At 35.8% G+C, this 1052911-nt stretch overlaps 218 protein-coding genes, 8 long non-coding RNA genes, 8 other non-coding genes and 27 pseudogenes across 472 annotated transcripts in view; 130 read left to right on the top strand and 131 right to left on the bottom strand.

The window, feature by feature from the left end:
• Positions 1 to 4788, top strand: part of LOC104769413 (NADH dehydrogenase [ubiquinone] iron-sulfur protein 7, mitochondrial) — a 56854-nt gene extending 52066 nt beyond the window's left edge. The window contains exons 2-3 of the mRNA XM_010493623.3: positions 2732 to 3243; positions 4306 to 4788. Coding sequence (XP_010491925.1) covers positions 2822 to 3243; positions 4306 to 4540 — 657 coding nt within the window. The 5' untranslated portion in view covers positions 2732 to 2821 and the 3' untranslated portion in view covers positions 4541 to 4788. The remainder of the gene's footprint in view (positions 1 to 2731; positions 3244 to 4305) is intronic.
• Positions 141 to 2462, bottom strand: LOC104769414 (uncharacterized). The gene is made up of 5 exons (XM_010493624.3): positions 1593 to 2462; positions 1373 to 1428; positions 1031 to 1191; positions 803 to 954; positions 141 to 666 (listed from the first exon to the last, which is right to left on the bottom strand). The coding sequence occupies exons 1-5, from the start codon at positions 2356 to 2358 to the stop codon at positions 299 to 301; spliced, it is 1503 nt and encodes a 500-aa protein (XP_010491926.2). The 5' UTR covers positions 2359 to 2462; the 3' UTR covers positions 141 to 298.
• Positions 4789 to 5442: 654 nt separating the features above from the next.
• LOC104772218 (mitogen-activated protein kinase kinase kinase 20-like) lies at positions 5443 to 6504 on the top strand. The gene has a single exon (XM_010496855.2). It carries the CDS (start codon positions 5452 to 5454, stop codon positions 6502 to 6504), a length of 1053 nt encoding a protein of 350 aa, XP_010495157.1. The 5' UTR covers positions 5443 to 5451.
• Positions 6505 to 7553: 1049 nt separating this feature from the next.
• On the bottom strand, positions 7554 to 8960 carry LOC104769412 (uncharacterized). Of its 2 annotated transcripts, none has more exons than XM_010493621.3 (2): positions 8779 to 8960; positions 7554 to 8405 (listed from the first exon to the last, which is right to left on the bottom strand). In XM_010493621.3, the coding sequence occupies exon 2, from the start codon at positions 8390 to 8392 to the stop codon at positions 7721 to 7723; it is 672 nt and encodes a 223-aa protein (XP_010491923.1). In that variant the 5' UTR covers positions 8393 to 8405; positions 8779 to 8960; the 3' UTR covers positions 7554 to 7720. The 2 variants fall into 2 exon arrangements, with proteins under 2 accessions (XP_010491923.1, XP_010491922.2); XM_010493620.3 differs by having other exon boundaries at positions 7554 to 8427; positions 8779 to 8868.
• An 80-nt stretch (positions 8961 to 9040) lies between these two features.
• On the bottom strand, positions 9041 to 11435 carry LOC104769411 (uncharacterized). 2 transcript variants are annotated; one of them, XM_019242515.2, is made up of 6 exons: positions 11051 to 11394; positions 10292 to 10360; positions 9926 to 10078; positions 9761 to 9847; positions 9496 to 9629; positions 9041 to 9356 (listed from the first exon to the last, which is right to left on the bottom strand). In XM_019242515.2, exons 1-6 carry the CDS (start codon positions 11285 to 11287, stop codon positions 9251 to 9253), a joined length of 786 nt encoding a protein of 261 aa, XP_019098060.1. In that variant the 5' UTR covers positions 11288 to 11394; the 3' UTR covers positions 9041 to 9250. The 2 variants fall into 2 exon arrangements, with proteins under 2 accessions (XP_019098060.1, XP_010491921.1); XM_010493619.3 differs by lacking the exon at positions 10292 to 10360 and having other exon boundaries at positions 11051 to 11435.
• Positions 11436 to 11863: 428 nt separating this feature from the next.
• On the bottom strand, positions 11864 to 13042 carry LOC104772217 (F-box/kelch-repeat protein At3g04660 pseudogene; annotated as a pseudogene).
• A 909-nt stretch (positions 13043 to 13951) lies between these two features.
• LOC104772216 (F-box/kelch-repeat protein At3g04660-like) lies at positions 13952 to 15169 on the bottom strand. Its single transcript, XM_010496851.1, has one exon. It carries the CDS (start codon positions 15167 to 15169, stop codon positions 13952 to 13954), a length of 1218 nt encoding a protein of 405 aa, XP_010495153.1.
• Positions 15170 to 18620: 3451 nt separating this feature from the next.
• On the bottom strand, positions 18621 to 19784 carry LOC104772215 (F-box/kelch-repeat protein At3g04660 pseudogene; annotated as a pseudogene).
• A 3251-nt stretch (positions 19785 to 23035) lies between these two features.
• On the bottom strand, positions 23036 to 24190 carry LOC104772213 (F-box/kelch-repeat protein At3g04660 pseudogene; annotated as a pseudogene).
• A 730-nt stretch (positions 24191 to 24920) lies between these two features.
• Positions 24921 to 26117, bottom strand: LOC109125223 (putative F-box protein At3g10790). The gene has a single exon (XM_019242158.2). The coding sequence runs from the start codon at positions 26115 to 26117 to the stop codon at positions 24921 to 24923; it is 1197 nt and encodes a 398-aa protein (XP_019097703.2).
• A 1122-nt stretch (positions 26118 to 27239) lies between these two features.
• On the bottom strand, positions 27240 to 28391 carry LOC109131144 (F-box/kelch-repeat protein At3g04660-like). Its single transcript, XM_019241772.2, has one exon. It carries the CDS (start codon positions 28389 to 28391, stop codon positions 27240 to 27242), a length of 1152 nt encoding a protein of 383 aa, XP_019097317.2.
• Positions 28392 to 29627: 1236 nt separating this feature from the next.
• Positions 29628 to 31005, bottom strand: LOC104769409 (putative F-box protein At3g10790). The gene is made up of 2 exons (XM_087505819.1): positions 29889 to 31005; positions 29628 to 29788 (listed from the first exon to the last, which is right to left on the bottom strand). Exons 1-2 carry the CDS (start codon positions 31003 to 31005, stop codon positions 29628 to 29630), a joined length of 1278 nt encoding a protein of 425 aa, XP_087361945.1.
• A 3184-nt stretch (positions 31006 to 34189) lies between these two features.
• LOC109131104 (uncharacterized) lies at positions 34190 to 34680 on the top strand. The gene is made up of 2 exons (XR_002036793.2): positions 34190 to 34316; positions 34446 to 34680. It is a non-coding gene; the product is annotated as an uncharacterized LOC109131104 (long non-coding RNA).
• LOC104769408 (glycosyltransferase BC10) lies at positions 34552 to 37294 on the bottom strand. Of its 2 annotated transcripts, none has more exons than XM_010493615.3 (2): positions 36064 to 37294; positions 34552 to 35467 (listed from the first exon to the last, which is right to left on the bottom strand). In XM_010493615.3, the coding sequence occupies exons 1-2, from the start codon at positions 36586 to 36588 to the stop codon at positions 34829 to 34831; spliced, it is 1164 nt and encodes a 387-aa protein (XP_010491917.1). In that variant the 5' UTR covers positions 36589 to 37294; the 3' UTR covers positions 34552 to 34828. The 2 variants fall into 2 exon arrangements, with proteins under 2 accessions (XP_010491917.1, XP_087360697.1); XM_087504571.1 differs by lacking the exon at positions 36064 to 37294 and adding an exon at positions 35738 to 35873.
• Positions 37295 to 37526: 232 nt separating this feature from the next.
• On the bottom strand, positions 37527 to 41175 carry LOC104769407 (alpha-glucosidase). The gene is made up of 6 exons (XM_010493614.3): positions 40581 to 41175; positions 39760 to 40469; positions 39412 to 39642; positions 38679 to 39325; positions 38175 to 38598; positions 37527 to 38085 (listed from the first exon to the last, which is right to left on the bottom strand). The coding sequence occupies exons 1-6, from the start codon at positions 40823 to 40825 to the stop codon at positions 37616 to 37618; spliced, it is 2727 nt and encodes a 908-aa protein (XP_010491916.1). The 5' UTR covers positions 40826 to 41175; the 3' UTR covers positions 37527 to 37615.
• Positions 41049 to 45031, bottom strand: LOC104769406 (clathrin interactor EPSIN 1). Of its 2 annotated transcripts, none has more exons than XM_010493612.3 (11): positions 44681 to 45031; positions 44514 to 44565; positions 44087 to 44166; positions 43897 to 43975; positions 43726 to 43809; positions 43468 to 43613; positions 43172 to 43381; positions 42852 to 42985; positions 42517 to 42707; positions 41921 to 42323; positions 41049 to 41614 (listed from the first exon to the last, which is right to left on the bottom strand). In XM_010493612.3, exons 1-11 carry the CDS (start codon positions 44719 to 44721, stop codon positions 41379 to 41381), a joined length of 1656 nt encoding a protein of 551 aa, XP_010491914.1. In that variant the 5' UTR covers positions 44722 to 45031; the 3' UTR covers positions 41049 to 41378. The 2 variants fall into 2 exon arrangements, with proteins under 2 accessions (XP_010491914.1, XP_010491915.1); XM_010493613.3 differs by having other exon boundaries at positions 42517 to 42695; positions 44681 to 44995.
• Positions 45032 to 46307: 1276 nt separating this feature from the next.
• Positions 46308 to 55341, top strand: LOC104769405 (uncharacterized). Of its 4 annotated transcripts, XM_087504570.1 has the most exons (24): positions 46320 to 46561; positions 46708 to 47555; positions 48026 to 48141; positions 48265 to 48473; positions 48712 to 48831; positions 49033 to 49164; positions 49254 to 49379; positions 49604 to 49659; positions 49759 to 49858; positions 49931 to 50048; positions 50237 to 50446; positions 50759 to 51080; positions 51222 to 51315; positions 51425 to 51533; positions 51820 to 52091; positions 52320 to 52447; positions 52570 to 52804; positions 52932 to 53120; positions 53204 to 53490; positions 53790 to 54006; positions 54115 to 54357; positions 54534 to 54622; positions 54733 to 54894; positions 55006 to 55341. In XM_087504570.1, the coding sequence occupies exons 2-23, from the start codon at positions 46711 to 46713 to the stop codon at positions 54878 to 54880; spliced, it is 4365 nt and encodes a 1454-aa protein (XP_087360696.1). In that variant the 5' UTR covers positions 46320 to 46561; positions 46708 to 46710; the 3' UTR covers positions 54881 to 54894; positions 55006 to 55341. The 4 variants fall into 4 exon arrangements, with proteins under 4 accessions (XP_087360693.1, XP_087360696.1, XP_087360694.1 ...); XM_087504567.1 differs by having other exon boundaries at positions 46308 to 46561; positions 46679 to 47555; positions 54733 to 55341; XM_087504568.1 differs by having other exon boundaries at positions 54733 to 55341.
• A 157-nt stretch (positions 55342 to 55498) lies between these two features.
• Positions 55499 to 56908, bottom strand: LOC104769404 (mitochondrial import inner membrane translocase subunit TIM17-3). Of its 3 annotated transcripts, XM_010493609.2 has the most exons (3): positions 56548 to 56784; positions 56301 to 56457; positions 55499 to 56078 (listed from the first exon to the last, which is right to left on the bottom strand). In XM_010493609.2, exon 3 carries the CDS (start codon positions 56046 to 56048, stop codon positions 55635 to 55637), a length of 414 nt encoding a protein of 137 aa, XP_010491911.1. In that variant the 5' UTR covers positions 56049 to 56078; positions 56301 to 56457; positions 56548 to 56784; the 3' UTR covers positions 55499 to 55634. The 3 variants fall into 3 exon arrangements, with proteins under 3 accessions (XP_010491911.1, XP_010491909.1, XP_010491910.1); XM_010493607.2 differs by lacking the exon at positions 56301 to 56457 and having other exon boundaries at positions 56548 to 56908; XM_010493608.2 differs by lacking the exon at positions 56301 to 56457 and having other exon boundaries at positions 56521 to 56784.
• Positions 56909 to 56936: 28 nt separating this feature from the next.
• On the bottom strand, positions 56937 to 59157 carry LOC104769402 (UPF0664 stress-induced protein C29B12.11c). 2 transcript variants are annotated; one of them, XM_010493606.3, is made up of 6 exons: positions 58867 to 59157; positions 58150 to 58262; positions 57881 to 57992; positions 57663 to 57734; positions 57344 to 57570; positions 56937 to 57252 (listed from the first exon to the last, which is right to left on the bottom strand). In XM_010493606.3, the coding sequence occupies exons 2-6, from the start codon at positions 58257 to 58259 to the stop codon at positions 57150 to 57152; spliced, it is 624 nt and encodes a 207-aa protein (XP_010491908.1). In that variant the 5' UTR covers positions 58260 to 58262; positions 58867 to 59157; the 3' UTR covers positions 56937 to 57149. The 2 variants fall into 2 exon arrangements, with proteins under 2 accessions (XP_010491908.1, XP_010491907.1); XM_010493605.2 differs by having other exon boundaries at positions 58150 to 58339; positions 58867 to 59121.
• Positions 59158 to 60863: 1706 nt separating this feature from the next.
• Positions 60864 to 65022, bottom strand: LOC104769401 (NADP-dependent malic enzyme 2). The gene is made up of 19 exons (XM_010493604.3): positions 64510 to 65022; positions 64197 to 64317; positions 64025 to 64099; positions 63766 to 63917; positions 63580 to 63685; positions 63421 to 63486; positions 63211 to 63306; positions 63037 to 63108; positions 62858 to 62941; positions 62661 to 62759; positions 62522 to 62569; positions 62380 to 62433; positions 62205 to 62303; positions 62009 to 62098; positions 61844 to 61921; positions 61667 to 61741; positions 61472 to 61562; positions 61222 to 61350; positions 60864 to 61130 (listed from the first exon to the last, which is right to left on the bottom strand). The coding sequence occupies exons 1-19, from the start codon at positions 64650 to 64652 to the stop codon at positions 61042 to 61044; spliced, it is 1767 nt and encodes a 588-aa protein (XP_010491906.1). The 5' UTR covers positions 64653 to 65022; the 3' UTR covers positions 60864 to 61041.
• An 18773-nt stretch (positions 65023 to 83795) lies between these two features.
• On the bottom strand, positions 83796 to 85956 carry LOC104769399 (uncharacterized). The gene is made up of 7 exons (XM_010493603.3): positions 85448 to 85956; positions 85325 to 85363; positions 85163 to 85233; positions 85002 to 85066; positions 84802 to 84891; positions 84618 to 84710; positions 83796 to 84528 (listed from the first exon to the last, which is right to left on the bottom strand). The coding sequence occupies exons 1-7, from the start codon at positions 85858 to 85860 to the stop codon at positions 84094 to 84096; spliced, it is 1206 nt and encodes a 401-aa protein (XP_010491905.1). The 5' UTR covers positions 85861 to 85956; the 3' UTR covers positions 83796 to 84093.
• A 2169-nt stretch (positions 85957 to 88125) lies between these two features.
• Positions 88126 to 90296, bottom strand: LOC104769398 (uncharacterized). 4 transcript variants are annotated; one of them, XR_015593564.1, is made up of 9 exons: positions 90021 to 90296; positions 89863 to 89919; positions 89694 to 89763; positions 89570 to 89611; positions 89406 to 89479; positions 88931 to 89012; positions 88766 to 88851; positions 88559 to 88665; positions 88126 to 88454 (listed from the first exon to the last, which is right to left on the bottom strand). XR_015593564.1 is itself a non-coding variant. In XM_010493602.3 (9 exons), the coding sequence occupies exons 1-9, from the start codon at positions 90210 to 90212 to the stop codon at positions 88392 to 88394; spliced, it is 762 nt and encodes a 253-aa protein (XP_010491904.1). In that variant the 5' UTR covers positions 90213 to 90296; the 3' UTR covers positions 88126 to 88391. The 4 variants fall into 4 exon arrangements, 1 of the variants encoding a protein (XP_010491904.1); XR_015593565.1 differs by having other exon boundaries at positions 88942 to 89012; positions 89410 to 89479; XR_015593566.1 differs by having other exon boundaries at positions 89410 to 89479; positions 90021 to 90287.
• Positions 90297 to 90567: 271 nt separating this feature from the next.
• LOC104769397 (protein NONRESPONDING TO OXYLIPINS 2, mitochondrial) lies at positions 90568 to 92083 on the bottom strand. 2 transcript variants are annotated; one of them, XM_087505985.1, is made up of 3 exons: positions 91735 to 92083; positions 91492 to 91610; positions 90568 to 90854 (listed from the first exon to the last, which is right to left on the bottom strand). In XM_087505985.1, exons 1-3 carry the CDS (start codon positions 91863 to 91865, stop codon positions 90829 to 90831), a joined length of 276 nt encoding a protein of 91 aa, XP_087362111.1. In that variant the 5' UTR covers positions 91866 to 92083; the 3' UTR covers positions 90568 to 90828. The 2 variants fall into 2 exon arrangements, with proteins under 2 accessions (XP_087362111.1, XP_087362110.1); XM_087505984.1 differs by having other exon boundaries at positions 91426 to 91610; positions 91735 to 91945.
• A 195-nt stretch (positions 92084 to 92278) lies between these two features.
• On the top strand, positions 92279 to 93471 carry LOC104705429 (uncharacterized). The gene is made up of 2 exons (XM_010421436.2): positions 92279 to 92774; positions 92996 to 93471. Exons 1-2 carry the CDS (start codon positions 92313 to 92315, stop codon positions 93353 to 93355), a joined length of 822 nt encoding a protein of 273 aa, XP_010419738.2. The 5' UTR covers positions 92279 to 92312; the 3' UTR covers positions 93356 to 93471.
• Positions 93472 to 94144: 673 nt separating this feature from the next.
• On the top strand, positions 94145 to 96952 carry LOC147918468 (putative glycosyltransferase At3g07620). 2 transcript variants are annotated; one of them, XM_087505983.1, is made up of 5 exons: positions 94145 to 94365; positions 94534 to 95043; positions 95136 to 95266; positions 95610 to 95964; positions 96168 to 96952. In XM_087505983.1, exons 2-5 carry the CDS (start codon positions 94540 to 94542, stop codon positions 96819 to 96821), a joined length of 1644 nt encoding a protein of 547 aa, XP_087362109.1. In that variant the 5' UTR covers positions 94145 to 94365; positions 94534 to 94539; the 3' UTR covers positions 96822 to 96952. The 2 variants fall into 2 exon arrangements, with proteins under 2 accessions (XP_087362109.1, XP_087362108.1); XM_087505982.1 differs by having other exon boundaries at positions 94166 to 94365; positions 94514 to 95043.
• A 168-nt stretch (positions 96953 to 97120) lies between these two features.
• LOC104769393 (uncharacterized) lies at positions 97121 to 98516 on the top strand (annotated as a pseudogene). Its single transcript, XR_015593562.1, has 4 exons — positions 97121 to 97487; positions 97666 to 97789; positions 97883 to 97953; positions 98040 to 98516. The product of XR_015593562.1 is annotated as an uncharacterized LOC104769393 (transcript).
• Positions 98517 to 103123: 4607 nt separating this feature from the next.
• On the top strand, positions 103124 to 104360 carry LOC104769392 (dehydration-responsive element-binding protein 3 pseudogene; annotated as a pseudogene). The gene has a single exon (XR_015593561.1). The product of XR_015593561.1 is annotated as a dehydration-responsive element-binding protein 3 pseudogene (transcript).
• Positions 104361 to 107694: 3334 nt separating this feature from the next.
• LOC104769391 (uncharacterized) lies at positions 107695 to 108766 on the top strand (annotated as a pseudogene).
• Positions 108767 to 116935: 8169 nt separating this feature from the next.
• LOC104769390 (ultraviolet-B receptor UVR8) lies at positions 116936 to 119524 on the bottom strand. Of its 3 annotated transcripts, none has more exons than XM_010493591.3 (5): positions 119282 to 119524; positions 119024 to 119200; positions 118579 to 118614; positions 118328 to 118452; positions 116936 to 118247 (listed from the first exon to the last, which is right to left on the bottom strand). In XM_010493591.3, exons 1-5 carry the CDS (start codon positions 119379 to 119381, stop codon positions 117015 to 117017), a joined length of 1671 nt encoding a protein of 556 aa, XP_010491893.2. In that variant the 5' UTR covers positions 119382 to 119524; the 3' UTR covers positions 116936 to 117014. The 3 variants fall into 3 exon arrangements, with proteins under 3 accessions (XP_010491893.2, XP_010491895.2, XP_010491894.2); XM_010493593.2 differs by having other exon boundaries at positions 118328 to 118444; positions 118579 to 118624; positions 119282 to 119523; XM_010493592.2 differs by having other exon boundaries at positions 118328 to 118444; positions 119282 to 119523.
• Positions 119525 to 119763: 239 nt separating this feature from the next.
• LOC104769389 (protein NRT1/ PTR FAMILY 1.3-like) lies at positions 119764 to 122319 on the top strand. 2 transcript variants are annotated; one of them, XM_087504321.1, is made up of 5 exons: positions 119764 to 119986; positions 120081 to 120298; positions 120588 to 121135; positions 121248 to 121698; positions 121870 to 122319. In XM_087504321.1, the coding sequence occupies exons 1-5, from the start codon at positions 119914 to 119916 to the stop codon at positions 122221 to 122223; spliced, it is 1644 nt and encodes a 547-aa protein (XP_087360447.1). In that variant the 5' UTR covers positions 119764 to 119913; the 3' UTR covers positions 122224 to 122319. The 2 variants fall into 2 exon arrangements, with proteins under 2 accessions (XP_087360447.1, XP_087360448.1); XM_087504322.1 differs by having other exon boundaries at positions 119845 to 119986; positions 121840 to 122319.
• Positions 122320 to 122699: 380 nt separating this feature from the next.
• LOC104769388 (uncharacterized) lies at positions 122700 to 127807 on the top strand. Its single transcript, XM_087505981.1, has 12 exons — positions 122700 to 122999; positions 123348 to 123475; positions 123815 to 123877; positions 123976 to 124097; positions 124251 to 124366; positions 124482 to 125286; positions 125417 to 126136; positions 126330 to 126551; positions 126632 to 126727; positions 126811 to 127005; positions 127089 to 127202; positions 127291 to 127807. The coding sequence occupies exons 1-12, from the start codon at positions 122905 to 122907 to the stop codon at positions 127549 to 127551; spliced, it is 2937 nt and encodes a 978-aa protein (XP_087362107.1). The 5' UTR covers positions 122700 to 122904; the 3' UTR covers positions 127552 to 127807.
• Positions 127808 to 127898: 91 nt separating this feature from the next.
• Positions 127899 to 129292, top strand: LOC104769387 (uncharacterized). The gene has a single exon (XM_010493586.3). The coding sequence runs from the start codon at positions 128128 to 128130 to the stop codon at positions 129067 to 129069; it is 942 nt and encodes a 313-aa protein (XP_010491888.1). The 5' UTR covers positions 127899 to 128127; the 3' UTR covers positions 129070 to 129292.
• Positions 129293 to 132368: 3076 nt separating this feature from the next.
• LOC104769386 (L-gulonolactone oxidase 3) lies at positions 132369 to 134765 on the top strand. Its single transcript, XM_010493585.3, has 3 exons — positions 132369 to 133318; positions 133403 to 133658; positions 133754 to 134765. Exons 1-3 carry the CDS (start codon positions 132632 to 132634, stop codon positions 134578 to 134580), a joined length of 1770 nt encoding a protein of 589 aa, XP_010491887.1. The 5' UTR covers positions 132369 to 132631; the 3' UTR covers positions 134581 to 134765.
• A 1321-nt stretch (positions 134766 to 136086) lies between these two features.
• Positions 136087 to 142051, bottom strand: LOC104769384 (protein EMBRYONIC FLOWER 1). 9 transcript variants are annotated; one of them, XM_087506004.1, is made up of 9 exons: positions 141680 to 142051; positions 140580 to 140753; positions 140196 to 140386; positions 139982 to 140101; positions 139843 to 139905; positions 138543 to 139756; positions 136734 to 138356; positions 136552 to 136639; positions 136087 to 136453 (listed from the first exon to the last, which is right to left on the bottom strand). In XM_087506004.1, exons 2-7 carry the CDS (start codon positions 140672 to 140674, stop codon positions 136809 to 136811), a joined length of 3231 nt encoding a protein of 1076 aa, XP_087362130.1. In that variant the 5' UTR covers positions 140675 to 140753; positions 141680 to 142051; the 3' UTR covers positions 136087 to 136453; positions 136552 to 136639; positions 136734 to 136808. The 9 variants fall into 9 exon arrangements, with proteins under 9 accessions (XP_087362130.1, XP_087362128.1, XP_019098090.2 ...); XM_087506002.1 differs by having other exon boundaries at positions 138543 to 139759; positions 141680 to 142049; XM_019242545.2 differs by lacking the exon at positions 136552 to 136639 and having other exon boundaries at positions 138543 to 139759.
• A 9994-nt stretch (positions 142052 to 152045) lies between these two features.
• On the top strand, positions 152046 to 154903 carry LOC104769382 (aspartate aminotransferase 3, chloroplastic). Its single transcript, XM_010493583.3, has 11 exons — positions 152046 to 152364; positions 152707 to 152778; positions 152849 to 152910; positions 153011 to 153094; positions 153196 to 153295; positions 153396 to 153516; positions 153621 to 153784; positions 153899 to 154036; positions 154131 to 154347; positions 154436 to 154556; positions 154639 to 154903. Exons 1-11 carry the CDS (start codon positions 152173 to 152175, stop codon positions 154721 to 154723), a joined length of 1356 nt encoding a protein of 451 aa, XP_010491885.1. The 5' UTR covers positions 152046 to 152172; the 3' UTR covers positions 154724 to 154903.
• Positions 154904 to 155035: 132 nt separating this feature from the next.
• On the bottom strand, positions 155036 to 160389 carry LOC104769383 (transcription factor MYB3R-4). Of its 2 annotated transcripts, none has more exons than XM_010493584.3 (12): positions 159967 to 160389; positions 159461 to 159667; positions 159303 to 159357; positions 159088 to 159145; positions 158877 to 158971; positions 158650 to 158753; positions 158439 to 158567; positions 156638 to 158345; positions 155995 to 156254; positions 155774 to 155888; positions 155463 to 155651; positions 155036 to 155325 (listed from the first exon to the last, which is right to left on the bottom strand). In XM_010493584.3, the coding sequence occupies exons 2-12, from the start codon at positions 159523 to 159525 to the stop codon at positions 155233 to 155235; spliced, it is 2871 nt and encodes a 956-aa protein (XP_010491886.1). In that variant the 5' UTR covers positions 159526 to 159667; positions 159967 to 160389; the 3' UTR covers positions 155036 to 155232. The 2 variants fall into 2 exon arrangements, with proteins under 2 accessions (XP_010491886.1, XP_087362106.1); XM_087505980.1 differs by having other exon boundaries at positions 159772 to 160334.
• Positions 160390 to 160846: 457 nt separating this feature from the next.
• On the bottom strand, positions 160847 to 163627 carry LOC104769381 (uncharacterized). The gene is made up of 6 exons (XM_010493582.2): positions 163303 to 163627; positions 162041 to 162168; positions 161789 to 161892; positions 161594 to 161681; positions 161361 to 161422; positions 160847 to 161270 (listed from the first exon to the last, which is right to left on the bottom strand). Exons 1-6 carry the CDS (start codon positions 163413 to 163415, stop codon positions 161118 to 161120), a joined length of 648 nt encoding a protein of 215 aa, XP_010491884.1. The 5' UTR covers positions 163416 to 163627; the 3' UTR covers positions 160847 to 161117.
• A 213-nt stretch (positions 163628 to 163840) lies between these two features.
• Positions 163841 to 169289, bottom strand: LOC104769380 (beta-adaptin-like protein A). Its single transcript, XM_010493581.3, has 12 exons — positions 168496 to 169289; positions 168090 to 168388; positions 167212 to 167728; positions 166987 to 167111; positions 166682 to 166880; positions 166206 to 166434; positions 165935 to 166101; positions 165624 to 165833; positions 165406 to 165516; positions 165141 to 165317; positions 164589 to 165038; positions 163841 to 164296 (listed from the first exon to the last, which is right to left on the bottom strand). Exons 2-12 carry the CDS (start codon positions 168140 to 168142, stop codon positions 164006 to 164008), a joined length of 2529 nt encoding a protein of 842 aa, XP_010491883.1. The 5' UTR covers positions 168143 to 168388; positions 168496 to 169289; the 3' UTR covers positions 163841 to 164005.
• On the top strand, positions 168599 to 170860 carry LOC104769379 (GTP-binding protein At2g22870). Its single transcript, XM_010493580.3, has 4 exons — positions 168599 to 169139; positions 169981 to 170050; positions 170229 to 170391; positions 170498 to 170860. The coding sequence occupies exons 1-4, from the start codon at positions 168635 to 168637 to the stop codon at positions 170714 to 170716; spliced, it is 957 nt and encodes a 318-aa protein (XP_010491882.1). The 5' UTR covers positions 168599 to 168634; the 3' UTR covers positions 170717 to 170860.
• Positions 170861 to 170975: 115 nt separating this feature from the next.
• Positions 170976 to 171048, top strand: TRNAF-GAA (transfer RNA phenylalanine (anticodon GAA)). The gene has a single exon. It is a non-coding gene; the product is annotated as a tRNA-Phe (tRNA).
• Positions 171049 to 172551: 1503 nt separating this feature from the next.
• LOC104769378 (protein ANTI-SILENCING 1) lies at positions 172552 to 177919 on the top strand. Of its 9 annotated transcripts, none has more exons than XM_010493579.2 (13): positions 172552 to 173076; positions 173421 to 173786; positions 174248 to 174416; positions 174526 to 175364; positions 175660 to 175686; positions 176080 to 176172; positions 176279 to 176357; positions 176461 to 176551; positions 176681 to 176780; positions 176886 to 177002; positions 177291 to 177375; positions 177464 to 177590; positions 177701 to 177919. In XM_010493579.2, exons 2-11 carry the CDS (start codon positions 173424 to 173426, stop codon positions 177345 to 177347), a joined length of 1935 nt encoding a protein of 644 aa, XP_010491881.2. In that variant the 5' UTR covers positions 172552 to 173076; positions 173421 to 173423; the 3' UTR covers positions 177348 to 177375; positions 177464 to 177590; positions 177701 to 177919. The 9 variants fall into 9 exon arrangements, with proteins under 9 accessions (XP_010491881.2, XP_010491880.2, XP_087362104.1 ...); XM_010493578.2 differs by having other exon boundaries at positions 172554 to 173076; positions 177460 to 177590; XM_087505978.1 differs by having other exon boundaries at positions 172582 to 173076; positions 174545 to 175364.
• A 4063-nt stretch (positions 177920 to 181982) lies between these two features.
• On the top strand, positions 181983 to 184070 carry LOC104769377 (FCS-Like Zinc finger 10-like). Its single transcript, XM_010493576.3, has 3 exons — positions 181983 to 182243; positions 182507 to 183360; positions 183557 to 184070. Exons 2-3 carry the CDS (start codon positions 182516 to 182518, stop codon positions 183723 to 183725), a joined length of 1014 nt encoding a protein of 337 aa, XP_010491878.1. The 5' UTR covers positions 181983 to 182243; positions 182507 to 182515; the 3' UTR covers positions 183726 to 184070.
• Positions 184071 to 184296: 226 nt separating this feature from the next.
• LOC104769376 (psbP domain-containing protein 5, chloroplastic) lies at positions 184297 to 186559 on the bottom strand. Of its 4 annotated transcripts, none has more exons than XR_015593084.1 (11): positions 186411 to 186559; positions 186133 to 186296; positions 185772 to 185901; positions 185641 to 185690; positions 185444 to 185511; positions 185262 to 185353; positions 185117 to 185176; positions 184968 to 185027; positions 184818 to 184872; positions 184667 to 184716; positions 184297 to 184582 (listed from the first exon to the last, which is right to left on the bottom strand). XR_015593084.1 is itself a non-coding variant. In XM_010493575.3 (11 exons), exons 1-11 carry the CDS (start codon positions 186458 to 186460, stop codon positions 184484 to 184486), a joined length of 882 nt encoding a protein of 293 aa, XP_010491877.2. In that variant the 5' UTR covers positions 186461 to 186558; the 3' UTR covers positions 184297 to 184483. The 4 variants fall into 4 exon arrangements, 2 of the variants coding, with proteins under 2 accessions (XP_010491877.2, XP_010491876.3); XR_015593083.1 differs by having other exon boundaries at positions 186133 to 186302; positions 186411 to 186497; XM_010493575.3 differs by having other exon boundaries at positions 185262 to 185357; positions 186411 to 186558.
• A 327-nt stretch (positions 186560 to 186886) lies between these two features.
• On the top strand, positions 186887 to 188128 carry LOC104769374 (polyadenylate-binding protein-interacting protein 5-like). Of its 2 annotated transcripts, none has more exons than XM_087506481.1 (3): positions 186887 to 187000; positions 187190 to 187548; positions 187632 to 188128. In XM_087506481.1, the coding sequence occupies exons 2-3, from the start codon at positions 187213 to 187215 to the stop codon at positions 187782 to 187784; spliced, it is 489 nt and encodes a 162-aa protein (XP_087362607.1). In that variant the 5' UTR covers positions 186887 to 187000; positions 187190 to 187212; the 3' UTR covers positions 187785 to 188128. The 2 variants fall into 2 exon arrangements, with proteins under 2 accessions (XP_087362607.1, XP_087362606.1); XM_087506480.1 differs by having other exon boundaries at positions 186937 to 187049.
• Positions 188129 to 188584: 456 nt separating this feature from the next.
• Positions 188585 to 193179, bottom strand: LOC104769373 (uncharacterized). 2 transcript variants are annotated; one of them, XM_087505479.1, is made up of 6 exons: positions 192986 to 193165; positions 191958 to 192656; positions 190912 to 191857; positions 190252 to 190372; positions 189632 to 189691; positions 188585 to 189520 (listed from the first exon to the last, which is right to left on the bottom strand). In XM_087505479.1, exons 3-6 carry the CDS (start codon positions 191775 to 191777, stop codon positions 188759 to 188761), a joined length of 1809 nt encoding a protein of 602 aa, XP_087361605.1. In that variant the 5' UTR covers positions 191778 to 191857; positions 191958 to 192656; positions 192986 to 193165; the 3' UTR covers positions 188585 to 188758. The 2 variants fall into 2 exon arrangements, with proteins under 2 accessions (XP_087361605.1, XP_010491873.2); XM_010493571.3 differs by having other exon boundaries at positions 190912 to 192656; positions 192986 to 193179.
• A 512-nt stretch (positions 193180 to 193691) lies between these two features.
• LOC104769372 (BIIDXI-like protein At5g11420) lies at positions 193692 to 196217 on the bottom strand. 2 transcript variants are annotated; one of them, XM_010493570.3, is made up of 3 exons: positions 195968 to 196217; positions 194874 to 195371; positions 193692 to 194536 (listed from the first exon to the last, which is right to left on the bottom strand). In XM_010493570.3, exons 1-3 carry the CDS (start codon positions 196044 to 196046, stop codon positions 194010 to 194012), a joined length of 1104 nt encoding a protein of 367 aa, XP_010491872.1. In that variant the 5' UTR covers positions 196047 to 196217; the 3' UTR covers positions 193692 to 194009. The 2 variants fall into 2 exon arrangements, with proteins under 2 accessions (XP_010491872.1, XP_087359503.1); XM_087503377.1 differs by having other exon boundaries at positions 194955 to 195371; positions 195968 to 196168.
• A 1963-nt stretch (positions 196218 to 198180) lies between these two features.
• Positions 198181 to 201546, top strand: LOC104772211 (uncharacterized). Its single transcript, XM_087505818.1, is given in 4 exon segments — positions 198181 to 198218; positions 198641 to 198766; positions 201095 to 201428; positions 201430 to 201546. Coding segments are annotated over 4 exon segments (615 nt in total).
• On the bottom strand, positions 198754 to 198890 carry LOC147918467 (small Cajal body-specific RNA ncR14). The gene has a single exon (XR_015594336.1).
• Positions 201547 to 201826: 280 nt separating the features above from the next.
• Positions 201827 to 204015, top strand: LOC104769362 (inactive serine/threonine-protein kinase BKN2). The gene is given in 7 exon segments (XM_010493559.3): positions 201827 to 202066; positions 202647 to 202786; positions 202884 to 202971; positions 202974 to 203018; positions 203116 to 203252; positions 203345 to 203462; positions 203557 to 204015. Coding segments are annotated over 7 exon segments (924 nt in total). The 5' UTR covers positions 201827 to 201984; the 3' UTR covers positions 203871 to 204015.
• Positions 204016 to 205317: 1302 nt separating this feature from the next.
• On the top strand, positions 205318 to 208678 carry LOC104769363 (F-box protein At1g80960-like; annotated as a pseudogene). Its single transcript, XR_015593314.1, has 6 exons — positions 205318 to 205813; positions 205976 to 206251; positions 206337 to 206441; positions 207451 to 207954; positions 208064 to 208240; positions 208350 to 208678. The product of XR_015593314.1 is annotated as an F-box protein At1g80960-like (transcript).
• A 64-nt stretch (positions 208679 to 208742) lies between these two features.
• LOC104769364 (inactive serine/threonine-protein kinase BKN2) lies at positions 208743 to 210401 on the top strand. Of its 3 annotated transcripts, none has more exons than XM_019242253.2 (6): positions 208743 to 208917; positions 208998 to 209227; positions 209326 to 209461; positions 209553 to 209692; positions 209773 to 209881; positions 209964 to 210401. In XM_019242253.2, exons 1-6 carry the CDS (start codon positions 208833 to 208835, stop codon positions 210275 to 210277), a joined length of 1014 nt encoding a protein of 337 aa, XP_019097798.1. In that variant the 5' UTR covers positions 208743 to 208832; the 3' UTR covers positions 210278 to 210401. The 3 variants fall into 3 exon arrangements, with proteins under 3 accessions (XP_019097798.1, XP_087361819.1, XP_087361818.1); XM_087505693.1 differs by having other exon boundaries at positions 208781 to 208917; positions 209309 to 209461; XM_087505692.1 differs by having other exon boundaries at positions 208784 to 208917; positions 209007 to 209227.
• Positions 210402 to 210749: 348 nt separating this feature from the next.
• Positions 210750 to 212427, top strand: LOC104769365 (inactive serine/threonine-protein kinase BKN1-like). Of its 3 annotated transcripts, none has more exons than XR_015593316.1 (5): positions 210750 to 210889; positions 210990 to 211219; positions 211307 to 211417; positions 211530 to 211666; positions 211760 to 211811. XR_015593316.1 is itself a non-coding variant. In XM_087505694.1 (5 exons), exons 1-5 carry the CDS (start codon positions 210808 to 210810, stop codon positions 212020 to 212022), a joined length of 861 nt encoding a protein of 286 aa, XP_087361820.1. In that variant the 5' UTR covers positions 210750 to 210807; the 3' UTR covers positions 212023 to 212427. The 3 variants fall into 3 exon arrangements, 1 of the variants encoding a protein (XP_087361820.1); XM_087505694.1 differs by adding an exon at positions 211952 to 212427 and having other exon boundaries at positions 211307 to 211445; positions 211530 to 211868; XR_015593315.1 differs by having other exon boundaries at positions 211307 to 211666.
• Positions 212428 to 215535: 3108 nt separating this feature from the next.
• On the top strand, positions 215536 to 216462 carry LOC147918466 (inactive serine/threonine-protein kinase BKN1-like). Its single transcript, XM_087505153.1, has 2 exons — positions 215536 to 215680; positions 215779 to 216462. Exons 1-2 carry the CDS (start codon positions 215602 to 215604, stop codon positions 216231 to 216233), a joined length of 534 nt encoding a protein of 177 aa, XP_087361279.1. The 5' UTR covers positions 215536 to 215601; the 3' UTR covers positions 216234 to 216462.
• LOC147918465 (inactive serine/threonine-protein kinase BKN1 pseudogene) lies at positions 216304 to 217051 on the top strand (annotated as a pseudogene).
• LOC104769367 (uncharacterized) lies at positions 216671 to 223123 on the bottom strand. Its single transcript, XM_087505817.1, has 29 exons — positions 223066 to 223123; positions 222851 to 222929; positions 222709 to 222734; positions 222495 to 222619; positions 222056 to 222193; positions 221963 to 221991; positions 221838 to 221919; positions 221565 to 221736; positions 221369 to 221475; positions 221187 to 221251; positions 221055 to 221102; positions 220797 to 220842; positions 220546 to 220660; positions 220319 to 220422; positions 219995 to 220221; positions 219855 to 219887; positions 219601 to 219687; positions 219256 to 219481; positions 219039 to 219159; positions 218782 to 218923; positions 218626 to 218689; positions 218416 to 218541; positions 218267 to 218333; positions 218006 to 218144; positions 217783 to 217869; positions 217591 to 217691; positions 217292 to 217394; positions 217069 to 217200; positions 216671 to 216971 (listed from the first exon to the last, which is right to left on the bottom strand). The coding sequence occupies exons 1-15, from the start codon at positions 223121 to 223123 to the stop codon at positions 220186 to 220188; spliced, it is 1230 nt and encodes a 409-aa protein (XP_087361943.1). The 3' UTR covers positions 216671 to 216971; positions 217069 to 217200; positions 217292 to 217394; positions 217591 to 217691; positions 217783 to 217869; positions 218006 to 218144; positions 218267 to 218333; positions 218416 to 218541; positions 218626 to 218689; positions 218782 to 218923; positions 219039 to 219159; positions 219256 to 219481; positions 219601 to 219687; positions 219855 to 219887; positions 219995 to 220185.
• Positions 222359 to 229849, bottom strand: LOC104769368 (proteasome subunit beta type-1-like). Of its 50 annotated transcripts, none has more exons than XM_087505196.1 (38): positions 229804 to 229849; positions 229573 to 229667; positions 229416 to 229467; positions 229165 to 229317; positions 228878 to 229045; positions 228684 to 228765; positions 228588 to 228616; positions 228379 to 228498; positions 228239 to 228280; positions 228038 to 228158; positions 227872 to 227923; positions 227740 to 227772; positions 227517 to 227637; positions 227355 to 227407; positions 227219 to 227251; positions 227078 to 227129; positions 226880 to 226988; positions 226706 to 226770; positions 226574 to 226621; positions 226367 to 226449; positions 226123 to 226252; positions 225899 to 226002; positions 225715 to 225801; positions 225319 to 225438; positions 225118 to 225197; positions 224751 to 225007; positions 224616 to 224647; positions 224393 to 224447; positions 224196 to 224277; positions 223974 to 224120; positions 223752 to 223840; positions 223584 to 223641; positions 223354 to 223433; positions 223066 to 223239; positions 222851 to 222929; positions 222709 to 222742; positions 222481 to 222619; positions 222359 to 222398 (listed from the first exon to the last, which is right to left on the bottom strand). In XM_087505196.1, the coding sequence occupies exons 19-24, from the start codon at positions 226590 to 226592 to the stop codon at positions 225379 to 225381; spliced, it is 483 nt and encodes a 160-aa protein (XP_087361322.1). In that variant the 5' UTR covers positions 226593 to 226621; positions 226706 to 226770; positions 226880 to 226988; positions 227078 to 227129; positions 227219 to 227251; positions 227355 to 227407; positions 227517 to 227637; positions 227740 to 227772; positions 227872 to 227923; positions 228038 to 228158; positions 228239 to 228280; positions 228379 to 228498; positions 228588 to 228616; positions 228684 to 228765; positions 228878 to 229045; positions 229165 to 229317; positions 229416 to 229467; positions 229573 to 229667; positions 229804 to 229849; the 3' UTR covers positions 222359 to 222398; positions 222481 to 222619; positions 222709 to 222742; positions 222851 to 222929; positions 223066 to 223239; positions 223354 to 223433; positions 223584 to 223641; positions 223752 to 223840; positions 223974 to 224120; positions 224196 to 224277; positions 224393 to 224447; positions 224616 to 224647; positions 224751 to 225007; positions 225118 to 225197; positions 225319 to 225378. The 50 variants fall into 50 exon arrangements, with proteins under 50 accessions (XP_087361322.1, XP_087361315.1, XP_087361321.1 ...); XM_087505189.1 differs by having other exon boundaries at positions 223066 to 223204; positions 227359 to 227407; positions 228244 to 228280; XM_087505195.1 differs by having other exon boundaries at positions 223757 to 223840; positions 226940 to 226988; positions 227359 to 227407; positions 228244 to 228280.
• Positions 229850 to 232109: 2260 nt separating this feature from the next.
• On the top strand, positions 232110 to 234073 carry LOC104769370 (inactive serine/threonine-protein kinase BKN1-like). 2 transcript variants are annotated; one of them, XM_010493567.3, is made up of 6 exons: positions 232110 to 232517; positions 232628 to 232851; positions 232975 to 233113; positions 233218 to 233351; positions 233444 to 233552; positions 233643 to 234073. In XM_010493567.3, exons 1-6 carry the CDS (start codon positions 232442 to 232444, stop codon positions 233951 to 233953), a joined length of 993 nt encoding a protein of 330 aa, XP_010491869.1. In that variant the 5' UTR covers positions 232110 to 232441; the 3' UTR covers positions 233954 to 234073. The 2 variants fall into 2 exon arrangements, with proteins under 2 accessions (XP_010491869.1, XP_010491868.1); XM_010493566.3 differs by having other exon boundaries at positions 232240 to 232517; positions 233218 to 233354.
• On the bottom strand, positions 234042 to 237147 carry LOC104769371 (WPP domain-interacting tail-anchored protein 1). The gene is made up of 5 exons (XM_010493568.3): positions 236891 to 237147; positions 236043 to 236664; positions 234758 to 235947; positions 234464 to 234643; positions 234042 to 234325 (listed from the first exon to the last, which is right to left on the bottom strand). Exons 2-5 carry the CDS (start codon positions 236647 to 236649, stop codon positions 234182 to 234184), a joined length of 2121 nt encoding a protein of 706 aa, XP_010491870.1. The 5' UTR covers positions 236650 to 236664; positions 236891 to 237147; the 3' UTR covers positions 234042 to 234181.
• A 158-nt stretch (positions 237148 to 237305) lies between these two features.
• On the bottom strand, positions 237306 to 240917 carry LOC104769361 (1-deoxy-D-xylulose-5-phosphate synthase, chloroplastic). Of its 2 annotated transcripts, none has more exons than XR_764360.3 (10): positions 240418 to 240917; positions 240146 to 240271; positions 239887 to 240054; positions 239617 to 239764; positions 239185 to 239453; positions 238797 to 239064; positions 238464 to 238720; positions 238087 to 238365; positions 237720 to 238009; positions 237306 to 237630 (listed from the first exon to the last, which is right to left on the bottom strand). XR_764360.3 is itself a non-coding variant. In XM_010493557.3 (10 exons), the coding sequence occupies exons 1-10, from the start codon at positions 240571 to 240573 to the stop codon at positions 237481 to 237483; spliced, it is 2106 nt and encodes a 701-aa protein (XP_010491859.1). In that variant the 5' UTR covers positions 240574 to 240917; the 3' UTR covers positions 237306 to 237480. The 2 variants fall into 2 exon arrangements, 1 of the variants encoding a protein (XP_010491859.1); XM_010493557.3 differs by having other exon boundaries at positions 237720 to 238004.
• Positions 240918 to 241340: 423 nt separating this feature from the next.
• LOC104769357 (inactive serine/threonine-protein kinase BKN1) lies at positions 241341 to 243094 on the top strand. The gene is given in 7 exon segments (XM_019242450.2): positions 241341 to 241496; positions 241588 to 241814; positions 241923 to 242021; positions 242024 to 242087; positions 242186 to 242319; positions 242406 to 242511; positions 242603 to 243094. Coding segments are annotated over 7 exon segments (1014 nt in total). The 5' UTR covers positions 241341 to 241420; the 3' UTR covers positions 242911 to 243094.
• LOC104769359 (carbon catabolite repressor protein 4 homolog 6) lies at positions 243054 to 247566 on the bottom strand. Of its 3 annotated transcripts, none has more exons than XM_010493555.3 (15): positions 247110 to 247566; positions 246577 to 247021; positions 246325 to 246491; positions 246141 to 246206; positions 245878 to 245930; positions 245723 to 245804; positions 245595 to 245644; positions 245370 to 245451; positions 245066 to 245158; positions 244948 to 244980; positions 244773 to 244861; positions 243881 to 244634; positions 243704 to 243789; positions 243514 to 243598; positions 243054 to 243429 (listed from the first exon to the last, which is right to left on the bottom strand). In XM_010493555.3, the coding sequence occupies exons 1-15, from the start codon at positions 247212 to 247214 to the stop codon at positions 243355 to 243357; spliced, it is 2265 nt and encodes a 754-aa protein (XP_010491857.1). In that variant the 5' UTR covers positions 247215 to 247566; the 3' UTR covers positions 243054 to 243354. The 3 variants fall into 3 exon arrangements, with proteins under 3 accessions (XP_010491857.1, XP_087361276.1, XP_087361277.1); XM_087505150.1 differs by having other exon boundaries at positions 245375 to 245451; positions 247110 to 247366; XM_087505151.1 differs by having other exon boundaries at positions 245375 to 245451; positions 246577 to 247016; positions 247110 to 247259.
• Positions 247542 to 249231, bottom strand: LOC104769360 (uncharacterized). The gene is made up of 3 exons (XM_010493556.3): positions 248981 to 249231; positions 248279 to 248401; positions 247542 to 247978 (listed from the first exon to the last, which is right to left on the bottom strand). Exons 1-3 carry the CDS (start codon positions 249132 to 249134, stop codon positions 247761 to 247763), a joined length of 495 nt encoding a protein of 164 aa, XP_010491858.1. The 5' UTR covers positions 249135 to 249231; the 3' UTR covers positions 247542 to 247760.
• Positions 249232 to 250797: 1566 nt separating this feature from the next.
• LOC104772209 (uncharacterized protein At1g15400-like) lies at positions 250798 to 251139 on the top strand. The gene has a single exon (XM_019242252.2). The coding sequence runs from the start codon at positions 250798 to 250800 to the stop codon at positions 251128 to 251130; it is 333 nt and encodes a 110-aa protein (XP_019097797.1). The 3' UTR covers positions 251131 to 251139.
• A 648-nt stretch (positions 251140 to 251787) lies between these two features.
• LOC104772208 (F-box/kelch-repeat protein At3g04660-like) lies at positions 251788 to 252732 on the top strand. The gene has a single exon (XM_010496846.2). The coding sequence runs from the start codon at positions 251788 to 251790 to the stop codon at positions 252730 to 252732; it is 945 nt and encodes a 314-aa protein (XP_010495148.2).
• Positions 252733 to 253950: 1218 nt separating this feature from the next.
• Positions 253951 to 255692, top strand: LOC104769355 (uncharacterized). The gene is made up of 4 exons (XM_087505148.1): positions 253951 to 254250; positions 254357 to 254661; positions 254769 to 254979; positions 255083 to 255692. The coding sequence occupies exons 1-4, from the start codon at positions 254008 to 254010 to the stop codon at positions 255548 to 255550; spliced, it is 1227 nt and encodes a 408-aa protein (XP_087361274.1). The 5' UTR covers positions 253951 to 254007; the 3' UTR covers positions 255551 to 255692.
• A 100-nt stretch (positions 255693 to 255792) lies between these two features.
• On the bottom strand, positions 255793 to 255864 carry TRNAG-UCC (transfer RNA glycine (anticodon UCC)). Its single transcript has one exon. It is a non-coding gene; the product is annotated as a tRNA-Gly (tRNA).
• Positions 255865 to 259829: 3965 nt separating this feature from the next.
• LOC104769354 (putative indole-3-pyruvate monooxygenase YUCCA4) lies at positions 259830 to 262398 on the top strand. The gene is made up of 4 exons (XM_010493550.3): positions 259830 to 260793; positions 260885 to 261133; positions 261310 to 261432; positions 261948 to 262398. Exons 1-4 carry the CDS (start codon positions 260167 to 260169, stop codon positions 262182 to 262184), a joined length of 1236 nt encoding a protein of 411 aa, XP_010491852.1. The 5' UTR covers positions 259830 to 260166; the 3' UTR covers positions 262185 to 262398.
• Positions 262399 to 265546: 3148 nt separating this feature from the next.
• Positions 265547 to 267688, bottom strand: LOC104769353 (pentatricopeptide repeat-containing protein At5g11310, mitochondrial-like). Of its 2 annotated transcripts, none has more exons than XM_010493549.3 (2): positions 267026 to 267688; positions 265547 to 266934 (listed from the first exon to the last, which is right to left on the bottom strand). In XM_010493549.3, the coding sequence occupies exons 1-2, from the start codon at positions 267588 to 267590 to the stop codon at positions 265682 to 265684; spliced, it is 1818 nt and encodes a 605-aa protein (XP_010491851.2). In that variant the 5' UTR covers positions 267591 to 267688; the 3' UTR covers positions 265547 to 265681. The 2 variants fall into 2 exon arrangements, with proteins under 2 accessions (XP_010491851.2, XP_087362778.1); XM_087506652.1 differs by having other exon boundaries at positions 267040 to 267688.
• A 5664-nt stretch (positions 267689 to 273352) lies between these two features.
• LOC104769352 (cyclin-A2-2) lies at positions 273353 to 277315 on the top strand. 3 transcript variants are annotated; one of them, XM_010493548.2, is made up of 13 exons: positions 273353 to 273571; positions 274271 to 274458; positions 274547 to 274633; positions 274751 to 274937; positions 275153 to 275274; positions 275399 to 275491; positions 275677 to 275810; positions 275975 to 276050; positions 276138 to 276214; positions 276317 to 276350; positions 276444 to 276593; positions 276694 to 276828; positions 276935 to 277315. In XM_010493548.2, the coding sequence occupies exons 2-13, from the start codon at positions 274306 to 274308 to the stop codon at positions 276992 to 276994; spliced, it is 1308 nt and encodes a 435-aa protein (XP_010491850.1). In that variant the 5' UTR covers positions 273353 to 273571; positions 274271 to 274305; the 3' UTR covers positions 276995 to 277315. The 3 variants fall into 3 exon arrangements, with proteins under 3 accessions (XP_010491850.1, XP_087361270.1, XP_087361271.1); XM_087505145.1 differs by lacking the exon at positions 273353 to 273571 and adding an exon at positions 273596 to 273828 and having other exon boundaries at positions 274230 to 274458; XM_087505144.1 differs by having other exon boundaries at positions 276317 to 276593.
• A 408-nt stretch (positions 277316 to 277723) lies between these two features.
• LOC104769349 (uncharacterized) lies at positions 277724 to 279077 on the bottom strand. Its single transcript, XM_010493547.3, has 3 exons — positions 278903 to 279077; positions 278321 to 278552; positions 277724 to 278208 (listed from the first exon to the last, which is right to left on the bottom strand). Exons 1-3 carry the CDS (start codon positions 279001 to 279003, stop codon positions 277912 to 277914), a joined length of 630 nt encoding a protein of 209 aa, XP_010491849.1. The 5' UTR covers positions 279004 to 279077; the 3' UTR covers positions 277724 to 277911.
• Positions 279078 to 279233: 156 nt separating this feature from the next.
• Positions 279234 to 280964, top strand: LOC109124445 (protein OVEREXPRESSOR OF CATIONIC PEROXIDASE 3). The gene is made up of 4 exons (XM_087505146.1): positions 279234 to 279500; positions 279639 to 280031; positions 280219 to 280539; positions 280641 to 280964. Exons 1-4 carry the CDS (start codon positions 279258 to 279260, stop codon positions 280767 to 280769), a joined length of 1086 nt encoding a protein of 361 aa, XP_087361272.1. The 5' UTR covers positions 279234 to 279257; the 3' UTR covers positions 280770 to 280964.
• A 353-nt stretch (positions 280965 to 281317) lies between these two features.
• LOC104769347 (transcription factor HY5) lies at positions 281318 to 282924 on the top strand. Its single transcript, XM_010493545.2, has 4 exons — positions 281318 to 281642; positions 281877 to 282060; positions 282188 to 282344; positions 282685 to 282924. The coding sequence occupies exons 1-4, from the start codon at positions 281546 to 281548 to the stop codon at positions 282754 to 282756; spliced, it is 510 nt and encodes a 169-aa protein (XP_010491847.1). The 5' UTR covers positions 281318 to 281545; the 3' UTR covers positions 282757 to 282924.
• Positions 282925 to 283040: 116 nt separating this feature from the next.
• LOC104769341 (putative disease resistance protein RPP1) lies at positions 283041 to 287381 on the top strand. Its single transcript, XM_010493537.3, has 5 exons — positions 283041 to 283925; positions 284034 to 285138; positions 285240 to 285530; positions 285740 to 286896; positions 287136 to 287381. The coding sequence occupies exons 1-4, from the start codon at positions 283339 to 283341 to the stop codon at positions 286718 to 286720; spliced, it is 2964 nt and encodes a 987-aa protein (XP_010491839.2). The 5' UTR covers positions 283041 to 283338; the 3' UTR covers positions 286721 to 286896; positions 287136 to 287381.
• Positions 287382 to 287512: 131 nt separating this feature from the next.
• Positions 287513 to 290831, top strand: LOC104769343 (putative disease resistance protein RPP1; annotated as a pseudogene). The gene is made up of 4 exons (XR_015592937.1): positions 287513 to 287993; positions 288089 to 289167; positions 289263 to 289553; positions 289635 to 290831. The product of XR_015592937.1 is annotated as a putative disease resistance protein RPP1 (transcript).
• Positions 290832 to 290978: 147 nt separating this feature from the next.
• On the top strand, positions 290979 to 295251 carry LOC104769344 (disease resistance protein TAO1). 2 transcript variants are annotated; one of them, XM_087505142.1, is made up of 5 exons: positions 290979 to 291270; positions 291847 to 292435; positions 292617 to 293730; positions 293818 to 294105; positions 294264 to 295251. In XM_087505142.1, exons 2-5 carry the CDS (start codon positions 292065 to 292067, stop codon positions 294918 to 294920), a joined length of 2430 nt encoding a protein of 809 aa, XP_087361268.1. In that variant the 5' UTR covers positions 290979 to 291270; positions 291847 to 292064; the 3' UTR covers positions 294921 to 295251. The 2 variants fall into 2 exon arrangements, with proteins under 2 accessions (XP_087361268.1, XP_010491840.2); XM_010493538.3 differs by lacking the exon at positions 290979 to 291270 and having other exon boundaries at positions 291689 to 292435.
• A 795-nt stretch (positions 295252 to 296046) lies between these two features.
• On the top strand, positions 296047 to 301457 carry LOC104769345 (putative disease resistance protein RPP1). Its single transcript, XM_087505147.1, has 6 exons — positions 296047 to 296877; positions 297029 to 297965; positions 298328 to 298504; positions 298595 to 298882; positions 299017 to 300635; positions 300970 to 301457. Exons 1-5 carry the CDS (start codon positions 296201 to 296203, stop codon positions 300433 to 300435), a joined length of 3498 nt encoding a protein of 1165 aa, XP_087361273.1. The 5' UTR covers positions 296047 to 296200; the 3' UTR covers positions 300436 to 300635; positions 300970 to 301457.
• LOC104769346 (uncharacterized) lies at positions 301333 to 305618 on the bottom strand. 4 transcript variants are annotated; one of them, XM_010493544.3, is made up of 14 exons: positions 305359 to 305618; positions 304992 to 305087; positions 304602 to 304745; positions 304383 to 304498; positions 304039 to 304193; positions 303793 to 303881; positions 303161 to 303695; positions 302891 to 303013; positions 302624 to 302760; positions 302422 to 302501; positions 302109 to 302223; positions 301945 to 302019; positions 301697 to 301847; positions 301333 to 301613 (listed from the first exon to the last, which is right to left on the bottom strand). In XM_010493544.3, the coding sequence occupies exons 2-14, from the start codon at positions 305079 to 305081 to the stop codon at positions 301591 to 301593; spliced, it is 1833 nt and encodes a 610-aa protein (XP_010491846.1). In that variant the 5' UTR covers positions 305082 to 305087; positions 305359 to 305618; the 3' UTR covers positions 301333 to 301590. The 4 variants fall into 4 exon arrangements, with proteins under 4 accessions (XP_010491846.1, XP_087361269.1, XP_010491844.1 ...); XM_087505143.1 differs by having other exon boundaries at positions 305421 to 305618; XM_010493542.3 differs by having other exon boundaries at positions 302846 to 303013; positions 305359 to 305611.
• Positions 305619 to 306347: 729 nt separating this feature from the next.
• LOC104769340 (putative sugar phosphate/phosphate translocator At5g11230) lies at positions 306348 to 308013 on the bottom strand. Its single transcript, XM_010493536.3, has one exon. The coding sequence runs from the start codon at positions 307696 to 307698 to the stop codon at positions 306649 to 306651; it is 1050 nt and encodes a 349-aa protein (XP_010491838.1). The 5' UTR covers positions 307699 to 308013; the 3' UTR covers positions 306348 to 306648.
• Positions 308014 to 311350: 3337 nt separating this feature from the next.
• On the top strand, positions 311351 to 311422 carry TRNAG-UCC (transfer RNA glycine (anticodon UCC)). Its single transcript has one exon. It is a non-coding gene; the product is annotated as a tRNA-Gly (tRNA).
• Positions 311423 to 311572: 150 nt separating this feature from the next.
• On the bottom strand, positions 311573 to 312788 carry LOC104769339 (uncharacterized). Its single transcript, XM_010493535.2, has one exon. The coding sequence runs from the start codon at positions 312607 to 312609 to the stop codon at positions 311710 to 311712; it is 900 nt and encodes a 299-aa protein (XP_010491837.1). The 5' UTR covers positions 312610 to 312788; the 3' UTR covers positions 311573 to 311709.
• Positions 312789 to 314388: 1600 nt separating this feature from the next.
• LOC104769338 (glutamate receptor 2.5) lies at positions 314389 to 318356 on the top strand. 3 transcript variants are annotated; one of them, XM_087505141.1, is made up of 6 exons: positions 314389 to 314497; positions 314656 to 314798; positions 315381 to 316699; positions 316849 to 317164; positions 317273 to 317679; positions 317752 to 318356. In XM_087505141.1, exons 2-6 carry the CDS (start codon positions 314696 to 314698, stop codon positions 318187 to 318189), a joined length of 2583 nt encoding a protein of 860 aa, XP_087361267.1. In that variant the 5' UTR covers positions 314389 to 314497; positions 314656 to 314695; the 3' UTR covers positions 318190 to 318356. The 3 variants fall into 3 exon arrangements, with proteins under 3 accessions (XP_087361267.1, XP_010491836.2, XP_019097967.2); XM_019242422.2 differs by having other exon boundaries at positions 314460 to 314497; positions 314592 to 314798; XM_010493534.3 differs by having other exon boundaries at positions 314444 to 314798.
• Positions 318357 to 319969: 1613 nt separating this feature from the next.
• Positions 319970 to 329596, top strand: LOC104772207 (glutamate receptor 2.5-like; annotated as a pseudogene). Its single transcript, XR_015593405.1, has 5 exons — positions 319970 to 320244; positions 321399 to 322738; positions 328276 to 328591; positions 328732 to 329138; positions 329216 to 329596. The product of XR_015593405.1 is annotated as a glutamate receptor 2.5-like (transcript).
• A 743-nt stretch (positions 329597 to 330339) lies between these two features.
• Positions 330340 to 331170, bottom strand: LOC147918464 (DEAD-box ATP-dependent RNA helicase 15-like; annotated as a pseudogene).
• Positions 331171 to 331798: 628 nt separating this feature from the next.
• On the top strand, positions 331799 to 338433 carry LOC104772072 (glutamate receptor 2.5-like). Its single transcript, XM_010496726.3, has 5 exons — positions 331799 to 332113; positions 332890 to 334220; positions 334453 to 334768; positions 334884 to 335290; positions 337669 to 338433. Exons 1-5 carry the CDS (start codon positions 331837 to 331839, stop codon positions 338290 to 338292), a joined length of 2955 nt encoding a protein of 984 aa, XP_010495028.2. The 5' UTR covers positions 331799 to 331836; the 3' UTR covers positions 338293 to 338433.
• Positions 338434 to 338649: 216 nt separating this feature from the next.
• Positions 338650 to 342213, bottom strand: LOC104769337 (DEAD-box ATP-dependent RNA helicase 15). 2 transcript variants are annotated; one of them, XM_010493532.2, is made up of 12 exons: positions 342000 to 342213; positions 341759 to 341883; positions 341482 to 341582; positions 341011 to 341183; positions 340672 to 340903; positions 340455 to 340573; positions 339864 to 339920; positions 339588 to 339772; positions 339354 to 339498; positions 339171 to 339254; positions 339014 to 339077; positions 338650 to 338924 (listed from the first exon to the last, which is right to left on the bottom strand). In XM_010493532.2, exons 2-12 carry the CDS (start codon positions 341869 to 341871, stop codon positions 338914 to 338916), a joined length of 1284 nt encoding a protein of 427 aa, XP_010491834.1. In that variant the 5' UTR covers positions 341872 to 341883; positions 342000 to 342213; the 3' UTR covers positions 338650 to 338913. The 2 variants fall into 2 exon arrangements, with proteins under 2 accessions (XP_010491834.1, XP_087361266.1); XM_087505140.1 differs by having other exon boundaries at positions 341011 to 341318; positions 342000 to 342100.
• Positions 342214 to 342316: 103 nt separating this feature from the next.
• LOC104769336 (DEAD-box ATP-dependent RNA helicase 15) lies at positions 342317 to 346078 on the top strand. Of its 4 annotated transcripts, none has more exons than XM_019242489.2 (12): positions 342317 to 342502; positions 342633 to 342764; positions 342942 to 343042; positions 343509 to 343681; positions 343788 to 344019; positions 344103 to 344221; positions 344752 to 344808; positions 344900 to 345084; positions 345172 to 345316; positions 345412 to 345495; positions 345581 to 345644; positions 345732 to 346078. In XM_019242489.2, exons 2-12 carry the CDS (start codon positions 342652 to 342654, stop codon positions 345740 to 345742), a joined length of 1284 nt encoding a protein of 427 aa, XP_019098034.1. In that variant the 5' UTR covers positions 342317 to 342502; positions 342633 to 342651; the 3' UTR covers positions 345743 to 346078. The 4 variants fall into 4 exon arrangements, 3 of the variants coding, with proteins under 3 accessions (XP_019098034.1, XP_019098035.1, XP_087361264.1); XR_015592936.1 differs by having other exon boundaries at positions 342414 to 342502; positions 344103 to 344651; XM_019242490.2 differs by having other exon boundaries at positions 342419 to 342502; positions 343373 to 343681.
• Positions 346079 to 346448: 370 nt separating this feature from the next.
• LOC104769335 (ethylene-responsive transcription factor SHINE 2) lies at positions 346449 to 347725 on the bottom strand. The gene is made up of 2 exons (XM_010493531.3): positions 347433 to 347725; positions 346449 to 347179 (listed from the first exon to the last, which is right to left on the bottom strand). Exons 1-2 carry the CDS (start codon positions 347510 to 347512, stop codon positions 346702 to 346704), a joined length of 558 nt encoding a protein of 185 aa, XP_010491833.1. The 5' UTR covers positions 347513 to 347725; the 3' UTR covers positions 346449 to 346701.
• Positions 347726 to 349024: 1299 nt separating this feature from the next.
• On the bottom strand, positions 349025 to 351420 carry LOC104769334 (uncharacterized). The gene is made up of 5 exons (XM_087505816.1): positions 350882 to 351420; positions 350365 to 350497; positions 349988 to 350275; positions 349697 to 349903; positions 349025 to 349609 (listed from the first exon to the last, which is right to left on the bottom strand). Exons 1-5 carry the CDS (start codon positions 351418 to 351420, stop codon positions 349262 to 349264), a joined length of 1515 nt encoding a protein of 504 aa, XP_087361942.1. The 3' UTR covers positions 349025 to 349261.
• A 771-nt stretch (positions 351421 to 352191) lies between these two features.
• Positions 352192 to 355081, bottom strand: LOC104784773 (uncharacterized). Its single transcript, XM_087504406.1, has 2 exons — positions 352637 to 355081; positions 352192 to 352544 (listed from the first exon to the last, which is right to left on the bottom strand). The coding sequence occupies exons 1-2, from the start codon at positions 354783 to 354785 to the stop codon at positions 352192 to 352194; spliced, it is 2502 nt and encodes an 833-aa protein (XP_087360532.1). The 5' UTR covers positions 354786 to 355081.
• A 1754-nt stretch (positions 355082 to 356835) lies between these two features.
• On the top strand, positions 356836 to 359263 carry LOC104769333 (uncharacterized). The gene is made up of 2 exons (XM_010493528.3): positions 356836 to 358672; positions 358895 to 359263. The coding sequence occupies exons 1-2, from the start codon at positions 356986 to 356988 to the stop codon at positions 359017 to 359019; spliced, it is 1812 nt and encodes a 603-aa protein (XP_010491830.2). The 5' UTR covers positions 356836 to 356985; the 3' UTR covers positions 359020 to 359263.
• An 8530-nt stretch (positions 359264 to 367793) lies between these two features.
• LOC104769331 (glutathione S-transferase T3-like) lies at positions 367794 to 370333 on the bottom strand. 2 transcript variants are annotated; one of them, XM_087505137.1, is made up of 3 exons: positions 369645 to 369825; positions 368287 to 369180; positions 367794 to 368165 (listed from the first exon to the last, which is right to left on the bottom strand). In XM_087505137.1, exons 1-2 carry the CDS (start codon positions 369684 to 369686, stop codon positions 368287 to 368289), a joined length of 936 nt encoding a protein of 311 aa, XP_087361263.1. In that variant the 5' UTR covers positions 369687 to 369825; the 3' UTR covers positions 367794 to 368165. The 2 variants fall into 2 exon arrangements, with proteins under 2 accessions (XP_087361263.1, XP_010491813.2); XM_010493511.3 differs by having other exon boundaries at positions 368287 to 370333.
• Positions 370334 to 370578: 245 nt separating this feature from the next.
• On the bottom strand, positions 370579 to 371286 carry LOC147918463 (uncharacterized). Its single transcript, XR_015592935.1, has 4 exons — positions 371151 to 371286; positions 370995 to 371041; positions 370821 to 370871; positions 370579 to 370715 (listed from the first exon to the last, which is right to left on the bottom strand). It is a non-coding gene; the product is annotated as an uncharacterized LOC147918463 (long non-coding RNA).
• Positions 371287 to 374516: 3230 nt separating this feature from the next.
• Positions 374517 to 376615, top strand: LOC104769330 (adenine phosphoribosyltransferase 5-like). The gene is made up of 6 exons (XM_010493509.3): positions 374517 to 375256; positions 375339 to 375449; positions 375701 to 375793; positions 375895 to 376044; positions 376136 to 376194; positions 376305 to 376615. Exons 1-6 carry the CDS (start codon positions 375166 to 375168, stop codon positions 376374 to 376376), a joined length of 576 nt encoding a protein of 191 aa, XP_010491811.2. The 5' UTR covers positions 374517 to 375165; the 3' UTR covers positions 376377 to 376615.
• Positions 376616 to 377081: 466 nt separating this feature from the next.
• Positions 377082 to 378534, top strand: LOC104769329 (vesicle-associated membrane protein 713). The gene is made up of 4 exons (XM_010493507.3): positions 377082 to 377511; positions 377668 to 377858; positions 377945 to 378108; positions 378229 to 378534. Exons 1-4 carry the CDS (start codon positions 377292 to 377294, stop codon positions 378317 to 378319), a joined length of 666 nt encoding a protein of 221 aa, XP_010491809.1. The 5' UTR covers positions 377082 to 377291; the 3' UTR covers positions 378320 to 378534.
• Positions 378535 to 378875: 341 nt separating this feature from the next.
• Positions 378876 to 381699, bottom strand: LOC104769328 (putative glycosyltransferase At5g11130). Its single transcript, XM_010493506.3, has 4 exons — positions 381190 to 381699; positions 380815 to 381005; positions 379747 to 380101; positions 378876 to 379653 (listed from the first exon to the last, which is right to left on the bottom strand). The coding sequence occupies exons 1-4, from the start codon at positions 381451 to 381453 to the stop codon at positions 378988 to 378990; spliced, it is 1476 nt and encodes a 491-aa protein (XP_010491808.2). The 5' UTR covers positions 381454 to 381699; the 3' UTR covers positions 378876 to 378987.
• An 890-nt stretch (positions 381700 to 382589) lies between these two features.
• LOC104769326 (putative sucrose-phosphate synthase 2) lies at positions 382590 to 387702 on the bottom strand. The gene is made up of 13 exons (XM_087505136.1): positions 387195 to 387702; positions 387006 to 387095; positions 386588 to 386832; positions 386443 to 386506; positions 385662 to 386354; positions 385442 to 385546; positions 385198 to 385329; positions 384926 to 385102; positions 384665 to 384718; positions 384523 to 384585; positions 383517 to 384422; positions 383296 to 383423; positions 382590 to 383184 (listed from the first exon to the last, which is right to left on the bottom strand). The coding sequence occupies exons 1-13, from the start codon at positions 387375 to 387377 to the stop codon at positions 382905 to 382907; spliced, it is 3120 nt and encodes a 1039-aa protein (XP_087361262.1). The 5' UTR covers positions 387378 to 387702; the 3' UTR covers positions 382590 to 382904.
• Positions 387703 to 389553: 1851 nt separating this feature from the next.
• Positions 389554 to 392240, bottom strand: LOC104769325 (synaptotagmin-4-like). Its single transcript, XM_087505135.1, has 10 exons — positions 392142 to 392240; positions 392002 to 392052; positions 391789 to 391909; positions 391555 to 391682; positions 391365 to 391466; positions 391193 to 391267; positions 391023 to 391102; positions 390780 to 390930; positions 390453 to 390683; positions 389554 to 390330 (listed from the first exon to the last, which is right to left on the bottom strand). Exons 4-10 carry the CDS (start codon positions 391636 to 391638, stop codon positions 389767 to 389769), a joined length of 1287 nt encoding a protein of 428 aa, XP_087361261.1. The 5' UTR covers positions 391639 to 391682; positions 391789 to 391909; positions 392002 to 392052; positions 392142 to 392240; the 3' UTR covers positions 389554 to 389766.
• Positions 392241 to 401331: 9091 nt separating this feature from the next.
• On the bottom strand, positions 401332 to 402429 carry LOC104769324 (uncharacterized). Its single transcript, XM_010493502.2, has one exon. It carries the CDS (start codon positions 402278 to 402280, stop codon positions 401630 to 401632), a length of 651 nt encoding a protein of 216 aa, XP_010491804.1. The 5' UTR covers positions 402281 to 402429; the 3' UTR covers positions 401332 to 401629.
• Positions 402430 to 406711: 4282 nt separating this feature from the next.
• Positions 406712 to 409651, top strand: LOC104772206 (uncharacterized; annotated as a pseudogene).
• A 1924-nt stretch (positions 409652 to 411575) lies between these two features.
• LOC147918462 (uncharacterized) lies at positions 411576 to 413802 on the top strand. Its single transcript, XM_087505812.1, has 5 exons — positions 411576 to 412120; positions 412318 to 412447; positions 412544 to 412831; positions 412967 to 413191; positions 413404 to 413802. Exons 1-5 carry the CDS (start codon positions 411576 to 411578, stop codon positions 413800 to 413802), a joined length of 1587 nt encoding a protein of 528 aa, XP_087361938.1.
• Positions 413803 to 417257: 3455 nt separating this feature from the next.
• LOC104769323 (uncharacterized) lies at positions 417258 to 418894 on the top strand. Its single transcript, XM_010493501.2, has one exon. The coding sequence runs from the start codon at positions 418172 to 418174 to the stop codon at positions 418661 to 418663; it is 492 nt and encodes a 163-aa protein (XP_010491803.1). The 5' UTR covers positions 417258 to 418171; the 3' UTR covers positions 418664 to 418894.
• Positions 418895 to 423087: 4193 nt separating this feature from the next.
• LOC104769322 (homeobox protein knotted-1-like 4) lies at positions 423088 to 426583 on the bottom strand. 2 transcript variants are annotated; one of them, XM_010493499.3, is made up of 6 exons: positions 425584 to 426583; positions 424882 to 425002; positions 424516 to 424700; positions 424034 to 424165; positions 423728 to 423864; positions 423088 to 423574 (listed from the first exon to the last, which is right to left on the bottom strand). In XM_010493499.3, the coding sequence occupies exons 1-6, from the start codon at positions 426142 to 426144 to the stop codon at positions 423541 to 423543; spliced, it is 1170 nt and encodes a 389-aa protein (XP_010491801.1). In that variant the 5' UTR covers positions 426145 to 426583; the 3' UTR covers positions 423088 to 423540. The 2 variants fall into 2 exon arrangements, with proteins under 2 accessions (XP_010491801.1, XP_010491802.1); XM_010493500.3 differs by having other exon boundaries at positions 423088 to 423566.
• Positions 426584 to 432548: 5965 nt separating this feature from the next.
• LOC104769321 (transcription factor MYB64-like) lies at positions 432549 to 434282 on the bottom strand. Its single transcript, XM_010493498.2, has 3 exons — positions 433854 to 434282; positions 433631 to 433757; positions 432549 to 433534 (listed from the first exon to the last, which is right to left on the bottom strand). Exons 1-3 carry the CDS (start codon positions 434219 to 434221, stop codon positions 432716 to 432718), a joined length of 1314 nt encoding a protein of 437 aa, XP_010491800.2. The 5' UTR covers positions 434222 to 434282; the 3' UTR covers positions 432549 to 432715.
• Positions 434283 to 437380: 3098 nt separating this feature from the next.
• On the bottom strand, positions 437381 to 438121 carry LOC109131141 (uncharacterized). The gene is made up of 2 exons (XM_019241767.2): positions 437883 to 438121; positions 437381 to 437810 (listed from the first exon to the last, which is right to left on the bottom strand). The coding sequence occupies exons 1-2, from the start codon at positions 438113 to 438115 to the stop codon at positions 437480 to 437482; spliced, it is 564 nt and encodes a 187-aa protein (XP_019097312.2). The 5' UTR covers positions 438116 to 438121; the 3' UTR covers positions 437381 to 437479.
• Positions 438122 to 438354: 233 nt separating this feature from the next.
• Positions 438355 to 439417, bottom strand: LOC104772205 (glutathione S-transferase T3-like; annotated as a pseudogene).
• A 1462-nt stretch (positions 439418 to 440879) lies between these two features.
• LOC104769320 (trafficking protein particle complex II-specific subunit 120 homolog) lies at positions 440880 to 446093 on the bottom strand. 2 transcript variants are annotated; one of them, XM_087505125.1, is made up of 10 exons: positions 445542 to 446093; positions 445235 to 445441; positions 444951 to 445133; positions 444683 to 444792; positions 444538 to 444597; positions 444066 to 444354; positions 443592 to 443881; positions 442482 to 443362; positions 441463 to 442368; positions 440880 to 441347 (listed from the first exon to the last, which is right to left on the bottom strand). In XM_087505125.1, the coding sequence occupies exons 1-10, from the start codon at positions 445950 to 445952 to the stop codon at positions 441124 to 441126; spliced, it is 3561 nt and encodes a 1186-aa protein (XP_087361251.1). In that variant the 5' UTR covers positions 445953 to 446093; the 3' UTR covers positions 440880 to 441123. The 2 variants fall into 2 exon arrangements, with proteins under 2 accessions (XP_087361251.1, XP_087361252.1); XM_087505126.1 differs by having other exon boundaries at positions 445223 to 445441; positions 445542 to 446072.
• An 83-nt stretch (positions 446094 to 446176) lies between these two features.
• Positions 446177 to 450787, top strand: LOC104769319 (aberrant root formation protein 4). 6 transcript variants are annotated; one of them, XM_087505132.1, is made up of 13 exons: positions 446177 to 446311; positions 446528 to 446689; positions 446793 to 446915; positions 447066 to 447138; positions 447341 to 447511; positions 447622 to 447681; positions 447776 to 447926; positions 448043 to 448371; positions 448454 to 448525; positions 448946 to 449023; positions 449285 to 449443; positions 449837 to 449888; positions 450360 to 450787. In XM_087505132.1, exons 5-13 carry the CDS (start codon positions 447491 to 447493, stop codon positions 450605 to 450607), a joined length of 1170 nt encoding a protein of 389 aa, XP_087361258.1. In that variant the 5' UTR covers positions 446177 to 446311; positions 446528 to 446689; positions 446793 to 446915; positions 447066 to 447138; positions 447341 to 447490; the 3' UTR covers positions 450608 to 450787. The 6 variants fall into 6 exon arrangements, with proteins under 6 accessions (XP_087361258.1, XP_087361257.1, XP_087361254.1 ...); XM_087505131.1 differs by having other exon boundaries at positions 450348 to 450787; XM_087505128.1 differs by having other exon boundaries at positions 446183 to 446311; positions 447341 to 447507; positions 450372 to 450787.
• Positions 450788 to 450927: 140 nt separating this feature from the next.
• On the top strand, positions 450928 to 452066 carry LOC104769317 (uncharacterized). Its single transcript, XM_087505134.1, has 2 exons — positions 450928 to 451062; positions 451206 to 452066. Exons 1-2 carry the CDS (start codon positions 451009 to 451011, stop codon positions 451689 to 451691), a joined length of 540 nt encoding a protein of 179 aa, XP_087361260.1. The 5' UTR covers positions 450928 to 451008; the 3' UTR covers positions 451692 to 452066.
• A 5549-nt stretch (positions 452067 to 457615) lies between these two features.
• LOC147918461 (uncharacterized) lies at positions 457616 to 459000 on the top strand. Of its 2 annotated transcripts, none has more exons than XR_015592934.1 (2): positions 457616 to 458448; positions 458564 to 459000. XR_015592934.1 is itself a non-coding variant. In XM_087505133.1 (2 exons), the coding sequence occupies exons 1-2, from the start codon at positions 458096 to 458098 to the stop codon at positions 458842 to 458844; spliced, it is 627 nt and encodes a 208-aa protein (XP_087361259.1). In that variant the 5' UTR covers positions 457616 to 458095; the 3' UTR covers positions 458845 to 459000. The 2 variants fall into 2 exon arrangements, 1 of the variants encoding a protein (XP_087361259.1); XM_087505133.1 differs by having other exon boundaries at positions 458571 to 459000.
• A 2256-nt stretch (positions 459001 to 461256) lies between these two features.
• Positions 461257 to 464454, top strand: LOC104769316 (putative receptor-like protein kinase At1g80640). Of its 2 annotated transcripts, none has more exons than XM_010493490.3 (10): positions 461257 to 461772; positions 462161 to 462319; positions 462539 to 462777; positions 462887 to 463019; positions 463105 to 463168; positions 463272 to 463368; positions 463464 to 463563; positions 463682 to 463800; positions 463884 to 463973; positions 464083 to 464454. In XM_010493490.3, exons 1-10 carry the CDS (start codon positions 461637 to 461639, stop codon positions 464233 to 464235), a joined length of 1290 nt encoding a protein of 429 aa, XP_010491792.2. In that variant the 5' UTR covers positions 461257 to 461636; the 3' UTR covers positions 464236 to 464454. The 2 variants fall into 2 exon arrangements, with proteins under 2 accessions (XP_010491792.2, XP_019097556.2); XM_019242011.2 differs by having other exon boundaries at positions 461765 to 462061.
• Positions 464455 to 471812: 7358 nt separating this feature from the next.
• Positions 471813 to 474882, top strand: LOC147918460 (uncharacterized). Its single transcript, XM_087505810.1, has 2 exons — positions 471813 to 471871; positions 474006 to 474882. Exons 1-2 carry the CDS (start codon positions 471813 to 471815, stop codon positions 474880 to 474882), a joined length of 936 nt encoding a protein of 311 aa, XP_087361936.1.
• A 3418-nt stretch (positions 474883 to 478300) lies between these two features.
• LOC104769315 (polynucleotide 5'-hydroxyl-kinase NOL9) lies at positions 478301 to 480924 on the bottom strand. 2 transcript variants are annotated; one of them, XM_010493489.3, is made up of 9 exons: positions 480719 to 480924; positions 480231 to 480424; positions 479922 to 480019; positions 479780 to 479819; positions 479515 to 479672; positions 479225 to 479408; positions 478946 to 479123; positions 478744 to 478843; positions 478301 to 478657 (listed from the first exon to the last, which is right to left on the bottom strand). In XM_010493489.3, the coding sequence occupies exons 2-9, from the start codon at positions 480395 to 480397 to the stop codon at positions 478476 to 478478; spliced, it is 1107 nt and encodes a 368-aa protein (XP_010491791.1). In that variant the 5' UTR covers positions 480398 to 480424; positions 480719 to 480924; the 3' UTR covers positions 478301 to 478475. The 2 variants fall into 2 exon arrangements, with proteins under 2 accessions (XP_010491791.1, XP_087359584.1); XM_087503458.1 differs by having other exon boundaries at positions 480759 to 480882.
• Positions 480925 to 489366: 8442 nt separating this feature from the next.
• LOC104769314 (uncharacterized) lies at positions 489367 to 490889 on the top strand. The gene has a single exon (XM_010493488.2). It carries the CDS (start codon positions 489556 to 489558, stop codon positions 490732 to 490734), a length of 1179 nt encoding a protein of 392 aa, XP_010491790.2. The 5' UTR covers positions 489367 to 489555; the 3' UTR covers positions 490735 to 490889.
• A 2582-nt stretch (positions 490890 to 493471) lies between these two features.
• Positions 493472 to 494283, bottom strand: LOC104769313 (auxin-induced protein 6B-like). The gene has a single exon (XM_010493487.2). The coding sequence runs from the start codon at positions 494196 to 494198 to the stop codon at positions 493749 to 493751; it is 450 nt and encodes a 149-aa protein (XP_010491789.2). The 5' UTR covers positions 494199 to 494283; the 3' UTR covers positions 493472 to 493748.
• A 3336-nt stretch (positions 494284 to 497619) lies between these two features.
• Positions 497620 to 498854, top strand: LOC104769312 (histone H3.3). The gene is made up of 3 exons (XM_010493486.3): positions 497620 to 497957; positions 498221 to 498388; positions 498515 to 498854. Exons 1-3 carry the CDS (start codon positions 497886 to 497888, stop codon positions 498683 to 498685), a joined length of 411 nt encoding a protein of 136 aa, XP_010491788.1. The 5' UTR covers positions 497620 to 497885; the 3' UTR covers positions 498686 to 498854.
• A 1759-nt stretch (positions 498855 to 500613) lies between these two features.
• Positions 500614 to 501969, bottom strand: LOC104769310 (zinc finger protein 3 pseudogene; annotated as a pseudogene). Its single transcript, XR_015592778.1, has one exon. The product of XR_015592778.1 is annotated as a zinc finger protein 3 pseudogene (transcript).
• Positions 501970 to 502078: 109 nt separating this feature from the next.
• On the top strand, positions 502079 to 503155 carry LOC147918459 (uncharacterized). The gene is made up of 4 exons (XR_015592779.1): positions 502079 to 502218; positions 502303 to 502369; positions 502477 to 502712; positions 502831 to 503155. It is a non-coding gene; the product is annotated as an uncharacterized LOC147918459 (long non-coding RNA).
• Positions 503156 to 504718: 1563 nt separating this feature from the next.
• LOC147918458 (meiosis-specific protein ASY2-like) lies at positions 504719 to 507065 on the top strand. The gene is made up of 3 exons (XM_087505809.1): positions 504719 to 505568; positions 505647 to 506395; positions 506439 to 507065. Exons 1-3 carry the CDS (start codon positions 504719 to 504721, stop codon positions 507063 to 507065), a joined length of 2226 nt encoding a protein of 741 aa, XP_087361935.1.
• Positions 507066 to 511315: 4250 nt separating this feature from the next.
• Positions 511316 to 512311, bottom strand: LOC147918457 (uncharacterized). The gene has a single exon (XM_087505806.1). It carries the CDS (start codon positions 512309 to 512311, stop codon positions 511316 to 511318), a length of 996 nt encoding a protein of 331 aa, XP_087361932.1.
• Positions 512312 to 515463: 3152 nt separating this feature from the next.
• Positions 515464 to 517083, bottom strand: LOC104769309 (putative CCR4-associated factor 1 homolog 10). The gene is made up of 2 exons (XM_010493484.3): positions 516824 to 517083; positions 515464 to 516717 (listed from the first exon to the last, which is right to left on the bottom strand). Exon 2 carries the CDS (start codon positions 516606 to 516608, stop codon positions 515769 to 515771), a length of 840 nt encoding a protein of 279 aa, XP_010491786.2. The 5' UTR covers positions 516609 to 516717; positions 516824 to 517083; the 3' UTR covers positions 515464 to 515768.
• Positions 517084 to 520648: 3565 nt separating this feature from the next.
• On the top strand, positions 520649 to 523095 carry LOC104769308 (uncharacterized). Its single transcript, XM_010493483.3, has 6 exons — positions 520649 to 520987; positions 521133 to 521206; positions 521295 to 521346; positions 521576 to 521674; positions 521786 to 521838; positions 522123 to 523095. Exons 1-6 carry the CDS (start codon positions 520916 to 520918, stop codon positions 522832 to 522834), a joined length of 1062 nt encoding a protein of 353 aa, XP_010491785.1. The 5' UTR covers positions 520649 to 520915; the 3' UTR covers positions 522835 to 523095.
• Positions 523096 to 524742: 1647 nt separating this feature from the next.
• LOC104769307 (uncharacterized) lies at positions 524743 to 527024 on the bottom strand (annotated as a pseudogene). Its single transcript, XR_015592482.1, has 6 exons — positions 526689 to 527024; positions 526127 to 526333; positions 525919 to 526045; positions 525544 to 525831; positions 525245 to 525457; positions 524743 to 525172 (listed from the first exon to the last, which is right to left on the bottom strand). The product of XR_015592482.1 is annotated as an uncharacterized LOC104769307 (transcript).
• Positions 527025 to 528111: 1087 nt separating this feature from the next.
• On the bottom strand, positions 528112 to 529130 carry LOC147918456 (uncharacterized). The gene is made up of 3 exons (XM_087505805.1): positions 529087 to 529130; positions 528900 to 528999; positions 528112 to 528807 (listed from the first exon to the last, which is right to left on the bottom strand). Exons 1-3 carry the CDS (start codon positions 529128 to 529130, stop codon positions 528112 to 528114), a joined length of 840 nt encoding a protein of 279 aa, XP_087361931.1.
• Positions 529131 to 530992: 1862 nt separating this feature from the next.
• LOC147918455 (uncharacterized) lies at positions 530993 to 532778 on the top strand. 4 transcript variants are annotated; one of them, XR_015593096.1, is made up of 3 exons: positions 530993 to 531378; positions 531950 to 531991; positions 532605 to 532778. It is a non-coding gene; the product is annotated as an uncharacterized LOC147918455 (long non-coding RNA). The 4 variants fall into 4 exon arrangements; XR_015593097.1 differs by having other exon boundaries at positions 531022 to 531378; positions 532716 to 532778; XR_015593098.1 differs by lacking the exon at positions 532605 to 532778 and having other exon boundaries at positions 531031 to 531344; positions 531950 to 532159.
• Positions 532779 to 533221: 443 nt separating this feature from the next.
• Positions 533222 to 539720, top strand: LOC104769306 (protein ALTERED SEED GERMINATION 2). 2 transcript variants are annotated; one of them, XM_010493481.3, is made up of 19 exons: positions 533222 to 534462; positions 534628 to 534696; positions 534783 to 534860; positions 535179 to 535313; positions 535411 to 535518; positions 535601 to 535729; positions 536096 to 536211; positions 536292 to 536409; positions 536530 to 536635; positions 536787 to 536926; positions 537009 to 537179; positions 537265 to 537375; positions 537495 to 537606; positions 538087 to 538418; positions 538582 to 538672; positions 538788 to 538883; positions 538983 to 539053; positions 539146 to 539273; positions 539389 to 539720. In XM_010493481.3, the coding sequence occupies exons 1-19, from the start codon at positions 534391 to 534393 to the stop codon at positions 539468 to 539470; spliced, it is 2265 nt and encodes a 754-aa protein (XP_010491783.2). In that variant the 5' UTR covers positions 533222 to 534390; the 3' UTR covers positions 539471 to 539720. The 2 variants fall into 2 exon arrangements, 1 of the variants encoding a protein (XP_010491783.2); XR_015593093.1 differs by having other exon boundaries at positions 534017 to 534462; positions 537495 to 537622.
• Positions 539721 to 540733: 1013 nt separating this feature from the next.
• LOC104769305 (CBL-interacting serine/threonine-protein kinase 5 pseudogene) lies at positions 540734 to 542710 on the top strand (annotated as a pseudogene). The gene has a single exon (XR_015593094.1). The product of XR_015593094.1 is annotated as a CBL-interacting serine/threonine-protein kinase 5 pseudogene (transcript).
• A 1159-nt stretch (positions 542711 to 543869) lies between these two features.
• On the bottom strand, positions 543870 to 546661 carry LOC104769304 (argininosuccinate lyase, chloroplastic). Its single transcript, XM_010493476.3, has 5 exons — positions 546157 to 546661; positions 545526 to 545906; positions 544999 to 545147; positions 544434 to 544890; positions 543870 to 544343 (listed from the first exon to the last, which is right to left on the bottom strand). Exons 1-5 carry the CDS (start codon positions 546472 to 546474, stop codon positions 544089 to 544091), a joined length of 1560 nt encoding a protein of 519 aa, XP_010491778.1. The 5' UTR covers positions 546475 to 546661; the 3' UTR covers positions 543870 to 544088.
• A 3791-nt stretch (positions 546662 to 550452) lies between these two features.
• On the bottom strand, positions 550453 to 552995 carry LOC104769303 (uncharacterized). The gene is made up of 5 exons (XM_010493475.3): positions 552087 to 552995; positions 551696 to 551926; positions 551530 to 551598; positions 551230 to 551422; positions 550453 to 551022 (listed from the first exon to the last, which is right to left on the bottom strand). Exons 1-5 carry the CDS (start codon positions 552468 to 552470, stop codon positions 550592 to 550594), a joined length of 1308 nt encoding a protein of 435 aa, XP_010491777.2. The 5' UTR covers positions 552471 to 552995; the 3' UTR covers positions 550453 to 550591.
• On the top strand, positions 552661 to 556144 carry LOC104769301 (serine/threonine-protein phosphatase 7 inactive homolog). Its single transcript, XM_010493473.3, has 11 exons — positions 552661 to 552863; positions 552991 to 553154; positions 553266 to 553316; positions 553397 to 554005; positions 554321 to 554764; positions 554856 to 554996; positions 555099 to 555200; positions 555283 to 555486; positions 555601 to 555672; positions 555775 to 555795; positions 555895 to 556144. Exons 1-11 carry the CDS (start codon positions 552851 to 552853, stop codon positions 555958 to 555960), a joined length of 1887 nt encoding a protein of 628 aa, XP_010491775.1. The 5' UTR covers positions 552661 to 552850; the 3' UTR covers positions 555961 to 556144.
• A 611-nt stretch (positions 556145 to 556755) lies between these two features.
• Positions 556756 to 558423, top strand: LOC104769300 (protein POLAR-like 1). Of its 2 annotated transcripts, none has more exons than XM_010493472.3 (3): positions 556756 to 557151; positions 557332 to 557855; positions 557988 to 558423. In XM_010493472.3, the coding sequence occupies exons 1-3, from the start codon at positions 556908 to 556910 to the stop codon at positions 558309 to 558311; spliced, it is 1092 nt and encodes a 363-aa protein (XP_010491774.1). In that variant the 5' UTR covers positions 556756 to 556907; the 3' UTR covers positions 558312 to 558423. The 2 variants fall into 2 exon arrangements, with proteins under 2 accessions (XP_010491774.1, XP_010491773.1); XM_010493471.3 differs by having other exon boundaries at positions 556773 to 557151; positions 557329 to 557855.
• Positions 558424 to 558472: 49 nt separating this feature from the next.
• Positions 558473 to 560306, top strand: LOC104769299 (chorismate mutase 2). The gene is made up of 6 exons (XM_010493470.3): positions 558473 to 558614; positions 558702 to 558921; positions 559309 to 559395; positions 559486 to 559629; positions 559713 to 559805; positions 559909 to 560306. Exons 2-6 carry the CDS (start codon positions 558709 to 558711, stop codon positions 560149 to 560151), a joined length of 780 nt encoding a protein of 259 aa, XP_010491772.1. The 5' UTR covers positions 558473 to 558614; positions 558702 to 558708; the 3' UTR covers positions 560152 to 560306.
• A 229-nt stretch (positions 560307 to 560535) lies between these two features.
• On the top strand, positions 560536 to 562099 carry LOC104705352 (CBS domain-containing protein CBSX3, mitochondrial). Its single transcript, XM_010493468.2, has 6 exons — positions 560536 to 560640; positions 560855 to 561129; positions 561226 to 561307; positions 561402 to 561475; positions 561556 to 561616; positions 561713 to 562099. The coding sequence occupies exons 2-6, from the start codon at positions 560866 to 560868 to the stop codon at positions 561853 to 561855; spliced, it is 624 nt and encodes a 207-aa protein (XP_010491770.1). The 5' UTR covers positions 560536 to 560640; positions 560855 to 560865; the 3' UTR covers positions 561856 to 562099.
• A 272-nt stretch (positions 562100 to 562371) lies between these two features.
• Positions 562372 to 563015, top strand: LOC104772199 (polynucleotide 5'-hydroxyl-kinase NOL9-like). The gene is made up of 3 exons (XM_010496838.3): positions 562372 to 562540; positions 562640 to 562739; positions 562825 to 563015. Exons 1-3 carry the CDS (start codon positions 562391 to 562393, stop codon positions 563004 to 563006), a joined length of 432 nt encoding a protein of 143 aa, XP_010495140.2. The 5' UTR covers positions 562372 to 562390; the 3' UTR covers positions 563007 to 563015.
• A 326-nt stretch (positions 563016 to 563341) lies between these two features.
• LOC147918454 (uncharacterized) lies at positions 563342 to 564400 on the bottom strand. The gene has a single exon (XM_087505804.1). It carries the CDS (start codon positions 564398 to 564400, stop codon positions 563342 to 563344), a length of 1059 nt encoding a protein of 352 aa, XP_087361930.1.
• A 756-nt stretch (positions 564401 to 565156) lies between these two features.
• Positions 565157 to 566380, top strand: LOC104772197 (F-box/kelch-repeat protein SKIP6-like). The gene has a single exon (XM_010496835.2). The coding sequence runs from the start codon at positions 565163 to 565165 to the stop codon at positions 566363 to 566365; it is 1203 nt and encodes a 400-aa protein (XP_010495137.2). The 5' UTR covers positions 565157 to 565162; the 3' UTR covers positions 566366 to 566380.
• Positions 566381 to 567797: 1417 nt separating this feature from the next.
• LOC104769297 (putative disease resistance protein RPP1) lies at positions 567798 to 571645 on the bottom strand. The gene is made up of 4 exons (XM_010493467.3): positions 570780 to 571645; positions 569985 to 570645; positions 569608 to 569904; positions 567798 to 569419 (listed from the first exon to the last, which is right to left on the bottom strand). Exons 1-4 carry the CDS (start codon positions 571361 to 571363, stop codon positions 568070 to 568072), a joined length of 2892 nt encoding a protein of 963 aa, XP_010491769.2. The 5' UTR covers positions 571364 to 571645; the 3' UTR covers positions 567798 to 568069.
• Positions 571646 to 579173: 7528 nt separating this feature from the next.
• On the top strand, positions 579174 to 580852 carry LOC104772196 (uncharacterized). The gene is made up of 5 exons (XM_087505366.1): positions 579174 to 579419; positions 579786 to 580006; positions 580099 to 580190; positions 580310 to 580444; positions 580740 to 580852. Exons 2-5 carry the CDS (start codon positions 579966 to 579968, stop codon positions 580835 to 580837), a joined length of 366 nt encoding a protein of 121 aa, XP_087361492.1. The 5' UTR covers positions 579174 to 579419; positions 579786 to 579965; the 3' UTR covers positions 580838 to 580852.
• Positions 580853 to 581956: 1104 nt separating this feature from the next.
• Positions 581957 to 585245, top strand: LOC104769294 (transmembrane 9 superfamily member 8). Its single transcript, XM_010493463.3, has 7 exons — positions 581957 to 582270; positions 582786 to 582950; positions 583062 to 583171; positions 583255 to 583366; positions 583449 to 583561; positions 583644 to 583794; positions 583898 to 585245. Exons 1-7 carry the CDS (start codon positions 582130 to 582132, stop codon positions 585053 to 585055), a joined length of 1950 nt encoding a protein of 649 aa, XP_010491765.1. The 5' UTR covers positions 581957 to 582129; the 3' UTR covers positions 585056 to 585245.
• LOC104769295 (uncharacterized) lies at positions 585166 to 586428 on the bottom strand. The gene is made up of 2 exons (XM_010493464.3): positions 585991 to 586428; positions 585166 to 585901 (listed from the first exon to the last, which is right to left on the bottom strand). The coding sequence occupies exons 1-2, from the start codon at positions 586138 to 586140 to the stop codon at positions 585266 to 585268; spliced, it is 786 nt and encodes a 261-aa protein (XP_010491766.1). The 5' UTR covers positions 586141 to 586428; the 3' UTR covers positions 585166 to 585265.
• LOC104769296 (putative folate-biopterin transporter 6) lies at positions 585201 to 589100 on the top strand. Its single transcript, XM_010493466.2, has 6 exons — positions 585201 to 586104; positions 586459 to 586528; positions 586680 to 587345; positions 587481 to 587585; positions 587758 to 587928; positions 588350 to 589100. The coding sequence occupies exons 3-6, from the start codon at positions 586713 to 586715 to the stop codon at positions 588914 to 588916; spliced, it is 1476 nt and encodes a 491-aa protein (XP_010491768.1). The 5' UTR covers positions 585201 to 586104; positions 586459 to 586528; positions 586680 to 586712; the 3' UTR covers positions 588917 to 589100.
• Positions 589101 to 589147: 47 nt separating this feature from the next.
• LOC104769293 (enhancer of rudimentary homolog) lies at positions 589148 to 591236 on the top strand. Its single transcript, XM_010493462.2, has 4 exons — positions 589148 to 589306; positions 589571 to 589673; positions 590152 to 590272; positions 590923 to 591236. The coding sequence occupies exons 1-4, from the start codon at positions 589304 to 589306 to the stop codon at positions 591020 to 591022; spliced, it is 327 nt and encodes a 108-aa protein (XP_010491764.1). The 5' UTR covers positions 589148 to 589303; the 3' UTR covers positions 591023 to 591236.
• A 164-nt stretch (positions 591237 to 591400) lies between these two features.
• Positions 591401 to 595256, top strand: LOC104769290 (protein RRC1-like). 4 transcript variants are annotated; one of them, XM_010493459.3, is made up of 11 exons: positions 591401 to 591525; positions 591674 to 591795; positions 591981 to 592166; positions 592603 to 592715; positions 593010 to 593231; positions 593321 to 593379; positions 593480 to 593564; positions 593645 to 593782; positions 593905 to 594125; positions 594437 to 594579; positions 594746 to 595256. In XM_010493459.3, the coding sequence occupies exons 3-11, from the start codon at positions 592124 to 592126 to the stop codon at positions 594895 to 594897; spliced, it is 1176 nt and encodes a 391-aa protein (XP_010491761.2). In that variant the 5' UTR covers positions 591401 to 591525; positions 591674 to 591795; positions 591981 to 592123; the 3' UTR covers positions 594898 to 595256. The 4 variants fall into 4 exon arrangements, 2 of the variants coding, with proteins under 2 accessions (XP_010491761.2, XP_019097714.2); XR_015593092.1 differs by having other exon boundaries at positions 591418 to 591525; positions 593053 to 593231; positions 594272 to 594579; XR_015593091.1 differs by having other exon boundaries at positions 591418 to 591525; positions 594272 to 594579.
• A 90-nt stretch (positions 595257 to 595346) lies between these two features.
• LOC104769291 (ubiquitin C-terminal hydrolase 22) lies at positions 595347 to 598009 on the bottom strand. 2 transcript variants are annotated; one of them, XM_087505365.1, is made up of 4 exons: positions 597797 to 598009; positions 596607 to 597265; positions 596354 to 596472; positions 595347 to 596224 (listed from the first exon to the last, which is right to left on the bottom strand). In XM_087505365.1, exons 1-4 carry the CDS (start codon positions 597863 to 597865, stop codon positions 595425 to 595427), a joined length of 1647 nt encoding a protein of 548 aa, XP_087361491.1. In that variant the 5' UTR covers positions 597866 to 598009; the 3' UTR covers positions 595347 to 595424. The 2 variants fall into 2 exon arrangements, with proteins under 2 accessions (XP_087361491.1, XP_010491762.1); XM_010493460.3 differs by lacking the exon at positions 597797 to 598009 and having other exon boundaries at positions 596607 to 597618.
• LOC104769289 (uncharacterized) lies at positions 598002 to 600926 on the bottom strand. The gene is made up of 6 exons (XM_010493458.3): positions 600077 to 600926; positions 599875 to 599931; positions 599444 to 599597; positions 598723 to 598820; positions 598513 to 598578; positions 598002 to 598380 (listed from the first exon to the last, which is right to left on the bottom strand). Exons 1-6 carry the CDS (start codon positions 600203 to 600205, stop codon positions 598342 to 598344), a joined length of 543 nt encoding a protein of 180 aa, XP_010491760.2. The 5' UTR covers positions 600206 to 600926; the 3' UTR covers positions 598002 to 598341.
• Positions 600927 to 603177: 2251 nt separating this feature from the next.
• On the top strand, positions 603178 to 606569 carry LOC104769288 (aspartyl protease family protein At5g10770). Its single transcript, XM_087505362.1, has 3 exons — positions 603178 to 603764; positions 604687 to 605127; positions 605262 to 606569. The coding sequence occupies exons 1-3, from the start codon at positions 603545 to 603547 to the stop codon at positions 606083 to 606085; spliced, it is 1485 nt and encodes a 494-aa protein (XP_087361488.1). The 5' UTR covers positions 603178 to 603544; the 3' UTR covers positions 606086 to 606569.
• Positions 606570 to 606950: 381 nt separating this feature from the next.
• On the top strand, positions 606951 to 609707 carry LOC104769286 (aspartyl protease AED1). Its single transcript, XM_087505363.1, has 3 exons — positions 606951 to 607247; positions 607332 to 608164; positions 608255 to 609707. The coding sequence occupies exons 2-3, from the start codon at positions 607993 to 607995 to the stop codon at positions 609487 to 609489; spliced, it is 1407 nt and encodes a 468-aa protein (XP_087361489.1). The 5' UTR covers positions 606951 to 607247; positions 607332 to 607992; the 3' UTR covers positions 609490 to 609707.
• An 810-nt stretch (positions 609708 to 610517) lies between these two features.
• Positions 610518 to 612371, top strand: LOC104769285 (aspartyl protease AED1-like). Its single transcript, XM_010493452.3, has 2 exons — positions 610518 to 610849; positions 610961 to 612371. Exons 1-2 carry the CDS (start codon positions 610681 to 610683, stop codon positions 612196 to 612198), a joined length of 1407 nt encoding a protein of 468 aa, XP_010491754.2. The 5' UTR covers positions 610518 to 610680; the 3' UTR covers positions 612199 to 612371.
• Positions 612372 to 612619: 248 nt separating this feature from the next.
• Positions 612620 to 614036, bottom strand: LOC147918453 (protein ENHANCED DISEASE RESISTANCE 2-like pseudogene; annotated as a pseudogene). The gene has a single exon (XR_015593089.1). The product of XR_015593089.1 is annotated as a protein ENHANCED DISEASE RESISTANCE 2-like pseudogene (transcript).
• A 592-nt stretch (positions 614037 to 614628) lies between these two features.
• LOC104769283 (uncharacterized) lies at positions 614629 to 616309 on the bottom strand. 2 transcript variants are annotated; one of them, XR_015593090.1, is made up of 4 exons: positions 616006 to 616245; positions 615842 to 615924; positions 615015 to 615056; positions 614629 to 614898 (listed from the first exon to the last, which is right to left on the bottom strand). XR_015593090.1 is itself a non-coding variant. In XM_087505364.1 (4 exons), the coding sequence occupies exons 1-4, from the start codon at positions 616093 to 616095 to the stop codon at positions 614879 to 614881; spliced, it is 198 nt and encodes a 65-aa protein (XP_087361490.1). In that variant the 5' UTR covers positions 616096 to 616309; the 3' UTR covers positions 614629 to 614878. The 2 variants fall into 2 exon arrangements, 1 of the variants encoding a protein (XP_087361490.1); XM_087505364.1 differs by having other exon boundaries at positions 615879 to 615924; positions 616006 to 616309.
• A 148-nt stretch (positions 616310 to 616457) lies between these two features.
• Positions 616458 to 618954, top strand: LOC104769282 (putative protein phosphatase 2C 69; annotated as a pseudogene). Its single transcript, XR_015593088.1, has 8 exons — positions 616458 to 616705; positions 616947 to 617074; positions 617304 to 617402; positions 617498 to 617656; positions 617831 to 617917; positions 618013 to 618104; positions 618205 to 618279; positions 618368 to 618954. The product of XR_015593088.1 is annotated as a putative protein phosphatase 2C 69 (transcript).
• A 958-nt stretch (positions 618955 to 619912) lies between these two features.
• Positions 619913 to 622403, top strand: LOC104769280 (uncharacterized protein At1g32220, chloroplastic). Its single transcript, XM_010493448.3, has 10 exons — positions 619913 to 620182; positions 620484 to 620601; positions 620695 to 620783; positions 620866 to 620921; positions 621019 to 621074; positions 621212 to 621305; positions 621589 to 621668; positions 621758 to 621800; positions 621893 to 621984; positions 622068 to 622403. Exons 1-10 carry the CDS (start codon positions 620127 to 620129, stop codon positions 622245 to 622247), a joined length of 864 nt encoding a protein of 287 aa, XP_010491750.1. The 5' UTR covers positions 619913 to 620126; the 3' UTR covers positions 622248 to 622403.
• LOC104769281 (histidine kinase 5-like) lies at positions 622379 to 627159 on the bottom strand (annotated as a pseudogene). Its single transcript, XR_015593087.1, has 12 exons — positions 626926 to 627159; positions 625543 to 626347; positions 625404 to 625460; positions 625083 to 625310; positions 624915 to 625008; positions 624625 to 624831; positions 624403 to 624533; positions 624262 to 624311; positions 623799 to 624187; positions 622991 to 623716; positions 622741 to 622905; positions 622379 to 622647 (listed from the first exon to the last, which is right to left on the bottom strand). The product of XR_015593087.1 is annotated as a histidine kinase 5-like (transcript).
• A 3157-nt stretch (positions 627160 to 630316) lies between these two features.
• LOC104769277 (uncharacterized) lies at positions 630317 to 634764 on the bottom strand. Its single transcript, XM_010493444.3, has 13 exons — positions 633968 to 634764; positions 633442 to 633488; positions 633302 to 633350; positions 633161 to 633209; positions 633003 to 633073; positions 632813 to 632871; positions 632485 to 632583; positions 631982 to 632039; positions 631615 to 631751; positions 631435 to 631491; positions 630916 to 631013; positions 630653 to 630834; positions 630317 to 630567 (listed from the first exon to the last, which is right to left on the bottom strand). Exons 2-13 carry the CDS (start codon positions 633451 to 633453, stop codon positions 630512 to 630514), a joined length of 927 nt encoding a protein of 308 aa, XP_010491746.1. The 5' UTR covers positions 633454 to 633488; positions 633968 to 634764; the 3' UTR covers positions 630317 to 630511.
• On the top strand, positions 634357 to 635218 carry LOC104769278 (uncharacterized). Its single transcript, XM_010493445.3, has 2 exons — positions 634357 to 634767; positions 634862 to 635218. The coding sequence occupies exons 1-2, from the start codon at positions 634357 to 634359 to the stop codon at positions 635042 to 635044; spliced, it is 594 nt and encodes a 197-aa protein (XP_010491747.1). The 3' UTR covers positions 635045 to 635218.
• On the bottom strand, positions 635071 to 635476 carry LOC104769279 (uncharacterized). Its single transcript, XM_010493446.3, has one exon. It carries the CDS (start codon positions 635474 to 635476, stop codon positions 635273 to 635275), a length of 204 nt encoding a protein of 67 aa, XP_010491748.1. The 3' UTR covers positions 635071 to 635272.
• A 292-nt stretch (positions 635477 to 635768) lies between these two features.
• Positions 635769 to 638958, top strand: LOC104769275 (pentatricopeptide repeat-containing protein At5g10690). Of its 2 annotated transcripts, none has more exons than XM_010493443.3 (11): positions 635769 to 636290; positions 636371 to 636503; positions 636632 to 636729; positions 636837 to 636998; positions 637117 to 637185; positions 637298 to 637433; positions 637521 to 637753; positions 637912 to 637989; positions 638088 to 638156; positions 638328 to 638504; positions 638602 to 638958. In XM_010493443.3, the coding sequence occupies exons 1-11, from the start codon at positions 635925 to 635927 to the stop codon at positions 638824 to 638826; spliced, it is 1746 nt and encodes a 581-aa protein (XP_010491745.2). In that variant the 5' UTR covers positions 635769 to 635924; the 3' UTR covers positions 638827 to 638958. The 2 variants fall into 2 exon arrangements, with proteins under 2 accessions (XP_010491745.2, XP_087360635.1); XM_087504509.1 differs by having other exon boundaries at positions 635806 to 636290; positions 636627 to 636729.
• LOC104769274 (uncharacterized) lies at positions 638955 to 640811 on the bottom strand. The gene is made up of 2 exons (XM_010493442.3): positions 640523 to 640811; positions 638955 to 640371 (listed from the first exon to the last, which is right to left on the bottom strand). The coding sequence occupies exon 2, from the start codon at positions 640333 to 640335 to the stop codon at positions 639115 to 639117; it is 1221 nt and encodes a 406-aa protein (XP_010491744.2). The 5' UTR covers positions 640336 to 640371; positions 640523 to 640811; the 3' UTR covers positions 638955 to 639114.
• A 2356-nt stretch (positions 640812 to 643167) lies between these two features.
• Positions 643168 to 646554, top strand: LOC104769273 (uncharacterized). Its single transcript, XM_010493441.2, has 6 exons — positions 643168 to 643295; positions 644151 to 645475; positions 645568 to 645618; positions 645715 to 645816; positions 645914 to 646072; positions 646200 to 646554. The coding sequence occupies exons 2-6, from the start codon at positions 644171 to 644173 to the stop codon at positions 646338 to 646340; spliced, it is 1758 nt and encodes a 585-aa protein (XP_010491743.1). The 5' UTR covers positions 643168 to 643295; positions 644151 to 644170; the 3' UTR covers positions 646341 to 646554.
• A 268-nt stretch (positions 646555 to 646822) lies between these two features.
• LOC104769272 (uncharacterized) lies at positions 646823 to 651419 on the bottom strand. Of its 2 annotated transcripts, XM_010493438.3 has the most exons (12): positions 651186 to 651419; positions 650751 to 650865; positions 650484 to 650651; positions 650034 to 650243; positions 649816 to 649893; positions 649020 to 649417; positions 648824 to 648934; positions 648248 to 648735; positions 647991 to 648159; positions 647419 to 647658; positions 647186 to 647320; positions 646823 to 647084 (listed from the first exon to the last, which is right to left on the bottom strand). In XM_010493438.3, exons 2-12 carry the CDS (start codon positions 650851 to 650853, stop codon positions 646956 to 646958), a joined length of 2229 nt encoding a protein of 742 aa, XP_010491740.2. In that variant the 5' UTR covers positions 650854 to 650865; positions 651186 to 651419; the 3' UTR covers positions 646823 to 646955. The 2 variants fall into 2 exon arrangements, with proteins under 2 accessions (XP_010491740.2, XP_010491742.2); XM_010493440.3 differs by lacking the exon at positions 650034 to 650243 and having other exon boundaries at positions 651186 to 651393.
• Positions 651420 to 655221: 3802 nt separating this feature from the next.
• Positions 655222 to 656148, bottom strand: LOC104769271 (flowering-promoting factor 1-like protein 2). The gene has a single exon (XM_010493437.3). The coding sequence runs from the start codon at positions 656028 to 656030 to the stop codon at positions 655689 to 655691; it is 342 nt and encodes a 113-aa protein (XP_010491739.1). The 5' UTR covers positions 656031 to 656148; the 3' UTR covers positions 655222 to 655688.
• Positions 656149 to 661075: 4927 nt separating this feature from the next.
• On the bottom strand, positions 661076 to 666017 carry LOC104769269 (uncharacterized; annotated as a pseudogene). Its single transcript, XR_015592923.1, has 6 exons — positions 665880 to 666017; positions 665261 to 665414; positions 663651 to 665170; positions 662886 to 663004; positions 661671 to 662544; positions 661076 to 661586 (listed from the first exon to the last, which is right to left on the bottom strand). The product of XR_015592923.1 is annotated as an uncharacterized LOC104769269 (transcript).
• Positions 666018 to 666144: 127 nt separating this feature from the next.
• Positions 666145 to 669689, top strand: LOC104769267 (putative RNA methyltransferase At5g10620). 13 transcript variants are annotated; one of them, XM_087506034.1, is made up of 11 exons: positions 666170 to 666273; positions 666382 to 666413; positions 666519 to 666635; positions 666745 to 666811; positions 666900 to 666977; positions 667163 to 667308; positions 667383 to 667504; positions 667769 to 667845; positions 667931 to 668425; positions 668523 to 668717; positions 668806 to 669689. In XM_087506034.1, exons 3-7 carry the CDS (start codon positions 666586 to 666588, stop codon positions 667420 to 667422), a joined length of 381 nt encoding a protein of 126 aa, XP_087362160.1. In that variant the 5' UTR covers positions 666170 to 666273; positions 666382 to 666413; positions 666519 to 666585; the 3' UTR covers positions 667423 to 667504; positions 667769 to 667845; positions 667931 to 668425; positions 668523 to 668717; positions 668806 to 669689. The 13 variants fall into 13 exon arrangements, with proteins under 13 accessions (XP_087362154.1, XP_087362155.1, XP_087362153.1 ...); XM_087506028.1 differs by having other exon boundaries at positions 666145 to 666273; positions 666519 to 666661; positions 668523 to 669689; XM_087506029.1 differs by having other exon boundaries at positions 666145 to 666273; positions 666519 to 666661; positions 668505 to 669689.
• On the bottom strand, positions 667835 to 669467 carry LOC104769268 (cytochrome P450 81C13-like). Its single transcript, XM_010493434.3, has one exon. The coding sequence runs from the start codon at positions 669465 to 669467 to the stop codon at positions 667965 to 667967; it is 1503 nt and encodes a 500-aa protein (XP_010491736.1). The 3' UTR covers positions 667835 to 667964.
• Positions 669690 to 675058: 5369 nt separating the features above from the next.
• On the bottom strand, positions 675059 to 676308 carry LOC104769265 (uncharacterized). Its single transcript, XM_010493432.2, has 2 exons — positions 675933 to 676308; positions 675059 to 675707 (listed from the first exon to the last, which is right to left on the bottom strand). The coding sequence occupies exons 1-2, from the start codon at positions 676098 to 676100 to the stop codon at positions 675135 to 675137; spliced, it is 741 nt and encodes a 246-aa protein (XP_010491734.1). The 5' UTR covers positions 676101 to 676308; the 3' UTR covers positions 675059 to 675134.
• A 5171-nt stretch (positions 676309 to 681479) lies between these two features.
• LOC104769264 (asparagine synthetase [glutamine-hydrolyzing] 3-like) lies at positions 681480 to 684913 on the bottom strand. Of its 2 annotated transcripts, XM_087505113.1 has the most exons (12): positions 684213 to 684336; positions 683949 to 684006; positions 683710 to 683859; positions 683567 to 683623; positions 683223 to 683358; positions 683038 to 683121; positions 682755 to 682780; positions 682577 to 682664; positions 682431 to 682482; positions 682254 to 682340; positions 682062 to 682169; positions 681480 to 681971 (listed from the first exon to the last, which is right to left on the bottom strand). In XM_087505113.1, exons 11-12 carry the CDS (start codon positions 682155 to 682157, stop codon positions 681756 to 681758), a joined length of 312 nt encoding a protein of 103 aa, XP_087361239.1. In that variant the 5' UTR covers positions 682158 to 682169; positions 682254 to 682340; positions 682431 to 682482; positions 682577 to 682664; positions 682755 to 682780; positions 683038 to 683121; positions 683223 to 683358; positions 683567 to 683623; positions 683710 to 683859; positions 683949 to 684006; positions 684213 to 684336; the 3' UTR covers positions 681480 to 681755. The 2 variants fall into 2 exon arrangements, with proteins under 2 accessions (XP_087361239.1, XP_087361238.1); XM_087505112.1 differs by having other exon boundaries at positions 683038 to 683117; positions 683219 to 683358; positions 683949 to 684913.
• Positions 684914 to 685068: 155 nt separating this feature from the next.
• LOC147918452 (small nucleolar RNA snoR77) lies at positions 685069 to 685208 on the bottom strand. The gene has a single exon (XR_015594289.1). It is a non-coding gene; the product is annotated as a small nucleolar RNA snoR77 (small nucleolar RNA).
• Positions 685209 to 685970: 762 nt separating this feature from the next.
• Positions 685971 to 687561, bottom strand: LOC104772193 (transcription factor bHLH61-like). Its single transcript, XM_019242112.2, has 4 exons — positions 686952 to 687561; positions 686597 to 686752; positions 686228 to 686395; positions 685971 to 686128 (listed from the first exon to the last, which is right to left on the bottom strand). The coding sequence occupies exons 1-4, from the start codon at positions 687468 to 687470 to the stop codon at positions 686042 to 686044; spliced, it is 930 nt and encodes a 309-aa protein (XP_019097657.1). The 5' UTR covers positions 687471 to 687561; the 3' UTR covers positions 685971 to 686041.
• A 1519-nt stretch (positions 687562 to 689080) lies between these two features.
• On the top strand, positions 689081 to 692675 carry LOC104769263 (putative beta-D-xylosidase 6). 3 transcript variants are annotated; one of them, XM_087505551.1, is made up of 7 exons: positions 689292 to 689726; positions 689864 to 690134; positions 690624 to 690790; positions 690875 to 690972; positions 691051 to 691401; positions 691489 to 691905; positions 692003 to 692675. In XM_087505551.1, exons 2-7 carry the CDS (start codon positions 690051 to 690053, stop codon positions 692614 to 692616), a joined length of 1731 nt encoding a protein of 576 aa, XP_087361677.1. In that variant the 5' UTR covers positions 689292 to 689726; positions 689864 to 690050; the 3' UTR covers positions 692617 to 692675. The 3 variants fall into 3 exon arrangements, with proteins under 3 accessions (XP_010491733.2, XP_087361677.1, XP_087361678.1); XM_010493431.3 differs by having other exon boundaries at positions 689081 to 690134; XM_087505552.1 differs by lacking the exon at positions 689292 to 689726 and having other exon boundaries at positions 689992 to 690134; positions 690621 to 690790.
• A 1197-nt stretch (positions 692676 to 693872) lies between these two features.
• Positions 693873 to 696510, top strand: LOC147918451 (transcription factor GTE2-like). Its single transcript, XM_087505557.1, has 3 exons — positions 693873 to 695573; positions 695647 to 695851; positions 695939 to 696510. The coding sequence occupies exons 1-3, from the start codon at positions 694125 to 694127 to the stop codon at positions 696022 to 696024; spliced, it is 1740 nt and encodes a 579-aa protein (XP_087361683.1). The 5' UTR covers positions 693873 to 694124; the 3' UTR covers positions 696025 to 696510.
• Positions 696498 to 701319, bottom strand: LOC104737920 (putative cytosolic oligopeptidase A). Its single transcript, XM_087505553.1, has 17 exons — positions 700973 to 701319; positions 700584 to 700751; positions 700178 to 700301; positions 699961 to 700037; positions 699697 to 699840; positions 699377 to 699607; positions 699215 to 699305; positions 698924 to 699045; positions 698727 to 698834; positions 698392 to 698637; positions 697799 to 697944; positions 697534 to 697651; positions 697256 to 697415; positions 697147 to 697178; positions 696986 to 697051; positions 696821 to 696892; positions 696498 to 696732 (listed from the first exon to the last, which is right to left on the bottom strand). Exons 1-17 carry the CDS (start codon positions 701090 to 701092, stop codon positions 696652 to 696654), a joined length of 2106 nt encoding a protein of 701 aa, XP_087361679.1. The 5' UTR covers positions 701093 to 701319; the 3' UTR covers positions 696498 to 696651.
• LOC104769260 (L-type lectin-domain containing receptor kinase IX.1) lies at positions 701292 to 704508 on the top strand. Of its 5 annotated transcripts, none has more exons than XM_010493428.3 (3): positions 701305 to 701407; positions 702430 to 702558; positions 702688 to 704508. In XM_010493428.3, the coding sequence occupies exons 1-3, from the start codon at positions 701404 to 701406 to the stop codon at positions 704328 to 704330; spliced, it is 1776 nt and encodes a 591-aa protein (XP_010491730.2). In that variant the 5' UTR covers positions 701305 to 701403; the 3' UTR covers positions 704331 to 704508. The 5 variants fall into 5 exon arrangements, with proteins under 5 accessions (XP_010491726.2, XP_010491730.2, XP_087361682.1 ...); XM_087505556.1 differs by having other exon boundaries at positions 702430 to 702591; XM_010493424.3 differs by having other exon boundaries at positions 701292 to 701407; positions 702430 to 704508.
• Positions 704509 to 704624: 116 nt separating this feature from the next.
• On the bottom strand, positions 704625 to 704697 carry TRNAR-CCU (transfer RNA arginine (anticodon CCU)). Its single transcript has one exon. It is a non-coding gene; the product is annotated as a tRNA-Arg (tRNA).
• A 1769-nt stretch (positions 704698 to 706466) lies between these two features.
• LOC104769259 (receptor-like cytosolic serine/threonine-protein kinase RBK1) lies at positions 706467 to 709227 on the top strand. The gene is made up of 8 exons (XM_010493423.3): positions 706467 to 706904; positions 707048 to 707509; positions 707593 to 707850; positions 707951 to 708105; positions 708185 to 708264; positions 708354 to 708492; positions 708578 to 708727; positions 708836 to 709227. Exons 1-8 carry the CDS (start codon positions 706892 to 706894, stop codon positions 708989 to 708991), a joined length of 1413 nt encoding a protein of 470 aa, XP_010491725.2. The 5' UTR covers positions 706467 to 706891; the 3' UTR covers positions 708992 to 709227.
• A 76-nt stretch (positions 709228 to 709303) lies between these two features.
• Positions 709304 to 714468, bottom strand: LOC104769258 (AP2-like ethylene-responsive transcription factor AIL6). Of its 2 annotated transcripts, XM_010493422.3 has the most exons (9): positions 713982 to 714369; positions 713537 to 713787; positions 712441 to 713146; positions 712172 to 712254; positions 710900 to 710908; positions 710726 to 710814; positions 710551 to 710624; positions 710329 to 710456; positions 709304 to 710241 (listed from the first exon to the last, which is right to left on the bottom strand). In XM_010493422.3, the coding sequence occupies exons 2-9, from the start codon at positions 713673 to 713675 to the stop codon at positions 709676 to 709678; spliced, it is 1794 nt and encodes a 597-aa protein (XP_010491724.2). In that variant the 5' UTR covers positions 713676 to 713787; positions 713982 to 714369; the 3' UTR covers positions 709304 to 709675. The 2 variants fall into 2 exon arrangements, with proteins under 2 accessions (XP_010491724.2, XP_087361675.1); XM_087505549.1 differs by lacking the exon at positions 710900 to 710908 and having other exon boundaries at positions 713982 to 714468.
• A 5804-nt stretch (positions 714469 to 720272) lies between these two features.
• On the top strand, positions 720273 to 721664 carry LOC104769256 (uncharacterized). Of its 2 annotated transcripts, none has more exons than XR_764351.3 (5): positions 720273 to 720532; positions 720653 to 720783; positions 720949 to 721009; positions 721114 to 721191; positions 721335 to 721664. It is a non-coding gene; the product is annotated as an uncharacterized LOC104769256 (long non-coding RNA). The 2 variants fall into 2 exon arrangements; XR_002036953.2 differs by having other exon boundaries at positions 721114 to 721258.
• Positions 721665 to 723960: 2296 nt separating this feature from the next.
• On the bottom strand, positions 723961 to 726878 carry LOC104769255 (protein NETWORKED 2C-like). The gene is made up of 2 exons (XM_010493421.2): positions 726587 to 726878; positions 723961 to 726504 (listed from the first exon to the last, which is right to left on the bottom strand). Exons 1-2 carry the CDS (start codon positions 726678 to 726680, stop codon positions 724028 to 724030), a joined length of 2571 nt encoding a protein of 856 aa, XP_010491723.1. The 5' UTR covers positions 726681 to 726878; the 3' UTR covers positions 723961 to 724027.
• A 696-nt stretch (positions 726879 to 727574) lies between these two features.
• On the top strand, positions 727575 to 732082 carry LOC104769254 (mechanosensitive ion channel protein 2, chloroplastic). Of its 7 annotated transcripts, none has more exons than XM_010493419.3 (14): positions 727575 to 727713; positions 728139 to 728317; positions 728407 to 728466; positions 728552 to 728712; positions 729053 to 729176; positions 729303 to 729400; positions 729523 to 729636; positions 729771 to 729831; positions 730000 to 730149; positions 730275 to 730385; positions 730520 to 730687; positions 730790 to 730903; positions 731020 to 731076; positions 731169 to 732082. In XM_010493419.3, the coding sequence occupies exons 2-14, from the start codon at positions 728240 to 728242 to the stop codon at positions 731910 to 731912; spliced, it is 2040 nt and encodes a 679-aa protein (XP_010491721.1). In that variant the 5' UTR covers positions 727575 to 727713; positions 728139 to 728239; the 3' UTR covers positions 731913 to 732082. The 7 variants fall into 7 exon arrangements, with proteins under 7 accessions (XP_010491721.1, XP_010491720.1, XP_087361670.1 ...); XM_010493418.3 differs by having other exon boundaries at positions 727578 to 727713; positions 728134 to 728317; XM_087505544.1 differs by having other exon boundaries at positions 727589 to 727713; positions 729306 to 729400.
• Positions 732083 to 732172: 90 nt separating this feature from the next.
• LOC104769253 (very-long-chain (3R)-3-hydroxyacyl-CoA dehydratase PASTICCINO 2) lies at positions 732173 to 734841 on the top strand. The gene is made up of 9 exons (XM_010493417.3): positions 732173 to 732354; positions 732447 to 732558; positions 732684 to 732702; positions 732818 to 732906; positions 733010 to 733063; positions 733469 to 733539; positions 733632 to 733713; positions 734368 to 734464; positions 734562 to 734841. Exons 1-9 carry the CDS (start codon positions 732284 to 732286, stop codon positions 734630 to 734632), a joined length of 666 nt encoding a protein of 221 aa, XP_010491719.1. The 5' UTR covers positions 732173 to 732283; the 3' UTR covers positions 734633 to 734841.
• A 132-nt stretch (positions 734842 to 734973) lies between these two features.
• On the top strand, positions 734974 to 742306 carry LOC104769251 (kinesin-like protein KIN-14A). Of its 2 annotated transcripts, none has more exons than XM_010493413.3 (23): positions 734974 to 735594; positions 735794 to 735917; positions 736034 to 736120; positions 736230 to 736400; positions 736520 to 736626; positions 736767 to 736898; positions 737006 to 737184; positions 737294 to 737455; positions 737620 to 737711; positions 737842 to 737993; positions 738225 to 738398; positions 738495 to 738641; positions 738777 to 738950; positions 739061 to 739129; positions 739304 to 739359; positions 739450 to 739660; positions 739830 to 740021; positions 740130 to 740321; positions 740410 to 740760; positions 740945 to 741043; positions 741146 to 741286; positions 741379 to 741537; positions 741663 to 742306. In XM_010493413.3, the coding sequence occupies exons 1-23, from the start codon at positions 735373 to 735375 to the stop codon at positions 742089 to 742091; spliced, it is 3822 nt and encodes a 1273-aa protein (XP_010491715.2). In that variant the 5' UTR covers positions 734974 to 735372; the 3' UTR covers positions 742092 to 742306. The 2 variants fall into 2 exon arrangements, with proteins under 2 accessions (XP_010491715.2, XP_010491717.2); XM_010493415.3 differs by having other exon boundaries at positions 734981 to 735594; positions 739453 to 739660.
• A 5-nt stretch (positions 742307 to 742311) lies between these two features.
• On the bottom strand, positions 742312 to 744242 carry LOC104769252 (uncharacterized). The gene is made up of 7 exons (XM_010493416.3): positions 744022 to 744242; positions 743734 to 743803; positions 743336 to 743495; positions 743172 to 743253; positions 742868 to 743084; positions 742725 to 742789; positions 742312 to 742652 (listed from the first exon to the last, which is right to left on the bottom strand). Exons 1-7 carry the CDS (start codon positions 744091 to 744093, stop codon positions 742395 to 742397), a joined length of 924 nt encoding a protein of 307 aa, XP_010491718.1. The 5' UTR covers positions 744094 to 744242; the 3' UTR covers positions 742312 to 742394.
• A 67-nt stretch (positions 744243 to 744309) lies between these two features.
• TRNAS-GCU (transfer RNA serine (anticodon GCU)) lies at positions 744310 to 744391 on the top strand. The gene has a single exon. It is a non-coding gene; the product is annotated as a tRNA-Ser (tRNA).
• Positions 744392 to 744808: 417 nt separating this feature from the next.
• Positions 744809 to 750845, bottom strand: LOC104769250 (uncharacterized). Of its 5 annotated transcripts, none has more exons than XM_087505537.1 (22): positions 750596 to 750845; positions 749911 to 749977; positions 749656 to 749781; positions 749421 to 749563; positions 749199 to 749336; positions 748997 to 749115; positions 748625 to 748915; positions 748451 to 748538; positions 748274 to 748379; positions 748092 to 748199; positions 747848 to 748011; positions 747641 to 747761; positions 747326 to 747550; positions 747073 to 747245; positions 746820 to 746987; positions 746614 to 746719; positions 746380 to 746514; positions 746070 to 746291; positions 745786 to 745986; positions 745503 to 745697; positions 745342 to 745413; positions 744809 to 745256 (listed from the first exon to the last, which is right to left on the bottom strand). In XM_087505537.1, the coding sequence occupies exons 2-22, from the start codon at positions 749947 to 749949 to the stop codon at positions 745143 to 745145; spliced, it is 3054 nt and encodes a 1017-aa protein (XP_087361663.1). In that variant the 5' UTR covers positions 749950 to 749977; positions 750596 to 750845; the 3' UTR covers positions 744809 to 745142. The 5 variants fall into 5 exon arrangements, with proteins under 5 accessions (XP_087361663.1, XP_087361667.1, XP_087361668.1 ...); XM_087505541.1 differs by having other exon boundaries at positions 746070 to 746225; positions 748092 to 748196; XM_087505542.1 differs by having other exon boundaries at positions 746070 to 746225; positions 748092 to 748196; positions 750667 to 750845.
• Positions 750846 to 753001: 2156 nt separating this feature from the next.
• Positions 753002 to 755371, top strand: LOC104769249 (14-3-3-like protein G-BOX factor 14 lambda). Its single transcript, XM_010493411.3, has 4 exons — positions 753002 to 753831; positions 754066 to 754188; positions 754803 to 754919; positions 755157 to 755371. The coding sequence occupies exons 1-4, from the start codon at positions 753346 to 753348 to the stop codon at positions 755175 to 755177; spliced, it is 747 nt and encodes a 248-aa protein (XP_010491713.1). The 5' UTR covers positions 753002 to 753345; the 3' UTR covers positions 755178 to 755371.
• A 2299-nt stretch (positions 755372 to 757670) lies between these two features.
• LOC104769247 (cyclin-D4-2-like) lies at positions 757671 to 759951 on the top strand. The gene is made up of 6 exons (XM_010493410.3): positions 757671 to 758269; positions 758406 to 758492; positions 758586 to 758684; positions 758771 to 758975; positions 759114 to 759241; positions 759638 to 759951. The coding sequence occupies exons 1-6, from the start codon at positions 758018 to 758020 to the stop codon at positions 759788 to 759790; spliced, it is 924 nt and encodes a 307-aa protein (XP_010491712.1). The 5' UTR covers positions 757671 to 758017; the 3' UTR covers positions 759791 to 759951.
• Positions 759952 to 765438: 5487 nt separating this feature from the next.
• LOC104769246 (classical arabinogalactan protein 4 pseudogene) lies at positions 765439 to 766395 on the top strand (annotated as a pseudogene). The gene has a single exon (XR_015593237.1). The product of XR_015593237.1 is annotated as a classical arabinogalactan protein 4 pseudogene (transcript).
• Positions 766396 to 767478: 1083 nt separating this feature from the next.
• Positions 767479 to 771089, top strand: LOC104769245 (protein DETOXIFICATION 26-like). Its single transcript, XM_010493408.3, has 9 exons — positions 767479 to 767865; positions 767953 to 768240; positions 769039 to 769292; positions 769396 to 769482; positions 769637 to 769693; positions 769832 to 770070; positions 770137 to 770255; positions 770418 to 770507; positions 770767 to 771089. The coding sequence occupies exons 1-9, from the start codon at positions 767596 to 767598 to the stop codon at positions 770821 to 770823; spliced, it is 1461 nt and encodes a 486-aa protein (XP_010491710.2). The 5' UTR covers positions 767479 to 767595; the 3' UTR covers positions 770824 to 771089.
• An 818-nt stretch (positions 771090 to 771907) lies between these two features.
• Positions 771908 to 781294, top strand: LOC104769243 (protein DETOXIFICATION 26). 10 transcript variants are annotated; one of them, XR_015593233.1, is made up of 10 exons: positions 771908 to 772466; positions 772553 to 772840; positions 773003 to 773256; positions 773388 to 773474; positions 773629 to 773685; positions 773871 to 774109; positions 774191 to 774309; positions 774531 to 774620; positions 777863 to 780681; positions 781000 to 781294. XR_015593233.1 is itself a non-coding variant. In XM_010493406.3 (9 exons), exons 1-9 carry the CDS (start codon positions 772197 to 772199, stop codon positions 781054 to 781056), a joined length of 1461 nt encoding a protein of 486 aa, XP_010491708.1. In that variant the 5' UTR covers positions 771908 to 772196; the 3' UTR covers positions 781057 to 781294. The 10 variants fall into 10 exon arrangements, 6 of the variants coding, with proteins under 6 accessions (XP_010491708.1, XP_087361658.1, XP_087361661.1 ...); XR_015593235.1 differs by having other exon boundaries at positions 777855 to 780681; XR_015593234.1 differs by having other exon boundaries at positions 771934 to 772466; positions 773019 to 773256.
• On the bottom strand, positions 781286 to 782917 carry LOC104769244 (putative clathrin assembly protein At5g10410). The gene is made up of 2 exons (XM_010493407.3): positions 782356 to 782917; positions 781286 to 782218 (listed from the first exon to the last, which is right to left on the bottom strand). The coding sequence occupies exons 1-2, from the start codon at positions 782766 to 782768 to the stop codon at positions 781531 to 781533; spliced, it is 1101 nt and encodes a 366-aa protein (XP_010491709.1). The 5' UTR covers positions 782769 to 782917; the 3' UTR covers positions 781286 to 781530.
• A 1300-nt stretch (positions 782918 to 784217) lies between these two features.
• On the top strand, positions 784218 to 784905 carry LOC104772191 (histone H3.2). Its single transcript, XM_087505530.1, has one exon. It carries the CDS (start codon positions 784310 to 784312, stop codon positions 784718 to 784720), a length of 411 nt encoding a protein of 136 aa, XP_087361656.1. The 5' UTR covers positions 784218 to 784309; the 3' UTR covers positions 784721 to 784905.
• Positions 784906 to 785727: 822 nt separating this feature from the next.
• Positions 785728 to 787032, bottom strand: LOC104769242 (E3 ubiquitin-protein ligase RING1 pseudogene; annotated as a pseudogene). Its single transcript, XR_015593232.1, has one exon. The product of XR_015593232.1 is annotated as an E3 ubiquitin-protein ligase RING1 pseudogene (transcript).
• On the top strand, positions 785800 to 787589 carry LOC147918449 (histone H3.2). Its single transcript, XM_087505531.1, has one exon. It carries the CDS (start codon positions 785800 to 785802, stop codon positions 786208 to 786210), a length of 411 nt encoding a protein of 136 aa, XP_087361657.1. The 3' UTR covers positions 786211 to 787589.
• Positions 787560 to 793798, bottom strand: LOC104769241 (ATP-dependent RNA helicase DEAH12, chloroplastic). Of its 2 annotated transcripts, XR_015593226.1 has the most exons (5): positions 792697 to 793754; positions 791103 to 792467; positions 790468 to 790902; positions 789135 to 790282; positions 787560 to 788980 (listed from the first exon to the last, which is right to left on the bottom strand). XR_015593226.1 is itself a non-coding variant. In XM_010493404.2 (4 exons), the coding sequence occupies exons 1-4, from the start codon at positions 793615 to 793617 to the stop codon at positions 787707 to 787709; spliced, it is 5328 nt and encodes a 1775-aa protein (XP_010491706.2). In that variant the 5' UTR covers positions 793618 to 793798; the 3' UTR covers positions 787560 to 787706. The 2 variants fall into 2 exon arrangements, 1 of the variants encoding a protein (XP_010491706.2); XM_010493404.2 differs by having other exon boundaries at positions 789135 to 790902; positions 792697 to 793798.
• Positions 793799 to 794315: 517 nt separating this feature from the next.
• On the top strand, positions 794316 to 796011 carry LOC104769240 (small ribosomal subunit protein eS6y). The gene is made up of 6 exons (XM_087505526.1): positions 794316 to 794402; positions 794498 to 794562; positions 794880 to 794937; positions 795039 to 795147; positions 795246 to 795518; positions 795613 to 796011. Exons 1-6 carry the CDS (start codon positions 794397 to 794399, stop codon positions 795849 to 795851), a joined length of 750 nt encoding a protein of 249 aa, XP_087361652.1. The 5' UTR covers positions 794316 to 794396; the 3' UTR covers positions 795852 to 796011.
• A 145-nt stretch (positions 796012 to 796156) lies between these two features.
• Positions 796157 to 797382, bottom strand: LOC104769239 (ras-related protein RABA4a). 2 transcript variants are annotated; one of them, XM_010493400.3, is made up of 2 exons: positions 796887 to 797382; positions 796157 to 796733 (listed from the first exon to the last, which is right to left on the bottom strand). In XM_010493400.3, the coding sequence occupies exons 1-2, from the start codon at positions 797117 to 797119 to the stop codon at positions 796280 to 796282; spliced, it is 687 nt and encodes a 228-aa protein (XP_010491702.1). In that variant the 5' UTR covers positions 797120 to 797382; the 3' UTR covers positions 796157 to 796279. The 2 variants fall into 2 exon arrangements, with proteins under 2 accessions (XP_010491702.1, XP_087361653.1); XM_087505527.1 differs by having other exon boundaries at positions 796157 to 796727; positions 796887 to 797285.
• Positions 797383 to 799508: 2126 nt separating this feature from the next.
• LOC104769237 (polyadenylate-binding protein 3) lies at positions 799509 to 801961 on the top strand. Of its 5 annotated transcripts, none has more exons than XM_010493397.3 (6): positions 799557 to 799820; positions 799908 to 800013; positions 800111 to 800184; positions 801199 to 801390; positions 801470 to 801597; positions 801683 to 801961. In XM_010493397.3, the coding sequence occupies exons 1-6, from the start codon at positions 799710 to 799712 to the stop codon at positions 801729 to 801731; spliced, it is 660 nt and encodes a 219-aa protein (XP_010491699.1). In that variant the 5' UTR covers positions 799557 to 799709; the 3' UTR covers positions 801732 to 801961. The 5 variants fall into 5 exon arrangements, with proteins under 5 accessions (XP_087361654.1, XP_010491699.1, XP_087361655.1 ...); XM_010493398.3 differs by having other exon boundaries at positions 799609 to 799814; XM_087505528.1 differs by lacking the exons at positions 801199 to 801390; positions 801470 to 801597; positions 801683 to 801961 and adding an exon at positions 800528 to 800696 and having other exon boundaries at positions 799509 to 799820.
• A 2568-nt stretch (positions 801962 to 804529) lies between these two features.
• LOC104772190 (uncharacterized) lies at positions 804530 to 809415 on the top strand. 4 transcript variants are annotated; one of them, XM_087505523.1, is made up of 11 exons: positions 804762 to 804920; positions 807347 to 807480; positions 807658 to 807759; positions 807866 to 807993; positions 808098 to 808179; positions 808275 to 808367; positions 808502 to 808566; positions 808655 to 808667; positions 808752 to 808832; positions 808918 to 809026; positions 809102 to 809415. In XM_087505523.1, exons 1-11 carry the CDS (start codon positions 804797 to 804799, stop codon positions 809191 to 809193), a joined length of 1023 nt encoding a protein of 340 aa, XP_087361649.1. In that variant the 5' UTR covers positions 804762 to 804796; the 3' UTR covers positions 809194 to 809415. The 4 variants fall into 4 exon arrangements, 3 of the variants coding, with proteins under 3 accessions (XP_087361649.1, XP_087361648.1, XP_087361650.1); XM_087505522.1 differs by having other exon boundaries at positions 804765 to 804920; positions 807344 to 807480; XM_087505524.1 differs by having other exon boundaries at positions 804775 to 804920; positions 807663 to 807759.
• A 384-nt stretch (positions 809416 to 809799) lies between these two features.
• On the bottom strand, positions 809800 to 810918 carry LOC104772189 (F-box protein At5g10340 pseudogene; annotated as a pseudogene).
• Positions 810880 to 813932, top strand: LOC104769236 (uncharacterized). Of its 11 annotated transcripts, none has more exons than XM_010493396.3 (13): positions 810880 to 811256; positions 811360 to 811425; positions 811524 to 811602; positions 811747 to 811880; positions 812151 to 812252; positions 812363 to 812502; positions 812601 to 812682; positions 812772 to 812864; positions 812960 to 813024; positions 813118 to 813130; positions 813207 to 813287; positions 813372 to 813480; positions 813566 to 813932. In XM_010493396.3, exons 1-13 carry the CDS (start codon positions 811119 to 811121, stop codon positions 813655 to 813657), a joined length of 1194 nt encoding a protein of 397 aa, XP_010491698.1. In that variant the 5' UTR covers positions 810880 to 811118; the 3' UTR covers positions 813658 to 813932. The 11 variants fall into 11 exon arrangements, 7 of the variants coding, with proteins under 7 accessions (XP_010491698.1, XP_019097268.1, XP_087361644.1 ...); XM_019241723.2 differs by having other exon boundaries at positions 810995 to 811256; positions 811501 to 811602; XM_087505518.1 differs by having other exon boundaries at positions 811066 to 811256; positions 811744 to 811880.
• A 1568-nt stretch (positions 813933 to 815500) lies between these two features.
• LOC104769235 (EPIDERMAL PATTERNING FACTOR-like protein 1) lies at positions 815501 to 816457 on the top strand. Its single transcript, XM_010493395.3, has 2 exons — positions 815501 to 815899; positions 815994 to 816457. The coding sequence occupies exons 1-2, from the start codon at positions 815765 to 815767 to the stop codon at positions 816249 to 816251; spliced, it is 393 nt and encodes a 130-aa protein (XP_010491697.1). The 5' UTR covers positions 815501 to 815764; the 3' UTR covers positions 816252 to 816457.
• A 585-nt stretch (positions 816458 to 817042) lies between these two features.
• LOC104769234 (alpha-hydroxynitrile lyase-like) lies at positions 817043 to 818412 on the bottom strand. The gene is made up of 3 exons (XM_010493393.3): positions 817824 to 818412; positions 817585 to 817716; positions 817043 to 817433 (listed from the first exon to the last, which is right to left on the bottom strand). Exons 1-3 carry the CDS (start codon positions 818184 to 818186, stop codon positions 817158 to 817160), a joined length of 771 nt encoding a protein of 256 aa, XP_010491695.1. The 5' UTR covers positions 818187 to 818412; the 3' UTR covers positions 817043 to 817157.
• An 89-nt stretch (positions 818413 to 818501) lies between these two features.
• LOC147918448 (uncharacterized) lies at positions 818502 to 821894 on the bottom strand. Its single transcript, XM_087505517.1, has one exon. It carries the CDS (start codon positions 821498 to 821500, stop codon positions 818858 to 818860), a length of 2643 nt encoding a protein of 880 aa, XP_087361643.1. The 5' UTR covers positions 821501 to 821894; the 3' UTR covers positions 818502 to 818857.
• Positions 821895 to 823305: 1411 nt separating this feature from the next.
• LOC104769233 (putative LRR receptor-like serine/threonine-protein kinase At5g10290) lies at positions 823306 to 826946 on the top strand. 2 transcript variants are annotated; one of them, XM_010493392.3, is made up of 11 exons: positions 823306 to 823819; positions 824037 to 824155; positions 824290 to 824422; positions 824515 to 824586; positions 824675 to 824818; positions 824923 to 824994; positions 825081 to 825146; positions 825226 to 825296; positions 825394 to 825534; positions 825632 to 826368; positions 826457 to 826946. In XM_010493392.3, the coding sequence occupies exons 2-11, from the start codon at positions 824071 to 824073 to the stop codon at positions 826769 to 826771; spliced, it is 1836 nt and encodes a 611-aa protein (XP_010491694.1). In that variant the 5' UTR covers positions 823306 to 823819; positions 824037 to 824070; the 3' UTR covers positions 826772 to 826946. The 2 variants fall into 2 exon arrangements, with proteins under 2 accessions (XP_010491694.1, XP_087361633.1); XM_087505507.1 differs by having other exon boundaries at positions 823443 to 823704.
• Positions 826947 to 829446: 2500 nt separating this feature from the next.
• Positions 829447 to 837184, bottom strand: LOC104769231 (transcription factor MYB92-like). Of its 10 annotated transcripts, XM_087505515.1 has the most exons (11): positions 837061 to 837184; positions 835930 to 836041; positions 834731 to 834816; positions 833970 to 834036; positions 833571 to 833648; positions 832829 to 832957; positions 832527 to 832714; positions 831223 to 831399; positions 830787 to 831128; positions 830574 to 830703; positions 829447 to 830475 (listed from the first exon to the last, which is right to left on the bottom strand). In XM_087505515.1, exons 9-11 carry the CDS (start codon positions 830917 to 830919, stop codon positions 829713 to 829715), a joined length of 1026 nt encoding a protein of 341 aa, XP_087361641.1. In that variant the 5' UTR covers positions 830920 to 831128; positions 831223 to 831399; positions 832527 to 832714; positions 832829 to 832957; positions 833571 to 833648; positions 833970 to 834036; positions 834731 to 834816; positions 835930 to 836041; positions 837061 to 837184; the 3' UTR covers positions 829447 to 829712. The 10 variants fall into 10 exon arrangements, with proteins under 10 accessions (XP_087361641.1, XP_087361640.1, XP_087361637.1 ...); XM_087505514.1 differs by having other exon boundaries at positions 832926 to 832957; positions 833571 to 834036; XM_087505511.1 differs by having other exon boundaries at positions 832527 to 832957.
• Positions 837185 to 838895: 1711 nt separating this feature from the next.
• Positions 838896 to 842207, top strand: LOC104769230 (cyclin-dependent kinase C-1). The gene is made up of 12 exons (XM_010493384.3): positions 838896 to 839097; positions 839313 to 839394; positions 839518 to 839608; positions 839690 to 839719; positions 839824 to 839933; positions 840021 to 840093; positions 840175 to 840295; positions 840423 to 840540; positions 840900 to 841039; positions 841130 to 841187; positions 841378 to 841448; positions 841581 to 842207. The coding sequence occupies exons 1-12, from the start codon at positions 838985 to 838987 to the stop codon at positions 842104 to 842106; spliced, it is 1533 nt and encodes a 510-aa protein (XP_010491686.2). The 5' UTR covers positions 838896 to 838984; the 3' UTR covers positions 842107 to 842207.
• A 1371-nt stretch (positions 842208 to 843578) lies between these two features.
• On the bottom strand, positions 843579 to 844430 carry LOC104769229 (uncharacterized). Its single transcript, XM_087505803.1, has 3 exons — positions 844377 to 844430; positions 844034 to 844246; positions 843579 to 843935 (listed from the first exon to the last, which is right to left on the bottom strand). Exons 1-3 carry the CDS (start codon positions 844428 to 844430, stop codon positions 843579 to 843581), a joined length of 624 nt encoding a protein of 207 aa, XP_087361929.1.
• Positions 844431 to 844870: 440 nt separating this feature from the next.
• Positions 844871 to 846555, bottom strand: LOC109124478 (ras-related protein RABH1e). The gene is made up of 6 exons (XM_010493383.3): positions 846288 to 846555; positions 846049 to 846119; positions 845821 to 845909; positions 845512 to 845623; positions 845338 to 845428; positions 844871 to 845241 (listed from the first exon to the last, which is right to left on the bottom strand). The coding sequence occupies exons 1-6, from the start codon at positions 846402 to 846404 to the stop codon at positions 845098 to 845100; spliced, it is 624 nt and encodes a 207-aa protein (XP_010491685.1). The 5' UTR covers positions 846405 to 846555; the 3' UTR covers positions 844871 to 845097.
• Positions 846556 to 847100: 545 nt separating this feature from the next.
• On the top strand, positions 847101 to 849797 carry LOC104769227 (BTB/POZ domain-containing protein DOT3-like). The gene is made up of 6 exons (XM_010493382.3): positions 847101 to 847393; positions 847497 to 847566; positions 847751 to 848649; positions 848734 to 848992; positions 849061 to 849189; positions 849294 to 849797. The coding sequence occupies exons 1-6, from the start codon at positions 847254 to 847256 to the stop codon at positions 849657 to 849659; spliced, it is 1863 nt and encodes a 620-aa protein (XP_010491684.1). The 5' UTR covers positions 847101 to 847253; the 3' UTR covers positions 849660 to 849797.
• Positions 849798 to 849955: 158 nt separating this feature from the next.
• On the bottom strand, positions 849956 to 851509 carry LOC104769226 (uncharacterized; annotated as a pseudogene). The gene is made up of 3 exons (XR_015593225.1): positions 851373 to 851509; positions 850531 to 851272; positions 849956 to 850440 (listed from the first exon to the last, which is right to left on the bottom strand). The product of XR_015593225.1 is annotated as an uncharacterized LOC104769226 (transcript).
• A 34-nt stretch (positions 851510 to 851543) lies between these two features.
• Positions 851544 to 855491, top strand: LOC104769225 (asparagine synthetase [glutamine-hydrolyzing] 3). The gene is made up of 14 exons (XM_010493379.3): positions 851544 to 851968; positions 852169 to 852307; positions 852483 to 852581; positions 852738 to 852879; positions 852993 to 853088; positions 853280 to 853374; positions 853457 to 853615; positions 853700 to 853780; positions 853874 to 854095; positions 854184 to 854318; positions 854473 to 854553; positions 854642 to 854728; positions 854813 to 854920; positions 855012 to 855491. The coding sequence occupies exons 1-14, from the start codon at positions 851889 to 851891 to the stop codon at positions 855228 to 855230; spliced, it is 1743 nt and encodes a 580-aa protein (XP_010491681.2). The 5' UTR covers positions 851544 to 851888; the 3' UTR covers positions 855231 to 855491.
• A 234-nt stretch (positions 855492 to 855725) lies between these two features.
• TRNAR-ACG (transfer RNA arginine (anticodon ACG)) lies at positions 855726 to 855798 on the top strand. The gene has a single exon. It is a non-coding gene; the product is annotated as a tRNA-Arg (tRNA).
• Positions 855799 to 856684: 886 nt separating this feature from the next.
• Positions 856685 to 858593, top strand: LOC104769223 (annexin D7). The gene is made up of 4 exons (XM_010493378.3): positions 856685 to 857032; positions 857295 to 857440; positions 857547 to 857765; positions 857959 to 858593. Exons 1-4 carry the CDS (start codon positions 856957 to 856959, stop codon positions 858466 to 858468), a joined length of 951 nt encoding a protein of 316 aa, XP_010491680.1. The 5' UTR covers positions 856685 to 856956; the 3' UTR covers positions 858469 to 858593.
• A 714-nt stretch (positions 858594 to 859307) lies between these two features.
• Positions 859308 to 861151, bottom strand: LOC104769222 (uncharacterized). 3 transcript variants are annotated; one of them, XR_015594109.1, is made up of 4 exons: positions 860793 to 861151; positions 860560 to 860714; positions 860034 to 860134; positions 859308 to 859735 (listed from the first exon to the last, which is right to left on the bottom strand). It is a non-coding gene; the product is annotated as an uncharacterized LOC104769222 (long non-coding RNA). The 3 variants fall into 3 exon arrangements; XR_764345.2 differs by having other exon boundaries at positions 860560 to 860626; positions 860793 to 861149; XR_015594110.1 differs by having other exon boundaries at positions 860560 to 860661; positions 860793 to 861057.
• A 251-nt stretch (positions 861152 to 861402) lies between these two features.
• Positions 861403 to 863572, top strand: LOC104769221 (annexin D6). Its single transcript, XM_010493377.3, has 4 exons — positions 861403 to 861765; positions 862306 to 862451; positions 862539 to 862757; positions 862892 to 863572. The coding sequence occupies exons 1-4, from the start codon at positions 861690 to 861692 to the stop codon at positions 863405 to 863407; spliced, it is 957 nt and encodes a 318-aa protein (XP_010491679.2). The 5' UTR covers positions 861403 to 861689; the 3' UTR covers positions 863408 to 863572.
• LOC104769220 (uncharacterized) lies at positions 863538 to 864281 on the bottom strand. Its single transcript, XM_010493376.2, has one exon. The coding sequence runs from the start codon at positions 864181 to 864183 to the stop codon at positions 863587 to 863589; it is 597 nt and encodes a 198-aa protein (XP_010491678.1). The 5' UTR covers positions 864184 to 864281; the 3' UTR covers positions 863538 to 863586.
• Positions 864282 to 865922: 1641 nt separating this feature from the next.
• On the bottom strand, positions 865923 to 869436 carry LOC104769219 (uncharacterized). Of its 2 annotated transcripts, none has more exons than XM_010493374.3 (3): positions 868998 to 869436; positions 866522 to 868425; positions 865923 to 866428 (listed from the first exon to the last, which is right to left on the bottom strand). In XM_010493374.3, exons 2-3 carry the CDS (start codon positions 868365 to 868367, stop codon positions 866382 to 866384), a joined length of 1893 nt encoding a protein of 630 aa, XP_010491676.1. In that variant the 5' UTR covers positions 868368 to 868425; positions 868998 to 869436; the 3' UTR covers positions 865923 to 866381. The 2 variants fall into 2 exon arrangements, with proteins under 2 accessions (XP_010491676.1, XP_010491677.1); XM_010493375.3 differs by having other exon boundaries at positions 868716 to 869187.
• On the bottom strand, positions 869385 to 871587 carry LOC104769218 (uncharacterized). Of its 3 annotated transcripts, none has more exons than XM_019242467.2 (3): positions 871206 to 871587; positions 870117 to 870862; positions 869385 to 870021 (listed from the first exon to the last, which is right to left on the bottom strand). In XM_019242467.2, exons 1-3 carry the CDS (start codon positions 871491 to 871493, stop codon positions 869901 to 869903), a joined length of 1155 nt encoding a protein of 384 aa, XP_019098012.2. In that variant the 5' UTR covers positions 871494 to 871587; the 3' UTR covers positions 869385 to 869900. The 3 variants fall into 3 exon arrangements, with proteins under 3 accessions (XP_019098012.2, XP_010491675.1, XP_087362010.1); XM_010493373.3 differs by having other exon boundaries at positions 869385 to 870035; positions 871206 to 871585; XM_087505884.1 differs by having other exon boundaries at positions 869385 to 870035; positions 870117 to 870966; positions 871206 to 871580.
• Positions 871588 to 875912: 4325 nt separating this feature from the next.
• Positions 875913 to 877536, bottom strand: LOC147918447 (uncharacterized). The gene is made up of 2 exons (XR_015594174.1): positions 876971 to 877536; positions 875913 to 876864 (listed from the first exon to the last, which is right to left on the bottom strand). It is a non-coding gene; the product is annotated as an uncharacterized LOC147918447 (long non-coding RNA).
• A 748-nt stretch (positions 877537 to 878284) lies between these two features.
• LOC104769217 (sulfate transporter 2.1) lies at positions 878285 to 884662 on the bottom strand. The gene is made up of 10 exons (XM_010493370.3): positions 881641 to 884662; positions 881473 to 881521; positions 880941 to 881389; positions 880483 to 880713; positions 880267 to 880393; positions 879612 to 879898; positions 879307 to 879500; positions 879086 to 879177; positions 878775 to 878851; positions 878285 to 878692 (listed from the first exon to the last, which is right to left on the bottom strand). Exons 1-10 carry the CDS (start codon positions 882121 to 882123, stop codon positions 878561 to 878563), a joined length of 2121 nt encoding a protein of 706 aa, XP_010491672.1. The 5' UTR covers positions 882124 to 884662; the 3' UTR covers positions 878285 to 878560.
• Positions 884663 to 885452: 790 nt separating this feature from the next.
• Positions 885453 to 888546, top strand: LOC104769216 (putative inositol 3-phosphate synthase isozyme 3). The gene is made up of 10 exons (XM_010493369.3): positions 885453 to 885873; positions 886014 to 886082; positions 886277 to 886412; positions 886577 to 886824; positions 886946 to 887172; positions 887255 to 887370; positions 887475 to 887651; positions 887742 to 887930; positions 888024 to 888086; positions 888171 to 888546. Exons 1-10 carry the CDS (start codon positions 885686 to 885688, stop codon positions 888288 to 888290), a joined length of 1533 nt encoding a protein of 510 aa, XP_010491671.2. The 5' UTR covers positions 885453 to 885685; the 3' UTR covers positions 888291 to 888546.
• A 176-nt stretch (positions 888547 to 888722) lies between these two features.
• LOC104769215 (uncharacterized) lies at positions 888723 to 890305 on the bottom strand. Its single transcript, XM_010493368.3, has 4 exons — positions 890005 to 890305; positions 889866 to 889926; positions 889606 to 889750; positions 888723 to 889152 (listed from the first exon to the last, which is right to left on the bottom strand). The coding sequence occupies exons 1-4, from the start codon at positions 890204 to 890206 to the stop codon at positions 888898 to 888900; spliced, it is 663 nt and encodes a 220-aa protein (XP_010491670.1). The 5' UTR covers positions 890207 to 890305; the 3' UTR covers positions 888723 to 888897.
• A 1813-nt stretch (positions 890306 to 892118) lies between these two features.
• Positions 892119 to 894392, top strand: LOC104769214 (protein SOSEKI 2). The gene is made up of 5 exons (XM_010493367.3): positions 892119 to 892627; positions 892865 to 892934; positions 893016 to 893116; positions 893216 to 893966; positions 894051 to 894392. Exons 1-5 carry the CDS (start codon positions 892390 to 892392, stop codon positions 894166 to 894168), a joined length of 1278 nt encoding a protein of 425 aa, XP_010491669.2. The 5' UTR covers positions 892119 to 892389; the 3' UTR covers positions 894169 to 894392.
• Positions 894393 to 896563: 2171 nt separating this feature from the next.
• LOC147918446 (uncharacterized) lies at positions 896564 to 897949 on the top strand. Its single transcript, XM_087505802.1, has one exon. The coding sequence runs from the start codon at positions 896564 to 896566 to the stop codon at positions 897947 to 897949; it is 1386 nt and encodes a 461-aa protein (XP_087361928.1).
• Positions 897950 to 898362: 413 nt separating this feature from the next.
• Positions 898363 to 901860, top strand: LOC147918445 (uncharacterized). Its single transcript, XM_087505801.1, has one exon. It carries the CDS (start codon positions 898363 to 898365, stop codon positions 901858 to 901860), a length of 3498 nt encoding a protein of 1165 aa, XP_087361927.1.
• A 545-nt stretch (positions 901861 to 902405) lies between these two features.
• LOC104769212 (MADS-box protein FLOWERING LOCUS C) lies at positions 902406 to 918585 on the top strand. Its single transcript, XM_087504327.1, has 7 exons — positions 902406 to 902811; positions 916415 to 916472; positions 916881 to 916942; positions 917029 to 917128; positions 917211 to 917252; positions 917452 to 917493; positions 918239 to 918585. The coding sequence occupies exons 1-7, from the start codon at positions 902627 to 902629 to the stop codon at positions 918344 to 918346; spliced, it is 597 nt and encodes a 198-aa protein (XP_087360453.1). The 5' UTR covers positions 902406 to 902626; the 3' UTR covers positions 918347 to 918585.
• On the bottom strand, positions 903638 to 906691 carry LOC147918443 (uncharacterized). Its single transcript, XM_087504326.1, has 2 exons — positions 906045 to 906691; positions 903638 to 905637 (listed from the first exon to the last, which is right to left on the bottom strand). Exons 1-2 carry the CDS (start codon positions 906689 to 906691, stop codon positions 905454 to 905456), a joined length of 831 nt encoding a protein of 276 aa, XP_087360452.1. The 3' UTR covers positions 903638 to 905453.
• Positions 904085 to 905518, bottom strand: LOC147918444 (uncharacterized). The gene is made up of 3 exons (XM_087505691.1): positions 905112 to 905518; positions 904804 to 905032; positions 904085 to 904567 (listed from the first exon to the last, which is right to left on the bottom strand). The coding sequence occupies exons 1-3, from the start codon at positions 905294 to 905296 to the stop codon at positions 904085 to 904087; spliced, it is 897 nt and encodes a 298-aa protein (XP_087361817.1). The 5' UTR covers positions 905297 to 905518.
• Positions 910121 to 912748, bottom strand: LOC147918442 (uncharacterized). The gene is made up of 2 exons (XM_087504325.1): positions 910558 to 912748; positions 910121 to 910475 (listed from the first exon to the last, which is right to left on the bottom strand). The coding sequence occupies exons 1-2, from the start codon at positions 912695 to 912697 to the stop codon at positions 910252 to 910254; spliced, it is 2364 nt and encodes a 787-aa protein (XP_087360451.1). The 5' UTR covers positions 912698 to 912748; the 3' UTR covers positions 910121 to 910251.
• A 1023-nt stretch (positions 918586 to 919608) lies between the features above and the next one.
• Positions 919609 to 920756, top strand: LOC104769211 (protein DOWNSTREAM OF FLC). Its single transcript, XM_010493365.3, has 2 exons — positions 919609 to 919897; positions 920082 to 920756. Exons 1-2 carry the CDS (start codon positions 919735 to 919737, stop codon positions 920417 to 920419), a joined length of 501 nt encoding a protein of 166 aa, XP_010491667.1. The 5' UTR covers positions 919609 to 919734; the 3' UTR covers positions 920420 to 920756.
• Positions 920725 to 922332, bottom strand: LOC104769210 (putative ETHYLENE INSENSITIVE 3-like 4 protein). The gene has a single exon (XM_010493364.3). It carries the CDS (start codon positions 922230 to 922232, stop codon positions 920856 to 920858), a length of 1377 nt encoding a protein of 458 aa, XP_010491666.1. The 5' UTR covers positions 922233 to 922332; the 3' UTR covers positions 920725 to 920855.
• A 1159-nt stretch (positions 922333 to 923491) lies between these two features.
• Positions 923492 to 925327, top strand: LOC104769209 (uncharacterized). The gene is made up of 5 exons (XM_010493363.2): positions 923492 to 923655; positions 923870 to 924521; positions 924616 to 924669; positions 924758 to 924942; positions 925060 to 925327. Exons 2-5 carry the CDS (start codon positions 923870 to 923872, stop codon positions 925153 to 925155), a joined length of 987 nt encoding a protein of 328 aa, XP_010491665.1. The 5' UTR covers positions 923492 to 923655; the 3' UTR covers positions 925156 to 925327.
• A 4418-nt stretch (positions 925328 to 929745) lies between these two features.
• Positions 929746 to 932549, bottom strand: LOC104769208 (putative trehalose-phosphate phosphatase I). 2 transcript variants are annotated; one of them, XM_087506658.1, is made up of 12 exons: positions 932460 to 932549; positions 932061 to 932356; positions 931815 to 931955; positions 931703 to 931727; positions 931472 to 931567; positions 931314 to 931370; positions 931103 to 931204; positions 930938 to 931015; positions 930733 to 930802; positions 930454 to 930524; positions 930229 to 930321; positions 929746 to 930111 (listed from the first exon to the last, which is right to left on the bottom strand). In XM_087506658.1, exons 5-12 carry the CDS (start codon positions 931514 to 931516, stop codon positions 930055 to 930057), a joined length of 573 nt encoding a protein of 190 aa, XP_087362784.1. In that variant the 5' UTR covers positions 931517 to 931567; positions 931703 to 931727; positions 931815 to 931955; positions 932061 to 932356; positions 932460 to 932549; the 3' UTR covers positions 929746 to 930054. The 2 variants fall into 2 exon arrangements, with proteins under 2 accessions (XP_087362784.1, XP_010491663.1); XM_010493361.2 differs by having other exon boundaries at positions 931656 to 931727; positions 932460 to 932544.
• A 705-nt stretch (positions 932550 to 933254) lies between these two features.
• LOC147918441 (uncharacterized) lies at positions 933255 to 933976 on the bottom strand (annotated as a pseudogene).
• Positions 933977 to 933984: 8 nt separating this feature from the next.
• Positions 933985 to 934868, top strand: LOC147918440 (uncharacterized protein At2g29880 pseudogene; annotated as a pseudogene).
• A 2137-nt stretch (positions 934869 to 937005) lies between these two features.
• LOC104769207 (inactive TPR repeat-containing thioredoxin TTL3-like) lies at positions 937006 to 939769 on the top strand. Its single transcript, XM_010493360.3, has 4 exons — positions 937006 to 938469; positions 938546 to 938914; positions 938992 to 939325; positions 939428 to 939769. Exons 1-4 carry the CDS (start codon positions 937529 to 937531, stop codon positions 939557 to 939559), a joined length of 1776 nt encoding a protein of 591 aa, XP_010491662.1. The 5' UTR covers positions 937006 to 937528; the 3' UTR covers positions 939560 to 939769.
• A 90-nt stretch (positions 939770 to 939859) lies between these two features.
• LOC104769205 (aspartic proteinase-like protein 1) lies at positions 939860 to 943329 on the bottom strand. 2 transcript variants are annotated; one of them, XM_087504324.1, is made up of 9 exons: positions 942182 to 943329; positions 941764 to 941902; positions 941368 to 941656; positions 941055 to 941282; positions 940771 to 940971; positions 940572 to 940665; positions 940423 to 940486; positions 940260 to 940331; positions 939860 to 940171 (listed from the first exon to the last, which is right to left on the bottom strand). In XM_087504324.1, the coding sequence occupies exons 4-9, from the start codon at positions 941225 to 941227 to the stop codon at positions 939933 to 939935; spliced, it is 843 nt and encodes a 280-aa protein (XP_087360450.1). In that variant the 5' UTR covers positions 941228 to 941282; positions 941368 to 941656; positions 941764 to 941902; positions 942182 to 943329; the 3' UTR covers positions 939860 to 939932. The 2 variants fall into 2 exon arrangements, with proteins under 2 accessions (XP_087360450.1, XP_010491661.2); XM_010493359.3 differs by having other exon boundaries at positions 941368 to 941621; positions 942182 to 942712.
• On the top strand, positions 942895 to 944861 carry LOC104769204 (uncharacterized). Its single transcript, XM_010493358.3, has 10 exons — positions 942895 to 943132; positions 943213 to 943241; positions 943328 to 943377; positions 943490 to 943555; positions 943646 to 943686; positions 943785 to 943921; positions 944013 to 944103; positions 944203 to 944274; positions 944388 to 944506; positions 944592 to 944861. Exons 1-10 carry the CDS (start codon positions 943056 to 943058, stop codon positions 944723 to 944725), a joined length of 816 nt encoding a protein of 271 aa, XP_010491660.1. The 5' UTR covers positions 942895 to 943055; the 3' UTR covers positions 944726 to 944861.
• Positions 944862 to 944896: 35 nt separating this feature from the next.
• Positions 944897 to 947751, top strand: LOC104769202 (uncharacterized). The gene is made up of 8 exons (XM_010493356.3): positions 944897 to 945225; positions 945325 to 945421; positions 945548 to 945795; positions 946101 to 946256; positions 946358 to 946517; positions 946619 to 946764; positions 946836 to 946871; positions 946961 to 947751. Exons 2-8 carry the CDS (start codon positions 945346 to 945348, stop codon positions 947537 to 947539), a joined length of 1401 nt encoding a protein of 466 aa, XP_010491658.2. The 5' UTR covers positions 944897 to 945225; positions 945325 to 945345; the 3' UTR covers positions 947540 to 947751.
• Positions 947752 to 947757: 6 nt separating this feature from the next.
• Positions 947758 to 949273, bottom strand: LOC104769203 (short-chain dehydrogenase RED1). The gene is made up of 3 exons (XM_010493357.3): positions 948632 to 949273; positions 948374 to 948533; positions 947758 to 948195 (listed from the first exon to the last, which is right to left on the bottom strand). Exons 1-3 carry the CDS (start codon positions 948975 to 948977, stop codon positions 947856 to 947858), a joined length of 846 nt encoding a protein of 281 aa, XP_010491659.1. The 5' UTR covers positions 948978 to 949273; the 3' UTR covers positions 947758 to 947855.
• Positions 949274 to 949590: 317 nt separating this feature from the next.
• Positions 949591 to 951168, bottom strand: LOC104769201 (short-chain dehydrogenase ptmH-like). The gene is made up of 3 exons (XM_010493353.3): positions 950550 to 951168; positions 950233 to 950392; positions 949591 to 950085 (listed from the first exon to the last, which is right to left on the bottom strand). Exons 1-3 carry the CDS (start codon positions 950890 to 950892, stop codon positions 949743 to 949745), a joined length of 846 nt encoding a protein of 281 aa, XP_010491655.1. The 5' UTR covers positions 950893 to 951168; the 3' UTR covers positions 949591 to 949742.
• Positions 951169 to 951414: 246 nt separating this feature from the next.
• LOC109131357 (uncharacterized) lies at positions 951415 to 951836 on the bottom strand. Its single transcript, XM_019242244.2, has one exon. The coding sequence runs from the start codon at positions 951726 to 951728 to the stop codon at positions 951507 to 951509; it is 222 nt and encodes a 73-aa protein (XP_019097789.1). The 5' UTR covers positions 951729 to 951836; the 3' UTR covers positions 951415 to 951506.
• A 5721-nt stretch (positions 951837 to 957557) lies between these two features.
• Positions 957558 to 960736, top strand: LOC104769200 (transcription factor TGA4). 2 transcript variants are annotated; one of them, XM_019242412.2, is made up of 10 exons: positions 957558 to 957871; positions 958690 to 958858; positions 958943 to 959023; positions 959096 to 959155; positions 959243 to 959320; positions 959398 to 959461; positions 959547 to 959818; positions 959907 to 960134; positions 960239 to 960323; positions 960414 to 960736. In XM_019242412.2, exons 2-10 carry the CDS (start codon positions 958700 to 958702, stop codon positions 960434 to 960436), a joined length of 1050 nt encoding a protein of 349 aa, XP_019097957.1. In that variant the 5' UTR covers positions 957558 to 957871; positions 958690 to 958699; the 3' UTR covers positions 960437 to 960736. The 2 variants fall into 2 exon arrangements, with proteins under 2 accessions (XP_019097957.1, XP_010491653.1); XM_010493351.3 differs by having other exon boundaries at positions 960239 to 960736.
• A 190-nt stretch (positions 960737 to 960926) lies between these two features.
• On the bottom strand, positions 960927 to 964979 carry LOC104769199 (putative inactive receptor kinase At5g10020). The gene is made up of 3 exons (XM_010493350.3): positions 963695 to 964979; positions 961872 to 963527; positions 960927 to 961732 (listed from the first exon to the last, which is right to left on the bottom strand). Exons 1-3 carry the CDS (start codon positions 964623 to 964625, stop codon positions 961155 to 961157), a joined length of 3165 nt encoding a protein of 1054 aa, XP_010491652.1. The 5' UTR covers positions 964626 to 964979; the 3' UTR covers positions 960927 to 961154.
• A 2379-nt stretch (positions 964980 to 967358) lies between these two features.
• On the bottom strand, positions 967359 to 971206 carry LOC104772186 (protein HEAT INTOLERANT 4-like). The gene is made up of 13 exons (XM_087505420.1): positions 970388 to 971206; positions 969889 to 969927; positions 969733 to 969786; positions 969576 to 969639; positions 969317 to 969375; positions 969074 to 969198; positions 968900 to 968959; positions 968668 to 968726; positions 968413 to 968489; positions 968261 to 968299; positions 968057 to 968119; positions 967801 to 967977; positions 967359 to 967696 (listed from the first exon to the last, which is right to left on the bottom strand). The coding sequence occupies exons 1-13, from the start codon at positions 970841 to 970843 to the stop codon at positions 967649 to 967651; spliced, it is 1320 nt and encodes a 439-aa protein (XP_087361546.1). The 5' UTR covers positions 970844 to 971206; the 3' UTR covers positions 967359 to 967648.
• A 2914-nt stretch (positions 971207 to 974120) lies between these two features.
• On the top strand, positions 974121 to 974936 carry LOC104769198 (uncharacterized). Its single transcript, XM_010493349.2, has one exon. The coding sequence runs from the start codon at positions 974121 to 974123 to the stop codon at positions 974934 to 974936; it is 816 nt and encodes a 271-aa protein (XP_010491651.2).
• Positions 974937 to 997504: 22568 nt separating this feature from the next.
• LOC104769197 (uncharacterized) lies at positions 997505 to 999337 on the bottom strand. Its single transcript, XM_087505274.1, has 3 exons — positions 999002 to 999337; positions 998143 to 998876; positions 997505 to 997987 (listed from the first exon to the last, which is right to left on the bottom strand). The coding sequence occupies exons 1-3, from the start codon at positions 999044 to 999046 to the stop codon at positions 997654 to 997656; spliced, it is 1113 nt and encodes a 370-aa protein (XP_087361400.1). The 5' UTR covers positions 999047 to 999337; the 3' UTR covers positions 997505 to 997653.
• Positions 999338 to 999489: 152 nt separating this feature from the next.
• Positions 999490 to 1001112, bottom strand: LOC104769196 (uncharacterized). The gene is made up of 6 exons (XR_015594003.1): positions 1000991 to 1001112; positions 1000565 to 1000655; positions 1000311 to 1000490; positions 999993 to 1000051; positions 999846 to 999900; positions 999490 to 999755 (listed from the first exon to the last, which is right to left on the bottom strand). It is a non-coding gene; the product is annotated as an uncharacterized LOC104769196 (long non-coding RNA).
• Positions 1001113 to 1002172: 1060 nt separating this feature from the next.
• Positions 1002173 to 1003628, top strand: LOC104769194 (uncharacterized). Of its 3 annotated transcripts, none has more exons than XM_010493345.3 (5): positions 1002173 to 1002575; positions 1002684 to 1002734; positions 1002842 to 1002975; positions 1003061 to 1003149; positions 1003235 to 1003628. In XM_010493345.3, exons 1-5 carry the CDS (start codon positions 1002258 to 1002260, stop codon positions 1003417 to 1003419), a joined length of 777 nt encoding a protein of 258 aa, XP_010491647.1. In that variant the 5' UTR covers positions 1002173 to 1002257; the 3' UTR covers positions 1003420 to 1003628. The 3 variants fall into 3 exon arrangements, with proteins under 3 accessions (XP_010491647.1, XP_010491648.1, XP_010491646.1); XM_010493346.3 differs by having other exon boundaries at positions 1002188 to 1002575; positions 1003246 to 1003628; XM_010493344.3 differs by having other exon boundaries at positions 1002188 to 1002575; positions 1003232 to 1003628.
• LOC104769195 (elicitor peptide 5-like) lies at positions 1003506 to 1004066 on the bottom strand (annotated as a pseudogene). The gene is made up of 2 exons (XR_015593029.1): positions 1003871 to 1004066; positions 1003506 to 1003766 (listed from the first exon to the last, which is right to left on the bottom strand). The product of XR_015593029.1 is annotated as an elicitor peptide 5-like (transcript).
• A 476-nt stretch (positions 1004067 to 1004542) lies between these two features.
• On the bottom strand, positions 1004543 to 1005826 carry LOC147918439 (elicitor peptide 4-like). The gene is made up of 2 exons (XM_087505273.1): positions 1005665 to 1005826; positions 1004543 to 1004758 (listed from the first exon to the last, which is right to left on the bottom strand). The coding sequence occupies exons 1-2, from the start codon at positions 1005788 to 1005790 to the stop codon at positions 1004627 to 1004629; spliced, it is 258 nt and encodes an 85-aa protein (XP_087361399.1). The 5' UTR covers positions 1005791 to 1005826; the 3' UTR covers positions 1004543 to 1004626.
• Positions 1005827 to 1006602: 776 nt separating this feature from the next.
• Positions 1006603 to 1007254, bottom strand: LOC104769193 (elicitor peptide 5-like). The gene is made up of 2 exons (XM_019241642.2): positions 1006967 to 1007254; positions 1006603 to 1006868 (listed from the first exon to the last, which is right to left on the bottom strand). The coding sequence occupies exons 1-2, from the start codon at positions 1007105 to 1007107 to the stop codon at positions 1006743 to 1006745; spliced, it is 267 nt and encodes an 88-aa protein (XP_019097187.1). The 5' UTR covers positions 1007108 to 1007254; the 3' UTR covers positions 1006603 to 1006742.
• A 721-nt stretch (positions 1007255 to 1007975) lies between these two features.
• Positions 1007976 to 1009300, bottom strand: LOC104769192 (elicitor peptide 4). The gene is made up of 2 exons (XM_010493343.3): positions 1009109 to 1009300; positions 1007976 to 1008196 (listed from the first exon to the last, which is right to left on the bottom strand). The coding sequence occupies exons 1-2, from the start codon at positions 1009232 to 1009234 to the stop codon at positions 1008065 to 1008067; spliced, it is 258 nt and encodes an 85-aa protein (XP_010491645.2). The 5' UTR covers positions 1009235 to 1009300; the 3' UTR covers positions 1007976 to 1008064.
• A 5551-nt stretch (positions 1009301 to 1014851) lies between these two features.
• Positions 1014852 to 1017107, bottom strand: LOC104769190 (cytochrome P450 78A7-like). Its single transcript, XM_087505272.1, has 2 exons — positions 1015808 to 1017107; positions 1014852 to 1015672 (listed from the first exon to the last, which is right to left on the bottom strand). The coding sequence occupies exons 1-2, from the start codon at positions 1016978 to 1016980 to the stop codon at positions 1015058 to 1015060; spliced, it is 1788 nt and encodes a 595-aa protein (XP_087361398.1). The 5' UTR covers positions 1016981 to 1017107; the 3' UTR covers positions 1014852 to 1015057.
• Positions 1017108 to 1021490: 4383 nt separating this feature from the next.
• On the bottom strand, positions 1021491 to 1023667 carry LOC104769187 (uncharacterized). Its single transcript, XM_010493339.3, has 3 exons — positions 1023338 to 1023667; positions 1021945 to 1022220; positions 1021491 to 1021653 (listed from the first exon to the last, which is right to left on the bottom strand). The coding sequence occupies exons 1-3, from the start codon at positions 1023356 to 1023358 to the stop codon at positions 1021606 to 1021608; spliced, it is 345 nt and encodes a 114-aa protein (XP_010491641.1). The 5' UTR covers positions 1023359 to 1023667; the 3' UTR covers positions 1021491 to 1021605.
• A 123-nt stretch (positions 1023668 to 1023790) lies between these two features.
• On the top strand, positions 1023791 to 1028142 carry LOC104769186 (putative pentatricopeptide repeat-containing protein At5g09950). Of its 3 annotated transcripts, none has more exons than XM_087505270.1 (7): positions 1023791 to 1023976; positions 1024080 to 1027054; positions 1027146 to 1027210; positions 1027446 to 1027520; positions 1027604 to 1027717; positions 1027805 to 1027915; positions 1027997 to 1028142. In XM_087505270.1, exons 1-2 carry the CDS (start codon positions 1023962 to 1023964, stop codon positions 1027035 to 1027037), a joined length of 2973 nt encoding a protein of 990 aa, XP_087361396.1. In that variant the 5' UTR covers positions 1023791 to 1023961; the 3' UTR covers positions 1027038 to 1027054; positions 1027146 to 1027210; positions 1027446 to 1027520; positions 1027604 to 1027717; positions 1027805 to 1027915; positions 1027997 to 1028142. The 3 variants fall into 3 exon arrangements, with proteins under 3 accessions (XP_087361396.1, XP_087361395.1, XP_087361397.1); XM_087505269.1 differs by having other exon boundaries at positions 1027598 to 1027717; XM_087505271.1 differs by lacking the exon at positions 1027604 to 1027717 and having other exon boundaries at positions 1027746 to 1027915.
• Positions 1028143 to 1028203: 61 nt separating this feature from the next.
• On the bottom strand, positions 1028204 to 1028827 carry LOC104772181 (uncharacterized). Its single transcript, XM_019241764.2, has one exon. The coding sequence runs from the start codon at positions 1028813 to 1028815 to the stop codon at positions 1028204 to 1028206; it is 612 nt and encodes a 203-aa protein (XP_019097309.1). The 5' UTR covers positions 1028816 to 1028827.
• A 3567-nt stretch (positions 1028828 to 1032394) lies between these two features.
• LOC104769184 (ABC transporter F family member 2) lies at positions 1032395 to 1035293 on the top strand. 3 transcript variants are annotated; one of them, XM_087505268.1, is made up of 9 exons: positions 1032439 to 1032951; positions 1033170 to 1033325; positions 1033395 to 1033736; positions 1033834 to 1033974; positions 1034058 to 1034237; positions 1034312 to 1034467; positions 1034553 to 1034654; positions 1034735 to 1034863; positions 1034943 to 1035293. In XM_087505268.1, exons 2-9 carry the CDS (start codon positions 1033200 to 1033202, stop codon positions 1035141 to 1035143), a joined length of 1377 nt encoding a protein of 458 aa, XP_087361394.1. In that variant the 5' UTR covers positions 1032439 to 1032951; positions 1033170 to 1033199; the 3' UTR covers positions 1035144 to 1035293. The 3 variants fall into 3 exon arrangements, 2 of the variants coding, with proteins under 2 accessions (XP_010491636.1, XP_087361394.1); XM_010493334.3 differs by having other exon boundaries at positions 1032395 to 1033325; XR_015593028.1 differs by having other exon boundaries at positions 1032435 to 1033325; positions 1034316 to 1034467.
• Positions 1035199 to 1036734, bottom strand: LOC104769185 (DNA-directed RNA polymerase II subunit 4). The gene is made up of 6 exons (XM_010493335.3): positions 1036413 to 1036734; positions 1036116 to 1036224; positions 1035950 to 1036027; positions 1035798 to 1035831; positions 1035629 to 1035697; positions 1035199 to 1035509 (listed from the first exon to the last, which is right to left on the bottom strand). The coding sequence occupies exons 1-6, from the start codon at positions 1036459 to 1036461 to the stop codon at positions 1035432 to 1035434; spliced, it is 417 nt and encodes a 138-aa protein (XP_010491637.1). The 5' UTR covers positions 1036462 to 1036734; the 3' UTR covers positions 1035199 to 1035431.
• A 1084-nt stretch (positions 1036735 to 1037818) lies between these two features.
• LOC104769183 (small GTPase-like protein LIP2) lies at positions 1037819 to 1040962 on the bottom strand. The gene is made up of 8 exons (XM_010493333.3): positions 1040302 to 1040962; positions 1039604 to 1040033; positions 1039235 to 1039326; positions 1039004 to 1039145; positions 1038609 to 1038913; positions 1038478 to 1038531; positions 1038267 to 1038394; positions 1037819 to 1038167 (listed from the first exon to the last, which is right to left on the bottom strand). Exons 2-8 carry the CDS (start codon positions 1039695 to 1039697, stop codon positions 1037984 to 1037986), a joined length of 999 nt encoding a protein of 332 aa, XP_010491635.1. The 5' UTR covers positions 1039698 to 1040033; positions 1040302 to 1040962; the 3' UTR covers positions 1037819 to 1037983.
• Positions 1040397 to 1043717, top strand: LOC104769182 (26S proteasome non-ATPase regulatory subunit 12 homolog A). Its single transcript, XM_019242521.2, has 11 exons — positions 1040397 to 1040553; positions 1040655 to 1040849; positions 1041427 to 1041534; positions 1041627 to 1041731; positions 1041804 to 1041860; positions 1041951 to 1042147; positions 1042480 to 1042579; positions 1042667 to 1042779; positions 1042886 to 1043039; positions 1043131 to 1043208; positions 1043313 to 1043717. Exons 1-11 carry the CDS (start codon positions 1040551 to 1040553, stop codon positions 1043529 to 1043531), a joined length of 1329 nt encoding a protein of 442 aa, XP_019098066.1. The 5' UTR covers positions 1040397 to 1040550; the 3' UTR covers positions 1043532 to 1043717.
• Positions 1043718 to 1043952: 235 nt separating this feature from the next.
• On the top strand, positions 1043953 to 1047585 carry LOC104769181 (uncharacterized). Its single transcript, XM_010493331.2, has 12 exons — positions 1043953 to 1044391; positions 1044534 to 1044708; positions 1044830 to 1044913; positions 1045143 to 1045384; positions 1045542 to 1045770; positions 1045901 to 1046065; positions 1046161 to 1046292; positions 1046385 to 1046498; positions 1046674 to 1046721; positions 1046904 to 1046982; positions 1047107 to 1047163; positions 1047262 to 1047585. The coding sequence occupies exons 1-12, from the start codon at positions 1044222 to 1044224 to the stop codon at positions 1047312 to 1047314; spliced, it is 1548 nt and encodes a 515-aa protein (XP_010491633.1). The 5' UTR covers positions 1043953 to 1044221; the 3' UTR covers positions 1047315 to 1047585.
• Positions 1047586 to 1047800: 215 nt separating this feature from the next.
• On the top strand, positions 1047801 to 1052042 carry LOC104769180 (uncharacterized). Of its 5 annotated transcripts, XM_087505263.1 has the most exons (13): positions 1047801 to 1048414; positions 1048509 to 1048581; positions 1048689 to 1048745; positions 1049442 to 1049497; positions 1050101 to 1050311; positions 1050434 to 1050520; positions 1050601 to 1050678; positions 1050771 to 1050854; positions 1050920 to 1050984; positions 1051079 to 1051259; positions 1051390 to 1051478; positions 1051565 to 1051679; positions 1051771 to 1052042. In XM_087505263.1, the coding sequence occupies exons 1-13, from the start codon at positions 1047957 to 1047959 to the stop codon at positions 1051804 to 1051806; spliced, it is 1590 nt and encodes a 529-aa protein (XP_087361389.1). In that variant the 5' UTR covers positions 1047801 to 1047956; the 3' UTR covers positions 1051807 to 1052042. The 5 variants fall into 5 exon arrangements, with proteins under 5 accessions (XP_087361389.1, XP_087361390.1, XP_087361391.1 ...); XM_087505264.1 differs by lacking the exon at positions 1048689 to 1048745; XM_087505265.1 differs by lacking the exons at positions 1047801 to 1048414; positions 1048509 to 1048581; positions 1048689 to 1048745 and adding an exon at positions 1049613 to 1049689.
• Positions 1052043 to 1052911: the final 869 nt, after the last annotated feature.

The raw sequence follows: 1052911 nt of genomic DNA, 5'->3' as shown, positions 1-1052911 counted from the left end.
ACTGATTTCTCTTTATGTCTTAAAAGAACCTCTCATTTGCTACAGAACGCCCAATCCCATCAGTCAAATATCTTTTAGTCCTATACATCCCTATTAACTCTTTGATGCTGGAGATGGAGGGTTTAAAGACACTGCTGATCTTAGAAGGATTCACGAGTTTACATTACGATATGAAGGTTCTAGATAGTTACAAAAGTGAACTTGTTATAATCTCTAGACAACAATTACTTCAGCAGCATTCTTACATCTCTACCATTATAATATTAAGCCGATTTCACTAACTACAAGTGGTTTAGACTCATAGCTCCATGTCTGATACTTCAACCTCAGTCCCGTTCACCAAACTATCCGAGAAGACAAAAGGTTGACACTTGGACTTCTCTTGAATGTTGCTGTGTCTATGTTTGAAGAGCTTCACTTTCGTTTCTCCCTCATTATGCCTCTCTTCTTTACGCTTTCTTGTGTTGCTGCTGAGAATTGAGATAGATGACACAATGTTTCCATCAGCCATGTCTGCATCTTGATCAAACTCTTCTTGTTGTTTCTGCAATGTGGCTCCGAGACTGAGATCTGGTCTTGACATGTGAATCACAGTTTTGGCGTACTTTTTGGAATGGTCACAGTCAAACACCCTTAGTCCTTGCTCTTCAAGGGTTACAAGCCATTCTGGAGATTAGGTTTAGTACAATGGGTTAGTCAAGCGACACATAACAGATTCAGAGAACAGATGGAAATGTTCTGTGGAACAAATCACTCAGGAAAACAAACACATTATTGATTAGTAATAAAGGAAAAGTTTTACCGATGAAGGATGCGGGAGTCAAGTTTCTCAATGCGTCTGCATCTCTAATCACTTCACCTTGACTGATTACCCAATTGATCAAGTGGTGAGGAATATGTGAATTGGAGAAGGTGCTCATGTAGCTGATGGTTTTTTCTTGATCTTTATTTCTCCTGCATAATCGTTTGGAGTATCAAGCAAAACAAAAAGTAAGTGAAGCAATTAATTCTATAGACCTTAGAGGCATACCTTAGAGCCTTGTCAAAAAGAAACAACCAGTTAATAGCAATGTTCTTCAAGTGTAAACTTCTTTGTGAAGTTCCACTTCCAGGGTTGAGGAATAGCTTATCTGCTGATTTAATCAAAGCATCTGTTATGATATCCGTTAAAAGAGCTTCATCTTCCAGACCCTGAAAGATTAAAAGCTTTCTCATGAAAAAAAATAATCCAATTCCCATGTAACATACAATGTGATTCTAGAAGCACCTATGGACTTTCTTGCACATCCAGGCTGTATACACATTAAGAAAGCACAGACCACTAATTTCAAACTTTCAAGTCACCCAAGCGAGAGAAGACTAAAGAACCAACCAGAAGTGAGGTTAAATGCAGATATGGCTCCAGCAACAGCATCTTGAGAATGACATCTGTAACAAGAACAAGAACCCATGACTAAAAATTAAAACCAATTGAGATATCTGGAGACACTAAATAGTCTGCTTGCCCTGTAAATCTAATGTTATTAGAATTGAAAACTACCAGAAATCTCCATAGAATGTGAAATAGCTAACGAAAAAGGAGTTACACTCACCAAAAAAGTAGCAACTCTGGAATCCAGAAATCAGCTGAAGCACAGACTCCCGCAGATCTGTTTCTAGTTCGGATCTGCTTGATTCCGAATCAAATCTCAAGCATGAACTGAGCAATAGAACTTGTGAAGCTACGATTCCAGCTAAGTAACCAACGCGACAGGACTCAGAATCAATCTCTTTACGCAATCTTTCACTAACAAATGGCATGAAGACCTCCAAACAATCATCAACTCTACAATTCTCTTCAACTTCATCCACAACCCAAACTCTACTCAAATCAGCATAACTAAACCCAGAGACCATCAACACATCACTATCTTCTTCACCTCCTGGTTCATCAACACAGTGCATGCTCATATAACTCACAATCCCATCTAACAAACTCAAAGCGTCTCTCCTCCTAGTAACAACCAAACGACTCAGCTGATAAACAACAGGAGATAACAGAGCTACCTTCTTCACGCCGGAAAACGAATCGGAGAAAGAAACAAGCAGCTGGAAGAAGCTCGAAGTTAACCTAACGGAATCGTCCCCGAAAGCTAATTTGGAAGAGTAGAATCTGACGGCGGAATAGAACCAGACGAGTTCGAGAGGTGGCTGTCCAGGAAGATCGTGAAGGATACGAGTGAAGATGGAGTCGAAATCGGAGAAATTGGTTCGTCCGCTTCGGTACTGTAACAAGAGCTGCTTAATCGAGTCATCGAGAAGCGGTTTCAGAAATTCGAGGTGACTCTGAAGCTTGGGTTTACAAATCGGAGGTTCCATTTTCGAAATTTGAAGGGATTTTGAAAAGTTTTGGGGAAATTGAGAGAGAGAGAGAGATGAAACCCTATGTGTGTGTATCTGACATGAAAAATTCAAAGAAAAGGGGGGCCGAATAAAGAGAGGGAATCCTAAATATTAATTGTTTACATTACATTTTCAAATTTAATTTTGGCATTAGCATTTTAAATTTAAATTTCAATTTACATTTACAATATGATATTGCGGTAAATTTTAAAAATAATTTATGTAAAACTTAAAATTACAGTAAATTTGCTTTATTACTGACAAATAACATAAATTACAGTATAATGTAGAAAAGTAAAAACAAAAAAAAGGTGAAAAAAAAAGTCTCCGAACTATTTATTATATAAAGTTCTCGTCACCTGTATTTAGTAAATGGTTATTAGATAGATAGAGTCGCCATATTGCAAAAAAAAAAAAACTCAAAGAGACAAATCTCTCGATGGCGATGATTACACGCAACACCGCCACGCGCCTCCCTCTCCTCCTCCAATCTCAACGCGCAGCCGCCGCCGCTTCGGTTTCTCACCTCCACACATCTCTTCCATCTCTCTCCCCTTCCGCATCACCGACTTCCTACACCAGACCTGGTCCTCCTTCCACCACCGCTCCTCCTCCTGGTCTTTCCAAGGCGGCGGAATTTGTGATCTCCAAGGTTGATGATCTCATGAACTTTGCTCGTACGGGATCGCTCTGGCCTATGACCTTTGGTCTCGCTTGCTGCGCTGTCGAAATGATGCATACCGGTGCTGCTCGTTACGATCTCGATCGATTTGGTATCATCTTCAGGCCTAGTCCTCGTCAGTCTGATTGTATGATTGTTGCTGGGACTCTTACCAATAAGATGGCTCCGGCTCTTCGCAAGTACGCCTCTCTCTCTCTCCCTTTTTCATGGAATTAAACGGCTGATTTATATCTTTGGATCTCGGATTTGTGTTGTTGTTCTGCTTGATATGTTCTTAAATTAGGTTTTCTGATAATATAATTGGGGATTTCGATTTGGGATTTTTTCTTCCCCTGCGATTTTAGGGTTCAATGTTTTCTGATTTTATTGCGAGGTCTGTGACAAATTGAGAATTGATGATCTGGGAAGTCATACAGTTTCATATTCTTTGTCTAGCGCAGATTTATTCATTAATATGTGAAGTTTTAGGTTCGAATTCATGAAGTTTTCTAGCAATTAGGGATGCAGATTAGGTTTGTGGAAGAGTGGTATAATCAATCTCTGTGCTTGTCTTTTGTGAGTAGATAGAGATTTGAGATTATCTAGCTTAGTAGATGAACATGGGTAAGTGTCCCTTTCAGCAATCATCATGTTTGGCTTTATCAAAGGTGGTCCTGATTAGAGATTGGAGATATCATTGTTACGATTTTTTCTTGTATCTAAATTGGTGATCCTTCTCCTGGCTGATTGGTTTACTTCGTTGTCTTTGAGCCCTGATGTCTATGTCGTTGTATGGAAGTGGCTATTGAACGGACTTAAAAGACTCCTATTTTTCGTGATTGAAGGATGAACCCTTCTTTCAACTGCTGCAGAACTTTTCAAAAGAATTGTATGTCTATGTTTTCTGGTAGGTAGCTGAGCTAGTACTATGTCTTCTCTAGGCCCAGACATAATAGATAGAAAATATCCCAAGCCAATCTATTAGCTGCAAGTAATCACGGTTCTCAAAACAAAAACCATTAAGATGAGCAAAATTTAGATGCATATGAGAGATGATTGATAGCTTTATAAATTGGTCTAGCTTAGTTCTTGTGCTGATATAAGTATCGTTGAGAAACTAGTATTTAGAGTTATATGTTCAGACATCAGTCTTGAACTGGTAGAATTAAGAGATGTTGTGTATGCTGATCAACTCAATGTTCTGTTGTTGTTTATTTTGTGTGAAATTCCAACTTCTAATATCTTGGATACAACAATCACAGGGTTTACGACCAGATGCCTGATCCAAGGTGGGTGATATCAATGGGAAGTTGTGCCAATGGAGGTGGATACTATCACTACTCCTACTCTGTGGTTCGAGGGTGTGACAGAATTGTGCCGGTCGACATTTATGTCCCTGGGTGCCCACCAACCGCTGAGGCTTTGCTCTACGGACTCCTCCAGCTTCAGAAGAAAATCAACAGACGCAAGGATTTCTTGCATTGGTGGACCAAGTGAGGTTTAAATTCTTCCTCCGACCGTGAAAGGGACTTTTTTCAGACATTTTTACCAAAGTTTGGGGCTATAATAAAATCGTGGACGTTTCTGCATTACATGTTTCTTTGTGGTGGAGATGCCATGTAAAGGAGTGTGTTTCTAAGTTTGTTGTGGAAACTTAATGAAGTTAAGATGTTTGTGTTTGTCTGAGTTCTTTTATTATATTGATTATCAACCAGTTTTCAGCTAGATGCTGACTATTGCTAAAATATTTACACATGTATTTATGTATACGAGTATGTGTGTGTGTGTATTCTCTCTCTTTCTCCTTCTGGTGTGATTATAGAAACCGCAATGATCAAATGGACCTTTAGTATGACAAATCAAACACCTTTTTTGATGGAGACTGTAAGAAAGAAAACCTTGTTAACAAAGAAAAAACCTTTATAAACCAGTTCATCGTAAAAGATAAAACGTGTAGAAAAATTTCTGGTTCACTCCAAATGTTACCAAATAAAAAAAAATTGAAGGTTACTAGTTCAAAACTAGAATTTACTTTGATCAAGCCAGAACCATTGCATTAGCTGAACCCAACTCTCGATCGCTGCTATTCCTTTTTTTTGGTTCCCTTTCTCTCGTTACAATTTCGAAAACCAAACCACCGGTACGAATTAAATAAATTTCCATTTTAATGCATGACGCTCCCAACGTTAATAAAAGGAAAACCAAGTCACCGACTTAGATAACCCTAGCTAGAAACTCTATATATATGTTTCACTTTACTTCTCTTTCACTACAATTTCCTATTTTACTCTTTTGCTGCAGCCTGCAATTTTTTTTTTTTCAGTTTCTCTCGCTGTGAATTTCTCTAAGCTTTGTAACACACACAATTCGAGTTTGACGCAACTCTAAAACAAAATCTTGCTGCAAAGATGCAATCAACTGAAGAGTTCGTGAGATTCTTAGGTAAAGGTGAATTTGGTTCTGTTGATCTCTTCAAATACACTAAAAGCGACGGTTCCTCGTATCATGTCACAGTCAAAACATCTCAGGCCATAAATTACGACTCTCTCAACAGAGAGTTTCAGATTCTTACCGAACTCAAAGGATATCCGAACATCGTTATATGCTATGGAGACTATTTGGAAGAAGGCAACGTTAACGGACACAAAGTCTACAAATTTCTTCTCGAATACGCAAACGAAGGGAGTTTAAGATCTTTCATGGATAATTATACCGACAGAAGGTTACCAGATCCAATGATCAGAGACTTCACTCGTATGATTCTCGAAGGATTGGTCTCGATTCATAGTCATGGTTATGTTCATTGTGATCTCAAATCCGATAACCTCCTTATCTTCTCGTGCAAAGATTCTTCGTACGAGTTGAAGATTGCTGATTTTGGAAACACCAGAGAAGTCGGAGAAGTTCCAAGTCACTGGGAAACTGATTACCCGTTTGTCGGAACGCCTATTTACATGCCACCGGAGTCTCTCCGCAACGGGGCCGCCAAGAAAACCCTAGATTTGTGGTCGTTAGGGTGCTTAGTGTTGGAGATGTACACAGGTAAAAAGCCATGGGCAGGGGTTGGAATGCTCGATCTCATGAACTTTCTATATGATGGTAAAGCTCCACAGATCCCTGAGTATGTGCCTTGTGATGCAAGAGAGTTTATTGAAACATGTTTCGCAAGGAAACCTAAGAAGAGAGGAAACGCATCTGCGTTGATGTGGCATCGGTTTTTGTGTCCTGAAGAGAAGATTGTTGTAGCCGTCGGTAAAGAGAAAATTTCTTTGCCGGTGAAGTTGAAGTTGAGAATCAGACGAGTTTCAAAGATAACAATGGATGTAATAAAGAAGCCCCTGAAATTGAAGATTTTGCCATCTAATAAGCTTCCACAGTTTAAGAAGCTTTTGAGTAAGCTCTTGAAGTTAAAGACGATTCATCCGAAACCCTTGGATTCTAATTTAGTATCTGTTCATTAGTGTGTGCTGAATTTATCTGTATTTCTTTTAGTATGTCGATCACTAGCTAGTTCTTAATCTCTGTATGTTGCGTCATTAACTATTTGATATTGTTACGTATTTACATCTTTAACTCGGTTCCAGTTAGTTTAGTGCTGTATAAATGCGATCCTCGGTGCTTCTAAACATTAAATTGAGATGAAATCAATTAAAGACTATTGTAAAATCAGTTACCTGCAAATATGACAATCGGAAAGAGTTTCAAAGAAAGAAGAAACAGAGTTTTCTGTTAGCAATACCATGAAAAAAAGAATCATACCTAGGAAGAGACGAGACAGACTTGACAACAAAAGCAAGTAATAAAAGGACTGGTCTTAGCTGAGATCATACATTAAACTGAACAAAAACCAGAAAGAATATGAATTCAAGAAGACTGTGTCATACAAGCAAATCGATCTGCAATTCCTTCAGTCTCAAATCTTCTGTTAATGTCCTTCTTGCAATAGTAACTGATCATAAAGAATATGAATTCGCCGGAACTAATGGCACCTCTGCAAGAGAATAAGTTTTCTCCAAGTAAAATCATCCCAAGAAGACACCACGACAAAGATGTTTGACCATTCTTGTTTGTTTACACCCTCCAAAACCCACAATTCAAATTCACCATCATATGATTGATTCACTAAAGCAACCTTGCTCTTGTAGTTGACCAATTCAGAATTACTACGACTAATTTCTACACAGTAAGGTAATTCAACAAGAGTAAAACTCTTCCAACGGCACATCAAAGCCTATTCATAGAGAGATCTTTCTGCCTTGACTGTTGGACCAAGCTCCATCATATATAGCCCCCTGTAGTTACAGGACAATGTGGAAGCTTACATTTGATCATTCTCCATGTTGCTGTTTTCTTCTTCTGAGCTCCTCCTAAAGTGAAAACTCGACGCTCTTTGCTCACACCACACCCGGTCTAAATTTGTAAGCAAGTCGGACTATAGCCATGCACAACACTTTGTACTCATAGTTAATCGACAGAGATATCTCATCAGACTAGGAACATCAAAATTGGATAGAAAGAAAGAAAAATGTATTTTTTTTTTTCTCATCAAACATGAATACAACAGTAACAACAAATCTTGATAACTGAGATCATTCATCCATTACAACCAGACCGAGTTTTTAATCTACTTGGGCACAAAAGCTTCAAAAAAAAAAAAAAACATGGTTCAAAGGAGAGCTAGAAGCAACAATTACAGTCAAAAGGACAGAGACGAGTACCACCAGATTTGGCCTTGTTGAAACCAATTTCATCTTCCCTGAACACTTTGAGTCCGTCTGAAGTTATCTTCCTGGGCCCGCCAATTTCATCTTCCCTGAACACTTTGAATCCTTCTGTAGTTATCTTCCTGGGTCCGCTTCTCTTCTTACTCTTCTTTGTCTTCCTTTCCGGGTTGTTATCATCAAGCTTCGTCCTCTCCCTTGTCTGCCTCCTCCTGGTTTCGCTTCCCGGGTTGTTATCAAGCTTTGTTGTCTGCCTCACGGTTTCACTTCCTGGGTTGTTATCGAGCTCTGTTGTCTGACTCCTGACTTCGCTTTCCGGGTTGTTATCAAGCTCCGTCCTTTCCCTTTTCTGCCTCCTCCTGGGTTCGCTTCCAGGGTTGTTCTTACGCTCTAACCTGTCCCTCTTCCTCTTCTTCTTTGCAATCTCTGCTTTGGTCTCGTTCGTCTGAGGTATTTGAACCATTTGCCTCAGCTTGATTCTCGCAGCAAAGATTTCTTCAATCTCTTTCCCAAATTTACCAGGTTTTTTTAGAACTCGTTTGGCTTGTTGTATCACCACAGGTTTTGCTTCTCCTTGTGATGGCTTCTTCATGGTACTGCTACTAGTCTTCCTCTTCTTCTTTGGCATATTTCGATGCAATCTATCACAAAAAATCACAATTACTAGATAGGTTTTAAACTCACCTTCAATAACACAAAATTTCGCAAAAATGTAAGACGATTAACAATTCTGTTCCAAAAAAAAAACTAGTCTTTTATTAAAACCCTAGATTACTTGAGCTACATAACTCACAAAACTAGAAATATGAACACACACAATTTGATACCCAAAACTAACCTAAGAAACTATATGAATAACAAATTTATATAGATTGTTTCTACTCGATCCAACGATTGCAAATATATGAATAACAAATTTCGATTCCCAAATCGAATAATCAGGATCTAGGTCAAGTTTCTAGCAATAGACCGGAGAAACAATTAGGGTTTATGCAATTAGAGTTAAAAACTTACAGTAAGAAGCGAAACCACACGAAGAAGAAGCTTGGCTCTTGGAGAGAGAAACTAATCGAGAGAAATAGGGGCGGCGTGGCAAGCGTAGACAGTCGGGTCGGGTCGGGTTCATTAACCAAGATAATTTAATTAATTGATCTAAACCAAATTAGGGTTTAACAGTTTACAGTATACACCAATTTATTAAACTGTTTTAACATTATAAAACGTCTTAAAAAGTTTTTTTTTTTTAACTAAACTGATATGCTGCTAACAAAACTCATAAAAGAAGCCAACAAACAACTTATGAAGAGGATCCACCATTACACAAATACAATATCCAAATTGTCTCCTTCTTACGGGAGTGTAACTAAACCCTCAAAGACATTTTTATTTGTTCAGACCATTCCTTCTTAGGGGAGTGTAACTAAAAAACCTCAAATTGTCTCCTTCTTAGGGGGGATTAATACTGCTTTTGTTGTGAAGGTGTGTGCTAATGCTTTTTGAGAGCATTCGTCTTCTCCCTCAGGTAATAAAGCTTGGCTCTTCTTACTTTCTTCTTCTCCAACACCTTTATCTCCCTCAGATTTGGGGAATACCTGTCGTCACCAAACACCCACCCCTCACTCACATCAGTATTTTCAGTAGGGACAAGGTAAAAAGTTAGAGAACACACAAAAACATGGTGGGCTGAGTTTACAAGAGTGCCGGCTCTTAATGGTCATTCAAAGTACTTACAAGGGGAACATAGATTCAACACCCACTCCAGCCACTAGTCTTCTTATCCTAAATGTTGAGTTAAGACCAGCATTACGCTTTGCTATGACGATGCCTTTTACAACTGATACACGCCTCTTGTTCTCAGGCACTTCCTGTTCAAAACAAAGTTAAATGGCAAGCCTATGAGAAAATTCACTTAGCAGATAAAAGATGGTTTGATCCCATTGCCCCCCAAGAAATAGGAAAAATACAATCTAGGCCAACTTCAATAGTATTTACTTACCACTTTTAGCTGCACAAGGTAACCAGGCTCAATCCTTGGTATCTCCCTCTGAGTTCTCACTTCCTCAACTGCCTCCTTGTCGATAATCTGCAGAAGATTGAGCGACATAGGTAAACATGGACAATGATTTATCTAAAAGACAACTGTCGAGTTCTGAGTTTGTACCTGCATTATATGCTTGGCGGTTTTATCAAGGCGCTTAAACTTGATTCTCTGAGGAACATCAGAAGCTAACTCCTCAGGGGATACTTGAGAAGTAGTCTTTACAGAATCTCCAACGGTGGAAAAGCACCTCGATGAATACATCAAGTTTTGTTTCTGCCAAAGCAAATACAAATTCAGAGAGTGTTGAACACTTAGAAGCCTAATCATCTAGATATATCACTGTGACCCCAAAAAAAAAGCATCCAACAGCACGAAACTGGTTCCTCTACATCTACATAACTCTTACTAAGACAGGACAGAGGCGCAAGTTAAACAGCTAAGAGATAAGGGCTAAAGAAGAAAAGCAAGCAACGAAGCTTGAGATACTTGAGAAGTAGTCTGAACAGAATCTCCAACGGTGGAAAACCACCTCGATGAATACATCAAGTTTTGTTTCTGCCAAACATTTTCCAAAGAATACAAATTCAGAGAGTGTCAAAACACTTAGAAGCCTAATCATCTTATATATATCACTATGAACCCAATAAAAAAAGCATCCTCTACATCACAATAGCACGAAACTGGTTCCTCTACATCTACATAACTCTAACTACCACACGAGAGAGGCACAAGTAAAACAGCTAAGAGCTAAAGAAGAAAAGCAAGCAAGGAAGCTTTAGGAAAATGAAGATCTCTTCTTTAACCATTATCTATCTAGTGATTGCAATACCGATCACAATCCCCCCAAATGAACAACTCTGAGCACAACTCTGAGCTAAATTTGATTTCAAAAAACGAAATCAGTGGAAACTGTAGCTAGGAGCCTACTCATCACTATTCAGCATAACCAACCCAAGAACAAAGCTTTAGCATTTTTACACAAGTTGCAATTTTTACAAAACCAATTTGACATTAAATCTCAATTAGCAAACCAAACATCCTCTACATTTCTATCACGATAGAATACGAAAGTGGCTATAGGAGACTTACTCATCACTACTCAGCAAGATCAAAGCTTTAGTATTTTTAATCAAGTTGCAATTTTTTCAAACCAATTTTAACATAAGATCTCAAATTAACAATCAAACATCCTCTATCTACATTTCTACAAACTCCAACACGACACAGAATACGAGAGTGGCTTACAGGTACGACCGAAGAGGAAAAAGCAGCATTCTTCAACGAGCTAATACGATATGTTGCCGCTGAATCAAAAGCTCTCGTAGAACTGAAAGAATCAAACCCAAGCCTCCTCGATTCATTCTCAGACCAGCTTCCACAAGAAGAAGATGAAGAAGAAGAAGCAGTGAAACGAAGCGTGTTGGATATGGAGACACGGTGCCTCTGAAGCAACAACCTTGTAGTGCTACGAATCGATTGCATTTCTCCTAAAGAGTAATCGATCTATACGTTTGACGATATCCAAATCTGTTAATTTGGATTGGCCGAGTTTTGAGAATACAATGTGAAGTGTGAACCACCAAAACCCTCGCCGGTTCTTCCAGGGTTCTATTTTTGTTTTTTTGCATATGAACCCCTAATTTTTTATGTTTGCATCAAATAAACCCTTCAATTTTTCATTAGTAATTTCATATAAACCCCAGACATTTTTGTTTACAACAAATAAACCCTTTCTCTTTGATTTTGTTTTCCAGCATACATAATTGTTGTTATATGTGTGATCTTGTAGCAAAATGTTTACTTAACTTAATCTATGTGTCAAGGATCAAATTATGAACTAATTTGATGATGAGTACTATAAGCAAAGAGAATCTTGTTCACAAATCAAAACCCTTTTGGAGTAATCACCATGAAAGACACAAATTTTGTAACCAAAGATAACCAAATAAGAACTACTTAGTTCTAGAGAAAAACAAAAAACTTAACTATAATCAAAACCAAAACCATTGAACTAAGATACCATCCGAGATCCGAAAACAAAAACCAGCTAGCAAGTCATCACTCAAACGAGTAGTCTTCCTTGAGAGAAATATAGGACTCCACATGATACAAGAAGAGGCTCACAGCACCCAAGTTGACTCCAAGTCCTTCAATCTCAACTCTTCCGGCACTATCTTCCTCACGATCGTAAATGATAACACAGGGCGGTCCATCCAAACTGAATGGTTGGAACATGAATTCGCCGGTACTAATGACACCTCTGCAAGAGAATTTTTCTCCTTTTCCAACTAAATCGTTCCAAGAAGGAACCACGACAGAGATCTTTGACCATTCTTGTTTGACGACATCTTCCAAAACCCACATATCAAATGTACCAAGATGTGAGTGACTCACTAAAGCTACCTTCCTCTTGTAGTTCACCAAAGCAGAATCACTTCTATCAATCTCGACACCATCAGGTAATTTAACAAGAGTGAACTCTTCCGATCCCACGTGAAAGCCAACGATTAGAGATACTTCTTCAGCACTGTTGGACCAAGCACCGTAATAAACAACACCGTCACTGCATATCCCGTTGGTTGCAGGACAATGCGGAAGGTTACATTTGATCTTTCTCCAGTTTGGCTTCTTCTGAGCTACTCTACCCAAAGTGAAAACTTGGTGATCTCCGCTCACAACCGTTCTACGTTGTTTCAACACAGTCATGCACAAGACTTTGTATTCATCTTTAACTTGATCGTATCCGAAGTATCTTGATATCCCTCTTCTCGTAGCTCTGAGTTTTGGTAAAACCAAGAACTGGCCCGTGACAGGATTCGAAACCAAAACCTTATCCAAATCTTGAACGCAGATTAAGCCGCGTACCGGTGGAGTGATGTCGTGAGTTCGTTGATAGACACGACGATCAAGACTCAGAGGAAAGCTTGATTTACAAGTGTAAGCAGCATCATCCTGAGACTGAGAGGCTGAGTGGAAGAAACGGATGCTGTCGTGGTGGAACGTGAAGAGAAAACACGGACGAGTAAGAGATTGTTTCATGTAAAGATCGAGGAAACGCTTGCTGCGGATCTCAGAGGACCAGTGCTTCGAGAGGACGATGAACTTGGCTAGGGATTTGCTCGGAAGTTTCAAAAGAATCTCTGTGATCAGATCTATAGGGAGATCAACATATAAGCCAACAGCATGATCGCCTCGTGGACGTATCCGTGGAACGTTCTCCTCCTTAACTCTTTTCATGGCGATTCCTCTGCTTTTTTTTTTTTTTTTTTTGTTTCCGGCTAGAAACAAAGTTGTAAAACCCGTTACATATATACCAACGAATTTTATTTTATTTTTATTTTTTGCGAATTGATCAAGAAATATAGTGGAAAATTTTTAGCACAATTCACACTCTTGTTTATAAGAATAAAGAAAACATAGAATCGGTTTACAATAAATAACCTTGAAATGATATATATATATATATATATATATATATGTTTTTTTAATTGATTTTGTTAAGTTGTTTTTGCAATTTTGTATAGAAATAACCAAGTTTATTCTTTCAGATTTGATGGAAAAGATTTATTTTAATATATTTGAACCAATGCATATTGTTGAATATAACGCCTACGAAAACTTATTTCACTTTCTTGTTTAAGAGACATTAAATATTTACTATGGTCTTCTATTGGCAAATCAAAAAAGTTTCTTCCTTCTAAGATTTTGGAGAATTACATATTTCGACACTAATCAAAAAGTTGAATGGTCATTTGCATATGAACCCCTGCTTTATGCTTACATCAAATAAGCCCTTATTTTTAGTCATTGGTAATTTGCATATGAGATCTGCTGAACAACTAACTAATATAAAGAGAGAAGAGCAAATATAAAAAATGTTACTTAATCTATCTTCAGATTATGTGTCAAGGATCAAATTATGAGTAGTGTATAAGCAAAGAGAATCTTGTTCACAATAGAAACCCTTCTTTGGAGTAATCATCACATGAAAACACAACCTGGTTGATAACCAAATAAGAAACACTTTTAGTTCTAGAGAAGAAAAAAAACCCTAAAAAAAAACTTGAACTTCAATCAAAACCAGAACCATCGAACAAGATACCATCCGAAAAAACCAGCAAAGTCATCAAAGAAATAGACTTTGCTTTAGAGAAGTATAGGACACTCCACATGATCCAAGAAGAGGCTTACAGAACACAAGTTATCTCCAAGTCCTTCAATCACAACTTTTCTGCCAAAATCTTTCTCGCGATCGTAACTGATAATACTGAAGGGGCTATCCGAATAGACTGGTGAGAAAATGAATTCGCCGGAACTAAGAATGGCACCTCTACAATCTAATATTCTTTTTCCAACTAAATCTTTCCAAGAAGGAACCACGATAGAGATCTTTGACCATTCTGGTTTCACGCCAATATCTTCCAAAACCCACATATCAAATCTACCATAGTATATGTTCTGAACCCATGAGTTATTCAATAAAGCTATCTTCCCCTGGTAGTTGACCAATTCAGACTGATCAGTATCACCACCATCAATCTCGACACCGTTGGGTAGTTTAACAAGAGTAAAATCTTCCGATCTCACATCAAAGCACACAATTAGGGATCCTCGTGTAGCTCTGTCACGGGTTGACCAAGCTCCGTAGTAAATAACACCATTCTTCGTCATACATATCCCGTTGGTTGCAGGACAATGCGGAACCTTACATTCGATTATCCTCCATGTAGCTTCTTCTTTCTCCTTCTTCTGAGCTCCTCCACCTAAAGTGAAAACTTGATGCTCTTCGCTCACAACCGGTCCAGAAAGTTTCAATACCGTCATGCACAAGACTTTGTATTCATCTTTAACCGGATCGTATCCCAAAAATCTTGTTATTCGTCTTCTCCTAGTGTTGAGTTTTGGTAAAACCAAGAACTGGCCCGTGCCAAGATTCGAAACCACCACCTTATCCAAATCTTGAAAGCAGATCAAGCCGCGTACCGGTGGAGAAACGTTGTAACTTAGTGGATATAGCCGCGTATTAAGACTCAGAGGAAAGCTTGATGTTGTACCAGTGTAAGAAGAAGACGGTGATGCTGCCTCCAAAGACTGCAGAGGAATTGAGTGGAAGAAACGGACGCTGTCACGGTGGAACGAGAGGAGAAAACATGGACGAGTTAAAGATTGTTGTTTCAGGTAGAGGTCGATGAAATGTTTGCTGCGGATGATAGAAGACAAGAGCTTAGAGACGACGACGAGCTTTGGTATGGATTTAGTCGGCAACTTCAGAAGAATCTCTATGATCAGATCTTCAGATAGAGAAGAAAATGATGAGCCATCATCTCGTTTTTGTGGATCGTTCTCCTTCGTAACCCTTTCCATGGAGATTCCTCTGTTTTTTCTTTCTTCCCTTCCCGTCCTTGAAACAGATTTCTAAAACCGTTATCTACCAACGAGTTTTACTTTTATGTTGCGCAAACAATTTTATAATAATTAATTTTTATCTAAAAAATGGTCAATTTTATATGACGCAATATGGGTAATTGGGTGAGGTAATATATATACCCAGTGGGCCTTATAATGAAGGTGGTATGAAAGACAATTTTTTCTTACGTTTATTTGTTTCTGGTGGCCTAGCTAAGTGTGACATCACATTGTTCTTCTCAAAACCAAAAGGTGAACATAAGAAGTTAAAGAGCAATGTGAATAATTTGGATTGGTCGAGTTTTAAGAATACGATGTGAATGTGAACCACCAAAACCCTCGTTGGCTCTTCCAGTTCCAGGGTTCTATTTTTTTACTTTTTTTTCTCCTTTTCTTTATTGGTAATTTGTATATGAACCCCTGATGTTATATACGTTCATCAAATAAACTCTTCTTTTAAAAAAAAAAAAAAATGTAAAATTTTTTTGATTTTTTTTTTTACATCAAGTATAACTTATGGTTAAGAGTTTTTGAGCCCTAGACGTTTTTGTTTATAACAGATAAATCCTTTCTCTTTTAAAAAGGAAATTTCACAACAAAAACACATACATAATCATAAATTGATAAATAACTTTTTAACCCTCTCATTATTTTCTTACAATCACTCTAATTCACATCAAAGAGTCTACAATTAAATATCTGATTGATAATTAAAAAAAAGTTGAAGATGTTGATTATGCTACCACGTTGTTAATTACACTGTTAGATGTTTACCTATTTTGTTACAAAACACGGAATTACATTCCATTACTTTTATCGTAACTCCGTACATTCTTTATGTTTATCTAAAGGTGATTCTTTTATTTTGGTTTTAAATTTTTTTGCTATCAGAATTCAGCCGAGATCGAGTCTTGTATTAAAAGGACTTCTTATCATTGTTTTCACCTAAAAAAATTTGAAACATGAGCTGATGAACCCTAATTCTCAATTTGATCTGAGTGCCATACAAGTTGTATTCAATTGGTTATTTCTTACCAAGTTCAAGTTTCTATTTTGTGAATCTTTATTTTGGTTTTTTACTATATATCCTAATTTAGATCTCTACCATCTTGTCCTGCCCATCAATTTCCAGATTTGCTCTTCTTGTGTGTGTGAAGACTTCAGAGAGAGAGAGCTTGATGGTACAAGAGACTAATCTCTCTCGTATGATCTGATTTAATTAAAGAGTAATAATTGTGAAGTTTTTAGGTGTTTTTGTATTAAAATTAATTTTAGATGATATAAAAAAGTTTAGTTGATGTGATAAAAGAATAATATTATGCAAATACATAGAAATTTAAAGAGAAAAAATCAATATATAACTTAGGTATCCATTGGTAACTCAAAATCTGTCTAGTTTTTTTTTTTTTTCAGATTTATTCATTAAAACTCAAAAGCCATCGAATTTTTGCAAACATGTTTATTTCGAGTTTGGATTGGATCAGGGTTTTTACCCATAATAACATCTCTAAGATTGACAGTCAAAATAATTAATCTAAAATATTAAAAGTATGAAACATTGATATAGAAAAACATAATATTTACCAATATTTTAGTTTTAAAATATTAACATTTATCATCAAAATATTATTAATTTTAATTTTAATTTTAGAAAAAAACTTAGGTTATTTTTAAGCATATCTTTATATAAAGGAATGTAAATTGTAACACTATTTTTATTTGAATCAATATATTTATTATGTATTGTCGGTAAAAACGTTTTTTTTTAAACACCTGAAACCGTGAAATCACAATCTAAATCGGATTCAGTTAAAGAGATCTTTTTGGTGATTCCGCAACGGGGTGCTGCTGCTCCGTCACCGAGACACGTGCCAATTCCAATTTGTTTTCGTTTAAGGACAACCAAAAACATGGAAACTAATGCAGTAATACATTTCCTTCAGTCATAAGAAACAAAAGAAAAAAGGAAACATTTATCACCCAAAAACGTTCACAACGGAAAAATTAGAAACCAAAAAAAGAAAGGAAAAATACGACATGTTTCCTTTTTTTGCCAAAAACCAAATCCAAGTAGGTTAAAGAACTCAACGACGATTATAAATAACCCATTAACCCTCTCATTATTTCTTACAATCAATCGTTTAAAGTTTTGTCTCGTTTTAAAAGCAGAAGACGAAGAATCCATAAGAAGAAGAGTTTACTCTGCTGTTAACGACCCTCAAAAACTTACTCGAAGATGTCGATCTTGATAATACACCATTACCTCGTTCGTGACTTTTTTGCTGTTCCGTTTCTTACGCCACACGGATTTGGTTACCACCACTTCTGTCGTGACTCCTTTTTACATGTTCCTCAAAGACCTGTTCCTCTTTTGGGCTTGAAGAAGAAACGTTCACAAAGAGCTTACTTCAAACCTTCTAATACCAGAAAGCCGCAATCTTATAACCCTGATCCTATTCAAGCACCGACTAAAGAAGGAGCGCAATCTTATAACCCTGATCCTGTTCAAGCACCGACTAAAGAAGGAGCGCAATCTTATAACCCTGATCCTGTTCAAGCACCGACTCAAGAAGGAGCGCAATCTTATAACCCTGATCCTGTTCAAGCACCGACTCAAGAAGGAGCGCAATCTTATAACCCTGCTCCTGTTCAAGCACCGACTCAAGAAGGAGCGCAATCTTATAACCCTGATCCTGTTTAAGCACCGACTCAAGAAGGGGACTTTTTTGATGGTTCGGTCACGATGTGTGCTGCTCCTTCGCCAAGACACGTACCGATTCCGATATTTTGTGGTAGAGAGATGACGAAAGTGTCTTCAAAGCTAACCAAGACTTGAAGAATATGAGAGAATTCAAGAGACCAAAGCTTTTGTTTTTTTTAAAGAGTTTTTGTTAAGCAATTATTTTCTTCCTTTATTTGTGAATTTTGTCCAGTAATCAGTATTCACCAATGTTTACTGTACTAGAGTCACAAGTTGTAAAGGCATTCTTATTTACAATAATAATAATAAAAAAATACTAGTTTATCAGAATCATGCATGTAAACTAATAGTTTGTTTCCCAGCATAATTGTTGTTATATCTGATCTAGTAGCAAAATGTTTATTAATTTATCTTCAAATTATGTTTCAAGGATCAAATTATGCACCAATTCGTATGGAGAGTACTATAAGCAAAGAGAATTAATCTTGTTCACAAATCAAAAACTGTTGGAGTAATCACCATGAAAGACACAACTTTGTATAACATTTTCTGGTTCTCTCCAAATATAACCAAATATGAAATACTTAGCTAGAGAAAAAGTAAAAATTATCTTTAGTCAAAACCAGAACCATTGAACTAAGATATCATATCCAAGGTCAGAAAATAAAAAAAAGCCAGCAAGTCATCAAACAAACGAATAGCCTTCCTTTAGAGAATTATAGGACGCTCCACATGATCCAAGAAGAGGCTCACAGAACGCAAGTTATCTCCAAGTCCTTCAATCTCAACTCTTCTGGCGATATCTTCCTTGGGATCGTAACTGATAACACAGAACGGGCCAACCCAATAGACTGGTGCGAATATGAATTCGCCGGAACTAACGACACCTATGCAAGAGAAGTTACCACGACAGAGATCTTTCCAAGAAGGAACCACGACAGAGATCTTTGACCATTCTTGTTTGACGACATCTCCCAAAACCCACATATTAAATTTACCAAGATCTGAGTGATTGGCTAAAGCCACCTTGCTATGGTAGTTCATCAAAACAGAACCAAAACGAACAATTTCAAGACCATCGGGTAATTTAACACGAGTAAACTCTTCCAGTCTCACATCAAAGCACACAATTAGAGACCTTTTTCCCTTACTGTTGGACCAAGCTCCGTAATAAACAAGACCGTTGCTGCATAGCCCTTTGGTTACAGGATAATGAGGAACCTTACATTTGATCATCCTCCATGTAGCTTCTTTCTTCTCCTTCTGAGCTCCTCCACCTAAAGTGAAAACTTGGTGCTCTTCGCTCACAACCTTTCGAGAAGTTTGCAATACCGTCATCCACAAGACTTTGTATTCATCGTTAACCGGATCGTATCCCAAAAATATTGAAATCCCTTTTCTCTTAGTTCTGACTTTAGGTAAAACCAAGAACTGGCCCGTGCTAGGATTCGAAACCACCACCTTATCCAAATCTTGAAAGCAGATCAATCCGCATACAGGTGGATAAACGTTGTAACTTAGTGGATAGAGCCGCGCATCAAGATTCAGAGAAAAGCTTGACACTGTAGAAGTGTAAGAAGACGGTGACGCTGCCTCCAGAGACTGAGACGGCTTGATCTGGAAGAACCGGGTGCATTCACGATCGAATGAGAAGAGAAAACGCGGACGAGATAGAGATTGTTTCTGGTACAGATCGATGAAATGTTTGCCTCGGATGATAGAAGACAAGAGCTTAGAGACGACGACGAGCTTTGGTATGGATTTAGTCGGCAACTTCAGAAGAATCTCTATGATCAGATCTTCAGATAGAGAAGAAAATGATGAGCCATCATCTCGTTTTTGTGGATCGTTCTCCTTCGTAACCCTTTCCATGGAGATTCCTCTGTTTTTTCTTTCTTCCCTTCCCGTCCTTGAAACAGATTTCTAAAACCGTTATCTACCAACGAGTTTTACTTTTATGTTGCGCAAACAATTTTATAATAATTAATTTTTATCTAAAAAATGGTCAATTTTATAATGAAGGTGGTATGAAAGACAATTTTTTCTTCCTTTTATTTGTTTCTGGTGGCCTAGTGTAACCTCAAAACCAAACGGTGAACATAAGAAGTTAAAGAACAATGTGAATAATTTCGATTGGTCGAGTTTTGAGAATACGATGTGAATGTGAACCACCAAAAGTCCAAAACCCTTGTTGGATTTTCCAGTTCCAGGGTTCTATTTTTTTACTTTATTTTTCTCCTTTTCTTTATTGGTAATTTGTATATGAACCTTTAGATGTTAAATACCCTCAGATGGGGCCTCACGGGGTAACCCAGATATGGCAACGGCTGGTGATGTTTTACGGGATAGTTCGGGAGAGTGGTTGGGTGATTTTGCTCTTCGGATAGGGATCTGTTCGGCTCCTTTGGCTGAACTGTGGGGTGTCTACTATGGTCTTAGCATTGCGTGGGAGCAGCGAGTGACCAGGCTTGTGTTGGAGGTTGATTCGCGGGAGGTGGTTGGTTTTCTCGAGACATGGATTAGTGAGGCTCATCCTTTGTCTTTCCTAGTACGCTTGTGTCATGGCTTCATATCTAGGAACTGGTGTGTCTGTATCTTACACACGTATAGAGAAGCAAACCGCATGGCTGATGGTTTGGCAAACTATGCTTTCTCGCTGGGGTTAGGTTTTCATGCTTTTGAAGTTGTTCCAAGTTGTCTTGTTTCCTTATTGTCCGACGATGGTAATGGCGTCGCTGTTCCTAACCGTGTTTGTACTTAAGTTTTTTGTCTTAATAAAATAGGGGCCTCCCAGTGTTTTTAAACCCGGACCGGACCGGCCGGTTAGATCGGTTAACCCGCGAACCGGCTTATAGTCCGGTCCGAGTTACCCCTAAAAACCGGATTGTTAAATATCCGGATAGAACCGAAAAAACCCACTAAGGACATCTCCAACCCACCTCTATATTTGCTTTTTAACTCTATTTTAAAGTAAAATCCACTCCAACCCCAACTCTATTTCTACCTCTATAATAGAGATCTCTATTTTTTCCTCTATATATTGAGGAACTCTATTTTTTCCTCTATAATAGAGTTGAACTTTTTTATTTATAAATTGGTCCTTGAACTTTTAACACTTTTATATTTATGATCAAAATAAATAATATATATATATCAATAGTTTAATAATAATTTAAATATATATTTAAATAGTTTAATAATAATTTAAATATTTTAATAATAATTTAATTTGTATATTAATAGGATAATTGATTATAAAGTTAAATTTGACTAATTTTAATATTTTGGTTTAAAATTTTTTAAGATTTTCGTATTAAAAAATTTTAAAGGTTTTTGTATAGAAAAATATTTTTAAAATTTGAGACTATTATTTGCAAAAGAAAATTTATATAAAATCTTATTAAATATAAATAACTTAAATATTTTAGTTTTTATTCATGCCATAACATTATTTTTAATACAACAAAGACTAATTATTTAATATTCTGGTAAATTACTTCCGGATCCACCAATATCCCTAAAAATTTGTCCAATCAAATTATTTAATACAACAAAGACTAATTATTTGATATACAACAAAGACTAATTATTTAATATTCTGGTAATATTTATGAATGTTAAAAATTTAAATAATATCATAATTTTATGAAAATTTCACAAATACTAAAATAAATGGGTTAGTTTGCAACTTTTATAAGTAAAATGTATTAACAGTAAAATAAAAAAGGAACCTCTACGGAATATTCTTTTTTAGAGGAAAAAATAGAGATATCCGTTAGAGCAAAAATCACCTCTATTATAGAGTTCCTCTATTTTAGAGATAAAAATAGAGAAAACCATTGGAGATGGTCTAAAACCCGGAAATCCGGAGTTAAACCGGTGGGTCAGATCAATAAAAAAATATATTTTTTACACTAAAACACGGGCCTTTACAGCCTAACGAAAATCTGAATTGCTTATGTTGCTATATATATCAACTTAATAATGTAATTTACTTAGCTCTTGGTCGATGTGGGACAACTTAATATATATCAACCAAATTCTATCATACGTGGTTCCTACCTTTGTTTGTTTGGTTCATGTCATATTGTCACGTTGCTTATGTTGCTGTTTGTTTTCAGTGAAGATTTTCTATTATTTACATATACATAATACATTATGCAAGCTCTTGTTCATTTACTATTTTATGTTTTATTAAATGAAAGGTATTGTTGATATATTTTGTAAGAAAAAGATAAAAAAAAATTAAAATTATGTTCACAAATATTAAAATATACATTATTTAATTGACCCATGGTCCGACCGGTTGGACCGATTGACCCAGTGACCCGAAAGAATTCCGGTTCACTCTCCGGTCCGGTTTTAAAAACATTGGGGCCTCTCTTATCTTACCAAAAAAAAAAAATGTTAAATACTTTCATCAAATAAACCCTTTAAAAAAAAAGTAAAATTTATTGAAAAAGAACCTTTTTACATCAAATGCAACTTATGGTTATGGTTAAGAGTTTTTGAGCTTAAACCCTTCTTTTATTCATTAGTAATTTTCATATAAACCCCACACGTTTTTGTTTACAACAAATAAACCCTTTCTCTTTTAAAAAGAAATTTCACAACAAGAACAACATACATAATCATAAATTGATAAATAAATTTTTAACCCTCTCATTATTTTCTTACAATCACTCTAATTGACATCGAAGAGTCTACAATTAAATATCTGATCGATAATAAAAGAAGTTGACGATGTTTGATTATGCTAACACATTGTTACACTGTTAGATGTTGTTTCCCAGCATAATTGTTGTTATATGTGATCTAGTAGCAAATGTTTACTTAATTTATCTTCAAATTATGCACCAATTCGTATGGAGAGTACTATAAGCAAAGAGAATTAATCTTGTTCACAAATCAAAAACTGTTGGAGTAATCACCATGAAAGACACAACTTTGTATAACATTTGCTGGTTCTCTCCAAATATAACCAAATATGAAATACTTAGCTAGAGAAAAACTAAAAACTTGAACTTTAATCAAAACCAGAACCATTGAACTAAGATACCATATCCGAGTTCAGAAAATAAAAAAATAACCAGCAAGTCATCAAACAAACGAATAGCCTTCCTTTAGAGAATTATAGGACGCTCCACATGATCCAAGTAGAGTCTCACAGAACGCAAGTTATCTCCAAGGCCTTCAATCACAACTCTTCTGGCAATATCTTCCTTGGGATCGTAACTGATAACACAAAACGGGCCACGCCAATAGACTGGTGCGAATATGAATTTGCCGGAACTAACGACACCTCTCAAAGAGAAGTGGTCTCGTCGTCCAAGTCCAACTAAATCATTCCAAGAAGGAACCACGACAGAGATCTTTGACCATTCTTGTTTGACGACATCTCCCAAAACCCACATATCAAATTTACCAAAATCTGAGTGATTGGCTAAAGCCACCTTGCTATGGTAGTTCACCAAAACAGAACGAAAACGAACAATTTCAAGACCATCGGGTAATTTAACACGAGTAAACTCTTCCCGTCACACATCAAAGCACACAATTAGAGACCTTTTTCCCTTATTGTTGGACCAAGCTCCGTAATAAACAAGACCGTTGCTGCATAGCTCTTTCACTTTGGCTACAGGACAATGCGGAACCTTACATTTGATCATCCTCCATGTAGCTTCTTTCTTCTCCTTCTGAGCTCCTCCACCTAAAGTGAAAACTTGATGGTCTTCGCTCACAACGTTTCGAGAAGTTATCAATACCGTCATGCACAAGACTTTGTATTCATCTTTAACCGGATCGTATCCCAAAAACCTTGATATCCCTGTTCTCCTAGTGTTGAGTTTTGGTAAAACAAAGAACTGGCCCGTGCTAGGGTTCGAAACCACCACCTTATCCAAATTTTGAAAGCAGATCAAGCCGCATACAGGTGGATAAACGTTGTAACTTAGTGTATCAAGATTCAGAGGAAAGCTTGATGTTGTACTAGTGTAAGAAGAAGACGGTGACGTCGACGCTGCCTCCAGAGACTGAGACGGCTTGATCTGGAAGAACTGGATGCTGTCACGGTGGAACGAGAGGAGAAAACATGGACGAGATTGAGATTGTTCCATGTAGAGATCGATGAAACTTTTGCCTCGGATGATAGAAGACCAGAGCTTCGAGACGACGACGAGCTTTGGTATGGATTTAGCCGGCAAGTTCAAAAGAATCTTTTCGATCAGATCTTGAGGAAGATAAGATGATGAGCCCTTCTCCTTCTTAACACTTTCCATGGCGATTTCTCTCCTCTGCTTTTTCTTTCTTCCCGGCCAGAATCGTTTTCTAAAACCGTTATTTATATAATACCCAACGAATCTTTTTCTTTTTGTTTTGGAATAAACAATTTCATATGATACTACTTTATAACTTACGGTAATTGGGTAATTTGGTTATCTTTTTTTTTCCTTTATTTTCTAAGAATAATTTTTTTTTTTTAACAAATAAACGAATTTTATACCAACAAATCTTATTTTATTTTGAATTTAACAAGTTAATATAAATACCTAAATTGGTCAATAGTTAAAGGCTGATATGAAAGACCAAATTTTGTTTTAAACTGGTTTATTTCTAGCCTTCGAGGAATAAATATTTTTACAAATTAATTTCTTTACTTTTTAGTCTGTTATTCATTATTTCAAAGTAATCTTTTTGGTAGTATTCATTATGCACCAATTTGATGGAAAGGCAACGTTTGTATAACAATTTATGGTTATAACCAAAATAAGAAATACTGTAATTAGTTCTAGAGAAAAACTAAAAACTCAACTATAAATCAAAGTCAGAACCATTGAACTAGATAGATCAAAGAAACCAGTAGACAAAATGGGTGATGAAATGTACCATTGAACTAGATAGATCAAAGAAACCAGTAGACAAAATGGGTGATGAAATGTTTCAAAGATAAAAAGGACTGTTACAGAAACCAGGTAGTCATCATCAAACATATATACAAATAGAGTTTCTTTAGAGAATTATAGGACACTCTGTATAATCCAATAAGACTATCACATATTCCAACCCATCTCTAAATCCTTCAATCTCAGCTCTTCTGGCGACGTCATTCTTGGGATCGTAACTGACAATAAAGAACCGGCCATCCGAATGTAAGGATTTTCTTGAGAATATGAGTTCGCCCGAACTAGTGATACCTCTGCAACACAAGAAGTGACACTCAAGTAACTCAACCAAATCCCTCCAAGAAGGAACCACGACAGAGGCCTTTGACCATTCTTGTTTGACGACATCATCCAAAACCCGCAGATCAAAGTTACCATTATGTGAGTAATTCAAAAAGGCCACCTTCCCCTGGTAGTTGACCAATGCAGAATCAGTGTCAAGAACTTGGACACCGTCGGGTATTTTAACAAGAGTAAACTCTTCCGATCTCACATCAAAGCGAACAACTAGTGATCCTCGTGTATCTTTATCAGTATTGGACCAAGCTCCGTAATAAATAACCCCGTTCGTCATCCATAGCCCTTTGGTTACAGGACAATGCGGAACCTTACATTTGATCATTCTCCATGTAGCTGCTTCTTTCTTCTTCTTCTGAGCTCCTCCATATAAAGTGAAAACTTGATGCTCCTCGCTCACAACCGGTTCACCTTTGTAAGAAATTTGCAATACCGTCATGCACAAGACTTTGTATTCATCTCCGATCGGATCGTATCCGAAAAATCTTGATATCCCTTCTTTTCTCCTAGTGTTGAGTTTTGGTAAAACCAAGAACTGGCCCGTGCTAGGATTCGAAACCACCATCTTATACGAATCTTGAAAGCAGATCAAGCCGCGTACATGTGGAGTAATGTAGTTACCTTCTGACAAGACCCACCGATTAAGTCTCATAGGAAAGCTTGATGGCATAGTGGTGCAAGAAGACGTTGCTGCCTCTCCCTGAGAGATTGAGTAAAAGAACAGGTTGCTGTTACGTTCGACTAAAAAGAGAGAACGCGGACGAGTTAGAGATCGTTCCAGGTAGAGATCGATGAAACTTTTGCTGCGGATGATAGAAGACCAGAGCTTCGAGACGACGATGAGCTTCGGTACGGATTTAGCCGGCAACTTCAAAAGAATCTTTTCGATCAGATCTCGAGGAAGATCAGCCATGGATGTGTTGTCGTCTCGTATCTGTGGATCGTTCTCCCTCTTAACCCTCTTCATAGCGATTCCTCTGCTTTTTCTTTCTTCCCGCTACAACCGATTTCTAAAACCGTTATATATAGACCCAACGAATCCTTTTCTTTTTGTTTTGGAATAACAATTTGATATGATATAACTTACGGTAATTGGGTGAGATGATATATACCCAATGGGCCTCAAAATGAAAGTCCAACATTTTTTTTTTCCATTATTTCCTAGGAATAAAACTTTTTTTTTAGAAATAAATAAGAACAGGTGACTTGCGAAGTAAAAAGGAACCAATTCATGAGCCAAATAGAACAAATACGCTATAACATCAAAAACCAGACGGTGAATCATGTGAACATATTGAATTATTGCCTTTGTAGATCCACCAAGGCAGGTTTGGTAAATTGATTTGATCATATGATGCAACGTATCAATGGAAGTAAACACATAAATTAACCCTATATACAATCGAAAGACATTTATGATGAAGGATTTGTAAAACTATAAAATTCCAACAACGTAGCTAACTATCTACAGAATCACACAGCATAACATTAAATTCAACAACTGCCTAAACTTTGTAAGTATTGCCTTCTAGATCCGAGAAGTTATGACTTTAGGCAGTTGGATTCTAAGTGAAAAGGTTTTTTTACCAAAGAGATCAAGGAATGGAAAGTGAAAATATTTTACAAAATTCACTCTTGTTTATAAGAAGAAAAAAATTTTAAATTAACTAAAAATTCGAACAGGATTATATTTCAATGTTGAAAGTTGAAACTGTAATCAGAACGCTAATTAGTTTTAATGAATTTTCATGATCGATGGTTACTATACTATAACCAATTATTCGATAGATTCTCTAATATTAACTATTTGCTTCTTGGATTTTGAAGAGTTAAAAAACATTTTGTTTTGTGACATACTATCACACAACAGTTAAAATATCCGAAGTGTTTTTGGTTCTCTCCAAAGATAACCAAAATAAGAAATACTGTAATTAGTTCTAGAGAAAAACTAAAAACTCAACTATAAATCAAAGCCAGAACCATTGAACTAGATAGACAAAATGGGTGATGAAATGTTTCAAAGCTAAAAAGGAGAGGACACTTTTACAGAAACCAGGTAGTCATCATCAAACACACAAATAGAGTTTCTTTAGAGAAATATAGGACACTCTGCATAATCCAATAAAACTACCCCATAACGCAAGTCATCTCCAAGTCCTTCAATCTCAAATCTTTTAGTTCTGGCGACGTCTTTCTTGGGATCATAACTGACAATAAAGAACCGGCCATCCGAATAGAAGTCTGTTGAGAATATGAATTCGCCGGAACTAATGACACCTCTGCAATACAAAAAGCATGTTCTAACTAAATCATCCCAAGAAGGAACCACGATAGAGATCTTTGACCATTCTTCTTTGACGACATCTTCCAAAACCCGCATATCAAAGTTACCATTATGTGCGTAATTCAATAAAGCCACCTTCCCCTCGTAGTTGACCAACGCAGAATCACTATCAAGAACTTGGACACCATCGGGTAGTTTAACAAAAGTAAACTCTTCCGATCTCACGTCAAAGCAAACAACTAGAGATACTCGTTTCTCTTTATCACTGGTGGACCAAGCTCCGTAATAAATCACCCCGTTCGTCATCCATAGCCCTCTGGTTACAGGACAATGTGGAACCTTACATTTGATCATTCTCCATGCAGCTTCCCCACCTAAAGTGAAAACTTGATGCTCCTCGCTCATAACGGGTTTAGTACCGAGAGTAACTCGTAACGCCGTCATGCACAAGACTTTGTACTCATCTCCGATCGGATCGTACCCGAAAAATCTTGATATTCGTCTTCTCTCAGTTCTGACTTTTGGTAAAACAAAGAACTGGCCCGTGCTAGGATTCGTAATCACCACCTTATCCAAATCTTGAACGCAGACCAAGCCGCGCACCGGCGGAGTAATGTAGTAACCTTCTGACAAGAGCGGCGGATCAAGTCTGACAGAGAAGCTTGATGTAGTAGTGCAAGAATACGGTGCTGCTGCCTCTGCCTCCTCCTGAGATTGAGAGATTGAGTGGAAGAACAGGATGCTGTTACGTTCGAATGAAAAGAGAGAACGCGGACGAGGTAACGATCGTTCCAGGTACTGATCGATGAAACTTTTGCTGCGGATGATAGAAGACCATAGCTTCGAGACGACGATGAGCTTTGGTACGGATTTAGCCGGCAACTTCACAAGAATCTTTTGGATCAGATCTCGAGGAAGATAAGATGATGAGCCCTTCACCCTCTTAACATTTTCCATGGCGATTCCTCCTCTGCTTTTTTCTTTCTTCCCGGCCAGAATCGATTTCTAAAACCGTTATATATAGAGACCCAACGAATCTTTTTCTTTTGGAATAACAATTTGATATGATATATACCCAATGGGCCTCAATATGAAAGTCCAACATTTTTTTTTCTAGGAATAAAACTTTTTTTTTACAAATAAACAACAGGTGGCCTGCGAAGTAAAAAGGAACCAATCATGAGCCAAACAGAACAAATACGTTATATTATAACCTCTAAAACCAAAGGGTGAATCATGTGAACATATTGAACTATTGCATTTTAATTTGTGATTATTGCCTTTGTAGATCCACCAAGGCAGGTTTGGTAAACTGATTTGATCATATGATGCAATGTATCAATGGAAGTAAACACATAAATTAACCTTATATACAATCGAAAGACATTTATGATGAAGGATTTGTAAAACTATAAAATTCCAACAACGTAGCTAGCTATCTACAGAATCACACAGGCCACAGCACAATACTAAACACATTACAAATTTCAATACTACTAATCCAACAGTTGATTATTCTTGACCGTGTAGGAATACAACTTATAATTTCTTGTGCCAACAAAAGTCATTAAGTTTCACTATCATCAAATAATAGTTCCTCCAAACTTTATTATCAATCAAATACTATTGACCAAAATTTGTGTCTCATTAAGAAAACTTCAATTCCGTTATTATAACCCTCATATTTTTCTCCTTAGCTGATAAAGATAGGTCAAGATTTCGTATTGGTACTTTAGTTGTTCAGTTGATTCCACACACGCCAACGTGATTTTGTTTTAACAAGAAGTCATACCTCAATTTTCCAAAAACACGACGTCACGTCAAGATCCATATTTGAAATGAGTATCATCAACATTCAACAGTGCAGAGCTCTAAAAGAACAGAAGCAATGGACACTTGTACTGCATAATTCTAAAAACTCTTAAACAATTCACAAATCATTTAACCCTACCACTACTTCAAAGCTTTATTATACCAAAACTTTTTTATATAAACTCAGTAAATAAACCCTTCTTTAATTCATTCGTAATTTTCATATAAACCCCAAAAGTTTTTTCTTGCAACAAATAAACCCTTTCTCGTTGATTTGTTTTTTTTTCCAGCATAATTGTTATTTGTTGTTGTCATCTGAGATATGCTGAATATTAGGAGAAAAGAGCTAATATAAAAATGTTTACTTAATCTATCTTCAGATTATGTGTCAAGGATCAAATTATGCATGGAGAGTAGTATAAAGCTTATACTATAAGCGAAGAGAATCTTGTTCACATATAGAAACCCTTTGTAGTAATCATCACATGAAAACACAACCTGGTTTTCTCCAATGTATAACCAAATAAGAAACACTTTTAGTTCTACAGAAAAAAAAAAAACTAAAAACTTGAACTTCAATCAAAACCAGAACCATTGAACTAGATACCATCCGAGATCTGAACAAAACACTTTTAGTTCTACTGCCAATATCTTTCTCGCGATCGTAAGTGACAATACAGAACGGGCTATCCGAAGAGACTGGTGAGAATATGAATTCTCCGGAACTAAGAATGGCACCTCTGCAATCTAATAAACCTCCTCTAGCTAAATGAGCCCAAGAAGGAACCACGATAGAGATCTTTGACCATTCTGGTTTACCGACATCTTCCAAAACCCACATATCACATTTACCAAAATGTAAGTGATTCAATAAAGCTATCTTCCCTTGGTAGTTGACCAATTCAGCTGATTCATCACCACCATCAATTTCGACACCGTTGGGTAATTTAACAAGAGTAAAACCTTCCGATCTCACATCAAAGCACACAATTAGGGATTCTCGTGTATCTCTGTCACGGGTTGACAAAGCTCCGTAGTAAATAACACCATTCGTCGTCGTCGTCATACATATCCCTTTGGTTACAGGACAATGCGGAACCTTACATTCGATCATCCTCCATGTAGCTTCTTCTTTCTCCTTCTTCTGAGATCCTCCTTTTAATGTGAAAACTTGATGCTCTTCGCTCACAACTTCTCCAGAATCTTGCAATACCATTACCGTCGTGCACAAGACTTTGTATTCATCTCCAACCGGATCGTATCCCAAAAACCTTGATATATCTAGTTTTCTGAGTTTTGGTAAAACCAAGAACTGGCCCGTGCTAGGATTCGAAACCACCACCTTATCCAAATATTGAAAGCAGATCAATCCGCGTACCGGTGGAGAAACGTTGTAACTTTTTGAACAGAGCCGCTTTGTATCAAGACTCAGAGGAAAGCTTGACGTTGTACAAGTGTAAGAAGAAGACGGTGACGCTGCCTCCAGAGACTGCATAGGAATTGAGTGGAAGAACCGGATGTCATCACGGTTGAATGTGATGAGAAAACACGGACGAGTTAGCGATCGTTTCAGGTACTGATCGATGAAACTTTTGCTGCGGATGATAGAAGACCAGAGCTTCGAGACGACGATGAGCTTTGGTATGGATATAGCCGGCAAGTTCAAAAGAATCTTTTCGATAAGATCTCGAGGAAGATCAACCATGGATGTGTTGTCGTCTCGTATCTGTGGATCGTTCTCCTTCTTAACCCTCTTCATAGCAATTCCTCTGCTTTTTCTTTCTTTCTTCCCGGGGTAGAACCGATTTCTAAATCCGTTATGTATAGACCCAACGAATCCTTTTCTTTTGGAATAGCAATTTCATATGATATAATATAACTTACGGTAATTGGGTGAGATGAGATATATACCCAATGGGCCTCAAATGTGAAAGTCCAACAATTTTATTTTTTCCTTTATTTCCTTGGGATAAAACTTTTTTTTTACAAATAAACAACAACAGGTGACCTGCGAAGTAAACCAATCACGAGCCAAATAGAACAAATACGCTATAACATCAAAAACCAGACGGTGAATCATGTGAACATATTGAATTATTGCCTTGTAGATCCACCAAGGCAGGTTTGGTAAATTGTTTTGATCATATGATGCAATGTATCAATGGAAGTAAACACATAAATTAACCCTATATATATACAATCGAAAGACATTTATGATGAAGGATTTGTAAAACTATAAAAATCCAACAACGTTGCTATCTAGAGAATCACCCAGCACAACACTAAACACGTTACAAATTTCAATACTACTAATCCAACAGTTGATTATTCTTGACCGTGTAGACAAAAAAAAACTACAATTTTTTGTGCCAACAAAAGTCATTAAAGTTTCACTATCATCAAATAATTCCTCCCAACCTTTATTATCAATCAAATACTATTGACCAAAATTTGTGTCTCATTAAGAAAACTTCAATTCCGTTATTATAGCCCCTCATATTTTTTCTTCATAGCTGATAAAGAAAGGTCAAGTTTTCGTATTGGTACTTTTAGTTGTTCAGTTGATTCCACACGCCAACGTGATTTTGTTTTAACAAGTCATACCGCAATTTTCCAAAAACACGACGTCACGTCAAGATCCATATTTGAAACGAGTATCATCAACATTCAACAGTGCAGAGCTCTAAAAAAACCAAAAGCAATGGACACTTGTACTGCATAATTCTGAAAACTCTTAAAACAATGCACCAAATCATTTTAACCCCACCACCACTAGGCACTAGTTCAAAGCTTTATTATACCAAGTAAACCAAAATGTGTAAATGGAAAAAGCGAAATTGAACCACACTACTCACAGGTTGAGCAAAATTACATATACAAAGATATTGTAACTTAGTTAACATTAATTCAATAGCATTATATAAATTCTATGGACAAAATACTGGTTTCTATTTCAAAATTTTCAGATTCGGTAGTTTGTTTAACGCTTTGACCATTTTAGTTGCGTTAGAATCAGATTCAATTCCCAACAGAATAAAATTTGATGCCAAAATAATGATGATTTGATTCTGCGTTATAATCAAAAGCCAGTTCGATTTTGGGTTGGAATGATTCGATTTAAACGCGTTTAGAATATATTCTTCAATTTTATAGAATTTCTCAACTACTATGTATGCATTTTCTAAAAAATTTCTCAGGATTTGTGTGAATCGCTAGGCATAAGAACAAAAGATCTAAGAAGAAACATCCAATAAAAATATAAAATAAATAGAATAGATTCAATATATCATATCAAAAAACCACATCCCATAACCGTCTAGAAAAATCACAAAACCACAAATAAAACTCAGAATAATAAAGATCCTCAATACAGATATGAAGATCTAAGACATAGAAGAAAGAGCTAGGTAGAACTGAGATCTATAAGCTTCGGAATGATACACACGAATAATAATAATGATGAATGGCCTATACCGGATAATAAACTCTGTACGAAATCACCATCTTAGCAAAAAAAACTTAGATCCGAAGAGCAGAGCCGAAGACAAGAGCCGCAACTGCTGCTACTCCAGCTGAGACGAAAGATGCAGAGATCGCGCTAGATCCAGAAGTAGGACTTGGTGCTGGAGCTTCAGACTGAGCCGAAACAGCGACGACGGAGATGATCACCATCATGATAGCAACGATTGAAGCCTTAGTAGAGAACGCCATTTCAAATAGAGTATTTGTTGAAAGAGAGAGAGAGGCTAGGGTTTGTGTTGTTGCTTTGAAGTATATGATGCTTAAGCTCTTGAGGGTTTTTCTAAAAAATGTAATGTGGTGTGAGGTGTTTATAAAGGCAGAGGTCGGGGCAGGAGTTATGAAGCTGCCCGGATATTTCCAGCTGGATTTATGATAAATCAACGGTTGATATTGCATTTGTGGAATCACTGAGATTTCGACAGGTCATCTCTCTGCCGTTACGGCGCCGTTTGCGAGGATATTTGTTTTATGTTTAACGCTCGTACGAGGAGCGTGAATCTAACTCGCTTGCGTGAAAACGCGCAACGGTCTGGTGAGTTTTTGGTTGTTACGGCGCGTGGAGAAATTTGGGTGAGCTGTCTATTTTTTGGAACAGAGTAACGGCAAACGCGGTTCCGTCAAGGAAACGGCCAAGATGCGCAGACTTGTGTTGGAAGAGCAGTGTAGGGACCAAAGTTTTATTTTTATTTGCTGGCACATGGTTCGTGTAACGGCTAAAATTGTGTCTAAAGAGTTTTTTTTTGGTAACGTCGACAAGTGTTTGATTTTTTTAAGGGAATTTTTTGGTGAACAATTATGTTTGGTGAACAACAACTCATCTTTTTCTTTTCTTTATTTTTTTTCCTTTTGGGAATCATAGAAAATTAATGTGATTTTGAAAAGATTAGACAAATAGGAAATTTTGAGATGATATAGGAGAATAGTATTAAATAATTTGTTTATTTTAATTATCATGATGATTTGTCCAAATGGTTTTGTTTTTCCAATAACTTATTAATTGCATTTAAATCATATAGATGTGGTTTTATTTATTTTTTGTTAAAAATGTGAGACAACCTGGTTGAATGGGTGGGATTTTCTCCTCTAGTTAATAGAAAAAGTCAGATTGAAGAATATAAATGAAATTAATTTCTTGAGACCTAGAAAAAAGATGATAATATTTTCTCATTGTTTATTTTTTCAAAACGAAAAAGGGAAAATTGTTGGATTTTGTGGAATTTCTTTGTATCATAGAGAACATATTCCAATAAATGAAATTTGAAGCCTTCTTTTTCCTCCTCAAATGAAACCTTTTCACATACTTTAATGTACTACTATTTGCCAAAAAGGAATAACTTTATTCACATTTTTTCTTTTCTTTTAACTTTATTCACATTTTTAAAGAGAACAAAAAAGAAAGACAGATGGTAGACGTTGGCAGGCTCTTGAGGGTTTCGAGAACCTTCGATTGAGGTGTAGAAGTGTGTCTCCACCTGGCTCTCTTTTTTTTCCGTGTCATTTAGTTCTTCTAGTCTTCTGGATTCACATTCAAAGCACATATCTTGGTCGGTAAGCAAATTTCTTTTTTGGTTTTTCAGGTCGGTAAACGATGTACGAAGACTAGTTTTGTAAACATCCATGACAAGAAAGTTTTTATGTTTTCCTAACTTGTTTCTAATCGTATAAAATGAGTTACAGTCTTACAGACAATAAGAATGATGATGCACAAGGGTTAAAGCCTTCAAGGGTATATAAGACACAACATTAGAAGAAGAAAAAAAAACAAATTGTGATTCAGTAACACTTGTGTAAACCTGTTTTATTTAATCCATCGTAAAAAATGTCCCAAGACTATCAGAAAGAAAAATTGATCTATGCATAGTAATCCTCTAAATATATAAAGTTTACATATGATTGGGATCCTGTTGTGCAACCTAGTTCTCTTTACTAATATCTCTCATTTCTTCCAAACTAATATCACAACAAACAAAACAATATATGAATATAACATCGGCGTATCCACTCATTTCGTGACCTCTATTTGATGTCAAGAGGTTCGGGAGACATCATTACTAAACTAGTCAAAATCCAAGAATCTTCGGAGCAATGTGAAGCAAAGGCTCCAGAGCACTTGGAGCAAACTTCCTAGCAAAGAGATAGCAAATGGAAGTGTTGCGACCATTGTAAGTGCAGTTTCTTCCATCAAAGATTCTTCCAAAGAACTTTTCTGTAATGTCCGATCTCCCAAACGTAGCTGGGTGGGGACCTCCCCTCGACCAGTCCACCCACGTTATGCTCCGGTTAGCCAAGACCGCTGGTTTCTCGATTGTCAGCATTGTCGGGAAGTAATGCTCGTCCACGTAGCAAGCGGGTCTGCAAAACTCTTTGAATTTCGGGTAATACAATGTGTCTTTGACAATGGTAGCTGCGAGGTCCCTGTTAATCTCAAACCATTGAGACCCTTTTCGCCATTTGGTAACTGGAACTTCAGGTTCCATGTTCCCGTTGTAGCGTCCGCGCCCATATGGCCCAGGGTCATCAAAAGCACCCATGAAGCTGTGTTTTGATCGGCTTAAGTAGCTGTAGATGGTTGTGAAGTTGTAGAGTGGAATGCATGACTCTGAAACAAGAACAAACCATTCGTTGGAGATATCGAGCAGCGCGTTGGCGAGAAGCCGCTTCTCTGCATCACACATGGACATTCTCCCCCATTCCGCAACCTGCACAATGATACATCCAAAATTACAATAAAACCAATTAGCTTCAAAGCAATCTGAAGAACTGCTAGAACAAAAGGCTACTAAAAACACCAAATTTGATTCTAGAGTTACATTCTTTGATACTTTATTTAATTGGTAATTCCAAAGCAATGACTACATGGCATATATAAAGTCTGTATGGTGCCAAGACAGATCCAAGAGCTCTACTTTCTCATTACTATATGTAAGATTGGTATCCATGTAACAGAAGAGGAATAAAAAGAAGCAGACCTGGCTAGGTATCTGCCTTCGGTGGAAAACAGAATTAGCTGGAAACTTGGCTAATTACAACAAAATCAGATACATAACCAATAAGCTTCAAAGCAAATCTTAAGAACTGCTTGAACCAAAGGCTACTAAAAACACCAAGTTTGATTCTAGAGTTACATTTTCTGATACTTTATTCAATTAGTAATTCCAAAGCATCCAGTTCCAAGACAATATGTGATGCCAAAAAAGGCTTCTAAAGAAACCAAGTTTGATCCAAGAGCTCTACTTTATCATTACTATATGTAACTGGTATCCATGTAACAGAAGAGGAATGAAAAGAAGCAGACCTGGCTAGGTATCTGCCTTCGGTGGAAAACAGAATTAGCTGGAAACTTGGCAGTAAAAGAAGGGTGAGGATGAAGGTAAACCGAGTAAAGCCCATTGTGACCTTTAAGAAACCTCTCCCAAAGCAAAGCAAGCGGCAAGGGACCTTTAGTCAAGAACATAAACGCAATCTTCGGAACCCTTTTAAAAGGATACTCTTTTCTCCGAGGCCAAAAGGAAGCACGCCAAAGAAGCTCTTCATCACTCATATTATGCATCAAAACAGCAGGAGGTTGTATCCATTTACTCAAACCATTCGAGTCATCGTCACGGCATGGCACAAAGCTAGAAGTCACTGTGGTTACTACACTTTGGAATCCAGTATACTTGATTGTAGATACACTAATGATGAAGACAGTAATAGCAAAAGCAAGGAAAAAACCTAGTAGAAGTAGCAGTTTCGTTGGGAATGCCTTGTATTGCCCTGTTCTAACAACATTGATTCCATTATCTTTCCCTTCTTCCAACTGTACAACCCTATTCTGCATCTCTCTCTCTCTATATATATATATATATATATAGTAGCAAGCAGATTCTGATTCCGCTTCTAACTTGATCTAAGTTCTGAATCTGAATCAACTAAGCCTAATATAAAAAAAAGTCAATGAATTGGTTGCTCTTATCGTAAGAACCTAAAAACTAAGAACTCCAGATCTGCTCCGCTAATAACGAAGCAGGTTGTGAGACTTCACCAGCAAGACAGAATCAAACTAAATCGGGAAAGTTATCAAATACACAAATCTTCACGAAATCGAGAGCCGCAGGATACGGAATCGGTAGTATCTAAAGTTGATTCAGTTACTAATTTGTTCAACGGGCGAGGAAATCGAGACTAGGATCTAGAGAGCTGAGCTAATTTAAGAAACTTACTCCCATCTCTCTCTCTCTCTCTCTCAAGTCTTCACAGAGAAAAGGGGAAAAAGCAGAGAATAATCCACGTGTCGAGCTTACAGGGAGAAAAAGTAAGAATCAAATTCAATAATGGGAAGATGACGACGGAGAAGCACCGAGAAGAAGTTACGAATCCGTGAAGGGGAGAGAGAGAGAGAAGAGATGATGGAGAGAAAAGTAAAAGTGAGGAAGACGCCGAAAACTGTTTTTTGCCTTATTAGACAAGACCGCTGCTTTTGCTCTGTTTGTACTTTGTAGCGTCGACTGCCTTTTTTTTTTTCTTATATATATTATCAGAATATCAGAATTTGGAAATTCGTTCAATTAGTATATATTTTTCAAATTAGTTTTAATGTTAATTGGTTGTTCAATTATAAATTAACAACACGAAAGATTTTGTGGCGATATCAATGGACAAAAAAAATTAAAAGATGGTCATATGGGCTGTGGGCACAGCTATGCTCTAACATGACAACATGTGGTCGATTATAAAAAAAGGACAAATATCTATAATCCAGGAATTGCATCACATTACTTAAAAGTGAATTTTGAAATTTTTATTTATCAATCCTCTTTACACCTTATTTATTAAGCATCATATGAATTATTGGGTATGTTTATTGTTCAAGTTAATTTCAATCTCATCTCGAACTTTTTCCCAACAAGCAATGACAGTTTAGAAACCTCCACACTGAGAAACCTTGGATCATCATCGTCCATAACTGTTTTTATAAGAGAGATTCTTGGACTCCTCAATCTCTCACTTGTCCTAACCTCGTACGTTTTCACGTTCGCTACGTTCTCGAACCCAACAAATTTTACTTTCTCGATGCTCCATTTCATTCTTGACGCGTACTCTGGGTTCACTACTTCTGATCTCAGTACCACGGATTTTCCCGTTATGTAGCACCGGAACTTCACGAGAGTCCAATCACGGTTTCCTCCTCCCTCTCCCATCTGAAGGTTTTCCCCGTCGTCGAGAAACAGTTCGCCCGAGATGTTCTCATGCCGGCTGGCTACAACTAGGAGCTGATACGGTGTCTTTCTGGCGTCTCTAGTTGTCATTGCCTCTCCTTGCATTGCCACAATACTACCTATGTGATCACAAAGGTAAATCAAACTCGGTTCAAGCTGAAGTCCACTTATCAAAACTGGCTATCAAAGAATATACTACTATAGTTACCTTCTCGAACATGGACGTTGACATGATCTGCGGGAGTATCAAGCCTAACGTGCTTGCCAGAATCTCCACCAATGACAGATGAATAGTTAAAAAGATCAAACCAGTTTCCTGCGGGGAAATACGCATCCACCGTCACCTTCCCTTGCTCCAGCGCTGGAGAAACCATTATGCTTTTACCGATCAAGAACTGTGAATCGATCCCATATGTGTTAGTGTCTCGGGGGAACGAGAAGAAGAGTGGTCGCGCGATTGGGACGCCGCTAACGTGAGCCTCGTACATCAGTGTGTAGAGATGTGGGAGTAGTCTCATACGGAGGCCAAGAACCTTTCTTGCAGAAGAAGCAACAGAATCCCACAAGTATAGTTCTTGTCTGACGGAATTAAGGTTCGAATGGTCTCTTGCAAAAGGGTAAAAAGCTCCAAGCTGATAATTTAAGAGCCAACGTTAGATCATGAACTCAGAAAAAAGTCTACAGGTTGTTTCCGAGAAATAAATCACTCTACCTGGATCCATCGACGACATAGTTCCTCAGTGGTATCATGTGAGAAACCGCAGATATCAGCTCCAACCATAGGAATCCCAAACAGACCAAAGTTGAGAATTCCAGGGATTGAGTAAGCCAAATCCTCCCATTTGGCAGCATTATCGCCGGTCCAGTGAGCCGTGTACTTCCCCGAGCTTACAAACGTGGATCTCGACAAAACAAACGGTCTCTTTCCCGTTACATCCACTAAAGCCTGGTGAGTGGCTTTAGCTTCCAAGAGTCCATACAAGTTATGGGCATTGTATTCACTAACGTTTCCATAATGGATAGATGTTGCAGGTACTGTGTTGTTGTTTATCGGCGCTTTCTTCCCTAAATTGTTAATCTTGTAAGGAGGATCATCGAGTGAAGATCCAGGGGTTGGAGGTGAAGTTATGAAATTTGATAACTCATTCATGTCAATCCACAGACCATCCAAAGGCAGAATGTCCTGGAAAATCTTGATTTCGTTGCTCCAAAAAGTCGCAGCAGCTGGATTCAAGAAGTCAGGGAAGTATACTTTTCCGGGCCAAACCTCACCGAGATAAGGCTTACCATCTCGCTTTATGAAAACATCTGCTTCCATCCCTCTATTATACGTCCCGTCAGAGCTGTCCACACCAATACCTACACGTAAACCCAATACACTCATCTTGTAAAATCAATTTGTTGAAAAGACTCTAGAGACTATATATATAGTTCATGAGTGTTACCAGGATCTAAGATCAGCACGTATTTCTGACCACTCTTGTGAAGTGTATCCACAAATGACTTCATCTTGTCCTCCGGGAAATTTATGGGATCCAAAGTGAAGTCTTTGTGGTTGTCCATGTAATCAATGTCTGTCCACATAACCTCAAGAGGTATTCCAGCTTTTGCGTATCCATCAACTACAGATTCGAGGTCTGAAACATTCTTGTAGCCATACCTACATTGGTGAAATCCTTCACAAAATCAAAGCAAACACACACATCTCAATTCACACAAACAAGTAAAATTACCAAATGCTATGGACTAATTAACTTAAAGCAAACAAAAATGCAAAGAGCAATGTCTCTTACCAAATGACCAGTAAGGCATAGGAGCAGGTCTTCCAATAAGCTCTGTGTACTGATTCATAACCAATTCCGGTGATGGTCCGACGAACACATAAAGATCAATGACACCTCCGATCACATTGTAAGTAATCCGATGTCCTTCATACTTAACATCCATTCCGTTGCTGTTGAGCAACAAAACGCCGTGACTCCTCCCTGCTTCGTCGTCATGACCGTTTGATCCTCTTACATCCATGTAAAACGGGTGCGACCCGTAAAGGTTAACATCCGGATTCTCGCTGCCGACGTCGGCGTTCCACAGAGTCATAGTATCGCCGGGAACTAGCCTGAACGATCGCTTCGTGTGCTCTCCGAGACCGTACAGATTCGATCTGTTTTCCGGTAACGCGGAAGATAGTTGAAGGAATTGGTCTTTGAAGATGAAGTAAGTGTTTGGATCTGATTGATCCGGTGATGTGTCGAAGAGGACATCGCCGGAGGAGCGTCGGGTGACTGAGAAACCGAAGGGCGTGGTGTTGTGGAGTGTGAAAACTAAGTCCGATGATGGATCTGTTAAGAAACTGTTCTCCGGTGAGTTTCCTCCGTTTAATTCCTCCGTTAAGTAACGGCGAGGTGAGTGGTTTCCGGCGCGAGGAATAACGGATTCCGGTATCTCCCATCTTTGTTGACTAGAATCTGTGATTCTGATTCTCAATCGCTCACTCGTCTCCAGGCTGCACATATAACACAATCATTAAAGTTTCCTAAATTATCGCATATTTAAAGTAACTTTGAAAAACTTGCCAAATTGATTAGAGTGAGAGAACTGAGAAGATTATAATGACCTGACATGAAGACTAAGTGATTTAACATCTGGTGCGTAAATGGACGACGGTTTGATCAGGTCAAGAGTCGCCGTCAAAAGCTTCTGGTTGGAGTCAACGGCCACTGATCTGACGACGTAGCCGTATCCAACTTCTTCTCCTTCTAGTAACACTTGTGAGCTTCCATGTGATGGTGAAGCTAAGCTCGAGGAGAAGAAGACGACAACGACGAAGAAGATATTGGGAAACCAGTGAAGATATGACATTTTTTGTTTTCGTGTTGGACTAGTTTTTTTTTTTATTTTCAATTATTCTTTGTAGATAAGATTAATCTTATATTTTATAAGTCATTCGTGCGCTGTGAACCAAATTGTGTAAGATAAGATTATTAACATAATAATTAAGACATGAACTTTGGTCAATGTGAATGTGATACATAGTTTCTAAAATAAAATACGAAAACAAAACTAAGAAGAACGTAGGAGTCTCTTTTGACACACGATAATAAAAATCTTTGTAGAGTCGGACAAGATATTCTTCTGATACATAAACTTTGTATGAACAAAACAAAACTTAAAACCAATAATAATAACTCTCTTTATCAAAAACCATAGACAATTCTTCTCTCTCATTTAAACCAAAAGTAAATGCCACAACAACAATGGCACATCAGCCACCGACTAGATTGTCTCATGAATGAAGTGCAAAGAACAACAAGCCCATTAATTAAAATTACTTAGATTTCCAATATTGTTGAATGTAGGACTCAAACCTGATATGCCTTTTCCGTCTGAAAACGAAAATCCCAAGACAAATTCACTACTTGAAGCCTCCAGATTGGTAGTTTTGGTTACTGAGGCTGGAGAAGAAGTCATCTGAGATTTCAGGTGCTTGTTGTTGTTGCTGCTGCTGTGTACTGTATAGACCGGTTTTACCGAGCCCGGATCCTGCACCCATGGACCAGCCTGAGTAGTATGAAGCAGCAGATGCTTTGTTACCTTCATCACTGCTCAGACCACCCACAACGCCCACATCAGCTAGAGAAGCTGTTTTGGCTGATTACAGGGAAAACCAAATAGTCAGGACTGAGATCAGACTTACAAAGTAAAACCCAACAATTTTATGTCTTGACACAATGCAAAGTCAAGCTACATGGTATTGGAACTCTATGTGAGCCTAGAATTTTGACAGCTAGAATGAACTATTCGACAATTAGTTGGAATGCAATTGACCAACTATACCTTTTGAGTTTGATCTGCATCTAATAAGAAAATAGACTAATTTTTTTTATAGTTCACTACCACATACTAGTGCATGGCACATGACAGAGTTCTTGATAAAAGAGCAAGTTTTTGACTTACGAGCAGTTATATTGAGATCAATCAGTCCACGGCTCAGAGAATCTGCCCAAATTCCAGATTTCACTTGGAAAGGATCTTTCTTTTGCAAGTGTTGTGGCTTCGAGTCTGCCAAAGACACCGGGCTTGTAGTGTTTGTTGCACTCCCATGTACATTTGGGGCCTGTGGACCTGTAGAGACAGAAGCCGAGTGGGAAGTGAAGGCACCAAAAGGATCAGATCCATCAAAATTATCCATTGGAACTGCAGCGAATGGGTCAACAATGTTGGGAGTGGTCATAGTCTCAGGTTTAGATATCTTGGCTTCTGGGCGTGCAGACTCAGGAGATGCAAAAAGATCAACGGACGGAGGAGCTGAAGAAACTGTGACAGAAGGTTCAGACGCAGAGAAAAGATCAACTTCTTTCTGTAGAAACAGACATGCGGAACCATATCAGTCTACGATTTAACAGCACAATTCATTGTGACACGTAATAACTTCAACAACAAAACTGGACGTGTTTGTCGAGCAGCGCAGAATTGAATCAGATAGAACATTGATAAAAAAAAATTCAACTGTTTAAAGCCGCATACTAGCTTAGATGGGAGAAGTCACCCACCTGTGGCTGTGACCCAAATTCTGTTCCCTGAGCCGAGGCTGATACAAAAGCTGCATCAGCAAACAAGTCAGCCTCTTGAAATTTCTCGTTGTTGTTGGTGGAAGATGTTTCTGTTGGCCCAGAATCCAAGAGGTCACCAATCAGATCTCCTCCAAAAAGGTCTACTTGGTTGGTACTGCCTGTGGATGGCTCTGCCAAAGAGAAAGCCATACAGATAAGACATCACTCTTCTTGTCTATCATATATACATCTTGTGCGCTATAATTTATCAAATTAACTATTGTCCAATAAATGATAACAATCAGCAAACTCAGCAGTTGAAGGAAAAAACATACTATTGCTGGAAGTTCCACGTGGATCAAAATCATCAAAATCGTCATCGTTGTTTGAAGGAGCTGCAGAAACATGTGAACTATATTTGGCTGAGTCGGGTGACTTTTTCCCACTGGATTGATTATCATGGTCCGTGCTGCACATTCAGAATTGAAACTGAGTGAGCAAAAATAAGAGTAAACGCACACAAAATGAGTCGTAAACGAAAACAGAAACTAAAAGCAAACAAACAGCCTCATCTGGGAAATAAACTCCCAAAGTGAAATATATTCAAAATCCGTAATGAATATGACATCAGAAATGAATAGGGTTGACATAAAACCTGCCATAGCGTGAAAAACTCTTCTTTGAAGTAAAGCCTTGGTCGTCACTTATAACACCGCGTCTTGACTTCTGAAAAGACTCGTAGTCATTCTTGTCTTCTCTGGAATCCCTATCATAATTGTTTGAACCACTTTGAAAATTACCACCAAACGAAGCTGAAGCTGAACCAGATTTATATGTTATCCCCGTGGATGAGAGGCCAACATACCTGATTGGAGGCAGCAATATCCAATTAGGGCAACATGTAAAGAAGAACGGGCAAACCGGTAAATTTCAGTTGTATAAAAAACTAACTTGTTACGATTTGCTATTGCTTTGTCTCTGATTTCTGAGATTTTCTCTTTGTTATTCAAGAGAGCAACTATGTTTTCAGCCTTCTTTCGCACGTTGATCCCCACATCTTTTCCATTTGGTTCAACATACTCAAAACTCGTGAGTGACTACATTGTTGACAAATCAAAAAAACAAATATCATGTCAATTGAAAAACCAGAATATCCACCACGAGAGAACCACATATCAGTGTGTAACAGTGTAAGAGAAATATACTTACAGATATTTGGTAAGTATGCTCAATAATCTCATCAACCGCTCGCTCTGATCCATTTGAAATCAGATAATCGATGACAGCCAAAGCCTGGTAGACAAACAACCTCAGGTTAAACTAAAAGTATAAACTGGAAACTTCTAAAAACAGCAGGAACACATCAAGAAGATTTCTCACCTTGTAGACATATCGCCAATCTTTTCCCGTCTCAGATAGTCTAGTCCACAAAACACTCATAACCATCTGGCACTCCGAGCTAAACATATTTCAAACGCACATGTTAAGCGATATCAAATCAAAATTCTTTTGTAAAATCACACCAAAAAAAAAAAAGAGACGCTTGAAAGAAAATGAAGCCAGAGATTACAATTTCTTTGTAGCCTGTGCTATCTCAGCCAATGCAGTACCATGAGGACCCCAAGGCTCATTATCTGTAGCATCCAATACCTGTACTAAACATAGAACTCGAGATGAACAAATTGAAATTGAAGACGTGATCAGACTGAGAATCCAGGAAACTAAGATACTACACATTGCCGCCAGCCTAAACCTTACAAAACTAATCGAATATAAACATCAACGCTCAAGCTTAACTTGAATATTCATTGAATAAGAACTCGAGATTTATAAGTGTCCCAAAGGTGGATCAAATCTCAGATACAGCATCCGGAAACAGAAACAGAAACATAACAAATCGAGCTTAGCTGTTCAGGATTAGCAACTCTTTTCGTGGTTGATAAAGCATAAGTTCTGAATCATATTTGCAGATATAGATACGAATCAAATGAATTCACCTTTTGCTCCATCTCAGGGACCTTCAAAACTTTCAGATTCACCTCCCTCTTGCTGCAATTGAAAACTAATCGAGATCAATCGAAAAAAACTATAAAACCAAAAACGATCTACGGATTTGGATCGAAATCGAAGACGAATATAGGTAAGAGGAAACGGCAAAACCCACATCTCTCGAACCGTTTGATCGAAGACCTTCATGAAATCCATTTTCGAATTGGGGAAAATGCTATGAACAGAGGAGGAACGAAAACTGGCAAAATTTGGGTGCGAGAAGTGTAGATCTGATCAGGGATGCCTCCGTCTTTATTTTATGAGTTTTTTTTTTCTTTTCTTTTTTTGTGCTTTTTTTTTTTTAAGGAAAAAAGCAGCAACAAAGGGCGTGTGAATATTTTGGGTAACTCTCGAGCTGACCGTAGTTGATCCGCGTAATCCGAAACTCATGGCCGTGTGGGTGGTTTCAGTTACCCCCGTTTGGATCATCATTATTCATTTGTTAATAATTCCTTCTGGTAAGAATAGTAAGAATACTGGTAGGTCGCATATGCTTTAAAGATCGAATAATCGCATATGATTTTTGGGTAACTTGAGCAATTGTTTTTTTTTTTTTTTTTTTTTTGTCATTTAAAAGATCCATATTAACCGCCACTTATTGATAATCATAGTGAGAAAGTTTAACGACCTCTAATCTCTCATTTCATAGACGTAGGAGGAGTTGATTGGTTAAGAGTTTTAACTACGATCGATTCTTTTGCTTGCTTTGCGTGTTTAATTTATTTGAAGCTGTTCACCATATTGAGTTCATGTACCTATATTGAATTTTTTTTTTCTTTTCATTTTATTTATACAACGATCATTAACACAAGTTAGTTTTTGGTTAGTGTTGACTCAACATTGCAAACGCAAAATTCGAATAAGATTAGATAGTGACATCTATAGCTAACAAAATTTCTCTTAACTAAATTATAGCAATTGTATTATTGAAGAAGTCGGCGTGATGAAGTCATATGTAAGTCAAATTGACATTTGTTTATAATCTTGATTCTGGAAATAAACCATATAATATCAAACTATATCACGTATTCCACTAATTTAAATTGGTCTCTTGGTTGACCATGCACTAATCCTCCTCCTCGAAACATTTAGTGTCCCCAACCCCAAACCATATCCCATGTAATAATATCATATCCTCATCACACCAATACTTGTCATTTTGCTGACGCACAAATTAAATAAAGATACCATTTTCCATTTTGCATTTCAACTAATGGGGATTGTAATCCAGAACGTAAAAATCGAAGTGATTGGATTGATGGATTAAAGAAAGTGTTGATAAATGCTGCTAGTTTTCTATTGGCCCAGCCAGATTTGTTAAAATTTTGTTTTTACTTCGCTCGCATTCTCTGTTTTTTTCCAAAAATAAACACTCTCACACGCTCAAAACCTTGGCGCGTCTATATCAATCTCCTTCAGAAACAGGGGCCCATCAAAAGCCCAGTTCCAAACACCTTTCAATGTCCAAACGTAATTCCCTGACGGTTTACAATTTTAAAATTTTAAAACCAAGTCGTCACTCGTCATTAAATAACCTCTTAATCCAACAGCAAATCGAGTAATTAAACGTAACACGACACGTGTCGTAATATAATTCGATCAAAAATTAAATTCCAGATACCGCTGACACATCCAGTCCATGTGAACCACGACGCACAATAGCATTACCTTTTTGGAGCAACCTAATGAATGACGTGGCGTAATCTGATTAGTTAATATCAAGCTGATTACGGTGAACTCGCACGCACCAGATCGTAACTACTCTCCGTTCCAACCTGTGTTTCTTTCTTCTTGGAAGCTCCCCCCCCCCTCCTCCCTCTCTTTCTCTCTCCTCCGAGAAAGGAAAAGCACCACTTCTCTCTCTCTCTCTCTAAGATCCCCCCATTTTCGCTGAAGGTTTATGCGCTTTTTCTTTCTTCTTCATATCTTCTTCTTCAACAAGGCGACTTAAATACGTATACATGCGTATGCATAAGTGTTGGAGATAGAAGAGAAGGTTTGTTTTGAGAATTTGAGTCTTTGTGTTTTTTTTTTTTTTTTTTGGTTCCTTCAGTTTCTTCAACCTCTAATTGCTCAATGACCCGAATTGGGGTCGAATCGAAAACCTTACTAGACTTCGTCTGTGATGACTCTTGATACTAGTGGATGGCTCGATTTCATTCTCAATTCGTCTTCTTCTTGGTCCTTGTTGCGGTTTTTGCCGTAAACCCTAGTTCAAGCTATCGATTCACCATTGTGGAACCGAATTCGGGTTCTGATTCGGATTTGAACTCGGCGGATTCAGAGTCGTTGCTTTTCCATCAGGATTACTCTCCGCCTGCTCCTCCACCGCCACCACCGCACGGACCGTCGGTATCTTGTAACGAGGATCTCGGCGGCGTTGGGTTTTTGGATACTACTTGTAAGATTGTCGCCGATTTCAACCTTACGCACGATGTCTATATAGCTGGGAAGGGTAATTTTATCATTTTGCCTGGTGTTAAGTTTCACTGCCCTATCCCTGGTTGCTCTATAGCTATCAATGTTTCTGGTAACTTCTCTTTGGGTGCGGAATCTACAATTGTCGCTGGGACATTGGAGCTTGCAGCTGGTAATGCTAGCTTTGCTAACGGCTCGGCTGTGAACACCACGGGTTTAGCTGGGAACCCTCCTCCACAGACTAGTGGGACGCCGCAGGGGATTGATGGTGCTGGTGGTGGACATGGTGGTAGAGGCGCTTGCTGTTTGACTGACACTAAGAAGCTTCCTGAAGATGTGTGGGGAGGTGATGCATACTCGTGGTCCACTCTGCAAATGCCGTGGAGCTATGGTAGTAAAGGAGGGTCAACGAGCAGAGAGATTGATTATGGAGGAGGAGGAGGTGGGAAAGTGAAGATGGATATACTGCAGTTTCTGGATGTTAACGGAAGTATTTTGGCAAATGGAGCTTATGGAGGAGCCAAAGGTGGTGGTGGGGCTGGTGGCAGCATCTACATCAAGGCATACAAGATGTAATGAACTTTCGTTTCTATGCTCTCTTCTACTAGCTGTTTGATTTGGTTAAAGGCATATATTTTGAATCTTTCTAGTCAGCTGAGAAGGCAAACTTTGCAATACTTTTTTGGTCCTGATTGTTTCTCAAGATCATAAACTTACCTTAGGGCAAGTCTAGTTTTGAGAAATGAAACACAGTTGCACTTTCTTTTCATGGTAAAATTCTCTAGAATTGTGCTTATGAGTTTCTGTTTTCAATTGGAAATATTTGATTTAGTATTAATCTTATTTATGACATTACTTTTGAAAGATTTTAGATGTTGCTCATAATTCTCCGAGATGTGTTGTTTGCTGTTGTATGGTACACATGAAAAATTCATTTTCTTTGCTTATTTTAAAGGGTGGTAGTGGGCCTTTTGTCTTCTTAGATTCTTTATAAATTAATCTCAGCTACTCATCCTCTGCTTTGCTGTTCTTTGAAGTGCAGGACTGGAATTGGACTGATCAGTGCATGTGGTGGGAGTGGTTATGGTGGTGGGGGTGGTGGAAGAGTATCTGTCGATATTTTTAGCAGGCATGATGACCCCAAGATCTTTGTGCATGGTTAGATTCTTTACATCTGCACACTTTATCTCCTTGACAATTTTTGTTTTTGTTTTGACCCTATATACGTACTTGCCTAACATCTTCAACCATGTGAACTGATCTTATTCTTCCTATACACAGGCGGATACAGTATCGGTTGTCCAGATAATTCAGGCGCTGCTGGGACGCTATATGATGCTGTTCCCCGAAGCCTTTTTGTTAGCAACTACAATATGACGACAGACACTTATACGCTTCTCTTAGAATTTCCCTTCCAGCCACTTTGGACCAATGTTTATATTCAGGATAAAGCACGAGCAACTTGTCCTCTGTTATGGAGTCGTGTCCAGGTATGTCGAAAATAATTTCCAGTACATGGGCTTTGTAGGCTAATTGATTTATCACTTTGCAGTGTTTATGTTACCAGAATTTGTGAGCTTCTTTACAAGGCTTTCTTTTTTTTTTTTTGCCACTAGAGTATCGTTTCTGTCTCCTCTATATATGTTTAAAAAAAGTAAATATCCTGTTTTTCAGCCTATTATCTTGCAAAATTGAAGACGTATTACTCAAACAGAACTCAATATGTAGGTTCAAGGACAAATTAGCTTATTGTGCGGTGGTGTTTTGAGCTTCGGATTAGCTCATTATGGTACATCAGTATTTGAGCTATTGGCGGAAGAACTCTTAATGAGTGATTCTACTATCAAGGTGATTCTTTTCCTGATTCTCTCTTTTTTGGCAATGGTGCAACAGCATTGTATCTGTCTATGCCAGATATAAATATTTCTTTCTGTTGCTAATATCTGCTTGATTCTTGGTTTATCTGGCCTTTTTTCATACGCCACATTCTATTTTGGTATTCATGTGAATTACTTTTTCATCATGTTTATGTTTATTGGTATGTACCAGGTTTATGGGGCATTAAGGATGACTGTCAAGATGTTCTTGATGTGGAATTCAGAATTGCATATAGATGGAGGAGGAGGAGATACAAGTGTTTCCACTTCCATACTTGAGGCTAGCAATTTATTCGTTCTTAGGGTACTCACAAATTGATGTCATTGTTTTTCTTTTTCAAGTAATTTGTGACATACCGATGTATCTAATTTGTTTGTGTTACCTAAATATAGGGGTCATCTGTCATTCGGTCAAATGCAAATCTTGGAGTCCATGGACAAGGTTTCTTGAATCTAACTGGACCAGGGGATTCGATTGAAGCACAACGGCTTGTTTTGTCTCTGTTTTACCGGATATATGTAAGTCCGTGTGTTAGTTTGGTAACAATCCTGCATTGGATTAGATCCTGTATTTTGTGCAGAATCAAAAATATTGTGTATTAGCTCTGAAAATGTGATTGATATAGGCATAATTTGATAATCGGTCTCCTTCAAAGGCCATATTGGCTTTGAAATAACAGATATAGAAAGGTACTTGATTTGGCCATGTAGGAGTTAATGATTTCTTTCCCTGGCAATTGAAGGTTGGGCCTGGGTCTATTTTGCGTGCTCCTCTACAGAATGCGTCTCGAGATGCTGTGTGAGTTTGAAGGAAAATACCATATATATGCGTAGTTTGATTGCAATATTCTTTGGATATGTAAACAGCTAACAATATTTGAACTCACATCCTTTGCAGTACACCAAAGCTCTATTGTGAACGGCAAGATTGCCCTTATGAACTACTGAATCCTCCAGAAGATTGCAATGTCAATTCGTCTCTGTCCTTTACCCTACAGGTATTTCTACTTTTCTTTAACTAGTGTTGTATGCTCTTGCGTGATAAGTCTGATAGTATTCTTTCTTTCTAGATATGCCGAGTTGAGGATATTCTCGTCGAAGGTTTCATTAAAGGATCAGTAGTTCATTTCCACCGAGCAAAAACTGTAACCCTTCAACCCTCTGGAGAGATTAGTGCCAGTGGAATGGGTAACAATAACTATATATTTTTGGATTTTCTTTTGATCACGCATCCTACTTCTACATTTCGTATGTGCATGTCCTTGGCTTACTCCCCCATTATAAGATTTAAGGTGCTACCTCCGTATAGGGAGAAATAAGATATGATCCGACGTTCTTTTAATATGTTTTCATAACAACATACATATGTTTCACAGGTTGTAGAGGTGGCGTAGGTGAAGGTAAATTGCTTGGAAATGGCATTGGCAGTGGTGGTGGGCATGGTGGTAAAGGGGGGCGTGTATGTTACAATGACAGCTGTGTTGAAGGTGGAATTACGTATGGGAATGCAAATCTCCCTTGTGAGCTTGGCAGTGGAAGTGGTGACTATAGCCCTGGTTATTCATCGGCTGGTGGTGGTATTGTAGGTATGAAACGTCAGATATTTTGATTGATTCTGTACCACTAAACTTGAGAGATTAGGTTGTGTCATCATATGACTTGATGCAAATGTCTGATGTAGACTATTGACTATATTTGTATTCCATGTGTCAAATTTTTGGCCAATTATATATTGTTATTTTGTTACAAGCTTATGATTCGTAGCCCGTTTACATTGTAGAAGCTTGTAATCACTTAGGCCATACACTACCGTGCTTACATGTGGTTGCTGTGGGAGCTTATTGCTTTCAAGATGAAACCTTTTAACCTGTTCTTTCTTTTCCTTTGAATCTGGTCAGTGATTGGTTCAATGGAGCAACCTCTATCTGGTTTATCACTTCAAGGCTCTATTAGAGTTGATGGAGAAAGTGTCAAACGTTTGAGTAGAGATGCGAACGGTTCTATTCTAGCACCTGGGGGTGGTTCTGGTGGAACAGTCCTTTTGTTCCTGCGTTATCTTATGTTAGGAGAGTCGTCTCTTCTCTCAAGTGGTGGTGGGTCTGGCAGTCCTGCTGGTGGTGGTGGCGGTGGAGGTGGGAGGATTCATTTTCATTGGTCAAACATTCCCACTGGAGACATATACCAGCCAATTGCTAGTGTAAAAGGAATGATTCATGCACGGTATGTCCTCTATATACCTCTGTATTTCCCATTATCATTAACGTGTGTTGCCCGCCATTTACTGCATTTCCAATGTCTATGTTATTTTGGATATCGTTTTCCAGCCTATCGCATTTACAATTTTTTTAATTGTAATCGTAGAGGGGGAGCGGCAGTAAATGATGAGTTTTTTGGCAGAAATGGCACAATAACTGGGACGGATTGTCCGAAGGGACTCCATGGTATATTTTGTAAGGTTCGGAAAAAAACGGTTTACCCCTTAGACTTTTGTTCCCTTATCAAAATTGAATTTCTATTGTAGTTTTCGAAGCTCATTGTATTCACACTTGTATTCTTTTCTCCAGGAATGCCCATCTGGTACATTCAAGAATGTTACTGGATCTGACTCTTCTCTTTGTCGTCCTTGTCCTGTTGACGAGCTTCCAACTCGTGCTGTCTACGTCCCAGTTCGAGGTATAAATAACATCCACTTATATCTTCAGCTCTCGTCTATTACCTATGCACTAAAACTTTTTTCCTAACTTTCAGTGACGAGTTTTGTTTTCCGTTCAAACTACCAAGCATAATTGTTTTCTATTCATTTTTCCATGATCATGAATAAACCATTCAACTACTAAGTCTGTAGATTTAAATGTGGTTGAAAATTTCAATGGGGCTATGGTTTTCAGTATTATTTACCTGTAAATTGATGCTGGAAATGCTCATGTCTCAACTATAAACCTTGGAATTTCCTATTCAGGTGGTGTTTCTGAGACACCATGTCCATATCGATGCGTATCGGAAAGATATCACATGCCACACTGTTACACCGCGCTTGAGGAGTTAATATACACATTTGGTGGGCCTTGGTTGTTTGGTCTCCTTCTGATGGGTCTCCTCATCCTCTTAGCACTTGTACTTAGTGTTGCACGAATGAAATTTGTTGGAGTTGATGATCTACCTGGCCCAGCTCCCACGCAGCATGGCTCTCAAATAGATCATTCCTTCCCTTTCCTGGAATCACTAAATGAGGTTAGATGATTTTCTTTGTGTATAAACATTAGATCGAAAAACTGTTTGTATGTCTTACTTTATATGTTCATCTATATAAGCAAATAAAGAATGATTTTAGTATTCGCTGATGTTTCACTCCAGATGCAAGTAATGTTTGTCCAGCAGACATGCTTGAGCGAAATAACCCGCCAAACACTCCTTATATTATAGTGGTGTGCTGCTGTTTTTAATGTTATTCTTTGGCAGGTGTTGGAAACAAATAGAGCAGAGCAATCTCAGAGTCATGTGCATAGAATGTATTTTATGGGTCCTAATACATTCAGTGAGCCATGGCATCTCTCGCACATCCCCCCGGAGGAGATAAAAGAGATAGTGTTAGTTGTTTCTCATTTTATTATCAAGCTGATTTAGAATTCTTTCTTATTGTTTTGTCTATAGATACTTAATTAGTGGCCTTGGCTCTGAAATATTCTTATATTGGTTTTGGTTTCTTTAGATATGAGGCTGCATTTAACACATTTGTCGACGAAATCAACTCTATAGCTGCTTATCAATGGTGGGAAGGTGCAATTTATAGTATTCTTTCAGTAGTTGCATATCCCCTTGCATGGTCATGGCAGCAATGGCGGCGGAAGATGAAGTTGCAAAAATTGCGTGAGTTCGTACGTTCAGAATATGACCATTCCTGTTTACGCTCCTGTCGCTCCCGAGCTTTATACGAGGGTTTGAAGGTAATGTCTTGATGATTTAGTTGATCCCATAATTACTTAACAGAACTATAGATTTTGAGAAAATCTGATTCCCTTAACAAGGTTTTCTTGTTTTAAGATTTAGTGGAATTATATTTTTTAAATATAGGTCGCTGCAACCTCAGATTTGATGCTTGCGTATCTGGATTTCTTTCTTGGTGGGGATGAAAAAAGGACGGACCTTCCACCTCGGCTTCACCAAAGGTTTCCGATGCCCATATTGTTTGGTGGTGATGGCAGTTACATGGCTCCTTTCTCACTTCAAAATGACAACATTCTTACCAGTCTGATGAGTCAGGTTAGTACTTTAGGTTACGTGAAGCAGTTTTAGCAGTTATGTTAAAGGTTTATTGATTATCTGTCATTGTTTTACGTTCCCAGCTTGTCCCACCCACTACTTGGTACAGACTGGTGGCTGGTGTAAATGCTCAATTACGCCTTGTTCGCCGTGGGCGTCTGAGATCAACTTTTCATTCTGTTTTGAGATGGTTAGAAACTCATGCTAATCCCGCTCTGGAGACACATTGCATACGGGTTGATCTGGCCTGGTTCCAGACTACAGCTTGCGGTTACTGCCAATATGGTCTCCTGATTCATACTCTTGAGGATTGTGAACCAACATCACCTCAGTGTGTCAGTGAATCAGCATGGACTGAAATCCAACCACGGTAAATGAAAATGTGAAATTGCATCCAATCTATCTTTCTTTTGTATCATAGGGTGGTCCATTCATGGTGAAAAGTAATCGCCACGATACTGTTCTTTCTTCTACAATGTTGTATTGTTTTAACTTCAATATAAAATATGAACTGAGAAATCTAGATACACAAGATGACCACTATTCTTTCTGTTGATCACTTTAGAATTTTAAGATTTCTTTTGTGATGTCACAGTTTAGCATGTTTTCGTTGTGCACTTCGTATCTAGTTATGCGGAATTTTGATGTCTTACTTTTTTTAACTTATAGGTACGGCGTGCATGCACATAAAGAAAACTCTCCAGCACATTTAAGAGAGAGTATGCTCTTCAACCAGACCAACATAAACACTGAAGATTATACAACACGAAGAAAGAACTATGGAGGGATAATCGACCTTGACAGCTTACCGAGTCTGAAAGAGAAGAGAGATATGTTTTTCCTTCTCTCTTTCTTAGTTCACAACACTAAACCAGTGGGCCACCAGGTACTTGTCAATCAAATCCTTATGGTATGGATGTAAATAAATGCTGTGATGTCCAACTTTTCTAGAATTTTAATGTCTCTTTCCTCGGTTATCTTTGTGATATTGCAGGATATGGTTGGCTTAGTTATCTCGATGTTACTTTTAGGAGATTTTAGTTTAGTCTTGCTCACACTGCTCCAGCTGTATTCGATTTCTTTGCTGGATGTACTTTTGGCTTTGTTTATATTACCTCTCGGCTTGCTTCTGCCATTCCCTGCTGGGATTAATGCCTTATTCAGCCATGGACCCAGGCGTTCTGCTGGCTTAGCACGTGTATACGCTTTGTGGAACTTCATCTCCTTAGTCAATGTGGTAAGTTTTCATTGTTGACAACCTGTTTTGTGGAGAAATGCAATATGACATTAGTGGTTCATTTTACATGAGGATGAATAGGTTTGTTATATCTGTGGACATTATGGGTGTTGATTCTTTAGACATGCGGACATGAGATATCTCACGTTATCTGACGAGTTTTGGTTTTGTGACAGTTTGTTGCTTTTCTCTGCGGATATGTTCATTATAACAGTGAATCATCAGCTAGCAAGAAAACTCCTTTTCAGCCATGGAATATAAACATGTGAGTTTTACTACTTATGCAAAGTAATACTTGAAAAGAGTCACTCTCTCTATATTCTTATCTTTTGGTCTATTGGGTTTCTGATGTTTGAGCGGTTTTGGGGGATGCAGGGGTGAAAGTGAATGGTGGATATTCCCAGCAGGATTGGTCGTGTGTAAGATAATGCAATCGCAGCTCATAAATCGACATGTAGCAAACCTGGAGATACAAGACCGCTCATTGTATAGTAAGGATTATGAGCTTTTTTGGCAGTCGTGACAAAGTCTCGTCAGGTAATTTTCCTCAGAACAACTAAAAACAGTCCTGCCCCAGTTTGGAGTGGGGATTTCAGTTTGTTTTTTTTTGTTTTGTCTGTTTCTCTTCTTGTAATTCTATTACTCCAGGTGAATAGAATTAGGGTACAAAAGAGAAGGAACTCTGATTGTTAAGGGAAAAGAGTAAAGAAAAAAGAAAACAAGTTTATTTGAGGGATATAATTAGGGACAAAACTTTGTAATCTAATGATCCTGGTTGGGTTCCTTGGGGTCTCGGGTTTTTGTTTTGGTTTTGAGTGGATGGTCGTGTTGGTGATTGGTGAAGATCCTCCTAAGGGTTGTATGTAAATAAATGAGAAATCAAATGATCTATCTACTTGAGGCTGTGCTTATTATATCTGCCTCAGTACATTTGAGTTGTTTTTATTTTGGTGTACGTTGACAAGAAATGGATTTGGTTCTTCATTTAGTGTGTGCAGTAGTTGTACTTTATTAAGGATTAATCAGAATGATGAAAATCAGTGAAAAGTTTACTTTTGACTTTTAAGCTCAATGACCGACCTCTTGATTACACATTGATGATGGCTCATTCATATCTTTGATGACGTTTATACAAAAATGATTGGAATATAAATCTGAAAATATTTATTAAATTGCAATTTTGGAGTATTTTATAGAGGACATTGAAGATGGAAACGACGTAATTTAAGAAAACTCATCAAACACAACCCAAAAAAGAGTGAGAGCGAGGCAAAAGGTTACTTGTTCAGAAACCCAGGTCCTTTGATCAAAGCAAGCAAAACCCCTCCCATAACCGCTGATGTAGAAGCTGCAACAAGCCCTTGCCGCATAGAAAGAAACCCTCCTGTAGCTGCACCTGCTAGGATGGAGTTCCAGGGATCTTCCTTCTTCCTGATGTACACCAGTGTGCAATCAAATGCAGAGAACAAGCCACCAAATGCAGCAAAACTGCCTGCGAGACGAGGAGCATTCATGTTGACTGCTTGTGCTCCTCCGACCAAACGAGCACCCATTGGGGAATTGTATGCCCCTTTTACGAAATGATATACAGAACCTCCAACAGCTCCCATTCCAAATGCAGAACCGACATCATTGACTACACGGTAAAGGCCATGATGATCATGATCCCGAGATTCCTTATGGATGTCCATCAATCAAATATAAAACCTTGACTTCTCTTGCTGCAAAACACCCTCAAAAGAGTATATATCATTACTATGCTCTTTAATTTTGAAGTAAGAACATTAAAAAAGAAGAAGCTGAAGAACTCATCCCTATCGAGAGATAAGCTAAGACACCATTAATCTGCTTTACTACTACTACAAGTCAATGAGCATCCCTATCGAGCATGAATCAGTAAAGGTACACAACACAGTTGAATGACCCAAAATATTTAGAACAACCTATGAACTCAACCGCATAAAAAGCTGCAAATTTGGAAAAGGGCAAAAGCGCTGGAGAATGAACAAATCAGAGCTTCATCATTTTATCAAAAGGATATCGAAACTCCACTAACGAATTGAGCTCAGCAGAAGAATCCGAATACCCCAGAAAATACATCTACGAAGTTTAAATAACTGTTTCGATCAAGAACAAACAAAACGGAGATTAATTGACACTAACCAGAAAGAAGCAGCAGATTCTACTGACCTAAATGGAGTCGTGCCTACTGTGCAACTGAGCCCCCAAAAATTAGGGTTTACAGCTCAAAGCGATTAAGATCCTCACTCAAATCCCTTAGTAGCCTCGCTCTCCCTCCCTCCTCCTAATTGGTGTAGCAGTATATAAACGACTAAAGTAACTTTAAAGGTTGTCTAATTTCAAAATTCCCCCAATCAGTTCAACTGGGGCAGAACAAGAATGCCGAGTGTTACATACAATTTTGTCGACCATAAAAAAATTCATCAAACAGTCTTGTATCACTAATCGAACCGAACCGAACCAAACCACTTTTTGTCACTAATCTCACAAGCTTGCGATTCGTTTGTTTGCGATTACTTCTATGGTTGACGTTGTTGTTCATTTTGTGCGATATAATATAAACCAAACTTTTAATCATTATTATATGAATCCAACTGTCACACAGATACAACCCACACACCACCACCCAACAAGTCTCATCTTTATCATCATTACACAACTGGTTTAGTTTCAAAGGTTAACACAAAACCAACAACACCTCTGCTTATTTGCAACACTACCCCGTTGCTATTTTATGTATCCATAACCTTTGTGTACTTTTGGTGTGTATGTCAATGTTCCGCTGCACCGGAATGGTAAGCTCTCCGCCTCAACTGAGATTCCCCTGATGGCTGCTGCAAATATATCCTCGTTGGATCATTAGGGTCCACGTACCTGCAACATACACAATGACCACACACATGCGATTATCAGAAATTTAAGTCTCTACCGAAACATTCTATCTTGATTCAGAGAGGGGACTTACGCATGTCTCATCATTTGTTCCACAGGGGTCTGAGCGGCTTGAAGAGGATCAACTCGTGGAGCTGCCGCCGCTGCTTCTGCTGCTTGTTGCATTTGTCGATTGTATTGCCTCACTGATGATATGAGATTCAGAAAGAGAGGAACAAACGTCCCGCAACCACCTTCCTTAAACAGGATCTTGAAACTGTGTGTTGAGTACAGAGCTCTATGCTCGTTTTCTGGCACCACCTGAAAAAATATTATTACAATGCCAAATAAGTATACAGTAATTTCCTGGCAAGGATTCAACTTGTAAATTCCATTTGAAAGTTTGTACTTACAGGCTCCACTTGTCCAGCAATATTGTTGCAGTGAAATATTGGCTGATTGAATTTCTCAGCATGGACGTAAAGCTGCAGAGTAATAACATATATAGTCCATAAGCTAATATGTATCATGAAGTCCCTTAACCAAATTTAATAGAGATATACTTGTATAACATGTAGCATTAACTGAATAAGAGAAAAAAAAAAAAAAACATAAGATAAAGTTACTGTACCAGAGGCATGTCAAAAGCAACGAAGTTCTCAACAGGCTTGCTCGCAACAAAGACCATCCGTACATTAGACAAGTAAATCACTCCCTTGGACTTAACATGACCTCCATGCCCTCTGCATCAAACCAAAAAAAAAAAGAACATTAGGGAAGATGTTTAACACCAACAGCTCACATGTCTCTTCACTTCTGAGACATATCTTATTTACAAAGTAAACTTATTGGCTCAAAAGCTGATCAAAAACAAGCGAGACAAGAGTAGGGAACACGAACCCAGGGATCTTGTCGACTTCAAACTCAACACCATCTCTGACTAGAACGAACATTTCATTAACAAAGGGCACCGGCATCCCATTGGGTAGCAATTGAGGGTTAAGCGCCATGAGCTGCAGTTCAGATTGATAAAGCCGGGTAAGCGAATGATTATATAATTCCTTGTTCTGTTCTAATTCTCTGTGTAAACCTGATCACCATGTAAGATATTTATCAATAGAAAAGAAAATGTAACATACTTCAAAGAGATTAATAATCAAAAGTCAATCCAAAGGTTCTTAATTTGAATTAGGCTCAACCAAAAAAAAAAAAAAACATGAGAAGTTAAACCCAGGAATATGATCCCTTGTTCATGATTCATGGCAATGACACACGTTAATTTAAAATTGCCACTATTACCCAATTCAAATCAGCAATCAAAATGCAATAGATTGAAGTAACCAGAGCCGATTGAACAAAATCAAACCACTCGTAATTATAAATTATAGAGAGAAAACCTAGGTTAGTCCATAATAACTGACAAGACAAATCCAATCACACAAAGAGAACAAGTAAATTCCTTAATTTTAAGAGAATCAAAAATCTGATAGCAGTAAATGAGTCACAAAACGACCCCAATTATAGTAGTTTCAAGCTAGCCTGCACTATTCGCGCCGCATCTGATCTGAAGAAATAGTAGAGTTTCCCAGAAAAAGCAGAGAATTTGAAACAACATACCTCTGTCGGAAGATTGAAAAAGAAAATGGATTTTGATCGGAGGAGAGATTGAAGAAGATAAATTGATTAGATCAGAGCTTCTCGCTTATTCCAGAAGAGAATAGAGATGATCACGCGGTTTATTCTTAAAACCTTTTTTACCATTATTAGGTCCCTCAACTTATTTCTTAAGTTCGATTTCGCCCGCTATTAGTTTTTTTTTACTACTTTTAAGAGATTTTTAACAAAAGTACCACAATCAATTCAGTTTCTTTTAAGGAATACCACATTCGATTGAACATTTTCTCGGCTACCACAAAACCAAAGTTAAATGACTAAAGTAACCTTAACTAAAGCAACCAAAGCTTTCTTTTATTCCGTAGTCAAAACCAAACTCTGACACATAATTTTATGTCATTGTAATTTAATATTAACTTAAGAATAAAAAGGAGTGAAAAATTTTAAAAGAAAATGAATAAAAATCTAAATTGGCTCACCCCTTCATCTTCTTCCACATTCCTTTATTTTAGTACTTCTAAGTTCTAACTAGGGTTTATCGTTATCTTTTTCACAACTATTAGATTTTAAAATATAATGTGTTTTTTTTTTTTTAAGAATGCAATGGACAATAAATATATTATTCCCTCCGTTTCAAAATATAAGATGTTTTGGAGAAGTTTGTTATTTCATAATATAGGATGCTTTCAAATTTCAATGCAACTTTTAGATTAGTTTAGTATTTTATATTATGCAGTATTGTTTCTGATTGGTTGAACTTGTTAAAAGTAAAGACTTCTTAATCTGCGTGCTTTGCTTAAAACATCCTATATTTTGAAACGGAGGGAGTATATTATAATAATTGTTGTCATCTGTTTACAGTGTGGACAACTTTTCATTGTAGTTGTAGACAAGTTTTAGTCGTAGTTGTCCTCCATAAAATGTAGATCATTTTCATTTACATATGCAGTAGACAATAATATTAGTTTTAGTCTACAAAAATGTGGACGAGTTTTGATTTTAAGTTGTCCATCATAGGGCTTAGGTTGTTCACAGTTATATGCAGTAGACAATAAAAATGAAAATTATCCTCTCCTAAATTTATTACTAGAATGTGGACAAATTTTCATTGACCATTTTTTAGGTTAACCACCAAAATAAAAGTCTCCTAACAAAAGAAAAAATGCATAGTCTTCTCAGCATTAATGCGCAGTGGACAAGTTATTGTAACTTACTGTTGTCCACCTATAACATAATATACGATGGAAAATTACAAAAGCTTAGGTGATGTACTTTTTAAATCACAAGAATGCTTTCTTCATTTTGTTTTCTTTCTTTGTTTTATCTTCTATCATTTGTTTATTAATTTTTAATTCCTTGTTTTTTTACGAATATTGCGACACATATTTTTTTGCTAAGAGATTTTCTCTTTCTTCATATTAAATGTCAACTGGTATAATGTCTAATCATATTGGTACAGTGAAAACTGAAAAGTACTGTCATAAAAAAAACAACATGCCTAAAAAAATATGAAGGATAAAATTGTCATCTTACGCCTCTTATGTGAAGGATAAAATTGTCATCTTATCCCTTTCTTAAATCTCAAATATGGTACTTCTTAAAAAGAAATAAAATTGTGGCATTTGAGAAAAACTTTTTAGCCAATGTGGTAGAATCAACAAAATTCCCTACTTTTAACCCTATTTTTACAAATACTACTATTTTTTGCCAGATTTTGGTTTTGGTTATTCAGCTAACTCTTTTAAAATGGCAAAAGAGCTATAAAACCAAAGAATCTATACAGAAGTACATGAAACTTTTGATAAAGCTCTTTAAAATGACATAATGAAGAATCTATACAATCTATTTTATTCTGTAACAGTTGAAGTTCCCTTATTAGTTTCACACTTCGAGGCTATATTGTATAAAAGAATTCCAAATAAGAACAAAGCATAAGTTGATTGTGTTATCAATGGGTGTTGGAAGTTGTAACGTCTGGAAAATAACGATTGGTAAGATTATACTAGTAATTAAAAATTTATTATTCATCAGCAGATACAAAGAGAGAGAGAGAGTTCTTTAGCAACATTGAAATGTAGGAGTTGAAATCAAACAAACAAGCAACAATAAAACTTTTAATACAAGCCTCAAGAAGAACTATTATTAAGAGTTGTGAATAGAAAAATCTGCAGACAAAATTTAACGGTAGTTTCTGTAGACAGGGCTGTACATGCTGCTCTCTGCAAACTTCACCAGATCCTTCGCACGTGGGAGGTTTGACGCCAATCCTACAACCACAAGTACATCGATTTAGAACTTTGAGAATAGAGTTAGGACGGTCTTATTAACAGTGATAAAAGACAGTTTCGTTTTACTAACCGAGGTCATAGGTTTTGGCGGCGACACTGGCTGCAATGTTTGCTGAGATCTGTCTGATGTTTGAGAATGGCGGGTAGATCAGACCGTTGGCGAAGTGCTCTTCTGTGACTTGTGCTGCCAATGCTTCAGCTGTTGAAAACAGAGAGAGAGAGAGAGATCAGTTAGAAAGAGTTGCATTGAGAATCTTGCAAGTGACTGTCACCATTCATAAGTATCCACGTTTGATTTTGTTATGTTTATTTCTACTTACAAGCTGCGAGAAGCATGTCATCACGGACACGGATAGCACCAGACATGATCAAACCAAGACCCAAACCCGGGAAAATGTAGCAATTGTTTGCCTGAGGTGGAAGTAGGATTATGGAAATATGATGTCAGCACTTAAATTGTCACATGTAGAAATTTTAAAAGTTGAGAGGGAAGGAGTTGTGGAAACAGCACGAACCTGGCCAGGCAAGTAAGTTTTGCCATTGTACTCAACAGGATCAAATGGGCTTCCACTTCCAAAGATTGCACGACCCTATATTAAGCACAATATATGAAGCACCAAAACTAAATTATATTATTTACCAATCAGGAGTCAGACATGAATTACATTTAGATGTCATATGAGATAGTATACCTTGGTCCATGTGTAAGCCTGTTCTGCGGTACACTCAGCTTGAGAAGTAGGGTTTGAGAGAGCAAGAATCAATGGTTTCTATAAGCCAACACCAAGACCAGTATTAGAACAATAGCATATAAACCTTGTTTTTTGAAAAAGCAGAGAGGAAGAACAAAAAGAAACCTCGTTGTTTGTAGCCATGGCCTCGACAACTTCCTTTGTGAAAGTTTGACCCACACCGGATGTTCCGATGAGAACAGTTGGCTTGATTGCCTGTTTGAAAAGGTTTAAAAAAAGAGTAAACACAAGAATTAAACATCTAACATCAAGATTCTCTATTCACCCATCAAGAAATTTAAAAGATGAGCTCATCGCGTACATTGACAGCACCAATGAGGTTCTTGACAGGTTCGTGCTCATGCGCCCATGGCTGCTTGAAGTGCTGAAGAGATTCTTTGCGCGAGCTAACAATCAGTCCCTGCAAATAAAGAAACATTAAAAACCAAGAAATGTTTAAAAAGAATGAGCCGGATCTGGGTGGTTGCCAACAATACCTTGGAGTCCACGAGCCAAATCTTCTTTCGGGTCTCATCGATGGGAGCTCCAGTCTGCAAAACAACCAAAATATGATCAGTCACATATTCTTGGCTAGAAAACAGAGAAAACGCAAGAACAAAAAAATACAGATTGACTAACCTCTTTTGAAATCTTGAGAGCAATTAGCTCAGCGATACCGGTTCCAGCCTACAAAGAACCAACAGATAAAGCGTAAGCATAAAACATATATGTAAACAGAAACGATAAGCTTATTGAGTATAATGCTTTCTGGTCTCACCTCTCCGGCACCCAAGAACAAGAAGGTATGGTCAGCCAGGGTTTTACCAAGCACCTTCTGAGCGGCAATAAGTCCAGCAAGCACCACTGATGCAGTACCCTGCCAATTACACAAAACAAAAAACAAGTTTTAGTAAGGCTCTCTGACACCTCAACCATAATGTAAGAAATATCAAAATATTGAGGAACAGATTTTACCTGGATATCGTCATTGAAGACAAGATGGCTAGAGCTGTACTTAGACAAAAGGTCAAATGCATTGTGGTTTGCAAAATCTTCAAACTGAAAAGAAGAGTATGTATGGTATTATTCCGGGACATCTTAAGAAAGGTATAAAAAGATCATAGTTCTTAAGAGAGTTGTATCCTATGACTCACCTGTACCAACACTTTCTCTCCATAGTTCTGCTTGACAGCGCACATGAACTCGTGCAGAAAATCTGCATATTCCTGAAATCACAATAGCAAACAGACTTCTCAGTTTTTGAAAAAAAAAAAAACCATTGCAATATTTGTAAGAAGAGAAAGAATTAATGAAAGAGATTAGAGAACCTGGCCAGTTGCCCTGCGTTGTTTAAGGCCGATGTAGAATTCATCATTCAGCAACTTCTCATTGTTTGTACCCACATCAATGGTGATTGGAAGACACTGCATCAGAAACCGGATATTACATTTAGGATCAAACGATTATAATTGAATAATCAATCAAGTAGAACCAATTTCTAGGCACAAAATATTGCAGCTTTTTGTTCTAGTGCTTACAGCTGAAGGACGGATTCCTCCCAAAGCGGTGTAAAGAGAAAGTTTCCCCACTGGAATTCCCATTCCCTGGAAAAGTTTACAATAAATGATAAATACAGATTTTCAACATAACCTGGGAATATGTTTGAAGTGTTTTAACTCAAGGATCCATTTTATTACCTGGCAACCAAGATCTCCTAGACCGAGAATGCGCTCACCATCAGTAACAACGATAACTTGGATCCCTCTCTGGGGCCAGTTCTTCAACACTTCAAGAATCTTGCCCCTAAAGAACATACATTTCAATTTAGTGTTTCAAAGAAACAAAATGGAAAGTGACCTGGTTAAAGAGAATTTAAAACACACTTCTCTTTCAAACTGATGTAGAGACCCTGTGGCTTCCTGAAAATGCTTCCATACTTCTGGCAAGCCTCACCAACTGTTGGTGTGTACACAACTGGAAGCAACTCCTCAACGTTATCAATCAAAAGCTTATAGAACAACCTCTCGTTCCTTTCCTGCAAGATTCAGATACATAAGCAACCAGTTCAAAAGAAACCCAACCAAACAAATCTTTATGTATATTCTCTACTAATAAACATGGTTTCGAAAAACAATCACTGACCTGAAGATCCATCAGTGCCATGTAACGCTGTAGAGGAACAGTGTACTGACGGAGATTGTGCATAAGCTTTCTCTCCTAATAAAACCAACCACAAATCACAAGTTAACACAAACAAAACCAAATCAAAACTAAACAAAAGTGAGTTCTTTTATATAATAAAACCTCAAGTCACCTGAACATCCTGACTCAAAACCACAGGGGGAAGAAGACCAGTTAAGTAATGAGCATCTCTTTCCTTATCAGTAAATGCAAGTCCCTTGTTGTAACGCGGATCACGCATCAACGAGTAACCACTGAAAAACAAAAAACATTTCAATCCACTATAAGCTCCACAGAAAAAGAAAAAAAAAACTTAAGTTCATAAGTTCAGAAACTTATAAAAAAGTGAACTTTACTTGCAAGCAGCTTTAGTTAGCTGAAGAAATCGTGATAGATCAAAAGGGAAAACAAAAGGGTATGTGATCTGAAGGAGAGCGTTGACTCACCTAGCGACGGAGGTAACCCAAGGAGTAACGAGCTGATCCAAGGTGGCGGAATCCTCACCGTAGACGTCAGAGATACCACCGCCAACGCCGGATCTGTTATCGGCGACATCTTCACAGGGTAACTCAGTCGGAGTACTTCCCATATCTCTCTCTCTCTCTTCTGAGGTGAACACAACAAAAACAAGAAACAGAGGAAGCAAAGGTTCACGAAGAAGATTGATGAAGGTTGTTGAATACGGTGATGAGCTTAGAAAGATATTTTTAGGTGAATGATGGAAACACAGAAGTGGAGGAAAGTGGAATTATATAGGCCAAAGAATAAAATTGTATGAGAGAGAGACAGTTTGAAAACGCTAAAGTCTGAAACTTGGAGCTAAAATCGTCAAATCGAGGAGAAGAACGTGGACTGGACTCAGTCACCTCTCTCTCGTGTAGGTCCTCTCTTCATCCATTACCTCTCTTTTTTTTTTTATTCTTAACACTTAATTTATCATTTTCTTTTTGTCTTTTTTCGTTTTTTATATGAAAACGATTTTCACATTTTAATAATTGTAGTAGTACTACACTTCCCCAAGTTGATGGATAAAATCATAAAATAACAAAAACTCATCAGCAAGTGTTGTGTATTTCTTATTTCTTTTTTTCTGAAGAAAAAAAATTAGATAGAATAAGGAATATGAGTGTCAATTAAAGATAGCTAATTGGAAAAGAAAAAAGAAAAAAGAGTGACAAAAACGTACTCATTGAATACGAGGCTTTTGGTAAATAAACTCGTTGCGATGATAAATTGTTAATTAGATGGTCATTTTTTCCCTTTATTAATTAATAATAATAAATGGATATAGCGATGTGAAACTGAAAAACAAATAATAATAAATATACAGTGAGAAAACAAAGAATGAACGAAAAAACAATAATTGTATTTTGAGGCTGCGGGGATGTGTCTCAGAGGATCAAATTTGGCAGCCATATCGGACCCCCACCACCCAAACTTGAATATATTATATGTCAACAAGATATTTACTTTTTAATTAAAAAAACATATTTAACAGAAAAGTAAAAGATTACCAAATAAAGTAATAAACTATTACAAAGAAGAAAAAAACCCACCTCAGACAGGTATCGAACTGTCATTATTAGTGCATATAAACTAACTATATAAGGAATACTTAGTCAATTAATGATTTAATTTAACGATCATTCTCATTCATGGATAAGGATTAAGGATAGTGTGTTACTTGTAATTAATTCATTACTCGTAACGACGTACGTATGTTAGTTTATAATATGCTTTTTTCTTTTTCTTTGTTGCAATTGTTAATAGTTGCATATATATGAATATATGATATATCTCACCAAATTTGTAGCACTCCCCTATTATTGTCTCCACTACTTTTCAGTTGACCATTCCCTTCCTATTATTTTCTTGTGTTCATAAACTAAAATGGAGCAAAACGCGTTTATAGTCCGATAGAGAGGCTCATTTGTTTCTAGAACATAGAAGGAAAGGAATCGGTTCCAATATATGTTGTTGCACTTTTTTCACCAACTCCTACCATTTTCAAAGTTGACTTTCTATGTTTCATTTTCTTTGTTTTGAAGATTAGAGAAATCTTAATACCAAAAAAAAGGAAAAGAAAAGAAAAGACATAATCTACCGCAGTCAAAAGCTCAATCTCTTTCCTTTTTTTTTTTTTTTTTTTTGTTCACCCAAACTTGTATTAAAAATTTAACCGGCATAAGAGTTCGCCAACAACAAAGATTGTTTCGCAAGAGAATCTGCCACAGAGTTAGCAGTTCTGGGAATAAAACGACATACAAAGGAAGATAGACTTGAAGAAGCAATAAGAATATTCGAAAGGACTCCGTGAACTTCAAGCAAAACTGATCGGGCATTGATAGCCCCCACCAGTTGTTGACAATCAGATTCCACCAAGAGGTGAGCGCCTCCTAACCTGATTGCTTCCAGCACATCAGCTCTACAGGCCAAAGCTTCCACCATAAGAGGTGATGAAACGTGTTCACAAACCGCAGAGTGGTGAGAAGTAATCCCTACATGGTTTGTTATAGTCCAGCCAATCCCTGCTTCCTTTGTGGACTGCCTCCATGCCCCATCTGTTCTGCATAAAACAAGGTTAGGAGCCAAAGGGGGGAGGTTTAGGACTCCAAGATCTAAAGGGCGAGAGACAGAGGGGGGGGGGGGGTCTTTGCTTGAGCTGACGTCCACTCTTTAGCATCCAAGATAGCTCGCAGCAATGTGTCCTCCCCACTAATCGAAGATGAGTTGAAAACCCTTTGGTTTCGAGATTTCCATAAACTCCAGCAAATCCAGGGAGCTAGTAGGCCTGAAGTAAGACCTATAGGAGGAATAAATTTTAAGTTATTAACCAATACCAATCCGTCCTTGACAGTGGTAATCACCTGGCAGATCTCGAATGGTTGAAAAGGGGCTTTTCTCCACACTTCCACTGCAAAAGGGCAATGAAAGAGCAGGTGAACCACCGACTCCGGCCTTCCGCAGATGCTGCACTTTTCCTCAGCCGGGATGCCTCTGGAGTGAAGTTGAGCGCCAGTAGCTAAAGCACCATGAATAGCTTTCCATAAAAACATTTTCACCTTGGGAGAGATATGCAGTGACCACACTTCAGCTTTGTAATTAACAGAGCTCAGGAGAGGATCCATCGGGATAGAACATGACTCGCTTCTGGCCACAAAATAACCAGATTTGGTAGAATACTCTCCTGAAGGGTTACCAACCCACACTTGTCTATCTCTAGCCCCTAACCTACTTGGTTTGATGGGTAGGATGAGATGCGCAGAGTCAGGTAACACCTCCCGCACCCGACTTTCATCCCAGTCAAAGGAGTTAGTCAAAAAGAGATCTTTAACCCGCCAGTCTTTAGATCCCATAGGAGCAGGGCCCATTGGTTGAGTCAACATTGAAGTTGAGAGCCAAGGATCCTGCCAAATCCTGATATCTTGACCATCTCCAACCACCCAGCCAAGCTTTTTCTTAATCAAATCTCTTCCTACTAGGATACTACGCCATCCGTGGGAAGCCGAGCTTGGGCACTTGCTATCTAGAAACGAGGTCGTGGTGCAGTACTTACCAAGGAGAACTCGTGCAAGAAGACAATCCAGATTGTTCAGGATTCTCCACCCTATTTTCCCCAACAGAGCTGCATTAAAATCCTGCAAGTCACGCAAACCTAACCCTCCATCCTGTTTGGAATGAGTGAGCTTATCCCATGCAATCCAGCACATTCCTTTCTTTTCTGCCTTAGTATCCCACCAAAATCGAGTTAAGACGGACTGAATACGCTTGCAAAGGGACTTTGGAAGTTGGAAACACGACATTGCGTAAGAGGGCATAGCGGCCAACACGCTTTTAAGCAAAGTCAATTTGCCCGCAGATGACAGAAACTTATTGGACAACGAAAAGGCTCTTTGTCTTATTCTGTCAACAATAGCCGAGAATAGATCCTTTTTTGTTCTACCAAAGTGTTCAGGAAGGCCTAAGTACTTCCCCACACCGCCCTCCTTAGAGATTCCCAGGATTTGTTTCACCCGAGCCCTTCTTTCAGCACTAGTTTTCTTGGAAAAAGAGATAGATGACTTGGCTGCATTTATCTGTTGACCCGAGGCTCTTCCATACTTTCCCAAGATCTTCATCAGAGCTAAACAGGCCTTCTCACTGCTTTTGGTGAAAAACATTGTGTCGTCGGCAAACAGCAAGTGGTTTATCTTTGGACTGCCTCTTGCTACTCGAAATCCTGGGAACTGACCAGTTCTTTGAGCTTTATTGCATAACCCTGACAAAACTTCACTACACAGAATGAATATGTAGGGTGATAACGGGTCGCCTTGTCGAATTCCTCTCAAAGGTTTAACTTTTCCTCTAGGCGTATCATTCACAAGGAAGGAATAAGAAACAGTGGTAATACACTGCATGACCCACTTTATCCATAGAGGATGAAAACCAAGCCTCTTGAGAACCTTCTGTACGAAGCACCATTCCACCCTGTCGTAGGCTTTGCTCATATCTGACTTAACCGCCATGGCACAATGAACCTCAGCCCCTGAAGTCTTCAAAAAATGCAGCATCTCGTGCGTAATCAGCACGTTGTCCGAGATTGCTCTACCAGGAATGAACGCCGATTGATTCTCAGACACTAGACTAGCCAACACTGGTTGCAATCTTCGAGCGAGTAACTTGGAAATGGCCTTATAGTAAACATTACAGAGAGCTATAGGCCTAAAATCTGCTACCTTTTTTGCGCCTTGACCTTTGGGGATAAGTCTGATGTATGTTTCATTCAGATTATAAGGCATGACTCCAGAGACAAAGAATTCCTGGATTTCTGCAACTATGGCTGGTCCCACTGCCTCCCAGTTCGAATGAAAGAAACAGGCGGAGAACCCGTCGGGTCCCGGAGCCTTACCCGGGTGGATGTCAAAAACCGCATCTCTTATCTCCTTTGTAGAAGGAACCGCAATTAGACGTTGGTTAACCTCCTCCGAAATACGGGGGGATAATGCTTCCTCAATTGTGTTCTCCAGATCTGGATCCTCCTCCCTTGGTGTGGCAAATAACTTCACAAAGTAGTCTGCAATCACTTCCCCAATCTGATGATCCTCAAAAATGCTTTGCCTTCCTCGTCTTCCAACACTGACAGGTTATTGATAGCTTTCCTCCCTCTTGTTGCTGCGTGAAAATAACATGTGTTTTGATCCCCTAGGCTAAGCCATAATTGCCTACTCCGTTGCTTCCAGAAACTCTCCTCATCTTTGTAAGCAGCCTTGAGTGTTTCATTGATTCTTGATAGCAACACCTCATCCTGTATAGGATTAGTCATAGCCTTTTCCAGGTCATACTGGTGCCTCTTAATAGCTAACTGGCTATTTCTATGCTTTTCTTTGTTCCATTTGACAAGAGCCCTTCTGCAATTTGCAATACGGGTCTGGACAGAAGTATTATCCCTCGTCAGCCAAGTCGAAGCCACCAGTTGTTTCACCTCCTCATTATCTTTGAGCCTACGATCATACCTGAACATCCCTCGTCGTTTCTGTCTAGTGAGCGCAAAATGGATAAGAATGGGACGGTGATCTGATCCCTCGAACCGCAAATATTCAACACGCCCATTAGGAAACATCGTGGCCCAAGAACTGTTACTCAAAGCTCTGTCCAACCGGCAAAACACTAAATGAGAGTGCATATTTCCTCTCCAAGACAGGAAGTTACCCGTATGACGAAGATCATACAAATCACACTCAGCTAGAAAGGATCTGAAATCCACAAAAGAGCCTTCTGGTCGCGATGGGCCTCCACTCTTCTCTGAACTATCCACTATATCATTAAAATCACAATAGAGGAACCAAGCTTCCTCCCTTGACTCTGCTATCATCTTTAATGCTTCCCAAACCCTTCTCCTTTTAATATGGTCCGGGTCACCATACACAAACGTCGCATAAAAGCTTTTTCCTTTAACCAAAACCTTAGTATCCACAAAGTTACTGCCTGACACGAGAATCTCAATATCAACATCCTGCTTCCACAATAAGGCTAGACCTCCACCACCATGGCCTTGGGGGGGAACCAAATGCCTGCAAGCAAAGTTAAGACCCTCGACTGCCTTTAGAGTGACAGCATCCGAGTTCTTTGTCTCCATTAAAAACATTATATCCGGTGAGAACTGCTTGTACATCTCCCCAATACGATAAACTGTCTGGGGGTTCCCCAATCCCTGACAGTTCCAGGCTATAATATCTAAGGAATGAGGGAGGGGGGAGGGTGAAAATCCCCTGACCGTGAAGGATTCTGAGCTGTCGCCTCCACACTTGGATCCATACTTGCTTGTTCATTGTTGTTAACTCTCGCTGTCTGAGAAGGAATCACCAGAGAGTCCATATTTAGCTTTCTTCGAGGAGAAGCTTGTGCAAGGAGGAGTTTCCGCTTCTTCGAGGTTCTACCCCCCGCAATAGGGCTCGAGTTAACTTTCTTTCTTCCCTGGGCTTTGCTAGAAGTTCGACTCGGTGGTCTGCCAGGTCTCCTTTTAGAAGCTGGTTTCTTTACTGGCTTGGGGGGAGGAGCAACTAGGTTTACAGGTCCGAGTCTCAGAATTGCCGGGATACGCTCTTGACTGTGATCCACCTCAGGGGACTCTAAATCTTGATTACCCGTTTCCAGCTCCTCCTCAGCAGCCCAGATAGTGTTCCTCACCATGTGTTCGGCTGTTTCCTCTAGTTGGCCTTCCGCTTCCGCTTGACGCAGCCTCTCCCTTCTAGCTGCACTCTCTGTCGGATCAGGGCAGCTAATGTATTGCTCCATCACATTCCGGACTTCTCCAAGAGCAATTTCCACTGCCTCTTGTGGTAATATTCTACTATTTGCACCAAGCGGGAAGCCACATGAACCTCTACCTTTTTTGTTCGTTGTATCATTTGATGGTTTGGCGACATGACGGAGAGGAGAGGAAGCCCTACTCCGCCCATCCACACGGGGCATGCTAGAGTAGTATCTAGACCGTTGTTCATCCCCAAGGTGAGAGGAACTATATCCCACTTCCTCTGTCACCTGTGTACTAGCAGTTTTCCGTATATTGTGTCTGTCAGGCAGGTCTAGAGAAGTGTGTCTAGATGTGGGAGAAGTATCCCTGTGCCCAGACCTACGATAGTGTCGCTCCCTATCCTCCCTGTACCTGTGGTCTCTACTCCTCGCTGGGTACTGATCATCAGACCTTCCTTGCGGAGATCTTCTCCGGCGGATAGAGCGAGACTCATCGTCTGACTGTCGAGAAGAGCGATGTCCTCTTCCGGTTATAGGCGGTAGTGGAAAAGGGCGGAAGACTTTTGACGAAGGACAAGCCTTATCATCATGGTCCAGTCGGAGACAGATCTTACAGAATTTCTTTAGGCGTTCGTAAATCAATTCCGCTTCAAGCTCCTCCCCATTAGGGAACTCAACAATAGCAGTTTTAACTAGGGGTTGTAGCCCGTTGATACGGACTCTCATTCGTGCTACCGTAGCTGAGACGTCGAGCTCCTCCACCACTCCAATATCGTCTCCAATACTCTGGATCAATTCAGGTGTCCACAAATGCACATGTATTCTAGTAACCTGGATCCAAAACGGTATCTCCGAGGGGAAGTCCCTGGATATTGTTGGTTCCCACCATTGTAAGATAATCATATACCCCGCGAAATGGTAGGGTCTTCCTTCAAGAACAAGCTGGATGTCCTCCTCCGAGGCGAATTGAAACTGAAACATCCCGTGCCCTAGATCTGCACCTAAAAGGCTCGACGCCGTTTTCCAGTGCTCAGTAAAGAAAGAGATAAGAGACCAGGCTCTTTGAACGACTGGGTTGGTAATTCTTCCAATCAACGTAAGTTTATGCCTTTGCATTAGCGCCGTGTTATCACTCACCGGGGCTTTAACCCGAGAAACTCTTGGTTGGTGGCTCGAAGAGGCCACTGCCTTCCCTTTTTCAGCATAAGAGAGTCGGTTAGTCATTACTTCAGGGGGGATTCGTCACAGCACCAATAGACGATTGAGATCTGGATCTTCGGAAATGACGAGACCAGATCGGAGATCCTAACCAGAAGGAATAGCCGCTACGACCTCAATAGTCCTCCAGAGACTCCACTGCACCAAAAGCAACAACAAGAAAGCAGAGAAGGAGGTATACGAGGCACTGGTAAGATGATTCCGGTAGTAGTCAGCTCAATCTCTTACTAGACAAACTCTTTATGAGAAAGAGAGTTCTAAAGCTAAGTCCACACATGCAAATTCTTGTAATTTACTGACATTATTTATTTGTTTATTAGCTAATGAAATAAAATAATATAGCAATTTTGTATAATAAAACTATACATATTTAAATATTTGAACATGAAACATGAAGTCCAAATTATTCATTCTAACTAATAAGCAAAAACATCATTTTTGTAATATTATATTCCACAAGAGTTACCACCAGCTCCACCGTATATGTAAACAAATTGGAATATTCAAAAATACGTTTCTTTCCATCTTTTAAGCCATATATATAATTATATATACATGTTTAAAAAAAATTTCATATGCTAAACATGGTATTAATTAAAATTAAATTTTGTTATGGGTTGTATGTACCAACGAGATGTTTTGCTAAGCTATAGTTATAAATTTTGAAGATTATGATATGAATTTCTAATTTGAAATCAAACTTATAAAAAGAAAAAAATAGTTGAAAAAATAAAATAAAATATGAGCCACAGATAAGTAAAAAATTAGAGAAAGCTAAAAAATAAAAATAATATATTTAAGTTACATTCTTGCATTTATGTACAATGTGTTTATAAACAGTCTATGACTCACTCGGCCTATCTGATCTCTTTAAAAACAAATAGTTTGTTTGATGGAGTCATCAAATTATAATGAGAATGTTTGCAATACCTGCTCTGATGATGATACGTCGGGCATAGGCGCATAGCAATGCACGATAGTAAGAAGATACACCACAACAATAAACACAAACCTCTAGCAAACTTTTTATGCAACATTCCTAGCTTCCATCTCCTAACACTACAAGAAAACATCATGTATTCCTACAAATTTTCCTACAAAACAGTTGGTAGGAAAAATTTCCTACCAAAACCCTACATAATTTTGACGAAAAGTTACTATCGTAGGAAAAAAGAAGATAATTTTCCTACAAAACTAGTATGAGAAAATCGTAAGAAATTTCTTACGAAAATCCTAAAAATAATTTGGTCGAAGAAAATATTTGTAGGAAAACAGAAAGCATATAGAAAGAAAAGATGTTGAATGAATTTGGTAGGAATGTTTCTTTCAAATTTCCTACAAAAAGTTTGTTGAAGGAAAATTCGTACGAACCCAAGAAAAATATGAAAGGAGATGACGTAGAATGAATTTGGTAGGAAAAATTCTTTCGAATTTCCTACGAAACAAAAAAATATAATAAAAAAATGTAGTAAAAAATTAGTAAAAACCTAGATGCGCTGCAGCCTCCATATCATTCCTTTCTCAACTTCTTCTTCTTTTTCCTCCTTTTTTTCCTCTCTACGTTTTCTCCTTTGTTCTTAGAAAATCCAATATTTTTCTCAGCGTTTTCTAATCGACTTCAATCTTGTTGATAAGCAACTGATCTCTTTCTCTACCTCTTTGATCTCTATCATCTTCTCCATTGGAAAAAAAAAATCAAGACATCACCAACAGTTGAGTCAATCCATACATCACCAACAACCGATTCACCGGAGCAAACTTGAAGCTTTAGATTCCATCCTTACAGACCCTGATCTGTGACTGGTGGAAGTAATCTGGGAATCTCCATCGTCGAAGCCAGCGTTGTTCTTGATCTGAAGCTTTGGAGGAATGTTTAGCGTTTCAGTCAATATTAATTTTTTGTATTTAGTATTTAGTTTGTAAATATATTTTTTTATTAGGCTTGTAATTTAGTTTTAAAAAGAATTGTATTTCTAATTAAATTAATAATTTGGTTATAAATATAATTATTTGGATTAATAATTAATGTTAATAGTTTTTGATTAAATTCGAAATAAATATAATTATAGAGAAAACATTAACTGATTTTATTTTTTGTTAAGTTTGTAAGAAAATTGTAAGACTAGTTTGGTAGGAAAATAGTAAGAATGAATTTCCTACTAATATTTTAGTAGGAAAATGGTCAAAAAACCTCCTTCCACTTTCCTTCGAAATTCTTACGAAATTTTTTTTGTAGGAATTCCGTAGGAAATTTCCTACGAAAATCTCACTAATATCGATTTCTTACAGGCAATTACCTCTATATTTTTTGGTAGAAAAACAGTAAAAAACAGATGTTTCCTACCATTTTACTACAATAGTTGCGGTAGGAGCTATAGCTCCGTTAATTCATTTCGTGATCACTATATCATTTTCCAGTTTCGAACGTAAGATTCTCTACGTGAAATTAAGGGTTACAGTCCTTTTAGGGCAAATGAGTGAGTAGTGAGAGTGCCTAAGTTTTGCTTTTGTAGAGGCGATATACGTATACAGCGCGAGTTAACAGAAATAAATACATATATTGATAAATAAATGTTTCATAAGATAAAAAAAATATGTACAGCGCGAGTTAATTTACAACAAGAAAAGAGAATCTACTGTGTAAATAAAATATCTTCTTAATTAATTAGTTTCAATTATAATATCCCCTGTAATGAGTTTTTTTCCCCGCCTCATCTCATCAGTCGATTGACGATCCCAAATAAGAAACTTAGCGAACAAAGATATAAAAGGATTTACTTCAACGACACCAAACCCTTGCGTGCTTGTATTTAAATGGCATTGGCCCCATTGGGTTTGTTCTAACTTTTAACTGAGCTAGTGAGCTTTCCTTTTTCTTTTGATAGTGTTCAAAATAATTTTACTTCATATTCTAAATATATATAGTCTACTTTTATTCTCCCTTAATTGTTAAATCTTGACATTATAAATATATATATATATATATATAATTTTTAAGATATATATGATTCAAATACATATACTATTCTCCAACTTACTGAAAATTGTCATTTTTTTAATCGTTTAGAAGATATATATGACTCAATATTATATCTCAAAATAGATTAGATCTTGGTTTGTCTATTGAATTTGAGTTCATGTATGTACGTAAATGGCGAAGGCTCGCTCAATTTCAATAGGATTTCAATTTATATTAAAAAGATAAAACTGAATAAATAAACTATATATAAAATGTTCTAAGGAATTTAATTATTTTAAATGTATTATATATGGTATCTATATTGTATTTGTGTCTTGATTAGTATTTTAGTAGCAAGGGCCGTGCCTCGTGCTTTAAAAAAATAAACTTCCGCCTACGGCATCATGTTTTGGAAAAATATGAAAGCACTATTTTTAATCATAGATATGTTCAACAAACCCTTATTTACTAACTTTAGTTTTTTTTTTTTGTTAAAGGATAACTAACTTTAGTTTTCCCGGTAAGGTCTAACAAAAGTATCCTCATTTACGTTTCCTACTTTTTAGTTCTTGTATAGACTGTTAATTTTAATCAAATTTCATTTAAGTTAAACAAAAAAACAAACTGAATAAATAGACAAACTTTAGTCCAAAAAAAAAAAAAAGAAGAATAAATAGACAAACCATCATCGTTCATCTTCATCATAAAAGTTAGCCTGCTCTCTTATGTATTCTTCGTTTTGTTTTTTTATCGTTTTAGTTGTACTTGTTTTTTAGTAGAATTCTACTACTTTTAAAATGCAATTATAATTGTTTATCTTTTTAAAATGCAATCATAATTGTTTTAAAATGCAATCATAATTGTTTAACACTATGTTAATCGTTTTTAGTAGAACACTCTTATCTTTGTTTAAGCATGTTATTAGAATATTTGAGTCATAAGTAAGCACTTCTTTTTTAGGTTTATCCTTATCTCTTTTCTTTTTTTTTTTTTTTTTTTTTTTGTGCACCATCCTTATCTCTTTTCTTTCATTTTTATGTGGTGTGTTTTGAGCTCATGGAATCGTATCTTTTTCAAGTTATTAAGGCCAATGATGACTTGACAAGAAAACATAAGCAATTTTTCCTGTTTTAGTTATTGCGTACACTGAAGAGAGAACTTTTAATTCTACCATGGGATTGGGAATCATTTTTTTTTCCTTTTAACTAAATAAATCAGTTTTTTTCCTTTTTCCAAATAATTTGAGTGTCATTTAAAAAGCAATTCACATTAATTTTCGAAACTGTTACAATTTTATTATACTTTTCATTTATACATTACATTACTATCTCCAAATTTATTGACAATTTCATTATCTAACAACAATGTTATAGCCGCCATAGGTATGATGTTTTCTTAGAAGAAGAATTCTATTATCTCTTATAACTATGTAACTTTGATAATTTTTTTTTTTTTTGACAAACCTATCTTTGATAATTTTAAGACCAATAATGTGAAAACTACCCAAAAAAGCTAAACATAGTATTAAAATATAATTTTGTTGTTGGTCGTTTGTATAGGACCAAGAGATGTTTTGCTAATTGTGCTATAATGTACTATAAAGATTCTGAAATGATTGTCTAATTTGAAATAAAATATATTGTATAAATTAAAAAAATTATGAGCAAAACTTAAGCAAAACATAAGAAAAAGTTAAGAATTTTTTTTTTAAGATGATAAGAAAAGAAATTTTATATTTATGTATTTATGTACAACTATAACCCTTTTTAGATTATGAGTTTTTTTTTCTTAGTTGGGTAAAGAACAAACACAAGTAGGGAAGAGACAATACAATGGTTATATAAACAGTCTATGACTCAGCCTATATGATCTCTCTAAAAACAAATTATAATGACAATAGTAGGATATTGGCCATTAGAGATATTACAACATTGGTTGATCACGCAACCTACACACAGTGGTCAGTGGGGCGATGATATTCTGAACTTGGAGCATTTAGGACGACATACAACGACCTAGATGGGTTTCGGACGAAGGCTTTGGGAAAAGCAGTTATTTATGTAAATTGGAAGTAACTCAAAAGAGAGATTCACTTGCAGCTCTGAAGAAAGATCACAGCACTCCACGGAAAAAACTTGCCCTCAAGCCCTCAATTTCCACAGTTCGTAGCTCCTATCTATCTTTTTGTTGTATCTCGTTCTCTTTTGGTCTTATAAACTCCAGAGCGATGCTCAATTTTATGGCTCCTTCGATTAATATAAACCGGTATCTCTTTAACAAAAAAAGAAAAAAGAATCCCAAAACTATATTGCTCCTCTTCTCTCACACACGAATCTCTCTCTATCTGCAAGAGTCTCTCATTTTGCCATTGTAGCGTTAACTTTATTTGGTTCGTTAACGTATGTTAGTTTATAATATGCTTTTTTTTTTTCTTTGTTGCAATTGTTAATAGTTGCATATATATGAATATATGATATATCTCACCAAATTTGTAGCGCTCGCCTATTATTGTCTCCACTACTTTTCAACTGACCATTCCCTTCCTATTATTTTCTTGTGTTCATAAACTAAAATGGAGCAAAACGCGTTTATAGTCCGATAGAGAGGCTCATTTGTTTCTAGAACATAGAAGGAAAGGAATCAGTTCCAATATATGTTGTTGCACTTTTTCACCAACTCCTACCATTTTCAAAGTTGACTTTCTATGTTTCATTTTCATTTTTTTGAAGATTAGAGAAATCTGAATACGAAAAAAAAGGAAAAAGAAAAGAAAAGACGATACTCTATAATCTACCGCAGTCAAAAGCCCAATCTCTTACTAGACATAATAAACTCTTAATGAGAAAGAGAGTTCTAAACCTAAGTCCAGTAGTCCACACATGCAAATTCTGGAAATTTACTGACATTTTATGCATTAGTTTATTAGTCGTTGTTCAAAAAAAAAAAATGCATTAGTTTATTAGCTAATGAAATAAAATAATATATGAAATAAAACTTATAAAAAGAAAAAATAGAATAAAATATGAACAAAACATAAGTAAAATATTAGAGAAATATAAAAATGATTATATGTTTAAGTTACATTTTTGCATTTATGTATAATGTGTTTAGTCTATTACTCCGCCTATCTGATCTCTCTAAAAACAAATAGTTTGTTTGATGGAGTCATCAGATTATAATGAGAATGTTTGCACTACCTGCTCTGATGATACGCCGGGCATAGCAACACACGATAGTAAAAAGACACACCACAACAATAAACACAAACCTCTAGTAAACTTGTGATGCAACTATCTATTCAGTAAGATTATCTACGTGAAATTAAACGAACACAGTTATTATTCAGTTGACGGAATGAACTATTCTGTTAACAGAGTTAGCTGTTCTAGTGATAAAAGTGGACCCACAAACACAAATGCCAATTGAAGGTTAGATTTAATAAAGTTGATACTTTGGTAGTTTTAGTTAAAAATATAATAGTTTGAAGGTTTAAACTGGAAATCATTATTATCTTAATAATTTTTTATGGGATTTTCCTTTTAAAATTTTAATTAATTAATTTACTCGAGACTCGTCTTCTAACCTCCTTTTGAAAAACTGATTAATATTAATATTAATATTATCGTATTATTTGATTTCGTTACCTAAAGAATTGTATGATAGTTGTTGATATGATTAGTTCGATTTTAACGCATTCTTATCTTTTATGCAATTGTACTAATCTTACATCTATTATATGAATCTTCATTGTTTTAAATATATATGCAAGATCCGATGCCGACTCATAGCTAATTTCTATTATGTGTGATAAAATGGCTTAGCATAAATTGAATTTCGACGAGGAAAGTGGAAGAGATAGACCGTTTAACCATTTGACTAAATATACATTTCCTATAAATTTTCATATCATCGATTAGTATAAATAGTAGGAGTAAATGCGATAGTATGTCGGTTAATTATGTTTAATTCAAGAATAACCTCGAACGACTTGAAATTCTTGATTTACCTTTAAAAAATTCTTGATAATATTTTTTCAATTTTATTTTAACATTTAAAATAGTATAAATAGTACATTATATATATATAAATATTTAAAATATTTAATTGTGTTTGGTACTTTGGTTATAAGGATAGTAGAGAAAGTTAACTAAATTTGTTTGGATATGAATATAAGCATTAAATAGCATTCAATGTAAAAACTTTCCAAAAAATATTTTTAAGCAAAAACTACTGCAAAAATACTATTATAGATTATGATATGATTGTCTAATTTGAAATAAAATATATTGTAAAAAAAAATTATGAGCAAAACTTAAGCGAAACATAAGAAAAATTTAAGAAAAATTTACAAAATGATAAAAAGCTAATTTTATATTTATGTTTTTATGTACAACTATAACCCTTTTTAGATTATGAGTTTTTTTTCTTAGTTGGGTAAAGAAGAAACACAAGTAGAGAAGACACAAAACAATGTGTTATATAAACAGTCTATGACTCAGTCTTTATGATATCTCTAAATTACTAAATACAAATGATGGCTGTCTTCTTTTATCCATGCATTCGACGATATCACCATCGGAAGTCATCTTCTCAAAATAAATTTCAAAACAAACAAACGAGATTCAGAAAAAAATAAAAGAACTCTCTTCATCAGATAATGAGAAGTGTTTCCAATACCTTTTGTGGTGATACTCCCGGAGTAGCGATGCACGAAATAAAGAACACCCACCACAAACATCTACGCAAATACAAAGACAAAAATTTGAACTTGAACTTGGAACTAAAGACAAAGTTTCCAAAATCAGGTAAAGTTAGAGTTGTCAAAATCTGGGGGAAAAAAAATGAACCTGGTCAAGCTGAAGAAGAGGGATCGGAAGATCAAAAGAGAAAAAGAGAAGACAAGCGAGGATAAATCGAAGAAGCTTCTTTCAAGACTCATTAGTATTTTGAATTAATGAGTATTTTTTGTTCTCAGTAGGGTAATTATAGAAGAAACCCTGCTGGTGGAAAAGGATGTGTCTATCTCTCTTCCCCTGTAATGAGTTTTTTTTTCCCGCCTCATCTCATCAGTCGATTGACGATCCCAAATAAGAAACTTAGCCAACAAAGATATAAAAGGATTTACTTCAACGACACCAAACCCTTGCGTGCTTGTATTTAAATGGCATTGGCCCCATTGGGTTTGTTCTAACTTTTAACTGAGCTAGTGAGCTTTCCTTTTTCTTTTGATAGTGTTCAAAATAATTTTACTTCATATTCTAAATATATATAGTCTACTTTTATTCTCCCTTAATTGTTAAATCTTGACATTATAAATATATATATATATATATATATATATATATAATTTTCAAGATATATATGATTCAAATACATATACTATTCTCCAACTTACTGAAAATTGTCATTTTTTAATCGTTTAGAAGATATATATGACTCAATATTATATCTCAAAATAGATTAGATCTTGGTTTATCTATTGAATTTGAGTTCATGTATGTACGTAAATGGCGAAGGCTCGCTCAATTTCAATAGGATTCCAATTTATATTAAAAAGATAAAACTGAATAAATAAACTATATATAAAATGTTCTAAGGAATTTAATTATTTTAAATGTATTATATATGGTATCTATATTGTATTTGTGTCTTGATTAGTAGTATTTTAGTAGCAAGGGCCGTGCCTCGTGCTTTAAAAAAAATAAACTTCCGCCTACGGCATCATGTTTTGGAAAAATATCAAAGCACTATTTTTAATCATAGATATGTTCAACAAACCCTTATTTACTAACTTTAGTTTTTTTCGGTAAGGTCTAACAAAAGTATCCTCATTTACGTTTCCTACTTTTTAGTTCTTGTATAGACTGTTGATTTTAATCAGATTTCATTTAAGTTAAATAAAAAAAAAATAAAAAAAAAAAAACTGAATAAATAGACAAAGTGACAAACCATCATCGTTCATCTTCATCATAAAAGTAAGCCTGCTCTCTTCTGTATTCTTCGTTTTGTTTTTTTATCGTTTTAGTTGTACTTGTTTTTAGTAGAATTCTACTACTTTTAAATTTTGTTTTAAAATGCAATCATAATTGTTAAACACTATGTTAATCGTTTTTAGTAGAACACTCTTATCTTTGTTTAAGCATGTTATAAGAATATTTGAGTCATAAGTAAGCACTTCTTTTTTAGGTTTATCCTTATCTCTTTCCTTTCATTTTTATGTGGTGTGTTTTGAGCTCATGGAATCGCATATTTTTCTAGTTATTAAGGCCAATGATGACTTGACAAGAAAGCATAAGCAATTTTTCCTGTTTTAGTTATTGCGTACACTGAAGAGAGAACTTTTAATTTTGTTGTGGGTTGTTTGTGTAGGACCACAAGATGTTTTGCTAAGTGTGCTATAGTATACTATGAAGATTATGATATGATCTTTTAATTTGAAATAAAAAATATTGTAAAAAATAAAAAAATTATGAGCAAAACTTAAACGAAACATAAGAAAAAATTAAGAAAAATTAAAAAAACTGATAAAAAGTAATTTATATTTATGTTTTTATGTACAACTATAACCCATTTTAGATTAGGAGTTTTTTTTCTTAGTTGAGTAAAGAAGAAACACAAGTAGGGAAGACACAAAACAATGTGTTATATAAACAGTCTATGACTCAGTCTTTATGATCTCTCTAAAAACAAATAGTTTGTCTGGTGGAGTCATCAAATTATAATGACAATAGTAGGATATTGGCCCACCAGAGATATTATAATGATTTAAAATATATTTGGCTAATAATAGTACAGAACATAAAATAGATAAATAAAATAACAAAACTAAAAATTAAATGAACCTGTATAGTTTGTGATATATTGGTTGTCAATCGCTGGCTGTCTTCTTTTGTCGATGCATTCGACAATATCACCATCGGAAGTCATCTGCTCAAAATAAATTTCAAATACAAACCAACGAGATTCAGAAAAAATAACAGAAGTCTCTTCATCACATAATGAAAAATTGTTTCCAATACCTTATGTGGTGATACCCCCGGAGCGATGCACGAAATAAAGAACACCCACCACAAACATCTACGCAAATACATTCCTGATTCCATTGACACACTGTTAAAATTAAAATTAAAATTCCGTAACTCAAAATCTATTGCATTAAATTTTCCTTTGAGAAATCAAGAACTCAAGCTCGATCTGTCTATGACTCAGCCTATATGATATCTCTAAAAAGAAATAGTTTGTCTGGTGGAGTCATCAAATTATAATGGCAATAGTAGGATATTACAACATTGGTTGATCACGCAACCTACGCACAGTGGGGCGGCGAAATTCTGTACTTGAAGCATTTAGGACGACATACAACGACTCAGATGGGTTTCGGTCACTTCCCTGACGAAGGCTTTGGGAAAAACAGCTATTTGTGTAAATTGGAGTTGTTGATCCCAATCAAAAAGTTGGTCAACATAGCAACCAATCCAGTGTTACGACGTCAAACATCTCTACACAGAAAAATGCAAGACCCATTTCTTCTAGGGGAGGCCAGGGTTTAGGCTTACACATTTAAGAGCGGTTCCATTTGCATTTGGCTCTTCTCTTGTTTTCTTTGTACTTTATTTTCTTATCATTTTGTATTTTTCTCTTTACTGTATAAATTTTTGTTGTAAAAAGATTGTTTATAGTGAATGTGTGGCTTCTACATTATAAATTTTCGTGTCTCGGTAATCTACAATTAACAAATCCGATTTGTTAACAATTTACTATGAATGAAAACATTCTAGTTAAAAATCAACTAAGCAAAGCTCATAAAAATATACTTTTATGTTTCATGTCATCAAAACTGGGACTTCCAAAGTAACAAAAACTTGTGTATTAACTCTTGTCTAAACAAAAGTAAAAACTTCAATTTTTGTTGTACAAATTTATATTGTGGATAAAATTAAGTTTTTTTTTATTGTGGATAAAATTTTAAGTTTTCTATTGAGCTCTCAAATTTTGAAGTTTCAATAGTAAAATTTCTATTGCAGATGAAAAAAAAATTTGTTGGACAAATAAAAGCTTATACAATGAAGAATGTTTATTTTTTTCAATTTTTGTTGACAAACTTCGTTTTATGTTGTAAGTATTTTAGTATCGCGCGACGTCAATAATTAGTAACTAATAACTTTAGTTTTTTCGGTAAAGTCCAATAAAAGTATGTCTTCACCTAAAATTAGTTTTAAGAATAACGACAACTCAAATTTTAGTTTAAATAACTTTTCAAAAATATTGCATGTTTAAGAAGTACGCATTCACAAATTTATCTTCATATATGATACGGAAAATTTCAATAATCAAACAATTCATAGATTAAACTCATTACATATGTATTTCCTACCCTTTGGCTTCTGATTTTATAATCACACCATTTGTATTACAACTACTACCTAGAGAAGAAGAAGAAGAAGACTTCTGATATGTCGCATTTGATCTTCTACCAGAGGCCAGGGGATGATCCGTTAACATCATCAAGCCGCTTTATCATCCAGTCAATGATATCACGACCGACATCCTCACGCTCAGGTTCAAAGAGAAGGTCGTGTAAAAAAACCATCATAGAGTTTGATGTCTTTGAAAACTGATGGTGGATCAGTGACTTTGTCCGTACTGGACACTGTGTTTTAAATCAAAGATCTGGAACATGCTGTTGTGATTGACCATAAAAATTGATCGTTTTCTTGTTATTGATCATTTGAGCGATGAATTATGTATTTGTTTGTTTTCAATTTTAATGGGTTCTAAATATTTGTACTGATAATAAATAAGTAACCGAACTGAAATGCCTGATAACCGAACCAGACATTTATTCAGATAACTTCATGAGGATTTTTGTGGATAAACCTTTTTTTTGTCACTCAAAATATTTTTTCTTCTATAAAGTATCAGTATCAACACTGATATAATATGTATGCATTCACAAATCTATCTTCATACGAAAATCTTCAATAATCAAACAATTCATAGATTAAAACCATTGTATATGTATCTCCTACACTTGGCTTCTGATTTTACAATCACACCATTTGTATCGCAACTACCACCTAGAGAAGAAGAAGAAGACCTCTGATATGTCGCATTTGATCTTCTACCAGAGGCCAGGGGCTGATCCGTTAACAACATCAAGCCGCTTCATCATCCAGTCGATGATATCACGACCGACATCCTCACGCTCAGGTTCAAAGAGAAGGTCGTGTAAGAAACCATCGTAGAGTTTGATGTCTTTGAAAACTGATGGTGCCTGATTATACAAATCTTGTGAAGCTAGTGGATCAGTGACTTTGTCCGCTGTACCATGGAGAACAAAGAAAGGCACTGTAATAGACTTGAAGTTCCTGGTCAAGTAAGCTGTTATGCGAAGAATCTCATGGCCTGTTCGGACTCTTATCGGACCCGTGTAGACTAACGGATCAGAGTATTTGGCTAAGAGAGCTTCAGGGTCTCTTGAGACCGGAATGCCTCTCTTGTTTGCTCCTTTAAATTGGAACCTTGGAGCGACCAATGAGAAGATTGGAGCTATTGCCTACAAAAGAAACATATGATCTTAACGATCACCCACAAAATTCTCCAGCAGAGTATGACAAAGCATCTAAATTGAATAGACTGACTTACCCCGACAATGGGATGAGCGGGTTTGACACGAAGTGCAGGCGATGTCAGGACAATGCCAGCTAACATATCTTCAATAGAGGGAGATGAAGCTGCCTATGTTAACACAAGGTAAACCCTTAAAGTCAGGACACTGTAAACAATACAAAATCTTGAAGAGAGCTTCAAAGGTACGAAATTAAAGTACCTTCAAAACCACAGCTCCACCAGTAGAGTGACCAAAGAGGAAACACGGTACCCCCGGATTCTCAGACCTAATCTTTTCCAAGAAAGCTTCCTATAGAATTCAAATCAAGACACCAAATCAAGATGGAACATTTCTCTAGTTTCATAACCAAAAAGCCAAAAAAAACAACAACTAATGTCTGTAAGAATGTGTGAACTTACGGTGTCGGCAACAACATAATCAAGAGAAGGAACATAGCCATGCAAACCATCACTCCCACCGTGACCTAATAAAGTAACATATGGCGACCTGTTCAGACCCACAGTTTCAGAACAAAATATGAAAATGAAAAAAAAGAAACAGAACAAGCTCGTCTTCATACCAATCCAGTCCATAGCATATACACCTAAATGACTCGCGTTTAGCTGCTTAGCGAATTGAGAATACCTTCCACTGCACATTCAAGAAAATTCACAGAATCAGAGATTCATTGATCAAAGAACAGAGATTTAATAAAATTGAGAAAAAGTAAAGATTTTTTCACCTGTGTTCATTCAATCCATGGATAATAATCAAAATCCCTCTGAAAACACAAACAAAAATTCAAAAATTCAAAGTCAAAATCGATACCGGAGAATTCTAATTTTGTGCATGCAAGGCTAATTACCTAAGTTCGCCGGAGAGAGGCAACCAAGAGCGAGAGAACAAAGCGTTACCACGACGACCGTAAAACAAAGAACTGTTCCAACGACAAGAGATCTCTCCATCTCCGAACATCTCAACGCCTTCCGCTAACGAACGACGTCTAGCCGTATCTTCCTCCTCGAGCTTCCAAGCCATCTTCCGTCTCCATCTTCTCGAAGGAGCAGGATCAGCCTCCTCTCTTTCCTCCTCATCCTCCTCTTCCGGCGTTGAAAGAGGCGAGACACGGCGACGAGGACGGAGACGGAGAACGAGGAGAAGAGAAAGAACGAGAGAGAGAACGAAGACGAGACACTTCCTTAGCGTTCTCAATATAAAAATTATCCGATTGCTCGCTCCTGATGTTAATTGCTCCATTTCCCCCGACGTTGACGCCATCGCCGGAAAAAAAAAATTCACAAATCGTAAAAATAATAAAAATGGAAAAAAGAAGAAAGAAAGAAGGAAAGCGTGTAACAGAGAAAATGTCAGAAAATTTTGGGGTGGGGACTCAATTTATAAGAGGTGAATATTTTTTTAATCTGATACAGTGGCGGAGTATCGTGTGAGTGATTACGTGGCTATATTTAATTGGTTGTTGAACTAACGAGATTATGTAGTAATGTTGTTGAGCGGTCAAAAGTCAGAGATTTGGACGGTGCTGATACTGTGTTTCCGCGAGGGTTCGGTCAAGAACCGTTGATGAGTTGGATATAAGTTAAATAAATGGTCCGTTACGGGTTATACGACGACATTTACAAAAACCGCGTTTTGTGAAACTGATTATTATTGTTTTTTCTTTTCTTTTTCATTAAATTAAAATTGATATTATATCCTTTTATTTCCTGATATGTTTAATTTGACACATTCTTATAGATTTATTATTATAATCATATGATCGTGTATTTATTATATACTTTATGGGTGTGATTGGAAACCAGTTTTTTGCGGATTTCATTTTTGTTTTTTTGAAAAACGCACTTTGTCACCACTCAACACTTTTATTTAACAAATACGTGGTTTTACAGAAAAAGCAAAAAGTGATAGTTTGCGTTCTGAAAGGAGAAAAATGCTGTGAACCGCTTTTTTAAAATGTAGCTGTCTTTAACCAGCGGTTTCTGCTCAAATACGCAACAGTTACATATTTTTTTTTTAATTAAAATATATTATAGATTTGATATTATTTTTTCCACAAATATATTATCTAGAGAGAAAAGAAAGGTAGGCTAGATAATATATTTGTAGAAAAAATAATATCAAATCTATAATATAATTTTTGTTAATATTATTAGATAAAACATTGAAAAATATGTGACAATGTAGTAATTTTTGTTTAAAAATGTTATAAAAAAGAATTATTCTCACTCTTAATGCTTTTTTTTTTACATTTTTTGACAATGAAATGTTTTTAATAAAAAATTAATATATTAACAACTAGATTTGAAAAAAATATAATCCATACTAGTTCTTTTTATTGTGTAATATTTGTTATGATTGAATTTGTTATTGTTTTTAACATTGAATAAACATATACATGATTAAATTTTAATTTTAATAAAATTTCATATTTAAAGTTCATAAATGATATATTTAAATTATAAATAAAAAATAAAGAACCAAAATGTTAATAACTTATGAATACTAATTATTAATAAATTTATTTATAATATATATAATCCGCACCGCTTTTCCTTTTTTTACCATTCACACAATTAATACTGAACCGCAAATAGTTTTTTCACCAATCAAATATCATTCTGTACCGCTTATTTTATAGAAACCGCACTTGTCCCGTAAACCGCACGTACCGCAGTTGAACCGTACCGCACTTCAAAACCGCTTTTCCCATACAACCAAAATCGCGGTCACCATTCGGACTCTATATATATATATATGTAAATAAAACGATACACACGAGAAAGTGAGAAGCAAGCTGAGTCACATGAGATAAATCAAATCAATTTGTTTAATGCCTTAAGTAGGATTTTGGAACATGTTGACCAGAGGTTGCCACTAGGCATCATCCTCACCAAGTGATTCATTTTCTTGTTCATCCAACTGTTAACCACACGTCTTTTAAAGATATCGATGACTCTTTATTACTCCCCATTTCACATACTTATTGTTGGGATCCCCATACTTAATGAGTTGTTGCTTTCATTACATATTTTAGTTTTGGAATGTTTGTGAGCAAATAAATGGCAGGTAAATATATGAAACACACGATACTTTGGGAAGTAGTCGCCGCACGAAGCCACGATCCAACCTTTTAGGTAAGTTACAATAAATTAAAATTATACATATACCATCGACTCTTTTTATTTTACCAAAAAACATCTTCATCGTATTTACAACTAATTTTACTTTCGTGAAGAAAGAAAGAGTATAAACAAAATTTACAACCCCGTTATATAATCCATATTTTTGAATTGGTAGGTCGAGTATACTTTCTAATTAAGTTGATTTTTTCTTCAAATTTCTTTGTGTTCAATTTTTTTTTTCTCATTTGATGGTAATTTTCTAGTCCACACATCGACACATGGATATATAGCCTAGGAAGTAGGATAATGGGTCGTAGTTAAAGCACATGAAAACAACACAATAAGAGACGTACGAGTGCCAATAAGCCTCAAAAGTCATGAATACGATTAGCACTCAAGTAAATGTTAGAAACTGATATTTCATTACCATCATATTCAAGAACACTTCGTTGAAATTTCAAGCCGTAAGATTTCAACAGAATCTTTTCTATCTCTATATAGCACTAAAGTATAATACTGTCGTTTTCTCCCGCGAGCCTCACCAAAAATGCCCATTATAAGAGAACAAACAAACGAATGAAATAGTCTGATGATTGTGGTGATGTGTGTTCATACTGCTCTTGCAAGAGAAAGCCAGAAAGTTGTATATCGATTACCCGTTTTCTCCGACTATGATCCGTTTATGTAGTCAAGTAGAAGCCGATCAAGCTCAAAATGTTGACATAGAAGTTTCTGCAAACATCAACAATAAGGGAATTCATTAAAGCCTTAAAGAGAATCAATGCAGCCATTATAAAAAAACTGATTTCTTGCCAATTGTGTCAAAGCATGTAAACCTTGGTTATGGGTAAAGAAGGTGCAGCATCAACATAAAAGTCTGGGAACCGAGAGACTTCGACACCCTTTTCAAACAATATGTATGTTGGAAGCTGAGACATTCCACCTATATGTGTCACACAATATGATCAGTTGCTTCCACAAACAGAGACTCTAGATGTGCTTTTGAGTTTGTGCAAATAAATGAGTTAGTGAAGAATTATTACCGGCAAGAGATATTCCAAACTGCGCTGCAGTATTAGGGAAAAGTCCAAGATCAACAGTTCCGAAAGACAAAAGATTATTCGAGTACCTGAAGAAACGGAAGAAGAGTGAGTGAGTGAGTGTGTCTCCTAAGACTACCAGTGAAACTAGGGTGTATGTATTCTTACACAAAGCTTACGTTATGGAGAGCTCGGGAAAGCATCGGCTTGAACGAACACACTTAGCTGAACTACATGCAAAGAATTCTATCTGCAAAAGGTGTGAAAAGGCACATCATCATAAAAAAGTCGCTACAAAACCTACAACAGTACCCTTTTGCGCCAATTTCATACATTGTTTTACTAGATGTTGCAGATCAGTTCTGTTTCGTAATTGATTGACAGCTAAACAAAAGAAAGACAAACTTTGATGTCATAATGGTAAGGGGAGGCTACTATAAGTATTATCTAGCTTCATAAACAGCATGCTTAGTTAGAATCAGAATGTAAACTCTGCTCTATGCAATAAAATCATTTTGTTAAACCAAATACTACTCCTTGGTTTTTCAAATGTATCATCCAAAAATCATAACCTCTCTGATTCGAAAAGAGCAACAACATTAACACAAGTAAGTAGAAGATAAAGCCAAGAGTTGCAACGTACCAACCAGTATTTTGTTGTGCTCCCATCTGATAGCAAATCCTCCAACTGCATAGGTGTTAGCTTCTTCGCAGTTCCTGAAAAACGTTTAAGCATTTTACAAAGAAAACAACTTTTGTTTCCCAAAAATCCACAGAAAAGCAAGAATTGAAGAATCTTCCCCATACCTAATTTACTAAATGCTGGTTGTTGAGCTAATAGATATATAACTGCAAAAGGAAACATTCAAATCAAACTTAGAAAGACTCAACCACGGTGCTAGATCTATCAACAGATTGAAATTGAGCTCACCTGAAAATATGACACTAAACCAGATCGCCGCTCGATAATCCATAATCAACGACACAGCTATGAGAAAGATCTGGGCGCGAGTAAATCAAATGTGTATCAGCAGATTTCACATGAATCTTAAAAGTGACAAACAATTTCGGAATCTGAAATCGGCGAGAGTCTTGTTAACCTTAGCGTAGAGTAAACTATCGGCAACGAAAGCTTCCCATGTTTCTTCCCTCACCATCTACAAAACGAATTTTGCACAAATCAATGAAGTGAAGAAGTGAAGAAGTAAAGAGAGTTAAGAAAATTTCGATTTATATACAGAAGAAGAAGAACACAAACCTTAATAGCGGAAAACATAAGGAACGCTAGAAATGCTTGGATTTCTCTGTCGAAGAGTCGATGTGAAGTGTAGGGTGCGGCGGAGCTACGAATCGGAAGGTAAGAGAAGAAGGCCATGAAATGGAGGAAATAGTAAGGATCTGATACGATCCGACTCATTGCTTCCATTACTCCTTCACGCTTCTTCTCCATTTTTTTTTTTTTGTTTGGCTCTCTTCTTCGTGTCGAGAAGAGCTGCAAATTTGCTCAGAGTCTAATTAAAGGTAATTATTGTTTGAATATACAGTAGACGTCACGTCGTTTTATATGATAGAGAACGGCAAGGCGTTTATTGAATTTTTGAGCAATGTTAGAAAACGGTAAGGTGTTTTAACACACTACATAGAGTTTTGTTTGGGTGGTCCATCTCATGGCATGGGGTTGGCTCAACTTTAACACTGTAGATCATTTTGATAGTTATATATCACTAGATTAATCCATCCTAAATAAAAAATATTTTGAATAACAACTGATAATACATAATCAAGTAACAAAAGAAACTAGCCAATAATGAAATAGCTAAACCATGGCGCTTAACCCAATGGCATAGACAAGACACTATTATTGTTCAATCTTTGATGTGTTGAACATAGAAATTCCAAAAGACATACATAGTGTTGCTTAATTGGAATGTAACAAAAGAAAGAGAGTATATTATCACCCATAAAACAGAGAACTGATCTGAGTGAACTGAACTAGACCAGCAAAAGCAAAAAATGCGGAGAATCTCATCTAAAAACGAATCCATTTTTCTTCGAGTCTGGTCTCATTATCGAGGTACGCTTAGGCCAAGCTCTGCAAGATTCATGATAGACATAGATTAGCATATGTGCCATAAAAACTGATCTCAGTTGATGTATTCTTCAATCAATAACACTACAAAAAGTTCAAAGAAGAGTAGATGACGAAAAAGAGCAACACCAAATTGGCATCTTTTTCATCTTCAAGCCAATTACAAGATTCTTATGCAAAAACAATTCTTTCATGAGCATATAACCAACGAATCTATATGTCCCTGCAAACACTAATAGTACACTAAAAAACTGCAAATAGTCCTAATGAAACTGCACAATGTGAAAGAAATAGCAAAGCAAGATCAAACCAATGCGGAGCAGGACGGGAAAGTTGAAAACAGCTGAGATCTGTGATAATTTTCTGAATTCTGAATGTCAATACTCATTTTTGCAAAGATAGGTATCAAAGTTGCACAGAGCTATCCAGCAAAGGCAACACTCCAATTCAGCTATAAACTGCTACAGATTCTAAATGAAGAGAATCAAAGCTCTAATTTGAAACCAAGAGTAAACAACATGTAAGTTCGAAGCTATGCAAAGATCAAAGAGTAAAACATAAAAGAGTTGCTTACAGATATACTAAAACACAAAACATTTGGAAGAATATCAAACTCCTGGATTCGCACTGCAGAGCATACCCTGAGCTAATGACCTAGAATTCTGTGAATCGATACCGAGGCACGAAGTCAATCTAGCTGAAGCCACCGCACTATACAATGGAAGCAACGATTGAAGTGATCCCAGCTGACCAATCGGCCTATCGAAAGTCAAAAAAGAACAAACCTTTAACAAAATACATGAATTGGGCACTCAGAATACGAATCCACAACTCACATTTAAGGGGAAAAAAACAAATCAAATCAATCAATCAGCTGATTTACCTCGAAAGCCCAGGCGAAGGAGGGACGCCGAGAAACGATGAAGCCGATTTGGGTCGAACCGAGGGCTTGTTCATTGCAGATCTAAACATAGAAAACGCTGGTTTAGACAAAGATCGACATCGAGAAGCCATTTTTGCCGGATAACGAAACGAATCTGAAGCTGAGATTTTGATTTCTAGGTTTAACTTCGAGCAAGAAAAAGGATTGGGTTTTTACGAGGTTTAAGCTCAACGACGACGTTTTCGACAACAGTCAATGAAAAATAAATGTCATGCTTTGCCACAGTCCTTTATAAAAACAACACGACGTCTAAATTTCAGATCAATTAAATTGGGTCGCGAATATAGTTGAGAACTTTTTTTGCCTGAGCCCAAATAAATGAACGTCGCCTTTCGTGTAACGCTGTCTTTGTGATCTCCTACACGTCGCCGTTATTCCACACGTGTGCCATTGTTTCATACAAAGAATCTTCACAAAATTACATGACGTGTATACGTAACTGTACACCTTTATACTCAACAAATATAAATATGTAATCGCATAATCTCCAACTGTTGTAACGGAACTATTAAAAATCTATGGAATCTGTCGGATCGAATCAAATATCTCCGTACGTAAGTAACCGAGACCAACGGTATTTCTTGGCTCAACCGGTGGCAGATCGGATACTTCGAGCTCTCGGTCACCGGATCCGTCTTCTCAACCGTCCAAATGGCGGAACTTTTCATGTTCTCGGTGCGACGTGTAACGTTTACACGGTGACGCTAACGGCTACACCGACTTGTACTTGTCCCGACCGTCAGAAACCGTGCAAACACATCTTGTTTGTCTTGATCCGAGTTCTTGGGCTTCCTCTTGATGATAAGTGTCTAAGGCAACGGAGACTCCGGCCATGTCTCCTCTACCGCCTGCTTTCAGCACCGACACGGCCTGACTGCCTAGCCAGTTTTCATCTCCAGCAACGGTTTCTTCAGCTTTTCTCAGCCGCCGCTTCTCAACCTGGCGATACTACTAAATCATCCTCCTCCACCAGTAAAATGGTAAGACTTTTTTTTTACCCTGAGGTATACATCTGCCATCGTATGAAAATTCATTAAACATTTTGTTTAAGAAATTAACTACGTCGTTTACATAAAAATATATCCAAAACGAAAATGTAAATAAGAACCTAAATCTTTTACATGTATTTAATTAATGGTTGCGTTTTTCTTATCCTAAAAAATCAATGTTTAAACAATATATCATTTGATAAATTGAATAGGAAAATGAGGTGGACGAAGAGCCAGCAACATGTCCAATATGTCTAGACGATATTAACGGAATTAAAAGTGTAAACGGCGAAAATGGTGGAGGCGAGGAGAAGGAACTCGCGGTGGTGAAGTGCAAAGTCTGCAAGAACAAGGTGCATGAAGAATGCATGCTGGCGTGGAGGAGGAGTCGTGGACGGCGGCCAGGCATCTGCGTTGTATGCCGTGCACGGTGGCGAGCCAATAGTTCTAGTAAGAGTCCTAATATTGGTGGTAGTTATGACAACTGCCAAGGTATTTGTTACTTGAATCTTGCTCCTTACGTTGATGAAGAGGAAGGGGATGGTGTTGGCACGAGCCAACGGCCATGTTGAGGAAGTTGAAGGATTGATTGTTGTGATTCTTATTATCATTTTAAACAAAATACTGTACATTTAACAACAATTGTAGGTCTTCATTGCATATATAAGATTAATTTTATTGTTTGACATATGTGGTCAATGATTATTGAGATAATTGGTATAGTTTCGCCCTCGCAATATATCAGTAGAAACCATTAAAAATTTGGCATGTTGAGGGAGATCGGTTAGGTACGTACTTAAGTTTTTTTTAAGGTACGCAAAAATTTTGCAGTTAATAGTTTTGCGTTTAGTGAGAAAAATTTAGCAACTTCTAAGGATTTAATTTTGAGGACTTTAACCAATGGTAGATAACAAATGATTCTGAGGATTTAATTTTCTCTTGGGGAAAATACAGAGATGCGCAACTTCCAATGCCTGGATCACGTTGTAGAGCAGAGTGCGGGATGCAAACGCTGACACTGAACTTCAAACTTCAAATATATAAGCTCATTGTTTTGAGAGCCCTTTTATATATACATTTTCTTGGATTGTGTAAGATATTAAGTTCTACAAGTACTATATAGTATTAATCAAGTCAACTACTAAAAATAAGTAAGTATATGCTGTAGTACTTTGTGTAGGAAAACTGACTAGGTGATATTTTTAGTAGCTATGGTTTACATGTTTAAAAATAATGTAGTAGGAAAAAAACAAAACAGAGGCAGCTTTTGGAAAAGAAAACTATGGGCCATAATTGACCAAACATAGATAATTAAGGAGGTATCTTCTGAAATATGAGAAAAGTTATTATCATACCTTGTTGGCTTGTCAATCCAAAACACTGTTTTGTCTGGTATACTTAATTAGTCAAGACTTTTGATTGTACAAAATTAAAAGTCATCGATTCCCTTGTCTTGTTGTCTCTTTGCTTGTTAATTATTTGTCTAGTTTTTTTTTTTTTATGATGATCACTCCAAGAAACTTCAAAGAACCTCTCGGATCCGAGAGTTCTATATATCAACCAGCTCTTTTCTGATGTCCCTGTAAGTGATCAAGTTCTGTTTCTGGAACAATCCTCATGAATCAGTACATAAGCTTTTAGCCTTAAAGTTCATGTATTAGTTACAGTTGGTGTATTTAGTTTTGGATTTTGATGAGTTTATTAGACAAAACTAATATTGTTTTCAATAGAAATCTAAGCTCTTTTTCAGGTTGTGATGGATCAAATTCGGGGTTTGCGGTTTCTAGGCCGAGCAGAAACATGTTCTCGAGTTGTTCTTCTCATGGTTCTGGTTGTTGCCTTCGTTTTAGGCCTTCAGTATTTCGAGCTGGCACCATTATCTATTTTTTCACCTGGAAATGTAAACGTTTCTAAGTTCAGAGATTCCAATTATAACACCACCAAAAGTGCTGAAAATGAAACGTTTCTTGCATCTCAAGAAGAAGCATCGTCTGGATTCAAGCCGTATAATAGCACAACGAAAGTCTCGAAGAGTTTTGAGCACAAGTTTCTGAATGATGCTCCCAAAACAGAAGCTTCTCGGCAAAGTAAAGGCAATGAAACCACCACTAGTTCTCTGCATTCTCTTCAACCCAAAATCCCTAGAATCCGCAAGAAACATGAACAGAGGAACACCAAAAAGCCACCTTTAGTTGTCATATCAATAACTCAGATGAACAATATGATGTGGAAGCGGCATAATGATCCAAAAAATTCACTTGTATGCAAATGATTTTACACCATAAGCTCCAGTTTCTTATTACTCATAACTCTGTTCATTACCTGTTTTTCTATTATTTTTCATGTTCATAGGCACCTCTTTGGGGATCAAAAGTGGACGAAGAGCTTAAAACTGCAAGAGACAAGATCAAGAACGCCGCTTTGGTCAAGAAGGATGATACTCTTTATGCGCCTCTCTACCATAACCTATCTACTTTCAAAAGGTTTACCGTTTAACCAATCTGACAAATATAGAACTATATAAGAGTAGACAGGCCTAATTCTTGTGTCAGCATTTGATTTTACATTAAAAGGAAAACACAATATTTTAGTGTTTTTCGATCTTGGTTATTGCCCTTGGCTTCGCATTTTATATATTTTTTAACTTTTCAGTAAAAATATGAATTTCTTAAGATAAAAAAATTAAACTATAAGCAAACATACATATACGTAAACAAATTTTTGTTTTCATGTCGTTGGTCTTTTCTCAGTCGTCAGATTTAAGACCAAATAATATATGTTAATAAGAAAAAAAATATGGTTTACAAAATGGTCAATCTCTTGTAGGAGCTATGAGCTAATGGAACAGACTCTTAAAGTGTACGTCTACGCGGAAGGGGACAGACCAATCTTCCATCAGCCAGAAGCAATGATGGAAGGGATTTACGCATCAGAAGGATGGTTTATGAAACTAATGGAGAGTAGCCATAGATTCTTGACAAAAGATCCCACCAAAGCTCATCTATTCTACTTGCCTTTCAGTTCCAGAATACTTCAACAGAAACTTTACGTTCATGATTCTCATAGTCGTAGAAATCTTGTCAAATATCTCAGGAACTACATCGATCTTATCTCTTCCAACTACACTTTTTGGAATAGAACTCACGGCTCTGATCATTTCTTCACCGCTTGCCATGATTGGGTATGATGTTCTTTAAAACCCTTCTTTGCATTATTTAGGTTTCCTTTTTACAAGCTAGAATAAAGTGTATCTTTATGTTTAAACTATAAAAATATAATATTTTATGGAAAAGTGAAATATATATTTAAATGCAAAAAATATATAAGTATATTGGCGTTTAAAAAAATATATATATTAATGTAAGTTAATATTTGTTAAAATAGGCTCCAGCTGAGACTAGAGGGCCATACATGAACTGCATTAGATCACTCTGTAACGCTGATGTCGGAGTAGACTTCGTAGTCGGAAAAGACGTCTCTTTGCCGGAAACAAAAGTCTCTTCGTCACAAAACCCTAACGGAAAAATTGGAGGTAACCGTCCTTCCAAGCGAACCATCCTCGCCTTCTTCGCCGGAAACCTACACGGTTACGTCAGACCCATCTTGCTTAACCATTGGTCTTCGAGACCCGAGCCAGATATGAAGATCTTTAACCGTGTCGATCACAAATCGTACATCCGGTACATGAAACGAAGCAGATACTGCGTTTGCGCTAAAGGTTACGAGGTGAATAGCCCTAGAGTGGTGGAGTCGATTCTTTACGGCTGCGTTCCGGTGATTATCTCTGATAACTTTGTGCCACCGTTTCTTGAGATTCTTAACTGGGAATCTTTCGCCGTGTTCGTGCCGGAGAAGGAGATTCCTAATCTGAGGAAGATTCTGGTATCGATCCCGGTGAGAAGATACGTGGAGATGCAGAAGAGAGTGTCGAAGGTTCAAAAACATTTCATGTGGCATGATGGTGAACCGGTTCGGTACGATTTATTTCATACGATTCTTCATTCGGTTTGGTATAACCGGGTTTTTCAGACGTTTTAGCCATATGTTTTAACCAGGATTATGGGATTGTTACGTCGATTTACTTACTCTCTCTGTTTAATTATATTTTTGTGTGTAAGTAAATTAAAATAAAATATAAATTTTTGAGTTAATGATTTTTTTAACTTAAATATTTAATTTTATTTAATTTTATTTAATTTTAATGAAAATATTTTATTATATATATAAATTAGCAGAATTTTTCTTTCGTTTTGGGCGAGTGTGTAAATTTTAAATTACCGTTAAAACTATTCAGTTTTTTTTTTACCGTTTCATTACATAAACAATGGGAAAGCGGCAAGACTTAATCGGAAGATTGCATCACTTTTCTAAGAATCGTTGTCGGATTCTTCTTTCGAGCAGAAAAAAAAAAAACAAAAACAAAAAAGGTAGCTGAACTAAATCTGAGCTATATTCATGGCGACACAGGGAAGACCAAGTTCAGCTAAGAGCGAGCCACGCGATGGGTCTTCTTCTCTTTCATCCAGAGTCAAGATCGATCCGTCTATTAAGGACAAGAAGAAGATCGCTTCCTCCTCTACGAGTAGCAGACCGATCATGTCGGATAATAAACCCAGATCCTCTGTTTCCACCGGCACGGCGAAACCACAGGTATCATCAAATCGGGAAAAAGTCTCTGTTTCCACCGTCGCGGCGAAAACACAGGTATTAATTGTAGATCGGTATCAGTTATTGGTTGATTCGGATTAGTTGTAGATCGAACTTATTATATTGAACGATGAAATTAGAATTGGGTTTGATGATAATGATTTTATATGGAGAACTCTTTTATCATGAATTCAGCATTCATGACGTGAACTTGTAACATATTAATATTGTGAAGGCAAAGCCCAAAATACCTGTGAAAAACACAGCAACAACAACTGCAGCAGCAGCCAGAGGAAAAGCTAAAAGAGAGAAGAAGGTTTATTCATTACCCTGGACAAAAGTTTGATATTCCCGAAGAGGTTATAATAAGAGTAACATCTCTAATGAATGCTTTACTATATCTTTCATATTCTTGATTCTTAATTGGTTTCTCTGTTTTTTTGTATTTGCAGAGAGAGCCCTTGAGGATATTTTATGAATCCTTATCTAAACAAATACCAGGGAGCGAAATGGCTGAGTTCTGGTAAGAAAGAAACACTATATATTGACTAGTCTTTATGATCAACTTTAATACATTGTTATATAATGGTCTTGAATGTGTTGGGACAGGCTAATGGAACATGGTATGTTGTCTCCGGATAAGGCGAAGCGAGCCTTTGAGAAAAAACAAAGGAAGATGAAGCAAATTCGGATGGGGACACCGAGTAAACCTGCACCAACGTTTACTAGCAAAGCGGAGAGTTCTCAGAAAACATCTGCTTCGGCCAAGAACAGCGGTTTAGATCCGAGAAAGAAGAAGAAAGTCGTTGATGATGACGATGATTTCATCCTTAGCCACAAGAGAAGGAAAGTGTAAACCATACAAATTTTAAAAAGCTCTGTTTCGTTTATTTAGGTAAACATGTCCAATAGCAGATATCAGATCAAGAACCTTAAGTTATCTCTTAGTGTTCATCGAATAAGTGATCAGAGATCGTTGTTGTAGCCTGTAAGGTCCTTGTCAATGGACCATTGAGATGTGTAGAAGTTGTTGGTGTAGAAGCAAAGAATCATGAGATACAATTTTAGTAATATCTTAACCTAACACTGCTGAAACTGTTTTACTTTGAATGCGTACGTAACTCAATTCTTTACAAGAAATTTGTCTAATCGGACTTATACAATTTTGAAAGGCATGCAGACTCCATGGCCATTGGCCAACATTTAGATAAGTTATAGGCAATGGCAGTCTCATCATGACCGTCATCGACTCATCGTATTCACTAATCTGTCAAAGATGGCTTGTGTATCTAAATGAGCCAGCCTCACATATTCAATAAGACTGTTGGGTTATGAAGAGATAACAATTTTTTTGTATTGAGTTTATTCAGACTTCAATATCCTTGATGATTTGATTTCATGAACACAATATCTCTGTTTCTAATAATTAATGTTCTCTCAAGATATAAGATCACATAGTCTATATTCAATGTTGCTCATGCTATCTTCAAAATTCCTGAACACTTTTTAAGTGCATCCAATCTTCAGTGAACTCATTGCATGTTTGGAACCGGGAAAAATCTGATAGCACAATATATTTAAAAAAAAAGTTAATAAAATTTAGCTATTTGATCTCATGTTTTCTCACTATTGATTGTGCTAATAGGTATTGTTAAATTTCTAAGAATGTGCTAAATAATTTTTTCCTACCCAACAAAAACAACCCTAATAATCTCCAAACATGTTCATTAAATAATTCTATCTTTACAACTTAAAAACAACTCTACTGACGCGGTCGGGAAATATTATCTATACCAAAAACATGCAGAAGGTTTTTGTGCCTCTAAAAAAATACCCCGTTTGGAACATACTGATCAAAGTCACTGTGTGGCTATATCATGAACCAAGCAAGTAAATAAGCAATTGCATGTGACAAACAAGCAGCAGGACTGAAGCTGTCAAATAGTCAGGCACTCAATCAATTGTCAATACCTTCTTTAATTTCCCTGAATATCTTCTTCCAATAATGATATGTTTTTTTCTCCTTGCCAAACAATTTGGAGTAAAAAGAAAAAAATAGAAGTGGGCAAATAATAAATGGTGATGGTGAATTTTGACTGTTGATGTTTGATGTACTTTTTCAGTCAGAATCATGTTTTCTTTGTATTTTGTCCGTCTCTTACACAATCTTAATTGTTTCTAACTTTTCATCATTTTAACTTTTTTTAATTTTTCATACAGTTATTTATGTCTGTGATAGCCATTAGGAAAAGGTAAGTGAAGAAGAATGATCCAATACATTGAAAGGTCTAATCCTATTTAATGATTTTCTAACGGAAAAATAAATGAATTCTCTAGACTGGTCACACTGATCTATCAACAATCTTAAAATAAATAGTACCAATCACACTATTACGCATACATTGTCAATCCCAATACGACTTTCTTATCATATTAATATGTAAATATATACGTATATAGCAATATAGTTTTGGTAAAAATACTTTTGCCTTTGTTTGTCTTTTTCCTTTATAGACCAGTGTACAAAACTAAATTATCCCCATTTCCTAAAACAAACAAAATCTCAAATATATTGAAATCTTCATGACAACGAGTATCTTAACAAATTTTGTCTGTCCCAATCTAAAACGAAAATATCTTTTTTTCTGCCATGTATATAACTCACACGTATTATCAAATTCGAATCTAAAATATGATCCGATAACGACCGCATTGATACAAAAAATAGGGTTTGAACTTAATTAACTGATACCGTACGTTTTTGTAGTTTCATCAGCGTATGTTACGTTGTTAAATCAACTAAGATGGCACAGATCAATGTCTTAAGGCAGATTAATATCGTTTTTCATGTTTCATCGATCGAAATTGATTTTAAAAAAATATATTTAGCAATTCAAGATGTGGATGGGTCCAAACGACAACAATTTGCGTGTTTCGTTGACTACTCTCTAAAGCAAAAACATGTTAAGAGTAAATGTCCTACATCTCGACGTGTCTCATTTTTCTCTATCTGTCAATTTTTGTCTATCAAATGAACATATACACAAGATAGTGATATTTTATGTACATATATACTTTGAGTAGAGAATAAAAACTACCTGCCATGATATCAACTGCAATTTAATTATATACTTCATTGGTCAGAGAAGAATATGGAGAGCATATATTTATTCTCTAACTTCAATATAAATGTGCTTTATTCTGAAAACAACACAATGTACCTATGTAAACCCACCTCAAGTGTAATTACTACATATACCATTGTGGTCTTGCGGTTATAATGGTCCAAACCGAAGATAGGACAACTTTAAGTGTTAGAAAGAGGTGAATTAGCGAATCAATTGTAAGAAAACATATTGAGCCTTCTAGAATCCTTAAAAATTTGATGTCCGGTGCTAAATGTAATATCATTTAAACTTTTGTAAGAATTTGTTAATTACAATTAAAAAATTGTGACATATTTTTGTTAACACATGTGGCTTGATTTCCTATATATAAAATCAAATAAACTCCATCACAAATCTATCGAAAATAGAGTATTAAAAAATCATTTAAACTTTTAAATTAGTTCACAAGATCTATCGGAACTATCTGAGAATCATTGCATTACATTCATAATTGAACGCTGACCCTATATAATTGTTCCTTTTTGGCTAAGGATCTTTGACCCTAGATATATATATCTTTAAATCTTACCAAACGACGAGAACACAAAGCAAGAATATGAAGAAGAGGAAGAAACGTTCTATTACAAAAGGCTTATTTTGGACCTTTTAAAAAAATTTCGACTTTATGGTCTGTATACCTAATAAAACCATAGTCGGGGAGATATTGATATTTTGGTTTTGTCTGCCTAAATAAACACAAATAAAATTGACCAAAATAAAAATAAAGTAAAATACATTTTTTTTGTTAAATACATATAAATCGTTTTCTCCCCTCTATTTAGAAGTGGGTCCGCTTCGCTTATTGAGATGGTCTCCATTCATAAACTAAAGGACAAATTCTGAAATGAGTAACTAGCTAGAAGCTTGAACGATCTTATTAAAGGGGATAAGGAAGCAACTTGTATAATTAAAACAGCCACGTATCACATTGCTATATACAGCATTATATTCATTAAAGTACTCATATAAGTTAGTTATAAACTTATAATACATGATTATGTAATGGGGTTTGAGGTGATCTTGTAATTAAATCGTTCTCGTCTCGTCATGTATTGATGTATACTTAGTGTATAGTACTGCTCTTCATTTATTCAAAACAATGAATAGTTTTCCTTTTCATCTCAAGTAATAGACTTGTAAGAATCTCACATAATTAAATGGTGATTTAGCATAAAATGTATAAAAACTACTTACGAGTCATTTTGAATTTAAGTCTTTTATAAGCATGCAGTTGATCTGTTTCGGTCTTTTGAGAAAATTAGCATATAACTATATATATATATATATATATGTATATATATTGATAATTAGTTATATGTATATGATCAAATATCAATATAAATGCATACAAGTACAATTGATGACACGAGAGGAACAAACAACGTCGTTCATTGCAACTTGCAAGTACTTATAAGTTATACAGTATATAGCTATTATTTGAGAATTAATTAAAACGCAAAATGATGATTAGTTAGACGTTTTTTTGTTGGGCATGATTAATAGAAGACTTTAATATATATATAGTGTGTGTCTTTGACAGAAACTCGTCCTTATAGGTACGCAAATACGGTCCCATGATTGAACAAGTTAATGTCCCTTGACATTTCTTGAAGTTTCCTTTGCATACTTATTTTCTTTATTTGTATTATTACACGAAAATGTACTCTCTCTTTTTTTTAGAACCAATTTTAACCTAATAGCAGTTGGCTGATATATAGATTGTTTTTGTAGATCAGATCAAGACTAGGACAGATGTTAATTATCATATTACGTACTATGATTTTAAAATTCTTTACAATGATTAATACCTACCTGCAGCATATAAAATAAAAATGATTCTAATATGTACCGTAACAAAAAATCATCAAAAGGAAATTTTTAATACATATACTGATTTACATGTTCATATAAAGATTCTGAAAGACAAGAAAGTATTTGCATTTAATTCGAATCAAAATCAGAATACCAACCATTATATATATATGTGCATATATCGATTGGCGTCACATGAGCAGGCATATGTAAATGCAAATGTATGATACAATGAGTCTAAAATCAGGGTAAAGGATAATAAAACAGTAAAATTGAGGTGAAAAGTTCTTTACCACACACAAAAAAAAAAAAAAAAAAAAAAAAAAACAGAAAAGACTTGTCTCACCATGTTCATCTTGGAGACAATTTCATATAATTTACGTACCCGGCCGGCAGGGACAAAGTCGTTTTTCAACACCCTTCTAAATATAGTCGTCTCATAATCATTTTATATAAGAAGTATTGATTTGCTTTCCTAATTTAGTTGCATAATATGATTTTTAAGAACCATTAAAGCAAACAGTGACCCCCCAAGTGTGTCGTTTTATACTAATAGCAATGTATACTAATAAAAAAATAGAGTGGGTCTTTAAAGAAAGAAAAACAAAACAAAATAAATAGAGCCATTGGGTCCATTTCCTTTATTCAATAGACTTATTGCATTGTTTTTGGTCCCATTATAAACCCCCCCTCCTTCTCTCTAACCACGTACCCAAAATATTAATGCGTATAAATATTTTGAGTGACTGAGAAGTGTTAGACAAAATTTCACCAACATTTCTTCTTCTCATATCACTCAGTTTCTCCCTTATTTCTTCTTAACTACACACTGCCCTGTTTCCTTTTCTTTTCCTCATTTTGAATAGTTCTCAAACTTATATTTTTTCCTTTTCACCCTGAACCTATTTCCTCTATTAGCATAAATCTTGGGATCCGAATCGTAGAAAGCAATCAGAATAATAATAGACTTTGTACGATATATTCGTGTGCCTAAGCTAAACAATGGCAGGTAGTGCGTCCGTGGAGGAATACTACAACCTCCGCTCGGAGAGAGTGACTCAGCATCTTGTACCTAACTCGGAGTCTAACTCAGTGAGTCATAAAAGCAAAGCAGAGCAAAACGAGAAGAAGACGAAACGTGAGAGAGACTCCGGTAAACACCCGGTTTATCGTGGGGTAAGGATGAGGAACTGGGGGAAATGGGTGTCGGAGATTCGTGAGCCGAGGAAGAAGTCACGTATCTGGCTCGGAACTTTCCCGACGCCGGAGATGGCGGCGCGTGCACACGACGTAGCGGCTCTGAGCATAAAAGGAACCTCAGCTATACTTAACTTCCCTGAACTCGCTGACTCATTTCCTCGACCCGTCTCGCTAAGCCCTCGAGACATTCAGACAGCAGCTCTCAAAGCAGCTCACATGGAACCAATGACGTCGTTTTCATCTTCCACGTCTTCGTCGTCCTCTTCGTCTTTATCTTCCACGTCTTCGCTTGAGTCCCTTGTGTTGGTGATGGACCTCTCGAGGACTGAGTCGGAGGAGCTCGGTGAGATCGTGGAGCTGCCAAGTCTTGGAGCGAGTTACGACGTTGACTCGTCTAATCTTGGGAACGAGTTCGTGTTCTCTGACTCAATGGACTACTGTTTATATCCGCCGCCGTGGGGACAGTCGTCGGATGATAACTACGGTTACGGAGTCATCCCTAATTTTAGCCATGGCTTGTCATGGGATCTTTAACAGTTTATTTTATATAATTACCATAATTAATGTTTTGTTTAATCACTTTTTTTAAAGCCCTTTCTGTTTTGTCCTTGAGTTTTGTGGTGTTAGCTAAGAAAGGGTTTTTTTTCTTCTTCTTTTTCTTCGGGTGCGTGTGTGAGCTCCATAATGATACGTGTACAAAACTCTATTTGTGTTTTTTTATATATAAATATCGGTTTTGTTTGTCGGAAAAGAAGGGGGAAAAAAGTGAAATATTTTTGCAAGTCTCATCAAGTGAATGAATAAGCGATAAAAATAAAGTCCACTAACTTTACGATATTGCAATTATGCAAATCATCAAAAGTTCAAAACTGTTGCGTGTTTTTGTTTTTGTTTTTTTCTTTGACGAAAACTATGGGAAAATTCGCTTTAATCATTAATTGAAATTTTTTGAGTCTGATCACTATCGATTAATACTTTGTTTTGTCGACATAAATGGAATGGAGACAGTGAGTTACGTTAGGGTAAAAAGAAGAAAAAAACACGAAGCGAGAGCAACTTGTCCAAAGCTGACGCGAACATTACACAGCCACATATATTATATTATACATCCATGCAATACTTTATTTCATCTATTAGTATATTAATGACCAAATTTTCCCACTTAAATTGTTGGACAATATTTTGTCCAAAAAAAGGAAAAAATTCTTGGACAATATAAGCCACAAAATAGCATCACACAACTCGTTTTATTTTAGAATTAGAAAGAGAAAGGCTTATCATAAAATCAGATCTGATTAGCTAGCTCCACAAATGTGTTTTTTTTTTCTTTTTTGGTTCTGATTCTACGGTAAGTTAGATTAAAGGCAAAGTTATCATAGTTTCATTATGATCTTCATGCATCAACTAAAAAATAATGTATAGATCAAGACTTAATAGTTTAATATTAAAATGAATGAGTTCCTTCTCTCTTTCATTTTATGTCTCTTGCCTTCTCTTGTTTTCTTTTTAGCCAAACTTTTGTCGCAAACACTTCTACCACCACCATTGCGGCGGCATCACTCTTTTCGTGAGTTTAAGAAGCTAAATAGGATTTAAGATTTTGGTTTTAGAATTTGGATTTTGATATCTGGGGATATGATTAAATTTTTGTCAAAATGATTTCGGAACTAGAGTTTAAAATTTGCGATTTAGATTTTATTTAGGATAAAAGTGTCAATGAATGATGAAAACGACTACCAATGTTTTACATGAGAAAGTTATGAAAAAGAGTTTCTAAAATTCAACAAAAAAAAAAAAGAGTATCTAAAAATGTGTGAAAAGGCTGAGAAACTACGTACTAATGTTTTTGTTCTATAATAGTGGAACATACTGATATTAAAAGCTGATTTTAAGTATATTGGAAACATATACACAAGAAATTTTGAAAAGTGTTGTTAACTGAAAGTTTTTAAAGGTTTGTTAATGTCTTCGAATTGTGTGAAAAATTTTCATATTGCAGAAAATGTCCTTTAGTTATTACTATGTGGACAGCATGCAAGGGTAATTTATGTTAAAGCAAAATGAGAATGTTATTATCTAAAGGATGTTAGTATTTTCCACTGAGAAAATGTAAGTGTTACTGGAACAGGTTAAAAAACTAAAAAGACGGAACTAGTTGACACTTATAAATAGTAATTACCCCTAAGATGAATGTAGACTTAATTATAAATCTGAGTCTATATGACATGAATGACGAATGATCATATAATATGGGGAGAATGAAGAATGGTGACATACCGACATGTCTAGTCCTGTCAAATGCATATCTTTTGAACTCCCAACATCTCGTTTTTTATGATAATTATATAATCATGAAAAAGAGATGTGATGATCCATAAACTACTTGGTCTAAAGTGGAATATCCATAAAATTGAACTGTCTTAGTCATATCGTTATTCCACTCGAGGTTACATATCGATTTAAGCTAAAATTACTCTCTCTAATCAGTGTAAAATGTATCTAACAGTTGGCAAATTCCAAAAGTTTTGTAGATTTTCAACATGATATTTGTTTATTATAAAACATACAACGACAAGCTTCGTCCAAGATAAAGACTAGTGTCTTTTTTTTGGTTAAAGATAAAGATGAAAGATAAGGACTATTGTCACCAAAACTATTACAATAATGATAAAATGATGTCACTGACACCGTTTAAAACATATGAAATGTTTTGGATTTTACCCCTTAAGACTTTCTTACGAGAGCTAGCTAGCGTGGGACATCAGGACATGGAATGATCAAATATTTAAAATAGATATCCTTTTTATTTTTTTATCAATAGAGTGAAACAAATTAAATATGTTTAATATTCCCTCTAATTCAAAATATAAGATGTTCTAGAGAAGTTTTTTGTTTCATAATATAAGTTTCTATGCAACTTTTATATTAGTTTAGTATTTTATATTATGCAGTATTGTTTTTGATTAGTTGAACTTGTTAAAAGTAAAGATTTCTTAATCTGTATGTTTTAGTTAAAACATCTTATATTTTTGAAACGGAAAGAATATTATTTAAGATAAATAATGATATTTTACGTCGTTGGTTGTTATGTGTTTTTTTCTCTGGTTGTTACGTGTTTACATTACCTTTAGTATTTCTTTTGGTGGAGAGTACTATTTTTTTACAGATTAATGGATTGTAGCAGCGCTTACTTCCACGTTCTTTTAGCGAATCTATGATCACGTAGTAAAGAAGCATGAACAGTAACTTTACAACCTTTTTTACAAAAATTAAGTTTACACAACTACAGAAATATAGAATTTGACTTAGCAATTAGAGCTCCAGATAAATTCTACATGCGATCTCATTCTTCATAATTAGGGGATGACGTAAATATATATATTTCCAATTAGGTCTGGATATATATCAGTTAGTGCAGATAATTGTCAAAAATTATTAGATTTAATGCCAGAGTATATATATTTGGAAGAGTAGGATCACCGGGATTTTTTTAAAAAGAAATAGTGTATTTTGTTGTAAAACAAGTTGATTAATCCATCAACACATGTCATCACACATGTTATTACCATGTTAATAAGTAGTATGACTCATAACTCTTTCATTCCACTATAAATATGAATTGTACAACATGAGAAAGTGATAATAAGAAGACAAAAGCTTTTACTCTTCCCCCACTCTCTCGTAGCCTCTTCTCTCTCTCCCTCTCTTTAATATTTCTTGTTTTACTTTATAGAAAACTATATACATATATAGGTGTATTATAGTTATAGTTTATATTACGTTATCACATATAGGTGTATTATAGTTATAGTTTATATTACGTTATCAGCACGATCGTCTCTCTGCTTCAACCGATCCAACCGTTTCTATACAGATCACTCTTTTGAGGTAACATCTAATTTATGTCGAATTTGTTTATTTAAAATTTATTTAAATTCCTTTAAATTCAAGAATATATATATATATATATATATATGAGATATTTACGGAGTAAAAAGACTATGTCTTCTCCTTGATCATAATGGTAGGCATTGCCTCCTTGATCATATAGATCTACATTCTTGATCAGAAAGATAGGCTCTGCCTTCTCGATCATATGTTAAGATTTATATTATATTATGGAAGGCTCTGCCTCCTCAAAATCTCATGAATAAATTAATAATGGACTTATTATTCATGTAGATAATTATGTCAAATCTCGCCAGACTCGAAATCCTTGCCCTTGATGTATCTGGAAAAAATTATATGACATGGGCATCGGATGCACGAATGCATCTAAGATCGGATGGGCTTTTAAGCACCATCGATCCGTCGAAAACGACGTCAGATGAGGATAAGGCCAAGGCCATGGTGTTTTTACGCCACCACCTCCACGATAATCTGAAAAACGAGTACATCACGAAAGAAGATCCTGTAGATCTTTGGCAATCACTCAAAGATAGGTTTGATCACCAGAAATATGTGATCTTACCAAAAGCTAGACATGAGTGGTTAAATCTCCGGTTTTTGGATTACAAAAGTGTTGGGGAATTTAATTCCGCTATGTTCGAAATCACCTCTAGGATGGCTTTGTGTGGCGAAGAAGTGAGCGATTATGATATGATCGAAAAAACGCTCTCAACTTTTCATCCTGGAAATGTAATCCTGCAAGAACAATACCGGACCAAAGGATACACTCGATTTTCTGAGTTAATGCACGTTCTTCTTGTTGCTGAACAAAATAATCAACTCGTGATGCTGAATCATTAAACTCGCCCAACTGGATCAGCTCCACTTCCAGAAGTGAATGTTGCTTCATCCAGTTATAATTGGCAAGGACGAGGACGCAGACGCGGTCGAGGCCGTGGCCGTGGTCGTGGGTGTGGAGGAGGTCGTGGCCGAGGTAGAGGAAGAGGTCACTATTCTAATGATGCCAGCCGTGTTATAAAGAAAAAGGATGAGAGTAGTTGTTACAGATGCGGCATGAAAGGTCATTGGTACCAAACTTGTCGTATACCAAAGCATTTGGCCGATCTATATCAAGCGTCTCAAAAGGAAAAAGAAAGAGACGTTGAGACCAATCTCATCTCAAATGAAGCTGGACCTTCCTACCATGGTCTCAATGATGAAACTCATCTTGATATCGCAGATTTCCTCGTCAATCAAGAGAGTGGATAATCATGCGATTAAAATCTTTATGTAAAATATGCTTGTAAAACTTTTGGTGTTTAAAGTCTTTTTGTAATATATTTTAAATCTCCTAAGACTTTGTTATATATTAATGCATATATTATGAATGTTTTATCTCCAGAAAATGTCAACTTTTGAGATTGAGGATGAAGAAATGTGTCTAGCAGATAGTGCTACTACGCACTCAATATTTAGAGATAAAAAATATTTCTCCTCTCTTAAAATGAATGATTCCGCTAAAGGCGTGAGCACTATATCTGGAAATGCAAAGATTATAATGGGCTTTGGCGAAGCCAATTTTTCAATGCCAAGGGGAACAAAATTTGAAATAAAAAATGCATTATATTCCCCTAAGTCTCAACGAAACTTGATAAGTTTCAGAGATATCCGAAAAAATGGATATCATATAGACTATGAATAAGAATGGCATTGAATATCTTTGCATCAAATCCGAGGAAAAACATATATTGGAAGAGTTACCAATGTTATCATCTGGATTATATTGCACAAAAATAAATGTATTCGCATCGTATGTTACAGTAAACTCAAAGTTTACTAATACATTTAAGATTTGGCATGAGAGACTTGGACATCCTGGTTCAATCATGATGCGAAAAATTGTGCAAAATTCTAATGGCCACCCGTTAAAAAACCAGAAAATTTATTGTTCTGGTGAATTTTCATGTGATGCATGTGCTCAAGGAAAACTCATAATTAGGCCATCGCCAACCAAAGTCGGGAATGAAATGCCAATATTCTTAGAGAGAATACATGGTGATATATGTGGATCTATTCACCCTTCATGCGGACCATTTCGTTATTTTATGGTAATGATTGACGCATCTAGTAGATGGTCATATGTGTGTCTTTTGACAACACGAAATACGGCTTTCGCAAAATTCATTTCCCAAATAATCAGGTTAAAAGCACAATTCCCTGATTATGCCATAAAGAAAGTAAGGCTTGATAACGCTGGTGAATTCACTTCACAAGCTTTTAATGAATATTGTATGTCAATGGGAATTGATGTTGAACATCCGGTCCCTCATGTTCATACACAAAATGGCATGGCTAAATCTTTGATTAAACGGTTACAACTCATTGCTAGACCGTTGATATTGAGAACAAAACTCCCAATTTCTATATGGGGTCATGCTATATTGCATGCTGCAGCGTTGGTCCAAATACGACCAAGTGCATACAATACATATTCCCCTTTACAATTAACGTCTGGTCAAGAACCAAATATTTCTCATCTCCGTGTTTTTGGATGTGCGGTTTATGTTCCTATAGCCCCACCGCAAAGAACAAAAATGGAGCCACAAAGGAGATTGGGAATATACGTCGGTTATGCATCACCGAGTATCATAAATTATCTTGAACCACAAACTGGTGATATGTTTACAGCACGTTTTGCTGATTGCCATTTTAATGAAGATGAATTTCCAGCGTTAGGGGGAGGAATTAAACAGGTACCAAAAGAGATTACATGGAATACACCATCTTTGGTACATCTTGATCCCCCTACGAATCAACGTGAGCTGGAAGTTCAGAAAATTCTACATTTACAAAATTTGGCAAATCAATTACCAGACGCGTTCACAGATACAAAAAGGGTGACAAAATCCCATATTCCCGCTGCAAATGCACCATCAAGAGTTGAAATTCCTAGAGAGGAAATCAATGGGAAAAAGGTTAATGAGCCTAAAGTTCAATTGAAACGGGGGAGGCCAATAGGTTCTAAAGATAAAAATCCCCGAAAGAAAAAGAAAATGGGAGACGAAAATGAAAAGGTTCAAGAGGAACCAAGTGAAGAGAAAAGTCATCAGGAAGATGATACAGAAAATTATGAGATCTCTATTAACTATGCCCAAGATGGAAAATTATGGGGTAGAGATGAAATCGATGATGAAAATGGAATATTTTCTTTTTCTGTATCTAAAGAGATTGATTATGAAAATGATGATCCTGATCCAAGGTCTGTGTCAGAGTGCCAACAAAGGCCTGACTGGGAGAAATGGAAAAGTGCAATGCAAACTGAATTGTTCTCCCTTAATAAAAGAAATGTCTTCGGACCTATTGTCACTGCATCTAATGATATAAAACCTGTTGGGTGCAAGTGGGTTTTCGTGAGAAAGAGAAATGAGAAAGATGAGATAACACGATATAAAGCCCGACTTGTTGCACAAGGTTTTTCTCAAAGGCCAGGAGTTGATTATGAGGAAACATATTCTCCGGTCATGGATGCAATTACATTCAGATACTTAATGAGTCTAACAGCTTCTAATAATTTAGAAATGTACCTTATGGATGTAGTGACATCGTATTTATATGGATCATTGGATAATGAAATACACATGAAAATTCCAGAAGGATTTAAGGTTCCTGAGACTTTAAAGGAAAAGCCTAATGAGATATATGCGGTAAAATTACAGCGATCACTTTACGGATTAAAACAATCTGGACGCATGTGGTATAATCGCTTAAGCGATTACTTATTGAAGAAAGGGTATGTAAATAATGAAATATGCCCTTGCGTCTTTATAAAGAAATCCTCATCGGGATTTGTGATCATTGCTGTATATGTTGATGATCTCAATATAATTGGAACTCAAAAGGAAATTGATGATGCTAGAACTCATATGAAAGAAGAGTTCGAAATGAAAGATCTTGGAAAGACAAAATTTTGTCTCGGTCTTCAAATAGAACATCTCCAAGATGGAGTATTTGTGCATCAGTCAAATTATACGAAAAAGATTCTAAAGCGCTTTTATATGGATAAAGCGACTCCTTTGAGTACTCCAATGGTCGGTAGGTCCCTGAATGTTGACACAGATCCATTCAGACCTTGTGAAGAGAATGAAAAAATACTTGGTCCCGAAGTACCTTATATGAGTGCTATCGGTGGACTTATGTATCTTGCAAATTGTACCCGACCAGACATTGCATTTGCAACTAATTTACTTGCAAGATACAACTCAGCTCCTACCCGCAGGCACTGGAATGGAATTAAGCACATATTCCGCTATCTTCAAGGTACGATTGACTTGGGATTGTTGTATCGTAGAAACTCTGCGTTTGGTCTAGTTGGTTTTGCAGATGCAGGATATTTATCGGATCCACATAAATCTCGATCCCAAACTGGATACGTTTTCACAATTGGAGGAACTGCAATCTCGTGGCGTTCACAAAAACAAACTTTGGTCGCCACCTCTTCGAACCACGCAGAGTTAATAGCGCTTCATGAAGCATGCAGAGAATGTGTATGGCTCAGGTCCTTGTCAAATCATATAAAAGATGCAAGTGGAATGGTCAGCAGTAAGGAGCCAACGACGCTATACGAAGACAATGCAGCTTGTGTCGCTCAAATCAAAGAAGGTTATATCAAGAGCGACAGAACAAAACATATTCCTCCAAGATTCTTCTCCTACATTCAAGAACTCGAGAAGAACAAGGAAGTCAATATCCAATATATCCGATCAAGTGACAACGCAGCAGATCTCTTTACAAAATCGCTTCCGACTACCATGTTCAGAAAGCATATTCATAGTATCGGAATGCGTCATCTACGAGATCTTTGAAGAAAAGACCACTCATATCTTTTCCAGGGGGAGATTACGTCATTGTACTCTTTTTCCCTTGTCATGGTTTTTATCCCAATGGGTTTTTCCATGATAAGGTTTTTAACGAGGCAGTACGTAGTTCTCTAATGATGGATAATCAAGGGGGAGTGTTGTAAAACAAGTTGATTAATCCATCAACACATGTCATCACACATGTCATTACCATGTTAATAAGTAGTATGACTCATAACTCTTTCATTCCACTATAAATATGAATTGTACAACATGAGAAAGTGATAATAAGAAGACAAAAGCTTTTACTCTTCTCCCACTTTCTCGTAGCCTCTTCTCTCTCTCCCTCTCTTTAATATTTCTTGTTTTACTTTATAGAAAACTATATACACATATAGGTGTATTATAGTTATAGTTTATATTACGTTATCACATATAAGTGTATTATAGTTATAGTTTATATTGTTATTTTTGTAAATGCACCGGGTCCACTTTTTTTTTTGCTAGATTTTATACATAAATTTAATTAAAACCTTTTCTAAAGAATTTATATTTTATGTTTATAATTTTTTTATATATATAGTTTTGCACAGGGTCCGTCACTCAGTTGTATTTATAACGATGGAGACGGCCACGGCCTTGAAACTACTATCATACATAATCTACAACATTTTTACAAGATATATAATGTGAATTTCAGAATCTAAACCTTAAAAGGATTCCTCTGTCCGAAGGATTCATAGTTGTCTGAATGACTGACTATTAAAAATATTGTTTTCTTTTTCACGAAAACAAGAGAAGGTACCGCCAACAAGTTCCACAGTTAACGGTTAAGATTGCTTAAACCAACAATATGGGATTTTGAGTTTTGCTAGCTAGGTTTGACAATGATTGCGGTTTAGCTCGTACATTCTGTTTGATTATATAATGCTTGATGTGTTTTTGGTCAGTTTTAGTTAATTTTGGATTTGATTCACCAAGCTAGTTCAATTTGATTCGGTGTCAGTTTTCTAACCTTGGTTGAATTGTCACTTTGATTTAATTTTGGTTCAGGTAAATCTGATCGGTTTATACCGACGTAGCCCTACCTATTTCCCACTAACTATAAACGAATAGTTTAAATGAATTCCATAGGTTTAATTAACGACATTATACCGCGCGCAAATCTAGAGTGGATCCGACATTACTTTCTTGCATATCTTTTGTGAGGTGTTGAATTTCTTAAATCAAAAATTTATCTGTCTCTCTAATGATGGGACTATGCAAAACTCCAAAAACGGAAAACGTATCATTGACTCCTTTATTACTTTTTAAGAGATTTCGACCAAAATCGTCAAAAACGACTTTACAAAAATGCTGACATTTTAAAATTAATAAAAAAGGTATCTGAACCACTTGAAATTCTCTATTAATATGCTTTTGTTCTAATATCTAGGGATCAAGTAAGTCGGCAGGTTAATCACATTTAGTGGATTAATTTAATTGACGGTGGCCATTAGAGTCGAACCTGCGTAAAGCATTGGAATAAATTTGGTTATAAACTGATATAACGGCCGGTTAGCCATGCATATATGATTTGGCATTTTCATCCGGTTTACATCATTTAATGTTATCTTATACGTAAAAATATCACAAAAGCAATTAATCATAACTGGTCGTATATATCGAGAAGAAGGGGAAAAAAATCACAAAAGCAACAAAGAAGAGGACAATGATAACAGCAAAGACCCATGGCAATAAGCAAAGTACAAATTTTAAATATAAACTCGTATATTTCCGTATAAAAGGCATTGCCGATATTTTTTGTGGAAAACTTCCTTTTGCCAGTTGCTATTTCAAGGGTGTTTTTAATAATTGTTTAGTACAAAATATCTTGGGTTAGTGCTGCTTGATTTAGTAATGTTGAATATTATTTTATGCAAAAAAGTGCTAGACAATGGAGTAGTAATTCAACGTGTGATGTCTAAGCGATTATATAGGTACGAATATATATATATATATATAGTTGGTAGAGATTCATACATTAGTGTTAAGAATTAAGATAATTTAAAATTTCCGTAACACTTGGCAATTTACCCTAGTACTACATCCCTACTTATCTTTACCAAAAGAAATTGTGAAATTAAAATCAAAGTACTTACTAAAGCTCTGCGCTCGCGTTAGCTTATTATACACCTAATTAAATGTATATTATGGGTTATTTAGCCAATAAATAGTAGGTACGCATATTGATACTATAATACATTGTACGTGACGTGAGTTAGAACGTTTTGAACCGGAAAAATTATAAATTATCTTCACACAGTAATAAAATTTCAAATTAAGAAGCTTATGAATATCAAACAGTTTAACGTATATATTTGGGTAATATCTGGTTGAAAAAAAATTGGGTAAATATCTAACACTCAAACTTGAAAACCACGTACCGGAATCGAGCTTCCTCCGCTCCCAAAAGACAACCCAAAGCTAGCCATATCACTTCGAAGTTATGGACTTATGGTTCAGCTTCAGCCGACCGTTTCCTACTACCACAAGCTAGTACACTCTCCGTTAGGTTGTAATTAATCGCTTCTTTTACCCATATCCGTTGGGTTGAAATTGGGACCAGTATTATCAGAATAAAAAATAGAAAACTATACTTTACATAATAAAACAAAAATAATCATCTACGTTGCGTATTTATATGCTCCCGTGTCTTTAACACATTTGAATATTGTGTGTGTATTCATGCATTACGTGGTTCAAATCTAGATAGAAGTTGTGTCTCATGACCTTTCTTTTCTTGTTTTTTTTTTTTTGTTTCTTTTCAACAAAACATGACCGCTTCAGATAAATGATATATACAACTTTTTTTTTTTTTTTCAACAGATAAATGATAAAAGTGGTATAGAACATATCAACAACAAAATGTCGACATTGATATATATGAACTTGAGTTCAACATATTTCTAAATACATTAATTAATAGTGAGTTGGCAATAAAATGATTACATTGATAGTATGTTGGAGAATTTAATATGAAAGGACATTGCAATGGTTGTTGGATGATTTTTCCTTGTCCTGCACTGGTTGTTGGATGATGTGATACTACAGTGTCAATAATTTTGTAAAATATAAAGTAAAATAAGATAATTTTTGGACTGACTCTTAAAAAGGATTTTTGTTCTCTTTTCTTTTTAATTCCCTTAACGAACGGTTTCTCAAAAATACATTTTTAATTTTTTTTGTCAAAACAGTATTATTTATTGAACCTCTCCATTCACCCCTTAATAAAATAAGGTAATAAAATCGGTATACATTATTATAAAATTAAAAAACTTAAACCATACTTTAATAAACCGAAAACGACATATATAAAATCTAAACCCTAACCATCTCATTTGTGAACCCAAACCATATATAATTTCGTTCTACTTATAAAATCTAAACCCTAACCATCTTATTTGTGAACCCAAACCGACATATAATTTCGTTCTAATTGTAAAATCTAAACCCTAACATCTCATTTGTGAACTCAAACCGACATATTATTTTGTTCTACTTGTAAAATCTAAACCCTAACTATCTCATTTGTGAACCCAAACCGACATATAATTTCGTTCTAATTGTAAAATCTAAACCCTAACCACTTTATTTGTAAACCCAAACCGACATAATTTTATTCTAAGTTTAAATAAGTTTAAAAGTCTAAACCAAGCCAATATTTAACTTTCATTAATTAAAAGTATACATAATTTTTTTCCTTAATTTGGTTTGCTTTTAAATTTAATTTTAATTTATTTTTGAAATAAAATATTAAATGGAAGATTCTGATTGGCTGAGAGAAGAGGGGGTGAATAGAGAGGTTCACCCTAGAGTGAACCTAAGTATTTTTCTTATTGTAAACACTTTCCAAAATAAAAAGGTTTAAAGGGAGTTTTAAACGTCTACTAGCTCTTAATTAACTAATTTCAGACCCTTTAAAAAATATATATCAGAACACTAGCTTATAGTAGATATGTTTTTAATAACTCGGTGGGGTTTTAATATAAACATAGTAATTGGTAACCAATTTAGAAATGTTCTCTTCTCTTATCTAATTATTTCTCTATCGAGTAAATTATATATATCACTGATTATTTTGGATATTCATGACAAACATTTTCAACACAGATATAAGAGATGGTTTAAAGCTAAAATCTTGATGTAACATCACCTCACCTCTTTTCTGATTGTTATGTTAACCTTTATTGCAACTAGAAGAGCTTTTTACAAACAAGGTGACTATTTGAAAGGTTTTGAAAGAATTTAATCAAATAAAGTGTGATAAGAAAGTATAGAGAGAGTAATGAAGTGTCGAAGATTTATATAAGCTACGTGTGCCAAACCAGCCCATGAGAAGAGGTATTGTGTATTTGCACAAGTAGCATAACATCACATATTTTGGATATATAGTAGTTACAGGATCATATCAATTAGTTTTACTATCCTATGGCCTCCAGGTCGTACCAGTTAATCAGCTTTCTTATGTCAGGCATTACGTCGAACTACGAACACCAAAACCGAATCTTGTTTTCATAATTTGCCCAAAACACACAGAAACTGAAGACAAATGAAATTATATATATTGTCAGTTTAAGTGAATGTATTAGGCTATTAGAACACAACAGGGGGGATATTAATTAATGTCTAGGGGCTGAAGACTGAAGACAATCTTTCATAATCTCCTGAATCCTTCTCTGCAACACCTTGTCCTTAACCCTACCAATCATGTCTTCATAGAAAGCTTGAAGCCTCATAAGCTGACTCTTGTCTGCACTCTCCAGCATCTCTCCCCACTCTTTGCCCATATCGAAATACCCTGATACCCGTAATGAATACGGAATATCTTCTTCTTCGTTAAACGGTTTTCCAAATATGGATCCATGGAGTATGCTTGCATATCTTTCCATCACCATTAGCTTTGATTCTAGCCGTTTCATCTCCTCGGTTGATGCGCTTTTTTCATCATCAGGCACTACTTCTTCTTTCTCCGATTTCAGCTCATTCGGCCAGAAGACGAGAGTAGGGACATAATGGTCGCTAACATCCCCAGACCCGAGCACTCCATTTCTTCCTCTTCCCCAAGACCACAGCTTGTAACCACCATTTGCCACAAGAACTGTATGTGCTGCCCCGCAAGAAACTTGCACCGGGTCACGAAATCTTGACCCACCTGAAATTTTTCTTGGAACACTGTCATCTCCTGCTTCCACCTCTGTAAAGTTGACATCGGGGCATAACCCTAAACCTCTCTCCATTCCCCATGACCACACATAGCCGTTAGATGACACCACGCTTGTGTGGAATAACCCACAGTCTACAGAAACTAAATAAGTGTGTTCAGGGAGCTCTGAAACTGGCTCTGGTATCGATGAGCTCTTGGTACTTCCATGCCCAAGCTGACCATTTTCGCCAAAGCCGAATGTCCAACAATTGCTCGGTCCTTTCGGGTTCTCCTTCTTGCAGGTGAGAAGAGCTGTGTGATGAGCACCACAAGCTATGTCGTAGACTGTAAGACCAGAGTTCTGGTTAAACGTCTCCACAATCTGAGGTATTGCTCGCCTTTCTCTATCCCCAAGTCCTAACTGGCCACGATGATTATTTCCCCAAGAATACAAAACAGAATCATCATAACTATTGTCTTTGTGGATCCCACTGGGACCAACTAGGGCAACAACGTGTTCATCCCCACATGCTACCTTCAAAACAGTCCGGCCATGGAACTCGGGTATAGGAAACGGAATCGGGATGCCAGTAAAAGACACAGGAGGCTCAGGCCCACTGTCTTGTGGAGGAACATTCCCCCACATCCAAAGCCCTCCAACACTATCGATGGCAAGAGACATCATGGATCCGGCCTTGACAGTACAAACCTAACAAGCGTAAAGGAAATTGTTCTGATCCAGGCTTTTGACATATATAAACCGACACTAAAGCGTTTCCAGGACCATACCTTTAAATCTGATCTGGTCTCTCTACCTGAATCATTTAGAGAGGAACTCGATCCTTCTTGTTCAAAGAAACTTTTTATCAAGTATGGTGCCAAGGAGTTCTCACCATCAAAACCAAGCTGACCATCCATTTATCAGTCAAGGATTGAAGACATAATAGATTGTAGCAGGCAATCTAGAGAACAGAACACTAAAAGAATGTAGTTTATCAATCATATAAAACTAGAAAAGGTAACAGTCAGATAAAGGATACAAATGTTATAACCCCAAGACCAAACCGAGCCATCATCTGCCAAAAGCTTACAAGGCAAAAGAAACAAAAAAAAAAAACAAGATAATGGTCAATAGAGATCCTTAATCATATCAACTTCGTATAACATAAAACAAAACTTCTGTTCGTACAATGGTCCTAAACTTCTTATAGCCCTTTCGATTAACAAAATCAAGAAACTCTAACTTAATCAAGCTAAAACGTTTCCATCATTTGTATAAGATACAAAGACAACTCAAGCATACTTTTCAATTACACAAATGGAAGTTCATAAATGCAGAACAAGGGAGCTAATTTGATCAAACGAAAACTTCTGATCATCACAAATCACCAATTTCTCAAAATAAATCTGTCTACACCAAATCAGCAGCACAAAGCTAATAATAGAAGACCAGTGAAAATTAAACATATGAATAGAAGAAAGCACCTGAGACAGCGAGACTATGATAAGCACCAGCAGCAATACCAACGATCCGAGCCCGATCTCCAGCTACTTGACCTGAGAACTCGAACTCGACTCGAACTGGTACAAGCTCGTCAGATTCCTTACCCGTACCAAGACGGCCAAACATCCCTCTTCCCCATGAGTAAACACATCCATCGCCTTCAAAAACAAATTTCAATGAACAAAAAATTCAAACTCAGGATGAGTAAACTTAATCTGCTGTGGAATTATAATTTGTACCGGTCAGAACGATGGTATGCGCTTCACCGGCGGCAATAGAGATTATTTTGCGGGATAAATCTTCTGATATCGGTATCGCCGCCGCCGCTTGATCCTCCATTGCTACTGCTTTTGAGGATTTCTCTGTGGGCTTTTTTTTTTGTTAACGGATAAGGTTTGTGCTCAGTTCGCTTATGCACAAATTTCTTGAGGCTTTCACCGATCAAAAGACGACAAATTATCCCCAAAATATCTTCAGTCACACAGTCTCAGTTCTCAGCAGCGTAGTAGTACTGTTTGAATGCCATGTTTCTGAGTTATTGGGATAGGCCCATATATCTAATTAGGCCCATTTATTGGGATAGGCCCATATACCTAATTAGGCCCATTTGTAAAAAGAGATTAATTTATTTATTTATGATTCTAACGGAGAAAGGTATATGTCTCGTTTGCTTAAAAAAAGATTCATGCCACAAACAAACAATTCATGAGCACCAAAACTTAAACATCCAGTTCCTTAATTAAATTTTTAAGAGGGTCCAGTTAGGTAGAGCACTTATATATTTGATTTTCTGATCAAGACATGACAAGGAACTATGTTAAACATAAGGTACACCAACACCACCAAGAGTTAAAATTTTCCAAATTAAAATATGGATCAAGAAGCTCTTCTCGTCGGGAGACCTATCTCGAAACGTAGTATTCCGACCATTCCTTTTATTCTTGGTATGATTACTTCTCGTATTCAAAGGAGATGAATATAGATAGTTTTTTTTTTTTTTTTTTTTAAAATAATTCTTGATTAAATGGTTTTGGATAGCAAGTCAAGCGTTGGAGGTACTTGCATATTTTGGATTGGTACCGAACATGATACTCTTCTTGACGGTCGAATACGGCATGGGAACGGCGGAAGCTGCTAACATCATCTTCCTATGGTCTGCCGCCACCAATTTCTTCCCTCTTGTTGGTGCTTTTATTGCTGATTCTTACACGGGTCGGTTTCCTCTGATTGGGTTTGGATCCTCTATCAGCCTTCTGGTACATATTTTATATTTCTATATCAACCGTACCTTACAAGTGGAAACATTATATGTGAACCTACCATGTGAGAACTACAACAAATTGATTTCATTCCTTTTCTCGTCTTAAACTATTTTTTTTTCTAAGGACTAATAATCACAAGATTCACGTATTGTTTTCCTTAGCTCCTCATATATGCATGTTAGTTGATAACCATCCTTTATATTCCAATTTCCCCTCACCTCACCACAATCGAAGTTACTAAATATAAGATTCAAACTAATTATATATAACAAATGCAAAACAGGGAATGATTTTTTTATGGTTGACAACAACAATTCGACCAGAATGCGATAAATCAACACACGTATGCCAACAACCCACCTCAGTGCTCCAACTTTTTCTCCTTTATTCCTTTTTTGCCCTCACCGCCATCGGTGCCGGGGGCGTCAGGTCCTCCTGCTTGGCCTTCGCGGCCGACCAGCTCCAACCCAACCACACATCACGTACCGCCACGTCGTCAGCCCTAGAAACCCTCTTCAACTGGTACTACTTCTCCGTCATGCTCGCATGCTTTCTTTCTCAGTCGTTGTTGGTCTTCGTTCAGACAACGTATGGTTGGCAGATTGGTTTTGGAGTCTCTGTCGCTGCCATGGTTCTATCCGTCGCTTTATTCTTCGCGGCTTCTCCGTACTATGTAAGGTTTAAGTGTGAGTCCGGCCTTGTCGCTGGCCTTTTCCAGGTTCTCGTTGCTGCTTACAGAAACCGACACGTTGATTTGTCATCCGAGGAGCATATTATATCGTACCATCACGAAAGGGGCTCTTCTTTTTTAATTCCTAGCCAGAAATTGAGGTATGTTATATTGTAATTGTAGTAACTAGCTAGTAATAGTTATGTATATCATTTTTTCTTCATCTTGATTTTGCAACACGGCTGATAAATATGGAAATACTTTCTACTATAGGTATTTGAATAAAGCTTGCGTCATAAGTAACCCCAAGCAAGACCTAACCCTAACAGGGAACTCAAGCAATCCATGGCAGCTATGTAGGGTTCAACAAGTAGAAGATCTTAAATCTCTCATCAATGTCCTACCCATCTGGTCAACGGGAATCATCTTGTCACTTGTCACGGGTTGCCAAGTCTCCTTCATAGTCCTTCAAGCTAAGGCCATGGATCGCCGCACCTTCATTCAGGGTTTCCAGATTCCTTCAGGCTCTTACGGCATATTCTTGGTCATCTCCTTCGTGCTCTTCCTTGTTCTTTACGATCTTGTTATCGTCCCCTTAATATCTTGGATTCAAAGCGAGCCATTCCGATTGGGAGTTATGGTGAGAATGGGAGCTGGTTATGCAGTATCGGTTCTGTGCATCTCCACTCTTGCCGCTGTGGAACACGCCAGAAAACAAACCTCTGTAAGTATTTAAGTCAGATTTTGGTTCAACTTTGTTTGCTTTTCCCGGTTACTGATTTTGTTTTGGATAGCTGTTTCTCATTTTCTTTGTTTTCTATAAATATATCTTATATTAACAAAAACAAGTTGCCTGAATCTAAAGTAGGGTATAATTGTGGTTTTGGTTCACTAGAGAGACGAGAGAGGTACGATGTTGTCGGCGATGTGGCTATTACCGTACATGATACTAGGAGGCATTTCAGAAGCACTTAATGCAATAGCACAGAACGAGTTCTTCTACTCTGAGCTTCCCAAATCCATGTCAAGCGTCGCCACCACACTCTCCGGCCTCGGCATGTCCGCCGCAAGCCTCTTGTCATCCTGGATCATCACCATCGTAGACATCGCAACCTACGGGAGCTGGATCACAGAGAACATAGACGAGGGACACTTGGACTATTACTACTGGCTCTTGGTGGGATTATCTGTTCTCAATGTTTTTAATTTCGTGTGGTGTACCAAATCTTATGGTAAATGTAACATATAACGAAAAAGTGTGAAAAAAAATTGTAATTAACTTTTTGAATCTTCAAATTTTGTAAACGTTTTAAATATCATAATAATTGTTAAATCTTATAACACACACACAAACCTTAACTCATGATTTGGATCTTTAACCCGGATAAAAAGTAATCAAACAAATTGAATGGTGATATTCCAAGGTTCTGAATGGGTTATGCCATTTTTTTCCAACACGCTGCTCTGCTCCGTTAGTTCTTACAGTTACAGCTAACCAAACCATTCGGAACTACATTCTTAATTAAAGTCAACAGTGTGTAAACTATACACAAGTACACGACACGAACATATCAGTGTAGTAAAAAGAACATTAAAAAGATTGGTGATATATTTCTTCAGAAATTTAACAAATTTGTTTATATGGTTTGGAAGTAATAATAGTTGTAATTGTTTGTTTTTAATCATTATTTATGATAAAGGTTGCATGTCATACGTGGATTTAATATATTGGCTAGATGAGAGCAACAAAATAAAATAAAAAATAAATAAATAAATATTCGCTTTAGTTCTGTAGAAGAAGAAGAAGACCTTCTTGTTTTGGCTTTGGTTAAAGCCTCCCACGATTTAATCATCCAGACCAAAAAAAAACTCTCTTTCATCTGCCCAGATCTGCAGAGGATAGTAGATTTAGTCAGCAATCGTCATAGCTATGGCGATTAGGGTTTTTCTTCTCCTTCCCGTCTTCTTATCATCTGCAATTGTATCTTTCTCCCTTTACGAAGATCAAGCCGGCCTCGCCGATTGGTAATAATGAACTCCTCTCTTCTTCAGTCTCTCTCTCTATTCGTATCTCTGAAGCAGATTAGTTTCGAAGTTTACTTACTGCTTCATCGCTTAGGAAGTTTTCGATTTCGAAGTCTTAAGTAGAGCTTTTCGCCAATCTGATTAAATCCAATCCGCAGTGGGTCTCGAATTTGTAATTTAGTGTTTTTTTAGATCTCATTAACTAGAGAATTGTGTTTGTAGTCTGATTCATGGAAGGATCCGGTTCCAACACTAGTGATATTTGAGATGCGATCGGGTTAAGCTGCTTTTATATTACTACATAGAAGTGCTTTCAATTGATAGAGAGTTACTGTTGTATTGTTGTAGGCACCAACGTTACATTGGGAAAGTGAAGCATGCAGTATTCCACACTCAAAAGACTGGGAGAAAGCGTGTTATCGTCTCTACCGAGGAGAATGTTGTTGCCTCACTTGATCTCAGACATGGAGAGATATGTAAGTAGTATATTCATGTTCTTATACTCCCTCCGTTTCAAAATATAGGATGTTTTAAGCAAAACACGCAGATTAAGAAGTCTTTACTTTTAACAATTTCAACCAATCAGAAACAATACTGCATAATAGAAAATACTAAACTAATCTAAAAGTTGCATTGAAATTTGAAAACATCCTATATTATGAAATAAAAAACTTCTCCAAAACATCCTATATTTTGAAACGGAGGGAGTATATGTTATCAATCTTGAAAGTATCTTCCACTATGATTTTCATGGCTCTGTGTTTTTTCTTTTTTCTTTCTCCTTGTTTCTTACTTTGTTTTCTGATTTGTTGCAGTTTGGAGGCATGTTCTCGGGACAAAGGACGCTATCGATGGGGTTGGTATTGCCTTGGGAAAATGTAAGAATTATCTGTAATACATGAGATATTTGTTTTGACCTGCAACAATAATGTACTACAGTCTTGAACTCTATTTTCTTGGCTTCAAATTGTTTCAGATGTTATTACTCTTTCATCAGAAGGAAGTACTCTAAGAGCCTGGAACCTTCCTGATGGCCAAATGGTGTGGGAAACAGCTCTGCATAGTGCTCACCATTCAAAGTCACTGTTATCGGTGCCTGTAAGTAATAATAATACAAGTGTAGGAGTTCTGCTATTTTCTTTAAAAAGAACAACTTTGATCTATAGGGCATCGAAGAATGATATTATCTGAAATCTTAGTTGCATCGTCATTTCTGTGTTTGCTTATTAATGAACTAGAGTTATCTTGCAGATAAATTTGAAGGTTGACAAGGACTACCCTATTACTGTTTTCGGTGGTGGGTACCTTCATGCTGTTTCTGCTTTAGATGGTGAAGTCCTGTGGGAAAAGGATTTCACAGCGGAAGGGTACGACAGCCTTCACTTTATATTTGAATGAGGTTGCTTTGAGTGCAGACATGCATATTATAATGCTTTTGGTGTTTAGTAATATTTTTTATGTGTTTTATGGTGCCTCCTGTAGGTTTGAAGTTCAGCGGGTTCTTCAACCTCTTGGAAGTACTGTAATTTATGTGCTGGGATTCGTTAATTTATCTGAGGCTGTTGTTTATCAGATTGATTCCAAAAGTGGAGAGGTACTGGCACAAAAAAGTATGGCGTTCCCTGGTGGATTCTCTGGCGAAATTTCATCAGTTTCAAGCGATAAAGTTGTTGTTCTTGATTCGACCAAGTCAATTTTGGTTACTATTGGCTTCTTAGATGGAGATATTAGCTTCCAGAAGACCCCTATCTCAGATCTTGTTGAGGATTCAGGAAACGCTGAGATTTTATCACCTCTTCTTAGCAATATGCTTGCTGTAAAAGTCAATAAACGCACTGTATTTGTGAAGGTTGGTGGCGAAGGAAAGTTGGAGGTGGTAGACTCATTATCTGACGAAACAGCCATGAGTGATTCACTTGCAGTTGCAGACGATCAGGAGGCCTTTGCTTCAGTTCATCATGAAGGGAGCAAGATTCACCTCATGGTGAAACTTGTCAATGAATTGGATAATGTATTGCTTAGAGAGACCATTGAAATGGACCAACATAGGGGGCGTGTCCATAAAGTTTTCATGAACAACTATATCAGGACAGACAGGAGTAATGGGTTTAGGGCCCTTATTGTGATGGAAGATCACTCACTCTTGTTACTGCAACAAGGGGCGATTGTATGGAGTAGGGAAGAAGGCCTGGCTTCAGTGACTGATGTTACAACGGCAGAACTCCCTGTGGAAAAGGATGGTGTATCAGTGGCAAAAGTGGAACACACTCTCTTTGAGTGGCTTAAGGTATGAACGGTCTTAAATGCCTTGCTTGCGTTTTCTTAATTTCCCTAGACTTGTATTGTTTCGTTGTGTATTTGGTGTGTTTTAGTTGTTTTCCCTCCCTAATCAATTTAACTTTCTGTATCTTTGGTAGGGGCATGTGCTAAAACTTAAGGGATCCTTGTTGCTAGCAAGCCCAGAGGACGTGGTAGCAATTCAAGAATTGAGGGTGAAGAGTTCTGGAAAGAACAAACTGACCCGTGACCATAATGGGTTTCGGAAACTAATCTTAGCACTTACTCGAGGTGGAAAACTTTTTGCTTTGCACACTGGAGACGGGAGGATTGTCTGGTCCATGCTGCTAAAATCACAAGCATGTGAACGTCCAAACGGCATTAGCTTGTACCAATGGCAGGTCCCTCATCATCACGCCATGGACAAAAATCCTTCTGTGCTTGTAGTTGGCAGGTGCGGATCAGATTCAAGTGCGCCTGGTGTACTTTCATTTGTAGATGTGTACACGGGAAAGGAGATTACCTCTTCAGATATTGGTCACTCTGTTGTGCAAGTTTTGCCGCTTCCATTTACCGACTCAACCGAACAACGTTTACATCTAATAGCTGATACTGTTGGTCACGTCCACTTGTATCCGAAAACTTCAGAGGCTCTCAGCATCTTTCAACGCGAGTTTCAAAATATATATTGGTACACTGTTGAGGCAGATGATGGTATTATCAGAGGACACGTAATGAAGAGCAGTTGCTCTGGTGAGACTGCTGATGAGTACTGCTTTACAACCAGAGAACTTTGGACTGTTGTGTTTCCTTCGGAATCAGAGAAAATTATTTCGACACTAACACGAAAATCTAATGAGGTATAAATCATGGTTTCTCAATCAATGCTTCTTTAATACTTGTTCGTATTTTACTCAAAACATATACACAGATTGCTGTGTTTCATCTTGAGAGTAGGTGTTTCTTGCGAGTAGTTAATCCAAAACACTAGAATGGAAGCTCAGTAACTGTTTGTTTTTTAAAATCTGACTTGCATACGATTTTTCATTCCAGGTTGTTCACACACAAGCCAAAGTCAACACAGATCAAGACCTGTTGTATAAATACGTATCTAAAAACTTACTGTTTGTGGCCACCGTTTCACCAAAAGGTGCTGGTGAGATTGGCTCAGTTACACCGGAGGAGTCATCACTTGTAGTATACCTTATTGACACCATCACAGGACGGATACTGCACCGTTTGTCACATCAAGGCTGTCAAGGGCCGGTTCATGCAGTAAGTCCTCATGCAATTTCATCTCATTTCTCTTTGTCACAGATTCAATGCAACTTTCTTAGCCTTCAAATTGTTTTCAGGTGTTTAGTGAGAATTGGGTTGTTTACCACTATTTCAATCTTCGAGCTCACAAGTACGAAGTGACGGTCGTTGAGATCTATGATCAGTCTAGGGCGGTATGACTTCATAGTTCACAAAAAAAAATTTTCAGTTGATTGAGTGTTCGCACTGTGTGAAACGTTATTAATTTTATTTGCAGGAGAACAAAAATGTCTGGAAACTAATTCTGGGAAAGCACAATCTAACAGCACCAATCACTTCATACTCTAGACCAGAGGTGTTTACAAAGTCACAGTCATACTTCTTTGCTCAGTCGGTGAAAACCATTGCGGTGACATCCACAGCAAAGGGTATCACATCAAAGCAGCTTCTCATTGGTACCATCGGGGATCAGGTTTGTATATATATCTTCTCGTATATTAGACACCTCCATGGATTGAAAACTGATACTCAAAAACTGTTTCAATATATGATTAGATATTGGCACTTGATAAACGATTTGTGGATCCACGCCGGACACTTAACCCGTCTCAAGCTGAAAAAGAAGAAGGAATCATCCCTCTCACGGATTCATTACCCATCATTCCTCAGGTTCATTCCAACCCATTTTCCTTATTTTTGTTATGACTAGAGACAGTTCCCCCTGGTTTGGTAATCTAATGCACCTGTCATATTTCAGTCGTACGTGACACACTCCCACAGAGTAGAAGGTTTAAGAGGCATAGTAACAGCTCCGTCCAAGCTAGAGTCAACAACACACGTCTTTGCGTATGGAGTGGATCTCTTCTACACAAGGCTTGCTCCTTCAAAGACATACGACTCGCTGACCGACGATTTCAGCTACGCGCTTCTACTGATAACGATTGTAGTGCTGGTTGCAGCCATCTACATCACTTGGGCCCTTTCAGAGAAGAAAGAATTAAGCGAGAAATGGAGGTGATTGGATCTTTAAAAGGTTTTAAAGCCTTCCTCTTTTTTTTTTTTTTTTTTCTTTCACAGTTGTAGAATGTTTACGAACCATTTTTGGCACTCGTAGAGAAAAACCATTGGCTCGCTTAACTTAAATCCTGATGTTATAGGCTTTGGAATATGAGTACTTTGCAGACTCTTGCTTTGTGACCTTTTCTCACATTCTAGAGTTGCGCTGAACCTTTGTGTATTCAAAAGTTTATAGAAAGCCTCTGTTTAAATTTCCATGTTCAAGACCCAAATCAATCTGCATTTTATCCATGTCTTAAGATAATGATTGATCCAATGAAACAAACCTGTAGATTGGAACCCTCGTCAAAATCGTGACTTCGTAATTCTCATGGGACCATAGCACATACACACACATGTGATTATAATAAATATTATTAAATGGTTTAATAATGTGCGAGTAAATAAATCTTAGGGAGAATACAAGTGTAACGCCTGACAAATTTGGTGCGAATCAATTATTTTCTTCCTCCTCTTTAAAAAAGACAACTCTTTCACTGCACTCCAACTTCACTTGAGAACTCTCTTCTAGTGAGCGATGATGAAAGCAAACCAAAAACCGAAACCCCACGCGCCGCCGCGTCCTCTCTTCTCTTGTGGCTTCTTCCGCCGCTGCACACAGTCCGTCCTAAGTCCCACATCTCCTCACCAGCAGCAACCTCGCCGTAAACCAACAACCACCCCATCCTCATCTTCCTCTTCCTCAACCTCAACTTCTCAAAGCTTCACTCAATGGCGTTTCCCTCATCACCTCGACCAAACTCCCTCCACCGCTCCTTCTCTTCCTCCACCACCTCCACCGCCGCCTCTTCCGGTAACAACCACTCTCCAAGAAACATTCCAGATCGCTGAGCTTCACCTCACATCCGTCTCCGAATCCGATAAGCTCCTCGCTCTACAGCTACTCGAGCGAGTCGTCGTACCCGACCCGCCTTCTGATCCGACTTGTCCACCGGGTCTCATGCGAGGCCTCGTCTCTTGTCTTCGCAGCAACAACAAGATCGTAACGGCCAAATACGTCACCAAGATCCTCCTCGCGCTCTGCCTCGCCGAAGGAAACCGCCACGTGGCGGTCGAGGCTGGAGCCGCTCGAGCGGTGGTGGAAACCGCGGCGGGACTAGAGATCTCAGCGGTGGAACGCGCTTTAGCGGCGTTAGAGCTCATGTGCACGACGAAGGAAGGAGCGGCGGAGGTTAGAGCTCACGCGATGACGGTGCCGGCGATGGTGGCGGTGATGGCGAGATTGGCAGGGAGAGGAAGAGAATACGCAATAAGCATACTCTCGGTGGTATACGGGAAAGGAGGAGGAGATGATTCAGGGGAGGAGATAGCGGTGGCGCCGGCGGAAGAGGTGGCTCGGGCGGTGGCGTTGGCGCTTGAAGGAGGAGAGTGTACAGCGAGAGGGAGAAGAAAAGGGACCCAACTATTGAAGACACTGGAGGAATATGGACGGTTGGATCTGAGTCAGAATGGGACATGAAGAAAATGATATCTAACGGTTGAGATTTAATATGTCAGATGAAGAAAAAATAATAATAATCTGAAAGCTAGTTTTTGGGGGTCACGGGCTTGTTGTTCTTTTGTTTAAAGATGTGTGGGCCTTCGCTCTCTGTCTACTCTCTCCCCTATCTATGTGTATATAAAATATGTTACAATTATATAGTTCCCTTTTAATTAATAGATTTATATAAACTATGTCGAAATTTTTAGGTTTTACTGTGGGAATAAATTTTTACCCTCGAAAGACATATTTGACTGTTAACAACGAACTGGTTTTAACGACACAAGATTCATTAATTATACAATCCTAGGTTAGCTTCTCACGGTAGAGATGTCATTTTAACTTTTAAGTATGTATGTGAATATGTGATTTTGGTCTGATGAAAGTGGTTTTTATATGATTGGTTTTGACTTTTTGAGTTGAGTTTTTTAAGGTTTTTGAAGTTTAATAATCAACTCAACAAATTAATTCACAATGAATAATTTTGACACCTTTTATATAGATAGCTTTAGGTTAATTATTTGCAACTTTCGAAGTACAGGATCTATAGACACATTTTCTCGAAATAGTCATTTTTAAAAAAATCTGTTTCGAGCCGTATGACATTCTAAAACCGACAGTAAATTTTTTACTTGTATCAAATAATTGAATTTTGATCTAATGTTTAACTTTGTGGGTTCTCAACTCATGAATGATTTGACAATGAGTAAATTGGTACATGTCATCTATACATATTACTTTACTTTTCTTCTAACTTCTGATATCAATCCTATAATAATAATATATTTTAGTAGAAATACGAAAACTCATGTGTTCTTGCATGTTCATGGATTGGTCTTTTTCCGACTTAACTATTTGCATTAACATGTGAGGTGGTCTCTATTTACAGTTGAGATCAGGCACCTCCATCGACACTGGAACATTGCGATGTCATTTCATAGAAACTCTGATACTAACATGCACTATACTAGAAGTATAAGTTTATAGATTTCTTATATGTATTGCCTGTATATTGCAAGTCGAACTACTCAAAAATCAATATATCAAAATGTTAAATGCTTATAATATGAACTCTATATAATTTATGCACTGAATATTATTAAGATCAGGGTTGCTATAAACGAACATATTGTTCAATAAGAAATAACACCAGCTGAGCTGGCATATATACCAATATTGTTTGAACTTTGTGTTCACGCATTGGTATATAAACATAATTAATACGTGTTAAATCTACAAATTAATTAACCACGCGCGATAGTATAAATAACAACATAATGATCTAGGTTTTCTTCAAAATTGTCTTTTAAGCATGAAAAAATAATCATGATCTTATCTAGAAGCATGATCAGTATATTAATTAATAACCAAATAAATACTATTACTTTAGCCTAATGACCCTAATCGTACAATTAAGACAAACTCACAAACGAAATCAGTCGATCCAATCCAAACCATAATACGGTGCTACTATATATCGTCTATATATACTGATCAAAAAGGTGCTACAAAAGGTGCTACTATAGCCTATAGATACCATAACCATACATACTGACCTCACGTTCATAACCATACATACTGACCTCACGTTTGGCTGTAACACAACGGTCTTTCTAATTTTTGTTTGGGTCATAAACATATATATATATATATATAGAATAATTAAGAAGAATTAGTATCACTCAACAGACAACAGATAAGTTAATGGTTCACTAATCACTAGCATCGTTCAACGAGCTAGTAAAGAGACTTATTAGTAATTAACCAGTAAACACAAGGAATTAAAAATCATCGCATATCCTAAGTATACTTCTTTCTCCTTACGAAAATGTAGCACTTTACGTAAGACTTTATAACATCGAAACAACGTATGACTCTTGGATTATCTAAACATAACTAATTCATGTATGTTTGCACGACTCAAACTCCAGCCCCAATTATTGAATAGTTATATATGAAACTATGAAAAGTTTATTTTAAAACTATATATGTTCGAATTTCATATATACGTAATTTTATCACAAACAAATATTTCTCAAACTTAAAAAAAAATATTGGTCTGAGATTATATTAAACTCCAAAACAAAAAACATACTGCATAAAGAAAGAAAGGAAATAAAAAAATTCCTAATTTGAAAAAGTTAATTCAATTAGATTAAAAATCCGACTTGCTGCGTTTATGAGACAAAACTCAAATTTGATTTATAACTTTTAGATCCGTCATATACTTTGGCTGTGGAGATCAGTTCACAACTAACCGTTAAATTAAATAGGGGTTTAATATATATGATGAGCCAGGCCAAGTACTGACCAACTTTTTTCAAAACTTTATAATCGGTCCTACAAAAGCTGGACTGGATTGGCAATTGGCATGAGGGTTTTGTTTCCACCAGAACATCTTTTGTTATAAGTATCGGTTGGCCAGGGGAACCAATGACCTTAGAGAGTTTGTTTGCCGTTTACTCTATGATAATAATGGTACTGTGCCCATTGTCGAAGCCTAACCAACTAAAAAAATATTATTGGATTAAACTTATACTTGTTTATAAGTTTTTACACATTTTAAAAAAACAATAATTACTAAGTTTAAATATATCTTTTTTTTTGACTAAAAAGATATTATTTAATTTTAAACCAATAACAATTCAAAATTTTAAATATTTTCAATGATTACTTATTGAAATTTACAAAACATCAATGTTTGTGGAATAAAAAAAATATTCCAAAATATCAATTTTTCGTGGGACAGATGGAGTATATAACTTCCACCACTTACTGAATAAACTAATCACCAATGTCAAGGCAAAGTAATCAACTAATCATAATAGCCCTCACTCACATGCTTAAACAGTTAAAAATTTATATATAATTATCTCTACGTAAATCGATTATTTTCTCGATATTATTCACGATATATACGTACTATATAAATTTGATGAAGTAAACTAAAATTCATCGATTTTATTCAGCTGAAGCTGATATTAAGCATTTTTATTATCCATTAACTATCTATAATCAATGTTGGATGGAGTATATTTTCTTTCAATTAGTATAAACTATTTGTTAATCAATTATACGCATCAATCATTTTATCACCGCTTTAAAACCAAACACAACTCGCTTTTCCTTTTGTACTTTTTTGTCAGATCAATTATTTTGTCAATTTCCACCTTTTCTCTATTTTAGTCCCATTGAATATATTTTTTCTTAATATGTATGAATGATGATTTACTTAGTGGGTATTTCATATTTAAACCTACAATATTTTCTATCACTTTAGGTTTTGACCAGATCTTAGATTTATACTAAACTTTTAATTCTTTACCATCTTCGAATAAAATCAGCTGCTACTTAAAAATAAATGATATGTCACACTAAATTGAGAAGATGATTATATACAATAAAGATCCGGCAATATTTATTTGCTTCAAAGCAATGTTTTCCATCTTCAACAAAAAAAACTCATATATACATAAGTAAAGCATAAACCTCCAAAACCAAAAACCAAAACCAGAGAGATCCAAGAGATAAAACATAAATCATGATGCGTTACTGTTCACATACCCTTCTTTATTTTTCATTTCTTCTATCTTTCTTCTTCTTCACTATATGGACCGTTCAATCCGTACCACCACAACCACCGGTTCGATGCGACCAAACCGGTTGCACCGTCTTCAACGCGTACGGCACATGGCCCGACCGCAAAACATGCCACGCGGCTAACGTCACGTATCCAACAACGGAGGATGAGCTTCGTAAAGCCGTGGCTTACGCGGCTGAGCACCATCTCAAAGTCAAAACCGTCACCAGATTCTCTCACACCATACCAAAACTCGCTTGTCCTTCCGGTTCAGACGCAATGCTAATCAGTACGTCGAAGTATAATTCGGTTATCGAGATTGAACCGGACCGGTTAACGGTTACGGCTGATTCTGGAGTCTCGTTGAGAGAGCTGATCGATAAAGTTGAAGGAGCCGGGTTTAGCATCGGTACGTCGCCGTATTGGGAAGGAGTTAGTATCGGTGGGCTCATTAGTACTGGATCTCACGGAAGCTCGTGGTCGGGACGAGGTGGTTCGGTTCATGACCATGTTGTCGGAATCAGCCTTGTGGTTCCGGCGAATTCATCTGAAGGTTTCGCCAAGGTTGTTAAACTCGAGGAAGGGAGAGATGATAAGCTTCTTGACGCCGTTAAAGTATCGTTGGGTGTTTTAGGAGTTATCTCTAAGGTATAACTTAACGCCGTTACCTTTTCTCTTTAAAATTGTTATTTTTTTAATTTCGTTTTGTTTTGTATGTTTAATCTTTTGTAGGTTAAGCTTTCAATAGAGAAAGCATTCAAGAGAAGTATGACGTATAATTTCACATCTGACGTAGCACTCGAAGACATTTTTATGGAGCATGGCAAACAATTCGAATTCGGAGACATAACTTGGTATCCTTCTAGGAAAACTGCGGTTTACCGTTACGATATCCGATCACCGGTCAATGTCTCCGGCAACGGAGTCAACGATTTCACTGGATTTCAGTCTAATCCTATCTTGATCTCTAAAGGGGTTCGAGCATTAGGTTAGTACTTAGTAGACGACTCCTACCATTCCCGGTTTAGTCTGGTTTTGTTAGATGTTTAAGAATCTAAATTTTGGATTTGAAAATGTTTGTAGAGAAGGCGCTTGAATCTAGCAAGAACGAGAAAGGAAAATGCACCACGGCGGATACGACTTTGGCCTACAAGAAACTAACTGGGAATGGTCTTAAGAACAATGGTTTACTCTTTACCGGGTATCCGGTTATTGGGAGGCAAGGCAAGATTCAGTGTTCCGGGTCTTGCCTTTACTCGTCTTCGATTAGAATTGACGTCGCTTGTGCATGGGACCCGAGGTATAACGGTCTTTCCTTCTATGAAACGACGGCTATATTTACGGTTGCCAGGTTTAGAGACTTCCTCCTTGATGTGAAGAAGCTACGAGACTTGGAACCAGAAAGACTATGCGGGATTGATATCTATAACGGTATCCTCATACGTTTCATCAAGGGCTCTAGTGCTTATCTTGGCCAGACAGAGGATTCTGTGGTTGTTGACTTTAACTATTACCGAGCGGATGATGAGTTGACCCCAAGGTTGAACGAAGATGTGATGGAGGAGATGGAGCAGATGGCGTTTGTCAAACACGGGGCGAAGCCGCATTGGGGAAAGAATAGGAAAGTGGGTTTCTTTGGGGTGAAGCAAAAGTGTGGACCTAACTTTGACAAATTCTTGGAAGTGAAGAACAAGTTAGATCCTACGAAGATGTTTTCAAGTGAATGGTCTGATGAGATTCTGTTTGGAATAGAAGGTCCCAAGTACGACGGATGTGCCCTTGAAGGGAATTGTGTGTGTTCAGAAGACAGACATTGTAGCCCTTCCAAAGGTTACTTTTGTAGACAAGGTCTTGTTTATACACAAGCTAGGGTTTGCAGATACTCTCCAGCGCAAGTTCAAGTGACGTAGCTTGAGTTTTTATGTTTAAATTATATCATCCGGTGACAAAATGATAAAGAGACAGAATAAATTATTCTTCATATACTCATGAGTGTATCCAAAGGAATATAAATGTTTTACTAGGATCTTGGATATCCTTAATTTTTGGGATATATTATGTATGCTATTTGTCCGGAAATAAATTTTCTTATCCATATTTGATTCTTTCAAAGTATTTGCAATTGGATTTTTTTTTTTAAAATAAAATTATCCGTGGATTATGACACGTTTCAAACCGTTGTGGCGTTGTCCGAACAAAAAAATCATGTTGCTCCCGCTGCTGGATCCCTTCGTTTACCCGATCGGATAGGAAGGTCTTTATAATCTTGTACATATAGTGGAAAAAGTTCTCAGTATTCTCATGTTATCGATATGTAATCAATACACTTTCAAGCCCGTCGATTTAGTTTTACCAATTAATGTGGTATTAAAGCCTAGTAACCCCATGCAATATATGACATTATGACGACTGACCTAAAAGAATGGGATTCAATCATAAATGATTGAACTAAAAAAATGAAATGACTTGTTACACCTCTGTCACTTCATTCAAAACCAGTTTCAGAAAACAATCAAAGCTTTCTACAATATTGGTGAATACAATAATCTCCGCACCGTTCTTCAAATATTATCGCGGCCCAAGGCATTTGAATGCCTCGTTTTCCATATATTTACACGTCCTAACAAAATGGACGTGCAACCTTTTTTGAGGTTAATTTGAGCTCTTTTCTATCAAGCTCAACTACCTAATTCCCTCTTGGGGTAGAGGCACTTCTTATGGAGGTCCACTTATTCAACATCTTATCCCCTTTCCTCTACTGACAATGAAATATATTTTAGCTCGTCTGCCCATCTCATATAATTGTCTAAGGATTTTTTTTTTTTTTTTTTTTACTGTGTTTGTTAATCCCACTCTCTAGTTTTTAGATCCACTAAATGCGTTTTCTTAGGATATCCTACAAACCAGTAGCTATCTTTGCTTAATTAGATTTGGAATCTCACCATCTTTTCTTTTCTTTACTTGCTCCTCACCCTCGGTTTTAATTCTCCTTCAAGAACCATATATGTCTCCTCTCTCCTACTAGACCGAAAAATTCTCCCCAATCTGCCAACACTTCAATCTCACGCTCACATCATCCCTTTCTCCTATGATAAAACTATCCTTTACTCGGGTCGCAAGTCAGCCAAATGCAAACTCAGAGTTGTTATATGATCAACAGTCTTAAAAAGGATATTAAAATGTTGAAAAGTAACAATAAACATTTCCTCTTAGCTTTTTTAATGTCAAGAAAGTTATTTTGCAGAATTATTTTTTTTTTCAAATTGGAGAATTATTTTACACAATATTAAAAGTTAATTTTTGTTTAAAGATAGATGAACAGTTAAGAGGGTTTCTCTTAGGTTTTCCTCTTGAGTTTGGAGAAGTTGCTTTGTCTGATAGTAACATTTCAACACAACGAATAACAAACACACCGGTTTAAATAAAGACTACATAATTATATAACGAAACAAAAAGGTATCTGGTATCCCCAATTAAAAAAAACAACAAAGGCCTATTCAGGGGGTAGTACAGTAACTTAAATATATACACACGCTGAGTTTACCCAAGTACTGTATGCTTGAACAAAACATAAGAAACGAGTTTTGAGGAACAGGAGGAAGATTTGCAGTTTACTGCTTCTTGTCTGACTTATTTTTGATTTCTCAATAGGAATGTTTTCAGTCTCTCTCTCTCTCTCTCTCTCTCTCTCTCTCTCTCTCTCTCTCTCTCTCTCTCTCTCTCTCTCTCTCTCTCTCTCTCTCTCTCTCTCTCTCTTTGTATCCAATCCCTCTGCCTCAGTATCTGTTTCACATTGAGTAGAAAGAAACCTATTTTGTTAGAAACGGAGACACAAAAAAAAAAAATATGATGAAGAGATTGATGAAACTCTGTTCTAATACCTAACTAAACATAAATCAGGTCCTTAAGTTCTGACTAATGGAGAAACACAAGGTAAGGTGCAGATAGTATTATAACCTGCTTCCAGCACTAAAATTCAACGAAGCTAGTTTTCTCAAGTCAATGATTTTCAATTAAATTCGAATACTAAATAAATAGAAAGCAGGTAGTCCTAGCAACATACCTGCACAAATCTCTCCCACGCCCTATATCTTTTAAGCATTTTCCAGGATTCTTGGTCTGCTTCATTGCATCCTGCTTACATAAGCTTGGTTTCTTCTAGAAAGCTTGGTTTCTTCTTGAAGGTTGTGCGTTTTCGGACCTTAAGATTCTGAGCCGTTAACATGTAAACATTACCAGGTTCAGGAATGGTGAAATCAGCAGGGTTTCTATTGACGCTGCACACAATGGTTCCAGAATTCTTGAGCGGCCACGCAGAGGCATTATTCAAGCTCTCTGCTTTTCTCTTTTGTTTCTTTTCTTTATCCGTCATGTGATATTTCAAAGGAAGCATCATTGAGTTCGATGCCCCTAGAAGCTGGAACTTCGCTTGGTCGTTGCTGCTCGCAAACGCCGCCTTTTCATTAGTATTATTGTAGACCCCCGGAGCAGCAAACGTGTCTTTTCTCTTGGCTTTCTTCTCTTGATGATGAGGACTCCATGAAGGCTGAGCATTTTGAAAAGAAAATGAAGACGTACCAAGAGGTGGTATGATGGGGAAACTCTTTCTGGAAGAGGAGTCTTGTGCGAATCTCTTGTTGTAAAAATCAAAAGGTAACTGCTTAGTTGAGTAGGCTGTCTTACTGGAGTCCCCTGTTTGAAGCTCTATAAACTCCTTTGACTGGTTGTTGACTGGCGGAAAATGTCTTTTAGTAAATTTAGTGTTTCCGTGTTGGTCAGCGGGAGTGGTTGACCTCAGACGAGGATCCATAAGGCTGAGTAGATGCAATGCCGGTATAGAGCTTTCACTAGTAAAGTTATCTATTGGCCTACTACTACTACTACTAACCCCAGCAGCATGTTTACAGCCAAATGAGAGTTCTGAATTAGTCCCACATTTTTGCTTCCCATTGGCAGCAACAAAGTTGAGGTTCCATGTATTTTCATTGTTGGCTGCTTGTGAAAGCATACCAGGCTTTGCTGACTGATCCATATTGAAAGAAACTGGCTTATGATGACTCTGTGGTGGTATCATGGAAGATGGCCATATTGGATGAGAATTAGGAACACTCTGGCACGTATCACAAGCACGTAATACCCGAAATGAGGATGGAGAAGGGTTCTGAGTAGCCACAGTTGGTGAATTCCCAAGCCACTGACAGTTGTGACCAGAGAACCGGATGGAGCTGGCTCGGTTTTCTTGTGTGGGAGGAAAGATCCCAAACGGAGAAGGCACATAAGGCTGACTTATTGGGAAAAAGTCATGAGAGTTTTGCTGTTGTTTTCCCATAGGAAAATGTTCTTCCCTCCTTGCACTGCTACCACACGGTTTTGGTGGTCTTGATGTGTTGTTGTTGTCCTCGAGTGAGATCCCGTTATCATAGGTTTCATTGAGATCAATCAGCAGAGCATTCTTGGATTTGTGTGCCGTTTCTTGAGATGGCTGTTTGTTGCTAACGTCTTCTTCTTTATCGGGAAGACACCTCTCGTACTGGTTTTTGGCCATGAGCTCCACTATCTCCATTGGAATATCATCGTTTTGCTCTTCAGTCGTAGTCTCCTTTCTATCGTGGCTCTGGCTTCTGGCTGCTCCCTGATGTTCTTGGACCATAACAGTCTTCCCCTTTCTGTCTGCACCAGAAGCATCCTGCCAAGTAAATCAATCCCGTTATTATCCTCATCCAATCACTGAAGCACACCAGTTTGGAATAAACAACAATAGGTGCAAGTTGGAAAACAGAATGAGAATTTTGACGCTCAAATGTGCACTCACAAACTGTAATACAGAGATTTACATATATAACAGCAATTGGAATAGATGAAAAGCTTGTACCTTTTGCAACACACGGGAAACATCCGCAACTTCAGCAGACGAAGGGGCGTATCTTAGCTTAAAGTTCGAGAAAGACGATCTATTTGTATTGCTATTGTTGCTTCTGAAGTCAACAACATCTGCTCCAGTTCTCAACCATTCACCTGTGCTGGATTTAGAAGAGGAACTAAAGTCTCGAAGACAGTTTGGTTCCGCATCTCTTAACCTGACATGATCATTATCTTGCAAATGCAAAGAAGTGACCGGCTTATCATTAGGCTGAGGGATATATTTTCTGAAATACCCTTCTGATGCCAAACGGTTGTCAAATAAACTCTTCTCATTCAATAAATCTCGAGTGTGGGAAACTGTGTTTATTGGAGGACCAGTTTGGTTTCCATCAATGCCGGTATTAAAACTGATGAGGGTGCTCTTCCCATTATCAGTTACGGGCTTCTTTGTCTTCTTCTTGGCGAGCTTCTTCTCTGTTCTCTGAGTACCTGGAGGACAAGGAACCGAATCTTTTCCAGTGAATAAAGAGTGCACAGGAGTTGATCTCTTACTGGGATCTGCATCATGCTCCTTAACACCCTCTTGTGCAGATTCACAAGGAACTGGCGGAACAAACTCGTCAACAACCTGAAATCTTCTGTTTCTCTGCTTACCCTTAATTGGAGTTCTCTCAAACCCACTATCAGTTGATTCACTTTTACCTTGATCAGAGTCACAACTTTTAGAGGCATTCTCAGAGGTGGCACCGTTTGTACTTAATATCCGGCTGACGTAATTGTTTTCAGGTACCAGCTTTCTTTTTCTACCTCTAACCGATTCCTTTTTGAAAGCAGACTCTTCTTTTCTGACATTACTACTACCACCACCACCACTGGTTTTGGTATTACCAAGCAACTCACTGAGTAGACGAACCTTGCGTGATTTCCTACGCTGCAGCCCACTCATAGCAAGATTTATACTCTCTGATGACCCGTTATCGCATTCCAACAGACCACCACGGATACCTTTATTATTCTTGGTTGCCTTGGGAGGTGTATCTTCAACCACACCAGCAATTTCAGATGATCCGAAAGTTGTCACAGCCTGATCCACAACTTGTTTGTTAGCCTTTTCTTTAGACTTCTTGTTGCCTACCTGCTCTGGACTCGCGAGCTTTCTACTCTTGCTCCTAACAGTAGAAGCATCCGTTGGTCGACCACGACCTTTCTTGAGAAACGTAGTAGCTGCTGCAGTTGATGAGCTTTTAGAAATTAGTTACTCCGCTTTATGTGCATACATGTAAGTGTGGCTAGAGCAGAGAAAACTATACCTGTCTGATCATCCTTCTGAGTTCTTTCACAGTTTACATCCAAATTCTCCTCACCAGCATTACCTGAAATAAATGATAACACAAAACGATTAATTCACGTTGCTATGAAATATGAAACTAAACACCAGCAAATGCAGACCTGCAATATCAGTCTTCCTTTCTTTCTCTTGATCAATGATAGTTAACGGATTCAACTTGTTTTTACTTGAAACAACCGAAGAGTTTCCAATAGCTCTTGAGTTTGAATGCAGTCCACAATCTGGAAACAACTCAGTTGCATTAAGTTCAAGTAGACAAGTATATATACGTCTATAGAAACATAAAAACAGTATTGGAAATGTGATTTTATATACCATTAGGTCCAGTTACTTTTGTTCCATCAGCATCTATATCTTTGATACAGCTCATACAATGCCACCATCTAAACTTTGGCACAGATAAAGAAGGAAGAGCATAGTTTTGTTGGTCCACCAAACTAATGCTCTCTTCTGAAAACGGCCAACATTTTCTATGGTCTCTCTCACGGGTTTCAGCTACGAATGCACTGCATTAATCAAGAAGAACAAAAACTCAATATTCATGTCATGTAAGCATGTATATATATACTTGTACCTTGCTACTATAGTACTATATATATGCATTTGGAAATGAACATCATATAGAACTTAACACACATACAAACTGATCAACCTAACAAGGATGGTTGATAATGCATAAGGTTAACAAATTATGCTCACCGTATTGAGAAATGATCACATTTCACCTTATCAATCTCGTTGGCAGCACCTGCAAGATCTATGGATATTGAATTGATCTTAATGGAGGATCCCATTTGATTTGCTTGAAGATAAATTATAAGCCTCAGTGATGATTAACTTCTATGCACCATGACACTCTCTCCGCAACTAGAGCTACAAAAGCAACACACAAAAACATTTCTTAGCATCACGAAACATATATCACACAGTATAACTGTGGTTGATAATCACATTATTGTTGCATATCAAGACAAAAGTCTTTAACTTTCCAAATGTACGACACCAGATATAACTCTGATTATAATCAAGCAATAAAGATAACTAATTGATAACATAATGTTCAAGCATATTCCAAGAATATCCCACATAAAATAACATTCATAACCAACATCAAACTCCACAATGTCACGGCAAAGAAACAAAATTTCAAAACCCTAAAGGTCTCTACATAAAATCAAGAACGAGATTCATTACTAGCATCCCATTTCATTAATAACTAAAACAAAAATTAATCGTAACATGTAAACCTAAATCTAAACACGACCTAAATTTAGGGTTTTTTCAGACAAAAAAAAAAACCCAAAGCTTTCACCTTTTATCTACAGCCAACCAAAAAAAATAAAAAATTAAAGAAGATGAGACCCGATTCAGTATAATCTCAGAAAACAAAACCCAAAGAAAGGTGAAATTATAATTAAATCAGCGTAATTTAGGGTTTAAAATCGAAAATTAAGAACGGAATTAACAGATAAATAAAAACACTTAAAATTAACGGCATGTGATTTTGATTAACAAAAGAGTAAACCCAAAGACCCACCCAATTAATACGGGCCAGATCTATCGGCACGTGAATAGTCCGTGAAAAGAAAAAAAAAAAAAAAAAAAAAAAAAAGGGGGTAAGAAGAACAGCGAGTTTCAGCAGAAGACGCGAGACGTATAAATGAACAGTGAAGCTTATAAAAAAAAAGAGACACGAAGTCAGCTCTCTTTTAAGTCAGACACAACAAATCTCAGACCAAACAAAGATCAAAACCTAAACTGAAACCTTAAATCGAAAGATTCATGTCGGAAACACGCACCTGGTTTAAAATCCGACCAGAAATTAGGGGAAAAAAAAGTAAAAGGGGGTGGATACGAGATTCGAGCTCGATCTTAAGCGGCAAGGGGAAAAAACTATATCGGGAGATTGATAAGGTTATGGATAAGAAGATTAGATGAGTTTCGAGGATCGATTCGTCGTGAGATGAGTAGAATTTGACTGCGATTTTTCCAGAAACCCTAAGACGAAAGGGGGGAGAGAGAGAGAGAGAGAGAGAAAGGGGAGGACTTTAATTTTTTTTTTTGGCTTTGTAGAGAGAGAGAGAACTGTTGGAGAAACAAAGAGAGAGAAAGTGAGGAAGCTCTCTTATCCTTGAAATGAGGGTTTTTTTTTTTCTCTTTCACGTCGATATAAGGGTTTTATTTCATTAAAATATATTTTATATTAATTTATTGTGTATTTTTCTTTAATTTTTTAGAAGGAACAACTCATATATGGAGCATGACAATGCCATGTCACCATCTGGTCTGCCTATATCCAATTACACGAAACAAGGTTACGTATCTTTACTTTAACATTTGTGTACACGTATTTTGTATCTGTATCTGTATTTGTTTAGATAGTTATTAAAGAAAGAAAGAAATTTTTATTTTTTTGGTATGCTATAGTGAAGGAAAAATATCTAAACACATTAAATAAAAACAGGCTGGATTAGGGTAACATATCCCAAATATTAAACAACAAGGATTAAGTGAAAGATTTTCATTGTTTTCTTTATTTTAGGAAAGAAATCCATTTTTAAAATTTTTTAATTTATTTGTTTGTGTGATAGAGGATGGGGAGGCACAAGAACCCAATGAGAAAAGCACACGTGTCCGTAATGTGCGGTTCTTATCACAAACCTATTTTTTTCACTTGTGTCCTCAAAACCCTAGGAGCGCGTGAATACCACGGCGTTTTGTTTTTATCTCGCGTGTGGGCACGTTTCGTCCGTGGACGCGTCGGCACGGACGATGGAGAGATATTGGAGCGTGTGGTTCACGAGAGTGAAGAGAGAGTACGAGTAGTGGGAGAAGACGCGGGACCAAGTTGAAGGCAACAAAAAAAAAAAAAAAAAGAGCCCTAAAAGCATGATAAAATTTGTATGGGTAGGTGATGTTACCCTAGATGAGCCCATTTCCTCCTCATTAAATGTATAATAATATATATTAACCCTAGCACTCTTTTTCCCTCCTCCTTCCTTTCCAAAGTTTACCACAGTAAAAAAAAAGTATAAAAAGTTTTGGTTCACATAAAACCTATCTATTTTCTATTCAAAAGATCTATATGGTAAACCCCTAATTATTATTATATATATTATTATTTTTTATTCAAAAGATCTATATAGAGGGGGATGTGTTTGTTTAATATATGATTTCTGTTTTTTCGGTGGTACAAGTATCATCACATGGTACACCAACCTAATGGGATACCTATGATGTAAGCAAAGTTTTAACACAAACAAACTTTGTTTTTCTCTTTAGACCTTTTGCATATTCGATATTATTTATATAAAAGCACTTAATTGGATGTTGACTCTACTTTGTTAATCAAATTCAATCACATAATCATATACAAATCGATCTGGCTCTCTCTTTTTCATGACGTATCTAATGTTTTCTTTTCCTTTAGATATCAACGTATTGATACACATATATATATATATATATATATTTCTGGAATTAAGTATTAAAATATAAGTATCATTAAGTTGTGTTAAATCTAGTATATCGGGTAAATTTATACAAACCTTGGTGAAAATAAAATACTAGATCAGGTAAATAAATTTCCTCGAAGAAAATAATAGTAGTATACAGTTAGATGAGTGATGACCTTTAGTGGGCTTTATCCCTTTATAACACATTTCTCTCTCTCTCCTTGTTCCTGTATTTTTTTTATAATATTCTTTCTTCGGTAAATTGGGTTTTTATTTATTATTCGCTTAGTTTTTTGTCGGCTTCGAGGTTTTTTAATAACCCAATTCTTTCCAGAAAAATTTAGGTTTGTTACTTTAGTCTATTTTGGGTGAAAAAATTAATCTCCTTTTTCTTCCCACTGCCATATACTATGTGATTTACTTCTGCCACATAAGATTAGTTTTTTTCTTGTTCGACGCAATTAATTACGGGTTTGACAAATTGTGATGCCAAGACGTGTTAATGGTCCATTTTGAAATTTTGGATGCATTAGTTACGTTTATCACAAAAATTCAACAATATATATACATACGCCCACTCTGAAATTTTCTAGCTAAATATTCATAATTTATTACCCAACTTTATGGAAAAGGAATTGAGCACATATTCGTGATGATCTTATCTCTTCTTTAGATAATTTAAGGGCAGAACGCCAGAACCTATCTTCAACCAACCAAACGTTTGAGCTCCACCGTATTAAATCAAGATTCATATTATTTTTTCTGAATATTATCTTCAAACGTATTTGTAACTCGAGAAAAAGAGATTAAATCTATAATTAATTAATTAATTAATTGATACACTTTTAGGTATGCATACGTGCACAACTACACAAGTTGATACGTATTAAAAAAAAAAACTTATAAAATTACATACAACTTATATAGAGAGAGAGAAGCGGTAGCAAAGGGGAAATAAAAAAAGAGGACTTAAGATGAAAAAGGACAGCTTTAAGGAGATGCTTTGGCCACCAGCGATACCATCATTTAAGCTTTGCATGTGCCTCTCTGTTAGCATCTCGACAACCACATCAAACCTTCTCTCTCTCCTCTCTCTCTATCTCTCCCCTTTTTAACCCTTGGATTTTTACTTCTTACACACACCCCAACATCATCATATGATCATATCTGTTTATACCTATGTATATTTATGTTTATATACTCGTTTACATGCATCTATGTGTATCACCCATTATGTATATATATGTTACTGATACCTTTGAGTTTTATTTGATCCCCCATTCACAAAATACTTGAACTCAAATCTTTAGTTGCAAAACACAATCGTGATTAATTAGCTTAATGTTTGATACATCTATTAGACGATAACTTATCTCATTTGTTTAACACCTTAGTTCTCTGATAGAAAGATTGATCAATGCATCTATTATATACGACTGACTCATAAACGACTTGTCGAGAGTTTTTTTTTTTTTTTCTACAAAAGTATTCGATACATTCTGTGAAGAAATTAAGCTCACTTGATTGACTATAGAGGTTTATTTTATTAGGGAAATAAATTAGAATACTAATGAATATATGATTTATATATGTTTTGACATGTATTATCAACGACTGATTCTAGATCCAAAACAATAATATATCTGAGATTTCTTAATTATAAAAAAGTGTTAGACGGTAAGATTAAGTTTCTTCAGCTTAGGGTGAGCACACCATATAGGCAGATACTATATATATATAGAAGAACTGAAGAAGCAGACTTAAAAAGCTCATTAATCAAGTAAAGAGTGGTAATATTTGCCTGTTGATTTGCTTCGTGGGCCATATAAGACTATTCAGATATTGGCAATTCGTATTTAATTATACACGCATTCTTTGTGTTTGTGGGCCATTAAAATTCCTTATAAGCATTCGAGAAAACAATCATAATGGGGTGATACGTTTATGCACGCAGGTATACACTTGCGTACGGTTCACTATGTTGAGATGTGTTAGCTCCTCGACGAAACACTTATCAGCGATCTGTTTGGTTCTCGACCGTCCAAACATTTAATCTGTTTGTATATCTATAAATTCATCGCTGTTTAATCTGTTAAGTACTTAACTCATGGCCAACCTCTAATTAATAATATTTTTACTGTTGTTGTTTGTGAAAGGTTATACCCTTCGAAAATGAGGACTGTGGCTTAATTGCATTTTGTTTTATAAGAAACATTCGTTTGTGTTTGGATTATTGTGTTGAAGATATTTAACCAGTTATTTTTGATTATAGATGCTAAAGATTGTGATTTCAAATGAAGAAAAAAACACAAACATGTGTAAGCATGCATAGAAACAAGCGGAAAGAAATAATAGAACCTCAATAGTATTTCACTTAACCAAGAGAACTATTGATAATGGATTCCGACAGACAACATTTTTTCTAATATGTAAGACACAATCCCCTAATTAATTATGCTTTCTTAAAAAAGAAACGAAGAACAAAAAACGAAGAAGAGAAGAGGGATGCATGCGTTGCAGGGTTATAAATCTTTTGTGGAAGTCACTGTCATGAGCCACGTTAAAGGATTTTGTGTATGATCAATCGTAAGGAGTTTGAAAATTTCATGAATTACAATCTCATCTCAGCTTTTGTTTCGCTAATCATTATATTAGTTTTTAGATGCATATATAATGATAATGCATGCATGTGTGTGTTTGTTTACGTACGTATATATACCTTTATATAACTAAAGCTGTAAGATATATTATTAGGTCGTAATTATGGTGGCCACGTAAACCCTCATGACCACGATGATATCTATTAACTTCAACTTTCCACCAAAATCCATCACCAAAACATGGGAACTCACGCTTGTGTTCGTGTTCTATGGGTGTGCAATATGTTTAATACTAAAAGAAAATTATCAAGAGAGAATGCTTTAAAGTTATGATATAGTCATAAATTTTAAGATCTTGTTTATAATATTATTTTACCACGACTACAAAAATTGAAAAAGAGAAATTCACTAAATTCGAACTACATTGATTGAAATATATCTTACCTCCAATAATTCATATACATTTATATTTTTAAATACTAAAATTTTATATAGCATTTCTTTTAACCACAAGTTATTAAAATATCATTCCATGACAGTCCAAACATAAAAAAAAAAAATTACATCCGGAACAAAGAAAAACGAGCTAGAATCCTATAAAGAGAAATACACTATGATACTATACTCATTTTAAAAAACTACCGTAACTTTATATTCCCACAATTAAGCTTCATTAAAGATTTTGCGATTTTGAATTGTTATAGAAGTTATAACCTTTTTATCAATAAAATGCATGATGGGGACCTAGAGAATAAAAAAAATCCCCTATATAATAAAACGGAAGTACACAACTTTTTTCGTAGACTATATAATTTTTATAAGTTATAAAATAGGTTATAGATTAAATATAGGTTGGTTACAAAAAAAGTTAGAGATTAATTTGGTCAATCCGTGGGCTATATAAATACACTTAAGAATATCCCAAATAATCTTCTTAAAGAGAATATTCCAATGATTTATATAATTTTCAAAATAAAATCTTTAGTATTCCATATATTGTTACAAAATATATATTGTTAAGCGTAAAAAGGAATAAAATCTTGGCAATTTATCACACTTAATCGTGATTTCCGAGATCTTATTGTGCAGTTGAAAATAAAATCTTACCTAAGGCCATCATTAACGGGGATCAGTTGGGGTGTTCCAAGCCCGTTTAAAATATAAAAATAATGAATAGTGGACTTAGATCGATTTTTTGGGTCTACATGTAGATCAGTTTGAAGCCCAGTTCTCATGAACGTGTCACCACGTGATACGCTGCGTTTTTTTGCGGAAGACCCAAAATTATTTCATTTCTGTATCTCTTCCAAATCGAGACTAGGGTTTGCGACGAAAGAGAGAAAACGGCGACAGCTTCCTTTCCTTCATCCTCGCCGTAGAAACACCAAAATCTTCCGTCTAAACCACCCAAATCGAGAGCTATTGCATGGTGAAATCGATCTTTGCTAAGGTTTTCCGAGGAACCGATCTTTGCTAACTTCTCATCTTATATCGATTGATATCTCCGGCGATTTGATGGTTTAGTCGAAATCTTCTAGCCGACCCATTGTCTAGTCGTCTCCTTTGTCTGGCATAGATCATCTCCGGCGATATAGAGGTAGTCCCGTCGTTTCCCCTTTCAATCATTGTTTGTCGGATGTTTCATCGATTTAGGGCAAAATTGAATTAGGTTTGGGTTTCGTAACATGGTATAGGGTTTAGATTATCTGTCAATTAACGGTTTTAATTAATCGAAACTTTAACAATTTTAAACCAAACAAATCCTCGAATCCTCCGCTAATGCTCCGTTAATACTATTAGTAGTGAGTGATGATCCGAATTTGATTTGTGTCTCCACTGAGCCATCTTGCAAAGAAGATATCCTCCTTTACTATTTATATAGATTGTCGTTGTAGCTTGGAATTGCATTTTTTTTTGGTTTATTACTAACTTGTTTGAAACTTGAACAGAATCATCAAGACATTTTTTATATAGTATTAGCGTAGTTTGTTACTTTTAAGTTTGATAATGGCAGAATAGAAACGGGAATTGATCTAGCTAATAGTGCTATTGCAATCTTGTTTCCTTTCTAAAGCTATACTTGGTTGGTATATGCGCTTTAAAGGGAATGACCACAAGCCTGCTTTAGTTTTTGTACTACACTTAGTTGTTCCTGCAGATTGCTATAAACTGATTCTGCAGTTTGTGTCTCTTAACTATGATTTTCAGAAGATTACCTTGAAATGTATTTGTTTGCTTTATTAGACTCCTCTAGGCCTGAAGATCAAAAATGTTCTCATTACATGTACTCTTGTATCTTTGGTGAATAGGTCTATCTAGACTCACAACAAATGAAAAGCTTCAGGATGCATTTGCTTCTTTTGGGGAGCTTGTGGATGGTAATGCTACTCTCTCCTTTTATCCATCGTAGAGAGCCTTAAATTCACAGGTTTTGATTATGTTTGGTTGTTGCAGTGAGAGTGATCACAGACAGAGAAACAGGGAGATCAAAGGGTTTCGGATTTGTATGAAATAAAAGAAGATTGTAACAATGGAAGAGAGAACCTTCAAAAAGAGAGGGTTATATGGTATTGTATTTTGAATTTATGTATGAAATAAAATCAGATTCTTGAAGCTTTATGTATGAAATATATTTTTTGTTTCATAAAAATTTCACTATATCTTTATTCTAAGAACATCAAAATTAGTTCCCCCATTTTTTTTACCTATGATCTTAACAACTGATCTTACATTATTTTCACTATATATTTAATCTAAGAACACAAAAAAAAGTTCTCCCATTAAGGATGCCCTAAGCAAGAGTCATTTTAAAACACTTTCACCAAACATGTTCAAAAATTAAAATAAAAACAAACAACAAACATAACTATTTCTCATACGCAAAATTACAAAATTAATAATATAAAACTTACAAAATAGGTGTTTTTTCAAGCCATCATATTTAGCATATGATTTTATTGCATAACTTTTTATCTAAATAAACTTTTAAAAACAATCATATAAATTATATTTTATTCTAAAATTATAATATAAATAAAAGAAATTTTAACCCGTGCTTTAGCACGGGTCCTAATCTAGTATATGATTAAAAGCATATTACAATATTTTCTGGATAATAGGTTTTTACTAAAAACCCAACAAATTTGGTGGTTTTTAAAAGATATATAACTGTTATCGTAGGACAGAATAAGTGACCACCCTTACTTGGTAGTAATACACTAATATTAGTCTGGACCCGCGGGCATGCTGTCACTAATAATAGAATCTGTGGTAAATTAATTTATAACAAATTGTTTTTTTTCATTAAATATCACAATATTCAAATTTAGTATATTATTTACACAGCATGAGGCAATATCTGATAAGATCTTTAAAAATGACAGTTTGGTTCAATATCCCTAGATGAATATACCCTATTTTTAAGCCATTACCTAAAATCTGGGTTGAACCCAAAAAGCATGTTGTCTGAGCCACACGATTCAGCGCATCTTTCTTTTTGAAAAAAGAAAACACACACACAAACAACATCACTTGAAATAGTCATTTACGTTCAATTGACCAAGTCAGATATTTTAGTTTTACATATTAAATTTCACAAAAAAAGAAAGAAGTAATTTACGTTTTCAATCTTTAAAATAAATTATTATTACGGTTAGTTGTAATAAAAATTTTTTTTGCTGAGATTTGCGATAGGAAAATATCGTGATTTGATAATGTAGGGATTTAGTTGCTTTTGCGTAGTCTCTTATATTGTTATTGGATTTAGGGATTTAGTTGCATTTGCATAGTTTTGCATATTAATTATTTTTCTCGCAACACCTCACGGCTCACTCGTACGCGAATTCCAGATTTCACAGTTACCTTACACAAGTATATGCTAATCATAACTGAAATTTGTAATATATTGATTAATTTGTACTAATGTTGTTAATTAACCAGGGTTCCCATTCGACATTATATGTGAAGTTATGAACTATATAGACGACAAACTTTATATTACAACTTTCTTGTTCGACATTGATATATTATAAAAATCGCTAATTTCATTACCGCAGTTTAGCTTAGCTTTAATATGTTTGTCCTTGGTGTCAGTGGTGCATATATTTTTAGACTCATTTCTAATCTACTTACCTTGTTGAATAATATAGAGCGTTAATCATGAAATCCTTAGAAACCAAATAGATAACTATAATTGGTGAACAAGTTTTTTTTTTTTTTTTTGAATTACCATTTTTGTGTTCAAATTGCCGTATTCTGAAATTCCAAAAGTTTCACAAACATTTTTTTTGGTATTTAGAATTTCTTTTCAAAACAGAACAAAAGGTAATATTTATTTATTTATTATAAAATGCTTCATATTCCATATATAATTTTGCATGTAGGTCGTCAATACAACATATATAGCCAAATTTATTTTCGGAAAAAATAAAATATTTTGCTGTCATTTCTTAAGATCCAATTTGTTACCTGCTAGATGATGATAACTAGCTAAATAGTTGACCCAAAAAAAAAAAACTAGCTAAATAAATCTTGAATTTTGAAAAGAAAAAAAAAACTCATGAAAAAGAATCAGATAAAATAAGTCGGTACTTGTTACTAATTACTGTTACTTGTTTGAATTACCTCGTAAGTCGTATCTATGTAAAACTCGAATTTTGTGAAATAATGAAGGAGGCTATACATATTAGAGCTCAAACGAGTTACATACAGCTCAAAAGATGACGACATGATTTTTTTTTTTTGTGTGCAAAAGACGACGACATGATATGTACCGTTTGCAATATTATTACATCACAAAATTCCAACCCGTTCATTTGTCGTGTAAGCAATTAAGTTTTCTATCATTTTCAGCATTTATGTTTTTTTTTAAATGATCATAAGATTTTAAATCTAACAATCCAAATATATATATATAACCCCTTTGGTTGAAAACTAATAAAATTTGAAAAGTTCACACCAAAAAAAAAAAAAAAAAAATTGAAAAGTATGAGCTGCTCTCCACATAAAACATGCGAATAATTTCTTACAAATAAAACATGCAAATAATTTATTTCTTATCCATCGTCAAACTCAAATTAAATTTTGGTGTAGCTCTCGCAAAAAAAAATTAAGGACCAACCCATTATATTTATTCCTAAAACATTAAATAATTTAACTTTATTACAATATATAACTTGTTTAATCCATGAAAGTATCAATAAAATAAAGCATGCTCAAACTCAGAAACTCCAGAATAAATTACTATATAGTATGAGATTTGAGTTGGCCTATTGAATCTATAACTATTGATCCACACAGTACATGATCTCCCAAAATGCATGTTACAACAAATCCGAAGCTCAATGAAAGGCATCGGTAATCCACACAGTACATGATCTCCCAAAATGAAGTTTTAACGGCGAACCTTACCAACTACTCCGCACTATGGAATAGGGTACAAGTAAACCGGTTTGTGAACTATTATAGCATTATAAGTTACATACGAACTACGAAGATATAAATTTCATTATTGATGAAGATAAAATAGGAGACAACATGTAACCACTAAAAAATACGAACATTATAATTTACCGACTTTCAATGTTCAAGATAAAAAAAAAGGAGACAATCCAAATATTTTTAAACATATAAAATCAATTAGAGATTATATTATAATAAACTAATTAATGATCACTAAGTATATCATCAACCATCGATCATAAACAAATACTTTCATCAATTAGAAAATTTGATACTATATTTTAATGAGAGCCAGCTTCACCAAAATAGTAATCTTTTAGTATGTTTTTACTATACATTAGTTTGACGTATTAAATAAGACGTTAACGTTCATCATTGACAAAAACAACAGTACGTATATATACCTTGATCAAATATATTAAATATCCTAGCAGTTTTCTTGTTATTACATACTAGTAATTAATAAAAACAGCTCAAGATTAATGATTCAACAAAAATAATAATTAAATTATTTATTTTTCTCTTTCTTTCTCATAATGCGAATATAATTATAAACCCTATTTTGGGAGTATATTAATATTTGTTATCCGGTATTTCAGGCTTTTTTAATGGATAATAGTAATAATATTACTAGAAAAGAGTTAAATATTATCTTGATGATGGGGTTCAAGTTCAAGGCACGCAACTTTATGTTAAGCTGACGTGGCAACTTCGGATAGCGAAAAAATTGAAATAAAAAGTCCAAAATCGATTCATTCTCACACACAAAGCAAAAATATGACTAACAGCGAGTTCTCTTCATCATCTTCGTCACCAAGCGATCGTAGGATCGGTGCTCTGCTCCGTCATCTCACTGCCGCTACGAATTCCGATAACCTGAGCTCCGTTTATGCCTCGCCGACATCGGGAGTCTCCGGCGGTTCTGTTTTCGCTCATCTTGTTCAAGCTCCCGAGGATCCTATTCTTGGGGTACCTTCTTCTTCTTCTTCTTCTTCGATTGTTTTTTTTTGTTTGTATATAAATTCCAAAATATGTGTGTCCTACGCATTGGATCGGTTATTGATTAGTGTGAAATTCACGATCTCGCGATATAATTCGAAAAATGATAGATGGAAATGAGAGGGGATGATTTTGATGTTTTATGTTTCTGATTTTGGTTCGCAATCGCATGATTAGTAGAATGGATTTGAATCTATTTCGTCACGAAAGTTTCAGCTCTAAGATTGAGTTATGATGATTTTGTCTTTTTTTTTTTTGGGGTAATATCAGTGATTCTGATGATGTTTTTGTTTTTTAAACATGATTTGATAGGTGACAGTTGCGTATAACAAAGACCCAAGCCCAGTTAAGCTGAATTTGGGAGTTGGTGCTTACCGTACTGAGGTAATGATCCTCTTAATCTATCCATCTTTCATGGTTTAGTGTGGTTCATTAATGGTGTTTTGGTTTGCAGGAGGGAAAACCTTTGGTTCTTAATGTTGTGAGGAAAGCTGAGCAGCAGCTTATTAATGACAGGTTGAGCTCCCAGCTCTCTCTTCTTTTGGGTTCTAACTACCCTTTATGTGCTTGATGTTGTGAGGAAATCTGAGTCTTGTTTTGTGTTGTTAATCTGTAGAACAAGAATCAAGGAGTATCTTCCCATTGTTGGGTTGGTTGAGTTTAACAAGTTAAGCGCTAAGCTCATATTAGGTGCTGACAGGTAATTCTTCTTCTGTTTATTCTTTTGTTTTCATCAGTTTTTTTTTGTCTTTCAGAACAATTCTTTATGATTTTGGTGTTGTTTTCATGTATGTCACTTAGTCCTGCTATTCGGGAGAATCGGGTTTCAACCGTTGAGTGTTTGTCTGGTACTGGTTCCCTCAGAGTTGGTGGGGAGTTTTTGGCCAAGCATTATCATCAGGTACATGCATGCTTTTAGTCTTAAGTTCTTGTTTGTTTGAATTTCTTCTTCCTATAGACTTTTTCATCTAAACTTGGGGTCTGCTCTCTTTGCATTCCAGAAAACAATTTATATTACTCAGCCAACATGGGGAAATCATCCCAAAATTTTCACGCTGGCCGGTTTGACTGTGAAAACTTACCGCTACTATGATCCATCCACACGTGGGTTGAACTTTCAAGGTGAGACTACGGTGAACTAGTACTGATTTATATGCTTATTATTGTTGATAAGCTTATGGAATTTTCTAAATTGGCTATGGCAACTATTTTTCTTTTGTTCACAGGTTTAATGGAAGACCTTGGTGCTGCCACACCTGGTTCTATAGTGCTTCTCCATGCCTGTGCCCATAACCCAACTGGTGTTGATCCAACCATTCAACAGTGGGAGCAAATCAGGCAGTTGATGCGATCAAAGGGATTGATGCCATTCTTTGATAGTGCTTATCAGGTACACTGATTGATGATACTTGTGTGTAAGATCAGCTGATGGTTAAACCACCTTGCTCTCAAAGAATTGGTAATACTTGTCTTCCATATGGTTTAATCTCATTTCGCATTGTAGGGCTTCGCGAGTGGAAGCCTGGATACAGATGCAAAACCGATTAGGATGTTTGTTGCTGATGGCGGAGAATGCCTCGTTGCTCAAAGTTATGCGAAGAACATGGGATTATATGGGGAAAGAGTTGGAGCTCTCAGCATTGTAAGATTCATATAAACCTGCTGCATTGGAAGAAATCGTTTTTTAGAAACTCGTAGGAAATTCTTTATCGAATTCTGACATGAAGTTGTTGTAGGTATGCAAATCATCAGATGTTGCAGGGAAAGTTGAAAGCCAACTGAAACTAGTGATAAGGCCAATGTACTCAAGTCCTCCGATTCATGGTGCATCAATCGTGGCTGTAATCCTCCGAGATAGGAATTTGTTCAACGAATGGACTCTGGAACTGAAGGCCATGGCTGATCGTATCATCAGCATGAGAAAACAGCTTTTTGAGGCATTACGTGCTAGAGGTAAGTAAGGTCTTATTGTTTTGTATAGATCATCAGGACCATAAATGGACATAACTAAATGAAACAAAACTCAAAAATCATGTGACAGGTACGCCTGGAGACTGGAGTCACATAATAAAGCAGATAGGTATGTTTACATTCACAGGGTTAAACCCAGCTCAAGTCTCTTACATGACTAAAGAGTACCACATCTACATGACATCCGACGGGTAAGCCTCTCTTCGTCATCTGTTATCTGTTAAGTTTCTTGAATTTGTCTTAAATTGTTGTGATTGTATAAATGAATAATAGGAGGATAAGCATGGCTGGTCTGAGCTCGAAGACTGTACCACACCTTGCAGACGCTATCCACGCTGTTGCGACCAAAGCCGTCTGAGAAACCGAACACGAACACCGATTACGACCAATTCGATTAAATCGCCATAATAAAGTATATGTTTTTTTTTTCTCTTCTCTTATAGTATTTCCGGCAGTAACAATATAAATGTCGTGACGATTATTATTATTTCATCCCAGTATTAATAAAGTACGCAAGAGAGCTCTTGTGTTTCTGCTACTGTTACCTACCCCTGAATCCATCTTTTTAGATTTGTATGTTACTGCAGTTTGGTATATCATGTACTCCCATATGTGCACCTGCAGTATAGGTTATTTTCCCAAAGTATATGGACGTGTATGTACATACTCATTGCAGGGGCAATAAGAAATATGTATATTTATATATTGATCACAGAATCTACATAAATTCACTCGAGTTGATCCATTATAAAAAACATAGAAAAGAAATAGATCCAGACAGGGACAATTCATAGAAGATGCACATACATATTTATACATGTTCATGTATGTGCATTTGCATATTATGTATGAGCTTTTGGCATTTTTTTACCTACATCCCTTCAAGAGGTAAGATGAGACTTCTTCTGTTGCTTTGACGGGAGACTCGCAATCGTTGAAGTCCAGCACTCGACGTTCCGCCTATAGATTGAGAAATGTTCAAAACCACAAATCAATGGAGGAAAAAGACACTGTATTTTCTAGAATCACAAAATCATTATCCCGAAATCGTCTACTTAGAGAATGAATAATTGGTATTTGGTGAAGTAAGTATATACCAGTAGAGGATCATTATTCTCTTTGTTCAATTCCTTCTTCTGCTCCGCATCATCATTAGTTGGTGAAAGTGAAACTTCCATTGCATCATCTGCAAATGCTGCAAATGCACTTGCATGTTCATTTCTCTGTGTCATTACTCCTATGCCCTCGTAGCTTCTCTCCCCAGGACTGAAAATGTACCCCATATCCTGAAAAGATAAGCACAAAATTCATAGGTCCATATATATTAGGCCTAAAAGAATTTAACATTATGCACCAGGAAGTAAGAGGTTGAACATATAATAGAAGGATCTGAAGGCATATGAAATACCTCGATAGTTATTTCTGTGTCAAACCTTGGGCTGGGCAAGAGAGAGTTTACGTAAAATGGAGATTTCCAGGCTGAGGGAGATTCAAGACCTCTCCTGAATGGAGTTCCACAGAATCTGTAAATGGACCAAAAAAAAGGGAGAAACAAAATCGTTATAGCAATAACTGAAAGCAAATAGAGGAAAAGGTATATTTTTGGAAGGTTGGGATAGATGTATGTACATGCTAAAATTCTCATTCCTTGTCTCGTTGTCAACAAGATGACCCTCTGTGTTTCTCGCTCGAGAAGGCGAATTGATGACCAAACAAAGACTTGAAGAGGAATGCTGTTCTTTGTTAGACGTAGCCATGAAAGTTTTCTGAAATTGACTTCTTGGTGTTAAAACTTGTGCTTTCTGTGCTTTGGTTACTGATTGGCCTGGAGAAGACAGAACTGGCTTGCAGTTATTGAGCTCAGAAAGAACACCAGAGAAACTTTCAGCCTGCACAACAGTTAATCCATCAAGAAGGTAAAACCATTAAAAAAAATGATGAATCCTGTGATGTATGAAGAAACGGTGATCCATCATGAAATGTAATGTATGTCAGTTAGATCATATATAAATCGCAGAATAAAGAGTAAAACCCATAAAAACAGTTAAACAGTTTTTTTACCAAAATATATTGATAGTTCGATCACTAGAATGTACACACAGGTCAGTTAAATGAACTAGGGAAGTAAAACTTATTTCAAGAAAAGGTTCCCCAGTTTAGTTATACTGTTGTTACCACAAAATGAAAGCTATCATCTTCACATAGAAATTGCGTACTGAAATGACATGGTTGGGGAAAATATGCAAATGCTTAAAAGAAAGAAGAGACTTACATTTTCGACATCAGCTTCAGAACCATCTTTTTCCCTGACATTTGCCTCCATGCAAGTTTGCTCTGCTTTCTCAAGCGATTTTCTGATATGCATAGTTTCTTCTGGCATTTTGTGACTAAAGAGTAAAGAAGGGTTGCTCCTCCAGTTCTCTTCACCTTCTCCACCATTGACTCTATCTCCAAGAATGACATCAGTGTTATTTCCAAAGATAGACTCTCGATTTTCACTCTCATCAAACATCACATCTAGCCGTGAAAAATCTTTTGCCAGACTGGCTGCTATATCAGTTTCAAGTTTCTTATCACTTCTTTTCTCAGATAGCGGTGTCAGCAAATCACGGGTCCGTTTCCTCAGGATTGACTTTGCACCAACCAAGGTCTTTTTCGCAGTGGGAGATTCCCAAAGTCGAAGGGGACTTATGCACGTCATGGTAGACATCAGTAGCTTGCGTATGCCAAGAGGACTGTAATCGTGTAGAGGATCGTTTTTAGATTGTAGAAGATCACAGCTGAAAACAGGTACGTCCAAGCTTGGAAAAGCGAGACTTGATGAAGCTCCCACGTCCTCATGATGTTGCTCGCTTGTCGCGTTTGGATCATCCTTGGGAAGAGAGTGTGGCCTATCTTCTGCCAGAGAAGCAAAATCACTCACTGCAACCAACTTCTTGGAATCATTCACATGATATGAATCTTCTTCGCTGGAGTTACTGGTTCCTCCATCAACACAAGTGGAGCTTGATGGATCATCGATGCATATGAACCTACCATTCCCATTTGTTGTGCACTTTGGTTCTGCCTCAAAAGGATGACATATCAATCCAGAAGACTTCTTTGCATACTTGTCGGGTGTTATGATTAAGGGAGCTGGCCGAAGAGTTTCTTTGCCTGAGGCGGCTGTTGCATTCAACCTTGAAGAAGAGCTCTGCATAGGAGATTTCGTAGCTTCTGATATCTGGCTGTCTGAACCTGATGCACACAAAATAGGATCTCGGGAGTCTGACTGGTTAACCTCGTTTGGTTCTTGGGTCAAGGATCTACAAGTAGAAACACTGTGCTCTTCACTCTCTTGATCAGGGAAAAGTACCCTGCAACATTCCGTTTCAGGTGTCAAAACGTTTGCTGAGTTGGTGTAAGTAGCCACATCAATATTTAATGTGGAGTTTGTAGGTTCCAGAGTTGATTCCTTGCTCTCCTTCGTGTATGGCATCGGTAGCTCTGACATATTATTCTGTCTCATCTCCAGTGAAATGTCCGAAAGTTCCTGAAAATCAAATTGGTAGTCCTGGCTTGGAGAAGTCGAGACATTATGATCAGGAAACTGTGGACAGTCCTCCATGTCACAAGAGACTTCTGAGATGGAGACGGATATATCTTCCAATTCTGGATAGAAATACTGATCTGAATGATATACAGCTTGCTCAGTCTCTTGAGAGTTTCCATAAGGGTAGAAATGATGGTCCATGTTTATAGCTCCATTTGAAAAATCCCCTGCAGATAGTGAGCAGCCAACCATGCTTGAATTTGGACGGCTGTCTATTTCGCCATTTCCATCTATATTACTCTGCATAAAAGCTGATTGTAATGTGGAACTTCTCTCATAAGGAGCTAGAGGCATGGCTTGGTACTGATCCAAAAGGCCAGACGACATGTAGGAATCAAGTTTCTTCTTAACTGAACTGTGCCAGTGATTTTTAATTCCATTATCCGACCTGTTGATAACATAGGGAAAAAAAAAACTATATTGCTAGAACAAATAGAAGAATACCTTCAGATTGAATAAAGATGACAAAAAATATTAGTACCTTCCAGGCAAGAACTTGGTTAACTCTGCCCATTTATTACCATATATTTGATGAGCACGAATCAGAACCAGCTCTTCTTCTTGAGTCCAAGCTTCCTTGTTAATGGCAGGATTGAGGTGATTGTGCCACCTATATCAATTATTACAAGCTTTGTGAATGCTAATATACACTTGACTATTGTTCCTAGAGAAACAACTGTCAATAAGCATACCTCTCTCTACATTGCTTTCCAATGCGGCCAGGTAAATATCGAGCAATAGTGGACCACTTCTTCGGCCCATATTTTTCGATTAACTGAACTATCATTTCATCTTCCTACACACATGTCAAAATGAGAACGATAAGCAGTCATAATAGATGTCAGGAAAACTATAAAGCAAACAGGATCAAGCATGCGAGATACGCATAGATAGAATTAGTAAGGAAATAAAGTGTCACCTCCTTCGTCCATGGCCCTTTAACAAGTTCAGGGTTAAGAACCTTCTGCCACCTGTGTAGGCACTGGACATCAGTTCGATCCTTGAAATATTCAGCTGGAAAGTTAAGAAAAGCAAATCAGAAACATTCCATCAGACAAGAAAGATTACAGTTCACTTCAGTAAAGCCAACACAAGCAAGGAGAAGAAGTATAGACAGTTAGTTACTTTACCTATCTTCTTCCAGTTCTTCCCTTTGAAACTATGGACAGCTTTTCTCAACACCTCATCCTGAAAACATGTTTGGTTAAAAAAAGTTAGCAAATATGTTGATCAAAGAGTGTAAAATGCATATCTCAATGCAGCATGATGAATGACATCATGCAAATGAAAAAAACACACAGTGATGACCAGACTAATTGGCACCAAACATAAAAAAAGTTCACACCTCCTCTGCTGTCCATTGACCTCGAGTTGAACGTCTAGCAGGGCCACTAGTCCTCCTGTAAATAAAAACAACACAAACCAAGTTTATTGCGGCAAGTCAGTAAGTCACCGATTAATTAGTTAGTAAGATATGAGACGAAAGAAGAAAAAGAAGCAAACCCGTGACGCGATTTGGGGATCCCATCCTGAGGAGTTGAGATGGTTGAAGTAGACTCACTTTCCATAACTTGTCAAAGAATAAGCAAAAATAGTAACCCCAATTCCCATACGTTGCCTTTCTTCTATGCAATGTTCACTCCAATACATTATCTAAGCAAAAAGCTATTCTTCTCTCCTTTGCATCATCATCTCACAATCTCTCTCTCTCTCTGAGATTTAAAAAACAAAAAAGCAAAAGGAATCAGCACGGTCGCTTATTATAATCTATCAGGACAAAAACATACTCGAAGCTGGAGTTTGCTTCCTCACACCTCGAGCTTGGTATTAGATCCAAAATGACTATACTGTGATGTTTATTTTGTTAATCACTTTAAAAGAGAGAAATTTGTTTTTGGATCAATCAGACAATAAATTCAAAACCACATCATACCCAAATCAACCCCCAAGATTGAAAAAGATCAATAAGACAGACTTGAAGATCTCTAACCAGGTAAAAAAAAACTCACCGATGCGAGGTTCGGAAATGGAAGTAATCAGAAATCGAAGAAATCCCCAAATTAAAACTTAAAAAAAGTCGAAAACAAGGAAATCTCCGATCTGAGACAAATCTGAGTCGAGAGTGAGTGATTGAAAAGTTTTACAGATGAAGAAGATTAAAAGAGAAGACTAGGATGAAATCTAAAACGGTCGGCAGAGCTTAATTGTTTTTTCAAAACAAGAATGGCGGAAATTCGAATTTCGTCAACAAACCCTATTTACAGACAAACAAAGTCAAATAATAAACGTTTCGTTTTCTTTTTTTTTTCTCTAATGAGCGGCTCTCAATCTTAAATCCCAGACGTCTATTTTGAATATTTCCGGCCACGTGTCACCCTATCGTGTGTTTAACGGACATATCATTATTTTGTTTCTTCTCCTTTTTTTTCCCCTTCTTTTTCCTTTATTTTCAAATTTTTACCCAGAGATTTATTTAATACTCCTTGATCTCTCCATTGTTGGATTCAAATCACCCTTTTAGGGGCCACCGGAATTATTTCAAATCATGGGACCTTTTAGGTGCGATTGATATATATCATATATCATCAACTGGGTCGCTCAAAGGTTACTACTTACTTACTACTCACTGGCCAGCTAACTTGAGGGGTAAATAAACTGATCCGGAAGATCGCTAAGATCGGTTTAGATTCAACAGCTATTACTATGATCAGTAGACTGATCCAACCCCGACCAACCCAAGACGCTCTGATTTTCTGATAGAATCAGGATTCAAGAGCTATGTCCGACCAGTAAATTGATTCTAGGGGTAATAAAATGACTTTCGACAAGCACAACAATGCAAAGATGCAAACCATGACTGCCATAACCAGATCGCTCACCAGTGTTATATATAGAATGCTCTTTTAATTTCTCACAGATCAGATTCAATCCTTTGAAACATTTTAATGGACCAACTAGTCCAAGTACCAGATTAGGGCTTTAGGTCTTCAAGACTGACTTTTTAAAAGAAAACATAATACCGGACAACCATCATCATCATCATATTCAAGGCTAGTAAGAACATCTTAAGCCTTCTTTGAAGGACAGTACAGGATCACCTCTGGCTGAATGTTACCGACTTGGTTTGTTGTTTTTTTTTTTTCTCATTTCTTCAGAGCTTTTACATGAAATCGTCTTCCAGTTCTTGAACCGATTTGTGGCTTGAAGCAATGTCTTTGTTGGATGTCATTTTATCAGTCACCATTAGTCCCTTGTAACTCCTCATCTCTGCTTGCCTCTCCTTCTCAAGCCTATCTATCTCTTCACGTTTCTTCTGCAATATTAAGAAAACATTGAAAGATTTGTGTCAAAACCCCTAATCAAAGACTTCTTCAGATTATAACCACAAAACCCGGAAACTGACCTTCTCCCTCAGATGTAGTTTCCTCTCTGCCCTTTCAGCAGCATTCACAGCTTCTCTCTCGGCTTCAGCAACAAAGTTATCAACAACAACAATATCAATTTTGTAGATCTTAAAGTTATAATATCTGGAAAGATAGTCACTTTAACTGACACTTCATATGCATGAAAATTATATATTTGTATGATATTCTATCTATTGGAATTTAAGTAAGAGCCCACAAACCAAATACTAACCTCTCAGATCAGGAGTTCTTTCAACTTTTGTTTTGTTCAATCTGTTAACTATATCATTGACTCGCTTCTCCACTCTGATTGTCCGGACCTTTAATAAACAAATATCAGTTAGGTATCATCATTGCTTTGCAACCATACTTTGAGCAGATTTCATGTATGCACAACCAAATTTTCTTGAGAGATGGCGAAGCTTACCATCTTTGAATTGTGGAAACCAACTTGACCAACATCCATGGAGGCAGTTTTCTTCAAGTTGGACCACGGAGTGTACACAACATCAACGTTGTTCACCTTGTTGCCTGGCACATAATCCCAGACACCAGTCGGTAAGAAAACAGAAAATACCCTATATGTGCCCTCCTTCTAAAAAACAAACTGGTACTCTAAGACTAACGATTATGCAAATGTTAAGTTCAGTACAAGTAGAGAAAGGGTTTCAGATTTTACCTTGAATGGAGTTAGCTTTCACTAGCTGAGCACAGTCCTCCAGCACACCTTCACTAATGTCATCAAAACTTTGGCCTCTATGAAGCCTCAAGTAAACATGAGCTGACGACATTTTATCCACGTGAAACCTGCATCAAATGAAAATTACTTTTAGCAACTTGGTCGTGTATCAACATACAGAACAAGAAATTAAAATGCTGAATAGGTGAAGCTGCTAGAGTTTATATGAAAAAATAAAAAATTTAAATTAGAAGGTAAAAAAAATCCATACATGTCTAAACACATCAAAGATTGACATTAGCAAGGAAAGCATGAACAGAGTATAGACATAACGAATCCATAAGTTTACTCATAAACCTCAGTTATGCATCAACTTACTGAACTGCAAATAAATGATCACTAGAAAATCTATAAAACTCATTTAGTTTGTATAAATGAAAAAGAAAATCATCAAACTAGGAGGTAACAAACAAAAAAGTTTGAATATAGCTAACACAGCATGAGAGGACAATAGACATGCTGAGAAACAGCCCAATACTTAAATAAGGGTGAGTTCAGAGCTACCAGTATACCCATAGGTATTACTCATAAAAGACTAATCAATAAAACATTATCAATAGTGGATCATAGCTCTCTGGCGCTACAAAGATATTTCCAGAAAAAAAATTGATATGGTAACTGCATAACTAGGCCAAACTACATTTCACAAAAAAAGTATTTAAACGTCACCACAGTTATATTTTTCTTTTTGTTTCAGAACATAAAGGCCAAGATTTATCTCAGAAAAGAGTATACACACGACAACATTTCTAAGCTCGTATCATAATGAATCTTCACAATCATTTTCAGAAACAAGGAACTAACAACATATCTCTTCTGCCAAATGTTTTTAAGAAAACTATTTGAATGAAGAAAACTAATACCGATAAATTATACTAGATAAGAACAACAACTCATCGCAAAACTCAGCACAACAAATTGAAATCATCAAAACCAAAACATGAGTAAAGGTTGACCACCATTTCATTCTCTTTCATTCCCATGAATTCACCACAATCAATCAATAAACAATAGATCACGACATAACAAAACATCTAACCCTAAACAAAGAGAACAAACTCAAAATTCGATTATAAAGCCCAACTAATTAAACAATTGAGCCATCCGAAACTAAAACCGATCCCGAGCTAAAATTCAGAAAGCAAAAACGATGATCGGGAAAAATCGAGAAGTCTTTGTCGCGAAAAACAAAAGAAGCTTACCAGACGTCTTCAGGGAAGCCGTACTTGATGAGCTCCTCGTTCTCGAACTTATCAAGCCCCATGAAGATTGTGTAGTCGCCAGCATCAGGTCGGGCCTTGAAGTAGAACACCATCGCTTCGATCCGAGAACGAACCAAATCGAATGGAGATCGAATCTAGGGTTTCCCCCCTCTTCTCACTTTCCCTATCTCCCCTCTCTTCCCTAGAAGTTTACGAAATTGATGAAAAATCGTAACCACTCAACTCACGCGACTATTAAATACATAATAACCAAACCAGCTGACACCTTTTTTTTTTTTTTTTTTTTTCTCATAGGTTGCGTTACAAAATCATTTTTTCAAAACTAGCCCCTCATTTATACAAATCTAACGTTTGAGGCCTAAAACATTTTTATTTAAAAAAAATTTTATGTTGATGATGCTCATAGACTGATCTTGCAATATCCACAAGTCGATCACTTGGAGCGACGTGTATTGAAGTAGTGTTGTTAACAACATGGCCAAATCTAAGGATAAAAAGTACCTCTCCGGAACAACTCAAAAAAAAAGTATCTTTATAACACAAAGAAGTAGAACTAGAGGAAATCGAAGGTGAGAGACTACAAAACTCAAAAAAGTATTCATCGCATTTTACAACAAGTGTAGAGATCCATCCAGAGAATTCTATTGATACATTGAGATTGAATTTTATTTGAATGCCTTTCTCAAGGCATGCCAAACTTGGACAAGGCTGTTTCAAATACGGTTGTGAATGCCTGAGACGTACTCTGCTCGTCTGCTTTCACTTTTATCTGAGCTTTGGCGGATGAAGTGTTTATGATACACTCAGCGAGATAGTTTGATGGTTCTGATTCCTTTTGGGCAAAGAAGAAGAATTTGAAGTTCGGAGATTGACCGCCTGATGCGATACAGTGAATGGAATGACTCTGCATGTGTCTGATAAGTGACTGTGGAACTGTTAAGGCCGCGATTCCCTGGGGATTCACAGAACACTCCTGCACACCAAGTTAAGCAAGTTAAAACCTCTCAGCAGTCAAAATCCCCGAGAATTTATGAACCTCTTTCGTGAATTAAGATACAGGGAAACAATTATGATTCCATATGCACCTAATGGTGTAAGAAATGCAAGCAATATGTGCATGAGCGAATGTTAAAAACGCTTGTGCTAAGTTAAGCATCTTGACAAAAGAGGAAGAAAAGCCAGTTAAACTGTTGTCGTTCACAAGGCTAGAATGTAGTTGGAACCTGAATAAGTAGCATCGCAAGGTAAAAGTTGTGGGAAAAAACCTGTGTTAATGATAATGGCAACTGGCGCCATTTTTGTTGGAAGGCGCCTGGATCTAGAGCAGCTCTTGGGTTAAGTTTCAAAAGAGGCGGTGATGGTGTTGGAGCAGGAGCTGTTGATAAACCCAAACCAAGGAGATCATCAAAACCAAAGCTTGATTGTGGGGTAGTTGCGGATGTGGCAGGGCCGGAGATTGCAAGCTCTTGCAGTTGTGAGGTTATATTAGAGGAGTTTTCTAATGAAGGAGCCGAGTAAGCGGAACCATTGTTACTGGAAAGTCCTTTATTGTCATCCTTCTCGTCAATACCTAGAAGCAGATCCTTGTCATTTGCCTCATATTGCTGAGCTGGAACAATGTCGCTGGAGGCTTCAGGTGTGATGGAAATATTTCCAAGTTCGTCTGAAAACTCAAAGGGTCCTCGGTGTTCCTTATCCGTGAACATGTAAGATGGCTGCAAGAATTTTTGAGTTTATTACGAAAGCAAATAAAGAACACCTCTGAATAATCTTACATACTACTACATTGGTTTTGGCAGTAAAGTCAGGAAATATACCTTCTGGTAGATCACAGAAAGGCTGTTAAACTCGTCAAATATACGGTCTTTGATTTCACTGCTTTGAGTGTCAGCAAAGACCGAAACCGCCTGTTTTGGAGGACTAACAACACGTTCTGCCACATGTACATCGTATTGCAGAACCCGATAGTAGAACAAGGCTCGGTCATGAACATCCTACACCAACAGTAAATGTTGAATAAGTGATCTGATGGGCCAGTGGTTTCAGAACAAGAGAAATTTGGAAGAGTAGACTGAACGGTACCTGGTGAAAATCAGCAACGCCTGCAGCTAGAGCTATTCCTAGGGCTTTCTGAGTCTCAGGCGCTCTCTTGAAAAAGCATTTCATAGCTGCAGTTAAGAGATGCAACCGAACCTGCTCAATGGCACAAATTGGGAACATAGACGAATGAGCATGTCCGCATTCTCAAGCATACATAATTTCAGTACCCAAGGAAAAACAGAAAAGTAAAGCCTAAATACCTCAGCCGAATGCTCTTCCTCCCAATTTTCTATCAGATTCTCCAAAATATAAGGGGCATCGCTCATGTCCTGAGCATATTCACCCAACATCCATATAAGAGCCGCCTTGCCTTTAGGTTCCTGGATATTTTTGCTGCTGATACCCCCAACAACAGAAATGCAATCATGGCTCCATTGTGGATACTTCCTTAGAAGGTCCTTCACAAGAACCTAGAGGAGGAACCACAAATGTAGACTCGTAATGAAAATTTAAACAATATAAGTATCAATGTGGCCAATCATCTCTGTGAATAGTTCATATGATAGTTTACCAAAGTTTCAGCAGTCACATAGTCCTTTTCCATCTCCAGAAACTGAAGAAGTCTATCAACAATCGCATTTACATCATACTGTTGCAAAGCAATCTTCCCAACTGCCCGAATTGACTCCCTCGCAATTGCAATATCAACATTTGCAGCATACTCACAAAGTTCCGTCACTGAATAGGAAAAAAGTACGAATTAGTTAAATGAAAGAGCCAGAAAGAAAGGGTTTCTCGCTCCAGAGTCCAGATTCCATATTGACATAGTTTGAAATCATTACCAATTTCGTAAGTGTTGCTCTCATTTGCAACAGCAGTCAACATCTCAAGCTTCAACTTTTTGACATATGACGGTTCATTATACTGGCAGTAGAAATGCTTATAGTCTGCGGCAAAGATGAATGGCGCACGAACAACCAAAAGATGAAGGTGGCTCAAGATTGCATATGATTGCTCGGGACTTCCAGAACTGACGAGAGTTAGAAGTGGGGATTTAATACGCTCATAAACCTATACAAGATCATTTGGCATTAGTTAGACAGTGATCATCTTAAACGATAACAAATCAGTGATGACTATGTTTGCTAAGATCTGATTTTCAAGCTTCCAGACTATGATACCAAACGTAATATAATGCTTCACTATATGGAAAATGTAGAAACTATTTTACAAAATTATTATCATGAAGTTTTGCATATAACTAATTTCATCAGGAATAATTTTCCATGGTTAAGGATAAAGGAGATGGACTTTGAACCTGTTGATGAACATCAGTCATGGAGAGCGTTAATTGTAAAAACACTTTGACTGTTGCCAAGACAACAGCTCCATTGGCATGCTGAAGTCTGTCTTCCAACAGATTCATAATATCAAAAATATCATTACTATCTGACGGCACATATTTTACTGCCAACTCAAGTATAAGACATTGTGCCCATTCATTAAAATCCTTGATCCTGCAAAGAAACACCAAAATGGTAAAATTTGCATCTATCTTCTTAGATACCACTAGAACAACAAGGTACACTGATATACAATGGAAGGAGGAGCTTAAGGACATACCGATTCAAGAAATAATATATAACTGGCTTGCTAAGCAAGGATTCCTTCTCCCGGCATGCTTCCTCAGAGTGGCTTGCTTCTAAACTCCAAATTTCTTGAAGTGCAGACAGGCAATTGGCAACTACCTGACAGCATATTTTATATCATAAGAGTACTAATAATTCAAAACAGTTGATTTTCTAACGAGAGTCTATGTCTAACTGCATTCAACCAAACAAAATTAACCTGAGCATCTGAATCATGAAGCATCAAACTTTTCAGTGTTGGAGGAAAATCGGCATCAATGCATGTTGAGGGTGAGATGTGATAAAGCTTTAGTACTCCAGTAACAGCGATGGTCCTCACATAGCTGTTATTATCCTTGAGCCCGCTCCCCAACGGACCAACAAGATACTCGACAAGGTTCGGCACTCGTAAGGAACACAAGCTCCTCAAAGCAAGCCCACGGATCATAGGGTCCTCATCTTTGCAATCCCTTTGGAGAAAATTGATCGTCAAAAGGGAAAGATCAGGATTACCCTTTGCATAGTTTCCAACATAAAGATAACACATCTTCTTCAGGACAATGTCTGATGTTGCTGAACACATAACCATTTCCCCAAATACAGATGAGACGTCAATACCAATAGTCATGTACGATATTACTTTCTTGTAGAGGTCACGTTTTGAATCATCAACTCCTGGAGCTCTACTTCCAGCTAGCTGGCGGAGCTGTGTTTTCAGATCTGACACTTCACTTTTCCTGATAAATAACAATTTCTAATTTCAGTTCACGCTTAAGTAAAGAGAGATCAGATTATCCCACATTCATAGAATTTAAACTAATGGCCGCGTCTGATTCCACATTATAGTTATCTTTGACATCAATTAGCTCATGAGACATCCTAAATCTAGATCCGTAACAATGGAGCTTCTAAATTTCTGGATTCAGCATAAGAACACTACAGATCAAATAATTTGAGAACTACGGAGCTGACCAACCACGTATGAAAAGAGATGATCGAATTATAAAGACTGATCGATGCTTTTTAATCTTAAGAATGTAGCGAAACAAGATGAAATTATTCATCAATCAGCTCTATTAATCGAGAAGAGATAGTTACCCTGAAGGTTGGGACGGTGACGGATAACGCTGCGAAGCGGCCGGAGGAGCCATGGCTAATTAGGATTACGATTCAGATAAATTTTTTTTTTTTGACGTCGTGAGATCCACCGGAGCATAAACCACGAGATGCTTCCGATCGAAGAAGATCCCACCGAGATCAGAAGCACGCGCTGCTATAATTGAGAGAGATTTTGGTTCACTGGTTTGAGTCTCTCGTCCCGTGCTTGGAGAGGTGGGAGAGAAGAAGATGCCAACTACCCAATTTTGCTATGTACTCCTCCTACTTTTTGTTTCTTTCTAATTTACCCATTTATTTTTTATTTAGTCTATAGCATGTTTTAATCAAGAAACAAAGAGAGCGGCCGAATTTGTAAATAAGGAAAGTTCTCGTTTATCTATATTACCACCAAAACGATGCGTTTTGCCACGGATATTTTCCCAAACCTTGGCCTCCTCACTCCACCAGCATCCGTAAGCTGAGTCCTACATCCATGGCTGCTCACAGAAGCTAAAGAGAAAACAAAACACGGTGAAGAATCAGATATGATTTTAGCGCAGCTTCCAAGATTTCATCTCTCAATCCTCGCGAGACCCTCATTCTCGCTATCTTCTTCGCATTTCAATTTCCTAAACCCTAAGCCTCCGGTTACAGTAGCTCGGAACCTTTTCTCATTCGCGTCTAAATCGAATCTCGCCACTGTTGAACCTATACCGCTTCCTGTCTCGGATTCGTCCGATCTAGATGATGCTCCTGTCGAGATTTCGCTCGACAAGCTTTTTATTCCGCCTGAGACTGATGTATCCGGCGACGACTCGGCGAGTTTAACGGCGAGGATACTGAAAGGTTCGAATATAGTGCTGAGCAAGTACGCAAGGGACGCACAGGTGGTTCAGGCTGATTATGTGAAGAGTAGTGTCAAGACGGAGGATTGTCCGGCCGATGGGTTGCCGGAGTTTGCGCTTGTCGGGAGATCCAATGTTGGGAAATCTTCGCTTCTCAATTCGTTGGTGAGGAGGAAACGCCTTGCCTTGACTTCTAAGAAACCTGGTAAGCTTTTTGTTTTTTGCTAAGGAATCACATCTTGGAGATACAGTGATCAAGTTAGTTGTTAGTGTTCATTAGGAGATTGTAGAATTGGAATATTTGTAAAGCAGTAAGGAGAATTAAGTTTTGTTTTTTTTGTTGGAAGCTTAGGTTAGTTGATTGATTGAAATGATTGCCTTATAACCGGGTCTCCTAGACTAGACCACTCTAATCCTTGGGGCCAACAGCCAGCATTTGAATTCTGTAGTGGTCAAGTGAGGCATTGAGTGGGAATCAATCAGTGTCTAGTGTCAATCAATATTCAATAGGACAAAACCAAGAGACTACCCCACTTGGTTAGATTGAACAGATTTGCTTTGCAGTTTGTAGCATGGTATTTGTTGGTTCCTAGTACTTGTGAAGATGGGATATTGTTGACGTGGCATCACAGAATGGAATCTTTGAGTAATGTGTTTTTGCTAGACCATGCTATGATAATTTCAGGAAAATGGGATTTGGATATTTATAGTGTGGAGATTTGGCTTGTTCTTATGATCTGTTAGATTTGATAATGCTTATAAAGTTATTATACTATAGTAGATGAAACTGGGATCAGGGGAAGAACCGTAAAATCTGATTTGCTTATGCATATTGAGTAAAGGAAACATAAAAAATGTAGATGGTAACCGAAAAATCTGGATTCTTAGCTGGTTCACAAGTACTCCTTCCACAGTGAACTGCTTAGAAGTTAGAAAGGTTGGTAGACACGATCATAGAAGTGGAAACTGATAGGCATCCATGTTATGCTCGTACTTCTGCTACATGTATGTTGGTTATAATTTCTAGTAATGTATTGTACATGTAGGAAAGACGCAATGCATCAATCATTTCCGGATCAACGACAAGTGGTACTTGGTAGATTTGCCTGGCTACGGGTAAGTTTAAGTGATATTATTTTGTTTTTCCATGCCTTACCCCCTTAAAACTGCTCTGGCCAGTCTCTGTCTCTTCTATTTCTTTTTATTTTGTCGGATACAATTACAGTTTCTGTCCCAAGGAAATTTAGAGTATTTCAGTATAGAAAATGGGAGTTGATACATTTTATGTATCCAGGTATGCATCAGCACCGCATGAACTCAAACAAGACTGGAACAAGTTCACCAAAGACTATTTCCTAAACCGTTCAACACTGGTCTCAGTGTTTTTGCTAGTTGATGCCAGCATACCTGTAAAGCAAATTGATCTCGATTACGCAAGCTGGCTTGGTCAAAACCAGGTACAAAAGGACCTAAACCTTAACATCCCACTTTAAGCGATTAATTAGACATCATGATCAAGAATTTTACTTATCATGTCATGTCTCCGTCTTATCTATATCTCAGGTTCCAATGACTATGATATTCACGAAATGTGACAAGAGGAAGAAGAAGAAAAACGGAGGGAAGAGACCGGAGGAGAACATAAAGGAGTTCCAAGACTTGATCCAAGGGTTCTTTGAGACAACACCACCATGGATTATGACCAGCAGTGTGACAAATCAAGGTCGGGACGAGATATTGTTGCATATGGCTCAGCTAAGAAACTACTGGCTCAAACACTAAGAAAGCCAACCCACACTTCTCCATTTTATTTTATCTTTTGTAGGAAGTAAACTTATATAACAGTTAGTGTAAAACAACAAGAAAACAGTTAGTGTACCAATTACTTGAGCACTGTTTTTATTAATTCAACGCTGAGATTTTGTTTTGGTATTCGTGGTAACAATTCATCATCCCCTCCACCTAAATTTTGCTACAATTCAACAAAATTATCTGTAAATATTAGGTTTATATAGATAAAGATATGATTATTAAACAACTGGCGGGGATAGCTCAGTTGGGAGAGCGTCAGACTGAAGATCTGAAGGTCGCGTGTTCGATCCACGCTCACCGCATTCAATTTTTAATTTTTTGAAAGAACAGAACGACGGCGTTTTAAATTTACACCATAGACGAAGCAGCCCATTAAACAGCCCAGTAGCCCTTTAACCCCAACTCTTATTATAAAGAAGACAAAATACTATTATTCTGTATCCTTTTATTTGAAAAGTGAAAAGCATTGACACTGACCTTCTTTGCCAAAACCCAAAAGATTAACAAAAAGGGTGGGTGTTCCGGAAAAAAACAAAACACATTCAACAATTAGAAAATGTGATTTGATATGCATTGGTGAATGCAACAATCCCATTAAAGCATCTTTATTGGGAAACATTTTTGGGTATTTTTAGAATAAAAATATTATAAAAATACTGTAAGATTATTAGTTTAGATTTTTATTAAGAAATTTATTATTGGAAGAACATGTTTAAGATCATAAAATTTAATAATATAATGATCTTAAACATATTACATTTATAAAAACTTTAAAAATAACATTTAAATTGCAAACTTATAAAATTTTTACTAAAATTCAAAATAAAATATCAAATTTTTATGAAACAAAAAAAAACATTAAAAAAATAAACAATCATATTACTTAATTAAAGCACACAAACATTTTATTTAATTAATACATAGTTTAATGTCTAAATTTATTCCATATATTCTTAATCAAATCTTTTTTTAATTTGTAAAAAATTGTTTGCGAAAAATTGTATCCATTCACAGCTTGCCACGTCAGCTTAGAACTGAGTCAAGATCAGTTCTACATCAAAAACTAAAAAAGTGTTCTATAGGCACTGTTCAATATATTTATCATTTTATTGGGTTAAGAACACCTAAACTGTTCTGCCAATATAGATGCCTAAGAAACTCTTGGAGCTGCATGTAGAAAAGAATTGTAATTTTTAGAAAAAGTTTTTGACTTGTGAAAGATGAGGACTCATGTAGCCTCGGTAACTAAATCTTTAAAAGAATCACTATGTGTCTGTTTCATTTGTTTTACATGGAAAAAGTTGTGTTGCTAATGAAACTATCAATGAAAAACGATGAAACTATTATATTTAAATTCTTACAAAAAATAGGTTTTGTCAGCAAATGGTTTATAAAATCATAAATATCATGACGCTTGTCGATGGCTTTGTTTAAAGACAACATCTGTTTTCAACTTTTCATTCATGCGACAGTATAACAAACATTAGAACATCGACTCTTCTACATGATTTTGAATAGTAAAGTCATCTTTACTATTACAAAGATGATCTCCACTCTCCAGCATTTATATCACAAAGTAGATTAGCGAACGATATGATTCTAAGCATAGTATGTTGATCCATGATCTTGTTTTCGGTTTATTTATAAACCAAAATATATAATTACGGTTAGCATGATGATCATACCCGTATCTTCCAGATTTGGTATTTTATCTCAAAAATGGAAATTAATGATTTGGATATTATACCGTGCATTATTCAATTTTAAATGTTATTTTAAAAACCTATGATGTTTTTTGTTTTTTTATACAGTACAAAATGTGACGACCAAAACAAAAAGTACAAAATATTTACAAAAATCATTTAAAAAGGGAGTAAACAGATAGAAAAATCCCAGACCAAAAAAAAAAAAAAAAGGGGAATGGGAGAGAAGAGAACGCTCTGATGAACTAAAATTACCGTTTTCTCTGGAAAACTGCAACAATCTCCGACCAAAATTGAAATTGCTTCGTTTGAGATTTTGATTTTGAATTTTCCTAAGATGATGAACTTGAGCGACAGATTAAAGTGAGGGAGGAGACTGTAGAAGTAACCCGTGAAACGAGGATTTAGGGTTTTCTCTTTTTTTTCTTTCTCCCTCTGCGCGATTAAAAAAAAAACTGGGCTTCTTCAATTTCTCTTCATCTTAACCTAATCGAACTCGCGTTGCTTCTGATTTCAACCATTGGTTTCTCCGGTTCGAATTTTTTCTTTCTTTTTCTTTCTTTCTTGTTCGGTGGTGTGGCTTCGGAAAGCTGTAGTAAACTGATCTCTTACCTCTTCAGTGATAAGGTATGAACACGAAAGCTTATCTCCGCCTACATTGTATCTAATGCAATTTTCGCTTTTTTTTTTTTTTTTGAATCGCCTTTTTGCTGACTTGAACACGATTATCTACTATTCTACTGGTTGCTGTTGAGGAATGATTTCAATTGAAAGATGAATCTGTTTGCCTTCTTTTACCAGTGGATCTGATAGGAGTGTTTTAGGGTTTGATTGATTGGGATATATGGGTAGATCATTGATTGAGACTTGATTCATGGGACTGATTTGATTTGATCCAGTGTTTTCCTTTTCTGTGTCTTTTGGTGTTACTATTTAATTAAGTTACATGGTGATTTCTTGGCTCTGCACAGAGAATGGAAGAATCAATAGGATCTGAAGGGTTAGAGTTTAAGTGGGGTAAGAAGAAAAGTGTTGGCGGGAGAAATAAAGATGTTCAGTTCTATGAATCATTCACTTATGACGGCGATGAATACCATCTTTATGACTGTGTTTTAGTTGGTAACTCCAGTGAACCAGACTCTACTGAACCTTTCGTTGGCAAGATCATAAAGATTTGGGAACACGCTAATAAGCAAATCCCAAGGAAAGTCAAACTTCTCTGGTTCTTTAAACCTTCTGAGATTTTGCCGTATCTTGAAGGAGTCCCAGATGTTCTTGCAAATGAACTGTTTTTGGCATCGGGTGAAGGTCGCGGCCTTGCTAATATCAACGAATTGGTAAGTAATTGATTCTTCTTTAGCATACTATGTTGAGTTTTCATTCTCCATGTGACTTGTTGAGCATGTTTTGGCATTTTTTATTGATATGCATCTCATATAATGTTGCAGATAGAGTTTATTGTTTTTCCACTTCTGTTTTGGTGAATATTGTATTCTTTGCAGTAGGATAACATGTTTTCTGTTCACCAAAACATGTGTTCCAAGTAGCTTTGTTTTGTTGTCTTTTATAACCCTGACACAGATCTTACTCCAACATATAGCCGCACTCTCTTCTGAGGATTCCCGAACTGAAATATGTGTAGCAGTTACATTTGTTGGTTTCTATCGTTGTTACAAGTGGTGTTGCATCACTTTTTTAATGAAAAGGTCGTTTTAAATTATGTGCCATTGTGCGTAGTGCTAGGTATTACTTAGTAAATCACACCTGCTTGAATACTGATATAACCTTTTTCCACTAGGAAGCAATCGGTGGAAAATGCTCTGTTCTATGCATTTCAAAGGACAAAAGAAATCCACAACCCTCGGATGAAGAGATCAGCTCATCGGACTTCGTGTTTCGCCGAGCATTTGATGTTGGAAGTTGCAAAATTGTGGATACGATTGATGATAAAATTGCTGGAGTTGACGGTACAGTTTGTTTGATCTCAGTTGCTAGCTTCGACATTCTACTATGTGATCAATTGCCATCTTGATTCTTTATTTACGTAATATCTTATTTTCACTCTAATTCTTGCAGTTAAATTTCTCTTTAACAGAGCGTGTTGTGAGAAAGAAGCAACTGCTGTGCAGAAAATTAAAGCAGATGGGAATTCAGATAGTTTGAAGCCAAATGGTCCTTTAGCTAGTGATTCGGTTAGGAAAATTAAAGACAAATCATTTCAATCGTCTGACTGTAAAGAAGGCAGTAAAGGTGGCAAAGAAAAAGAAAAAGGTCACTATCAACTGGCTACACCAAGATCTACACTTGCAGAAGAAAGGTCTAACAAGGATTCTGGATTTAGGGGAAATCATTGTGATGGCAAAGCTCAAGAAAGTGAAGTTAAAAAACAGTTAACTAAACAAAAGTCTATGCCTGCAGAAGAAAGATATAGTAACTCTCGTGAAGCTTCTGGCTCCAGGATTATTCATTCCACATCCAAGAAAGCTCAAGTAAATGATGTTAAAAGACAGTTGACTAAACAAAAATCTTTTCCCACTGAAGAAAGATATAGTGAAGAGCCGAATGGATTGGATGACAGGCCTCTGAAGAAACAGAAACTAGATAGTTCTGTTACAGTTCCTGATAGACGGAATACAACCATTTTGCAGCACAATACTTCTGATGGTAAAAAGGATACATCGTCTTTTAAGAGACCTAGAGACAAAGCGACTATAGAGGAAGTCCCTCCCGAGAAGCCCAGCTTTGTTAAGAAGCGAGATCTGGGAGAGTCAGTATCTGAAGGAAAAAATACAAAAATTGTAACTGAAAAAGTTTTATCCAAGAAGTCCAGCTTTGGACGTGCTGAGGACAAGTTGTTGGCGGTTGATAATGAAAGAAATTATCAAGTAACTGAAGTGAGCCGAAGGCCGGATGCTGTAAGTTTATATTTACTATGCAATTCTTGCGATATGATTTGGTTTACATTGGTTTTGAACTGGCTGCTTAATGAGGTTTCAGTGAGAGCGTGTTGTAAGATCTTTAAATGCAAGGATGTGGGTTTTGTACGAACTCAATTCTAAAAGTAGCAGTTTTGTTGTACAGTCCTTCACTATGTATGTTGTAGTGTTGTAGTGATGTTCTGTCATTTTTCTCATCATATTATGGTACCATGGTGCTTGTTAACATTGAGGTTCGTCTGACAGATTTTTGTTTCCTTCTTATTGATCTCAGGAGAAAATTAAATGGCTCCGGAATCTCGTAAGTATTTTTCCCTTCTTTTTGCACGCCAGTTTCTATAAATGTTCGTTTTGGTTGCCTTCATTGTTCGTGTTTGACATACTTGTTCTTTGTGATGTAAGTAGGGTGACCTGTTTAATTCTTTTATAGTGAATTGTTAATGACTCGTTCATATGCTAATCAGAAAGTACTTTTTCTTCTTGATCGTTTCTATGTTCTAGAAAGGCAGTTGTTTACTTTGACATCTGCACTCAAATTGTTTATTGAATATCCACACCTGTTATTTTTGGCTGGCCATTGCAGACTCTTCTAGCTAGTCTGGATGGTTATCAGATTCTGTATGTCGTCGTTTCAGAAATTACCTTTTGGGTTCACCTTTGGACTGACTTTTTAATTTGTCTTAACCATGTCCAGCCTTGGGAGGAAAGTATGAGGGATGCAGAAAAAAAAGGGACTGTGGTACTTCTTCAAAACTTGGATGCTACTTTTACATCTGATGAAGTGGAGGTATCTCAGTTTATTTAGGAATCTTTTAAAATATATTTTGTACCCTTATGTAATGCAGTTGTTTCCTGATTTACTATGTCTAAGAAATTTATGAATTGTATTTCAGGATATAGTCTATTCTGCTTTGAACGAGCAATGCGAAGCGAGGATGATAGAGCGTACATCAGTCACTACTCCTCATATTGGTAAGCTATCATTTTACTCACAGGGCTTTTAATCTATGATTCTCACATACCTGAAATGGAATGAGGAGCTTTACTATGGCATCTCATATTGTTTGATATACAGGTGAAGCTTTGGTCCTTTTCAAGACAAGAGAAGTAGCAGAAAGAGTGATTAGAAAACTAGATGAGGGATGCTTGTTGCTATCAAATGGGAGGTAAACCTTTCATGGGATATTCTGCTTTTTCTCTAAGCTTCCTATGATAAATTGCAGAAATCTGTCTTGTGCCATTTATTGGCATACTTTCATCTGAGAAATCTGTTCTGTGCCTTTTTTGCTCAACAGGACCCTTGTTGCTTCTTTTGCTAAGATTACTCCACCAGGGAAGCCGCCATCATTCTCCGGCCATATTAAACTACACAAAACTCAAACGCGACGAGAGATGGTATTATTTCCATTGTCCTTGCCCCTTGCATAGGAACACACAAGTAAAAAATGCATAGTTCCTTTACCGATGTTCTTGCTCTTTCGTCTATATATGTTTTTCCAGAGAGATGCCGTGGCTACATCACATTGTTCTCAGCCAAACAACCTTGAATTTGACATGGCCATGGAATGGTGCTTGCACCAAGCTAGACATGAGCACGCGTCTGAAAGCGTATCTAAGGTATTAGATTTTATAGTCTACCACTATTTGACCGAAAGCTTAAGATTCAGTTTGGAAAAAGTGTATTTTCTTCCACAAGGAAAAGAAACCAGAATCGTTTAAATGGTTATAATTCATTGGCCATGGGATCGTATGGGCTGTGAACTTATATATACATTCAACTGATGTGAAACCGGAACATTTTTGGTTTTTTTTGGTATATATTCAGCTCTCTGATTCATTAACAGTTATCAGTGTGTTCTTCAACTCCTCTAGAAATAATAAATGAATCTTTATTAACCCTTGTAGCGGCAATTGGAGGAGATGAAGGCGCTGCGGATTAACTTCAAGCCTAAACTTCCTTAGTTTCAGAATCAGCGTGTCGTTCTCTCGTGTAAGTATTAACTCTTTTTACCACTTGAGGAACATGTCTATCAGGTAAGAGAAACAAATTATAACTTACCTTTCTTTGCATCAGACAGAAACATCATCAAATGTAGATTAGAAGGAAGAACACAAGCTCTCTTTTGGCCTTAAAAGACGGTGACTAAAGAATTTTGGTATTTTACTAACAAATTTCATGGCATCGAATCCACCAATCTTGACTCGGTAAACACCTGGTTTCTTTACATTTAAAAACAAATTTTTAATGTTATTCAAATCAAAATTTGCAGATTCCTAGTTTCCAATTGCGATCTTTCTTTCTTGCTTGTGTTTAGGTTTAGGAAGAAGAACATACTCAATGGGACGACCCTTTTGTGGTTAAATATTTTTTCCAAGGGTCATATTTTCTTTTATATACTAAACTTTTGTGTTGGTCAGGTAAGGTTGAAGAGAGTTAATGTGACTTGTAAAAAATGCGTATTCTTTGTGACTTGTAGAGAGGGGGTTTGGTTTTAAAACAAGTTCTTTATGACAAGGCACCCTTTTATAGCCTAGTTGTTTCGCTTTCACCACTAAATGTCACTCTCCCCTTGTCATCTGGAAAAAGAGTTTTCGACTCCTTCCTTCCATCCACTTGAATGTGGGCCTTAGTATCTCCCTTAGTGGGGCTCGCCAAACTATATAAAAACAAAATTCTTTTAAAACCTAATAAATGTTACTTCACTTCACTAATTCGTTTTTCCTTTTTTAAGTTTTTTCTATTTTCTTTTGCAATTTTATTAGTATTATTGCGGCGTATGTCTTATATACTGTCTCAGAAATTAGATAATAGTGTGTTGTAAAGTGCTATGCTAATCTCAATAATTTATCTTTGACATGTGTGTATTAGACATCTTATTCGGGAACCTACTTTGGTAATATAATTCAATTCTTTCATTCACATTATACTATATTTTGAATACAAAAGAAAAAGACAATTATAATTTTTTACGGTACAAATAGAATTAGTGTCAACCTCTCTTAAGAAAACTATAAGCATATGATATAATGGAGAAAGTAATAATATGAAAGGAAACAAGAAGGTAAATATATGTATAGATATATTTCTTTTTTTAGTGGTGAAAAACAGAAAACACCGACAACACATCATATGAACGAACGTACAATCTCCACGACGTTCTCCTTCTCATCCTGCCTCCAATATTTTCGAAAGACGTAATTACTAATAATAATCAGCCTTAATTATATAAACGATCGACATATGAGAAAGTTGTACTATTCAAATAATTAGGAATTATCAGACACACTTATATATATATATTATATTAAAATTTAAAATACTCCGTAATATTTTAATTTGTGTTGTAATAAAATACAGTAAAAGGAATTTTTGGGGAATGCGTATGAATAATAAACAAATTAAAACAGATAAAACGCACCGTTTTAAAGACAAGTCCTTCGCACGTGTGGAGAAACTCAAGTTACCACGTGTCGTCGGAAGGGAGAAATCTGAGTCAGCGCAAAACGACAAAGAAAGAGGAGTAATGATGGCTAAAGATGCGTTAACGTTTATATAACTTGTATGTATGGGTTCAGTACTGTGGTAGGTAGGTACAGGTCATGGTGACTTGAGTCCGCGTGCGTATAGAGTGAGTTCCACGCAGACAACAAATCTTGACGGTCAACTGGATGACTGACTCAAAAAAGTTGGTCTTAGGGTCTCTCTTCTAAGCCCATCCGCTTAATGTGACCCCGTTTCCTTGCAGACCAGACCGTCAACGTGTTACAGTTTTCAACTTTTTCACTTTTTTTTTTTAATTTCTATTAATTTGTTTATATGACATTATATTCTTTTCGATTCCAAAATTAATTTGTACTAAACTTCTCTTGGACCGTGTAATTTGCTATTCAATAATTTTTTTTAAATCAGTATTCGTTTGTAAAGGTTGGTTTTAACATAAGTTAGGATTTTTGCAGCAGCTAGTTTACCAAATGAAAGCAACAATACAATTATGTTTGATATATATTTTAGCGTGACTTTGGTAGGGTAGATCATATATAGGTCAAAAAAGGTCATGATCCACACCTAGTTTGATATTTACTGAATTGGATTAGACCCCACTAGACACTAGTTCTTCAACTCACATTTGTTTTAGCGCAACTACCGTAAATATGGTGATTATGATCCCTTTTAAAAAATTGACTAATTGAGTATAACTATAAACTGATATTGCTGAGAAAAATAAAAATGTATTCATGAAAATTAGCTAGCTTTCTAAAGTTAATACCGTAAGAGAAATATATAACTATCAGGCAAAAAACATGCCGAAATATGGTTGTTAGATGACATTCATACCAAAAATTAAAGTGTATTTAACAAAAACATATTTATATATATAACTAGAAAAGATAAATACCAAATACAGATATGGTGACATGAGAAAGATTTTGAGTTGCCAAGAAATGTCTTTCATTTTTTTCTTTGTCGAATAGAATTATTTATTGTAGCCTTATAGGGTAATTTTTATCGTGACAGGTTAGAGAAAGAAAGCAAAAAAAAAAAAAAATATATGGTATTATGACATAATGTAAAAGCAAAAGTAGACCACAGGAAGAAAAAGGACAAAAAATATATAATTGCTCTGTAAGGGAACCCTTCTTTATATTTGGTATTTAAACCAACTGTAATTTCATTATTTCTTTCTTGTAGATTCTGACACCTTAGTAATTATATAATGTCGACATAACTGGGACTTTGAGACTTGAGAGAGAGAAGAGAGAGATAAAATACACTATACGTGAAACATAATTTACTCAGGAGAAAAAAAAGAAAAATAAGAACTTAGTATTTGATGATAAATAAACTCACATTCCACTGATAAATCTTATAAGAACTTGTATTTTCAAATTAATTTTTAGATGATAAATTAATTACTTTTCCTCCCTATTTCACTTTTTACTCTAAGAAATGGTTTACATGTGACACCCTCCTTTTTTTTTATATGTTCTAACAAAAAGCTATAAAATCTTCAAACAGTCTATGGAATTTGACTGGTTAATATTATTATATGATATAATTTATATATACACAGATGAAAGTGACGCATAGGGTCCTTCAACAGAAAATAAAATCAAAGTGACGCATTGGCTGAATACAAAAGGAGAATGTTATTTTCACAAAAAGAAAAATGCTAAATTTTGAAAGGTAATAGTTGTTTATAAGGTAATGAAACTCTTCACAATAAATTTTTTTAATACAAAAATTATGATGATACTCTGGATTCTTTTTTTTCTTAAATGTTAAACAAAATAGTTCTTTTTACTTGTTGATATTAAAGAGTCTACAAAGTCTTGGCATGTATCATATTCAAAATTAATGTACATCTGAAAAATATAATCAAAATTTTACACTCTAAAGTATATATGACGAACTCACATATTTTTAAATAACTATGACTAATAAAATGATTACAAACTAAATTGACGAAATAACTACAGATTACGGTCACTATCTACTTGATGTATCTTTGTTATTTTGGCTTTGGTGATTGCCTACCTTTGTTGTTATTTAAACTTTGTCTCTTACTTTGTATGTGGTGTTCTATTCTAATGGAATGAAGCATATGGTTTTTCAAAAAAAAAAAAAAAACTACAGATTACGGCAAGTTAATTAACCGAATAATCAATATATCAATAACATAAATCTTAGACTAATTTTTACAAATTTTTTATCAAACTTCGTAGTTGTAAATAATACATACACTGTTTAAAAAAGAAAATAAAACTTAAGCCATAAAGTTTTAAAATACAAAATCACATTGTTTTTCCAATAAATGATTAGTAAAATTTATTAAATGCAAAACGTGAAATAACTTTTGATCAATGTATAATATTAATAGTATATTATTTTGTTTTTATTCTATGTGTTTACATAAATATCACGTTTACTTTTAGTTTACACTAATTTTTTTGTTGTGAAGTTTGTATAATTTAAAGCTATCATTGTAAATTGTAACAAATAATTATGGCGATCGATTTAAGTATGTTTAATTAATGAAACAATAGTGTATCTTTTTTAATGATAAAACGATCATAAATTATTATAACAATACTTTTCTATGTTTATTTTATTGATCTATATAAAAAAGTGAAATATATTTTAAATCTGTAATAATTTATTTTTGTCGTCAAGTTTCAATTACTAAAAGAGTTACTTTCAGATTATAACAATTGAATTTTTAATTTATGAAATAATCATATCATTCTTTTTTCAGTAAAAATTATCGTAAATATAATAAAATAACTTAGTTTTTTATAGAATGTTAATTAACAAGTAATCCAAATAAAGAGTAAACAAATTTGATCAAACTTACAAATTAATATCCTTCCATCATTTATAATAATCATACTAAACAACACACTACAATTTTTAGTTTAAAAAAAGAAAAAGAAAAAGAAAGGCAAAATCTGCCAAACCAAAGAAAAAGAGTGAAGAATTTTCGTCAGAGAAGAGCTATCATTTTTATTCTGTCACACTTGCAGCCATTTTCAACAAAAATCTATTACCATTTATAATATGTCAAGAAAGTTAATTTGTTCTTTTTCTAAAAAGACCCTACACTGCTTCTTACATTTTCAGAGAGAACTTAAAACGTGAATCCGATAGAAAGAGAAGAGAGAGACTGTGAAGCTCACTGCTATACGCTGATTTTGAGGAGAGAGAGAGAAGAGTACCTCACAAGACTTGCACAGATATAGACGAAAGACTTCTCTCATTGTCTTATTTCTTCTCTCTTGCAATTTCTTCTTTGCTTCTTCTTCAATCTTCCATCCTTCAAGTTCATCTCACAAGCAAGAACAAGTCCCTGAGAAACCCAGGTCTCTTTCAATTTCTTCTACTTTGAATCTCTTTGAAAGTTCATAGATTTCAGCTCCTAATCGATTTATAAGTAATCTGTGTCTTATGATATTTGCTCTCTGATGATCTTTCCCTTTTGCATTTGGGTTCCAAAGATTGTTGCTTTAACTTATTGAAATATCAAAGTTTGGTTTTTTATTTTTTGTTCAATCCCATGGAGTCCTTCGATCATTGCTTTAAGCTTAACATTTGTTTTTTTTGTGTTTTGTTTTTGAGGTTACAGATCAATCTCATGTCTCAGCATTCAAACTATCAAATGGCCACTGGTTTCGATTACTATTCAACAAAACCGGTGTTGTCAGGGATTAAGAGCCACAACAAACTCATCTCTGGTGTCTTTGAAGGCAAGTGTCCATCTGATTATGAATCTGCTTGGAGCCCAACTTCTCCTTTGGATTTCAGATTGTTCTCCAGTTTTGGGAATCCCTTTGGTGGTTCTTCTTCAAGATCAATCTGGAAAGGGAAACAAAAGAGCTGGGATTCTGGTAAAGTAGGCTTGAGCATTCTGCATTCTCTTGATGATGATGACCATCACACTGACTCATCATCAAGGATTGTTTTACCATCAGTTGATAGTAAAAACATAATCTTTGGGTCTTTGATGAGAAGTGGAAACCAGAATCCTCATCTGCTCTCTCAGCCTTTTGCTAAAGCTTTGATGCCCAAGAATGATATGTCCAATGTTGTTTTTGAGATTGGACATGATGTGATTGATGTGGTCGATGCTGTTGGGAACTCCAGTGTGGACAACAATGCTTGTCAGGTGATAGAGGAAGCGCCAGGATCAGTTAATGGGAGTACTGAAAGTGACATTGAGATCTCAGAGGACTACACTTGTGTAATTCAACATGGTCCTAACCCCAAAACCACCCATTTTTACGGGGATCAGGTTCTGGAGTCCGTAGAGCACAATGAGTCGAAGAACCATTGTTGCAGAAACAAGAAAGAGAGCATTTTTACAATTGCTTCTCCTGACTTGACAACACCTATTGATGTGTTACCTCCCAGTGACTTCTTGAGCGTCTGCTACGGCTGTAACAAGAAGTTGGGTTTGGGGAAAGAGATATACATGTACAGGTACTCTCTTCTTCTGTTCCAACTCTAATGAACCTTAGTGTTACTTTGCAGAAGAGTGAACTTAGAAATGGAAAGTTATGTTCTTAACAGTTGTTAGATATCTAAAGTGCATAGCTTAATATGGTTCAAGTTTAACCAAATCGCAAACAATTGAAACTGTCTTGTTATATAACAATGTCCTGGTTTTGGTTTTCAGAGGATACAAAGCGTTCTGCAGTAGTGAGTGCCGTTCAGAGGAGATATACCGGGATGAGGAATTGGAGGATGAAGAAGGAGAAGATGAAGACACAATCAAGTCTGTCTCGTCTTCAGACAAGGACCTGTCTAAAAAGACGAGTAACGGTGTGTTCTTCACTGTGGGCTGACTCCAATGCGCTCACCATTTCCATGATCGATTTGAGTCCAAGAAAAGAGGAAAAGTAGAAGCTTGAGCTGATCATCTGTTCAAGAAAAAAGAGCTGTTGGTTTCTTTAAACCGAGGCGGCCATGGATGATCGTTTTTGTATATTGCTCTTGTGCTTCTGCTACCTAACAAAAAAAATACTTTTGGTCTCATCTTTCATGGTTTTGGTGGGTGATTGATCGGGCTTATGGCTATTGTTATGGATATTTTTATAAGTTTATGGTTCATTTATTCATATATGATAATCTTAATTTTTATAAGAGGAAGGTAGAAGCCGGTTTATGTGGCTCCCCTCCGGTTCTCTCTTTTTCATTTGTTCATTTTTTATGCTACCCTGAAAATCCAAAGAGACAGTGGTCGTCAATGTACAAGTCCCACCCATGAAAGGAGGTACTGTTGTTATGAAGAAAGTTTCTCTACCTTTTTGTTCTCTCTTTTGTGTATATCATATAATAATAAACCTGATTTGATATTAGTTTATTCTTATTTCGAAGAACATATGCATAAAATTCCTTGGATACCAGTTTAATGAGTTTAGAAGAAGAATGCAAGTGATGCATATGTTATATATATCTCGACTCTCAATACATTTGACTGTGAACAATACATTTACTTCGTTTAGCTCATATCTGTTACAACAACTCTCATAACCTCTCCTATCAAAATTAACAACAATTTCGAAAAAGCATTTTTGATGAAAAGCTGAGGTAGATGGAAGCATCACCAAAACCTCCATGGATCCTTGTATGGAGGAACATAACTATCAGTAGCAGGAAGAAGCCTAAAGGATTCTACTGTTCTTTCTAACACCGGTCCCATCTGCATTTTACACAAACCCTCAGAATCAGACATCTTCACACTGACACAATAGATATACAGAGAGTAGAGGATACAAGTTTGTACCTTGTCCCATTGCTTGCCAAGGGTTGAAGCGTTTATGGTGTATAAGTACCCTGCAATGAGTGAGATTCAGGTAAATGTTATGACTTTAAGTCAGGCTATACAAACTCCAAACTTTGAATCTCAATCAATCCCCTTGTGAAAAGTTGTTTACCATCACGTTCAGCTGTTGAAGAAATATAGTGTCTGTAAAGCTTTGATGCTTCAGCCTGCCAACATATAGCAAAGCCAATAAGTCTTATCATAACCAAACCCCTTAAGTCTTTAAACAAAGAAGAATCTTCTCAGAATTAGAGAGAGTTACAATTTTAGTTGGTGATTTGCGAACAAGGTACTCATAGTACCAGTAAGGCTCCCCATCAATCTGCATATAGAATACATATGAGGGCTACGAGTTTTGTAATAAAAGTTTTTTACTTTGTTATATAGTTTGTAATGGAATATTATACTAACATCAGTAGCATGTGCATCAAGAACCGAGCTCTCTTCGAGACGCTGACTTGAGGTGACACGCTGCTCATTTGAACATATGTTTAACGTTTGAGAAAAAGGACAAATTGATATTCTGATGGTGCTTCATGTTAGAAGGGTTACTTACCAATGCTGACTTATCAGACAAGACAGAGTCAGCAACTTCCTTAGCTGCCCATGTATTCTTTTCTTTTGATTTTAATGTCGAGTTTGGGGGACCTATCTGGATCAAGAACCATAAAAGACATATCGCAAAAAAGCTAGCAACGAAAAGCAGTCTTACGGTAAGTGGGAAACACCAGAACTTACCGAAATAGAAATTACAAGGTTGTCGATGAGGTCAACTCGTTCAGAAACAATGCGTAGACGTGCATCAGCTGGGACCAGTTGAAACAGATTAAGTCACAACTTGATGATGATGCATATGATAACGTTATACAGCAGAGGACATTATCATAAGCATCCAGAAATCATGGAATCAAAAGGAAGCATATAGAACAACTTACGAGAGAGTGGTGCAGCTGAAGAGTAACGCTCAGGCTTTCTCGATTCCACCCTGCACAATCAATGTAAAGAGTTAAGATAACACCTTGAACTAATAAAGAAGGCATCACATCACAAGTTTCAAAGCAAATACCATTTGAAGACAAGCTTCTCAGATGGCAACTCCAATGGGTAAGCATAGGAATAAGCATTAACATCATCCACCATTGAACCCACTTTTAATTCTTCTGCAACCATTTTCAGGTCTTCTTCTGCATAAGTGACTGCAATAACAAAAAAAACCCAAAACGTTTCAGGAAAATGAACAAAATAGTATACACATCAGAAGCTAAGTTACATGAAACATTAATAATGGCCTAAACACTGTAAGAGATTCCCAATTACTTCCATGAACCAACTCTGATCCTTCTCTCTAACTTGTATATAAAAAAAGCCAAGATTTTTTTAGCTACAGGATACTAAAAAGGATGAACAAGAGAAGCAAGAAACAGTACCAGGAGATAGAGGCAAGAGCATAGACAAAGGAGAAGAGAGACCAATCAGAACCAAATCCCTACGAGAAAGCCCTTCTTCCGAAGAAATCGATCTCGTAGAAACGCCAGAACGAGCAATCATCAGCTCCTTGTGATACTTACTCGAAATGTTGCTGCTTCTTCTTCTGCACCTCAATTCAAAATCTCATCCAAATTCACAAAAGCTCCCGACGGAACACACAAAACCAATGGAGAGAGAGAGAGAGGAACACGAATGTAAGAGAAGAAGATAAAGTTACCTGAAAATACGACAATTCGGAGAGGGAAGAGATTGACAGAGAAGAGCCATGGCTATGGGAGCTTCCTTCTTCCTTTAGCTCATCCATTCACTCTTTTTCTTGTTTTGATACTTCCATAACCGGTTTCTCTCAATCGGTTTACTAAACCAAATTAATTTCAATTCGTAAACTTGATTTCCGGTTTATATCTTTAGTCGTCGCCACGTACAGTATATTAGATTTAGTTACTATCCCGACTAAGAATAAAGATAAGTTCGTGTCCAAACGGACCCAACCGTGACGCAAAGCCTTCTTCTTCATCATGTAAACGGGACACTACTTATAATTAGCGTTACGATATAGTAATATAACTTTTACCACATACATCGCATATATTAAGGTCTGTGTCTGTGTGCAATTCTTCAACGCTAGTTTTTGTCTGGTAAGCTTATATTCTCTCCCCCTAATGTTTCGTTTCTTCTTCTCCTTTTGCGTATAGATCGTTGACGAGGTCAAACATCACATACCTTTTTGAGTCTGCATATATAATCACTCTTCTTCTTCTTCTTCTCATCATTCCTTTGTCGAGACTCTTTGTTTTTTGCTCTCTGGTTCTGTATTTCTCCGACATCTATTTTGCAAGTAACGCAAGATTCTAATGTAACGCTCTCTATACACACCGTTTCTTGTTTTTTTTCATTATAGCCTCGTTGATTCTTGCAGCATAAGAAATCAATATGGTTTTGTTTTGTTTATTTCCGTGTTATTAATGGCTCTTACAATTTAAATTTTTGTGGCAGTATTAGCAAAGATAAAAAAAGAAATGAAGCCAGGAGCATTTGCATTGAATCCGCATGCAGCATCATATGTACCACTCTCCAAAAGAGTGGATTGTGGTGATGATGGTCTGGTGTTTGCCATGGCCCCTGCGCAGCAGATAAGTTTCTCAGGGGTTGAAGTGTCAAAGCCGAATAAATCCTCTGAAATGTCTTACAAGCAGATCAGGGATGATGATTTGGATATTGAGATGGAGATAGACATGGATATTGAATACCTTCTAGTCACATTCTCTGGTCTCTCACAAGAGTCTATTACTGATGTTTACCTCGCCAATAACGGTGATCTTGAAGCTACCATTGAGATGCTGAATCAGCTTGAGGTAAACATCATCATAGTTTTTGTCTCTTAATTTGTTTGATGTGATGATGATCCTAAGAGATGATTACCCTTTGTATATAATAGATATACAGCACTGAATCTCAAGAAAACCTCCCAGAGACGCTTGATATTGGCATTGGGGATATCTCTGAATCAGGGCCTTCAACCTCAAAAGCTTCTGAAGTCGTTGCATCATCATCATCTGTTATCCCTACTAATGCACCTGTATCGGCCTGATCTAATGAATCCTTAGTTGTGAAGTTTTTTACTCTTATCTTTTTTTTTTTTGGTTTGCATATACCCATAATAAGTACAGTAATGATGATGGGGGTATAGTATCAAAGAAGTTGATGTTATCTTTAGAGAATTGATGATATGTAACTATGTAAGTGGTGGGAAAAATGTATAGTTTTGGAAGTTCAAATCTGAGTGGTGTGTTGTTAGGCTGCAGATTAGAGTACTCTCCTCTTTTGAATCTGCAGCTCCATCTGTGGATTGGATTTTCATATGAATAATACTGATAATGATATGTATATTTTGGTATAGTGCCACAAAATCCTTTAAGGGATTTGTTGTAGTCATCTTTTAAATTAGCCTCATTTCAATAAAACTCTTTAGAGGTATTCATGGTGATAGATGTGTTCTTGAAATGGCAAAAACCGCAATGAGACAGGATTTTTAAGGTCTATTATGGTGAACTGGATAAAAGAAATTAACTAAAAACACGTTTAAAGGAACAAGCAGTTGAATCACTTAATAGCTGATTTGTTGTTTGTAATAGATGGGAAATCAACTAATGTGCTCAAGGGAAGTGGAATGATCTCCGGATTAAATTTGATGTTCAAAAAAATTGGCATTTGAGCAGGATTCCACAATCAAACGTGTCAAACAAGTTAAACATTTGATCTAAGAGCACTAAGACAAATTATTCGTTTATAGTTCCAATAACAGTTTGTAGAAATCATGATCTGTCTGTAATATCATGTACTTATCTTCAAATCAATAGTGTATTGAGTATAAAAGCAGAGCAAAGTTGATTTTGTTTTTTGAGGGGAAACTAAGAAATGTTTTATTTGAAAAGTTGGGACTTTCTTTGCATTCTACGATGGCTACATATTCCATACTGAGAAAGTTTTCGAACAAGAAAAGCTAAATAGAGACTAGGAAACCCAAAAAAACTACAATTACAGAGAACACCATCAACAGAGATATTAAAATCCTCTGTTTCTTGACTGGTTCCGATCATAGAGTTGCCCTGATCCGCCGTTTTGATTATCCCACCAACCATCTTGAGGCGGTCTAACCATCTCAGGTCTGAATCCAGGGGGTGGAGGCGGCGGGGGTGGAAGCTGGTGGCTAGGAACATGTGGCTGCCATTCAGGTATGTCGTCCTCGTCATCATCATCATCATTGATGCTTGCAGAATTTCCATACTTGTGTATAAGCTTTCTTACTTGATCCAAAGACTTAGGCTGAGCCGGTAATGGCTGAGGAGAAGAAACTGGCACAACCGAGGAATTAAAGTTAAATTCGGGTAAATCATCATCTTCTCTCGGAGCTACAGGACCAAATCCAGGCGGCAAATCATCATCATCGGTAGCAGCAGCATGTTTCACAGCTTCACGTCCATAACCATGATGATGATTCCTCATTGATGAAAATACAGGAGGTTTCTCTGTGACATTGACTCTCTGCTTCTTGTTTACAGGAAAAACAGAGGTTTTAGAACCAGAAGAAGAAGAAGAATACTGACGCCTTGAACCGGAAGCGGGCTTGGGAACGACGGCTCGTCTCCACACAACAACTCCAACCAATCCCGTATCCAAAGACTTGACCTCATCGAGCTGATCTTGAGAGATGACTTTGTTTAGCAAATCTAGAGACTCTCCGCGTGTTGGACAAAGGTAAAGCTCCACTCCTGAGGCTGGCTCTGCGTATCCAACTCTCTGATCAGCAACGTAGGAATTGATAACCTTAAAACAAAAGAAGAATAAAAAAGGTGAGACGTTTAAAAGAGATGGTTCTGTTTTCTAAATGTGTTGGTGGTACAGAAGAATAAAAAAAAATAGATTTGTTTTCTTTACCTCAAAAAGGCTGCCACGCTGGCTCTCAGAAATGCCGTCTGTACAAGCCAAGTACATTACCTGCAATGCCAGAAAGAAAAAGAAAAAAATTAAGTAACCCTATTAAAGCAAACAAAATACCTCAGTCATTTACCCAAAAAAATATAACTTTAGGTTTCTCTTGCTTCATGTATGTGATAGGAGTGTATGCTTTAGGTTTGGGTGTGAAAAAAAAAAGTCAACTTTTATGAAAATTTAAACGAATATGTTTGCGTATGGGGTCGAAAGATTCTTTGTAATATTTCCCGAAGTATTCTATATGTCCCCCACACACATACACAGTAACATAAAACAACTGATTTGGCATCCTTTTTTTGGATGAATTTAATACAAAGTTTGACCCAATCCATAGTTGGTTCTCTGCATAAAACGTGTCCCATTCCTGTGACGCGTACATGTGAAGTTTTTAACTGTAATCTCTTTGCTTTCTGGATTCCATGAAGAGAAGACAGAAGAGTTTTGAGATGAGACAAAGTGATTATATATACGACACGTAAAAGGGTTACTTCTACTATTGTATGAAGCAAGATATTATTCAATGTCATGCTACTACAGTGATAACAAAAGAAAGCTTTATATACCATTAGAGCACGGGTTCGAGACTTGGGAAGCTCTTGAATAAACTTCCCAAACCCACTCAGCCTAACTCTACCCTTAACTTCCACCATCGCTGGCCACTCGCTCGTCTCTGCTTTCTCACCACTGCCATAGAAAAACCCAGTCAGAGAATGCTTATTTCATTACTCACTTTCAACTTTTTTTTTTGGTTAAACCAATGAAAGCATATATATATCAGCAGAAAACAATGTCATGACTGTACTAAAATTCAAGTTGAGGAAAATCTAAATAAAATTTACAAATTGGATTAAGTAAGAATATCCAGGGTGGTTTTGCACAGATTTCTGGAACTACCAAGGTAAACTGAGACATTAAACCTACGGATGGCCTATAGAGCATCCCCTACTCTAACAAGAATACTTGACCCCCTTAATCACCTGATGCATAGCTTGCTGATGATTCAATTAATCTAGCAAATATATTTATTAAAGCTTTACTCAAATACCATTCAAGTTGAATCAGAAAAGAGATTGATCGCTAACACAATTCCAATTCAAGCAACAGTTTACTAGTACTTGAAATAAAGACTATTGGTATAGAGAAGAATTTTTCTATGCCCAAAGAAACAGTAACACAAAAATCATATAATAGTGAATAAATTAGGTAAGGTGATAAGAACTTACCTTTTGAAAATGCCAGTGATAGGGACTACGGAAGACATACTCAGTTGCAGTATTCCATCCCATGCTCTTTCTTCCTTAACATCACTAAGTGCAGAAGTTTTCTCAAGTCTAGAGACATCGTCATCAACTTTGACACTGACATCAGACTTTGGGGACCCTTCATCAACCTTTTCAGGCTTTGGTTCAGGCAAACTTTTATCACTTAATTCCTTGGGAGATTTTGAGTCTGACCTAGCTTCGGAATCACTTTTCTCAGACAGAGAGACCTGTAAATCAGAATTCCCATGCGGACTTTCAAATGGTGGCTCAGAGTCTAGGGATTCCATGAACTCATCAAGCGATACAATTGGAGGAAGAAACTCCACGTCCTTCAATTCATCATCTATCCCCAAACCTTGCATGGGATCGATCTCTTCAGTTGAGGAAAGGGTTGTGTGTGCTTTCTCACTATCAGCTTTTGCTGGCTCATCTTTGAGAGTTGTTTTAATAGATTTGGCTTTGGGTCGTCGTTTGCTACGTGACATGATGCCACCAGAGACATCTACCGTGCCACGTTCAACTGGGTCAATTTCAACCTGGAATTCACCCTTATGTGTTTTCCTCACCAGACTTCTGACATCAATATCTGTATCCTGCAGGACAACCATTTTTGCCATCTCTTCAGCTTTGGCTTGACGCCACTGAGAAAGTTCTTTGGAAGCCAATTCTTCGGCTGTCATAGAACACAACCTCTCAGCAGAGATATCTTCAGACATAACTCTTTCTCTTAGCTCAGGATTGTTCTTATCCTTCAAATTGAATAAGAGGGACCTTCCCCTCTCTCTGTACTTTTTGTTCACACCTCCAAATAGCTTATACAGTTCCATTTCAATTTTAGACGCCAAAAGTTTTGGATCCTGAAAAGACTTTACACCACCGGTTCCAAAATCCTTTGTCTCGCCAAGATCTGAAACATGTTCCAGAACCCATGAGAGTTCATTACCATGTAAAAGGTCATCGTTTGGAAAAATAATATCTGTAAAAGGAACATCATCCCGAGGGAAAACCTCGTCATATTGAGACTTAAGTCCATCAGATTGAATAACATCTTCCATCCTGATGTCGACAGGAATCGGAATCTCACTGTCCTTGTGCACAGAGCTTTCAACGCCAGTGGGCAATTCTGAGATGACGGTCCCTTCTCCTATAGGGGCACTGACGCTAGCAGGTGAAGCAGGCTTAAAACTTTGAGTATTCTCCTGGGTGGTCACCGCAGGATTATCTTCGGTCTTTACATTCTCCTTCCCGTTTGGGAATTCATCATGTTGATGAACCAAGGCCAACGCAGATGCTAACGACTCCCTCATTTTAGACCTCACAGACTCATTAACTTCATCCGTCGCTTTCACCGACCCTCGAGGTGGGATAGACTGTTTCTTGTTCACAACAGGCTTTGCAGATTTCTGGAGAGGGGGTGGATCCGTTTGCATCACTTTCTTGCCATGCATCAGGGAATGTAGTGTCTTTTGAGAAAGCATGTTAGTCGGAATATGAAGAATCCCATTGCTTGCTGGAGATAGTTGCTGTAACCACGGTCTATACTGCTTGTTTGGTGCCTCTGATGCAGAACCACCAAGAATAGTCGTCTCAGGTGGTGACTTCCGCTTTCCTGCTAGCTGCTGCATCGACCCATTTAACTCTGCCATCTCCATCGAAGTTCGTTTTCTTTAAAAGTTTTCAGATGACTTGAACATTCACCTCAACAGCTGCGAGGTAAAACAAACAGAGTCAAAATTACAGAAACAATTCCTCTTCTAGTTAGATATCTCAATTAGACAACCGAATCAACTAAATCTGAGAATCAAGCCGTGAAAATCGAAATCGAAAGGGATGATGACGAAACGTGAAAATTCGCCAGAAACTTATATATGGCGATGAGCTAAAACACAGATTACAAGGATGAAGAAGACCGAATCGACAATTGAGTTCAGCTAGATGTATCGAAACAAAGAACCAATAGACCCAAAAAAAACACGATTCAACCCTAACCATACATTGACGCATCTCGAGGATAAAGGCGGACACAGATACATACCTGAATATAAGTTCGAGCAATCTTATCGCCTCGTATCTACAGGAGCTTGTAGATGGAGAGAGAGATTCAGCGGAACGCAATAGAGAAGAAGAAACCCTAGGGGGAAGGGAGATGAACCAATCCGGATGAGCGTTTTGTGATGATTCTGAAGCTCCTCTCCCCTCTTCTTTGCTTTGTGATAAAAAAGGAAAACTGTGTGTTCGACGTGGATTCCACATTATTGGGCTATTGGGCTTATTCCCAAGTTTACTGGATAATCATGAAAAAGCCTTTTTGTCCTTTCTTTTTTCTATCGACTATGAAAAAAGGCTAATTACATTTCTAACCTTCAGCTTTACTGTATTAAAGCATCAAGTGTCCCTGAGATCGAATGTTACAACAAACTACAAAGATATGAGTTTTCACGAATTCCATACATTTTGTCAATTTTGATGATCGTATCGCGCTATCAAAATAGTCAAAAACGTTCGTAAACGCACAAGTTTTCAACCATATAAATGCAACCACTCTGCTTCCACACTCATAGCTTGAACAAACCAAAACATTAGTCTTGGTATTCAATCTGGTTTTCTTGATAGGTTTTAACTTTTACTAGCTAGTTCGATCACTGCTTGGCCTAGTAACATGATTCTCAAACCAGTTCAGTTTGAAAGTGATTTGAAAGAGTTGATCCGAACATGTACGAATTGGTAGTACACAATAAAAGTTTAGAAGGCAGATTCTTATCCTCATTCCTCTGTATCACATATATAACGGTATTACACTTTTTATTCTCATAATCATCCCATCTCCTTAAAACAACCCAAATATAGTAGAAAAGACAACATTTCTTCAGCCTTCTCATACAAGAAAATAGATATAAGCAAGACTTTTTTGCCTTCTATAAAACCCTACACACCACAACACCACCCTTTCACTATTACTCATCTCATTTCAAAAGCTCTATAGATTAAGAAATTTATATAAAAAACCCACACTGCTTATAATAAATACTAAGAACCTTTAGAATAAAACAATGACCATCTTATGGCTTACGAACGCTGAGGAGCTTAACATCGTCGATCACGGGTCCACAAAGTGACGAGAAATCATCGCTTCTCATCGCGTAAAACGTGCTGTAAAACATAATCCTTGTCCGGTTCGAAACCGCCACGAACCGCATAGAAGCGCGTTTGAACCCTCCCTTCCCTCGCGACTCGTACGGAACCTTTAAAGTGTCTCTTCCCGCAAACGCCTCGACTACCATCGATCCTTGGCAAGCGTTGTTAGCATCTCCAACCGCAAACGAAAGCACGTAAGTCTTTCCCACAATGGTTCTAGCCACCTGAGCGATTGCGCTTTCTTTTCCCGCTACCAGCTCTACGGCTCGACGGCCTTGCGGGACAGAGAAGTGCTCGACATCGACATATTTGACGGCTTTGAGGGACTCGATCATCCAAGCGGGTAAAGGAGAGTGGTCATCTTCTATGTAGGGAGGAATCAGAACGCCGGTTGTTGCGTTTGGGAGTATATAGGGACCTTCTTCAAATCCTCCGTTTTTCAATATGTTCTCTGTTTCAATTTAATAGCAAAAACCATATCCATTAATCACCCGTAACACATGTCACATCATGTAACCAATTTATTAAAAAACACATGTTCTAAGTGCTAACTCAAGATGACTATAACTGCAAGTGGACATATAAACAGAATCCAACCATGTCTAACCAAACCAAAAATTTACTTAAGTATTTATTTTGAATATAATGATATAGTTGATGAATTAAAAATGACTAATTATTTATTTCAGACATAAGACATGTACAGTACTTGTAAACATGACAAGGCATAATAATATAATAGACATAAACAAACTCGATATGGTTCATATAATAAATAAGATACTTACTATTGGTGGGTCGAGGAGGGTATAGAGCTTTGATTGCTACACCATCAATGAGTGGTCCACAAGCAGGATCTTCTTCCTCACCAGGGTTATGAATCACGATCTCGGCCACGTTACTCTCGGCCTGAAACGCCCAAGCGTAGAGATCCCATCCACTGCTACTGTACACCGTTTGTATAGGAATAACTCCAGAGTCAGGTGCCACGGATATGTTGAGCCGTTCGTCTTGAGCACAAGTCCTAGCAGCGCTGAACGTGAGCGAGTAATACATTCCTTTAGTCACGTTAAGTCTTTGTTTGATCGATGCCTCGTTGCCTAGCCGGACTGCGAATTTTCCAGCTGGGACAACGAGAAGCATGTCACCTTGCTTTTGACCGGATTTAATGTATTCGACGAAGCCTGAAAGCTCCCAGCTTGGAATTGCGTTCTTGTTTATCACTCGCGTTCCTTTCATGTCCGATGGTTTTGGTCCTAGCTCAAAGTCGCCGTTTGGTAACATCCCTGAGTTTGAAATTACAAAAACGCCCTCAGTACAATTAAGAACACAATTTTGATTTACCGCTCATGTTATTTATTGTGCTATATACATAGTATTTTCTGCAGGGGGTAGGTTTAAAGTTGGATGTGTCTTAAAAGAGAAAAGAGAATTCGTAAATGGACCATCTTATGTCATTGATTGAAAATGTCAAGAGTGATTGTGTCAGAAATGGGTATAAAGGTAAATTAGACTCTTAACCGACTTACAAAATCAATATAATCGATATAATAAAAGAACACAATGGTCCAGAGTCCGACCAATTTGTTTGTTGTTGTTATTGAGCGAGATAAGGAATGAAGTTCTACGTTCGTAAACTACGATCAACTTGTAAGCTTCATACATCTTTTCAAATTAAGGTTCAAACTAGCTAGCTAGGGTGCAAAACATTACTCTAGGACCACTACACAACCAAACTATTTTTGTTGAATTGAACTGTTTCTTTAGAGACTTTGGATAGAAAAAACAGAAATTTAGCTTTTAAAGAAATATGTCACAAAAAAATACAATCACATATACTAAAACGTGGTAAGGTATATATATATGTCTATGTAGTGATTACCGTCAGTGAAGCAGAGGACGGAAGTGATGGTGGCGATGAGAAGAACGAAGAGAAACGAGAGGCTGCCTCTTCCCATCATCGTGAACGACCAAAGTAAGTAAAAAGACTTAGATAGATAGATAGAGAGATGTTAATAAAATTTTATGGGGAAGTTAGGACAGGAGCCAGCGATAGCTTATATGGATTCCCAATTTGGAAAACACCTACAGATTTAGCTACAATTTACGGGTTTATGCCACTGATGTGATTCGCGTATCCACGTGGGGCCGTGACTCACTCTTTTGGTGTTTAGCTGAGACTGAGATTTATCTCAGAAGGTTACTCAAGAGTCAAGAGGGTTATTTTCGGAAACTCCTTTTAGTTTTTCAATGTTTTTGTCTGCCGTCAGATTATTAATCCTTAAACAACAACAAATTATAAGCTAGTTAGTACTCACGCTGCCGACTTACATATTCTCACACTTTTGTACATACCAAATTATATATGTTTATAATATAATGGAAACGCAGGCACGATAATGCCATCATTTGCGAGTGAGTTGGCAAAGGTCGTAGACAAAATAAATCATTAGACAGCTTTCGCATGTCATTTGTGTTAGTTTAAAGAGTATTAACAAAAGATTATGTTTTGATTCATATCCCTTCCACATGGTCAATCTTTCAGCACATATATGCCAACAACTCATGGAGATATTTGATATCATATTCCATTTTCTGTCTTCACATCTACGCAATATACAATTTGATATGCTAATTAAAAAAAACTGCTTCGAACCAGCCTTGATAAATTTCCAAGTGAAATGTAAATTATAGTGAATAGGCTTGTTTGGTCATTTAGTTTATTTGGTGGAGATACAATGGATATGCTATGCGGTGGAGTTGCTACGACTAAAGCTGTTGGATATCTCACTTTTCTAAGATTTGCATGTAAATACTAATACTCGATTTTATTTAATTTTATTGACAACATTTGAGACTTATTGTCGTTACTATTGCTTTTTGTTTTCTTTTATCTTTCAACTTTACTATTGTTTTTTATTTAAATTCAGTTGTGGCGACTGGTCGTCAGGCCATTGTTCGGCTAAAATATGGGCGTAAGATAAAAAACTCTTCAATGTCGGTCGGAATGTGGCCTTTCCATCTTGTTCTCATATTTTCGTACAAGGTTTTTTTTTTCTTTCCAATAATCGCTTTCGTTCTTTATGATTTGAATTTAAGTTAAAAAAAATTTACCTAAAATAATGTTAACATACAGTATATTTTTCTTTTTCTCGACATTATGCTTGATAGATCATGTAACATAAATCACGGCGATTTCAATTGTAATCAATACAATATTTGTACAGGCTCTGTATTTTATTAGATTAATAATGGTAGCTAAAATTTTTCAGAAGTTTTTTTTTTGCTTCATTTATTCACAAAACGAAGCAGAATTGAACATAACCATTTGAAAAACAGTGTTCAAGAAAGCGCTAAACGGTATCTGGGCGGTGACCCAACGCCTAACGCTTAGAACGTCTAATCAGGGCCTAGACGATTTTTAGGCGGTTTAGGCATTTACAACATGAAACATTATATATATAAAATTATGTAAAAATATATATTAAAAAAATAAAAAATATCTAAATTATAAATAAAAGTAAAAAAATACATTTATTTAAGTTATATTAACAACATATAAACATTTATAATTACATATACATATATAAAACTTAATAATTTAAATATACGTAGTTAAATATCAAAAATAAATATTAATATTAAATTAATATAATTTTAAGCGGTTCAGACGGTCATCTAGACGTCTGCTGAGCGCCTAGACGGCACTTAGGCGGCTGCTTAGACCGCTTTTTTGAACACTAAAAAAATCAAAGCATACAAATGCTTTACGAGTTTTAAAGATCAAGATTTCTCTATTATTATTATGATCGTGAAACTAATATACATATTTTATTTTTCTTACTTGAGAAAAACCTTAATTTTATCTAGGAAAATTGTTTGATAGGTTAAAAATGGATTCAAACTCACAATTGGTTGGGTTCAAACTGATATATATTTAATATTTTGGTCTAAATTAGAACAATTTTAAAATTTGATTGGTGTCAATTGCACCCATAACACTCTATGTGCCTCCGCCACTTACAGGTGACCATAATAATACAAAAAAAAAAGGAAACGATATATCTCCAAGATTTGTTAATGCATATATGAAAAATGAATCTGATGAGCAATGAGAATAGAGACAAGAAAGGGTAAATGAGAGAAGAAGAGGAACGTGGGTGGGGGCCCATTTTGAAAAGGAGCCGGCAGAGATGAGAGAAACAGAGCGCTAAAGCCACCTTCGTGCCACTGTCTCTCACCCTTCTCTTATAAGCACAAACACTACTTTTACTATCTTACGGCCCCTATGACCCGACTCCCACCACCTATGTTCACTTATAACCAAACAGACACCATTTATGGATCATCTTTATACACATAAGTATATGGATATAGTTTATTTTTTAGTCAACCAACATGTATAAAGTCCAGGGTAAGAGTATTAGATCTAAGTAGAATTACTTTCATAAGTTTTTGTTTCTAAACGTATTGAGTTATTATGACTTACATTAAAATTACCCCTTTCGAATTTACAACATCATGTATCGTATATTATATGGTTTTGGAGATGCAGGTGTGCATTAAGCCATAAAGAAGGTTACGAGTGTGTGGCATGTGATTGTGGTCGAGAGTCTTCTGCTTATTTCCGGTTGCGGCTAACGTCCCACTTGACTCTGTCAGTTGACGTCAAACTTCTCAGGCACTGACGGTGGAAACTCTGTATCTTCCATCCATATTTAACGGTGGCTTAAACGGTTCTCATTGTCATGTGGTGGCCTTCCCATGAAAATCCAAAACCACGCTCGTCATGCCCCAATTTTTTGAACCACGTGACAACAAACAACACACAACGAGCCTCATACAGTCTCTTAACAAATCCAAGATTATAAGATAGAAAATTCAGAAAACTAATCATATGACAAATGAAACAAGAAAAAAATCAATTAAATATATCGTATCGACAACTTTACTGATCACTTTATTTATATAGACTAAAATTTTTTCATATAGACGAATTTACTCATAGACGAGTTGATAGATTAATTACTCAAAGAGTCAAAGGGTTGGAACTTCACTTGAAGTTGAAACTGTGATATATGGTCAGCTATTACTTTCAAGAATTTTACTACATGCATGTTACTTACACAAATTTTAGGATGTTGATTATCCATTGCATCATCTCATGAAGTATCAGAATCATATATCTTTTAAAACCCTCATATCTATATTCTAAAAAAAAATTATGTTATCACACTATCAAACTACTAATTAACAATATTAGCTGGGTAACTTAAAAAGCATTTATAGAAGACAAGGAGGATAAGCTCATCAATTTTTAGGACCCTCGTGTGAAGCTGACTCACATGGAAATGCCATCACTCCTTCATGCCTATCCTTTATTAGAAACACTTCTCCACATTGATCTCATATATAAATTGCAAAATTAATGTAAATAACCATTATAATATATATAATCTTCTTGTTGTGGGTATCTTTTGTGTTTAAATGATGTAAGCTTGAGAAATATTTAAATTGCTTACTAACTCATATATATGCAGAGAAATAAAAATTGAGAGATACAAATGGGAAGAAAGTCTTATAGAAATCAAGTGTAATTTTATAGAGTAAGATGTGAGCTTAAATCTGATTTGGCCAGATTTCAAAAACTTCATATCAGATTTCTGGCAAGACTTAGGGGGATTATTGGTTTGAGAGTTAAATAGATTTTTTTTTTAAATCTAATAACACTAAATTTATCAAGATTGTAGATAATTTTTTACAAATCCACAACTAATAACACCAAATTTTAAGAGAGTTTTAAAAAGTCTTGATTGAATAACAACATATTTTACATAACTTTTAAAGAAATTTGTTTATATATTGTTAGCTAACGGTTACATTTGCATTTACTTTAGAGAAATACCCTAAAATAGCATTAAAACAAGTTTTTCTTTTTTGACAACAGAGTACAAACTTGTTCATTAAAACAAGTTTTATGAATAGTTATAGCACACAGTTCATAAATTTCCAAAATAGCACTATTTAACGCATTACCATATTTAAAATTAAGTTTTAGTTTTTTCTTTAGGTTTGCGTTCTTAATTTCACATTTATGGTATAGTTTTGAGGAGGTAGAATTTAGTATTTTAAATTCAGTATTTAATTTTGAAAAATAATTTTTGAAATATAGTGTTATTTTTGGAATTTTAGAGATGTTGTGCTATTTTTGAGAATCTTACTTTAGTTTATTGTGTATAAATTACTTTATTTTGTATACAAATTCAAATAGTTGACAAAAAAAAAATTCAAATAGAGATATATATTTATGTCTAACCAGGGAATTTGATTTTGACTTGGTTATGTTACGTTTCCTATATTATTATGGGAAATTATTTAGGTAGGTAAATATTTTGCTATGTAACTTCCTATTTTCTAATAGCTAGTTCCTATTTCTTATTGGACAATGAAAGCAGAATGAAGAATTCCTTTTTCTATAACTCCCTATTATATTTTGTTTTGGATATATATATATATATACAATTTATACACATTCATTTATTCATTCATAAATTTTCAAAACACTTCATAAATTTCTAAAATAACACTATTTAATGCATTACAGTATTTAAAATTAATTTAGGTTAGAGTTCTCAATTTCACATTTATAGTATAGTTTTGAGGGGTATAATTTAGTATATTGAATTTAATGCTATTTTTAGAATTTTAAAGATGTTGTGCTATTTTTGAGAATCTTCCTTTACTTTATTGTGTATAAATTACTTTATTTTGTATACAAATTCAAATAGAGATATATATTTATGTCTAACCAGGAAATTGTTTAGATAGACACATATTTGTCTAACCAGGAAATTATTTAGATAGACACATATCTATCTACCTATGATATTTTGTTTTGGATATATATACAATTATTCACATTCATTCGTTCATTCATATCTGTTTTTTTCTTTTCTACTAATTGTTGGATTTTCTTAACTTTCTTTTGTTTCTTGACTTTGTGACAAAGTCACAACAGAGACATGGCTCAACATAACGCGAACCAAAACGTCGACACGAGATACACCAAGATATACGTGGGAGGTTTGCCTTGGAAAACAAGAAACGAAGGTTTGAGAGACTACTTCCAACAGTTTGGAGAAATTATCCATGTTAATGTGGTTTGCGATAGAGAAACAGGACGATCACAGGGCTATGGTTTTGTCACGTTTAGAGATGCTGAATCTGCAACGAGGGCTTGCCAGAATCCAAAACCTATTATAGATGGACGAGAGGCCAAGTGCAATTTTGCTTATATTGGTGCTAGGGTTAACAATAACAAAAATGACCAACAACTACAATTAGCTACCTATGTACCTAACTGGGACCAGTTTGCACCGCAATATTATGCCTACAATCCTTATGGTTATTGGATACACCATGAACCTTACTACTTGTACCAACCGGGCTTTTGAGTTTTGACTTATGTGAGCCATCTCTTTCGTTGTTGTCTGATTCACTACTTGTTCTATTTGCTAAAATTCAACCTGTTTAACCCCCCTGCATGACTGTATAGTTAATTTTAATTATAACCTTTTTGTTTTCTTCATTGCATCTCCTCTGTATATTATAAAATTGTTGACCCGAGTCTGATCGAATTTTAATTTTTCTCCAAATTTGCCTTCTAAACATATATATTACTCACACTGATCAAATTGTAAATACTGTGGATATATTCTTTTCTTCCTTTTAATGTGAAGTTGACTTTTCAAAATGTTGAAATCTGAGAGAGTCCAACCTTTTCTGAAGATATTCGTTCACACTTAAAATCATTCTCAACCTCATAAAAAGAAAAAAAACTCCACAAGATCAGTTAACATCTTGAAATCAAAATCTACGAACTGATCATCTTCATCCTCAATGGGAAACTGTCTAAAGCCTCTCAAAGAACAACCTCCTCCTCCTCCTTCAATTTCTCCCAAGCCTCTCATCATTAATCCTGGTACATCTCTGTTTTCAAATGCACTTTTTTACTTTTGTTTACACACAAAATCTAAATACGTTAGTTATATATACAAAAAGTGGAGTCAGAAAAGGAGAGTTTGAGAGAGTTCAGCTTTGCGAAATTGAGCAAGGCAACAAAGAAATTCAAAGAATACGGGGGGTGTATTCAAATTGACATTTTAAGTGATTTGTGTGAAATTTACAAATTTCATGTTATTCAATCATGGATTTTAAAAAGTCTATTAAAATCCACTGTTATTGAACTGATGATTTAAAAATCTACTTTAAAATCTATTAAAATCTCTTGTTATTGAACTGATGATTTAAAAATCTACTTTAAAATCCACTGTTATTCAAAACAGTTTTGTGGATTAGGAATTTAATAATTTTTAGGATTCTGGAGGATTCTAGAGGATTTGTTTAGTTAAAAATACAGAAATCCAAATCTCATGGTTTTAGGTGGGATTTGAAAGAATTTTACAGAAAATCATATGAACTTCCCTAAAATCTATCAAAATTCTAAATTTACTAAATCCCATCAAATTCTCCAAAATCATGGTTTGAATACATGTATGTAGAGAGTAACGATGGTGGTGGTTTTAGAACAATCTACCAAGGCTACATTAATGAGACAACCTTTGCTCCATCAAGAACTGGAATCGCTGTTTCCGTCATGGAATGTTATCAAGATGATACTCGGGATATACAAGACTGGAAGGTAAACCAAAATTTTTCTGTCCATTTTTACACTTAACTACTATTTATATCTTCTTGTCTATATTTACGTATGGGCACAAACCCCATTTGAGTTGTAGGAAGAAGTGAAGTCACTTGGAAGTATTTCTCATCCTAATTTAGCCAAACTTTTAGGTTACTGTTGTGAAGAAAACAGATCATTCTTAGTTTTCAATACTTCCACAAGGGAAGTTTGGACCGTCACATTTTCGGAAGTTAAGATCTCTTCTAAATCAATGGCTCCATATATAGTTCTAAAAAACAGTTATAATCGATTTTGGTTTTACATACAGTTTCATGTTTTCTCAACAGAAGAAGGAGAAGCATTGCTGTGGGAAATACGCGTTAAGATAGCCATTGGAGCAGCTCAAAGTATTGCGTTTCTACATTCGGTCAAGAACACCGCGCTATATCGAGAACTCAGAATGTATAACATTTTGCTTGACGAGGTAAATGACTTTAGACTACTCCTCGTCCTGTTCTTATTGTTTTTATATAATCTTACATTAATAATGAAACTTGAACTTTTGGACTTCATCAGCACTACAACACAAAGTTGTTCTATCTTGTATCAAATAAACTATGTTTGTTAGAAGACAGTATCACGACTGCATTCATAGGAAGAACTGAATATGTAGCTCCTGAATATGTAATCTCAGGTACACCCAAAATCTTAAGTTTTGTTTTACAATAACTCTAGTTAATATTTCGTTGTTGGATATGTTTAAGATAATTTGTGTAATACACACGTAGGTCATTTGGGAATGAAGAGTGATGTGTATACATTTGGTGTTATCTTGTTTGAGATTTTAACTGGTTTGAAAGCTTCAGATGGTAAAAAGAATAAGAACCTGCAAAGCTTACATGTCTGGACTAAACCTTTCTTGTCCGATCAAAGTAAAATGCGGGGAATAATCGATCTTCGACTTGGGAACGATTATCCTGTGAATGCAGCGACACAGATGGGAAAACTCATCAAAAGATGCATCAAGCTGGACACTAGCAAACGACCATCGATGCAACAAGTCTTGGATAGGTTGAGTGATATAGCAGAGATCAAAGATTAATAATCCGTAGAGGTAAAATGAGATTTGAAGTTGAACAAGTTTGGACCGCCAATTGTAATAACGTAGTGGTTTATTCATAGGACAAAAAAAAACAAAACTGGAGCCTATATATGACATTTCTGAAACAGTAAGTGTTTGAACCCAAGAACTCCAACATCTATTAATCTTAACACTTCTTATATCTAATTTAAAAACATAAACTGAAGATACAAACTGAAAATTTAAAATGTGGTAATAAAACAATGCAAACATAAATAAAAGTTTAAAACAATGCTAGCTAAACGTATTACAGTGTTACACACACTGATCAAATAGTCAATTGTACTGTGGTTTTTCCTGTTTTTTCTTTTTCTTGTAATGTGAAGTTGACTTTTCAAAGGATTGAAATCAATCGAGTATTTTATTCTAACTAGGATCTGTGTCGCGCTACGCCGCGGGAATATTTTTTCTACAGTTTTATTTTAATTATTTTGAGGATAATTTTTGTATCGTGTTGACTCTCACTATATACTTTAATTATATCTCCTCGTTGTAGCTTTCCCACGGCGTTCATATTCTTACCTCTCATTATCTTTCTATTGCCAGAGATAATCATTCTGTGAAGCCGTGTAGTTTATCGTATCTCTTTCCAGATTCAAAATGCGTCTCCGAAAAAATAAAAAGCAACATCGTCATTTTGGCTGATTACTTTGTTATCTCCATTGAACATCCAATATTCCAATATTTTCTACTGTCTCCGTTAGCTAACGTATTTTAAAGTAGAAAATGAAAAGTGATGTGGAGGGAAATGAACAACAAACTTCACCGTAGTTCTCGTAATTAATCACAAACAAAGATCGAATACTGGATGTTCTCACAATTTTTTGGTTTGCTGAGTAATTGAAGGACAACAATTTCTTCACCTATTTTATCTTTCTACGATTTGGGCTATTTACTTAACTTTTAATTATGAGTATAATTAGATTCCTATGTAATTGTATTTTGCTATTAGCCTGTTAGGCTTGAGCCATTATTCAAAAATAGAGCAAATTAACTAAAAATAGTGACATGGAGAGATGAATATTATTGGATATCAAAGTTGATCTGTATTAATTTTTATAATTTGATTGGCTACCTGTTTTAACTAAGGTGTCAGTTCCAGAATTCTCTAAAATGCCGAAGTGTCAACACGGGAGAGAAACACATCCTACTTTTAGAATCATTCAAAGTAGTATTTTAAAAAAAGTTGTGATAATTTGAATAACAAGAGATTTAAAGTTGGATTTATAAACTATTAATTGAATAACAAGAGATTCTAAATTATTTTAAAGGACTTTCTATAAATCTTAATTGAATAACATAGGATTTCGTGAGATTTTTTAAAATTCTCAATTGAATAACAATGAATTTTAAGAATACTTTAAAATCCTTTAAAATGTTAAGTTCAATACCCTCTTATTGTATTGATTATTGTTTGGTTGAAAAAAATAAACTTAAATTAGGATTAAAACAAATAAAATCCTACAAGGATAGTTAAGTTCAATACTCCCCCTTAAATGCTTTAAATATCAAATCATGAATCATTGATGATTTGTGTCTATAATTCTATATACACACATTCATTTTTTCAACTTTTAGAAAATAAAATAATAATAATAGCTACTAAAATAAAATTTTAAATAACGTATCTATGTTCAATACTCCCTCTTAAATGTTGTGTATAAAATTTTAATTAACGACAAGTGTTTAATTTCTGCTCCTTCTAAACTCTGTATTTTTTAAGCCAAGTCCCCTCTCTGTCTCCTTGTCAGCGTTAAAACTCAAAAGAAGCATCTCTCTCTCTCTCTCGATTCTCTCACGTAAGTTCTAAGGTTTCGTCGATTCTTTGTTTCCGGCATAAAATTTTCGAACTTGATTTCTGTAGTCTTTTGTTCGTTTCTTCGCCAAAACTCTGCTTTCTTCAGGTAATCTCTCTCATTCTATAACATATCCTGCACAACCTAATCAACTATTCCAAAAATTTCTTCAGTAGATATAAGTTAGAACTTGGATTTTGATAGCTCACTCATGTGTTGCTTGCTTCTTTAAATTGTATATGAGTATGATGTAAAAGCTCTGTGTTACAGGCCACTTACTAAGACGGATACCCATAAAATATGGATAGATCATCATCTGTTCCAGTCGAAAATGTTGATTGGATCAGTAAACTCCCCGATGATTTATTGCTCATGATCGTATCAAGACTGTCCACAGAAGAAGCGGTAAGGACGAGCGTTGTGTCCAAACGATGGGAACATGTGTGGAAGCACATGTCTCATCTAGTTTTGGACATGCCAAAGAAGTTTACCGATTCTAACATTACCCTCGATGTTTCGAATCGTGTTGCTACACTGATGACCAAGGTTCCCTTCTCTCAAATTCTCTTCTTCTTCTTCTTCCTTCCTTTTTGTCCATGTGTTTTAAATCATTTTTTTTCTGTTTCTCAAGATTATTAACAATCACCGTGGACATCTAGAGAGCTGCGTAATCGAGTACGATTACACAAACGGGATGCTGAATACTTGGATTCAATCGCTCACCGGTGTGAGGCATGTTGAAGGTTGATGAGAGAAGAACACCTCAGTGTATAGGAAATAATATATTCTCTCATAAGAATAATGTTACAATATACAAACATATATATAGAAATGTGATTTAACCTACTTTCCTAACTAGTGAGATCCTATAGAATATTTACAAATCATTCATATGATTATGATATATTTACATATCTTGTAGATATCCTCTTATACGCCCCCTCAATCTCAAGGGGATTAATGAGAAATCACGGAATTAGCTTCTTGAGATTGATTTGGATTATTAGGCATAGGCATAGATCTGATGCGGTGCAGATGAAGGTGTGATGGAAGTCATGATTGGTGATGAATCTGCCGATTGACTTTTTTTTCTTTTTTTTCTTTTTTTTTTTTGGTTTTTTTTTTAAATGAGAAAAGCAGTATTTTTATAAAAAAAAATAATTGAAACAAATAAAATTTCAAAAAAGCATCCATGGATTGAAACGGGAAAATAAGATGGGTTTTTTTTTTTTTTGTTAATTTAAAGAAGCACTATGGCTTGATCCAGAGGCTCATAAAAACTTTGAATGACGAAAACGATTTTTTTTTTTTAATATAAAACAGAAAATTGAAAGATAAAAGGAGGAATAAGAAGAAGCATAATAGCTTAGATTCAGAGGTCTAAGATGGTAGACTTGAATAAAAAGAAGCTTGATAGCTTGATCAAGAGATTCATGATGAACTTGAATTGAGGAAGCACTTAGCTTAACAGAAAATAAAAAGAACGAGTTTGATTGTTAGATCAAAACTCAGGGAGCAAACCTGCTCTGATACCATGTTGAAGGTTGATGAGAGTTTAGGAATGGAAGAATTGTATATTGACTCTCTTAAGAATAATGTTACAATATACAAACATATATATAGGAATGTGATTTAACCTACTTTCCTAACTAGTGAGATCCTATAGAATATTTACAAATCATTCATATGATTATGATATATTTACATATCTTGTAGATATCCTCTTATATCCTCTTATAAGGCAGACCAAACATCTCACACTTAGACATTGTTTTGGACTAGAGAAGTGGCCAATGTGTCCCGACTTCCCACAAGACTCATTCTCATTTTCAAGCCTCACATCACTCTCGCTATCGTCATACATATTCAGAACCTCGCATTCCTTCAACAACTGCCAAAATCTCATGACCCTCAAACTCTCATGTACGTACGCCCCTGATGTTGGACTCTATAACAGAATTCTTGCATCTTGCCCTTCCCTGGAGGTGCTTGTACTAGGCATCGGTTGCACCAAAAAGGGTGGTCCTTTGAAGATTGACAACAAAAAATTAAAGTTCTTGAAAGTTTCATCACATTGCATTGGGATTGATGGCATTAAAGTGTCTTCACCTTGTTTGCATATCCTCGTTATCGTTGATAGTCTCTCATCATGTAGGAGATATAACTCTGACCTCACGTCTCCTCTACTCCAGTTTAATAGAAACTTGGCAAGGCTAAGCTTGCCTCACGTCAGCTACAACATATCACAGGTATATATATATATATTGTTACATGCATCCCTCTGTGTAGTCAATAATGTATTTTAGAAAATATACGTACAGAAGGAACTAATGGTGTGTGATGTACATGATTAAGGAGGAAAATTGCAAAGGGCATGAAGAATATGTGGTAAACTCATGTAGTTCGTTCTTGAGAGGATGGCTTGCACTCATGTCAGTGAGTGTAGATTTAATGAATCCAAGAGAAGTTGCGAGGTTAAGACAAGTCTTACTTGTATGCACTGTTCCCATTATTGAGCTTGAGCTAATATTTAAGGTATGTTACATTCATTCTTCTGAGTCATGACTAGCAAGTATTAATCTTTTTTTTTTAAAAAAAATTAGAGATATAGTATAATTAATATAAATTGAGTTGGTATATGGAGAATAACAATGCTCCCAGGGAAGAAGTCGGTAAGGACAAGTTGTGGAGTGAGAATATCAAAGAGCCGTTCCCAAATGCTAAATTTCGCGTGGATTCTTTGTGGATGTAGAACTTCAGCGGTTCAGAGGAAGAGTTCGCTTTCGTGTCTTGTTTGATTAGGCAAAGGACTGTGAAAAAAAATATGATGATCAAGACAACGTCGTTTCCTGATAGAAAGAAATTGGAGATAGAAACGGCTGTGGCTAAGCTACAAGCACTAAAAGCGAAAGATCAGTGGGCGCTTAGCATCAAATGTTTCTGATGGTAGACCTTTTTGGTTCCCCCATCTTTCCAAACTCTTTCTTTTATTTCTTTTAATGTGAAGTTGACTTTTCAAAACGTTGAAATCTGAGAGAGTCCAACCTTTTCTGAAGATATTCGTTCACACTTAAAATCAGTAAACATCTTGAAATCAAAATCTACGAACTGATCATCTTCATCCTCAATGGGAAACTGTCTAAAGCCTCTCAAAGAACAACCTCCTCCTCCTCCTCCTTCAATATCTCCCAAGCCTCTCATCATTAGCCCTGGTACATCTCTGTTTTCAAATGCACTTTTTTACTTTTGTTTACACACAAAATCTAAATACGTTCGTTATATATACAAAAAGTGGAGTCAGAAAAGGAGAATTTGAGAGAGTTCAGCTTTGCGAAATTGAGCAATGCAACTAAGAAATTCAGACAATACAAGATCATAAAAGGTAATGATAATGGCTGCTGTATTCGAACATTCTACCATGGCTACATCAATGAGACAACCTTTGCTCCATCAAAAACTGGAATCGCTGTTTCTGTCATGGAATGTTATCAGGATAGTTCGCAGACTCTACAAGACTGGAAGGTAACTTAACTCTGTCCATTTTACTGTATATCTTTTCTTTTTGGTCTTAATTTATGTATTGTATGCATCTGATGAGCACAGAAACAATTGAGATGCAGGAAGAAGTGAAGTATCTTGGACGTCTTTCTCATCCCAATTTAGTCAAACTTTTAGGTTATTGTTGTCAAGATAACAAATCATTCTTAGTTTTCGAATACTTGCATAAAGGAAGTTTGGACAGTCACATATTCGGAAGTTAAGATCTCTTCTAATCAATGGGTCCATTTCTAACAATCAGTATACTCGAATTTTGCTTTACATACAGTTTCATGTTTTATCTGAACAGAAGAAGAACAAGAAGCATTGCCGTGGGAAATACGCGTTAAGATAGCCATTGGAGCAGCTCAAAGTATTGCATTTCTACATTCGGTCAACAACAGCTCACTATATAGAGAACTCAGAATGTATAACATTTTGCTTGACGAGGTAAATGACTTTATACCATTCTTTTCTTGCTTCTTATTGTTTATAATCTTACAATAATAACTTTCGGACTTCATGATCAGCACTTCAACACAAAATTGTTCCATCTTGGATCAAAGAGGGTAGGTTTGTTAGAAGGAACTGCATTCATAGGAAGAACTGTATATATAGCTCCTGAATATATAATCTCAGGTACACCAAAATCGGATTACAAAAAACTCTGATTAATATTTCGCGGTTTGATGTTTAAGACAATTGTCTAATGTATACATAGGTCATTTGGGAACGAAGAGTGATGTGTATACATTTGGTGTGATCTTGTTTGAGATTTTAACTGGTTTGAAAGCTTCAGACTGTAAACATAATGAGAACATGCAAAGCTTACATGTCTGGACTAAACCATTCTTGTCCGATCAAAGTAAAATGCGGGAAATAATCGATCCCCGACTTGGGAACGATTATCCTGTGAATGCAGCAACACAGATGGGAAAACTCATCAAAAGATGCATCAAGCTGGACACAAGCAAACGACCATCTATGCAACAAGTCTTGGATAGGTTGAATGATATAGCAGAGATCAAAGATTAATAATAATGCGTAGAGGTAATGAGATTTGAAGTTGGACAAGTTTGGCCTCAGTGGTTTATTTATGGATTAATCTGATTGTGTATCTGAATTTTTATAGCAAATTTGAAAATTTTAGACAACTAAACTGAACTGGACTAAAATCTGACTATATTGTGTATCACAACTAAAATCTCCCTCTATGTCTCATCAACTTAACAAAACTTACCAAACTGGACTTGACTCTCTCTTCTTCTATATTTGAGTCTGAGAAAAAATTTGCCACAAACGTGGCTTATATGGATACAGGCATACCCAACCTTGCCTTGTATGCCACGTTCTTTGTTTGGCCTGAGTGAGTAATTGAAATTTTCAAAGGGTTGATTTCTGAGGCCAGTCTAAACCTTTTTTTCTTTCTTATAGCTTCTTTCATTTATTTCAAACTCTTATTAAACCCTATGAGACCGAACTTGTGAATTACAGTCCAATTTTGAGAGCCAAAGAGAATAAGAGATTGAGAAACAACAAGCATTTGAAGCCTTTGATCGTCAACAATGGGAAACATTGTAACGCCTTTCAAACAACAACAACCTTCTTCATTTGCTTACCAGCCTCTCACCGACCCTCTACTTTCAGGTACATGCAACTCTGTTTTTTAAATGCACGTTTACTATTGTTTACATGTAATGTTTTTAAAAAAATGCGTGGCTCAAATTTATGTATGTATATGGAAAAGTGGAGGCACAAAACGAGAATATGAGAGTCTTCAGATTTACGGATTTGAAGAAATTAACCAAGAATTTCAGACAAGACAGGGTAGTAGAATGTGAAAATGGCTCTGTTCGAAAATTCTACAAGGGATACATCGATGAAACCACATTTGCTCCATCAAGAACTGAAACAGGAATCGCTGTTTCTGTCATGAAATTGGGATGTGATAGGTCATGCTCTCTACAGGAATGGATGGTACGCAAAAAAGCCTGTCTCTCTTTCATTGTATTATGTCTTGTCTACTTATCTGATGGGGGACAAAAAACCTATGAGTACTTGCAGGAAATAGTGAGGTCTCTAGAACACATTTCTCATCCTAGTTTGGTCAAGCTTTTGGGTTACTGTTGTGAAGATAACAAATCACTCTTCTTGGTTTTCGAATACTCGCACAGAGTAAGCTTGGACCGTTACATTTTCGGAAGTTAAGATCTCTTCCCAATTATAACAATCTGTATATATAGATAATATCTGCATTACATATAGAGTTTCATGTTTCCCTCAACAGAAGAAGAAGAAGCATTGACATGGGAAATACGGGTTAAGATAGCCATTGGAACAGCTAAAGCTCTTGTCTTTCTCCACTCGATCAACAACAGCCCGCTAAATCGAGAACTTAGAATGCATAACATTATGCTTGACGAGGTTGTATATATATATGGTTTTATTTTCATTAATTCTTCTTTCTTTATGTTTAATGATCTTAGAAAATTAATATATGAGTTTGGATGTCATCAGCAATACAATGTTAAATTGTTTTATGTTGATTCAAACAAACAACATCGTTTGGTAGACGAAGGTCACACTGCGGGAAGATTTAAATGTCCACCTCCTGAATATTCGTCAGGTGTGCACCAATATCTGTTTTACAAACTTCTGATATTAATCCTTCATTGTTCAATGTTGTTAAGACAAGTGTGTACTGTGTAGTAACGCATGCAGGTCGTTTGGGAAAGGAGTCCGATGTTTACGTCTTTGGTATGATATTGCTTGAGCTTTAAACTGGTTCGACATACAAAAAGATATTCCAGTACAAGAAACGCTTAGGTGTCTGCACTACGTCTCTCTTGCCCCATAATTATAAGGTTGCGGAAATAATTGATCCCCGGCTTGGGAACAATTATCCAGTGGATGCGGCGACACAGATGGGTACACTCATCAACAGATGCACCGAGCAGGATACCAAGAAACGACCATTGATGCAACAAGTTTTGGATAGTTTGAATGATATTGCAGATATTAAGGATTAATGTTTAGAGGTACTGATGATATATACAATAAGCATACAAAGTCTTAATACATGTTTATGAAGTCGTTCTCGTTCAGCAGCTAGTTGCATGACCAGTTTTTTCATGATCTTGTTATGTATAGCACTCAGATACCATAATCAACTTCTTTTCTGTATAGTTAACCCTGTTTTCAGCCTTCAAAACTTTGGATTTAAGATCATCAATCACATCCTCCCTATCAGAAAGATAGAAACAGTAGAGTATAACTTGTTCTGCTTTTCTTTACTTGCTTCAACAGCTGCAAGCCTGCAACTGCATGCTCTAGTTGAAGATCTGAGTCCCTCAAGTGTTTCTCAAGCGATGCTTGAGACAATTTTGGTGTCTTCGAGTTAAACGTCCAAACACACACATAAACCTAAATCTTGAAATACAGAAATAGGTTCCAAGGTCATATATAAACCCAATCTTAAAGGGAGACTTGATCAAGAAACAAATGTGATAAATGTTACCTCTTAAGTATAAATACCAGGTGTGGAAACAATGCATTCTCAACAGAGTTTTCATAATTATCAAAGTAATCACAAAGTTCTACACTTGGATTATCCACTTAAGATACTTCCGTTAATGCAATTGAAGATGTCTCTGCATGCTGATCAGCCATTGCCATTGTTTGAAGATGAAATCCCTGCAACAGTAACACTGTAGTTCAGTGGTTTATTTATAGAACAACAAAATAAAACTGGAGACTGTGAGATTTCTGAAAAGTAAGCCAACGTTAGGATCAAAAACATTGCAATAATTAAAATCTTCCTCTAAGTCTCATCAACTTAACAAAACTTACCAAACTGGACTTGACTCTCTCTTCTTTCTATAATTGAGTCTGAGAAAAATTTCCACAAACGTGGCTTATATGGATACAGACCGTGCCTTGTGTGTGTGCCACTTTCTTTGTTTAGCCTGAGTGAGTAATTGAATATTTCAAAGGGTTGATTTCTGAGGCCAGCCTAAACCTTTTTTTTCTTTGTTATTAGAAAGTAGCCCATGTTAAAATGTTAAAAAATATTGTTAACCAATCTATGGGGAATTAACCAACTGTGCTACTGATTCTTGGCAGATTTACATGCAAAAAAATGCATTTTATTATTTTAGGTGGGTCAGTTGACCCCCCTTCCTTCTACATAGGTCCACCGCTGCGATGCGTGGTTTATATATGCATTATTAACTTCAAATATAAAATAAAGTTTCTATTCAATTATATATGATATATAGAGATGTAATTGCTAATATATGTCTTAAAAAATAATATTCATAATACTACGGTTCAACTACAATTTATAATTTATATATGTTATATAGTATTTCAAAGAAGGATCATGAAAAAGAGGAAAGTTAAAGTACATACTAAATAATTTTTATTACAATATATTGTTGAAATTACTAAAACAGTATGCTACTATAGTAATAAGACTATTATTTATAGCAAAGTCAACTATATATGGTATTTTCGTAAAATAGTTAAGATAAATTATATATTTTCTTTTTTGGAAAATAAAAAACTGATAAATAATCTAGAAAGAAAATATAAGATCTTACTTAATTATTTTGATAAATTATTTTATGTTGTCCTATATATTAATTTTATTTTCATCATCTAAAAGTAATAGTTAACAAAAAATAGTTTTATATATGATAAGTAAATTTTAAAATAATTTATTAAAACGATATCACAAAAAAAATATCTTATACTATAAGTTTAACCAGTTTTTATAAAAAAAAATCTTGAAAAGAAAAGTGTGTGAAATTTAATATATATATATATTTTCTATATATTATCTCTATTTCTAATCATTTTAATATAAATAGTATAATCAACAATAAATTAATTTTTGAAATTATTTTTTCTGTTATATCATAGGGTGATAAAGCAATTATGTTATGATACCATTATGTTTTATAGTCCATATGTTTTATAGAGAATCAAACTGTAACTTATAAATTACTATTAAATACAAATTTGAGTTGTGTCTTTAAAACAATTTATATTATTATTGAATATAATGTGATTTTTTATATATTAGAAAATCCTTTTTATTTTTAAATTAGTATATCATAAATGAATTTGGTTTCAGCTTTTACTTTGAAATGTATGAAACCACTTTATAGTTTATAGTAATAAGACAACTAGTTACAGTAAAGTTAATTTAAATTTGTATGTTCATTAAATAATTAAGATAAATTAATTTATTTATAGTTTGGGTTTTTTAGAAAAAAAAAACTGATAAGTATTCTAAGGAAAAAATGTGTAAGACCTTACTTTGATAGATAACTTATGTTGTCTTATATATTTAATTTTATTTTCATATATAAAAGTAATAATTAACAACAAATAATTTTATAATATGATAAGTCAACTTTAAAATAATTTATTGAAACGATATCACAAAACAAATATCTTATACTCTAAGTCTAACTAATTTTTAATAAAATTCATGAAAATAAAAGTGTATCAAATTAAATATAAATATGTTTTTCTTCTATAAATTGTTTCTATTTCTAATAATTTTAAAATAAATAGTATAATTAACAATAAATTAATTTTGAAACTATTGTTTTCTGTTATTTCATGGGGAAGATAAAACAATTATGTTATGATACCATTTTTTTAAGTACATATGTTTTAAAGACAGTTAAACTGTAACTTACCGAATACTATTAAATAAAAATTTGAGTTATGTCTTTAATACATTATATATGATTATTGAATATAATGTGATATATATATATATATATTAGAAAATCTTCTATATTTTTAAATTAGTCTATCATAAATTAATTTGGTTTCAGTTTTACTTTAAAAGTATGAAACCATTTTCTATTTTTATTTGGTTTCAATTTGTTTATATTTTTTAGTTGGGTTGATCAGTATTTTTTTTTTTAGGTTCTATTGTATATGATTTCATTATGAAATATATTAGATTCTAAAACTAAAAAATGGAAGGAATATATTTTTGTAACAATGTTGAAAAAAAATTCAAGAAGCAAACTATACAACAATTGTCTTCTTTAACAATACAGCACATAAGATACAAATAAAATTAAGTCAAATAAAAAAATAGAATGTTAAATTTAAAAATTAATGAGAATGACATGTGTCACAAAATTAGAGTACCAAATGTCACATTGTTTGGCAAAGTTAGAAAAAACCTTCTCTTATTATATAAGATAGCTTCTTTCATTAGTTTCAAACTCTTATTAAAACCCTATGAGATCGAACTTGTGAATTCCATTCCAAATTTTGAGAGCCAAAGAGATTGAGAAACAACAAGCATTTGAAGCCTTTGATGGTCAACAATGGGAAACATTGTAACGCCTTTCAAACAAGAACAACCTTCTTTTGCTTACCAGCCTCTCACCGTCCCTCTACTTTCAGGTACATGCAACTCTGTTTTTTAAATGCACGTTTACTATTGTTTACATGTAATGTTTACAAAAATACGTGGATCAAATGTATGTATGTATATGGAAAAGTGGAGGCACAAAACGAGAATCTGAGAGTCTTCAGATTCACGGATTTGAAGAAAGCAACCAAGAATTTCAAAAGAGACAGGGTAGTAGTATGTGAAGATTGCTCTGTTCGAGAATTCTACAAGGGATACCTCGATGAAACCACATTTGCTCCATCAAGAACTGGAACAGGACTCGCTGTTTCTGTCATGGAATTGGAATATTATAGGTCATCATGCTCTCTAGAGGAATGGATGGTAAGCAAAAGCCTGACTCTCTTTCATATTGTATGTCTTGTCCACTTATCTGATGGGCACAAAAACTATGAGTGGCAGGAAATAGTGAAGTCTCTAGGACACATTTCTCATCCTAATTTGGTCAAGCTTTTGGGTTACTGTTGTGAAGATAACAAATCACTCTTCTTGGTTTTCGAATACTCGCACAGAGTACCCTTGGACAGTCACTTTTTCGGAAGTTAAGATCTCTTCCCATTTATAAAAAATCTGTATATATATAAATATATTATTTTTGCAGTACATATAGAGTTTCATGTGTCCCTCATCATCAGAAGATGAAGAAGAAGCATTGCCATGGGAAATACGGATTAAGATAGCCACTGGAACAGCTCAAGCTCTTGCTTTTCTCCACTCGTTCAACACGCTCCCGATAAATCGAGAAATCAGAATGCATAACATTATGCTTGACGAGGTTGTAATAATTTTTATTTTCTATTCTTCTTTTTTTTTTTTTTTTTTTTTATGATCTTAGGAAATTAATATCTAACGCTTGGATGATCATCAGCAATACAATGTTAAATTGCTTTATCTTGATTCAAACAAACAACATCGTTTGGTAGATGAAGGTCGACATGCTGGAATATTCAAATGCATACCTCCTGAATCTGAGTCGTCAGGTATCACCAAAAAATCATATATAACTAATTTGGTTTCTGATATTCATTCTTCAAAATGTTTAAGACTGACAACTGTGGAATGTATATATAGGTTGTTTCGTAATGGAGTCCGATGTTTACATATTTGGTGTGATCTTGCTTGAGCTTTTAACTGGTTCGAGATATGAAGGATTCCTTAAATGGATAATCAAGAACAGGCAAAGCTTAGATAATCATAAGATTGCGGAAATAATCGATCCTCGACTTGGGAACCTTTATCCAGCGGATGCGGTGACACAGATGGGTAAACTCATCTACAGATGCACTGAGCATGACAAAAAGAAACGACCATTGATGCAACAAGTTTTGGATGTTCTGAATTATATTGCAGAGATTAAGGATTAATGTTTAGAGGTACCTACCTCGAACTTGCTGATTTAGAAACAGTGATTTGCTCACCTGCCTTGATTATCCATCATTTAGATTTTTTCCTTGTGACGGCTTTGTTTTTGATGAATCGGATTAGTAGTGCTAGCTAAGTTTTAGTTGTTTCCCTACAGTGAAAAGAATCAACACATTAAAATAACCAAAGACATATGTTACCTTGTTTTTAATCGACCAGAGTTTGATGTAGTTGTTACTTACTGTAAGAACACTGTCGCCTGCCACAGACAGTGTCTGTTCTCTGAATAAACTTCATCCTTCTCTGAATTCTGGTGCCTTCTCGAGTTCCAATACAATTGTACCTCTTTCTTCCACAAAAAATAAGTTTTATTGGTAGAGGGAGATAGATAAACTTGAAACATAACAAAATAAAGAAAAACAGAGGAATTTGAGATGACTTATAGCGCAAGAAAAGGGGGTTTCCATCGTTAGGGTCATAAATCAGAGCATCATCCCTAACATTAAGGGAAGCCTGCTGATTTTGAAACAGTTTGGCTCACCTATCTTGAATTTGCATCATCTAGATTTTTCCTTTTGATGAATGGCTTGATATTTCAGAATCAGGGTTGTAGTGCTAGCTATGTTTTTAACACTTGTTTCCCTACAATGATATAACACATCAAATACCATTACCAGAGGAACAAGAGACCAAATTGGGTATCACAACGGTTATTAAGAATGGAAAGACTTGCCTGACTTGTTTGAAAACAGCAATGGAGTCTTTGCATCGATGATTGAGCTTCTTCTCCACTCCGGTGATGAGTTGTTTTTGTAGAGAGCTGTTTCACAGAATCACCAAAACAAACAAACGCATCAAGATACCATATAGAAGAAAATGAACGAACTCTTATCTAAGAAAGCAAAACATTCAGATGAGAGTTAAAGAGACGCACCGTAAACCCCAAGAATATTTACCTTTTTTCGTTGTGGAGTTTCTAGTCAAATCTGATGAGAGTTGAAGAAGAAACGCCATCAAAATAACGTCCACTGAACATCCATCACTTGAAAAGACACGAACTTCCACCAAATAGTATTCATCAACAATGTTTGGATCCTGAGAGTAGAGAAGAGAAGAGAAGGTGACAAGGTATGACACCACAATAAATTGGTTGAGGGATCCAAAAAATTGAAACACAAGAAAATAAAAGAAAGGATACGGATCTTAAGTTTACTTACAGATGATTTTCCCATTGTTGTTGTTGACTTGTTGTTGACTTGTTGTTATTTGTTGGGCAGGTCATCCCTGATTAGACATGCGATGAAAGAGTGAACAACATACTTATTAAGTGAAAGAAACAAAATAATCTCTGATGGAGGGTATTAACCTTAAAATTATGGCAGATGTAGTGTACTTCTTTGGGGTGCAGGCAAAAGCTGGAGCTATGAAGTGAAGAGCTTCCAGATTCAGAAACAATAAGTAGCTCATCTATGTATCAATTATGGTTGGGGAACTACTGAAGCAAACAAGGATCGTTGGTTAGAAGGAGATAGATAAACCTGAAAATGCAAGAGAGTGAGTAGTAGCGCTTACTTACTTCGATTGATGTCTACATGGATGGATCATCGGCTCCTTGTCTATCTTACATGGCCAACATGCACCTACCAGAAAGAGACATGTTAAAACATAGTATACTGATTGTCGAATCCATACCATAAGAAAAGAAAAGCAGATGAAGATTCAGAAAACAAACCTCGTTAGATTTCAATGTAGCAACTATCAAATAATGGTAGGGGTGAATCGTCTTTCTTGGGCAAGAGATCAGCGCCAGCTTTGAATGGCTTCAAGGCTTATTTGTCCGATCAATCTTAAGGATAAAGTTGTTGCTGCAGAGACTGGATTACATCAACATTAATTATCGGCTTCAGGGGTCACAAGAGAGAAACTGAGCAAGAATGAGAGAATTGTGGCTTTCTGATTTCTGAGGAAGATTAAGAGATGTGACCGAACCTTGGCCTTTTGAGTTTGGTTCTGCAAGCAGATTCCTCGAGTCCCCACCAGCCAACAGAACAAACATCTCGACTCGTCACTTGGATCCTTGTGTACCTTCCATGGCCAACAATACATGCACCTACCAAAAAGAGACGTGTGAGTACATTGTAGCAGAAGGGGACATGCGAATTGAGCTCATTGTCAAGGAAAGGCATGATAAGTGTGGAACCAGAACCTTGTGCACCGTATCCAATTTGCTCATATGACCCCCTTTTCCTGAATATAATCAAAAATAAAGATCACACAATGTAACGAAGTAAACAAAGAAGGGCATTTCACCTTCCTCGTCAATCCCTCATAGAACATTAAGTAGGGGAAAAACGCTTGAAATAAAGCGTGCTGGAGAGAAGCTGAACCATTGCAAGAATACTCATCTGACTGTCATGCTGATGTTAATAGATCTGCAGGACACCAAACACAGAGAATAAGATCTTACATAAGTCTTTTATATATTTAAAAAAAAAAATGATATAAGCAAAGGATGAAAGAGATTTGATCAAAGGAGCAAATGAAACCTCACCAAGTGTATGGACTGGATTTAGGAACCTTCTGCAATGCTTTAACACCAGCCTAAAAGCCATAGGAAGAAAGCATAGCTTTGTCTGCTCTGGAAAAGTTAAAAGAAGGACAAGAGCTTAACAAGAGTCTTGCAAGTTACATAAGATGATACAAATGAATACTTCTGGTATAAAATCGATGGCAGCAGGTCGGGATACATCTCCAGCAATAAGCATGCAACAGAGAGTAACAAACAATCCCATCAAAAAATCTCACCTGTTAGCAGAACCACCAAGAGAATCCTAACGACTGTGTAAAGTAAACTCAGACGTTAGAATTTCGAAATTAAATATATAAATAATCCATTAATCTGAGATGAAGAAAAAGCAAGAGAGTGAGTAGTAGGGCTTACTTACTTTGATCGATGTCTTAATGGATGGATCATCGGCTCCTTGGGTATCTTACACGGGCAACATGCACCAACCAGAAAGAAAGAGACATGTGAAAACAGAGTACATTGTCGGATCCACACCATAAGAAAAGAAAAGCAGATGGAGATTCAGAAATCAAAAACCTTGTTAGTGATCAGCGGCAGCTTTGAAAGGCTTCAAGGCATCGTTAGTGACTTTTTGATGGCTAAAACCTACATGATGACAGAAGACGAATAAATAAGCAACTGAATGATTATTTTATGCTCACAATGCATAACACGAAAGCAGGAATGAAGATAATCAACAAACCTGTTTAGGTAGCAGAATAGGACTCGGCAACTTGAGCTGGTTATCAAGGCAAGGCATGATGAGTGTGGAACCAGAACCTTGAGCACCGTATCCAACTCTCTCATCTGATCCAATAGCGTCCTAAGTAAACACACCCTTTTCCGGAATATAATCAAGAAAAAAAGATCATACAATGAACCACTTTTATAGCCACATCATAACGAAGAAAAAGAAGAAGAGCAATTTACCTTCCTTGTCAAGCCCTCCTAAAACATTTAAGGCATAGTAGGGTAAAAACCGCTTGAAATAAAGCGTGTTGGAGAGACTCCGGGCCATTGCAGGACAGCTCATCTGCTTGTTATGCTGATGTTGATAGATCAGCAGGACACCAAACATAGAGAACACTCTTAAATAAGTCTTTCATATCTTTAAAAACAACAAGATCTGATATAAGCAAAGGATGAAAGATATTTGATCATAAGACCAAAGGAAACCTCACCAAGTGTCTGGATATGAGAACCTTCTGCAATGATTTCACATCAAGCCTGAAAGCCAGAGGAAGACAACACAGCTTTGTCAAGAGTCTTGCAAGTTTAACTAAGAAATTAAATGACAAAGAACTGAAGTAGAGTTACTAATAAACAATTTCTGAGGAAGATTAAGAATTACTAAAGTAGACAACAGCTTTGTCAAGAGTCTTGCAAGCTTTACTAAAGTAGAGTTACTAATAAACAATTTAGAGAAAAAAAAAAGTTACCTGGTCCAAGGAACGGCATTGTGATTATCTTCCATGGCCAACACGCACCTACCAGAAAGAGACATGTAAAAAGAGAGTACATTGTCGGATCCGCACAAAAAGAAAACCAGATGAAGATTTCAGAAAACCGACCTAATTAGTTTTGATTGCAGAAAAACAGATGAAGATTTCACCCAACTCCATAGCTCTCGTCTCAGCTACTCAATACAGAACATCGCAAACAAGACAAGATAACCCAAAAAAAAAAATTCAATCTTACGAAACCACCCAACAGAGATAATAAAAAAAAAGAAGAAGAAAATTGGAAGGCAAACCGTGGAGGAGAGAGAGAAGCTGAATTGATGGTTGATGAAGCAAGGTGGTTTGATACATACACGTCTAAGGGTTTGGCAATATTCTCCAAAAAAACCCCTAACTGCTTCTGTAAGAAAAAAGAAAGAGATAAATATGAGAACTGCAAACAAGAAGAATATGAAGAGACAGTTGATGAAACCTGCAGAAAAATGAAACCTTGGCCTTTGAGTTTGATCTGCAATAAGTCTCCTCGAGACCACCAGTCAACTGAAACATCACGAGTCCACAAACATCCTCCACAAATGACTCCCACTCCAACGGCTTTGTCACTAACAGACTGAACAAACCTTCTAACTGTTAACAGAACCGCCAAGAGAATCCTAACAAACTGTGTAATGTAAACTCAGATGTTAGAATTTCGAAATTAATATAAAAAGTCCATTAATAAGAGATAAAGAAAAGGCTTAAGAATGGAACGACTTGCCTGACTTGTTCGAAATTAGCAATGGAGTCTTTGCATCGATGATTGAACTTCTTCTCCACTCCGATGATGAGTTGTTTTTGTAGAGAGCTGTTTCACAGAATCACCAAAACAAACAAACGCATCAAGATACCATATAGAAGAAAATGAACGAACTCTTATCTAAGAAAGCAAAACATTCAGATGAGAGTTGAAGAGACGCACCGTAAACCCCAAGAATATTTACCTTTTTCGTTGTGGAGTTTCTAGTCAAATCTGATGAGAGTTGAAGAAGAAACGCCATCAAAATAACGTCCACTGAACATCCATCACTTGAAAAGACACGAACTTCCACCAAATAGTATTCATCAACAATGTTTGGATCCTGAGAGTAGAGAAGAGAAGAGAAGGTGACAAGGTATAACACCACAATAAATTGGTTGAGATTGTAATTGGTTGAGGGATCCAAAAAATTGAAACACAAGAAAATAAAAGAAAGGATACGGATCTTAAGTTTACTTACAGATGATTTTCCCATTGTTGTTGTTGACTTGTTGTTGACTTGTTGTTATTTGTTGGGCAGGTCATCCCTGATTAGACATGCGATGAAAGAGTGAACAACATACTTATTAAGTGAAAGAAACAAAATAATCTCTGATGGAGGGTATTGACCTTAAAATTTTGACAGATGTAGTGTGCTTCTTTGGGGTGCAGGCAAAAGCTGGAGCTATGAAGTGAAGAGCTTCAAGATTCTGAAACTCTTGTCCTTTGAGTTTGATCTGCAATAAGTCTCCTCGAGTCCACCAGTCAACTGAACAAACATCCTCCACAAATGACTCCCACTCCAACGGCGTGGTCACTAACAGACTGAACAAACCTTCTAACAACTGGGAGACTCACCTGTTAACAGAACCGCCAAGAGAATCCTAACAAACTGTGTAAAGTAAACTCAGATGTTAGAATTTCAAAATTAATAAAAAAATCCATTAATCAGAGATGAAGGAAAGGCTTAAGAATGGTTATTAAGAATGCAACGACTTGCCTGACTTGTTCGAAAACAGAAATGGAGTCGATGATTGAACTTCTTCTCCACTCCGGTGATGAGTTGTTTTTGTAGAGAGCTGTTTCACAGAATCACCAAAACAAACAAACGCATCAAGATACCATATAGAACAAAATGAACGAACTCTTATCTAAGAAGGCAAAACATTCAGATGAGAGTTGAAGAGACGCACCGTAAACATTAAGAATATTTACCTTTTTTCGTTGTGGACTTTCTAGTCAAATCTGACGAGAGTTGAAGAAGAAACGCCATCAAAACAACGTCCACTGAACATCCATTACTTGAAAAGACACGAACATCCACCAAACAGTATTCATCAATAATGTTTGGATCCTGAGAGTAGAGAAGAGAAGAGAAGGTGACAAGATCTAACACCACAATAAACAAGAAAAAAAAAAAAAAAGAGATTGTAATTGGTTGAGGGATCCAAAAAAATGAAACACAAGAAAATAAAATAAAGGATAAGGATGGAGGGTATTAACCTCAAAATTATGGCAGATGTGGTGTACTTCTTTGGGGTGCAGGCAAAAGCTGGAGCTATGAAGTGAAGAGCTTCAAGATTCTGAAACAATAAGTAGCTCATCTATGTATCAATTATGGTTGGGGAACTACTGAAGCAAACAAGGATCATTGGTTAGAAGGAGACAGATAAACTTGAAATATAATAAAATAAAATAAAAAAAAGCAGAGAGAGGAAACTGAGATGACTTACAGAGCAAGAAGAGGGGTATTACATCGTATGGATCATAATTCAGCGCCATCTCAATCAGCTAGAGAAACAGCAGAAACAAAAACACAAAAAAATATATCAGTCTCAGTTATGTGGATGGGGAACTACTGAAGCTAACTTATTGAGATTATGAGAAATGGAACGACTTGCCTGACTTGTTCGAAAACAGCAATGAAGTCTTTACATCGGATTGAGCTTCTTCTCCTATCTGGTGATGGATGAGTTGGTTTTGTAGAGAGCTAGCACAGAAACGCCAAAAGAAACAAACAAATGCACCATATTAAAAAAAAACCGTATTTAAGAAGGCAAAACATGCAGATGAGAGTTGAAGAAACACAAGACAGTAATTATTTAAACCCCAAGAAAATTTACCTTCTTTTTTTTTCGGTTCTCGCGCGTCAAAACAGATGAGATTTGAAGAAGAAACGCCATGAAAGCAACGTCCTCCTCCTCAGAACATCCATCACTTGCAAAGACACGAACTTACACCGAAAATTATTAATCAACAATGCATGGATCCTGAGAGTAAAGAAGAGATTATTAGTTATTTTTTTGAAAAAAAAAAACAAGATAACGGATTTGAAGTTTACTTACAGAGGATTGTTGTTGTGGTTGGGGCGGTGGTCATCCCTAAAATTAGACATGCATATGTATACATCTCAACCATCATCTAGATCTAGAGAAGCAACAAATAAGTTAGAAAACAATGGGAAGACAAAAATGTTAATTCTCTCAATCCAATAATGTACAAAAATTTCTGTAACAAAAATAAACTTTTAAAGTATACTTACTGATGAAGATTAAGAAATGTGAAAGCCATAGGAAGACAGCATAGCTTTGTCTGCTCTGGAAAAATTAAAGGAATGACAAGAGCTTAACAAGAGTCTTGCAAGTTACATAAGATGATACAAATGAATACTTCTGGTGTAAAATCGATGGCAGCAGGTCGGGATACATCTCCAGCAATAAGCCTGCAAACAGCGAGTAACAAACAATCCCATCAAAAAATCTCACCTGTTAGCAGAACCACCAAGAGAATCCAACAACTGTGTAAAGTAAACTCAGATGTTAGAATTTCGAAATTAAATATATAAAAAATCCATTAATCTGCGATGAAGAAAAGGCAAGAGAGTGAGTAGTAGGGCTTACTACTTTGATCGATGTCTAAATGGATGGATCATCGGCTCCTTGTGTATCTTACATGAACAACATGCACCAACCAGAAAGGAAAAGACAAGTGAAAAAAGAGTACATTGTCGGATCCACACCATAAGAAAAGAAAAGCCTTGTTAGTTATCATTGGCAGCTTTGAAAGGCTTCAAGGCATGGTTAGTGACTTTGCAAAGTCGATTGAGTCTTTCCGGGGAAAAGCTCAAGTATGTAAGTGCAAAGAAGCCACCAAAACTCTGCAGAAAAAAAAAAAAAAAAAAAAAAAAACAAGATATCAAATGACAAGGAACTAAAGTATAAAGTGACAAATAATAGAGAATTAATACAGAGACAGAAAAAGAATTACCTGACCCAAAATAGTCCATAGCTCTCACGTATGGCTACTCAACTCGGCTCTTCACTTGGCTACTTGTGTTATGAATTGGCCTGAGAGAGAGAGAGAGAGAGAGAGAGAGAGAGAGAGAGAGAGAGGGAAAAAAAGGGTCATTAACAGCAGTCAAGACATAAAAAAAAAGGTCTATACGGAATATCTCAAAACAGCAGCAACCTGTATAGTGTCATTAAACTTGCGGATACAAGAAGAACGTGGGATATGGAGTGGTAGCCTCTAGGTGAGAATGAGAGTGAAAGAACATACAGTATAATTGAGAAAATTGCCATCATCACCCTGCAAAATAAGAACATGGACCAAACCAAGCAAGCTCAATCAATAATACTTCAAACATGCTTTTCTTTTTTACATCAATTCTCTACCAATTTGGGTATCGATGAAACTATGGAATTTCACATCTGCATCCTCAATTAAACCAGAATCCAAACGGTATACTGTTTCTGAACAGGGATATAGATTAAGTAAATGTTCTGGTAATATCTTAGACTAAACGTAAATGATATGAACACATAGGTTGAGTTTTTGGTGGCGTTGTGACAAAAGAAGACTTACAGTGTAGATACCCCTCTCTGTGGCAGATGCGAAAACAGTTTTAACCAAGTCAACTGCTTCGGTTTCTGAAAGGGGTGTCCTCGAATCCTACATGGTCACAGAAGACGAATAAATAAGCAACTGAATGATAATTTTATGCTTACAATGCATAACACCAAAGCAGGAATGAAGATAATCAACAAACCTGTTTAGGTAGCAGAATAGGACTCGGCAACTTGAGCTGGTTGTCAAGGAAAGGCATGATGAGTGTGGAACTAGAACCTTGAGCACCGTATCCAACTCTCTCATCTGATCCAACAGCGTCCAAAGTAAACACACACCGTTAATATAATCAAGAAAAAAAATATCACACAACGAACCTCTTTTATAGCCACATCACAACGAAGAAAAAGAAGAAGAGCAATGTACCATCCTTGTCAAGCCCTCCTAGAACATTTAAGGCATAGTAGGGTAAAAACCGCTTGAAATAAAGCGTGTTGGAGAGACTCTGGGCCATTGGAGGACAGCTCATCTGCTTGTTATGCTGATGTTGATAGATCTGCAGGACACCAAACATAGAGAACACTCTTACATAAGTCTTTCATATAACAAAATCTGATGATATAAGCAAAGGATGAAAGATATTTGATCAAAAGACCAAAGGAAATCTCACCAAGTGTCTGGATTTGAGAACCTTCTGCAATGATTTCACATCAAGCCTGAAAGCCAAAGGAAGACAACACAGCTTTGTCTGCCCTGGAAAAGTTGAAAGAAGACGACAGCTTTGTCAAGGGTCTTGCAAGTTTAACTAAGAAATCAAATGACAAGAACTGAAGTAGAGTTATTACTAATACACAATTTAGAGACAAAATAAAATTACCTGGTCCAAGGATCGGCATTGTGATTATCTTCCATGGCCAACACGCACCTACCAGAAAGAGACATGTGAAAAGAGAGTACATTGTCGGATCCGCACAAAAAGAAAAACAGATGAAGATTTCAGAAAACTGACCTAATTAGTTTTGAATGCAGAAAAACAGATGCTGATTTCACCCAACTCCATAGCTCTCGTCTCAGCTACTCAATACAGAACATCACAAACAAGACAAGATAACCCAAAAAAAAAAAAAATCAATCTTACAAAACCACCCAACCGAGATAATAAAAAAAAAATTGGAAGGCAAACCGTGGAGGAGAGAGAGAAGCTGAATTGATGGTTGAGGAAGCAAGAAGGTGTGATACATACACGTTTAAGGGGTTTGGCAATCTTCTCCAAAAAAAACTCCTAACTGCTTCTGTAACAAAAAAGAAAGAGAGAAATATGAGAACTGCAAACAAGAAGAATATGAAGAGACAGTTAATGAAACCTGCAGAAAAATGAAACCTTAGTCCTTTGAGTTTGATCTGCAATAAGTCTCCTCGATTCCACCAGTCAACTGAACAAACATCCTCCACAAATGACTCCCACTCCAACGGCGTGGTCACTAACAGACTGAACAAACCTTCTAACAACTGGGAGACTCACCTGTTAGCAGAACCGCCAAGATAATCCTAACAACTGTGTAAAGTAAACTCAGATGTTAGAATTTCGAAATTAAATATATAAAAAATCCATTAATCTGAGATGAAGAAAAGGCAAGAGAGTGAGTAGTAGGGCTTACTTACTTTGATCGATGTCTAAATGGATGGATCATCGGCTCCTTGTGTATCTTACCTGGACAACATCCACCAACCAGAAAGAAAGAGACATGTGAAAACAGAGTACATTGTCGGATCCACACCATAGGAAAAGAAAAGCAGATGAAGATTCAGAAAACAAAAACCTTGTTAGTGATCAGCGGCAGCTTTGAAAGGCTTCAAGGCATGGTTAATGACTTTGCAAAGTTGATTGAGTCCTTCCGGGGCAAGGCTCAAGTATGTAAGTGCACAGAAGCCACCAAAACTCTGCAGAAAAAAAGAAAACAAGAAATCAAATGACAAGGATCACATCTCCAGCAATAAGCATGAAAACAGCGAGTAACAAACAATCCCATCAAAAAATCTCACCTGTTTGCAGAACCACCAAGCGAATCCTAACAACTGTGTAAAGTAAACTCAGATGTTAGAATAAAGAAATTAAAATATCCATTAATCTGAGATGAAGAAAAGGCAAGAGAGTGAGTAGTAGGGCTTACTTACTTTGATCGATGTCTAAATGGATGGATCATCGGCTCCTTGTGTATCTTACTATCTTACATGGACAACATGCACAACCCAGAAAGAAAGAGACATGTGAAAACAGAGTACATTGTCGGATCCACACAAGAAGAAAAGAAAAGCAGATGGAGATTCAGAAAACAAAAACCTTGTTAGTGATCAGCGGCAGCTTTGAAAGGCTTCAAGGCATGGTTAGTGACTTTTCAAGGTTGATTGAGTCCTTCGGGGGCAAAGATCAAGTATGTAAGTGCTCAGAAGCCACCAAAACTCTGCAGGAAAAAAAAGAAAACAAGAAATCAAATGACAAAGAACTGACCCAAAATAGTTTATAGCTCTCACGTATGGCTACTCAACTCGGCTCCTCACTTGGCTACTTGTGTTATGAATTGGCCTGAGAGAGAGAGAGAGGGAAAAGAAGGGTCATCAACAGCAGTCAAGACATTAAAAAAAAAAAAAGGTCTATACGGAATATCTCAAAGCAGCAGCAACCTGTATAGTGTCATTAAACTTGCGGATACAAGAAGAACGTGGGATATGGACTGGTAGCTTCTAGGTGAGAATGAGAGTGAAGGAACATACAGTATAATAGAGAAAATTGCCATCATCACCCTGCAAAATAAAAAGATGGACCAAACCAAGCAAGCTCTCAAATGACAAGGATGAAAGAGATAAGATCAAAAGAGCAAAGGAAACCTCACCAAGTGTCTGGACTGGATTGGAGAACCTTCTGCAATGCTTAAACATCAGCCTGAAAGCCATAGGAAGACAAGATAAAGGATCTCAAGTTTACTTACAGAGGATTGTTGTTGTGGTTGGGGCGGCGGTCATCCCTAAAATTAGACATGCATATGTATACATCTCCACCATCATCTAAATCTAGAGAAGCAACAAAGAAGTTAGAAAACAATGGGAAGAAAAAAAAAAATGTCAATTCTCAATCCAATAATGTAAAAAAAAAAGAGATTTAAACTTTTAAAGTAGACTTAACTGATGACTGAAGTAAGGATTGGGAAGACTGAAGTGGACTGAAGTGGAATATTAAGAGACGTATTGAGTCAAGAAAGACCACCTCTGTAACAAGAAGGAAGGAACAGTTTGATGATGTTCAGAATCCCTTCTTCATCATTCTTCAAATCAAAGAGCATATTTCTCCCATCTGTACAAGAATATATATATATATATAGGATTAGAAGAACCTTCGTTAATCTTTTAAAAAAGAAGGTACATTCCCAAATCTAATAAAATTGAAACCAAAGAGACATACTAATATGTTACCTTGCTTGTTTATATAATCGACCTGCAGAGTTTGATGTAGTAGTTACTTACTGTAAAAGAACACTGTCGCCGGCGAGAGACAGTGTTTGTTCTCAGAATAAACTTCATCCTTCTGGCTGGGGGACACGAACACACACACACACACACCTACACCTGTTTGGTAGTTTCAACCAACCAAAAAGAGAAAGAAAGTGATCAAATTTTAGAGAGCGCAGACAAATACATATATGTCAGAGTTTGTTGTTACTTACTAAAATTGTAAGAACACGCCAAAAACAGAGTGAGATAAAATCAATCGCCCTCCTGGTTGGAACACGAACACCAGAAGAGAAAGAAACAAACAAATTAAACCCCTTTAATTAAAATTAACAAACAAAAAAAAGACCTAGACCTAAGAGTAGAGATTACCTTCCGTTTTTTAGGGTTTCTGAATCGTCCACTTCCTTGAAACCAAAATCGATCTGAGAGTCATCCTTCTCCTGGTTGGAATTGGAACACGAACCCTGTTTCGTAGTTTCACCCAAAAACAAAGAAACAAACAAACCCAATAATAATTAAGATCGCATATACAAGGAAAAAAAACAAACAAACGAAACTCTCAGAATCTGATTCATAGTAGCTAGGGTTTAGAAAATAAACCTCTCTCACTCGACTCGCTTTGCTCTCTCTCTCTCTCTCGTCGCCCTGCTTTAGAATCCCCGCGCACCAATTGTAATCGCTCTCTCTCTCTCTCTCTCGCCATTAGAATCGCTCTCTCTCTCTCTCTCTCTCTCTCTCTCTCTCTCGCTAAATTCTCTATTCTCTAATTTGATTTCTCCAGAGCAAGACCTAGATTATGCGAGTGTTAGTCTATTTATAATAAAGAGAGTGTGGGAGCGTTGTCGACTCGACCGACCCAAACTTAATAAACAAATAAAAAATATGGATTTCCTTTTCTTTTTTTTATTATCCATACCGTTGTAATTTAAAGAAATTACTTAGAAAAAGAAAATCACTATTTTTTATGATTTTTTTAAGACAAAAAAAAACGAAAAGAATTTTTTTTACTTGTCCTTTTCTTAGTATTACTTGGAAAAAGGAAATCACTAATTTTTTATGATCTTTATAAAACAAAAAAAAAAAAGGTTTTTTTATTTTATCTTTAATAGTATGTTATAAATATATTAATAAATTTAAAAAATCACTTTTTAATGTTTATAATAAAAGGAAATTTTACATTTTAAAAAAAAGGCTACTTTCTTCTTGGAATTCTTGATTAGAACTTTCTAAATTAGTAAGGTTTCTCTTTAACCGGTCCTAATCATGAAAATACATAGAAAAAAAGTAACTGACTTACTCATGATTTGTTTACTAAACTATAGTCCCCAAGTGATCGTTCCCCTTGCAAAGCCAACATTAAACCAGCGAAAGTTAATTATAAAATCTGTAACAAGAGCTCATATCTTTCTTTGTTAATTATAAAATCTGTAAGAAAAGAGCTCATATCTTTCTTTGTTTTCTCTCGTTCTAGCAGGACGCATAAAGTATGATCAGTCAACAAGTTTTCCCAGACTCTTCCACAATACAAGCACATAATGTTGTGGTGTTTTGGAACAGGGGATGGAGTTAGCGTGTGGAATAAGTCAAGCTCTAGGCCGTTGAGGATTCCAGGAGAACCAATGGTTCAGCACGTTACCGTGTGTGATGAACTCACATGCTGAGATTGACATAACAATTGGGTACTATCGCAATTGCCTATAAAGGATTAAAATGGCTAAAAAGTATTGGAAGTCAGAGTGAAGAGTCTGAAGTAATAACCAGAGACGGTTCTAATTCTAATAGGTTTTCTTATCTCACACGATTTTAAACTTTTATATCATTGTCAACATAATAAAATAACATGCTACGTACGTTATAGAAAATCGATATAATACTACTAGCTCAAGTTTGGCACTTCCAGATATTTACAAATCCTAAACTCATAAGATAAGACCTGTTTTACAGTTTGAAGCTTAGTTTTCCTTTTCATCATCTGTAAACTTCGCCCTGTTGATCTGATCATGCATCATGCATAGATATAGACTCCCTCCAGTTAACGAATCAAATTTCACTACTGGATCAGAGTACTCAAAAGTATCAAACGAAACACTCTTGTGGTTTTCATCGCATATTTGCTGAAAACGCAACGTTAGTCTCTTGAGGCTTGTGCTGGATACATAGCAAGATTGCCAAAACTCCTGAACCATTCTCTCGCTCACAGTAACCTCATAAGACCGACATCATCTGTACACTTGATTGAGAAACTGTTTAATGAATTCTGAGCAGAGCCGGCCCAAGACCCAAGCTGATGAAGCATCAGCTTGCGGCCGCAAAATATATAAGTCTATAATCGACCCTATTTTACAGAAAGTTCCTTTAACCTAGTGGTGTAAGCAGTGGAAAAATATCTAAGATATTTTACACTCAAAACTCTTATTTATTTGTGTTTTCATTTAATTTTTTTTGTAATAGACCTAAAAATATTTTTGGGCTTGTGGCCTCATAATTCTTTACAACGGCTCTAATTCTGAGGCCAGTCTAAACCTCTGTTTTTGGTAGCTTCATTCATAAGTTTGAAACTCTTATTAAAACCCTATGCGATCTGTTAAAACTTAAAACCTTGAAGCCAAAAAAATCTACTAAATATCTTCCTCTTTCCCTTCACCAACGAAGGGAAATAATACATAAATGTTCAATTTAGCTAATATACTAGAAAAGAACTAAAGAAGCAAAACAAATTAACGCGTTTTCTGGTTACAATACATTTCTGGTTACAATACATTTTCTGGTTACAATACACGTTTCAAAGTTACCATTTACAGCCGCTATTTCTAAACTAATCAACAAATCAAGAAGTAAAAAAAACTTACTATAATCGGCTCTTAACACTTATTTGAAATGGCCAAGTCGTCTTAGAAGAGCTTCTCATCAACAAAGCAATAAATAAGTCAAATAACTTACTTAAATTGGCTCTTAACACTTTTCTCGGTTTCTTTACTTTTAATGTTTTCCAGAATTTAGTAAACTTACTGACATATAGTGGTTGTGTATTTTTCTAAGGCTCAAAGTAAGTTTTTCAAAGGGTTGGATATTGACCTTGGAATAACTTTTTTTTTTTTTTTTTGGTAACTCTTTAAAACCCAACAAGATGACTTGAAACCAGAATGAGTATCTTTGCAAAATTCCATTTTGTTGTTGAGAGATCCAAAGAGATTGAGAATACAAGGCTTTAGAAGCCTTTGATCATCATTCATCAACAATGGGAAACATTGTAAAGCCTTTCAAACAACAACAACCTTTTGCTTACCAGCCTCTCACCGTTCCTCTAATTTCAGGTACATGCATCTCTGTTTTCAAATGCACTTTTACTATTGTTTACATGTAATGTTTACAAAAAAAAAGAAAAATACGTAGCTCAAATTTATGTATGTTGTGTATGGAAAAGTGGAGGCACAAAACGAGGATCTGAGAGTCTTCAGATTTACGGATTTGAAGAAAGCAACCAAGAATTTCAGACAAGACAGGGTCGAAACTTGCGAGGATGGCTCTGTTCGAAAATACTACAGGGGCTACGTCCATAAAACAACATTTGCTCCATCAAGAAATGGAAAAGGAATCGCTGTTTCTGTCATGGAATGTGATAGTGTATGCCCTCTACAGGACTGGATGGTAAGCAAAGTCTGTCCATTTTGGTTACTTTTCTGAAATTGTTAAGTCGTCTTAGAAAATCCATATTGTATGTATTGTCTACTTATCTGATGAGCACAAAAAAAAAAAACTATGAGTTTGCAGGCAAGAGCGAGGTCTCTACAACACATTTCTCACCCCAATTTGGTCAAACTTTTGGGTTACTGTTGTGAAGATAACAAAACACTCTTCTTGGTTTTTGAATACTCGCACAAAGGAAGCTTGGACAGTCACATTTTCGGAAGTTAAGATCTCTTCTAGTTCACTATTGAGTCCATTCTGAAAATCAGTATATACAAATTTTGCTGTACATATATATGATATATACTTTCATGTTTCCTTCAACAGAAGAAGATGCATTGCCATGGGTAATACGGGTTAAAATAGCCATTGGAATAGCTCAAGGTGTTGCCTTTCTCCACTCGATCAACAAGTTCCCGCTAAATCAAGAACTTCAAAAGCATAACATTATGCTTGAAGAGGTGGTAATTGTTTTTTTTTTAGTTCAATTCTTCTTCTCTCTTTTTGTTTTATCATCTTTCGAAATTAATACATAAGTTTGGATTTCCATCAGCATTACAATGCAAAACTGTTTTATCTTGAATCAATCAAACCGAGCTTGATGACAGTAGGTCAAGTCATGGTAATACCTGGTTACGTATCTCCTGAATGTGTAATGGCAGGTACACCAAAAGTCCTAACTTTTGTTTTGCAAAGTCTGATTAATGTAACACTGTTCAATGTTAAAGACAATTGTGTAATATTGTATGCAGCTCATATGGGAATGGAGTCTGATGTTTACCTATTTGGTCTGATCTTGCTTGAGCTTTTATCTGGTTCAAACCATCGAAAACTATTAATCAAGATCATGCAAAGCTCAGATGTCTGGAATACATCTATCTTGCCCGATCATTATATGATTGAGGAAATAATCGATCCCCGACTTGGAACAGATTACCCTGCGAATGCGGCAATACAGATGGGCACACTCATCCAAAGATGCACCAAGCGGGACAAGAAGAAACGACCATTGATGCAACAAGTTTTGGATGTTCTTGATTATATTTCAGAGATTGAGGATTAACGTGTAGAGGTTTATTGATGTTTGACAATAATAAAAGATAGGGGTTTACTTGTAATAAGTGGAAAAGGCATGGTTTAGCCAAGACATATAAACAAGAATCATATCTTAACTTTTATAGCAGATTCTCAGTGATGGATAGCCAAAAAGAACTACAAAATAGTCTGTCATTGTAATTGTAAACTATGACAAAACTGGCGCCTATGAGACTCAGAAAAAGTGAAAAAACTTTTAGATGTTTTGCTGAGATATGAAGTAAGCCATTGACGATAATAAGATCACAAATATTGCAACGAGAATGTGCTTCAATCCAAGAGCGCCAACATCTAATCTCCTTACACTTCCAATATCTGCTTTTAATTCTGTTTCTTCCTCCTACAGAAAAAAAGAAATCAGCGACCAACATCACATTTTTATAAGGTCTTCAAAGAACAAAGTCAATATTCAATTCTTCCATCTGAAAGCTGAATGGTAGAATTCACTTAGATGCCTGCAAAATCAGAATTAATATACCTCTGGATTAATTACTGAAGTGACGGTGGCTTGAGGACTACTTTCTTGATGGCAAGAAGAAGCATTCTGGTCAGACTTTGGTGAACGTTCATTTCCATTGCCACTCTCCATAATACCAGTTTTTCCAATCTTTTTCAACTTCACCATCAACACACAATTCTCTCTTGACAAGTTAGTTATCTGCAAAAAAAGTATAACAATATCTAAGCATCCACTATGATGATGGTGAAGCTACAAAGGACATGAAATAACACCAAACTGGGTTTGTGAGTATATGCGTTAAAGTCTTAATACCTGTTTATGAAGTCGTTCTCGTTCAGCAGCTAGTTGCATGACCAGTTTTTTCATGATCTTGTTATGTATAGCAATATCTTTAGCGGTCCGAATTTTTCTTTCTTCTGCTTGATGTAAATATTTCTCCCCTTCTTTCAATCTACCTTTAAAGAATTTCAGTTCTTCGTTGAGCTCTGCATTAGACTCAGATACCATAATCAACTTCTCTTCTGTATAGTCAGCCCTGTTTTCAGCCTTCAAAACTTTGGATTTAAGATCATCAATCACATCCTCCATATCAGAAACAGTAGAGTATAACAAGTTCTGCTTTTCTTTACTTGCTTCAACAGCTGCAACTGCATGTTCTAGTTGAAGATCTGAGTCCCTCAAGTGTTTCTCAAGCGATGCTAACTTCTCCAGAGTGAAGCCCTTGTCTCTGAAAGTCCCCAACTCGTCTTGAAGCTCCTTTTGGCTTTCTTCTAGAATTTTGCACTTGGATTCTGCTTCTTCAGCCCTTGCTTCAGTTTTGGCTAACTTATCTTTCAGTTCCTCATTGATACGTTCAAGATCTTTTATCAGAGCACCAGAAGTAGCATCCGCATCTTCTGTTTGAAGCCCATATTCATTCAGTTGATCTTCAAGGGAGTTAACTTTTTCACTTAATGAGGAATTCTCAGTGTTCAACAGAATCATTTTTTCCTCAGCTTCTCTCAAACTCTCTTTTAAGCCTTCTGTTTGCGCCATAAGAAAGTCATGAAGTCTTGCATTGCTGCTATCAAGTTTGTGCAAGGCGCATTCCTTAGCTTCTAAACGTTCCTTTGAATTAACGAGCTCAGACTTCAAGTTATCTTCCCGCTTAAAAGAGCCGCTTAGATTGAACTGAAGAACTTGGAGTTTTCCAGACATCTCCTTTGACGTTCCTTTAAAGACTTCAGCAGCATTATCTGCCTCAAGCCACCTCGAGAACGCATCTTCAGTAACTTCTTCCATGTAGACAACATCCTGCTCGGATGAATATAGTTTCATCTCCAGCTCTCGTTCAAAATTTCTTGATTCACTTAGTTTCTTCTCAAGTTCCATCTCCTTAGCCAAAGATTTCTCAAGCATCCTCAAAACATTTCTTTGCTGATCAGCAGTCTGCATTTTGATCTTAGCACTAAGATCACCAAACTCACCATCGTTTTGAGACACTGCAGTTTGTCCTCCAGACCCTGCCAAAACAAAGTTAACATACATAACTTTAATCAAAGCCTGAGAAATTTTTCTCCAGCTATAGTCATCATGACATATGTTTAAAGACACTTACAGCTTCCAAATTCATCCAAACCAGAAGATAACCTCTGAAAGTTAGAAGATTGCTTCTTCATTTCCACCACTTGGTCCATTAACTGACCCAAAGACTGTTCAGCATCATGCAACTTCCCTTCCAAATCCAAGAAAGCTTCTCCATCATGTTGAAACGGAGATATCATAACACGCGCACTTTGAATCTCACCCTGGAGAAAACCAAGAAGCGATTCAAGTTCGTTCACCTCTGAATTGAGAATTGAAGACAAGAGATCAAACTCCAACGCCTTCTCAGCCGAATCATCATTACTCAAAGACTCTTCTTCTTCTTCTTCTTCTTCTTCATCTACTTTCTTAGAAACAAAAGACTCAAAATCATTTTCCCTGGTGCCGAGTTGCATAGTAAGAAGACTTAGATTGACCAATTTCTCAGAGACAAAAGCAAAATCCAATTCAACTTTTGTCAAAACTTCGCCAGCACTTGAAAGTTGTGGATTCATAACTTGCCCTGTAAGCGAGAAATCTTCAAAAAAGCTTTCTTTTGTTGTTGAACTTGGCTCTGGTACGAGGCTGTCGTTGTCATCGACAGAGACAGTTCTATTATGTTCCGTTTCTGTTTCCATCATTCAATTTTTTTATAACTGCAAACAGATAAAAAGCATCACTTTTTGTCAATAAATTGAATCAAGAGACCTGAAAAAATTAGGGCTTTTAAAAAAAACTAGATGCAACGATCATGGATTCTGCTAAAATCATGAACTTTTCGATTCCTAAAAAAATCTAGGTAAAAAAGTTCCGATCTTTTTACTTAATTCCGATCGACTAATTTGAGATTGACGCTAAAAGGATGAAAAGGAGAAAACTTACATGAAGAAACGAAAGCACAGGATTCAGATCAAAGAAGCGAGCGAGAGAGAGAGACAGAGACAGAGATCGATAAGAAGAAGGAATCGAAAAAAACTTTTTTTTTCAGAAGAAAGCTTTTAATTAAACGAATATTGACAGTAAACTCTTTACTAATTTTTAAAAGGAAAGCTTTTTTAATTAATGTATGTGTGAGTGTATGACTCAAGAAGAAGTGTACGTCTCTGTTCTATAAATTTGTTTGTTTCCAGATATGGGACATTGTATCTGTTTATACCAAATAGAGAAACTAGTAGCTGTATGTTAAAGAGACTTACAACAACAACAACAAATTGAGACTATGAAAATTGGGAAAACCGTGTAAAAAGTAAATAGTCAATTTTCGTACTCTATATTTACAATATACAAACGTAGCAGATTGCTCTTCCAAAATCATATTTCTTGAACTCTGAATATGTTATCTACAAATTTTGTTTAAGAAACTTAATAATTACACTCATCATTCACTCTTCTTAATAAGTAGTCATAAATGTGATGCCTTTTAAAAGTCTCTGAGCTTCTTGTGAAGGTAAATCCCTCATGAGAAGGTTATGCTAGCTCATGAGGAGTAATGCTTCGCGAGTGCGACCCAAAAGACTCAGAGCGGTTGCTGCTATGTGATGTCCAGTTAGCCCAGCAAGAGTTAGCTGCTCGCTAGGAGAAGCTTCTTCGATGTAGCCATCTGGTAATACAATCGGTCTCCACTACCAATTTTTAAATCCCAAAAACAGTAAATCAGAGACCAGAAAGATGAAACCTTTGAAAGAGATGGGGGTTTTGATTTTTTATCTACCTTGATGATTCCATCGAGCTGGCCATCGAGGGCTATGAACTGTGCCACATGAGAACCAAACCCTCCAACACAGCCTTCTTCGACAGTGATGAGGAATTTGTGGTTCTGACATAGATCACGCACAAGCTTGATGTCGAGGGGTTTGCAAAATCTTGCATCAGCTACAGTCACGTTCAAACCGAGTTTAGAGAGAAGCGAATGAGCATGAAGACAATTTTGAACCATGGCTCCATACCCAAGCAAAGCCACATCTTGACCTTCTACAAGAACTCTTCCTCTTCCAATCTACTCTAATATGATAAAGCGGTTCTTGTGTCAGCACAGTCTGTTTTGCAACAAAAGATTTAAAGATTAGATTGGAACTTACTTCAATTGGTAATCCAATGGGGACGAGATAATTCCTGTCGACAACGGAGCCTCTAGGGAACCGGAAACAAACCGGACGGTCAGTGATGTTAGCTGCAGTTGCAACCATATTAACAAGCTCATCCTCATCGGCAGGAGCCATGGCTATCATGTTTGGTAAGGATGACATATAAGCTATATCAAAAGCTCCACACTGCACTGGACCACCGGATCCAACAAGCCCTGCGCTTGTAATAACAAATCGCACCGCCTTTCTCTGCCTATCTACATCATGGACCACCTAACGAAACCATCAAAGACACTAAGGCCCTTTGCTTCTAATAAAAGCTTTTAGAATAGTCCAACTCTGTGCAAGTGAGATGGAGAAAAAGGTGAAACCTGGTCATAAGCTCTTTGTAGAAAAGCAGAGGGAATAATGCAAAAGGGCTTCAGACCTCCTGAAGAAAGACCAGCGGCGAATGTGACAGCGTGCTGTTCAGCCATTCCGACATTGAAAAACCTGTCTGGAAATCTCTCCTGAAATGTAACAAGTGATGCATCAATCTCCATCCCTGCATGAACCACAACAATATCTCTATCCTTTTCTGCCTCCATCACTAAAGCCTCAACAAAGCAATGACTGTAAGTGCGTCTGTCTGAGACACAAAAAATGAACTGTCAATGTCAAGATATGGATAGTGTTAAGAAAATTACATAAGCAGAGGAATATACCTTTGACCATGATCTTCTTTCCGATTTCTGCATCTCGGTTTTCCTCTGTGATCACATGGACCAACACAGGACCCATTGAATCTAGAGAAGATACTTCTCGGAGAACACAAACTAGATCTTCAATGTTGTGTCCATCAATAGGACCAATGTAGTACAAACCAAGTTCTTCAAAGAGAGTTGATCCTGTTGGTCCAACCATTCCACGTGCATACTCATCGACTTTGGCTGCCCATTCATACATGCCCTTTCCAATTCTTTTCGTCATAGCCTGTCAAAATCCACAGCAAAAACAAATAATCAGATAACATTTACAACTGTTGAACATGAAATTTCCAGCATCAAAATTGCAACCAACTAAGTTTAATAAAGAGAGTATGGGAATGCATACTTTAGCTAATTCTCTAAATTTCCGGAAAATTTTGCTAGATTGGATTTTGCTCATGATGCTAGATAGTGCACTGATGGATGCCTTGGATCCCAGCTCCATATTTGGATGTAAAGAGTGACGGCTATCATTAAGTATAACAATCATATTAGAATCCAAATAACCAGCATTGCTCATTGCCTCATATGCTTGACCAGCAGTTATTGTCACATTGTCTATCACAGCCACAACCCGGTCTCTCTTTCCTTTTATATCTCGAGCAACCGCTAATCCTAAGAAACAAAAAAACAAACGTTCATCACACCAAATCGATAAAAAGCGTTCACTAGCTAAGTCTACTTCTTGTTTTAGGGAAAATAGGCAAATAAGTAAAAAACAAATAAAGCTATAGGCAACTGTTGCAGCCATGCAGAAATACTGTGACAAAAAACTTACCGAGCCCAGCAGAAATACTGTTGCAGCCATGCCCAGCCCCAAAAGAATCATATTCACTCTCCAATTGAGAAGTGACCCCAGAGATACCGTTCTTTTGTCTCGATGGAATTGCAGACCAACGTCTTGTCAAAACTTTCTGTGCATATGTCTACAAAGGACAAACCAAGCTATTAACACAACAAGAAACACATCAAAAACCTTCCAACAATAGGTCCAAAGCACAAGGAAACCAGATCATCAATCCCCCTGAATTTCAAAACATGAGCTTACTTTTTCCACATTATCCCACAATATATTGTCAACCGGGGCACGAAAAACATAATGCAGAGCAAGGGTAAGCTCTATTGCAGACAAGCTAGGATTCATAGACTTTTGGATCTTCTTCCATAATACAGAATGAAGCTCCGTACGTATTTCATCAGCTAATAGCTTCAACTCCTACAAAAATAGAAACCAACTTCATCAACCCCAAGCCTTTCACTTTTTTCATTCAACTACATATGGCATAAGACCATCAACAAAAAATTACCTGAACACTCAAATTCTTCAACTGCAATGGAGTTTCAATGCTGTCTAGTATTGGCGTCTCAAATATCTCATCGCAGTACTCATCAGTATTTGGCGAAGAACATACCCGAGCTCGATTTATACATTCCTGGATATCAAAAACGCCTACATTAGGAGAATCCACTAACTAAAGACGATCTAAATCCGAAGAAAAATACGCAACTCTTGAGACCCAGATTAAAAGTTTGGAACTTTTTTTTGGCATAAACGAGACTGAGAGAAATAATCGAATACCTTGTGAGTGGAAGAGCTTGGAGCTGAGAATAGGCTCTTTCTGGAAACATCAGCTTTACATGGAACCGAGGAAACAGTAACATCCGACCTCGAATTCCAATTCCGGTAGAATCGAGCTGAGATTCCGAATTGGTAACTAATCGAAGCTGAACCCATGATGAAGAGAGAGAACCAATTACAACTGACGAAGAAGAAATGAAAACATTACAAGGGAATCTTCATGCGAATTCGAAATAAATGCCGCGAAAAACGCCTGAGAATGTTGAGATGATGAGAACGGCGAAGCTTTTAGCGAGAAGTGACAGAATCAGAATCCCAGAGGAGTTGTTTGGTAGAGAGAGAGGAGGAAGAAGAAGAAGAACATTTGTTGCATACATACATTGGGGCCTGGAGATATAAATTAAAGCCCATAGAGTATATGGGATTTTATAAACCCAATAATATTTTAGTTGGGCCTATTCCATAACTCGGAATAAATTATCCAATCATCCTTATTCCTTACCGTTACACTGTTTCAGGCTATTTCAGCTTTGAAAGAGGAGAAGGAAAACAAAAGTAACGCGTTTTTGGGTTTGTCCTTTTGTACATTACTCGATAGTAATTGTAAGTGTGCCCTCTACGTTTCAGAGTTACCATTTACAGCCTCTATTCCTAATCAATAGATATCAACTAAGCAATAAGCTAAAATTGACTCTTTTTCGAAATTGTTTACTTGAGTTAGAAAATTTTCTGATCAACAATAAAGCAATAAGTCTATTACTTACTAAAATTGACACAACACTTTCCTGAGATTCTTTACTTGAGTTTTCGAATTTTTTTCCCAACTTAGTAAACTAGTGTACTGTCATGCATATAGGGTTATTATGTAGTGGTTTCTTTTTTATTGCTCAGTGTCACTTTTACAACTTGGAATAACTTTGTAACCTCTTTAAAACCAGAAGTATCTTTGCAAAATTCCAAACTTGAGTTACGTATTGAGAATTCAAGCCTTTCATCATCAACAATGGGAAACATCATAAAGCCTTTCAAACAACAACAACCTTTTGCTTACCAGCCTCTCACCGTCCCTCTAATTTCAGGTACATGCATCTCTGTTTTTTAAAGGCACTTTTACTATTGTTAATGTTTTATAAAAAAATACGTATAACTCAAGTTCTTATCTATGTATAGAGGCACAAAACGAGAATATGAGAGTCTTCAGCTTCTCAGAATGGATGAAAGCAATGGAGAAATTCAGACAAGACAGGGTCGAAATTTGTGAGAAGCACTGTCTTCGAGCATTTTACAAGGGCTACATCGATGACACCACATTTGCACCATCAAGAACTAAAACAGGTACCCCTGTTTCTGTCATCGAATGTCTTCATAGTAGTTCACAGGCTCTGCAAAAGTGGATGGTAAGCAAAGTCTGTTCTCTTTTTCATTCAACTATTCTATCTTAAAAAAATTGTCTTTATGTGTTGTGTACTAATTGATGGGCAAAAAAAAAAAACTATGAGCTGCAGGAAGAAGTGAAGTCTCTAGAAAAATATTCTCATCCAAACTTGGTCAAAATTTTGGGTTACTGTTGTGAAGATAACGAATCAGTCTTGGTTAACACCAAAAAAAAAGTTCACTCTTGGTTTTAGAATACTTGCACAAAGGACGTTTAGATCATCACATTTTCGGAAGTTAAGATCGATCTCTTCTCTAATTAATGTGTCCCTTCTATAAATTGGTATAAGATGATTTTGCTTTACATTCAGTTTCAATGTTTCTCTCTCAACAGAGGAAAAGGCATTGCCATGGGAAATACGGGTTAAGATTGCCATTGGAACAGCTCAAGGTATTGCTTTTCTCCACTCGATCAAGAACAGCCCGCTACATCTAGAACTTAGACCGCATAATATTATGCTTGACGAGGTAACGACTTTATTTCCATTCTTCTTCTTCTTCTTCTGTTTGTTTTGTGATCTTAGCAACTAATATCCAAGTTTGGATTTCATCAGCAATACAATGCAAAATTGTTTTATCTTGAATCAAACAATCAACGTTTGAAAGATGAGGTTTTTGTGGGTAGATTTGAATACATACCTCGTGAATGTATCATGTCAGGTACACAAAATTCTTAAGTTTTTGTGTTTACAAATTCTTGATTAATCTTTCATTGTTTAATGTTAAAGACGACTGTGTAATATGTATGTAGGTTATGTGGTAATGGAGAGTGATGTTTACATATTTGGCGTGATCTTGCTTGAGCTTTTAGCTGGTTCAGTAGACAGATTAACAAATTGGACGAATCATAGCGCAGGTGCTCGGACTGGATCTTTCTTGTCCGAAAATTATAAGATTGGCGAAATAATCGATCCCCGACTTGGAACCGATTATCCTATGAAAGCGGCAACACTGATGGGCATACTCATCCAAAGTTGCACCAAGAGGAACAAGAACAAACGACCATTGATGCAACAAGTTTTGGATGTTCTGAATATTATTGCAGCGACTAAGTACTAATGTGAGATGTCCTTGTATTGGACACAAGGACATTGATAATGCTAGTTGTTCATCTGTAATAACTGAAAGAATCAGTCTAGACTAAAACTGAAAGAGTTGGGTGTAAACAGTGAAGCTATTTATTTAGAACGAAGAAGCATGCATTAAACGGTTAAACATTTATTGTATTGCAGATTTTCTGAAATCGAGTGTCTGTCTGCCCAAAACAAAACTCAAATAGTATAATTTGTCATTGTAAACTATGATAAAGAGAAAAACAAAACTGGAGCCTATGAGATTCTGTAAAAGTTTACTTTTAGATGTTTTGCTGGGATATTAAATAAGCTATTGACGACGTAAAGAGCTCCAACATTGCAACGAGGATGTGCTTGAACCCAAGAGCTCCAACATCTTATCTCCTTACACTTTCTTAGATTTCTAATGCAGTCACCCACCTGTTTATTATCAGCTTTTGGGCAGAGTTTTGCTGCTGCAAAAGGCCAACTCTGAAACCAGTGCAATGTGATCGCTTCCCCATTTCTGTAACAAACCAGAAATACAATCATGAAAAAGATTTCAGTTAAAAAGCTAGGCTATACAAGAAACAATATCATGGGATTTTACTGGAGTCGGGAAGCCTGGTGTCCACTGCATTGCTTGTTTTGGTATTGGAGCAAGCACACGCACTGTTTGAAGACCTTCCGACCGCCTAACCCAAACAAGAAATCAAACATGAGAATATGTCAAAACGTGCATAATCCACAATAATGAAGTAATCTTTTATCACAAATGGTTTTGCTTCTAATGCTAATACCATATGTAGTCAACTGTCCCCATGAAACATCTGTGATAACTGGTCACTACAGGTTCTCCGTTTTCATCCCTTGTGTTTGCTTGGCCCTAACCACAAATTTCAAGAGCTTCCTAAGTATATAATTTCTCAAGGAACAGAATATAAAAGGACAAAACTGTAGGAAATATATTACACTACCTCCACTTCTGAGTAAGTGCTCTTCAGCTCCAGAGCATGTTCAACCGTCGTTCTCTCTGGGTCACCTGTTGCAGTTGCTATCTCCATTGGAGTCCAAGAGGATGGACTGTAAGTGATTTTGTCACTATTAAGAGCTTCAAACCCCGATTTAAGTGGAAGTTCATTCACAAGTTCCCCTTTTTGACTCAAGTCTTCATTGTTATCATGTAGCTTAGCCAAAAAGGTTTCCCCATCTTCACCTAAACCTTCTTCATCTTGCGCGAATACCACTGGTTCGTCTAATGTTAAGCCATCTAGTTTCACCTCAGCCAAAGTAGTGTCAACCTCAGTGGAGAAACTAGATGAAATATCTTGATCACTAGAACATATTTTCTCAGAAGAATGCTCTGTTTCTGATAAACCGGAACTTACAGAATGATCTGTATTCGAATCTTCTCTAGCACTGGAAGCATGTTGAGGTTCTGTATCTGATAGTGTTACTGAAGAAAGATCTTCAGAGATCGAGAGATTCCCGGAGACATCAGGTTTTCTGTTTTCTATTCCAATATTACAATCTGAGACCATACTCTCGCCTGGTAATACTTGGTCTGAGCTGGAGGTGGCTTTGTGACCAGCAAGAATTGTATCACCACATGGAAGCTCAGATGTCTTTTCGGAGGGGGCATCTATGTTGGAGTTATTCTCTGTATGAGCACTAGTGATCGAATCTGATGGTTGAACTTGACTTTGTGGAGATTTATTGGCGGACTGAAACCTGGAAAATTGACGAGGCCTATCAAGTATCAACCATGCTGACAATTTCAAAAGCAGAGTAGAACCCAAAGATTCTAGGGTAAACATGAAAAACCAAATACATATTGATGTCGAAGAACTTGGCGAGTACTTGCTCTACCTCGTCGTATAATTTTCTGGCCTTGGTGGACGAAACTCACCAGAACCTTGCCCCGAAACTTTGTCTCTGGCCAAACCAGACAAATCCAACTGCAGAGAGCAGCACAAGATACAATGTGAACCATCTGTATAATGTTACTAGTACATGAAGGACTTGCCTAACAATGAAGCTTTACCTTCCGGTCTGAAATAAAGTTGTACAAATGACTCTGCAACCAGGTGGAAGAATGTTATGACCATGTCACAAAACAAGTTATTTTGGGTATACCAACTGTTAAGGTAAGAGTCTCCTACCTTTGGTGTACAATTGAAATCCCCACAAAGAACAACAGGCGCATCATCCCAGAGTTTTGAAACAGCATGAGCTTTATCTAAGAGTGTCCTGACCTACGTAACAGAGATGAATACATAGATGATAAATGGAAAAGTTAAACAAACCAAGTTAAGCAAAGGGCGAAGTGTTTTGCTTCAGAAGTTTTATCTAAGACAACTAACACTTTTACATGTTCATGCTTGTAGATAGAGTTAAATCAGAGAGTAAAACTGTCGTTTGGCAAAAGTATTCTACAAACTAGAATATGGCATTAAAGGAAAGTACCTGACCAAGTTTAAAGTCTCCTCTTTTAGGATTAAAAAGCACGTGAATGTTACAAATGACAACTCGGTGGGAACCAGCGGAGCTGCAAAAGAAAATGGCAATTCACTTCAGCCTACCCACAAAGTATAGCCCATAACTGAAGAAAATCAGCCACTTCCTAGTGAATGGCAATTATCCATCCATAAAATGATATGATAGTAACATTTATAGATATTTCTAAGTTACCTTTCAGGTGGAGGGGTCTCATTTTCTTTTGTACGTGAAGTCAACAGTGTCTACACATAACCAAATTTGATTTAGGGTAAAGTGGCAAACGTATGTAAGTCACTATCCCCATAAGGTATCTATATTACCTCAAGAACACAAATTTGGGCAACATTATCCCGTAAACCAAGTTGATTGAACTGGATGCTTTCCTCATGAACCAACTTGAATCTAATATGATAAAAATGAGATTCCACACAAGATGCCAGACTGAACGACACAAGGAAGAGCAAGGGAATCAAACCTATTTGATCGCCAAAATATTGCACAGCCGTCAACAGCATTACCAGTCCGCATCTACATTTTTATACGAAAGAGTTAGCCTTACATTTGAAGCCTAGTTCTTAGAAGCTTTAATATATACCATATAATCTTTTTACTCCAAGAGAGTCAGTGGAGAATACAAACTCAAAATCACCATCTTTAAACAACACTAAACAATGCAGGTGATGCTGACTCGTAAGAAAGATAGATAAACCCTAATTGTTTTTTCAACAAATTTAGTACCTTCCAAATGCCACTATATCCCCGGGGTTTCATCTCCTCCTCTAAGTCCTGAAATTTATCAACTTCCTGACATACACGCAAAAAACACATTAGATCACTGTGCATATGATGAAAACGCAACAGAGCTTTGTCTTCTTAGTACTTCATACAAACAATTACAAGAAGATATAGCAGAAACAATAACCTGAAGGCACATTATATCTGCAGACCATAGCCCAAGCTCGAACACTAATTTGCTCTTTCTGCTTCCCCAACTCAACATATTCCTCGGTATGTGAAAGTAAAGACTTCTCCAGTGATCATTTGCAAGGTAATCAGCCAATATATTATACGATAGAACAACAAACTTCTCTGAACACACAAAAAAAAAAGAGTAAATCAAATTGTGAAAACATAGAAACTAGAATGAGATGATCATTGTTTTAGCAAAACTTACCGGAGCCAGGAGGCAGTGGCGTTTTAGCATGTTCCCATTCACGGTAATCTGAAGGTTTTGACCGTGGCCGTTGACGGAAGCTCCGTTGCGGAGGCGGCCGAGACATCTGGTTTTGATAGAACGGAGGGGGAGGGCAAGCCGTATAGCTTTGATTGGATGGCGGATGATTAGGTTGACGGAATTGTTGCCACTGACCTTGAGACGGCGGCGGAGGTCGAAATCCGTAATTCTGATTAAACGGTGGTTGCTGCCGCTGACCTAACGGAGGCTGAGGTTGTTGATGATAAGGTTGACCATGTCGGAATCGGAGATTGGCGTCATGAACTGACTGAAAATGCGAGTCTTCAGTAACGAACTGTTCTCTTCTTCCTCCGTCGTTGTTGTACGGACGATCGGAGAAACTTCTGGCGCCTCGGCCTCGACCTCGTCCTCGGACACCTCTGTACTGCTCCGTAAGAAACTAAATTAATCTTCTTTTAACAGAAGCAACGCAGCGAGAGTGATACGAAAAGAGCATGGCTGAGGAAATTTACCGGAGTACGAGTAGACATGGTGGTGAAGATTGGAACAGAGATAGTGGAGGCGTCAGCGAAGGCAACGTCGGATAAAACTTGGGCAGCAAAACAAGAACGCCGCATTGGTCAATCGGATCGAGTGAGTAAAAGAGCGAGGAAGCGGTGCTTAATTGCAGTGGCGGAATCAATCCGATGAACTGAGATTCTTAGGACAATCGTGCCGTTTTTGGAATCTAGAAGTACACAGCTCTCTGTCTTTACCGTGAATTAACGGCACGCAAGCCAAAGTCACTTCTTCTACAGTTCTTTATTTTCTTCAGTATTCAACACTCATAACAAGAATCTTGTATCTCTTCACTCAAATTGATAGAACAACATTTCAGATATGGAACCTCAATTTTGAACCCCTGGAGTCGCAAGTACTGAGTATACTGAGTACAAAGCTTTGAATTGTTTGCAAAGTTAAAACTTCACCAACCAAAAAAGGTCCAAAACCAGCAAGTATATAACCATGAATCTATAAAATTTAGAATCAATAAGAAACTTTAAAGGTCAACAAAACAAGCAAAACTCGGAAACCGACGGATCATCATAACATTAATAGATCTTGAATAGAACAAACAAAGAAACTGGGGGAGGAATGGCTTCCCCCGAGTTGGGTATTTTTCATCATTTGTTGGCTTCAGATTGAGCAAAGGACTTGCTGACAACGTAGCAATCGCTTGGTTGAATGTTGATGTAATAGTTTTGTATGGTATCTGTGATCTCAAACCCAAACTTCTTGTAGAACTTGATCGCGTCTTCGTTGTTTGTCTGCACGTGCAAGTATATCTCACACATGTTTTGCTTGGAGCACATTTCAAGAACATGATTCAATAGCTTTGAACCTGCAAAAGACAAAACAAAACAAGATACATAAGTTATAGACATAGACTTTTGCTTCTTTTGAAACAGGGGAATACAATCTTAGATCTTGATATATGAGGAAATCATTGCATAAAATGCTCATGACTATTTCTTGGTGGTTCGAATCTCTAAATAGAGAACTACAGAGTAAACGTACTACAGCTAGCCTCATGTGTAAAAAACGTAAGGAACAACAGAATTACGCAACAGTTTTCTACATTATTCATGTTTTGTCAGTATCAAGATTCAAGTTGGTTTGGGAAAGCAGATTTACGACTTACCAATGCCAATCCCACGGTATGGTGCAAGAACACCAAGCGTCATTATATAAATTCGCATGCCCCCACCTTCTTTCTTCTCCAGACGACAGGCGATAGCTCCAACACATATGTCACTGTAATATGCTGAGAGAGAGAGAGAGTAAATCCATTATTAAAACATGAAGAATATTCCTTGTCTCACAAATTGGAGAAAATAAACGTAACACCAAGAACATAACTATCCAGGCAACAGCAATTAAATAGTTACTGTCAAAGTTAAGATGTTGTCTACTACTATTTACGAAGCAACAGACAATATAAAGCAACTAAACTCATCGATTCAACTATTAGAAAGAAAGCTACATATCAAATCATCTTCTTTCAGATATCAGACACTAGTGCTGAACCTAAATAAAACACGGCTCATTCAATAAATTTAACGGAACCGAACAAACAAGAAGACAAACCATAATCAAACTTTTAAAATGACAAGAGAACGGGACTAATCAGACAACCAAAGCAAAACACGATAGCAAAAGATACTTCCTTTATAGAGTCATACCAAGCCTAACCACAGAACAGTTCATCATAAACCCCCAAAGCAATTAACTTTCAGGTACATTAGATGAATCATAACACAATCAGATGATAAAATTAGGGTCCTGATTGAAAGGCACATTCCCATGAAACTGTAATAGAAAAGAAAAAAAAAGGAAAACGAACCAAGCTTGGTGAATTCGCCGGAAGCGATTGCATCGGCGTAGTACTTCTCGCTGTAGCGAACAGGGAACAGAACTGTGTTCAGTTTCTTAAGTTGCATCAAGTTTTTGTCTCTGACTCCATCTAGCGATACGCTGACTTCTCTCCCAGCTCCCATCGCCGACGAACAATCTAGAGAATTCGACGTCGTTCGTTCGGACACAGAAAAAGGGAAAGCTCTCGATTTATTTTTTTTTAGGGGAAAATAAAATATAAACTATATATAAATAAATAATGATGATGAATCCGTAGGTAAAATATTGGGCCTAAAATCATTATGGGCCTGGATCAAGCGCATCCTTTATCATCATAAATGTCTTTCGATTGTATATAAGGTTAATTTATGTCTTTACTTCCGTTAATACATTGCATCATATGATCAAATCAAAAATTGATTTACTTCCGTTTTTTATTTGTTCCGAAAAAACCACACGAATTGAGTTACTTAAAAAAATTCACAATTCAATTTTTCGATTCCCAATCTAAAGCTATTATATCGAATTTAGGTTAAAGTCAATCTTGTGATGTGATTGCTCTCACTAACTAAATTGAGATCGAGACAAACCTGGGGGATTCGTACAGGAAAAAAAAAATCGAAGAAGTTGATTGCTCCCAGTTGAGCCGAGTTGGTGAGGGGAATATAAAAGACAGACATACAAAAGTCAAAAGCCTTATTGGGTTTTTGGGCTTCTTTCACTTCTTTTTTTTCTTTGGTCAAATGAAAAAAAAATAACATTTAATGAAGGGAGAAGGTTCGGTTAGCCAAACCGGAAGCTTTCAATTTGAAAAATATGAGATAAACAAAATTTGAAAAAAAAAATCTTAAAATGCAAAAACGTTTCTAAGGCATGGAAACTAAAACATTGGTAAATTTGCAATGTCATTTCCACTAGCTAGCTCCGAACAATATCTATGGGTTGGAAGGCTACTAAGTACCAGCTTCATGCATGATTGCTCCATGATCATATCATACATGTCATACTCCATAATCATTTTAGTTCCCTATTGAAGAAAGAAAGAAAGATTTGGTCTCTAAACTTTTAGTTCCTACTAGCTAGGATAGGAAGTTACTAAGTTAGGAACATAAATGGTTCATATTCCTGATGAAAAATCTAACCTAATGCTAAACTATATTACAAATTGCCATGCGGAACAGCGGAAGTTTTTAGTTTTAGTGAAAACTTGAATAACGTACTATGCCGAAGTTTTACTCCTTTTGTGCTATATACAACATCGGAAGGTTCTCGAATTAATCTCTTAAAAAAACATTTTAGCATGGATGGAAACACTGAAAATATCCAAAGTTCATATGTCCTGGTAGACTTTTTTTTTTTTTTTTTTTTTGTCTTTTCGATCGAGAAATGATTTAGAAAGTCAACCGAGTGCAGTTGTTTGTCTCTTCTCGAGACATTAGGACATATCAAAGATTTCTGCACAAACAGTAATTTAGTTAGGTTTCTCTTTGTTAAAATTGTTTAATTATATTTTTGGTAAACAGTCTCATTTTACTAAAATATTGTTTATTTAACTACAAATGTGAAACCATAGTAAGAAAAGAAGATAATTTTGAATAAAAAAAAAGTAAAACAAAACAAAAAAAGAAAACTTCCAACTTAAAATATTAAAAAGGAAAAACCAAAATTATAAAGAAAACTTCAAAAAAAAAAACATTAGTTTCCCATAATTATTCTCTTTGTTTTCCGTTTCTTCAAATATATATTAGTTTCCGGGAGGCAAAAAAAATCACACAATTCGATTGAAAAAAGACAAGAGAGAAAAAGATGGCGTTGCAGAGATCAACGGTGTCGTTCAGGGGTCATGGATCGTCGGGACTCGTCTGGAATGACAGGTTCGGGAGTGGAGAGATTTGTCCCGGCGTGGAAAGACAAGAAGAATTGAGCAACGATCATCGTGACGGATCAATGGCGGCTAGTACGCCTCCAACGGTGCAACGTAGCGCATCAGACGGAAGACGTGGCCATGGTGGCGCAAGAGAACTTGGGGAGATATCTCCAGCTTTGGATCCACCTTCTCCTAAGATATCTTCCGTTGGTTGTGGCTTTTGTTCTTTGTTTTCGTCTAACGGCCGGAGAGGAAGAAGCAAATCGAGGTAGGACAAGATCAAGCGCTGGAAGTTTATAATTAAACTAGTATTAATCCCGTACTAGTACTACGTACGGGCCAAACGTAGTGTTTTTTTTAATTTTATTTTATTTATAAAAACGTTAATTAGTATGATTACATGTTTATTAAATTAATACAGTAATCAAAACTTGATGAAAAAATAGTATCTCAACTAAACTTATGACTTGAAGCTTACATATCTAAAAAAATTATGTCATCCCCAACATTAATGCATGGTCCTTTCACAAAAATCAACATTCGCCTACACATTTGTAATTCACCTCAACAATTTTCTGAATGCCATTAGATATTTCATATTTGTATGTTTTTTTTTTTTGTGTGTGTTGTACATGGCCAAAAGTGCGTCAATATCTAAAGGGTATTTCACGAATTTGTGCTTAATAAAAACAAAAGTTAACATGATTCACCGTTTGGTTTTTTGATGTTATATAACGTATTTGTTGTATTTGGTTCCTCCTCTACTTCGTATTTGAGGCCCATTGGGTATATATATCACCCAATTACCGTAAGTTATATGATATGAAATTGTTTTTCCAAAACAAAAAGAAAAAGATTCGTTGGGTCTATATATAACGGTTTTAGAAATCGGTTGTAGCCGGGAAGAAAGAAAAAGCAGAGGAATCGCCATGAAGAGGGTTAAGAAGGAGAACGATCCACAGATACGAGACGACAACACATCCATGGTTGATCTTCCTCGAGATCTTATCGAAAAGATTCTTTTGAACTTGCCGGCTAAATCCATACCAAAGCTCATCGTCGTCTCGAAGCTCTGGTCTTCTATCATCCGCAGCAAACATTTCATCGATCTATACCTGAAACAATCTTTAACTCGTCCACGTTTTCTCCTCTCGTTCCACCGTGACAGCATCCGGTTCTTCAACTCAGTCTCACCGTCTTCTTCTTCTTACACTTGTACAACATCAAGCTTTCTTGATTATAAGCGGCTCTGTTCACAAGGTTACAACGTTTCTCCACCTGTACGCGGATTGATCTGTTGTCAAGATTTGGATAAGATGGTGGTTTTGAATCCTAGCACGGGCCAGCTCTTGGTTTTACCAAAACTCAACACTAGGAGAAAACTAGGGATATCAAGTTTTTTGGGATACGATCCGGTTGAAGATGAATACAAAGTCTTGTGCATGACGACGGTATTGAAACTTTCTGGACCGGTTGTGGGCGAAGAGCATCAAGTTTTCACTTTACGTGGAGGAGCTGAGAAGAAGGAGAAAGAAGAAGCTACATGGAGGATGATCAAATGTAAGGTTCCGCATTGTCCTGCAACCAAAGGGATATGTATGACGACGACGACGAATGGTGTTATTTACTACGGAGCTTTGTCCAATAGTGTTAGAGATAAACACGAATCTCTAATTGTGTGCTTTGATGTGAAATTGGAAGAGTTTTCTCTTGTTAAGGTACCCGATGGTGTCGAAATTGAAAGTCATGATCAATCTGATTTGGTCAACTACCAGGGGAAGATAGCTTTGTTGAGTAACTCATGGTTTTGGAAGATGTCTTCAAACCAGAATGGTCAAAGATCTCTATCGTGGTTCCTTCTTGGGATGATTTAGCTAGAAGAAGCTTAATAAAATGCAGAGGGGCCATTCCTAGTTCCGGCGAATTCATTTTCTCATCAGCCTATTCGGGTGGCTCCTTCTTTATTATCACTTACGATCGCGAGAAAGATATTGGCAGAAGAGTTGTGATCGAAGGACTTGGAGATAACTTGCGTCATGTGAGCATCTTCTTGGATCATGTGGAGTGTCCTATACTTCTCTAAAGCAAACTCTATTTGTTTGATGACTTTGCTGGTTTTTTTGTTCAGATCTCGGATGGTATCTAGTTCGATCGATGGTTCTGGTTTTGATTGAAGTTCAAGTTTTTTTTAGGGTTTTTTCTTCTCTAGAACTAAAAGTGTTTCTTATTTGGTTATCTTTGTGGAGAGAACCAGGTTGTGTTTTCATGTGATGGTTACTCCAAAGAAGGGTTTCTATATGTGAACAAGATTCTCTTTGCTTTATACACTACTCTCCATGCATAATTTGATCCTTGACACATAATCTGAAGATAGATGATTAAGTAAACATTTTTATATTAGCTCTTTTCTCTTTATATTAGTTAGTTGTTCAGCAGATCTCGTATATATGACAACAACAACAAATAACAATTATGCTGGAAAAAAAAAACAAATCAACGAGAAATGGTTTATATGTTGCAAGCAAAAACGTTTGGGGTTTATATGAAAATTACAAATTAATAAAGAAGGGTTTTATCTGATGAAAGCATAAAACATCAGGGGTTCATATGCAAATGACCATACAACTGTTGATTTTTATTTATATTTTTGTTGAAAAACCATACAACTGTTGATTGGTGTTGAAAAATGTAACTCTCCAAAATCTAAGAAAGGAAGAAACTTTTTGATTTGAAAATAGTACAGAGGTGAAAAATGCGGCAACCCAAAAAAAAAAAAAAAGGCAACTTATTTTTTTTCCTTATATGTAACAAACAAACCATTGTGCCAGTTAAGCAATCCCTGACTTCTCTTAAACTCGAAACTTTCTAAAACCTCAGCCCGGTGGTTTGTTAGTTGTTTACAGTATTGACACGACAAGGGACCAGATGGACAATGCAGTGAACAAAGCTTTCAGTTTCTTAGTTTTCTCTGTTCTCATGAACTCAAATGGGATATTATCAAATGATTGGGCCTTGAGTTTATATATCAGGCTTGTAAAAAGCCCACATAGTTCTAACCTTCTCAGTCAACTAGAGGTGTCATTAAATTAAAAGAGATCACTTATCGTCAACATTTTGTGAAGTAGAAGAAACTAAACACACTTGATGAGATGGGGGAGAAGAAGGGGAAAGCAATCATAGTAGGAGGAAGTATCGCAGGCGTATCGTGCGCACACTCGCTCACGTTAGCTGGCTGGGATGTTTTGGTACTCGAGAAATCGTCCGAACCTCCAGCTCGGAGTCCTACTGGTGCTGGACTCGGACTCGACCCTCAGGCTCGTCAAATCATCAAATCCTGGCTTCCTCGTCCACATCTATTAGATGAAATCACCTTGCCTCTCTCGATTGATCAGGTAAAGATAACACTGAGAGTTTGTTTAGTTCGTTAATTGAAACAATCGGAGCGTAATTTTTTCCAGCTCTGCTAAAGTTTTGTTTTTTTTTTGGGTTTGTTTATAGAATCAGGCAACTGATAGTGAGAAGAAGGTGACGAAGATTCTCACAAGAGATGAGAATTTTGATTTCCGAGCATCTTATTGGTCAGATATCCACGCTCTTCTGTTTAACGCTTTGCCTCAATCCATGTTTCTTTGGGGACACAAGTTTCTGTCTTTCACAATGTCACAAGATGAGTCTACTGTAAAGGTTAAGACTTTAGTTATGGAAACTCAAGAAACCGTTGAATTTGAAGGAGATTTGCTCGTTGCAGCAGATGGGTGTTTGTCTTCGATTCGGAAAACATTCTTGCCTGACCTTAAATTAAGGTTTGAAATGAGACTCTGATGTTCAGTTTTTTTGATACAATATGGAATCAGGCAAACATTTTGTGAACTGGATCATATAGGTTTTTGTTTTGTTTCTATTATGTAAGGTACTCTGGTTATTGCGCTTGGAGAGGTGTCTTAGATTTCTCAGGGGATGAGAACTCGGAAACTGTTACTGGAATTAAGAGAGTGTATCCGGAACTTGGAAAATGTTTGTATTTTGATCTCGGTGAACAGACTCATACCGTGTTTTACGAGCTTTGTAACAAGAAACTCAACTGGATTTGGTATGTCAATCAGCCAGAGCCTGACCTGAAAGTAAGAAGTGTAAAAGACTAATTCCTCTCTCGGTTTGATTAGAATGCGTTTTAAGTAGTTTTCTTGATTCTGTTTTGTTGTTGTTGTGAAATTACGATGTCAGGGAAACTCTGTTACACTAAAACTGAGCCAAGAAATGATCAATAAGATGCATCAAGAAGCAGAAACCATCTGGATCCCCGAGCTGGCGAGACTCATGAGAGAAACAAAGGATCCTTTCCTTAATGTTATTTACGACTGTGACCCTTTAGAACGAATCTTCTGGGGAAACACCGTGCTGGTTGGGGACGCGGCTCATCCCACGACTCCTCATGGTGTAAGAAGCACAAACATGTCAGTTCTTGATGCGGAAGTGCTAGGCAAATGCTTGGAGAAATGTGGACGTAATAATCTAAGCTTGGGTCTAGATGAATATCAGAGAACAAGATTGCCTGTTGTTTCTGAGCAAGTTTTGTACGCAAGGCGTTTGGGGCGTATCAAGCAAGGTCTGGATCATGATGGAATCGGTGGTGGCGGTTTTTCTTTGGAGCAGAGAAATATGCCATTTTTTTCTTGTGCTCCCCTTGTCTAGTGATGAATATATTTGATGTGAGAGATCTTGTGTGTGTATGTTATAGTGATTGTGTGTATAATAATAATAGACATGACCATAACATTGTGAACGTCAATGTAGAAACTATTAATAGCTTTATAAAACTGATGAAAAAATAAAAGCATTTCTGTGTTTACAGACCCAAGCTGGTGGTGGTGGAAGCCGCAAAGCATGAGAAACTTTGTTTTAACTGTCAAAAAAGCAAAAAAACAAAACGAAGATGCGTCTGCCGGGAGTCGAACCCGGGTCTATTGCTTGGAAGGCAATTATCCTAACCGTTGGACTACAGACGCTTCTGTCTATGTTTTACAAGTTTACGTATTTATTTTTGCCACATAATGGTCAACACAACAAACCTCTCGATTTCATTATCTGTATTTTTTGGCATTATACATGTCACTTTAGCTTTTTTGTTGATCCTTGCTGTCTTGCATGGTGGATACTATTTTTAGACCATATATTGATATTTTGGGACAATTATACATATATATTATATATTACACTTTTTTGCTATTGTCCGTTATAGAGAAGTTAAAAAAAAACACTGACGTGAATCATGTGATGCGTCGCACAAAATGCATTAGTTAAGAATGTGGAGTGTGGACCATCCATTAAACTTATTTTTCCTATCTTAAACTACTACGATTAACAAGACCATGACAGTTTGGATAAGATATTATGTAAAAAATATCATGTTTTCCAAAATCACGTTTATTTGTAATGAATCAGTGACTTATACTGTTACGCACACTGATGCAAAATGTCAAGGGGTGATAATTGAATCCTAACGTACATCTCAAATTCACGTTGAAGCTATCTCAGCTGTCGAACATGCGTCTATGGTACATATACAATGTTTATCACTTATCAGTGTGGTCATGTAACTATGGTATTGAGGTTGAGGGCAAATTCAAGCCTGACAGAAAAATTCCAAAGAGCATTGAGTCGGAATGTCGGATAATGCAGAAGGAGAAAATGGTAGAAGAGGCCAGAGGAAGATGACGTTTTTGAGGGACCCTAAATTCTTTTGTCTACATTGTAATGTTCATATTTTTGCCATTATCGATAGTTTATACAAGATTGCTGATGTTGATCCATCCAAGAACCACAATATTCCTCGTCTAACCAAAGGGACCATCGATACACTATGTAACGTGCATATAGAGTAGTTTAATAGTAGCTGATACACTTGTATAACTTGTATTTTTCTTACCAGCTAGCTTACTCATGAGTCTAGGCTCTATTTAACTGAATGTTAGGACCATTTTAATTAACAAAAGCACATGTATGGACCATTCTATTATACGAAGCATGCATAAATAATAAGTCTATAGAATTTGTTTGATTTTGAAGTTGAAGTTACATTTGTGTAAGAAAAGAAACATTTAGCTCTCGTCCAAGTATTTTCAAGTTGACGTGGTTCTTAATTAGTCTCTTACTAATACACACTTGAGCTTTGAGAAGGTTGTGTAGTGCAGAATATATTTTAAACTAGATTCAACTTATATTCAAGAAGCATCTTTGGTTTACCTAGCTAGCTTTATTTTTTTTGGTTTACCTTGCTAATGAATAAACTTAAGTATATTTGCTAGTTTAACACTTTTTTTTTTACTATAAAAATAATTTTTCTCACGTATGTATACTTAATTATAAATTATTTGCAAACTAAAAGGATTGTAAAATAAGTTGAGCATGTCATATATTAGACATATATGTGGAGTAATTAATAACGTAAATAAAAGGGATGATACATGAAAGAATCGGCATGTTGATTAAATATTGTTAAGATCATGAAGTCAATCCTCATATATTGACAGTGATAAGGTTTTTTAATTTGATTGGAGTAGACAAAACATTTGGGTCTACGTAATAATATGCATCCAGGTCAAAAAGCGTATATAGTTTTATGTTTGAATCGATTAGATAATACCCCGAAAGTAAGTTAATATAGTTTAACATTTACGTGGGATATCGCTTACGTCTTAATCAATTGTGTGAAACCTTAATCAATGAGATGAGGTTTAGCATGCACTAAATAATTAATTTACCGCTTAAAACACTATACCACGCGCATACATTTCTGAATAAAATAAGTCCCATACTTTCTCTTCCTATAGCTTTACCCTAAAGAGTATAAACAACAAATATGCAAAAAAAAAAAAAAACAATTCATCTAACACATGTGAATAAATCATTAGAAATCACATTCTTTGGCTGCAAAACCTGGAAGATGAATGAGATCCCTCGGATTTGGTGTGGTAATGATAACTCATAACAATAGGTTATGGTTCTATCTGCATATTATTAAAATGTCATAAAAGTTACTATTTTGGTTCAAATCTATTAGTAGTAGCTAGTTAAATTATCTAATTGATAGATGACATATCATATATTTTATGTTGTTGCGTCCAGTATAAAATCCAATCTAGAATTAAATGATTCATAATTAGTTGCATTGAAAAAGATGGCTCCGCATAAGATATGCTGAAAATTGATATTGCAACCTCAGAGGAGATCATAGGGGAAGTGGAGGTCGGCTGCATTAGTTGACATTTAACGAAGGAGTGGTCAGTCATGCGCAACTCAATTGCATTTTCCACATATCTACTTATTAATTATGTGTTTGGTGCAATCCTCATTAATTGTGCTTGTTTTATATCATCCCTCCAGCCACCCCCAAAACCAAAGTCTAGAATGGAAGTTTGTTATCTTTTGAATACTATATTTCTTTCGCACGAAAATGAAGCCACGCATAGAGAGACCAAAAGCCTATGACACGAAACAAAATTGCACAGAAGATTCTACATTGAGTAAAACAGTAACAGTTAATAAATTTCTACATATTGCATGTTGTTGACAAAAACAATTCTGAGAAATAGTAGATGTGACAACACTTATTCGAGAGTTTGTGTATCTCAATTGAATAACAAAAATAGAACGATGTTGTATGCTATACTATAATTTATGCTGGTTATAAAAAATTGTATAAACTTTGAATTGTAAAGTTTCATGTAATGATGGAAAACAGAAGATTCATGTAATGATGGAAAGAAGGTCAGAAGGCCATCTAAACCTTTGTTAAAGTAAACAATATTTGAGTATTAGACATTTATTTAAATAAATCTTCCGTTTTCTACTTTCTTGACCTCAACAAACTTTCGGTAGAAGATTAATTATTACAATTTGTATAAATGTGATCAAACACGTCAACGCAAATATCATATACTTCGATGTCAACGGATGTTCGTTTTAGTGTTTAAAAGACAATGTTTAACTTTTACATCAACACTGTTTTTTTTTGTAGTAAAATTATACTATTAACATATGTTTGCTCACGCAGAGTATCAAAGTACTAAAAATGTTAAGCATAAGAGAGTAATCGCGCATTATCGCATATTAATGTAAATTCTTAGTAATCATCACATTATTAAAACCCTATTATATCAGAGTCATGTAAACATATTGTAAATATATAACATTGTTTCTCAATTAGCATAATATCTCTTTATTTTATTTTATTTTATTTTATTTTGGTTTCTATAATGTTTGGGACAGTTTTTTTGTGGAGCAAAGCTAGGGTTGTAAATTGGTCTGTCCATGTCCAAATGGGCATGACCAATTGGACACATACATTTTATGGTCATTTATGGTCAAGGCTCAAATACACTCATACCCAAATATGTCCAAACCAAATAGGACCATGACCAATTGGTCTGTCCATTGGTTGCAGATTGAACCAAAATTTAAAACTCATAATTTACTAAAGGTTCATAAACTCATAATTATAAAGTTTCATAAACTCATAATTATAAAAGTTCATAAATTCATAATTGGATTGAAAGAGGGGAGAGATAGAAACTCTAATTTCGTGTTTTTGACAAAATGGAAAAAAAAATTTCCCCCAAATTTTACAATCCCTAATTTTGAAGAATTATTGGACAGTCCATGTCCAAATTAGTTTGGACCATTTATTATGGGTTAAAATGGTTTTAGGTCCATTTGACCACTTCAAATTTGGTTATGACCATAACCGGTCCAATTTAATTTGGACCTGGACAGCCCATGGTCTCTGAACCTAATTGACATCTCTAAGCAAAGCCACGCAATACATATTTTTGTGGCTAAATGACATATGTAGCAGAAAAAAATGGAGTCATTAATCGTAGAAAAAAAAATAGTTTGACTAGTAGTAAAGAATCTATGGCAAAGATTTTTCCAGTGGGTTATATTTAATATCTACACCATTTTTTCCCCTCTTAGACCTACTCTACTCCCTACACTATACACACCTCACAACACTTCTCTTCTCTCTCTCTCCCACCCCCATTACTTATTGAGAAACACACACACAAATCCTTTCCTTTTCTCTCACGCCTTCTCTATAGCATTTACACCTCATCTTACGCGTTCTCTTTATAATTTCCAACATTGGTTTCTTGGTTTTTCCCGAGAAACAATCAAAAGAAGACCCTAAAACAGGACACTTCTTAGGTGCATGTGTGTGTGATCGTCAGAGAAAAGATAAAGACACTTTCTTCCTTCCTTCCTTCTTTCTATACTTAGTCTTTCTCTCGCTCTCTCTCTTATTAATCGACATGGACACTTGTAGAGAACTAGAGCCTAGTCACATCTTCGTTCCTGGTCCGATCATCGTCGGTGCTGGTCCCTCCGGTTTAGCCGTAGCGGCTTGTTTATCAAACCGAGGCGTACCATCGGTTATCCTCGAGAGAACCGATTGTTTAGCTTCTTTATGGCAAAAAAGAACCTACGACCGTCTCAAACTCCATCTCCCTAAACACTTTTGCGAGCTTCCTCTTATGCCTTTCCCTAAAAACTTTCCAAAATACCCTTCCAAGCAACAGTTCATCTCCTACGTTGAGTCGTACGCTGCCCGGTTTAATATCAAACCGGTGTTTAACCAAACCGTCGAGAAAGCCAAGTTCGATGCCGTCTCTGGTCTCTGGAATGTGAAGACGCAAGACGGTGTATACACATCCACGTGGCTGGTGGTTGCCACAGGGGAAAACGCTGAACCGGTGGTTCCGGATATACCCGGTTTGAAGAAGTTTACTGGGTCTGTTGTTCACACTAGTGCGTATAAGTCCGGTTCGGTGTTTGCAAACCGGAAGGTTTTGGTGGTTGGTTGTGGAAACTCCGGTATGGAGGTCAGCTTGGATCTTTGTAGATACAATGCTCTGCCTCATATGGTGGTTAGAAACTCTGTAAGTAAAATTTTTAATCATGCTCATTATCAAACTATATGTAGTAATTAACCGGGTCTAACCAATGAGTATAACTAAATTAATGATGCAGGTACATGTGTTACCAAGAGACTTCTTTGGTCTATCAACATTTGGAATAGCAATGACACTACTGAAATGGTTTCCTCTAAAGCTGGTGGACACTATTCTCCTACTTCTTGCTAATTCTACGTTGGGTAATACCGACCATTTAGGCCTTCGACGACCTAAAACAGGACCAATTGAACTCAAGAACGTCACCGGTAAAACTCCTGTTCTTGATGTCGGCGCCATATCTTTAATCCGATCAGGACACATAAGAGTGAGTTCATAATCTTTTTATTTGCTTTCTAAGTAATATTAATATCCATCTAGAATTAAAAGATTAGATAAATGAATAGTTTGCATGCGTGCATTTTTGTACTTCCTGTTTATGAATGTGGCTGGTTTTTTACTTCATTATTCTAACAGTTTTGTCTTGTGGTTATTAACTATTAGGTGACGCAAGCGGTGAAAGAAATAACAAAGAACGGAGCGAAGTTTGTAAACGGGCAAGAAATTGAATTCGACTCGATAATATTAGCGACCGGATATAAGAGTAACGTACCCTATTGGCTTAAGGTACTTAAATCACTCTCCCTCTTGCTATGTAGTACAGTATATATATATATATATATGACTGTGTGTGGATGTGATGATGATGAAATTATATATGGAACCAACAACATACGCATGCAATTAAAAACTTCGTTTTCAAGAATAACGGTGATGGTGATTGTAAAATGATAAGGATATGCATATTATAAGGGGTATGTAGACCATATAGAAACAATAATAGTTTTTAGTGTTATCATGTAGTGAATCATCCATCGCTTTCTATGATATGGACATAACACATGCAACAAAGGGAACAACACTCCAAAACTCTTCTTTTCTCCATGCAAAATGGAATAAAACTTTTTCACTATATAAAATTCCCAAAAAATACCAATTATATATCTCTGAAGACAACAACAACAACAACAAAAACTCTCTTTGTTTTTTTCATGTTTTTCTTTGTCTCATCGTCCCCCACCTCAAATATTTATTCTGTATTTTTTAGAATATTTTCTGATAATCAATTTTGAATTTTACAGGACAACAGTTTTTTCACAAAAGAGGGAATGCCAAAAACGCCATTTCCTAACGGTTGGAAAGGGGAGGAGGGACTATACACGGTGGGTTTCACGAGAAGAGGACTTTCCGGAACAGCCTTTGATGCCGTTAAGATCGCTGATGATATAAAAGACCAATGGATGAAATCTAATGGCCCGTTGAGTAGTAGGAATATTTGTAGTTCCCATATCATCCATCTTCATTTCAATAAATCATAATAATTGAGTTACTTTTTTTGTGTTCTTGTTCTTGGTCTCAATTTTGTTTGACTTGTTTGTTTCTTCATGATCCCTGATGGAGTTACAGTTGGTTTTTATTTATTTATTTAGTTTTTTCCTCATCTTTCAAGCTACCATGTGTTGTATATTTGGTTTATATTCACTCCTTTGGCTGTAAAATTAGACAATTTATGTAAATTGGTTATGAGTTGAATTTGCTTTAATTTACTTATAATAGTCCATTTAGTAATCTATTTCTTATTGAATCATATACATCTTATTTTTTTGAAAATACTTTTAATTTAGTAAAAAATACCTTTTCCAATCTTTTTCTATATAAACCAGAAAAACTCTTGAAACTCATAATATGTGCATCTCTGAATAGTTAACGACATGATACGCAGTTCTTGATGTATAATTCATTATTGTCCACAGTAGCAACTCTGAATTGTCCTTTAGATATATTGCATGGAGTCCACATAAGATTTACTTTGATTGACTACATCAATTTGCATCTATGAAAAACATATTTAGGCTGTAAACGAGACATACTAAAATTTTGATATTGTTCAACCGGACTAATAACTTCACAATAGAAAAAAAAAAAACGTGTATTGGTGGTAATCACCATCTAATTTTGGTTACTTTTGTAGGTTCTTTCTACTTCACACTTTCACACACGTTCAAACAGTTGGCTATATACACTTACACATCTACATATCAATATAATACTATCAAACCTCAATGTCATTTTTATAATTTGAATGTAATACTACTAGTAGGTTCATGATTTGGCCATCATTTTGACATATGGATAGACTGTGACGGAGTGATGACGACGACTTTGACATACTTTTGCGGTATTATTATTTAATTTTTTTGCCAACTTGTCCTCACTCCTCCTCAGTATTTAAGTGTCTACCTATTACCTAGTTAATGACTTGAAACATTATTTAGCTTTTTTATTTTTGTCTTTGAAAAAACAACAAAAAGTATTTAGAAAATTAGAACTCAGTCAATATTAGTATTGAGTTAGTATAAATTCACATGTATTAAATATTAACACGTAAAAATTCATTTGATCAGTTGTCCACGAGGACGACAATGATGGAGCTCTGACAGATTTTGGATCATTTCGTACGAGAACTATCAGACAAGATCTTTCTCTCACACTCTTTTATATGTTTACGTCATAAACATTTTAGAAATTACACGTAAGTATATTATACGCACGAAGAAGCAAATATTATTGTACTTGTGTGCTTCGTATATCTTAACGTCGTATCACCAGATGGGTAAAATTTTAGTTAGAAGCAACATTTAATGAGAAAAGATTGATAGCTTTATATGGGAAAGATTTTGAAAGTTGTGATGATTATTTAATGATAGTTTTAACAAAGTCAAGTACGTAAAGATATTATACTGGGTTAACAGAAGATTTTGGGAAAAATTAAGTACTTTTAGAAGATTCTGGCCTGAAATGTTTTAAGCTGATTTGTTGACTCTTCTGTGACAAATTTAAAATGTAGTTGACTCTTAGAAGCACACTCCCTCTATTCTTTTATAGATTGATACTCCTCTATTTCATATTAAGTGTCATTTTAGACTGATTATTTTGTTACAAAATAAGTGTGACTTTGTATTTCCAATGTAGATATTTGATAAATTTTCCAATTTTATCCCTACTAATTTAATATATTGACCAATAAAAAAAACTAAATAATATATTAATAATGGATAAAATAGAAAATTTAATGATTTTCTTAATATGTGTGAAAAATTCTAAAATGACACTTAATATGAAACAGAAGGAGTAGTATTTTTTTTATTCCACAAAAATATACTTCCTCGGTTTCAAAATATAAAATGTTTTGGAGAAGTTTGTTGTTTCATAATATAGGATGTTTTCAAATTTCAATGCAACTTTTAGATTAGTTTAGTATTTTATATTATGCAGTATTGTTTCTGATTGGTTGAACTTTTTAAAAGTAAAGATTTCTTAATCTGCATGTTTTGCTTAAAACATCATATATTTTGAAACGGAGGAAGTCCTATTTTCTAGCTTTTCAATGTGTTTTCTTTTTTATTTTAATAACTGCTAATATATTGTAAATTATTTTAAAAATTTAATTGAAAATATTTGAACTTGTTGAATGTTTATTAATTAGTAGCTATGTTTTGTATAAAAACGAATGTATGCACTATCAAGCATTAGTTGTAAGAAGTCTTTAAAATATTTTTTAAATAAATAGAAAGAGTATATGGTAAAATATGCATTTTTTATGAAATCAACAAATATTAAATAGTTTATACAGTACATGGGTACCAATCAAATCTATTACAGTAATATGATAGTAATTCTTTAACTAAGAGATTTTTAAAATTAATAATAATAGTAAATGGTGTATTACTAAGGTCATCTATTACAGTAAATGGTGTTTACTAACTATCACCATTTGACTATCTATTCCATTGACCCATTTTTCAATCACTATTTATTGGCTGACCAATTGAGATTTGAGTTAATTTTTCATAATTCTAGATATATTACTTTCGTTGACAGAGTACAGTCGTTTTCCTTTGTTTATTTGTTTTTAAAGTACTACTATTACTTTCGTTGCCGCTTTAAGAATTTATTTTCGTATACATTGACATGGAATTGGAATCTCCAAATTTGGGAAGTGATGATTTGATGATGATATATGAAATATGATTGAGAACCTCGATACCCAAAAACCAAAACCTTTATCAAAAAATAACTTAGAAAATAATAATCTACACGAACAGAGAAGAAGTGGCCCCAAAAATCTGAACACATCTCAGTGGCATGTTGCTTTTAAGACCAGCTTGACCTTCGCTGACAGTTTATTTTACACAAAACATATTTTTCTAAAACCTAAGAGTTTTATCAGTATAATAATGTCATCATCCTCTGTGTTTGTTACGTAGGCTTCATTGAAGAAGAGAGGGACCTCTCACTACCTCCTACGTCTTTTGATTCCCTCTGTCTTTCTTTGTTTTTCTTCTTGTTTATTCACTTCACCCCACTTCTCATATTATTTTCTAAATATTTTTGCAAATAATTTTTTTTTTTCTTTTGTTTGTTTATAGTTTTTGGTCCGAATGTTTACATGTCGAATTGTTTTACGTTTCCACTTATATGTCAAGTCTATGTAAGAGACTTCTATGATATCAAGTACCACGTGATAGCAAGATTCGATCTAATGTATACATACATACAATACACACACACATTAACCTACCTGTCAGAATGATTTATATAGACAACATTTTTACATTTTTTTTCAATGTCTGAATTCGATTGTGTCTGAAAAGGCTCAAGATGCTTTAGGCTGGTTACATGAAAAAAGGTCATCTGTAAGTTTTATTTTATATTAAACGGGCCTTGCAGTCTAGTACTACTAAACGGCCCGTTACAAGCCCATTCTCAACCTTTGTAAACTACAGAGGATTTTAAGCTCCCAGTACTAGTCCTCTCACTCAAAACCCTTTGCATCTCCATGTTGTTCGTTTAGATCATCTATCAAGTTTTCGTCGTCATGAACGGCTTTCTTGGGAGATCCACGCATCTTTCGAAGTTTTCTTGGGTTTCTACAACCTTTCAACACATCAGACATTGCTTCTGCTCTATGCAAAATAGATTTCCTTCTATCTTTATCAGGCGGCCCATCTACAGCTTCTCTGTATGTATTTGGCAGCTTCTTCGAGTGAGGAAGAGACGACATTAGACTTGACAGTCTCTTCGCAATATCAGTCATCCCTTTCAATCTCAACCCGTTATCAATCATCTTAAACGTGATGTACTGTGGAATAATCCCTCGTCTCACAGCGTTCTCAAACTCTTCGAATGCTTCTTCCCACATGTCAAGTCTGCAGAGCAAATGGATCAGCATCGTGGTAGTTAATAAGTCAGGATCAATTCCTCTGTTTTTCATCTCCTTGTTCACTTGCATCGCCAAGCTCAGCTTCCCATCCTCGCAAAGCATTTTCAAGATCAAATGGTATGTTAACCGGTCTGGACTAAGCCCAGCTTCAATCAACTTGAAGTATAAGTTCATGCCCGCTTCAGTCATGTTATGCTTTGAGAAATACTTAAAGAAATGGTTGTATGTAGTCGGAGTGGGATCAACACCTCGTGTCATCATCATCTTGAGTATCTTGCTAGCACCATCAAGATCTCCAGCCTTGCAAAAGTTCTTCACTAGTGAATTATAAGTCACTATCGTAGGACCTGATTCACAAACGAAGAACCTTTCCATCATACCTAAAGCTTCTTGTAACCGACCTGCTTCTCCTAAACCATCGATTATAGGATTAAAGACCATAAAATTAAGCTCCATTTCTGCCATCTTCATTTCTTCAAGAACTTCCATAGCAATCTCAACACGACGCATCCTGCAATACCCTTCTATGAGAGTACCGTAAGTAACAACAGTCGGCTTCACATTCATCGCTTTCATATCTTCCCATAACTTCTCTGCCTGCTTTAGCTTTCTTGATCGGAACCATCCATTCAATAAAATGTTGAAAATACGAACAGAAGGAACCCAGTTTGAATCCATCATCATCCCTCGTATTCTCTCTAAATACATTGAAGCTTCTTTAACATGTCCTTCTTTACAAAGTGCATCTAATAAAACCTCAAGCAACTTAAGCTCTGAAGCTGATTTACAAACAGGATCATAACTTCTACCGAATTCAAATGCTCGTATAGCTTGTTGCACCATACCTACAAGCAAATTGGCAAAACTAGATTACTAAAGGCAAAAGCTTTTACTCTAAGCTAGCTCCATTAAAGAAACTACAAGAGATCTGCATACCAGCACGAGCGTACCGTCTGATCAAAACGATGAACGTATCAGCAGAAACCAGATTCGATCCTTTATCGCTTCTCACTCGATCAAAAATCAAAGACCAAGCAATTTCAAATTCACGAGCTTTACACAAAGAATTGATAACAGAATCGAACAGTGAAGGAGAAAGCGTAAACCCAGGTTTCGTTTCAGCCCATTTATACACAGAGTGAAGCAACATCGGCGATGAACTTAAACGATCGAATAATGCTTGAACCACCTCAACACTCGGTTCGATTCCGGTTTCATCCAGAGCGGATTCGAGACTCGCACCAGGAGCAACGTTAGTGTTCTCGAGAAGATTCGATATAGTGGAGAGATCGGGGACGGTGATCTGATGCGGCGGAGTACATGTAGAATCGTGTGTGGATGGTGATTGTAACCGTTGGATGAGCGGTTCAACGGGAATGGGCGGGAATGAACGGTGAGATGATGATAACAATCTATGAAGAAGGAATTGGTGATGAGATTTAGGGTTTAAGAGGAGGCTCCGGCGGAATGAGGTGAACAGAGAGTTCATTGTCGCCGCCATTAATTAGAATTAAGTGGCCGCCGACGAAAGTAGGATACTCCGACTACGCGACTTTTGGGCTTTCGTTAGTTAACTAAAATCTAAAATAAAATATCAATGGCCCATTATGCACTATCTGATATATCTTTTTACATCCATATGATATTTTCTCGTCCAAATTAAAATTATCTTCTTTTTTCATACGTATAAATCGTATATAATATTTGTTTTCAAGTATATACAAATTATCATGTAGCAAGTAAAGGATTCCACGAGTTTCTTTCTTCTATTTGTGCATAACAATTTGTATGCGTATATGACCAAATACTTAATGTTGATGACATTTTTTTTTTTTACTAATGTTAATAAAAAATGAATTTCTTCTAAATGTGAATAATATCTTTCGAAATAATTGTGAGAATGCAATTAATATATTTTCATTGTAAAGAGATAGAAAAATGAATATTATTGACCAGATATATCAAATTTATTTATTTTTTGGTCAACTAGATACAAAATAAAATTAAAGATAACAACAAAACTTGAAAATAAATTATGGATTAGTTTAGCAATGTTAAAATTTGTAATTGATCTGAACTCCAATATTAGATTGATTGGCATTTGGATCAGATTCCAGGTTTGTACTTTGTAGAATGGATAAATTTTGATCGTAAAATCTAAATACTATAAAATTAAACACAAACAACAACGGTAATCTAATATTCCGTTGAGGGATAGCAATTATCATGGGACAATTCATGTGGTTGGTTGTGGCCGTACAAGTCAGCTTAGAGCAAAGTTAACAACACTTGGAGATGAAAACATAAAGATCCATGCGATCCAGAATCCAAGGAATAAAAGAAATGGCAGACAAGAAATTAATATCTTATGTGTTGGCATGAGCTTGCAAAGAGGTTTTGCATCTCCAAGAGCCTCAAGTGGTGATGATTATAAGCGAGGATGAAGATTTTCAGTTTGTTATGGATATTTTGAAGCGAAAAGCATTTAGAGTACTGTTAGCACACAAAGGCACCTCGAGCACCATACCGACCCAAAAAGTCCCCTGGTTAAATGTTGCCCGCGTTATCTAAGCCAAGTGCTCCTTCCATTTATGTTTTTATTGTCATGGTTGACTGTCTTTATATAACATTTGATGTAAATTATGTGCAAAACATTCACTGTATGTATATAACATTTGTTCAAGTACACATAAATGACGGTGGTATTATATCAGATTCGAGGTTTGTATTTTGTAGAATGGATAATTTGATTGCACAAATTATTTTTGAATCTAATCCTTTTTCACACGTATGTATTTAACATTTGTTCAATTGTGTAAGATGCTCTCTCAGTTCCTTCTAAATGTGAAAAACAATTTGTATAGGTGTGATTCGTATATGACCAAATACAACGTATAATTTAATGTTGTTGAATTGGTAGAAACGTTTTCTTAACTAGTATTAACAAAAATGAATTTCTTATATGTGAATAATATATTTTGAAATACTTGTGAGAATGCAATTAATTTTGTTATTATCCTCTCCATTTAATTTTCAAATTTATTTAATTATGTTACCCTTTTAAAAAGATTAACATATAAATGTTATTGACCATATATTTCAATTTTTGTTTGTCAATTATAAATCCAATTAATTTAAAGATAATAAATTAATATTTGTTGAAAAAAAATAATGTAACAGTTTAGCAATGTTAAAATTTGTAATTGATCCGAAGTCGAATAGTAGATTGATTCATCTCTGAATCGGATTCGACGTTTGTAAATAGATAAATTTTGATTATAAAATCCTAAATGCTATTAAGAAGTACGGTAAACTTAAACACAAACGATAATGATATTATTTCAGTACAACAATATTTAATGTAATTTATGTACATAACATACATCATATTTAATAAATTTTTTTTGTTTTTTAAAATAAAACATTCTCAACTATTACCGTATGTATTTTTTAAAAAACTGTTATTATCGTTGAGAATTCCATATTTAGTCTAATACTTGTTGGATATTTTTCGATCGATCATTTGTCCATATATTTTGTCACTATATATATCAAATTAATTTAAAGACAATAATTGTTGAAAAAAATAATGTATCAATTTAGCGATGTCAAAATTTGTAATTGATCCGTAGTCAAATAGTAGACTGATTCGTCTATGAATCGGATTCGATATTTGTAAATAGATAAATTTTGATTATAAAATACTAAATGTGATTAAGAAATACGGTGAACTTAAACACAAACGATAATGATATTATATCATTACAACAATATTTAATGTAATTTATGTACATAAAATTCATCACATTTAATAGATTTCTTTTTGTCTTTAAAAATAGAATATTCTCAACTATTACCATATGTATATAAACGCGTATACTACTTTTTTGAAAAACTATTATTATCGTTGAGAATTCCATATTTAGTCTAACACTTGTTGGATATTTCTCGACCGATCATTTGTCCATATATTTTGTCAACTATATATATCAAGTTAATCTAAGGACAATAATTGTTAAAAAAATTAATGTATCAATTTAGCGATGTAAAAATTTGTAATTAATCCAAAGTTGAATACTATATTAATTGGTCTGTGAATCAGATTCGATGTTTACAAATAGATAAATTCTGATTATAAAATCCTAGATGTGATTAAGAACATAGTAAAATTCAACGCAAACAATAATAATATTATATCACTATAATAATAATTAATGTAAATTATGTACATAACATTTATCCCATTTAGTAGAAATTTCTGTTTTTCTTTAAATAGAACATTATCAAGTATTAGTATATTACCGGTTGTATAAAAGCGCGTATATTACTTTTTGAAAAACCGTTAATATCGTTGAGAATTCCATATTCAGTCTACTTTATGTTGGATATTTCTCGACCGATCATTCGTCCACGTATTTTATGATCCACTACTTATATATTTATTTAAATATAAATTACCCAACATATAATTTTGTTTCTATTTTTTTGACTGGTCCAACATATCTAATGGATTAAAAAGAAATTAATATATAACATATTTGTAAAAAGATATAAGCACTTATAAAAAGCAATAAAGTCTAGCTAATGACTTACCATATTTATAACATTCTTTGAGAAGATATAAGAACACAAGTGGAGACACATAAGTTAAATCTGAATAAGCATGTAAACACACTGTTCTTGCTTCAGCGTCTTCATCTCGTACCTCCAAATCAGCTTGTTCAGGATCCAAACCCATTTTGAAACCTCTCATTGTCAGCAAAATCTGATGTCAAAGCAAAAAAATTACTATCTTTGACCAAATCAAGCAGTTAGAGATGATTTATGCAAAGAAAGAATAAAACTTTGAAATCAAATTTCAGATTTTTTTATTATGAAAATCCAATTTTTGTAGAGTTGTTTGTTGTGATAAAGCGGTAACTGAAAGCACACATAATTATATGGAACAAAAATTAAAATTATCTTTCTAGTCCTTTTTCATACTTATAAATCGTATATAATATTTGTTTTCAAGTATATACAAATTATTATGTTGCAAGTAAAGGATTCTACGAGTTTTTTCTATTTGTGCATAACAATTTGTATGCATATAACTCGTATATGACCAAATACTTAGGGGGTGTATTTAACTTGATATTTTAAGTGATTTGTATAAAATTTACAAATAATATGTTATTTAATTATAGATTTTAAAAAGTCATTTAAAATATGCTGTTATTGAATTAATGATTTAAAAAACTACTTTACATTGTAAATTATGTGCAAAACATTCACCCGTATGTATATAACATTTGTTCAAGTATACACAAACGAGGGTGGTATTATATCAGATTCGAGGTATGTACTTTGTAGAATGGATAATTTAATTAAACAAATTATTTGTGTTACTAGTCCTTTTTCACACGTATGTATTTAACATTTGTTCAAGTGTATAACAATTTGTATGGGTGTGATTCGTATATGACCAAATACAACATATAATTTAATGTTGTTGAATTGGTGGAAACGTTCTCTTGACTAGTGTTAACAAAAATTATCTTTTGAAATGCTTGTGAGAATGCAATTAATTTTGTTATTATCCTCGCCATTTAATTTTCAAATTTATTTAATTATGTTTCCCTATTAAAGAGATTAACATATAAATGTTATTGACCATATATATATATAAATTTTTAACTATAAATCAAATTAATTTAAAGATAATAAATTAATATTTGTTGAAAAAAATAATGTAGCAGTTTAGCGATGTCAAAATTTGTAATTGATCCGTAGTTGAATAGTAGATTGATTCGTTTGTGAATCAAATTCGACGTTTGTAAATAGATAATTTTTTATTATAAAATCCTAAATGCGATTAAGAAATACGGTAAACTCAAACACAAACGATAATGATATTATTTCAGTACAACAATATTTAATGTAATTTATGTACATAACATTCATCACATTTAATAAAAAAATTTTGTTTTCTAAAATAAAACATTCTCAACTATTACCGTATATATATAAATGTGTATATTACTTTTTAAAAAACCGTTAATATCGTTGAGAATTCCATATTTAGTCTAATACTTGTTGGATATTTCTCGATCGATTATTTGTCCATATATTTTGTCACTATAGATATCAAATTAATTTAAAGACAATAATTGTTGAAGAAATTAATGTATCAGTTTAGTGATGTCAAAATTTGTAATTGATCCGTAGTCAAATAGTAGACTGATTCGTCTGTGAATCAGATTCGATATTTGTAAATAGATAAATTTTGATTATAATATACTAAATGTGATTAAGAAATACGGTGAACTTAAACACAAACGATAATGATATTATATCATTACAACAATATTTAATGTAATTTATGTACATAAAATTCATCACATTTAATAGATTTTTTTTGTCTTTAAAAATATAATATTCTCAACTATTACTGTATGTATATAAACGCGTATACTACTTTTTTGGAAAACTGTTATTATCGTTGAGAATTCCATATTTAGTCTAACACTCGTTAGATATTTCTCGACCGATCATTTGTCCACATATTTTGTCAACTATATATATCAAATTAATCTAAAGACAATAATTGTTGAAAAAATTAATGTATCAATTTAGCGATGTCAAAATTTATAATTAATCCAAAGTTGAATACTAGATTAATTGGTATGTGAATCAGATTCGATGTTTACAAATAGATAAATTCCGATTATAAAATCCTAGATGTGATTAAGAACATAGTAAAATTAAACGCAAACAATAATAATATTGTATCACTAATAATATTTAATGTAAATTATGTACATAACATTTATCAAAATTAATAGAAATTTCTGTTTTTCTTTAAATAGAACATTATCAACTATTAGTCTATTACCGTGTGTATAATAGCGCGTATTTTACTTTTTGAAAAACCGTTAATACTGTTGAGAATTCTATATTCAGCCTACTATATGTTGGATATTTCTCGACCGGTCATTCTTCCACGTATTTTATGATTCAATACTTATATATTTATTTAAATATAATTACCCAACATATAATTTTTTTTCTATTTTTTGACTGGTCCAACATATTTAATGGATTAAAAATAAATTTAATTTACAGTTATACTATTCCTTGTATAGTAACGAAGACCAAGATATTGAAAACATTTTGATAATATTTTACCATATAAAAGAAGATTTTTCCAAGAAAAAGCAAATAATTCGTCTTTTTTGTTATTTTTTTCTCAATAGAAAGTTTGTTTTTCCGATTTTTGTTTTTATCTCTCCCAAAAAATAATCTGAATTTCAAACAGTACCTTTTCACTCAGTCGCTTCCCCCCCCCCCCCCCCCCCCCCCCCGCTCCTCCTCCGCTCCTCCTCCCCACCTACACATATTTCAACACTCTCTTTCTCTCTCTCTGTGGAGCGTGAGACCTTCTTCTCTCTACCGCCATTAGAGCTCGTTCACAAAACTCATAAACCTATTTTGCTCAGCCAGGTATGATCATCACCTCTCTCGTCTGCTCACCATTTTCCTGTTTGATTACCGAGTCTATGATTTTTTTTTTTTTCTGGGAATCGTAGCTTGTTGCTCTTCGTTTTGATCGATCGGAGTTAATCGTTGTTTGGGTTTTAGGCTGATCGATTTCTGTAGATAATGTTTTTTTTTTCTTTTTCCGGTCATCGATTGAGATAATTCCTCTTTGTTGTTTCCGTTTGTTATTTGGCTTCTGTGTATTTGTTCGTCGAGCATGGGTAATCACTGAGAAGATGAAATTATTGAGATCGTTCCTCTTTTTTTGTTTTTATTTGATTTTATTAAACGTGTGTTTGTGTGTACGCCATAGCTCGTTGTTTGTTGAGGTAATTGGTCTTTTGAACGATTTTGCTATGGGATTGAGAAGAACACAAGGCTTAGCTCGATTTCGAATGATTAGCTTTGAAATTGGGTCCAACGATGACGAAGTAGGTGGAGGAAACATGGAAACTTGTTGTGATAAGCTGTTGATTGCTTGTTTAAGCTGATTTCGCTCCTTAGTTAGAATTTGTGTGAAATTGAGATCTGTGGCTCGATATGAGTATATAGAAATCGTTTCAATTTCTATTCTATGCTTGTTTCTTCCTGAAATTTATGCTGCATTGTTTTTTTTATGGAGGTTATAGGATAGACAATGACTATGACCTGTTTGTTCTGCAGGGTTGGCTAAACCACTGGATTATTAAGACTAAATTATGTATTCCTCTTCTTCGATGCATCCGAATGCAAACAAAGAAAATGTGTCCACTTCAGATGTTCAGGAGAATTTTGTTCGCATAACGAGATCACGAGCTAAAAATGCCTTGGGAGGAGTAGCAGTACCTTTAACAAAACCCTCTTTTAAACAGGTAATGAAACATGTTCTTATAGGAAGTCATAAACGAGTTACAGTAGATATTGCTAAGATCTCTAATCTTCCTGCCTCTGGTTTATCAGCAAAAGAAACGTGCAGTACTTAAGGATGTCAGTAATGCTTCTGCAGATAATATTTATTCAGAACTCCTCAAGGGAGGCAACATCAAGGTAAACATTTCGGATGATATGTGTTCATTTTCTTGGTTTGTTTGGTGTGCATCTTATGTTGGTTATATAGCCTACAAACTTCCCCTTTGGCTTCTTATTATTGACATTACGTTTCAGGCAAACAGAAAATGTCTAAAGAAGCCTAAAAAAGCTGCAAAGGAAGGTGCTGATATTCCCATGGAAATGATGGCGGATATCCATACAGAAAAATCAAAATTAGCAGAAGATTTGTCCAAGATCAGGATGGCTGAAGCCCAAGATGCATCTCTTTCAAATTCCAAAGATGAGGAAATAACTGAGCAAAGTAAGAACTGTTGTGTTACTGAATAACTGAATATAATGACAGAATCGAAACTCTCCTCAACTAATTTTACTCAAGCATTTGACTCCAAAATGCTGAAATTTTAGTAGTTTTTCCCCTTAAATTGTGCCGTTAAGGGTTGAAACAACTGAAATCTATACCAAAATGTAGTGTTCTCAAACTTACTTAAGGTATGTATCTCTCACTAAATTGTGCAGAAGAAGATGGGTCTGCTGTCATGGATTTTCTTCAAGTTGTAGATATTGATTCTAACGTTGAAGATCCACAGTGTTGCAGCTTATATGCTGCTGATATATATGACAACATACATGTTGCAGAGGTATTGAATTACATGATCCAGATATTTGGTTTACATCTTTCAACAGTTAAATTCTTGTAGATAATCTCAATATAACAACTTCATATAAAGGCTGTTGGAGTTATAACCCCCTCTTTTCTTGCAGCTTCAACAACGACCCTTGGCTAACTATATGGAGCTCGTGCAGCGAGATATCGACGCAGACATGAGAAAGATTCTGATTGACTGGCTTGTAGAGGTTAGTTTCCTTCAAACTTAGCACATATATGTTAATAACGGGATCATCTTATCATGTTTCTTATTGAACAGGACACTGGAGAACATTCCTATACATAGCTTTCTATAAACTATTTGAGCACAAACTGATAAAATATCTTTCCAAGTTTTTTTGAGTAAAATAGTGAATTGCGTGGTATTTTTCAGGTTTCTGACGACTACAAGCTGGTTCCAGATACACTTTACCTTACAGTGAATCTTATCGACCGATTTCTGTCCAACACTTACATTGAAAGGCAAAGACTCCAGCTCCTTGGTGTCTCTTGCATGCTTATAGCTTCGTAAGTCCCTACTTTGTTGTTTGTGTGTATGTTGGACAGCTCATGTTTCTTGAATAGCATTTACATCACAAGAAGAGTGCGAACATATTATATAGATATAAATTTGTTAAGTAGAGAAACACTAAGGCTTTCTCTTCCTTGTACATTTTTGTTGAGCTTTGTAGAAAATATGAAGAGCTTAGCGCACCACGTGTGGAGGAGTTTTGCTTCATCACAGCCAACACATACACAAGACCAGAGGTAATTAACATTCAAATTACACATATCTTGGTGTCTTTAGCGTGTACAGATTCCTGATATAAATAAACAAACCAAACTCTGTCTTAGGTGCTGAGCATGGAGAATCAAGTTCTAAATTTTGTGCACTTTAAATTATCGGTTCCTACCACCAAAACATTTCTGAGGTAAACACTAAAGGGCAGAACTACGAATCATCACATCTTTCCGTGTTAGTTTTAAATTAGTACCACTCAGTTTTCATCTGACCTCAACACTATGTTTTTCAGGCGGTTCATTAAAGCAGCTCAAGCTTCTTACAAGGTATTAAACGATGATCCATTCGTCATTAATCCTCACCACAACAGAAACTTGGAACCTGAATTTAGTGTGTTTTTTCTTATAATTATTTTGCAGGTGCCTCTCATTGAATTGGAGTGTTTAGCAAACTATCTCGCCGAATTGACACTCATGGAGTATACTTTCCTAAGGTTCCTGCCATCCTTAACTGCTGCCTCGGCTGTTTTCCTTGCCAGATGGACACTCGACCAAACTGACCATCCTTGGGTCAGCTCATGTTTCTTGAATCTTGAAAAACGTTGTCTTTATGTTTGTTTTTTTTTTTCTTTTCTTTTAATGCTGATAAAAAGAATGCTATTGGTTATAGAACCCTACTCTGCAACACTACACCAGATATGAGGTAGCTGAGCTGAAGACCGCAGTTCTCGCAATGGAGGACTTGCAGCTCAACACCAGTGGCTCTACCCTCGCTGCCACCCGTGAGAAATATAACCAACCAAAGGTATATTACTCTTCCAAACACTGTTAAATCAAACTGGTGATTGTTGAAGAAAAGTGAAAAATAAATAGGTGATTGAACTGGTTCTAATTCTGCATGACTTTGATAGTTTAAGAGCGTGGCAAAGCTGACATCTCCCAAACGAGTCACATCACTTTTCTCAAGATGACATCAAGCAACGAAAGCATAGCCAAGTCAGGTGATCAAATACCTAGTTTCAGACATTGGATGTTATATGGTCTCTTTGACCATTGATTTCCCAGTGTTCGTTTCTGTGCCAGTTTTGTCTGTCTGTAATTCCGTAGCTATTGTGTGTGGCGCCTTGATTCTTTGACCATCATACTTTTCACATCCTTTAGCTTAAATAAACATTATGAAGATTTCTAATCCCATTGCTACATATTCACCATCCTGCGGGATTTTGTACCTAAGAGCTCTTGGAAATCTAATAGAGGACAACAGTAATAATAAATACAAAATTCTTGTTTCATGGCTGGATTGTTATGTTGTTTGTTCTGATTTCACAATGCTATATTTATATGGAAACACTTCCATCGACACTTAACATCTTCTGCATAACACTTGCTATCTCGTTTTTTCCCAGTTTCCTCCAAGCCTGATCTAGTTCGTCGAATTAGTCTGTAGGTATGCACTAATCTATGAATTTCCATGCTTGAGGTTATTCTCCCTCCCCTAAACTTAACCAAATCCTAGAGAACACAACCTAACACTCTAACACTTAGTCCCGATTACCGCTTTAAAGCTCTGAACTCAACCTACTTCAATACCGTAGTTGAGCTATCACAGACAAACCCCTAGACTAGTCCTCCACTAGACTAACTCAGTACCAATGTATTCAAACTCGAGTCTGTCTCATGGGAAATATGGTCAGGTAAGCTTTTGAGGAGAAAAGAAAATTTGGATTTCAGATGTGGAAAATGAGTAAAGTACAAACTAAACAACTGACATAACTTAGGCAGGATACATGAGAGTCTATAACACAGTGAAGTGTGCGACAGTGTAATTCTCCTATCACAGCATTTCCAGTAAAGACAGGACAACAAGCCCTACTGCACGATCAAAACTCTACTTCAGCTTAGATTTTGAAGAGCTCATTAGAGGTTTAGCAATGGGACGAGCTGGAGCGGCCCTCGTGGCTTTCCTCAAGTCATACTTTATCATAGAGAAAGCGCAGATCATCGCAATCACCATTGTCGGGTACACATAGACGGTTTTGGCTGGGTCAGTATTTACTGGCTTCCCTAAGATCCCTTCTTTAACAAGACCCCAAACCAGTAGCAATGACCCAAACATCCCCATCCTACCAGGCTTTAGCAAACCCACAAACGCTCCAGCTACAGAAAAGTAGCTCCCTGCAAGAACCTGAACACAATATAAATCACTTGTGAGACTGTCAGCAGGAGTGAGGACACGTGACTCTTAATAATTAGTTGCTACATAAAGCACAAATACAATCAGAATGTGAGAATGAGACCTCTAGGCGCTGAAGATCGGTGGCGGCAGATGCTTCTTTGACATTGGTGAGATTGTAAATATCTAACACATTCTCCCATTTTGGAAACGTCATGTTGGTGGCAAGACCATTGACAATAGCACCAGGGTACAAGAGAGCCTTAATCACCGGAACAGGAAAGATCTCACTAGAAATCAACTGAGACGATGTCACATGGATCGGAGATGAACACATACCAGATCTACATGGAACCCTGTTTTGAGATTACAAATTCAAGTCAGATTCACCAGAGAGACAAACCAAACCAAGTAATGATCCATATAAAGTCTATTCTAGTAATCAAAACTAGCACCTGTTGGTCAAGTTTTATGAAATTATTACTTGATTTAAGTTGATTAAGCAAATCAAAACTAGCTTAAAGTTTCTTAGTCTAGAGATCAAGTAGTTAATAGTACATACTAAAACAAAATAGGAAATTGAGTTTTTCATCAATACACTCATCGTCCAAATCTCGGATTCATTAACGTATCTGTCGTCAAACAACGAAATCAAGGGTTCCAAATTACGCAGCTGAGAGAGGTATGTTTTAAGTATGAATGTTACCTGAAGAGAGGGATCTGGAGTATGATCAAGACGAAGTAAACCGATGAAGCCATTGACGTCCATTTCTTAAGCCATCCCTTTGATTGCCCTGGATTCGCCATTGTCAATCCCGGAAAGAAATCGAATCTAGAGAGAGCGAAATACAAATTTCTTCGTGGAGAGAGAGAGAGAGTGGACCCGTTGTAACCAGACGATAACAAAATAAACACTTAATAAAACGACACGCTTTGCTATATTGTAGATACAAAACAGCATGAGTGTTTAGATCTTTGAGGGTGAAACGACGTCGTTTTTGTGGTTCCCTATAAAAACTACTGTACTGAAAAACAGCAAACAGTTTTGATGATAAAAAGCTATGGCGGTTGCTCTATCTTCTTCTTCCGGCGTCGTCTCTCATCTTCTTCCTCCGTCGTTTTCCTCGTCGTCAGGTGTGTCCGTCAACAGAGTTCTATTTCGGAATCGGAAATCTAGTCCTTGTAGTCTATCTCTTCCATTTCACAGTCCAACTCCTCGATCTGTTCTTGTTTTTGCTCGTGGGAAAAATCGGAAAGGATTCGCGTCTTCGTCTTCGCCGTCGTCGCCGAAGAAGAACAAAAAGGTAAGACAACCATAATGAGAATGAGTATGTTCGCACTTGCTTTTACCTGCTACTTTGGCCAAATTGGACTAGAATTGGTTTGCCTCTTTTTGATTTCGTATCAGTCTCTTAAGTCTTAGGTTTCATTATTTTTGACAGAAAAGTTTTGAGCGAGATAATAATGGAGGAAGCGAGGAAGAGGATGATCCATTTGAGGCATTGTTTAATCTATTGGAAGAAGATTTGAAAAATGATAATTCGTCAATCGATGATGAGGAGATCAGTGAGGAAGAGTTGAATGCATTAGCAGACGAGTTAGCTCGAGTATTGGGTGGTGGTGACGATGATGATGATGCCATTGACTTGTTTGGTTCAGCCACTGCTGATGTTGTGGATGATCAAGATGAAAATGAAGATGAAGATGATAATAATGATGATGATGATGAAGATGATGATGACAGTGAAGAAGAAGATGAAAGACCGACTAAGCTGAAGAATTGGCAACTTAGAAGATTGGCTTATGCATTGAAAGCTGGCCGTCGTAAAACTAGTGTAAGTTTCAGTTCAATGTTGTTGATTTGTTGTTGCATACAGCCTTACATATGTTTGAATCATACTTTAGTATAGTTCTTAGGTTGGCCTGCTTTACAGGTTTTGCTTCAGAATTGACAACGAACAAGTAGATCCTCTGAGTTTCAAATGCATCATTGTTAACGTATGGTTTTGTTGTGGTTTGCAGATAAAAAATCTGGCAGCTGAGGTTTGTCTAGACAGGGCTTATGTTCTTGAATTGCTTCGTGACCCACCTCCGAAGCTTCTAATGCTAAGTGCTACACTACCAGATGAAAAACCGCCAGTAGCAGCTCCTGAAAACTCCTCACCTGATCCAACTCCAGTGGAATCATCATCAGCTGAAGAAGATGTTGTGGTCGAACCTGTGGAAAAAGTAAAAGATGAAGCAGTCCATGTGATGCAACAAAGATGGTCTGCTCAGAAAAGAGTGAAGAAAGCTCACATTGAAACACTAGAAAAAGTTTACAGAAGATCAAAACGACCCACTGTAAGAATTCTCTTTTACATTTGAATACAATTTAATGTTAGTTGAATGCTCTAATCTCAATTCTCACATATGATGTTTAATGGTGCTGCTGTCCATAATAGAATGCGGTGGTTAGCAGCATTGTTCAAGTGACGAATCTTCCAAGGAAGCGAGTTTTGAAGTGGTTCGAAGATAAACGAGCAGAGGACGGAGTTCCAGATAAGCGTGCTCCATATCAAGCTCCTGTTTGATTTTAATGTTTCCATTGAGATGGGCGAATGATTTGCTTTCTGGATTCTCAGAAACTCATCAAGGACATTCTTTTGGTAATACGAGGTGTGTTTATATTAGTTACTGTCGAATGGTGTCTGTTTAGCTAAGAAATTTTGAATACTGTAACTTACTGAGAAACAGTGTCGGATACAATCTTTTGACTTCGTCCTCTACTCTGTTAGTGTAGATTATCCCTAAAATCCATCATTGAAGAACAGTTGAAAAGTAAAACGTTGTAGCCTTTGAATGCGTGACAAAAAACAAATAACCAAAAATAAAATAAAACACTTTTTGAAAGCTCACGACGGTCGTTGTTGTAGGCGAGTGGGCCAAAGTGACAGAATGAAAGAACTAAATAGTTATGTCCAGGACAGACATGGGTCCCATATAATATCTCCGTTATCCAATATCCATTATTCACCGTAAGATGCTAACCAGATCTGACGGTTCATATTCACCCACGCTCCAACCTCATGGGCCTTTGGATCCCATGTATTTCCTCAAGGCTCAGCTTCCTCCACGACTCACACTCTACAATCGTCAGATTGTCCTCAGATCTAACGGATGTGACCACACTAAATCTTATTCCTTCCCAAAAAAATGTATCGCAAATTAGATTCTTTCCCAAAGTTGGTTCTTCTGTAAATCCCCAAGTCCCGCTCTTTTCCGCTCTACTAAGACAACAACAACAATCTCTCTCCGTATCTCTCTCTTTGTCTCGTCTGATCGATCTTGTGTAAGAGTAAGAGAAAAAATGCAGGAACAAGCGACTAGCTCTTTAGCTGCAAGCTCTTTACCATCAAGCAGTGAGAGATCTTCAAGCTCTGCTCCACATTTGGAGATCAAAGAAGGTACTTTTTTTTTTTGTTTTTTTTCCTTCTCCCAACGACTGATCTCATTGATTTTCATCATCATGCATTGGGTATTAGGTTTATGAATTCTCAATTGGGTCTGTAGATTTTGTTTTTTAGTCTCCCCGAGAAAAATTCTCGAGATCGAGAAGATCTGTTGTTTTAAATTGTGTTAGTAAAGTTTCGAACTTTTCGCTTAAAGTTCTCTTTTTTATTTTTTGGGGTTCTATTTAGGAATTGAAAGTGATGAGGAGATAAGGCGAGTGCCGGAGTTCGGAGGAGAAGCTGCGGGGAAAGAAATATCAGGGAGAGAATCTGGATCGGCGAACGGACAGGAGAGGACACAGGCGACTGTGGGGGAAAGTCAAAGGAAGCGAGGGAGGACACCGGCGGAGAAAGAGAACAAGCGTCTTAAGAGGTGTTTTGATTTCTTTTCTTTTCATTAAATTTTACATCTTTACCCTTCGTAACGTCGATGGAAGGGGTTACAAATATGGTTTGCGTGATGGGGTTTGTTTGGTAATTTTTTTTTATGGTGAGAAAAGGTTGTTGAGGAATAGAGTTTCAGCACAGCAAGCAAGAGAGAGGAAAAAGGCTTACTTGAGTGAGTTGGAAAACAGAGTTAAAGACTTGGAGAACAAAAACTCTGAGCTTGAAGAGCGTCTCTCTACTCTGCAGAACGAGAACCAGATGCTTCGACATGTAAGTTTTTCCATCTATATGGGCCATTAACCTGATCTGGGATATTCAATGATTTGTAACATTTGTCTGAAGGATTCGCCTATTAGTTTAGTAAACTAGTTAGAAAGACCACGGAGCTATCGTAGGCTTGTCATTAGTTCTTCGATGGTGGTTCTGGAATGCTAATTCACTGTGATCTGATCTCCATTTATGCTTTGATTGTGTTAACCTGGTTTTTGCTGTTCAAGTGAAGGAGAAAATTATGAGAGAAAGCAAAGATAGGTTCTATTTTTTTGTGTTGGTGTCAGGGTATGGTTTTTAATTACTTACTTACAAGTTATGAGATGTTTTGTTGGTGCAGATTCTGAAGAACACAACAGGAAACAAGAGAGGCGGAGGTGGTGGTGGTTCTAACGCTGATGCAAGCCTTTAATCTTCCTTCTTCTGTGTTATATTTTTGTGGATAAAAAATTTACAGGGAATTGTATTAATAAAATGTTACATTTATATGTATGGGATGTGAGAGCTAAAATCGCAATTGTAGACCAAGTTCTCCTGTAATCTGTACTTTAGATTCAAAGCTAATTTTGTTCTTAACTAATTTTCCTGTGCCTATGGAAATGTAGATGTTGTTGATCAATATGGAAAAATCTGACAAATAGAAGCCTGAGGGATGAACTGATGAACATAAGTCAAGCAAATATATATATTCTTTTTGGATCCCATTTTTTCTATTGAACGAAGCTTCCTCTCTAGCTAGTTGCTCTTTTAGGACCCGTTCATTTAATTTTCTGTGAGGAAATATCCAGGAATTAGTAGAGGTACATATAATTTACTATTTTTTGGTAGAAACATTCCAAAGTCAATGGAGTTAACGTTTTGTGGTTAATGTGTGTAAGCTTCTTTTGTAATTTGTTCCTCCATATAGCTCTGATTTAAAGATCTGTGATAGTTGTTGACCAAAAAAAAAAAAAAGAAAACTGTGATATTGATCATCTTTCTATCATACTAATCAATGGATTCTTCATTTTTCCTTACTACTGTTGCTGCTGCAATTGGCTTATTCACCCTTTGGAGAAAAGTCAGAGTCCATCAAGATAACAAAGAAACAAAGTCTTCTTCCTCAACTCTTCCATTACCTCCATCTTCTTTGTCTTGCATCTGGACACACCAAGTCTTTCCCAGCTTCCGCGGGGAAGATGTCCGTAGAGACTTCCTTAGTCACATTCAGATGGAGTTTCAAAGAATGGGAATCACTCCATTCATTGATAATGAGATCAAAAGAGGAGAATTCATCGGTCCAGAACTCACTCGGGCTATTAGAGGGTCTAAGATCGCAATTATATTGCTCTCTAGGAACTATGCTTCTTCAAGATGGTGTCTCGATGAACTGGTGGAGATCATGAAGTGCAGAGAAGAGATAGGTCAAACTGTGATGGTCATTTTTTATAAAGTGGATCCATCTAGTGTTAAAAAACTGACCGGAGAATTTGGGAAAGTCTTCCGTAAAACTTGTGCTGGTAAAACAAAGCAGGATATAGGGAGATGGACACAAGCTTTGGCAGAAGTGGCCACAGTAGCTGGTTATCATTCAAGCAACTGGTTAGCTCGTAAACTTTATACCCATCCAATAAGTTCATATTCTCTTCTGAATGTGTGTTCCTTGGTTATCTAGTAAATGTAATGATCTCTCTCCCACCTAATTGTTAGGGATAACGAAGCGGCCATGGTCAAGAAAATCGCCACTGATATTTCAAACATATTATTGATTAATCTCACACCATCAAGTGATTTCGACCGGCTAGTTGGGATGAAATCTCATTTGGAAAAGATGAAACCATTGTTATGCCTAGAGTCAGATGAAGTGAGGATGATTGGGATTTGGGGCCCTCCTGGGATTGGGAAGACCACAATTGCCAGAGTTGTATACAACCAACTCTCCAACAATTTTCAATTGAGTGTCTTTATGGAGAATATCAAAGCAAACTATACAACACCTTCTTCTGATGACTATAGTATAAAGTTGCGCTTACAACAACAGTTTATGTCTCAAATCACCAACCATAAGGATATGGAGATTTCTCACTTAGGAGTTGTCTATGATAGGTTGAAAGACAAGAAAGTTCTTGTCGTTCTTGATGGCGTGGACGACTCAGTACAACTAGATGCGATGGGGAAAGAAAATTCGTGGTTTGGTCCTGGGAGTCGAATTATCGTTACAACACAAGATCATCAACTTTTTAGAGCACATGGGATTAATCATATCTACAAGGTTGATTTTCCATTATCTGATGAGGCTCTTCAAATCTTTTGCATGAATGCTTTTGATCAAAAGTCCCCTAAAGATGGTTTCGAGGAACTTGCTCGGAAAGTTACAAGACTTGTCGGTGACCTCCCTTTGGGGCTAAGGGTTATGGGCTCTTATTTCCGGGGAAGGTCGAAGCAAGAGTGGACAGAGTCACTACCAAGGTTATATACCAGCCTTCCCGGTGGCATTCAAAGCATTTTGAAGTTAATCTATGATGCATTAGATGACGATGATAAAGATCTATTTCTTTATATAGCATGTCTTTTCAACCATCTTCAGATGATTAAGAGAGTGGAAGAGCTTCTTGCAAAGAGGTTCTTGGGATTGAGGCAAAGGCTTAATGTCTTAGCTGAGAAATCTCTCATATCTATTGACCCTATCTTTATGGAGATGCATAGTTTGCTACAAACACTAGGTAGAGACATTGTTCGTAAACATGAGCCTGGACAGCGCCAGTTTTTGGTCGATGAAAGAGAAATCTGTGAAGTATTGACTAGTGATGGAGCTGTAAGTTTTGACGCTAGTCTTTCATTGCGTTGCTCCCTACAAAGTTAGTTTCATTTGATTACTAACCATCTCTACTTTTTTTTTTTTGTTCCCTTTTTCAGGGTAGTAAAAATATCATAGGCATAAAGTTCGGCATCTTTAAATTCACGGAAGAATTATATATAAGTGAGAAAGCCTTTGAAGGAATGTCTAATCTCCAGCTCTTAATATTGGATGGCTATTTCGATCAAGTGCAATTACGGAGAGGTCTGAGTTTTATATCTCGTAAACTTCGTTTACTAGAATGGTCTCATTTTCCAATGACATCTTTGCCTTCTATTGTGAATGTGGCGTTCCTTGTTGAACTAAACCTGAAGCACAGCAAGCTTGAGAAGTTGTGGGAAGGGATTAAAGTAAGTAAATTCAATATACATATTTTAAATCGAATCTATATAAGTTGTCTTTTGTATAGTTCCTTAGCTTAGAAAAAAAAGAGACTGATATTTCTTGTCACAGCCGTTTTTGCATGGAAGCGTGTTTATGCTCTTAGTGTTTTTCTTTTTCTCATGCGTTTCACTACTAAGTGTATAAACAACCATGTTCTTGTTATTTGTTTGTACAGCCACTTCGAAATCTCAAGAGTATGAACTTGAGTTATTCTGTAAAGTTGAAGGAGCTTCCTGATCTCTCAACTGCCACTAATCTTCAAGAACTAACTCTGAGGAACTGCTACAGCCTGGTGAAGCTCCCTTCCAGTGTTGGGTGTGCCACTAATCTTCAGAGTTTAGATCTTTCTAATTGCTCCAGCCTGGTGAAGCTCCCTTCCAGTATTGGGTGTGCCACTAATCTTCAGAGTTTAGATCTTTCTAATTGCTCCAGCCTGGTGGAGCTCCCTTCCAGTATTGGGTGTGCCACTAATCTTCAGAGTTTAGATCTTTCTAATTGCTCCAGCCTGGTGGAGCTCCCTTCCAGTATTGGGTGTGCCACTAATCTTCAAAGTTTAGATCACCTCGTTCTCAAGGGATGCAGAGAGCTGGTATCACTGTCACAGATCACAGATTCCATATCAACTCTTGATGCAGAAGATTGTGAGTCCCTGGAGAGACTAGATTGCTCGTTTCACAATCCAATGGAATTTCTCAACTTTGGTAACTGCTTCAAACTGAATCAAGAAGCAAGAGACCTCATCATCCACACACCGACTGCTGAACATGCCATTTTACCCGGTGGAGAAGTGCCTTCGTACTTCACTCATCGAGCTACAAGCGGGGGTTTACTGACCATAAAGCTGAATGAGAGGCCTCTTCCTACATCCATGACATTTAAGGCTTGCATCTTGTTGGTTTATATAGGTGGCGATGAAGCTGGTGATAAACTTGAAACTCTCTTTGTTGATAGTAGACAAAGCGAGCGTTTGATATATCCAGTTTTAACAGAGCATCTGTACATATTTGAAGTCGAGGAGGAGGTGACTTCCAACGAGCTTGTCTTTGAGTTCAAGGTCGACAAACGTAGCGGTTGGAAGATAGCAGAATTCGGACTACACCAACTCTTGGAGGTTGATGAATACTATGAGAGCTTGAGCAGTGGGCCAAACAAATAAATAATCTCTGTTTTTTGCTCTACCCCTAAAAATCATACATACTCTGTTAATCTGTTTAGTGAGTGTGTTCCTCTGTTACTACTTCAAATCCAGTTTATTCCGAAGAATTTATTCAGAACTCTGAGCTTGAAGAGCGTCTCTCTACTTTGCAGAACGAGAACCAGATGCTTCGACATGTAAGTTTTTCCATTGATCTGGCCATTTTAAGTTTAGTAACTAGTTAGAAGGACTAGGAGCTTTCATAAGCTTGTTATTACTTCTTCAATGCTTCGTGGAATATGCTCATTCACTCTGATCTGATCTCCAGCAAAATATGAGAATGCAAAGTTAAATTCTTTTTTTTTTTTGTGTTGGTGTAGTGATATAATGGTTTTTACTTACTTACAAGTTTTGAGTTGTTTATTTGAGTTTGCAGATTCTGAAGAACACAACAGGAAACAAGAGAGGAGAAGGAGGAGGAGGTGGTTCTAACGCTGATGCAAGCCTTTGATCTTCTTCCTTCTTCAATCTTGTGTTACATTTTAATGTTAAATTTATATGGGATGTGAAGAGCTAAATTTCCATTTCTTGTAGACCAAAAACTTCTCTTGTTGTAGTTTTTGGTCATTCAAAGATAATTTTGTTTTTCTTTTTAACAAAGAAAAAAAAACTAATTTTGTTCTATGATACTATATGACATTGTGACTACCGAAGGTTGTGTGTTCGATACACGTCGGGGGTTCAAAAGTCCCGAGCAACTTTTCTGAAGTTTTAATCTTTTAATATATTTCCAATTTTGTCCCTATCCCTTCCGATTTCGACACTGATGAACGATTCGCGATTACAGAGACAAGTCGAGCTATATATCGCCGCCATGGGTTTGTAAACGAAGATTTCGCAGAGACTTTCTCAGTCACATTCAGATGGAGTTTCAAAGGATGGGAATCACTTCCTTCGTTGATAATGAGATCAAAAGAGGAGAGTCCATCGGCCCCGAGCTCATTCTGGCCATTAGAGAATCTAGGATCGCAGTTGTGCTGGTCTCTAGGAACTATGCTTCTTCAAAGTGGTGTCTTGACGAACTGGTAGAGATTATGAAGTGCAGAAAAGAGTTGGGCCAAACTGTGGTGGCCATTTTCTATAAAGTTGATCCATCTGAAGTAAAAAAGCTGAGCGGTGATTTTGAGAAAGTATTTAGAAAAACTTGTGCTGGTCAAACAAAAGAAGACATTGGTAAATGGAGAGAAGCTTTGGCTCAAGTGGCTACAATCGCTGGTTATCATTCAAGCAACTGGTTAGTCCTTGTGATTTCTACTTGGTCTGAAACTTCTATAGCTTTAGACATTACCATTGGATTGATACTCATTTGTTGATCTCCGAATTTGTTAGGGATAATGAAGCTGCCATGATCAAGAAAATCGCCACTGATATTTCAAACATGTTGAATCTTTCCACATATTCAAGTGATTTCGATGGGTTAATTGGGATGAGAGCTCATTTGGAAAAGGTGGAACCTTTGTTACGCCTAGACTCAGATGAAGTGAGGATGATTGGGATTTGGGGTCCTCCTGGGATTGGGAAGACCACAATCGCCAGAGTTTTATACAACCAACTCTCCCACAATTTTCAGATGGGTGTCTTTATGGACAATATCAATGCAAACTATACAAGACTTGCAGCGACTCTTTATGTCTCAAATAACCAACCATAAGGATATGGAGATTACTCATTTAGGAGTTGCCCCAGCTAGGTTGAAAGACAAGAAAGTTCTTGTCGTCCTTGATGGTGTTGATAAGTCAATACAACTAGAGGCGATGGCGAAAGAAACTTGGTGGTTTGGTCCTGGGAGTCGAATTATCATTACAACACAAGATTGCAGACTTTTTAGAGCACATGGGATCAACCATATATACCAGGTGGATTTTCCACCACCTAATGATGCTCTTCAAATCTTGTGCATGTATGCTTTTGGTCAGAAGTCCCCTAAAGATGGCTTTGAGGAGCTAGCTTGGGAAGTTACAAAATTCGCTGGTAGACTTCCTTTGGGGCTAAGGGTTATGGGCTCCCATTTCAGGGGAATGTCCAAGCAGGAGTGGATAGACTCACTACCAAGGTTAAGAAGTACTCTTGACACTGATATTCGAAGCATTTTGAAGTTCAGCTATGACGCTTTGGATGATGAAGATCAAGATTTATTTCTTCATATTGCCTGCTTTTTCAACTACGGACTGATTAAGAAAGTGGAAGAGCTTCTTGCAACGAAGTTCTTGGAAGTGAGGCAAAGACTTAACGTCTTATCTCAGAAATCTCTCATACTCTTTAACGAATGCGGCCGTATTGAGATGCATAGTTTGCTAGAAAGACTAGGTAGAGAAATTGTTCGTAAACTATCTATTCATGAGCCTGGACAGCGCCAGTTTTTGGTCGATGGAAGAGAGATTTGTGATGTACTGATTGGTGATGGAGCAGTAAGTCGTCTTTCACTGCATTGCTCCCTACAAAAAGTATTATATGATAATAACTAACCAACTCTACTCTTTTCTCTTTTGTTGCTTTATTTCAGGGTAGTAAAAGCGTTATAGGTATAGATTTCGACTACCGTGGAATTGGGGAAGAGTTAAATATAAGTGAGAGAGCCTTTGAAGGAATGTGTAATCTCCAGTTCTTAAGAATCGATGGTAATTGCGATACGTTGCAGTTATCTCAAGGTCTGAACTATTTGTCTCGTAAGCTTCGAATACTACACTGGAGTTATTTCCCGATGACATGTTTGCCTTGTATTGTGAACGTGGAGTTTCTTGTCGAACTAACCATGGATAACAGCAAGCTTGAGAAGTTGTGGGAGGGAATTAAAGTAAGTACAGGTTTGATCTATTTTCTTTATTACGATATTTATCACTGATTTATATCAAGACTTGTTTATTTGTCTGTACAGCCGCTTCGAAATCTCAAGAGGATGAATTTGCGTGAATCTGAAAACTTAAAGGAGCTTCCTGATTTCTCAACTGCCGCTAGTCTTCAGAAATTGAATCTGAGTTATTGCTCAAGTCTAATGAAGCTCCCCTCTTCTCTCGGGAATGCCACTAATCTCAAGAAATTAAATCTCGGAGGATGCTCAGATATTGTGGAGTTTCCTTCTTTTATTGCAAAAACCACCAATCTAGAGATATTGGATCTTAGTAGTTGCTCAAATCTGGTTGAACTGCCTCTTTTTATTGAAAAACTTCAGAAGTTGCAGAAGTTGATCTTAGAAGGATGCTCTATGCTAGAGGTTCTTCCAACCAACATTAACTTGCAATCTTTGGTTGAACTTGACCTCACTGATTGCTCGGTGTTGAAATCTTTTCCCGAGATTTCTACAAACATTAGAGTTCTCAAGCTCAGCGAGACTGCAATAGAAGAAGTGCCTCCCTCAATCACGTTATGGCCTCATCTTGATGAGTTGCATATGTCTTACTTTGAAAACCTCAAGGAGTTGCCTCATGCTCTTGAAAGCATCACAGATCTGTACTTGAGCGATACAGAGATACAGGAAGTTCCTCCATTGGTCAAGAGAATCTCTCGTCTGGATCGATTAGTGCTCAAGGGATGCAGAAAGCTGGTATCACTACCACAGGTTCCAAAGTCCCTCTCTATGATTGATGCAGAAGATTGCGAGTCACTAGAGAGATTAGATTGCTCCTTTCACAATCCAAAGATTTGTCTCAAATTTGCCAAGTGCTACAAACTGAATCAAGAAGCAAGAGACCTCATCATCCAGACACCGACTAGTAGACATGCCTTTTTACCCGGTGGAGAAGTGCCTTCGTACTTCACTCATCGAGCTACAAGCGGGGGTTTATTGACAATAAAGTTTAAAGAGAGGCCTCTTCCTACATCCATGAGATTTAAGGCCATCTTGTCGGTTCATCAAAGAGACTTTGGTAAGAAGTATCCATCTAGTGTTGTCATGTTTTGGTGTAAACAGAGCTGGCATGTAATGAATCCAACTTTAGCAGAACATTTGTACACATTTGAAGTCGACACAGAGGTGACTTCCAGCGAGATTGTCTTGGAGTTCAACCTCGACAGTAGCGATTGGAAGATCAGAGAATGCAGAGTATACCAAATCATGGAGGTGCCTTCATGTTGATGAACACGATGAAAGCCTGAGCGGTGGCTATGGGGGATGTCAAAATAAAACAGAGGTTGATATTAAGCTAGAGGCTCTTCCCACCCATGGGCGTGTGATGAAGAGAACAATGTACGCAATGCTCTCATGTCTTAAGTGCAGAAATAGCCAGCGTCTAATATATCAACTTTTAACAGCGCGTATGTACACATTGGAACTTGGAGCGGAGGTGTCTTCGAGCGAGCTTGTCTTTAAGTTCAAGGTCAAAGAACGTAACTGTTGGAAGATACAAGAATGCGGAGTACGCCAACTCTTGGAGTTCCTAATGAATACGATGACATAAGAGCTTGAGCGGTGGCCATAAGTAGTTTCTTTCACTAACCGTCAGGGGGCTAACATTGGATATTCGTAAAACCTCAGATTCTGCTGCTCCAATGTGAAGAAAACCCATTTCAGCCAGGTTCTTACCTTTTCCCGTAGCTTCCTCTTATCGAAAATCGTTTTAAGTTATACATCACAACTAGTCTACGTATATTTTTTTTTTGAAATTGCATGTGTTTTTAGTTGTTGCTTTCTTCTTAGAATTAGAATGTCACAACCGATTCATGGAAAAATTCGTATGATTCTACAATCTACATTATCTTTCCTGTTTTCTTACATAAAGCAGAGGATTGTATCTTCTAAGTCTTGTTCTCCTTTTGTTGTTTCCTTCTTATGATTTTATTTAGTTTTTCTATTCTTTTCATATAGGATGTCATTTACTATAGAAAACATTATTGAAAGAAGCTTCCTCTCTAGCTAGCTGCTCATGTAGGACCCGTTCTTGTAATTTTCTGTGAGTATATTTATGTAATTTTGCTAATAGTTTCAACTTTCTCAGTCAATGAAGTCAACGTTTTTACACTGTATACAGAGCCACTTATATAATTAATGGATTTGCTAATAATTGTTCATTAGCAAAGAAAAGAGATAAGAAAACTGTGAGATTGTTCATACTAATTAATGGCTTCTTCTTTTTACCTTACCACTATTGCAGCTGCAATAGGCTTCTTCACCCTTTTGAGAAAGCTCAGAGTTCATCAAGATAACCAAGAAAAGAAGTCATCTTCTTCATCTCCTTCATCATCATCTACATCTTCTTTGTCTCTTTCATCAGTTACTCCACCTTCTTCTTCATCTCGCAACTGGACATACCATGTCTTTCCCAGCTTCCGCGGCGAAGATGTCCGTAGAGACTTTCTCAGTCACATTCAGATGGAGTTTCAAAGAATGGGAATCACTTCCTTCGTTGATAATGAGATCAAAAGAGGAGAATCCATAGCACCCGAGCTCATTCGGTCAATTGGAGAATCCAAGATCGCAGTTGTGCTGGTCTCTAGGAACTATGCTTCATCAAAATGGTGTCTTAACGAACTGGTGGAGATTATGAAGTGCAGAGAAGAATTAGGCCAAACTGTGATGCCCATTTTTCATAAAGTGGATCCAACTGATGTCAAAAACCTGACCGGAGATTTCGGGAAAGTTTTCAGAAGAACTTGCGCTGGTAAAACAGAACAGGACATATGGAGATGGAGACAAGCTTTGGCAGAAGTGGCCACCATCGCTGGTTATCATTCAACCAACTGGTTAGTTTAATTTTTGTGATTTCTACTTGCTCTCCAACTTCTACATTTGTAGCTTTAGTTTGAAACAATGCCATCATAGCTCTCTTTAAAGCTCTGTGATATTTCTTACTTGTTTATATGTGTTTGATATTTCCATGGTTGATCTACTAACTGTAATGATTTCTTCCCTCTTAATTGTTAGGGATAATGAAGCAGCCATGATCAAGAAAATCGCCACTGATATTTCGAACATATTGATTAATTCCACACCATCAAGCGATTTCGACGGGTTTGTTGGGATGAGAGCTCATTTAGAAAAGGTGGAATCATTGTTATGCCTACACTCAGATGAAGTGAGGATGGTTGGAATCTGGGGTCCTCCTGGGATTGGGAAGACCACAATTGCCAGAGTTGTATACAACCAACTCTCCAACAGTTTCCCGCTGAGTGTCTTTATGGAGAATATCAAAGCAACCTATTCAAGACCAACCGGCTCCGATGACTACAGCGCGAAGTTGCAACTACAGCAAATGTTTCTGTCTCAAATAACGAAGCAGAAGGATATGGAGATTCCTCATTTAGGAGTTGCCCAAGATAGGTTGAAAGACAAGAAAGTTCTGGTCGTTCTTGATGGGGTGAACCAGTCAGTACAACTAGATGCCATGGCGAAAGAAACTTGGTGGTTTGGTCCTGGGAGTCGAATTATCATTACAACACAAGATCAGAAACTTTGTAAAGCACATGGGATTAACCATATATACCAGGTGGATTTTCCACCAGATAAAGAGGCTCTTCAAATCTTCTGCATGTATGCTTTTGGTCAAAAGTTTCCTAAAACTGGTTTTGAGGAGCTTGCTTGGAAAGTTACAAACCTTTCTGGTAACCTCCCTTTGGGGCTAAGAATTATGGGCTCCTATTTTCGGGGAATGTCGAAGGAAGAGTGGAAAAAGTCACTACCAAGATTAAAAACTAGCCTTGACGCTGATATTCAGAGCATTTTGAAGTTCAGCTATGACGCTTTAGATGACGAAGATAAAGATTTATTTCTTCATATAGCATGTTTTTTCAACCAGAGAGAGATTAAGATAGTGGAAGAGCATCTTGCAAAGAAGTTTGTGGAAGTAAGGCAAAGACTTAACGTCTTGGCTGAGAAATCTCTCATATCTTTTAGCTTCTTTGGAACTATAGAGATGCATAGTTTGCTAGCAAAACTAGGTGGAGAAATTGTTCGTAAACAATCTATTCATGAGCCTGGACAGCGCCAGTTTTTGTTTAATGAAGAAGAGATATGTGATGTGCTGATTGGTGATGCAGCAGTAAGTTTATTGCATTGCTCTCCCTACAGATTTAGTTTTATTTTAAAACTAACCATCTCTACCTTTTTTCTGGTTCCTTTATTACAGGGTAGTAAAAGTGTAATAGGCATAAAATTCCGCTACAGAATCGAGGAAGAATTCGATCTAAGTGAGAGGATTTTCGAAGGAATGTCTAATCTTCAGTTCTTAAGATTCATTTGTGGCCGTGATACATTGCAACTACCTCGCGGTCTGAACTATCTTTCTCGTAAAATTCAGTTACTAGATTGGAAATATTTTCCGATGACATGTTTGCCTTCTATTGTGAACGTGGAGTTCCTTATTGAACTAAACCTGAAGCACAGCAAGCTTGAAACGTTGTGGGAAGGAATTAAAGTAAGTACTTTCTCTATAATTCGAATCTATCATTGACCTTTTTTTTTTGTACATTGTTATTAGCATGATCTTGCCACTCCCGTTTTTGCTATGCATGGAAGTATTTTTATGTTGTTTTCTCATGAGCACTTCTAAGTTCTTGTTATTTGTCTGTACAGCCGCTTCAAAATCTCAGGCGGATGGATTTGAGTTATTCTGTAAACTTGAAGGAGCTTCCTGATCTCTCAACTGCCACTAATCTTCGAAAATTGATTCTTTATGGTTGCTCCAGTCTGATCAGACTCCCTTCTTGTATTGGGAATGCCACCAATCTCGAGGATTTATATCTTACTGGGTGCTCCTTCCACAATCAAAAGATTATTCTCAGATTTGGTAAGTGCTTTAAACTGAATCAAGAAGCAAGAGACCTCATCATCCAGACACCGAGTAGGGAAGCAGTCCTACCTGGTAGAGAAGTGCCTGCGTACTTCACTCACCGAGCAACTGGGGGTTCATTGACAATTAAGTTCAATGAGAGGCCACTTCCTAGATACATGAGATTTAAGGCTTGCATCTTGCTGGTTAATAATGGTGACTATGAGGCTCCTGATAGAGATAATAAATGGTTACATATTTCTTTCGGTGTTAGGTCTAGAACATTGGGAGAAACTATTTCTCCATGCCTAACAGAGCATCTGTACACATTCGAAATCGAAGCAATTGTAGCTTCCAGCGAGCTTGTCTTTGAGTTCAACGTCAAATACCGTAACGACTGGAAGATAGGAGAATGCGGGTTACGTTCGGAAGTTCTACATGTTGTTGATGGACACGAATGAGAGCCTGAGCGGTAAAGACTGTTGTTACTTTGAAATACGAGATCGGAATCCACTTCTGCCTCAACCATGTCGAACGTCCAAAAGTCCTCTCGAAGAGCTCTTTGACTTCGACAGAAGCCAAGACGAAGACAAACCTGTTGTCTATGGTTCATCCTTTTACTCCTCATTCTGTCTCTGATACTTTGAGAATCATTAAAATGTGATATACTTCAAATTCGACCTCTTAGCTTACTTGTTGCTTGTTCATAGAGTGGCTTGCAATTGTAATGTGGTTATTCTGTTACCAATGTACTTTGCTCATATAACTATAACCAATTGCCTTCTCCCACCACATGCCCTGTTGAAATAAATACAGTGAGACAGGAGATCAAACATATATGGTGTGGATTATAATCATAGCCGAAGATTAAACGAATTAAAATTGCTAGTGAGAAGAACATATAGATTTCTGATATAATTTAGTGACTTATATTATATTAAGCTTTGGTTTCATTTTTTATTGTATGGTGGGCCTGGGCCGGGCCCGGAAAAAGCCAGAATAATATCAAAGTTATTATTGAGAATATGAGAATGCAAAGTTAAGATCTTTTTGAGAATGCAAAGTTAAGATCTTTTTGTTTGTGTGGTAATAATGTTTTGAATTTTTCATTTTTTTTCTTTCTGGGTGCAGATTCTGAAGAAGACAACAATAAGCCAGAGAGGAAGTGGTGGTAATAATGTTTTTTTCTCTTGTCCATGTAAGTATTTTCAAATTGAAATATGAAATTGTTTTCAAATTGTTTTGTGGTTATAGTTGCGTGTAAGTATTTTGAAATTGTTTTGTGGTTAAATCCATGTAAGTATTTTGAGTCTTGTGTTCCCTTTTTTTGAAATTGTTTTGTGAGTCTTCTTCTTAGAATTAGAATGTCACAGCCGATTCATAGAAAAGTTCGCATGATTTCTACAGTCTACATTATCTTTCCTTGTACTGTTTTCTTATATAAAGAAAATTATCTTGTCTTCTATGTCTTGTTTGTGTTTGTGTAGTTGTGTTTTCCCTTGGCTACTTCCTTCTTATGATTTTATTTACTATAGAAACATTATTGAAGGAAGCTTCTTCTCTAGCTAGTTGCTCATGTAGGACCAGTACGTTCTTGTAATTTTCTGTGAGGACTTCTCAGTCAATGAAGTCAACGTTTTTACATTGTATACAGAGCCTCCTATAGCTCTCACTTTAAAGCTCTGTGATAGTTGATAGCATAGCAAAGCAAAAGAGATAAGAAAACTGTTCATACTAATTAATGGCTTCTTCTTTTTACCTTACCACTGTTGCAGCTGCAATAGGCTTCTTCACCCTTTTGAGAAAACTCAGATTCCATCAAGAAAATCAAGAAAAGAAGTCATCTTCTTTACCTCCTTCATCTCCATCTCCGTTGTCTCTTTCATCAGTTCCTCCATCTTCTTTACCTCCTTCATCATCATCTACATCGTCTTTGTCTCCTTCATCTGTTCCTTCTTCACCTTCTTTGTCTAGCACGTGGACGCACCAAGTCTTTCCCAGCTTCCGCGGGGAAGATGTCCGTAGAGACTTTCTCAGCCACATTCAGATGGAGTTTCAAAGAATGGGAATCACTCCGTTCGTTGATAATGAGATCAAAAGAGGAGAATCCATCGGTCCTGAGCTCATTCGGGCTATTAGAGGATCTAAGATCGCTATTATCTTGCTCTCTAGGAACTACGCTTCTTCAAAATGGTGTCTTGACGAACTTGTGGAGATTATGAAGTGCAGAGAAGAGTTAGGTCAAACTGTGATGGCCGTTTTTCATAAAGTAGATCCATCTGATGTCAAAAAGCTGACCGGAGATTTTGGGAAAGTCTTTAGAAAAACTTGTGCCGGTAAATCAAAGGAGGACACTGAAAGATGGAGACAAGCTTTGGCAGAAGTGGCCACCATCGCTGGTTATCATTCAAGCAACTGGTTAGTCCCTTTGATTCCCATTTGCTCCTAAAAACTGTAACATATTTGTAGCTTTTAAACAATATACCCATCTAATAAGTTCATATTCTTTTTTGAATGAGTGTGACACTTCCTTGGTTATTTACTAAATGTAATGTTCTCTAGTTGATAGGGATAATGAAGCCGCCATGATCAAGAAAATTGCCACTGATATTTCTAACATATTGATTAATTCCACACCATCAAGAGATTTCGACGGGTTTGTTGGGATGAGAGCTCATTTAGAAAAGATGAAACCGTTGTTGCGCCTAGAATCAGATGAAGTGAGGATAATTGGGATTTGGGGTCCTCCTGGGATTGGGAAGACCACAATTGCCAGAGTTGTATACAACCAATTCTCCAACAGTTTCCAACTGAGTGTCTTTATAGAGAATATCAAAGCAAACTATACAAGACCAACCGATTCCGATGACTACAGCGCGAAGCTGCAATTACAACAAATGTTTCTGTCTCAAATAACGAAGCAGAAGGATATGGAGATTCCTCATTTAGGAGTTGCCCAAGATAGGTTGAAAGACAAGAAAGTTTTGGTCGTTCTTGATGGCGTAGACAAATCAGTACAACTTGATGCTATGGCGAAAGAAACTTGGTGGTTTGGTCCTGGGAGTCGTATTATCATTACAACACAAGATCACCGACTTCTCAGAGCACATGGGATTAACTATTTTTACAAGGTGGATTTTCCAGCAACTGAAGAGGCTCTTCAAATCTTCTGCATGTATGCTTTTGGTCAAAAGTTTCCTAAAACTGGTTTTGAGGAGCTTGCTTGGAAAGTTACGTACCTTGCTGGTAACCTCCCTTTGGGGCTAAGAGTTATGGGATCCTACTTTAAGGGGATGTCAAAGGAAGAGTGGAAAAAGTCACTACCAAGATTAGAAACTAGCCTTGACGCTGATATTCAGAGCATTTTGAAGTTCAGCTATGACGCTTTAGATGACGAAGATAAAGATTTATTTCTTCATATAGCATGTTTTTTCAACCGGGAAGAGATTGAGAAAGTGGAAGAGCATCTTGCAAAGAAGTTTGTGGAAGTAAGGCAAAGACTTAGGGGGATGTATTCAACTTGACATTTTAAGTGATTTGTGTGAAACTTATAAATACTATGTTATTCAATTATGTATTTTAAAAAGTCTATTAAAATCCACTGTTATTGAACTGATGATTTAAAAATCTACTTTAAAATCCACTGTTATTCAAAATAGTTTGTGGATTTGGATTTTAATGATTTTTGAGATTCTGGAGGATTTAGGTGGGATTTGTTTAGTTAAAAATAGAGAAATCCAAATCTCATGGTTTTAGGTGGGATTTGAAAGAATTTTACAATAAATCATATCAACTTCCCTAAAATCATTCAAAATTCCAAATTTTCTAAATCCCATCAAACTTTCTAAAATCATGGTTTCAATACAATGTCTTGGCTGAGAAATCTCTCATATCTTTTAGCAACTATGGAACTATAAAGATGCATAGTTTGCTAGCAAAACTAGGTGGAGAAATCGTTCGTAAACAATCCATTCATGAGCCTGGACAGCGCCAGTTTTTGTTCGATGAAGACGAGATATGTGATATGCTGAGTGGTGATGCAGCAGTAAGTTCATTGCATTGCTCCCTACAAATTTAGTTTATTTTTAAACAATCTCTCTTACCTTTTTTTTTTTTTTTTTTTCGTTTATTTCAGGGTAGTAAAGGTGTAATAGGCATAAATTTCCGCTACACAATCGAGGAAGAATTCGATCTAACAGAGAGGATTTTCAAAGGAATGTCTAATCTTCAGTTCTTAAGATTCGAAGGTGGCCGTGATAAATTGCAACTATCTCGCGGTCTGAACTATCTTTCTCGCAAACTTCAATTACTAGATTGGAATTATTTTCCGATGACATGTTTGCCTTCTATTGTGAACGTTGAGTTCCTTATTGAACTAAACCTGAAGTACAGCAAGCTTGAAACGTTGTGGGAAGGAATTAAAGTAAGTACTTTCTCTATATTTCTAATCTATCTTTGACCTTTTTTTCACATGGAAGTATTTTGTTAAGTGGTTTTTCTCATGAGTTTCACTTCTAAGTGTATATACAACCATGTTTGTGTTAATTGTCTGTACAGCCGCTTCAAAATCTCAGGCGGATGGATTTGAGTTTTTCTGTAAACTTGAAGGAGCTTCCTGATCTCTCAACTGCCACTAATCTTCGAAAATTGATTCTTTATTATTGCTCCAGTCTGATCAGACTCCCTTCTTGTATTGGGAATGCCACCAATCTCGAGGATTTATATCTTAATGGGTGCTCAAGTCTTGTGGAGCTTCCCTCTTTTGGGAATGCCATTAATCTGCAAAGATTGCTTCTTTGCAATTGCTCAAATCTGTTGGAACTCCCCTCTACTGGAAATGCCATTAATCTGTTGAATCTTTCTTATTGCTCTAGACTGATCAAACTTCGCTCTATTGGAAACCTCATTGATCTTCGATATTTGAATCTTCACAGTTGCTCAAATCTGGTGGAGCTGCCCTCCTCTATTGGGAATGCCACTAATCTAGAGTACATGGATCTCAGTAATTGCTCAAATCTGGTGGAACTTCCTCTTTCTATTGGAAACCTTCAGAAGTTGCAGGAATTGCGTTTAGACGGATGCTCTAAGCTAGAGGATCTTCCCAGCAACGTCAATTTCAAATCTTTGAACATACTTGCGCTCAAGAATTGCTCGATGTTGAAAAGGTTTCCAGAGATCTCCACAAACGTTAGAACTCTCAATCTCTGTGGAACCGCAATAGAAGAAGTGCCTCCCTCGATCAGGTCATGGCCCCGTCTTGATGAGTTGCTGATGTCATACTTTGAAAACCTCAGGGAATTCCCTCATGCTCTTGACATCATCAAACATCTGGACTTGAACGATACAGAAATGCAAGTGGTTCCTCCATGGATCAAGAGAATTTCTCGTCTTAGGAAGCTCAGGCTCAAGGGGTGCAGGAAGGTGGTATCACTGCCACAGATTCCAGAATCTTTAAAAGAGATTGATGCAGAAGATTGTGAGTCGTTGGAGAGACTAGATTGCTCCTTCCACAATCCAAAGATTATTCTCGACTTTGGTAAGTGCTTTAAACTGAATCAAGAAGCAAGAGACCTCATCATCCAGACACCGAGTAGGCGAGCAGTCTTACCTGGTAGAGAAGTGCCTGCGTACTTCACTCACCGAGCAACTGGGGGTTCATTGACAATTAAGTTGAATGAGAGGCCACTTCCTACATCCATGAGATTTAAGGCTTGCATCTTGCTGGTTAATAATGGTGACTATGAGGCTCCTGATAGAGATAAAAGGTTACGTATTTCTTTCGGTGTTAGGTCTATAACATTGGCAGAATATATTTCTCCAGGCCTAACAGAGCATCTGTACACATTCGAAATCGAAGCAATTGTAACTTCCAGCGAGCTTGTCTTTGAGTTTAACGTCGAAAACGGTAACGACTGGAAGATAGGAGAATGCGGGTTACGTTCGGAAGTTCTACATGTTGTTGATGGACACGAATGAGAGCCTGAGCGGTACAGACTGTTGTGGATTTGAGAATATAAATAAATGATTTCTTGACTTTTTAATGTCAATTATGTTGTTTCTTTGACATACGAGATCGGATTTCTTTTCTGCCTCAACCATTCGAACGCCCAAAAGTCCTCTCGAAGAGCTCTTTGACTTCGACAGAAGCCAAGACGAAGACAAACCTGTTATCTATGGTTCACCCTTTTCCTTCCTCATTTTCTATTTTACTTCAAATTCGACCTCTTTGGCAAGTGTTTACTCCTCATTTTGTCTGTGATACTCTGAGAATCATTAAAATGTGATATACTTCAAAGTCGACCTCTTAGCTTACTTGTTGCTTGTTCATAGAGTGTACTTAATTGAAGAAATTTCAATGTGGCTTACAATTGTAATGTGGATGTTCTTTTACCAATTGCCTTTTCAGGATTTCTGAATGTTAATGGTTCCTTTCTGTACTTTGCTCATATAACTATAACTATTGTGATTGTCTGTTTTGATGATAGGGTTATTTATATTTTGGTGTGCTAGGTCGAGGTTGGAAAGCTTCGGAATTGTGTTTCAAGTCATGGGATGATCTTCAGAAGCTGTGGTATGTTCGCTTGAAAGAGAAGAACATGTTGATCAGTTGGTGCCTTATGCTTCAAGCCCAAAACGTGCAGAATCGGAGTCTTGAATGCATTCCAAAGGATGTTCTGACAAGAAATAGAATCCTTTTCTCAAAAGCACATGGCTGTCTTAATGCGCAGTTTAAAGCAATTTCTGACACTGAGATCAATTGAAGAACCAGAAACCAAAAGATCAGCCGAGATGAAAAGAAAGGTTAATGCTATGTGACTTGTATTTGACACCGGTACTGAATAGGCCGAGAAGTTTTAGTATTTGAATAGAATAGAGACAAAACAAGAAAGGCTTTGTTTCCCTTGCCCTTGTAAGTAATATTTCTTTGGTATGGAACTTAAGCGTTTCGTTGTAGACTTGTTCAGTTTAAAGAAAGATCAAATATAATTCTGTGCAAAGCGTTAAGAATTCCCGCTTTGGATCAAAAATACAAATTCTAATACAAGATCATAGAGATCACTAAAAGAGAAGGGCAAAAAAAAACATGAGAAGACGAGGCCAAGCTCCTTTCTCTACTCTTCGCTCATAAGCTTACATCTCCATCAAGGAATCATCTGGAAGTAAAACAGTAGGCAAGATTTAGATATAACATTTACTCTACAAACCAATATGCAAAAATGAAACAAAAATTATTTACCTTTATCCTTTCCATCGTCGCTGCTTAAATCGGATTCATTATCATTCTCACCATAGAAATGCTCTTCTACATCTTCTTCCTCATCCTCACTTTCATCAATCTCGTGATCGTGAGCTGTTGTTTGAGTCTGATTTCCTGCAGCTTTATTGATCTGCCGTAAAACAAAAAGTTTATTAAAACTAAATAGCCATATGATTGCTTGTAAACAACCTTGACAACTGAATAGAAGAAGATGATGGGTATGTAACCTGGGCTGTAACAAGTTGTAAGCGCCCTGATATCTGTAGTAACTGTTGAAGAGCCGTTCCTCGGGACTTGGTAATCTGGAAGTACAGCATAACATAATTAAACCATGAAAATTATACAGAACTAACAAAATCATTGGCTCTATTCTTATCTCTTAGGCTCATACCTTAAGCAATGTATTAAGCAGCTGTTGATTTTTTGGTTCTTGAGACATGATGTAATGACTATGATTCACCATTATGCTGTAAATCCATGGTAGAAGATGCCTCCCACCACATGCCCTGTTGAAATAAATACAGTGAGACTGAAGAATCAAACATGGTGTGGATTATAATCATAGCCGAAGATTAGACGAATTAAAATTGCTAGTGAGAAGAACATCTAGATTTTAAGCTCACTTTTTTAATCGGTTAAAGCTTCAATAATAGTTATTAAAGATGAATCTTGCGAATAGGAAAGGAGGAAACTAAAGAACCGACCTTGTCTGCCACATAGCAACCAAAGCATCTAGAGTCTTGAATGCAGAAGAGGGTTCCATTGACAAAACAGCAGACTTTAACTGGCAATACACAAAAAATCTATGACTACTACGATTGGAGATTCAAAGAAAATTCTTTAAAGAGATGCATCAGTAAGATGTAACACCGGCCAAAGAAGAGAGCATCTAGAAAGCAGATATACCTTCTTTGGTGGTAGATAAGCCTCAAGATCAATTCCATCAATTATCGAAGCATAGGTAAGGTTCTTTTGTTCATCTGTACCTCCTAGTATCCCTAACGATCTCAACTTATCCTCCATGCTAAATGTTTCCTCATGATCTGAAATTTTGAAATTAAAAAAAAAAACAATGAATAAAAGGCATCTGGCATATAACTACTAAAACAGCCAACACAATCAAGTGACCTGCATCAGGACGGTGAGACTTCAGTGCCGTGATGGAAAACTCACCAGCTTGACTTTGGTCAACCATATCAGTATCCTTATCAGATGAGTGCAATTTCTCATGCAGATCAGCAACCCTTGCGATTGGCAGCAAAGCATCCTCCGCATGTGCCCGGTCTAATGTTATAACTATAAAATTATAAAATCTTGGTCAGTCACTGTTACTGACAGTAAATGGGAAAAACGGAAACTGCAGAATTCAAAAGGCAGTATTGAGGACAAACATCCTCCATACTGAGAAGATGAAACAAAAGGGTATAGGCCCATAGAAAATACCTCTATTCTGCACGCCTTGGCCCTTGCTGGACTTGGAAACTTGAGCGATGGGGAGAAGGATCCCATCCTTAGAGGCATTCAGCACCATGTCTGTGCCAAACTGCAACACCATTTTCTGGAATGACGGTTTCACCAGCAATCCGGATGCAATAAATGCATGCGCAGATCCAGGCTTCAAAATGCCTTGTAATTTGGCAGCAAAGATTATAGGCAATGATCCCTTATGGTGTTTGAGTGGAGAATCTTCAGTTGCTAATGCGACTTTTGTAGGCTTTGCATTGCATAGCTCCTCAACATTTGATGCATACCAAAAATAACAGACACCTATTTCTGAAATCGCTAAAACATATAACCCTTTTTCATTTGTTTCACCCCAACTATCCACGAAGACGGGAGGGTGCTCCAACGCAAGAACACAGCTAGCTGACTGCTTCTTTGCACCATCTGATTTCCATACTGCAATATATCTTTCACCGGCTGCGGATGAGAGGACGTACTTCCCATCCTCGGTAAAAGCCACACAACGTACACCTCCCTGTATAACATTAAAAACTGTTAACAGCCTTCTAATGTGTGACATAGAGGCAGCATCCTAACCATAAAACCTGGTATATATAAGTAATGGTACTCACAGGATGACCAGTAAACTTCTGTATCTTCTTGAGATCTGAGCAGTTAAAAGTCTTCAACTGAGCAGATGCAGTGACTAATATTTTTCCATCTACAATTGGGAGAAGAAAAAAAACATCATCAGCATTCAGCAGGTATACATGCATGTAAACATGTAAACAGAAATTTCTCCACGGTACTTCAATGAAGCTTTTCTGAGCTACTCAAAAAATATGTAAATACTATTTAGAACAGACGGAAGGACACACCTGGTGAAACGCATAAAGAAGAAACTGCTTTTGTTGAAGCTTTGAACTTTCTGATCAGATTTCCACTATGGGGATCAATTTGACAAACCATCCCATCTGCCCCACCACTGTATATGCACGAGGCCCTTGCTGAAGATGAAACAGCATTGACACCACTACATAACACAAGAAACACATATTGATAAATGTCCTAACCCAGCTATAAAGACGAAAATTTATAAAGATTTGCAGAGAGAGCAGCTACCTAGAGCATGACCAAATAACAGAAAAATATCTATTTGCTTTTCAAATATGGCCCAACAAATGAATAGTAAAGAAGAAGTCAGTGAGAGTTAGTTACACACCCGGGATGACAATCACTTATTCTCCATTTTAGCTGACCAGAAGCCACATCAAGCGCTAAAACATCTCCTCCACCAGTTCCTAATACCAATACGGAAGTTCCAAGTTTTCTCTTCTTCTGCAAATAACAAGAATAAGGCTTATGTGTAAGCAGAAACAATAATTTAACAAACTTAATAAACACCAAGATACTAGAATAAAAATAAACTAAGCCCATGTACCTTTTTCTCCAGAGACAGCCATTTCATGCAAGTATAATCGACAGAAAGGTGACCTTTGGCAACTTTAGTATATATGTTCGTCTCCTCTGTAGATGCAATATCAGCAAACTCTGTTTGGACCTGACCCTTTACGGTATCCCAAATCTATACAACACCAAACAAAAATTACATTAATTGAAAAGCAAAAGATCTTCTCTTTGAATAGAAAAATCCATACAAACTGAACAGAGTCAGAAAATATGAAACAAATTCCAATCAACACAGGTAAAATCAAACGGGCCCGTTCACAATTGTATTATATGACTATAAATTTACCAATAAAGAAACTAACAAGTAGAGAGCCATGTGAAAACATAACACTAAACCATAAAAGAAGAGGACTTTGGATACCTTAATACGGCCATCGCCTGTGCTAATAGCGAGATAGTCTAGAGCAGGACTGAAAGAAGTCAAAACGTCTCTAATGTTCACCAAATTCATCTTTCCCTGAAATTGTTTCAAGCAAACAATCAAATACATGCGTACATTATACACACACTAACATCTCCAAGTCGAAAACAATTAAAGTTCCTTCCTTGTCGTCAACCCACAACGAAAACTCGAGCTAAGCTAGTCAATGTAAAAGATACAAAAAAGTTCCACAGCTAAATCGATTTCAATTGGAAAAATAAAAAAAAATGCAGCAACTTACCAATCGAATGACTCAAAAAACAATCTAATTCAACACTTTGAGAGTAAACAAAAACAAGCAACTAACCAATTCAGACAGACAAAACCGAAGGAGACAGAGAGATAAGTGGATGGTCAAATAAATCTAACTTGTTTCAGTCTGCCCAGGAGATGAGATTCTGTAGACGGTGGCGGAGGAGAAGGGCGAAAGAGAGAGTGAGGAGGAGTCGCGAAGAGGAAGAAAAGCAAATTAGGGTTTTTGAGAGGTTTTGCTGTTTTCTGAGGTTCAAAAACGGCGAACGGGTTCTATTTGTCAAATTTAAATTTTCCGGGGTTTAATCAATTATCAACCGAATTTTTAAGGATTGGAAAGTAAATAAAGAAAACGAATGGGCCTTATACCTTTATCAGCCATGCACTGGGCTTATTCATTAACTAAAGCCCACGTGATAATGCCCTCCGTCATTTCCCTTTTTGGTAACTTTGACCTTTTTGCCGGTGACCAAAAAGGAAATAGGGGTCACAAACACCTCGAGTCTATAATTGTGGGATTTTGGGAGCTATATGTGTGAGGACAGGCACCACCCTATAATTTTGGTGCTAAATGAAAAGAAAAGTAGAAAAAGATAATGGACTACACGGGAACTTGGCATTGTCAATGTTAACTAACGATCAATCATCAATGGATGGAGCCGTAGGATGCTAACTAACTTAATCATGATTGTTCGACAGATGACATGATCAGACAATCAAAAACACAAGGCTTGTCTCAGCCATTTCTTGTATCAAATTTTCCAACTGCTGTAAGTGTAATCTCTCGATCTCCTTTTATGTAATTGTGCAACAACTTTTACATCAAAATCTTCTCTTTCAGACCAAACCTCCTTTTTCAATGCATTTTGCCTTTGTTCAGGAATTTACTGAATCGATTTGAGTTCTTATCTATACTCTATATAGTCAACTCTACTGCATTGAACAACCTATACAAATTCACACCATCACGATTGACCGAACATGTCAAAGGACGAACCCTCTAGAGGATTCACAAAAACTTAGAATCCACAAGTATACTGAAACTTTCAATAATCTCAGTATGGTTAAATAAAGAAGTAGGAAAAATCCATAAACAGAGGTTTAGTAACACCATTGTACTCATAAATAAACATGAAGAAAACAAATACGAAAAGAGAAAAGAAAGCTCCAAAAAAAAAACAAAGACGAAAGCAATAAAAAGATTCTGACTTTCACTACCTAATGAGCAAACAAATGGATCAAAAGCAACCTCAGATCATCCAAATCATATAATCTTCTTCCATGCTCTTATTCCCCACCCAATTCAGTGTAACGTTGCTAAAAATCCAATCTTCTTCTTCTTCATTTAATTCCCAGACTCATTCTTCTTACCTTCACCATCACCTTCCCTCTCTTCAAGCAACCGACCACCTTCCTCATCAACTTGCTGAATCTTCTTCTGAGCTTCTTTAGCCTTCAAGGCCTGCAACTTCGCATGGTTGTAATACGCAACTCCCAAAAACGCAATCCCATACCCAAAAAGGTTAATAGGAGTCACAGTATCCTTAATCACAGACCAAGAGAAAGCAATCAAGAGCCAATCCTTAACCACACCAGCAACATTCATAGTCAAAGCAGAAGTCTTCCCAACCAAAAGAAACACAGCAAGATTCAAAGCAAACGCACAGAACGAATTAGCTCCAAAGACAGCGTAATCGAAATGGAAGCTAGACGTATCCCTAAGAACAGGAAACTCAACGTAGATCCAAGGAACAAACAAGAAAGCCAAACAACAAGGAGCAACGTAATAAAGCGAAGTGATTGGATTAAGAGTGATCCCTTTAGAAGTAAGCAAGATCTGAATCAAAACCAAACGAGTAGCTTCAAAAGCAACAGCACCAAGCTGAAGCACAACACCCCAAACATCAAACCTAGCTTCACCATAAGCAGCAATCGCAACACCAAACGAGATCGAGAGCATGTTCATCATCGTATCAGATTTAAAACCTTCCTTCTTGAAGAGAACACCGATGGAGTAAACAGCTACAGGCATCAGAGCTTTAAGCATCTGGATGAAGGAGACTGAGAGGTAAATGTAAGCAGAGTTCGATAGCCAGAGGGAGAGAGCGTAGAGTGCTCCGATCGGGACTACGGATCTAAGGTAAGTGTCGCGTGACATTGAGACAGGCTCGACGAATTTGAAAACCTTGATGATGAGGAAAGCTAAGGTTGAGCAAAACGACATGTGGATCATTGTGAGTGAGATCGGGAATGGCCAATTGTACATCTTCTTGTCGAGGATGTATTTGTTGTAGACGATTACTGTGAAGCTTAGGAAGATCCATATCGCTACGTAGCTGTATGAGAGGAGGATCTTCTTTATCACGCTTTCGCTTAGCGCTCCGCCTTTCCCCATTGCGGTGGTGAAGCGGCGGAGACGACGGTTGTGGTGAAGAAGCGACGGCGGCGCAGGGTAAGCAAAATAAGAGAGAGAGAAGAGTTTTGTTTAATTATTTAGTTTGTAATGTTTTTGGTGAGATGGATGGTTTAATTATTATAAGAAGTCTTCGGGTTCGGGGTGTTAAGTTTTAAGTGCCGTAGTTGTGCTCTTCCATGTTTTGTTTCACGATTTATTAATTTTGTTTTAATTAATAGAACGATAATAATGTGAATAGGAAATAAAATAAAACTAAGATATTCACGAAATATTTTTGAGATATGCTTTGGAAAACAACCAAAATATTTATTAGTTTATGGAGTATATATCCTCTACAGTGTGTGATCAAAGATTTGGAGGATTAGTGTTTTTTTTGTTTACAATTTTAATTATGATTTTATTTTTGGTATCAATTTATGAAGATTTTAGTTTGGATTCTTCTACTTAAAAGAAAAAAGAAAAAAAAAAAAAGGCAATGTAGACAAAATAATAAAGTTGTTTATTGTTAATTAGTAGGTAGATAAATCCGTGATAGATTTTTGGTTCAATGAGGCAAGATATTTTTTATAAATAACATTTCATGAACAATTATCAATTTGTCATCATCTCAAGATTTTTTTTTGAGTTTTTTAATAAATCTACCACATTACAAAACCTTTCTTTTCCTTTCTACCACATTTTATAATTCCTTTCACCCAATACCACAATCTTAAATAAAAAGACGAAAATACCCCTTATTTAATATAGAAATATAAAATATATCTTTTTTCTTCTTTGTTTATCTCTCTCACTCTCTCACTCTCTCTCTTTCGTTTCTCTCTTTTTTTTCTTTTTTTTTTTTCTTTTCTTACAAATATTTACATTCAGTCCATTATCTTTTAAATCTACAAGCTTACTAATAAAATTCTTCCTAATTTATCTTTCTCAATTACATTCGTCTCCAGACTACATATTTTATTAGATTCGTTTGTAAACAAATCAAACTTATTTTTTGGATAACTATTTTGTCCACAGTATTAAACTGGTCCACAATATTACGTTTTTGGTCCATCAAATTTCTTGTCCACCATTATAATTTTGTCCATAATTTAAAAATCTTGTCGTAACTGTCAAAATTCCTTTTCTAAATTCTTATCGTAGACAAGTTACCAAATTTTTTGCTCGTGGACAAACTATCCACTTAGATCTTTTGAACTATGATTCTCCTACTTGTACTTGTGGACATTTTATTTTACTAATACTTATGGACAAGTTACTTAAAATATGTTGGTGGACAAGAATTTGAAATAAACAAATTTCGTAAATTGGATGGACAATAATTATTGTCCACCACGTTTGTTTATTCTTTGGACCAAAAAATAAAATAAAAAAAAATTAATAATTAATATCCCACCATTGGTCCCACATCATAAAGACAATTTTGTCTCTTTAAATCTGTCACTTTCTGTAGGGATAAATTTGTCTTTTTATATATGACAAAAGTTGATTTATGGTAGTTCTGAAAAGATGTTTTCAAATGTGGTAATTTGGAAAAGTTTTTTATGAAATGTGGTAGTTTCCACTAAATTCCCATTTTTTTTTCCCTATAAAGCCAAAGATGGGCCTAGTGATCGCTACCAAAGCCCAATAGCGTTCACAAGACGCCAGAGGAAAATGGTGTTAGGACAACGCGCGTCGAGCGTTCAGGGAATCAGGTGTGAGATCCATGCGTCTCACCAAAATCACGCGGCTTGTGAATTATGATGCGCGTTTCGTGTGAATGTAGTTTGATTACAATGCTTTTGTCGGCTTGGACGTGTTTTTCCCGCTAGTCGAAATAATCAAAATTTTGTTTACTTTTTTTAATAAAAATTTTGTGTTTTATTAACAACATCCATATAAATATAAAAATGGAAAAGGAAATTAAGATACTCTACTTGTAATTGGTATAAACAATATCTAATTTTATCTTGTCTTCATCTGTGTGGGTTGGTACTCGGCTTTCCAAGACTCTTAATTCACATACTATTATAGATAAAATAAGTTGGAAAATGATCATATAAGAAAATGACAAAAACAAAAACGTGGAAACCGGCATTGATTTCAACTTTGAACAAATTTATTTTTTAGGGACTTGGGAGTCTTTCTTTATGTGTGCTCCGATCCTGATTATATGAAGTCTTTAGGTTGCTAAAGGTTCTACATTATGGAGTGTGTTGAAGAATATATATCAACTTGTATAACTTAAGTGACCACAATCCATAATTTAAGTTGAATAAAACCACTTATTATTATTACTAACCACAATCCACATTATCCCTCTTTTTTTTTTTTAACCGCACCATTCTCATTTCTCACCAATCACAATATCCATCATCTTGGCACAATAAAATGATTTGGTGGATGATTTACTTTAGGATTTGTGAAGTATCAATGATATCAATAAATCATTATCGATGGACAAAATAGAGATGACTATCTCCACTTTGGCACGAATAAATCAATTGGTCAATGCGTACCTTCAGGCTTTTTGGTAAATTAATTATATTATTGTCTACATATAATGGTTTGATAATAATACCTTACTATTTTATAGTTCATAAATCCCTTTCGTTTGGACCACTTCCGAACTAGTAAAATAGTAGATGTGCAAGTGGTTACCTAACAAATTGTATGATTTGATGTTAAGACTTCATTTTGTTGACTAACCAATTTTATCCAGTTATTCTATAATTTAATCATTAATGTTGGTTTTATTCTTTGTAAGACATAAGAAATTTTGTCTCCCTTTTGACAAAGACGTAACTATTAGCTAATTTTCATATTAACATTACATGGAATGTTTTGTATTTATTTCCATTGCTATGAGAGCACATAATGGTTCTTTCTAAAATTATGTTAAATCATGATCCAGGTGACGAAAAATGGTAGACTAAAGTATATTCAACAAACTACATATAAAACTCAAAAAAATGGAAAGCAGATCCTGTCAATCATGTTTTTCATACTTATTTTGTATTGGTGAAATGTTGACATTGAACTGAATCTTTTATTTTCTATGGTTATCATGAAACTAACGTATATATCCACTAGACAAAATATATTTATCTATTTTTATTGAAATCCATATATAAGACACTTCAAACAACTCATGTAACCATGGATTGATTTGTTAGTGTAACCTTATGGGTATTATACCTAAAAGTGTAAAACAGTACTAATATTGTTATGTTCACACCTAGCCAATCACAACGGGTTTGTTGAATACTAATCAGCGAGAATCACAGATCCACAAATCCCTTATATTGTCAATGACATATACCTACCTAATTGGCTATTCTTCAGTTTTAAGGATTTTTTCTTTTCAAAAAAATTTGAATTTCCACATTTTTCAGTTATGAATTCCGAGAAGAAGGAAAAAGAAAGGTAGATAGAGAGAGACTAATCCACAAATTAGTGATGATGGCTCAAAGCCTCCACTAAACTGAATACTGTACAAAAATTGTTTCTTAGGTATGTTCATCCAGAGATGGGAGTGGCCCATTACGCTTGAAATAGGCCTGAAAAATTGAAGTTCATGTTCTAGATTTCAAACCTATGACAGATATTAAATTTTACTATATGTAAATAAATAATGCATAATTGCCAATTAGCGTCTGTAGTCCAACGGTTAGGATAATTGCCTTCCAAGCAATAGACCCGGGTTCGACTCCCGGCAGACGCATTTATGGTTTTTCTTTTCGTAACGACTGCCCGACCACCTTGTTGTTATTCAAAAAGTAAACCTGTATCATCGATTTGGTGAGCTATATAGGAAAAAACAGTTTTCTACCACATTACCTTTGGATTCACAAATTAATACATATAATTCAGATTTCAGAATGTAAACATTAATAACATTTAACAATCTTACTTTAAAGTTTGTTTAAGTCATAGGATTACAACGACCATGCGGCCCATGTCATTCATATAACAAAGCAAAAGAAAAATCCATATTCCATTTGGTTTAGGTTAACCATCTCTATTCTCGCTAAATTTACGAGCCCAAATATGTTTTCCATTATACTTAAACCTTTGTATCTTCTCGCCGTCGAGTATGAGATCCACAGTAGCAACCGAATCCAAGACCAACTTCGCATACAGTGATTGTTGTTGACCATAATTACGAGAATTGTCGTTGTCCTTGTCCTTGTACACATTCATGTAAACGCCTTCAACACAATTTTCTCCATAGTTTTTAGTGAAAAAACGTTTCACCTCTTCTTGCGACACTGGAAACCCACGAGAAAATGTTATAAACATTGTCCTTTCGTTATCAGTCGCTATGCAGTTAGAGGTCCAACCCCATAAACCATGTGAAGAAAAAGACAAGTTGTTGTTGAAGAGATCATTTTCTCCATCGGGCATTACGTTGATGCTTCCGAACGTTGGATGGGGGAAACCAGGGATGATAAGAGGGTGGCGGAGTCTGGTGATGAAAGAATACGATGAAGAAGATGGAAGAACTCGCTGAAGGATGTCAGAAAAAATTCTAGCACAAACAGTTGTTAAAAAGTTTTTGATTCCTGTGATAGCACTATACCGGTATTTGTAGATGATTTGAAGGGATATGTCTACTGACATGAGTTCTGCGGTGAGAGGGATCTGGCTGAGATCATTTGGCTGCTCATCGGAATCGAGGCACTGGAAGCAAGAAACAGCCTCGTTAGCTAGAGCCACTATGACTGGATCGCTTAAAGCCAATATGGTTGATAAGATGTTTTGGGAGAAAAAATCTTCAAGCCAAAACCATGTAGCCATTACAAGAAGTGACTCAGCTGGAGATCTAGAGAATTTTAGGACAAGTTTTGAGAATAGTTTTCTGTCTTGGGCATGAAAAGTGTATAGTTGTTCTCTGGTAGGATGTGACATAATCGATTTCGGATTTGAAGATGGCTATTGGAAGAAAAGAAAAGAAAAAAAAAAAACTCAATTGCATAAAGTTTTGGAAATTGTGAAAACGATTTGAAGGTTGTTGGAATATGTCATTGTCACAGTTTGAATGGTTTGTTTTATACACTTATGAGAGTTATGAGGGTCAAATGATTTAAAAGGTTATTCAAGCTAATGAATGGTAAGGAGTTAAATATCTTATCCAACCACAAACCAGATGTCAAAATATTGATACTTTCTAAGTATAACAGTTACAAAAGAAAAAGGCAAAGAAATAATATTTATTTCTAAGTATTGGTCTGTTACATGTGTATATTTCACCACTACTGACAAGACTCTTGGAGTTTAGTGGACTATTGACATTGATTTCTAATGACTATAAAAGAGTAAAATATTTATTAATTAATTTTTTAAGCAATTTTTTTTAAATGGGATTAACTATAGGGAACTATAATTAGACACCTAAGTTTTCTTAATTAAGGTGGTCAATGGGAATCTGTCACGTCTCAATTCATTTTATGTACTGTATTATGTCATATCTTTATATTTAGACATACTAGAAATTGTATTTATTGTGTACTAGATTTTACCCATTTTATGGTGTCATTTCTTTTTATCATATCCTCTTTTCTTTATCTAATTGGTGAACATATATTTTCTAACTTTTTGATTGATTATATACATTTATAGATGGACAATTTTGAAACTTTTAAAACCACATATTATTTTATTTATCTTTTGTGTTAAACATTAATCATTACAATTTATGTTATCCAAACTGGTGAGAATAATTAAAATTTGGAAGATTTTCAAAAATAGCACCAAAATTTGAAATCGGTAAGAACAATGAAGAAATAACGAACTGGATTTGTATTAAATGATCTTTGTTTTTGGGTACAATTGATTATAAGATTATTCGATCCATGCTCCCTTCCCACTATCGGGGAGTATTTAAACTAACAAAAGATTACATCGAATTCTTTTATTTTTTCCGACAATCTCGCTCCCATCTGCTTTACGTATCCCGAGATCCTCTAACAAATTTGACCTGGCCTCCTTCTCCGAATCGACACCTCCCTCATGGGCCTGTCTCTGACCCAGTACCAATCCCTAGACCCGAAGTTTTATGGGCTTATTCATTAGGCCTTTTGTCGACGAAACCCATCACCAACACATACATAGAAATGTTGTAGGCAGAGCCGTGCCTTATGCTTTGCAAAAAAGGCATTTGCCTTAGGCCACACCAAAACAATAAACAAACACAGGCCACATTTTTATTTGTAAACTAGATTGAGCATTTTTTTATGTAGTGTTTTAGGAAATTTTTGGAAACAAAACTCAACATTCACATAAATTTTGTTTCTTTTTTTAACATTCACATAGTGCCATATCTTACTCTTTAAAGCTTTTTATAAAAAAATTAATAATATCTCTTTCTTTTATAACCAAAAAAAATCACTCTTAAAAATAAAATATGTGAAGCTTCATTTTAAAATGTTGCCTTAGGCCTCTCGGACCTTGGCACGGCACTGGTTGTAGGTTACACGGATTTGACTTCATAGCTGGACTTCGACGGTTCACAGTAGTTACTTTCATAGTTTTGAGTATGGAATTGTGTATGTTTTTGGAAGACCACGTCTTGTCCTCTCATATGGGTGTAGCGCGTTAACTGTCCAAATCCAAAATGACCGAAACAAGTCTTCTTCTCTACATCATTTTGCTACTAATAATTATCTCTAAGGTATGTATTAAATAAATAAATTCAATAGTCTACTTGCAAATTCCGACACTTTATTTGACTTTATTGGTTCTCTTCTTCAAACAGTCAAAACTATCCTTTACTTGGCCCGTCCTATCTCCTCCTCTTGTAAGTTATCAGATCAGCAAAGCTATGTTTTTCTTCCATCATCTCGTGTCTCGGTTTCTTCCTTTACAGCTTTTCATTTTTCTCATCTTATTAGTATTATCACTTGGGAAATCTCAAAATGAAGCTTTACAAGTTAAAGTGGGGGTTGTTATTGGCAGTAATGTGACATTATCAGATTTGAGCTTGCGAGCTATCGAAATGTCTCTGTCGGAATTCTATAATACTCATGATGGCTTCAAGACAAGGATTGTCCTCAACATCCGAGACTCGAAACAGACTGTTGTTGGTGCTGCCGCTTCAGGTACTCGATCTTACCTTCATTAAATTTCATTACAATATGTTGTATACTTCGATATGAACAATCCTAATGATATGGAAAGAAGTGTTCTTTCTATACAATAGTCAAAACTATGTCTAGTTTTTCTTATAAATCTGAAAAGTCCTTGTCTTTTGGAAGTGATGACAACAATCAAATCTTTATATGTTTCGTGAAATACAAGAAAGTAAACATAAGATATAAATATGAAATTATAATATATAATATATCTCTAAAATGTTCTAGTCAAAAATAAAAAAAAAATCTTTAATTGATGATATAAGAATAATTTTAGTAAAAGAAAATTGGAGTGGATTCTAAATCAAAATCTCAGATCCATATAATTTGTGCACATCATACTTGTACTTACAATTTTTTAATTGAAGTCAACGAACACCAACACGAAGTATGGTATATGCAAACATTAACCGAAATGGATCGGAACACAATTTCAACTGAACAGTTTTGCTTTGCTTTCCTACTTACACTTAACTAAACTTTTAAAACCTGATTTTTTATTTAACTGAGTTCACTACACCTTTTAATAATGCAACCTTAACTTTGTAGCTTTATACTTGATAAAGAAGAGGGAAGTGGTGGCCATTATAGGACCAGGGACATCAATGGAGGCTCCATTTTTAATCAACCTCGGAAATCAAACTAAAGTTCCAATCATTTCATTCTCTGCAACAAGCCCTCTTCTTGATTCCCTACGTAGTCCATATTTCATTAGAGCCACACACGACGATTCCTCTCAAGTCCATGCTATTAGCGCCATCATAGAGTCATTTAGATGGAGAGAAGTTGTACCTATCTATGCAGACAATGAGTTCGGAGAAGGTATTCTTCCTTACTTAGTCGACGCTTTTCAAGAGATTAACGTTCGTATCCGATACCGAAGTGCCATCTCATTACATTTCTCTGATGATCAAATCAAGAAAGAGCTTTACAAACTAATGACCATGCCCACTAGGGTGTTTATCGTCCACATGTTGCCTGATCTCGGAACAAGGCTTTTTGCGATAGCCAAAGAGATTGGTATGATGAATAAAGGATATGTATGGATTGTTACAAATGGTATAGCTGACCTCATGAGTGTAATGGGAGAATCAAGCTTGGAGAATATGCATGGTGTCTTGGGCGTCAAGACATACTTTGCAGGATCAAAAGAGCTAATGTATCTTGAAGCTCGTTGGCGAAAAAGATTTGGAAGAGAAGAGCTAAACAATTTTGCATGTTGGGCTTATGATGCTGCCACAGCACTTGCATTGTCCGTTGAGGAGATCAGCAACGTAAACATGAGTTTCAATAAGACCAAAACAAACACTTCAAGAGACGATATAGGTACTGATCTTGATGACCTCGGCGTTTCTCTCTCTGGTCCTAAGCTTCTTCAAGCGTTATCAACAGTCAGTTTCAAAGGTGTTGCTGGGAGGTTTCAGCTAAAGACCGGAAAGCTAGAGGCAAAGACTTTTAAGATAATCAACATAGAGGAAACTGGAGAAAGAACAGTTGGCTTTTGGAAATCAAAAGTAGGATTATTGAAGAGCCTTCAAGTGGATCAAAAATCATACAGCTCGCGTCGCCTTAGACCGATTATATGGCCTGGGGACACTATTTTTGTGCCTAAAGGATGGGAGTTCCCAACAAACGCAAAGAAGCTGAGAATAGCAGTTCCAAAGAAGGATGGTTTCAAAAACTTTGTCAAGGTAACAAAGGATGAAAACACTAATGTACCAATGGTCACTGGTTTTTGCATAGATGTTTTCGACATGGTGATGAGACAAATGCCATATGCTGTCTCCTATGAGTACATCCCCTTTGAAACTCCTGATGGAAAACCTCGTGGAAGTTACGATGAAATGGTTCATAATGTGTTTCTTGGGGTATGTTACATGATATACCTTTCAAGATACCTAATTCCTTTTAAAACGTTAGGCTTTCTTGTAAGTTAAGGCGTCTTCTACGGTGGATAAAGACTCAAATTCAGTATTAAGCTAAAATGTTTAAATCTTTTTTCAAATGATGTTAACAGGTGTTTGATGGAGCTGTAGGTGATACAACGATCTTGGCTAATCGGTCGCATTATGTCGATTTCGCTTTGCCCTACTCCGAGACAGGTGTTGTATTCGTGGTACCGGTCAAGGATGGGAAAGAAAAAGGAGAATGGGTCTTTTTGAAGCCTTTAACAATGGAGCTCTGGTTGATCACTGCTGCTTCTTTCATCTACATTGGAATCATGGTTTGGATTTTTGAGTTCCAAGCAGATGAGGATTTCAAGAAACAGAGGATAATAGATAAAATATCTAATGTGTTTTACTTCTCATTTTCGACTCTCTTTTTCGCACACAGTGAGTCTTTTTTGTCACACACAACTTCAGCTTTTAATTCATTACCAGTTACTTAAAAATCTTTGAAACAACAAAACTGACAAGTGATAACCACGTTGTGTTTTATAGGGAGGCCAGCAGAGAGCTTTTTCACAAGGGTTCTTGTTGTTGTTTGGTGCTTTGTGTTGCTAATTCTGACTCAGAGCTACACAGCAACACTGACATCTATGCTGACAGTTCAAGAGCTTCGACCAACAGTGAGACACATGGATGACCTGAGGAAGAGCGGAGTGAACATTGGATATCAGACTGGTTCTTTTACATTCGAAAGGTTGAAACAAATGCGTTTCGATGAATCAAGGTTGAAGACGTATAATTCTCCTGAAGAAATGCGTGAACTCTTTCTTAGCAAGAGCAGCAACGGCGGGATTGATGCTGCGTTTGATGAAGTCGCTTATATCAAGCTTTTCATGGCTAAATACTGCTCAGAGTATTCCATTATCGAGCCTACCTTTAAGGCTGATGGCTTTGGTTTTGTAAGTAATTAGCTGGTTACTTTCTTGTTAGAATTTGAATGGTGATATTAAATTTCTCAATGATTCTTGCAGGCATTTCCACTGGGATCTCCATTGGTGTCAGATATTTCAAGACAGATCTTAAACTTAACAGAGGGAGAGACCATGAGAGCTATAGAGAACAAGTGGTTCCTTGGAGAAAAATATTGTCTGGACTCGACCACATCGGATTCACCAATCCAGCTTGATCACCACAGCTTTGAGGCACTATTTCTGATCGTCTTTGTTGTTTCTATAATTCTACTCTTACTTATGTTGGCCTCTAGAAGATACCAAGAGAGACAACGCAAGGTTTCACCCAATCTACCAAATGATCAAGCCAATGCAGCTCAAGAAGAAGTCCATGAAGAAGGTAATGTTGGAGATCATATTGTGGAAGTCGACACAGCTTTGGTCCGCCGTAAGAAACTGACTTCAAAGACTATGCCCTTTAGAAGAGCTGCGACACTGTCAAGGCTAAAGTCAGCGTAGTCAAAACTAACCTCTAGGTTTTTTTTTTCAGTTTCACTCTGGTTAGTTTGCATTCACTTTTGTTAAGTCAGTATTTTTAGGAGCATATGAACAATTTGCAAACAGAACAAGCTGCATTGAAAACGATGGAATGATCGAAAGTCGAAACTATACTCTTACCTACCAAATGAAACCAGTTCATTAGCAAGCATCAAAGACACAATTAACGCTGAGGATTCTTAGCAACATTCAATGAGAATCGCTTTGCATTTAACTAAGGAACAACAAGCAGTGATAAAGTCAACACTAAACCCTGAGATTTAAAACATAACAATCTCTTGTACAAAAAACAGGACAGCTCTGAACTGTGTGCTTTTGGTGAGTAGCTGAATCTCAGTTTTAAAGAGTTACAAACGGTCAAAACATATGGAAAAACTTGTCCTCAATAGGAAAGACTACAATAGCAGCAAACGGAGTGAGAGATAGCTGTGAACCACCATGACCCCTACAAGGTTGAAATCTGAAGAGGTTCTTCCTGAGAGAAGATGCTACTTGTTTAAGATGGCACTGAACAAAGAGTAAGAAGAAGAAACAACATTAGTATCAAAACCAGACAGAACCAAACTAATGAATGGTAAGGAGTTAATTATCTTATCCAAACCACAAACCAGATGTTAATTTATTGATAGTTTCTATGTATAACAGTTACAAAAGAAAAAGGCAAAGAAATGATATTTTTTTTTCTAAGTATTGCTCTGCTACATGTAAATTTCAGCACTAGTGACAAGATTCTCTTGGAGTTTAGTGGACTATTGACATTGAATACTAATGACTATACCAGGGTAAAATAAAAAATTAGTTTATCAATTAAATAATTTTTAAGCAAATTATTCTTACTATATGTGATTAACTATAATTAGATACCAAAGTTTTCTTAATTGAGGTGGTCAATGGGAATCTGTCACGTCTCAATTCATTTTATGTATTATGTAATGTCTTTATATATAGACATATTAATTAGAAAGTATATTTATTGTGTAGTATATATTACCTATTTTATGGTGACATTTCTTTTTTATCATACTCTGTTCTTTTTATCTATTGGTGAATATTTATTTTCTACTTTTTTGATTGGCTATAGAAACTGTTTAGATATTTTTTGGATAATCTTGAAACTTTTTAAACCATATATTATTTTTATCTATCTTTTATTTTAAGTATCAATCATTATGTAATTCGAACTGGTGAGAAATAATTAAAATTTTCACCCATTTACAAGTTCTTAAGCCAAAACATATTTTCCCTGATAAACGAATTTTGAATACACTGTCTAAAAACACAGTATCACAGAAATATGTTAAGAAAACCAAAAAAAACTATCGTACATATGTATGTTACTAACTTACTAATGTGTGCAAAGGAGAATTATTCAAGAGAGATACAAAAGAACACAATGAAAGATTGATTATATATACACTTTATTCTTTCTTCTTCCGTCCCGTTTTCTTCTGCCCAATTATTGTGTGTATTATCAGACCCAACAACAGAAACAAAGTCAAACCAAACTAAAATGACATTTGCCTCATATGGCAAACACGTAAAGTACGTCACTTATTTTTGTGTAGTTTCCTTGGCAACTTAAGTACATGCAACAAATTCTCTAAGTTATGTTAAATTAATAAATAGTCTACTAGCGAATATCCGACACTTCGATAATTAAAGTTGAATGGTTCTATTCTTCAAAACTATCTATACTTGACTCGTATTTCCTCTTGTAGTTATGAAACAACCATAATAGCGATATGTCTTTTTTCCATCATCTCGTGTCTCGTTCTCTTCCTTTATGGCTTTTAATTTTTCTCATATTCTTAGTATTGCTCGGGAAAACTCAAAAGGAAGCTTTAGAAGTTCAAGTGGGGATTGTTCTTGACACTAATGGGACAGTAGCAGATATGAACTTTCGAGCTATTAACATGTCTCTGTCGGATTTCTATAACACTCATAATGATTTCAAGACAAGGATTGTCCTCAACATCCGAGACTCCCAACAAACTGTTGTTGGTGCTGCCGCTTCAGGTACGTACTCACTACTCAATCTTGCGTTGTGGTCTTGCATCGTTCGTACTATATTTTTCAATAAAATTATTTATAATATAGTACGAATACTATATTTACAAAGGTTAATTATCCTAGTTTTTCCATATTTTGGTGTCGATTTTTGTTTGGTAAAAACTTTGGGATGAAATATTAATTGTTTTTGTTTTTAGTTGGGCAGTGGCACTTTTTAAAAGGATTAAGGCTTAAGGTATTTGATTATATTAATTTAAATTATAAGTGCAGCAACTCTTATCATATGGCTGCCAATCTTTTGTTGATATCATTTACACACAAAAAAAAAATCTTCTAATAACTAAAATTTTATATGTCCTCCAGCAGTTTTTACCAAACAAAAAATTCTTATAATAACTAAACTTTGGGATAAAACTTTGGAACTTTGGAAGACTTGTTCTTTCTAAAAAATAGTCAACTATGTTAGTTTTCTTGACAAATCTAAAATATCCTTGTCCTTTGAAAGTGAAGACTTGCTGTTCCAAAAATCAGCAATACCAACAACATAAAGAAAAAAACTATATATTTCGGAAAAAAACTATATATGTATGTTTTGTGAAACACACGAAATTAGTAAACATAAAAATATTTAGATCTAATAAAAATAGAACTCTAAAGTAGTAAGCAATAAGGTGTAAATTAGCGCGCTTTCTCCAACTCAACTAACATTCGAAACAAAGCCTTCCGGAGGATGTTTTACACGGTGTGTGTACCTAAAAAGCTTATATACCCCAATATTAGTCGGGTTTTGATTCTGGTCACTTCAGATCCTTATAAAAGTTGTCCACCTCCTCAATATAGCACTTCGATGTCAAATATTTTAATTCAAATTAACGAATCACCCAAACAAAAAAAAAAGTATGGAAATCAAAATGGTTATATAGAAAAAAATGGTTATATTGTATATACATTGACCGAAATGGAACGCATCAAATAATCAGTTTTGCTACTATCTCTTACAGTCTTACTTACACAGTGTGAGTTACACTATAACTAAACTTTAAAAACTTGAAACCATTACAGAACAGAAAAAAAAAACAAAAGATTAACACGGAGCTTCAATTAATTAAGTACGTCGGTTAAAACTTACAAAGCTACGATTATAACCATAACTTCTGCAGCTCTATATTTGATTAAGAAGAAGGAAGTGGTGGCCATTATTGGACCAGGGACTTCAATGCAAGCTCCATTTTTAATCAACCTCGGAAATCAATCAAAAGTTCCAATCATTTCATTCTCAGCAACAAGCCCTCTTCTTGATTCCCTCCGTAGTCCATATTTCATCAGAGCCACCCACGACGATTCGTCTCAAGTCCACGCCATTAGCGCCATCATAGAATCATTTAGATGGAGAGAAGTTGTGCCTATTTATGCGGACAATGAGTTCGGAGAAGGTATTCTTCCTTACTTAGTTGATGCTTTTCAAGAGATCAACGTTCGTATCCGATACCGAAGTGCCATATCAGTGCATTCCTCTGATGATGGAATCAAGAAAGAGCTTTACAAACTAATGACCATGCCCACTAGGGTTTTCATGGTGCACATGTCGCCAGATCTCGGATCGAGGCTTTTCTTGATAGCTAAAGAGATTGGTATGATGAGTAAAGGATATGTATGGATTGTTACAAATGGTATAGCTGATCTCATGAGTTTAATGGGTGAAACTAGCTTGAAGGACATGCATGGAGTTTTGGGTGTCAAAACATATTTCTCAAGATCAAAAGAGCTAATATATCTTGAAGCTCGCTGGCGAAAAATATTCCAAGGGGAAGAACTAAACAATTTCGAGTGTTGGGCTTATGATGCTGCCACAACACTTGCAATGTCAGTTGAGAAAATCAGTAATGTATACATGAGTTTCAACAAGGCCCAAAAGAACACTTCAAGAGATGATAAGGCAGGGACTGATCTTGATAATCTCGGCGTCGTTCTTTCTGGTCCTAAGCTTCTTCAAGCGTTGACAACAGTCAGTTTCAATGGCGTTGCCGGGAGATTTCAGTTAAAAAACGGGAAGCTAGTGGCGAAGACTTTCAAGATTATCAATATAGAGGTAAGCGGGGAAAGAACCATAGGATTTTGGAAATCAGAAGTGGGGTTAGTGAAGAACATAGGAGTGAATCAAACAAGCATTAATAAATTAATATCACACAGCTCCCACCGCCTTAGATCGATAAAATGGCCTGGGGACATTGACTCTGTGCCTAAAGGCTGGGAATTCCCAACAAACGCTAAGTAGCTACGAATAGCAGTTCCAAAGAAGGATGGTTTCAACAACTTTGTCAAGGTAACAAAAGATGAAAACACTAATGTTGTAACGGTAACTGGATTTTGCATAGATGTTTTCGACCTGGTGATGAAACAGATGCCATATGCTGTCTCCTATGAGTACATCCCCTTTGATACTCCAGATGGCAAACCTCGTGGAACTTACACCGACATGGTTCATAGTGTGTTTCTTGGGGTAAGTGTACTTAACCCTAAACCTTAGACAAAACTAACACTATATATATATATATATATATTTTTTCCTTCTTTATTTGATAATCATGACTCTTGAGACTTGCACAAAGTTGGGATTTCTTTGCCAAGTTAAGCAAAAATCTATATATAATAGCAAACCAGTTTTTAAGGGACTGCTGATGTCATCATTGTAATCCAACGCTTGAGGTTAGTCTCTTCTTAATCTAAGGGCTGAGGTTTTTTTTATGGAAAATTCGTTCCCTAAACCAAAAGATGTGTCCTTTTAATCGCGACTTTTTATTCATAATCACGTCTTATGTGAAGCATCACCTCTTTCTATGCTTAGATCTCACCACCATTAGTTGTGCCACTTCATACTGATTTATATACCTACACTGGTGAAGCATCGTTTTATGAAACCAACTAACCAAGAGGTGTGTCTTTCAATTACAACATTTTGTTCGGGTTCTTTTGTGAAACATCGTTTCTCCCTCTTTTTAATTATCACCATCTTTCGTTGTGCCTCTTCAGCCTCATTTCTATACCTAAACCAATGAAACTGAATTGTAAAATGATTTTGTTCCTCATTCTGAATTATGAATTCCGACACAAATCTTTTGTGAATCTTTGAGAAACAGAAATCGTTAAACAAAACTTAAGGAATCCTCTTCTGAATCCTATTTTCCACGACGAGTCGACGACGCCATAGTCTCACTAAGCCCAGTCGATTTTCTGTCCACTGATCTAGAGTGTATCATGTATTGTACACTCCCGCCAACGTTTCAATCAATCTTACTTTCGTAAGTTCCAAATTCTTGGGTTCTTTTCATAGCCATACAATTGTTGTTCACATAGTGTTGAGTATAATATTCAGTGGACGAACAAAATCTATTAAAATTAAAATGAGCTTTAGAATTACTAAAGCATCGTGATTGATCCGTTTTGTCTCGTCTTCTTCTTTGGGGTTTTATACGGAGTTTAGCCCAACGATGAAAGAACATGTTCAATGGCTGAAATGCTTAATTAAAATGGTGCACTTCTTTTTAGGCCCCTTGATTATAAATCATTTTGATTGACATGTTAAATTCTGCATGAATCAATTACATATCTTTGTACGAAATGGTTGTCTACCTTTTTATCATTTTTGTGATTTAAAACTTTGCCAATTGAACCCAGCAAATATAGATTAATTCATGTCTTCATTGTTGGCTATAACTGACTATGGTTAATAGTTGCAAAATCTGGTATTGACGTGTTAGTTTGTTTGTGTTGTTTCATTGGAGAGGCACAAGTGGGAAGAGATTCAAGCCATTGTGTAGTTGGTAGTTTCAGATTTTAAATAAAGTTTCAGTTTTGTTCTTGTCTTCTTTAAAAGGGAAGAGACAAAGGTCTCTAACTCTGTTTCTTCTTTTTCTCTCAATATTCTAACATGGTATCATAGGGTCTTGGATCCTGTCCAAGCACAACAAAATAAGAAGAACTTCGTTGTAAGAAGAAGAGAAATATCTTCAAGAAGAAGGTTCCAAAGAGATGAAGGAGATAGAAAAATCTTCTCAAGGATGCTCAGAAGACATCACTCGATGAAGTTGAGAATTTGAAGAGTTCTTCAACTGAAATAAGACGGAGAAGCCGCCTGTTGAAAGAAACAGAGCATGGCGAATTAGCAAAAAAAAAGTGGTGTTATATTTGTGAGGAAGATAACAACACGGAGAAGTGTATGTTGGAAGAACAGAGTAACACCTCTCAGCAAAAAGGTTCAAGGGAACACATTAGACGTCAAAGAGATGTGACGGTGAACAAAGAGAGATACCAAGTATTAAAGGAGAAACCTCATAGAAAAAAATGGAGCATAAGAGAAAACTTACCTTGGAGAAAAATGGAGCAAAGAACGAAGCATACCTCGGAGAACAATGGAGCTTAAGCCAGTGGAAAAGATAACTGAAGAAGAGGGGGAAAAAGTTTCACAAAGACGTGAAGATGATGGTGATCAAAGGAAGACACTAGGCAAGAAAGGATGCTGCTTCCTAAGAGAGAGAAGGGAGATGCTGCTTCCTAAGAGAGAGAAGGGAGATGTTGCTTCCTAAGAGAGAGAAGGGAGAAGCAGCCAATTATCGAAAAAGGATAAGAAAAAAAGTGCACCTTAGAGAAAAAGAAGGTGAAGAAGGTTGTAAGAACAAGGTTGGTATGGAAACGTGACGAAATATCACAGAGGGGACGTGAAAATGTTCACGTAGAAAAATTGAAGTTGATAAAAGAGAAGCCTGCGTGAATTAGAAACTCCAAGATCTTCTTATGTCAAACTGACAAGAGAAAAAGGAGGAACTTCATCAAAGGGACGAAGAGACAAGTTAATACCTTGTGTGGTAAGAAAGAAATTACCAAGAGGGAGACACAAATGCTATTCTAGCTCAATGCAAGACCAAAACTCAATTAAGGGTGACTAAGTGGTGAAGTTGGTTATGTGTGAAGAGACACAAGTTATTGTGTTGTTGTGTCTATTTGTTTTCTATATAAATCAATTTTGTTTTGAGTTTGTCACTTACTCTGTTTCTTCTTTATCTCTCAACTAGGATTTCACCCGCGGTACACCGCGGGACTAAGTTATAAATTATTATATTTTAAATAATATTTTTTAATTTATTTAGTCTTCAAATTTTCAATTAATTAAATTTTTGTCTAATTAATTTAGAATTTTGTTTAGAATTTTTCTTTCTTTTTCTTACGTTTTATAAAGTTTATAACCTAATTACATTAAATTTGTTATTAGATAGAATATAAAATTCTAGATTTGTTTTGTTCTCTAGAATTAAACAGAGGTATACGCCTATATAGTATGTTAGTGTATATATTTATGTGTATTTTTTTTTTGGAATATTAAGAATGTGTTGTAGTATGTGTAATATTTTGTAGTTCATATACTAAATAATTTATAAGTTTATTTTCAAAACTATGTTTACAAATATTTAGTATATATGAGATAAATGAATAGTTTTAGTATTGGTTCTATATTCCAAACCCGCCACGCTAGGTGGGTCAGACAACATATTCAAAAAAAATTAATCCGCAAAAATTCATCATATGAAACCCGTGAAAGTAAAAATTATTTTTAAATACGTAATACAAAATAAAAATAAATCTGTGAGCAAGCAATATCTTTTATATTTTATTATTATTCTTTGAATAAGATATCAAATTGAATGGTAAATATGTTTGTTACCTTTTAATATCATACCGTTAGTTTTTTTCAATGATATATTTTATACTTGATTTTGAATATTTACTAGATTTTAACCTATGGTACACCGCGGACATATAATTTATATTTTATGTTGTATTTATTTGTTAAATATTAGATGTTTTGTAAATAGAGGAATAACTAAATTTTCCGGTTGTTGTGCGGCTAAATGTTTATATTATTTTTTTAACTCGCAATACACTTGTTTGTACATTTAGTTTGTTTTGTTTAGTGTTTGAGATTCTATTTTGATTTTTAATTATTATAACCAAAAGTAAGGGATATAAATACATAATCAGTAATTTATACGCTGTAATTAAGTCACATTTTTCCTACTGATTTAATTATTTTACGCAATCTTACTTAAATCAACTTGAATTTATGTCAAATATTCTAATATTAGTAGTGTTGATAAATAATTAAATGAGGATTTAACCCGTGTTAACACTAATTTAATGATATTTTATTAATTCCAACATGTCCTCTTTATAACTCATCTAGTAAATAACCACATTATATAGTATTTTAGACTTTTTTAATTTTACATATTCGTAATAGTTAAATTTTTTATTAAGTTTATATATGTTAATTATAATATTTAAATAAATGGCAATCGAAGTTTCTCTTACGTTAATAATCAAATTTCACAGGTTTTAGAAAATAAAATGAGAATCAGAATGATTCAGATATAGAACATCTCAAAACACAACAAAATGTGTAGTTAAATATGTGAGAGTTCTTTTTTTCATATTGATTGCTGTTATTTTTTAGTTGGAATGAAATGTAAACTATTTAGGAACAAAATCTGAAGTAATGTTAGTTTTGGAAACTTTTTAGGGGTTAATGTTGTAAATAACTTTTTAAATAAACAAAATTAAAAGGGCATAACCCAAAATGTACTTCAAAAATGTTAATATAAATAACCAAAACTTGAAGGGCATAACACAAAATGTAGTTCAAAAATAATAATATAGATTTTAAGGGGAAATCAATGCGTTGAGATCAAAAATCTCGGCCACGGATCCTCCTCCAAGATCGAAAATCAATTTGTATCTTGGTTAGACCGATTGTTTAGGAAATTAGTGTATGGAGTTGTAAAATTGGAAACTTAATATTAATTAAATCAATTATAAAATTAATACTTAATGTTAAAGGGAGTGGTTCCAATTGTTTTGGAAATTTATTTAGGATGGGAAATCTTGTTTTCAAAAATAGAAACTTAATATTAATTAATTAAATGAAAAATAAATTAATAATTAATGCTAATGATAATCTTGTAAATAGGTGGTAACTTTGGAATTTATTTGCTAAATATACTTGAAAATGTATATATAGATATGCTAACATTCATATGTCTGTTAAAATTGTTCTTTTCAAAGAGTATACGTAATGCCGGTATCTTTTGTGAACAATAGTAGTGTGACAAAATTTTGAAATCTGTCTATCTTTGGGAACGTCTGAAATTTCTTTTTTTTTTCTAATCATTCGATTTGATTATTCATAATCTTTTCTTTGGTCCATCCTTTTTAGGAGGCAAGGTTTCTGACAAAAGAACAAGATAACTTTTTAAGCTAATAAACAAAATGTTTCTTGTAATGTGGTCTAATATATCAAACGCGAGACTGTTTTACGGACCAGTCGATCGTAGATTAATAAAAACTTTATTGTAATGAAATTTCTAATTTAAATTTTTTAATGATCTGAACTATTTTTTTTTTTTGATAAATATGAGATCTTTATTGGTGAAAAGAAATTGTAGTAACTACAATAGCTTTGATACAAAATATTTTCTAAAAACAAGGATAAATCTGTGAAGGAGAAAAACATAAACAAGCCTAGGCCAATCTCGGCTCGCATTAATCTTTTGAAAAAAAATTGATGGTTCTTTGCAAGAATTTCATCCCGAACTGCCTGTTCTAGAGCTAAATCTTATTCTATTGCATCGCAAGAAAATAGATTTGGTAAACGAAATAAAATATCAATATGTGATAAAGTAATAATGATTTTAGGTAGATCAAGTAAAGTAAAAAATAAATTTACTTTGCGTGATACATATACCAATATATGATAGCAAAAAAAATGAGAGAGACTAAATATGCAATACCAGTTTTGTATATAAATTTTCTTTTCCAATAATAAGTTAACATATAGCAAATTAGTAATGTTAATTTATTAAGAATTTCAACTTCCGTGCCGCAATGCACGGATCGACTTCCTAGTATATATAAAAGGATAACTGATCGTTGAAACTCAAAATCCAGTATTGAGCTAAAAGTTGTATATCTGTTTTCAAATGTCAAAAGGAGTTCGATGGAGCTGTAGGTGATACAACAATCTTGGCTGATCGGTCGCATTATGTAGACTTCACGTTGCCATACTCGGAGACCGGTGTTGTATTCGTGGTGCCAGTCAGATATGGGAATGAAAATAAAGAATGGGTCTTCTTAAAGCCTTTAACAAAGGAGCTCTGGTTGCTCAGTGCTGGTTCTCTTCTCTTCATTGGAATCATGGTTTGGATTTTTGAGTACCAAGCAGATGAGGATTTCAGGAATCAGAAGATAGTTGATAAAATATCTAATGTGTTCTACTTCTCATTTTCGACTCTCTATTTCGCACACAGTGAGTGTCTTTTTTTTTGTTGTTGTTGTCACACATAGCTTTTTCAGCTTTAATCAAATCAATTATACTTATAAATCTTTTTTAAAAAGATATATATATATATATATATATAAATTGATAAACCACATTTAATTTTATAGGGAAGCCATCAGAGAGCTTTTTCACAAGGGTTCTTGTTGTGGTTTGGTGCTTTGTGCTGCTAATTCTGACTCAGAGCTACACAGCAACACTGACATCGATGATGACTGTTCAAGAGCTTCGACCAACAGTGAGACACATTGATGATTTGAGGAAAAGTGAAGTGAACATTGGATATCATGCGGGTTCGTTTACATTCGAAAGATTGAAACGGATGGGTTTCCCTGAATCGAGGTTAAAGACTTATAGTTCTTCCCAAGAAATGCATGAGCTTTTTCGTAACAAGAGCAGCAACGGTGGTATTGATGCTGCGTTTGACGAAATCGCTTACATCAAGCTTTTCATAGCTAAATATTGCTCAGCATATTCCATTATTGAGCCTACCTTTAAGGCCGACGGCTTTGGCTTTGTAAGTAAAATGAGTTACTGTTTTACATTAGGATTTTGCAAGTGATATTGAATCTTCATATTTAACTTTTTTTGTAGGCCTTTCCATTGGGATCTCCGTTGGTGCCGGATATTTCAAGACAGATCTTGGACTTAACAGAGAGAGAGATGAAAGCTATAGAGAAGAAGTGGTTCCTTGAAGAAAAACACTGTGTTGATTCTACCACATCGGATTCTCCAATCCAGCTCAATCACCACAGCTTTAAAGGCCTATTTTTAATCATCTTTGTTGTATCCATGCTCTTACTCTTACTCATGTTGGCCCGTAAAAGTTACAAAGAGAGACATCGCCATGTGCTCGATGATGAAGGGGAATCAAGTGTCAGTCAAGAGGAAGCCCTACGTAAGATGACAAAGGCTACAACCATTGGAAGAGCTGCGACACCGTCAAGGCTAAAGTCAACAGAAAAGTTGGGGTGATTGAAATGCAATCAGAAAAGTTGCATTTAAAATAAGTAAAACAGAAATAAATGTAATCTAATTACGTGCTACATGTAATATATATGTTTAAAATAAGTTAAACATATTACGTGCCCCTGGGCAAACAAAAAAAAAATGCCCCTTAACCTATAGAAAAACTTACTGATTTTTTTTTAAAGTCTTTTTGATTCATATAATTTTTTTTTTTGTGCCCATTTTTAGCTTACAAATTTTTTTTTGTGCCCCTTTAAATTAAAAATATATTTTTGTGCCTTTTTAACTTACAGAAAAAAAAAATTTGTGCCCCTTTTCTGATACGTATATGCCTCTTTAATATATGTACCCGGGGCGGTCACACTGCCCGTCCTCCCTGTTAAGCCGGCACTGTAAGTATCGAAGACGGTAGTAATAACAAGGAGTCTTCGCAGCTTAATAATTCTCACATAAAGACTAAATGCTGAAGACTATTTAATAAGCGTAATAATCTCTTGTACAGAATTAAAAGACAGGACATTTCTTAACTGTTTGGAGTTGTTCGATCTCTAGTTTTTAAAAGAATTACAAAGGGTCTAAATATATGGAAAACCCTGTCCTCATAGAAAAGACTAAAATAGCTACAAACTGAGCGAGAGATAGTTGTGGAACTCCATGACCGCTTTGAACACCAACAACAACAACAACAACAACAACAACAACAAGGTTAAAATCTGAAGAGTTACTTCCTGAGAGACGATGCTACTTGTTTAAGACGGCACTGAACAAAAGATAAATTAAGAAGAAGAAACAAGCATTAATATCAAAACCAGACAAAACCAAGCTTTTGCACATTTGGTAAAAGTATTTCACACTTACTGTATGTGGAGGTATATATAGGGATGTATTTTATATCAACCTCAAACGTCTCTTGTACCTGTCCACATTCAAAATTGCTACATTACTACCCAACTCAATATCAAGGGGAGCTTTTAGTGGACCTATGACAATCAAACTCCATACCTGATTAAGAATCTCTGAATCCGAGGTAGATGCAATAAACGTAATAGCAAGACCCTTGGTTCCAAATCTATCAGCTCTCCTAACCTATAAGAGACACAGTGCAAAATGGTAACGTTACAAAAGCCCTTTCAGTGAGATCGTTGATCAATGTAAATTTCAGGATTGTATAAATAAAAGTACTTGCCAGTATATCATAGTTGATAACAATATTGACACGCTCAATGTCAATGCCTTTCCCTACCAAGTCTGTCGCCACAAGGATCCTCTTGTGCCCTTCCTTGAAGCTTTTGTAGCGATTGCAACCTACACATCACATCATATTAGCCTTCAAAGTTGGTCTACATGAGGGCTTTAAGAGCAATTAGGAACCATTCAAAATGAAGTGTGCAAACCTCTCTTCCTGAGACATGCCAGGGTGAATGCATATTGAGGGGATATTGCATTGTACCAGTAACTTGTTCTCCTCCGCATGCAGCTCTGCTAACGCTCTTCACAAACATGACAACTTGATTGAAGTCCAACGCATCAAGCAGGTCATTGAACTTGCGGTTTTTCTCCAGAAGAAATGCGTGAACCATTTCTTAACAAGAGCACCACGGGGGATTATACAAGATGGCTAAATACTGCTCAAGAGTATTCCATTATCGAGCCTACCTTTAAGGCTGATGGTTTTGGCTTTGTAAGTAATTAGCTAGTTACTTTTTTTTTTTGTTAGGCTTTAATTTGAATGGTGCTATTAAATTTCCCAATGATATTTAGTCTTTTTCCTTTCAATGTCGAATGAATAGTATTATGTTTTATTGCATTCACTTAACAAACCAAGTCAACCCAACGATAAAAAAAAAAAAACAAAAAAAACCAACGTAAAATATTGCAGCTTGCGACGGCCTCCTTTTTATGTATATCACTTGGTTTTGCATAATGATAAAATATTTACAAAATGATAAAATGTTCAACATACCAATCCTATATTTGTATCACTTAATTATTAATAAATATTCTATGTTTTTGGAAGACCACGTCTTTGCCTCATTGGGGTAACGCGTTAATTATCCAAAATGATCAAAACATGCTCTCTACATCATCTTTGTAATTATAATTATCTCTATGGTATGTTTTAAATAAATAGTCTACTTGCAAATTCCAACAGTTAGTTAATTATAATATAATACGCGGAATGAGTCTCTCCAAAACTATCTATTTATCTGTCTCGTCTCTCCTCTTATGATTATGAAATCTTAGTAATGTCTTTATTCCATCTTCTTGTTGTATCTCGTTCTCTTCCTTTATGGCTTTCATTTTGTCTCATCTTCTTGGTATTACTCGCGAGACCTCAAAAGGAAGCTTTACAAGTTAAAGTGGGAATTGTTCTAGACACTAATGTGACATTAGCAGATTTGAGCTTACAAGCTATCAACATGTCTCTGTCGGAATTCTATAATACTCATAATGGCTTCAAGACAAGGATTGCCCTCGACATCCGTGATTCCAAACGAACTGTTGTTGGTGCTGCAGCTTCAGGTATCTATCTTTCGTTCTGAACATTCATCGATCATGTATGACATTTTAACTAATATATATACAGTACTATCAAACAAAACATAAAAATAAATCATGTATTATATAAGTACTGTATATATTTTACATTATATATTATTACAATTCATTGCTGATAAGATTCTTTTTTATTCTTTTTGTATATTATATAATTACTAAACTTATTTTTAGAAAAACTAGCGGGCCGGTTGCAGCAGGTTGCGTTCAAAGTCTTACATATTGTAAGATAAACAATCTTAATGATTTACGAAGGACTAGTTCTTGCTATAATTGTCAACTATGTTGTCTTTTTGATAGATCTAAAGATCCTTGTCTTAGGAAGTGACTGTGTTGTTGAAAGTGAAGATCTTTCCAAAAACCAGCAATATTTCGAAATATAAAGAAATATATTTATACATATGACATGAAATTCAAGGAAGTAAACCTTAAATTAAAATATTATAATATATGTGTACAATAGATTGAAGATCATGATCGGTATATCATGTATTGAAGGCACTTTGACTTGGATCCCGGATCAAATCTGAAATCCATATAACTTTTTGGGAGTTCGTTGGTTCGGATTAAAAGAATTGTATTATAACTTTATCTTAATTAAGCAAAAGTTGGAGGATTATAGACTTTATAGTTATGATATTTTTGTAATATTTTTAAAAAGTTAATGTTGTTTGAGTTGATATCACATTTTGAGAAACACTTCTCCGATAATATATGGGAAATATTAATTTTTAACTTTGCAGCTTTATACTTGATAAAAAAGAGAGAAGTGGTGGCCATTATTGGACCAGGGAATTCAATGCAAGCTCCATTTTTGATCAACCTCGGAAATCAGTCTCAAGTTCCCATAATCTCATTCTCTGCAACAAGCCCGCTTCTCGATTCCCTCCGTAGTCCATATTTCATCAGAGCCACACACGACGACTCATCCCAAGTTAACGCCATTAGTGCCATCATAGAGTCATTTAGATGGAGAGAAGTTGTGCCTATTTATGTAGACAATGAGTTCGGAGAAGGTATTCTTCCTTACTTAGTTGATGCTTTTCAAGAGATTAACGTTCGTATCCGATACCGAAGTGCCATATCATTACATTCCTCTGATGATCAAATCAAGAAAGAGCTCTACAAACTAATGACCATGCCCACTAGGGTTTTTATCGTGCACATGTTGCCTGATCTCGGGTCGAGGCTAATCTCCATTGCGAAAGAGATTGGAATGATCAGTAACGGATATGTATGGATTGTTACAAATGGTATAGCTGATCTCATGAGTTTAATGGGCGAATCAGGCTTGGAGGACATGCATGGTTTTTTGGGTGTCAAGACATATTTTTCAAGATCAAAGGAGCTAAGTTATCTTGAAACTCGTTGGCGAAAAAGATTTGGAAGAGAAGAGCTAAACAATTTTGAATGTTGGGCTTATGATGCTGCCACAGCACTTGCAATGTCAATTGAGGAAATCAGTCAGGTAAACATGAGTTTCAATAAGACCAAGACAAACACTTCAAGAGAAGATTTAGGCACTGACCTAGATGATCTCCACGTTGCTCACTCTGGTCCCAAGCTTCTTCAAGCATTGACGACAGTCAGTTTCAAAGGTGTTTCCGGGAGATTTCAGCTAAGAAACGGAAAGCTAGAGGCCAAGACTTTCAAGATAATCAATATAGAGGATAGCGAGGAAAGAACGGTTGGATTTTGGAAATCGAAAGTAGGGTTAGTGAAGAGCCTAAGAGTGAATCAAACAGGCACTAAAATAGCGCACAGCTTGCACCGCCTAAGACCGATAATATGGCCTGGGGACACTACTTTTGTGCCCAAAGGCTGGGAATTGCCAACAAATGCGAAGAAGCTGAGAATAGCAGTTCCAAAGAAGGATGGTTTCAAGAATTTTGTGGAGGTAACAAAGGATGCACACACTAATGCTCTAACAATCACCGGCTTTTGCATAGATGTTTTCGACACGGTAATGAGACAAATGCCATATGCTGTCCCCTATGAGTACATCCCCTTTGAAACTCCTGATGGAAAATCGCGTGGAAGTTACGATGAAATGGTTTACAGTGTGTTTCTTGGGGTGAGTTACATTGATCCATAAACCTTTGACGAAACCAATTCTTTTTTTTTCCTTTTTTTCATTAATCAAAACGGTAAATCATGAGCCGATCATCAACACTAGTCATGATAAATGTAGAATATCTTTCTTTTTTTTTGCTAGCCAGTTAACGTGTCTACCGTGGCCAATTGGACGGAAAAAAACCAAATATTGTGCTAAGTTTTTTATTATTATTTTCTAATGATGTTAACAGGAGTTTGATGGAGCTGTAGGGGATACTACAATCTTGGCTAACCGGTCAATATATGTCGATTTCGCATTGCCATACTCAGAGACTGGCGTTGTTTTCGTGGTGCCGGTCAAGGATGAGAAACAGAGAGGAGAATGGGTTTTCTTAAAGCCTTTAACAAAGGAGCTCTGGTTTCTCACTGGTGCATCTTTTCTCTACATTGGAATGATGGTTTGGCTTTTCGAGTACCAAGCAGATAAAGATTTCAGGGACAAGAAGATAATCGACCAAATATCTAACGTGTTCTACTTCTCATTTTCAACCTTGTTTTTCGCACACAGTGAGTTTTTTTCATCAACACACAAACTTCAGATTCTAATCATAAGGGTTGCATGATCTTTTGAAAAAAAAAAAAAAACTAACACAACATTTTCCAATATTTTTTCTATATATAGGGAAGCCATCAGAGAGCTTTTTCACATGGGCTCTTGTTGTGGTTTGGTGCTTTGTGTTGCTAATACTGACTCAGAGCTACACAGCGACGCTGACATCAATGTTGACGGTTCAAGAGCTTCGACCAACCGTGAAACACATGGATGATCTGAAAAAGACCGGAGTGAACATTGGATATCAAAAGGGTTCGTTTACATTCGAAAGGCTGAAACAAATGGGTTTCGATGCGTCGAGGTTAAAGATTTACAATTCTCCTCAAGAAATGCGTGACCTTTTTCTTAACAAGAGCAGCAATGGCGGGATTGATGCTGCTTTCGATGAAGTCGCTTATATCAAGCTTTTCAGGGCTAAATATTGCTCAGAGTATTCCATCATCGAGCCTTCCTTTAAGGCTGATGGCTTTGGCTTTGTAAGTGTACTTAGCTAATTACTCTTTTAACTATTTTTTTATTATACTAGGTTTTGAAGATATATTTTGATAAAAATTATATAAGACTGATAACGATAAGAAAATATTATCTCAGATAAAAAAAAATTTCACATACACAATTTTTTAAAATATAAAAATCAGTTGTGTTATAAAATCAAATCCTATTAAAAAAATCATGAATTTAACTCGACGTCCAGTCGAGTCAAATCAAACTGATGACCTCACATATCCTAAACCATTTTTTTGACCACCAGAAAAACAAAACAATTTTATAATCATGAATTTAACTCGTTTTCATATTTAATTGATCGTTACCACATATGCTTTCGTGTTTTTTATTCAATGTTTTCTTATTCTTCATACTCTTTCTTATCATTTTCATTGTCAAATTTTGTGGTAATTGTCATCATTACTTTTACCTTTTGGTTCTTTGTTATACTCTTTTCTTCTTCTTCCTCGTCAACTTCTTCACATTCTTCCACTGAAAAACATTTTTTTTAGACTACCACACAACTTGTTAACCCATCAAACTCCAAGAACAAAATCATTTATTTTCTCATAAAATTTGTGAAATTCATGAAGACCAGCATAGTCAACACATGCACCCAATTATTGATAATTTTATCCATATACTTATTTGGTTTTAGATCCACGCGTTTAGAAAATTCTCAAACCAAAATCATTACTTGGTTTATAATATTTTAAAAACATAATAAAATATACTAATAATTATTTATTTAATATGAATCATGAAAATTTGTTAGAAATGCCCTCTTTGGCATACCCCTTTTCAAAAATGCCCATTTTTTTGAACATTTTCATTTTTGCCCTCTTTTACACAATTACCCTATGGTAAATTAATTTTTAGAATTTATTTTTTTAGGTTTGGGTTCCCAATTTACATTTAGGGTATAGTTTTTAAGGGTTAGGGTTTAGTATTGGGGGTTTAGGGTTCATAATTTTGTCATTTTAGATATCAAAAATGGACACCATCAAAGGGTATTTTTAAAAAGTGACATAGAAAAAGGGGTATTTTTGAAAATCCCCCATGAATCATATGACTAGGTTTTAAACTCACGCTACATGTGAGTTTATTTGATATATTTTGGAGAAAATTATATATGATTAATGACAGTTATGAAATATTTATCTTATAGAAAACTTTAAATTACTATTAAGGCAAAACTTTTATTTCAGATACACAATTTAAAAAAAAAATTAAAAATCAGTGTGATAGAAAATTAAATCTGATCAAAAGAATCAAATATTTAACTGGACATCCAGTCAAGGCGGATCAGAAATTCGAACTGGTGACTTTGCATATACTAAACCATTTCTTTGAGCACCAGACAAACCAAACATTTTTAGAATCATGAAACCATTTATAAAAAATAAAAAAAAACTAATGAAAAAAATAAAAAAATAATGAAAAATATGTTTAAAACATCAACTCATCTATAAAAATGTTATAATCATTTTTAGCATATTTTCAAAAAGAAAAAATTAATGAAAGAATATCAACTCATCTATAAAATCATACACAAAAATATGTTTTACATCTCATAAGATATAAAAAGCACAAACATAGATAAATAAGATAATTTATGTTTTACATCTATATTTATAATATTTTAAACTTTTAAAAGGTTTTGAAATATCAAATTTGAACCTTTTAAAAAGTTTCAATATTTATAATATTTTAAACTTTTAAAATTTAAAACTTATAATATTTAAAAACTTTTTAAAAGCTAAGAACTTTTAAAAGTTTCAATATTTATAATATTTAAACTTTTAATTTTTTTAAATATTATAATATTTTTTTGAAACTTTTTAAAGTTTTAATTTGATCAAATAAAAAACCAGATCAAAACAAATAAAATTTTTAAACTTGGATGCCTAATAAATCAAGCTTTCCTGCTCATACATAGCATATTAATTTTATTTATACTGGTTCTGAACCATTATCTAAAAAATTTATAGCCGATGTGGGATATTGTGCATAGTTTTTTTTATTACCATAAATTTAAAAAAAAAATTTCTAAATTCTGGAAATTTAAAAAATGTTTATAGCTCCTACTTTTATTTAGTATAGATTTTTTCAAGGTTTTAAATGGTGGCAGGCAACATGACAGTATCATCAGTATGGATAACCAAAACATATATAATTAGTTTTCTGAAGTGAAACAAAGTATTTCCTAATTCTAAAATCTATCTGATAGCACATAGAAAAGTTATAATTGTGAATGATGAATTAAAAAGATGGTTTAATTAATCTGTGTCATTGTTCAAACAATCAGCTGTTTTGTATATAACTAGGATTTTTGAAGTGTTTTCAACTCTCCACGGTTTTTGTGCAGGCCTTTCCATTAGGATCCCCGCTGGTGTCTGATATTTCAAGACAGATCTTGAACATTACAGAGGGAGAGACCATGAAAGCTTTGGAGAACAAGTGGTTCATTGGAGAAAAACATTGTCTACAGTCTACCATATCAGATTCTCTAATCCAGCTCGATCACCACGCCTTTAAAGCTCTATTTCTAATCGTCTTTGTTGTCTCGTTATTTCTAATCTTGTTCATGTTAGCTCATAGAAGATACAAAGAAACACAAGGCAACGTGATCGACGAAGCTCCAACCAATCCGCCAAGCGATGGGCATGAAGGCCAAACCGATGGACGACGGGATAGTGTGAATGTCGCGGGAGCGGAAGTCAATGAAGAAGATAATGTTGGAGGTCGAGATGGAGCAGATAATAATGAGCACTACATCTTGGAAGTCAAGGAAGAAGGTAACGGTGGAGGAGAAGATGTCGCAGATGATAATGTGGGTAATATTGTGGAAGTGGCGCCAGCTCTTGTGCAACTACAAGATCCACAGTCACCACCACCAGGCTTAACTCGCCGTCGCGGTAAAAATGTCGTATCAAGGACTAATTTACCCTTACCAAAAGTTGTGCCACCTTCGAGGATGAATTCGGTATAATCCGGGTTCCGGCCGTAAATTCAGTTTGAGCTTTGAACTCTCTAAATGCACTCCCCTGAGTATTGTCTTTAAACAATATGGAACTCTTCTTGACCCTATTTGTCAAGAGTGAAAAGCGTATGTTGGTAGATGTTTCATGCATAACTAACCTCTAGGTTTCACACTGACTAGTTTGCATTCACTTTTCTTTCAGGTTATAGATATCCAAGTACAGATTTAAGCGAAATTGCAAACCAAATGTTGCTTTTGCTCTGACCTTCCACGTGAAACCTGTTGGCAAGTACAAAATTAACGTTGAGGATTCCTAGCAACATTCAATGATTAACCCTTTGCAATTTTAACTAAAGGAACAACCAATAACCAAGTCAACACTAAACCCTGAGATTTAAAACATAACAAATCTCTTGTACAATAAACAGGACAGCTCTGAACTGTGTGCTTTGGAGAGTAGCTGAATCTCATTTTTAAAGAGTTACAAACGGTCTAAATATAAGGAAAGACTTGTCCTCAATAGAAAAGACTACAACAGCAGCAAACGGAGTGAGATATAGCTGTGAACCTCCATGACCCCTACAAGGTTGAAATCTGAAGAGGTTCTTCCTGAGAGAAGATGCTACTTGTTTATGACGGCACTGATCAAAGAATAAGAAGAAACAACATTAATATCAAAACCAGAGAGAACCAAACTTATGCATAAGTTGTAAAAAGATTTCACACTTACTGTATGTGGAGGTATCAATCTGCTCAGGGAGTTCCTTTATATCAACCTCAAACCTATCTTGCACCTGTCCACATTCAAAATTGCTACATTACTAAATTGCCCAACTCAATATTAAGAAGAGTTTCCAATGGAAATATGACAACGATAAACTGCATACCTGATTAAGAACCTCCGAATCCGAGGAAGATGCAACAAATGTGATAGCAAGCCCCTTGGTTCCAAATCTACCAGCTCTCCCAACCTATACGAGACAGTGCAAAACAGTAACGTTTCAAAATCCCTTTCAATGAGATGATTAATCAATTAATAAATTCCAGGATTCTATAAATACAATACTTACCCTGTGAAGATATGTATCAGCAGAATCTGGCATGTCGTAGTTGATAACAATGTTCACACGCTCAATGTCAATGCCTCTTCCTACCAAGTCAGTCGCCACAAGGATCCTCTTGTGCCCTTCCTTGAAACTTTTGTAGCGAGTCAACCTACACACATCACATCATATTAGCCTTCAAAGTTGGTTTCCATGAGGGCTTTAAAAGCAATTAGGAACCATTCATAATAATGTACAAACCTCTCTTCTTGAGACATGCCAGAGTGGATGCATATTGAGGGGAAATTGCATTCTACCAGCAACTTGTTCAGCTCCGCAGCTCTGCTCACGCTCTTCACAAATATGACAACTTGGTTGAAGTCCAACGCATCAAGAAGGTCATTCAGCTTGCGGTTTTTCTCCATGTCGCTCAGTTTGATGTAGTGCTATTACAGTAAGACAGAAAATAGTTAATGAATTAAGTATGAAGCATCAACTAAAATGAATAATCAAAGGACCTCAAACTAGTTAAAGTACCTGGACAAGTCCATGAAGAGTCAACTTGGCTTCATCATCAACATATATTTCCATTGGCTGAAAGGAACAGATATCAGAGTAAATGGTATTAGCAAGCTTTCCTCAGGCAATGACTTCCACTACAAAAATGAAGACGGATGAAGAACCCCTGAACTGAGATCCTCGTCCATCAGGTTTCCTCTTGAAAGATGTGAATTTTGCAATGAAACATCAAATTTGCTCCGAACATTAAAGCCAATATAATTGAGCAGGATGAAACCTTGAGGACTCACAACGCCCGACTCATAACCCACCCAGCACTGTTAGCATTGCAGATATGTAGAAAAGGAAAAGCACCGTGATGATAGTAGATCCCACTGAGCAAAGACATCACTAAACCACAATCTAGACTGCATACAGAGTCACCTAATTCTCCAAACCCTAAAACTACCCAATGTATTATTCGATTGAGACCCTGCATCCAGGTATTTATGGCAGGTTTCCCAGGGCAGAAGGTACTCAAAATAAACCTACTATCGCCCAGAGAAGGCTAAAAATAATTCAAGATTACAGGACTTGCAAACCGATGTAGTATTGGCTGTAGGACATTACATCTTGCATAAATTTCTTGCAGACTGGGCGTATCTCTTTGCTGAGCGTAGCTGAGAACATCATTACTTGCTTATCGTGAGGAGTCATCTTAAAAATCTCCTGCACATCCCTCCGCATGTCTGATAAAGAAGAGCAAAAAGTGTTAAAACATACAATTATTCAGGGATACGAAGATAGGTAAATTAATTTATACATAGAATGTCAGAAATCAGCATACCAAGTGACTCGAGCATTTTATCACACTCGTCAAGAATAAAATGCCTCACATTCTTCAAAGAGAGATCTTTGTCCCTGGCGAGTGCAAGCACCCTACCAGGTGTACCAACAACAATGTGAGGACATTCATTCTTCAGCAAGTCTTTATGAATTTTGATGTTGACTCCACCATAGAACACCGACACCTTTGTATCAGGAAGATAGGTACTGAATCGCACGAACTCATTGCAGATCTGCAAGTAGTTTCAGCATCAAGATATTATAAGTATGTGAAAACTTTGGGACAGACAACATAACAATTATTAGCCAAGGCCCGAGTAAAGAAAACATAGTGGAATACCTGGTAAGCCAACTCTCTTGTATGGCACAAGACAAGTGCAGAAACCTGGCCAGGAGATGGTTCGATCTGTTGCAGAGTCGAAAGGACAAACACAGCAGTCTTTCCCATACCAGATTTTGCTTGACAGATAACATCCATGCCCAAAATAGCTTGAGGGATACATTCATGTTGCACTGGTGGAGAACCAAAGAAAATTGCACCGAAGAAACCCTTTATAAGTAGATGAATACCTCCATATCTTTTTAATTGGTGGATTTAGCTCATGTTAAGCTCACTCCAAATCAAAAGATTGAAATAGCGTTTATTACCTGGAAAGAGTAATCACAAAAATGTTAATATACACATCTTTGTTTTAAATTGGCGAATTAGTGATACAATTTCGATAAACAACAGTAGACTAAAAAGTAAAACACGCAAAGGAAGAAAATTTGTGTAGGCTCAGTAACAAGAGGAAGAGTGAAAAGTACTTGCCTTCGGATGGATGTTCAAAACCTGAGTCAACAATAGCTCGGAGAAGCTCCGGTTTCAAAAGGAAGTCTCTGAATCCAGAACTGTGTATTCCCACGTACCCTCTGACCCAAAGAAGAAAAACAATATCAGATTTCTAAAATCAATATGAAACTGCTACTCTCTAAGGCAAACGACTAATGAAACCTTCACATCTAACAAGCAGTAATCTCAGAACAACATCAAAATTAAACATCCACTGTCTCAAAAATAACAGATCTAGGAAAACATAAAAACTCACTTTTTCACGGCTTCGCCGTTAACTTTACTTCCAGAATCTAGGACCTTCTCGTCTTCTTCCTCGTAATCCAAAAGCTCCTCCTCGTAGGCTTCGTTGTCTCTAGCGTCTCCCATACTTCACAAGTTCTACAAACAAAAGAGAAATATCAGAAAAAGTTCGCAATTCAACGCAAAATGGAACCCTAAGCGAGTGAATTTGCTAATAATCAATGGAATCTGATGGATTGAGAGCGAGAAGATACCTGAGAACTGAGCAGAGCTCGTTAGATCGCGAAATCGGATTAGGGTTTCGAAATCTCTGATTGCGAGAGCAAGTAGAAAATATCTGCGCTTCGCTCGAGTCAAAGACATATGTAGTGAAGAAGACTGGATAGGGTTGCTAAACTGGGCTTTGTTTCAATGGGCCTACTTTCCCTAATGGGTTTACAATCACAGGAAACAATAAAGCCTCGCCCACCAAACAGTAAAAAACAGTTCGGTTTAAATCTATGGTTTAGTCGTTAGCACGTGTTCTTAATTTCTTATCCTCCAGACCAAACTGACCGACTTCTTCTTAGTCAAGTTGACTGGAATAAGGCCGATTCGTAGGCCCATTAAAGTAAAGCCCATTCTCAACCCTATCTAGTCTCCCTATATATATATTTGCGTACACCAACGCGGCGTAGATAATTTAATTTTCTTCAATCAGAGATTTCGAAACCCTAAATCCGATTTCCAGATCCAACCAGCTCTGCTCATCTCTTAGGTAAAATCTTCGCTCCAAGTTCATCATCATAGCTTAGACTGCTTATAGTTCGAGAACCTTATTGTATAGAGTTATACAAATCTTAGGTTTCTGTGTTGGATTTGGTATCTTACCCCAAATTTTTGCGCAGTTTGTAGAATTTGCGAAGTATGGGAGACGCTAAAGACAACGAAGCCTACGAGGAGGAGCTCTTGGACTATGAAGAAGAAGACGAGAAGTTTCCAGATTCTGGAAACAAAGTTAACGGCGAAGCCGTGAAAAAGTGAGTTTTATGTTTTCCCCGATCTGTTTTTTTTTTTTGGGGGGTTTCTTAGGTTACTAGCAGTTAGGGTTTGATTTGCCGCTTAACTTTTAAGATTTGCAATTTCTAAGTTCTTGGGTGCTAGAATTAGTGGAATCTCGTATAAGATACTCATGTGTTTTTTTCTCTTTGTGCCAGAGGTTACGTGGGAATACACAGTTCTGGATTCAGAGACTTTCTCTTAAAACCGGAGCTTCTCCGAGCTATTGTTGACTCAGGATTTGAACATCCATCTGAAGGTAATTACAATTATATTCTCACCCTGTTTTGAGTCGTTCCTTACCATTGCCTTGCTTAATGGTATAAATCTAGATAAATTACTTTCGCATAAGATATGTAGTTGTTGTCCTTGTTGTCCTTATTCATTTACTTTTTATGTACTTAGCCTAGTATTGAGAAGATATATTTGGTTTAAAATATTTGTACTTTATCTTGGTCATGTGCTTATCATCTACCTAAGTCTAATTAAAGTTGTGGTGATTATGAGTTCAGATGCTTTTTTTTTTTCATTTATAATTGGTTTTGTTTTCTTTGTCTATTAACGTTTGAATGATTACTTTTTTTTCCAGGTAATAAACGCTATTTCAATCTATTGAATTTGGACTGAGCTTAGCATGTCGTAAAGACATCAATTATAAAGATATGGAGGTTATATTCTACTTCTAAACGGTTCCTTCGGTGCAATTTTCTTTGGTTCTCCACCAGTTCAACATGAATGTATCCCTCAAGCTATCTTGGGCATGGATGTTATTTGCCAAGCAAAATCTGGTATGGGGAAGACTGCTGTGTTTGTTCTGTCTACTCTTCAACAGATTGAACCTTCTCCTGGACAAGTTTCTGCACTTGTCTTGTGCCATACAAGAGAGTTGGCTTACCAGGTATGACCTTTTTTTTATAATCAGGCTCTTTGCTCTTATTGTTTTGTCTTCTGCCCCCCAAGTTGTTTATTGCTTATTATGCCTTGACGCTGAAAATTACTTGCAGATCTGCAATGAGTTCGTGCGATTCAGTACCTATCTGCCTGATACAAAGGTTTCGGTGTTCTATGGTGGAGTCAACATTAAGATTCACAAAGACTTGTTGAAGAATGAATGTCCTCATATTGTTGTTGGTACGCCTGGTCGTGTGCTTGCACTTGCCAGGGACAAAGATCTCTCTTTGAAGAATGTGAGGCATTTTATTCTTGACGAGTGTGATAAAATGCTTGAGTCACTTGGTATGCGGATTTCTTACAGCCTTTTACACATCTTCGTATCCCTGAATAATTGTATGTTTTAACAATTAGCTTTTTTTTATCAGACATGCGGAGGGATGTGCAGGAGATTTTCAAGATGACTCCTCACGACAAACAAGTAATGATGTTCTCAGCAACCCTCAGCAAAGAGATACGCCCAGTCTGCAAGAAATTTATGCAAGATGTAATGTTCCATGGCCAATTCTCTCTCGCTTTGCAAGTCTTCTAGTTTTGAATTATCTTTAGCCTTCTTTGGGAGATCATGGCATTATTTGAGCAGCTTCTGCGCTAGAAAAGCTGCAGCTGATCCTTGGATGGGTCTTAATCCAATAATGCTTTGGGTAGTTCATAGGGGTCGAGAACGGGGTGTGAGATTCTATAGCTTTGGTGTGGTTCAGTGACCTTTGCAGTTTGCACAACAGGATCTTCTTTCATCATTACCTTCAGTTTCAATTTCTTTGCAATTCGGACAATGCTGGGTTGGTTTTGGGTATGGGTGTTGTGGTGTCCCAATAATACATCTTGCTCGTATGGGCCTTTATGTTCCGACCAATATTTGATGGTTTATAGCAAAACTCACATCAATGAAGAGAACCTGATGGACGAGGATTTCAGTTCAGGGGTTCTTCTTCATCCATCCTCATTTTTGTAGTGGAAGTAACTGCCTGAAGAAAGCTTGCTAATACCATTTACTCTGATATCTGTTCCTTACAGCCAATGGAAATATATGTTGATGATGAAGCCAAGCTGACTCTTCATGGACTTGTCCAGGTACTTTAATTAGTTTGAGGTCTTTTGATTATTCATTTCAGTTGATGCTTCATACTTAATTCATTAACTATTTTCTGCCTTGCTGTAACAGCACTACATCAAATTGAGCGAGATGGAGAAAAACCGCAAGCTGAATGACCTTCTTGATGCGTTGGACTTCAACCAAGTTGTCATATTTGTGAAGAGCGTGAGCAGAGCTGCGGAGCTAAACAAGTTGCTGGTAGAATGCAATTTCCCCTCAATTTGCATCCACTCTGGCATGTCTCAAGAAGAGAGGTTCGTACATTATTGTGAATGGTTCCTAATTGCTTTTAAAGCTCTCATGGAAACCAACTTTGAAGGCTAATATGATGTGGTGTGTAGGTTGACTCGCTACAAAAGCTTCAAGGAAGGGCACAAGAGGATCCTTGTGGCGACTGATTTGGTAGGGAGAGGCATTGACATTGAGCGTGTCAATATTGTTATCAACTATGACATGCCAGATTCTGCAGATACATATCTTCACAGGGTAACTATTCGTATTTATTGAATCCTGAAATTTTGGTCATTGATCACACTGAAAGGGCTCTCTTAACGTAACTGTGTTTCACTGTGTATATGTAGGTTGGGAGAGCTGGTAGATTTGGAACAAAAGGTCTAGCTATCACATTTGTTGCATCGGATTCAGATTCTGGTGTTCTTAAGCAGGTTAGGAGTTTGATCTTGTCCATCCATATTCTACTCGATATTGATTTGGGCATTTTAGTAATGTAGCATTTTTGAACGTGGACAGGTACAAGAGAGGTTTGAGGTTGATATAAAGGAACTCCCTGAGCAGATTGATACCTCCACATACAGTAAGTGTGAAATCTTTTTACCAATTATTCCTAAGTTCGATTTGTCTGGGTTTTTGACATTGACGTTGTTTCTTCTTCTTTATGCAGTGCCGTCTTAAAGTAGGCTTCGTCTCTCAGGAGCACCTCTTCATCATACGGCCAAGGGGTCACATGGAGGTTCTCGACTATCCCTGCTCTTTTGGGAGGACCATTTTTTCTTTTCTATATGTTTAGACCGTTTGTACTCAGAAAGAGATCATGTTACTCTCCAGTCCGTACTGTTTAGATCTGCCCTGTTTTTTTGTACTAGAGATGATGACATTTTACGATCTCAAGATTTAGTCTTGACGTGAGAGAGCAAGTCAGTAAGGTCTCCGAGTTGGTTATTGACTAATTTGTTGAGATTCATTTTCAAAATTGTTCTCTATGAAATGTCAAAATCAAATTCGTAAGCATGTCTGTTCTTTAATTGAAACTTCTATAGCTATTCATTAGTATCAGAAATAGGTTAACACTTACGAATTTTGACCAAGGAGGGTTCCATACTTAATAATGTGGTTTGAAGAAAAAAAAACTCAGTGGATTGTCGTATCAATGATTCAGAACGACTCGGAGATAAACTTATCTCGGTCACGTATTCACAAGTAAAACAACTACATTAGAAGGGCAAGAGCAAATCCATCTCCCTCTGTACATTTAACTTTCCTGTGATGGTGAACAAAGCCTTTGTGCTTTTTTTTCTGTTTTATTTTTTTTTGCTATTTTAGCTTTGTGTTGATGAGTAGGCCGGTGAATACATAAAAACAAAGTACGTATATTAATAGATTACCCAAATCCAACAATCTTTTATATCAATCAATCAGCACAACAAGCATGTATACTTTATAACAAAAAAGTACAGAAAAAAAAATACAAGTCTGTATATATATTACATTTTTTACGTGTATTTTTGACAATTTCTTACATGTATAATCGATAAATAGATCACACTATAAACTTTTAAAGAATATTAAAATCCGGAAAATAATGAAAAACCTTAATTCTTTTTTTTTCAGACTTTCAGAAGTCAAAGTTAAAGTCAACTCCAGTTCAGCAACTCCTCGATCATCTCCATAGCTAATTGATCCTCGTCACTAATAGCCTCTTCTTCTTCTTCTTTCTCGACGTTTTGTTTCTTCAACCCCAAGTCAACCCCCGCACTTTCGTTGGCTCTGTTCCCAAGTTCGAGACGCATGACCCAAGTCGGACTCGTTTTCGACCCGGCCCGTTTCTGCCAAACTCCTATGTGGGAACTGTCCGTGTCTAGACGGAGACATGTCAGCGACGGCGTTAGGTCTTTGCAGCTCTTCCTTAGCTTAGCGTTCAATAGCTCAGATAACGACTTTGGCGACATTAACTGAGAGTTAACGTCTTTAACGTGATCGGAGCCTTCCTCTGATTTTACGACAGGGAAATTGGTCTTGGCGTTCTGACCGTTCATTAGAAGAGCCGCTTGGTCGTAAGCTCTCGCAGCCGCTTCTGCCGTTTCGAATGTTCCAAGCCATACTCTTCTCTTCCTGATTAATTTCTCACACCCACATGTAAATACACTTCACTCCTTAACATATGCATATAATATTATTTACACATGAATCGAGTCTGAAATAGATTATTTTAACGTGTCTTTTATAGCGTTTATTTGCATTTAATTAATTACAAATAAATTTTGATAAAATACTAAACATTGTAGCTTCATATGTAAAAAAAAAACATTGTAATATGTAGACCTAAACATGAAATTATATGTGTATATACAGAGTCTACACTTACAAAAGAGGATGGCGAATCTCAGAGACCCAAGAACCCCATTGTCGCTGGCGGACACCTCGGAACTTCCTCGAGTGTACCATTTTTAAAAAAAAAATACTTGATATATATAAGCTGATTTAAAATTTAGGGTTCTTAGTTTCTCTCTTCTTAGCAGACATGGACAATGTAGAAGAGAGATAGATAGAGACTGAGGTAGTCTCTGATCTTACTGTGGTTCGTGTCCAACTAACTATTTATATAGAGCTTTCATTTTTGAAATTTCCCTTTGTTTTGTAAATCGACTTTTCTTCGATGATCTAATAAATTGAGTTCACGATTATTGTAATTAAGATATTTGAGCCCCACTCTTTGTCTCTCAAACATCCGTGAGGGCCGTAAACATCAATTGATATTTATTCTCTATTTATGAATACAACTTCTTTACTTTATTAGAATGACTCTAGTGAAGACACGATCGACTTGTGTCTTCATTTCTAATGTTGCTTTCATGCCATATGGGGACTCTCTTTTCTTTTTCTTTTGTCTTTTCCCCCGACGACCCATATAGAGACTCATCAAGTCATCGTGCCTGAGTTTGAATACCTAGAAACAAATTAGAACTATCAGATATGTTTTATTTATCGAAACATCATATATATAAACAATACTTGTTAAGAAAACATGATTGTGCTTCAGATAAAAGCATAACATAAAGTTTATTTTACTTAAGATAAAACTATGAAAGAAAACAAACTCTATTCCTTGGGGGATATCCTAGATTTCATCTATTGGTTCCTCATTCTTTAACACAATGTTACTATATATATATATATTAAAAACATGTCATTCAGTTAAATTAAAATGTACTAGTATTATTTTAAAGACATATATATTCGGATCTAAAAAGAAAAACTCTCCAATGACGGTCTCATCTCAATTATGTTACAGAATACAGACTTACAGTTATAATCTGGCCGTCAACCTACTCAAATTAGGCAATAAATTTTTTCTTTTTACCAAACAAATTCATAACCGAGTTTTGTCACGTACGTTGACGTAACATAACTTTATCGCCACGTCGTAAGCTCAGGTCACTACAAGAAAACAGGCCATTTACGACTGCATTTGTAGTCGTTTCGTAGTCGCTATTTCATAAATTACGACTAATCACTGTTGTCGTAAAACGTTAGTCGGTAGGAAATTCAGTCGTAATTTAGTCGGTAAATAGCGACTACGTTACGACTAATCCACGTAGTCGTAAAAGTAGTCGTAAGGTAGTCGTAAACGTTTACGACTGTTTTGTGACTAAGTTACGATTAATTAAAATGTGAACAGTCGTTGTGTACAGATAGTCGTAAAGTAGTCAGTAAACATTTACGACTATTTGCTGACAGTTTAACGATTAATGCGATGTGAAGGAGATTAGTTTGAGAATAGTTGTGATATAGTCGTCAAATGTAGCGACTACTTGGCTACTACGAGACGACTATTTGACGACTGTGTTGCGACTATGTTAATCTAGATTTAATGACTATTTGAAGACTATAGGGATTAAAAACCAGAATCTTTTTTTTTTTTGTTTTGCTTATAACTCAAATTTATAATCAAAGCAAGCCTTAAAATTTGCATTTTTAATTACCAAAAGTTAACCATAATTGTAATTAGTACACCACATAAGCCATTACAAAAAGAGAGAACCATATTTTTGTCACAACCAAAAGAGAGAACCTAACACTATGATTCTCTTAAGTGATAAGGAAGAACACATCATCCCAAATTGTCAAGTTCATTAGAGTAAGAAATAGAGAGAGATAAGTAGCCTAAGAATTAACCTAAGGAGGAGATGCACTTTATGTAGGAGGGTCGATGGGTGCATCACTTGATTCAGACTCATGGAACTCGAGAAAGGCCGGATCAAGTTTCTGCATGAACTTTTCCAAGCGATCTATCTTCTTCTGTTGCTCAGCCACAACTTTGGAATGTTCTGCTTCACGAGCAGCAAACTCAGCATCACGTTTTGTCGCATAAGCAACTTGTTCTTCAATGATCCTTTGAGCTTCCTTCATTTGCTCTTGCAATGCTACAAACGATGATGACTGTCCTTGTTGATGATAGCTGCTGCCATTGAGAAGACCCTGAAGATGATCCTTGAGGCTACCGAGCCCAAAAATATTACCTCGTGAATCCTTCTCGGTGGACTGAGAAAAAAAAAAGGTGAAACTGTAAATAGAGAATATGAAAGTTAAAGATTCTTTAAATATAGATTGTGAGAAATGTAACTTTACCTGAAGAAAGATGGCAGTATAATCTTCTGCTGTGAGCTCATGAACTTGTGAAGGATCTGACTCAATCTCAGATAGCTTAGCTTGTAAGTTTTTCTCATAAGTTGTAAAGATCTTCTCAGCCTTGCGATCCACATATGTACCATCTGGCTTTGTATGAGTTTCTTTGAAAACCTCACCGAGACTCACTGGTCTCCCAAGTTTTTCTTCCTGGAATGTTACAAAAACAAAGAAAAGGGTTAAGATATAAGTTTAAGTTGCAAAGGTGTAAGAAAAAAAAACAAAGTTACTCACCAAGCCTTGTTTGACTTGTTGATAAGATGTTGGCCCAGATAAGTGCATGTGAGGACCGAGACCATTACGGTCTGACATGCGAGCTTTGGAATAGATTCGACTCCTTTCTTGTGCTTCTTCAGTCTCCCACTGAGCAACCATTACTTTCCACAGGTCACCCTCGATCCATTTAGGTTGCACTCGACTAGTCCTAACGTCGCTAACCATGTTTTTCATCCGTCGTTGGCATATGTCATAGAAATACTGTTGCACTGTTCCTGTTATTAAAGGATCCCAAGTGTGTGTTTTCTATGAAAAAAGGAAAATAAAATTACATTAGTGAACAACAACTTAATCAAAACCTATCTATGAATGAAACTCAGAACATAAAACTATACCGCAAACTCAAGGAAGTATCTTTCTCGTCTATCCGGAGGCACACATGACCAATTGTAGAATGGACCATCAAATTTGTTTGTAAAAACTCTAGTAATCTTCCGAACCAGTGCTGATTTTGGATCACGAGTAAACCTCAAATAACAAAAGAATCAAGTCAGTTCTTTGACAGACATAACAAAAGAATCAAGTCACATAACAGTTAGTTAAAATCGTTTACTACACACTAAAACAGACATTAAACACATTCACTCGTTTACTACAATCTGAAGCCAACCAATAACAGACATGAAATACTGAAACACGGTTGTAAGTCTAACTAATTTACAAACTAGAACACAGTTGTTTCAGAATTTGTTTCACAACTAACTAGAACACGGTTAGTTAAACCAATCAGACAACAAAAATCAACCAACCAATAACAGACATGAATCCCTAAGAGTACTTACTACAACAAGACAACAAAAATCAACCAACTAACTAGAACACGGTTGTAAAATTATGAAAACGTAGACATACCAAGTCGTGTTAGGCTTCGGTTCCGGAGAGAGGACGGTGGTGAACGTATGACGGTCCGGCACCATAAGTATCGCGTTTAGAGCCCTCAACGTGTCCTCCTGGAGTTCCGGCAAGACTGGATCTGACTCTGCGAAGTTGTGACCTTGAGAAGAAGGATGACTTTGAGCGTGAGAGGCTGCATTTGGAGATCTCGCAGAATCTTCCAACGGATTCGATTGAACCGGTGGATTGTTCATCACTTCGGTTGATGACCGAGATGGATGCTCTACACCAACTCGATTCACGGAGCTTTGAAAAAGGATTTGCGGTGGTGGATAGTTTCTGACTTGCGGTGCCGCGGATGTCGATATCTGGGGAGAAACGCGGACTTGTTCTTGAGGCGTCGGAGGCGTAGGATTTTCAGCCGCCGGAGTGAAGTTGTATTGACTCGGTAGAGGATTGAGTCTTCTCACCTTAGATGATGGATTAGAGCCACCGGGTCTGAGAGAAGCGTTGGGGGCAACATTTCTCTTGCGTCCAGGCTTCTTGACTAGAGGCATCTTCGTCGTTAGAGAGAAAACGGCGATTTACGGGGAAGAACGGCAAAGATTAGGGTTTCGATGTAGAGAGAAAACGGCGACGAACACAAAGAAGAAGAAATGTTAGAATGAATAGAGATTAGGTTAACGATTAGGGTTAGGTCGTGTGTGATGGGCCGTTAATGGACTTCGTGTTTAATTAACCCAATAAGCTTCAAATTAGTCGCCTATCAGTCTCTAAGTGGTTGGTATTTGTAAAGACTAATTTTTTTATAAGGCTGGGCTTGTTTAAGAAGTCTATAATCAGGTCCATTAACGGATTGAGGTAATAAGTATTTATATATAGAATATTAATGTCACACACATATTCTTTAACCCATAAATGATATTCGTCTGCTCTTTTGGCGGAGAGTTCCTTCTCGGGAAGTCCTGGATATTTTGCTGAAAGAAAATCCTCGAACATACTATGTATACAAGACAAACAAAAATATATGAGAGATCATAGCAAATTATATATAATTTGAGTGATCCCTACTTAATTATATATATACCTCTCAATTGGCTTGAAATAGTCACAATTTCTTAAAACATATGCGTGGGCGCATTGATAGTCTCGGCTTGAGAGCCATGTTTCATGCATTTCCCCACTTGGACGGCCAACGTGAGTAAATATAGAAGGCACTCCAGGCACATGATATACAGGGTTTTCACCTTCATCAAATCTTGTTAACCTGACCAAATGATTGAAAATTAAATATATATATTCACACAATAAATTCAAATCTTGATCATTTACCTTGATTTTGTTTGTATGTTCTCGGCAAAATAGTGCTCTGAGAAGTATGCAATCTCGTCATTGATATATGATTCAACAATTGATCCTGCTGCATACCTTTTGTTCTTTGCTTTTCCTTTCAATTTTTTAAAAAATCTTTCAAAAGGATACATCCACCTATATTGGACAGGACCTCCTAATTCAGCTTCGTAAGGGAGATGTATAGGCAGGTGCTCCATCACATCAAAAAAGGATGGTGGAAAGATCTTTTCCAAGTTGCATAGGATGAGAACTATATTCTGTTTTAGAATTTGAAGGCGACTTGTATGCAAAGTCCTAGAACATAAGTCCCGAAAAAATGCTCCAACCCCTACAAGATATATTCAAACTTCAATATCACATTAAGAATTATATAAGTACTTAATAAACAAATAAAATTTTGATTTATTAATTAACGAGTACCTGATAAAGCAAGGTGGACATTCTTGTGAAGCAGTTCTGCAAAAATAAATGGAAGTAACCGTTCCATAAAAACATGGCAATCATGGCTCTTCATGCCTGAAAACTTTCCATTTTCCATATCAACACAATTAGCTAAGTCTGACGAATAACCATCTGGGAATTTAATTGAGTGTTTCACACATTCCAATAAGCTTGTTCTGGCTTCGTCTGTCAATGCATATGCCGGGAAAGGTGCTTTACCCCTACTATCAAGATGTAAGTGTGGCCGAGAACAGAACTTCACTAAATCCAATCTTGACATGATGGTATCTTTTGATTTACCCTTCACACACATAAGAGTATACATGATGTTGTCCAAAAAATTCTTCTCTGTATGCATCACGTCAATATTATGTCGTAGATTGAGGTCCCTCCAGTATGGCAGCTGCCACAATATGCTTTCTTTGTGCCAGTTGTGTTGCTTCCCATATCCCGGCATCTTCTTTTCATGACCATTTCCACCGACGTCCTTCGTTTTTGGTGGATTCACACCACTCAATCGCTCAGAGTAAATTTGCTCACCGGTCAAAGACTCAGGTGGATACTCTCTCATAGCGTCTTTACCTTTTAAGAAGTCTTTTTTATTCCGCCTAAGAGGATGACCATGGGGAAGAAATCTCCGGTGACAATCAAACCAACATGTCTTCCTTCCATTAGGTAGATAAAAAGACTTTGTATCGTCCATGCAAACTGGACAAGACAACTTACCATGTGTTGTCCATCCAGATAACATGCCATATGCCGGGAAATCGCTGATCGTCCACATCAGCGCTGCTTTTAGATTAAAATTTTGACTCAAGGACACATCGTACGCATCAACTCCAGTAGACCACAACTCTTTTAACTCCTCAATAAGAGGTTGGAGAAATATATCAAGACTAGCTCGCGGATGATTTGGCCCAGAATTCAAGATTGTAAGAAACAAATACTCGGTATTCATGCACATACCAGGGGGTAGATTATATGGCGTCAAGATCACAGGCCATAGAGAATGATTTCGAGACATCCCAAATGGATTGAACCCATCGGTACATAATCCAAGATACACGTTACGGGGTTCTTCGGCAAAACGGGGATGTTGTTCTTGAAAATACCTCCACTCCGCTGCATCAGAAGGATGATTCATTTCTCCCTCCTTTGTTTGGTGCTCGGCATGCCATCTCATTGCTGCTGCAGTCTTGTGGCTTTGATACATTCTCTTCAATCTATCAGCAATAGGAAGATACCACATACGACTATATGGTACTTTGGTTCTACGTCGGCCCTCCCGAGGCTTCCATCTTTGTGCACCACAAAACAGACATTTATCTTCCTTTTCGTCATCTTTCCAATATATCATACAATTGTTAATACAAACATCAATTGTATGATATGGGAGGCCTAAATTGCGCATCAATTTTTCGGTCTCATAATGTGAACCAGTAGCTTGGTTTCCTTCTGGTAAATAATCAGTCAATATTTCACAAACCGAATCCACTAACTTTTCACTCATATTATAATCTGCCTTATTTTGCATGACTCTAGCAGCTAGGGATAATTGTGAGTGACCTTCATGGCAACCATCATATAATGGATTTTTTGCACCTTCTAACAAGTCGTAGAATTTCTTGGAATGGTTAAGTACCGGTTCCTCGACATTCTGATAACTACCATCTTGATGATAATTATCTTGATGATAATTATCTTGATGATAATTATCATCTAAACTTATGTTATAACGAAATACATCATTCACCATATCCACATATCTATCTCCTACCACATTACCCACTTCTTCATTCCCACTTACAAACGTCGGATCTACATAACTCGTTCCTATGCCCATATTAATTTCTTCCCCATGTTTATACCAAACATAATAATCTGGCATAAACCCATAGCAAAAAATATGATTCCAAATTGTACCCCCTGGAAGACGCCTACCGTTTTTGCACTTATCACAAGGGCAGTGAAACTTACCACCATTATTTTGTGCTAAACGCTGACTATTTGCAAAAGCCATGAACTCCTCTACCCCGGTGCTGAACTCTTCCGTGAAATTTCCCGTCACTTCATCAAGCCTCTTATACATCCACTCCCGAAAATGACTATAATTAGAACTTCCCGCCATTATTAAAGATCTCTCACTCTTGTTTTTTTTTTCTCTTTTGATTTTTTTTCTCACTCTTGTTTTTTTTTTCTCACTCTATTTTTTTTCTCACTCTCAAAATTTTTTTTGTTACTCTCGATTTCTTTCTTGCTAATGCTCTTGCTTGTGGTGTGAATGAAATAAGAAAGGAAGGTGTGGTATATATAGAGAAATTTGGCGACTGAAAAACGACTGTAAAACGACTCTGATGTGACTCAAACTAACAGTCGCAACAAAACAAAGCTTACCAACCCCACAAACGAAAAAAACGTGTTTCTTTTTGGTCGACATGTTTGCGACTCACCTCAATAGTCGCTTAGTAGTCGCCAAATATCCGACTAACTAATTTAGTCGTATGTTAGTAGCCAAATTAACGACTCGCCGCAGTAGTCACCATGTAGTCGCCAATTTAGCTACTGTTTGCTGACAAAATTACTTTCTTGTCTTTCAGTCGTAAAATAGTCGCTAATTAACGACTACTGAACCAACTATTCATTTCAGTCGGTAAAAAACGACTAATTTACGACTAAGTTTTAGCAGTTGTAAAGTAGTAGTTAAACAGTCGGTATATAGTCACTAAATTTGGCGACTACGAGTTTAGTCGCCAATCGTAGTCGTAAATTGCCTGTTTTCTTGTAGTGGGTATATTACCTTGTGTGCGCCTTTGTTTAACTTCCAGTTTATTTCAGTTTACATTTTCGAATGTCAATTCTATATAACTCAAAAACCTAAAACCAAAGACATGTCGGTGGGTCGGGTGGTGAAACCGTGAAAGGCCGTAGATATTTTAACGTTCATTTAAGGTTAAAAGTACAGTAGACCAAAAAACTTTATAAACTTTGTGCTAACATTCGCAATAATGGTTTTCAGTCCTACATTGTCAGACTATAATTGAAGTTATTACTAAGGTGGCGCTAATGTGATGGATATACGATGTATGGTTGCGTCACTAATGTCAATTCAAATATGTATAATAAGTTGACGTTTGACCAAAAAAAAAACATGTTATTGTTGACAAAAAAAATTTAGCAACTTAATAAAATATATAATTTTATATATAAAAATATGTTTAGTACTCCTCTATAATATTAATCGAAATAATAAAAATTATTAAACATATCACGTGTATTTACAAGTTACTCTTATTTAATTACTGATTTTTCTTTCTTCTGTCTGGAATATAAATGTCAATAGTTTAAAGAAAATTCAAAGTCCACGGTTTTTGCTTTATCAATGTCGCTTAATTTGCATGACATTAAATATTTCACTTGCTCAATATCTTTTAATTTGTTCAACTAATATTCACTTACTCATTAATTTCTGTAATACTTTGGGGTATTCACCAATATGTACATACTGAATGTAGTTATCCAATCGGTTCATTTTCTGTTACCACCCAATGAGAAATCCGCAATTTGTTACCTAGAGACAAAGTAATAGAATACGTTGCTTTCTCATTATTAACATGTAGTAGTCTTAAATTTATGTATATTTCTGCATATTTCCTATATAGACACAATTCTGTTAGACTATGTCTTTTCATGATTGTACTACATGTGCTCTTTAACAAAATAATATATATATATATATATTTTTATATATTTTTTTTCATATTATGTTTGTTGTTTATACAGAAACCATAATTTTTACAGAACAACAAACAATATTTTGTTATTACAAGTTAAGATGGTCATTAAGGTTTGGTGCTAAGTAAAGAGTTTAATATGCAAAAATAAAAATAAATGAGCCCACAAGGCCTAAAAAAAGAAAATAGTCTACTATAAATAGTCTACTACAAGGCTTAAGTGGGGGGCGACAGTTATGGCGATTCGATCTAGGGTTTGATATGCTTTGGTTCAGTGCTGTTGAGAGGCGGAAGATTGGTCTTTCGTGTGCTCTGGTTACGTTTGGATCTCGGAGATGGATCGGAAATCTGTCTTCGATTTGGTTTGGGTTCACTCGGGACTTACGGGATCTCTTTCTCTATGGTGGGGATCGAGTTGGATCGAATCTTATCGGGCTGATTGAGGATTCGATACGGTACGGGTGGATTGAGGATTTGTATCGGGTTGGTTTTATTGAGGTTGATTCGATTCGGGTTGATTGCGAGTGCGATAGGATTTGCTTCCGGATTGCATGGCGATTGATTTTGCTTGTTATACATTGTCGAGATTTTCATATCATGTTGATTGAGGCTCCACCTGAATATACTATCGGGAGGATTCATTGGTATGTTAATTATGGTATGAGATCAATTCTCTTTCCTTGGTTTGTCAGATGGGTATCTCGTTACGATCTTGTATTGGTGATTCTGGAATGTTTTGTGATGTTCTCTGAGATATCAATTTCGGACAGATTTTGTCTATCCCTTGACAATGGGTGTTTTGTTCAAGTGGTATTTATCCGCGAGCTCAGTTTGATAGGGTGGTTTTATAACTGCTGGATCATTCTTTCTTCAGTGGGCGATTTGTCTGATTTTCTGAGAGAATTGTGTCTTGCGGTGTCGTGTTTTTCAGACCTCAAGGAGTTTTGGTTGTGTCGTTGGTGGTCTATCATGTCTCAGTTAGCACTCAACAAAGGCAAAGCTCCGTTGGTCCGTACGGAGACAGTGAGGATCGCTAATTCGGTTTTGGCTCAGAGAATACAACAATTCTCACTGACTCTTATTGGGCGTTTGATGAATCCAAGTGTTCAGCAAATGGAGTCTTTGGTGGCTAATCTACCGAAGATTTGGAAGCTGGAGGACAAGGTGGTAGGAGCAGACTTGGGTCAGGGCTTATTTCAGTTTAATTTTGAGGCTGAAGAGGAACTGCAGGCGGTGCTGATGAACGGTCCATACCATTTTGATGGGTGGATGCTCGCGTTGGTGAAATGGGAGCCTATCATATCATCTACTTATCCCTCCGCAATCAACTTTTGGGTTAAGGTAACGGGTATTCCCATGCATCTTTGGGAAGAAGCGACTTTGAGAGCAATAGGTAAGAAGGTGGGTATTCTCAGGGAGATTGATGAGGAGACTGGAAGTTTCTGTGTGACTGTTAATGGCTTTAATCCTCTCCTTTTCAAGATGGTTGTTCCCTTTGAGTTTGGAGATGAGGTTATTGTCTCCCTTGAGTATGAGAAGCTGACAGGTTTTTGTGAGCATTGTTCTCGTCTAACTCATGATGTGCGTGAGTGCCCAGAATTGAAGAAGGGAGCGGGGGAGCAGGTCGCGGAACAGCAAGTGGATAAACGGTTTGTTCCGAAACATCATCTTCAGGGTAAGCAAGGGGGATTCAAAAGTGAAGGTGGTTGGGAGAAACCAAGGAAGCATGTTAAGAGGGCTTTGGATTTCCAGGGTCACGAGGGTATGCACGGAGATGGGGGTGCTTATGGTTCCCGATATCAAGAAAGGTTCCAAGGTTCAACGTGGGGACAGAAAAAACAGTTTACAGCTGTGGAGTCTAGTGGCTCTGGTGGACAGAGAGGTTCGCAGATGCTAAGTGGTGAGTTAGAGGGACAGGTTCCTTCCTTCAATCTGAATCGAAAGGGTATGGGACCTGTGTGGCCAAAACCGTTGTATAAGGTCAAACAGGGGAGCGCGGTGAAACAGAATGCTGTTGCAAAGAGATCCCAAGAGGAAGAGGATGCGGTTGGGAGAGGTTCCACTTCTCAGGCTGTTACGGTTGCTCCGGAAGAGACTCTCACCGGATTGGTCAAGGAGGGAGAGGAGACTGGCTTTATGGAGGAGAATGATGACTTGTTGGAGGAGGGAGAATATCCCGAAGGTGATGATGCGGTTATACCTGATACTGAGTTGGGTAAGGAGGACGACACTCTCACCGAGCAGGGTACGGATTCACAGTCGGATATGACTGGTGATTCACAAGGTAAACCTCCTGTTTTAGTCTTGCCGGATTCGGTTTTGGGTCTTGTTAATAACGCTTTGGCTGATGTTAAGCTAGTGGATCCGGTAATACATAGGGTGAGACTTAATAGGCCTAATGTTAGAAAGGGTGTTAGTGGTTCAGGAATAGTTGCTAAAAATGTTGTTAGGACTTTGGCTTCTCCGGGGAAACGGTTATTGGCTAAGGCGTTATCTAAACCTGCAGGTGCAGGAAAAAAACAGAAGAGTCAGGGGAGGCAAGATATTCCCTTGAGAGGTAAACCAGCGGATGGTAGTCGTCAAGTCAAGAAAGGGACGGTGGCTCTCCCGAAACCACCGGCGCACACGTGAAGATCCTGAGTTGGAACTGTCAGGGCATTGGGGTTGATCTGACAGAGAAGTATTTGGGTGATTTATGGAAGCAACATCGACCAGACATTTTATTTTTATCAGAAACTAAGAAATGTTTTTCTTATTTGCAAAAGTTTCAGAATAAGTTTGGTTTTAATAATTTGTATACTGTTGAACCCTGCGGGACAAGTGGTGGTTTAGCATTATTTTACAAAGATGAAATAAAACTCTCAGTTCTTTATGATTGTGATCGCATTATAGATGTACAAGCTTTCTTTGGCCAACAATTAGTTTATATGTCTTTTATTTATGGGGATGCGGTCCCCCAAAATCGAGTAAAAGTATGGGATAAATTATCGGATATCGGGTCTTTCCGTGTTGATCCGTGGTTTATGATTGGTGATTTCAATGAATTGAGTGGTAATCATGAGAAAAAGGGAGGTGCTTTGCGTCCAGCCTCTTCTTTTGTGCCTTTTAATTCCATGATCCGACATTGTGGGATGTTAGAGTTTCCTTGTTATGGTGAGCATTTATCATGGAGGGGTAATCAGTGCAATAACCAGGTTGTTCGGTGCCGGTTAGATCGTGCTTTGGGTAATGAGGACTGGCAAGGTTTTTTCCCGAATTCCAAGGTAGACTATTTGGATATGATTGGTTTTGATCATTTTCCAATTTTGGCAACTTGTCTGAAGACACATATAAAACGGAATCGGCAATTCCGTTTTGACAAACGCTGGTTGGGGAAGGATGGATTATCCGGGGCAGTTGAGTCAGGTTGGAATCGTACTATAAATTTCCGGCCTACGGGCTTTGTGGATAAAATAAAGAATTGCAGGAATTCGATCTCTTGGTGGAGAAAGAATAATATTTTTTCTGGCCCAAGACTCATTTCGTCCTTAAAGGCGGCGTTACAGGAGGCGAAAATGGATGATTCAATTTCTCAGGAGGAAATTCGAGGTATAGAGAGGAAATTAAAAGAAGCATATCGGGATGAGGAGTTATATTGGCAACAAAAGAGTAGGAAGTTCTGGTTAAGGGTTGGGGATAAGAATACAAAATTTTTCCAAGCTTCTACTAAACAGCGTCGGGTAAGAAATAGGATCATTGGTCTTTTTGATACAGATAATGTATGGAATGAATCGGCTTCAGGTATGGAGAATATTGCTACAAAATATTTTGAGGACCTTTTTAGGAATTCAGATGCTCAAGGTGTGTCAGAGATGTTACAGGAGGTTACCCCTTTAATATCGGATACTATGAATAGAGATCTAATTCGGGATATTTCTGAAGCCGAAGTTCGGAAAGCTCTGTTTGCTATGCACCCGGAGAAGACACCAGGACCTGATGGTATGACGGCCTTGTTTTTTCAACGATTCTGGTCTTCCTTAAAAGGGGATTTAGTGGCTCTAGTCAGAGAGTTTTTCCGTTCAGGACGTTTTGACCCGTGTTTAAATGAGACGAATATTTGTCTTATTCCTAAAGTTGATCGTCCGCAGCGGATGGCGGAGTTTAGGCCGATAAGTCTTTGTAATGTGAGCTATAAAATTATTTCTAAGATCCTGTGTTTTCGGCTTAAGCGGTTTCTCCCATCTTTGGTTTCCGAAACTCAGTCGGCTTTTGTTTCGGGTCGTTTAATAACGGATAATATATTGGTTGCGCAGGAGATGTTTCATGGGTTAAATACTAATAATAGGTGCAAGTCGGAATTTCTGGCTTTCAAAACGGATATGAGTAAGGCTTATGACCGTGTAGAATGGGCTTTTTTAGAGGCGGTCATGGTTAAGTTAGGGTTTGATCGGAATTGGATCTCCTGGATCATGTGGTGTGTATCTTCGGTGTCGTATCAAGTTCTTCTTAATGGTCAACCCCGGGGTTTTATTAAACCACAGCGGGGTCTTCGTCAGGGGGACCCGTTGTCACCGTACTTGTTTATACTCTGTACAGAGGTTCTGATAGCGAATATCAAAAAGGCAGAACGGGAGAAAAAGGTAACGGGTATCACAATCGCCCGGGATAGTCCTACCATTTCGCATTTGTTGTTTGCTGATGACAGTCTTTTCTTCTGTAAAGCAGAGGCGACAGAATGTCAGACGGTCATGGAAATTATCAGGAATTACGGCAAAGCCTCAGGACAAGAGGTTAATTTAGAGAAATCATCTATAATGTTTGGCAAGAAGGTTCCTACTGAGATAAGGGATCAGTTGAAGTCAGTTATTGGTATTACCAAAGAGGGAGGTATGGGATCTTATTTGGGCATTCCTGAAAGCCTCCAGGGTTCAAAAAATAAGGTTTTTGGATATGTCAAGGATCGATTGGATGATCGTGTCAATGGTTGGAATGCAAAGCTTTTATCAAAAGGTGGTAAGGAGATTATGATTAAATCGGTGGCTTTGGCACTTCCCACGCATGTGATGTCCTGCTACAAATTGCCGCAAGAGTTGACATCTAAATTAACGAGTGCTATTTCCACTTTTTGGTGGAAATCCAACGATAAGGCTCATGGTTTACATTGGGTGGCCTGGGATAAACTATGTAAGGATAAGTGTGATGGGGGTCTAGGTTTCAGAGCCTTGGAACAATTTAATGATGCTATGTTAGCAAAACAGTATTGGCGTTTAATTCAACACCCGACGTCATTAATGGCGAGGGTTTTGAAAGGCCGATATTTTAGCAATAAACACCCGCTTATGGCCAAAAAACCTTCTAATCCCTCCTTTGCCTGGAGGAGTATTTTTTCAACGAAAGATTTAGTGGAATATGGAGCGCGATGGGCGGTAGGTTCGGGTAGTTCTATTTCGGTTTGGAGAGATCCATGGATTCCGGATATTAGACCACGTCCTGCCAATGGTCGGGGACGACTCTGGTTACCGAGCTTGATGGTGAACCACTTAATTAATCCTGTCACGAAGGATTGGCACTTGCCTACTCTAGAAGAGTTTCTGGATCCGGGGGATATACCGATTATTCGGCGTATGTCGGTCAGTAAGGTCCAGCAACGGGATCGGTTAGTATGGCATTTTACCAAGTCAGGGAAGTATACGGTTAAATCAGGTTATAGATTAGCCAGAGAACTAATGACGGAAGTCGAATACGGACCAACATGTATGGCCCTCAGGGCCCAGGTGTGGAAGCTGGATGTTCCCCCAAAGGTCCAACATTTTTTCTGGCAGATTGCGTCGGGCACCCTCCCAGTGCTCGAACGACTTGCGTATAGGGGTATCCGGTGTGATACACTCTGCAAACGGTGTGGGGCTGCACCAGAAACTATCAATCATGCTCTCTTTGAGTGCCCTCGCTCGCTCGATGTTTGGGGGTTGTCCCTAGTTTCGTTAGTCCCCGATGGCTTTCCATTTGCTTCAATTTATGCAAATTTAGACTTTATTTTTTGGCGGGCAGCCTCTCAGTCGGGGGATTCGGATGTAGCTAATCGTCTTCCTTGGATACTTTGGACATTATGGAAAGATAGGAATAAAAAAGTTTTTCAGGGGTTACAGGCCGAGCCGACGGAAATTCTACACCAGGCGAATAATGATAAATTACTATGGGAAGAAGCAAAATCCTATTCGGATAGGTATTTGCATACTACGCCTCTGGTGGAGGATAGGGGAGCGTTTCCTCGATGTCAGATTGATGGTTCTTGGAAAGGGTCAGATGCTATGCAGGGTCTAGGATGGTGGTGTTGTAGTGATGATGATGCGACTCTCCTTTTGGGAGCACGGAGTCAGAGATGCGGTCCTACATCCTTACATGCAGAGCTACAAGCCTTGATTTGGGCTATGGAGTCACTCTTGGCGGCTGGAGTTGGATGTCAAAGCTTTGAGACAGACTGTGCAGAATTGGTGGCGATGGTGCAGACGCCTGACGATTGGCCATCTTTTTCGAACCTGTTAGAGGAGTTTCTTGTGCTCAGACCATGCTTTTCCTCGTTCTCTCTGATCAGGATCTCTAGAGAGCTCAATGTAAGGGCAGATTGTCTAGCCCGTTCTTCATGATTGCTTTCCTCTGAAATTTCCTTTGTAAACTCTTTTCCTCCGGTTTGGGCAACCAATCTTGGAGTTATTTTTTAATTTGATTAATGTTTGGTTGAAAAAAAAAAAAAAAAAAAAGTCATGAAATGTTACAGTAAAATCGCAAACCTTAAAAATTCGGCTCGTCTTCTTTGACTCCGATATCAACTTCGGCTCGTCTTCTCCACTCCGACATCAACAACTTCCAATCTCGCAATGGTTAACCTCCAAGAACTTGCAATCCAGGATCCAGGTAAATCTTCCATTTTTTTTTTGTGCAGTGTGCGGTGAATACTAAAGTCAGCTATTTATAGAAAGTAGAGGAGATGAAGAAAAGATAAAGAAGATCTAAAAGTAAGTTTATGAAAAACAGTCGCTGCTACAGCGACTAACTCCCAAACAGAGCCTAAGACTACTACAATATTGGGTTATTTGTTTTATTTCTTTTGATAAATGGGTAATCTATCACATTCGCTAATCTTATGACTGAACAACAGTTTTCTTTGAATAGGTTACTGGAACCATATGATCCTATTCTTGAAATACTAAGGATGCACTCGTTAAATCCTTTATGATCTAAAAGTCAAAAAGTAACACAAATATGTGATAAGTTTTTTTTTCTGAATAAAATGTAAAATTTATTTGAATTTTTTTTTTACATCAAGACCATCGTTTGTTTAATTTGCTGACAAAACATCTACAAAATTCTCACACTTATCTTGTTGCAAACGATAATGCCATACAACCTGCATATATGCCATTGTCTTGAGCTTGGATGGAGAGTAATCTATTTCGAACTTGTTTATCGGAGGTTTCCCATGCCTACGATTGTTTCGTACCTTTCAGATCGAATGAATTGAACCTTGAAAAATATATCTCAACAAATATACTACGTCTTTTCTCAAAGTCTTGTCCGTGAGCAAATTTAGAAGTGTCCCCCAATCAATCGAGAATTTAATTGTAAGAAGTTTAGTCACGAGGCTTGCCCAAATCTCTTTCGAATATAGGCAGGTGAAAAAAGATGGTTTCGAGTTTCATATGGATCATGGCATAGAATACAAGTAGAGTTGACCCCTACGGTCTACTGCAACATTCTATCACCTGTCGTGAGCCTATTTAAAGTTGCAAGCCAAGCAACAAGCAAATACTTTTGGTATGGCTTGGAAGAACTTATGTGATAAGCTTTTGTGACTGAATGTTCGAAAATTTCAAAAGAACAAGTAACTTGATCGCTTGTAACTTGATATAAAGTATAAAACTTTATACTTGCCATATTTTGCATTAGTATTATTTTTAAAAAATGTATTTTAACCCTTTAACTTAGTACGTAATCAAAAGCCTATAGAAATATCTTTTGTTTTTTTCCTTGGCAGAAGACTAGTCCAATATAGTGAGCTTCACCCTATGGACAAAGCTAATGAATACAATAATCTTCATTTATGTGGTTATTTAACACTTTAGCTAACTTTACAAAAGTATAGGTTTGCGTTTGCCACTGTCGATCGATTGGTAGATGGTTTCTTTTGCTCTTTCTTTTTATCTTCGCAATTAAATGGAATATAATTAAGTAGGTTGTAGGAAAAAAAAAATACAGTATATATGTATAAATTAAATTCAAATCGCGTGTGTTCATCAATAAAGTGAAATGGAATGTATAACAAGAAAAGTATATTCTCACCTAATCAATGTTTTAGTTTATGTGAGAAAATCTTGAATACGAATTTGGAGTTAGTTTAGAAAAACAAAATCAGTGTTACAGTTTTAACATCCCTCGTAATATGCTGATCATGAATGGGTAAAATACGGTTCAATAAGATTAGCAAGGACGGTGGATCCCAAACTCTAACTCCAACTCTTAAATCAATCCACTTTTTTCCTTTAATTATCGTACCAACCCATTAAATGGTAACTGGTCCGAACCATTTAACCGTAACTAATCTTCATCTAACCTAAATTAAGATGTACACCCACCAAGGCCCTTCTCATGTCAATAAATAAAAGTAGTCAAGAAGTTTTTTCTATAGATATTTAGAACCATGGATTAGTAATTTCATTACTGGTCGACTTAATTCTTTGGGAAAATATTAAAGATTATGAGTTGGCAGACTATCCGGCGATCGTCCTAACTTTTTTGTTTGTAAGACTTTAAATTTAATTTGGTTTTGATGAAAAAGTAATAATAAGCTAGCTGGTAAAATGGACCCCTATATTTTTTTTTTTAACTTTCTGGAAATTAAAATTTGGTTGGGAAAAACATTTTCGATAAGTAATTTGGTATGGTTCGAGGGCCAGGTTCAACGCATGAAGAAGAATGAACTTACATTGGCACCATGTTGTCTGGTTTCAAGCTAAGTACAATCTATGCAATTACCTTGGTTTTCTTCTGATCTATGACATGACAAATATCATTTTTACGCATGAACGGTCCTGATTCCAAGTTAGCAAAGTTTGGGTTTCGAACCACTGTATTTATATCTAAGTATTTAAGTGACTTATTCATATATTGATTCAATGGTACATTCATTTACATATTAACGAAAATATTGTATAGGTCAATCCGTCAATGGTAAAAGACAAAGAGACAAATGTGGCAACCTACGTAAACCTATAGTATAATATCTAGAACATGCATTCCTACCTAAATTTATGATCGATAATGAAGTGTACTGTTTGCTACCGAAATCACATGAAGAGCTTTTAACATACAATAAATTCAATGCATGTGCGGCAAATGTCAACTAAACTCTGTTTGTTATTGCTTAAATTTTGAATACCAAGTCGTCACACCTTTGCATGCCACAGGAGCGTTCGGTATGGTCGCTTCTGCCCTTTTTTGTATCCAATAGCAAACGGCCTATTGGATTCAAGTTGAACCCTATAATTTTGCCCAGAAAGAGGCTAAGACCATCATTAGTGGAGTAACCCACCATGGTTACTCTTACATTAATTAATTATATAAATAATCATAAATTAAGTTAAGTAACTCTAAGAGAACCTAAGTAAAATTATCCTATTACTAGAGAACTACAAAGAGGTTACTCAAACATTTAAATAATAATTTTTTAATTTTGATTTATTAATTATCAAACTTTAATTATCTAAAATGATAAAACAATTATTTAAATTTTTTATATTACATAAAATAGAAAACAATATTTTACAAACTTAAACATATTTTACAAAATACGGAATAGTAAACATATTTTATAAAATTCAAAATATTATACATATTAAACATAGTTTGGAGTAAGATTTATTGTGCGGTTGCACCAAATTTTTGCCAGATATGCTCAATCAAGTCTTTTTGCAAAAGATCATGCATTTGTGTATCATGAACATCATTTCGAATGCCCATCATATTATGTAGATTTGTTGGGATATCTGTAGAATATGATAAATCGACATGAGAACTTCCGCTTCCTTCTCCGTGATGGAATTCCGCTGGATCGTAGAAATTGTAGTCATGTCGTTCGTCTTCCACTATCATGTTATGCAGGATGATAGATGCTCTCATTATTTTCCCTATTTTCCCTTTATCCCAAAAAAGTGCGGGATTCTTCACGATTGCAAATCGAGCTTGCAAGACTCCAAATGCACGCTCTACATCTTTACGACATCCTTCTTGCCATTGATCAAAGAGTTTTGCTTTTCGACCACGTGGAAGTGTAATGGATTGGATGAAAGTTGCCCATTTGGGATAGATACCATCCGTTAGGTAGTACGCCATTTTGTATTGCCGTCCATTGACAACGTATCTAACTCTCGGAGCTCGGCCCTCTAGGATATCATCAAACACAGGGGAGCGGTCCAAGACGTTGATATCATTTAACGAACCAGGTGGTCCAAAAAATGCGTGCCAAATCCATAAATCTTGTGATGCCACAGCTTCTAGTACGATTGACGGTTTACCAGATCCACGTGTATATTGTCCTTTCCATGCAGTGGGACAATTCTTCCACTCCCAATGCATACAATCTATGCTCCCTATCATTCCGGGGAAACCGCGATGTTCTCCAATATTCAGTAATCGTTGGAGGTCTTCCGGTGTAGGTCTTCTCAGATACTCGTCGCCAAACAAATTTATAACTCCCTCAACAAAATGTAGAAGGCATTTGTGGGAGGTTGTTTCAGCGAGTCGTAAATATTCATCCACCGCATCTGCCGTATATCCGTAAGCCATCAAACGAATAGCTGCCGTACATTTCTGAAGTGCAGAAAGACCAAGCCTTCCAGTAGCATCTCGCCTTTGTCTGAAGTATGGGACTCCATTCTCAATAGCGGTAACAATACGAAGGAACAATGGTTTGTTCATTCTAAAGCGACGACGGAACATAGCGTTAGTGTAAGTTGGATTATCACTAAAATAATCATTCCACAACCGAGTGTGGCCTTCTTCACGGTCTCTCTCAATGTGCACTCTTCGGATTATTGGAGCTGGTGGTACATATGGGTGAGTGTAGTTGTATTGGATCATCTCCACTATACTATCAACTTCCTCTTCTACAATATCATCAACTTCTTGATCGGAACTCCAATTAGACATTTTTTTGCAATTTGGATATAGTAGAAGGCTTATGGGAAGTGTGATTTATTTTGTATAGGAAAAGGGTTTAGGTTACAAGGTATATTTGGTTGAGTAGTAGAAGTGAAAAGGTTGAGCAAAGGAAATTTTATTTGGTTGAGTAGTAGAAGTGAAGATAGGATGAAAGAGAAGAGAATAATCGGAAGAGAATAATCAGAAAGCATTGATGTAAAACGATGAAAGAGTAGGAGAAGTGAATATATAGTCTTAACAGCAAACACAAAGTACCAAGTGGGCAATACAACCCTTACAAAAGACAAAACAACACAAACAAATCTGTGACTGTCCTTGCAAGACACAAGACAACCAAAACAAAACAGAAGACAACAACTCACAACCCGTGTTACAAAACACCCCTCCACGGGTTACAAAAGAGTTAACAACTCACAGACCCGTGACAACAAGACAACAAGACAACAACTCACAGACCCGTGACAACAAGACAACAAGACAACAACTAAAAACAACACCCCTCCACGGGTGTAAACACAACACATCTATGTCTTTGACAACACATGTTTCCCTTCTCGTATCACCTTAATTTGTTGTCGCAAAACCTGAAACAAAAGAACAAAAAACAAAACAAGTGTTAAACAAACAACATATAGCATAAGTTTAATGAAAACAAGAGTTAAACACAAAAGAGGATAGTTACACACAAAAGAGTTAAACCCAAACCTAAGTGTTTGTCAACATTTGGTCAACGAGTTTGTCCCTAAGAAGTTGTTCGGCACTTGTTAGTTCAGTCTTGTTAAGGAGGCTGTCTAGCAGTCTCATTTTGCCGTGTCTCTCTTTAACCGCTTGTTCTTGTTCTTTCATTGCAATGATCTTGTCTAGCTTACCAACAGAACCATCCTCTACATCAATAGTCACAGCCGGTTTCTTCCCTTTTTTCTTAGAAGCTTTAACCCCCGGAGGCCTCATCTCAGCTCCATCATTGCACTCTCCGGGTGAGGATGCTCCTGCTCCATCTGAAGCGAGTTTAGTCCGCTTATGGCTACACTCCTCCGTGATCCATTTCTGATCATGCTTCAGTTCCCTCCAGCAATGTCCTAGCAGAAATGGCTTGCCCTTGTCGTTCTTGTAAAGCTCATACGCCATGCTCAATACATCATCTTCTGATTCTCCACTCTTTCTTCTTGAACTCGCTTGTGCGTAACAGCCCACAAACTTATTGACTCCATGGTTTATCTTGCTCCACCTAGCCTTACATTGTGTAGGCCCTCTTGCATTTGAAACAGATGACCCATAGTTAGCTTTGTAGTAGGCAGCAACCCTCTTCCAGAAACTTTGTAGCCGCTGCTCATTACTTACAACTGGATCCTTGCTTGTGTTTAACCAAGCGCTTATGAGGTTAACATCCTCCTCTGCAGTCCACCGCTTTCTTATTCCCCTTCCTTCGTCTTCTTCATCCTCATCAACCTCAACCTCGATACAATCATCATCTTCAGATGCCGGCCTAAACTGAAACGGCTGAGAAGAGAATCTAGGCCCACAGTTGACAGGCTGAGAAGAGAGGGTTTGGGTAAAGTTGACAGGCTGAGAAGAGAGGGTTTGGGTAAAGTGGACAGGCTGAGAAGAGAATGTATTTGGAAGAATTGGATTATCTTGGGAGTTAGAGTCTTTTTGAGAATTCATAAGATCAACAAAATATGTATGTGGATTACGAATAAGGCTTCTAGGATCCATTGGTTGTTTTAGTGAAAGCTGATGTTAAAAGAAAAGGGTTTGTATAGAAAAAGTTAATGGTTTATGTTAGTGCTAACATGGAGGGTTTATATTGAGCTCAAGTGGTTTTGGGTTTTCAAATTTATGGTTGTAAATTAACTACAACAACCACAAATTTATTACATTAAAACAACCTACTCGACAAGTATCTCTCTAATCAAGTACTATTCGTATTTAAGAACTCCAACAAACAAAAAAGCAATCATCAATGTCCTGACTTGACTATTACCTAATCTAACACTAATTCATCCCAACACACAATCGCAAACAATAACTATCAACAACATATGAAAGCTGTCGTACCATACCTTTTCAAATAAGAGAATCCAAAACGCTGCAGTCCGCTTCATGAATAATCATTCCAAATGATCTCCATTTGACCTCGCACAAACATGTAAAAATAGTCAATATAAATCACATAAACAGAAACAAAAACATTGTACTCTTAACAAGAACAACAGAATAATCTCATAATAAAAAGCAAACCTCTGGTGGTTTCGAGAGGAGCTTAAAGAGCCCCACGAAGTTTCACCTTTTGCAACCTCTCCATGTTTACACTCTTTGGCTGCTCTAATGGCAATCCAAGAGCCTGTGCACAAATCAGCTGAAACTAGAAAGAGAAAACATCATCAGAAGCAGGGTTAGTAGTATAACTTGGTAAATCTCAAAATCCATGTAAAAGAAGAAAGAGAGATGAACATAGTTAATCAGTTAACTTACATAAGCCACAATGATGGTCGTCGGTTTTTCAACTCCTAAGAGGAAAATAAAAAAGCCATATCAACAGTTATTTCACTATATCAAAAAAGAGAGTAAATATGGGAGAGATTAGGAAAACAAACAAAGAGAAGACTCCACTCTTTCTCAACCATCACCGAGAGATCTTAGTCCCAGAAACCACAAAAGGTCTTGCGCTTTGGCAAGTCATCATCTCCATTGATGCCTTTATCTGCTAGTCAAGAGACAAATCCTTGAGGCTGATGCAACAAAAAAGAAAAGAAAACATGCATACCAAAAGTTAGCTAGAGACAAGAGATAAGAAACAAAATAACAAGACATATATATAATAAGCAAGTCTAAGCTCATGGCTGCAAACTTACTTGTCCCTTCATATTGCTGCTAGTTGTGATCCATCCTTTGACAAAGCTTGCTGTTCGGGAGTAATTCCAAAAGAAGACCTGCAACAAAGAGAGAGAGAGTGAGACCCCCCCAAAAAAGAAAAGAAGTCGTTAAAATCAAACAGAGAGTGACAAGAATGAATAAAAACCCAAGAAGATCTTAGTGCCCTCCTCCTCAATCAAACCATCAGGGAGAGATCTTAGTATCCTCCTCAATCGCCGATCGATCAATACTACAGTTATCCTCCGCAATCAATCAATCTGGATTTACAAAAAAATATAATAATAGAAATATGAGTAAATATAAGGAATTCGAGTGAATGAAAAAAAAACCCTATGTAATAGAAATCAATTTAGAGATCAAACCCTAGAAGAAGTTGAGATTTCAGAGACGAAAGCCATGCTTCCAAAAAGCACCTGCGAGAGACAGAAGGAGAAGAAGAAGAAGAAGAAACAAGTTAGTAAAAAAAAAAACAGAGGAAGCAACACGATAAATCAATCACCGAAAGATCAAAGCCAAATCCTAGAAGAGGAACTCACCTAGAGGCCGTGTGAGCGACAATCAGATTAAACTTGCTTTAAAAAACCTGCAACAAGAGACGACGAAGAAACAAAACAAAAAAATCAGAGACGCGACGCGTTAAGAAAAAGAATAACAGAGCGATGCAATTGGATTGAGAGAGAGAGAGAACAAACCCTAGAAGGATAGGAACGAAACCCTTAAGAATGAAGAAGATCACTTGGGCAGACTGCTTAATCCAATTGATAACTCGATTCTTCTCTCTTTCTTCTTTTCCCGATTACATATGAATCGCCATTTCTTTCGCCGGAGTTCTCGAGAGAGAAGAGAGAGAGACTTTGGGGAAGAAAAGAAAAGAAAATGAGTAAAAAATAAAAAAAAAAACGCTTTTATATTTAACAAACACCCATTCACAAGTCGCCACGTAGCGTTCTTCAAGTGTTGCTCAAACTCCTTCCCAGGGTATCGATTCTTCGATAATGGACCCATTTTTGGGTTGTTTAATATTATTTTGGGGCCCAAATAGTGGAGTAACTTTGTGAGTACTCCCCACTAATCATGCTCTAAGCGACCATTGCAATTAGCCTGATAGACATGAGTCAAGGGCCCAATAATAAGTAAAAGTGCAAAACCCAATATTTTCTTAATTTTTTTCTTTTTGGTACCTATGTTAAGTACATTTTGGTATCAATGTTAGCCGTTTGATCTTCTTAAACTTGTTCGTTGGATACAACATTTTATGCTACAATTTTTTTTATATACTGGTTAATAATCAGATTAGTTGTATACGTTGCATAAAATAGGCGTAGTTCAAGTTTAAATTTTTAATATAGTCAGTAATATGCCAATAGCTCCAGTATTCAAATTAACGTGTAACTAGGATATATCCCGTGCTTTAAGCACGGGTCAACATTTTTTTAAAAAAATTATAATATAATAATAAAAATTATTGTTTTATTTTAAAAAAAGTTATTTTGTTTGAGATAATATTTATTTTTAATTGTTATGTAAATCTATTAGTCTATTGGAATAATAATTATTTTAAAATATTATAGTATTTTATATTTGACGTATTATTACACTTTTATATTGTTTGTTTGTTGTATTTGCATCATTATTTTGTGAAATATAAAATAGTAATTTTAATATTATAATTGTGAGCAAATAAAAATTATTAATTTATCATTTATATAAATTTAGTTTTACCAACCTGCCAATGTGGAAATTAAAACACACATTTTCATACAATGAGTAAATATATATTCGTTTAAAAAAATTCAAATCACAACATATGAAGAAAAAAATATGCATTTTCAATTATAAGTATTAAATGAAAATTCCAAACAATTTGTAAATAAAATAAAATAAAAGTGATAGGAGAATCATAATTTGAAAACTTAACAAAATCTTCGAATTTAGTTATTAAAAATAATTGTATTGTATACTTGGATATAAAATCTTAGTTTTTAAAATTCTGATTGGTTTATATATTTTTGAAAAAATAATTAGTAATTTCGTCCATAATTTATTAGAGAGAGAAAATATTTTTTTAGATTTTTTTAGATTTTTTAATATTTGATATGTGAGTGTTTTTTATTTTTAATTAATTATATTTATTTAAATTAGTTAATTAAGCTTAATTATTTTTTTCTAATGGCAATTGAATGTAATTTTTTACACATTTTAAGGTTAGTTTTATATTTGTACTTCTCAATTTAATATAGTAGGATAAGTTGTGAATGATTTTTCTTACTATTTGATTATAAACACTATAAAGTTAGACAACGAGATTTGGGATATCTCCTCGAAGTTGTAAGTATATATTGTTGTTATTCTATTCTGAACTTGTATTTTTCTCTAGGTTGTCGATAAGCTTTGTAGTGGGTTTCTCGGTACGAGGTTCATTTACCCTTTGAACTATACTACAGCTTTTTCTTTCTTTTAGACAGAACAGATACATGCTTGAATTGCTTTTCAACTTTAAATTAGATACACCTCTTATTCTCTAAGTTATAACCAGTCGAAGAACAATATAGTTAAGATAATTACATCAATTAAAAAGTATTCAGTGAAATGGAATTTGTATTACAACGATTGATTTGTGAGAGATGATCTCGATTTTAGTAAATTTGTTTCTTACTTTTTCATCGTATGCAATTTTGATTGTTTGAAATCGGATGGTGGGATTTTTTTAATATCGTCAAAACTTTACAAGCATATCAGAAATCCTAACGGGAGCTAATGTAAATTATTGCTTGTAAAGGTTTATTGCGTATTATCTGTTTCAGATATATATAGTACCCCTTCACCATTATGGCATTATCTGATATATCTCTTGTGTATAGGTTACCACAAATGAGACAGGGGGAGGGTTCCGGTGGATTCACAAATATTCTGAAAAGTCATAAACACTCCAAAGCAAGATAAAAAAGACCTGGTGATCGAGAGCTTTTTTTTTTCTCGCTCTCTCTCTTATCATATATAGATTTGATGTTAGCCTTACAGTAAGACTTGAACTGTCAAAATTATAATTGTGATCGTTTGTTGTTTATTTTGGAAGCAAAGTGATTTTTGAGGCCGAGAAGTCTTTTAAGGGACCCAACATGGTTTGAGGAAATTGCATTAAACACATGCTTCACGAGACAATTTACGTTTTGAACTGTGCATTTGGCGGCCTGGTGCAAATGATGCGTCACGTTTGTTACAGAATTTATGAGAAGCATAGAAGACACTAGCAACGAAATATCTTCGGTGAACAAGCACAAAATTCTTAACAATCCACGTTTATGACGTGAAACTTTGGTTTAACATATAGGCTATAGCATTAAATTCAAAATTGAATTTGCTCGTGAATAGAGGGGTGCTGCTACCCAACTGTTCAATAACATGATCTTCACTAATCACTTATATATGAAGATTTCATTGTGCTGTATTCACTCATATTATAGGATATGGCTGAAATATAGACCTATCTTAGCCTGAATTCCAAGCTAAATAAATAATTTTTTTGTTATAGTTGGCATGTACTACTCAAATTTTGGCGCATGTAGACTCCTTTGCTGACTCTATACGTAAATATATTTATTCTTGCTCGGTGATTTTGCTTGCTCCCCCTGTACTTTTTACTTGCGCTTTGAATTGACATAAAAACCAGTAGTACTACTATATAAATGTTATAACCGCAATCTACAAAAAATAACACAGCACTCGTACTACAAACACAAAAGCTATAGCGTAGTGTAGGAAACAAGAAAACAAATATAAAGCAGCTACGGCTACGATGAGAGATTTAAGGAAGAAAAGAGGTAACTAAAACATAAACAAAATCTATCCCAATAGCCTACCAAGATAATACTAAAGTTTAATTAAATTACAGTTCACAAACATGTAACCTTTTTTCACATTAAAGATATATATAGTAATAAAAGAGGGTAAGTAGCTGTGTAAGGAGGAGACAAGACACAAAACATGGAATGTGAACTAGTTTTATAAGGAGAATGGGGTACTTCTTTTTATAGAGAAATGGTTTGGTTTTTTTTTGCAGAGTATCGAATCTCTTTCCTTTATAGGTCTTTCGTTCGAGACTCTCTAGAGAATAAAAGAGAGAGAGAGAGAGAGAGAGAGAGAGAGAGAGAGAGATAAGACTCAAAAATTAAAAAGAAAGAGCTAAAAGCCAAAGATTCTCTCGAAGATCCATAAGATTTTCTTTTCTACTTCGGATCTTCTACACTCTCTTTAATACATGATACATACATATACCATTGGCCTTGTGTTCTTGTGATTCTGATTTATTATTAGTATTATTGCGCGGGGGTTGATAAATCCTGTGTGCCGACGACCCAGTTCGCGCGTGTGATACATACACAACACAACACTCTCTCTCTATATTAAAATATTAAATGCTCTCTCACCCACTTTCTTCTACTACAACTGGTGGTGAACAGAGGAACAGAGCGAGATAGAGACACAAAGAGAGAGAGGATCTGATCTCATTTCATTTTCCTCGTTTCCTTCTTCTGCGAGGGAAATTTAATTGTCTTCTACTTTGAAATCTTCCCCCATTTATTTACTCTTCAATCAAGAGAGAGAGAGAGAGAGAGAGTAATATACTAGTGTTAAAGACGCTCCTTGACACTCTCAAGAATTGAATTTCAAAATTTCAGAGAGAGAGAGAGAGGATAGAGAGAAACGATGTTTGCTGCGGAGAATGGTCTGAAAGGTGATCCAAGACTCGAAGCTATATCAGCAGCCATTAGAGTTGTTCCTGATTTTCCCAAGAAAGGTCTTTTACAACTCTGTTTTTCTCTGTTTTTGCTCTGTTTTTTTTTCCTAATTTATGAAGATTTTTGTTTTGCTCGGGACAGGGATTATGTTTCAGGACATAACAACGTTGTTGTTGGATCATAAGGCCTTTAAACATACGATTGACATTTTCGTTGATCGCTACAGAGACATGCAAATCTCTGTCGTTGCTGGTAAGAGACTCCTCTGTGTCTTTTCAGTTTTCATCATTATCCTCTCCATTTCTTTACTAACTACAGTGTTTCGTCATCAAGTTTGTTAAGTAACGCCAAAAAATCGGTGTCTTTGTAAATGGGTTTACATCATATAAGCAAACAAAATACATTATTTAAAAGAACAAAAGAAGTAACAAGATTTGTCTTTTTCTTCATTAAGAAAGTAATATTTATTACTTTACATGCAAATGTATGTGTGTATTATATAGGAGTTGAAGCAAGAGGTTTCTTGTTGGGTCCTTCCATTGCCTTAGCCATCGGCGCAAAGTTTATCCCTTTGCGTAAACCAGGAAAATTACCAGGTTACTTACATTTTTTAAGTGCATTCTCTTTTTTTTTTGTTCATAGTAATTATAGATAGGCTCTATTCATGAGATACTGAAAAAAATGTGATAACATATAGGGAAAGTGATATCGGAGTCGTATGAGCTTGAGTATGGACATGACCGTTTAGAGATGCACGTTGACACAGTTGAGCCAGGAGAACGTGTCATTATCATCGACGATCTCGTTGCTACAGGCGGCACTCTTTCAGCCGCCATTAGCCTTATGGGTTTCTTTCTTTTACTTGTTTTTCAATTAGTAATGAGATTTTTTTTTTGGTCTTGATTTTTTCATTATATGACACTTAAAACGTTTTACAGAAAGCCAAGGAGCTGAAGTTGTGGAGTGTGCTTGTGTCATTGGCTTGCCTGAAGTCAAGGTGAGTCACACTTCTCTTACTTGTTTAAGAAGTTAGACTCTGTTTTTGTTCTTTATAAAGGATATGACTTAAAATTGTAGTGATAGAGTTCGGTTTTGGGTTGGTTTTAGGGGCAACACAAGCTGAAAGGGAAGCCGCTTTATGTGCTGGTGGAGCCAAGTGAATTAGACGAGTTCTGTTAGGATACAATCCGGTTGAGGTTTTTTTCTCCTGGCAGAGTTCATGTTTCTTTGTTACAGTTTCATCTTCTTTATAAAAACTCTTAGGGTTTCAAATTCAACGTCTTTGTATTCGTTCTCTGTAGATTTGAATTTTGCTGTGTGGTTTTTACTTTTTTTTATGAGTTTAAAAAGTTAGGACAATGTGTACTTTTTTGTTATCTTAATCAAAAAAAATGGCTAATAACTGTAATCATGAAAAAGGGTAAGACATACATTCGTAATACTATATGCGGGAAATCTGAAGGGGAAAAAGTACAAATAGTAGTAGTAGGTTTACTAAAATTGAATGCGGTTTTTACTGAGCCAGTGAGCACTTGGTTGTTGGTATTCTACGACAAACTATTTAATACTGCCACATTGGTCCATCCGGAGTATATATTATTTTGAGTTTCAAATATTCCTTTACCAAAGTTTCTAACCGAAACAAATATATATATATATATATCAAAAGATTTGAAAATTGAAATCCTATTTATCTAATGAAAGCAAAATATGATAGTCATCAATGTTTTTAACTTTAAAAAGTTTGAAATAAAATATAGAAAAGTATATCTTCTTAATAAATACAAAGAAATACTTCCAAATGGGGCTAGTGAGCTGTCAAAAGATAATGGGCTTTCTGAGATAGTAATACAAAGCCCAATTAAGTTAGATATTTTTTTTTTTGCTTTCGCCACTGATATTTCTTTCAAAATTCAACTTTTCACCGTAAAGCGGGCTTCCTCCGATGTATGGTGATGCTTTAATTTGAACAATTCTCAGATTTTTTACAGTCTAAACCTATCGATTTTGGTTGGAGCTGATTTCGTTGTTGTCAAGATCTGAGGTTTTCGGAGCTGGGTGAAAGAAAGAGGTGCCGCCGGGGAGTAGCTAGAGATGGCGATCTTATTTGCGTTGGTGGCTCGAGGAACGGTTGTGTTGTCTGAGTTTAGCGCTACTTCGACTAACGCGAACTCAATCGCTAAGCAGATTCTGGATAAGTTGCCTGGTAACGATAGCGATAGCCACATGTCTTACTCTCAAGATCGGTTCATCTTCCATGTCATGCGTACCGATGGTCTTACCGTTCTCTGTATGGCCGATGAATCCGCCGGAAGTAAATTCCCTAATTTCATCAATTTTGCTCTCTTTATTTTCAATTGAGGTCAATTTTAGGGATTTGGTAGCTAGAACTATGCTCGTTTTAGGTGATGTTAGGATTGTGTTCTTATAGAACTTTTGTGATTTGAGAATCTTTATTGTTTGAGGGCAGGGAATATTCCGTTTGCGTTTCTGGATGATATTCATCAGAGGTTTGTGAGAACATACGGCCGAGCTATTCATTCAGCTCAAGCTTATTCAATGAATGATGAGTTCTCAAGAGTTATAACTCAGCAGATGGAGTTTTATTCCAATGATCCAAATGCAGATAGGATGAGCAGAATCAAAGGTGAAATGAGTCAGGTAATGTTTAACCAAAGAATAAAAAATCATCTCTTTTTGTGTACTTTTACATATGATGTCACTGACTATTACTAGTAATGTTTCAGGTTAGAAACGTGATGATTGAGAATATTGATAAAGTCTTGGATAGAGGGGAGCGTTTGGAGTTGCTTGTTGATAAAACTGAAAATATGCAAGGCAATACTTTTCGTTTCAGAAAGCAAGCTCGCCGTTACAGAACTGTTATGTGGTGGCGAAATGTTAAGCTTACGTAAGTTTCTCCTCCGAACCAAAATACCTGCTCATGTTCCATTACATGGTTTCTTGTGGAATTGATCACTTTATATGTTCTGTTACATTCCTTATGAGTTTGTTGTTTTCTTATCTGCAGGATTGCTCTGATACTTGTACTTGCGTTGGTTGTGTACATCGCGATGGCCTTTGTTTGCCATGGGGCAAGTCTTCCTTCATGTTTCAAGTAAGAAGACACTCTTACTTTCACCTTGTTCCCTTCTTGGGAATATATCAGTCTATGCTTCGATCTTTAAATGTGAGATATGCGTTGTGTAAAATGTGTGTGTTATGTGCGCTTTTTCAAGTATCAGCTTCTGCATATTGTTTTGAATTTGAGAATCGATTGTTATTTGTTAGTGTGAGATTTCACTGTTAATGATCATATCCCCTTGTCTGTTTGCAATATATGCTGCAACGTTAAGACTTGACTTGAGAGGCTCTCTGTTTAAGATTATAAAAAGAAGTCGTTTTTCAGATGGCAACATAGTAGTTTTTGACTAAAAGTATACCCTCCTTTATAGGGCTGTGGGGGTTATAAGGATCAAATGAATAATGAGACAAACACAGATTTGATGTTTTAAGTTCTCTTGCTCTCTTTCCCTCTTTTCAAAGAGGTTTGTTCAAAGAAGTGTAGATTTTTGAAGTATTTTTTTACGTTTACAAGTAGGCCTGCTTTTACTGTTACATGTAGGCCTGATTGCAAATTGTACGATTCATTCCCAAACAAAACTCGGAGGCGGAGGCTTGTTCTAACTGAAAATAAAGAACGAGATTTTGCTACATAGTTCAAGATCCTATACTATACGTCTATACGTATGTCCACTAAATAAAACAATATAACATTATATATCGTTCACTACGAAAGAGGGATTCGGACATTAAGCCTACGTAACCAAATAGAATGCATGATCATATGCAACATGTCGTATGGCTTTGCTGGTCTGTTTACCACAAAGTGTTTCCGAACCTCAAGAACTTTCCTTTGAAACTCCAAGTACTCGTCTTCTGGTATGGCTTCTAGGATCTTCTTTATCTCCGGAATCTTCGATACTGGTATATGAATGGAGAATGTCTTCCAATTCAACACGTCGCTGAACGGAAGAACGTAAGAATCAGCAATGATGACAGGAACGCAACCAGAGTATAGTGACTCCACGATTCTTGGACTCGCCACTTCCCAACCGCTGGGGCATAGACAAAATTTTGCTTTGTCCATCATTTTTGTGTAGTTCATGGTTTTGGGGAGATACTCGTAGACTTGGACGTCATTGTCTTTTTCTTTCCATTGGTCGAAAAGTATTTTCCGGACTTCTCCATGAGAACCGCCTGCGAAAAATGCCAAGAGTTTGCGGTTTTGAGGTGGTTCTCCGGTGTGTACATACCCTAACTGGCTGTGTGCAATGTTGATTTCTGGCAATGAAACGTCTCTCCTGGGGGTGAATCCCTCTGAAGCATTGGCATTGCAGAGAGCTCTTATAAAATGCCTGTATAGTTCTGGATCCGCAGTTGAGACATCAGGTGCCTTGAACAACAAGGAACAAAAAGAGAAAGTTAGGTTAGGGTTTTTATGATTTGACTTTTTGAACAAGAACTGTTTATAAACAAGGAGACTCACCCAATCGTGACAGGAGAGAAAGAAATGGTCAGCCCCTCGACTGCGATTCCAATAAGGGTAACGGTTCGAAACGAGGGTGACGTAGTCTTTGACAATGTTTTGGAGGCGGTCACGTGCATAGCTAGTGTAAGGTCTATAGACAAAGCGTATGATATTGACGATCCCTACAGGGATGTAGAAGACCGTGGCTTCCTCCGGTGAAGCAGCCTTGAATCGGCTGTTTCCGTTCTCGATCTCGTCCATGAATTGGCCTTCAACGGCGTAAATGTTGTTGAGAGGACCCTTGTGAAACAGAGGAGCATCTCCTTCTCTGTAAGTCCATATCTTGAATCTCTTCTCCATCTCTCGGTGGCTCCTGTTTAATTTTTATGAGCAAAGAAAAACATTACATATGCATAAATATCTCTGTGTTTATAATGTGTGACTTTTAAAACTTTATCATAAAAGTGAGAACAAAGTGAGTGATGTGTTTTACAAAAGGTCAAGTTGAGAGATGGAGAGAAAGTATGGAGAACAACACTTAAAGCTAAAACTACGCTTTCCTCGAACTCTCAAAGTCTGATAATAAACGATAAAAATGGAAAAAAGGACCTTGAAATTGCAAACTAGTGGTGCATAGGTTACTAGAAATAGAATTTACATAGAATATTGATGTTGACACATATTTCTACTAATGGTGATTTCATGAAAAAACACAAGAAAAGTACAGATCCTAACGAGTACCTACTAGTTAGCTACAAAAGTCAAATTTTCTTAACTTTTCTTTTAACTTTGATACCCTTAGTTTTTTTTTTTTTTTTTTTTTGGTCAAAATATACCCTTAGTTTTATTAAACAATTTTTCTTAACTTTTCTTTAACTTTGATACCCTTAATTTTACTAAACAAAAGGCTAACAAACACTCAAATTTTAAAAGGAAATTAATTACCTAGTGATAAAACTAAGCAATGTTGCTATAGATCATAGAATATACTAATTTGTATGATTTAAAAAAACAAAAAGATATATAGAGAGAGAGAAAGACTAAGCAAAAATAGGAAAAAAGGTAGGAGAAAGAAAAGGTCTTAACTGATGAAAGGTAAGAGCGTTAAGATAGACAGATCCATTCGATACGAATCCCACATCGGAGTTATTCCTCCGATCACGGTGGAGATTCTCTTCTTCGGCTTTCCTTATGGCGGCCCTCGCCATTGCCAAACCTTCTTCTATTCTCTCCACCGCTTTATCAACTTCTTCTACCACCACAATTTCTGACGTCGACTATTTTCAACATACAACGTACAAAACATTAATTATTAATTCAATCATATTATAAAAATATTACAAAACCTCGTAGCTAATAATTACACAAAACCTAGAAGACACAACACAACACACTTATATATTATATATGAAGAAATAAATATGGATGTAACAAAAGAAATAGAGAAATAAATTAGTGTACATTATTGTTGTTGGAAGTAATATTGTTGGAAGTGATATTGAGACAAGAAGAAGAGGAAGAACGAAAAGGAATTCTCAAGGAAGAGAAATCAGCTGCTTGTTGTTGTGGTGGAGGAGACGCGAGATGACAAGAAAGATCATCATCATCATGGACCACGGATAATGATGAGAAGATTTGGTCATGGTGGTTGATGGAGTAGAAGAAGAGGATGATGACGAGTGCTGGATAGAGCAGAAACGGTGTCGTACAAGTCAGATCCGCCATTCAATTAGTATGATTATGAGGATCTTTATTTTTTTCTTCTTCTTCTTCTTCAAGGTGTAATTTGATAAGGGTTTGGTTTTGATTTTACAGATCAAAAAAAAGAAGAAAGAAGAAATAGTCAAGAAGGGAAATATATATATGATTTTGATGAAAATTTTAGGGTTGTTTGGATTGATTGATTTCTCTCTAGATTTTTGAGGAGATTTATTACTCTTTTACTTGTTTTTTTTTGGTTTTCTTTTCATCATATATACTTTACCTTACTCATCTATTTATATGTGTGTTATTCTTTGGCCGACTAATCCGGTTTTCAGATTTTTTTTGGATTAAGTTTACAAAATATTTTTTTTTTTTTTTTTATGTTTCGGTCAACGTAATATAATTAATTTATACATGACTCTCGTGCGGTTTGTTTTTGATACGGTTTAGGTTGGATTTGGTTTGGTTTCTTAATAATTTTCTTTTTCCTTTTTATTTTCCATTCTAGATTGGCTTAAATTTCTGTTACGATTATCCAAAGATAATATAATCGAGAAAAAGGAAAAGATGGATTTACGTTTAGCTCAATCTTATGTTGTTAATAAATGTTCAAGATAATTTGGGCAGCCCACGTTTTAAACTCGAGATTCTATTAGCTAGAAGATTTTTACGTTTTTATACGGAGGATATACGATTTTTTTTTTTTTTTTGAATAAAGAATATACGATTTTAATCTTCAGAGTTCAGACTGAGACAGCATGAGTCGGAAACGTATAAAATATTAAAGTACTTCATATATAGGAAAATTTTGAAATTTACAAAGTACTTTGTTTAGGAAGAGACAAGCCACAAGCAAGTCTACAGAAGAGAAAAGCGAAAAGGTAAACTACTTTAGCGACTTCCATCATCATCATTCATCGCATACCTTTTAGCTTTTTGTTATTTTAGTTTTGATGAGATTTTAAATAATTTTGATGATTTTAGGAAAGTTGATGTTATTTGTTGTAAAAAAATTTTAAATTCAAAACAATTTGTAGATTTGTATTTCTATATTTTTAACTAAACAAATTCTCTATTAAAATCTAAATCTACAAACTGTTTTGAATAACAGTGGATTTTAAGATAGATTTTTAAATCATTAATTCAATAACAGTGAATTTCAGAAGACTTTTTAAAATTATAGGATTTATGAATCTTACACAAATCAATTAAAATGTAAAGTTAATACACCCCCTAGAGATTATTTACTGCATAAGATTTCGATTATACAAAGGTTATTTCAATCTTTGCCTCCAAAAAAAAAAAAACCAAAGGTAAAAGATTATTTCACCACAAAAAGTCAAGTACGCAAATTTGTACTTGGTGACAATCTTAGTGGTATACTGTACTTTGTTGTTCGTTATGACTATCAATTCGCCATCATCGCATATTGTTCAACAAAAACTTCTTTTATTAAGTAAAAAAAAACAGCCTCAGGACTTGGGGAGACTGATCCCAAGCTTCACTAGAGAGGCCTTAATGGCGTCACAACCACATTTTTCAGCTTCAACGATATTGGGACTGTTCAGTGGAGTCACATCCTCCATTGGGTAGCTTCGGTTCCCGTGTAGCTCACGCAAGTCACTGGCTAGGCCTTTTAGTATCACTGTTTTGTGAATTCCTCCAAGCAAGCCTTCATAATCTGTGTCACCTGAACCTCCCACGAACACCACCATGTTTGATAAGTCAATGCCCCATCGCACTAGCAAATACCTGAAAACAGAGGAAGATATGTGAACTCTAATCCCAATTCAAGGTTTCAAATCCAAGATAGTGACACTTATTGATGTGTCGATATAATGGCTGTTTATGATCAAAACTTACCGAAGGGCCTGCGATCGTGAAGCAAGAACAGGGATTACATTGAGCCGAGCTCCGTTTTGGCAGTAAACTACATTGCAGCGTAATGCTTGAATTCTCATCAATTTCCTCAGCTCTTTCATTGGAGGAATCTGCAGAGATTGAATGATCGAAGTTAAGATAAAAAAAACCGAAAATAAATGTTTCAGGACGAGCAAAAGACTATAGGCTGAGGGTGTATTTACCGAAGCAGGATCTTTCACTTTGAAGGATAAGCAATAGTTGGTAGAAGAAGACTCGTCTTCAACTAAAATCTCTCCTTGCTTCGCCTTTTTCTTCTCTTGAACAGAACTAATCCAGCGGATCAAAGTCTTCCTCAAACTCTCTCCACCCCAGCGGAACTCTATATGGGAATGGTAATCTGCATCGAGTGTATAAGGAAGAGCGTTTTTATCCTCAGAAGCAGAGGTAGTGAAGTAGAGTCCACTTCCACTGTTGCAGATAACAGCATCAAAGTCTTGTGGTTTCAACCCTCCAGAAAGCAATGTTGTGTGAGTCTCAGATATAGTCATTGAGGTTGAGAGTATGAATCCTATTGAGCCGCCTTTTCCTGCAGCATCAATAACTGTTTTCACCACTGCAAGAAGATCTGAGGTTGTGCCGCAGTCCACAGAAATGACAAAGATATGTTTCCTTCTTTTCAAGGTCGGCATCTTGGAATCAACTTTCTCCACTGATTTGCTCTTTTGTGCCAAGGTTGAAACAGCTTTCTCCACCTCAGCTTTTCGTTCAGCAGCGCTGTCTTCAGCATCTAAGTTAGTATCGACACCACTGTTACTTCCACCCTTTTCGCCATCTAAGGAAAGTTTTAGATTCAAGGAGATGTCATGTATATCTCTAAGAGAGTCGCTGGGTGAATCAGGGTCTGAGTTCTCAAACTCAACTCTCTGCCATTTAGGATGTCTTTGCTTGCACGAAGCTATCCGAGCTAAATACGTTTTGCAATGCTCTGGCCACGAAAATAGGTGGATGTTTTTAAGGCCGTTTTGTCTGCATCTTCCCCATAGCTGTTTGTCTGAAACTAGTTTCAGCAGAGCATCAGCTATAGCTTGCTGATTATGAGGGTCAACTAGAAGACCATTGTCAAGAACCTGCAAGGTAGTAGCAAATATCAGCTATAGCTTGCTCTGCGTTGATTGTACAGTGCTGTATAGTGAAAATATTTATTTTGAAATATGGAAAGCGACAAACCCGATGAATATCAACAGGTCCTCCATTTATTGTTGCAACAGTGGGCAGCCCATGAGCTCCCGCCTATTAGATACAGTGCCCGTTAATTAATAAGATACCCTGTAATGAATAGAGCACTAAAGAGATAAAAATGATAAAATACCTCGATTAGAGTCAGTCCAAATGGTTCGATGAACGCTGGATTTATAAATACTCCCTGAAAAAATGGTTTGAGATAAGATAAATAAACAATGCAAGGAACTAAACTGATTCACAGAGACGGCAAAACACAGGTTAATAATATCTTGTGTATGGGAACAATTATTGATCACTGAATTCACTGCAGATAATTTGGGAAAGTCAATTCACAATTTCCTGTAACCATTTGAAAAGGATGAGAAAAGTAAAAATGTTAGACAATTACCTTTGTTTTGGCTGCCAAACGGTAAATTTCAGGCACATCTGATTGTTGGTGATGCTTAGGCATTGCCACTTGACCATATAAGTCGTACTTGTCGATTAGCTTCAGAATTGAGAGCAGCACAGAGGCATTCGTGGTGGACAACTCATCAATATCATTTCTATTTCCCATTATCAATGTCTGCAATCAAAGGTAGTGAAAGAAGGAATGAAAATTGTGAAAAACACTTCTAGAAAATTAGTTGGAGACCATGATTAACTAATTACAAGTCTTACAAGGTTAGCAAGTTCCCGTAATGGACGGCATTCTCCAAAGGCTTTGACTAAAGTAACCAAGTTCTTTTTAGGGTCTGGCCGAGCAAGAGCGAGTATCATAGGCTTGCGCGGGTTAGAAAAGAAGCGCATAATCTGCCCAAGTGAAAAGTTTTTGCAGTAAATGTAGAAGGAACCAGTAAAACATATATAGAAGATGTAAAACCTTGAAGGAAAAAAAAAAAACTATGATTGAAGATATGCTAACCTCAGACCAAATTGGTGGATCAGCAGATTGTGGATTTTCATCATCTCCATCTGCATCCACATCATGTGGTACAATGTGATGAAATTCCATTCCTGGAGGAATTACCTAGAATGAGACGAAGAGGCTACTCATGAGTCATGATAAAATAAATAAAACCCTTTTCACGTTTGACTCGGGAAGAGGAACATAGAGGATCAGAGAGGACAGAGATGGTACTTACAACCATGCGAGGCATAAATCTGCCTAGACAGCTCACACCCCTTTTCATCCTTGCTCTGAGTTTACGCTCCAAAACCGGATCAAAACCATCATACAGGCGCCATTGCTCTTCTATCTCTTGCCTTGTACTAGTTATGATAATCTCAGAAGCATCAAGACATAGCTCCTCTGCCTCAATCCGTCTCATTATCTTGTAGTTAGAATTTATTTCCTCTTTTGGCCTCCCTTGCTTCAGGAGTTGCTCAAGCTTATCACGACCAAGAGAATGGCCAGTAAAAACCATTGGTACATTAAGAGCTCCAGATAGAAGAGCAGCAGAATCACCAGCATCTGCATAGTGTCCATGAATAGAAACAGGCCACACTTGTTGTCCCCCACCAATTTGCTCACCAAGAACTTTGGAAATCTGCATAACATGGCTAAGCGCCCTATCAACAAATTCAGGGATATGAGGCCAGAGGAGCTCTTTTTCTACGTATTTATCTTTCGGACCAAAAGGTATACGGATAATATAAGCACCACTACTCTCTCCATGCTCCTGCTCTGTATCTGTGTCTAAAGGATTTAACATCTCAGACGGTTCAGAGTAGCTGGAATCCACATCTGGTGCGGATACCTGTCTGGTCAACAAATCAACACGATAGACTCCTGGCATTGAGCCCAATGCCCTTGCAAGTTCCACAACATACTTCACCTGAGTACACAAATCGTTTATACAGTGAGAATTTGAGAAATTCTAAAACTCAAAAAAACAAACAAAATGGTTGAAAGTAGAAGATAACCTGGCCACCAGTATCAGAATCACGACCAAGCTCCATGTTTTCACCACGTATCAAACCATGAAGACTGCAAGACAATTTCTACTATTACTTACTTACCACCATGTGAAAACAAACAAAGTTATCCCAAAGTGATGATGAGGTATACCTTATTAAGACGATGTAAAGCTTTTTGTCAGTGTGTTGAGCAAACCAATTCTCAAAAACGTCGACAGAACTAATCCGAGACATTCTACCTTTGGTGTTGCTATCACTAGGAGTAGGGATTTCACCAGGCAAATCAGCCTTCTCTCCTTCAGAGAAATCTTCAGACATATCAGCAGTCACTTCCCTCCTTGCTTTTTCACGCTCGAGCTGACGTTTAGCTGCACGCTTAGCATTCTTCCCTTCAACCTAAATCAAAACAACATTTCACAATCACAACCACAAACGATTTAACTCACTCAGAGCAGATGAACACAGAGCAGCTAGCTAGAAGCGAACGATCAAGTGAACATTACAATACAGTAAAACGCTTCCTATTTCAAAATCCATTGGATCCGATCCTAAAAAACGAAATCACGAACCTGTTTCTTTTGACGAGCCAAATTCCAGATCCTCCAACACAGATTCTCCAACCTCGTGTTACGCTCTTGCGGACTCCTCGTAGCAGCAGCCTAAAGAAGAAATCAAAACCACGATTTCAAATCAAAATCAAAAACATTAACGCAGAGAAATCTGAAGCGAATGGGGTGTATATAAATATATAGATATACCTGAACCCAGGAACGATGAAGATCAGTCTCATCGAAGCCAGTGATAACCTCTTCGACGAAATAACGAGTGGGACTGAAATGACCACGCTCTCTTAACAGAAGCGACGATTTGGAATTGCCGATCCCTGGTTCCGCTGCCAGGATCGCCTCTAGGTAACTATTCACCCAGTCGTTTCCCACCATTTTTTTTTTCCTATTCTTCGCTCTCAACAACGATCCCGAGTACACATTAAAAAAACAGATCTCTCGTGAATCTGGAGAAGGAACGAGATGATGATGATGATGATGATACACACGACAGAAGAAGAAGAAGGAGAAGGAGAAGGAGAAGGAGGGGGAAAGAGGTTGTTTTGGCGAATTTGTGTAAACGTCGCTTTGGTTATTAAAGCAGTACAGTACTACTACTATTATAACTTACATTAATTAGATCATTAATCCTGGATTTCTGATTAAATTATTGATGTTATTGTAATTAATTGTCAAAGACGTGAATTTAATTGACTTCTTTATTAGGAAAAATAAAATAAATAAAGTAAAAAGGAGTGATGTGTCAAAATTTGGTAACGAGTCACGAAAAAAGAGTAGGAACTGGAAGATTCTCATAACGATTTGTTTATTTGAATATTCGGAAAGAGTCTTGTTACACTTGGCTCAATCTAGAGAAACAGCATAAAGCATATAATTAAAAGAATCTTTTCTTTTGTTTCCTTTGACAAGTATTAGAATCTTCTATTTATATTATACGATCGGATATTATTTTTACATTGAACTGTATGGTCTTCTTCACTTTTATTTGTTTTAAACTTTTAATTTTGCTCCACGACCATGCCACGTTATGATCGCTCACGTAACACCCCCTAAAAATCAGATATTTTGAAACTTATAGATTATAGATAGAGTCAAGACCCCAAAAAAAAAACAGGAGAAATATTCAAATTTGTTACCTTAGAGCAAGTTTATTGGTAGTATGTTAGTAGGGGTTGTTAAATTTAATATGAATTAATTGTGTATTTTTTTAAAAATAAAAACCCATGATATCTTAGATAAAAAACTTTTATTTATTGGTAGGTTCTTATTTTGGGAAGAGAGGAAGAGAGAAAGAGAGAAAGAGAGAAAGAGAGAAAGAGAGAAAGAAAGAAGAGAAAGAAAGAAATGTCGGGAAATTTTTTTTTATTCCCTTCTCTATATTTGTCTTGGACCAATAATAGATGGATACGTTGGGGTCTCTTAAACATAATTTCAGTATGTTATATTAGAGAGTCTCTTCTCTAATTTCTTTAGTTTTGATTTATTTTTAACCTACCAAAAATCTAACAACTCCCCCTTACAACCCCTGATAATCATGCCCTTAGCTTAAATTTTCTTGCTATCAAAATTAACACTCGTTCGCACACATATTTACAAAAATACTTTTGGTTTTATTGGGTCTGTTTGTTTGCCTGTCACCAGCGACAGAAACGAGCGACAGCGACGGAAAGTTGTTTGTTTATCTGTCGTTAATTTAGCGACCAGTCGCCAGCGATCAGTGACCGTAATTTTTAGTCGTTAAAATTTTCAGCAACTATCGTCAACAATCAGCGATCAGTCGCTGAAAATAGTCGCTGGATCCAGCGACAGGCAAACGAACAACGTAGCGACCAAGAAAAAAAATTGATAAATTAAATATGATCAAAATTAAAATTAATTAAATAAAAATATAACTACGTATAGTTATTAAAATTAAACTAAATCTAAGTAAATAAAATATAACTACGTATAGTTATTAAAATTAAACTAAATCTAAGTAAATAAAATAAAAATAATAATTTGAATATATTTAAATAAAATTGTAAAAAAATCAGTTATAAACAAATTAAATTTAACAATATTAAAATGAATAAATTAAAAATAAAATTCAAATTAATTATTTAAAAATATGTAAATATGTTTTTAATTTATTTGCATGGCTATATATAATTTTTTTTTAAATAAAAATATAAATTATCAAAAATTAAGTTTTATTAATTTTTTTAAAAAAATATATGGTATTAAGTCACAGCGACAGGCAAACGAACAATTTAGCGACAGTCGCTACAATCGCTAGCGACAGACAAACGAACAATATATACTGTCGCTGAAATCTGTCGCTGGTCGCTGGATCCAGAGACAAGAAAACGAACATGGCCATTCACTTTTTTTGCTTTTCAGATTTTGTTATAATGTAAAATTCACTTTTTTTGCTTTTCAGATTTTGTTATAATGTAAAAACAGATATATTTTGGTCACAGAATTATATAATTTTGCTCTGTTTGATAAGTAATTTTTCATTGTCCCATTTTAAAGAAATTTTAGTATCCCCAAAACCAAACCAATACGTCTATTTAGTCCAAATTTATTTATATCATTTTTTTAGACTATATATGAATAGAAAAAAAATGTGTCTATAAATAGAATTCTTCTATGGCAAGGAAGGAATAACAACAAACATCGATGACGATCAGCATATACAAAACAAAAGAGAAAGGAAGAAAAAAACTTAAGTAAAGGAATGTGTCACTTAAATTGAGAGAGTAGAACGAGGAATGATCAGGACTCAAGAGGCGTCTCTGAGCTTAAGCCTTGGAGTCCATTTGAGATGGACACACAGCTTTCCTGATTTAGCTCCGTCTAACTCAAACCACTCTTGATACTCTCCTTCCAACATCACTCGTGTTAATGTCATTATCACTCTCCCTATCTTATCTTTCCCGAATTTGTCATGGTCCCATACTTCAAGCATCAACAGATCATGCAATGCATCTTCCACTACAAAATCAAACGTCTGGTTCCATACCGGATTCAAACTGTCCGGTACAACCCTTGTCTTGGATTTCGCTTCAGATTTCTTCAATGTTATAACCACAAACGGATCTGCTTTCCCCATTAAATCTACAGCTGGTAAGTCTTCAGCAGCTACCACTGTCACAGACAACACTCCTCTCACTATCACATCGTTTTTCTTCGAGCTCGCCGCTTTTCTGATCACATCCGTAGCATCCGAATCCTCGCTTTCCGGTTTAAGTACCTTCTCTAATATGGTCAATGAGTAGTCATGGGTAAAGGGATTCTTCAATCCGCCTTCTTTTCCTAAGGGAGAATATAGAAGCTCCAACTGCACCTATATCACCACAAATATGTACATATCTTTAATATAGTATTAACAGAGATGTATATGCAAACCTAGCTAGTACTATGTTTCTACATTAACTTTTTGTAACGGATAGGAGGGTATATACTAACCTGACCCCGGTTTTTTTTATCCCTTTGGATCACTAAATCCTTGACTAATTTCAACCAAATATCTTTAACCTTCCCGGGCACGAGCTCACTTAACGGTACTTGAGCAGCCCCTATGAGCTGAGAAGATCCAACTCCTTCGTCGTCAAAGACTCTAACTGTCAAATGTTGAGTTGATACATCTTCCACAACGAACTCAAAATGTTCATTCCAAATCGGATTCAACGAGTTACTCTAATTGACGTTAAAAGATAGTTATATATACGCACAATCCAAATTAGCAAAAGATAGAAGACTATTGGAATTTGGTAAGAGGAATAAATTTCTTACAATAGTTTTGGTCTTTTGGGTTTTGTCACGCAACGGGCGAATGAATAAAACAGCGTAAGGATCGGATTTTCCAATCATGTCTTTGTTTGCTAAGTCCTTTGCTTGCACAATCTTCACATCCAATTTTCCAACAGGTCTCAGCTCCAGATCACTTGTCAAAACACATTTCAGATTTATCTATATATAAAATGGTCTTCACAATAACTATAAATCGAAATGGTGTAGTACAAAAGAAGCAGAAACCTGTAATCTCCTGGCAATATAGGTATAATTTTTCTAACAGGCCATGTTATACTGTCTTCAATCGCGTCCAGAATAGTTTCCTTTCAGAGACGTTAATGTATTGTTAACTAATGCAATGTTACATTTATACTGTAAGAATATAAGAACATAGTTTTGTTTTTTTGGCATACTTCTATTGCATCTGATATCCCTGGAATTGATGTTAATTCACCACCAATAACTTTAAGTGTAAAATCTAGCCCTTTCTGCTCACCAAAAAAAAAAAAAAAATAAGATTACTAAAACATGAGACTTGCAAAGATTATGACAAGTAATGAAGATCATCATCACTATATATATTACCTTCTCACGCAGTGAATAAGAAAGTGCACCAAAGCAAGGGAACTCATCAACAAGAGGTTTGAATATCAACCTGAAAACACCTGTGAATCCTATATTTTTCACCTATGTAAACAAACACAACACGGAAAGCTCAAGAACAGAGAAATGTATACTAAAATTCATAATAATAATGACATTACTAGTGAAGTACCTCAATTGGTAAAGCTACGCCGAGTAAGGTTTTGATATCCAACACGATTTTTGGATTACCGTCCCATTGCATTTCAAGTTCCATTGTAATCCCATTAGGTCCACTTTCACTTTCTAAGATAGAGACTCCTGAAAATGAATTGAGCATTGGTAGCTACGGTCTTATCTCTGCTTTGGAGCTATTTGTTCCTCGTAAACCAATGTTACTACTAGAATGAATCAACAAAAACCAAACCTGTGAACTGAGGAGCCACAGTCCCAAGAGTGAATTTAGAGAACTTAAGAGATGCTAAAATAGCTGGTGTATACTGTTCAAGAACTGGTTCCACACTGCTTTTAATCAGCTCAGAAGCTGCCTACAATATTATATAACCAACAAAACCAAACTAAGTTAGTGAATATATCAGCACATTAGAAAAGATAAAAACTAATGCACTTTAAAAGTTACCTCATTAACATAAGGCCAGATCTTTTCAAGTTCAAGATTAAGCCAATTTAACTGTAATTTTAATCAAGAAAAAGTATCAATATATCAACAAGAGAAAAAAAGACAATGGGAAGTAAAAAAAGATTTAGAAATAACTCAACTTTTGTCTCTGAGAAAACACAACCCAAGAAGGATAAAATTCTCCAGGGAGAAGTTTTCTCGAATCTTGAACTGTCATTCTTGCAAATGCAGCAATGGTCTTGGCCTACAAAACATTGTTCCTCAAAACCATTAAATCACAGATGAAAACATTAAACACATGATGCATGGTAAAAATGATCATTTTTACCAAATCAGCTCGACGAGTGGATCTAAGTTTAGAATAGCGTGCAAATGCGACGACCAAACCGAAAGAAACTGCGATTCCTATGAACAAACCAAAGAGGAAACCCATTCTTGTTCCCACTTCTCTCCAAGGATTGAACACGGGAAGACGAGAGACACGATGAGTTTAGATGATGATGAGATCCATTCATCGGAACAGAGAGTGCTCTGCTTCTAGAGATTAATTAGTAAATCAACCAGACCATAAAGCTTAAAGAGGAGATTGCTTCGTGCTTAATTATTCTCGTATTATCTATTTTTATTGATTTTTTGGGCTTTTCAAGATTCCTCTGTCAGTCACTTTCTTTTGCTTTTTGTTTTTTGATTCTGTTTGATCTCATTGTCTCAATCTTGTTCTTCATTCTTCTTCTGCATGCTTCTGGAACTTTTTTTTTTTCATTTATGTAAATTTATTTAGACCAACCTTAGTTTTATTTCGCTCCAAATGTCGTTTTCTATTTTTCTGGTTTGTCATAATAACCGTAACAATAAAATCAAACCAAACCAAATCAAAATAATTCGGTTTGAGTTTCAGAAAACTGTGGTAGCTTAAATAATGGGCCGGCCCAGTTCACAAACGATGAATTAGTGTGTAATTTTTTTTTGCAGCTGTAAGTAAAATTGTGTGATTTATTTATGAACTGTAAATCTAAATTACTAAACATGTGTACTTGGAAACGTAAAGATCGAGAGTCGTTGTCAAGGCCTTGGAGGATCACTTTGACAATTTCATGGACGTACGCAATAATATGTTGTTGTCATAATAACTCTTTTTAATTTTCTGACTTTTTCGTTTTTTACATCACTTTTTTCGCATTCAATTAACACACTAAGTTCAACTTCTATTTTCCCGGCGCAGAATCTCACACTAACTTCCAATTGACAATGAACGTTGTTATTTCTATTTTGATTTCTTCAAATTGTACATAAAAAAGATGAAACATTTGTGTTGTGGCCCCATGTATGTATAGAGTAGATGTCCATTTATATTTTTTTTAATATCACAAGTTACTCTTTTTGTATTGCATATATAAAAATCTAAGATATAAATGTTATAAAACTAGATTTTTTGTGTGTGTGGTTAGATTATCTTATGACTGGCTCTGATAACTTAAAACGAAACGACAGGAGATGTTAGAGTGCATTGACTTTCAAATATTCATCAGTCAATGCTATAGCCTATATATACGTTGGTTGTACTAATTAAAATATGTGTTGAAATTTTGTTTGGTTAGCATTAGGTAACGTATCGTTAGTTATGATATTGATAGTAAGTAACCCGTTCAACAAGTAGCTTTTGCAACGTGTTGCCATTTATATGTTTGCAGAAAAAGGTTATTTCGTCGTCAAAACTTAAAAAAGGCAATAATGTTGTAACCAAATTTTAGGCGTTAACTAGACATAAACCTAATTAAATTGCTGTTGTATTCATCTATCAAAACTAATGATTAGCAATTTTTGTTATTAGTTATACAGAACTTCAACTATGCAGTTGTTATGTTTTGTCCTATGTTTCACTATTTGTGAAAAAATAAAGACCAAAAGAGTAAGGAAAACTTAGTGTATATACGTAATTGTGTGCTCATAATAACACGATCCCTTCTTGTGGTTATTATACTCATAATGTGGTGCCCATAATATATATATAGACTTACTTTTGTGTCCTAATATTTTCCTCGATATATATGAATGTGAAATGCATAAATTTTCGTCCCAGCGAATCTATGAAATTCTCTTACTTATATGTCCAATTTTTCTTGGTATATGAATGTGAAACGCATAAATTTGCGTCCCGAAGAATCTAGAAAGATTCATAACAGCCCTTAATATTATACGCATAAAGTTCAAAGCAAAAAAATACCCTTTTATGATAATAAACACAATCTTTTTAGTGAGTGGTTGTAGATTATCTAGGAACACGGAGATGGACTATGAGCTACAAATAAAAAAAGGACATGAAGAAAACAACAATTTGATAAGAGTGTGTGGATAGAAAGATTTGAATCGTCAAGAAGAGAATCAGAAACTCACAAAAAGAATGTGAACGAGTTTGAGAATTAAAAGAAAAGACAAACTGAAATTGTGCCATGCATAGCCTTAAAAACTGCCGAAACATAGATAATAGAAAAAAGAAAACAAATAAATCATTTTGTGGTTTCTGATTGTCACATGTAGTGTCTGAGCATTGGCTCTTCTCTAGCTAAAGCCTAAAGTTAGAACTTAGAAGAGTTAATTACTCATCTTAACGAAAGCGTGTGGGCCAGACTCATCACTCATGTCTCGTTTTCCTATCTCAACTGCTGTCTTAATTGGTAATCACTTTCTTTAACTGATAGTTTTTTATTCGTTTTATAATTAACGATGTAGTTAACGTTGTTTAAGCAAAAAAAAGAAACATTTAACGGATACAGTCTGGTTATAGAACTTAGCGGTAGTGATTGGAATATAGTTGTAAAAGTCATAATACTTCCGTTTCACAAAAAATGTCATTTTGACATACCTTCTTTGTTACAAAAAGAGTGTCATTTTATATTTTCAATGTTGTTTTAAAAGTTAAATTTTTTTTTTTATCCCTATAATTTGAGCTAATTAATTAGAAAGAGAAAAATTTTAGTGCATTTGTAAAGGGTAAAATAGAAATTTAGATAAATTTTTTAATTTGTGTGCATTTACGTCAAAATGACATTCTTTGTGAAACAGAGGGAGTAATACACAGCTAACGACCTAGCGTGCTTAGATATAGGTTTGTTCTAAAAAGTCAATACATGATACATGATAAAAACCACTGTAGTTGAGAATTCATCAAAGTTAAAAAGTCTTCAGTTTTATATTTTACTACAACTATAGACAGTCTATACAGTAATGCAGTTATGCAGGTAATGCAGGTGAGAGAGCAAGGTGAATACATTTCGAACATAAGAGCATCATTAGCAGAGAACAGCCTCATCGTTACTTAACAAAAACAAAAAATTAATATTTTAATATTAACTAATTAAAAACTGACAGGTGTTTAAAATGTAAGAGAACCGTTGCTACCTTGGGTAACTGCAGCAACGTTCCTTCCTTTTTTTTCTCTTTTTTGTATTTTTTATGAACTTTTATTAAAAGAATTTAGGGAAGTACCCACCACTAAAGATGATCTAATACCCCGAATAGTTTATACAGTAATGCAGTTATGCAGGTGAGAGAGCAAATACATGAGCCCTGCCTCTTGCATTTAATTGTAGTCATAATTACTGAAACGGTTGATGAGAATTAATCACATTGAAGAGCATCATGTGCCTGCGTCTCTCTCTATCTTTTAATTTTGCTATATATAGCTAAGATGTCACATTTGAACCGAGGTGTTGTTATGTTGAACAACAGAAAGTTTTTTTCAAATATTTAGGTCTCCCCCTCGATCATTGAACTGCCGTTGTTGACCATCCTTCAAAATTTAATTTATTTCGGAATAAAGAATAAACCAAATTGATACTATCAACTTAGAAACCATCAAAAACTGGATCCTCAACTCAACTGAGAGTTGACCAGAAATAAACGATTGGAAACAAAATAATAATAATAATCATAATGCATTTGAAAACTGATTTATTGATTAAATAATAACTAGGCAAGATCCTGTGATTAAAGCACGGATCAACATTTTAAAAAATAATTATAATAGAATAATAAAGTTATTATTATATATTTTTAAAAAAATTATTTTGTTTAAGATAAATTTATTTTTAATTGTTCTGTAAATTTATATATGTTTTTTTGAATACAATAGAATATTATAGTATTTTATTTTTGACTTATATATTACAGTTTGGTATTGTTTGTTTGTTGTATTTGCATCATTATTTTATGAAATATGAAGTATTAATTTTAATATTAAAATTATAAACAAATGAAATTTATTAATTTATTAGCTATATAAATTTAGATTTACCAATCCGCCAATGTGAAAAATAAAACACACATTTTATTTTCATAGATCGAGTAATATACTTTTGTTTTTAAAAATTCAAATCACAACATATGTAAAAAAAATCTGCATTTTATTAATCATAAGTATTATATAAAAATTCTAAACAATTTGTAAATAAAATAAAATAAAGATGATATGAGAATCATAATTTGAAAATTTAACAAAATATTTGAAATCTTGTTATTAAAAATAATTATATTGACTGCTTTGATATAAAATCTTAGTTTTTAAAATTCTGATTTGTTTATATTTAAAAAAAAAAACTATTTTTTAATTTTTGTCGATAATTTATTAAAGAGAAAAAATATTTTTTCAACTAATAATTATTTAAAATCAATGGCATGACAATGTAAAACTAAAGAAGAAATAAACTCTATTATATTAGCAGTTAATTTTTATTTTTTATTTTTTCAAGTACAAATTAGTTTTGATTTTAATAGATTTCTTTTATTTTTCTAGTTTTTTATATTTGATTTGTCAGCTTATTTTTATTAATTATATTTATTTAATTAATTGATTAATCTTAATTAAAATTTTCTAATGGCAATTAAATGTAATTTTTTACACATTTTAAAGTTAGTTTCATATTTGTACTTCTCAATTAATATATTAGGATTGTTCAATGATCATTTTCCTACTAATCAGAATGAGAAATTATATACATGATTTTTTTGCCACTATATTTTGTAGGACAATTTTTTGTTTACTAAGCAAATAAACCGTTTGAACATGGAACCAAACAGAACAGGTTTACCCTACGAAATAAATATAAGGACCCTTGAATTCCTTTATACTGTACATCTTTTTTTTTTTTGTGAGAAATTACTTTACACAGTGAATAAACGTATATAATGGACTTGAAACCAAAATCCTAAACTTGCCTGTCAAGCCTTCTTGTGTTGTCCGTTCTATAGTTAACCAAAACTTCAAAGAGAAGATTTCGTTTGGAATTCAATAGTTACAAGCCAAAGGAAAAGGGACAACGCAATAGGTCGGTTTTGGAGGAAAAGATATTTGATACTATAATAAAGTCATTAATATAGCATATGGTCCTTAGTCCATAGTCATCCCCTTTAACAAAGTCGGTTTGACATACGAAACAAGCTTTAACCTCGCATACGTGTCAGAAGAGCAAGAGTACAACAATTACGTGTGATTAGAGTGTGGAAGACTTGAGAAAATTCATCTAGTGACTAGTGTGATATTTATTTTCAAACTAATAGTAATATAGATTATAAACGAGCTGTTTTGGTGTTACACGCTCTATAGTTATAGTGATCGATTGAACAACAATCTCCGACTTGTCGTCGCCCCACAGGAATGCCAGCCAGATAGAGAGTTTTGAGCTATGAGACTGTCACTATATTTAATCTTTTAAAAATTTTAGAAGCTAATTTTTTTTATTTTTTGTAAAGATTATCAAATAAACTATATACAACAAAGTAACATGTTGAGGGTTCAAATTCTGACAAGTACATAATTGTCAAATCTGTCTCGTAGTACATACTAACATACGAAAAAAATTACCATGCACGATGGTAACAATTGATATCCAAGGTTCAATTCTGATGAATCCGGACAAGTGTTATCCTTATAAACTGATCAAATATTAGTTTCAGTTTATGCTTTATCATGGAGGTATCGTGGAAGTAAACATATAAGAATTTTAATTTGGAACTTGGAATTTATCAAAATGGTTCAGAAGAAAACAAAAATAATGGAAAGGAAAAGAAGACAAATAATGAAGTTGGAGATAATAAAGAAAAGAATGATCAAGTTGGTTGATCTCCCACGCTTAGGACACAAGCAATCCTATCTTGAGAGTCTTTTTCAGGAATTTCCAATCCGCCACGCAAAATACACTCACTTTCGTCATTTTGTCTGACCTCAACTCACCAAATGAATGTTACAGATTAATTTAATATCATCATTCAAAGTTAAACACAATTTAATATTATCACTTTTTAATTCTCCTGAAGGGTGTTTACGAGAGAAGCCATTTAAAAATAAGCACGTCTTCTCTTCGGTAAGGGTCGACACGAGATTTGAAGTCAGAAGTAACGCTTAGAGGAGGATAATAATTTTTAAAACTCAATTAATTATGAGCCAACAAGATGGATGTATTACTTAATAGTACTGCTACGTATCTCTGCAAATCTATTTAATTATGGTACAAGCCATTCTGTAAAAAATTTAAAAATCATTTTAAATCAGATGGAAATCTTAGTTTAATTACAACCTCTCTAATCAATATCTTCCATAATTATGGAAGATGCGTCCCTACTTTATTCTTTTATTTCTGTTATCAAATCTTAATGAGTTTGGTTTCCACCTCACCTAAATCCGCTTTCACGCGTAAATCTTATCGTTTTGATACACATTCATTGTTCTAAGTCTTGCAAACAAATTTGTGATAATAATAATGAATATATACAGTGTTACTATTAACATGTATATCTATTTATATATATGAATGTTACAACCAAACAATTATAATTGGCAAGTAGTCAGCCGACCTCTATGGTGTCACTATGAATTGAACCAAATTTGCGAAAAGAATAATATCAGTATAATGAAAAATAATTTAATAAATCAATAATTTAACAATATGATGGTAGCATATACTCTTCCAGGTAAGGAAGACGTGTATCCCATCTTTTATTCCACTTTTTCCTCTTTATAATTTGAAGGATCTTTATATTTCACTATTTTCTTCATCTTATTTTTTAGGTACAATTTATTGCTTTTGCCTCTTATAAAATTTACAAAAAAATATTAGTAGTAATTAGTCGGCCAATGATGTCACTGTAAATTGTTGAATACATGCATTATTTTTTTTCAACTACCATTCTCAATTTACAATATTTTCTTATCTGCCATATATATTAAACTTCAACTTGTTCAGACATTTTGAGAAGTTTAGGTGGAGACGAGTCATAATAAAACATATAAAATCTTTACAAAGAAAACAAAAAAGATCCCACGTATGACACTGAAAAGTGAAAACTATACAAAAGGACCGTTATACTCTATACTTAACCGAATCGTCTGTAGTCTGAGAGTCTTCTCGTCCCATTTTGAGAACGGCCGAAGGACGAACATTATGCGGAAGTATAGAGTATGGGCACATGACATGAAGGTTGTTCACTCGGTTAATTCCAGTAATTGTAGTAACATACCGAAACAGAACGAAGGTAAACCGATCAAAACCCGAAGGTATTCGTCAAATCGGAAAGGATCATAAGTCAGGTCGAAGTTTGTGGTCGCCAACGATTCTCTAGTCATCACTAGCCGACCTTTTTCTAACAATAAAAAAGTGCTATTCAAACAAATAAAAACTCAATTGTTTCACATACGACATATTACAATGTGGGTCAGGTCAGGTCATCCATCACCAAATTTACATAGTTTTTGAATGAATCGCAATTTTAAAACTTAATACGCCAAAAAGATTCTTAAATAAATTACCTCAAAAAATTGTTACGAAAATAAGTCGAAACTGGGGAATATTGGTTTAGGATTTAGAAAAATTTTAATGACTTTGTGTTTTTTAAAAAATCATAGAAAATTAGAAAGTAAAAATGAATGGATTCTATAAGAGATTGTTTAAGAAATTATTTAAAATAGCAATATTCCTAATCTTGTAAAATCTTTCATAAAATCTTGCTATTTGATGAAAGAGCTTTTATGACTTTTGTTATGAAGGAAATGATATAAAATCCTAAATCAATAACACAAAATTTGAATTCATTAACAATACAAGATTCTTTAGTTTTAATTGAATAACATAAAACTTTTAATGATTTTATAAGACTCTTAATCCAATAACACTAGATTTATCAAGATTTTAGATAACTTTTTACAAATCCACAACTAATAACACCAAATTTTTAAAGAGTTTTTAAAAGTTTTGATTGAATAACAACATATTTTACATAACTTTTAAAGTCATTAAAATTCTTTATAAATTCTAAACCAATAAACCCCTTAAATAATATAATTGTTACGAAAATATTTGCAAATCTTTTGGCAGCAAGTAATTTTTTTTCTTCTTTTTTTCATCATAATTATTTTTTTTGGTGAACATTCAAAAACTATATATCAACGTAGTTTTAAATAAATGATTTTTAAAATAGCAATATTCCAGGACGCAGAGGAATATGATCGAAAATAGAAGCACAATCTTCCAGATCAGGAAACCGTATCTTTGCATTTCACCTCTTACCATTTTTTTCTTCTCATTTCAAACATTCCAATTTTTACCTGTTCATGAATCCAAGGATTACCAATTTCATATATGTAGTTTCCATATCTACTCCTCTAATTATATATTCCATGTTTCAGTCGTTTTGTAATTTGGTCAGTCACCTTCCTCTCTTTTTAGTAGTCCCTCTTTTCCATTTTTTCCTGATTTTTAACATTTCCATCCTAACGTCAATATTGTCTTCAGTCAATGCTTTCACTCATTTCTTTCCTATATACGATTTAAAACTTCCATTTTTTTTTTTTTTTTACGTCCAAAATCAAAATGTAAAAGACCTTTTTCCACGTCTTTCGTTTTGTAATTTTTCTGTATTTAATTTTCCGTTTTATCTCTCTCTCTCCTCAATTTTCATGTCCCGGTTAGTCAAGTTCTTCAAACTCCATCAATAAACGCAACCTGCAAAAAAAAAAAAAAATCAAAATGCTAATTACGAGAAAAACATAAGCAAATTACATAAAAGAAATAAAACGAAAAAAAACATACCTTAACACGACGAACAACGCATACCTCGAAACTTAACGTAACGCTCCTAAACGGAAAAAACGACGACGGTCAACGGAAAACACGAACGTTGACTTGACGGAACACACACAAAAAAACGCAAATCTGATGAACACAGACCACAATCGATATGTGAGAAAACGAGAAAACGAGAAAATCTCAATTTGTTCTTTATGCAAAATTCAATTCAGTTCTTTTGATTTTCGATTTGTATGTGTAATTAAGAGAAAAAGACTCCGAACACTTTTTTTTTTTCCTTTTTTTTTCTGGGTTTGTTTAGAAGAGAAGAGAGACCAACAAAAAAAAAAACAGCAAAATCAGAAGAGTATGTACAATGCATTATCGCATCTTTGCTTCACCCAACAACAACTAAAAAATTATGATGAAGTGTGTGTTTTCCTTTTTCTTCCGTTTTACAAGATTCAGATCTATCTCCTCCAGATTCCAATCTCCGATTGCTTTCAGAACAAAGACCTCTTCGCCGGATCTACTGATAAGAACAAAATCAAACCAAACCTGTAAAGATCAGATCAATCAGCTTTGGCCATGGATGAGAGCCGACTAGGACGAGGCTGATACGCAGCTCTTCTTTTCAAATGATGAGAAGAAGGTCGAATCAAAGTAGTCAAAGCTCTCCTCACCCACTCTCCTTCAACACCACCGATTCTCACCAACGAATTAGTCATCGCAGATCTACGCATATTCAATCCGTTCGTCGTATACGACGCCGTGCCTTGACCGTGAGGATTCGCCACGTTCTTGTGTAAACTACATCTGAAAGATCCAGGATGAGTCGTCGGAGAACACATACACCTCCTCCTGGATTCTGAGATCTTCGGTGGTTGATTCTTCGAAACGGAGATCGATCGGTGGTTCGTTGGTGATATAGATCTGCTGTCTAGAGAATAACGAAACGACTGAGACATCATCGGTTGAGCTGTGTAGAGATTCACACGAGTCAGCGACGCAGATCGGTGGTTGGTGTTTTTGTCGTTATGATGATGATGATTGCTGAAAAAAGCTGACGACGGTGATGAGAAGCTGGAACTTGTAGATGAAGCGAAAGCTGATGAAGAAGACGACGGAACGGCTCTAGAGTAACTACCGCAGAATCGACCTCCTGGTGATTGCGAACGAAGCACCGGTCCGTTTGACTTGGTCCGTGACGATGTAGTCACCATGGTTTTTTTTTTTTTTTTTTTTGAGAAAGTCAAATTGAAGAGAAGAAAAAAAAAAGTCTCAAGGTTGAAGAAGAAGAAGAAGAAGGATTTTAGGGGGCAGTAGCTCTTAAGAAAGTGCCTAAGGGAGGTTGGTTCGGCAAACCTAGCGAGTCTCAGGAACCAAATTTATAGCAAAAGCTTGTTCAATGGCATTTATTGTAAATATTTGCAAAGATTTTGACCATTTTCGATATTTAGGTTTGGTTTAGTCAAAAACTTAACCATGGTTAAGCAAACTTAAATATTTTTTGGGGGCTTTTTTTTTCTCTCTCTTTTTGTAATTTTAATATATATTTCGGGTAGAGGCGGTTTCGAAAAGAATCGGGTTCGGAATCAACGGCTGAGATTGAGAAATCAAAGAAGGAAAGCTTTTGTGGGCAGTTTAGAAAAAGCTGACACGTATTATATAGACTAAGAAAGATGTCAGCTCTTTGTGGTTATATTTTATTATGGACTACGTTTAAAATGCACAATTTGCCCGTTGTTTTGCCAAGAGCCGGATTTGTGATTTCCAATGGTTTATTTTTGTCGTCACAATCCAATGTTTTTCTTATTTATAACGGTATTGATTTAAAACATGTAACAACTTTTGTGTAAATTTAGGCTAATACTAATTGAGATTTTACAAATAAAAGCAAACTATGTATAGTGTATATTAGTACAAATGTGTAATACAGGTCACTATTACTTTGTTTAGTGAAGATTTTTTTTATAAGTAAATTCCAACATGTTTTTAAATTTTAATAAGTAAATTTTAATTATAATAGTTTGATGATTTACGAAACTTTTTGTAATTTTAGATTTTGTACTATTGGCAGATATTTAAAGCTAAATACTTTCATTTATCAAAATTTAGCACTCTATTGATCTTGTTTGTTTGTTTGTCTAAAAAAGTGCCTTTGGTCTCTATATATATCTTAACATCAAATTTTAGTTGGTTTAAACAAACATCGCTAATATTAATTAGTTGTTGTTTTTGGTTTTTTTTGTTCACCAATATTAGTCGCTAATATCTAAAAGTAGTTGCTAATGACCCAGCAACATCAATATAGAAACCTTATAAATAACATGAAAGGTAAAATATATAGAGTTACATGCATCTATGATCTAATCTAACTGATACCATCGTATAGTATAGCTAGGTTTGCTGGTTTGTGTCTTTTCTTTTTTTGAATGTACACTGGATTGTGTCTTTTCAGGATGGTTTAATATGTTGGAAGAGGAAAATAACAAATTCACTACAAAACAATAAAGGGGCCAAAGAGAGAGAACTTGACATACAGCTAGTTAATTTAGAAGCCAATACTAATCGTCAGTTCGTAGCACTTTCAACATTTCGTATTATGATGAGTGAGTGAAATGTATTTGAAACACAAAAAACAGATATAAAAATGGTTAATCAAGCAAAAACAACGAGGGAGAAAGTTCATCAACATGTGATATTAATTTTGCAAAAGTAACAGATTAACATATTCCAACAACTTTTCACCTCAAACCTACTGGTCAGTTAGCCAAACTCTTGTTTGGGCTTAAAAGCAAGGTAACAACCACAACGAATCTAGAATTTAGTATAAAGTTGTTACGGTGGAGGAGATCCATGCAACAATGCTTCATATTTGACCTAAAAAGTCCCTATACAAATTGATGGAATCATGGAACACTACTTGGATGTAACTAGAACATATGCTATCATAAAGTACAAATTTTTTTCATTTCTCTGCATATATAAAGAATTTGACCATAACTCAATCATAGTACTATATGTTTTGTCCCATTGCAATCTCAACCGCAAAAGATGGCAGATTGTTTATTATGGTGTAAGTGTAAAATATCATTTTTAGGTGCATAGAATTAAAAGAAGATTACCAGCCAAAATTAACTTTAAAAACACGGTTTGGATAGAAGTTGAGCGCTTTACGGTTAGAAATAATTGTAAACTTTGCCCAAACTGAATCTGGCAAATTGATATCTACAAGTTAAGTTGAAATTAAGTGGATGCTAATGTATGGTGGTTATATGATAATTACGTTAACATCGTTAAGTTTTGGAAATGGATGATACTGTTTTGTCATTCACCAATGATAATAAAACATACTATATCAATTGAAAAGCCTCTAGACCAGTGAGCTATTTTTTATTAAACTTTTTCCATCTTCTTGATTAATCCACATTTTACATTTTTCACAAATGTTAAAATTAAATTTACGGTTTATATAAGAATACAACAACAACAACAAAAATTAATGGAAAAAGTTTTTGAATTATTGGTTAAAATTAGGTAGTAAAGTATTTTCCAAAATTCTGATTTAACGTTTAAAGAAGCTTTGAAAGCAACTATTTACGTTTTTCACAAGTGTTAAAATTAAATTTACGGTTTATATAAGAATACAACAACAACAACAAAAATTAATGGAAAGAGTTTTTGAATTATTAGTTAAAATTAGGTAATAAAGTATTTTCCAAAATTCTGATTTAACGTTTAAAGAAGCTTTGAAAGCAACTACTAGGAATCATATCAAATCTTAAGCTGCTTTTGTTCCTAGCTCAAAAACAAATTCAATATACTATTTATTCACATTGCTCAAAAGATGATACATTTCTAAGAAAAGAATATATCAAAAAGCATTTTCATAGCCATTTAAGCATATACTAGTAAAAGGGTTATGAGAAGCTTAAGTGAGATTCGTTGAAGAATATAGTTAAATGTTGGTTTTGGACTTGGTTTCATAGAAGTCCAATTTTAGGGTGATGTAAGAATCACTACAAGAAAACATGCCATTTGCGACTACCATTTGTGACTGATTGTTTAGTCGCAAATATTTGCGACGGTTTTGCGACTATTTTATTACCGATTAACGACCATACACAATACGGAAGTAAAACCGTCGCAAATTTATGACGAAACATTACAGTCACAAAAACGTCTCACTTTTGCGACCGAATACATACTCTTTTGTAACTGATGTTATTTCGTCGCAAAACAAGATGCATTTTGTGACTAATTTGCAACTGCGATTTTGGTACGTGAGTGCCGTCGCAAAAAAGTCGCAAAATAGAGACTTATTTGCAACGACTTTTTGGAGTATTATTTAGTAGCAAAGTCGTCGCTGCATGTCGGCAAAAAACGTTGAGAATGTGGGAGATATTGTACTCAACTTTTGCGACTACATTGAAAACGGTCGCAAAAGAGTCGCACCATGTCGGCGAAAAACGTGCTTAACGTGTGTTAGGTGTACTGAAATTTTGTGACTACTTCTATAATAGTCGCAAAACAGTGGCAAAATTTCTCTTATATATATGCCACCACTTCTTCTTTCATTTACATCGACTCTAAAGAGAAAGAAACCAAAAAAAAACGTGAGAAAGAAAAAAAAAATCTAGAGGAAGAAAAAAAAAAGAGAGAAAAAAAAAAGAGAGAGAAAAAAAAAATAATAATGTGGAACAATCCTTCAAGAGCATGGATGTACAATCGGATCGATCCGTTCACTAATCATATCTCATCGGATTATTCGGCGGGAGTTGAAGAGTTCATTGATTTTGCCTGTAGCCATGCACAGAATAGCAGAGGTAGGTTTTACTGCCCTTGTGTAGTATGTCACAATTCGAAGTCTTTGAAAGCTGCCTCTGTTTCGAATCATTTGCTAAGTAGGGGGTTTATGCCTAACTATTATGTATGGTATGAACATGGTGAAGATTATGATGTTGTTGGGGAGGGAACTAGTAGTCATTATGCTAATAATACAGATTATGCTAGTGCTAGTGCACCAATAGGATTTGATGGGGAGAATATATATGCTGGGATGGTGAATGATGCATTTCATGGTTCTGTACCATATAACGAGTATCATGAACATGAAAGTGGAAATGATCATGTTCATGAACAACCCACCCAAGAAGCAAAACGGTTTTATGATATGCTAGCTGCTGCAAACATGCCACTGTATGATGGATGTCGGGAAGGGCAGTCGCAGTTATCGTTGGCAGCTCGGTTCATGAACAATAAGGTCGACTACAATTTGTCTGAAAATTGTATGGATTCATGGACAGGACTGTTTACGGAGTATTTACCAGAAGGTAATCAGGCAACCGGTTCATACTATGAGACGGAGACTTTGATGCGAAAGCTAGGATTACCGTGTCGTACATATGATGTATGTATAGATAACTGTATGCTCTTTTGGAAAGATGATGAGAAGTTGGAGCATTGCAAGTTCTGCGGCAAACCAAGGTATAAGGCTAGTGAAGGAAGAACAAGAATACCGTTCAGTAAGATGTGGTATTTACCGATTGCGGAAAGACTGAAGAGAATGTACCAATCTGATAAGACTGCAGCTTTTATGAGATGGCACGCTGAGCACAGCTCTGAGGAGGGATTAATGTGTCATCCTTCAGATGCGGCTGAGTGGAAGAATTTTCAGCAATTGCATCCCTCATTTGCAGCAGAACCGCGCAATGTTTATCTTGGATTATGTACAGATGGTTTCAATCCTTTTGGGATGTCGAAACACCATTCATTATGGCCAGTGATATTGACTCCATACAACTTGCCTCCTGGGATGTGCATGAACACAGAGTATTTGTTTCTGACGATTTTGAATTCAGGACCGAATCATCCACGAGCTAGTCTTGACGTTTTTCTCCAACCATTGGTCGATGAGTTAACAGAGTTATGGTATAATGGAGTGGAGGCATATGATGTGTCCTTAGATCAAAATTTCAACCTTAAAGCTGTCCTTTTGTGGACTATCAGCGATTTCCCAGCATATGGCATGTTGTCAGGATGGACAACACACGGAAGATTAGCTTGTCCAATTTGTATGGACGATACAAATGCATTTCAATTGCCAGCTGGTAGGAAGACATGTTGGTTTGATTGCCATAGGAGATTTCTTCCTGCTAATCATCCAATGCGAAAGGATAAAAAACACTTTCTCAAAGGCAAACACGCAGTGAACGACTATCCACCGCAATATTTAACGGGTGAACAGGTCTTACATGAGCGTATAAGAAATGCCGAGCCGCCAAAGACTTCTGACTGCGGAGGAAATGGGCATGAAAATAAAGTGGATGGTTATGGAAGTTGGCATAATTGGCACAAAGAAAGCATCTTGTGGAAGCTCCCGTATTGAACCGATCTTAACTTACGACACAATCTTGATGTGATGCATATTGAGAAAAATATTCTCGATAATCTCATGTACACTGTTATGAATGTGAAAGACAGATCAAAAGACAATGTGAGGTCCCGATTGGATGTTGCAAGATTTTGTGATCGAAGTCAATTGCATGTTGATGCTGGTGGGAGAGCTCCTTTTCCTATTTGGAGATTGAGTGCGAAAGGGAAAAAAAGCCTACTTCAATGGGTCAAAGAAGATGTTAAATTTCCAGATGGGTATGTAGCTGATTTAGCTAGTTGTGCAGATATCAAGGATGGAAAGTTTTCAGGAATGAAAAGCCATGATTGCCATGTCTTTATGGAACGATTGATTCCATTTGTGTTTGCAGAGTTGTTACCACGTGACGTCTATCTTGCAATATCAGGTAAAAATGGAATATATATATATATATATATATATATATATATAGCAATTTAATTTTAGATATATGTCAAATTAATTAATGATTTTATTTATATATTGTAGGGATTGGATCATTTTTCCGTGACTTATGCAGTCGATCATTGGAGATAAGTCATGTCCAAGTCCTGAAAGCGAATATTGTGATGATTTTGTGCAATTTGGAGAAAATATTCCCACCTTCGTTCTTTGATGTCATGGAGCACCTTCCTGTACATCTACCATACGAAGCCGAACTTGGTGGTCCAGTCCAGTATAGGTGGATGTATCCCTTCGAAAGGTTTTTCAAATGCTTGAAAGGGAAGGCGAAGAACAAAAGATATCCAGCGGGATCAATCGTTCAATCATATATTAATGATGAGATATCATACTTCTCAGAACACTACTTTGCTTCAACCATTTCTACAGCTAGTAGAAGGAGGTATTTCATACTTACATTATAATATATAATGGTCTTTTAAATTAACATGTAAGGCTACTTAAAGTTTTAAATATTTTTCAGGTCATTGCGATATGATGCGGGTGAGGTTCCTGTATATCTAGTACCCGTACCAGATATATTCACTCAAATCGGTCGTCCTAGTGGCCAAGTTACAGAGTTTTGGCTGTCTGATAAAGATCAAAAATGCGCACATGCATATGTATTGCGGAATTGTGATTACTTTCGTCCCCTAGAGAGGTATATGTTTCAGATTATTTTTATACCAATTTCTCTTCAATATATTTATGGATTAATTGTCTTCTATATGTTGGGAAAACAGTGTGTTGGACGATCAAATTTGGTATGAATATCCAGAACTCACTGATGATGAAGTCACATCGAAAAGAGATGAAGATTTTAGCGATTGGGTTTGCCAATATGTAAGTATATGTAAATAGTTTAATATAAAAAAAATATTTTAATGAATGGGTTCACTTCCGACAATTTATATTTATTTCTTCTGTAGGTGTCTACAATGAAACATATCCAAAGTTTTCCTCCATGGGTTCATGAATTGGTTGATGGTCCAGAAAACAAAGTCAAGTCGTGGCCCATATATTTTACCAGAGGTTACATGTTTCACACGCGTGAACACGGACAGACGAAAAAGACAATGAATTATGGGGTATGTGTCCGAGGGCAAAATTATTCTGAAGCATCTATGGAGGATGATTTTTTTTGGGACCGTTGAAAACATAATCGAGCTCGAGTATCCTGGGATTATTAACCTAAAGATAACACTTTTCTACTGTGACTGGTTTGACCCAACGGTTGGCAAAGGTATCCGCATGACAAATGGAGGCATCGTAGACGTGCTTCCGTCAAGAAAATACCGAAATTACGAACCTTTTATTTTAGGTTAAGTTTCTTTTCACTAAATATTTTAATTAATTTACTATATAGGTTCTCAAGCTAATTAATTAATATGTTCCGTTTCTTTATATAGGTTCTCAAGCTGATAAAGTGTGTTATCTGTCATATCCATACACTAAACGACCTCGCAAATCGTGGCTTACAGTGTGCAAAGTTAATCCGAGGAATGTTGTTCAAGGGAAGTTTAACGATGATGATTTGGTTATATTGCAACAAACTGTTATTGAGGCAACTCCGACTTTGGTTGAAGAAATCATCATTGAGAGTTTAGTCGACGAGAGTCATCAAGATGAACCAATCGATTTTGAGATAGAAGATGGTGAAGGAGAAGACGAATTTCAATGTAACTTGTCAACATCCGAAGATGAAGATGAAGATGAAGAACTTGCATATGAAGACTAAATGTGCATCTGATTTGTAAAATATTGTCTCTATGTTTAAATCAAATAAACTTATTTCAATTACATACTCTTAATAGCTTGATTAATCTGGAAATTTGCAAGTAAAATTAGTATCTTAAAGTAAAATATAGTCACAAAAGAGTCGCACATTAGCGACCGTTTAGTAACTAAACAATATAGCAACGTTTCGCTTTGCAGCCGAGTTGCGACTAATAAGCTCCTACTGTGTGAAAATCAAACTTTTAAATTGACTAGTAAAATATAGTCACAAAAGAGTAACACTTTGCCACCACTTTGCAACTGTCTTGAGACTGCTTTGCAACCGAGTTGCGACTAATAAGCGACTAACACCTGAATTAGCAACGTTTCTGCGACTCTTTTCCCACTCTTGTTATTTTTGTATCTTAAATTTCATTTTTGAGATGTATGTACATCCTTAGATATACATTTATACTTGTATTTGACTGAATTTAGACCCTAAAACACTTTTAAGGTCATAAATTTCAATGTTAACAATGAATACATGCATATGTTCTAAAGCCATCTTTGTAAAAAACATGACACCATGGAAGAATGTGTAGGACTTTAGGAAAATGTAATTCTTATGTTTTAAAAGCAATGTTTTACATACTCTTCCTATTTTATATACTCTTTACTACTACTATGAGTGATGTATGGATGCAAATAAGCTCCTACTGTGTGAAAATCAAACTTTTAAATTGACTAGTAAAATATAGTCACAAAAGAGTAACACTTTGCCACCACTTTGCAACTGTCTTGAGACTGCTTTGCAACCGAGTTGCGACTAATAAGCGACTAACACCTGAATTAGCAACGTTTCTGCGACTCTTTTCCCACTCTTGTTATTTTTGTATCTTAAATTTCATTTTTGAGATGTATGTACATCCTTAGATATACATTTATACTTGTATTTGACTGAATTTAGACCCTAAAACATTTTTAAGGTCATAAATTTCAATGTTAACAATGAATACATGCATATGTTCTAAAGCCATCTTTGTAAAAAACATGTCACCATGGAAGAATGTGTAGGACTTTAGGAAAATGTAATTCTTATGTTTTAAAAGCAATGTTTTACATACTCTTCCTATTTTATATACTCTTTACTACTACTATGAGTGATGTATGGATGCAAATAAGCTCCTACTGTGTGAAAATCAAACTTTTAAATTGACTAGTAAAATATAGTCACAAAAGAGTAACACTTTGCCACCACTTTGCAACTGTCTTGAGACTGCTTTGCAACCGAGTTGCGACTAATAAGCGACTAACACCTGAATTAGCAACGTTTCTGCGACTCTTTTCCCACTCTTGTTATTTTTGTATCTTAAATTTTATTTTTGAGATGTATGTACATCCTTAGATATACATTTATACTTGTATTTGACTGAATTTAGACCCTAAAACATTTTTAAGGTCATAAATTTCAATGTTAACAATGAATATGTGTGAAAATCAAACTTTTAAATTGACTATTAAAATACAGTCACAAAAGAGTAACACTTTGCCACCACTTTGCAACTGTCTTGAGATTGCTTTGCAACCGTTGCTACTGTTTTTGCGACTGTTTTGCCACCCTGTTTTGGCGGTTTCTGTTCCCACCAATAATTTTGTGAAATTTGTCCAATTATTTACGCGTTTTTTTTCCCCCAAAATTTTATACAGTGACCGCTTTGCGACTACATTGTGACGTCGGTTCGTTAATAACTAGGCAAAACACTTATACGCACTTCTTATTTCCTTTGAATACTCGATCTAGGGTTTTTTCTCTCAAACCTCTTCACTCTCCTTTTCTCTCAAACACATCAAGCTCTCCTTCTCTCTCAATCTCTCAATCTCTCAATCCTCTATCTCTTTAAATCTTTTTCTTCTCTCTCTCTCTCTCTCTCTCAATCGTCGATCTGATGCCTCCTAAGACCAAGGTTGCTTCCAGAGGTCGCGGTGGCAGAACCGCCAACGGTGTCCGAATCTTCAGTGGTAGCAGATCCTCTTCTCATTCGTCTAACCCTTCTGAACGCACACACTCTGCGACACAGTCTGCAACCCATTCACATCAAAGTCGTCCTTCACAGTTTCCCCCGACAAACCAACCGTCGAGTAGTCATCCACCGTCGAGGACAAACCAACCGTCACTTCAACCGTCGAGTAGTCATCCACCGCGGAGGATACTTACACCGCCTCTGATTCCTCAACAAGCGCCTCTTCCTGTTCCTCACCCTCAACCGCCTCCGATTCCTCAACAAGCGCCTCTTCCTGTTCCTCACCCTCAACCGCAACCGGAGCTTGTTCCACAGGGAGATAACGGCGACGAAGCAAACGAGGAAGAACAAAACCCTAATCAAAATGTCGATCACTACCGAGATCTGTTAGATGGTTTGCTAGCTCTTCCAGGCCGAGAACATCTACCACTCCTGTCTCAGCATCCTATCCCTGGAGTCGAAACTCTATGGTATAAACACTCTCTCCTCTTGTAATTTTTCTTTAAGTATACTCGGTTGTTAGTTGTTGTTGTTTGATGTTCAGTAATCGGTTGTTTGTTGTTTGTTGTTTCTTTAAGTATATTCAATAGTTTCAGTTATCGGTTTTTATTAGATGTTCAGTAATTGGTTCATATTTTCAAGTAGACTTACTCAGTTAATGTAACAGGTTTAACCGGCACAAAGGAAAGCTTTCTCGTGTCATTGCTGGAATCTTAAGGAGAAAGTTTGATGGGCCTTACTACAGTTGGAAGGTTACTCCACAACACATTCAAGAGCGATACTTCAGGACATTTGCGGTAAGTCAAATTATAGTTTTGACAATGCTTTAAACACTTAACTCTATATATATAAATTGGTCAATTTGCTAACTTAAATGTTTTGTGTTATTGTAGCGGAAATATAATTGGGATATCGGGATTACTGAGCTTGTTAAAGAAGGTTTCTTGAAGATAGCAAAGAACAGGATGAAAGGCATTGTCAGTCAAGTTAGGAGGAGTGGTGTACAACCACCATGGATTGGTGATAAAGTATGGCCTATTATGTGCGAATATTGGAACACCCCTGATGCCATTGAGAGGAGTGAGAATGCTTCTCATTGCAGAAACTCGGACCGTGGAGGCCTTGGAGTGCACAAACACTTAGCTGGTCAGAAATCATATGTACAAATTCATCAAGAAATGGTAACACTTCTCTTTCCATCCACTTCACCTCAAAGTTTTTCTAATGTTTTCACAATTTAATGCTCTCACGGCCACTTAAGCTCCTAATGTTTTTCTAAAATTTTCATAATTTGATGTGTTTCACTATCATTGTAGGAGGAAGAGCTGGGGCGTCCTGTATCACTGGTCGAAGTGTTTCTTAAAACACACACTCGGCCAGATGGATCATTTGTAGATCAAAAAGCCAAACAAGTTGCTGAGACCTATGAGAAGACCATAGAAGACAGACAAACTGACACGGACATTGATGGTCCAGATGGTTCAGAGAGTTCAACACATCGAACTCTTTCCCTTGAAGAAAGAAATGAGATCTTCCTTGAGGTAATTCATTTGTCTTTTGTGTGTGATTTTTCTTTGTCAATTTTGGTTTCTTAATGTGAATGATGATTGATGTTTATTCTTAGATTAACAGTCTCCTGGTTTTCTTAAAATTGTTTAATGAGCTATGCTTAGGAACCTAGAATATTTGATGTTGATTCTGCATTTAGTTTTCTGGTTTGTGCTGATTAGCGAATGTTTATCTTTTGGTTTAGTGTACTCAAACAGATAACAGAGGTAACCCATTTGGCCTTGGATCACTTGTTGAGACACTAAGGAAAGGAAAAAGGAAAGAGAGTTATGCGAGCTCTTCTGCAGCAACTCTTGCGGAGCTTCAAGATCAACTTCGGCGCAAGATATCTGAACATGAGTCTGAGAATGCACGACGTGATCAGGAACACCGAGAGTCTCAAGCTGTGATCAACAAGCTTGTCCTCTTCATCTCTGAAAAAATTCCTGAATACTCAGCTTTTACGGTTCCTCCTCCTGCAGCCACCCAACCAGCTCTCGCGCCTACAACCACTCCACAACCCATCGATGGAGGCACCATACCACCCTCCAGTCCAGCTGCACAAACCCCTACCTCTAATACTTCTTCCAACTATACTTTCTAATTCTCCTTTTCTTTATGTATGAACTTGCTTTTGAATATTGTTTCTTGGATGTTTAGGATGATCTTTTTGTTTTGGGATGATAAGTTTGCTTGTGTGGTAGTTTCAATCATCATTCCTTTTGATTATTAGCATTTGAAATTCCCAAATTAATCACAATTAGGATTGCTAAAACGTTTCTGATTTGTGACTAAACCAATTAATAAATGTGACTCTTTTGTCACTATACCAATTCAAATAATGAAACTATTTTGTGACTAACACAATTCACAAAATGTGACTATTTTGTGACTAAACCAATTCACAAAATAGTGGCAAAATAGTTACTAAACACGAACTCCTTAGCGACTACAAAAACAGTCTTAACATAGTCGCAATACTAAACGACTAATTTGCTACTCAACTGCTACTAAACTAAAACAGACTTTGCAACCCTTTTGGGACTAATAGGTCGTCCTTAATCCGTCGCTAAACCCAGACTCCACCGTTAATCGCAATACGGTCGTAAACATACGACTGTTATATGTAGTCACAAAACTGTCCCTAAGTAGACTTTGTTGCAGTTTAGTCGGAAATGTACAACTACCAATTATAGTCACAGTGTCGTCGCAAATATACGACTATAAAAAAGAGTCTGTAATCCGTCGCAAATAAGCGACCATGTTGTGACCAACATATTTTGCGACCGTTTTTTTGCGACCATCGAAAATAGTCGCGAAGTAGTCGCAAAACCCTTATTTACGACTAAAGAGCGACTATAGTAGGAGTGGCAAATGGCCTGTTTTCTTGTAGTGAATCTTGGTTGATCTACTAGATGGAAAGGCGATTAATCTAACACATCTCCTAAATTTGGTTAAGATGATTAAGTACTGAACAATGAATATGCTGATAAATTAGCAAAAAACAAACTGTCGTGTTTTTTGAGTGGATGCGACTATTTTGTGATCAAGATAGTACAAACTCGCAAAATTGTGTCGAGTACAGAACCCATATGGTGTAACACAAGTAGTACTGTATACAACCACTTGATAAAATGTTAAAAACTATATTAAACATATATATATATATATATATAATGGTACGACGATTGTAACGGTTAATTTAAAGTTTTAAACGAATCTAGGAAATAAAAAATAAATTAAATAGTCGTAGATCACAATAATGCGGGGCACATGGAGGTCGTGTTGGGTAAGTTAGGGACAAAACAGTTATTTTGTATGGTCGGGATCACAGAATGTGATAAAGCAATAGGCTACAACACTCACACCACCTCGTCCACATTACTACGACACGTATAGTTTCGTCTCACACGTGTCCAGGCTTATCCTATCATCATAGCAAATCCAATAGACAAAAGTGTTAAGCTGGTGATCCAATGTCTGACACTGGATTAGAGTGAATGTTGGATTTATTTAACATGGTCATGGTCATGGTCTGGTCGTGGTCATGTGATTATTCTTTCTTGTTACAATCCAAAAGTCGACTGCTTTCATCTCGGTTCAAATATCTTTGAGTTTTTTTTTTCTTTTTCTTTTATGTTACTAAAAGAAAATCTATATATTTTTGAACTCCAAATCTGATGGCGAATTATGGTGGCGAGATGTTTCAACATTTTTCTTTAACAAAGTATTTGTTAAATTGTTTTCTTTTGGCGAGTATAAAACGTGTTAAAGTCTTTTTCTAATGAAAAATATTGTGTTGATGGCTCGACGCCAATGGTAAAGACTACTAAAGTCTAAAGCGCAAAGACTGCTGATTATTTCTTGGAGCGAGTTTGGGATTCCCATTACAAAGAATAAGATGCTTAGTTTACTCGAGGATATTTTCATTTTAATAAAGTGGGTGTAGCAATGATGTAGTACTAGCATCCAATACTATAATATATAAATTTCAATAATGATGATATTATTCTGATTTGCCATTTTTTCTTCTCTATCTCGACATCTGTTTGTAGATTTGGTTAATCAATTACCATCAACTAAAAAGGAGACATTTGAATATCTTAGTATTATGTTATCTAAGAATTCCAGGAATCCTGATTATTTTATATAAGTTATTTTTACCATTAATGTATTCTTTTTTGGAGGGTTAAAGTTTTAATCATATCAATATTGACTCGTCTATTAATTAAGTTTTTTTAATATATGCAGCAATTTTAGAGAAGTGACTATGAAATTTTAGTTTTAACCATTTGCACCCAAGCTAATGTTGGTTTTAACCATGTTAATATCGATCTTTATTACTGGTACCCATTTGGATCATCTTATGCATATACTAAATCCTAAGGCCTTATTTCCACCGGGATACATGCAGTGAGCAGTCCAGACTTGAAGTCTTTAACATACTAGAATGATTACTAGTAAAAAGAGTTAAAACTAGAATTAACAAATATTGATGAGTATAGTTTATACTTAACCAGCGATCTTTTCAATATAGTAGAGGCTTTCTTTTAAAATTTATTCCTTCAATTTTTTTTTTGTGAATATAAGTTGGACCATTTTTCTTTGCTTTCATCACAAATGGGAGAAATATAGAAGAAAAAAAGCTTTAAAAATCTAATTTAATGTATTTGTAAAGAACATTAATTTAAAAATAAATATTAAAACCCCACAAGAAAGATTGTTCGTAGAGACATTAGTGATAAAGAATGTAACACACACACAGAGACCCATACCAACCCAACTATACTCCATAAATTGCATTCATCATTGACGTTTTAAGAGATTAGTGGAAACTGATATTAAAAGATTCCCGATACGGTTCATAAATGCGATGATATACAATATGTTGCTGTTACAAACTAATAATTAAACATGAATGGCCACTTCAAATAGGGAACTGGAGACCATGATGGAGTCATGGAGATTCCTCAACTCATCCGCTCGCCAATAGAAGAATACCAAGAAACTTTAATACTATTAATGTGTACAACATAGTATAAATTATTAATTTGCGCAAAGTTTTGTAATATGCACTAAAAAAAAACTTTGTTGCATGTTATAGGAGAAGCATTATCTTCTGCTCAATATACGACAATATAAGGTGTCTGCAGACTGCAGCAAAAACCAAAAAAAAAAAATAGTCAACAATTTTTTATTTGGAACCATGAACATTGTTTAACACAAAAGAAAAAAAAAAAAGAACCATGAAAATTTGCTAAAAAAAAATTGGGTATGGGACCAGAACCCTTACGGCCTACCCTAAGAAATGGGCCAGTATGGGCCACATACAATTTCAAAAAAAAAATCTCAAGAGGTAGGAGCATAATCTAGTAGCCTAAAAGGAATACATGATTCTGTGAAACTTTGGTTTCAGAATTGTGACAGTTTCTAAATCTTTGAATCTTCCTCATCTTGACACGAGTTTCATTCTTTTTGTGCGTGTGTTTGTGTGTTATGTTCAATTTCAAGAAGAAACACAGTACAAAAAAATAAACTAAAAACGAAATTCACCTTTTCATACATGGAAGTTGATAATTGAATTGTTTGCCCTACAACACCTTCAAAAAATATCAGGGTTTAAAAGAAAAAAAGCGAAAGAAATCCAGGTTATAATTGTTATTCCATTCGTTTATAAAGCTCTTTTTGATTCTGTTATAAACCATAAGAGACTGAGAGGTCGCTTGTAGAGGGAAAGATACAAAGAAAGGAGCATTCTGAGAGGAAGCTTTCAGAGTTGACTCTAGGGTTAAAGAATCGCACCAAAATCTGCTCAGTACATTACTTAGTGGCTACTTCTCCGAACGATTCTAGCCTTCTAGGATCAATATATTGCATTCTACACAACACACACCTCAAGATGAAGAAGGCTACACTCAATATTTTGGGTAAAGGACCACCACGATTCTCTAGTAATCATGCAGGTGTACATTCTCTCAAAAGTCTCAAAGATATTGGTTAATGCCTTGTGAAATACTAATAATTCTCTAAGTTGGTAATCCTTTCAACCAGCTAATTTCAAATCTTGGTCCATTTAAGTTTCCCTTGCTCTTTTTTTATATGTTAATGGCCACTTGGGATTCAAGATGTGAGCAAACAAACTGGGGGCCAAACTTTCTCAACCAGCACATAGACTATACTATTAGTAAGACTTTACTATATTTATACAAGTTGCAATTTTTAGTTATCCTGTGGAATTTTTTTTTCAAACACACAAAACAAACGCCATAGAACACGCGGATCGGGCCCAAAGCCCACGCATCAACCACGTATTTTAATTATCTCTTTCTTATCCTATTTATTCCCCTCAGACTCATTCTCTTTCTCTCACTTTTCCTTTTTTTTTTCTCTAATTCAAGAAACCATTTTAATTTTTCCTCTCTTCTTCTTTACAATTTCCTCCAAGGAAACAATTCTTTTCAAGATCAAGAAAAATGTACAACGAATGCAGCTCTCCCTCCACCGCAAGATCAACGACGACGAGAGGAACTAATAATCACAGGATGAGATCTCCCATCTGTTGTTTAGGAGCAAACGCTGTGGTTGAGCCAGAAGCGATGATGATCGGAGGAGGAGGAGGAGGAGGACCAAGAACTCCAAGATCTCCTTACGAATGGCTCAAATCCACCGCGCAGGAGCTAGAGCTTAGAGATCGGTGTCGCCGCGTGAAGTCACGTATCAAGGTTACGTCCCGTAACAACAATTGTGGTTATAATAATTGTCATCATCATCATCATCATCAGAGACATCATAGCCAGAGTTATCCTGGAGATTTTAGTTATGATCCGTTGAGTTACGCGCTTAATTTCGAGGATGATGTGAGAGCTTCTGATGACGACGGTTCTTTTCCGAATTTCACGGCGAGGTTGCCTCAGTCTCCGGTGACTAAGACGAGATCCGCCACGGTTGATTTGATCTCGTTTTGACGGTTATGTTAATACAAAAATATTCTAAACAAAAATATTTTTCGTTTTTTTTTTTATGTGTGTTTGACGGTGGAATGTAACTGTTCGCCGGAGAAATGACGTACGAATATGACGTCATCTAATATGTAAATGCTGCTCTCTGTCTCTCTCTCTCATTGGCCATATTGATTTGATATACCTGTATGTAAAATCGATGTGTGCAAATAAAAAGAATCATTTTCTATAGTAAAATTTCGCCCTGGGAATTATAACCGAACCGATTTGTCCGAACCGAACCGATTTGTCCGAACCGAACCGAGATTTAGACAAATCGGTTCGGTTAGTGTTGCTTTGTTCGGTTCAATCGGCACAAGTTGTGCAGAGAATTCGGTTATGTCATTCGGGTCGGTTCGGTCGGGTTATCCGAACGGTTAACCGATAACCGAAAATTAAGGACACTACTATAAATTCTTTCTAAACCTAATAACCCTAATTTTCTTTTTGTTTCACTCGCAGCCTCTCCCACCAAAGAACACGAAGACTCACCACCAAACATCGAATCTTCTTTCATTCGATTCACCATTCTTCTGTTATTCTTCTTCTTCTTCTTCTCCTTCATCTTCGATCTACTTCTTCTTTGATCTTTTTCTCCTTCATCTTCGATCTACTTCTTCTTTGATCTTCTTCTCTTCACCTCGTCGCTGCAATAGCCCATGATGGTTTCTTCTTCTTCCGCCTTCGTCGCTGCAACAGCTCAGACTCAGGAGTGAACTGCCGTTGTAAGCAACCGAAGTATGAGAGAACCGCCGCCGTCTACTATCGGAGCCAGAGTAAATCGCCGCCGCTGCATGCCATCTTTTCAGAGAAAGAAGAAAACCCTAATTGTTTTATTTTATGGGTTTGTATTGACGGGCCTTTTTTGTTGGGCCTTTTTTAAACTAAAATGTTGGTATTAAATCCCAAACAAAATCAAAATTATTATTGTTTTTAAAAAATCGGTTATTTTCGGGTTTTTAACCTCATAACCGAATAAACCGATATCCGAACCGAACCGAACCGAACCGTATTTAATTTCGGTTAGTTTCGGTACAACTTCAAAATTATGTAAATACCCGATTACCGACTTACCCGACCCGAACCGAACCGAATTACCCGAATTCGCAGGCCTAGTAAAATTGATGTGTGACCTTTTTCTTGTTTGTAAATAAATATTTTACTTTTTGATTTGTAGATTTGTTCTACAAATACAGTAGTACACACTCTTATCAACAAACCCTATAATGTGGGTGGATCTAATCGATTGCATATTTTTATACCATCATTCAATTTTGGATTTGGTATTAGCACTCATTAATTACTACATTATATTTAGCTGGAACAAGAGATGCTCAGAGCTTCTTGATTCATCAAAGAACTATACCAGAATATGGTGAGTGAGGGCTCAATTAAACAAAGAGTGTTGTTGGAACAGAGTTGAAACGTGAATCAAGTGAAAGATTCTGGTAAAAGATATGCGTTTGTTTGACAACGTATCAAAATATAGTAGAAGTTGAATTCCAAGTTTGCAACAGATAGGGTGAAACTTTAAAGCATTAAAGATTGTAACAGGTCAGGACAAGGAGACAGATAGATTGTGTCGGTATCATAATGAAACTAGATTATAGAAACATTTTAGCTTTATACTACGTAATATTTATGGTAACGTTTCAACATTAATTGTACTGTATTTATGATTTACGAATCGTGATCATTGAGACTGTCGTAGCAAGACAGTGGTGTACTACGGCCTACGGGGTTGGTTTAAATGCCAAGCCAAATTACTATGTCGATTTAGTACTTTTTTGAGGTAAAAAGTAAAAACAGAATCTTAGTGTAAATTTTTTTTATCTTTTTTCCAAAAATCAAAAATTAATTTTATAGACGTCATGTATCATGCCGAAACAAAACAAAGGTTGGGCCGTTTGGTTTGGGGTATACTTTTCAGAACACAGAGACCTGATTTAGCTACTGAAATTAAATCTATGAAGAACCAATCTTTACGTTTCGACTAATCATGAATTAGGTGATCAGGAAAAGCCTAGTTTTAATCAAAATACAGAGATTCTTCTGGTAAGTTGTCACGGGCATATATAATCATACGAAGCCCGTTTAAGATAGTGGAGGCCAATTATAGTATTATCCCATAATATTTAAAATTTAATTTTGAAAAACACGAAACAAGTGGAGGAGATACTGAGGATAGGAGTGTGAACTGTGAAGTGAAGTGAAGTGGGGATGATTGTTGAAAAAGAAAAGCGAACCAAATAACGCTTTCGCACATGTTTTGACGTTTGTGTTGTTACATAGTGCTACATACCCACTTGCCACCAGTCGACATGTCTCTTTCTCTTTTGATGCCTCAAATCTTACTCGTTTTGTCTACTATACATAATACATTTTATTATTGTATTGTATTATATATACCTCAAATTCTCTAGTTTTTCTCTTACAAGTTACAATTATTTCCAGACTTTATCTCCCATTGAGTCACAACATGATCAATGTCAATCATCGTCATTGATCGTTTCAAGTTTAGATATTTTTATCCACCATACATTTATAGATAAATATATCGTGATTATATTTAAAAATGTACCTTTTTAATATGTTAATGTAATTTACAAATTGTTAAGGGGGTATGCTTTCTTTTGTCAACTGTAAAGGCATGCTTTATCAAAATATCTGTTCACTTCAGAATTAAATAATAGCTATGGTGGACTAGCCATATTGGAGTATTTTTTATCTTCTATTTTATCGTTATTCATCGTATGCAATTTAATAACTACAAACGCACAATCACGAGACCGGCGCAAAGTATAACCATCAATATACAATCAACTATACACAAATGTCAAATATATAAACTATCAGAAAACTATATTTAGATGTTTTTTTGTGACAAGAAAGATAAATTGCATCGTGACTCCAACAATGAATATAGATGCCATCAAAGTTATATACTATAATAAAAAATAAAAAGGGTTATATATATTTGAAATCGTGACGTCCTCAACTTAGAATTGTTATCGTACCTAGATAAAATTAGTCATCGCATTTCTAAATATATAATATTTGGAAAAGTATGTAATGTGATCATTCGACCGTTATTTCCTCGTACAAGGAAGGGCTTCTTCTCTCACATATTTTAATTTTTTTCAGAAATTAAACACCAGGCGAATCTAATATTTGTACCAAACTACCAGTGATTATCTTAATATACTTATATGAAAGTATCAGAATATATATTCCTTATACATTGGCTAACGTGTAACATAACGAAGCGCAATAGCGCATGATAATAAACTATAGAGAGAAGAGAATATTGTTGAACTTCTTTGTCGTCCTCTCTGTTTTATTCTCTATATATATATCCTCTCCAATTACCCACTAACACTTTTATTATTTGTACTTTTTTTTTGTGTTTTCTGTGTCACTTTCAGATAACGAATCTTTGATATCTTCAGCAATAGTGGGTTATTATCTATAATGACAAAAAACAAGAAAAAAGAGAAGAAGAAGAAGCAATTGTTTCGTCGCTGCTGCTACATAACGGATAACACAGAGCTAGCTGTCTTTTATGATTGGGTCAGCCAGCTATATATAAACGCTCCTCTCATATGACTGTCATGTAAAGTAGAGGACAAGACCAATTAGGAAACCCCACAACGTTCAGAATGCCGTGTCATGCAATCTTATTCCGCTGACAAGAGACTCTCTCAACTCCCACCACTAGTCCATCTATCTCTATGAAAAATTATAATTGAAGCAAAACCAAACCATTAAAATATATATATTCGTTCATATATAAGATCTTAAACAATCCAAAATTGATTTGAATTTTGTTTCTTATTAGTTATAAATAATCTCAAATTTGGTTTGTTCATGATCTTATGTGGCTATGGACCAAAATATTAATCTTTATGGTTTTTGCTAATGTTTTTGTTATTTCACCTTGATTAAATAAGAAAAAAGAGAGTTAATTGTATATATAGTATGGATGGAGAACCCTACCAAAAAAAAGTATGGATGGAGAAGGCTGCTTTTTGTTGTGTTATCGTTCAAAATCTATAGCACTTTTTTACCAAAAAAAAAAAAAAATATCCATATCACTTGTTACTTAAAAAGAATAAAAAGTGCTAATAGTGTACTACAGCATATCGACAATTCTAAACGACGTCCTTAGAGACAAGAGGACAACGTATGAAACGTCGGCGTTTTTCACATGAACTAGTTTTGTAAACCCTGCAAGGTAGAGAGACAACGAGGCCCATAATGCAGGGCAATGAAAAATAGGGGCCAAAATGGGAAAACTGGTTATAATGTTTTAGTAATTTTGCAACAGCTGAGAACATCTCATTCGTTCGTTTGCCAGCGACCTTTGCAGCTCCGAATGCATTAACATGGAGTTTAGCCGTATCATATTTTGGTATTAGGGTTAACAAATAATGTAACATAATGTACAACGTGTTTCCACTCACAAAACAAAAGTAAGGAAAACCCTGAGAACATCACTTAACAAAAATTACCCATCAGGCTATATGCTTGTTTGTAATGATAGATATACGGCCAATGATTGCACAAATGCTAAAGAGAAAACTCCATGTTATTCACAATAATATATATATGGTGATGGATTGGTGGTGGAGATGGCAGTGACGATCTTATCATAAACTCCATCTAAAACCTCATATTACAAATCGTGCTTTTGGGTTCTGCGTGTTCTCTAATAATTATGAAATATGGAAGTCATACCATGTAATGGCACAAAAGTTACGTTCTACGTTTGTTTTGTGTAAGAATTTTTTGTCTTCATGTCTCCAACTTTCTATCAAGGTATCCATGCAACCTTCAAAGTGACCTCAACGCTCTCTTCCGCTATTTTCACCTGCATTGCTTCATAAAGATAACTCTCCAAATTTAATCTAACCATACGTAAACAAGCTAAACTTTGTCACACCTAACATATATATTTCAAAGATTTTATCTTTTCGTTTGCTAATCTAGAATAAATAACTCTTCCTACAAAGTTTTGTTGGTGTGAAGTACCTTCTGCGTTTGTTCTTTGAGACGGTAGAAGAAGATGGATTGCTATGCCAATTCCTTTTTCTTTGATTGATGAACCAATTGTTTATCTGTTTGAGCTGCAAACCCGTCTCTTGTACCAACCTCGCCTTGTCTTCCTCCTGCCAAAAGTTGCCTCATTCGTTGAAAACTTAATATATGAAAATTGAGAAGGCAAATGAAGTCGTGAAAATGATGTATTACAAGATGTGTGAAAGAGAACTAGACACCCTTTAGGCGTACGTTCATGTGAGTGACTAAAAAAAAAAAGGTAAAAAAGAGTGAACTCACAGTAGGGTAAGGCCACTTAGAATGAGATTGCCACCAGGATTTGAGAACAGAGGTGGTGTCTCCTGGTAATTTTCCAGCCCTTCTCTTTCTCAGTATCTCCTCTCTTATGTCTACAATTTTCTCCTTATAACCCTTTTCACAAAAATATGGTTCTATTTCGTTAGATCAAGCTAACTATAGCTGAACCACAATGCATATAAGTGTCGATCGATGGTAAGTAAATATTGTAAACTGACAAGCTCATCAAAACAACCGTTCTTCAGAAAAAAGTTATTTAAATGTAATGATCGTGTTAGAAGACCAGAAATGCAGGTTTGACAAGTTCTTGATTGATTGGACTGAAATAATAGAAGCATCTTTTGTTTGGGCTAAAATGATAAAAAAGCATGAGGGATATGTTATAATTGGTCTTATGGGGAAATCTAACTTTATAGATCAAACAATGTATTAAGGATGGAGATAGTATATATATCGGTAGTTACCTGTTTGAGTTCATGTTTGAGTTCTTGTCTGACTCTTTCCATCAAAGATCTTTCACTCTCAGTAGGAACCAGAGGACCAAACCCTAACCCATCTAAGCTTCCATCAAACAAATGAGCATCACTCTCAACTTGCTCATCTTCATCCTCAGACATTGTTGCTCCTGTGCCTTCACCAGGAGACACTCCTGTAGCTCACCCAAAAAAAAAAATGTTGAATCCTTATAAAATCAGGACCATAAAACAGCACTGAAATTAGAAAGAAAAGTACCTTTACTACCTTGTGTCTTTGTGCAAGAGTGTTAATTATCATTACAGCTAAATGCAAATTAATGTTAAAGTATTAGAAGAATTCTCGAAAATACTAACCTGTAAAGCTTTGAAGAGACTGCTCAATCTCCCAACAAGCCATAACAGCTTCCATTGCATGAACACGAACATGCTGTTGCAATTGTTCTTTGAAAGAGCATAGCAACAGTACATAATGCGTCTGCACAAAACATGGAATTATCTATCTTTCAGACAACAGATACAAACACGTCCATCAATAGTTTGATAAGATGGAATACAAACAGAAAATTACAAACTACTTTTTGTCAGATAAGTGTATATATGTTGTCAAAAAAAAAAGTGTATATATATATATATAACTACAATCAATAAAATTGCTCAATATGCCACTTACACTCAGCAAATTAAATCTATCTCGAAAATCAATATAAAACCTTCTCTGACAATTTTTAACTGCATTTAATTAACTAATATCACAATTTTAGACTGACGAATTATGCAACACCCACTGATCATGTGGTGTCGGTGTGCAAAGTACAAATCTTATACAAAATCTAGTTCCTACTTACTTCTACGATTAAGTTTTTTAAAAATCTTGAAAACAAAATTAACAAACTTCAATTTGTCAAACCGTGTTAACTACAAGCTAAAAGACGAAAATAAATTATTTCATTTTGTTTTCCCAAAAAAAATCGTAAAAATAAAGAAAGGGAATAAAATAACGAAAAATAATTGAGATTAAAAGATTAAGTGAGAAGGAAAGAGAAGTTAATAAGTTACCATGAAGTGGTCAAGCTCTTTGTCATCGCCGGGAAGGAGTCCTTGAGCGGTGTCTAGGGTTGAGTACTTAGCCACGACGTTTTGCGACTGAGCAAGCTGTGCGTCTATCCTCGGAAGCTGATCCACAGGCGTGGCGATCCTCAAGCACGCCACGTGTGCCGACAAAAGCTGCTCGTATAGCGGATGAGACAGTACCTCCGCCTTGTGCTTCGCATTCTGCCACCTCTCCGCCTCTTTCTTCTCACCGATCATCGACTCCTCTCCGCCGGTGGTGACGTCTTCTACGACGTCACCTGAACCTGTTGCGTTGTTGTTAGCGCGTTGGAGGAAGGAGGAGGATCGGGAGAGCCATTGGTTAGCGGCGGCGGAAGAAGGAGAATCTGAGCTTGTAGCTGCGGCGGTCTGGAGGTTGAGAAAATTGTTATCGGAGCGGAGGAGCCAGTTAGGCGGTGCGGATTCGTGGAAATGTTGCTGCGGCGGAGGAGGAGGAGGAGGAGGCTGGTGTTGTTGTTGTTGCTGTTGGTCGGTGAAGTGATTGAAGTGGTTGTTATGAAACGCCATCGTTTTCGTCTGAAATTGTTAGTATTTGAATCTTTTTTTTGTTTGTTTTGGAGAGGGAAAGATGAAAGAAGAGAGAAATGGTTAGACTTTGATATATGTTTCTCTGATTAATCAATCAATTTTTACAGAAACTTTCTTCTTCATAGAAAAAGAAAGAAAATGATATATGAGGGTTTTTAGATGTGTGTATGTGTGTTGAACGTTTGAATTTTATATGTAGCAGCTTACACCAAAAAGACAATTTCTTCCTATATTTTATTATTATTATTATTTTTTTTTTAATGTATTGTAGAGTACCAAATTATTGGTGATAATTATAAAAATGAGATTAGACCTAATTAACAAATCCTACGACAAATAAAAAGTTTTTATCGTTTTAGAAAATAAAAGATGGTAGAGGTTGACGGCAAAAGAATGATACGAGTTACGAAGTGACAGTAAAAAAAATAAAAAGGAAAAAAGAAATTGCTGCACCACTTTAATCTTCATAATACATTTTTCCTCGTAGCTTAGTTTTTTTTTTGGGGGGGGGGGGGTCACTACTAAAAAAAGTCAATAATGAAAGATAGAAAATTTATATGTTATGTTTGATCTTTGTATTTCCCGAAGATTTATTTGAATTTTTTTGTATTTTAATTTCCTAGGGTGTGAATTTTGTATTTAGCTGTTTGCTAAATAAATCTATAAACTTTCAACAATAGATATATGCTATTGCTAGGAATTATCACTTATCAGTAGTCTCTTTTTTTAATATACATAACACATAACCAAGATAACGAATAGTTTGTTCATACAGAAAAAAAAAATTACGAGTAATTAAACATTTAAACAATTTTTTTTTAAAATGAATTGAGAAGAATAAAAAAAACGAGTAAGCGAATAGCAAAAAAGAAAGAAAAAAAAAAAGGCAAAGAGGGAGGGGGACCATTAATAATGACGTCACTACCCAGCGCTTAAAAAAATAATATCAGAGGACACGTGTCGTGATAGTCCTTCCCAGAATCGTGGTCCCTGAAAAATTGGCATGCGATCAGATAACGAAATCTAACCGTACAAATTAAAAATCCAAACATTATTTTCTTCTTGTAATAGAAGAAAATACCAATTTTGTACGTTAAAAAAGCTAAATAATTCACAACACATTGGCGACCCCAAGAAAAAAAACACATATTCAAAATTTAGAGATATGTGGGGGGTCGGGGACCAATTTCAAAAAACTTGACTTAAGCTCGTAATTGATGTCTAATCGAAAGTACGACAAATTTGTTCCCATCAAAATAACATATTAAATATATATATATATATATATATATATATATATATATTAGAATATTAGTTTTGTTATGAACTATCATCTCATGAGTTATTATCATACATACATGAAAATCAAATACATATTTCACTTTACGTACAACAAAGTATTTGGCTGTATAAAAGATATTTGCATGATCCAGACTTATAAATGAAAGCTTTTTTCATAGTGCAAACGACCTCTTTCCAAAGATTATTTTGGATAAAATCATTAAACTAAATTATTTTACCACACATGTACTAGTCGTATAAATTAAACCTATATATATACCAACCAACCACACTCCTCTCTATATACCTTGTTTAGTGTATTTTTAAATTCATCCTCCGTCTATGTGATAATAATTAAAAAGATTCAAATTTCGTTTTCTCGAAAGGTCCATTTTTTGGAAAAAGTATATCAAACGGTAAAAATGGCGTTTATATGAAAGTGGTAACTAGTAACCAGTGGACATATATAACAGTTCTTTTTTCTTCATAAAATGATACAATATGATTCGTGTTTTTATTGAAGGTTGGTAGCCATCAACTGCGTCCAAGATTTATTAGATAGATTTTTGTAACCTTTTTTCTTTTCTATTGCGTGCGCGAGAGAGGATGATATGAGAGTAAACGACAAAGTTGAATCCATATCAAAATATCCAAACAGTAAGGTGAGTGATGAATAAAGGAGTAAAGACATGTGTCGAGAAAACTTCCGGTGCGATAAGGTCTACATTTCGTGTCGAATCATCTAACACATGATTGGACAAAAGAAGGTCACATTAACGATCACATTCGTCAATTTCACAACAACTCTTGTCGTCCCCACACTCTTTTGTACGAGAAACGACGACGGAGTGCCCTACGGTCCACGGCTCAACTAATCTACTCCTTAAATATTGTATTCTTTTTTTTTAACAAAAGAAAATAAAAAATATTGTATTCTTTTCTCTTGATCAAATTTGCAATATATAAACAAGCACTTGCAATGCAATGCGCTAAGTTGATTATATTGACTAGTAAACCTTGAACTTGGATATGCATTGTGTAGGACCTGCAATAAACCGGATAAGAAAATTGTAGCCGGAGCCTTTTTTTTTGGGGTCATATATTGTATGTAGTTCAACATTGAACTTTTGCACCTCGAGATGACTGATTTAACGACAACGTAACCACCGATTATTTAGTTTTCTACGTTTAGATAAACAAGCCCTAAAAGTGTTTGTTTGAAATTAGATTTGGACATACTTAATCATATTTATTGGTCTCGGACCAAGCTAAGACTATAGGGTGGTACAGAGAATCTTATCAGCGACTTTTGCTATCCATATTAGCGACATTTAATTAGAGTAAATGACATTTGGGGTTGTTAACATGCTTTGGTTACATGCTTTGATTTGTATTCATTTGTAACAAAAATCAGATGTCTAACACAAATCAAAATGACAGTTGGGGTTGTTAACACTAATATATTGGTTTCCAATGGATTTTGTCAAATTTTAATATCAAAATTGATATGGAACTTACATGTACTATATTATACTAAGATATAGCGCAATATTATTAACCTTGAAACATGGATGTGTGTGATGAAGGATATATGATTGTATTTGATTGCTGGTGACATGTCAAGTTGTCAACTATCACCATTTAAATATATTTATCGAACAATATCATCTCATCAAAATATAGATTAATCTGATATTATATTTTATTTTCCGAAGATCGGCATGGCAGAGAAACTAAAAAAATATGACGTGTAATTGTTTGCTAAAAGCCTTAAATTGGCGAGATGTTTGTGAAACAGGTGAATCTAATACTAGGATGATGCTTATAAATTATAATAATGATGCTTTAATCTTGTTAGTTTGTTTTGTTGTATACACTTGGCTTGTGATAGGTGAAGATTAGGAGAAACCTAACAATATAGACAACATTGTTAGGTTTATTATGAGTTACAAAAAAAAGCATAAATAATTTATTATATTATAAAGAAAGAGTAGAGGAAGAACATAGGAAGCTTTTTGTCAGGTTTGTGGATTGAAAATGATGGAACGTAAAGGATGTTTTTTCTCCATCTTTCACTTTGTTTTGTAACGATGCCAAAGTTGTTCCTCCAGTGACTTACTTTTTATTATATAATTATTATTCGTAATACACATTATAGCATCTTAGAGTATCTCTAAATACTTACTAAAATTCTTTTTGCTTGAGAACATTATTTGAAATAGGATACTCTTGTTCGGTTGCATATCTTAATAAATATAAGCATTTAAGAAGGGAAAAAAAAATTACGAGTCACATATTAGACGTGCACTTTTGATCAGGTTTGTGCAAATTCAGGATTTATCTAAATCCGGTAGATGAATAGAAATGAGAAGCGTTTAAGCTTTTTTTTTTTTTTTTGGAATTTGATCACGCTCGCAACAAAAAGCAACCGAGGTCTCATTGACTATACGTGTGTGGCATTTATTCATTGCCTAAAAGTATACGTCGATCACGACAAGATCATTGTTATCACACTAGAGCGACGCACGAATATATGTTCATGGCTCATTCTGAAATAGTATTTTCAATAATGGTAGAAACATATAATAGATGGAACTAGCCTTATTTGTACAATGCATGTTACTAGCAAAAGACACAGGTTTGTGCAAGTCATATTGCTCCGAATTCTAAACCAATGTTATGTTAAGATTAAAACCTCATTCATCAAAAACGTTTATCATAATCTCATCATCTGCTCTAAAAGATATAAGAAAATAATAATAATCTTAATCCCAACCTTCCATGATATATTATAAACAATCTAAACGATCATTTCAAATAATAGAGAAAGTAATGAAAATGAAGAAACGATCCAACAAAAAGAAGATGGAAACGTTTGAAAGTAGACAAAACGGAGAAAATAAGAGTGATATATATGGCCCCGCGTGCGAAAGAGAGATTGGGGTTATCCACATTGTTGAAAAAGTCTCTGGTTCTCCTTCTTACTCAATTAGTTCTTTGGTTTTGGTGAAGACATTGTTGTGTTGTGACCATTACCTATTGTGCCAAAAGAATAGTGTTATGATTGGTGGAAAATCGAATATACTTTTTTACATAAAAACATTATTTTATAGATTTTTAATTAAATTTTACATAATAATCAATTTTTATCCTTCATTTCTGGACAAACAAAAGATATATCAGCACTAATATTTCCAAAAATTTGATAAATAATTTTGGAAATTTAGGATAATTCATGTATAAACACTAATCTAATACATATATTGATATTGTTGGATTTATAACTAATTAAACATTTTCACACACACACACACACACATATATATATATATATATATATATATATATATATATATATATACAATATCTCTTGTATAATCAGTTTTCTGTAATCCAATATGACTCAGTTGTAGAATATTTGTTTACCTTATTAGATATCTAATCGGAGTTGTGTTCAACTTAACATTCAGAACTGTGCCACAAACAATTCAATACATTGTTGATCAAATAATGTTACAAATGTGTCCCCATCCAACCTTTTCCGTGTAGAGCTTTTTATAAGATGTATAAGCCAATTTGTGTAGTCTTATAAGCTTTTTATCTTATTATATTTACTTTTGAATTGTACATTAGCCAGATGTAGACGTCAGGATGTGGCCATATTCACGTTTTCGTAGCATATTGACGATGAAACGTCGAACTTTTGTGGTTTTATATATAGCATATAATTTTAAAGAAAAATAAAACATAATCTAGTAAAAGTTTAATAATGATTTTTTTGGTCGATAAATATGCATTAAACGAATTTGAGTTTGGGTGATGATACAATAGTACAATAATCTCTTGGTCAAATGTAGTAGTGTATTGGTTGAATAATAATATAGAGTAACATAAAAACATGTCATATGTCTTTGCTAATATAAGGAGTGGCGTATTTGTTCGCCTCTCTTATAAAACCACAAAGTTAGGCTTTGTCCACTTCCAAAATTGGACCACAGACATCAATAAAGAAAAGAAAAAAAAAAAAAGAAGAAGCATTTTTCAATGAAATTAAATTCTGCACAATGGACCACTTCTACACTCTTCTCTGCTTTCATCTTCAATGCTTCTCTGTTGTGTTGTCCATATCTCTCCACATTGTTTGCTTACTTTTGGTTATGCATTTGACATCTATTTGGGAATCTTAGGCCAATCTGAAGTAGCTAGCATCTCTTGTTTTTCTCTTTTCTCTTATTTTCTGGTTTCATTATTCTTGGAATCCAATGTGGCGTAGATGAATTGCTTTATGACTATGGTATGTATTAGTTGACTGATAATGGACATTTTGAAAAAATAGAAAATAAGCTAAAGTTCAAGCAAATTAATCGACCTAGGCTGATCCTGATAAGGTGCGACAAAATCAAGGTTACTTTACCACACATTTCAACACCTAAATCATTGAATCAATGAGTGGACTAAATATTGTGATATACTAAGCTATTTATGGTCCATATTCACCTTATGGGCCGCTCTATTTGCCACGGCCCACGTCAATTCCTCCAAAATTAGACACACATATGTTTGCATATGGGAAATTTTTTGCATAATATACGTAAAAGTGATGTGATCAGACATAATCATTTTTTCCCAGCTAGACTAACAACCATTCATTACATAAGCTCTAATTCTAATTAACTTGTACAGTTGTAGTAATTACTTTAAACTATTTATTACTCTGATTTTTAATTAGCTAGCTAGCTAGTATCTAACGACTGTTACGATCCCAACATAATATTTCCTTTCAAAACTGAAAGGCAATAAACACATTATTTTTTACTTCAAATGATATTTTTTTACTTTTAAAAAGTGCCATATAGGGGAAAATTAAACGTAATATGAAAGTTGTTTTTGTGACTCATAATTTACAATGAAGTGTTATATAACGTATTTGTAACGTTCATATGACCTTACCCTTTTAAGTATTGTCATTAAAGACCACGTTTTGCCTGAAAACTTTGGCCAATGTGAGAATCAACTTCACCTTAAACCGTAAAAACGAACCAAACGAAAAGCATGCATAACTTAACATGAGACCATTCAGAAAATAGATTAACACAAAAGTAGAAGAAAAGATCGATTACCAACTATATATAAGTTTCTTTTATTCTGATTAAAAAAGCATAAACATGTAAAGAAGAAAATATTATGAAAATAATAAAATCAAATCAAAAAGAAGGGAATGATCAATATGAGATGATCTCATGACATTACATGGTCATAACTCATATAGCTAGAACAATGGGAACCAAATGTTATTAGTACCACCTGTAGTAGAAGAACCAGAGAGCATCTCTATCAGATCCATTTCTCTTCTTTCGCCAGTGGAGTTAGCTTGTGGCACAAACAACTCGTTTTCAGCGGCATGTTCACTGTTGTTGGAAGACATAAAAGAAAGTGAAGAAGACGACGCCGTGCCGTCCAACAAATCAGATAAGTAGATGTCAGATGCGAGGTGGGAAGTCATGGCAGGTTCTGCTGTGACCATTGTTCCAAGCTGATTTCCAACAATATTGTTGTGCGAACTAGGTTTAGGGTTAGGGTTCTTGAACATGAAACCAGACGAAGAAGACTGGGTTATCTCATCCGAACCTTGGCTCAAATCCATGTGATCGAGAGAAACTGGGTGGTTCGCAAATATATTTCTCAAGAAAACAAGCTCTTCGTCATAAGGATCATCCAAGAGCGACGATGTAGAGTCTCCGTCATCAAGATTCGAAGTAGAAAGAGCAACATTATTTCCACCAGTAGTAAAGATGTTCTCGCCATTGTCCTTATCATTATTCTCGATGCTTTTAATATAGTCTTCGAGAATGCATGGCCTTTTAGCGGATGGAGAGAGATCATCGATGTCGCTGCTGTTACTATCCACGTTTCTCGTACGCTTGTGTTTTCGTTTCGAGTTTTGGCGTCGTTTCGTAGCATTCCAATGGTTCTTGATCGAGTTTTCAGTTCTTCCTTGTATGAGTTTAGCGATCTCTGCCCACTTATTCCCGATTCGGGTGTGTGCTTCCACAAAAACTCTCTCTTCTTCTTCACTCCAACTATCTTTCTACAAAACAAAACCAACAAATATATACATTAATTTTTATTTTCATATACCCAAGAATTTCATATAAACTTTGTTAGAGTACAGATCTATTAAAACCTTAATATCAGGACGGAGATGATTATGCCATCTCTCACGACATTGCTTGCCTGCTCTTCCCTCAAGTTTCTCCGAGATAATTGCCCATTTTCTATCTCCATGTTGCTTCACCAACTTTATCAACTTCCTATAATATATGGATGCAACCACAGAGAATCATAGGCATATACGCAAGCTCGCACGAAGTAGCACGAAAATTTACATACAATACACATATATATACCTGTCTTCTTCGGCTGTCCATTGGCCTTTGATCAGATTCTTGTATGGTCGCTTCTTGCAAGTAGTACTCTTTTGATAATCTCTAGTAGTTGCACCTTTAACGATCATTTCTCCAATAACGTTTCGGGTTCCGCTGTTAACGGCCAAGTTTTTCCCCTTCCTCGGACCAAACATCATCATGTTCTCTTTATTGTCCTTTCTAGTCTCAATCGCCCTTGCCGTCTTGAAAATAGGTCGGTCTATAGAACGCTCTTGTGTCTTAAAACACAAGGCACCGCTCTTTTGGCTGTTCAAGAACCTCTCCACCGCTGTCAACGGCGGTGCAGCGCAGTGGGCGAGGCTCTTCTCTCGTATTCTCTGGTCATCCATGAAAGAAAAAGAAGAAGAAAAGCTTAGTGTAGAATGGGGAGGAGAGCTAAGAGCACAAAGGAGGGATAGAATTAAGCTGGTAATAAGGAATATGAGAATTTAATGAGAGGCAAGTAAAATGCACACTAATTACCAATTGAATTCCATTAATTATTTTGACTATTTAGTATTAACAAAAAAGAGTATAACCTCATATTTAGTAAAAAATAGTCATCCATATTTTTAATTTATAGAAATATATCAACTAAACATAGAAAAATTAGTATTACATATATTTCAGAAGTAAGATGATACAAAAATAAAGAAGACTGTAAATTAGTAAAGATTCTTGTTCTGCCATTAGCTCATGTATGATGCAGACTGTAAAGCCTTCTTTCAATATAATTGACGAATGTGAAGGAAATTATGTATTACAAGAACTATATTGTAGGTTTATAAGTAGCTGTAGCTGAGGTGTAACTTGTAAGAAAATAGGGAATAATTATTATTTTGCTTTATATATCTGGTTAAAGTGGTGGGAATAACTAGTGAGTTAATCTCATAGGGTAATTGTTGAAATATTTTTTCTAATATTTGTTTTAATAAATCTGTAACCGACGAAGTGGTAAATGAAAAGACCATCAATGATAAATTTATATATGTAATAAATCAGTTAGTTGACTACAATTATTTGGAAGGATAAAATTTAGGAGAAGTCTAAGCCCACCCAATAAAATCTAGCAATATTCGAATAATTTACTAAAGTATTAACAATTTATATATAAAAGAATTCATTTATTTACATAAAGGAATCGCTATATATTACTAACATATAACCAGTAAGTAGTAAGCAGTACTTGACTAAATTTATTCATAACCACAGGAAAGCATGTTACAACAACAAAATGAAACCAAATTCGATTCTCTCCTTCAATTAACAAAACAAAGTTGCATAGTAATTCAGATAGAAAACGCAGTAGAAATGGTCCACTAGGACAATCCTCTTAGAAAACCGCTGACAGTGGCATCAGTGCCACCATAATCTGAGGACAAAGAAACTTTTTTGTGCCACCATAATCTGAAAAAAATATATAACAATCCTAAAAGTTTTTTAAAGATAATTTATAGTATGAATTTTTACTTTATTGATAATCCGTAAGGCTATTTAAATGTTAAAGAAAAAAATGCATTACTATACGAGCTTAGGGGAATTTAAGTGTCTACTTCAATAAATGGTAATTTGTTTGCAGAGGTGGAGTTATGGCAATTGCTATGGGGAGTATTATAGAGCAAGTGCATTGGTTGAGGACTTTTTTTGGTCCCTCATATTTAATAATAGTATTTTGATAGTTTCTTATTTTTAGTATGAGCATTGGTGTCTATTTGTATTTAGTCTCCCGAATAAAATAATAATATTTTGAAAGTTTAAAGATTAATTATTTAAAGTTGAAAAAACAAAAACATACAATTAAGAAATTAATAACAGAAAACAAATAACATAAAAACAATAACAAACATTTTATTCAACTCATAGAAATTTTAAAATCAATCTTCATTATCCGGAAGATGTCCAAAGTTAGTCCAAATATGCTCAATCAAATCTTGTTTTAGTTGGTCATGAGCTTGTTTATCCCGAAGTCTTGTTTGACGAGTAATCGTACTGGTGATATTTGAACCCACACCGGCGGCACCAACGGTATATGTTTGATCCACATGTTCTCCGTGTTGAAATTCAGAAACAATATTTCGGTAACTGTATGTATGTCGTTCATCTTCGACAATCATATTATGGAGTATTATGCATGATCTTATTACATTTGCCATTTTATTTTTATCCCATAAACGAGACGGATTTTTAATAACGGCGAATCTAGCTTGCAAGACTCCAAAGGCACGCTCAACATCTTTCCTCACAGCTTCTTGTTTTTTAGAAAAGAGAGATTTTTTCCTACCTTGTGGAAGTCGGATTGATTGAATAAAAGTTGTCCAATTTGGATAAATACCATCAGTGAGATAGTACGGCAAGTTGTACTCCCTTCCGTTGACAACGTAGTTGACTTCCGGAGCTTGACCGGTTATTATGTCATCAAAAACATTAGATCGATCAAGAATATTAAGATCGTTCATAGTACCTGGAGCTCCAAAAAAGGCATGCCATATCCAGAGGTCATACGAAGCTACTGCTTCCAACACAATTGTAGGTTTTCCGGTTGATCGTGAATACATGCCTTTCCAAGCCGTGGGACAATTCTTCCACCCCCAATGCATACAGTCAATGCTACCAATCATCCCGGGAAATCCACGCTGTTCATTCTGATAGAGTAGTCTTTGTAGATCCTCCTGTGTAGGACGTCTTAGGTATTCATCTCCAAACACTTGGATGATGCTGGCGGTAAATTCGTGCAAACATTTCCGAGCTGTCGAAGCACCAATTCGTACATACTCATCAACACTGTCAGACGAAGTACCATATGCCAATTGACGAATTGCTGCAGTACATTTTTCTATAGGTGAAAGACCAGGTCGTCCGGTTGCATCCTGGGTTTGGCGGAAATATTCAATTTCGGTAGAGAGACGTTGCACAATTCGCATGAACAGTGGCTTGTGCATGCGAAACCGTCGCCGGAATAAATATTCTGGATATGTGGGAGTGTCACTAAAATAATCATTCCAAAGATTATTGTGGCCTTCTTCCCGGTTTCGCTCGATAAAAATTCTATCGTGTGGCTGGTTTGGCTCGGGGATATGTTGGGAGACATCATAAACATTTTGTAAATAAGCATCAAAATGATCACTATCATTTGCTTGGTAGTGATAATGATCATCATCTCCATGGTAATGATAATGGTTTGAAGATGATCCCATTTCAAACAAAAAAAAAGAGAAAGGAAGAGACAAAGAGAAAAGGAGAATTAACTTGTATGTTTTGTTGCTTTGATATTGTTTGGGGTGAATGTGAAGTTGGTTTGAAATTGTTGGTTTGATAGGATCGCATATATATAATAGAAGAGTAGGGATAACCCGTGATAACAATACAACAATGATAGTAAAATAACAAGTCTCCGTGATAACAAAAAAACAAGTATCTGTGAATAAAAACTAGTACCCGTGATAACAAAACAACAAGTCTCCGTGATAACAAAACAACAATGATAGAAAAACAACAAGTACATCATGGAGAAGAGAAAGTCATTACAAAACAGAAAATTAGATTACACCAAGTACATTAGATTAGAACAAGTACATGCAAAGAGAAACTAGCCATTACACCAACAAGATTTAAGTATACATGAACAAGATACCTAGAAGACATGCGAAAATAACCATTACACCAACAACCAGCAAATCATTTACATTTCTAAGCCTATTTTCATTACGTAGCTCATAAACTACATTCTCTAAAGTACCCATCTTCTGTTCAGTTGCGTAACACTGATCTCTTACCTGAATGATGTCCGATTCATACTCATTGAATAAGGTCAAGTAATCTACCTTCTCAGCTAGAACTTCATATCGTCTATCATTGTCTCTCAGCTCCTCCATTACAGCAACATCCCACCACTTGTGTATATGCATCTCTCCATCATCGACATTTGGACATGTGAAGAACCTGCAACATGTAACAGAGTTATAATATCTAGTAATACTTAATAGAGTTATCATAACAGTTAAAATCACAAACCTTCTGTTGTAGCAGTTGGATAGTATTGGTTGCGCACCACAATAGCATTGCTTGGGGAATCCATGCTCAACCTCAGGTTGAGGTGGATATTGCCTCCACTCAGCATTGTTCGGTGTACTCTCAGCTTCATCCATAAGTATCAACGCTTCTAGTTCTCTCTCCGCAGTGTCCATCGAGTACCTTTCAGTGTGATCGGATGAATCAGGTTGCGAGTAGCTATAGTCTTGGCCCATTTTTGAGTTAATCTGCAGAAAAACAAGAAGAACCAGATTAGAACAACATCAGTAGATTCATTTAATATATAACATGAAAGAAACTTAGATAGATTCAGATTATAACAAATGTTAAAACATGATAGACACTTAGATAGATTCAGATAATATAGAACATGAAAGAACAACATAAGTAGATTCATTTAATATAGAACATGAAAGACACTTAGATAGAATACAAAGCCGAGTTACAAAGACGAGTTACATTGCATACAATGCATACAAACAACAAACAGGAAATACTAGAAACAAACACTATCTTGGTGACAAACAACAAAAGCCGAGTTATTATTAGAAATACTGGGACACTATCTTGTTCATGATAACTTCTTCACTCGCATTCAAGGGTTCCTTTTTGGCTAAGAGTGTCAAGGATGGCCAGCTTTTGTAGTTTCTCCTTCTCAGCCAATTCCTCTTTCTTGACATCCCACATGCTCTTATACTCAGCAAGAGTCTTCACGTTAGACGCCGATGCATTGTTTCTCTTTGCCTTCGCAGCCTTGATCCCTTCTGGCCTTATCTCACACTCCTCAACATTGCAGCTTGATGATTGTGAACCTTCGGTGGCTGGTTTCCTCTTTGTTGCAGGCTGAGATGGGGGCGTGTTAATAGTGTTAAGGTTGAGCCATTTCTGCTCAAACCGTAACAGATACCAGCAATGTTCTAGGTTAAACCTCTTATTATGCGCACCAAAGTATATATCATGTGCATTCTTTAAGATATCAGATTGAGAATGACCAGAGCTGTTCAGTCTCTCCGCTGCTGCGAATGCCGCACAGAACTTGTTCACTTGGTCATTTATCTTATGCCACCGCTGCTTGCAATGTGTCATCAGCATCTGTTCACCACCATTCCTTGCATGAGGAGAGTCAGCATAGTACCGGCTAATCCTTTTCCAGAAGCTTCCTAGCTTTTGTTGATTTGCGACAACGCATCCTTTGAAGTGTTGAGCCATGCGGAGATCAACACTTCATCATCAGCAGGTGCCCATTTCTTTCTCTCCTTTCGCTCCAATGGTGTTTCTTGAGAAAGAGTTGGCGCCTCAGAAGATTGGGAGCTGTGCGGAGGCATTTGGGAGCTGCTCTGACCAGAAGGTGGAAAACTATCCCATCGCAAGTTTTCAACATTATTCCCACCTTCTTCTTGACTGTTAAGCAGGTTTATGTATGTAGAAGACTGATAAAAAGGATCCATATGAAGAGGAGGGATTAGAGAATGAGTAGAAAATGAGAAGAGTATAGAATGAGTTGCGAAAAGAATGGATAAGCGAGTAGAAAATGGGAAGAGTATAGAATGGATAAGCAAGTTGAAAGAGATTTATAGTGGAAGAAGAAATTTTAAAAGGGGTTATGATAGAATGAAGATGGTTGGGGTTTAGTAGGTTAAAAGTTAAGTGGCAATAAGTAACAAAACATAAAGACCTAACAACCAATGTCTAATCACAATTTATGACAAGTACACTTCACAAATGCATTCAATTTATGTGACTAAACAAGAAACTATGAACAAACCAGCTAGTTCGAATACAGCTAAGACCATACAACTATGAAATAAAAAACCCCTCTGTCCAATTTAGATCATACATAAGAAACGCAACAAGAACAATGAATCATCATCATCGTAATATGACAAGACCATAGAATAAAAATCATGAGAGTTTAATTTGAAGATGCAGTTGTAGAATAAAAATCATGTAGAAACCATAGAATAAAAACCATAGAATAAAAACCACAATGAATCATCATCATCGATATATGATTGAGTTGTAAAATAAAAACCATAGAATATGTATACTATGTGATGAGATCATGAGAGTTTAGTTTAAGTTTAGTATAGAATACGTATACTATGAGATGATAAAATCATCATCATTGAAGATTGAGTTGTAAAAAAAATCATCATTGAGTTTTTATTGAGTTTAGTTTGAAGGTTAAACCTCTTAGATAGATATGTATACTATGTGATGAGATCATGAGAGTTTAACTTGAAGATTGAGTTGTAGAAAAAATCATCTTGAATAAATCAAGTTTCCATCTTTGCATAGAATCCTTATGTTGAGTTAAAACCATAGAATAAACTACGCTAAATCAAAAATCAAACAATAGTCGATTGAATCAAGCTAAACACAGAGTTAATCAGATAACCCTAATTCGATAATAATCGATAACCCTATTTCGACAAACACGGTTAATCAGCGAAACTATAATCAGCAAAATCTTAAATTGGATGAAGAAAAATACCTTATTTTAGACGATTGAACCGCCGGACAAGCTTCGTGAGAGACAGTGGATCGTCGCGGCTGAGATCTACAATGGTCTTCTCGTCTCGGCTTCGGGAGACACAGAACAGCTCGACTGTAGATCGGACCACCTTCGGGATAGAGAGAAGATCGGCTACCGGAATTCGTCGACAACTTCCGGAGATATGATCGGCTCACCTTCGGAACCCACAGAGATGGAATCGCCGTCGAGGTATGAGAGAAACTCGAAAAGTTTTTTCTCGAAATTTTTTTTTTCTGTTTACCCTAGACAATTTCTCTTTCCAATCAGAATGAAACACGTGGCCAAGTCGACGAGAGAAAAAACGTCCCCGTTGAGAATACGTTTTTTGGTTAATGGGCTATTTTCGATTTATTTTTAATCCAAAAAACATGGGGGACGGCCCAAGTATACGGCGATGTGGATGGTTATGGTATAATCGTTTTATCATTGAAAACTGAACCTACTGAGCAGAATACAAACCATTTACTTTGAGAAGAAAGGTCTCAGAACTGAGGCCATGAAATTCCAAAAAAAAAGCATACCGTACATGCATGATGATCATATGATGCTCCAAGGCAAAAAAGAGAGAAACAGAAACACACACACAAGCATATGATATATATGACCCATTACTCGAACCATAACTTTAAATTGATTCTCGTGAAATCAACAAACATAGTAAAATGCCCAAAGCAGGTTAAAAACGGATCACAGTGCGCCTCCAACAACACGGACATGAAAAGACGGTCCACGACAAAAGATGGGTTCGTTTGGAGATGCGGTTCGTGCTCTTGCTCTGAGTACATTGTTAGCGTCTTCAATTACAGCTGCTGCTACCATCGTGTACTCTCCTGGAACAAGGAAGTAGAGTGAGAAACAGTGTCTTGCTTCTTGCAGCGGCGCAACTTCCATTGAGATTCCACTAAGAGCACCTGACAAAAGAAGTCACGGACATTTATAACTATAAGCCCACCTTCTACACACCGCTATAATGCCCGCAAAAATCTATGTCACAAAATTGTTATTACTTAACGAAAGGGATTTTACCAGCCCAGAGGACAGTGGCATCAGCTCCTTCAGTGCAGTTCTGTCCAGCTACGTCTCTGCAAGTAACACTTAGATTCAACTTGATAGCTTCGCTTGTGTTATTACGAACCAGAACCTCCATAGGAGTGACTTCATGTGACAGAACAGATCCCTTTGGAAACGGAGACTGAGCCTTTGTCTCAGAGTCCGTCTCCAAACTGTTTCTGACCAGTCTGAAACCAAATGTTAGCGGATCTGGGAGCAAAACATCCATCACTGTTGTCTGGAGAGCTGTCTGAATTGCATCCTTGATGTCCAGTTCTCCTGAGCTGTTCCTTCCTGATTGCCACCGGACTTTTATTTTAGAAATGAGATTCTTGATCAATGTGTTTATCTCAGCTTTCGTGTTCTTCTCTGAGAAGCTCGGATTTCTACTACTCGAAGGGCTACCAGGAGGAGGGTCCTTTGTGAAGAATGAACCATCAAGAACCGGTAGTTTAAAATGTTCCAATGGAATCAGTGCCCTAGCAGAATAGTCCCGGTCAATTCTTGTTTTTGGGTATTCATACTCTGGAGAATCTTGCACTGGTGAAGAATCATCTTCCTTGGCAGAGTTTTCCAGCTGAACGAAGACACTAATTTCAAAAACAACATCTGTTGGGTTAGATAACTCAAGTTCAAGAAACCGTAGTCCCCAGCTTCCCCTAAAGGGATTGATCTTGACAAGGCTGTCTGTATTGCTCTCTCTTTCAATGTCTTCATCCCGAAGGTTGTCACTCACATGAGCAGGGATTTCCATGGAAAGCAAACGAGCTTTCACAAAAGACAAACCTTGCAAAACACAAATTTGTAAGGGAACAACAAGACGTCTCCCCGGTGGCAGGACAGATTCTTTTTCCTGGGAATCCCCATTGTTAGACAACGGCCCTGTAAAAAACATGAATACACCAATGCTTTTAGTAATAGTCATCGCTGAGGCTACATGAAGCACTGCAAAAGTAAGATACATCAGACAAACACGTCAATGAAGAAATGACTACCTGCATAGTGAATAAGCAATGACGGGCTGGTTCCGTCTTTTGGTCTTCCAGTGTTACTTGCAGCGTTCCTCCCACTACTAACAGCATTGTCAGAATCCGTTGGTCCCACATGCCAAGCTTTTAAAGTCACAGGCAGAGTCACTTGTGCCCCAGGTTTCAAGGGAAGAGCAGACTGTAAAGCTTCATCTGCTATCGAGATAACAGCATCCTGATTCTTTCCAGAAAGCGAGACATGTGCCTGTACTATTGGAACTGTGCCAGCATTTGCAAAATTTATACACACCTCACGAATTTCACCTTCATATAGAATAATTGCACCATCACCACCAACAACATTAGCCACAAGGAGGGGCAATGGCGGTACAACTGAAATGTTAGGAACAAATACATGTCGTAGCTTTGCAGATCCACAGGATCTGAAAGGGTCAGAAAATACAAGTCCTTGTGCTGCTCCAAGAAGCAGATTGTCAACATCCCTGAAAACATGTTCAGTGATTACACCAAAGCAGTGAACTGTGCATCCTGGAATTGTAACTGGTCCTACTGCTGTTGGAATACCAGATAATGTGATCACTTTTGCGGAGTTAGGGGGAATGTCCACACTGACAGGAAACGCATCAAAGTTTTTTGAGTGAGCTGAGAGATAAATACTATCAATCCTTAAATCGAAGCAACAAGGATTTGCTAACTCCACTAAGACCTGAACTGGTTCACCAACCACCCAAATCAATTCCTGCTTGCTACTTTCATTGGCATCTCCTTTGCTGAAAGGAGTATAAATAAATGGCCCCGAAGGAGCAGATCCTGTCCACCAATCTTCTCTTGCTGGATTGCGTTTTACGATGTCCACTTGGGAGGAATGGAGTGGGAAAGAGAATAGCCTGAAAGATCAATTAAAATAATGCTTAAACGAACCACAAAATAAAATTTGTCAGAGTCAGCTAAGCAAATATAGAACAAGATCCTGGAATCTAAACACATATTGGGTAAATATGAAGCCAAGAGATGGATGAAAGTGATTATTAGTCTGCTCTTGTTGGTCTACTTGAAGTGTGAGAAGATTTGATAAAACATCCCTGAAAGCAAAAGGTCGACAGCTGATAAACATACCTTACAAATGGCAAGGCAGGGTCAGCACACCGAGTTCCTGAAGGCAATCTTTCCGCTGAATTTGCAAGGGAATTAGCAAGTCCATTTTGACCTGAAGGTGTAATTAGAGGATAATGCCACCTCAGAAGCCTCGCTGCAGCACTCCATGCAGCAAGGGGATCTCCAGCGCGAACAGCAGAGAGGAGTATCTCCCTAAGCACAACCATCTGCAAAGTGCTCCACTGAGACTCGAACAGTGAGACAATTGAATGATGATGCATTTTTCCAGCATCAGGTTGGCGCCCAGTTTCCTTTACCAACAAACACAAGAGAAAATATTATAGGAAAAGTAAACATCAAAGTATGATACATGGAGAAACGCCAAGATCGTGAACGGTGATGGTACTAATAAAAATTCTACGGCAAACTATGTTTATGAAGAAGGTTCAATAAACCACAAGAGGAGAAAAATAATTCTTATGCTGTCAAACTCACATTGTTAACAGAAAGTTTTGACACGGATGCCCTGCTTTGGATTCTATATGCATCAGTTGTCATAGAGAGAACTTGCATGGCACTGATAGCAGCCAATCGATTGTCTTGCTGCAAATACAATTGGGCGACCTGCCTACAGAAGAAGGCTGCTTTCCGTTGATAACCAAGCGCCCCAAATAAACGTGCTACTTCAACATACAATATGAGCCTATCACTAGCATCAATTAAGGACTTTGCACCATCGGCAGCATTGGTTAATAGCTCTACTATTTCCTTAGCCAATTCTCTCCTGTACAAAGAAGCCATTGTAATAATGATTAAGATCATAGAAATATGTGATTCAACCAGAAGGTAAGGAAAAGAGCTTCCTATTGAACAAAATCATAGCAACCACAAACTAAGCAGCGTACTGAAGGCAAAATAGGAAACAACACCATTATAATTTAAAGAAATAAAAGGCGTACAATGATACCTGCAAAGGAATCTGGCCAGTTTAAGGGTAGCTTCAAGTTCAAAGCTCAGGGGCGAAACTCTGCAAGGAAAATAGTTGATTGCTATTTCGTAGTACTAATAACTTTATTAAAGAAGAGTGCCAAACAGGTAATGCGTAGAATTACCTCTGAGCAATTTCTTGAATAAATGACTTTCTGTAGTGTAAGATAACATTAGTGTACCGATATCTAACTTCATCTTCTAAAGCCACATCCCGTTGACCCATCCGATCTACCTAATATTAAGAAAACATAATACTAAGGTGTTGTAAACAAATAAAGAGAGACAAATGAGAGCAATTTCATATTCAGTGCATTTCAGATAAAAAGTACATTCAGTATCCACTTTTTTTTGGCTATAAAAATGTAAGAACAATGCAGCATAAAGCCTTACCAGTAAGGCACAAACACTGCCTTCCAAGGCACCCGCATACCAGAAGTAATCTCCTGTCAATCTGGCCAGTTCTAGAGCAGTAGAATAGTGAGCATTGGCATCAACAGGTGAACCAGCCAACAAAGAATAGTCTCCTATCGTTTTTTGTGCACGTCCAAGCCTACGCTTTTTGGCCTTGATAACCTGCATTAGACCAAACTAAATGAGCCTAGAAGACAATGGTTATAAGCTTCCACAGGAGGAAATGAATCATAGACTAAAATATAGGACACCTAGACATGAACCTCCTCTGAGTTGAGACTAGCTTGGGAATCCAAAGGCGTCTTCAAAATTGTGCCAGCAGATTCTGCCTGAAGAACCCACTTCTCAAATTCCATTAACAGCGAAGCTGCAATATCTTGCATCATTGTTTGTAAATGAAACTCCTGTGTTTGCTTGTCAGATGGAGGAAACAAAATCAAATTTTCACCCTTCTTATCTCCATCTTCAAGCTGCACAATACAGTGCATTGATCATATAATCGTCAATTAGCTCACATTCAAAGGCTATAAGATAAGTCGCTGGTACCAAAATAGGAACTAATATACTCACTTGTGAATCGCCAGGGGAGAAGGCGAAGCAGCGACGGACAAGAGCCGATGAATAGCTTTTACAAGCCACATTAAAATTCTCAGTGACAGAGTCGAGATCAGGGGAAGAAGGACAGTGGCAAAGTCCGATCACGGCGAGAATCTTCCGATTAGACTGAAAATCCTCCCAGGGACTCGGAGGAGAACCACCAAGCACAAATTTGAACCGGAGAGAGCCAGAGTCCCAAGGCTGATTCGTAAACGGAGATTTCTGGTGCTCAGTGTAAAAAGAGCTAACAGCGGAGAGCGCGATCGTGTGATGACGGAGCAGCATCGAGTGATAGTCTCGGAGAAGCGTCTGCGGGATAGTACCGATCGGGAGGACGGCGATCCGAATGATGGACAAAGTCTCGATGCTGACGTCAGGTTCCATGGCTAGATCAGAGGAGGAGAGTTTGAAGCCAGTTAGAGGGTGAGTGCACCGGATCTGAAGGAGAGACGAATACGAGAAAGTGTGTGTGAGAGAGAGAGAGAACGTGGTTTGTTTGGATACAAGTTTTAAACTATTCGTAACAGAATTAGATTATATTGGGGCTAAGACTATTCATATAACCAAACAACCTGGTTCAAATCGCGATTATTTAAAACTCTCTCAACGAAACAGAGGCGAAATTGAAAAGCTTTTTTGGAGTTATGGAGTCGTCAACTGTTGGGAGCTCCGACTTTGAGGAGACGATTGTTACTGCTTCCCCTTCACGCCGTGTACGAGAACTTTTAGCTTTGTGCTTCAGTGTAAGTTTTCTCAACTTCTTCGGGTTGTGTAATTTTAAACGCTTCGGAGATTGATGAATACTTTAGCCGCTTCGTTAGTTTTGGAGTTCGATTGAAATAATTAATCGCTAATTAAGTGCTTAGTATCGGATTCGTGGTTTCCTGATTGGCTGTAGCGTGTTTTTGTTACTTTTGGTTTTGAAGTAATTGATTGATTTTGTGTTTTTTTTTGTTCAGTCAGGTGAAGTTGGAGGAGGAGGATTTAAAGACTTGGAGAGCGTAGTGAAAGAACTTGTCAGCTATCTGAATTGTTTGTCCGAGAACGATGAACTAGAGAATGATGTTATTGAAGTTCTTGATGAAATTTTGAAAGTTGTATCATCTCCTCAAGTAGATCAGGTACTTTGTCAGTTCTCCAATTGCTTTGGAAGCCAAAAGGAAGGATTCGTTTAACAAAATCAAGCTTATGAGTTTCCCTCATTTCATTTCATTGTCATTTCAGTTGCCGAAAGTAACTTCCAAGTTTGCAGACGTATCAAGCAGATGTTTACAGTTAGTTGAGGAAATCGTTGATCGATTTGTGGAAGCATGCAATCCACGGGACATGCTTTCAATTCTTTGTGAGGTATTAGATCTTGAATTTGATTCGGATCCAGGCTAGTTCAAGGCAGTATATATACTATTCTTAAGTTTCTCTTTTCGTACTTGGTATTTGCCTTAAGAAGATTACAAGTTTATTTGTCAAGTTGATCACTTTATGACTCTAAATGACCAGGCACTTGATGCTGCAAGGTGCTCTCTTTCACCCTCTAGTTGTTCTACTCCTTTATTACATGGGCTCTCTAAAGGTACCAGTTGAAGATTTTTCTCGTTTCTTAGATACTTATAAACTTCTGTCATAAATGTGAATTTTACCTCGAGTGTAGAAAAGTATGAATTTCCCAATAAAAATTTCTTTGAATTCTTAACCACTTTTTCTTATAGAAGATGTTAATATAGCTCTTGCAAACTGAAGCTGTGAAAAAGTTAACTCAAATTTCTTGGTTTCAGTATTTATTTCAATTCAGAGGCGTCACTTCGAGCAACTGAAGGTTGCAGTTCCAGTTGTCCTGAACGTTTTGAAGGACATTTCTTTGGAAAAAGATGTGCAAGTTGAAGATTTATTTGATAAGGCTGTAGGCATTGCCTTTTCAATCCGAGATGTTTCTTCAAAACTGGTCTGTAAGTTTGATAAATTGGCAATTGTGATTTCCTTAATCACTACCCAAATTGCTCATTCTCTAATTTGAATATTCACTCTCCTGTTTTGATATCTTTTCTTTGTTTTACAGAAGAACGAAGAAGAAGTAAAAGTCCGTTGTTTGCTCGGTCTCTATGTGATACAGATAACGGTTTGTACTTGATTCCAGCTTTGGTTCTATATATTTCTACTTTCCTCTTTTATGAGCATATATTGCCTGCAATACCTGAGATTTGATTTTGCAGGCTATTCTTTCAGTTAGCATCAGAGACAAAGCGGCCTCATGTGTTCCTCTCGTGATGCAGTTAGAACCTTTGTTGACATACTGTGGTTTAACACATCTTGGTTTAATCACGGGGAGTGATACTGAAAAATTAATGAGCACGGTTGCTGGAGGTTAATCTCAAAACTCAAAAAGAACTTTCTTCCTGATTTCAGAACTCCATCCATCCATAACACACATCATTTCTCGTGTCGCAAGATGGTTTGTCTCACGAATGTAATATGAACAGATGATGATGATTTCGTCAGCTCTTTCCCTGACATCGAATTGGGTGCATCGCTTTTACTCGTCTGGGCAAAGATCTCACAAGAGGTTGGAGAGGCTACTAATGCAGCTTTAGGAAGTGACGTAGATGAGCTTCAAAGCAATCCAGTGAAAAGGTGGCAAGCTTATGGCATGTTGAAATATATACTTTCCTCTGGAAATCTGCTCTGGGCATTTAAAAGACACACTATCGAGTTTTTGCTTGACATAACAAAAGGAGTTTCTTCATCTCAATGCAATGACGAGAAAATAGATTGTTCCCACTACACACCTAGCATCTACGCTGCTTTACAGGCATAATACTATTCTCCTTCAAATCTTTACACCGTTCAGGTTTACCAGTGTTCTAAGTGTCTGGTTTCTTTCTTTCTTCCAGGCTGTTACATTAGTGATCATGTATGCCCCAGACGCAGATCTGAGAAAAAAGACATTTGAGGCACTGAAGAGGGTAAGTAATAAACCTTGACTTAATCAATTTGGGGAAACTGATTTTGAGTGATGCAGAAATTGATTCTATAGATAACATAATCCACACAAAAAAAAAAGACAACCGAAACTTTCAAATGGCTTTTGTTTCCTATGACTTCGAAATGAGTTTGTTTCTTTAGATCTAAACTCAATATGTTTAAACAGAATTATTGTACAAATTTAAATGGTTCGTCTTGTGCTGAATCTGCTGATAATCCTTTATAAATAGAAGAGGTGTTAGCCAACTTTCACTACCCTCAGTCTATATGCCCTGTTTTCTTTCTTTATTCTTAAAATGCGTCGTTCATAAGTTTAGCGATCTATTAGGCTTGATTTATGGGTACAGAGATGACTATAAATTTCGTCTTACAATCTTTTTTTTTGGGTGTTGGTTGATTAGATTCTTTCTGATATCCCAGCTCCTGAGAGGTTTCACGTTTTAAGAGCCCTTGTCACGAATTCCCAGTCTTCCTCAATGGTTAGTATTTTTATATCCCCTCGAGCTTTATGGATAGTAAAGCATGTGACACTGCACAGATATGATGATTATGAAGATACACCTTTACATGCGTTGTCCATTCATAAACTACACAGCTTAGTGTCTCCAGTAGTCTTACGGTGCTACTACTGTTAAAGTACAAGTCAGCTACTTTTAAAATTTGTTGGTGTAATAGCTACTATTTTCCAAAAGAAAAATGGTATCTCAGTTCACTAATATTGTTTTTGCTAAATCAACCAGACAGCGATCCTTCTCGGTCTAGTTAAAGACAGCATGTGCAGCAGTAGTTTGCAAGGTACAGATTGTGCGACCGCTGATATGCATGTTATTGAGCTAGTGGAGTTGGTCTTAAGACCTCCAAAAGGTGGTCCTCCACTCCTTCCAGACCAAAGTGATGCGGTAATTGTTTTGTTCCTATATCAATTCTTGAAAAAATATATATATTTTCTCTGCATAATGTAAGCCCATATGCAATGCAGTAACATGGGTAAGGTAATTGCTTTAAGGGACATAGATATTAGATACATATATACAGAGAAAAGGTGAAAGTGCCCCTTTCTGATCAAATGAAAGTAGCATACTTTTCTCGCTAATTAAGGAATTTATGATGTTCCATTGCTAGAAGATTTGTCGTCAGTAAAACTGTGATCCAAGAATTTTCACCAGTTATAAGAATGCGAGTGTCGGATAGAAAATAGGGAGAGCTTGTTATTGTTTCTCTACTAAATATTTATAAGATCGAATATTGAGGCACATGTGTGTGACAAATAGTTTTGTGTGATGTTTGTCCAGGTTCTGGCAGCACTGAACCTCTACAGGTTTGCTTTGTTATTTAATCCAAGAGGTAAATTTAACTCAAATAAATGGAAGAATTGTACTTTGCTTTATCTCACTTCATTCCAAGTAATTCCTAAAATTTTACGAGTTGGTATTTGAAATTAATAGTAGGTGTTTCAAATCACAAGTTGCTGGATAGTGTTTTGTGTTTTGTTGACTCGAAAATCGAAGTAGCCTGCAAGTTACGTGAACTTAAATAAACCAGTTATTGATCCATGATGAAAGTGTCTCACAAGATATAGCATGCGATATCTTTTTGTTTCGGATTAACGTGAATCATATTGTCTGTTGCAAGTATTCACACTTGTACATACAAATGACGTGTTTTAAGCTCTTTTGGTATATGAAATTGTCTGCAGATGCGTGTTAAGTATATATGTCTATATTTTGCGTCTGTAAATGTAATGTTATGCAAATCAGTAACACATTTAATCTTTCTTGTTCTTGTTGTTGTATATCTGACAAGGCAAAATTACAGAAAATGAAGCAGGTAAAGAGAGGAGCAGAGTAGGCAGTGAAGTTTTGTCAAAGAAGAATCTGGAGAAAGCGTACAAAGAGTGGCTTCTGCCTCTTCGAACTGTTGTGGGCTGCAGCATCGCTGAGAACGTCAAGGAGGATCACGGTCACGAATCTTCATTTGACAGTGTATGCCTTCTGAACCCAATTGAATCGGTTCTATATAGATGCATCGAGCTCGTGGAAGAAAAGTTGACGAGTCATGTGTAAAAAAACTAAACAATCGTGAGCACCACAGTCCTGCTTTATGTGTTAACGTTGGGTGTTACAAAAATTTCTGCCTGATGTTTTATTGACATTTCCCTGTAACTTTGGTTATTCCAAACTCAATCGTGGCACTTTGATAGATCAAATCATATCTATTGAGGAAGTTTTTATTGTCACACAAAACCATCTGAAACTTTTGATATTGAAATCTTACCGAACCACCAATAAAAATCTTTAAAATCTTTCAATAGTTATTCTTGAAATAATCCACCAAAGTTTTGAAATCTATCAAAATATTTTAAAACCGTTGTCTAATATAACCGCCGTCCTTGGTGAGCACGCTTTGTTTGACAATAAAAACTCAGTTTACTGAAGCGAATCAGGATCACCAGCGGATAAACAAAATGTCTCCGTTTCTCTCCAAACTCCCCAAGCTCTCTCCTCAGAAAGATTCTCAGGTAAGTATTAAAAGAGAGAGAGAGAGAGAGACAACTTCTTTGTTCCTTTTCGTTGATCTCTTAAATGTTTTGGTATATATATTTTATTTACTTTTGGTTGTGTTGTGAGATCGATCTTTCTTCTCTCTTTTGTGTTTGAGCAGATTAGCCTTCGTTTGTTTTCATCTTCCATAGACCGTCTTGCACCCTATTTGGTCTTCGGCAAAAATCGTTTTGGAGATGACATAAGATTTCTCGATATTTCCACCACAGAATTAATAACTACTGACAAGAAGATCCCTAGTGAGTTGCTAGAGGCAAAATCAACAATCGGAGCATCCCAAGGATGGGTCGCTACCCTAAATGATGAGACCATGGACAGCTCCACTCAACCACACGAACATGAGGAGCAGTTTGAACCAGAGGAAGCACCGGAGGAGCAGCTTGAACCAGAAGAAGCACCGGAGGAGCAGCTTGTACCAGCAGAAGCAGCGGAGGATGCACTAATCGTTCCGGCGGGTCCTATAACAAGGTCACGGTCCAAGAGGTTCAACCAAACTATCAGTGGACTACTCAAGGAGCTGGACAAGAACCAAGAAGACATGGCTCAAACCACTATGACGTTGCTCACAGCTCAAGGTGCTCGGTAAAGGGTAAAATGTTGCTTTGGTGCTCTTTTTCCCTTGGTCAAGTTTTGTCCCATTGGGTTTTCTTGACAAGGTTTTTAATGAGGCCTAAATAACATTTTCAAGCCCCTTTGCCAGTCCAATTCGTGGTCCAAGGTTCCCCACAAAGGACTTGGCCCATTTTCTATCTCTTTCTCATTCAAACTTTGCATTTATTGCTTTGTAATTTCCAAGAATTTGTGCATGAGCTTGCATGAGTGTGGACTCTTGCATGAGCTCCACCTCTTCTCTTCTAGATCCTTCTCCTTCGTCCCCCTTCTCCTATTTAAAGACTTTGTATCTCTTCTTTGTTTTTCATCAAACATTTTAATCAAAAACCTTACTTTTACTTGTTTGATCTGAGAAGTGTGTAATATCTTCTCAACTTGTTTTCTTCTTAGTGTGTAATATCTAAGTTGAACTCGAGCTTGAAGTCTAAGAGATTTTCATCTCTCTTGGAAGTTCACTTCAATCCCCCTTTCTATCCGCTGCATCATTTCACCATTTCATCTCTTTCAATCCGCTGCATAATCAACCCCCTTCACCTTCCATTTGTCCGATCTATTGCATCTTTGGTCTCTTGATCTTCATCAGTCCGATCCATCTCCTTCAGAGCCTTGCAAAAGTGTGTTCTTGGGAGCAGATTCCTCTCCAGGAGTCTATCATGTGGTATCAGAGCAACCACTCTGCAATCAGGTTTTGAATTCCAATCGGCACTTTCTTTTATTTTCAGATCTGTCGTTCATCTTGCGAGAATTTTATTAAATGTTTTACTCGTTCAAAAATTATAAACTCAACTGTGTTAGAACCAGGAACGAGTCTAGTATTTTTGAAAATTGATTTGAGAATTTTTGGATTCGTTTTCATAATTTTCCCAGATCTGTTTTCATTTACGTGTTTTTAGAACTATTTACTGGTGGATCTTTGTTTTTCTTTTCAGGTACCATGGTGACATCAGAAGAGGAAGAGTCATCTACATCTAGTCTTGAAAGGAAGATCCTTAAGTCAGTCACCGCAGCTATGACAACCATGATTGATGCTAGACTTGGCACTCTACACTTGAATCAACCAAACCCGGAAGCAAATCAGCGTCAAAGGTAGAACCAGGAGGAACCAAGGCAAGACGACGAAACCAGGCGGTATTATAGCCACGGTTCTTCACACAGCAGTCAGCGGAGGCGTAGACGTGAACGTCCAGTACCAAGAGATCCGTTGGGAGGTCTTAAGTGCAAGATCCCAGCCTTTCACGGAACCAGCAACCCGGATACCTACTTGGAGTGGGAACAGAAAATCGAGTTAGTGTTTGTTTGTCAAGAGGTCACCGAGGTCAACAAAGTTAAACTAGCCGCAACCGAGTTCTACGACTATGCTCTAAGTTGGTGGGATCAGCTTGTTACCAGCCGCAGACGTACCGGAGACATGTCGATCGATATATGGAACCAGCTGAAAGCCGTCATGCGAAGGAGATTTGTGCCGAGTTATTATCACCGCGATCTTCATCAACGTTTGAGGAACTTAGTCCAAGGAAGCAAGACTGTCAAAGAGTACTTCAAGGAAATGGAAACCCTATTGCTAAGAGCTGATGTTCATGAAGATGGAGAAACTATGATGTCGCGATTCATGGGAGGTCTCAACCGCGAAATCCAAGACCGTCTAGAAACCCAGCACTATGTGGAAATTGAGGAGATGCTTCACAAAGCAGTCATGTTCGAATAGCAAATCAAGAGGAAGAACTCTCGATCCAGCTACAGCACCGCTAAGACCAGCTACAGCTCAGGAAAGTCAAGTTATCAAAAGGAGGACAAGCCCGACTACCGGAAGGACTACAAGCCATTCGTCAAGCCAAAGCCATTTGAGTCCGACCCGAAAGGTAAGGGTAAGGAAGTGATCACGAGGACAAGGGATATTCGTTGCTTTAAGTGTCAAGGACTTGGGCATTACGCAAGCGAATGTGTAAACAAAAGGATCATGGTTCTTAAAGATAATGGCGAGGTAGAATCTGAAGAAGAGCGTTCGGAAAACGACTCTGCGGAAGAAGGTTTGGAAGCCCCAGCTAAAGGAGAGCTGCTTGTTGCTAGGAGATCATTGAGTGTTCTAACCAAATCAGAGGAGCAAGCGCAAAGGGAAAACTTGTTCCACACGCGATGTATTGTCAAAGACAAGGTATGTAGCTTGATTATTGATGGTGGAAGTTGTACTAACATTGCAAGCAGGACTATGGTGGAAAAGCTTGGCTTAGAAGTGCTCAAACATCCAAAACCATATGCGCTTCAATGGCTCAACGAAAAAGGTGAGATGTCCGTTAAGGAGTAAGTCAAGGTGCCGCTTTCTATTGGTAAGTATCAGGACGAAATCATGTGTGACATACTTCCGATGGACGCTAGCCACATTCTTCTTGGACGTCCATGGCAATCAGACCGACAAGTTCACCATGATGGTTTCACCAACCGACACACCTTTGAGCACAATGGCCGAAAGACGACTCTCGTTCCCATGACGCCGCATGAAGTCTACCTAGACCAGCTGAGCATGAAACAGCGAACCGCCAAACAAACTGAACCAACCGATAACAAGGGTAAGAGCAAGGTAAGTCATAATAGTTTGCTATTTGTTTATAAAGAAACTCTTGCTTGTTCTACTAACCCCGAACCGGTGCTACCGAGTAAAGTTGAGTTGGTTTTGCAAGAATATAGTGATGTGTTTCTGGAGGATAATCCCATTGGTCTGCCACCAATCCGAGGGATCGAACATCAAATCGACTTTGTGCCGGGAGCCGCTCTACCGAACCGACCAGCCTATCGCACCAACCCAACCGAAACAAAGGAGCTTGAAAGACAAGTGAACGAGCTGATGGACAAAGGACATATTCGAGAAAGCATGAGTCCGTTCCAGTGTTGCTAGTACCAAAGAAAGATGGGAGTTGGCGAATGTGCGTGGACTGCCGAGCAATCAACAATATAACAGTTAAGTATCACCATCCTATCCCTAGATTAGATGATATGCTTGATGAATTGCATGGCTCTAGCATCTTTTCTAAAATTGATCTTAAAAGTGGATATCATCAAATCCGTATGAAAGAAGGTGATGAGTGGAAAACGGCTTTTAAAACCAAACAAGGGTTATATGAATGGTTAGTCATGCCGTTTGGGTTAACTAATGCGCCTAGCACTTTCATGAGATTGATGAATCATGTCCTTAGGAAGCATATTGGTATATTTGTTGTGGTCTATTTTGATGACATTTTGGTTTATAGCAAGAACTTAGAAGATCATGTCATGCATCTTAGACTTGTTTTAGATTTGCTTCGCAAGGAAAAACTTTATGCGAACTATAAGAAGTGCACCTTTTGCACAGATAATCTTGTTTTCCTAGGCTTTGTTGTGAGTGCAGATGGAATCAAGGTAGATGAGGAGAAAGTCAAGGCAATCAGAGATTAGCCAAGTCCTACCAATGTGAGCGAGGTGAGGAGTTTTCATGGCCTAGCAGGGTTCTACCGACGGTTTGTCAAGGACTTCAGCACTATTGCCGCCCCACTCACGGAAGTGATTAAAAAGGACGTTGGTTTCAAATGGGAAGCAGCATAGGAAAATGCCTTCCAGGCCTTGAAAGAGAAGCTCACTAATTCCCCTGTTTTAATTCTTCCAAATTTTATGAAAACTTTTGAAATTGAGTGTGATGCCTCAGGGATAGGCATTGGAGCTGTTTTGATGCAGGATCATAAGCCCATAGCGTTCTTCAGTGAGAAGCTAGGAGGAGCGACACTCAATTATCCGACCTACGACAAAGAGCTTTACGCTTTGGTCCGAGCCCTACAAACGTGGCAACACTATCTCTGGCCGAAGGAGTTTGTCATTCATACTGACCACGAGTCTCTTAAGCACCACAAGGGTCAATAAAAGCTCAACAAACGTCATGCGCGGTGGGTCGAACTCATTGAAACATTCCCATATGTTATCAAGTACAAAAAAGGTAAGGATAATGTCGTTGCCGACGCATTATCTCGCAGGTATGTTTTGCTTACTTCTTTGGATACAAGATTGCTTGGTTTTGAGCAAATAAAAGACTTGTATGCTGATGATTCTGATTTTAGCAAAATATTTCAATCTTGTGAGAAGTTTGCCTTTGGAAAATATTATCGCCATGAGGGTTATCTGTTCTTTGAAAATAAACTTTGTGTGCCTCACTCTTCTTTGAGAGAATTGTTTCTAAGGGAAGCACATGGAGGAGGCTTAATGGGACACTTTGGTGTTGCTAAGACTTATAAGGTGATGCAAGAACATTTCCACTGGCCGCACATGAAACAAGATGTTGAACGCCTATGTGAACGGTGTGCGACTTGCAAACAAGCTAAGGCTAAGGTTCAATCCCACGGTTTGTATACCCCCTTTACCTATTCCTTTGCATCCTTGGACTGATATATCTATGGATTTTGTGGTTGGATTGCCTAGGACTAGGGCAGGTAAGGATTCTATTTTTGTGGTGGTTGATCGCTTTTCTAAAATGGCGCATTTTATTCCTTGTCATAAAACTGATGATGCATCTCATGTTGCTAGCTTGTTCTTTAGGGAAGTTGTTCGATTGCATGGCATACCTAAGACTATAGTTTCTGACCGTGATACTAAGTTCCTTAGTTATTTTTGGAAAACTTTGTGGTCTAAGTTAGGAACTAGATTGCTTTTCTCTACTACATGTCATCCGCAAACAGATGGTCAAACTGAAGTTGTCAATAGAACCTTGTCCACATTGTTGTGTGTGCTTATCAAGAAGAACCTTAAGACTTGGGAGGATTGCTTGCCGCATGTAGAATTTGCTTATAATCATTCTATGCATTCCGCGACTAAGTTTTCTCCATTTGAAATTGTTTATGGGTTCAACCCCACTTCTCCTTTGGATCTAATGCCTTTACCTTTGAGTGTGAGAACAAGTCTTGATGGCAAGAAAAAGGCCGATTTAGTTAAACAGGTTCACAAAAAGGCTAAGGAGAATTTGGAGGCCCGGACGAAGCTGTATGAGAAGTATGCGAACAGAGGGCGTAGAGAAGTCATCTTCAATGAGGGTGATCAAGTGTGGGTTCATCTTCGGAAGGAGCGTTTCCCGGAGGAGCGAGCATCCAAGCTAATGCCGAGGATTGATGGACCATTCACAGTGCTCAAAAGAATCAGCAACAATGCCTACCAACTCGACCTCCAAGGTAAGTACAAAGTTAGTGGCAGTTTTAACGTTTCTGATCTTCTTCCTTATTGTGCAGATAATTCGGATTTGAGGTCAAATCCTTTTCAAGTGGGAGAGGATGATGAGACCATGGACAGCTCCACTCAACCACACGAACATGAGGAGCAGCTTGAACCAGAGGAAGCACCGGAGGAGCAGCTTGAACCAGAGGAAGCAGCGGAGGAGCAGCTTGTACCAGCAGAAGCAGCGGAGGATGCACTAATCGTTATGGCGGGTCCTATAACAAGGTCACGGTCCAAGAGGTTCAACCAAGCTATCAGTGGACTACTCAAGGAGCTGGACAAGAACCAAGAAGACATGGCTCAAACCACTATGACGTTGCTCACAACTCAAGGTGCTCGGTAAAGGGTAAAATGTTGCTTTGGTGCTCTTTTTCCCTTGGTCAAGTTTTGTCCCATTGGGTTTTCTTGACAAGGTTTTTAATGAGGCCTAAGTAACATTTTCAAGCCCCTTTGCCAGCCCAATTCGTGGTCCAAGGTTCCCCACAAAAGACTTGGCCCATTTTCTATCTCTTTCTCATTCAAACTTTGCATTTATTGCTTTGTAATTTCCAAGACTTTGTGCATGAGCTTGCATGAGTGTGGACTCTTGCATGAGCTCCACCTCTTCTCTTCTAGATCCTTCTCCTTCGTCCCCCTTCTCCTATTTAAAGACCTTGTATCTCTTCTTTGTTTTTCATCAAACATTTTAATCAAAAACCTTTCTTTTACTTGTTTGATCTGAGAAGTGTGTAATATCTTCTCAACTTGTTTTCTTCTTAGTGTGTAATATCTAAGTTGAACTCGAGCTTGAAGTCTAAGAGATTTTCATCTCTCTTGGAAGTTCACTTCAATCCCCCTTTCTATCCGCTGCATCATTTCACCATTTCATCTCTTTCAATCCGCTGCATAATCAACCCCCTTCACCTTCCATTTGTCCGATCTATTGCATCTTTGGTCTCTTGATCTTCATCAGTCCGATCCATCTCCTTCAAAGCCTTGCAAAGTGTGTTCTTGGGAGCAGATTCCTCTCCAGGAGTCTATCACTAAAGAAGGGTGTGGTGTGTCTCTAGAACGATCTGAACCCATTTGCATCAGACTCAAAACCCTAATCCCATTTCACTGCCTCCTCTTGTGACTCTTCCTCATTGTCAGACTCAGATTGTCACCAACGTGGCCATGTCCTCTTCTTCTCCTGAGGAAGACGACTGTGTTGTGGCTGTCAAGTTCTTGGGACCTCAACTCAGCCTGTGTAAGGGCTCCAAATGGACCAACATCAGAATCAAAGACCCCAGTTTCTTCACTTCCCATGTTATGTATTCTCAAAGAGATCAGATGTTCTCATTGCCCGCTTCTGGATGCGACCACATGGCATCCTGGGATCTCAAGGACGACCCCAAGCTGCAAAAGTTGCATTTTCAAAACCTTCCCAGGTTGACACAGACAGAAAAGGAGCTTTTGTTTTCGTGCTACAGGACTCCATACTTAGTAGAGTCATCAGACGGAGAAACTTTCCTTGTTATTTGGTACAGGTATGTATGGTAGACATGACCTAAGAGTCATCACTCCATAGACTTTTGTTTGTTTTAGTTTCAAGTAATATTATCATACAATATTAATAACAGTGTTACAATATGGAAACCAAAGGTTTTAGGGTGTTCAGGATAGGCAAGGAAGGAAAAGCTACTTACACTGAAGACATTGGAGATATCTGCATTTTTCTTTCAAAGTCTGAGCCTTTCTGTCTCCATGGTAACTCCGTCCCTGAACTCAAGGGAAGCTACATCTATTACCTCGATGTCCACGAGTCGAGTCAGGTGTTGGAGTTGGGAGGTTTCAGCCTCCGCAGAGCTGATAGCTATGCAGACTTCTCAGACCATCACACGATCAAGGTCCCTTACATGTTCCCACCTCAACCTATGCAATGAATTATCATTGTTTTTTGTGTTTTTTTGCTGTTTGCTTGTGGCTACTCATTTGGATTTGAGTTAAGACAGCTACTTTCTATTTTTCCTTTTGGTCTCAAACCCGATATGAAATGCTTTTCTTTTTTCCGTCAACAATATCTAACTGTGGTGTATGGATACTGTTTTGCACCCTACAAACAGACTAGAAGATGATATATTGTCGTATGATCTAACTGTGGTGTATGGATACTGTCGTATGATCTTATGCCTTGCGTCTTGTAAAAGTTATACATTTTGCATACATGAGGTTCTACTAGGGCAGAGAACAGCCGAGTGTGTCGAATGCTGCATTCATCATAATCATGGTTCATCATCAGGTTTCAGTTCTAGTAAGGAAACACTTTCTATTCATACTGAGAAGTGAAAATGCATGTTTTCATCTGTATATGGTTCATAGTAATGCATGATCAGTGTTTTAAAAGTTGATTGAGGGTTTACCACATAATTTTCTTAATTGTCTCCATATATAAACACACAAAAACCCTTTGCTAAACACCCAAAAACCAAAAATATTTCTTTATGACCTGAGAATCTCTCTTGTGCTCACCCCAAAAATCATTGATAAAAAAACAAAGAAAAACAGAACACAAGAATAAGAAAACAGAGAGATGAACAAGAACAGAGTAACAACACCAAAAGAAACTTGGACTAGTAATCAAAAGTACTAACCAATCAATAAATCGTGCAACAGATGTGTTTCATAACATAATGGAATCACATTAATCACCAGTTTATTTGACGAGAGTTTCGTTTGATATTATTACACTGAAAACGATTCAAGCTGTTCTATCCAGATGAGAGAGTAATCATAAAATGGTACACTAACTTGTGGGTCAAGGAAATAGAAGCACACGAAATTAATTGAAGAGGAAAAAATATTTGTCGATTTCTGGTATATGATTAAGGACAAATCAAGACGCATAATTAAAAAGGTTAATAGAGTGGCCTTAATGGGATTTTGGAAAGAAATACTATATTTAAATGTCTCGAGACAAACCCATTGGTCACCTAACATGTGATAGAGTAGTTTCCTAACATTGGACTTATTTACAGAACAACAACAACTAACTGAAATATTTTGAAGTAAAAAATACGAATATGGATAAGGTAGGTCGGGTGTCCAATCTGAAGTATTCATGCATGACAAGAAATTAATATTCGCTAATTGGATTGATAAAGAGAAAGCGAATTCGCCATGCTGTTTATATAATAAACTCTACAAATTGCTAATTTAATCGGAGTAAAAGGAAAACGTATTCGTCATGGATCTCAGTTTAAACGTGATAATACTTCGTTTGGAAGAAAAAATTAAAGTCCATTTGAGTGTTTGACAAAATCTTTTGTAGAGTGAATGTGGGGAAAACATACGCTCCCAAAAAACACCGAACACTTAAAAGCTTTTGAAGTATAGGAGTAGTCTAAATCACATAATACATATATAAAAAAAAAAAAAATAATAATAAGTTGATTACATTATACGAGAGAGTGTTAAGTGTATGTATGTAATGTATAATGTATTGCTTACACGCTTTGTAAATTTAACAGACAAACTAATTAAAATCTACATCAATAACAATTTTATATAATCTTAACCTCCATAGTTAGAGGAATCTTATTAGTAAGTTCAGTGGTCTCCACATGGATGGTTCATGGTTTGCAACAGTAATCTCTTGGTTCTTCTACCCATCGCTTGTCTGAAAAGTGTGAAGAAACATATAAACCAGGTGTTTTCCAGCTTTTTGTTTAGATTCTACAACAAAAGCTTTTATATTTTTACTTTTGTTTTACTTTTTTTTTTTTTGATAAAGTACTTGAAAAGTCAAGTCTATAGTATAACACTTTTTCTTAGACTTTAACCTATTTCAATTTTGAATAATAAGAAGCCAGAAGAATAAAATTTTGATTTATTGTATATGCACTATATTTTTATTTTATTTTTGATTGGTTAGACCTTTTTATCATCAAAATTGTAAATGGTTTTTGCACGAATGTCGTGTGAATTGATGAATGAATTTCAAATATTGACAGTTTCAAAATTCAAATGGTAAATATAAAGAGAGTATCGACTCCTTTTTAATTGTTTTTTTTTCTTCTCTTTTTTTCACAAGGTTCATATCTACTAGACTCTAAATTAATTTGGATTAAGATTATCATTAATTAATTTTATGTGTTTACTATCAAAATCTATTTCACTCAACTTTACCCAAAAAGGAAGTATTTTAAGAGTTTTTTATTGACTGAAATTGATACATGTTTGGACTAATTTACACAATCAACAAAACATATTTTAACCTCACACAATATATTTTATTGATTATGTATAACATCTTCTATTCATGGCATGTATATATTTTGTCTACACATACATTAGTTACGATATATATTTTTGCCTTAATCACCCGAAAATTATTTTCTCTATCCGGACGATATTATTATTTCTTTATGGTAACTAACTGCTCCACCTTAAGAGAGTTTCGTCTGAATCCTCTTTGTCTCTTTCTTTTTACCATTTTCTTGCTCAGAGCTCTCTCTCTTCAACTATGGTTATATAGGAAAGTAAATATTTTCTCAAATCTCTCTTTCTCTCTCTCTCTCTCGTTCAAACTTTCAAACACATTCTTGGTCTTTTCTTGAATTACTCAATTTTCTTCTCTCTTCTTCAAAATAATGTCTCCTCTCTAAGAGAACTCCAATTCAAAATCTGTGGGTTCTTGAAAGTAACTTTTTTTGTTTTATCCTTTGGAAAGAAAGAAATGAGACAATTAGTTATTACAGCTCTTGTTTTACTACAAGGTTATGTTCTTCATCAATCCACATGTGTTGTGTCCCTCACTTCACAACACTCTCTTCCTCCTCAACCTTCTGCTTTCACTCCTGGCTTATCTCCTGGTAAATTAGTTTCTTTCTTCCTTCTTTTTTTCCTCTTCAATTTTAGGGTTACTCCCACATTTTAATTCGGGATGAAAATTCGAAAATTTTAGAAGAAGAAAGAAACAGATTCTAGTTGCTTTTAATGATTAATGCTATTTTGTTGTTCGTTAAAGTAGAAAAATTTCGAACTTTCTTTGTAAAGGTTTTAGCTTTTGTGGAGTTTTCTCTTATGGGTCACAAGAATTTGTTCTCCGTACTCACATCCTTTTCATGTCCTCCATTGTAACGCTTATCTCTTTGCCATAAAGTTCGAACTTTTCACTTCAATTTGTTTTTTTTTTTTGGTCTGCAAAGTTTCCAAATTTTCTTGAATCTGAAGGCTTTTTTTTTTGGTTTGGTTGATCAGGTTATAATAAGGGAGAGAAGGGATTGCATAAACAAGATAGTAACAACAACATGAGACTCGTTATTTTACTTGCAGCTGCTTTTTCCGTTGTTGGTATAATATTAGTTTGCTGTCTGCTTTATTGGGTTTGCCACAGGAGAAGGAACCTTAAGGGCTCAGGTAATTTCTCTTCCTAGTTACATTTCTTTTTGTTCATGTTCTTGTTGGTTTATGACCATAATCTTGAAACCCATGATGAATCTTGATAGCTAATTAATTAAACTTTGAAGCTGTTTTGTTAATTCTGTCTCTGTGTTCTTACCTCAATGAAACTATGAAACTTATCTTACCTACATTTTTCTGAGCATGGTCTTTAATGTGTCAATTTTTGTTTTGAAGGCTGTGGATGTAGTGGATTCACATCCTCAAAAACACTAGATAAGAAAACTACAAAGCAGGGAATGGTGTCGCTGATGGATTACGATATGATAGAAAAGGGAACTAGTGGTTTTAAGGAGAGTAACATTTTGGGTCAAGGTGGGTTTGGGTGTGTATATATAGCCACATTAGAAAACAACACTCAAGCTGCGGTTAAGAAGCTAGACTGTGCCAATGAAGAAGCAGCTAAGGAATTTAAGGTGCAATTCTTTTCTTCCATATGCATTTTTTGCAATGGAGTTCGTTAGTTAGTTAGATAACCAAAATGTTCATCTTCCTGAGTATGTTTTATTTCTGTGAGATTTGCAGAGTGAGGTTGAGATATTGAGTAAGCTCAAGCACCCGAATATAATATCGCTCTTAGGTTATAGCACGAATGATACTGCACGCTTTATCGTCTATGAGCTGATGCCAAACGTTTCTCTTGAATCTCACTTGCACGGTACAGAAGCTGATGAACATTTGTTATTCTTGTTGAAGTTGTGAGTATATAAAAATATTGAAACCTTTTTTTTTCAAGTTCTCAGGAGCTTCTCATGGTTCGACGATCACATGGCCTATGAGGATGAAGATTGCTCTTGATGTATCAAGGTGAGCATGATATCTCTCTCGTGTTTAATACTTGCAAACATTTCACAATCAGGATGACTAAAGCAACTGCTATGGTTCTTGTTTGTATTATTTTCTAAATCAGGGGATTAGAATATTTGCATGAACATTGTCATCCAGCGATTATTCACAGGGACTTGAAATCCTCCAACATATTATTGGATAGTAATTTCAATGCTAAGGTAAGCAGAACAATGTTTTAAAGTCGTAATGCTTCAGTCTCATATTCCTTTGTTTTTTTCTGTTTCATCAAGCTCTAGCTTTCTATGGAATGTAGATTTCAGATTTTGGTCTTGCTGTTGTTGATGGTCCAAAGAACAAGATCCATAAACTTTCAGGGACAGTTGGCTATGTTGCACCAGAGTATCTTCTAGACGGTAAACCCTGAATTAGTAATCTGTCGAGTCTTAAACATCCTTAAAAAGAAACTTGTTCTGTTCTTATGATAAGCATTTAATCCTCCTCATTACCATACTTTTTTTGTATGGTGAATAGGCAAATTGACAGAAAAGAGCGATGTGTATGCTTTTGGAGTAGTGTTGTTAGAGCTTTTACTTGGGAAAAAGCCTGTGGAGAAACTAGCTCCCGGTGAATGCCAATCCATCATCACTTGGGTACATACATTTATCGTCTCGACTCTTTCAAGACTTGGAAGATTGTCAAAAATCTTGAATTGTGTTTTTTATCCTTCTCTCAGGCAATGCCTTATCTCACTGATAGAACCAAGTTACCAGGCGTCATAGATCCTGCGATTAAAGACACAATGGATTTAAAACACCTTTACCAGGTACGTTTTTGCAAAAAAATTTGAAGGATTTAGTTTGTTTTTTGCAAAGTAGAGAGGTGGGTTTGATGAGATAAAGAGTTCAAGAGTTGTGATGTTAATATATGTGTAGGTAGCAGCAGTGGCGCTTTTGTGCGTGCAGCCAGAACCGAGTTACAGGCCATTGATTACAGACGTCTTGCATTCTCTTATACCTTTGGTTCCAATGGAACTTGGTGGAACCTTAAAAACCATCAAATCTACTTCTTCCATGGATCACTGTTAAGAAAACCGGGGGTTTTAAGAATCGGTTTAATATTGACCGGTAGGTGGTTTTGATGTGTATATTGGGTTAGAAGTTCTAACCGGAACATTACAATAACGAGTTTTTTCATCTTTGTATCCTTTTGAAATTCTTACTTGCACTATTGATGAACTCTTTTCCCGTCATGTAAATGAAAAGCGATTTATTAATTTTCAGACAAATGAGAACTATTTACTTTCAGTTTTCTTCTGTATTTGTCTATCCCATGGTATATATGTCTACTCAATTAGTAAATTATTGAACAACGCATTAACTGTAGGAACTGTTGATATATCTTTCGTTTGAACTCTCTTCATTCTACTAATAATTAATCAACAAGATGAACTATAGAGGGTATAGTTGAGATTGAGAACCGACCACATAAAAAAAGATCCGAAAAACAAAAAAAAATCCAAACGGCCGTACTTGAGTTTTAGTTTGAAATTGAGTTCGAGTCTAGATTGTGCTATTTGTTATAAATCTTATAAACATCAAATTTGGAGTTGATTGTTTTAATTTGAGTCTAAATTTTGTTTTTAAAGGTGATAGAAGAAACCTGTTTCCTGTGGTTTGTTAGTAATTCTCTCATCAGTTATGATGCGTATATACACAATTCTATTTTATAAATAGACAACTTAAGGCCTGGTTGGTAGATTTTAAATAGTTTCGGACAACACTACGATTTTACCTAAAACATAAATATTTTACTAAACTATAAAAGTTACTTTAACTAGCTTACCCTACTTCTGTAGTAGTCGGAATAAACAAACTGAATAACTCTTCTAGACTCAGAGCCGGCCAAAGGCCAGGCCAACGAAGCAATATGCCTGGATTGGATTGCGATTAAAGACACAATGGACTTAACTCCTAGCTTCTTCTAATCTGGAAATCTATATATAAATCTTTTAAGTACAACTTGGTTTCTACTTTTTTATTTGTATTTATTTACAAAGTTAATCCCTAAAATTTTTCCAAAATAGCATTATGTCAGATTTTGTTTTCTAAATATTTTACATTCAATTTCAACTAAAAAAATTTACAGCAATTAATATGGAAACAAAAACTTTGATATATTTAACCATACATTCTATTGTGTTTTGAAGATATTTTATCTTTGAATCCTTTGCAAACAAAAAAACAACAATTTGATTCCCATTTTGTTTTCTAAAACCTGTAACCTTTGATTCTGAACATAGGAAAATTTTCGATTCGCATTTGTTTAAATACTAGATTCGGACCAGCACGTATGTGCGGGGTTGATTTCAAAAATTAAGATTATTATCAGGTTTGCAATATTTATGTATGTGCAGGATAATGTTTATAAACATATTTTTAATGAATATTAATAACAATTATAATCTAAACTCTTATCAGTATAGCATTTGATATGTTATTATTATTTTAAACGAAAAGAATGATCATATATGTTTTGTTTTTTAGACAAAAAGTATAAACAACTACAATTTAAAAAAGTAAGACGAATATAGAATGTTTATATCTGGACAGAAAAACCGTCACGTCCCATATATGTCATGTTTATTATATTTCATAACTGTGATTTTAAAAATACTTTATCCATTTGAGATTGTATATTTTAGTCTAACATATAAAGAAATAGGTAGAAGATTTGGATGGGATATTCATACTTATGTACTTTTTGTTTGGATATTTAATTTTTACAAATTAGTGGACATTATACATTTTTTCTTTATATTTTTCAAAATAATCTATCAAATTGGATAAAATCTGCCATAATGATTAAAATTCCAAACTTGATGACCTAAATTGTATAGCGTTACAAACCCACATTGATAGACTTACTTTGTAATAGTTTTGCTATTTTTTTTTACTTGTCACCCAAAAACCACATGAGCAATGTTTGTATTCGCCGTGTTGAATTTGCAAAACCGTGGGTAACATGTATTTCAATAAAAAAAATTATCTATAAAATATGTCTTATGAGATTGGATAAGAGATTATTTTATGTTTTGATAGACTAAAACTAAGTAAGATATTCAAAAATACTCAAATTTATTCCATTCCAAATTGCTCGTACTCATGTTAGATTTTGAGAATAAAATATAGCTATTAAAAAAAAAAAATTGTAGCCTGTTACCCAAAATTTTATATATTCATATGTGAAAAGAAGTGAAACTATTCCCCTTTAAATTTGATATTTATTCATTAGTATTTATTAACAAAACTTTTCCTTATGCACTAACACAATTACGGTAATTATGTTGGTATGATAGGTTTTTTCGTTTTAGTTGGTGAGATAGCTTCTTTTTGCCCCAAAAAAAACTTGGTATGTTTAGTTCTATATTTACGCAATCAAATTAAAATTGATTTCTTTATGTTATTTAAAATTGATAATCATATTTCAAAAATTTTATCGTAGGTTATTGGTTTCGTATAAGTTTGGATATGCAGTTCTAACCAATACTCTAAAATATGTTTTGTTTGATTGCTGCAATTTAAGTAACATAAAAATTAAATGAAAAATAAACAAAAAGTCAATTTGCAATTTAAAAATAATTTTGTAAAATATATTAATACACATTTTGATTTTTTATATCACACATATATACACATATATACCTATGCTATATGTGTGGATGGTTACACAAGTCTACTATACAATTATATTAAGTAGAATCAATCACTTCAGAATTATATTCTTGATAATTAAAGTCCTTTGTCAATACTCCTTCACGTTTCACCTTACATGTTTTTTCTCCTTGATACCATATGTAGTAACAACATTTGTTCTTTTTACCGCCTGCAAACATATATATACATATAAATATTAAAATCATGTGTGACAAAAAAATATATAAATCATTAATAATTGGCATTTTCACGTATTTTTTTTGGTAGGAAGTACCTCCAGGTATCTATATTGGTATCTTCATGTATCATTAATAATATATAAAATGAAAATATCAATTTAAAATTTCAAATCTTAATTAAAGATATTACTATTTTCATAGTTATGATAGTCTTAAGATATAATTTCATAAAGATAAACAACACATTTTGTTGTTAAATGATTAGGATTTTGTCAACAATGATGTAAATGAGAACCCTTTTGAAAGATGAAAAATATTAGAATACTAAAAGCATAAAAACCTTAAAAGAGTAGTTCAAAATAGAACAAAAACGCCTCACATATATTTTCTTGAGTTAAACATGAATTTTTGAACTTTGTAAAAAAATAGAATTCAACATAAATTAGTTTCATATTAAAAAAGACTTAGAAAAGAAGTATGCATACTAAATACTTTATAAATTGAAACCATAGTTTATAATTGATAATTTTTTCATTATTTTATCTGATAAAACGACCTTCAATATATCTCCACTGGTTTGAAAAGCTTGACATCATGATTCGGATCTGCCATCGTTGGTAGCCATTTTAATATATAAAATTAGATATTTCAAGTAGGATCGGGTACAAAGCTCTTTGTCTAACGATGGTTATATTTATAGTGGAGGTCAGCGGTTCCATTAATAGGATAAATGCAATTGATACCATATGTTTTCAGAACAAAATTGTTAGTTTTGTTCCTATATTTACGATTTTTTGAATTGAAAATATCTATAATTTAGGTGATAGTAATTAATATTGTGTGCACATGGTAAGTAGATATATATTTCTAAAGATTTTGAATTTGATCCTAATGACTCATGGTTGATATTTAAATTCGTAACTGTTAAGATTCGGATTTTGGAAATTTTGAATGCTAATTATTGTTGTTTACTTGTTTGAATGCTAATTATTTTTGTATGTCGTAAATGTTGTTTACTTGTTTCCCTTTTTGTGCTACTAATTACATATATGTTTGGATACATGTTTACCTTATACAGTTCTTCTATTAATTGTATACTAGGTACTAACCTGCGCATAACCGGGGACTGAACATTTTTCTAATAAAAATTTGTAATAATTTATTTTATCATAATGTTATTTATAATAGTTTATGATTAAAAATTTAGTTTGCTTATATTATAATTTTTGTATTTTAAAAATGTTTATTGAAAACCTGTCAATAAAATATTTGTCTGTAATGAATAAAATTGTTTAAACTTTTGTCAACTAAACGCAATCCTTACTAACATGTAAAAAAGAACAACTAAGGGGGGTGTATTGAACTTGGTATTGTAGGAGATTTGTTGAGATTTTAATATTTTAGGATTTTGAGAGATTTGAGTGTAATTTTAGGAGATTTGGTTTTTGAATCTAGAATTTTAGGATTTGGTGAGATTTGAGATTTGATATTTGGTGAGATTTGGTTATTGGAATTTTAGGTGATTTTAGGATATTTATATAGTTAAAAAAAAAAAGAGATCGTACGCAAAATCTCATTTGTTGGCAAAGACAAGAAAATTGCACCTCATATAATGATCCATGTCTGTTGCTCGTGAAATCTGTAAGTGCCAGAAGAGTAATGAGTTACTTATCAGGAAGTTCCCTTTCAAGAGACTTGTTCGTGAGATTGCCCAAGATTTCAAGACTGATCTGCATTTCCAAAGCCATGCTGTGATTGCACTTTAGGAGGCTGCAGAAGCGTACCTTGTTGGTCTCTTTGAGGACACTAACGTTTGCCCCATTCATGCCAAGCGTGCCAAAAGACATTCAACTTGCACGCATGATCAGAGGACACTAACCTTTAAATCCCAAGGTTTTTTTCCATCATTCATGTTTCAATCTCCTCAAGCAAAAGAGTGTCATCATAGAAATAAACATAACCTAGAACTAATAGAGAATGGAATATGAAATAAGAGCTCAACAGCTTCTAAATTCGACAATGCTGTGGTTATAGAACATCAAACATACAAACAAAATACCTAAATCTGAAGTGAGAGCTTCTAACTTCAGCACTTCATGTTTAACAACATCATTCATGAATCAATCTCTGTTTTGTTTTTGTTCAATGGATCAAGGGAGAGAGAATGACGAGGAGGAAGAGAGAAGAGAGAGCTAAAGAGGTCTAGACTTTTAAGTCAATTGGGTTATCTCTCACGATGCAGTCTTTTTTTTTGGACATTTTTTTGTTTTGTTTTTAATTCTTTCAAATACCACCTTTCGTGGTGTGATTGTTTTGTTCTTATTTTCCAACTACAAAAGTATCCAAAATCACTCAAAATCCATTTTCAGTATTTTTTTTAAAATCTATTGTTTAGTTTGAATAACAGTGGATTTGATATGACTTTTAAAAATACTTGATTGAATAACAGAGTATTGTGAATGATTTTAGATGATTTTATATAAATTTCATTTTCAATAACATGGGATTTGAGAACATATTTTAAAATCCTAATTTGAATAATATGTGATTTTAACAAAACTCCAAAATCTTCCAAAATTCCAGTTTCAATACACCCCCGTAAGTATAGCTAGTAAAAGTTCTAAAAGTCTCTTTGAAAACAACATTTATTGTTTTTTTTTCTGTGGCTTCCTTTTCTTGTCTATAATAATTTTAATTATGGTGAAAATGTTTTTTTATAAAATTTGTAGCTGTATATTTTATTCGATTTGGTTTTTAAAATCTTACCTGTTAATTTTTTAAGTACGAATTAGTTTTGATTATAATTGATTTTTTTTACCTTTCTACAATTTATTTTATTTGATGTATTCCCGATTTTCATTTTTTAAATAATTTTATTTAATTAATTAATTAAATAATTAATTAATCTTAATTAAATTTTTAATGACATTGAATGTAATTTTTACACATTTTAAGGTTAGTTTCATATTTGTACTTCTCAATTAATATAGTAGGATAAAATTTGTAGTTGTAGATTTTATTTGATTAGATTTTTAAAATCTTAGCTGTTAATTTTTTTTTAAATACAGATTAGTTTTGATTCTAATAGATTTTTTTTATTTTTATTCTATTTAATGTATCCCCGATTTTCGTTTTTTTAATTAATTATATTTATTTAATTTATTTATTAATCTTAATTAAAAGTTTCTAATGGCAATTGAATGTAATTTTTTACACATTTAATGTTAGTTTTATATTTGTACTTCTCAATTAATATAGTAGGATGTTTGGCTCTGAGTTATATATATATCATTATTCTTTTTTAAATGACATTTCATGTAATAATCTCTTAATCTATGTCTATTTGTTAAAAATGCTTCCCTTTTAATAGTATAGATTATAATTAATATATATATATATATATAAACTTAATAAAATTTTAAAATATTACGAATATGTAAAAATAAAAAAAAGTTTAAGATAATATATAATATGGTTATATAGTAGATGAATTATATAAAAAGGACATGATGGAATTAATAAAATATCATTAAATTTGTGTTAACACGGGTTAAATCCTCATTTTATTATTTGTTAACACTACAAATATTTGAATATTTGACATATAAAATCAAATTGATTTGACCAAGATTATGTAAAATAATTAAATCATTAGGAAAAATGTGACTTAATCACAACGTATAATTTACTTATCATGTATTTAGATCCTTTATTTTGTTGTTACAATAATTAAAAATTAAAATAGAGTTTCAAACACTAAACAAAACAAACTAAATATAACAAACAAATGGTCATGAAGTATATTGCGGGCTACAAAATTAATATAAACGTTTAGCCGCACAAATGGCCGGAAAATTTAGTTATTCCTCTATTTACAAAACATAAGTATTTAATAAACTAATACAACATAAAATATAAATAATAATAAAAATTATATACACACGGTGTACCGCGGGATAAAATCTAGTTCGTATCATTATAGAAGTTTGCTATGGAAGACCTAGGTTGGAGGTTTATTCGTACCAAATACTCATCGTGTATCTCTGAGAAAGCCCATTACATTATTATGTTTCCTTCTGATGTATATGACCAGAAATGATTTTTGAACGCACTGACATTCAAATCATGTAAAAAAGTTGTTTTTGTTTTCTAGCTAAAGTTTGACAGCTATATAACCAACATATGAAATCAGATGCTAATAAAAGAATCAAGAAACTAATTACTTGTGTAGCCTTGTTTATTATGGGCGTAAAAATGACATGAACTTGATGATAACCATAAGATATCGAATTGCGATTATATGTCATTATTATTATACAAAGAGAGTATGAGCATTGCTTGGTAAATGGTAATGTTTCTGATTAGTGATATTGGCCTATTTCAACCTCTTCTTTTGACACCTTTTTATTAGGATTTTTCTTTGAACAGCCAAATTATTGTCATTCTGATTAGTGATATTAGCATATTTTAACCTCTTCTTTTGTCACCTTTTAATCAGGATTTTTCTTTGAACAGCCAAATTATTGTCATTTAGGTGTTTATAAAGAAATAGGTACATGAAAAAGTTGAAATGAGAATCTAAGACCATCTACATTGCACAACCTTTGTAGTTGTCTTAACATAAATTTAATTATAAAATATTGAGCGTTTGAAAGCTAACCAAAAATTTAGAATTCAAAGATTCCGATTTCGAAACCCAAAAACAAATCAAATTCGAGTTACTTGGATTCGCATCTCGGTAAAGGGCTTGGACTCAACGAAAACGGCATGATGGAACCGATTGAAGTCTCCGATGTAAATGAAAGCGATTCATATGTGAAATTCTTACAGTAAAACATCTATAAATTAATAAATTGGAACCATGACATTTTATTAATTTATAATGATATTAATTTATCTATAAATTAATATTTATTATTTTATAGTATTAATTAATAATTAACAATTTATAGAAATACATTTCAATTTTAAAAATTATTAGTTGAGACAATTTTAGCAAAAGAATATTAAACTTTAGGATATTATAAGTTTTATAGTTTTAGAATTGAATTTGTAATATTTATAAAACGTATTGACCATAATTATAAATACTATAAAAAATATCACTTATACACATGACATACATAAATTCAAATTTATCTATGGATAATAATATCAATTTTTGTATTTTAGTAGCCTAATGATATTTTAAAATATTAGTTATTTTATGACATGTTATTGAGTATTTTATATAATTATAGTTTGAAAATACAACAAATTGTTTTATAGATATGAGCTCTTGGAAAAATCAAAAATTTAAAGCATATATTATTATATCAGTATATCTATATGTAAAATTACATGATTATTAATTTATGATTGACTATATTTTACAAGGAAATTTCAAAAAAAAAAATATTATCTTATCAAATTTTGCTGTTTTTTACATTGACCCAAATTGGGACCAACAAAATTTATTAATTTATAGTATTTATTAATTTATAGAATATTAATTTAAGCAGTACTAGTGTGTAAATGAGTGTTTTTGTATTCTCATTTCATAAGGTGCTCATGTTGTTTTTAAGTTATCAACTTAGGATATTCCATCACTGATCAACATATGTGTTAAATTTATATTCCATCACTGATCATCTTATAATTTTATATTAAATATTAATTAATTAATATTGTAGATGATCAACATGATTATTCATCTAACTCATTTAACTAGATGGATTCATGGGTTGATCCATCCCAATTATTAAATGAGTTGAATCAACTCATAAACTCATCTAACTTTTAACTCATTCGATAATGAGTTGAATTGGTTTGGGTTAACCATTTTGACATCCCTAGTCAGTACACTATATGTGCAAACTGTCTATCATTGTTTACAAAGGATTATAAGAATAGCTTGGTTATTTATTTGTTTTGTCACTAAAAAATTAGTTAAAATACATTAATTTTAAAAATCCTTTTTTTTTAAAAAAATTATGGTAAAAAAACTATTTGAATTGAGTCAAAGTCTTACAAGACATTCAAAATATGCTTTTAATATTCTCTGATTCAAATTTAAACTAATATTTTTAAAACAAAGTTAAGGAAATCTATTTAGATTTATTCACGAAATATTTAAAAATTTATGTATAATATCCTTAATAAAATTTATATATAAGACGCCGCTCTACGCAAACCGGAATGAACTAATAACGTTGCTGCAAGTTTCTCTAAACAAAAAATAACGAAAAAAAGGCAATCATAATATGAGGTTACAAATATGTATATTTAGAAAACAAAAACTGCAAGTTTCTCTGTGCGTGTCTCTCTTTTAGACATGCTCACCATGTTTTTTCGGTGCATCTCTCTCTCTTTGGATTAATTGGCCTGTTGACTTTGTATGATTACCATCCGCATTCCCTGTTTACACATTGGTATTAGTTACAATAGGCTATAGTTGCGATTGATTCATGGTTATGTCACGTCTTAAAAATGAGCATTACTTTGTGGCTGAGATTTTATTATTTGTGGCCTCAAATTGAGTCTGATCATCACTACAAGAAATATGGGTATTGGTGACACACTGAAAATGCTACTATAGGACTTTGGTAGCGCTTTTATAAACGCTAGGACATGAGAAGATATAATAGCCTCCTACATATCGTAGCATTTTTAAAATGCTACGATAGTCGAACCTATTATAGCGCTAAACGTCAGCTATAAAATATTATTTTATATTATTTTATTAGTTCTATAAAATATTGTTTGTATCATATTATTTGTGCGGTAAAATATTGTTTTGTTCATTTTGTTAATGCTGCTGTAATGTATATTATTATGTTTTATATTTCAATTATTTGAAACCTATATTGCATAAAATATAAATTGTAAATTGATTCATAAATAAAATTAATATTACATTAAATTTATAAAACATACATTTTACATAGAATTATTATACCCAAAAGATACAAATGCTTGAATCAGCAACCAAGTTATAAAGGAAAAGAGGCAAATACATTTCTTCACCAAACCAAGTTGCATCGGTTACGGACCCAAAACGAATGGAAGTCTGCGTCTCCATGATGATCTAATCCCGGTTGCATCGGTTACGGACCCAAAACGAATCCCTCTTCCTCCTCTTGTCACTCTGCCTCAATGCCAAACCCAAATTATCACCAACGTGTCCATGTCCTCATCTTCTCCAGAGGATGAGGATTGTGTCGTGGCTGTCAAGTTCTTGGGACCTCAAGTCAGCTTTTGCAGACCGGCTCATAGCAACTCTGAGTGGATCAACATCAGAATCTCAAACCCCTGCTTCTCCTCCTCCCGTGTTATGTTTTCCGAGAAACATAACAAGTTTTGTATAACCGGATCTGGAGGCCACCTTATTGGATCATGGTATCTCGGCAAATACAACGATCCCGAGCTGCAGACTGTGCACTTCAAAAAACTTCCCAAGCTGAATAAGGCCAAACGCAAGCTTTTGCATTCTTGCTACATGAGCGAATATTTGGTGGAGTCACGATCCACAGGCGAAACTTTCATCGTCAAGTGCTACAAGAAGAACGCCAAGATCGTCGACGGTATTGCGAAAATGGAAACAAAGGCTTTAATGGAAGGAAACGAGGAAGGAAACGCTGTTTACACTAGAGACATCGGAGATATCGTCATGTTCCTCTCATATTCCGAACCTTTTTGTGTCCCTGCTAGATACTTACCCCACGAGATCGATGAAAGCGTTGCCGCAATCTTGGATGTTGACGAATTGGCATTAGTCAGCATATATGAAGACATCATCGAAAATGAAACAGATAGAAGAATCATGTCCCCTTACTTTATTCCACCTCAGTTTATAGACTAGTTTGTCTGAAATATAGTTTGAGTCTAGATTCTGTCTTTTGGTTTTTAATCTTTCAAAGTTCAAATTTGGAATTGAGTGTTTTAATTTGAGTCTAAATGTTGTTTCTTTAGGTCCGTGATAGAAGAAAATCTGTTTCCTGTGCTTTCTTAGGAATTCTCTTATCGTATGCACAGTTCTATTATATAATAGACAAAGTAAGTGGAAACACTGAAGAGAGCTTAACAGAGTCAAAAACGTTGCAACGAACTTAATCAGTAGATAACATCAGTTTAAACATCTACTAATGAAGAGTAGAATTGTGTACAGTGTACAATGTTCAAAATTAACTGAAAGTTTAAAACAGAGATCATCGGGGTCGGTTTAATTAAACGTCAAGAAAATTGGATTGTAGTAGAACCAGACCGGGACCGCTAAAACCCTTCTTTTAGTTTATTGTTGTCGGCTCAGTCTCAACTTTTTTTTTTTTTTTTTTTTTTTTTTTTTTTTTTTTTTTTAAATAAACTTTATATTAATATTAATGGGCCTTCCCAAAAAATGGACTTGATCTTAAAAAATTACATAGTTTCAACAGTTACAAAAAGAGAGAAACGGAGGACGTTGCCGTCGCCGGAAAAACGATCGGATCCTGCTGAATGACCTTGAGACAGAAGCTCGAACATGAACGTCGGTGGTTGCAGGATCCACGGCTTTGCGGCGGTCACACCAAATCGGAACCCTTGACAGAAGCAACCAAACTTTGTTTCGGATTCCTCATCGGTGGACCACCTGACCCGCTACAGATCCTCCGACATGCTCAAACAACCGATCTTAGGCTTTGCGAAGTCAGGTCCCATGCCTAGCAACCCGCTCACTCAGATCTAACACGCTTCCTCCAGCTCCAGCGACCACCGCAACTTCAAGGTAGATTTGCTTCAATCCGGTCTGGTGGACACAAAATCATGGCGTTTTTCAGAGGATGATGGCTCAATCCATCCTCCATAACCCGGAACCCATGATAGCCCCTAAGGATGCCTAAACATCTAGGTTAACCACCGCAACGATGCAACATTTACCCTCCTGTCTTCCTCCTACTTCTGCCGCAACCACAGCTTCTATTGGAAGGGTGAACCAAGGGAAAGCTCCACCGCGAACAAACGCGGCTTGATCTAGAAGCTTCCCGACCTACCAAACAGAAGCCACAACTGCATCGGAGGAAGAGAAAACCACGCCTCTGTTGCCGGAGATGCAAACCACCCACCACTGTCTTCCCCTTGTAGATTCAAGGCCCACAATGAAGAACCGCCCAACCTACCTGTCAAAGCCAAATCCGATCTGAAACGTGACGCCTCGGCTGGACGGAGAGAAGTCAGGATCCAGTGAGAGAAACACCAGATGACCCCCGGAGCTCACCGAAGAGAGACCACGGCTCTCACTTCTCACCGAAGCCAACGAACCCACCAGCGAGTCCTAACACACAGAGTCTTCAGCCCCGATCTGCCAACTCCAGCCACAAAAAAGAAGCCGTCCTCAAGCAACTCCTTCGAGCTTTCACTAACAGTCCCCTCCAACGAAGACTCCGATTCACGCGCCGGGACAACACCGGAAACCACCATCACAAGAGAACCAGACCGGAGACAAAGGACCACCTCACAGAGGACGACGATGACAGGAGAAAAGCCCTCTCCGGTACCGGAAGGGCAACCGGAGAGGCGGCGGCGCAAATATTAGGTTTAGGTTTTTTAGAGAGAAGGAGGAGAGAAAGAGGAGTGTTTTATTCTGATTTTTTGTTTTTTCGCAATGAATCGGCTCAGTCTCAACTTCACCGGTGCGTTAAACCTTTTTGTGTCCCTGCTAGCTCTTTTCCCCACGAGATCGGTCCTAGCGTCGTCTCAAATGTTGATGAATTGGCATTTGTCAGCATGCGTCACTTCAACGTCGAAAGTATAACGGATAGCTTCTTTGCCCCTTACTATATTCCACCTCAAAATATAGACTAGTTTTAGTTTGAGATTGAGTTCGAGTCTAGATTCTGTTATTTGTTATAAATCTTTCAAACATCAAATTTGGAATTGAGTGTTTAAATTTGAATCTAAATGTTGTTTTTAAAGGTGATAGAAGAAACCCGTTTCCTGTGGTTTGTTAGTAATTCTCTCTTTTTTATTCAAAAAAAAAGTTAGTAATTCTCTCATCAGTTATGATGCGTATATACACAATTAGTCTATTTTTTAAATAGACAAATGTTTGGTAGATTTTAAATAGTTTGGGACAACACCACATTTTTACCTAAAACTTAAATATTTTACTAAACTAAAAAAGTTACTTTAACAGTTTAACTAGCTTACCCTACTGTACTAGTCGGAGTAAACAAACTGAATAACTCTTCTGGACTACATGTGTTATTTAGTGGGTTAAATTTAAATTCGTAGACAATCCAAGCTACATGAGGTATTAGCTTTTGTGAAAGTGTATTAGCTATTGATTATTTGCCTAAGCCTAATTAAACCTCTCAAAGCAGTTTTACATCACAGTCAAACTTTTATTTTTGATTTGGCCAATGGGGAATTTTTGCCTAGTTAAACCCAAAAGCAGTTTACATCATAAAACCATTAAACTCTTATTTTTATACCTTGTTGTCCATCGCATCGACAAAGGGAAAAAACTCCCAAAGGATTCGATTCCAAATAAGTGAATATGATTTTTTTTTGTTTTTGGGTATCAAAATCGGAATCTTGGGAAGTCTAAATTTGCTTTTTTTCTTGCAGAGTGGACGTGGACTGCATACTCTAAAAATGTGATGCCAATAATGTCAAAATGAACTTTAATCCCAGTAAAGGCTTGGGAATCAAAGAGGACGGCATGATCAACGCCATGAAGCGAATGTACGCACTAAAAATAAATGGTTAGGGTATGGTGGGGTGGACAGAGTAATTTTGAAGGAAACCATCTAACTAGCTATAAGTTCAGCGTAATTATTATATGAAATTGTTTCTTATTACTAGTGTGTATCATTTGTTAAAAAAAAAAAAAATTACTAGTGTGTATCAAAGATCTCACTTGTACAATAAAAACATGTGGGTATGATCCAAAGATTATGGGATGAGACAACAAAGACTCTCTTGGGATCGATATCACATAAAGCTACACAAGTTAGATAAAATGCAATTAAATACATCAAATATGAAATTTAGGCAAAAAAAAAACCATTATTGAATTGAGTTTGAGTCTAGATTCGGTCTTTTGTATTTTGATCTTTCAAACTTCAAATTTGGAATTGAATGTTTTAATTTGAGTCTAAACTTAAGAGAATTGCAACGAACTTAATCAGTAGATAACACCAGTTTAAACATCTACTAGTGAAGATTTAAAGAGATTGAAAACAGCAAAGAGAAGTTGATGAACGAGTAAGCATAGCCTTCACTTCTAACACATTGAAAGATGGTTTTGTTAACCTTGATGAGATTTTTGGATTTTGCCTTAGGTAAGGCAATCATAATATGAGGTTACAAATATATGTATATTTGAAAGAAAAAGACTGAAACTTGGTAAGATGAAGTGATACAGAGTAACCAGAGAAAAAAAAAGCTGAGCAAAAAATGTCTTAGAAGAAGAAAAATTTAGGTGGAAGCTAAGACGTTGGCAGATAAATATGGCGACCTGTAATCCTTCACCTCTAAGAGGCAAGTAGGTATCTGAATATAGCCTTGCAATAGAAGATCCACATTCTCAACTACGTTTTCTGGAACTGGTGTGATCACATACAAGATTCCTCTCTCTGTGTCAATTCCCCTCACGATTCCTATTTAACCAATTTCAATAAATAAATCATTATCCCAGATTCCACAGGCTTTTTCACTTATTACAATGGATAAAACAACAACTTACCAAGACCTACACATGATGGCAAATCTTCAAACACGTCGTTGCTAACTCCCAAACCAACAATGGAAGCATTCAAACTATAATACACTTCGGTACTTGGGATCTAGAGGGAACAAAAAAACAAGAGAAACCCATTATTGGCATCATATCTTATATAGATTACCATGATAATGATATGACCCTTTCACATTGTTTTATTTTCTACCTGACAATGCAGATGGTTGATTGTCAAACTCGATATTGGAACTTCATAAGGAGTATGTGAAGCGAGTTCATGGGTTAGTTCTTTGATCGTGTTTACTTCTTTTCCTTTAATGCATTGCTTGAAGTAGGCGATTATACGCATGTCCCTCATCAAGTGACCGTCCTTATGTATTAAAACGCTGTCAAAAAAACAGGATACAAAAACATGTAACTACTACTACACAGACAATAAAAGCATATTGATGAGATTGTTCGATTAATAGCATTGTACAGGACTTACGATCGGTTATATCTGTCTTTGTAAGCAGATTGAATCTCTATCAAGTGAGCTGTCTCATCATCATTACCGTCTAACCAGAACAACCCAGCTGGTAGGTTCTTGTTGTAAGCAGAGATGTTGATTTTCACAACATGGGAAGGTGAAACATATCTCAGTACGTCCACCAATAAATCATATCCAATTCCTAAAGATTGTGAAGCACCATTATATTAGTGAAAGAAAAAAATCTGTAGTTTCTTCTGTTTCGACATAACTCTATTGTTTTGAAAGGATAAAAGAGAGTGAAGTACCTTTAACCCATCCAGGTGTATTAATGACAAGCGGCAATTCAGTTTTGTTCTCGCTAGACTTGCAGAAGTATAGCTGGTAGTAATCGAATAAGGTATATACATATCTTAAATATGCCTTTGGATCCCTCTTTGAAGAAACATCACCATAGAAGAAGCATCTGCATCATCAAAATAATAAAAAGAGAAATGAGAACAAACGGCTTTAATTCTAAACCAAAGACTCGGTGCTAACTGATTCCAAGAACATTAGCTCGAATCAAACTACCTTTCAGGTGTCTTAACGCATGGAACTGTCCAATCCGATTCTAGAAAGGCATAAGTGACAGATAGAAAGAGCATTATTACAACAAGTTTTAGGAATGCAAACAGCAAGAGGAATCGTCAAAAGCAAATAAGAATGAGGGTACCTAGAATTGATTTATCGACAACTGTGAGAGAAAGAAAACCAGGTGCAGTAAATTCAGGCTGGCCAACATCAGTGTCCAAATAAGCAACCCTTTTGTATCTGTCAACCACAAAGGTTACTTTTTCAGCAAAACGTATCCAAACAAAGCAGCCATCACAAGCCAATTTGGATCCATTCAAATTCAGGTTTCAAATTATAGTTCAAATGGCATATTGTGAGGAGGTCAAATGAGACATCTTTCACTGAGAAAAGACACAAATATAGAACTGATACTCAGAGAGAGGGGACTGGAAGATAAGCAAATAATAACCTTTGGAGAAGAACTTCAACAAGGTTGCGTGAAAATGTGCTCTTGCCACTGTTTTTAGGGCCACAGACCAAAGCTATAACAGGTTGCAACGAACTGCAGGAAACAGAACTTGCTGCATCCGACCATTCCTCTGGTATGAAAGGCAACTTCTTTTCTGCTTCCGACATTGCAGCCAACTCGTGCTTTCTTTCTCTCTAATAGAAATCATCGAACACAAATTTAAAGAAGATACCAAAAGTATTTAACTCACAAAAAGAAAGGGTTTAAGCTATGTGGTGTATAGTAACAAAGAACAAAATTGATCCATTTCTACTTAAAACACACGGCTATAACAGACTCAAACTCGAATTTGATGCATCTAAATTGGATTCCAGTACCTAACAACGAGCTCGATTTTACAATCTATAAGTTTTACGATGGTGCCCAGGTAAAGTCTCTATTGAGCTAAGACATCTTAGTAGAGAGAATCAAGCTCAACATAAACATACTTGTTAAATATCACGGAGAGTGACGAAACTGGAAACCAACCGTCGGGGAAGAGATAATAACCGGCGATTTGGAGTTCTGGACCAGAGGAGAATGTAATCGAGCCGTCGGAGAAGAAGAGGGAACGATAAAAATATTAGGGCTTTTAATTTTCTAATTGCTTTCGAAATCGAACCGAAATTAATATAATTGGTTCCAAATAAAAACTGGTATAGTCAAATCTAGACCAAGGCCTGATAAATATCCGATTTCTTTTTTCTTTTTCTTTTCTGGTTATGGTCGAATTTCCAATCATGTAATTTTGTTAGGATTTCACCCGCGGTACATTCGGGAGTAAATTATAAATTATTATATTTTAAATAATAATTTTTAATTTATTTAGTTTTAAATTTTTTAAATAATTAACTTTTTTGTCTAATTAATTTAGAATTTTTTTAGAATTTGTTTTCTTCTTCTTACATTTTATAAAGTTTATAACATAATTACATTAAATTTTTTATTAGATAGAATATAAAATTTTAGATTTTTTTTGTTCTCTAGAATTAAATAGAGGTATATGCCTATATAGTCTGTTAGTGTATATTTTATGTGTTTTTTTGATTTTTTTTTTTTTGAATATTAAGAATGTGTTATAGTATGTGTAATATTTTGTAGTTCATATACTAAATAATTTATAAGTTAATTTTCAAAACTATGATTACAAATATATAGTATATATGAGATAAACTAATAGTTTTAGTGTTGGTTCTATATTCCAAACCCGCCAGACGGGTCAGGCAACATATTCAAAGATATTTAATCTACAAAAACTCATCATATGAAACCTGTGAAAATAAAAATTATTTTTAAATACTTAATACAAAATTATTTTTAAATACGTAATAAAAATAAATCTGTGAGCAAGCAATATCTTTTATATTTTATTATTATTCTTTGAATAAGATATTAAATTGAATGGTTAATATGTTTGTTATCTTTTAAAATCATACCGTTAGTTTTTTGAATGATATATTTTATATTTGATTTTGAACATATATTTTAGGGGGAAATCAATGCGTTGAGATCAAAAATCTCGGCCACGGATCCTCCTCCAAGATCGAAAATCAATTCGTTTCTTGGTTAGACCGATTGTTTAGGAAATTTGTGTATGGAGAAAATATTGTTTTGTAAAATTGAAAATTTAATATTAATTAAATTAATTATAAACTTAATACTTAATGTTAAACTTAATGTTAAAGGGAGTGGTTCCAATTGTTTTGAAAATTTATTTAGGATGACAAATCTTGTTTTCAAAAATAGAAACTTAATATTAATTAATTAAATAAAAAACAAATTAATAATTAATACCAATGGCAGTCTTGTAAATAAGTGGCAACTTCATGATTTATTTGCTAAATGTACTTGGAAAATGTATATATAGATATAGATTAATTTTTGTTTGTTCCAACTTACGACACCTGCATGTTAAATATATTTCACTGTCTTATTAACTCAAAACGTACTGATTATAGTGCATAACCGGATACAAAGCTTGGTTTATCTATATCATATCATCAACATATGGCAAGAGTACAAATACAAACTAATTATGAAGAGTAGAGAGATAAACGTACCTCAAAATTTGTATGTTTAACTGTTTCAACAAATAATTATCACAACGAATACAAATAAATATTAAGAACAGTCGTATGGGATATGGATGCGATTTGATTATAATCTGTTTCGAAATAGACAACCCAAGAAACGGTGTGTACTGTTCACATGTAACAGAAAAGGACTGTATAAATAATTATTATATAAGTGAGTTTAATTATTGCGATTCATCAAAATGATCAAAGTTTGATGAACATCAAAGGAACGAGTCAAAGAACAAACTTGTTACTTGTATGTATCCAGTTCGAAAAAATGTGCATGGTGTCAAGTGTTATACCATAAGTCGTGGTTGCAGAGGAAGAATCTGGTGAACCTTTTTATCATTTATTTATAATCCTTATTAGTTACATATTTTTGATTCATTTTCTCTATCTCATATTATTTTTTTTGCTCCATTTCATGCAGTGGTTCACAATTGTTTTTTTTTTATTTTTTGGGTAGAATAAGTGGTTCACATTTTCGGTACGTATATAAAATTTCAATAAAATAATGACTTTGGAGCCATGAACCTGCAGCATACATATATAGTCCGAGATCTCAATTACTTCGTGGCAGCTGATATTCCGCCGGAAAAAAAATTAATTATTAACATCCATATATTCTATAATGCGTACATAATATTATTTATATAGAGGCCACTCTGAAATAGAAATAAGTTAAAAAAGAAGTGATTTACAAGTTAGTGAAAAAATCCCACATGGAACAATGGTGTACGTATGATCGCAACACTGTTTTTTTATATATAAAAAAAAGACAGTTCGCGACATCATTTGTGTTGACATATATAGTTAGTGTCTATATATAGTTATCTTCACAATTTAACCCTTGATTTTTTGTCCACTAGCAAGGTTCTTGGATCTGATTAACTGATACATAATTTTTTTTTGTTTTCTAGCTAAAGTTTAACAGCTATATATATATATATATATATATGTCCTACATATGAAATCAGATGATAATAAAATAATCCAAGAAACTATATACTTTCGTAGCCTAGTTTATTATGGGCGTAAAAATGACATGATGATAACCATATAATATCGAATTGTGATCATATGTCATTATTATTATTATACAAAAAGAGCATGAGCATTGTTTGATTTGATTATCTGTTTCGAAATAAACAACCCAAGAAACAATGACGTGTACATCATATCACACAGACTGTATAAATATCTATATACGTGAGTTTAATTATTGAGATATACATACACCCAAACTGATCAAACTTTGAAGAATATCAAGCGAACGGATAAATTAACAAACTTGCTGCATTGCATGTATCCAGTTCGAAAATTGTGGTGTGTCAAGTGGTGGTTATACCACAAGTGTTTTCTTTCTCATATTCTTTTTTTCTCGATGTAGTGGTTCACATTTAGGTTCGTACGTCTATTATTATTTCAATTAAAATACTGACTTTCGAGGGTAGTAGCGATGTGGTTTGACCGTTTGAGAGCGATATAATTACTTAAAACTGAATAGAGATGTGACACGCGAGACGTGTGGGGGGGAGCATATATCATCGTATAAAGAAGAGAAAGGTAAAATCATAATTATATATGCTTTTTGAACACATACAGTATCGGTTATGGTCACGCCACTTAAACTTTAACTTGAACGTATAATGCTACTCCTTTTTGATCATGTAATTACATGATCAAATGTGATTTTTTTGCGTGTTTATATGTATGACTGTATGACTTTTAATTTGATCATGTAATTCATATGTATTTTGTTGAAGCAACATGACATTTTCCCAATTATAACCCAAATAAATGCTAATGAACCAATTTTAACACCTTTGTCCATTGCTCGGAATCCTCTGATTCTCCATAGTTCGCCAGCTACGAAGTAATATATATGCAAGATTCTACTTTCGCTTCATTGATTTAAAAGTCAGAAAAACACAACAATGTCACTTAATTTGATGTTGACATCTGATACACATGCAAATACTATATCACCGGATCTTTTTGCAGAGTGGACTGATTTCTCTCGGAATGTAATGCCAATAATGTTAAAATGGAATTTCAATCCCCAAAAGGGTCTCGGGGCTAGAGAAGACGGCGCGACAAAAGCCATCGAATACAATGCACACTCCAAGAATTCAGGGTTAGGGTATGATAAGCAAGACTCACCTCCAAAATGGGTCAAGGAGAAAAAAGATAGCGTTAAGGAGAAATGACTCAGCTTTAAGGAGAAAGGAGGAGTTAGGTTTAAGAAAGCCGGAGAAGATTCCATAACAGCGGTGGCCAAGAAGAAAGTTATTGTAATAATTGAATAATTAAAGTTAAATAATTGAATAATTAAATAAACATTTTTTACAAAAATATAATTGAATAATAAAAGTTATTGCTATATTTTTTAACAATAACAATAATATAATTGAGATAATATATTTTCTAATTGTTCTGTAAATCTATATATATTTTCCTGAATACTAATTATTTTATAATATTATAGTATTTTATTTTTGAAGCATATTAAAATTTTATGTTGTTTGTTTGTTGTATTTGCATTATTATTTTGTGAAATATAAAGTAGTAGTTTTATTATTATTATTATGAACAAATAATATTTATTAATTTATCAGCTATAAAAATTTATTTTTACCAACCTACCAATGTGAAAATTAAAACACACATTTTATTTCCATAGATCGAGTAATATATATTTGTTTTAAAAAATTCAAATCACAACATATGTAGAATAAAATATGCATTTTTTTTTCCAGAAAATATGTATTTTATTAATCATATGTATTATATGAAAATTCCAAACAATTTGTAAATAAAATAAAATAAAGATGATAGGATAATCATAATTTGAAATTTTAACAAAACCTTCGAAATCTAGTTATTAAAAATAATTATATTGATTTTTTGGATATAAAATCTTAGTTTTTGAAATTCTGATTTGTTTATATTTAAAAAAAAAATATTGTGTAATTTTCGTCCATAATTTATTACAGAGAAAAAATATTTTTTTAACTAATAATTATTTAAAATCATTGGCATGATAATGTAAAATTTTTAAAAAATTATCTACTTGAAAAAAATTTATCCGTATTTTAAAAAATTTTAGCAGTTGAATTTTTATTTTTTTATATTTACAAATTAGTTTTAATTTAAATAGATTTCTTATACTTTTCTAGATTTTTTTATATTTGATCTGTTAGCGTTTTTATTTTTTAATTAATTATAATTATTTAATTAAATTTTTCTAATGACAATTAAATGTAATTTTTTACATAGTTTAAGGTTAGTTTCATATTTGTAGTTCTCAATTAATATAGTAAAATTATTATGAACAGTAGAGAGATAAACGTACATCAAAATTTGTATGTTTAACAAAATAAATATTAAAAAAAGTTGTATGGGATATGGATGCGATTTGATCATCTGTTTCGAAATAGACATATTTTTGATTCATTTTCTCTTTCTCATATTTTTTTTGCTCCATGCAGTGGTTCACAATTGTTTTTTTGGGTAGAATAAGTGGTTCACATTTTAGGTACGTATATAAAATTTCATAAAATAATGACTTTGGAGACATGAACCTGCAGCATACATATATAGTCCGAGATCTCAATTACTTCGTGGCAGCTAATATTCCGCCGGATAAAAATTTAATTATTGACATCCATATATTCTATAATGCCTACATAATATTATTTATATTTATATAGAGGCCACTCTGAAATAGAAATAAGTTAAAAAATGATTTACAAGTTAGTGAAAAGATCCCACATGGAACAATGGTGTGCGTAACTGCGTATGATCGCAACACTGTTTTTTTTTTTTTTTTTAAGACAGTTCGCGACATCATTTGTATTGACATATAGTTAGTGTCTATATAGTTATCTTCACAATTTAACCCTTGATTTTTGTCCACTAGCAAGGTTCTTGGATCTGATTAACTAATAAATAGATACAATTTTTTTTTGTTTTCTAGCTAAAGTTTAACAGCTATATAATCAACATATGAAATCAGATGTTAATAAAAGAATCCAAGAAACTAAATACTTTGGTAGCCTAGTTTATTATGGGCGTAAAAATGACATGAACTTAGATGATAACCATAAAATATCGAATTGTGATCATATGCTAATGCCATTATTATTATTATACAAAATGAGCATTGTTTGGTTAATGGTAATGTTTCTGATTAGTGATATTAGCCTATTTTAACCTTATCTTTTGTCACCTTTTTATTAGGATTTTTCTTTGAGCAGCCAAATTATTGTCATTCTGGTAGAAGCTTACCAATCATAGCCATGGCCATAGTTTCACCAAAAGTATATATTTTAAAAAGAAAAATATGTCGTTTAGTCAAAGATATTATTAATGAAGTAGGTGTTTATAAAGAAAAAGGTATATGAAAAAGTTGAAATGAGAATCTAAGAAGGGACACACTATAAGAAAATGAAATTAGGAGACTCGAGAGAGGGGGGGTTTAAGTTGAAATCAAAAGCGTGTTGTCGTTTCAAACTGACCTGGTCTTAGTCTTCCACACGAGAAACTTCAGTCAACCATTACTCTTGTCTTCATCGTCTATATTTCTTATTTTCTTTCAACCAAAAACAATATTTTTAAGATCTAATTATAGTGACATGAAAAGAAACGATAAACAAAATTTGACGGAAAGAAAAACAATAAACGCATATCCATTTGCTGTATTTTTAAAAAAGAAAAATGCATCCATCTAAAATGCGATTCATACTTTATAATCCCATCGTCAAAAGATAGGGGACAGAGTAATTTTGAAGCAAAACCATCTAATAGCTAGCAATAAGTTAAGCGTAATTATTACATGAAATTGTTTATTATTACTAGTGTGTATCAAAGATCTCAAGAACTCTTGTACAATAAAATATGTGGGTATGATCCAGAGATTATGGAATGAGACAACAAAGACTCTCTTGGGATTGATATCACGTAACGCTAATTGTACTCCATTATTCAGGCTGGTAAAATTCAATCTTGTACATGAGTTTATACTTTATACCAACTTATTAACGGAGAAATTACAATTTAGTTAATAAATTTGTTTTCTTCACCTCTAAATATTCACGGTAAAAGAATTTAAACTGTGTTAACATACTAGAAATGGGAAAGCAACAAAACTTGAACTTTTGATTGTCATATCAAAACATTTCTAGTTAAGTAGTTGAGTTTATTATAAAATATTTTCTCATATTTAAAACAGGTTCGAATAAGTTAAATGTTTGGTATATAACAACAAATAATACATGGCTTATGTTGGGTTGTCATATATTATACACGTATCTAATTATACTTATATAAACAATGTAAAAGAAGTTTAGCTGTCTTACAGAGTTATATATAAACCCCATCTTGTTTTATAATACAGTACTAAATGAAAATACAGATCTAACAAAATATCAAACTAATAATATGGATATGCCTTTTTTTCAATGACTCAATGAGTACTTTATCCACCTCCTTTTAGCTGTCTGCCAACGTATCCGAATAACTCGAGAAATCAATAATAGTATAAAACCTGTGAAAACATAAACAAATTAAACCCATAGAAAACGATGTTTACACAATGTAAATGATATTTATTCGACCGAACTGATTATATATTTGTCCCTTTTTTTTCAGGCAGCAGAAGGGATACATTTTTAATTGGCACACTAATCTTGTCAAAGGTTTAAGCATGCTATTACTAGCAAATTACTCCATTTAGCGTTGAAAACAACATTATAAAAATGGTGGGTATCAATATAACTTAGTTGTGGACTATAAATAGGTATGTTAAAACTACAAATGAGTGTTTGTATATAATGTTAAACTAGGTAACAACCCGTGCTGTTGCACAGAATGAAAATTTTGTTTGAGTTATTACATTTGTAAATATATTTATTTAATATAACATTTAAGCTTATATTGTTTTGAATTCATCAAGTTAATGAAATATTAAAATAGTAATCGTTTCACCATAAATTTTAGATTGACATGGTGGCAGATCTGGATAGAATTTGAACCGAATTAGTGATCGTTAGATTTTTCATCAAAATCTTGAACTATCAAATCAGATAAAAATTGTAATAAACTAAAATTACATGAACCGGATAATTTAAATAAAATTGTCAAACCCGTCCGCTAAGCCATCCCGCAACGGCTTTAAATATTTTGAGCCGCAAAATGTCTTTGCATCCTCTCGGTTGTATTTGTGAGATCCGATGCATTTCAATAAATTATTTTTTCTAATATAAAATATATTTAAAGTTATACTTAATTAATATTAATAAAATATATTTTAGGCGAAATTTTCCTTAAATATCAAACAGTCTTTTTTTTTTTGGGCAGAAAATATCAAACAGCCTATGAGTCAAAATTAGATAATATATATTGTCTTTTTTTTGTTTAATATTTTTTTTTTGGCTCTGGCTATCACGCTGAAAGAATGTATTTATAAGATCAAATGTATTCATGGGAAGGATTTTCGTTTATGGACTTTCTTAAAAAAAATTGCCAATAAATACAATAGTACAAAAATGTAATTAATTAGAAAAATTGAGGGAATTTTGCTAAATGGTACACTGAACTCTATAATGCTGACACATCAGTTTTTTCACCCAAATGTTTCTCTTTTAATATATAAGGGATAATTGACCCAACAACATCTATCAATTGATTATGTTCTCCAATGAACCTTCAAGTGTGCTGTGTGCAAGGCTGTTATCATAACGTGTTTCCTCAGAATCGAGCAGTTAATGATGTTTAATACGGAGTAGTATACTTTACACACAACACACGCCTTTTTACTAGTATGTTACCTCCTAATCTTGGCTAAATTGTTCTTGATTTTTGTTTTTTAAAAACGTAAATAGTATTTCTAAAAAATCATGTCTCCATATATATAAAAAAGTTAAGTTGACAAAGTCAGTTCTTCATGCCCAAGTATACAAGTTTTCGTATAATTCTTCTAAAGCTTATGTCTCTATCAATCCTCATCCACATTGTTTTACGTATGATTCGAGCCAAACATTATTATTATAAAACTTTCCATTTTATGAACATTTTTTAACAATCTTATTATATATAATTCCCCTTTTAAAAAATTAAAACCAAAAACACAACTCCCGTAAATCTCTCTCTCTTTCTCTCTCTCTCTTAAATTCTTCCCCCAAAATCAGAAAACACAAAAAAAAAAAAAAATGTCTCCGTCTTGGCTCCGCCCTACCACCGATCATCACAGTCAACCGCCGCCACCACCGTCGTCACAATCACCGTCTCCTTTATCATCCGGAGATCCGAATCTCACAACTTGCTTATACCAAACAGACCACGGCGTGTTCTATCTAACATGGTCTCGAACTTTCTTAGGAGGTCACTCTGTGAATCTCTTCCTCCACTCACAAGACTACTACAACCACTCTTCACCGCTCTCTTTCTCCTCCGCCGATCTCTCCCTCTCCTCCGCCGTCTCTTTCCACCTCAACTTAAACACATTAGCTTTCTGGAAAAAACGCGGATCCAGATTCGTTTCTCCCAAAATCCAAGTCTTCTGGGACTTGACCAAAGCCAAATTCGAATCCGGATCCGAACCTAGATACGGATTCTACATCGCCGTAGTCGTCGACGGAGAGATGGGGCTATTAGTCGGAGACTCAGTCAAAGAAGCTTACGCTCGTGCTAAATCGGCGAAGCCTCCGACGAATCCTCAAGCTCTTCTGTTGAGGAAAGAGCATGTGTTCGGAGCTAGGGTTTTCACGACGAAGGCGAGGTTTGGTGGGAAGAACAGAGAGATTTCTATTGATTGCCGTGTTGATGAAGACGCTAAGCTCTGTTTTAGCGTCGATTCGAAACTGGTTCTTCAGATCAAGAGGCTTAGATGGAAGTTTAGAGGGAATGAGAAAGTTGAAATCGATGGTGTTAACGTTCAGATCTCTTGGGATGTTTACAATTGGTTGTTTCAGAGTAAAAATTCCGGCGACGGTGGTGGAGGAGGACATGCGGTGTTTATGTTTAGATTCGAGAGTGATCCAGAAGCGGATGAGGTTTGCGAAACGAAGAGGAAAGAAGAAGAAGAAGAGGAGAATGAGAGAAATCGAAACGGTGTCGTTTTGTGGAAAAAGCCGAAGCAGTGTGGGAGTAGTTTGGGGATTAAAGGGATTGTGGAGTGGAGGAAGATGAGGAAGAGGTTTGTGAAGAGTAAGAGGAGTTCGTCGTCGTCTTCGATTTCAATGTCTTCGGCTTCGTCTGCTTGTAGCTCGTCGGTGATGGAGTGGGCTAGTAGTGCTGATGAGGCTGAGTACGGTGGTGGAGGTTCGTCTGGTACTGGTTCCGGCAATGGTCTTGGATTCTCGTTACTGGTTTACGCTTGGATTAAGTGAGGTTAATTTTTTTGAGGGGGAAAAAAGAAAGTTACTGTTTCGGTCAAATAATTGTGTTTTTATTTTTTTTACATTATTTTCCAATCTGAAATCACGGACGAGAATATTAAAAAATATTGGAGTAAATTTTTTTATATTAAATTCAATTTTTCGTATACCTTTTTTTAAGTTATGAATTATGATGACTACTAATTTCAACATTGGATTCTATTGTTTTAGTTTCAAGAAGTTGGAGTGTACTATATAATATGGTGAAAAAAGCTTGGTAACGTATGGTGGTGTCTTGTTGTATTAGTTGAGAAGATTGGTTGTCATATGTTGACTAACTCGGTGGCTTTGGATAATAGTCCAATTAAGCTCCGGATTTGGGAGAACATGTCTCTATCTTTATTTTTTTGTGGTGGTCCATTTTCAATACTTTACAATGGTTCCACTTATACATTTTCGTAAACGTTAGGGAACCAGCCAAGGAAATGGAGATTTCTGACTGTTCTCTGTAGGGTGTGAGAGTGTCAATTAATAAAAGAACAGGTGTGATTGGAATAAAATTGTAGTTAAGGGGGAAGATGCGTTTTTATAATTTGGCGTGTGGCGTGAGGTGAGAGATGCAGAAGAAGAAAGGGAAAAGAGAGAGAGAGAGCACTTTTTGGGAAATATTTCATGTTTTTCCGACAAAGCACCATTGTAACATGTGAACTAGGGGTCCCATTTGTGTCCCTCCCTATTCTTCTGCTTTTTCCACACATCGTATTACGAATTTTACGTTACTATAACCACTTTATTTCATCATCATTCGTTTGTAACTACAAGTTGCAAAGAATGTTAACTAGTATAAGAACATGTTTATAGATTTTTATGCGCTTTTTCTTATACCGCATACTCTAGGATTTTCTCGAGGACCTTTTTATTTATCATGATTGCTTTTTCTCGGAGTGGTTGACATTAGTTTTTTTGCCTGTTCTCATGGGCCAGACTGGTCCGTATCGGGCTGTCGGCCAGTCTATTTTCTTATCCGATTTGGGCTTTAAAATTTAAATCATCAAATCCAGTTCTAACAAGTATTTTGCAAATTGCAATAGAAATTTTACGACATTAAATTTACAATTAGAGCTACGGCTAATACTTAAATGACTCGGGATTATATATTTAAGTCTCAAAAATCGAATTGACAGTTTATGCTAGATCGTCTTTTAGGTTAAATCTCTCACGACAATCTTGCAAACAAAAAAAGAATCTAAATTTTATATGAACAATTGTGTCTGGTGTAAGTTTTTATTTTATAGAATCTCACACATATGCACAGATTGTTGTACTAGTTATTAGTTATGTTAATTTCATTTTAGTTTTAATAATCATAAAATTATAAGAATTTTCAGCTAAGATTTATTTAATAAAGTTTTTTAAAATGGTGTTGCTGAAAAATGGTATTGAAAAATATGTATTTTTGAAATTCTTCCTAAAAATACATATATAACAAACAAAATTTTTAAATGTCAATAGTAGACTTTGTTTATTCAAATCATACAATATCAAAATATACCACTTATTTTAAAAATATATAGTTAATGATAAAAAGAAAAATTTACTATGATATTCAAAATTTACCTAAAACATTTAATAAATGAATTCCAAAATTATTCTTTAAGTATTAATTAAATATAAACTTCCTATAAAATTATATGAAATGCAATAAAGATTTTCAAAGATTAATTTATTTTTTAATCTCTTTTATATTCACCTTAATTTAAGCTATATTGATAGGTTAAATTTTAATGATATCCTCTTTGTAGTACATTTTGGAAATGGAATATCAAATTGTTTTTTATATAGAAAATCATTAAATAATAAAATTTTGAATTTAATAAATATTATAATGCTCTTTATATAATTATATTTTGGATCACAAGAACTAAATATAATGATGAGTGTACAAAAAATGTATTACAAATCTTTTGGAGATAAGAGAGAGTTAAAAATTTTGATTAAATAATTCTATTATAATAGTTGATTTTGTTAAAACATTGCATACTTTAAAAAAATAAAACAAATATACATAAATGAAAATGATTTCTTAAGTTTAATTTCCTCATTAGAGTTTGATTGAAATTAGTATTGTTAAATCTGCATTGATAATTATTTATACAGCCACCAGTATGTAATTGAAAATTAAAAATAATAAAAAGACAAAGAATGTAGGAAAAATAGATAAAAACAAAGAAATAAAATTGAACAAAATAGAAGATATATTTTACAAAATGCATAATTATACTCTTACCATGAGTGTAGAACCCATGCAAGAACATAAAAAAAACAAATATAATTTAGAATTTGAGTTATGGTGGATGATGATGTGAGAATGATTATTTATAGGATTTCAAGAGATTAGAGGAATTACAATTATAATTTATAGTGTATTTGAATAAAATTGAATAGAAAATAATAGTAGTAAAGTGTGGATTTAAAGTATAGATTAATGTATATTATTACATTTTTATTCAATTAAAAAAAAAATGCAAAATGAACCAAAAAGGAGAGAGTGAAATTTTAATTTTATGTTTACCCAATTGATTACTTATCTTTTTATATTTTAATTTGGTTTTAATTTGTTTAAAGCGTTAAAAAAAAACCTACCAGATTTTAAAGAATGAAATTATATTTGTAGCATGATAAAAGTTACAACTGTAAAAATATAGATGAATTAACCAAATGAAATTTGTGTGTAAAAATGATGAAAATAAATGTAAAGACCACAAATAAATTAAATTTGTTTTCGTAATGACACAACGACAACACTAATACATATCGTCATGGTCGATTTTTAAAAATAAGTAAATAATGAGAGGTAACAATAATAATTTAATAATTCAATAAATAACTCGGATTCGAACCGGGACGACTCAGGTGAAATTATTCACCCCACCTTTCACGGCCATCTCCTGTCTATCCGTTACCGCGTACCCAAATCACTTAACCAGAACCCGGTTCAAACCGGGTCAAATCCACTCACTTCCGAGTCACCAGATGAAAGCCTTCTCGGAGACGCCATGAAGCAACGGCCGAGACTCCATCAACAAATCCAGCTTGCTCCTAACACCACCGTGACGGCTCTTTTTCAAATCTTCGGTACAAGTAAACCGACTTGACCGGGTTATAAACCGGATCGATTCCTCGAAAACCGATTCTTCACATGGGATAACCAACGGACCCTGATTAGCAAAACCGAACTCCTCTTTAGCCTTAACCAAGAGATTCACGAGAATCGGGTGGTTTAGATACGTCGCGCGCACCACAAATCTCCTGCAGCTGCTCCCTACGTAGACCGCCACGTGTCCTGACGGCACATCCGACGGTACACATCGTCTGACAGATGACGACATTCTCGCCTTGCTTCGCCATTGCCGGAGCATCTGCCTCAGCTTCACTATGTGACGGATCTTGCAGCATTTCCCGATTGCTCCAGCCATTTTCTCCGATTACTCAAGCTTTTTAGCTTTGTGGTGTAATCTTTCTTGAGGAGAGAGTGTGAGAAGAAAACAGAGAGAATGTGAAAGCAGAGGAGAGATTTGAGAGCTTTTTGGGAGGGACGAGGTTTATATAGTAGAGGGAGTAACATATTGCCCTTGTGGTTTCGAGTTAATTACGATATTGCCACGTTGGTTCTTACTTTTTTGGCTTCTTGCGTTGGATGAAAACAGGATTAGTGTTGTGATTGTGGATTAGATTAATTATTCGGGAGATTAGTTAAACTATTTTTTGTTAGCAGAGATTATATGAGATACGATTCTTGAGGAGGAACATTAAAGATCTTGTGTGTTTTTTTCTTCTTGATACATTGGATATGTCTGATTTATGATGGATTCGACATGTGAATTTTAGTGGTTGATTGGTTCGTATAAAATCCAAGCTATAGATTTTTTTAAAATTAAATATGCTAATGAGAGACTATTATGGAAAAACATGCTAAACTGGCAGTCATTAGAGACAAGAAAAATTGCTTGGTATTAATTGAATGAATTTGTCATGATTAGTAGTCCTAGTTAAAATAAATCAATACTTGTAGTTAGAAAAAGACACGTTTATTACAAAATTGAGGTGATTTGTAGTGATATATGGTAGGGAAATAAGAGCATGTAGTGGTGGCTGATGTAAACAAAGGAGGAGTGTTGGAAAAAGAAGACCAGTCCTTTGGAACGACTTTAAAACACCACCTTGTGATTTAGAGACACAAAGAGTCATTTCAATCTTTTTTTTTTTTTTTTGACAGACGAGTCATTTCTATATTTGTATTCATCATCTTCTTCTTTTTTGGTATGAATGTTTTTATGTTCATCATCTTGTTTGTTTGATGTATAATCAAAGTCTTTTCACATTGAGGTAAACAAGTAACATAGATGATATAATAGATGACCAGCAAAATGTTTGGTTTATGGAGGCGACGTCAAGAGATGATAGCAAATCTATTATAAACAAGAGATGATAGCAAATGATTCGATAACTGGCAACTGCATGTAAAAGGCAGCCATATTACCGAGCAAGAGATGATAGCAAATCATTGTTTTTATAAACAATCCCATTTGAAATATAATTTTTCTAAGAGACGCATTAGTTCGTGCTCGTACCAGCAAAGGCGTGGCTACAACCGCCGCTCTAGGGTCAAAGCTTTCAAATCTTCAAACTAAAACAATAAACAATGTTCAAGAGAAACTTATATACAAATTTTAATTAATGTCTTTTTAAAAAAAAAATTCAGCGCACGGAAGTATGGGGTTTAAAATTAGTTAAGCGACAGAAAGAAATGAAACCCATCACATGCATAGCTGGAAAAGGGAGGAAATATACTAAAACAAATGCAATTTAAATTGTATATTCGAGTTGTATAGTCAAAACATAAATTTCTGTTGTAAAGATTATGTTACCAGAGGCAAATCAATTTAATTCATTTTCTAAAGACAAGTTATAAGTATTTTATAAGAAACAAACAATAATGTAATGCGGCGTACCAAAGCATTAATTTTTGTAGTTTACGAATGTGTCCACGCCCCCATGTGCGCTAACTTCTCAACTCCAGTTATAAGCAACTAGAAGAACCCAAAAATACTTATCGGTTCATATTTGAGGAAAATGTGATCGTCTCTCAATATTATCGTCCGATCATACTATCTCCATGGGAGAAAAACTATTGTCAGCTAGATAGTCCACACAATAGATTACAGAAACAAGTATATATATATATATATATATCACCTTAAAGTAAACTGATAAAGCAAAAACATACATTGGATGGTCAATATGATCAAGATCTTAGGCTCCTATCTTCTTTCATACATATCACATATACTGCATGTGGGGTGATTTGCTTATAATATTTTCAATTTTTAATATTGATTTAACTCAAGTTATTAAATTGAAATTAAGTCAATATATTTCAAGTAAATATGATTTATATAAAGATTATAAAATATATGTATTCAAATGTATAAAGTTGGGCCAATCTAAGTCACTAAGTGCATGTTATGGCAGCGCTTAGATACATTCCCCATTGGTTACATACTAACCCTTACTTGTTGTGTTCTAGGGATCTTCTCTTATTAATTTCCCCCATTAATACTTCTGCAGCTATTACAGTATTATTGTATTCGATCGGTTGAAATATTTTTAAGTATATATTTTGGTATATAAAAAGAAGTACTAGAGATCGAATCGATGGACATTGGACTGCATGTTTTTTGCCCTCGTGCACCATGTTTATATGCTCAACTTGAATGTATATGAATATATGAGCTTTTATTGGGACCAATCACTTAAAATTTGTGTGTTACAAAGTATACCCAACCATCGATTAGTATATTTGTGTGATGCAATTTGATGATTATGAACCAAGACTAATATCCATATAACTATTCACATATTATAACTAGATAGATAAGAAGCATATAACTTGGTCATCTCCTTACCAAAAAGAAAGGAGAAAAACTTGGTTGCCTAATTACATTTCGTTATATGGATAGAGACAATAACGTGATCTTCGTATTTCAAAATAAGTAATTAAGTCAAATAAGGTGTAATTGGCCGTAAGAAGAAGGGTAAACTTGTTACTTGAATAATAATGGTTTGGCATTACATTTAGCTTTCCACGTATAACTTTGGAATTAGTGAATTCGTTAACTCTCCACTGAATCGTTCTTTTTTAGAAAAGAAATTTTTAGTAAAGGTTATTGGGATTATTATACAAGTAAAACACAAAAATTACATATATTCTGTTAAAAGTTTGCAATCACACTTTATAAAAAGCATATTTAGGAAGACTTAACTCTAACTTGTATCTTTATGTCTATTTAGTAAGGTAAGGAAAATATTTTATTCTATTCGAAGGTCTCTACAGTTACATGAGATCGAGGAGACATATGATAGGAGTATTACGAGTATGGTGCGTGGAAAATGAAATCTTTTGATTTATATGTCTTTAATTTAGACATCTTTAACACCTATTAAGGGTTCTTCATAACTTAGATAAAGTTTTAGTTGTGAGATTATGTATTTCCTTTTTGTCAAACTTGACGTTTTATAAGAGCGGATATCGGTAAAATTAAAAATCCAATCAATTTCCGGATATCGGTTAGGAGCGGTTGAACCCGGTTATCGAAAAAAACCGCTTTCGAACTCTCTCAATGCCTCATTAGTTGGGCCTGAACACAATGCTACACCCACACCAAGATATACGAATTGGCCCATCATCGCTAATTACCAAAACAAGCAGATCAGATCATCGTTTAACTTTAACACTTGGTTTTTGTCATTACTTACTTCGGAATCGAACGTAGAAAAGAAACACAAATGTCCACGTCATCGATCCGCATAAGAATTAAACCAATAAGAAACAAAGACGCGGATCGCCAACATCAGCTTTCTCTCTGATCGACGTAATCTTGACCGTCGAAAAAGTAAAGATTAATGTCATTATGTTTATCTTCCTAAGATTAACCGACTAAAACATTCACCTATATATACATTCATAATTAACCTTTTACTATTCCCACACACAACAACACAAAGCAAACAAAAAAAAACAAAAACTCTCTTTCTTTAGATTCATTAGCAAATCCTCTCTAAGAGTTTTTTTTTTTCCGCAACTTCGAAGAAGAAAGAGAACGATGGCTCGTACAAAGCAAACCGCTAGGAAATCCACCGGAGGTAAAGCTCCCAGGAAACAGCTTGCCACCAAGGTTTGTTCTTCTTCCATTCTTTGATTTCTGTACGGTTAAATTGTATATCTAGGGTTTGGTTTTGTCGAATTTGGGGGATTGAATCTTGCGTTTTCTGAATCGATTTTGAGTTTTTGAGTCTATGAATCTTTCTTACTAGTGAAATCGATGGAATTTTGAGGTTTTCTGATCTGGAATTGAATCTTGACGGAATTGGTTGAATTGGGGATCTAGGGTTTACTAATTTTGGGTGATTTTTTTTTTTTTTTTTTTGGTAAATACAGGCGGCGAGGAAATCAGCGCCAACCACCGGAGGAGTCAAGAAGCCACACCGTTACCGTCCAGGAACCGTGGCTCTTCGTGAGATTCGTAAGTACCAGAAGAGTACTGAATTGTTGATCCGCAAGCTTCCCTTCCAGCGTCTTGTTCGTGAGATTGCTCAGGACTTCAAGGTATATTATTCATCATACTACTCTTTGATTTCTCATTAGTTTTTAGGTTAGCTGCTGAATTAGGTGGAAACATTCGTTTAGGTGGAATTAGGGTTTTTGGCTAATTAGGTTTTTTACATTTTGCAGACGGATCTGAGGTTCCAGAGTCACGCTGTGTTAGCTCTTCAGGAGGCGGCTGAGGCATACCTAGTTGGTTTGTTTGAAGATACCAATCTCTGCGCAATTCACGCTAAAAGGGTTACAATCATGCCTAAGGACATTCAACTTGCTAGGAGAATTCGTGGAGAGCGTGCTTAAGAGTTTCTTCAGTTTTTTTTTAGAGATTACGAATGATGATGGATGATGTTTTAGGATAATGTTTGGATTCTTTTTTTTTTTACTTTTGCTTTCTGTAATTTCCATTACTAAGTGTTGATCGTTGAACAGCTTTCTTTATTCATAACAATGATAAAAAGTCTTTTCCTTATTTTTTTTAATCTCGATTCTTGTTGATTTGATTTGTTAAAATTTGTTAAGTTGCTGGTTTTGTGATTCGGTTCTTCAATCGGTTTAATTATTACAACGTCGGTTTTAACGAATTTATTAATGGTCAAATTAGATTGGATAAAATTTCTGATTTATTTTAGAAAATATTTATAGATGTTATTACTAGCTGAAATTTGAAAGGAAGACTGTCAAATAAACTTATCATCCTCGGTTTTGAGTGTTGTTACTTTGGTAATAGTGTAAATCCACAACAGACACCAAAGGCCTTTTTGTAGCGGGAAAAAAACAAAAAACAAAAAGCCTTTCACAAACATGAGCTCGTTCGCAAGTATATGGGCTAAAACTTATTTTAATAATTAGCTATTATGGGCCACTTATTGGGCCCTTCAAACTTTCTGAGATTATATCACCTTCTCAGTCTCTCATTCATGGAATCGGCCCTCGGAAGCTATGAGTCTTCAAGTCGTCTCCGGCGAAACTTCGGTATCCATGTCTGACGTTTTTTACCTAAGGTGGAGTTTCCTTTAATATTCATGCTTTCTACTTTCTAGTGAAGGGTACAAAGTATTAATCAGTTTCTTGGACATTACTGCTGCTAAAAATTTCGGATTTGATCCGTCTCTCTCGCTTTATATTATGCACATTGCATTGTTGTATTGAGAAGGCAATGCGGTACATTGCATCTTAACAGATTCGTTTTCAACTATACTGATTCAATGAATCTCTTTTGAGTGTGGATGGGATTTTAGTAGCAGGCAGCCTCATAAATGATCCATCAAAAAAATTGTGTGTCTTACAGCTTATTTCTGCTTATGTGTTTTCAGGAAAGTGTGTGACTCAGATTTGAAGAGTATTGTTTGGGTTCAGATTTGTGGTAATACAAGAAGATGAAAATGGACCCCCAATGAGTTAATCAATGAGGTTTGGTTCCATTAGACTTTTTATTCCACATGTGTTATTGTCTGCTTTGGTGTTTCTTCTTTGTTTTTATTCATTAAGGTGTTTTTGATTCCTTTATTGTTGTGGTTTGTTGTGGCCAGTTTTGTATCTGATAGCAAACATGTTGATCTGTTCTGTGCCTCAAATGTTTACTGGGGCAAGAAAGTGTACTTACATACTTCTATTTGATTTCTTGGTGTAGAGAAGTTTGGATTCAGTCCATTAGAGTTATATCAAGTCTCATAGTTTTGACTCTTGTCCCATCTTTTGTGTATCATACGCACATGGTTCTTTTGTACTTTCTCTTTTATGTTTTGTGTAGATAGTGCCTGAAGATTCATCCTATAGGCCAAAGACTAGTCACTCTTTTGTCTAGTGTTCACAAGTATTTTGGGGTCTCACAAAGATTTCATTGGATTCTTTTGATTATTTCATGATTTGTTATTTAGCTGCATTATTAGGATCATCTGGTGTGTTAATTATGTTTGTTCTTCTGGACTCTTTGCTTCTTGTCATCATCACACAAATTAACAAGTTCTTATTTTATAAGTATTTGTTTTGTTTTCTTTCTGTGTTTTGTTAACCACTTTCCAATAAAAGAATGTTTTTTCTTACTTTTAGGTATCCCAACTGTGACTTTATAATATATCTTTTTTCAGGTTTCCTTGACAACAAATCTTCTCATGGATCTCAATATAATCTCTTTCTTCTATAAGCTAAACAAGTTTCTCTTCGTTTCTAGGAACATCACCAAATCCTTAATGGTGGTTGCCTGGTTGGGTGTCTACAATCCATTGATGTTTAGTTTAAAACTTGTACTTGTTGACATGTGGAAAGATGTACATCATAGTAGAAAAAATTTACTCACAAGAGTACTAACCCTTGGATAATACTGGTGAAGGTATCAATGACAACAACAACAAAAAACCAGTACAAAGGAAACTCGAGCAGAGGCTTGGCTCGAGAAAAACAGTTTCAGAGCAAACCCAAAAAAGAAAAGAAAAAAACTCAGAGCTTAAGGGACAAGTCAAGGTTCTTTTGCTGCTCTTCTTCAGCAGGCTTCAACAATTCTCCACCTCTCCGCCATAGTTCGGGAGATGGAAACTCTACTGGAATCCTTCCTACATCGAACCTACCCATGTTTTCACATGTGGAAGTCAACGGTGGAGCAATCATCATCTGATGATGATTATGATGATTCTCTGTTGAAGGTAGTTTACCTATGGCTGGTTGCTGAACGAGTGGTATCCTTGACCAGTTGATCTGACCATACTCACCACCAAAAACGTTATATGAACTTGGTTTGTGACTCATTGAGTGCGCCTGAATAGCCAAGGATCTGTTGCTGTACTGTCCATGGAATGGGAACGGAGCAAAACCATATGGATGCCCGAAAGCTGCTGCTGATGCCATCCGTTGCCCTCGCTTTGCCAAAGTCCTCTCTCTTTTGTGTGCATTTTGGTGACCACCAAGCGCCTGTGAACTGTAGAATGTTCTTTGACAGTAGTTGCATGAGAAGAGCTTCTGCTCAGTGGAACTTGACCCGTTAAAACTCGGATTGCCTACACTTGCCTCTAAGCAGTCGAGGAGATTGAGCTCTGGTTGACTAGAATCATATCCTGCTAGCTTAAGGTCAAGCCTTATACCTTTCTCTCCTGCTTTTTGATCATAAGTCTCTTCTGCTTGTGCTGATTCTGCATCTATGTTGTAATTGTCTAGGCTCAGCTTTGTTGGAAATGGAAGAGTGGTGGATGCAGAAACGATGCATGAAGAATCAGATGGTCTTGGCTTTCCGCTGGAAGAATCCATGAGGGACAAAGAAGGAATATAAATTTCCAGGTGATGATGGTTTTGTTCCCTTCAATTGTCTCTTTCGCTCTCTCACCTTCTGTCTCTGATCAATAGCTATATATCTGGAATTGCTTATGAAAAAAGTATAAAAGCCTAGATTTTTCTCAGAAGTGGGAGCAGAAGTTTGATGCTATATAAGGAAAGAATAGACTCGCTACAAATGCTTTTGGGTTTGGTAATAAGTGGAAAAAAGTAGTAAGAAGATGAGAGAGAAAGAGAGAGAGAGAGAGAGAGAGAGAGATATGGGTAGGTCTAGTTTGCTGACACACCACACACAACAGAACACTTGAAGCTGATTGGAACTCCACCAATTAAAACCTGTGTTTATCCCTTTGTAGGAGCAACTTTCACTTCACATCAAACTTTTTTTTGGCTGCTTTCTCCTTCAATAAACCAATCTCTATTCTCTGTCATGCATTAACTTCTTATTTTTGGTCCTCTCAGTCTTGTGCCTTTTATGTGCTTAAAAGTTCTTCAACATGGAGTATACATATCATATATGCCAATGACATGCCCTGATTCAAAAAGCCTTTCAAATGAGTTTTTTCGTCCTGGTGAGTTTATGAACTTTTTGTTTAGAACTACTATGCTTGATTTTTGCGCTATGATTGATGGATGCGTTGTTTCTCTGTGGACAGATTCTTATAGGTCCCAACTCGTCTTTGTATGGTATGGTCTGTGGTGTATGCAATTGCGGATATATGTGTAAGAAAAAATTATGAAACCATCCCTTCAAATCCGTCAATGGATATGTATAGTAGTATTCACTAGTTTTAAACTCATGGAGACTTTTAAGACTCTTTTGTATGAAGGCAAAGAAAAGGAGTTGTGGGGGGGGGGAACAAGACAAAAGAAAGCTTGGCAGTTCAAAAAGATCTTCTGAAACTGGGACCGGTTTTATTTGTATGATGAAACGACAACTTGTTGTAATATTCACGGAGTAGATGAAGATGACAACAAGTGACAATGAAATGAAAAGGATGGATGCTCAATGACAAGAGAGAGAGACACAGAGAGAAGGAGGGAGTGGACCTAGTGGATTATTCAGGTATGTTTAATGTTTCTGTGTACTTTTGAAACTTCGAGAGGATAGTGGCCATGTCTGTTTCCTTTTAGCTTTCTACTGTTTAACTCGCTTTTGTCCTCTTTTCACTTCTTGCTTTTAGAGTTTGCTTCATATTCACTCTCCTCCCTCTTTATATCCATTGGAATCCTCAATAGTTTGGGAGGCACCCGGATTTTATGGTGATAGGTTTTCGAATACACACTGTACTAAACTCTCTTAGGACACATTCTACTAAACAGTGATTGCCACTTTTTATGTGATCCTTCATGAAAATTTTCTTGTACCCATAATATAGTCTCTAGAAGACCTTGGCAACATGTAACATCTTTTGTGTTAAAACCAGGATTACTTTAGCTTGTTTCTGCTAATCATAGAGAATCATATCTGAATACGTTTCATCATTATATATGATCTATTGTAATAAATTATGTTCGGATCCTTTTCACTATAGTTTGCTTTCCATTAGAATGTTAGTAAATATATGAATCAAGGGACATGATTAGTATCACCCTTATTTCACAAATAAACACTTTGGTTTATGGGGAAAGCCACCTCAGCTGTTCTAATCCACTTGAGAGAGTTGAGTTGAAGTCTTTCTTTAAAAAGTTACTACATATATAAAGTACAAAACTCTAATATCTTGTCTTGTGGTAACAATATTTGGAACTTGAAAGGGTCCGAATTATCAAATTTGAACGCGGATAATTTTTAGATGCGAATGCGACAAGAGCGAGTTGTATAGTTCGATTCTTGTTCGTGTGTGAAGATATAAAATGAATTGTTGTTTTTGGCTTTTTGAAAAAAATTCGGAAGTCTCAATAAATTTTGTTGTTCTGGTTTGGGTGGGAAAACAAAGTGAAACGACAAAGCGTCTCGTCTATGCTGGGCCTGAGGATACGAATCTTTTATATTTCTCTAAACTTTAGCATAAAATTAATACGTAGTGGAAGCCGAAAAATAAAATAAAATATGTAAGTAAAATCCAAAGATCTAATTGTTAGGACAAGCAGTTTAAGACTTTAAGTATGTTGAGTCTTTTGTCGAATGCGACCTTATAATATGATTCGTGGGTCCAATGTTACAAAACGATGTACAATTAAAGAAACTGAGAAGCTGATTCGGTGAATGAAATTGTAGTTTTTGGTATCCCTAATGAGGAACTAAATCGTAACACTCCAATGAAGTCACAAGATAAATCTTTGATCACGAAGAAAGCCTACAAAATTGTAGAAACTAGGTTTCCACAATGAATTTGTTAAAGCGGGAAACAAATTCAATAAAGCTATCTCTCTAGAAAATAGATCTAAACCTTGAAATTAGGGGTAAAGAACAAGAACTCAAAAGAACTGGGGTTTTTTGTAAAGAGCGGAAGGAGAACTCAATTATTGTATTAGATACTCGATGGATTACAATGGAGAAGTCTCCCCTTATTTATACATGTCTCGAGATCACACAATATATTACCTTTCCTTATCGCACCGAAGTGGAGGTCGGTTTCTTCTTCTCCAAGACTTCGTCTCACCCGAACTGACTCTTGATAACCTAATTGATCCCCTAACCGGATTCCCGGTTAAATGTTCAATTAATGTTTCTGGTTTAGCTCGGTATGTCGGGGGTGCTGAATCCAGCACCAACAATTAGTCCCCCCCCCAGTTCAATATATTCGAGATTTAATTCGAATATTTTGAACTATGGAAAGAGAATATCCGATCTATTCCATAAAGATTTAATTGATTCTACTCAGATCTCCGAATCATCTCACCGCATATCGTCTGGACGACACGTGTCGTTTCCGTCACATCCGCTAGCTCGGAATTTTGAAGAGTCGCGTAGGTCATCATTACTTTTTGTAGGGTTGCCGCCCATTCGACTCTATAAATACGCTTATGCTCTCGTCATTTCTCATTTTCCGCCAACAGCAACAGGTAACCTGCTCCGATCTCTCTTCCATTTTGTTATTTTTCTTCCACACTCTCCGAACTCAGGAAATGGAGAGCACATCGAAACCTGCCTCTTCACCGGAAACTGAAAGCGAGCAATTAATTCGTCGTACATCCAAACGAAGAACTCTCAATCCTGAACACTCCGCGCAGATCGGGGAGTCAAGTAGACCGGCTTCCGGAGTCCCGCCTCACCTGGTTCGCTGTTCAACGGGAGCCTCTTCTTCTCAGGCGAATCCAACCTTACCATCGTCATTTCGTCACGAGGCTGAGACCAACAAACTGACTTCGGACGAATTCGCGCTAGAAGAACATCGGTTCGCACCCTTGGGATTTTCAATCGAAGATATCGACCCCTTGTTTGACCATGAAGGACGGATTGGAGGCGAGAAGAGTTCGAGTTCGACCAAAACTGTGAACGATATGCTAAACTCGTGCGGTTTATTCAATAGCAACGTCACAATTTTAATTCCTCGAGAAGATCAACGCCCCTGGAGCCCCCCGGAAGGGTATGTATGCTTATACGAGGGTTATTTTACCGAGTGTCGCCTCATATTCCCAATCCCGGAGTTGGTTTCAATCTATGCCGAAAGACGAACGATAGCGATCTCGCAGTTCGTACCCGGAGCCATTTGTAACTTTATGGCTGCCTTGACCATAGCAGCCGAAGTCGGAGTCGACCTTAGAGTTCAAGCTTTCGAACAGCTATCAAGTTTCAAGCAATCGAAGAGTTTGAATTGCTGGGAAGTGAACATGAGACCGGCTCATAATTTCCTCCGCAGCAAACGAGTGAATAAATTCCCGAAGTATACGAACCAATACTTCTTCGTCCGCGTCGACCAATATTCATTCGCTAACCCGTTGGGTTTTCACCGGAGAGTGTGGAATGAAAATCCTGGTAGATTTATATTTCTAGTATGTTAATTGACTTCGGGACCTCTGACCATTTTTAACTTTTTCGTGTCTCTGCCTCCAGATCGTCCGTTTTGTGCAACGCGCCTAGCTCCGAACTATATCCTCGTCAGAGACGCTCTGCTAACCGGGAACAATCGTCAGTGGGATTCAATCACTCGTATCCGCGTCGAAACAGCAATGGGCAAAGCCAGGACAAATTTTCCAAGTTTTGCCAGTTCGCTAAGACGAACTGGCGGATGCCGCATCATGGAAGCAAAAGACGTCCAGATTGTTTGCCGAGACACCCAAGCTGCCATTGAAGCCGAGATCGGTCCGTCCCAGGGTCTAACCGAAGTTGATCCTACCCCAGACCAGACGGTCGCCGACCCTATTCAGGCACTCGGAGAGGATATCGAGCCATCCAACATTGTAGAGGAAAATGCCCTTCCTCTGGCTTTAGAAAACGCCAATCCTCCGAACGAAGAACATGACGTTCCTCAACCCGAAGCTGGATCTAAAAGGAGGAAGAAGAAGAACAAAGACAAACAAATCATTGGCGAGCCAACCACCGATGCGCGTCCGTTACCGAGTCGCAAGTGTTCGGCCGATGAAGCCGGACTGGAGTCCGCCGATCGATTTCGCCTCGAAAGAAAGGATGACAAGACGAATCACTTCGCCTATAATTACTTCGGCGATTATCCCTTGGTGACCATTCGCGAGGCTTCGGGTGAGCTTTTCCGGACCCTGAAGATTTCCAACCGAATTCTTCCGTCACCTGACGAATTGGAATTCAAGCAAGCATTCCTCGACATCGCTAAATCGCACTTAATGGTTCGTCTTACTATCAACCTATTAAAGTTTTATTTTTCCAAAGGAGCTTCAAATTGACGTAGATTCTTTGAATGCACAGACTGCCGCCAAGATGAATGCGCTGGTTCAGAAATATGATAGGCAAGTCAAAACCAGCAAGAATTCGGGTTCGGAGCTCGAAAAAGTGAAGGAATGCGTAGAGCAAATCCGAACTGCCAGTGACGCTAAGGACGCGAGGATCAAGGAACTCGAGGCGCTCATTGCCGAGAAAGATGACATCATTGCCAACACGGAACTGAGAGTTAGCGAACTGAACTCCCGAGCGCTTACTCTAGAAGAAGAGAAAGCCGAGCTGCAGGAATCATGCGACGGGTTGAAGTTGCAGCTCGCTTTCGAAGTTAAAAGGCTTCGGACGGATCGATGGGAGAAAGTGGAGCGGACAGCGAAGAAAGCGCAGACCCGATTAGACAAGGTCAGGGCCTATCTAGTCGAACAAGTGAAGGTTCGCCCCCTAGAAGATCTGCTGAACCAAGCCACCGGAGTACAGGAAGCTGTACAATATTTGGTTGAGAATGGGGCCGTCATTCCTCAAGAGCGAATCAAGGAGATTGACGAGAAAAAGGCCGAAGCCGAGAAGACTGTCACGGCAATCGATGTCCTCGAGCTGAATGACAATGACCTTACTATGTAACCGGACCAGCTCGGTTTTGGATTTCCCCCCCCCCCCCGGAGATGGCGGCTCCGGAATCCGTTGAACACCCATTCGGTTCGAACACCGGGAGTTTCCAAGCAGATCTGTCCGGCGCCTTGGACGTTGAAAATTGAAATCGTTTTCCGTGTATGACTTCTTTTTCTTTTTGTTAATCCTTGTGGGTCGGAGTACCCTTGTAAAACATTGCCGACCTGTTCGGCCCATTTTCTCTTTTGGAACCTATTTGCCGGAATTTTTCCTTTTCGTTAAAAAAAAGAAAACTGACAATTTCAAGAAATTTGTATTCTTACCATTTTGCATGGAAAGTTCCCAATTTTCCTGAGAGGTTTACCTCCCAAGGCTTGTATAAATCTAACCAGTGCTGCCCGCGGATCGTACATCCAAGAAAGCTTTTCAATCAAAAACAATGTCGAGCTCGGTTAGCAGCGTAGAATCCCCGTTGGTTGGCAACGATGTGCCAACGTTCTCGAATGCCGAAGCTATCGAAAGAGGGATGGCGTACTTCCCGAACATCAGAGCTCCCTGGATGTTGATGTTCCGCGTTAAACCGGAGGAAAGACGCGAACTAATCGAATTTCTTCATGAGGTGGAAGATCGTCATGCGGAATATTCCAACCGTCTTGCCGCATCAGAACAAGCACAACGAGATCTGTTACTCAAACTCGAGATGCTGGAGTCTCACCCAAAAGATTGGATTGAGAATAGGTTTGACAAGATAGCTGACTTGCTGCCCTGCCTTGTTGCGTACTGCAATGAATGCCGAAGTGAATCAGATCGGAAACCAATGCACATGCATCCTGCCTTAATTGGTGACTTCGTTCCAGGCAAAGTTAAGCCGTTTTACATTAACCGGCGGGCAACCGATGCCGAGCTTGCCGAGGCTGACGCCTTTTTCCGTCAGGTAATTGCTACCCTCTTTTTCTTTTTGCCTTCCTTGTAAACGATCGAAACTTGTCTCTCTCGTATTAACCGGTTATTGATTTTCTGTATGCAGATTGAGGGTACGCACCAAGAACTGACTCAAGATCTTCAATACTTTCATATGAAGAGGGGCAGAATCGATCGACGCTTGAGGACTCTGGAATCCGAAATTGTTCTATTCAAAGCGAAAAGGAAAAGGACCACTGATTTGCTTGACGAATCTGAACAAAAGGCCAGGGCGCTGGAGACTCGTTCTGAGGATTGGGAAAAGACCGGATTGCAGCTGCTATAGCCAATGCCGAAACGACTCAAGTCGAGCATTCGAGAGATCGCTGCGAATGGCGCACCGGTTCGGAATTAAGATGCTTTATTTGATTATTCAATAAGACCTACCCGCAATATAACGGGCGAACTTGAATTTCGCTTGGAATTAATAAGAGATTTTGCTTTGCTGCTCTATTCTATATTTAGTCATTGTTTTATTATTTGAAAAATGTGTCAGAGGCGAGACATCTCCCGGCTTATAATAGACAATTTTTATTGATTGATAGTAGAAAACATCGACTTGAGCCTCAAAAGTTTGTGACGAAGTGTTTAACAAAGTGTGTTTATTCGGAGAGCGAGATACTAGGCTCGGCTTACCTCCTTCGCTCTAGCTCGGATGCCGGACTGCGAAAATATCCTCTGGGTTCGGCTAACCGTTCCATCTGAACTAAAGTTTGGGTGCGAAATAAATACTCTGGGTTCGGCTTACCCCAAAAAGAAAAAGCGGGTGCGGAATAAATACTCTGGGTCCGGCTTATCCCTACACAGGAAGGTCAGGGGCGACTCTGGGTTCGGCTTATCCTGAAAATAGTAAGTCTTTATACAGGCTGATCACCTGGCCAGGGTGTCAACGAGGGGTGAAGTTCGTACGAGCTAATAGATACTTAGTCCGGCTCGGGCTAAGGTATACCTATAAGTGTGTAGTTCGTTTTTTTTTTTTTTTTTTTTTTTTTGGAAATTATGAAAATTTCCTTTTTCTTTTTGGAAATAATGAACGCGCCCCATTAAATGCGTTGCGCGGTCTTTGAGAATTTCTCTCGGGAAAACGCGAAAATCACGCTTCATTCTGATTGGTGGGTTTAGCGGCGGTTACTTCCCACGATCCTGTATAAATAGGATTGAGGGTTTGGGAGATCATTCTAACTACTTCCATTATTTTTGAAAACATTGAAAGGAAAAGATGGTGACTACTCGATCAGCGTGGCTAAGACAGGCTCGGGAAAGGATAGCCGCTTCGGCGAGCAGTTCGAGGCGAACTAAAGCTTCGGAGAATTCCTCCACCCACGAGAGCGCAGAGACGTTCCGAGTTTGCGCTCCTGTCCCGTACGTTGACATGACGGGTGCAGAAGGGAGTCCTGTGTGTCAGGAACTTCGAAGATATCGAGCTCGCCGCTATAGGCTGGGGCTCACCTTATGGCGAGGCGCCGGAGATTGGCCGAGGTCTGTCGGCTTTATCGTTTGGACGGGACCATTCGGGTCCTGAACGAACTAATCTCCAACGGTTTCTACTTGGAGAGGTGGCGTATGACCGGGCTGTTTGCCGCGCGAACGGCGTGCCTAGAACTGCTGGAAAGTATGGGGGTGCCCGTCCTCTTGGAGGCCGACTGTCAGCCTCTTGAAGATACTGCGTACCCGTTTAACGTGGATATCTGGGCCTACCGAGCTTCCGTAGAAAGGTTAAGGCGGTATGCCACTTTCCTGGAGTCGGCCGTCCCGATTTTCCGCGAGAGGCACTTGGTTGAAGGCCCGTGCGCTTTCCTAGAAGACTTGGCGTCGAGAGGTATTGAAGTTCCAAGGGAAAAACTGGACGCCCTGAGGGAAAGGCGCCAGTTCTGGCGTGCCGAACTGGACAAGGTAGCGGTGGAGGAACCACTGGCAGACGACCTCTCGGGTCCACGGCCTCCACTTCGTCTGCAGGATCAACCTAGACACTGAGTGTGGGAGTTCGACCGTTCCGAACTCTGAGTTCGGGCGGTCTTTTTCTTTTCTCATCTAGGACCCCGAGTCGTCGAAGGGACGTTCTCCCTTTGCGTCTCTTTTCTCTTTCTTTTTTTTTTTTTTTTTTTATTAGTCAAAACGTCCACAACATGTAATGGGGGGTTTGACTTAGTTATTGAAGCTTTTTTTCATTATATATTTTTTGGATTTATCAAAACCGTGTAAAGGAGATTTAAATGTAAGTGAACTTTGGATATTTTGTTTTGCACACCGGCTTGTCGCCGAGTTGAATAAGATAAAGTTTTTAAACCGGAAAAAACTTTATTAATATATTAGCTGCATTCGCTTAGTCTTTGAAAGATAAGGAATTGCCTACGTACTCCGAAGTGGGGATCAAGCCAACCGTAGTTCGTATTACAAGTGAAAGATCAATGGAGTTCGGATTCCCGAAAACTCCTAGATAGGGTCGTAACAACAACTTAGCTGTAGTAGCGTTTCAAGTGGGCCGCGTTCCACGAGTTTTTGATGCGTTCCCCGGCCATGGTTACGAGTTCGTAAACGCCCGGACGAATTGCTCTAGATACGAGGTATGGACCTTCCCATCGAGCGCCGAGTTTGCCAGCGTTTACTTCCTTGGTGTTCTCGAAGACTTCTCGCAGAACCAGATCACCTTCGTTGAAACGCCGTTGACGAACAGTTTTATTGTAGTATCGAGCCGCTGCGTCCTGGTAGTGTTGCATCCGAACTAGAGCTTTGTCGCGCAATTCTTCGGCGAGATCGTTGTGATCGATCAGCATCTCATCGTTAAGTTTAGGGTTATCAACCATCATAGTGCGACGAAGTGTCGGGACTCCTGCTTCAGCCGGGGCAAGTGCTTCGAGACCATACGCGAGGGAGAAAGGGGACTGTCCCGTACTCCGCCGCGGGGTTGGGCGGTATGACCATAGCACGCCATCCAGGTGATCTGCCCATGCTCCTTTCCTTCGACCGAGTCTTTTTTTGAGCCCATCGACGATCGACTTGTTCGTAGCTTCAGCTTGACCGTTGCCTTGCGGGTATCGAGGAGTCGAAGTGCTAAGATGGATTTGCCATTTCCTCAGGAAGGTTCTGGTGATCATCGAAGTGAATTGGGTACCGTTGTCGGTGACAATCTCGTATGGGAGTCCATGGCGACATATGATGTTCTTCCAGATGAAATTGGTCACGTCCAAGGATTGAATCCTTGTGAAAGACTCTGCCTCTACCCACTTGGTGAAGTAATCGGTCAGCACTAGGACGTACTTCTTGGATTTGGATGCCGGCAAAGGTCCTATGGCATCCATGGCTCAGCGCATAAATGGATACGGGGCAGTGACGGTGTTCAACAGTTCGGGCGGGACGTGCCGCATGGGTCCATGACGTTGACAAGCCTCGCATTTGGCCGCGAAAGTTTCGCAGTCAGCCATCATGGTAGGCCAATAGTGTCCGTCCTTTTTGATCTTGAGAGCAAGTGCGCGTCCGCCAGAATGGTTGCCACCTTCTCCTTCATGTACTTCCATCATGATATGTTCGGCCTCGTCCCGAGTAACACAGGTGAGGTACACTCCCGAGGCGCTCCGGCGAAACAGTTCCCCGTCCAACAGGGTGTACCTGGCACTTCGAGTCTTCAGACGTCGAGCTGCCCATCGGTCTGCTGGGACGGTGCCATCGGAGATGTAAAGTTTGATCTCAGTCTCCCAATCTTCGGGAGGCTCGACGACATCCGCCATATCTTCTATTGGCTCGTCGACTTCCATCGGGATTGGATCGTCGTTGATGAGGGCAATCTGGCTGTCCGGATCAATGCTGGGGGACTCTATGCATTCAATGGGAATGGTACGCCGTAACTCGGGGTCGGAACGGTTCGCCAGAGCTGCGAGAGCGTCGGCTGATGCGTTCTCGTTCCGTGGGACCTTCGTCAGGGAGAAGGACGTGAATTCGCCGGATAACGTGCGGACCAATTGTCGATATGCTCCCATTCGCTTGTTTTTCACGTCGAACTCTCCGCTGAACTGACTGACTACGAGTTGGGAGTCACAGAAGACCTGCAGGTGTTTGACTCCAAGTCCCTGGGCTAGTCGGAGTCCTGCGAGAACGGCCTCGTACTCGGTTTCGTTGTTCGACGCTTTGAAATTAAGCTTTAACGCCTGCTCGAGGATTTCTCCGGTGGGGGATCGGAGTATGAGTCCGACCCCGGATCCTTGATTTGTTGATGAACCGTCGACGAACATTGTCCATTGCTCCACCGCGGAAGTGGGGTCGTCAAGCTCGGGTGACAGTTCGGTGATGATATATTTTTCCATGTGCCTTCCAATAATCTGAAGTGGTTGATGATTTGTATCCCAATCTACTTATTAGTTCTTTCATGAAATATTTTATTAAGTAATAGTCCTTTTATGCACACTTGAATGAACTTTATAATAACTTACACTGTATATGTATCACATGAATTACTAAGGAGATCTTTCCTACTTGTAAAATAGCATTAAAAAAACAAAGAAACATGATGAGAAAGGGGGGAAGTGAAGACAAGTGGTGCAAGAGAAACACCCCCACATGGATGATTACAAATATAACACTATTTGTGTGTTATCACTTATCACTAATCACAAATCAACTGAATCTTTTTTAATTAGATTTGCTCTGTCTCGTCCAAAATTAGGCAGGAAAAAAAGTATATTCCAAAATGCATCTTATTAACCTTACTCTTCGTTTTTTTTTTGAAGAATAATATTATACAAATAGCCCTAATCATACTTACTTACAAAATTTTCGGCAATCAAGTAGACATCAACACACAAAAGAAACTAATAAAATAAGGTTGGGTGCTTGACAGCTTCTTTTTGGATCCACAAGCATATCATAAGTTCATAACTAATCGTTATCATTAGGGTTTATTTTGCTGGTCTCAAGCAAATTGATAAACATGCAAAGTCTTTGTAGCTTTATTAGTTTCACTCACCAATAACTTCTTTCTTTTAAACATTTTTATTTCAATTTATTCTATACTAGATTCGGACCCGCACATACGTGCGGGGTTGATTTTAAAAACTAAATTTACTAACACATTTATAATTTATTACGTACATGCGGATTATGTTTGTAAACATATTTTTAATAAATGTTATTAACATTCATAATCCAAACTTTTTTTGTATCAGTTTAGTATTTGATTTATTTTTAATTCGGTTTAGACAAAAAAATGATCAAATTGTTATTGTTATCAGTAAAAACAATTATAATAAAAAATAGTAACAGAAAAATGGTATGTCTAATTAGGACATAAAATCCATCATGTCCTGTATATGTCTCATAACTATGGTTGATTTTTTTTTATCTATTATAGAACATAGTTTAATGTTTTTTTCTTTTTCTTTTGAATATTTTTTTGACATTTTTGTGTTAGATAAATTGAAAAATATGTCATATAATATATTGGAAGCATTAATTTATTTTAATTCTAACATGATCCTAGATTTTGATTTTTGAAAATTTTTAATCTCATCTTATTCCTCCTTCCATCCCGTTTCCGTCCCATTATTCTTTTCTCATTTCCTCAAAATCATGTTCCTACATATTTAGCACACAAACACGTAATAGTTTGATTCAAAACAAAATAAAGTATTTGATGAAGAAAAATAATTTCTTTGAAACATTCAGTTAATAGAATCACACATACATGCCGTGTCAGTTAATATTCTTTTATCTATTGTTTTGTACATGCTTATGCTAGATAAGCTGAAGAAAAAAAAAACATATTTAAAATACTGTTGTTTTACTTTAGTTGTAACATGTTTTCGGATCCGCACATTTATGCATTGATAAAATGATAAGTTATAAGTAGTTTCAAACGTATGTATATCTTAATTCAGTATCCAAGATTTAAACATACTGTATATATGTAATACATATGTTTGAAATCATAATATAAAATCATAAATATTGTTTACAGATATCTCACAATATATAACCAAATTATATTTTTATACATATATATAATTTTGTATTTAATTGCTCGATTTTAATAGATACCGATTTAAATTATTTCTATAAATATTTAGATGATTTTGTATATTAGGTAACATCATAATTTCTTGTTTTCGGATATATCTCAAAATATAAAATCAAATTAAATAAGTTTACATATATACAATTTCGAAATTAATTGCCCAAATTAAACATATAAATAAATATCAAAATTATTGTTTCCTTAAATTGTTTACGCAAAACTACTTACCTTTTTTGAATTTTATTGCAGATGCTTGTTTCGATTCTGTTTGGATACGGGAGTATGAAAAACAGCTCTGAACAGTTAATACATGATCCGAACAGAATTAATACAGGGCATATAGGATCCGTGCATTTTTATTATCAAATTTACTTTAATGTCCCTTTTGTATTGTATGCTTTTTAATTTATTCAAGGTCATTTTATGTCATATATTTCAGAATTCATTTTGTCTTGTAAATAATGCTTCCCTTTTAATAGTATAGATGTTTAGGAATTACAAAGTTTCCAATGAGAACAAGTAAAAAAACGACATAATAATACATTAATACTAAATGGCTCAATTGCATCATATCTAATAGAAACAGTAATAGATATTTTTCAAACATGTAAGAAAGTGTAATCCATATTTGATATTAGTACAATACAAACATTGGTTAAAAACATTATCTCACCTCCAAATGGCTAGTGATCAAAGCCCACACAACCACAACAAAAGGCCCAAATCAGAATCCCAACGCACAAACAAAACGTTTACACGTGAATAGAGTTAAAGACTCAGAGAAGCCGTTACAGAGATAGGACCGAACAAGCAAGTACTGTTTCTTGTCTTCTGTAAGAAAGTCGATTTGATTCTCTGCCACACACCTAGACCTACCTAGGTAACGGTGACTGGTACATGTGCCCTATTGCTATTTTTTAATTCTTTTTCTTTATTTTATGGTGTCGTCGTATTGCTCTATTGAATCATTTTCGTGTATAAAGAACCATTTTCGTCCCATTGTCAAAAGCGTGAAGACAATGAAATATATAACGCTTTGAGAAACTTAACAGGCTGGATTTTTTTTTCTTCTTTCTCCTCTCTGCAATTGAATGAGCTATATACGTCTCAATCAGACAATTTATTAATCCTCTGTACCATTTGCGACTCAGATGACGTACTTTATAACAGGAATAAGAATACTGGCCAACAACAACATTGATTGCAACTTGCAAGTAAGTAGTATGGGCTACTCATTTACCCGTATGATAATAAAATGGCTCTTGCCTCTTGATGTGATCGGCAAAATGGAACATACATAAGTATGACCACATTGCTAACCACTTGCATAGTTGCATTATAAACATCTAGACTAGAGAGCTAGTATATTCATCAATCGAACAAGCAAACTCTACAAGAAGACAAAATTACATTTGCCATTAGTAGTACTGTAAGAACATGAAAAAATAATAATAATTGGAGATTATTTTATTTAAATAAACGGGTAGCTGAATTTGATATACATTCAGAAACTCAAACTAAAACAAAGAAAAAAAACCCCTCAATTTGATCAAAAGGGGTTTTTTCTTTTTCCTTCTGAAAACAAAAGCAACAAAGACACAACAGTCACTTACTACACCAATTTGCCAATTTACACAAACGACAATTCTAATTGGTCTCACACACTCACAAAGACTAAAATCTAACTTGCAGTTCCCTGGAAACTTTTCTTTTTTTAATATAAAAGTATCTTTCATTTTCCCCCATCTTAATCAAGCAACAGTAGTAGTAGTAGTACCAGTACCATCTTCCACACCTAGACCATACAAGACACCAGTGTATTTCTCAGTCGATCCAGGGAAATAACGTTCCTTAAGCTTCCTAAACGAGCCTAATGTAAGCAAGCTATCAGACCCAGCTTGATGACATACACCAACTCTCTCCACTCCCATAAGCTCAGCAAGTCTATTCAACCCTCCAAACAATCCATTACAGAACGTCATCAAATGCTTAATATCATAAACCGTCGGGAAATAAACATACAGCAGCTTGAAGAAATCAGCCTGCTTCAAAGGCAGCTCCTTACAAATCAACAACTTAACCAAATACCCAAAATCATAACCTCCATGAAACGTAACCCAAGAGATATCATCGTTCATCACAATCCCAGATGACATCAAAAGCTCACCAAACCTAACCACATCAATACCCTTCTCAACGTTCTTCTTGAAATCAATCCCACACTGACGCAACAACTCGATTGACTCGCTCGCGTAGATGTCTTCACCGATGTTGAACTCACGGAAATTGAACTGCCAGATACAGAACTTATCCGTGCCACAAGTGGGGAGGTTACCGTTCTCGTCGGAGAAGGTAAGCCCAACTTGGATCAGTTTTAACAAATCTACGTTTTCTTTGAGAGTCCTGTAGTTAAGATCGTTATTGTACTTAAAAGTAGCAACGGGCTTTAAAACCACACCTGGGAACTCAGTATCCATGGCGATGTAGCTGAATTTGTCGACGATTTCGCGGATCAACGCGAATTCTTCAACTAAATTGTAATCCCAAACCTCCCGAATCATAATCGAATCTTCTTTCAAAGTCTCTGCCATTTCTATAAACACAGATCTGAAAACAAAGCATACGCTCGAACTCGGACGACACGCAGAGAGAGAGACTTCGGTACGGAGATCGTTAGATCTGCAAACGAGACCTGCCGATCTGATTGAAAAAGAAAAAAAAAACGAAATCGATGATTTCAAATTAATCAAACCCTAAGGTGTAAACGAAATCGAAATGGAAACGAAGAAGACAATGAAATTTTTACCTGAGAGTTCGCAATACAGATGTAAGGAAACGAACAGATCTAGCAGATTCGAAGAGAGATCTGTGCGTCAGCGAGAGAGAACTTATCGGGTCAACCAAGGAGAGAGAGAGAGAGAGAGAGGTTTCAAGTGGTAAGGCTTTTGGAGACGAGACGATGATGAAAGTGATAAATAGAGAGAGAGAGAGAAGCGATGGAGACAACTGTGTCTGAGCCTATTTTCTCAACGATGTCGTTTGACCGGTTTTGATGATTGGAAAGGTTCATACGACGACGTTTCCCGTGCTCTTATTACATACACTTATTTTATTTTAAGTTTTTTTATTATATCAAATATCAATCATTATATTTTGGCCATTTACTCCAATTATTTATTTTAGCTGTATTATCCGTTTTTTTCTAATCGTTTATAAATAGTGATAAATTTTAATGATACGAATGTGATATGATGACCAAATTTTTATTAATGTGCATCACGGGAATTCCGTTCTTTTTGTAACTTCTATGATTTTTTATATTATTTTTTTGCTTTATCAACCTACCTTTATTATTTTTGTTTTGGGGTCTGATTAATTAAAATGAAAAACTGGTCTACAATTAATTACATAAAATGAAATTATGGTAATGAAAAAAAAATACTAAAAATAGTTAATAGTTTTGGTTAGTTAATTACATCATAACCGTAACGATGTTGTACGAAGTGTTACTTTATAAAAGTGATATTAAAAACGATCAATTTTCTATATCAATATTTCAACTAATATTTCTAATCTTTATTAACTAATTTAGTATCAGTTTACTATTTTTCTTTCAATTAGCTTTTTACTGGTTTTGAGTTACTGGTAAAATCTAATAGATTGTTTTTTTAATACTGCTAACTGATATTTTTATCATTATCATAACTATATCAATGTTGTACAGAGTGTTACTTTATAAAAGTGGTATTAAAAACGATCAATTTTTCTATATTGATATTTTGTAACTAATATTTTCTAATCTTTCTTAACTAATTTAGTATCATTTACTATATTGATATTTTAACTAGTATCAATTATCAATATAATAACCATATCGATGTTGTACGGAGTGTTACTTTATAAAAATGGTATTAAAAACTATCAATTTTTCAATATCGATATTTCAACTAATATTTCTATTTTTTCTTAACTAATTTAGTATTGTTTACTATTTTCCTTTCAGTTAGCTTTTTACTTGTTTTGAGTTACATGTAAAATTCAAAAGATTGTTTTTTTAAAACTGCTAATTGATATTTTTCTTATTATCATAACCATATCGATGTTGTACGGAGTGTTACTTTATAAAAATGGTATTAAAAACGATCTATTTTTCTATATCGATATTTAACTAATATTTCTAATCTTTCTTAACGAGTTTAGTATCATTTACTATATTGATATTTTAACTAGTATCAATTATCAATACCATAACCATATCGATGTTGTACGGAGTGTTACTATATAAAAATGGTATTAAAAACGATTAATTTTTCAATATCGATATTTTAACTAATATTTCTAATTTTTCTTAACTAATTTAGTACCGCTTACTATTTTTCTATTAATTGGCTTTTTACTGGTTTTGAGTTACCAGTAAAATTCAATAGATTGTTTTTTAATACTGCTAATTGATATTTTCTTATTATTTGCAAGTGAAAGCATTATATTCTATCAACAAGTTGTATAGTAATAATATTGATAGTAGTATATGATGGTAGACTTAAATGGTTATAATGGTGATATGTTTTTTTTAACATGACGAACCTACATGAGAAGATGTACAAAATAAATTGTATATTGAATGCTGTCTCGGAATATAATTCATAATTTTAAACAATTCTTATCTTCATGATAATCAACCCTAACCTATTTTTGCAATGGAGCTAGATGATTTTATGAACCTTAAAACATTTTTGTCCATATGGGTTGTCTTGCAAAAAATAAAATAAATTTTTTTAAGAATACAATGTTTGATTTTTTCCCATATATTAATTAGCTCTTCAATTTTGGATTTGCTTCCTCATGTAGCATTTTCTGCTATTTTAATCAATTATGATATTTTGTTGTAAAAGATATTTGTTAGCATATTTGGTAAAGCTAAACAAAGTTATTAATATTGTAAGTATAATATTATTGACTTTAGATATTCTATTTCTACCTTTCAAGTGCCCCATTATATTAGTGAAATTATATAATCAGGGATAAGACATTTGATAGAGGTACATGCATGACTTGTATACATAATGACTTACAAATCATCTTCGTTCATGTATACAAGGAACCATTTTAGATATATAAATAAAAATTTCCTAACTTTCACAAACGTAATCTATTTTTTTTCTTAAATATATTTCATGAAAAGATTCTCCAACTCAAACGCAGACCAACAAAATGTACAGAAAAAGAAAAGACAACTACAAGGGGGAATAATGAGATATTGGTTCTAATTATTACGACGGAGTCAAGGCATCATCGTGCCTCCCACTTAACCTAAAGCATTATCCGTGGCTTTGTAATAATTAAATTTGTATTTTTAACATAATCTAGTATATGTATATGAATTTATATAAATTAACGGTAAATGGTGAATTTCTTTTCTAAAAAATACAAATAATGTCAAGTCACAAAATACTAGATGATGGTTCCATCATCCGACCATTTTCTTGAGAAAGTTTTGTTGGAATCCAACATATCAAAATCAAAGATTCTGCTTGATTGTGATTAATTATACTGTATATAAAAAATAATGCTTAATCGGTTCCCTGGAAAAAGACTTGTCAATGCATAGTTGCTTGGTCGTCTAAATACTGTAATTTTTATATTTTAGTAACCAAAACCCGAAAAATGACTAAAATGCTGTTGACAACAGAAAATAAAATGTCACTACTAGCTATATGTATCAATATATGTCTCGTTCCTTATAAGTTTAATAAATGTGTCTTTTTCTCCACTCTCCACAATTGCAAATGTAAAATTAATTCAAACTCAAAAAAATCTGTTTTACAATGACTTTGACTTTTGTGTTAATATGTCTGCAAAAAAACAGAGACTAATGATCGATAATACTACAGCTTCTTGCTCTTGTTCTTGTGGGAGTTAGGGTCGAGTGGGGAACTTGACAACTTGACAAAAAAAGTTGACTATATCTTCTATCATTTTTTCCACAATATTCTGGTTTGCGATCAAATTTGAGGTCTAGATGTACTTGAGCATCACCTAGTTATCTAAAAACACCATACTAGGATACAAATATACATTGGACTAACTCAAGCTTGCACATATCCTCAAAATTGAGTTGATCTATATATATAAAAACACTTTTTCAAATAGAAAAAAAAGAGTTGATCTATTTAAACCTGTTTTATTTTGACTGATAAATCTATATAAACAATTTTTCAAAAATTCCCGTGATTGTTTTATCTATACATCTCATAACTTGACTATATCTTCTATCAATTTTTTTCATAATTCTTCCGGTTTTCAATCAGTGGATAAATTTGTATCATAATATGGTGTTTTAGGATTACCTTGAGCATCATAACCATAGTAATCTAAAAACACCATACTAGGATACAAATTTATCTTTTAACTTTTTACTTTGCTAACAAAAATGCAGAAAATAGAAACACAACTAATCAGAACAATCCATTGCAGCTGGTGGGAGCTTAAAGATAGAAACACAACTCAATACATTGCAACTGGGTGCTTAAAGATGGAAACATATCTCACTATAAACAAGGGAAGAAGACCAAAAGAAGGAAAGAAACAAAACATGTGGACGTGAGTCTCACGTGAGTGGGTAATTCCTAATATATGTGAAGTCACGTGTCGTCTTTTTAACGTTGGTTGGGGTTGGCAACGCTCCTTTACCCTTCAGGGGAAAAAATCACAAATAAAATCAGAAATTACAAATCACACCCCTTCATACCCTAATATAATCCCAACTTTCACTGCTCCTCTTTCTTCTTCACTTCTTCTCCACACAAAAATCTCTCTCTGCCCTGTAAGAAAAAAAACACACTGACACCACCAAACACTGGTTCCTTCTTCTTCTCTTCTTCTTCTTGCCTGAAAGAAGATGGTTGATTCGAAGAAGAGGCTTACCTCTGCCTCGAAAAACACCAGACCTTCTCTAAGCCGTTCCGCTAAGGTTCTCCCCCTTACAACAACAACCCACGCTTCTTCTTTGTTTTTTTTTGTTGGGTTTGAATTTTGACTGAAGAAATAAACTAGGGTTTTAATTTCTATGCGAATTTTGCTCTAAAGTATCAAACTTTTTGTTGTTGTTGACTAAGGTCTCTGTTGGTCAAGAGTATGGAGAAGGACTTGTGGGCTCGAAGATTAGAGTCTGGTGGCCTATTGACCGCAAGTGAGTGTTCAATTTTGCGTGTTGACTAAAAATTAGGGTTCTCTTTTGTTGAATGAATCCTTACAGAAAGATCTCTTGAAATTGGCAGATTCTATCAAGGATTGGTGGATGCTTTTGTTCCTTCTAAGAAGAAACATCGGGTATAAATCTGATTGTTTTCTGCTTGATTCTGGATTTGTTTCATATTATACTCTTTTGGGTTTTTGAATTGCGTATTCATTTAATGTAATGTTGGTATCTAAATCTGAATTGAATGATTTTTGAGTGGTGGATTTACTTTTCTTAGGGGAATTCAATTGTAATTAAGATTATGTTTCATTTAATGATTTTACTCTCTGTTACATTGTTATCTTCATTCTATGACAATAGATTTTGTATGCGGACGGAGAGGTTGAGGTTTTGGATATGAATAAGGAGAGGTGGGAGTTGATTGATGAAGATGATGATACTGAAGATGATGATGATGAGGTAGGATTTAGCTAGAGAGTGTTTTTTATCATCAGTTATTGTGTTTTTTGCCATTGTGTGTCTCAAAGTGTTTAATGGTGTAGCATTTGTTTTTGTTTTTGTTTTTTTCAGATCTCCCTACCGGATGTATCTGATGATGAGAGTTCCGACGCTGCTCCGGAACCGTAAGTGTTCCCTTATTATGTTGGTTATTAGAGATCCTGTGTTGTTGTTGTATTGGGTTCTACTGATTGTTTATAAGCTATAATAAGGTACTCTTAGTGATCTTTGTTGCATCTGTAGTGATCTTTGTTGCATCTGTTTAAACTCTTTACATGCACACTTGTAGACACCTTATCTCTGCTACACACGTAATGAAGTTGAATTCATAATGTAGAGGGAGCTATAGTGATTATAGTATATTTTTCTTGCTTTGTCGAAGAGCTAATGACTTTTATTGTGTTTACAGCAAGGCGAAAGCCAGATCTGGTGAGCTGTCTGATGATAGTGAAGAAGAAGAAGAGAAGCCAAGAAGAGGTGTGAAGAAAGCTGAGAAGTCGAAACATGTGGAGAAGAAGGCTCCAAAGGCTGAATCTGAGAGAAATGGCAAGATGGGTGATATTGGTGGGAAGATTGTAGCAGCAGCCTCTCGCATGAGTGGAAGGTCTCAAAGCAAGCAGAATGGTCGTGACAAAGAGACAGCAAAAGCTGTGAAATCCAGCAAGGTGGTTTCTGAAACAAAGAACCCGAAACAGAAAAGGACTTCATCTTCATCAAGGGCTGTCAATGCCAAAGTGAAAAAACCGAAGACTTCCTTGGAGAAGATCAAAAGCAGCTACTCTGGTGGTGAGGATGATGATACATCTGATGATGATACATCTGATGAAGAGGCGAAGCCCAAGGTCTTGAAACCTAGCAAGAAGGTTCCTGAATCAAAGAACCGAAAACAGAAAAGGCCCTCATCTTCATCAGGAGCTGTGAATGCCAAAGTGAAAAAGCAGAGGACTTCTTCGAAGAAGATTAAGAGGAATGACTCTGATGGTGAAGAAGAGGGTGAAGATGAAGACGATGAGGCCAAACTCTTGGTGAATCTGAAGCAATCTCCAGAGGGGAAGAAGGAGAAAGAGGGAGGAGAAGACAGTTCGGGAAATGAAACCGAAGTGGAAGAAGAGTCTTCTTAGTCACAGTCAAGCCAAAGACTAGGATATCCTCGCGGTGGTTCTCTAACGGCAACTACCGTAGTAGACAGCTTATGGTTTCTTTTTAAATTATACAGTGAACTCCTATTTTGGAAAATGTAGGGTTTTTAGGCTATGTTGCTTACAAAATGTGTAGCCAAATTGCATTGGGGTTGGAAAGCTAATTTCTTGAACTATGAATATGAATGAGTGTTAGTCTCACTCTTTGATATGAAATATATTCACTTTTCAGACAAAGAAAAATTTAATAGTTAATCATATAAACTGGGTTGCTCACAAGCAAGAGATGTAAGCTATATATCATCAACTCACTTTTGATAATACCCAAAAGCCAATATGGCTTCCAGAAGTTATGATCGATGGGAAACTAATATTGAAATGTTAATGTTGTCCTAATCTATATCAAGAAAGTTTAGTTTCGATCAAATAAGTACAACTTCTAGATCTGAAACTGTGAACGACGTTGGTGTACAGCTTTGCTTCGTACTGTTGTACTAATTAGCAGGGGTTCTGTGTCTCTGTTAAAAGAAAGACTTTTTGTGGCCGTTAAAACGAGTATGTACGATGAGGTGGTTGTTTGATAAAAGCTAACGTTTCAGACGTATTTAGAGTACACTGTTAAACAACACATGCGCGCAGACGATCTCATATTAATATGTAGAACCAGGTACTACTAGAACTTGCGTCAGATTGCAAAGAGCCAAACAACAAAAGAGCAAAGCGCTTTTTATTAAGAGTTTATTGGGAATGAAAGGGTTTTATATTAAAAATGGCAAGAAATTATTACATATATAGGAATTATCAATATTTACAAAATATTTTTAAAAATAAAGTATGCAATATGCATCCTCAGTTTCTTCTCTCTCTTGATTATCAGAATTCTATGGAACCTGGAACCAACAATTTCTAAGCTATTTCTTTGTTTGGAAATCAATTTACTGAAAATCGAATTTTAAGAAAAAAGAAAAAAAAATTAATTACGGACAAACATATTTACGGTTGACATAAGACATTGTGGTGTAAGTTTGGATTTGGTACAACAATTATAACAGTTAAATGTAGAAGATTAGTAGATTACATTATTAATTATGTTTATGTGAACGTTTTAACCCCTATAGTAATGTTAATTAGGCAATTAAAAGACAATAATATCAGATTTTTGGATAACTAATCAGATATCTTGCTGCATCATGTTTAAGTTTCATTGTTTTGTACCATCTTCTTACTATATCACTAAATAATTATACATAAATTTGTGTAAATTGTGTTGCAACGGTATAAATATAATAACACCACCAACTAATTTCAACTACTAACTGCATGTCTACTAGGAACGTCTATTTCGAGAGCTGTATATTATTACTAACCGATCAATATTTGTTATGACTTTTTTTTTTCCAAGATAGGCATTCACACTACAAGAAAACAGCCAGTTTTCAAGGGAGAGAATCGTCGGTAGACCGTCGGAAACAGTCTTTTCTGACGAGTTATCGAGAAAAAAAGTCCTCGGAAACCGCTTGTCGGAAATTAGGAATCGTCTGAAATCTGTCGAAAATTTCCGACAGATTTCCAAGGGTGTACAATTTCCAAGGGATTTCCAAGGATTCCAAATTACCGAGGAATTTTCAAGAGGACTAATTTTCGAACGGAATTCCAAGGACAAAACTTTCCGACGTATTTCCGAGAGGCCTGATTTGCGACGGTTTTCCAAGGACAAATGACTTTCGAGAGAATTCCAAGGGCGTCATGTTTCTGAAGAATTTCCAAGAGACATATTTTCCAAGGGATTTTCGAGGGTCGCGTTTCCGAGGAATTTCTGACAATGACGGAGTTGCCGAGAACTTTCTGAGGGCTCTTATATATAAACGAAAAAAAAAAAAATAATAAATATAAAATAAAAATAGAAATTCTTTAATAATAAATAAAATATTATACATATCAAAAAGCTGAAAATAAATAAAATATCCTAATACAAAATATATACATCCCAAATACATAATTATCCAACTAAATAACATTTTTCGTAAAATTAAAAAACAAATTAGCTAGAATTAGGAGGAGGGAATTGTCCAGGAAATTGGGAGGAAATAAAACTTTGAAGTTGGGAAAGTGTTGTTTGGGTCTGGCTAAATTGTTCCTTAATCTGGATGTTTTCTTGCTTCAGTTCTTCGACCGTCGCGTCTTTTTCTTTTAAGAGCCGGTTAAGATCTTGAACTTGTTGAACAAGTTCATTGTCCCGAGGAAAAACCGAAGAGACATTCCCACCTCCTGACGGAAGATTTCCTAAACCGGGTCTCCGACCCTTAGTTAAAGGAATTTCCTAAATAAAAAAATAATAATTAATTAATGATTGGAAATAAATAAAAAGACAAAACAATATATTCAAATATACCTCAAGACACATTTGGTTGACTTCCGGACGAGGTATATCAACTATGGGTGAGCCATCCTCAGAGAGTTGTGTAAGCCGTTCCATCTTCCGGATCTTAATCTTCTCAATCCGTTCTGCGACAACCATATCTTGAATTTGTCCAGTTTTCTTGTTTGTGTGGGTGGCTTCCATAACTTCTAACCAATCAGGTGCAACCCCTCCAGCCTCTTTTGTCTACATTTAAAGAAAAACATAACATATTAAATCTAAACAACTTATAAATTTTTAAAAAGTAAAAGTGATTATATTAGAAAACTTACCATTTTTCTCTCATGTTTTTTAAAGGTTATAGAACCTCCATTGTGGGTATCTGGTCCCTTTCCACCACGTGTGCTCCTACGGTTAATCGACTTTTGTGTTGAATCAGCTTGCGTCTCATCCATACTCCAATATCTGATAAACCCATTCCAAACATCAGGTTTTAGACACTTAGGCATTTTTTTGCCTTGCTTCCACTAATACAAGTGATTTCCATAAGATTTGTTGGCTTGAATATCAAAAGCTTTTCGCACTTTATGACAATGACCGCTTTCCCAATTATAATCTTGCTACAATCAGTGAAAAAATGATAATTAAAATAAATCTAAAAATTAAATATTAAAACTTATGAAAAAAAGAAATAACTGTTAACTTACAGCAAAAGTCTTAAACCAAATCTTTTTGGTTTCTTTGTCCACATGTTCGTAAGTTTCCCATGGTTTATCCAACTGTGTCTTGAAAATATTAAGTATAGATTTTGTTATTCCATTATCTAAACCAAACCTGAAAAACATATTTTTAATACTAATTAGTTAAGGACCAATTAATCAATTTTAAATAATTAGATAAAGTGAAGTTAATTACCATGTAGCTCCGTTTTCTTCTCCCGGGTGGAGTCTCTGTATATGTTGTCGGCCTGGTTGACTAACATACTCTTCAATGCTCATAACCGATGGAGGAGCTGAGTTCCTTGTCTCAGGGACACAAGAAGGACTTTGAGATGGTGAGCCACTTTGTGATTGCCGGATCGGGAAACGGTTAGATGACGAAGCATTAAATTCTTCATAAGACCTACACAATTTTATAAAGTAGTAATCAACAAATAAATAAACAGAATTTTTTATAAAACTATTCTAAATCCCAAAATTATAGTAATCAACAAATAAATTCTTTCTAAAATTCTTTCCTAAAATTAATTCTAAATTAGTAATCAACAAATAAATAAATTGTTTTCAAAAGCCCAATTCTAAATTAAATTCTTTCTACACAAAGAAATTCTTTCTAAAATTAAAAATCTAAATCCATATCAAACCCCTAATTCATCAACAAATCCAATCAAGATCTAATTAAATGTATTCAAAAACCTAATTCTAACAAACAAAACTAAGAATCACAAATCAAAATCATAATAAAATATGAAACTTACATGATTTCAGATGTTTAAAGATGGTGACCGGTTGAAGGATACCACCGGCGGAGGGAAGCAGATGACCGGCGGCGGAAAAGAAGCAGATGGCCACCGGCGGAGGGGAGAAGAAGACCACCAGCGGAGGGAAGGAGAAGACCGCAGAGGGAAGAGATGGCCACCGGCGGAGGGGAGAAGAAGACCACCAGCGGAGGGAAGGAGAAGACCGCAGAGGGAAGAGATGGCCACCGGTGGAGGGACCAGCGGAGGGAAGGAAAGACCGGCGGCAAGGAAACGAGCGGCGGGGAGGAGAAGACCACCGGCGGAGGGGCAACGAACGGTTTCAACAGTGGAGATGCGACTGGGGACAAAATTAAGAGGTTATGTATATGTAAAAACCTTTCAGAGTGACACAAACCGTCGGAAAGCCCTAGAAAACAATTAGGGTTTGCCGCGTGAATGAAATAATAGGCGGGTATTATATTTTCGCTTCGCAAAACCGTCAGAAATTCATAATCTGTCGGAAATTCGTCTGAACAATAGATTCCCTCAGAAATCCGTCGCATAATAATTGCATGTATTTTTATTGGCCAGTCAACCATTAATTTAACCAAAGAAAACACAACCGACGGAACTTCCTCGGAAAGTCAAAGTCCCTTGGTAATCCGTCGGTAATTTCCGAGAAGTTTCAGACGGATATTATATTTATAACAATTTTACAAAAATTAATTGATCTTAATAGTTGTTTAAAACTAGACTAAGACATATTGTCAATACAATTATATTTAGGATCATAATAGATAAAAAATCAAATAATTTTTATAAATACAAATAACTTTCCACTAAATTTGAACTATATCTCTAATATCATCTTATAAACACTTAAGTGTAGATAATGTAATCTTTCAAATGTTATATTTTTTTGTGGTACAATGTATTATAATCTAATTTATTGTCAAATATGGCTTATTATAATATTAGACAACACATTAGAAGTATCAAAACTATAATATTCTTTAAATAAGTGAAAATCTCTTGGAAAGTCGTCGAAATTTTCCGACAGATTTCAGAGGACGCGGTTTAAGCCTCGGTAATTCATCGGAAATTTCCGAGGGTTTTCCTAGGAAACGAGTTTTTTTTCTTAATATGACTGCATTCGTCTTCCCTCGGGCATCCCTCTGAATTTTCTTACAGATTTCCGAGGACTTATCCGACGGATTTGCGAGCCGTATAAGTTTTCTTGGTTATCCGTCTGTAATACCGAGACTGATATATATTTGATATATAAATATACAAATACATACCAAATTATATATATAAATTGCTAATTTAAATTTATGAAAATATTATATGAAAACTTCAAGAGCTAAAATTTATTTCCATGTTTTTAATAAATACATACATATAATTATGAAAATAGAATAAAATACAAAATTAATACAATTTATTCCTCGTCTTCGTCAGACGATGAATATTCAGAATTGTCCGAATCAGAAGCATCCTCAAATTCTCCACTCTCTTCCTCAGAATCATCGTAAATCTCGTCATCTACAAAGTTGGTGAAATCAACGACAAGATCAATTTCTAGAGAATGCTCAACCGCTCCTATGGTACCCAATGAGTTTTGCTGCATAGGTTCATGTTCACTATCATCGGAAATCCCAACAATCCTTCCTCTAGGATTTACTGACATCACTGTGATCCAAAGGTCGTTTGCTGCAGTTCCCCGTGGATATCTAATGTAGCATACTTGATCGGCTTGTGAAGCGAGGATGAATGGATCATATTCTTGGAGTCTCTTTCTCAAATGTATTGTTGTGACACCAAATTCGTCATGTTTCACACCAGATCCAACAATTGGATTGTACCACTCACATGAAAAAACAATGCACCGTAAATTGATCATCCCTGGATAACGAACTTCTAAGATTTCACGAAGGACACCATAGTATACAAGATCACCAGATTGTGCCGACACACCATAATCACAAGTTGACCTAGTCTTTTTGGGTCTAAGAATCTTGAATGCGTAACCACGAGTACAATAGATGGGATACGCTTCCGCAACATATAAAGGCCCATTAGCAAACTCCAATAACCATGTAGGAAATGATTGCCCTCTAGAAGACATTGTTGTTACCTATAAAAAATATTTTTAGAAAATATTCAAACAATAAAATAACTTTAATTTGAAATATATATACTAATAAATTTTAAATAAGAAAAACTTACGTAGAATTTTAGCCAACGACTAAATTCAGCCTGCTTGAGTTTTTGAACTTCATCCTCGCTCATGTCTGGATATGTAAAGCGTACTTGGTCCAAGTAAATCCTATAAATTAATTAACATGAGGATAAATAAATTTGCAATTTCAAATATAATAAAAATAAATTAGCATTTCAATTGTAAATTTTTTACCTCTCATACTCCATAAGCTCTTCACAATTTGTGATTATGTACATGTGAAAGTGTTGTACCTCTTCCTCTGTTAGCCTTCGTTTCTTTGCTTTTCCACTTAATCGACCAATTTGGGAAAATATATTTGGGACTTGGACAGGGTAAAAAGGGGTCTCCCCACCGTCATCGTGTCGAGCAGGTTTTCGCATCTTTGTTTGGACGTGTTTCGGAAAATAATATTCTGAGAAGTGTGCGGTTTCTTCGTTGATGCTTTGTGCTACGATAGAACCTTCGGCTGTTCTACTCTATCTCCATCCTGAATTAATGAGGGCGCATTTTCCCTAAACGCATCGTTCACCATCTGAAATGTACCTACGTCTACTTCTATCGGTGGTTCTTCTACACTATCCGGAATATAATGTTGACTAGTACTACCATAATCTACCATTGATTCACTTTCTCCATGCAAAAACCATATCTTATAACCCGGCATAAATCCATCCCTAAACAAATGCTTCTTTACTAACGATACCTCCAGATTTTTGTAATTCCGACATTTTGGACAAGGACAAGACATAGTACCTGTTTCTCGCGTAATGCTCTGGTTTGACGCGAATAACATGAATTGTCTAAGACCTTCCTTGAACTCTTCTGTAAGTTTGCCCGTCTCTTCATTGTATCTAGGTTTATCCATCCATGAACGAAAATAAGCATAAGGATCTGAAGAAGACATTATTGTTGGTATTGTGTATATTTTCGTTTATCAAACAAGTAAATCATAACTTGAATATATATACACAAACTTTCCAAGAGATTTCCAACGGATTTCAGAGGGATTTTTAAATAGCAACGGTCACATTCAACGGATATAATCGCAACGGCTATATCGCAACGGATATAATCGTAACGGATATAATTACAACGGATATAATGACAAAGTTCTCAGTAATCTGTCGGAAATCGCTTAGAATATACCAACGGTCATTGACCTCCCGGAAAACCGTCGAAATTATTGAAAAAATTTGGAGGATTTTCCGACGACCTTATTTTCGTCAGAAATTTCCAAGAAATTACTGACGGATTAACAAATTTCCGAGAGTTTTTCAAAGATGTGATTTCCTCAGAATTTCCTCGGAAACTTGTCTAAAATCTCTTGGAAAACTGTCAGAAATTTCCTACGGTATTTGTCCGTCAGAAATTCCGTCTGAAATCAACGTGTTTTCTTGTAGTGTCATAAAAACTATCATAAGTTTAAGACAATCTCTAGTTGATTCTAGCGAATACAAGACACTTCGGTATCGATGGTATACATATATGTGGATAATTTGTTTCCGACCCTTATCGCATTACCCGGTTCATTACCCAAAAATGAACATGCCACTGAATAGTATACCTGTATCCGGTCCTATCTTTTGGTTGAAAACGTGTTTATTAATTAGTGGGCACCAAAAACCCTGCCACGCCACTTACTCATTCAAAGCTGCGACAGTAATTATATTTATACCGCAGCACTAATTACATCAACTACAACACTTTAACTTTTCTTCTAATCATTGTGGTTAACTTCGAAAAACCAAGCACACATGACACAACAGTTTAAAGAGAGATAGATTAACCAGCATTAGTTAATCTTCGAGATTAAAAAGAGAGAAGATAAGAGAAGAAACGGATGATGATGCGTGTTTATCTCTCTGTAATGAGCACTGAGTTAAAAAGAAAAAGAAGACAGTAAGCAGATAAGACGGCAAAGAGACGGAACTGGAACAAAAAAAGACACATCCAACGGCTCATAACATCTCTCAAGTCAAATCCTAGCCTTTGATTGCGACACGTTTCTCTCTCCGACAAACCATAACCAAGCGTTTTGTTATCCGTACTTTCTTCTCTCCTTCATCTCTGTTTCACCTTTTTTTCTCTTCTTCTTTTTAATCTTTAATGTTTTCGGATTCAGCTTTTATACATTCTAGGGTTTTTTTTTCTTATAAAAAAAAATTTCTCTATATAATCTCTTCTTCGTTTTGATATATGTAGAGAGAGGATGAGGCAGCCGACACATGTATGCTTTGCATGAAAGAGAGAGAGATAGATTTAATTAAGCTTGTTTTATTAAATTTTCTAGCTGCAATTTTGAGTTTTATCTCCTTTACCTTTGTTTCTAGATTCAGTTCCTTTTTAAAAAAAAAACTAAAGCTGGGAGAATCAGAGATGAAACCCTAACTTGCAGTGTCCGTACTTAGAGATTTATACTTTCCATTTATGGATTCATCGATCAAGTCTTTGTTAGTTGCTGTTTATCCCCAGATTTGATTTCAAGTACCTTCGATCTGTACTTGTGTCTTTCTCTCTTTTTTTTTTTTAATCTTTTTTTATTCATCGGTTTCTGGACTAATTGTATTTTTGTTTTTCTTCTTCCTTTTTGTTTGTTTTGTTTTGAAAAACATATTTCATGCTTATATATATTATAATCAGATAAATTATGTGCGTGTATATATTATGTTGATGGGGGAAAGAAGTTGACAGAAGAGAGTGAGCACACAAAGGGGAAGTTGTATAAACTTTTTGTATATGGTTTGCTTTTGCGTGCTCACTCTCTTTCTGTCATAACTTCTCCTTCATGAATCTTCCTTATACGATTGTTTTAGCTAGTCATTTTGTATTCATATCTGTCTTTGTGCATACCAAAACTACATATATGTGAAGGAGTACATATAGACTATTAGGAACAGATTAAGTTGTTATAGGTATCTCATAGAATTTGATGTTTATATTCAATTGGGTTAGATTTGTTGATCCATCGTGGTTAGACTCGTAGGAATAGGATGTCTGTATTTTGAAGTAAAATACATGCTGTTATCATTGAAATAAAAACTTCCTTTTCTTGCAGACTCTATCACATATGAATTGTCTCAAGCCTCAACTTCAAAAGGTGAGTCAAAGCTGATTGCACTTGAATCCATGGAATCATATTGGTTTTAATGGAGAAATTTTTTTGGAGTTCATGTGCTATAAATCGTGGGCATTGTAGTTTCCATGTAAGTTATTATTCTAAAGTATTTAATAGATATATGTGCAATCAAAAGGGATAATCAGTTAAGATATGTGGAAGCCATCAAAGAAAAATCTTCAGTTTGATGACTGAGTATAGCTAATCTCCGATCGTTGTGGGAAAGAAAATAATTTTTGTGTAGCAAAGGAAAACTAGTATGAGCTTTTGATTATTCTATACCGCTAATTAAGTTCTAGTTGGGGCTTGACTAAAATATTAGATGAATAGTTGAATAGTGGCAAATTGGAATAGTCAGATGCTTGGATAAGGGAAAACACGTTACCTACAGTTTTGTAAAATAATCATAAAACTTCTTGAACTGGTTATAGAAAATTTAGTAATGTTTCATTTCTTTTTCTAGATATATCTTTAGTTCATTCATTGTGGAATCGTTTGTCGAAATAATTGTGAGTATTTACTTTGGTATCTATGTTGGAATAAGATTATAATGTTTGAGCATTTAATCTCTCTCCCTCTACAAACGTGTGTGCAGTAATCTGTATGCGTATACAACTGTTGACGTTTTTCATAGGTATGATGACTCACACATGTGTTAAATGGATAAATATTGATGTCTATTTTGTTTTCTCGTGTATTTGTTCAGAGGACGGAAATAAGAACACTCTGTAAATTTTGGAATGTGTTATATATGAAAGAAGTATTGTCATCTTTGTGTCCAATTGTGTACATTGTGGCGCAACATAAACCTACAAGCCCCTTTGATTCCCCTTTGTTCTTCATCTCATCTTTTAATTTTTCTTTTGATTGTGTTTAGACTTTCTGTGCCAGTTTGTTGCAAACTCCTTACATATATAGTAGACCTATTCAATGTCAAGATTAATTTATTAGGTAGTGGAAATTGCAAGTTTAGGAGTATTCGATATTATCAGTGGGATATGTTTGTGGCATGCTGTCTAGCCACTTGTTATACCAACTTCTGTTTCTTTTCATTAACTAGTATGCTATCATTTTGTTTCCGCATACCAATTATAACAAAAATTGATCTTTGGATACGTCAATCGATCGCCCCGTGCACTAGAATCCATTTTTCTACAACGGCCGGTGGGAATGGGATTAAATTGGGAGGTGTACCCACATGTCTTTGAAAGTAGAGTACCATTGTCGAGCATGAGAATCGAGTCTTTTTTTTTTTGGTTCCGTAGAAACTAAGTGATAATAATAATTTCCAGTTAACCGTCTCATCAATCACCATCGCAATAAACATAAGAGTGCATATCATGTGAAGATTCAAAACTAAGTCACACATATCATAATGTGAAGGTTCAACTCTTAAGTCGTATTAGTATGTACAACTCTAAGTCGTATTAATAAGTATACAACCGGATGGATCTTGTGAACCAACCCGACTATTTCATTGCTTCAATATATTTATTGTTATTAAGATCGCAACGCATGTGTCTAGACTCCGACATGTTTAGAAATTAGAACACATTAATTAAAAAATCTTGCCCTAGAATGCAGAAGAATCTAGTAGTAGAAAATGGTCAAAAAAAAGAAAGTTACATAGTCTATAGAAAAGAGGTAAAACCGTAAAAGTACACTAATTTCTATTGTATGAAAAAACAAATTTAAAACCCGATTCTTTTTGTGTGTTTTTGTTTTCTTCCAGAAAAATGCAATCGGAAGAATAATTTTACAACAGTACTACAACATAGCAATAAACGTTAGGATAGAAAAAAAAAAAAAAGGTTTAGCAGAATTTGTTTAGAGATTTTTAGAATCAACACTTGTCCAATACCAGTCACAGAAGTAACGCACTTGCGACAGGTCGTCGGCCTTATTTGACCATTTTGTCACACATTGTCACGTGAAAAAAAAAAAAAACAATAATGGTAACTCTTTGATCAAAAGTAATAGTAATGTCTACCCAAAATGATACTATTCAGAAGCAATTATATAAGGAAAATAAATTATCGACAGCATAAATGGTCGTTCACCAGTCACACCACCATGTGTTAAAAATTGTTTTCCCTAATTAATGTTTTTTTTTTTTTACTTTTAAGAGTTTGAATAAAAATTAAAAGCACCTCTCTGTAATTAAATCGTTAGATAAAAAAAACGAACGGCTCAGATGTGTTAAGAGTACATAAATACACAACACATGAGCGCAGATGATCTCACCATAGAATGTAGAAGAACCAGTTACGAGAAATTTCGTGAGAAATTGCGTCAGATTGCAAAGACGAGAGAGCCTAAAGGGCTTTTTTTTTTTTCTTCTTCTTCCAATTTTGTCATCATCGGTGGCGATCGCTTTCTCCATGGATAATCTCAGATTTCACGATGGTAACATCTTCAATCTCCTCCACACAAGGTCTCAGGACCCGAGTCATGTACGTTACCTCAACCTCTGCGTTCGTCTCCCATTGGAATTTGGATTTTTTTGCTTTTCTTTCTCATTATTATTATTGCTAGGGTTTTAGCTACAGTGCGAGACTTTGATTTATATAGTTCAATTCCTTAGTAAAGAAAGACTTTGTTCAAATTCTTGGTTCTAGGAGGTTGATCAAAGAATGCAATTACACTCTTCCTTGGTTCGGAGACTTTCTCAGGAAGAGGAAATGGAGGTACGATTTAGTTTAATTGCTGCTGAAGGCCTTGACTATGTCTATCCGTGTATTCTTCAATTATGATGTTTAATTGTTTGTGGCAGGGACATCAAGGCTGTGTTAATGCTCTGGCTTGGAACTCTAATGGCTCGCTCTTGATTTCTGGATCAGATGATTTAAGGGTATTTTATATTCTTTTTATATACCAGCCAAGCTTAGCACTCTTCCTTTTGTTGTTGTTGTTGTTGCATCACTCAATTTTATTTTTTACACTTGTGTAGTTCAGATAAATTGGAGTTTTGGTTAGTCAAGTCTTTGCATCAGTTAGTTGAGCTTGTTTGGTTGCTTAAGAAGTATCTCTAGTGATGCTTACATCCTTCAAAAATTATATTGTCTACGTAGTGTTTCACCGTTGCTGTTATTGCTAGTTTGGGTGAGAGTATTAAAGAAGTCCAATTGAGCATCTAATTTCTCTAGAAAGTTATCTTTTTGATTTGCAGATCAATATTTGGAATTACTCCAGTCGGAAGCTTTTGCATTCTATAGATACAGGGCATACTGCCAACATATTCTGTACCAAGTTTGTCCCTGAAACCTCCGACGAGCTTGTGGTATCTGGTGCTGGAGATGCTGAGGTATATAAAACTACTCCTTTGGGTTGTGCTCTTTAAGGTTTATTGGTGATTTTATTTTTCTTCTGGGGTGTGTGCGTGTATTTTTCTTATCTTGTAGGTTAGGCTATTCAATCTATCCCGGTTAAGCAGTAGAGGAGATGATGACAATGCTATTATTCCATCAGCATTGTACCAATGTCACACACGAAGAGTGAAAAAACTAGCTGTAAGAAACTCTTAATCAGTATTTGGGTCTTGCATATTGAGCTGTTTGTTTATTTAGAAGAGGTTTTTTTATCACCGTGTAGGTCGAGCCTGGTAACCCCAATGTTGTATGGAGTGCTAGTGAAGATGGGACTTTACGGCAGCATGATTTCCGAGAGTCCACCTCTTGTCCTCCTCCTGGATCCGCTCACCATGAATGCCGCAGTGTTCTGGTAATATCCAAACTCCGGTTACATTCTTTCAGTTAAGGGTCTGTTTGTCTAGTACTTCCATCTTGGCTTTAACTTTCTCCAAAACACTGTTTTGATACTTGTCTAGTGCCTATGATCAAAATTTCTTTAGCATTTTTTCGAACTTTCTTAGATTGTCAGCTACGAGTTTCTAACAGAGTGCCATATTTTTGTATATCTCCCTTGTATTTTCTATATATTTGTACATTAGATGTCTTGTGTGGGTGTTTGAATATCATATGAGCTTTATCTGGGTTCTTTGTAGATGTACGTTAATTATATGGTGTGGCTCTTATGAAAATTTTTCTTTTGCAAAATTAAAGTTGTTGATAGCTCTGAATTTTGCAGCTTGATCTGCGCAGTGGTGCCAAAAGAGCACTAGCTGACCCTCCTAAGCAAACACTCTCCCTGAAGTCTTGTGATATAAGTGCCACAAGACCACACCTACTTCTTGTTGGTGGAAGGTATTGGCCTCCATGTTTGTGGATCAGAGTTCTCTCCTTTTCTCTTAATTAACTTCTTGCTCTTTTTCCCTCTTTGGCAGTGATGCATTTGCTCGTTTGTACGATAGAAGGATGCTCCCACCGTTGACATCAAGTCGGAAAAGGATGCCTCCACCTCCATGTGTCAATTACTTCTGTCCCATACATCTTTCTGAACGTGTTAGTTTAATCTGATTAATATTAATATACTCTACTAGTTCTACACTGCTGTGGTAAAATTGTGTTCTTTGTCAAAGCTTTTCCCAAGCTCACTGTCTGCTACATTTTAAATTATTTCAGGGGCGAACAAATTTGCACCTAACACATGTTACTTTTAGTCCTAATGGCGAAGAAGTTTTGCTCAGTTACAGCGGGGAGCATGTCTACCTGATGGATGTGAATAATGGTACAGTTGAGATGCTTGCTGCTTAAAGCTTAAAGTTACCTACTTAGTTTAGAATTTTTTTTCGCATTGAAAATGTCAGTTTTTCTAACATTTTGCTATATCTTTTTAAGCTCAATGTCTGTTGATTCATTCCTTTGTTTGTGACTTGTAGGCACGGGAATTATGCAATACACACCAGGGGATGTAGATAACTTTTTTTCTTTCAGTAACGCCCTCCACAATGTAGAATCTCCACCTCAGGTTTCCGTCACTCCTCAAAATGGCTTTCACAGAAATAACAATTCTGCAACGGTTCGCACCTCCCTTTGTAATTGTTCCATAAGGTGACCTTGTCATTCCATTTTCTTAATGCATCTGACTCCTTTCTTTTCAGGTTAAGAAGTGCACCGAATTGGTAGAAATTGCCAAAATGTCTTTAGAAGAGGGTACCGATGTTTTCTATGCAATTGAGGCAGCTAATGAAGTTCTGGATGCTCATTCTAATGATATAGAGTCTGCGCTAAGGCTTGAATGCCTTTGTACTCGTGCTGCATTGTTACTCAAGGTCCTTTAGAACTGGTGTCTATAACTAGCTTGAATCCTTACATCCTCCCTGATAACCACAGTCAGCTGATTCCTTTATTTTCCAGAGGAAGTGGAAGAATGATGCTCATATGGCCGTAAGAGATTGTCAAAATGCTCGGAGAATTGATGCTTCATCTTTTAAAGCTCATTACTACATGTCTGAAGCGCTGCATCCAGTAAATTCATAGCTCTGATCACAGTTAATTTAGTTTACTATTTGACAGAGAGATGATTCTGCAATAAGCATTTATTTTAGCCTCCCTTCTATTTCATAAACTTATGTGCTTTCACGCAGTTGGGAAGATGTAAAGAAGCCTTAGATTTTGCGACTGCTGCACAACATCTGAACCCATCAGATGCCGATATAGTGGCAAAGGTGGAGAGCATTAAAAGGGATCTTCAAGCAGGTTTGTGACAACTGACGTATGTCTTTTCCTGCAGATAAACTGCTTAGTAACAGTAATTTTTCACTTTTCATGCTGTTACCGTTTTCCACGTCGAGCTAGAATAGAGGTTCAAGATGTTTCTGCTTAGATGGTTTTTTTGGCTCTTCGATGAGTTAGTACCATTAATCAATGAGGAGAATTTATCATTATTATGAGAGAAGAATAACATATATTCGTAGAATCATCTTTAACTTTATCGGGCTTCTCTTTCTTCCTTTAATTTTTTGTCCAGAACAATATAGTATTGTCTATGTGTCTGATGTTTGTTCTGTTGATTTGAAAGTGTATCAAAGTAACACATGTAGAGCTCTTTTCTTTGACTTGGGGGATCTTTACATTGCCAAGGAGTATTTATGTGCTTAAAAGCTTTCATGATTCAGGCAAGGAATTTTCTTTTCACATTTTAATACTCTTGTACTTGTCTTTTGTTTGACGAAACAGCTGGAACTGAGAAAAATGAAGAGACGGGTGCTGGAACCACTAGAGTACTTTCTTTGAGTGACATACTCTATAGATCAGAGGCCAACAGTGACAGTTCACATGATATGTCACGATCCGAAAGAGAAGACTCTGATTATGACGAGGAATTAGAGTTGGATATTCAAACTTCTTTGTCTGATGATGAAGGACGAGATCCAGACTCGAATGCTATGCGTGGCAGTCTCAACCTACGAATTCACAGAGTAGCTGATGATAAACCGATGGAAAATACAGTTGATAATGCCTCCTCAGGAACTGCATCATCATCTCAAAATGATAGAACGTCTTATCAGGTAAGTTATAAGATTATAGTATTGTTAGTTCTTTAAAAGTAATACAAATTGAGCACATTGAATGCGTTTTTTTAAGTTAGTACTTTGCTTCGTTTATGCTGTGTCATACCCTTCCTTAATGTGATATATAACTTCTACACCATTGGATTCTTGGTGATTATAGCCAGAGGGAGCCATTGATATGAAGCGTAGATATGTTGGCCACTGTAATACAGGGACTGATATTAAGCAGGCGAGTTTTCTTGGTCAGAGAGGTAAGTTTCTTAGGGTTGCAACATTTTATGTTATCCCAGTGTATGAGAAAGAAGCCGTTTACAAAAATTTGAAACGTCAATAACTCTCCGTGAACATTTTCTTACCAAATTTCAGGTGAATATATTGCAAGTGGAAGCGATGATGGTAGGTGGTTTATATGGGAGAAACAGACGGGAAGGCTTATGAAAGTGCTTCTTGGCGATCAAGCAGGTTAATTTCTTTATCACGCTTATCCATTACCTAAGTATTTTTTTCCAATTTTCAGTGAATTTCGTTTAGTTGGCTAAAAGAATAAGCCTTTGTTTCTAGTTGTGAACTGCATCCAATGTCACCCAATTGATAGTGTTGTGGCGACGAGTGGAATTGATAACACAATAAAGGTAAGAAAGGGCACAAAGCTATCTTCAGGGTTTGGTTTAGTTTCATGTAAGATCTCTTAAATTAACATTTGCTAATAAAAATGTGTCTGAAGATATGGAGCCCAACCGCAGCAGTCCCATCGATTGTGGCGGGTGGATCAGCTGGACCTGCAACCGCCAATGTGGTGGAAGTAATGGAGATTAATCAACAGAAGCTAAGCCACAGTCGAGAGAATCCCCTGTAAGTTTTCTGTGATGGGGGGGTTTTGAGTTAATATTAAAACTCCATGCGGTTTCAGAGATCACAAAATTGATTTGGTGATTTGTTGTTTTGCATTGATATAATTCACTTTCAGATCTGTGGAGCTTCTGCAAAGGTTTAGGATGCAAGAATTGGCAGAAGGAAACTTTCACCCATTTGAATGTACTCAGAGCTAAAGCAGGAGGAAAGTGTGTATAGGTAAAAATAAGCTTTTGCTTTGTGAAGGTGATGTTGGAATAACAATGTCTTTGAAATATGAATAATGAATAATAGTGTTTGATTAGGTTCCAAATGTAGCAAAAGCTTTCTATCTGTAAAATCTCATGCATAGCTTCTTTCCAAGCTCTCTTTTTTTTTTTTGTGTTGTACAGTTCGATATTGGCTTCTTTTGACTGTGAAAATGTCAGCTTTTTCTTTTTCTTTGAAGTTACATTGTTTGACGTTTCTGTTTTGTTTTGGAGACGGCACACGAGGGTCAAGGGGGTTTGTGTCCAATCTCGTTGATTTTTTTTTTAACGTTTATAATTATTATTTTAATGCTATTATTAATGGGTTAGTAACTCCTGATCTTAAAACATTCCTTGGTGAACACAAAAGATATCCCTACTTTGAAGAAAGTGACATTCCAAAATCACGATTAGCTAAAAGTATTTTTGTTATTATAATAGATTCATAACAAAAATATTTTGTATCTTTATAACACCAAACAAACATAATTGTTGGGATCAGTATACATTGTTTATTGAGCCTCACAAAATTTGTAGAACTTTTTAAAGTTCCTTTTGGTTGAGACTTATCATACCAGCATAATAAAATCTAATTTTGATCCTTTAGCAAGATATAAATATTTTTGTATATAGATTTTCAGATTTTTTATAACTTAGAATTTTCATAGCCTACACACTAGAAACTTAATTTGTATGCTTAAAAATTAATGAAATGATTTAACTACAAAAAAAAAGAAGTTTAAAATTTAATATACGAAAAGTTGGGTGGAACCACCACATAAGATAAGGGGACAAAAAGGCATTAGACCGTTGGAGAGAATTATTGACATGATTTTAAGGAAATTTTGTCAATAATGTGATAACCTATTCCTTTCTCTCCGACGATATTATTCGAGCAAAAATATATATTTCTTTAATAGAAGATTACAGAAATCGTCGCATTAAATCGATTAACCCAATAAGTAATTAATGATAATTAAAAGTTGATAGTATCTTGTAAACTTATAAGCTCTTTATTATTGATTGTCTATTCCCTTTGACGTTGATTATTGATTGAACACTCTTTTCCCTACATATTGGGCTACAATAAATTAGAATTCTAAAATTATATAGTAAACGATTTACTAAGAAATAAGACCTAATTTTAGCCAATTAATTAACAAATTAAGAAGTTTGGGAAAAAATAAACAAATTAAAGAGGAAAAAGATTCAAAAGAAATTATTGTCCTAATTCCTGAATCCTTTTCTTAAGAATAAAAATCTAGCAAACAGTTTACACCATGTACAAAAAATAGAAAAGGTATAAAAAAAATTAAGTATCAACACTATAACTTAAACATTAAAATTTGCCAGCACAACTAGTAAAAGTAACTTGCAAACATTTAATTTTGACAACAAAAACCAAAATATATATTAATAATTAATTTTTTTTTTTACATTAGAGAAAAGTTACGTATTGCGGTGTAACATGTGAGTGCGCCTGATCAAGTTAGTATATAAAAGAGAACACCACGTAACTGTGTTGTTTACTCCTTTGTTATTTCACTTCATCGTCATCTTCATCTTCCTCTCCCAAATAAGCTCCATGGTCACCATGGAATTACTCTACTTCACCTACGACAATAATATCTTCTCATATACTCACAACAATACTAACCAAACCTCCTGATTCAACACCACCTTCTCTTAACCCTCCTCTCTATATCACCTTCTTCTACTTTTTTTTTGTTTTCCCTTATAACTCAATGGAAGAAGAACGGAGAATCTTGTTCGGCAAGTACGAGATGGGAAGACTACTAGGCAAAGGAACCTTCGCTAAAGTCTACTACGGCAAAGAAATAACAAGCAACGAGTGCGTCGCCATCAAAATCATCAACAAAGATCAAGTAATGAAACGACCAGGTATGATGGAACAAATCAAACGAGAGATCTCAATCATGAAACTCGTTCGTCATCCAAACATCGTCGAGCTAAAAGAAGTCATGGCAACGAAAACGAAGATCTTCTTCGTCATGGAGTTCGTTAAAGGCGGAGAGCTTTTCTGCAAAATCTCCAAAGGTAAGCTTCACGAAGACGCAGCTCGCAGATATTTCCAGCAGTTAATCTCAGCCGTTGATTATTGCCACAGCAGAGGCGTCTCTCATCGCGATCTGAAACCTGAGAACCTTCTCTTAGACGAGAACGGAGATCTGAAAATCTCGGATTTCGGATTATCCGCTTTGCCTGAACAGATCCTCCAAGACGGATTGCTTCACACGCAGTGTGGAACTCCGGCGTACGTTGCGCCGGAAGTTTTAAGGAAGAAAGGTTACGACGGAGCTAAAGCTGATATATGGTCATGCGGCGTCGTTTTGTATGTTCTCCTCGCCGGTTGTTTGCCGTTTCAAGACGAGAATCTCATGAACATGTACCGGAAAATCTTCAGAGCTGATTTCGAGTTTCCGCCGTGGTTTTCGCCGGAATCTAGGAGGTTGATTTTGAAACTCCTCGTCGTAGATCCAGATCGACGGATCTCGATTCCGGCGATTCTCAGAACCCCTTGGCTCCGGAAAAACTTCACTCCTCCGTTAGCTTTCAAAATCGAAGAACCGATCTGTTCTCAGAGCAACGAAGAAGAAGAAGACGGAGATTGGGAGAATCAAACAGAGCCGGTCTCGCCTAAATTCTTCAACGCGTTCGAATTCATCTCCTCGATGTCTTCCGGATTCGATCTGTCGAGCTTGTTCGAGAGCAAGAGGAAGGTTCAATCGGTGTTCACGTCGCGGTCTTCGGCGACGGAGGTGATGGAGAAGATCGAGACGGTTACGAAGGAGATGAACATGAAGGTGAAGATAACAAAGGATTTTAAGGTGAAGATGGAAGGTAAAACGGAAGGGAGAAAAGGACGGCTTTCGATGACGGCGGAAGTGTTCGAAGTAGCGCCGGAGATATCGGTGGTTGAGTTCTGCAAATCGGCGGGAGATACGTTGGAGTACGATAGGTTATACGAAGAACAAGTACGGCCGGCATTAAACGACATCGTCTGGTCTTGGCACGGCGATAATAACAACAACAACGCTTCTTCCAACGATTCTTGACCGGTTCTGATTAAACCGGTTTCCGGTTAATGTAGTATATAAGACGAAACTGTTACATTGAACCTTAAATTTTTCTTTGGTTTAATAAAATTTTGGTTTTTTGTTGTTTTTACATACAAACTAGTTAAATTAATTTGGGTTTAAATTATGTTTTAGTCGACAAATTAGAAAGTGTAACGTCGAGTCTTGTTGGTTTAGAAGATAGCCACGTGTAGTGTCTCAGAGACTTCGAAAAGATCGACACTTCTGTTACCAGGTCAAATCATTGAAGAATATTATTTCGAGTTAGTGGAGAGGAGGACAAAGTCGCAACAAATTAATTTTATTTATCCGACGACTTTTTTTGTGATTGATCACATGTCTAACTTCAATTGTAGTTGGTCATAATCGTGAGATAGGGATAAAAAAGTGATTGGTTTGATGAAGATAATGTTAATCTGAATTTTCTGTATAAATGAGATCGTTTAGTGTAGCAAAATTACCCACTCAAACCAAAATATGTTTGCTAACCCGTTTTATTGAGTAGATTCGTTCGAGAGAAATATATATAATTAGAAAAAAAAACTGTACTACCAATAGACACGACTTCATCTTTCTACAGAATTCTAAGAGACCCAATCGTGTTAACAATTAGTGGCGTAGAAGCGTTAAGTGACAGAGAAATCCCCAAAAGAAGTTAAAATGGATACAGACAAAAACAAGGATTAAAGTCAAGATAACAAGAGGAATGAGGTTCACCAGATAACAAGATAAACTCAATCCACTGAGTGTAATCACAATTTAAATATAAAGGTTTCACCATAGGTTAATATCCGACCAATAATCTAAAAAAAAGAATCAATCAGTGGTGGCTATAACATGGGATTTTAGGACAAGAACTGTGTCAAAGTCAGAAAGTGACTCAACCATCAAATGGGATATTATTTAAATCGAGAATGAAAGGAGAGTTTTTGGATTAGATTAGATTAGATCTAAGTCAATTAACTATTTTTGGAGAAGAGGAAACACAAATGAGGTTATTACTGGTATGTGTTTGTGTCAGTTTGTGTTTGGTCATAAAAATTAGAGAATGACATTTTGGAACAATGTAAGTTACATAACATGTAACATGTAACAGATGTTGCAGCTCCTAAGGAGGATGTCATGACATGTGGGGTCCTCCCATGTTCCAAAAAATCACATCCAAGTGCAATCCACTAGTATTTGATTTTGATGTTTGGATATATTGAATTGAACATTGATATTTTAGAGAACATCTGAAACGAGAAGCATACCAAAGACTTGCACAATATCTAGATTTAAAATATTACAAAACTTTCAGTAACACTTATTTTTTTGGGTTTTGCAACGAGAAGGCACCAAATTCATTGTCTACCTCAGACTGCTGCAACATTTTACTTGAAAGTTTCCCTGGTATTTGACAACCAAAATCCTTACAATACAAAAAAGAAAAACAGACAGACTCTTTTGCTAATGGTTTGGGGTTCAGCTCAGGTGGTAGTCATGTTTAGCTTGTTGACCCAGTAGCCAAGTTGTTCAGCTACACAGCTTGATCCAGTTGACCCATAGGAACTGAATTTATTGACTGAATTTTCGACGCCCAGATATCCAAACACATCTTCTTCGAACACAGGGCTTAGCTTTCTCATCTCTTCCAGACTCAAGTCCTGAAGTTCACAGCCTCTTGAGACGCAAACTCCAACTAGTTTCCCAACTACGTCATGAGATGACCTAAAAGGCATCCCCTGAGAATCAACAAAAAAAAAGACAGTATATTTATCTTTCTGACTCTAGAGACAAAATGGAAGATTTTGATAAATTTAAATTGACATTACCTTCTTCACAAGGTAATCGGCCAGAGTTGTTGCGTCAAGGTGTCCGGCGGGGAGACTTCTTTTAATTCTCTCTTGATTGAATGTTACATTCTGGGCAAATTCTGCAGAGACATCGATCATTGCCATTATTGTCTTGGTACTATCGAACATCGGTTCTTTATCTTCTTGGAAATCTCGGTTGTAAGCAAGTGGAAGTCCTTTGCATAGTGTCAGGACAGTGACCAAATCGCCTATGACTCTTGCAGATTTCCCTCTGACAAGTTCCATTGGGTCTGGATTCTTCTTCTGTGGCATTATACTGCTTCCAGTTGAAACGGAATCACTTGGAATCATGAAACCAAACTCTTCGGATGCCCAAAGTACCCACTCTTCTCCCAGCCGTGACAGGTGAATGCCTGTGTTGGAATTTGCAAATAAGAACTCCAACACATAGTCTCGATCTGAAACTGCATCGATGCTGTTTCAAATAAAGAAGAAAAAGAACTTACTAAATTAGAAACCTTAAACAAGACATATAATTAGAGAGAGAGAGTTGATGCAGCCAATGCAAGAACTAAGAACATACCTGTTTCTCATTGGTTCGGTAAATCCCAGAGCATTAGCAGTCATAAACCTATCAATAGGTAGACCAGTTCCAGCCAAAGCACAAGCTCCTAGGGGGGAGAAATTTAGCCTTGCTCGACAGTCCATATAACGACCAGCATCACGTTCGAGCTGCCATACATGAACAAAGTACCAGTCAAGAAAGTAAAATCCTAATAAGATGATAGTGCGAAAGTAAGAACCCTTTGATGTTCTGAGGCAGGAAAAGATTAATTGGTCACTACATACATACAAGATGATAACACATGCGTATAAGATGATTGTGTGAGAGATATCTCAGCAAATGTAAAGAACCTATGATGGTTTAAGGCACAGGCTAGTCAATGCAGAATTACAAAGGAAGGCCTAATCACCAGAACATAAACCCGGTAAAGCTAATTATGGTTAAAAATTGCTGCTAAATTTGACTAACATAGCCTCACCAGAAAACTAAACGAAAAAGGACTCAAAAAGGAAAACTAAAGCTTGAGCAAAGAAGGAAATCCAAACCTGCTCCACAAAAGTTAAGAGGACATGGGGTAGTAAAACAGGCTGAGCTCTTTGAAGATGAGTATAGCCAGGAACAATCAACGCCTCATTCTTCAAAGCCAATGCAACAAGTGATGTCTGAAGATTTCTGATCTTAACAATGATTGTGTCGATAGCCTCACGGCACCAAAGCTTGAAATCAGTAGCACATTGGTCATTTCTGCTCCTTGCTGTGTGAAGTTTCTTTGCAGGTTCACCAATAAGATCAGTAAGTGCTGCTTCAATGTTCATATGCACATCTTCTCGATCTGTCCTCCACTCAAATTTACCAGCTTCAATCTGCTTCTCGATATCATCAAGACCTTTCAAAATGGCATCCCTGTCGCTATCAGTTATTAAACCCTGTAAGAACAAACCATCATCAAATCAAACATAACGCTTTGTCACTTGGTTTCTAAAACAAATCATGATCTTAAAAGTTTAAACAGCAAAGGACCTCCCATCTCCAACAAACAACTAAACCCAATTCGAATCAAATCTACAGATTAAGTTGTAGCAATGCATGAAGTTCTCAACCCCAGATCAAAACTAACCCAAATTCGAATCAAATCAACAGATGAAGTTTATAGCAATGCATGAAGAAGTTAAAAACCTGGTGAGCGAGCATTGTTGCATGAGCTTTGCTACCCATAATGTCCTGCTTGTAGAGAACTTTATCGAATGAAATTGACTCAGTGAACATCTCCACTTTCTCAGTGACACTCTCTTCGAACCTTCCGCCCCATAGCTTGGCCTCCTTTGAGGCTGTGTCGTCATCGTGGCTCATTGAACGCAACGGCGGAAGTAGACTCCGTGACTTGCTGCTTCCCGGCGGGAGATAAGAGATGGAACGATGTACGGAGGAGCTAGGAGTGGAACGCGACGGAGATAAGAGTATACTCTGTGAGAAAGAGAGATCAATTGCTCCCATTTCGTAAGTTAGCTGGAGCCTGGAGGAGACTACGAAGCACGGAATCGTCGAAACCAATGGTCGAAAAGAAAAAAAGAAAAAAAACTGTTTAGGTTAAGGGAAGAAGAAGACACTTAAGTGAATTACTATCTTGTCCCTCGTTTACATATGAAACTTTAAAATTTTGTCTGAACCTGTATTCGACCTCGGCACATGTTACTCGGATAATCTACCATTTACCACTACGCTACTTTAAAAGTTTGTAAAGTATACAATAATAACTGTATATAAACTCATGTTTTTAGGTTTCGATGTTTAGTTTTTAACTTATGTATTTCAGTATTATATTATTATTATTATATACTAGGTTCGGACCCGCACGTACGTGTGCGGGGTTATGTTATAAACCAATTTATTTTAGTATTTATAATCAAACTCATACTAATCGAGATTCTAGTTTGATGCTTTCGCTCGGATACCAAACTCAAACTCATACTAAACACGTTACTTAATAACGCCGGCGAACGTTATTAAGAGACGTACAAAGTGAAATCCAATCTGTGGACTCGAGTCCCGCTAAAACTGACTGAAAAAATAAGACCAAAGAGATTCTTTGCCAATCATACTTCCAGTCTCCGAATAGACGGATATAACAGTTTTCATCATGAGACAGAAGCACAAAGAGAGAAGAAGAAAAAAAGGTACCTTGAGAACTGCAACAACATCCCCTACATTAACCAAAGACTCGCACTCAATATACACAACTTCGACAGTAGCTTTCTCTGGCTCGGGTTTCTCCACTTCCACAACGTTAAGATCACTGGAGGCAGGAAGACTAATGGCCATCCGTGTGAAGTTAGCTGCAGGATAAAATCAAAATTGAGGACCAAAAGCATCAAAATCAAAACCGTGAATCAAACATAAACATCTAACATTTACTAAAATGAGACACTCACCATCCTGAGGAAAGTAGAAACATGTAAGAGAGGAAGCTGGTTGACTCTGAAAGGGGAAAGACACAAGGTTCTTGGTCTCAGTCTCAGTATCACTCTCGTCATCAGAAGAAGATGAGTAGAGAACTAAGCATTGTTGTTGCGGCTTCCTCTCAATTGTGCAATGTTTGCGCGGTATGGTTTATGTATCTTATGATTTTGGCTAAGGATTGGCGTAATTCTCGTTTCGTTTTGTCATGTTCCATCATATCCTACACCTTTTCTCAAATTTTTGTTGCATAAAAGAATATACAGGACGGGACCAAACGAAAGCATACATTTTCAAACTCCCGTATGGAATAAACATAAATATAATTCATAGTATATTTATATATCATATGTTGTAATAAAAATATTACAAATTAATTGACTTCTTTATTCTTATCATTTTATATATGGTTCACCTATATTAGATTATGTTTTTTTGTTTTAATATTTTTAACAGTTATAGATCATATTTTATGTATTTTTATTTTTATTTTATTTTGAACTTATGCTAGTTTAATTGAAAATAGTAAGATTTATTTGAGGACATTAAATGTATTTTATGATGTCATAGAACATGTCAAGAATTAGAATTATTTATTTAGTATGTGTAAACATATTTATTTAGTATAACATCTGTAACCCAAATTTTTGTCATTTTGGTTTTTGGTTCAGTTTCATTTTGGTTTATGAATATTTGGGTGTTTGAGTGTTAATCAGTACTTTAAGACTTGGATCAGACCATCGTTTGGCCTGGAAACGATAAAAAATAAGTTATAAATGAGAGAACATAGGCATGTATATTTTGGACATATTGTATCCACCAAATGTAAATTTCTGTTATAATATTCGTTTGACAATAATTATATTAGTCCAGCGGATAAGAGGTTGGGCAAAGAATATCCGTATTTGGTTGTCAAAAATAAATAAATAGGGAAATCTTCTAACAGGATATCCGCATTTTTCGTTTGAGTATTTAATTTTTACAAAATTATTACAAAATTAATGGAAATTATCCAAAATTCTATATTTTTTTAAAAAAATAATTCTTTTTTTTAATTCCAAAAATAGCTAAATTCTACAAAATATATGTTCTTAAATTAACTCTGACTAAAATTATTAAAAATTTGAAAACTGAATGTTGTTATCTAAATTTTCTAATCTTATGTGGTATTTTGCATTGTAATCTTTTTATTTTTATTTTATAAATTTTTTAAAGATAATGATGACTTAAAAAACAAATTTCAAGGTATTCATGTTATAAAGTTTTACTGGCATGTGTGTTGTTTGTTTTCTTTTCCATATACACCCCAAATTATAGTGCCATTTAAAAAAAGACTGTTCACATCATATATTTGAAAAAAATAAGAAAATAATATAATTTAATATACAGCTGATTTCAAATTAACAACACAATCATGGAGGATTAAATTGTACTTTTATGTGTTGGTTTCTAAAGTTAATTGATAATGTTAAATCAAGGCTCAACTATATACCCTAGTAAGAAATTCCTATAGATTTTTCTTAAATAAATCTATATAAAGACTGAAGAAAACAAACACTAATATAGTATTTTGTGACTTACCGGGTTCATATAAAAAATGTGGACTTCTTTTAAGCAATCAAATGTAATTTTTTTTTGTTTTGCAAATGCTATGTCAATTGGATGAACACCCGTTTATACCACAATCCTCACTTATATACAATCTCTAGGTAAAAAAATTAGTCTTTGGAAAAAAATCTTGATTTGTATATGCTATGTACACGACATAAATTATAAATTTAACAATTCATAAGAATAATAAATAATAAACAGGACATAAAACATAGTATTAACTAAAAAAGAATATAATAGATGTTAGCAATATACATATGCAAACTTAAATACTAAGACACATACATTTTGTTTTGTTTTTTGCATAAACAAAGAGATACAAAAATAGTGTAGAGTGCTGTATATGATACGTAAATGTTAAATCGATTACTCTATTTATAGGCTGGAAAGAGTCAGGCTAAACGTTTTTTACTTTTACGTTTAGAACAACAAAAATCTATATAAAATCTTTTAAAATCTTATTTATTTTTCAGTTAATGTATATACAATATGTTTGAATCTATATGGATGATTCGATTTGAATAATGAATTAGTTGTCTAGATTTTGCAATTCCTATTAAACCGATAAGAGTAAATATATAAGGTTAGTTTTAGAAATAATCCCTAAATTTTAGATTTTTGGTAAATTAATTACTGATTTATTTCAAGATTTCTTAAAATAAATAATCTGTTTAAATTGAAGTTAAGTTACTATTCAAATTTAATTAGATATAATTGTTATGAAAATCTTAAATGATAAGTTTTATTAATTGCAAAAATCTCTTTTTATTTTATAAAATTTTAATTACTATATAAAATTCAAAGAATTGTTAATATAAATAATTTCGTTTTTATTATAATATTTAAAATTTTTATTTTGTAATCTTATTGGCTGTATTTTTTTTATATAGATGTCAAATATTTGAATTTATTATTTGTAATTAATATAGTTTCATAAAATATAGGAATGTATCATTTATAGTTAATATAGTTTTTTAAAATACTGGAATATTTTGAATTATAAAAAGAGTTAATCATTTAGTCTTTAATAATTGTTATCATTATTTTAGAAAATTTTAATTTGTTTTTAAAAATTATGTAGGCAAGTGGATCTGTTTGGCAACATGGATATATGTTATAGTTTTTGTTTTGTTTTTTTATCCTATGTGTGCTCCCCAATTAATAGTATATATATATATATATATATGTATACACGATTCCAACACATACCCACTTCCTAGTTTTTGTAAAAAACTCAATTCTACGCTTTCAAACGCCAACAGTCAGATACCTAACTGGTATGTTTACAGGAGGCGACAACAGTCAGATACCTAACTGGTTTGGTCAAAAACATTGTTTATATCAACCGGTCTGATTTGAAATCATTCCGTTTGGTTTAACACGGTTTAGGTTTTAGTTCATATGTAATTTTCTTGTAATAAACCTGAACTATTTGAATGGGGGGAGCTTAGTTAGAGCTTTAACAATTTGATAGTCCACTTCCACTAAATCGAACTTGACGAATTCCAATCTAATAATGAAGAAAAAAAAACATTTCATAGAGCAATCACAACTTCTGAATCACTCTCAACTTAGCACTCCTGGCTCTGCGATTCAGTTTCTCCTCTTCCTCTGAAGGCGTTATTGGTCTCTTTGTCAGTATCACTCCTTTCGACGCAATCACTGTCTGCTTGATCCATGCTTCTTTATCTTTCAACTCCTTCTCTATACTTTCTTCGATTTGCCTTTCCGGCTTTACACTACTACTTGCCTCTCCGTTGATCTCTTCTCTTTGAAATCCTAAGATGTCGAGGAACGTTTGTTTAACAACCCGATCCTCCAGACTGTGAAAGGAGATGACTGCTAGTCTCCCACCTGGAGACAGAACATCGAACGACGAGTATAGTGAGTTTTGTAGCGTCTTGAGTTCATCGTTCACTGCAATCCTTAGGCCTTGAAACACACGTGTTGCTGTTTTTATCCAACCTTGTCTGCCTCCTATAGCATTTCAAACGGAAGTCGAATGAATAAAAAATTAAAAGGATTATCATTCACACATACTCATTCTTTTGTTTTCCAATACCTGGCAAACCAAAATCTTTGACTAGGAACACTAATTGGAAACTCTCATTGAGATGCAAATGGAAAACATGAAATCTCAAGATAGATTACGGACATCTAAGTCAAACCAAATGGTATATATACCTCTGCTTCCTGGTGACATATTACGGATGAGATCAACTAGTTCACAAGTAGAATGTAACCCGCCATTAAGTCTAGCCTTAACAATTCTATTCTGAAGTGAATACCAGTTGCTTTCTTCGCCATAATCCCGTAGGATTCTCCCCAGTTCAGATTCTGGCCAAGAATTCACTATATCTTGTGCTGTTAGACTCCCCTGTCACATGTTAGTGGATAAGGTTAGGACAAACTTCAGCATAGATTCCAAGAGATTCAAAAACCCCTCAGGGTAAATCTACTGAAAGGAGATCTGAGAACCCTCACCTGAGGATCCATGCGCATATCAAGAGGCCCCTCTTGAAGAACGCTAAACCCTCTATCAGGATTGTTTACCTACCATACATACAAAAAAGGTTGTAGAAAGCGTGTGAGAGTGATGTCAACAACAAAATAGTCCAAGGAAACAGAAACAAAATTGCTTGTGAAATACCTGCATAGATGACATTCCCAGGTCCATAAGAATACCATCAACACCAACATCTAACAACTCCGGTTGAGTATCAGCTATCACAGATTTGATGTATTTGAAGTTCTTCAACACAATAGAAGCCTTCAAAGTTGGATGCATGAGAGAATCAATATGAAAGTGCCCCAGTTTTCTAGCCACAGGATCAACATCCATTCCAACAAATTGCTTCAATTCAGAGTGGCTTTGAATAATCTGAAATGGCAAATTACAACATTCACAATCCATTTACATATCCAAACAATAGCAACTAAACATCTAAAGCATACAAGTTTGTTCACCAAACCTAATAATCTAATTCCTATGCAACAGTTTGTTCGATTTTAGCTAAAAAAAATCAGGAGGATGAACTTACAGAAGAAGAATGACCAGCTGCGCCAAGAGTACAATCAACGAAACTACGCAACCGAACGGAAGAGAAAATGTCGACAACTTCGCCGAGCATCACAGGCACATGTGAGGAGGGGACATCGCCATCGTCGGCGAGCTCATACTCTCTGCTCGACCTTGTCCTCCGCTTTTCCTTATTCACCACTGCTTCCGCCGTCGCTTTTGCTACTTCAATCTCTTTCCTCCTCTTCCTCTTCTCTTTCTCCTTCTTCTTCGTCTCGCTCGAATTGAGATTCCCAGAAATCACATTGATACTACGCCGAGGAACGCGTAATAGAACCTTGTTACTGTTGCTCGCGAGAATCGACGAGCATAGAAACAGATGTTTAGCCCTAATCACTCCGGCCATTCCCGTTAAGCCTTCTCTTTCGCCATTGTTGAGGTTTATCAGAAAGAACGAATTCGACTGGTTTCAATCACAAATCTCTCACTCCGAGAGAGAGATGATGACTGGTTTTTTTTTTGTTTTACTAAGTTTGGGCCTTTTTAATGATGGGCCGGCCCATTAGTATTGAAAAACAACATCCTTTTCGTTTTCTAAGCAGCGGAATGCGCGTGGTTTCTTAGCCCTAGAACCGGCAAGAAGTTAAACGAAAACGCTCGTTCTTCGGTGGTGAAACGGCGGTTGTAATCGACATCGACGCCGGAACTGCGCCGACGACCTCACCGCACTGTGGTTACTTTCTCGTTCTCTGTCAACTCACTGTGAAATTTTCAATTTTTTTCGATATGCCGCCTCCAGGTAATTGTTTCTTCGATCGATTTTGTTTTTTCCAGTCAGTTTGATTTGATTCTTCCCCATGAAAAAAATTGTCTCTGTGTCCGAGCAAAAACCAGTAATGTAATAACATATGATGTTCTCTCTGTAGAAATATCGAAAAGGGTTCTAGACGCGAAGCTTGAAGCTTGCAAATTCGCATTCACGAAGCTAAGTGCGGTTAAAACAACGAGAATGAAGAATTATAAGCAACTGCGTACTCTGCTTATGTTGAAAGAAATATCTCGACGTGGTGCTGATCGTGACTTCCTCAAAGTAAAAAACAGTTTCAGTCTCTTCATGTTAGTCTGAGTTTATTAGTAAAGTCTTTATCTTTATATGCTTTTGCACCCTTAACGCCCAAAGTTATGTTCTTTGCTTCATCAGGATCCGGAGAATAGTGTAACTCGAATTCTGTGTTCGGTTTTAAAGCAAGTGGTAAGTATATATATACTACATCTTTTTATGTTGTCTTGAGAGTAAATGTGGTGGAGCAGTAAATGTGAATTGTTGTGCAGGTGAGTAACTCAGACCGTTCTTTAAAGTCTCTTCGTGGGTTTCACTATGAGACATTGCATGATCAAGAGAAGCAACAGGTGACTAGGATGATAGCAAGTTTACAAGGAATGGGAAGTAGAAAATACGAACCTGAAACTGTTGATCATCTTGATGACATGACTGAGCCAATGGAAATGGAGATTTATTTGGGGAACGGAGATGATTCTGTGGGTGGGGATTTTGGTGACATTGTTTTGGAGCCAATCTCATGGCCTTTGGAGTCAGTACTAACTCTTGGATGGGTTGAGACTTTGATGGGTTTGTTAAATCAGTTCACATGGAAGAACTCTGTTTCTGAGTTTCCTATGGTCTTACCACATTCTGTGGCTGTTTCTTTGGTGGATCGTGCTTCACAGATTCTAAACAAAGAATCTAATTGCGTTAAAATCAATAGTGAGAATTCTAGAGTGATTGTGGTTGGGGATCTCCACGGTCAGTTGCACGATCTCCTCAAAATTTTTGAGCAATCAGGCAGACCTTCACAGAATCAGTCGTTTGTGTTCAACGGTAATTACATTGGTCGAGGTTCTTGGAGCCTAGAAGTGTTCTTGGTTCTCTTAGCTTGGAAGGTACATATATACTTTTTTCCTTTTATCTTATTAGATTGTTTGTCATGGAACGTTAGTTCAAGTGTTAGGCCTCTCCCGTGTTTTGTCTTTTAAACTATAAAAACACTATTTTCTGTGCTTAAGCATTGTTAATGTTGAAGGCATTAGATTTGTTTTCAGTAATCACAAATAGTATATTCAACATGAGTTTGCTTAATATTAACATGAAAGCATTAGATTTAAGGCCCTAGTTACGTTTTCTTTCACTTTATCTGTTTAACTGTCTTATATCATAATTGTTCCCATCTGATCGATACTTGCTGTTTCTAACTACAGATTCAGATGCCTGAGAATGTAATTTTACTTCGAGGAAGCTCTGAAACAAGAGTTTCTGCAGAAGAGCTTGATTTCTTGAAAGAAATATGTGACAGGTATGGAGAGCACGGTCCGATGCTATACTCCAAGTGTATCGATTGTTTTAAAATGTTACCTTTGGCATCGGTCATATCAAATAGCGTCTACACAACTCATGGAGGTCTCTTTCAAAGTTCTCGGGTCCAAGAAGACACTGTGAATCCGTCTTTGTTTTTGGGTTCTTTAGAGGAACTTGACAAGATTGAGAGGAGACAAATTGGTGATAACGATGACGAGAATATAACTCTTAACCATGTTTTATGGTCATGTCCGTGGATGGCTGATGGTCTGAGCGAAAGCAATTACAAGGGTCTTCTTTGGGGAGCTGATTGCACCGAGACTTTTCTAAAACAGTCAAACTTAAAGGTAAGTGTAAAACTTTTGGGTAAAAACCGTCTCCTTATGATATTCCAATGTGTTATTTATATAGATTGTATCTGTTTGTTATCCATCTTAGATGATTATAAGATCACATGAAGGCCCTGATGCACGAGCAGATCGAGAAGACATGGGAAACATGCTAAGTGGTTACTCCATAGATCATGAAGTAGAATCTGGAAAGCTTTGCACAGTATTCAGTGCTTCAATGTTCTCACAGGTCATTTCCATTAGCCTCGTCTTACAACAAACAGAGTCACACTGCTACCTGTTCCTGTTGTTTTTAAAACTGGTTGGTTCTTTTGTTAATTTTCACTTTCAGGGTTTAAGAAGCTATGAAAACGAAGGGGCATATGTTGTTCTTGAGCCTCCCAACTTCACAGAACCCAGATTTGTTTCTTACACAGTCGAAAATGTTCCAAGGGTAAAAAAACTAAAAACGCTGGAAATTTCAAACATCTGCTTGTTGCGTTGTCTTAGGCTAATTATTGTGTTTTCTTTCATAGTTACAACATCAGATCATAAATGATAGATCTTCAACTCAACAACCGCAAATGTGGGAGAACAGAACTGGAAACAGTTTTGCATCAATTGGGATTGCTAATCCGCCTTCTTGGACCGTTCCTTTGCCAAATGACCCGAGTCAGATCCTTCAACTTCGAGAGCCTCCTCAAGTATTTGAAGGTCTTCCTCTTCCAGATAGCATTGAGGTAACAACATAATCAAACATTATTGATCATTGTATGGTTGCACTGGTGAATGTTTCTATTGATGGTTTATGATATAAGATCTTGATTGTTTGTATATGATTGCGATGATGGCAGGAGCCTCACAAATCCAACTACGACTACTTGTTTAGACTGATAAGCGCTCTCAAACAGGAGATTCAAACTAGGGTATAAATTCATTATAAACCCTTTTTTTATTAGTTTCTTCGCAAGCAGGTAATCTCTTGTAAAAGACTGACCTGTGAATTTTGTCCTTTGTATAATGCGCAGGACAACAGAGAGAAGGAATTGGTAAGCCCTGGAGACCAAAGTTCAGAAAATATATTTGATTTTTTAGAAATGTAAAGAATTGGTGATTGAACTAATAAGAGTGTTTTGAACAAAACGTAGATGGATCACTTAACTAAGACGAAAGCCACATTGGAGGTCATAAGCCAAATGTCATCTTCTCTCTGACCCATTGAGACTTGAGACCCAACGATTTTGCTTTCCTTTTCTTTTTCCTTTTGTTTTCCATTTTAACTTTGTACTGTACAAAATCAACTGTAACTTAACATCTTAGTCAACTGTAATTCATGTTGGTTTAGCTTTTTTTTCGTTACTACAATAGTACTATCAAATTCATTATTTTCCCTCTTAAGGATTTGTGAAATTTACAAATTGATCCAACTATCAAACAAAGATATGACCAGCTGCTTACTTCATCGGGAATTAGCTACGGTAAAGGCAGATCCAAAAATTGAAAAGATTCTTATTCAAAACAAAAACAAACACCAACTTGTTTCGAATTTATTATGGTCTTTTTCCAAGGACATTTGGTACTATAAATGATGGTCTACAAACAACAATGTCAATATCACTGGCCGGCCAGCCGTTAAAAAATATAAATTGTGACAATAATAAAATTACTGAATTTGTGTTACTTTATTACCATTTTCTTTTGGTCAACGTTACTCGTTTACCATGTATGGCTAAAATAGTTCTCAATTGGCTTATTTAAGACTTGACCATAGTACTAATCTCGAGTCTTGACCATAAAAATCACTATAAGTATTTAAACAATTGTCAAAAGAAAAAGAAAAAAGTGAATGATTTTACCAAATGATTCATAGATTTTTTTTGTAGTCATGCCAATAATTATATGTAGATTTTAGTTACTACTACTATAATAAATTGGGAAAAGGAGAGGTGATTGGCATTAAAAAGAGTTACCAAAACAATTCAAAAACTTCCCTCCAAACGCTTTTTATTGGTTTGTAGATCGAAGAAGTTGAAAGAACACAACACTCTGCCCTCTCTCCTCGTGATTCTCATTAATATCATTCCTCTTTCTCTCTCTCTTTAAAAACTCTCTCGCTTCTTCGATCTTTATCTCTAACGAGGTGAAATATTCGAATCCTCCGATGGATGAAGGAGGAGAAGTGAGAGCAGGATGCATCCGGATCAGATTTCCTTCCCCACGGAGAATCGTATCTCGATGGTTCTCCCCACATGAGAGAAAAGTCAAAGGGAAGAAGACCGGTACGGCTGAAGCACGCGTGTCACCCTGTGATGATGTGAGGATCAAAACTTGCTCTGAGGATGATGTTCATCTTGGAGTACTTGGCCAATCTTCAGATTCGACTCCACGTACGATCGATTCTTCCGGTAACCAAAATGTTTTGTGTTGTTTTTTTTTTTTCCAAAAGTTTCGTGGAATTTTGATGTTTCAATATTCATATAAATGTCCCTTACTAAGCGTATGATAACTTATATCAATCGGTTCGGTTTAGTGGATTCTTCAGTTTGTTAATTGTGGTTTGTGACATATCTTTTGGTGTGTAGTAGAATTGCAAAGGAGGGAATTTTTGTTTAGTATTGGATTGAGTTGTTATCTCCTACATCTGATCGCTACTGGTAGAGAAGAGATTCACAAGATCGTTGAGCTACGTAACGATTTAGAGAAGGTTTTGGAACGTCGGAACGAAGAAGAACTTAGGCGGAAACAGCAAGAGTTTGTTCAGTTACGTAACGATATAGAGAAGTTCTTAGAGTTTCACAACGATGATTTGAGGCGTAAACAGCGTGAGATTCACTTCGGGAAGCAAGAGAAAAGTGAAATATCTGCTGCTTATTCCACCATTAGTGACGTTGTAGATGGCCCTGAGTCTTCTACTACAGATCAATATTACTCTCCACAGATCCTGGAGACATCTATGAGTGTTGAAGGTGAAGGGTCTTTATCACATTATGTGTTTAAGCGAGGGGATGATTTTGGAGGTGATATGGATCAGCTTGAAGCTGAACTTGAAGCTGAGTTTGAGCTTCTTCAGATTGGTCAAGGCCATGATGGTCAATGTTCTAATCTTAAGGTAAAGTATTTGCCTAAGCAGATCATTAGTTTGACTATCTGAGATTGATGTATTTGACCAACATAACATAGATAACCGTGAAACATAATTATTATCTCTTTTCTACTAATGGAACTATCGTGTATTCCACAGGAGGTTTCAGAGAAGAGTGAAGAAGATTCTGAAGGAACAAGATTCGGACACGCGTGTCCAGTACTAGCGGAGGAACAACAAGGAGTGTGTCCTTATGAGCTAGAGAGAAGACTACACGAGCTAATGAAGACAAGACAAGAAGAGGAGATAAAAGAGTTAGAGATTGCATTGGAAGATGCTAAACAAAGGCTTCAGTTGAAAAAGACAGAAGCTTCTTGGTGGAAAGACACTGCTTACATAGTCTCTGAACGTATTCCAGAACCTTCTTCTAGAATAATAATCAACTCTAGCTCTCGAACTCACCCTTACCCTGTCTCTAGGTGAGAAAGATACTATTTGTTACTTCTTGTTTTCATTACAAAAAGTGAAACAGAGTATGTAATTTTTTTTTGTGAAGAAGCAACATATATTAAATTAATAGATTTGCCTTTATATCCTCAATTCGTCCAGATTTGTGAATAAAAAAGAACAGATAAATAAATAGTAAATATTTTTGTTCATAATAAAAAAAAAAAAAAAGATTTGCATATCTCTGAGGAGAAGCACAAAAAAGTCCAAAGCACGTTAAGACTCAAAAAACGAGAAACGAAGGTAGAGGAAGAAGAAGAAGAAGCTTCATTGTTAAAGGTGAGTCCTTTGAACTTCATCTGTAGCTTTTACGCCATCGATGATGACAGCGATGTTTTATCTTGTCGGAATTTTGGCGTTTTGCAGAAGCGGCATGGCAAGAGTCAACGAGTCAAACTCGGGTTCCGATGTACTGAGTCTTGAATCGATCAGGGAATCGTTGATTAGGCAAGAAGACACCATAGTATTCAGCTTGATCGAAAGATCTCAGTTTCCCCTGAATTCTCCTGCTTTCGAGGATTCTGGGAATTTATCTTCTTCTCTGACCGAGTTTTTCGTCAGAGAGATTGAAGTCCTCCAAGCTAAGGTTCATTTCCCATTTTCTAAAAAACTGATCCTTAAGATTGTTTCATGGGATTAGCTGAATTACCAAGTTACAAGTCAATTTGATTAAGGTTTTAATAAAGCTTGATTCTTGAATTAGCATGCCTTTGTCTGTTCTGTTACTTCTGTATATACTCTCCAATTGCAAAAGAAGATAACTTGGCATTGTCTCTTATTGTGTGATAACTTCTTGTCTGGATTTGGTTTTGAATCTGCGAAAAAAAAGGTTCCAGCTTTATCTTATAAAACCTCACTATATGTGGATGTTGGCTCTTCTGAGTGTCTTTATGCATGGTACATTCATCTCATTAGTTTATAATACTCTAAATTGGTTAATTTATAAAGTCTCTATGTATGTGTGTATTATTAGGTAGGAAGATATGAAAACCCGGAAGAGAATCCTTTCTTCCTTGAATACATTCCTCACTCGGTCTTTCCTACTCACAAATATCCAACGGTATGATGTAGTTCATTATATTAGTTAGCATTTTCCTCAATGTTTTTAAATCTAACAATACTTCTGTTTTTTTTTCTCTCTTTTGTTTAGGTTTTGCATCCTAAGGCTTTATCGGTTAACATAAACAAACGCATTTGGGATGTTTACTTTAAAGAAGTGCTTCCTTTGTTCGTCAAACCAGGCGATGATGGCAACTATCCATCAACCGCTGCTAGTGATCTCGCCTGTTTACAAGTAAGGAGATCATTTTTGAATTCATAGGTACAAAATCAGTTGTACATGTGGTTTATTTTTATGTCTGATTTGATATTGTGAAGGCTCTTTCAAGAAGGATTCACTACGGTAAATTTGTAGCTGAGGTCAAATTCAGAGATGCTCCACAAGATTACGAGCCTGCTATTCGTGCTAAGGTGAATTATATATGTCCCCAAGTGGACTGGATTTGGTTTCATATGAGATGACTCAGAGTCTGAGTTCAGACCATACGGGTTTGGTTTTGGAAAACTTGTGTAGGATACAGAGGCGTTGATGAAGCTTTTAACGTTTGAGAAAGTAGAAGAAATGGTTAAGAAGAGAGTCCAGAAGAAAGCAGAAACGTTTGGACAAGAAGTGAAGTGCATCTCTTCTGACTCAAGTGATGAGAGTGAGAAGAAGTATAAAGTAGATCCATTGGTTGTTTCTCGCATCTATGGCGAATGGCTTATCCCTCTCACTAAGCTCGTTGAGGTTGAGTACCTTCTACGTCGTCTCGATTGAATCTACCAGTAAAAAGCAAATCTCATGAGTTCCCCATTGTAAAACAGTAAAAAGCCAAGTGAAAAATAAGGAAAATTACATGAGTCAATTGTAAAACAGTAAAACGCTAATAAACGCTAAGGAAGCCAAGTAAAATAATTTTCATTTGTATCAAATTCTGGCCTTGTTAAAGTGGGCCTGGACTTAAAGTTGATGAGTGGGCCTATTGATATTTTGTCTGGATGTGATAGAGTAATTGAATGAACAGTCATCACTTTTTAAAAAAATTTCTAAGATATTTTAAGGAAAAAAGAAATTAAAAAAAAAAAAAAAAGTCGTCAGTACTTCGCTATCAAAAATAATTTATTTATATATCTGATGATTATCCATAAGAAAGAACCCTTCAAACAAACTCTCCACTCAACTCAGTATTGGTCAGCTGTCTCTTCCTCATACTCTAGGGTTCTTCTCAAAGCTCATCCTCAACTACGATCTCTTCTCTAAGCTCAGGTATGATGTGAATCAATCTCTCCTTCTTTGTTATCTCTTAAGCTAGTCAGATTTAGGAAACTTTCTTATTTTAGGATTTGCCGATCAGATACATTCAGTTTGAGACCATTCTATTTCCGATCTAGTCTCGTTAGATTCGTTGAGTTTTCATATCAGATGATTGTGATTGCTACTTCCTATTATATAGATCTCGTTTTTTGATTGCGACACTCAGGTGAAAAAAAGATGCAAGCTGTGATTAGATCCTTCGTGTCTGGTGGAAATGTTGTGAAAGGTTCTATGATGCAACATCTCCGTGTGATTAACCCGGCGATTCAGCCTTCTGTGTTTGTTGGTTCACGCTATGAATCAACTAAACCTGCTCGTATGGAGGAAACTGGATTCGAGAGTACGACTATTTCTGATGTCATGAAAGCCAAAGGCAAAAGTGCTGATGGATCTTGGCTTTGGTGTACTACTGATGACACTGTTTATGATGCTGTTAAATCTGTATGCTAATATATTTCTACTTTTACACTTTTGGATCTACTTATACAATTCTCTCCATGTGTTGATTTGGAATTTGATGTGTTTGCTTTGTTTTAGATGACACAACACAATGTTGGTGCCTTGGTTGTTGTGAAACCTGGTGAGCAACAAGCTCTTGCTGGGATCATTACTGAGAGAGGTAAATATTATATATCTGGACCAACAGGGAAAGTTTTTTGTTGCGCGTATTTTGATTTGTGTGATTCATTTACGACATTGTGGTTTTTATTCAGATTACCTAAGGAAGATCATAGTGCAAGGAAGATCTTCCAAATCAACAAAAGTTGGAGACATTATGACTGAAGAGGTATGGAAATGCACGATTATATATTTTTTCTTTGCTTCTCTGGATTGAAACTGACTGGATCTTTGAACTGGATATTGCAGAATAAGCTTATCACTGTGACACCCGAGACCAAGGTCTTGCGAGCTATGCAACTGATGACAGGTAACCAGAAAACTTATGCTTTCTCCAACAAAGATACAAACTTTTGGGTTTAAAACCTATTGAAATACGGTTTCCTGACCTTGCAATGTTGTACAGATAACCGAATCAGGCATATTCCGGTAATCCAAGACAAGGGCATGATCGGAATGGTGTCCATAGGAGATGTGGTCCGAGCAGTGGTGAGTGAGCATCGAGAGGAGCTTCAGCGCCTAAATGCGTTTATTCAGGGAGGTTACTAGATCTTGAAGATTGGTAAGACAAGAGTCACCGTTTGTTTCTGGTCTAGTTCCTACTGAATCTGAAAAGCTTTTAGAGATCAATGTATATATGCTGTCCTGTTGTTGTTGTTGTTGTGTTCTGTTTGATGTTTGTTGTTTCGTTGTTTAACTTGTCAAAACGATGGCCTTGTGCTTTTGCCTTCTCTTCTTCTTGCGCTTTCTCTGCAAGATAATAAAACCAAAGACTCTGATCTCTTTGCATGAATTATAATGTTTGTTTTTGTTAGATTGTTTTATGAATTAATAGTGTGAGAATTACTTTCAGTTAGATTAGAATCCTTCATTAAATTAAGAATACAAACAATAGATTTTCTAATAATTGTAATCGATCAAAAATCTGAAACCTCATATATTGATCTTCAAACCTTCATGTGACTAAACTACATAATATTTGGGTAAATAATACACTTTAAACCACACTTCTAAGTTTTTAACACAATTTTGAAAACGCATAGTATATGCTAGTTAGATGATCACTAAAAAGGACGGTCACTTGATGAGGGACATGCGTATAATCGCCTACTTCAAGCAATGCATTAAAGGAAAAGAAGTAAACACGATCAAAGAACTAACCCATGAACTCGCTTCACATACTCCTTATGAAGTTCCAATATCGAGTTTGACAATCAACCATCTGCATTGTCAGGTAGAAAATAAAACAATGTGAAAGGGTCATATCATTATCATGGTAATCTATATAAGATTGATGCCAATAACGGGTTTCTCTTGTTTTTGTTCCCTCTAGATCCCAAGTACCGAAGTGCACTATAGTTTGAATGCTTCCATTGTTGGTTTGGGGATTAGCAACGACGTGTTTGAAGATTTGCCATCATGTGTAGGTCTTGGTAAGTTGCTGTTTTAGCCATTGCAATAAGTGAAAAAGCCTGTGGAATCTGGGAGAATGATTATTTATTGAAATTGGTTAAATAGGAATCGTGAGGGGAATTGACACACAGAGAGGAATCTTGTATGTCATCACTCCAGTTCCAGAAAACGTAGTTGAGAAAGTGGATCTTCTATTGCAAGGCTATATTCAGATACCTACTTGCCTTTTAGAGGTGAAGGATTACAGGTCGCCATATTTATCTGCCAACGTCTTAGCTTCCACCTAAATTTTTCTTCTTTTTTTGCTCATCTTTTTTTCTCTGGTTACTCTGTATCACTCTTACCAAGTTTCAGTCTTTTTTATTTAAATATACATATTTGTAACCTCATATTTTGATTGCCTTACCTAAGGCCAAATCCAAAAATTTCATCAAGGTTAACCAAAGCATCTTTCAATATGTGTTAGTCTTACAAGTGAAGGCTCTGCTTGTTATCTAGTGAAGGCTCTGCTTGTTAATCTGAAGAAACAACATTTTGACTCAAATTAAAACACTCAATTCCAAATTTGAAGTTTGAAAGATTATAAAACAAAAGACATGACTCAAACTCAATTCCAGACAAACTAGTCTATAAACTGAGGTGGAATAAAGTAAGGGGACATGATTTTTCTATCTATTTCATTGTCGATGAAGAAGTCTTCATGCATGTTGACTAATGCCAATTCGTCAACATCCAAGATTGCGACAACGCTGTTATCGCTCTGGAGGGGTAAGTAGCTAGCAGGGACACAAAAAGGTTCGGAATGTGAGAGGAACATGACGAGATCTCCGATGTCTTCATTGTAAACAGCATTTCCTTCCTCGTCTAACTTGAACACCATTAAAGCTTTTGTTTCCATTTTCGCAATACCGTCGATGATCTTGGTGTTCTTCTTGTAGCACTTGACCATGAAAGTCTCGCCTGTGAATCGTGACTCCACCAAATATTCGCTCGTGTAGCAAGAATGCAAAAGCTTGCGTTTGACCTTATCCAGCTTGGGAAGTTTTTTGAAGTGCACAGTCTGCAGCTCGGGATCGATGTATTTGCCGAGATGCCATGATCCAATAAGGTGGCCTCCAGATCCGGTTATACAAAACTTGTTATGTTTCTCGGAAAACATAACACGGGAGGAGGAGAAGCAGGTGTTTGAGATTCTGATGTTGATCCACTCAGAGTTGCTATGAGCCGGTCTGCAAAAGCTGATTTGAGGTCCCAAGAACTTGACAGCCACGACACAATCCTCATCCTCTGGAGAAGATGAGGACATGGACACGTTGGTGATAATTTGGGTTTGGCATTGAGGCAGAGTGACAAGAGGAGGAAGAGGGATTCGTTTAGGGTCCGTAACCGATGCAACCGGGATTAGATCATCATGGAGACGCAGACTTCCATCGCCCTTGTTCAGAGTAGCTACCCAGCCATGAGATGACCCGACCACTACCATTGCATCATTGAAAACCGATTCCACAGGCAACTTTTTTACCAACTCAAACTCACTCCTCCTGGCACTCCTCCTCTCAATAGTAGTGTCATATTTGAGGTTTCCATAAGGATCAGGGCCGGCGACGAAACAAGGAGATGATCTTACCAACGTGGGTTTCCTAAGCCAGAGCTTGGAGGGTTGGTTGGGAAGCAGAGACATGAATTGTACAAGAGAATTAGTAAATGGGGAAAAAAAACCCTAATTGAAGAATGATCCTAATTAATACTGAAGGAAGTGACTTGCCAGCCAAGTTTTCCCTCCATTTTTCTTTTTTTTCATGTATTTTTTTTTGTCTTTTCTTCTGTTCTCGGTTCTCAATTATACCCCTCTAAACCAGAGAGCTCAAACGAAGAGATAAACAGTGCCATAATCAACTAAGAAAAATGTGTTAAAAGTTGAGATTTTTGAAACATACCATGTAGAGTTTACTGGATTCTCTGCAATATTGAAGCAACAGCTTAGTTTTATCCAAAGATTTGTGGAGTAAACAAAGAGTCTGTATATGCCAGAGGAGCAAACCGGTCGAGCATCTCCTACTAGAGGAACGATTCTCATGATTCTATCAACTACGTTCTTCAGTTCTATGCGCATGGAAGAGTGCACTTGGAACAGAGCAACACAACAAGTCATTACAATAACCAAACCTTAAAACATCATAAGAAAAGATATTTTATAAAACAACACAAACTTCATAATAGTGACGCATCCGGTCAGTGTAATCAACCGCCATCTAATCAATGAAACCCAAAAAAAAAAGATTGTTTCCTTTTTTGTTTTATTTTTCCCTTTTAACTAGACCACAAAGCCCACAACTGTGTATATATATAACGTAAGACACAATCGGGAAATCATCTAAAAAAAAAAAGGTTGCGTCTCGACGATCCCTTTACACAGAAAGCCCTAGCAGACAGAAGAGAGAGAATGGATCGATCAGGTAATCAATCGAAATCAAAATCAATGGAGGGAAGATGTGCGATTAGCAGATGTAGTAGTAGTAGTCAGTTGGAATTGAAAACGAGGAAGAATGAAACGACGACGGAGGAGTGTGGGTTATGGTCGTTGCCAGATGATCTGACTGTAGACTGCCTGGCTAAGGTGTCGAGATTGGACCTCGTGGCCTTAGCGATGGCCTCCAAGAGGCACCGGCTTGCCCCAAAGTCCCATGAACTCAGGACCTTGAGGTCTGGGTGGGGTTGCGTGCACCCATATGTGTACGTATATATGCACATGTATCCAGATCCAAGCCCACGGTGGTTCGTCATCCACCCCGTGCAACGTCGGCTGAAACGGCTCAATATGGACTACTACTTGGATCCGGCCCCGGTTGAAGGATCCTGTTTCGTGAGGACGGATTGGGGGATCTATGTAATCGGTGGGCTCATCAACGGCAAACCCACATCGGAAGTCATGTTTTTTGATCCTACCGATCACACAGTGTTGCGCATTGCGCCCATGAAGATGGCTCGAAGCGGAGCATCCGCAAGCTGCTTGATGGGCGAGTCCAAGATATACGTGTTTGGAGGGTGCTCGGACTCTGCTGATTCCTCAAATTGGGCAGAGGTGTATGATCGCGCAACCGGTACTTGGGAGTTCTTGTCGGTCTCTGCGCCGCCCAAGATGCCCCTCAAAATCCAACAAAGTGTGGTGCTGGACGACAAGAAGCATGTTTACGCGGTGGGTGAGGATAGTCAAATCTTTAATTTCTCAGTAACTGAGTGTAAGTTTGAGGCAGCAGAGGACGGAATAAGCGAGTCTGACCTAGAAAATAAAAACGATTGGCTTATGACTGATGAGGCATTGTTCTGCCGTGGTACCGGCGGGAGAATACTTTGGCGTCTTCCATGTAACTTGGCTTGGAATGAAGTCAAGGGTTTGGAAGAGCTGCAGCAGCAACATATCATCAAACTCTTCATCTACAATCATGAGAGGTTGGCCATCTTCTGGGAAGCCCGGCCTCAAGGTCCTGATGATCAGCAGATTTTGGAGCTTTGGTACGCGGAGATTACCTTTCAGCCACGCATGAATGGCCGGGTATGGGATCTTTGGGGGAACATTGAGTGGTCCGGTGCTGTCCTCTCCTCCGACTTAGGCTCATCATCATCATCATCTACTCGCCCCCCTTAACTTGTTATATGCTGTTTCTCTTTTTGTCTGAATATATATTCCATGTTTTATTTAAAAAAACTACTATTAGTTTTATATCACATACAGAACTGTTTTTTTAGGTACTTATTTTTTTGTGATTTATATAAGATTTGGAAAATATTGAATATTACAACAAGAGCCATGGAATAATACACATATGTTGATCAGTGATGAAATATCTAAGTTGATAACTTAAAACAACATGAGCACCTTATGAAATGAGAATACAAAAACACTCATTTACGCATTATGAAATGAGAATACAAAAACACCTATTTATGCAGATCAATTGGTGACAACTTGTCCTGTGGGAAAGTTGTTAAAGGGTGGGGACCAGGGTTCGAGAAACGTCTGGCGCACCAATAATCTACTGGTGGATTGGGATATCCACAATGATGGGTTAGGATCGATGCCCTGCAGGGCTAGCTTGGAATCCGTTGGGACGGCTAGCAGTGAAGCTAGTGGGGTCCACGGGACGGGTTGTCACAGCTATTGTGAAGAGCGTCACGAGGGATAGTAGGTTTCAGTCATATCTAGAACTTGGAAGGCCATCTTGCCTTCATGATAAAAGTTTTTTTGGTTATTTCATTTCTTTTAATTACCTTGTTTGAACTCTTTATGGTTTCTATCGGATGACAAAAAAAAAAAAATTTGAATGAAAGTAATTTACTCTAACAGGCAAAAATACATATTAGATAAATTCCTAAATATATGAATTAATTTTATAAATATTCAAACACTTACAATTGAACCAAATATATAGACTACAGTTATGATATTGATTACTTGACCCTAATTTTTAACTACAAATTATTGTATGAATGTTTTTTTTTGCATGTATGATAGATTAATGTGAACTATTTTGACAAAAAAAAAAAATATGTAAGATATCGATGCAATCATTAAAATACTATTTAATTTACATCCATGTGCACAGATATGTAAAACACTATTTGACAAGTCTAAGGTGTTCCTAGAATCCTATTTAAATTGAACTTGCAAACTAATGTAATAAAAATTCATGTGAATTATTTATTTTAAATTAAAAAAAAAAGAATGAAAAATTATAGAACAATAGTTCACTCGGCAGCAAAATAAAATTTACTTCTAATATATGATATAATTTGATGTTAATTTTTTTAACATTAAATGATGAAATGAAAATAAAGAAAAAAAGTTTTTAAAAGAAAAATGTGTTATTAATTTAGCTTTATATTTGAAAAACAATATATAGGGAAATATATCTATATTTATGTTATATTTTGCACAATATTTCCCTCTTAAATCTCATCATTTTAACTTAAACAATTAACAAAAAAATGTTTAATAAAGTTTAATTTTAAAATATATTAGATGTTAAAATATTTATGAATCTCCTATAAACTGTATGTAGTCACTTTTAGTCATCAAATAAAACAAAAAGTCCAGAGAGATTTCTCACATTTGTTCATGAGATGATATAACATAGTAGACTTTACAATTCAAAATGCTTTCTCCAGATGAGTTTTTTTTTTTATAGAAAAGATCAACAATAATGGTTCAAGATTAACAAATTTAAGAAGAATTGAGGTTGCAGATACACATGACCTTTTGTGACTAAAGTAACATTTGAAATCCTAAAAGAAAATCTTAAAATTTTGCAGATGCGCAGTGCTTCCAAATTCCCTTAGTATCGTACATGTTTCATCGAGGGACCTCCGAGAGTTGGAGTACACCGCATTGTCCTACCTTCCAATCCCTATTCCAATCTTTACGCTCGACCTTGAACTCAAAGACAAGCTCGCTGGAAGTCACCTCCATTTCGACTTCAAATATGTACAAATGCTCTGTTAAAATGTCATATAGACAACTTTTGCTCTTTTTACACGTAACATAAACGTGAGAGCAAGTTTCATGGACACCTTCATTAACCAGCAAAATGCAAGCTTTAAATTTCATGGATGTAGGAAGAGGCTTCTCATTTAACTCGATTGTCAAAAAACCTCCAGTAGCAGCTCGGTGAGTGAAGTATGCAGGCACTTCTCTGCCAGGTAAGACCGCATATTCACTAGTCAGTGTTCGGATGATGAGGTCTCTGGCTTCTTGATTCAATTTGAAGCACTTAGCAAAGCTGAGACTAGAAATCTCTTGATTTTGAGATGAGAAATCTAGTCTCTCCAGTGACTCACAATCTTCTGTATATATGATAGTGAGGGAATCTGGAATCTGCGGGATTGACACCAGCTTTTTGCAACCATTGAGGTCAAGTGTATGCAGACGAGAGAATTTCTGGATCCATGGAGGAAGCTCTTGTATTTCTTTGTCACTTACGTGCAGCTCTCTGATGATGTCAAAAGCATGAGGATATTCCTTGAGTCTTTCACTGTACGACATATGCAACTCAGTGAGACGAGACGACCAAGATTCGATTGATGAAGGGACTTCTTCTATTGCAGTTCCTCTTAGATCGAGAACTCTAAGGTTTGTGGAGATCTCAGGAAAACTTTTCAACAGCAAGCAATCAGTGAGATCAAGACTTTCGAGAGATTCCAAATTGATGTTGTTCGGAAGAAACTCTAGCTTAGAGCATCCTCGTAATCTCAAATTCCGCAACTTCTGAAGGTTTCCAATAGAAAAGGGAAGCTTTACCAGACTTGAGCAATAGATAAGGTCCAAAATCTTTAAACTAGTGGCATTACCAATGAAGGAAGGGAGCTCCACCAGACTTGAGCAATGGCTAAGAACCAATTTTTTAAGATTTTTGAGATTACCGACAAAGGGAGGTAGCTCAACCAGACTTGAGCATCTACCGAGATCTAACTCTTGGAGATTAGTGGAACTTCCAATGAAAGAGGGGAGACTTATCAGACTTGAGCAATGGCTAAGATTCAATTTCTGAAGATTTTTGGTATACCCAATAGTAGAGGGGAGCTTCACCAGGCTGGAGCAAAATGCGAGATTCAATTCCTTAAGATTGGTGGCAGTTGAGAGATCAGGAAGCTCCTTCAAGTTTTTAGACCAACTCAAATCCATCCACTTGAGATTTGGAAGCGGCTGTACAGACAAATAATAATGCTTTTTAGTAAACTAAATAAAAGTAGGAGCTATAAGCTATCAGATTTAAAATAACTAATAGACATTCGACATCTCACTAAATACAGTTTATAGGAGATTTATAAATATTTACTTTAATGAAATTGATAAAACTACTCTATGTTAAGGAAATAATAAAAGTTACTTACTTTAATTCCTTCCCACAACTTCTCAAGTTGGCTGAAACACAAGTCTATTTCAACCAGGAACTCGGAGTTGAAAATAGGAGGCAAACATGTCATCGGAAAATACTTCCACTCTAGTAATCGAAGTTTTCGAGATATATACTCTAAACCACATGGTATATGTAATGTATCATGATCCCCTTTGAATCTTAAGAATTGGAGATTAATCATTCCTTGAAAGGCTCTCTCACTTATATGGAAATTTTCCTTTACCCTATTCGTGCTATAGTCGAAATTTATGCCTATGACACTTCTACTAGCCTGAAAAAGGAACAAAAAATAATATGAGATGGTTCATTATCAAGTAAAATCGATATGTTGGGAGATATGACAAAACTTACTTCTACATCATCAGTGAGTATTTCACAAATGTCTCTCGCATCAACCAAATATAGGCGTTGTCCAGGCTCACGAACAGACTGTTTACGGACTATATCTCTACCTAGTTGGACTAGCAGATTATGCATAGTTATTTCACTCCAATCATCCATAGAGATGAGAGATTTCTCGGCTAATACGTTAAGCCCGTGCCTCACATCCAAAAACATCTCTGCAAGATGCTCTTCCACTTTCTCAATCACTTGATGATTAGAAATGCAAGCTATATGAAGAAATATATATTTATTTTCCTCATCTAAGGCATCATAACTGTACTTCAAAATGCTTTTAATATCGGCGTCAAGGCTAGTCCTTAACCTTGGCAGTTCTTTTGCCCACTCCTGCTTAGACATTCCCCGAAAATAAGAGCCCATAACCCTTAAACCCAAAGGGAGTTTACCAGCAAGTTCTGTAACTTCCCGAGCAAGTTCTTCAAAACCATCTTTAGGAGACTTTTGACCAAAAGCATACGTGCACAAGATTTGAAGAGCCTCGTTAGGTTGTGGAAAATCCAAATGAGCTCTCATACCAACCAACCCGTCGAAATCACTTGATGATACTGAATTATTCAACTTGTTGGAAATATCAGTAGATATTTGTTTTATCATAGCCGCTTCATTATCCCTAACAATATTACAAGATAGATATCACTACATCGATAAAACAATTATTAGAAAAGCTATAAATATATAAATTTTGATGTTTGTTAGAAAGAATTTTAATGGAAAAAAAAAAAAAAAAAAACAACAACAACGAACCAGTTGTTTGAATGGTAACCGGCGATTGTGGCTACTTTTGCCAAAGCTTGTCTCCATTTCCCAATGTCCTGTTTTGTTTTACCGACACAAGTTTTTTTGAAGATTTTCCCAAAATCTCCGTTTAGTTTTTTTACTTCAGAGGGATCCACTTTATAGAAAACAGCCATCACCGTTTGACCAAGTTCTTCCCTGCACTTCATAATCTCTGCCAATTCGTCAAGACACCAACTCGAAGAAGCATAGTTTCTCGAGAATAAGATAATTGCGATCTTGGATTCTCGAATCGCCCGAATGAGTTCAGGACCGATGGATTCTCCTCTCTTGATCTCATTATCAATAAATGGTGTGATACCCATTCTTTGAAACTCCATTTGAATGTGGCTAAGAAAGTCTCTACGGACATCTTCCCCTCGGAAGCTTGGAAAGACATGGTGTGTCCAGATGCGATTCAAAGAAGATGGAGGAGATGGAGGTGATGACGTTTCTTTGTCATCTTCTTGTTTGAATCTGAGTTTCTTAAAAAGCGTGAACAAGACTATGGTTGCAGCAACAACAGTGATAAGGAAAATATAAGAAAAATCCATTAGCAAGTTTGGTTGGAGAGACGATTGAAATCACTGAGCTTTAAAGAGACATATGTGGAGGAACAACACAAGTAGCAAGAGAGGAAGGAAGCTTCGTTCAAAGGATGCTTCTTATAGAAAAAGACAAAAAAAATAAACAAACAAAGACGAACTAGAAAATTAAGTATACACAAGCATCGAGTATGATTGGAGAGATGATGAATATCACAGAGCTTTATTGAGAGCTATGTGGAGGAGGATCACAAGTTGCAAAGGGAGACTATGTAAAGAAACGAACATAGTAATTACAAACGAACGTTGACCCATTGACTCATAAAGTAATTTCTCTAACATTTTCATTCGAAGACATTATTTATTTGGAACAAGTCATGAAATTCGATTTAATGATGCAAATAGGCAACGGGAAATTCAAAAGAAATGTCATGGAAGTAGTAGTGACTAAAAAAAAATCCAAAATCTAAGGGGGTATTGGTTTAGGATTTAAAAAGAATTTTAATGACTTTAAAAGTTATGTAAAATATGTTGTTCAATCAAGATTTTTTAAAACTCTTTAAAAATTTGGTGTTATTGGTTGTAGATTTGTAAAAAGTTATCTAAAATCTTGATAAATCTAGTGTTGGATTAAGAGTTTTATAAAGTCACTAAGAGTTTTATATTATTCAAGTAAAACAAAAGAATCTTGGATTGTTAATGAATTCAAATTTTCTGTTATTGGTTTAGGATTTTATATCATTTACTTCATAACAAAAGTCATGAAAACTCTTTCATCAAATCGAAAGATTTTACAAGAGTAGGAAAAACAAATCAGCAAGATTTATAAAAAAACTTCCTAAACAATCTCTTAGAATCCTTCATCTTTACTTTCTAAATTTTCGATGATTTTAAAAATCAGCAAGATTTTAAAAAAACTTCCTGAATAATCTATTAGAATCATTCATTTTTACTTTCTAAATTTTCTATGATTTTTGAAATCAGCAAGATTTTAAAAAACATAAAATCATTAAAATTCTTTCTAAATCCTAGACCAATACCCCCCTAAACTTTATACAAAAGGTGTGACAAAACTGGAATTGGTATATTTTTGCTTTCGTTTTTGAATTTTTTTTCCTTTAATCGATAATCCAATTCAAGAGTTTAGAAAGAAAGAAAAAATTAGGAAATATTGTTTTTGAGGTTTTAGCCAATTTTCAATGAAAAAGAACAATCTGTAGTTTAGGTTTCTCATAAGAAAAGACTTTTTTCTGTACATAATTAGTTTTCATAATTCCGATTTATATTTCTTTGGGATCATCATATTTTTGATTTATATTTCTTTGTGATCATCATATTGTAGATTTATATTTTATGGCAATCTTGATTCAGTATATTAATAATTACCCTGAAATATAGCATAGTAATTTACTAAGTTGTATAAATATCATCAGTTTGAAAAAAATAGGGTATATCATCATTGCATAATAACCTCTATTAATTAAATCTAAATATTGCATGTTATTAACAAAAATATAAGATTTTTTATAAGTTTTTATTTATAATTGTAAATCATCTATCATTTCTTTAAATTTTTTCTTTTAATAAAGATATATGACAAAAGATTTATAGAAAATGTAAAATAATAATTAATAATTATCTTATCTAGATATGTATTATATTTTCTAAGTTAACTTTTAACTACTTATATAGAGTGAAAAGATTATATAAATTATTGAGAATTTGTTAAAAATGCCCCTTTTGATATACCCCTTTTCAAAAATACCCTCTTTTTTGGCCATTTTTATTTTTGCCCTCTTTTAATTTTTAATGACCATTTTACCCTTAAATGAAAATTATTTTATTCAATAAAAAGAAAAACAAAATTTTCCCGCCAAAAAATTTCCGACATATTTTCCCGCCAAAATTTTTTTTGTCAAACAAATTTTGATAAAAAATTTCGACAAAAAAATTTTCCCGCCAAAATTTTTCCCACCAAAAAAAATTTACAAGGTTTTTAAAAGGTTTTATAAGGTTTCTAATATATAAAAGCCTTATAAACATCTTGTAAAGAGTTTTAAAAGGTTTTTTAAACAACTTGTAAACGCTTTGACAAGATTTTTAAAATGTTTTTAAAAGGTTTTAAAAGGTTTTTAAAAGGTTTTTAAAATGTTTTTAAAAGGTTTTCAAATGGTTTATAAAAAGATTTTTAAAAGGTTTTTAAACACCTTGTAAACGCTTTTACAATGTTTTTAAAAACCTTGTAAGAGTTTTTATAAGATTTTTAAAAGCATTTACAAGCTTTTTAAAAGCATTTACAAGGTTTTTAAAAGCGTTTACAATGTTTTTAAAAGATATAAATTTCAATATTTTGGCGGGAAAAATTTTCGATTTTGGCGGAGAAAAATAATTTTTTTCGGGAAAAATTTCGATTTTGGCGGGAAAAATAAAATTTGGCGGGAATTTCTTTGGCGGGAAAATATTTTCGATTTTGATGACTGTACATTCTTGTTGTCACTCAAAAAAGGGTAATTTGGTCATTTTGTATATAAAGAGGAGTAGTTTTAAAAATGGTCAACATGAAGAGGTATGGAAAAAGGGGCATTTTTGAGAATGCCCCTAAATTATTTGCCCCTATAACTACAATAGACCTTTTTATTTGTAAAATGTTTCTTTTGTCAGATCATTTATTTAACTAGGACTCAGAACCCCGCGATATCACGGGGGAAGTATTTCAAAAAAAAAGTTAAATTTATAGTTAAAATTATATATTATAAAATTATTTAAAAGTAATAACATAGTTTAAAAATATATGATAAGAATAAAATTAAAAATTATCTAAAAAAAAAATAAATAGAGGCAACATTAAGTTAAAAATAGAGGCAATAATAAATATATGACACAACTCTAAGTTAAAAATTATTAAATGAAAAGGCATAATGAATAGAGGCAACATTATAAATTCTTTTGTATGTATTATAAGTATAAGATATTTTATGAAAAATTATAGTAGAGTAATAAGTATCATAACATTTATTGTTATTTATATTACTAATAAACATATATTATGACGAAGTGATCCTAAGTGAAAGTATCAAACAAAAAATTATAATAAGTAAATACAACTTTTTGATAAAATAAATTTTAAAGTAAAAGAAATTTCATCTTGGGTGAAAATTTATCAACCAAAAAATAGGAAAAAAATACACAACTTCTAAAAATCAAATATTGAATAGTTAAATTTATAAAAACACATATTTTATGAAGACTTAAGATAAATAAACACAACTTTAAGTTACATAATTAAAGTTGATTAAATATTTCTATTACTATAATCATTTCTAAAATCTTTAGTTATATTATAGAATAATGTTGGATATTGGATATTAAAGTTCATATTATTTAGTTTCAGCATGAAACGAAAACTTTGTGTCAGCTAACAATGATTTAGTTATTAGTTATCTAATAAGAGACAAATAGTTCAAAATACATAAACATTTAGATAAATATAACTATTGGAACGAAAAGTTGTGAATAAGATATGGTGAAAAGATACAACTCTATACTGAACAAACGCAACCGTATGGTTTTTTTATGGTAAAAGACACAATTCTACATGAACAAACACAATTGTATGATTTTTAAAAAATAAATATTAAAAATTTTGATTTCATTATTAGTTATCTAATAAGAGACAAATAGTTGGTTGACAAAAAAAAAAAAAAAAAAAAAAAGACAAATAGTTGAAAATATATAAACATCTAGATAAATAAAACTGTTGGAACGAAAAGTTGTGAATAAGATATGGTGAAAGACACAACCGTATGATTTTTTTTATGGTAAAAGACACAACTCTACAATGAACAGACGCAACTGTATGATTTTTTAAAAATAAATATTAAAAAATTATTTCATGAAAAGGTACGACGAAAAATCGCAACTGTTATTATTATAGATTCTAAAATCTTTAGTTACATTATAGAATAATGTTGAATATTGGATATTAAAAGTTCATATTATTTAGTTTCAGCATGAAACGAAAACTTTGTGTCAGCAAACAATTATTTAATTATTAGTTATCTCTTATCTAATAAGAGACAAATAGTTCGAAAGACATAAATATTTAGATAAATATAACTATTGGAACGAAAAGTTGTGAATAAAATATGGTGAAAAGACACAACTCTACACTGAACAGACGCAACCATCTGATTTTTTTACGGTAAAAGACACAGTTCTACAATGAACAAACACAACTGTATGATTTTTAAAAATAAATATTAAAAATTTTGATTTAATTATTAGTTATTTAATAATAGACAAATAGTTCAAAAGACATAAACATGTAAATTAATATAACTATTGGAACGAAAAGTTATGAATAAGATATGGTGAAAAGACACAACTCTACATTGAACAGACGCAATCGTATGATTCTTTTTTTACGGTAAAATACACAAATCTACAATGAATAGACGCAACTGTATGATTTTTTAAAAATAAATATTAAAAAAATATTTTACGAAAATGTACGACGAAAAATCGCAGTTGTTATTGGCATTTATTTAGATTGTTATTATTATATAGATTTGTAACCTCATATTATGATTGCTTTTTTTCGTTATTTTTTGTTTAGAGAAACTTGCAGCTATGTTATTGGTTCATTCCGGATTGCATAGAGCGGCGTCTTATATATAAATTTTATTAAGGATATTATACATAAATTTTTAAATATTTTGTGAATAAATCTAAACAAATTTCCTTAATTTTGTTTTAAAAATATTAGTTTAAATTTGAATCAGAGAATATTTAAAGCATATATATTTTGAATGTCTTGTAAGACTTTGACTCAAATCAAATAGTTTCTTTACCATAATTTTTTTTTGACCTCAACATAATTTTTTTTTTTAAAACAGAATTTTTAAAATTAATTTATTTTAACTAATTTTTTAGTGACAAAACAAATAAATAACCAAACTATTCTTACAATCCTTTGTAAACAATGATATGCAGTTTGCACATATAGTGAAGTGACTACGGGTGTCAAAATGGTTAACCCAACCCAACTCAACTCATTATCCAATGAGTTAAAAGTTAAATAAGTTTATGAGTTGACTCAACTCAATTAACAATTGGGGTGGATCAGCCCATGAATCCATTTAGTTAAATGAGTTAAATGAATAATCAGGTTGACCCTCTACAATATAAATTAATTAAATTTCAATATAATATATAAGATGATGATGATGATGATGATATCATGCTGTTGATTGTGATATATATATATATATATATATATATGTTGGTATGATGATGATGACGATAGTATGACAATGTTGATGATGATGATGGCTACATGATGGTAGTAGTATGATGATGATAATGTGATGATGCTGATATGATGATGGTAGGATGATGATGATGATAGTATGATGATGTTGGTATTATGATGATGATAGTATAATGATGTTGTTATGATGATGGTAGAATGATGATGATGATAGTATAATGATGTTGGTATTATGATGATGATGTTGATAATATTAGTATTAGGTTGATAACGAAGAAATGATGAGTTAGTGGTTAACTCATAAACTCATTATAACCAAACTCATTGACTCATGAACTCATTTAATCATCAACTTATTTAACCCATCAACTCATTAGGGTCAAAATTTTAAACTCATTAGAGTTCATGAGTTGAGTTGAACTGAGTTGGCTCATTAATCTTGACCTATTTTGACACCCCTAGTACTGACTAACTAGTATAAAGTAGAAATCTTTATAAACTCAATTCGGGTAAATGATGATGTCAATTCATATTACGTTTTGTACATCTCAACACAAGCAAAGTCATGGCCTATTATCTCAACACAAGCATAACTAACTAGTATTTTTAGTATCAAGTTTTGTTGTCTGAATAAAGATGATTAATTTACCTTCAATCTTCATTGTGTGAAACTTGAGAATCAGTTCTAGACATACGTACACATGTAATGATAGCAAAAAAAATGATGTTAAGATAAATTTCAAGTCATATTCATCAGGAACTATAAAGCAAATAAAACACCTCCATAGTGTCACATAAATCAGATGGAAATTAACTAGAATATTCATGAATATCTTCTAATTGCCTCACTAATCTAATGTTAGAAACGTTGTTAACCAAAAATTTCAATCATAGATCCTACTCAAGCAAGAAGCAAGACAAGCAAACACATGAATATGAGAAAATAACTAAATCTCCAATGCCTCTACACATCATTCATGGTTCCTAATATGTGTTTTAAGTAACCTTGTATATATGTCTAAAGAAGAAGAAGAAAATAAATGAATGTAGAGAATTAAATTACTGGCTCACATTAATACTGATGTTACCTCCTCCTATGTTGTCATGTCTCCTAAAAAGCTGCAGTAGAAATTCAACCCCCAAGAAAACTTTGTACTCACGTTTTTGTTTAAACGACCCAATTCTCTTTTCTTCTCTTCCTTAACCCTATATTCTCTCTGTTTTCACATCTTCTGCATCTAAGAAAAAAAAAATGTCTCCCTTAACAATGTCTACACCTCTATTCAACAACAACATTCAAACACTCTCCAACCAAGACCAACCCTCGCATCATCGCTTTCCCCCATCGTCAGATGGTCCTTTGTTTTTCCTCTAAGAAGGAGAAAAGAAACAGAATCATCTTCGAGTCCAACCAAGTTCACGATTCTCTGCGCAAACTCACTAACTTGGAGAGGATCTAGGAGGCAAATATTAACTGTGCAATGTTTGTACGGTATGGTTTATTTATCTTATGGTTTTGGCTAATTAGAGTGATTTCATCCACTTAACCTTAAAATCTCAGACTATCTACTGCCGTTTTGGTTGTGTAATGTTTCCTAATTTCCCCTTCGTTATGTATGTATTCGTTTTTTGGTTAGATTGTGTAATGGATGAATCATTTAATATTAACTGTGTAATGTTTCGGCGGTATGGTTTATTTATCTTATGATTTTGGATAATTAGGGTGATTTCATCCCCTTAACCTAAAATTCTCAGACTATCTACTGCCGTTTTGGTTGTGTAATGTTTCCCTAATTTTCGTTCGTTATGTATGTATTCGTTTTTTGGTTAGATTGTGTAATGAATGAATCATTTAATATAAGCAGTGTGAGAACTACTTTCAAGTAGATTAGAATCTTTCATCATATTAAAAATACAAACAAGTAATCAAAGTCCAATAAATAAAGTGATAGATTTTCTAGTAATTATAATCGATTAAAAAAATCGGAAACCTCGTTAATGCTAATTAGATCATTTTTTTTGTTTGATTAATTTTCTTTCTGAAAGTTTTTTTTGGAAGGCATTATACTATCAGATAATGTTAGTACGAGATCCATCAGCATGTAGCAATGATTTTTGAGTTTTGATTGATTATATCTGTTTTTGTTTCAAGCATGAACATTTCTAATCAGTAATAGTCATAACTCTAATCGATGAGACACTATTTTAACATTTTGGATGAAGGATCACAATCAGACATCATACAACGAAGCAGCAAGTGAAATAGAAAATTTTATTAGACAAAGCTTTCAGCTTTCATTCATCAGCATTTGCCATTTAGCAATGCTTTTAAGTTTTGATTGATTAGTTAGACTATCCTCATCGGTGGATATTTGTTGTTTCTTAGTTTGTTTCTTAAGTGTAGAAAGTATTAATTATTCACTCCTAAGTTAAGAAATTGAAGATTCGTCTCTTCTTTTAGGACAGCAAGAAACGTCTCTTGCTGCACAGGTGTCACAAAATTAGTGAGTCGAGACAAAGAAGACACGAAGGGGTTTAATTTTTTTTTTCATCTCTCTTTCTTTCTTTCTTTTATCTCTCTCACTCTCTCGAGACAAAGGTGCGATTTCCATTGAATTTTTTCCAATTGATTCCGAAAAACTGATTGCTTCTCTTCCAATTGATTCCCACGGCTGATTGTCCACGGATTCGGCGGCGATTTGGTTCCGGTGAAGCAGGAGGCATGTGATTCCGGTGGTGATCGATCCGTCGAAACCCTAATTTTTGGGGAAGATTCAAGCAGTTCGATTTGTTCAGGTAATTGTTCTTGCATGTCTAGTAATTGTTGTTTGTTTATTTGAAAAATGTCTCAATTTTAATTTAATTATGTCTTTTGTTTGGGAAACTTAGATTAATTTCCGGTGAAGTGTTTGTAACACTTCTTAATCTCCTCATCTTATTATTCACTGATGAAGTTGTTGTTGGTGAATTTTGATTAATCTCTTTGTTAGATTCTCATAATAGGTTGAATTGGGTTTGTGTATCTGAAACCGATTGAATCAAAGTTTCTTCCTTTACGTTTTGGATGCTCTTGTTTTTACGAGTTAGGTGATGAATTTGGTCTTGAGTAGTAATGTTTAGTAGCTTCTTAAACTGGCTCTTTTTTGGTTTGGGATGTATTAGGAGCGTTAATGGTGTTAACGCTGAAAGTGATCTCGTGTGCGATGAATTACAATGATGGGATGTTGAAGGAGGAAGGTCTACGTGAAGCTCAGAAGAAAAACAGATTGGTTCAGATGCCGTCTTTGATTGAGTACTTTGGTTACTGCCTCTGTTGCGGTAGCCATTTTGCTGGTCCCGTTTATGAAACGAAAGATTATCTTGAATGGACCGAAGGGAAAGGGGTAAGCTTCTTCTTCTTCTTCTTGAGATCTTATAGACATTGAATTCTTATAGACTAGACTGTAAATATGAAAACATTGGTGGTGCTTTTCAGATTTAGGATACTTCTCGGTGTTGAACTAGCTAAGAGTGCCGTTCAGATTCCACTTGTATGGAACATACAAGTCAGCACATGGCTCCGTCACTGTAAGTAGTCTTCTGATGCTTGAAGATTCATAAAAGACAGACAAATTCGTTTGATCTGTGAAACTTAGTTCATTGTGAGTGACTATCCAATCCACTTATTCATGTTGTTTACAATGCAGATGTGTATGAGAGACTTGTGCAGAATGGGAAGAAAGCAGGTTTCTTCCAGTTACTAGCTACACAAACTGTCAGTGGTGTTCATAAACTTCCTTTACACCGTTTTGGTTCTCAACTACTCAGCCGTCGGTTTCATGGTAATTTACCAACTCTTTTCTCTCCTATCACATTGATCGATCACTTAAACTTTGATTTTGTACAATAATATGTTTCTTTTCTCTCCCGTTTATTTTTTGTCCGAGTTTATTTTTTGAGTTTTGTTGTTCATAGTCGGATTGAGTTGGTTGTTGGTTGTTGTGTCTTTAATGGATATCTTTACACAGTTGGTATTAGTTAAGACTCATGTACTTGTAGTTATGCTTTAATGGATGTCATGTCTTTACATAGTTACTAAAACCATTTCTTGTTTCTTGTTTTGTGAGTTTCTTTTAGTTGAGCTCAAACAAGTCACACTTAAGGCGACAAGGAAACAACATTTCAACCAACCGAAAGAGGTAAATATACACCTAACTGGTTTATATTTAAATTGATTGCTTTGTTGAGTCGGTAGTATCTATTTTGGGATAGTGAGTTATAGCATGACTGTTTATTTGTGCTCCTATGTGTACTTCTTTGTGACTAGGTAGTAATTATTCTTAATTGGTGGTTGTTCTTTCATTAATGGAAGTGACTAGGTTGTGTATTCATTGTGTGTTTGGTGTCGAGAATTAATTGTAACTCGACACCAAGCTTCACTTTAAAAACTAAGCTTTTCTTGATCTTAAACCACAAACCCGAATATCTTCCAAACTTTTCTTGATCTTAAACCATTCTTCTTTTCTACACCTCTCAAGCATAAACCACTCTTCTTTTCTTCTTTGCTACTATGGAGTCAGACCATGAGCTAAACCAGTCCACAAATTTTGTGGGACTTATGAATAGTCAAACCATTTCTTTTGATTCCCTCTACCCAAATATACCTACTCTTTCGTCTCCAGTTCCTCTCTTTAGTTCCCAAGTCAGTTCCGCAGCTTCCCCAAGTGAAGACACAACACCTTCCCCAAGTCAGTTCCGGAGGGAGAGAAGGAAATGGACACCTTCTGATGACCGGATTCTCATTAGCGGGTGGTTAAACACCAGCAAGGATGCTGTGAAAGGCAATGATCAGAAGGGCAAGACCTTCTGGAATAGGGTTGCTAAGTATTTTTCAGATAGTCCTCTTTCTGATGGCAATAAGTAGATAGGGCCAGTTCAGTGTAAACAGAGATGGGCTAAGATACAAGATACGGTGGGGAAGTTTTGTGGAACATATGCTGCTGCGGTGAGGGCTAAAACTAGTGGTCAGAATGAAGATGATATAATAAGGACAGCGTATGATATGTACTACAACATTTATCAGAAAAAATTCGTTCTTGAGCATTGTTGGTTAGAGTTACGCTACGACCAGAAATGGTGTGAGAATGTTAATGGTAAAGCACCTGAAGTAACCAACAAGAATAGACTCTTTGATGATCCTGCACAATCTTCAGTAACGATAGGGTTTTAAATTAATCATGGTTTATGATAGAGTGAGCTTTATAGAGTTAGGCCCATTGGCTATAAGCTTTGTACAGCTCGTAGAAAGACTTCATGCGTTGTGCTGACGTGGGGAATTATAAATGGTTGATAAGGATCAAAGAGTTACGTGCCGAACCGGAAATATAAACCGGGATGTATTAAATTACAATTAGTCAATTACAAGGCGGGTCTTGGTCTCGAGTCTCTCGAAGCGTATAAGAGTCATATACAACTGTAGCGTAGCTTCAGATCTGGTTATTTCTTCCCTTTTGCTCTAGTAACAGCCATGGCTATGGAGTTATTAAGAAGGAGCAGTAGCAGGATATCGGAATCTTCTGGATCCGCGATCGCCTTGATTCTTCTGCTCTTCATCCATGGCGCTCACTCTTTCTATCTCCCTGGTGTTGCTCCTCAGGATTTCGAGAAGGTAAAAAACGTTTGAATTTGTGCTTCTAGGCTTTTAGATCTGAATTGGATCTCCTGGATCTCGCGTTTCGATTTCGTTTAGGATTAGTCCGCATTTGATCCTCGGGAAAGTGAAGAGAATATGAGATTCGGTGTGTGTTGTGATGCACCGACTTTGGTTTTAAGCATGTAATCTCAGAGAATGTGTGATTGGTTTCGGCTTAGGCTTTAATTTTACTTCGTTTATGCTTCGAAAGTCTCTCGATCTGAACAATGTCGCATCTTAGGAGAGCTACATCGATATTTTGTTCTTCAGGATTAGCCATATTCGTTTTAATTTTGATTGGTTTTGTTAGGTTCTTAGGCATTGCTACCAAATCCAAGTTATGAGTATAAGTGCAGTGTCGGTTCTGCATGTTTTATTACGATTCTCAATCGAAGTATACTTGCATGGTTTTACTAAAAGAGCAGAAGTGATGGAATCATATTCGAATTTTGAGTCTTATTTTCTGCTCTCTCTCTTTGTATGCTATGCAGGGTGATGAGCTGAAGGTGAAAGTGAATAAATTAACTTCAATAAAGACTCAGCTTCCATACTCGTATTACTCTCTTCCTTTTATTCGTCCTAAGAAGATAGTGGACAGTACTGAGAATCTTGGAGAAGTGCTTCGGGGTGACCGCATAGAAAATGCCCCATATACGGTTAGTTTCTGTTGCATTTTTAAAAAAAAAATTGTATTGTAATTGACCAGGCTGTCTAAAACTTTATTCATGTACGTTAACTCTAACCTTGCGGAGTTGAATTAATTGCAGTTTAAAATGCGGGAGGCACAAATGTGTAATATTCTCGGCCGAGTTATTCTTGATGCGAAGACAGCTAAAGCGTTTAAAGAAAAGATCGATGATGAGTACCGAGTCAACATGTAAGATCAAATATAGAAACTTCTCTTTGATTCTTTGTATGACTCTGTCAGTTTTTTAACAAGTCTTTTCTTGTGTGTGTTAGGATCCTCGACAACCTTCCTCTGGTGGTTCCAATTGAAAGAGTGGACCAGGGTTCTCCCTCTGTTGTTTATCAACTCGGTTATCATGTTGGTCTTAAAGGCCAGTACGAGGGGGTAAGTAGGTTTGGATTGTTGGCAATAAATGGGATTCATGCTGAAATAGCTCGATTTTCTAAGGTTCCTTTTGCATACGCAGAGCAAAGAGCACAAGTTCTTTATGCACAATCACTTGTCATTTATAGTCCGCTATCATAGAGATGTGCAAAGTGATGCTGCAAGAATCGTGGGATTTGAGGTCAAACCTTACAGGTGCCATTCTTTTATTCATAATTTGAACATCTCTTGAGATCCCCTGTCTTTCAGTGCTGATATTCCTTCCCTTAATATATAGTGTGAAGCATGAGTATGAGGGAGAGTGGAGTGAGAAGACCCGTCTCACGACCTGTGATCCTCACACAAAACGTCTGGTTGTTAGCTCGGCTACCCCTCAAGAAGTTGAACAAAAGAAGGAGATTATCTTTACATATGATGTCGATTTCCAGGCAAGTTTTTCATTTAAGTACGCTACGGTTTGTGTGTTAAATAAATGTCATCGAGTTTCTCATTATTATTTTTTTCTGATTTTTGACTGCTATTTTTGTCCAGGAAAGTGAAGTGAAGTGGGCATCTAGATGGGATTCTTATCTTCTGATGAGTGATAACCAAATTCACTGGTTCTCTATCGTCAATTCTCTGATGATCGTCCTGTTCCTGTCTGGTATGGTGGCGATGATAATGCTGAGGACCCTGTACCGTGACATTTCACGATACAACGAGCTAGAGACTCAAGAAGAAGCCCAAGAAGAGACAGGATGGAAGCTCGTTCATGGTGATGTTTTCAGGCTTCCAACCAATTCAGATCTGCTCTGCGTCTACGTTGGTACAGGGGTCCAATGTTTAGGCATGGTATTTGTCACAATGATCTTTGCCATGCTCGGGTTTCTCTCTCCTTCCAATCGGGGTGGTCTGATGACTGCAATGCTCCTGCTCTGGGTCTTCATGGGTCTCTTCGCTGGTTACGCCTCTTCACGTCTCTACAAAATGTTCAAAGGAACGGAGTGGAAGAGAATCGCCTTCAGAACAGCCTTTTTGTTCCCTGCAGTTGTCTCAGCCATCTTCTTTGTCCTAAACGCTCTCATCTGGGGACAGAAGTCATCAGGGGCTGTGCCCTTTGGGACAATGTTCGCCTTGATCTTCCTCTGGTTTGGCATCTCAGTTCCTCTCGTCTTTGTTGGGGGTTACATCGGGTTCAAGAAGCCAGCGGTTGATGACCCAGTGAAAACCAACAAAATCCCGAGGCAAATCCCAGAGCAAGCTTGGTACATGAACCCGGTATTCTCAATCCTCATTGGAGGAATCCTACCGTTTGGTGCAGTGTTCATCGAGCTCTTCTTCATCCTTACATCCATCTGGCTCAACCAGTTCTACTACATCTTCGGGTTCCTCTTCCTCGTCTTTGTAATCCTCATCGTTACTTGCGCCGAGATAACCATAGTACTCTGCTACTTCCAGCTTTGCAGTGAGGACTACCTATGGTGGTGGAGATCTTACTTGACATCAGGCTCATCAGCTCTTTATCTCTTCCTCTACGCGACGTTCTACTTTTTCACAAAACTTCAGATCACCAAAATGGTGTCGGCGATGCTTTACTTTGGGTACATGCTCATCGCTTCTTACGCATTTTTTGTGCTCACAGGAACAATTGGTTTCTACGCTTGTCTCTGGTTCACAAGGCTCATCTATTCATCTGTTAAGATCGATTAGAGGATTATGATGATCATCACGGCGATTAAGGAAGAGAGAAGGAAAGCTGATTATAGTTTTTTATCTTCTTTTTCTTTTTAAAAACGGTTTTGTTGCAATTTTAGGTTCTATTTTGTTGCAGAACGAACAAAAAGGATTCTAATATATATATGTAAACGTTTTTAATAGTGTATTTTGTTTGATTCGTCCAGCATTTTTGCAATGTTATGATTAAACTCTAACTTTTCCTGCGATCATAAAAGCTTTGTAAACGACGGGACGAATCAGATCAGAACCTCCCCAAGCTTGCTCAAGCTCCTTCACCAAGCTCTCCGGTAACAACTCGACTCCTTTCTCTCTCGCCGTGACGATAGCCGACCATGATTTGAACATCCTCATGATCCCTTCAAAAGACGTCGTCTTAGGCATCTCAAGCTTCAATGGCTTTCCTTCAGATCCCATCCCCACACTTTCGAAAGGAAACGGCAATGCTTCGTACGAATCGAAGATGTGCTGGATGTACGGATACTTCCAAAACGGCAGCGTTGTGGAGTGGAAACGATACTGGATGGGGTCGAACTCTGGACTCACTATGACGTCGTTGTACCCCCAGACGGCGATGATTCCCCCGGGCTTCCGGAGGAGGCGCGTTGCGACTGCGTAGAATCTTGGGAGGTCGAACCAGTGTACGCCTTGAGCGACCGTTATTAGATCCACCGAGTTCTCTCCTCCGATTAGTTCCACTAACTCGTCGTTGGTCATCGACTGCGGCGTGTGGCGATAACTGATCCTCGGATGCGGTGTTGCTAGCTTCAGCTGCGATTCGCTGACGTCCGTCGCTATGACTTTCTCGTAGTGATCTGCAACCTGCAAAAACTCCAAGCGAAACTTGTTTAAGTACAAGATCTGATTCATGTTGTAGCTATCATTTACACCCAAGAGGCAGAAACACTTACGGCGAGAGCGGCTTGACCGTTTCCGGTGGCGGCATCCCAGGCTAAACCGTGGTGATCGGTGAGATCAGCGAGCTTCGAGAACCACTCAGAGGGGTAATTAGGTCTTGCGTCTAGGTATAGATCGGCTTGTTTATCAAACAATCCTGCCATTTTCTCTGTTTTTCTTTGCTTCTTTTTTTCTTACTCTACTTGTTCGGATTTAGTTTCTAGCCATGGCTCACTAGTCATATATAGTAGTCTTTTTGGCATGTGGGAATCTCAAAGATAGTGACCTTCAAAGAAACTTACACACTTGGCTTTACTTTTTCTATTTTATTGGGTTTTAATGTACTTGTTTAGTTGTTCGTTGATGTTGATTAGGATTTTTGAGCTTAGATGGAACGATGAAACATTTTCTAGATTTATCAATCATAATATGATCATGTTTGTGATTCTGTAGCTCATAACTCATAAGGCGATTTGGTTCAGGTTTTGTAGAATTTCAGACTGGTAGTTGAAGGAAGACGTCATTGCTTAGTTGCTTTACAGAGTCAAAAAGGTAAATGTCAAGTGGGATTTTTCTAGTAACATTTATTGTTTTCTCCTCGTGTGTGAATGTATAAAGCTTTTGTGTGAAAGTCTAAAAAGGAACCTTCTTTCTTTTACATTGAAAATAACGATTAAAGGCTCTTGCTTTCAATATTTTTCAGATCCAATGTTCCATCTCCTAAACAGTAAACATCATGGAAACACTAGAAACTGAGAAATTCTTCTCAGACGGAAAACCTCTGCTAAAACCTATTTCAGATCATTCTGGTGTCGTCTCACTTCTGCTTCAGCCCTACCAATGGCTACAAATGCTATGTTCTAGGCTAAACCTGAGCTTTGTTCTTGGTGTGGTCCTTGTGTACGGCGTAAACCAAGGGTTCTCCGGTTCGATATTCAAAGTCGTCACAGACTATTACTGGAAAGATGTCCAGCAAGTACAGCCATCGGTTGTTCAGCTTTACGTGGGGTTATATTACATTCCATGGGTCATGAGACCCATTTGGGGTCTCTTCACTGATGTTTTCCCGATCAAAGGTTACAAAAGAAAGCCTTATTTTGTAGTTTCTGGTGTTCTTGGTTTGGTATCTGCGATTGCAGTTGTTGTTCTTGGTAAGTTGCCCGCTGCTTTGGCTTTGAGCTGCCTCTTAGGTGTCTCTGCAGCTATGGCCATTGCAGATGTGGTGATTGATGCTTGTATAGCAACAAACAGCATCAATATCCGATCTTTGGCTCCTGATATACAGAGCCTTTGCATGGTTTGTTCATCTGCTGGCGCTTTGGTTGGATACGCAACTAGTGGAGTCTTTGTTCACCGGCTTGGACCTCAGGTTGACCCTTTAAATCTTTGGCTACTGCAATACACATTTTTAGGACATTCTCTTTAGATATATAATCTTGAAATCTCGCTTTATTGTATTTTCTCTTCTAAGAGATTCTCTGTTCTTCACTTCTTGTTGATATAGGGAGCATTAGGGGTATTAGCATTTTCGCCAGCAACCATTGTCATACTCGGGTTTTTCATCTATGAGAAAAAGTCTTCTACTGTTCCTATGCAGAAAAACAAGAAGGTGAGACCTCAGCCTGAAATTTCAACTCTTTTGAACTCACTCTTAATAATTCAAACAGATATCTTCCTTTTCTTTATTTGTTTCTGCCGGAGTAATTTTAAAACTCCTGCTCCATATCTTATGACTTTGAAATCTTGATGGAACTTTGGGAAATCGTTTGAATGTTCGTCAGGACACAGATGGCTTAGGAGTAGCGGTGAAGGGAATGTATAAAACAATTAAGTACCCTGAAGTGTGGAAGCCATCACTTTACATGTTCATATCGTTAGCTCTGAACATCAGCACTCATGAAGGCCACTTCTACTGGTACACTCATCCTACCGCTGGGCCCGCCTTTTCCCAGGTTGTTTCTTCTATCCCACATATTGGCCAGGGCTGAAATATTGAGATGACAAACTTGAAGGATCTCTCTTTTATTAAAGATCTAGCAAAAGCAGGTTCCTATAGATTGCAATCTTGAGACTGACACTGTGGTGGTATTGCATGATTTATAGGGATTATATGTGAGACTATTTTTCTGGCTTATATTAAAAAATCCATGGAATCATTTCTCTTGAAAGCCTATTTTCCCTTACAAAATACATGTCTTTGGGTCTGTTGTGGAGATGTATGCTTCATGAAATGGTATTGAAATTATGGTGGTGTGTTACCTCCACATTGACATATAAAGCTGTGGATTTTCTGCACAAGCTAATAAGATTCTTCATCCAAATATGCAATAATGAGCTTAATTCAAACTTGCTTATTTTGGTTGCTAAATGCAGGAGTTTGTGGGGATAATCTACGCGATCGGAGCATTGGCATCGATGTTTGGAGTTCTTATATACCACAAGAAGCTCAAAGGCTATTCCTTTAGGAACATACTCTTCTTCGCACAACTTTTATACTTCTCCTCAGGAATGCTTGACCTAATGTTCATCAAACGCTGGAACTTAACACTCGGGATACCAGATTCCTTCTTTGTGATCACCGAAGAATCTTTGTCGAGGATGATAAGTAAGATCAGGTGGATCCCGATGGTGGTTCTGAGCACAAGGCTTTGTCCTCTGGGAATCGAAGGCACATTCTTCGCTTTCCTCATGTGCATTGATAGTTTTGGACAGCTTGCATCTAAATGGGGTGGAGGTTTTGTTCTTCACGCTTTTGGTGTCACTAGACACGAGTTTGGGAATCTCTGGCTCGTGATTCTTATAAGGAATCTCTTGAGACTCTTTACCGTGTGTTTCGTTTTCCTCGTTCCAGATTCCGACCATTTGGATGATCTTGTGCGGTCTGATGTGTTGCCAAAGAACGAATCAGAAGATGATGATATCAAACTTTTGCTTCTGTAAAGGAGAAAACTAAAACAGAGGATATTACATACTTAGTATAGTACAGATGAGAACAAAATGTCGTTTTATCATATTTAGAAGAGAATGCGCGTTGTTTGGATATATAGCCACACACGCAGCTAACCACTATGAACAGCTTGTAGTTTTGTCATATATTCGATGGAATACGCGGTGTTTTATCTCACTATCGAATGTCACGTCTTTAAGAGACATAAAATCACTACAATTTACGCTTTTGCCCTTATAGATTCTTTTTGGGGTTCCTTAAATTTTTTGCTTTCCTCTCTGAAGCAGTGAAACTTGTTTCGTTCGTCGTCTTCGTCTTCGTCTTCTTCTTCTTCGTCTAAACCCTCAACTCTGCGATCGAAGTCAAAATATCACTTGAAGATGGTAATCGATTCCTTCTCTTAATTAACGATCCGTTTGTGTAGTTTTAGTGATTCCTTAGTCAATCGCATAGGAATCTGAGCAAAGCCTTTTTGGTTAGATTGTGTTTCCACAGAAACTAGGTTTTCGAATATCGTTCATTACACCGTTTGAATCTCAGAGTCTGATGATTTCTAGTTCCTTTACGGAAATATTCTGAACTTGTTTTGATTCTTACAGTTCTTATAAAGCTGATTAAGCTCAGTTGTTTTCTTCGTTGTGGTATAGGCTAATCATAACAGTAGGCACACAATCATCTTGTTGCAAAATTCTCACAGCAGAGCTACCAGGACTTTCATGGACTACGATTCTATAGGCCAAGCTATGGATGGTAAACTATTTAATTTCGAATCACCATTCTGTAACTATTGTATAGCTTTAGTTAGTTACTCATTGTTGAATTTAGTTATGATTATGCTGGAGGTTTGTTTTTGTGGTAAATACATGGATGATTTTGAATTACGCCTTGTATATTGTATAATTGTGTAGCTGTTTCTGTGACTTGCTAGGAGGTTCAAATTTTAGAAATACTGCTATGAGCCAGTGGATATAATGTGTGATGAATATGCTCGGTACCCAAATGGTATTAGCATATTGTATTACTTACCCTGGTTCGTGTTTTTGATTACTAACTTGGTTGCTCGGTAAAGTGGAAGACGTAGCATGAAGAAGAAAGACAGGTTTCTTAAGTTTAAGTGAATTAGGGAAACCTTTATTGGTTTGATAACTGAAAAAATGTTTTAGCTATAATTTTCTGAGCTTGACCCTGATCTTTTTCCTCATATGCTGAACTGTTTGGTTTTAAACAGGTATTTGCGGGTTATACGAAAGGAAGTTGAAGGAAATTAACCCTTCTCTCAGAAATATTAGCTATGACATTGCTGACCTCTACAATTTTATTGACGGTCTTGCTGACTTGAGCGCTTTGGTGTAAGTCTTGCCCCCTTTCTCTCTCTTAAATGTTTTAGTCCCTACCAGGGCATTGTCAAATTCACATCAATGGTTCACATTTACATAAAACTAGAATCAGGAACCACATTTTTCCATCTATATGTGTTGTGTTTCGTCCTACATTTCCCCCCTAAGTAATAGTATTTCGTTTCCCACTCATATCATTCTTTTAAATCCATAGATGTTTTAGTTGCTACTTGCTAGTCATTATAAAAACATTTAGGAATGTTCAAACTCAAAGATGCAACAGGCACATGCACTGTTGTTCCTTTCCATAGAAATTTTCTTTAGAAATTCTTTCTTGATATTCAATAAACTGCATATATCTTGTAGTTCTTTAATGCTACTGTGAGGTCTGCTGGAGAGTTTAAATTCTTCCTGAATCCACAATAGATATAACAGAAATATCATACAAGTAATGTGTATAGAGATCGTTGGGATACCCATGTTGTATATAACAAAACGTACAATGCTTGATTTTTTAGTCTGTTGCTACCTCTGGTGTTTGCTAAATAAGTTAAGAGACATGGTTAGCATAGAAAGTGGTAGTGTAAGGGTTTTCTCAATGTTGTAAGGATTCTATCAAAATTGGTATGGTGAATTAATTGTGACATGTTTTCGTTTTGCAGCTATGAACACTCGATGAGTGCATATCTGCCATATGACAGGCAATGGATTAAGCAGAAGGCGTTTCACCATCTCAAAAAGCTTGCCAATGGAGGTAGATGAAGAAGGAACACCATTTGAAATCGTTGACCTGAAGAACATATAAAGCCTTTATTATTATTAAGAGAGACCCATTCAAAAGCATATCAGTCGTTATTAAATATTTAGCGATATAACAATAATTAGATGCATATAACTGAGTAATGGTGTTGTGACGTGACGTCCTTGGATGTGTTAAACATTATCTTTGTTATCCAAATTATAACTTCAATTCTAATATCGATCCGAACCTGCATCTCCACAGTTCATATTCCTAATTTTCTATAGCTGAAACTAAAGATTACCGTAAGCATTTTGGAAATCTGGTAGTCTGGTACAGCTTGTTTTGGTTAATGTGGTAACCTGACGGAGTAAATAAAGATGATTACATTAGTAAAAGAAAATTAAAAAAAAAAAAAATACGAATTTTGTATTAATCTCTTCACCGAGAGAGATAAGTCTGGATGCCGAAAGAATGAATTCCTTCTACGCCGTTACAAAAACACAGAGAAGAAGCTAAGAAGAAGGTTTGTATCTTCTTCTCTTAGCTATTTGAATCCTCAATTAGAGCTACTGGAACTAGGAAAGGAAGAATTCAAATCATTTACGTTGTGTTTTCTGGGATTTAGATGTTGAGAATGAGGGATATTTTTTTTCAATTTATTGTAAATGCAGAGAGCGGAGGATGAAACAGCTCGTCTGTATCAGGAACCGTTTCGAGGAGATGGTGCACCTAATACTTTCGTTCGAGGTGGTACAATCAATCCCAATGATAAGCCCCAAGCCTGATTCTCAAGGTTAGTCTCTTGGAAACCGCCATGGCTTCATTAATTAAGAACTAAAAGGCTTCTTCTTTCTGTGTTTCATTGAACTGTTTTGATGATGTAGTAGACTAATATTTCTATCACTTTGAGATACATCATACATGTTACTTAAAAGCATGAACCTTTCTGTTTTTCTTCTATGCATTCGCGGATAGCAGGTGAAACGTCCAGAGATGGGGCTTCCATTTCAAAGAAGGGGAGTAGGTAAGACTGGATTGCTTTTGACTAATCAATCTCATCGTAGAGTAGATGGAGATGGAGACGAAAACGCGACAAAAGACATTCTGGTTTTGTTGCTTTCATGAACAGAGCCAATGGGCAAACTGCAAAGGATGAAATGCAAGGTTAGCTATACCTTTTTTTGACATGGAAATGTGCAAGATTCTTAACTGGAATATGTTGGTGGTGTGTTCTAGATTTTGTTTTCTCAGGTTTCTGCATAGCAATATAGCATTTTAACCAAAACTTCAGATTAGCAAATTTTTTATTGAGTTCTTTAGTGGAAAGACTGATTTTTCCCTTACAAAAATTACATTTAACGTAATCAGTTGAAGACATACGTAGGTAGTTCATTGTTTGGTCAGTGCTACTTACTGCTTTTATTTGGTACTTCCATTTTTTCTTTCTTCAGTTGTACAATGTTGAAAACTACTGACCTCCTAACAAGATATAAATTTATTAATCTTTGACTATCTTGATTTGATAATAAATGTGCTTCCTTGATGCATGTGCTATGATGGTATGCAAGACACTTATAAATCCTTTTGCCCTATCTCATAGGGATCATTGTGTATGAGTATGAGCTGAAAATTGGGTGGGGTAAAGCGGGTTGTCTGCCATCACAAGCACTACCAGCTGCACCTCCTGGCCATATGGCTATCCGGAATAAGGAGGTTTGTGGAAGTTATGTGCTTCTTTGAGATTCGTTTTGCTTTTAATTGTATCATTAACTGATTAGATCTTAATCCCTGAATGTGACTGTTGCGTCGTTGCATTTGATCATGACTGCTACTTTTGTTTATATTATGAAGTTATTGGTGGATTAATTGTATGCAAACTTGGTCCATATGGTGTAATTTTTTTTATTTATATGTTCCATATGATACTTGACAAGTGCTTACATGTTACTGGATACTGCTTAAACGTTATCCTTCATAATATATGTGTTACTTGAATTTCGTCTTCAGGTTCTTACCCCAAATGTTCCGGATATCACTGTTGTTTTTCCAGAGGACGAGCACCTCAAACATATTATTGATGCAATGGCCCTTAATGTACTGGACGGTGGATGCGCTTTTGAACAATCTATTATGGAGAGGGGACGTGGGAATCCACTTTTTAACTTCTTGTTTGAGCTGGGATCGAAGGAGCATACCTACTATGTCTGGAGGCTCTATTCCTTCGCTCAGGTAGATTTTAATTGTTTCATTATTAGGAAATATATGAGGTTCTCGTCATCTTTTGTTATACCCTCATAATTTTTCTCGCGTTCGTTTAGGGTGATACCCTTCAAAGATGGAGAACAGAGCCGTATATCATGATAGCTGGAAGTGGAAGGTATTTAACCTAGCCAGCTTTGAAACTGATTCAGGTGCTGGATTGTGTTTATCTTAGCTATTATGCATTTTACACTGTTTTTTTCTTTTTTTTATCTTAGATGGATTCCGCCACCACTGCCTGCACCTAGGAGCCCAGAGCATGGAAAAGAGACTACAGGCACTTATGCAGCACGGAAAATTAGGGTAATCAATCTCAAATTTCATGGATTACTTCTTTGTTCGAGAAGTTTGTTGATTGATACCTTAACACTGGTACATAACAGCGGATGGAAGCCGAACAAACTCTAACCGATCCTCAAAGCGATGAATCCGAGGACATGTTGCGTGCTCTAACTTTAGAACGGAGTCAAATCAAAGAAGCTATGGGGTTTGCTTTGGATAACGCAGATGCAGCTGGAGAGGTATTCTGGATTACATATGATAATCTTTCAGAAGGCTCAAGATATGTGTCTTATCAAATAATCATCCATCAATTATCAAATAAGAGCCTGAGAATCTGACTTCGACAATACCAATCCCGCAGCCGGAGCTAAAAGCCTTTGAGAAAAAGGAGAAACATGACCTCATTTTGCCAACTTCCAGATGGGCGAGAGAGGATAATGAAACTGATGATGAACAAAAAAAGAGCTACTCGTCTGGTAGGGACAATGCTGGTGGAATTACTTTCAAGACCGATGAAGAAGATCTCAAGGATGATCCAAGTGTTCGTGTCCAGCCTGAAAATGGAATCGACGAGGAGCAAAGGTATGATCTGCATGATATACTCTGATCTTCAGCACTAATAATTAAAGAGGTAAAATGGGAAAAGTATGGAGTAAAGTACACAAAAATATAAGCTCTATTCCTTCATGTTGATGCTAGAGCTTCAAACCCATTAAAAACTGTGGCAGGATTTGGTAGGGTATTTGGTTCTATCCCATTGAGGTGGATTTCTGGCTTTTGGAATTTTCATCTAGAAAAAGCAAAAGCTTGCTAATTAATCAGCAAAATGTAAGTATCGGTAGCTACTCCATTATGATATGTAGCCTTACTTCTACATTTTTTTGTTACTGCAGACAAAATCTTAGACGGATAGAGGTTGATTTGATAGAATATAGAGAATCTCTGGAGGAACAGGGGATGAAAAACTCTGAGGAGATAGAAAGAAAAGTCGCAATCCACCGAAAGAGGCTTGAAGCTGATGGCTTATCAGGAAATCGTAAGTTCTTACTAATACACTCAAAAGTTACTATCTTCTGGATGAAAACATTGGAGACACTTGTTTCCACATCCATAACAAAAGCTTGTCCGGTAGTTTAAGCCTCTTGCTGCAAATTTTTTTGTTTGTTTACAAACGAGATAAACAATGCTTTTCTCAACTGCAGAGAGAGTATTACTGGAGAAAAGGGAGAGGCGTGAAGATTCTAGAGATTCATCTAGAAAGAGTTACCGAAGTGAGAGCCAGGGTCGAAGCCAAAGTCCGCCACAGAAATCAACCAGAGAAAGGGTAAAAGATCATGACTTGGACAAAGACTGACACAGAGACAGAGATAGGCAACAACATGATTTGAACAAGGACCGAGAACGAAGAACAAAGAGCTCAAGTCATGAGAGAGATGATCATGATAGAAGCAGAGAACGACATAGAGATTGGCGCAGACGAGGCATGAGATGAGATGATTGTTTGTTTCGTCTCTGCAGGACACGTGATATGTTATTTCTATGAAGATTTTTGTCTCATACTTGAGTGAGTCTGGAAAAATATCTAAGAAACACAATTGTATTTTGTGTGTTTACAGTCCCGTTTTCATAGTTCCATTTGAGAACCACATATGCTGAGCACTAGCAGAAGGTGATGATTGATTCTATGTTTTATATACAGAACCACTTGTGCAACTTGAACATATTTGTCCGCGTATTTCTTAGCTGACGTGACGTAAGGAGTCTGATGTAGTAAATTTTATCACTAAACTTGGCTTTGAAATATTTGGGCATAAACCTTTAAATCAATTAAAAAAAATGTATTAAGGGAAAATGCGTCAAAATCTTTGGCCAAGTCTAGAGTTAGCAATCAGCAAAGGGAAATGAATCAGCCATGGAGATAACTTGATAACTCAACTCCTTATGAGCCTTTTGAATCACTTTCTCTTGTGCATAGAACAACATATAACACTCGCATCCTCTCACCACTTCTTCTTCAACCTCATTGATCCACGCATCATCACATTTATACCACAACCCTTTCAGCCTAAGGTAGGTCACATAGTGACCCGATTCCAACATCCCTGAGTGAGTTACAACCGCAAATATCTCAAATTCCGCTGATGGAGATGAAGATGATGAACTGTCATATTCGCCTTCTCCATCAAAGGCAAACATCCTGTTCCCAAACCGCTTTCCAATGATGGAGGAAGAGAGGTAAGGTGACATGTTTAGGCGGAACGGATACTGCAAGTAACTATCAATTTTTCTTGAGGTTTTACGGGTAAGAGAATGTTCAAAACGCTTTACGTGCAAGCAAAGTAGCAGAGGAAGTCTTCTTATGGACATTTGTTTGGAAGATTCTCTCTTTTCTCCACAGCTTTGGCAGTTTAGTTTCTGGTCCGGACCAAGTTTTTCTGACCTTGTGAAGAAATCTAAGCAACCTGAAAGAGTTGGCATGGTTGCATTCACGCTTGGCCCACCATTATATCTGTTCTTTCTGCAATCAGCAGGAGAGAATCCATTCGCAGAATCTAACGTAAGTGAAATGTCGATAAATGGGTCATATGTCGTTGATGTGGATCCACACGTTGTGCAGGTGACATCTGATCTTAAAAGACCAGAGAATGCCTTGTGAGTGATACACTGACACTCCTCATGATCTGCAACAGTAAACCAACAAACTCTTCAGTATCAAAAGGGAATTACACGAAATCATAAAATTCTATCTTGAAAAAGTTTCATCAATCAACAGAAATACAAAATCATCTCTTCTTCCAAATTAGATTTACCTTGATACAAACACTTTGTCTTTCCTTCGTTCTCATGGATACGGTCCAATAGCGAAATGAAGAACTCATGAGAATCCTGCTGCTCATATGTTGCTAGATTTGTTGAGTGCTGCCACCAACTTCATACACCAAAAAAAATATCAAATCAGCATCACATAGTGTCTACGAAAATATTAATTCATGTTAACAAACTTAGATAAGCATCTATAGCAATGTGACCGTTAACATACATTTTAACGCTTAAAAACCGAACCTGTAAAGCAAATGAGCTGGGCTATATGGAGTCCTATCACCAGAAAACATAGCAGCAAAGATAACATCAAGATCACAAGGCAAACACAACAAACCCATTGTTCTTCTCGGACAAAGATCACGATTATGCTGACCACTTAACCAAAAGTTTCTCAAAGGAGGAGCATGAACAAGTGCTTGCAACACAGCATTCATAAAACAAGTGCTTCCAAGATTATTCAAACCTCTTAACCCCAAAGGAAACGACCATTTCTCCCTTCGATCTCGAGGTGAGACCAAAAACTTAGATCCTATAATCAACTGAGAGTCCAACCTCCTCTTCTTGTTGGATCTAACCGCAACAACAACATCAGCCCCTGATTTAACAGACATACCCAACCCAACAAGCTGCTTAGAGACAACCACCTCGTCGAACTCAGGATCATACACTTGATCTAAGCAAGCACAGCAATAAAGCTCAGATCTTTCAACATCAATGGCGATATCATGGCCTTTATTCAACTGGGTATGCAAAAGGATGTGACTTGAACAAGAAATCGAACGACAGATCAAACAGATGTAGAGTCTCTTTTGATAAACAGAACAATAACTGCATCTGGGTATCTCGATTTCTTGAAGTTTGATCTTAATCCTTCCATCGTTGAAGCAACTGAACAAGTTCTGAAAAGATTTGTAACCATCAGTACCATATCTTAGCTTATAATTAGATAAGTGATTGCAAGGATCGGGATTTTTCAGAAATGAAATCCTCGCGGACATGAAAACAGAGGAAGAAGAAGAAGAAGAAAAATAATAAATGGAATCAGATTTTTAGAAAAAAAACAGTGATGAAGTATGAGTTTTTGAAGATCAAAAGAATCAATCTTTTGTAGATAATATAAGAAAATAAAAATAAAAATAAAAAAAAAGGAAGAAAATTTCGGATCAGGTTAGCGTGTTCCTTAGATTCATCTCTGTTCGTTTTTATCAAATTTTTTAACTTGAAGATCGGAGGAATATGGCAAAGGAAGAAGATTAATGGAAAAAAAATATCTATTTCTCTTTTTTATTTTTATTTTCTCTTTCTTTTTTGAGGTTTTTTTTTCTTATTTTGCCTGTAAATCTTTTTATTTCTTGCAATCTAATAATGAATCATTAAAGTAAAACATTTTGTCGTGGAGAGATTTTTTTGAGTAGACCGACTTAACTTACATGATTCTCTAAAAGACTGCACTTTGTTCCACGTCTTGTGCTTCCCAAAACTTGACCTAGTTTTTCCATAGCGCCTGCTACTAGTCCACCTTGTAACCTTCCAGCTGACGTAGAAGGTTCTCTCTTCTCTTCTCTCAGTTATGAGTCTCTTGACAAAATAGTGTCTTAGCTCAGAATCATGAGTGGAAGCAATAAAGGGAAAAACTTTACTCTAAAACATTATCCATTGCTGTCTAAAAAGATGAAAAACAAAAAAGCTGGGGCATAGGTCCCTTCAGTGCCAAACCAATAATACATTCATAGTTATGATGAACAATAAATATCATACTAAAAAGTGAAAACAAAAAAAAAGCTATGGTTTCTGAGTTTTGAAAATGCTATATAGGAAGATGAAGATCATAAGATGAGAAGGTCCATATATGATGAGCCCTTCCCTCATAACACGGTTGAACAAATCACTAAGTATCTGTTGCAGTTATCTCACAAAAGTGCCGTTGTCTCGCGGTTATAGCGGTTTATTTAAAAATACAAGAGACGCAGATTCATCAGTGGAAAACAAATCCTCCACCTGAGTGTTCAACTTCCTGAAAAAACAAAGAGAGGGAAAAACAAGATGTGTAGCTTTAGAGATGATCAAAATGCCAGATTTCTTACTTTCACGGATGATCCCATAACACATGGACACAAGAATTTTGTTTCACAGAGAGATCACAAACCTGAGGAGGGGGTAGAGATGAAACCCAATCTGATGCATGTGTTGGAAGAAGCCCCAAAGTGTTAAGCTGAGAAAGTGAAATCGTTTGTCTAAGGAAACTTGTTTGTATATCGAAACAGTACTTTACAGTTTACACTACTAATCCAAGGCAGTCTTGCCATAAGGACAAAAGGAAAGAGGAAACAATGAAGAAACGAGATAAGTTTCTTACCTTCCAGACTCCCAAAGCTAACCCTCCAAGGTTTAGGGCAAGAAACACTAATTTCGGCATAAGTAGTTCCACTTTGTTATCCTTGAATGGCTCAAAAACTGTAGGCAAGGGTAAAGGTCAATTGTAAGGATAAAGGATAAAGGATACTGGACTTGAATTCACAACCCAAATCATAACTCAAACTTTGCATAACAATGAGATATGTTTGATAGTAAACATACACTACCAACTTAAGATAGGAACAGTTTAAATCCTGATGAAAAATTGCTTTGCCAAAATCCTGGAGAAGCGGTTCCTCCCTCTCTTACAAGCCCTATCTATCTTTTATTCAGAAGTAGAGCACGCTATTCTACATAATAGATGGTGTTGCTATTTTCTACCCTAATTTTACTACCCATTTCAAGTACGTATGTCTACTTTTTATTGCTTTATTGAAAATAAAATGATACAATTATGTTTTTCTCTGACGTTTAATGCACATGATGATAACAGACAGTTGCTAGTTTCTTCAAACAATAGTATCCTAAATAAATAAATAAGGTAGTATGTAAGTCAATCTAGCAAGTTCAACATATATCATCTAACTCTTTCATTTTCCAATCAAGTTACTCATCAAAGTTTGATAAACTACATATAATTGTTAGGTGCTAATGTGAGTATAGGGCGTCTAATTTCATATTAGGCTAAGATGAATAAAGGAATTGTAAAGAAGGATTCTTACTCTTTCCAACACTCTGGAGAGCACTGATGGGCTGCCAAAGAGCAGAGAAAGTAATACCAATGCTAAATAGATGGACTGTGTTTCCAGCCATCCACATCATGAAACCCATCATCATCAAATTCTTAAACGGAGATTGCGCTACTTCCCACGCTTTCTGCTCATTCATCAATAAACAAAAACATATCAGTTTTTAAAAAACTTCATCCACATCAAACCCCCAATCTCTATCAGCTAAAGCAAGAATCTTTCCTTTTCTAATCTCACCAAGTCACCTAATTTACATAGTGAAAGACACAGTTCTTATATAAATTCTATAACAATCCATTCCCAATACATAAAAAAAAAGTCAATGGCATAGAGCAAGACCAAGATCGAATCCGTACAATTTAAGATACGACTTTTTTTTTTCAGATTTGACATAAACATTATACCTGAAGTTTCCAATTAGCTTCAGCGTCTTTCTTTTGACGGCTATTAGCTGAATCATCCTGAATTCGAAATCATCAAACCATAAAAACCCAATTAGAGAAACACACAAAATCTCCCAGTAGCAGCTAAAAAAACTCAATTCACTATAAAATTTCTAAAATTGAAACTTGGAATCATGTTTCAATATAAGAAAAATCCCAATACCTGTTCCTGAGAAGCACGAGAGAAGCCAGGTGGATCGAGGATGTCACGAGAAGATGGAACAGTAGATTGATCGGAGAATTCGACGGCCCATCTCCGACCAGTACCCATCACTGCTTTGCCTTTATCCATTGCCTTTTAAGTTCTTCGATCGAGACTGAGATCGAGAGAGAGAGAGAGAGAGAGAGAGAGATTGGTGAAGATGAAGAGACCTAGATCGGATTTATCTCTTCATACGCTTTAGATGTTTTTTTTTAATTTGAAAGTGATAGAAGATATAAAAAAAAAGCTAAAAACAAAACAAAACAAACAAAAAAAATTAAAAATCTTCACTCGCAGAGTCCGAACCCGTTTCTTCAAGTCGGATCATGTTACCCGAAAAAATCTCAAAATCCTTTGTTAGGCTTTTCAGCAACGCAGATAAATTGTTTAATGGGCCTTGGTCAGCCCATGCAGTTATATTCCTTCCAAGCCCGGTACAGGTTCGGTTTAATCGGTCTATGAGATGTTTTCGTTGTCATGTTAATTGTAGTGGCTACCATACTGATTATTATACATATCAACTCTTTTTTTATAAGTATCCGTTAACAAAACACTAAAGTTAAAAGATCGTGAAAATGATAGATAACACACCACTTTGAATATCCTCCAACTGTTGAGAATAAAATAAGCAGTTTCTCTCTAGACTCTAAGGTCGATCTGTACATGCACTGAAGCACACGCAAGAGTCAAGAGTCAAGACTATACCCATAGTCATTCGTCGTAGTCTCGTAGACCAACCAATATAATTATTGTTATTGATATAAAAAACCTAAGACTGATTAATTGGATTTAAATAAGATACTCGCTTCCCTTCTGCCTTCTACATATTCCCAATATAAACTATGAGTGGAGAAAAACATATTTCATTTCAATCTCTTATCTTATCTTTAGTGGGAAAACTCATCGGATGAAGACAGAATACAATACACTGTGGAATGTGACAACTTACGAGTTCCCACGATGCTACGTACATCAGCAGCTTTCTAGTTTATAGCTTCACAACATAATTCAATAATTGATATATTCAAATACTAAAACCACAATTATTATTTGTTAAGATGTCTATTTCGTTCTTTTCAATCCTACCAAAATGTTTCTCGATCGTTTAATCTTTCTAAGTTTACATATATCTCTAGCTAGTATATATATAGATTAGAGAGGGAGATTGATAGCCGCAACGGACAAAAGCACGATGGTTTCAGAAACAAAATAAATGATCTGAATAATTTAACAAAGTAAACAAGTGTTCTTGCTTTTTAACCTTTAAAAAAAAAAAAAAAAACGCTTTGTGTCTTTGTCTTTGTGCTAGTCTATGTTAACACACTTACTTTTCATAAGCGTTATCTTGATAATAATTTAATAACGCATGTAAGAAAAGCGATCCATCGAATGAATATTAGTTTTGCTTTATTATATGTTGTTTTACATATTTTTGAAAGAATAATGCCTTTTATACTAGCTTTAAATGGATGATTATTTTTTTGCTGTCAAACATAAAATAAGAACACGAAAAAACGTTGCCTAGTTTTGGAGTTATACATTGCATGCGTTCATATTTGAATGCACTAATTAATTGTACATGTTTGACAGTCCGAAGAAATATAATGTCTGCTAGAGATGGAGATTGGAGAGTTAGGTCATCACTCATTCTTTTTTTTCGTTATAGAAGTGATCACGTTTAGTGTCGTGTTGTATATAGTAATGACTAAAAATATATCTCATCCACCGTCTGCGGATTTTGATATAGTATTATCCAATTCATAAAATGAATTATATACTCCCTTTTAATAATACAGATCAGTGTTCATATTTGGAACCAACGACAGACACTAAATATTCTTTTGTTAATGAAAGAACACCTACATGATCGATTCATCAAATAATCAAACATAGGAGTTTTAGTTAGTAAAGTATCGATTAGATTTTTGGTTAATTACCAACCAGTAATATATACTAGTACTTGATTAGGGATAGGTCACTTTCTAAGTTTCTAGAAATTAGGAGGGTACAGATTCCAGCTTTCGCCCACTTCGGCCACAATTAAGATTCTTTTATTAGAATCTTTATCTTTTGTTCCCACTTGTACTCATTATATTTTTGTTTTGGTCCACACATCCAATTAATTGAAGTTTCTTGTGGACTTTTTATCTCAATCATACTCCGACGTTTTTCGGTCACAAATTACTGCACAATCACTCTTTTTTTTACTTTCGTTCCTTTTCCGAAAAAAACAAACTTTCTTTACTTTCTTTTAAGTCTAAACTCAGAAAAATAAAATCGAATCATTAGTTTTTTTTGTTTTTAATCAGATAAAATCTAATGACTTGATTTTGTTTTTCTGAGTTCAAGAAAAGTAATTAGAGTTTTTTTTTTTCGAACATAGTTAAGAAAGTAAATAGTCTTTTAACAGTACCCTAAATTTTTTAGTGTAGATTCTACTTTTTGATAACCTATATGACTATATCTAGTGTATAATTATTATTTTTACCTGTAACTATCGTCGAACTTCACAATTTTTCTTTTTACAATAAATTACTTTAAACTATTGTTACTTATATATTGATTGGTTGGTTAGTTATATATCGAAGATCCACCACAATGACGACATACTAAAAGATGTGAGGTTGCATGTTGATGTTTTACACGTTCATGTAAAGAATTATTAACTCTACCAAATGCCAATTAATATTACATATATACATTTAATTTTGAAGGAGACTGATTACGTGAAGCAACTATTTTTTCCAAATCGATGCAAACATATGATATGTGAGTAACATATATACGCATAAGTAAGCTCGAAACAAGTGACAGGATGTAAATTCATTGCCTAAAGATGTTGCTTTGATTTTGTTGTGTGTACACTTTGAATTTTCTTATTTTTAAGCAACACTTATTGCTTGCGGTTATTCAATTATTGATTCTCTTAGTACGTAATATCATGAGGATTATGAATCGACGTTTCCATTATTGAGCAAAAATATCATAATGGAGATTACAATATATGTATAATTAATAAACTATACATATATATATGTTTGCAGTTTATAAATTGCTCACTCGACATTTGAATATACTAATAACTAAAATAATAATTTAATGTCACAAGTTAATGATGAGCATCAAACACATCGATGCATAATTTGACACCTAATTGGTTACACTAGTCAAATGAATCATTTAGTGGAATATTATCCCGTTCATTGTGCTGAGATTGGAGTACGAAAGACAACAGAAAAATAACAATAATGCTCATATGCCAGATGATGTGTCGCTATCTAACTGGTTAGGGAAATCAGTGGAATAGAGAGTGCCCCTACATATGTGATTTGTGGATGACTGGATTGCTTCTAAAGTTTAACAACCTCCACTAGAGAGACTTTCTTAAGCAAGAGAGAATGGGTTATATATAAAGGATCAACCATTATCATGTTTATTGAGTGTCATTTTGTGAGGGAGAGAAAAGAGAGAGCAAAAATGAGCATAAATAGGAATTTGTTGAATATCATAATAATCCTTTGTGTATGTCTCAATTTGGGTTGTAACGAGGCAGCGCAAGAAAGAGAGAAGAAAGAGATTTACTCTCATACCATCGAAGTCAGCTCTCTCTTCCCTTCTTCATCATCATCTTGTGTTCTTTCTCCCAGAGGTAGTATGATTTTCCTAGTCAATTATAATTCCTGAGGATTCATTGTGCTTTTTGGCTTTTTAGCTATAGATAAGGTGGATGGACCAGATGATATGTATATAATACGTTCCTGGTGTACTTATTATGTAAAGATATAAATATATTGTAGTATAATTTACTCTCAGTTAGGTTATAAAGGTCAAATTCTTGCTTCCAAGAAATTGATATTATTACTATCATATGACTAAGAAAGTGATAGCACAAATGATTAGAATTTTGTTTTAGGAGGAAACAAAAATAATAAATTAGTAGGGTACGACTAAAGATGTCAATTGCGCTCTCAGAGACCATGGGCTGTCCAGCTCCAAATTAAATTGGACCGGTTATGGTCATAACCAAATTTGAAGTGGTCAAATGGACCTAAAACCATTTTAGCCTATTAATAAATGGTCCAAACTAATTTGGACATGGGTTATCCAATAATTCTTCAAAATTAGGGATTGTAAAATTTGGGGAAAATTTTTTTTTTTCATTTTGTCAAAAACACGAAATTAGAGTTTCTATCTCTCCCCTCTTTCAATCCAATTATGAATTTATGAAATTTTATAATTATGAGTTTATGAACCTTTAGTAAATTATGAGTTTTAAATTTTGGTTCAATCTGCAACCAATGGACAGACCAATTGGTCATGGTCCTATTTGGTTTGGACATATTTGGGTATGGGTGTATTTGAGCCATGACCATAAATGACCATAAAATGTATGTGTCCAATTGGTCATACCCATTTGGACATGGATAGACCAATTTACAACCTAGGTACGACTCTGGTTGACTCCAAATACAAGTAGAAATTATCAGTTCGTTTGAGGAGTCTGTGGGTAAATAATACAGTATTTCTCTTTGTTTCTCTAACGTGAACTTTATCTCATCCCATACGTACAGCGACGAGGACAAAGTCCTCACTGCATGTGACGCACAGACACGGCACGTGCTCGCCTCTAAACAACGGCGGCAAAGCCACGAGACCAGACCATGTCGAGATCCTCAAACTCGACCAGTCGCGCGTAAACTCAATCCACTCAAAACTATCAAAGAAACTCACAACAAACCACGTCAGTCAAAGCCAGTCAACGGATCTACCGGCTAAAGACGGAAGCACACTCGGTTCAGGAAACTACATCGTGACCGTCGGAGTCGGGACACCAAAACACGACCTCTCACTAATCTTCGACACCGGAAGCGATCTAACGTGGACTCAGTGCGAGCCATGCGTTCGTACTTGCTACGACCAAAAGGAACCAATCTTTAACCCTTCTAAGTCCACTTCTTACTACAACGTCTCCTGCTCATCGGCTGCGTGTGGTTCTCTCTCTTCCGCAACCGGTACAATTCCAATTTCTATAATTCCGGTTAAATTAATATTTAACCGGATACGGTTATGTTCTTTGTTAATTTCGGTTATTTAAAGATTTAACCGGATACGGTTATGCTTTAACCGTTTATTTTTTTTTAATTAGGAAACGCCGGAAGCTGTTCAGCTTCGAATTGCATCTACGGTATACAATACGGCGATCAATCGTTCTCCGTCGGGTTTCTCGCCAAGGAGAAATTTACACTAACGAACTCCGACGTATTCGACGGCGTTTATTTCGGTTGCGGCGAGAACAACCAAGGACTATTCACCGGTGTCGCCGGACTTCTCGGTCTTGGCCGTGATAAGCTCTCATTCCCTTCCCAGACGGCAACCGCTTACAATAAGATCTTCTCTTACTGTCTCCCTTCCTCCGCTAGCTACACCGGTCATCTCACCTTCGGAACCGCCGGAATCTCCAGATCCGTCAAGTTCACTCCGATCTCCACCATCACGGATGGAAGCTCCTTCTACGGTCTCGATATCGTCGGAATCACCGTCGGCGGTCAGAAATTAGCGATTCCTTCAACCGTATTCTCTACTCCGGGAGCTTTGATCGATTCCGGAACCGTTATCACACGTCTCCCGCCTAAAGCCTACGCGGCGTTACGGAGCGAGTTCAAGGCGAAGATGTCAAAGTATCCGACCGCGTCGGGGGTTTCGATCTTGGACACGTGTTTCGATCTCAGCGGATTTAAGACGGTGACGATCCCGAAAGTGGCGTTCTCTTTTAGCGGCGGCGCCGTCGTGGAGCTTGGCTCGAAAGGGATTTTTTACGCGTTTAAGATGTCGCAGGTTTGTTTGGCGTTTGCGGGGAATAGCGATGACAGTAACGCTGCCATCTTTGGAAACGTTCAGCAGCAAACGCTAGAAGTTGTGTATGATGGAGCGGGTGGGCGGGTCGGGTTTGCTCCAAATGGGTGTAGTTAATTGTAAAAAAAAATATTATATATAAAAAAATGGGTAAATGTTTAAATTTATGGATTTGGCACAAATTAGCTTTATCCCATTAATCAAGTGTGTAATTTCAGTTTGGGTAAAGACTAAAGAGCGTGATGGTGTCTTAAGTAATTTGCACAGTAATAAGTTTGTGTGGATGATACAACAATTACCAGAACAAACTGTTTATTTGTACATTTTTATTCCAATACATAATACTGAGTGATGTTTGTTAAAAAAAAAAAACACTATGTAGAAGTGCTTTAGATTGAAGTGACTTTAGTGCAGTGGCAGGAGTTAAGTCCATTTGTAGAAGGCACCATCACACCCGAGATCAAGTTCCGGTTCCTACGAATGTAGGAATTTGGATAATGGACCGGCCAGTTGTGACCGAGTTGACAAAAAAAAAAAAAACTGCTTTAGAATTTATTTATTTTTGTATATTTTATATCCGTGAAAACTCTTTTTTAGATCAGAGATGATATTAAATGGAACTACTTCTATTTTTTGTTTGTTTGTTCGATTAGCTAAAATAAATACCATAATGGGAATTACAAACGTTAATTACAATCATGCTTTGAGGCAAATAAACGATTAGTTTGATTAATCCAAGTTGTGTCTTCAGTTTGGTTATTTTGGTCCCGTTTGAGGCTCTCCGGTTGACCTATTGACTCTCATCAATCATGTAACGGAACAAACCCTTTTTGTACGCAAAACCTAAGTGTAGAGACAATACAGTACATGACATTAATCTTGATTGGCGTATAGTAATACCACCCTTTTACTACGCCAAACTTGGAAACTTCGAGCCTAGAGACAAAATTACAAATTACAACTCCTTTAGCACGCTGAACTTGGAGACAGTGGGTTAGTGCCCCTACTTATTATGTGATTTCGTCAGCAAACAAATTGGTTATAAAAGGACCAACTAATTTCATGTAATTGAGAAACATTATTATTGCAGTGCTGCTCGAGAGGGGGTAAAATGAGCATAGTGAGAAATTTGTTGAACATCATAATAATCCTTTGTGTATGTCTCAACACTGATTGTACTGAGAGAGCTAAAAAAAGAGTGGAAAGGTTTGCTCTCACACAATTCAAGTCAGCTCTCCTTTTTCTTCTTCTTCTTATTCTTCATCACCATCTTCTAAAGGTGAGATTATCTAATTATCGTCTATATATTAGTATTTTTTTTAAATATAAATATCGAATTTGAACGTCAATTTATATATTCCAGTATCGAAGACCAAGCCGTTGCTGCACAAGCACGGCCCGTGCTGGCATCTCATCAGTGCCAAAGCCACGAGGATCGGAGTCCCGACCATGATGAGATCCTAAGACGTGATCAAGATAGCGCGCGTGGATTTCCATTCAGTCGAAGCTTTCAAAGAACCAAAGTCAGGCCGAATCAGCTGACGGATCTACCGGCTACGGAATAGGACAATCATGTCTCAGTGATGTACGTCGTGAAGATCGGAATCAATCAAGACACCGAGTTTTGCAATATGTGTGTTGATTCACTCGGAGGTTCCGTTCTCACGGTTTTGCAATATGTGTTGGTTCCGGTTATGTTAAACCGAGTTTTTTTTTCCAAATTAAATTCGAGTTTCACCCGTGTACGTATTCAAAAAGGAATATTACAACACCTTTGTGGTTCGCTGGACTTGGGACTTAGAGTCAGTCTCGAGAGAGACGACATGTCAAACACAAAGGGGATGGAGTCCCTACTTAATTATCTATGTGATATGCATGTGATAGCATAGAGTTTAACAACAACCACTAAACAATTATCTTCAGCAAAGATAATGGCTGCAATTAAAAAGGACCAACCAATTTCATGTAACTGAGACAAACTTATCGCTGTGAGAGACAGAGAGAGGGAGAAGGGAAGAGTGAAAATGAGCATAATGAAGAATTTCTTGAATGTGATACTTATCCTTTGTGTATGTCTAAATTGGTGTTTTACCGAAGGAGCTGAAGAAAAAGAGAGTGGAAAGGTTGATTCCTACACCTTTCAAGTCAGCTCTCTATTTCCTTCATCATCATCATCTTGTACCCCTTCTTCAAAAGGTAATTATTTTAGCCTTTTTTCCCATGTTCATATGTATAAGAAGTTTTGGCTCTCCTTTGTTAATGTTAACATGATAAGGTTTTTTACAGCATCTAATAAAAAATCGTCGCTTCCCGTGGTGCATATGCACGGCGCGTGCTCGCATCTTAGCAGCAACAAAGATGCAAGGCTCGACCATGACGAAATCCTCAGACGTGATCAAGCACGCGTGAAGTCCATCCACTCCAAACTGTCGAAGAATAACGCAGATGGAGTCAGCATGACCAAGTCAACTGAGCTACCGGCTAAAGACGGAACCACAATCGGTTCAGCAAACTACATCGTAACAATAGGAATCGGGACACCGAAGCACGATGTATCGCTGACCTTCGACACGGGAAGCGGTTTGACGTGGACTCAATGCCAGCCATGTCTTGAAAGCTGCTATTCGCAACAGGAACCAATTTTTAACCCTTCTACATCTTCTTCTTACCAAAACGTCTCGTGCTCATCTCCAATGTGTGGAAACAACTCAAGTTGTAACTCGGGTACCAATTGCAGATACGGAATCCGTTACGCAGATGGATCGGTTACTATCGGAGTCCTCGCCAAGGAGAAATTTACCCTAACGAACTCTGATGTCTTGGATAATATTTACTTTGGCTGCGGTGAAAACAACACAGGACTTTTCAACGGTGCTGCTGGGATTCTCGGCCTTGGCCGTGGCAAACGCTCACTTCCGACGCAGACAGCAACAATCTACAACAATATCTTCTCCTACTGCCTACCTTCTTCCGCAAGTAACACTGGCCATCTTACCTTTGGATCCGATGGAATCTCTGGATCCGCTAAATTCACCCCTTTTACTTCCTTCCCAATCCCATCCCTTTATGGCATTACTATTGTTGGTATCAGTGTAGGCGACAAGAAGCTAGAGATTACCCCAACCACATTCTCGACGTACGGTGCTATAATAGACTCCGGAACCGTGATCACTCGCCTCCCTACCAAGGTCTACGCGGAACTGAGAAGCGTGTTTAAAGAAAAGATGTCGAGTTACAAGGCTACGTCAGGAAACGGTTATTTTGACACATGTTACGATTTCACTGGCTTGGACACAATTACAATCCCCAAGATTGCATTCTTCTTTGCCGGCGGCACTGTCGTAGATCTTCCTGGAATAGGGATTTTGTATCCGTTGACGCGGTCTCAGGTTTGTTTGGCGTTTGCAGGGGATAATGAGCACATTCCCGCCATCTTTGGAAACGTTCAGCAAAAGACGATGGAAATTGTTTACGACGTGGCTGGTGGACGAGTCGGCTTTGCTCCCAATGGTTGTAGCTAATCAAACAAAACAGAACAAAAGAGAGTGTTATGTAATATTGTAATGTAGGGTTTAGCGCATCAATTAGCCTTATCCCTTCATCAATTTCCCCCTAAATAAATATATGTATATGTGCATGCCGCAATTGCTTTTTTTTTTATTGTATTTGTGTTCGAACTTTAAGTTGTTATTGGATCCGAGTTTTCAATTGATTTTAACGAAGCTGCATGTTACTTGAACTTTAAGTTATTTATACACGCCCTTTTACATCTGACTTGGGAAGACTTGTGGAGTCTGAGAGTGACAAAACATACAAAATACATGTTTATACCGTTTTTTGCTCTTGTGCTACACAAACTAATCGAAATGGATCGACATATATATATATATACCATGTAGGCATACATTGAAATAGACTTATGATTAGTTCACCAACAGGATATATATCACACAAACTCAAGACAAACTGCTGCTCAAATTTCAGAACCGTGGATGCTTTACTATAAGGAACAAATTAAAGCTTCATCTTACAGCCACAACCGGCCAGATTTAGCTTCAAATGGAGTTACTTTCAATCAAACTTCTTCGTTTGTTGCACTAGTGATCGTTAAGCGAGTTCACAAATCCGGTTCTACTTTTCTTCTTAATCTCTTTTTGTAAAGCCTAAATAAGGAACAATGCCTTTAATCTTAAATGAAAACCGTTACAAAATAATATACTTAACTAAAGTTCAGTGTATAATCAATCGCTTAGACTTTAGTGGGATAATACAACTCGTTTAGTAGTACGCTATATATACTTGGAGTCTTGAAGACTTGAGTGAAGACAAAATAACAGAGTATCTAGTTGACTATTAATTACGCCAAATTTGAAGCCTAGGGACAAAATAATACGCTAATAATAATACCTATAGGAATGTTACAAGACATCATTTTAATTAGTACGTTACGAAAAAACAAAATACAACACCTTAGTTAGCTGGAATTGGAGTCATTCTCGAGAGACGACATATCAAACACAATGGGGATGGCCGGATGGGGTCTCTACTTAATGGATGTGATATGCATGTGATAGCTTAGGGTTTAACAACAGCCACTAGACACTTATCTTCAGCAAAGATAATGGCTGTAATTAAAAAGGACCAACCAATTAATTTCATGTAACTTAGACAAATTTATTGTTGCGAGAGAGAAAGAGAAGGGGAGGGTGAAAATGAGCATAATGAAGAATTTCTTGAATGTGATACTTATCTTGTGTGTATGTCTCAATTGGTGTTTTACCGAAGGAGCTGAGAAAAAAGAGAGTGTAAAGGTTGATTCCTACACCTTTCAAGTCAGCTCTCTATTTCCTTCATCATCATCTTGTGTTCTTTCTTCAAAAGGTGATTATCTTAGCCAATTCACTGTGTTTAGAAGCCTTTCTTTTGTTCGATAGGTGTAAGAAGTTTTGTGTCTCTTTTGTTATATTCTTAAACATGATTTTTTCCCAACAGCATCGAATACCAAGTCGTCGCTTCCTGTGGTGCACATGCACGGCGCGTGCTCGCATCTTAGCAGCAACAAAGATGCGAGTCTCGGCCATGACGAAATCCTCAGACACGATCAAGCACGCGTGGAGTCAATTCGCTCCAAACTGTCGAAGAATAACGCAGATGGAGTCAGCATGACCAAGTCAACCAAGCTAACGGTTAAAAGTGGAATCACACTCGGTTCAGGAAACTACATCGTAACAATCGTAATCGGGACACCTAAGCACGATATATCCTTAGCCTTCGACACCGGAAGCGATTTGACGTGGACTCAATGCAAGCCATGCCTTGGAAGCTGCTATTCACAAAAGGAACCACTCTTTAACCCTTCTTTATCTTCTTCTTACCACAACGTCTCGTGCTCATCTCCAGTGTGTAAAAACGGTACTACTTGCTTGGATTCCAACTGCGTATACGGACTCCGTTACGGAGATAATTCGTTTACCCGAGGATTCCTCGCCAAGGAAAGATTTACCCTAACTAACTCTGATGTGTTGGACAATGTTTACTTTGGTTGCGGTGAATACAACAAAGGACTTTTCTTCCGTACTGCTGGGATCCTTGGCCTCGGCCGTGGCAAACTCTCACTTCCGTCGCAAACAGCAACGACTTACAACAATATCTTCTCCTACTGCCTCCCTTCTTCCGCAAGTAACACCGGCCATCTTACTTTTGGATCCGCTGGAATAATCTCTAAATCCGTTAAATTTACCCCGGTTTATTCCTTCCGGAGCTCACCTCATTATGGCATCAACATCGTAGGCATCAGTGTAGGCGACAAGAAACTAGAGATTACTCCATCCACATTCTCGACGAACGGTGCTATAATAGACTCCGGTACAGTGATCACTCGCCTCCCTACCAAGGTCTACGCGGAACTACGGAGCGTGTTTAAGGCAAAGATGTCGAGTTACAAGGCTACGTCAGGACGCGGGATATTTGACACGTGTTACGATTTAACTGGCTTGAACACAATGACAATCCCAAAGATTGCATTCTCCTTAGGCGGTGGCATCGTCGTAAAACTCGATAGAATAGGTATGGTTTTGTATCCGTTCACGCGGTCACAGGTTTGTTTGGCCTTTGCAGGGGATGATGATCACATTCCCGCCATCTTTGGAAACGTTCAGCAGAAGACGATGGAAATTGTATACGACGTTGCTGGTGGACGACTCGGTTTTGCTCCTAATGGTTGTAGCTAAGATTAGATTTATGTAGTTTATGGCACATAGATTAGATTTATGTATATTGATATATTCTTCTTCAGCCTGACTTGGAAGTAAGTTTTTTCAGTAACGTCAAACATGCTTCAACACATTTGCTTACTTTCCAAGTCCAGTTTAAGCTACTATCAAGATCATCTTTTTCCTATAAACGTTTGTACTCTAATCTTTTACCCGAAAAAGGCATAGATTCATTATATACTTTTTTGGATTTAAAGGTATAAAAATCTGAACTACACTCAAAATTTTCAACAATTTCGCTTTTCACATTTGACTAATCTGTCATACGACTACGAAATGATAGTCACACGCTAGCTTTATTCTTCAGACAAAAGGTGGACTATTCTGGTTTCATCAACATGATGATGATACAGTTCCAGCAAAACAGAACAAAGACGAATTTTCAATTTTAGATCCATTAAAAAAAAAACTCTCGATTTTATTTACAATATCCATAAACAACAATAAAAAAGAGATTAATATAGATTTAATTGAGAATTAATGAAAAATTGTTTTAGATCTTTGAGTGTGAGAGAGAGAGAAGATAAACCAATTTGACCTGTGGCTCAAATTTTAAAAAATCTCAATCCTCATCTTCGTCGTGGTTAACTTTAGCCGAACTCAACGTTCTACACGGTTGTGACGGCAATTGCGGAAGCGGTGGAGCGTCGACCACAAACGCCGAAGACATTTCCATTTGACAAACCCTAACAGCTCCGATTAATTTCTCCGGAAGCTCTTCATCCGTCTGCGCTTCTACCAAGAACCCCATATCTATCGTCACGCTCGTCACATACCCTAACGCTAACCGCAAAATCGCCGTCGCGATCGCCGAGCTGCATATATCAACGTCGATTTCTAAATAGTTAGGACCTCTGTGGTAATTGCAAGTCAATGCTTTCCCTAGAAGACAAGCTCCATAGTTCCCCACCGCAGCTTTCACTACCCAAGGACCTTTCACGATCCGGTTCACGATTTTGAATCTCTGGTTCCGGAAGGCGTCGTCTCCGTTTACGAACCGGTGGAGAAGCGAACCGGACGGGATAGGTTCCTCCGTCGCGAAGTAGAACACGGCGCTGTGATGATCTTTACCTGGAATCTGGAGATTCACGGCGAAGATGAAGCTCTTGAGAGATTGACCACGAGATTGAGCTTTTCTTAGCGCGTGAGCCACACGGTTATCGGGACGAGCGAGCACGTTTTCGAGTTTTGAACTTGATCTGAGCCAGTCCATGCCGGCGGGAGAGAGGATGTAATCGCCGGCTGGAGATTTTTGTTTTTTGGTCAAGTAAGAATCTGAGCGGAGAGAGAACACGTCTCCAGGTGGAGAAGCCCAGCCGTCTGTGCCTGTTTCGGGATCTACACGGCGTAGAGATCCGCCGCTTGTTGCTTCCGTAATCCATTCCGGTATGGCGGATGATGAACCGGATCTAACCGGTTTTGATTTGTTTTCTCCGGTTGAGCTACGATGCCGCTGCTTGGAAGAAGGGCTCATGGTTTTGTTTATTTGGTGTCTGTGTCTGTGGTCGTTGGCCCTTCTCTCTCTCTCTCTCTATCTCTCTCTCCTGAGAAAGACGACTTTGTTTGTGCGGTGTGACAAAACAAAACAAGAGATGGAAATGGCTTTGGATTTTTATAGGTTAAAACTCCAATACTACCCTTTGGCGTATATCTGTATTTCATGTGTTTTTTTCTCAATTAATGACGATAATAATGTAAGATATGTTTACTTCTAATTAATTTCTTGCAAATCTACGCCGTATGGGATTGATTATTAATATTTTTTTTATTTCCTATCAAAATAAAGATTTGTTCTTCTTTTACATTTTGTTTGACAATTTCATGTTTTATTATGATTGGTGAATAATTTTCGTAGAACTGAAATTAATGGTGATACACGTGTTAAACCAACCAATCATAATTATTGACATTTAGGAGTAGGCACGAACAACTTTGTGTCGACATAGTATTATCATTTGTAACTATTTTAAATAAATAGGAAAAATATAAAGCTAATGACTTGGTGGCAGTGGCATGCATCGGCGGCATTTGTAGCTGGTGTTATCAATAAAATATACAATTACGAACTATTATCACAATAAGTTGCTTTTCCTCATAAAAGTTGCAAAAAGTACCAAATAGCGTTCCGCGTAAGAAAAGCGTTAAAATGGATAAATATCTTTATCAGGTGAAAGTTCAAACAATGAAAAAAAATTGGAAGAATTAACTCAGATGAAAACAGTTGCAAATATACGCCGGCGAATTATATGGAAGGTATACAATCAATCAGACATTGGATATGCAGTTAAAAGACTAATAACACTAGGAGTTTATAACCTGTGCCAGCTAATTGAAGCTTTTATAAGAGTTGTCACATAATAGCAAGCTCTACAAGCAGAAACAGAGAACTAACAAAATCAATGAACTGATTAAAGAAACATGACATGTGAACAAAGAAACAAATGAAGATACTTGATTTTGTGATTAAAGTCATTTAAATCTTCTAGAGGGATTTTTTTTTTTTTTTTAAAAAGGACTTTTACAAGCTATACAATTCCACATTGTGATGTTTGTTTTGAAAAGCTAACTACTGAATACCATTTTTCCAGCCAGATAAATTGGGTTTTCGATGACAATTTTCTACGCTTGGTTACATCTTCTAGTCGGTTCTCTTGGGACCTGCAGCAGTAGGCTCTTGGTTAATAATCATTTGATTCTTAGTTCTCTAGTACAGAGAGACTACAACTCTGTCTTGATGAACAAAAAATGGATAAACACTAAGATTTTGGCCTTACCCTCAGACAACGTGTGAAACCCCACTGAAGAAGGAAGGGTACCTGCCAAATGAAACCAGCTAGTGAATGATCATTTTGTGAGGGGATAGTAAGAGGCTAAAACGAAAACATAGATCGACAAAGCAGGGGGATAAGAACCAAACTGATTTATGTTTTATTTATTCACAACAGATCTAAAAACAAAAGAAAAAAACCAAAACCTAAGGATGATGAACTCTGCTCTCTCATGCCCTAAGGCTCCCAAGAAACCCAATACCAAAGACTCCCTTTGAATCGATACTTAATACTCATCAAAGACCAATTAATATGTCCACAAACAGTCATAGTTAGTAAAGCTGATGTAGCATTAGGCAATATCATAAATATTCTTTACGAGGACTTATCATCATAGGACGGCAATGTGTCTTTCGACACTGAATGATACTCAAAAAGTGTTTATTGAGAAGGAATCAATCAAGAACAAAGAACATAAGCATCAGCTCAAGAACTCAATTCAACCATTAAGCACAAAGAAAGTTCACTAGTGTTATCAAACAATCTGAAACTTTTACAAAATCCAACAACCTGAAAACTGAATAGCCGCTACAAGCTACAACTCGGTATAGGAGTTTACGAACTAGTGAACAAGTATGAATGTATGATCCAGCAAACTAACATATTCAGATCGTTTCTAATTTGGTGGAACTAAAAGCAAACATTTCCAAAATCATCATAAGCAAACACAATCAGCGATCACAAAACCCCAACCCTAATCGCAAATATCAGATCGGAAGCAAAATCCACCAGCTGTTGAAATTTGAAATAGCACCGTAGTTGAGATTTCGAACCTAGTGGGATGTACGATGTATCTTCAGTGAAATTTACCTCTCTGAGGTCGACGATCAGTAGCTAATCTGTAAATCCAGTAACCCTGCGAGAACCCCAAGAGGAAATCACTTTAAAACATACTAAAAAAGAGAGAAATCAAAATAAAAGAGACGAGAAGAAGTACCAATGCGATGACATGAGCTGCGGCGAGGAAAATAACCAAAGCTGGCACTAGATCCAGAAACCAAGGTCGCAAGTGCTGATCCTTGGCCATGAAATACGAACTTGTTCTTGATCTCAAAAACGGATCCGTTCCGTAGACGAGAAGCAGCAAACTACGGGGAGTATGTATGATCTATGTGTGCCAGCAGCACCGTCGACTCACACACTCTTCTCCGATCGCAAAGCTGCTGTTTGGCAGTAGGAGTAGACTTATCCCCCCCCTACTCCAGTCAAGTTGAAACAATAATAAGGCCCATTATTAGCCCAATTTCCCAATAATTAAAAAAAGGTAACATTTATACATCTGGACTGGTGAAGGACCCACGTGATACTACTACTCCACTTGCTTTACGTGACACGTGTCAGCTACTTTACATCTTTTGACTTGTGGTTCTTTCTATTTTTAGCATACAAATTGCCGGAATATGCTCTCTTCTCTTAACGTCGATCACCTGTTTTCTTCTTTTTCTCTCCAATCATCCTCACTTCTCTCTCCTTTCTAATTTTTTTTCATGGAATTTTCACGTAATTGCTGATATTACGATCAATTTCTGTGTTTTGGAAAATTTTCTGGGGGAAATTATGGGATATCTAGACTTGGCGTTGTCGTATTCTAACCAAACGCAGACTGTTGAAGCTCCAGCGAGCGGTGGTGGTCTCAGGTCATTTACCTTAACTCGATTTTTTAATCTTAAATTTCTTTCCTGTTGCGTATGAATATGATATCACTTGAACCAATAAAAGTTAATTATGATTGGATTTGATTATTTGTGGTTTCACTTTGTTCGATTCTTATTGGTTCATTCTGTTTATTTATGATATGTGACTTTTTTGTTTTGTTTTGGTATGTTAAATGTTTTATTGTGGTTTTGTCACATGACAATGACATGATTCAATTTTCAGCCAGAATGGAAAATTTAGCTATGGATATGCAAGCTCTGCTGGGAAGAGATCATCTATGGAAGACTTTTTTGAGACCAGGATCGACGGTGTCAATGGAGAAATCGTTGGTCTCTTTGGTGTTTTTGATGGTATTCTTCCCTCTTCTTAACAAGAACTTATACAGTACTCTAAAAAAAACTAGAATTATCACATTTAGCATAGCTTATGAATTCTAATGGTTCACTTGTGCCATGTACCTTGACCTTAAGCTTGGTTTTTATGCTAATTAACCTCGAGTTCTCGCTGTTACGGTAGCTTATAGTTTATGATTGACATTAGAGAACAGGAAACCAATAATGTTACTTACTGTTTTCCTAGGCCATGGTGGAGCCAGAGCAGCTGAGTACGTGAAGCGTCATCTATTCAGTAATCTGATCAACCACCCCAAGTTTATCTCTGACACCAAATCAGCTATAAGTACTGTCAGAAAAACCTGATCAAAGTTATTTTAAGACAATTTGTTCTAGATGCAACACTCTGAATTGACAATGAATTTGCTTTAATGTTTACAGCTGATGCCTATAACCATACTGACTCTGAACTTCTAAAGTCGGAAAATAGTCACAATAGAGATGCTGGTTCGACTGCATCTACAGCTATTCTTGTTGGTGATCGTTTACTTGTTGCAAATGTTGGTGATTCAAGAGCTGTTATCAGCAGAGGCGGGAATGGTAATTTTCAAGGAGATCCATGATGACTTATCTTTTCATTGTTGGTATATGTCATTTGTAACTTTAAGGAGTCAATATCATCCTATGACACCGCCATTACCATGTAGTATCCTGATAGATAATGCCTTTTTTCCTAAACCTGTCCTTGATATAAGTGTTTATGTGTGTTTTCAGCCATTGCTGTGTCAAGGGACCATAAACCTGACCAAAGTGATGAGCGTGAAAGGATTGAGAATGCTGGTGGATTTGTGATGTGGGCAGGTAAGTAACAAGCAACAATTGTTTTTCTGCATCATGCTTTTCTCAACACATTGTCCTAAATGTTGTTTTGTGTGTTACGTTCATTAATTGAAAAGGAACTTGGAGGGTTGGAGGAGTTCTTGCAGTTTCTCGTGCTTTTGGTGATAGGCTTCTAAAGCAATATGTTGTTGCTGATCCAGAAATCCAGGTATTTTTCATCCCTTTTAAAAGAATTGTATATGATTTTTCTGACCCCTTATGTTCTCAAACTGAAAATTTTGCTCCAACCCTTTTGTCACTGAATACAGGAAGAAAAGATTGATGATTCTCTTGAGTTTTTGATCCTAGCAAGCGACGGACTGTGGGATGTTTTCTCTAACGAGGTCTCGTGAAATCAATAGCTTCTTTTTATCATCTTCCACTTTCCTACACCAAATACTTTATTAGATAATCTTTAACCATATCTTGCAGGACGCAGTTGCAATGGCTAAGGAAGTTGAAGACCCAGAGGATTCAGCGAAGAAACTTGTGAGAGAAGCATTAAAGAAAGGAAGTGCAGACAACATCACATGTGTGGTCGTTCAATTCCTGGAGAACAAGACAGCTTCATCAAGCCATGTCAGCTCCTCCTCGTCCAATCAAATGCCACCACTTGGAGACCTCGCTATTTCATCCAACGAAGCTAACCAAGTCCAGATCGATTCAAAGAACATCAGCTCAAATCACAAACCAGTCTCTGCAAGCAGCAGCTTCACCGATGAAGTGAGCGGTAATAGTTTGGGGAATAAACCAAAGAATTCAGTGAATCAAAAACCGGTCGCAGAAAGTAGCTCAACCATGGAGTGACCCTGAAGAGGAAATCAGTGACCGAAAAGGTCAGTTGTGTTCCCTCTATTCATTAGGAACTAAAGACACTGTCTTTTGCAACGTTCTCACTTTCATGATGGAAGTTCCATCAAAAGACAGCAAACAAACTTACAGACCGTTGACTGCGTTTGCTTTTAGGATTGAAAAATGTACTTAATATGAATATATTTAAGTTAAAGAATAGGTTTGTATGTGTGTGTGTATAAATACATACATCTATATGTAGTTGTTTATGTATAATTTTTTTTTTTAAAATTAAGAACATGATAGTTATATTATATTCAAACAGAAAAAGAAAATACTCTGATCTTGTAACCAAGCCGACCATATCCCACATCTACGAAATTTAAAGGCCATAGAGTGCAACTGTACTCTGATTTTGATTGCATTTACCTTGTCCTCCAATGTTTCTTTCTGCTCAAGTCACTGTCTCTTCCGCCTCTTACTTGTTACTCTGTTAGGTTTATAGTTCAAAAAAATCGACCACAGTCGCGATCATTGTATACTTACCAGACTATAGTGGTCCATACAATAGATAACCCCCTTGCCCAGTCTTCTTGTGATCAGTGTTCAAGAAAGTGCTAGGCGGTATCTGGGCGGTGACCCAGCGCCTAGCGCCTAGAACGCCTAATCGGGGCCTAGGCGGTTTTTAGGCGGTTTAGGCGTTTACAACATAAAACATTATATATATAAAATTATGTACAAATATATGTTAGAAAAATAAAAAAAAATTATAAATTATAAACAAAATTAACAAAAATACATTTATTTAAGTTATATTAACAACATATAAACATTTATAATTACGTATACAAATATAAAACTTAATAATTTAAATCTATGTAGTTAAAAATCAAAAATAAATATTAAAATTAAATTAATGTAATTTTAAGCGGTTTAGGCGGTCATCTAGGCGTCTACTGTACTGCAAAAACAGTAGATTGATTTTAGGCGGTCATCTAGGCCACATCTACGGTTTAGGCGGTCATCTAAGCGGTTTAGGCGGACCTGATTGATTTTCACACCAAAAACAAAAACAATAGTTTGAAAAATTTGCCTGTTATAGTTTCTGTTTTGGAATGTAAGCCCAATTAACTTCGGCCCAGCTTAATATCCAATAAAAATCGCGTCGCGCGGCTCTCGTGGTAAAGTACTAAAGTCGGATCCTCGGGTCAGGGGTCAACGTGGCACCTCCTTAAGAGGCGACGTGTTCTCAGTTGTAGCGCTCTTTCCGACGTTTTGCTCTGTTAATTTTGGCCGTGAACTCCCATCGCCATCGGACTCTCTCCTCTTACAATTTTGTAATTCTGTTCGCTCATCTCTGCGTCGAATTGCTTTTTTTCTCCCCTGCTCCGATTCGAAAATGAGGACAATCGTATCGCGTTTGATTCGTTACAAATCGTCTCTTTCCCAGTCTCGGTGAGTGGTCTCTTCACCGCTCTTTTCGTAACTCTGATCGCACCTTAATCGTCTTCTAGGCGTCGATTCGTAGATTCTTGGAAAGTTCTATAAAATTTGGAAGCCTTCTAAGCATCTGTGTCGGTAGAGTATTTGAGTGGAATGCGCATTTGTTTTGGTAATATCTTATAGCTGGGTTGGTGCCATGTTCTAGATTCTTAAACATTAGGTGATCTGGTTGTAATTCATGATTGGTATAGTAGTTGCAATAGAGTTAAATTTAGATACTTGACTGATGCTTTTTTGGGTTATGTTGCATTAGGTTCGTTTCTGCCTCCAATGGTGGGAGGTATCTCTCTACAGACTCTAACAAAGTTGATGAGCCCTTCAATGTGGAAGAAGCTGAGACTGTACATGTGCCTCCCCCTCCAACCGAGAAGGTATGAGTTTTTTTGGGGGATCTTACACTGTGATTAGCTGTTAAGATGCGATGGTGTTCATGAAGGTTGAACTTGTATTTTTGGTATTGTCAGCTGCTTGTTTTGGGTGGAAATGGTTTTGTTGGATCACACGTCTGTAAGGAAGCTTTAGATCGTGGCTTATCTGTCTCTAGCCTTAGCAGGTATCTGATCGTTTTAATAAATCTGTTCTATGTTAGATGTTGATTTACTGGTTTGTATTTAAACCTTTTCTATGGGGTTTAGATCAGGTAGGCCGTCTTCACAAGAGTCCTGGGCGACCAGAGTAACATGGCATCAAGGTATTTGTTGTTAACTCTTCAACATGTTTGTAGGAAGTTGATACTTTTTTTTTCCTGTGTGGTCATTTTCTTTTTTATATTTCTCTTTTGTTTCCAGGAAACCTTGTATCATCTGATTTATTGAAGGATGCTCTTGAGGGGGTGACTTCTGTGGTACGTTTTTTCTTCCCTCCGTTTTCAGGAATACATGTAGAGATTTGATGACTAGTGCAAATTTTTAACTTATTGAACCAGTGCCGCTCTTGTAGATTGTACATTATTGAAAAGTAATTCGGAATGAATCATTGCAGATTTCTTGTGTTGGTGGTTTTGGTTCAAACTCATATATGTATAAGATTAACGGGACTGCAAACATCAATGCAATTAGGGCTGCCTCAGAGAAAGGTATGAGTTCTTTTAGTTTGCATTGACCAGGGCTTTATAAATGCTTACTTTGAATTCTTTTAGATAGCCATGTATGAGATGTCAGATAGACACTGAGCGACCATAGGATACTGAAAACCCAGTTTTACGAAATTAACTATAGTTGATTGTAGGGATAAGTGGAGCATGGAAGCACAAGTTATATGAATTAGTCTGCTACAACTTTAGAAACCATGTCTTCCTACAACATTATTGGATTAGCAAGAGTTTACTGGCTTTTAATTGTGTTCCTTTTGTTGATCAGGTGTTAAAAGATTTGTCTATATTTCTGCTGCGGATTTTGGATTAGCCAACTACTTGCTGAGAGGATACTATGAGGGAAAGGTGATCATATACTTTTTAAACTACTGCTATTGCATAGCCCTTTTGGTTAGTATATGCTGTCTTAAGATTTTTTCATTTCATCCTTACAGCGAGCTGCTGAGACCGAGCTGCTCACAAGATTTGCATATGGAGGTATAGCTTTCATGTTACATCTACGAAACTCTCTCTGAAACTTATCCATTTCTTACATTTCAAGTTTTGCCGTTTTGGTGAATGTTGTGCAGGTATAATCTTGCGACCTGGTTTTATATATGGAACTCGCAGTGTTGGAAACATGAAGATCCCATTGGGAGTATTTGGTTCACCCATGGAAATGGTAAGTGAATCCCCTCGTTATTGCAATGCCTCTCAAGATTGCCTCTTTTTTAATTCATAATGCTTATGGCTTTTTTTTTGTAGGTTCTCCAACAAGCAAAACCCCTGAACCAGCTTCCGTTAGTCGGACCTTTGTTCACACCTCCGGTGAATGTTGAATCGGTTGCAAAAGTCGCGGTTAGAGCTGCCACGGATCCGGTGTTCCCTCCCGGGATTGTGGATGTCCATGGAATACAGCGTTACAGTCAACAGAAATCGAGATAAGTCTTGTTTTGAAAAACTTGAGTATGCTGTCTGTCGTTTTGTAGAGTTTGGCTGCTTTACTCTGTTGAATTTCAATGGTGGAAACGACAATGTTTTCTCGTTTCTCTCGCCATATATTTCCCACAAATAAATAAAGAAGACACGCTTTTTATTTTATTTATTAAACTGTACATCTCTAAGAGAGGAAACTACTTGGTAGCTCTCCAAAACTTTTTTTCCCTACACACTATATACACAACACAATCACTAAACCTACTAAACACCAAACTCTCAAGTTTTAATGCAAATACTGTTGTAAACACTCTCTCAGTTTTTGCAACGTTACAGGTTTTGAAATAAAAGAGTCCATACCATTTGCATAACATTCTTCTGAACTCTCTGCTAACGTATTTGCCGTCATCTGCACATTCCACAACCCATTTTACTCTTCAGTTTTTTCAAGTTATGTATTAGAGAACACTGTGTGTTTGATGTAATTCGAAGAAGTGCTTACCGCGATTATAGGCAGCCGGTTTGTGGATCGCACACAAACTTGCTCATTCTCCAATATCTCTTTATCTACTCCGGCTTCTATAGCAGCATTCCAGTTCCCAGATTCTTCATATGAACGGATCAGTCTTGTAGCTTTTAAACCATCCAAAACCGGCATGCACACATCCTGTGAACCCATTTTTAATTATAAGCTTTTCAAATTAAGTGAATTCGAAAAACAGAAGCCTTTGGATCTTAAAGAATTGACATACCATGAGTACCAAATCGTAGCTAGAGCGATTAATCGCGTTTATGGCTTCAACTCCATTATTAGCAATATCCATGGTATGGCCTAACTGTTTCATCATCGACTTTGCAACCATGATGTTGATCTTATTATCTTCAACAAGCAAAATCTTTGGCTTTGATGGTTCTGTGAGATTTGTCTCGGCCTTTTCCTCTTCCCTTTGAGATGAAACTGTCAGCTCTGATTCCATTTCTAAAGTTCCACCTTCTGAGCTAGCCTGTGAACTGCTACAAGATTCAGATTCTTTAGAGAAACATCGACCATTTCCATTCTCATATTGGTGAGCTGATTCAGGACAATGACCAGAACTCGTTTCGAGTTTGGTTTCATCCACGTAGCCACCGTTTTCAACCTGAACCATCTCGCTTTGTCCAGTGTTGTTAGAATGATCAGCGACAAAGCCATTGATAAGCTTAATAGGACTAGTAGTGAGCATGACTTTATGAGGTAAGAAGCCATTGCCAATGACCGGTCCGCCATTAGAATATATAGATCCTAGAAGCGGCTTAAACTGGAAATATCCTTCGGTTGTGTCGTCTGGTTCGGATTGATGATCCGTCATATCAGAGAACTCATCTTGATCATCAGAATAATCATCTGATGTTGCAACTTTATAGGGTAATATGAATGTGAACGTTGAACCTTCGTTGACCCTGCTTGTCACAGTGAGTTGACCTCCCATTAACTCAACCTGTATAACAGATAGAGAAAGATTAGAAGAACAGAGTTCTTTAAATTCTTGTCTTATGTTGTGAAATCTTAAGAATAGTTACCAGCTGTTTACAAATGGCAAGTCCGAGACCAGTTCCACCATATTTGCGGGCATGATCAGCGCTTGCTTGCATATACTTCTTGAACAAACAAGGTAAAGCGTTTTCTGCACAAGAACACCAAAACGTGGACTGCGTTAATAAATATATAGCCCTGTAGGCGTTTCTTGCTTTCAGTATTGTTAAAGAGTTCGTTTGTGAGAATTGCTTTCTTGCCTGGAATTCCAATTCCAGTGTCATAGACGTCGCAGCGAATCCAAACCGAAGTCTCAGTTAAACCATTATCTACTTCAGCGTCTGCGTTCAATGCGTTATCTCTCGCAAAGGATGGTTCTGATATGACTTGGAGCTTGATCCCCACATGTCCATCATGTGTAAATTTAATAGCGTTGCTGCAGAACGTTTGAACAATCAGGAACCAAAACTTGTCATCATGCAAATTATAATTCAGGATTTATGTAAGAACCTTATCAAATTGGTGAGAATCTGCCGAATCCTTAGAACATCTCCAACTACCTGAACATAGAAGGCAAAAAAGTTAAGATCACCAAAGACTCTGCCACGTTAACTCTTTCAGAAATGGGATTCTTAGTGTAATGAACCGAACCTCAATAGGAACATCATCTGTAATGTTTCCTTCTAATGTCAAAGATTTCTTCAGTGATGCTGCAGCTGTCTGAAGCACGTGCTTCACCACTTCTCTTGGTCGAAACTTTGTAGCTTCTAGTTTCATCACACCTAAAAAAAGAACACACACAGACTCAAATGATCTGACAAATGATCGATCACACCAGAAAATCAAAACTTTGAAATTAACAGTATATTCTACCTGATTCAACCTTGGAGAGATCAAGAATGTCGTTAATAAGCTGAAGCACCAAATCTCCAGAGGAGATCATGACATTCAACAACTGTCTTTGCTCTTTATCTAGTTTTGTAGTTGAAAGTATCTCAGCCATTCCCACCACTCCTGACAATGGTGATCTTATCTCATGAGACATCGTCGCTAGCATTTGCTTTGCTCTCATTGTCTCCTCTGCCAAACAAAAAAAAACACAACACTTAAATATGGTTTTCACATGAATCTTTTTGACACTTGATCATTCTGCTCAAACAGACCAGTAATGTGAATGGTCTTGTTCAGTTCTGACTCCATCGCCTTTCTCACAGCGTTATCTTCTCTAAGTTTAGCCATTTTTTCCCTTTTCACTACCTGTAACACGAGAAGATAATGTGAGGATGTCAAAATAAGAACATAGAGTTGGTTCAATAATAAAGTTAACCCACCTGATCAGTAACTTCCATTCCCATGTAATTGATACCAATCTTCTCGCCAGCTTTGTTGTAAACAGGCTCGACGTAAATCAAAAACGTCTTTGATCCGAATAAGTCTGTAGTAAATGTGATCTCTCTCTTTGAAGCTTTTCCTTTCTCAAGAACTTCTCTCTTGAAATCTTCAGATTCTTTAACTCCACCTCCGTGGAATATCTCAACGTCTGTTTTTCCCAAAATGTCCTGAAATTAGTAAAGAAACAAAGTTTTGATTCAAGCACATATCCTCAGGAGAGTGATCAAGAATCCAACAGAACAAACAGTTTTGTTTCTAACCTGTTCTCGCAAACTAGGATACTTGTTGTAGATGAACAAGTAGCGTAGATCTTTATCCTGAAACCCATAAGTAACAAAGAATCAGAGAAAACATTCATTAGTCAAAAAACACAAGATCACAAAATCATGTTTTACTTACCTGATGGCCCATAACAATAGGTGCATTCTGAAGTATGAAATGCAAGAAACCTTCAGCTCTATTAAGATTCTGAGTTAGTTCTTGTACCGGCGCTGCGTGACTCTCCATAGTCTTTAAACTCTCATGCAGCTTCTCGACCAATCTCCTTTCTCTCTCGGTACTCGCTTCGAGCATTTTCTCCAAACTTAGCGCCTTCTGTTTCCAATAAGCAACCGTGTCAAACTCCTCGTCAATCTCGATCCTTTTGCTATCAACCAAGGCATCTCGTTTCTTCTGCCTAAACTTGCGGAACAGATCACTGGTCTCATCTAAAACGGGAACATTCTCAGGCTCGTTGCTCTCAAACTTGTAATCTTCAATGATCTTGAGCTCTTTGGCCTCTGCTTCTTCTCTCTGTCTATTGAGAATCTTAAGCTCTTCTCTTAACAGCCGGACAGCGTTGTCTTGCATATACTCCCATTGTTTCACTAGGTTGGTCAGCTGAGATGTGCCTTGATGAGTCGAGTTCAGTAGGTCTGGTAACCGTGTCAAATCCGCAATGGTTGGTTTCTCTTCGATGGTAACTTCTTTCAACGTGTCTAAATCTCCGGCAGGTTTCTCAACGTTGAACTGTTTGTCAGCTTCGGTTCCAACATCTTCGGGCCACATAGAAGACAAGACTTCGACATCCATTTCCTCAATCTGATCAGTCTCCATCTCACAGACCATTTATCAAAGTTTCTCTTCATACAACACAAGAAACAACACTAATGGACCACACAAAAACAGAATTTTTTGCCTTTTTAATCAGAATCTTTGATCAGACCTGTAATAAATTTCACATTTCAAAACACAGAGATTAAGAGTCAAATCCATCACCATCCAGAAGAATCTTTGATCCGTAAATGTGAAAAAAAAAAAATTCGAATTTTGCAAAAAGGGACCACCATAACTAGTATGTGTGGACCAATTAGGATTAAACATTAGCGGGAAACTTCAAATAATGATTAAAACAAAGAGGAGAGAGCTTTGAAAAGCTGAATTTGCATAGCCCCCAAAGTTTTTTTTTTTGTTTGGATCAGTTTCTTTAATTAGATTGAAATATGAACAAACTACATACATAACTTGGATTATAAAAAAAAGTTAATGAACACAAACAAAAGAGATATGATCGATCGGTAAACAGTTTAGAGAAGAAAAACAAACAAACAAAAGATATAATTAGATTACATGTATAAACAAATACATGACAATGAGGGGATCATGAAACCTCTCTCAAAAGAGTCAATGGTGGAAACTGAAAGAAATGTTTTAAAACGGAAGACGAAAGAAAAGAAATGAGCCAGCTGGAGGAAAGAAACAAATGAAAGGGGCTGAGATAGAGATAGAGATCAGAAGGTTTACCTTGTACGACTCTGGTCACCGGAAAATCAAGAAGAATGGGAGAAGAAGAAGATAAAAAAAGAGAGAGGGGGAAGTGAGGGTAGATCTGAAGAAGAAGAGTCGTGGTCGTCGGGAGTAGAGTAAATAAACTCCAAATGAGCGTTGGGAAGAGATTAACCAATAGAAGAAAGAGAGAGAGAAGAGAGAGGAGCATGTGAATTGTGAAAGATAGGTATTTTTAGTTTTACTACTACTAGGGGAGAAGAAGAGAGAGCAATGAAACAAAATAAACAAAAAAAAAAAACTTTGTGAAAGAGAGAGAGAGAGAGGAGCATGTGCATCCTCATGAGACAGAGAGGTCAATGTATATAATATTCATCTCTCTCTCTCTCTCTTTCTCTCAACCTTTCACTTCGGAGTATTCTAATGGCGACTCTCTCTCTCTCTCTCTCTTTCTTTCTTTATCTCTCATCTTCTCTCTGTATGTGTGCACGTTTGTTTTCTTTCTCAGACCGAATCCGAGTTTAGTCCGAATGACACAGACGTTGACACGTTTCCCCTCCTTTTTTTTTTTGTTGTTGTTGTTGTTTCTCATAAATATTCATTAACAGGTCACAGCTCTGACTCTCTCCTTTCCAGTTTTGTTCTGCCTTTTCTTTTACGTCTTTTTCTACCTCACTGAGTTGACGACGGCGGCGCGTTTACGTCACTCTCCGAGTATAATAAGGATCATGACACCTTCTTCTTCTTTTTATATTAAACTTTGTATCATCACTTCTGTTACAAGAAGTGGCGTCAATTGTCAAACCGTCTTAGGTTTGGATTTTGTTCATTGCTCTCACGATACTCATTAATTTAGTAATTTGGACAATTCTTTGACTAAAACTAAACCCTTTCGATTGTCTTGAAGTCTTTGTCTTACCACTGACTTCAATTTTGTCAGCCAACTAATAAAGTTAGTTACTACTCCTATTGTTAGATTTTCAAAACAGAGCAATTCCTTCTTATACCTCAAGCATTTAATGTTGAATTATATACACAACAACAACAATAAAAACAACACAATATACATTCGAAAAATGATACTACTATATCAGATCATATACTGTGTGTTAATGTGTGTTTGTATATAATGTAGACGCTGTTAGAAAAAAATGACGGATGATTAATTAATTATTTAGATGATCCGATTTAATGAAAATAACGAACAAAAGAATTATTATTTCCTAGTTGTCAATAATTAACGAATGAATGATTTGTTTCTTTTTAATTGCCTTTAATTTACTACTCTTTCTTTAAAAAGAAAAGAAAAGAAAAAAAATAATACTAATAATAAAGATTTATAATCATCATGTGTAGTTCTTTTTATATATATAGTCTATAGAATGTCAAATTCGACGAAAGTAGACAAATATTCGAATTGGGTCGGGGACATAATTCATGTTTCTCATGAATATCAAAAGCACATGTTACCTCAACAATGTATTATTATCTCTGAAATATAATATTTCTTCTACTAATCACCTCCCCAAATCTTAAACTATATTCTACGGTTCAGTTTCAGTTGGAAGGTATGTATATGTTACAATTATTTGAATCTTCCACACACACATACAAAAGAAACGAAATTATAAAGAAGAATAAATAAGACCCGATCAATGGAGCGGACCAACAACTGTATTGGGCACAAAATTAGTTGTCGAACTCAAAATTCTCATTTCTATAATAATAATAAATTTACTATATTATAAAAAAAAAAAAAAATTAGCAACTAGAAGTAGTACACAACAATAATCAAAAGGTTCTTTTATTAAAAAAAAAAAAAATTAAAATAATTAAGAAAACAGCTAAGCCATTTTGATCGATGCTTATTAACCCCCGGAATCTGAACGGCGCTCGGAGGCCCCTTTTTGTCCCGTCCCCCTCGTTAATTTACCATTTATATGACATGTGCGAGCCACATGTACCACGTCATCCTAAATTGACACGTGGAACTATCATTGACCAACACGTGGTGTAACCATTTTCAAACATGTTTCTTCTGTTTGCTCTCCTCTCTCCCTCGCGCCAAAAATAAAAAAAATATTGGACGGTGGTGTGGAGATATTAATTGGATGGGGACACTAATCCTTAAATAGCGGATTTGTTTATTACTACTACTAGTAGTATTAAATTAATCTCTCTCTACTTATTTTTATTCAAGTCTCGATTAAAGCAGGACCATACTTTTCAGCTTTCTCTTCCTAATTATCCCTTACTTTTTATATCATAATACATTATAAATGTGTGTGTAAAGCTGGATTTGACATAGTATTATTAGTATTAGACTACTATTATGAACGACTTAATTGGTGCCATATATAATAATAGTTTAAATATAGAAATAATTTTTTCCGAGAGGAAAATGTCATCCGTGAATCTATTGGAGTAGCATACAAAATTATTACGATGAATATTTTTTATAAGATGACATGATGGTGTATTAGTAGTGGCTAGACCATAATTTTCGGGTATGTCAATTGTTTCATATTAACACTTGGATTAGTATTACCTTTTATGTCCATTATTAAATAAAAAAGGATTAAAGTAAAATTCAATAATTTATCTTGTATAGGGGGCCCATGTCAGAGTTCTTTAGGTTTATTTTTCTGACAACGAACTTTTCAGTGTCTTAATCATATGTTTCCCAATAATAATAAATCACTCAGGCAGATAGATCTAAAGTAAATCTGCAATGTACTGGTTTTTTTTTGGTTCTTGTATAAACAAAAGTGTACACTCTTCTTATGTACGTACAACAATGATCCTAAGTTCGGCCATAATCTAGAGCAAAATTTGAGTTGATGTTTGTTTGTGTCATTAGTTTGATTATACATATATTATTATTGAGAATAGTCTCATTGAAAAATACAAAAAAATAGTTTGCCAATTACAATCTCATTTGAACTATACAGCTAGAATAATTGAAACAACGAAAATACTCTTCACCTATCAAGAACTATCTACGACAAATTTCAATATTATATGTTCTAGGAACATAATCTCTTAAATTGTGATATGAAATATCCATGGGGGAACAAGATAAAAAATCAGTGGTGACTCTACTATAAAGTTTTTGCATGGATGGTTTTTGTGAAAAGATAATTCAAAGTGGGTAACACAACTCCGGGATTCCTTACTATCAACCGTAATTTCATATGCTGTAACACATACTTTTTCTTTTATTTTATTTACAAAATTACTTCAACTAGGATCTTTTAAAATAGCTAATGGTGGACCAACATTAGAAATGTATATCTCTTAACTCGCTCTCTTATTGAACTGAACCTATTGTGGATAAGTTTAGTTTATCACTTTTGACTTTCATTTGCGTAAATTCACGAAGAATATGAATGAACCATGTTACAAGCCATAGAGAACAAAACTTTATATATCTGTTTCTGTTTCGAGCATGAACAATTTCCAATCAGTAATAGTCTAACTCTAATCGATAAAGCACTATTTTAACATTTTGGATGAAGGATCACAATCAGACATCATACAACGAAGCAGCAAGTGAAATAGAAAAATTCATGAGACACAGCTTCAGCTTTTAGCACGGACTCCTCTACTGAAATATTTGCTCAATTTCGCCTGGCAGGTTTATCACAATCTCTGCGTATGCTGCAATGAACAAAAAGATAGACACACCGTAAAACAAAAACAAAAAAAACATCACTCAAAACACATCGGTGTAAAGTAGATATACCTTCAGGTAGTGATTGGATTCGTAAAGCATCCTCGGCAAAAAAAAATCGCACAGGAACTGTTTGATTTCCAGGGCTTGTACACTGTCTCTTCGACTGACGATGCATTGGCCAAGCTAGAACTCTCACTTTTGTCGGCAGTTCACTCAGAAGATCTCCATATCTCAGGCTCACCATCACCTTGCTTCAATGCAGAATGTTTTTTTAAAGATAAAATTAAAAAAGCTATAACAACAGAATCATATGGATCCATGAAATTGCTCACCATTCACAATCATCTACGGAAAATTCAATCATGTGGTAAGGAAGACTGTTATAAAGCTCACTGATCTGATTTCCATAGAGCTCGTTCATAAGCCGGACCTACAATAAAATAAGGAGAAGCATCCTGGTTAACCTGTATAATTTACGAGTTTCCTAACGCTTTTAATGCATATTTCACCAACGTTGGTTATAACAACACAACAAGCATACTCACACCAGATTATCTGGTTCAGTCTTTCATTTTCATTCTAAAATAAATCCATCTAAAAATTATTTAATATCCTAATCTAACAAGGTTGATGATACATTATTGCTGAAATTCTCTTACTTTGTGTTAACAGGTCACATGATTTTAGTACCAATTTCATTTCTATCTAGAGATCATATTGATGCGTTTTTACTGAGAAAACAAAAAAAAAAATCAAAGAAGAAGCCAACAGGTTAAAAATTTAAGAGGAATGAACCAAAAGAACAAATTAAAAGGCCAATCTGACAAGCACAATCTAGATTGTTGACAAACCTGTTCCTTCCTTTCCACATATGCTTGCAGAAGATCCCCAACATTATCGATGAATTTCTGACATCCAAAAATTTTAAACGAGAAAAATATAAGAAACAAAGAAGGGGGAAAACTGAAGATCGGGTGCAACAACGTCTAAGCAAGTTGAATCTCGATAATAGATCCAATAACCATGCTTACCTTAGCATTCGAACAAAGAAGATCATTTTCCAAGTCATGTAGTGGCAAAAAGAAAGGAATTGTGTGCTCAAGTACAATCATCTTCTCCAAAAACGACTTGGTCTCAAGCACACAGTGGTAAACCTCGTAAGTTTCTCCTGTATAAAAAAATGATTAAATTATCATATACAGGAAGGGTAAAAAGGTTAGGAAAAGTCCCAATGTCTTCATTTACATAGAAATATGGAGACGAAACAGCTAACTCTCTTACAGTAGAAGGTAAGAAACTTCTGTAGAAAAACTCGTTATGATGACTGCCAATAACTTTTGTAAACCAAAAAAAAACACTTAGAACTTGTTGAAAAATGCCAATTCTAGTTTAAAATACCTGCAAGCGATATTACATACTGTATTCCAATTCTCGCTCCCTCGAGGCAACATATCAACTGTTTGATAAAAAAATCAAATATATAAGCAAAAGAGGATAGGGTATCAATCCAAAGTGAGAGGTCACTCCAAACTTAAGATTAGCCTGGTGTCAGCGAAAACTATAAATCAGGAAAGATTATAGCAACCACAAAATTTGGGGAAAGACAACAATCAACACTCTCCAACAAATTTATACAAGTATACTTGGTTTGATTAGTTCTATCATATAGGCAAACATTGCATCAGGCCAAGATGAGTGCGCAAAACTATAGGTTTACTTGGACTATCCAGAGCTTTCTACTGCCATATGGTTTTATGATGTGGCTTTTAGTATATCTTCTTTAGGGGGTATCCTGAAAAATCATGGTAAAATCTGTGCTATCTAGACAAACAGACCTTGGGTACAATCAAATTCAACTTTCTACAGAAGAATTTTGTAAGAATGAAAGACCTGTGAAGTACCTTATTTCCTACTCTGTAAGTAACTCGCTCTTCAGGATGAGAAACTAGTGCATAACCGGCATTACCGTTATCTGCCTTTCTGTCGGCCTCCATATGCACCTACACAGTTCATGTTCAAGTTCAGGAAAGAGTCAATAAGATCAACAAATGAAAAGAAAAAAGCTGGCACAACAGATTTCATAACACAAAGAAAATAAAACACTTTTCATCAGAACGACATAATTGATCTAGATCTGCCCATATTAAAGTGTCTACAAAGCCCTCAACCAGATACCAAGGTCTGGAACACCTCTTTTTAAAGTACACACAATGATGATGAATGCCATACCCGTTCCCTTAACGTGGCCAAGAAACCATCATTCCAATCTTCCCCATCTAAGCACACTTCTGCACAGGAGAGGAGACAATACCGCATTTGATTAAAATAGATACATGGATGAGCGTATACTTATGAAACAAAAAAAATACAGCCATGCAGATGACTGATCCAATTCTGCAAATCAGCTATCCATACCCACCCTGACTTTGGGATGCCCGTGCGGCTTCAAATTCTTTGTTCAAGCGATCAAATATTGTCTTATCAGAGTCCCTAAAAATGAATGATTACCAAATACAAAGTTAACAAATAAAAAAATATCGAGAAGTGAAGTATACAGCTCAGAAGCGTATTTCCTACCTAGCAAGACGGTTTGTCAATTCTCGATGCCTCTCGAGAAGACTTGAGACTAGAAAAAGAGCAAAGAAATTGACTAATCATCACCAAAACTTTTAGACAAAAAAAAAAAGGATCTGAACCACAACAAAAGCTGTAACTCACATCTTGCTCGTGTTGCATCCAGTCGGATATCTTGGTCCACCGAAACAATCTAATTGCAACAAACGCAAATGTTACCTTTTCAAGGTAAAAAATTGAAAAAGGGGAAACAAAACAGGGAAGGGGAAGGGTGTGTTGTTTACCATTTCTCCCATCTTTGCTTTCAGAGAAGTCCCAGTTGACCAAGCTCCTGCCAAAAAGCAGAGAAGTTGATTATCAATCTCTACACCAAATTTTCTATTTGCATACGAAATTTATCAGTAAGAACCACACTGCATACAAGAACCATATAAAAGTCAAAAACGAAGGTGACAAGACTCCCCAAATCTGATTTTTTTTTTTTTTTTGTTAGAGTCTATTAATAAAAGAAATAGCAACAACATAAACACGAGTGAGAAGCAAAACCCTAAAGCGGCCAAATCAACAAGGAGTTATTATTACTTGAGAAATCGAACCGGCAGCGAAATCACGATTTCAGCTCAGATATATACACACGGAAACGAAATTTAACAGAAACGAGGCTGAATTAGATACTCTATCATGCCTCTAATCAAAAGATATTGTTTCATGGATTTACAGCAAATTTGGCGCAGCATCCCCAAACATAAAACGAAGAGTAATTACTCCAAAACCAAAACAAATATAAAAAGGAACGAATAAAATACTCACCGACGGCAGCGAGTAGAAATAACAAGTGAGATTGGCGGCGGGAGACTGTTTAAGCAGCGGCGGATAGTGTGTACGGACGTCGGAAATTTTGATTTCGCCCGGAGAGATCGTAAAATCTCAACCGCGAAATAAGAGAGGAGAAAATCAGGAAAATAAGAATCAATTTATTTGATTTCGTTTTCTAGCGAGCGATATAACCGGGTTTGGTTATGCCGTTAGAGTGATAAAATACTCCGGTCTAATGTCGAAACCACATATCCCAAAACTAGCAAATTAGATTTGAATCTGATTCATCATGTCGTTTAAAGGCGAAATAGTTGGGTCTTATAAAAGCCCATTAAGAAAAATCTTATCCAATAGCAAAGTCCATAAGCGAAACTTCCTTTGATATGGCGAGCGCCGTCATCTCCGCTGCGTTTCGATTCCCGTTCGTTACCCGCCGACTCTCTAATACGGCGCCGCGAATTAGGTTTTGTCATTCCACGATCCGGTCTTCTCATTCAACGATCCGGTTTGCTCATCACCGAAGAAGATTCACAACGGCTTCTTCTTCATCTATGAGCCAACAACAGACTGGAGACATCGTCGATGCATCCAGCAACGACGAGAACTCGGCGAAGAATCCCGACGACGTCGTGGTGCAGTACGTGGTACTCCGAAGAGATCTAATCGATTCGTGGCCACTCGGGAGCGTGGTAACACAGGGATGCCACGCGTCTGTAGCGGCGATCTGGTCGTTCAAAGACGATCCGATTACTCTTCAGTATTGCGATCCGCAGCACATTGATTCTATGCACAAGGTTGGTTACTCCGTGTGAAACGCTAATATTAGAATTTTGTGACGGAATCAATGGTGGATTAATCAAACGCGTTTTTAAAATTGTTGGTGGTTAGGTTACGTTGGAGGTTAAAGGTGAAACACAGATGATGAATTTGTCAGAGAAGTTGAAATTAGGAGGAATCTCTCATAAGCTATGGATGGAGCAGCCTGAGAATATTCCGACTTGTATCGCCACGAAGCCTTATCCCAAATCTCAAGTCTCTTCTTTCTTCAAGAAGCTCAAGCTTTGCAAGTGATCACTCTTTGTTCTCCTAAATCCCAATTTCTTAAAAATCTCATTTTCTTCATAATTATGATTCATACATATATACTGAGAAAATTATAGAACAGTAGACATGTTCTTTTGTTCTGTTACAAACGTTTACAAACACGATACACAAAACAAGTAAGAAATTTGGGTATTTACAAAAGTAGAAATGATCTCTTCGGAGGAAGTGGAAGGTTTTTTTTTTGTGTGGTGGGTTTCAGCCATGGACGACGAGGCGTTTACCGCAAGTGGAACAGAGATGGCGACGTTTGTTTTTATTAGAGAGAGGAACGAAACAGAATCTCCATTGGCTATTAACGTCAACCACTTGAACCGCTCCGCCGCAATACGGACACGCTCCAGGAGCTGCGTACCTTCCGATCACCCTCTCGTCTTGATCGCACACAAACACCAAACACATCCTTCTTCTTTTTCTTGCTGTTTCTTCCCTTCTAGACAAAGCCAAATTATGGAATCGTTGTTTCCGCGTGAATAAAGGTTTGAGCGTGGATGATATTTATAAACATATAAGCCTCCACGGAATTTAGGATATTTGTTTCCGCGTTATAAAAAAGGTTGCAAGTTTCGAAATTTAGGAGTTCCAGAAAAATATATAGCTTAATCTAGAAGCAATTTTGGATTAGGAGAACTGAAAAAGTCAAAACTCACGTCATCGTTGAATATAAATATATTGGGCTTTAAAATTAAAGCCTAAGGCCCAAATTTGCGACGATAAGTGATAATTGGTTCGACCCGGCAATGTCAGTAAAACTGGACTAATCGATCGTTATCGCGCGATTCAGATTCTCTGACTGACGTTATCCATCAATGGCGGATGGGTAGCTTCCTTCTTCCCGTCTCCTTTGAAGATGATGTATCGGGTTTTAGCTATTTCTAATCTATTCACTCCTCTCCCTTCACTTAAATCCTCCTCCTTTGTTCCGACGCGACGGTGTTATCCTCGCAGAGCTACTCCTTACTCCAAGCGTATCAATCTCAAGCCTCTCACCTCTCGCATCGTGCTACTCACGCGCCGTCATCAGCTTGGCCAGATCGTGGAGGAGGTTGAAGCTGCTAAGAAACGTTATGGGAGGCTTAACACAATCGTTATGAACTCAGTTCTCGAAGCTTGCGTTCACTGTGAAAATATCGATTTAGCTCTTCAGATGTTTCATGAGATGGCGGAACCTGGTGGAATTGGAGTCGACTCTATTAGTTACGCCACTATCTTGAAGGTGGTTTTATTGGTTCTTTCATCTAATTTTGAATTTTGATTTCGTGTAATTTGATTTTGGAATCGTTTGTTTTGGTGAAGGGATTGGGGAAAGCTCGGAGGATTGACGAAGCGTTCCAAATGCTAGAGTCTATAGAGCAAGGAACTGCTGCTGGGAATCCCAAGTTGTCATCATCTCTTATCTATGGTCTGCTTGACGCTCTGATCAATGCTGGTAAGACTCTCAAGCTGTAAAATTTTATAGGCTTCAGCTAGTCTTGTCTACGTAATCTTGGTGTTAGTGAATTGGAAATATCATGGGTTGAAGCTGATTCAAAAACACTTGATATTGCTCTAGTGCAGGAGATTTACGTCGTGCTAATGGTCTGCTTGCAAGATATGATATTTTGCTTCTAGAGCATGGAACCCCGTCAGTTCTCATTTATAACTTGTTGATGAAGGTATTTCTTTACGCATAGTTGCATTTAGGCTCAGAGGGAGCATCGTCATTGGTGTGTATGTCTTCTTTCTTTTGCCTTAGGATTTTTTCTTGTTATATATATTTCAGGGCTATGTCAACTCAGAATCTCCACAAGCTGCAATAAGTTTGCTAGATGAAATGATACGCCTTAGATTGGAGCCTGATAGGTTTACCTACAATACTTTGATCCATGCCTGCATCAAGTGTGGTGATTTGGATGTGGCTATGAAGTTTTTCAAGAATATGAAGGTCACACATGTGTATTTAAAAAGGCCAGTTTTATACTCCCAAGTGTTACTCAGTAGTAGTACTGGGGTAGAGCTTGGCTCATGTTAATCATGATGTCTTGGTTTTGAATTCAATTCAGGAGAAAGCAGAGGAATATTACGACGATTTTCTTCAGCCAGATGTTGTAACATACACCACTTTGGTGAAGGTGAGCCACCAATCTGTGGATCTCTTTACATATGCTTAGTACTCTTTTTTTTTTCTTTTTCTTCTCTATGCTTTATCAAGTTCTGCTTTTGCTGATGATTTCTACTTGTTAGGGATTTGGGGATGCGAAGGATCTGTTATCACTGCAGGAAATATATTTGGAAATGAAATTGTGTGAAAATGTATTCATTGACCGAACTGCTTTTACAGCAGTAGTTGATGCTATGCTAAAGTGTGGTTCAACTAGCGGTATGTTACAATGATTGCTGTTACATTATTGCTGTTTTCATCATCCTTGGAGTATTTCCTTAGGGTCTTTATTGAATATGTTCACAGGGGCCCTTTGTGTGTTTGGTGAGATATTAAAGAGAAGTGGAGCTAATGAAGTCTTGCGGCCAAAACCTCACTTGTACCTGTCTATGATGCGAGCGTTTGCTGCCCAAGGGGATTATGGAATGGTGAGAAATCTGTATCTTCGCTTGTGGCCGGATTCCTCAGGAATAATCTCCAAGGCGGTTCAACAAGAAGCTGATAATCTTCTGATGGAAGCAGCTCTCAATGCTGGCCAGGTATTCAAGAATTAGATAAACTCTCTGGTTTTGCGCCTTCAAGTGAATGGAAAGTCTTTTTGTTTTATCCTTTATATGGTGTCTATCTCTCTCTGATGATACCTGCTACTCTGGTACTGATTCTGGGTCCTTAATTTATTGTCTGGACTATTTTTCAGCTCGAGGAGGCCCTAGGGATTCTCTCTAGTATCGTTAGAAGGTGGAAGGAAATACCTTGGACGACTAGTGGAGGCATGGTATGATGTGAAAAGTTATTTGCAGACGTTAGATATATGTTTTGGTAGACGGTTATGTCCGATGAAACCTTAGTTGGGTGGTTTTTGTTCAACCGCAGGCTGCTGTCCGCCTAGAAACATTGTTGGGGTTTTCCAAGTCTATATTGCGTCCACATCTACTTAGAAAGGTATAGATAAACTATTTCCGACACTCTCTATTCTTACAAATGATCTACTTAGTAAGGTATAGTCGTATAGATTAACCATTTCCCACACTCTATTCTTAGAAATGGGGGTTCGCTGTGCTTTCCTCAACAAACAGCGAAGATTTTGGTAATTAATAACATATATTGACTCAGGTGATACCAAGTGAACCAATAGAAAGCATTATGATTCAATTTGAAGCCACTCGGCCTCTGCTAGGCACTCTGCAATTGAAGAATGTTGTCATGCGGTTTTTCAAGGAGGAAGTTGTACCAATTGTAGATGACTGGGGAAGCTGCATAGGCCTTTTGCATCGGGAGGATTGCAACAAGGTGAGTTCAACTACATCTTGTTCTGCTTCAGAACCTGTTGACATAAAAAAAATAATGATAATTGATAGATTTTGAACCTTTAATTATTCTCTCGTAGCTTGATGCGCCATTGGTCTCAATGATGAGAAGTCCACCCACATGTGTGAGTACAACAACATCAATTGGGCGTGTGGTAGATCTCGTTTTGGAGAAGAAACTGAAGATGGTAATAGTTGTTCAATGCGGAAATCTTAGTGGGAGCGGTTATAGCTCAAAGACAGTAGGAGCATTTACAAGAGCACAATTGTATCGGCTATTTGAACAAGAACAAAAGCTGCTTTAGTAGATGTAAGTTATATAATATTGCTTCTTATAAGAGTTAGTTCTTTCAAATTGTTAGATTGTCACGATTTTGCATATGTAAGTCTCTTCGGTTAAAGAAAAAACAACGAAGCTGATGAGTAGTTCATGTTCACAGGCAAAAACCATATAATTCATAGTCCAACATTGATACTAGACGAAAACAAGAAAAAAAAAAGTATAGCAAGAAACAATAAAAAAACACTGACAAAAGAAAGCTAATAATAAGATGCAGTTGCTATGTTTGCATGTGATATGATGCAGATGTAGATCACTTAGATGCAGCAGTTTCATAGTCAATAACGGTTTGAAAGGCTCCAGCAAGAGCCAAGACCTTGTTCTTCTTCGAGTTCTCCTGCATCTTACTTGCTATTACATCGTTGTAGGCAGTTGGAGATTCCTTCTTTCCTTGCACCACTTCCTTCTTTGTTCCTTCCTCTGCTACTTCTTCTACTTGAGCCTCTGTTTCTGTTGTTTCTTCTTTCGATTTGCTGCTTTCGCTCTCTTCTTCTTTAACTTCTGGTTCTTCCTGTTCCTCTTCCTTACTTTCTTCGATGTTCGCAGCTTCTTTTATATCTGTACTAGTAGCAACTGTCTCGATGTTCTTCTCCTCATCAACTTTCTCTTTAATTTCATCCTCGTCTTCGCCTTTTTCTTCTTGGGTGCTCTCTGGCTCTTTCAGCTCCTCTGTTTGTTCTTCGGTTTTCTCATTGATCAGTTCTTCTTTTTCTTCTTCTGTGGAGGCAGCCACTGGACTGGTCTCCTTCTCTTCACCGGCTTCATCTGGTTGTGCAAGCTGATCTTTGTCTTCCTCTTTTGTTTCGTCTTTGAGGTCAGAAGTGTCTACATTGGTCTCCACCTTGACAATCTCCTGTTCGTCCTCATGAGCAGGCGCACGAGGCGACGATTCCGGGGTAACCTCTTTACTCACAGATTTCTTTGGAACATTCTCAGAACCTTCCTTTTTGCTCTGAGAAGAACAGCTACCGTTTAGTCCGCTCTTCTTTACCCCAGAAGATCCTCTTGTAGCCACAGGAGGCGATTTGACCGTACTGCTTCCTCTGAGACCGCCTCTGCTGCTTCCATGGAAAGATGTAGAACGCAGACCAGTGACAGGCTTCTCTCTTGGAACCGCGGGTCTTTCCCGTGGGTGTGCTGCAGCAGAGGTATGGAGAGATTTGTGGGGTGCTGAAGTTGACGGAGAAGTCAAAGAGGAAGGAGGACGATCAAAGGATCGTCTACGAAGAAGCTTCTGATTGTCTTCGACAGCGTTGTTGTTCTTCCTCAAGAACTTGACCGGGTCAGGTCTCGAGCTGATTGTTGGTTTCAGGTAATTGGGCAAAGGCTTCTCGATTGTTTTCCGATCAGATCCATCAGCGTTAGCTTCAGGTTCTGATGATGAGACCGGCTTTGGCTTTCTGCCTAGAGATCTTGATCTGGTGAGGTTTTTGTTGTCCGGTTTCGTTTTCGTTGTACTAGACGTCGTTGCCATTATCAAAAAAAATCAAATAACGACCTGAGACGCTACCTATAACAACGTACGATCAGAAGAAGAAAAAATATTACAGATCATTTCAGAAGAGTTCTCAAATAAGTAGCCAGCCTTAAACGATTTATAAGAATATTATTAACTCAAAACATGAATTACTATGAGAAGAAGAAGATGAATGAATGAATACCTTGAGATCAAAGAAGATGAATTGCTTTTGAATATAGGAGAAAAGGCGTGTATATCAAGGAACGTAATCTCCAAAGTTTTGTGGTTGAAAATTAGGGTTTACTAATTTATTTTTGGAACTCTGTTTTTGTAAACGGAGCTTAAATCTCGCATTTCTTAGGTGGTGGTGGAGATCATGAATCCTCCATCTGTTTATTTGTTCCTAAACAAAATAATACCCAAATTTATAAGTTATAACGATTTCGACCGTTTTGGAGAAACCGTGGCCTTTTGTTTAAGCTAGCTTTTTTCTTTTGTGTGTGTGTTGTTAAAGTACATGTTCTTACAATTAATTAGATGGTAATACATGTCTAAACTTAATTATTATCTTTTTTTGTTTTCTTATAAAAATATTAGCTAATTGTGTAAGGTCAGAAAAAAAAAGGGAGCTAATTGTATTGTTTATTCTTCTATATAATGCTTTACATATATATATTTTTTTTTGTTAAAGGATATAATGCTTTACATATTCAATGGAAAAATATATTATTCCTAATTTAGTATAACAATAGATAACAGTCATATTTTTTCAACAACCCACACATTAGATTAAAAGACTACTCTGTGATTTGTTGCCCAAAAAACAGAATTAACCATTTTTATTTATTTGTTTGTTTGTTGATTATCAATAATAAAATGATATAATAGGTATTTTATCATTTTTCTTCAATGAGATATAATCTAAACATTAAATGAAAATGTCAAAAAAAAAGTATGTAAAAAACAATTGGCTCTATAGAATTTTAGAAAACAAAGAAGTCAAAGATGGGAAATCCAAATTGAGAGATGCATCAGGGCCTTCTATATGTGTCTAAACCCAAACTTGCATACCATATGTAGTACTGATGACACTAGCAAGTAGCAACAAAAGTCTTGGGTGTGGAGAATTCATTACACCTACATTATATGTTTAACTTGAATACTTAGTAATCATCTCCTATGGGAAGACTCTCAGATTAAAATACTTTTAAAACAAAGAAACTTCGATAAAATTTTGTGCCTAGCAATCCTGACATGCACAGTACTTTGATGAACTAATCGAAGATTGGGTCGTATCCGAAAATCAGAAACTCGACCAAGTCATCATTTTTCACCACCGATAAAAAAAAAAGGTACATATATTGATCATTAAAGTTGACGAAAATATATTTCCGAAGATAATCAAGTCAACTTAATCCATTTGTGATAACAAACATGATTGCTTATTTGAAATGAAATGACACATGAAAATGAAAATGCTGCAAAAATAAAGAAGTGCATGCTAAAAAGTGGAGAAAATGTTGTATCCACGCTTTTAAAGACACAAAAGAACCTTTACAGTGCAAGCTTTGTATATGACGACCCTCATTATTAACCTATAATAAGAGTTCTTTTTCCTTGCTTGCTAACAAAAACCCGCATAAGAGTTTCCGACGTGTAGTTCTAAGTCTTTGCCTGTTTGGGAATTCCCTACCTAATTATTCCACGTTCCATATATTTTTGCGAAATTTATTTATCTATTGTTTTATCATTGTCAAATTACAAGAAATTCTATTCATTGTTAGCTCTTTGAATTTTAAAGAAAATTGCTGCTAATGTTTTCTGTAATTAAATATTATTGACTCTTAAATGAAATAACTTGGGTGAATAATTAAGTAGCAACTTGAAAACAAAATTACAGAAAAGCTAAGAATCATTTTTTTTGGGACTGCAGCTAGTAACCGGTCTATTTAGCAACATATATTATAACATGTAGCTATCAAAGTAAGCATTCTTAGGATTATCAGTTTATCATTAGACCTTGTTCGTAGCATGTGCCAAATGTTTGGATACTACACGTTTATACACTTATAAGTTACAACGATTTGTACAAATTTTCACAAAAATCTTTTTCACACCCAAAAAAAAAAATCCAAAATTTGTTATTATCGTAAATAATACAGGATGATAAGTATAAATTATCTTAAACTAGGAAGTATATATATACGTAGGGATGGGGTATCTTGATTTACGCCAAAAAGGACGATACGTTTTGTTACACCTTTCTCGACATTATCAACATCAATAATTTAATTAATCCAAATCCTTTTTATCTAAAAAATTTAATCTCATTTTTTATATAAAAAGTTTAATCTCCTTATTTCTCTAAAAAAATTAATCTCCTTATTTATCTAAAAAGTTTAATTAGGTAAATAAGTTTAATCTCCATTTTTATCTAAAAAGATTGATCTCCTTATTTATCTAAAAAGTTTAATCTCCTTATTTATCTAAAAAGTTTAATCTCTTTATTTATCTAAAAGTTTAATCTAATCCAATCTTGTATAAACTCATATTAATCTCACCCCAAAAAAAAAAAGACAAAATTCGGATACAATTAATTATCTCATTACGTCTAGAATACGTAACACCGCTAACGACAACGGTGTCGTTTTAATTCTTCCTAATACTCTTCCATCTACTGATGACGACGTCAGTATACATCTCTACCGTCCATCTTTAGCTTCCGCTGAACCAAACCCGAAATCAACGGTCCTGATTTCTCTAACTGCTTTATCCACCTCTTTTTTTTTCTTCTCTAAGTTTTAATTAATTAAAAACTTTAATAAACCCCCCACAAAAATTTATTATATAATACATAAATATATATATATATATATATCTTCTTCATCTCCTCTCTCTCTTCTCTACTTCGCTCCACGTTTTTTTTTTGTTAATTCACAGACGGCGGAGAGTAATCTCTCGGAAAAGGGATAAAGGTAACGCCGGAAAGTTTTTTTTTTTTTTTTGAACTCTCATATACACCAGCTGTAATGGTCGCTCTAAGATGATCTCGGCCAAAACAAAAAAAGTTCAGATTTTTGTATCAGATTCTCTATTGTTGTTCTGTATCTGGATTGATTTTTTCAATTTCACTGTTAGGTTTCGATTTATGTTTACTTGTATAGTTTCTGATCGGAAGTTTTCGAAAGGGCAAATTATGTTTCTTTAATCGTCTCCTCTCTCTCTGTTTAGATTTTTGAAAGAACAAAAAAAAAAAAAAGTGATTTTTTTTTTGGGGGAGAGGTGTTGGTTGTTTGATGGTGAAGCTGAAATCGCGGAGAAAAGGTTCATTGTTGTTTATGGAAAGTCCCGTGTAATTCGAAGTAGCAGACCCTTTCTTTTCTCTTTGGTTTTGGGTCCTTTGGGACCATTAAAGTCTTCTCCTTTTTTCTCTCTTTTTGGTCTTTAGGTTTATGTCCATCTCTCGCTCTCTCTATCTAACAGCTTTGTAGCTTGATGTTTATGATTTATCAAAGTTATAATTAAACACCAGGTGTTTTTTTTTTTTTGCATCTACTCTCATGTTCATACCGTAAGCTTTCTTTTTTTATGTGGTTGTATTTGTGTTTCTCTCACCGTGATGCTTTTTTTTAACTTTCAACGACTTGCTTTTTTTTATTTGGTGGAAGACCATCCTTAAAGCTTTCATGACTTTATTGAAGCTTATTGTTTATTGGTTGGTTGTTTGTTTGGTGTTAGTGGAGGATATACTATTTGATATTAGCTTAGCCCACCTTCACTTTTTAACCAGGTGTTTAAGATTCATTCTTGTTTTGTTTTTTTGTCTGCAGGGGAAGTTTTTGTTTGATTCATGGATGGTTGTGCGGGTAAACGATCAGTTGACCGGTTGGTTGTGCCTCGGAAAGCTAGTAGTGGTCTTGTTCTGCGTGAGAATATGAACAAGAAAGATGGTAAGACTGTTCCTTTCTGCAGCAGGATTGGTTGTAATGCAAAGGTAACTTCCACCAAGAGAACCCGGATTGGCTCTTCGGACGACAATACAAAAGTTGGTCAGCCTCCGGTTCCGTCTTCCTCAAATGGAAAGGAAATCGTTGGGAGTTCATCTCGAACTCCGGTTGGATTTGGATACTTAAGGAAGCCTGCCAAAGTTACTGCCAAAAGACTGCCGTCATCTAATTTAGACACAGAGTCTTCAGAGACGAGCACTGTTCATGATGATCCAGCTGCAGCAGAGTCTACCCCTCCACGCCAAAAGGCTAAAAGATGCACAACCAATGTTCATTCTCAAAGCGCTGTCTCTGGAGAAGTTGTAATGACAAAGGCAGGAAGCTCAAGTAGAGGTAGAAGTAGTAATCAAAAATCTGAGTTGGGGGCCAGAGATACTCTGACGGGTCTTTCTGTTTCTTCATCTTCGAGTAACAGCGAGCATACTGTAAGAGGCGGTCTTAGCAGGAATAGATTGAGGAACTTGAGTTGCAACTCTGTGTCAGATGTTCTTCCAAGCAACTCAAGCTCGGGGACAAAAATCAGTGTGAGTCAAAAGAAAAAATTTGGTGGAGAGAGCAGCTCCTCTAGCAAAGACAATAAGACTAACGTGTTGGTGCCGAAGCTAAGGAATCAAAATTCTTCTCATGGCAATGGCATCAGAGCTTCTGAAAACGTGTTGAGTTGCGACTCTGTGTCAAATGTTCTTCCAAGTAACTCAAGCTCGGCAACAAAAATCAGTGTGGCTAAAAAGAAAAAATCTGGTGGAGAGAGCTCCTCTAGCAAAGATAATAAGACTAACGTGTTGGTGCCAAAGGTAAGGAATCAAACTTCTTCTCATGGCAGTGGCATCACAGTTTCTGATAACAGAAGGAATCGGATTGTACCAAGTATTAGGGACAACAGTGTTGTTTCAAGTAGTGGTAGGAGATCAGAGCGACTTGAAGCTGTTGCATCCTCTGCTACTTCTCGACAAACGCCTTTTCCTGCTACACCAACCGATCCCAATCCTTCTTTTTCACTTAGTCCGTCAAATAGATACAGTAGGCCAAACAGTAGTACTGGCAGCTTACGTAGAATGATGCCTGGTAGCCCCTCAGAAGCTGATCGTTCACACTCTTTGGTGAACCAGGATGGTTTAAGTCACTACAACATGAATGGAATTGCAGAGGTAGTTTCCGTCACCTTGTTGTCTGATGTCAGTAGAAGCTTTGACATGTTGGTGGGTTGGGATAACACCATACTATTTTGAAATTGTTTCAGGTATTGTTGGCCCTGGAAAGGATTGAACATGATGAAGAACTTACATACGAGGTAATTAACAGCTTGGTCTTTTGATGTGGACATGTTTTGTCCGAGCTTAGAGTTTTTCTGATGTTTTTACTTTCTGTTCTGCTTCTTTTGTCACAGCAATTGGCTTCTTTAGAGACCAATTTATTTTCTAGTAGCATGTTCAGATTCTATGATCAGCATAGAGATATGAGGCTTGACATCGATAACATGTCATATGAGGTTAGTCTTCGATGTTTTACATATTATTATTAATCAAGATATGCTTAAACAGTCAAAACTCTATTAAAGCTAAAATCCTACGAACACAATCTTGCAGGAACTATTAGCTTTGGGGGATAAAATGGGTACAGTGAGCACAGCTCTAAGCGAAGAAGCACTCTCGAGAAGCCTCAAGCAAAGCATTTATCAGGGGACAGATGAAACCGGTGCCATTTCTTTGGTTAAGAATGATGATATCAAGTGCAGTATTTGCCAGGTCTGTATATTCTCTCTACTTTTATCCCAAACTGGGTTTGTCTAGTTACTGAGCTGAAATAGGACAATGTAGTATTAAGGGTTTTCGTGAAAACGAAGAAGAGGTTAATGTTCTTAAATACATGCAGGAAGAATATGTTGATGGAGATGAAGTAGGGACTATGCCATGTCAACACATGTACCACGTGAGCTGTGTGCAACAATGGCTGCGGATGAAGAATTGGTGCCCAATCTGCAAAACCTCTGCGGAAGAGGAGAAGTCGGTTTAGTGATTATACCAAATTGTCAATAGCAACCTTTAGCTTTGTGGGATGATTCCAAGATGATGCAGATACATTGCTTTTTATTCACCAAGTGCTTGTCTCTACATCATCTTGCTCTCTCTCTCTCTCTCTTTTCTCTTGTACATGCAACAATATCTTTCTTTTGAACCAATTGGGGTACAAATGGGTAAATAAGATCAGGTTACAGTTTCCTTCTCAACTTTCGTTTTGAGCCTCAAAATCTTTTTGGTTTATACAAACTACTCTTCAGGCTACACTGTTACTGAGAATCCTATATATCAATTTCACTTCAAAAGTGCCACAAGTTTATTTACATTAATTTGCAGAAACAAAACATTGTGTATTTGAGGAATTGTTGATTTATACCTTCCAACTACTCTCGCCTCTCTTTCGCACTTAGTTATACCTTAGGGAGATAATACAATGTCATAGTGACATCTATAGAATATAGCAAACAAAAATACTCATTTTGAAGAAAAAGGTTTTATTGTGTTTTAAACACCTCAAAGACAAAAATTGGATAATTGTGTATTGCAGTCAAAACTTGGGAAGATTCAATTTCTAATGAACATGTAAAATCTTACAACACAAAAGAGGCTTTTATGAGTCTTGGATAATTCGAGTAACTTTTCCCATAGCGACAGTTCTTCCCGATGATCTAAGGAACACTCTTCCAAGAGCTCTACTTTCGGAGAATGTCTCCACACAAACTGGATTTTGGAGACTAACCTGCAGTTACAACAAAAATTGACAGATCGATATCAGTTTTTTTTTTCTCTCTCTTTTTTTTGGTAATATTTCCCACAGAAGTCAAAATGAGATTTTCAAACCTCAAGCATGGCACTCTGTTTAGCAGTTAGACAACGAGGAGACTTCTTTGTTGGCTGCCCTGTTTTGGGATCAAGCATTGCCACAAGCTTCACAACTGTTGCTGCTTCCTTTGCATGATGCACATGAAACTCCAACTATAACGTTTTCATTTTTCAATGGAAAAGATCAGAAAACATGGGACGAATTATAGAGAATTGAGCAACAGAGAAGCATGCTTTTTTGTTTCGTTTACCTGAGAACCAAGCAAGATGGGTGTGGCACCTTCCAAAACGAGTACCATCAATTCCAAATGAGTTGCTACTGATACAGGGAAATCAGGATGACACAATACGTCTCCTGCCATTACTTGATTTGCATCGATCCCTTGCAAAGCTATCGCTACGTTATCTCCAGCTCTTGCAATGGTGCAAGCCTGAGAGTCACGCTCCAGAGACCGCACAGTTCCTTGATCTCCTGATGGCATAACCATTACCTGGCAGAAATTTTCCAGTGGTGTAAGTAAACAGTCAAAGCAGTTTCATTTGTTTCATCACTCAAGAGACTAGAGGCACATCCACAAGAAAGTATTTCGTTCGAAAGCTAAAGAATATTGTGAAACCTTTCCAAAGCCATACAGTATTGTACACAAAATAGTAATTGGGGGCATTTAATGTTAGAAATTCAATCATGGATTTAGGTTAAGCGAATAGATATGGGAATGAAAGTTAGATTTAGCCACCAGCAAAGTGTCTCCTAAGGTTAGTTCAGGTAGACAAATGGAGAATCACCAATCATGCAACCAAACACATCATGAAACTTGTGTACCTTGGATCCTGACCGAACAGCTCCAGCTTCAAGTTTGCCACATGCAGATACCTGCCCTTGTGAAGTTGATCTTACAGCGTCACATATAGGCATGAGCAGAGGCTTTGAGACGTCTCTATCAGGAGACTTGACAGAGTCAACCGCATCCAATAAACATGGACCATTATACCTGTATTCCAGCAAACATTTAACTATTTCATGGCTTGTTTTAGGCATGTAAGGAAGGTATCATCAGGAAAGAAAAAACAGGAGCTTACCATGAGGATAAGCGGTTGTCAGAGGGAGCTGCCACCAAATTTTGATTTTCCATGGCACTTAAAGGAATCCATGTCAGAGACGAATCCTTAAAACGACAGGTTTGCAAAAAGGATCCAACATGCTGCTTAATCAAATCAAATCTTTCCTTTGAATACCCAACAATATCCATTTTGTTGACTGCAACTATGACTTGCTCCACGCCAAAACCTCTCAGAACACGTGCATGCTCCCTTGTCTGGCCTTTCAGATTATCAAAACCAGCTTCAAAAGCACCGACAGATGCATCTATGACAAGAATCGCGGCATCTGCTTGTGTTGCTCCTGCTATCATGTTTGGAACAAAATCTTTGTGTCCAGGAGAGTCGAGCAAAACAACGTGATGTCTTTTGGAATTAAAATAAGCAACAGCCACAGTCATAGTTATTCCTCGCTCCCTCTCTTCAGCACTCTCATCCAATGCCCAGGCATATGCAAAGGACCCTTTGCCCTGATCGGATCAGAAAAGGTAATGTCAAGCAAACAGAGCAGATTCTGAATATTCAAGTCTCTAACATCCAAACAAAAGTACAGGTTACCTGCAACTTTGCTTCTTTCTCATACTTGTGCATTTGCTTCTGAGATATTCTTCCCAACAGATGCAATAATCTACCAGAGAGTGTTGACTTACCAGAATCAACGTGCCCCACCTACAATCAGATTGCAACCATCAGTTATCTGCCTAGACAAAAAAAAAAAATCAATAGATAGTCGCCAGTAATCCGAGAAACTCACAATGGCAAGATTAAGTTGGCTAAGAGCATCTGGTTCTTTGTCAAGAAGCATCCACTCCTCTGGCTTATGCTTAGATTTTGATTTTGGTCTTATAGACTTAATATCGCTGGATTTTTCTGTTTCCCCAGTCAAAGACATCTCGTTCATAGTACCAGTAAGCCTCTCCGACGGCTCCATATATTTGGAGGAAGAACTTGTCTCATTAGACATATCTGTTTTTTCTTTTGGCAAACTTTTGCCTGATTTTATGCCACCCGCACCTCCCTTTGAAAAACTATTATCAAGTTTATCAGGTCTACCTCGGGAGCTTGTTTCTGAACTATCTCCTCCTTTCTTTAAAGGATTATTTTCTGCGCTATCTTGCTTCTCCTTCTGCCTCATGCTAGAATCGCCTGAGCCTTCAGAGTTAAGAACCCAATATTAAATATTGAAAAACTAAACAGAGTAAAAACCCCAAAGAGAATAACTTGGATGAAGCTCCCAAACGAGCTTCCCATATTAATAAGGAAAATAACCCAAAACCAAAAAAGGAAACGAACGAAACAGAAAGATAGGTTCTATTGCAATAAGGCTATAAACTATAAATCCTATTTAGACTTGGACTAGAGCTTGTGTGTTTCCTATTTTCTACGTGAATAGGACTTTCCAAGTCTTAGGTCACTGGATGCATATCAATGCGAGGAAACAAGATGGACTAAAGTAGAAGAGACATTATTATGGTATACAGGCTTCAAGCATCTAAACCGTACAATTTTTCTACAGCATCAAACTCAAAGTGAAAACCAAGTGTGGGTACCTTTTGGACCACTTTTCGTGGATGTCAGTCCATTGGTGACTAAATCATCTGGCGATGGAGCATCAAACTTGAAAGGTGCTATACATAAGTTGAAAACGAAATGTCAGAAAAACGCAATTGCAACGCCACAAATGCAAAGAACCAACTATAGACTCTTAACACAAACAGTTCGTAAACTGAAATCATAAAACACTATCAAACTACAGCAAGTTAACAACCTATACTAACGCAGGAAGTTTTAGAACTAAAAGCCTTGTTGAGATCATGAATATTCCCACAGGAAATTCCAGGCAGAGGTCCCTGTTCCTTCACAAGATTCTTGTTTTCTAGCAGACAAAGAACAGCCTTTTTCGATGTATTAGAAGGGACTGATCCGAAAAGGGACTTTGCCAATTTGGATACCACAGGTTCTTTGCATCTGCCTTCAACTGCATAAAAACACATCTATTCTATAATTAAACACCTAGATTAGCAAAATCAAAAGTATAAAAACCAAAGTCACTCCTTTTTCCAATTAATAAAACCAATAGTTTACCAAGTGACCTCAAAAAAAAACAAAACATACGAGACATATCAGACAGTATGCAATAATTCGTGTATCCTATGCAGAGACAAAGAGAGATTGTATAAATCCAAAGCCTCACTAACACAGATTGAAGATATAGTACCTGTATTCTTATTGATACTTTGGTTTCCGGCCACAGGATGACGAAGAACACCGCAAATATCACACACAAACATACTCTCATCATTATCATATGTACAGATTGCACATCGCCAAAGCCCTGCCTTAGCAATATCTTCCTTTGGTTCAACAACTTCTTCTTCTTCTTCTTCTGCAGTTTAGGAAAAAACAGGAATTACAAATCATAACCAAGTTAAAAAGAGAGACCATGAACCATCAAAATAAAGGTAATGGGGAAGATGTTTAATACCAGGTCCATCTATATCAATATCGTAGTCATAATCATAAGCATCGTCATCATCATCAAAACCATCATCATAATCATCGAAATTGGATAATCCTTTACGAGGCATCGTTTGTTTCTTCTGCACACAAGTTGGAACAAACAATTCAGAAACTTTAAAAAAGTCTCAACTGTGTTACAAACAACAAACACATCACCTAAAGAACTGAACATAGTCTAACATTAAAAGATAATAAAACAGACATTGACTCAGAAGCAAGAAAGCTCATGCACTTTTGTTTCTGACTTAAACCCACAAAATCCCCACAAGAATCAGAAGTAATGAGAAACAAAGAGAGAATTCTAAACGATGATTTTGAGAATCACAAGAATCAATCCAATTCCAAATTCAATAACTTTGAACATTCAAACAAGAGGATTGATCCACAAAAAAAAACTTACAGAGACTAGTAGTGGTAGTAGTAGAGCAGAATTTGATTCAAGGGAAACGTTCCTTCGAATTCAACTCCTCCTCCGCTCTGTAAATTTGTGCTTTTGATATTCTCAAATTCGTAGCCTTGTTAATTGATGCCGACAAGAAAGGGTCCGGATCTGGGTTTGGGTTCGGATTCGGGTTTCGTTTGGATAGAGTGAGAATATGGAAAAATACAAAAAAAAAAAAAAAAAAAAGTAATCAACAACAATTAAGTATTAAATTGGGCTTTTAACGGGCCTATATGAACTGCATCAAGAACCTAATATTTTCACGATTCCAAAAAATAAATAAAATAAATCTGATGGAACAAAAATTAAAAAAAAAAATTATTGACAATAATTAAGTAATAATATATATATTTTTAGATTTTATCTTGTAACATTTTAATATTGAATATAGACTACTCATAATTCATTTTATAACTTTCTTAGTTTCATTATATAAGAGTTTTAAGACTTTTTTTGCTTTATTTTATAAAATTTCTCAAATTTCTATTTACAATTTTTATTAATATAACAATTTATCACTATTTGAACTATATTTTTTTTTAACAACAGCGTACAAAATTTACTCAAACAAGCCAGTATACTTTCGTTTTGGTAGAAGTTTTATAAATGAGATAATATTTATTGTTTATTAATCTTTATGATTTTTTTACTCAAAAACTACAGGGAGTACCATTTAAATATTTATACCATCATAATAAACCATATTTAAGTTTAATTACACATTTCATGTTAATGCATAGAACTAAATATTTTATATCAAACACAATTAATACATGATATCAAATCTATATCTTAGTAAAAATTGAAAATACAAATAAAAATTAACAAAATATAATTAACAAAAAAACTGAATCAACATTATTTCAAATATATTTGTTATGTTGTTATCTCATAAGTATTGATCCATATATTTGAACATTCAAACAAGAGGATTGATCCACAAAAAAAAACTTACAGAGACTAGTAGTGGTAGTAGTAGAGCAGAATTTGATTCAAGGGAAACGTTCCTTCGAATTCAACTCCTCCTCCGCTCTGTAAATTTGTGCTTTTGATATTCTCAAATTCGTAGCCTTGTTAATTGATGCCGACAAGAAAGGGTCCGGATCTGGGTTTGGGTTCGGATTCGGGTTTCGTTTGGATAGAGTGAGAATATGGAAAAATACAAAAAAAAAAAAAAGAAAAAAAAAAGAGTAATCAACAACAATTAAGTATTAAATTGGGCAAAGCTGTTAAAAAAAAGTATTAAATTGGGCTTTTAACGGGCCTATATGAGCTGCATCAAGAACCTAATATTTTCACGATTCCAAAAATAAATAAAATAAATCTGATGGAACAAAAATTTTAAAAAAAAATATTGACAATAGTTAAGTAGTAATATACATATTTTTAGATTTTATCTTGTAACATTTTAATATTGAATATAGACTTCTCATAATTCATTTTAATACTTTCTTAATGTCATTATATAAGAGTTTTAAGACTTTTTTGCTTTATTTTATAATATTTCTCAAATTTCTATTTACAATTTTTATTAATATAATAATTTATGACTATTTAAACTATGAAGTATATATATATATATATATATATTTTTTTTTTACAACAGCGTACAAGATTTACTCAAACATGCCAGTATATTTTCGTTTTGGTAGACGTTTTATAAATGAGATAATATTTATTGTTTATTAATCTTTATGATCTTTTCACCCAAAAACTACAAGGAGTACCGTTTAAATTTAAGTTTAATTACACATTTCATGTTAATACATAGAACTAAATATTTTATATCAAACACAATTAATACATCATATCAAATCTATATCTTAGTAAGAATTGAAAATACAAATAAAAATTAACAAAATATAATTAGCAAAAAAACTTCAACATTATTTAAAATATATTTGTTATGTTGTTATCTCATGAATATTGATTTCATCTCATGTCATAATCAAATTTAAATGAGTGAAATTTACAAAATAAAAACATATATAAAGATATAGATGCATTCTCATCAAATAACTGAAGATTCCTTCTATAAATTATAATTTATTTCAAATTATCTTATGTTTTAACATATGCATTACAAAAATACATGTGTTGAAATTATAAAATCAAACATAAAAAATTACTAATATTCTTAACTGAATTTTTTTAAATGATATATATTACTAATATATTAAATAACTTTTAATATATATTAAAAAAAATAATCTAAAATAAATTTTATCGTTAGACATTCAGTTTGGTAATCACATTCAACTATTTATTTCATCGTAAAACATAATTCACTTCTTCATAGATTAGAGTTAAAGTTTTAATAACAAAAATAATATGAGCATCATATGTATATTGTTAAGTATTTTAAATTTAACAATAAAAATAATCATTAAAAAATCAGTTAACATCCACAAAATTTTTGGAAATCCAAAAATATCCTAAATATTATTCTTCTATATGTCATAATTTCATGAGTAATACTTTTGTCAATTTTCATTAATTAACCAAAAATTCACTCCTACAAACTCATATTACTACATGCATTAAAATCTTTAAAATAAAACATATAAAACTATACTAATACACATCATGTTTTGAAATTTTTTCTTTTCAAGTTCATTATTCTTTCAAGGTTTTGTGTACTTACAATAAAAATTTATATATAAATACAATTTATATCCGACCAAAATTATGTTAAATAACTTATGTTATCTTTTTAACTTTATTATTCATTATTTATTGATTAATATACATGCTTAATAAATTAAGTTTTTGCTTACACATGTCAAATTTTATTGAGAATACATGTATAATATAATTAGCACACAATGGAAAATATATTAATTGTGTTAGTTTCCGTTTTTAATTTAGAAAAATAATTTTTTTAAAAATATATACATGTCATTCTGTAAATATAATTAGCTGTCCTACTACGTTTATAATTTATATTTAAATTCTTTTTCTTTTAAGATTAGACCAAGAAATTCAATATAACGTATGATTGTTTTTGTATAAGTTTAATTATTGTAGATTTTTTAGGATTTTCTTTAGGATAACTACGTGTATCTTTATTGTAAAATTATATGTATGATTTCTTTTATATTTTTGAGTTATAGATTATTTTTACATTTTTAAAAAATATAAAGATGTAAAATTCTGTAAATATAATTAGCTGTCCTACTACGTTTATAATTTATATTTAAATTCTTTTTCTTTTAAGATTAGGCCAAGAAATTCAATATAATGTATGATTGTTTTTGTATAAGTTTAATTATTGTAGATTTTTAGGATTTTCTTTAGGATAACTACGTGTATCTTTATTGTAAAATTATCTATATGATTTCTTTTATGTTTTTGAGTTATAGATTATTTTTTTGTTTGGACAATTCCTTTTTCTTTAGAATTACAAAATTGTAGAATTTACAACATCATAATAAGATTTATTATTATTTTAATAATTTACAACATAATAAGATTTTGACACATTATATAATAAGATAGTTTCAAGATCAAGCAATTAACATGTTTCCTCTCTACTTAACAAAAAAAAAAAAGAAGACAATTAACATGTTTTTGAATCGTTTACATTTCACAATATAAATGGTAATAAATACCTAAGGATACTTATTGTTTGATTTCCATATTAGTGTAACCATCGTGTTAATTTATCTTTTTTTTTATCCCTTCATTTCATTGAATATTAACACTACACTATATATACATGGAGGGTTCTAAAGAAGGAAAAAAAAGTCTAATTCAACCGGGGTACCCACTACCCCAAGTGTATCAATTTTATCCGTCTTTTGCTAAACCATCCCATTAATTTGACTTGGTTTCAACTTTCAAAAGCTGGATTTTAAGTTAAAAGTTAAACTCGAGATCTATATTTTCGGTATATAAACTCCACAAAAGACTCAAATTTGAACTTGTAGTTATGGTCTCAAAACAAATTTCACTTCACTTACATAAATAATGAAAAGGAACTCTTCCGCACCAATTTGTAAATCAAATATAGCTTAAAGCCAAAAGAACACAACTTAATTACATCGATCACCACTCATGATCACCACAATTACAAAGCTACAAGCCTACAACAAAAAATAAATAACAACGTTTTAAGTAATGTGCCACCTTTTGCAACACTACTCTTGTCCATACATACAAGCCTCACACCCAAAAAAATGAAAATAAAGAAGCATACACATGCACATGCAACAAACTTGGAGAACCAGTTAAAAATCAAACCAATAGTTAAACACATATTAACAAATAAACACAATCTAACTAAGTGATGATAATCCAATAGTCATCGCTTTGTTTTTCGAAAGCACACATATTCTCTTTGACTTGTACGTGAATCACATTCACACTGAAGATTCCGACCAAGTTTACGTCTAGAATTTTCCCGTTGCGACAAACACAATCTCTAGACCTCTTGGTCGAGAGTTAATTCCGTAATGGAATTCAATTGAAATCACGGACGTGGAAGGAATTAGGGTTCTTGATGACGATGTCGTACATGTAAACGGAGTTGAACTTGGAGAAGTCTCTTGGTAAGGAGATGAGGTCGATGGTTGAGCGTTTGTGGTACTGGATGAGATCGGAGTCTCCATGGAAGTATCTTTCCCACCCGAGACTCCTTAGGATTTGTTCAAGCGACGAGTAAGACGAGACGACTTCACCGGTCGGCAAGTAAACCAAGACATTTCTCCGGCCGTGCGTCTGATGAGTAGCAACCCCACCGGACTGGTTTGGGTTCTCCACTAGACGTATCACTCCATTATTAAACACCCAAACGCCTGACATGGCTTCACAAAATTAGCTTTTGTTATGCGTATATATATAGAGGAAGAGATATCTATAGGTTTCTAATTAAGGGCTCTCGAGCGATTGCTTTGGTGTTTAAATTATGAATTTATGAGAGAATTTGTGTGTGGACTCTGTATTTATAGCCATGAGGAGGTGATTATCTCTTTTAACATTAAAAAATAAGTCATTTTTTTGGATATGAGTCAGAGATTTTTCACAGCCGCCTTTCCAAACGTAAAGTGGAACAGTGGCACAATACCTCAAAATTTTAAATTGATTTTTTCTTTATTTGTTTTCACAAAGTTCTTTGATTTAAAATTGATTTTTCTTTAAAACAAAGTATGGATTCATCATTTGCTTGACATGAATATGTTAGCCAGATCAATTATATAAGAGATAATCAACTTAATTACGTGACAACTTTTGGAAGTTAAGAAAAGAATCAGATGAAAAAAATCGAAACGCATAAAAACCCATTTAGACGGGACACAACATCCTTGCTAAAAACATTATAGAAACGATTGTTAAAGTATCACTTGTTTATTTGGTTTATATTCTCGACAGTGACCTAAATTTAAAGAAACAATTAATGGAGGATTGTGAGAACATACAGAGCCGACACACTTGAATAAATGTATTAAAAAGTGTGTCACAATCGTATGGAGAATCTAGATATTGTGGGTCATGCTTATACCATTCCTCTTCTTCTCGATCTATATATATCTGTAAACAATATTGGTTATTATTCGATAAGGCTTTATTACTTGGCTAAAGGTTGATTGCATCTATAACTAGACTTTACAAAAATGGGTTTTTTCTTTTATTTTCATAGTGTATGCCTTTTACTCTTACACCTAAGTACTGTAAATATTTTGTGTATTCCTTTTCAGAATAAATGGTGAACATACTAAATACTCCTTCCGTTTCAAAATATAGGATGTTTTAAGCAAAACACACAGATTAAGAAGATTTTACTTTTAATAAGTTAAACCAATCAGAAATAATACTGTATAATATAAAATACTAAACCAATCTAAAAGTTGCATTGAAATTTGAAAACATCATATATTTTGAAACAACAAACTTCTCTAAAACATCCTATATTTTGAAACAGAGGGAGTATTACTTTGTAGCTTATGAGTAACTGATAGTCTAAACGAATTGGTGGATGTGTATCCGACTATTCCATACCAAGGCCTTATGTTTAGGGTAATCCTAATTAACAATTTTAAATCCACTTTCTCAGCATTTATAGCAACACACCAGCATGCAAAAACACATTAAAAAAGGACCCTAGTGGTGGGGGCTAATTCATTTCCGAATAGCATATATATATATGAGAGAATAACGTATTTAATTGTCTACGAGACTATTCTCCATCTATTGATAATTTCTAATTAGTACTTTTCGATATTAATAATAATAATAAAAATTAGTTATCCGAGGCTATTCGACGTAGTTTAATAGTTATTCACCAAGAAAAATATTCTAGCCAAGCCAAAGTCCCATTTTATTAGTGCATGCTTACACGGGAGCTTAATACGTCAGTGGCCGAATCATTAATTATAATTTTATAATTATAGACATCGTTTTCGTGATAGAAAAATTCGTATTCTGGTTACATAAGTAGTAAAACGGAATATGTACTCTCGTAAACGTCTCGTTCAAGGAACGCGTGTTTTATTTCGACAGGAATGGAATTAATACAGCAAGCCAACCACGAGTTCGAACAAACTTGTGTACGTATATGATCACTGGCATTTTACATACGTGTTGCAGAATCGTATTAGTTTGACCCATATTAAACAAACGTACATGTACAAACTCAATATATATAAAAGATAGTTCTTAGAATTTTTAGAAACTCTTTACAGCAAAATGCTCGCTTCTTTCCAGTTAACGGTTAGTATATATCTGTTTATGTCCGATTGCTTTATATATACCCTTTCAATTTATATAAAATTTTAGAAGGTTTCAAAAGTTCTTTGGGTTCAACGATATTCGAATGATTAAACAAAAAAAAGCTTGTTTATTTTTAAGCAAGAGATGCGCGCATAAAAAAGCAAAGGATTTCTTATTTTTAAGCCTATCCAATGCTTTTAGTTTCTGAGATGATTTACCTAGATTTTTATCTATTTGCTTTCAGGTTAGCCAAAGTGAAAAAAAAAAAACTATTGCCAATTAGTCAGAAATAGAGTTAACGTAACGTTCTTTAAAATAACATACTATAATTTGTCTCCGATAAATATTGTTCATCTTATAAAATAATTTCGGACTAGTGCGAAAAGAAGTGGATATCTGATTCAAATACTAATATAAACGCTAAAAGCTAAAGATATAAAGATCAAGATGCATGGGCGGGCAAATGAGTGTGGAGATGCCAAGAGTTGTTTAATATGGAATTGGAACTAATTAAAGGTATAGAGATTGGGGAATATATACACAAAAGAACACGCATATTTTTGTTCCACGTGAATTATAATTTAAAAAATGTGTTGGATGAAAAAAAGAACATTACCAAACGATATATCTTGTGGCAGGGGCTGCATTGTTCGGAATAATAAAATTGATTATTTGATAATAAAGAAAGTCCAACATTGTCTTTACATGCCTCTTGTCGGACACAAATGTAATCAGTAGCTCTAGTAAACTTAACTTAGGCTCCTTTTAAATGTGAACTAGGTAATTAGTCCACGCAATGCGTGGTTGTATGCATAATAGTTTTGATTATATTTCTTAAATTTTCTTAAACTAAAATATTGTTTTACTAATGTATAATCTCAAAAAAATCATACTAATGTATGAATCTCAAAAAAATTATAGCAATTTCTCAAAATAACACTTTTGTCAACATTTTTTTGGTATGATTATTTATTATAAAAATTTAAAATATATAAATTTTTCTAGAAATAAAAAATTAACCAATACCACAAAAAATTATTACAAATTGATTAGCTATATTAATGTAAATAATAATATAGAAATTTAAACATTTTCCTAATATGAGAAAATCTATGTTTATGATTATGTTTTATAGAGGTTAAACATTGATTTAAAGATTTTTTCTTAATGACATTGTAAACATAAGACTGTAGTATAGTAAAATTGAATCAAATAAAATTATCATAAAATTTAGTAACTACGTATAAAATTATTGTATATAAAATATTCCTCCTTTCAAAGTTTAATGCAATTAAAAGAATTAAAAAATATTAAAATTTTACCAAAAACACTTTTTCTTGAAAGATAAATATATTAGTTGGAGGAATGAATGTAAAATTATTGGGTAGGAGTTACATTTGAGCTAAATGTAGAGTTCAATAGAGTTAAATGCCTTTAAAACTGGGTTAATTATAAATAAATATTTTAATTTATTTTTGACTTAAAAGAAAAGAATACCAAGTGGCTCAATCAAAATTTAAACTTACACTTTTTGATTGTTTTGTTGATATAAAGTCAACACTCACACATAATATTCCAAATTGAAAATATTATTTTTGAAGACAAACTAAATTAGTTTTTTTTAATTATATGAACTTCAATCAAAAGATTTTTTAAAACCCCAAGAATAACTTCAATCATTTTGTTTATTTTTTTTTTCACTCATCAATTTAATTAATAGTGCTAGATTTCATACTAATGGTTTCATCTTTAGAGGATTTAGTTTAATGGTATTTTAATAATTATATTATTTTCTATATTTCACTTTTTCATTTTGCTTAAATCAAGAAAATCAATTTTTATAATTAAGTTCTTTTTGTTTTCAAAAACCTCAAATCTTAAATAATATAAATATTATATTGATCTTTACATATTTTTTATTGGATCACAAAACAAAAATAGACTTTACAAAATAAAATAGACTTTATAAGTGGATAATTATATTGATCATTCTAAATTATTAAAAATGATACATGAATATGTGAGATAACCATAGTACATGATAGAGAATTAGAGATGGATCTTTTCAACTTCATGACTTTATTGTGTGGTGAATATTGTAAGAGTATGAAAAATAATGACTTATAAGATACTAATCTAAAATAGATAATGAAGATAAACCTTTTAAAAAAGATTCTCAAATAAACTTGATTTTTTGTTAAAACCAACATATGTGAATTTAAATTTAGCTATGGAAATTTAAAAAATAAATATGAATAGATTAGAAAGGCAAGAAATATAAAAGAAATATTTATTTTTATATAAATAAAATAAAAATTGAAAACAATGTTAATTATATATAATACTTTTTAAATTAAAATATAGAATCAAACTCTTACAACACATATTAGAAATAACAACATTTGATATTGGTTTTAACAATTTTGTTACAGTTTTGTTAAAAGAGATAGAAGTTTTCAGAATTGCCTCTAAATTTTTGAGATACTTTTTATCTTTCTTTTTATTTTTAATAATTGTTTTTTACTTAAAAAAAAAACTACATAAATGAACAAAATGAAAAAAAAAAGTCAAAACTGTACCATGGACAAAACTTGTTCAGAAATTTTTAAAAGGATTGTTGAAAAAAGACAAAGCTTAAGCAATACCAAGTCTCAGCAACTGTATTCTCCTAACCCTCATCAGATCATGTGCCTCCTCACTTGAAAGTCTAAGAGTTGATGGATGCAATTGGGAGAAAACCTTATGGTCCCCAAAGAGTTTAGATTTAGTGTTGGAGAAGATTCATGTTCTAGATCCATTGGAGGGTGATTTTTTAGATTTGTTGCCATATGGAAGTTTGGAGAGGATCTTTGTGGATGCTATCAAACTCAAGTGTTTCACCGGTTCAGCCTCCGAGATCTACCGTACTTCTGCCATACTAGAATATTACCCATGCCTTGAGCTCCTAGAAGTTGAACTTTCTGAAAGAATTGTGTTGCACGGCAAAAGACAGCGTTTGATTGCATCTCTTCAGAACCTTAGCCCAAAATCCTTGTCGTCGCCTGAGGATGCTCTCTCTGCTCTGTTGTCTAGGTGAGGATTGTTAGAGATTTGACAATGATACTCTAAGAGACTAAGACATAATATTTTGATTGATCTCGTTTTAGGAAGTATGTAACCTAGTTTCTCTTCTACCTCGCATGTATAAATATCACAATGTATAATACTGTTGAATATATCAAAAACACAATTCTTTACATATTATGGTATCAATACCCTAAATATTTTTTTGCTTTTTTTCGGCTGCCTCTTCTTCTTCTTCTTCTCTTTCTCGCCTATTCTCTCGTTTTTCTTCCCTCAGCCGCCTACCATCATGGCCACCCTTGACACCACTCAACCTCTCCTCAACATTAACATGGTGAATGTTACGAAGCCAAGTGCACTCTCTCCTTGATGGTCAATTGGTCATGATCTCTGAGCAAGTTATTGACCACCACTCTGAGCATCATCCAGCTGTTCTATATCTTCACCTACTATTGTGTGGTCAGAATAAGTCTCGTGTTCTTCCAACTCCACAGGATTTCGGCTTCGTCTGTGTCCATGTAGGACTGTATCAACTGGTCAAGATTTTCACTAAACCCGCTTTGCAGAAGATTCGTCGAGACACGTCTCCTGTAGTGCCAACAGCGAGCATCAGATATATAAAATGAGGTTGAAAAGTGTGGCCATTATGGCAGAAATTTACCAAAGTATTACCTGCTACAGAGTTCTCTGAGTTCCATGTTCTCGTTATCATCCGGAGGAAAGAATGTGGCAGCCCTTCCAATTGAAACTGTGTCCTGATCAGAATGTTCTTCCGACCAGTCTTGTATCGTGCTTTGGAGATCAGCATCATCAGGCTGCATCTCTGTGAGTTCTGTGCGGGCGAGGGCTTCTCTGTCCTCGTCCACGGATGATATCTGGGATAACTGATTTGGAAAACTCTCAGGACCATCTGTATCTGCCTCCTCTCCATGCACTGGTTTCACCATTAATAAGTTGCCAATCGGATTCTTCGTTTCCCATAATCTCCTCCTCGGTTTGTTCCTCTAGAGGGACAGTTAGATTAATGCTTTCAACCAGATTTTCCTGGAAATTTGTTGTCCTGTTTATCAGTCTCATGGTGGCAATTTCTTCGGAACTTTGCAAAGACTGTTCATAAGGTATATCCATAGTTTCTCGAAACTGACAGCCATGTCTGTCCTCGTCTCCATGAATTGAAGAGGATGAACACCCAGTAGCCTTCTCCCTTTGATGGCTAATCAGGTCCACTTCAGCACCATTTCATCTTAGAGAGAAATCATCAATTTCTGACCGTTGCCAATCTTCTACACGTGCAGTCCTTTCTTCCAAACTTGTGCTCTGGTTATTATAGCGTCTGGAATTAGTTACCTCATCCAGTGAACATTGGTTTTCAGCCTCTCTGCCATTTTGATCTGAGCCACCGCCTGCATCATTGATGCTATCTAGACAATTTAGATCGTTTTGTTCACCTCTATTATCATCATTTTCAGAATTTGATGAGGTCTCCGAGTGACTGCTGCTCGCTTGACCAGAGACAGACCGGTCAAGTCTGGATATAAATTCCTCCCTGGGATGGAAATTTCACAGTAAGAAATTACGTTCTTAATCGCTCTAAAGCAACAGAAGTCTCGATTTCAGGTTCAAGTTGCACTTATAAGATGAAACAGAAAGTATACAGATTAAGACTCATACAAAATGGGACTGGCATTTAACTTCAGGATGGACAAGGCCAACAAAGAACGGAAGAACTCCAAAATTTACTAGATCTGTTAATCCATAATAATCGTTAAGGTTTGAAAGCATATGGTCTGCATTGGATATTGACCCACATATATACACAAAGAAATGAAAGCTTCCCAAAATACACAAAGATATGAACGAATATATTAATACAGATGAATTAGCTACCTCAGCTCAGATACAGTGTGCCTTTCTCTTAGAAAGCCCAACTCAGTAGCTGCAGATGATGTTGGTTTCTCTTTATCATCGTTGTCACCATTTCGTAAGAATCTCCCCCTTAGCAATGCCTGCAAAAGCAATTGAAGATCATGATTTCAAGCTTTGTCTACCAAAACCCAAGAGATAGAGTTGATACATAGATTCAACTCTCAACACCAGACTTCAAACAACCAATGTGCCAATTAAGCTGACTTGTAATGTGATAAACAAAAAGATTACATAAAAATATAAAGAAGTAACTATGATGCTCAGCATATCTAACAACTCCTATGACTCAATCGTCAAGTTAGAATCCCTTTAAGAGTAAGTATAAAATGACGAAAACGTGAAAGGAAGGTATATATAGGAAGAACGAAAAGTCATCATATAAACTCCATCAAGCATGACTCCATCCTCCATCTGACTATGAATTTTCTTAATCATATTAGACAAACAATGTGACTACACAGCTTTCAGTCATCTTTTGTCTGAGACAAAGGTTCAAAGTTGCATCTAGAACTAGTGCTAATCATAGAGTCTACATTTATTCCAGATACACGAATGTAAAATCTTAGGAAAGGCTGGGGCCTGTATGTAATTAAAAGAAATTGGTAATTGAGTTGACTCGACTGTATGTGTATCTGACATAGTGAATTTGGACAATACGCACATATTTAATGTCTGAGAGACAATAACAGTAAGGCAGGAAACAATAAAGAAGTCTAATGAACAAACCTGAATGCGGTTGCGGTGAGTAAAGTTTGATACAGCATGATGCTGCGTCAAACCCTGCAGCTCTGTTTGCCTTTCCCTCTCAGCCATTTTTAACATATCCACCCACACTTGCCTACCACATAACTTGCGTATACCTCTTCTAGCATTTTCATTTTGGATGCAGTTCGCATTGACATCTCTACCATCAAGTACTCTTTCGATCTGGTTAACAACTTCAATAGGTTGTTCTTCCCTGAGATCACCAAGACCAGGTCTCTTTTGCATCCTTAACCAATTTAACCCACAAGGAGTCTCCATGGGAAGAATCCGCCATATCAACTTAAGACAGCTGACTGCGTTTACTTCCTGTAATGAGCGCAGTCCCAATCCACCTTCCTTCTTTGGTTTGCACAACAGTTGTACACTGTGCTGTTTAGATGTACACTGTCGTCAATTTCTATATAATCTTTTGATATTTCATTTCATAAGTAGTGTGAGCCGGGTGAACCAGTGTAATTTCTATGCTAAAACATCACAGCAGGGCTTGGAGCAGTGAAACCCATAATCGAATAAGCAGAGCTTGGAGCTGAAGATCAGGACTGAGAGTAAAAGGAGTTCATAGAATAGAGTAGGCACGTGACTATCTCAATGACAGGAGCTTGACACATGGGACATTCCTCTAGCTTCCACTAGCTTCTTCGCACACTTTTCGCAAGTGGTCATATGTCGCACACTTCTTCGCACGCTGGTACTGATTCATACATACCTAAACAATAAAAACTCGTTATTGCTCTCACAGCATACACAGTAGATCCCTTTCCTTACATATTCCCATTTTGTTTGACTCGTAGAAACCAATCGGATTCTTCGTTTCCCATAATCTCCTCCTCGGTTTGTTCCACTAGAGGAACCGTTAGATTAATGCTTTCAGCCAGATTCTCCTGGAAGTATGCTGGCCTAGCCTCTTTATCAGTCAGTCTCACGGTGGCAATTTCTTCAGAACTTTGCAACGACTGTTCATGAGGTATCTCGTTAGTTTCGCATAAATGACAGCCATGCCTGATCTCGTCTCCATGAATTGAAGAGGATGAACACCCAGTAGTAGCATCCACCCTTTGGTGGCCATCATTTCTTCTCAGAGAAAAATCATCAATCTTTTTCTACACGTGCAGTCCTTTCTTCAAAACTTGTTATTACAGCGTCTAGAATGAGTTATCTCTTCCAGTGAACTTTGGTTGTCAGCCTCTCTGCCATTTTGATCTGAGCCACCTTCTGCATCATTGATGCTATCTACACAATGTAGATCGTTTTGTTGACCTCTAAAATAAATCAGTTTCAGCGCATTTGATGAGGTCTCCGAGTGACTGCTGCTTGATTGACCAGAGACAGACCGGTAAGAACAACTAACTCCGCCTATACCTGTTAGACACGGCATTGGCATAGAGTTTAATTTACCTGGCATAGAGTTTCTGGTGGATCTCATTCAGTATTTTTATATCCATCTCTACAGGTGACGAAACACTGGAAACGCACATACCAAACTGGAAACGCACATACAAACGAAAACTAAACAAAATGAATGAGACAAACAAGTTTTCTACTAAGAAAGGGAGTGAGAACGCAATGTATACCTGAAGGTCGATCTGCCCTTGTATAAGAGAAGAATAGGTGGTAGCCCATACATCAAGGGCCTTGGCAAGAACAAATTTAGTCTGTGCAAAGAGGGCCTTCTCCAGCATCAACACCAAATAAGGCTCCTTCAACCATACCAACAACTTGTTTAACCTGTAATTCAAATGCAAAAAATAGTCACAAAAAGATATCACCTGGGTTCTACAGTAAAGGAGTGTCCTAAAGTCGAACAAACAACTCATGAATTAATATTGTCAAGCTAACAAAATTAGTTAGAAACTGTCAGCAAAACATGAGTAGGTATTGTAAACTTGTAATTAATTTGTATCACATAATGTCCAGACTTAGCACAAACAAGAGAGAACATATCCCAGCCAAGTCAGTGACTTAATGTCTTAATCCCACGGAGAAGCCTAATCTTTACAGACAGAACAGAACAATACGACTCAGAATAGAACAAACAACAAAGACAGAGAAAGTCTCATCAGAATCTTCACACTGAATTCAAATTCAAAAATTCAGAAAAGAAATTACACAAAAATAAGATTCCGACTAGACTGAGATTGAGACAGACATAAAAAAAAAAAAAAATCGGCAACATAATTCATCAGACAGGACCTAATGATCTTCTTCTATGCCCAATTATTTTTCAAAGTGCGAAGAAATGATTCGCTCTAATTCTCAATCCAACACACTACCTTAGAATTGAAATAGTGATCCCTCGTTCCATTCCACGCACGCTCATGTGAAACACCTGACGAAGAAGCCGGTTCCATACAAGTATTTTAATTAATTTTTCTTATAATTGGGCCAATATGTTGTTCAGTTAAGCCCATATTTCATATTCTAAGAGTTGGGCCTTAAACCCGAATCTCTTGTGGATTAGTCAAGTGTGTTCAAACACGAATGCAAATCATCGTGACCTTTGAGTTTGAAGAACTCAAAAACATGGCCATCTCTGTCATGACTCCTCACCTGAATCAGACATATGCATCTGCTTCTCATGAAAAAGGTTTCTTTTTTTTTATCCAAAGTTGGTTTCGTTTTTTTTGTTAAAATTCGAACTCAGTGTTGAAGATTTGTGTATGGTCATCTGGTTGGTGGTGACTTTTTTTATCAGGAAGAACGTGTAGATACACGGGTCAAGCAGTGGTAACTTAAAAAAAACACAATCTCTCTGCTCGAGCTTCTACCTTGAATTGATTGAATTTGAACGTGTTTAGAGTTTGATTGGATTGGTACTTTTTGGTTTCACAGAGAGCTCTGCCTATACGTGTGATAACAGTGGGGAAAAAGAGATCAGAAGGTGTTCGACTCTTGGTCGATGAATACAAAACCAAGCTTAAACCTTATTGCTCCTTTGAAGATTCATTGGTTCGCTCCAATCCTAGAAATGCTCAGTACGTTGCCTCTAATTCGACAGACCCAATTCGTTTCTGGTAGCTTTCTCTGAAAAAAGTAGTCTTTTTATTCACATTCACAGGGATGTTAGAGCTCAGGTTGAGGATGAGGAGGTTGCTATGATGAAGCTTATTGGGTCTGATGATTGGGTATTTATTATTAATAATCTCTTTAGAATCCTCTATTTTAGTCATTGTGGTTGATCATTCTAGATTGGGTCTCATTCTGAGATTTTAGGTTGTGGTGCTTGATGAGAGAGGCCGTGACATTGATTCAGAGCAGATGGCTGAGTTACTTGGGGATGCAGGAAATAGTGTAAGCTCATACTTTTCTCTCTGTTCTTACATCACCTATAACCATCTTGCAAACTAATTAAATTGATTGTATGTAACGACTTGTTAGGTTTGAAGCTAATCTCATCTTGACAAACACTATATTTATAAATGGAAAAATTAATAGGATAATTAAGCAGTAAAGAATGTGGCTATCTCTGTTTTTAGGGAGCTTCGAGGATATCGTTTTGTATAGGTGGAGCTTATGGACATGGAAGAGAAGTGAGGAAGCGAGCTAATGTGACCGTTAGACTGTCCTCCATGGTTCTGAATCATCAGATAGCTCTTGTGGTATTGATGGAACAGCTTTACAGGTGAAAACATTGATGCTTTCCGTCTCTGCATTCAAATTACGCTTTCATATGCTGAAATGGGTTTCTGTTTTCAGGGCATGGACTATTCTCAAGGGACAAAATTACCATCATTGATGATGCATGAATCTGTTTTTTGGGTTTCTCTGTTGCTTTCTCCTGTATAAAGAAACTACATTACCAAATAGCTTCTTCGCTGGTAGTGTTATCAGAGATTGTTTATTGAACGTCGAACTTTTGCAATCCAAATTTGCTTTGCTTCTGATTGAGTCAGATTCGGCTCATCCAGTGGGACTTTTGTTCTTGTCTGTTGCATCACTATTTTTTGGTCATAGAAGTTAAAAATGAATGTAGAAGCAACAGTGATTGTTCAACATATGATTCTGATCCATGCATCTCCAACTCGTGGAAGATGAGACGATCCCCTTCATGGTCTATAAGAGGTCTACTTTGCTTCTTGCAGGTTTAGCACCAAGAAAGAACCAAACAGGCAAACACAAAAAAAGTAAGAAAGAACCAAACAGGCAAACACAAAAAAAAGTAAGATCTTGATTCCACTATTTAGGTAACCATTTGTGATTCATGATCATTCACCCTCCTTATTATCAATGTTTATATGTAAAAGGCATCCTCAAAGTCAACTCTCTTGACAACTAGAGCTAGAGCTGAGACAAGATAGGAACCATTTCAGGCCAAGGCTTAGGCAATGCAGCAAGCGGCTCAGCCCTAGACATTGCCACACTGAAGGCAGGCCTCATGTCTATATCTTCATTTTCTACCTTTTTCCACTCAAAGCACTGAACCAATGCTCCAACAACAAGCGACACTAACCTCATCGCAAGTCCAGCTGCAGGACACGCCCGCCTCCCAACTCCAAATGGCAAAAACCGAAAACCATCTCTATCGCCAACAAACCCTTCAAATCTCTCCGGCTTGAAAACATCCGCTTCTTCCCAAAGCTCACTGTCCCTATGAACAGCCCAAGCATTCACCAACAACACTGTATTTTCAGGGATCTCGTAGTTGCCTAACTTGAATTTCTTGGATGAGCAGTGAGGAGGCAAGAGTGGAGCAGCAGGGTATAGCCTAAGCGTCTCATAGATGACACATCGAAGATAAGGTAAGCTCGAGAGATCTGAGTCTTGTATAAGCCCTTTGTGTTTAACATTAGATTTGATTTCTTCTCTAACTTTCTGAAGCTGATATGGATGGTTCAGTAAAAGCGACATTGCCCATTCCATTGTCACCGGTGAAGTATCTGATCCTGCATTGAACATTAGCACTACAATTCCTTTGATAACATCATCAGAGTAGAATTCAGGTTCTGATTCTTGGAGCTTCAATAGTTTCTCCACAACCGAACCAGTGGAATCAAACTTCTTCATTCGAATATCATCAACGAGTCGCTGGAGGTACTCATCTCTCATCCTCTGCATCTCAATCACTCTCTTCTCAATACCTTTGTATCCAAACCACCTCAACACTGGGAAATAATCACAGACACTCATCGACAATAGGGTCGAGAAAAACCTCGATTTGAAATCATCTAAGAACCTCCTTTCTGATTCCGGATCACTATCTTCCACCCCACGTTTCCCAGATACTAATCTAAGCATAACATTAGCAGTGAGAAGATTGAACTGATACTTGAGATCCACTCTCCTAGACTCACTGGATAATCTAAAGAGGCGGGAACATAGATTTGACACTTCTTGGTATCGGATGAAAGAGGTCTTCTGTAAGCTGGCGGAGGAGAAGACCTCGAGAGTAGAGAGACGTCGGAGAGTTCGCCAGAGATCGCCATAAGGAGCAAATCCGAAGTTTTTGTAGGCATAGCTGAAGTGATCAGAGGTGATGGTTCGGGGACGGTTAGCGAGAGTTATGTCGTGATTTGTGAAGCATTCTTCGATGGATTGTGGAGAAGAGAGGGACAAAACGGCACGGCATCCGAATCTGAGGAACACAACCGGGCCGTAGTTTGAAGTGAGGTGACGCAGAGCTTGTGGTAAAGGATACTTCTTGATGAGGTGAAGATGGCCGATGATCGGAAGAGGCTTAGGGCTTGGAGGTAAGTTAGGGTTTTGTTGACTCCACAGTAACTTGGAGATGAAGAAGACCAAAGTAGCTGTGAGGATCAAGAAGATGAACCAGAGGTTTTCCATATTCCGTTTTTGGTCAATCTCGTTTCAGATGAAAAAGGGAAAAAAAACATTGCGTTGACCAAACCTTTGTGGTCTCAACTCTTCAGTCTCTCTCATCAACATCGAAACACTGTCGTTTTGATATCAATCTTTCTTTTGTCAGCAATTTCTTGTATTAAAAGGATCAGTTAAACAAATGGGAAAACATTGTTTACACAAGGTTAAAAAAGATTATGATTTGCATTTGCTTTGTCTTTCATAATTTTATGGATTTTGAAATAAATAATAGAAAAGAAAAATAATTTGAAAATAATTACGAATGGATTTTGAAATTAATAATAGAAAATAAAAATAATTTGAAAATACTTACGAAAGGTTAAGAAAATCAGCTAAAATTCTATTATAACAAACTCGTAATTCCATTATACAGAAAAAAATTCAACAAGTATATATACGCAAATTTTCAAGGTTTAGCATAACTCATGTAGATTTATAGCATAACTCACGTAAACGGTCTCCGGTTGGAAACGTCTAGTGTTACATGCTGATTAAAAACTGGAGTGTAGAACTTCAGAAATATAGAGTATCGATCTGCAGTTGATGATCATCATTAGATCGATACAAGATGCTGATCGACATTGGCATAAACTATATATATAGAGTATAGTTATACGCACGCATGCAAATGGTATTATTTTCATATCGTCATTCTCTAATGTTTCAAAATTTAACAGTCCACTTATGAATTGGATCCGGATTAACCGCTTTCGACTGAGATGTAAAGTCATCTTCGATTTTGTTCTTCAAATGAAATGAATGTATTTATATATACTAGGATATATTCCATGCTTAAAGCACGGATCAACATTTTTTTTAAAAATTATAATATAATAATAATAGTTATTGTTTTATTTTTTTAAAAAGGTTATTTTGTTTGAGATAATATTTATTTTAAATTTTTATGTAAATATATTAGTCTATTTGAATACTAATTATTTTAAAATATTATAGTATTTTATTTTTGACGTATTATTAAAGTTTTATATTATTTGTTTATTGTATTTGCATCATTATTTTGTGAAATATAAAATAGTAATTTTAATATTATAATTGTGAGCAAATAAAAATTATTAATTTATTATTTATATAATTTAGTTTTACCAACCCACCAATTGGAAATTAAAACACCCATTTTCATACAATGAGTAATATATCTTTGTATTAAAAATTCAAATCACAACATATGCAGAAAAAAAATATGCATTTTATTAATTATAAGTATTATATGAAAATTTCAAACAAATTGTAAATAAAATAAAATAAAGATGATAGGAGAATCATAATTTGAAAACTTAACAAAAACTTAGAATTTAGTTATTAAAAATAATTGTATTTGTATACTTGGATATAAAATCTTAGTTTTTAAAATTCTGATTAGTTTATATATTTTTTTAAAAGATAATTAGTAATTTCGTCCATAATTTATTAGAGAGATAAAAAAAATTTTTAGATTTTTTCAGATATTTTAATATTTGATCTGTGAGTGTTTTTTATTTTTAATTAATTATATTTATTTAAATTAGTTAATTAAGCTTAATTAATTTTTTCTAATGGCAATTGAATGTAATTTTTTATATATTTTAAGGTTAGTTTCATATTTGTACTTCTCAATTAATATAGTAGGATATATATATATATATATATATATAGTTTTTTTTGTTTTTTTTTATTTATTATTTTATTATGCTTCTCTTTTGCTTTTGTTTTACTTATGTTTTGTTTAAACTAAAACCAAAACATGTACTCTTTCCTATGAAAAATAATACCATTTGCATGCGTGCGTATAACTATACTCTAACAAATAATGCGAACAATTATCATTTTGAAAAGAACAAAACTTTTCATTTAAATACTAAAAAGAAGATTTTTGATTGGAAAATTAATTAAAAGCGTTAAAGAAAAAATTATTACCAAGGGTGGAACTTATAGCAGCAGATTTTTTATCCACATAAGACCAATGACGGTGATGCCATGATGGCCTAGTGCACCAGCAATGATGAGTATGACCGTCCACCACGTCATCGAGTTGGAAACCACGTCAGCGAGTACCAACGCGCAGAGAAATGTCACAGCAATTGAAACCACGGCTACCGATAGAATTAAATTCTGAGAAACGTCTAGTCTAGATACCGTCTGGTTTACTTTAGAGCATTGTCGAAGCTCTGAATTCGATCTGTGATAGTCTTCGACATGAGATTGCTTGAAGAAAAAATAAAGGAAGGTGGTAAATAAGAAAGAAGGTAATAGAAAAAAGCAGGTGGAAGAAGAAATGAGATGGATGAATCCAATTTATTCCCAAAATTGTTTCTCTTTTTAGAAGAAAAAACAAAATAAAAGAAGCGAAAGACTTCACATAAAATTACATATCCATATTGGTAATTATATGGTGACGCCACACCAAAAAACAAACGCGCTTTCTACAAATATACATGTAGAAACTTCAACCGATTAAATTAGTATCAATATCATTTTTCATTTAAAAAGAAAATATATATCAATATCATTTCATTTTACTAAATATTTCAAGAACAATATTGTATGTCTCACGAATCTTTCCGTAGTTCATTCATAAATACGATATTTTTTATTTCTTCAAATTTCTAACATTGTGGTCCTACTACATTTTTGGCCACTTTCAACAAAAGAGATAACCTCTGCATTTAAAAAAATTATTCCGTTTGTGTCTTACTACATATATACTACACTTGTTTATTTGTTTATTTACCAACTTCTTCTACTGTTGTATTTTTTCACTTATTTATTTATCTAAAACATACTTTTTTGACGAAAAAAAAAAAACATACCTTTTTTTCCTTTTCTATTCTGTAATTATATGAGCTATTTGTTTACCTTCAGAATTAATTAATTTGAGTAGTATAAATAATTAATTATTATTAACATTCCTGGTAAAATGTTGTAAAAAAAAAAAAAATTCCTGGTAAAATCAAAAGGTTAGAGAAAGGGGACTGCGATACCAATATTAATTAGATGAATATTCTTTTGACAAGGCACAAACAGACAAAAAAACTTTAAAATTTGATGTGAGTTTGCATGTAATTAATATATTTATTTACCAACATCTTCTTTCTGTTCTATCTTCATTGTCACAAACAATATTTTAATTTATTCTGTAATTATGAGCTATTTGTTTACCTCTAGAATTAGTTAATTTGACTGGTATAAATAATTGAATGTCATGAACATTCCTGGTAAAATCAAAAGGGTAGAGCTTAAGTGACAAGCTTACGCGATTACAAATCCAAGGATAGATGAATATTCTTTTGACAAATCACAAACAGACAAAAAAACCTAAGAAGATTACGTGACAAGCTAAATTACACGATTTCTTCATTTACCAAACTACTCTTTTCGTCATCTTCAAACTTTTACCTACCAGTCCAATATAATTCATAGATTATTACAATTACATTCGATATCCAGCAAAACTAACAGCGACAACTAGCATCCATTACATTATCATTTAATGTTGCTATTCACTCGTGTTTCGATCTCAAACTAACTTTCTTGTGCAAATTCATATAGAATCCTAATTTCGACCCAGCTAGATCAGTTTTTATAACTTAAAAGTTAAACCGACAACATTTTATTTTGCTTTTCTTTTGCTTTTGTTTTACTTATGTTTTGTTTAAACTAAAACCAAACATTTCCCAATAAACTTTTGTGAACCGGAAATGTATTTGTCACTCGTTGTGTTTTTTTATATATTTATATTAACATTTTTTAAGTACATTTTGGTTTATGCCCTTTAAATTTTACTTATTTAATTTGTTTTTTACAATATTAACCCATAAAACAATTCCATAAATAATATTGCAGAGAAACTGAAATATTAAATTTTTTAAATTGACCAATATTTATTACATTTATTGCCATAAAATCTTAACAACATCTACACATTCCGATTTTTCCAAAAACAACTCTACCCATTAAAGTTTTAACCCATTAAATCTCCAAAACTATTTTTATGGATGTTAGATACTCTCAAATTTAAATGATATACAACATATTTTCCATAACAAAAGTTTACAATCTCCATAATTATATTAACATTAATAAATTTCCTAAACCAAAAATCTAATTATAAAATGTCACATTAAATATGTTGAAAACCCCCCATATAATTTGGTTTATTTTTTATTTTTTTGAGGAGTTACAAAAAAATTAAAATTCTATTAATTATCATAAACTATATATATTGACATGGAAAAATTATAAACTCTAAAAATATGCTAATTTGGTAGAACAATTAACAAAATTAAAATTGATAAAAAAACTTATTTTGATTTTTTTTTTTACGCAAAAACTTATTTTGATTTTGGTGAGACGGGTTGGCATTAATCCCATATAGGGAGTTAAATGGAATTGTTTTTTTTTAAAAACACTTTTAGATGTGTACCCGGAGATAAATGTATTACTAGATTATATATATACCACACGGGTTAAAACCTTGAAAACACTACAAAAATCCTATACTTTGAATACTTATATCAAATACCTGTAAAATTTTATATTTTTTAAATTAATAAAACAATAATAAAATAACAAATAAATACAATATAAATTTAAAATTTTTAAAATTAATATAGTAATCCTAGTATACTTCATTTTACTAGATTTGTTTCCATCTATCTCACTTTTTTTTTTTTTGGGTCCAAATAATCGAATGTCAATGCTCGAGAGGTTTTGATAAAACATTGAAGAAAAAAAATATCTGAATGGTTTAATTACCTTAGTTTTCTTTCAACAGTAGCAGGATGACTTACTAATGTAGTCGTGCTACAACTAGAACGGCTAGTGAGGATGTGATGGTCGCGACTATATATTGTGCGCTTCCACATGCACCTGCTATGTCTATGTGTATTTTTGGCATTTCACATTGGAGAAGACTGCGATGTAATCAATGCGTTTCTGACCGCATTTTTCAAGCTTGTTTACAAAACCTTCAAAGGATAGGATTTCTATCCAAGAAGCTCCGATGTTTCAAGCATCTTAACATTTTCTAATTCTTCTCCAAAGCAAATAGGAAAGATATCTAAAGTTTATGGAAGATAATATAACTCAAAGTTCTTTACTAGAAATTCATGATGTAGATGATCATAATAACTCTGGAGTTAAAATTTTATGATAATAATAACTTAACATATCTAACTCGTTATATATTCAGGATAAGTTTAAGGAAAAATTGTTAACTTGAATTTTCATGACTTTTTTTTTTTTTTTTTGTCAAGTCATTTTTAATTTCCAGATTTTATCAAAATGGGTGAGTAAAATAAAATAAAAATCTTTGTATTAAAGCTTACATGTACGTAAAACAATATATATATAGAGATATAGATATATATGAACTTAGATTACTTAGTTATAATTCTTAACTAGTTTTGAGTCTTTTGACATGCATTTTTTGTCTTTAATAAAAGACTGCACTAAAAATAAAATCCTGTGATTTTTCTCCAAATTTCTTTAAGTCCTTTAAGTATATGTATGAAGTAATTTTCGTCTTAGAAATATCGGTTACCCGAAACAATTTAGTATTCACAAACAACTTTATCATTTTTGTTTGTAAAATTTATAAAAAACATTATATGTATTTAACATCAACAGATATAATTAAGGAGAGAAGGTATCATCACAACCTCCATCGCAATCCACTTTACCCTTCTCCTTATTGCTCAACAAAAATACGAAGTCGAGGTTATAAAGAACAGGAATGATCAACGCAGAGCTCAAGAACACAAGCACAGGCCCAAAGATCCATAGCATCAAAGGCAAGCCCATGTAGAACAGTCTATTACCTACCGTGTTGAGCAAGAAAGCTTTCTCGAGTAGCTCGGAGACATACTCGGGTGTCACGAAGCTTCCAATTCCACTGAAATCATCGGAGAAGGGTTCTTGAGGAGAGTTAATGAGGATGTTGACTTGGTTGATGAAGCGAATGGAGAGTGAATGAGAAAAGAAGGCGAAGAGGAAGATTGTGAGGATGGTTACGTATTTGAGTGCGACTGTGAAGTCACCATGAGCGCCATATACGGCGTCGTTTAACGGCTTCTTGATGCTATAAGTACTGCTTAAAACGGCAGCGAGGCCTGCGCAGAGGAGGATGCAAGTAGTTGCCATTAGCGTCGCTCCCATTATCGTGTTTCGTAGCGTTTGTACCGCTAAGATGTTCTTTTTCTCGTTGTCCTGACCAAGAGACATTCATTTACTGTTAAATTCATATACCGACCCCTAATCTAATTTTTTGTATATGCAGTTTTCCATTGAATTCGCGGTTACTGAAAACTATGGTATTGTTCAATGAAGTTTACTTCCGAACTCAACCAGTATGATGATTACTACTTATAACAATCACTTATAACAAGATTTGAAAGACTATGTTGGGATATATCGTTTTCGAGTAATATATACCTTCATGATGGCGGCTACCCAAGATCGACGTGCACGCGAATTAGTCCCTACGATCGTGCAGAATGGATCGGTTCGAACCTTATACCACAAGTAGATGTGGTAACAAAACATCATAAGTAGAGCACATGGCACAAGAACAGCATCTAAGTACCATTTCTGCCACTCCATTTGATCTCTCTTTTTCTATGAATCTCTTTCTTTCTTGCTCTTGTTGTCTCCAAAACTCTTATAGTGTTGGTTTATTTTTCTTGGCCCTTGTCTCCATATATTTATAGTGAAACTCCTCTCTAGTCAAAATCTTTGTTCCGCAATTTGCCCTTTAGAATTACAAGGGCCACCATTTCTTTTTGGTTATTCATTTTCATATAACCTCAGTGTTGATGCTTATTGTCTCTTTATGACTTATTAGTGTTCACTTCTGTACCCCACTTTGTGAGATGATTTGGAATCTACGTTTAGCCCGCATATATTTATTTTGTTACTAAACATTTGGCCTTCCTTAAATTAAGGTTAATTACCACACTTGTCCCCCTTTTAGACCTCTTTTTTGAATTTTGTCTCTCATTGCCTGTATATTCGCACATGTGATATATAAATGTCCGTATATATAAAGGAGACAAGACTTTAGATTAGATGGTTTTGGAACATGTCACAAAGATGATAACAGAATAGATTTAGTTGTAGACGACGCCATGTACACATGTTAGTATGTTACACTATGACCTAACTTATCTCCACGTCATTACAGTCTTCTACATTTCTAGTGCATGTCATTTAATTTTTAGTATAAACTAGAACTATCCCAAATCGAAAATGTACATCGCTGTATTACAAATCAATTTCCGTATTGGTCACTACAAATATTCAAGTAAACGATTTATCTCATTTTTTAATTCCCAACGCGGTACTCATATATTTGGTACTCTTCGTAGGAAGGATCTCGCGCGATTGTGGAACAGGTGCACTTAAATCTTTTTATAAAAATAAAGATAAAAAAATGAATAATTGAAAGAATATAAAGTAACTTGTAAAGTTTCTTGAACATGAGTCAGACCCAATTGGTTAATGGTTGGTTCATTTCTTGTCTATAAAGAAATACATGCTTATTGAAATTTAAAACCCTTTGTCCTTCTGTTTCTTTGTTCATCTACGACTACTTTATACCTTTTTGTTCACACTATTTTTATTAAGATAATGTGTAGATAATATAAATATATATGTACGTATATTGACTCTACAAATAGATGTGAAAGTAACATGCAAATTCTGTATAAAATATGTGCATGCTCTCATACCAAACACACAACACTAATAAATATGTTTACAGTAACAAATCATTACATGTACGCACGAATACTAGTTGAGAGATATGGACAAACCACTTGAGTTTCAGGTTTAGCCTTTACAAGTTTAAAAAACCAAGCAGCCGTAATTAATTACTTAAACCCTGAACAAATATCTAGTTTTGATAAACGTAGTTGGAATCGTAATACTGTATAATTAATAAGAAAACCGATCGATTGTTCAAGTCATATTTACTCTATGCAAACAATTATTTTAAGTCGGTCAAGTGAATTATTTGGTCTAGTGACTGATGATGAGTCTGCGGCAAATTTTAATATATAGAGTCCTAAATCCTAATTAAGATTAACTTGTAATCTTCGAATAAAGAAAGTAAAACTTGTATGACCCCAAAAAAATCAGCGAATATTCCAATAAATCTTGAGGATTCTTCTTGATAAAATTAAAGTATAATTTTCTGATCAGATAAATTAGGCATCAATTAGTTGAGAATATAATGCGCTTGGGGAAACAAATTATAAAGATTATAATAGAATCTAAGCATCTTGTAATTTCCATGTGATCAAATTACCTTACTTTTTTTCTTAAGGGCCGGGGGTTAGATTTGCGATTCATGCATGAATCGACATATCTATCGGATGCTTATATAGTATATATTCCGCACGCTATATCTGACGTTTACTTTTAAAGCTATATATACAACTCTCCGGCTTCATTTTAATAATCTACCAAATATGTACATAGTTTAAAACAACGTATGTGCATTCAGTTCATTTCCACGTTTAGATTTGTTCTTTTTAACTAAATAAGACTCTGAAATCTTAACTGAAATTGAATACTGCAACAAATTAATTCTGAATATAATGTCTTAATAATACCAAAAAAATTTCTGAAAGGACATGCTTGATTTGTGTTTAATGATAACTATATGTCTAGAGCTACGAAAAATAGATCATTGTTGTTGGTGAATATTAAGTTAATATATACAGTATGCCTCATAGAATTTCATCATGTATTGGGGTAAAAAAGAAATTCATCATATATATAAGAATCACTTTAAGAAGAAGAAAAAAAAAGTGAGCAAGCAAATAAAGTTTAGACCCAAGTTCATAGTCTAATTAATATTTTTTTAACGAATAGCTAATCATGTCAATACTTAAATTTAACACGCAAGTTCAATATAGTAGTATCTGCACTATTAAAAAAAAAAACTAATCCAAATTAAACACTAAAACAATATACATGGCCGTAACCAATCGTTTTAAAAGTTGTCTTGTTTGGGACAAAGGAAAAAAAGAAGAGGGTGGTGTCTGCGTGCGATCCAATACAAACTAACAACAACACTACGGAAAAGAAATCTCTAGAGATCGATCGAAAGAAAAAAAAAAAAAAAAAAAGGAAGCACTAACATGTCTTCATTTTTTACACGATTACTTTATTTATGGTTTATTAACGTATTAAGAGCTCATCTTATCTTAAAAGTATTAAAACAAATACGGAAGTTCTCGTCAGCAAATAGAAATGTGTGAGGTCCACGTTCGACCATATTTTAAGTGTATATTAATGCAAAGCCTAAACCTACTCGCACGAAGCTCTCTAATGCTCTAACCTACCCAATTCCATTAATTTTTAAGTATAAGTGTGCATTACCTTTTGGGTTCACCGTTCATTTTAATACTAGAAAACAATTACGATTTGTTAAGAACTAATTTTGTATCCATCTGCTACAAGTATTATTGAAAAGTCGTTTTTTTTTTTTATATTTATAAACAATAATATAAAGAAGTAATCAAGTGTTTTCTGTGTGTTCTTTTAAACGAATGAAAGAGTATAGTGTATATGTATCTGATATTTTGGTACGTTAATTAATTAAAAATATAAATAAATGGTGTATAGATTTGTAAGTGTCTTGTTTAAAAGTTAAAATAGTCCAAAAATTTGTGATTAGTGGACAAAAAATTATAAACGACAACTTGTTTTCGACCAAATGAAATAAGGTTTTGAGTGGCAGTAATGTATTATAAAACTTTATCTTGTTTTCTTTAGTCTACCGTCTTAAACTTTTTTGTTAGGAGTTTTGTGATATTTTTTATTTAACTTTCTTTTTTATGACGCATAAATCATATTAAACATTGACATGTAATGTTTAACATTGTAGAATATGGGGTAATCTATATTTTGCCTCCCACAAAAAGAAAGGAAGAATATGGGGTTATTTTGATATATATATATATAAATAAATAAATTGGATCTTAATAAAGTAACTAATATTGGTGACAAAATAATATATAAGAGAAATGTGGTTTCCGTGTAATTTAAATATACGTAAAAACCATTTCCATGAAAAGTTAAGAACTCTTTGAAACCGTTTGACATCATAATAAGATGAACACGCAAAAACAAATTATGATGCAAGAAAGTAGAAATGATTTAAAACTAATAGGTTGGATATAATAATGTGTCGGTGAGTCATTTAGGTTTGAGATTTGTAAAGGAGTTGTGTTAACCTGAATTTACTATTTGACGCTCAAAAGACTACTTTATAACGTTTTATATACATATCACAAACGCATTATAAATGTGGATAAAAAAAGGGTGAGTTACTAGAATATTGCATAAAAGCTTCCTTATTACAAAAGTAACATACAATTGTTTGTTATTATTAGATTAACCCATTATACCTATACTACCCCTGAAATTAATGTTGGGAAAAAACGTAATTACGGCTAATGCCATTAGAAAAAAAAAAACATTGGAAGTTGGGACTAAGTCTACCGATCCTTTGATGGTAGATTTATACACGTGGACTGATTAAAGGTGTACGTCAGATATTTTTGGTACACTTAGTTGTAATGCTGGTACACTTTGCCGTCGACGTAGATGGAACACTTAGTTGTAGTGTTGGTACACTTATCGGTGGACGTATATGTGTATCAAAAACTAAGTGTACCAAAAATATCTGATGTACACCTTCAACAGTCAATATGACCCAAAAGATATTTATGGTAGACTAATGGCCTGTTGCGACAGATTTATTCGACAGCCTTCTCTCGTTTCAGATATTTTTGGTATACTTGTTTATTTTTTTGAAATAGTTTTCGGAGTGTGATGGTAGGTTTCTTGTCCGTGGTAGATTTAGTAAGCATTTTTGACAGCTGTAAAGTCTTACCAGAATAACACGAATTTGTTTGAGCTGGCAAAGACAGTCTAGCGTTGTGATAGACTTATTGGGGATAGATCTAAACACATTTGCTGTTCTTCCGATTAATGGTGTTCATGTAATAAAGTTTGTAGCAGATTCATCAATCGTGTTCTGTTTATCGGCCGGAGCAAACGTCTTTTTCCTACTCAGTTTCGGAAATCTTTCCTTTGGGTTCATCCATGGAAGAGCTAGATATATGTTCGAAAATCTATATAACTCACTTTTTATAGGTTTTTAATTTAGAAATCAGATGTTGAGATGAAAATCTATAATAGTTGAGTTAAAAACTCACAAGTGAAACCAAAAAAATAGACATAAGTCGTGAAAAAATAAAGTGAGACAGGGAAAATTAGGGTTTTCAGTCGTATGTTAGAAGTAGAAGACGAGGATATTATGGTAATTTCGGGTTCATTAAACCTAAAATCAAACGTGTACGTACATATAAACGTGTACGTACATAATCAGGAGTCATCATTCTCATAATCTTAAGTCTCAGCTTATGGCTTTTCCTGAAGAGGAAGAAGCTACTAGAAGTTCTTGAAGACTGGGAGGTAAAGTTTGGTCCTCATAGGTTTGCTTTTAAAGACTTGTGTAACCGATCTAAAAGAATGTTATCATAGACTGTAAAATTGTCTAGTACCAAACAAAAAAGCAGCTCTGGAACAAAAAAATTTAAAAGTACGCATGAAAAAATAACTTGTGTAACCGATCTAAAAGAATATTATCATAGACTGTAAAATTGTCTAGTACCAAAACAAAAATAGCTCTGGAACAAAAATTAAAAAAATACAACCCTACTGGGGATCGAACCCGAAACTCTAGTTTCACAGACCAGCACCTTATCCATTGAGCCACTGAGTCTTTTTAATTATCATGTCTTTCTATTGTTTATAAGCCAATACATTATATCCTTCAGTAAAGAATTTAAACAGGCTGAACTCAAACATCAACTCAGCCCGTTTGATTATAGTTTTGAATTTCTCAATACGAAATTGAAACAAAATCTAGACTTGAACAAAGAATACTGAGCAAAACACTTTGTGTTTAGAAGAAAAAAATTAGGAAGAATCGAATTCATGAAAACAACGTTAATAATCTCAAGTAGCATCAAGCTTTCATGGATAGTCATAGTCTAACAACTGTAGAAAACAGAAATTCACCAGCAACTTATTATTTAGGTACACAATTCAGGGCTAACTCAACTCAGTCTCCATGGAGTGTTGCAAAACCCCAGAAGGAAAGAATAAAGATTGCCTATTCAGTCATCAATCCTACAAAAGAGGATAAGTAGTACGGTAGCTTTTAAACCTTGCTTATTCTCAAACAATCCCTGCAGTCTTCTCTGCTAGTTTCTGCACCTTCCCCGGACAAGGATCTTCTGCTTTATCTTCTCCCTCATAAGCTGCAACATGAACTCCAAGAGCCGCACGACCTGACGGATCAAGATTCTGTGACCAAGCTGCGTCCCACTCTACAGCTTTTGCTGTACTACATGCCACACTTGGACCTCCTGGTACAGTCGCTCTAGCTGCACTCTGCTCATTTGTATATTACGAAAAACATATCAGAAGCAAAGATCAAGACAATCAAGGTGACAAAGTTAGTTATGTGGATGAAATCATTACCTTAGGGAAGAACTTTTCAAAGATGGTTCTGTAGTAGTAAGCTTCTTTTGTCATAGGTGTGTTATCAGGGAAGACAAAGCTTGCGTTCATCAGCATTGTGTCAGAGACCTTACCAAGAGAGAAATGAAAGCATCACATTATCAAACTGTGACCTAAGATTCTATATATGAATAAAAAGAGATATCTGATTACATGTTTGTTTGCATGATCTTTTCGACCATCAATCCAGCTGTATCCTACTCCATCACTGAACTGTTCTTTCTGCCTGTATAGAATGTGCTGCATTTACCCCAAAAAGTTAAAAGTTATTAGCAAAGCTGGAAAATTTTCATCAAGGCTGCAGGAAGCACAAAGTTTTTGTTATAAAACCTTTGGTAGAAAAGGGTTTTTCTCATCATCGAGTCGTGTATCATCGGTTTACCTGGTGTGGTTAGAAGAATCTTAATTAAGAACAAAAAGGTGTGCTTTCAAACAGACAGAACAGAGCAAGAAGACAAAATAGAATGAAGTGTTACCATTTTCAAGAATGTAGATCGGAGGATTGTTATAGCTCTGCTTTAGATACGCAAGAACACCTTCAAGACCCCATGGAATAGCCTCCCACTTCAAGAAAAAAAATTGAGTAAGGAAAAAAACTCCAGTTTCATGAAGATCAAACAAGAGTTTTTGGCATAAATATATGTATATATATACCTCGGAAAATGAATAGTTCCTAATGGCTGTTCAAAGAAAGAAGAGTTATCAGTTAAAAAGAGTTGAGAAGCTTATGAAAATAGAGGCTCAAAACAAATTTAATATTGTTATGACACAAGATTATTTAAATGTTAGAAGCTTATGAAAATAGAAGCTTATGAAAATAGAAACAAATTTAATATTGAGAAGCTTATGAAAAGCAAATGTTAGAATTTCAACCATGTGGTTTAAGAACTTTCAATTCAATCCCAAAGGAACACATTGAGAAAGGAGGGATGACTACCTGTCCATAGGCAAAAACAGAACTGTTAAATCCAGCCAGACAGTTCTCTACAAGAGGGGCTCCCACAAGCTGAAAGATCTCTTCCTGCAAAGAACACACGAAATATAAAAACTTCTTAGCCTATGTAAATCATGAGATAAATAAGTAAATACAGTGACACCCCAATGATGAAACTAAATACTTGCCTGAGTTGACTCTGGGACAGCAATCGAGTCGAATGTGAAAGTCTGTTCATTGATAGTGTGAGGCATCGTTGGAGAGCTTTTTAACTATCATCTCCTCTTCCTCACCTTTGCTTGGAGGCTTCATTCTGACTATAACCTACAAAAAGACAAATCGAACTAACCGTAACTAATAGCAATCAAGAAATTAGGGATTTTAGAATCTGGAACTTAATTTGACCAAACTCATCCAACAAATTAGGGTTTTTTTTTTTTTTATCCTCGAACATTTTCCAATTTCTGGGCAAGAAATGCATTAAGGAAATTATAAATATGAGATAATGGAAAAAGGAAGATACTAAACAAACCTGAGGACCGCAATCTTTTAGATTATTGAGTTGATTTCTTTCTCCTCCTTATCCTCGCTAGAGATAAATGATAACAGAAGTTCATAATAAGTTAAGCACACAAACACAAAAGGTAACAAAGAGAATACAAAAATGTTCAATACCTAGTCTGAGAAATCTACGACGAAGACCATCATTAAATCTGGCTTCAGAAGCTTCTCCAATCCTCATACCGCTGAATACTCCCAAGTTATCTTCAAAGAAATAACACTTGCAAGAAGCATTCGCTGGGAATAAATCACGATGAAAAGCACCTGAATGACACAAAAATGCATTTAGTAAAAGAGACCCGTCCAGTTATAGAAACATCTCGCAAAGCCTTTTTCAAATTAAGAATCATTACTTTCAGCATCCTTGAGATCTTCCTGAAGCTTGATAATCTCTTTCTTCCTCTCCTTAGCCTAATTTCAAAATCAAAAATCGAAAATCTCAAAGCTCCGTTTCACAAGCGATAAAAACACACAAATCATATGACCTAGATTTCTAAACCCCAAACATGGATTTCAAAGCAGAGAATAAAATAAAAACTAAACTAGATCTGAAACTTTATTGTCGAGAAAGAAAGTGAATCAAATTAGAAAGAATCAATCTGATGTTTTTTGCCCACCCAATTTTAAGAGAATCAAAAAAAAGTAATCGATCATTCAAGTTTTTTTTGTTTCTTTCTCTCCAAAATCAAAGACAATTTAAAGTAAAAGCATAAGATCTCAAGAGCAAGAGCATAAAATCTCAATTTTTTTTTGACCAAATTTAATTATAAATGGCATAAATCGTAATAAAACACACAACTCAGATATAGAAGTAATTTGCAAACTTTTATGTGTTATTCTGGTAAGACAGAAATCTCAACGTGTTAGTATAGTAATAAACCTACTTTTATGTAATATTCTAGGTAATTTCCCTAAAAAAAATACATATAGTATCATTGAAAATTATTGAATTTTGTCCGATCGAAAAGATTAAAACGAATTATTATCTCCTCTTTTATGCTCTAGATCAATCTTCTGTTTTGTTATAATCTTTTTAAGTTTCATCAGTATACACAGATTATTGTAGCATTCAACTTTTACAATCCCAAAAATTCAATTGTAAAAAGTTGGTCATTCAGCTCTTATCATCACATGAATAAAATGCGTTTGTCAGGTATTTTTCATATTTCAGTCAGGTCTTGTTCTAAGTATCGGCTTAAGAATTATATAGCCACATATCAAATTTTCAGAATAATTATGAAAGAAGTAATTGGATTGGACAAACAAAGCACAGACACACAAACCATATCAATCTAAAACCTACAAATCATCAGCATCAACAGATAGAATCGCTGAATCGGATCGAACCGGCAGAAACAGAATCAGAATGGCTAAGATAATATACCGGACCAAATTGGTCAAATTAGACAAAAGAATCGAAACAAATACGATGATTTTAAAAACCGATACAGAGGAAGATTTTAAGGGATTAAAAATGTGCTTAAGACTACTAGACCAGCTTCAAAGACGATAAAAATCTCAGCAAGTCTGAAGAGCAGAAGCATAGTTTGATCTAGGAGCAGTTAAACACCTCTCATGTCATTGTTTTTTTTTTTTTAACAAGTAGGCTGCCTGAATCACTGCTCCATATATCTCATCCTTTAAACCAATTCAATCAAACCAAATAAAAACAAAACAAAAGATGAAACGAAGCTATATATGTAAGATCTATCTCAGCGACCAATATCAACAAACTCGAATTTGGACAGAAAACTAAGACAAAGATCTCCGATTGTGGTCTTTTTTTTATTTAGGGCGCTGCATTCATCTCTATGGCATCGTTATTTTGCTAAAGAGTCAAACTCCAGTCCCGATTCCGACCCCAAACATATTAAAAAAAAACCAAACACGAAAGAGAAAAAAACACAAGAAAACACAGATCTGTCGAAGAACTAACTAGAGATTGATAGATGTTTTAGAGGCGGATCCTCGGATAACTTGATTAGGGTTCAAACTTAGCCGCAGCTATTTAAAGAGAGGAAACGGACGGAGCTCGTTAGGTCAAAAACCCTTGAAAAATACTAAGTGGGCTTATTTTTGGGCTTTTATAATATAATCCATGTGATTTCCAAAAACATTTGCTTCTGATATCTAGTACTATCTCTGGGCTTCTTGGGCCCAAAATCTTTTACCGCTTTGCTCAGTGTTCTATCTCTTTGTCTTTGGCATGTTTTATCGCGTAGTTCATGTGTTGTGCATTGTTTTTGTTTATGGTTTCTTTGGATCGCAAAAAAACTTGTGTTTGTTCGTTCGTTAACGATAGAAACGAGAGAGAGAGAGAGTAATGATGTACAAATGAATAGGAGGATTAGAGACCGCGAAAGAGGATCAAGAGATGACTAATTTGGTACGTTCATAACATTAATATATGAGTTCTTGTTCAAAACATTGCAATTATGAAACTTTCTTACAAAAATTTTCCTCCATATCCTGCGTTTCTGATCAGTGCTTGCTTAGTATCTTCCGAAGTAACGAAATCCCTCTGCTCAGCAACCTATTTGTTATAATTAATATAAACATGTGTATAGAGATGTTGGAACTTGCATGTCATTTAATAAGGATTTAAAATCAAAATGTTTGATGATATTTGTACCTCAGAACAAGAAGCCTGCAATGAGAAGTCACTGAAGCAGCTAATGACACATTGTTGAATCTCTAAGCCTAGAGTCTCCAATGTACTAACTGTTGAAAGAAGCAAGCCCGGTTTTGTAGAACAACATATATTAATATGCGTATCAGCTTCCCTTTGATCCACTTCGAACTGTATAAACACGTTCTTGTTAAACCAAAAAAAAAAAAAAACAATCATAAAGGGATGAATTTGTATAAACACGTTCTTGTTAAATTTTCAGTGAAAATGAATTATGTAAATGATGGGGGTGTTTTGTAAAGGGATGAATTTGTAAAACCATAAAAAGTAATGTATCATAAATTCCTGTTTTGTTTTTTTTTTTTTTTTTACCTTTAGGGAGTTTCTGACCGTAGATTTCTTTGTAATGAGGTTATTTAGATGAGAGTTGCTTCCAAGTTCTTGTTCGTCTCCTTGCAACTTGTTAATCTTGTCTAAAAGCTCCTTCATGTAATCTATGGCATCTCCTAGTATCGATGTCCTATCCATCTGATTTCATAACAATAATTAATAAAACAAACGGAAACATTTTCTTAACCTACTGTATATGCAAATTCACATAAATGGTTAACATTATAAAATGGACAGTGTTGAAAAAGGTTCAAACAAGAAGAAGACATACATGTAAGTAAACCTTAGATTAATTCAATTATAAGTGAAAATAATAGAGGGGTTTATGGAATTATACCTTGGTGATTTTGGGGACAATGGATCGGAGCATGGAGAGCCTGTCATTTAATCGTTTCCCCCGCCGTCTCTCCGCCATGAGATTCTTCGAAGGTTGGCCTTCAAGCTTCCTGTTACTCTTTTTCTTAGTAATCACTCCGGTACTGACGAAACTATTGCTTTCCACTATCAATGGTGCATAATTGTTGTTGTCTTGTGAAGTCGGAAGAATCAGTGGAGGAGGATAACAAGAGGAGTCAATCATATCCTCGAGAAAACGATAGTCGAAAGGCGGAGAAGGAGGAGGTGACAACGGTTGCGGTGGTGGTTGGTGGAGCAACGTAGGTGGCTGAGAGACTATATTCATCGAAGAGGAAGAAAGATGATCAATGTTGTCGGTTTCTTCGAGAGAACTGTTGAAACATAAGTAATCGAAGTTCCAATCATTCGGGACGAACTGGTCCATCGCTATGAATCCGCCTTTAACGTCGTCGAGATTGTTGCTCTCTTGTTTATTCAATTGGGTCAATTCCATTGACATATCTCTTTCTCTCTGTTTCTGAAACTCTTTATTAAAGTGGAAGTGAACATAGATTTGTGTCAAAGAAGATGGACTGTTATCTACATAGTGCATTACGTCGTATGTGTGGAGTGTAATAAATAAATTCACCGTTTAATCAGAGTTACTCTCAGGTCATTTTACAATCTCCACTGTTACATAAAAATTGGCTTAATTTTGAGCAAGAATAAAACAAATATGGTAGCTTTGTCTAGTTTGTTTAAGGAATAAAGAGAGATCACTATTAACATTTAACTCTGTTTTTTTTTTTATACATGGTCCAGCAGGAATGGAATCTGCCATTTTTTTATTTTTTTAACTTATATTATAACTTATGTATTGTTTGATTCTATTAACAAAAGGCAAATGAGTCGGTGTCTTTGTCACTGAAAACGGACCATCAATAACAGAAGGCAAATAAGTCTCCTAAATAAGAATTTAATAGCATTGTCGGAGTATGCCAAAAGAAAATTAGTTCCTTCTCTGTAATCGGAAAATGATCTGACGCACAAACTATATCCCGACCAAATTGATGAACATCATCTGCTTGCCCTCTTTCTTAGTCAACTTATTTCTTCATGGTATATATGATATTATAAAAAAAATCATAAAATTAAAGAAGTAAGCGAAAATTTATAATTGATCTAGATTTTATATAATTTGAGAAGCTGCCATTTGATTTCTCTTTTATTTGATACTGTTAGTAATTTGTGAGTTTTACTATATACGATAGTCATAGAAGATATTCGTATCTAAGAACACGCCAACACCGATCCGTTACGTAAAAAAAAGCGAACACCCGTGTCTTTCTATAGACATAACTCACACAAATCATTACATTGTGAGTATCAGTGTATGTTTGTATTAAGATGGGAAATAAAAGACTATACTGACAGGTCAAAGAGATCGAAGGCTTAGTCAAATAATTTTCTTTAAGTTGCATGAGAGTCTGTGGACACACACTTAGAGACTGTCTCCTACTCTATCTTTCACTCCATTATTATAGTCAATCGGATATCATTATTGTCTGGATTACATTTTTTTTTGTTCTTTTCAATTTATTGTTTTCACTTGTCGACACTAAATCGTATCTATGCAAAATAATCATATTGAAAATTGCTGATTTCGAGCGTGAGAGTTTGTGGATACACAATTTGGTTTTTACCTTTTTAAATTGCTAAAGTAATCATTCTTGGATACCCATTTACTTTTTTTTTAAGTATGTGTTTATCCTAATAAATCTTGGTTTAGTAATATCAGGTAGTATAACAAATTGTTGGTTTGATAAAGCTTTTGTTAAGTTTGGAAATAAATTTTAAAAGTAAAAAAAAAAAAAAAAAAAAAAGAGAAAGACACGAGTCTCAAGGTGATAAAACACGTGAATAGCTTCAGCGATGATGAATAGTCCAATATTGCAGCAATTTCTTTTGCTATGTGACCATATGAGTCCATGAATGACCAAGCGACCATGAATAAGCGACTAGGAATACTCTACTTAAAGAAATACTCCATATCCAAGGACAATGATGATAAACTCTAAACAATCTATGGCTATATTGAAAAAGCACTAGTCATAAATAACTCTATAATTTATGGCTAATGTTCCTTGATCTTAATTTAGTTTACTACTCCTATAAAGTATAAAACCTTGATTAGATAAGAATGACCAAAGTCATAAATAAGGCCCATAAAATGTTTTGGCCCATATATAGTTAGTTAGTTAACATGTCAATAAAGGAAACAATAAAAATATCCAACTGTTGATTTTTTATTTAAATTTCACCGGTCTAATGAGTCCGGTTTAACGTTTTAATTTCCTCCTTTCTAATTTCTGTGTGTACTCTCTCTCCACAGTTTCTTTTTTTTTTCGTTTCCTCCAAAAAAAAAAATATGAAACATCCTCAATTGACTCTAATCTCTTTACTCTTCTTCACTTCCGCCATAGCCGAAACCTTCAAAAACCTCGATTCTCATCCACAGTTCCCTTGTAAACCTCCTCATTTCAGCTCTTACCCTTTCTGCAACGTCTCTTTATCTATAAAACAACGAGCAATTTCTCTCGTCTCCTTCCTTACGCTCACTGAGAAGGTCGGTCAGCTCTCAAACACAGCTGCTTCCGTACCTCGTCTTGGTATCCCTCCGTACGAGTGGTGGTCTGAATCGTTACACGGAATCGCCGATAACGGTCCGGGAGTTTCTTTCAACGGTTCGATCTCCTCCGCTACTAGTTTCCCTCAGGTAATCGTATCTGCTTCATCTTTCAATAGAACGCTATGGTACGAGATTGGATCTGCTGTTGCGGTGGAAGCTCGGGCTATGTACAATGGTGGTCAAGCTGGGTTGACTTTTTGGGCTCCGAATATAAATGTGTTTAGGGATCCGAGATGGGGAAGAGGGCAGGAGACTCCTGGTGAGGATCCTAAGGTTGTTTCTGAGTATGGTGTTGAGTTTGTTAGAGGGTTTCAAGAAAATAGGAAGAGGAAGGTTTTGACAAGAAGATTTGGTGATGGTGTTGTTGATGATGATGCTCGTTATGATGATGATGGTGATGATGGGAAACTCATGGTATCTGCTTGTTGCAAACACTTCACTGCCTATGATTTGGAAAAATGGGGGAATTTTACTAGATACGACTTCAATGCTGTGGTAAGACTAGGACCTCTGTCTTCGTTATGAGTTTAGCTTATGGATGCAGCTTCAATTTGGTTTAAATTAGAAAGTCGTAGGTTTAATCTTGTTATTAGAATCAAGTTAATATATCTAAATCATTTCATTGCTCTGCACCTTTGTCTTGTGTAGATAATGGTATATACATAAACAACACTCGAGCTACTTTATTCATTCTCTTAAGAGAATTATGAATGCTTATATTTCACTGTTTTCTGAGAAGTGGTCATCAACACTTGTTATCCTGTAGCTCAATTTTATGGAGGAATGGTGAAATTGGAAATTTTAAGTTAGTGAAAACTATTAGGCATTGATTTGGAAAAGTACTTAAAAAAATTCTTATGTTATTGGAAAATTTATGAGAAGCTTCTATATTGAAACTAATGGCTTTTTGCTCTTTTACATTGTTTTTCATGTTGGGATGGTTATGTGTCATACACTGATTCTAGCTTTACTCTGTATTAGTAGGTCACAGAACAGGATATGGAAGATACATACCAGCCCCCATTTCAGAGCTGTATCAGAGATGGTAAAGCTAGCTGCTTGATGTGTTCATATAATGCAGTTAATGGAGTGCCTGCTTGTGCACAAGAAGACCTATTAAAGAAAGCTCGGGTTGAATGGGGATTTGAAGGGTAAGTAAAACTGATTTTATGTTTGTATTACTTTGATTTGGCTAATGGAAGACTTAACGGGGAGCCTTTGTTGTATTCGTGCAGGTACATTACATCAGACTGTGATGCTGTGGCAACCATTTTTGAGTACCAAGGATACACAAAGTCACCTGAAGAAGCTGTTGCCGATGCCATAAAAGCAGGTCATTTTGAGCTCTTTAAGCTTGTTTAAATTTGTTTATGTTTTGTTTTATAATGAAAACTAAAATGGTGATTCTTAGGGGTGGATATAAATTGTGGGACGTACATGCTTCGGAACACAAAATCTGCCATCCTGAAAGGAAAAGTGAGCGAAGAACAAGTAGACCAAGCTCTGCTAAATCTCTTTGCAGTTCAACTTCGTCTTGGACTTTTTGACGGAGATCCAAGAGAAGGACTTTACGCGAAGTTAGGATCAAATGACATTTGTAGCTCAGACCACAGAAAATTAGCACTGGAAGCAGCAAGGCAGGGCATCGTGCTTCTGAAAAATGATCACAAGTTGTTGCCTTTGAAAAAAAACCATGTTTCTTCTTTAGCAATTGTTGGTCCAATGGCGAATAATATAAGCAATATGGGCGGCACTTATACAGGTTCGAACTATATAACTTGTTATTTTCAAGCAGGCAAAATAATACTTCTCTCGGCTGAAACAGTTTAGAAATTTCATATTTGTAAAGGGAAGCCGTGTCAACGAAAGACTCTGTTCACGGAACTTCTGGAGTATGTAAAGAAGACATCTTATGTGTCTGGTTGCTCAGACGTGTCATGTGATTCTGATAACGGATTTGGAGAAGCTGTTGCCATCGCTAAGGGAGCGGATTTTGTCATAGTAGTTGCAGGACTAGATCTCTCTCAAGAAACCGAGGATAAGGATCGAGTTAGTCTTTCTTTGCCTGGTAAACAGAGAGATCTTGTGTCTTCTGTTGCAGCAGTGAGCAAAAAACCGGTGATTCTTGTTCTAACTGGTGGAGGACCAGTGGATGTAACGTTTGCTAAAACCGACCCTAGAATTGGAAGCATCATATGGATTGGTTATCCAGGTGAAACCGGTGGACAAGCACTTGCTGAAATAATATTTGGAGATTTCAATCCAGGTTAGTCTCTACTGCAAATCAAAGCATCATTTTGTCCATTCCTGGTTTTATGTTTATGACATCACTCATATCTCAAGTGGTTTCGGTTCAAATGCAGGTGGGAAATTACCGATGACATGGTATCCGGAGTCATTCACAGATGTGGCAATGTCGGATATGCATATGAGAGCCGATTCATCACGTGGATATCCAGGAAGAACATACAGATTCTATACGGGACCTCAAGTATACAGTTTTGGAACGGGTTTAAGCTACACGAAATTCGATTACAAGATCACATCAGCACCAACCAGACTTAGCTTATCAGAACTACTACCACAGCAGTCTTCTCACAAGAAACTACTACTCCAACACGGAGAAGAAGAACAGCTCCGTTACTTACAGCTAGATGATGCAATGGTTACCTCTTGCGAAACTCTCCGTTTTCATGTTAGGGTTAATGTGAGCAATACAGGAGAAATCGACGGTAGTCACGTTCTGATGATGTATTCGAAAATGCCACCGGTTATATCTGGCGTTCCGGAGAAACAGCTGATTGGTTTCGATCGTGTTCATGTTCATTCCAATGAGATGATCGAGACGGTGTTCGTGATCGATCCTTGCAAGCATCTAATCGTTGCTAACGACGTGGGAAAGAGAGTGATTCCTCTGGGGATCCATGTCTTGTTCTTGGGAGATTTATTACAGCATTCTCTCTCTGTTGAACTTTAGAGAGTAAAAAATACTGTAATCCAATTTGAAAAAAAGAGGCAATAAAACTGTTTTCTTCATATAGTAAAAGCCACGTCAGATAAAGGAGGGTGAGACGCACGCAGTATTGAAAGCGCGTGTGGCCGCCTAGAGATTTTATTCTACAGAGAAAGGTGAGCTGTCATGGGTCCCACGATTTTCTGAGGAAAAGGTCCCCACATCTGTTGTAGTGTTTGGGGATAGACGCAACCTCAGCATAACATAACATTTATTAGTGTTATTTACGGTTATGACCTTCCCCTCCTCTTTCTAGTAGTAGTATTTAAATATCTAGTTACCTGACACCTCATATATGAAAACAATGATGTTTTTAAAAAATCAAGTGGATCCGATGGTCCAGATTAGACCCAGTTTCGTCAAATGTATAAATACAAACTTGCACTTATTTTCTCAAATAATGTTAATTGAGTCTCTCTCTCTCTTTGCTCATCATCCCTCTCTCTTTTCTTAAAACTTGGATCGAGTCTCTCTCTCAAGTTCTTTGTTGATAAAAGTTTATAAAACTCAAAAAGATTATAAAAAATCTTGGGAAAGAAAGAAAATGAAGAGGTCAGGCGGAGGAACGGTTCAGGATTCAGCCTCAACTTACTGGTAGATGGTCTCGTAAGGGGTAATTTCGTCATTTGAACAGATCAGGGACGGTTGCCTCAGATTGGCTAAAGATTAAAAACAAACAATCCCGGTGTTTCTTGTCTGTCCTAACCACTCACCCGCCTTCTAGTCCGGCGAGCTTATGTATCTCTCTCTATGAATTAAACTGTGATGCATTTTTATAAGTTACCGATGAGATAGGGAGTTTATTATAACTTTAAACCAAATGGAGAAGAGTATTCAAGAAACTGGCTGACCTAGCAAAAGTGAGAAACCAAGAAAAAAATTAACAAGTCTATATATATACTAAAAGAAAAAAGAAAAAAAAGGTGGGCCCACGTGAGGCAGTTCAGAGACACAGAAATGACCAATTTGCCCTATCTCTCAAAAATATTTTTGTTTAATTAAGAAAAAATCGTAAGAGAGAAAAAAAGCACACACACGAGACACGACGACTCACGAACCAACGGCTGTGGAACAGTCACTGGATCAATTAACTCAATCTAAACCGTCCATGTCAGATTACTCGGGCAGCTTGATCGGGCAACGTCATCAAACAGATCTCAACCGTCAGATCTTAAATCAACGGTGATTAAATACACTAAGCGTTTTAACGGGCAGATTTCAATGTCCTTTAAGAAGAGACGATGCCTCACCTTCTTGTTCCTCGTCCTCCACCTCCTCTCCCCCCCCAAACAACAAACTAATCTCTTCCTTTCTTCCGATCGCCGGACTTTGTTTTTTCCGGTGAAGATTATTTCTTTTACCCCTTTTTTTTTATTAATTTAAAGGATCAAAAAAACCCCTTTGATCTGAGTCCGGCGTAGAGAGAGAGGAGAGATCTCAATTGAAATGATCTTGTGCCCTTCGATTTATGTATGGCACCGGCGGTTTTGGCTAACTTAAACGAACCGTTGTTTCAGAGACAATGTGGCGCCGTTTTTATGAAGAAATACACTAACCAACCCCTTTCCGATGCTCTTTTCAACCCTAACCTTAACCCTAATCCTTACGGCGGGAACAATTCCACCAAGCAGTTCGACGATTCGTTAGCTAACGGAGACTACGTCTCCTTTGAGCTTGATGGGTACTCCGCGACTCAGCTCAGGGAGCTGAAGAAGCGTCTCAATTCCGAGCTCGAGCAAGTTCGATTCTTAAGAGAACGGATCGAATCGGGTTCGTTCGTGAGCGGCTCTGTGTATACTAATCAAGCTCGTAGCTTTGCTGACGAAACGAATGACGTTGGAGTGAAGAAGACGAAGACGAAGAAGAATAAGAAGACAACAATTGGGCATGGTCAGAAACGAAGCAATCCGTTTGATACGAACGAGCCTCAACGTAAGCGTCATGTAGTGGCTTTGGATCTGATGTCTGAGAAGGTTTTGAAGAGTATGATGACGAGTTGCGGTCAGATCTTGGTGAAGCTAATGAAGCAGAAATGGTCATGGGTGTTTAACAATCCTGTTGATGTGAAAGGTTTAGGGCTTCACGACTATCATGTGATCGTGAAGAAGCCTATGGATCTGGGTACGGTGAAGATGAATCTGGACAAAGGCTTTTATAGATCGCCGATTGATTTCGCTTCTGATGTTAGGTTGACTTTCACCAATGCGATTGCGTATAACCCAAAGGGTCAAGACGTTTATTTGATGGCTGAGAAGCTTTTGGGTCAGTTTGATGTTTGGTTTAACCCTATATTGAAGAGGTACGAGGCTCAAGAGCTTAAAGTCATGGGATCATCTTCTCGTCCTGAACCTGAACCTGAACTTGAACTCAACCAAAGAATGTGGAATCAGAATCAGGTTGTGGAGCATGTGAGGAAAGGGCCTGAACAGATTTCAATAGCTAAGAAGCTAGATTCAGTGAAGCCGTTACCTGCATTGCCTCCTCCTCCTCCAGTAATGGAGATAGCTCGTGTCCCATCTCCTCCTCCGTCACCGGTTCAGCCACCACCACCATTACCTCCCCAGCCGGTTATTGAAGCACGAGTTGAAGTGGGAGAAACGAATAAGGGAAGGAAAGGGAAGTTACCGAAACCGAAGGCTAAGGATCCGAACAAGAGGCTAATGACGATGGAAGAAAAGGCAAAGCTTGGCGTAAATCTACAAGAATTGCCTCTTGAGAAGCTGGGACAGTTGATTCAGATTCTGAGGAAGAGAACAAGAGACTTACCTCAAGACGGCGATGAAATTGAGTTAGACATTGAAGCTTTAGACAATGAGACTTTGTGGGAGCTTGATCGTTTTGTCACTAACTACAAAAAGATGGCAAGCAAGATCAAGCGGCAAGGGTTTATCCAGAATGCGTCAACTCCACCAAGAAATCTGGTAAAGCAAAATTTTTGATCTGCTGATTTATTGTTTCTGTCTAGTTAGTACTGATCTTGTTCTGTATCATCAGCCTATGGTGACAGAAATGGGAAGTGCTGAGAAGAGAGGGAGGAAAGGAGGGGAGGCAGGAGAAGAAGATGTAGACATTGGAGAAGATATACCCATTGAGGATTATCCATCAGTAGAGATTGAGAGGGATGGTACAGCCGCCGCTGTGAGTGGTGGATCTAGTTCTTCTGGCAGCTCTAGTTCCAGTGGCAGTTCTTCGTCTAGTGGTAATCACATTTTCCTTGTCATCTATTTCTCTGTTAAATGTTCTCTTTATTTTTCCAGCATTGTCTTATGTGTGTGACTCTATGCAGATTCGGAGTCAGGAAGTTCATCAGGAAGTGATTCTGATGCGGATAGTGTCCAATCTCCATTTGTGGAGGCAAAAGAAGGTCCTTAATAACACTGTTGAGGGAGATATTCGTAGAACGTATTACCTTCCGTTGCTTGAACGCGCGTTGATATAAGCAAGACAAGAATCGGAGTATCTGGAGGAGGTGGAACTTTGGTGTAAAGGGAAATGAGGATGGAAACTCGAAAGGAAAGATTTTGAGTGTTAGGGAAAGAGTAGATAGAGAGAAAAATGTAAAGGGTAGTTTAGAGATCTCTAGGTTGAGCAAGAAGTGGAAGAATTTTTCTTTTTCTCTTTCAGATTAAGGTTCCTTAGTTCCTTTAGATTATTGGTGACACCATGAACAGAGATTTGAGAGTGACTGAGTAAAGGGAGGTGAGGAGGATATCTATTGATGGGTTTGTTTGTTCCTTTTTGTCTCTTTGTTCTTATTCGGGAAGAAAGAAGAAGTTGGTACGAAGAAAGAACAATGTAATGGAAAATGTGTTATGGTTGGAAGATAAAAGAAATATCTCTGTTCGTTTTGTTCATAAACCATTATTATTGTCACCAACTTCTAATGTTCGAAAAGACAGTACTTTGGGCTCAGTGAACAAGCAAGTAGAAAAGTTTAATACAACAGGATGACTTAATAATCGTAAATCTGATTGAGACTAGCCAAAGGATTTCAATACTTCAAGCAGAAGCAGCCAAGAGCCCATTGTGTCTGAGCAGAGGCTCTGGGGAAGGTTCCCGACCTCTGAACTCCACAAACACCTGTTCAGTATTTTCCATTATAAGCTCTGTTAACAAACGAACGACATAGATATACATATAAGTAGATGCAGTGAAGAGTTTTTTTTACTTGTAGAGGTGCTTTTCCTCCTCCCAGAGCAAGTATAGTGTTTCTGAATCTCTGTCCTGTTTCTTTAACAGCCTGTGTTCAATTCACAACACAAAGAGATGTTCACAATCTGGAAAATCGAATCAAAGGTTCAATATGATTTGCTTTGCACCATATACAGAGTACCTTAATGTCATCTAACCCAGCATCTTCAAAGGCTGAAAACGCATCCGCAGACAAAACCTCCGCCCACTGCACATTTCGAGAAAGTGATTTTAAAATATTTGACCAACAGAGAACCGTCTGTTGAACTGGTGAGTTATATAGAATTAAGAGAATATATTTACCTTGTAACTGTAGTATCCAGCTGCATAACCGCCTGACAAGATACGAGAAGATGAGTAAGTGAAACAAACTATCAAACACACCTATGCTAAGCGCACATTACTGATTTACCTGCAAATATATGACTGAAGCTGCAGAGGAATCTATCTTCAGGAAGTGGAGGAATCACTTGTGTTTTAATGGACACCCTTTGATCAACATCGTAGATGGTCTCTGTCCCACCTGGCGTATATTTTGTGTGCAGCTCCAGATCAACTGTAGCAAACTTCAACTGGAACAAAACAAAGAACCATATTCACTAAACTGTGTTTCTACAGATCCGCTGAAGAAGTGTATCTTGGTACTACTACATTGTATGAACATCAGCAGTTTGATATGGATGTACTGACCTGACGAAGACTAAGGGACCCTGCACGGAATGTTCTCGCAGCGAGGAGCTTCTTGTATACATTCTCAGGAAGAGTTTCTCCGGTTTGATAGTGCTTAGCAATGCTCATTAAGGTATCCCTGGAACCACATTCAGATAATGTTCACTACAAAGTTACTAGTAAAATGCCTCTATGCAGCACTGCCAAAGTTTTGGTAAAGGGGCAAAAAGCACAGGGACCCAAACATTTGTAAACTAATGTCGGCAAGGCAGTTGAACCCAAGTACCTGTGGTAGCACCAGTTCTCCATAAACTGTGAAGGTAATTCAACTGCATCCCACTCAATATTTCGGATACCAGCCACTAGCCCCTCATCCTCTTTGGTAAGCATATGCTGAAGAGCATGGCCAAATTCATGGAACACAGTCTCTACCTGTAAATCAAAGTGGTATTACTGTCATACAGAACGAGGAACATGAGTCCTTTACCATACACATAAGAGTACGCTCATCAAAATTCAAGTCAATATCCTACATTAATTCTGAAAGCACCTAAAATTTCAAGTATACATAGGTCGAAAAGAGAAGTGGTCTATCTAGTGCTACCCCTAATGAGTAATGACTGTTAAATTTTGTCATAGCATGGCCCTTCATGCCACCAATATGTAAAGTTCCATGAGTGAATACCATTCCACAATAGTCGAATAAATTTAGAAAACTACACATGGAGTAAATTTTATCAGGTACCATTGTAACTTTTAGTTCAGAATAAACAACTCTTGCGGGCATGGGTAATCAATATTGTTACCAACTACCATACATGCTCAGCATTTACTTTTCCTTGACGATCAATATAAGCTCTACTAACTAATGTTCCTTACCTCACGGAATGTCATAAGGCTTGGCTTGTCACCAACTGGTGGAGTTTGGTTACAGACCATTTGAGCAACAGGGAGCCTAACAGAGGAACCCTTTTGGGCCATGACTCGGCTACGAGAAAATACTTCATCCATCCAAGCGCCATCTCTCTTTTCTGAAGGACGGGAGTATGGATCAAAGTAGAAATAAGCAATTGGATTTCCAGAAGAATCTTTGACGCAGTAGAACCTAACGTCGCTGTTCCAGACCTTCAAGGCAACAATATATAACATGTTAACAAACATAATAACACGATGGACACAAGCAGAAACACGACATATTAGGTTCCAGATTTTACCGGAGCCACACCATCCGCTGGCACAACATCGACTCCAAATAGTGTCTCAGCTAGACCGAATAACGCATCCATAACCTTTGGTAGTGAGAAGTAAGGTCGCAGTTCTTCCTAAAAAATTACAAGCAGTGAGAGATAAGCGTCAAGAGTTTCAAAACAATACACAATTGCATCACAAGATAAAGAATAAGGACGAGAACCTCATTAATATCGTATTTGGATTCACGAAGCCTCTCACTCCAGAAAGTGATGTCCCAGTGAGTCAAACTGTCAGCTTCTGCAGCACCTTGGTTCTTTGCAAAACTTTTAAGATCTTCTATGTCTAAGTTCAAACACATGTAAAAAAGTTAGGGTTCTGCCTTAAAAGGCGGATACAAAAAAAAGTAATGATGAACACTGTTATATACTTTACTAGACAAATAAATGCAGTAGCAGCATACTAGTTTAAACAACAATATGTTGATTTAAGGAAAATATTCACTAGAAGTTACCTTGAACAGCCGGATCCCATGAAGCACTGCGAAGCTTTTCTAGTAGCTCATCTGCTTTCTCTACAGTAGCCATTTTCGTGGCCATGCTTACCTGGACAAGGAGAGCGACATTAAAATTTAACCTATGAATAAAGGAGAGTAGCTTCACTTAAATAACTATACCTCAGCGTAATTTCTGTAACCAAGAAGCTTAGCCTTTTCCAGTCGAAGCTTCAAGATTTGGTCAATAATTGCTGTATTATCTAAATCACCCGAAGAGGCACGAGATAAGTAAGCACGGTACACTTCCTCTCGCAGAGCACGGTTTTTCGCATGCTGCATGACGGGGAGATAACTAGGAGCATCCAGTGTAATGAGCCATGGTCCAGAGTCAGCAGTTGCATTTTCATTGCCCTTGGGTCATATATAAAGATGAATCAACAACTGAAAAACTCATGTAAATCAACATGAAACTTTACACATCTTTCACTAATTGTACATACCTTAGAAACAGCTGCTTGTGCGAACAATCCAAGTGCAGATGGCGGCAACCCCTCAATCTCTGTTTTTTCTGTTATCAACTTTTCAAACTTTTTTGTAGCGTCCAAAACATTTTCAGAAAACTTATGGGAAAGTTTTTCAAGTTCCTATAGTGGACAGCGGCAAATGACAGATGATATTACTAATAATACTTGGAGCTGTGACAAACCTAGATCCATTTACTAAACAAAGCTGACATTGATTCGTCAAAAGTTTTAGAAAAGAACCTGTTCAATTTTGTTAAATTCTTCTCTCTTGTCGTCTTCAAGAGCAATACCACTAAGAACCGCCTCCTTTATTTGAGCTGAAAACACACAGAAACCATATTAGCACATATCTCCAAACACTGAAAATATAAAAAGATTCCCCTAAACCATAATTTAAAAAAATAGAAAGAAAAGGACCAAATGTCTTCCTTCTTATGCCCCAATAATAGTTACTTGCCTTCAACTAATCGTTGACGAGCTTCGCTTAGTGTTTTCCAGTCAGGAGATTCTCGAACAGCCTTAAATGCATTGTAAATGGGTTTGCTCTGCCCCAACCTGAGCTGGAACTTCACCTTCTCTGGCTATAGATGCAAGTATTGTTAGGAAAACAAGAATTAAAACTCAGAACTCCATTTTTGTCTGAATCAATAAAAACTAGGCAATAGAGATATAATACACTCTAGGAAACGAGCTTAGCCATACAGATTTTGACTCCGTTAATATCATTTCTAGCATTGATGGAAGAGTTTGATGGAAATGTAACAAATGTAGACATAAAACAAGTAAGAGCTTCACTTCACACACCACCAGAGTACATAAATTTGAATCAAACCACTCATGAGCAGATTTTTAAAAAAATACACCTGAACTTCCTCAATGGCAGCACGAAGCTCGGGTGTATCCTTGACAGCCTTAAGGTGATTGATCATCCCCCAAACAACAGATAACCGATCAATAATCTTCTCTAATGGCTCCACTAGTTTTGGCCATGAAGGCTCTACACTTTTCTCTAGCTGCTCCAATTCAGCTTCCTGCAAATATTCCCATACAATAAAACATCAAAATCGTTTCACTAATCTGTTCATAAGAATCATAGAAAACAACACAGAGAAGTCTAATAAAAAAATTGCAGAAGAACGATAATGATCCAATCATCTAGGACGATTCGATAATTATAAGGACTGAATAAAACACTCGAAAATGTTCAATACGATGCATCATAACAAGGAACGTTAAAGAAAGAGAATCGTACGAGCTGGTGCAACAGAGCACGGATCCAAGGTCTGACATGGTGAGCATCAACGGAGTCAAACGGAGGGAAGTCAAAATTCTGCAATAGAGGATTCGAGGAGAGAGAATCTTCAGAAGCCATTGAAAGGAGAGAGAGAGAGAGATGACGTCGAGAAAGAGAGATTGAGAAGCGGCGGTAGTGGAGACGTGAATCTGATGGAGACAGATTGGGGTAATAATGTGAATAAAGGTAAACTTGAGGGGCGAAATTACAAATTTTAGAAACTTGCGTTTGCGTTGAGAAAATGTTAAAAGGTTAATTTTGTCAAATCAAGACTTCTGTAACTCTTCTAGTATCATTCTGTGAATCGGACTCGTGGAGGCTGTCGTTTTGGTTACTTTTACGACGTGCTGCACACCAAGTGTTCGACGGAATGATTTTTTTTTTGTGATATGTGTAAGTCATAGAAAGTTTATTGTTTTCTGAAAGGCATGATCCAGGGTTACAATTATTATTTAGTTTCTTAAAGTTTATTGTTGTTAGGTATCTGGGTTTGTTCTTGCACGTAAGGATAACGTATGTTTCAATTTTGAATATCACTTGGATCGATTTGTTTGCTTTCTCTTATACAATTATTTTATCACATTCCTTTCATGATAACAGCTAGACTTAGTTGACAAAAGCAATAAACAAAGGAAATTGTGCGGCTTTTTAAGGTTGATTGTTAATTAGTTGTGTCTGAGGTTTGAGCTGGCTATCTTATTTTTCTAATCCTAGGTTTGTCATTGACTCGTAATGGTGTTTTTGAATTTTGGTGTTACTCGATTTCTCAAAAAGAACAGATCTTTTTGACCTTTCTTCTCATCGTGCATTGACATGTTCTTGAGTTTTTTACATATGAACCATCTGTGTTCGTGACTAATCTCATCACTTGTTCCATGACTTAATTTTGGTCGTGCATAAACTAGTAGTTCTGTGGAGAATATATGTGTCAATGGTCCACTTTTCATGTGATCCCTTCTTTGTTAAGTCTATAAACTTTGACTCTGCTTATTCAACCATTGGCTCGAGGGGAGAAAAAATGATATTCTCTTTGATATGCGTAAGTTACCATTGTGATTATTTTAAGCTATTCTTAAATGTTAGGATGAGCATCAAACATGTCTTCCTCATTTTTTATATAATCTGTCATATCATATGCCTAAGCAATCAGACAGAGTTATGATTTTTTTACTCTTAAGGTCAACTATTTGGTAACTTAATGGTTGTTTATCAAAAAAAACAATTCCTGTGATAGCTGGGATCACGCTCTAGATGAATTCGTTCTTATAATCATGGTTTAGTCATTGACTTGGTTTTAAGTATACATATCAGTAGAACCATCTTTGTCTCTCGTGCTAATAGATGCTTCTGGTTGTAGATGGCTAACTCAATCCTGTTCTTTTTCTTTGTTTTGGTTCTCCCTTTTGTCTGTTCAGTTCAGTTTAACATATCTCGTTTTGGGTCAGAGGTTTCTGAAATAGTGTACCAAGGAGATGCAAGAGCAAACGGGGCTGTTGAGCTTACCAACATAGACTACACATGCCGTGCCGGATGGGCTACTTATGGTAAGCAGATTCCCTTATGGGATCCGGGTACTGGTAAGCCTTCGGATTTTCGTACCCGTTTCTCCTTCAGAATTGATACCCGGGATGTTGCGTACGGTAATTATGGTCATGGGTTCGCTTTCTTTCTAGCTCCAGCAAGAGTCCAATTGCCTCCCAACTCAGCTGCTGGTTTCTTGGGTCTATTCAATGGAACCAATGATAAGTCTTCTTCTTTCCCACTCGTTCATGTCGAATTCGACACATTTACTAATCCAGAATGGGATCCTCTTGACATGAAATCTCATGTGGGAATCAACAACAACTCTCTTGTTTCCTCTAACTCTACTTCTTGGAATGCAACCTCACACAACCAAGATATAGGCCGTGTGCTGATCTTCTATGATTCTACTAGAAGAAACTTGAGTGTCTCTTGGACTTACGACCTAACATCTGATCCTAAGGAGAGTTCAAGCTTATCTTACATCATTGATCTTTCAAAGGTACTGCCATCAGAAGTTACAGTTGGGTTTTCTGCGACCTCTGGAGGGGTCACCGAGGGAAATAGACTTCTGTCATGGGAGTTCAGTTCAAGCCTGGAGCTAAGAGATATAAAAAAAAGTCAGAATGACAGGAAAGGGATGATAATTGGTATTTCAGTTTCAGGGTTTGTTTTGGTGACCTTTTTAATTGGCTCGCTCATCGTCTTCTTGAAACGGAAGCAGCGGAAGAAGAAAGCAGAGGAGACAGCAAACTTGACATCGATAAATGACGATCTCGAAAGAGGAGCAGGACCAAGAAGGTTTACTTATAAAGATCTTGCATCAGCTGCTAACAACTTCTCAGATGATAGGAAGCTAGGGGAAGGAGGGTTTGGAGAGGTTTATAAAGGGTACTTAAACGCCTTAGATATGATGGTTGCGATAAAGAAGTTTGCTGGCGGATCTAAGCAGGGAAAAAGAGAGTTCATAACCGAAGTAAAGATAATCAGCAGTTTGAGACATCGAAACCTTGTGCAACTCATTGGTTGGTGTCATGAGAAAGATGAGTTTCTAATGATATACGAGTTCATGCCAAATGGTAGCCTTGATGCCCATCTATTTGGTAAAAAACAGCATCTCGCTTGGCCTGTGAGGTGCAAGATAACTCTTGGTATAGCCTCTGCGCTGCTTTACCTTCATGAGGAGTGGGAGCAATGTGTTATACACAGAGACATCAAGGCGAGTAATGTGATGCTTGACTCCAATTTCAATGCCAAGCTTGGTGATTTTGGGTTGGCTAGACTGATGGACCATGAGTTGGGTCCACAGACTACAGGGTTAGCAGGAACGTTTGGTTACATGGCTCCTGAATACATAAGCACCGGAAGGGCGAGCAAAGAATCTGATGTTTATAGCTTTGGAGTTGTTACATTAGAGATTGTTACAGGAAGAAAATCTGTGGATCCAAGACAAGGAAGAGTGGAGCCTGAAACAAGCCTTGTAGAGAAAGTGTGGGATCTCTACGGAAAAGGAGAAGTTATCACAATAATTGACGAGAAACTCAGGAATGATGGTTTCGATGAGAAGCAAGCAGAATGTCTCATGATTGTAGGGCTATGGTGTGCTCATCCAGATAGAAACTCGAGGCCTTCGATAAAACAAGCGATCCAAGTCTTGAATCTTGAAGCACCATTGCCTCATCTTCCGACCAAAATGCCTGTAGCTACTTATCATGTCTCATCATCGAGTACTACTACATCAGCAAGCTCTGGTGGAGCTACAGTAACGTTTTCAAGTGCTCAACATGGTCGTTAAGCAGATCCGTTGTTGCTGTGTATAAAGCCTCTTCTTTACTCTCGTTTCTTCCGTGTGTGTGTGTGCTGTATTATTTGATCTTTTTGCCTACCGTATGTGTTGTACAGTACTGAATGTATCCTTGTGATTCTGTAATCTATTGCTTGGGGAAAATGATACTAGATCTCCTATTTGCATATCGTTTTCAGTTTTGTTTTTGGTGTCTTTCGCACTCTTTTAGCGTGTTGGGCTTATGAAACTCAACAGAAGTAAATGATAAAATTTTGAAATAAAATAAAAAAAAAAACTAAGAAACGCGCCAGGTAGGGGTCGAACCTACGACCTTCTGCTTAGGAAACAGACGCTCTATCCACTGAGCTACAGGCGCTTCTTGCAAATCATAGTCCTTAATATCTTAGTTATCGTGTTCTCAGATTAACGTCTATATCGTAGAGAAAAACGGTTGAACTGACTTCTCTAACTGAAATTCACATTGGTGAGTTTGGTGGCGATTTTTTAATTTTTGTGATCTTTATTTTTGAGGCCGACCAAAAGAAAAAAGAAAGATGAAGAAATTAATGGTTGAGGTGTATATTAACGGGTTCAGTTCACCAACTAACACAATTAATCTTTCCTACTACACACACTGCGCTCGTTTTGTTTTTATGCAAGACTAATTTACTCCTACTACTACTACTAATTTACTTCTAGACAACCAAATTTATAAAACCGAGTCATTTTGTAGAATTAAGTTTGTTTAAAGAATTTGCTTAATGATTTTAGCATGATGAATAACATATAACAAGGTTTCTTTTGCGCAGTATGGGACAATGTGTGTATTGTGAAAATTTCCGAATTGTTACTAATGAATGGACAGACATTCAATTTATGATTTTTTTAGTATGGCGTATTGAGACAAACAAGTGCTAAAAATAGAATTCACATAACTAACATTTCACTTGGGTTCTCTCTAAAGAAAGTTAGTTGTTTTTAATGCCTTTTGTGATATATAGCTAATTCTCTCTTCTTTTTTTCTTCCACGCCTTATAGTACATGGTGATACAGTATTTCATAAAGTCATTTTAATCCTCGGAAATTAAGGAATACATCCACGTACGCCTCACATAAGAAGACATTAGGATTTGTTTTTATTATTTGCAGTCCCATTAATTGGTACATATATACAAGTCTGAGGTAGGTCCATATTGTCCCGCATGACTATGGTTACGCTGAGAAATAAAATAATATGATAATTTAATCGTAAACCAAAACAATTATAGCCAATTTAGCCATCATTACGAAAGGATAACTCTTGTTTTATCAGCTTTTAAAATCATTAATAACAAGGATTATGTAGTAGAAACTTGTTTTTTTGTATAAAAAGCTCGAAAGTGATAGTTTTTGTAAATGAAAATATTAGTGTATAAAAACATGGCTGAATATTAAAAAAACCAATATTAATGGTCGATGGCTTAGTTTTGTAGTCAAATTTGTCTGCCATATGTTTCCTCTCTTTATGCCGCCACGAAAAATTGAAAATATAAAGAAGAAGAATCAGACAGCACCACACTCACACCATTTGTCGATTTTAAACTTAAAGATTTGTCAACTCCTATAAGTGCAAATCCATACATTACATCCTCTTTTCTTCCTTTGTAATTGTCGTCGTTTTAAACCATACTACGTACATCAAAAATATTAAGCCGTCATTCAAACTTATAAACGATTATACCGAATGTTCCGACACTTTCAACCTTGGTGAAGTTGTAAAAACATGAACTCAAATGTAAGAAAAAAATAGCTTAACGGTGTGCTATTGAAAAATAAAAATGTCGATATTATCTTATCACATGGGCTATTTATTTATAACTCACGAATTATAGCTATTTTGCGGAGAATATAATTTAAGTGAAATATAATCTCAACAAAACCCCTTTAATAGTAGTATTAAAAAATCTCAGTTTCATTGCCAAGCAAAGGTGATGTGTCTTAATTTAAATTTGGACTAAAATGCCCACAAACCAGCTCCAGATAGAGATTATTATAGTATCCAAAACCGTCGATGTGTTTCGTACATCGTAAAGGCGTTAGTTACGGTATCAATCTCTAATCCTTTTCATCTTCTTCCTCTCAGAAACTAATAAAATTTAAAAGATCGTACTAACTAATCTAGTAACCAGAAAATATTACAAAAACAAAAACAAGAAAAACAAAACTTGACTTGACTTGCAGTTGAAAAATGAAATGAAAAAACAAAAAAGAGTTGGAGTTGTATAAATATAGCAGAGATTCCAATCCATCTCCACTCAGCAAAAAAGCTGACTCCTCTTCCCTCATAACTTTCTTTTTCTTCCAAGAATAACTATTTCGTTTTTTTTCCCCTCTCTCTCTCTCTCTCTCTCAAAGAAACAAAACCAAAAAAAAATAAAACCTCTGTTTTCTCTGTTTCCCTTAATTCTCTTCTTCTCTGTTTTTTTTTTTTTTTTTGTAGAAGAAATTTGTTCAAATGGAAATCTGAGTGTTATTACAATCCAAGGGCTTATTTCTTTTATTAGAGGAAGAAAGAAAAAACCATTTGAGCTATGGCTGTTGAAGGTAATGAAACCTATACATAAAGCTTAAGTTATTTTCCTATTTAAGAAAATGGAATTTTATCTTTTGTCTTCCAAATTTATTTTCTGGTTTTATGAATATGGAGAACTGACTTTTTGTATTCCCTGTGTGACATCATTACATAGAGAACGAGAACAAAGAAAGCAAAGATGATCAAGAGATAGAGCTTCATAGGAACGACTTAGGCCTCGAAGATTCGATATCTCCAAGAGGTGTTCTCGGTAACGCAGCTATCGTTTCAGATTCTGACAACAGTAGTTGTAGCTCGTGTTCGCCTGATGATAAATCATCTGCGTCGTCACCGTTTTCAAATACTCCTAAAAACGTTTCGTCTTCTTATTACCATGGTCTTCAATGGAACAAAATGATTGAATCTATCAAGAAGAAGTCCATGAGACGTTTCTCAGTCATTCCTCTTCTCGCAAGTTACGAACTTACCCGTAAAAACTTGCGGCGTAAGCAACCTAAGTTCTCTCCTTCTGATAACAATGCAGCCTTCCCTAGTGAAGCCTTCTTCATGGCTAAACCTTCTTGGAGAAACTTCACTTACGAAGAGCTCGCTGTAGCCACTGACTATTTCAATCCTGGTAAAGACAAAATAAACACAAAACTCTTTGTGAGAATCTGAGTTTCTGATGTAAAAAACTCTGTTTTGTTTTGCTTTTGTTAGAGAATATGATTGGGAAAGGAGGACATGCTGAGGTATACAAAGGGGTTTTGCCTGATGGTGAGACTGTGGCGATCAAGAAGCTGATGAGTCACGCCAAGGAAGAAGAAGAAAGAGTTAGCGATTTCCTTTCAGAGCTTGGTATAATCGCACATGTAAACCATCCAAACGCAGCTCGCCTTCGCGGTTTCAGCAGTGATCGCGGTTTGCATTTTGTGCTTGAGTACGCTCCTTATGGCAGTCTTGCTTCATGGCTCTTTGGTATGCTTAAAAGTCATATTTTTTTTAACTGGAAAAATCTTGTGTATAGTATCTTTAGACAATGTTGTGATCTTGCTTGTTGTCTCTTTGATCTTTGTAGGATCAGAGGAGTGTTTGGAGTGGAAGATAAGGTACAAAGTGGCTCTAGGTATAGCTGATGGTCTGAGTTACCTTCACAATGCTTGTCCAAGACGGATCATTCACCGTGACATCAAAGCTTCTAACATATTGCTCAACAAAGATTACGAAGCTCAGGTAAATGATCTTTGACCAACATCTCTGAACATTTTCTTGGTATTAGGTTGGTTTGAGAACCATGTGTATCTCATTACAGATTTCGGATTTCGGACTTGCAAAATGGCTTCCAGAGAACTGGCCTCATCATGTTGTATTCCCTATCGAAGGCACATTCGGGTAAAAAGAGAAAGCTTCAAAGTTTTGATGAACATCTTTTGATGATCAAAACTAAAAAACCAGGTTTCATTGGCTCTTTGTTCCTCCAGGTATCTAGCTCCAGAGTACTTTATGCACGGCATTGTTGATGAGAAGATTGATGTGTTTGCCTTTGGGGTATTACTTCTGGAGATCATAACTAGTCGTCGAGCTGTTGATACAGCAAGTAGGCAGAGCATTGTTGCATGGGTAATCTATCTAGAACTCTTGGTTTAGAGTCATCAAAGTTTCAGCTGGAGGTCTTTTGTTTACCTTTTGCGGTTTGGTAATGCAGGCAAAACCTTTTCTTGAGAAGAACAGCATGGAGGACATTGTGGATCCACGGCTAGGAAATGAGTTTGATCCAACAGAGATGCAACGAGTGATGCTAACAGCTTCAATGTGCATACATCATATAGCCGCTATGCGACCTGACATGACTCGGGTATGGTATATCATATAATCTTCCCATCTTCACCTAGATGCTAGAGCCAAAACCTGAACTTTGGTTCAACTAGCTTGTGTATCGGTTATAATGTGAAATTTTGTGCAGTTAGTGCAGCTGTTGCGTGGAGAAGACGGGCCAGCTGAGCTGCAGCACAAGGCAGGTGAAAGAACAGTGAGTGTGAGCGCATGCGATCTACAAGATCATACTTCTTCCTCATACCTCAATGAACTAACCCGCCATAGGCAACTCTTGATGGAGTGAGTAGAAGCAATCAGATCAACATAATCCCTTATTCCCTTATAACAGAGAGACCTCTACAGAAAAACCAAAAAAGAACTGTTTTTTATTCTCTCTTTTTAGATTTTTCTTTTCTTGACTGAGTTTTTGTTTGTTTGTTTTCCATTAGAGCTTTTTTTTTTTTACTTTTCCAACCAAACTGTGAATATCTTCAACATGTGTTGTCTTTTCTCTTGTTCTACTGAACTTTGTTAGTCTCATCAACCTCCAAAGAGTTGTCAATTTGATACCAAATGGGCTCATAAGTAGATATAGAACAACAACAGCAACTCAGAATTTTCTGAAGATAACTTTTTCATAAATGGAAAACAAAGTTCGCTACCGATAAGCTGATGAGCCTTATACATACAAAATATAAAAAGAAACCACCCCCCTAATTCCCAAAAACTACCATTTTCTCCACCGAGCTTACGTTTAATACATTAATGAGGCCAACCATTTTTAAGATGCTTCCACATTTCACCCCCCATCTACTCCTGCCTAAACAACAACAGTTAATCAAAACAAAAACATAAGTGAGATTTTTTAGATCCTTCTAGTCAGCTTATGGGTTAGCCAGAATCAAGAAGTTGAAGTTGAAGTTGTATCCCTTAGAAACGATAAAAACTTGACTGATTAGGACAATCTTGACTCATCAAGAAGTTGGTTTTAGTAAGACTGATTATTAGGCCAGAGGAAGAACTCAGCCGGATTTGGCGCCATTAGTCCCATTGATCCCTGAACGTTGGAGTTGTTATTAGACCCGGTCGAGTCAGAAGCTGCATTCGCAGGAAAATGCTGGAAAAAGTTCTGTTGCTGCTGCTGCTGCTGCTGCTGCTGCTGTTGCTGTTGCTGTTGTTGTTGGTGATGGTAAAGGGCAGCTGCTTCAAAAGGGATTCCACAAGGAATGATCTGTTGAGACTGAACCGCTGAGTTAGGACAAAGAGCGAAGTTAATGCTACTGTGATTCGGAGATGACTGAAGCTGAAGCTGTTGTTGCTGCTGCTGCTGCTGTTGCTGGAAATGATGAAGTTGATGACCGAGGATTGGTTTTTGCTCTGATGAAGCAGCTTCTAAAGAGAGCTTAAGACGTTTAGCTGCACCACCAATGGGAAGTGCACTCTTCATGATGGCTTCAACGTCGTAACGGTTCATCTCAAAGTTAGTTACAGCGTTTATTCCTCTGAATTTGATTGCTGCTATGTCGTAGGCCTCAGCAGCTTCCTCTTCCGTCGCTACAACAAACACCACAACTCAACTTAATAACAACAGATGATGGTTTTTAACCTATCTTTAAGACCAAGTTTTGTTGATTTACTTACCAAAGGTTCCAAGGTAAAGATCTTTATTCCCGGCAACACGGCCAATCCTTGCTTGCCAACGTCCTTGTTGATGATGCCTTGTCACACCTCGGTATATCGAAGCTCCTCTAGAGAAACCGCTACTCTTCCTGTATTATATTGGTTTTTAACCTCAAGTTAGTATCAAAGAAACATACTCAAACTATTAGTTACACTCTGAAAAGTTTTTGCTTTTGGACTTACCTCCTGAGGGAGGCAATGAACTCTTGCTTGGTCATGTGCTTCATGTCCTCCAATTCTTTCGAGTAATTGGTAATCTACAAAACCATTAGAATGGATTAGTAAAGAGTTGACTAATGTATGTAAATTAACTACAAACGGATAAATTCAGAAGAGGAGTAAGAAGGTATTTATTTACAGGGAAATTGGTGGTAGCAGTAGCATTCCAGTATTTAAGCGCCGCTAAATCGTAAGCACGAGCTGCCTTATCCTCTTTGTCATATCCACCTGAATCATTAACAAATTTAAGACACCATATATATACATATTCAACATTACTTACACAGCTTCAGATTGAGATATTTGTTCTTACCCAAGTATACTGTTGATTCAAAGCAGAGCCAAAATGCATCCCCATATCGAGTAGCACATGCCAAAAGAGAGTACAAGACTTAGCCAAATTTCTAAAGACGTTTAAATTACTAGTTCTATTATGCAAAAATGATGCTAAGGCACATTAGTTGTCAACCATTATATTAACATTTTAAGAATGTCACTATACCAGTCTAATGAATACTCAGAAAGCAAAAGTGAGAGAATTTGAAAATAAAACGAAAAAAGAGCATAGAAGTGTTGGATGTGGTCAAACCCTTAGATCCCCACTCTTGTTTGTGGTGCGTACTGGTAGCCCAAAGCAAAAAAATATATAAATAAAGCAAAAGCCACTGAGAATATTCAGACTTTGCTTTGTTGATGTGAACACTACACATAAATCAATCTGACACCTTATGGACAGCAGAAACACTAGACCCAACTCTCTGAAAATTTTCATTAATAAATTTTTGAAATCCCTGATATCTTTCTTCAGTGTAAGTAACACCATATTTTGCACTCAAAATCAATATCTAATCGACCTTAAGTACTACTCTTTCACTATACCTACAAGCTAAAACTGATGAAAAACAGTCCAATGGTCTCACATCACACTCCTGCATAGAACATCAAATCATAAATACATATGCTAACACTTAGAGAGAGAGAGAGTAGTAATATGTAGGAGGATTAGAGAGAGGGTCAAAGTGGGTCCAAAAACATGTCAATCAAGAAACAGAGATTTGCATCATATAGGCAATGCCATGAGGACCCCATCTAATGTACCTTTAGGCTTTAGTATGTGTAATAGTGTGAAATGAAAGGAAAAAGAAAAATGTAATAAAGACAAAGGAACAAAATGGCGGCACCCTTCTGCTAAATATATGAAAAATCAACAACAACAGCTATATTTTATATACATTTTTTTTTTCCAGAGTCCTGACTCAAAAGTATTGTCAAGTTTAAAAAAAAACTTTGGCTCCCCTTCACAAATACAAATCACCACCCAAAGTTCTATCAATCATAATATAAAGATATAGACATATCAATAGAAATAAAGAAAAAGGTAAAGCTTCTTTTGAATCTTGCATTCAATTTCTTTGTCCTACTATACTTCACACTCTACTACTATATCCTTCTTAAACCCACTTAATAAACATCAGACAAACCCGGTTTGTTCCACTTCAGAGACATGAGAGAACAAATAAACTCAAAAATGCAAATAGTGAAATCAATTAAAAATGAATTGAATGAGAGCAAAAAAAAAATATACCTTGACGACCTTTCCTGGCCTGACCTTCTCTCCTACAGCTATTATCCCATAGATGAGCTTCATATCTTCCCGTCCATCTATGTCTGCATATCAATCAATCACATTAGTACTTTTGCACTTAAACTAATAGTAATAAGTAACCTTCAAGTCTTTGACCAAAAGGTCAAATAATAACACAAATCACAAAACAGTTTAATTAATTAAATTTCCCTAATCACAACAAAACTGCCTTGGATTCTTCTTGTCTTAATAGAATTAAATTAACTTACCGAGTAACACCTCTGTAAATCGAAGTCCTTTGTCCAAACGTATCAGCAATCTTCTTATTAGAACAATCCGATGTTTCAACAGCCACGATTGGCTTCTCTTTCTCAGATTCTGTCTTGTTCTCGTTGTTGTGTTCGTTGTTGTTGTTTCTCTCACCACGGTAATGATGATTAGTAATCTCATTATCATTACGGTGCTGATTAGTACTGTTGTTGTTAACGTTAACCGCAAGTGACAAAGCTCCACCAGTGTTGGTAGATCCACCGTGAAACCCTAGGTCCGGTCCGGAAGAAGATTCAACAACGTGACCCAAATACTCTCCAGCGAGATGAGTCCTTCCGATAGAAGCAGAGTCATCGACTTCAGAACCGGAGTTTGTAGAGAAAGCGGTTTGAAAACCGGCCATGGTTTTGAAATCGTGGTGATCAGAGTAGAACCCGGTTTGGTTATGGTGGTTTTGGTGGTGGTGACGTGGATCGTAGATTTGAGTGAGGGAAGAGTCTTGTGTTTCGGTTTGACTGTTGTCTGAGTAACGGACCATCGAAGAAGAGTCACCGAGAAAATCTTCGAGCTTAGGGATGTGACTCTGAGAATGATGAGACTGTGGGTCTACGAACGTTGTTAAGATTGTTGAATCCGCCATTGAAGCTGCTGCTGCTAACTGAGCTTCTTCTTTGAAAAACTCTTGTGGCTTTTGATTCGTCCAACCTATAAAAGTTGATGGCTTTAGATACATACGTACATACCCAGAAGATTTAGAAAAGCAAAATCGAATTTTTATTTTTTGGGTTAAGAAGATCAAAGAAGAAAAGATCAAAGACTCAGGAGGAGAAGAAAATAAAAATTAGATTTTTTTTTTTGTTTTTGGTTTTTCTTATGCTATTCTCGGGAAACAGACAAAAGTCAGAGAGAAAACACGAGGGGGTGGGGAGAGGAGGCTGAGTTAAGCAAACACGGTTATAGGGGTGGGGGATACGCTACAACAACCAAGTCGGTTACTACTCAGTCAGAGAGAGGGCTATACTTACACACCTCCTCCTATGTACTGTTAATTTCAATCATTATTCAAAAAAAAAAAAAAAAAGAGAAGAAGGGTACCATAGAAATTATCGAGGAGATAAGGAGAAGAGGAAGCGGCGGAAGAAGCGTCATAGGAGACAAACTGAGACTGATCAGATGACCTCAACATCTCCATTGGTGACAGAGAAAACGTTAACCAGTTCGTCATCGGAGCCATCTCTAGTTTCTTTCCTTCTTTCTGCTTTTTATAGTATACTACTTTTTTTTTCTCTCTCTCTCTCTCTCTTGTTTGTTCTTCTTCTTCTTTGGTAAATAAATCGTCTGCTGAGCTGAGATTAAAATAAGTAAAAAAAAAGTTAGGATGAGAAAAAGAGAGAATGGGAACGCCTACAAAATTCTAATGTGTGGTGGATACTGGAGAAAAGGACAAAGATGATTTAAGAAGAAACCCAGAAATAAAGGTTGTTTTTTTTTTCCCTTTTCTTTTCCTATGTGGTGTTATATATATCAAAAAAATACAAACCTGATTTAAGCGTTACACTGACTCTATAAGCTTGTTGAGCATTTGTTTGTGGAAGAAGACTAGATGTGAGAAAACGATAATCACGAGGTGTATATATTATCTCAGAAGATCTTATTGCATGTGTTTTGGATAAAAACAAAGAGAGATCAAAGAGAGCAAATGCATGTAAACCGGTGTGTCTGAGATTTATAAATGAGAAGGTAATAAGAAAGGAAAAAAGAAGCCGAAGCAGAAGCTCTTTATGGAACGTCTCAGACGTATACTTATAAAGAAAAAATATATAATATAGTTTATTTATAAAAAGATACAAAAGTTGCAGTAGAGAGAGAGAGAATGTGCATGTAGAGAGTTTAGGAGAGAGAGAGAAAAAGTAGAAGCGGTTTCTTCTGTGTCGTCCGGCGTAATACCGGAGGGGATTTTTAGAGAGAGAGCGATGTATCTCTATATTTTACTTATATATTAAGCTTTTTAATTTTAACTTTTTCCTGATTATTTTATGATATGACTAACATATATAAGACGTATCTTACTTAATTCGTTTTGTAATGTAATAAACAGTTACACAATATTTTGTTCCGACTCATGACCTTTTGACTATCACTTAAAACTATTTAAGAAAAACAAAATAAAAACAAATGTGACTTAAATTTCGGGGGAAAAAAAAGAAGAATGTCACTTTATCAGTATGAGTTGTAAATTTCTTTAGTACTTTCCCAACGTTTTAAATATTTAAATTACTAATTTGTTTGGAATTTTTAGTTAGACAACATAATTTTTTTTTTTGCCTGTTGGCAATACTTTTACTTTTTTTTTTTCTGTATTTGATAGTTGTGAAATTCAACTTTGTTTGTTTAATGAATGTGTGACGCGTGGCCATATAATTTTGTGAATTTTTTTTGAAAAAATTCTTCATATAAGTTATAAGATATATATTCAGTTTAGAAACTAATGTAGGGTTCATCAATATTTTATCTATAATTTATATACGAAATATTTAATAAATATCTCAATCGATGTTATTTTGGATTTTTCTTCGCACGTGGATTCTATGTCAGATTGGCCTAACGGCAAAATTAACAAAGTTACTAAATAAACATATTTTGTATATTTAAGCACAAAATCATAAATTTATATTGTATAGAATTTAAATATTTTAAAAGTTTATGTATGTTTAAGCACAATCAATAATCTAATGTATGAATTGAACATATTGTAATTATCTAGATATGAAAAAACCGTTTTTCAAACTACAACTGCCGAAGCACAAACGTAACAATCTGTTCTTGTTAGTCATTTGTCAAGTTTTCCACCAATAGTTTAGCATTCTAGCATCTGAACTCGAGTCAGGTATCTAAAAGAACACTTCACTACTTCATAGTGTAACATTCCATATTAACATTTTCTATCTCATATATATTCTCTAATATCATATTTGATACTCATATACTCAATATTCATAGCAAACTGCATATCAAAATTCCATATTTTGATCATCCGCACAATCATATTTTTGACTTTGCAATGTACAAGGTCGATCGACAAACATCACATCATCTCAACAGCGAAGAAATGAGCATTCTTTTATCATGAGTAAAATGGTAACTATTACGATTACCTCAAAAATGCAAGCGTAAGAAAGAAAAATTCAAGTGATTCATGTTCGAAAGTTCGGAAGAAGACAATGAAAATCATGTCAGTATAGGATTCCGTTATGATTGTTCAAGTGGATTAATAAAATTTTTATCAAATAAACCTTGAGTACGTTTATGTTTTCAGTTTATTATCATGCTTTCGTTTTACATGTGAAGTTTTAATTAATCTATATACTATAACATTTTTTTAACAAACAGACACATTAGTATTTACGTCAATTTTGTAATCATGTTTACTGGAAAAAGAATAACAATCACTAAATGTTTATCGCGTGAACACCAAAACGAGTAATACGTTTCTAATTTTCCTTTCTATTAAATGGTGTTCTATATTTCTACTACGTTCTAATATTAACTTGATAGTATTAGTTTGCAGAGTCGTGTGATGGTATTTATAATTTTTTATAATTATCGTAAATGATGTTTGTGGTGTAGTTTACTTAACTTACTTAGTTTTGGGTTAGTAAAAACTAAAAAGTAAGTAAAGTAAAGTAAACTAGCTACCATATTAATAGAGTGGAAAAATTAATTTCGATTTGACTCTATGTATTTTATTCCGCATATATTATTTAGTATAGTTATTTATTTATAAACCTTAAAAATAGTCATTTTAGTTTTTTTTTTTCAATAGACTACCAATTTCTATAGTCTATGAAAAATGTTTAGTTGTGGAGGTGGTGACTTTTTAATAGCACTGCGGAGGAGAAATTTTGTCTAGAACACGGTCGCAAAAGATCTGGGACTGGGAGGCGATACGAGAATTTACAAAGTTACCCCTAAACTCCAAACCAAACCACTAGTTGTTTCCACGCTCTCCACTTGTCGTACATGCATTGTCTCCCCATCTTTTTCATTTTTAACCCACCCAACCTGATTTTACTCTTCCGGGTCGGTCTGGTTTTCTTAGCTTTGTTTTTTTTTAACTCGGCTACGGCTTTGTCGTTTATTTCCAGTTTAACCCCTCGGTAATTAATATTTCATATTTTAGCTACACACTTACACAGCATTCAACCTACTTTTTTCATTCGGGGGTAGATTTTTTAAGGTCTTGCATGACAAATTGACAATTCATATTACTTTGTATACTAAAACCATACAATTTAGTCGTACGTGATAAGATCGAAAGCGTGTAGTGTTCAATTAGTCTAGATTTTTTTTAACCATTATGTATGAAAAAGAAAAATACAGTATATGTATTATATGAAACTTTATAAGATAATTGTAAATTCGTGATAAATGAAAGGCTCAAACCTTAATTTACAATAGCAATATAAAAAAGTAAAGTTTTAAGAGGGTAATAGAGTAGCTAGGATGCAAAAGTGAGAACTAATTAAAACAAGAACAACACTAGCTAGCTATACCTTTTGGGTCAAAGAAAATGGTCAAGTTCCCTGGTAAAACAATAATATTGGGTCGCGCGGTTAAATAACATTTTCTTGCATACTGTATAATAAATCAAATCGAAAAACTTTAATTATTACTACTAAGTATATTAGTTAAAAAAATATGGTAAATGCTGAAAGAAGTTGAGAGTTCGAGAAACAAAAAAGAAAAGGCTTGTGGGGAACAACCCGCCAGATGAGGAGGCGGGTTTCCTCTGTAAATAACGAAGCAAAAAAAAAAAAAAGAGTAATTAAATTAAGGAGAACCAAAAAAAAGGTAAGGCCCAGCAATTAAGGCACGTGATTAGGGCTTTCATGTCGTATTATTTTATGTATCTATAGATCATCTCGTATCCTATACTTCTACTTTATTCAACCTCCAATATCTCCCAACTTTATATATATTGTTTTAAAATTTTAACTAGATTTTAACCTGCGATACACCGCAGATATATAATTTTTATTATAATTTATATTTATATTGCATCTATTTGTTAAATATTGGATGATTTATAAATAGAGAAATAACTAAATTTTCTGATTATGGTGCGGATAAATGTTTATATTATTTTTTAAACCCGCAATACATTTCATTATCATTTGTTTGTTATATTTAGTTTGTTTTGTTTAGTGTTTGAGATTCTATTTTGATTTTTAGTTATTATAAAAGAAAATAAAGGATCTAAATACATAATAAGTAATTTATATGTTGTGATTAAGTCACATTTTTCCTAATGATTTAATTATTTTACACAATCTTAGTTAAATTAACTTGATTTTATGTCAAATATTCTAATATTAGTAGTATTGATAAATAATTAAATGAGGATTTAACCCATGTTAACACAAATTTAATAGTATTTATTAATTACAACATATTCTCTTTATAACTCATTCACTATATAACTACATTATATAGTATTTTAAACTTTTTAACTTTACATATTTGTAATAATTAAAATTTTATTAAATTTATATATGTTAATTATAATATTTAAATAAATGTCAATCGAATTTTTTCTTATGTTAAGAGTCAAAGCTCACAGGTTTTGAAAAACAAAATGGGAATCAAATTGTTATTTTCTTTGTTTGCGAATAATTCAGATATAGAATATCTTCAAAACACAATATAATATATGAGTAAAAGTATAATAGTTTCTATTTTCATATTGATTGTTGTTACTTATTTAGTTGGAATGAAATGTAAAATATTTAAGAAACAAAATCTGTAGTAATGTTAGTTTTAGAAATTTTTTAAGGGTTAATGTTATAAATAACTTTTTAAATAAATAAAACTAAAAGGACATAACGCAAAATGTACTTAAAAAATGTTAATATAGATATGTAGTTTAATTTGTATATGTCCCTTAGATTTTAAACAAATATCTACCCGTCTTTGATAGATGAAGAGATTATTTTACTTTACCATTATTAATTTTGGCTAATTTTCCAAAAATATATGAACAAACGCAATCAAAACTTTGTAAGATACCTAGCTAATCAAGCATCTTTCAGATAGTACAACGAAAACAATAATCAATGGATCTTTGCAGGTTCTTGCATGATTATTTGCATCAATCATATGCTTGCATGGTCACATATAATCAGATAGTACAACCAAAACAACAATCAATGTATGACTGATTATATGCACCAATTAATTGTTAGTTCGAAATGAGATGAGATCTTCTTAGACATGAGATCTTAGACATACAGATAAATGAACGTTGACACGCTTGATTCGCGTAATGGACGTGTGTGACTCGGTCCACCGATATGGAAACACACAAGTTTGGTCGAGTCGCTTTATATATCAATGTGAACCAGCATGCCTACAGATAGACGGACACGACAATGAAAAGTACCATGTCCGTTGACCGATGGGTTGACCATCATTTGGATTCTTGGCTTGCTGGTGATGGATTCGGACTGATTACGAGTGCATGTCTTGATGGGCAATTTGACATATAATTCTTCAAAACCTTTTATAGCTAATAAAATGATATGTAGTTGTCATCATAATTTCAAGATTCACTTCCGTTTAGAAGCTATTTCTTTCCTATTTTGCTTATATAAATTGGAGAAAATAATATCAATTAGTTGGTTTTTATTCATTTATCGATTTTTATACTTTTATATATTTTTCGTTTTAGAATTCTTTCAAAATTTTAGAGTCAAAAATATGCTGAAATATGATGATATACTTTATCTTTTTTTTTTTTGTTTTTTTGTCAACATGATATACTTGATCGAAATAGTTGAAATCTTATTTTTAATTTATTAAAACATGTTAAAAAAATACAATGTTGCTCATCAGTGATCCTTTGACAAAAAAAGTTGATGGTCAATAGCGAATTTGACAAGTATATTAAGTACAAATAGAATAACATAAACCGTAATCAGAGATTGTCGTTCATACTCAAACGTAGAAGCCAGTTCACGAAAGAAAGAAAGAAAGAATACGTTAAAATTGTGCGAGATCATCATGGGTGTTTCTGTTTAAAAATTCAATGGGGGACGTGTGGCCTCTCGTTAGGGTTCTGGCCATAATGACGTGGCATTATAGCCATTAACAGGTATTGGTGATACATTCGGTTACATACATTAATAAAAATACCTAAACATTTATCCTTGCTTGTTATTGTCCTTATACTCAACTCAAAGTTTATTCATTTTAAAAATATTTTTGTTCTCTAATTATTTGGCTCTTTGGAAGACTTTGCTTTAAAATCTCCTAATTGCATGTGAAATCACACGTGGGGATGGTCACACCTGCCCCTTTTGTATCGAATGTAAAAACCCTCTGACGATACAATTACAAGCTCCGAAGAACCTTTATAACACAATACAATATAAAAGTATAATAATCTTATTGGAACACCGAACACATGTATATAGTAATTCTTTGCAAATCATATTTAGAAAGAGCCACGTCATCACACGTGGCTGAATCTAGCACCTTGAGAGGATAAGCACATGCTTCCACATTAGCTTCCTCTTTCGCCCTTTTGAATCACAACTATATCATATAGTATGATTCTATCACACGTAGGTACGTAAGAGCATCATTACTGGGGAGTGCTCTATGAGTTACTCTCCTATTTATGGCTCAAAAGAAAATAAAAAACCCATAATATTCCCTAATAATCCGAGAATCGTTACTTCAGGAAGGAGGTGGAGTAACCCTATAAGTAACGCATACGTGTCAGCTTTAGATTAGTTGTAGGATAAATATATTACAAAAAATTTATTTTCTTGTTTTTTTTTTCTTTTCCGACCCTTCTCTCTTTTCTTCTCTGTCGATGTTAACGACAATGGATTCTTCTTTTCTCAATTCATTCTCTCGATCTCGAGATTGGGATCTCCGGTTAGTTTAATTATGGCGTTTCTTTAACAAATCTCCGGTTTCGGAGCTTTCGAACGATCTTCTCCTCCGGGGCTAGTTGATTGAGACGGCATTTCCAATCTCCGATTTTCCAATAACAGTGATCATCTCCTCGTTTCTTCATGGGATAAGGTTAGTGCCTAGTCAAAAACCCCCTTTCTACTTTGTCTTTGATTTGACTCCAACAGTCCCCTTTATCTGAAGATAATTTTCTTCTTCTTCTTCTTCTTCTGGGTTTGTTTTGAATCTAAGCGTGTGAGGTTGTATGATGTGAGCACCAATTCGTTGCGAGGCGAGTTCTTACACGGCGGAGCAGTACTCGATTGCTGTTTTCACGATGACTTCTCCGGCTTTAGTGTTGGCGCCGATTACAAAGTCAGAAGGTACTCTTCTCTTCTCTTAAATTCTCTCCGCTAAGCTATTATTGTTCGTTTGAAATGAGGATTTTTGTGGTGATGTAGAACAAAGCTCTTGAGTTGATTTATTTCTCTTTATATTGATAAGTGACGGCTATGCAAATTTCGTGGTGTTCTCTGGTTATACCGCAGGATTGTTTTCAATGTTGGCAAAGAGGACATTTTGGGAACGCATGACAAACCAGTGCGCTGTGTTGAGTATTCTCATTGCTCTGTCTTACATTGTGATCTTTAACAACACTTCCATTTCCCCTAGGCTCATGAAATGTATTTGTGAACAATGGTTTTATCTTTTAGGACATGTTTAACATGGGGAACAACAATGCCATTCTTTCTGTTAATACTTGTATTGAGATGGTTTTGAGCTGTGTTAAGGTGAATAAGCTTAGGGAATGTTTTGATGTTGTGCTACTCGATGTGTGACTAAATGGATCGTTTGCAGGTTCTGATTTTTCAAAACTGCAGGCTATGGTTTAAAATGCAGGTTCTGGTTTTAAAGTTTCATGTTTTGGTTGTAGATGAGCTCAGAAACAACTTCAAAACTGGCAGAACAAAGAGCTACAAATGGAGAATTTCTCAGCTTCAAAACATTTCCATGATGCTTGGCAATAAGGCGAAATCACATAAGCTTTGTATCAAGATCTTTCCAAGCCTGAGTTTGAAGCTTTTCTACCTGAGCTTTTTTCATTTCCTTTCAATGTCCTTTTCCTTGTCTACATTCTAGTTTTCCATTGTTGAATTACTTGCAAGAGTGTGTGTCAAGTTTAAATTCAAAACACTTGTACACAAAATTAATAATGATTGAGCAACTTCTTTGGGTTCTCTAGTGGAGGGATGATTTTGCTAAAGTTCTCTTAGGATTATTTTAATTAATTTAGTATTTATTATATGATTATTTAATTTGTGAGAAACTTAGGATGGTTTCTCCACTAATGATGGTAAGTACGTAGTTGTATTTGTATATCATCAATATCAATATGTTATCACTTTATTATACTGATCATATCATAGTTTTCCTTTCATCCAATAGTATAATCCGATTTTGTTGAAATTGACCAAATATATTCTCTTTGGTTGGTATAAGTGATTGATTTATATGGATTCCATATTCACTTTATGTTATTTAACAAGAAAATAAACTCCAAGATATCTTGCTAAAATATGTTAGGTGACAGTTGCAGACGGTCTTCAATAAGTATGATGATCTTACAATAATTTGGATAACACATTAATTTTTTTCAATCATTGACAAATACATGCAAAAAATTATATACATTATAGAATATACAAGTTACTGCCGATTATTGATTCATAGCTTCATAAACTATATCATATAAATGTTTCGATCAGACGATCATCCATTTTATATAATTTTGTTTTTCTCTATAGGTGAAAGTAAGTATATAAAACCACCATTAATTATGTAAATATATCCATATAAAAATATTGAATGGTCATTGGATTACATAGCCATGATTATAAATATATCGAGTTCAGATTATACATAAAAGAAGGTAGAGGTGTGAACTAATAATATGAACAAACCTTAAAGATCTTTTGAGTTTTGAAATAGTTAATTAACCTCTTAAAGAGTCTTTTACCAACACACAGACTCTCCTAATCATCATCCTTATCTTGGATACCCAGCAATTTCTCTTTTAAATAATGAATTATTTTTGTATGATTCATCTAATTTAATGTTGTTTATAAGTATATTTTTTTGGGGAGGTCCAATAACTAGTGGTAAGTGTATCAGTTGCTTTTGACCTTTGACCGAGGAGGCACGTGCGCAGCATCTTTTGATTCACAACGTTTCTGGTCGAAGATTTCGGTGTTGCACGTGCGACCCTGTCCTCCTTTCTATTATCTTAATCTCTCATCTTTTGTCTTAATCTCCTTAACTAAACCTTCTCTCTTTAATTCTTTTTGTTCCCCCCAAAACATATTACTCCTTATAATATTTGCACTTTAACCTTTGTCTTTAAAAAAAACTTTAGGATGTTTTGGTTGTATTAGGCAAACTAGTAGGGGCAAAGACCCAAATTAGCTGCAAAACAGTATACTGTATCTTTTTTATAAAAAATATGGTGAAGGTTTTGATTATCTGATTTTAGAAATATATGACAGAAACTCTTATGATCACGTTTTAAACTGTACTACAAAAATGGTGTTATTGTTTCTAAGAATTTAAATTTCTTGTAATAGTAAGTTTTAGAAAGATGGAAATAGTGCACTAATTAAAATCAACAATACATATACAACATTAATCATATACTATTAGGCTATAGACACATATAATCGACAAAGCGAAAAGCATAAATATATAATTTTTCTGACAGTAACTCCGTGTTTGAAGGGTAATTTTACCCACTTGGGGTAATGATGTTTGCACTTTGCACACTTCTTAAAAATTCTTATTATGTGTACCATAGAATAACGAGTAAAAAAATCTGGGTACAATCACTGATTAAAGTAGTAATACAATAGATTAGATAGACGTTAAACAAAATATAGTAATAGTTTAATAGATGGGTTAATAATAGTGACAAAACTTGATAATTTTATTTGTCCCTTTTTAATTTCTTTCTTTTACAGCAAAGATCACGAAGAAGATGTGTGAATTGTCCCTTAGTCAAACAAAACAGCCGTGAACAGCTTAGCTTAGACTAACGCGATTCTGCTAGCTGTTTAGATAGTTAATATATAAAAAAGTCACCTACATGTTTTATTACACCTAATAAAAAGTAAGAAAATAAAGTAATTGGCAAGCTTAACCAAATATTATTATAACTTACCCTAGAAACGTTTACATTTTCTTTTTAACATTTCAGACCTAATAAAGAAAAAAATAATCAGATTCAAAGTAAGTTTTGTCTTGACGTTTTTCATACAATACTTTGATCTGAAGTCACTGTTTGAAAACTTTTTGCCAATATTTATTTTGTAAAACTGAAACATATATGGTGAAACAAACTCAACTCGTCTCTTGTTGGACCTGCCAATAAAAACAATATGAAAAATGCAAAACAGGCCTTCATATGAGATGTTGAAGGATCCAGCAAGAAGATTAAAATCTCAGAGGCAAGCCCACGTTTTTGTTTCCACGTTAGACACCATTCTCTTATGAGTAAAGGAGCAAAACAAAATGAAAATATTTAAAATTCATTAACAAATGCATTTAATTCAGTAGTGTAGTTACATGAAAAGATGTCTATGAACCAGTAGTAGGCTTCTTCTTATACAATGAAGGTTGAATACAAGAGAATATGGATAGTCTTTGTTTCTTTGGTTTCACATCAAATATGAATGACCTCAAAGGAATACGAGTTTTGTCATCTTGCGAAGATTCTGCATTTGATTCAGACAGTTTAAGCTCCTCTCTTAGTTTCTCGAGTGTCGTATCAGCATCCTTCTTAAGTTTTGTAACTTGATCTAAACCTGTTTGCAACTCTTCTGCTATCCTATTGTTCTCCTTTGTCATGTTCGAAACCTCTCCTTCAAATTTAGCTCCTTGGTAGATTGTAAGTTTCTTTTCAGAGTCTTCAGAATCTGTTTTGAGAGCTTCTGCTATTTCATTTTGTATGTCACTCAAAGTTGAAGCTCTCATGTTGATTTCTTCTTTTAGAAGCAAACTCTTCTCTAACCAAACTGTCATTTCGGTGCGGATCTCGCTGAGGTGTTTGTATATGGGACGAACCTTTGATTTGAGATTGTTTCTTCCTCCATCTTGATTCTTTTGTTTTATGATCTTCAATATCTCAACGTGTAAGTCCTTGATCCCTGTATCAAACTGTTGTATCTGGCCAAAGGAGTTGCTAAACCTCACCAACAAGTTCAAATTCTCGCTTAGTAATGCATCAACGCGTTCTCCGAATTGCTCTTCATTTGGTGATAGCCTCTGCTTTTGACCAGTTATTGCATTTGTGGCATAATCTTCTCTGTATATTAGCATGAACAATTTGTCCCCTTGTTGATCCTTGGCTCTGACTTGTTCATCCTTCACGGTGTTTACACTCTTCAGTTTAGTTTCAGCTTCATCTAACCTCTTCTTTACTTCCTTGTAGTTGCGAAGTACTTTCGTGTATTCCATTAACAAATGTTTCTCTCTGCCTTCTATCCCATGTGCTAGCAACTGCTGCAAAACTGACTCATCAGAATCTTGTGTTGTTGTTATAATATCAGACTTTGGTGATGATGAGACAGATATATGTTTCTCTAAATCATCTAATGACGCTTCCTTTCTTGTAGCTTCAATTGTCTCTTCTTGGTTAACTTCACCCGTGAGATCTTTCTCAGTATCAACCACTTCAGATGCTGAATTCATATTTGAAACATTTTCAGACACAACTGAATCATCATTGTTTTCTTCTGGCAACTTTGTATCAGTCAAAGATTCTGCATCTTCTTGTATTGGCACATCAGTAGTAGTAGCATTGTCTTCCTCTCCTTCCTTCAAGCTTTTTACTCTCTTGGATAAGAAAATTAGTTTTAAATGTGCTTGTGTAAGGTGTATTTCAATCTTCTTACTCTTTCCCTCAACTTCTTGGTCTATATCCTTAATACCTTTCAGCTTTTCCTCCATCTCTTTCAACTTCTTTCTCATGTCCATATTGTCATCAGTTTGAGATGAATTGTTTTCTTTTTGTAGAGCTCTGATTTGTGCTTTGAGATCATCAATCTCTTCTCTTAGTCTGTGTATTAAAGCTGCTTGAGATGAGAACAAGCTCTCCAAATTGATCACATCATTCACAAGCTCATCGATCTTATCTGCCACATCTGTTATGGTAAGACACGACTTAGCATCAAAGTCATCAACCTGTTCATTTATATTTTCTTCTGATGATTCCAACTTCTCCTTATCACTGTATATTTCTTGGTTTGTTCTTTCATCACCAGGCAATATTGCATCAGAAAGATTACCAACTTCCTCTGTTGACTCTTTGATCTGTTCTCTTGTAATCTCTGATTCTTTCACATTTTTTTCCTGTTGATCTCTCATCTCTTCTAGTTTCTCTTGGCATGATTTGAGAGCTGTGGTGGACATCAATATCTGAGCTTCTTTATCTTCAATGACAACAGCACCTTCGTCAAACTCGTCTTGCAAACTACACACCTTCTCTTGTTTCTCTGTGATACATTTCTCAATCTCCCAATACTTTGCAAGTGCATTCTCATAAGAGCTCTTCACAAACTCTTTCTCAGTCTGCAAAACAAGAATCTCTTTCTGCAACTTATCAATCTCTTCCACCGCCTCAGCTTTACTCATCCCAGACTTGTTAACAACGGACGACGAGGCGTTTTGTTCTTTAATAGCGTTCCTTGACATGAACAACTTTTTTGCAGCCTCAGGATCTTTAATGGGAAAATTAGGAACCTTTGGAACATTTTGATTTGATGCATGCGTTTTATGTTTTCTAGGTGTGGTAGGGGCATCGTCGTCGTCGTCTTCGTTCATGGCAAACTCAGGGACTTGGTCAGGAAAAACAGATGCAATTGTGGTGTTAGCGTTTTGAAGCTCCTTGGAGATATGATCATAGCGTTCAGCTAAAGCACGGTAAGCCTTGAAAGATTCTTCCACAAAACTTATCAATTCAGGTCTACTCTTGTAATACATTTCTGCACGCTTAGCAAACGAATCACCTTCATCTTCCAAAAGCTTAAGTGCGTATTGCACCTTTCCCTCGATATCTACGAGAAAACATTTTATCAAAAATTCTGAAAACGTGTAAGAGATGAATAATGATAAGAAAGAATGTAATATTAATGTAACCTTGAAGGTTTTCTTCGAGCCATTTGGATTGTTTGGTTCGAACGTGGCTTGCCCACCACCATGAGTACGCATTGCTCGCAGCTCTTCGTAGCATCCTTAATTCTTTTTTCTTTTTTTAATTATTCAATACATTGAACAAAATCTCATTGTTGTCTTAATAAGTTCTTTTATGGAGTTTTCGTTCGATCAGGACAACCAAAGGAGATGTGTTTTTGTCGTTGTTGTTGTAGTTGTAAAATTTGGTTTTGATAGAGAATGGAGGAGAGGAAGATTCGGTGACTGAAAGGTGGTGATACATAGTAATAATGATAAGTTGCTATTTAAAACACATGCAACGTTGGATCTATATAGTCCAAAGGCACAACGTTTGTTGTTGATAGTCATTCATCTACGAAACAGTATAAGCCACTAAAAACTAGTTTTATATTTTATTTTAATTTGATAAAAACCACCAAAAAAGAACAAAAAAAAAAAAACTAGCTAATTAACCACAATTTTTTTTTGCAAATTTTTTTTTTTTACTTTTTGTTGTTGTTGTTGTTATGGTAGTTGCTTATTTTCTAATTTTAAGGTTATTTGATTGAGAGACAGAGATCACAGATGGTCCTGAGATAACAACAGAGTGCAAAAGCAAAGAATAATATTAATCAAATGTACATTATATTTTGTTTTTCCTTTCTAAATTTGTTCCCATTCATAGTTTTCACAGTTATAAACAATTCAAATGAACTACACATGTTACATGTATACGCATCCCTGACATAATCAACATGAACTATATGATATGGGTCGTAAAAATTAAAATTAAATCGGAAGCGGTTATTGTCTCTTACTAAGTCTTAACAAAATTGGAAAGTGAGTATATATTATAATATGAGAGGATGATTTTGCAAATAATATATGCTGAAGCATCATTTATATACGAATACGAATCTGACGTGTCAAACCACGTGGCAATTTGTTGACCACTTTCCACTTTACCCGGAACGTTGCTCATCACGAAACGGCACCGTATTCTTTTTTTGTCTGCGAATCGCGAATCCCCCTTTGTCCCGTCTTCTTCTTTGAAGAAGCTCCTTGAAACCCTAAATTTTTGATTGCTTCCTTCGATTTTGTTTGATTCTGGGGTAAGTTTTCCTTGCGTTTCTTGCTATGTTCTTGTTTCTTTACCTATTCATTTGATTGTAAAACTCCGATTTTTTTATTTTATGCCTTTTTAGTCTGTGATTTTGAGGAATCTAGGTCTGTAATTTCTGATTATGAATGTTTTCTCGAGATGAGTTTAGCTGCTTTAATTTGATTTTAGCTGTTCAAGTTGGGATTATGATCCAAAGTTTATATCCGAATGAATGAATATGGCACGCTGATGGAGTTGGATTGTCTTGTGTTTCCGTAGGCTCTAGTTTGTTCTCAGTTCATTTGCAGATTTTTTAGTATTTGTTAAGGGTCTTTCCATCTGCCGTAGCTTTACTTTCACTGGAACTGATATTTTCTGCATATGAATTCATATACATGTGTTTAAATTTTGGTGTCCTTCATTTCTGTAGTGCAGGGTTCGTGTTGCCATTCATTAATTTCTTTCTGTTATGCTGTGAGGCTTATGATCGGTGCTACCTAACGCCGCTGGCTTAACACATTCACTCTGCTCAGACTATGGCCCTTTATGGTACGTTGCAGTTGTCTCATGGTATGGGACTTTGCAGAAACCAAGGGTGCTATAAGCCGCAATATGTATGTTTCTTCCATTCTTAGCACTGGAATCCTTTTCTTTTAATTCGTTTCTTTCTTTCCGTCATTCTAAATATTTGCTTGTTATTTAGAGTGCCATATATCAAAGGAGGCTGCATATATCAAAGGCTCCTCTCTCATTAGTTGTTCCGGTAATTGTTCAAGAAAACTTAATCAGTCAGTCAAGTTTTTGGTTTGCTGATATATAGTAATAACGTATTACTTTTCTGTATACAGTTAGGCCAACATGGTTTCAGCAATATTCTACTCTCGGATTACCTTCGTAGGCCTATTTGTTCTGTTCCATCAAGAACCACCACTTTTCGGTGTCATTCCTTTTCTGTAGACAGCAACGCAATTGAACCTGCTGTTAAAGCTGTCTCTGTGGTGCTAGCAAAGTAAGACTTCTTGTTTCTTATCATCAGATGCAGAATGCTTACCTTGGAAGATTGTGAAATTATCATAGTTTCTATTTAGTTGATCTATGTGGATCTGAAGGATTGCATAGTAGGCATCTAACTTACAATAAAAATGAATATCTTCTACTCAAAAGAAATCGCGGATGTAGCCGAACACTGATGTGTGCATGACTTGTCATGTCCATGGTTCCCCTTAGTAAATTTGAAATTTTTGGTGGGGAAATTTGAAGGGGTGCATATAAATTTGAAATTCCCCTTAGTTAATTTCTCTTGTTCCTTTTAGTACACTCTGTAAATAGTTTCACTCCATGGTTTGCAGGTCACAGGGGTTGATACAACAATTCCCTTTTGTTTATAAGTTGGTTCCAGCTGTTGCTCTTCTTGTTTTCTCCCTGTGGGGTTTAGTGCCTGTTGTTCGTCAAGGAAGAAACCTACTACTCAATGTAGGTGCAGCCATTCAATTTTATATGCACTTTTTTTTTGTTTAATGTTTTCATTTCTGTGTTGGCAAAGCAATGGGGTATCTTTTGTATATGATATTCTGAATATTTACCTTTGAAACATTGTAGAAGAATGATAACGGTTGGAAGAAAAGTGGTACGTATTATGTTATGACGTCGTATGTTCAACCTCTGCTACTATGGTTAGGAGCTCTATTCATTTGCAGGTATATCTATCAAGTAGTTCTTTGGGACTCTCTGAGGTTAAATTGTTGAGATATTTTCGTGATATCCTTATCTGAAGTGCTTTGTTGAGATAATTGACCGATGGTGACTATTCCTTATATAGGGCATTAGATCCCATTGTCCTTCCTACAGAAGCTAGCAAAATTGTGAAGGATCGACTTTTGAATTTTGTGAGGTCACTATCGACGGTTCTTGCATTTGCTTACTGCATATCCAGGTAAGCGTACTGTCTTCTTTAAATACAATACTATGTCTTCATCTTATGTTTCTGTATTTTAGTGGCTTCTATCACGTGAAATTGTTATGTGGACATCTCATGACTTCTGATTCTGATTAGATGTTCCCATGCAGTCTTATCCAACAAACACAAAAGCTCTTCATAGAAACCAGTAATCCGAGCGATACAAGAAATGTATGTAAAGTAACACTCTTAAAAAAATGCTTTTATAACCTTTTCTATAGAGTTATTATTCTTAGGATGTTTGGTCTATCTTGCATGTCGGAGCTTTGTGTTACTGCAAGCAAGATCAGAAATCTCTATCGAAAATATAATTGGCTTCTCAATTTGCCCTGTGTACAGATGGGATTTCAATTTGCTGGAAAAGCAGTGTATTCTGCTGTATGGGTTGCTGCTGTATCACTTTTTATGGAGTTGCTGGGTTTCTCTACACAAAAATGGCTCACTGCTGGAGGTCTTGGGACAGTTTTGATTACTCTTGCTGGCCGTGAGGTGAAACCTGACTCTCATTTTGATTACTGGGTTCTTCAGAATATTCACTGTTCGCTTTGGACGGGTTCTTTTCCCTATTCATGCAAAATATATTTCATAGAAACTAAGTTTTGTTTTTGTTCCAGATTTTGACAAACTTTCTTTCAAGTGTTATGATTCATGCAACCCGGCCATTTGTTTTGAATGAGTGGATTCAAACAAAGATAGAAGGTTATGAAGTTTCTGGTACTGTGGAGGTTAGTATTAGAATCTCTGAGCTTAGATATTATGACTTTTTTCCTAGCTTCCTTGCACGTCATTGCTTGGCCCGAACATCAATGTAAGATTAGCTAGCTAACTTTCTGAAATGCTTGTTGCAATGCATTTACAGCATGTTGGTTGGTGGTCACCAACAATCATAAGAGGTGAAGACCGTGAGGCAATCCACATCCCAAACCATAAGTTCACAGTCAATGTCGTGAGAAACCTTACTCAGAAAACTCATTGGCGTATCAAAACTCACCTAGCAATCAGTCACTTGGATGTCAACAAAATAAATGTGCGTTTTCTAATTCCTATATGGTCGTTAATTCCTTCAACAAATTAAGTGCCAATCATGGAGTTCTTTTAGCTGATTCTTGTTCTGAACTTCGCCAAACAGAATATTGTAGCTGACATGAGGAAGGTATTGGCCAAGAATCCTATGGTTGAGCAGCAGAGGTTACATAGAAGGGTATTCTTGGAGAATGTCATTCCAGAAAATCAGGCCCTCTCGGTTAGACTTCAATACCTATCTCTTCTTTTGAACCCATCTTGAAGTGATGATCAGATATTTCAGGAAACATTCGACGGCCTTGTTTCTTACATCTGGTTCTCGTTTTTACTTTACAGATACTGATCTCTTGCTTTGTGAAGACGTGTCATCACGAAGAATACTTGGGTGTTAAGGTAAATTTGAAGTCTTTTTATCTTATCATCTACCCAAGGTTCACAGGGACCATTGGCTTTATTGCTTTTGTTTTCTTGTATTGGTGAAACAGGAAGCTATATTGTTGGACCTTCTAAGAGTCATAAGCCACCACCGAGCACGTCTAGCTACACCACTTCGTACGATCCGTAGGATGTACACAGATGCTGACGTGGAAAATGCACCATTTGGGGAATCGATGTATGGACCTGGAGGTGTTGGTTCTCGGCGTCCTTTGATGCTAATTGAACCCTCTTACAAAATCAATGGAGAAGACAAACCAAAATCTCAAAACCGTGCATCAAAACCAACCGCAGAGCAAGAAAATAAGGGTTCGAGTCCAAAGTCAAAAGAAACGTCTCCTCTTGACCCAAAGGAGAATGCAACAGTTGGAGAATCGCCGGTTTCCGATACCAACAAAGTACCTGATGAACCAGTAGCAAAGCCAGGAATCAAAGCGGTCTCTAAACCGGCGACCACCCCAAAGGATACAGAAACAGCAGGAGCTGAGAAAGCAAAGGCCAAGAGAAGTGGTAGTAGCACAATAAAGTCACCAAAGACCGATGAAACAGATGGTTCAACATCATCAGCGTCTAGATCAGCTTTGGAAGAGAACATAGTACTGGGTGTTGCACTAGAGGGCTCAAAGAGAACACTTCCAATCGAAGAAGAGATCCATTCTTCTTCCGTGGAAACAGATACTAAAGAACTCACCGGAGCTCGCAGATCTGGTGGTGGAAACGGACCTTTGGTGGCAGATAAGGAACAGAAAGATGGCCAATCTCAATCAAGCTCAGGTGCTCCGAGCGAGCAGTGAGATGAATTCAAAGTGTTGTTAGCCATTTTTTTTTTTTAACACTCTTTGATTGTAATTTATGATTGAAATTAATGTGAATTTTATTGATTTCCCTCCCAGGCTCCCACAAGTGTGGAAGTTGTGGGGGTTGATATTACTATATAATTAAATATAGGGGTCGTTTCGTGAGAGTTGGGTGAAGTTATGGGGTTTTAAATTAATAAATATCCGAAGAAGACGGTTGAGAAGTAGCTTACCTGTCTCTCTCTCTCTCATTGATGATGTAAATTCATAAATGCTCCTCCTCCTCCTCCGATCTCTCCGCCGTAAAAGACCCTACTGTACTCTTTTCTTTCCTCTCTAAGCCAAATTTTATCGATTCGTAACTTTCCATGGCGGGCTTTCTCTCCGTGGTCAGGCGTGTGTATCTCACTCTCTATAACTGGATCGTCTTTGCTGGATGGCAAGTCCAACTCCACGACTCTCTTCTTATTCACTCTTTTTTTTTTAATTTTTTAATTTTTTTTTTAATCTTGGTGACATTTTGAGTTTTAGGGCTCAAGTTTTGTACTTTGCTGTAAAGACTTTGAGGGAAACGGGATATGAAAATGTCTATGACGCCATTGAGAAGCCTCTTCAGCTTGCTCAGACTGCTGCCGTTCTCGAGGTTCGAATCCCCTGACTACCCAATTCGTGTTTTTTTTTTTGCTGCAACTGATTGGTTTCTTCCTCTGCTTGATTTTTTCCTGATTCAAATCTGGATTTATTGGAATTTTTCCGGGTTTGGAGCAGATTCTTCATGGATTAGTAGGTGAGTGATCTGATCCATTACAATTTTTTTTTTTCTAACTTGCACTACTCCAGCTTGGTGAGTGATCTGATACATTGCCTGATTTGTGTTCTGCTGTGTCTCTAAACTCGAATAGGTTTGGTCAGATCTCCTGTTTCTGCAACTCTGCCACAGATAGGTTCAAGGCTATTTCTCACTTGGGGCATCCTATACAGTTTCCCAGAGGTTAACTTAGAAAAGTTACCAGCATTACGAGTTTATTAATGTCTTCTTGATTGTTGCAGTTTTCATGATTTGATCGTTTGATTTTTGTTACTTTAAATTTCAGGTCCGATCTCATTTTTTGGTCACGTCACTGGTTATAAGCTGGTCCATCACAGAGGTGACTAACTCTAGTCTTTGTTCTGAGTTCTGACTTTGTTAGAACCATTGAATATCACTCTTAGTAAGAGAGATTTACCAGTTTCATTGTATATCTTGAATCTGAAATGTCTAAAACATTGCTTGCTTCTCTTCCTGATGCTTTGGAAGTTACCTGTCACATGTATTGTTGAAGTACATACCACGAGATTCGCTGTTACTATGTCTGGCAGTCAAGATTTGACTTATATATGACTCTTTGAAATAACAATTAGACCTTTAAAGATCCTTTCTTACTTTTTACTCCATTTTGGTTGAAGTCTTATCCTAGTAGATTCCTTTTAGGATCACGTGCTTTAGTTCATGTGTTTGATTGAATACTTCACTCAGAGGCGCCTAAAAGTTTCAAATTTACTTATTATTGCAGATTATTCGCTACTCCTTTTTTGGCTTTAAGGAAGCTCTAGGCTTTGCTCCTTCATGGCACTTGTGGCTCAGGTATGCCATTCTTGTGCAATATAATACACATTGAAAGATAGATTAATCTGAAAGTCTCATCTCATTTACTTTTCTCTCGTTAATCTTTTCAGATACAGCAGCTTTTTGTTGCTATACCCTACCGGTATCACCAGTGAAGTTGGTCTTATCTACCTTGCCTTACCACACATCAAGGTAACACAACACACGCATGTCAACTATTGAAAAAGAGGAAATACCTTTTCTTTACAATACCAATTTGAACCATGAAGCCTTGTTATATGTTTCCTTAGTATATGCTAGGTTTCTCTGATCACCACTCAATCCACTTTTTCCCATGGGCAGTGTCGCTTGAGTCTTGGGTAAGGACTGTATAAAATAAAGATTATACAGAACCAAGTATGAGTTAGTTAGGTTATATTGTTGAGTCTTGTATATTGACTGTACTAAAGATTATACAGAAGCAAGTATGAGTTAATTAGGTTATATTGTTGAGGGTGGTAGCCAGAATCCTTCCATCCGTCAATGTGAAAGCATGGCCTATTCCATTCCCATTTTGGGCGGAACCGATCTACTAATTACTGGTCGTTACACACATTTGTGTATTATAATTTAGAGCTCTTGTCTCTTAGAGTAGATATGAACTGGTAAAGCCATTTCCCTCAGATTAAAGTAGACAGGAACTGTCGGTTGACTTTAATACTTCACTGTAAGATCCTCCATAGATAAAACTTAACTTTGATGCCGAGTTTAAAGGTTCGGATTCTATTCCACTGGATTCAGGGGAGAGTATGTATATATGGTTGATTCCTGAATGGTCTTTTTTTGCCTCTTCTTTTTGTTCGGCAGACATCGGAGATGTACAGCGTTAGGATGCCTAACACATTGAACTTCTCATTCGACTACTTCTATGCAGCAATAGTTGTCCTTGCAATATATGTCCCAGGCATAAACCCAGTTGACCTTTTTCTTAAGAAGATATGACAATGAACCTCTGTAATCAGTTCTGATCCACAACTAATTATATAATTTGGCTGTTGCAGGTAGTCCACACATGTACAGGTACATGCTTGGTCAGCGAAAGAGAGCTCTCTCGAAATCCAAGAGGGAATGAAAAGCGCTTTAGAAAGAGACCAAAAAACTCATCAGCTGCTTTCTCCTCTTGTCTTGTTCTTTCATGTACTACTACTTGTCCTTTGTTTTAGCTTTCAAGGGTTTATTTGAGCGTTTTACTTCCTCGGTGATTACTTGAACTAATGCAGGATGCTGCTATTAAGTGTAATGTGGTTTCTAAATTAATACGAAAACGATTGTTCCTTCCCACTCTTGGTAAGTAGCATTCGACACAAAAACGTTTTAAGTTAGGTAAAAGTGTGAAATTCATAAATTTGTCTGAAAAGTCAACATAGTTGTTAGTGAGATTTAAATGACATATATAGTCGTCGGATAATAGATGAATAATAGTATCATCGAACACGATAAGGCGTCGTGAAGTAACGCAGATCACAAAATATTTGTGTCTGAAAAGCTTCGGCGTTGTCCTCATATTCAATTTTCTCGAATTTAAAAAAATTAAATTTTTATCTTTTTTTTTTTTTTTTCCCGAAAGCGACGTCGTATGAAGTTCATCAAAAGGAGCTTCTCCGCCTTTCATTTTGTTTTGGAATGTTTTTGTATACCAGACCCGAGGGAAAAAAAAAATCCGAAGTGAGAAGCCGAAATCTAAATAAAAGCAAAAATCAAAGGATTTTTCTAGAAAATAAAATTCAAAAACTTTTGAATTCATCTTCCGCTTCGAATTTCAAAAGCTGCTGCTTTTAATTTAATTGTTTGCTGTGAGTTTTTGTGGATGAAATGGCGGATCAAAGGAGTAAAGCCAACAATAATAGGTGGAACTGGGAGGTGAGTGGGTTCGAACCCAGGAAGTCTTCTTCTTCTTCTAACGCTTCGTTATTGGATGCCGGCGGTCACCGTTCGACTGGTCCGCTGCTTCGGAGGAACTCGATTTCTACGCCCTCTCCTCCGCCTAAGCTAGCGCTTGCCTCTAAGGTTAACAGATTAAAGGATAAAGTTCAGGTGAATATGTCACTTCCCTTTTTTCACTCCATAGTATACTTGGATTGGGTTTTGATTTTAATTAGCTTTTTAATCTCTCTAAGTGTAAGCTGAGTCTGTAGATGTTATATCATCATATATTTGTGGGATTTGATGGAAATTTAGTGTTGATTGTTGAAGCCATTGCTTATTAAGAAAAGTATTTGACTTGGTTGAACAGCTTGCGAAAGAAGATTACTTGGTCTTGAGACAAGAAGCTACTGATCTCCAGGAGTATTCTAATGCAAAGCTTGACCGGGTTACCCGTTATTTAGGTGTTCTCGCTGATAAAAGTCGTAAATTGGGTAAGTTTTGTGTTTCACCAGTATTTTACACCACTAGGTTTGTTTCGAGTCTGTTGTAAGTGTGTTGGGAAATTTGGTAGTGTGTTGTATTTATTTATCCACATAAACCACCACAGATCAATTTGCCCTTGAGACTGAGGCTAGGATATCTCCACTTATCAATGAGAAGAAAAGACTGTTCAATGACTTGTTAACAGCCAAAGGTACCAAGCTTCCTTAACCAATATCATCAGTCTTTCTAAATTTATATTTTTTTTTTCTTGGGTATAGGTTCACCTGTTGATTAATGTGGAATTGTTTTTCGTAATTCAGGGAATATAAAGGTATTTTGCCGTGCAAGGCCATTGTTTGAGGATGAAGGTCCTTCTATTATAGAGTTCCCTGGGGATTGCACTATATGTGTAAACACTAATGATGAGTCTCTGTCCAATCCCAAGAAGGACTTTGAGTTTGACCGAGTTTATGGACCTCATGTTGGACAAGGTGAGTACCGTAGTTCGTTGTTAATGTAGTCTCTCCTTTTTTCATGAGCTGTTTCTGGTTTCAATCTACAAAAGCTGCAACAATGTGATCTCTGTACTTATACTGTAATTTTTCCTCAGCTGCCTTGTTCAGCGATGTCCAACCTTTTGTTCAATCTGCACTGGATGGATCTAACGTCTCCATGTTTGCCTACGGACAAACTTATGCAGGGAAAACATACACATTGGTTACCATACTTTTCCTTTTCCTCTAAAAGATTACAAATATGTCACATATTGTTGAATTCTGTTACTGTCTATTTTCACAGTGTTTTGTTATCTCCCTATGGCTCTTCGTTGAATCAACTTTATTGACTGTTGTTCGCAGGAAGGTTCAAATCATGACCGTGGTCTATATGCACGTTGTTTTGAGGAACTTTTCGACCTAGCCAATTCTGATTCAACTTCCACATCTCGATTTAGTTTCTCTCTTTCAGTGTTTGAGATCTATAATGAACAGGTGCTCCAATTGTGTCCGGAGTACTAATACTTTCGGCCTATATTATATTGTCAAGATGTTTCTGTAATGAAATCTGAAACTTCTAATTCAGCAACTTTAATTTTCAGATCAGAGATCTACTTTTGGACAGTCAGAGCAACTTGCCGAAGATAACCATGGGTTTAGACGAATCTGTTATAGAGCTCAGACAGGAAAAAGTTGATAATCCTCTGGAGTTCTTAAGAGTCTTAAAATCTGCATTTCAGAACCGGGGCAATGATAAATCAAAATTTAACGTGACCCATCTGTATGTTTTATTTTGTACTTGAAATGTTACTCTTTTTGTTATATTGAGATAATTCTCTGCTAAGGTTCTCTATTCACATGTCTTTAATGGATGGCTTCTCTCTTGGCAGGATTGTCACAATACACATATACTATAGTAACACGATTACTGGAGAAAACATATATAGTAAGCTTTCTCTAGTTGACATGGCTGGAAGTGAAGGTTTAGCCGTGGAAGATGACAGTGGAGACCATGTCACTGATCTGTTGCATGTCATGAATTCGATTTCAACGTATGTCAGATTTTTATTTCTCTCTTTTCTTCACTCCTCTTTACTAGTAAGCTATATACCTTCTACATCTTTATCATGTAAAGGTCTGACAAATTTTTCCATGTGTATGCTTCAACGCAATAATTTATTCTGTTAACTTACTGCATATATCTCTGGTTCTATAGGTTGGGAGATGTCTTATCTTCATTGACGTCAGAAAAGGATTCAATTCCCTATGAGAATTCAATGCTTACAAGAATACTTGCAGATTCACTAGGTAAAGTTTTCTTCTTTTCAATACATGCATCTTATCCTCTTATTTCACCCTCAATTTTTTCTTTGTTTATGGGTTTTGCCACCATTTTTTGAAGCTCGTTGTAACTGAGATGCAATATCCTGATGTGTAGGGGGAAGCTCCAAAACGTTGATGATTGTTAACATCTGTCCGAGTGCACAAAACTTGTCTGAAACAATAGCATCTCTCAGTTATGCTGCTAGAGCTAGGAATACTATACCAAGTCTTGGAAATCGAGATACAATCAAGAAATGGAGAGATGTGGTAAGTGAAAGTGAAAAAGATAAACAATTAAGAAACGAGAACACATATGTCAGATGGTGCAGTTCAGGATTTGGCTTGATTGATCTGTTCGTTTTATCTCTCCCTTTTCTAGATCATCCCAAATTCCCAATATCTAAGAGAACAGAACACAATATAAACTCACACTGAACTAGCTTGTCCTGTTTCAAGAGATACTTTTTGCTACAACATAGATAACCTTTTGTCATGCAGGCAAGTGATGCTCGGAAGGAGCTGTTGGAGAAAGAGAGAGAAAATCAGAACCTGAAACAAGAGGTTGTGGGCTTAAAACAAGCACTTAAAGATGCAAATGACCAGTGTGTATTGCTCTACAGTGAAGTGCAGAGGGCGTGGAAAGTTTCATTTACATTGCAATCAGATTTGAAGGTTATCAGCTTCACCTGGGTTCTTCTTGTTTACTTTTCTACAATTCTTTATAACCTTTTCGTTTGTTGCTCATTATCCGTCTTGTACTTGATGCAGTCAGAGAATACTATGCTTGTAGACAAACATAGACTAGAGAAGGAGCAGAATTCTCAGTTAAGAAATCAAATAGTTCAATTTTTACAGTTGGATCAGGAACAGAAGCTGCAAATGCAACAACAAGATTCCACCATTCAAAATCTCCAGGTTGGTGCTCCACGAATATAAGTAGCTACTCTCTAAAGTTTAAGATCTATGCAAGGCAATTGATTTTGAATTTGTTGACTTCTCTGTACATGGTAGTAATATCATTCTCCTGTATCTTATCTAATTTTGATTCAGGCCAAAATTATAGACTTGGAATCACAAGTCGGTGAAGCCGTTAAATCCAACACAACAAAAACAGGAGATGCCTTACAATCTTCTTCAATACCAAAAGCAGCTGACACCACAATTGATTCTTCTGTTACCAAGAAACTGGAGGACGAACTGAAAAAACGTGATGCACTAATTGAGGTTCTGCTTTGTCTTGAACATATTCTGATTGGTGGAGTTTTTTTCCCTCTGGTTGAAGCGTTGATATCTGCACTAGTTCATTTATCTGATGAGACCAATGTTTTTTGCAGAGATTGCATGAAGAAAACGAAAAGTTGTTTGACAGATTAACAGAAAGATCAATGGCTGCTTCGACCCAGGTAGTTCTTTTCTCCTGTGCAGTTATGCTGAATTAAGCATGCTTCAATGTCATATAAATTAATTTACATCTGTTCTTTATTAATTGCTACTGTATGTTCAACACTATGCACGTAGAATATTCCTTGCTCCCTGCACTCCATTTATAAAACTTTCGTATTCATTTTTTGTTTTAGGGATTGAGTCCCTCATCAAAAGCCTCACCAAATAATCAGCCTGCCAATGTTCACAGGTGACTTCGTGATCCGTTTGAACACTTGAGTTCTTATTCTGTATTTCGATTTATTGACTAAATGTAATTTTCTCTCTCCGAGAGAAATAGTAGGGGAGAAGCATTTTCGGAAGAAGCTGTTGCTCTACCATCTAGATCAAATAAAAATGACGGAGCAATTACTGTAGTAAAATCTGGCTCTGATATAGTAAAGACCACACCAGCTGGAGAATATTTGACGGCTGCATTGAACGACTTTGACCCTGAAGAATATGAAGGTCTTGCTGCCATTGCTGACGGTGCAAACAAGCTACTAATGCTGGTACTTGGTTAATAGCTAATTGTTTTGTTATCTTTTTAGACGGTTCAGTGGTATGCTTATGTGAAATGACACCACTAAACCTTGTATCATTATTTGGAGAGTGAAGGTTATGATGGACTCTGGATATCAACTTATTTTGGGAAGCGTTTTTCTTATTATTGGCTTGCAGGTTTTGGCAGCTGTCATCAAGGCTGGTGCTTCCAGAGAGCATGAAATCCTTGCTGAGATCAGAGATTCTGTCTTTTCATTTATTAGTAAAATGGAACCAAGAAGAGTAATGGATACCATGCTTGTTTCCCGAGTTAGGATATTATACATAAGGTCCTTACTGGCGCGATCACCTGAGCTTCAGTCTATCAGGGTGAGCATAGGCAGACGACTCGTAGCTGATTTTTATTTTAGCTTTGGCCTTGGCTTGTATGACTATTTTATCTCCCCTGGAAAAATTAAACCTATCTTCTTTATTTAGGTCTCTCCTGTCGAGTGCTTTCTTGAGAAGCCTAATACTGGTAGAAGTAAAAGCACTAGCAGGGGTAGCAGCCCAGGTAGATCACCAGTTCGATATCTTGATACGCAGGTCCATGGCTTTAAAGTAAATATAAAACCAGAAAGGAAAAACAAGTTGGCATCTGTGGTATCAAGAATGCGTGGACTTGAACAGGTAAAATTTACCTTGGAAGCGCAATTGATTCTCAAAGATGCTCGAGTCTACCTAAGAGACACTTATGCTCTTGAGTGTAATCATCTAGGATACTGGGAGGCAGCAAGTTACTGGAGTTAAGCTGCGGGAAATGCAAGATGAAGCCAAAAGCTTTGCTGTTGGGAACAAAGCCTTGGCTGCATTATTTGTTCACACTCCGGCTGGTGAACTGCAGCGACAGATTCGGTTATGGCTTGCAGAACATTTTGAGTTTCTTTCCGTGACCGCAGATGATGTCTCGGGAGGAACTGGTGGCCAACTAGAGCTTCTTTCCACGGCAATTATGGATGGCTGGATGGCTGGACTAGGGGCTGCGGTGTCACCTCACACAGATGCTCTCGGGCAGCTTCTGTCTGAGTATGCAAAACGTGTCTATACTTCTCAAATGCAGCATATGAAGGTATGCGATGTCATTGGTCAAAACAGATAACTTGAGTGGAATTGGCAGATAGACATTCTCAATGGTTTGAAATAAAAGATGTCTTTAAGTATCTGATGCTGTGGTCTAAGGTTTATTTTGAGATCAAAGGTTTTAGTCTGCATAATTAGTTTGGAATGAGGATTAATATGGAACCGCGTTATAGGATATTGCTGGCACCTTGGCGGCAGAAGAGGCAGAAGATGCTGGTCAAGTGGCTAAGCTTCGATCAGCTCTCGAGTCTGTTGACCACAAAAGAAGAAAGGTACACCACCGTGCCTGAAAATAAATGACAGAGTTCTGGGTTGCTTTAATTTTTAATTAAAACGTTCTTGTGCTCTGACTTTTGTTTTGCTTTCTTTTTCAGATTTTACAACAAATGAGAAGCGATGCAGCTTTGCTTAACCTGGAAGAAGGCAGTTCTCCTGTTCCAAACCCTTCGACGGCAGCTGAAGACTCAAGATTAGCATCTCTCATTTCTCTGGATGGCATTTTAAAGCAAGTCAAGGTATTTATACCTCCATCTGAGACCATGTTGCTTCATAATTGATCTTGGTTTTTGGTTAATTTTTGGTCAATAACTTAATTTGCATCTTACAGGAAATTACAAGACAAGCCTCTGTCCATGTTTTGAGTAAAAGCAAGAAGAAAGCATTACTTGAGGCCCTTGATGAACTCACTGAGCGAATGCCTTCTCTTCTTGATATTGATCATCCATGTGCACAAAGAGAAATTGCTACAGCACACCAGTTGGTCGAGGTACCTTTTTATTTCCATGTATAGTTTCTCCATGAACCTACCATGGATACAAAGAACTCTACCTGATATAATGATGATATCCGGATTAGAAATCGAACAAACTAACTTGTTTCTCTTGACCGCAGACGATTCCTGAACAAGAGGACAGTAATCTTCTCGAACGATCACACGACCGGAGGCCCTCATTAGAATCAATATCCTCAGGTGAAACTGATGTATCTCAGTGGAATGTTTTGCAATTCAACACAGGTTCATCAGCCCCATTCATCATAAAATGTGGAGGCAACACCAACTCAGAGCTCGTGATCAAGGCTGATGCACGAGTTCAAGAGCCCAAGGGAGGGGAAATCGTCAGAGTTGTCCCAAGACCTTCTGTTTTAGTAAACATGAGCTTAGAGGAAATGAAACAAATGTTTGCGCAATTACCCGAAGCTCTAAGTTTGCTGGCTTTAGCTAAAACAGCTGATGGCACAAGAGCTCGCTACTCTAGACTCTACAAAACTCTGGCCATCAAGGTTCCCTCTCTTAGGGACCTTGTTAGTGAACTGGATTAAGATACTTAAGTCGTGAAATGGCATAGAGATGTTGCAGTGATATTATCCAGCAACGGAGATTCCTTGTGTATTTATTCTTTCTTGTGAGGTTAACGGCTGGGCAAATTCGGCGCATTTATGCTAACCTTTAAGCTCCAGATTCATTTGTGTAATATGTAACTTCATTTTGTATCTTACTCTCATTCACACAGCAATAAATGTTATATCAACAGCAAGTGAGTTTTCTGAATTACTCTAGAATCAATAATGTAGAGTAAAATGTAGATCAAGAATCAATAATATGATTTGTACATGAAAACTAAACTACCATTTAAAGGCTGATAATACATAAGCTGGGAATGCGTTGTGTTTAGCCGTAAGGGTCTTGACTGAGTCCAGATTTGCAATTTCATCAAACGAAGTGAGACCAAGCTCATTACCATGAATCCCTCCTGTGATGAATACTGATTCAATTCCTGAATTATTTGCTCCCTTTATATCATGATGTAGCGAATCTCCTACTGCGATAGCCTCGGATGGATTGACAACTCCTGCGATTGCCATAGCAGACTCATAGATCATCTGCAAAATACAAACAGTCAACAAACCATTATACAGACACAAAGTAACAAGTTGATAGTCAAACATTCAAACCTTATAAGGTTTTCCCATCCACTTCACTTCTCCCCCGAGTTCTTCATACTTAGAAGCTAGTGTACCTGTATAAATCATGAATGAGAGATTGCTTATATGCTTCCATCATAACTGGATAGTTTCAGAGATGTAAGTAAATGTACCTGGCATGATATGAAAAACATTTGCTTCAACAGTCACGTAATCTGGATTGGCAACTATCATGGGGAGTCCTCGAGCTGCAGATTTCTCCAAAATCTTCTCAAGTTCGTCAAGAGGCATTGGAGATACACTGCCTGAAGGAAGTCCTAAGGCTTCAGTGCCGTGCGCTAAAACAAAGTCAGCTTCGTCTACATTCTCCACAACATTTAAACCTAGACCCTGAAACAAAAAACTACATCAAATACCTACTACTAAACCTTCATTGATAAAACAGTAAGCAACCAAATAACAAAGATGAAAAGTAACCTCTAAAGAGATTGCTCCTCGGTCACTCCAAGTCATGTGAATGCAACTTCTTCCTAGTGCAGCGAACCAAGGATCATCTCTCCTATAACATACACTTATCATCAGTAAGTTCAACTAAGTAAAAAGCATCTATATTGGGAAGAAAAAAGTTGTTGGTAAACAACCTTTCCAAAGATTGATGGGTTAGTTCACCACTTGTTATAGCTCCGGTGAAGAAAGAAGGATCAAAGCCAAGGCCTTTCAACTTCTCCATTGTAGTTGAAGCACGTCTAGAGGAATTACTAATGATCACGATTTTGGCACCTGCTGTTGCAAGATTTTTTACTGCAACACCAAGTAAACAAAAGTTAGATCAGTTATTACACGAAGAAATCTGTAAGTAAAACCAACAATAAAGGGAAGATCTCAAAGCATAATGATCGATTTCACAACTTATTTGGACAAGATACTCATTGCCAAATCATCTCTGACTAGTCCTACCCCTAAACATTGAACAGTGAAAGAATTGGTTTTTATACCAACTACAGAATGTAAAACCTCAATAGAAGAAACGATGACGTACATGTCGATATCGCACCCGGGTACGGCTTTTTGCCATCATGAAGGACCCCATACTGATCTAAGAGCCATGCCTGTGAGTTGTTACACACTTCACCAAGTTTAGCAATTCACTAGATGTTTGATGATTCACATATTTTAATCCAATTTTTCAGAAAGTTGTATGCTTTACCAAATTACAAGGCGCATATTATACAATTAGAGAAACCCATTAGGTAACAAAGATCAATTGAATCGAAAACATAATGATCGAAAAAGACAGTAAAAACTGAGACAAGATGAGAGCTAAAACCTTAAAATTTCGCTTCTCAACAATGTCTTTGAGGCCATTCATTGGCTGTGAGATCTGCGAGGAACAGATCATTCTTTCTTCCTGCGGCGAGGAGAAGAAGAAGAAGAAGAAGAAGAAACAGACCAATCGACGAAACAAAGCGCAAGTGGTTTCACTCTTTACCACAACCACAACGCATACCCCACGCGCGCAACAGACAAGTGTATGGGTACGCGAGTAAGCTACACGCTTTGCTGCTCTAGTACCAGATCAATTTAAGTATTAAAACATCCTTTATTGTACAAGAAAGTCGCTTTGGCCGAGTGGTTAAGGCGTGTGCCTGCTAAGTACATGGGGTCTCCCCGCGAGAGTTCGAATCTCTCAGGCGACGAACGTTTTTTCCTTTTTTTTTTTTAATCATGCTTAACTGTTATAATACTTAACTGTTATAACTTTTTAATAATACTTAACTGTTATAACTTTTTTTTTTTTTGAAATTTCCCCTCCATTTTTAAGAAACCTGATTACGATCAATGTTCAAGAAAGCGCTAGGCGGTATCTGGGCGGTGACCCAGCGCCTAGCGCCTAGAACGCCTAATCGAGGCCTAGACGGTTTTTAGGCGGTTTAGGCGTTTACAACATCAAACATTATATATAAAAAATTATGTACAAATATATGTTAGAAAAATAAAAAATTAAAAATTATAAACAAAATTAAGAAAAATACATTTATTTAAGTTTTATTAACAACATATAAACATTTATAATTACGTATACTGATATAAAACTTAATAATTTAAATATATAGTTAAAAATCAAAAATAAATATTAAAATTTAATTAATGTAATTTTAAGCGATTTAGGCGGTCATCTAGGCGTCTGTTGAGCGCCTAGCGCCTAGACGGCGCCTAGGCGGCCGCCTAGACCGCTTTCTTGAACACTGATTACGATACGATGATCCCTGAGTTTGTATGTATATGTAAATTATGTAATCATTCTATTAAAAGCATATAATGAACATATGCATAACAAGTCCTCGCTAATCTAACTAGACCATGCTTAACTGTTATAACTTTTTCCTCTGTTTCTCTTTCTCAGTAGTAGCACTGTAGCAGCAGCCTTCCCTATAGTTAGCTGAATCTTTACAAAAGCATTGCCCGAAGCTCCATCATTGATCTTGGTGCCTCCAAATTCTCTTCCTCTAACGAATCTCCAAGTAAGCTTCGCATTTGAGTCACAAATATCTCATCTAAAATCTGCAAAATCACCATATTAACAATAAGGAAGAGACACCTTTTTATATTTTCTTTCCAGTGATAAAGAAAGAGTTGAGATAGTTACAGAAACTGCGATTCTCGGGCCTTTGTGCCAAGTCACATGGTCGTTCCTGTCTTCCAAAACCCGAAGCACGTCCTTTGAAAAGAAAAAAAAATCAGAATAAAAATAATGAAAACTAATGATGCAAGAAACCAACGGTTTGTGATGCAGTCTGCCTTCCTAACCTGTCCCATTCTGTCCCATATTCCTCTGCATATTAAGACAAACAGATCGAGTGACAAAACACAATGCAGGTGATCAATTGTCTTGTCTAGTAAATCTTTCAAACTCTGCATTCTGTTTCTAATGTCTGGTTCTGCTGTTATTTCCTGCAAGTCGTGGATGATGTTCTTCATTCTCATGTGGCTTTGTATCCTCGTCTGTTACATAAGAGAGTTTTTCTCAAGGAAAGCACAATACAGAAATTCTCAGAAACAAGTTCAGCAAGGAAAGGAGTAATTGACCGACATTTTCTGCAAGCTTCTCCACGAGCGCTTGCATGTAACTTCTAAATCTGGTTCTTAACTGTATAGTCACTTCGCTCAGCCGCTCTCCCAAAACTCTCTTTTCTTTATCAGGGAGATAAGAGTTCCATACTTTGAACCGATTCTCTATACTTGACCGTAATGTGTCAAGCACTCTTTTCATGGAATTTAGAAGAACTCCAAGCTGCAAATATGTTTAAGTTAAAGTTTTCTTACACTAGTTCTAACTAAATGAAACTTCTAAGTTAAAAAAACCAGTAGACATACCTCTTTTGGAACAGAGTAGAGGTTAGGTTGGCCCTTTTGTGTCAATCTCTGGACGTACTTCAGGGCAGATACCTTGCTTTCCTTTAACGGAGACAAGACTTCAGAAAACTGCTTCTCCAACGCTTCAATAATAGCCCTCTCCACATCCGCTATAACCTTTCCATGCGGAAACACATAACATTTATAAGTTTGGTCGTATTTGATTAACAGAGTTACTGACTTCTGAGACATGGAAGAAGGAGAAACTCATCAAACACAACACGGTAACAGAGTTACTGACTCTTTTCAAGTTTTGCATTGTTCAACTTACTTTCTCCAACGATGCCCCATATTCTGGCCAACGCCTGATGATGATATCATACTCATCAAGTGTCGAGTTGAGTAACTCATACATCTCATCGACAAAGGGAGAGGTCAAGCCTTGAATCTCACTACATGCTTTTGCCTGAAAAAAAATCAAAATGTATCCGATTGCAGATGTCAAAGCTTTAACATACATTCTTGTGTCAGCAGCACGATAGAAAAGTTGTTGCAAGATAAGTACCGTTTCTGACTTGCAGAATTCATAAAGATAACATTTTCTCTCTCCGATCCAAGTAGTAATATATGAATGGAAAAGCTCTTTGGCAGTAACACCACCTTTGATCGGACTACCAACATGAAGATGAAAGTCCTATCAGTAATAGAAAAAGTCTAAAAAGTACATTTAAAAGTCGTAAGTACTCAGATAAAAGTAAGAGCAAATATTACTCTAAATTCCAGCCAGACCGATCGGCTTCAAAGTCAGCTGTTGTAATGATAAGGTCGACAACTGGAGGCGATGGAGAAGGAGGGGAACATGCGATCAGATATTCCTTCAGTCTCTTGAATAGATCCACACTATATATTGCCGCCGAAAGCTTTGGAAGGTCTATAAAGCTGCTTTGGAGATTACAGAGAGAATCAACAGAGAGATACACTACTTTAGTAATATTAATGCTGTATATATGAAACTTAGACAAACCTTGGGAGTACATTGTAGTTATGGATGGCTATATCAGTTAAGATTTCGTTCTTAATGCTCAAAATTATAGACTTCATCCTCTGATGAGAAGTGCCTTGTGCATCCTCAATATGATTGTGGAGTATATTTTTTGTTTCCAGTAAGTATCTTCTTGACCTCTTCTTTGAAGCAGCCTGAAAGAGGGCAATGAAATAAAAATTATGAGGCAAGTGAGAAAGATAGAGAGGTTCCGTGTGTGTCTGTCTGATTTTACCTGAAAGTATCTGGAAAGTCTTAGCTGTGCCTCGGGGATTAACACGTCGTTAAGAAGACCATAAAGCTTGATAGCTGGCTCTATAGCAGGTGCTGGAATGCCTGTAGGAGGCTCAAAAACATCTTTGATTCCAGAAAAAGAAGATTCATCAAGAGACTTGTAATTCTCGAATGTCAACGCAAGAATCTGCTGAACTTGTTCATCAATTTCCCTAAGAAGGCGATCCTGTCCAATGCACCAAAAGGAAAGTGAGCTACTTGAGTAGCAAAACGTGATCCTAAATGATTAAGAACAACAAAAGTCAAATATAATCACCTCTTGATGACTCAGTACAGCCTTGTGATTCCCTTTCATTAAAACAGGCGACAGAAAATCATATATGAGATCAAGACAGTTCTTAGTAGGCGAGGCGACATCCATGACATATGAAAGGTATCTGCAAATCAGAAAAGAAAATATTGCATAACATCAACTTAAGTGCATGAAAAAATTTTGGTTACCAAATTAAAATCTGTAAATTACCTTAATTTTGTATATGCATCTGAAATACCGTAATAGGCTGCAAATTGAGTTAGCATCCAGCGCCATGGCCCTTTGATCAACAGATTTTGGCGCTGAAATTGCTCAGCTTTCATAGCCACTTCCAAGACCAAGTCATATGCTGAAGTTTCTGCAACCAACCCACACTAAATATGAATGGAAGTATGTCAGTATACAATTAGAGATGGTTGGAAGAAGCTCTCATGTGGAATAAAAAACCGTGTACCTTAGTTTTCTCATCTAAGCTGCTAGAGTAGTTTATATGAAGTTGGATTCTCCCAATATGGTCATGTTCTGGTTCATGATATATTGCCCACCATTTAAGATCGTTCTGCTACAACAGCCAAAACTTTATATTTTAATCATCATGTGGACACAACATAATTAAGTCTTAACAAAAAAACTCACCGGTTCCTCAACTATAGCTGCTAGTTGAGCTAAGACACGACCACAAAACTTCCCCTTGGAATCCCGAACTTCAACAATCAAATCATCACCGAAACTATCTGGTAAGCTACAAGGGAAACTGTATTATAACTCCCGCTTTATAATAAAGGCAAATCATAAATGTACAAGGAAACGTACAAGACAAATGTTTCGCCAGATCCAGGTTGTGTTTTAACTTGATCCTCCTCGGCAGAGCTCTTTAGCCTTAATGAACACATAAAATTTTCTGACAATAAAAGAATTTCATAGATATGTCATTCAGAAACGAAGAAGAAACAGTAATGACACCAGTAAAAGTGCAACCAAATATACCTTGTAATGCTTTGAGAGAACGTGGTCCGGTGTGAGATGTAACAAATTCTTTTTGAAGGACTTTTGAGACCTGTTTGAGGTAGCGAGCACAGGCGCGCATATACTCCAAACTTTTCCGTGAAAGGGAACCATTCAAAGGAACTCTAGGAGCAACATGAACTTTCTTAACTGCTTTCCATCCAGAAGACAAAGTAGAATTCAGCTCCACGAATTGCTGGTGAACAGTTTCATGCTTCAGTGATGAAATATTGCAACCAGGTTGTCCATCTGATTCCATTTTGATCCTACCAACTGTAGAGCTACACACTTCAGATCATATGAGCAAATATGATATGAGATGGAAAACAGATAAAAAGAGATAGATAAATATACCCTGAAGTTTAATTTTTCCAACACTTCTCTTAAATTTGGGAGCAGTTGTCTCAGTAACCAAGCTAGAAGGTCTATTTCCGAGTAGTTCTTCTTCAGACTGAAGGAAGAAATTCTGCAAACTAAATGTTTTATTCTCAACATTAAACAACAGGCCAATGCATAAAGATCTGAACAAAACTAAACACCAAAACATATGTCTCACCCAAATGCATGTCGCATTAATGCGCAATCATTGTTAAGAAAGTATGAAGCCTCGCTGACATTATCTGTTTCCCATGAATGAAGGCAGAGCCTTACACAGGCTTCATAGGAAATCATTGCAGACCATGGACCTTGTTCACTACATTCAATGAAAAAGTAAGTGAGAAATTATTGAATTAGAAAAGCATTATATATTGATATGTATGTAAAACTCACTCATCACCTTGCATGAAAGGTGGGAAAACGGGAAGGAAAGGTCTCCTTCTTTATCGTTCCTAAACTTCCAGTCTCGGCATTTCCTCTTGTTGGTTCTAAGCTACGTATAGATGGACCAACAATAGGAATTTCACATTCCTTTTTTGCTTCCTGTAAACGAATTAATCAGGTAAGAATCACTGTAAAATTGGAGATAACCAATAAAGAATCACAATTTCTTGTGAGACCAGAAGAGAGAGTACATGTGAAGCTTCAGCGCTGGATGATGAGTCAGACAAACCATCTGCACAATGAGGTGAGTATGTCTCATCATCAAAAGAATCAGAAGGAACAACACGCTTACTATTTCCTCCTCTCGAAGCACCATCCTGTGTTAACATTATATAACTCATCACAGTATATACTAATTAAGAAGCCAAGAATCGAGAGCAACTGAATCAAAACACTACTACTGCGAGTTTTCTAAAGAGTGCAGCTTGCAAAAATGGTTCACATACCTCTCGTAAACCTTTCTTTTGAAAACTTTCCCTGAACATTATTATATATGCAGCTTCAAGCTTTGATCTGAGGTTATTAAACAATTCCAATAGATTATTAAAAAAGGCAGATCATTTCACTTTAAAACTATATTCATCAATCCAAGTGCATGGGAAAAACAGAAAACCATGAATCGATTCTATCTCATACAGCCTACGCCTTAAATCAATCATGGCAAAGATACATGAAACAAAACTGAAGAAACAAATGTAGCAAGGGTCAAATTCTAGTGCAACGAACCAAGAGAAGAAAAGAAAAATATAATCTTCCACGGAGTCCAAATGAACTTAAACAGTAATCAACATAGGAAACCCAAAATTAGAAGCAACAAAAATTGAAACGAAAAGCAAAGTCCTTTTTAGCTTACAGTGCGAAGAAACAGAGAGATTTGGACGACCACGAGAGACGCAAGTGTTAAAAAAAATGATCGGAGAAGTCCTTAAAGCAAACTTTTTTTTTTTTTTTTTTTGGTCAAACAAGTCACTCTTATTACGAGTTACGATTACGGAGAAGAAATAAAGAATCGGTCTTTACAATCATTTTTATCATAACCAAAAAAAAAAAACAATGAAGATCGTCTTCTCTCTGTCACCAAAAAAAAAAAAAAAAAAAATGGCAAAAAAGTTTGGTTTTTTTTCTTATTACGGGAGAAAAGACTAAAATGCTTTAGCGTGAAACTGATGTCGTGGCCAAAAGACGACGAGCTCTTTCCATACCGGCCTAGACGGAGCTTGTTCCCTCCCCAACCGTCGTTGCAAACAAACAAAACAAACCCTCTTTTTGTAAATGTTTCTGAGGTTCTGGATTTGTTTAGGACTCACGTTGACCACATGGACTTCTCAATAAAGGCCAGCTTTTTTTAACCAATGCCATCACTCATACAACTAGTAACTATGGATTTCCATTTTGTTTCTACACTTTTAATAAATAAATAAATAAATACACTTTTACTTTAATCTTTTTTTTAATATCTAATTATTATTTTTTAACTAGTTATGTTTACTAAATTTATGTAAATATACTTCTTTTTTTTTTTACTATAAGTGGAAATGCATTAAATGAATATCTATTAAAACATAATTGCGTAATTAATAGGTTAATGTCTATATTAATTAGTAGTAGTACAACAAAAATTATGCGCAATGGACTTCAAAAGGCCCATATTATGCGCAACAAAGGCCCAGCAATCCAGCCGGAGTTCTCTGACTTTACAAGTGAAGTGACAAGAAGCTGCTGACTCACACTAAAAAATTATGAGAATTTTAACTATTATGCCACATTAGAAACTCATCCTTAGCCAATGTACCACATTCAATATTCCCTTTCAAGATCTATCACTAGAATTTTTTGAAATGACTGTTATACCCCCCTTTATAAGTTACAATCTCATCTATCTATTTTCATCGTTATCGTCATCATCATTATCGAGCACACAGGGAAGAACCCTGATTTGCCGGCTTTTCTCCATTTTCAATCCCCCCAAGGATCTCACATACACATGAGTTTTCTCCATTTTCAATCCCCCCAAGGATCTCTCTCTTTGTTTTTTTTTCAGAATAATCCCGATTCATCGCGATTGATTGTTTTGATTTTTTTATATTCCGATTGGATTTGGTGATTTCATAGTCCGATTTCACGGAATTGAATCGCCAGATCGCCTCCTCATATATATTTCTTGGCCCTTGTTTTTTAGTTTTGTCGCTGATCTTACTTTCACTACCGGATCTAACCATTCGTCGTTGGCATAGTCTTCCACTTCTCCTTGCAAGACTGATGGACTAATTAAACGTACCAGGTTGTCCACTATTAATCTTATTATGGACAAGTTATTTTACAAAGACAATACTTTATTTACCTGATAGACAAGTTTTACACTTGTCCACAATGTCCACTTGTCCACAATGTCCACTTGTCCTCTATTAATTTTGTCATGCAATAGATGATTCACAAAAATTCTAGGAAACAACATTTTTATTAACTGGGTGGACCAGTTTTAAACTCCCACAAAGAAGAGACAACTAGTCCTTTATTTATTTATGTTCTAGACAAGTAATTTAAGCTAATGGACAAGTTTGTATTCCCCAAATTGTCTACAAGACCCTCCATATTAGCAGGAGGACAAAAACGTCATTCTACCTCATATTTATGGTAGATCAGAAAATGAATTTTTATTGTGGTACATTTAGGGGGTGTTATTCAACCTTGTATTTTAATGGAGTTGGGTGTATTTCAAAATCCAGCGTTATTCAATTAGGTATTCTAAAAAATACAATAAAATTTGGTGTTATTGGATTAAACATTTGTTGGATGATTTTAAAGCACTTGTAAAATTGTTGTTATTCTATTTCCAATGGATTTTGTTTCACTTTAGATTTTAACGTAATTTACATCCAAAACAGGAACAAACACAATCCTAACAATTTTTGAAGTATTTCATCTCTCAGACTTCTCATGAGTATCTCACCGACTCATGCTAAGCGGAGAAACCGCCGCCGGAGCTCACCCTGAAACCGCCGTCCTTACAATGTCAAGGATCTGTAAGGAAGCAGAGGACTTCCTTGATTACGACACAATGCACAGTCTATGTTTCCTTGCCGTTGTCCCCTATTGAAAGCTTAGCCGCTTCAGCTGTTTCGACAGATAGGAGTCTATGTGCGGCTGCGATTGTGGTTCCCACCAAGGGAGGTTACACGGTGGAGATTGTGGCGAAATACAGGCCGAGCGTTCCGATTCTATCTGTTGTTGTGTTGTGCCGGAGATTACTCGTACCGATGGACTTCGAACAAGGACTCGGCGGAGGAGACGATTAGGTCCGCCATTTTAATAATTTAGTTTATTAATGTGGTTTTAATTCACAACCCAATTTATGGATAAGTTCTATTTTTTTTATTTACCTTCAAAAGTAAAAAAAAGTCCATTAGTAATGACTTTCAAAACCATTAATAATGTTTTTCAAATCCACTAATGAGATCCAAATCCACGTTCAATTCATTTACAAAACCATTAGACTCTAAAATCTACTAATATTTTAAATCCATTAAAAACTTTGTTGAATAACACCTCCTTAGAAAGTTTTGTAGGGAATGCGGTACATTAAACAAAATTCCCAAAAATTATTATCGTCCATTCACTCGCTCTTATCACAAACTCCAAACCCTCCCTACAATTCCCACGCGTCAGAACACTCCACTCGCTTAACTCTACAAAACCCTACAGCCATCGTATAATCATAACTGAAACGCACGCGCGCGTGGGTTAAATACAATTTTTATTTTTTTAATAAAGCCCACCTGACTCTTTCCCTTTATTCTTCTTCTCTCTTTTATTTTTCCCAATTTCTTCAAATTTCCCCAAAAAAAAAAAAACAAATCTCTCTCTCTCTCTTTCTCTCTCTAATGGCGGCGACATTAGGCAGAGACCAGTATGTGTACATGGCGAAACTCGCCGAGCAAGCAGAGCGTTACGAAGAGATGGTTCAATTCATGGAACAGCTAGTCACCGGCGCTACTCCCGCCGAAGAGCTCACCGTCGAAGAGAGGAATCTCCTCTCGGTCGCTTACAAAAACGTGATCGGATCTCTACGCGCCGCATGGAGGATCGTGTCATCGATTGAGCAGAAGGAAGAGAGCAGGAAGAACGAGGATCACGTCTCGCTCGTCAAGGATTACAGATCTAAAGTGGAGACTGAGCTTTCATCCGTCTGCTCTGGGATCCTTAAGCTACTTGACTCGCATCTGATCCCGTCTGCTGGAGCGAGTGAGTCTAAGGTTTTTTACTTGAAGATGAAAGGTGATTATCATCGTTACATGGCTGAGTTCAAGTCTGGTGATGAGAGGAAAACTGCTGCTGAAGATACCATGCTCGCTTACAAAGCTGCTCAGGTTTGGTTTTTTAATTTGGAGATTTTTAGGTTTTGTTTCTTGTAATGGTAATATATTCCAAATCTAGTAATTAGTTCCTGATCTAGAAATAGTAGCCTGGAATTGAGCTTTCTATGCTTTATTTTAGTCTTTGAGAAAGTAAGACTGTTATGTTAACTTGTTTATTGGATTTTGAAACTGTGATGGAGATTGATTTGTCTCTTTTTTTTTTATGTGATGTGATGTTTTTTGAAGGATATAGCAGCTGCGGATATGGCGCCTACTCATCCGATAAGGCTTGGTCTGGCTCTGAATTTCTCAGTGTTCTACTATGAGATTCTCAATTCTTCAGACAAAGCTTGTAACATGGCTAAACAGGTTACTACTCTTCTTGTTTCTTTTTTTTTTCACTTCTTAAGTGTCAAGTTAGAGTACCTTTTTTTGCTTTATGGTATATGAGTTTTGTTTTCTCCTGTTTTCTATAGCTTGATGTTTTCTCTTATGTTAACAAATACAAGTCATTGACCTGAGTATTCTCATGTTTCTTACTTGATGTTTTGACTAAGAGAATTGACCACTGGTTGACTAGTCTTGTTGTACCTCTTTCTTTCTTAAGATGTATTGTTGGATGAAGAACCAAATCTTTGGCCCTTTGTGTTTCATTTTGGATCACTTTGAATGAGATTGCTTGATGTTTTGACTAACAGGATTGACCATTGGTTGACTATTTCTGTTGTACCTTGTTTTTCTTTAGTTGTTTTGTTCGATTAAGAACTGATCTTTGATCCATTGTGTGCTTCGTTTTACATCAGCTTTCTTTATCAAAGTTTCTCTTCTTTTTAAGAATTACAGACATTTATAATGAGCAAAATCTTTGATCCATTCTGTTTGAACTAGAATTTTTCGTTCATTATCTATTAAAAAGATTTAGTAATGCAGATTTTATCATTGTGGGGGCATTCTAATTTTTTATGCTGGATTCACGATTGTAGGCTTTTGAAGAAGCCATTGCTGAGCTCGACACACTGGGAGAGGAATCCTACAAAGACAGCACTCTCATTATGCAGCTGTTGAGGGACAATCTAACCCTTTGGACCTCCGATATGCAGGTACTCACATTTGTTTATTCTGCACCTCTATATTTTACCCTCCATATTACTACATACCCCTTGATTGTCCTTCACTTTGAGAAATTGTATCTTAGTGTGATTAGAGTTTTCATCAAAATCCGAACCGGGCTTGATATCTGTAATCAGATGCATCATATAGAGACATCGAACAATATCTGAAAACTGAAACAACCACAAAACATTGTGTGCTGAGTTATTTCTACTCTCTATGTTCAGGAGCAGATGGACGAGGCGTGAGAATTTAGAGGAAGGGGGGAGAGTGTTTCCACCACCAAATCGATCTCAAAATCCCCATAACCTTTGCTCAATGTGAAAAATTATTTAAGTGTTTATGATGATTATGATTGTGCACAGCTTGATGATTTATCTTCTCTACTAAACCTCTTTTCTCTTAATATTTATTGTCTCTTGACTCTGCTCAAGCCTTAAAACCACTTTCTCCTTAGGTGACTCTAGTTAAATTATGATCCTTCTATGCTCTCTCCTCTGCTTGAATTTGGAAACCTCAAATCGTAGTTTTTTTTGTTGTTGGTGTGAATAAAGAAAAACGTCAAATCTTTTTGCCTAGATAAAAAAATCCAGTCAAAGCAAGGAAATTTGTGCAACATAAATTGTGGAAGAGTGCGACCATAGACATGCACACACGCATAAAAGAAGTCGAATCTCATTACACAAAGAGATGCAAAACATCAAAAGTGTACTTGGACCACTTTGTCTGTGCATTGCATGCATGAAACTAAGTATAAAATAACAGTCTTTGGTCGATTTCTGAGACAGAGAATAGTTTTCTCATATATTGCGCTTCAACTTTTCTTTTCTCCAACCAATCTTTTCAGAGAAAGATACTGTTAAAACCAAAGTTGCTCGCTCACACGTGATTCCAGTCCACGTTCATTACAAAACTATGTAAAGTTTGTCATGTTTAAAAAGTTTTTCTATGATTTTAAAGATGCAAATTCTTGAATTTAGTATATGGCTTTTATAAAGTAGTGGTATTATTTTGTAGGAAACTACGGATTTCTTATCTTCAATTTTTGGTTTTCAGTTCTTTTCTTCGAGTATTGCTTTTCAGTTCTTTTCAAAGTATTAATGTAATATTCAGCAAATGACATTTTCTATTGAAAGGCCGAAAAGACTTGAGATAAGAGTCCAATGCTATCTATAGTGATTACATATATGATATGACATAAACCTTAGTCCTTATATGCATTAAAAAAAAGATTGTGGCCTCAAGCTCCAAGGTTGGAACTTGGTACGATTCTGATGATTAGATAAATATGATTGTAAGTACTTGTTTATAAGCCTACTAAAATTTTTAAAATGCAACTTACTAAGTAAATTAGTACTTTTTGTTCATTATCTTCATCATATTTTGGTATTATAAATATTAAATAATTCAATATAATTTATTTATTTATTTACCAAAATCAAATTACATATTATATTTTGAATTGCAAAGTCAACAATATTTGTGGTTTATATAGCTTTAGCTTTGCAAAAATAGTTACATCAAATATCATTGGTTTAATCATCATTAGTAATGATTCATTACATAAAACAAAAAGCATAAAATTTATCGACGAGTAATCCAAAACTCATTTAAAAAATCTTAATTTAGAAAACGCATATGGTTCGTCATATTTTCTGACTATAAAAGAACGAATATCTTAGCTGTTATACAAAATAATCTCAAAAACTCAAATTATAAGAAATGAAAAGTTTAATTGGCAATAATTATTACATAAAACAAAAACATAAAATTTATCGACGAGTAATCCAAAACTCATATAAAAAAACTTAATTTAGAAAACGCATATGGTTCGTCGTATTTTCTGACTATAAAAGAACGAATATCTTAGCTGTTATACAAAATAATCTCAAAAACTCAAATTATAAGAAATGAAAAGTTTAATTGGCAATAATCATTACATAAAACAAAAACATAAAATTTATCGACGAGTAATCCAAAACTCATTTAAAAAATCTTAATTTAGAAAACGCATATGGTTCGTCGTATTTTCTGACTATAAAAGAACGAATATCTTAGCTGTTATACAAAATAATCTCAAAAACTCAAATTATAAGAAATAAAAAGTTTAATTGGCAATAGTCATTACATAAAACAAAAACATAAAATGTATCGACGAGTAATCCAAAACTCATTTAAAAAATCTTAATTTAGAAAACGCATATGGTTCGTCGTATTTTCTGACTATAAAAGAACGAATATCTTAGTTGTTATACAAAATAATCTCAAAAACTCAAATTATAAGAAATAAAAAATTTAATTGGCAATAATCATTACATAAAACAAAAACATAAAATGTATCGACGAGTAATCCAAAACTCATTTAAAAAATCTTAATTTAGAAAATGCATATGGTTCGTCGTATTTTCTGACTATAAAAGAACGAATATCTTGGTTGTTATACAAAATAATCTCAAAAACTCAAATTATAAGAAATAAAAAGTTTAATTGGCAATAATCATTACATAAAACAAAAAAACATAAATTTTATCAAGAAGTAACCCAAGACTCATTAAAAAATCTTAATTTAGAAACGCATATGGTTCGTCGCATTTGCAGACTATAAAAGAACGAATATCTTAGTTGTTATAAAAAATTATTTTAAAGACTCAAATTTATAAGAAATAAAGATCAACCATTGACCCAAATCACATAAAAATTTTCCTAATTAGTTTACTTATGAACAGAATATTTATTTCCTTGATGATAAATGATTTGAATTTTCTCATATTTTCATCTTTTGTTCACATTTCCTCTCCTACCAAAACAAAACAAAAAAAATCACATTTTTCATCTCTTCCTCAAATATTAAAAGCTCTTCTCTCTTTCTTTATTTATTTTTGACCCCAAAGCAAATTCTACCAACAGCAAAAACAAAACAAAACAAAAAAAAAATCCATAAAAAACAGAGACCAAAATCTTTTTCTTCAGTTCAATCTCTATACTATAAAAACGATTCTTTTTTTTTTTTTTGTGTTTGTTCCTCCAAATCCTGTAACAGTAAAATTTGTATAGATCGAAAAAGCAACAATTTTTGACGCTATTGTTAATGGCAGAATTTGTAGAACCAAATTTCCTCCTCTCTTCAGAGACCATCAATTTTGATGATGAGAAGAAGAGCAATTTTGTCGACACAAGCTCGATTTTTCAGATGGGTTTCCCTCCGGAGAGCGAAGAGATCATTCTAGAGATGATTGAGAAACAGAGACAACACTCTCCGAGAGATGATTACCTCAACAGACTCAGAACTGGTGATTTGGATTTGACTGTCAGAAGTCAAGCCCTTGACTGGATTTGGAAGGTCAGAAATTTATTTTTTCTTCCTCTTCTTCTGTTGACTCAATTCTTACCAAGTCAATAAATAATGTGATCTGAAAAAGACATGACTTTTGCCTTATGTTTGATCTAAAAATATTATGTCTTTTGATTATTTACAGGCTTGTGAGGAGCTTAAGTTTGGACCATTGTGTATATGTCTAGCAGTTAACTACTTGGATCGTTTCTTATCTGTTCATGACTTGCCTGTAAGTCAGATATAAACTCATCATCATCCCTGGCTTTAAGATTTTATAGTCCCTTTGGTTGTCGATTGAAATGGTTTTATGATTCTTCTGCAGAGTGGAAAAGCTTGGACAGTACAGCTGTTAGCTGTGGCTTGTTTGTCATTGGCAGCCAAAATAGAGGAAACCATTGTTCCAGAGTTAATACATCTGCAGGTTCTGTTAATCTCCCCTTGTCATGTCACTAGTTTGTAGTTTTATAACAAAAGTTAACATTTTGGTAATGATGATAACATTGATAGGTTGGAGATCCCCTGTTTGTGTTTGAGCCTAAATCAATCCAAAGAATGGAACTTTTGATGTTGAGCGTATTGAGATGGAGGTTAAGAGCAGTGACGCCGTGCTCTTACATTAGATACTTCCTGAGTAAGATCAATGGATATGATCAAGAACCACCTAGCAGATTGTTGTCCAGATCACTACAAGTGATAGCCAACACAACCAAAGGTGAAAGGTTTATCCTTTTTTCATTGGAATTTAGTTTTTTTAAACCTCAGTTTTGCTTATGGAGTATGGGGCTTTGTGGACTTTTGTGTTGAAAATGATTGATGGTAGTTGTGAATATAATGTGATGTGTGTTGGCAGGTATTGACTTCTTGGAGTATAGAGCTTCAGAGATTGCTGCTGCAGTTGCTCTTTCTGTTTCTGGAGAACATAACACATTACAGTTTGACAAATTCTCCTTCACTTCTTTCTTCTCACACCTTGAAATGGTAAGTAAAGTCACCAAAAGTCTCTTTCATTTACAAAATTGGTGTTTCAGTCATTCTGTGTCATACATATACATAGATAAATGCATACGTTAATGCACGTTGTCTATTTATGTCCTCTGTTTGAATACCCCAAAACTAGACCCAACAAAAGAAAAAAGACCAACTCAATTATAGGCTTTTCAACTTTGAAGTCTCGTGACACATTCACATGTTGGTAAAAATGTTATTTTTGTTTTGTTTTTCTCACTTCAGAATCTGATTACAATCAAACTAGATGACTTACTTGGGTCCTCAAAGGGACCAAAAAAAAGGGCTCAAGCTTTGTCTGTTTTGATATCTTTGTTTCAGTTTTGTTTTTGTATCTGAGTGAGTTAGTGTGTGTGTGTGTATATGCAGGAGAGAGTGAAGAAGATTGGTGAAATGATAGAAAGAGATGTGTCAACTTCATGTTCACAAACCCCTAATAATGTAGTCTTACCATTCAAGACTCTCTATTCTCCTTCTCTTTCTACTTCTTCTGTTTCTTCCTCCCTCACTTCTCTTTCCTAATTTCTCCTCTCTTTTTTTTCCTGTTTTTCTATCTTTTTAAAATGTTTTAATTAAATTTTTCATCGATAAAAGAAAAATAAAAAACAAAAAAGTCAGAAAAAAATTGCAGATTTTATTTTTCAATAAGAGAAATAAATATGAACAGTATTTTCTTTGTTAAATGGTAAAATGGTTATGTTTATAAGTGTGGTCAGACTATTTATTATTTAGTTCCCGCCAAATATAAGAGCCAGGGAAAAAAACTGACACGGTTGAGATAGAGAGTTGACTTTCGTACGGCAAACAAAGACCTTTCAAAAAAGTTTGTAGTTAATGGGCTTTAAATTCTAGCCCATGAGCCCAGTTCTATGTTTATTTTACTAGATTCTTCTATCTGTTTGGGCGAGGACTACTACTTTATTTTTCTAACACTAGGTGCTTCCCCACGCTACTACTTTATTTTTCTAACACTAGGTGCTTCTCCACGCAACGCGTGGGTTGTGGTGTAGTTGGTATTTTCTTATTTTTTTATATCTTTTTCATTTTTTTTGTATTATTTCGTTTTAATTAGGCATATACGGGTTTTTCCGTCACTTTTATTTATACACTATATATTTATACCATTTCGTTCAGATGTGTATAATTGTGGCGTTTATTTTTTATGAATTATGAAGTTGTTGTTTCTTGCTTTTGAGGATCCAATCTTATCATTGACTGATATTGTTTCCAATACATTTATTGTATTATAGATTTTTTAATTAACTGCTTATGTAAACCCTTCATACGTTGATGTTGTAATAATAAGTTATTTTTTTTAAATATCTTCCGTGTAAGTGATTATGTTTGTATGCCCATGTTTTGGTCTAATATCAATAAGATCGTTTCTGTGTTTCTTTAGTTGGCTTTGAAACCAATATTGAGTTAAGCAAATAATTGGTCGAATTATGGTGTTAATAAGTAATATAAATTCTTATGTATATATATTGTATATATGTGACTATAAATTTAGCTAACTAAAAAATTATGTAATATTTAAATACAATCTTGAACATATATATATATATTTTTATTTATGGGAGGATTGTATGAAATTATTGGATAGAAGTTATTTTTGAGTTAAATGACCTTTAATGTCTTTAAAGTGAGTTAAATATTAATAAATTTTTATATGTGTCTTGACTTTTTTTAAAAGGAATACCAAGTGTTTCCTTCCAAATTTGAAGTGATATAGTATTTTAGTTTTCTTATATGATTTTATGAACTTCAATGTAAAAGTTTTTCAAAGTAATAAGTACACTCACTGATTGAATTATAAAATTTGGAGAAATATTTATTTCGTTTAATCATCTGCTCTTTTAAATAAATAAGTATGTTGTTATTCCTACAAATAGGACAACATATATTATAGTTTAACCATGAAGTTAAGCAATGGAAATGGAACTTGTGATTGCAAGACAAAATGCTTATATGTTACACATTGATCGTTTAAAAATGAATAGGAACATCTAATTCTCAAATAAAGTTGATTGTTTTGTTAAAACCAACATATGTGAATTTAAATTTAACTATGCAAATTTAAAAATAAATATGAATAGATTTGAAAGGCAAGAAATATAAAAGAAATATTTTTTTATATAAATAAAATAAAAATTGAAAACAATGTTAAATATATATAATACTTTCTACATTAAAATATAGAATCAAACTCTTACAAGTTACAACACATATGAGATATAACAACATTTGATATTGGTAGGAGAGGAGGAGAGAATGTTTACTATAAGATGGTAATCCAAATTAGATAATGGAGATGAATCTTTAAAAAATAGAACAATGTAATATCTATATATATATAATACTTTCTAAATTAAAAAATAGAATCAAACTCTTACAACACATATGAGATATAACAACATTTGATATTGGTGGGAGAGGAAGAGAGAATGATTACTTATAAGATAATAATCCAAATTAGATAAAGGAGATAAATCTTTTAAAATAAGAACAATGTAAAATATATATCATGTAGTCTCTATATTAAAATTTAGCATTAACAATTTACAATGATATTTCATTTTTTTTTACAACCCATACAACAAAAATAAGAAATCAAAAATAACAAAAAAAACGAAAAATGATTTGAGGTATTGTAGAAGAGAATAAGAGAATGTGAAAATGAGATAGTAAAAGAATGTCAATATGAGAGAATGATAGATTGAGGGAATGCTTATTTATATGATAAGAAATGATGGAAGTTACATTTAGAACTATGGAGTTACAATAATAATTTGTTGTGTTTGAATAAAATTGAGTGGTAGAATATGATTAATGCATAATTTATTTTATTTTCAGTTATAATTTTATTTTAATGTGTGAGATAAATTTATTGTGTTTACTGGATCTTAAATATTGTTTAAAGCAATTAGAAAGCAAATAAAAAAAAATTAGAAAACATTAAATGAAAATCAACCAATAAGGAGAGACCAAAACCTTTCTTTTATATATATGATATATTGCTTTAAACTTTGAAATGAGAAATATATTATAAACAATAATTTTACATGAGAAATATATTAATTCAGCTAACCAAAATATGAATATAAGTTTAGCCAACCAAAATAAATAAAAAATATTAAAATTTAACCAGAAATAATTTCTCTTGAAAGATAATAAGTTAGTAGGAGGAATGAATTAATGTACAATTATTGGATAGGAGTTACATTTGAGTTAAATGGAGTTACATGTCTTTAATTATAAATAAATATTTTAATTTTTTATAACCTAAAATAAAAGGAATACCAAGTGACTGAATCAAAATTCACATAATTTGGTTGTTTGTTGATATAAACTCAACACTTACACATAATATTTCAAAATAAAAAATATTACTTTTTAAGTGACAAACTAAATTAGTTTTCTTATAAAATTATATGAATTCTTCAATCTCAATAATTTTTAAAATCCCAAGGATGACTTATATTTTTTTGGTTTTCACTCATCAATTTAATTTATAATGCTAGATTTCATACTAATGGTTTCATCTTTAGAGAATTTAGTGAAATGATATTTTTAAAATTATATTTTATTTTTATATTTAAGGTCCAGTTGAATATGTTTTGTTTTTGGATCATTTTTTATTTTGATTAAAGACACAAAAAACCAATTGTTTAATTATGTTCTTTTTGTTTTCAAAAACCTCAACAATCATAAAAAATAGATATATTATATTGATCTCTACAGATTTATCAATTGGATCACAAAACAAAATAGTCTTTATAAATTGATAAATGGATAATTATATTGATCTTTAAATATTATATTGATTTTTATAAATTATTAAAAATAATACATGAATATGTGAGATAACCAGAGACATAATAGATAATTACATATGGATCATTTCAACTTTATGATATTATTGTGTGGTAAATATTGTAAGGAAGTATGAAAATAATGATTTATAAGATGTTAATATAAAATAGAAAATAGAGATAAACATTTTAAAAGATTAAAATAAATATATAAGATATACATATCATACAAACTCTAAAACTAAGCTTTTACAATGATATTTGATTTGATTTTTTATAACCCATACAACAACAATAACAAAAAAGATACAAAATAAAACAAAACAAAACAAAAAAGAGATTTGAGAGTAGTGGAAGAAGATGAGAGAATGAAAGAGTGATAGACTAAGAGAATAAGATAATGAGTATTTATAGGAAGAGAAATGATGAAAAATTATATTTAGAAAAATGAGAGTTACAATTCTAATTTATTGTTTTGTTTTAATACAATTGATTAATACAACTTAGTGGAGAAATAAAGTTAATGCATAATTTATAGGGAGAAACTATAAGGATTTCAGTTTTATATTATGTGAGTTAAATATGAAAATTAATTGTTTTTAAATTTGTGTATTAATATATATTTTTTTGTTAAAATTGTATTGCCAAGTGGACCAATAAGGAAAGACTGGAACTCTACTTTTATATATATGATTATTGGCACATGTAAGTTTTATAATTCGTGTGGATAGTGTTATTATTATCCGGATTTAAATTTTGACAATTTGAACAAAAAATTTAAAAATCTTTATTTTCTGTTTCTTTTATAACCAAGAGATTTCGAGTCAAAGTTCAAAATATGTATAATATCTCCGAAACACTTATTTTTCAATTTTAAAGTTGGGTGTTCTATAATCTACAATAGTCAACTAGATTAAAACCCCACTGAGAAAAATTGTGCATGGTCCCTCTGTTTAATGAGTTGGTTTTAAACTTAAAGCCTCGTAATTGTATTATTGAAAAAAATGACGAGAACCAGAGGTTGGTTTAGTCCTAAACCAATATTAACCTGATATTATGATTATTTGGGTGTAACCTGATGATTTTGTTTTGGACAAAGGGGTAACCTACCTGATGATAAACACAATGAAATCGTCTTGTACGTTGTTTGGGGATACAGGAGCATTATGAATTTTACATTCGTTGACACTTTGATTTTTCTTTGATGAAAATCATCAGCTCATAATCACATTGGTTTCTCTACTATTTATTTAAAAATACGAAATTTCTTTTACATCAAACAACAAATTTTTAAAAAATATAGTAGTGACTTATATCAATTTGTGTATCTTAAAAAGGACTGTTTTGGTGTAATAATAACATTTTAGCTAATTCGATTTTTTTGTGTGGTTATACTATTGTTTTGAGAAATAATAGATGTTATATCACATCAATTAGCCATAAAAATGCCACCTATGATTCACTAATTAAACATTCGATCGAGATATAACAAAACTTTTTAAAAAGGACACCTTACCTTATACCTTCTGAATCACTGTCGACATAGCCTTTACAGGCTATCAACAAAGTCTTGTTTTATATACATATTTTTCTTGTTATCTTATATTTATAATTTAAATGCACTGACAGCTCTTTCCAACGGGTATATTAGCAAATGTACAACGGTAACAACACCAATAATATATAATCACAAACACTAATCCAATGATCTATCACAGGGTCAGGCACATGGGTTTAATGATTATCACAATTTGTTTCACATTTCTTTACTATTCTACCAATATTTTTGCCCTAAAAAAAATATAAAACAGTACATTAGAAGAAAATAGAAGGGTCATATCGAATTAAAATAACAGTTGGATCAAGTAGACAGAAAGACATGCGAAGTTGCAACTCTTTTGGTTCTTGAACCAAACATGTTAGCTGTCTCCCCACATTTGCTATGTCTCATAGACTTAGTTTTGCTTTGCCTAACATACTGTATAACATTTTCTATATTCCCACCCAAAAAAAATAACATTTTATATATTATCATTACAAATATCGGATTCTCTCTCCAATTATATTCACCATCCAATCACAGGTCGATAAGTCCAAAATTTATTCACCTAATCATGATTAATTTCTCTTATGCTAACGTTAATTCATGATTGTGGATTGTATATTAAGGAAAGTCAATACAATACTAAGATGTTAATCCGCCTAAATTTCGATGTTTTAACTTTCCATATGTAAAACAATTTTACCTTAACAGTATGTAATATACGCTTATTAAGCATCATAAACATAGTCTAATTAGTAACTAATACTATCCAATTATATTAATAACTAGAGAATTTTCAAATACATATTAATGCTTCGGCCTCGGAGAGTAGAAAGATAGGCAAACCCCATGTTCCAATTATGCGTTTGCATGTTAGTCTGCAAATAAAATACTTTAATTAATAATAAGTATAATAAAAAAGATTTTTAGGAATCTTGCTTAATTAAATCGAAATAATTATGTAAAATTTGGTCCTTTTTATACATCTCTTCCATTTCTCCTCACCTTCACAACTCTCTGTACTCTCATAATCTCTCTCACTCTTGAGTCTTGAAACCTAAAGAAGAAGAAGCATTCTCAAGAGAAAGAAAGAGAGAGATATGGGTTCCAAGATCGTCCAAGTTTTCTTGATGTTGGCTCTATTCGCCACTTCAGCACTCGCTCAAGCCCCTGCTCCTACTCCCACCGCCACTCCTCCACCACCGGCCGCCACTCCTCCTCCCGCAACTCCTCCTCCAGTTGCAACTCCTCCTCCAATGGCCACCCCACCACCAGCCGCTGCCCCAGCCCCAACCACCACTACACCACCTGCCGCAACCCCAGCCCCTGCCACTACCCCACCATCAGCTGCTCCTTCTCCTGCTGATGTTCCCTCCGCCTCTCCACCAGCACCAGAAGGTCCCTCCGTGAGCCCAAGCAATGCTCCAGGACCTTCAGATGAAGCAGCTGCCCCAAGCGCCGGTTTCTCCAACAAGGCTTTCTTCGCCGGAACCGCCTTCGCCGCTATTATGTACGCCGCCGTTTTGGCTTGATAACTTCTTCGTTCGTTCTTTTTTTTTTTTTTACATTTTCCCTCAATTATTTCAAATCTTTGGTGTTATGTGAGAATTTGATTTATATTTTCGTATTTCACTATTTTTCATCGTTACAATTTTTTATTATTATGCTTTCGGGTATGTCGGAACGTGGAAAAAGTAATTATTATCTTGGTGGATACTAGTGGAATGTTGACACGTGTAATTTACCATTGGAATGGAAAGGGGGGTTTCATATATTATGTGATCTATACGTTAATATGTTAGAGGTGGAATCTGTTTATGTGTATATCCAAATGCTTAAATAATTTTATTATTCTTTCGTTTAAACAAAGTTCCACAGATCAATTTCCTGTCTAGTCCGAAAAAAACGTAAAAAATATCGTTTAGGATCAGGAATTATAATAAGAAAACTCATGGTGTTGCTTAAGATCGATCGAAATCATTAAGTTGACGTAATTAATTAATTATCTGTCTGTCAAATGAACAAATATTGAAAAGGCATTTTCAGTAAAAATAAAACACGCTAAAACTGCAGCCTCCGGATAACAACATTACAAAAAGCCCATTAGTTCGATATGACCAACTAAGTCCGGCCCAGTTGTGTTGGCGCACACTTTTTGTTTTGGTTAATGTTTTAGGTTCCTTGTTGTTATGTGTTAACGTTGTGAACGTTTGGCAGAGAACACTAATTCATTAGCATTCCATTACAAGAAGAAACTCATCTCCTGTATTTGGTTTTGCAAATTGTGAACTGTTTCCTTTCTTATGGTGATTAACAAACATTACGTTTTAACATCTTAATTCAACCACATGATTTATTATCATTCAATCTCTAAGTGATAATCTCCTAAGATTATTTTCAATTCCGAATTGTCTGTCTGTAATGAAAATTACCAAATCATTTACCTAAAAAAGTTGATCGCATTGATTTCCAACCAAACATAGTCACTGGCACTACTATCTTTCCTTGTCATTTATTTAGTTGTTTTGTTTTATTTTATTCATATTTATTTTGGTCTCAGCCTGAGCAATAGCTTCTTGTTCCAACAACAACCACAAATGATTTTTTCCCTCAAAGCATAATTACAAATTTGTATTGTAGTCGTTACCTAGTATGCATGTAAATAGAAAACCAAGTTATATAGTACTATTGTGTAAGGCTGTAAGCCATGACATCACAGTGTCCTACATAAAATAAAACCATGGATAGTTTGGTTAGAGAAATTGAATATATATATAGAAGACTTGAATGAAAGGGGGGACCACAGGATACTAAAACAATATTTATTGCTTACTTACTTACCCGCTATCAAGAAAAAGACTATAATTCAACTCGAATACTTCGGAAGTGATTCACATTTCGAGCTAGCAACTCCCATATTATCATATTTAAGAGTCATCCTTTCTCTTAAAAAAAAAAAAAGACGATCCGCGATGGAAAAGAAAGACGCCGGATCAAAAGCAATAGAAGAAGCAACTGTTTCTCTCTTGAATGCAGCAGAGGAAGGTGGAGGAGTGACGAGAGAAATATGGACAGAGACTAAGAAGCTATGGCATATTGTCGGACCGTCCATATTTACCGGACTCGCTACTTACTCGATCGTCATCATTACTCAAGCCTTCGGTGGCCATCTCGGTGATCTTGAACTCGCTGCCATCTCCATTATTAACATCTTCACACTCGGCGTCAACTATGGTTTACTCGTATGTGCACACTAAATTACATTTTCGGGGTGAATTAATTGTATTGTACTCTAATATAATATCTGTGAGAAAAAAATGTTTATGCAGCTTGGGATGGCGAGTGCGATGGAGACATTATGCGGTCAGGCGTTTGGAGCGAAGAAATATTATATGTTGGGAATATATATGCAGCGATATTGGATCATTCTTTTCTTATGTTGCATCTTACTTCTTCCTATGTACGTGTTCGCCACGCCGATTCTTAAGTTTATTGGTCAGAGTGACGATATTGCCGAGCTAACAGGGACCACTGCCCTTTATGTCATCCCCGTTCACTTCGCCTTTGCCTTCTTTTTCCCTCTCAACAGATTCCTACAATGTCAGCGCAAGAACAAGGTATGTTACTACTACTTGGTCGTAGATTGTGGTCTTTGATTATTAAATAACTTTGAAAAATAATCATGTGGGCCACACTGATATTAGTTCCAAACACAAAGCTCCGCTTAATGTAGAGTGAAAACCTTTATTTGAAGATTGGTAGTCTATTGATTTTCGGAATGCCATAAAAATTTATTTAGGTTTCTCACTTATTAGATCTATTGACTTTTTGCATGAATAAAAAAAAAAAAAAAAAAAACGAATGAAACGTGAGAACGAAACTACGTTTTTATGATCTTTGTGAAGATTGATTGTACCGAAAATAAAGGGAAAATATAGATCGAATCGATCTCTATAAAATCTTTATTAATCGAAACGTAAACGTTAACGTCTAACCTTAGAAACCCATAAAACATTGTGATTTATAGAAAAAAACTAGTAACAATGAAAAATTACAAAAAGATAAAAATAACAAATAAGAATTATCTTCTCGCCATTGGATAGCAAAACTCCCAGAATCGTCCTTAGACCACATCAATCGAGAAAAAAACACTGCAGCGGATAAAATCTCACGACAAGCTTGTGTTATTCATTCCTTGTATGAATTATATAAAGTACCACCAAATTGGTTGGTTAACAGCTTGTACTAGCTTCAGACAATATAATTCTTTTTTTTTAACAACTATTTACTATCTAATGAAGTGTCAGATGTTAAAAAAAAAAAAAAAAAAAAAAAAAGAATTATATTGTCTGAAGCTAGTACGTACTATAAAAACTAAATGCGTTTGATTGCTCATTTTCATTATGTCTGAGTAGGTGGTTGCAATCTCAGCTGGAGTATCACTTGCGGCTCATATTCTCGTGTGCTGGTTCTTCGTGTATAGCTATGAACTCGGGATCGTAGGGACCATGGCTAGTGTGAACGTGCCATGGTGGCTGAACAACATCATCTTATTTGTGTACAGCACGCGTGGCGGTTGTACACTCACTTGGACTGGCTTCTCCTCCGAAGCTTTCACCGGACTTTTGGAATTCACAAAACTTTCTATCTCTTCCGGAATCATGCTTTGGTACCATTCGTCAAACAAAATCCCATTAATTTGTTTCACAATTTTTTTTTTTTATATATTTGAATCGGAAACAAGTTCTTACAACACTTTTTATCCGATATAGCTTAGAGAATTGGTACTATAAAATACTAATCTTGATGACCGGAAACCGAGTAAATGCTAAAATTGCGGTGGACTCCTTATCTATATGGTACGTTATTTTTCTTTTTTTTGTTCTTATAACCATCAATATTGTTCTTGTTTGTGCTTTTAATTAGTTTGTTGGGAAGTTTACTGTTTCTACCGAATAAATATACATTATAAACTAGTTGTTAACGTACGTACTGAACTTCTTTTTTTTTTAGCATGTCGATAAATAGTTGGGAGCTGATGATTCCACTTGCATTCTTTGCGGGAACCGGGTAACTTTTAAGATTACCATGTTCACCAATACATTATCATAATTACAAGTTCATAACTAAACTTGGGATTATATGCGCATAAATAATATCTTTAGAAGAATTAATATAGGTACAAATAAATAGTTATTGTGTTTACAGAATTCGAGTGGCAAACGAACTAGGAGCTGGCAATGGGAAAGGAGCAAGATTTGCAACGATCGTGTCCATCGCACTATCGTTGATAATCGGATTAGTCCTCACTGTGTTGGTAGTAATATTCCACGGCCAAATCGGTTCGTTCTTTTCTTCAAGTGAAGATGTCATAAACGCAGTTGATAACCTTTCTGGTCTCTTAGCCTTCACTATTCTTCTCAACAGTGTGCAACCAGTTCTTTCCGGTACGCCTCAATTATTTTCATAAACCGGGTCAACAGAAGTAGTGTTGACATTTTGATTTGATTTAGGTGTTGCGGTTGGTTCGGGTTGGCAATCTTATGTGGCATATATAAATCTGGGATGTTACTACCTTATCGGGCTTCCGTTTGGGCTTACTATGGACTGGGTTTTTAAATTTGGAGTCAAGGTTTGCCACGTTTTCTCCATTTATTTTTATTTACCTCAAAATTAAATTACATACTACTACTTTATATCAAACGTCGGCAAATTTTTTTATGTCGACAAATTTTTTTTTTTGTTTTGATATTTAATATTTGTGGAGTTGAATATGCATTTGTGATGATGATAGGGAATATGGGCCGGTATGATATTTGGAGGAACCGCAGTTCAAACGTTGGTATTAATAATCATCACTACAAGATGCGACTGGGATCATGAGGTAACAAGAAGAATTAATACTACAAAATATCTTTTTCATTTTAACTCATAGTAATTTTGAACAACAAAAAAGCCTATGAATATGAAATATTATTCTTGTAAGACGTTATAATTTTAAGTTTTTTTCTTTTTTTTACTGTCAAGGGTCAAGGCTACGATTTTGTTTGGTTTACCTCTTGTTGATCTAGAGGGATTGTATATGGCCATAACGGGGGTGGGGGCAATGAAGTGACTAACCACAGTGTGTTTAAACATTGCAGGCATATAAAGCAAGTATGCGCATTCAAAAATGGTCAGTACCTGACGCAAGAAACTGAAGTTGGTATTTTGATTATAATATAAAATTATTTTCTAGCATACTTTCAATGAATTTAAATTGTCTTTGTCTGAGTTACTCAGACTGAGTAACAAACGTTAATATCCTATCGTTTCAATCTCACATGATATGATTAATAATTGATTGAAATGGGCAACTACTACATCGATGTAATATCTTTGGTTCGGTTTTCTAAACCCAAACCGGATCGATGACCAAATTTGTTTTTGTTTTTTCAAGTGAAGAATTATGCACACTTTCGCTTCATAGATTTCATAAGAAGTTATTTACATACAGAATCACTTCTCCCTGTCTTTATGTAATAAGAATTCAAGCACAATTAAAAAACAAAATGACACAAACACATTCCAAGACAAAATCCAAATTAAATCATTAAGCTCCTACGTACGTTCGTAGTGAGACCAACTAAGTCTAGCCCAATTAGTTCGATATGACCAATTAAGTCTAGCCCAATTATGTTGGCGCGCACTATTATGTTTTGGTTAATGTTTTTTTTCGTTATGTGTTATCGTTAAGCAGAGAATAATAATTGAGTCCACAAGTTTCTTCTTGTAACGATTGGGCTTTTGTAGAGACGGGATATAGATGACAATTTGTGGCGATTTATGGCGACGGTAAATAAATTTTCCAAACGTAACAAAGCGACCATCAGATATAAATAGACTTACGGACCTAGTGAAATGATGTAAGATTCATTAAAAAAGTGACTTATGTACAGAACTCATCTATTGTATTTGGTTTTGCAAATTGTTAACTGTTTCTTTTACTTATGGGTGATTAACAAACATTACGTTTTAACATATTAATTCAACCACGTGATTTATTATCAATCAATCTAAGTAATTAATAATCTCCTAGATTATTTTCAATTCCGAATTGTCTGTCTGTTTTGAAAATTACCAAATCATTACCTAAAAAGTTGATCGCACTGATTTCCAACCAAACGTAGTCACTGGCTCTGTCTTTCCTTGTCATTTTAGCTGTACTCAGTTTTGTTTTGTTTTATTTTATTCATATTTAATTTGGTCCCCCTTCTTGTTCCAAAAGCAGCTACAACAACAACCACAAATGATTTTTTGATTTTTCCCTCAAAGCATAATTACAAATATATGTGGTAGTCGACTAGTCGTTACCTAGTAATAGTATGCATAAAACAAATTTATTTGGTTAGGGAAATTTAATATAGAAAGACTTGAATGAAAGGGGAAACAATATCTATTGCTTACTTACCCGTTATCAAGAACAAATATAATTCAACTCAAATACTTCGGAAGCGATTCACATTTCCAGCAACTCCCATATTATCATATTTAAGAGTCGTCCTTTCTCTTAAAAAAAAAAAGACGATCCGCGATGGAAAAGAAAGACGCCGGATCAAAAGCAATAGAAGAAGCAACTGTTTCGCTCTTGAATGCGACAGAGGAAGGTGGAGGAGTGACGAGAGAAATATGGACAGAGACTAAGAAGCTATGGTATATTGTCGGACCGGCCATATTTACCGGACTCGCTACTAACTCGATCCTCGTCATTACCCAAGCCTTCGGTGGTCATCTCGGTGATCTTGAACTCGCTGCCATCTCCATTATTAACAACTTCACACTCGGCTTCAACTACGGTTTACTCGTATGTGCACAGTACTAGAATACATTTTCGGGATTGTATATTATATTGTTTAATGAGTATGAGAAAAAAAAAAAATGTTTATGCAGCTTGGGACGGCGAGTGCGATGGAGACATTATGCGGTCAGGCGTTTGGAGCGAGGAAATATTATATGTTGGGAATATATATGCAGCGATGTTGGATAATTCTATTCTTATGTTGCATTTTGCTACTTCCTATGTACTTATTCGCAACGCCGATTCTTAAGTTTATTGGTCAGAGTGACGATATTGCCGAGCTAACAGGGAGCATTGCCCTTTGTGTCATCCCCGTCCACTTCGCCTATGCCTTCTTTTTCCCTCTCAACCGATTCCTACAATGTCAGCTCAAGAACAAGGTATGTTACTTATTGGTCGTAGATTGTGGTCTTAATTTGATTATTAAATAATTGGTAGAGTGGAAAACTTTGAGATTGGCTCTAGCAGTCTGAAGCTAGCTAGTACTATATATAAAAACTAAATGTGTTTGGTTTGCTCATTTTCATTATATGTCTAAGTAGGTGATTGCAATTTCAGCTGGAGTATCACTTGCGGCTCATATTCTCGTGTGCTGGTTCTTCGTGTATGGCTATAATCTCGGGATCGTAGGGACCATGGCTAGTGTGAACGTACCTTGGTGGTTGAACATTATCATCTTATTTGTGTACAGCACACGTGGCGGTTGTACAGACACTTGGACTGGCTTCTCCTCCGAAGCTTTCACCGGACTTTTGGAATTCACAAAACTTTCTGCCTCTTCCGGAATCATGCTTTGGTACCATTCGTCAAACAATTGAAACAAAAAACCCCATTGTTTCATATCAATATTTTCTTTTTTTTTACAAGTTTAGTTATATGAGTCGGAAACAACTTCTTACAATACTTTTTTTTGGGTCTAATATATAGCTTAGAGAATTGGTACTACAAAATACTAGTCGTGATGACCGGAAACCTAGTAAATGCAAAAATTGCGGTGGACTCCTTATCTATATGGTACGTCATATATTTTACTTTTTTTTTTTTTTTGCTTTTCTTATAATCATCAATCAACATTGTTCTTGTTTGTGCTTTTTGTTGGTAAGTTTTACTGTTTTTACCGAATAAATATACATTATTAACGTACTGGACCTTTTTTTTTTTTTGCTAGCATGTCGGTGAATAGTTGGGAGATGATGATTCCACTTGCATTCTTTGCGGGAACAGGGTAACTTGCATTCTTTGATGGCACATATATTAAAGGCTGCAACCTTGTTCATTGTTCACCAATTAATGTTTTGTTGACATGCATTAACATAATTAAACTCGGGATTAGATTTAGATGCACATAAATGTCTTTACAAGAGAATATATAGTTATCGTACAAATAAATACTAGTTATTGTGTTTACAGAGTTCGAGTGGCAAACGAACTAGGAGCTGGCAATGGCAAAGGAGCAAGATTTGCAACGATTGTGTCCATCGCACTATCGTTGATTATCGGATTATTCTTCACTGTGTTGGTACAAATTCTCCATGGCCAAATCGGTTTGATATTTTCTTCAAGTGAAGATGTCTTAAACGAAGTTGATAACCTTTCTGGTCTCTTAGCCTTCACTATTATTCTCAACAGTGTGCAACCAGTTATTTCCGGTACGCTTCAATTATATTCGTAAACCGGGTCAACAGAAGTAGTGTTGACTTTGGACTTTCTTTTTAATTTGATTTTAAAAGGTGTTGCGGTTGGTTCGGGTTGGCAATCATACGTGGCATATACAACTCTGGCATGCTACTACCTTATCGGGCTTCCGTGTGGACTTACTTTGGACTGGATTTTTAATTTTGGAGTCAAGGTTTCCCATGTTTTAATCCATTTATTTTATATATTTACTCAAAATTAAATACATACTTTAGTCGGCATTTAAACAAAAAAAAAAAAAAATATCTTGATAATTTTTGATGCAGTCGGCAATTTTTTTGATGTCGGCAAATTATATTTTTGTTTTGATATTTAATATTTGTGGAGATGAACTAATATATACATATGTGTATGCCTTTGTAATGATGATGACAGGGAATATGGGCCGGTATGATATTCGGAGGAACCGCTATTCAAACGTTGATATTAATAGTCATCACTGCAAGATGCGACTGGGATCATGAGGTAACAAGAAGAATTAATACTACAAAATATCTTTTTCATTTTAATACTATTTGAAGATTTTATAATCCATTTTTTTTACATAATTAGTAGTAGACTTTTAACAACAAAAAGAGCCTATATATATATATGAATAAGAATCTTATTCTTGTCAGACGTTATAATTTTACTAAGTTGATAATATAAAGTTTTTTTTTTTTTTTTTTTTTTTTTTTTTTTTTTTTAAAAAAAAATCCATGTCGTCGGCGAACCGCTGGTTCCCTGAGATTCGAGTTTCCGGCAGCAATCCAGCTTCAGCGAAAGCTGAAGGTGGCTCAAATCGACCCCCTCCCTTCCCTCCCGACCCCCCAGACAATTCCCCACTCATCTCCTTCTCTGACTTCCCCCCTCTCACCCCCACTTCTCCCTCCTCTCTCTCGCCCCTAACCAAAACTGATTATGTCGACCCAGAGCGAGTAATCCTAGCACTTCCTGCTCTTCACAAATCAACTCCTGTGGTAGTAAACCCCCAGGCTCAAGCTATCCTTAACTCATACAACCTCTCCTTGGCCCCAAAACCTAGATCTGCAAACACTGCTACAGTGTCACAAGGAAAAACTGTAGCCCAGACTGATGGTCTCCTTACCAAATCCCCACCAAAGGTTACCCGTCTCTTACTAAACCCTTTCCACCCCAAAACCTTGTCGCAAGAGACTCAAGAGGAACACGCCCAACTGAACCCTTCCCATCCCGAACCTTTGGCGCAAGAGACTCAAAAGGTACAAGCCCAACAATCTTCTCAGCCATCTGTTATTCCCCCTTTGACTTCCTGTAATCAAGAGAAAACCCGTCCAACTATAGCCTCAAGCTCAAGCTCGTTACCTCGTTGTCCTGGTGATCCTTCAGGTGCCATCTCTCCCGAGGGTCCTCTGTTACCCTCCCCACCATCCTCTGCCCCAGTAACTGTTACTCAAACCCAGCAGTTGGAGAAGAGTCATCAGTCAGTTCAACAACAAACCTCAAGCTCAAGACCTGAAACTTTGGCTCAGAAACTTAAGAAAAGTGCAGATAGAACCCTAACCCGCTTGGCCCCTGTAGACTATTCCCCAGAAGGGAAGCCTCGCATTGTCATTCCAGATGCAGTCTTCCAAGAGGGAGCCGAGCTTCACAAAGATTTCATCATCGGCACCTTCAAAGGAAGGCTCCCACCCTACAAACAAATTCATAGTATGCTTAGCCACATGTGGGGAAGAGGCCAAAGGCTAGAGATTCACCTAAACCATTCAAAAAACTCAATGTTAGTCAGGCTGCCCAATGAATTCATTCGAACTAAAGTTTTAGAGAAAAAACTGTGGTACATTGGAGACTGCATGTTTCTCGTGGCTCAGTGGAATGCTTCTGGAGGTGAGAACATGAATTTGGATGCCATCCCCATTTGGGCGCACCTAAAGGGCATGCCTTTTGACTTAATGCACCACAAAGGAATAAGTCTTGTGGCTGGTCTAGTGGGTGAACCTAAAGAAATGGATGAGTTCACTAGGAACCTCGTCAGTCTTTCAGAAGCCCATGTTAAGGTCGAGAGAAACTTAACTGAACCCCTCCCCTCTTCGGTGGAGATTCAACGAGAAAGTGGAGAAATAATAACAATCTCAGTCGAGTATCCTTGGGTTCCCCCCACTTGTTCTCACTGCAAAGATATAGGTCACGTAATTCGCTATTGTCCCTCAGTTGCACCGTCCTGGGTCCAGAAACAAAAGACTAATGAAAAACCTCTTCCCAAAGGACATAATGCGGAAACACCACCTTTTCATGCTCCCACGAGTAGTTCTATCCCTGACCCTGGAGCTTCCTCTGGTCTCTCTTCAGGTTGCTCCCCCCTTCCTCCTTCCCCACCCACCTCTCTTGTTTCAGAAACCCTTCCTCCTGCTGTTCAGTTTTCCGTACCTCAGGAGAAAACCACTACTAATCACCCTATCCGACCCCAATCCAAAGCAAAAGCTAGGAAACCACCCACTACACAAAACAAGTCCACTCCCTTGCGAAACAACTCCATCCCAATCTCCACTAACCCTTTTGACATCCTAACTAATCAACCACCGCCTTCCCAAATTCCAAACCCATCCTCAGAAACACCTCCATCCCCAAATGTCTTGCCTAACTCGCCTAACCCACCTACTTCCCCCCTCCCGCCTTCAGCCATGCAAATTGACCCACCTACCTCTTCTGACCCTAATAGTCCTACTCTGGCGAATCTCCCACATAAGGGAGAGGATCCAAATCACCTATAATTTTCTCATTTTCCTATGTATATACGGCCCTTTTTTTGGAACGTTCGTGGTCTAAATGACCCGGATAAACACAGGCCTTTTGTTAACTGGCTAACTATGCATAAGCCTACTTTTGGAGCTATCTTAGAAACCCACATAAAGGAACCAAATTTGAACCGAGTGATGAACCTTGCTTGCCCTGGGTGGCATTACACTTCAAACCACTCTTCGGACGAAGATGGTAGAATAGTCCTCATCTGGCGTCAGCCTGCCACAGTCTCAGTCCTGCATCAAACAAAGCACTTGATCACAGCGGAAATTTCAACCAATGGTCATCGGTTTTACTTTACTGCCGTCTACGCCCCTAACCTAGGTGAAGAGCGAACTGACCTTTGGTGTGAAATGTTGAGCCTCCATCAAAGATTTCAGCTGGACACGGCTCCTTGGTTGGTAGGAGGGGACTTTAATCAAATAATTCATCCAGCCGAACACTCAAGTCCCTTTGTAAATCACTTAACCTCGCGTATGGTTGAGCTTCGTGACTGCCTCCTGCAACTTGAGCTCCTCGATGTACGCTATCAAGGCCCAAACTTCACCTGGACAAACAAGAACCCGTCAAACCCCATTGCAAAAAAACTAGACAGGTTATTGGTGAACAATCCATGGTTAACGTGTTACCCTGATAGTGTAGCTACTTTCTTAGCCCCAGAAATCTCAGACCACTCTCCTTGCATCCTTAACCTCAATGCAAACCTCCCCACCTCAGGGACCAAACCTTTCAAATTTTTCAATTTTCTCACCAAGCATCCCCTGTTTACCCTAACGGTTGAAGCTGCTTGGATTCTTGCTGGAAACTCCACTTCTCGGGAAATATGTTTGTCGACACTAAGTGCAAAACAAAAAACACTAAAAAGAGCGTTAAAAACACTTTCTCGAGAGAACTTTTCTAATATTCAAATCAGAGTGAGAGAAACTAACCTTTTGCTTCAAGCTATGCAGGTACAATCCATGTCATCCCCTTCAACCACTTTGTTCCAACAGGAGAGAGAACTACAATCCAAATGGGAGTTTCTGCGACAAATCGAAGAGGCTTACTTCAGGCAGCGGTCGCGCATCAACTGGCTCAAAGAAGGGGACTTAAACACGGCTTACTTCCACCGGATCACTCAGCTTCAGAATGCATTCAACGCCATCAGATCCTTCACAACTCTCTCTGGTACACTGGTCGACAATCCCATTAAGATGAGCTATATGGCAGTTAGTCACTTCCAGTCAATCCTTGGTCCTCTGATTTTGCCTCCTCTTACCATTTCCCCAGCCTGGATTCAGTCTCGAATCAATTTTCGTTGCTCTCCTGCACTAAAACAATCAATGGTCACCTTACCATCTATGGAAGAGATTCGAGTAGTGATGTTTAAGCTAAATGCAAATAAAGCGGCAGGGCCTGATGGCTATACCTCTGCTTTCTACAAAGCGAGTTGGGAGATTCTGGGTCAGGAAGTCCAAGGTAGCATCCTCAAGTTCTTTCAAACTTCTTTCCTCCCTTCGGCAATCAATGCAACAACTCTTGCTCTGATTCCAAAAACTCCAGGCGCCACTCTAGTGTCGGATTTCAGGCCCATTTCATGCCTCAATACCCTCTATAAGGTCATCTCCAAACTGTTAGTTTCTCGACTTAAGCCAGTTCTCCCGGATCTGATCCAAAGGAACCAGTCTGCATTTATAAAAGGAAGACTGTTAGTAGAAAATACATTGCTAGCAGCAGAGCTTGTTAATGGCTACCACAAAGAAAAAGGACCAAAGCGCATTACAATAAAGGTCGACATAGCAAAAGCATTCGACACAATACGATGGGAGTTTATCTTCAGCTGTCTGCGAGGCATTGAAATCCCTGAACTCTACATTCGTTGGTTGCAAGCCTGTATCTGCACCCCTTCTTTCTCAGTGGGTTTCAACGGTAATGTGCACGGGTATTTCAAAGGCTCCAGAGGGTTGCGGCAAGGAGATCCGCTCTCTCCTTACCTCTTCGTCATTGCTATGAACTGTCTCTCGTTCATGCTTGACCAAGCTGCACAAGGAGGCAAATTTCACTATCACCATAAATGTCAAAATCAAAAGCTAACTCACTTATGCTTTGCAGATGATTTGCTTATCTTCGTAGATGGCTCGCTAAACTCACTGCAAAGCGTTCTTCAAGTCTTAAAAGAGTTTGAAGAAGTCTCGGGCTTAGCAATTAGCCTCCCAAAGACAAGTTTCTTCACTTCTGGCCTCTCGGACCCTGAAATCAATCAAATCAAGTCAGAAACAGGCTTATCTCACGGTCAACTCCCAATCCGCTACCTAGGAGTTCCCCTCTGCACAAAGAAACTCACCCTTTTAGACTGTGCTCCGCTTATCCAAAAGGTGAAAGGCAGATTTAATGCGTGGTCAACTAAGACCCTTTCCTTCGCAGGCAGACTCCAACTGTTAAATACAGTCATAAACGGGATCACAAACTTCTGGTCCTCTGCGTTTGTACTGCCAAAGAGATGCATTAATATCCTGAACTCTTTGTGTGGTGCGTTCTTGTGGAAAGGAACTACGGAGGGCCATCACTCAGCAAGGGTGGCTTGGGCGACGGTAATAGCTGCAAAAAGTGAAGGAGGGTTAGGAATACGGGATCTGAAAAGTTGGAACAAGGCATGTATGATCAAACTTATCTGGCTCCTTTTCTTTTGTTCAGGCTCTGTTTGGGTAGCTTGGTTTAGAGGATCTGTTCTCTCGGGTAATCTTAGTAACTTCTGGACGCGGAAGCCAAACACCAAGTATTCCTGGCTCGCGAATAAACTCCTAAAAATGAGAGAAGAGATTTACCCCTGGATCAAGTTGAAAGTGGGAAATGGAAAAAATTGTAGTTTTTGGAGTGACCATTGGTCGAAACTGGGAAGAATGTCAACCTACCTCCACCGTGAAGGCATTTTAGGAATCCCGAAAGGAGCCACTTTAGCAGACTTATGGCATCGAGGAGCATGGAGGTTGCCTCCTGCACGGTCAGAAACGCAGGTCAACTACCACATAGAGCTCTCAACTATTCATCCTTCAGACGATCCTGACACACATACTTGGTGGATTGACGATCAATTAAAGGATGCCCACTCAACAGGAAAAATATGTCAAGCCCTCAAATGTAACCTCCCTACGGTTTCATGGCATAAGGTAGTTTGGTTCTCTAGAGGGATCCCGAAACATAAATTTCTCACATGGCTATTTGTGTTGAATCGAAACCCTACTCGGGACAGACTAAGAGAATGGGGACTGCAAGTCGACCCAGTTTGCTTACTTTGCAATGGCGAGGATGAAAGCCGAGACCATCTCTTCTTTAACTGCCCTTTCAGCTGGACCATCTGGCACACCACAGCTCGCCGCTGCTCACATAATGCAATTCGATCATGGAATGGAACAATTCAGAGCCTTATCTCCCTCAGAGGAAGTCGAAACGCCAGGTTACTGCTCCTCATCGCTTGGCAAGCCACGATCTATGCCCTATGGACAGAGAGGAACCATCGACTTCACAGAAACTCTTTCAAATCGGCGGATCTTATCATCCGTCAGATTGACACCTTGATCAGAAACAGAGCCTTAAGTTTCCGCGACTCAAATCCTGCCCTCACCTCATCTATACTTCTCCAATGGTTCGCAGGATCAGCACACTGACCAGGTTTGAAACCCTAATCGCCCGTGGAGGCCATGAGATCTAAAGCTCGAAGATTTTTCTCTCTCAATCATTGATGGCTATTGAAGGTGGTTTGAAGTGTCTATACCGCCCAACCGTCTATCTGGTTCACTCCTAACTATTTGGTTCAATTTTAACTCCTCGGTTCAATATTGGTTCTGTCCTAATTATGGGTTTAAATTTAGCTACTACTTAATTAGAGTTTTCATAATTTGAGCTTCCTTTTGGGCCTCGCCCTGTAAACATTTTGTTTCTCTCTCTTTTTTTATTTGAATGCCCTTTAACAAAAAAAAAAAAAAAAAAAAAGTTTTTTTTTTTTGTTTACTGTCAAGTGTTAAGGCTAGTATTTTGTTTTGTTACCTCTTCTTGGTAACAAAGAAGTAACTGTGTACAGTGTGTTTACTTTAAAGTTTAAACATTGCAGGCACATAAAGCAAGTATGCGCATTCAAAAATGGTCAGTACCTGACGAAAGAAACTGAAGTTGGTATTTTGGTTATAATATAAAATTATTTTCTAGCATACGTTCAATGAATTTAAATTATCTTTATCTAAGTAACAAACAAATATCCCTATCGTTTCAATCTCACATTATATGATTAATTGATTGAATGGGCAACTAGTACATAGATGTAATATCTTTGGTTCGGTTTTCTAAACCGAAACCGGATCGATGACCAAATTTGTTTTTGTTTTTCAAGTAAAGAGAAATTATACACACTTTCACTTCATAGATTTCATAAGAAGTTATTTACATACAGAATCACTTTTCCCTGTCTTTATGAAATAAGGTTTCAAGCACATTTATATAAAAAAAAAATGACACAACACATTCCAAGACAAAATCCAAATTAATTCATTCAGCTAGTACTTATGTTCGTAGTGAGACGCCTTCGGCCTTACCATGAGTAGACCGGATCTTTCCTCACCTAAATAAACCAACCAGTTATCAAATACTACGTACACAGACTTAGCCAGACTGACTCATTCGTCAATCCATTTGGATCATCAAATTTTACCCATTCTGAATCCCATGGAACCACCTCGTGTGTTGCCGTCTCAGTGTCATCGAATGTTACCCATTCAGTCTGAACCGAACCGGTCAATTCAACCATCTCCTCATCGTCCTTGACCGTTGTCTGAACCGAACCGACGAATTCAACAATCTCCTTATTGTCTTTTGCCGTTTCGGCCTTCAACATCTCAACCAAACACCAAAAATCTTCTGCAAGACGTCTGTAACGCCAGAAAAACCCACTCAAACTCTCCTTGCATTCTTCAAGTCTCTCCAAAACCAGACTCAAACCGGAAACACCAACTGGTTTAACACCCGGTTTAATTAATCTTTCACTCAACACTTGAAGCCGTACAACAATCAGCATCATAACCGCGAAGTAGTCTTGAATCACGAGCTCTCTGATCTCGTCCACGATCTTGTTTTGAAACATAGGTGGGCACTCCGGTCTGGTACATACGTGCTCGAATAAACATACAAGGAAATCGGTTTGATTCATAATATACCCGGTTTTGTAAGACGAAACACGATCTTTCTCTTTAGCTCTCTCTTTTGAGCTCTCCATGAAACTTGGGAAAGATCCTAATACCTTCGAAATACACGATTGATGATCCAAGTATAGTCCATACCTGAAATACAAAAAAAAAAAAAAATTGTTAGATAAAATATCAACGTCGGTATGTATGAACAAGTCCAAATAATTTGATAAACGTCACAATCAATTGATAGAATACAAACGAAAAAAAAGGAGAAAAAGTAAATTTACCATCTAACCCATTGAGACAACTCTTGCGCTAGACTTGAAGATGTGTCCCAAAACTCTCTCAATTTCAGATTGTTCCAACGGTGATCGAGTCCTTCAAACGTGTCTTTTGATGATTTGATAAGTTTGTGTAAGACTATGAGAGATTTGTTAGCCACGAAAGCGTTCTTGGTGACACGTATCCTCCATAGAGCCGCAGCGAAAGCTGCAGGAGCGTAACGGCTGTTGGAGTATGAGATAACGTCGGAGACATAGTCACTATCTGGCGGTTTACGATGACTATGAGTTGTTGATTTCAAGAGAGCTAGATGAATGTTTTTGACGGAATTCGAACTGAAACTATGAACCAGTCTTGCTTTACCTATTGAAGCTTTGTCTTTGACTTTTCCGAATAGTAGAGCTTTGAATTCTGGCATTCTTTCGACGGATGTTAAGAAAAAAATAAAATTGAAACAACTTTGTTTTGTGTGAGGTTTGTGGGATTTGCTTTTTTTTTATAAGCCTCCAACGTTTAATACATTTTCCATTTTTTTTTCTATAGTTGTCTTTTTTTATTTACATACGTGAGTTTTCCTTTCTGAAACATCCAAATTTATAATTATTTTTTTTTTGGTCGACATCCAAATTTTATTAATTTTCCTTTTCTTTAACTATTAATTTTGTATATATTTCATTCCAAAGTCGTCGATCCTTTAAAAAAACTTTATATTACATATGACGAGTTCATAGACCAATCAATATATGGTTGGTATTTTAAATAAAATGTTGATTTGTAACGAATAAGTCTGATCAACTACTATGTTATTTTAATACAGCGTTGATTTGTATTGTAAACCAATATTGTGGCAAATACCAATATTATCTTTTACCAGTTAAATATAAAGATTTTTTTAACTATAGATTATGAAACAAATCAAAATATTATCAAAATTATTGAAACAAATCTAAATATCATCAAAATTCATATGTATTTAATTTATTAATATTTTTAAAAATTGAACTGAATCTTCAGCAATTAAAACATAACAGATACTTTGCTTCCAATAAATAATAACACAAAAATTTAAAAATTACTTATGAATGTAATCAATGTATAATGTATAAACCACAGATGCTAAAAAATCACTTAAGATTTTGACATTAGTTACTATTGAGTATTGAGCATGTGTTGTGTTACTCTATGCTTTTATAACAATAAACATAAAAAATATGCTACCAGTGAATTGACGCACAAAAAAAAAAAAGAAATAAATAATAATTTGGACACCAATACGAGATTATTTATAATGTCAACATGAATGATATATTCATAAAAATGCGTTCAGACAAAATTGGTCAAGTCAAGCTTTAGGATCCCATAAGAATAATGGATGTAAAGGGCACAGTCGCATGGAAGACCATGGGCTTCTTCTTCTTCTTGTGCATAAACATATATTTCAAATTACGTGTGTGTTCAGCATTGACAATAGGTTGGAGCATATTGGCTGACACCTACCTGTTTCATGTATATAACACCTACAACATATTTTACGGACTACATTATATATGTATTTGATTAATAGCAACAAACAGCATGTTATTATTATTAACCTTTGGGATATGTTGATTAAGCCATTTTATCCAATTTTAGGAAATTTCAATCTATTCCACGAATCGGCGCGTCTATATTTTAATTGGAAAGAAGCTAAATTCCTGATTTGTTACTTAACAAATGACGCGGATACTTAGAAATCATTCTGATTGGTTAGTTGATATATGTCGCGGATCGCAATGATAAAAACAATCTCAACCGTTGATAAGAAAATAGATCTAACGGATCAAACATATTCACTTACTCTCTCTATCGAGTATAAAAAACACACCTCACAATCTCTCAGTCTCACAACAATCTCAATCACATTCTCTCAGCAAATCAAAATCAAAAGAAGTAAAATTTAACATTCCCAGAAACTCAGAAATGGCTCGTACCAAGCAAACCGCTCGCAAATCCACCGGAGGAAAAGCTCCAAGGAAGCAGCTCGCGACAAAAGCGGCGAGGAAATCAGCTCCGGCCACTGGAGGAGTGAAGAAGCCACACAGATTCCGTCCAGGAACCGTCGCGTTGAGAGAGATCAGGAAGTACCAGAAGAGCACAGAGCTTTTGATCCGCAAGCTTCCGTTCCAGAGATTGGTTCGTGAGATCGCTCAGGATTTCAAGACGGATCTGAGGTTCCAGAGCAGTGCCGTCGCAGCTCTTCAGGAAGCAGCTGAGGCTTATTTGGTTGGTTTGTTCGAGGATACTAACCTCTGTGCGATCCACGCCAAGAGAGTCACTATCATGCCTAAGGATATTCAGCTTGCGAGGAGGATCAGAGGAGAAAGGGCTTAAGAGAACCAAGAACGAAGGAGAAGAGTAGTAGTCGATTTAGTTATGGATTTAGCTTGTTTGGTTTCGTTGGATATGTAAATCAGTCCTCTCTTCGTTTTCAAGTAGTAATCATATGTTTAGATTTTGGTCTTCCAGATGTTCGATGAAATTCCCAAATGAAATATCAATCTACTGTTATTTTCATATTCTAATTTGTTGATCTGAGAACCAGTATCTTCCACATTTATCGTTTCGTTAATGAAATGAACAAAACTTATTCGTGCTACTCGTAATTGTATTGGAAGACTAGTTTTTACTTTTTCAATCAAGCTTTGGTATCTTAATCTGATAAAAATTGTGAAGCACCGATGAGTTTTTTTTTACTAGAGTAGGCGTATGAATTTGTAACTTGTTCATATGTTTTTTGCGTTACAATTTGGCAATCGATTTTTTTTTTTTTTTAAATTTATTGTGAGATTTGTTCCTGTTATTTTCTTCCTTCTTTAGTTTTGAAGTTTTGATAGTAAACAATCGGATTAAAAAACGCAATCGTATGTTCCATTAGTGGTACACAAATATCATCAATCAATTGAAGAGTAACTTATCTTTTTTAAAAAATTCCCAAGTCAAAATTGCTTAATTTAAAAATTTCAGACTTTACTACTGAAAAATATTGGAGCCGCTCAAGGCCTAAAGTTTTTTCGAATGAGCGCCAACTCACAAAACACTCAAACGTACTACAATTAGCGGAAAAAAGTCCACGTGGAGCAAAAGAATGGTTTTAATTGGTTGAAAATACATCACGCGGATCGCCAAATACTCTTGAAAACAAACTCTTCTAATTGGTTGATAAGTACTCACACGGATTCATATCCTGATAATCTCAGCCGTTGATTGTCTTTTTCTCAATCGAACGGACTAGAAAGTAAACTTCCCTCCAAAACGAAAAAATTCCCTCCATGTTTTTTTTACATCTCACCGCCACTCTCTTCCCATAAAAACCAATACCTCTCCAGACTTCAATCTTCATCATCAACATTCACAATTCAACACACCTCGAGAAGAAGAAACATTTGTTTTTAAGCTAGTTGATTTCAAAAATGGCTCGTACTAAGCAAACCGCTAGGAAATCCACGGGAGGCAAAGCACCAAGGAAGCAGCTCGCAACCAAAGCGGCGAGGAAGTCAGCTCCCGCCACCGGAGGAGTCAAGAAGCCACACAGATTCCGTCCCGGAACCGTTGCCTTGAGAGAGATCAGAAAGTACCAGAAGAGCACGGAGCTTCTGATCCGCAAGCTCCCATTCCAGCGTCTAGTTCGTGAGATTGCTCAGGATTTCAAGACGGATCTGAGGTTCCAGAGCAGCGCCGTCGCGGCTCTTCAGGAAGCAGCTGAGGCTTACCTTGTTGGTTTGTTTGAAGATACTAACCTCTGCGCGATTCATGCTAAGAGGGTTACAATCATGCCTAAGGATATCCAGCTCGCTAGGAGAATCAGAGGTGAACGAGCTTGAAGACTCTTTTAAGCTATCTCTTGCTTATGGTTTAATATTGTTGACATCGCAAAGTGATAAGCTTCCTCCGATTGAAGACGATCGTCTCACGTTTTCTACTCTTCCAGTGCCACAATGGTTTGCCAAATCGCTTTGTGCTCTTGTGAGAATGTGAAGGTTTCGGGATGTAGAGCTCTCTTGTCCTCCACTGAGGTTATTGCTTGATTCAGTAGGAATTGGTTGATGATGATTGGTCTCTGTTTCTTGATGAGGATGAGGAGGTTTAGTGAGAGGAAGAACAGGGGCACGGCATAAAGGACAGTTCTTGTGAGAGTGCAACCAAGTGTCGATGCAGTTGATGTGAAAGGCGTGGCTACACTTTGGTAACAATCTTAATGATTCGTCTTCTTCAAACTCGTTTAAGCAGACGGAGCATTCAGTGTCGTCGGTTAAACCTTGTCCCTTTCTGAATCCAACGACTGTGATCGAGTTGATCTCGGAACGGCGGAGACCGACTGTGGGGATTCGCCAGACGTGGTGGAAGTCGGAGAGTTCTCTCTCCTCTGTTTCTTCCTCGTCTTCCCGTCGGTTTGTGTTACCGGGAGTTACTGTGGCGGCTGTGGTCCTTTGTGGTTGCGTGAGGTATAGGTAGAGGAAGATGACGAGAAATAGGAAGAGTAATATAGAGCCTGCGACCCAGATCGTGGTGGGGAGTAGAAGAGAGAGTTCCCTCTGTGGCGGTGGCGGTGGCGGTGGCGGCGGCGGAAGGTATTGATGTAAACAAAAGTTGAGATCATTAATACGTAGACATGAAACAAGCATCTTTCTGTGATTAAACGCCATTGTAGGAGTTTAGAGATAACTGAAACAGAGCAAAAGATAGGATACTTTATATTTTCAGACACAGCTAGTAGAAAACAGAACAAGAACAGGGGAATATGTGTCTCGAACACAATTCGAAGATTTTTCTTCTGATGAAAGCGAGAAGATATAGGACGCTACAACCCACAATACGGGTTAGAAGTTAGAACCTAAGACAGAGTCATGAACCAAAAATTCATCGTGAAGAAATATAAGTGGGTCATCATGTATTAAAAATTCCAGAGAAGGGGACAGACACATCACAATCTACAAGACTTGACGAATTGGAGGATTTGTCCTTTTTAAGGGGTTCGAAAGTGGGTGGAAATTTCCTGAAAGTGATAAACGCCATTAAGGCGATGATGAAGTCTGTGTAGTTTGAAAAGTAGTTTCCATTCAACTTACTAGTAAACTCTCTCTCTCTGTGGACATTTACGCGTAATCAGTGATGTAGCGACTAGCGAGTCAATTCAAGTCCTAAGTCTTTTTTAAATTAACAACGATCTCAATTTAGTTAGCATCCGGTTTATATATTATTATCGGTTTTGAGTTGGTTAAAGAAGGTATAATTAGGTACCGAACTACACTATATTCACATATGTACACATGAAGCAAAACCAGATTACATGGGTACTCCGGTCAGGTCTAGTCTGGTTTCAAGGCCTGGGGAAACCGAGCTCTGCTAAGGGGATATCAAGATCCACGAGATCACCAACCCCGCCGATTCCGCCATGAATTGTCCTTAAATGGGCATAACAAGGTGCTGCTTCAGTGAATACGTCTAAGCAGGTCCAGCAAATGTGCTTCCCACAACGGCACAGCAGATGGTTACACCCATCAGTTTTCTCTATCGTGCACTTGCAAATCGGACACTCCTTCACATCCTTCCCTTTTGCCCAGTCCTTTAGCGACAAGTCCGGATTTTCCTTGAACAGTTTGTACCTTTCACATGTGATTAACGGGTGATACTCGAGGTGACACCTTGTGCATGTTTCTGCGTTACATGCTCCACATATGAATGGCTCTCTGGATTCTTGAGGTCCAGCTACACGGTAGACGGAAGGGCAGTCAGGTGTGGAGCAAAACCGGAACTTTCCGTCGCTAGATGTTACAAAGGAGGACAAGGATGCTCGGAAGAGTTCATCGAGCTTCTGTTGTGATAAGAGGGCTCTCATATCAGCTAGTACTATTGGAGCTTCACAGTCAACGTGAGAACAAAGTATTGGGAATGCGTCAAAGTTTCTCATCGATGCCTCAAATTGCTCCAACAAACAAGCTTTGCAGAAGAGATGTGAACATCCTTCAAGAGAATAGCCATCTTCGACTTCAGACAAGCAAATGGGGCATTCAACTTCTATGTCATCTGGTTTTTCACCCATTGCACTCTCTTCTCGTGCAAGTTCATTGACCATCTTTTGTACTTCCTCCCTCATTTCTTTGCTCCCATGAACCTGAATAACATGGTACCGGGTGTTGAGCTTCAGATCCACACCATGTACCTTTTCTTTGATACCTTGGAGCTCGGGACCAAACCGCCTCACCACTTCCTTCATGAGGTCAGGACGGATATCAGGACCTCGGAGATGGATTTCAAGTTGCTTGCTCTCGTGATAAGCCACAAGTGACTGAACCAGTTCTCGTTCAGCCACAGCAATTTTCTGACTTGATCCACAAATGCGTACTGTGAGATTGTGCCTGTCTAATACAATGTAAGTTTCAGTCTCCTGTTGGATCTTCCGCATCAGATTAATACCATCTCTGGACATAAGATGCTGCAGGACTCTAGGGGTTAAGCCTGGATGGTTTATGGGTCTTCCTCTTACGAGTTCTTCAAGTTCTCTTCGCATCTCTGCAATGGGTCTTGTTGCATAAGCACAAATTTTAACACGATAAGCACCGTTATGAGTTGGTTCCAGACGCCAGTCACCCCCTACAAAATCATAAAAAAACGTTTATGCACATCAAGCTTTGGACAAAGTTCACAGGAAAAATACGTCAACTAATAAAACATTAAGGTTTTTTTTGTTGACAGAAGGTAATATAAATTTAAGGGGAAACAGCTCAAATATGGTTTTGGAATTTACCTCGTTGTCTCTCAAACCTTGCTAATAAAACATTCAATTGTCTTTTGACAGTGTTGTAGATAGAAGAGGAGCAGACTATGGAGCTCTGAAACAATTGTTCACACTTAATCTTCTGCCATGGAAGAAATCCAGGTAGCACCTGTCCATTTAACTCCTGCAAAGCTTTTGCAGCTTCCAAATGATATCTCCCGTCAAAAGTAATATATGCTCGCATGAAATAATCTTTTTCTTTTGGTTCAAAAACTTGAACTTTGACACAGTTTGGCTCTGGATTCCTTGCTGACATATGCGCAAATATTCTGTTATACAACTCTTCTTCGCAAGCAGTAGGAGATGGACACTGCACACTGTTTTTTCTGAAAATGAAAAAATTCAGATCTCTAATCCCAGTTTTCAACTCCAAAACATCTAAAACTTCTGCTTCCGAAAGATCACTGTCAAGCCCACTTATCAAGATAGAATCATTGGACTTTTGATCTCTTTGAATATAGGCAGAATTTGTTCCTATCTCAAGGTTGGAGATCCCACCAAATATACTGTGAATATCTCCGGAAGGGAACTTAAGACATCCTCTACCAGTGCTTTCCCTTCGCGGCCAGAGAATCTTAGCTGTCACGGAAGGGAAATAAGGCATCTTGAAAATTCCTCCACTAGTTGACAGCGATGGAAATAATATAAGAACTGATCCATTGAAATCAAATTTCTGAATTTCGGCTGCCTTCATTGCAGATTCAGGCGTGAGAAAGGTTAGTCTGCCCCACTTCTCCTTCTCATCACAGTCTTTGTTCGCAGCAAACTTATGAATAGAGCAAATACACCCATCAATCCTCTTCTCCAGAAACATCAGAAGCTCTCTGTCATCAACAACATTGTCGCCATAATAAAGTACATCGACTGTCAAAAACCTCTGATCAACTTCAAGATGCTTTACCTGAGCACCAGATCCAAACAGTGCAACGGGTACTTGTCCCCGACCATGAAATAGATACTTCTCCAAACATTCATTACGCATCCATTTCTTTTCACATTCCAATGCATCGTTCACAAGGGCTGACACTTTTTCCATGTCGAGTGGAGGCGCATACAGTAGAATCGCATTCTGATCAACATCGACTTGAATACAAATCCTTTCATTCCTACAAATAGACCTAGCACGAGAAACAATTGAAAGCAGACTACGATTAGATTTCCCACAAAATCGTTTTAGCACAGTGCTGCTACAACCAACCACTTTTTTCACTCGGAGCCTCCGCTCATCCATCTGAGATGCATCAAAAGGTGGTGGTGGATCAAGCGTATACAAAGCCTCAAAATCAAATGCAGTTACACATACCAAGTACTGATCCACAATCGACAGAAGTTCACCAAAAACAACCCAGCTTGGCTTCTGGCCAAATGCTAGCAAGGAACACGCTGGATGTAACTGAACTTGTTGACCAGTCAATGCCACCTCATATCCAAGCTGATCATAGCCAGTGTACATCGCCACATTTTCTGCAAGAGATGCAAGTATAACCATTTTCAAATGCTTGTCGTGTTTAGTACCCGCACTTGGATTCCAAACCCAGTAACTAGGACTGACAAGAGTAAGTTCTCTCTCAATGCATATCTCCAGTTCCTTGACTGTGTCTTCACATCTCCTCATTGATTTGGCATTCAGGCTATTTTCCCAGCACCATTTGTTTCTTCTCTCTCGTGGCAGAGATGCCCATTCTTTGTACACCGAAAGAAGAGTGAACAGGTCTCCATTATGATTGCAGAATTGCACCTTGAGCATGTCAAAGTAAAAAAAAACTTCAGAACATATCTTCTAATAGGTAGTAAAAAGATCTAATACTAAAAGTTCAAACCTTTCAGAAAAGTAGAGAATTATTAAATTATTTAGACGTAAACAGATAAATAAATAACGTAAACGTAACAGGAAAGATTACCATAATAACAAATTTAACCAGGAGCTCAGAATCATACCTTTAGGCGATCAGCTTTCATTTTATCATCGAAGTTGCCAACTCTGCAAAATATACTACTGGCATTAGCCATGACAGCAGCAAGAACAATCCCCTCTTTGCCCATTCTGTATCTAAAGCAGCCTAAAATTAACTTTCCAAGCTTTGGCTCCAGACCGAGCTTGACTAAACAATGCCCTTCCTGTGTTAATTCAAGAACACCATTTTTCTTTACGACGGCACCCAGCTGAACAAGGTTTTGGACAGCCATTGCAATGGATTCTGGGACAGGCGCGTCAACAAAGTCAAAATCTGCTATGTTGTCTACACCGAGAGCAAGAATCCTCAAAAGTGCTACACCAAGATGGACCCTCCGAATTTCAGGTTCCTGATTAAGACTCATTGAATCAAAATCGTTTTTTGAGTACAGTCTGTAACATCTTCCAGGTTCTGTCCTTCCAGCACGACCAGCACGTTGTCGAGCAGAACTCTGACTGACCTGGCACACCTTGAGGATGCTCATACCCGTTCTAGGTTCATATTTACTCTCTTTCACCATCCCAGAATCAATTACATACTTGACACCAGGAATAGTCAGTGACGTCTCTGCAATATTTGTGGCAAATATCACTTTTCGTCTCCCAGGATGGTTCTGGAAAACCCTAAATTGTTCTTCCATTGAAAGCTTTCCATGCAAAGGCAAAGCAACAGCAGACGAAGCTATAAACCTTTCGCATGCCCATTCTACCTCGGCTTGGGAAGTCAAGAATGCAAGTATGGTTCCTTCTTTCTCTGTTTTATGTATTTCCACAGCCATCTTAACAACATGACCAACATATGAAGCAATGCCGCCAACAGCAGAAGTCTCCTCTGTGTCACAAGGGGAATATACAATCTCCACCGGAAAGTTCCTCCCATTGACCAGAAATTTTCCACAACCGAAGAAATAGTCTGAAAGTTGGCAGGCATCGGCTGTGGCAGACATGATAACAAGCCTTAGGTCAACCCTTCTGCATAGCAACTCCTTAAGCAATGCCAGAAGAAGGTCTGTATTTAAGCTTCTTTCATGGGCTTCATCGATAATAACGCATGAAATGCCAGATAAACTCCTATCTTTGATGTAGTGTTGAAGCAGACAATTATCTGTCATGAATACAACTTTGGAACTAATCTGCTCCGTAGATGAAAAAGTTGGAGTACAACGGACAGTGTTTTCCTCATAACAACCACTGCTTTCTTCTCTGACCCGATCAGCCAATGTCATGGCAGCAATCTTCCGTGGTTGTGTACAAACAATCGACTCACCAGCAGCAACTCCAGAATCAGCAAGGAACTGAACCAACTGAGTGCTCTTCCCTGAACCAGTTTCTCCAATCAACACCGTTATCTGCAAACACCATTAAAATGAATTATTACACACTCAAACACAAATTCATTTATAATACAGAGAAAACTGAACCTTGGCAGAAAACATCCTAACAACTCAGATCACTGAGGAACGATTTTCTATAATCAAGAGCCAAAGAGTTTGAATGCAAATGTAGACACATAATATGAGCACTTGAAGCTGATTCGGTAATGTTCCCAAGCTTTCAAAGATAACTACAAATGCATACCTGTTCACCATGAATCCGCTTCAAAATATTCCGGCGATAGGCATAGATAGGTAGTCCATCCTCTAGCCTTCTACACTCCCTACGAATCAAACTATGAATACGTCTCCAATCATAAGCCCCTTCCAAACTAAACACGGCCACATCATCTTCTTCCTTACCATCAGACTCATACCCGTCTTTTCTTTTCAGGAATCTCACAATACTCTTCATAGCATTCTTAAATTCTTCAAGCCGCTTCACAACCAAATACCTCTCCGACTCAACAGCCTTCTTTTTCTCAAAAACCTCAAATTTAAGACCCTTTTTAGACTCAAAGGACTCAACTTGACGATTCTTCTCATCAATCTCACTTTCCACCTTCTTAACACCTTCACCGTTCTCCATAAGCGAAATCACATGACCCGAGAAAAGATCACGAAGCCTGTCTTTAAGCTCGTCCATATCAGAAGGAACAACAACATTAGGAATCAGCTCAGGAACAAAATCATGTTCCCCTCGAAGCCGATACTCCCAAAGCGCCACTACAGCAGAACGCGCATCGACCCACTGACGAAATCTGAAACTTCCGGCGACACAACCGAACTGAGGCACATGAACAGACTCCTCCGGGACATCGCAGAGCAAAGCGAGACTCTTGATCTCTTCCCTCTTAGCGGCGGCGTTAACCCTCGGGTGAAGCAGCTGAACGATGAAATTGGGCCTAGTAGACGACGAGGGAGCCCGATCGCGTCTGTAATTTGGCGGGAAATTGGGGTTAGGGTAGTGAGAGTGATGGTGGTTCCAAGTAGGACGGTGGTTGAGCGGCGGAGAGTACTGTGGAGAGCGAGAGTAACAACGGTTCGTGGAGGATGAGGGAAACGAAGGATGACGACGATCAGTCTCCGATCTTCCACCGTCGGAAAGAGGAAAAGAGCTCCTCATGATGGGTTGATGCCAGTTTTTTTTTTTTTTTTTTTTTTTTGTCTGTGTGTTTTCTTTTTTTTTTTAACAATGAGAGAGCGAAAGAGAAGAGACAACTGAAGTTGAAAAGGTTGAGAGAGAGAGATATGCAGCGAGATACACGATACCAAAATTTATTAATATTTTGTTTTTTTTCTAAAGCGTTTCTTCTACTCTTTCTTTTTTACCTTTTTAACCTAATTCCTTTTTCTTTCTGATTTGTTTTCCATATTTTTGTATTTTACATTTAATTATAAAAAAATCAGCTAAAAATAGTTAAGGTATTATATAGTTAAATTCATATTCTTGTGAATCTTAATTACTTTTCCTTAATTATGTATTGAATCATTTAAATTTCAGTCAAATTTTATTAAAAAAATATTTACTAATTAGTTCCAAAAAATATTGAAAAAGGGGACAGGTTTCTACAAATAGGTAAAAATATATATTATTTATAAAATCACGTAGAAAACTTGATTAAAAAGTTTTCTAATTTGTGCATAAAACGAAGAGAGACGGATAAAAGAGACTAATCTTCGGGCCTAAAGGCCCAATATGATAAAACTTTTCTCCCGAATTTTTTTAAAGAGCCCTTAAAATATAGGCCCATTTCAATTAAACCTATCTGTTGTTAATTTGGTTCTCCTATAAGTTGCCTCGTTCATCTTTCACGCCAAACCCTAGTTCAGCCGCTCTGAGAGCATTTTATAATTTCAACCTTCTGCTGCAGGCTGTTCTACTAGCAGTGTCTATCGGAGACGATGAAGGTAGCTTTTTCGTCCTCTCTTCTATTAGATTCTCTTTGTGGCTTATCATCACTGTGTTATTTCCTTTGCTCATTCGATTTCGTTTGTGTTTGCAGTTCAACATCGCAAATCCGACTACTGGTTGCCAGAAGAAGCTCGAGATCGATGACGACCAAAAGCTGTAAGATCTCTTTGATTTCTGTAACATTTCGACTTCATTTTCTTACGGATGTTGTGATTCGTGATTGATTTGAGATTGAGTGAACTGTGTGAAATATCTGCTTCGAGGTTCGTAATTTTCATTTGTTCCAAACCTTTGAATCGTAGGATAGTTGCAATCTCACATGGCTATAGAATCTGTTTATTACCTGATGCGACATTGGAACCTCTGATCTTTTCTGTGTTTTTTTGTTCTGGACATATTCGTTAATTAGTTCCGAATCAATATGGCTGATTTGGGTAAAGGTTATTGAGTTTCATTTTTGTTGATTGATGCAGCCGTGCTTTTTTCGACAAGAGGCTCTCTCAGGAAGTTAGCGGAGATGCTCTTGGCGAGGTGCAGTTTCTCCTCCTTGTTCAGTATTTGTTTTTTTTCTTAATTTGTTTTTGAGTTTTCAGTTTACTGATTGGGATTGTTGTGTTTTGAGGTATTTGTAGGAATTCAAGGGATACGTATTCAAGATCATGGGAGGTTGTGACAAGCAAGGTTTCCCAATGAAACAGGGAGTTCTGACACCTGGTCGTGTTCGCCTTTTGCTTCACAGAGGTACGTTACTCAACCTTAATTGACCGACTTATACACCTTGTTCAGTTTCTGTTTTTCATCAATCTGTTGTATTTATGTAATCTGGTTTGTGTGATTAGGTACCCCTTGTTTCAGAGGACACGGAAGGAGGACTGGTGAGAGGAGAAGAAAGTCAGTCCGTGGTTGCATTGTCAGCCCTGACCTCTCTGTCCTTAACTTGGTCATTGTGAAGAAGGGTGAAAACGATCTTCCAGGGCTTACCGACACTGAGAAGCCAAGGATGAGAGGTCCCAAGAGGGCATCAAAGATCCGCAAGTTGTTTAACCTTGGAAAGGATGATGATGTTAGGAAGTACGTTAACACTTACCGCCGTACCTTCACAAACAAGAAGGGTAAGGAAATAAAACAGATTCACTTTAGTTTTACTATGATTGAAAACTGGTCATATAAGATTGAAGATTTACTAAAATCTTTTTACTTGTGCAGGCAAGGAGGTTAGCAAGGCTCCCAAGATCCAGAGGCTTGTGACTCCATTGACTCTCCAGAGGAAGAGAGCTAGAATTGCTGACAAGAAGAAGAAAATCGCCAAGGCTAACTCTGATGCAGCTGAATACCAGAAGCTTCTTGCCTCCAGACTTAAGGAGCAGCGTGATCGCCGTAGTGAAAGTTTGGCTAAGAAGAGGTCTAGACTCTCTTCTGCTCCTGCTAAGCCCGTTGCTGCTTAAAGTCCCCAATATTAAGAGATTTTCATTTTCCCTCTAGTTTGTTTCTGGTCGTACTTAAGTTGCTCCACAGACATGAGAACTCCATTTTGAACGCTATTTTTGGTTTCTTCTTTGTGTTAACTTTTTAAGCCTGTTTTATTATAGCAAAGTTTTGAACCTATTTTTTAGTACGTGTTTGCTATAGTTATGATCTAATTTATGATCACGTATATTGGTTACGTTAGATTCTTCAATCTTTGATAACCCGATCTCCCATCAGAAAACCAAAATAGATCAGACATGGCTTTAATCGAGAATCTAAACGATTTGAACCAAAACCAAATTCAATCTCTATTAAAAAGCTTCTCTAGTAACCTCAACACAAAATATGGCCCTTAATTTGGTTATAACAGGGAGAAATGTGAATTATAGAAGTTGAACAGGGTGGTCTAAGTGTTACAACACAATCTACTCTTAGTTGGAATCACCTGACCAGGACCTGGAACAATATCAATCTTCTTACCAGCAAGCGATGCAGGATCACCATTATTATCACCTTGTCCTTCACCAGCAACAAGGCTTTTCTTGTTGACAAAATTGAAAATCTCAGTCAAAACAGTGGAGAAAGCACTCTCGACGTTGACTGCGTTTAGAGCCGAAGTCTCCAAGAAGAAAAGACCTTCTTTCTCAGCAAACTCTTTAGCATCTTCCATAGAAATCGCACGTTGATCCTCAAGATCAGACTTGTTCCCGACGAGTATAATCACAATGTTCTTGTCTGCGTGATTCCGCAATTCCTCAAGCCACCTTGGGATATGATCAAACGTCTGACGTCTACTCACGTCGTAAACAAGCATCGCCCCAACCGCTCCTCTGTAATACGCACTCGTCACCGCTCTATACCTAATACGACACCGTTTTGCACATCAATAGTTTGAAATTTTGGAATCTGAAGTATCAGAGATTCGAATCTAGGAGAGATCTAAGTTCAATCGAGCGGCGGATTCAGCTGTTGCAAAAAAAAAATGGAAAGCGAAAAGCTATGGAGATTATTACCGTTCTTGGCCAGCGGTGTCCCAGATCTGAGCTTTGACACTCTTGTGGTCCATAACAAGTGTACGAGTTTGAAACTCGACGCCGATGGTAGCTTTGGAATCTAAGCTGAACTCGTTTCTCGCGTACCGAGACAGTATTTGAGATTTCCCAACTCCAGAGTCTCCGATTAGGACCAGCTTGAAGACGTAGTCAATCTTCTGCGACGGGTCTCCGTAACCACCTCCACTCGTCATCTTCGCTTGAAACCTTTAACCCCACTGTTTTTTCAACAATGGTGAAGTAAAAAGACGGAAGAAGAGGAAACTTTATAAGCGGTGATCAGGTGCGGTCAAGCCTTTGTTTACTCAATGTCAGACGCATGTTTTCCGGTGATATATAATAATTAGGGATGTTAAAATCGGGTAAAACCCAAGTGGGTACCCGAAACCTGTATAAATTGTAGAGTTTTCGGACCTGTTTTTTAGTCAGAAAAAAAAGGGTAAAAAACGGGCGGGTACCCAAATATAATGGTTTTTCATGGGTTTACCCTATAAGGTTATGGGTACCCATCGGGTTTTTTTTTCTTAAATCTTTTTTAACAAAACGACACTGTATCTCACATAACCATACTCTGCTTCTACTCGATCAGAGAGACGATAAAGACCGTGTTCTCTTCAGGTCCTCTCTGTCTATGATCAGAGTCAGAGATTCACAATAACCCTCTCTCGTGACCCTCTCATCACCTCCGCATCAAGCCCCTTTCCGGCGTTAAGCTCTGTTTCAACTTGGGTTCTTAGTTCTCATCACCTCCGCGGCTCCGCATCAGGTCCCTTTCCGGCATTAAGGAAGCAGGTACGACTCTGGGTTGGTTTTAAATTACAGCCTTTGATTTTGGGTGGAATCAAGTTTCAATTTTGGCTGGTGCAAAGAGTTAAAAACGAAGATAAAGAGTTACTGAAAATTTTTCCCTGTGTTCGTTAAAAATTTGATTTTTTGATTTCTGTGAGTTTCAATTTCTAATTATATTATTATTAATAATAATATAATTAGAAATTCTAACAAATTACGAGGTCCGGAATTGAAATATTAAATGTAATGGCGTAAGCCCATTTTAAAGTGAAAAGCCCAAAAGAAGGATAGTTAAAATCTATTTAAATAAAGGACTTTGTATCTTCTTATATGTATCTTCTTAACGTTTGGACTCTTCATTGTCGTAGCTTTAAATTTGATATACTATTTATCAATATTTTACAAATTTAACGGTGATTACGAAATGTTATATTGGATAATATTTTTGATTTTACGATATTTTTTTAAATATTTTTTTGGAGTTAGATGGTGATTTGAAAAGTTAAATTTACTGCACAAATTAAAACCTTTAAATAATATATGTTTATAATTATCATTTTACTTTTTTCTTTATATAATTGCATTTTATGGAGTATGGACTTATATTGAATTTGAATGTGTAATTCATGGAATGGGTATGTAATGTGACTGAATGTATTTTAAAATAAATTCAAATAAATTTGAAATTTATAAAAGATGAAAAGTTATATTTTTAATATTATTAATAAATAATTAATTTGTCCACCATATAAAATTTCTTTTCAGATCTGTCCCTAGCAGCGGTAGTCATAGCCTAGAGGCTAAAGAGATGTTAAAGTAAAACAAAGTGCGTAAGCATATATCGATCATTTCACTCGTATCTTTTTCTATTTTCAGATTAAAGTATATAGATAAATGACAAATTTAATTTTTTAATGTTAATTTTTACATGAAGCATAAATTTGATTTTTAACCACAATTTTCATTACTTGGAAATCCGCAAATTATGTATCAAATCAGATAATGGATTTAACGTTATTATCAAAACGGTATACTTATAGTTGTTAATCAACCACTCAGAAAAAAAAAAAAAATGTTTCATATTTGCAAACAAAAAAAAACTCTAAACCATATAAATTTTTAGCTCTGATGACATAATAAATTGACAAAAATAAGAACACAAAAATGTGTTTTGAAGGAATTATTATTAGACACAAAAAAATTCTTTACCAATTATATTAATTTACATAAAATTAAATAAAATTTCTAGGTTAAAAATAAAAGAAATGTAAATACAATACTAAATTTTCTACACTTAGGGGGTGGTATTGGTTTGAGATTTATGAAGATTTTTGAAGAGTTCAACAAAATCATTAAAAATGAATAAGTGAAAGATTGTTAAAGATTGCTAAAGAGTTTTGTTGATTAGTTTTCTAAAATCTTGTAAAGTCCTCCAAACAATCCCTGTATTTTTATGATACTTTCCATGACTTTATTTTGTAAAGAAAGTGTCTAAAATCATGAACTAATAACATAATAATTGAACTCATTAACAATCCTAGATTCTTTTGTTTTAATTGAATAACAAAATTTTTTTAATGATTTTATAAAAGTCTGAATCCAATAACTCAGATTTGTTAAGATTTTAAATGGCTTTTTACAAATCACAAACTAATAACACTAAATTTTAACAGAGTTTAACAAATCTTGATCTAATAACAACAGATTCTACATAACATTTAAAGTCTTTAAAACTCTTTTCAAATCTTAAACCAATAACCCCACTTATATATTGATAAATCCACAATATTTCCTATTCTCAAATCTCCATATTGATCAGTGCAATGATATACATGATGGATTACATTCAAATTTGGTTCATTTATAAGAAAATCCACGTAGGGGCGCGTACACTTCAGCTCCCCACTTTTTATATTAATGGGCTTTTTTGGCCCATAATGAGACGTCGTCGTTGTCACACTAGACAGTAGACACAATCTGGATCGGTAGGAAAAAATGGAGGAAGAAGAGCACCAGGTTTACGGTGGAGAAATCCCTGAAGTCGGCGAGGTTGATGTTCCCGATCCAGATTTCGATATCTCTGCCGCCGACGATGACGCCGTTAGGGTCTTTTTCGTTCGATTTTGATTTTTGTATTTTCGTCGTGTGTGTATGTTTTTCGTTTGGTGTTTTGATTTTTGTGTGTGGTTATAGGAGCTTGATGAGATGAAGAGGAGATTGAAGGAGATGGAGGATGAGGCTGCTGCGCTGCGCGAGATGCAAGCAAAAGTCGAAACAGAAATGGGAGCTACTACTCAAGGTTCGTTTCTTCAATTTGTTCCTGTGTGATTTGATTTGCTCGAGATACTAGGACGACTCTGTTGATTGTTTCTATCTGTTTTTGTTAATTGTTTCAGATCCAACAAGTGGTATGGCTACAAATCAAGAAGGAAAGGAGGAAGTGGATGCTCGATCTGTTTATGTTGGCAATGTAAGAATGCTTATCTTCTACTTCATTGTTTCACCTAAACGTTCTGTTTAATGCTCATGGCTTTGATCTGTTGCGAATCTTGATGTGGATTAGATTAGGATCGTTTTGAGTAAAGAACTGCTTTCAAAGTGTCTTAGCTTTGTTCTTTATCCCTTGAGAGTTGAGATTATTACCCTTAGAATCAGTATCAAGGTGGTTTCTCTAACTTTTAATGTTGTTAAGTATGATTGTTATCCTTGTATGGTTAAATTTAATCCTGAATTTGGCTGTGTGTTGCTTCTCTTATATGGATGCTTTGCAGCTCTGGTATCATAGTTTGACTCTATGTCCTATATAATCGCAGGGTTGTTCTCGTACCTCAAGTTCTTATAGTACCTCTGGGTTGTCAGCTAGGATTTGTGGTTATCTTGATAGTTTCCTTGTTGTAGTGTTGCGAAATGTCTTTGTAGATTTTGATGATAAAAGCTAAAAAAAAATGAGAAAGTAAAAAAGAGAAAAAAAAATTGAAAGAAAAGGAGATTGAAAAAAAAAAAATGAAAGTAGAAAAAAAATTGCATGAGTTTGAGAGATTACAAAATGGGACTTATTGAGTTGAAAAAAGAGACTATGAGTGAGTTGGGTGGGAGTAGAAAGCAAGATTTCTTCTGTAATACTTGAGGAGGTGGCCTTTGAAGAGCTTGAATCGAGATGCTGTATGCTTTCCAGTCAAGTCCCAAAGCTTATCTCTGCAGAGAAGATACCTCGAGCTCAGGTTTGGTTGTTTTGTAGATTTCGTGAGAGGCTGCAGTTTGAGTCTGGCAGCTTATTATTTTGTCTCACGCTCTTAAAATTATAAGATTCTCATGATGTTAATGTTCCGCGCACATCTTAGGTTCTAATGTTAGGCATGGAAGATTGCTTTAGGGCATAAGTTTGTCACTAGGCTTCCCTTGGCGAAGTGGTTAACTTATGTATCTTTTAGCTGCAAGATAAATGCTTGTGTGCTATACTGAAACCTCATTTTACATCCTGTAGGTCGATTATGCTTGTACACCTGATGAAGTTCAACTGCATTTCCAAACATGCGGAACAGTCAACCGGGTAACCATTCTGATGGACAAGTTTGGACAACCAAAGGGATTTGCTTATGTGGAGTTTGTTGAAGTCGAAGCCGTGGAAGAAGCTCTGCAACTGAATGAATCAGAGCTACATGGTCGTCAATTGAAGGTGTCTTCTCGTACTAAGTCCGATACTGAAGGAAATGAACAGTTCATTGATCTCAGTCTTCTCTTTTGTTTTCATTCAGGTATCGCCTAAGCGAACCAATGTTCCTGGAATGAAACAGTATCATCCTGGGCGTTTCAACCCTTCAATGGGATACCGCTTTCGCAGACCCTTTGTGCCTCCTTATTTCTATTCCCCATATGGATACGGGTAAGTTTAAATTTTGCGTATTTACCACCAATTACATCTCATATGGCTTTCTCTTCTTCGTCTCATACGACAATGGCTCGTGCAGGAAGGTTCCTAGGTTCAGAAGGCCAATGCGGTACATGCCTTACCAATAGAAACCGTACCGGAATAAGAACCAAAGAAGAATAGCTATGACAGAGATGATGCCTAAAGAATAGAGGTTGTCCCTCCATTTTTATTTTCTTTAGATATGATTATGTGTATGATATTACATTCAGTTTATATCTTTGTTATTGCTTCCTTTCATCCAAAGCTGTTTTGAAATATTGTTTTGCATGAGTGTGATCATCTTAAAGCGTATATAGCATGTTTTTCCATTTTCCAATACTCGATGTCTCGATCAATAAAAGTAGTTGACATTGGTTTGAATATAGTTAGAGAAATGTCAGTTGATTCGAGATTTTTTGGTGATGATGAAATTATTTAAAACTTGTGGTTTTTTTTTTTTTTTTTGACCTCATTTAAAACTTGTGGTTAAAAATCGGTAATCTGAAAGTGAAAAAATTATGAAGTGGTAAGTTTTTTTATCTGTTAATCGGTAATCTAGTTGTTTTATATTGGGCTCGGGCCCATAAATAAAGAGACGATGCCGTTTTAGTTGACAGTTGGTTACCTTGATTTAGAAAAAATGGGGACGTGAAGTGTACGCGCGCCTATATGGATTTTCATATAAATGAACCAAATTTGAATGTAATCATGTATATCATGCACTGATCAATATGGTGATCTGAGAATAGGAAATATTGTGGATTTGTCAATATATAAGTTTAGAAAATTTAGTATTATATTTACGTTTATTATATTTTAACCTAGAAATTTTATTTATTTCAATGTAAATTAATGTAATTGGTAAAGAAGTTTTATGTGTCTAATAATAATTCCTTCAAAACACATTTTTGTGTTCTTATTTTTATCAATTTATTATGTTACCAAATTTATATGGTTTAGAGTTTTTTTTTGTTTGCAAATATGAAATATCTTTTTTTTTTTCTTTTTAAGTGGTTGATTAACAACTATAAGTGTACAGTTTTGGTAATGACATTACTTAAGGATATATAAAATTTCTTTGTGTAAAAAGAAAAATTACAGTTTTGGTAATACTGTAATGTTAAATCATTATCTGATTTGATACATAATTTGCGGATTTCCTACTAAAGAAAATTGTGGTTAAAAATCGAGTTTATACTTCATGTAAAAAATAATATTAAAAAGATTAAATTTGTCATTTATATATATTTTAACCTGAAAATGAAAAAGGATGGGAGTAAAGTGATCGGTCATGCCAACGGTATGGATTTGTTATAAATTAACAAACCAGTTTCACAGTCTCACTTACTCTTTCATATTTTTTTCAATTTTTATAGCCTCTTCGCCGTCTCCAATCACCGCCAAATTCTCTAACCGCAATTACTCTTAACACCATCGCTTTCTGTTCACATCTCAACACGTAGAGGTCATCCCTCCATTTCGAGGTTTAATTATCAATATGACTTTGACTGTCGTGCACCTAAACTTCTCCTTGAATCGATCATGTAAGGATGAGATTATAAGCCTTTTTCTTCTTCTTTAGATATGATTAAGTTTTTGATATTACTTCCAGTTTATATTTTTGGTATTGGTTCCTTTCATCCAACCTGGCTAATGAAGTAAACCGAAAAATCCTCCATGACTCAGGCACATGCAACACCCATAAATTTATTACACGGTAACTAAACTGGCTTGTATAAATCTTAATTACTGAATCATATTAATTAATTGAATTATACTAGCAAGTTGAAAAAGACCATATTTATTAAAAATGAAGTGAAGTGATCAACCATATTTGCGCTCTATTAAAAATGTGTAAAAAAGTTAAAAAAAATTCTTTATGAAACAGCAAATTTAAACTGGAACCTTTTTGACAAAAACAAAAAAAAAACTTTTGAACCTTAAACTCTTCAGGTCTGTTATGGAGCAGGCCTAACGGGCCTGGGGGGCCTTTCAAAACATCTCTGCGTTTTTTTTTTGGTTTAAAATGAAAATAGTTAGAAATTTTGAGATTGAAAAGTACACGTACCAATCTGTAAAAATTATTAAAGTTAGTGCAACAAAACGAAAATATCTAAAACGTCCTATCCTATAGATATGGTTTTGGGTGTCTCTCTGGTTCGCCAGTAAAATTATGACCACAGACTGAAAAAAATTTAAAAAATGGCGGAAAAGAACAAGTGGTCTCGTGTTTCGACGGCCCCCTGACAGAGTGCACATGTTCGTCGTGTTTCTTGTCTTTCACTTAATGGCCAAAAAACGACCTCTTGACCACAAAAACCATTATTGTGTACAGTACAACAAAGTTATCAAAATATTAACTACTTACTATAATGATATGAAAAACAAATATATAGGTAGTTGTTAGTATCGCTGCATGTGAAGTACTTTTATTCAATAAATTATAAAAATATTTGAAGTGATTGTCGTATCAAATGAGAAATTTTATGTTTAATCCGAACTTTTGAAACATTTTCCGAAATTGGGTGTTATACTAATTTGTATTTTATATTGTAAGCATAATTAATTAATTATTAATGATTCTAGGTGATTTGCATGACAAAATTAGAAAATCCAAATTCAAAAGGATATCTCATATCACTATAGTTTTCTTTCTCGGTTAATATTTAACTGTTTTAATGTTTTAAATTAATAATAGTAAATTTAATTTATAAAAATAATTAAATAAATATATATTCCTAATAATGTTAAAATATATCTTACATTTTCAACATATTTTAAGATTTAAAATCGAAAAATAAACCAAAATATTATGAAAGTATTATTTCTATTGGTTTATAATTTTAGTTTATAAACCAAAATATTGGTTTATTTCTATTCCGCCGTGGGTGCAGATTGACTTGTTAGATCTCGAGACCATAATTTCCTCCCTCTATATATTTCGATTCTTTATCATATAGATTTACATTCTATTCATTTATTAAACTAATTTCATAGAGGTCAAAAAAAAAAAAACTAATTTCATATTTGAAAAATTGAATTATACTAGCAAGTTGTAAAAGACCATATCTGCCGACAAAAAAAAAAAGAAAAAAAAAACGAAAATACCTAAAACATCCTATAAATAGATGGTTTTGGGTGTCTCTCTGCAGACTGAAAAAAATATAAAAAAATGGCAGCATCATCATCTCATCTCTTCTTCGCACTCCCTTCGTCGCGTCTCCATTCACCTTCTCCAGCTGCACCAAACCGGAACCGAGTTCGTGTTCTTGCTAAACCAGTCAAAACAAGCTCAGGTTTTAGTACTTAATTAATCCCCCTTTTGTAGTTATTATCTTTCCACTACAAAAAAATAGTCATCTTACAACATTGAACATTGTTGCAATAAGTCAAGTATATTGTTGCATATATGATATTGCAATAAAATTGAGACAAAAATTCTATTGTTGCTATATAAGTATTGCAAATTCGTATTTGTTACAATATTATTGCAAAATTTGTAATTAATTGACTTATTGCATATATGTTGTATTAATGCAATAATAATTTTGTAGTAAATTTGTTGTGTAATTGTAACATATGTTTGCAGATTTGTTACAAATTGTTGCCATACAAAATGTGTAGCAAATATCATTAAAAGTTTACAATGAATTAATTTATTGCTATAACTGTTGCATTTTTGCAATAATATTTATGCATTAAATTAGTGGTATAATCACAACGTTTTAGTGCAACTAACTTTTTCATAAATGAATGCTACACCAAATAAAAAACAAATATTGTTACTAATTTTGTAGTATTTATTTGTCCTTTGTTGTAGCATATATTTTATGACATGATTAAAACATAATTTTTTGCAGTTATTGCCAATGTAATTCATATTTCATCGCATTAAGATAATATATAGTCATAACTTGATTGACTACTCGTGAGATTGGTGTTCATTGTGCAACAATAGTTTTAAAACCAATATTTTGCTATAATTTTTGTTCGCCACATGATTTATTAAATTACAGCTTTTTATTTGATATTTTATATAAAATTATATTATGAATTTATAATAATAAAACAGCAAAAGAATTAACTAAATTTAATAATTTATCAACTTGAACAGAAAAAATAATCAACTTGGTTTGCAGATTGTATATTAATTAGAAGAACCCCATTCATGCTTGAAGAAGAAAGTAAGATTTAGAAATGTATGCTTATTATCTTTTGCACAACTAGATAGGGTAATAATTTTGAAACGTAAGAAATTTGAATAAAAGAGAGATAAACTGTATAGAGAGGTAAACTGTACACATACAACACATATATATCTTCTTCTTTTTTGTCAAACACAACACATATATATCTATAATTTTAAAAGTATGAAACACTTATAAAAGATGGTATGAGAAATAACAGTTCGAAAGCTTGAATACTGAGGCTTAGACGATTGTGAATGAATGAAAAACTTAAACTGATGACCTTAAGAGTTTTTAAATAGGCATTAGGTTATTTAGGGCTTTCGAAAGATTTCAGTGATATTTAATTCTTTTGCTAAACAAATAAAAGATACGCTTATAGATATTTAGTTTGTTCAGATAGTTTTGTTTTGGAAATAATTATTAATTCTGTTTGTTTTATAGGAATATTTCATGGATAAAATATTTGTTTAGATTGCAATCTCCAATTTACTTGTTAGGTTTTCTCTATGAAGGAAAAAAAGAAAAATGAAATAAAAAGAATATTTTTTCACTATTAAATGAGAAGATAGCAATACGAGATTTTCACTATTTTTTCTTATTTTGTTATTTTGCTTAATGAACTTATATCGACACTATATCAATGTGAACATGTAGGGGGTTCCATATATTTTATAAATAATTGAACTTTCCTATATTTTATAAGTAAAACTTGGTGAAATCGTTTATAATGTTTATGGTGACCCTTAACTTATGTTCTAACTTCTAATTAAGCACCAATTGAACCATTTAAGATAAATATTTTTTACCTCTTATGTGTGACATACATTGGGTATTAAATTAACTAAAATAGGTAATTAATTTTTTTTTGTCCCCTATACAATTATTTTCTATCTCCACCATTAACTACTAGCCAATAACATAAAGAATGAACACATAAATTTTAATCAACCGAATAATCTTATATTTACCTTAATTTTAATATGCAACAAATATATTTCATCTAGTACTTAACTAATTATTGAGTTTAAAACATGCGAATATATATATGTTTATATATAAATGTAAGTTTTATAAAATATGTTGCAATAGAATTATTAAATGTTGTAACTATAGTGACAAATGTGTCATATATTTTGTCACATATATTTACTATGAAGTTCTTGCAAAATAGTCACAGTTCATAATCGGTGAATATTTCTTACAAATTTTGCAATATATTTTCATATGTCGTAAAAATGTTGCTAATTTGTGACAGAAAATAGCAACATAATTTTTTGTTTTTATTTTACAATAAGTTTGTCATGAAATTGTAACGTGAAGTCATTATTGCAAAAGTATAGCAAAATTTGTTACAAAATTTTCACGAATAAATTCATTGCAAAAATTATGTTGCAATACCACTATTTTTTTTGTAGTGTTCGTTTTAGTTGAGATAATTATGATGTCCCAGTTCAACACATGTCAAATCGCTGTAATAATATGGTATTCTTAATGTGAACCTTTGGGTAATTGTTCAAATTTCGATGCAGCAGAGTTCCAAAAGAGTAATGTGAAGAGGAGTGTCATGGACATTGTTCATCCTCACACATCACAGAAACACCAAGATGTCGTGGCAATGATCGGGCTAGATGCAATGAAAAGAGCAAACTCTACACTTGAGGATTTCGTAAGTTTTTTCTTCTTACACAAAAATGCATTGCTATTCTCTGTCTTGACTGGTTGAATTGTGTAGATATCATATATAAATTAGGAAGAATGAAATTGTTTCGTGAATCATGCAAGTGTTCTGTCTCATGATTTCTGAATTTTGTTGTGTTAGTAACTGTCACATATCATGTTGCAGTTCAGGTCTTATTCCTTGTTCCATGGGTTGGATATTAACGAAGCACAGTCAATATTCAGATATTTACCCGTGCTTTCCTTCATAGAGAGTTACATATATCAGGTAAATAAGTTGTTCACTTATGTGGTTTTCTTTGTTAAGTTAACGTGCAACTGCAACAATGACAATGTAAGCTGAATCTAAGAAATTCAGAACTTTGTTTCTGCAGATTGATGTTCTTAATGAGAAGATGATAGCTTCAATTGATGGATGGACTGTTGAATCACGAGTTTTGTTTGAAGATCCACTGAAGCCTCTTGAAGATCTGCTTGAACGTGAGGGTCTTTTGACACAAAGGTATTTCCTTGATATATAACTTCTCCTTTTCTTCTTACTGTTTTATTAGGAAAGGGACAAACATAGACACTAATCGATCGTTGTTAATTTGTTGCATGAATTAGAATACAACAAGAGTTCAAGTTAGGTGAAGAGTATTGGGCGTTAGAAAGAAAGATTTGTCATGCTCATTCAAACAAAGACAAGGTATCTGCTTTAGTTTATATTGTTGTCAAACAATGTGATGTTTGTTTTTTTTTTGCAATACATTTTGCTCATGGCTTCCACTTGTTTCTTTTTAGATTTGTCTAGAAGATGTGATGAGAGCAATTCATTTGAAGTCTTTTGATTACCGGGTGTTGAATCTTCTACTATACAAGTTGAGAGGAGAGAGGTATTACATTGACGTGCCTTGTTTGTGAAGTCATATTCAATCTAATAATTCCACTTGTAGTGTCTGATGCATATAGATTGAAATTGTATTTAATATATATATGTCTTCTCTTGTTTCTTTGGAACTTTGGAAAAGGTGAATGAGTTGCATATGGACTTCTCGTCAGTATCAGAATTCCTGGTGGAAATAGCAGATGATCTGTAAGTTTAAACGTCTCTATTTATTCCACAAACACAAAGCTTGAAATCTTTCAGAATCTGAGTGGTTTTCAACTTTTTACTTTTGCAGGTTCGATTACGAGGTTAGGAAACCTTCTAAGAACTCCTCCATGTGTCTGTCAGCGCGATCTTTACTGATGAGACTCGATCTGGTTTTTTTCTTGTAGGACGATGTGCTTGAGAACAATTTCAATGTATTACGTATGTTTGTGGGAATGTTCGGCGCATCGAATGCCCCCACTGAACTGGTAAAAAGAAACGTTAGATACTGCAATCAATCAACGTTTTCTCTCTGAAAAAATGTATCAAAAACTCATTGGTTTGTTCTCACAGGCGAAGCAGATATCAAAATTGGAAGAGAAGTATGAAGAGAAAAAAAAATCCTTGGATCCACATTTGTCTTCAAAGTACCAAAGAAGCTGTGAAGAATCTACTAAAGCAGGTACCAAAAGTTTAGTTACAATATCTTTTTAAATTCGTTGTTATGGTTCTTGTTTAGACTTTCATCGTTGATCAGGTGGGAAAATATCTGGTAATTCGGTGGGAACATGGAATATACCGGCGGTTATCTCCGACGAAGAAGCATACCGAGCTGCTGCTCAACGGTAAAAAAAAAAAAAAAAAAAAAAGACAGTTGTAATAAATGTTGGGTTTGACAAAGTCTGAAGATGAATAAGTCAAGCGAGTTTTTAAGATTTGAATAAGTAAACTCTGTTAGAGTCTGTTTCCGTTTTTTCATTCATGCAGTTTCTCTTTCAATTATTGTAAGGCTTCTATAAAAGCTTGAATTCTCTTTTGATTCTATATACGAAGTATTCAGATTTCAGACTATCCAAGCAAGTAAACTGTTCTGATTTCCTTTAATAAAACCGGGATTTAAGTTTAAGGTTGTATACCGGAGTAAACCGGGGAATTTTTTAATTGTATCCTTGACCATGTACTTACTGTAAAACCGGGTAGTATTGGAAGGTTTTACAGTAGGTATTTTTGTTTCATTATTAACAGATACACATACAATGTTTTTTTTTTTTTTTTTGCTCAACATCAACATACATTTCTAACTTCTAAGTATAAATCTTAATTACTGACAAGAGCCAGCAGCTTGGGCTTTTTTGGAACCAAGGGAGCAAATAATTTTTTAGAAACTAGATAGTTTGAGGCAAATAATCGAGTTTACAAAAAAAAATGTCGAAAAAAAGAAGAAAAAAACCAAGTTTACAAAATAGAGACTAAACTCGGGAAATAACAAACACCGCCGTATGCCCCGAGTTTAGATGTGTAAGCAAATTCATAAGATTTGGTTTTGGGATCATGTGTTACCAATGCAACCCTAGTTTCACGATCATAGAACAATAACTTGTCCTCGTCCAAAACAGCTAGAGGTGCGAGTGCCTTCATGTGCCGCGGAAAGAGGGACGAAGTGATAGTGAGATCTATGGAATATACTTTCTTCCATGTCTTGTGGTCTGAATCATCCAACGACCAAATGACTTGGTTGGGCCATTTTTCCTCGGATACGCACAAACGACCCTTGAGGTTGCACATGACGATCTTGAATTCATTAGAGACATGGAGAAAGGGAGCTTTAGTCACGACTTGGAAAGTTTCGGTGTGAAGATCCAAAGACAAAACCATGGTTTCGCCCTCTTGCGAGGAGGCAGTGAACCAATGAAGAGACCCATCTACGTAAACAGGAGCTTGGGAGTGAAAAATCAGATGAGGGGACGCAGGGGCAAGGTACCTCCACGCGTTTGTGGCGCCGAAATCAAAAACTTCACAAGTAGTAGCCTCGTCGTTAAGGCCTAACTCAGCGGAGTTATACAACCAAACATGCTTGTATGTGCCACTTATTTTGTCTTTACCAAATCCAGGAGAAGGGTATGGTACTTCAACCCACTCGTCTCTCTCTTCGTTCTCGGCAGCGACTAGTTGATAGTTGCATCTAGGGATAGTTCGATGCCAGCGAGTGGTGGGATTGACGACGATACTGGGTAGTTCATAGAAGTGGTAGAGGCAGATCAGACCATCACAACTAGTACTGCAAACGTCGTATGACTTGTCCTCCCAAGGAGTAGGGATCTGAACAGAAAGTGATGACTGCACCACCAACGTTCTCATAGCTTCAAAGCTTGGATCCGGGTGGCGAACAGAAGGATCAGATAAGGACACAAAAAGCACAAGTGGATCTCTTGATTGGCCACGATGGTGTCTTTCTTGGAAAGAGGGGGTTGTTGATCTCCAGTGCTTCGATACAGACTTGAGGGTTTTAACATCAAGCCTCTTCATAATATGATTATGCTCTATCACATCGTGTGGTATCAACAACTCTTCCATACTTGTTGTCTCTGTCTCTGTCTGAACTCTGAAGTCAATAATATATATATGATTTGGTTTATGTTACTCCCATTCCAACTAGGAACCGGGAAAGACCAAAAAAAAAAATTAGATTTTTATTTTTTAATTTGAATTGTTACAAAACAAGGATTTGTAATTAAAGTCCGAATTGATTTTGTAAAAGTCTAATTTTTTTTTTTATGGAAGAGCTAAAGCGATTGGAGAAGTCTCAGAGTGTTGTATCAGCCATTACTTCTCACGGTTTGCTTTCTTCTTCTTCTTCTTCGTCCGATTCAGCTTCTTCTTCTCGCTTCCTCTCCAATCTCGTCCTTTTCCTGGTAAACGATATAAAAGGCCAAGTCTTTTCGAGTTTTTACACTCTTGAGATTGAGATTTCTCCTCCGTGAAAAGAATCTTTAATGTTTTCATTCTTCTTTCAAGGTACAACCATGCGACGATCTCGATATAGATTCGAAACTGGCTCTAGTCTCTGAATTCCTACCTAAAGTAAGTAAAGTTACAATTTTTTTTCTTGCTTTTTTTTTTTCTATGAACCCTAAGATTATACCACCACTTTCAAAGTGTGTTGCTTTCATTACGTTTAGATCTCAGGACCTTTCCTAGAAGAGATATCCAAGTCACTTGAGCTTGACGATGAAGCTGAACCAGTTAAAACAAGCTCAGGTTCTAGTACTTAATCCCCCTTTTTGTAGTTATTATCTTTCGTTTTAGTTGAGATACTCATGTCCCAAAGACATGTCAAATCGCTCTAATATTGTGGTTTTCTTAATGTGAACTTTGGGTGATTATTGTATTTCGATGCAGCAGAGTCCCAAAAGAGTAATGTGAAGAGGAGTGTCATGGACAATGTTCATCCTTGCACATCAGAGAAACACCAAGATGTTGTAGCAATGGTTGGGCTAGATGCAATGAAACGAGCAAACTCTACACTTGAGGATTTCGTAAGTTTTTTCAAGTCACTTGAGTCAATGTCAAGGTCACGTGAGTCAGGTTGTATCAGATCAACATCTCTGTCATGTGACATTGTCAATGCATTGCTATTCTCTGTCTTGACTGGTTGAGTTAGCTAATCAAAGATAACAGGATCAGGTTGTGTAGACATACGAATTAGGAAGATCAAGGAAGAATGAACTTGTTTTGTGAATTATGCAAGTGTTCTGTCTCATGATTTCTGAATTTTGTTGTGTTAACTGTCACATGTCCTGTTGCAGTCCAGGTCTTATTTCATGTTCCATCGGTTGGATATTAACGAACCACAGTCAATATTCAGATATTTACCCGTGCTTTCATTCACAGAGAGTTACATATATCAGGTAATGATATGATTTGTTCACTTCTGTTGTTTTCTTTGTTAAGTTAACGTGCAACTGCAACAATGACACTGTAAGCTGAATCTAAGAAATTCAGATCTTTGTTTCTGCAGATTGATGCTCTTAATGAGAAGATAGTGAGTGAATCAGCTTCAATTGATGGATGGAATGCTGAATCACGAGTTTTGTTTGAAGCTGATCCACTGAAGCCTCTTGAAGATGTGCTTGAACGTGAGGGTCTTTTGACACAAAGGTATTTCCTTGCTATAACTTCTCCTTTTCTTCTTACTGATTTATTAGGAAAAGATAAACATATACACTAATCATTTGTTAATTTGTTGCATGAATTAGAATACAACAAGAGTTCAAGTTAGGTGAAGAATATTGGGGGTTAGAAAGAAAGCTTTGTCATGCTCTTTCAAACAAAGACAAGGTGTCTGCTTCAGTTTATTGTTGTCAAACAAATGTGATGTTTGTTCTTTTGCAATACATTTGCTCATTGTTTCATCTGTTTATTTATAGATTTGTCTAGAAGATGTGATGAGAGCAATTCATTTGAAGTCTTTTGATTACCGGGTGTTGAATCTTCTGCTATATAAGCTGAGAGGAGAAGAGGTAATACATTTATGTAATCCACTTCCAGTATCTGATGCATATACGTAGATTGGAAATGTATATAACATATGTCTTCTCTTCTTTGTTTGGAAAAGCTGAATGAGTTGCATATGGACTTCTTGTCAATTTCAGAATTCCTGGTGGAAGTAGCAGATGATCTGTATGCTTCTTTTATAACCTCTCTATTTATTCCACAAACACAAAGCTTGAAATCTTTCAGAATCTGAGTGGTTTTCAACTTTTACTTTTGCAGGTTCGATTACGAGGTTAGGAAACCCTTGTAAGAACTCCCTAACGTCATCACGATCTCTACTGATCAGACTCGATCTGGTTTTCTTGTAGGACGATGTGCTTGAGAACAATTTCAATGTATTACGTATGTTTGTGGGAATGTTTGGCTCATCAAATGCCCCCACTGAACTGGTAAAAAGAAACGTTAGATACTGCAATCATTAAACGTTTCTCTCTGAAAAAATGTATCGAAAACTCATTGGTTTGTTCTCACAGGCGAAGCGGATATCTGAAGCTGAAGAGAAGTATGAAGAGATAATGAAATCCTTGGATCCACATTTGTCTTCAAAGTACCAAAGAAGATGTGAAGAAGCTACTAAAGAAGGTACCAAAACTTAGTTACAATATCTTTTCAAATTCGTTGTTATGGTTCTTGTTTAGACTTTAATCAAAAAAGGAGTTTTGATCAGGTGGGAAAACATCTGGTCATTCGCTGGGAACATGGAACATACCGGCGGTTATCTCCGACGAAGAAGCATACCGAGCTGCTGCTCAACGGTGAAGCCAAAAAAAAAAGACAGTTGTAATAAAACCGGGATTTAAGTTAAGGTTGTATACCGGAGTAAACCGAGGAATTTTTTTAATTGTATCCTTGACCGAGACAAGGAATAAGTGACGAAAACATTATTAGACCGTAGGATCTTTTCTGACTACATCTGAACCGTCTAAAGTACAAATAGGGTAGACGAGTTGTGACCGAAAGTATCAAAAGGAGACAAAACCCCTTGACTCTTTTATTATTGGATCATGTAATAAAAACATTTTCAGTTTTTTCTTTTTTGTATTTCTCCGGCGGTCTCGTTGTCGAAAGTGTGAAAGTCTTCTCTTTCTGAAGATTTTTTTTTTTTTATAACTTCAATTTATTTTCTGAAATAATAAATGTTATAAGAAAAATAAATGAAATGCGACAAATCAGGTAACGTGGAAAAGGATAGTCACTGATCGAATCACGCGGTTCCACGGAACGTTAGTTTCACAGCCTTCCTTTCGTGTATTGTTTATTTTCCAAGCTCTTCTTTATTTATATATATATTGATTTGATTGATATTTTAATTCTTTTTACAAAACAAAAAAAAGGATATGTCCAAATTTCACGGGTTTAAAAAATATTCTCTGTTTTTTCTCTGATAAAATAAGCTTTTTGTGGTTTCTTTTATATTTTTATTTTCACTTGTTTAAATTTACTCGTTTATTACACTTTATATTTTCAAGAGGGTAATACCAAAAAGTCGATGATGGCAATAAATTGTAACCAAAATTCTCCAGTGTTTAATGATTCATCTAATGGTCCATGGACCATTCCAAAATTGTACTACTCCTTTCAATTATCGTGTCTATTCAAACACACTCAGCTAATTTGTAAAAAAAAAGTAATCATTCTAGTGGTTACTTGTACTGTACTTTTTTTATTCAAACCAAAAAAGAAGTATAAAAGAATCATTACTTTCAGAAGAACTAATATATTTCTAAAAATGATAAAAATGTCACATAAAGTACTAGATATACGAATAGTAAAATGTATTAAAAGAAGGAGAAAACGATACTGCGAAAAAAAAATTGTTGGAAAACAGCAGCAGAAAGAGACATGGATTATATAATACTCCAAGAAAGGGCACAGATGCTCTCTCACATTTATTTACATAGTAAGATTTGTTCAACTTATTTAATTGAATGCAGTCAAAAATGTGGCATCCTTCTACTTCTTCATTTATTGCTCTTGGTAAAATCTTTACCTCTTTTTCTCATTTTGTTCAATAATCAAACCTCAGTCAAACTTGTGATGTTTACTACTATTACTACTCAGTAATTTCCCTATTCGTTTTACTATTTTCTGATGATAAAAGGAAACCCCATTTTCCCTATTCGTTTACTATTTTCTCATGTTAAAAGGAAACCCCAATTTGATGTGTCAGTAAACTAGATACTTACCTGTGAAATAAATATGTCATTAAACTCTCTTTTTTTTTTATAACCATTGAACATTCCACTCAAACATTTGGATTATTGGGAAAGCTAGCTTTAGTAATGAGGTTTGGAACCATGAAGCATTTAAGTGTATACCAAAAAAGAAGCATATATATAACTCCAAACATCTTTGGTATTATCAAGCATGTTGGCATGTTGCAAGGCGATAATGTCTCTTAGTTCTTATAACCAACATTAACAAAATCCAACATACAAAATAGTGCATGTTTTTGTATCATCTAAAAAAGAACTGGTTAGAAAACTATAATGAACAATGCAAAGAAGGTATCCCAAAAACAAAAAGAAATGAGAAAAAAAAAAAGAATAAATGAAGAGAAAAGAGAAGAAAGATTTGAAGTGACACATAGAAAGAAGGCTACTCTTTCTGAGTCCTCTCCTCTCTGATATGTATCCTCCTATTCTGTCTCTCCCACTCTGTCTTGTTCCTTTCACTCTCCTTTTTCCTATTACTATTTTACCCTCCTCCTTCTCTCCCCTTATCTCTCTCTCTCTCTCCCCTTAACTCACTCATTTCACTTCTGATCCCAAACTCTTCCCTTCTACTTCATCTCTCTCTGTTTTTATTTTAAAAACAAAAACAAAGTCTTGAAATTTCAATAGACCCACATGAAGTTTCCTCCTGTATGGTAATTCTTGAATTCAAATTAAAAAAAATGTTTGCTATTTACAAACCTTCCTTCCTTCTTCTTCTTCTCCTTCTCATCACTCCACAAGTCTCATCCTTTCTTCAACCAGTCCAACCTCCGGATTCTCCTCAAGTAATCAAACCTATCTTTCTCTCAACTCAATTCCCCAATTCATATCATGTTTCTCATTTGATTTGATCTAAAGTTTTTTGATATATATTTTCAGGTAGCTTTGATTGAAGATAAAGCAAGATTAGGATCTACACCACCGAGCTGTCACAACAGATGCAACAACTGCCATCCTTGCATGGCTGTTCAAGTTCCCACTCTCCCTACTCGATCCCGGTTCACACGAGTTAACCCGTTTTCCGGTGGATTCGTACGACCTCCTCCTTCGTCTCTAACCACCGTTCTTGATCAGTACTCTAATTACAAGCCTATGGGATGGAAATGTCATTGCAATGGCCACTTTTATAATCCTTAAAAAAAATTCATCTCTCTGGTTTGTGATCTCCCCTCACCCCTTACTCTGTTTACTTTCTCTTTTTGTTCTTTCTAAAAAAGAAGTTTCTATAATTGATTTTGGATTTTTTTTTTTTTGGGAAGCAGAGGTGTGTGTGTTCTTTGGATTCTTTGTAAATGTACGGCTCAATTTGTAAATAATCAAAAGTTCTATGATTATTTTGAAAATTTTCATTTTTGGAGAGACAAATATTACTACTAGCTGCCTGTAACTACTTTACTTGCGTCATTCATTTCTTTCAACATTGAATTAATCTTTCTTTTGATTCCTTAACGTTTGCATGTTCACAATTTACTTCATCAGCTTTTTTACAGCTTTATCTTGTTCTTTTTTTTTTTTTTTTTTTAAATTATTACTGACAGTACAGAACTATTTTATTAGGCTTCAAAATGTAATTATAAGTTATAATTTATTAGACTTCAGAGTTAAATTTTGGAAAGTACTGAATTTAGATTTGATTTGAATGGAACAATACACTGTCAAAATTGATTAATCAATTTTGTCTCACCTGCTTCACTGCCCTACACGTCACTGTTTAAGTCTCCTTCTCGTGAATCCTCTGTAGACCCTTTATCTGAGTAAAGCTTAACTTCGTACAATTATTTACATTACTTTTTTAAGTTTGCTTCTTTGTTTTATAGTTTCAAAATAATACTGTAGTTATCGATTAACAAAACAACTATATATGTGTATTTTTTTGTCTGTACTGTTAATAATGAAATAAAAATACCTATTTTAATCTTCACAATAACTTTAAACTTGAAGTGGTTTGTTTTATTGAAATATTTTATTTTATTAATGTAGCCAACAGTGAGTTTTTATTTTAATCGGACTTTTTAGTTTATTATGATTAGTTGATTACATTATTTAATCGGCGGCAATAGCAGAGAGAGTGTTTAAGAGTTGTTGAGGTTTGGAGAGCATCAGCATGTGATCTCCACCGTCGATCTCGTAGACTTTGGAGACGTTGAAATTATCAATCATCCAACGCATGAAATCGCAAGGAATGGCTTTGTCTTCACTACTCATTACGTAAACTCGTTTCACCGAACCATAACCATCCTCGCTAAACTTTTCTTTCTTTGGTAGATCCTCTTGGAAAAATGACCCTTGTCTATGCAACATTTTTGCCAGCTCGTAATCCTTCACATTAACAATTGATTAAATAAATCATCTCACTAGAATAACAACTCTTAGAACATAGTATCTCTAGCTAGATCTGGGACCAAATTGAGTTTGGATATAGATTTTGTTGTTTTGGCGTAACAAGTTGTGAGATTAGTCGGAATCGTACCTCAATAGGACAGTTTTGGTAAAGACGAGTCTTCATGAATTTTGGTCCCATCTTCATTAAACTCATTGTCCCATTCCTTGTTTGATGATAAGAAAACTCACAATCTTCCAAACCTCCAGGCAGCTCCATATACTTTATTATGATCAACCAAGCGAAGAATTATTTGCATGGTACGGTATTGAATTATAAAAATTACTAGTATATATCACAAAAGAACAATTTGTTATTTTATTGTAAACCTTATCTAGAACGTGAGAGGGGGAGTGGGTTGTGTCGGGCAAGAAGGCGTTGAGGAACACAAGAACCTTAATTTTTGCCGGATATATGTCGGCGGCGAGAGCAATGTTGATGCCTCCGAAGCTGGAACCAACCAGAATCACCTGTTCGTTCTCTGGAAGAGATTTGAGGGTTTCGATCAAAGGTTTGGAGTATTCTTCGAAGGTGTCGACGGCCTGGATTGGTCGTGGGTCGATCCCGGAGGCGGAGAGTTCAATAGCAGTGACACGGTGGCCGGCGGACTCAAGGAGAGGCTTGAGCTTGTACCAGATCCATGCTCCGTGAAAAGCGTTGTGAACTAACACGAAGTGATGTTTTCTCTCCATAAGTCTCTCGATCGACGTTTTTTTTTTTGGTGTGTTGGTTAGTTGTGAGTTCTTGCTTGATTTGAGAATAGTTTATATGACGTTTTTATATATTGTTGGATAAAGTTCATATGCGTTACGTATGTTATGACAATGATATATGTCGAGTCCTTTTATCAAGTTACGTATTATGTTGTGACAAAGACACATGTCGAGCTCATTGAAATAGAAAGAGAGGTCGTATTTGTTCATACAATCATACTTCGAGTTTCCTTCGGCTCGACTAAATATATCGTCAGTTGTGTATTGATGACGTAAAATGAGAACTCAAATAAGAACGGAGAACGAAACAGAGTATTTATTAATAAGCAGCGGAATAACAAAATGAAACAACGTTCACTGGAAACGCAGAATCATCATCTCATCTACAAGAGTTTCAAAGAGAGAATCTCCAGCAACAACGATGAGGAACAAAGATCACCAAACCTAGAACAGAAAACAACAATCAGATTTTGCATAATGAGAAATGTGAGCTAACAAGTGCTCTTATACTAAGCTAACAAACACTGTTAATTAACATTATTCGTTTGCCGTTACGTTGACATTGCTTTCCCATTTCCACCAGCTCACTATCGCACGTGATTCACTTCTTCTTATCCAAACTTCACACGTACGGCTGCTACTCTCATTTGCTACATCAAAGCTCTCCTCCTTAGAGAACCTTGACCACAAGGTTCAGATGTAGAACTGTCCATGGAGCTTGACCTGCAACTAACAACTCCATTGTAACTTCTATTTGAATCAAAGATTTTTGTAAATGAACCTCCAGGATCCCAAACTTGACTGTCAAAATCCTGTGAAGATCGAGCCTTGCAATGATGCCACACTCGGTTACTTGCACCTCCAAAAAGCATATGAGTATTCAAAACCATTGCCATTTGTTGCAGTTCCACTAGGCATGTACCTACCCCCTTGACTAATAATGTATTCTCCACAAGAATTCGTTCTTCAAGTGTAAACTGTTGTAGGTCTTGTAAACTCTGTCTCTTCGACATTCTGCCCCACAGTCGTGACAATTGTGTTTGACTCAGCAACCTTGCAAACTCAAACGCCGTTCCCCTCCTCATTGCTTCAGTTTGAACACTAAAACTGATGAAGCTACTACACCCTCTTTGCAGGCGTGCTTCCTCTAAAATAACCTGCAATTTTGCACCCAGCCAACTGAAAATTACAGCAGATACTAGCTCATCTCCCTTGGTAGATATCTCTGGGTATCTTTGCAAATGGAACACTGCATTAATGGTCTGCATGAACACACCTGTCCTATCCATCTCGTGGTTCTGGTAATCGCTAAAGTGAACTTGTACACAATTAATCGGCCCCGTCCAATAAGCAGCAAAGCCTAGAGATATTGTTAACATCAAAATCCATTGTCTACGCCCACTTGCATAGTAATGAAGATTCCCTTGATCCTCTTCATCAAATTTGTATTTGAACATCCATGGTTTATGACATTTCTTGTGTCTCGTCTTACTCTGTAACCGGAGAAGTTTTGGATCAAATAAGTGGAGCGCAACACATTGAAAGTATGAGATTCTTGTTTGTTTGAAAACAAAAACCATCATCACATGGGATCCAATAATCTCTTCCACTCTAATTTCCATAACTGCAGTTGATGTTGACCTTTCTCTAACAACAATCTGCATCTCCCTCTTCAGTTCAATTACTCTCACTAGAACCAATGCTTGAAAACAATCAAAGCAGCCTTTGTTCGACACTTTCCTTTGCAGCAGAACAATGAGATAACTCAAGCACAACTTGAACTTCATTCTCCAACAATGCCACACAGAAAAGTACACTTTCATATCCTCTTGTGTAGAATATAAGTAGAGAAGAAGCCCGTTAGAAGTCCTCACTTGTATAACCAGCTTACTCACAACTTGTAACTCATGAAAGATGGCTTTATAGAGTAACGAAAGTGCTCTTACTATCTCGTTCTGAAGCTTCTTTGTTTCCGGAGAGAGCTGGAAACAATCTGTAGTAGGGGCAGTTCTGTACCTAGGGGTTATCAGATACAAAAACTCTACTAATGACATTGCATTAGCCAAATTCTCATGTAGGTTATTCCCTACTGAAGGTTCTGAGAGCATCTTCTCACTTGCTTGCTTATCTTGGTTTACCGGATTGCTACCATCCTGACCACCTTTACTGGTATTCAACTTCATAGTACCATCACGATGAGATTGCCAAGTGTAGCATCTAAAAGTTAAAAATCCAGACCTCATGACCTGATATAGAGCATGCGTCGATTCCCAAACATATCTGTTCTTGAAAGATGAAAACAATTGCACTTTGAAACCAAGATAACCAAGTAGCAACCTATGAACTCTCACATTGAACGCTTGTAACTTGATTCCTTGTAACTCAGCCAGTTGACACATATTCTTCAGGCGGGTATAATATGGGCTTACTCGCGTCTTATAGTCCCACCCACACATTTCTAACCCAATACATGCCTCTTGATTAAAACCAGAATACAAGTAACTCGTCTCATGAAGTTGCTTAATGATCATTCCTCCCCTAAGATTATAGTGTTCATGTTGGGGTAGAAGTCGCAGCAGCTTCATTTCTTTGTACTTAAACTTCCAGGACTTGATAGACAAACTCAGTTTCCTCCTTTCTTGTAATCTGCATTTTCTAAGAAGCATTTTCCCAAACACATGGTATGCATTGTTTTTGCCTTTTACACATTCAAAACCGGATTGAAGTTGTTCTATTCCCACCATTGCATATGCGAATAACAAATCCTCACCACCACTTAAAGAGCTGCTGTAGAATCGAAGGCCATGTTCCATTTTAGAGATAGGTACCTGGATTTGAGAAATCAATTCTTCATTCACAATTGTCGAAATAGCCTTTGCCTTGTCTTCGTCTTGTACTAGTGGATCCTCAACTTCAGTCAATTCTGTTGCAACTTCAGTTTCAACCAATTCTTTATCATTAGGCGTTTGATCTTTATCACCACTTATCAATTCCCCATGCTCGATCAATTCTCCATGATTCAACGAATCTGTTTCACCGGCTTCAGATTTGAATTCAATTTTATCTTCAGGGAATTTGTCATCATCACCATCAACCATGAGAATCCCTAAGTTCTTGTGTTTCAAGTGGTGATCTGAGGTTTCTGGCTCTGCGCAGAACACACACAACCCCTTCGACCATCTCTCTTCAATCTCTTCCATCGATAAGCTCCGACGGATCTTCATCTTGCGATTTGAAGACGGAACTTTGATCTCCGCCACTGAATCCGAGGACACGATTGGCTCTGATACCATTGATGACGTAAAATGAGAACTCAAATAAGAACAGAGAACGAAACAGAGTATTTATTAATAAGCAGCGGAATAACAAAATGAAACAACGTTCACTGGAAACGCAGAATCATCATCTCATCTACAAGTGTCTCAAAGAGAGAATCTCCAGCAACAACGATGAGGAACAAAGATCACCAAACCCAGAATAGAAAACAACAATCAGATTTTGCATAATGAGAAATGTGAGCTAACAAGTGCTCTTATACTAAACTAACAAACACTGTTAATTAACATTATTCGTTTGCCGTTACGTTGACATTGCTTTCCCATTTCCACCAGCTCACTATCGCACATGATTCACTTCTTCTTATCCAAACTTCACACGTACGGCTGCTACTCTTATTTGCTACATCATGTGTTTAATAGATTTGACAACCTTCGGACTTTATAAATAAGGTAATTTTATACAACTAAAATACATCACGTTTTAGAACATTTTAAATATATTGTATATGAATAAAATACTGGTCCATTCTAATAATGGACTAACACATGTAAAATTTGGCTGTCGCCTGTCAGTATCGGCGATTAATGTTGTTGTGGTGAGAGATAAATCACCGTTGAATGCTTATTCTGGCGTGCTACATAAACTAGTCTCTTAAAACCACCGCGGCTGCGTTTTGCGTCATGGTTCCACCTTTGAGCCTAACCAAAACTGTAACTAGCCCATGGACCATCTAACAAAGTGAATTTTTGTTCAACAAAAATTCCATTAAATTAAATTACAAAGTTTTTGGTATTCCCTTCTAAAAGAACCATGATACACCCAACTAACTTATATTGGAAGAAATAAATCTACGGTATATTACTTGAACAAGTGCAGAACATCCGGGTCAAACTATAACATAAAAGATAATAAGCTTTAAAGCTAACGAACAAACAACTAAAACAAATATAATAAAGTAATGAAACCATAAAGATAGTGTGATCCACTAATAAGATAGACCACATGAAATGGCAGGAAACTGACCAAGATCGAATCAGTGGCTGCAAAACGACAAATTGTCACACTAAAATACAAAGATTTCTCGTTGTCTAACAAAGTGATTAGTGCGTCTTTTAATTTTGTCTCCTCATTATATATAGTATATAGCTATGTTGCATGGAAACTCTTTCTGAGGTATGTTTTCCGTTTCCGAAATGTTTCAAAAACGGAAACTTGCAGAAGCACGATTCCTAAAATTTTTTGTTTAAAAACACGATGGAAACTCTTTTTTAGCTTGGAAACTTAATAAATAAAATAATTTAAAATATATATTCATAATAAATATAATATATAATATTATTAGTGTTTTAAGTCAACTATTTAGTATTTATGTTTTGAATTTGTGTTGTTTCAAATATTCCTTTTGATATAGGTTTTAGTGTTTGGTATTTTATTATGTATATATATATATATCCAGATATATATATACATGTTTCCAAAACGTTTCCATTTCTAAATTTTAGAAAAAAATCGTTTCTCGTTTCCAAAATATTTCGCTTCCGTGTATCCATTTCCGTTTCCATGCAACCTAGGTATGTAGTGCTTTACTAATTCATTGAGCTTTCCCTTATTTTTGTATGATTCGATGACCTTTCTTTTCATTAGTCCGCGAATGTAAAATCATAAATTAAAAAATCTTATGAAAAGACCATCCCTTATTATATATCCCTCACAAACACAACACAATTAAGACAAAATTAATATTAGAGAAGACTTGACGTTGGTCGTTGCCTCTTATCTTATTATTATTAGGTTTGGTGTTGGTGAGTGGTGTTTATTCACATTAGCTAAAATAAATCTTCGTAACAAAAAAAGTTGTAATTAATTAGCACATCGTTTTAAATAATGACACTCGAAAACATCATTATCAAAGTTCAATTAAACTAATTTATAATTACAAGTTGCACGCAAAAAAGCAGTTCCGTGGACCAAAACATGGAAATTTTTTTTTTTTTCTTTCCAGACAACAAAGGCCATTAGCGAGAGTGATAATTGCGATTTGCCAAACGCAAAAACAAAGTCTACAGAAGAATAAAATCGAAGAGACAAGCTTTTCACTTTCTCTTTTTTTTCTTCCTTTTCTCTGTTTTGTTCTCTCTTTGGTGTTTCTATTCCCCTGGACTGAATCTTTCCAGCAGCCAGAATTGTTTCCTTTTTTTTTTGGGATTTACTTCTTTGGGTACGAGGTTCTCTTCTTCGATTTCTTATGAAGTTTGACAAGATTGGTCACTGATCATGTTCTGGGGGAATTGAGCATGTTATAACCAAGAATCCGTTTGACTCTTTTTTTCTATGTAAAGTCTCAACCTTTTCAAATAGTGGACTTTTTTTTTTTTATCCTTATACCTAATATGAATACCGGAAAGACTTATTTTTTTCAGCTAATTTTGGTTGAATTTAGAATATTTTTGATTCACAGCTTCTCTCTGTTATGTGTCAGATCCAGTTTAAGTAAGAAAAAAAGTTTTTTTTTTTTGTTTGGTCTAATGTTATTAAATGTGTGTCTTGTAGATGGAACCAGCTCAGTTTAATGAGATGAGATGAGATGTTCAGCTTGCATAAGATGGCTTTGGCTTTTACTCTGTTGGTTTTTGCCTGCTTATGCTCGTTTGTGTCTTCAGATGCTCAAGGTGATGCCTTTTCTTACTTACTAACTCCTCTGTTCTCTCATTTCTTAGCCTTTCTTGGGTAGATTTCTGAGCTTGTCAGGTTCCTTTATACATTTATGAGATTAACTCTCTGATTCTTTGCTTTTCTGTTTCAGGGGATGCACTGTTTGCGTTGAGGATCTCGTTACGTGCATTGCCAAATCAGCTAAGTGACTGGAACCAGAATCAAGTTAATCCTTGCACTTGGTCCCAAGTTATTTGTGATGACAAAAACTTGGTTACTTCTATGTAAGTTTTAATGATGACTCTGAATTTAGTTAATGTTGGTTTCCAAGTGAGTGTGGGAGATGATTTATATTCATGGCATTTGTGGTTTGCAGTACGTTGTCAGACATGAATTTCTCTGGAACCTTGTCTTCAAGATTAGGAGTGCTAGAAAATCTCAAGACTCTGTAAGTGTCCTAGATTTAACCTCTCTTTTTGTATGATATCTCCTAGAAGATGTAGAACTTATTTTTTCGTCGTTGTTTTTGTATATAGTACTTTAAAGGGAAATGGGATTACGGGTGAAATACCAGAAGACTTTGGAAATCTGACTAGCTTGACCAGTTTGGATTTGGAGGACAATCAGCTAACTGGTCGTATACCTTCCACTATTGGTAATCTCAAGAAACTTCAGTTCTTGTAAGTAGTTCTGCCTCCTAACGCTGTTAAATCTTGGACATGTTTTAAAACATACATAGATAAGGATCACTCATGTTTTTGTTCACCGTGTATGGGCTAAACAGGACCTTGAGTAGAAACAAACTGAATGGGATTATTCCGGAGTCACTCACGGGTCTTCCAAACCTGTTAAATCTGTATGTTACTTTTCTCCTTGTATGCTTATCATCTTTTGTTGGAAGTATTTTCGTCCTAATTCTAGTGTTTGAAACTACGTTTGTAGGCTTCTTGATTCCAATAGTCTCACTGGCCAGATTCCTCAACGTCTATTTGAGATCCCAAAATACAAGTATGTTTGACTACTTCAGGTTAAATCTGAAATTTTCATTTCTTTAGCTGTAATCTGATCTGGTTCTAATCGCCTATAGTTTCACGTCAAACAACTTGAATTGTGGTGGTCGTCAACCTCACCCTTGTGTATCTGAGGTTGCCCATTCAGGTAACTACATTACTTACCGCAGTTTCTTAGTTTTCAACTGATTCAAAAGTGTGTGAGAATTCTAGATCTGCTTGAAACATTTAATCTATGGTGATAGGTGGTTCAAGCAAGCCAAAAACTGGCATTATTGCTGGAGTTGTTGCCGGAGTTACAGTTATTCTCTTTGGAATCTTGTTGTTTCTCTTTTGCAAGGATAGGCATAAAGGATATAGACGTGATGTGTTTGTGGATGTTGCAGGTCTGTAATATACGTACAGGGAAACCTTTCTTATGCATTGATATGCACATTTGTGGAAGAAAGAGTTTATAATCTTCAAACTTTACTATTGTTTCAGGTGAAGTGGACAGGAGAATTGCATTTGGGCAGTTGAAAAGATTTGCATGGAGAGAGCTCCAATTGGCAACAGATAACTTCAGCGAAAAGAATGTGCTCGGACAAGGAGGGTTTGGGAAAGTTTACAAAGGAGTGCTTCCGGATAACACCAAAGTTGCTGTGAAGAGGTTAACGGATTTTGAAAGTCCTGGTGGAGATGCTGCATTCCAGAGAGAAGTGGAGATGATAAGTGTAGCTGTTCATAGGAATCTACTGCGTCTTATAGGTTTCTGCACCACTCAAACAGAACGCCTTTTGGTTTATCCCTTCATGCAGAACCTAAGTCTTGCACATCGTCTCAGAGAGCTTAAAGCTGGCGACCCGGTTCTGGATTGGGAGACGAGGAAACGGATTGCCTTAGGAGCAGCGCGTGGTTTTGAGTATCTTCACGAACATTGCAATCCGAAGATCATACATCGTGATGTGAAAGCAGCAAACGTGTTACTAGATGAAGATTTTGAAGCAGTGGTTGGTGATTTCGGTTTAGCCAAGTTAGTAGATGTTAGAAGGACTAATGTGACAACTCAAGTTCGAGGAACGATGGGTCACATTGCACCAGAATATCTATCCACAGGGAAATCATCAGAGAGAACGGATGTTTTCGGGTATGGAATTATGCTTCTTGAGCTCGTTACAGGACAACGCGCAATTGACTTTTCTCGTTTGGAGGAAGAAGATGATGTCTTGTTACTTGACCACGTATGTATGATCGAATAATCCCACATTAAAACAGCTTCTCTCAAGCTTTATATACCATAATCTTTTTGGTGTTTTTTGTATTGGACAGGTGAAGAAACTGGAAAGAGAGAAGAGATTGGGAGCAATTGTAGATAAGAATTTGGATGGGGAGTATATAAAAGAAGAAGTAGAGATGATGATACAAGTGGCTTTGCTTTGTACACAAGGTTCACCTGAAGACCGACCAGTGATGTCGGAAGTTGTAAGGATGTTAGAAGGAGAAGGGCTAGCGGAGAGATGGGAAGAGTGGCAAAACGTGGAAGTGACGAGACGTCATGAGTTCGAGCGGTTGCAGAGGAGATTTGATTGGGGTGAAGACTCTATGCATAACCAAGATGCCATTGAGTTATCAGGTGGACGATGACTAAACCTCAAAATCTTGATTTTACTTGTAAAGTTGCCAACTTCACATTTTTTTCTTTTGTTCTTCAGTGAAGTAAGAGTAAGATCAAGTGTATAAATCTTGTTTTGTTGTTTCACGATGTATCTTTGAACTTAGAATAAAATCCTCCTGTGAATGAAAAAGAACATTTGATGTTTTTGTTGACTTTTTCGTTGACCGCAAGAAACCTTTTTTGTCGTCTTTATATTGTCAGGCCTTATTACATAGTTGTCTTTTATATGGGCCTATTAATGGATCTTTTGGGCCTATTTATCTATCCGAAGTTGTCCCAATTTTGGTTTTGTTGCCAACTCTTATTTATAATTTTTTTAAATATATATATTTTTTTTTCCTCAAAGATCAATTTATTAATATTAACAAACGTCATTACATAAAGCTTCCAATAACCAAAACGGCTTTTGAACAGAGTTAACATAATAAACATTGTTTGTACATCCATGCTTTGCTAAAACATTTGCTACATTATTTGCTTTTCGCTTTGTAAAAGTAAGGAAACATCTCTTAAACGTGATCTCCACAGACCAACATCTTTTAAAATATATTTATTCACACAAAATATATACATATTTGTATTCTAACATAAAAGCTTATATTTGTGTATAAAAACAATTTGTTATTTTAGTTTCTAACAAATTGAGTTATATACATAACATAGAGTAAAAAATAAACATGTTTTAGTCATTCCTAAATTGAGTTAGATAATTAAAAATGTCCAAGAATAGTACATTGAATATGAATAACCAGATAATTAATAACATATATTAGATTAAGACCCGTGCACTAGCACGAGTTGAAATTCATTTTATTTATATTGTATTTTTTATATAAAATATAATTTATGTGATTGTTTTTAAATTTTTTTTTGGATAAAACATTATGCAATATAATCATATGCTAAACACCTATTTTTTAAGTTTTGTAGTGTTAATGATTCTAGATAAGTACATGTGCTATAACACTAGTTAAAATTTTTTTTATTTTTTATACAAAATTTTGTATATTTTATATTTTAAAATAAAAATTTAATATGTTGTATTAGTTTATGTATGTGCAGTTATTTCAACAATGTATATTCTACATTATATCTTGAATGTTATTATAAGACATAATTTTGTAAATTTGTTTTTTTAAAAGCGAGTTATTATATTATGAGTAATTTAATATATTGTAATACTTTTTATTTTAATATATTTGGTTTCTTGAAATTATTTCATATTGTAGTAACATATTATTGATATTGCTATAACAAATCAATTTAGAGTGTTTATAGTTTCTAGCTTTTATATAAGTTTCAATATTTTTAAATATTTCAAAATAATTTATTTAAAGTTTATTATATTATATAAAATAATAAAATTCAACTAAAAATATGAAATTGAATTTAAATATTCACATTTTGACTTGTTACTCAGTAATTTTTTTAATTCAATAGATATTATTTTAGAAAAATAATGTTACTAAAGCTTGAATATTTTATAGATTGAACAATTTATATTTATTTTTAAAAATTCAATTTATGGTATATCCGGAAATAAAACTATTTTTATTTATAATAAATAATATGAGAATTTATTTGTCTCACAAAATAGACTCATATATAAAAATGAGAAGTTAAGTATAATGATAATTAACAAATTATAATATTAAGTTAGATATCAAAGAATTTTATTTGATAAATAATTTAATAAAAGAAATTAATATGGTAAGTTAGATGATATCAAATGATTGTTTAGAATATTATCTTTAAGATTTTTGGAAACAACGTGCTCTAATAATAAAATCTTCCAAAAATATATTAAGGATGCATCCACTGTTTAACTTGTAACCAATTAATTTATCAATTAATTTATAACTTATTTGTAACTAACTTATTAAAATTATATAGTCTATAAAACAATTTTGTGTTCTTTAGTTTTATTATAAAGGAGATTATTCATTATTATAAAGGGGATTATTCATTGACAAAAAAAAAATCCAAACATGATCTACTCGGATACGGCTGAGAGTAGAATACGGGAATACGCTAATAGCACAAGATCTTTTGCCCAAGAAGGCAAGCCTCAATTTTAAGAGTCAATTCAACTTTTAACAAAGATTATTAAAAAAAACATGATTCAAAGAATGATTTGATTTTGAAACCTAAAGAGAGATCACTTTATCTGACTGACATCACATACTTTCTTCGTCTATAAATTAGTAGTATATAATATAATGTCTACTTGGCATTTTTATATAATAGTTAGCCAGCCGATCACATGTGCTTTCTTCACTTCTTCCATTATTTGATCTTTGGCAATCAAATCAATCAACCTTCAAACTCCATGAATGATAATGAAACAACTCGCTCTTAAATGCATGGTCTTCATATGTAACATATTTAAACTCTACTTATACTACCCTCTAACTTTAATTTGTTTAATTTTCTGTTTAATTCAATTACTTTAGCAAAAAAGTAGAGACACTCACAAACTGCTCTTTGATTTTTGTGTGTGTTTCATTAACAAAATAACAATTTGTCTATTAGTTGTCTTTTTGTTGTTGTTGTTATGACATCTATATTCATGAATGATACGAATTATTATCAAAACCCTAATTATTGAATAACATACAAACTAATACCTACAAGTGATCTCCACTTCACAAAAATCTTTATATTTATAAACTCGGTGAAGGGTACAGAGACATATATATGCTATAAAGAACATTGACAATAACATGCATATGAGTTATGAAATATATGTACTCTACTGTACATTCTACAACATGAGCACATACATATATGATGTCTCTATAATATATATAGATATGCAAATTAATAAAAATTCTCCAACAAGCACAGTTCCAAGAGTAAATTCGATTTGAGTGCCTCCAAAACATACCTGAAAAAAGACCAAAAGAAGGGCTAAGGAATGTCGGAAAATATAGAATCATCCAATAGATGATCAGGCCATGCAGCTGAAGCTGAAGCTGCTGATTCTTGACCGCTTGAAGAAGTGATATTGCTATTAACATCTTCAACACCGTACTGGTTTCTAATCAGATCATCAGTCACAACAGAAGAAGGACCAAGAGAAGGTAACAAACTCTGAGTTGAGATGGAGGGATCCGAGAGCCAGACTGGGGACACGGGTAGGTTTTCTCTCTGAGTGAAGAATTTGAAGTGGTTGTCATCAGGATTCTGAGGGTAAACAGATGATGGTTCCATGTTGGAGTTTAGGGTTTTAAGAGGTGGTAAGCTGTTGAAGTCCTGAAGATATGAACCGAGGCAACCAAGTTGATCGAGATTGTTGCTGTTGGTCTCTTTGAAAGAGGCAATAGAGTTAAGGAGACTGAGAGAGTCCAAGTCATTAGGGTTAACGCTATTCATGAAAGATGATGGTTGAAGAAGGTATTGGAACAATTGGATTTTAGCCATCTCGGTTTGGAGTTTCAGTATAGTGTGGTGGTCTTGATCAACTGGAAACTGTTGCTGCAGATCAACATAGCCTCTGAGGTTAGAGGACAGAGACATGAGCTGAGATAAGCCGGTGAAGATATCAGTTCTTGGACGATGAGTCATTGGGTCAATACCCATGTGAATCAGCTTCTTCTTCAAATGAGTGTTCCAGAAATTCTTGATCTCGTTATCTGTTCTACCAGGTAACTGGTTTGCAATCGTTGACCACCTTATAACATCATCATTCATAAGCAAAAGCGTATAAGATCATTTGGTACACAAAGCCGTTGACTTAAAAAAAAAAATCAGAAGATCATAAATAATTACTTGTTTCCAAGAACTGAGTGAAGGTTCAAGATAGTCTGTTCCTCGTCTGGAGAGAATCTCCCTCGCTTGATGTCAGGTCTCAAGTAGTTCGTCCACCTTAGCCTACAACTCTTCCCACACCTGTTAAGACCTGCAAAGAGAGAATCATTTGATAAGCTTTAAGTCTCATGATCACGTTTTTAAGAAACAAAAGAAAAACAGAAAAAGTAGTACCAGCGAGTTTGGGAAGGGCTCTCCAGCTACTATGACCATGTTCTTGGACATAGTTGACAAGTTTCTCATCTTCATCAGGAGTCCAAGGACCTTTCTTGAGACCAGAGTCATCAGAGCTAGGAGATCTTCCCATGTTAGATGATCTTCTGTATCTAATCAAACAACGGTCTCTCTCTCTTCTTTTCTTCCTTGTGATCTATACTGTTATAATTGTCTCTGAGATTTGGTTGCTTGCCTCCTTCCTTCTTTCACAACCACTAACTGCTTCTTATTCCAATTTATATTAAACCTAGCACCCTTTTCTCTTCATGTCCATTCACCACGTGCACCTTTCCTATTCGCCTACCAAAACAACCATGTCCCTTTCACCTTTCAATTCCAATTTTTCTAATCAATTTTTTATTTCTTTTATCCTCTCATATACGCATTCCCTTACCAGTGTGTGAAAAAATCATTCAATGTAAATTCTTCCTCTTTTCTTAAAGCAACATTGGTATCATCTCGGGAACAGCCGTCTCCAATGGACAAACACATACCAATCGATTTTGTATTTGTCCTTAATTGGGAAGCAGTTCATAAGTAGCCATCACTATATATGCCCTAGCACCAAACCCTGCATTTTGTCTAGGTGAATAAGTAACAACACATAGTTATATATTGCTTTGGTCTCTTTTGATCAAAATCCAAAACTCTAGTCTAGGTTTTCTGCTCATATAGATTCAACAAAACAAAAACAAGAAAAGACACAGATCAACTAATACTAAAAGCAAGAAGGGTTTCATCATCTTTCTTATGAAATCCGTAAAAGATCTTCTCCGAGTAGGTGATGAGGGAGGCGAAGGGCAATAAAGGCAATTTGACAGGAGGGCTAAACTGTTAGGTTGTATTATTTTAATCACTGGAATGACAAATGAAAAGAGAGAGGATTTGAAATAGAAGTCAGCGCCAACAACACATGGCAACAAAAGGGTGGCCAAAGAAGACACATCTCCTCTGGCACGCAAAATTAGGTTTCCTCGCATCATCCATTTCCATGGCATATTAATTAATTCATATAGGTAGCTATATGTTAATTCTATTTTTCTACTTATCGATTAAAGCTACGAACCAATCCCATACCAAATGCAAGCAGTGAACCCTAAGAGCTTGTCTCTGAAAATGAGAATGTTTCAAGAATATGAAAGTAAAAGATGCAAAGTGGGTTTGATATATATGACCGTTTAATTTCTTGTTTGACACATCATGATAAAGTCCTTATATAGCAAAATTTAGGTAATACTTGCAGAGATTGTCAATCCCAAAATTGCCTTTTTTAGGAAGAAAAGATACCAAATGAAGAAACTTGTAACAGCAGGGAAAGCATACTAGTTATAGTTACAGTAAATATGATATTAATATGTAACAATTAACAAAGCAAAAGATTGATTTCACAGCATAAGATTCCAATAAGGACATCAGCACGAAATGTTTAATATAGGATATATATAAATTGTAACGCCGGATAAAGTTGATTATAACAGTGCTAACCATATATAACAAAGTAGTATAAATTGTGCAGGAGATTATGGGTGAGGAACCATTTTCATATTCTAAAAACACCATCCATAATTGTTTCCTAAGGCGCATTCAATGAAAATTCAGACAGCAATAGTAATGGACATTGGACACTTGGACAGACAAATAAGGATATATATCAAAGTAACAGGGGCAAGTTTTGGTATTATCAGAAGAAAAACTTACTAATGATGATGGTGACACGCTTGATGTGACAGATTTTGACCACTAGGGTGGAGCTAGTTAGGGGAGAGGTGGGTGCAGGAATTGATCTATATCTCCACCATCTTTGAAACCTATAAGACTTTCTACCTCCGCCTAAGTACTGCACCCAATGGCATATCTTGAGCTCTTGTCTTTTTCTTCTGTGTCTTCTATATAATGAAGATCACAGGTTCCGTGCAGAAAATTCAAATCGAACGACATAATGTCAAGAAAACCAAATCTAATTAAGAATTAGAGAAAAATCAAACAAGAAGATGTTTTACCAAATGAGGACATCAAATCTGTCAGTTTCTATAGGATATTTTAGTGCATTCAGTAACTGTAGGTGAAAATGAAATATGATACCCTGATTTGCATTACCATATTGTCATATCAACTCATTTTCACCTTACCTGCAAGTATAAACATATACACTACACATGAGGATTGACAAACGAACACTGCCTAGATAACCCAATCCGGATCTTCATGCGTGGTGTATATATATGGTTTCATTCCATGAAGGATCAAGCTTATATCCTAGGGTTTATAGAATGGCTAAAAACGACGAATTTAAAAATGTGTTTAAAAAAACAAGAAAATTGTTACAAAAGTTTAATTAAAACTATGAAAAGAAAGATTCGAATTGCTTGTTGAATTAGGGTTCCTCGCAGAGTGGACCACAGTCATGAATGGAAGAAGCAGGTAAAGAAAATATTTTAAAAAATTAAGGAAAGCACTATAGGTTCTTACAAAAGTATTAATTATGATATATGTGATGTCACTTAAACCGTTCTTTTCCTCTATTTTTTTTCTTCTTTTAAAAACAACTTGGTTGTAAATTTCAGCTAAACAACTGAATTGCTTCTTCTCCTAAGTTTCAAACCAACGCGTCTAAAAGCTCGGACTTTCTATGCTACCAATGTATAACCCTTGAACTATTGTATGATGATGTGAAAAATCATGACTCGAGATCATCTACAAGAACAAACTAAACCTTATAGATTATCTACTCTTGATACTTACAAAGCGAGATGAAGTCAAGATGCTCGTGTTTCCCATCATCAGCATCATAAATTCCAACTAGTGACGAGAGTGGTGACTCTAAAACCAAGAAGAACAAATATGAGACACACGTGTAACAAACATATCACACACGCATGCATACGTATAATCTTCACCATTCCTCTTTTTTTTTCAACTGTTCACATGGTAGCAACCCTTATTGGATTAATACAGAGAAATGGGGCCAGGAAATCTATTTGGTAATTTCTTTTTTATCTGTAGTAATCAGAATATAATGGTTGTTACGTATAGCAAACGATTAGTTTTATATGATAGTGGTCTAAAAGGCATTAATCTTTGAAAATTATGAGTATATTATTCAATCCACAAGATATCACCGTTCAAAACCTTCTTGCTTACTCTTCATTTAGAATAGTAAATTAGCACATACTTTTCTCAACCGTTACGCCCAACATTGCTGGAACATCTGCTAGAAAAATAGCATCGTCACAAGAAACCTCGAGAACATGACAAATTCAAAAAGAGGGGTAGAACAAGAATGTCACCATTAATTTATAAAGTCAGTCAAATATTATATGACCTAAATCGTGTGGTTTTAAGCGTTGTTTTTGTTTAGCTATCAACCACTAAATGTCATTTTAGGTGGCTGAGCTTCTTTTGTCGTGGACACTAATTGTTTTACAGCTCAAGACAGTGAAAGTCATGGATGCTAACGATAGAAGCATATGTTATCCAAGAGCTCTACATATATATCACTTTGGATGCAATAATGGGATCTATCATTTAGTAAGATATATACCAGCAACATGAATGAGAAATTATAACACGATCGAGTAAAGTTTCACTAAATGCAGAAAAGAAGAAAAACTATAGAAGAATGCATATTTTCCTACAAAGACAAAGAGAGGCAGTCTAGCTTGTACTTAGTTACGATTTTAAAAGGTGCATGTAACCCGAAGTACTTTGTCCAACAAAATCTATATGAAGCAATGGGAAATGCAGTTGCAGGATTCAAAACCATCATAAACAATATACCAAATTCAGAACATCAACGAAAATGAAAAGAAAATATGTCTTCACGATGTCATTGTTGATAAATTCCTTCACGAATAAGCACCAGAGAAATATATATAATATGAAGTTGAGAAGATTTTTCGTACCAGGAATGTCAAAAGTATTACATTTCTTTCCATTTTTGTATGTGCATGTCTCCACGACCCTGTATACATACTATCTGTGATTCTTCCTGCCATAAAATGAATGTACATTTAGGATTGTTGATAATCTAAAGCTCACTGTAAATATTAGAAGAGAATGATACTACAGACAAGCATGTTTAGAAGACTGTGTACATTTAGGATTTGTTTAAACTAAGGTTTGTTAGACCCAATCTAACAAAGCCCAAACTGAAATGATCACCATATAGAAAACCCATGAACTAAGAAGCAAGAAGCAGATCAACAAACAATGAGGCATTATAGAGCAAGCCAGCGATTATACTTGGTATTATACACATATACACCTAAAGAAAATTATATATACGGTAAATAAACCTTCCACTCTTCATAATAGTATATACCTATATACTCATCATTTTTCCTTCGTACATCTGTTGTAAATCGGTAGAATAAAATAAAAAAATGTTTAGAATTGAAAAAAGATTAGTAGTTTTGGCTTTATCAACTCGGTTTTGGTTGAGTTTACCAAGTTAGTGGTGCCTTCTCACTAAAAGCTTTTTATAGGGGTTTTCACTTTCAGAGGTCCACCTTCGGCACATACTAATAGAGAAAGACGTTTATTATGGTTTAAATAATTTATGTAGAGATCTTTATTAATTTCACAAATCTGCACAAACATCTAGACAACTTGAACATATCTTCTTGAACATATAAAAAGAGCTTTTGAAATTTGAGATTTACGAGGAAAAGGAGACGAAGTTAGTGCAAAGTATAAACCAAACAAACGAGATTAGTTACTATAAACCAAACTAACGGAGATTATTCAGTAAATAAATCTTAAAAAAGTATAAAAACTCCAGCTTTCACTTTGACAAATGGGGGACAAAAAAGGCACAGCTGAATAAAGTTACTTACCTTTACCAGTCATGTGATAAAGGTGGAAAAGGTAGATTTCTGTCATCTTTTTTCATGAATAATGTACTTTGAAAATATGACATTCCCAAGGCAGTTTCTTTAAAAGTTTAAAGCACCAATCAAGATAGCTTAAAAACACTGATAAAACCATAAAATTTGGAAAATTCTTTACCACAATGATAGTAAGTTTTTATGTGTTTCGTTAAAGATTGAATCGAATGAATTATTTTAGTTAAAGATTAGACAAAGAAATGGGAAGAACGAACCTCAGAAACCTAAGAGGGTGACCACACCACTCGCCATATATGTTCATCGAATTCATCGTTTCCCTCACCAGCAAAGCATCAAGGAGAAGACAAAAAGAAAATCTGAAAGACCCTGTAAAGATAACATTGTTGCTTTTAAGAAGGTAGTAGCTAAAGCAAACAGGCTAAAGTGATCTATCTTTTCATGAAAGTGTAAGAGTTTAAAGACAAAAGACTGTGGAAGCTTTTTTGCATGAAAAAGTAAGCCACATGGTCTGAATAAAAAGAGGTACGAAGATCTCTGCATGAACATGTACGTAAAGAACAGAATAGCATACACATAATAGAATAATCTTGACAAAAGCATCATCAAAAGCTGTGCGGAACTCTAAAACACATGGTTGGGGTTGGTAAGTCAGGTCTTTAAAATGAGTTCCAATAAAGAACATAAAGCTATCCAGGAGCAAACCTTATAAGCCACCTTTAGATCTGCTCTTTGTCCTAAGCCGTTTGTATTTATTCAAATTTAGTAGCACTTAACATTATAACTAAACACTGACCTATTCATTTGATGAGCTTCAAAATTATCCCTAACTTTTTTCAGAGACACAGAAATACATAAATAAAAAGTTCATCCAAAATATATATAATTACACTAAACACGTGATGCTACAGAGTGAGATGCATGATTATAGTCTGCAAGTAAACTGTAGACTGATGGATATGTGAACAACACAACGGTTGCATATGCCAACCCCAACTTAAGATTGTTCTTAATTACCAAAAATTAAAAACAAGAAAAAAAGACGATCAATAAATTCTACACCAAAGTCTATAAGTTTGACGATTTCCCCAATATAATATTGTGGGCAGATAGATCTTTCAGATACCTTTGACTTAAGCCCTCAGATAGATTATATTAGGTAAATCATCATGTACTAGATCATTGCTATTTTCAACTGTCTGGTTGTTCTAACAATATATAGGATAACAAAAAATCTGGAAAGGTCTCTTTGTACATGACCCGGCAAACATGTGAATCAACACAACATATTAACAAGAAGCACTAGCTCAGCAAGAACAAGACATCAGATAATTAAAACTTAGCATCCTGCAGTTTTGCAGGCTATCATAAAGCTAGAGACGAGATACCTGTATTGAACTTGTCTTCGATAGCAATCTAGCTCCTCTGGCTTGAAGTACCGAAACATGGTAACAGAAGCTTCTCATTGCCAATGTAGTCTTCTTTAAATATATGAGTGATGATGAGTTGCTTTACATCGTTTATGGTCTAGAAAGTGGGATAGTTGTAAGTGTTGGACACATAAGTCCCCAAATGGCAGACCAATACATTGAATTAAGAAACTCCAAGAATAAAATATCACTGAATTCACTAGAATAGTAGGAGTGGTAGAACAACTCCACCACGTAATCAATCCACACAAGGGAGTAGTAGCTTGGAAGAGGAATATTTTGGTGACCTTGATCAAAAACTACACCATCAGACAAAAATATCAGTAATTAAGTAGGTTCATATCTCAACCCCATTGTGGAATATATGAAATCAGCAAGTCAAAATCTCCTATATAGAAAGTGGATCGGATGAGGACATTGTTTATATATAGTCTTTAGGTTATTTTATTATCAGTTCATATCCAACCTTACATCAGTCAAATTCCTTATATAGTATAAGTTTCTTAGCCTTTCTATCACCATTGCATATATACACACTGGACGACCACCAACAAAATTGATCAAGTTCGGATTGCATACTTCAAAGGATCAAGTTCATGAAACATAACACATACTTATAAAGAGACTTATCTCTATTATATTGTAAAAGGTTGTCCTCATGTCCGGATTCCCTCAGCTGAGACTATATATAATAAATCGAACAGAAGATTCAATCCCTTTCCGTCTCCCAAAGTGGATAATCTGAGTTCGGGGCTGATCAGGTGAGCTGGAACCGATTTTAGGGTTTGAGGATGAGTCTTCTCTCCTGGTTGGTGCAGCAACTGAGATCTAGGGTTTCTTCGCTCGAGATTTTTCTCGTTCTATACATTTACTTTTCCCTTGGAGAACCAGAATTAATGGTTTGTATTACACGATATATGAAAACGGCAAAGATAACAAGAGTCCTCTCTTCCATCATCAATTCGGACCTCTTTAATTTGTCACACTGACTCTGCCAAAAGACTAACAAAAAACAAAAACCTATACTATCATTTTAAAAATTTTTCCGCCATATTTGGAATTTATCAAATTCGCCTCGAAATTTTAACTGATGAAAAACTAACATGTTGAAAAGAAATTGTAACCTTCGCAATCAGATAGTTGTAGCCAAACAATCAAACATGCATACGAAAAAAAAAGTTATTTTTGGTCAACAAGTTTGTTAATTAGGACGAGAAAATAAACAAAGGAAATTACACATAGAATAGAATTAATTAAGAACGGAGTTTTGTAACCCTTCCAACCATATAATATAATTAAGTTTATTTATAAGTAATTCGAATTTTGATTTTATTTTATTTTCTTAATTAAGATATATAAAAATTGACTTTACATATATCGTAGGGTCATTAACTTCGTTTAGACCGTTTAAACCAATCAAACTGTATGGTAAGTAAAGGTCCCAAGTTCGATTGAGCACTCTTTAATTTGTTAAACAGTTAAAGTGTTAAACATGTGTATAATTAAAAATAATTCTATATATAGTTTATTGTAGTTATATTAAATTCACATCCATATTTGGTTTCAGTGGACCATGGACTTTCCTATTACAGTATGGAGCTCCAGATGATCGCTGAAATTTCGCGTACCGCTTAATTACGATTGAACCGGTTTAAACCGAACAATACATAGATTTAAACCGGTTTATAGTATGGAACTCCAGATTGTCAGTGATATTTCGCGTACCAATTATTTACGATTGAACCGGTTTAAACCGAAGAAGTCATAGATTTAAACCAGTTTAGATTAAACCTACGGAGAGTAGTAAAAGGTTATTTATTATCCTCGAGGTCGACGGAGGCGAAGTTGTTTGCTGATCATCTGAGACAGTCCCGGAACGAAGATGGCGGGAGCAGCTTTCGGGCAATTAAACCTCGAAGAACATCCTCCGATTTGGGGATCTCGAAGCGTCGATTGCTTTGACAAGCTCGAACAAATTGGTGAAGGCACTTACGGGTATCTCAATTTCATTCCCTTTTCCTTTTTTTTCAATTCAATTTCACTCTTTTAGGTTTTCAAAAGGTTTGATTTTTTTTTTTACTTAGGGATTGACAAAATTGAAATTTTTTGAAGCGAGTTTTGATTGCATGTATGATGATGATGATTAGGCTTTTTACAATGCATAGTGCTGTGAATTTAGGATATTTGATTGTTGTTGTTTGCTTTTGCAGTCAAGTTTACATGGCTAAAGAGATCAAAACTGGTGAAATTGTGGCTCTCAAAAAGATTCGTATGGACAATGAAAGAGAAGGGGTATATGCTTTTTTCTATCTCTTGATATTGGTTTTAAGTTTTTATGATGATGCTCACTATGTTTAGAAGAGATGCAAAGTTATTTAATTGTAACCCTAATTGTTCACAATTGGTATGATGCAGTTTCCGATAACAGCTATCAGGGAGATTAAAATTCTCAAGAAGCTTCATCATGAAAATGTCATTCAGCTGAAAGAGATTGTGACTTCACCAGGTTTGTTTTTAAGGGAACGCACATTTCACACTTGGAATTAGTATTTTATCAATGTCTTATTAAATTAAAGTCTTCTGTAAGGTCGGGACAGGGATGACCAAGGAAAGCCAGGTTAGTGAAATTGAGATTTCAATTTCTGTCTTGTTTTCTGCATAACTTAGGATTTCCTTCTCACCTTAAGGTTGTGCCTTTGTTGTACCTACGTGGAATTATAGATAATAACAAATACAAGGGTGGCATATACATGGTTTTTGAGTACATGGATCATGATTTGACTGGACTCGCTGACCGTCCTGGACTGAGATTTACTGTTCCTCAAATCAAGGTATTGCACAGCTAGATATCTTCTTAATTCTATAAGCCTTTCCTTGCTACCGTTCAACTTTATTCTAACACTCATTCCATGTAAAAGTGTTACATGAAGCAATTGCTCACCGGGCTTCACTATTGTCATGTGAATCAAGTTCTTCACCGTGATATAAAAGGTGATTTTCCCAAATACATTGTTGATGTTTTGTTATCACTTTTAGTCTTTTACTTGCCTATTAACCTTGATTTTGGTCCAGGCTCAAATCTTCTTATTGACAATGAGGGAAATTTAAAGCTGGCAGATTTTGGGCTCGCACGGTCGTTTTCTCATGATCATACTGGAAATCTTACAAATCGTGTCATCACACTGTGGTATAGGTAAGCCTACAAACCGTCATTTAAAGTTTACATGATTGGTACAGAGATAGTCTTGATATCTTGGCATTATGGTCTTTGCTAATGTATCGGTTATTGCTACTTTGCTGACTTACACGTACTATGGCAGGCCCCCTGAATTACTACTTGGGGCTACAAAATATGGCCCAGCAATTGACATGTGGTCGGTTGGTTGCATATTTGCTGAACTTTTGCATGCAAAACCAATCTTGAATGGGAAAAATGAGGTCAGGGTTTTATCTTTTTGCTGAAAGCTCGGTTCTTTTTAAAATTTCAGATGTTACTACAGTGTGCTTTCATGCCACTAATAGTATAAGAATCTATATGGTCTCCTGGTTTTATTGTGATATCGTTGGACTGGACACCTAAGGGGTTCATTAGAATTATATACATCATCGCTTTAATTCTGTAACAACAGAGGCTTAGTTCGATTCTCTGCCTACATACTATGTGTACATAAAATTCCTGGAGGCTTTATTTGCGTTTGGGGTTTCAATAGCTTATTGTGAATGGTATAGACACGGTTATGCTTACATGTTATTGCTAATCTAAAAAAAAATATGTTTTGTATCCTACATTGTTTCAGCATGAACAATTGAACAAGATATTTGAGCTTTGTGGATCACCCGATGAAAACATTTGGCCTGGGGTTTCCAAGATGCCTTGGTACAACAATTTCAAGCCGGCACGTCCCTTGAAGAGACGTGTAAGAGAGTTTTTCAGACAGTAAGTAAATTAAACCATGCTCTTGAATTACTTATACACATGTACTCTGATCAGAAGATTTCATTTGGCTTTTCCTTCTCTTCTGCACAGCTTTGATCGACATGCTCTTGAATTACTGGAGAAAATGTTGGTGCTTGACCCATCACAGGTATCAGAGACCATTCTCTTTATTTGCAGCGAATTATCTTCTGAAAATATATGCAAACTGCATAAACAAATTGCCTTTTCTACTCTTTCTTAGATGAAGCATACTTCTTTAAGGCAGGACGTTGTTAACCAGTTAGACATTTAAGTTTTTTTTTTCTTTTTTCTTTTTTTTTGTGCTTTCCCTGGTGTAGAGAATATCTGCGAAGGATGCTCTTGATGCTGAGTACTTTTGGACTGATCCGCTGCCATGTGACCCGAAGAGGTTCTTACATTTTCTGATTTTCTCTTACAAATTCATGAAACTCATTTGATTCATCATCATCATCATCTAGCTTACTAGACAGATGATTATGAGGAAAATTCTTTGGACTAAAACAATGTTTCATATTAACAGTCTGCCCACATATGAATCATCACATGAGTTCCAGACAAAGAAAAAGCGGCAGCAGCAGCAGCGCCAACACGAGGAAGCAGCAAAAAGACAAAAGATGCAACATCCACAGCAGCAGCACACTCGTTTGCCTCCATATCAACACGGTGGCCAGTCTCATGCTGCTCCACATTGGCATGCTGGTCCAAACCATCCCACTAACAACGCACCGCCACAAGTGCCTCCTGGACCCAGCCACCAGTTCCACGGGAAACAGCGTGGTCCACCTGGTCCAAACCGATACCCTCCTAGTGGAAACCAGAGCGGGGGTTATAATCAAAACCGAGGAGGTTACAGCAGCGGATCATATCCTCCACAAGGACGGGGAGCTCCTTATGTGGCGGGTCCTAGAGGGCCAAGTGGTGGCGCATACGGGGTTGGACCACCGAACTACACACAAGGTGGTCAGTATGGTGGCTCTGGTAGCTCTGGAAGAGGTCAAAACCAAATGGGCGGTAGTAGAAACCAGCAATATGGATGGCAACAGTAAAAAGATCTAATGATTTGTTTCCCTGTCGGGCTGATGTCTTACACTTAATTGATACTAGTAATAACAGATTAATATGAGAAATTGAATCTTTCTTTCACACTTTTTTAATTGTATTCTTTCATTAGCGACACATTATCTAGTATTGTCAAGATGGAGATTGACAGTGTATGTTGTATAAGAAATGAGCAATGAGAAACAGTATCCATACACCACAGTTGGATATTGTTGAAAGAAAAAAGAAAAAGGCATTTCATATCGGTTATGAGACCAAAAGGAAAAATAGAAGTAGCTGCCTAACTCAAGTCCAAATGCGTCGTAAGCAAACAGAAAAAAAAAAAAAAAAACCAAAAAAAACATAAACCATGATAATTCAAGGGAAAAGAGTAAATTTCAACCCGTACTATTTCAAAAGTGTAAATTCCTACACAGACAACAGATCCGTGTATTTTTCAACCTAAACTCTTACATAATTCAAATTTATTACCTAGACTTCGAATCGTTACATGTATTCCTACATTTTAGTCAACTGCTAAATGTTTTGATCAATTTGACAAGTAAGCAATGATGTGTCAAATTCATTGGGCTCAAAACCTTAAAACAACGTCGTTTGCAATTAAGATCTTTCCCCCAATTCAAAACACATCGTTTTAACCTTTCCTTTCAAACGGTATCGTTTACAATTAAGATCTTTCTCCCAATTCAAAACACGTCGTTTTAACCTTTCATTGCAAACAACGTTGTTTTAAGGTTTCGAGCCCAATGACCTTGACACATCATCGCTTCAGTGTCAAATTGATCAAAACATTTAACTATTGAGTAACACTATTTGAGTCAATGTAGGAATACATGTAACGATTCAAAGTCTAGGTAGTAAATTTGAATTATGTAAAGGTTTAGGTTGAAAAACACACGGATCTGTTGTCTGGGTAAGAATTTACACTTTCGAAATAGTACGGATTGAAATTTACCCTTTTCCCGATAATTCAATGCATAGGTTGTGGTGGGAAAATGTAAGGGATTTTGTTAATGTGGTGGTTTGAGAAGTCTGCATCGCTATCAGCTCTGCAGAGGCTGAAACCTCCGATCTCCACCTCCTCGGTCGGCTCGTGGACATCAAGGTAATAGATGTAGTTTCTCTCAAGTCCAGGGAAGGAGCTAGCAGGGAGACAGAAAGACTCAGAATTTGAAAGAAAAATGCAGAGATCTCCAATGTCTTCAGTGTAAGTAGTTTTTCCTTCCTTGCCTATCCTGAACACCCTAAAAGCTTTGGTTTCCAAATGCACCCTAGTTTCCATGCCATAAGCGCAGGACCTTAGGAATGGTCATATTGTAACACTGTTATTAATATGGTATGATAATATTAATTGAAACTAAAACGAACAAAAGTCTATGGAGTGATGACTCTTAATTAGGTCATGTCTACCATATATACCTGTTCCAAATAACAAGGAAAGTTTCGCCGGCTGATGACTCTACCAAGTTTCGCCGGCTGATGACTCTACCAAGTGTGGAGTCCTGTAGCACGAAAACAAATGCTCCTTTTCTGTCTTTGTCAACCTGGGAAGGTTTTGAAAATGCAACTTTTGCAGCTTGGGCTCGTCCTTGAGATCCCAGGATGCCATGTGATCACATCCAGAAGCAGGCAATGAGAACATCTGATCTCTCTGGGAAAACATGACATGGGAAGTGAAGAAACTGGGGTCTTTGATTCTGATGTTGGTCCATTTGGAGCCCTTACACAGGCTGAGTTGAGGTCCCAAAAACTTGACAGCCACAACACAGTCTTCTTCCTCAGGAGAAGAAGAGGACATGGCCACGTTGGTGACAATCTGGTCTGACAATGAGGTAGAGTCACAAGAGGAGGCAGTGAAATGAGTTTAGGGTTTGAGTCTGATGCACTTGGGTTGAGATCGTCTCGGAGACACACCACACCCTTATTTAGGGTAGCGACCCATCCTTGGGATGCTCCGACTGTTGATTTTGCTTTTAGCAACTCAGTAGGGATATTCTGTTTAGGAACGAAGAATTTATGGTTGGAAAGATCGAGATAGTCTATATCATCATTTCCAAAAGGATCTTTGCCGAAGATCAAACAGGGTGCAATACGGTCTACGGAAGATGAAAACAAACGAAAGCTAATCTGCCCAAACACAAAGAGAGAAGAAAGATCGATCTCACAACACAACCAAAAGTAAATGAAATATATACCAAAACATTTAAGAGATCAACAAAAAGGAACAAAGAAGTGGTCTCTCTCTTCTTATACTTACCTGAGAATCTTTCTGAGGAGAGAGCTTAGAGAGTCTGGAGAGAAACTGAGACATTTTGTTTATCCGCTGGTGATCTTGATTCGCTTCAGTAAACTGAGTCTTTGTTGTCAACAAGGCGTGCTCACCAAGGACGGTTATATTAGACCAAGGTTTTAAAATATTTTTATAGATTTTAAAGATTTTTATTGGTGGTTTGGTAAGATTTCAATATCAAAAGTTTCAGATGGTTTTGTGTGACAGTAAAAACTTCCTCAATAGATATGATTAGATCAATCAAAGTGCCAAGACTGAATTTGGAATAACCAAATACATTGGGAAAGTGGTGGCGCATACGGGGTTGGACCACCTAACTACACACAAGGTGGTCAGTATGGTGGCTCTGTAAGAGGTCAGAACTCAGAACCCAATGTAACTGTCTTTCTTTCATTAGTCACACATTATGTAGTAATGTCAAGATGGAGATTGACAGTGTATGTTGTAAAAGAAATAAGCAATGAGAACAGAGCAAAACATTGTCATTCTTCTTCTTATGCATTCACACATTATTACACAACTCTATATTAAAACCGAAACCTTTCCAAAGAAAACTAGAGTCTCCACATAAAAATATCTCTTTCCTCATCATACCAGGATTTATTTGTTCCATCAAATTATAAATCTTTTGTTTTTTAAAATCTTCCTATACTGTTACTGTCAAACTTGTATATTTTAAAATTTGATTTTAACAAGAACAACCACCTCGTTGTTGCTCCCCTTGAGACGAATTGGTCGAAGTCTTTAGGTTCACATCAACCATATCTTCTTGTTTCGTTGAAGAAAGTGTTTCCATTCCTGGTAATGCAGCTGCAATCTTGCGGAACAGTGGCTGCAAGTTACCAAAACAACACCAGAACAAGCGTTATTCCAAGAAATCTCAAGATCTTAAACGAGTCATGAGGGATAGAATTGCATCATCTCTCACCTTGATGTTAAATCCTGCTTTTGCGCTGGTCTCTATGAATATAACTCCATAATCACGAGCTTTGTTATCCCCTTCCTCTATTGACACTTGCCTGTCAAAACAGAAATGTCAAGTTCACATGATAGCTAAATGGAAAAAAAGATTCCATGTCTCATCAAAAAAGTGTTTTCTTACCTTTTGTCAACGAGATCTGTTTTGTTACCAACCAAAACAATGATGACATCGCTACCTCTCTCTGTACGAACATCCTCAATCCACTTCGAGGTGTTCAAAAATGACTGCCTATCTGTACATTAGAAAAACAGTATAAAGATGAGACCTTTACACAGCATATATCCTTACAAATTCTATGAGAAATTGAAACAAACTCTTTATCCATCTATACATAACAAGACGTGACATATACTCTGCATCCTGCATTGTACACAAAAGAGAAACTTTCATGGTTAAGCTGAAAAAGATATCACAGAACAGAAGCCTTACTTGCAACATCATAGACAATAACAGCAACAGAAGAATCTCTGATATAACTTGGTATCAGACTTCGAAACCTCTCCTGTCCTGCAGTATCCCTGCAACATTATATAACCTTGAAGCCTTAATGACAGCACAACAACAATAACATGGTTGATACACAATGCTTGATCATTCAGCCATTATACCAAAACAACAATGATCAAAAGATAGGAGGGTATGAACATTGAACATTACCATAGTTGCAAACGAACAGTCCTATCCTCAAGGTACATTGTTTTGGACAAGAAATCAATTCCAATGGTTGCCTACAAAAATTTCCCACAACAAAATGAGAAAAAAAAAAACAAGATCTAACCAAATCTGCTATAAGTTTCTTGAAATTTAAATTTTGAATCTGATCTATAAGATCGTGGATCTCACGGATAGATCAAGGGGAAAGGGGGGGGGGGGGGGGGGGATGGGGATGATCAAACCTGATAAGTGGTATCGAATTTGTCGTACATGAAACGAGTGATGATGCTGGTCTTGCCTACGGATTGATCTCCAAGGAAGACGAGCTTGTACTTGGCTAAAGGTGACACACTCGCCATTTTTTTTTTTTTTGGTGCCGATTGGAGATGATGATGATGATCTCTTTCACCGTAAAGTTTTGAGCTTTAGATCTGACTTTTTTGCGGTTTCTCAGGTAAAAGGTTTGATTTTGACGCGTTTATATGCCTACACGGCTACACGAATGTAACCGCCACCCACGAAAATTTACCCTACATATAAAAAAAAAACTAAAACTGTTAAAAATTAGGTTTACATTAATTTAATTGCATTTTTATTTTTTTTAACTTAAGAAAAATTAATTGCCTAATTTTAGCAAATTTATCAACAAAATCGTTTGCACACTAGTATTACATAATTTGGTGAGAAAAACACCTTTTTACTCTTAAAAAATAAGAAAAGGAAACGTTTAATTCACACAAAGCAAGTAATTAAAATCAACCATAATTTACGATAGTGATATCTTTAAACGACGCCGTATAATATGAAACAAACCAATTTAAGACTACACCAACGTCCAACGATTCACTCACCAACTACAGTACTACTAGTCATCACATATAAGATGGAGATTACGCAGACCAGTACATTATGGTGAATGACACAGACATATCATATTCATTGACAGAACATTCTCTCTACGTAGAAAGAATTAAGCGGTCCAAATCTTCCACAACTACTTCTCTCAATGTATTCCCCATATATATATATATATAAGAGCCACATACTCTCTTTTCACATTTACTCTCATATTTTGTCCCCACTCTGTTATATTTTATATATAAGCAACATCTTCATCTCTCTATCTGGAGTTCTGGACATAATAAAGTCACACTTCTAGCTGGTTTTAGATTACTCGTTTTTTTTTTTTGTTTTGCAGATCACAGGGAATGTATCCAGCATCTGCAGGCCAGCTGAAGAGCTCTGGAGATGATACTGATGCTGATCCAATATGTAACAAAAGCATGATAGTTCCTAAAAGAGTTGACGTTGCATTAGCTAACAGCTTCGAGAGGAAAGACCGTTCCTGGTATGCAATTATTTGATGGTTATATAAGGTAGTGCAGAGCAAAGAATCAGTACTAGAGGTTTAGCTTAAGCTAATGGACTTTTTTCTTTTTCTTTTTTTGCAGGTACGTTAAATCTCAAATCCCTACTGATCTGTCTATTCAAGTTGACGATATTACCTTCAAAGCACACAAGGTAATATTTTTATCAGCGAACGAAAGATGATGTACATTAGCCTTAATAGTATTCAAGTGTGTGTGTATATATATATACATATGAGTTTAATGATTGGCAAAGCATAATTTAGACAGAGTAACTTGGACTATCACACATGTATGTTATTGTCAGTTTACCACCTTAGTTATTTTGTTTTGAACAGTTTCCTTTGATCTCCAAATGTGGTTACATAAGCTCTCTTGAGCTACAACCTTCAGCTTCTGAGAATGGATATCATCTGAATCTGGAAAACTTCCCAGGTGGAGCAGATACATTTGAGACCATTCTGAAATTTTGCTACAATCTCCCTCTGGACTTGAATCCTCTCAATGTAGCTCCACTGAGATGTGCATCAGAATACTTGTACATGACTGAAGAATTTGAAGCCGGGAATTTAATCTCCAAGACAGAAGCTTTCATCACTTTTGTAGTATTTGCCTCATGGAGAGATACACTCACTGTTCTGAGATCCTGCGCAAGCTTATCTCCGTGGGCTGGAAACCTCCAAATCGTAAGGAGATGCTGTGACTTGCTAGCTTGGAAAGCCTGCAATGATAACACACCAGAAGATTTTGTAGACAGCAATGAAAGATGTTTATACAATGATATAGCCACACTTCGAACTGATCACTTCATGAGGGTTATAACAACTATGAAAGCAAGACGAGCCAAGCCAGAGATTACAGGTAAGATCATCATGAAGTATGCAGAGAACTGGTTGCCAATAATCGATGATGATCTAGAAGGAATTAGGGGTTACGGGTTAGGAAAAAATGAGTTGCAGTTCAGTGTGAACAGAGGAAGAATGGAGGAAAGCAGCAGCTTAGGATGTCAAGAACATAAAGAAACCATTGAAAGCTTAGTCAGTGCACTTCCTCCACAATCTGGAGCAGTCTCATGCCACTTTCTATTAAGGATGCTGAAAACAGCAATTGTTTACTCTGCATCACCAGCTTTAATATCTGATCTTGAGAAACAGGTCGGCATGGCTTTGGAAGATGCTAATGTATGTGACCTCCTTATTCCTAACTTCAAAAATGAAGACCAGCATAAAGGAGCCAGGTGAGACAAATCTACTCTTGCTTGATTAGCTTTCATATTAACTTCAACTAAAGAAATTTTTAATTTGTTGACGTTGATGCACAGCTCACCTGAGGCATACACTATATACAATGTCGATGTGGTTCATAGGATTTTTGAGTATTTCCTGATGCATGAGCAACAACAACAACAACAAGTACTAGGAAAGCCAAACATAACCAAGCTCTTGGACAATTACCTAGCCGAGATTGCGAAAGATCCATGTCTACCGATCACTAAGTTTCAGGTTCTTGCTGAAATGTTGCCGGAGAATGCTTGGAAATGCCATGATGGTCTCTATAGAGCAATTGATATGTTCCTCAAGGTAGTAACCAGCTTTTTCTTCTGATTTCATCTCCAAACCAAAGCTAATGATTTTAATCCTTGTTTCAGACTCATCCTTCACTATCAGAGCACGATAGAAGAAGACTGTGCAAGACTATGGCCTGTGAGAAACTATCACTTGACGCATGCCTACACGCTGCACAAAATGATCGGTTGCCTCTGAGAACTATTGTCCAGGTATATATGAAATAAAACAGAACAAAATCTGTTAGCCTTTCTTGAATTCAAAGAGTAATGTATAAGTGACTGACATAAAGCTAAACATCATATAATAAAACAAGATCAATACTCAAGTACTTTTCACGGAACAAGTAAAGATGAGGATGATGATGCAAGACAAGCAGCTGGAGGCAAAGGAAGAAAATTCTGCAGGTTCTAGAGATGATGAAATCAAGACACTTAAGGAAGAGCTGGAGAATGTGAAGAAGAAGATGGCTGAGCTTCAGAGTGATTACAATGAGCTTCAACAAGAGTATGAAAAGCTAAGTAACAAACAGAAGAGCACACAAAACTGGGGATTGCGTTGGCAAAAGGTGAAGAAATCGTTCCAGATAAAACGCGAAGACGATGAAATAAGAGACAGGACACGAAGACCAAGTTCCACAACACCAAGAACCAGCTTGATGAGAAGAATGTCAATGTCATAAATCAATCATAGTCTCGGCCAAATCTCTCAACCTAATGCTCAATTATGTATTCACAGTGTTTTAAAGACTCTGACACTATATTTTGATGATGTACTCTGGTTATTCCAATGTCAACTGAAGAAAACAAAATCAAACTAATTAACTTCTCTCTTGCAGACTCCTAAAGGAATCTTAAATGCCTTCGAGAAGTAGAGCTGGTTCTAGACTTTAGCATGCAAGAAGTCAGAGTTAGATTTATAAACTCTGTAGGAAGAAAAGAATTGAACACAACTTCAGGTAAAGGTTGTTAAAAGAAATATTGGAGAGATTTAAAACATCACATTACTGTTTCAAAATATGAGTCATGGAAACAAAAGGGACCACCTTAGTCAGATGATGCTAGTTGTTTTACAAATGTTAAGCAAAATCCAAAAGACAAAACTTGGTCCACCAAAACACCGCAACAAACAAGCATAGTAAAGTTTAGATAGAATAGGGAGGAATCCAGTGAGGGATGAATGGAGCCTTTGTTGGTCCACCTTTGGGTTTTTCAAAATCACGGCATCTTTTGGTGTTGAGATCGTAAACAGCAAAGCCATCAGAGGAGATGATGTAGATGGCATTAGGCTGCAAACCAGGGCACGAGCTGGCCTCAACGCAGAAAGGATGGCTGTTTGATAGGAAGATGCAGACATCTCCAATGTCCTCAGTGTAACACAAGTATTTGCTACCAATCGTCTCCTCCTCTCTAAACACAATGAACATCGGGTCTCTGTGCTCTAACGGAGAGTCATAAGAGTACCTACGAGACACACACACACACAATGTCACAAAGAGTACTACCATTGGACATCATCAAAAACTGTGTAACAAAGGGTAATAGTATTATTACCATTGGCCAAGGAAACGTTCGCCTAAGGAAGACTCCACCCAATGCTCTTCCCTGGAATATGATCTGAACAGCTCCAACTCGGACATTGAAAACTCAGTAAGGTCACGAAACAGTAGCTCACGGACGTTGAGGTTGTCATGGAGGTCGAATGAACACAAGCAGTTGCCTCCAGGACCAGGGAAGTAAAAACATTGGTCTGTTTTCGAATAAGCCAGGTTTGAGTTGTCCAAGCAGGTAAAAGGAAGTTCGAAATGAGTCCACGGGAGGTCACGACCGTGTCTATAGACACCAATCTCAGTGAGATTATCTCACTACCCGGTAACTTGATAGCAACCACAAAGTCTTCTTCTTTTTCAGGAGAATCAGAAGACATTGCCACATTCCTCACCAATTCCTATTTGGTTTGATCGAAAGGTAGAGTAGTCAGTGAAGGTAAAGGAATCACCTTTGGGTTTGATTTGTATGCCAAAGGGTTTAAGAAATCGCTAACACGTAAAACCTCATCACACGCGTCGTAGAAAACTCCCCATCCTTGTGAGCTTCCAACCAGACTTGAGTTAAGGAGGTCTTTAGGAACTGATTTGTCTCGTACGGTAAATAGCTTCTCCCTCGCTGGATCAAACAAGAGTCCATCTGCCTTGTGGCTGCCATCGGGAATCTCCTTGACACTGATGGTATACATCAAGTAGGGGTTTTTCGTGGTCGTTGAAGATGAACACCAACGAAAGCTGCTTCCTTTCATCTGTCAAAATAAAAAACAGAGAGATTAGAACCACAAAGAGCAAAATTACACTACAGAGAACAAAAAAAAGAACAGACTTTAATAGGAATCAGAATCATACCACATTGCTAAGGTGAGAAAGCTTAGAGAATCTGAGAAGCCGAGACATGATAGTGTCACTCTCTCTCTCTCGACTCAACTGGATCATCTTCTCTTTTTATACAGAGAGCCATTTTTAGGGTTTGATTTGGGTGAGAGTGAGAGCAATTAAGTTAAGCTATAAGCTCACTCTAATCATATGATTTACTCCATTAACAGACAATAAGCTTGCTTATGGAGGATATCAAAGCGACATCGTTTAAAGGAGAATCCGGCGAGTCTCGTGAGTCGTGACACTTGGAAATAAGAATCTTTTTACGAAATCAAAACAAGTCAAAGGGAAATTAGGGTAAAGTTAAAAACCGAATCTTGTTTTCTTTGGGAATAAAAATACAATTAATTGACAGAATCAACGGTCCTGATTGAATTTTGGAAACCCATCTTATAATCTTTTTTTAGAGTTGTTGTCACAGCATCCATTTCTCAGAAGCCGTTGTGTTCTCTTCTTGCCGCCACCACCACAACCACCAACAACACCATGTGTGGGATTCTTGCTGTGTTAGGCTGCGCCGATAACTCTCAGGCAAAACGTTCCCGTATCATCGAACTCTCTCGCAGGTACTCTCTCAAATCAAACCATTTCTTTGTTTTTTTTTTCCCGATCTCGTTGGTTTTGGTTTTGGCTGCGCAATGTTCTTAAAGGTTATTGTTTTGGATGAGAAAAGTTTCCAACTTTCTGGTAAAGTGAGTTGATTTATATGTTGTATTGGTCAAAATTGATTGAATGGTATAATAATCTGTTCGAAATGTTATTGTAGATTGAGGCATAGAGGTCCTGATTGGAGTGGGCTACATTGTTTTGAGGATTGTTATGTGGCTCATGAGCGTTTGGCAATCGTTGACCCCATTTCTGGAGACCAACCACTCTATAACGGAGACAAGACCATTGTTGTCTCGGTAATTTTGGTTCTAAATTGCTTGGAGGAACTTGGATTTGTGGATATCGATTCCATTGACATTTCACATTGCAATAGGAAATCATGAGTCAAACCTCAAACTTTATTTTATGAGGATTGATATGATTAAGGGTTTTTTTGGTTTTGTTTTGTTTGGACTCTTTCCTTGCTTTCAGGTCAATGGAGAGATATACAACCACAAGGCTTTGCGTGAAACTTTTTTGAAGTCTCACCAGTTCCATACTGGGAGTGATTGTGAAGTGATTGCGCATCTTGTAAGTACCCATGAGATATTATTTCAGGGCTTCCTTTGTTGTCGTGTCTTTTTTTTGTGTATAGTTCAAGTACAAGAACCGTCACCTGAATCTCTCTTGCCTTATGGTAGTTCAAACATTTATCAAAATCTGGTTAATATTTTCTTGCTATTGCAGTACGAAGAACAGGGAGAGGAATTCGTCGACAAGTTGGATGGCATGTTTGCATTTGTGCTTCTTGATACCCGGGACAAAAGTTATATTGCTGTAAGGGATGCCATTGGTGTCAATCCACTCTACATTGGGTGGGGTATCGATGGTATGTTCACATTCTCTAAGAAAATTCACCTCAGTGGATAAGATGATTCTTCTTTTGTCATGATTACTTATTTTGTTCTTTGACAAAAAAAAAAATATATATTTTTCCCACAGGTTCTGTCTGGTTTGCTTCTGAGATGAAAGCACTTATTGATGATTGTGAACAGTTTATGTGCTTTCCTCCAGGCCACATTTATTCAAGTAAACAAGGTTAGCACTTCTTATCAGATCACATCTATTTTAAAATCAAATAATGACTTTTCTTGGCTGACTCACATTGTAGTGAACACGTTGTCACGGATATCAAAATGGTTTTTAGTTATGGGTTCTATTATTTGAGTAAGTTTGTGTGGGAATTTTTACTGTGTAGTTAAGGTTCATGGAACAAACCTTTCTTGCAGGTGGGCTTAGGAGGTGGTACAACCCCCCGTGGTTTTCTGAGTTGGTTCCTTCAACCCCATATGATCCCTTACTGGTGCGCGAGACTTTTGAGAAGGTAAATCTTCCTTTAGATCTTCTCTGACAAATGCGGATCAGGTCTTGGAACTATGGATGTGATAATTTTCTCTGAATTGCAGGCTGTTATAAAACGACTAATGACTGATGTGCCTTTTGGCGTTCTCCTATCTGGAGGATTAGACTCATCCCTTGTTGCTTCAGTAGCGTTACGTCATTTGGAAAAGTCAGAAGCTGCTCAGTGGGGTTCAAAGCTGCACACATTTTGTATCGGTTTGAAGGTATTGACCCAATTTCTCCAAATGTTTTTACCGTAAGCTTTCTATGCTCATCAAGATTTCTAATTCCATCTGTTTTCATTTCAGGGATCCCCGGATCTTAAAGCTGGTAAAGAAGTCGCTGACTATTTAGGAACTCGCCACCACGAGTTACACTTTACTGTTCAGGTAAAGTTTGTTTTTTGACATCTACAAGAGTATTGAGTGTGGAGATTTGTTTCAATGATTGATTTTTATGTCTTTTTCTAATGATAATATCAGGACGGTATAGATGCCATAGAAGAAGTCATATACCATGTTGAGACCTATGACGTGACTACTATAAGAGCCAGCACTCCAATGTTTCTTATGTCGAGAAAAATCAAGTCGCTTGGTGTAAAGATGGTTCTTTCTGGGGAAGGCTCTGATGAAATTTTTGGAGGATATTTGTACTTCCACAAAGCACCCAACAAGAAGGAGTTTCACGAGGAAACATGCCGAAAGGTAGGTGCTCTAGGACCAGGACTTCTTGTTTTATTCTGCCTTACCCTGCTTCTTTTGTAACTTGTGAATCTTGTGGATTTGTTTACAGATCAAAGCTCTTCATCAATATGATTGCTTGAGGGCTAACAAATCAACTTCTGCATGGGGTGTTGAGGCTCGTGTACCTTTCCTCGATAAAGAATTTATAAATGTCGCAATGAGCATCGATCCAGAGTGGAAGATGGTAGGTGGCATCTTTTATACTTTCCTTTTTCATCTTTCTATTACACACCCATCGATCCGTTTCCCGTTGATTGTTTCATACCATTATTTTATCACAGATTTATAATCTCAAGTATCAAAATTGGTGATAAATGTGGTGTAAACTATAAATGCAGATAAGGCCTGATCTCGGAAGGATCGAGAAATGGGTGTTACGCAATGCGTTTGATGATGAGAAAAACCCTTATCTACCAAAGGTTTATAACAACAACTTTTTGCTTCCTGCAGTCTTGATGAAAATTTTCCAGCTTTGCTAATAACTTCTCGTCTTTTTGGTAAATGTAGCACATTCTATACAGGCAGAAGGAACAGTTCAGTGATGGGGTTGGATATAGCTGGATTGATGGTTTAAAAGATCATGCAAACAAACAAGTAATCAGATATCTCTTTTTATTCGTAGATAGAATCTTAAGTCACAGTTTGATAATGTGATGCTTTCAAATCTCTGATGGTAAGGTCTCTGACACAATGCTGATGAACGCAAGCTATGTCTTCCCTGATAACACACCTATGACAAAAGAAGCTTACTACTACAGAACTATCTTTGAAAAGTTCTTCCCTAAGGTAATGATTTCATCAGCATAACTAACTTTGTCGCCTTGATTGTCTTGATCTTTGCTCTGATTTTGTTTTTTCGGATTATACAAATGAGCAGAGTGCAGCTAGAGCGACTGTACCAGGAGGTCCAAGTGTGGCATGTAGTACAGCAAAAGCTGTAGAGTGGGACGCAGCTTGGTCACAGAATCTTGACCCCTCAGGTCGTGCGGCTCTCGGAGTTCATGTTGCAGCTTATGGGGAAGAAGATAAAGCCGAAGAAGATCCTCGTCCGGGGAAGGTACAGAAACTAGCAGAGAAGACTGCAGGGATTGTTTGAGGATTAAGCAAGGTTTAAATCTACCGTTGACATCGTGCATGAGTTATCCTCTTTTGTAGGATTGATGACTGAATAGGCAAATCTTTATTCTTTCCTTCTGGGGATTTACAACACTCCAAGGAGACTGAGTTGAGTTAGCCCTGAATTGTGTACTTAAGTAATAAGTTGCTGGTGAATTTCTGTTTTTACTGTTGTTAGACTATGACTATCCATGAAAGCTTGATGATTACTTGAGTTGAGATTATTAACGTTGTTTTCATATATCCGATTCTTTCTACTTATTTTTTTTCCCTAAGCACAAAGTGTTCTGCTCAGTATTCTTTGTTCAAGTGTGTTTAAATCTAGAGTTTGTTTCAGTTTCCTCTTGTGAAATTCAAATCTATAATTAAACGGGCTGAGTTGTTGTTTGGGTACGGCCTGTTTAAATTTCCTTTATTGAAGGATCTAATGGTTATCTTATCTTTATAAAAGATAGAAAGACATGATAAACAAAAAGACTCTGTGGCCCAATGGATAAGGCGCTGGTCTACGAAACCAGAGATTCTGGGTTCGATCCCCAGCAGAGTCGCATTTCTTTTTATTTTTGTTCCAGAGCTGCTTTTTTTTTTTTTTTTGGACTAGACATTTTTACAGTCTATGATAACATTCATTTAGATCGCTTACACAAGTTATTTTGTCATACATACATCTATTTTCTTTCATATATAAACTATATCTATGCAATTACATATTTTGACGTTTTTTTTTTGTTTTTAAATCTTGCTAAGAGACGTTTTCCTTGTTGATTTGATGATGATAAAGTCTCTTTATGCTACTATGTTAATAAGAAAAGAGAAAAAGAAAGATAGGCGTTAGAGAAATTGACGTTACGTTTCGTTTTGTCGAGTTTCAGTATTTGGTTGCCAAGAAAATAACTGCTCCTTTAACGTTTTAGCTTAGCACCAACCACGTGAACCCCTGCGGCTATTCCTTGGAGTTAAACAACAAGAATCAAACAAATGACATAAGCCATGCAAAATCTTTGTTTTTTTGTTTTCTAGAACTTTCCTATAAATGTAAAATTATCACAAACAAAATCAAGCCGATTTATATAGCTAAGTATTTTTCTTAAAGGTAATCAAATATCAAAGATATCCCAAAAAAAAATCATATAATAAACTTTAGGATATTAATTTTATAATTGTGTATTTAAAACTTTTTTTTTTGCATTTAAAACATTTTATTAACATAAATATAATTATAAGTTTATAACCATACTAATAAATGTCAATACCAAACATGTCATTCACAATCTAACTCATAAGTTTCTGACCCACTCTATAAGAAAATAAAATAAAGATAAAGAAACTTCACTTTTAATGTATTCAACTTAATTACTATTCAACCTTATTTTCAATTAATTAAATTCATTTTCAGCCAGCTATTTAGATGTTCTTCCTTTTTAGTTTTTAATTGATTTACTTAACTTGCCAAAATGGATATGCTTTTATACTTAACTTGTTTGTATTCAACATACTTACTATTCAACACCATTTTCAATTAATTATCTATCTTTTCCATTCATTATATTGATTTTTATTTTTCCTTTTTATTGATTTACCAAAATACATATATTATACAAACACTTTTTTAAAGATGTATTTCATTATTTAAGCAAACCATCATACCTCAAAATCCAGAGAGCAGAAAACAAAAACATATACAGAAAATTTCACTTTGTTCAAGAATGGCGTCTCTCAAAGTTCCCGCCAATGTTCCTCTTCCTGAAGAAGACGCTGAGCAACTCCACAAAGCCTTCAAAGGTCTTCCTCTCCCTCTCTTCATCTATTAATTTTTCGATTGGTTATTTAGAATTAGAATTCGTCTTACCTCGATTGAATCCTCTATTAGTTTGGTTTATCAGATCTTAAAGAAATTATTTCCTCTAACCCTAGCTAATATGTTGACACATTATTATTATCTTTTGATGAAACGAGAAGAATTTTACTAGTTTCTAATTAATTAAGTCTTCAATCTAATACTGATTGGATTATTTCGAACCTGATTCGATCTGACTAATGTTAGGATGGGGAACCAATGAGGGGATGATCATATCAATCTTGGCTCACAGAAATGCAACGCAACGCAGTTTCATTCGTGCTGTTTATGCTGCTAACTACGATAAGGATCTTCACAAGGAATTAGACAAAGAGCTTTCCGGTGACTTTGAGGTTTTGTTAAAAAAAGAGACAACATCAATTTCTATCTTTGTCTTTGTTTTCTTTTGTTTGAGTATACTGATCTGTTATATTGTGTTTTTCTTTGTAAACAAAACAGCGAGCTGTGATGTTGTGGACTTTTACTCCACCGGAGAGAGATGCTTATTTGGCTAAGGAATCTACCAAAATGTTCACTAAAGACAACTGGGTTCTTGTCGAAATCGCTTGTACTAGATCTGCTCTTGAGTTTCTCAGTGCCAAGCAAGCATACCAAGCCCGCTACAAGACCTCTCTCGAGGAGGACGTTGCATATCACACATCTGGAGACATTCGTAAGGTATTATATATAGTTGTAAATATGTGAATGTTCATGAGATTTCATCTTAAATCCAACAAAGAACAAAATATAATAGTTCATATCTTTTTACATAATTTATCGATGTAAGATTCCTAACAAACTCAGTTCGTATATTATGTGCATGATGAAGAAGGTATATAAGTTTGTAACATATATGGTTTTGTTTATGCAGCTCTTGCTTCCTCTTGTGAGCACTTTTAGGTACGATGGAGATGAAGTGAACATGACTCTAGCTAGGTCCGAGGCTAAGATACTTCACAAGAAGATCGAGGATAAGGCTTATGCTGATGACGATCTCATCAGAATCTTGACAACAAGGAGCAAAGCCCAAATCGGCGCAACTCTCAATCACTTCAACAACAGTTTCGGAACTTCCATTACCAAATTCCTAAAGGAGGATTCGGGAAACGAATACGTTCAACTACTCAAAGCCGTGATCAAATGCTTTACATATCCAGAGAAGTACTTTGAGAAAGTTCTACGTCAAGCCATCAACAAACTGGGAACAGACGAGTGGGGACTTACGAGAGTGGTCACTACACGAGCCGAGGTCGACATGGAGAGGATCAAAGAGGAATATTTACGCAGAAACAGTGTTCCTCTTGATCGAGCCATTGCTAAAGACACTCATGGCGACTATGAGGATATACTTCTCGCTCTTCTCGGACATGGCCATGCTTGAAACAAACATTTGCAAGTTAAAATAAATAAATAAAGTATCGCTTTGTGTTTAATATAAGAGTTGTGATTGGTCTTGTAACTTGGTTATGTTGAAATATTTATGAATGCTTTCATCTTCGTTTGTCAGTTCTGTTCTCTCTTATCAAATAAACACAACAATTTATTTACTCAATAAAAAAAAATAAAGCTAAAACTATATCACAAATCATCATTTACCTATTCAATATAAACTAATGAATCATTTTTCCTTAAGTCTATTGAAAAGCTAAAAACATACTCAAAACATCTTGTGAAGGCAGATGATGATAATTGATCCAGACAAAGACATAAGGGCATCTTTAAAGGGATAACACTTTTTAGTGTTCTTAGATTAAATATAATAGGAAAATAATCTAAGATCAGTTGTTAAGAACTTTTGCTAAAAAGTTAGTTATAGGGAGAACATTTTTAAGATTATTAGATTTAATAATAAAATATTCTTAAATATATTATAATTATAAAATCTAATAAATTTGGTATATAATATTACAATAAAACTTATTACAATTATATAATATTCTTAAACATTTTTTTAAACTTATAAACTTTTAAAATATAAATATTATAAAAGAACATTTAAATTTGAAACTTATAAAACTTATAATAAAATTCATAATACAATACCAAATATTGATGAAACAACAAAACATTGTAAGTAAAATTTTGTAAATAAAAAAAAACAAACATATTACTTAATTAATTAAATAAGACAAACATTTTATTTAATTAATACATAGTTTACGGTGTTTATTTAATTATTTAAGAGTATTTTATTTAGTGTTGGATTGTGAAACGAATCAATTTTTAAGGATAAATCTGGATTTAAAGATCAAAACAGTATGAAACTCCATAGAGAAAATCAATTGTTTATTTTGTAAAATCAGTTGGTTTCAATGTCCATTGACCCAAATAGTCCCATCTGCCTCTTACGCTCTTCTGCAGCCTTCTTCTCCTTATGCTCTTGTTCAGCCTTATACTCAGTAACAGCCTTGTCAAAAACGCTTCTCACATGTCTGTTCATTTGCATGAGTTCTTGACATGCATCTTTGAAAACTTCCTTCGCTGGATCGCCTATAAAAAATCACAAAACTCTCTAATCCCCTCCCAATGGATAGTAACCGTAACTAGGGTAGACCACCATCTTATTGGGATGGAAAGCTGCTGGATGCTGGGGAGGCATGAAACCCGATGTCCTGTCAGGCTCCAAAACAGAGCTCAGGTCCATGAACCTGAAACACACACGGTATTCTTTCATATGAGACCAACTGCAGAACAACACAGTGTAACAACACAGTGTAAAAAAATAACAAAAACATACAAGTTGATGGTGATGAAGGTTGAAAAAGCCATGTTGGCTAACTTTCAAGAGTTTCTTAGCAAACACATACAATTAGCTATGGCCTAAAATCAAATCAAGAAATAACCACACTCTATCTATCTTTCTTGAAGAAACAAAGAGGAACACATAATTATCAGATCTCAACACAAACAGAGGAGGAGGAGAGTGAGAAAGATGAGAGAGCTCACATCTTCTTTCTGACATCGACCTGTTTCTCGTTCTTCTCATACTTTTGTTTAATCTTCTTCTTCTCTGCTTCAACTAGCTGAAACTTCTCAATGTTGAATTCCTGTAACATCAACCACAAGTAATCCACATTACCACACAGAGTATTTCTGATCAAAACCCTTTGCTCAGATCAGAAATATATCCCCACAGAGCCTATGAACTTGTTGACCACACAATAAGAACAGGAAAAATCGTAAGATCCGAAGATCAATTGTAATAGTCACACAAGAGTCAAGAAATTCGAGTCTGCGAATCCTTGAATGAAATGAGACCTCGAAACAACTCATCAAAAAAGTTTCAGACTTTTTAGCAAAGATGTTCAAAGGTTCTTCTTTTGCATTTTGCTCATAAGTAACAACATCACTCCAAGTCGAAATCAATCAAAGCAACTAAACTTAGCTATATATAAGAATCAATCTCATGGGACTTAGGAAACAAAAAATTATGATCTAAGCAAAGAAAAAGATTAAAGGTGTAGTCGCTTACTTGCTTAAAGGTGTGGTCGCTCACATACTCCAACTACGATCCGATCCCTGGCCAGCTCTGCAGCCGCCTGATTTAGATTTCCCACCACAACAATTCAATAAACTAGTTCACACCCATTTAAGTTCACACACACGCGAAGACAAACAATAGGAACCCTAAAATTCAATTTGGTTTGATATTTAAAATCGAATTAAGGAAGATGAAACAGAGGAGACGAGGATTGAGAGACACACCTTAATCGGAGAAGTTGGTGCAGATGCAAGCTATCGCCGTTTGGGAGAGAAACAAGAAAACCCGACGACGATATCGAACAAAATGAAAATGATCTCTCGGTTGCAAAAAATTGTTTCCAATCAAAAAACGCCACATCACCCAAGAACAAGTCCAACAACAGTTCTCAAATAAGAACAGTTTTTCTGATCTAAACCCACTGTTTAATATTTTCCAATTTTAAAAAGCCCAAGAACAGGCCAACTGTTATTGCGATAAAGATGGCCTAAGGGAAACCTCAAGTACAGCTAAATATATACCACCGAAGGACGGAAGGCATAGTTTTTATCCGGTACAGAAGCAACCTTGGCAACTACGTTGCATATTATTGGATTCTATTTTCTTTACTTTTGTAATTTCATTTTCTTTAATTTTATGATTAATGACATATTATATTTTTAAGAACATATTACACCAATTATAATTAATTAGATAAAGTATAAGTGGACAAATTTTAAGAAAGACATCTTTGAAAATAGTTTAAATTACCTATTGTTTAATTACCTATTAATTACCTATATCTAAATTGTTTAAATTCCATTTAATATATTCAGCTTTATGACCAAAAAAAAAATGCAAAACATGATACTTGTTTTTTCATTTCTGTGTGCACTGGATACAGCCTGTAATTGTATTTAATAAAAAAATTCCCCTTTTGCTAACTTACTTAATTTGCATTGTCTTTTTAAAAACAAAAATGATTAATAATTAAAGAAAGAAAAAAACTGGGATTTCATTTCACATTATTTAAGGCAGTGTGTATTCCTCGTCTCACAGTTTCTTCATCTCATTTAGAGGCAGCACAAAAAAAAAAAAAAAAAAAAAAAACTAGGAAGAGAGATACTCTCAGCGGTCGGAGAATGGCGTCCCTCAGAATTCCTGCGAATATTCCTCTTCCTGAAGAAGACTCTGAGCAGCTCCACAAGGCCTTTAAAGGTTTTTCATCTCTCTCCCTTCGTTATTATCGATTGATGGAAGTAAACGTTAAAACTAGGCCTTGGTCACCTTTCATGCTTCGATTGAATCTATTTGCTAACTAGTCTGATCTACTGATCTAGCTAGCTGTTTTGGTTGATGATATGTATATAGGGTTTTTCGAATGCATGATAAGTTAGCTCTTTCTATCTACTGATCAAAATCATGGTTTTGCGATTACAAAACTCCATTGCATGATTTGTTACGATGTGAAATTGTGACACGTATGTAATATTTTACTGATTTTTATTGTTGATCCGTTTTCTGACCGTTTGGTTTTGTAGCCGACGATTAGACAACTTTTCAGAACAGTTTAACTTGTTGTTTTCCTAATAATATTATAAGATTTTTCATTTATTTATTTTCTACTAGCAAAAATTATTTTTCTTGTGAATTTAAAGATTTTTACAATTGTTCTAAGATTTGGTTTAGTTTAATTGATCAGTTTGGTTACATTGCTGGTTAAACTTCGGCTTGAAAATTTGTTTTTGTGTGGTGCAGGATGGGGGACCAATGAAGGGATGATCATATCAATCTTGGCTCATAGAAATGCAACGCAGCGCAGCTTCATCCGTGCTGTTTATGCTGCTAACTACAACAAAGATCTTCTGAAGGAATTGGACAAAGAGCTGTCTGGTGACTTTGAGGTTTTTCAAAGGAAACAAATTTTTTGTATCTTCATCTAATTATTATCGTTTGAGTATACTATGATTTGCTACTTTGCTTGAAAACAGAGAGCTGTGATGTTGTGGACTCTTGATCCTACGGAGAGAGATGCGTATTTGGCCAAGGAATCTACCCAAATGTTCACCAAGAACATTTGGGTTCTAGTCGAAATTGCGTGTACCAGACCAGCGCTTGAGTTTTTCAAGGCCAAGCAAGCATACCAAGCTCGCTACAGGACCTCTCTCGAAGAGGATGTTGCATACCACACATCTGGAGATGTTCGAAAGGTAGTGATGATCTAACCAAACTGATCTAATAATGGCTGCAATGAGTGAAGTGGTTTGTATACCATGTCAAGATTGAAGAGTAAGTTTCTAATCATATGTTTGTTGTTTTGTTTTGACCACTTGTGAAAATGCAGCTATTGGTTCCTCTTGTGAGCACCTTTAGGTACGATGGAAATGCTGATGAGGTCAACGTGAAGGTCGCTAGATCCGAAGCTAAGACACTTCACAAGAAGATAAGTGAGAAGGCTTACACTGATGAAGATCTCATCAGGATCTTGACAACAAGGAGCAAGGCTCAAATCAACGCAACGCTCAATCGCTTCAAGGACAAGTTCGGAAGTTCCATTACCAAGTTTCTGAAGGAAGATTCGAACGATGAATATGTTCAACTACTCAAAACCGCCATCAAATGCTTGACATGTCCAGAGAAGTACTTTGAGAAGGTTCTACGTCGAGCCATCGTCAAGATGGGAACTGATGAGTGGGCACTTACTAGAGTGGTCACTACACGAGCAGAGGTCGACATGGAGAGGATCAAAGAAGAATACTTACGCAGGAACAGCGTACCTCTTGATCGAGCCATTGCTAATGACACTTCTGGTGACTACAAAGACATGATTCTCGCTCTTCTCGGACATGGCCATGCTTGAAACAACATCACCATTTCATTGTCTTTTACAAAACCAGTTATGATTTGTCCTTTTTTTTTTTTTTTTTTTTTTTTCATTTTCTTGAACTTTGATCCTTAGTTTTCTCGTTTTAATTTATTGCATCAAATCATTCGGTTCTTAATTTACATTTGATCTTGATTAAAATTTTCTCGTACAAACTAAATTCCAGCTACCGCACAAGCCACAACAAAAGCCTCATAATCTAAACAATTACATATTCTCCTACACTCTCTACACTCACAAAGATCTTCCACTCTCTTAGTAGTAGTATTCACCAATTTTGAGGCTTGCACTTTTAAAGCTATCTTCAATAAAAGAGGCTTATCACAATCTTCCAAAACCCGTTCTTTTGTCTCATCCATCACTACAAATATCTCTGTCTCCATCCCATTTGACTCTATAACCGATCTCCATGAAATCTCTCCTCTACCAACCAACTCCGATTTAGACCACTTCCTCAAAAACGGCGTCGTTTTCCTTCTCCGCAGTTCGAAAACAACGGTTTGTTGCTTCAGTTCTTCAACCGCGGTTTCGTTCCCTTGGCACTCCAGACCAAATGATTGGTTCCAGTTCATGACCTCGTGGTCTGATCTCGAACGGATCTCTGCAGTGTTTAGCTCTATCTTACCGTTATTACCTGCATGGAGATAGAACCTAACGAAGAGAGTGGTTGGTGATGACTTGAGCTTTACGTTTCTCGCTTCCACGACTTTCACTTCAAGTTTAAGAGAACGAATGTTTTCACCGTTACCCATTTGCTTGAAAATTTCGAATCGAACCAAGATTTTTTTTTTCTTCTTCTTTTTTTTAGCGAGCTAACTAATAACAATAAGATCGAATTTTAGAGAAATGAAGACCTGTGTGATGAATATGTGCATGAACTCTCACTATTTATATAAAGATATGTGGAATGTTCGAGGAAAGATAACACTAGATTTTCCACATTGTGCGTAATTAAATATTCTAATCATGCTAGTGATGGTTTTATTATATATAATTTAAACTCTTGAGCATCTCAAACGACCAAGGGTCGATTTTAATAATGACTCTTGCCCATAGTTTTGGGAGATAATTAGATAGATACGTTGGATCACCATAGAGAGCCATTTTAAGACTTGATCATTACTATATTACATCGCGTACGTGGACACATCCAATAGCCGAAAGCTGTTTCGAAATAGAGTCAACAGAATCAAATTAAATAAGAACAATTCTTTACTAGATACATTCGATTGCATAATATATAAATGAGTATGGAATTTGACTCAAAAAGATATAATTACAATAAATATTAGCCACGAATCTTATCCCATGGGCCATGATCAACTGTAGTCATAAAAGATAGACTTGATATCATAAGAAAATGTGCAAGCAAAATTATATGATCACAAGTCCTTGTTGATAAAAGGTATGTATGCTACTAATATCTTTGCTTAGTTATTTTTTACAGAATATATAATTTTAGTTTCACTAGGTTTTAAATTATATAAAACAAATCATGTTCAATAAGCAAACTCATAGTTAAGCAGAGTTGATGTTAATTTTGAGTTTCCATCTTATAATGTCATTTTCTTTATGGGAAACTTACAAACCCCAAAAAATTATGTCCACAATACTTAATTTTAAGTGTTAACTCATAATCAACTGTTTTCTTTTATAATATGAAAGGACAACATTGTTTTTGTTCATATCCCTTATTGTTTATAGAGAATATTGAGTAGATAGCACAAGAATGAAAGATAATTAAGAAACTATCATTTTTCTACAGTGTTTTTGTTAGAAGGATAATAAAATTACCAAGATTTGTCTTATTCTTCCTCTCCTTCTTTCTTCTTTGGTTTCTTCTCCTCTTACATCTCCATTGGTGTTCTCTTTTCACCATGAGATATCATTATTTCTTCTGTTATAAACACATCAAACAACATCAATTCTTATTTTTCTTGTTTCTTTCTTCTTTTCTGTTTCTCTCATTCAAATTGCAACAGATATCTCACTTTATCTCTTTGAATTTCAATTTATATTGGAATCTCCGTCGCTGTGTTTTTTATTTAATTCATGACATTTTGTTTTGTAACACGCTACTTTATCAAATTACAGGTGATAACATAATATTTCTCTTATTAATAATTTATTTTCTTAAGTTACACGTTATTTATTAAGATTACGTGTAATTTCTTTTGAAAACACAATTTTTAAGTTACCATTGTTGTACTTTTGTCGTTTGTTTAAGGGCAGTTTTGAATTTTCCCTTCTCTTAGAAATGGTAGTTACCTAAATTTTCTGACAAAATGGTATTTTCTTAATTTCTTTTGGATTTCATGGTAGTTACTAATATTACCCTTGTTTATATATCCGTTGGAGTTATCAAAGGACGGCATTTTAAAAACTTAGTGTGCCAATTTAGTAATATCACTGCCGTTTGCAAAAAGACTCTGAGAATATATCTTCTCAAACCTGACGTAAAAAGGTAAATAGTGACTTGGTACATATCCTCTTGCCACCAATCAAGTTTCACGCTCGTGTCTTCGAGTGTAGATCTTCCATTTTTCAAATCTTCTACTTTACAATAGTGTATCGTACTCATTACCCACGAAAATCCCCTTTCTTATAGCGAAAACTATAGACAATAACCTCCCCCCCATTATTTTTTAACACAAGAGAAAATGTAATTTATACAAATTGAAAGTTACATACACCACAAAATAAAACAACTGAAAAAACAAAACATTTGTTCCTTTCTTCTTTACTCAAATGGATCAAATTTACCACAAATTCTACCATCACGCAAAACTAAATAAAGAAAGGGAAGAAAAAAAAAAGAGAGAACTTACATATTCCATGAAAAGCAAGTTGTTTCTTGCTTGTAACAAAAGACTAAAACCCATACAAAGACTTGTCTTTTCTTCCCAAACTTCTTTTAACGAATATTGATCCGTTGTTTCTTTCCAATGCTTCAGATTTCATCTTCTGCTAGCTTTATGCTGTATCCATGCCTCATACCTGGACCAAATTCATAGATTTTAGAACCAACAACTATATATTGACTAATGTGATCATTATATAATCATGCAAGTAAACCGGTAAAAATCTCACCTTTGGCTGAAGTTTTTTCAGTTTTCTCACTCGATTTATCCCGGTTCTTCCACTTCTCTCCATGGCCTTCATCTTCCTCTTCCTCCTCGTCATCAAGTCCCATGTGATCTCGTCCATCATCTCCAATATCACTCTCACTCGCTGTTTCCCATTCCGAATCATCGGTTTCATTTCCATACACTTCTCTATCTTCGCCTTTCCTATGCACACCTCCATGCTTCAATGCTGCTTCTTTAAACAACCAAGCTGCTCGCATCTGCTTCTTTACCAACCTCTCCGCGTAATCAGGAACCTTGTTCTGTCTCATGGAGAGATCAGGGTCATTCGACTGAGAACACTCGTTGATGAACAAGATAGCGTCCAACAAACTCTCTTTAGCTAAACCTAACATATCATAAGCCTGAGCTCTTCTCCAAAGACTCTTAGCATGCCGGTTTACAGGATTGTGCAAGCAAAGCGCACGTGTGGCGTCGCTTATAGCAACCAGAGGCTGTTGCAACAAGAGATGGCACTGAGCTCTATTGCTATACAACACTACTCTTTCCTTCTTTGACCTCATTGGACATAAAGACAAAGCTTCCGAGTACTTCTCCGCTGCACCAGCGATGTCTCCTGAAGAAAACAGAGAGTTTCCTTCGAGTTTGACCACTAACGCTGCTGCTTGCTTGATATGAAGATCCTCTTTAGGCATACTCTTCTCCCATTTAAGTCTTTGTCTGGAACTTACTGTCTCTTCGATCAGTTCCCTTGAACGGTTACCCATGGAGCTGCATTCTTGAAGAACACTCACAATTGAATCTCCAAGTTTCTTGTGATCACCCAAGTTTGTGATCTCTGCAAGATCAACAAGCGTAGGCACTGCTTTGTCTATTACTTTGTGAGATGTATTAGGATCTTGAAGCAACCAAAGAAGACACTCGATCGCCATATACTGCCAATCATCAGAAGAACGAGCGATGTTACACAAAGCCTCAATCATTCCTGGACACGCAGAGACAGGTCCACGGCCAAGTTTATGCTGACAGATTGTTCTAAGCAAACCAATACCAGCTGGCGAGTTCTCATTAACAAGTCCACCCCACATAACCGGAAGATTCACTAGAAACTCAGGTTTGCACAGAGTGGGAAGAAACTCTGGTTTAAAGGCGAAACAGTTTATGAGCTGAAGAGACCAACACTGCAACTGGCTAGCCCATTCCTCAGCTTTTCTTGACTCCATCTCAACACCTCCCATCCCACGTGTAAGCAGATCACAATGGTAACTCAACCTTCGATCCGGATACTGGTAAAAATGAGAATAAACTATTTCCAAAGAGCTCATAGCCAACTGTATAGCAAGCTCAAGGATCTCACCATGATTCGCAACAGCAGGGAAAGTACTAGGATAAGTAGCTAAATGACCTAAAGCACGAACCGCAACTCTTTGTTCAACCCAAGTAAGCCTACCTCTTAAAAGCTCAACAAGTGGAGCAATTACACCAGCTTCAACACTTCTCTCAGCAAACTCCTCCATATTCATAGTGTAAGACCCTATAATGTGAGCAGCGTAATAAGGAATGTATATGTTCTGGTCATGAGATAACCAACGCCGGTTTTTAAGACCTTTCCATATCAAAGCAGACATACACTCAAAGATTCCAAGCTCAATGAACTCAGGATCGTTAGGATGAGCCATTGCAGTGTTCCATAGACCACTAATGGGAAGAACTTGACCATCATCGTCTTGAGAAGGAAGATCTCGAAAGAATTTGAGAATGCATGATCTTCGTTTACTAGGGTTGCCTTCTTTCATTACACAGAAGAAACATCCTGGATAAGGACACTCTTGTGATGAAGCTTTATCCATTGACAACCAAAACTTGTGTACGCTTCTTCTTCGATGTTGCTATCAATCAATTAATAATCTACATAACAACAAATACCAAACAAACATATCATTAGCTCAAAAATATGAAGCAAGTAAAGATTTTTTCCAATAATAATAATAAAAAATTAATATGCATCTACTTGCCAAGTAAAAATTCTGAAAACGAAAGGCGAAATTGGATCTTACACGAAAAAAAAAAATCAGAGTGGTCCTAATTTTTGAAAAAATCATAGAGGGAAACAAAGAGACAACTAGAATCGACCAAAAAAAACATCTTGTAAATTTCCATAAAACCAAATTGATTTCGCAACTAAAAGACAACATTACTCTAATCAATTAGATCTCTGGGGACAAGAGGACAACAATGGAGCTTCTTGATGTGTAAAAAGCCACTAAGATCTGAGTTCTGAAACACTTCAAATCAGCTAAATTTGGTGTAAAGAACCCAGACCCAGAAGAGGATTCTGAAAATTATAATTGAAAGCATGAATCTTTGAGATACCCATTAAAAAAAAAACCCAAGTCTTTCGTATACGTTACAAACAACAAAAAGAGAAACTTTTGTTTTGACTGAGAGAGAAAAGGCTAAGAAGAAAAAAAAGAAGATACCTAAAATTAGGAAATTGGCAAAGTAACCCTACAAAACAGTAGATGACTACTGCTACTTCTTCGATCTTTACGATGAATTGAAGAATTGTACAGCTGCATTTAGGCGCCACGATTCGACATAGGAACTGACAACAACGTTGAAGACGAGAGAGAGAGAGAGAGATGAGAGATGGATCTTCGCTCTTTGTGTATAAAAGTTTGGGAAAGAAAGAAGAGTAAAGTGAATTATCAGAACCCCAAATATCGAAATAATTCCAATATACTGACGCGCCCCTACCTCTTTCTCTTTGTTCTGTCGGAACCCGGTTTATATCCGGTTTAATTTCACTTATGTCTAATGTTTTTTACCAAATTAATACTCCGCATTTATGAATTGATCTTTGGAAATTAAGAAAGCGAGATATGTATCATTCAACACTCATTAATATATTTTCCTTACAAGAACCAAAAAAAAAAATCACTCTGTTCTTGTAATGTTTTGTTATCTACCGGTATATTGCACTTAAGTGCTTTCCTTTTACAAAAATTGTAAGCATCACCCCATTTTCCTATCATTGAAGTATGGAACCCTATTGTCAGCTCAATAACCCATATCATCTGACACTCTCACTCTGATGCTGCTTCAGCAAATAAGTCTCATCATGTTCCTCTCCTCCGAGACATTTCACCTCGATCTCATCTTCCTCTTCTTCTTCGTTGAGTTGATGCATCTCTGACTCGATCAAAGCTTGCATTTTCGCTCTGTCTCGGTCCCTCGGGTATGTGCAGTATAGGAACGAGTAGATTGTGCTACATATCACCATTGGGATCCCGATCGATGTGTAGAGTGCTTTAGCTAGCGATGCTGCGTTCTCTCTGTCTGTTTCAACCTTGATCGAGCTTGACGATCCTTCAGGGATAGGTTTATATCCATAGATATTCTGAGCAAGCATCCCTACAATAGGAGGAGCAAAAGAAGCTAATATTGACTCGAATGATTTGTCTAACGCGTAGATGCTTGTCCGTGCTCTCTCTGGAACAATCTCTGCAAATATCGGACTGTATAAAACCATTTCAAGCAGATTCTTCCAAGGTTAACAAAATATTTCAAGAAGATTGTAATATATGTATTAAACTTACCCGTTTGTAGCTGCAGCATTCCATGACATGCATAATCCCATGATGACAATAACTAGACCGTGGCTAAACGCCGTGGAAGGGTCATCAGGTAATCCGATAAGCAAAATCGCAGCTAAAGGAATCGCCGAAGCAGAGCTTATCTGAGATAGGATGATCCTACCGGCATTAGGGAACTTCTTGGCAAGAGAATCTCCCATGTATCCTCCAAATAAACCTCCGATAGAGCAAGAAACGGTGAAGAGAGTTATTAGAACCGCGGTTGTTTTATGGGAGAAACCGATGAGTTCTAGCCACAATGGTGCAAAAGCCAAAGCTGACCAAGGGAAGCAACCTGAAACTCCCTGAGCAACAAAGATTTGGAAAGATGGAATTTTTATAACCATCTTTGCCTCTCTCAATAGATCACTTATGTCTGACCAGAAAGGTTTGCCTTTGTCAAGTTTTGTGATTTTCTTGTCGCTGTAATGAGGATCACTGGCGAAGAGGCGGACCAAGATACCAACTATCACGCTTACAAATCCTACCAAAAGGAAGGCAACTCTCCAGCCAGCAATGCCATTGAAAGATTTGGAGGCTAAGAGGATAGAACAAACATTGCCAAGTATAGAACCAATATTTGAAGTTAGTCCTAGCCATCCAAATGCCACGCCACGGTTACTGTCATCAGTTGAGTCAGCTACTAGTGATAGAATCGCTGGTGTCACAATGGCCAGCCCTATCCCGTTCAAGCCTCTTGATACTGCCACCTAGTTTCAACCAGCAAAACATATAGCAAAAATGTAAAATCCATTCCATTCACATTTGTGGCAAATGGGTAAAATCCAAATTCACTTTCGAACCAAGCAACCCCCTGAAGAATACAATAACACAGAGTAAGTTCTCATGCCTTCTTCTTTCTATTAAACCAAATGAATCTCAACATCAAACCACAAAAAGCAACGATCTTTGATTGTCTAGTAGCCTAAACTGAAACCTTTCCTAATCAAGCTCCACACTTTGTGCTACCCAGATCAACAGATTCCAAAATCCAACAGATCTGATTCCAGTTTACTTAGAACAGAGCAAAAAGGGTAAAGAAGAAGTCAAAACCTGTAAAAAAGTGGTGGAAACGGCGACAAGGAACGTAGCAGTGGCCCAGAGGAAAGCGCCGAGAGCGATGACGTGAGCTCGGTTATGTCTAGAAGACAAGTAAGCGGCTAAAGGGTAACAAGAAGACTGAACAATAGACCGGAACAGAGTTAAAGTTCCAAGAGCTGTGGGATCTACGTGTAGTGCATCTCCTACTTCTTTATAAACTCCAGGAAGTAAAGACTCGTCGGCTCTTTCCATGATTCCGGCGAGATACACTAGAACTAATGTTAAAGTCTCCGGCTTCATCGTCACTTCACCGCGGCGAGATCGAACAGGGAGGGGATTTGGTTCTTCTTCTCACTTGCTTCAACGGCAAGAGAAAAAGTCAAGTCTTCAAAGGTTGACGAAGGAGAATGAATATATACGGTCCAGATGTATAAAATGACACGTGGACGGCCGAGATTTCGTAATACGCAAAGACGTGGACCCCTTTACACTTTTTGATCGGATGAAATTTGGATTCGTAAAGTCTTTACAAGAATTTATTTAGGGAAATCTCGTTAGTTTCCTAATTTGCATTATTGCCATTGTTATCGATCTTTGTCTAACTTAATTTTATCTTTGAATTTGTAAAAATATATACTTTCCTTTTAAAGACACTAGGATCTCGGCCCGTGCGTTACCGCACGGGAAAGTGAAAACTTGAAATGATTAACATTGTTAATTTCACATTTCGAGTGAATTTTCTTTTTGTAATTTTTAAATGTATAATATAAAAGTCATAAATAATAACTAAGATGAATTAACCAAATTAGTTAAATAAAATATTTGTTATATATGAAAATGAAAAATTGATTCAGTGACAATAAGAGAACAATATTAAAGATATATAAATTTAGGTTTACTGAATCATACTCAGATAATCAATTTTAAAAGATATTCACATAGAATAAAATTTGAATTATTATTCTATAGAAATTTATAAAAAAATAATAAGAGAATGATCTCATAGCTGCAACTGCAACCAACCAAATTGACTAAAAATATAAATCTATGAAAAATTAGAAATCACCATTAATTACCTAAATTAATACTTGAAAGAGATGATCAATACAATTAGATGGAAAACGACATTAAACAAAAGTTAGATGAATGAATCAATAAATAAAACAATCCAAATCTTTTAACAAAGATGAGTGAATTAATGTCGATTAATAAATTGAAAGAAAATAATACTCAGAATTTTTAAATTTAGAGGTATTAAACAATAGTCAAATAACAAAAAAAACTCTTTTCAAGGTCCATAAATATAAATATATATATATATATATAAACAAAGAGGTGTGAAACAAAAATGTGCGAAAACTAACAAATGTGAACATTGAAAGTTGGGAGTACGACGTAGAAACACAATTGTTGGATCAAAATATTGCAACTTTAAGATCATTAACAAATCTAAACAGTTAGATGAGATAATAAAAATAAACTCATTTGTTATATTTAAATTTACCCCTAAATGTGAATTTGCTATAATATATAAACATATAAATCTATGATTTTATTTATTAACTTGTAAGTTTAAAAAATACTTAGAAAACAATAAATTCGAAACTTGTTTTTGTATTCCATAAAAGTTTATATATAATAAACAAAGAGGTGTAAAATATAAAGGTAGAAAACATAGAGGGGTGAAAAAAAATGTGAAAAAATTATTATGTGCGATTTTTGAAGATAGGGTTATGACGAAAAGATGCAAAAATATGAAAATAAAGACGTGTAAAACAAAAATGTGTTAAACAAAAAGATGCAAAACTAACCAGTGCAAATATTGAAATCAAGGGGTACGACGAAGAAACACAATTGTTGGATCAAAACACTGCAATTTTATATAAATAAAGAGGTGTAAAACAAAAGGGTGTGAAAACTAACGGGTGCCAACATAGAAAGTTGGAGGTGCAACGAAGAAACACAATTGTTGGACTGAAACTTTGCAACTTTTGAGATCATTAACAAAGGGTGAGATCATTAATCATACTCAAACAACAAAAACTCTTTCAAAGTCCATAAAAATCTGTATATATATATATATAAACAAAGAGTGTGAAAACAAAGAGGTGTGAAACAAAAAGGTGTGAAACAAAAAGGTGTGAAAACTAACAAGTGCAACTATTGAAAGCTAGGGGTACAACGAAGAAACACAATTGTTGGATCAAAACATTGCAACTTTATATAAACAAAGAGATGTAAAACAAAAGGGTGTGAAAACTAATGGGTGCCAACATGGAAAGTTGGGGGTGCAACGAAGAAACAAAATTGTTGGACCAAAACTTTGCAACTTTGAGATCATTAACAAAGGGTGAGATAATTAATAAAACTCAAAGAACAAAAACTCTTTTCAAAGTCCATAAAAATCTGTATATATATAAAAACAAAGAGTGTGAAAACAAAAAGGTGTGAAACAAAAAGGTGCGAAAACTAACAATTGCAACCATTGAAAGCTAGGGTACAACGAAGAAACACAATTGTTGGATCAAAACATTGCAACTTTATATAAAGAAAGAGTTGTAAAACAAAAGGGTATGAAAACTAACGGGTGCCAACATGGAAAGCTGGGGGTGCAACGAAGAAACACAATTGGTGGACCAAAACTTTGCAACTTTGAGATCATTAACAAAGGGTGAGATCATTAATAATATTCAAAGAACAAAAACTCTTTTCAAAGTCCATAAAAATATGTATATATATAAAAACAAAGAGTGTGAAAACAAAGAGGTGTGAAACAAAAAGGTGTGAAAACTAACAAGTGCAACCATTGAGAGCTAGGGGTACAACGAAGAAACACAATTGTTGGATCAAAACATTGCAATTTTATATAAACAAAGAGGTGTAAAACAAAAGGGTGTGAAAACTAACGGGTGCCAACATGGAAAGCTGGGGGTGCAACAAAAAAACACAATTGTTGGACCGAAACATTGCAATTTTTGAGATCATTAACAAAGGGTTTAATAGATGCGATTTTTAAAAGATGGGGGTACGACGAAGAAACACGATACTATTGGGATCATTAATAATTTTAAACCGTTAGATGAGATAATAGAAACAATTTTATCCGTTAGATTAAAGTTGACTTTATTTAGTACTCATAAAACAATTTTTCGAAACTTGTTTATGTAGTCAAGAAAAGTTTATATATAATAAACAAAGAGTTGTAAGACATAGAGGTGTGAAATATAAAGGTGTAAAAATTAATAGATGTGAAATATGGAGGTACAACAAAGAGTATAACACATAGAGGTGTGAAATAAAAAGGTGTAAAAATTAATGGATGTGATTTTTGAAACCAAGAGGTACAACAAAGAGATGCAAAAATTAAGAGGTGTGATATTTGAAAGATGGGGGTGCGACGAAAAGACACGATTAATAATTTTAAACCGTTGGATTAAAAGTAGAACTAATCTCATCCATTGGATTAAAAATTGACACAAAAAAGTGGGTTTGCTATTATATATAGATGTGGATTCTTTTGTCTAATTGTGACGTGTTATAGACATGTGGATTATTTTGTCTATATTGTAAAGACTATTTTTTCAACAAAATTTTCCAATTTAATTTATTATTTTTAGAGTGTATATGCAAAAATTAATATGATTTTAATGTGTTAATTATTATTTAGTTATAATATTAGATTTAAATTTAATTAATCAATACAAGATATTTCACAATCAAATTAGGTAGATTTTCAAATGTAGCACCAAAATAAGTTTTGCACAACATCTCTAAAATTTCAAAAATAGCACCAATTAATCTTTCAAAATTAAATCATAATTTCAAAATACTAAAATCTACCCCTCAAAACTATACTCTAAGGGGGTTTTATTCAACTTGACATTTTAAGTGATTTGTGTAAAAATTACAAATCTTATGTTATTCAATCATGTATTTTAAAAAGTCTCATGAAATCCACTGTTATTGAACTGCTGATTTAAAATCCACTATTACTTAAAACAATTTGTGGATTTGGATTTTAATAAGTTTTAGGGATTCTGGAGGATTTGAGAGGATTTGTTTAGTTAAAAATACAGAAATCTAAATCTCATAGTTTTATGTGGGATTTGAAAGAATTTTACCATAAATCATATCAACTTCCCTAAAATCTATCAAAATTCTAAATTTCCTAAATCACATAAAATCCTCCAAAATCATTGTTTGTTATTTTTGGAAATTTATGTAATGTGTGCTATAGTTGTCCATATCACTTTTTTATTTGTCAACTATTGGGCCATAACTGGCCGAGCCATTAGCCAAATTCCTACATTCGTACGAACCGAGATTCGATCCCTGAATGTGATGGTGCTTTCTACAAATGGACTTACCACTTTTAATCTCAAGAAAAATGATTTTCATCAGAAAGTATAGGATTATGTGGTTACTGTTTGGCCCAAATAAAAAAAAAGGAACTTATGTGTTAGTTTAAAAATAAATAAATAAAAGAAATTATGTGTTTGGTTTAAGACTTGAAGCCCATTTGTTAGCATCGGTCTTTTCAACTAAATGGTCTAACTCTACATTTTATATGGGCTTAGAGTCCATATATAAGCTTCAACTTAACTACTGATTTCTCTTATCTTTTTGGGTTTTAGTGATAGAAGTCAGAGCTCATTGTTATTAACTAAAGAATAAAGATAATTCAATTCGTATAGCGATAACAAATGCTTATAAGTTTGTGAAACAGAATCGTAGTCTAGTATTATTAATAATCGTGAGTATAATCAATACAGATCATTTCAGAATCGTCGCCATTATGTTAGTGATGATTATACAGGACTAGTTTAACGGAAATAATATTAATAGCAGCAAAGTTTATTTGAAGATGTAAATGGGTTTGTTCGTTTGGCTGCCGCAAGTACCTGCGGCTGCGGCAGATGCAGGTATGGTTGTTCGTTTGCTTACCGCAGGTACCTGCGTCATGACGCTGCAGCAAACGCTACGACCTGCGTCTAATATTTTTAAACGTCGTTTCAATTCAGCGATTAACAACATAAACGCGGCCGCTGCCGTTGCCGCTGCCGCTGCCACCAGCGTCAACTAAACGAACAAACCCAATGTCACACGTGGGAGAAGCAAAAGAAAAAAAAAAGCAAATAATTGACTAAAGTGTTGACCAACTTCGTCCAATGCTTTCTCTTACCGAATCATCGATCACCACTCACTCATTGTCATTTAGAAGTCCTTCTTCAAATTAGAAGAAAAAAACTAAAAACTAAAAAACACGCAATCAACGGTCCCAAAATATTAGCAATATAAAGGTTGATACAATTTAGTTATTTTAAAAGACAAAAAAAAAAATAGTTCATGAAACCTGCGTACTTAGAAATCTTTTGATTAACAAAAACCTTCTCACAATCAGTCATATATAAACAGATAGTGATCATATTCGTGTTAAAATAACAAAAAAATGTCATTAAAATTGGACAGCATATTTTATAACCCTCTGAAATCATTCTCTTCAAATAGTTAAGTTCTTTCTTGGATTTATAGAAGAAAAATAAAGTTAAGCACCATAATAAAAGTCTGTAAGAGTTAGGTCCATGACATCCATATTTATGTCTTAGGAGTTAGCACCACCATACCCACATATTGACCGAAAAAGGAAATATGCATTGGACCACAAACGCAACTTCAAGTGTTATGTTTTGAGAATTGTTAATTACTGTTTCAAAGCATACAATGAAAAACAGTTTTTTCATAATAATTTAAATAGAGTGTAATGAGTTAACATAGACCTCAGCAAATCAACTTTATCCTCAAGTTTTATCAGATTCAGTGAACCTAGACGCATATATTGAAGCTGTGAAAAACAAAAACAAAAATCAAGAAAAGATCGTGAATTGAAACAGTGGTGCCCATTAACTTCAATAATTAAAAGTTAAAAAAGTGGGATTAGACTATTTAAATTTGGAGACATCATTAACCCTCCCAATATAGCTTCTCACTCTTGACTTTTCCAAGTGACATCAAATACTACTACTACTTCTTCTATTAATTAGTACGCTCTAAAGTCCTTCCACTTAAATTGATTCACCAAATACGTAAATTACTTTTGTTCAACGGATTTAGATACATTGTACCTAGACATGTGTTTTTGAAAATTCGGTTTCTAGAATTTCAACATACGGAATCACGTTTAAGAAAAGAGGATACCAAATATAAGGGGTGGTATTGGTTTGAGATTTATGAAGATTTTTGAAGAGTTCAACAAAATCATTAAAAATGAATAAGTGAAAGATTGTTAAAGATTGCTAGAAAGTTTTGTTGATTAGTTTTCTAAAATCTTGTAAAGTCTTCTAAACAATCCATGTATTTTTGTGATACTTTCCATGACTTTATTTTGTAAAAAAAGTGTTTAAAATCATGAACCAATAACATAATAATTGAATTCATTAATAATCCTAGATTCTTTTGTTTTAATTGAATAACACAAAACTTTTAATGACTTTATAAAAGTCTGAATCCAATAATCCAGATTTGTTAAGATTTTAAATGACTTTTTACAAATCACAAACTAATAACATAAAACTTTAACAGAGTTTAACAAAATCTTGATATAATAACAACAGTTCTACATAACATTTAAAATCTTTAAAACTCTATTAAGGGGGTGTATTGAAATAATGATTTTGGAGGATTTGATGGGATTTAGAAAATTTGAAATTTTGATAGATTTTAGGGAAGTTGATATGATTTATAGTAAAATTCTTTGAAATCCCACCTAAAACTATGAGATTTGGATTTGTGTATTTTTAACTAAACAAATCTTCTCAAATCCTCCAAAATCCCTACAACTTATTAAAATCCAAATCCACAAACTGTTTTGAATAACAGTGGATTTTAAAGTAGATTTTAAAATCATCATTTCAGTAACAGTGGATTTCAAAAAACTTTTTAAAATTCATGATTGAATAACATATGATTTGTAACTTTTACACAAATCACTTAAAATGTCAAGTTGAATACACCCCTAAAATCTTAAACTAGTAACCCCACTTAATCTCACTCGATCAATAACATTTTTAATCATCATACAAAACACCAATATATATCAAACGTACATATAAATATATACATTATTTCCAAGTTTTGTTACACACACCCTTCGATCGTCATGATACTCTATAGTTTGCATGACTTATTTAATCACGACCGAGCTTACGTACCAAGGCACACTACAATATTACATATACTATACGTAGTAAATAATTATACAACATCATCATGCAGACCTCACATTATTTAAACTACAAGAACTGACATAAAACTCACATGCAATATTATCCGGTAACACATATATATGTTATATTAAGAGAAAACTATTTTTAAACTTTTAATCCAAAGCAAGCATCGATAGCTTCTTCGATTGTCATGTAAACTTTGCCCCCGATTTTGCTTACGAACCCTGCTTGATTCAGCTTGTGGATCACTTCCCATTTCGGGTTCACGAGTACTAGCTGCAAAAAAAAAAATGATCAATCTTTTGTCGTTTTTAAAGAGATAACGACGGATTAAATTGTTAGAATGTAAACTAATTACCTCAACACCAGCCTGAGTTAGATTGTTATGGAGCTCCGCCAAAGCAGTAATCCCCGATGTATCGACGTTTATCAAATCTATCAATAAATAATTATGAGAAAGAAGATTGAACAAAACATAAAAGTAATAAAAACTACAGTTTCAAATCTTTTTTTTATTGTGGCTATCTCGATATTTCAACCCAAATAAAAAAACAGATGACTTCAGGTGAGTAGTAAAATATATGAATTTCATCTATCGGATCATTTTTGGTGAGCTATATAATTATATAAATACTTTATAATCTGCATTATCCTAGTGAGTCCACTTACTTGACATATCAAGGACTACAAAGAGGATCTTTCTCTTGGCATTGCTCTTTATGTTTTCTTCTTCCTCTTCCTCATTGACACATCCCATTATCCTATAGACAATCAAAACACATTTATTATACTTAATCAAATGTATATACATATTTATCAAATTCTTAAACGTTGTAGTGAATTGTTATGCATGCCATATATATGTATAAAACAATGTTAGTATACTATACCTTTCCTCGATGGAACTGGCATTAGCGAAGCACAACAACGCAGACTTGACTCGGAAAATCAATACTCCAGGAGTCTTAACCGTCATAGGATATTGATTAGTATCTGCAAAAATATCGGTTCCAGGCATTCTTCTGAGCGTTTCAATCCCTGGTCGAACTGATATGAGTATGATTTTGGCAAACGAAATAACCACCTAGCAAACATAAACGCACGATCATTTATTAATATCTTCATATATATGTATAACCAAAATGATTCTAATAATTATTTTGATGAAGTTTATATCTTCGTTACTAGCACGTACCGCGACAAGAAGTCCAATCTCAACCGAAGCGAATAAAACACCAATGAAAGCTCCAATGAGAGCAAGAAAGTCAAATTTATCGACTTTCCAAATGTGAATGGCCTCATTGATGTCAATTAATCCCGGAAGTGCTGAGAGAATTATGGAAGCGAGGATGGCAATTGGGGTATAGTAGAGAAGCCTCGTTAGGCACTCGAGTGCTACAAACACCGTAACCGACATTACAATGTTCGACATTGCTGTCTCACATCCTGCCGCGAAGTTCACAGCTGTCCGAGAGAATGAACCTAAATTGAAAATGTTATACTTTAGATCGTCACTCACAACATAGTATATAATTTACATGTTTATATTACATAACTGAATTAAAATTAAACTGTTAAACAAATAAATTTTCGGTCACAATTAACCATTAAGTGGACGTGATTTGATGTTTCGTATAAATGTATATGTATCTTTAACTAGAAATTAGAGGAGTTTCCTAAATCAGTAATCAACTCATTCAGAAAGAAAAAAAATTGACAATCCACCAAAGATGACTTTTATTTCACATTCCACCAAAAAAGTGGTCCATGTATATGTTTATAATATAGTCTGAATGGTGATATAAATGTATTACATAATAATAATAATAATAAGATGAATAATTAATTACCAGTAGCAGCGTAACAAGATGTGAAGGAACCGATAACATTCGAAAATCCAATGGCCATCATTTCTTTGTTTCCATCGAGTCTGTACCCTTTGATTCCAGCGAACGACCTCCCTACCGCAATCGCCTCCTGAAAAAAAAAAAGTAATTAGACGATAAAAATTAAAATATTGTTCAAATAAATAAATAAAAATTGGTTAATGCTACCTAACTACTTACGGTTAAAGCAATAATGGCAATGATTAAACCGATTTTAGCGATTTGTCCGAGATGAGGAGTATTAAAGTCGAGATCGTGAATGGAGATTGGATTAAGACCTCCTTTAATGTGCTTCACCGTCTTCACGCCATGCTCGTCCGCTTTAGTTAGAAACACCATTAATGTTGACACCACCACGGCGATCAACGGAGCTGTTGCCGGTAGCCAAAATAACTTCTTGTTCTTCTTCCCCTAATAGACGTACATATATTTCATTGCTAATTAATTTCAGTTCATTATCTAACACTTTCTCTAGAAAAATTTGATGTTTCTAAGATAAAAGTATACACGTTTAACACGTTTGAATTTGCGTTTGAAACAATATACTATCCTAATACATTATATATGTCAGTGCTTATTGGTTTAAAGAACGTTATAATTATATAGTGGTAGACGAATCAACGAAAAGAACCACTTACGATGAAGCGAGTGATAAGGATAAAACTGAGGAAGGAACACCCGAGGATGAAAGTGTGAGGGCTCCATTGTTGTTGACAAGATCGCCAGACAGCTCGAAGAACAGAGACAATGTCGGTGTTGGTGGTGAAGTTAGTGATACCAAGCAAACCTTTGAGCTGTTGGAGTCCGATCACAATAGCTGCACCTCCCATGAACCCTACTATGGCTGCGTGCGACAGAAAATCAACCAGAAACCCTAATCTGAATAACCCGAAAGAAGCTTGGAAGATCCCGGCGAAGAAGGTTGTGGTTATGACTAGTTTCTTGTATCCCAAGGGATCTATTTCTGGATCTATGAGCTTTTGCAACATTGAGGATATAAGGAGGGATACTACAGCCACTGGTCCGATAGCTATCTCTCTTGATGTCCCCATCATTGCATATATCAATGGTGGTACCACACTCGTATCTGTTAATTAATGTAACGTTCAATGTGGTTTTTATTTAAAGAACAAAAATTTCATAAGATTTTAATATGTAATACAAACTTACATAGCCCATATTGAGGATCAAGCTTTGCAAGAGTTGCATAACCAATGCTCTGCACACAAAGTAATGAGTTTTAGTTTTTTTTTTTTTTTTATGAAGAAAATTTTAGAATTCTTGAAGCTAAGGAAAAGGAATATAAATAGACCAAGATATTATTTTAAGTTTGTGTACCTGAGGAATGCAGAGGCTAGCGAGGGTTAAACCAGCCATGAGATCGTTCTTGAACATGGTGAGTTTATAGTTTCTACACCAACCGAAGATTGGGAAAACGGCTTGGAGGATAGAGAGTGTTCGTTTTGGGAGAGGCTGCTTTTGAAGTGACTTGAATCTTTTGAGTTTGGTTAGGAAAGAGCCTTTGACATAGCTCTTGACCTCATGCCACGGGCTGGGTGGTTCAGGACAGTCAAGCAGCCACTTTGACCGGTCAGGTTGGTCTTGATGACCGGCTTGTGCGGCTGCAGATGAACCTGAGTTGGCCATGGCCATCTGGATCATGTGTGTACCATTTGAAGTGTTTGGGAGAACTTGATGTGAGAGAGATTCACCATTTGAAGTGTTTGGGAGAACTTGATGTGAGAGAGATTCACCATTTGAAGTTTTTGGGAGAACTTGATGTGAGAGAGATTCAAAACTCTCTGAATCTCTCTCTTTCATCTTCTTCTCGATTTTTGACGTTGTGAGGAAGTAATTTAACTATGAAGAACTGTGATTGAGCATTCAAAAGTGTGTGGATGCTGAAGTGAATTGACTGATTCTCTAATGTTTATATACACATGAGTTAGTGGAATCTCATGGTGCCTCTTTTTTGTTTTGTTAATTAAAACCAAAAGCACAAAAGGTGTTTTCTTTTACAAAAGAAAACAAAAAAAACCTCACACACACACACAGTTTAATGTGATAAAAATGACTGGGGTGTACAAAATCTTGCGAGGTACAATTAAATTAATAATCCGTTCCAAGCGTTTTCAAATTTCAGGACATCCCACGAAATTTTGGTTTCGAGATTTAGTGAAGTAGATACCAACAATTATGGATTCGAGTATCAATACATAATCCAATATAAGTATTAATAATTTAAATTTTAGTAATTAAGATAAAATTTATTTTGATTACTTCATGTTCTTTAATAAAAATTTTGTATCAATTTTTTAGCATAAAAATAAAAATTCAAAATTTCTATCTTAATAGTTTTATTTAAGATGATGACGTGGTAGGTGAAAATGAAATGGAGCCTCAAACACAGTTCTCTTATCTACGCATGTTATGATGGAAAGCGAAAACAAATTTTTGTGTTAACACAAGTAAGAACATATTATATTAGGTTTAGCAAAATAAACACGACTACAAAATAATGTTCTGGTACTTAAAAGGGTTTATTGATTGATATTATTGGTTAGACTTTTAGATCATAACCAATTGATGGAACATGTGATGGGTTTTGAAAGTGAAGTGGTTAGGCCATAGCCAATACATGATATGTCTTTGTCTTGGTCGGACCAAGTGGAGTGGACACTATATGCGTGCCTCGAACTTCATGGGTCCAACCAAAGTCAACGCCCTCGAGATTTTGTTGCACAAGTATATATGTATATATATGATGTGTATATTTTTCCTGGCATCGTGTATAATGTGTAATCAGATGGTGACACATTGACAGGACAACGACGTTAGCATAAACTAGTACGCTACATGTTCTTTTTGGTAAGAATGTAAATTGCAATGGACTCAAATAGATATTTTTGGGTTAAAATGTATAGACTCAAAAAGCAATGTTTTTGCAAAAGGTTTGCGAGGATAAACATATGAGATGGAAGACAACAGCATGTTGTTGGCATATGAAGGAAGCATGGCCATATACTTTCCTACCAAATGATGCTAATAAGTATAATCTTCTGAACTGAAGTTTAAACCTAATAATGAAATGTATTTTGTGTTACTTTCCCTCTTTTGTAGAATACAAATTGAAGATTTTAGTAGCCACCCAAAATTACATCCCGAACTTTTTCCTACTTTCTAAATTTTAAGGAAAAATTCAAATAACTAGCAGTAGCACTATATCTGATAGAGAGAAAAAAAAGAAGACTATCGAAGAGTTGACAAAAAAAAAAAGACTACGATGAAACAACCAATTATATTCGATATCTGAAATATCAAAAAACGTTACACGGATACATAATTGGGCCCTGACCCACCGTATGCCTATTATTTGGATAAGATCATAAGACTAGGTTTTAGGTTATTCCTTTTTTCCAATTTGCTGAGTTCTCACGGTCGGCAAAAGGATTATAAAGAAAAAAAAACTGATTCCAATTGTGTATTGTCACTGTTATGAATTAATATATGAAGCAAGATAACAACTCGTTTAAGAGAGGGAAAAAAAAAGAAAAAACACCCGTTGTTAATCATGTGGTATATAAATACTAGAGAGCCCAATTGCATTTAGATTCAGGAACCAAAAAGAGAGATATGGTAAGAAAAAGTTAAAAAAAAATTAACGTTCAGGTGGACTTAATACTCCATTATATTCGACGAATGGTGGTTGACTTGTTGTCACTTGTCAGCAACACTCACCTAACTATCAAACGTATCCAAAAACACGTTTCCATTTTGTAAATCATACTCGTACGTACGTGTGTGTTCGTGTTCACGCACGCTCGTGCACGTTTGATCCCCAAAAGTTAGATGGGCTTCAGAAAAATTACTTAGAAAGCCTTTTGATATGGGCCTTATGTATATTCGGCAGTCGGCACCGTTGGACATTTTTGTTTTTTTATTTTCCATTGTACACTATCACGGGATACACTAATCTAGAGGTCTAACCTTTTTTTTTTTTTTACTTGTGTACTTGCAAATGGGTGTTTTTCTTACTTCTCATGGACTAAAAATACTAAAAGATCATCCCTTCTAAATTCACTTTTGAACCGTTTAAGCTTTATGTTTTCGTGATCCATTTAACTTCAAAAATTGATTACAATTCCAAAGGTATAAGTTTCAATTGCATAGGAAAAAAAAGCAGAAAATGAATTGTAGATTCGAAGCACATTTGCAGGAACAAAAAAAAAGGTACCCTAATATTCCATTGGCATTAACTTATAAGTATTGCTTTGCAATTTGTATTATAGAAATATTTAGGGGGTGTTATTGGATTCTTATTTATAAAGATTTTTGAATAGTTCAACAAAATCATTAAAAAGTAAATAAGTAAAAGATTGTTAAAGATTGCTAGAGAGTTTTGTTGTTTAGTTTTCTAAAATGCTCTTTAAAATGCTCCCAACAATCTCTGTATTTTTTTTTATATTTTCTATGACTTTATTTCGTAAAGAAAATATTTAAAATCATGAACCAATAATATAATAATTGAATTAATTAACAATCCTAGATTCTTTTGTTTTAATTGAATAACACAAAACTTTTAATGACTTATAAAAGTCTGAATCCAATAACCCAAATTTGTTAAGATTTTAAATGAATTTTTACAAATCACAAACTAATAACTCTGAACTTTAACAGAGTTTAACAAAATTTTAATATAATAACAATATATTCTACCTAACATTTAAAATCTTTAAAATAGAATCTTAAACCAATAACCCCCACTTAATAAATTGCTTTGCTTTGCAATTTGTCTTTTAAGTATTCTTTTTTTATTAGATATATTGACTAAAATGATTAATTTTTATATCCTCATTTCTTAATTTAGCACAGTCAAATAACTTTGATTTTCTTTTATAATCCTTATCAGAAATTTAGTAAGATATCTCTTTTGAACACATTTTATAGAAAGAAATCTTCTTTTTTTTACACTAGTCATGATCCCATAAATTGTAGTTTTAAATATTGTCTTATAGAGTTTTTAATTACATTCAATTTCTAGTCAAATAACTTTATATAGTGGCTCCATTTCAAGTAATAAAATCTATTAAAAAAAGTAAAAAAAACAAAACAAAAGTTTACACAGGTTTATGACAAGTGTAGAAAATAGATTTTTTTTTTTTTTTTTTTTTTTGTCAATAGTGTAGAAAATAGATTATATTACTTGAAATGGAGTCACTGTAAAATATATTTCAAGCAAAAAAGTTTACCTACATGTCCCTCCTGTCTATAAAAACACGACCCTGGCCTCACACCCCAATGCATTCAGAACCCCCAATTGCATACCCTCTCATAGTTCTCTCCCCCTCTCATAGTTCTCTCCAATTTTTTTCCTTAGGCAAAAATGTTCATCGATGGCTTCAAGGTTGAATCTCCAAACGTGAACTACACAGAGAATGAGATCCATTCAGTGTACGACTACCAAACCACTGAGCTTGTCCATGAGAACAAAAACGGTGCGTTTCAATGGACTGTGAAGCCAAAGACCGTGAAGTATGAGTTTAAGACCGACACTCATCTTCCAAAACTTGGGTTTGTCTCATCATCTTCTCTTAAATCTTTTCACCTTTTAATACATTTTTTTATATTATTATTACATAATGTTTGTAGATTTTTCTTTTATTAATTGATTCATGATGTTTTTGCTTTATCTAATTGTATTTTCTTGGCAGAGTAATGCTCGTAGGTTGGGGTGGCAACAATGGTTCTACTCTTACCGCTGGTATTATCGCCAATCGTGAGTAAGTGAAACATCTCATTCTTCTTCTTCTTCTTAATTGTTTTGTTATCATAATAAAACTGTTTCAAAAGGGAATAAAGTCGAGTGTCCTAATTTATTCATATTCTCGCAATTGGATTGTTGAATAATGAGCAAGTTGTGTATTATTTAATCAGATTTTGTTCTCTTATGTAATAACAAAATATTTGGTGGCAGGGGAATATCCTGGGCCACGAAGGAGAAAGTGCAACAAGCTAATTATTTCGGATCATTAACCCAAGCATCCTCTATCCGGGTCGGGTCATTCAATGGCGAAGAAATCTATGCTCCCTTCAAAAGTCTTCTCCCCATGGTACATTTTACCTTTTTTTTTTACTGTTGACTATTGACTGTGCATTTTAGTCTAAAATTACATTCAATACATTAAAATATATTACATTTATTTTTTTAAAGAACATTACAAAATAGAGAAAAATAATAATTTTTTTTTATTACAATGTGTTATGAAAATGATAGGTGAATCCGGAAGAAATTGTGTTTGGAGGATGGGACATAAGTGACATGAACTTAGCGGACGCAATGGGACGTGCCAAGGTCCTAGACATCGACCTCCAAAAGCAGCTCCGTCCCTTCATGGAACACTTGGTTCCACTCCCTGGAATCTTCGACCCGGATTTTATCGCAGCTAACCAAGGTTCACGTGCCAACCACGTGATCAAAGGCACTAAGAAACAACAACTCGAACAAGTCATCAATGACATCAGGTAACAATAACGGTTTTATCTTTTAGACTTTTAGTATCCAAAAAGATTTTAAAAAATAATAATGATTTATGTTTACAGTTAGCCAAATGTAAGATAAATTTGTTCGTTTTTATATAATTAGGGAGTTCAAAGAGAGAAGCAAGGTGGAAAAAGTGGTGGTACTGTGGACGGCGAACACAGAAAGATACAGCGATGTGGTGGTTGGTCTTAACGACACGACGGAGAATCTAATGTCATCTTTGGAGAAAGATGAGGCTGAGATTTCTCCTTCTACACTTTACGCCATTGCTTGTGTTCTTGAGAACGTTCCTTTCATCAATGGAAGTCCACAAAACACTTTTGTCCCTGGTAAATTAAATCAAAACTATAGTTTAATATCTAGTAACGTTCATATTTCTGTTAGTTAAATCACATTTTGCACATATTACAGGGCTCATTGAATTGGCCATCGAGAGAAACTGCTTGATCGGTGGTGATGACTTCAAGAGTGGTCAGACCAAGATGAAGTCTGTCCTCGTCGATTTCCTTGTTGGCGCCGGTATCAAAGTACGTAATCATAAATAAGTATTTTAATTAAATTTTGTATTTTTTTCATAAAACGTTACAAAACGAAATTAATTGCATTTGTCTATGTGTATGAACATATATAGCCGACGTCCATAGTGAGCTACAACCACCTTGGGAACAACGACGGCATGAACTTGTCGGCGCCACAAACATTCCGGTCAAAGGAGATATCGAAGAGCAATGTTGTGGATGATATGGTTGCTAGCAACGGCATCTTGTACGAGCCTGGTGAACACCCTGACCACGTTGTGGTCATTAAGGTGATTAATTTTACAGTTATTCATAACTACCCATCTCTTAATGTGTCCAATGAACATTAAACTAAACTATACTATTGGATGGTGTTGCAGTATGTGCCGTATGTAGGGGACAGCAAGAGAGCAATGGACGAGTACACATCAGAGATATTTATGGGAGGGACTAACACAATTGTGATGCACAACACTTGTGAAGACTCTCTCTTAGCTGCTCCTATTATTTTGGACCTTGTTCTTCTTGCCGAGCTCACTACTCGTATCAAGTTCAAGTCTGAAAATGAGGTTTCTAATCGTTTACAAAATCGTTATCTAAAGTTCAATGATTATCAGAAAAATGTTAGATTTAAGTCTTATGATTTGTTGGTTTTCTTGCAGGGAAAGTTTCGTTCTTTCCATCCGGTGGCTACTCTCCTAAGTTACCTCTCAAAGGCACCATTGGTAAGCAAAACAAAGCAAACATCTTGCCGTTTCTGAATTCTAATGACGTTCTTAACATATATATCTTTCATTCAATGAATGTAGGTCCCTCCCGGCACGCCAGTTGTGAACGCTTTGTCGAAACAGCGTGCAATGCTCGAGAACGTACTCAGAGCTTGTGTTGGACTTGCTCCTGAGAACAACATGATTCTCGAGTACAAGTGATCAAGAGATCAGTCATCACTATCACTTGTACAAGTGATAAAGAGATCAAGACCCGCCTCTTAGCTTCTTCTTTGCTTTCTATGTTTTAATTAATAATAATGACATTTTCAAAATGTAAGTGTTCTTTTTTTTTTTTTGTTATCTTTTCTTGTTTACAAATATCAATGTCATGTATTGGTATCTTGCTGCTGAATCGGAACATTCTTCCAATTTTATAATAGAAAGAGATGGCTTAATAAATTATAGCTTTATAAAATGGTTATTATGTTTCATTGGAGAATATATTTTACACCCTGTTTTCATCAAAACTTAATCCCTCTGATCATATATTAGTTGCTCTTATTGTAAATGGTTAAGAAATTGATTTGGTAAATTCAATTCATATACTTGAATCTTAAGTTCTCTTCATTCTCTGCCTAGAAATGGTCACCATTGAAAACAAGTATAACTTGAGCATACTAAACTGAAGTTCCTGTTTAATATAATCATAATATGCAAACAAACATCTTTAAACTGAAGATAGAAATGAGACTCAAATTAAGGTGTGACGACTAATTAGCAGCCACAAGGTCCGTATGAAGAAGAAGCAAAGGGCGTGAATGTGAGATCACTCTTCTTTTCCCATAGCCATCAAGAACTCTCCTTCACATACCAAAGAGTTACCTACATATGCTTTCCCTTCCATTTTCGCTATCCCAAACCGCTTCTGCAACTTCACAAGCGTCATCCTCATCACAAGAGTATCACCTGCAATCACAGGCTTTCTGAACCTGACTTTGTCGATTCCGGCAAAGAAGAAGTTGCTTCTCGATCCACCAACTTCTGGTTGTAGCATCACTATACCTCCCACCTGAGCCATGGCCTGTCGAAACAAAACATCTACTTCACCACTTTGAACTCAGAAAAACTCAGAAACTAATGAATGAAACTTTACAGACAAACTATATGTAGCTCTTTTTAACTGCAACAATACATAAGACAGCCTCCTAATCATTCATTCCACATACACTTGCGATAGAGACTACTAGTTTTATAAAACAGCTAATCTTATTCTCAAATCTAGTCCCTTTCTTAAAACTGAAACTTAAACTAAAGCCTTCATCACTTCAACCGGAACACAAAATTCACCCTCATTCTCTTTCCCCAGAGTCACACCATTCAAAAACAAACTAATCAACTAAATCATTGCTCAACAGCAAGCAAGAATCAGAGCAACCCTAGATTTCTAACCTCAAATAGCTTCTCCTGAACTGTAAACGTATGAAAAAAAAAGACTGAAACTTTTGGAGTAAGAAGAGGGGCAATGTAATAATACCTCAACCATGAGAACTCCAGGCATTATAGGCCTCTCAGGGAAATGGCCAGGAAAGAAATTATCATTAATGGTAACGTTCTTAATAGCTACAGCAGATACACCAGCCGTGTACTCTATCACTCTATCCACTAACAGAAACGGGAATCTACACAACAAAAATCCACAAATCAGAATGAATCAGATTTCAGAAATCGCAATACAACAAACTTCAGCTTACAAAAAACAGATTTTTTTTTGTCTTTTTCTCATATAATGTTCACCTGTGAGGCAAAATCTCTTGTATCTTATTGATGTCCATCACCGTTGGATATGCCTCATACCCTGAAAATAAAGATTTAACATTTAAAAATCGAAACTTGATTTGTAAATGAAAATGCAATGGAGAGGCAGGAACATTACTGAGTTCAATTGGGATCTCTTTCTCCTCTGCTGTGCTCTTTGATTCATCAGTGGAGCAGAAGACGAGCGAGCTGGATCGGCGTTTGGGACGAAACGCGACGGAGCTCGATCTGAGCAACGGTGGAGATAGTGACTGATGAAGAGGGATAGTCGCAAGGTTTCGCGACGAGGATGCTGTGAAAACGGAGCTGGAAGCAGCCATTTCCGATTCGATCTAGTGTGAGAGAGAGAAAGGGACGGAGAATTCGAAGGGAGGAGTGTTTTCAAAGAGCTTCCAACGGAAACAATGGCGATCCAATGACTATGAGACGACTATATGAATTGTTTGGGCCTAATATGGGCTTATTTTTCAATGAGTAAGCCCATTTAAACCTTTTTTTTACCGATATTATATTTGTGTTGTTCAGCTACAGCTATTTTCTAATAATGGAAGGCTAGAAAATGTATTTGGTAAACCGTTCAATGATGACTGTAACAGAATCATACCAACCAAACCAACCAACCTTGCGCCTACAATATATTGCTGCAACTACGAATATAGACGTATAAATTTACTGTTCAACTAAAATACTAGGCACTTTACTATCTCTTCAACTCAAAATTCTTATGTAGTAGTATAAGACCAATATTAAAGGTTACAGCAACTACTTCAATCCAATACACTCTCATGTGTATATCCAAATCATCATTGCGTTTAGAGATACGGATCATTATGTTGACATAAAAAATTGTGAAACTATTTTTTTATCAACAAAAAAAAAAGAACAAACACACACACATTTTGATACCCAAACGCATACATGTATTTTACGTTTTTTGTATTATTATAGAGAAGAGCGATGCTTATCATGCAGTATTCATAGTATTTATTATTGAGTTTCTATAGATCAATGATGATCTTTCAAATATTTTCGAAATTAAGAAGAATTATTCAGTCATTTTCATAAATTTAATGTTCATTTGTACGTTTCCTCCTTATTTTTTAATATTGTTTCTTCTATGAATTCACAATTTATTATAAGATTATTCAGAGGTCATAAAAAGCTGACACAACTATTTAGAAAATGGCGTTGTTATGTTTGGTGGCTGGTGAGGAAGTTAAGTATATGGGCTACTCCTCCATGCATCCACATTCTCTGTTTTTACCACCTCCCAAATTTACCCTTTTCCAACTAGTTAGTTTTATTAAGGAACGATTAATCAGGATTCAGGCCCGTTTTAAGTGTTGATGTTACCGTGAATTTTTTGTTTTTTTTAATAAAATGTAAAATTTATTCAGAAAAAATGTTTTTACATCAAGTGCAGCTTTTGTTTGAGGTGTTCTAACATAAGATTAGCCTAACAGTTAGAAAATAGAAGTGTTTTCATCTTGTTAACGTGATTTCACCGAATGACTAAAGAATACATATAAAAAGTTCGAATAATTTGAAAGAGATATTTCGAAACCGTCCATTAAATTTTTACTCTTTGTATTGATATGTCATATTGGTCTGTTTTCTAACGGATGTATTGTAGTAGGAAGAGTACAGAACACAGAAGCAGTAAACGACCCTCACGTGTTCTCTTTAGTGTTTTTTACCTAGATTCTGGAGCTCTTTTTTGTCTTTGAAAGACTTGAGCTGTGGTTAAAAGTCATTAAAAGTCAAAACTTCCATTTTGAAGCACAATGATCTTGACTCATCGTCTTCTCTGAAACATCTTTAGCTTTATATCTTTTTATCCAAATTTGGGTAACACGATACAAATTAAATGTGGTTAATTAAAATATTCGAGAATCGAAGGATAATAATCATGACAAGTCAATTGCTCAACCAAATCTTAGTATATTGTATAATTCAGTTTGGTGCATGGTGCGTAAAAAGCAGGCATGGGGACCAATCTGGTCTAAATCTATCAAGGCCGAACCGAAGGCTTGGAACGGTTTTAGTCCATAGAAAGACAAACACATAATGTAGTGAATTGCGTATTCATTTTTTCCGGTTTGGTTTGGGTTTTCAATTTTGGGGAAAAAGAAGTTTGTAACTTTGTATTAAAATTAAATTATACACTTGTGTTGCATACGTTTTGGTTTTGGTTGGATTTAAAACGTAAACGGTTGAATCCGATTTAAATCCAAAATATCAAGACAAAATCAGAGCTGGATAGATAAAGACTGGACCGGGTTATTATCCCATTGTACCCATCAGGTAGAAGAAACTAAAGCCAAGTCGTTTTCAGTTCTGGTTTGGCTCATCTCTTATGCCAGTTCTGTTGTCTCAGAAAGAGGCCAAATTCACTTCCACACAGAGAGATAAAAATACACATTCCCTTATCTTTTTTTGTATATAAAGAACAGTTCTGTGGGTTTAATAATTCTCATCTCTTGTCCGGACATAGACACAAAAGATGGAAGCCTTAAGACGCAGAAGAGGAAGCAGAGAGAACAACAAAAGTCCAGAGAGGATAATAAGGTCTTTGAATCTTCAGCATCAAGATGAAGAAGAATTAGAAGAAGAGGTCAAGACAAAGAAACCCATTTTCAGAAGAGTCCAAGTTGTTTATTACCTCACTAGAAATGGCCATCTCGAACACCCTCACTTCATTGAAGTCATTTCTCCGGTTAACCAGCCTCTCCGGTTAAGAGGTAAATTACCCCCAAAAAAAAAACTCAAACTCTCAAAGAGAGAGATCACTATACTCTGTTTCATTGTCCATGGGTTTTGCTCTGATTAGTGTTTTGATCTCAATTTATGCTAAAGTTTCGATTTTTTGTTTTGCTCTGATTAGTGTTTTGTATATATAACCGGTTTTTGGATCATAGGTTAGTGTTTTCATATCATTTTTATGTTAATCAAGTTTATTTTTATTTTTTATAATGAAGATGTGATGAACCGGCTTACGGTTCTAAGGGGGAAGTGCATGACATCACAATATGCTTGGTCATGTAAAAGGTAACGTTTTAAAACTGAAGCACATCTGTTACATGTTAATCAAATAAATACGCAACAAATTATATCGATATTTTTCATCAGGAGCTATAAAAATGGATTCGTGTGGAACGACTTAGCTGCAAACGATGTGATTTACCCATCGGATTGTGCTGAGTATGTGTTGAAAGGATCTGAAATCGCCGGTAACGTTTTAAAAAAAAAATCTGAAAACATATCATACTAGTTATAAAATTTGTGGTTATGCAAAATTGAGATTTATCTTGTTGTTTTAAATTTTATAGACAAATTTCAAGAAGTACATGCATTGTCTGGTCCAATTCAAGAAGCTCCAAAAAGTCGACTTCTCAGGTCAAAACCCAAACCTCAAAACAGAACAACGTCGTTTGATGATGAGTCAGAGCTTTACGTCAGAGCAGAGCAAGAAGATGAAGAAGAAGAAGAAGAAGAAGAAGACGGAGACTACGAACTTTACGAAGAGAAAACGAGTTATACATCTTCCACTACGCCTCAATCTCGCTGTTCCCGAGGCGTTTCAACTGAGACAATCGAATCCACCGAACAAAAACAGAACTTGAGCAAGAAGACAGAACAAGATTCGCAAGTACGTTCTGACTCGTCCGAGTTACGTCGTTCTAACCCGGTGTTGGAGCAGCCGCGTCGTCGGCTCGACGTTTCGACGCGGGTCGTCGAAGACGGGGATCCGGTGGAACCCGGATCAGGTCGTGCGTCTATTTGGCTGCAGATGATCTCGTGCGGGCACATGGCCACCAAGTACTACGCACCGGGTGTGATGAATCCGAGACAAAAGGAAGAGAGCCTTCGAAAAGGAGTTCTGTGCAAGAACATTGTGAAGAAGACCGTCGTGGACGACGAACGTGAGATGATAAGGTTCATGTCGGAGAATCCAAGGTTCGGGAATCCTCAGGCGGAGGATAAAGAGTATTTCAGCGGGAGCATTGTTGAGTCGGTGAGTCAGGAACGAGTCACGGTTGAACCATCGCTGAGACGATCCAATTCGTTCAAAGAGGAAAGGTTAGTACTTAGTACAATACACACCGAGTCAACCAAAAAAAAAAACTTGTGAACTGACTAAAACTTTAAAATATTTGAAAACAGATCAAAGATCGTGGAAATGGCTGATGAAACGAAAAAGAAAGAAGAAAGATCGATGGTGAAGGTGAAATGTATACCGAGAACGTGTTTAATGTCATCGTCGAAGCAAATCAAGAAGTAAAAAAAGAAAAATTTGATATAGAGGAGTAACGAATGATTATTATGGGAGTAGTATTTTAGTACTTTACTGCTAAAGATAGATGCAGTAAATTTGGTAAGCGGTATTGAATTTTAATGACTAGATGTTGCTGTTTTTTTATGTATTATCGGAAATATATTTTCTCCACTTTATCTGACTAGTTGTTGAAAAGCAAGTGGAAAATGGAAAAATTCAGTTTAATCTTATGGGAATCTAAATCTACTAGAGTGCTGATATTATGTTGTCGTATTGTGAGATTGAAATTAAACTTTAAAACATAGAGATGCCTTAAATAAAAAAGATAAAATGACATATCCAGAATAGAAAAAGGAGGTGGGATGATTGGATATAAACGATGCCGTACATTCACCCATCGATTCGTAGAAGTGCTTTTTCGCATTAAGAGAGATATCGTATTTTCTCTGCCACTATTTTGTTAGTAGTAAGGTTTTTATATTTGACAAATCATAGGCTAAGGAACGTTCCATAGGGTTACCAAACCTTTCGCTTTTTTTTTTTTCTACCAACATTTTTCCATTATATATCTATAAGTAAAGTATCAGCTTATTCTGATTAAGAATTGAATTAAAAATAATTTCAGTAAAACATCTCAACAAGTCAAACATACTCAACCGTTATGAGTGCTTCATTTCTCGGATTCGATATGCAATTAATTACCAAGTCCATGAATATCATCTGGTCAGTACTTAGTTTTATATGGTACTATGGAATGTTTTTTACCTTTTGTTTCATGAATCCTAATTATTGGCCTGAACTAGGGTCTTACCAAAAGCGTAATAGATAATGAACAAGAGCTCTTATAATTAGCATTCTTATCATGAAAAATATTATACCGGATCCACTAGCTATACGAAGAACAAGAAAATTGGCTAAAGAACATGTATCAGCCATAAAACTGATTATATATTTAGTAACTATATTGGTGGTAATAAGAATTAATTAAGTTTAGCAAAAAATATGTATTTTGTGATAGCTAATGGCCTAATGGCTAATGTAACTATGTTTCTGTGGTAATAATGCATTTAATTAAAAAGAAATTAAACATCCTAGTTAACTTCATGAGAAGATAAAATGTTACAAATACTGAGCTCCTAATAAGAAAAAAAAATTACCTTTAACACATATCAAAGAGAAGAACCACATGACTTTAAGCATATTAACGATATCAAACCTTCCGGGTTAATTGATACTAACTGCCAAATTTTAGTTTTGGAGAACTGGAAGAGTTCAATAGCAATAAAGAGAACAAATTTAAGATTTCGATTTGAAGAGTTCAAAGGTGATGGAGAAAAGGATCTCTCCTCAGGAGGTTTAGATATCTCTCTACAATGAGGGAAAATATATAGTTTGTCAATAGAGATTCTTCTTTAATTTGAAGAGGCGACGGATCAATAGTACCAAAAACATAATTATAATTTAAATACATATCAATGCATAATTTATTATACTATAAATTACCCATGTGGAGAAAACTAAAACGCATATTCATAGTATAAAAACTATATATATTTTTTTTTTTCACAACAAAAAAATCAGCTCATATAAGCCAATACAAAGGAAAAGCGTTTACAAACAAAACATAATGTAGCGATGTACGCGCTTGGCGTATCAAAAAATCCGCATTTACATTAGCATTTCTGGAAATAAAAGATAAAGAGAAAGAAGAAAAGTCCTCCATGTTTATTTTGATATCGTCGAGGTAAATTTTGAAGACCGGCCAGTCTTGAGGGGAAAACACCATCTTCACCAAATCTGTATAAAAAACCACTTCGTGATAATTATGACCAATCATGTACCGCATAGCCTAAACAAAAGCTTTTACTTCTGCATGCAATGGAAAAAAATTACTTATGTGAAGAAAACCAGAATACATGAATCACTTTTTTTTTTCTTTCCAGGAATGCAAATAAAAAAACACATCTATCTAATTTCTGGAAATATATAATTAGGATTCGAATTTGCAAAAACTTGTGGATATAGGTTTTTTTTTTATTCATACATCTTGCTTCAATTTTTTTAATACCTAAGTATCAGATCTTAGTTAAAAACTAAATTAAATTAATATACAATTAATAAAACTGACGAACAACAAGCGAAAAACCCAAAAGGTGGGCTTAGGAAACGCTTTTCCATTTAGAGGGTTTCATATCTTAGGAAAAGATTGAGTTACCGGGAAAATCTTTTATTTTCGCCGGATTTGATTGATTCTTTCTCTGTTTTTACGGTGTATTCTTGGAAGGTTACTGGAAAGTTCTTGACCTAGTTCTTCGTTTGCGGCCGCCGTCTTTCATTGTGAAGTGCTGGACAAGGTGAGGAAGCGCGAGTGTTTAGTGAGAACTTTTTTTCAGAGTGGGTGATGGAGTATGCTTTAGATAAAGCTTTGAAGGAGATGTCGCTCGAGGACGACCAGCCGATTGTGCTTCAGGACCATGCGAAGTTCGTCTCGAGTGTAAGGAATACTTGTAGTATTATTGGCAAGCTACTGTGTCCGGAGAATCAAAAGATGTCAAGTTTGATCCACAAGATGCCAAGGGTTTGGAGGGTCTATAACAGAGTCCGTGGGATCGCTTTGCCCAATGACAAGTTCCAATTCATCTTTGATTCTGAGGCAGATCTTTCTCTGGTGCTGCAGTCTGGAGCTTGGACTTTTAATGACTGGAGTCTGACGCTTGAGAGATGGGTAGAGAATCCGCCGAGTGATTTTCTCAAGGTGTTACCAATATGGGTGCGTATTCGGCACATACCTGTGGACACGATAAAGGAAATTGCAGGACACATTGGTCGTGTCACGGATATTGCTTTTGATCCATTGAAGCCTCTAAGTAGGGGATATGTGAGAGTTAGGGTTTTGTTTGATATTAACAAGCCTCTGAAGAATAGGAAAGAAATGAAGATTCCATCAGGTGAGGTTGTGGAGATAGGATTTGAGTATGAAAGAATCCGGAAGAGATGTTATCATTGTTTACGGTTGACGCATGACAAGCTTCGATGCCCTTTGTTACCTTCAAACCGGCAATCTTCTGCTACGGGGGAGGAGAAAGGTCAGTTGTTGGTTCCACAGCGGTTGGTTCCGAGGATTAGTAATGATGATCCCTTGTTTGGGGTACTGACTGATGATGATGTGGGCATTGATGTGTTGACTGGTAAACCAAAGATTGCTAAGGAGGTTTTGGACGAGATGCGTCAGTACTTGTCTGTAGCTAAGCCTAAGGAGAAGCAGATTCGTATTGAAAGAGTCCGTAAGTCTGTTTGGGATCTTGAAGGTGACATTGAAGGTCAAAAGACTTTGCTACGGTTGGAAGCTCCTACACGACTTACTGCGGATGCGGACAAAGATAAAGGGCTGGTCTTTGACTTTGAACACTCAGCTTCTTCAATTGGTGACGGTGACCGAACTATGAGTCCTGCTCATAATTCTGTTCAATCACAGCCGATTGTTTCCTCCTCTGCTTTTCTGTCTGGTCATGGTGCTAGGGGTCATCGAGCTAGCTTCTCTGCTGGCTCTTCCGGCACTACCAAATACCAGAAGAAACGTAGACGCCCTAGTCAATGGAGGAGGAAAGCTCAGGCCACGTTAAAGGATCAGGGGACTGGAAGAAGTAATCAACCTGTTAACGATGAGAATGATGTAGTAGTGATGTCAAAGAGGAAAGCTTGTAATGAGGTTCCAGTATCAGCTAAGGTTGCTAAACACGATGCAAGTAAGGCGGTTCCAAGTGAGGAACTGCCAGTTCAAATATGAGTTTTATGAGTTGGAATTGTCAAGGATTGGGGGGCACCTTGACAATTCCTTACTTGAGGGAGATGCGTCGTCTACATTTCCCGGACTTTTTGTTCCTCCTGGAAACTAAAAATTCCAGAGACTATGTGGTGAAGTTACAAAGGAGTTTGGGGTACGAGTACTCGCATATAGTGGATCCAGTGGGGCTCAGTGGAGGATTGGCTCTATTTTGGAAGCCATCTTATGAAGTTGAAGTTATTAGTGCGGATCACCGAATCATAGACGTGAAGGCCAAGCTTGGATCACTTTTGTTTTATGTTTCTTGTGTCTATGGGGATCCGGTAAGTAGTTTGAGACAAGGTGTATGGGATTCACTTGTTGACATTGGGGTGTCTTGAGATGCACCATGGCTGGTCATAGGTGACTTGAATGAAATGGTCAGTAATACTGAGAAGCTTGGAGGTCCAGCACGGGCGGAATCATCATTTTTCCCTTTTAGAAATATGATTCTTGATTGTCGCCTACGGGAGGTCTCCAGTATTGGTAATAGACTGTCGTGGGCCGGTAAACACAATAATATGTGGATCCAGTGCTGTTTGGATAGAGCCCTTGGGAATGAAGCATGGTTTCAGCTGTTTCCACGGGTGCAGGGTGAATATATGGAAACGATTGGCTCGGATCACAGGGCATTACTGCTACGCTTGGCTAATGATAATGTTTCTAGATCAGGAAGGTTCATTTTTAACAAAAGATGGATCTCTAAACCAGATTTCGCTGCGGTGGTTCAATCAGGTTGGAACAAAGGCGTGACTACGGGACAAACATCTGTGATGAGTCGGATTGCGGAGTGTAGAAGAACTATTTCTGGATGGAAAAGATCACAAAATCTGAATTCCAAAGTGCGGATACAGCAGGTTAGAGAGAAACTGGATGCAGAGGGTACCAAAATACATCCTAACTTTCAGCTTATGCGGGATCTGCGCTGGGAACTGGCTGAGAATTATCGAGCAGAAGAGCTTTATTGGAAGGAAAGGAGTCGAGAACAATGGTTGCAGGGGGGTGACCGCAACACGAAGTTTTTTCACGGTAGTGTTCAACGGCGTAGGATTCAGAATCATATTTTATCTCTTTTTGATGAAAATGGTGTAGAGCAGTTCTCTGAGGGGTCTAAAGGAGAGGTGGCCGTGGCATATTTCCGCAAGATGTTTACTAGCTCAAATCCTAGTGCCATAATGGAAGCTCTAGATGGGATAGTGCCTCGTGTCACTGATAGTATGAATGCAGAACTAATTCGCCCGGTTTCTGCATTGGAAATAAAGAATGCAGTTTTTAGCATCAAAGGGGAGAAGACGCCAGGGGCGGATGGTATGTCGAGTCAATTCTTTAAGGAATATTGGGATGTTGTTGGACCTCAGGTGGTGCAGGAGGTGCAACAGTTTTTTGCATCTGGTCATCTTCCATCTGATTGGAATTTTACGCAGATATGTCTAATCCCGAAGGTGCAGAATCCTACTCGCATGACCAACCTAAGGCCTATCAGTCTGTGTTCTGTATTATACAAAACAGTGTCTAAAGTTTTATGTCAGCGTTTGAAGCGGTTCCTGCCTAAAATAGTATCAGACACTCAAGGTGCCTTTGTGTCGGGTCGCCTCATAACTGATAACATACTTTTAGCACACGAATTTGTCCATGCGCTTCAGACGAAAGCAGGTTGTAATGAGGAATTTCTAGCCATTAAGACAGATATGTCTAAAGCCTACGACAGAGTAGATTGGAATTTTCTTGAAGAACTGCTTATTAGGCTTGGTTTTGATATTAAATGGGTTAACTGGATTATGAGCTGTGTGCGTTCAGTTACCTTCTCGGTTCTCATTAACGGGAAGGAACATGGCTTCATTAAACCAGAGAGGGGGATTAGACAAGGGGATCCTTTGTCCCCCTTTCTCTTTATTCTCTGTGCGGAGGCACTAGTCCATGTGATGAACAAGGCAGAGCAAGAGGGTAGACTCACGGGGCTGAAACTTACACCGGAGTGTCCTTCGATCCAGCACCTCCTTTTTGCTGATGATAGCCTATTTCTGTGTCGTGCTAGTCTTTTGGAATGCTCAAACCTGTTACAGTGTTTAAGGTTGTATGGAGATGCGTCTGGTCAAGAGATAAATCTCCAAAAATCATCGATAACCTTTGGAAAGAAGTTAGATCCGTACATGAGGAGGGTTATCGGTTTGTTTACGGGTATTGAACAAGAGGGAGGGGCTGGTAAGTACTTAGGCCTCCCTGAATGCTTTAGTGGCTCCAAGAAGGACATGTTAGCGTATATAACAGATAGATTAACATCTCGATTACGCGGTTGGTTCGAGAAAACATTGTCCTTGGGGGGAAAAGAAGTTTTGCTTAAAGCAGTGGCGCTTGCTCTTCCGGTGTATGCGATGTCCTGCTTTAGGCTATCGAAACACCAATGTAAGAAGATAACGAGTGCGATGGCTAACTTTTGGTGGAATGCAGTGGAGGAGAAGCAGAAGATGCATTGGGTTTCTTGGGAGAAAATGTGTAAGTCAAAGGATCAGGGTGGCTTAGGATTCAGGGATATAGACCGTTTTAATCAAGCTCTTCTTGCGAAGCAAGCTTGGTGCCTCCTGGATGGACCATCTTCGTTACTGGCACGGGTGTATAAAGCGAGATATTTTCCCTCGACATCGTTTATGGAGGCTAATCTTGGTCCGCGACCGTCTTATGCTTGGAGAAGTATATTATTTGGGAGAGAGTTGTTGGAAAAGGGCCTCATGAAGTCCATAGGTGATGGTTTGGATACCAACGTTTGGCTGGATAAGTGGGTTTTTGATGAGCTTCCACGGAGACCATGTAATAAGGAGCAGATGATAAATTTGAATCTCCGAGTGTCTGAACTTATCACTAATCAAGGGGACTGGAATCTACAGGCTCTTCAGGAACTTTTTCCCCCCTATGATGTTATCAAAATAAGATCATTTCCCCCGGATACGCGGCTTCAAGATAGGTTGGTATGGGCGTATACGAATAATGGACACTACTCAGTAAAGAGTGGTTATTGGTTGAGCTCTAAAGCTATGGAGGTCCCGGGTGGCGAATCAGAGGGCTCACGAGTGTTGAATGAACTAAAACAAAAGGTTTGGACAGTTGAGACAGCTCCAAAAATAAGAATGTTTCTATGGAGAGTCCTCTCAGGTGCTATAGCAGTTGCGGACTGCATGAGGAATCATGGTCTACAAGTTAATCCGATATGTCAGGTGTGCAGATCTGCCGACGAAACTGTGTCACATGCTCTGTTCCTTTGTCCTGTGGCGTCAACGGTTTGGTCAGCTACTGCGCTACCTTTGCCTGTCCAAGGTTTCTCTACTTCGGTCTCGGAGAACATTGGTTATTGTTTGAGGCTTATTACTAATACTGATCTACCATCGTCCCTACGCCTTGCTATACCTTGGATTTTATGGGAGATATGGAAGGCTCGTAATGGGATGGTTTTCAATAACAAGCTGCAAGACCATCATGTGTTAATTGCAGGTGCGGTGGCGGATGCTGAAGAATGGTTAAAACTGAATGAGTTGCAGAAGCAAGAGCAAAGGTCAGTTGTGGGTATTATGCGAGGGGGTATGTCACAGAAGAGGTGGACTAAACCAGCGTTTGGAATACTGAAATGTAATATTAACGCATCTTGGGCTAGTAGTCAGCACTATGCGGGGGGAGCTTGGATTCTTAGGAATCATGTAGGTGATGTTCTGTTCCATTCCCGGCATGCGTTTCTACCGACAGTGAATAGAATTGCTGCAGAACTACAATGTTTGCTTTGGTGTTTGGAGAGTTTACAGATCTTACAAATCCTATCGTTTGAAGTCTGGACAGATTGTGATGCAGTAATTCAGGCGCTTGAAAAACCGCAGGCTTGGCCTAAGTAACGTTCACTGCTTCATAAGATAAGCCAAGTTATGGTGCATTTGCAGAATGTATCAATACACCTTGCGTCAGCTAAGTCGAATGGAGTGGTGCGATCGCTTGCTAATAGTGTTACACGAGACGGCAGGTTGAACTCGTATTTGGCTTTGGGAGATCCTGCTTGGTTACATGAGCAGATTGCACGTGACAGCTATACTTAATATCGGGTGTTGTTTTCCCGTTTTGCTTGGTTTTTGGTTTGCTTTCTCTATTTGAAACATTGTATTCAACTTTTCTTTATATATCACAGATGATTAAAAAAAAAAAAAAGTATCAGATCTTAGTTTTGAAAAAATCTTTGATTAATTTCATCGGATGTTTGTTTAAAAATGAAGAATTAAAAATTGATGAAGAGGTAATTTTTTTAATGAAAAATTAAAGAGTCATTAGAGATAGCCAATGGAAGAAGAGCAAACGCGGTCGCATGATACTCGTCATGCGGTACACGTGGCAATCTTGCGTTCAAAACGCATCGTTTTTGTTCATAAATTTTATTTTCATCACTCTCGTTTACCCTAAAAAAAAAAAAAAAAAAAATCTAGCCCAAGGAAGGAAAAAAAAAAAAGTAGATTAGACAAAAAAATAGAAAGAAATAAAAGGAAAAAAGGAAATAAAAAAATAGGAAAGGCAAAAAAAGAAGAGAAACGCTTAGTATCTCTCCGGCGACTTGAACCCAACCCAAACCTGAGGATCAAATTAGGGCACAAGGGCCTCTCGGAGACTGAAGCCATGGGAAGGAAAAAACTAGAAATCAAGCGAATTGAGAACAAAAGTAGCCGACAAGTCACCTTCTCCAAACGTCGTAATGGTCTCATCGAGAAAGCTCGTCAGCTTTCTGTTCTCTGTGACGCATCCGTCGCTCTTCTCGTCGTCTCCGCCTCCGGCAAGCTCTACAGCTTCTCCTCCGGTGATAAGTACGTCTTTTCCTTATCTGGGTTCTCGTTTTTTTTTCCCCTTTAAGCTTCGGTTTTGTGCTTTCTCTTTACTTTGTTTTTGAAGAAAAATAAATATTTTAAAAAGACACAAACAAAATAAAAAATAAAAAACAATTAATGTATAGTTTGATTTTTCCGGCGAATCTCTTGTTGTTTTACTCGGTTCGGTCTTTGTTAGTGTTTTTTCTATGACCATGTGAGATACATGAGATAACTAAATCTATGGAAGAACAATGTCGTGTTGAGCTTAAGCTTCTTACTTTTTTCTCTTCTTTTCTCTCTCTATCTCTCTCTCTTTTTCCTTAAATTTTTTTCTGCATGGATTTTATTTTATTTGGAAATTTTTTGCATGTCATTTGAGATTTGCTTGACACGTTCTGCTGCGTACTCGATGTTGTCTAGTGAAGTTTCAAGCCGTCTTTGATTGCTACTTGGCTTTAGGGATTAATCACTACACGAAAACACGGCGTTTGGGACTACTGGAATCGTCTCAAATCAGTCGCTAAGTCGGTATGTGCAACTATTGAAGGACTGTTATATTTGGTCGCAAATATTTGGTCGCAAATTGTTTTGGTCGCAAACCAGTCCCTTATTTGCGACGCATTGGAGACAAGGGTTATGGTCGTTAATTAGCGACTACGGACAGACCGAAACGTACCGTCGTAATGAACGACTCTATAGTGACTCACTGGCGCAGTCGTAATTGGCGACTACGGACAGACCGGAATATACCGTCGTAATTAACGACAGTATAGTGACTCGCTTTGGCAGTCGTAATAGACGACTTCTTTCAGACGACATGGTAGTCACAAATTAGCTACGTTTGGAAGACTGACTTAATACCACAGTAAACTTTAAAAATCTGAATTTTGGTCCTAAAATAGTCGCTGTTTAGTCACAAGATAGTCGCAAAGGAGTCAGAATTGTTTGTGACGGACTGAAGACTAAGTTTTTTTAGTCCCAAAATCTTGACATATACACAACAAATTTGGTACTTTGTTTGTGTTTATTTAAATTATAAATGGTCGCAAATCAGTGAAAATATACCTAGTAATTTGGGACAGTATACAATAAATTTTGAAAAAAAAAACCTGAATTTAAATTAAAATCCTGATTTGAATGATCTTAACAAAAAACATACAAATCATTCAACGATCATATACAGAAAATAGTTTTAGGCTAAGGATCTAGAAACACTACTACACAATCCAAAAAATAGTTATAGAGGCTTAAAAGAGATAGAATTAGTTTGTTAAGCATGAGAGGATGATACTGACAAAGGTGAAGTGGTTGGTGCAGTCGCAGGTGAAGTAGATGGTGAACTAGCTCCTGAAGTGGTTGTTGCAGGTTGGTTGACATTGGTCGCAGTGGCTGGAGTGATGTTGGTTGCTGGTGCTGCTGTGGTTAATGGCGCATTGGCTGGTGGTTGAGTAGACAAGAATTCTGCAACCCCCGGATCACTAGTCTTCAAGTAGGATACGAGCATCTCCAAGGTTGCAATGCGGTTTTGAGCGTCACGTTGCTCCTCATCACGTCTAGCATCTTCTCTGGCACGTCGAGCATTTTCTTCATCTTGATCAGCGAGCTTACGACGAGCAACCTGGAGTTGTTCTTGAATCTCTAACAGCGAATCTGGACTAGAGCTTGGATAAGTAGCCTTTCTTTTCCCTTTGGTGATTATCTCCGAGAGACTTCCAAGTCCAAAGGGGGTTCCCTTGGCATTCGTTACAGTACACTAAGACAAAAGAAGAGATGATCATTCACAAAACAAACATAACAAACAGAAATATCACACAAACCCAGATAGAAATATCACACAAACCCAGATAATCAACATCGAGTATTCTCAAGCATCAATCAAAAGTATATCAATATCAAGGATTCTTAAGCATCAATCAAAATCAGATACTTAGCTTAGCAAAATAAGACAATTATGATAGGCACAACAAAGACAATTGTACTGGAAATTACCTTTAAGAAAATGTCATCTTTTTCTTGAATGGGGAGGAGGGTTGCATGAGGAGAATCTGGCGAGGAGTGGTCTGTAACATCAGACTCCATTTGAGACATTACCTCCTCTATGTTCTTCTCATATGTCTCCACAACTTGTTTGGCCTTCTGAATAAAAACTTCCATCTGCCTTTGTATGTGTTGCGACAAACACCTCTCCAAGCGAGACAGGACGTCCCAACTTTTCTTCCTACAATGGATAGAAAAATGTTAATTGTGGATACTGAAATATTTAAATGAAATAATTAGAGTTAGTTTAGAGCATTTACCAACTCTTGTTGAATTCGCAAGTAAGATTTCTGGCTGGATAGATGTTTGTGGATTCCAAGACCGTCACGATCAGAATTACGGGCTTGGGATGCATTAGAGCTCTTCTCCTTAGCTTCAGGTGTGTCCCAATGCTCCCACATTTGTTTCCAAAGTGTAGGATTGATCCAAATCGGTGGCTCATCATACGTCTTTGCTTGACTTACAATTCCTTTCATTCTGTTTTTCGCTATCTTCACAAATCCTTCTCTCACAAGCTCAGTAATCGCAACATCCCAATTGTATTTCCTCTACACAGTACAACAATGTAAAGTAAGTGTCAAGTAAGTAAACAAAAGACAAACTCATTGACTTAGTTTAGTAAAAAAAGAAACTGTGTCTAAAAAGAAACTCATTACCGTAAAGGATCTAAAATATCTCTCCCGTATGTGTAATGGCGTAACCTTCCAGCTGAAGTATGGACCATCGAACTTTCTCCTTAAAATCCCAGAAATAACACGAGATAGCTTTCCTTTGTCTCGTCCAAACCTGTTACATAAATATGAGAGTGTTAAGTTATAAAATATAAGCCATCAAACATAAGCGAATGGATCACAACACAATAATCTAATGGAAATTGAACTAAACTTCACAACACAATACAACACAACACAACAAACTTTGAAAACAATTTAGAAACTTTGAAAACAACTAAGAAAACGAACCAAACTTTGAAAACAATAAGAAACTGAACCAAACAATAATCTACTTATTTTATCTAAACGATAACACAACACACAAAGCGTTATTCAAATGGGAGCAATGCGATAATCAAATTATAAAATAAAAGAAAAAAATATTTTACCAAATGATAAAATGATAATCAAATGATAAATATTTTACTTATTTATCAAAATAATAATCAAATGATAAAATAAAAGAAAAAAATATTTTACCATATGCTTTGAGTGTCGGGGATGGGATGCGGACTCAATATCGGGAGATGGTGTCGACCAGGAAGTGCAAGCAACTCATCCAGTTGCTGTTGGAAGTCTTGATTCTGAGCCGGTGGTGGATGCTCTTGACCGTCCTGATTCGGAGGCGGCGGCGGTTGGAATCCTTGATTCGGAGGAGCCAGCGGTTGATACACCGGATTCTGAGGATTCGGCGGCAGAAACCCCAGATCCTGAAGCGGCGGTGGATAAGCCGGATGGTGAAGCGGTGGTTGATATCCACCATTGTGAAGCGGCTGGTTGTATCCCGGATTCTGAGGAGCCACCTGTTGATACACCGGAACATGAGCATGCGGTGGTGGTGGCTGCTGCATCTGGGAGTGGAGCTGTTGTTGAAAGCCTGGTTGTTGTGGCTGAGGAGAAGCTTCTCGAGGATACTGGGGAAATGATGCTTGCGTATACCGAGATGGAAGCGACGGTTGAGATTGTTGGGAGTGTGAAGAATTTTCGTTGTGAGAGGAAGGGTTAGAGGAGTGAGACGACGAAGCGACATCTCTACTTCGTCTCGCAACGCCGCCAGATCCATGACCACCACCGCCAGATCTACGACCACCACCGCCAGATCCACGACCACCACCGCCGGATTTCATCGGAACAGAAGTCGGAGAAGAAGTCGGAGAAGAAGTCGGAATTTCAGTAGATTAGAAAACGAAAAGACAGAGAGAAAAGAAAAAAGAGGGTTTCGGGAAATTATGAGGGTTTCGATATTTACTAAGAGTGTTACTAAGAGTGTTCAATTTGATGGGGGGGGGAATAATTAAACTCGGGGGAATAATTACCGCTAATAATTTTCACTAAAATTTGGGGAAATTTTAATCCGTAAGAAAGTAGTGGTACTTTAAGACTACTTTGTGACTGTCGTAAACATTAAACAAAAACTATACTTAGTGGCAGAACAGTCGCAAATTATAAACCCAGACACCTACACGTCTCAATTTGTTGACATGCACAATCTAAATAGTGACAAAACAGTCGCAAAATATAAGTTCAGTCACAATATAGTCTCAATTTGTGACGTCTTTGTGACAATAAAATATTAGTATAATTTTGTGTTAAGATTTTATAACCAAAAACATATTAGACATGACCCTTTGATCATGTATACTCTCATTTAAGAGTTTAGTTTTGATAAAATATCAAACATAATAATTTTTATATGTTTTTGTAAATATATACAACCTTCACTACTTTAACTTAATTAAACACATGTAATTCTAATACATGTGTTGGAGGATATAAACATAATTGTCTAATTTGGTGTTTTATTTATGTGATTATAGAAATTTAGTAAATATTAGATGTCACATATAAGTAGAAATGTATAAGTTGATATTTTTTGTACTCAAATTTGTAAAATTCTAAAATTAATGTAAGATACTCGCTAAACCGTTGTACTTTAAGACTCTATTGCGACTGACAGAAACAGATGCACAATCACTTTAGTGACAAAACAGTCGCAAAATATAAGTTCAGTCACAATATAGTCTCAATTTGTGACGTCTTTGTGACAATAAAATATTAGTATAATTTTGTGTTAAGATTTTATAACCAAAAACATATTAGACATGACCCTTTGATCATGTATACTCTCATTTAAGAGTTTAGTTTTGATAAAATATCAAACATAATAATTTTTATATGTTTTTGTAAATATATACAACCTTCACTACTCTAACTTAATTAAACACATGTAACCCTAATACATGTGTTGGAGGATATAAACATAATTGTCTAATTTGGTGTTTTATTTATGTGATTATAGAAATTTAGTAAATATTAGATGTCACATATAAGTAGAAATGTATAAGTTGACATTTTTTGTACTCAAATTTGTAAAATTCTAAAATTAATGTAAGATACTCGCTAAACCGTTGTACTTTAAGACTCTATTGCGACTGACAGAAACAGATGCACAATCACTTTAGTGACAAAACAGTCGCAAAATATAAGTTCAGTCACAATATAGTCTCAATTTGTGACGTCTTTGTGACAATAAAATATTAGTCTAATTTTGTGTTAAGATTTTATAACCAAAAACATATTAGACATGACCCTTTGATCATGTATACTCTCATTTAAGAGTTTAGTTTTGATAAAATATCAAACATAATAATTTTTATATGTTTTTGTAAATATATACAACCTTCACTACTCTAACTTAATTAAACACATGTAACCCTAATACATGTGTTGGAGGATATAAACATAATTGTCTAATTTGGTGTTTTATTTATGTGATTATAGAAATTTAGTAAATATTAGATGTCACATATAAGTAGAAATGTATAAGTTGACATTTTTTGTACTCAAATTTGTAAAATTCTAAAATTAATGTAAGATACTCGCTAAACCGTTGTACTTTAAGACTCTATTGCGACTGACAGAAACAGATGCACAATCACTTTAGTGACAAAACAGTCGCAAAATATAAGTTCAGTCACAATATAGTCTCAATTTGTGACGTCTTTGTGACAATAAAATATTAGTCTAATTTTGTGTTAAGATTTTTTAACCAAAAAAATATTAGACAAAACATAACAGTCGCACTATAGTCTCAATTTATGACGTTTTTCTGACTATAAAATATTGATAAAATTAGAGAGAAAACATCATCGAAATTTCAATAAAATTATAATAACACTAGTGTTTGCGATTTCAATAAAATTACAAATACACAAATAATAAACATGAAAATTATTCATATTCCTCATTTTCATCTTCTTGATCTTCATCCTCATCTGAAGACGAAGACGACGACGAGTAGTTGCCACGAAATTCGTCTTCTTGTTCAGCATCGTTGATCTCAAAATCAAGTTCTTCATTAGGCTGATTACCATCTACGAAACTGTCAACTATGATCTCCTCTATTGAATCTGTCATTCCATCATCAACTGTTTGCTGCAATATAACAACCTCCTTTTGTTTTAAGTTCCCTTGTACAGCATGCCTTGGATTAACTTTCAGAACGTTGAGCCAAAGTTTTCGAGGTCGTTTAGTGTGAGGATATGAAAGATAACAAACTTGATCAGCTTGAGAACCTACACATAAAAAATGGTTCTCAATTAGATGTATATATATATCTATAAATATATATTTAAAATAGAACATTACCTAATATAAACGGTTCATAATGTCGGTATCTCCTTGATGACAACACGTCAACAATGCCTCCATCGCGTATTCGAGTGCCTTTGTCAATTGTAGAGTCATACCATTCACAATAGAAAAGTGTGACCCGTAAATTCAAAAATCCTGGATAGGTAAGCTCTATGATATTTTCAATGGTCCCGTAAAAATCGTCCTCGCCAGATGAATTGGAATAAGTTTGTCCTCGGACACATACCTCATAATTCATTGTTTTTTTAGTGAGACCGTGAGCTTTTGTGTGAAACAGATAACCTCTTGTAAAATATATAGGCCAAGACTTAACTTTATTTTCAGGACCGTCCACGATTTCATGGACCCATGGAGGAAAACTTTCAAAACCACCACGCACCTGTGCCAAATATATATACAAAATTTTAGATCACAATATTTATCATGTTGATATAATTAATTGGTGGATAGTAAAACATACATATTGCTTAATCCATTCATGGAAATCTTCTTCTCTTTTCGACCTAACATCTTCATCAGATAGTTTTGGATATTCATATCGAATTTGCGCCTCCAACAATCTGTATTTTATCAACAAAAAGTAAATATTTTAAAGTTTACCTAAGAACATATGGTTATAAATATACTTGGTAAATCAAAAATACCTCTCATGTTGCTGGAAATAATCACAATTGCGCAGAACATATGCGTGTGCACATTTATAATCTTTTTCAGTTAACCAAAATTCACTACTTTTTCCGCCTGGACGACCAACTTGAGTGAATATATCTGGTACTTGTATAGGATATACAGGTACTTCACCTTCTTCATGCCGAATTAACCTGTTAAAGTTTATTTTGTAAAACCTTTTCACAATTTTAGAAGTTGATAGAAAAATTCAATAATCATATTTGAAGTTTTACCTTCTTCTCCTTGTTGTAGAAATGTGTGAAGCGAAATAGTGTTCTGAGAAATAAGATATCTCATCATTCAAGTAGGATTGAACTATTGAGCCAACTGGATATCTTTTGTTCTTCGCTTTCCCTTTTAAACGTTAAAAAAACCTTTCGAAAGGATACATCCACCTATATTGCACAGGACCACCAAGTTGTGCTTCATAAGGTAGGTGAATAGGGAGGTGCTCCATTACATCAAAGAATGAAGGAGGGAAGATTTTCTCCAAATTACACAAGATCATGACAATATTATCCTTCAGAATTTCGAGGCGGGATTGCTCCAATGTTCTACTACATAGGTCGCGGAAAAATGCTCCAATCCCTACAAAGTTATAACATGTTATGTTGTTACATATAAATATAATATCAACAACTAAACCAAATTAAATGTTTAATTTATATACCTGAAATCGCCAGGTGGACATTACGCGGTAAAAGCTCTGCAAATATGAACGGAAGCAATCGTTCCATAAACACATGGCAGTCATGACTCTTCATTCCCGAAAACTTTCCATTTTTCATGTCAGCACAGCTAGCTAAATCTGCGACATATCCGTCTGGGAATCTAACATCTTCTTTTACCCATTTTAATAAAGCCTCTTTCGCTTTGGTTTTCAATCTCCAAATAGGGAATGGGGCTCTCCCTTGAGCATCTAGATGTAAATCTTGCCGGGAACAAAATCTTGCAATATCCAATCTTGACTGCACGTTGTCTTTCGATCTATCTTTTACATTCATAGTGGTGTACATCAAGTTATCAAAGACATTTTTCTCGACGTGCATCAAATCCAGGTTGTGCCTTAAATTCAGATCGACCCAGTACGGTAACTGCCATAATATGCTTTCTTTATGCCAATTATGCCATCTTCCGTAGCCTTTAACTTTCTTTTCGTGACCATTCCCACCGCAAATAGATGTTTTAGGTGCTTTGGCTTTCCTTATACGCTCATAGATAGCTTGACTACTCAGAGATGCTGGTGGCTCGTCATTCAATGAATCTTTTCCCTTCAGAAAGTCCTTTTTATTCTTCCGCATCGGATGACTTGTAGGAAGAAATCTCCTATGACAGTCAAACCAACATGTTTTCCTCCCAGCTGGTAATTGAAAAGCACCAGTGTCATCCATACAAATTGGACATGCTAATCTTCCATGTGTCGTCCATCCCGACAACATACCGTATGCTGGAAAATCGCTTATTGTCCACATAAGAACAACTTTCATGTTGAAATTTTGATTTAGTGAGATATTATAAGCCTCAACCCCATTATACCATAACTCCTTTAACTCATCGATTAATGGTTGGAGGAAAACATCAAGGCTGGCTCGTGGGTGGTTTGGTCCGGAGTTCAGAATCGTAAGAAATAAATACTCGCTGTTCATGCACATATCCGGAGGTAGGTTGTATGGAGTTAAGATCACAGGCCACAAAGTATGATTTTTGGAGACCCCAAATGGATTACAACCATCTGTACATAACCCAAGGTAAACGTTTCGTGGCTTTTGCGCAAATGTGGGATGTAAATGTTGGAAATTCTTCCATTCAGGCGCATCAGATGGATGACACATTACTCCATCTTCTGAATCATGCTCAGCATGCCATCTCATTGATGATGCGGTCTTCTCTGATTGGTACATCCTCTTCAATCTATCTGCAATAGGTAGATACCACATACGACTGAAGGGTATTCTAGTTCTACCCCCACTACTTTTGTACCTTGGCTTCCCACAGAACTTGCAATGCTCCAAATTCCCATCTTCTTTCCAAAATATCATACAATTCTCTATACATACATCAATTGTATGGTATGGCAATCCTATCTTTCGAACTAAATTCTCTGTCTCGTAGTATGAACCAGTAGCTTGATTACCCTCTGGTAAAACCTCCGTAAACAATTCAGCCCAATCGTCCATGCATGCCTCAGACAAATTATTATCAACCTTGATGTTTATGAACCTAGACGCCAATGATAGTTGCGAATGACCTTCATGACATCCATCATAAAGTGGACTATTTGCAGCATCTAACATGTCATAGAACCGTTTCGCCTCTTCAATGGGTTCTTCATGGATATGATCATATCCATGATCATATCCACTTTCATACTCATGATACTCATTAAAAGGCGTGGTACCATGAAATGCATCATTCACCATCTCAGCATATACATTTCCCTCAAATCCTATTGGCTGACTACCAGGTTGACTACCATGCTGACTACTAGTACTAGTATAATTTGTATTAGGATAATGACTACTAGTTCCTACCCCTAGCACGTCATAATCTTCACCATGTTCAGACCATACATAATAATTTGGCATAAATCCTTTACTATGCAAATGATTAGATATTGTCGTACCATGCAAAATAACATCGTTCTGACATTTTACGCAAGGACAGTAAAACCTACCTCCACTGTTTTGTGCCATAGGCTGGCTGTTTGCGAAATTCATGAACTGCTCAACTCCCGCCAAAAATTCTTTAGAGATATTATTTGTTCTTCCATCGATCCGATTATACATCCACTCTCGAGATGAATTCCACATAGCTTTTTTTTTTCTTTTCTTCTAAAAAAACAAATCTTCTTTCTCTCTTTTTTTTTCTTCTCTTCTAAAAAAAAAAAAAAAATCTTTTTTTCACTACTTTTTTTTTATTCCGTCTCTCTACTTAGAAATGAATGAGAGTGATATGAATGGAATGGTGAGAGTGATGCGTTATATATAGTATAAATTTTGCGACTACTTTGCGACTCCAGTAAAAACAGTCGCAAATAAGGACTCCTTTGTAACTAAAAACTACATAATTGAGACAAATTAAAGCTCGAAACAGCTCAATACAAACGCAAACTGAAACATTTATCACGTTTTTTGCCGACATCAATAAGTGACTGCTTTGCGACTCTTTTGCAACAACGAACGGATGTGTCGCAAATAACGACGCATTTGTCACTGTTTTACCACGTAATAGAGACTCAAAAAAGGGTCACAAAAGTTCAGTACAAATCCACACTACCACATTTACCACGTTTTTTACCGACATAGTCACCGACTGATTTGTGACAATAAAATTAAAAGCAAAACAAAAGTGGCAAATACGTCGTGATTTAAAGACAGCTTTGCGACTAACTTTACTGACTTAATCTTCAGTTTATAGTTTGTCATAAATTGCGATTATTTTGCGACGCTCTATTTTTTCTCGATAAAATGTCCCAAAGTAGTCGCATAATAGCAACGAGTTAGCGACTACAGTTAATCGCCGTAAATTTGCGACTGTTTTACGTCCATTGTATTCGTCATCGTTAGTCCGTGGCAAAAGTGTCACAAAGTAGTCACAAAAGTTTGCGACTATAAATTCAGTCACAAAAAGTAGTCCCAAACGCCGTGTTTTCGTGTAGTGAATTCCCTATGTTTCTGATTAGTTTTTATGTCAGAATTGCTGGATCTCTCTTTTTTCTAAGTGATTAAAATTCATTAGATCTCTTTGGATTTGTATCCAGTGCAATGTACCTTCGGGAGATCTATGCAAATCCGAGAGATCCATAGAATTTCAATGGGGTTAAATGCTGAATAATGCATACCACATTGTGCAGTTACTGATTGTTGATCTTCTATGGGTTTCTCTCTTTGTCATGGACCTATCACTTGATGATTATCCAAATTAGTGTTTCTAATTGATTATATATAGTACTTGTGAATATTGGTAGCTTTAAAAAACTTAGCCTCGCAATTAGTCCTTACCGCACATATGCTACTTAAGCTATGTGATCTGGTATCGATTGCGATTAATTGCAATTGTTGTGTGCATCTTTAACACTTTGTGCCGCACATAATGTACATTAACTGGACTATTTTTAGACTAAAACTCATTGCTCTCTTGGATTTGCATACATATACATTCCCGGGAGATTTATAAATAAAATTAGTACCATAGATCAATAATAATTTTGGTTCAAATGTATGTCACATTACTTGTAAAACTATGACTAAAATATTAATCTTTTTATGGATTAATATACATGTTTTTTATAATGATTTCTCTCCTTTTTATGGATTTTCTTACTTGAAGATTAATTATCCAAAGGTTAATAGTTTCCTACCCTAGTAGTTACCTCACATAGCTGTGCTACATATATATTTATGTTATTGTTTATCAACTATCGCTCTTAATCTTTTAATGGATGTGTGCCTATATACAAGACTGTGTCCTCAACATGAATCCACAACCTTGTAATTTTTGTTGTGCAAATTGACAAATCACACAACCTTTGTATCTTGGGTCTTTTTGTCATGAATATTGCCAATAACTCAACCTTGTTTCTTTGTTGCCTCTAGGAAATGTAAAACTCCAGAAAACTTGTCTTCATATAAGAAATATCAATATGATTCTACATTGTCAAAATTAAACCCGGTGTAGTGTTTACTACAACCCTCCTATATACTAACCAAGTGGTTGTAGTGGTTTGGCCATGTTGGTCAAGATGATATGCGGATTCTCTCACTTGCTGCATACTTTGTTAGGGTTTGTTCACGCCTTATACTGAATGTTAGGTCCAGCCTTGGAATAGCCGAGACACCTGGCTCACTAATTATGAGTTAAAAAGAAACATTATTCACTCAATAACTCATTTTTGCATCCTTAATTTTGGTGCAAAGAGCTTAACTTCACAATGGAACTGAAACCTATTCGCACAAATTATTAAGTGACTTAGCGGTAGTTTTATCAAATTTGCTTTGACCTCTATTAGGTAATTATGTAGTTTTAGTTTTATCTGTCTTAGGTTTTTCCTTCTTTGGAACAATTTCTATATATTGGTGATACTTGATAGATGCCTCAGTAAGTTGATGTCTCAGTAACTCTTCACCTTTACTGCTTGATTTTTTGCTTTCAATATAGTTAATTGGAACCTCAACAGTTTCTATACAAACGAGGAAGAAAATGGAAGATGGAAATACAAAATGGAAAACCGGTTTCCTATTCTTAGGAAACTGTTTAGATTTTCGTTGCAAAGAAACATAAAATAAAATTATGAGATTGTTGTCTAAAAACTCGGTCAATGTATTTGGAGTTTGGATTTACGTATTGGTCATCTGCTTACCGGCCACATCATCATCATCATCATGTTATGGCTTATCAATACTCCATTACCAGAAAGAACCTTGAGGTCAAGGTTCATATGAAAACTCAAAAAAGTTGTCTTGTATATATGTTCAGATGGTAATACTTAGAAAACCAATAGTTGATGTCACCGTTTTTGACACACGATTAGGCGTTTTCTTTTTAGTTATGCATAAGAACACTAAAATTTTTGATAGGATGATGATAAAGATAGAATTTAGAGGATAAATAGGTTTTGTTTTTATAATGGTATTGATGCCACAATTTGTGGTTCAAATCACTTCCGAGACAAAAGAAAGAAGATATATAGGGTGTTGTTTTGACTTTTGATGCTAATTGCGGTATGGATCGAATCCAAAAATGGAAGATCAGATAGAGGTTACATACAATCAGAATAATGTAAGTCAATGAATTGGAAGCAGTCTTCCACTGTTTCTTATGTTTAGGGTTGTCTTTTAATTATGTGCCGAAATTATAAATAAAAATGACTTTCTGTAAGACTCAGTCCATGTCCTTGGAATTTGGCTTAAACGTAGGTATATTGGACGTCTGCTGAGCGCTTACTGCCATGTCATCATGTAGTGATTCATCAATATCTGTGTGTACGTTTTCGTGAGTATATGTTTTCTTTAACAGTAAAAAGTCTGTTTGTATTGTACACTCTCTCTTAAGCCTCAGTTGCTTGTTTGCATTTAAGTTTCCTTCTGTGTTTCCATGTTATATTATATCAATCAATGTACCATATATAGAAGCACAAACAAAATTGCATAGAAACAATCTGGACAGTGGACGCTTGAGATTAGGGTTTTCTGTAAACGAATTTTAGATCACAGGGATAATCTATATACATGCCTTAGTTTTAGACTTTTAGTAAACCTTTTCTTTGTGGAAAAATGTAAAATCTCAACCTACCGATATATATTAAAATAATTCATTGGATAATCAAACTTTGAACATTTCTTGGTAAATTTTTAGAGTTATTTATTTAGAGATGAAAAGATCTATATATGTGTAATTATTTAGGTTTTGTCTCTAAATGTCTCCTTTGATGACACCATATACATGTTTTATAGTTTCCAGTGGTCTTTTCAAGGGTTACCTTGTATTTTATTATCCTAACATACTTTTCTTTTTTGTCATCTCTCCAGCCTGGTGAAGATCCTTGATCGATATGGGAAACAACATGCTGATGATCTCAAAGCCTTGGTAATACAAATGTTTCGGATATTTTCCCAGATGGATTTTCATGAGGCGTAGATTTACTAAAGACGTAGAGAGTTCAGTAATCAATACTGTCAGAGCCTATTCATAGCCTCCTGTCTAGCTTGCATTTTTATAGGCCTGGGCTAAGAGGCATATAACGTTTTCACATATAGTCACTATTTGGAGTTGTGTAGTTGTAATTGTTTAATAGATATGAGTAAACGAATGTTTAGCACCATAACATTGTGGAGATATATCTAGATAAAGGAATTGCATCATTGATCCACCATGCGCTATTAGCTTGCTAAGTGATTCTAAATATATAATGAGATGGTGTACCAACATGCATACTGAAATCCTGCTAGCCTTGTCTTTTACCGCGTCTTATATATGTCCCTTTTCTTTGGCCAGGATCTTCAGTCAAAAGAACTGAACTATGGTTCACACCATGAGCTACTAGAACTTGTGGAAAGGTTAGTACTAGCTAAGACTATATTTGCTCTCCTCCTTTGATTATAAAGGAATTAGGGTTTCCTTGTAAAACTATGAATATATGCAGCAATCTTGTGGAATCAAATGTCAACAATGTGAGTGTCGATTCCCTCGTTCAACTGGAGGAACACCTTGAGACCGCCCTCTCCATAACTAGAGCGAAGAAGGTAAGTGGATTCTATAATGTCTAGCTACTCTTTCCTGAATTTTATTTTCCGAGAATAACCTTATTGCTTTTATTTGTTACAGACAGAACTAATGTTGAAGCTTGTTGAGAACCTCAAAGAAAAGGTTAGATATTTGATTCCAAGTTTAGAACATATATCAGATTTATACTCTAGGGTACTGTTTTCATTGTTTCTGTAAGTCTGTTTAATGAGCTTTTCACACGTCTTTGCAACTTCTTCCCAATACATATGTTGTGGATTCCAAAATCTGAATTTGTTAGGTTGTGATTTGTGATTGCTGATCATGATGATCTTTAAAACAGGAGAAATTGCTGAAAGAAGAGAACCAGGTTTTGGCTAGCCAGGTAACGAAAGCTACTTTTTCTATATATATGCATACCTAATAAGCCATTCTTTCCACTTTAAGCATTTACTAGGTAGCACTTCTGTGTCTTGTATTCTAGAAATTTTATTTCTCAAGATTAGGCATTTTGGTTGTTGGTAGATTAGGTATTATTAGGGTTTGTGAGATTGTTACTGCTGAATAAGGACAGAGATTTGATTCGGTCTGGTTTGAGTTAGGGAAACTTTGATTCGGATTTTAGAATGACAGATGAAAAGTTTAATATAATTTTAAGATAAAAGACACACAAACAAACAAAATTCATGAACAGTATAATTTCATTATTACATAATAATTTGTTCGGTAAAATATATATTTTTATAACGATTATTGCTATATCATTTCACTAAAATAATATATACTTTTCTGTTGGTGCGAGTAATATTAGGTTTTGGTTGTTCTTTTTCTGGATTTGGGATAATAAAGGTTTTAATTAGGTTTTGGTTCAGTTTGAGATTTCTGAACGGATTAGTTTTTTGTGCGTCATGGTTAAGGTTTGGATCCATGTGTCCAGTAGTCTAGCTACTTTTACATCCTCAAGGTTAAATTATAAACAGGGAAGTAGTCTAGAACAGACAAATTATGGAAGCAAAATGGTGGAACTGAGTGTTAGTTTTAGATTGGTGGAATGAAAAAAGAATATTCATATATGAGTAGACAAACAGGTAAAAAGTGAATAGTGATTTTGACCTATGATTATCGTACAGATGGAGACGAATCATGTTGTTGGAGCAGAAGCTGATATGGAGATGGAGATGTCACCTGCTGGACAAATCTCCGACAATCTTCCGGTGACTCTCCCGCTGCTCAATTAGGGCGGTTGATATCAAAAATCCAAAACATATATATAATTAAGGGAAGAAAAAAAAAAAAAAAGATATGTAATTATTCCGCTGATAAGGGCGCGTCGTATGTATGTATATCTTAATACTCCCTCCTCTCTCTCTCTCTCTCTCTCTCTCTTTGGCTTGTGTGTGATACTTAAAAAGTAGATTGAAAGTCAAATATTATCTGTTTAAGACAAAACTATATATGATGAAACTTTTGTACCTTATTTGAGAGAGCTTTGCATCGAGATGTTGTTTTGTGTGTTCTCCTCTTCTGTCCAAAGCTTGTGTTTGCTTCACAGTGAAGAAGTCTTCTGCTTATTTTGCAGTAGAGGCGTGGCACAACTCTGCTCTATATGTCCTCGTAATTTAATTTGTTTTTATCTAAAACGCGTTGCGGTTGTCATGGGTTTCTATTGGGCCCATGTCGGTCATTTTTTTTGGCCCAATAGGCGTAGTTCTTGAGATTCATTGCTGTGAAGTGTTGTTAACGTGACCGACCTCTTTCCAAAATTATGCTTGATATCTAAGCCGGCTTAACAAGCCGTATAAACTTCATTTGAACTAATCAATCGATTGATTAGTTCATTCACGGATGTGATCAAAACAGCGGTTTTCAAGTGACTTCCACCTTAGGGAAAATAAAATACACATCTATTTGTTATCGTTAGTCACTTTCATTCTGATCCTGTAATTATGATAAAATCATAAAAGCCCTAACTACTATTTAATTTAGATCGATATTATCAGACGCCACTGTGAACAATTAACCAATTTAATCTCCTTCAACTATTCTGATGTAAATTGCAATTGTATATAGAATCGTTAAGAGTTAAAATGCAAACTACGTAAAGAGGAAACATAAGCACGTTCTGTCGGACAGAAGCTAACCAGCAACTTCATCACTCTATTGTACATAGTAGTTAATCCACAAAATTCCTGATTACGATATACAAAAATTAGTATATCATTAGACAAAAATCATGATATGGATTCTAGTCTAAAAAGCTTTGTTCGGAAAAGAAAAAAAGAGAAGTATATAATTATAAAGTCAAATGCCGAATAAGTTAGTGGATATAAAAATGTTAAATCCGATCGAGAGGTAGACTAAAATAACCATTACAATACGAGTTGACTTGTGGAGAAGGCAACACAAACTTTCTCGCCGAGTACGGCGGAGGAGCAGCCGCAAGTGGATCCAGCCGACACTAAGGAAGCTTTTTAATTTGCATAAGATGCGATACACTTACACCTTATTTAATACATGTGCCCTCCTGATTCCCTTCTTATATAAATATTACATAGTCTGCACATACTACACAAAACCCCTTCACTAATAACAACCTCCGAAAATTTACAATAACGTTCTTTCTTTAATGGAGATGGCTAGATCATCTGTACCTCTGATCGTTGTGCTATGCGTTTCGCTACTGCCACTTGCGGCTATGGCGGTTGGAACGCCATTCCACATTGAAGGATGTGTTTACTGTGACACTTGCCGCTTTGGATTCGAGACTATCGCTACCAAATATATCTCAGGTTCGTATGATTCTTTGGTTTTGATAGGTTACATGTAGAATATTCAGACTTTCCAAGATTTTACCAATCCTATATTATTTTTTACGGGATCATTCGTGGTTTGTATATTTCTCCTAATTCGCAATTTGGTTATATACACATAGATTTAAAATATTGAAAATATTTTGGGGTTATTTGAAAACAGGGGCAAGAGTGAAAATAGTATGCAAAGACAGAGTGACACTCAAGTCGGAAGTTGTCGGGAAGGCGGTGACGGGACCTGATGGGAAATACAAAGTCGCCATCAAAGGAGACCGACAGGACCAGCAGTGTCTGGCGGAGCTTGTCCACAGTCCTATGTCCCGCTGCCACGAGGCTGATCCTGGCAGAAGTACCGCTACAGTGATCCTCACGCGATCCAACGGCGCCGCTTCTACTCGCCACTACGCCAACGCCATGGGTTTCTTCAGAGACCAACCTCTCCGTGGCTGTGCCTCTCTCCGCAAACTCTACCTCGCCGACGGGGATGAGAGGGCTATTTGAGTTGTTTTTACTCACCTTACGATCTTCTTGATCAAAAAAAGACAAACCCCATATTTATTATTTAGAGTTTATTGTTATTTTGTTTTGTTGTTGAGTCTCCAGAGATGGTGAGACTATTTAGACATATCTAAGAAATTATATAAAATAACGTATTTGCAACCTTAAAAAAAAAATTCCCATGTTGATGACCCAAAAAAAAAAGTATCGTGTTCTGTTACTTAAGTGGGATCATAATTTGATGCAGCTTCGAATTAGGATAATGTTTTCTATATTTTATATTTTAGTTATCTTATTAATATGAGATCTATAAATTATATATTTTATATTGTATGTAAGGTAGATAGATAGATGTAACTAGAGAATACAAGTACAGACAGAAATGTTCTGACTTTGGTACATGTAATGCATATTCCATAGTGATTAGTAACAACCTTGACTAATAATCGAACATATATATGTCTTTGTCTTCGCAACCCATGTCCCAAACTGAAAATGTACTCTGGTTCACGTTGTCCGATTGATCAGATTCTGTAAACTGGTTCAAATCCGTTCCAGTACCGTCATTATCATCATCTTCGACTCTCCTAGAATAATGTAACTCGTTCTGCATCCTCTCTGACCAAAAATAATCCATCCAATTTACATTGTTGCTATGATCATCATCAGATCGCTTGTCCATTGCACTCGATTTCTCACTGTAATCATCTTCACTAGTCGTATTCGTAACAATACTTGGAGCCGTTTCAAACGTGGAAGTTGTAACTCCCATGCTCTGGCTCGGCTCTTGGGTCGACCCGTATAGACACTGTATCTCATGACCCGTCCTCGAGTTCTTGTCCCCGAACCCAAAACTTACATCACTTTTAGGACAACTCGAGTTTTGGCAAGTATAAACACTCATAGACGGTTCCATAAACTCACCCTTTCTCTTAGACCCCGACGATTCTTGATCTTGATCATCCGATATCTTGAGGTCTTTGATATTTAGAAGAACCTCTTCTTGGTTTAAGACACGAGACCAAGTATCGGTCTCTCTAGCCATCATTTTATCTTGTAAGCTTTTGGATTGCCTCGCGAGACGTCGTAATCTTCCCAAATTTGGCGACATGTGTTTGATCACAGCAGCGAGAACACTAACTTTCCAAGATTTCCTCAAATCGTGCGGCTTTCGATAGGGCGGCGCACCGTGCTCATGAGCTATTCCTTGCTCTCCCCACCAAAGCTCCGTCCCCGTCGGCCACCACGGCGGAGCTATTCCTTTCTCTAACGGAAACCGCCGCTGTGGCGGCATGCAGTGTTGCATTAACGCCGATAGTAACGAGCCAAGAGTCGTGTCTTGTAGATCTTGTAACATGTGTAATAAGCTCGATGATGATGAGGACTTATCAATAAGCTCTGCCGCCGCAGCAGCAAGTGTTAAGTAATCAGTGATAGCGTCTGGAGCGTTTTGTTCGAACTGAACGTTTTCTTTCCACCAACGTCTTAAGCTATCGGACGAACCGGTTATTGGTTTACCTTTTTCCGGTACAATTCCGTACACAAACCCTTTCGCTTTACACACCTCCATGATCTTCATCATGTACTTCAACACCGAGTCTTGTGAACGAGCCATCTTCTTGCGCCGTGAAGCTTCCGCCCGGTGCGTTGTCAAGGAAACGATGTCGTTGTTGTGTCGTTTCTGTTGCTTGAGCTTTTCCATGAGGTTTCGATCTTTCCACATGCGTCTTTTGAGGTCATCATAGCTTATTTCTTCTTCTTCTTCTTCCTCGTCCTCAGTAGGACTAAGTGCTTCCAATTCTTCGACTTCCACCATTTTAGTGCATTAGATCTCGAGTCATGGACTATATCTATATATTATACGTGATTGAGGTTATTGTCCGTACGTAGAGAAGCGTATACTGATGTAACACGACAAACGTTTTGTTAAATTGAGTGTCTATTCATAAATAGTTCAAATATACGTGATTATCAATTGCATATGGTTGTTTTTTGGGAGGAGGGTGGTGTGCATGTGCGATTGAGGGACGTGGCAAGATATCCTGGTTCGGTCTGAGCTAAACATATGTTGTAAAATTTGGAATTTTATGGCGGAGATATTTATGTTTTTTTTCTTGGTGGACAAGAGTTATCTCCGGCCATCAAAACGCCGGAGGTTACTAGAAGTTTCTACGGTTGCATCAAAGTCGATGGGTAACGAGAGCTGATTGCACCGACTCAATTAATACTAGTATATAACAAAAACAAATTTTGATAGGGCTGTTTTGATCTGTATTTAAGTTTATAAAAATAAAAATAAAAATCATGGATGCAATTAAAGTTAGATTGGCACTTCAGATTATAATCAAATTATTCAATGTTTTGACATAGCAGACACAAATACTTTATTCATTAGATACATGTCTTTTGATAATGTTATTGACGATTAAAAACTGGTTTTCCGTTCTTAATAATTAATCTCAATTGTTTTTATTGTTTGCTGCGGCAATCATGAAAGCATTGGATCAGACGGTAAGCGAGTGATATCGGGGATTATTGATGATATCAGGCTACGATCAGCAATACTATTAATTACGACGCTTTCGTATGAGCTTACATAAGAAGACTACAATTCTCCTACCAATTTTAATGTCTTATGGAGATTGGAGTGTACGAGAAACATTTTTGGGACTTGTCGGTTGCTTTGCTTCGAACTGAAAGTAATCTCAATGATGTCATATGCTTGAAACTTAAGGTAATGTAACATTTCAAGTCAATTATATATTTTTCATAATGTTAAAAAATAAATAGAAAATAGAAAATCAAATATTAATAACTCTTACCTCGGAAAAAATATTTTTAAAAAACATTAGTTCTTAACATACTTCAAAACTAGGACGACACACATTCACACACCCAATTTGGGAAAAGATTATCTGTTCTTTCATTATTGTAACAGACCCAATAAATTGTAATGGGCTTATTAGTCTCAAAACTATTGGGCTTTTTTAATTCATGATCCCGGCTCAGTAAAGTAGTGGGACCCAGCGAGATTCCCTCCTGTCTCAACTTTAATGTTTTTTTCATTAAATAATAATAATAATTACGATTTCGAAAACGCGACTCCAACAAAAACAAAATCGAGATCGGAAACTCCGCACGGTTCCCGCCTCAACCAAATCAAAAACCCTAATTTTTTCCCACCACCCAAATCAGATCCTCTCCCCACCGACGGATCCTCTCAATCTCTCTCTCTCTAGGTCAGTCACCACTCAAATTCTTGGATTTTCCATCGTTCTGCACGCGAAATTACGATTTCGATTTAAGGGTTTCTTTTGTTTGGTTGAATTTCTCATCTGGGATTTATAAAGTTTTCATCTTTCAATTGAGTTCTTTAGTATTCTTCATCAGTCGTGTATATTTGTTTGGAAAGTATTGATCTTTTTTCTTTGTTGGGTGTGAATTTTTGGAAAGATGACTGAAGAGAGTGGCAAATTAGTAGTGCCGTCGTCGGAACAAACCCGACCCGCTTTGTGTGATTTAACGAATCTTCCAGCTAAAAGAGGGATTTCTTCGATTTTGGGTGATTTGATTAATGAATCTGGTAAAGCCATTGCTCATGAAGGTTCTAGAGAGAAGTTTTCAAAGAGGCTTTGTTTAGTTGTTGATGATTTGGTTAAGGAGAATGCTGCTAGTTCTGTTGATACAACAAATGAAGTGTCTTCTTCTAATGATAAGAAGAAGACTAGTTGTTGTGGTGTTGGTGATTCTGATGAGAGAGCAGAAGAGTCTGAGGAGTATCATGATGCTGTTATGGAATTCTCTAGTGGAAGAGATGGGAAAGCATTGGAGGGAAGTAAGCAGATCTATTTTGAACCTGGTGATAGAGACGGTGCGCGAGAGTTAACTGATGTTGCTGGTGAAGGGTTGGCTTCGTCTGTGGTAACTGGCAATGCCGAGAGACGGCGGGATCCACATGCACGGGAGGACTTGCCTAGTTCTCTGAATTTGACGAGATCATTTGAAATGGGTAGATGCTCAAATGTTAAGAGGAAGGAAGAGCATGTGGATCAGAATATGGGAGATGACTTGCTTCAATCATGCTCTTGTTCTTTTTGCCTTAAAGGTTTCTGATTCTTCAGTTCTTTTTCTCTTACATATTGTTTCTCTTGATTTCTATATATCTGACTTGGATATTTGCTATGAATGAATTGCTTCAGCTGCGTATATTTGGTCAGATATTCAATACCAGGACACCAAAGGTCGGTTATCCGGTAAGTCACAGTTACCTTGACCACAAGCTGTTGAAGTTTTTCTTGTGAATATTGTTATATGATTTGTTTTTTTTTTGCTCTGAGGCAGCCTTGAAGAAGAGTCAGAAAAAGGCTAGTAACTTGATTCAGAGAAACGGTAAGGAATGGCCTACAGATTTTCATGCCACAGTGAACTCTGCTAATTCTGGTAAACAAGAATCTAAACTCATGGGGCAATGGAGGTCGCTCTTTCTTAGCATGGGTGATATCCTCAATCATGAAAAAAGCCAACTTGTAAGTGATTTTGGAAGCTTCTCATCTGTTCTTAAAGCTTAATGCAAAAGTGGTTTATGAAGCTAATCTTTGCTTTTGTATACACATTATAAACCTGAGTTTTTTCAATTTTTGCAGCAAAAGAGCTTTGAGACAATGAGAAAATTTCGAGAAGACTGCAAGATGGATTTGGAGAGAGCGATGAAAACACCTCACACAACCCCTAGTAAGTAAAGTACTCTTTTTCGAGTCTCAACTTGATCAAAGACTGTAATGAATCGAAACTTCTGTTTCTGAAAATTATATTATCTGGACGCAATGTATAGATGTTTGATTTCGTAAATGATTATGTATGTGTCAGACTACTGGTGGTGTTAGTAATTCTCTCAAACTCTTTTTTGTGTTCTTTGTGTTGTGTTCTTCTCTCAATTACACACAGGTCTATTTGTATTTCTATGGAATCAGTTGACCATTCTGTTTTACTCTTTGTTATGCCTTAACTTTAGTGAGCTATACGTAATCATGGTTGTTAAACTTATTATATCAAGAATTTCGAATTCGTCTAATGCTTACTTATTTGACATACAAAAGACCACCAAAAACTTAAGTTGTAGTGTTCTATAAATTGACCATTCTGTGTTCATATATAATCTTGATCTAAACTGAGAGCTGACCTTACTCTATGATGGGTTGTGTGGTTTGTCTGCTATGGATTTTCCTGTTTGAAACTGGTTTTTTTCGGATAAATGATTTCATTTTCAAGTAAGCTGCCAAAAACTGCCAACCTTGTGTGAACAGTTCACACTTCACAGTGAACCAATAAACCAAAATATAAACTGGAGAGAGAAAAAAAAAGACAAAAAGACCATCCCTCCTCAAGTGATAAAGAAGTGAAGAAGCTGCATCACGTACGTTGCAAGTTATGCCCACGTAGACGTAGTATGTTATTAGGACTCTCAAGACGTCCAATTATGAACCTTGTTAATTTAGTTAATGGGCTCTTTAGAATTTTGCAAACGTTTGGGCTTATTCTTAGTAGTAATGTGAAAAATACTTCCCGCCATTCCAAAATAACAGAGAAACATCATTTTCAATACATTAGTACTATAAATAGAATTGGAAGAATTAATTATGGTAGTTCAAGTGTTCAACCGATCTTCTAGGGTACAAAATAACAATGTCGAATATATTTTGCTGACCATTGCGATAAACACAGTGGGTACTAAAGCTTCAGAAACGTTAACATCTAGTGGATATGAAGTTTATAATTAGTCTTCAGTCTTCACATTAAAACCAGAATTAGAAAAGTTCTTAATTAGTACTCCTATACAGCTATACTTGGTTGAGATACCAAAAAAAAAAAAATTATAGGCTTGGGTCTTACACTTACACAGTTCATGTTCAGATACGTTCGACAGATACGGACGTGTATAGTAATTTGGCTCCCCAATGTTATGGCATTGTCCTTTGCAGGAGTTCCCCCCATGTGACACATATTCATTGGTACGCTAGTTAGGCAGATCGCATCCCATTTTAAAGCATCCCATTTTAAAGCATGAGTGAACATTTTAAAGTATATTTTCATATTCAATATAATACGATGCACTCATGCACATATATACTACTATGTGATGTATGCATTAACCAACTACGTTATTCTTACAATACTAAAAAAACTAGATCATAAACGGTTCGATCTATACAGTTCACATACGCATATATGATAGTATATGTGAGTGAAATAATTCATTAGTAAAATGATAAAATGCTGAAGACAGAGACAGACTTATGGAAAGCTCGACCCTCAAAGCGGGGACCGGTCGCCAATGCGTACACGTGTAACGAAACTACGGGAGCCCAAAAAATAAGACCATCCCTTCTCTTCACCCTCAAGATTCTGACAAACATGCAGATACAATACAGTATATGTTTAAAATAATTTTATTTTTATGGAGAAGAAGAAAGAACAGAAAAATACCTTCCTTTTTAATGCTTTTGATTATGGACAAACCAATTATAAACGGGATTAGCGAATAGTTTATAAACAAACTTCTAGAGTCTACTACATAAACCTTGATTAATAAATAAGTCGAGTACATGAAATATGAGCTCTTCCACGTGATTCATTCACTACCATCTCCAATGATCCACATAATTTGATACTATTATACATAAACAATTATAATTAATAGTTTAGCCGATGCTCTTGCAATTGATTTAAGCATATGCATATATAATTAAACAATTCAATATTTGGTTAGATTAGATTCCCTTTTAACTAAGCCCTCTTTGGTATAGACACCAATTACTCTAGAAGACGTATCTCATTTAACGTGGTTAATAATATATTATAATTGAAAGTATGAGATTAGTGGTGTAAAGAGACTCCTTAATCACCAATAATTGAGATTTGAAAGTATAATAATCAGATAATTTGATTAAGCTAACAATTAATTAATATATGTTAATTAGCCTCTAGAGAGTTAAGAATAAGCCAGTGAAAGGGATCGAAGGGAAAGCAAAGAGTGGAATCCATCTTTACACGTTCATATAAAGTGAAGAAGTGAGTTTAGTTTGACAACACTTTGTAACTCTTTGGAACTGTCTTATTGTCTCTGCTTCCTGCCTTCCCAGTTCCCACCCATGTGTTCAGTTTTCGTTCTTTTTTTGTTCCTTTTTAGTTTTTTGTCCGTATACTCTTTTAATAATATAACCTTTTTTTCTTTTCAATTCGATCTTATAAGTGGAATCCAACTTGGCCAATCTCAACTCTTCGTTTTGCCACGTTAGAATTGGAACTTTACTACATTTGCTAAATTTTAGAAGTTTCCCGCAACATTGATCTGAATTCATTTTTTACACATTGATGAATATCTTCGTATGTTTTGTTATTCTCAACACATTTGTGGGATTCCTACGTAAGAGATGTAATGTGTGGATTATGTGAGAAATCAAATCTTTATACTGTTTTAAACTGGTTCTACAAATCGTTGTATACATTTCGTCGTCCATCATGGAATGTAAACGATATTCGAAAATGTAACAAATCCTTTAAGTTCAAATTCAATACGGAAACTTAATTATGGGTTTCTAGTGTATGTTACTATTTTTTATCTAAGGTCATGGGCAATGAGAATACACATACATAAAAGTAATTATATTGGGTAGTGGTGATATGTCGACATCTGAAGGGACTGAAAAAACATGCAGCCTTATTATGATAGTTAGTCGCATTATACACCCAAAAGCTATAGACAAAAAGCTTTGACCACAATGACCATCCACTATTATTGATTTGCTATGACACTATACGTATAGTCATAACTTTTCTCTATACACATATTTCAGCTTTCACAGAGACTACGTGCATGCATCTGATGATGTTATAGCCACTCATATATGTGTCCATCTATGTAACATATAATATATATGATTTTCACATATATATATGTCTCTGTATATAGTATATACCATTTCCACTGGCAGATTCCAAAAGACGTAAACACTAATTCGAGTTAGAATAGAAAGCAGTAACTTAGAAAAGCCAGAGATTGGGGCTTGACATATACAATTTATCTATTTGTGGTTTAATTTGTCTAACTCGTAAATAAGCTTATGGGTTATTAAATAAATAAATAGTATGTATATACTCCAAATATGTCACACATTTTAGTAAAAGTAAAATACAATCTCGTGACTGTTTTCTTACGGTTAATTGCGAACTTTTGGACTGAAACTTTTTTGTCTTTCCATTGAGTCGAAACTCCTTTCCAACAAGAGAGCACGATTTGGAGAGACCGCCATTAGATAAAATTTGCCACTTGAGAATATCCTAATTGCTTGTTACACGGCTAGAGTATATATGTATTGAGAAAATATGAGAGGTTCAGGTTTCACATCTTGTTATATTCGATCGTTCGTTACTCTACTGATACACACGTGCGGATCATCATTTATAATTGAAACTAGTTTATTTGAGCCGATAATATTACAAATTTAGAGATTCACTCGTCTCTGACCTAAAAGATATACAGTCCAAATGTACAAATGGATATGTTAACGTTTGTAGGGAAAATCTCGTCCATAAGAAATTCACACGATTAAAAAAAAAATGAAAAAATGAAGCATTATCGTAATAATTATCTTGGATTTGAAACAACTACAAAATCTGCTACAATACGATATAATAAACTTGTCTCGTACCAGCAAATAAATATACAGAGCGTTCGTAATCAGGGCCAAAGGACATGCACGAAGAGAAACAAGACTTAACCCAAAATAACAATAAAACAAAATAAGACGTCCAAGTTTCCAGAGTTTGCCTTTGCCACTCCGAGCAAGAAAACAAGTAATAAATTCGTGGTTTGATGCGGTTTAACTTGGTTAGGTTCCGTCGATCGTCTCTATACTAGTGAAAAGTACGTACCAGACAGATTTGAATTGATAATTTAGTTTCACTTGGACCCCATCAGAGGCTATGTGGCAAAGTGTCAGTAGACAAGTATACAAAGTGAGACAAATCTGGATACATCACACATTTTCGAATTCCTCACACCAAATCTACATATTTAATTATTTGTTTACTAAATATGTGTCAAATACAAGTTACAGTCTCCAAATTTGGTGTAAAGTTTTAAAATAAAAAATGGTACATAAATACGTATACAAGTTTTGAAGAACTGAAAAATAATAGAGAAGGAGAATATAGCTATTTCAGTAACTACTGTACCAAACATTGGCCTAACCATTACTTTCAAAAGATTCTCATTTATATCCCTTTTGTTAGATTTAAAAGTTAAAACCCATTGATATATAACAACTCGGTGAAAACAAATAAAACTACTTTATTAATTAACACGCGTTTACATAATACTTTCACAAAGATAGTTACCAACTTAGTAGCTAGACTACTCGAAACAGATTTGTCACCTTCTTTTCTTGTTCATCTTTTTTTTTTTCTTACAAAAACAAAATGCGATGAACAAGAAAATGAACCTAAGGGGACCGGGGCAGTTCAAGATATTGCCCTAAACATATATTACCAATTACAAACGTTCCAGGAAAAGTTAGGCATATATGTACATATTCATTATATAAATTCACCAATATGTCCGCTGGCATCTCGAACATTGTTCACATTATTGGCTGCATTTGTTTCCATTCCACCAATCGTCGCAAGAAATCCATCACCTGTTCATTCCGTATTTAGGAATGAAGTTAGCACGAGTAGAAAACCACTAACTACGAAATTCATAGATGTATATAGTTTACATATATGCAAACTATAAGCATAATATATAGACTTGCCTCGGATGGATCTTGCAAAGAGTACGAAGCATCGGTGTCCTTGGGAAACTTGGAGACAAGAATGCCAAAGCCTTCGCCTCTGTCTCGTAGCATCTAATTTACATGGCACCAATTTAAATAAACATATGTCATTAGTGTGGTAACTTAATTAAGTATAGAATTTTTTAATAGTATATGAAAAAACTAGTTATATGATATACCTCAAGAAAAATTAATTAGATATACCTTAAATGCATCTTCGTCGGTCCGATCGTCGCCGATGTAAACCGGGAAAACGTTGTTAGAGTTCCCAAATCCTGTCGTATCCAAAGTTTAAAATTTCAGTCTTCAAAATTGAGTACATCTAAACTGTGTAACCGTTGAATTGAGAACCATACTGATGATGAAAAATGATTATTCGATTAAAAATGAATTTATAAATAAAAAAGGACGAGAGACACAATTCTTGCTTTAATATAGATTTAAGGAAAAAACATGATATTAAAAACTCAAGTACTCTCTCACCAAGTGACTCTAACAAGAACTCAAGAGCTTTGCCTTTGTCCCACTCAATCATAGGACGGATTTCGAAAACCTGTTCGATCGATAAATCCAAAAAACAAAATTTTTAAATAACTGTTTTGTAAAACAAAATTAGATTCCAAAACAGATTCTCGTATATAATAATTATATGTTTGACGAATGAGAAAATGTCAAGTACTAGTCATACCTTCCGACCTTGGGTCAGTTTCAGCGTAGGGAATTTCTTTAATACCGAACGAACCTGTAGAACCAGTTCGCTCCATCTCTGAATAATTTTTAGGTTTCCATTTCAGTGTTAGTTTTCTTCATTAATTAACTAAACATGTTATGTTGATTTGATTTCAGTTTGTACCTTCTCATCGACGCAACGAAAGTGCACAGAAGCACAAAACTTGTGGTTTTCTACTTTGACTCCCGGGGTTGATTTGGTTTTCTCCAAGAGTTGTTTATACACCTTTTACAAAATTTATTTGTTATAATGAATACTCAACACTTCATAGGTATATATATTTGTTCTAGCTATATAATTAATACAGTACATCCAGTTATTGAATATGTCTTACTTCATCGATCATGGGAAGATAGTCATTAGCTGGTTGGTACAGAAGAGACTGTTTAACCTAAATTATAAAAAGGGAAATATTAAATAATTTTAAAGTAACATATAAAGTACTAATAATATTTTTGTTTCTATAAATTTATGATGTTATTAGAAAATTACCCTCTTGTGTCTGGAGAAGCCTTTTGCTGGGCCTATAATGTCCATGCCATGGCTTCCAGCATAATACAGCTCAGCAAGCTTCACAAAGTTATACACCTTTGGACAAAATACAAAAAAAATGAACTTTAAAATGTCTAATAGAATGTGGGGAAAATGCCAAAAAAAAAAAAGAAAAAAGAAATACCTTGTCTATGCATCTACCAGTAACTATAGCAGTGGGGAAACACTTACCCAGTTTTTTCACAGTTCTTCTCATCTGAGAGAAACAGCAATCGGAAGTGGTGTGACTAATTACAGAGATTTACAAAACATGATTTAAGTAAAAAAGATTGATGTGACGAACCTTGCTTGACATGAAAGCTTTGTCTGGATCATCAACTATGGGAGATAGGGTACCGTCATAGTCAAGAAACATTACGATTTGTTTCCCTCCAGAAGCTTCTATGATCCGTTCGAACATTTCTAGTGCTGAAGGATGTTGCATCTGTCGGAAACAGACAAGAAAAAACAAAAAACTGTAAGTGGAATTAAGGAAGACTCATCATCAAGAGTTTGTGAGAGAGTATAAATGGATGGAGATGTCTCTTACGATCCATGAGTTGAGTTGTTGTTGGGAGGAGATAGAAGAAGGAAGTGATTTGAGATGAGTAGGAGAAGAAGCTCGCATTGAATCGACCCAAGCGTTGATTCTTTGGCCACCACCATTATTGATGATGTCAATGTTCTTGAGAAGCTTTTTCTTGGAAATTGAGATTAAACCAGGAGGGAGTTTCTGGGAAGAAGAGTTGTTGTTGTTGTTGGGGATGATACTTGACATTGTGGTCTCTGATACGAAAACGTTTTGACTCGCTGACATGGTCTGTGGATTTTCCACGACAAAGCTCACTGAGATAACAGAATATAAGAATAAACAGAGGATTGGTTATTGAGATAGAGAGAGAGTATATTAGTTAACTCGAGATGAAATATATCAAAAACCAAAGCTTACCCATTAGAGAAATTAAGGAGATGATGAAGATGAAGAGAGAGAGAGAGAGGAAGGAGATGAAGAGTGTTTGTGTGGTGTGTTCAAGTGCTTAGTTTAGGGACTCTGCGGCTTGGTTTTATGTAGGGGGAGAAGAACAGAGGCAAAAAAAAAAAAGTGGGACCTACTGGGCCTAATAATGGGTTTAAATGGGCCTACTTTTTTGTTTGGATGGTCTCTCATTCGCGTACGTTGTAGTATGTTTGCGTGTCCTACTCCTACTGTCACCGAACCATGCGAGTCGTCGAATCCGCGTCTCTTCGGTTTACTTTGTTAGGGATTATTACACAACATATAAATCTTTTTCGTTCTCACTTGTCAAAAGTATTATATACCATCATTCATATTTATAATTTGAGTTAGCAAATCTGAAATATTTTGGATTATAATATAGACTTGACAATGTGACACCATCTTGATCTTGGTCTCGGTCTGTGATCGCTTCACCAAGCATTATAAGTTACTCTTATCATCTTGTAATAACCAAATTAAATTAATTTTATATCTTTTGACTTTATTGAGCACGTTAAATAGCTTTGTCAAGTTACATTTAGGGGGTTATTGGATCCTTGATTTTAATGGATTTGAAATCCTTATAAGATTTGAAAATCCACATGGAATTCATGGATTTTAAAATCAAATAATATGGATTTAAAAATCAAATAATGTGGATTTTAAAGTCAAAGAAAGTGGATTTGAAAATCCTAGAGAATAGAATTCAAAAGTTATAAAAGAAATAGAACTTATAAAAATAATCTCTCATGTAGCATTTTCAAGTGAATCAGTCCACATGTTTGATGCTATTGTCTCTCTCCACTCATTGGCATATTCTCTTTGTTGTTCTTGGGTTGTAAGTACTTCAGCATTATCATCGTCATTAATTTCTTCGACAACTTCTTCTGCACTCTCGATTTCTTCTGGAAAAATATCCGTTCGACAAAACTTTCGCAGAAAATTATGTAAACCAACACATGTAAGTACAAGCTCTGTTTGTGTCTTATAAGGAAAAGGAGGTGCGTGCTTAAAGATTGCAAATCGAGATTTGAAAATACCAAATATTCTTTCAACCACATTCCTTAGGGATGCATGACGATGGTTAAACAACTCTTTTGCATTCGCTGGTTGTGAATTTTGCCCAGAAAATTCTTGTAGATGATATCTGACACCACGATAAGGAGCTAAAAAGTTTCGACGATTTCGAAATCCACAATCTACTACATAAAACTTTCCTGAAGTACAATAATAATATACAGTCACTTGTCATGTTGAGAAAACATATTTACAATAGAAAGACATGTACATACCTTCTGGAACTGGTAGTCGATTAGTGTTCCTTGTCAAAGCATCATTTAATACTTTTGAGTCATGAGCTGAACCTTCCCATCCACTAAGCACATACATGAATTCAAGATCAAATTACAAGCTGCCAACACATTTTGCGATATATCACCTTTTCTGTTATGATAAGACCTTGAAGGGAAAATACAATACTGGTCTTGATCTTCTTCGTTGCAGCTCCGGGTTTGGATGGGATCCAAGCACAAAAAGGTTTACGGCTTCAGCTGAGGTGTGGGCTAATTATGTAAAGGTAAACTATATAAACTTTAGCTTTTCTTATGTTTTTCTAATATAACCTTAAAAGAATATGGAAGGTTGTATCAATTTTTTAATTATTTGGATTTATTTATGGTGAAAATTATACGATAATAAGCAAATAAACTTTGAAATTTGTAATTATGCTAAATTATTTTTCTTTTATTTTAGGGGCATCTGAATTTCAAAAAATTCCAAAATGAAACGTTTGAAGAATTTGATGATCTCAAAATCATATTTGAGGACAACGTAGCAACCGGTGGGAATGCTATTGGATTAGGTGATGGTACAGATGCTGAAACAAGTGGAACTGCAGGAAGAAAGCAAACAAGTTCTACTGAAGATTTTTCTATGGATGTCGAGGAAGACCATGAAACACCTTCGTCTTTTGTATGCAGCAATGCAAGGGGCCCTCTAGACAAACTACCTTTAAGAAAGAAGCATAGAACCAATACTAACAATGTAAGTGAACCATCAAGTCAATCTGAAGGTTCAACAGATGTCCATGCTGAGATGAATTCATTGACAACAGTAACTCATAAACTCTTCGATCTAATACAAGAAAGAGAAACAAGACAACAAAGAGAAGCTGAACAAAGAGAGGTCGAGAAGAAAAGAAATAATGTATGGGAAGCTATCAAAGAAGTTCCTAATTTGGAAGAAAACGTTCGTTACGATGCAGTCAAAGTGATTCACCAATTAGGAATGAAAGAAGTCTTTGTTAGCATGTCCACTGATGAGCGTCATGGTTGGATTAAGCGTAACGTGATGGAGTGTTAATTATTATTAGGCGATCACCCTTTCTGCTTTCTCTTTATAAGTTGAATTATTTTTATTAAGTGCTTCATGATTTTTGTCTTCTACTATAATTATTAGGTGCTTCATAATAATTTACATGTCCGATATTTATCATGTCCGATATTTATCATGATTATCATGTTACGTACTGTTATGCTTTTTATTATTATCATGTCATTCTTTGTTTTGCTGTGTTTTTAAGAACAATCTTTAAGAATGTTCGTGCATGAACACTGTTTTGTTCGTAGCTTTTATTATTATTATGTATTGTAATTTTTTTTCCAAATCTACCCAAATAACTAGGTGGAGACCAAGGATTCCATTCTCTATATTTATAAGTAAAACATATTTTCAAATCCATCCAAATCCGATATGAAATCAAATCCATACTCAAATCTTTAATAATGAATAAGGGGTGATTTGAATTAGGATTTAGAATTCATAGATCCAATAACACAGAATTTTAATAAAGATTTTAAAATGAATGATTGAATAACACATGATTTAACTTGGATTTCTAAATCCATTAAAATCAAGGATCCAATAAACCCCCCTTAGTATTTAGTATTTACTAGTTGACACACACCTAATTAGAATATTAGCTTCTTGTCAAATTTTATGACTTCCTAAAATCATACATGCTTTTCTAAATTCAGACAGCAAATTTTAACTATTTGAGAAAAAAGAGAAGTTAATGTTGTGTTGTACTGTTGTTTGTTGTGGTCGGCAAGATTTGATAGATATGTATACATGATAAGAATCTTTTTTCCTCTAAACCCCACATAATATGAATGGGATATATACATATCATTACAACAATGAATTATTAGTTTATATTCGGAGGTCTTATAGGAGTGTCAAGCTATACTTCGCCGGCCAATGAACCAAACAGGACCCTGAGGAGATCAAAATGACTAACAACGTGTCACTACTTAAACTATAGGTGATATATGACTCGTCTGACTCTTGTCATGCTTCGAGCCAAGGTCTACTTCAGTACGTGTCCTTAATGGAAACATAAACGGGTAAACCCTTTTTCTACTCTCTACTCTCTACTCTAGAGTAGTAAGTCGGCAGATCTTTTCTTTATTGAACCTAAAAGCGACTACGAGCATGCAAACAAAGTAAAGGTACAAATATTAATACATATATAATAAAGGGGTGTATTCAACTTAACATTTTAAATGATTTGTGCAAAATTTACAAATCATATGTTATTCAATCATTAATTTTAAAAAATCTCATGAAATCCACAGTTATTGAACTGATGATTTAAAAATCTATTTTAAAATCCACGGTTATTCAAAACAGTTTGTCGATTTGGATTTTAATAAGTTTTAGGGATTCTGGAAAATTTGAGAGAATTTATTTAGTTAAAAATACAGAAATCCAAATCTCAAGGTTTTAGCTGGGATTTGAAAGAATTTCACCATAAATCATATCAACTTCCCTAAAATCTATCAAAATTCCAAATTTTCTAAATCCCATAGAATTCTTTAAAATCATAGTTTCAATACACCCCCTAAATTCTTTGTACGTGTGTCCACCAAGCCCACAAGTTCTGCTTCTCGACTAATTGAATCGATCGATCACATTGTTTTTTTAATATTACGTTTTTGTTTTCTTCCGTTGGGTTCTTAAGGGTTAACGTAATTTGCCAATTAACCACTCGTTTTAAGAATTGTTTATTGCTCTATTATGTTATTAATTTAGGGTTTCGAGGTGATTAGTACCTAATAATCATTTGTTTATTCACTATCAAATTTTGAATTTTAATATAATCTACCGGATACGTATACCAGTTTTACAGATCACGAAAGGGAGGGTCAGTCAGAGTCAGTGTGTTAGCATTGTAAGAACTGAACTCTGAATTCGAATGGCTAATTAAGAAAATCCATATGTATCTCCTTAGAATTTTGATTTGGTAAGCCAACGTTTATTTTGGATTTTATGAGCAAGCTACATACGTCGTCGTAAACACCTTAATTTACTACTACATAGAAATAAAAACCCAACGTGAACCTCATAAAAAAAAATCAACCAAAAATAGAATCAGGTCGAGAAAAACTCGGACGTTTTTTTTTGTTCCGACAAGTCTCTAATTTTCTTTCTAAATATTGACTTAACAAATCTGAGGTTCATTTTCTGTTTCTCTTATGATACCAGGTCAACAGGCAATATAGCCATAGAAACAAAAAAAAGAACAAACAACTAGAAGAAAAAAAAAAAAACTTGAATTGACAGAATAGAACAGAAGACAAACCCACACACAAGGTCTATCGAGAGAATTTGATATCGATTTGAGAAGAGAAAAATAAATCATTCTAGTTCTTGTACTCGTTCTTCTTTCTTTTTCTTTACGTTAATTTAACCTCTATTAGTAGATCCTTTTTACGTTTCCTGTTAACCTGACGTTTGATTATAATGACATTTTGTATCAAATCGTTGATTCAAGAAGAGGACACGGAACAAATGAAGCTACCTCCATCCCATCTCCCCTGTTAACAATGGTCTCCTCTTCTTTAAAAACCAACCATTAAGCTCTGTTTCGTTATATTTATATAGCTTTATATATTACCCTTTCTCGGGGTTGGATTGGCTGTTCCTTGGCCGGGTTCCGGTTTTATCTAGTGGCGGGAAGGATGGCGGATCATCCAGGGGAGAAAAGGACGCGTTGTAGGTTTTTGGGATTTGTGTTTGGTAGACGTGGCTTGTGGTCCAAGAAATGTCCCCCGGACAATGGTAGCCATAGAAGCACAATGAGTAGCAGCAATGCCTCCACCGCCACCGCTACCACCGCTAACATTCAGTTCACCAAATCTCCATGCACAGAATATAACCCGAGGAAGGTTCAAGAAAATAAAGTTTTACCTGAGCCAGTCCAGAACCAAGTACAGAAACCAAAACCCACATCGAATCCATACCCTAGTAACCATCAATTAGGCAGCAATGGGAATAGCCAACCAAGTAATAACCAAGGACCAGTCCAACAACAACAACAAACGAGGAAGATTCCGAGGGAAGCCATTGGCTTATCAGGTGAGCTAGAGAGCATGATCATCGACAATCAGAAAGCAAAAGGGAATAAAAGCTCTATGGTTAGAGCTTCTTCAAGCAATGTGATGTTGTTTGGCAATCTTGGGAACTTGAAACAGCCTGGAGCATCCGGTGGGAATCAAACTACTATCCAGAACAATAGATACGGTAATAATACTGGTGGAGGGTATGAGGCGAGGAAGACGATGGAAGAGGAAAAAAGAACATCGGTTGCACCAGTACCGGCTTCAAATAATCAAGATCAGTCAGGATCTTTGTGTAGAGCGATTTCGACACGAATGGATCCGGAAACGTTAAAGATAATGGGTAATGAAGATTACAAGAACGGGAATTTCGTAGAGGCGTTAGCTTTGTATGACGCTGCAATAGCCATCGATCCAAAAAAGGCTTCGTATCGTAGCAACAAGAGTGCGGCTTTAACGGCATTGGGGAGAATTCTTGAGGCGATATTTGAATGTAAAGAAGCAATAAGAATAGAGCCTCATTACCATAGAGCACACCATCGGTTGGGTAACTTGTACCTCAGGTAATCTCATCAAAACCTTACATCGTGACTCAAAGTACTATATATCATCATTTTTTCTGAAAAGTGTAACCAACAGGTTAGGAGAGGTTGAGAAGTCAATATATCATTTCAAGCATGCGGGTCCAGAAGCTGACCAAGAAGACTTATCAAAGGCTAAAATGGTTCAAACACATCTCAACAAATGTACAGAGGCGAAAAGAGTGAGAGATTGGAACACTTTGATCAAAGAAACAGAAAACACCATAGCTACAGGCGCCGATGCTGCTCCTCAAGTATATGCATTACAAGCAGAGGCCTTTTTGAAGACTTACAGACATCAAGAGGCCGACAATGTTTTGTCAAGATGTCCTGTTTTCGATGGGGAAATGAGCACAAAGTATTACGGACCGATCGGTTACGCTGGTTTCTTGGTCGTTTGGGCACAAGTTCACATGGCTTCCGGCAGGTTTGTTCTCTTTTTGAGTCCATACGAAGCTTACAGCTGTAGATGGTATCTTGACCTAAACCTGGTTGTTCAAACAGATTCGGAGAAGCGGTTGAGGCGATTCAACGAGCGGGGAAGCTGGACGGTAACAACAGGGAAGTGAGTATGGTTCTCCGGCGCGCTCAGGCGGTTACAAAAGCGCGATCAAGAGGGAATGAATTCTTTAAAGCTGGACGATTTCAAGAAGCTTGTGCGGCTTATGGCGAAGGATTAGACCACGACTCAAGAAACTCAGTCTTGCTATGTAACCGAGCAGCTTGTCTATCTAAGATGGGCCAATTCGATCGAGCCATTGAGGACTCCACGGCAGCACTCACCCTCCGTCCTGGCTACACCAAGGCTCGACTCAGAAGAGCCGATTGTAACGCTAAGGTTGTTATTTGAAATTATTTGCATAGCAGGTGGCAAAATCGTGAATATAGTATGAAACAGAGGTTACATTTTAAGTTAATATGTCTTTCTACGTGGTTGCAGCTTGGGAATTGGGAAGCGGCGCTAGGAGATTATGAGATATTGAGAAAAGAGACACCAGAAGATGAGGAAGTGACCAGAGGATTATCTGAGGCTCAGAAGCAGCTCGTGAAACGCCGTGGCCATGACTCTTGAAAGTTGAAACCAACCGCCTCGAGACCGAACGGGAAGTTACGGATTTAGAAAACAACCGCCGTGGTGTTCTTACTTCTCTTTTTTTTCAAACTTTTTTGGTAAAAATTGTGAATCTTTTTATTCCAATGATTCAATTGTATATCCTTTAAGAAGTCTATTAATCATTTGAAAACCGAACACAGACGGTAATTAAATAATTTAGAACAAAAATCCAAACTTTTACTAACATTATTGCTAGATGAAACTTTTGCACTATATGCATTTGCCAATTTATTCTGATTTCCTTGAAGACTGATGCAAGACTTATAAGATCAACTTCTTATATATATGCAAGGCAGAATAGTTTTGTTTTTGATAAGACAATCTTTGATCTCTACATATAAGAAACAACCCCATGTAGCAGAAGAAGAGAGTTGAATAATCTCATCATAGAAGAGAAGCTACATGATGATCTTGATGGTGATGATGATGATGGTGTTTTGGATGGAGTTTTACCTGCAATGGCTGGTGAAACCGCATGGCTTCTGCTTTGCTGCTCCTCTGTTGGCAATGGATATGGCGCTGAAGTGCTTCCCGGTGAAACTTGAGGCGGCTCTATCTCATTTTCTTGACCTGCAAAACACACAGGTGTCAATTTTGATTTACTTTTGGATCTTACAAGAGTCTTAGTACTAAAGCTCTATTTAAAACAGAATCTTACATTTGGAGGCTGACCAGCCTAGCTTCATGTTCTCTCTATCGAAAACCATTCGATTACCTCTCATGTAGTTCTCTGCAAAAGAAAAAGGCAAGTCTAATTGATGGAGACATTGGTCTAAGAATGTAAGTAAGAAAGAGAGATGATTAATAAGGCTAGTACATACGTCCTATGCTTCCTATGCCTTCTTCTCCACTAGAACTAATAGGCAAGCAAAATTGAACAAGCCCCTGAAAATGGTACATGATGATGAACATCAAATTCTAAATCTCGCCTTTTTTAGCATAAACCATAAAATGTGTATATAGGTCGAACCTGACTTTGTTGGAATACAAACAAAGGTTTGTGAATCACGAATGTGTTATTGTGCGAAAACCTGAGTTTGATCGCTGGTACTTTTGGCTCAACACTATCACCAAGGAAAATCCAAGAGAACATTAGGAGAAAAGCATATTTATGAAGACCAAGGAGCTTCTTTCTCTATGTATTTGTTTTGTATAGCATATGAGAGTACCTAGATTCATAGCAATACTCCCATGAAACATCTTCAAAGCTCTTCATCGTAGCATTTATATGTCTGTCCATCTCAACCGCAACTTTTCTGTATATTTCTTCCGGTAGATAAGTAAATGACTGTCCACTGTCAATATAAGTTCTGAAGCTCGTCTGCTTCAGACACGAGTTGCCAACACAACAAGTCTCCACACCCACAATACTGTAAACAAAAACACAAGGTGCTAATTACTAAAAGATATCTTAAAATGGATAATAATCTGAAGTATAGAGAACGTTCGTTACTATTTATTGTCGACAGGAAGGAATTGTGTTGATTGTTGCACTGATGGTCCCATATCACCAAAGTAAATTCTCCCTGAATCTTCCTCATCAAAGCACAAGGAGAACGAGTTTCGCATGATTCCTGCTTTAGAAAGAAAACTTGGAACCGAGATATCTCCAAGTCCTAAACCCATTAAACCATCAGGAGCAACCCCAGTCAAGTAATCCCCACTTTGCTTTTTACCACATCTGCAATATGAAGACACACTTATCAATACTAAACTCTAAAACACAAACAAACATTCGCATATACAATGGTAAAAGTAAAACACACCCTAGAACAACTTGAGCCTTGACAGAGGAGGAAGCGTTCGTCAATCTATTGTTGGTATTATATGTAAGATGCAAGATGTCTTCAACAAGTAATCCCGAGGTGGAGGTGTTTCCACTAAGATAGTTAACAGTATAAGGGCATTGCTCCTTTGGGCTCTCACAATCTGGAGCAGAATCACAAAGCTTATGGCTGCACAAGAAGACTTTGCTGGTACTTGAAGTTGATGGATTATACTCGTTCAGATCTTTAGTAGCCTGCAGAATAGGTGCCCCCAAACACGAGGAAGCATCTGCCAATCAATCAATTGGAAATAAGCGCTAAACCGTTCATCATTCTCACTATCGAACTCTTAACTACATATATAACCAACAAGCTTTATCATTTTATATCACATACCAGGCTGCTATAATAAGTGGCTGTTAAAGGAGCGCATTGCACACAGTTGCAAGGAATCCAAAGTAGATCACTTCCAGTATCTAAAGCCACAAGAAACGATACACTCGGCGTCCCTATGTCGATCCATGTATAGTGTAGCCTGAGTAAAACAATCACACACAAAATTCATATCAGGCAACAGATCACTACTAATCTACTGAGTTCATAACTTCTTTTGACACATCAATATATATATCCAAAAAACAAGTAAACCCAAAGGAAAAGACTGTTAGTAATTTCATATCGCGCAGAGTGAGTTAGTCAAAACACAGGACTAATAAACAATTCCCCTAAACAAAAACAATTAAAAGGTAACTTCTTTTGATCTAAAGGTACAAAATTTAGAAACTTCAAAATAAAAAAGAGGAACTTAATGTACCATCCAAAGTCATTTCCCGAAGAAATGGTTTTGCTTCCTTCAGATGGAACAAGGGGCTGAGACTTAGCACCAAGATTCATTCTCTGTCTTCTGAAATCACTTCTCGCAAGCAACTGATAGTACTCCAAGCTCCGCTTCTCCGGAAACGATCTCGGAATCTTAATCGACGCTCTAGCTTCGTCGGAGAAGCGATGGATCAGCCTCGAGGAGAAGACAGAGGCTAGAGTCTGCTCCGTAGCTAGAACGAGTACACATAAGAGTAAAAAAGTTGAACCAGATCGTGACGCCATTTTTTTTTGGAGCTAGGGTTTTGCTGAAACAGGAACAAGACCTAGCACTGTTACAGTATCTTGAACACCGAGCAAGCGAACAATCTAGCAAAATTAGGGTTTTAATCGAAGTTTTTAATCAATAAAAGAGAGATATTTATCCGAGAGAGAGTGTGAATGTTGGTCGGAGGGAGAGTAATGGCTGACTGTGAGAGAGTGAGAAAGAGAAAGAGAGAGAAGAAAGAAGAAGAAGAAGCTTAACGGGAAGAAAGTGTGCTAGTAAATGACGTAAATACCCCTAGCGATATACTTTACACGTGTGTGCTCAATCATTTGTCCGGTTTGAGTTTACGGTTCTGTCTTAATCAAACAATATTAACACCCAAAATGACGTAATTGCCCTAAGCGGTGTGCTTAACTACACGTGTAATACTGTAATCAATCATTCGTTTTCGGTTTGGTTTACTGTAAACCATTATTTTACATCGGTCCGGAGATATTATTGTCGTCGGCTGGCTTTTAAGAAAACCCTAATTTACATATAAAACCCTAAAGCCGATCAAAAAAATCACATCTGCGTTTGTCGGAAATATCGCCGGTAACAAATGGGTTACGGGAAACACAATCGATCTAAAGGAGGCAATTCGAGTCGTGGCCAAACCAGTCGGACTGATCTTGGGAGGTAAAATATCTTATCTTTGTGAATCGAGGGTTTCTCTCTGTTTGGTGAGTGTTAAAGATTTCGTTTTGAAAATTTTGCAGGGAAGATGAGTCACTTCCGCTTGATCAAGGTACTAAAGTTATTATTTTTGTTGTTGGTGGTTGGTTGGTTGAATATACCAGTAAGTAATGCTCTTACTTGGTGCCTTTTTCGTAGAGCCTGAGGATGAAGCACCAGCAGTTCCAAAAGTTCAGTTGGCAATGTGGGTATGCATAGTTTCCTTTATGTTTAAAACAGATTCTATAATCCAAATCCATTCCAAGAACAGATTGTTTCACTACTCATTGATGTAGTTATTGCGTTTTTGTGTTGTGTTAGGATTTTGGTCAATGTGATGCAAAGAGATGCACAGGTCGTAAGCTTGCTAGATTTAACTTGTTAAAAGTAAGTATCATGAGCTTGTAAAGTTTATAGTTGTCTTCTCTTCTTTCTAAGTGCTTCATCTGAAAATCCTGCTTCGGTTGATGTTGTTAGGAATTACGGGTTAACACAGGCTTTGGAGGAGTTGTTTTAAGGTATCTCCCTACTTGTTATTACGGTATCTTATTAGGGTCATTTTGCAATAATGACACATTCTTAATCGTCTACAATCTGTGTCTGATGATATTGGCAGTCCAGTTGGTAGACAATGTGTTTCAAGGGAAGACTATGATCTGATCAAAAGGAAAGGATTAGCTGTAGTTGATTGTTCTTGGGCGCGTCTAACTGATGTTCCGTTTGCAAAGCTGCGTTGTACTGCTCCTCGTCTTTGTAAGAAGTTAACATCAATCACCTTTGCTATATATATTGGGGACTTTAGGCCGATCTCTAGTTAAAATGTATTCTTTCTTTATGATTGTAGTACCATGGTTAGTAGCAGCTAATCCAGTAAATTATGGAAGACCATGTGAGCTATCTTGTGTTGAGGCTTTATCTGCAGCTTTAATACTATGGTGAGTCCATTAACTTCTTCTCCTGAAACCCATCTCATTGATTGGTCATACATTATCCGGTTTTCTAATATATCTTGCTCCATTTGTTTTCCAAATCAGTGGGGAGGAGGAAACTGCAGAACTTTTGCTAGGGAAATTCAAATGGGGTCATGCCTTTTTATCTCTCAACAAGTAACTTAACTGAAGAAACTCAACACACCTTCACATCATTTTGCTTTTTGATCCGTGAACACAACAATTTGAGTATCTGTTTTCTTAACGAGGTCTCCCTATATATATCACAGGGATATTCTAAAGGAGTACTCAAAATGCCAGAACAGCGCTGAGATCATCTCAGTTCAAAATTCTTGGCTTACTCAGCAAACTCAGATCCCAAAACAACCACCACCCGCGCCCAAAGAACGTAGGTCACATACTTTTGTTAAATCTATCTGTCATTACCACCACATAAATCTTTTGCTTCTGATTATTTATTGTTTGTTGGGTAGATGTTAAGAAAGATGATGGTGAATCTGGTGATGAATCAGAGGATGATGATGAAGATGGTCTCCCTCCTCTAGAGAGGAACATGAACCATATCAAATTGGAAGACAGTGAGGAAGAAGATGACAACAGCGAGTGATAGCCATTGGAATTTGATCTATAAAAAAAAAAAAGTTTCCATCTTTGGCTTACACTTGAAAGCAATGTTGTTGTTAAATACCATGTAGTTTCTTTTTCTTTATCTTTTAGTTAATAATAAAAATATCTACTCCACAGTCTTAAAGATTTAAAATTTTTGTTTTTTTTTTCCATGTAAAGATTAATTCTTTTTTTAGGTTAAAGAAAAAAAATGAAAAATTAATTGAAGTGGAACAAAACAGGGGAGAACAAGAAAGTGAAAAAGCCCATCTTTAGTCTGAAACGCCGAAAAAAAAAAAAAAAAGACAAAACTTTCCTCTCTTCTCTGCGACTTTAGCTCCCCCATCCCTATCTCTAGGGATCGATTTCGGCGTCAAACGTCGTCGTTTTGGTCTTACTACGCGTATCTGCTTCCGCCTTCTAGGGTTCTTTCTCCGTTTACCCTCCGCCGCAAGATTTATTCAGCTCCGCCGCATTCTTGTGTCACCCAGCTCACCGACTGTAAGCAAATCCAGCTGCTTCTCCCTCAAATTCGTAAACCACTTTGTGGGGGATTCAAGCTTCTTCTTCTCCCTTCTCCAAAATCTCTGTTTTTTTTAGGGTTTTGTGAGTTTTGGTGGGATGAGTAGTGTGTTCAGTGAACAGATCCTGATTGATAAGCTCGCTAAGCTCAATAGCACTCAACAGGCTATCGAAAGTATCCTCTTTTAATCACTTTAGCTTTAGTTAAATTTGCATATATAAGGTTTAGCCTCTGAACTTAGATCTCGTAAATTTTGCTCCTTTTTTGTATGTTTGGTTTCTTGACTCTTTTGGAATTAAGCTCTGTCGCATTGGTGTATATTCAATCGGAGTAAAGCTGAATTGATAGTAACGACATGGGAGAAACAGTTTCACAGTACAGAGATGTCTCAGAAAGTCCCTCTTATGTATTTGGCTAATGATATTCTTCAGAACAGTAAGCGTCAGGGTAATGAGTTTGTGCAAGAGTTCTGGAAAGTTCTTCCTAAGGCTGTCAAAGACATTGTTGCTCATGGAGATGATTATGGCAAAGGCGTTGTTTCACGTTTGGTAAGCTACAAATCCTTTCATTGGAGCTTTTTGTTATTGTCGTTTGATTCTTGCTCTCTGCAAATGGGTTAGTTACTTTATATGTCGTGCAATTGTGTTTGAAAGAAAGAACATGTTTTGCTTATTAAGGTTAAGATATTAGGGATGTCTGGTTGGTCCTCTATCACATGTTTGATGTTAGGGATGATGATTTATGCAAGGTTCTTGAGATGTGATGCTATGCAGAGAGACACTGTTGAGTTTTGTGAACATGAATAAAGAAGTTTAGTTGCTAATTGAGATATTTGGTTTACATGATTTGTTAGGTTACGATATGGGAAGAAAGAAGAGTGTTTGGATCCCGTTCAAAGAGTCTTAAAGATGTAATGTTTGGAGAAGATGTTCCTCTGCCACTTGAAGTGAGCAAAAAGCGTTCCCGCGGATCCAAATCTTCAAAACGGGATTCAAAGTCATCAAGAACGGTAAAATACTAAAACAAAAAAGCTCACTTTTTCTCCTCTATTGATTTGATTCAAATGTCATAATAGTTCTCTTTTGGGATTTTTTTTGCCTTTGGAATCAGAAATTATCTTCAAGTGGAGGTGTGGCTGAGAAGATAGCATCAGCATATCATTTGGTTGTTGCTGAAAACTCAAACGAAGAAGCTGAGATGAATAAATGCAAGTCTGCTGTTAAACGAATCAGGAAGATGGAGAAAGATGTTGAAGAAGCCTGCTCTACTGGTAAAAAAACTCTTTTACTAATTATTGATTACACACACAAACTCTTTTACTAATTATTGATGTCTAATGTAATTCTTGTTTATCAACTTGTGCCTATCCAGCAAAAGACAACCCAAAGAGAAAATCATTGGCAAAAGAATTGGAAGAAGAAGAATACCTTTTGAGACAATGTATGGAGAAACTTAAATCTGTTCAAGGAAGTAGAACTTCACTTGTGAACCAGCTTAAGGATGCACTACGCGAACAGGTACCAATCTGCACTTGCAATATTCATTATTTTGGTGATCTATCTCTCATTCTTTTGCTTACTTGTGTCAGGAATCCGAACTGGACAATCTTAAAGCTCAGATTCAGGTACGTGTTTGAATCCCCACTGCATCTTTAACCTTGCTTGTGACATACCCTGAGCTAATAAGCTAATGGAACAATTTTGTTTTTATTAGGTAGCACAAGAACAAACAGAGGAAACCCAAAACATGCAGAAACGGCTTAATGATGAGGATTATACATCAAAACCAACAACCGCTGCCCCAAGCGCAACCGAGACAAATGACAACTCAAAATCATCAAAAATGACGCCTGCATCTATTGCTGCGATGCTCACAGCATCAACCTCATCACATATGATCATGCAATCTGTTCTATCTTCATTCGCAGCTGAAGCAACAAAGACTTCTGGTCTATCAAAATCAGAGAGCACAGTTCCGGTTTCAGACACTAATGCTTCGTTCCCTACTTACAACAACTCCCAGAACCTGACACCCACCACGCAAGGTCAGTACCATGGAATACCTAATCCAGCACCACCACAATTCCTCAAACCGCCGGTAATGAACAACCCTTACACCTTTGGTAACATTCCATTAATGCCACCTGGACTTCCGCCTCCTCCTCCACCACCACATTTGATGGGTAATCAACAGCCTCAAATTCCTCAGTCAAACTCAGCTCAGCAACCTCAACAAGGTCCTACTTTCCAGCCACCGGGGATCATGTATTACGGAGCTCCACACCATTCTTAAAATTAGAAGTGATGTTTAGTTTATAGCTTTTAGATAGTTCTGACCCTTTTCATCTGCTAAAATGTGGTTTCAATGATACATTTGTTGGGTCGAATCAAAGTAGAACTATTGTTCCTCTGGTTGTAGAATCCTCACCTTTCCCTCTTGCAGTTATTTGTACCACACAAGTTGTTACAACATAATGTAATAATTCACTCCTGTTACCTTTAGAACCGAACTTGCTCAAAACATGGGGACATAAAGATTCAGTTAACAGTTTGAACATTGTTTTACATTCGTTTTCATGTTACATTGTGGTAAACCCGAATTCTGATAATCACTTCTTCATTAAAACCTGCTTCTGGAGAAAATCTTTGAACCAAAGGGGCATATGGTACATGATTGCCATGAGAGTTGAGTACCTGCCTGAAGAGAACCAAGCGGGTGGATTCTTCTTCAGCACTGCTGCTACGGTGTCTCTGGCAAATGTTTCTGCAGGAGTAGGCTTCATCCTCTGTGATGCAAACGCCCTTTCTCTGATAGCTTCTTCATAAGGCTTGTATAGTTTCAGCTCAGGCATTTTGTTGAAGGCTGCAACAGCTGAGTTTGCTATGTTTGTACGTATTCCTCCTGGGACAACGTTGATGACATCAATCCCAAAGGGCCCAAGCTCCAACCTGATGTTAAAGCAGGAACCATTACAAAACCATCCGCTACTAGATAATTTGATCAACAACTACACTTGTCACGAACACAAGCATCATCCACCAAACCCAACATGAGATTCTAGTCCTCTAGAAATGATACTCACATAGATTCTAGTCCTTCAAAGAAGCAGATGGAAAAAACGCAAACCTGAGGGTATCAGTGAGAGCATGAATAGCAGCTTTGGTAGCTGAATAGACCCCAGCCCAAGGACCTGGTGCCATAACAGTGATACTTCCAACATTCACAATCTTTCCCTTTCTTTTAGACACCATGTGAGGTACAACAGCTTGAGTCATCCTCATGGAACCTTCATTGGGTAATAAAAAAAGCTCACACTTTCTTCAATAAACATTCTCATAAAATTATGAAATTAAATAAAAATCGAATCTTTTTCCTTTTACATACCAAAGACATTGGTGTTGAAGGTGTCCTCCATAGCGGAAATTGGAATCTCCGCCAAAGGTCCGACGCATTGAACACCGGCGTTATTAACAAGAACGTCAATCCTTCCGAACTTATCAATAACCTCCGACAAAACCTTACTCACGTTCTGTTCCGACTGAACATCAAGCTCCTTCACGAGTAACCTCGAGTCTTGCTCCAGATCCGTCATCGAGCTCCGTGATCGACTCGTCGCCACAACTTGACATCCCTTCTTACTAAACTCACGCGCTAGCGCATGACCAATCCCTCCCTGAGAACATCCCGTTATCAGAACCACCGGCGTACTCTCGTCGCCACCACTCTCCATTTTCTTTTTCTTTTTTTTTTTTTTCAGATTGAGAGACAAAGCCGATGACGTGGAGGAACTAACCAAACTGAAGTAGGGATGACGTGTAGGTTTGTGTCTCTACAGTATTACAGAGTCTTTTTTATTTTTCCTCAAGCTTCTTTTTATATCAGCATTAGTAGACTTCAAAATTCAATACAATTTTTAAGGTTTAGACCCCAAAGTACTCCTCCAACTGCTCACGAGCCACAAGTCACAACCAAAGTTTCTGAAACTCACATCACATTTTGAACTGGTCACGTAAGTGTGTTGTGTGTACTAAGTTTTTCAGGCTTGTAATTAATGTTTGATGTCCAAAGTGGTCCAACTGACCAACCAAACTTTTTCACATCACATTTCAAAAGAAATTAAATGGTGCAAAACGATTTGTTATCTCTTCCACGTCGTTTTCTTAAACAACAAACCAATTTGTGATATATTATCATGCACTGTTAACTTCAAGATTGATTAATGCTAACCGGCCACATGCTTATAAATTTAATGTGATTTCAATGATACATTTGTTGGGTCGAATCAAAGTAGAACTATTGTTCCTCTGGTTGTCTCTCTTGCAGTTATTAATTTGTACCACAAGTTGTTACAACAATAATGTAATCATTCTCACCTGTTTAAGACTAACATGGGGATTGGGGACATAATAAGATTCAGTAAACAGTTTGAACAATCTCTTACATTCGTTTTGCATGTTTACATTCTGTCTTAAACCCCAACCTGAATCTGATTATATCACTTCTTCTTCATAAAAACCTGGTTCTGGATAAAATCTTTAAGCCAAAGCGGCATATAGTACATGATTGCCATGAGGGTTGAGTGCCTGCCTGAAGAGAACCAAGCGGGTGGGTTCTTCTTCAGCACTGCCGCTACAATGTCTTTGGCGAATGTTTCTGCAGGAATTGGCTTCATCCTCTGTGATATAAACGCCCTTTCTATTATAGCTTCTTCGTAAGGCTTGTATAGTTTCAGCTCAGGCATTTTGTTCAAGTTCGCTACAGCTGTGTTTGCTATGTTTGTTCGTATTCCTCCCGGGACAACGTTGACGACATCAATCCCAAAGGGCCTAAGCTCCAACCTAACGTTAAATCAAGAACCATTACAAACAATTCACAAAACAAAACCATCCACACGTAACCCAACATGAGATTCTAGTCCTTTAGCACAAACAGGATTGAGTATGCGATAGAGGAAGATGATGGGAAAACGCAAAAAGCAAGGAAACCTGAAGGTATCAGTAAGAGCATGAATAGCAGCTTTGGTAGCTGTATAGACCCCAGCCCATGGACCTGGTGCCAAAACAGTGACACTTCCAACATTCACAATCTTGCCCTTTTTCTTAGACACCATGTGAGGTACAACGGCTTGTATCATCCTCATTGTACCTACATACATTGGATAAATTCACTTCTTCAAAACATACTAACACACTGTACCAAGCCAAAAGCCAACACACACATGATCCAATAATATGAACTATTGAAGCTCCAATTAGTCTATAAATGAGAGAACTTGACATTAAAAATCCAATTCTTGTTTTACCATAAACATTAGTGTTGAAGGTGTTCTCCATGGCCACAAATGGAATCTCAGCCAGAGGTCCGACGCATTGGACACCGGCGTTATTAACAAGAACGTCGATCCTTCCAAACTTATCAATAACCTCCGAGACAACCTTATTAACGTTCTGTTCAGATTGAACATCAAGCTCCTTGACGACAAACCTCGAATCTTGCTCCAGATCCATCATCGTGCTCAGTAATAGACTCGTAGCCACCACTCGACATCCTTTCTCAGTGAATTCACGGGCCAGCGCGTGACCAATCCCTCCCTGAGCACATCCCGTTATCAGAACCACCGGCCTACTCTCGTCGCCGCTCTCCATTTTTAGAAGCCTTCTCCAAGTTCTCAGATTGATCAACAATGGAATGTTTCTATTCAATGTTTATCAACAAACTTGAGTTTCTCTCAGAGTGTATAATAAGACAGAGTTTCTACATTTAGGTACTTACTATTTATGTCCGAAAGGCACAAGTTTCTAAATTTGTGAATTACGACGACGTCGTGTCGTTTTCTACATAGGATAAACCTTCTTCTCTGACGAGAGTAAATGATTCTTTCTTCCACACAAGTTGAAGTTTCTTATCTATAATGTGGTGTTAGATCGTCTATTAAAAAATCAAGACCTATCTCTTGCTGACACTATGTGTAGCCCCTTTTGTGAGACCTATCTTTTTGCTGACGCAATGTTTAGTCCCCTTCTGTGGAACCAATGTTTTTAATTCAATCTCTTTTTAACACTTTGATTGAATGGAATTGTGTTTTTAATTCTACATAATATTTTTCAAAAATACTCATCTGATTTTATATAAGATTAGTTATCTCTTCTAAACATTGACAACCAGAAAAAAAAAAAAAAAAAGATTTGATTAAAAATGTACTAAATTTTACAGAGCGATTAATGTCATATCTCCCAGTAAAAAGCAGAGAGAAACATAGTTAAGCAGAGAAGAAACCATTAGAAACAGCAAGAGCAAACTGAGATTTAGCTTCAAACTTCCTCTTTAAACTCTTGATCATGTCCTCCTCAACTCCAAAGGACGTCATCTTCGCCGGGAAATTATTACACAGCCCAACCTCCGCAGAAATCGATGCTTTCTTTGCCATTAGCTTCATCTTCCTCTCGTATTCCTCCACCACCAATATTGCTATGTCAGCCATTGTTACAATCCCTCAATCTTTCTCTTGAGTTCTTATGTGCCAAGAAAGAACACAAACATAGAAAGCTATTTATATTGTTGCTTTAACTTGCTGTTTCGGATAAGGATCGTTCCATCTTTTTTTTTTTAATTATATAAGGAAAAATCTTTTGTCACATTGTGATGTTAATCATAATTGTTTCTATTGGTTTTGGTGTTTTCTAGAGAAATTTGGATATGTCGGTTTACCATGTGCACCGATTTATGTGTATACTACTGTAATGTTATCTTGTATCGTTTGTATTATATACTTCATGTTTTTAGCTTACCAAGAAACGTATGTATTCTAATAAAATTTAATTCAACATAAGTAATATGGATAATATCATTTTCTCATCTCCAAAGAAACGAAAGTGTTTGATTGAAGATGGCACACGGTTTTCCTATACCAATGGCCGGTGAACCGACATTTTGTGCACATTCGTATTGTCATTGTGCCTTCTTTTTTTCCCTCATAATGTGTAGTTTACTAGTTAGTGGGATCATCTAACCAAAAAAAGAAAGAAACAAAAAAAACTGAGAGTCGCGGATTGCAATTTATATTTCTTTCCCGATTATGACATCTTTATAAAACAAAAGCCTTATCCTTTTTGGTGATATCCACGTCAAGTGTCGTTAAGACTCAAGATGTGGTCTTCGACAAAAGGGTCCGAGAGCCTAGTTCTGCAAGACATATTGTAATGTGCATTCTTCTATATTGGTAAGTCAGCTCTATGCCTAACCGTAGAATCTAGGAGAGTAGAAATGATCACTCTCTTCCCACCGACAATATATTCTAAACAGTTTTCTTTTGGATAATGTCGCAAAGACATCCTCAACGTTCTTTCTTTCCATTGTTTTTCTTTTGTTCTTACTAAAAATATACTTCTTTCTTTTCTGTGTGTGAGAGTTATCGTCATGTTTACTACTTCTACTGGCTAATTTTTTTCTTTTAACGTCAAACACACTCAAATTTGAGTATTTGAGCATACATAAACAGAAACAACAATAAAAATCCTCTTCCATGTTCTATTTAAGCGACTACAGGTTATTTTTCATGGATCAATTATATATTCCTCTTCTAAGATTTTATCTCTTTAAAATGTGGCTAAATAAAGTCGAGTTAATTTTTTTTTTTTAAAGTCGAGTTAAAATATTACAAGGTTCGTGAAAATTCTTCACATTGATTTCAAAACATGAGTATATAGTTTAAGCCACAAATACAAATAAAAATAAGAGTGACGACAACCATTCTTAGTGGCAAACCACTTTTAATAAGATTAGGTAGCACTTGAGAATAAATCCACAAATAGACAAACGCAACGAGTTTGTGCGTCATGTTTTCATTAATATATACTTCTTTATTTTTCATTGTTAATGTTCTTTGTATTCGAATAAACATTAATTCCATATTGTTCTTTGGTTAAAAAACTTTAAAATAACTGCAATATATACTTACGAATATGTACTGCGTTGACAGATAATGAGATAAAAATGCACCAGATCACATAGTATTATAGTTAGTATTCGTTTGTGCTAATTAAAATAAACAAGTAAAGAGGCAAGTGGGTAGAAGTTGTGGTCACACAAATGTGTCTCCTATGTAACTTGAAGAGCCAATCTGTGGTTATGATCAAATATTGAAACATTTCTTTATCAGCTATAGGTGTGATTCCTTTGCAAATGTTCGTTTTTCTTTTTTTTCCAGTATATATAATATATTATCAAATAGTACAACTTTATATTTAGGAAGACGTATATGTGAATCTTTTTAGTTGGCAAACGTAAGCTACATATATAATAATTAACTATACCTTGATGTTATGTTGATATAATTACATTATATATAAGCCAATAGTAAGCTGAAACCTTCAAAGATTACATGCTCGAGTAGTCTGTGGTCGGTCTCTTGTTCGATCAGCATGTCTTAATTAATTTAGAACCTCATTCTTAAGCCAATATTTTTCTTCTTCTTTACATTGGGTAATCTTATGCCAGTTGTTGATCAGCATGTCCTTAAATATTGAATCAAACCTTTTACAGAAATCTGATTAAACATGTCCGACGACAGCGTTGAACCAAGATTGGGTAATCTTAAAAGCAGAGAGCTGATGATTTTAGAAATATTATGAAAAATTTATAGTGATATAATACTTATAAACTAACCCATTAGAAGATTTTGTACATGTGAATCGATATTAACCATTAGGTGTAATCCAATTATGAACTATCAAAAGTAAAAGTAAAGTAATGATTACTAAATTCTTATATAATATGAGAAGGTTTTTCTCAACTTTTGCTAAAAGGATGACACTTGGCCTATTATCTATATGACACTTGTACATTTTTTTTGTTTGGACCTAATTAACTAAATTCATTTATATTTTGGACCTAATTCACTAAAAGCCCATAAAAAAAAAACTCTTAACATTTCCTTCTTCCCTTCTTCAATTAGACCCCTTCCAATCTAAACCCACCATTTATCAGTTTGTGGTTTCATCCTAGAAACAATTTGATTATAGGTTATTTTGAAATTATAAAAATATGTTTCAATCTTATGTAAGATTCACGGGCAAAAACGGTTTCTAAATTATGTAAAAAAATTATTTATGGGTTTCAATCTTATAAATGATTCATAAGCAAAAAAGGAATCTAAATTATGTTAGATTGTAGATGTTTACGTGTTCTCAAAATTCTCTTATAAATTAATAATTTTTTGACTCAAATTTTAATTTATGAGTTTCTATTACTAGGTTTAGTTTCTAGCCTTTAATCTTATATAATCTAATGGTGGGATGTTTTATGTAAGTAATTTGATAATTGCTTACTCATTTATTCCCATTATATATTACCAATTCATTTTCCATAATATTAGAATTCAATCCGTTTTCCATAAAATTAAATTTCAGTCCCTAATTACTCTCATTTTAAGAGAATTTTTTCTGTCATAATTATTTAATTTCAGTCATTAGGTTCCTATGAAGAATTATATTATTCTTATATATCTTTCTACATTTCAATAGGTATTCTTGAATAATTTTTAATATTTTCTTGCAGGTTATCATGTTTGTTGTTTGCATTAAAACTACATCAGAATATATAATGTGAGAATGTTTGACAAATTTACTTATTCATTAGAGTGTTTATGTATGTATTTCCTAATCTCCATGGACCGGTCCAGCAATTTTGGATGACCTATGCTAATTTATTTTTAAAAAACCATTTTCATTATCGTAAATAAAATTATAAGAATAGTAATATAAAAAAATATTTTCATAAGATAGTTTCTAAGTCCATAAACCGATATATGTTCGTTTTGCTTGCTCACATTTTTTGTTCTTTTCAATGTTTTCATATTCATTTAAATATTTATACAAAAATAAAAATTATATTGCCTAATAACTCATTATTGTTTTCAAACTCTTCGAATATAGAAACTTTTTTTATTAGAGTTTCAAATTAGTTTTTCTAAATTAAATTTTACTTTAAAGTTTCATCAACAACAAGTTTAATTAGCATTAATCTAATGCTCATTCACCAACAATTCAAAAGACGAAATAGTTTTTTTACATAAACCTAACAAAACTTCATCCGTAAATTGGATATATCTACATGAAAAGTATATGTTTTTTATATAAAACTTGAGCTTATATAAAAAAATCTAAAAATACCGAACTTATAATTTTGTTTTTCCCTACATAAAAGACAAAAAAAAAAACTTTTGGTCTAAAGTATGCTCCAAAAAGTTTGATGCCCTAATACTTGGCTTCATTTGCTTACCCTATGGGTTGGGCCTCGGTCTGGGCCTTGAACCATATTTTATATTTACTCTAGGGTTATCGTATTTGTTGGTTATGTTAATACTACTACATCATGAAAAAATGAACTATCATGATTTAATATGTTCAACATCACTACAAGAAATATGCGTTTTTTTAGCACACGAAAAAACACTATCATTTCGTTTCGATAGCGATTTTGTAAACGCTGTCTTTGCCGGTGCTATCTTAGAGGGGGCACATATAATAGCGTTTTTTTTCTTTGCTATTATTTGTCTCTCTATAATAGTGCATTATTATCGCTATATTAAGATTATTAGTAGCATTTCAAATTTGCTATATTATAATTAACAGTGTGTAAAGTAGACTAAAACTTCTTCTTATTAGACGATGCATATGAGTCTCTCCATTGTAAATTTAGTTTGTGATGTTACTATCATATGCTTAAAAAATCATGTTGTTAAGATTGTGATGTCTTTTTATATCATACCATGATATGAGTTGCATTTTTCTATACTAATTAATTTGACTTCTATAGTTTTGAGTATGCTAATTATATATTGGTATTATATATTTTTAGGAATCTTAGTATCAAATAGCTTTAGAATTAACCATCTTAAAAATAAAATATCAACAAAAATTCTCATAACATTTTCCACTTTCACATATAATATTTTACTTCCTAAGAAACTTTTTTATTATGACATTTGATATTATAATATTCTGCGGTTTTTCTTCTAAGTAGCTACGACAAAATAAATTTTTGTTTTATCCAATTGCATTTATGATAAAGCTAAATAGACATATTTAAAAATTTATTTCAGCGATGGAACAAAACTATTGCATTTTTATAGTCAACCATAACTTAGAGTAATTTTCTATAACTTTATTTACTTGGATTCATTTTCATTATTAAAATTTTGTAAAAACAATTTAATTTGTATTAGAATGTATAAAGAATAAATTATATTGAGGGATGTGATTGCGTTTTTTTTCTCACCAAAAATTAGCTGGTAAAATATATTTATTAAGTTCATTGTTGTTTACCTAAATTTCATATTTAGATCGTATTCATGTAAGTTATATCCCAAAATTTCATGTTTTTATAGATGTTAGTGGTAATATAATTTGTGCAAACGCAAGAGAGAAAATAAAAAGATGGAGAATGATTAATATGTCTTGAAAGTCTAAAGGGAGAAAAAACCATAAACCCACTACTATGTAATCAAAAATTTCTCCACATGTTGAAATACTCTAATAATATATATAAAAGGAAAATGCAAGTAAACAAAAGAACCAAAAAAAATTGAAATGGTCAGTATATTTTAAAAACCATTAAAATAATAATTGCTGAGTAAACAAATAAAAGAGCTATAATATCCAAAAACAATGTAAACTAAATAAATTCAAAAATAATGTAAGCTAAATTCTACCCACGAGATGACTTCTAGTAAATAATATGATATACTATTTTACGTAAATCTGTTTCTATCAATTGTTGCCGTCAGCGTTGCGGCTATGTTACGTACTGATGTCTTATAAATTCCCAACATATACATACAACTCGGAGAGTTTTTAACCGCCTTTCATCCCCGCCGCAAATCTTAAGCTGCGCGTGTGCTGTTCAGTGTTTACGTAATCACCGACGGTGTCTAGCCGCAATATTTGACTGTGTTGCGTAATTCACATAGGTTTATGAATTATTAATGAAAAAAATCGGATTTAACTTTAAAAGAAATTCCAATCTACCTGGTGCGCACATCAGCGAGGTAGTGGAGACATGACAAATGAGAGTAAAACAAACAAAATCGAAATAATTTAATTTAGTAATGCGAATAAATTATGGACTACTATAAGAAAAAGAATATACGGAAAAAAGAATAAAATTTTATTAAACATGTCAAAATTGGTTTTATTTTTTTATTTTTATTTTACTCGGATTCAGTTATTGCTTAAAAGACAAAATATCACCGAAGAATCAACGAACCAAAAAAAATAAGAATATAGGAAAGAAATTTCAAATTATATTTTTTAAAACATTTATTATGATATAGAAAAATGTAAAGAAGTCTATCAAAGGTCTCTCTTTTAAGTTGTCGTGTTCTCGCATGATTCTTCTTCTTCTTCTTCTTCTTCTTCAAGATGACAATTGCAGATAACGCGATTTTATCGTCTCTTCTGTTCTCAGATCGTTATAAACTGAAAATTTATAGGCTTTGCGTCCGATTTCGTCACTGAAACTGAAAAAGTTCCTTTGCTTTTGTTGTGTTCTTTTCATGGTTTTCCGCGGGAAAAGTTCGTCTTTTTGAAGCCCTTTTGACATAAACAAGACCATAAGAAGAAGAAGGTACAACTTCGAATCTCTCTCTTTCTAAAGTTTGATTTTTTTTTTTGGGTTGATTACGATTTACGAATATCACATAATCTCAGCTTGACTTGGAAAAAAGTTTCGATTTTTATGTGTTCTCTGTTTCATCTTCGAGATACCCTTAGAAGTCATCTTGTTAGCTTTATGGATTTAGGGTTTATCTTAGTTGATTGCAATTGAAGCTGTAACTTTTGCTTCTGATTTTTTGATTTCATGATTGGCTATGTGATACAATTTGGTTCTATAGGTTCTAGCTCTTATTCTCTTCACCTTCTTATCCGAGTAGCCTTTACATCGAATCTTGACTTATGTGGACAAGAATGTTATTTCAAATCAGTCAGTGAGTGAGTGAGAGAGAGAGATTAATGGAATTTTTCCCCTTATTGGGATGTGTTTAAGATGGTCCACCATTAGTGGCTAAAAGAAGAAGATACAGTAAGATCCAATAACTGAAAATGACATTAGAGTTTGTTCTGTTTTAGGAAATGCAATTTAGAGGTTTTTGAGATGATCATATATTTTCAATGATAGACCTTTCAAAAAAAACCACTAGTAAGAATAGGGTTTTTTCGGGTGTATATGAGTCTGATGTTTTCACCTTATACAAGTAGTAGGGCAGGTATGTAGCGTTGACGGATTGGGTGATGGAAAATGACTTTTAAAAAGCCATAACCTTTCTTTTGGCTCAACTTACATATCTCTCTCTTCAACTCGTGATGATGATCTTGTATCTTTTTGCAGTTCTTGATTTTTAATTAATGAAGTTTTTTGTATGTATATCTCTTGTTTGTTGCCAGTTGAAGAAACATGAATACAACATCGACACATTTTGTTCCACAGAGAAGGTTTGAAATTTACGAGCCTCTCAACCAAATCAGTATGTGGGAAGAAAGTTTCAAGAACAATGGAGGCATGTATACGCCTGGCTCTATCATAATCCCAACAAACGAAAAGACAGACAGCTTGGTACTTTTAAGTTTTGTTATATATCTCAGATAAAGATATCTCATTTGGATTCTGATACTAATGCTTTCTTCAATCTTTGTTCAGTCAGAGGATACTTCTCATGGGGCAGAGGGAACTCCTCACAAGTATGACCAAGAGGCTTCCACATCCAGACATCCTGATAAGGTAAGTTAATTATATATAGCTTGTTTGGTTATCCATGGAGGTTACGTCAACTAAATCTTTATATCTTTACAGATACAGCGACGGCTTGCTCAGAATCGTGAGGCAGCTAGGAAAAGTCGTTTGCGCAAGAAAGTATGAAACTTTTATGTTCTGTGCAACTTGTAAAACAGTTAAGTTTTGTTATGTTTTTGACTGAGTTATATAACTCTTGTGTTGCAGGCTTATGTTCAGCAGCTAGAGACAAGCCGGTTGAAGCTAATTCATTTAGAGCAAGAACTCGATCGTGCTAGACAACAGGTTTGTAAAAGAATATTCTTCTTCCTATTTCCTCAAGTATCTTGTTGATATAAAAAGTTTTGATCATAATGTTGCAGGGTTTCTATGTTGGGAACGGAGTAGAATCCAGTGCTCTTGGTTTCTCAGATAACATGAGCTCAGGTTTGAATCTTTCTTTCACCTTTAGGCAGTTTTGCATTGTCTCCCTCAAAATCTTTCTTTCATCAGTTTTCTTTTACTTGTTTAGGGATTGTTGCATTTGAGATGGAATATGGACATTGGGTGGAAGAACAAAATAGGCAAATATGCGAACTAAGAACTGTATTACATGGACAAGTTAGTGATATAGAGCTTCGATCACTAGTCGAAAATGCCATGAAACATTACTTTCAACTCTTCCGAATGAAATCAACTGCTGCAAAAATTGATGTCTTCTACGTCATGTCGGGAATGTGGAAAACTTCAGCAGAGCGGTTTTTCTTGTGGATAGGTGGATTTAGACCCTCGGAGCTTCTCAAGGTAAACAGAAAAACCTGTCATTGATCCATAAAGTGAAGGTTCTTACAATGATTTTGGATATGGATTCCTTTTCTTTGTTGTTGGTTAGGTTCTGTTACCGCATTTTGATCCTTTGACGGATCAACAACTTTTGGATGTATGTAATTTGAGGCAATCATGTCAACAAGCGGAAGATGCGTTATCTCAAGGTATGGAGAAATTGCAACATACATTAGCAGAGAGTGTAGCAGCAGGGAAACTTGGCGAAGGAAGTTATATTCCTCAAATGACTTGTGCTATGGAGAGATTGGAGGCTTTGGTAAGCTTTGTAAACCAGGTGAGAAAGAAAGCTTAGCAAAAAAACTAATGATATTGTTAGGACAAGAAGAACTGGTTTCTTGAGGTTGCTGTTGTTTCTTAAATTTTTGTTTTTGTTGTTAGGCTGATCATTTGAGACATGAGACATTGCAACAAATGCATCGAATCTTAACGACGCGACAAGCGGCTAGAGGTTTGTTAGCACTAGGTGAGTATTTCCAACGGCTTCGAGCTTTGAGTTCGAGTTGGGCGGCTAGGCAACGTGAACCAACGTAATTAAGGTTGTTTGGATTTCCAGAAAGGATTGAAGTGAAACCTTAAGATTCGAGAATGGAGAGTATGGTTGTGAGTGAGGTTTTGGACAAGAACAGGAGCAATAACATAAGCTGCTGTTTGATGATGATTCTTGTCTTGCGGCTAAAGGAAATGTTTGAGGGAAGTTGTAAATATGATCAGCAACGTAAAGTATAGCTTTCTAGAAACCAAATTTTCAATGTTTTGTTTTTCTCTTGTATGTAATACTATTATAGATTTGGCTTGTGGTGTATATTGTTTCAAATGTCATATTCACTAAAGAATTTGAACCACATGAAAATGCATAAAGGTTTGTAACTTTGGTCATTCAATTTGCTCAACAACAAATTCCCTCAAAGTAAATTACTATTCGATGAAGCTATACAGTTGGTAAACGATAGTGAAAATCACAAATATCATTCCATTTGTCTCCCTTGATCAGCTCTTGCTAGTTACTAATAGTCGACAAGAGATATAAGAAGATATTTTGAAAAATTCAAAAACCAAACTCAAAATGTTTCTGTCAGAATCAATGGGATTAGATTTTCTTCTACCTTTACAAGGAAGGGGAAAAATAATCAACAAAATATAAATGTAAGAACACGTGAGGATCTGAATCATCTGATCAAAGCTACTAGAGAGAAACATAAAACCAGAAAAGAAGAAGAAACAAAAAATGGGGATGATGGGTGAAGGGAAATCCATGGAGATTTACAGAAAAATGAAATTAAAAAACAAACAAATCTCAGGCAGAAATTGAAGTAAGATGATCAAGTACTTGTCTGATGTTAGGCCTTTCACTGACAGAGAGAATGCACCTGATTGCAACAGCAAGTGCATCCTCCATTGCCTTTGAGAACTCTTCCCCACCTGCAATGTCTCTATCTATGCAATCCATTCTCCTACCTTCTTGATCACACAACCGCACCCAATCAGTCAGATCAACAGCACCTGTTTGACCCGAGATTATGTCACCCGCGCTTCGTCGTGTCAAAAGCTCCATGAGAATCACACCAAATGCGTAGACATCGGATTTGAGAGTTGGCATTGGTTTAGAAGCTGAGGAAAGTTCAGGAGCAGAGTAACCGAGCGCACTCATGTTTAGAACCTGTTCCGCTACACCAGATGGAGTCATCAGACGGTGAATACAGTAATCGGTTATGCGCACGGTATTGTCCGGACTTGTGAGGATTATGTTTGTTGGCTTCAAGTTCCCGTGTGGCATTGCTCTATCATGAAGGTAGAGAAGACACTGAGCCACTTCAACTGCAACTTTTAGTCTTTGGCTGAAGGACATTGGAGAATACCTCCGGGGAGTAGTCTCTGCAGATAAAGATTCTAGCGGTAAGTTCTTTTAAGCTTCAAGGGTAGTCATCAAATGGCTGAAAAGTGCTGTTCAAACGAGATACAGAAACGCTAATAGCTGCAGGGGTAAAAGAGATTAATTAAAAGAGCTTCTTACCGTATAGATGCATGGCCAAGCTTTCTCCTCTAAGGTAATCAGAGAGTAGAAGTCTTTCTTGTTCTCTGGGACCCCAATAGTATGCTCGCAATGGGACAATGTTTGGATGTTTTAATGATCCGATTTTTTTAGCTTCCCGTGCGAAATCTTTCTTATGCCTCACGAGTCCAACTCTCAACCATTTCACTGTCAACATGTGTCCATTATCCAGTGTTGCTTTGTACAGTGTTCCATGGCTGCTTCTACCAAGAACTTCTGCAGGAGCTCGGGATAACTCTTCTGCTGTGAGTTTTAGTGAAATGTCTAAGAAGAAGAGTTCTCCGGCCAATCGATCGGGTGAGTAAACATCTAACATCACAGGCTGGTCGCTAAAACGGGGTGAGGAGGACAATGGCGAGCCTCCTGAAGAAGACTTCCGTCCAGATGCTGTAGGATAATCATCCAAGAGGTTAGGGTTTGTAGAGGCTGTAGGAGCGGGAACACCCTGCTCGGATATTTCAGCTTCAAATCCGGGTATCCCTGATAACGACCTTGAATTTGGGGTGAGCAAGTGATCGTTTGAGAAGCTCAATGATGATGATGGGTGCTCAGCATTTGAGCTGAAGTTGAATAAGGAGGGACGAGATGAGCGTCCAAACTTGGCGTCTCTAGTCGTGGCTTGGTCTGTAAACCTATTCCTCCCATGAAAGTCCTTGAGCCGTGTTCGATGATAGGCAAACAAGGCAAATAGAATCATAAGAGCAGCTCCAACTGAAGCAACAATAATTGCTATTCTTATGCTACGCTTCGAATGATCTTTTTTCCCAGTTAAAGATAGATCACGAGTAGAATCCGCTGGACTCCCACCACCTGGGAGACTTAGCTTGGAGTTACCAGGATAAAATGACGAAAGCGAGTAGTTTCTCAGCTCTTCCGGAATTATGCCTGATAGGTCATTATATGACACATTGAATCCCACCATCCCGGAAGGAAGCTTACTCGGAATTTGACCCGTGAAAGTATTGTTTGACAAGTCAAGGGACTCAAGGCCAGTAAGCTTGTTGAGGTCGCTTGGAAGTTCCCCGGACAGCTTATTATTGGCAAGATTTAGCACCTTAAGTTTTTCCATTGTACCTATATCGCCAGGCAACATACCCGTCAAAGAATTGGTTGAGAGGTCAAGCAACTCCATCTGCGGATAAAAACTTAGAACCAAAAGTTGGCTTGCGTGTGAACCTCGAAAAGGAATTGGCCCATCCAAGTTATTCATAGAAAGATTCAAACTTCTCAAGCTTGCAAAAGTAAAGAAACTCTGTGGAATAGAGCCACTGAACTTATTTGAACTGAGATCAATCACAGAGAATTGAGAAACCCCTGAATTATACCACAGAGAAGGCAAGCTACCAGCGACAGAGTTATTTCTAAGGCTCAACACACTTAATCTCGAAAATGCAGAAGTGAAGTTTGGCAAGCTTCCGGACAAGTTGTTTGAGCTCAGATCAAGAAAATCAGGAGTAGCTTCCCACTTTTGAACAACAGATACATCACCAGAGAAAGTATTCCCACTCAGATCTATCGTTAAGCAACTTTTCAAAGTCGACGGAAGCTCCCCAGACAGGCCGTTAGAAGAAAGATTCAACATACTTAACGTTGTTGAATTGATTTCACTAATTGATCCTGCATTTGAATCAAAAAAGAAACTTCCTTTAATTCACATTTATACAAACAGCTTCAGACAATACGACACAAATGTCTACTCAAGAACCAGGAATAAGTCAAATCAATGCTCAATGACATAAAAGTTAAAGCATTTTTTAAAAAAGGTGTAAAAATTTTCAATTCACCTGTTAAACCATTTCGACTGAGATCTAACTCTTGCAAAGGAATCGAACTCTGCAACAACTCTTCAGGCACTAAACCGAACAACTGATTACGCGCAAGCTTCAAGACTCTCAAACTCGGCTGTGATCCAAAACGAGGCAACTCACCATTGATCTGGTTATTCTCCAAGTCAATAACCTCAAGATTCTTAAACGCACCAATAGACTCAGCATTGAAAAACTTGCCATTCAAGGCATTGTGGCTCACATTCAAGTAACGGAGAGTGTTGGAAATGCTCGAAATGTTCTCCACCGGTAAAGACAAGCCGCCATTAAAACGGTTACAGCTCAAATCAACGAACTCAACGTTCTTCAACTCATTGAAAATCTCACCAACGTCACCCCAAATCTCATTCTTGTGCAAATCCAAAGATCTAAGCTGCTGAAGGTTACGAAACCCACTAGGGAACCCACCTTCGAACTTGTTGGATGACAAATTGAGATGATTCAAACCCCAAAGATCCGAGATCCGACCCGGGATAGGTCCGTAGAATCCGTTATCCGACAGATCCAAGTGCTGAAGCGACGTGATTCCACCCAACTGAGGAACGACTCTACCGGAGAAGCTGTTTCCGGATAAAGAGAGGTTACGGAGAGAAGTGAGACCAGTAAGCGTGTTGAATTTGAGTTCGCCGGAGAGACCACGACGGTCTAGGTTAATGGCGATGATTGAACCGGTTTGAGGGTCGCAGGAGATACCAGGCCAGCTATTAGGGCAAGAAGATGGATCACTGAGGCTGCTTGTATCGGACCATGAGATTCGTTGGTGTGAGGCTTCGTCACGGATCCCTTTACGAAACTCGAGTAGAGATTTGAGTTCCTTATCGGTGACGGCGTTGGCACCGAGGAGGAAGAGTAGTGAGAAGAAGAAGCAGAAAATAAGAAAATTACTCATTTAGCCCTGAAGAAGCAAATGCAATACTAACTGATTTGAAGAAACCAAATAAAACCCTAATTAGGATTCATAGCTGAGAGAGAGAGAGAAGTGAGACGGAGATTTAGGGATTGTACTCTTCGGAATCTGGAGAATTGAAAAGAGGGGAAGAAGAAGAAGAAGAAGAAGCAGAGGAGAGAGAGAGAGAGTGTGTGTGTGTGTTTTTGAGGTTTTCCAAAAAAAAAAATCGAATTTTTATAATATTATTTTTTTTCTTTTATGGTATGTCTTTATTTTTTTTCCTTTTAATCAAAGATTTTTTAACAGTTTCCAATTAAAAACTTTCAGATATTTTTTTTAAATAAACTTTTTATCATTTTAGGAATTATGAGTTTTTTCTCATTTATGGGTACCTTTTTTCCTCCCCTAACTTTACTCTTGTTAATGGAATTATTTAAAAAAAAAAGAGACTTTTGTTAATGGAACCTAATTACTGATTACTTGCTATAGTTAATAGTTCTAGGTCATGTAATTATTATTTTGTTGTTTTTTTTTCAATGGTGTTGATATCTTTTGAATATTCTCTGACATTTTCAAATAAGTAGCCAAACCCACATAAATGACTGAAAAAAAAAGTGTTTTTTTTTGGAAAAGTTGATTTTTAATGATATTTATCGAAAACTCAAAATGCAGTTAAAAGATGAATCCGAGCGTCAGTGGAAATAGAATGATTTTGATGAGATGCCTATAGATACTACTATTGATTGACCTTAAAAATAGAAAAACTACTATTATTATTGTTCACTTTTAAATTAAACTGAGTTTAAAAAAAATGGGACATACATATCTTCAGATTTATTAGTCAAAAATGGGGAGATCATTCCGAATTGAAAACGATTTGTTAGATGTGTCATTAAAATTGAAACACTAATTGCGTCAAGTCATAATCACTACTTATCAGTGAGTATGTATCATCTTTGTTATCAGTTATTAGTATTACACATACATATATAGTTTAGAAAACATACTTTACTATATGATACACTTAATTAAACTAGAGTACTATATACAAAAATAAACTTTGTTTTAAAAAGATACAAATATCATTATTATTATAAAAAAAAGGTGAAAAGAGAGAAAGAGGGAGAGAAGTGGTGGAATAATATATGATTAGTTCTGGAGATGAGTAAAACCAGACTGGAAAGAGACAATGGCCATGTCGTTTGAGTTCTCTCTGTCTTTTCTATTTTTCTTTCTTTCCCCTCAAAAAAAGAGTTTTTTCGCACCAAAGTCAAGTCACCAACCTTTTCTCACACATCACATGCACCGCGGACGTCATGCACTCTATAACGCCGTTAGGTTCTTTGTCCGTACATTGTTCTCCTTATACGGGACGGAGAAGACTCACAAAGAGAAATAACGTGGTGTGTGACTCGTGTCATCATCATCATACTACTACTCCTACTACTATACTCTTCAGGACCGACCTGTCAATTTTTTTCCCCTAATCACATTAACTTTATTGTGAGTAAATAAATTGACCATACTTTGGGATAAAAAAAAATGGGAAAAATGTCAATTAAATCATGAACTTCTCCAAAAACGCCATTTAAACTCTGATTTAAACTCTGAACTTTGTCTCATGCCATTTAAATCATCTAGTTTTATTGTCAATTCTAATTAAACATCAAAGTTTACCAAAAAACGCCAATATATACATGTCGTAAAATTGGATAACAGAGCAACAATAGATTCTGATACAACAGACTTTATCTCCGGCAACAACTGACTCTGATACAACTTCTTGAGCATCAGCTTCCGGAGCTCCAACTTCTTCTCTAACCTCAGCCTCCGGAGCTCCAACTCCTTCTCTAACCTCAGCCTCCGGAGCTTAAACTCCTTCTCTGACCTCAGCCTCCGGAGCTCCAACTCCTCCTACCTCGGCCGCTGGAGCTTTATACATATTTAGACTATTTGATTCGTCTCGCGGTGGATCTTAAATTCTTTCTCCAACAAACGTAATCACACCATTGTATCAGAGTCTGTTGTTGCTTTGTTACCCAATTGTACGACATGTATATTTTGGCGTTTTTGGTAAAATTTGATGTTTAATTAGAATTGGCAACAAAACTAAATGATTTTAATGGCCTGAGGCAAAGTTCAGGTTTAAATGGCGTTTTTTGGTAAGTTTATGATTTAATCGACATTTTTCCCAAAAAAAAATTGACCATACTTTGTTATTTTATTTAACTAACTGACGTATACTATAAGATTTTTAGTCCACCCCAAGTATGTAAATTTATTTTGAAAAATATATAGTATCATTTAATATAAAAAATCCATGGTTACCCTAATTAGGGATAGGGGGTTATATGTTCAGATAGAAATAGGCTTTTTGACATTCTATGGCACTGTTTAACTGACTGATTTATATATATTCCAATAGGACCTTGTCGCTAATTTTTAAATGATATATAACACATAAATCTTGAGGTAGTCTATTTATTTGCTCCTTTTAGAATGTCATTTGACATTTTCTCTAACCATAAAATGAAAGATGCCAAACTTATTATATTTTTTGTCTATGTCTCTCCATCTCTCATAATGAATAATGTATATTTGGGTCCATAAAAAATAATACCATTTTGTTATTGTCGAAACTTTTGACAACTAGTAGTGTAGTTGGAAAAAACCATTTATATAGATAGAGAGATATTAATAATCAAGAATAATTTGAGGATGCCATTAGAAAAATATGAAAAAAACTTCAAGGGTTGAAATTGAAATATAAAGAAAGCTGTCTCCAATTTTCCGCAAAAAGAATTTGGTTCCCGTGACTCTTCTAAAGATCTCAAGTATTTCTAGAGGAGAGAATACAAGCTCATAAATGTAACAAAAGACACTTTTTGTCGCCCAAACTTGACTTTTTAACTCCCTATAATAATAGCTCAAAGAGTTTCTGAGAGCACCTGTGACTAGATAAGTTTCAATACTGTTGAAGCTGCCAAGAAAAGCTATTCTGAGTTCTGAAAGATTTGATTACTTCAAAGGACTTCATTAGCTTTTCCATAGTACCGGTTAATGAACGGCGACTGCAAAACAAAGAAAAAAAAACCAAAATCAAGATCATTCACTTATCACAGCTTTATAACAAAACCCCTTTTTCGAGTTATATGAGTTTCACATATGTTCTTACCTTGACACCAGAGACGTCTGGTGTATCTGGTGAAGGCTGAGGGTAGAATTTGTAGAACTTCATCTTTTGAAAGGCTTGCTTGGTGTCGTCACTCATTTCTTCTATGGCTTTCTTTCGAGCCTCTTTCGCCTCTCGGTTTGCTTTCTTAGCTGCTCGAACTTGCTCTTTGACATATTCCTGAGAAAAACAAACAATGGTAATTAGAGACAATACTCAAGCGTAAAGAATTGACAATTGCTTTAAAGCTCAAACTTACTTTGAATTCATCCTTCTGTTCAGCTGGTAATTGTTCTTCTTCAACCAGTTTATCGACAAATTCCTGAGATAAAAGGACAAAAGGCCATCTCATGATTCAGCATACAATTGACTGTGATTTAGAGCAGTGCAAAGATAAAAACTCTCTTGACTCGATAAAAGAAGTACTTCAAGTTTTATCGTTACAGGAAAGCCAAACACACACCTGAAGTTCGTCAAACTCCCAGTCAAATTCACATACAACCTGCACAAACAGAAAATTCAAGCTTCATTATACAGAAAATACTGTGCCTCTATTCGGCCATTTCATGAAGACCTGCCAATTCCAACACATTCATTGCATGCCAGAAAACTTACAGGCGGTTCAGAGGGGAACATTATTTGGACCTCAGTACTCTGTTCAAGTTCATCTTCCTTAAAAGGTTGATAGAAATCTGCAACGCAAAACAAAAACCAAAACCAAAACGAAGAAGAGATTAGAATTTGTTGTTGCAATACCACATACATAACAAGATACACATACAGATAATCCACTGCAACAGCCAGCCATGTGCTATAAATGGTTCACTCTGCAAATTTGAATAGTATTATTAGTAAAGGAATAACACTCACAAGGAAGGCAATACTCAAACTTCTTAAGTTGATCTTCCTTCATATGTCTGAGAGCAGATCTGCAGATAATGTACACAGATAAATTGAGTGTACCAGAACAGGATTAAACAATACTATCCGTAGACGACTCATGCAATGAAACTCGAAATCCCTTCATAGCAAGTGAATATCAATGTTATTAACTCTATCAGTCATCTAACACAGAGAAGAGAAGACAACACATGTTACTTACCTCCTCTGCGTACAGACCAAGGTGAAAATTTGAGAGTTCATCTTATCAACTTGTCTATCTCTGCAAGAAGAACAAAGCAAAAGTAGTTAGCAACTGCTGTTAAACATCAGAAGTAAGAATATCCCAAGATAAACTTTCTGCTTCTCTTATCATTGATATAGGCCAGCGCACTACCTTTTTTCCATCGGAATATAAGGCAGCCAGTCCATTTTCATCTTCTTCATTGGAATGATTTCCTCCACTTCTCTCTGAACAGATGTGATTCCTATCTTATCAGAAGGCGGAAAGGGCGATTCAATCTGCATATACAAGATTGACGAATTTTTAAAAAAGAGAAATGAGATAACATATGCTCTTAAATTTAGAGATCAGCGTACCAAGCAAACTTTGATAAAAATATATTTAACAAGAACTTACAACAACAACTGCTGGGACATGGACAATCTTGTTTAAACCTTTGTAGGGGACTAGTTGAGCTGTAACGTTAAAAAGAGAAGCTTAAACAGGAACTAGAAGCTAATGTTCAAGAAAAGGAAGAGAGCGTACTGCACAACCTGATGAATTTCTAACCAAACTAGAAAGAACCACAAGTGCCAAAGATGATTTAAACATGCCAATCGATAAGAAGACAGTAATAACCAAAACTCAAAAAGAAAGAAAGAAAAAAACAGCTTACGTTCTGTACAGCCAAAGACAAAGACTTTCTTCCCATAGAGCTTTCCTCCTTCCTCCAATGCTTCCTGACACACACATGAAGAAACATAAATATCAGATTCTCGTCAACCCGGGAAAACCTGGACTAAAGTATAGATAATGTAATCCAAACAACTTACCTCAAGATTTTGGAAATTCCAATTGAATTCATAAAGTGCATCTAATTGATCCCACTGCCATCACAATTAAACAACCATAAGCAAAAAAAATATATTGGATTCTCAATGGTAACAGTAGCTCTGATATTGAAGGCTAAATTCCTCAAAATAATATACCTCAGTTCCCACTGGAAATGCAACCTTCCACAAATCCTCCTGAAAACACAAAAAACAAGCGCACATGTTAATTTGCAACTCACACCGCAGCAATAAGAAAAGAAAACAAGCCCTTTTACTTAAACTAAAAACAAATCCTGAAAACACACAAGATACTTTGTTAATGAGATACACCACAGCATTCCTTTGGAAAAATTTCATCCACTAACTCAACTCGCCAATAATATACCATATCTGACACAATAAGTATAACAGCATACAATTGTTCTCACAGATAAACCCACTAACAAAGTCATATCAATCTTGCAACCAAGAAACTCAAACGGGTCCAAAAACGTATGTCATTGTTGTTTTCACAGAGTATCTGAAACATATTATCATATAGCTTAACTAGCAAAAGCACACAGCAAAAAAAGCCCCAAATTGCATTGAATCCAAGTGATAAAATCCCAATCTGTATACATTAATTAGACTAATAAGGATAGCAAAAAAATCATACCAGATTACGCTTGTCCTCGAAGTACTCAGGCTCTGGCTTTACTTTGGTAACTCGAGGCTTCTTAGCTACAGGTGCAGGTTTCTTCTCATCCTTAACCTCAGTCTCCTTCTTCGTAGCCCTCTTCCTCTTACCACCACGACGAGCAACAACAGGCTTCTTCTCCGCCTTAGCCTCCTCCTTGACTTCATCCTCTTCTTCCTGATTCTCCTCCTCCTCCTTTAACGAATCAGGTTTCGCCGGCTCTTCCTCTTCATCCCCCTTCGCCGGCTCCGCTTCACCATTCTCCTTCTCCTCGTTGACGACTTCTTCCTGAGGCTGCTGACTCTCCTCCTGCGTCGTCGTCATCTCCTCCTCCTGAGATTCAACAATCACCTCATCGGCGGGCACAGTCTCCGCGACAGCAGCACCTTTGCGACCAGCTTTGGAAGCACCCTTTCTCTTCGCTCCTTTCCTCATTGCACAACTAAGAACAAATTGACAAAGGAAAGGGGTAATTTGAGAAAACCCTAGTGTCTTCTCCGGCGAAGATAGGGAGAGAGAGAAAGCTAGGGATCGATGGCGGTGGATCCGGAATTTCGAATTTTTTCAGAAATTTTGGGTTTTTTTTTTTTTTTGGTTTTAATTAATTTGCTCTCTCTTCTCTCTTCTCTCTTCTCTCTCTCTATCTCTTTTGTTGTGTTTGTCTAAAACGTTGCGTGATTTTAACGACCGCTCTCTCTCTTCAGGAAAGGAAATAGGGTTTTTGATTTTTTTCCCCCAAAATTATTTAAGGCGCCGTTTGCCAAAGCATAAGGCCCAAAATTAACATAAATTTTAATTATTTTTGAAGTTTGAATTAGAGGAAGTTTGACAACCCTTGTCGAAATGATTTAAAAAAGGAATTGAATTTTTATGAAACTAATTAAGGTAAATTAGATCTTTCAAATCTATTGACTTTTACATAATTTTTTGTTAGCTTTTTAGAATTTGATTAAATATTACTATAAGATTTTTTATTTTGAAAATGGGTACACTTTATGAAGCATTTTTAAAAAATTACTAGATAATAACATGCGCTGGTAGCGCGGAAATTTTTTTTAATTTTGTTATTTGTTAATATTATGTTTATGTTGCATCATTCATTTACATGTTATATTATATAATACTATATGGTGAATTTTGATTCATATTAAACTACTAATAGGTAGGCCTGGAAACTACTACCAATACCCGTATTAGACCCGTTTTTTGGTTTGTATTCGTCTCGAAAAAGGTACCCGCAGCTTTAGGGTTGAGTAAAGGGTATACTAATTATATTATCCATGAATAATGATCGAGTATCAGATATTAATTTAATTTTTGAGCGTCTCGTTACCCGTCTTATTACCCGTTTTGTTACCCGACTCATAAATATACGTTAATATTTTGTAGAATAATGTTACCAGCGTGAGGAAATATTTATGTAAATTTGGATTTGTTTGTTACAAAATAATAGTAGAAAATTTATTAATTCTATACATTTTATAAAATCATATATTTAATTTACTTAGATCATACTCTGATTTTGACCCGTAGTTGGTACTACTATTTTGGTTTGGTGCAATATCAAATTTGTTAATTATACATTCGGTAAAGCTAAAAAAATCCAACAAAACATGTATTGACCCGTGATTTGGTATTACAAATTGATGTGATTGTGTTTAGAGATCTTAATATACCAAATTTACAAATTGAAGTTATTGGTATAACATGTTATATATTAATTTTATAGGTGAAAATTACAATTAGGTTATGTATATTATCAATATTATACACTTAGTAATGTTTATATAGTGAATATTGTGTATAAACAATTAAGTTTTAGCCAATTAAATAGTTTGTTATGATTTCCTAAGATTTATGAAACAATAAATAGAGTTTTATTATTTTGTAAACAAATCTAAACTTTTCTTTTGTTAGTTATTAGAATAATTAAAATATAATAGCATTTTCGTAATATATCACATCAGAACTGGTTAAATTTTTAACAACATAGCTTAAATAAGTATATAGATATATTTTAAAAATATAAACAATGTTGTATCCTAATTTTAATATATATTTGTTATTATTAAATAATTTAGATATGTAAATATTTAATCTTAGTTTTATAAATAAATTTAAGTTTTATAATTTTCTAAATAGTTTGTTATTGTTTCCTAAGATTTCTGAAACAATAAATAGAATATGTTTAATTATTTTATTACATAATTTCAAAATAATTTTATTATTATTTTATTAAATAATTTCGAAATTATTTTATTAATGATTTCTTGTAATCTAATAAATTAATAATTACTATTTTTTGGATAATCATTTTCAGGTTACAACAAATTAATATTAAAATTCTGTTATTATATTTTGTATTAAAATACAGTGGCATTTTATGTAATATTTTACATGAAGTAAGGTTATTTGTTTAAAGGGCTGCTTAAATAAGTATATAGATGTTTTAAATCTTAGAAGTTGAATTGTGTAAGAAAATTATTAACTGGATAAATGGAGATTAATCATACAGACAGAATCTAAGGAAAACATTGATTATTTTTTTTGTTCTTTTCTAACCAAAAGCATTTTGAATTGGAGGAAGTTTGACAAACCCTTGTTGCAATGATTTAAAAAATTTTAGGTTGAATTTTTATGAAACTAATTAAGGTAAATTAGATCTTTCAAATCTACTAACTTTTAGGTCGTCGTCGTGCGCTTGAGCGTACCTCACCCTCCCTTCCATCATCTTCAAATGGGTGGGGCAACTTTCCATTGAAGCTGTCCAGGATCTCTTTGGTTCGAGCATCCTTCTGCTCATGGTATAGCTCACCGTCACGGGGATACCAGCAGCACACCGTCAAACAACAACGGCGACGAGGATAACTCATAATGTTCTGAGCTTCAAAATACTATTAACTAAGATAAAATATATCATTTGAAAACTCTTTTCAGGTAAATAATAATATTTTTAAAAAATTAAAGTACACATAAAAAGATTTTTTTTAATAATTAATATTATAATATAATAAGAAAAGAAAAAATGATGATAAATAGTTATTTGTTCTTTAATCCATTTTTTAATAAATCATACAAATAAAGAGAATACCATTTATGTTGTGGAGGTCGAGGCTAATTAAAAACTTATTTGTTCTTAAATAATTGAGAGATGTGGATAGGGGAGATATGAGAAATGTGTGCATGATGTGTGTAAAAGTGGTGATTAGATGTCTTGGCATCTTGCTCTCTCTATCTCTCCATTTTGGTTTGTTTGTTAGAGATGAGACAAGAAGCTGTTTTACTCCAAAGACTACATTGTTAATTTTGAATAATGCTTTCTTACAACATTACATCTCTTTTATACTAATGCAACAATCTTAACCTAATTACTATAGTATAGTAACCATGCTTTATTTATTATAATGGAGACTATAACCATGCTTTATTTATTAACGAATGAACTACATGCGTATGTTTTCAGTCATTGGACATTTAAATTAGTAGACATTTTTCTTTCCTTTTTTCCACGTTAAAGAAACAAAAAAGGATATAAAAATATATGAGGCAGATTTATTTTTGGAAGCAAAAGAAATATAGAAAATTAGAAACCCGAAAATAAAAAGAACTTGGTGAGCCAAAAAGGAAATAAAAAAAGAACTTGGTGAGCACGCTTATGAAAATCGGCTTTAATTGACTCCACCAGAGTCGAGGAGCACCAACGGATAGAAAAATGTCTCTGATCCTCTCCCGACTCACCAAGCCTCGCAACGAATCTCTACTACTAGGACATAAGCTTCTTCTTCTTCAGAGGTGGAGCTCTCGTAGTTTGCTTTCGTCTTGTCCACCATATTTTGTCTTACGCAATAAACCTAATGGTGGACATAAAATCCAGACTTATATCGCCGACATTGGGTATATGGTGGAGTGGGACAAGAAGGTTCCTTATGAGTTGCTAGAGGCAAACGCAACGATTGGAGCATCCAGAGGCTGGGTCGCTACCCTCAACAACAAGGGTGTGGTGTGTCTCCAAGACGATCTGAACGTATACACAAGTGACTCTGCAGACCCAAAACGTATTTCACTGCCTCCTATTTTGCCTATTCGCCATTGCCAGACCCGGATTGTCACCAACGTGGCCATGTCCTCTTCTTCTCCTCTGAATGACGACTGTGTTGTGGCTGTCAAGTTCTTGGGACCTCAACTCAGCCTGTGCAGGCCAGCTCACGACACCAAATGGACCAACATCAGGGTCCAAGACCCCAGTTTCTTCACTTCCCATGTCATTTTTTCCAAGAGGGATCAGATGTTCTCCTTGCCCGCTTCTGGAGCCAACCACTTGGCATCCTGGGATCTCCTCAAACACAGGGACAACCCCAAGTTTACAAAGTTGCATTTTCATCAAAACCTTCCCGGCGTCTTGGGAAAGACGAACAACCTAGAGCCTTGTGACTCGTGGTGCAGGGCCGAACACTTGGTGGAGTCGTCAGCAGGCGAGATGTTCCTTGTTATTTGGTACAGGTATGGGACTCCAAGATCAGCCCCCTAAGAGTCTGGTTCCATGCTTCTTAATACTTTTTCTTCATTTTCTTATGTTACCAAACTACTTACTTACTAAAACAGAGTGACTGCATTATATATGACCATACCTTCCTTCTTAGGTCCGCCAGAGAAGATATGGTGGATTTGGAAACCAAAGGTTTTAGGGTCTTCAGGGTAGACGAGGGAGGGAATGCTACTTACACTGAAGACATTGGAGATCTCTGCATTTTCCTATCCAAGTCTGAGCCTTTCTGTGTTCCTGCTAGCTCCTTCCCTGGCCTCGAGAGAAACAACATCTATTATCTCGATTCCCAAGAGTCCAGTTTCACCCAGGATGTAGGAATCTTTGGACTGCAGGATAGCACCTCAAACCACTCAACGCGCTATACGGGCAAGGTCCCTTACTATTTTCCACCTCAACCTATGCAATGAGTTATCCTCTGTTTTTTTTTTGGATTAGACAGCCACTTCTATCCATCCTGTCTTTGGTCTGATATGAAATGCCTTTTTTCGTCAACAATATCCAAACTGACACATCAGAGAGAGTTGTCAAAATCTTCTTATCATAAATAATTCTGCAATTGATTCCTATGCATAGTAAATACGAATTAGACTAAGAGGAAATGATATGGTACAATCTTATGGCTTCGATATAGCATTTAGCTAGGGATCAGTTTGGCTTGCTTGAAACTAAAGCTGCAGTAGAGCAGCATGTTATGCCTTAGCAGAGGTTTTCCGTAACCGTACTTCTCAGTTTCTAGTGTTTCCACGGTGTTTACTGTTTAGGAGATGAAACTGGATCTGAAAACAAGAAAGACCTTTTTGAATGTAACAGAAACTCCTTTTAGACTTTCAAAATTGCTTTATACATTCACAGACGAGTAAAACAGTAAATGTATATCAAAACTTCCCACTTGACGACATTTACCTTGTTGACTCTGTAAGCAATGACGTCTTTCTTCCAATACCAACTCTGAAATTCTACAAAACATAAACCAAATCGTCTTATGAGCCAAAAAAGAATCACAGACTCGTCATAGTATGACTTGAAATCTTCACCTCTAAGAGGCAGGTAGGCCACTGACTATAGCCTTACAATAGAACTAGGAGAGTTACCCGCACGCTTGTGCGGGCAAGAACTGAATAGAAAAAAAAAACTAATTTAATTCTTCATAATGTTGAATCAAATTTTTATTATATTTTAAAAATCTGTTTAATTTTTTTTAATTTTTATAGTAGTTCGTATGTTCAAATATATATATTTTTAAAAGTTTCATATTAAATATTATTATTTTCACTTTTTAAAATAATAAAATGAATAGTTAATAAAATGTTTATAGTACTACTCTACATATGCAAAATATAAATTGAAATTTTAAAGTCTATTTTTAAAGTTTAATTGAAATTTTAAAGGCTATTTTCTAAGTTTAAGCCCAAATTGACCGTAACAAAATTTTAAATGAGCCAAATACAATTGTTACGGTCAATTTTAATTACCTTGATATAATAATTTGGGATAATATAATATGTAATTTCGTTTAGACTGTTAAAATAATATTTTAAGCAACCCATAAATATACTTCTATTTAGACCATTGTATTTGGTACTATAAACATTCAAAATTATACTAAAGTTTGCATATACAAAAAGTTAATTAAGCCACTGTATCTTTATTTCTGAGTCCATTCTTTATGACTGAGTCCCTGGGCTCTCACTTTGATGCTCCATCACATGGTTTATGTAATAACGTCCAGCAAACTCAGACTTGTAAATATATAAAGTGTATGAAACAAAATTATTTTAACATCATACATAATCATATATAAAGTGTATAAAGTTATTTTTACATAATCAAATCTTACATAGTCTGGTGATTCTCCAGTCCTTCGAACTGTGGTTTTATAAACATTTGCAGTTTAAAATTAATATATTGGTTACCTTATGATGATTATATCAGAACTATTTTATGTTACACACCTTCATATTCTCCGAGTTTCACAAACCGCATTACACAAAAAAAAGGTTTGAATTTGTATATGAGATGGCACCCGTTTGATTGCCATTTAGACATGAATTCAGAAGTGTAGTTGTTTTTGACACGACATTTCACAGTTCATTCCTACATGTTTATCAAATTAATAAAAAATCTTAATAGAGACAACTTTAAAACGTAACTGTCCTAAAGGTAGAATAAATGTCTTTTACCTGCCATTCAACAACGTGAGAACATCATTACTATTATTGGCACTCTCAGGTCTTCTTTTATCTTCCACATCTACTATACACTCACAGACAACTAATTTGCGAAAAAGACAGAATTTAGCTTTCCAAAGTGTTGCAAATCTATATTTGGTAAAAGTTTAATTCATACTTTTCTAAGGGAGGGACCAATACGCAAAGTTACAACAAATCCTATAAAGATTCTAGATTCCCGAACACAAAGTTACAATTAACTATACTCACATATTGTACCATATCAATATTAAATTAATTAACGAAACACTTACCGAAAGAGATGGGATGATTTATTTTTCCATGATATATATCATCCAAATACTCGAATCAAAAGTAATTCTTTGGACTCAGTTGTTGGACCAGCGTCATAGTGGTATCGTCCGTGAATTTAATTTGATAAGGATGATGAGTATTCCTCTCATTCATGGTTGGATTGATTACTTTAAAATTTCTAATATCATACCATTCAACATCGTCGATATATTTCTGGAGTTTAGCGAGTGTATTTGGTAAAAAAGTAGTTTTGATTGTGTTACTCTTCACAGTTTAATAACAATTGTGTAGGAAGTCGTATATATAAGAATTGTTAAAAAATGAACTTTAAGTAAGAATGATGTTCAATTAACGATACTAACCTCTACATCCACAAGAAGCAGTACTCTTTTTGTAAAGAACTCGCTGATACTCCAAGAATGAAAGACCTTGGCGTGTATACGCCAATTAGTTCTTTTGGGAAGAAGATTAATTAGACCTTGACCTTGGCGCTAATCGAATCTCATGATTTTCTCCAATTAGGGTTTTTCCTGTTTCTTCTCTGTTATCGAAAACGAAAAGGGGATTCCAGATTTGTAAGAATACAAACAGTCACGATTAAACGTTGCCTCTTAATCATTTTAGTGTCTCACCTTTTGTTTGACTATTAAATATTTTTTAATATTTATTATTATATATATACTTACAGATTAAAGATAAAGTTTGTAGTTAATAGTTATGATGTAAAATTATATATACATTTTATGACACAGCTAACAATTATATGTTTATAAACAACATTGTTGAAACCAAATAAAATATAATCATATGAATTTTTTTAATAAAATGTTCTTAGACCATCTACAATGTATTTATCTTTTATTTTATAATATAAAATAAGTCAAAATTAGAAAATGGTTTTTTCCAATGTGAAAGTCTATATCTGACTATTAAATAGAGGTAGTGTTAAAGATATTAAAAATTACTTTATTTAAGAGAAGAAATATAATTCAAGTCTAAATATCCAAAACAATTATCCAACTACAAACTATAATTATACAGTCTCAAATACCTCTTTGAAAACAACATTAAGTGTTTTATTCTGGCATTTCCCATATTTATCTATAATTAATACCTTTAAGCATTTTCTGGTTGTGACTCGAGAGAAGGCAACATAAAGCTGTCCATGTGTGAAAACCGGTTTCGGTAGAAACAATCCAACATGTTCTAGCGTCTGACCTTGACTTTTGTTTATAGTAATTGCAAACTCCACGGTAACAGAAAACTTTCGTCACCTCATACGAAAGGGAAACTTTGCATCAGGTGGACTAACATACATCCTAGAGATAAGTACTTTATCACCAACCTTTTTTCCTGTCACGACTCTTGCTTCGATTATATGATTGGTCATCTGAGTAATAATTAACCTCGTACCGTTACTCAAACCTCCCTGAGGGTCTTATATTCCTTAGCAACATGACATGTGCTCCTATTTTCAACGTTAAAGCATGGCTTGACAATCCAGAAACTTGTATATTGTTTAGGAAATCCTAAGTGTAGATCATATTATCATGAGCACTTTTATCTAACGTTTCAATACTATCAAAAGTTAAGATATCGTCTCTCCTCACCTGTAAATAAAAAAATAAAGAAGGAATTTTAGATATGTGATATCTTGTTTTTTGTTGGGTTTTAAGCCTTGTTTTTGGTTAGTTTTGTTGCATAATCTTGTCATTCTAGGTTGTTTTAGGAGCATATGCATATAGTGTGCTACCTCTCAGGTTCTTAGAGTAATATCATCACATTTGGAGCATTTGGACTTGTTTTGACGCAAAGAAGCAAAGAAGAGTGAACTGGAGAAGAGGCACTTGATCACCACCATCAGCAGCCAAGACCATCGGCCAAACGGTGGCCGAGTGAAGCAAGCGGTCAAGACCAGCAGCCAAACACAAGCCGATGGAACAGGAGACGCACTTGATCGCCACCATCAGCGGCCACCTCCTGCGGCCAAACCTTTTCCGCATGAAGCCAGCGGCCACCTCCCGCGGCCAAACCATGCCTGCGTGAAGCCATCGGCCACCTCCCATCAGCCAAACCTTGCCCGCATGAAGCAAGCGGTCAAGACCAGCAGCCAAACAAAAGCCGAAGGAGACGCACTTGATCGACACCATCAGCGGCCCTCCCGCGGCCAAACCTTTTTCGCGTGAAGCCAGCGGCCACCTCCCGCGGCCAAACCATGCTTGCGTGAAGCCATCAGCCACCTCCCAACAGCCAAACCTTGCCCGCGTGAAGCAAGCGGTCAAGACCAGCAGCCAAACAAAAGCTGATGGAACAGGAGACGCACTTGATCGCCACCATCAGCGACCACCTCCCGCGGCCAAACATTTTCCACGTGAAGCCAGCGGCCACCTCCCGCGGCCAAACCATGCCCGCGTGAAGCCATCGGCCACCTCCCATCAGCCACCCCCATCGACCAAACCTTGCCCGCGTGAAGCCAGCGGCCACCTCCCGCGGCCAAACCATGCCTGCGTGAAGCCATCGGCCACCTCCCATCAGCCAAACTCTGCCCGCATGAAGCAAGCGGTCAAGACCATCAGCCAAACGAAAGCTGAAGGAGATGCACTTGATCGCCACCATCAGCAGCCACCTCCCGCGGCCAAACCTTTTCCGCGTGAAGCCAGCGGCCACCTCCCGCGGCAAAACCATGCCTGCGTGAAGCCATCGGCCACCTCCCATCAGCCAAACCTTTCCTGTATGAAGCAAGCGGTCAAGACCAGCAGCCAAACAAAAGCCGAAGGAGACGCACTTGATCGCCACCATCAGCGGCCCTCCCGCGGCCAAACCTTTTCCTCGTGAAGCCAGCGGCCACCTCCCGCGGCCAAACCATGCATGCGTGAAGCCATCGGCCACCTCCCATCAGCCAAACCTTGCCCGCGTGAAGAAATCGGTCAAGACCATCAGCCAAACAAAAGCTGAAGGAGACGCACTTGATCGCCACCATCAGCAGCCACCTCCCGCGGCCAAACCTTTTCCGCGTGAAGCCAGCGGCACCTCCCGCGGAAAAACCATGCATGCGTGAAGCCATCGGCCACCTCCCATCAGCCAAACCTTGCCTGTATGAAGCAAGCGGTCAAGACCAGTAGCCAAACAAAAGCCGAAGGAGACACACTTGATCGCCACCATCAGCGGCCCTCCCGCGGCCAAACCTTTTCCGCGTGAAGCCAGCGGCCACCTCCCGCGGCCAAACCATGCCAGCGTGAAGCCATTGGCCACCTCCCATCAGCCAAACCTTGCCCGCGTGAAGCAAGCGGTCAAGACCAGCAGCCAAACAAAAGCTGATGGAACAGGAGACGCACTTGTTCGCCACCATCAGCGGCCACCTCCTGTGGCCAAACCTTTTCCACATGAAGCCAGCGGCCACCTCCCGCGGCCAAACCATGCCCGCGTGAAGCCATCGGCTACCTCCCATCGGCCACCCCCCATCGGCCAAACCTTGCCCGTGTGAAGCCAGCGGCCACCTCCCGCGGCCAAACCATGCCTGCGTGAAGCCATCGGCCACCTCCCATCAGCCAAACCTTGCCCGCACGAAGCAAGCGGTCAAGACCAGCAGCAATACAAAAGCCGAAGGAGACACACTTGATCGCCACCATCAGCGGCCACCTCCCGCGGCCAAACCTTTTCCGCGTGAAGCCAGCGGCCACCTCCTGCGGCCAAACCATGCCTGCGTGAAGCCATCGGCCACCTCCCATCAGCTAAACCTTGCCCACGTGAAGCAAGCGGTCAAGACCAACAGCCAAACAAAAGCTTATGGAACAGGAGACGCACTTGATCGCCACCATCAGCAGCCACCTCCCGCGGCCAAACCTTTTCCACGTGAAGCCAGCGGCCACCTCCCACGGCCAAACCATGCCCGCGTGAAGCCATCGGCCACCTCCCATTGGCCACCCCCATCGGCCAAACCTTGCCCGCGTGAAGCCATCGGCCACCTCCCATCGGCCAAACCCTGCCCGCGGGGAGCCGCCAGGCTCCTCACTTGTTTTAGTTTTGATCCGGGTTTAAACCGGTTTGAACTGGATTGACCCGGCTCCCTTTTATCCTTTATCTTATATTCTGTTTAGCAGCCACTTAGGGTTCTTAAGCTTATCTACTCTTGGTTTGTTGAATGATTTAGTACTTCTAAGTTTTTAATAGCAATTTCTCCTTTAAATCTCTTATTATGATTTCACAAAGATCAAACTCTTTCCTTTGTGTGATCATGATGATGAGTGAGTAGATCCTTAAAACTTTGGGCTAGGTAGATTAAGGAGATAGATGATTGATCTTTGATGTCTAAGGCTTTATTTATGTGTTTCCTATCTTGATTAGTGTTAATAATGCTAGATAGCCTTGATCATGCTTGAATCTAGACATTAGGATTTTCATGCCCATAAGGTGTTTGATGAAATTCCCGAGCCAAATTAATCAAGAGCTTTGTATTCCTAGCCAATGGAAATTGATGATTAGAGTGCTTAGTGGTATTTAGACTTGTTCTTAATGGATGCTTGCCTTGTGATTGCCTTTGGAAATAGTTGATTATCACTTGATTAGCATAGGAATCTCTATCATGGAAATGAATTGATTTGCATAAGTGTTCTTAGCCATAGGATTGTTCTTGATTGTTGCTTAGACATCTAGGATTGGTTAGCTATCTCCCAAGTCAATTACCTTGCCTAAGGTTCACTTGTTTAATCTTGATTTAAAGTTTGTTGCTAGTTGTGTTATGTTTCTTTGAGTTTGCATTGTTTGAATTGTCTTGTTTTCTTTCTTTGAATCAGTTTGTTAGTTATGATTGTTACAAAAGAACATTTTCCTGTTTAAGAATAGATTAAGCATCTTTGTATATTCTTAGTGAGTTGATTAATGCAAATTGTAGATTGATAATTTAATTGATAGAAAAATACTACATCAATATGTATTTAATATTAGTATTTTTAAAAATTATTACTTCAATATCCATATTCCATATCCTATTTAATTTGCATACATGGTAGCTTGCTAAGCATAAATTGATTTATCTTATCAACATCACCATTTCTTGGACTTAGAATAGCTCTTTCCCTAAAGAACTTTGGATCAGTTCTGCTTGCAAAAAATTTCACCTTAGATTTTTGTAACTATTGCTTGAATAGAATTTCCACTTGTATTCATTAATAAATCATCCGGAATTTCTATCTCCACATCTCTACTATTTGTTTCGTTGATTTTGCCATCCCCGATATCAAAAGCCACTTTGAAAAAGTGGCGAGAGCACCCGCATCCATACTATTATGTGCCTTGCCAAGTCTCAAATTTTCGGTAAGTTTAAGAACCTTACAACTATTCCAAAGAACAGATGAGTTGATAGATGCTAAAACTGTCGCTACTCTTCCTCCTTCTGTAATAACATGTAGAATCTGTCACACACCTCATAATATCTCGCAAACTCCTATCCAAAGTTTCGTAACAAAGCTTGTTCATCATTGGAGCCTCGTCCCATATTATGAGCTTTGCTTCTCTAATTAAGTCAGCAAGATCAGATTCGGCATCGATCGTACACACAGAATATTCATTAAGATTGATTGGAATACCAAATATTGAATGAGCCGTTCTACCACCTTCCAAAAGTAAAGCAGCTATACCACTTGAAGCAACATTCAGAACAATATTACCTTTAGACCTTATATCAACACCAAGAATAGTCCACAAGAAAGTTTTCCTACTACCACCAAATTCATGAACAACAAACATACCACCTCTGTCGTGATTCACAGAGTGAATGATTTCTTCATAAACACGTCTTTGCTCCTCAGTTAGCATAGGTAACAACTCATTGTACAATTCTTGTTGTTTATGAGGCTTATATATTCTCTCATCTGCGATAAGCCTATTTACACATGTGTTCATCATACTATTATCTGGTTTAGGAATTTTCTCAACGGCCGTAAGAGACGTCCTATTCGATCGCAACATCAGTTCTATTTCAGTTAAACATATATTTTTTATCTGAACATGTGTCAACATTAGACCTACAACAGTAAAGTTAAACACTTCTTTATAGTTTTGTTTGCGAAAAAATAAATTACATTCAATTAACAAAATAACAATTTGACTTGTGCGGGCAAAAACATTTTAAAAACAATTATTGGCTAAACTTTTTGTGGTCAAATATAACACTAATTCAATTCTTTTATAAATTTGTGTAGGCAAATATATTTTTAAATAATAGTTCAACTAATTTATCAAAATAAAAAGTAAATTAATTATAGGGCTAAAAAGGATTCCAACAAAAATGTAAATAGAAAATAATTAACTAAAAGAGAAGCTATAATTTAATCTTCAAAAATAGTATTCATTTTGAGAATTTGTTAGAAATGCCCTTTTTGGCATACCATTTTCAAAAATGTCACTTTTTTAATATTTTCACTTTTGTCATCTTTTACACAATTTCCCTATGTTAAATTAATTTATAGAATTTGTTTTTTTTTTGGTTTGGGTTCCCAATTTACACATTTAGGGTATAGTTTTTAAGGGATAGGGTTTAGTATTTGGAGTTTAGGGTTTATAATTTTGTCATTTTATATACTAAAATGGGGTATTTTTGAAAATGGACACCATCAAATGGTAATTTTTAAAAGTGACATAGAAAAAGGGGTATTTTTGAAAATCCTCCATTTATTTTCTATTTTTTAATAATTTAAAATGGGATAAGATTATTTTATTTCTAAGATTTTCTAATTTTTTAGTTTAAAAAATAATAATTCGTTTTTTTAAACATTTTATTTTTAAAAGTGAAAGAAAATAATTTGTTAAAATTACTCATATACATATTTGTCATGAACTTTTGTCTTATTTAGAATCTTTGTTATTCCTTTTGGTGATAGAATATTCAGCCGGAATAACATGGTTTTTCCAGAGATTTACAGCAACCCTATGAGATTTTGTCGAGATCACAAAAATGTGTCATATCTTCAAATTAAATGGATGTTTGTGGTATATCCTCACGAGATTTTCAGTTCCTTCAATCCAAATCAAACCGTTATAGTTATCTATAGAAGTTTAACATTTTAGAAAATATAAATTTTCTTGAAACAAATATTTACAAAAGATTTTATTATTGAATATTTGATTTCTAGTTTTTTAATTTTTGTTTAAAAAAAATTAGAGTAAAAAATAAAAGGTCTGTAGAAATTTAATAATTTTAAAAACAGAAATATTCTCAAAGAAATATTTGCAATATTTTGTACAGTATTTATTTTCTTTTACTTTAGTATAATACATTAATTTGCTGTGCACATGTGACTATGCCTTTTTTCCGATATATATAGGAACGAAATTTGTAATCCGTATCCACCACATTCCAACATATTTATAATATGACCGCAACTTAGCTTGATTTTATTTTTATTTTGGGTCAAAACCGCAACTTAGCTTGATTTGTGTTTCTTTTATCAACTTCAACCTTACGTATTAAAAATCCCATTTAATTTGGAACTTGTTTGTTCCTCGTTAAATCAGTTACACATTGAAATTTTGATTGCTTGGTGATATTGTAATGAATGTACTTTTTATATATAAATATATATTTATATACATATACGTAATAAATGTTACTTTATATAGGTTCTATCTTAAATAATATTTTGTTAAAATTTGTCAACTTTCAAGTTTTATTTTCTAAATTACGAATGTAAAGTAATAAAAATATACAGGCGTTAGCAAATATTTACATAAATGGTGATATTTCTATAAATATATATTTATATACATATAAGTAATAAATGTTACTTTATATAGGTTCTATCTTAAATAATATTTTGTTAAAATTTGTCAACTTTCAAGTTTTATTTTCCAAATTACAAATGTAAAATAATAAAAATATACAGACGTTAGCAAATATTTACATAAATGGTGATATTTCTAAAATTACTAATTCTTCTAACTTTTTTTTGTTCATACAAAACTTGCAGAGTAGTTTGCTTCAATTGGTTAACTTGTAATTGTATGCCCTTGTATGTATAGTCGAATAAAAAAACCATTAACCAAAATGGTGCTCCGACACACATATAACATAACCAATCGAAGGACACAAACATTAACTAAAACTTTAACAGGAAACACTGTATTTTTCGTGTTTAAATGAAAAATAATTTTATAAGTGAAACAAAAGATCTTTAGAAATTTAATAATTTTAAAAACAGGAATATTCTCAGAGAAATATTTGCAATATATTCTAGTATTTATTTTCTATTACTTTTAAATTTTAAATAAGAGATAAAATTTAGATTTTAGATTTTTTTATTAAACTAAATGCGAAATTTACAATTTGTAATATAGATTATTTATCCATCTAAAGCAATTTCAAATAAATAATAATTGTAAATTGGTAAAAAAGCTTTTCCTAATCTTCCTTAATCTCTTTCTTTCTTGAAAAACCTGAAGATATAAAGTCCTGAATCCAATTAATATTTCTTCCTTCTTCTTTCTATTTTTAAGAGGAAGAATAAATATTAATCACAAATATTTATGAAGAAATATTTAATCTATTTGTAAATGGAAAGAAATCAATTTTTTAAAGAAATTACCATATTTTTTTATGAATAGAATCCACCATAGTTTTTGTCCAACTATAATCATTACAAAAAATATTAGCAACAATATTATTTTTTAAAATTAAGGATTCGGGTTATCAAAAATTAATACCTGAATTTCATTATATTCAATTTTGTAGATCCACAATTATGATCAATGATCATCCATGAATTCAACTGAAACAAAAAAAATTATGTAATAGGTTACATATAAATAGAATTCTAGTTTAAATGTATTTGTAAACAGAACGAAATCCAAGTTCTTAGAAAATTACCATATATTTGTTATAAACAGAATCTTTCATAATTTTCTGCAACTATAATCATTACAAAAAAACATTAGCAACAATATTATTTTAAAAAATTAAAGATTCAGATTAGCAAAAATTAATATATGAATTTTATTATATTCAGTTTTGTAGATCCACAACTATGATCAATGATCATCCATAAATTCAACTGAAACAAAAAAAAAATATGTATTAGGTTACATATAAAAGTTTTTCAAATTACTAAACTACAAAAAAAAATATAGAAAATAATACAATATATATATGTTTAAACAGATGGAGAAACCACATACAAAGTCTATGATTGCTTGATCTTGCTTTCCAAACAACCACTACAAAAAAAAAGCATAAAAATTAGAATCTGATGAATCATATAAAATTGTGAAAAGTTGTATTTGCTCATTTGCTTGTAGAATAAAAAATCATCGAATAAAAATATGATCATGTTTAGCCAAGAGAATAAAATTGAATAACAATCACCACTTAAAAAAACACACAATTATTAATAATAATTTACCGAATTGATTATTTTTGCTTGCTTCATCAACTTGTTCGTCCAATCTTGTTTTTGATATACAAAAAAACATCCATGGTCCATGGCAAGTACACCTAAAACACAATCAAACAGAACAAAATGAGTAAATTTTTTGATATGATTCAACATAATAATTAAAAATTATAGCAGCATAAAATTTAATTATGCAAAGCACCAAAGCATATGGATAGTACATCAACATGAAAAAAAAAATTAAAATCATACAATAGTAAAGTTGATTCATTAGAACCAAAATAATACAAAAGAAAAATTATACTCTCAAAACTATATGTTTAGCTTATTGAATCCGACTTCTACTGTTTTGGCTGAGCGTCTATATATATAGCTTAGAAGGAAAATCGTCATAATTATTTTTACCATTTTAATATTTTAAAAAATAGAAATTTTCTTTAAACAAATATTCGTAATATATTGTAATATTTATCTTCTATTTTTTTAAAGAGAGATATTGCGTAAATATATCAGATTTCCGATTCTGTAAACAAATTTCGTTTTTTTTTTTTAATTTTCGTTTTTTAATTTTTTTAAAAAAATTAAAACTTAGAAAAAGGGTATAATTGTCTAGTTTTGAATCTCATTAATGGCAAATTAGTAATCTTAAGTCTGAGGATGAATGTGGTGCGTTTCAGCAACCTAAATAGAGAGTAAAAGCTTGTTCGAAATATTTATAAGGGTATTTTTCATTAATGGCAAAGGAGGTCAATTTTTGTTAGATTGGCTGTGAGCTCTCTCGACTTCTCCTTTAATATATTAGATGTCAACTTTCTCAACTACATTTTCTGGAACTGGCATGATCACGATTCCTATATAACATCCAAAAACCAATATTTCAACAAAAAATAATTTCCACAGGCTTTTTCACTGATTGCAATGGATAAAACAGCAACGTAACAAGACCTACACATGATGGCAAATCTTCAAACATGTCGTTGCTAATCCTCAAACCAACATTGGAAGCATTCAAACTATAATACACTTTAGAACTTGGGATCTAAAGAGAACAAAAACAAGAGAAACCCATTATTGGCATCAATCTTATATAGATTACAATGATATGACCCTTTCCATTGTTTTTTTTAGTTTTTGTTTACCTCTTACAATGGATATGGTTGATTGTTAAACTCGATACTGGAACTTCATAAGGAGTATGAGAAACGAGTTCACGGGTTAGTGACTTAGTTCTTTGACCGTGTTTCCTTCTTTTCCTTTAATGCATTGCCCGAAGTAGGCGATTATACACATATCCTTATGTATTAAAACGCTGTACAAACAGGATACAAAAACATGTAACAATAAAACATGTCGAATGAGATATTTTCGATATATACAGGACTTACGATCGGTTATATCTGTCTTGGTAAGCAGATTGAACCTCTATCAAATGAACTGTCTCATCATCAGAGGAATATGGTCGGATGCAGCAAAAACTGTCGGATATAAATTGTATTTATTTTTGTAATAAATTTTAAGTACACAAAACCATTAAAAATAGTAAACTCAAAAAGAAAAAATTTCAATACTTATTAGTATAGTTTTACATGTTTTATTTTAAAGATTTTAATACATGTAGTAATATGAGAAACCTGGAAAAAAAATAGAAAAAATGAGTTTGTAGGAATGAATTTTTGGTTAATTGATGAAAATTGACAAAAGTAATATTTATAAAAATTATGACATATAGAAGAATAATATTTATGATATTTTTGGATTTCCAAAAATTTTGTAGATGTTAATTGATTTTTTTACTGATTATTTTATTGTTAAATTTAAAATACTAACCAATATACATATGATCTCATATAATGCTCATATTATTTTTGATATTAAAATAACTATAATCTATGAATAAGTGAATTATGGTTTAACGATGAAATATATAGTTAAATGTGATTACTAAACTGAATGTCTAACGATGAGTATTATTTTAGATTAAAAAAATTTCATTAAAAAAAATTCATTTAAGAATATTAGTGAATTTTTATGTTTTATTTTATAATTGCGACACATGTATTTTTGTAATGCATATGTTAAAACATATGATAATTTGAAATAAATTATAATTTATAGGCATGAATCTTCAGTTATTTGATGAGAATGTCTCTATATCTTTATATATGTTTTTATTTTATAAATTTCACTCATTTAAAATTGATTATGAGATAAAATTAGTACTTATGAGATAACAACATAACAAATATATATTAACTAATGTTGTTTCAGTTTTTTGCGAATTATATTTTGTTAATTTTTATTTGTATTTTTAATTCTTACTAAGATATAGATTTGATATGATGTAGTAATTGTGTTTGATATAAAATATTTAGTTCTGTGTATTAAGATGAAATGTGTAATTAAACTTAAAATATGGTTCATTATGATTGTATAGATATTTAAATGATACTCTCTGTCCTATAAGAGTTTTTGGGTAAAAACACAAAAATTAATAAACAATAAATATTATGTCATTTATAAAACTTCAACCAATAGGAAAATATACTGCATAGTTCAAATAATCATAAATTTTTATATTAATAACAATTGTACATAGGAATTTGAGAAAATATTATAAAATAGAGCAAAAAAACCTTAAAACTTTAACTAGGAGAGTATTCAAATGAAATATGAGAGGGTATTCAATATTAAAACGTTACAAGATAAAATCTAAAAATGTATAATAATTGATAACGCGGGCCTTATCTATAATAATTGATAAAATCTAAAATGGTACTACTTAATTATTCTAATTATTTTTTAAAATTTTTATCTGCGTAATAACGTGGGCCTTATCTAGATATATATGTTGATATCATAATATATATTTCTCCTAAAACCCATTTCTATAGAACAATTTTCAAGTTATAATAATATAAAATATTCTATAACATGTCATATATAGATATGCATCATTTACAATTTGATAATTTGATAGATTATTAAAATACAATAATTGATATTACTATTCATAAATTTATATGTCATGTGTATAAGTGAATTTGTCTATAATATTTGTAATTTATTTTCATTAATTTTTTCTAAATATTACAAGTTCAATTTCTAAACCATAAAATTTAGAACATCCGAAGTTCTAATCTTATTTTGCTAAAATTGTCTCAATTCATAATTTTAGAAAATTTAAACAATTAAAAATGCATCTATTAACTAATAATTATTAATTTACACTATAAAATAATAATTATTAATATCATTATAAATTTAATAAATGTCTTGGTCCCAACATTAGTTATTAATTTATAAATGTTTGACTGTACAATGAATGAACAATAGCTTCTTTGATCTGATAGGTTTGTGATTGGTTTCCCGTATAATTCTCGGTTTGAATCATGGAACATTGTATTATAGTTTAGTGACTATGTATATTCAGATTTAGTATTTTGTTTCTCAATTCTATTTGCTTCTAATTCAGAGTTAGTGATAAACGGATACTAAGATCACATTTAATACAGAATCATAATGGTGTTAAGATCCTCTTGAACACTATTTTCTCTCCTTTTTTTGTTGTCTCCTAAATTCAAATGGACAAACGTGAATTCGAAATCAAAACATGTTTGACTGTTTCAATGTTTTTAGCATTAGCAAGCATTATAACAATGTTTTTAGGTCAAGTAAAGACGATTTTGTTGGTAGCATGCATAAGACATGAATTTTCGAATAATAAGTCTATGATGTAACAATAAAATCAGATTACAACACCCATCTCAAGAATCATAACAAAAATTATTAACTGCGTTAATTTTCTGTGAGCACGTTTTAAATTTATATATGCAATTGGCTTGCAAACATTGTGAACAGTCTAACTTGGTCCAGTGGTAATACGTGAATTACAAATCCCACTGCTCGCGTTCGATTGTTCGATTCCTTCCATCTATGATGATCGGTTCTTGCAACTCTAATCACTTTAATGAGTAAAGATGAAGATGATTAAGGCTGAGAGATATGTTCGAATTACAAGGAATGGATTGTTGACTTATTTATAGCCAAAGTTTACGTTGATTCGAGATTGAAGAGTTGATTTTTGTTAAAGTCAATGCCAAAACAAATAATATGAATTACAATCTTTAGAACTCTAAATAAATACACGCACAAATCGTATTCTTCAAGTCGTGCTGTAACTTGCTGGAACTCAATGAGCACTTCTAACTTAGTTATTGACATGGTATAAACCCGATTGTTTTTTTGTCAACCAAGTTTCACGTCGAGGCTTGTCGTTCCACTAGCCTCCGAGACTAGCAGCCGTTGATATACACAATATACACTCTTTTCTATGTTTTTTGTCAACCAAATTTACTCTACAATACATATGTTATATGCATATGAAAATCATTAGAGTCCTAGTTACAAGTTCGAGTTAGACACCTAGTAGCGATAATTGAAAGCGTGTTTTTCCATCTAATTGAACAATATGGTCTCAAACAAATCATTTAGGTGCAATCACTGGTATCAAGAAGAAAAATTAGACTTTTTACCGTAATACTATAAGTCGGCTACATATGTACATGTAACATGCCAGCCCACTGATTATTACGTCCAAAAGAATGTTTCCTGTAACATTAATATGTACAAATTAGCAGTCAACGTCTTACAAGTTACAATATATTGATATCGATTCTTTCACTATATTTCAGTAATTTCATATAAAGTCAACGAAGACCGAAAAGATATAAGTCAACTCATATATAAGAATCATAGCCACATGCGTCGCCGTTTCCAGCGCCTACTTCCTCACAATTACGTGAAGGCTCACAAGTCACAAGTTGTGACTCACAACAGACTTCTTGCTTATTACTACCTAATTTATATTAGTTAAAAATTTGTTTACTTTTTTTTTTCTGTCAAAAGTTAAAGATTTATTTACTTTGTTAATTTTTATGGCTGTGTTGCTTTTTAAAGTAAAGATTACATAAGTGATAATAAAAATCACTTAATTTTGTTATTTTTACATGGTTTCAACTTTCAACCCATTTAATTAATAATGTTATGTTATTGAAAGGTACATATAAGGTTCATGCATCCGTAAAAATACTTTGATTCTAAGATTTGACAACCTACATACAATTCTAGGATTCATATGAAAGTTTTGTCAATTAATTTCGTACATTATTTTTCGAACCGTGACTGATAGATAATACAAACATCATTGACGCAGAGTTCGATGAGAAAGTTTGCTAGTATAATAGTGTGAGTCTATTTATAGTTAAAATCTAGTATAATAGTTAAAATCTAGATTAGGACCCGCTCGATGTGCGGGTTTAAATTTTTTAAAATTAAATTAAATTTAAAAGAATATCAAATAAATATATTTTAGTAATCTATCTATAAAAACAAATAGATACACCGAGATATCTAATGTGACATTTGGTGTAAAAGGTGTGACTCTGCGGTTGAGATTATTAATCACGTTTTCTTTGAATGTCCTAGCTAGTGTGAAGTTTGTGATTTATCTCCGACTCTGGTCTCGTCAGGGTTTTACATATGACTCGGTGTAATCGAATTTGGATTTTGTTTTCTGGAAGGGTTCCTCTCAAAAGGGTGATCCTGATCAACTTCTTCAATTACCATGAATTTTATGGGCAATCTGGAAAGCCATAAACAAAAAAGTTTTTCAAAGTTTAGAGATTGAGGCAAATGATATAATTGCTAAGGCTTTGGGCGATAAGTTAGCCTGGGAAGAGGCGCTCTCTTTTACGGCGGTCATGTCAGCTCCATCTCCGTCTTCGCATGTCCATGTTTTTCACCTCGTGTCTAAGACGGAGCCTCTCCCCCTGCATTTGGAGTTAGAAGAGTTGTTGTGGGCCATAGAGCGGATATGTGCTGTAGGAATCACTTGTCAACATTTTGAGACTGATTGTGCTGAGTTACTCACTAAGTCACTATAGTGCAGTCCAAGATTGCCCATCTTTCTCCAACCTGCTCGATGAGTTTAACTCGCTGGAGTCCTTCCCACTATTCCCAATCTCCTGGATCTCGAGTGCGGCAAATACGAAGGCATAGTATCTTGCATGTGCTTTGCGTTCTCTTATCTCTGAAGTTTCTTTTGTAAACCTCTTCCCTCCGGTTTGGACAACTAACCGAGGAATTTCCTTTTAATTTATGGTTTGGTTGAAAAAAAAAAGTAAATAGATACACTTTTAGTTAAAGAAAATAGTTGTAGATGAGTTCAAAGTTATTAAAATAAAATGAAATTTAACAAAAATATATATTTAATTCTTTTCATAAGTAAAAAACAATGTATGAGAGATAAACTTTTAGTTATAAAAAATAGTTGTTTTTTTTGGCTATAATACACTAATGTATATCCATTTACAAATATACTATCTACATTACCACTTCAAATGTATTTGTACACACAATATACTCTTTAGTCTATACTACAACCAATAAATTTTATTTATGAACACATTAAATAACCTATTATCTCTTTACTTTAATATTTTTATAGTTACAAAACACATACGTTAATCTTACATACTCATATCTTATATATATTACAATAGCAGTATTTTTGAATAAATTATTTGATTGGTGAAAAAAATATGAGACGATTTATTATTATTTTTCTACTTCAACAATCTTTTTCTTTTTGTAAAGGTGAGTATTTACATTTTTTAAAACAGTAATTAATTGTATAATTTTCACAATCATTTATTTATCTTATTAAAAAAAGTAATATTTTTCTTGTAAAATTAGCAACTTAAAATTAAAATAAGTAAACAATATTATAATTTTAAATTTTATGATATATATACATATATATAATTTCTTTATAATGATTTTGTCTAAATTTTAAAGCTGTTTAAATTTAATAATTTTCTTACAAAGGTTTTTTTTCTTTAAATGATTTTAAATAAAATTAGGTTTTTTCTCTATTTCACTTTTATATAAAATCATTTTATGGTAGGTTTTGAATTTTTATATTTTATTTTAAATTTTTTTAATAAATTTAAAATTGACACTTGTCAACATCTGAATGATACAATTGACATGTGTCACGATATTGTTAATGAGTAATTTTGCCATCAAGTTTTTTCTTATAATTTTCTTACAAAGGTTTTTTTTCTTTAAATGATTTTAAATAAAATTAGGTTTTCTTTTCTCTATTTCCCTTTTATATATATAATCAGGATTAGTTATTTAAAATTCTATGTGGACAGTCTTAAAAGCTTATAACTCCCACTTTTATTAATATAGATTTTCTCTATTTTGTTTGTAAAAGTCTTACCAAATATACATTTGAATTCGAAATATTCCTTATGTTCGCATTAGTTGATATTCGGTATATATATACATATATGACCGTAATATTAAATAAATAGATTTTCTCGATTTTGTTTGTAAAAGTCTTACCAAATATACATTTGAATTCGAAATATTCCTTATGTTCGCATTAGTTGATATTCGGTATATATATACATATATGACCGTAATATTAAATAAAGGAACTCTTACCATATTATTTGACTAATCAAGTTACACACCTACGTGTCGAACTATTAATGTATTCGTTGCATTATTATTTTTATGGCGTATAACAACTTCTGAGGATCTAAAAGAATCTAAAAAGTAAAGAAGCATAGTACATACAATATTCATATCGCAGGTCACCTTCACACCAGTTGTAAAAAAACAGATGTCATCATGCATCTCTATCTCTCTCGACTTGGAATCACAAGAATAAAGTTATATAAAAAAAATGAATACAACTGTTTGACCGGAACCAAAACATACATGCATGCAATACATGGATGTTTATATATATTTTATAGTGTTGTTTAGTTTTTGGTAGTTTCTTACTTCAATTTTAGTAGATTCAAGTATGATTTTATTTGGTTCATTAATTGTGGTAAAAGGATGGAGAGAGAGATGGATGGAGTGTGTGATATACTTAATTAAAATCGGTTGGTTGGTTCAATTTATTGTGGTAAAAACCCTTAAAATGATTTTTATTTAGCCAGCAGGATGGATGGAGTATTGGAGTGTGCCAGTGCGATATCGGAACGGATTAATTTGATAGTGTATCTTAATTTTTATAAGTTCCGATTACTTTTTAATAGATAATAGTAAATAAATTCATTATTATCTGAAATTCATTTTAAAATTACAAGTAGATCATTTAAAAAAAAACATTATTTATTTATTTTGTTGTTGTTTTTAAAATCTTAATTATTAATTAAAGGTATAATGTCATTTTGTGTATTAATTAAGATATTTTTCTATAATTTAGTGTTCAAATTACTTATAAAAATTAGGATACATAAAATAACTTTTTTACGTAAATGTCTTACATATAGATAATAACAGTAAATAAATTCATTATTATCTGAAATCATTTTAAAATTACAAGTATATCATTTAAAAAAACATTATTTATTTATTTTGTTGTTGTTTTTAAAATCTTAATTGTTAATTAAAGGTAAAAAGTTATTTTGTGTATTAATTAAGATATTTTTCTAATACTTCAATAATATAGTGTAAACTTCAAATTACTTATAAAAATTAGGATATACTATCAAATTAATCCAGTTTTTTATCATGATATGCAAAAGTTGGTAGTAAGACATTAATCTCAATACGTGCTTGGTATCTAAATTTGTAAGTCAATAAACATGAATTGGAGTAATTAAATGGAAGCAGACAAATAGCTACATGCTTTGATTGGTGACAAACCTGCCAATAATCTTATAGAGTGCTCTAAAATGCAGATTCGGATCAAATCCTAATCCAAACCATTTTAACCAGTGATCTGATATCAAACTTGTTCATTACTTGCAGCAGTTGTTTCAGTCGCATCGGATCACAAACATGAATCTAGCTTTTCAAACCAATCCAGATATGAATTGAAAGTGCACTGTTAGTTATTATTATTACACCACGCACATCCAAGCTCTAAAGAAACTCAAGAGATCACATGAAAGAATTAGGCAATGCAGACAAATCCACAGGGCATATATAATAAACTTGAATCTTATGCTGAAACAGGGTCTAGTAGCTATGGTCTATGGAGAAGAAGCACCAATTATTGTTGTTGTCTAACAACCTACTCTTTTCGAAAACCAAAAACTATCAGACCAATAAGTGACAAACTTTTCAAATCCCAGCAGCGGCAAAAATCTCCAGCATTGTTAATCGGAAAATTTTGAATACATACCTTAAACTTAATAGAAAATTTGAAATATACACTAAATTTTTTAAGTTTTTGAAATGTACCTTATGTATTGAACTAAATGACTATTTTTTCCTCAATTACAAATTAATTAAAACCAAATACAATATAATTAAACTAATTCATTTGAAAAAACTATTTAAATAATTTAATTTTAAATAAATATATGATTCGCTAATAATTCTTTAGTAATATGATTTAATAATTTAATTTTAAAATTTTATTATATAAAAACTAAAATAAAATTAATTAGAATTATTTTTTTCCATTTATGTTTAGTAAATATTTTAGATAATATTAGTTTTAAATAAATATAATTCACTAATAATTCTTCAAATTTTTCATCTAATAAAAAAGTTTTGAAAAATAATTATATATTTTAGTTTATCTTGAAAATTGTTAGGTTTAACAAAATAATAAAATTGTGATTTTTTTTAAAAAAAAATCTACAGTTCAAAAAAATCGACTACATAACAAATCAATAATAAAAAAATAAATCAACTTTTTAATATAAGTCAACAAAGAAAAAACAATAAATCAGCAGGAATAAAATGTAAGTCGACAGTTCAAAAAGTCAATCATATTAATAAATCAACTTAAAATGAAATAAATCTACTAAGACCAAACAAATCTACGGTAAAAAAATATAAGTCAACAAACAAAACAAATAAGTCAACATCATCAAAAGTGGACTATGTAAAAAACAATCAAACAAAAAAAAAGTCGACAGTTTTAAAATAAATCGATGGAAAAGTAAAGAAGTCGACAAAAATTAAACTTAAGTCAACCATTCAAAATATCGACCTTATTAATAAATCAATGTAGAATGTAATAAGTCAACAATAAATAAACAAATCAACAGAAAACAAATATAAATCGATGAACAAAAAAAAAAGTCAATTGTTAAAAAAACTGACTATGTTATAAATCCACTAGTCATAACATAAGTCAATTGTTTTAATATAAGCTGATGACCAAGATAATTAAATCAACAGAAGTAAAAAAAACGATTGTTTAAAAAGTCAACATTATAAATAAATAGACATTGATTAAAATAAGTCTAAAACATTGATAATATCTTATAAGTTGTAATCTTGAAATATTTATTTTTAAATAAATTTAAATCTAAACAATATCAGCAAAAATATTTAATTTTTTATTCAAAATTTTAAGATCAAAAATTGATTGATGTGATTATTATTTAAAAACAATAAATACATTTTCGTTATAATTTTTATTTATTAAATAATTTGTTCCGAATTTAACAATTTTTAAAAGTAGTTTATTTTTAAAGTTGAATTATTTTTAAATAGAAATTAAGTTTTTATTGTTTTTATTTAATTGTTAAAATTATTTAATAATAAAAGTATTTCTGTCCATTTTCATTTCAAAATGTGTAGTTCTCAAATAACTATAATATTAAGTGTAGTTTTTAAATTTCTTATAAGATTTGGTGTATTTATAAAAATCTCCCTAAAAAACTTGAACAAAATCTCAACAGCTACAAGGAGAACAAGACTACCGCTCCATAGTCCCATACATTACCATTGGATATTCAGATTTCAGACCAAAGACAAGATAGAAGTGGCTGTCTTAGACAAGTTAGTTCATTGCATAGGTTGAGGTGGGAAAAAGTAAGGGACCTTGCACGAGTGGAGGAGCTGTGAGAAGTTTTTGGCGCTATCAGCTCTGCAGAGACTGAAACCTCCCCTCTCCAACTCCTGGGTCGACTCATGGACATCGAGGTAATAAATGAAGTTTCTCTCGAGGCCAGGGAAGGAGCTAGCAGGAACACAGAAAGGCTCAGACTTGGATAGGAAAATGCAGAGATCTCCAATATCTTCAGTGTAAGTAGCATTCCCTTCCTCGTCTACCCTGAAGACCCTAAAACCTTTGGTTTCCAAATCCACCATATCTTCTTCCGTGCCATAAGTGGCGGACCTAAGAAGCAAGGAATGGTCATATATATATATATATATAATGTAATGTAGTAGTAACACTGTTATTAATTACTAGTAAGTAGTATGGTTAACATATATAAGAAAATGATCAAGTTTTGAAAAGCATGGAGAAAGAGTCTCAGCAGGGGTCCATACCTGTACCAAATAACAAGGAAAGACTCGCCTGCTGATGACTCCACCAAGTGTTCGGTCCTGTAACACGAGTCACGAAGCTCAATGTTGTTGGTCTTTCCCAAGCTGCTTGGGAGGTTTTGAAAATGCAGCTTTCTGAACTTGGGGATGTCCCTGTGTTTGAAGAAATCCCAAGATGCCATGTGGTCGCCTCCAGAAGAGAGCAAGGAGAACATCTGATCCCTCTCTGAAAACATGACATGAGAAGTGAAGAAACTGGGGTCTTGGATTCTGATGCTGGTCCAGTGGGTGTTGTCACGAGATGGCCTACAGAAGCTGAGCTGAGGTCCCAAGAACTTGACAGCCACAACATAGTCGTCCTTCATAGGAGTATAAGAAGAGGAGATGGCCATGTTGGTGACGATCCGGGTCTGGCAGTGACGAAGAGGCACAAAAGGAGGCAGTTGAGTACGCTGTCTTCGGTTTAAACGTGAAGGACTTAGGTTCAGATCTTGGAGACTCACCCAATGCTTCTTTACGATAGCGACCAAGCCTCGGGATGCTCCGATAATTCCCCTTGGCTCTAGCAAGGGCCAAGGAACCTTCTTTTTTGAACGTCTTAACTCACTCTTGGAAACATCAAAATAGTCGATGTCACCTCCATCTCCAGATTGAGGTTTGCCGAAGATGAAATAGGGTGGAAGATGGGTTTGGGAATTAGTTGAAAACAAACGATAGCCCATCATCCTCCTCTGTATCTGCCCAAACACAGAGAGAAAAGATCCAGATCACTACCAAGAAGTAGATATATATTATTACAACTGAGAGAGAGAGAGAGAGAGAGAGAGACAAGGAAACGAAGAAGCTCCCTCTCTCTTCTTACCTGAGAAGAATCGTTTTTGGAGAGTCGGGAGAGAAACTGAGACATTTTGCTGAGCTTCTTCTTGATTCAATAATGTGTATTGTAAACTTCTTCTTGATTCGCTTCACTAAAACCTTGGCCGTATATATTTTTTTGTCTTCTCTGTTTTTTGTTAGAGATTTATTTAAGCGTGGTCACCAAGTTCTCTTTATTTCCTTATTTGTTTAGTTTTTGGGTTTCTTTATTTTCTGTCAAGAATAATATGTATTCCCTTTTTGAATCAATCGGAATTAATGTAAGGAAGCCAGTCCACCATTTTCATCTTCTTCATTGAAATGATTTCATCCACTACTTCTCTCTGAACAAATGTGATTCCTATCTTATATCTCAAAGCGGAAAGGGTGATTCAATCTGCATATATAATAAACAAGAACTAATAACAACACCTGCTCCATAACATTGGATAATATTGTTTGCACCTTTGTTAGGGGACTAATTGAGCTGTAACGTTAAAAAGAGAAACTTATAAACAGGGAACAAGAAGGAAATGTTTAACCAAAAGGAAGAAGAGAGCATACAGCACAACCTGATAGATTTTTCAACAAATTAATTAGAAAGAACCACAAATGCCAACGATGATTTAAACAAGTAAACAAAAAAAAACGATAAGAAGAGAGTAACAATCAAAACTAGCGGGAGAAATAGTTTCCGTTCTGTACAGCCAAAGACAAAGACTTTCTTCCCATATAGCTTTCCTCCTTTCCTCCAATGCTTCCTGACACACACACATGAAGAAACATAAATATCAGAATTTCGTCAGCCCCTGTTGGATAAACTAATAGATAATGTAATCTAAACAACTTACTTTCAAGATTTGTTAAATCTCAATTGAATTCATAAAGTGCATCTAATTGATACCACTGCCATCACAATTTAGCAAACCATAAGCAAACAATTATATTGGACACATCATTCAATGATGTTGAAGGCTAAATTCCTCAAAACAATATACCTCTTTTCCCACTGGAAGTGCAACCTTATACTCTCCATCAATTATGATTTGGTTTAAAACTACGTAAGAAAAAACGAATTAAACCAAATTCATATACATCAATGCGAGGACCTACATGTAACACGTTACACGTGTAGCGAGATATGCTACGTGTAGTTTTAGAGGCTTTATAGCTCACACAGAAACTTAAAACATAATTAGCATCAATCTTATATAGATTACAATGATAGAAACCCATTAATTGGCATCAATCTTATATAGATTACAATGATATGACCCTTTACATTGTTTTTTGTTTTTGTTTTTGTTTTTGTTTACCTCTGAAAATGGAGATGGTTGATTGTTAAACTCGATATTGGAACTTAATAAGGAGTATGAGAAACGAGTTCACGGGTTAGTTCTCTGATCGTGTTTCCTTCTTTTCCTTTGATGCATTGCCTGAAGTAGGCGATTATACACATGTCCGTCATCAATCGAGCATCCTTATGTATTAAAACGCTGTACAAACAGGAAACATGTAACAATAAAACATATATCGAGAATGAGATATTTTCGATATGTACAGGACTTACGATCGGTTATATCTATCTTGGTAAGCAGATTGAATCCAACTGGTAGGGGAAACATATCTCAGAACGTCCACCAATAAATCATAGCCAATTCCTAAAGATTGTGAATCATTATACTAGTGAAAGGAACATTCAGTAAAAACAAACCTACCCAACAACAAGTTCTTTAACTTTGTTTTAAAAGGTTTTATTTTAAGCTATATGAAGGTATAAATAAACCAAGAAGAACAGACAAAAAGAAATCATACTTGGTGGTTCTACCTAAAACAACGACTTTGATGCATCTAAATTAGATTCCACTACCTATATATAAACAAAACATCACAATTCACAACAAGCTCGATTTTTTTAGAATCTAAAATTTTACGATGATGCCCAGAATAATCTAGGTAAATTCTCTATTGAGCTAAGAGATCCAAATAAAGATACCAAGGAGAGTGACGAAACTGAAAGACATCGTCGGAAAAAAGAAATTTTAACCGGCGATTTTGGAGTTCTCGACCAGAGGGGGGAGGCGAAGAGAGAAGAATAAATTAATATTGTTCTAATTCAAGTGCTTTCGAAACCGAACCGGGAACTTAAACCAAAATTAATAGAATTGGTTCCACTTTAAAAACCAGTATTGTCAAACCCATACCAAGAGGTCTGATTAACAAAATACAATATAATTCGGTCCCTTTCACATGAGAACTTCAGTCAACCATTCTCTTCATCCTTCTATTTTATCTTTTCCAAAGTTAAGTGGTTGAGTTTTCAAAAATATATTTATTCCTTCTATTTCATAATATAATAGAGTATATTTTTGGAGGTTTTTGTTTTGGTTTATATTATAAGATGTTGTAAAAAAAATATAAGGTGTTTTTAAGTTTTTTTTTATAAAAATTAAAGATTGATTAAATATTTTATTTTATTGGCTAGTTGTATTTTACATATTATCTTTTATAATTGACTGACTTTAAAAAAAAAAAAAAAAAAAAAACTCTTTACTGAAGATTTTTAGTTAGAATATCTTATATTCTGAAACCAACCGATGAATTATCAAATTTTAGAATCAGGTAAATAATTGGATTATAACAACAATTTTATCATAGTGGTAAAACATGACTTATGTTAATGTCAATCAATGGTCTCACCCAAGTCCCCAAGCGTAGTACAATATTCATATCTCACACCAGTTGTAGTCTTGTAGATGTAATCATGCAACCTACAACCATATAGTATGGTATGCATATTTCCTAAAGTTAATTTTTTATTATTATGTATTTAAACGTTTGACTAATGTTATGGAGTATATATGGACTAGTAGTGTTATGGAGTTGAGGAGATTGATGAAGAAGACCAAAGCAAAGGAGCAAGACGCTAGCAGCTCGATTTTAAGCTTCTCCAGAAATTAAAGTAACATTTTGGTGTTAAATAATCACCTACCGATTATGATGAATCTTAGAGGAACAGTGGAAGAAGTTAGGCGCTACATTTGATTTAAACATAGTATTTGAGTGAAAGATAACATGTGTGCATGCATGATGAATTTCGGAGATATGAGAAATGTGTGCATGATGTGTGTAAAAGTGGTCCAGTTTGTTCAATTAAAAAAGTAATAGGTTTATGTACTAAAAAATAAAAAATGGAGGACTTAATATGAAATATCGTTATTTTACATTTTCCAGCTCGGTGTGACTGACCACAAAAGTGACAAATGACTCGAACCAGAATCGAGCTCACTCAACCCACTATGTTCTTCTTACCTTCGAAATTGCGATCCCCCGAACCTGTAATCTTCGGGAATCCGATTCTCAATCACGGATTCATAGATAAAAATCTTTCCTTTCGCCGCCGTGACACTCTCCGGCCGATCTCGCGATTGGCGAAGGGTTCAAACTCAATAGCATCTTCTTCTCCTTCTCCATCAATCTCTCCCCAATTGACGTCGTCCGTGGGACAACCTCCTCTCCAACTCTCTCAATGGACATTCACACAGAAGCACTTCGTCCTTCTTAATGTCGTCGCTTGTGTAGTAAGCTTCAACCTCATCCTCCAATACTTAATTTAGCTCTTGGGTTTTAGGTTTTGATTCCAATTGCTCAGTAAAGGTCTCAGCTTTAACCACTTTTAACACTTGCAGACAGCAATTTCAGCATCGTGGCTCTTCTTTGCTGCGATTCCTACTCTTCTGGTTCGTTCTTCACCTTTGTTTTTTTGCTTTTAGAACCCTTTGATGATCGGATTTGGAAGGTTGATTTGAGTTCTATATACTTTGGAATGTTGAAAAAAAAAAAAAAGGCTTTTAAGAAAGCAGCTGAGTCTCTTGAAAAGCTTTTGGATGTAACTAGAGAAGAGCTGCCAGATACAATGGCTGCTGTTCGCTTATCCGGAATGGAGATCAGTGACTTAACTATGGAGCTCAGTGATTTAGGGTTTGTTTCCACATCCCACACCATGAATTTACCAATTTTCTTTTGTTGTATCCTTTTGTGTAACTCTCTTTCAATGTTTGTGTAGCCAAGGCATTACTCAAGGTGTTAAAAGCTCAACACGGGCTATTCGTGTAGCTGAAGATAGACTTAGACGGTTAACAAACATGAATCCAGGTTCAGCCATCAACTTCTAGACTCTCTTTTTTCTTCAAGCTGTAGAGTTTTCATTGTTAACTCCATTTTTTAACCTCATCAGTAGCTTCAATGCAGGAGGTGGTGATTCGTCGAACCAAGACAGAGGAAAAAGAACCAATGGTGGCTAAAAAAGCTAGGAGCTTTAAGGAAGGGATCGTTAAAGGACGTTCGTTATGGCAATTGTTCTTTACTATCACTCGTTTCTCTAAAACCACCACAAGTTATCTTGCAAAGCGAGCTAAGCAGTAGAAGCGCCTAGAAGGTGATCGTCACTCAGATCCCACTTTTCTCTTACCCTTTTTTCAGAATCCGAGCCTAAGCTTGAGTCTTATTACTAGCTTAAGAACCTTTTCTCATTGAAGATGGAATTATAATACTGACATCATTATTCCTTGAGAAGCAAAGCAAGTTTGTTTAGAGTTTAAACTACTAAACAAGATGATCCAGTTCTACATAAAGAAGAGTCTTAGCTACATGTCGTAGTTGTTAACTCCTCCTCGTTTTCCTGAGCTAACTGGTTGCTTCCTTATCCTTCTACCCATTAGCTTGATACCCCTGGTTGAAGTCTCAATAGCTGAATCTTCTAGTTTCTCCTCCTGCACCACCAAATAAAAACAGTAGCTAAACACACACACACAAAAAAAGAAGAAGAAAAGTTTTAGAGAGGAGAGAGAGAGAGAGAGAGAATGATTAGTTTTACATTTTTTCTTGGTTTTGCTTTGGCCATGTCTGACGAAGAAGAAGACGAGCGTCTGAATCTCAGACACCTGATGAAAGAAAGCCTTAACAGGTTGAGGAATGACCTTGCAACAATCTTTTTTGTTATCTTCCTCTCGCTGCATCTTCTTCTTCTCTTGTCTTGGTGTGTGTGTAACTCCCTCCTCAAAATTGTCTTTGCTGCCAAAAAGATCACTCATCCTTTAAATGCAGTTGTAAAGCGGCGAATTAGATCCATTAAAGAGTGGCAGTCTCTTTCTTTTTTAAAAGATGCTAGCAGAAACCATCACTTCTGTCTTGACCACTAGTATCAATTTTTGGACACAATACAGTGATCCATTTACATAACAGTATTTAATTTGGACGACAGAGATACTATACTAGCACTAGCAGTCACACCTCATCACTCTCTTTCGTAAGATATACGGAGAGCCAGACACCACCACATGACTGCACACTATACATGCAAATAGTTTTATTTCTTTAGCCAAATTGATTATTTGATTTGCTTTATGTTTGTTTGTTGTTGTGATTATTTGAAATCAAGTATTTTTGTCTTTTCTTATTATGTCTTAAGCAAAATACAGGACTCGTGCAATCTTCAGGAATTATACAGCACAAGTATTCAATTATACACTACATTACTAGCAGAAAAGACAAAAGAAGAATGTCTTCATAAAATTATTACTTAATCAAAGTAAAGAAACTAGAAAGGCTTGTTCTCGTAATTGACATTTTTCTAGTTTTTACGTCCAGGCTTGCCTGGACTATGTTCTGGCGGCTTCTCCACTCCTTTCTTTGGTTTCGCGTATGCCCTCGACGACACTTCCACAACCTCAACCTCAACCTCAACTTCAACTTCATCCTCCTCCTTTATATTAAGAAGAAGATTTATCATTCTTTATGGTATATAAAACAAAGAACATACAGAAAAAAATAGAAGTTAAGGAGTGATGTGTCCACAAAAATTGTAAATAATATTTTTTTTATGAGGTGTCAATATCCAATAATCAAAAGTTACATTTTATTTTCATTTTTATATTTCTTATTTATTGTATAGTCCACCTAAAATGTAGATCTCTGCAGTTTTATTATAATTATTTAAGCTATAATTTTATAAGTTTGGGGTCATTGGTGAATGATTTTGGTAACAGTTTCACCAATCACGTTAACTTTCATAAATTCTTCAGAAACTATACTAGTAAATATCACTAACAGTTTAAGCTTTTTGTTGTTTTTGCTAAAGCCAAGATATATTATTTTAATTAACTATATCATAATATTTAAACTAGAAATTCCATATTAAAAACATGGTACATAGATTGACGTATATATACGAAGAGCATTACAGATCTACTTATTGTCGATTGACATTATAAAATCCATTACTAATAGATTTGAACTGGAAACCTACAAAATATATAATACAACCACAATAAACCAACAAGAAATGTCACATTCAAAATCTTTGCAACCAAATTTTATTTAATATATATAGGTCACACTAGGCACAGTCTAAATCAAAGTTTATCCCAATATTCGTTCTGAAGCGGAAAAAAAATTACTATACAAAAACTCATAATATATTTGAAGAAAAAAAAAAGAAAAAAACTCGTAGCTTTTGAGGAAATATGTTGACAATGTTGTACTAGGAATCTCATGTTCAAAGACGTACGAAGAGATCTAATCATCTAATCGCATGAATGCTCACAAAAGATATGAAGCATTAATTTAATATAATGGTCGTTTCATGTTCTTACAGAAATTAATTACTTACCGGCAAACGACGATCATAAGGAGATGGCAGACCAAAAAGCTTGAGTAAGAGAGATCGGAAAGTTTGGTGAATGAACGTAAAAGGGATCCAAAGATAATAAGAAACTCCTCCTCCTTCTCTCTCCATCTTCTTCTCTTCTTTTTAGTTCTGCTTCGTGATGAGAAATAGCTAGCTAATAAGTGAGAGAATAGGTGATCGCGCCACTACAAAAAATAAGGGATTTAACGTCGGTTTTTTAAGTGTTGCATCGGTTATGAGTGACGTGAATAATATAACGTTGGTTTTCAAACTGACTTCAGTTTAGTAAGTGACGTTATGTTTATCGTCTGAATTCTCCGTCGGGTTTTTAAAGTATTCAAGTTGGTAATTTATTGACGTTAACGTTTATATAACCGACGCAATTTATTGATCTCAATTATTTATTGCCAAATCTCTTTAAGAACTACAAGAACTGGTGCAAATTTTTTAGGACGTAAACACAGTTTAAGGTAGCTGACAAAATTTTGTTTTCTAAATGGCTTAGATGAGAAATGTTTTCAAATGATTAATCAACCTTGATAGGATTCTCTGGTTATTTTGTTTAAAGTTGTTAGTGGGTTGCTTTGATTAGTTTGATATTAATTATACTATGATTAGTTTAATTATGAGCAACTTATATGAGTTGCTCTAGTGGAGATGATCTTATAGCTCACAGTGTAGCTTCAATGTAGGAGGTGGTGATTCGTCAAACCAAGACAGAGGAAAAAGAACCAATGGTGGCTAAAAAAGCTAGGAGCTTTAAGGAAGGGATCATTAAAGGACGTTCGTTATGGCAATTGTTCTTCACAATCACTCGTTTCTCTAAAACCACCACAAGTTATTTTGCAAAGCTCAGATCCCACTTTTCTCTTACCCTTATGTTTTTTTTCAGAATCCGAGTCTAGCTTGTGACTTATTACTAGCTTAAGAAATCTATTTTGATTGAATATGGAATTATAATACTGACATCATTATTCCTTGAGAAGCAAAGCAAGTTTCGTTTAGAGAGTAAACAACTAATTAAACAAGATGATTTAGTTCTACATATAAAGACTCTTAGCTACATGTCGTAGTTGTTAACTCCACCTCGTTTTCCTGAGCTAACTGGTTGCTTCCTTATCCTTGTACCCATTAGCTTGATACCCCTCGTTGTAGTTTCGATAGATGAATCTTCTAATTTCTCCTCCTGCACCACCAAATAAAAATAGTAGCTAAACAACACACACAAAAAAAAAGTTTTACAGAGGAGAGAGAGAGAGAGAGAGAAAGAATGATCAGTTTTACATTTTTTCTTGGTTTAGCTTTGGCCATGTCTGAAGAAGAAGAAGAAGACGAGCGTCTGAATCTCAGACACCTGATGAAATCCTTAACAGGTTGAGGAATGACCTTGCAACAATCTTTTTTATTATCTTTCTCTTGCTGCATCTTCTTCTCTTGTCTTCTGTGTGTGTGTGACTCTCTCCTCAAAATTGATTTTGCTACCAAAAAGATCACTCATCCTTTAAATGCAAATTGTAAAGCGGCGAATTAGATCCATTAAAGAGTGGCAGTCTCTTTCTATTTTTTTAAAGATGCTAGTAGAAAGCCATCACTTTGACAACTAGTGTCATCTATTTTTGTACACGATACAATGTTCCAGTTTGTGAGCCTGTAAGCTCGATTAAAGATTGGGTTATCAAGAACTTAGTTTCTCCAAATCCAAAAGATCGATTTATAAAAATACTTTTTTCAAATAAGTAAGAGAAATCTCTGGTTTTAATCCTTGTAAATATTCAAAGCTCAATAGCATTTTATAAATTTTTAGATAATGATTTATTAGTAGTATATTCGAGGGTAGTTACACATCACGTGTATATAGCGAAAGGTAATAAATAGAGTATTTTCTTCTTATTTACGTAACAGTATTAGGTGGTCGAGAGACGAGAGATACTATACTATTAATATTACTGCCAGTCCCACCTCATCACTATCTGTCTTAAGATATACGGAGAGCCAGACACCACCACATGACTGCACACTATACATGCAAATAGTATTCTTATTTTAACCAAATTAAATTATTTGATTTGCTTTATCTATCTTTTTTTGTTTTTGTGATAAGGTATTTGGTTATACATTTTCGAGGTATGAGATCGAATTGATCGTTATATAACAGGTTCATGTATTTGGCTTTTCTTGAAAAGACGATATGATTTTTTAAAATCTGTTTGTCTTACGAAAAATAAAGGACTAGTACAATCTTCTGGAATGATATAACACAAGTATTAAATTATACAACACATTACTAACTGTAAAGACAAAGAAGAATGCCTCCATCAAATTTAATAACGAAGTAATTAAAAAAACAAACTAGAAAGGCTTGTTCTTGTAATTGACACTTTTTTAGTTTTTACGTCCAGGCTTGCCGGAACTAACATCTCTCGACTTCTGCACTACTTTCTTTGGTTTCGCGTATGCCCTCGACGACACTTCCACAACCTCAACTTCAACTTCAACTTCAACTTCATTCTCCTCCTTTATATTTTCAAAAAGATTTGTCATTCTTTATGATATAGTATAAAACAAAAGCAGATACAAGAAAAATAGAAGTTAATGGGAGTGATGTGTCAGCACAAGAATTGAAGATAATCTATTCTTTATGAGGTGTCGACATCAAATAATTAAAATTTATATTTTAGATTTGTTTTTCATTATATTGTCCACCTAAAACCTCATGTAGTTCTCTACAGTTTTATAATACTTATTTAAGGTCTAATTATATAACTTTGGGGTCACTAGTGAATGATTTGCTAACAGTTTCATCAATCACGTTAACTTTCATAAAATCCTTCAGAAACTATAGTAAATATCACTAACAGTTGAAGCTTTTTGTTGTTTTGCTAAGCCAAGAAAATTATTTTAATTTACTATATCATAATATTTTAACTAGAAACTCCATATTAAAAACATGGTATAGAGTAAAATATACAAAGAGCATTACAGATCAACTTATAGTTGACATTTATTATGAAATCCATCAAACTTGATATATGTGGTTTCCATTATAAAATCCATTACTAATAGATTTGAACTGGGAAACCTACAAAATCTAATACAACCACAACAAACCAACAAGAAAAGTCGCATTCAAAATCTTTGCAACCAATTTTCATTAATAGTACACACTAGCTAGCCACAATCTAAACTAAAGTTCATCCCAATATTGCTTCTAAAAAGGAAAAACTAACTGACTATAAAAAAAAAACTCATAATATATATATGTTGAAGAAAAAGAAAAAAAAATCGTAGCTTTTGAGGCAATATGTTGTACTAGGAATCTTATGTTCAAAGACGACGAGATCTAATCGCATGAATGCTCACAAAAGATATGAAACATTAATTTAATATAATGGTCGTTTCATGTTCTTACAGAAATTAATTACTTACCGGCAAACGACGATCATAAGGAGATGGCAGACCAAAAAGCTTGAGTAAGAGAGATCGGAAAGTTTGGTGAATGAACGTAAAAGGGATCCAAAGATAATAAGAAACTCCTCCTCCTTCTCTCTCCATCTTCTTCTCTTCTTTTTAATTCTGCTTCGTGATGAGAAATAGGTAGCTAATAACTGAGAGAGTAAGTGACTTGAGTTTAAAATATATATTAGCTCATATCCGTCGTTACACTATAAATTACAATATTATAAGATGGTTATACGAACCTATCTACCTAACTTAGTCCAATAGCAACAGCTCTCTTGGCGCGTCTTTTCGTATTAGTGCATGTTCCTATAAATAGAGTATTATTAATTTTTGTTTTATTCCTGCAAAATTTATCTATTTCTGTTTTCCGATGTTTATATATACTCAAGTCATGTGCTCTACTTACATTAATAAAGGTCATTATCTTTGTATTTTTGTTATTATTTGAGCAATACTGTACTTATTTGCACTTGTTGAACATATGTTATTATTCGGACTAATCTATGATCGATTAGATCAATATATGATGGAAATGGATGTGAGAAGATTTACCAAATTTTGTAACCATATGTCTATACTAAATTATAAGAATAAATATTTAAATGTAACTTTTCTCAATCTTGATTTCTTTTAGTGTAAATAATATATATTGTTTGGAGAATTATCGAAAATATAGTTGAAATTAAGAAATAAATTTATTGGATGATATACAATATATGTTCCTATTATATATTCTCTAAAAATTTAATATACTTATAGTATTATACTCCATCTGTTTCAACAAATTACGACATATGATTCCAAAACGAATGTGTGTATTTAACCTACAAAAATAGATACTTTGACTCAAGCTATAAAAGTCCGTTATCAGCAACAACAATACTTGGAAATTGGTCGTCGTCAATTCACACCGTTTCTTAATCATACTACGTTGCATATCTCCTATATAATAAAATGGAAGTGCACCACTTTTTTTTGTAAACTATATAATATGAGTTATAAAATTAATTATTTGATATTTGATAAGTTATAAGTTATATAGATTGTAAATATTAATTAAATCTTAATTTAAGATTCTCTTAAAAAGGATCATTAAATCTCCAAAGAATATTTAGTTAACCATATATAGGTAACAAAATCTCAAAACTTAACCACTCTTCCGCGGATTAAAAGTAATTTCTGATTATACTTCTTTTTATAGAATAACAAAATCCAAGTAGAAATGAAAAAGGAGGATGTTACGAAATTTAAGAAAGTTCTCACAAAAGAGAATTGAAAAATCATTGAGATATAAATTTTCAGTCACCAAGATACTAGAACACGGGTTGATTTTAATCACGAGTTTTAACCGTGTAGATGCACGGGTACAGTTACAGACAACCACATATTGTCCAATTTTTTTTTAAACAATCATATAAATTATATTTTATATAAAAAGTGCAATAAAAATAAAATAAATTTCAACCCGTGCTCTAGCACGAGTCCTAATCTAATCTAATAATATATTAAAAGAAGTTGCATATTTTAATTCGTAGAAATATTAACACATGAAAATATTTTATTATTACAACATTCATATATCATAGAATTTTGGTTCATCTTTTCATATTTTACAAACAGAATTGTACACAGTCAAGGATCACATGGTTCACGCAAAAGAAAATACATATTTATAACAATATACATTACGCATTAGAAGAGAATGTAAAGTAAATTAAAAGGACTTTCTCCGAAGTCTGAACATATATATTAACAACTTGAAGTTGAAGTTGACTTTTGTTGAAATGAAGACACGTACGTGGAAGAAGAAGAAACTAGGAATGCGACTAGTTGGTACCTCCACGCCTCCCGGTACTCGTTTGCTGCTTACCCCTCGAAGTCACACTCAAAACCTCTGTCTCTTCCTCTTCTTCTTGTGATATCTTCACGACCATTATTATTATATATATTTACACAATTAGCCATTAGAAAGATGTGAATAAGCTCAAGAAACCATTTACGGTACCATATTCTTTTCACATGTACCAAATACCATGCATATATTATAGTATCCTAGTATATATCCATCTGAATATTAATTATATATGAAGAGAAGAACATATCATTAGGCTAAGAATTGTTCAAAATTTCACAAGCATGTATAGTTGTAAATAAGGAAAGATAAAGTTTATGATTAAAATCATGAGAAACTCCGAACTGTCATTTTATGCTTTCTAACTCGGCCGGATTTTAATCATTATTTGAACATGCTATAGGAGGATATATGAATTTCATGTTAAACAGAAGATGAGACATATTCAAGTATAATAAATACAATGACTTAACTGGTATTTTTTTATATAATTACAGTTGCTTTCGATAGAAGTGATCCGAAACTTTTCGTATATTTTAGCTAAGAATTACACAGAGTGATAAACTCATATAGATAGTAGTAAATTACTCACCGGAAAGTTATCACTGTCAGGAGTAGTTCCTAGAATGTGAAACCTGACGAGAAGCGATCGGAAGATATCGTGGATGAAACTAAAAGGGATGCAGAGATAAGAGCAATCTCCATTTTCTCTTCTTCCCTCTCCCTCCATCTCTTCTTCTTCTTCTTTTGTTTTCCAAATTACAAGAGACAAATTGGGTCATTTAATAGAGTTCAAAAGTCACTCATCATTTGTTCTTAGTCAACTTACAGCAATTAACTACGCTACATTGTTATAATACATGGTAGTTCAATATATTACTCTGATTGTAACAGCTCATCGGTCGCATCTATTCTTATTTTGCATGGTTCCCGTTTGTGATTTGTTTATGTACTTGTGGAAGAAAAGTATTGAAATTGACCTTATACTCGTCTGTCAGGATCATCATCATACATAAACCAAATCCAAACTTGATACGTGAGAACAATCCATAATACTGATTAAAAAAAAGAAATATAATAACATTAAATTATCATAATTCGATAAAAAGTCTATGGTTTTATCATCAAACTATTTTTCAGTTTTCTCATGAGTCATCAATACGTACAGGGACGGATGATTAAAAAGAGCATGTAGAAAGGCAAACACATGCGTGTATGAATGTATATTGACACACATGTTACAAATGCATAATTTGACTATTTAAGACAATAATTAGGGATGATATGTTTATAGTGTAACATATAACAATAAGATACGACAGATATGCTTTGCTAAGGGGAATAATAGGTTGTATATATACGCCGAGTAAATTATTATGGTCGTTCAAAAAAAGAACATCTTGTATATGTTTATAATTTAAGTTTTAAGTCAATGAAATAAAACCAGATATTGTTAATAGCTGCAGTTACATAATTAGAGTTCGGTTGGTTGAAATGATTTGAGTTGCAGTTGTAAACGTACTACAAGTCTACAATGGTTTGACAACGATGTATAAGATTGATATATCACGAATATGAAATTAAATAACTACAGTAGCAATTAGACAGAATTTAAAATACTTTCATAAAGCTTTTCAATGTATTCTTCACTCTTGTCAAATTTCCAAAACTTTCCAATGCATTATTGGTGACTTTCTAGAGTCTTCATTTTATCCATATACATATATAGGTTGATGAAAAAAAAAATGAATTTAGCACAAGCGAAACACGTGGGATGGTGACCTTTACTATAATTAATCTTTTGGGACAAACCTTTTCAAAAGGTGGACAAAATTCATTAACGCACTATAAATAAAATATTTGGCGAAAACAAATCTTAATGCAAAAACAAATAGAGAGAGAACACATGTTGGTCAAATGAATGCCTAAAAAACGCGTACAACCAAACCTCCGGGTGGTTTGCATACGAACCATCCAAACTCTCAAGTCCGAGAGAACATGAGCCAAACCGACAAGTCCGTAATATATAGTAACAGTAATTAATAATAGACTAAAATAGTAGTAATTAGTTAGTTTAATAGATTATTGGGCCTAATTTATTTGGGCCGATGACATACGGCTTCGAAAATTGAAATGGGGCCGAACTTATCGTTAAACCCAAAAAATCGGAAAAGGAAATGTTGACAGTGGGATTTGAACCCACGCCCTTTCGGACCATATCAACTTGTTGTTAAGTTTACATATTTTAAATATATAACTACGAAAGTGTAAACATTAAATAGGAAAAAGGATAATAAATAGGAGGGGGTGGTATGGGTCAATGTCACCTGAAGAATTGTCGGCTGCCCCCAGCCACTAACTTTGAAGCAGTGAGAAGTCAGTGTCTGAAAATTGAATAGTGAAGAGACAAAGACACGAGCCGAGTTTCAGAGATACGACTCCATGCACAGGTTTCGGTGTCTTTAATTTTAGGAATACAAGAGTAGATCAGCGACGAAACCTATGACTTCTCCTCTACCTCCATAATTTACTTCTCTGCTTTTTATTTTCATTTTTTCCTTTTTCCTGTCATATACTTGTAACTTTAACCCAATAGTACTTGTAACATTAATATATCTGGCCATGTATGTTCACTATGATTTTTTTCGTGGGGTGAATAGTCTAGACCTCAAAATGGATTAATCGAAATTACTCTTTTTCGTTAGTCTCGTAACCTTTTAATTTGCTTTTGTAAGTAAATCCTAGAGTTAATTTGCGGATGTTGTTGTCATAACTATTTTAAAAACTTTGTGATATTATAATAGTAGTCTATGTTTTGATTGATAAATCTACTCGACAACAAAATCTAATACCAAAATATTATGTCATGTAAATATCTATTCATTAGAGAAATAAACGCAACGTCACCGTCTCTGGAATCCTTCACCACCATCATAGCTTACTACGGGCCTATTTATTTTTGTCCAGCAAAGTTAACAGATTTTGTCTTAGCATGAAAAAGTTATATTAGTTCATTGATTTTCACTTCCAAATTATTTTCCACCGACAGATCAAACACACCAAAAAATACGTGTGTGTGTGTGGCGCCATCCCTGATCCATCAGAAACGTGATTCCATTGCTATTGCTCTTGTTCTATGTGATGTGTTCAATGGTTTCTCTCTAATCAATTACAAAATATAGATCTATTATTCATTATTTTTATCAAATGGGCGTGTGTTTTTTCTGCTCTTTAAGGCAGCTTCACACTCTTTTTATCTTTAACTCTAATTTTATTCCTCGTTCGTTACCGATCGAGTTGTTAGTTAAAAGTTTGAGTCGGATTCTTTTAGTCAATTTGTAGGTTTGTCACCTTGTTCTCCACCGCTTTTATTTGGTATTTATGTTTTTAAGTTGGAAATAAAGGTTGAACATGCATAATTAACTTAGCCATAACGAGTTAACGACGGAAGAAAAATTGTTGTAGACTTAATGACTATGACAATACAAGCTAGTTTCATAAATATATAATTTATATACATTAATGACCACATGATATCATTTGTATTGCCTCTTTCTCCTCCATTATTACAAAATGACAACATATCTTTGGATAGAAATCACCGAGTAGACGCACCAAATTGATTTAGATCGTCCAATTCATCATAATTATAGCACAACCCTCTCAGTGTTTTGTCCACGTCCCATCCGGTTTGTTTCTATATTGATTCCAAAATATCTCATTTTCGCAAGAAAACAAGTGCAAATATTTCGATATTTTTAGAAAATACGTAAATAGGTACGTGCGGGTAGTATAAAGTCATAGCAGTTCAAAAGACCAATATTGATATCGTCTTAGCCATTAGTTTTACTCAATTCATTTCGACCCACTAAAGATAATGGTACATTGATATTAAATAACTACTAATATTTTTTTTTTCTTTTTCAACTCTCGATCGAATACAAAAAAACGGCAAGCAATCTGCAATCCATACCTCTCGACAAAAACAAAAACAAAAACGGAAAAGGAAAAACATTGACAAAAGTCAAAACCCTAAAGAACTTTTTTGTTTGTTTTTTTATAACTTAAAATATTTCCGCTACAACGGCACGTAACGGATGCTCCATCTCACAAGAAAGCTTCAAGACCTCACCAAGATCAACTGGCTCGGTCTGGTCCTGACCCCACTCGAACCGGCGCACCAACTCAGCCACCCACCGAGTCACAGTAGCTAACCCCATGTTCTTCCCCGGACACACCCTCCTACCGGCTCCGAACGGCGCAAGCCTTAAGTCCCCACCACGAATATCCACGTCAGCAATCCCGGTGAACCTCTCTGGGTCGAACTTTAGCGGGTCGGACCATACCGCCTGGTCGTGAGTAATGGCCCACATGTTGACCATTGCAGTAGTTCCCTTCGGAATCACCATGCCGTTGCTGAGCTGGACGTCTGACGTTGAAAGACGAGCCCACGAAAGCAGAGGTCCAGGAGGATGCAACCTTAGAGTTTCCTTCACTACTGCGTTCAGGTATGGGAGTTTTGCTAGGACAGCATCTGCAACGTCGCCGTCGGCGCTATCGCTCACAGCCGTTACGATCTCGTCCCTCAACTTGGTTTGAATGTTAGGGTTTAGTACAAGCTCAGCCATGATCCACTCTGTTAATAACGCTGTTGTATCTGTTCCTCGAAAGATCATCTCCTAGAAATTACATTAAAAAAAAAAGGAAAATTAAAAATAAGCACCAATAAATGCAAAAAAAACATTACAACTAGACCGTTACATATATACCGTTAAATTTAGTGTGACTATTATTTCAATTTCATACGAACTTACCCATAAAACGGCGATCATGTCATCTTCTTGGAGCTTCTCATCGCCGTCTAAAGACAACAAGACATCAACAAAATCTCCAATGTCTTTTTTCTTCTCCAAGGTACTGACTCGGTGTTCGTCAATGATACTCTTAACGAGGGTTCTGATTCGAGGAACAAGATCTGAGCAACGTTGGTTTAAACGAATAGAGTCGTAGAAATAACCGAGCCATGGAAGATGATCGGACCAATTAAATGCACCCAAGAGCTCGAACCCTTCTCTAACCATTGATGTAAGCTCATCAAGATCATCTTTCTGAGCCAGGGGGTCGTATCTTCTCCCAAAAACACTCCCCATGATGTTGTTCAAGGACGCTAGTTGCAAGTGTTTCCTTAAAACGACTGATCCAGCGCCGTTTTGCTCCGCTGACACAGCTTTCACCATTTCAGCGCAGTCTAGCTGGCGCCCAGCTTCGTGTGCTAAGATACGCCGAGGAGCGAATAGGTGAGTCGATGCGATCCTTCTTAACGTCCGCCAGTAAGCCCCGTTTGGTGCAAAACCTATGGCTCGGCTGAACATTAGGCTCTTAGCCGACTGCTTAATCGGCCGGTCCGCAAAGTAAGGCGACATCAGGATCTCGCGAGCCGTATTCGGCTCAGAAGCCACGATAACCGGCGTCGAACCGAGGCTGAAAGCCATAATCTCAGTGTTGGCTCGGTTCCAAGCCATGGCGGCTAACGTCCGATGAGCCAAGCCGTGGCTGAGAGTGAAAAGACTGCCGAATACTGGTATGCCCCGAGGACCCGGGATCGCGACACGACCCAACCGGTTACGGCCGTTCTTCCATGCGCCGCCACCACCTCCGGCGAGAGCCCAAGTTAGTATGGAAAGAGAAACAAGGGCGAGGAAGATATAGCCGAGGACGGAGACATCATGTAGGTTTTGGGATCCAAAAACGGCAGGTAGTGCGATCATCCAGTAGCTCGTTTCTTTTGAAGCCAATTTCATCAACTCCATGTTTTTTTTTTTGTGGATGTACCTTTTTTTACGTACGAACCAAAAGTAATAACAAAAGTTGTAGAATATAGCAAAAACTTTATATGAGAAGGTAAGTACTTTTTTTTTTCTTTCTTTCTTAAAGAGAAAATTAAAGTACTTGAAGAGGAACAATGGAGAAGTTGAAGGTAAAGGCATGTCTATATATATATACCCACATGCATTTTTTGGAAGCGTTAATTAAATGCGTAATGCATGGGAAGAGAGAGACGTCAGTTTTGAAATGATTATATTTATAAGTAATGTTGATGTAAAATTTAAAATTATAGTATATATGGAGAAAATGGTATATAAGGTTAAAAATTGGGAGAGAATCACGTGGAGGGAGGAGGTGAGTCGCATGAATTAGTTTGGCGTTGGATGAAATGAAAGATATGTGTGTGAGAGAGAGGGCGTTATGATAATGAATTCCGCATTTTTATAAATTTATTCTTATTAACTAGCAATTTAATTTCGTTTGCACCGTTTTTTTTTCTTGGTTTTTGTTGTTTGCATCGATGTGAGTTAAAAGAGGATTCAATGAGGTTCGTTAAACGGAAAAAAGAATTTAATGAGTCCGCATATTTCGGCTTAGGTAATACGGAAGGACAAACTAATGAATGTGTTCCTTAGAGAAAAAAGACTAGTAATCGGTTATAGAGTGGGCTTAAGAGAGTTGTGACGTGCAACAACAGACTTGCCTTAACTAATTATCGCATATACTCCAAACAGATTCATCCTTATTTCTGTTTATGACTTTTCAATAGAATATCAAGCTCACGAGTTTGTGTTTTGCAGTAGAACGAGTGTTTTTAAAAATAAAAGTAGAATGTAATATTTGAGTATTTTAGTATGTACCATGTAGTTTTAAAGGTATATTAGATAATATAGTTTTAGAGTTAATATTTGATGAATGAGTATTTACAAAGTTGAAGAGATAAGGTGACATTTTTTACAATCTAAGAAAAAGTTGATAAATAATTAGGATAATAAAAGGAAACATTTTAGGGTTTTGTCCATCCCAACTCAAAAAATCACACGACTGTCTAATTTATCTATATATAATATCACTCGGCAATTTTTGTCGTATTTAGAAGATATATTAAACAATAAATTTAACGATCGATCGGTTATTAATAAATTATGTTTTTCGTTAAACTATAATTTTTTAATAGTTGATAGTTTAATATTTTACCACTTTTTTACTAACTATTTTTGTCTTATTTACATGATATATTAAATGATAAATTTAGTGATCAATCGGTTACTGATAAATTAGTATCTTCTGTTAGATCATTATAATATAATTAATTATCGATTAGTTTAATATCCTATTGCTACATAATTTTGTTGTGTTATTTACTTTATTTAAACAATGATTTTATTGATCGATCGACTACTAATAAATTAGTTTTCTCCGTTAGAATATTATAATATATTCAGTCAACGATTAATCCTAATATTTTATTACTATTTTGTTACCAAATTTTTTTCTTTGGTCTTATTTAGGTATTATATTAAATAATAAATTTATCGGTTGTTTAGTTACTAATAAATTATTGTTTTTTATTACATTATTTTAATAGATTTTAATTTTATTATATAATCACAATTTTGTTACATAAATAATGATAGAAATATTGATTGGTAAATAAAAGTCATTGACCAGAAGTTTTTGGAAACAAAACGAGAAACTCACCAATTCATCTACCGCGAGATTCTCATCTTTGTGTTAATGGTGTAAAGTCATGGAAATGCTCTCTTATTAATTCTTTCCATCATTTATCATATTCTAAAATATTTTAATTATTTAATACGATTATCATTTACGACGAACAAATCTATCTATTCAATGACTGAAGAGAGCGGCTCAACACCGCTCAATCAAAATTCTACAAGACGTTTTGCGATCAGTTATAGTTTACATTCAAAATGTGAAAAAGTGGCACATTTTGAACATCAAATTCGAAACATGATTAACAACATTAGTTTTTCTTTTTACCTAATATTTAAGAGAATGGCGTTTCACATAATAAAATTTGCCTTTACGAGAATATATGATCTTTAATAAGAACAAGGACAATACAAAATCACATTAGAAAGCTAGTTAACCAAACGTCACATGCAATTTGTATGTTGCATATTTCTAGCTCGTCGTTTACCGTTTTTATTTTCAGATAATGTTTTAAGAATACTGAATAAAAAGCTTAACAAATTGGTGAACGTTAGAGGAATCCCGGGTGGAATCTTAGTGGCCGAGGTTGGTAGTCACCAAATCATTCATTCTTCATGCTTAACATATTAGGTAAAAGGTTCGAATTTCAACATCTATCAAAATGTTAAATCTGTTTGCAAAATTAACCAAAATGAATCGGTTCATAATTATCATTTCGTTTTCTTTTAACTAATGTAATTTTTTTAAAATGGTCAAAGAAAAGAAAAAGTGTGAATGGTGAAGAAGGGAGGTTTGGCAGGGGATGGGGCGGTAGACAAATAGGAGTAAATGATAGGAGACATAAGCCATCCCAATGTCCCCTTAAGTACTCAAAGTACATTGTACCTTTCTATATGCATCCTATATACTCGTTCTTTATTTCATAATCTATTAAGATAATAGTATATGTATAACACAATATAGTATGCATGCATCATTATTGAGCTAAGTAGGCTTTATATATATTGTGTTGTGGAATATTATTCTACGATGTGGCGGTGGCAAATTTCACGTTAATTTAGCTTACAGTTTTGAATAAGATTTGAGAGCATTTTGGATATTCGAGGCCGGTTTAAGAAAATCTAATGATACGTGAGGGCCGTAACAAAGTAAAGACATGATCAATGAATTAAGTTAAGGGGCACGATAACTAAGGTATAAACAGCAGGATCTCAACAAACCCAAAATTATATAATTAATGTCACAAGTCATAAAAACCATGAAGAGAAATTTCCCAAAGAAAAAACTATCTCAAGAACACTTTGACCTCACCGACAAGTTGTATGCACTGTTGGTTCAAACGTGTCAGTGGAGATTAATAAGTTTTGAATGAGAGTCCGTCTGATATGGTCAGGACGTCTCAACTCTTCTGACATTTTGGAAGCAAGAATTGGAAATGGCTTTGGTCGTCCATATGTTTTTGTATTGTGTACGCAAGGGAAACAAAGTAGAGACATGATCAATGAGAACTTTTACTCCTAATTCAAGTAGAGTTCATGATATTGAGTCCGAGATTTCTTATATTCGAATGACACTGACACGAAGTACATCAATGGGACAATTTGTGGTGGTGTTCTAATCGGCTTATCCTGAAGTCTTTCGACCCCCAAACCACTATCCCACTAGCTAGTGGTCTATCAATAATTAACTTTTAATAAATCATATATGGTTTATATTTTCCATTTAGAGCATAGTTTATCACCATTGGCATTGCGCTTACAGATTGGTTTTCATAAATGGAACGAGAAATAACCCTAAGGCAGGTAGGGACATGAAAGTTGGGCTGTAACAAGACTAAACATATGATGTTGACAGTTGACAGTTTCGTCATCACGATAGTAGGGGCCAACTTATATTTAGGCAAAATATAGACATGTCAATTGGACTAGTCCGATCTCTGTCCAAATAAGACTAAAAGATAAGCATGTGTTTTCTTGTCTTTTTTTTTGTTGGTTGCAATCAATGTAAATTTATAACATTATCAATCAATATACTACTCATAGGCTGATAAGGCTACAAATCTAAGTTATTTCAACTGCAGAAATTATTTTTAAAAAAAAAGAAGAACAAAAACACCCTTAAAATATAAGACTCATATCGAGTTTCAAACAAGAAAAAGAAAACACAATGAATCAAGATAGTGCAACATATGTATGTAAAATTACAACCACCAACAAAATTTGTATACGGAGGATGTTGATATTGTTTTTACGAATCACAAAAGACGTAAACTAATTCAACCAAATGCTAATAAACTTACACTAAACATAGTTAAATTAAACGCTCGATACTTAGATTTTTTTGTTTTTGTTTTTGTTTTGGCAAGTAACTTTGTTTGTTTTAGGCTTTCAGGACCGTTTCGAACTTAGTCGAATTAAGCCCTCCCGAGTTTTTAAGATTTTATTATAATTAACAACGTGTTAATTTTTATGCGTGAAGAGATCCTAAGTTGGGCTATTTTGAAGCTCTTTTAAGCTACAAAGACAGGCCTATCTCTTTACCTTTTGTTGTCTACAGGCCCATGCGTGTCTCAGAGACAGACTATTGAATCTTCTTCACAAATTCAAAATTTGTCAGGGTCGAGAAGGAAACATCACGTCTGACAAAATTATAAGCCTAATAATTAGACATCCCACTTGTATCATACAGTAAAAATCATCAAATGCTTTTGCTGATTCAAAAAAGGAAATCACTCAAAACACTAAACAATGAACACAATTTTACTGAAATCCAATTAACTCCACACAATGTTTAAATCAAATCACTGTTTTGCTTCAAAACCTGCCATTTGCCATATATGTGTATTGGAATGGCCAGTAATATTTTTAAGTCGGATCAGTGTTCATGTTTTGCTTTTAAGTTAAAGCATACTAACTAGCTTAACTCTCCCCTAATCTTTTTTTGTTTTTATATAATAGAGAGCTATATATATGCTTCCAAAAAACACAAAACAAGAAAGAAAAAGAGAAATGGATTGAAACATATATTAAAGGGTCATTACATTACATTTCCATATTCGAATCACACAAGTCAATAATGAAACTGCTCCTTTGCTTAAAAAAAGAAACCTTCAAGCCTTGACGCAGCAGTTGAAGCAGCTGAAGATGCTTCTCCTCGTCTGTTCCAAACAACCACACCAAATTAATTATGTTAGTCACAATCAAGACCGGCTCAATACTATAATCAATATACAAGATATAGATTGCAAGAAAAATTGGACTCTAAAGTATAGATAAAATCATGTTACAAACCATGTGCTAATAATAATGACTCATCCTCTAAGACGTCTTAATGATAATAATGCAAACCAAAACATGATACAAACGCAAATGCAAATATTTGTGTGTTGAAGTTGAAACAGTCTTATGCAAGAAGCAAAAACAAAAAAAGAAAGGAAGTGGAAACTTACAGAAGGAGAATGTGGTTGGTGATGGTGGATGGGAGAAAAGTCAGGTCGGTTTTGGCTTTGGATAGTGGTGAGTTTAGCAGTAGTTGAAGTAGCAGCTGAGTCGGGTGGATTAATGAGCTCATCCTCGTTGCCTAAACTGGCACGAGAAGGGTCTCTTTTGTTTTGTTTCCTCATCTCTCTAATCTTAGTGAAATCCATAGAGTAGTCAGGCATTGTTCCTCCTCCTTTTTGGTCCCAATCACCAAACTGTGGCACTGATAGCCACGGCGTGTTCTTCTGCAATAACAAACATATTAACTAACCAAAAAGGTTTCATATTTGATACACAGACATAACGAAAACAGAGAGATATTTACAAAGCGATGCATCATGAGGAAGAAAGATGTAATTTATCAAAGAAACAAAAGCCAAAGTTCTTGACTTTATAGTAGGGTTGTAAATTGGTCTGTCCATAACCAAATGGGCATGTCCATTTGGACACATACAATGTATGGTTATTTATGTGTCAAGACCCAAATACACCCACACCCAAATATGTCCAAACCAAATAGGACCATGACCAATTGGTCTGTCCATTGGTTGCAGATTGAAGCAAAATTCATAATCTCATAAACTCATAATTATAAAGCTAAAGGTTTATAAACTCATAATTATAAAGCTAAAGATTTATAAATTCATAATACACTCATAATATACTTATAATACTCATAAATACACGAAGAAAGAGAGAAGCGGCGAAATAAAAAAAAAAAAAATCCCCCAAATAGTAAAAACCCTAATTTTTTAGGATTATTGGACAGCCCACGTCCAAACTAGTTTAGATCATATATAAATGAGCTAAATTGGTTTTAGGCCCATTTGACCGTTTTAAATTTGGTAATAACCAAAACCAGTCCAAATTAATTTGGACCGGACAGCCCATGGTTTTAGATACCAATTGACATCTCTACTTTATAGGACAAAAATAACAAGCTTTGATTTAATCAACGATCAATAATAAAATCTGGGGGTAAAGTATGATCTTTTTATTTATCAATCCAATAAAGTTTCGAAATTTCCAACTAGTAGTACAATATATACCTCGTGATGACAAAGTCTCAGCTATCCTATCGAGATGTGCAAACAAAATAATAAAGGACGAAACTTTAAGAATATACTCAATTTTTTGGTTTTCCGGTTACCAAGATGCTGATTAAAAAACTAAATCGTTCACTATAAACAGTATCAGTAGTGCTGGAGCTTGCTAAGCTCTTTAAAAACAAAACCCCATGTTCGATTCCCGACAAATATCCAAACTAACAGATCTTGATTTATTAGTTCAAGAAAAGAAACAAAGTTTTAAAAACTACAGCAGCAGAACAAGAAGAAGAAGAAGAAGATGGTATATACGTACCTCTTTGCGATCGTCTTCCATTTCTTTCTTTAGACAGAGAAAAACAGAGAGATTATTAGTCCTTTTCTTTCTTTTAAGCTGCTGTTATGGTTCTTCTTAGCCAAAGAGAGAAGATGGAGAGACAACAAAATAAAATTATTTAAAAGCTGCAAAGAAAAAAAGGAAAAAAGAGAAAAATTTGTGAAATTATTATTACAGCAAAAAAACAGCTCGATTTATACCCCAATCAAAATCATTTTTTAATTTATAATTATTTGTTGGCAAAAATGATAATATAATTATATATACGGAAAGTCCTAGGTAGTGTGTTGTATAAATCACGAGAATACCATTTACGACTTTTTTTTTTTATCCTCTCCCTTATGTGTGTGATGTCGAGGGCATAAATGTACTTTAACATCAACGACGACGTTTTTGTTTTGTTTCTTAACGGACCGCATTGGGCTCACTAATAAAGCCCGTCAAATAAAGCATGTTTGGAAAATCTCGATACAGTGAAACGCTGTCGTTTTATTTCAGTTAACGTCACTCCACTGAGAGAGCTCTGTTTGTGTGTTGGTCGCGCGAAAAATTCGATTTTTTTTTTCTTCTTCTGGGGTTTGATTTGATTTGGCTGCTCCTCTCATGTCGTTTCTAAACGTAAGTCTTCTCCATTTAACTAAACCATGTTTGGTCGATGTCATAGTTACTGAGATTGATCATGACTTAATTGTGTTCCTCTTTTCTTTTTTTTGTTGGTCAGAGCTGCGTTGTTGGACATAGAGGAGCTGGTAAACTCTTACATTCCCGGTTATATAAGAATGGTTTAAACAAAGAAGTCTACTTTTGCAACAATCTCATCAATGCTTATCTTGGAACGGGTGATTCCGTCTCTGCACGCAAGGTGTTTGACGAAATGCCTCAAAGGAACTGCGTTTCTTGGGCGTGTGTTGTTTCAGGGTATAGCCGTAATGGGGAACATAAGGAAGCTTTATTTTTCTTGAGAGATATGGTTAAAGAAGGGGTTTTTTCAAATCAGTACGCTTTTGTTAGTGGGCTTCGGGCTTGTCAGGAGTTAGATTCTGTTGGGATTCTTTTCGGGAGACAAGTTCATGGTCTGTTGTTTAAGCTTTCCTATGCAGTTGATGCAGTAGTTTCTAATGTGCTCATATCTATGTACTGGAAATGTGGAAGGTCTCTTGGCTATGCTCTCCGTGCTTTTGATGACATAGATGTTAAAAACTCTATGTCATGGAATTCGATTATTTCGGTTTATTCACAGACTGGGGATCAGAGATCTGCGTTTCAGATGTTCTCTAGCATGCAGTGCGATGGTTCTAGACCAACTGAATACACTTTTGGTAGTCTTGTAACTACTGCTTGTTCTTTGACTGAACCAGATGTTTGTTTGCTCAAGCAGATCATGTGCACAATCCAGAAATCTGGTTTACTCTCAGATCTTTTTGTTGGCAGCGGATTGGTGAGTGCGTTTGCAAAGTCTGGCTCGTTAAGTTATGCTAGGAAGGTTTTTAATCAGATGGAAACAAGAAATGCAGTCACCTTAAACGGCTTAATGGTTGGTCTGGTAAGACAGAAATGGGGAGAAGAAGCAACGAAGCTCTTTATGGATATGTATTGCGTGATTGATGTTAGTCCTGAGTCATACGTGATTCTTCTGAGCTCATTTCCTGAGTATTCTCTAGCTGAGGAAGTAGGTCTGAGAAAAGGCAAAGAGGTTCACGGACATGTAATAACAACTGGCTTAGTTGATTTTATGGTTGGTATTGGGAATGGCCTTGTTAATATGTATGCTAAGTGCGGCTCAATAGCTGATGCTAGACGTGTTTTCTTTTTCATGATGGAGAAAGATTCTGTCTCCTGGAACTCCATGATCACTGGTCTTGACCAAAACGGCTGTTTTCTAGAAGCAGTGGAACACTACCAAAGTATGAGACGACATGCAATCTTGCCTGGAATTTTCACACTGATTAGTTCACTAAGCTCATGCGCAAGCTTGAGGTGGGAAAACCTAGGACAGCAGATTCATGGAGAAGGCTTCAAATTAGGGATTGATTCGAATGTTTCAGTTTCAAATGCTCTTATGACACTGTATGCAGAGACTGGCTATCAAAATCAATGCTGTAAGATATTTTCGTCCATGCCAGAGCCTGATCAGGTGTCTTGGAATTCTATGATAGGAGCTTTAGCTAGTTCAGAAGGGTCAGTACTTGAAGCTGTGGCATGTTTTTTGAATGCGCTTCGAGCGGGACAGAAACTTAACAGGATAACCTTTTCAAGCGTTCTCTCAGCTGTGTCATCCCTTTCATTTGGTGAATTGGGGAAGCAGATACATGGGCTAGCGTTAAAGTACAATGTTGCAGATGAAGCAACAACTGAAAATGCGCTCATAGCGTGTTATGGGAAGTGTGGGGAGATGGATGGGTGTGAGAAGATATTTTCTAGAATGTCAGAGAGAAGAGATGATGTAACTTGGAACTCAATGATCTCGGGGTATATACATAATGATCTCCTTCCTAAGGCTTTGGATCTGGTCTGGTTTATGTTGCAGATGGGTCAGAGGTTGGATAGTTTCATGTATGCGACCGTTCTTAGCGCGTTTGCTTCGGTTGCAACGCTAGAGCGTGGCATGGAAGTGCATGCTTGTTCGGTGAGAGCTTGTCTAGAATCTGATGTGGTAGTTGGGAGTGCACTTGTTGACATGTACTCCAAATGTGGAAGACTAGATTATGCTTTGAGGTTTTTTAACACAATGCCTGTAAGAAATTCATATTCTTGGAACTCTATGATTTCGGGCTATGCACGGCATGGGCAAGGAGACGAAGCTTTGAAGCTTTTTGCAAATATGAAGCTCGATGGCCAAACACCACCTGACCATGTTACATTTGTGGGAGTCTTGTCAGCTTGTAGTCACGCCGGTTTGGTTAAAGAAGGGTTTGAGCACTTCAAATCAATGAGTGATTCTTATGGTTTAGCTCCTAGGATTGAACATTTCTCATGTATGGCTGACTTGCTAGGCCGTGCAGGTGAACTTGATAAGTTGGAAGGTTTTATTAATAGAATGCCAATGAAGCCTAACGTTCTCATATGGAGGACTGTACTTGGGGCTTGTTGCAGAGCAAATGGTCGAAATGCAGAACTAGGGAAGAAAGCAGCAGAAATGCTTTTTCAACTGGAGCCAGAAAATGCTGTAAACTATGTACTACTTGGTAACATGTATGCTGCTGGAGGAAGATGGGAAGATTTAGTAACGGCGAGAAAGAAGATGAAGGATGCAGATGTGAAAAAGGAAGCTGGTTATAGTTGGGTTACCATGAAGGATGGAGTCCATATGTTTGTTGCTGGGGATAAGTCACACCCAGACGCTGATATGATTTACAAGAAGCTCAAGGAGCTCAACAGAAAGATGAGAGACGCGGGTTATGTGCCACAGACAGGATTTGCCTTGTATGATCTAGAGCAAGAGAACAAGGAAGAGATCCTGGGCTACCATAGCGAGAAGCTTGCTGTAGCTTTTGTTCTCGCAGCTCAGCGGAGCTCTACGCTGCCAATCAGAATAATGAAGAACCTCAGAGTTTGCGGTGATTGCCACTCTGCCTTCAAGTATATATCAAAGATCGAAGGGAGACAGATAATTCTAAGGGATTCGAACAGGTTTCATCATTTTCAAGACGGTGAATGTTCATGCAGTGATTTCTGGTGATACCATGAGTCTCCAAGGTATGAAGATCATTAAACTCAAATAGAAATTCATTTTAAATGATTTATTCATGGTTGTTCTGTTTTTTGAGATGATTTTACTTGGATTCAGCATTTATAGGCTTAAACCATTGTTCTTTCCTTTGCTGGGATGCGAAGTTCAAATACATCAAATCAGTGAGTTACATACAACAACATGTGCATTTTATTATATATTAAACTTAAAATTTGTTTGTCAACTTAAAACTCTTTTCCAATTTCGAAAAGATGTGTGAAATAGCTCACGGCTCACACTTTTGACTGGAATTTTCCAATAACAGTGACCTCAAAAATCTTGCTCAACAATAGCAGAATCTTGGATATAGTTATTGCTTAATCTTATTAAACTGAATGGCTCTTCCCTTCTGAATAGCTGAGTTGTGTGTTTGAGGAGCTGCAAGTGCCGCTGAAAGATGTAATTTTCTGTTCTTGAGGTTACACCAACGAGGTATTATTTCTCATGTCTTTACATAAAAAGATCTTTAGCTCTCTGAAAGATCACACTTTAACTTACTCTGAATATAGATGCAGGTTTTTGGTTAATCTTGTTAATGAGGCTCTAAGAGTCTCTATGCATTAGGCGATGAAAATTATAACATACTATTCCTTGTGGATTCTATTGCTCAGTGCTCCAAAGTCTGAATGGTGAGTCACATATTTTATGTTTTTGCAGTTGCCTCATGTAGGTTCTCGATGTCGAGTTAACTTTGCAAATGCTGCCTTTATCCTCAGGGTGTTCGCGGTGTTTATCTTACAGATTCAAGTTATGCCGCTTCGCCTAGGCTGCTTCTGTCTTAGTTGGAGGCTTCCACCGTACAAGGAAACCGATGACAGTGGTTAAAGGTGTGCGGTAAAATTCACTAAGCTTCTTCTTTTTTCTTATTCACTAAAATTCTCACCGTACCCTTTCTGTTCTTTATATAGGTATCGAGGCTTTGGCTCGACAGAAAGATCCTTCCTACAATCTATTGTATTTTATTTTTTTTGGGCAAATCCTAAATTCTATTGTTTTAAAGTGTTTTGTAATGATAAATTTTGGATAAACAAATAAAAGATAACATGATTTATTAGATTGCATCAAATTCTTTATTATCAATACATAAAAAATAAGCATTACATGTAACGAACCGATCAATATAAAACTCCAAGCGGGACTTTGCCTGAGGAAGACCGTTTCAGGATCCCCGGACCCAACTCCAAACCACCATAATTCCATTTTCCGATAGTATTACTTAAAACCGGTCTTTGACTCAACATTTGAACCGGAGGATTTCTCCATTTCGGAATCGGACCGGTTATGAACAACGGCTCAATTACCGATCCAGCTTCAATGACAGCTTGCTGAAACTTACCGTTCTCCGGCAAGACTCTCCCGACTCCTATAATCTCCAGTACAAGGGTCTCAAAATCTTTCCTGTTCTCAACACCCATCTGGTTCGACCGGAAGCTGTAACAATCAGAATCGTACGTCTCCGGCGAGGAATAGAGAATTGAGTTGGAGACGAGATCCATCGACGATACTGAATCATCGGAGAAGTTATTGTAACTATAGTTTTGATGATTGTCAGTGCCTTCTGAGTAATAATGGGGTATTTGTTGTTCTTCGGACAAGAAAATGGTGTTGAAGTATTCCTGTAGTTTGGAGAGTTCGGCGAGTGAATGTTTCAGATGTTCTCTTGCTTCGTCTCTTTCTTGGACAGCAAGTCTCCATAGATGAACAAACTGCAGAGTTTCTTGGTACATTTTTTATATATTTTCTTGAGGAAAAAAAATGCTCTGCACAAAGATGATTAATTATTAATAATTCGTATATTATTGGAATCAAATATACTAAAAGAAACATATACCTCAAAATCAAGATCTTTCACGCCAAACAATCCACGAGTTTCAACGATCTTTTTGTTGTGAAAATTGTACGGTGAAGAAGAATAAAGAAATATAGGGTTTTCATTTATATATAAGACGCTGAAATGTATACACTACTAACTAAGAGTGTGTGTGCATTTATATTTTATAACTAGTATTTTAGTGTTCTAATTTAATGTCCCTAAATTGTAATGGAAAGACTTTATATGTTCTTATCGAGATTGTGATTATTGGAGAAGATCCTATTGATTCACTTGCACTAAGTATCGACATATCTGTGATTTAGTTTTTGCCAACCTCTATATAAGGAGATAAGACCTTCTAATTAGGGAAATATTATATTCAGAACGATGGTTCTTTCTCTTAAGAGTAGTGGCATAGATTAATTACTTTGGATTTTGTACGATTTCGATATAATACTTTGCGGCTTTTTATAAAAACTAGCTAGTAGTTAATTTTTCTTTCCTTGTTTGATTTACGTGTATAATTAATGCACGAATCACCAAAAAAACATTTAGGTCTTCATAAGAGTTTGGTCTTGTAAAAGTTGAAATTATCTTGCCTACTTATTTTGACCTATTGTAAAACCGGTGACGTGGTAATCTAATCAGTGGCTATTTAGTTTGGCACGTGGGAGTTTATGAGCCTTGAGCTTCACATGCATACGTGTGTGTTTGTGACACTTCGCTCACACGTTATAGAAGCCTCGAGAGGTCCTTTTGCAATTCTTGTTCTGTTTTTGTTTGTGTTGTCTCAAAAGTACATTTTTAACAATCTGAATTGTTCTTTTGAATCGTTTGATGTCTACATTAGACCAAAAATGGGGTTAACAACGAATCTCCATAGCTTAACAACGAATCTACATTAGACCAAAAATGAGGTTAACAAATGAAATAAGTCTACTACGACCAAACAAATCGACGGTAAAAAAATATAAGTCAACATACAAAATCAAATAAGTCAACATCATCGAAAGTCGACTATGTAAAAAAACAATCAAACAAAAAAAAATCGACAGTTTTAAAATAAATCGATGGAAAAGTAAATAAGTCGACAAAAATTAGACTTAAGTCAACCATTCAAAATATCGACCTTATTAATAAATCAATGTAGAATGTAATAAGTCAACAATAAATAAACAAATCAATAGAAAACAAATATAAATCGATAAATAAAAAAAATAAGTCAACTGTTAAAAAAATCGACTATGTTATAAATCCACTAGCCATATCATAAATCAATTGTTTTAATATAAGCCGATGACGAAGATAATTAAGTCAACAGAAATCAAAAACAAAACGATTGTTTAAAAAGTCGACATTTTAAATAAATAAACATTGATTAAAATAAGTCTAAAACATTGATATATACATATATATTATAAATTGTAATCTTAATTTATTTAGTTTTAAATAAATTTAAATCTAAATAATATCAACAAAAATATTAAAATTCTTTTTTTATTCAAATTGTAAAATCAAAAATTGATTCATGTAATTATTATTTAAAACACAATAAATACATTTTTGTTATAATTTCTATTTATTAATATTTTATTCCGAATTTAACAGTTTTTAAAAGTATTTTTATATTTGAATTATTTTAAAATTTAAATTTAGTTTTTATTGTTTATATTATTTTTATTTAATTGTTAAAATATTTTTTTAATAAAAGGGTATATTTGTCCATTTTCATTTCAAAATATGTAGCTTTCAAATAACTATAATATTGAGTATAATTTTCAAATTTCTTTAAAAATTTGGTATATTCTTAAAAATGTCCCACTCATCTCCCTCTTGTTCCTAGATCCAAAATGGGTAGATGCGACGTAAAAAATCATCTCAAAGCTATTTTGAAAATCACCAAACGAGCTCTTAGCGGCAAAATCAAACCCATACCCCAAGAAGGTATTTTCTCCATATACGTTGCTATCCAGTCAGCAGTCAAAGTCGGCATAGAACTCCACGACATCAAAACCGGATTTTTGGAGAACGATAGGCACCGGCCACATGCTTCTTGGTTTGTTCATCACAGAGTTAGATAGTGTTGTTTAGTTTTTGGTAGTTTTTTACTTCAATTTTAGTAGATTCAAGTATGATTTTATTTGGTTCATTAATTGTGGTAAAAGGATTTTATTTAGCCAATCCGAGAGAGAGATGGATGGAGTGTGTGGAATATACTTAATTAAAATTGGTTGGTTGGTTCACTTCATTGTGGTAAAAACCCCTTAAAATATTTTTATTTAGCCAGCGGGATGGATGGAGTATTGGAGTATGTCAGTGCGATATCGGGACGGATTAATTTGATAGTGTATCCTAATTTTTATAAGTCTCGATTACTTTTTAATAAATAATAATAAATAAATTCATTATTATCTGAAATTCATTTTAAAATTACAAGTATATCATTTAAAACATTATTTATTCATTTTGTTGTTGTTTTTAAAATCTTAATTGTTAATTAAAGGTAAAAATGAAGGATTCTAAAAAGAGTATACTCATCACATTTGAAATTATTTTAAAATGAAGTATATCACATTAAAGGTAAAAATGAATTATTTTTATTCATTTAAAACATTAAACATTATTTTTACCTTCATTATTTTGAAATTATTTGAATTATTTTTACCTTCATTTGAAATCATTTGAAATCTTAATTGTTAATTTTAAAATGAAGGATTCTAAAAATGAAGGATCCAAAAAGAGTATACTCATCACATTTGAAAATGCTCTTGAATAGCATAGCTTTGCACCATACCATAAGAAAACATGATGATAGAGTAACAAGAGAGGTTGGTCAAATAGATTTTAATGATTTAGAAAGAATTTTAATGACTTTGTGTTTTTAAAAATCTTGCTGATTTTTAAAATCATAGAAAATTAGAAAGTAAAAATGAGATTCTATAAGATATAAGAGATTGTTTAGGAAGTTATTTTAAATCTTGCTGATTTATGTTTCCTAATATTGTAAAATCTTTCATAAAATCTTTCAAAATCTTTCTATTTGATGAAAGAATTTTCATGACTTTTGTTATGAAGGAAATGATATAAAATCCTAAACCAATAACACAAAATTTAAATTCATTAACAATCCAAGATTCTTTTGTTTTAATTGAATAACATAAAATTTTTAATGACTTTATAAGACTCTTAATCCAATAACACTAGATTTATCAAGATTTTAGATAACTTTTTACAAATCCACAACTAATAACTCTTTCAAAATTTTTAAAAAGTCTTGATTGAATAACAACATATTTTACATAACTTTGTAAATCATTAAAATTTTTTCTATATCCTAAACCACTAACCCCTAGTCTCTTGATAAGAGTTGGTATTGTAAAAGTTGAAATTGTCATGCCCGATTTGGCAAACCGGTGACGTGGTAACCTAATCAGTTTGGCACGTGGGAGTTTATGAGCCTTGAGCTTCACATGCATACGTGTGTGTTTGTGACACTTCGCTCACACGTTATAGAAGCCTCGAGAGTTCGTTTTGCAATTCTTGTTCTGTTTTTGTTTGTGTTGTTGTCTCAAAAGTACATTTTTAACAATCGCCAATCGGAATTGTTTGATGTCTACATTAGACCAAAAATGGGAATGACAACGAATCTCCATAGCCTAAACCTTCGTTCTACCTTCTTCTTAACTAATCCGCTTCCTTGCCCTACACCATTCACCTTGAAACTCTCCTCTGTTTCTAACCCTAGACGAGTAATCTCTGATATCAGAGCCCAAGTTTCCACAACCAGCTCCAATTCAGAGCTTGAATCGCTCCTCTCGGCCGAAGACCACGATCAGAAGCGGATCAGTAAGCAATCAAACAATGGTGCGTCTTCGATTTCTTCAGGAGTGAGACTTGAAAACATTAGCAAGAGCTACGAAGGCGTGACGGTGCTAAAGGATGTGACTTGGGAAGTGAAGAGAGGTGAAAAAGTAGGGTTAATCGGCGTCAACGGTGCGGGGAAGACTACACAGCTCAGGATCATAACGGGTCAAGAGGAACCTGATTCAGGTAACGTGATTAGAGCCAAACCTAATTTGAAAGTTTCTTTTTTGAGTCAAGAATTCGAGGTTTCGATGGGGAAGACAGTGAAGGAAGAGTTCATGAGTGCGTTTAAAGAAGAGATGGAAGTAGCAAGTAAGCTTGAGAAGTTGGAGAAGGCGATTGAAGAAGCTGTTGATGATTTAGAACTAATGGGAAAGTTACTTGACGAATTCGATTTGTTGCAGAAACGAGCTCAAGAAGTTGATTTGGATTCTATGGATGCGAGAATCAGTAAGATTATGTCTGAATTAGGGTTTGTGTCGGAAGATGCAGATAGGCTTGTGGCTTCGTTTAGTAGTGGGTGGCAAATGAGAATGTCACTTGGGAAGATTTTGCTTCAGGTAATAATGAGAAATAGTGATTCTTTTTAATTCTGTATTGAAGCTAATGTGTGATTATTATGTGGACAGAGTCCAGATTTACTGCTTTTGGATGAGCCAACGAACCATTTGGATCTTGATACTATTGAGTGGCTTGAAAGTTACTTGAACAAGCAAGATGTGCCTATGGTCATTATATCGCATGACAGAGCGTTTCTTGATCAGTTATGTACTAAAATTGTGGAAACTGAAATGGGAGTGTCGAGGACTTTCGATGGTAATTACTCTCAGTATGTGATTTCGAAGGCAGAGTGGGTTGAAGCTCAGTATGCTGCTTGGGAGAAGCAACAGAAAGAGATTGAAGCAACAAAAGATTTGATTAGTAGGCTAAGTGCTGGAGCAAACTCTGGTCGATCTTCTTCAGCAGAAAAGGTAAGAAGAACTAGCAGTAAAACTTAGTACTTATGAAGCGGAGGATGTGTGGAAAAAGTGGAAACTTACTTCTCTTGATTTTGTTTATTATAATTAGAAACTGGAGAAGCTCCAAGAAGAGGAGCAAATAGAGAAGCCATTTCAGCGGAAACAAATGAAAATCAGGTTTCCGGAATGTGGATTCAGTGGAAGATCTGTAATCACTGTTAAGAATCTTGAATTTGGCTTTGAGGATAAGGTGAGATGATAGCATTAGACTAACATTGTTTGGATATTGTGTGTGTGAGGCCTTGTGTTTTGATGTGTGTCTGATGCTAGCAGAAGTTATTTAACAAGGCAAATCTAGCTATAGAGAGAGGAGAGAAAATAGCTATTATTGGTCCAAATGGGTGCGGTAAAAGTACACTATTGAAACTGATTATGGGTTTAGAGAAGCCTATGAGAGGTGAAGTGATACTCGGGGAGCACAATGTATTGCCAAACTACTTCGAGCAGAATCAGGTTAGTTTTGTAATGAAGAAAGGGCTTATAAGAGGGATCAGAAATATGGTTTTACTCACTTGTTGGCTATATAGGCAGAGGCTCTAGATTTGGATAAAACTGTGATTGAGACGGTTGTTGAAGCTGCTGTAGATTGGAGAATTGATGATATTAAAGCTCTTCTTGGTCGCTGCAACTTCAAAGCTGACATGTTGGATAGAAAGGTCTCTCTTTTGAGTGGTGGTGAGAAGGTATAATAATGGGTACTTCCATCCTCAATATAAAGCTCATATTGTCTCATTCATGTTCTTCATCGCCATTTTTATGGGATCTTAGGCACGCCTTGCATTCTGCAAATTCATGGTGAAACCATCCACTCTACTTGTGTTGGACGAACCCACCAATCACTTAGACATACCTTCAAAAGAAATGCTCGAGGTTTCTAATCATACTCTTCTCTTTTCTGTTGGCCAAATTGTTCACTTCACTTCTGATTCTCTGATACCTGCTTTCATCAGGAGGCAATAAGCGAATACAAAGGCACAGTCATCGCAGTCTCTCATGATCGGTACTTCATTAAGCAAATCGTTAACAGAGTTATTGAAGTCAGAGATGGTGGTTTGAAGGACTATACAGGAGACTATAATGTAACACAATCTCTTTCCTAGTTTCCTCTTTTATACTTTTGCCAAGTCTGTTCATTCATAGATTGTAACTGTTTCTCAGTATTACCTGGAGAAGAATGTGGAAGCAAGAGCAAGGGAGTTGGAAAGGGAAGCAGAACTGGAAGAAAAAGCTCCAAAAGTGAAAGCAAAGTCAAAGATGTCAAAGGCTGAGAGAGAAGCACGGAAGAAGCAAAAGATGAAAGCGTTTCAAGCTTCCAAAAAGAAGTCAAAATCCAGCAAAAATGCCAAGAGATGGAATTGAAAGCTTCACACATAGCTTTAGGTGTAGTATGTATATAGCGCTATACGTTACTCGATTTAGGGAAAAGGAATTGTTATATATTTCATTGAGAAAGCTTGGATCATCCATTGTAAATTACATTCATTCAACAAGAAAGTATCATTCCAGAGATTCTGGGCGATGAGAAAGCTAATATAATCTCAGACATGGAAAATTAACTTCAGAGATAATTGTTCAGACATCAGCTAGAAGGTAAGTGTAACACCCTGCTACATGTTCTTAGTCTTTAGATCTTGAGAATCTTCCACACTACTCGAACCTCTTCACAAGGGAGAGATCATTGAGCATCTTCTCAATTGCTTCATCATCGTGAGCTCTTCCTTTTGTCTACACAAAAGAGAAGCTTACATCAATCTCAAAAGTCCACTTGACATAACAATACTATTTATCCTTTTGAGATGATCTGATCTCCAATTTGAATAGAAAAAAAAGTAGAAAATATTTACCTTAAGAGAAGGAACCATTGCAACAGCTTCTTCAACAGTTTCAGGACAGAGATTGCCAAGAACACAAAGCTGTTCAATAAACGACCAATGCAATGTTTTTTAAGTCTTCCACCGAAACGACTTAATAGATAACAAAAAAAATCCAATCTCAAAAGATTTAACATCTTACCTCAAACTCAGTGAGTTGATGTCTGCTCAGAATTCTATTAGAGTTGAGTTAAGGTAAACATGTTACGGTAATGGGGATTAAGATGCAAGCATGTCAAAAGCAAAGACTGGTTAAAAACTATGAAACTGAATCAGTCAGAAATAAAAGGATACTCTCGAACTTGTCTAACAGCATCAGGATTCTTGTAGCGGCTGAATCGCTTCACATATTGTAAGGACTTCTCAAACACTCTGCAAGGAGAAACTTGTTCTTAGTCTCCAAGATCGAAAGCTTAGATTATTTCATAATTGCTACATATAAAAACTTAAAAATACTTACTGAGAAACTTGATTCATAGGATCCTCGGAGACTTGCTGAAGCTGTTCATACTTATGCTCAAGGATCAACGAAACTTCACAGTTCATTAAACACTTCGCCTTCAAAAACTCTTTTTTGTTGTCAAGAAAACAAATAAACCCAATCAATAAGAGATTCTCAATAAGGGTAAGTTCAATTTAAAATTCCAGAAAGAAAAACTTAAAAAATCGTATTGCATTAAAGATCAATTCGATGAGACAAAACCAAAAAAAAAAACCCTAATTTTGAGGGTACACAGTTTAGAAATAGAGAAAGTACCATCTCCGATCTTGAGTTCGGCGGCGTTCTCTTCTTCTTCTCCGGACATGGCGATTATCAATGAGGCAAATCGAACCCTAAAGGTTTTTTTTTGGTTTGTTTGTGACCCTTTTGTCTAATAAACGGAAGCGAATAGGAATTATAGACGAAAGAAACAATTTATTCTCGTTCACCGCAGTTTATATAAGAAAAAAAAAAAAACTTTTATAACTTAAAGGAAAAGGAAAAACCAAAAGAGGTTAATCAGATAAAAATGTTAAAAGAGATAATAATGGATTATCTTATTTATGGTTCAACAATTTCTCCTAATTTATGTTGGATTGAAATTATGACGGTGTTATATTACTGATTTATTTATACTTAAAAATAATTTATCACATCTTTAGATGATGGAAATAGATAAATACAGAGAAATAAACGTAATTATCTCGTAACAAAAATTAAATTTTATTAGAATAAATGTAAAACCATATTACAATAGGAAATAATATTTCTCCTAGCATTACGATGAAAAGAAATTAAAAAAAAAAAAAAGATTATGGTTTCTTTGCCACCATGAAGATTGGTCTTCACAACAAAAGTAAAAATTACAACAAGTTGGGGTTTATGATTGATCTAAACGGCCCCAACATAACTTCAGTCGGCTCGAGTCCATACTTTTTGTTGTGAACGATCATCTTTGCTTCTTCCCGACCAATCCTGCAACGACGACAACGACAATATCGCTCCTCTTCATCTTCTGTCTCATCATCATCCGTTGCTTCACCCCTTCTTCTTTTTCTTGATTTTTTTGGTTCTCCAACGTCGTCAATGTTTTTCAGTACTCGTATCTCTGTTTCCATTAGTGTTTCGAACATTAGAGTAACTAACTCGTCTTCCTTGAACAGATTCAGAAGAGACTCTAAGAGTTCTTCTCCTTGTATACCCCGGGACTTGAATAGTTTCATCAAGCCTATGTATTGATCGAATTGCGGTTGACTTAGTCTTTCTCTGATGAACTCTGTTATAAACACAAAGCATTCCTTACATTCGACTTCGTTCAAAGCCTCCCCTGTCTTCATCTTCCTCATTATTTCCATAGACAAAACCATTTTTTTAATTTGTTTCTTTCTTTCTCTGTCTTACGATTTTCGAAGAGTGAGCAGCCTATTTATAATGAACCGAGTAGAGTTTATAATCCTATCTTGTTTAGGTTTCTAAATTCTATTTTGATTAGGATTTATACTTCTCAAGAGTTATTTTGAGTTAAAATATTAAACCATGATTAAAACATTATCACATGAATAAAGTATATAACTAACAAAAAAAAATGCTAAAAAACATTATCACATGAATAATGAAATGTATCTCAAGAGTTGTTTATAATCCTGTATCGTTTAGGTTTCTAGATTCTAATTTGATCAGGATTTATACTTCTCAAGATTTTTTTTTTCATTGGGAGTTTAAAAAAATTCAAACATTAAATTTTTATCACATAAATAATGTATATAACTTTTTTAAAAATTGCTAAAAAATATACTTGATTATGTTTACAGAAGAATCATGTGAGATTTTATCTGTGGTTTAATTTCTCAGACGTTAATATCCATCCGGTTAAACCTGCCATTACCATTGTCGGTTTCCTCTACACTGGAGAAAGAGAATCTCGGGATGGCATAATTGTAACGGTCTGGTTGCTGCGGATAGAGTGTAGGAGGCTGCGTCAGGTTGTGTGGCGGTAACGTGTTATATTTGTAAGGATCTCCTCCCCTTAGGCTGATAAATTCACAAATACCCACGGTTTAAAAACCTGATAAAGAGTAAAGAAATCCGAATACAAAACCAAAATTTATGATGTTGTTAAATATACATTACCTTGTTCTTTTATAGAACTGATCTTCATCGCTTGTCCCCTCATCTAACCGCTGGGAAGGTGCAGGGGAAAGAGACCATGCTGAAGAAGACGACGGTAGTTCGTCTGAGAAATATCGTCTTCTTATCAACTGGAAACGAAAACAAGCATTAGGTTGAAGAGAAGGAGAGAGAGAGCTACTGTAAAACATGGGGAAGTCGAAATAGCACCAACCATACGAAAAAATTTGTTCAGAGCTTCTTTGTCATATCTAGCTTCCTTGGCAGCCTGTGCATAGTCTCACCAATATTATTTGACATACCGTATAACACTGATTCAAGAACTAGTAATTAAGTCGTGGTTACCATTATGAGACCACCATTATTAGGAAAGCTCTCAGAGAGAGAAAGTTCATCACTATGGGGAAGCAGACCTTGTTTCTCAACCCACTGACGAGCTACATCAACAAGATTGCCACTGCTTCCACTTGCTCCTTCCTTGGCAGCAATATCTGCTTTGTTTCCAATAACGATGTATGGGACGGGAAGACCACCAGGCCCACCAGAAGAAAGAGGAGCTGAAAACGTCCCAGTTACTGATATTTCACCCGCCCATTTCTGCAAACTTGTTTTCGTTCTTCTTTGGGAAAGATCATGAACAAAAATAACTCCTGCAAAAATTAGATAGTCTAATCTGGTAAGTGGGGAGAAACCAAAAGACTGAGATGACACTATTTGAGATATAATTGAGGAAGACAGACCATTAACTTGTGAATAGAACAGTGAGCGACAATCTTTGTATCGTTCATGACCTGATACATCCCAAAGTTCGACAAAGAAATCTCTCTCTGAATCACCTTTAATGCTACTTGAAGAACTAGCAGGACTTGCGTAAGTTAAGTACTGAACAGAAACGAGTCCCAGAAACAAAAGTAAGGAACTAAGCTCAAGCTATTCTTAAACCATATCGAGAAAACTAAAAGATAGCTTACCTTGACACCAACTGTACATCCAATTGTTTGAGATGGACGAACAATAGATGAGCCTTTGACAATGAGATGCACAAGAGATGATTTCCCCACACCTAATTTGATATCAAGAGATGAGATTTTCTCAAGAGCAAGCACATGAGGTAGTAGTAGTAGACTTTTAAGATAATAACTTGCTGACTTAAGATACTCGAGTCTAATTCGGTTCCATAACTATATAACCCCTAATCAAAACAATGATGAAAATCTATCTTTCAAAGCTTCTCATTAGCTCCTTCTTTTAAGGATGACAAAGATTGAGTTCGTGCACATATATGATTAGTACGTAATTTAACATCATCCATGGAAAGAAGAACTTGTTATCATTATAACCTGAATCACCAACCACCAAAACTCGAATTTGGCCGCATAAAGGCGAGACGATCTGTTCCTTATTTTCCCTTTCACGTTCCTTCCAAAACCACATTTTGCTTAAACCAGAACAACCAGATATCACAGCAGCACTAAGGGAAACAGTCACGTCTTCGACCAGGACTTCCAGAAATTATCATTACTCCGATTCCTCTCTGTAAGCAGATTATTCTATTCTATCACATTGAACATTTCAAAACAGAGTAACCAGATCCTTCACCTTCCTAGTGCAAATAATCTCTAGAGCACAAATCGAAGTACGAATCTACGGAATACGCACGAGGATCAAAATCCGAATTCTAAGAACGTCGTAAAGATCTATCTACCCTATATCTTCAAAGTATGATTCTCCTGCTTCCTCTCTCCTTAACGTTTGTTCTTCTCGACGAATCTATAAAACAAAACAGACAAGATCATTCCAGTAATCAAGGTGAACCATAGAATCTCTACACAAGGAGGTCTCGATCGACATTAGAGGATCCAGAATCTCTGGTTTCGCTACGAAAATTCGAAAATTTCGTGAGATTTGAGCGTAAAGAACGAACGACATGAGTTTCTAAATTCTATACTTGCTCTGCTCAAGTTGTTTCAATCAATGGGATCGGTTCGATACTTTGGAATTAAAATCATACCATATGAGCTAGACCGAGATTACATACCAAACCGGATTGAGCTCAATACGATTAGTTAATGTGGCCCATTTATGGCCCAGTTAGAAAATATCATCAGCCGAAGAATCTGAGATTTCTTGTTCAAGGGGTTGGGGAACGCTGCGATTTCTCTGTGTTCGGCAACTCCAAAAAGCTCTCTCTCTATATCTCGCCTCTACTTTAGCTTAGAGCTTCGTCGTTCCGTCACCAGAAAATTCAACTACTCGTACTTTGAGCTAATTCTCAGTGATTTTCACGATGGCGAGTCTTCAATTACTCAGATCTGATGTTATATTTTGTTTTTTTTTCCTTGTTTTCGAAATTTTCGCATCTTCTCATTCCGTTGTTAGTGTGGACTTCAGGGAGACAGCGGGAAGCTTGAAGCGACGGTAGATCGGCTTCTGAATGAAGAGAAGCAGATGAGACTCGCTGAAAACGTCGCCGGTACAAGGAAAGCAGCTACTGAGATTCTTCAGCTTTGTTTCGAAGCTAAGGATTGGAAACTTCTGAATGAGCAGATTCTCAATCTGTCTAAGAAACGTGGTCAGCTCAAACAGGTACTTTGATTTTTTATTAAAAACCCTATCAATGTTTGTCGCTTAAGCTGAATTTGTGTTTCATGTTCGTTTTGATAGTTTGAAGAGATTGTTTAGGTTGGGAATTTTGAATTGAGATTTTACTGTGATTTCTTCCGCATTTGACTTCTGAATTGCATTGGCTGATAGGCCTAGTGTTAGGTAACCCTAATCTTGGAAAAGTGATAATGGACATATATACAAATTCAGGAGGATTCGTCTTTGTGTTAGATACAAATTTATTTTAGTGGGATTTTGTCCTGTGATAGGTTGCTTTTACGATTCCTCTGTATGATTTTGATAGGTTCACTGTTGACTTAAATATTGATGCTAATTTGGGTCATTGGAGATAGTGATGGTTGTATTTAGTTCAGTTTATTTTACTCAACTAGATTTTCAGTGTTTCGTTGATTTACTTTTGCTTTGCGTGTTTTCTTGGTCTAACTCCTTGATATAGGTAGTTAGCTTAACTTTTTTCATGTACAGAAGTATAGTTAAAGTAAATGATACAAATTGAAAAGTCAACATCAGTGATTTTTATGAACTTCTCCATTTGCAGGCTGTTCAATCCATGGTGCAGCAAGCGATGCAGTATATTGATCAGACACCAGACATTGAAACTCGGGTTGAGCTTATTAAGACGCTGAACAATGTATCTGCTGGAAAGGTGCGAAACTAAGGAAACCGATGTTGTATTCTTTATCATAACTTCATCATTCGGTTGTAATTGTTTGCCATTGGATTTTTTTTTGTGTATAGATATATGTTGAAATTGAGAGGGCACGTCTGACCAAGAAGCTTGCTAAGATTAAAGAAGACCAGGGTCAGATAGCTGAGGCTGCAGATCTCATGCAAGAAGTTGCTGTAAGTTTTTGTGCATTTGGCTGCTAAATCTTCATTCCTATTTAATCCCTGCAATGTTATATTGAATTACAGGTTGAGACATTTGGCGCTATGGCAAAGACTGAGAAAATTGCTTTTATCCTTGAACAAGTAAGGACTTTATTCATTAGTCATTACGTTTCAGTTTATATTTACTGGTATTTTCTTGTGGTGCTAACAACTTTTGGGTAATTTTTAAAGGTTCGCTTGTGCTTGGATCGTCAAGATTTTGTTCGTGCACAAATCTTATCTAGGAAGATCAATCCTAGAGTTTTTGACGCAGATACAAAAAAGGATAAGAAGAAACCTAAGGAAGGTGAGAACATGGTAGAGGAGGCTCCTGCTGATATACCCACTTTGTTGGAGCTTAAGCGAATTTACTATGAGCTAATGATTCGGTAAGGCTTTCTATCAAATTGTTCGTGATTTTTATTTTCATCAGTGTCTTGGCATGTTAAATTGTACTATATGATTTAGATTTAGTCATGGACCACAGTCTCTGTCTCTTGAATCTGTGGGAAGTTTTGCTGCTTGTGGTTTCTCAGAGATGCGTAATACAATTTTTATCAAATATTGGATTAATCTCCCCTGTTGTGTTAAATTTTTTTAACTTTTTTTTTTTTTGGGTTTTATGTGAATGAATTGCATTATGTTTGCCACTGAATTCTGATGTACCATGATTGATTTCTGTGACAATCTTTTTAACTAAAGAAAAATTCATCTAATGTAGGTACTATTCTCATAACAATGAGTACCTTGAAATCTGCCGTAGCTACAAGGCGATATATGATATCCCTTCTGTAAAAGAAACTCCAGAGCAGTGGATTCCGGTTAGCTCATGCCATTGATTGGACGTTTAATTACTTTACATTCTATAGGGGTAGTTTGATAACTTTGTTTGATCTTCAAAACCTTAGGTCCTGAGGAAGATCTGCTGGTTCTTGGTCTTGGCACCTCATGACCCAATGCAATCAAGCTTGCTCAATGCAACTCTGGAAGACAAGAATTTATCAGAAATCCCTGATTTCAAGTATATTTTCCTTCTCCATTAATTTGTTTTTTTCATTACCTAATCTTCTGTTCTCAAATAGGTTATAACTTCTAAGTCTTTTTGTGTTTGATATAATTCTTTGCAGGATGCTTCTAAAACAGGTAGTGACAATGGAGGTTATTCAATGGACATCTCTGTGGAACAAATACAAGGATGAGTTCGAGAAAGAGAAAAGCACGGTTGGAGGTTCTTTGGGTGACAAAGCAGGTGAAGATCTGAAGCTGAGAATAATCGAACATGTAAGCCTCTCAATATATCTTAAAGCTTGTTTACATCAATTGATTGATGCTTAAAGCTATGAATATCTGAAAATCTGTTTACATTCTGCAGAATATTCTCGTTGTCTCAAAGTATTACTCAAGGATAACCTTAAAGAGAATTGCAGCGCTTTTATGCCTGAGCATTGAGGTAGATTGATATAATAAGCTCACTGGTTATATAGCAAATATGCTTTTACTTGTTAAGAGCTCTTTACAAAATTGTATGTTTTTGGTTGGAAATTGCGATTTCAGGAGGCGGAGAAGCATCTGTCGGAGATGGTAGTGTCGAAAGCACTGATTGCGAAAATAGACAGACCATCAGGGATTGTGTGCTTCCAGATCGCAAAAGACAGCAACGAGATTCTTAACTCGTGGGCAGGGAATTTGGAGAAGCTGTTAGATCTCGTTGAAAAGAGTTGCCACCAAATCCACAAGGAAACCATGGTTCACAAAGCCGCTCTCAGACCTTGAAATCATGTGGGTTCATGAAACTTTTCAGGATCATCTTCTTCGTTGAGTTATTTATTAGCAGTCTTTTATGTGGTAAAAAACTCTGAAACAGTGTTTCCTTTTTAAAAATGTACTATGGTTCTGTACACTAACGGAGTTCTTTTTTTGCCACTTATTTGGTTATTTCAAGTATTGTTGGTGGATTAATTTTGTGATGAAATTGGTAAAGAGAAGATACATGAATTAAATTTTCAAGCTACAGTAAGATGAGTTGAACGAGAAGAATAATCTCGTGTGTGTCCCCTAGTATTGCGTAAATGTTTCCTCAGGAGATAGATCCAAACGTTGCGCTGACACAAAGTCAGAGGACAAAAAAAAATTACTTCGAAGATAGTATGAAGTTAAAATACTGTATATAACTAATAATTATGATGGCACATGTATATTCTTCCATACTCCTAAAAAAAAAAGAAAAAAACTAATTAAAAATTGTTAATAATGAAAAAAATTAATAAGAGGAGACAGCTCTGCCAGTTCATCTCTGGTAAATAGTCCACGTTCTGGCGTCTTTGGGATTTCACCAACACCGTGTGACAGCTCCTTAGATCTCTCCTCGATAACTCCCTTTTAATTCTTCTTCCCCCATGGCTCTCTAATTTTATCTCTCTCTCTCTCTCTTTCGCACACACTTGGATTACGATCTCTGCTATTATGGACGGCGCAGATGGAACCGTTCGCGTGAAGCCTGGTCGCGGATTTGAAACAGAGACGGATGTTGCGGTTTCATCGCCAGTGACACGTCAGAAAGCTGCTGCTGCTAAGCAATTCATCGAGAATCATTATAAGAACTACTTGCAAGGCTTGCACGAACGAATGGAGAGGTTTGGGGGATTTCCGATTTTGCTTTTTGCTCGTTTTGAATCTGATCTGGTCTTCTTTGCTTCGTTTCGAAGAGATGGACTTGTGGTTTGACTTGAGATTTGTTTGTTGTTTAATAATTTTTCGAAAATTGGAATTTTACAGACGCAGGGAGTTTCAGAGGAAAGTGCAAGAAGCTCAGTTACCGGTTGAGGAACAAGATGAGATGATGAGGAATTTGGCACGTCGTGAAACTGAGTATATGAGGCTTCAGAGACGTAAAATTGGGATTGATGATTTTGAGCTTTTGACCGTTATTGGCAAAGGTGCCTTTGGTGAGGTAACAAACAACCTTCCAAATCGAGCTTAGTTCAAACAGAGATCTATGCGTGTTTTTTTCCTAGAAATTGGTTGTTAAGGAATGTGTTTGAGTTTCATCCCTGAAATGTTTTTTTTACCAGGTTAGATTATGCCGTTTGAGATCTACATCTGAGGTCTATGCCATGAAGAAATTGAAAAAAACTGAGATGCTTAGCCGTGGACAGGTACAAAAACTCCCTTGTTTATGTTATTTAAGTAAAAGGTGGAATTGTAAGATGTTTGAGAGTAGTAGACTTGTAGTAAGTGTAAGATTGATGCATGACAGGAGCTGAGAAAAACTTCTGACCTTTTCCTATCATTAGACTGGCTTCATCTCTAGGTGCTTCAGTTTCGGAAATTTTGTGCTTGCGCAGAAATAAATGAGTTTCCTTAACTGTTTTCTTCTTTCTCTAGGTTGAGCATGTCAGGTCCGAGAGGAACTTACTTGCAGAGGTTGACAGCCGTTACATTGTAAAGCTTTTTTACTCTTTTCAAGATTCTGAATGTTTGTATCTTATCATGGAGTATTTACCTGGGGGTGACATCATGACTTTACTCATGAGAGAAGACATTCTTTCTGAAGATGTTGCTCGTTTTTATATTGCCGAGAGCATTCTTGCTATCCATTCTATCCATCAACACAACTATGTTCATAGGTATAATACATTTCTAAATTCATTTTTTTGTATGCCTTGTGATTAAGGGTGTTGTAGAGATCTCTATGCACTATAAAAAATCCGTGTATACTAGTTATTTCTAGAGACACATATTCTCTGGTTCTTGATTTGAGTTTGCTTTTTTTCTTCCCTGTAGGGACATCAAACCTGATAATTTGATACTAGACAAAAGTGGGCATTTGAAGCTTTCAGATTTTGGCTTATGTAAGCCACTAGATGATAAGTATTCTTCGCTGCTATTAGAAGACGAAGAAATGTTGTCTCAGGAATCAGAGGGCCAGTCAGGAAAATCAGAAGCTGACAAAGCACCCTGGCAAATGCCTAAAGAGCAGTTACTGCAGTGGAAGCGCAATCGCCGTGCATTGGTATTTATGCTTCTTCTCTAATTGAATTAAATGGGTTACTCTTTTTGGCTAGACTATAAAGATAAATTACCACTTCCAATATATCTTGGGTAATCAATTTTTTTATGTGTTTTGACAACCATATTTACAGGCTTATTCAACCGTTGGAACTCTTGATTACATGGCTCCAGAAGTATTGCTAAAGAAAGGATATGGAATGGAATGTGATTGGTGGTCTCTCGGCGCAATTTTGTATGAGATGTTAGTTGGGTATCCCCCATTTTGTTCTGATGATCCCCGTATAACATGCCGAAAGGTAGGTGTATATAGCTGGTTAGTCATGCATTTTTTTTTAATCTATAGATAAGAACTGTTCACGCTTGCTTAAATGGCTTGTGCTTCTTATCTCAGATAATTAATTGGAGGGTATGCTTGAAATTCCCTGAAGAACCAAAAATATCAGATGAGGCTAGAGATTTGATTTGTCGCTTGCTATGTGATGTTGATTCAAGGTTGGGAACCAGAGGTGTTGAGGAGATAAGGGTGAGACTACTGAAAAGGATATGTAAAAGTTAAGGTTCATTATTCTCTCTTTCACCCTTACATCTTTGTAATTAATTTTGTTCATGTTTCAGTCGCATCCCTGGTTTAAAGGCACCCCATGGGACAAACTGTATGACATGGAGGCAGCTTATAAACCCATTGTCGATGGAGAACTAGACACACAAAATTTTGAGAAGTTCCCTGAAGTAAGTTAGATAGAATCTCAAAAAGCTTGTCATTATATGATTTGTATAGCTTGAGGCAGTTGTTGAAACCGGGTAGCTGGTGAACCCAAAACTTGTTTTAAACCTTGGGGTTTCATTGCTAAAATGAGAAAGTCAAAGCGTCCAATATCCTCATAAAGTTCTGGACATCTTGTAGGTTGAAGGGTCGCCATCCGAAGCACCACAAGTTGGTCCTTGGAGAAAGGTGACGCACTCCACTTTAATCCTTTAATATAGTCTTAATTGCAAATTGACATATGCGGAAATGTCTCAGGACATAATAGAGCTTGCAAATTTTGTTTCGTTATGATTGAGAGTATCAACGAGTTTAGATAGTATGCCATAAACTGAAACAATTTGGTGCTACCTTTTGGATTGGTTGAGCAGATGTTGACGTCCAAGGACACCAACTTCATAGGTTTTACATTTAAGAAGTCAGACATCACAAGATCAATGGAAAATTCAGGTAGTCTTCATATCTCTTATATCTACTGCTCATAACTTGCTCTTAAGCTAAACTGTGTTCTAGCGAAATTGGCCGAATAGTTGGATATATAGATCTAATTTCCAGCTGTGACATTGTAACGTAGGTGCGGACATGAAATCAAATGGATCAGGGGAAGCCCCGTCGTTGATATCATTGTTAGGTATGTAATCAAAACTGTAAATCCAGCAAAATGAGTGGTCATATGTGTGGTTGTAGGGGGAGACATTGACATGTGAATGTATATTATTAATATACCAGGTCGGATCAATATGGAAGAAGGTGAAGGTGGTGAGTTAAACCACAAGACATAGAGAAAATACAAATATTATTGATTTTTTTATCCGATTGCAGTTGTTTTGATGATTTGGCAGAGGCGATAGAGAAGGGATGGTTAGTTTTTAAACCACATATGACTGACTGACTTATGATGGTTCATAAAACTCGTATTTCCTTTTTCTTTTTTCTTGTAACATATTTGTTTTTTTTTTCTTTCTATAAAAGAAACTGTAAAGCATGGAAGAATAATTTCTGGAACTACCCACAAGTTATCAATACATCAAAATGAAGCTCGCTTTTCTGCCATGATTTTCGCATTTTGTAAATTAGTAACAAGGATCATAAATCATCTTCAATGGTATGTGGTTGATCCAAAGCAAACTAAGCGAAAATTAAAATATTTTGAAGATTAATGGGCCTTTAGGTTTTATTACAATGAATTGGGCCCGTATGATTAACGTCGCTGATTTGTGTTGGAAGTACCGTTTATAACCTCGCAATTGTATTGGATTTACGATTTTATATAACTGTACCATCTTCTAGATATCGTCAATCGAATCGAACAGGCACAAATCAACACAACTAAAAATTCAATTCCCTCGTTAGCTCCTCTTCCAATTCGAAACCCTAATAACAAAAGCCCTAACCCTACGAAATCCGCCGAATCGTTGACGAGAATGGAGTTGGACGAATACGAGTATCTGGAGAAGACGGTTGAGGAAGGAGATGTGTCGGATAGGAAGATAGAAGAGAGTGGGAACGAGAAGAGCGAGAGGAGGAGCTACAGAAAGAGAGAAGGAGGAGAGAGGCATGACGAAGAAGACGTTGATGAAGAGCGAGGTAGCAGACGGAGTAAGAAGTCTCGTGGAGACGGCGAAGAGAACGGTAAGAGGGATCGAGGGGAGAAAGAGAGGCATAGGAGCAGCAGAGACAAGGAGAGAGAGAGGGATAAGGTTAGAGAAGGATCGAGAGATAAAGAGAGCGTCCGTGAGAGAAGTAGCAAAGAGAGAGATAGGAGTGATAGGGACAAAACCCGAGACCGAGAGAGAAGAGAAAGGGAGAAGGAGAGAGAGAGGAGGGAGAGAAGGAGCAGTAGCAGATCTCGGAGGGAGGAAGTAGTGGAAAGAGGAAGCAGGTTTGTTTGATTGTGTGTAGGAAATATGTATAGCTCTCCAATGAGCTGCTTTAGTCGATTACGAACGGTTTAAATTTGATTTTGACGATTGCAGGAGACACAAGGACAAGAAAGAGGAGCCTGAAGCAGATCCTGAGAGAGATCAAAGAACTGTTTTTGCATACCAGGTATGTGCTTGAACATTGGGTTTTATATGAGGGAAGGGGGGAAATTATCGACAATGTTAAGTTAATTGATTGCGCTAATTTTATCTGGTTTTTTAATGAACGAACAGATGCCTCTTAAAGCTACTGAGAGAGATGTTTATGAGTTCTTCTCCAAAGCGGGCAAGGCTAGTTACTTTGTTCCTTTTTAGTTTGTTTAATTTTTCTTTCTGGTTGTTTAGGCCGTAGAAAGGTATTAACATTGCTCCATGACTGTCAATTCTCAATTGAAGGGTTATAAATGTGTACCTGTTTAAGTGATTGCTGTTTCAATGTCCTTGACCATGGTTGGGATCTGTAGTTCTTGTCTCTAACAGTAGTATATTAAATGGCTTGTTTGCTTCCATTGACTTCTAATGTTGGCTTGGATAGAAACGCTTATTGGTCTTTAGTACTGTTCCTTAGTGTTTAATAGGTCAGATCCCTCTCACTTACTGTGGAGAGCTGATTTTATCAAATTTCTGTTATCTTTGCTTTTTTGATTTCGTGCTATCTTTTCTCTTGGGTTCCATTTTGTCCCTGTTCGTCGCCTTATTGACTTCTAATGTTGGCTTGGATAGAAACGGTTGTTGGTCTTTTAGTACTATTCCTTATTGACTTCTAATGTTGGCTTGGATAGAAACGCTTAATGGTCTTTAGTACTGTTCCTTAGTGTTTAATAGGTTGTGTGATTTTTTATCTAGATGCTCAGATCCCTTTCACTTACTGCGGAGAGCTGATTTTATCGAATTTCTGTTATATTTGCTCTTTGATTTTGTGCTATCTCTTCTCTTTGGTTCTATTTTGTCTCTGTTCTTATTGTTATCTGTTCCTTATTATTTCAGGTGAGGGATGTGCGATTGATCATGGACAGAAATTCAAGACGATCAAAAGGAGTCGGGTATGAATTTCTTTCAGTTTCTTTTAGCTTAGTGTTGTGTATGTGCACTTGGTATGTAATATTCTGCATATTCAGTTTTCTCTGCAATTTCAAGAACTCGATTCTGTATTCTTAGATGCACTAGCCATGCGATAATGATGAGGATGATGGCAATACCTTGCACACTTGTTTAATCAATTCTGCGTGGTCAAGGTAGATGTCAGAAAACCTGAATCCTATTTCAGTTGTGTTACTTTCCATTGCAAGCACTACCAGGAAGGAAGGAATACATTAGTCTTTACATCTTATTTCACATTCTTTGTGTGATGCTTCATCTTAGTCTCTGGTGTTCCCAGTCCTCTGTATGGGTTATTCGCTGATGGAGGAGCTTGCATATCTAGTCATTGCTGTTTTAGTTTGATTATTGTTTTTTATCATGATGGGCTAACTATTTCTATTACTCTAGGCCTCCAACCCTCCAAATGAGACTCAGCTTGAATCCCCGCACTAAAGTTTTTTGTTTCCAAGTTCTCTTTGCTACTTGCTTTGTAAGTTTTTTTCAGATTTTTTGTCCTACGTGTTCTTGAAGTCAAGTATATCTTCTTTTTTTTTTTGGATCTGCAGGTATATTGAGTTTTATGAGGTGACGTCAGTTCCAATGGCCTTAGCTCTGTCTGAACAAATATTTCTTGGACAACCTGTGATGGTTAAGTCCTCTGAAGCTGAAAAGAATTTGGCGCAAACTAATAGTACTACGGGTGGTACTGGCCCTGCAGATAGGAAACTATATGTTGGAAACCTGCATTTCAACATGTCAGAGCCGGAGCTTAGACAGGTGACATTTTTTTCTAGACAGTCTTGATGTCTTTCTTGAGAGCCTTTATTACTTATGCACATACCGGCAAGTATTTTTCCCAATATCGTCCATGCTCTGAGTTGTTTCCTTTTCTTTATCAGATTTTTGAGAGGTTTGGTCCTGTTGAGCTTGTTCAGCTACCAGTTGACGCTGAAACTAAGCAGTGCAAAGGTTTTGGCTTTATTCAGGTTAGTAGAACACGCTTTTTTAATTAGTTGGTACCCTTTATCTTCGATATTCCCCACTGATATTAATTTCCCTTCCACAGTTTGCCCAACTTGAACATTCAAAGGCAGCCCAAATTGAGTTGAATGGAAAGCTGGAGATTTCTGGTAGGACAATTAAGGTGAGTTTTGAACTCATTGTGGACAAATGATGAGCTCTTATACTTGCATGGATCGATTGATTGATACTTTATTTGGATAAATTTTATTATAGGTGTCCGCCGTGTCTGATCATATTGGTACACACGATACTGCTCCAAAATCTGCTGATTTTGATGATGATGATGGAGGTGGACTGGTAAGCTACCTTATCCTTGTACTCTTCCTTCTCTTTTAAGGCTTCTAAATGACTCCTTTTTTCAGGCTTTAAATGCACAATCTAGGGCTCTGCTTATGCAGAAACTGGATCGTACAGGTATCGCAGCGAGGTATGTCTCTCTTGTATGCATCTCTTCTGCCTGTTTTGGTGCACAATTTTTTAATTGCATGTATCTCTCTATAACACATGGAATTCGTCCACAGCATTGTGGGCTCTCTCGGAGTGCCAGCATTAAATGGAACAGCTTATAATCAACCAGGCATGATTCCTAGTTTCCCAACGGCAGTGCTTCCAACAGCAGCAAACCCTTCTTTCGTCACTGAGCCTGTTGGTCAGCCAAGTGACTGTCTCCTACTTAAGAACATGTTTGATCCTGCAACCGAGGTTAATTCTTGCTTCTTTTTTTTCCGTTTGAGAGCTGTGAGAAAACAAGTCTCAGCCTTGTATTAGTGGATGGTTGCTGGCTCTTTTCTGCCAGTATTATTAACATGAAAGCACTATTAAATTGTTGCAGACGGACCCGGAGTTTGATCTTGAGATTAGAGAAGACGTTAAGGAAGAATGCTCAAGGTATGGCAGAGTCAGCCATATTTATGTAGACAAGTAAGTAATTCAATCAAAGATTCTTGCATGTTTGGTTCTTGATGTTTATAGATCTGTGACAGTGCTCTGAATCTGTTAAAATGCAGGAACAGTGCGGGTTTTGTGTATCTGCGGTTTGAAACAGTGCAAGGTGCAGTGGCAGCTCAAAACGTGATGCACAGGAGGTGGTTTGCACAAAAGATGATAACTGCAACTTTCATGGTAAAATAGATGATTCATCACATTCTCTGTTTTTTTTTTTTTTTCTCATCTGTTTCTCTGGTTGGACTGAATGATGTATCTATACTTGCAGCCTCGAGATGAATATGAAGCCAAAGCCAAGGACTAAATTGAGTGAAGGCATGTCTCCTCTCGTATATTTTCTTGTTCTGACTGGTATAAACTTAAACCGAACTGCGATCCAGCTTCAATCTCTTGTCTTAAATATATATATTATATAGATCAAAAAGTCTTATGGGGACGTTTCCTTTCTTCTTTTTGGTTCTCTGTTGGTTGTAACTTTCCATATTTTGATCTTAGAAATGTTTTCAGTTTTATTTTAAAGTGTTTGCACTTAAAATTCAATTCTACTTTCTTGTGTGTTACATTATAACAATATCGAAGTTTCTCACGAAACAGCAAGCTTGGATTGCAGACTGTTCCTTAGGCCGCTTCAAACCCATCCGGATGATTCCAAGGAAGATAACAATCAACCTGCGACTTCATCCGGAGAATGGTATTAATGTGATTGTCCGTATAGATACCATCATAAATAGTAGTAAAACGCATGCAAAACATCCTTTCGTAACCATGTTTTATAACATCATCACTTACTTTGTAGGCTACACAATCCCCAAATATAGAACTAAGTAATCAGATAAAACCTTGTTGTTTAAACTCCAAATTCCATCCTCCTGCTCCTAGACACAAGCCTCTACGCTTGGTCGGACAATTTACTTTCACATCGAGTATATCTATAGAGGTGCGAGCACCACAGCTAGCCAATTCAAGAAAGCGTTCCTAAGTAACACACAATCACACGTCAACCATATCCTAATTTTTACCATTTCAAATTTCAGTCAATAACAAGTCACATTAATTCTTTTGTCACCATATTCCAATTCCTCCTCCTATGTAGACTACCCTTGTCCCTAGCTTGGGTCAGAAGTGTTACAGACGACGCCCCCATATTCCCGAAATTCAATGTCCATCCATATCCACCGGCTAGTCCCAAAGATATCTTCTGTGAGTTTCCGCCAACCTATAAATTCTAAAAGTTTTCCCAACGAATATCTCCATTCTCAATCATCCGTTCAAAAATCCAAAATTTCATCCCCAAAAAGGTATTACATTACAATAACATGTATTTACTGTAGAAAACATCCTCAACTACATTATAGAATGAGTACTTTCAATTAGAGAAAAACATATGTTAAATCATACATAGATAAGTA

Source organism: Camelina sativa, chromosome 20, assembly GCF_030686135.1.
Source record: "Camelina sativa cultivar CO46 ecotype springtype chromosome 20, ASM3068613v1".
NCBI classification, from domain to species: Eukaryota; Viridiplantae; Streptophyta; class Magnoliopsida; order Brassicales; family Brassicaceae; genus Camelina; species Camelina sativa.
Note: the sequence above shows the minus strand (reverse complement) of the source record. Positions and strands in the feature narration are given on the sequence as shown.

Coding starts and splice junctions, on each gene's coding strand:
- LOC104769380 (XM_010493581.3), bottom strand. CDS start 168,142: ATGGCTCCTCCGGCCGCTTCGCAGCGTTATCCGTCACCGTCCCAACCT. Junction 165,517..165,623: donor AGGAAGAGCATTCGGCTGAG/GTATTTAGGCTT, acceptor GCCATTGAGCAG/GTTCGGTTGCATCTCTTAAC. Junction 164,297..164,588: donor TGCCATTATCATTAACACAG/GTTTTTTCCCAC, acceptor CTTGGTGTGCAG/GAGTGTTCTGTGAATCCCCA.
- LOC104769194 (XM_010493344.3), top strand. CDS start 1,002,258: ATGACTCGAACCAGAATCGAGCTCACTCAACCCACTATGTTCTTCTTA. Junction 1,002,576..1,002,683: donor TTAATGTCGTCGCTTGTGTA/GTAAGCTTCAAC, acceptor TAACACTTGCAG/ACAGCAATTTCAGCATCGTG. Junction 1,002,735..1,002,841: donor CTGCGATTCCTACTCTTCTG/GTTCGTTCTTCA, acceptor AAAAAAAAAAAG/GCTTTTAAGAAAGCAGCTGA.
- LOC104769251 (XM_010493413.3), top strand. CDS start 735,373: ATGGCGGATCAAAGGAGTAAAGCCAACAATAATAGGTGGAACTGGGAG. Junction 735,918..736,033: donor TGATAAAAGTCGTAAATTGG/GTAAGTTTTGTG, acceptor AAACCACCACAG/ATCAATTTGCCCTTGAGACT. Junction 736,121..736,229: donor TGACTTGTTAACAGCCAAAG/GTACCAAGCTTC, acceptor TTCGTAATTCAG/GGAATATAAAGGTATTTTGC.
- LOC104769244 (XM_010493407.3), bottom strand. CDS start 782,768: ATGCCAGAATTCAAAGCTCTACTATTCGGAAAAGTCAAAGACAAAGCT. Junction 782,219..782,355: donor TTGTCTCAATGGGTTAGATG/GTAAATTTACTT, acceptor TTTGTATTTCAG/GTATGGACTATACTTGGATC.
- LOC104769187 (XM_010493339.3), bottom strand. CDS start 1,023,358: ATGGAAGACGATCGCAAAGAG. Junction 1,022,221..1,023,337: donor TGGAAGACGATCGCAAAGAG/GTACGTATATAC, acceptor TTGTTATTGCAG/AAGAACACGCCGTGGCTATC. Junction 1,021,654..1,021,944: donor ACCAACCACATTCTCCTTCT/GTAAGTTTCCAC, acceptor TGTTTGGAACAG/ACGAGGAGAAGCATCTTCAG.
- LOC147918442 (XM_087504325.1), bottom strand. CDS start 912,697: ATGTGGAATTCATCTCGAGAGTGGATGTATAATCGGATCGATGGAAGA. Junction 910,476..910,557: donor TGTCCACCTGGCGATTTCAG/GTATATAAATTA, acceptor ATAACTTTGTAG/GGATTGGAGCATTTTTCCGC.
- LOC104769253 (XM_010493417.3), top strand. CDS start 732,284: ATGGCGGGCTTTCTCTCCGTGGTCAGGCGTGTGTATCTCACTCTCTAT. Junction 733,540..733,631: donor TCATGGCACTTGTGGCTCAG/GTATGCCATTCT, acceptor TAATCTTTTCAG/ATACAGCAGCTTTTTGTTGC. Junction 734,465..734,561: donor CCTTGCAATATATGTCCCAG/GCATAAACCCAG, acceptor TGGCTGTTGCAG/GTAGTCCACACATGTACAGG.
- LOC104769383 (XM_010493584.3), bottom strand. CDS start 159,525: ATGGAAAGTGAGTCTACTTCAACCATCTCAACTCCTCAGGATGGGATC. Junction 158,568..158,649: donor GGAAAGCAATGTAGAGAGAG/GTATGCTTATTG, acceptor TAATTGATATAG/GTGGCACAATCACCTCAATC. Junction 158,346..158,438: donor ACCAAGTTCTTGCCTGGAAG/GTACTAATATTT, acceptor TGTTATCAACAG/GTCGGATAATGGAATTAAAA.
- LOC104769229 (XM_087505803.1), bottom strand. CDS start 844,430: ATGTCTCAGTTTCTCTCCAGACTCTCTAAGCTCTCTCCTCAGAAAGAT. Junction 844,247..844,376: donor CTCCTCAGAAAGATTCTCAG/GTAAGTATAAGA, acceptor GTGTTTGGGCAG/ATTAGCTTTCGTTTGTTTTC. Junction 843,936..844,033: donor CTACCCTAAATAAGGGTGTG/GTGTGTCTCCGA, acceptor TTGTCAGACCAG/ATTGTCACCAACGTGGCCAT.
- LOC104769234 (XM_010493393.3), bottom strand. CDS start 818,186: ATGGAGAGAAAACATCACTTCGTGTTAGTTCACAACGCTTTTCACGGA. Junction 817,717..817,823: donor CCTCTCACGTTCTAGATAAG/GTTTACAATAAA, acceptor ATCATAATAAAG/TATATGGAGCTGCCTGGAGG. Junction 817,434..817,584: donor ACCAAAACTGTCCTATTGAG/GTACGATTCCGA, acceptor GTTAATGTGAAG/GATTACGAGCTGGCAAAAAT.
- LOC104769384 (XM_019242545.2), bottom strand. CDS start 140,674: ATGGGATCCTCCATTAAGATCAATTCAATATCCATAGATCTTGCAGGT. Junction 140,387..140,579: donor TGTGATCATTTCTCAATACG/GTGAGCATAATT, acceptor TGATTAATGCAG/TGCATTCGTAGCTGAAACCC. Junction 139,760..139,842: donor TCAGAAGGATGATCAGACAG/GTATAGTTTTCT, acceptor CATCAACTGCAG/CAGCTACTACGTTTCTCAAG.
- LOC104769293 (XM_010493462.2), top strand. Junction 589,674..590,151: donor TATAGGCCAAGCTATGGATG/GTAAACTATTTA, acceptor GGTTTTAAACAG/GTATTTGCGGGTTATACGAA. Junction 590,273..590,922: donor GCTGACTTGAGCGCTTTGGT/GTAAGTCTTGCC, acceptor TTCGTTTTGCAG/CTATGAACACTCGATGAGTG.
- LOC104769203 (XM_010493357.3), bottom strand. CDS start 948,977: ATGGAGAGTGGTGGCGACGAGAGTACGCCGGTGGTTCTGATAACGGGA. Junction 948,534..948,631: donor CTTCAACACCAATGTCTTTG/GTATGTAAAAGG, acceptor TACCCAATGAAG/GTTCCATGAGGATGACTCAA. Junction 948,196..948,373: donor GCTCTCACTGATACCCTCAG/GTTTGCGTTTTT, acceptor CTTTAACATCAG/GTTGGAGCTTGGGCCCTTTG.
- LOC109124445 (XM_087505146.1), top strand. CDS start 279,258: ATGGCGGTTGCTCTATCTTCTTCTTCCGGCGTCGTCTCTCATCTTCTT. Junction 280,032..280,218: donor CTGGCCGTCGTAAAACTAGT/GTAAGTTTCAGT, acceptor TGTGGTTTGCAG/ATAAAAAATCTGGCAGCTGA. Junction 280,540..280,640: donor GAAGATCAAAACGACCCACT/GTAAGAATTCTC, acceptor TGTCCATAATAG/AATGCGGTGGTTAGCAGCAT.
- LOC104769212 (XM_087504327.1), top strand. CDS start 902,627: ATGGGAAGGAAAAAACTAGAAATCAAGCGAATTGAGAACAAAAGTAGC. Junction 902,812..916,414: donor AGCTTCTCCTCCGGTGATAA/GTACGTCTTTTC, acceptor TCATCTCTCCAG/CCTGGTGAAGATCCTTGATC. Junction 917,129..917,210: donor CCATAACTAGAGCGAAGAAG/GTAAGTGGATTC, acceptor TATTTGTTACAG/ACAGAACTAATGTTGAAGCT.
- LOC104705429 (XM_010421436.2), top strand. CDS start 92,313: ATGGAATCTGTCGGATCGAATCAAATATCTCCGTACGTAAGTAACCGA. Junction 92,775..92,995: donor CCTCCTCCACCAGTAAAATG/GTAAGACTTTTT, acceptor TAAATTGAATAG/GAAAATGAGGTGGACGAAGA.
- LOC104769193 (XM_019241642.2), bottom strand. CDS start 1,007,107: ATGCAGCAAGAGAAAGATAATAAAAAAGATTGTTGCAAGGTCATTCCT. Junction 1,006,869..1,006,966: donor AAGCTAAACCAAGAAAAAAT/GTAAAACTGATC, acceptor TTGGTGGTGCAG/GAGGAGAAATTAGAAGATTC.
- LOC104769376 (XM_010493574.3), bottom strand. CDS start 186,460: ATGGCTCTTCTCTGTCAATCTCTTCCCTCTCCGAATTGTCGTATTTTC. Junction 185,691..185,771: donor GAGAAGCTTGTCTTCAAATG/GTATTTGCTTTG, acceptor TTGATTGTGCAG/GGTGGAATCGAGAAAGCCTG. Junction 185,512..185,640: donor TTCAGCTGCACCACTCTCTC/GTAAGTTGTTCT, acceptor AACTGGTCCCAG/CTGATGCACGTCTACGCATT.
- LOC104769258 (XM_010493422.3), bottom strand. CDS start 713,675: ATGGCTCCGATGACGAACTGGTTAACGTTTTCTCTGTCACCAATGGAG. Junction 713,147..713,536: donor TCTCCTCGATAATTTCTATG/GTACCCTTCTTC, acceptor CAACTTTTATAG/GTTGGACGAATCAAAAGCCA. Junction 712,255..712,440: donor ATTTACAGAGGTGTTACTCG/GTAAGTTAATTT, acceptor ATTGATATGCAG/ACATAGATGGACGGGAAGAT.
- LOC104772199 (XM_010496838.3), top strand. CDS start 562,391: ATGAGGGACATGCGTATAATCGCCTACTTCAAGCAATGCATTAAAGGA. Junction 562,541..562,639: donor TCAACCATCTGCATTGTCAG/GTAGAAAATAAA, acceptor TGTTCCCTCTAG/ATCCCAAGTACCGAAGTGCA. Junction 562,740..562,824: donor GCCATCATGTGTAGGTCTTG/GTAAGTTGCTGT, acceptor TTGGTTAAATAG/GAATCGTGAGGGGAATTGAC.
- LOC104772197 (XM_010496835.2), top strand. CDS start 565,163: ATGGATCGATCAGGTAATCAATCGAAATCAAAATCAATGGAGGGAAGA.
- LOC109124478 (XM_010493383.3), bottom strand. CDS start 846,404: ATGGCGAGTGTGTCACCTTTAGCCAAGTACAAGCTCGTCTTCCTTGGA. Junction 846,120..846,287: donor AATTCGATACCACTTATCAG/GTTTGATCATCC, acceptor AAATTTTTGTAG/GCAACCATTGGAATTGATTT. Junction 845,624..845,820: donor TATTGTCTATGATGTTGCAA/GTAAGGCTTCTG, acceptor TCTAATGTACAG/ATAGGCAGTCATTTTTGAAC.
- LOC104769301 (XM_010493473.3), top strand. Junction 553,317..553,396: donor GTTCGGTTTTAAAGCAAGTG/GTAAGTATATAT, acceptor ATTGTTGTGCAG/GTGAGTAACTCAGACCGTTC. Junction 554,006..554,320: donor TGGTTCTCTTAGCTTGGAAG/GTACATATATAC, acceptor TTCTAACTACAG/ATTCAGATGCCTGAGAATGT.
- LOC104769209 (XM_010493363.2), top strand. CDS start 923,870: ATGACTGAAGAGAGTGGCAAATTAGTAGTGCCGTCGTCGGAACAAACC. Junction 924,522..924,615: donor TTGTTCTTTTTGCCTTAAAG/GTTTCTGATTCT, acceptor GAATTGCTTCAG/CTGCGTATATTTGGTCAGAT. Junction 924,670..924,757: donor CACCAAAGGTCGGTTATCCG/GTAAGTCACAGT, acceptor GCTCTGAGGCAG/CCTTGAAGAAGAGTCAGAAA.
- LOC104769236 (XM_087505518.1), top strand. CDS start 811,119: ATGGAAGAGCTAAAGCGATTGGAGAAGTCTCAGAGTGTTGTATCAGCC. Junction 811,881..812,150: donor ACTCTACACTTGAGGATTTC/GTAAGTTTTTTC, acceptor GTCCTGTTGCAG/TCCAGGTCTTATTTCATGTT. Junction 813,288..813,371: donor CAAATGCCCCCACTGAACTG/GTAAAAAGAAAC, acceptor TTGTTCTCACAG/GCGAAGCGGATATCTGAAGC.
- LOC104769202 (XM_010493356.3), top strand. CDS start 945,346: ATGAGTAGTGTGTTCAGTGAACAGATCCTGATTGATAAGCTCGCTAAG. Junction 946,257..946,357: donor ATTCAAAGTCATCAAGAACG/GTAAAATACTAA, acceptor CTTTGGAATCAG/AAATTATCTTCAAGTGGAGG. Junction 946,765..946,835: donor AGGATGCACTACGCGAACAG/GTACCAATCTGC, acceptor TACTTGTGTCAG/GAATCCGAACTGGACAATCT.
- LOC104769414 (XM_010493624.3), bottom strand. CDS start 2,358: ATGGAACCTCCGATTTGTAAACCCAAGCTTCAGAGTCACCTCGAATTT. Junction 1,192..1,372: donor TGCATTTAACCTCACTTCTG/GTTGGTTCTTTA, acceptor TTAATCTTTCAG/GGTCTGGAAGATGAAGCTCT. Junction 955..1,030: donor CTTTTTGACAAGGCTCTAAG/GTATGCCTCTAA, acceptor ACGATTATGCAG/GAGAAATAAAGATCAAGAAA.
- LOC104769239 (XM_010493400.3), bottom strand. CDS start 797,119: ATGACGAGTGGAGGTGGTTACGGAGACCCGTCGCAGAAGATTGACTAC. Junction 796,734..796,886: donor GACACCGCTGGCCAAGAACG/GTAATAATCTCC, acceptor GTGTCGTATTAG/GTATAGAGCGGTGACGAGTG.
- LOC147918456 (XM_087505805.1), bottom strand. CDS start 529,130: ATGTACATAATCACAAATTGTGAAGAGCTTATGGAGTATGAGAG. Junction 529,000..529,086: donor GAGCTTATGGAGTATGAGAG/GTAAAAAATTTA, acceptor ATTAATTTATAG/GATTTACTTGGACCAAGTAC. Junction 528,808..528,899: donor GTCGTTGGCTAAAATTCTAC/GTAAGTTTTTCT, acceptor TATTTTTTATAG/GTAACAACAATGTCTTCTAG.
- LOC147918458 (XM_087505809.1), top strand. CDS start 504,719: ATGGAGAGCACATCGAAACCTGCCTCTTCACCGGAAACTGAAAGCGAG. Junction 505,569..505,646: donor AGTGTGGAATGAAAATCCTG/GTAGATTTATAT, acceptor CTCTGCCTCCAG/ATCGTCCGTTTTGTGCAACG. Junction 506,396..506,438: donor TCGCTAAATCGCACTTAATG/GTTCGTCTTACT, acceptor ATTTTTCCAAAG/GAGCTTCAAATTGACGTAGA.
- LOC147918468 (XM_087505983.1), top strand. CDS start 94,540: ATGGATCAAATTCGGGGTTTGCGGTTTCTAGGCCGAGCAGAAACATGT. Junction 95,044..95,135: donor ATGATCCAAAAAATTCACTT/GTATGCAAATGA, acceptor TCATGTTCATAG/GCACCTCTTTGGGGATCAAA. Junction 95,965..96,167: donor TCACCGCTTGCCATGATTGG/GTATGATGTTCT, acceptor TTGTTAAAATAG/GCTCCAGCTGAGACTAGAGG.
- LOC104769252 (XM_010493416.3), bottom strand. CDS start 744,093: ATGATCTGTTCCTCGCAGATCTCACAGCCAATGAATGGCCTCAAAGAC. Junction 743,804..744,021: donor TTGAGAAGCGAAATTTTAAG/GTTTTAGCTCTC, acceptor AACAACTCACAG/GCATGGCTCTTAGATCAGTA. Junction 742,653..742,724: donor GGATGGGAAAACCTTATAAG/GTTTGAATGTTT, acceptor TGTATTTTGCAG/ATGATCTATGAGTCTGCTAT.
- LOC104769349 (XM_010493547.3), bottom strand. CDS start 279,003: ATGGCGAATCCAGGGCAATCAAAGGGATGGCTTAAGAAATGGACGTCA. Junction 278,553..278,902: donor CTCCAGATCCCTCTCTTCAG/GTAACATTCATA, acceptor ATCTCAAAACAG/GGTTCCATGTAGATCTGGTA. Junction 278,209..278,320: donor CCGATCTTCAGCGCCTAGAG/GTCTCATTCTCA, acceptor TATTGTGTTCAG/GTTCTTGCAGGGAGCTACTT.
- LOC104769274 (XM_010493442.3), bottom strand. CDS start 640,335: ATGGCAACGACGTCTAGTACAACGAAAACGAAACCGGACAACAAAAAC.
- LOC104769346 (XM_010493542.3), bottom strand. CDS start 305,081: ATGAATTTGGTGAACATTAGAGACGTTTTGACTTCTTTCAGTCCTGCT. Junction 304,499..304,601: donor GGCTGTCTCTGGAGAAAAAG/GTACATGGGCTT, acceptor TGTTATTTGCAG/AAGAAGAGAAAACTTGGAAC. Junction 303,696..303,792: donor AGAAGTTTACTGGTCATCCT/GTGAGTACCATT, acceptor AATGTTATACAG/GGAGGTGTACGTTGTGTGGC.
- LOC104769377 (XM_010493576.3), top strand. CDS start 182,516: ATGTCTCAGCATTCAAACTATCAAATGGCCACTGGTTTCGATTACTAT. Junction 183,361..183,556: donor AAAGAGATATACATGTACAG/GTACTCTCTTCT, acceptor TTTGGTTTTCAG/AGGATACAAAGCGTTCTGCA.
- LOC104769387 (XM_010493586.3), top strand. CDS start 128,128: ATGATGAAAGCAAACCAAAAACCGAAACCCCACGCGCCGCCGCGTCCT.
- LOC104769364 (XM_019242253.2), top strand. CDS start 208,833: ATGGGAAACTGTCTAAAGCCTCTCAAAGAACAACCTCCTCCTCCTCCT. Junction 208,918..208,997: donor GCCTCTCATCATTAGCCCTG/GTACATCTCTGT, acceptor ATATACAAAAAG/TGGAGTCAGAAAAGGAGAAT. Junction 209,462..209,552: donor GGACAGTCACATATTCGGAA/GTTAAGATCTCT, acceptor TTATCTGAACAG/AAGAAGAACAAGAAGCATTG.
- LOC104769211 (XM_010493365.3), top strand. CDS start 919,735: ATGGAGATGGCTAGATCATCTGTACCTCTGATCGTTGTGCTATGCGTT. Junction 919,898..920,081: donor CGCTACCAAATATATCTCAG/GTTCGTATGATT, acceptor ATTTGAAAACAG/GGGCAAGAGTGAAAATAGTA.
- LOC104769379 (XM_010493580.3), top strand. CDS start 168,635: ATGATTTTAGCGCAGCTTCCAAGATTTCATCTCTCAATCCTCGCGAGA. Junction 170,051..170,228: donor GTAGATTTGCCTGGCTACGG/GTAAGTTTAAGT, acceptor TTATGTATCCAG/GTATGCATCAGCACCGCATG. Junction 170,392..170,497: donor GCTGGCTTGGTCAAAACCAG/GTACAAAAGGAC, acceptor TCTATATCTCAG/GTTCCAATGACTATGATATT.
- LOC109125223 (XM_019242158.2), bottom strand. CDS start 26,117: ATGAAGAGGGTTAAGAGGGAGAACGATCCACAGATACGAGACGACAAC.
- LOC104769230 (XM_010493384.3), top strand. CDS start 838,985: ATGGCGGGAGCAGCTTTCGGGCAATTAAACCTCGAAGAACATCCTCCG. Junction 839,609..839,689: donor AGAGATTGTGACTTCACCAG/GTTTGTTTTTAA, acceptor GTCTTCTGTAAG/GTCGGGACAGGGATGACCAA. Junction 841,040..841,129: donor GTAAGAGAGTTTTTCAGACA/GTAAGTAAATTA, acceptor TCTTCTGCACAG/CTTTGATCGACATGCTCTTG.
- LOC104769218 (XM_010493373.3), bottom strand. CDS start 871,493: ATGAAGCCGGAGACTTTAACATTAGTTCTAGTGTATCTCGCCGGAATC. Junction 870,863..871,205: donor TTTCCACCACTTTTTTACAG/GTTTTGACTTCT, acceptor GGTTGAAACTAG/GTGGCAGTATCAAGAGGCTT. Junction 870,036..870,116: donor AATGCTGCAGCTACAAACGG/GTAAGTTTAATA, acceptor GGTTTTATACAG/TCCGATATTTGCAGAGATTG.
- LOC147918449 (XM_087505531.1), top strand. CDS start 785,800: ATGGCTCGTACTAAGCAAACCGCTAGGAAATCCACGGGAGGCAAAGCA.
- LOC104769219 (XM_010493374.3), bottom strand. CDS start 868,367: ATGGATAAAGCTTCATCACAAGAGTGTCCTTATCCAGGATGTTTCTTC. Junction 866,429..866,521: donor TGAAAAAACTTCAGCCAAAG/GTGAGATTTTTA, acceptor AATTTGGTCCAG/GTATGAGGCATGGATACAGC.
- LOC104769272 (XM_010493438.3), bottom strand. CDS start 650,853: ATGCCTCGTAAAGGATTATCCAATTTCGATGATTATGATGATGGTTTT. Junction 648,736..648,823: donor AGAAAGAAGCAAAGTTGCAG/GTAACCTGTACT, acceptor TGATCCGATCAG/GGCAAAGGGTCCTTTGCATA. Junction 647,321..647,418: donor CCATCTTGCTTGGTTCTCAG/GTAAACGAAACA, acceptor AAAACGTTATAG/TTGGAGTTTCATGTGCATCA.
- LOC104769336 (XM_019242489.2), top strand. CDS start 342,652: ATGGGAGACGCTAAAGACAACGAAGCCTACGAGGAGGAGCTCTTGGAC. Junction 343,043..343,508: donor ATTTGAACATCCATCTGAAG/GTAATTACAATT, acceptor GTTCTCCACCAG/TTCAACATGAATGTATCCCT. Junction 343,682..343,787: donor CAAGAGAGTTGGCTTACCAG/GTATGACCTTTT, acceptor AATTACTTGCAG/ATCTGCAATGAGTTCGTGCG.
- LOC104769208 (XM_010493361.2), bottom strand. Junction 931,728..931,814: donor AAGCTTTCATGTCAAGCAAG/GTTCGTCACATC, acceptor TGTTTCTCTCAG/ATGAGAAGAACTGTGAAAAA. Junction 931,371..931,471: donor GCTTCTCCAGACACAAGAGG/GTAATTTTCTAA, acceptor TTTATAATTTAG/GTTAAACAGTCTCTTCTGTA.
- LOC104769337 (XM_010493532.2), bottom strand. CDS start 341,871: ATGGGAGACGCTAGAGACAACGAAGCCTACGAGGAGGAGCTTTTGGAT. Junction 341,184..341,481: donor TTTTGAACATCCATCCGAAG/GCAAGTACTTTT, acceptor GTTCTCCACCAG/TGCAACATGAATGTATCCCT. Junction 340,574..340,671: donor TAAAATGCTCGAGTCACTTG/GTATGCTGATTT, acceptor CTTCTTTATCAG/ACATGCGGAGGGATGTGCAG.
- LOC147918443 (XM_087504326.1), bottom strand. CDS start 906,691: ATGAAATCCGGCGGTGGTGGTCGTGGATCTGGCGGTGGTGGTCGTAGA. Junction 905,638..906,044: donor CCCGACACTCAAAGCATATG/GTAAAATATTTT, acceptor TTTATGTAACAG/GTTTGGACGAGACAAAGGAA.
- LOC104769314 (XM_010493488.2), top strand. CDS start 489,556: ATGTCTCCGTCTTGGCTCCGCCCTACCACCGATCATCACAGTCAACCG.
- LOC104769341 (XM_010493537.3), top strand. CDS start 283,339: ATGGATTCTTCATTTTTCCTTACTACTGTTGCTGCTGCAATTGGCTTA. Junction 285,139..285,239: donor TATTGACTAGTGATGGAGCT/GTAAGTTTTGAC, acceptor TCCCTTTTTCAG/GGTAGTAAAAATATCATAGG. Junction 285,531..285,739: donor AGTTGTGGGAAGGGATTAAA/GTAAGTAAATTC, acceptor TTGTTTGTACAG/CCACTTCGAAATCTCAAGAG.
- LOC104769296 (XM_010493466.2), top strand. CDS start 586,713: ATGGAAACACTAGAAACTGAGAAATTCTTCTCAGACGGAAAACCTCTG. Junction 587,346..587,480: donor TTCACCGGCTTGGACCTCAG/GTTGACCCTTTA, acceptor TTGTTGATATAG/GGAGCATTAGGGGTATTAGC. Junction 587,929..588,349: donor CTGGGCCCGCCTTTTCCCAG/GTTGTTTCTTCT, acceptor TGCTAAATGCAG/GAGTTTGTGGGGATAATCTA.
- LOC104769304 (XM_010493476.3), bottom strand. CDS start 546,474: ATGGGAGCAATTGATCTCTCTTTCTCACAGAGTATACTCTTATCTCCG. Junction 545,907..546,156: donor CAACAATGCTCGCTCACCAG/GTTTTTAACTTC, acceptor TTGTTCTTACAG/GGTTTAATAACTGATAGCGA. Junction 544,891..544,998: donor ACCGAACCAATGAGAAACAG/GTATGTTCTTAG, acceptor TATTTGAAACAG/CATCGATGCAGTTTCAGATC.
- LOC104769182 (XM_019242521.2), top strand. Junction 1,041,535..1,041,626: donor ACAATGTATCTGCTGGAAAG/GTGCGAAACTAA, acceptor TTTTGTGTATAG/ATATATGTTGAAATTGAGAG. Junction 1,042,780..1,042,885: donor TCAGAAATCCCTGATTTCAA/GTATATTTTCCT, acceptor AATTCTTTGCAG/GATGCTTCTAAAACAGGTAG.
- LOC104769235 (XM_010493395.3), top strand. CDS start 815,765: ATGGTAATTCTTGAATTCAAATTAAAAAAAATGTTTGCTATTTACAAA. Junction 815,900..815,993: donor AACCTCCGGATTCTCCTCAA/GTAATCAAACCT, acceptor ATATATTTTCAG/GTAGCTTTGATTGAAGATAA.
- LOC104772218 (XM_010496855.2), top strand. CDS start 5,452: ATGCAATCAACTGAAGAGTTCGTGAGATTCTTAGGTAAAGGTGAATTT.
- LOC104769352 (XM_087505144.1), top strand. CDS start 274,306: ATGTATTCCTCTTCTTCGATGCATCCGAATGCAAACAAAGAAAATGTG. Junction 275,275..275,398: donor ACAACATACATGTTGCAGAG/GTATTGAATTAC, acceptor CTTTTCTTGCAG/CTTCAACAACGACCCTTGGC. Junction 276,215..276,316: donor ACCACCAAAACATTTCTGAG/GTAAACACTAAA, acceptor TATGTTTTTCAG/GCGGTTCATTAAAGCAGCTC.
- LOC104769300 (XM_010493471.3), top strand. CDS start 556,908: ATGGATGAAGGAGGAGAAGTGAGAGCAGGATGCATCCGGATCAGATTT. Junction 557,152..557,328: donor ACGTACGATCGATTCTTCCG/GTAACCAAAATG, acceptor TTTGGTGTGTAG/TAGAATTGCAAAGGAGGGAA. Junction 557,856..557,987: donor GTCAATGTTCTAATCTTAAG/GTAAAGTATTTG, acceptor TGTATTCCACAG/GAGGTTTCAGAGAAGAGTGA.
- LOC104769404 (XM_010493607.2), bottom strand. CDS start 56,048: ATGGACATCCATAAGGAATCTCGGGATCATGATCATCATGGCCTTTAC.
- LOC104769190 (XM_087505272.1), bottom strand. CDS start 1,016,980: ATGCCTTTACCTTCAACTTCTCCATTGTTCCTCTTCAAGTACTTTAAT. Junction 1,015,673..1,015,807: donor ACATGATCGCCGTTTTATGG/GTAAGTTCGTAT, acceptor TGTAATTTCTAG/GAGATGATCTTTCGAGGAAC.
- LOC104769330 (XM_010493509.3), top strand. CDS start 375,166: ATGTTTGCTGCGGAGAATGGTCTGAAAGGTGATCCAAGACTCGAAGCT. Junction 376,045..376,135: donor AGCCGCCATTAGCCTTATGG/GTTTCTTTCTTT, acceptor AACGTTTTACAG/AAAGCCAAGGAGCTGAAGTT. Junction 376,195..376,304: donor TTGGCTTGCCTGAAGTCAAG/GTGAGTCACACT, acceptor GGTTGGTTTTAG/GGGCAACACAAGCTGAAAGG.
- LOC104769323 (XM_010493501.2), top strand. CDS start 418,172: ATGTACAACGAATGCAGCTCTCCCTCCACCGCAAGATCAACGACGACG.
- LOC104769264 (XM_087505112.1), bottom strand. CDS start 682,157: ATGCTGATGAACGCAAGCTTTGTCTTCCCTGATAACACACCTATGACA. Junction 681,972..682,061: donor TTGAAAAGTTCTTCCCTAAG/GTAATGATTTCA, acceptor ACAAATGAGCAG/AGTGCAGCTAGAGCGACTGT.
- LOC104769279 (XM_010493446.3), bottom strand. CDS start 635,476: ATGTGTTTGGTGTTTGTGTGCGATCAAGACGAGAGGGTGATCGGAAGG.
- LOC104769271 (XM_010493437.3), bottom strand. CDS start 656,030: ATGTCAGGCGTTTGGGTGTTTAATAATGGAGTGATACGTCTAGTGGAG.
- LOC104769204 (XM_010493358.3), top strand. CDS start 943,056: ATGGGTTACGGGAAACACAATCGATCTAAAGGAGGCAATTCGAGTCGT. Junction 943,378..943,489: donor AAGTTCAGTTGGCAATGTGG/GTATGCATAGTT, acceptor GTGTTGTGTTAG/GATTTTGGTCAATGTGATGC. Junction 943,687..943,784: donor TTTGGAGGAGTTGTTTTAAG/GTATCTCCCTAC, acceptor TGATATTGGCAG/TCCAGTTGGTAGACAATGTG.
- LOC104769233 (XM_010493392.3), top strand. CDS start 824,071: ATGTTCAGCTTGCATAAGATGGCTTTGGCTTTTACTCTGTTGGTTTTT. Junction 824,819..824,922: donor CTCAAGAAACTTCAGTTCTT/GTAAGTAGTTCT, acceptor TGGGCTAAACAG/GACCTTGAGTAGAAACAAAC. Junction 825,147..825,225: donor TTTGAGATCCCAAAATACAA/GTATGTTTGACT, acceptor AATCGCCTATAG/TTTCACGTCAAACAACTTGA.
- LOC104769290 (XM_010493459.3), top strand. CDS start 592,124: ATGAACAGAGCCAATGGGCAAACTGCAAAGGATGAAATGCAAG. Junction 592,167..592,602: donor TGCAAAGGATGAAATGCAAG/GTTAGCTATACC, acceptor CCTATCTCATAG/GGATCATTGTGTATGAGTAT. Junction 593,232..593,320: donor GGCTCTATTCCTTCGCTCAG/GTAGATTTTAAT, acceptor GCGTTCGTTTAG/GGTGATACCCTTCAAAGATG.
- LOC104769185 (XM_010493335.3), bottom strand. CDS start 1,036,461: ATGTCCGGAGAAGAAGAAGAGAACGCCGCCGAACTCAAGATCGGAGAT. Junction 1,036,225..1,036,412: donor CGAACTCAAGATCGGAGATG/GTACTTTCTCTA, acceptor ACAACAAAAAAG/AGTTTTTGAAGGCGAAGTGT. Junction 1,035,510..1,035,628: donor CAATGGTTCCTTCTCTTAAG/GTAAATATTTTC, acceptor TCTTTTGTGTAG/ACAAAAGGAAGAGCTCACGA.
- LOC147918466 (XM_087505153.1), top strand. CDS start 215,602: ATGGGAAACATTGTAACGCCTTTCAAACAAGAACAACCTTCTTTTGCT. Junction 215,681..215,778: donor CACCGTCCCTCTACTTTCAG/GTACATGCAACT, acceptor TATATGGAAAAG/TGGAGGCACAAAACGAGAAT.
- LOC104769412 (XM_010493621.3), bottom strand. CDS start 8,392: ATGCCAAAGAAGAAGAGGAAGACTAGTAGCAGTACCATGAAGAAGCCA.
- LOC104769340 (XM_010493536.3), bottom strand. CDS start 307,698: ATGGGGAAAGGCGGAGCGCTAAGCGAAAGCGTGATAAAGAAGATCCTC.
- LOC104769268 (XM_010493434.3), bottom strand. CDS start 669,467: ATGGAAAACCTCTGGTTCATCTTCTTGATCCTCACAGCTACTTTGGTC.
- LOC104769306 (XM_010493481.3), top strand. CDS start 534,391: ATGGATAATCTCAGATTTCACGATGGTAACATCTTCAATCTCCTCCAC. Junction 536,636..536,786: donor CCTGATGGATGTGAATAATG/GTACAGTTGAGA, acceptor TGTGACTTGTAG/GCACGGGAATTATGCAATAC. Junction 538,884..538,982: donor GCTTCTTGGCGATCAAGCAG/GTTAATTTCTTT, acceptor CTTTGTTTCTAG/TTGTGAACTGCATCCAATGT.
- LOC104769388 (XM_087505981.1), top strand. CDS start 122,905: ATGGCGATTAGGGTTTTTCTTCTCCTTCCCGTCTTCTTATCATCTGCA. Junction 123,878..123,975: donor TGGTATTGCCTTGGGAAAAT/GTAAGAATTATC, acceptor AAATTGTTTCAG/ATGTTATTACTCTTTCATCA. Junction 127,203..127,290: donor CATTACCCATCATTCCTCAG/GTTCATTCCAAC, acceptor GTCATATTTCAG/TCGTACGTGACACACTCCCA.
- LOC104769197 (XM_087505274.1), bottom strand. CDS start 999,046: ATGTCTCAGTTTCTCTCCCGACTCTCCAAAAACGATTCTTCTCAG. Junction 998,877..999,001: donor CCAAAAACGATTCTTCTCAG/GTAAGAAGAGAG, acceptor GTGTTTGGGCAG/ATACAGAGGAGGATGATGGG. Junction 997,988..998,142: donor TTCCTTGTTATTTGGTACAG/GTATGGACCCCT, acceptor CTTGCTTCTTAG/GTCCGCCACTTATGGCACGG.
- LOC104769288 (XM_087505362.1), top strand. CDS start 603,545: ATGTTTATTGAGTGTCATTTTGTGAGGGAGAGAAAAGAGAGAGCAAAA. Junction 603,765..604,686: donor TTGTGTTCTTTCTCCCAGAG/GTAGTATGATTT, acceptor CCATACGTACAG/CGACGAGGACAAAGTCCTCA. Junction 605,128..605,261: donor TTCTCTCTCTTCCGCAACCG/GTACAATTCCAA, acceptor TTTTTTAATTAG/GAAACGCCGGAAGCTGTTCA.
- LOC104769221 (XM_010493377.3), top strand. CDS start 861,690: ATGGCGTCCCTCAGAATTCCTGCGAATATTCCTCTTCCTGAAGAAGAC. Junction 861,766..862,305: donor GCTCCACAAGGCCTTTAAAG/GTTTTTCATCTC, acceptor TGTGTGGTGCAG/GATGGGGGACCAATGAAGGG. Junction 862,758..862,891: donor CATCTGGAGATGTTCGAAAG/GTAGTGATGATC, acceptor GTGAAAATGCAG/CTATTGGTTCCTCTTGTGAG.
- LOC104769295 (XM_010493464.3), bottom strand. CDS start 586,140: ATGGCAGGATTGTTTGATAAACAAGCCGATCTATACCTAGACGCAAGA. Junction 585,902..585,990: donor ACGGTCAAGCCGCTCTCGCC/GTAAGTGTTTCT, acceptor GAGTTTTTGCAG/GTTGCAGATCACTACGAGAA.
- LOC147918444 (XM_087505691.1), bottom strand. CDS start 905,296: ATGATGAGCCACCGATTTGGATCAATCCTACACTTTGGAAACAAATGT. Junction 905,033..905,111: donor TGCGAATTCAACAAGAGTTG/GTAAATGCTCTA, acceptor TATCCATTGTAG/GAAGAAAAGTTGGGACGTCC. Junction 904,568..904,803: donor AAGATGACATTTTCTTAAAG/GTAATTTCCAGT, acceptor CTTTTGTCTTAG/TGTACTGTAACGAATGCCAA.
- LOC104769181 (XM_010493331.2), top strand. CDS start 1,044,222: ATGGACGGCGCAGATGGAACCGTTCGCGTGAAGCCTGGTCGCGGATTT. Junction 1,045,385..1,045,541: donor CAACACAACTATGTTCATAG/GTATAATACATT, acceptor TCTTCCCTGTAG/GGACATCAAACCTGATAATT. Junction 1,046,066..1,046,160: donor CCCGTATAACATGCCGAAAG/GTAGGTGTATAT, acceptor TTCTTATCTCAG/ATAATTAATTGGAGGGTATG.
- LOC104769280 (XM_010493448.3), top strand. CDS start 620,127: ATGAGGACAATCGTATCGCGTTTGATTCGTTACAAATCGTCTCTTTCC. Junction 620,784..620,865: donor TCTGTCTCTAGCCTTAGCAG/GTATCTGATCGT, acceptor TATGGGGTTTAG/ATCAGGTAGGCCGTCTTCAC. Junction 620,922..621,018: donor CAGAGTAACATGGCATCAAG/GTATTTGTTGTT, acceptor TTTTGTTTCCAG/GAAACCTTGTATCATCTGAT.
- LOC104769278 (XM_010493445.3), top strand. CDS start 634,357: ATGGCGAGCGCCGTCATCTCCGCTGCGTTTCGATTCCCGTTCGTTACC. Junction 634,768..634,861: donor ACATTGATTCTATGCACAAG/GTTGGTTACTCC, acceptor GTTGGTGGTTAG/GTTACGTTGGAGGTTAAAGG.
- LOC109131357 (XM_019242244.2), bottom strand. CDS start 951,728: ATGGCTGACATAGCAATATTGGTGGTGGAGGAATACGAGAGGAAGATG.
- LOC104769353 (XM_010493549.3), bottom strand. CDS start 267,590: ATGGCGGCGACAATGAACTCTCTGTTCACCTCATTCCGCCGGAGCCTC. Junction 266,935..267,025: donor CAGACGGTACGCTCGTGCTG/GTATGCAGATCT, acceptor ATTTGCTTGTAG/GTATGGTGCAACAAGCTATA.
- LOC104769390 (XM_010493591.3), bottom strand. CDS start 119,381: ATGGAGGATCAAGCGGCGGCGGCGATACCGATATCAGAAGATTTATCC. Junction 118,615..119,023: donor TCATAGTCTCGCTGTCTCAG/GTGCTTTCTTCT, acceptor AGCTTTTGGCAG/ATGATGGCTCGGTTTGGTCT. Junction 118,248..118,327: donor AGACCAGATCAGATTTAAAG/GTATGGTCCTGG, acceptor TACGCTTGTTAG/GTTTGTACTGTCAAGGCCGG.
- LOC104769267 (XM_087506028.1), top strand. CDS start 666,168: ATGCAAATCATCGTGACCTTTGAGTTTGAAGAACTCAAAAACATGGCC. Junction 666,662..666,744: donor TCCAATCCTAGAAATGCTCA/GTACGTTGCCTC, acceptor TCACATTCACAG/GGATGTTAGAGCTCAGGTTG. Junction 667,309..667,382: donor TTGATGGAACAGCTTTACAG/GTGAAAACATTG, acceptor TTCTGTTTTCAG/GGCATGGACTATTCTCAAGG.
- LOC104769320 (XM_087505125.1), bottom strand. CDS start 445,952: ATGGAACCTGACGTCAGCATCGAGACTTTGTCCATCATTCGGATCGCC. Junction 444,355..444,537: donor CTGGCCAGATTCCTTTGCAG/GTATCATTGTAC, acceptor TTCTTTGTACAG/GAGAGAATTGGCTAAGGAAA. Junction 441,348..441,462: donor TGCCACTGTCCTCTGGGCTG/GTAAAATCCCTT, acceptor TTCTTTTGTCAG/GTGCTCTTAGTGGAATCTCA.
- LOC104772208 (XM_010496846.2), top strand. CDS start 251,788: ATGAAGAGGGTTAAGAAGGAGAACGATCCACAGATACGAGACGACAAC.
- LOC104769285 (XM_010493452.3), top strand. CDS start 610,681: ATGAGCATAATGAAGAATTTCTTGAATGTGATACTTATCTTGTGTGTA. Junction 610,850..610,960: donor TTGTGTTCTTTCTTCAAAAG/GTGATTATCTTA, acceptor TTTTCCCAACAG/CATCGAATACCAAGTCGTCG.
- LOC104769291 (XM_010493460.3), bottom strand. CDS start 597,364: ATGTCCGCGAGGATTTCATTTCTGAAAAATCCCGATCCTTGCAATCAC. Junction 596,473..596,606: donor CCAGCTCATTTGCTTTACAG/GTTCGGTTTTTA, acceptor TGGTGTATGAAG/TTGGTGGCAGCACTCAACAA. Junction 596,225..596,353: donor GACAAAGTGTTTGTATCAAG/GTAAATCTAATT, acceptor TTACTGTTGCAG/ATCATGAGGAGTGTCAGTGT.
- LOC104769398 (XM_010493602.3), bottom strand. CDS start 90,212: ATGGAGAAGAAGCGTGAAGGAGTAATGGAAGCAATGAGTCGGATCGTA. Junction 89,764..89,862: donor ATAGTTTACTCTACGCTAAG/GTTAACAAGACT, acceptor ACTCGCGCCCAG/ATCTTTCTCATAGCTGTGTC. Junction 89,013..89,405: donor GCACAACAAAATACTGGTTG/GTACGTTGCAAC, acceptor CACCTTTTGCAG/ATAGAATTCTTTGCATGTAG.
- LOC104769339 (XM_010493535.2), bottom strand. CDS start 312,609: ATGTCACATCCTACCAGAGAACAACTATACACTTTTCATGCCCAAGAC.
- LOC104769389 (XM_087504321.1), top strand. CDS start 119,914: ATGGATCAAGAAGCTCTTCTCGTCGGGAGACCTATCTCGAAACGTAGT. Junction 120,299..120,587: donor GATCCTCTATCAGCCTTCTG/GTACATATTTTA, acceptor AATGCAAAACAG/GGAATGATTTTTTTATGGTT. Junction 121,136..121,247: donor ATTCCTAGCCAGAAATTGAG/GTATGTTATATT, acceptor TTTCTACTATAG/GTATTTGAATAAAGCTTGCG.
- LOC147918446 (XM_087505802.1), top strand. CDS start 896,564: ATGGAGTATGCTTTAGATAAAGCTTTGAAGGAGATGTCGCTCGAGGAC.
- LOC104769210 (XM_010493364.3), bottom strand. CDS start 922,232: ATGGTGGAAGTCGAAGAATTGGAAGCACTTAGTCCTACTGAGGACGAG.
- LOC104769214 (XM_010493367.3), top strand. CDS start 892,390: ATGGAAGCCTTAAGACGCAGAAGAGGAAGCAGAGAGAACAACAAAAGT. Junction 892,628..892,864: donor CCAGCCTCTCCGGTTAAGAG/GTAAATTACCCC, acceptor TTTATAATGAAG/ATGTGATGAACCGGCTTACG. Junction 892,935..893,015: donor TATGCTTGGTCATGTAAAAG/GTAACGTTTTAA, acceptor ATTTTTCATCAG/GAGCTATAAAAATGGATTCG.
- LOC104769372 (XM_010493570.3), bottom strand. CDS start 196,046: ATGATGGGAAGAGGCAGCCTCTCGTTTCTCTTCGTTCTTCTCATCGCC. Junction 195,372..195,967: donor CGTCCTCTGCTTCACTGACG/GTAATCACTACA, acceptor TTTCAAACTCAG/GGATGTTACCAAACGGCGAC. Junction 194,537..194,873: donor CCCTCCTCGACCCACCAATA/GTAAGTATCTTA, acceptor AAATTGAAACAG/AGAACATATTGAAAAACGGA.
- LOC147918448 (XM_087505517.1), bottom strand. CDS start 821,500: ATGGTATCAGAGCCAATCGTGTCCTCGGATTCAGTGGCGGAGATCAAA.
- LOC104769360 (XM_010493556.3), bottom strand. CDS start 249,134: ATGGGAGCTGGGAGAGAAGTCAGCGTATCGCTAGATGGAGTCAGAGAC. Junction 248,402..248,980: donor CGGCGAATTCACCAAGCTTG/GTTCGTTTTCCT, acceptor TCTCTCTCTCAG/CATATTACAGTGACATATGT. Junction 247,979..248,278: donor ATACCGTGGGATTGGCATTG/GTAAGTCGTAAA, acceptor TGTCTTTTGCAG/GTTCAAAGCTATTGAATCAT.
- LOC104769227 (XM_010493382.3), top strand. CDS start 847,254: ATGTATCCAGCATCTGCAGGCCAGCTGAAGAGCTCTGGAGATGATACT. Junction 847,567..847,750: donor TTACCTTCAAAGCACACAAG/GTAATATTTTTA, acceptor TGTTTTGAACAG/TTTCCTTTGATCTCCAAATG. Junction 848,993..849,060: donor CAATTGATATGTTCCTCAAG/GTAGTAACCAGC, acceptor TCCTTGTTTCAG/ACTCATCCTTCACTATCAGA.
- LOC104769382 (XM_010493583.3), top strand. CDS start 152,173: ATGACTAACAGCGAGTTCTCTTCATCATCTTCGTCACCAAGCGATCGT. Junction 153,296..153,395: donor TGGCCAAGCATTATCATCAG/GTACATGCATGC, acceptor TTTGCATTCCAG/AAAACAATTTATATTACTCA. Junction 153,785..153,898: donor TCTTTGATAGTGCTTATCAG/GTACACTGATTG, acceptor TTCGCATTGTAG/GGCTTCGCGAGTGGAAGCCT.
- LOC104769231 (XM_010493387.2), bottom strand. CDS start 830,919: ATGGGAAGATCTCCTAGCTCTGATGACTCTGGTCTCAAGAAAGGTCCT. Junction 830,704..830,786: donor AGCCCTTCCCAAACTCGCTG/GTACTACTTTTT, acceptor CTCTCTTTGCAG/GTCTTAACAGGTGTGGGAAG. Junction 830,476..830,573: donor CACTCAGTTCTTGGAAACAA/GTAATTATTTAT, acceptor TGATGTTATAAG/GTGGTCAACGATTGCAAACC.
- LOC104769192 (XM_010493343.3), bottom strand. CDS start 1,009,234: ATGGAGAGAGAAGGAGGAGGAGTTTCTTATTATCTTTGGATCCCTTTT. Junction 1,008,197..1,009,108: donor CTTATGATCGTCGTTTGCCG/GTAAGTAATTAA, acceptor GAAAATATAAAG/GAGGAGAATGAAGTTGAAGT.
- LOC104772193 (XM_019242112.2), bottom strand. CDS start 687,470: ATGTCAATGGAATTGACCCAATTGAATAAACAAGAGAGCAACAATCTC. Junction 686,753..686,951: donor TTGTCCCCAAAATCACCAAG/GTATAATTCCAT, acceptor TTATGAAATCAG/ATGGATAGGACATCGATACT. Junction 686,396..686,596: donor CGGTCAGAAACTCCCTAAAG/GTAAAAAAAAAA, acceptor GTGTTTATACAG/TTCGAAGTGGATCAAAGGGA.
- LOC104769205 (XM_010493359.3), bottom strand. CDS start 942,471: ATGGCGTCACGATCTGGTTCAACTTTTTTACTCTTATGTGTACTCGTT. Junction 941,283..941,367: donor AAGGCTCAAGTTGTTCTAGG/GTGTGTTTTACT, acceptor TTCATATTGCAG/ATGTGGTAAAAAGCAAAGTG. Junction 940,332..940,422: donor AGGCATAGGAAGCATAGGAC/GTATGTACTAGC, acceptor TTTCTTTTGCAG/AGAACTACATGAGAGGTAAT.
- LOC104769265 (XM_010493432.2), bottom strand. CDS start 676,100: ATGGAGTGGCAGAAATGGTACTTAGATGCTGTTCTTGTGCCATGTGCT. Junction 675,708..675,932: donor GGGTAGCCGCCATCATGAAG/GTATATATTACT, acceptor TCTCTTGGTCAG/GACAACGAGAAAAAGAACAT.
- LOC104769367 (XM_087505817.1), bottom strand. CDS start 223,123: ATGGCGTTTCTTCTTCAACTCTCGTCAGATTTGACTAGAAAGTCCACA. Junction 221,252..221,368: donor GCTTCTCTCTCTCCTCCACG/GTTTGCCTTCCA, acceptor TGTATTGAGTAG/CTGAGACGAGAGCTATGGAG. Junction 220,661..220,796: donor TTCTCATATCCAGACACTTG/GTGAGGTTTCCT, acceptor TATCAACATCAG/CATAACAAGCAGATGAGCTG.
- LOC104769407 (XM_010493614.3), bottom strand. CDS start 40,825: ATGTCATATCTTCACTGGTTTCCCAATATCTTCTTCGTCGTTGTCGTC. Junction 38,599..38,678: donor TATGTCGTCGATGGATCCAG/GTAGAGTGATTT, acceptor TTAAATTATCAG/CTTGGAGCTTTTTACCCTTT. Junction 38,086..38,174: donor CAACGTCCATGTTCGAGAAG/GTAACTATAGTA, acceptor GTGATCACATAG/GTAGTATTGTGGCAATGCAA.
- LOC104769303 (XM_010493475.3), bottom strand. CDS start 552,470: ATGGCCGGAGTGATTAGGGCTAAACATCTGTTTCTATGCTCGTCGATT. Junction 551,599..551,695: donor TGGGAATGTCATCTATGCAG/GTATTTCACAAG, acceptor TATGTATGGTAG/GTAAACAATCCTGATAGAGG. Junction 551,023..551,229: donor TATGTCACCAGGAAGCAGAG/GTATATATACCA, acceptor GAAATGCTATAG/GAGGCAGACAAGGTTGGATA.
- LOC104769326 (XM_087505136.1), bottom strand. CDS start 387,377: ATGGTGGGAAACGACTGGGTGAATAGTTACCTAGAGGCGATCCTGGCA. Junction 386,507..386,587: donor CTTTACATCGTCTTAATAAG/GTATACCTCATC, acceptor ATTGTCTTGCAG/TCTTCATGGTTTGATACGTG. Junction 383,424..383,516: donor AAGTGAAAGATCCTGCTTCG/GTAAATACACCC, acceptor CAATCTCTGCAG/ATTCCTCCAATGAAAGAGCT.
- LOC104769316 (XM_010493490.3), top strand. CDS start 461,637: ATGAGACAATTAGTTATTACAGCTCTTGTTTTACTACAAGGTTATGTT. Junction 463,369..463,463: donor ATAGTAATTTCAATGCTAAG/GTAAGCAGAACA, acceptor TATGGAATGTAG/ATTTCAGATTTTGGTCTTGC. Junction 463,801..463,883: donor GCCAATCCATCATCACTTGG/GTACATACATTT, acceptor TCCTTCTCTCAG/GCAATGCCTTATCTCACTGA.
- LOC109131141 (XM_019241767.2), bottom strand. CDS start 438,115: ATGGGCCAAGACTATAGCTACTCGCAACCTGATTCATCCGATCACACT. Junction 437,811..437,882: donor TCCAACTGCTACAACAGAAG/GTTTGTGATTTT, acceptor TACATGTTGCAG/GTTCTTCACATGTCCAAATG.
- LOC104772191 (XM_087505530.1), top strand. CDS start 784,310: ATGGCTCGTACCAAGCAAACCGCTCGCAAATCCACCGGAGGAAAAGCT.
- LOC104769381 (XM_010493582.2), bottom strand. CDS start 163,415: ATGGTGTTCTACTTCAAGGCCCGACCTGATGCTGGCGACTACACAATC. Junction 162,169..163,302: donor GGCTTCCCTGAAGACGTCTG/GTAAGCTTCTTT, acceptor CATTTGATGCAG/GTTTCACGTGGATAAAATGT. Junction 161,682..161,788: donor GTTTCCACAATTCAAAGATG/GTAAGCTTCGCC, acceptor TGTTTATTAAAG/GTCCGGACAATCAGAGTGGA.
- LOC104769286 (XM_087505363.1), top strand. CDS start 607,993: ATGAGCATAATGAAGAATTTCTTGAATGTGATACTTATCCTTTGTGTA. Junction 608,165..608,254: donor TTGTACCCCTTCTTCAAAAG/GTAATTATTTTA, acceptor GGTTTTTTACAG/CATCTAATAAAAAATCGTCG.
- LOC104769283 (XM_087505364.1), bottom strand. CDS start 616,095: ATGGCCAAGGATCAGCACTTGCGACCTTGGTTTCTGGATCTAGTGCCA. Junction 615,925..616,005: donor CAGCTCATGTCATCGCATTG/GTACTTCTTCTC, acceptor GGGTTCTCGCAG/GGTTACTGGATTTACAGATT. Junction 614,899..615,014: donor GTTTCACACGTTGTCTGAGG/GTAAGGCCAAAA, acceptor CTACTGCTGCAG/GTCCCAAGAGAACCGACTAG.
- LOC104772181 (XM_019241764.2), bottom strand. CDS start 1,028,815: ATGTACCAAGAAACTCTGCAGTTTGTTCATCTATGGAGACTTGCTGTC.
- LOC104769365 (XM_087505694.1), top strand. CDS start 210,808: ATGGGAAACATTGTAACGCCTTTCAAACAACAACAACCTTCTTCATTT. Junction 210,890..210,989: donor CACCGACCCTCTACTTTCAG/GTACATGCAACT, acceptor TATATGGAAAAG/TGGAGGCACAAAACGAGAAT. Junction 211,446..211,529: donor GGACCGTTACATTTTCGGAA/GTTAAGATCTCT, acceptor TTCCCTCAACAG/AAGAAGAAGAAGCATTGACA.
- LOC104769207 (XM_010493360.3), top strand. CDS start 937,529: ATGGCGGATCATCCAGGGGAGAAAAGGACGCGTTGTAGGTTTTTGGGA. Junction 938,470..938,545: donor TTGGGTAACTTGTACCTCAG/GTAATCTCATCA, acceptor TGTAACCAACAG/GTTAGGAGAGGTTGAGAAGT. Junction 939,326..939,427: donor GAGCCGATTGTAACGCTAAG/GTTGTTATTTGA, acceptor ACGTGGTTGCAG/CTTGGGAATTGGGAAGCGGC.
- LOC104769399 (XM_010493603.3), bottom strand. CDS start 85,860: ATGGCGTCAACGTCGGGGGAAATGGAGCAATTAACATCAGGAGCGAGC. Junction 85,364..85,447: donor CCTCTCTCCGGCGAACTTAG/GTAATTAGCCTT, acceptor TTGTGTTTTCAG/AGGGATTTTGATTATTATCC. Junction 84,892..85,001: donor ATTATGTTGTTGCCGACACC/GTAAGTTCACAC, acceptor TGAATTCTATAG/GAAGCTTTCTTGGAAAAGAT.
- LOC104769405 (XM_087504567.1), top strand. CDS start 46,711: ATGGCTCGATTTCATTCTCAATTCGTCTTCTTCTTGGTCCTTGTTGCG. Junction 52,805..52,931: donor CTTTATACGAGGGTTTGAAG/GTAATGTCTTGA, acceptor TTTTAAATATAG/GTCGCTGCAACCTCAGATTT. Junction 53,121..53,203: donor TTACCAGTCTGATGAGTCAG/GTTAGTACTTTA, acceptor TTACGTTCCCAG/CTTGTCCCACCCACTACTTG.
- LOC104769386 (XM_010493585.3), top strand. CDS start 132,632: ATGATGCGTTACTGTTCACATACCCTTCTTTATTTTTCATTTCTTCTA. Junction 133,319..133,402: donor TTTTAGGAGTTATCTCTAAG/GTATAACTTAAC, acceptor AATCTTTTGTAG/GTTAAGCTTTCAATAGAGAA. Junction 133,659..133,753: donor TAAAGGGGTTCGAGCATTAG/GTTAGTACTTAG, acceptor AAATGTTTGTAG/AGAAGGCGCTTGAATCTAGC.
- LOC104769335 (XM_010493531.3), bottom strand. CDS start 347,512: ATGGTACACTCGAGGAAGTTCCGAGGTGTCCGCCAGCGACAATGGGGT. Junction 347,180..347,432: donor GAGATTCGCCATCCTCTTTT/GTAAGTGTAGAC, acceptor GAAATTAATCAG/GAAGAGAAGAGTATGGCTTG.
- LOC104769299 (XM_010493470.3), top strand. CDS start 558,709: ATGGCAAGAGTCAACGAGTCAAACTCGGGTTCCGATGTACTGAGTCTT. Junction 559,630..559,712: donor GTGATCTCGCCTGTTTACAA/GTAAGGAGATCA, acceptor GATATTGTGAAG/GCTCTTTCAAGAAGGATTCA. Junction 559,806..559,908: donor AGCCTGCTATTCGTGCTAAG/GTGAATTATATA, acceptor AAACTTGTGTAG/GATACAGAGGCGTTGATGAA.
- LOC104769361 (XM_010493557.3), bottom strand. CDS start 240,573: ATGGGTTCAGCTTCGATTAGTTACCAATTCGGAATCTCAGCTCGATTC. Junction 239,065..239,184: donor AATTTAGAGAATTAGCTAAA/GTATGCATTCCC, acceptor GGATTTTGACAG/GCTATGACGAAAAGAATTGG. Junction 237,631..237,719: donor AGCTCGATGGAATCATCAAG/GTAGATAAAAAA, acceptor AAAAATTGGTAG/TGGAGACCGATTGTATTACC.
- LOC104769378 (XM_010493579.2), top strand. CDS start 173,424: ATGGAAGAATCAATAGGATCTGAAGGGTTAGAGTTTAAGTGGGGTAAG. Junction 173,787..174,247: donor TTGCTAATATCAACGAATTG/GTAAGTAATTGA, acceptor TTTTTCCACTAG/GAAGCAATCGGTGGAAAATG. Junction 176,358..176,460: donor AGTCACTACTCCTCATATTG/GTAAGCTATCAT, acceptor TTTGATATACAG/GTGAAGCTTTGGTCCTTTTC.
- LOC104769273 (XM_010493441.2), top strand. CDS start 644,171: ATGGATGGTTGTGCGGGTAAACGATCAGTTGACCGGTTGGTTGTGCCT. Junction 645,476..645,567: donor ACATGAATGGAATTGCAGAG/GTAGTTTCCGTC, acceptor AAATTGTTTCAG/GTATTGTTGGCCCTGGAAAG. Junction 645,619..645,714: donor ATGAAGAACTTACATACGAG/GTAATTAACAGC, acceptor CTTTTGTCACAG/CAATTGGCTTCTTTAGAGAC.
- LOC147918457 (XM_087505806.1), bottom strand. CDS start 512,311: ATGGAAAAATATATCATCACCGAACTGTCACCCGAGCTTGACGACCCC.
- LOC104769411 (XM_019242515.2), bottom strand. CDS start 11,287: ATGCAATCGATTCGTAGCACTACAAGGTTGTTGCTTCAGAGGCACCGT. Junction 9,630..9,760: donor ACCTTGTGCAGCTAAAAGTG/GTAAGTAAATAC, acceptor TGTTTTGAACAG/GAAGTGCCTGAGAACAAGAG. Junction 9,357..9,495: donor GTTGAATCTATGTTCCCCTT/GTAAGTACTTTG, acceptor TGGTGACGACAG/GTATTCCCCAAATCTGAGGG.
- LOC104769240 (XM_087505526.1), top strand. Junction 794,563..794,879: donor ATCGATGACGACCAAAAGCT/GTAAGATCTCTT, acceptor TGATTGATGCAG/CCGTGCTTTTTTCGACAAGA. Junction 794,938..795,038: donor GCGGAGATGCTCTTGGCGAG/GTGCAGTTTCTC, acceptor AGGTATTTGTAG/GAATTCAAGGGATACGTATT.
- LOC104769406 (XM_010493612.3), bottom strand. CDS start 44,721: ATGGATTTCATGAAGGTCTTCGATCAAACGGTTCGAGAGAT. Junction 44,167..44,513: donor TCCCTGAGATGGAGCAAAAG/GTGAATTCATTT, acceptor TGTTTAGTACAG/GTATTGGATGCTACAGATAA. Junction 43,810..43,896: donor ATTGGCGATATGTCTACAAG/GTGAGAAATCTT, acceptor TTTGTCTACCAG/GCTTTGGCTGTCATCGATTA.
- LOC104769321 (XM_010493498.2), bottom strand. CDS start 434,221: ATGGATGACCAGAGAATACGAGAGAAGAGCCTCGCCCACTGCGCTGCA. Junction 433,758..433,853: donor TGGACAGCCGAAGAAGACAG/GTATATATATGT, acceptor CATATATTATAG/GAAGTTGATAAAGTTGGTGA. Junction 433,535..433,630: donor ATCTCCGTCCTGATATTAAG/GTTTTAATAGAT, acceptor TTTGTTTTGTAG/AAAGATAGTTGGAGTGAAGA.
- LOC147918454 (XM_087505804.1), bottom strand. CDS start 564,400: ATGTCTCTGCTTCCCAACCAACCCTCCAAGCTCTGGCTTAGGAAACCC.
- LOC104769223 (XM_010493378.3), top strand. CDS start 856,957: ATGGCGTCTCTCAAAGTTCCCGCCAATGTTCCTCTTCCTGAAGAAGAC. Junction 857,441..857,546: donor AGCTTTCCGGTGACTTTGAG/GTTTTGTTAAAA, acceptor TAAACAAAACAG/CGAGCTGTGATGTTGTGGAC. Junction 857,766..857,958: donor CATCTGGAGACATTCGTAAG/GTATTATATATA, acceptor TTGTTTATGCAG/CTCTTGCTTCCTCTTGTGAG.
- LOC104769402 (XM_010493606.3), bottom strand. CDS start 58,259: ATGGCGCTTAACCCTCAATTGCTACCCAATGGGATGCCGGTGCCCTTT. Junction 57,993..58,149: donor GAAGTCGACAAGATCCCTGG/GTTCGTGTTCCC, acceptor GGTTTGATGCAG/AGGGCATGGAGGTCATGTTA. Junction 57,253..57,343: donor GAACAAATGATGAGACATGC/GTAAGTCCCCTC, acceptor TGTATGTTGCAG/GTACGTGGACCCTAATGATC.
- LOC104769371 (XM_010493568.3), bottom strand. CDS start 236,649: ATGATGGAAACAGAAACGGAACATAATAGAACTGTCTCTGTCGATGAC. Junction 234,644..234,757: donor GAGAACGACTTCATAAACAG/GTATTAAGACTT, acceptor CTTTTTTTGCAG/ATAACTAACTTGTCAAGAGA. Junction 234,326..234,463: donor CTTCAGTAATTAATCCAGAG/GTATATTAATTC, acceptor TTTTTTCTGTAG/GAGGAAGAAACAGAATTAAA.
- LOC104772196 (XM_087505366.1), top strand. CDS start 579,966: ATGAAACGAAAGATTATCTTGAATGGACCGAAGGGAAAGGG. Junction 580,007..580,098: donor AATGGACCGAAGGGAAAGGG/GTAAGCTTCTTC, acceptor GGTGCTTTTCAG/ATTTAGGATACTTCTCGGTG. Junction 580,191..580,309: donor CAGCACATGGCTCCGTCACT/GTAAGTAGTCTT, acceptor TTTACAATGCAG/ATGTGTATGAGAGACTTGTG.
- LOC104769308 (XM_010493483.3), top strand. CDS start 520,916: ATGGTTGATTCGAAGAAGAGGCTTACCTCTGCCTCGAAAAACACCAGA. Junction 520,988..521,132: donor CTCTAAGCCGTTCCGCTAAG/GTTCTCCCCCTT, acceptor TTGTTGACTAAG/GTCTCTGTTGGTCAAGAGTA. Junction 521,675..521,785: donor CTGAAGATGATGATGATGAG/GTAGGATTTAGC, acceptor TGTTTTTTTCAG/ATCTCCCTACCGGATGTATC.
- LOC104769201 (XM_010493353.3), bottom strand. CDS start 950,892: ATGGAGAGCGGCGACGAGAGTAGGCCGGTGGTTCTGATAACGGGATGT. Junction 950,393..950,549: donor CTTCAACACTAATGTTTATG/GTAAAACAAGAA, acceptor CAATGTATGTAG/GTACAATGAGGATGATACAA. Junction 950,086..950,232: donor GCTCTTACTGATACCTTCAG/GTTTCCTTGCTT, acceptor ATTTAACGTTAG/GTTGGAGCTTAGGCCCTTTG.
- LOC104769325 (XM_087505135.1), bottom strand. CDS start 391,638: ATGGAACTTGAAATGCAATGGGACGGTAATCCAAAAATCGTGTTGGAT. Junction 391,467..391,554: donor GCGTAGCTTTACCAATTGAG/GTACTTCACTAG, acceptor TTGTTTACATAG/GTGAAAAATATAGGATTCAC. Junction 391,103..391,192: donor GGATATCAGATGCAATAGAA/GTATGCCAAAAA, acceptor CGTCTCTGAAAG/GAAACTATTCTGGACGCGAT.
- LOC104769254 (XM_010493419.3), top strand. CDS start 728,240: ATGGCCCTTTATGGTACGTTGCAGTTGTCTCATGGTATGGGACTTTGC. Junction 728,467..728,551: donor CTCTCTCATTAGTTGTTCCG/GTAATTGTTCAA, acceptor TTCTGTATACAG/TTAGGCCAACATGGTTTCAG. Junction 729,637..729,770: donor TTTGCTTACTGCATATCCAG/GTAAGCGTACTG, acceptor GTTCCCATGCAG/TCTTATCCAACAAACACAAA.
- LOC104769338 (XM_010493534.3), top strand. CDS start 314,522: ATGTTTTTCTTCCATCATCTCGTGTCTCGGTTTCTTCCTTTACAGCTT. Junction 314,799..315,380: donor TGTTGGTGCTGCCGCTTCAG/GTACTCGATCTT, acceptor TTAACTTTGTAG/CTTTATACTTGATAAAGAAG. Junction 317,165..317,272: donor GACTCTCTTTTTCGCACACA/GTGAGTCTTTTT, acceptor TGTGTTTTATAG/GGAGGCCAGCAGAGAGCTTT.
- LOC104769220 (XM_010493376.2), bottom strand. CDS start 864,183: ATGGGTAACGGTGAAAACATTCGTTCTCTTAAACTTGAAGTGAAAGTC.
- LOC104769297 (XM_010493467.3), bottom strand. CDS start 571,363: ATGGATTTTTCTTATATTTTCCTTATCACTGTTGTTGCTGCAACCATA. Junction 570,646..570,779: donor GGTTACCATTCAAACAACTG/GTTCGTTGTTGT, acceptor TAATATTGTTAG/GGATAATGAAGCGGCTATGA. Junction 569,420..569,607: donor AGTTGTGGGAAGGAATTAAA/GTAAGTAACTTT, acceptor TTGTCTGTACAG/CCGCTTCCAAATCTCAAGTG.
- LOC104769216 (XM_010493369.3), top strand. CDS start 885,686: ATGTTCATCGATGGCTTCAAGGTTGAATCTCCAAACGTGAACTACACA. Junction 886,413..886,576: donor TCAAAAGTCTTCTCCCCATG/GTACATTTTACC, acceptor TGAAAATGATAG/GTGAATCCGGAAGAAATTGT. Junction 887,173..887,254: donor ACAAAACACTTTTGTCCCTG/GTAAATTAAATC, acceptor CACATATTACAG/GGCTCATTGAATTGGCCATC.
- LOC147918461 (XM_087505133.1), top strand. CDS start 458,096: ATGTCCTCTTCTTCTCCTGAGGAAGACGACTGTGTTGTGGCTGTCAAG. Junction 458,449..458,570: donor TTCCTTGTTATTTGGTACAG/GTATGTATGGTA, acceptor CAAAGGTTTTAG/GGTGTTCAGGATAGGCAAGG.
- LOC104769312 (XM_010493486.3), top strand. CDS start 497,886: ATGGCTCGTACAAAGCAAACCGCTAGGAAATCCACCGGAGGTAAAGCT. Junction 497,958..498,220: donor GGAAACAGCTTGCCACCAAG/GTTTGTTCTTCT, acceptor TGGTAAATACAG/GCGGCGAGGAAATCAGCGCC. Junction 498,389..498,514: donor AGATTGCTCAGGACTTCAAG/GTATATTATTCA, acceptor TACATTTTGCAG/ACGGATCTGAGGTTCCAGAG.
- LOC104769241 (XM_010493404.2), bottom strand. CDS start 793,617: ATGAGGAGCTCTTTTCCTCTTTCCGACGGTGGAAGATCGGAGACTGAT. Junction 792,468..792,696: donor AGCGGATTCATGGTGAACAG/GTATGCATTTGT, acceptor TGGTGTTTGCAG/ATAACGGTGTTGATTGGAGA. Junction 788,981..789,134: donor AAGGTTTGAGAGACAACGAG/GTAAATTCCAAA, acceptor ATGATTTTGTAG/GGGGTGACTGGCGTCTGGAA.
- LOC104737920 (XM_087505553.1), bottom strand. CDS start 701,092: ATGGCTTCTGAAGATTCTCTCTCCTCGAATCCTCTATTGCAGAATTTT. Junction 700,752..700,972: donor GTGCTCTGTTGCACCAGCTC/GTACGATTCTCT, acceptor GAATATTTGCAG/GAAGCTGAATTGGAGCAGCT. Junction 699,046..699,214: donor ATGGGATCCGGCTGTTCAAG/GTAACTTCTAGT, acceptor GTTTGAACTTAG/ACATAGAAGATCTTAAAAGT.
- LOC104769225 (XM_010493379.3), top strand. CDS start 851,889: ATGTGTGGGATTCTTGCTGTGTTAGGCTGCGCCGATAACTCTCAGGCA. Junction 853,089..853,279: donor CATTTATTCAAGTAAACAAG/GTTAGCACTTCT, acceptor CCTTTCTTGCAG/GTGGGCTTAGGAGGTGGTAC. Junction 854,921..855,011: donor TTGAAAAGTTCTTCCCTAAG/GTAATGATTTCA, acceptor ACAAATGAGCAG/AGTGCAGCTAGAGCGACTGT.
- LOC104772216 (XM_010496851.1), bottom strand. CDS start 15,169: ATGGAAAGGGTTACGAAGGAGAACGATCCACAAAAACGAGATGATGGC.
- LOC104769359 (XM_010493555.3), bottom strand. CDS start 247,214: ATGCGGCGTTCTTGTTTTGCTGCCCAAGTTTTATCCGACGTTGCCTTC. Junction 246,492..246,576: donor GCCACTGCCTCCTGGCTCCG/GTAAGTTTTGCT, acceptor TTGTGTGTTCAG/AGAAGTTTGTTGTTCTATCG. Junction 245,931..246,140: donor GATATAGTGGCATTTGGAAG/GTACTAAATTTG, acceptor ATAAAAATGTAG/ATGCGGACTGGTAATGCTGT.
- LOC104769319 (XM_010493494.2), top strand. CDS start 446,213: ATGGAGTCGTCAACTGTTGGGAGCTCCGACTTTGAGGAGACGATTGTT. Junction 447,139..447,340: donor ATTACATGGGCTCTCTAAAG/GTACCAGTTGAA, acceptor TCTTGGTTTCAG/TATTTATTTCAATTCAGAGG. Junction 447,682..447,775: donor TCTATGTGATACAGATAACG/GTTTGTACTTGA, acceptor TTGATTTTGCAG/GCTATTCTTTCAGTTAGCAT.
- LOC104769408 (XM_010493615.3), bottom strand. CDS start 36,588: ATGCAGAATAGGGTTGTACAGTTGGAAGAAGGGAAAGATAATGGAATC. Junction 35,468..36,063: donor GAAGGCAGATACCTAGCCAG/GTCTGCTTCTTT, acceptor ATCATTGTGCAG/GTTGCGGAATGGGGGAGAAT.
- LOC104769368 (XM_087505184.1), bottom strand. Junction 225,802..225,898: donor CTATTCTGCTACCTAAACAG/GTTTGTTGATTA, acceptor GTGACCATGTAG/GATTCGAGGACACCCCTTTC. Junction 225,439..225,714: donor CAGAGAGGGGTATCTACACT/GTAAGTCTTCTT, acceptor CTTATTTTGCAG/GGTGATGATGGCAATTTTCT.
- LOC104769397 (XM_087505984.1), bottom strand. CDS start 91,865: ATGGCTTCTCGATGTCGATCTTTGTCTAAACCAGCGTTTTCTATGTTT. Junction 91,611..91,734: donor CCTTCGCCTGGGCTTTCGAG/GTAAATCAGCTG, acceptor GACTTTCGATAG/GCCGATTGGTCAGCTGGGAT.
- LOC147918462 (XM_087505812.1), top strand. CDS start 411,576: ATGCCTCCTAAGACCAAGGTTGCTTCCAGAGGTCGCGGTGGCAGAACC. Junction 412,448..412,543: donor GATACTTCAGGACATTTGCG/GTAAGTCAAATT, acceptor GTGTTATTGTAG/CGGAAATATAATTGGGATAT. Junction 412,832..412,966: donor TACAAATTCATCAAGAAATG/GTAACACTTCTC, acceptor CTATCATTGTAG/GAGGAAGAGCTGGGGCGTCC.
- LOC104769347 (XM_010493545.2), top strand. CDS start 281,546: ATGCAGGAACAAGCGACTAGCTCTTTAGCTGCAAGCTCTTTACCATCA. Junction 282,061..282,187: donor GAGAACAAGCGTCTTAAGAG/GTGTTTTGATTT, acceptor TGGTGAGAAAAG/GTTGTTGAGGAATAGAGTTT. Junction 282,345..282,684: donor AGAACCAGATGCTTCGACAT/GTAAGTTTTTCC, acceptor TTGTTGGTGCAG/ATTCTGAAGAACACAACAGG.
- LOC147918460 (XM_087505810.1), top strand. CDS start 471,813: ATGGAACCGATTGAAGTCTCCGATGTAAATGAAAGCGATTCATATGTG. Junction 471,872..474,005: donor TCATATGTGAAATTCTTACA/GTAAAACATCTA, acceptor TGCTTGAATCAG/CAACCAAGTTATAAAGGAAA.
- LOC104772186 (XM_087505420.1), bottom strand. CDS start 970,843: ATGAGGAAAGGAGCGAAGAGAAAGGGTGCTTCCAAAGCTGGTCGCAAA. Junction 969,787..969,888: donor CATTTCCAGTGGGAACTGAG/GTATATTATTTT, acceptor TTGTGATGGCAG/TGGGATCAATTAGATGCACT. Junction 968,300..968,412: donor TGTTCCCCTCTGAACCGCCT/GTAAGTTTTCTG, acceptor CTGTTTGTGCAG/GTTGTATGTGAATTTGACTG.
- LOC104769333 (XM_010493528.3), top strand. CDS start 356,986: ATGTTGATTGAGGCTCCACCTGAATATACTATCGGGAGGATTCATTGG. Junction 358,673..358,894: donor TATGACTGGTGATTCACAAG/GTAAACCTCCTG, acceptor CTAAACCTGCAG/GTGCAGGAAAAAAACAGAAG.
- LOC104769331 (XM_010493511.3), bottom strand. CDS start 369,297: ATGGATCCTAGAAGCCTTATTCGTAATCCACATACATATTTTGTTGAT.
- LOC147918445 (XM_087505801.1), top strand. CDS start 898,363: ATGGTCAGTAATACTGAGAAGCTTGGAGGTCCAGCACGGGCGGAATCA.
- LOC104769309 (XM_010493484.3), bottom strand. CDS start 516,608: ATGGCAGAGACTTTGAAAGAAGATTCGATTATGATTCGGGAGGTTTGG.
- LOC104769345 (XM_087505147.1), top strand. CDS start 296,201: ATGGCTTCTTCTTTTTACCTTACCACTGTTGCAGCTGCAATAGGCTTC. Junction 297,966..298,327: donor AAGTAAGGCAAAGACTTAGG/GGGATGTATTCA, acceptor TTTCAATACAAT/GTCTTGGCTGAGAAATCTCT. Junction 298,505..298,594: donor TGCTGAGTGGTGATGCAGCA/GTAAGTTCATTG, acceptor CGTTTATTTCAG/GGTAGTAAAGGTGTAATAGG.
- LOC104769183 (XM_010493333.3), bottom strand. CDS start 1,039,697: ATGTGGTTTTGGAAGGAACGTGAAAGGGAAAATAAGGAACAGATCGTC. Junction 1,038,914..1,039,003: donor GTTCTATTCACAAGTTAATG/GTCTGTCTTCCT, acceptor TAATTTTTGCAG/GAGTTATTTTTGTTCATGAT. Junction 1,038,395..1,038,477: donor TGAACAAATTTTTTCGTATG/GTTGGTGCTATT, acceptor TTTCGTTTCCAG/TTGATAAGAAGACGATATTT.
- LOC104769334 (XM_087505816.1), bottom strand. CDS start 351,420: ATGCCTCTAGTCAAGAAGCCTGGACGCAAGAGAAATGTTGCCCCCAAC. Junction 350,276..350,364: donor GATACTTCCTTGAGTTTGCG/GTATAGTTTTAT, acceptor CTTTTTTCATAG/AAAACACACACTTGGGATCC. Junction 349,904..349,987: donor AACAAGTCAAACAAGGCTTG/GTGAGTAACTTT, acceptor GTAACATTCCAG/GAAGAAAAACTTGGGAGACC.
- LOC104769250 (XM_087505537.1), bottom strand. CDS start 749,949: ATGTTCAGGGAAAGTTTTCAAAAGAAAGGTTTACGAGAG. Junction 749,782..749,910: donor AAAAGAAAGGTTTACGAGAG/GTATGTGAACCA, acceptor ATGTTAACACAG/GATGGTGCTTCGAGAGGAGG. Junction 748,539..748,624: donor TTCTCTCAAAGCATTACAAG/GTATATTTGGTT, acceptor TTTTATTGTCAG/AAAATTTTATGTGTTCATTA.
- LOC104769215 (XM_010493368.3), bottom strand. CDS start 890,206: ATGGCTGCTTCCAGCTCCGTTTTCACAGCATCCTCGTCGCGAAACCTT. Junction 889,927..890,004: donor AGAGATCCCAATTGAACTCA/GTAATGTTCCTG, acceptor CTTTATTTTCAG/GGTATGAGGCATATCCAACG. Junction 889,751..889,865: donor CAAGAGATTTTGCCTCACAG/GTGAACATTATA, acceptor TTTGTTGTGTAG/ATTCCCGTTTCTGTTAGTGG.
- LOC104769184 (XM_010493334.3), top strand. CDS start 1,032,531: ATGGGAATGACAACGAATCTCCATAGCCTAAACCTTCGTTCTACCTTC. Junction 1,034,238..1,034,311: donor ACTACTTCGAGCAGAATCAG/GTTAGTTTTGTA, acceptor TTGGCTATATAG/GCAGAGGCTCTAGATTTGGA. Junction 1,034,864..1,034,942: donor ACTATACAGGAGACTATAAT/GTAACACAATCT, acceptor ACTGTTTCTCAG/TATTACCTGGAGAAGAATGT.
- LOC104769217 (XM_010493370.3), bottom strand. CDS start 882,123: ATGAAAGAGAGAGATTCAGAGAGTTTTGAATCTCTCTCACATCAAGTT. Junction 878,852..879,085: donor TGTAGTCCTTGATATGTCAA/GTAAGTGGACTC, acceptor ATTTATTGATAG/ATTTGATAAACGTCGATACA. Junction 878,693..878,774: donor TAACTCAGGCTGGTGTTGAG/GTAATTAGTTTA, acceptor TTTTTTTTGCAG/CTAGTACTCGTGAACCCGAA.
- LOC104769255 (XM_010493421.2), bottom strand. CDS start 726,680: ATGCTACGAAGAGCTGCGAGCAATGCGTACTCATGGTGGTGGGCAAGC. Junction 726,505..726,586: donor GCTCGAAGAAAACCTTCAAG/GTTACATTAATA, acceptor GTTTTCTCGTAG/ATATCGAGGGAAAGGTGCAA.
- LOC104769263 (XM_010493431.3), top strand. CDS start 689,379: ATGAAACATCCTCAATTGACTCTAATCTCTTTACTCTTCTTCACTTCC. Junction 690,791..690,874: donor GTTGAATGGGGATTTGAAGG/GTAAGTAAAACT, acceptor GTATTCGTGCAG/GTACATTACATCAGACTGTG. Junction 691,402..691,488: donor TATGGGCGGCACTTATACAG/GTTCGAACTATA, acceptor ATATTTGTAAAG/GGAAGCCGTGTCAACGAAAG.
- LOC104769354 (XM_010493550.3), top strand. CDS start 260,167: ATGGACACTTGTAGAGAACTAGAGCCTAGTCACATCTTCGTTCCTGGT. Junction 261,134..261,309: donor TCCGATCAGGACACATAAGA/GTGAGTTCATAA, acceptor ATTAACTATTAG/GTGACGCAAGCGGTGAAAGA. Junction 261,433..261,947: donor ACGTACCCTATTGGCTTAAG/GTACTTAAATCA, acceptor TGAATTTTACAG/GACAACAGTTTTTTCACAAA.
- LOC104769344 (XM_010493538.3), top strand. CDS start 291,813: ATGGCTTCTTCTTTTTACCTTACCACTATTGCAGCTGCAATAGGCTTC. Junction 292,436..292,616: donor GGTTATCATTCAACCAACTG/GTTAGTTTAATT, acceptor CTTAATTGTTAG/GGATAATGAAGCAGCCATGA. Junction 294,106..294,263: donor CGTTGTGGGAAGGAATTAAA/GTAAGTACTTTC, acceptor TTGTCTGTACAG/CCGCTTCAAAATCTCAGGCG.
- LOC104769243 (XM_087505532.1), top strand. CDS start 772,197: ATGGAAAAGAAAGACGCCGGATCAAAAGCAATAGAAGAAGCAACTGTT. Junction 773,686..773,870: donor GCATTCTTTGCGGGAACAGG/GTAACTTGCATT, acceptor TTGTGTTTACAG/AGTTCGAGTGGCAAACGAAC. Junction 774,310..774,530: donor TTTTTAATTTTGGAGTCAAG/GTTTCCCATGTT, acceptor TGATGATGACAG/GGAATATGGGCCGGTATGAT.
- LOC147918439 (XM_087505273.1), bottom strand. CDS start 1,005,790: ATGGAGAGAGAAGGAGGAGGAGTTTCTTATTATCTTTGGATCCCTTTT. Junction 1,004,759..1,005,664: donor CTTATGATCGTCGTTTGCCG/GTAAGTAATTAA, acceptor CTTAATATAAAG/GAGGAGGATGAAGTTGAAGT.
- LOC104772072 (XM_010496726.3), top strand. CDS start 331,837: ATGTCTTTATTCCATCTTCTTGTTGTATCTCGTTCTCTTCCTTTATGG. Junction 332,114..332,889: donor TGTTGGTGCTGCAGCTTCAG/GTATCTATCTTT, acceptor TTAACTTTGCAG/CTTTATACTTGATAAAAAAG. Junction 334,221..334,452: donor TTTACAGTGTGTTTCTTGGG/GTGAGTTACATT, acceptor TGATGTTAACAG/GAGTTTGATGGAGCTGTAGG.
- LOC104769374 (XM_087506481.1), top strand. CDS start 187,213: ATGAAGCCAGGAGCATTTGCATTGAATCCGCATGCAGCATCATATGTA. Junction 187,549..187,631: donor AGATGCTGAATCAGCTTGAG/GTAAACATCATC, acceptor TGTATATAATAG/ATATACAGCACTGAATCTCA.
- LOC104769249 (XM_010493411.3), top strand. CDS start 753,346: ATGGCGGCGACATTAGGCAGAGACCAGTATGTGTACATGGCGAAACTC. Junction 753,832..754,065: donor TCGCTTACAAAGCTGCTCAG/GTTTGGTTTTTT, acceptor TGTTTTTTGAAG/GATATAGCAGCTGCGGATAT. Junction 754,189..754,802: donor CTTGTAACATGGCTAAACAG/GTTACTACTCTT, acceptor TCACGATTGTAG/GCTTTTGAAGAAGCCATTGC.
- LOC104769237 (XM_010493397.3), top strand. CDS start 799,710: ATGGAGGAAGAAGAGCACCAGGTTTACGGTGGAGAAATCCCTGAAGTC. Junction 800,185..801,198: donor GATCTGTTTATGTTGGCAAT/GTAAGAATGCTT, acceptor TACATCCTGTAG/GTCGATTATGCTTGTACACC. Junction 801,391..801,469: donor TACATGGTCGTCAATTGAAG/GTGTCTTCTCGT, acceptor GTTTTCATTCAG/GTATCGCCTAAGCGAACCAA.
- LOC104769294 (XM_010493463.3), top strand. CDS start 582,130: ATGGCTATGGAGTTATTAAGAAGGAGCAGTAGCAGGATATCGGAATCT. Junction 582,951..583,061: donor TAGAAAATGCCCCATATACG/GTTAGTTTCTGT, acceptor AATTAATTGCAG/TTTAAAATGCGGGAGGCACA. Junction 583,562..583,643: donor TTTGAGGTCAAACCTTACAG/GTGCCATTCTTT, acceptor CTTAATATATAG/TGTGAAGCATGAGTATGAGG.
- LOC104772190 (XM_087505522.1), top strand. CDS start 804,797: ATGGCAGCATCATCATCTCATCTCTTCTTCGCACTCCCTTCGTCGCGT. Junction 807,481..807,657: donor ACTCTACACTTGAGGATTTC/GTAAGTTTTTTC, acceptor ATCATGTTGCAG/TTCAGGTCTTATTCCTTGTT. Junction 808,833..808,917: donor CGAATGCCCCCACTGAACTG/GTAAAAAGAAAC, acceptor TTGTTCTCACAG/GCGAAGCAGATATCAAAATT.
- LOC104769355 (XM_087505148.1), top strand. CDS start 254,008: ATGGGGGAGAAGAAGGGGAAAGCAATCATAGTAGGAGGAAGTATCGCA. Junction 254,662..254,768: donor TTGCCTGACCTTAAATTAAG/GTTTGAAATGAG, acceptor CTATTATGTAAG/GTACTCTGGTTATTGCGCTT. Junction 254,980..255,082: donor AGCCAGAGCCTGACCTGAAA/GTAAGAAGTGTA, acceptor TTACGATGTCAG/GGAAACTCTGTTACACTAAA.
- LOC104769199 (XM_010493350.3), bottom strand. CDS start 964,625: ATGAGTAATTTTCTTATTTTCTGCTTCTTCTTCTCACTACTCTTCCTC. Junction 963,528..963,694: donor CAGTCGAAATGGTTTAACAG/GTGAATTGAAAA, acceptor ATTCAAATGCAG/GATCAATTAGTGAAATCAAT. Junction 961,733..961,871: donor CTTGGCCATGCATCTATACG/GTAAGAAGCTCT, acceptor CTTTATCTGCAG/AGACTACTCCCCGGAGGTAT.
- LOC104772209 (XM_019242252.2), top strand. CDS start 250,798: ATGGCGTTGCAGAGATCAACGGTGTCGTTCAGGGGTCATGGATCGTCG.
- LOC104769277 (XM_010493444.3), bottom strand. Junction 633,210..633,301: donor GGATGCAACACGAGCAAGAT/GTGAGTTACAGC, acceptor CTCTTTTTCTAG/TCTCAAGTCTTCTCGAGAGG. Junction 631,752..631,981: donor GTATGTAATATCGCTTGCAG/GTATTTTAAACT, acceptor TTTTTTATACAG/GAGAAACTTACGAGGTTTAC.
- LOC104769373 (XM_010493571.3), bottom strand. CDS start 192,602: ATGGAGATGGCAGAGTTAAATGGGTCGATGCAGCAGCTAGCAGGAAAG. Junction 190,373..190,911: donor ATCACTGGCATTTTCAAAAG/GTAAGTTCTTAT, acceptor TTTCTATGGCAG/TGGTGAGAAAGCAGAGACGA. Junction 189,692..190,251: donor CTCGAACCCGTGCTCTAATG/GTATATAAAGCT, acceptor CTGGCATTGCAG/GTAATGTACTTGGCTTGTAC.
- LOC104705352 (XM_010493468.2), top strand. CDS start 560,866: ATGCAAGCTGTGATTAGATCCTTCGTGTCTGGTGGAAATGTTGTGAAA. Junction 561,308..561,401: donor TGGGATCATTACTGAGAGAG/GTAAATATTATA, acceptor GTTTTTATTCAG/ATTACCTAAGGAAGATCATA. Junction 561,476..561,555: donor GAGACATTATGACTGAAGAG/GTATGGAAATGC, acceptor TGGATATTGCAG/AATAAGCTTATCACTGTGAC.
- LOC104769198 (XM_010493349.2), top strand. CDS start 974,121: ATGTCTCTGATCCTCTCCCGACTCACCAAGCCTCGCAACGAATCTCTA.
- LOC104784773 (XM_087504406.1), bottom strand. CDS start 354,785: ATGGCGGGAAGTTCTAATTATAGTCATTTTCGGGAGTGGATGTATAAG. Junction 352,545..352,636: donor TGTCCACCTTGCTTTATCAG/GTACTCGTTAAT, acceptor TATATCTTGTAG/GGGTTGGAGCATTTTTTCGG.
- LOC104769247 (XM_010493410.3), top strand. CDS start 758,018: ATGGCAGAATTTGTAGAACCAAATTTCCTCCTCTCTTCAGAGACCATC. Junction 758,685..758,770: donor CAGAGTTAATACATCTGCAG/GTTCTGTTAATC, acceptor TAACATTGATAG/GTTGGAGATCCCCTGTTTGT. Junction 759,242..759,637: donor TCTTCTCACACCTTGAAATG/GTAAGTAAAGTC, acceptor GTGTATATGCAG/GAGAGAGTGAAGAAGATTGG.
- LOC104769401 (XM_010493604.3), bottom strand. CDS start 64,652: ATGGGAAGTACTCCGACTGAGTTACCCTGTGAAGATGTCGCCGATAAC. Junction 62,760..62,857: donor TCTTCAATGACGATATCCAG/GTAAAATCTGTT, acceptor TGTAATTGGCAG/GGTACTGCATCAGTGGTGCT. Junction 61,351..61,471: donor TGACATGCTTCTCGCAGCTT/GTAAGTAGAAAT, acceptor TGTTTTCAACAG/CTGAAGCATTGGCAGCACAA.
- LOC109131144 (XM_019241772.2), bottom strand. CDS start 28,391: ATGGAAAATGTTAAGAGGGTGAAGGGCTCATCATCTTATCTTCCTCGA.
- LOC104769313 (XM_010493487.2), bottom strand. CDS start 494,198: ATGGCTGGAGCAATCGGGAAATGCTGCAAGATCCGTCACATAGTGAAG.
- LOC104769322 (XM_010493499.3), bottom strand. CDS start 426,144: ATGGCGTTTCATAACAACCACTTCAATCACTTCACCGACCAACAGCAA. Junction 425,003..425,583: donor AAGAGCTTGACCACTTCATG/GTAACTTATTAA, acceptor TGTTTTGTGCAG/ACGCATTATGTACTGTTGCT. Junction 424,166..424,515: donor TCAAACATGAACTCAAACAG/GTAACTACCGAT, acceptor TTTTGTGAAAAG/GGTTATAAGGAGAAAATTGT.
- LOC104769324 (XM_010493502.2), bottom strand. CDS start 402,280: ATGGTGACTACATCGTCACGGACCAAGTCAAACGGACCGGTGCTTCGT.
- LOC104769180 (XM_087505263.1), top strand. CDS start 1,047,957: ATGGAGTTGGACGAATACGAGTATCTGGAGAAGACGGTTGAGGAAGGA. Junction 1,050,985..1,051,078: donor CGTACAGGTATCGCAGCGAG/GTATGTCTCTCT, acceptor ATTCGTCCACAG/CATTGTGGGCTCTCTCGGAG. Junction 1,051,680..1,051,770: donor TGATAACTGCAACTTTCATG/GTAAAATAGATG, acceptor CTATACTTGCAG/CCTCGAGATGAATATGAAGC.
- LOC104769245 (XM_010493408.3), top strand. CDS start 767,596: ATGGAAAAGAAAGACGCCGGATCAAAAGCAATAGAAGAAGCAACTGTT. Junction 769,293..769,395: donor TCTTCCGGAATCATGCTTTG/GTACCATTCGTC, acceptor TATCCGATATAG/CTTAGAGAATTGGTACTATA. Junction 770,071..770,136: donor TGTGCAACCAGTTCTTTCCG/GTACGCCTCAAT, acceptor GATTTGATTTAG/GTGTTGCGGTTGGTTCGGGT.
- LOC104769370 (XM_010493566.3), top strand. CDS start 232,442: ATGGGAAACATTGTAAAGCCTTTCAAACAACAACAACCTTTTGCTTAC. Junction 232,518..232,627: donor CACCGTTCCTCTAATTTCAG/GTACATGCATCT, acceptor TGTATGGAAAAG/TGGAGGCACAAAACGAGGAT. Junction 233,553..233,642: donor TCCTGAATGTGTAATGGCAG/GTACACCAAAAG, acceptor TATTGTATGCAG/CTCATATGGGAATGGAGTCT.
- LOC104769289 (XM_010493458.3), bottom strand. CDS start 600,205: ATGGATAAAGGCAAAGCAGTGATGGGTACTGGTCGGAGATGGGCCGTC. Junction 599,598..599,874: donor AAGCTAATTGGAAACTTCAG/GTATAATGTTTA, acceptor ATGAATGAGCAG/AAAGCGTGGGAAGTAGCGCA. Junction 598,381..598,512: donor CATCTCTACCCCCTCCTCAG/GTTTGTGATCTC, acceptor TTGTTTTTTCAG/GAAGTTGAACACTCAGGTGG.
- LOC104769409 (XM_087505819.1), bottom strand. CDS start 31,005: ATGAAGAGGGTTAAGAAGGAGAACGATCCACAGATACGAGACGACAAC. Junction 29,789..29,888: donor TCGCGAGAAAGATATTGGCA/GTAGAACTAAAA, acceptor TTTTTTCTGTAG/AACTAAAAGTGTTTCTTATT.
- LOC104769200 (XM_010493351.3), top strand. CDS start 958,700: ATGAATACAACATCGACACATTTTGTTCCACAGAGAAGGTTTGAAATT. Junction 958,859..958,942: donor ACGAAAAGACAGACAGCTTG/GTACTTTTAAGT, acceptor ATCTTTGTTCAG/TCAGAGGATACTTCTCATGG. Junction 959,156..959,242: donor AAAGTCGTTTGCGCAAGAAA/GTATGAAACTTT, acceptor CTTGTGTTGCAG/GCTTATGTTCAGCAGCTAGA.
- LOC104769329 (XM_010493507.3), top strand. CDS start 377,292: ATGGCGATCTTATTTGCGTTGGTGGCTCGAGGAACGGTTGTGTTGTCT. Junction 377,859..377,944: donor TCAAAGGTGAAATGAGTCAG/GTAATGTTTAAC, acceptor GTAATGTTTCAG/GTTAGAAACGTGATGATTGA. Junction 378,109..378,228: donor TGGCGAAATGTTAAGCTTAC/GTAAGTTTCTCC, acceptor TCTTATCTGCAG/GATTGCTCTGATACTTGTAC.
- LOC147918451 (XM_087505557.1), top strand. CDS start 694,125: ATGGCACCGGCGGTTTTGGCTAACTTAAACGAACCGTTGTTTCAGAGA. Junction 695,574..695,646: donor CAACTCCACCAAGAAATCTG/GTAAAGCAAAAT, acceptor CTGTATCATCAG/CCTATGGTGACAGAAATGGG. Junction 695,852..695,938: donor TGGCAGTTCTTCGTCTAGTG/GTAATCACATTT, acceptor GACTCTATGCAG/ATTCGGAGTCAGGAAGTTCA.
- LOC104769315 (XM_010493489.3), bottom strand. CDS start 480,397: ATGTCGGAAGCAGAAAAGAAGTTGCCTTTCATACCAGAGGAATGGTCG. Junction 479,124..479,224: donor AAAGACAGATATAACCGATC/GTAAGTCCTGTA, acceptor TTTTTTTGACAG/CGTTTTAATACATAAGGACG. Junction 478,658..478,743: donor GCCATCATGTGTAGGTCTTG/GTAAGTTGTTGT, acceptor TTGGTTAAATAG/GAATCGTGAGGGGAATTGAC.
- LOC104769317 (XM_087505134.1), top strand. CDS start 451,009: ATGTCTCCGTTTCTCTCCAAACTCCCCAAGCTCTCTCCTCAGAAAGAT. Junction 451,063..451,205: donor CTCCTCAGAAAGATTCTCAG/GTAAGTATTAAA, acceptor GTGTTTGAGCAG/ATTAGCCTTCGTTTGTTTTC.
- LOC104769275 (XM_010493443.3), top strand. CDS start 635,925: ATGATGTATCGGGTTTTAGCTATTTCTAATCTATTCACTCCTCTCCCT. Junction 636,504..636,631: donor TGACGCTCTGATCAATGCTG/GTAAGACTCTCA, acceptor GCTCTAGTGCAG/GAGATTTACGTCGTGCTAAT. Junction 638,505..638,601: donor ATCGGGAGGATTGCAACAAG/GTGAGTTCAACT, acceptor ATTCTCTCGTAG/CTTGATGCGCCATTGGTCTC.
- LOC104769328 (XM_010493506.3), bottom strand. CDS start 381,453: ATGGCGGATCTGACTTGTACGACACCGTTTCTGCTCTATCCAGCACTC. Junction 381,006..381,189: donor TTACTTCCAACAACAATAAT/GTACACTAATTT, acceptor TGTTGAAAATAG/TCGACGTCAGAAATTGTGGT. Junction 380,102..380,814: donor AACGCTCTTACCTTTCATCA/GTTAAGACCTTT, acceptor AAAATTAAACAG/GAGCCACCGAGAGATGGAGA.
- LOC104769259 (XM_010493423.3), top strand. Junction 707,510..707,592: donor CACTGACTATTTCAATCCTG/GTAAAGACAAAA, acceptor TGCTTTTGTTAG/AGAATATGATTGGGAAAGGA. Junction 708,728..708,835: donor TGCGACCTGACATGACTCGG/GTATGGTATATC, acceptor AATTTTGTGCAG/TTAGTGCAGCTGTTGCGTGG.